General features: G+C 44.9%; 1 protein-coding gene across 1 annotated transcript; it reads left to right on the top strand.

Moving 5' to 3' along the window:
• Positions 1–205597: 205597 nt before the first annotated feature.
• Positions 205598–996129, top strand: LAMB4 (laminin subunit beta 4). The gene is made up of 36 exons (XM_086967212.1): positions 205598–205657; positions 247466–247532; positions 327520–327677; positions 456245–456380; positions 477548–477621; positions 478445–478633; positions 490019–490082; positions 500013–500227; positions 529988–530108; positions 554062–554250; positions 554897–555076; positions 584094–584203; positions 606479–606558; positions 643011–643161; positions 659525–659677; positions 688250–688429; positions 689950–690071; positions 690640–690760; positions 724919–725090; positions 730339–730482; positions 754160–754391; positions 771616–771773; positions 804275–804499; positions 805716–805942; positions 811786–811882; positions 821254–821626; positions 830385–830537; positions 840096–840256; positions 880443–880657; positions 904648–904851; positions 913514–913658; positions 915182–915380; positions 941527–941665; positions 948188–948364; positions 969335–969488; positions 995792–996129. Exons 2-36 carry the CDS (start codon positions 247499–247501, stop codon positions 995929–995931), a joined length of 5592 nt encoding a protein of 1863 aa, XP_086823338.1. The 5' UTR covers positions 205598–205657; positions 247466–247498; the 3' UTR covers positions 995932–996129.
• The last annotated feature ends 157304 nt before the right edge of the window (positions 996130–1153433 follow it).

The following is a 1153433-nucleotide window of genomic DNA, read 5'->3' as shown; positions in this document are numbered from 1 at the left end:
AATGGATACAGCCCACAGCTGCAGGCATTCACTAGACACTATAGGGTGCCTCAAGTGGAAGGCACCGGATGCATCCAATTCCAGGGCGCAACACTCAGAGGACATAGAGCAGCCCACCCACCCCTTTTGCTGAACTCCCTTCCACCTACACACATGTAGTCAACCCCAGACAAACTGCAGGAGGTTAGGGAATTTGTAAGGCCATAGAACAACAAATAGGCAAGCTAACTACGGGACTCACTCTCCCTACAAGCGGATCATGTCAAGCTGGAAGCAATGGTGCAGACCAACAAATCAGCAATAACAGAAATACAGCCGCAGTACAAGGAGCATGCTGCACGAATACAGCAACTTCAAAAGCAGGTGTCGGGCGTGGCTAACAGCAGAACAAGATGGCTGTGTAGTTGAAGAGCTCCGGGGATAACTCAGCCCTTCCCATCTATCCGTCTACTAATCCAGACATTTACAACGCTCCAAAGGCTTGTCCAGAGGTCTAGGACCACGCGGTGATGGCCGGTGAAACTCCGGAACGAATTCGGTGCCGGGATCCACTAAAAGCAGAGGGCGATCTGTGGCGTCCTGCACGAATGGTAAAGACCGTGACCTAAAGTTACTCAAGGCCTGGGGACGCGACGGAGGTGAGGCAGGGCTTGGCAAACAGCTCGCCGTAGGCTGAATTCGCACCCAGTGCTACCACAAACAGAGCGCTCCGGGGGGGCCCGGTGACAGCCAGCGACGCAAACACAACAGCTCGAGAAGCGGCCAGAGTGCGGTGGGTTCCGAGAGGCAGCATGATGGCCAGGAGCTCCTGCCCCAGGGTGACTGGAAAATAACTGCTCTGGAAGACGACGGGAACACGACACCCCCAGCAAACAGTGAGGTGACTATAGCGCCGCTAAGGAGAGCGCGGGTTGTGGGCCCCCCCAAAGGTGGAAGGCTGACAACGGGGGGCAAGGGATAACCTGCGACGGCCTACCCCCTGCACCGAAGCCGGGATCTGAATTAGTTTGAAGCCCGAAAAGAAGGGAGGGGCGTGGAGGTGCGCAGCTAGTAACACGCTGTGGTGGTGAAAGGCGCACTGACCTTCAGCGTGAGTGAGACGCTCCTCAAAGGCACCAGAGTGGTGCGTGGTGCACGACTGCCTACAAGAGCAACGGCGAAGTTGCGGTGAGGCCCGGTTAAAGCGAGACAGCCAGGAGCTCAAACCTAGGGGGGCCACAGTACTACAGTCTGACTGGCGCTGTAACGCGCAATCCCCATAATTTAGCGAAGCAGGCCTGACGCGAGTGGGAGACCCCCTCCCCCCCCCCCCATATGGTGATTACCCGAATACGGGACAACCCGGCAGGCGCACACTGGCGTTGGGAGCTCCAACACTTAATTACTGGAGTGCAACTCGATAAACAACGTTGGCGGAACGGGTCAGCAAAATAACGGGGTGGCCAGAGGCGCGCCGAGACCTAGACCCACTGCGACCACCTGCTGGGAGTCATTGGCGAACATGAACTACTGCCACAACAAAACACCACATCATTCCTAGTGTTAGGATCAACAATTAGCAGCTCATGGATCTTGCGAACAAGAGAGAGTCTATCACTGCGCGGCGGATTGCCAAACTCACCAGTGAAGGTGCCATGTCGGGAAGGGGCGCACGGAATCAGACCCCGCAGGCCAAACTAGACAAATATGCGTATGACAAAAGTTTCCCGCCCCTGACAGAGGGGCGCCCATCCACGGGCATGGCAGCGGACAGCGAAGGGGCGAAGAAGGTCACATTTGAAGACATAATGAAAGCACTGTCGAGCATTCAAACCACTGTGGGGACGATCTCAACGGATGTCTCACTGCTACGGGTGGACTTCCAGAAAATGGCTGACATGGTTAAAGAGGTAGAGGTGGTCCCCAAGTCCCTAGTGGAAGACACATCAGAGCTGCAAATGGCCCTATCCCAAATCGAGGCAGAAAACAAGCTACTAAAGAAGAAGCTCGATGATCAAGAAGGGCGCTCAAGAAGGAACAATATACGCATTCTTGGTATTCAGGAGAGCGAAGGCATACAAGCAATGGACCTGTATGTGGAGGAACTGATTACGACGAGATTGCAACCCAAGGGACTATCCAGGTTCTTTTCAGTGGAGAGAGCACACAGGGTTCCTGGAGGCAGACCAAAACCAGGAGCGGCCCGAGACCGTTGCTAGCCAGACTGTTTAACTTTCGAGACAGAGACGTGATCCTGCAAACAGCAAGAGTCTCGCCTCCAATTCGAGTACAAAACTCAACAATTGCCTTCTTCCCGGATTACACGGCCGAGGTCTCTCGTCGTAGGAGAAGTTTCATGGAAGTCAAAAAGGTACTACGGGCACAAGAATTGCCCTACTTCATGCTGTTTCCGGCAAGGCTCAGAGTAGTGGCTGAAGGAAAAACATGGTTCTTCGAGACACCGGAAGCGGCATATGACTGGCTCGAGGGCTGGAGGCAAGCAGAGGGACCCCATCGTGGAAACAAAAACCACCGCCGCCGGATGGAGAGGAAAACTCCGGAACTCAATTGTCCAGACAACTAGACATGGATCGCTCACCAGGGACAGAAACGGAGGGGATCGACCACGATCCACACTCCTAAACGATCGATTCCCGAGACACTAACTGTTAACATAGATAATAATGGTCGGGCCGGCCTTTGACACTGGACTAAGGCAGGCCTTGGAGAGCAGGAAGGGCTGCTGCTCCCACTGGATCCTTTAAACCGACAAGCAAGTACTATGGTTTGGGATGGGGGGAAGCACTCTGCTAAGTTGGGGTGGCGGGCGATCGAAAGTCCGTTAAGCAGGGAGGCAGGGAGGGCAGGAGGGATAAGGGGCAGGGTTGTTTATATTTTGTTTAGTTTGGTTATTGTTTTTGTTGGCAAGATTGACATGTCCGAAATTCGAATGGTTGGCAGTTCCACTATTGAGTTCAGAGAGCAACAGTTCCTCCTTCCTCCACACTATACTCATAGCACTAGATTCACAACCTGACAACTCTTGCGGCGTAATGCAGGAGGCCCCAGTAGCCCCCCTAAGATCAGTGACACGGAACATGCGAGGACTGGGTGATAAGATAAAGAGGGGACTGGTGTTACAGGCCCTAAAACGCCACGGCCCAGCGCTAGCGCTTTTACAAGAGACGCATCTTACGGGAACGGCATGTAAAGCAATGGACAGATGGGGGTACAAAATGGTGGCACACTCAGAATTCTCCTCGGGATCCAGGGGGACAAGTATCCTAGTGCGGAAAGCATCTCCATTCATAGCTTTGCAGACTAAGGTGGATGACCAGGGACGGATCGCTGCAGTACAGGGTCAGTTGGAAGGCGGACTATGGATATAGTAACAGTATATATACCACCGGCACTTCACTCAGTGGCCCTCCAACCTTTGGCAAATTCCTTCTCACCCTACCAGAGGGGAATTTTATCATAGGGGGAACTTCAACACTACAATAGATGCACCATAGACAGGTTCCCTACGCGATCTCAGACATCCGAACCCTCCCGTTTCATTAGCTTCATAGAAGCTATGGGGCTGGTAGACGTTTGGAGACACACGCATTCCACTGCTCGACAATACACATACCACTCCACTGTGCATAATAGTCTGTCCCAGATAGATTACTTCCTGATGTTGGGCGCCAGACTCCACAACGATGAAGAGGTAGAAATAAGACCCAGGGGCATCTCCGATCACTCCCCGGTGCTACTTACCCTCTCCTGCCGGAAGAAATCCCGCCGGCGGTTGTCTCCCATTTACCCTAACTATCGTAAAGTGCCAGGCATTAAGAAAGAACTCAAGAAAGCCACTAAGCACTATTTTGAGGAAAACACTGCATCAGTAGATTCACCATCAATAGTATGGGAAGCATACAAACAGTCCTTAGGGGTCAAGCAATTGCCTCTATTACTGGGTACAAATGGACACAACAGAAGGAATTGGCAGAGTTAGAGTTAGCCCTGCAATCAGCTGACACAGCACACACGACAGACCCCTCACCGGATACGGTACATGCCTTGTGGCTCTGACTTACAAAAAGTGAGCTTCTGCCACTGCTGTCCTGACTAGACCACGACCGCATGGTTACTGGAATACTTTCTGTGGAATTTACTTTCTACTTGCGGCGAGGCTTGGAGCTTTACACACTGCTTCACATACCACTGAACAGCGATAAACTATCTTGAACTAAATATTTACCACGCTGCAATTTACTTTTATTAGATTATCGCCGTATGGTTGATTACACATCTGTGTCTGAACTCTCCATGTGGAAAAAACTTCTCTATGTACCGGTATTAGTTTCTGCTCACCGCGTCTAAGCTTCATTCAACATACCGCTTATCAACAGGTGTGGCCAGAAACCTCCCTTCTTTTAAATAAAAGCCAGCATCAATACAGCGAAGACCACAAACTTGTTTTTAAAGTCAAGAAGTCAACTAACATACCAAATAGAAGCGGTTCCACCTTGAAATTAGACCGTGGCAGCCCTCAAGCAATCATAGTCGGGCAGTGCTAGAAAGTCAGATTGCAATTTTCTCTATACAGATCCCAATTGACTTCAGTCCTGAAGATGGTTTCCGTAATTAATTCATAGGAAACCGAAACGTCGGCATTTCATCTTATCCCTGTCTTGTTTTATTCAGTGTGATTTGGGATAGGTGTTTTTTAGGTTCTGTTGAGTCACGTATTAATTTACTTATGTGTGTACCCACAGTCCTAATTTTCTGTTTGTTAGCTTATCTGTATATGAAGTGATTTCTTTAAAAATTCTTTTGGATAAAATTATATTTTTCTAATACACCTTGTGTTGTTTTTTGTATGTTGTGTCTTGTTGAAACAAATTGTTTAAATTGAATTGAAATTCCACAGTTTTGATTGATTCTTAACAAGGATCACTAACCGATCCTTCCTAAAATTAGTCTAAATAATCAAGTACGCATGAAATAAATTCCCTTGAAGGCATCTTCACCCATTCACTGTGGCTCTGACAGCAGCAATATAGGGACCACCTCAAAAAAGGGAGGGTTGATTACATCACGGCGACAAAACATAAAATATACGACATAGGAGATAAAGCTAGTAAAATGCTGGCATGGCTAGATAGGAGGGGGGATGGCGCTAGGGAAATACAGCACCTGCGGACACGGGAGGGACACCTCCAGACGCACCCAAAAAACATAGTGCATACACTAGCAGAGTATTTCCCGGAGGTCTAAACTCCAACTTTGGAACTGACATAGGCTGAAATAATGGACTCCCTCAGACTTATAGAGATGCCAACCCTTACACCAGAGGCGGCCTTGGAACTGGAGGCGGACATAACAATTGAAGAATTGCAAAATGCAATCCGTTCAATACAATCAGGGAAAACACTGGGGCCCAACGGGATCCCCATAGAATGGTACAAGCAAATGGCCGAGACTGTGAGCATGCCTCTATTGGCAATGTATAAGGAAAGTCTGGACAAGGCCGAGCTTCTACTGGACCAACGAATAGCGACGATAGTGGTGATTCGAAAACCCGGTAAACCCCCGATGGAGTGTACTTCATACCGCCCTATATCACTGCTAAATGCAGAAGCCAACATTTTAGCAAAATTGTTAGCAAACAGAATGATGACACACCTCCCACAGTTGATCCACCCAGATCAATCGGGTTTCATGCCCGATAGGAACTCAGCTCTCAATCTTCGACGCGTCCATGGGACACTGGCACAAGCTCCATCGTTGTCAGATCCGGTGGTGATATTGTCGTTAGATGCGAAAATGGCATTTGATATGGTGGAATGGCAATATCTATTTCGGTCCTATCACATATGGGATTTGGTCCTAAATTTAGTGCATGGATACGACTCTTAAACAATAGGCCTTTGGCTCGGCTTACGGCCAACGGCCACATATAACACGAGATAACGCTGGCAAGAGGGACACGCCAGGGATGTCCCCTGTCGCCGCTATTGTTTGGACTGGTATTGGAACCTCTAGCAACACTGATTAGGACGACCCCGTTTCTAAAGGGAATCAGCTGGAGGGAGGGTTGGGAAGTCTGTCTCTCTCTTTATGCTGATGACATGTTAATATACCTTACAGACCCAGAACATGGCATACCAGAGCTTCTTAATATTTGCGATACCCTCGGAAGGGTGTCGGATACACAATAAATTGGGCCAAATCAGTCCTCTACATTCTGAAGGAACCGGCGCCGGCACTCCCCGCCAATTGCCCACTATTGTTAGCGGAAGGCTCCTTTAAGTATTTAGGAATCTATATCACTAACTACACAGCAGACTTCTTTGTTAGGAACTTGGCACCCCTCCCCCCCCCCCGCGCGATGTAGCACATTGGGCATCTTTGCCCCTTACGCTCATGGGTAGAGCTGCGTTATACAAAATGATGGCTCTGCCTAGATTTCTCTATGTCCTCGACAATACACCCTACCCGGTCTCACCCTGGTATTTTAAACAGATAGCAGCACAAGTATCAGTCCTTCTTTGGGGTCACCGCCCGGTGCGCATAGCACAAATGAAACTATATAAAAGTTGGTATGATGGCGGGATTGCACTCCCAAACTTACAATTATATTATTGGGCAGCACAACTTAAAGTCATCAACCAATGGCTCCATGCACCTCATGATGACCCAGCATATAGGGCAGATAGGGCACAGTTGGGTACAAATAGCATGCTAGCCGCGCTTTACAATAGAGGGTTGGCCTCAAAATTGGGGGGACCCACAAAGCACACGGCCACAGTATGGTGCACGGCACAGACGAGATTGGGATGGAGAGGAATTGTAACTAAACTTACCCCGCTCTGGGATACCAAAGCGTTAGGCCATCTGCGGTGTAGTAAGGGATTTACACAGTGGGACAATATAGGCATATCCACGGTGGGAGATTTATGGGACAGAGGAACAGTGAAACCCTTTACCCAACTCCAGCAGCAATGTGACCTGGGCCCGAATGAGACGTATAGATATATACAAATAAGACATGCATTATTGACGGTACTCCCGCCAGACACTGAGGTCCCTGAGGCCTCCCCGTTGGAGGATTGTTTGCTCACTGATCACATGCATAAACGGGCCACCTCACTTACATACCGGAAGCTACTCAATAACCTGCCAGACCCCATGGTTACACTACGGGGGAAATGGGTGACGGAGGTGGGAGACATGGATGATTCGGAATGGCTAGAAGCCCTGGCGTCACCTAAAGAAGTGGGAATCTCTGCCAAGCTTAGGCTAGTACAGCTTAACATCCTGCTTTGCATATATTACACCAGGACCACCTTACACAAACTACAAAGGGCACAACATTCATATTGTCTTCGAGGGTGTGGGGAGGAGGGTACTTTTCTCCACACCATATGGGAATGTCCAGCAATAGTAAATAATTGGCGTCAGGTGCTACGCACAATATCACAAACAATGAAGGTATCGCTTCTGCCAGAACCGCGAAGATGTTTACTAAATGTATGGGAACCCAATGACCTCAAACGCCACAGACAAACTTGGGTCACATTGGGCCTCATGATTGCTAAGAGGGATATCGCACAGAAATGGGGGGCAGCGGAGTTGCCCTCACTAGCAGCCTGGTGCAGAAACATGGATCTTGCTAAGATCACAGAACGCACAGTGTATACAACTAGAGGGAGCCCACGAAAATGAACTAAAATCTGGGCGGCCTGGAACACTTTCAGAGGGGACATTTGTGAAACGATGCCGGAGTCTGATACAGACAGCTCGGATGAAGAATGAAAGGGTGGGTGGGAATGGGAAAGGGAACGAGTTACTCTAGGTACTACTAAGAAGTGTAAAATGTACTATTGCTTTCGTACAGAAGTTCAGTTTGAACATAAGTAAATTGATCAGGCGAAATGATTCTTTGATAACTGTCAGAATTGCCAATTTTATAGTTGACTTAATAAAAACATTTTTTTAAAAAGCAGGTGTCGGGCCTACAGGACAGAGTCGAGGATGCAGAGGGGAGAACGAGAAGAAATAATGTACGTATTATTGGTCTCCCGAAGTGCAGTAAGGGCTCCAATGCCACAAGATTTGTTGAACACTAGCCTCTCGACTACGTAGCGCCAGAGGGCCTGTCGGATTTCTTCTGTGTAGAAAGAGCACACAGAATTCCTACCGGCAGACCCACTGCTGGAGCCCTACCATGGCCCCTGATAGCCCAGATTCTTAATTTCTGTGATCGGGACATCCTGCTACAAATGTCAAGGGAAAGATTTCCAATACAGTACAAGAACCAACGCATATCGCTATACCCAGAATATACAATCCTTGTCCAACGGCACAGGTCCTTATATCAGCTATGATTCAGAAAAGGGGGTGGTGATGAACAGAGTGTCTTAATTAAGCAGACCACTCTTACCCAGTCCAAAGATCAGGGCTTGATCCATCACCGTTTTTTAGCTCACTGCACCATCCCAGCTCAGAACTTGGCTACATGCAAATTAGTCTGTTCCTGTCCCAGTGCATGATGGGAACAGGGCAAACCAAACTACCAAGCCAATTCTTATACTGGGAAGGAAACAAGCTACCGGGGACCGGTTTCTGGCATTTCAGCCGTCGCCGGCCCGGCTTGCTTGAATCCTGATGGTGCAATGAGCAAGGGACTCACATCTGAGTGTACCCTTCCACGCTTATGGTGGACAAAATGATTCAGAAAAGGGGGTGGTGATGAACAGAGTGTCTGAATTAAGCAGACCACTCTTACCCAGTCCAAAGATCAGGGCTTGATCCAACACCGTTTTTTAGCTCACTGCACCATCCCAGCACAGAACCTGGCTACATGCAAATTAGTCTGTTCCTGTCCCAGTGCATGATGGGAACAGGGCAAACCAAACTACCAAGCCAATTCTTATACTGGGAAGGAAACAAGCTACCGGGGACCGGTTTCTGGCATTTCAGCCGTCGTCGGCCCGGCTTGCTTGAATCCTGATGGTGCAATGAGCAAGGGACTCACATCTGAGTATACCCTTCCACGCTTATGGTGGACAAAATGATTCAGAAAAGGGGGTGGTGATGAACAGAGTGTCTGAATTAAGCAGACCACTCTTACCCAGTCCAAAGATCAGGGCTTGATCCATCACCGTTTTTTAGCTCACTGCACCATGCCAGCTCAGAACCTGGCTACATGCAAATTAGTCTGTTCCTGTCCCAGTGCATGATGGGAACAGGGCAAACCAAACTACCAAGCCAATTCTTATATTGGGAAGGGAACAAGCTACCGGGGACCGGTTTCTGGCATTTCAGCCGTCGTCGGCCCGGCTTGCTTGAATCCTGACGGTGCAATGAGCAAGGGACTCACATCTGAGTATACCCTTCCACGCTTCCCCGGTAGCTTGTCTCCTTTCTGGTAAAGAATTGCCTTGGTAGTTTAGTCTGCCCTGTTCCCATCATGCACTGGGCCAGGGACAGACTGATTTGCATATAGCCAGGTTCTGAGCTGGGATGGTGCAGTGAGATAAATAACCGTGATGGATCAAGCCCTGATCTTTGGACTGGGTAAGAGTGGTCTGCTCAATTCAGACACTTTGTTCATCACCACCCCCTTTTCTGAATCCTTATATCAGCTAGTCAAGAAAAAACTCAGAGCCCTGGACCTTAAGTACACACTTTTACTCCCTGCCCACCTGATGGTCATCCAGGGCCAGAACACACATTTCTTTGAAAGTGGAGGCAGAGGAATGGCTGGAGGTCATGTACCCTACCACAGCATCTGGTGTTTCATCGCAAAGCCCAGGAGCACAGCGGGAAGAAGATTGCGTCACAATATGAAACTCACTCACAAACTGCAGGTGAACAGGTCTACACTGGAACAGGCTCGGAGGAGCAGAGAGGAGGCCTTGGCAGCAGCAAATACATTCAGAGACTGCAACCCTCAAGCTGTGTTTGATTCATCAGAGGACAACACTACACATTCGGACTCCGAGAACAGTATCGCTTTGTTTCCCACAGTGACGCCTCAAATGGCGGACAATTACCTAGGCTAATGGTACCCTATATTGAGAGGCCTAGAACTACCTGAAGGATATATGAAACGATAAAAGCGATAACAGCTGCGTATGGTGCAAGTATCCTAACCTAGCTGCAGGGGTAAAGTATTAACGCAAGTAAATGGTCCGGACGCTGTAGCGCACACATGTCGCCTGAAATTAACAAACAAGGCATAAGTGACCACCCGCCCCCCTTCTACCGAAAGCACCATACACAGCTCTGTTCATAGTTTGGACCAGCACACTTAAGAGGCTGGATCTAGTATTTAAGGTTAAAAGGGAGTTGCAGGATTTTGGCCTAAATTTTTTACTTGTCTCATACTACTGGTCTTGGCACCTAGAATAGGCACATGTTATAAACACACTACCCCTACTGTATGTAGGGCTCAAATAAAATTGTAACCTGGAACGTGCAAAGATGGGGCTCGGTGCAGAAGCATCACAGGATACTTGCACAACTAAATAGACTGAAAGCACAGGAATCCCTCCTCACAGATTCTAAGGCTGGGAAACTATGAAAGAAATTGAAGGGGCACATTTTCTTCCACATCATACTCAGCCTTTGCCAATGGAGCGATGATCTGGATCAGGCATGGGGTCCCGTTTGTGGCACTGGCACAACGCATAGACCCCCCAGGGTAGATATATAATGCTACATGGTATGCTAAACGACACACATATAATATTAAGCAGTTTATATGCCCCGAAGTTTGAGCAGGATAAATTGTTTGCAAGCCTGAACACAATTCTAGCAGAGTGAGTTGGGTACCCATGGATCATAGGCGGTGACTGCAATGCAGTCATGGGCATTCAAATGGATCGCTCACACCCCCACTCAGAGGTGCAGGATCTAGTAAACAACCAGATGCACTGCGCAGATGGGCAGATGGCTGGGCACTAGGCAATGCATGGCGTTTAAAGAACCCGACTCATTCTTCTCCTATAACCATCAATTACACAAGCAAATCAACAGAATATTATGCTCCCTCCCCATCACTACAGAAGTGACACATGTCACTTATTTAGGGAACACCTTTTCAGATCACAACCCATTAGAGATATCCTTTACATGTGGCAGAATTCCCACCCTGGTCCCTATATGGAAACTATGGCCCCAACTATTGGAAGATGTTTTTTTTCGCGGTACTCTATCCACTGCCATTACCAAATATTTTCCTAAAACCACCTTCGCAAATTGCACGTAGTACAATAACAAAACTGTGCCTAATCACGTAGCAACTAAATCAACAACATTCTCAGATGCTTTGAAAATGCAATTTTACATGCTTAAAAGCATATAACCAAGTCACAAGAGTGAACTTTTACAAAGAAAACAGTAGGCAATGAGAGAGCTGATGATTTTGGGGTCCCCCCTAACCTAGGGGGTGGACCAAGCAGATGCCTTGAACAGAAGGAGTGTTAGACTTGGCAGTCTCTAGTTGGCAGAGGTATACACTTCTGACAAATAGGGACTGACCTCCTCTAGTCAGGGCAAGGGGATCACACACTTAGATAACCCCTGCTCACCCCCTTGGTAGCTTGGCAAAGAAGACAGGCTTATCTCAGAGGCAGTGCGTTAAGCATTTATGACCACATACAGTAATAAAGTGAATACACTACAAATGGACACGACACAGTAGTATTATAAAAATAAGGATTTTTACATAAGGCTTAGCACAAGACCAAATAACGACAAAAATATACCACAATCTTAATAAATACTCTTGGAAGGAAAAATAATAGTTCAAGTGTAGTTTCTACTTAGCACAAAGTCTTTAGTATCAAAAACAACTCTTCTTCTTTAAAGCACAGTTCTTGGCAACAATGTAACCCACACGGGAGTCACACGACGTCGAAGCAAAGTTAATCCAAAGGGTTCGGCGTCGACCGCGAGGAGCGCTACGTCGAACTCGGAGTCATACGGACCTCCACAACACAGTACCATGGAAAAGCGAAGCACACGATGATCAGAGGCGTCGAGATGTCCGGCGTCGCATCTCCGGCGTCGATCCGGCCTCGGAGTCTGGGCGACCTGCAGCGGCATCGATCGATGTCGGGCAGGAGCAGCGCTCACGAGGCGAAGCAGGATACGGCGTCGTCGTCGATGTCGATGATGTTGTAAAGGTGAGCAGCGCTCACGGCGTCGAGAGGGCTCGAAGTCGATGCGATCAGCAGCGGTGCAGACACGAGGTCACTTGGAGCTGGAGCCGAACTCACTACTCACTGGCGTTGCTGCTGGCGTCGGTCGGGCCCGGCGGCCGGCGTCGAGGAAGCGGGACACTGGAGCCGTTACTCACGATGTCGAGCTGGATTCGGCAACGTCCGTCGGCGTCAAGATTGCTGGATTCTTTCAGAGGTGCTGGATTCACAAGTTCCAGCAACAAGCACTTTTAGCAAATGATGAAGTCCTTTAGCCCTGTGACTTCAGCAGGAGACTGGCACTCTTCCAGTCCTTGGAGATTTTCTTAGCAAAGTCTGAGGGTACACACAAAGTTCCTCTCTCCTGGTTCCTTGGCAAAAATAAAGAAGCAATGCAGGATTCCCCCCAGCAAACAGCACCCTGGCAGAAGGGGTAGGCAAGTCCTTGGATCAGCAGGCTTCTTGTCCTTGGTTTCAGGGTTCCTTGTCAGAAGTGATCTAAAGTCTTGGTTCAGGGGTCCTTCTCTTATACCCCTTTTTGGCTTTGATCCCTTTGTCCATGCAGGGGAATTTCCCAACATCCTGGGTTTGTTGTGGGTGTAGCCAGGCAGAGGCACCTGGCCTATTCACTGTGCAGGGCAGAGTCCTCAGCCGCCCAGTAGGAGGTGGAGCCAGTATTGTCACTGGCAGGAGCAGAGCTATCAGCCTCCCGGCAGGAGCTGGGGCTAGGATCGTCCCTGGCAGGCACAGAGCCATCAGTTGCCTGGCAGGAGGTGGAGCCAGCATTGTATCAGGCAGGGCGGGCTATCAGAAGCTACTCTCCCCCTACTCTCAATGCAAATGTCCCACTCATCCCACACTGACTCACCAGATCTCTGGAGCCCCCCAGCTCCTGTCACACACACACCAAACCAGCAGAAACCAGAAATAGTTAGACAAGAAAATAGCCACTTTCTAAAAAGTGCTATTTTCAAACCCAGAGTCCAAAAACCATCCACACAAATGGATGCGTGATTAAACCCCGAGTTCAGGGATACCAAACTCGACATTGCACCATGCTCCCGAGCCAGCTAGGATTATAGCATTAATAACCCTGGCAGCCCATTCTAACTAATGGAGAGCAGGTTACCTTACAATAGTGAAAAACGAATATGGCTGTAATTCACTATTAGGACATGCCAACCTTGTCAGGCTTGTCCTACATTATGCTTACAATGCACCCTGCCCTCAGGCCTACCATAGGGGTGACTAACATGAAGTTAAGGGAAGGTTTGGGGACTGGCAAGTAGGTGTACTTGCGCAGTCAGCGTGACAGTACCGGACTGCACGTAGGTCTAGCAATGGCAGACCTGTAGAGAGACTTTTACTAGGCTGCTCCTGTGGGTGGCACAACATGTGCTGCAGGCCCACGAGCAGCATTTGTATTTACATGCCCTGGCACTCCTGGTGCACTAGACTAGGGACTGACAGTAAACCAAATAAGCCAAACATGGAATTCAATTAATACAGTAATTTAACATAGGGAGCACTTGCACTGTGGCACTGATCAGCAGTGGCACAGTGCCCAAAGCATTATACCAGCAAAAACATCGTAAACAGTGGAGGCAAACAGAAAAAAATGGAGGAGAGACTCAAGCCAATGATGTCAGGTCTAACACGTGTCCCCTCCAGCTGAAATGTGGGGAGAACTACCCTTCCCCTAGGGAGTTCTCATCACTAAGGCGGAAAAATCTGGACAGACCATCTGCATTGGCGTGATCTGTGCCAGGGGGGGTGTTCCACCGTAAAGTCCATCCCCTGTAGAGAAATAGACCACCTCAACAGTTTTGGATTCTCACCCCTCATCTGTATCAGCCATCTAAGGGGCCTGTGGTCTGTCTGAACCCGGAGGTGAGTCCCAAACAGGTAGGGTCTTAGCTTCTTCAGCACCCAGACCACAGCAAATGCTTCTCGCTCTATTGCACTCCACTTCTGTTCCCTGGGAAGTAACCTCCTGCTGATTAAGGCTACAGGTAAGTCTCGGCCCTCTTCATTCACCTGAGCTAGAACAGCCCCCACGCCATGCTCTGAAGCGTCCATCTGGACAATAAATTCTTTAGAAAAGTCGGGTGCCTGGAGTATAGGTGCTGTGCACATTGCAGCAGCTTTAAGGCTGCTTCCTGGAAGTCAGCGACGTCAAGGGGTGCACAATGTTACCATAATCCTTGACGAACCTCCTGTAGTAACCCGTGAGACCTAAGAAGGCTCTCACCTGAGTTTGGGTTTTGGGCGGTGCCCAAGCCAGGATGGTATCTATCTTGGGTTGCTGGGGGGCCACCTTGCCGCTCCCTACTTGGTGCCCCAAGTACACCACAGAACCCTGCCCAATCTGGCACTTACTGGCCTTGATTGTGAGGCCTGCTCTGTGCAGGGCCAACAACACTTCCTGGAGGTGGCGCAAGTGTTCCTCCCAGCTGGCGCTGAACACTGCGATGTCGTCCAGACTAATTTGCATACAGCCAGGTTCTGAAACTGGGATGGTGCAGTGAGCTAAAAAACGGTGTTGGATCTAGCCCTGATCTCTTGACTGGGTGAGAGCTTTCTGCTTAATTCAGAGACTCTGTCCCTCACCACCCCTTGTTGTAAATATTTTTGTCCACCCTAAGCGTGGAAGGGTATTCTCAGATGTGAGACCCTTGCTCATTGCACCATCAGGATTCAAGCAAACCGGGCCGAAGACGGCTGTAATGCCAGAAACCGGTCCCCGGGAGCTTGTTTCCTTCCCAGTGTAAGAATTGGCTTTTGTAGTTTGGTTTGCCCTGTTCCCATCATGCACTGGGACAGGAACAGACTAATTTGCATACAGCCAGGTTCTGAAACTGGGATGGTGCAGTGAGCTAAAAAACGGTGTTGGATCTAGCCCTGATCTCTTGACTGGGTGAGAACTTTCTGCTTAATTCAGAGACTCTGTCCCTCACCACCCCTTGTTGTAAATATTTTTGTCCACCCTAAGCGTGGAAGGGTATTCTCAGATGTGAGACCCTTGCTCATTGCACCATCAGGATTCAAGCAAACCGGGCCGAAGACGGCTGTAATGCCAGAAACCGGTCCCCGGGAGCTTGTTTCCTTCCCAGTGTAAGAATTGGCTTTTGTAGTTTGGTTTGCCCTGTTCCCATCATGCACTGGGACAGGAACAGACTAATTTGCATACAGCCAGGTTCTGAAACTGGGATGGTGCAGTGAGCTAAAAAACGGTGTTGGATCTAGCCCTGATCTCTTGACTGGGTGAGAGCTTTCTGCTTAATTCAGAGACTCTGTCCCTCACCACCCCTTGTTGTAAATATTTTTGTCCACCCTAAGCGTGGAAGGGTATTCTCAGATGTGAGACCCTTGCTCATTGCACCATCAGGAATCAAGCAAACCGGGCCGAAGACGGCTGTAATGCCAGAAACCGGTCCCCGGGAGCTTGTTTCCTTCCCAGTGTAAGAATTGGCTTTTGTAGTTTGGTTTGCCCTGTTCCCATCATGCACTGGGACAGGAACAGACTAATTTGCATACAGCCAGGTTCTGAAACTGGGATGGTGCAGTGAGCTAAAAAACGGTGTTGGATCTAGCCCTGATCTCTTGACTGGGTGAGAGCTTTCTGCTTAATTCAGAGACTCTGCCCCTCACCACCCCTTGTTGTAAATATTTTTGTCCACCCTAAGCGTGGAAGGGTATTCTCAGATGTGAGACCCTTGCTCATTGCACCATCAGGATTCAAGCAAACCGGGCCGAAGACGGCTGTAATGCCAGAAACCGGTCCCCGGGAGCTTGTTTCCTTCCCAGTGTAAGAATTGGCTTTTGTAGTTTGGTTTGCCCTGTTCCCATCATGCACTGGGACAGGAACAGACTAATTTGCATACAGCCAGGTTCTGAAACTGGGATGGTGCAGTGAGCTAAAAAACGGTGTTGGATCTAGCCCTGATCTCTTGACTGGGTGAGAGCTTTCTGCTTAATTCAGAGACTCTGTCCCTCACCACCCCTTGTTGTAAATATTTTTGTCCACCCTAAGCGTGGAAGGGTATTCTCAGATGTGAGACCCTTGCTCATTGCACCATCAGGATTCAAGCAAACCGGGCCGAAGACGGCTGTAATGCCAGAAACCGGTCCCCGGGAGCTTGTTTCCTTCCCAGTGTAAGAATTGGCTTTTGTAGTTTGGTTTGCCCTGTTCCCATCATGCACTGGGACAGGAACAGACTAATTTGCATACAGCCAGGTTCTGAAACTGGGATGGTGCAGTGAGCTAAAAAACGGTGTTGGATCTAGCCCTGATCTCTTGACTGGGTGAGAGCTTTCTGCTTAATTCAGAGACTCTGTCCCTCACCACCCCTTGTTGTAAATATTTTTGTCGTCCAGGTAGGCGGCACTGAAATCCTCCAGTCCAGCCAAGACCTGGTTGACCAACCTCTGGAAGGTGGCAGGGGCATTCTTCATCCCAAAGGGCATAACCCGGAACTGGTAGAGCCCATCTGGTGTGGAGAATGCTGACCTCTCCTTTGCCCCATCAGTTAAGGCGATCTGCCAGTACCCAGACATCAGATCAAACGTGCTAAGGTACCGGGCAGCCCCCAACCGATCTATGAGCTCATCAGCTCTGGGGATGGGGTGCGCGTCAGTCTTGGTGACTGAATTGAGTCCTCGGTAATCCACACAGAACCGAAGTTCTGGTGAAGCACCAGGCGCTGCAGCCTTCGGGACCAAGACCACTGGGCTTGCCCAAGGACTGCTAGAGGACTCAACCACCCCTAAGGCAAACATTTTGGAGACCTCCTCCTTAATGTATGCTCTGACCTTGTCAGTCACCCTGTAAGCCTTGTGCTTCACAGGAGTTCTGTCACCTGTGTCCACATCATGGACACACCAATGAGTGACACCAGGAACCAAGGAAAACAGATCAGGGAATTGTCCCAACAGTTGGCGGCAATCCTGCTTCTGCTCGAGGGTCAGTGTGTCAGAGAGGACCACACCATCCACTGACCCATCTTGCTCTTTGGCATACAGGAGGTCAGGAAGAGGCTCACTCTCCTCCTCCATTCCAGCATCTGTAGCTAGGAGCATGCCCACTTCGGACCTTTCTAAGTGGGGCTTCAAACGGTTGACATGCAGGACCCTCAAGGGATTCCTGGGAGATTTCAAGTCCACTAAGTAGGTGACATCGCTCTTCTTCTCAACAACCTTAAACGGTCCAGTCCACCTGTCCTTGAGCGCACAAGGTTCCACAGGGGACATGACCCAAACTTCCTGACCAGGCTGAAGCTCTACCAGAGTGGCATTCCGGTCGTACCACCGCTTCATCTCTTCCTGGCTGGCCTCCAGATTTGCCTGAGCAAGATCTCTGAAGCGCCGAGTCTGGTTCCTAAAGGCCAGCATGTAACTGTATACATCCTGGGGAGGTTTCCTGGGAGATTGCTCCCAGCCTTCTTTGACCAGACTCAAAGGCCATCTTACCGGGTGTCAAATGCAGGAATGCACTGTTCAAACTTGCTCAGGTGCAACACGTTTTGTAGCTTTCATTCAAAAAATTATCAAATAAGTACATTGCAATGAGAACAAATTGCTAAAAAGTTTGAAACATGTGTGTTCAAGAATAATGATGTATTTTATAAATCGAAGTAAAGAATGATTTGCTAAGCGACTTCAGTTGCGGTTTCGTTCATATAACGATATTTGAGGAAGTGAAATTTGAAAGTACTTAATTGTACATGTATATACTATGTTTGATCATTTTTTTAATGAAAGCTACAAAACGTGTTGCACCTGAGCAAGTTTGAACAGTGCATTCCTGCATTTGACACAATTGTGTCTGTAAGTGCAGCTAGTTAAAACAAACCTGACAGGGGTTAGTCAGGGAAAGCAAGTTTGCACCAATTTGTCCAACATTAAACTAAACGAAGGTTTCAAAATTAGACGGTGTGCAGGTTACACACACAACTTTACCTCTTACCGGGTGACCATACAAAAGCTCAAAGGGGCTGAACCCTAGAGACTTTTGTGGCACCTCACGGTAAGCAAACAGTAGGCATGGCAAGAGGACGTCCCATTTACGCCTCATTGGTTCTTCAAGACCCATGATCATGCCTTTAAGGGTACGGTTGAACCTCTCAACCAACCCATTACCTTGAGGGTGGTAAGGAGTGGTGAACTTGTAGGTTACCCCACACTCCTTCCACAGAGACTTCATATAATTGGAAATGAAGTTGGTGCCCCGGTCTGACACCACCTCTCTGGGGAACCCCATTCGGGAGAAAACACCGATCAGTGCCCGTCCCACCACAGGGGCCGTCACTGTCCTGAGAGGGATGGCTTCCGGGTACCGTGTGGCATGGTCCACCAAGACCAGGATGAACCTGTTGCCCAGGGCTGTCTTGGGGTCCAGGGGCCCAACAATGTCAATGCCCACCCGGTCAAAGGGGGTACTGACCACTGGAAAAGGTTGGAGGGGGGCCTTCTGCTTCCTTCCGCTTTTCCCACTTGCCTGGCAAGAGTGACAAGTTTTACAGTGGATGTCTACATCCCTTCTCATCTGGGGCCAATAACAATGGGTGACAAGCCTGTCATAGGTCTTGTCCTGCCCCAGATGTCCAGCTAACGGAACATCATGAGCCAAACCCAGTAGGAAGGCTCTGAAGCGCTGGGGTACCACCAGCACAAGGGCTGACCCAGGCTCAGCAGCCTTAGGCTCGCTATACAGGAGGTCGTTCTCCCAGTACACAAAATGTGACCCTGACTGATCACCTGAGGTTTGGGCTGAGGCCTGCTGCCTCATACCCACAAGAGAAGGGCACACCTTTTGTTCGGCACAAAATTCCTCCCTGGAGGGACCACCATCCTGCTGCCAGTGGGTCAGCTCGGGCAGGTCTCCCAGTTCGGCCATTTGTTCCCCTGTGGGCTCCAGGGCATCCCCCTCAGGGTCTACCTCCTCCTGGACCACGGGAACTACGGGGAAGGTTTCCAGCGCCCCCTGCCTCTTCTCTTCACAGCTGGGTCCTGGGCCATATTTTCAGGCTCCGGGACCCCATCAACACCCTTACTTGCTGTCATGGAACAAGTGGTCGCACACACCCACTCTGGCACACCCAACATTTTCAAATGTGTCTCCCTCTCCACCTTAGCCCAAGGGGAGTCCTCCAAATCATTGCCCAGGAGACAATCAACAGGCATGGTGGGCCTTACAGCAACTTGAAAAGTACCTGAAACTCCCCCCCCCCATTCAAAGGGAACCTGAGCTACCTCACACTCTCTCTGGGAGTTGTCAGCAGCTATCACAGGGTAGAATGCGTGGGGAACCACCTGCTCTCTGGACACCAAGTGACACTTGACAGCTGTCACACTCGCTCCGGTGTCTCTGAGGGCTTCCACTCTATGGCCATTAATGGTCACCCACTGCCTATATTTATTAGTGTTACTAGGCAGAGGGGGTGGAGGGACCATTTCCATGTCTCCTAGAGAGACCAGGGACATCTCTGCGGGACCCCTCCCACCAGGGGCAACCATCTCCTCCCCTCCCAGGGCTACACTCGCCAACTGACGGGGGGTGCACGAGGTGGTGCATTAGAATTCTTCATGGGACACTGGGGATCATAATACCGGTGTCCCACCTGCCCACAAACGTAGCAGGTCATTGGGCCCCTCTGAACAGGTTTACCTGTCGGGCCCCTGGCTTCTTCACAGGGGGAGGCTGGGAACCTTTCCCTTGGTTCCCTTGGGGATTACTTTGGGGCCCTTTCTGGAACTCCTTCTGTTTACCCTTGTCCCCCCCACTCTTCTGCTGGGGACCCTGCCCACTTTTGGCTGAGTCTCCCACTGGACCCTTGTGGACCCTGGTACTGACCCAGCGGTCCGCCTCCTGAGCAAGTTTTCTAGGGTTAGATATCTTGCTATCAATAAGGTGCTGGCGCAGCTCTGGAAAACAGTTATTAGACAAGTGCTCCCAAGCAAACAAATCATAAAGAGCTTCATAACTTTCCACTTTGCTGCCCTTTACCCAACCATCCATGGCTCTGCAAAAAAAAGACACATATTCAACCCACGTAGTACCAGGCAACTTCTTACATTCTCTAAAGGCCTGTCTGTACTTTTCTGGGGTTAGGCCATACCTCAACATTAAAGCATCTTTCATATGAGCATAAGACATCCTATCCTCAACAGGCAAGTCTAACAGGGTATCTCTTCCCTCATTCACAAAGCGACCCCACAACCCCGCTCCCCAATCCTTCTCAGGGACCCGGTGGGCCAATAATGCTAACTCATATGCTTTAAACCATTGACCAATATCTTCATTCTTATGATAATCTTTGATCATATCCTTGGGAAAATAAAACTTACTTTCTGCAGGCACAGATGGGATGCTGCCACCAGAGGGATTCAATTCTAACTTCTTAGCTTGGATCTCCAACTCCCTCAACTTGGTATCACGCTCCAAAGCTTACTTTTCTCTCTCAAATTCCAACCTTTTGGTCTCCAAATCAGCTTCTCTCCTACCTCTTGCATTTTCTAACTCCAACTGCCGATTTATCTTAAGCCTTGTCATTTCCATGTTGTAAGCTCGCTCTTTCGCCCTTTCTTCTCTTTCTTCAGGGGAAAGACCTTTGGAGGAAACACTGCTACCGGGAGAGGACACAGGCCCATTCACTGGCGCCTCCTCATCCCCTTCCACTGGCGGTACCACCACCGCATCAGAGGGATCTCTGGACTCCAACCAGGCTTCCAAAGCTTTGCGAAAATCGTCTTTAATTTCGAGGCCTGTGGTAGGAACTTTAAACTGCTTGCAAAAGTGTTGCAGCTGCTTCTTCCTGTATTTCTTTATCTTTGCTCTTTCAAATCTCTCCACAACAACAACAGGGGTAGTGACTCCGGTGTCACTCATGGTCAAAACTGGCAGTGTTCAAAAAATCAAGCTTCAGAAAAGCGGAGAACAAAAATAGAATCCTTCCAAATTAGATTGTGGCTGTGCTATGGTCTGCTTTCACTATGTAGCGCACACTAATCACTGCACATGGGTCATAAATGCAAAGTTCAAATCCTCACCGCTGACCCACCAATGTTAGACTTGGCAGTCTCTAGTTGGCAGAGGTATACACTTCTGACAAATAGGGACTGACCTCCTCTAGTCAGGGCAAGGGGATCACACACTTAGATAACCCCTGCTCACCCCCTTGGTAGCTTGGCAAAGCAGACAGGCTTATCTCAGAGGCAGTGCGTTAAGCATTTATGACCACATACAGTAATAAAGTGAATACACTACAAATGGACACGACACAGTAGTATTATAAAAATAAGGATTTTTATATAAGGCTTAGCACAAGACCAAATAACGACAAAAATATACCACAATCTTAATAAATACTCTTGGAAGGAAAAATAATAGTTCAAGTGTAGTTTCTTCTTAGCACAAAGTCTTTAGTATCAAAAACAACTCTTCTTCTTTAAAGCACAGTTGTTGGCAACAATGTAACCCACACGGGAGTCACACGACGTCAAAGCAAAGTTAATCCAAAGGGTTCGGCGTCGACCGCGAGGAGCGCTACGTCGAGCTCGGAGTCACACGGACCCCCACAACACAGTACCTTGGAAAAGCGAAGCACACGATGATCAGCGGCGTCGAGATGTCCGGCGTCGCGTCTCCGGCATCGATCCGGCCTCGGAGTCTGGGCGACCTGCAGCGGCGTCGATCGATGTCGGGCAGGAGCAGCGCTCACGAGGCGAAGCAGGATACGGCGTATTCGTCGATGTCGATGATGTTGCAAAGGTGAGCAGCGCTCACAGCCTCGAGAGGGCTCGAAGTCGATGCAATCAGCAGCGGTGCAGACATGAGGTCACTTGGAGCTGGAGCTGAACTCACTACTCACTGGCGTTGCTGCTGGCGTCGGTCGGGCCCGGCGGCCGGCGTCGAGGAAGCGGGACACTGGAGCCGTTACTCAGGATGTCGAGCTGGATTCGGCGACGTCCGTCGGCTTCGAGATTGCTGGATTCTTTCAGAGGTGCTGGATTCACAAGTTCCAGCAACAAGCACTTTTAACAAATGATGAAGACCTTTAGCCCTGTGACTTCAGCAGGAGACTGGCACTCTTCCAGTCCTAGGAGATTTTCTTAGCAAAGTCTGAGAGTACCCACAAAGTTCCTCTCTCCTGGTTCCTTGGCAAAAATAAAGAAGCAATGCAGGATTCCCCCCAGCAAACGGCACCCTGGCAATAAGGGGTAGGCAAGTCCTTGGATCAGCAGGCTTCTTGTCCTTGGTTTCAGGGTTCCTTGTCAGAAGTGATCTAAAGTCTTGGTTCAGGGGTCCTTCTCTTATACCCCTTTTTGGCTTTGATCCCTTTGTCCATGCAGGGGAATTTCCCAACATCCTGGGTTTGTTGTGGGTGTAGCCAGGCAGAGGCACCTGGCCTATTCACTGTGCAGGGCAGAGTCCTCAGCCGCCCAGTAGGAGGTGGAGCCAGTATTGTCACTGGCAGGAGCAGAGCTATCAGCCTCCCGGCAGGAGGTGGGGCTAGGATCGTCCCTGGCAGGCACAGAGCCATCAGTCGCCTGGCAGGAGGTGGAGCCAGCATTGTATCAGGCAGGGCGGGCTATCAGAAGTACTCTCCCCCTACTCTCAATGCAAATGTCCCACTCATCCCACACTGACTCAGCAGATCTCTGGAGCCACCCAGCTCCTGTCACACACACACCAAACCAGCAGAAACCAGAAATAGTTAGACAAGAAAATAGCCACTTTCTAAAAAGTGCTATTTTCAAACCCAGAGTCCAAAAACCATCCACACAAATGGATGCGTGATTAAACCCCGAGTTCAGGATACCAAACTCGACATTGCACCATGCTCCCCGAGCCAGCTAGGATTATAGCATTAATAACCCTGGCAGCCCATTCTAACTAATGGAGAGCAGGTTACCTTACAATAGTGAAAAACTAATATGGCTGTAATTCACTATTAGGACATGCCAACCTTGTCAGGCTTGTCCTACCTTATGCTTACAATGCACCCTGCCCTCAGGCCTACCATAGGGGTGACTAACATGAAGTTAAGGGAAGGTTTGGGGACTGGCAAGTAGGTGTACTTGCGCAGTCAGCGTGACAGTACCGGACTGCACGTAGGTCTAGCAATGGCAGACCTGTAGACAGACTTTTACTAGGCTGCTCCTGTGGGTGGCACAACATGTGCTGCAGGCCCACGAGCAGCATTTGTATTTACATGCCCTGGCACTCCTGGTACACTAGACTAGGGACTGACAGTAAACCAAATAAGCCAAACATGGAATTCAATTAATACAGTAATTTAACATAGGGAGCACTTGCACTGTGGCACTGATCAGCAGTGGCACAGTGCCCAAAGCATTATACCAGCAAAAACATTGTAAACAGTGGAGGCAAACAGAAAAAAATGGAGGAGAGACTCAAGCCAATGATGTCAGGTCTAACAAGGAGCATAAACAAAAAGCACATTTTGTTGAACTTCAGTGGTGGTCCCATCCTCTTAGGACCACCCCAAGCACAGTTATTGGCAAAAAAACAATCCCAACCAAAGGACCTGTAAAGCATTATGGGACGATATTAGCAGTGGGCAGTGAATATTATAGTATACAATATCAAAATAATTCTACAAAGAGCTGCAGTTCACCTAGTCGTTACTAGATGTCCCTCACTAGTCAAATTGAAATTATTTTTACATCAAGCTGCAGTTCCACTAGTCGTTACTAGATGTCCCTCATAGTCAAATGCAGAACCATTGAAACCCTTTCATCAAGCATTTGCATTTGACTCGTGAGGGACATCTAGTAACCACCAGTGGAACTGCAGCTCTTTGTAGAACTATTTTGATATTGGATACTATGTAATATTGTCGCACAGCTATGCACTGGTAGCCACATATCCCGGGTATGTGCGGGATATGTGGCTAGTGGGCAGAGGCACACGGCAAGGTTGCCCCCTGTCGCCTCTAATATTCGTTTTAGCCCTGGAGCCATTTGCTATTAATCTAACAAAGGAGGTGGGACTAAAGAGAATGCAACTAGGCAACTCCACGCACATGCTATCAGCTAATGCAGACAACTTAATAATATATGCCCACAATCTGAAGGGCACACTGAAACCAATACCGAGTATTCTTTCACAATGTGACTGAATATCAGGGCTTGCCATAAATGAGACAAAGTCGCACACTTTCTTTTTTTGCGAAGGTGACCGCCCAGATGTGACTAAATTTGGCCAATATACCCTATCAGTATCACAGCATATGTTCAAGTACCTAGGCATCCAGATTTACAGGTCACAACATGACTTAATAGAGGGCAACCTGACCAGAGCGATTAGAGCGATCCGCTCTTAGGTGACTTTCTGGACCGCACTACCGCTTTCTGTAATGGGGCGCATAGCCATCTCCAAAATGGTGGTTCTTCCACCTCTCCTATATTTTTTACTAATCTGCCGATATTGATACCTACCCCTCTTTAAAAAACTAAACACAATATTATCAGAATTGATTTGGGGCAATGGTTGAAGACAGGTGGGACTCTATATATATATATCTTCTTTGGTATGGACCTCGAGTCAGCCTCGAAAATGGGCTGCTTGGGGCGCAACGAACTTTGCATTTGTTATAACCGGGACATCAAACTTCTAAACATTACCCAATGGAGGGTGGCAAAAATTAAACAGGTGAACCACAAAGACCATAAGACACAGCGCGCCAATGGAAGGCGGGAACAAATCTACAATTGAAGTAAAAAGCAATGTGGTTTCACAAGCAACAAGAAGTTAAATGGCGTACCTTTGAGAAAGCTCACGACAGAGCGAAACATGTCAGGACTACCGCCGGTATCAATAATTAAAAATGCAAGCTACGTTGCTGGTGTGCGGCTGATTTCTTCTTCATGGAAGATGGTTTTGGTGATATAGTAGCGGTGTGGTTCCGCCGCAGCGACGCACCTCCAGACAGAGCGCCGTTGCCTTCCCGCCAGTGAACCAAGGTGTGTTGTCGTGGGAGCGAATAAGGGAAGGCTGGTGAGCGCCAAAGACTTTCTTTGGTATGGACCTCGAGTCAGCCTCGAAAATGGGCTGCTTGGGGCGCAACGAACTTTGCATTTGTTATAACCGGGACAACAAACTTCTAAACATTACCCAATGGAGGGTGGCAAAAATTAAACAGGTGAACCACAAAGACCATAAGACACAGCGCGCCAATGGAAGGCGGGAACAAATCTACAATTGAAGTAAAAAGCAATGTGGTTTCACAAGCAACAAGAAGTTAAATGGTGTACCTTTGAGAAAGCTCACGACAGAGCGAAACATGTCAGGACTACCGCCGGTATCAATAATTAAAAATGCAAGCTACGTTGCTGGTGTGCGGCTGATTTCTTCTTCATGGAAGATGGTTTTGGTGATATAGTAGCGGTGTGGTTCCGCCGCAGCGACGCACCTCCAGACAGAGCGCCGTTGCCTTCCCGCCAGTGAACCAAGGTGTGTTGTCGTGGGAGCGAATAAGGGAAGGCTGGTGACCGCCAAAGACTTTCTTTGGTATGGACCTCGAGTCAGCCTCGAAAATGGGCTGCTTGGGGCGCAACAAACTTTGCATTTGTTATAACCGGGACAACAAACTTCTAAACATTACCCAATGGAGGGTGGCAAAAATTAAACAGGTGAACCACAAAGACCATAAGACACAGCGCGCCAATGGAAGGCGGGAACAAATCTACAATTGAAGTAAAAAGCAATGTGGTTTCACAAGCAACAAGAAGTTAAATGGCGTACCTTTGAGAAAGCTCACGACAGAGCGAAACATGTCAGGACTACCGCCGGTATCAATAATTAAAAATGCAAGCTACGTTGCTGGTGTGCGGCTGATTTCTTCTTCATGGAAGATGGTTTTGGTGATATAGTAGCGGTGTGGTTCCGCCGCAGCGACGCACCTCCAGACAGAGCGCCGTTGCCTGCCCGCCAGTGAACCAAGGTGTGTTGTCGTGGGAGCGAATAAGGGAAGGCTGGTGAGCGGCAAAGATTTTCTTTGGTATGGACCTCGATTCAGCCTCGAAAATGGGCTGCTTGGGGCGCAACGAACTTTGCATTTGTTATAACCGGGACAACAAACTTCTAAACATTACCCAATGGAGGGTGGCAAAAATTAAACAGGTGAACCACAAAGACCATAAGACACAGCGCGCCAATGGAAGGCGGGAACAAATCTACAATTGAAGTAAAAAGCAATGTGGTTTCACAAGCAACAAGAAGTTAAATGGCGTACCTTTGAGAAAGCTCACGACAGAGCGAAACATGTCAGGACTACCGCCGGTATCAATAATTAAAAATGCAAGCTACGTTGCTGGTGTGCGGCTGATTTCTTCTTCATGGAAGATGGTTTTGGTGATATAGTAGCGGTGTGTTTCCGCCGCAGCGACGCACCTCCAGACAGAGCGCCGTTGCCTTCCCGCCAGTGAACCAAGGTGTGTTGTCGTGGGAGCGAATAAGGGAAGGCTGGTGAGCGCCAAAGACTTTCTTTGGTATGGACCTCGAGTCAGCCTCGAAAATGGGCTGCTTGGGGCGCAACGAACTTTGCATTTGTTATAACCGGGACAACAAACTTCTAAACATTACCCAATGGAGGGTGGCAAAAATTAAACAGGTGAACCACAAAGACCATAAGACACAGCGCGCCAATGGAAGGCGGGAACAAATCTACAATTGAAGTAAAAAGCAATGTGGTTTCACAAGCAACAAGAAGTTAAATGGTGTACCTTTGAGAAAGCTCACGACAGAGCGAAACATGTCAGGACTATCGCCGGTATCAATAATTAAAAATGCAAGCTACGTTGCTGGTGTGCGGCTGATTTCTTCTTCATGGAAGATGGTTTTGGTGATATAGTAGCGGTGTGGTTCCGCCGCAGCGACGCACCTCCAGACAGAGCGCCGTTGCCTTCCCGCCAGTGAACCAAGGTGTGTTGTCGTGGGAGCGAATAAGGGAAGGCTGGTGAGCGCCAAAGACTTTCTTTGGTATGGACCTCGAGTCAGCCTCGAAAATGGGCTGCTTGGGGCGCAACAAACTTTGCATTTGTTATAACCGGGACAACAAACTTCTAAACATTACCCAATGGAGGGTGGCAAAAATTAAACAGGTGAACCACAAAGACCATAAGACACAGCGCGCCAATGGAAGGCGGGAACAAATCTACAATTGAAGTAAAAAGCAATGTGGTTTCACAAGCAACAAGAAGTTAAATGGCGTACCTTTGAGAAAGCTCACGACAGAGCGAAACATGTCAGGACTACCGCCGGTATCAATAATTAAAAATGCAAGCTACGTTGCTGGTGTGCGGCTGATTTCTTCTTCATGGAAGATGGTTTTGGTGATATAGTAGCGGTGTGGTTCCGCCGCAGCGACGCACCTCCAGACAGAGCGCCGTTGCCTGCCCGCCAGTGAACCAAGGTGTGTTGTCGTGGGAGCGAATAAGGGAAGGCTGGTGAGCGGCAAAGATTTTCTTTGGTATGGACCTCGAGTCAGCCTCGAAAATGGGCTGCTTGGGGCGCAACGAACTTTGCATTTGTTATAACCGGGACAACAAACTTCTAAACATTACCCAATGGAGGGTGGCAAAAATTAAACAGGTGAACCACAAAGACCATAAGACACAGCGCGCCAATGGAAGGCGGGAACAAATCTACAATTGAAGTAAAAAGCAATGTGGTTTCACAAGCAACAAGAAGTTAAATGGCGTACCTTTGAGAAAGCTCACGACAGAGCGAAACATGTCAGGACTACCGCCGGTATCAATAATTAAAAATGCAAGCTACGTTGCTGGTGTGCGGCTGATTTCTTCTTCATGGAAGATGGTTTTGGTGATATAGTAGCGGTGTGTTTCCGCCGCAGCGACGCACCTCCAGACAGAGCGCCGTTGCCTTCCCGCCAGTGAACCAAGGTGTGTTGTCGTGGGAGCGAATAAGGGAAGGCTGGTGAGCGCCAAAGACTTTCTTTGGTATGGACCTCGAGTCAGCCTCGAAAATGGGCTGCTTGGGGCGCAACGAACTTTGCATTTGTTATAACCGGGACAACAAACTTTTAAACATTACCCAATGGAGGGTGGCAAAAATTAAACAGGTGAACCACAAAGACCATAAGACACAGCGCGCCAATGGAAGGCGGGAACAAATCTACAATTGAAGTAAAAAGCAATGTGGTTTCACAAGCAACAAGAAGTTAAATGGTGTACCTTTGAGAAAGCTCACGACAGAGCGAAACATGTCAGGACTACCGCCGGTATCAGAAATTAAAAATGCAAGCTACGTTGCTGGTGTGCGGCTGATTTCTTCTTCATGGAAGATGGTTTTGGTGATATAGTAGCGGTGTGGTTCCGCCGCAGCGACGCACCTCCAGACAGAGCGCCGTTGCCTTCCCGCCAGTGAACCAAGGTGTGTTGTCGTGGGAGCGAATAAGGGAAGGCTGGTGAGCGCCAAAGACTTTCTTTGGTATGGACCTCGAGTCAGCCTCGAAAATGGGCTGCTTGGGGCGCAACAAACTTTGCATTTGTTATAACCGGGACAACAAACTTCTAAACATTACCCAATGGAGGGTGGCAAAAATTAAACAGGTGAACCACAAAGACCATAAGACACAGCGCGCCAATGGAAGGCGGGAACAAATCTACAATTGAAGTAAAAAGCAATGTGGTTTCACAAGCAACAAGAAGTTAAATGGCGTACCTTTAAGAAAGCTCACAACAGAGCGAAACATGTCAGGACTACCGCCGGTATCAATAATTAAAAATGCAAGCTACGTTGCTGGTGTGCGGCTGATTTCTTCTTCATGGAAGATGGTTTTGGTGATATAGTAGCGGTGTGGTTCCGCCGCAGCGACGCACCTCCAGACAGAGCGCCGTTGCCTTCCCGCCAGTGAACCAAGGTGTGTTGTCGTGGGAGCGAATAAGGGAAGGCTGGTGAGCGGCAAAGATTTTCTTTGGTATGGACCTCGAGTCAGCCTCGAAAATGGGCTGCTTGGGGCGCAACGAACTTTGCATTTGTTATAACCGGGACAACAAACTTCTAAACATTACCCAATGGAGGGTGGCAAAAATTAAACAGGTGAACCACAAAGACCATAAGACACAGCGCGCCAATGGAAGGCGGGAACAAATCTACAATTGAAGTAAAAAGCAATGTGGTTTCACAAGCAACAAGAAGTTAAATGGCGTACCTTTGAGAAAGCTCACGACAGAGCGAAACATGTCAGGACTACCGCCGGTATCAATAATTAAAAATGCAAGCTACGTTGCTGGTGTGCGGCTGATTTCTTCTTCATGGAAGATGGTTTTGGTGATATAGTAGCGGTGTGGTTCCGCCGCAGCGACGCACCTCCAGACAGAGCGCCGTTGCCTTCCCGCCAGTGAACCAAGGTGTGTTGTCGTGGGAGCGAATAAGGGAAGGCTGGTGAGCGCCAAAGACTTTCTTTGGTATGGACCTCGAGTCAGCCTCGAAAATGGGCTGCTTGGGGCGCAACGAACTTTGCATTTGTTATAACCGGGACAACAAACTTCTAAACATTACCCAATGGAGGGTGGCAAAAATTAAACAGGTGAACCACAAAGACCATAAGACACAGCGCACCAATGGAAGGCGGGAACAAATCTACAATTGAAGTAAAAAGCAATGTGGTTTCACAAGCAACAAGAAGTTAAATGGCGTACCTTTGAGAAAGCTCACGACAGAGCGAAACATGTCAGGACTACCGCCGGTATCAATAATTAAAAATGTAAGCTACGTTGCTGGTGTGCGGCTGATTTCTTCTTCATGGAAGATGGTTTTGGTGATATAGTAGCGGTGTGGTTCCGCCGCAGCGACGCACCTCCAGACAGAGCGCCGTTGCCTTCCCGCCAGTGAACCAAGGTGTGTTGTCGTGGGAGCGAATAAGGGAAGGCTGGTGAGCGCCAAAGACTTTCTTTGGTATGGACCTCGAGTCAGCCTCGAAAATGGGCTGCTTGGGGCGCAACGAACTTTGCATTTGTTATAACCGGGACAACAAACTTCTAAACATTACCCAATGGAGGGTGGCAAAAATTAAACAGGTGAACCACAAAGACCATAAGACACAGCGCGCCAATGGAAGGCGGGAACAAATCTACAATTGAAGTAAAAAGCAATGTGGTTTCACAAGCAACAAGAAGTTAAATGGCGTACCTTTGAGAAAGCTCACGACAGAGCGAAACATGTCAAGACTACTGCCGATATCAATAATTAAAAATGCAAGCTACGTTGCTGGTGTGCGGCTGATTTCTTCTTCATGGAAGATGGTTTTGGTGATATAGTAGCGGTGTGGTTCCGCCGCAGCGACGCACCTCCAGACAGAGCGCCGTTGCCTTCCCGCCAGTGAACCAAGGTGTGTTGTCGTGGGAGCGAATAAGGGAAGGCTGGTGAGCGCCAAAGACTTTCTCTGGTATGGACCTCGAGTCAGCCTCGAAAATGGGCTGCTTGGGGCGCAACGAACTTTGTATTTGTTATAACCGGGACAACAAACTTCTAAACATTACCCAATGGAGGGTGGCAAAAATTAAACAGGTGAACCACAAAGACCATAAGACACAGCGCGCCAATGGAAGGCGGGAACAAATCTACAATTGAAGTAAAAAGCAATGTGGTTTCACAAGCAACAAGAAGTTAAATGGCGTACCTTTGAGAAAGCTCACGACAGAGCGAAACATGTCAAGACTACTGCCGATATCAATAATTAAAAATGCAAGCTACGTTGCTGGTGTGCGGCTGATTTCTTCTTCATGGAAGATGGTTTTGGTGATATAGTAGCGGTGTGGTTCCGCCGCAGCGACGCACCTCCAGACAGAGCGCCGTTGCCTTCCCGCCAGTGAACCAAGGTGTGTTGTCGTGGGAGCGAATAAGGGAAGGCTGGTGAGCGCCAAAGACTTTCTCTGGTATGGACCTCGAGTCAGCCTCGAAAATGGGCTGCTTGGGGCGCAACGAACTTTGTATTTGTTATAACCGGGACAACAAACTTCTAAACATTACCCAATGGAGGGTGGCAAAAATTAAACAGGTGAACCACAAAGACCATAAGACACAGCGCGCCAATGGAAGGCGGGAACAAATCTACAATTGAAGTAAAAAGCAATGTGGTTTCACAAGCAACAAGAAGTTAAATGGCGTACCTTTGAGAAAGCTCACGACAGAGCGAAACATGTCAGGACTATCGCCGGTATCAATAATTAAAAATGCAAGCTACGTTGCTGGTGTGCGGCTGATTTCTTCTTCATGGAAGATGGTTTTGGTGATATAGTAGCGGTGTGTTTCCGCCGCAGCGACGCACCTCCAGACAGAGCGCCGTTGCCTTCCCGCCAGTGAACCAAGGTGTGTTGTCGTGGGAGCGAATAAGGGAAGGCTGGTGAGCGCCAAAGACTTTCTTTGGTATGGACCTCGAGTCAGCCTCGAAAATGGGCTGCTTGGGGCGCAACGAACTTTGCATTTGTTATAACCGGGACAACAAACTTCTAAACATTACCCAATGGAGGGTGGCAAAAATTAAACAGGTGAACCACAAAGACCATAAGACACAGCGCGCCAATGGAAGGCGGGAACAAATCTACAATTGATGTAAAAAGCAATGTGGTTTCACAAGCAACAAGAAGTTAAATGGCGTACCTTTGAGAAAGCTCACGACAGAGCGAAACATGTCAGGACTACCGCCGGTATCAATAATTAAAAATGCAAGCTACGTTGCTGGTGTGCGGCTGATTTCTTCTTCATGGAAGATGGTTTTGGTGATATAGTAGCGGTGTGGTTCCGCCGCAGCGACGCACCTCCAGACAGAGCGCCGTTGCCTTCCCGCCAGTGAACCAAGGTGTGTTGTCGTGGGAGCGAATAAGGGAAGGCTGGTGAGCGCCAAAGACTTTCTTTGGTATGGACCTCGAGTCAGCCTCGAAAATGGGCTGCTTGGGGCGCAACGAACTTTGCATTTGTTATAACCGGGACAACAAACTTCTAAACATTACCCAATGGAGGGTGGCAAAAATTAAACAGGTGAACCACAAAGACCATAAGACACAGCGCGCCAATGGAAGGCGGGAACAAATCTACAATTGAAGTAAAAAGCAATGTGGTTTCACAAGCAACAAGAAGTTAAATGGCGTACCTTTGAGAAAGCTCACGACAGAGCGAAACATGTCAGGACTACCGCCGGTATCAATAATTAAAAATGCAAGCTACGTTGCTGGTGTGCGGCTGATTTCTTCTTCATGGAAGATGGTTTTGGTGATATAGTAGCGGTGTGGTTCCGCCGCAGCGACGCACCTCCAGACAGAGCGCCGTTGCCTTCCCGCCAGTGAACCAAGGTGTGTTGTCGTGGGAGCAAATAAGGGAAGGCTGGTGAGCGCCAAAGACTTTCTTTGGTATGGACCTCGAGTCAGCCTCGAAAATGGGCTGCTTGGGGCGCAACGAACTTTGCATTTGTTATAACCGGGACAACAAACTTCTAAACATTACCCAATGGAGGGTGGCAAAAATTAAACAGGTGAACCACAAAGACCATAAGACACAGCGCGCCAATGGAAGGCGGGAACAAATCTACAATTGAAGTAAAAAGCAATGTGGTTTCACAAGCAACAAGAAGTTAAATGGCGTACCTTTGAGAAAGCTCACGACAGAGCGAAACATGTCAGGACTACCGCCGGTATCAATAATTAAAAATGCAAGCTACGTTGCTGGTGTGCGGCTGATTTCTTCTTCATGGAAGATGGTTTTGGTGATATATATATACAGAATAAAACTACAAGCGCAAATCGACGCATTAGAGGTGGAAATATCCGCGATTGAGGAAAATGAAAGTATTAAAAAAATTAAGAGAAGATATGCTAACTAGATTGCGCAAAGATGAAGATGCCATTAAAAAGCGCAAAGCCTTCAAGTTTAACAGAGACAAACTGGATTATCAAAACGGGAACGTTTTCACATTTGCCCGAAGATATGGCGCTGCCAAGAAAAAAAGCAATATCGCCACCCAACGGAAAAAACAGGGTAATACTAGCGATAGCACACCTTCGCTCACTTCCACTTCGGAACAAAGCGCTGTTAGTGGGAGTGACAATGAGGAGGAAGCCGGCCCTTCAAATCAACCAAAAGATGGAGTTTTAATAATGTCTCGAGCAGAAGAAATAAATGTACTCTGCCAGGATTGGAGAGGCAAGCTAAGACCCCGGAAGAAACAGCAGCAGCAAAAAGGCGCGCTAACGCCAAGCGGGGGGCCAGGCGGCAATGCAACCGACAACGCAAACGAGAGCAAGCCTCAAAAGAAGAAAACCACGAAGGGCAGATGGAATCGAAAATGAATGTGGATAAGATTGCTAATACAGTGATTAATTTGTCGGATACAGTACTAAATAAAGCGGAGTGCCAAATACTGTCTCTGGGTCTCTCTTTCAGTCCCGAAAGCAATTTTAACTACTCAGAAACCCGAATGGATGTGTTCCGCTTTATTCGGAAGTTAAAGTTGAAAAAATTTCACAAAACAAAAGGGAATAAGTTAAGTGATAATACACCTCAATATGCTACAAGTCCACCTCTCATTTCAGCTGGTGATGTTAATCTATTCTTTGACTTGCAACAACTTCAGGAGGAACAAACTGAACCCACTGATGCCTTGGGGTTAGAAGGTATGGATTTTGGTTGCATTATTAAAACTCCATTTAAACCTAAATCAGTTGTTCTGCCTATTATGATGCATGATAGCTTAGATCGTTTTCATGAACTGGTTGCCTCGGATTTGAAGGATTTGTACAGAGTCACAAATCATTGTAGTACAAATATGAACTGTCAACAAAGGTGCTACATAGAACTAATGAAAAAACTCCAGGGCAATGATGAACTGGTTATCAAACACTCAGACAAGGGGGGCAACATTGTCCTTTGGCCCAGACTCATGTACATGGAAGAGGCTTATAGCCAACTCAATGATGTTGCATGCTACAAACGTAGTAATATTCAAATCATGAAGGCATCATGGGTAGTCTATTATGGCAAATTATTGGCATGGAAAAGCAGTGGTTTAATCAGTAATGATGAATATTTATTTCTGTACAATGAATATCTAGCTGTACCATCGATTTATTTTCTTCCTAAGGTGCACAAGAGTATGACAAAACCACCAGGTAGGCCCATTATATCGGGCATAGGCAGTCTTACAGAAAACACCTCCAAATATGTCGATTTTTTCTTACAAGAATGGGTGCTCAATCTTCCATCGTATGTTAGAGACACCTTTGATTTCTTGAGAAAAATCAGCGACATTAATTGGTCTGAGGATCTTATTCTAATCACCATGGATGTTACATCCCTTTACACGTCCATTGGTCACAAGGATGGAATTAGAGCGATTGAATATTACCTCAATCGCAGACCTGCATGTTTCACCCTCCACAATAAGATGCTAGTAGAAATGGTTAAAGTATGTTTAGAACACAACTACTTTTCCTTTGACAACACCATTTTTCAGCAAACAAGGGGGGTAGCTATGAGGGCCTGCTTCTCCCCCAGCTATGCTTGTCTGCATATGGGCTGGTGGGAGGAGCAGGTCTTGAAAAGGGAATATGAAAATATCTTGAAGACACATGTCTCTTTATGGCTGAGGTACATTGACGACCTCTTCATTTTGTGGAGGGGGTCAGAGGTAAAAGCCAGGGAGTTCATACAAAAGTTAAATGACAACCTTTTGAATTTGCAATTCACTGCTAATATGAGTAAAACCTCTGTAGTCTTCCTAGATGTGGAAGTGTATGTTAACAATAATAATCTATGCACTAGACTCCATCGCAAGCCTACAGCTGGAAACTCGGTTCTCCACGCCTCTAGCCATCACCCCCAGCATTTGATTAACAGCATCCCCTATGGGGAAATGCTGCGGATCAAACGCATCTGTAGTGACAATATGGAATGTAAACTGGCTCAGGAAAGCTGCAAGGAAAGGTTCCTTCAAAGGGGATATAAACCCGGAATCATTGACAAGGCTATCAGGAAAACTGAAACTGTGAATCGTGACAACATCTTAGCCCCCAAAACTCCTGCCATGGCCAATGACTCTAACAATAAATTACGAGTCATTATTACTTACAACAAACAACAAGCGGCCATTAGAAAGATTTTCAGGAAGCACTGGGATTTACTACTGAAGGATCCTGTCATAGGCAATGATTTGCTTAGAGATAATCCTACCCCCTTGATAACTTTTCGGAAAGCGAGATCCATGGGAAACTGTTTGAACAAATGCAATCCTGAAATTAGACCTCCATCTAATTGGCTGTCCAAGCAAAAAGGTTTTTTCAAATGTTTCCAATGTAAAGCCTGCAAACATGCGAATAATGTCAAAGAATACAGTGTCCCATTCTTGCCTGACCCTGTTAAAATCAAGCGACGTATTACGTGCAAAAGTGAATATGTCGTATATGTGTTGGAATGCCCTTGCGCATTGCGCTATGTGGGCAGTACAAAATTACCCGTGCACATGAGAATCCTGCAACATCTCAGGCCCATCAATAACAAGGATCAGGCTTATCCTGTAGCACGTCATTTTCAAGCTAAGCATGATAGTGACAACACTCTGCTTCAGTATTTTGCTGTGGACTGCATACCTCCTTCACGTAAGGGTGGCAACAGGGACAGTGCTTTGAGAGTGCTAGAAACCAGATATATTTTGGAATTTAATTCCAAGGTCCCAAATGGCCTTAACACCACGGAGGACTTATATACCTGCATATAGACTAATATTACAAACTCCCCTGTCTCTGGACTGAACATTGTGTTTTACATGCTGGTTGGTCATTATATGTTTGGATTTACTGCATAAACTTCAGTTTGAAAAGTATCTTTTTGCATTTTAACATGTCACAGAATCTCAAAAGTTGCCTTTCTTTAGATATCTCTCGAAAGTATATATATCAGCGCTACAATATATATTTGAGTATTTACTCTTTTTTAAATTCACCCATACACATTGCGGGTTATCTCTGTTATCTTAATAGAGTCTTATATGTTTTCAACTATTCTTTTCACTGTTGCACTTGTTATCATTTTATTTTTTTCGCCCAGACACTTTGGGCGGCTGATCCTTTTATATCCTAGGACCCTTTTGCCCGATTTGAAGTGCTTGCCCACTTGGGCTATATTAATGTAAAACAGCAATTTCAAGACTGCATTTGAAATGAGTGGATACATACATATAATTGTTGATGGTCTCCTTATATTATTGGGGAATCATCTTTTAATATATCTTTATTTTTTTAGATAAGGTGTATATATATATTTGTATATATATGTTTTTCTACTAAGATGTATTTATATATATTTTTGTATCAATATATAGATGTATATTCATGAAATCACTTGTAAATACTATTGATTTTATTTGTACTTATTATTGATATTATTGTACATGGGTATTCCACTAGCGTTCTTGCTTATATACATTTTTGCACAGTCTGTTTTCCAGCTTTATTGTGCAAATGTAACAGGTGTTTGAAATCTTTGATTGCTTGTCACTTTAAATGAGGCATGGGTCCGTGAGTAACGCGTCATGTGATCAAGGTCCAGGTCGGACCGAAACGCGTCATGGCGGCATACTGATGCAGGCGAAACTTTTCTTTAAATAAATTTTGAGAAAGCACGAAAATACTGGGTCCGCGCTTATCTATCCGAGTCCTGTCTGTCGAGTGGATTCCTAAGATAGAGTACTGGAATATATATATATATATATATATATATATATATATATATACCAGCAAGAGAGGATTGGTGTCACCAGACTTCCATGCATACTGTTATGCGTGCCAACTCCAGTGGCTTTTATTCAGGGTCACCGGCCGTAACTTACAGGAAATAGGATAGACCATGTGAGACATCAACCGAGGTGAAAATTAAAATTAAAATGAAAAGGTACCTTACACACTCTACTTCTGCCTCGGAGCAAGATCCCTCAAGATTCATCACCGCTATTACGTATCGCACTTGCATATTGGTAAAAAGCACTGCAATACACAGCCAGTGCCTACCATATGCAAATAACATCCCCCTCATAGGACTCCCAATGCCCAATGGACAGATCACAAGATGTAGTATCCTTACCTGGTCCCGGGGAAGGGTTGAAACTGTAGGTGCACTCTTCAATAATATACTGATGGATCATGAGAATATCATACGGGAGAATGGGGTCCCTGGTAATTTTTACATGACACATGCTAATCCCACCCTCCGACCATGCCATTATCAAATGCACTTGACTTGTTAAAACGGGGAAGGGGGTGCATTGCCAGCATTCATCGCTCCAGCCTCACTATAAAGCAATCTCAAATTTCTTTGCTGTCTTCATGTAAGCAACTGGTCACTGGTCACTGAAATATGGAATAAGTGCAATATTGTCTGTGTCCTTCACACAATCTCCCATCCACCGGATAACAATATGCTCTTCATAGAGCAAATCATGGAGGTCATAACCTCCATTGGAATGACACAAATGATCCTTTAATCTACTCCTTTAAGGTTTTCCTCTCCGAACTCAACTTGTCACAGTTATGTAAGGGACCTACTCACAGCCAGGGTGCCACCCTTGACCTTATAACTAAAGACAACTGGGTGACATTTTACCCTGTGACTGGTCGGATCATCATCAAATTTCCTTCCACATCCTGGAAAAGGTCTTGTGCAGACTGACTCGCAATCTGAGAGACATTAACATCAATGCTCTAACTTCCATCAGCAAGAATAGGCTCCAGCCTCCTCCTAACATGACCAACCTTGACAATCTCTCTGATCACTGCATTAGCACTGTGGCAAATATTTTCAACACGATTGCACCGAAACAACTCAAAAGGATTTCAGTCAAACAATCCAAACCTTGGTTTAATGGTGCCCTAAATGATGAGCATTGCAAACTTAGGCTCTCTGAGAGGCTTTGGAGAAATGCCCACTCCACCACAAGCCTCTCTCAGCTAAGGAAGTTGAGAAGTACATACAACAAAAACATCCTCATTGCTAAAATTGCCCATTTTAGAGCTCAGCTTGACAGCGCTAAAAATAGACCCAAGAAGCTCTTTGAAATCATCAAGCAATAAGCTAACCACTCTTCCAACCTTACCCCGACTCCCTTGACTTAGCTTCTGAGTGGTGAGCGCTTCTCAGTGCACTTCTCTGAAACAAATAAGAAAAATTTAACTTTAGCTGCAACCGAATACTCCCAGTTTGTGGCCCCAGAAATTCTCTACATCATTAGCGGAGCCAGCAGTACTGTCAATAGAGCCTTTACCCTTTGGTTATTCTCCCAAAAATGAAGCCTCTTGGAATTCCTTTCTCCTGCCAGATGTCACAGGGCTGCTCCACACTCTGGCATCCTTAAAACCTTCCAACCATTTCAGTGATCCACTTCCTGCTAAGTTTTTTAAAGATCTCAATTTGGCCATTCTCCCTCTGTGGTCCCAGATCATTCATGAATCTCTCCTGCAGGGTAGAATCCTGGATTACCTCAAGATGAGGCAAGTCATTCCCATCCCTAAAAAGCCCAACACTGATTTAACTGATCCTAACAACTTCCGGCCTATCACCAGCAGCATGATTCTAACTAAATTGCTCGAGAAATTTGTCCACACGCAGCTGTGCAACCACTTGGAAACATTTCAACTCCTTGAACTCTATCAATCAGGTTTCAGAGCAGGGCATATTACTGAAACTGCACTAACTCACATTGGGAATGACACCCTGAGTTCCCTTGATCAAAATGTCCCTTGTCTTCTGATCCTTCTTGAGCTGTCCTCCGCATTTGACACCATCAATCATGATAACTTGATTGCGCTTGTTCAACATAGGATGGGTCTCTTGGGCCCGGTCTTAAATTGGTTTGCCTCTTTCTTACATAACCGCACCCAAAGAATCGGAGTTAACCATTCCCTTGCTACCCGTACCCCAGTAACGATTGGAGTTCCTCAAGGTTCCGCACTATCGCCCACTCTTTTCAGCCATTTCATGGAACCGTTCACCAACATCCTGAACCATTCTAACCTTCATTACCAAATGTACACAGATGACACACAAATGTACTTGAAGATCTCCCCTCCAGAGGACATAAAAATGTTAAACAATGCACTCTCACAAACTAAACGATGGTTAGCCCAGAGCCATCTTTTTTTAAATACGCTCAAACCCAAATTCCTTCTGATTGCCCCCTGAAACCACTCTGCACCAACCCTTTACTGGCATAAACAACTCACTGCACCTAACTACACCCCTCATGTGGTTGACTCCGCTAAAACTTTAGGCATTATCTTTGACAAATACCTAAATATTTAAGGTCACATCAGTGCAACTATTAGGAGAGCCAACTTACAACTCAACACTCTTAAGAAAATCAAGCCTTTCCTTCTCCCTGAAGACATAAGTCCTGCAGTATAATCCTGGTTATCTCTCGACTGGAATATGGTTTGGTGACTCTTGCTGGACTTCCCAAATCTAGCCTGGCCCCGCTCAGGGCCACTCAAAATGCCTTGGCAGGCTCATCATGGGTGCCAGAAAGTATGACCACATTTCCCCCGACTTTATGCAACTTGGGCAAGATTGTCTGTGTCCTTCACACAATCTACCATCCACTGGGTAACAATATGCTCTTCATAGAGCAAATCATGGAGGTCATTAGCTCATGTTCGGACACACCTCCATTGCAATGACACAAATGATTCTTTAATCGGCTCCTTTAAGGTTTTCCTCTCCGACCTAAACTTCTCACAGTTATGTAAGGGACCTACCCAGAGCCAGGGTGCCACCCTTGACCTTTTTATAGCTAAAGACAACTGGGTGACATTTTACCCTGTGACTGGTTGGATCATCATCTAATTTCCTTCCACATCCTGGAAAAGGTCTTGTGCAGACATGGCCAACCTCTTAGAGCTAAACAACTGACTCGCAATCTGAGAGACATCAACATCAATGCTCCAGCTTCCATCACCAAGAATAGGCTCCAGTCTCCTCCTAACATGACTAACCTTGACAATCTCTCAGATCATTACATTAGCACTGTGGCAAATATTTTTGACACAATTGCACCGAAACAACTCAAAAGGATTCCAGTCAAGCAATCCAAACCTTGGTTTAATGGTGCTCTAAATGGTGAATGTTGCAAGCTTAATCTCTCTGAGAGGCTTTGGAGAAATGCCCTCTCCACCACAAGCCTCTCTCAGCTAAGGAAGTTGAGAAGTACATACAACAAAAACATCTGCATTGCTAAAACTGACCATTTTAGAGCTCAGCTCGACAGCGCTAAAAATAGACCCAAGAAGCTCTTTGAAATCATCAAGCAATAAGCTAACCACTCTTCCAACATTACCCCCGACTCCCTTGACTTCGCTTCCGAGTGGTGAGGACTTCTCAGTGCACTTCTCTGAAAATAACAAGAAAAATGTAACTCAAACTGCAACCAAATACTCCCAGTTTGCGGCCCCAGAAATTCTCTACATCATTAGCGGAGCCAGCAGAGCCGTCAATAGAGCCTTTGATTATTCTGCTAAAAATGAAGCCTCATGGAATTCCTTTCTCCTGTCAGATGTCACGGAGCTGCGCCACACTCTGGCATCCTTCAAACCTTCCAACCATTTCAGCGATCCACTTCCTGTTAAGTTTTTTAAAGATCTCAATTTGGTCATTCTCCCTCTGTGGTCCCGGACAATTCATGAATCTCTCCTGCAGGGAGGGATCCCGGATTACCTCAAGATGGGGCAAGTCACTCCCATCCCTAAAAAGCCCAACACTGATTTATCTGATCCTAACAACTTCCGGCCTATCACCAGCATCATGACTCTAACTAAATTGCTCGAGAAATGGGTCCACACACAGCTCTGCAACCACTTGGAAACGTTTCAACTCCTTGACCTCTATCAATCAGGTTTCAGAGCAGGGCATAGCACTGAAGCTGCACTAACTCAATTGGGAATGACACCCTGAGTTCCGCTGATCAAAATGTTCCTTGTCTTCTGATCCTTCTTGAGCTGTCCTCCGCATTTGACACCATCAATCGTGATAACTTGATTGCGCTTCTTCAACAGAAGATGGGTCTCTTGGGCCCGGTCTTAAATTGGTTTGCCTCTTTCTTACATAACCGCACCCAAATAATGAGATTTAACCATTCCCTTGCTACCCGTACCCCAGCAACGATTGGAGTTCCTCAAGGTTCCGCACCCTCACCCACTCTTTTCAGCCATTTTATGGTACCGCTCACTGACATTCTGAACCATTCTAACATTCATTACCAAATGTATGCAGATGACACACAACTGTACTTGAAGATCTCCTCTCCAGAGGACATAAAAATGTTAAACAATGCACTCTCACAAACTCAACGATGGTTAGCCCAAAACCATCTTTTGTTAAATACGCTCAAACCCGAATTCCTTCTGATTGCCCCCTGGAACCACTCTGCACCAACCCTTGACTGGCATAAACAACTCACTGCACTTAACTACATCCCTCATGTGGTTGACTCCGCTAAATCTTTAGGCATTACCTTTGAAAAATACCTAAATATGCAAGGTCACATCAGTGCAACTATTATGTGAGCCAACTTACAACCCAACACTCTTAAGAAAATCAAGCCTTTCCTTCCCCCTGAAGACATAAGACCTGCAGTACTTCCCAAAGCTAGCCTGGCCCCGCTCAGAGCCACTCTTAATGCCTTGGTCAGGCTCATCACAGGTGCCAGAAAGCATGACCACATTTCCCCCGACCTTATGCAACTAAATTGGCTATCTATTGAAGCTAGGATACGTTTCAAGATAGTTTGCTTGATGCATAAAGCCATACATTACAACACCATTGTTTACTTGGCGAAAAAGCTTGAACTATCTGGCTCAGTTCAGATCTTAAGAAGTATGTCCACCCTACTTTTGAACCCTCCCAAATTCAAAAAGAAAAGAACTTACAACGGTACCTTCTCCGGACTTGCTCCAAGAATTTGGAACGCTCTTCCTTCCAAAATGAGGTCCAATCCTTCCTCTGCATCATTCAAGAAACATGTTAAATGGCTACTCTTGAATGATCATTAACAGCATCAACCTGTACTCCTTCGCAAGCCTCCTGTCTACAATTGTAATACTTATTTTGTTTCAATTTATTTTTGCTTGTCTATTCAATTGCTATCTTGTGCTATGGTCCTTCTGAATCTGTACTGGGTGGACCGACTCCCCAGCCCCGTATCTTGATTGTTTCCCCCCTTTGTTTGACAGTGTTTTACCGTAACAAAATACTTTGTGCCATTATGATGGTTTTATACGTGCTTTTGGCTCTTTGTACAGAGCTCTGATACCCATAAGGGTCATGTTCACACTTTATAAAACTCTTCAAACAAACATGCTGCTATTCTCTGGTATGTAAAGAAGCACTGAGCCCCCAACACATGAATTAGTGCAGGCAACATACTTGATGGGAGAAGGGTGGCATCTAATAAAATGGCTATAGAGAGGAACAGGGAACACACTGAGATGACCCTTGTTAAACTGCGTAACAAATGTTCGAGGGACATCGAGAAGGAATTCTGTGAAAAAGAGTGGGCTGATGTCATAGACTATCCCAATAAAGTGTTGCGGAAATGCAAAATTTAGATGTATACAATATATGATTTTAAATAGGTACACAATCCTGCGCACTCAAAGGGAATCACAACATCAATGTGTAAGTAAATTCAAATTAGCAAAAAAAGAAAGTCTTGTCCAGCGTCGTTTTCATTGGAGGTTCGTGTGTTTCTCCTTTTATTTGATCAGCAGATAGGATAATTTAAATACAGCCAGCCGACATGTGTTTCGTTGTAGGACTGTACATAAACAGAAACTACAACTCTTCAGGGCTGGAAAATACAAAAGGAATGACCTAAGTTCCACTCCTGTGATTTCAAATTAAAGAGTACTACTAGTAGGCTCTATACCCCAAGTGACATTTTAGACGAGGTACGCCTCCTTGTGTGGAACCCCTCAGAAGTTGATAGTACAACCCCAAACTATTCTTGAGCAGAAGGGACAGGTTACCTACTTGGTGGACCTTGAAACTCATAGGAGCCCCGTAGGATGCTCCAAGTAAACAGGCTCAAACCCTGTGTGGACAGGGCATACATGGGCCTGCTCATGGCTACTGATGAGGGACATGAGGAAGAGAGTGACCCACTCCCTGATCTCCTCTCACAGAACCCTGATGATGGCTCAGTTGATGGTGTAGCCTTGGCAGGCAGCCTCGCTGAGCAACAGCAGATTAATTGCAGGAAGGTCCTCAATCAATACAGCCATATGTTTTCTTTGACACCTAGTCAGACCATTAATTTAGGTAGCATCAAGTAGCTGGGTATTAGGAAACTGCACTACCAGGACTAGTCACAGTATTAACGTAGTATATTGCCCACCTCAAGTGACCTTCTGCTTATAGACCACAAAAAACATCACAAGCTAGCTAGATGAGAGGCAACTTATAACAACAGAACAATATATAAAAATGTAATGAGACGACATATTGAAGTCCTGTTATTTGTTTGTTTTTCAGTATGCAGAAGATGAAACCAGCCAACGCGTTTCACCCAAACATGGCCTTCTTCAGGGCAAATAAGATTATTTGGCGATGAAGGAAATCCTTCAAATGTAGTGAATATTGTGGCGAGAATTGTTACTTCTGTTAAAATTTTTAAAGAAGCTCTTGGGTAGGAAAGGGGTTCTCTTAGAGTAAACCCGAATAGTGTGTACATCCGTGGAGCCGTGTCCGGATAGCCGTCTGTCAAGCAATGGATTTGGCATGACGCTGGCACCACAGACACGTTGCGATGTACACACTATTCAATTGTGCATGTTTGAGTACGAAGGTGCATTATCGGTGCATTTCCACACAAACCATGTCTCAGATAGGTAGTTGAAATAGTGCATATACCGTGGCCTGGTAATTTGCCAACAAAGAGGGCCTTTGTGCCTGAGGTTAGATGTGGTTAGGTGGCTATCCATGGCGGACAATGGGGGGGGGACACATATATTTGCTCTACATACTTTGAGACATTTCAACTCCACCTATCTGGGAGATGGGGAGTCTGAAGGGTGTATCACTGATTAACTGTTGGGGCGATATCAACTGATATGGAGTTGCCAGTCTGTGAGGCAGTGAGCAATGCATCCCAACTCTGCGCAATGGGAAATTTACGAAGTCCCGCTGTCTCCTCTCTATGCAGCGCCATGCTTTCTGCCTGCACTCATATTATGAGTGAGCGCTTCCAGCTAAGTACCTCTGGTGGGACTGCATCTTTCCATTTTTTGGTTAGGAGACGTTTTGTAGTAATGAGACCCAGATCTCGGAACTTCGAGATGACTTTAGTTTTTTGGGATGTCATTGTCTTCAACTAGTGTCTCGAATGTTAACAATGCACCATCTCAGTAGAAGTCGCAGAACGCATCGAGCTCTGAAACATGCCAAGTCACTAGAGCCGCCTCCGAGGTACCCAGTCTACCCCTTGGTGTCCCCAGTAGCGGTACAATCGGGGCATATGGAAGTGTCTTGCAGGTAAGATATAAACTGATTTTATAGTATTTATGGGCTAATCCCAAATGTAATTGTGGTGGCTGTGGAATTTTGGCAATGGGATGAAAGAAGTTGCAAATTTGAGAGTGGGTCCAGGGCTGATGCATGGTTGCAGTGTCTCCAGGCTCTTTCCATGCAACCACTTTATCGCCCATTGAAACTGGGCAGCTAAATAGTACAGTTCCATATTAGGGACCGATAACCCGCCCTGACTAGTGGGAGCATACTACTTCCACAAAGCCACACGCAGTCTTCCTCTATTCCATATCAAGTCTCAGAATAGTTGCTGCAGGTCTTGGAATCTCTTAGGTGGGACATAAAGTGGGAGATTTGAAAATAATATAGCAGTTTGGGGAGTATGATCATTTTCAGCAATGTGATGCGGCTCATTACGTTTAGCGGAAGCGTCTTCCAGAATTGCATTTGAGGGCATATGGCTGATATCGCTCTCGTCAAATTACCTTCCAACAAGTCTTCAGGTAATCGATATATTAAAACGCCTAGATATCTGAATGTGGTGGCATACCATGTGAGGGGAGTGCCAGTTAGAGATACGTCTACCTCTGGTGTGCGAGCGCTGAATGAATAAATCCCCGATTTGGCCCAATTGACCCGGAGCCCGACTTCTCCTCAAAGGTTTGAAGTATATCCGTAATGGACGTTGGGATTGCAGTGATATCACGAAGATACAACACCAAATCATCTGCATACAGGGAAACGGCGTGCACCCCATCACCCAACCGTATCTTCCACTCCCTGCCATCTCTTCAGAGCAACATTGCTAAAGGCTCCATAGCCATGGAGAACAATAGTGGAGATAGTGGGCATCCCTAACATGTTCCCAGTGTCACTCTGATGCAGTCCGATATTAGCCCGCCAGTGCAGACACGGACAGTGGGCTGCTGGTACAATAAAAAACTATATTTAAATAATGTTCCCCTAGTTCGTATTTACCTAGCACTGCCACCAGATAGGGCCATTCTAATGACTCAAAGGCCTTCTCCAAATCTAGTACCAGGCAGCCTTAACGAGGCCAGGTATGCGTAGCGTACTGTTGCACTCTAAAAAATCTACATATATTAAGGGAAGTGCAGCGAGCAGGAATAAAGCCATTCTGATTGGGGTGTACCAACGTTTTTACTAGAGGTGAGAGACGCCTAGCTAATAGTGATGCAAAGATTTTATAATCTGTGTTGAGGAGCGCTAACTGACGCTAGAAGGCTAGGAAGTCGGGATTCTTATCAGGTTTAAGGAGGGAGACCAACTGAGCCTCATTCTGCGTAGCAGTGAGGGTAAAGTCATCAATGCATTAATTCCTTATAAAATTCCATTGGTAGGCCCTCCGGCCATGGCGACTTCCTATTAGACAGGGAGAAAATACTGTCTCGGAGTTCCTTTGAATGAAGAAGGGCGTTCAGTTCTTCGCTTTGTGGATGTGTGGGCTTCGGCAAATCTAGACCGTCCAGGTATGTCTGTATCTCTAGCAGTGTGACTTGTACACGCGACTTATACAGATCCTGATAGTGCGACTCATTCTGATGGATGAGCCATGAGAGCAGTTTGCCTGCCTTATCGCCCATATTATGGGTCCTAGCTGACTGCGCAGCGTAGGTTTCCGACGCCAATTCTGCCCTATGCACCTGACTTCCCTGGGATAGGTTAATCTGGTACTTTGTTATCCACGGCTTGGCGGGCTCTCCAACCTTCTGTGTTCCATAGGGTTTCCTTGTAATCCACTGGGAAGGGTCCTTAAACTTTAAAACTGTAACTGCTACTCTCCCATTGAATCGTACGTAGCACGCAGTTGTGTTCTCACAATGCACCCGTCCTCTGTGGCGTCTCTGCTTACTCACCTTGGGTGGTTCCTTGGGGCCCCAGCGATTCTACATCCTCTAGACAGTGTCTTGACTCGAGTCATGGTTCTTATACAACTACTTTAGTGTATGGTTTGGTCTCCCCCTGGAGCCCACTGTGTATTAGTGATACTTACAATTCTTTATGTGCTACAGTATTGGGTGCTTTGTGTTTATCTACATATAGCAGATACTGTGAGGTATTGAAGGTGTGTTATAATAATAAATACATATTTTTATAACTACTGTGTGGTTCTCCTTTCATTTAACCAATACAATAAGATTGCAATCTGGTAAAACAAGACTAAGCCTGAAGGCTGCTCTCAACAGCTACCACTTGGATAGCTGTCTAAGGTTATCTTTGACCTCTTAAATCACCATAAGGGTTGTTTGGACTGATGCAAGGTGCCCACTTTCATTAGTGGACAGCATGTACCAGGCCAACTTCTCACAATCAATATTTATAATCATATGTGATGCCATGTCAGGTCGAATGCCATGGTGGGTTGACCAATCAATCAGTGAGGTGTTCTGTTGGTAGCAGGCACAGTACACATATGTAGGCAGGACAAGTCAATTCTCTAAATTCCCCTGTAGTGCATTGTATGCAAGGACCCAAAATGTTATCAAATTGTGTTAGCCAGTTCTCAGAAAGCGCCATGAGTTTTTCCATTCCCAAAAGGTCCCAGATTTTATGGAGTCAATCGATGGGATTTGGAATTTTGCTCGTGCCCCACTGGGCAAGGAGGGCCTGTTTGGCAGCTCATACAGTTAAAGTGATTGCCCGGTCTCGTTCATTGGATAAGTCAGGGCATTGGGAAGGCCAAAGAGGATATAGCTTGGGAATCTGGGAGGTGTAGTATTATACGTTTTGTGAAGGGCATCTAGTATTCCTCGCCACTAGTTAAGTACCTGAGGACAATGCCATGTTGTGTCCCTTCCTGCTTCTATTGCGCCTTACTCTCTGGGTATAATGCCAATAGTGTACCAATTTAAGAAGTGTCTTCTTACCGGTAGCACTGCGTGCTGAAGTGTTAGCTAGTTTTTGAATACACGACCTTTCCTTAGGGGTCAAAGCCTTTCACATTAATTTTCCCATCTTAACTGTGCCAATGTTTTAAAATGCATTTGTGGTGCGTTAAGGGAAGTATATATGCCTGGTAATACGTGTTTATCTGAGTATCAGGTGATTATCCATTTTTCAAATGGTAGAAGAGGCCTGCTAGCGTGTGGGTATATTGACAGTTATGTGACCAAATACTGAATTTTTGGATATTGCCAGTGTGCAGATAGGGGTAAGCCATAACCATGTCAGATCTGGTGGAGATCCATTATCCCTGTCTGGTCAAATAGGTCACCTATCCTATCATAGTTAGCCTGTTGCCACAATAATTATTCAGTGTCACAATAAGCTGGGGGGAAGTCTGGGCTACCCAAGATCTGGGTTTGTAAGGAGATGCAGGTGGGTTGTTTCTTTAATAATTGCACTTTAAACTAAGTCCCCACAGTAGCCCAAAGTATGGGAGAAATATATACCCCATGTGGTCGGTGAGGTTTAGGAAGCCAGGGCACCCTCAAAATATGAATTCTGGCAACTGCCTGGTCTATAAAGCACCAGTGCTTTTCTGTTGTGGGTCTTGTCCACTCCACTAGGTAGCAGAGTTGCGCCACTTGAAAATAATGTACGAGTTGGGGTATTGCAAGGCCTCCGTTCATCGGGGACAGATAAGTCTGTCATCAGGCTATATGAGCTCTTTACCTTCCCATATATAAATCTCTAAAAGGTGTTGTGGTTTCCTTAGGATGCGTGGAGTGGGTAACAAGAGTGGAGATTGCATAATGTACAGAATCGCAGGAAGGAGGGTACTTTTAGTCCCTGATAGCTTACCCAGCCAGGAGTACAATTCTTCCATGTCTGTAACTCCAATCATGCATTCACAAGGAGGATACCATAATTGCTGTCTGATGTCAGTCGTATTCTGGGATGAATATGAAGGCCTAGGTACACCACTCCCTATATAGCCCATGGGAAGGAAAAAACCTGTCTAAGGGTAACTTGGTCTACTTGGGAAACTATCAGGTTGAGTAGCTGCAACTTTTGAGAACTGGTTTTGAACCTGGATGCCTTCCCAAAGGCCTCTAGCTCATGCATAAGGGCTGAGAGAGAGTGGAGAATATTTGTCAATGCCACCATAACGTCATACGCATAAAATGCTCATTTGTGGTCTCTCCCTCCCCCTAGATCTCTCCCCTCTCTTGATATCATAGGGTTCCCTATGACCCATTCGGCAAATGGATCCATATAAAGAACTAAAAAGAGGGGTGACAAGGGGCATCCTTGTCTTGTGCCGCGGACGATGTCAAAGAACTGGGATATATGGCCATTAACTCGCACTGTTGCCTGGGGTCCTCCTGAAAAGCTACACCATATCCATCACCTAAAACGCTGCCACAAGCCTCTGGAGTACTTTTTGTAGATAAGGCCATTGAACTCAGTCAAATGCCTTTTCCGCGTCAATTGAGAAAAGGAGTGCAGGTATTTGTGAACCCTGAGCCTTATCCACAAAATGACATATGTTTGGTGTTATCACCACAGCTCTGTTCAGGTATAAAACCCGCTTGATCAGGGTCCACTAGCGGTTGCATATGGGGAGCTAAGTGGGTCGCTAAAATAGTCGTGAAAAGTTTACCATCAACATTTAGCATTGAGATAGGTCGATATGAAGAGCAGAAAGTGGGGTCTTGCTCGGTTTGGGTATGACTGTAAGGGTGGCTGTTTTCATAGTATCCGTCAAAGTTGTCTGTATCCCTAAATGAATTATATAGGCGTGTGAGGATGGGGGCCAAGGAAGGGGCAAGGAGTTTGTAAAAGTCATGTGGGTAGCCATACTACCCAGGGGCTTATGTCTGATTGGAGATGGGATATCGCCGCCAGAACTTCATCTGTGTGTATGTCTCGCTCTAGGTGTATGGCATGCTGTGGGTCTAGATGTTCTATGGGAGCTTGATCTAATCATGAAGTAGCATTGTCCTCGATTAAGTCTTCAGCTGAGTAAAGGCCAGCATAGAAGTATTGAAATGCATGTGAAATGTGTTCATCCTGGTTTAACCTAGCGCTCTGTGGTCCCTTTATGTCAGTCACCCTTTGTCTATTCCCAGTGTTCGGAGGCGGTGAGCTAATATGTGACCTGCTTTGTTACCCCCTGTGAAATATTTCTGTTTGGTTCGTAAAAGTGCATATTCTGCCCTGTTCATATCCAAAGCTTTAAACTTTGTACCTGCCACCGTAAGTTGTCATTGAGTTTGATAGGAGCCTGTTTGCTTCTATATTTTTTCTAGTTCACTCACCTTCCCCTCCAAAGCAACCCATTTGTCTTATCTACCTCGATTAAGGTGGGCAGCGAGCTCTATAAAGCCACCCCGAATCACTGCTTTCAGAGTATCCATAAGAGGGCTATTGGTGTCCCTGGGGTGTCATTGGTCTCTAATAAAACACTGATTGTTGCTGTAATGTCAGTAACTGTCTCTGCATATGTAAGATGTTTGAGGTTAAGGTGCCAGGAGCTGCCCTGGAGTGGGAGGTCAGGTGTATGTAATGTGACATGTATCAGGGAGTGATCTGATAGGGCGGCAACCTCAATATTGGTGTCCTGGAGAGATGCCACTAAGCGCTGTGGTGCTAAGAAGAAGTCAATCAGTCATAAGATTCATGGGCTGCTGAAAAGAAAGAGTTGTAATTTCCGTTGGATGTTGCTTGTGCCAGATATCAGTGAGACCATGTTCAGTAGGCTGATGGTAACCCTGAGATTAAAGGGTACTCATCTATCACACCTGTTAGCTTGATCTATCCAGAGTGATATCCAGTACCAAATCATAACCCTCTCCAATAAGAACATCTGTATCTGTAGTAGCCATCATCACCTGACTCAAAGCTTCTAGGATGAATATCTCCTGATGATTATTGAGGGGCATAAAAATTAGCAAAGGTAAATGTGTATGACCCAATGGTTATGTGAAGTAAGAGAAGGCAGCCGGAAATTTCAGCTTGTGTTTCAATTACTGTACCGGCAAAATATGAAGCCACATTTTCTTTCCCACACCAGATGAAAAATACTGGCAATAAAACCAATGTGATTGCATGTGCTGCCTAAGTAGCTGGGTTTCCTGGAGCAAACAGATGGCGCACTTGGACTCTTGCAACATGGACAGGAGGGCCCCATGGTTTGCTAGTGGGTTGAGGTCCAGTACATTATAACTGAGTATTTTAACCATTAGTTATATTGGGAGAGAAGTGTGGTGTAGAAGGCCTGTGTCATTTGTCTCCATTACCATTCTGGGGACTCATTGCTCGACATTTAGGTATTAATAACTGCATCTGTGAATAATATAATGGAATGGTAAAGAAGAGGTTAGAAAGATAAGAGAGAAAACAAAGAAAATTGAACAAGAGCACATTGATTAGCCCCTCTCTCCTCGCCTGGGACATAAGAAATAGGGTCCTTTGTACCATTTCTAGAGATGATTGTCCATCAATTCACCATGGTGGGGAGCTCCCTCGCCTAGACATCTCCTCTCCTAATGGCAGAAAAGGGGGCCCAAGCATATGCTTCATACCACAGGAAAGCATCTTGCCTGTCACTCCCAAAAGGGGGTCATTAGCTACAAGATCCCAATGGGGCAAGTATCAGACATCAGCAGACTCTCCATTTGTCTCATGTCCTTGCAGTTGGCCCAGCAAAACTGCTCTTTTATTCCGCTTTCTAAATCTGTTGGTTTGATTGTCTTCCTCTTTTTCGGTCTTAAGAAGTATTTTGATTCCGTTGTGGAGGGAGAAAGGCCATGTATGGCAGAATCCGGATGATTACCAGAGGAGTTACCATCAATGTTCATCAATTCACTTGCTTCCTCTATGGTGTGTATAGTGCGCGTTTCATTGTCCCAGACAAAGGTGAGGCGCAAGGGTTGTACCCAGCAATAGCGGATCCCTTTCTTTTGAAGTAGTTCTGTTACAGGGGATAAGTCTTGGTAAAGTCAGATCTTATTGCCCTCAGAGTCTATAGCGTTACGATCTCGCACCACCATCATAATAACTTCTTTCTGTTTATAATAATGGAGGCATGTAAGAATTATTTGCGGTCTGCCCAGTGAGCTAGCAGGTCAGCCTGCTCTATTTGTGCGGTCCAGTAGTATATCCTGTGCTGCAAGATCGGGTGCGACATGGTGAAAGAGTCTCCCTACATAATATTTGAGGTCTCCTGGAGCAGCTCTTGTAGTGGGACTCCCTTAATTTGTATCTTAGCTCATTTGGATTTTTTTCAAGGTCCTCTACTTGGTAATACAGTTTAGTATTTTTCTCTTGAAGATTCAGCAGTGGGCGTCAAGTTCCTCGTCACAGGAATAATTTTTGTGCTTCAGTGTGTCAACTCTGTACTTCAATTCACCCATGTCCATTCTGAGGTCTTAGACATCTGTAATTACCTTCTGTTTATGGGTTGCAATGCATTACCTTCTGTTTAAGAGTCCGCTATTAGGGTACAAAAGAGGGCATCCAGGAAAGCCCTGGTGACTGGGACTTTATCTCCTCCCTATTCCTTTGCTATATCTTGCGCTTGAGATGACGCCTCTGGGATCACCACTTCGTAATGCATTGCTTTCATGCTTGCAGGTTTGGCAAGCAGATCTTTAATGGAGCCATATTTTTTTATATTAAGTGGGGTATTCATAGTTATTCTCATGGTCTGACCCAACCACTTGAATGATGGTAATTCGCCGGGGATCTGTTTGGTGGGCAGAGAGCGTAGCTGCAGCCTCTGAATTAGCTCCCGGTACAGTAGGTCAAGCAGCAGGCTGCATTGCAGGGTATTGTGCCCCTATCAGGTGGGATGGACAGCAGCACTGCTTCAGAGTGCTCAGCATGACCTGGTACCCAGTCCCACAATGAAGCTGCTCACACACCTCAAGGCAGTTAATTGATGTGTACTATGGTGGTGAAGGTGAGGAAGTATAAAGGGCCTCGTCTAAGAGACAGTACTTCTCCTATGGCATCCCAGGGCGCTAGGGATGAATACACATGTTCCAGCCAGGGCTCTCACAAGGAAACCAGGATCGTCCACCCACCCTTGGGGTTGACAGGCCTCCAATGGACTCTTTGTTGGGTGTTTCTCTGTAGCTAAAGGGGCCTGTGGTTACTGTGGGCACCGATCCAGCACTGCCACCCGCTGCACCTCCCCACTCAAACAAGGCACAGCCACACACGCTATAATCCTCCTGATTCTGCAATGTTTGTATCTACAAACTGGCTGGGCATCAGCTGTTGTAAATTGTACAGGGCAGTCCTGGTGGGCTTTCAAGTGTATCGGACAGCAAAAAGAGGTTCATTTGGCTCCATTACTGCAGCAAGTAGCGCAGCTGGTGGTGGAGATCTGAGTGTCTGCTACCATCTGGACACCATCTTGGCCATGCCCCACAATTGCCACATTCAAATTATCTTTAAGTCCCAAGTAAAGTTCACTACATGGGCCCAGGGCCATGTACATTTAATGCTTTTACTGGGCCAGCAGCACTGATTGTGCCACCCACTTTAGCCCTTTCAAACATGTCCCTGGCCTGCCACTGTGTGTGTAGTTTACACTGCCATGTCGGCATGGCAATTAAAGGCCCTTGCCAAGCCTTAAACTCCCCTTTTATTATACATATGTCCCCCAGGGTGCTGTGTATTTAAAAGGTAGGACATGTAATTTTAAGTTTTACTTATTCTGGTAGTGAAAAACGCCCAAATTAATTTTTCACTACTGTGAGGCCTACCCCTCCCATAGGCTAACATTGTGGATTGCTTATTACACTCAATAAGCTGTCATTCCCAATGTTTAGTACCTATGGAATTGTAATGATAAATCTTCTTTACTGGTGAAGTCGATATTTATCATTACAGTTTTAAAAATGTACCTTTCAGAAAGATGAAATTTGCCTTCTCTTAGCCCTGTGTGCCTGCACCCAGTCTCCAATGCACGCCTGGGTGACAGTTGGACTTTTGTGCATTACCTCTAGACAGCCACTCACAATGGAAGCTTAGGTGTGACTTGATGGGACGTCCATTTCCTGATCAGCCATCATGGACAGATGGATGGGAGGATTTCTTCACACCCTCGCACTTACATCTGAATGGGTATTGTCCTATCCCCACACAAAGATCTGCTTAACCCCCTGTAGTGACTTTGGAGCCAGGGCAGGAAGGGAGGACCTCTGTGCCCTTCAAAGCCCTTCTGTGAAGTTTCCCCCACCTCACATGCACCACTGGATATAAGACCTGGACTTCTGACCCTACCACTTCAGTACACTCCTGGATCTGTGGATACTCTGCCAGGAAGAGGGACTGCTGTACTGCTGAAAGACTGCCAGTCTGTTGGATTGCTGCTCTGGAAAAACTGCTTTCCTGCTGTGCTCACCTCCTGCCTGTTGCCCTACTTGCCTGGGTGAGAAGGGCTGGACCCATATCACTTGAACCCAGACCGAGAATGACTCCAAGGGTTTGCTGACCTGCCTCCTGTTCTGAAGTCTTAGGCACATCTAAGACTTCCAACTCACCTGTCTCAGCACTGGGACTCTGATATCTGTGTGCCTGCCATGCCATGTTGTGCTTAGCCAGTCCTGGACCCTTGGAAGTGGGATAAAGTGACTCTCCAGCAGATTCCACACAGACCGACTCTGATGCATCGCAACTGCACTGAGTAATGACACTATTTCTGATGTAGCTTCAACTTTGTGCAGCTCAGATCCGATGCCTCACCTTCAATCTACAGATCAACAACGACGCATTGCCTAATTTGCACCCCGCATATTGTCTTCGACAATTATGCAACCTATCTACTTTGTAGCATGCCAAAACTGGTCCCTGTTTCCGACATGGAGCCATCATGGTCAGTCTGAACTATTGGATTTGACCTGGTTTAGAGCAAATAGATAGCCCATGTTGGTGCTTTAGGTTATTAAGTACTACATTACAATTTATTCTTTAAAGATTCATAACTCCGGTTCTACTTATTGGATGTTTGTCATTTTGTTTTGTTCATTACATTTAGCTCTATTTTTCAAACCAGGAGTAGTATCTTTTTTTGGGGTGTTTTTATTATTTTACTGTTTGAAGTGTTGGGCAACTACTTTACACATTGCCACTTGATTGCTTTGTGCCAAGCTACCACTGGAAGAGCACAGTTTAATTTAGGGTGTGTTTGTAACATACCCTGACTAGGATTGCGGTTCCTGCTTGGACAGGGTGCATATCTCTGCCAACCAGAAACTCAATTTCAAACAACATCCCTTTGTAAAATAACCTTTAGAATTTCTGAACTGGCAAGACCAAGCTCCTTTTTTAACAAAACATTGATAATCCCCTTTCACCCACTCCAATCCACACAAGTCTTCTTGTTTACCAAGGAGGAAATTTTGACTTTTATAGAGGCAATTTACCTGCCAAAGTGCCTGGACCAGATGGCATCATGGGAGATCTTTTTCTCTTCGACAGGGACAATTGGGATACCTATATATTATCACTTTCTAATGATATTGCTGTGGGGGGAACCCAGAATCGTGAAAGGGGACTGAAGTAATTCCCACCTTTAAAACAATAGATCAGGTTTTTCACCTCCTCCTTCTCTATTGGAAGGTGGGATTGCTGGGCAAGGGGAGTTTATATATAGATTTTATCGGTCTGAAGTCAGTATTCAACTTTGTGACCAGGGATAAGCTCTGGCGGGTGCTTAAGGAGATGGATATGCACCTGGAAATCCTGCCATTGTTAATAAGATTACATGAAGAGAACTTTTTCAGGGTAAGATGGGGCAGCCAGGGCCAAGTTATTTGTCCCATTAAAATCCAGCTGGGGTCCGCCAGGGTTGAGTCCTGGCTCTAACTCCATGTTCACTGTATATCAATAAGAAAATAATAGAGAGTGGGGAGAACATGACGTCTGCTACCTGAGCAGCCGCACGCGTCCGGACTACATTCCCTATCCCTAATGTGCAACCTTACTTTACCTTGAAGTCCTCCAAAGTACGTTCTCCGTGGTTTTTCCTTTTTTCTGTTGCCATAGTGTCGCGGGTTTTGGCTGGGACCATGTTGGATGTGTGTCAAGTCCTCCGGCGTTTGCTGCCCGCCCTGCCTTCCTCGCTGGTACGGGGACGCCCTGGAGCTGAGGCGCGGCCGCAGAGCGGCAGCTCATGGGCTCCTCTGGGTCAGCAGCATCAGCCAGTTCTTTGACGTGGCTGCCATGAATCAGGCAGAGGGAGTGCTTGGATCCATTTTAGAGGAGCTAATGGCATCAACTGCCTCGAGCATTTCACCCCCCTTGGTTGGTCTGGAGTCGACCCTGGCAGCAGGGGAGAATCATCCCCAGTACAAATATCAGAGAATCTTCCAGCACATCCACAGGATGACATGGGTGCCCCGGAGGGACAGGATCGTCCCATATCACAGGTGATGGCAGGGGCTGCAAGAGCTCTGAAAACAGGCAAAGGTGGAAAGAAAGGTAGGAAACAATGAGGCTACTTTAGATTCTGGATATGGAAGGCTAAGGCTAAGGAAAATGAAAATCTAGGGGGGGCAGCTAGAAAAGGAGCAGGCCTCGTAAAACGCTATTATTAAGGTCACCTACAGCGACTGTTTAGCTTTTCAAAACTATCAGGTAAAAGGAAGGACCGTAAAAGGGGGGGAGGAATAAAAACATCTCCTTGCATAGTAAAGTCAAAGTTACCCCTTCACTGTGGTCCTTTTTCCGGTAACAACCAGAGGTCTTGATCATTACTAGGGAGAAAGAAGAGCCTAGAGGTGACTTCGATACCTGCTCCACATCCAGCTTATCTAGAGATAACATGAAGCTCGTAGGGGGTCATCTCAGTCAGAACGATATATCTACTACAATCGTTGAACACTTGCCTGAGCCCTTCCTGGGAGAAGAGGTAGAGTAAGCCGCCCAGAACCAAGCTGAAACGGCCAGTCAAATCAGTGGAGGGGCTGAGGCAGGCCATAAGTCTCAAGGGCAGACTGGGTCCCCACTGGCCTCAATGGAAACTTTATTTGTTTCATTAACGGAGGATATCAAGAAAGGTCTCACTGTATCAGCTGCCAATCAAGGCGAGATAAGGAATTCAAGTGATACCTTAGAGAAAAAGGTGGATCTCCTAAATTCCAGAACTGATTACCTAGAGAGGTCGGTGGAAGAATTGAAGGTTAATCTTGGGACATTAGAGTCAGAGATCCAGATCCTCAAAAGAGGGGAAGCTGCTCTTTGGGACAGAATGGAGATGCTGGAAAATAATTCCCGTAGAAATAACCTCCGCATCATGAACATTCCAGAAGGAAAAAAAGGGTCAGATCTCAAGGCATATATTGTCCTGTTGCTTAAGGAAGTCCTGTCGCTCGAAGAGTCAGCAGAGTTCCTAGAAAAAGACATAAAGAATCCCTAGGGACTTGTTTCGAATTAACCCAAATAGGGCAAAGCCAAGGAAAATTCTAATTAATGTCCGTGCCTACTCCGTAAAGGAAAAGATCTTGAATTTGGCTTTAAAGGCAAAAACGTTAAGGAGTAGAGATTTTCCCTTTGAAATCCACTCAGATCTCTCTAGAGCTACCCTTGGAAGGCAGTGGGAACTCAACAGAAGGATAGATAATTTCAAGAAGATCGGCGCAGTAGTGCAACTTAAATTTCCGTGCTTCCTTATAGTCATGTATAACAAGAAAATGCACCACATTAGATCAGCCCAGGAGGCAGATGAGCTACTTGATACCATCAGTAAGGAGGTCCATTAGTGACCTTAGCGGAAGCCTTTTTTTTTTTTCTTTTGTAATGCAGTGCAGCACATCATGAATACTTGTCTATATTATATTGAAGCATTAAATCGCAGGGCTACATGTGCTAAGACTTTTGCACAAATTAATTGAGGAAGTAGGAACGAAGAATGGTAATGAAAATGTAGGAGGACCCTTAGGCTGCACAGTATATACAATTACTATCTTTTATAGCACCTATTTAGTTTTTACTTTAACGGTATGGGTTAAATCTTGGTTAGGTTGGATTTCTTCGCACTACACAGACACAATAGGGATAGGGTGGGTTGTTCTGAGATGCAACATCTCGACAACACCGGTCCAGAGTTATGGGAGAAGGGTTCTCCAAGGGTGGGAGAGGGATGGGTGGGGGCAGGGGAGCACAGGGTATAAAAAAAAATAATAATAAAGTAGTCAAATTCTTATCTGCCATTCCAGCGGGCACTCCCTCTTTAGCAAATCACAAAATCGCCACTCTCCTATTTGCAGACAATACCCTTCTTGTTTCCAAAACACCTACGGGCCTGCAAAAATTACTAAATCGATGTAAGTTCTTTTGCGATGAGAGGTGCATTGAAATAAACACCACAAAGAAAAAACAAGTGCTGCTGAACTCCCATAAATCCTCCAAAGGGAGCTTGATCCTAGATAAAATCCTCTTTGAGAGGGTGAGTCGCTTTCATTACCTGGGAATTTAGTTGTTGGAAGGTATTGCCTGGAAACAACATCTCAACAGCCGCGGTCGGTAGTGGGAGTACCGGCCGGGCGGTGACGTGGGAGGGGGAGGGGCAGGGTGGGGGGGTAGTAATGTATGGATTACGGACTTTAAAAAGGTAAGTAAACATCAAAATAAATAAAACAAATGTCGTTGCACACACTGCATCACATTTGGTGATGCAGTGTGTGCAACAAAATTAGTTTTATTTATTTTTATGTTTAATTACCTTTTAAAGTCCGTAATCCATACATTACTACCCCCACCCTGCCCCTCCCCCTCCCCACGTCACCGCCCGGCCGGAACTCCCACTAACGGAGCGGCCGCATCTCAATAAGGCCTACCTTACGTTTTCGCAGGTAACCGGGGCTCTAAGAAAGGAACTATTGCCCACATGCATCAAAGTCCGGTTTTGCGATTCCTAATTTGCGATTTTTACCGAATCGCAAATAAGGAATCGCAAAACGGGATGCATGATTGAAAGTGCATAAAATGTGCGATTCGGTAAAAATCGCAATTTTTACCGAATCGCAAATATTATGCGTATTCCAATTTGCGATTTCGCAATTCCCATTGATTCCTATGGGCCAAAAGGCCCATAGGAATCAATGGGAATTGCGAATTCGCAAATTGGAATTCGCAAAATGTTAATGCATTCCATGGGTGCAGGGGGGAGTCCAAAGGACCCCCCTCTGCACCCCAGAAACGTATTTTCAAATGGTTGTTTCACACACACATATCCTAACGACATGTGTGTCTGTAACATGAGAGTGTTTAAAATGCTAATTTGAGCATTTTAAACCTTTTTCGCAAATTACCACGAGGTTTACCCTCGTGGTAATTTGCCCCCCCTAATTGCGAATTCGCAATTTTAAAAACAATCATGCATTGCTTTTAAGGAATCGCAAATTTGCGATTCCTTAGAAGCAATCGCATTTTTGGAAATCGCTAAAAATAGCGATTTTTCCAAAAATTATTGATGCATGCTAAAAAGGTATTTAGGAATCGCAAACGGACGATTTTACCGAATCGCACCGTTTGCGATTCCTAAATACCTTGATGCATGTGGGCAATTGTCTCTCCAATACAAAACCAATTGCATCAGCACTGAATTTATACAATTGCAAGGCTGTCAGAAGTGCCCTATACAGGGTTGAGCCCTGGTACATAGAAAAAGTAAGCGATCTTACTACATCTGAGAACAAGTTTCTTAGGAACCTGGTGTCCCTTCCGCGAAGCACTCCACTTTGCCCACTAAAGCTCGATATGGGCCTTAAACCAATCAATGATCTAGCGAAGCTTCGCCCCCTTCTATTTTGGCAGAGGCTCTTCACTATCCCAGAACTGACATCATATGCAGCTGCTTTCAATTACGTTTGTGCTCTAGACTCCATGAACGAAATAGGCTGGATTAAGCACATTAGAAACCCTATGTCTAGTATTGGGCTACAAGGGCACAGCATCGATTGCCTATCAACTCGTACCAAAAAAACAAATTAAAATGTTGTACTGGGAATGGGTTGAGCAGAATGCTCGTAACAATAACAAAGAGGGTAGATTAACCAAAGTATTTAGAGACTTCAAGGCTAGTCACTTCTTAGAAACCTATCTCGATTTTATCAAGGTGCTGGCAGACCGGTAGCTCTATATATACAATTTTTCCGCCCAGCACGCCCCTTGTTCCATTAAGGTTAGATCTAGGGCTGCGACCTCTAAGTGAAGAACTGGCACTGCGTCCCTTGGTTTATTGGCGTAGGCTGTGGGGAGTCCCAGAACTGATTAGCTATAGGCAGGGTCTTCAGGAGGTGCTAGCCATGCCTAACGCTGGGAAAATTAAATGGCTTAAATTTATTAAAACTGAGCTGGAGGGTCTAGGCCTATCGACACTCTGGTCTGATCCTTCAACCGCATGTCCACTAATCCCCAAAAAGAGACTGGCAAAGGTCTACTATGACAGTAAACTAGCGGCACTCTGTCGTCAGCAAACCCTGGGGACACTTACGGAGTCATTTTTACGCATTAAGGACATTTACAGTTTTGAACCAGCCCTGGACAAACATATCCTGCTCTACTCAGGAAACTCTACTTGCAATGGAGGCATGGGACCCTTCCACTTCGAGCTCTAACTAGCAAGTGGAGTGAATCAGCAACTAGTTTATGCCCGGCTTGTAGAGTGGCCAATGAATCTGAGCTCCACATAATATTTTTCTGTCCGGCCTATAATGTCTCCCGCAAGAAATGGATTGTCCCTATATGCAGGAGCCTGGGGTTTGCGGAGTGCTTGGCCGCGTTTAGAGTACTGAAAACAGACTTGTCTGATCACATTGTCTTTGCTTTGGCTAAATATCTAGGTGCAATGTGGTTTCTGAGAAGTCAGTGCCTTAAGGCTGGTTATTGATTATTGATTTTCACTGTAGCATAAATCTGAAACTCTGCACCATTGAAAAACTTTTTTATGTACCCTGATGGAATTGTGATGTTTTTAATGTTTTATCGTCTTAATAATTATGAAATGGATTTTGTATATCTTTTATGGTGATAAATTACCGAAATAAAGATTTATGAAATGAAATGAAATGATATACAATTTAGGCATGGCAATATGCTGGTTAATGCATTTACAAACACTTGGCTATACAATGATGCCCAACACAAAGGTTGACCATGCTGTCCTGCCTTGATTGAAGCAATAGGTCACGTTCTTTTTGCTTGCACTGCATATACAAAACCGAGGGGTAAATGGCTAATGACCATTTGTAGACAACTTAGAATTTATGACTTTAGAGCAGCCTTGTGCATACTAAAATCTGACACAGGACCATATTTGCGTGCGCAATCGCGAAGTTCCTGGGCCAATCATGGGGGATTAGAAGGAAGGCCCTGACACCAGCCCCAATTCATTCTTGAGATGCCTGGACCATGCTGGTGAAGGAACTGAAGTTGCTGTATTGACCTTCTGACAGTGTTACTTTTAAGGCCTATTGATTGCATTCCATTTTAAATGTAAGTAGCTCTCTCTTGTCCTTTATATAACAATTTCTAAAAGGTTAGTTGTATTTCCACACTAGGTATTATGAATTAGACAGCAGACGGTAATATGCTATTTCTGAAAACCGTGATATCTACATTATATATATATATATATATATATATATATATATATATATATATATATATATATATATATATATATATATATATATATATTTTAAACCCAGGCTGTGCAATATATATGTATTGTGTTTTGATGGTCTCACAACCAAATACATTTTTTAATGAAACAGCTTATGGCAATTGTTTTGGACAACAAAACTAATGACTGCGAAAATAGGCAGCTGTCTGACTCAAGTGGAATGACAATCTGCTCCATCTCATAATTCCTCAAATGAGTCTTACTTTGCCACATAAAAAAGATATGCCCAGGTAAAAGAGCATCTGCGCCGCTGAGCTTCAGAAATTTACACCACCTCTTAGATTGCTAGGAAATATTTGGATGCCCAGACAATGCAGGGTGGCCCATGCAAGAAAATAGTAGCAAAGCCTCTTATTGACTCCATTTCTCCTCTGTGACAGAATAGACCTAGTGCCACATGGAAAAGGATAGCAAACGTTGCAGACATTGTTAAGCTCTCTGAAAGCACAGGGATCTCTTAATCACTTTATAATTTACCATAGAGATAGCATGCTTTGAATTGGGGCAATTCAAAGTATTATTTAAAGTATCAATGCACAAACCAATCGAAACTAATATTCAGTGGCTGATGAGCCTTCACCAACAACAAATTAGTTAGGATGTTTTCGAATAGGTATATAGTAAAAATACACTGTTGCTGCCCTGAAATAAGCAGCAGATCACTGCATCCACAAACGAATATATCTATGTTATTGGTGAAGTATTGCAACATATTTCCATATTTGTTTATATAAGAATTGGTTAAGGAAGAGGCAAATGTTTTATTGAGGAATACAGACAATTCTTTGCCTAATTGGCGGCTGACCTGTCAGGATTTCCGTGGTGTGTGGATCACAGAATATATGCCTGATTCATCATTCTCCCGTTTTTCGAGCCCCTAATAGCGATTCATAGCGAATCGCTATTAAGGACTCGCAAAACGGGATTCATGTAGAAATTGCATAAAGAAATGCGATTCCTACATAATCCTTATTTGCGATTAGCAAATTGCTAATCGCAAATAAGGAATAACTCGCCATTCATTCCTATGGGCCAAAAGGCCCATAGGAATGAAAGGGGAGTATTCCTTATTTGCGATTAGCAATTAGCTAATCGCAAATAAGATTGCGATTTGAAAGGTGCCAGGGGTGTCCAAAGGACACCCTGTAGCACCCCTCAAATGAAATTTTACACAGGTGTTGCACACACACATGTCCAAAGGACATGTGTGTGTGTAACATGCAACTCAGAAAAATGCATTTAAATGCATTTTTCTGACTTTTTGCAATTTACCACGAGGTCTGACCTCGCTGTAAATTGCGGCCAGAAATTGCGATTTCGCAAAAAAAATTTGGATGATGAATGGCATTTAAGGAATCTCAAATAGAGATTCCTTAAATGTAATTCCTCGCAAAATTGCGAGATCGCAATTAGCGATTTTTGCATTTGGGATGCTGAATCCCTAATGTAAAAATCGCACTCGCAAAGGGCCAGATTCTCAGAATCTGGCCCTTTGCAAGCGCAATTTTGTTTGATGAATCGGGCGGTATGATGCTAACCCTACTCCTTCCCCTTGCAATAAACCTAAAGCCGACCTAAATAACAGGCTGCGTGGAAAGACTGGAAGTGGAGAAAAAGCAAACATGAGAAGAGTCAAAACACTCTATCAATGTCTTAGATAGTGGACCTCTGCACAAGGTATTATGAACAACGTAATGTAATGAACTATCTTGTCTGTAACAGACAGGCTGAAGAATCCAGTGAATTCTTGTAGGAGCTGAGGAACTCCATCTAGCCCTCAACTGACCAGGATATTGTTCAGAAATTGAAAATAGACAGGAGGCTATCCCACTTGGTGAGTCATCAGATATGGGGGGTTTGGGTGTTCCACGGGAGCTTGGAAGACCAGAATAGCAGGAAAGCATGGCTCGGCATTTGGGGAAAACATGTCTGAGCTACCCAAAACACCCTAGGGAAAATACCTAAAGGATGAAAACAAAAACAAAAAAGTGCAAGGAACACAAATGGTACAAACTGATTATATCAAATCAGAAGACCTACCAGCTTCTGTTGCCAGGCAAAGTCTAAAGCTGTGACTGGTTCCTAACCCCTTCCACGCTCATGACGAGCTGGGCTCGTCATAGCGTAGCCTCCTCGCACGCTGATGACGAGCCCAGCTCGTCACGTAACATGCGCTTTTGAATATCTCAGCGCAGGAGCAGAATTCCGCTAGCGCGGATGCGGCTAAATACTCCCTGGGTCCCAATGAGGTGTACATTCTCAGTTTGTATTGCTCTTCCTTCCTAGCTCTGAAAAAAAGTGATGTTTTGCATTGTCCTGTGGCCTCATCCTCTTTCATTTCCCCAACCACTAGTAGCCCATCTACCACAATCTCCATGGCTGTTCCATAGTAGTAACCCTATACCATAGAGTTCATGAATTGTGACTGACCTCTACTGATATGTTTTGTAATCACTGGGGATTGTAAGCTATGAAATGTCTGAAATGCTCCTGAACAGCACAACTGATATTGCTAATCAGCTGTTAACCACCACTGAAACCATTGTTTTTGAATATATCAGTATCACCAAGTGAATAATGTTCTTCTTAGGTTTGACTCTTCACAGTGTTTGGACCATAAATGTGTTGTCCAAAAAGTAGAATGCTTTTTCAGTATTTTGAAAAGTGCCTACCACTTGTGTGTCCAGCTGAAGCTGGTGCAAAGGGGTACAAAAGATGCATAAATCATGTTACATTGAACACATGAGGGAAGAATACCTAGCTGATCTGGAGAGCTACTCCAGGCTAAACGGAAATAAACCTTTTGGACACTCCTAAGCCAGGATTTTGTTATCAGGATTTATGAAGGACAGCGACTTGGAGGCACAGTAGGACGTCTCTTTGCCTGGTGTAAGGAATATCAAGATTATTATCTTGCAAAATGTGGGGGGTAATGTAGTGCCAGATTCAGTTTCCACAAACCTGGGCAGCCGATTGGTGCCAAAAATCTCCACATACTCTGTGTAAAAGTCTACTATAAGACCTTCAGTGCCAGGCACCTTCACACCTGCCACAACCTTTAGAACTGACTTTATCTCTGCTATTGTGGGGTATTCTGCTAATATCTCCCACCAAAACTATCGTAAAATCTGCAATGGGATACAAGATGTTGATTTTTGAAGTTATGGCCCTGGACAAAAAGAACATGAAGCAATACTCAACATATACATTTAGGTATGTCTTAATGTGACAATCCCTCCTCAAACCCTATTCTAACTACCCTCTGTGTTGCCCCTGAATTTGTGCCGTTATGCAAGGGGCCTGCATTACCACTCCCAATCAACATGCCTACTGGAAAATGCATGTTTGCTCATAATTTTTATCTTGTGAGCTGCTGAAAAGCCTGAAAAGTTGTGTTTGTTGTAAAAAAAACTTTATTTTTGCTCCAAGCTTGCATATTGCATATCCTTGTCATGGAGATGTCTTCAAAATGGTACAATTCACCCCTGATAGACTTAGGAACCTCAGCCTATTTGAATACAAATACATTCTTAGTGTCAGTATTTAGGACCTCTCAATCGAAGCCAAAGTTAGGAACACCCCTTGATTAGTTGTAATTTTCGATGACGGCAGACTTTCCCTCACGCAAAGGCCAAATCTAAGCAGCGTACAGAGGATAATATCCATTCTCAGTAGCATGAAGACTTCATCAGGTAGAGCAACATCATCACTGGAGAGTGATCTAAAAGAGTCCAATGAAGAATTACCTCCAGCGTCCACCCAATCGTAGGCATCTTTTATACACATAAATGAATCAATACAAGGCATTAAGTCATCAGCTATAGAGAAGCAGGTAAGCTTCCTCCTGGTAGGGTGCCTTTGTAACTGGATGTCTGTCAGATCATTCTGTTCGGCCATTAGCAGCACTGACCAGGCCAATAATGAAAGGGACCTGTTAATCAATCCATGAAAGGAGGAACGCAATACGGTGTTAAATCAATGCTCTCACATGGGAGAGGGCATATGCATGAGAGAGTATGTCATTGTCATGTCATTGTAAAACTGCATGTTATTTAGACCAGGTCCATTTATATTCAAGAGGGTGACCTCTTTACCATACATGATACACTGTACTACCAACTACTGCCACTTCATGTCTGACACTGTGCTGGAAATCAAACTCACCCCATATCACGATTGAAATAATTCTGGAGAAAGTGATACAGAAGTGAACCATGCCCGTGCTCCTAATGTACTGGAAAAATGTGTGTTAGTAGTGGGAAAACATGTGTCTCCCGATTGAAGAAACACAAGCTTCTCTTATGTTAGTCAAAATATATTAGAACATTTCTGGTCTTTTGGGCATAATTAACCCTGAAAATGTAAATTCATGGAACAGGCACTCTAATCAGCCACAGCATTAGCCATCAGCTGTCCATCTATTAATCCATGGATGAGTCGTTAGACCATGGATACAAGGGCCAGACTCCTAGAGAGTCCCTTCAGTGAGCTAGTTGAATGTAGAAGTACATTGCCAAGGTGTGCAATGTCTTAACAAGAAACCTACAACTCTCTAACCCCCTGCCAACTACAAACACATAGACCCCAACTTTCAACATCATTACTGATGATAGAAAATAAGAGGTACAACAATGCACAGTGAAAGAAGAATCTTAAGATTGAACTAAAGGGGGTGTAGGAATAATACATATAGAATATTTTTCAACATCTACTGTGAACTAGCCTAAAATATGATAATTTCCTTGATAAAATATTTATTTTGATAGAATTAATAATACCAGAAAGTACCAGTAGCATGTTTTTATCATGGGGGAATTGCAGTACCCGCATTACCTCTAGAATCTACGTTGAATCAGAAAGGATAAACTCTATGGAATTACACCCTTTCAAATATTCAACACTACTTGCGCAAGGCGCCATTTTGTTGTAAATCATATTGTAAAATTACATTAAACACTTGGGAATAGTTGAATCCAAGGAAACACAACCCTTCCCAAGATAATGATCTATTCTGTACAAACAATCTTATTGTTACTCTTTGATGTATCATGTGCTCAAATTCAAGCTACTAAAGGAAAAATATGGTAGTTCTAGGAAAGTTGATTATTATTTAGGGTGGATGAGTGTCCTCTTCAAAGGCTAAGGCAATCGCCTGCTATATGTCATACAAATTCAATAAAATAAATCTTTGCTCAATCCTTGATTACGTTACACAAAGCAGTCAGGTTTATATCAAATGCAATGTGTAAAGTAGTGTATGTACAATAGAACAAGTCTTACAAAACAGGAGAAAAATAAGATAAAATTACCAAATCCAATTAGGGGAGTTGGAGGTATGAATATTTAAAAGTTTTAAGATAAAACAGCACCAAGAAGTTCAATACGCCAATGATAGTCAATGATTGTGGTAGACTGGAACCTAAGCCCAATTTGAGGCAAACCACAAAAAAGTTCTAGCCGGGTACACCAAGTGGATTGGTTAAGGTGAAAGTCTTAAAGTAAAAAAGTTAGAAAACGTTTTTAAGTCTCACTACAGAAAGGGACGTTGTAACTTTTTTTGAGAAAAGCGTTGACATTTCTTTTAAGTCCCAATACAGAAAGAGAAGGACATTTATTGAGATGAAAAATCCTCCGTGAGTAGGCTACTGTGTAATTGTATTAGGCGAACTGAAGACCAGATACTTGAAGCAGGTTGCTTCCCTGGAGCTTAAGAGTAAAAAATAATTTTAAACTCTAAACTTTCTTCTGGGGCACAAATGATCTCAGTGCCAGTTCAGGTCCAGTTGCCACTCGTAAGGTAGGCCCTTCAGGGGAAGGCCGCCTGGGCTTGTTGTGTACTGGTTGGCCCAAAGAGTGTTATCCAACTGACCCTAGGAGTCCACCTCTTTGTACAGTCCATCTGGGCTCCTCTCAGATAACAGGCAGCAGGTCGTGTCTTCTTTGAATCTTCTGCAGTTCCAGAAAAAGCTCTAAGGATAGTGCCTTGGGGTGCCACATTTATGGCTGGCAATACCTACTGTATGGGGGTAACAGCTGGGCAATCCCTAATCAATGGGGGAAATGTTCCTGGGGTAAACCTACCCACTTTTTCAGCCTTATTGCAAGCAGGCTCAAGATGCTATTTGCCAGGGCAATAGCAAAATGGCAGACGTCTTCAGTTGCACTAAACTTGGGCTCGTAGGGTTGGAGGTGTCAATGGTAGTGTCATAGGGAAATCACCAGTGCCTTTTCACACACCCAACACTAAAATGTAGTTTGTAGCAGGCGCTGTAACCATAACAAAATAGAAGACAGAAGTCTAGCAACATAGCAAGGTCCTTAAGTGACAAGACAGGTGATACACAAAATTATTATCTGGTCCTGTATGAGCCCTTTTAAGAGTGCAAATGCTTTATATGTGGCTGTACAGACAGGCTTTTTGGCCCGAGTGGGCAGTGATATAGACTTTAATCTTGCTCACATCTAGGATATGTATTCTTAGCTTGTGTTGGCCCTTTTAAGCCCTTTCTTCCAGACCTAGAAGAGGCCATCTATTGCCTATTGGCTTTGGCCTGTCATTATTGCTTATAGTAGAGGTTGGATCCTGTGGTCCTGACTTTATATTAGACATTGGTATGGTTTATGTAGGTACTCTGACAGAGCTAAGGGTTATTTCATCCTTCTCAGGCGTATAGGCCCAGAACTAGAGGGACTCCATTTTGATAGAGCTGAGAGGCTTCAGGGGTAAAGGTAAAGTTTATAGTTAAGGCTGTTTACTGCTAGAGGAAAACCAGTCAGGACTGCTTCTTATCCGAGAAATGTGTTTGTCTCTTGGGCCCAGACGTAACAAGCAGATGCGCACTGCGGTTGCGTGGAAGCCTTGGAGCTAGCACAGGAATTCGGTGGGAGGCAGCCCTCTGTTGGAAATTTCCATGAGGGGAGAGGATTCTATATTAGCGAATTGTAGGAGAGGAGGAGTGGTCAGTGCAGTCTGGAGTCAGAGCAGTTTGGTTCTTGCAGAGGAGAGAGAGAGCAGGATGTCTGCTGGAGCTGCAGAATAGAGTGCAGTTCTGGAATGGAGAAAGAAGGCAGATGATTGCTAAAGCTGAAGAGAGAGCAGTGCAGAGAGCATCAAAGCAGATGGAGGAGCTAAGGCTGTCAGCTGGAGCAATTGAACCAGAGGCGTGGTGATGTGGTGACAGAGGGAGAGACAGAGAGAGAGCCCTGATCCCACCAGAGTCAGAGAGAAATCTTCCTTCTAATAGGTGAGGTAGTCTAAACTAGTCCCCTTTACAATTACACCTTAATCTTGTCCTTATTCCCTAGGCTATTGTATGTCTAATCCTTTTCTTTCAGCGGTGTGTTAAAGTTCCTGTTAGTCATAGAGACCCCACAGATTTGTGTATGTCTACTTCATCATTGTTATAATAAAACTTCCCCAGTTCTTAGTGAACCGACATGTGCCTTGTATTCTTGTTCAATCAGGGTAACCTGGTCTTCTAGTCAGACATTGTTTGCATGAACGGATGCGAATACCGATCAGGTAAGGAGTGACTGAGCAAGTAGGGAGAGAGGGAACATTTGATGCCAAGAGCAGAAGGTACATATTGTAATTTGGAAAGCCATACCAATTTCTATTATTGTAGTAGCGAGCCCTTAGTGAATAGAGAGAGAGAGACTTCCCAACATAGAGAGACAGAGAGCTGAAGGTATTCATAGGAAAGTGGTCGTCATTGGTAAGTGGCGTTAGTGAGAGCACTGATTGTGGTCAGTGTGTAGGTCTGCCGGATTGCGGACCGTGTGTAAATGAGAACACCAGGTAGGAGACTGGTGCTTAGGTCTGCCGGATTGCGGACCGTGTGTAAATGAGAGCACTGGGACTGCAGGCCCATGTGTGTAGACACGCTGGATTGTGTGTCGAGTGAGCACTGAGGGTGAGCAGTGTGTATACCCGCAAGATTGCGGCTTGAGTGAGCACTGAGGGTGATCAGTGTGTAATGGTAGATAATCAGAACTGCCCCAGGGTAGATTAGTCTGGACCCATGTGGTCGCGAGACTATAAGGTATGAGTGTGGTGTAGGGCATGGATGTCCTTAGTAATCAGTGAGTATTCTTAGTATCCCTATAGATTTAGTGGTGTTTCTGATGATATGAGCTTGTATATTGCGAGTTCCCCATCCTCAGGTAGGTACCCAGGTGCCTGGATAGATGGTCCTGAGGAGGGAGGTGGTTACGTTCCGACTGGGTTAGAGGGGCTCTCAGGAGCTGATCCCATCTGGTCCGAAAATCCTTTCGGTACAGTGGCTCAAACTGGCATGTTCAGGCAAGATTCAACATGTTTGGGTCAACAGGATGACCACAGCTGCTGAGCTCAGAGGACTCATCCATCCCCATTCAGATCGACATGTCGGTCAAACTGACATACTGTGCAGCTCCTGGGAGGAAGTTCGCCTTTCAATTACACTTCATTCAGGTCAAATAGAGGCTGACCAACTGTCAGAGGCTAATACTAATTAGCCTCCCTCCTGATGGCTCAGGCAGGAAAATAGTAATGTTCTACAAGTTATTTTCTTGTAATGTTTATTGAAAATCCAACTACTATCGAATTGGATTTTTAATATCTATTAAAAATAGTGATTTGACTATTTTTGTATCTGGTCTTATTCCTGAGATAGCAGTATTGCTATTTTATTTTGCACTCTGGTTTTCTACACACAGCAGCTATGTCTGCCACAGTGTAAATAGTTTTTGGGGCCTTCTCACAGTAGCATAGATTACATATATTTTCTATATATTGCACTTTTAAATACCATGCATCTTGCCTCAATTGGGCTACAAGGCCTGAGTAAGGGGGATTTACTAATACCAAAAAGAGTGTTTTCTGCCTGTCAAAAAGTGTTATTTTAACATGTTGCACTGAAAATTTTATACTGCAGAATCAGGTCCACTCTGTGGGCCTTGAGCCATATTTTCTGTGTCACTGTAGTAGATGGCACAATAGGTGCCCACAGTCAACATACCATTGGTGTATTTCTTCAAAATCCCGGGGGCAATGTCACACAAGTGGACTTCATCCTCCAAGCAGCAGTGCACCAGAAGCTGCTTTTGCAGAGTGGTGTAAAAAGGGGACGGCCTTGGACCACCTCTTTCAATGCAGCTGTGTGGCACTTACTGGAGGTACCTGGTGAGCTTGTTGGCCCCCAGGGACCCTCAGTATTCAAGAGGACGTAATCCCCCAACTTAGAACGCACCCAGGCGTGAGTTTGCAGAGTGGTGGAGAAATGGGGCTTGGCCTTTGTCCATCTCTCAGCAATCCCACTGTGTAGGGCTAACTAGAGGTAAGTGGTATGCTAGTTGGCCCCTAAAGTACCCCCAGCAGAGAAGCGGACTTCAATCCCCATCCAAAAGAGTGCGCCTGGGAGCGCATTTGTAGAGTGGTGAGAAGAGGGGGCATGGCCTGCTCTTCAAACTTAGCAATGCTGCTGCGTGGGACTTACTGGAGGTAATAGGAGGGGTAGTTGGCCCCCAAGGATGTTCTTGGGGACCAACTACCCCCTCTTGTTACCTCCAGTAAGTCCAGCACAGTGGGATTGCTAAGACGTCTTCGGAGGCCATGCCCCCCTTTCTCCACCATTCTGCAAGCGCACCTCTTGGCAGACTAAAGGGATGGGGGGTGAAGTCCAATTTATTCCTGAGGGACTTTGGGGGCAAGAAGCATTACTGGTACCTCCTGTAAGCTGTACGCACCGGAATTCCTGAGCGCTGGTCGGAGGCCCACCACCCTTTCTCCACCACTCTGCAAACGCGACTACTAGTTAAAGAAGTGTTTGCAATGTTATAGGTTTCACATTTGCGAGAGTTAGAGCTATTGGGAATGTAAATGTAAAGGTTGTTTTACGTTTTTCGGAGTGGAGTGGATGTACGTTGTGTGTAGTGAATTTATGTGGTTTGTTGTGCTGTGAAATTATGTGGATAGAAAGTATGCGGTATTTAGTGTATAGGAATTATGTAGAGTGGGATTATGTGTTACGGAGAGTAATTATGTGGTATGGTAGTCTGTGTTGTGCGGTGGTAAACTCAGGTTTAGTCTTCCTCGTTTCTATAGAAGCTCAACTATGAACTCAGCGAGACAAAAAAAGATGGAATCACTGAGGAGCACTTGTGGCCCTAGTCAGACGTATGAGCTGGGCCACTGGAATTATGTGACTGTTTGGCTCCACCGACTTTTGCACAATTATACATTTTCTGCATTAGCCACATTATTCATCATCTGCACCCTAATCTGCAAATTTGAACCAAAAAAGCCTTCTTTCTAGCTGAAAGGGGTCAAACGTTACCAAAAATGAAGCGACAAGTGTTACAGCATGGTGGAAGGCCCTTTGCAAATCTAGAATGGTCACCTATTACTTATTGCTAAATGTGGGTGTTAAATTGGTACTAATGGTGTGCAAGCCACTCTTGCTTCCCTCTGCGCCTCTCTTTCCGCATTTCTATTTTTTCTTTCTGCACATTTCTTTCTTTTTCTGCACTTCTCTTGATCTCATTCTTCAAATCTCTTGTACTTTCGGCGCCTCTCTTCCCTCTTGCTGTACTTCTGTTGCCTCTTTCTGCACCCCATTTGCTTCTTTCTGCACCCCTGGTGTCTCTTTCTGCACTCATCTTCCCTCTTTCTATACCTTTCCTGCCTTCTTTTGCATCTCACTTGCCGCTTTCTGCACTTTTCTTGCTTCTTTCTACACCTCTGTTGCTTCTTTCAGCACTTCTCTTGCCTCTACTTCTCTTGCTTGTTTCTGCACATCTTTTGTGAATTTGTGTTTCCCTCGTGCGTCTTTCTGCACCCTCTTCCCTATTTCTCCACCTCTTTTGCTTCTTTCTGCATTTCTCTTGCTTCTTTCTGCACTGCTCTTGCTTCTTTCTGCACTGCTCTTACTTCTTTCTGTACCTCACCTGTCTCTTTCTGCACTTCTCTTGCTTCTTTCTACTCATCTGTTGCTTCTTTCAGCAATTCTATTGCCTCTTTCTGCTCTTCTCTTCCATCTTTTTGCACCTCTCTTGCCTCTTTTTTGCACCTTTGTTGGTTCTTTCTGCACTACTCCTGCTTCTTTCTGCAGCTCACTTGGCTATTTCTGCACTTTTCTTGCTTCTTTCTACACCTATGTTGCTTCTTTCAGCAATTCTCATGCCTCTTTCTGCACCCCTGGACCCTCCTTCTGTACCTTTCTTGCCTGTGTCTGCACCTCTCTTGCTTCTTTTTGCACCTCTTTTGATTCTTTCTGGGCTGCTCTTGCTTCTTTCTCAACCTCACTTGCCTCTTTCTGTACCACTCTTGCTTATTTCTACACCTCTGTTGCTTTTTCAGCAATTCTCTTGCCTCTTTCTGCACCTCTTTTGCACATTTCTGTTTCCCTCTTTCCTATTTCTGCACCTCTGTCTAAGATATAGTTTTAATCCCCCTGACCTATTATGTACTAGGGCCTTCCAGGGAAGGTCATGGCAATCACAGGGGTACCCCAACCCATACCGTACCCTAGGGTATGTAGGTGTTTTCACTTTATTCTAAGTGTCTTTCAGGATAGCACTGGCTCCGTGCCTGGTTTGTCAGAGTCAGTTACCACCAGTACCAGTCAGCAATATGTTTTGGACACAGGATGACTTTGCAACAAGGCCTCTTTCTGCACATCTGTTGGTTCTTTGTACATATCTCTTGCTTCTTTCTGCACCTTTCTTCATCTTTCTGGACTTATGCTGCATCTTTCTGCATTTCTTTTGCTTCTTTCTGCGTGTTTCTTTCTCTTTTTGCACATGTCCTACCTCTGTAGGCATAGTTAGAAATTAGCAATAAAAAACCTTTGAAATTCACAGGAAAAAAAACATAGGTTTCAGGGACTTTATAGTTAGAAATTAGCATTTAAAAACACATAGAAATTCACTGAAAAAACCATAGGTTTCAGGGACGTTATAGTCAGGTGGACATTTCACTCGTACAAAACCAGAGAAATTTGGCCGTTATAGTTAGTTGAGCTAATTATAACTTGCGCCCCGCAATGCACTGCTGATGATGTCACATATTACATCATTCATGGCATGGTCAGTGACATCACTGATGACATCTGAAATGAAATCACTGATGACATCATCCAGTGAATGTGTGTTGCAGAGCATCAACTATTGGCATTAGGACTCACATACTGTCCGGAAAACAATTTTGATTACCCTCAAACGAGAGCCGATATTTATATGTTCATCAGGAAGCTCAAGTTACAAAAATATCATCATCAAAGGGCAAATAAAACAGTAAACCATGATACGTCAATAACCTCCAATAGTGCGGGAAGCGACCTAGTGGCTTCAGATGTCAGTATTCTCTGCGACTTACATGCCCTAGATCAGGACTCCAACCCCAATGACCAAGTTTCCACCCAAAGAACTATGAAAGACCAAGCTATTAATATTAGTGCTACCCTAAGACTGGATTTAAACCCAAATCCATGTTCATTCCCGTCATGTCAAGGGATTCGGTTTATACCTTCCATGAAATTTTAACAACGGAAGTAAAAAAACTGAACTTCAAAATCCAAAGGGAGGTTAGGAATCGAAAACACATCAACTAAAGTACCATCAACTTATCAGAAAATTACAGGACAATGACTCAATTGTGGTGCGTAGTTCGGACAAGGGTGGAAATGTAGTCATCTGACCACTCAAACAGTATCAGGAGGAAGCATTATGACAACTGTCTGATTCCGATTGTTATAGAATAAGTAATCGATAAATGACCAGGACTGCGCAAAATCAACTATACTCAAAACTTTTAGCCTGGCAAAGTATGGAGCTCATCAGTCAGAATGAATTTAGATTTAAAAAAAAACTACTATCCAATAATACCCATTATGTACTTAATACCGAAAGTGCATAAAGACACTTCCCGTCCACCTGGAAGACCGGTAATATCAGCCAAACAGGGGGCCTTATTTATGAAGGCCTTGCGCCGCCGGTGCGTCACTTTTAACATGGGAAAAAGTGCCGCACCGGCGGCGCAAGGCCTTCATAAATAAGGCCCAGGGTGTTTTGGAAAATGTTTCAGTGTACAATTCTTACAAGAACACGTGAAGACCCTCCGATCATTCATCCAAGATACCACAGATTTTTTTTAAATAAATACATGACTTTGAATGGTGCAGTGATTATTTACTAAATGCATTAAATGTGTCTAATTTGTATACATCCATTCAGCATGAAGATGGTAGTTATTATCTAAACTCAATATCAATGATCTCAATATTCATTTTACCCATTACATCAGTGACAGGTCTATCACATTTTTAGATGTTGAAGTATTTGTGGCAAATGGGAAGTTTAAAACCAAACCTCATCGCAAATCAACTGCTGGCAACACAATACTTCATTCATAGGTCAGATTGGTCCCTTAAAGGCTCGTGTGCAAGTCTTCAGTGGCGTTTAACCCATTCGGTGTCTTCGAATCAAGCTCGATGATGTACTTGGTCTCTAGTACTCTTAGACGGGCCTCCTTATTCCCCCCTCTACGGAGTGGTGGGACCATGTCTATGGCAAAATAGCTCAAGCACCCCAGATCACCATTGTGGCAGGAGTTGATATGCCTCGCCATTAGGTAGGACTCATCACGGTTACTGACTGCCCGCATGTGCTGGAGTATCGGTTTGTGAACCTGCAACTTGGTACTACCCACATATTGCAGGCCACACGCACACTCCAGCACATACACGATGAACTCAGATTTACACATGATCTTTTTGGTGATGGGTAAAGGTAACTCACTAAATGGGGTCATGTTTGTTGTTTTATTCTTCCCCATTTTGCACTCCTTGCATATGGCGCACTTTATGAAGCCCTTACTTGTCTGCAGCCAGTTATTGCTTACAACCTCAGGGCTGCTCTTCACCAGCATATCACTCATAGACCTCGCACGGCTGTACGTGATTGCCGGTTTATCCGCAAGAGATCTACCAATAACGGGGTCCCCCTTGATGATGGGCCAGTTTCTACGGATTATATTCTGTAGCTGCCTATGTTTTCAGCTGTATGCTGTTATTAGCCTAGGCTGGCCCGTTTCGCTACTTCCCTTCTCTTGGGTTTCCCTTGGTTCACCCTCTTGATTCTGGTAATCTGTATGCTTGTTGGCTCTCATCATAGCTTTCTCCACTAAAGACACCGAATAGCCCCTCTTCAGGAACCTCTCTTTGCTACTGTTTTGCGCTTGGGAACATGACTCTTCGGTGCTACAGATTCTTCTGATCCTCAGCATCTCCCCATAGGGGATGCTTCGGATCAGGTGGGCTGGGTGATGGCTTGACGCGTGTAAGACTGTGTTGCCCGCTGTCTCCTTGCGGTGCAACCTAGTCTCCAACTTGCCTCCCTCAATGTACACCTCAACGTCCAAGAAATTAACCATGTTTTTGCTATTCTGACCAGTGAAGTTTAAATTATTATATTATATATATATATATATATATCCACATTAATCTTTCACAGATTACAGAAACCGCAATCACAGGATATAACCTTCTCCAATTAGTTCATTTATTTACAGCGTATCCATTTCGAGGAGCAACCGATGCGTTTCGTAAACACAGTTTACTTGATCACGGTTAGCTTGTTACATTCAAATTTTTATTTATTTATTTCTTTTTTTATTTTATTTTTGTTCCACCAGATCAGCATTACTATACAGTCAGTAAGCAATAATCTAAACACTTACACACAAGTTTTCCGCATCTCCCTGTTTCTTTACACACTATGTTCTTGTTTTAAGCACGTAACATCACACTTTTACTATCATTTTCACATTTTTCCTGGCAGTTTTACAATTCCAGCCATGACCTAGGACATCTGATATACAGTTCTAAGCTGAAGTACAGTACGGTATCGTCACATGTGGGGCAATTCAATCAAAAGCTACCCTCGGGTGTGTTTTCTACAATGCCTCCGAGCGCCCTGCTCGTATACCTCTCAGGGCTCGTCTTGTTGGTTCTGCAGATAGTCAACGAGCGGTTGCCAGAAGTCTTTCGGTCTGGAAGACTGAGGTAGCTCCTCCTCATATGTACCCATTGTTTCCTTACAGTATAACATATCTGTTATCCAATCTTTGAATCTGGGCGGCCGTTTGCTGCCCCACTTTATTGCTATACGCCGTGTTGCCATTAATAGCGCCACTGCTAGCAGTTTCCTCCTTGTGGTAAAATTAATTACCTATGCATAATTTATAATCGATAATCAATAAGAATAACTCAGAGAAATAAGAGGCAAAATCCGGGATATTGAGGTTAACTCAAAAGGGTTTTATTCCTGTAAAAGGAATTGGGTTATTGGCTCGAGCCAAGGTGGCATACCATTCCATCACCACACAGGTTCAGGAAGGGGCAGACAGACAACATATTGTTTACAGAAGTACATATATATAGTCAATGCATTACAATGTATGAGCATGCAGTAGGCGTAACAGTTGGAAAAAGAAGAGATAAAACATGGATACGTCATAAAGGAGGCGTTACAATAGGCGTGCATGAAGGCGTGTACTAGAAACGTCACTTATCATGAGGTCACAAGTAGGTGGATCCATAGGAGAATCCTGCAATGTCAGCAAAAATATATGGCAGAGATGCGCGCGCAGCAGCTTGACGCGGGTCTGACGTATGACTGGAGGGCGAAGGGGACTTGACATTTAGCACTGCAAGTGTAGACATAAGTCTGGGGTGTCAGATCAACCTGATCCCAAATCGTATCTGATATCATATGTTTAAGGAACTGTAGTATCTGGAAGGGAAAAGGTCTCTCGGGCATAGACGGCTCTATACTGGATATAAGTGCGTGTACATGTGTCTACATGTCGGCATGCGGGGTGAGGGGGCATGGGCCTACCATGGCAACGGAGTCTATGAATTACTTGCACGGAGACAGAAAGACCGGGCCCACTGCTCCTGCAGCTGGGAGGATGTTTACTTGAACTACGAGACAGGAATGTATTTTCGAGGAGTGGAGCAGATAATTCGAAGGTTGAATACAGTCTTGGCAGGCAGAGGCTAGGCTATGCGCCGGAGCCGCGCAAGGAGTAAGGCGGGGGTCACTGGTACAGAGGTAGCCCGGGCTGAGCCCCTCAGAGACAGGAAGCAGGAAAAAAGCTCGATGGCAGAATCAGGGCCTACCTCGCCAGAGCTTAAAAACGTGTAAAGTGTACCACAAAAAGACGGTGGCACGGCATATATAGGAACTGAATATTCAATCCGTTCATGGCGGATCTGAAAGAGGACATGTTAAAGATGGACGCAAATGTATTTGCGTCTTCGTAGCTGACACAGGAGGGAAATCACATGCACTGCAAGCTAGTACATGGAGACGGTGGGGTACTCGCTGGGGAACACTACTCGATCAAAAATTATATTTCCTCATTCCCTCCTTGTTCCCCACGGACCCTTCATGATACATCAATTCTCATCAATTGATCAACTTGTTCACTTAACATCATTTGCTCTTCTTTCTTTTCGCGTTTTGCATGGGAACTCAGATGCGGAACGCATGAAGTGGCACACAGGCCGCAAATCGCCGGTCCACATTGGAGACACAGGCAACAACTGAATACTACGAGAAAGCCAATACCTAGGAGGGATAGGATCTTCCACCCCCAGGCTGATAACGTTGTCCAGAACCAACCGGACCAAGTCCAGGTACCTGGAGTCTGATGAATTAAACTCGCTATTTTATGGAGACGTGTAATAGCTTTATACACGGTTGGCGCGTTATTTGGAATGAAAATACAGCAGCTTGACCCGATGACCTTACAAGCTCCACCCCTATCTGCCAAGATGACGTCAATAACAAGACGATTTTGAAGAACAACAACCCGCATGGCGGATTGCTCCTCCGTTAAGTTACCTAAGGCTGAAGTGGTCTCAAGTACCACTGCTTCGAGGGTTCTGGTTAATCTACGGATTAGTTTACTATTTGAAACAGTACCTAGGTAGGGGAAGAAACCTTTATTGAAATCTGTATATTGTTCCCATGTGGTTTCAGTATAATCGACAAGCGGGAGATCTCTTTGGTATCTATGCTTTACCAGATTGGTGTTTCTATGATAGTCAGGAGGGGCTAGAAAAACAGGCGGTAAAAGGAATGCAATATAACAGGTACCATCCCAATCCAGAGGCAAACGGACATATGCAGTATGACCACAAACAAAATAAGAATGACGCAAAGCCCTAAACGTGGATCTACCATGATCAGTGAAATCGACCACAATAGTACATTTACTATGACCTAAGTGTATGGAACCATTCTTGCGAACACAGAGTTCACCGGTAACGGGCAATACTTCCATAGCAGGTAGAACAGGAGCGGCTTCGGATTCGACAGATAAGATCATGAATGTGACTGTGTAATTACCTAATCCATATACTTCATTTTCTAGATCAGTTCCAGTATCTACGGGGAGTCCCTCCTTGTCAGGGTAGCATACCTTAAGCAAGACTGAGTTCAGGTTTCCCCAAACCCAGTTACCTTCGTAGATAGCAGCAGTAGAAACTAGGGAATTGAGCATTTTAAACCATGCACCACACGTGCCATTGTGAGTGAACGGGTACGGGAAAAGGGGCAAAACACCCTTGTTTTCTTGGTAAGGAGGGAGTCGACCACATATCCAACAATTGGTAGCATTGGTATACTGATGGGAGTGATGTAACATACTAATAAAAGTGTTATTGCGCAGCGCAAGTCTGTAGGACAATTCATGAGGCGGTAATTCACTAAAAGAATGTTCGGTAGTAACATTATAAGCAGATTGTGCACGCTTGAATATAGGATAGTATATGTGCAGCAGAACACTAGCAGTAATAACCAACAAACTTAAAATAAACATAACAAGTAGTGTCACTATACAGCGACTACGAAGTGATTTGCAATATGCATTTTTCTTATGTTGTCTTTGTCTATCTCTCTCTCTATCTCGATCTAGGGGATACATGTCAGAAACTAATTTAACCGATTCACCTAGGGGAGGACTTAAACAATTAAACTGTCTGACTTGCTAGATCGTAATTTCAGTCTGTAATTTTCGGAAGCAGTTTTCTCAACCAAAGGGAGTTTCGTGTCAGTTTGTGGAGGAGGGCAGGGCTTAGAGTCCAAGTCTGAAGGAAGTCCGAAATTTTTTTTAATATGGCTGGAATGCAGCCATCCCTTCCTGCCCTCTATTTTAACAGCTGTCCTCGTCGTGAGCAGGACCAATTTCGGGGTCTGCCAGCGGGGCTCCAATGGGCTCTTCCGATCAAAGTTCCTGACGAAAACGTAATCTCCAGGAACCACCTCATGAGGCTTCGTCTCGGTGTTGTCGGGAAAGGCTGCAGCTACCTGTGAACGACAAGATTGTAGTGCAGACATCAAGGAGGCAAGGTAATCTGTCAGCATAAGACAATCAACATCAGTTATTTTACGTGGAATAGGCGTCCCCCACATATTCGGTGGCCTACCAAAGACCACTTCGTACGGGGATAGCCCAGAACGGGAATGGACCACCATCCTCATATAGAAGAGGGCGACCGGCAAGGCAACTATCCAGTCTATACCTTTGTCTCTACAGATCTTAGAAAGTCGGATTTTCAGTGTCTGATTATGACGCTCCACGAGACCTGCTGCCTCGGGATGCCGAACACAATGGAACTTCCACTGATAACCTAACAGGAGTGTAATGTTTTCCACAAGCGCGGATGAGAACGGCTGGCCATTATCTGAGTACACGATGCGGGGCAAACCATACCGTGGGAAGTATTCACGAACCAGCTGTTTGGCAGTGGTCGGAGCAGTGTAATCGGGAACTGGGTATGCCTCTATCCATCGGGAAAGGGCACACACTACTACGAGGACATACTTGAATCCTCGACAGCGTTCCATCTGGATGTAATCCATCTGGAGTACTTCAAAAGGGTGTTCGGGAGTCTGGAATCCACCTTGCTCTACGGGGATGCTTTTACCTGGATTGAACTGACCACAAATCATGCAAGTACGCACTTTCTGTTTGGCTGCTGCCCGTAAATTCTTATTGGACCATATGTGTTGAATACTGTCTAGCATTGCTTTTTCTCCAAGGTGTGCAGGACTATGTATCGTGTTAATAATGACTTGTACCATAGAGTCGGGGAGAAACCATGTAGACTTTCCCTTCGTCATCCATCCCTGGTCTGTTTGGATCCCTCCTAGTTTAGTCCATTCCTTAATTTCATCTGTGGTTGCATGTGACTGTATGTCGATCACATCATGTGCGGGATCCCTAACTGTCATGCAGTGTGATGGTATCACTATTTGTGTCTGGTCGGTTACATGAGTTTGGTTCTGAGCAGTTTGCTTTGCTGTTCGGTCTGCCAGGTCGTTACCCTGGGAAATGGTGTCAGTAACCTTGGTATGTGCTTTACATTTCATGATAGAGATTGCAGTGGGTAGATGTATTGCATCTAACAGGGCATGAATGAGGGGACCGTGTTGAATATTGGCACCGTGAGAAGTTAAGTAACCTCTCTCTCGCCAGAGGACTCCAAAGTCGTGAACGACTCCGAATGCATAACGTGAATCAGTATATATGTTGACTCTCTTATTTTTGGCTTGTATACATGCTTGTGTCAGAGCAATAAGCTCTGCTGCTTGAGCTGACAAAGTGTCAATACAACTGGTTTCAATGACTTCCGTGTCTGTCGTGACAGCATAAGCTGCCACTAATTCACCTGTCTTTGTTCTCATACATGAACCATCCACATACAGTGTCAGGTCTGGATCTGGTAAAGGAACATCTGTCAAGTCTTGTCTGGGTTTTGTTGTGATAGTAATAACTTCAATGCAATCGTGTGCCAATGGATCTACTCCACTTACTGGTAATAACGTGGCAGGATTCAATGTGCTGCAGCGTCTGATTTCAATGTGTGGTTGAAACAATATCAGTTCGTAACCTGTCAATCTTGCTATAGTCAGATGTTGGGTCTGGGTACGATTCAAAAGGACTTCTACAGAATGCGGAACCTGTACTGTCAATGGATGCCCTAACACAATAGAATCACTCTGTCTGATTGCTAAAGCTGTCGCTGCAACTGATTTCAAACATGCTGGAAGGGCTTGGGCTACTGGGTCTAATGTGCTAGAAAAATAAGCACAAGGCTTGTGTGAACCTGCTTGTTCCTGAGTGAGGACTGACAAGGCAGTACCCTCACGTTCTGTGACAAAAAGTGTAAAAGGCTTACTGTAACATGGTGTTGCTAAAACAGGTGCTTGACATAAGGCTTTCTTTAAGTCTTCAAAAGCTTGTGTATGTTCCTGAGTCCAAGGGAGGACAGACGAAGTCGCTGCCTCCTGTGTTGTTAACTGAATGAGTGGCTTTGCTAAAAATGCATATTGGGGAATCCATTGTCTGCAGTATGAAGTGAGGCCTATGAAAGCCCGCACTTCCTTTTGTGTTCTGGGTGGTGACATGTTTATGATTAACTGAATACGATCAGGTGTGAGCTGCCTCCCCACTTTGGACAGCAAGTGACCCAGGTACACAACTTGCTGAACACAGAATTGTAGCTTCGAAGGAGACACCTTGTGTCCTTTGTCGGCCAGGAAATTCAAAACAGTCAGTGATGCATTTTCACATTCGGGTTCGCTTCGAGCGGTGATCAGCAGATCATCGACATACTGAAGCAGAGCAGTGTGAACTGGCATATGGATGCTGTCGAGTTGTTTTTTCAATGCTTGACTATAGATGCTGGGGCTTTCTGTGAATCCTTGAGGTGCACGGGCAAATTTGAAAGATCGTCCATTTAAACTGAATCCGAACAAATATTGGCTTTCCGGGTCTATAGGGACACTGAAGAAAGCGTTCTTGAGGTCTATTACAGTGAAGAACGTTGCTTCGGAATCAATGGCTGTCAGTAACGAAGAGATATCTGGGACCACGGGGTACTGTGGTACAATGCACTTATTCAATTCGCCCAGATCAATAACCAATCGATATACAGGTGGAGCATTTGGGTCAGTACGTTTAAGAACAGGAATGATAGGAGAATTACACACGTTAGAGTCAGTTTCCACAACCACTCCTTGTGCGATGAGCTCGTCAATGATTCTCAGTAAAGCCACTACAGCATCTGGGGGTAACTTGTATTGTCGAATTCGTGGTAATACCACTCCTGCCTTGAGTGTTACTCGATATGGGGTAATGTGCATGCAACCTACATCAGTGGGGCCCTGCGCCCACAAGTGTGCAGGGACGTTCTGTAACCGGGGATCCATATCTCTCGATACATAATGGCCTTTGAAATCTCGCAAGAATAATCGTACTCCTTCAGGAGAACAACAAATAATAGCTCCTAGGGCTTTCAATGTTTTTATGCCTAACAGGTTTTCTGGACATGATTTCGTGAGCAATAAATCTGTAGTCCGTGTCAGGGGACCTACTGCAAGAGGGAGGGGTTGTGATACTTCGTTAATAATGGGTTTTCCCGAAAATCCAAGGGACACGTTCTGGGAGCCTGAGAGGGGTGCCCCTGGTACTTCGTTGTGGCTTATCGTTGTTCTGCTTGCCCCTGTATCAATGAGGAACTTTCTGTCTTGCCCTAATACTTGACTATGTACATAGGGACCATTCTGATCTACAGGAACTTCAATAAGAGGCAAGCGGAATTCCCTCTCTAGGCTGTTTCATGTGTATCGCTGGTAATCAGGGTAATCGTTCTGCGCATACTGATACATTTGTTGTGTTGTGTTTTGTGTTGCGGTAATGGGCTGTTGCTGGGGTATCGCTACGGTCTGTGTAGATGCTGGTATGGGTGCAATATGTTGTATATTCTGGGGTACTTGTTGCGAAGTCTGATCTTGTCTAGGAGGACGCGGTCTCTCTTTAGTCTTACCCGTGGCGATATTATGTTTCAGAACTGCACAATCGTTTATATAATGACCTGGCTGTTTGCAATAATTACATACACCCTTTACAGGAACTGTCGAATTACTGGATTGGTTCGCACCCTTTTTCTGACCATCGGCGGGGACTGACTGAGCAACTAACATTTTCATTTTTGTATCCTTCATACGTCTTTGTTCGTGTTCTTGTTCTTCTCTAAGTCTATTCTGGTGATACTGTAACATTTGTAACATTTGTGAAGGGGTGTTAGCTTGCCAAGTGCTTTCTACTTTCAGTACTCTATTCTTAACTTGGGGTAAGGAATTCTCGACTAGTTTCGTTACAAAAAGATGTGGATATGACTCGCTACTTGCTTTCAAACCGCTATTAATACCAAAACATTTCTCAAATCGTGTATAAAAATCACTAGTGTCTTCATCGGGTTTCTGTTTGCATGCTGAAATTGCACCCCAATCTTCCTTTTTCGTACTCAATAAACGTGGCAACACTTGTACTAATAAACCTGGTAACGCTTTAACTTTATCTCCAAGCCCTAGGCCTGGAACTCGAGTACTTTCTTCATTCTCTAATCCAGCCCAGTCAATCTTTGCATTTCCCACCTCCCACTCTTTTTCTTTGAGTTTCTCGTATATGCCTGGAGGTAGTAGTACTTTCAGTATTTTCATAAGGTCGGGATAAGTGTAATCGCCCATTAATAACATATCTTTTATTTCGCGGTGAAAACCTGCAGGGTCTTTGTCGTGACTGGGTACTAGTTTCTTCATCTCTAACAATTCCATTTTAGTTATAGGTGTATACACGAACACACGTCTAAGCGTGTTGTCTGCGTTCTGTACTGGGTGCACTTCTCGCAACGGATTCTGTCTATCCATGTAATACATGGTCCTTCGTTCCATAACAGGTGCTGAGTTGATCTGCGGACATAAAAATGCACTATACTTGTGGCGGTGTTCTAGAATTACTTTGATCAGGTCAGTACTTAGACCTTTCCATCTGTTCGTGACCAGTTCGATTAGTATATCAGGCAGAGGGCCTGGATCAGAATGTTGGCTTTTATACAATAAGAGCAGATGTTGTATCATGTACATACCAGCTAAACACTGTTCACTCGGTGTCAAGTTCAAGAACGTATGTGCTAGCGCATCATCACCATATTTCTCAGAGCTGTCAGCCCATTGCACGGCTGACCTGGCTAATTCTTGTTCATCCATAGAATCGAGTACATGGTACCCCATGCGCTCTTGAAGTATTCTGTCAGTGGCTTGGAATAAGTGTTCGGGGGTTCTAGGATTACACATGGCTTCCTGATATATTCTTTTACTTTCTGGGCGCACTGGGCGCATCAAATTATTAAATGGTCTTCCCTTACCTACATACGCTATCATTTCTGGTGTCTCGGCTTCCTCCTCCGCCTCCTCCTCTGTTGATTCCTGTTTGTCTGAATCTATTTCCGGTACGGGCGGTCTTTTCTCATGCATCTTGTTTATCGCAGTTCTGATTCTTCGGTACATATTATCTATACAGGCCTCTTTGTCATGCTGTCCATCCGCTATATGCTGACCCCATTTGTGGAGTGCTTTCACATCTTCCGGGTTCATACCCGGCCTATCCACTTCTCTAATAAAGCAGTTTATAAGAAACCGCAATAACTTGCCTTTAGTATCCACTTTCTGATAGGCCATGGCCTCTTGAATACTTTCAGGCCCTACTCCTGTCTGGACAAACGTATATATTCGATCTAAGTGGTCTGTCATTCCAGGTAATGTCATCAGGAAGTTCGTGACTCGCCGTAAACGCACTGACGCGAGTAACATTCTCTCGTCACTCTTTTTGCCAGGTACAGGATCATATCTACAGTCTGCAAGACGATCTCCATAAATTGTAATGTCTGTTCTAGGTGTACGCTGTTGCGCTATTTCTCTAAAGCTCAGACGATGAGTTTGTGGCGGAGTCTGGAAACCTATTCCTCCGGACGCGCCTCCTGAGGCACCGGCTCCGAAAGGGTTAGTCGGGTTCGTATCAAGGGAAGTAGGAGGAGGTGGAAGATCAGAAGGAGGAATCCGGGGAGGAGTAGCTTGTCGGGGAGGAAGAGCATAAGGATTCTGACCGTTAGGCGCAGGCACTGGTGGCAATGCGGTATTAACATATGTGGGAGCTACATCGTCTAAATAAGAAGAAAGGAAAATGTCCTTTGCTGTCTTCTGGTGTGTTTTAGTCGGGAGCAATGGGGGTGGTAGGTCCTTCGGTACTTCTGGAGAGGCCTTAGGCAGGCCTTGTGACAAGATGGGGAACATGCCATTCATAAGTGTATTTCGCTGTCTGTCTACTTGTTCTAATTTTACTCTGATACCTTCCTCAACTAACGCGTTTTCTCGGGCCTTGTCAGGCTCCTCCTTACTCTTTTCTTCTAGTCTGTGAGCTTTTTCTGTGCGTCTATGCGACTCTTTACGCCATAACTCGATGGCATCTTTCTGGGACTGTCTGGCTTTCTTTTTCCATAACGCTTCTTCTACTCTCATGATGCAATCTGCATCCCATGTCCCTGCAGCGGGCCATCTCTGATTCTCCGACAGTTCTTTTGTGTAGTCCACCCATAAGTCGAGAAATAAAACAGCATCTAGGCCGTGCTTATGGTACATAAAGTACCCTGGAGTATCCCTAGGTGGAACGGGAACAGCTTCTTCTAGAACCCCTTTACGGGTTTTTATTTGTCTTAGTTTAGAGAACAACGGCATACTGAAATCAGGCTACTTGGTTCCTACTCAGATATGAACATGAACACACTATACATTGAACACGTTTAAGCACAATAATGAAGATCGAACATTCACTCATGCCACAACATTTGAATGACACATTAAAACATTTTAAGGACGAACCACATTAATTGATTACAATGACAAACCTACCAACCTAATGTAACAGGATGTACCGCTAAACGGCACAGATACACCTTGTACGGGTGCAAACTAGATATACTGCTTATACAGTACAGATACACTGCTGAACAGTGCAGAACAGGCTCGTGTACCCGAACCCGTCTTGACCGGCACAAACTAATGCGCACGTCAGGATGCGTCCCTAGCAACGGTACTCACCAGGAAGCACGGAAACAGAAGGCCTCGGAAACCCTGGACTGGACTCGGCGCGGACTGGATTCGGACTCGACGCAGATACTTCGGAACTTCGGAACCTGGCGGGCCTCGGTATACCATGGATCTTGCTCTCTCAGCTAGGCTCAGGTCGGGATCCTCCGCACTCCTCACCGCCTCGTCTGGGTGTCGATCGCAGCCTCAGTCACCTCCGTTGGCCTGAGGGAGATACAGGAAATCCTGCGGGTACGCGTAATTGTCCGTCCGGCTGTGGCAGGGGGCTAGGCCTGCAACGCACCTCCGGCGCGTGGGGTGGGGGAGGGGTTCCTATTCGGGCGCCAGAACTGTGGTAAAATTAATTACCTATGCATAATTTATAATCGATAATCAATAAGAATAACTCAGAGAAATAAGAGGCAAAATCCGGGATATTGAGGTTAACTCAAAAGGGTTTTATTCCTGTAAAAGGAATTGGGTTATTGGCTCGAGCCAAGGTGGCATACCATTCCATCACCACACAGGTTCAGGAAGGGGCAGACAGACAACATATTGTTTACAGAAGTACATATATATAGTCAATGCATTACAATGTATGAGCATGCAGTAGGCGTAACAGTTGGAAAAAGAAGAGATAAAACATGGATACGTCATAAAGGAGGCGTTACAATAGGCGTGCATGAAGGCGTGTACTAGAAACGTCACTTATCATGAGGTCACAAGTAGGTGGATCCATAGGAGAATCCTGCAATGTCAGCAAAAATATATGGCAGAGATGCGCGCGCAGCAGCTTGACGCGGGTCTGACGTATGACTGGAGGGCGAAGGGGACTTGACATTTAGCACTGCAAGTGTAGACATAAGTCTGGGGTGTCAGATCAACCTGATCCCAAATCGTATCTGATATCATATGTTTAAGGAACTGTAGTATCTGGAAGGGAAAAGGTCTCTCGGGCATAGACGGCTCTATACTGGATATAAGTGCGTGTACATGTGTCTACATGTCGGCATGCGGGGTGAGGGGGCATGGGCCTACCATGGCAACGGAGTCTATGAATTACTTGCACGGAGACAGAAAGACCGGGCCCACTGCTCCTGCAGCTGGGAGGATGTTTACTTGAACTACGAGACAGGAATGTATTTTCGAGGAGTGGAGCAGATAATTCGAAGGTTGAATACAGTCTTGGCAGGCAGAGGCTAGGCTATGCGCCGGAGCCACGCAAGGAGTAAGGCGGGGGTCACTGGTACAGAGGTAGCCCAGGCTGAGCCCCTCAGAGACAGGAAGCAGGAAAAAAGCTCGATGGCAGAATCAGGGCCTACCTCGCCAGAGCTTAAAAACGTGTAAAGTGTACCACAAAAAGACGGTGGCACGGCATATATAGGAACTGAATATTCAATCCGTTCATGGCGGATCTGAAAGAGGACATGTTAAAGATGGACGCAAATGTATTTGCGTCTTCGTAGCTGACACAGGAGGGAAATCACATGCACTGCAAGCTAGTACATGGAGACGGTGGGGTACTCGCTGGGGAACACTACTCGATCAAAAATTATATTTCCTCATCCTCCTAATCTGTTTGATCCTGAATGTGCCCAGCAGGCATACCAATGGGGAATTTGGGATATGCTCCGTTAACATATGTGTAAGTGCGGCCGTCACCTCTTGCCAGTACCCAGTGAGGACAGGGCAGGCCCATGCCATATGTAGGAAGTCGGCTTGGGGCGCTTGGCACCGTTGACAGTTATCGTCTACTCTAAGGCCGAACTTATGCAGCTTTACCTGTGTGTAGTACGTTTGGTGTAAAAATTTAAAGTGTATAATGCGCAGATTACAATTGGATGTGAGTAGGCTTATTTGCGCAAAGCTATAATTCCATTTGTCTTCCGAAATAGTCATGTCTGTCTGTTCCTCCCACCTGAGAAGCAATCTATTTGTTTCCCCCGCCTGTTCATGCTGGGACGCTGTGTACAGTCTGGTAACTAATTTCGAGCGTGTTGGTGCTGTTAATAAAATTTGTAAAGCCTGTAGTGGTGGCGGTTCGGCGGGGAACATTTCGTATAGGTCTTTAATCGCGGCCCTTAGTCTGTGATAGGCAAACATTTTTAATGGTGTCTGGTGGGCGCATAGTGCTGGACTTTGGAGGGATATAAACTTATTGTGTGGAAACACCGAGCTCATAGTTCGGAGGCCCTTGTCTTCTAGTTCTCTGTACATCCTCTGTTCACACGTAACCGATAGTTTGGGATGATTTGCCAGTATGAGTGCCGGTGCATATAGTGGGAGTTTTTGTGCACGAGCTGCCAACATGTCCCATGCCCTTGATGTGCATTTTACTGGTTGAATCGTGTCATTTGTATAGTAGCTCACCGTGTCTGCAATATATTGCGTCCGTTTTTTCGGATGTATGCTATCCGTTTCCACCGCTATGTGTGGTATATGTGCATGTGGTTGTATCCAATAGTGTGCATGTTGTGCTTGTGCTCAGTAGTAATATAGTTGTAGATAGGGAGCTGCAAACCCTCCCTGGTGGTAGGGTTTCGTAAGTGTCTTCCAGCTTACCCTCGGTTGTTTCCCAGCCCACGTTAGTCGCTGTAGCACCGTGCGCATCTTACTAAAGAACGTGTTTGTGAGCCATATTGGGATGTTCCAGAATAAGTACAAGAATCTGGGTAAGACTATCATTTTCTGCAATGCAATTTTGTCAGCTATTGATAGCAGAAGCTTAATCCATTTTTCCACTGTTTCTTCCAATTTGGTCATGGCTACTCCGTAATTGTCCTTAAGCACTATCTCTGGATCTCGGTGTACCCATATGCCTAGATATTTCACCGGCCCGGTTTCCCATTTTAATGGATATTCTAATGTGGGTTGCGGGGTCTCAGCCGTCAGTTGTATCACCACCGATTTATCCCAATTTATACTTCGGCCAGCGTATTGTTCATATTTGATGTATTCCCTAATCAAAGGATTCAGGTTTGTGTCTGGGTATCTGGTATACAGTACCATGTCGTCTGCATACAGCGAAATCCCAACAGGACGAAGTGAGAACTGCAGCGCCGACTCTGAGTGTTTTTGTCTAATTTTGCAGGCCAGTGGTTCCACTATGAGTGTGAATAATATAGGGGACAGTGGACAACTCTGCCTAGTTCCGCGACTTATGGCTATGCATTGGGAGGTGCTTCCGTTAATTCGGACTCTCGCTCTTGGGTCATTGTATAGTAAGGCTATCCATTTTAGGAATGAGGGAGGGAACCCCATTCTTGTCAGGACAGTGAACATCAACCCCCATTACACTGTGTCGAACGCCTTCGCTCCGTCTAATAGTGCTGCTGCAGCTGGCATATCCGGGTTCAGGCTTTGGTACATTGTGAATATGGTTCTCAGGTTTTGTGTGGTGGATCTGGTGGGGATGAAGCCTGCCTGATCCGGTTGCACCAGGGAGCCCAAGAGCAATTGTATTCTTGTAGCTAATATTTTCGGTAGGATTTTGGCATCTATGTTGATAAGGGATAGAGGGCGGTATGAGTCGCATTTGGTGAGATCCTTTCCTGGCTTAGGGAGCGCTATCAGTAAAGCTCCTCGTAGCGTCTCAGGAAGGATCTCCCCCTCATACGATTCCTCGTACATTTGGGCCAAGTGTGGTAATATTAAGTCTCGGGACTCTTTATAAAATTCGCCCGGCAGGCCATCTAGTCCGGGGGCCTTGTTATTTGGGGGTTAGTTAATAGCATCCTTAAGTTCATCTTCTGTTAGATTGGGCCTAGGAATGTTCTGTGTGTGTCTGATAGCCAGGCTAGTCCTTTGTCATCTAGATAATCATGTATTTCCTGACTAGTTTTTGTGATATTTGCGGTGTAGAGCGTGGAGTAAAAACTCTGGAAACTATGTAAAATGGCTGGGGTGTCGTAAACCGTTTCGTCTTGATCATTTTTTATGTGTGTTATTTGAGTATTATTTCGTATTGAGTTAATCTTGTGCGAAAGCAATTTTCCCGGTCAACTTCCCTCCCCATATGCCCTGGTCCTGTGTTGTTTTGATAGGTATTTCACTTCTGCATCTGTGAATTCGTTATATGCGTCTATTTTGCGTTTTATATCAGCCTGGATGGATTTTTGTGGATTTTCTGCATACTCAGCTTCCAACTTTTGGATATCTTTCTCAACCATGGCCAGTTGTTGTCTAATGTCTTTAAGTATCCCAGCCTGTTTCCCAATGCAGTGCCCTCTTATGGTAACTTTGAAAGCCTCCCACAGGAGCCACATACTCTCCACCGACCCCTCATTTGTCTGGAAAAAATCTATAATAGCTCGACTCAGCTCGCTTTTGAAAACCTGATCTTTCAGTGCAGATTGGTGGAGACGCCACGTAAATTGCCTCGGTATGTGCGTGGGTAGTGCTAGGACCATCCGTACCGGAGTGTGATCTGATAATGTTTTGGGCAGATGTTCCACTGTTGTTACCCATGTGCTGACTTCTCTTGTGGTGAGCCAGTAGTCTAGCCTGGACCATGTGTTATGCGTCAGCGAGGAACACGTTCCTTCCCTAGTGCCCGGGTACCGCAACCGCCATATATCTACTAGCGCCCATTCGTCCATTCCATCCAATAAGGCTCTAGCTGATCGTCTGCCATGCCTGTGGGTACCTGTCGATCTGTCTAATGTTGAGCCTAAGCATGTGTTGAAATCACCCCCCCATATTATATCTGTTGGTTTTGTGTCTCTTAGTTTATTGCACACAGTCTCATAAAATTGTGGGTCATCCATATTAGGACCATATACAGATACTACCGAAATTGCCGCGCAAAATAACAAACCTTCCCTGGTCATCAGTTATCGTGTCTATAAGAGTGAAAAGGATAGTGCGTCTGATCATTAGTAGCCCCCCTCTAGCATAAGTAGAGTATGAGGACGCTACACTTATCTGCGCCCATTTGTATCCAATCCTGCATTCTCATAGGGGGGATATATGTGTCTCTTGCAGGCAGGCCACATCTATCTTATGCCTGTCTAAATATGTCATCACTTTTTTAATCTTTTGTAACCCTCTAACATTCCATGTTAGGAAGGACAGTGTCCTAGTCTGCCTCAGTGCATTTACCGTAGTGTGCTGTTACTTTTCCTTTCTATCCTTATGATTATATATGAATGCAGATCACTCCGTGCGCAATGTCCTTCTCTGCGACCAACCGTAGCTGTCTGGTGACTTTTATGTTTACCCCTCCTCCCTCCCTCCCTCCCCCCTCCCACTTCGTTTGTTACCACTCAACGAAGAGATATTCCCTTCCCCTTGCATATATCTACCCAGCCCCAAACAATAACAGTTGTGTTGTACACAGGTGGGCGAAAGCTGTCGTGACTCTACCCCCTGTTGAAATTAACCCGGGGGGGGGGCATACATGAACATATACTTGCACTGAACATGTGCACTCCAACCCTGCATGTTGGTATTCAATTGGATATGTCAACTCACATTGCCATCAACAAGAACAACGGGTGTACTTTAGTCACACTTAATCACATAAACGGTACAAACATTCTCACATTTAGTCATAACACCGAACTACAGATCCCATAATGCTATATGAGGGGTTGATCAAGAATGATGATGTCAGTAATCACAATGTTGTGGGGAAAATGAATTAATTGGATTTATTAATACGGCAAGGCTCTGCTTTGAAACCTGCACTGGACTGAGAGCGCCAGGGGTACGTACAAAATCGAGCCAGGAGGGAGTGATATATATGTAATTATTTATTATATGTTTTCTGGGTAGGAGGGAAGATTGGGGCCCAGGTCACCTGCACTCACCTTTCACGGGCAGTCTTTTCCCGTCTTTCTCTTCTATCAATCACGAGCACCTGTACGTTTGTTTTTTTGCACTCATTTCCAACCACTCCAGTAGAAAGGGTAAAGTACTTTTGCCTGGACTTCCTTGCCTTGTCCCTGCCCATGTACTGCTAGCGGTTTTAGCAATGGGCCTTGTTTACTTGAAGATGGGTTCTTGTCTTTTACATGATTTTTTCCCATGTTGGTCTGGCACTTGCTAGTACTCATAGGAGGTTGCTGATCTTGCATCTCCTTTTGTGTTAATAGACCACAGCTATTTACTGGTGCCATGTCTGGTTGATATGTCAGAAGCATAGTTTGGCACTTGCCAATCACAACACCCGAGGGGTGTTTATTTGAGGTCTCTCTATGTGCAGACACATCACGTGGTTCACCATTATATCCCCCACACCCCCATCTTCTTACCCGTTACGCTGCCCACCACCGACTGCCTGGTGATAATTGTATTTCAACTTTATTGTTTACATCGCCGCCGACACTCATGCTACATGCGGTTGTCTCATGAGGGGGCAGTGTCTTGGGCGGGCCCTGAATGATGCGGCTCAAGGGGTACTATCGGGTGGGGATTACGTGCATGCTTGACTCGTATTTATTACCTGCTGCAGCGCTTGATATGGTCAGTAATGTGTATGATTTACTATGTTTCAAGTGTATTAATATTGTTCTTACCACGGGACTTGGAGAATGTATATTTGGAATTCCTATGACCATTTGCAATACATCGAGTATTTGACGATGACATTAACTACTGCAACTTCCGACCACTGTATTATTTGTTTTTTATGTTTTTCCACCAATCACCATGTGTGATGTATCATAAGTGTGGTTGCTGGTAGTTTATCACAGGCAACTGGCATTACAGTCCCCTTTCTGTGTTCATGTTACTTTGCCATTCATATATGGAGTTTGAGTGCTTCATCTTCACGTGATCAAACCACTACGTGTGGTGAAACGCGTTGTGTGGATAAAAACATCCTTGACACTGTTTGATATTTACCGTGTCTCCTTGCCTGAGAGCGCGCTGACCTGCTTTGCTGTGCTTGGAATATATATATATATATATATATATATATATATATATATATATATATATATATATATATATATATATATATATATATATATATATATATATATATATATATACATATATATACACACACACACATACATATATATATATATATATATATATATATATATATATATATATATATATATATATATATATATATATATATATATATATATATATTACCTTCTGGCGGTCGCCAGTAAGTAGTCATAGTTAGGACCTAGTTTCCATAGGAAATCCGCAACATTCTATTTGAAATAACTTTGGCACCGGTTGATGAATACATGTGAAATTCTCAAAGAAGAAGGCCTGCTCCTCTCTGCTCCTTTCCTGAAAGTCGGGGTGATTCGTGTAGCGGGGGCCGAGAAAAAAGGGGGTCCCAAAACATGTTTTCCCCAAGCAATTTTCCATAGGGACCTTTAAGTGAGGCTACAACCCGAACTGCTGAACGGAATTACACCAAATTTGGCAAAAGGGTAGAGTTTGGTTCGCAGATTACGCTTTATGTTAAATGGTATAAATCTGTTCAGTAGTTCCTGAGAAAATCAAAAGTAAAATCATAGATATATCTATAGACGAAGTACGATACGCGTATGGTACGCGTACCCTCCAGTGCACGAGCTGAATGCTAATTGGCTGTCAACACTCCAAACCAGGAAGTGTTGACAGCCATCTTGTGCCTCAGTAGAACCGAGGCACAAGAAAGCAGAGAAAGAACCTCGAAAAACACACAAAGGGGGCAGGGTAGAAACACCCTGACCCCCTAGGCCTGCTCTGGGGGTCCCACAAAGACCCCCAAGTCCCCCCCAAAAAATATATTTTTTTTAAATGCGGGATACACGTAGGTAAGGGTATCCCGCGAAAAAAACAACCCTGAAGCCGTTTTTTTGTTAATTAGCCTCTGGGTGCCAAATTCCGGGGGCATTTTTGTTTATTTTAATGGGGAGCCCAAGGGGCCCCCCAGCCCCGGGGACCGCCACCCCCGGGGCTTTCACGTTATATATGCGGGGGGCACACGGCCCCCCCACAGCCCCGGGAACCGCCACCCCAAGCTTCTTTTTTTAATAATAATAGGGGGGCCCAGAGGGGCTCCCAGCCCCGGGGACCACCACCCCCTGGGGCTTTAATATTATGTACGCGGGGGCTCACAGCCAGCCCGCCCACAGCCCCAGGGACCGCCACCCCGGGGCTTCTTTTTTTAAAAATTAAAATTAAAAAAACCTTTGTGGGGGCGCAAGCCCCCCCACACGTCCTGCGGACCGCCACCTCCCGGGCCCTAATATTTAAAATAGGGGGTCCATGATGGACCCCCCAGCCCCCGGGACCACCACTCCCGGGGCTTTTAACTGGTGGAAGGGGGCCATCAGCCCCCTCCTGGAGCCCTTTTTGGCCCTGGGGACTGCCACCCCCCAGGGCCGGCTCCTGCAGTGTCTCGGGGTGCCTACCCCGGGACACTGCTGTTTGCTATGGTAGGGCGAGAGCCTCGCGGCTCTCCGCCCTATCATAGCAAACTGCTTTGATTTTTGAAAGAGAGAGCAGGAATCTGGCTATCTCTTTCAAAAATCAAAGCGGATTGGGGGGCAGCATGTTAGCTGCTCCCCATGCAGAAAAGCAATGCCGGCTCCCGCAGGATGCGGGGAGCCGGCAGAGACTTGGGCGGCTTGGGGACTCCCCACGGTCCCCAACGGTGAGGGCAGACCCCGGGGGATGGGGTCCCCGGGGCCATAAGTTGCCCAGGAGGGGGGCCTTGCGGCTCCCCTCCACCATTAAAGATTTTTAAAAAATTTTTAAAGATTGCCAGGCCCTGGGGGGTGGGGTCCCCGGGGCCTCAAGTGGGTATAGCCCCCCTCCACAAAAATAATACAAAAGTTGGCCATGCCCCAGGGGATGGGGTCCCCGGTGTCAGAATTGGCCACGGGAGGGGGGCCACGCGGCCCCCTTCCTGTAAAAATAAAAATAAAAAAGAATTGGGGTGAGGTCCTGGGGGATGGGGTCCCCAGGGCCAAAACAAAAAAGAAAAAGAAGCGGGGCTACACAGCCCCCCTTCTTAAAAGTTTTTTTTTTTTTAAAGGGATCGGGAGGAGACCACGCCCCCTCCCTGCACCTCTCTACAAACGCACCCCCTGGCGCGTTTGCAGAGGGGGAACTAATTCCCCTTGCATACTGGGGTCCCTGGCGGCCAACTAGCTCACCAGGAGCCTCCAGACTGTATAGAACTGTTGGTGAATGAGTGGATGTGTGTGTAGATCTTGGAATTACTGTATAGGAGAGTTGTAACTGGTATTGGTATCTCCATTCTTTTGAGTTTGTGTATCAAAGGTTATATTAGGGTGTGAGGAGGCGTGCCACTCTATCAAAACGATGATGTCATCTGTGATGTCATTTGAGATGTCATCAGTGATATCACCGACCATGTCATGAGTGATGTAATATGTGACGTCATCAGCAGTGCATTGCGGGCACGTGAGATATATTTAGCTGAACTAACTATAACGGGGGAATTTCAATGGTTTTGTACGAGTGAAATGTCCAACCAACTATAACGTCCCTGAAACCTATGTTTTTTTCAGTGAATTTCTAAGGTTTTTTTTGTTTTTTTGAAAAACCTTTATTGCAGCATTCATAAAGTACAAGTATGGGCCTACAACCGCAGGGGCCGGACGCTAAACAGAAGTAAAACCCAATTGATCATGATACAACACAGCTCCTCAGCCGACAACCCTGAGGTCCGGCAGCGATTCAGGATGGATCTTGTATTAAAACGCATTGATAAATTTTTGAGGGTCCGTGGGGGCCAACTAGCCCACCAGGTACCTCCAGTATGCACCAGAAAGCTGTGTTGCAGAGAGGTGTTCAGAGGCCACGCCCCTTTTTCAACACTCTGCAACACAACTCAGTGGCGCTTACTGGAGGAACCTGGTGGGCTAGTTGGCCCCCAGGGACCCTCAGGATTCAAGGGGAATTAATCCCCCAACTTAAAAATAAACACATTTGGAAGGAGGCCACGTGGCCCCCTCCCGTGGCCTTAATCTGCCCCGGGGACCCCATCCCCCAGGGCATGTCCTTTTTTTTTATATTTCATTATTATGGAGAGGGGCTGCGTTGCCCCCCTCCTCAGGCCACGTATGGCCCGGGGGACCCCATCCCCGGGGCCGGCCTTTGTTTTTTTAAATTAATATATAGATATTTTTTTTTATTTTGGGGAGGGGGGCCGCATGGTCCCCCTCCCCCTCCCGGGCCACTTGTAGCCCCGGGGACCGGCCCTAGGGCTGACCCTTACCATTGGGGACCGTGGGGAATCTTCTCATGGTCCCGCCGGCTCCCCACGTCCCTGGGAGCCGGCATTGCTTTTCCACGTGGGGAGCTGCTAAGATGCAGCTCCCCGTGTGGAAAAGCAATTTGGTTTGCATTTTGAAAGAGAGAGCAGGTTTCCCTGCTCTCTTTTTCAAAATCGAAACCAAGTTTGCTATGGGAGGGCGGGAGCCGCGAGGCTCCCTCCTACCGTAGCAAACTACAGTGTCCAGGGGTGAGCACCCCGGGACACTGCAGGAGCCGGCCATGGAGTTGGAGCTCCCCAGGGCCACGATAAGGCTTCAGGAGGGGGGCCATACAGCCCTCCTCCAATTTACTAAGCCCCGGGGGTGGTGGTCCCCGGGGCTGGGAGGTCAATTTTACTATTTAGTGTCCCGGGTAGGTGGTGGTCCCCGGGGTGTGTGGGGGGCGTGAGCCCCCCCAAACAGGTTTAAAAAAAACGCAAACCAAGCCCTGTGGGGTGGCCGTCACCAGGGCTCCGGGGAGGGCAGTGAGCCTCTGGGCCCCCCATTACATATCAATGTTACCCCCGGACTTGGCCCCCTGGGGGCTAAATAGCAATGAAGCGCAGGAGCCCGCGTTTTTTTTTTCTCTGCATGATCCTCGGTCAGTGTGAGGCCCCCTTAGCAGGCCTAGGGGGTCAGGGTGTTTCTACCCTGCCCCCTTTTTGCATTTTGCGCCCTAGTTTCACTGATTTCTGTGCCTCAGTTATATGGACGATTCAAAAAAGGGGGTGGTGATGAACAGAGTGTCTGAATTAAGCAGACCACTCTTGCCCAATCCAAAGATCAGGGCTTAACGGTGTTGGATCTAGCCCTGATCTCTTAACTGGGTGAGAGTATTCTGCTTAATTCAGAAACTCTGTCCATCACCACCCCTTGTTGTTAAATATTTTGTCCACCCTAAGCGTGGAAGGGTATACTCAGATGTGAGTCCCTTGCTCATTGCACCATCAGGATTCAAGCAAGCCGGGCCGACGACAGCTGAAATGCCAGAAACCGGTCCCCGGAAGCTTGTTTCCTTCCCAGTGTAAGAATTGGCTTGGTAGTTTGGTTTGCCCTGTTCCCATCATGCACTGGGACAGGAACAGACTAATTTGCATATAGCCAGGTTCTGAACTGGGATGGTGCAGTGAGCTAAAAAACGGTGTTGGATCTAGCCCTGATCTCTTGACTGGGTGAGAGTATTCTGCTTAATTCAGAAACTCTGTCCATCACCACCCCTTGTTAAATATTTTGTCCACCCTAGGCGTGGAAGGGTATACTCAGATGTGAGTCTCTTGCTCATTGCACCATCAGGATTCAAGCAAGCCAGGCCGACGACGGCTGAAATGCCAGAAACCGGTCCCCGGAAGCTTGTTTCCTTCCCAGTGTAAGATTTGGCTTGGTAGTTTGGTTTGCCCTGTTCCCATCATGCACTGGGACAGGAACAGACTAATTTGCATATAGCAAGGTTCTGAACTGGGATGGTGCAGTGAGCTAAAAACAGTGTTGGATCTAGCCCTGATCTCTTGACTGGGTGAGAGTATTCTGCTTAATTCAGAAACTCTGTCCATCACCACCCCTTGTTGTTAAATATTTTGTCCACCACAAGCGTGGAAGGGTATACTCAGATGTGAGTCCCTTGCTCATTGCACCATCAGGATTCAAGCAAGCCGGGCCGACGACGGCTGAAATGTCAGAAACCGGTCCCCGAAAGCTTGTTTCCTTCCCAGTGTAAGAATTGGCTTGGTAGTTTGGTTTGCCCTGTTCCCATCATGCACTGGGATAGGAACAGACTAATTTGCATATAGCCAGGTTCTGAACTCGGATGGTGCAGTGAGCTAAAAAACGGTGTTGGATCTAGCCCTGATCTCTTGACTGGGTGAGAGTATTCTGCTTAATTCAGAAACTCTGTCCATCACCACCCCTTGTTGTTACATCAGTTATATGGAGGCACAAGATAGCTGCCAACACTTTCTGGTTTGGAGTGTTGACAACCAATTAGCATGAAGCTCGTGCTCGGGGGGTGCGCTGGGGGTGCACAGATCCTCACTGGCCATAGATATCACTATATTTATTTCTTAATTTCTCAAAAACTACTGAACGGATTTACACCATATTTAATAAGGTCACTTTCTGAGCCATATATATATATATATATATGAACACACCATCCAGCTCTCAAAGACAAGTCAGTGGAAGAAGGCACGAACACGAGGCTGTCAGCGTACGGCATCGATTTATTTTTTCAGGACACCTTCAACCCATGAGGTAGGAGAAGAGACGTGTTTCGGCTTACAGAAAGCCTTTGTAAATCTTAATGGTACCATTACACACACTTGCTATATAAACACTCCCACTTAAACATAATGAACTTAGAAGACATACTTTCAGGTAAGTCAAGCATAATGAGTAGCTCAAAATAGGAAAATAACATACTCAAAATGCTGAAAAAGCAATTGCTAAGTTATAAAAACGCACAATGCATATTATAGCAGCTTCAATAAATATCCACCATATTAGCAGACATGAATAACAAGCATTACGAGCATTCTCTGATAAACCCTCCAGTGGGAATAATTGTTCAAATGTAACTGTAACACCAGTCTAATTCATCTTGTATCACCTAAACTTGTAAAGTTAAAATAACATTGTATAAAAGTCACGATGCTGAAAGTCATTGAATTATTCTATAGAGACATCCTCTGCCACAAGTTCAAAACTGCCATTGATCACAGCATCACCATAATTTTTCCATAGTAACTTTAGACTCAACTACAACCCAAACTGACGAACAGATTTACCTCCATTTTGGAAGAAACCTAGATCTTGGTCCAGAAAGAGTGCTTTTTGTGGTTTGGTTTAAATCCGTTATATAGTTTGGGATAAATTAAAGTTAAAAAATTGTTTATATCACGCCGCAAATGATCACTTTTCTTTTTAAAGGAATACCTTCCTGTTAGGGGTGGACGGAATTTGCGTAGTCGCGCTCCGCAAAGCTCAGCGAAACGGTAACAAATCTGCGCGAGCACGCAAAAGTTCTGCAAACACATGGAATTGCTTGGTCCGCTCGTTCGGGATGCATTTTTTCTGTTCGCGAACGCTGTTTGCGTGGTCGGGGAGAAATGTCTCGCGAACACGCATTTTGAAAGCGCGAACAAGCAAAAAATTCTGCGAAGCCGCGGATCGTGGAATTTTTTGCAATTCCTCATTCTCGATGGAACGTGAAATTACCCAGATTACGCAGATTCCGTAAGCGGAACGGAATTTACCGCCCAGGCCTACTTCCTGTACATCAACAATCTTCCTCTGCAACGCAGACACCTTTGTCACAGATCTACCTTGATCCAGAGACTCCGGTTGGTTTCTTTGCTGGACAAATCCGGTGTCTACAGTAGACTCTAGTCTTTGTCAAAGACAGCACAGGTCCTCTTGGGTGCTTGAGGTTGCTGGCTGCGGGGCACACTGGTTTCTGGAAGAAGGATTTCTGGAGGAAGAGACAGGCTGGTAGGGCTGGGGCTAAGTGAGTTGTTGCCTCCTCCACTGCTGCACAGCTCTTCGGTCCTTCTTCTTCTTCTTAGGTCTTTGAATCTGAAGAGGCAAAGTTCAGGGGTGATCCTAAATTTTAGATTAAGGGTCATTACAGGGGTGTGCTGGTCAGAACCAATGGGGCCCTTCCCTGGGTTGTCTACACCCCCTAGTATGCCACCCACCAGTGGGAGGGGGGCATAGGTCTCTTCCTGATTGGGTGAGTCCCACATCTTCAGATGGAGGGGAATGAGATGTGTGCTTCACTTCACCTCCCCCACTTGAGGGCTGGGGTTGGCAAATGTGGGCACACCTCTATTCCTGGCTAGGTTTTATAGCTGATTCTCCTGCACTAAGTTGGGGTCAGAACCAGTGGGGGTCAGTTGCTGATAGCAGTAAAAGGCAGTTGCTGATAGCAGTAAAAGGCTCAGGGTAGCTAACTAAGGTGGCAGGCCTTTGAAGCTTCCCCTTCATGGACTGTGCCCATCTTATACCCAGAGAGCAGAGGCTCACTACCCGGGGGTCCAGAAACCCGTCTGGTGGTGGCAGATGGCTGCTAGCCAGTCAAAAACCACACCAGGGCTTGTTGTTTTTCAGGTGGCATCTCGAAGATGCCCTCTGAGTTCATTTTATATTATATCCCACACTGGCATAAGTGTGGATTTAATGTACTGAGAAGTTTGCTACTAAACTTCCCAGTTTTCAGTGGAACCATTTGAGGGCTGTGGAGTTTGTAATGGCAAACTCCAAGCCCCTATACTCAAAATGGTATCAATGCACTTACAATGCCTGCAAATGGTACAGACAGTGTAGGAGCATATTGCTCATGCAGCTATGCCCTCACCAGTGGTATGGTGTACCCTTCCTTTAGGGTTGTAAGGCCTGCCAGAGGGGTGACTCACCCATGCCATAGGCAGTGGTGGTGGGCATGGGTTCCATGTTGACTCTTCAGTTTAGTCTGCACCAGAACACGCATCATGCAGGGACTTACATGTGGCCCAGAGGTGTGCCAATTGTGGAGACAAAGGTACAGTTTTGGGAAAGAACACAGGCCCTGGGATCTTGGTTGTCAGACACCCAGTACACACTCAGTCTGGTTGGCATCTGGTTTCTGGTAGAATGTTAGGGGTTAACCATGCAAAAATGGCCCCTTTCCTACACAACCCCCCCAACTAAAGAGGATGAGACTAACCTTTCTCATTAGAGTCTTTGTGAGAAGCTGACTTGGTATATGATGTCCACTAGTGTAAGTGGGCACCTTGCACCAGTCCACACAAACCATATGGTGATATAAAAGGTCTCAGGCAACCTTAGAAAGCTATCCAGGTGGTAGCTGTCGAGGGCAATCTTCAGGCTTAGTCTTTAAGGAGTGTAAAGCAGCTTGTTTTACTAGAACGCAATCTTATACCATAGATTAAATGAAAAAGAACCACACAAAGTATTTATAAAAATATGTATTTATTATATAACACTCTCTAGTATGTTAAAGTATCTCCCACAAGGAGATAGACATAAAGCACACAATACTAAAGCAAAGAAATCCCAGTAAATAGCACTAACAAACAGTGAGCCCCAGGGGGGTACCAAACGATATACTAAGAACGTGATATATGAACCACGACTCGAGTCAGGACAATGTCTAGAGGACGTAGAATTGCTGGGGACCCACAGAACCACCCAAGGTAAGTAGATAGGGACCCCACGGAGAGCGTGTGCAGTGTGGGAACACGACGGCATTCTCCGTACAAGTCTATGTGCAAGTCACAGTTGTATTTTTACAAATTGGAGACCCTTCCCAGTGGACCCTGAAGAAACCCTGTGGAAGACATAAGGTTGGAGAGCCACTCCACCTGTGGATACCGTGGTTCCCAAGTTACCTACCCAGGGAAGCTGAGAGCATAGCTATGACATGGCATTGGACACTGTCATCAAACTCAATGGAGGACTTCAGGAATGTGCCGCCTCTGGAGGCAGAGAAAGTGTCCGGAGGATTCCAAACATGGATTCTTGAAGAGGAATACCTGAAAGTAGAGGGGACAGAGTCTGTGTCACTCAGGGGTGATCAGTAAATTTGGAGGACGGATGCCCCTTCGATGCCAGGTGCTTCAGGAAAGATGACGGTGACCTTGACTCTGCAGTTGCGAGTACCAGGAAATGCTGAGGATGACCAGGACCCAGGTACGAGCTGTCTCACTAAGGATGTTGACTGCTGAGGGGTCGTGTCCGGCAGGAACACCAACTAGCCATAGCAAATGTAACCCACACAGGAAGTCAAGAAGGTACATGGCTGGGACCAGCAAGGTCCAGGAGACTCACCACAAGCAGGGAAGTCATGGCAGGCCCGAGCATTCAAGGGAGCCCAAGGAAAACAAAGGTGACCTTCAAATGGACCCACAGGCTGGAGCCACATGAGTCACGGAATGATCTCGAGCAGCTTACCAAAAAGAGCAAGCCATGGTGCCCAGGTGGTGGTGTGGCTAAATATCTTGGTGGAAGGAGTTGCCAGAGTTGGGGCTACTTGGGGTCCAATACACTTGTCGTAAAGTTGCCAACAAGCATTTGCACTTGCAAAAGTATGTGGTGTACAGGGGTTTGGTTAATGCAGCCCTCACGAGGGATTCTGACCTCAAACTCGGTGAGAAGACATCTCAGGCCTCAAGGGATGAAGAAAACCATGACTTTTGCTGATGACCCCTTCGGAGTCCGCAGGAGCTCGGGATCAGCAGACCGGTTAGCAGTGTTGAGGTGCCTACGAATGCAGGGAAGTGACTCCTTCACTTCAAGGAGATTCCTCCAGGTGTCTTGAATGCTCCACAGGTCCTTCACAGATGCTGTATTGTGGACAGGTACAGACAATGCAGATGACTGAGAGGGAGACAAAGTCAATTCCAAACGAACTCCAGATGGCACAGACTGTGGGATAAGATTCAGAACTGAAACCACTGCACTTTTACAAACAATCTAGGGACCCACACCCCGGTAACCCCTTGAGTACCCTAAGGAAAGGGTTGGGAAGATTCAGAGGACCCTCCCGGGGGAGGGTTTGAACAGAGGGAAGGTTATTTGCATGTCATTTGTCCTGTTTTGTACCAGAGCGGGAGACAACGGCTCCCAGGACTGGTTTGAACTGGACTATGCACAGGGACACCAAATGTGCCCCTGATGCAGACTTTCAGGCACTGGCAAGCAGACCCACCCAGCCCTAATACATTAAATCCTGTCTGGGAGGTGGTCACACCGCCCTGTGACAGGATGCCTATTGTTCTACCTTCCCCTGCTTAAGCTCGGCTCAGCAGCAGGAGGCCAGAAATGGGTTTCTGGTAGGCAGAAACCATTTTTTGCTCTCTGGGACTAGAAGGCTGGTACCGGGAACACTGAGAGCATAACGGAGGGCTCTTCCAGTGCTTGGAATCAGGTATTATGGTATGATTTCAACATGTCTGCTACCAAACATGATAGGGTTCGTTGCAGCCGTTTTTGATAAGGTCATCGGTGCCCCTTTATGTGGTATATGGCTGCTTCACTGACAACCCGGGAGAATGGACTCCATAGGCTGCAGGGGTATCCTGCTCAGGCAGAGGCACCCTCTCACTTAGAACCAAGCACCCTGCCCTCAGGATTGCAAAGGCCTGCTATAGGGGTGACTTATAGGATGTAAGTACAGTGACTCTTAGATATAGTAAACCTATATCTTTAGTAAGTGGTGCCTGCACGAACTTATACAGGCTGCAATGGCATTTTGCATGGTCTATCATGGGTGGCATAATGCAGGATACAGCCCATGGGAGTCCTCTGGGGTACCTATACCTTGGGTACATGGGTACCATATACTAGGGAGTAACAAGGGTACCACTGTATCCAATCTAGGATTGTACCTAGGTACTAACCCACCAATTTAGGGAGTACGCAGATAGACTGTGGTCCTGATTAGCAGAACCTCATCTCTCTTTATGCACCCTGGGATTGAGGGTTGGAGACTAAGGCCACTTGGTTTGCTCAGGGACTTTCAATGGGCTCAATAATCCCTAGCCCCAGTATCTTGCTTACTTCAGCATTGATGCTCTCCTTGATTTGGTCACACTGCAGATAGTTCTTGGTTTTGACAGTCAAGCTGTCCCCAGTGTTCACATCATAGATACACCAGTGCGTCTGGCCAGGGGTCAAGGAGAAGTTCCCAGCATACTGCAGCAGGACATGCCTGCAATCAGCCTGCTGTTGGGCAGTGTGGGTTTTTGAATAGATAACTTGATCCACAGACCCATCTTGTGGACTGTAAGAGAGGAGGTTGGGGAACAATTCTCTTTCTGTCTTCTAATCCTCATCAGTGATTAATAGCATGGACACTTCAGCCCTGTCACAAAAGAGTTTAAGGCAGTTGACATGGATCACCCTCTTGGGGTGCCTGCTAGTGCCCAGGTCTGCCAAGTAGGTAACCTAATTTTCTTTTCTAAGATAGGGTAAGAGCTACTCCTTTTGGTCTGGAGGGCTCTTGGGGCCACAGGCTCCAAAGCCCACGCCTGTTGCCCTGGTTGGAACTCCACCAATGCAGCTTTTTGGTCATACCACAACTTCTGGAGCTGTTGTCTGGCCTCAAGATGTTTGGATGCCTATTACATGTACTGTGACATCCTGGAATGTAGACCTAATACGTAGCCCACCACATCTTGTTTAGGTTCATGGAGAGGCCTCTCCCAACCTTCTTTTACAAGAGCAAGGGGTCCCCTTAAAGGGTGGCCAGACGTTCAAAGGGGAAAACCCCTGCTCCCTTCTGAGGTACCTCTTTGTAAGCGAAAAGAAGGCATGGCAGGAGGACATCCAAATTCTCCTTTCGAGTTTTTCAGGAATTCCCTTGATCATGCCCTTTAATGTCTAGTTACATCTCTCAACAAGACCATTGGTTTGTATGTGGTAAGGTGTAGTGAATTTGTAGTGCACTCCACACTCACCTCACATGTGTTTCAAGTATGCAGACATGACGTTGGTACCCCCGTCTGACACCATCTCCTTAGGAAACCCTACCCTGGTTAAGACACCAATGAGGACCTTGCCTACAACAGAAGCAGAGGTTGTCCTAAGGAAAATTGCTTCAAGATACCTGGTAGCATGATCCACTACTACCAGTATAAATGTGTTTCCTGAAGCTGTCGGTGGTACAAGTGGACCCACTGTGTCCACAGCAACAATTTCAAAGGGGACCATAACCACTGCTAGTAGAATTGGGGGGGGGGGGGCTTTTGGGTGTCTGCCTGTTTTGTCACAGACCTGACAGGTGACACTGGAGCTGACAAACTCCTTCACTTTCTGGGACATGTGGGGTCAGTAGAACTGGCTGACAAGCCTCTCCCGAGTTTTATTCTGACCTAGGTGGGGATGTCATGGGCCAGGGTAAGTGAGAATTTCCAATACAGCTGAGGCACTACCACTCTCCTAGTAGCAACAGGTTTGGGTCTCTGGCCTCAGTATGCAGGAGTCCCTCCTCCCAATATGTCCTCTGGGAGCCACTGACAACTTCCTTATCCTGTATATCAGCTTGCTATCACCAGCTTTCAAGAGTGGTACAGACCTGCTGTCCAAGGTACAGTTGTTCCCTAAAGGATTGCCCTGGGCCCATGAGCTCAACCTGGTAAGGTCCAAGTTCCATAGGCTCAGCTCCCTCTGATGATGACAAATCCTCTCCCTTAGGAGAGGTGTCCTGAGCTAGTTGCTGTATAGAACCTGGTCCTCCAGTGTTATTGCCAGGTTGGGCCATTCTTTCAAGCCCCAAATCTTTGTGTTAATCCTATCCTCGAGTTTGTGCTCTTGTCTTCATACACACTACCTCAGGGATCTGCAGCATAGCTGCATGGGTTTTTCACTCAACCTCACCACATGCTGAGGTTCCTAGGTAATTTCCAAGCAGACAGGAAACTGGAACTTTAGGGACATTACTACCTGCTTCAGGGCAGTAACCCCCCCCCCCCCCACCCACCCAGTCTAAGGTCACCATAGTCATGAAATGGACTGTAGTGATACTTTCAGAATTTGGTGACTGGATAGGTTTTTTCAGTCAGGTATTGTCCTGATGAAATCAGTTTATCTCTCGTCATGGTGACACTGACAATGCTCCTCATGGCTTCTATCCTAGTCCCATTCACTAAGGGGTATTGTAAGTACGTTTGTAAGGTAGGGGGCCAGGCAGCTAAAGTGGTCAACTCTGTTTTTGCCCTTCAGAAACTAGAACAGCTTCAGTGCGGACCCTGCATGGGAGACATATTGCACTTGGTCTGCTCCTGTAACACTGTAATGGCAGAAAGGAAACAACTGTTAACTAAAGCTTTCAATAAGCTAATGAACAGCACTCTCACACTTAACTACTCCATTCTGATTCCGGGCCTAGCTCAGTCCTTCACTGATACTGAAGCACGAGGGCTAAAAGAATGGCCAGCAATCATAGGTTACCTCTTCCGCAGACTCTCCTTATCACTGCTAAGATATAAAACTACATGTCATCCCCTGGTCCCTTTCAAGTTAGTGAAGTTCCTGGACCCTCCTTAACTGCCTTTCTTGGGCTAAGCGGTGTCTCATTACTCACCAAAGCAACCCTCCAATCCAAAGCCATTGTCTCTGCTTTGTGAGCATTGTTTCACACTTCATCAAAGGCAGCCCTGACACTGGAAGGCTAATGCTAATTAGCCTGCTGGACCTTTAGGCAAACAAAGCCTATATATAGTCATTGAAAGAAACCAAAGGTTAAATCCAACCTCCTCTGTGCATGGCCAAAGGCTGTTTCATTTTTAAAAGGAGAGAGGGCCCACCCCCTCAAGCCTATTTTCAGCCCAGGGACCTCATCCCCAGGACTTGTCCTTATATTAGGTGGATGTCCCAGTGCCCACCCAGGGAACCCACCATGCCCCAGGACCCCCACAAACCCAGCCAGCTCCATGTGTGGTGCGGGAGCCATCATTGTTCCCACTCAGAGGGAACAGCTGCATTTATGCTGCTTCTTCTGGGTGGGAGTAATATGCTAATCTGTTTCCCCGCCCACATCAGTGCACGGAGAAGAACAGATCTGCTCCCAGCTGGCGGGTGCATTTTTAAAGCTCATGCCTTCTGGAAGCAGACTTTGTGTTTGCTGTGGTTCAGCTGGAGTTTTAAAAATACTGCCACCAGGCAGGAGCAAACACAAGTTTCTCTGCCAGTACACATGCAGGCACTGTATCCCGGGATGGGCTCACCAGGAGAGTATGTGAGCAGGCCCAGGTGTAGGAAAGTGCCCCTTTTTGCATGGTTACGCCCTAACCTTTTACCAGATACTGGATGCCAACTTGACTGAGTGTGCCCAGGCTGCCTGCCAATCAGGTTCCTAGGGCTTGTGTTCTTTCCCAAATCGATACCTTTGCCTCCACAATTGCAGCTGCAGGTAACAGTGGTGGGGTAGTGTTTGATTGATTCAGATGCTCCGTCCATCACCACCCCCTTTTGTACCGCTTTTGGCCGCCATAAGTGTGGCGGGGTATGCTCAGAGGTGAGTCCCTTGCTCACTTTGCCACTGGATTCAAGCAAGCCGGGCTGAAGCAGCTGGAATGCCAGAAACCGGTCCTCGGAAGCTTGTTTCTGGTGCAGGGAAGACATGGCATGGCAGTTCGGGCTGGACTGTTCCCATGAAGCACAGGGTCAGACTGATTTGCATATGGCCATGTCTGAACTGGGGTGGCAGAGTGGGCTAAAGAACGGTGATGGATTAAACCCAGAACGTTTGACTGGGTGTGAGTGTTTGATTTATTTAGATGCTCCGTCCATCACCACCCCCTTTTGTACCGCTTTTGGCCGCCATAAGTGTGGCGGGGTATGCTCAGACATGAGTACCTTGCTCAGTTTGCCACTGGATTCAAGCAAGCCGGGCTGAAGACGGCTGGAATGCCAGAAATTGGTCCTCGGAAGCTTGTTTCCGGTCCAGGGAAGACATGGCTTGGCAGTTCGGACTGGACTGTTCCCATGAGGCACAGGGTCAGACTGATTTGCAGATGGCTATGTCTGAACTGGGGTGGCAGAGTGGGCTAAAGAACAGTGATGGATTAAACCCAGATCTTTTCACTGGGTGTGAGTGTTTGATTGATTCAGATGCTCCGTCCATCACCACCCCCTTTTGTACCGCTTTTGGCCGCCATAAGTGTGGCGGAGTATGCTCAGACGTGAGTCCCTTGCTCACTTTGCCACTGGATTCAAGCAAGCCGGGCTGAAGACGGCTGGAATGCCAGAAACCGGTCCTCGGAAGCTTGTTTCCGGTTCAGGGAAGACATGGCTTGGCAGTTCGGGCTGGACTGTTCCCATGAGGCACAGGGTCAGATTGATTTGCATATGGCCATGTCTGAACTGGGGTGGCAGAGTGGGCTAAAGAACGGTGATGGATTAAACCCAGATCTTTTGACTGGGTGTGAGTGTTTGATTGATTCAGATGCTCCGTCCATCACCACCCCCTTTTGTACCACTTCTCATTCCCGTCATCCCACAACATCAGTGCAGTGAGGTGGGGGACCAGACACCTACCACATGAGGGAGGAAGAATGCCTACAAGACGTCGACACAGAAGTCTGGTGAAGGTGCTATGCCATATTGAGCTGCGCCTGCTGCGACTCATGGGCTGCAGCATCCCATCTGGCCCCCTATGATGGCTGGCTGCGCACTTCCAACCTGAGGCCTGAAACCCCTATGATCGTGTCAGCACAGAGGCAGGGTCAGGCCTAGGCCAAATGCACAACACATAGAATCAGCAACGGGTAGTCAGGCTGATGGCACGTCAACCCCCCTCCTTGACTGACCTTGCCCCTCCACACATGGCTGATTGCTGCTCAGCTGGACACCCCCGAGATCCATAAGAAGGGGGCCCTGACCACAATGAGACAATTTCCCCAGGGCCGTGCTGGAGATAGGACAAGACACATTGTGGCCCATAACAGGACCGGAGGTAAGATCGGAGGGGTGGATGGCTGCCTAGGATAGTGGCAATCCATCAAATGCCACAACCCCAGATTGCCTACTGATTACATGGACCCAGTAAACCCCCTATTCCCCCCCAGAGTGCATGAGAGGGTTGAGGAATACATCTCAAATTGGAGCCAGTAAGCTTCCTTGTATTGAATCGTCAGACTGCCGAGAGGGCCCCCAAGAAAATGTGGCAGGCCCATGCCCCAATGTGGTAATGCACATCCTGTTACATATTGACTCTTCCCCACTTATCAGCAACTGGGGCCCAGCAGCCTAGCGGGGGCTCTACAGTCATACTGACTTTGACATCGCAGGCGATTGGGTGCAAGTCTCTAAACGAGGCCTGGCATATTTGGACCCCACTTCATGAATACATTCAGTGTCCTCTTACTAGCTAGTGGAGACCTGGCATCTGACTGTCAGGGGAGACATTGAACCAGCTTTGTTACGTACTGTAGGCAAATTGAACTAAGATTCACCATTTTTCCTCAATCTGGGACATGCTCTACAACCCTTACTGGTGGAGAACTATGGCTCAATGGTTAGAGCGGCAGACCCTGATGCAGAGGTCTAGCCCGGGACCAGGGTTCAATTCCCCGCCTCGGTGGGTCTTGGGCTCAAAATTCCACAGACCTGATAATTCTCGCCTCGGTGCCTATTCCAATCATGGAGTCCCACTCTACAACTCTGGGCAATAGCTTGCTTAATCTCCACAACGGCCCCCACAATGCTAAGGATGCCTGACCTCCACCTTGGGGGTGCCCAGGAGTGGACGCCTCACAGGTAAAGCCAGGATGGGTTCCACAGCGGTATTCGTACAAGCGCCTGGAGACCCTTGCGGGTGAGTAGTGCGCTATACAAGTATCAATTTACATTACATTACATTACTCCCACCCCCACACTTGGTAGAGAGCGATTCCCAACCTCAGGCCAAGACTCAAATTTGGGGTTCAGACCCTCATGCCCCGCGACCAAAAAAGACATCCAGCACCTACTAATCGAATTTCGCAAAGATCTCCCATAACTGATCTTGCCTTGACCAGTCACTGCGCTAGATGGATGCCCGCCTTGCCAGGTGGAGACGAAGGTGGCAGATCATGTCCTCGGCAATGCTGATCAGACAGCCAGCATGTAGCGAAAAACTGGAGTGGAGTAACTGTCAATCACCAACAAGATTTACGGCCTGGAAAAATGTTCCAGGCGAAATAGCATTCACATTTGGGGCCTGACAGCCTCGATCTCAGCAGCTGATCTCAAGTTTCATAACTCCTCTTCAATAGCACTCACAAGTTGTATTCTGCCTTTCAACAACAAAGGAACCTGGTTCCGGACAATCTGACACAAGCTCTTTGTCTTTTAATAACTTTATTTTTGTCACAGACCTTAAAAGCGAAAATCAACATACACTTTTCAAGACAACATGTTAAAAAAATAGTTCAGTAATATGTAATAGCACATACAAATGATAGGGTAAGAAGTTGGAAGCACATCTCACCAGAAAGTGCTTAAAGTGCATTCAGTTGTCATCAATAAAAGGGTAGTCATAGAAAAAAATGTCACTATAAAAAAATATATATTAAGATTACCAAATTGGACAACATGCTAAAGCAATCAAATGCAAGCTAAAATCCTAAAAGATAATCAAATAACAATGTAGGCAATCAGAGAAAGTTTTGATCAAATGACCACAATCCATACAGACTTATTCAATGAAGGTGCCCCATAGCGGAGGAGCCTAGATCTAATGAGGCAAACGCTTTGAAGGAATTTTGAAATAGAGAATATTATGTAGGGTGAAGTATCACATCTGTAAATTCTCAGTGCAATTTTCCACTGTTGAACTTATATTCCTGCAAAAAGGCTACTATCCAGTGTTTTTGCTGACAGATAAATGCTGAGCAGAAAATTAAAGATGTCCATCAGATTCCTCAGCACTAGGACAGGCTTGGCAGATTCTGCTCCCAGAAGCCGGGTTCTTCCACTTGGCAGTGAATCTGGCAAATAGTAAGACCCCCTATCTAGGATGCAAAGAGCCTTAGTAAAGAGTGGTTCAATCGAGTCCATAAAGGGCTCAAAACCTGACACTGGCTTCATTTCCAGAAATCTGTCTTTGAGGGGACATAGATTTCGAGAATGTACCAGTGCTCTATCTTCCATTTCCCAGAAACAAGGGTTTAAAAAATAGAAGCCGGATTGGTCCTGAAGTCAGCCAAACCCAGAGTATATAAAGACACTGGAGCATGCTTACACCATGGTGGTGATGGTTGCAATGTTTGCTTGTCCAAGATTTCAATGTAACTGCTGCCCTGTGGGTTCGCAAAAGAGTGCTCTCTGAATTCTGGCTTGCCCTACACTTATTATTGGACAAGCGGATGCCCAGGTAATGGAAATCCAAGACTCTCTCATGGTCTACATAATGCAAACTTATTACCCCCTAAAATGCTTGTGAGGATGAATTGCCATAAACTTGGTTTTAGAAATGTTTATGGCTAAACCTTGCTCAGAACTGAACAGCATAAATTTGTTTGTAGGGTTTCTAACCCATTTGGTGTTTTGGACACCAACAAGGTTTCATCAGTAAATAATAAAGCTGGGTTTTTAGCACCCCCCAGGTTAGTTGAGTCATTAACACAATTCAGAAGAAAGTCCACGCACCCGTTAATAAAATGAGAAATAAGGTTGGAGCAAGTACACAACCCTGCCTAACACCATGGGGGACGTGGCTAGCAGCTGTGGAACATCAAAGCATCCTAGAGAGGCTCCGGCCCCCTTAACATGGGCCCTGTCAATCTGATCACTAATCCGTGACCCTTTTGGCCTCTAAACGAAGGAGAAGGCTGTGGAGGGTGCCCGGTAACAAGCGATCGCACTCTGGCTGCTGTGCGATGCTCCCCGGGACAGCGGCGGCGTGAAAAATTCTTGGGCCCGATACAGTGACGGAGGCCAGGACCTCGAGTTTGGTGGCTGCCTGACGGCGGAGACCTGAAGCCCGGATCGGAGGGGTGCGGAGGTAACGGTTGGTGACGCACCCCCTCCCCCCCACCGAGGTACAGCGTGCGGTGGCATCCGACCATGTGGACCAGAAGCTGCAGAGTGGGTGCTGAGACACTCTTGGAGCGCAGCCCGTGTGGACTACGACCTTCCCGTGGCGGCCAAGACAGGGGTAAAAGATCGGATCTCTGACAACCATTTTCTAGCTGTGAGCTGTCCTTCCATCACGGAAGGGCGCTTAGTGTCTGACATAGATACTGCTCAGGCTTCAACTGTTGAACCCTCTGCTAATTAAGTACTTTTGACTGTATTAGACGCTGGGGGAGAAAAGTCTAATTTTTCAAGTAGCCTCCTCGATTTGTGAAGTTTAAGGAGGGACGGCTCTGTTAACAATTTAGCAGGAGAGATATACTTAAATGTGGCACATTTTAACTCTAGCACTATTGTTTGCATAACAGCTATCCCGGCTAACATTGGCCTAACATCCTGATCAAGTCCTGCTTCGTGGCGGGAGGCGGTGAGGGGGCTCGCCACATTGCCCCATTGCCTTCACGCAGCAGCACAATTTTGGCGGCACATCAATTCAAGAAAGTTAAAGACAGAACTGAGGAGCAGGGGCCCTGCGAGACTTGACAGACCTCGGGAGCAACGTGCGCTCTCAGGCAGGCGGCGGTGAAAAGCGGCCCTAGCCCACGCAAGACAACTACCTGAAGTGCCGCCATGAGTAACAGCAACGTTAAAGGTGCTAACCAGTCAAAGCTAGACACATTTGCATAAACAGTCGCAGGTAGAGGTGCAGGATAATGATGCTCCATCTTCTAATGGTGCAAGTGGAGGTGTCTCGCAGGAGGTGACCCTGCAGGACATCATGACTACCCAGAACAAAGTGGATTCACGCATCGGGACTCTAGCGGTTGATCTTGCCCTGATCAGTGCGGACTTCAATAAAATGTCCACCAAGGTGTCGGAGGTTGAGACTAGGGGTGGGCGTAGTTCGCTAAGTAGCGCTACGTGCAGCTACGTGAAGTGCACTTCGCACTACGCGTAGCACTACGTGAACTGCGTAGTAGCATGTTCGCACTGTGCAAGATGTCGTTTTCAATGATTGCACAGTGTGGACGAGCATCTGGCACTGTGCAATCATTGAAAACAGCATCTTGCACTGTGCCAGCTGTTCTTTTCTGTCGCTCGAGTAGATTTTTACTCGAGCTGCAGCTTTCTCAACGCGGACTGGTAGTTTCTCATGGCGAGCGGTCGCAAGCATGCCTGGCCACTCGCAATGAGAAACCTGACTTCCACGCATTGGAATCTCGCTGGGAGGTTTATTTTCCATGCTCACGATCGGCAACTTGATGTTGCTGATCGCGAACGAGGAAAAAGTCTCGCTAGGATCTCATTTTGCTTGCTTGCAGTTGCCAACTTGACGTTGAGGACCGCGAGCAAGCAAAAAATGACCGCTGCACTACACTTCGCGTGTTCGCACTGTGCTATGTGCAGTACGTGTAGTGGGAAGTTGCGCAAACTTTGCAAACTACGCGAGCGTAGTGTAGTTCTTCGCCCAGGCATAGTTGAGACCACGACACCTCCACCCTTAAAAAGCAGGTCCAGTAGCTGGAGGCAGACAATAAGCTTATGGCTGCGAAACCGGAGGATCAGGAGGGGCGATCAAGGCGGAACAACATCCGCCTTATTGGCGTGGTGGAGACATCAGGGGGCCCGGCCCTCAATCTCTTTGTGGAGGATTTAATCACGACTCACCTTCAACTGCAGGGGTTATCCAACTTCTTCTCCGCTGAGAGGGCGCACCGGGTCCCTGGTGGGAGACCGAAGCCGGGGGCCCCCAGCGGCCCATCCTGGCCCGTATCTTCAATTTTAGAAATAGAGATGCGATCGTGCAGGCCGCTCGCAAAACCCCTCCGATCCTAATAGACAATGCCACTATCACAATTTTCCCGGACTACACTGCAGCAGTCACGAAACAAAGCAGAAGATTTCTCGATATTAAAAAGGCTCTCCATGAATGTGAGATAAAGTATTCTATGCTGTTCCCTGCCAAATTGAGAGTTGAAGCCGAGGGGAAGGCGTGGTTGTTTTCGATGCCTGAAGGAGGTGCAGGACTGGCTGGACGGCTGGCGTAAGGCCACACAAACAGGCCGTACAGGGAATCATGACGCACGGCGTGGCGACCACCAGGCAGAAATGGAACAAGACTGAACGCAAAGGTTTGACAGGGCACAAACTGCTGGGTGGCAAACGGGCATGAAGTGCCATGGTATCTCCATTACTCTACTACACAAGGATACTTGCATTCCGGGAACCTTTAAATTGTTCCTGGCAGAGACGAATATAGGACTAACACTCTACTCTGCTCCTGATCAGGTCCTTTATGGTTGTAAACTGAAGGTTTAGCCCACCGTGGTGGTACCAGTGGGCCATCTCCACTGTTAATTCATTTGGTTTTTCTTGGACAAGAACTCAGGAGGGGCAATGGGTTTATGAGGATTTGTGGGTGGGGGGCTCTGTGGGGGGCGGAGGTCGTTTTCTCTTTCCCCTGTCGTTCAGAACTGGTAAAGGGTACTAAGCACTCTGCTTTGTTGGGGTGGCGGGTAGTTCTAAATCCGTCAAGCAGGGAGGCTGGGTGGGGAGTGGGAGGGGGGGACAGTTGCTGAGGGTTGTTTGGTGGTTTGATGTTTCTTTTAAAAGGGCGAAAAACAACAAAATGTAAACCTGCTTCTTTGGGCATATTGCATTGATGATTATTTGAGGTACGTCACTACTTATGGCATTAGAAACAATATCGACACACTCAGAGGTTGGTTTATGTGACCCCCCAAAGTCCCCGGTGACTCCCTTGTCATTGATCACGTGGAATGTGGAAGGACTGGGGGATAAGATAAAAAAGGGGCTTGGTGTTGCAGTACTTGAGGCGAAGTGTGCCGGCAGTGGCCCTACTACAGGAGACGCACTTGGTGGGTTCAGCGTGTAGGGCCATGGTTCGCTGGGGATTTAAAATGGTTGTGCACTCCGAATTCTCATCTGGTTCTAGGGGTGTGGGCATTTTGGCACGTAAACAATTCCCATTGATCATACATAAAACTCGGACAGATGACCAGGGTCGATTTGCAGCCATAGTCTGTCAGTGGGAAGGGAGGTGCTTTAATATAGTCTCAGTGTACATTCCCCCGGCCCTCCAGGCTGTGGCCTTCCCGGCGCTTAGCACATTTATACTGGGTCTTCCAGAGGGGGAGCTGCTTAAAGTTGGCGACTTTAATATGGTAATGGATGGCACCGTGGACCGCTACCCTCCCAGGAAAGATGTAATGCGCATGGAGGTACAGACACCCCACCTCACGACACTACACTTTCCAGTCAGAGGTGCACCACAGACTCTCCCGCATAGACTACTTCCTACTTTCCGCTGGCAGCCTTCCCAATTTGGCGGTCATTGAGATCCGTCCCTGAGGCATTTCTGACCATTCACCTATCTCTCTGACCTACACAACACATGTTAGAGTGTGAAAGCATGTATACCCTATCCACTCTGGATACTTACATGACCCCAAGATACGAAAGAACATTGCTGAGGTCACAAGTCATTACTTTCAAGAGAATGTGGCGTTGGTGCAATTTCCCAGTATTTTGTGGGAAGCGTACCAGTCGGTAGTGCGAGGGCAGGCGATTGCCTCCATAACAGGCCATAGACGTGCAGTGCGGGAAGAGTTGGATACTTTGGAATCAGACCTGGCCTAGCTAATGAACGATATGCTGAAAATCCCTCCCCAGTGACATCACAGACCTTACGCCTTAAGCAATGTGAGCTTAGGAAACACCAACGTGAAGTGGTTAGAACACAATTGCAAGCTACCCGTCACAAAATTAATGAAGTAGGGGATAAGGGAGGTAAACTTTTAGCATGGCTGGACAGGAAGGAAAGAGCTCAGAGGACGATAGCACAGCTGCGTACTCCATCAGGTACTATGGTGACCGCTCCGCAGGAGATAGTAGATTGATGAGCTACAGGTGGCCACCTATTCCCTGCAGTCAGGTAAGGCAATGGGGCCCAACGGTATACCCGTCGAGCTTTACAAAAGGACATCTGATCTCACTGCCCCAGATCTCTTAAAAATGTTCTCAGACAGTTTGAATACAGGGGAGCTACCACAAGATCAATGAATGGCTACCATAGTAACGGTTCCGAAGCCTGGTGAACCCCCTGAGGACTGCTCCTCATACAGACCAATATCATTACTCAACGCTGAGGCTAAGGTCCTCACCAAGCTTATTGCAACACTCCTTACCCCGCACCTGTGACCTAGGTTCATCCGGATCAGTCCGGATTCATGCCCAACAGAAACACAGCACTTAACCTCAGAAGGCTGCATGCGGTGCTCGCACGCATGCCATACATTCAGGAACCTGCAGTTATCCTCTCTCTTGATGCACAAATGGCATTCAACATGGTGGAATGGCCTTACTTATTTGCGGTCCTACGGCATCTGGGCTTCGGCCCAAAATTCTGAGCATGGGTGCAATTTTTATACTCACGCCTCCTGGCGCACGTGGTGGCTAATGGACATATCTCCAGGGACTTCCCACTCTCGCGTGGCACACGCCAGGGTTGTCCACTGTCCCCATTGCTGTTTGCCCTAGCGCTGGAGCCATTGGCAGCTTGGATTAGATGGTACCCCATGATTCGGGGACTTAAATTGACAATGACCTGGGAAGACCGCATCTCTTTATATGCGGACGATGTGCTATTATACCTGACCTCCCCTAGGCGCTCTATCTTAGCGCTTTTAAACATTTGTAAAATCTTCGGCCGGGTGTCCGGCTATACCATCAATTGGTCTAAATCAATTCTATTCATTTTGCAGGGCCCACCCCCACTGCTCCGAGCGAATTGCCCACTCAAATCACGGAGGAATCCTTTAAGTATTTGGGCATTTATGTAACACCCAGGTCGGAGGATTTTCTCCCAAAAAATCTGATGCCTCCCCTGGAATGGTTCAGGCGAGACGTGTTGCACTGGCATAATCTGCCGCTTACCTTGCTGGGCAAAGCAGCCCTTTTTAAAATTATGACACTGCCCCTGTTTTTATATGTGTTGGAGAACACTCAGTTTGTTGTGCCACTAAAGTACTTCAAGATGATAGAGACGACTGTCTCTGTTTTGCTCTTGGGACACAAGCCTGCACGCATAGCACAAGGAAAGCTGGTGAGGGCTGGTACGGCGGCGGAATAGCTCTTCTGGATATACAGTTATACTACTGGGCAGCCCTATAAAAAATCACTATCAATGGTTGCATACTCCTCAGTTAGAACCAGCGTTCCTTTGAGGACAGACAAGGGTTGGGTGAAGCAGGTATCATGTCTGCACTATACGATAAAAGTAGATCTTCCTCTCTCATTGGACCGACGGCACACACGGTCCACATATGGTATGTGGCGCAGGCACGGCTAAATGCAAGGGTATTATCACACAGATGACACCACTCTGATCTGCACGGCAGTTAGGGCGGCTTAAAAACAGCAAGGGATTTCAGGCATGGGACCTGATCGGTATTTCCACGGTGGGGGATCTATGAAAAAGGGGTGAAATGGTTTCGTTCGAACAGCTTAGGATCCAGTATGAGCTAGCACCATCAGAGAGGTTTCGATACATGCAATTTAGACATGCCCTAAAATCGGCTCTTTCGCCTGGTACTGACATACCGGAGGCCACCCATTTTGAGGACAGACTTCTGACTGAACACATGGCCAAAAAGGCTACCTCCCTTCACTTATCGTAAGCTAATCAACAACATGCCTGACCAGATGCTAACACTTAGACGCAAGTGGTTCACTGACCTGGGAGATATCGACAATGCAGATTGGCAGACAGCACTATCGTCCCTACGTGAAGTAGCCATACCATCCAGACTCCGTTTAGTGCAGTTAAAGATCCTTCACCGCACATACTATACCAGGGTGTAGACATGTCGAAAGCTTAACTTAGTTCGATGAAAGCCACATAGAGGCTTCCCCTGCTAAGGTCCTCTGTGTTCCACTTCAAGAGCAGAAATCTGAAGAGCTGTCCACTGTGCTTGTCTTGGTATTGAATCCACCCTAAATATGGGGTGGATGTCATTTTCTACCATCCAGTTACGAAGACTGTCAAGAATTTGCCTACAAAAGATTTTTTGATTGGAGTCAATAAGACTTAGAAGGCAGTAACTGCTTGTATCTAATTTGCAACCTTTTTTTATAAACAGATATTATCTCTGCTCCATTCCAGGAAACAGGGATATGAGTCGCAGCCATGATAGCAGTAGTTATACGATTCGGATATGGGGCCCAAACAGCATGGTCAGATTTAAAAAGGTCCAATATTTTGTCAGGGCCCGGGTCTTTACCTGGTTTCTGTGAGCAAATTGCTCAGAAGGTTTCAGCCAGAAAAAAGGGCATTTTTGGACATATATGGAAGAACTGTAGACCTAGTGTCTCTGCCTGGATCTTCAAAGAATGTAGAGGGAACATGGTAGGGTTCACCAGTTCCTTCACTTTAGAGGGCTTCAAAATGGTTGGCCAATTCTTGGGGGAGAATATGATTCTTGAGCCTCCTTAAAGAATTTTTTGAGACATGACTAATCAAATTCCAAAATGCTGTCTGATTTCTCGTGTGAACAGCAGACAGGAGGTCATCCCAGATAGAGGTATCCCAGGCTATTTATGCCTGCCTTTGGAAAGCTATGTGCTCGTTCTAGCAAACTGAAATAAAGAACTAGTGCCATTTTGATAGCTAATATTGGTGTTTGTTTGGCATTCCTGCAGGACATATTATTCTAAGAATAGTTAACAGCAGGAGGCAGTGTCTTTTGGAGAAAATGTTTAGTAAAGTAAGAGTTTTTCAGATCTAGGAAACAATTGATGTGTATGGTCATAATAGCTTTAAGGGAGGCATCTGGATCAGCAAAGTCAATCAAGATTGTATTCCGGTATGAGTAAATTTAGGCAAGCACCTTATTCTTTATAATGGAATCCCATTTGACATTCCCTTGATTGTTAACTGATAAACTGCCACTGGCCTGTTGCAAAGGTTTAGCCATCTGATTAGAATTGCCCCATAGGGTAAAAAGCAGAGGAAAGTGGTGATTTTCAAGTCGGGAAAGATTTCCATTTCAATGAGAGTAGACCAAAAAGGCAGACCCACAAGAATATAGTCAATATTGCTCTGATAAGTGTTCCTTTTGAAAGTCGGGTGTCTAATCAAATCAGATTGAGTGCGTCCATTGCAAACTCTCAAATGGCAGTTTAGACCTAAATCTATCAGTTGTAAGGCTGCTTTTGCAGCAGACCATACAGATTGAAGTAAGTGTTTGGGAATGTCTCAAATTTTGTCTTCCGTGCTTGCAATGTCCATCAGTAAATCTGAGTTTTCAAAAGTGGTATTAAAATCTCCATTTACAACCGATAAAATGCATTTATCTCTATACAAGTCTGTTTTGCAAGTCGGTAACCCATTACTAATTCTTAATATAGGGTTTGCGAGTCGGTATTAGGAAGGGGTGTGGCAAGGGCGTCCCTTCCTATTAGCGAGTTGCAGGGGGGGGGGGGGCGGGTTACAGTTGTTTTGCAACCAGAATGTGGTCCCAAAATAATTGCAGTTTACCATCTACTTCAAGTAGGAGGTAAGTCAGTCGCAAATGGGAAGAGATCCTCAGGGGACCCCTTCCCCTTTGTGAAAGGTAGTAAATACTTTTTTAAGAGTAGACAGTGGTCTCACCGACCACTGCCTACCCTCAAAAAATGAAACAGAAATGTTTCATTTTTCTCTTTGAAACGCATCCCGTTTTCCATTAAGGAAAAAGGGGTGCATTTAAAAAAAGATAAATGCTGCTTTCTTAAAAAGCAAACACAGACATGGTAATCTGCTGCCGCCAGCACGCCACCATCACTGTGTTATTGCCTATTCTCAATGGGCCGCAAATTGTGACCTGCCTGGTCAAAATTTATGACGCAGAGCCCTTGCGACCCATTTGGAAATCACAAATGTTCCTGAGACACATTAGTACATTTCATTTTGTGAGTCTCTAATTGCGAGTCGCAAGAAACTACAAATAGAGACTCGCAAAATGAAATGTTCGTACATCTGGTCCATAGTTTCTTCCCATACCAAGAGAAGATTTCTAACCCCAGCAAGACTGGAGAGTTGATGGATAATCGCTTGGCAGAAGAACCCAAGGTGACATTAAGCCATATAATAAGTCCTCCCGGAGGCCTGCCACCCACAGATTTTCAGGCTGGGGTAAAAAGGTTTTGCTACCCTAGCCTATAAGGAGCTCCCAATTCCCATGTTTCTTGAAACATGACAATTGCGCTGCTATTTATACAAATTACTCCAATCCACCCGACCAGTTTACACCTAAGGCCCGCAATATTCATAGAGATTAAAGTTGGGTGATCCACACTGAATTTTAAATTGAATTCAGGGGGCTCCTAGGGGAATATTCAGTCTCCTGGTCTTCTATAAAGAGCCATATGATTTTAGACTAAATTAAGGCAGAGTTGGGCAGAGTTAGGCCAGATTAATAATTAGGGACATTTGTTTGAATCCATCAACGGAGGCATTTGGATACTGACGGTGTGTGTCAGTGTAGCGTACCCTGCAAAACCGGCTCGACTTCTCGCCGCACCCGCTCCGCGGGTGCCGCTTCGAGTTGGTGTGCACAGCGGGCTTCAAGGCGGCTCCTAAGTAAGGCGGTCCGGGTGAGAGGCTCGGCGGGGCTGCGAGCGTGCAGGGACTCCAGTGACCAGGAGTCCCTGCGAGACCGGGAAACAGCTGACGGTCCGCTCTCCCTGCTGGCCCGCCCCCCGCCCCTTGTAGCTGGTAAAAGGAGCGTTCTACCTTCCACCATTGGGACATTTGTTTGAATCCATCAACGGAGGCATTTGGATACTGACGGCGTGTGTCAGTGTAGCGTACCCTGCAAAACCGTCTCGACTTCTCGCCGCACCCGCTCCGCGGGTGCCGCTTCGAGTTGGTGTGCACAGCGGGCTTCAAGGCGGCTCCTAAGGCGGTCCGGGTGAGAGGCTCGGCGGGGCTGCGAGCGTGCAGGGACTCCAGTGACCAGGAGTCCCTGCGAGACCGGGAAACAGCTGATGGTCCGCTCTCCCTGCTGGCCTGCCCCCCGCCCCTTGTAGCTGGTAAAAGGAGCGTTCTACCTTCCACCATTGGGACATTTGTTTGAATCCATCAACGGAGGCATTTGGATACTGACGGCGTGTGTCAGTGTAGCGTACCCTGCAAAACCGGCTCGACTTCTCGCCGCACCCGCTCCGCGGGTGCCGCTTCGAGTTGGTGTGCACAGCGGGCTTCAAGGCGGCTCCTAAGGCGGTCCGGGTGAGAGGCTCGGCGGGGCTGCGAGCGTGCAGGGACTCCAGTGACCAGGAGTCCCTGCGAGACCGGGAAACAGCTGACGGTCCGCTCTCCCTGCTGGCCCGCCCCCCGCCCCTTGTAGCTGGTAAAAGGAGCGTTCTACCTTCCACCATTGGGACATTTGTTTGAATCCATCAACGGAGGCATTTGGATACTGACGGCGTGTGTCAGTGTAGCGTACCCTGCAAAACCGGCTCGACTTCTCGCCGCACCCGCTCCGCGGGTGCCGCTTCGAGTTGGTGTGCACAGCGGGCTTCAAGGCGGCTCCTAAGGCGGTCCGGGTGAGAGGCTCGGCGGGGCTGCGAGCGTGCAGGGACTCCAGTGACCAGGAGTCCCTGCGAGACCGGGAAACAGCTGACGGTCCGCTCTCCCTGCTGGCCCGCCCCCCGCCCCTTGTAGCTGGTAAAAGGAGCGTTCTACCTTCCACCATTGGGACATTTGTTTGAATCCATCAACGGAGGCATTTGGATACTGACGGCGTGTGTCAGTGTAGCGTACCCTGCTAAATCGGCTCGACTTCTCGCCGCACCCGCTCCGCGGGTGCCGCTTCGAGTTGGTGTGCACAGCGGGCTTCAAGGCGGCTCCTAAGGCGGTCCGGGTGAGAGGCTCGGCGGGGCTGCGAGCGTGCAGGGACTCCAGTGACCAGGAGTCCCTGCGAGACCGGGAAACAGCTGACGGTCCGCTCTCCCTGCTGGGCCGCCCCCCGCCCCTTACGTCCCCTACATAATAGACGTAATCTCCTGCAGCGCGGGGCGCAGCTCGGGGCGAAGAGCGGGCAAAGAGCGGGCCGTTTGAGGCCGTTCGAGTACGGCAGAGTCCGGCCTAGGCCCACTCCCCCTGGACGCTCAGAAGACCACCCAAAATGCCATTAAGATCAGGGAAGGAACGTACTGTTCAAATCAATACATCTAATGGCGTTGTCTCTGGCCCCTTGGACGCTTTTATTACACGGGCCACTGGCATCTTAGAAAAGGAAATTGCCATGGTTGAGAAAAGGCTCTCAATAGATCTGATTAGTGGAAAACGATCCTCACTGGGGGCCTTAGCTACATCTATCTCCCCTGCACCATCTGTACCCCATGCTGCCTTCAATTTTGTCCATACCACCTCTACGGACGCAATAGTCCATATAGAAAATATTGGGGGTAGCCCGACCACAAGGGACAAAACAATGGAAGAAAGGATTAGTATTAACGACTCCAAAGATACGCAGGAGATTGGGATGGAGAATAATGACTCCGTGATTAGTGAGGAGCAGGATCTTAGCCAGTTATCCGGAACTCCTCTCCTTAATCAATCCAATATCTCTAATCCTGTTGAAAAGGCTAACCCACCTATATCCAATTCTGCCCCCAATACCAAAAAGAGAAAACGGGATTCTAGAATGTCAGGGGAAAGAAATATGAAACCCAATAAAGCAAATACAGTTCAAGGAGGATGGCGCCAGGGGTCCGAGCCCCAACCAAACCTGCTAAAACCCTCGGTGCCTAACAATATGCTATGTCCCTCACTTTTGGCTTTGGGTTCCTCCACTACATGTCCCATGTGCCTCAATAGTGATGAGGCTCTGCTGGCAAAAATGGAGGCCATGTTTAAAACACTACTCTTACCAGTCCTGGAGCGGACTAGGCTCATGACCTCAAAGATCGATAGCATGGAGGGTCTGATTCAATCAAACCACGCAATGTTACAAGCATTGTGTGGCTTAAATAATAAGGGCACTGTTAATGCACCAGCACCAAGTAAGGCACCCAGTAAGGTTACTAGTAAGAATATGGAAAACGGCAAAAATTCCCTCAATAAAACGACAGGAATAAATAACACCATAGTTAAAGGGGGTCAAAAAACTAATACTTCTTTTACCACCTCTCCTAAACCAGGAGCTAGCTCTCAGACTCAGGTACTAAAGCCCCAAACAAAAACAGAGGCTAAACAAAATATGGTTGGGCGTCAACACATGGGTCCTCTAATACAATCTAACTTAAATCGTCCCTCACCAAGTACTTCAAGAACTCAAAATACTGCTTCTACCAGTCGCAGGGAGGGGGGGCGTGAAAGGCCAAACATCCCCAGTGTTGATCTGCCACCCGAAGCGGCCTTACATACCATCGTTTTGACAGGTGTAGCACCATTAAAACCAGGATCTAGGGAATCATATGGTGACCTTCGTAATAAAGTCACCTTTTGGCTGAACAAAAATCGCCCGCTACCCCCCTCCACTCCTACGGAGATATTGTATGTGAGGAGAGTAGATTGGGTGGGGCCTGAGGCAAAAGATTTAGAAGGAGACTATATCCTTATATCGTTCAAAGACTCATGGGTAGTAGATGCTATTAAACGAGTGCCCAGATTTGCAAGGCAGGGGGATGTTCTAACATTAGACTTATCCTACTTTTACCCGCGCAGGCATATACCCTTTCAATCCTATCCTCTGTTTCGTAAAGGTCCTGCTGCGAGACATCCCATGGTATTGACCCCGATTGACGGCCAGCGCCCCTTTCTCTTTAATCATTTTGGCCCACTTACTGGTTTGGAAGCTATAGATTGACTTAACGATCCCTTTAGTGAGTCTCCAACTGGTAGTGTGATAGTCCAAGTCCCGAGTGATTATAACGTGGTATGCCCAATCCAATTGACCAATCTAGTAGACGGGAAAGGAGGCCGAACATATCTGCCAAACAGCCCTAGACCACACGTAGTTACCCAGGGGTCCCTGATCGAGGAGAAAATCATTGCCCCGGTAGACTGTGTTAAACATCTAGTGGATAATGATGATATAGGGGCTGCTCATGGATCTGTACAGCCCTTACACTCTCTGTTGCCAGGCAATTTGAACGACCATCTGAAAATTTTGTCCTGGAACATAGCGGGTATTAAGGCACGCCTTGTGTCTGCGGATTGGTCAAATTTTATGGACAACTACGATATTATCCTGTTGCAGGAAACATGGGCAACGGAATCTGTCCATAAGCTGGGCTATATTAACTTTTTCAAACCCGCAACCAAAGGAGGTAAAGGGCGGGCTGCAGGTGGCTTGTTAATCTGGGTGAAACAATCCCTGGGCTTCTACCCAACGGAGTTCCCGGTGGAGAATCAGGATCTGCTATCCATTATATTAAACAAAGGGAACAAGCAAGTTATGAATATTATTAACATCTATGCTAGAGGCCTTCCTGGCGGTCGATGCCCACCCCTGTTGAACCTTGTTGATCACATGATAATGAAAATGGACGGAGGTATCACTACCATCATTGCTGGGGACCTAAATTGTACTATAGAACCCGTGCTAGATATGGGCGATACATGGACTATGGCAGATGATTCTGCATGGGGTATTCCAGACTTACAAGTGGAGAAGATGGCTAAAGCTACAGAGGCTGCAGTGTCCTGGACGGCCTTTTGCTTACAAAATGGGTTCCGGGCATGTAATGGCCGCTCTGCCTCTGATGTGAAGGGAAAATACACCTTTGATAATGGCCAGAGGCAAAGCCGCATTGATTATTTTTTACTGGACATGGAGCATTGGGCTCTCTTAATTGACATGGCAGTTTTAGAGCGCCCGGAAAGTGATCACAACCCACTGTCCCTATCGTTGAAGACACCGTATTTAAGTAGAAGGGAGGAACCATCTGCAACCTACACAGGGGATGTCCTACTTACCAATGATAGGAGGAGATTGAAGTGGTCACGGGTTATGGAAGATGAGTGTTTACTAAATAATATCAATGTTGTAGTGGGAAATGCACTTAATGAAATGTTGCAAATAGATATGTCGGGGGTGGCGACTGGAGCTGTAAATAGTGTGATGGGTGTTCATATTAAGTGCTTTGACAGCTTAAAATCAATGTTATCCAAACCATGTGGGAAGGCTGTTACTAAAACTAATCCTTTGCCCCACAAATGGTATAACAAGGACTGTAGAGAGGCACATACAGCTCTCATCTCTGCCATTAAATCTCGGGACATGGTTAAAGTGAGAGCTGCTAGACTCCATTACAAAAAAACCCTTAGTAAAGCCAAACGGGAGTGGGAGGATGAGTTCTGGTCAGATCTTTTAGAGGCATCATCCTCTAATAACCAGAAAAGGTTTTGGGATTTGGTTAAATGGGGTAAAAACATTGACTCTCCTACACCCGGAAACAATGTGCCACTCGAGGATTGGGTATCATTTTACTCGGCCCAATTTAGAGCTGGGGACGATGAGACTTCTAATCCCTTTAGCAATCCACTCATGCAGACCCCAGAAAGCGGAAAACTCACCTTTACGGTTTCTGAGGTTGAGCTGGCATTGGCACTTACTCTGCGAGGCAAAGCCCCCAGTATGGACCTAATCCCGGCGGATCTTTTTAAATCTAATCCCACTTTGTGGCTCCCGTATATCACTAGAATAGCTAATACTTTGGCACTTGGAGCTACAGTCCCGAAATCCTGGAAAGGGGCAGAAATAGTTCCAGTCTATAAAAAGGGTGATAAATCCATTCCAGCAAACTACCGCCCTATCAGTTTAATCGATTCGATTCAAAAGATAGTGGCGCGCATGGTCTTGGGAAGGGTCCAGGGTTGGATAGAAATGCAGGTGGGCTTCAGATCGGGAATGAGCACCATAGATCAGGTTTTTAGATTCTGCCTGATCTATTGGAAGGAGGTTTGGTTAGGTGGTGGTAACATCTATGCTGCATTCATCGATCTGAAGTCCGCCTTTGATCTGGTGCCCAGGAACAGGTTGTGGGGTGTCCTGGTAACCTTGGGATGCCCACCTGAATTATTGGACCTTATTATAAGACTCCACGAGGACAACTTTGCGAGGGTGAGGTGGGGGGGTCAGGGACAAGTCACAGAAATATTCCCCGTAACCAGAGGTGTCCGCCAGGGGTGTGTCCTGGCCCCTACCCTGTTCCTCCTTTTTATCAACCAAGTTGTTAAATTTTTCTTGGATACTCCCACTGATGCCCCAATGCTGGCAGGGATGAGGTTTCCGCTACTCATCTTCGCAGATGACACTCTAATCCTCTCAAAAACACGCAGCGGACTACAGCGGGCTTTGGACCGCTTTGAGGAGTGTTGTGCCATCAACAACCTGGTAGTCAACGTGGGGAAAACAAAATTTATGGTCTTCACAAAAAACCACCCAGTTCGAAGTTCAGTGAAGATGAATGGAGTAAACCTTGAACAGGTTGATACCATGACCTATCTAGGGGTTACCCTTGATAGCCGTCTGAGATGGAAGGATCAGATCAATATGCAACAACTCAAACTTGCCAGGCTGACTGGTTGTCTCGTTAAAGAGCAGAAGGAATCAATCACTAAACGGGTCCTGCCGGCCCTTAAGATCTATGATGTTAAAATCTCTACAGCCATCTTATATGGCGCAGATCTATGGGGTCATACGGACTTGTCTAATCTGTACAAAACTCAATGTAGATTCCTCCGAAACCTTGTGGGCCTTCCACAGTCTACACCCTCGCTCCCTCTCTGCCTGGATCTTGGTTCCCCCCCATTAATGAAATGGCAAGATTTAGGTTAGTGGCATTGTGGAGACGAATATGGACATCCCCAGACTTATTCCTTTTTGCAAAGGAATTGTCGGAAGTTAGGTCTATCAGGGGTTCAGGGAAAATACCATGGCTCATTGCTGTAAAAACAATTCTGATAGACATGGGCTTGGAACATCTCTGGACATCCCCACAATCTAATTCCTTCCCACCTAAAGATGAATTTAAATCTCTATATTGGGCCACCACCCGCCTAAAAAGAGTGATGCTGTCCAATAAAAATGACCTCACAGGCAGGTTTCTAACATTCAAAATTGACCAACTGAGAGAGCCATACTGGGATGTTATTTCCCGACCGCTAGATAAGAAATTGTACCATCAGTTTAGAGTGGGCGCTTTGCCATTAAACATCTTTCTGAACAAATGGTCCACAGGGATATCACCTTATTGTACGTGCTGCTCAGGTCATATTGAGTCAGAAGGCCACTTCCTTTTTGCCTGTCCTAGGTACGGAGCACCTCGGAAAAAATGGCTAAAACCTCTGTTCCAAAATTTACCATACAAAACAGCGATAGATGCCATACAGGTGCTCAGGACTAACACCTCAGAGGTTTTTGTGGTAGCCTTGGCAAAGTACTTGGGCTGGGCTTGGCTCCTTAGGTTAAAAAAGCGCTCGCCTTAGCGCCAAGTACAAAAGTTGTTCTGCTATTTGCCATAATCTGTTTAGTTTAAGTATGCAACTGTTAAACCACCCTACGACTATGTTTCATTAACTGCATTCATTGTTCGCATTCTAGATCTGTAATCCTAACTTTTTAATGCAATATTTTTGTTTTTTTTCTCTATTTTTTTTTCAATCTTATATAAAATATTCAGGTCTCTTTACTTATTAATTGAAATTTAATCCTGTTTTATTCACTTGTTAAGAAATGTTCTTTTGTTTGTGCACTTATGTATTTTTGTGAGTGTCTAAATAATATCTATGTGCATTGATTTTCTTTGGATATTTTAAATGAACCAGTTATATTTTTTTGTATTTTAATATGTCTTTTATGATTGCTAATAATCGAAATAAAGACTTTAAAACCTGAAACCTGAACCTGAAACCTGATAATTAGAGCCTGAAGAGGTCTAGGACTGGCTAGAGATAGTTGGATCATTGATAATCAAGTTATCCTGTGGGTTCGAATCATGGTGAAACTCTATAGTCTAGCTGGTAGTACAACTAGTTAAATGATTTATGATGGCATATTCTTTACGCTCTAGTCGGTCAGTCAGTGAGTTAATATAATTGTATTCGGCACAAAGCCATAAATCAAAAACCATACAATACAAATAAAGATACATTAAGACTAAAATGATAAAATCCTGCAAAATTGCATAACAAAATCTACAATAACATTAGAAGTTATATATTTGTAAAGCTGATAACAATTTTTAAAACTGGATATTCAGGTATCAGACAATAGTTAAAAGACATTAAAATGAGTGCACTAGAACATACATATACTAAAACTGACAAGCCTTTTTATCTCATTGATTTTCTAATGTTGAGAGCTCGACAGACAAAACGTATCATAGTAGCGAAACACAGGGCCATATTATCAAGAAAGGGCTATACATTATTGAGGCTTCTATCGGTAGGAAACTGAAGCTAAAGCGGCGATAATGGGCTTGATGATATGCCCTTGTGAATTCCCATAGAAGCCCAGGTTCTGGTGTTAACCTGGGCTTTACCATGGGAATTTACAAGGGCATATTATCAAGCCCATTATCTCTGCTTTAGCAGCAGTTTCCTGCCGATAAAAGCGGCGATAATGTATAGCCCTTTCTTGATAATATGGCCCACAGTTCGGCCTCAAAAAAAAAGCAGTGATGCAAGCAAATGGTGTGGGAGCTCGGCCAAATGAAACAGTATGGGCCGTAAAAAGCTATCTGGGTTGAGTATAAACACCACAAAAAAATTGCAAGTGTTTGTTTGGCAATATCATCGTAAGGACAAGGTAGAGGACAATTATGAAACTATGGCCCCTGCGGGGATGGGTTACCAAAAAGTGCACGATACCTAATCTGAAATGGGTTAAATAAAACCTGTGTTCAAAATTGGTAACCCAGAGAAGATAGAGTTCGACTCCCTCCCCTTGTTGGAGTTCTAAATAACAACCTACTGTAGGTAAATAATGACATTTAGAAAGTCTCTTGGATTATGTGCTGGAAAAACAAAGATTTTACCTCGTTTTTGTGCTGCCAGTAATTTCATTGGGAGGGAAAAAGAAATAAGACAGTCCAAAATCAATAAAGGACTTTTTTTTAAATGTAAAATAACCAAGGATAGAGGCAGCGTGTTTTAGCTTTGTACAATCCTCAATTATCTTTTTAGAAAAGGAGGTAAACGGGAAGCTCCAGATCTTAATCCACAAAAGCAGGGGGGTGACTGAGACTATATCTTTAAGGTGAGGAAAGCCAGATTCCAGATGGGTGATGAAACTGGCTGTGCTCCTAGGGATTGCAAGGAGCCTGCACAAACATTTGTTTTCTATTACTTGAAGTATACCGGGTGATGTGTGCCCAAAAACACCTGCCCCGTAGGTACCCTGGGATTTGGATCTATAAAAGGTAACTATCACTTTAATGGGTTTATGACTCCATTTATTTGAAAACCAGAAAATTGCCTCTACTGCCCCCTCAAGATTGCCAGATTTTTTAATCAAAAGTTTATTCCAGCTTAGGTCGCACTGTACTGGACTTTAGTAATGGGAATCCCTGCAATATTGTGGAAACATGAGTCTTTTTTGGGGACCGCAGATCATGGCGCAAGATTTTGTATGATTCATTTTCAAGTTGAGCTCCCCGTGAAGTCATTAATAAAATTCTAATAACAGCTGAAGGCTGTTCGCAGTTTGGGCTATTAGGACTTTGTCATCCACAAGGATGACACAGTTCTCAATCTGTGGAAGATCTTTACCTCTGGACACCAATTCTCGTCTCCTGGTGCAGTCTTTTTAAAAGGTCAATCAGGGCTGGATGAATCCCAGCTTTCCCCATCATTAGCCAGAGCTTTTCCCTATCTACCAGGTCGGTAGCCCTCAAAAGGTCCATCAATGCCATGTGGAGAGCCCCACTCTTTGCTTGCACATATGTACCAATCATAAGGAGACTCATTGTTTGTTCCACACTACCAACTCCTTTGACGAAACCCACATTGGGCCTCCATAAAGAAGACTATAACTAGCTCATTCTTCAAGTTGCCGATGGATTGCCCTCCCTAGGATCTTCACAGAGGAATCCAGTAGGGAAATGGTCTGTAACAGGAAGGCAGGATCCTGTTACCATTTTTAAGAAATTGGAACTATGATTGAATCCTTCCAAGAATTGGGTATCTGACCTTTCACTACATTACAAAACATACTGGTTAAGAGAGGGGCCCAAAAGGAAGGTTTTTTTCTAAAAACATCAATGGGTACTTCATCTGGCCCTGGTGACCTTCCTGGGGAAGATTTACCACATTAATGTCTATGGCGTAACTTAGGGCTAAAACTTTGTCTGTTGACAGAGAAAGGGCCTCTTGCAACCTGACAATCATTGCTGAATATTTTAGAGAAGTGGATAACCCAATCATCAGATGGAATATGGCATACTATCTTGGGTGAGTTATTATTATTAACATAAGGCATGTTCATATCTACCCAGAAAGCCCTTCTGTCTCTAAATGCTGATGCTGATTGTAAGTCATCCCAAGCCTGATTCCAGACATCCTGTTTCCTAGATTACACAATTGCTTTATACAAGGATATAAACAGTCTGGCTTGAGCATTATTACGTGGAGATGCTTTAAGAGCCTCTTTGAGTTGTTTTAGAGCTATAGGGCATTTGGGGTAGTACCATTTAAAAGGGCGGCGTTCCTTTGGTTTTGGCTTGACAACAAACTGGCCAGATTCAAGTTTACAGATGCCCTGAACGCTCTTCACCACATCATCAGGGTTAGCTCCTTCCGTCAGGCAGATCATAATCTCCGGATAGGTCTAGTCAGTCATTTAGGGATAATCGAGATGGTTTTTTGTGGCCAGCTCCCTCTTTCTGTGATAATAGGTGAGTTTGCTGGGGGACTTGTTCGGGCTTCTAGTCCTAGTAGCCTGTTCTCTATAGACGGATGCGAAAGAGTTAGTTTTCTAAGATCATATGAATCAACTGTGGATGATAACCTAGTAGCCCCAAGAATCTTTTAATGAACCAGACTGTAACATTTTCAGACATCACTTATCCAATGGATGGATTTGTTCATAAGGGAGGCTACATTTTCTCTACATTGTGACTGAAGTCTGGGAACCCCTGTCATCTATATGTAGTCCTGAGATGCACAAAGATGTCAGATTCTAGATTACGGCATTCTTGAGTAGAGGGTTGAAGAGGTTCGGGAATAGATGTATTAAGAGTAAAGGTATTTGAAAATCTCGCCCTAATATGTTGAAAGTATTTATTTATTGGAGTAGAGATTGGCAGGTCCGATTGGGAACTTAGGACGAAGACTGACAGGAGCCGCATTGCAGGCGGTGTTATTAAGAAGACTCCCTTCAGGATTGGATGGATCTTTTCCGTTACTCGGATAGGCAGGGCCCTTAAAGATTTCTAAGGGGGGCGCTTAGTAGACTCCCTTGCTCCAAGGAGAGGCATTGGAGCACATGCTAGCCTAGTGGGGCATCTATCTGTTTGTAAGAAGGAGTTACATTAAGAACTGCATTGTGAGTGATGTCAGTACAATGATCTTTCAAACAGGAGCCTCGTCTGGCCTCTCGGCACTCCTGGACTTGTCCTGCATATCCTGAGTCTGTAAGTGCACGTAATTCGTAAGTCTGTGATAGTCATATTAGAAATAATTTCCCAGAGGTAATATATTTGATCTTTGGTCATCTCGAGGGTTGATTGTGGACTTTAACCTTGTAGCTAATGGTGCAAATCGATTTGAAAAGACTATTGTTGCTTCCAGAGGAACTTGATTTGCCCAGGCTATATTAGAATCCAGGGGCATTTGATTCAGGGGGGCTGTTGGAGACTCCAAACAGACAATTTGAGTGGGGCAATCAGATGGTAAACACTGTTTTGCTATGTGGCCCATCAAGCTAGAAGAATGTAAGGAGGCGTTTGCAGGATCTTGAGAAATCTGGAGTTTAAATGAAATATCTGTTTTATTAAATAGAGTAGGAACTTTAAATTAAATTATCTATGTCTTGCAATGTACAGTTATCTGAACGTGGGCGGGAGATTTGTTTTTGTTGGTAGGTGCACCTACATGGTTTTCGATAATTTTTCGTTTCCCCATATTCCTCCCTTTCACTGTTAGTACTTTGTGATGTGATTAAACTGCGTAATAGTTCAAGTTCATCACACAAAACGGTATCCAGACTACAAAACCTATAGGGGATAATCGTTGCCCTGGAGCTTTAAATTCATGTAATACAAAAACGGTGTTGTTGAAAGCAACTTTTGCTGCTGTTAGTCTAATATATAAGCACACGATTTTGTATCAAGTGGAAAAGAAGAAATAGCATGCTGAAAACGCTAGGACCCGCCTAGATTGAAATACATGGAAACAGTAATCTTCCGCCACGCCGATTAAGAGAACACACGGGAAAAGCTTTAAAATACTCTAGTCTAAATGAACTTCAAGCTTGTCCGAGGGTCAATAACACAGGCAAGCAGTGTCAAAGGGCGGTTGACAAGGCGCATTAATATTACCCCTAAACGAAGAAATGTTATCAACTTCGATGCATACACCTCTATGAAATGCAGCTTCAGTGATTGCTCCACGCATGGGAATGAACGCTCTCAATTGGTTCTTTAACCTAACCAAGATGGCATAATATCTGCCCAAGGTAAGGTGTGCAGGGGATTATGGGACTTGCAGTCCCCAGCAGCTCTCCCAGTCAGATAGCAGTGGTGCCTGTGTCCTTAGGGTACTACATGGCAAGGCAGTCACCTTAATCTCCCCTAGCTGGCAGTAAACAGTAGATGAAGCTCGCCCCAAGCAAATGTCAGCAAGCACGGCCCCTATGGTGATTTGGGTTCCCTATTTCCATCAGCTGCACATCAAGAGGAACCAATCGTCTTATGTGAAGACTGTATCGCATTGTTTCAGGATATATCGGCCCATACATTTGCCCCCCACAAAGACTTCAAAGATGTCACTCACCATTTGCACCACCATAAAATCCAGTATGGATGGGGCTTCCCTCTCTGCCTCCATCTTACATAACATAATAAGAGGATCGCCACTCACATGCATCAAGAAGCCCGAGAGGTTCTCGGCCTACCTCCTCTGCCTGATGCGGACCATCCTTCAGAGCCAAGAGATCTTGCTCTAGAGTGTGGTGGGAAGAGGCAGTTGGCACTTCCAGCCTCACAACAGGCCAAGAAGAATGCACAGAGGCAACAATAGCAGGCTGATAAAGAACACTGTTCCTCCTCTTCAGATAATGACATGACACCTTGACTGCCCTGTCACCATCAGCAGGATTTCAATAGTTTTTTTTCTTTCTTTACTCTGTGACTGATCAGGAGAGGGGGGAATCTTTCTCTTCTCCCGCCAATGACTGGTTTCTCTTCCTTGGTTGGATTGTCGGGGACACACATGGGATTCCCCACAAGGTTGGTCCTTCTTCGTTGTCCTCCATAATTGACTTTGAGAGTACACCTTTCCAATCTTGCTAATCTTTGCCTTTTGACCTTCTACCTGTTTTCTCGATGGCTGGTGGCCCGGTGGCTTCTCTGCCACTTGACCCTCTGCTTCTGTTCGAAAGTTATGTTTTTTGTTAATCCTTCATCGTTACTGACACACAAGTGTATCTCATGCTCCTCCTGGGGGCGGGAACTGCGCCCACTTCATTTGGCCCTGGATGTGTTGGAAACGTATACACACGTCCATATTATTTCCCTCAACATACAGGGCCTTAACACCCCGCTCAAACCAAGGGTGCTAAAAAACTGGTTGCGCCACAAAGAGGTCGATGTGACACTTCTACAGGAGACACATCTTCTCTGTGCTGACACTAAACATCTCCACTGCTACTGGTACCCCACACACTTTGACTCTTGTTACACCAGTAAGTCCCACAGAGTGGCTATCCTGCTTTGCCGTGACCTCTCTTTTACCCTAGATATCACCTATAGGGACCACAAAGGACAACAGATAGGCATAGGGAGTACATTTGGTTCCACCCAGCTGTCCATAGCCACAAATTATGGCCACAATGTAGCTAGAAAGGAGTTTTATGCAGAAACTTTCCCAAGGATCTCCCATTTCCATTTCAGGGAATTAGTGTGAGGCAGTAATTTTAATATTCCTCTAGACCCCTGACTTGACCGCTTCCATCCCCAGCTAGACGAACCTTGTACGCTCACAGCCCTAACTCAGGGAATATTTGACCTGTTCCTAGTAAACGCTGGACTCCACCACGACTCGAAAGAGCGGTACTATACGCTCTATTCTAATGTCCATAAGACATACTCCAGACTCAATTACTTTTTGGTTTCTCAGTCCCTACTGCATGACCTCCTCAACACCAAAATCAACATTAGCGCCATCTCCAATCATGCCTCAGTCTGAGTGATGCTCAGCCAAGTGACCCCACAGCACCCATTCCTCAGGCCATAGGTCCTCAATGAAGTGGCTCTTAGAGTTAGAGACTAAGTCTTCTGTGATTGTTTTAAGGAAGCTATATAACCCTACTTCCCTGGAAATGACACCAGAGAAGTGTCTCTGGCAACTCTATGGGATGCTGCAAAAGCAATCTTTTGAGAAGAGCTTATTTTCACACAGCAACCTTCGAAAGGGCGAACAATCTTCGCCTGCAGGAACAGAGGATCAGATACGATAGGCAGAAGCGCTACACAGGGAGAGACGCTCCCATAAACTTTGAGAAACCTACTCCACCTCAGGGGTGAGCTTAAAACACCTCTTAATGAGAACGGCTGCCACAAAAGCTGCTTTATATTAATCAAACATATTGCGAAAAAGGAGATAGGGTTGACAGAATCCTAGCACATAAACTGTGCATTCCTTCCACTCGTAACCACATTAGGAAGTTGATAGATGATGAGGGCCACCTCAGTCGAGAGACGGATGAAATACTCAAAGTCTTTAGAAGTTACTATGCAACTCTCCATCAGCCCCAAAAACTCGACTCCCTGCACCAGCTGGGGCATAACACAGGCCCCTGCACCTCACAGGTTGCAGTGGGGCCCCCTTAGCACAGTACTCAGGCCTAAGAGCTCCAGATTAAATCCGGAGCGGGCACCTCTGTGTACCTTGCAGGGGGGTCTCCTCAATTTTTGTTACATCACTGTGCATGAGGATGACTACTTAAGTACCTATTCTCCCCCAGATAAGTTCAATGAGCTGCCTCTCCTTGAAGACAATATCACCCCGAAAGAGATATGGGAGGCTATTAGCAAGCTTCATTCACACAAAGCACCTGGCCTGACGGCTTCACTGCCTCTTTTTACAAAGCCTATACCTCTCTTCTGATAGAGCCCTTGTAAAAGGTGTTCAATTTCTTCTTGACCTCCGGAGTTGCCATTAACACCATGCTGGAGTCTCACATCATCCTCTTCCTTAAGCCAGGCAAACCTGCCTCACAATGCCCTTCATATGGGCCCATAGCTCTGCTCAGTTGATACGTGAAGCTATTTTCTTTTTTTTTTTATTGGAATTTTCATCATAAGAAACAAAAAACTTGTGATAATAACACACCGACATCACAAAGCAGTAGCACATCAGCATTACCCAGCAGAATAGCGTCTTCACTCTGGTGATCATTGTTTAGCGCAGCAGCATATTACCCAAAGTCCAGTCTCCCCCGCTGCGATGCGTGAGTCATCTGGTGCGGTGTGTGGCATGTGCCTGACGTCTAGCGTCCCCCAGTTACTCGAGGCCCGTACCCCCATGTCCCCCTCGTGTTCACTGGCAAGGGTTCTAAGGCCCACCCAGTGACGGTCCAGTCTCTCCTGAACTACCTTCTTCCCAATCATTCCCAGGGTCCTTTCCCGTTTCATGACCTTCTCCACCCCGTCGTCAGTATGTGTGCTGCGTCGTTCCATGAAGCAGGCCCAGAAGTTTTTCAGCCTGTTCCTGGGCGGCAGTAACTCACTATAAAGTTCAGTCTGCGTGCAGCAGTAAGTCATCGTGTTGTTCCAGTGTCGTATTGTGTCCATCTCATGGCAACACATCTCTTAGCAATCAAAAAAGCCATGTCTACAACCCTCCTGTGTGATGGTCTAGAGTATTCCAGCAACACCAGGAGGGGATCTGGTGTCAATGTAAGCCCCACTATGTCATTCACCTCTCTATACACGTCACCCCAGAAGGTCTGTATCTCTGGGCACTGCCAAGCCACGGGTATGAAGTCCGCGACCTGTGTTCCGCATCTTTCAAAAGCGGGGGAATCCCTTAGCCCATATCTATGAAGCCGCTCCGGCGTGTAGTACACTCTGTTCAAGTATTTGAAGTGCAGCAGTCGGTGCCTGCCATTCAGCGAGATGCGTTTTGTGCTAGCGCAACAATACCTCCAAACGTCCTCCGTGAGGTCTGTGTGAAGGTCCGCCTGCCACGCAAGTCGCGGCTTGGCATATTCCAATGTTCGTTCAGCCAAAGTTCTCGAGTAGAGCCCCGATATTAATCTATTCGGGGTCTTGGCAGCCACCACCCATTCAAATGCCTTCACCGACTGCAGTTCCTCCATCTCGCTGCCCAAGAGCGCCTTCAATGCCAGTCTTACTCTATGGAACTGAAACTGAGTCAGTGGGCTTCTCCCTGTCCCCTCAGTATCCAGCTGATCCCAGGTGCGCGCTACACCATCCTCGAACAAGTCGCCCATGGTGTGTATATTCAAGTCGCAAAGGGCCTTTAAGACTGCTTTTTCCTTGCACGGGGTTAGCCAGTGGGCCCACTCGATCGCTGCGTTCGGTGCATACAGTACGCTACATGCCTGTGCTTCCCTTATGCTGTACCAGGCGTGGACCACCGAGTTTAACGAGTCCAGAAGGCCCGTGCGCCTGTCATTGGGTTGTGATAGAAGTGCCGGCAGCGGTCTGGGGGCGGCAACTATCGCCTCAATGCAAACATAGGGTATATCTGTTGGGCCGTGAATCCATCTGTACGCCGGAGATGCTTGCGCCGCTCTGTAGTAGAGCTCCAGGTCTGGAGCGCCCAATCCCCCCGCCTCATAGGACCTAACTAGAATGGACCAGGCCACTCTCGGTTGTTTGCCTGCCCACGCCAGACGTATCATGGGTGCACGTAGCCGCGAGAAAGAATTCTTAGAGAGCACCATGGGGATGTTGCAGAACAAGAACAATAACCGGGGCAGGACCACCATTTTCATGAGCGCCACCCTACCCAGCAGTGACAGGGGCAGTTTGATCCATCTGTCGACATCGTCTTCCAATTTGGAAATTGCTGTACCATAATTTTCCCGTAACAGCACCCCCGGGTCTGTGTGTAGCCTAATCCCCAAATATCGTACTGATTCAGTGGTCCACTGTATGGGGTATTCGGGGTCAAACTTAGTCGTCGCCGGAGTAAGGGGGAACATTACAGACTTGTTCCAGTTCATGCACACCCCTGAGAGCGAGCCGAACAGCACCACCTCCCGCAGGACCGGTAGCAGGTGTGTTTCCGGTTCCCTAACGTACAATAGCGTATCATCAGCGTAAGTTGAAACTATCAAATGGTACGTGGGGAATCGTATACCTCTGTGCCCATGATATTCGCGTAAGGCACAAGCCAGTGGCTCCACCACGAGGGCGTATAGAATGGGGGACAGGGGGCACCCTTGTCTAGTGCCTCTCTGTATCTGTATCGTGCCCGTGGTCAGCTGCCCGACTCGTATCCTGGCCCTCGGGGAGTCATAGAGCGTGGCCAGAAGGTTCAGAAAAAGTTGTCCTACTTCCATGCGGCGCAACACGTGCATCAAAAAAGGCCACTCAACGGAGTCAAACGCCTTCTCCATATCGAGAAATATTGCCACTGCTCGGACCTCCTGTCGAGTGTGTTGGAAGGCAGCAAAAACCGTCCTCAAGTTATGTGTGAGGTTCCTCTCCGGGACAAAGCCCGCCTGTTCTGGAGCCACTAGCTTGGTAATCATGGGGCTGATGCAGTTGGCGAGTATTTTGGCAAAGAGTTTCCCGTCCACATTCAGCAGGGAGAGCGGCCTGTAAGAGGCGCACTCGCCCGGGTCCTTGCCGGGTTTCAGTATGGTAACAATTATCGCTTCCCTCATGGATGGCGCCATCGCGCCCGATTCCGCCCTGTCCACAAAGAGTGCCAGCAGCCGAGGAAGCAGAAGATCTGAGAATGCTTTATAAAAGGCCACCGTGAGGCCGTCGCCACCCGGCGCCTTCCCTGACGGCATAGTGGAGAGTGCCAACACTATCTCTTCCCTCTCGAGTGGGCGCACAAGAAACCGCCGGTCCTCATCCGTGAGCCAAGGCAACCGTTTGTGCGTCAGGTTATCAAGAATCCGCTCCTCCGGGACTGGGCCTCTGGAGGCGTACAGATCTGTATAGTATCGTTCAAATCGCTCCGCCACTTGAGCCGCAGTTAGTAGCTCGCCCATTAGGTCGCTTCTCATCTCAGGAATTTCTCCACATGGTCTGGCCCTCCTCACCAGTTGCGCCAATACCGCGCCCGGCCGCTCCCCTTCTCCATAGACCCTGGCAGTGGCGTACTTCCCCATATGCTTTACCTCTAGGTCTGCCTCCTCATTGTATTCCTTCAATACGGCTTGTAATTCCGTAGTAAGGTCATTATCAGGGAAGAGCAATTGCTTCTCTTCTATCTCACCAAGTCGGGCCTCCAGAGTCTGCAGTCTTGTCCTAATTGATTTCAGCACACCCGCATGCTTGGAAATGACTACGCCTCGGACATAGAGCTTGAATGCCTCCCACACAGATTGGGTCGAAGGAACCGATCCTACATTGACCTCGAAGAAGGTTTCAATATCCACAGCCAGTTCGTCTCGAAAGGCAGTATCCAGTAGCGAATACGGGGGAAACCGCCAAGCAAACGGTGGGATCCGTTTCGCCGGGGCCAGGACCGATAGCAGCACAGGTGAATGGTCCGAGTACGTACGAGGCAATACCTCACAGCGGCAAACCATCGACAGCAATGACTGCGAGGCCAACCAGTAGTCAATACGAGTGTGTATGTGTGTATCCCCCTAACGTAGGATTCGCATTCCTCCAAACGTCCTTCAGGTTCAGGTCAGTCATGTGTATGTCAAATTCCCTAGCTGAGGCAGTGGGGCGTCTGGTGGGGACGTCGGATCTGTCCAGATGCGGTTGTCATACCATATTGAAGTCCCCCCCCACAGCACATAGCCCTCAGAGTAAGTCTCTAACCTAGTTGCGATCTCAGCAAAGAAGTCTGGGCAGTCATCGTTCGGTCCGTACATGTTGACCACACAAAGTTCCATCCCCTTCCCTCAGCATCTAGTGAGTGTGTACCTTCCATCCCTGCTAGTAGCCAGTGGTGTCCAGGTTATTCTAGATTTGGGGTTTACCCAAGTGAAGACTCCTCTGGCGTGGGTAGTGAACCCAGAGGCATGTATGTTACCCGCTAGTCCCCTGTATCTCAATATGCGGCTGTCCACAGGTAGGTGCGTCTTCTGTATTAGTGCGATATCTATATTGTGTCCAGCTAGGTATTGTAGAACCCTCCTGACCTTCCTGTGGTCATTGAGACCGCGGACATTCCATGTGATCAGGGTTAACCTTTCGTTAGTGGTAATCAAGTCTCGGCCCTCAGACGTCATCACCCAGCCATCTCAGATATTGCCTTATGCTGCGCGCAGTGTGAACTTCCCGTGTAGCAAGTGATAGTGCAAGCCATGTGATATTGTAAACTGAACATTTCACAGTCAACTCCCCCAACATAATGCAAAGAACGTACCCCTCCCCACCCGACCCTCCCACGCCTGCCCAACCCCAACCAGGCCGTGCTCCCACTTCCCTCCCACCTCTCCTCCCTCAGGCCCTCCCCATTAACTCAACCAAGGTCCCCCCACCCCCTCCACCTCCCATGTGCATCTTATCCCCCAAACAATACCAGTTGAATACACTCGTGGGCAGAGGTAGCCGGCCAAAGGCAAGTTCTCCTCGTAGTTCAACCGTAAATAGAAAGAAGTAATAGTCAATCCATCCATAAAGAAAACCGCTTCCCGCCCCCGTCTCCATTGTCCCGTTACCGTGTTGCCTCAATGTTCTGCCCTCCACGTTGAATAGTTCGCCATAGTCCTCAAACAGTCCGCTTAGACCAGCACTCCATTGTCCCCCAGCCTCCTGGACAGCAATTCGCCAAGTACACACTTAGATCTGGTCAGCAAGCTTGTTGCACACATAAGGTCAGTCCTGTTCTTCCATTGGGCCTTTCTCTTCTTCTGAGTGTCTCTGCGCGTGGTTCTTTGACTCATTCTTCCATTCCTTCATGGCACGCTGTAGTTCCTTCGGATCTGTGAAGATGTGTGACTTGCCCTGACGGTTGACCCTCAATTTCGCTGGGTAGAGCATCGCATAGTCCGTCCCCACGTCTCGGAGTTGTCTTTTCATAGGTAATGTAAATGTGGGATACTTGTAAAGCGCACAGTTACTCTACCCGAGTGTCCCGGCGCTGTAGACCGCTGGGGAACCCGTCCTGGTTTTCCCTGTGAGATGGTCCCTTTTCTGGGTATCTCCAGGGTGAAGCCAGGCATCCCTGGCGTCTGTGGGGGGCCGTTGTAGAGATGAGGCAAGCTAATGCCCAGAGTTGCCGAGTGTGCTCCCCGGTCGGAGTAGGCACCGATGCGAGAATTATCAGTCCGCTGACCCTGGTCCAAGACCCTGCCGCGTCGGGAATCGAACCCTGGTCCCGGGCCGTTCTCTGCACTCGGGTCTGCCGCCTCTAACCAGTGAGCCACACCTCTCCACTAGGAATTGGCGTCGTGCTTCCTGCACTTTCACAGTGAAGTCAGGGAACAGCGAGATTGTAGACCCCTCGTACCTCAGCGGTTGTTTCTCTCTCGCTAGTCTTAGCGCCGTATCACGATCCCTATAGTTTAGCAATTTTGCTATGATTGGGCGCGGCCTGGGGGCCAGAGAACGGTGTGCAAGCTCCACCACGAACATATTCGAGAACACTGTGTCGCCCAGCAGGCTCTTAACTCCTTCCATGCTCATGACGAGCTCAGCTCGTCATGCAGTACAGTGCTCCTGTGCTCATGACGAGCTGAGCTCGTCGTGAACAATGGGAAAAAATGAAACTCAGCACAGGAGGAAAATCTCCCTAGCAGCGATGGTGTTAAGGAGCATTTCTATGAATTGTTCCATGTTCCCCGTCGGTGTAGATTCTGGCAGGCCCGTTAGGCGCAGGTTACAGTGTTGGGATCTGGCTTCAAGGTCCTCTGTCTTGTCTGCCAACGCCTGCTTGGCGCTGGCGAGCTGCTTGTTGTCGGAGTCCACCGCGGTCTGTGCCTCTTCAACCTCCGTGATGCGCCTCTCCGCCATGTCCATTCTCTCGACCTGCCTATCCAATCGCTCTGCCATCCTGTCCATCCGATAGGTCAGGGCATCCATTTTGGTGCCAAGTGCTGCCATGCTTCCCTGGAGTCCATTTTCCATCGTCATCAGCAGGGTCCTTATGTCCTGTGGCGCATCCAGCTCTTCCTGCTCAGCATCCTTGCTCGAGAGTTTCTCAGCAGGTTTAGTGCCTTTGGGGCCAAAAGACAGCTTCGGCTGGGTCCTGTCCGGTTTCCCCGTGATGTGTACACTCTTCTCTTGGGCAGCTCCAGGAGGGCGTTCCGCCGTAGGTGGGCGCAGTCCTGATCTCCTATGTCCCTGGTGCGTCACTGCTGTAGCAGGCCCTCGCCGGGGCCTATGTTGTACCAAGCTTACAGCCAGCAAGCCTCACACTGACCAACTTTGCCGGTTCCCGGGCGCTAGCAATGGCGGGCTACTCTCCCAGCGTCTCCCAGCAGGTTGCGACGCGTCCGTTATGGGCTCAGCTCCGAGTGCACCGCCACCCCCTGGGGGCTCCGGTCCGGGATGCTCAGTCGCGCGGTCGGGCTCTTGGCAGCTCAGGGGCTTCAATAGATTGCGGCAAGAGGAAACAGGGGCCTCCCTAATACAGCCACTCCACTCTGTGTAGTGTCTCTAGGCCGTCTCAGCACAATTCTAGCATCGCATGGGCAGGCACTCCATTGCCAGTATATCGTGCGGCCTCACTAGGCACCTCCGGAATTCCCCTCTCCTCACCTCCGGGGAATCCGCTCTATACACCCGCTGTTGCCGCCACTGCCGTGTCGTCCTGAGCCGCCCTGCCCTGCCGGGTCTCGCTGGTCTCGGTCACTTCCCCATGCAAGGGCGCTGCTCCACACGCGGCTCCCCGCCCAGGCCGCAATGTCCTTTCCGGGTGCTGTGCTCACAGTCTTCGCATGTTGAGGGCAGCGATTACCTCATCAGCAATTCCGCCGTCTGTACCTGCCTATCTCAGGCAGTTTTGGGCACCGCACGGTCAGGATAATTGATCGGATATTTTACAAGACGGAGGAGCTCTCGGTCTACGCGGCCATTTTCCTCGCTGGCTAGCTCCGCCCCCCACGTGAAGCTATTTTCATCTATCCTGGTTGCCTACCTACATTAGGTCTGGCCATCATTAATCACCTCAACCAAATCTGGCTTCATCTGCAACAGGCAGGCAAACAATAATATGCTGCTAGCAGTGGCCCTTATGGAAGCAACCAAACATCGACAACAATCTATGGCCCTTTTCTCGCACGATGCCCAGAAGGCGTTCGATAAGATGAAACAGAATTTCCTCTCTAAGGTCCTCGACAGGATCCATTTAGGGATTTAGGTACTAAGATAAGAGCCTTCATTCTCGACATCTTTCAGAAACCCTTTGCCAAACTGAAAGTTAACGTCCCCTTTTCCAACCAATTAGGCTTTTATCGCGCACCCGCCAAGGATGCCCCATATACCCTTTAATATTTGCCCTCATGATGGAACGGTTAGTAGCCAAAGTCCAAGATAATCCAATGATTAGTGGAGTGGTGGTATATGTTGTCGAACACAAGTTGGCCCTATTTGCCAATGATATCCTCTCTTTATAACGGAACCTGACACTACAATTCCGGCACTGATGGAGGGCTAGAGGCCTTCTCCCAGGTGTCAGGCTTTAAAATCAAGTTTTCCAAATCATAGGCTCACAGCCTACTGGACCCAGTTAGGAGGATCGACTTTCAATGTGAGACATCCGCCATTACCTATGTGGGGATTCAACTGCCAACCCAGAATAAGGATATTATACTCCTGCAACATATCCCCACTCCTAACTTCCCTCTCTAAGGATCTCTATCACTGTGGAAAACTAGAGATTTCATTTATGGTTGGGAGACTTAATAGTCTGAACTTCATGCCTTGACTTTTCTATGTCCGTCAGACCCTTCCACTGGCTCTTCCTCCCTCGCTCCATAAGCATATCCATGAAATCTTTTGGGATTTTGTGTGGGGTGGCAAGTGTCGTACAGTAGAGAGAGCGACTCTGAGAAAGCCGGTCTCAGAGGGTGGCCTGGGCTTTCTCGACATTACCACTTAAATCATAGTGGCACAGCTTCACCCTTCCCACGACTGGAACCACAACCCTGTCAGGAAACCCTGGGTTCAAGTAGAAAAAGTATTGTCTCTCTCCACCCTATCTGGACAGTTGTGGCTTACAACTTCATCAGAAGTGAGAGCCCCTCCCCATTACTACCTTTGACATCATTACTTTTAGCATATCCTTTTCAACTCACCCCTTAGTGCATAATCCTGACTTCCCCCTGCGTAGGATCAATCCTGGTTCCTTCTGCTGGGTTCAGAGCTGCTTCACCATCCAGGGAGGGATGTATGATTGAACAACTACTGCCTAAACCAAAAATTCCTCAACCTCGCAGGTTAAACAACGAGAGATGCCAAACAACAAAATTTTTAACCACAAGTTCCTAAACCACGAAATATATTTAAGTTGTTCAATACCCATTTTCACCACTATGTTCTTTTTAATCCGCATATTTTTGTAATTTTAAAGAAAATAAATATAATAATAGATAACGCTATGCCCCGATGTACTGCCAAGCTGGAAGGATGAAAGAAGACTACAGCCCCGTGCTCATCAGAGTCCGCCAACATGGTGACTACAATGCAGAGTCAATCATGCCATGGGGCGAGAATCATGTCAGCTCAGGAACGCCCTATGCCCACTCACCAAAATAACATCCTCACAAAGCACCGGTCCTGGTCGCCTGCTGATTGTGTCATACAAGGGGGCGAAGAGCATTACAGGTCTTGGGGAGGTAGATGGGACACCCTATACCTAGCACCAAAGCAAAAGCATTCCTTGTGACGCTATGCTACAAGGATGAAAGCAGGCTGCTGCCCCGCAATACATAGCCCGCATGGTTTTCTACATGCTGCCAAGCTATATGAATGACACACAGGCGCCCTATAACCACTAACCAACCCGCCAGCACGAAAGCAAAAGTATACCCTGCGACGCTATACTGGAAGGATGAAGTCAGGCTACAGCCCCGCAATAGTCATACCCCTCATGGATGAAAACAGACTGCAGCCCTGCAAAACATAGCCTGCATGTGTTTCGACATGCTTCCAAGCTACATGAATGACTCATGGGTGCCCTGTACCCTGTATTTTGTACTTCCCGTTAAGGAATGCATTTCCTGTAATGTCTACTTTACAGCCGCTTTGGAGGTCTAGGTTTTTGAGGGTGGTGAGTTTCGAGGTGAAAGTCTCCTGCAATTTTCCATGTTGCGAAAAATAAGAGGTCTGTAATTGTAATGCTAGTTTTCGTGCTAGTATATGATCTGTGAATAGGGTCTGCAGGGTTTTGTTAATCACAAGCATATTTGGTCGCCAGCTGAGTGTCCCATACAAGGGGGTGAAGAACATTACAGTTCTTGGGGGGTGGATGGTGCACTCTGTACCTAGTCACCAAACCTCCAGCACCAAAGCAAAAGCATTCCCTGTGACGCTATCCTGCAAACGTGCTGCCAAGTTGTAAGGTAGAAGCCAGGCTGCAGCCCGCGCTCATCAAAGCCCGCAAAATGACAGAAGGGGGCAAGAAGCATGTCAGGTCAGGGGTTCAAGAGTCACACGGGCGCCCTGTACCCAGTAACCAAACCGCCAGCATGAAAGTAAAAGTATTCCCTGTGACGCTAACCTGGAAGGATGAAGGCAGGCTGCAGCCTCGCAATACATACCCCGCATGGTTTCACAACTTGCTAAGCTAGAAGTATGACCAAACTTTTTGTGGTTTATGTAAGTCGTTGTTTAGGATGTCGTTGCAAAGTATGTTGTGGTTAATTGAATGATCGTTGTCCGGGATTCGTGGTTCAGGTAATTCGTTGTTCAAGCTTCGTTGTTTAGGATGTTTCCCTCCAGGGAGATATCTGAAACAATGGGGACTTGTGTAAGATGAGGCTCAGCCACTCACCAGAAGTCCAGGAATATTTGCAGGGGCGATGGTAGTTCTCCAGTGCTCTTGGAGCAACTCTCAGCGCCACTGAATGGGAACAGGGGCTCTGGCAGATGTTTCAAAAGGGAAGGGGAATTGGGAAGAGAGAGAAACAAGCACTGGCGTTACCAATAGGTCTCGCAGTAGGAAAGTTGGAGCTATTGGTTTTGTAAATGACAAACCCCTTTATGTTTTTAAAATGAAAACAAAAATAAAAGGCATTGTTGTTTGCAATTGTAATAGCTCCAACTTTCCTACTGCGAGACCTATTGGCAACGCCAGTGCTTGTTTAGATATAGAGCTCCCTATCGATCCATTGAGGAAGATGGGTTGCTTACCACCCCTCCCCCGCTGCCTTTTCGCAGTCGCTTGTTTTCTACTTGCACTTGACTGGAGCCTCCTGCCCCACTACCCCCTTCCGATTCTCACTCGGGGGAGCTTCTGTGTCGCATCTTTAGGGCATGGGAGGGTGTTTCCAACTATAGGGGAGTGTGTGGTGGATCGAGAGTCGCACCTCTGGTTGTGGGTCACTGTGTCCGGAGTAGTTCGCGCTGGTGAGGGAGGCTGGCCGTATTTTTGTGCGATGTCTGTTTGGGAGGCTGTGGCATTATTTGTTCTACCAAGAGTCCTTTAATAACCTTTTCCCCACTGGCTTCCAGTCTGTTGTGGGGGTCGGGGGTTCGTTAGACCGAGGTTGCCATGCTACGCTTGTTTTGGGGGACGGGATAGCGATGGCTGGTCTTATTTTTTATGTACTTATAATGAGGTGGATTGAGTCCGTGGCGGGAGCATGGTAATTTCTTAGCTGGGGTGGTTAAGGGTAGTGGGTAGAAGCTGCCAATCGTTTCTTTTTGAGAATTGGGTGTCCTTTTGCTCTGCACTGGGGACACTGGCCTACAGTGTGGGAGAGGTCTCTGCGTCGGTTTAACTGCAAGGGCTCAGACTGCTGTATGGAGGATGGGAGCCCCCCGCCCTTGTCTGTGGGGATCCCTCTGGACACAGGTGTCCGGGTTTAAGCCGCCTTCCCCGCTGTCTGCCTGCCCAGACTGTCCTTGTAGCCCTGAGGAATGTGCCCTCAGTGTGGGAATCCGGCTCCGGCCCCAGATGGCAACCGCAGCGCAGGCTCCGATCAATAGACATTCACACAAACTTCAGGAGGCAGCACCAGGACACAAAGCGGCGTGTTTATCATCGCTTGTCGCAGACACGGCTCGGGGCTTTTACGGGGACGCTTGAAATCGGATTTTTTTTTCTTTTTTTTAACCCTCATTAGATGCTAGGATTGCTTGTCCTGTCTGAAATCATGCCCCTTAACAGCTGTTGCTGAACCTAGTAAACAAAGGGATCAAACTGTAAATTTCAGGATCCTTTTCGTTGTCCTTTGTGATTTTATTTTTGCATTTGATGACTCTTTTATTTTGGATCAGAATTTGAAGTGGAACAGTTTACCGCAAACTGTACATGCTTGTACATCGCTTAAAACACACCTTGTCGGACTTTTAATTTGTTAACTCATGTAAACCTGAACTCAAATTATATTGCTATTTTGGTTCGGGAGTAAGAAGTTGATTGTGACAAATGATGTATCATTTAGATTTTAGTTATCTGGCAACGGCCTTGAATTTAATAAAGGAAGACGTTGCGCTGGAACCTGCTATACATTTTGATACTGCAATTTTGTGAACCGCGAAACAATATTTTCCAAATATTTGTATTTGTTGACTCATTTGTATGTGCACATTTAGTTCGCAAAAGAAAACAACACGACCAGACTTTTTTTGGTCTAGTTGTAGGTGTAATACAGTGATAAAATATATAGATAGTTCTGTAATATCGGAACGGCACGCTCCGTATTATTTCTTCTCATTTTTAATCGATCTGTAATACACACAGAGCAGCCTTTCTTTATACTGGTTTGGTGCCACATGTACGTAAGCGTAAACCCAATTTATTCTTATAAGACTTTTATCTGTATATAATTCACATAATGATGCCGTTTTAGCTTTACACTAACTGTACTAAGCTTGAGTTTGACGATTGGCTTTTTTTAAGGGGCTCTTATTTTATGTATGTTGTCTGAAATTATGTAGGACTTTGTTGTAATCTGGTTGCGAAAGCGCGATGCACTTGGAGAGAGGCCGGAGGGAAGCCGGATGGGGGCGGGAGAGCCTGGTGGGGGGGAGGGAATGCGAGGGAGGAGAAGTGTGGCAGGCGGAATGCCTGTGTGCGAAAGCGCGATGCGCTTGGAGAGAGGCCGGATGGGGACGGGAAGCTGCTGTTCGCCAAACAGAGGTTATCTGCTCCCAGCCCAGCGTGGAATGTGAAACATGTGAGGCCACTAAGAGAGAGCGGCCGGGAAACTGAAAGTACGGCCGGCCGGCCAGCCATGATTAATTAGGGGAGGAGAAGCCGCAGAGCGCACGCTGGGAGAAGCCCTTTGATGTGCTGTGTGGCCGTGAATGCGTGTGCTTGTTTGGTCTTAATGAAAACCGCACCAAGAAGCCCTTGGTTTGACGAGGATTTCCAGCACTTGAATTCTCGCTCCGCTCAATGCGCTTGCGCGCATTGATAGGTCGCGAGACCTAAAAAGACAAGAGACAGCAACGTATGGGCCTGCCAGGTTCTGAATTCTCACAGAGATGTGTTGCGTCTTATTTGTCAATCTGTAATCAAGAAGAACACTTTCTTAAGTATATTAGTTTATAGCTTATTCTCTAGACAATATATGATTTCTGTTTACAAGATTTACCTTATATATATATATCCTGGCTTGCTGGACTCTGCTTCGGCGGTTTTTCGTGTTTCTCCAGGTTGCTGGATTTGCCAAGACCCACCTTCCGGCACAGGATGACATTTGCTCACGCTGAATTGATCCCTGCTGTCTGAAGGGCGCTGCAGCGTGGGGACCGGAGGAGAAAGCAGAATTCGCACAAACACGGACTTTTGGAGTGGCTGTGCTTAATTACGTTGCTGTTCCCCTCGCAATACCTCCCCAACAAGAACTTTGCATTTTGGGACATGTAGGCGCCTGCCACTGGGCGGCCCACATCAGGTATCAGCGCAAGTGACTCACCTGGGGGAGGAGCATCTGAACACCTATCAGGACGGGCAGGGTATTTTAAACCTGTGATTGTTAACCTGTTTCCTGATTACACTCTGGGCGCTGAAGAAGGCTACTACGCTGAAATGCATTCGCCATGCTGTGTGAACTGTGATTAAATGCTGGCTCCGAAACTTCCCCTGTGTGGCCTCTGCTCTTTCTTCGAGGGAGTTTTTTTCTACATTTGTCCGCGCAGTTCCAGTGCTGCGCTTAAGAGGCCCTCGCAGCTCAAAGTTGGTCCTGGCTTGCTGGACTCTGCTTCGGCGGTTTTTCGTGTTTCTCCAGGTTGCTGGATTTGCCAAGACCCACCTTCCGGCACAGGATGACAGGGGGCGGTGAATGCGGTCATTGACTGCACCGTGGCAATGTGTACTTACACATTTGCTCACGCTGAATTGATCCCTGCTGTCTGAAGGGCGCTGCGTCATGGGGACCGGAGGAGAAAGCAGAATTCGCACAAACACGGACTTTTGGAGTTGCTGTGCTTAATTACGTTGCTGTTCCCCTCGCAATACCTCCCCAACAAGAACTTTGCATTTTGGGACATGTAGGCGCCTGCCACTGGGCGGCCCACATCAGGTATCAGCGCAAGTGACTCACCTGGGGGAGGAGCATCTGAACACCTATCAGGACGGGAAGGGTATTTTAAACCCGTGATTGTGAACCTGTTTCCTGATTACACTCCGGGCGCTGAAGAAGGCTACTACGCTGAAATGCATTCGCCATGCTGTGTGAACTGTGAATAAATGCTGGCTCCGAAACTTCCCCTGTGTGGCCTCTGCTCTTTCTTCGAGGGAGTTTTTTTCTCTCTCTCTATATATATATATATATATATATATATATATATATATATATATATATATATATATATATATATATATATATATATATATATATATATATATATATATATTACCTACTGGCGGTCGCCAGTAGGTAGTTATAGTTAGGATAATTTTCAATGTTAAATCTCAACATTCTATTTTGAATAACTTTGGCGCCGGTTGACGAATCTGCCTGAAATTTTCAGGAAAATGGTCTCATGGCGGTCCGGTCCTTCCCTGAAAGTTTGGGGGGGATTCGTCAAGCGGGGGCCGAGATAAAAGGGGGGTCCCAAAACGCGTTTTCCCCATGTTAATTTCCATAGGGCGGTCGATTTCACTTTTAGCCCGAACGGCTGAATGGATTTCCACCAAACTTGGCAAAATTGTAGGGACTGGTAGCCCGATGTGCCTTTGCTATGTCTCAAGATATGTGCTCCAGTGGATTTTAAGTAATTAAGGTTCAAAAAAATATATATATCTATAGCTGCGCTCCCGTGCGCGCACGGGAGTGCGCTCCAGGCGCGACACGCGACTTGCGCGCAGGAAGCTGATTGGATCTCAGTTGTCTGTAAACATTCTAAACAGTGCGGAGCGGCCGCCATCTTGTGTCTCGGTAAAATCGAGACAGAAGGGGTTTGAAAAAAAAAGGGGCAAATGACCATAAGGGGGAAGAGTAGACCCCCTCTGACCCCCTAGGTTTGATGTAGGGACTAAAATAGGGTCCTGCAGGGCATTAAAATTTTTTTTTCGTTTTGCGCGGGAATATGCGCTCTCCCGTGCGCGCACGGGAGAGCGCTCCAGGCGCGACGAGCGACTTGCGCGCAGGAAGCTGATTGGATCATAAGGGGGAAGAGTAGACCCCCTCTGACCCCCTAAATCCAGGACTATATTTATGAAGGCCTTGCGCTGTTAGTTTTGCGCTTCCTGTGCGTCAATTTTTGTGACGCACCAGCGGTGTAAAAAAATGCGCATTGTTATGCAATATTCAAAAAGTGACGCATCTATCTAGATGCGTCACTTTTTAAATATAGTGCAACGAGGTACATTTTATTACACTGCTGGTGTTATGCGTCACTTTTCTGTGCGCACTCCTTATGACGTTCCAGATGTGTCATATTTAATGTATGACGAATCATGTTGCAGATACAATATGGCGCAGAGTTTTAAAAAGTGACCCATGTACCTAGATGCGTCACTTTTTAAAATAGCGTCAGGTATAATGTATGCAGAGGGGGTGTTCCCCCACAAAAAGCTTTGTAATAGCGACGCAGTGAAATGTTTGAGATTTCACTGCGTCACTTTTAGGATGCTGTTGCATCCTTTAAATATAGTGCAACGAGGCACATTTTATTACACTGTTGGTGTGATGCGTCACTTTTCTGTACACAGTCCTTATGACATTCCAGATGTGTCATATTTAATGTATGACGAATCATGTTGCAAGGAGTTACAGATACGTCAGTATTTCTGACATATGTGTAAACATAAAAGTGATGCGAGGCCGGCGCAAAATTTTGACGCAATAGCATCCAAAAAATGACGCAGGGAAATCTCATAGATTTCAGTACGTTGTTATTACCAAGCTTTTTGCGAGGGATTGCCCCCTCTGCATACATTATACCTGATGCAGATACAATATGGCGCAGAGTTTTAAAAAGTGACCCATGTACCTAGATGCGTCACTTTTTAAAAAATAGTGTCAGGTATAATGCATGCAGAGGGGGTGTTCCTTGCAAAAAGCTTGCTAATAATGACGCAGTGCGTCACTTTTAGGATGCAGTTGCGCCAAAATCTTGCGCCTGCTTCTCAGCAAACCTTTCACATGGTGCTTTTTCCATGTGAAAGGACACATTACTGGAGTTGCGTCACTTTTGTGACGCACTCCTGCAATGCGTTACTTTTGTGTTTAGAGATATGTCAGAAATACTGACATATCTGTAACTCCTTGCGAATTGATTAGTCATATATTAAATATGACATATGTGGAATGTCATAAGGAGTGCGTCCAGATAAGTGACGCATCGCTATTTTCACGTAGCGATGCGTCACTTTTCAGAAATGAGGCCTCCAGTTTATTCACTGTGTCATAAATTTCTTTTCTAACACTCACCTTCTTTCAGTCCTCCTACTTCACTTCCTTTCACCTCTCATACCTTTCTGTTCTTTCTTACTCATTCTCCTTTCAATTATCAATGCACTATATTTCACTTACTCTTCATTTTTTAAGATTATAGCTCTTTGATGAGAATTGGAGGTAGTTCTGAAAAGAACTTTTGGTTTTCTTCTTTTAACTGAAGAGGAACAAAAACAGGGAATAGAAACTGCTCAACAGGAGCAAAAAGAAAAGAAAAAAATTAGGGGTGGGAAGGGCAGTGATGGTTCTCTAATGCCCGAACCATGAGCTGGACACTTTGCTCCCCATAGGTGAGGAGTTGATTGCAGTATCTGCATCTGACGAGCCCATGGTTGAATGCAGGTTGGATGTTGGCTACCTGCCCCTGAGATTGGTCTCTTCCAGAAGAAGTTGCTCCTCCTGTTGATGTAGAGGGAACCTCCTGTGCCAGAGCCCTGACACTTTCTCGGGCAAAATTCTGGGGGTGCCTGGTCTCCACATGGCGAATCATCGTGAAGTTGCCAAAAGAGTATTTCTTTAGGGGGTTACCCCGTGACAGGACCTTTTTGCAGATCCTGCACTCCACTTTTGGTGCATTCACCTTCTTCTGGCCTTCTGGAAACTTAAAAAATTTCCAAATGAAATGTCCCTTCACCTTTGGGGTAGGTGGCTCTTCATCAATGAAGTCATCTTCACTGCTGGATGATCTGGCAGCCATGATGAACCAAGAAAAAAGGAGCAGCAAAAAAGCAGGTCTTTCAGTCACAAAAGTGAAAGAAGAAGTGAAGGAAATGGGTGGGGATTTCATTCATTGTAAAAAAAAACTGTTAGCAACCAATGAAAAGTGTTATTTTAGGGTCACATGACCCGACGCGCTTACGCTGCGCGCTCGGGTGCACTTCCGGGTGCGTTTACGCTGCGCGATCGTAGGCGCTTCCGGGGCGCACACGTGGCGCGATCGTAGGCGCTTCCGGGGCGCACACGTGGCGCGATCGTAGGCGCTTTTGCGTGCGTTTAGGAGCCGCGCACGTAGGCGCTTCCGAGGGCACGTACGTTGTGCGCTGAAGTGACGTCATCAATCTTTAATAGAAATGCATAATCATTTTCAATATTAAAAAAAACAAATTTTATTTGTATGGTACGAAATGTTTTGCATTATTATTAACTTTTCATTCATATTTTTTTTTCACAAACGACAGTTGCGCTCTGGGTGCGCTTTCAGATGAGCTCTCGGAGAAGCTTACAGGAGAGCTTAGCTGAAAGCTTCCAGGAGCGCGCACCCAGAGCGCAAAAGAAAAAAATTATAAAAAAAATGAATACTTAAAAAAAACAGCAAATTGTAAAAAAAAAAAGGTTAGAAACTCGATATACAAAGGAATTAGCATTAAAAAAACCTATGAAATTCACTGAAAAAACCATAGGTTTCACACCAGTTATAGTTAGGAATTAGCATTTAAAAAACCTATGAAATTCACTGAAAAAACCATAGGTTTCACACCAGTTATAGTTAGCTGGAAATTTTACTGATATAAAACCATTGAAATTCCCACGTTATAGTTAGTCGGACTCACTATAACTTGCGCGTACAATGCACTGCTGATGACATCACTCATGACATCACTGATGACACCATCCTTGTGACAGAGTGACAGACCTAATTTCAGTGTAATGTAACGCTTGAAACACATATTCAAAAATAGAAACAAACATTTTCTAAAAAATGGAGATACCCAAACCAGTAACAACAACCAATTCAGTAATTCCACCATCTATATACACATCCACTCATTCACCAACAGTTCTATATAGTCACTCATACATATACTCACTCATCATATGTAGTGATACACCTACACATCCTGTTACACATCAGCAATCATCCAAAAGTTACTCACACACATACTCACACATGCAAATAAACTATTAAACATCCATTTCTTTGCATATACATTTATACACACACTGCCACCTTACTTCTAAGGAAACTTACCCATACTTACTCTCTTAAACAATCACTTATAGAAACACATACTTATTTACACAGGAACTCCTACAATCTCTCACTATATATACTATACTCACTTATATACATCAATACTCACATATACTAGATTAAAACATATGTCGTTACTAATGAAGACACTAGTGAGACAGTCATTCACTCACTAACACACACATATATACACTCATCCACCCATACAGTCCTGCACATATGCTGTCTTCAAAACACAACACATAATATGCCAGTTACCCAACCAATTTTTTTTAAAAAAACATCCATTTACACACTTATTTAAACATTTATTCTTCCATCGACCTTTACAAATACATATATAAAACAAATTTATTTTTCAGAAAGACACACATTCACTGGATGGTCTCATCAGTGATGTCATGAGTGATGTCATCAGCAGTGCATTGTACGCGCAAGTTATAGTGAGTCCGACTAACTATAACGTGGGAATTTCAATGGTTTTATATCAGTAAAATTTCCAGCTAACTATAACTGGTGTGAAACCTATGGTTTTTTCAGTGAATATATATATATATATATATATATACATATATATATATATATATATATATATATATATATATATATATATATATATATATATATATATATATATATATACATTGTTGAATACACTTGCATCCTCTCTTTTAAGCTTTTGGACCTTTTCTGAAATTGGACTTTCATGAGGTGTTCTCAATGTACCGTATCTAAAATATACTACAGAGAAACAGAAGCACACATACATTAAAATGGCATAATTTACATTGAAATAACCACTAGTCTCCTTTACATGAGTATTATACCTCATAGTTTGAATCAGGGATTCTTAAAAGAGGTTTCTGTACTTCCAAAGTGACGAAATAATAACCTCAAAGTCTCAAAGTCCAAATGTCATTTATCTTTGACTAAATGAAAGTTCCTTAAGTAATTGTCTGTTCAACTTTCACTCATATCTGCTGGAAATGATTAACAGTTTAGCATCAGCGCTATTTTGTTCATATGTGATGCTTGTAGACTGGTAACGTGTCTGAAATAAGGAAAACAAGTCTTAAAAATGTTCATCAGAAGTTTAAGAATACTCACGATAAATCCAGACTTCAATTCACTGAAGCACGATATTCTTTCCAGGACCCTAGGCATTAATTAGTCATTGGGCAATAAATCAAAGAAGCTAATCTGAACTTAGCTTGTCAGTGATGGGGAAGCTTGACTGGAGAACAGGATTCCTGAAGATCTTCACGCGCTGGAAGAAAACGTCAGGAGTGCCTCTTGCACAGGATGCTCGATCTCTTTTAGATGAAAGCAAAAAGCCAAGCACTTGAGCTGTGTTGGGTGTGGCTATTTATACCCTACAGCTGGGCGTTGGCTGTTACGTAATGCAAGCACTTGCATGAGCGTTTTACTAGAGATTTCTTCTGGCAGTAAACAAGCATTGGTAAACACTAAACAAGCATTGGCAACATTTAGGGAAACAATGAGCACATTGGGTCTTGCTTTGCATAAGAACAAGGTATGATTTTAAGACACGTAATAGACCATAATTACAAGTACTTTAGAACAGAGACATGATTCAAGAAAACACCTAAAGGATGGCGGCAAATGATACACGCTTGATGCGCTGCGTATTTTGTGAGTTCCTAACAACTTGCAGCCATGAGGCGATTTAGGGCCAGATGTACGACCATGTCATTTAGCGACTCACAAACTGCGCTTAATTGTGAGTTGCAATTTGAGAGTCATTAAATGCCATGTGCAACAGTGTCTGAGACACTGTTAGCGATTCCTAATGGGGTAGCAAATTGCATGCCTCATGCATATTAATGAGGCACTCGCAATTTGCAACCCAATTTGGAATGGCTTGCCCTCCCAGGTATGGTGGCCTGCTGGGCTCAGCAGACCTTAATGTCTGGGACTGCTTTTAAATAAAGCAGTTTTTTTTTTTAATGCAGCCCGTTTTTCTTAAAGGAAAACAGGATGCATTCAAAGAAATGAAAAAAGAAAATGTGTTGTTATTTTTAAGGGCAGGTAGTGGTCCCTGGGACCACTGCCTGCCCCTAAAAATATTTTCCCCTGCATTCGCAAAGGCAGAAGGGTTCCCCTGAGGCCTCCTTCCAATGTGCAAGTGCTTTATCACCCTCTTGAAGAGGGTGGTAAATTGCAAGTGTTTTGCAACCGCAATAGCGGTGCAAAACATTCTTACATAGGCCTTTGACTCGCTATTAGGAAGGGACACCCTTGGAACAGGCGTTCCTAATAGCGACTCGCAATTCCCATTTAGCGAGTCGCAAAATAATTGCGACTCGCTATATAGGTATTGTACATGGCCCTAACAGATTTTGCATGAGCGAACGGGTTGCAAGTTCCTCTACCTCAACAACTTTTGCCATAAAGGCAATTCTTGGCTTTGCCAAAATCTTTTGCAGTTGACTCCCTCCAAAAAAGATGACTATGTATTACAATGGGAGACCGAACTGGCTATTGAGATATCCGACAACACATGGGGGGGATATGGCAGTGAGCATCTACATCACAAATCTGTATTCGTTACAAGGAGAATGCATACAAAATATTAATCTTTTGTTATCTTACACCCGTCAGGCTTGACAATCAGGGGTTTGTATTTGTAATGTAAGGGATGTGGGGAGTAAGGCACCTTCTTACACACATGGTGGTCATGCCCATTGATTCAGACATTCTTGGTGGTGATTCAGCGCACTGTATAGAGCATCACAAATGTTTACCTACCGCTAGATCCTGTTAGGTAAACTGGGGGCAGATAGAATTGTTCCCACAACGACCACTCAAGGCCTCTAATTCTCTCACCTGATCGTAGCAGCACAGCTGTGCGTAGCCCAAATGTGGAACCAGCCACTCCCTCCATCTTTAAGCATGTGGTGTAGAAAGGATTGGTGCATGTATGCCTTGGAAAATTTGACCGCCATCAGCCGCGACTGAGTGGCTAAATTTAACATTACGTGGTGCCCCTTCACTACCCACACTAAGGGGCCGATTACGATGGCGGACTGACTAGGGGCCATCCGCCACAGTGGCGGAGGTTCCGTGCATCGCATTAGGATGCACCCGCCACAGTGGCGGGTGCATCCCGCAATGCTAAAAATGCATGTTGTGCGTGTCAAAGCACAACATGACAGGCACAGCGCGGTGCCTGCCATGTTGTACTTTGAAACGCAGGAGGGTATGTACCCCCATGTGCACCCCCCACCCCCTTCACCCTGGGGGCACGCAACGGGCCCCCAAAGCAAAGACCGTATGCCTTTCCGCGGCGGCAATGCCGCGGTGGAAATTTATAGGACCGCCGTCATTGTAATATGGTTTGTGGTGTCTCGCAGAGAACGTCACCATATGTAAGCACTTTTTTCCGCCGGTCGCTCTTGCTGTGGTAAAATCGATTACCTATACTTAATTTGTTATCAATAATCAATAAGAATAACTCAGACAAATAAGAGGCAAAATCCGGGATATTGAGGTTAACTCAAAAGGGTTTTATTCCTGTAAAAGGAATTGGGTTATTGGCTCGAGCCAAGGTGGCATAACCATTCCATCACCACACAGGTTCAGGAAGGGCAGACTGACAACATATTGTTTACAGGAGTACATATATATAGTCAATGCATTACAATGTATGAGCATGTAGTAGGCGTAACAGCTGGAAAAGAAGAGATAAAACATGGAAACGTCATTAAAAAAGGCGTTACAGTAGGCGTGCATGAAGGCGTGCACTAGAAACGTCACTTGTCATGAGATCATAAGTAGGTGGATCCATAGACGAATCCTGCAATGTCAGCAGAAATATATGGCAGAGATGCGCGCGCAGCAGCTTGACGTAATTCTGACGTGTAACTGGAGGGCGAAGGGGACATGACATTTAGCACTACAAGGGTAGACATAAGTCGTGCAAATGTAGACATAAGTCTAGAATGTCAGATCAACCTAATCCCAAATCGTGTCTGATATCATATGTTTAAGGAACTGTAGTATCTGGAAGGGAAAAGGTCTCTCGGGCGGAGACTACTCTATACTGTCTGCATGTATATGCGTCTACGTGTTGGCATGCGGGGTGAGGGGGCATGGGCCTACCATGGCAACGGAGTCTATGAATTACTTGCACGGAGACAGAAGAACCGGGCCCTCTGCTCCTGCAGCTGGGAGGATGTTTACTTGAGCTACGAGACAGGAATGTGTTTTCGAGGAGTGGAGCAGATAATTCGAAGGTTGAATACAGTCTTGGCAGGCAGAGGTTAGGCTATGCGCCGGAGCCGCGCAAGGAGTAAGGTGGGGGCCACTGGTACAGAGGTAGCCTGGGCTGAGGCCCTCGGAGTCAGGAAGCAGGAGAAAGGCTCGAAAAAGCTCGATGGCATAATCTGGGCCTACTTCGCCAGAGCTGAAAAACGTGAAAAGTGTACCACAAAAAGACGGTGGCACAGCATACATAGGAACTGAATATACAATCCGTTCATGGCGGATCTGAAAGAGGACATATTAAAGATGGACGCAAATGTATTTGCGTCTTCATAGCTGGCACAGGAGGGAAATTACATGCACTGCAAGCTAGTACATGGAGACGGTGGGGTACTCGCTGGGGAACACTACTCGATCAAAAATTATATTTCCTCATTCCCTCCTTGTTCCCCACGGACCCTTCATGATACATCAATTCTCATCAATTGATCAATCTGTTCACTTAACATCAATTGTTCTTCTTGCTTTTCGCGTTTTGAATGGGAACTTGGATGTGGTACGCATGAAGTGGCACACAGGCCGCAAATTGCCGGTCCACATTGGAGACACAGGAAACAACTGAATACTACGAGAAAACCAATACCTAGGAGGGATAGGATCTTCCACCCCCAGGCCGATAGCGTTGTCCAGAACCAACCGGACCAAGTCCAGGTGCCTGGAGTCTGATGTATTAGACTTGCAATTTTATGGAGACGAGTAATAGCCTTGTACACGGTTGGCGCGTTATTTGGGATGAAAACACAGCAGCTTGACCCGATGACCTTACAAGCTCCACCCCTATCTGCCAAGATGACGTCAATAACGAGACGATTTTGAAGAACAACAACCCGCATAGCGGACTGCTCCTCCGTTAAGTTACCTATGGCTGAAGTGGTCTCAAGTACCACTGCTTCGAGGGTTCTGGTTAATCTACGAATCAGTTTACTATTTGAAACAGTACCTAGGTAGGGGAAGAAACCTTTATTGAAATCTGTATATTGTTCCCATGTAGTTTCAGTATAATCGACAAGTGGGAGATCTCGTTGATATCGATGCTTAATCAGGTTAGTGTTTCTATGATAGTCAGGAGGGGCTAGGAAAACAGGCGGCAGAAGGAATGCAATGTAACAGGTACCATCCCAATCTAGAGGCAAACGGACATATGCGGTATGACCACAAACAAAATAGGAATGACGTAAAGCCCTAAACGTGGATTTACCATGATCACTGAAATCGACTACAGTAGTACATTTACTATGACCTACGTGTACAGAACCATTCTTGCGAACACATAGTTCACCAGTAACTGGCAATACTGCCATAGCAGGTAGAACAGGAGCAGCTTCGGATTCGACAGATAAAATCATGAAAGTGACTGTGTAATTACCTAATCCATATACTTCATTTTCTAGATCAGTTCCAGTATCTACGGGAAGTCCCTCCTTGTCAGGGTAGCATACCTTAAGCAAGACTAAGTTCAGGTTTCCCCAAACCCAGTTACCTTCATAAATGGCAGCAGTAGAAACTAGGGAATTAAGCATTTTAAACCATGCACCACACGTGCCATTGTGAGTGAACGGGTACGGAAAAAGGGGCAAAACACCCTTGTTTTCTTGGTAAGGAGGGAGTCGACCACATATCCAACAATTAGTAGCATTGGTAGTCTGATGGGAGTGGTGTAACATACTAATGAAAGTGTTGTTGCGCAGCGCAAGTCTGTATGATAACTCATGAGGCGGTAATTCACTAAAAGAATGTTCAGCAGTAGCATTATAAGCAGAATGTGCACGCTTGAATATAGGGTAGTATATGTGTAACAAAATACTAGCAGTAATAACCAGCAAACATAGAAAAAACATAACAAGTAGTGTCACTATACAGCGACTACGCAATGATTTGCAATATGCGTTCTTTTTATGTTGTCTTTGTCTATCTCTCTCTCTATCTCGATCTAGGGGATACATGTCAGAAACTAATTTAACCGATTCACCTAGGGGAGGACTTAAACAATTAAACTGTCTGACTTGCTAGATCGTAATTTCAGTCTGTAATTTTCTGAAGCAGTTTTCTCAACCAAAGGGAGTTTCGTGTCAGTTTGTGGAGGAGGGCAGGGCTTAGAGTCCAAGTCCGAAGGAAGTCCGAAGAATTTTTTAATATGACTGGAATGCAGCCATCCCTTCCTGCCCTCTATCTTAACAGCTGTCCTCGTCGTGAGCAGAACCAACTTCGGGGATTGCCAGCGGGGCTCCAATGGGCTCTTCCGATCAAAATTCCTGACGAAAACGTAGTCACCAGGAACCACCTCATGGGGCTTCGTCTCGGTGTTGTCGGGAAAAGCTGCAGCTACCTGTGAACGACAAGATTGTAGTGCAGACATCAAGGAGGCAAGGTAATCTGTCAGCATAAGACAATCAACATCAGTTATTTTACGTGGAATAGGCGTCCCCCACATATTCGGTGGCCTACCAAAGACCACTTCATACGGGGATAGCCCAGAACGGGAATGGACCACCATCCTCATATAGAAGAGGGCGACCGGCAAGGCAACTATCCAGTCTATACCTTTGTCTCTACAAATCTTGGAAAGTCGGATTTTCAGTGTCTGATTATGACGCTCCACGAGACCTGCTGCCTCGGGATGCCGAATACAATGGAACTTCCACTGGTAACCTAACAGGAGTGTAATGTTTTCCACAAGTGCGGATGAGAATGGCTGGCCATTATCTTTTACTTGAGCTACGAGACAGGAATGTGTTTTCGAGGAGTGGAGCAGATAATTCGAAGGTTGAATACAGTCTTGGCAGGCAGAGGTTAGGCTATGCGCCGGAGCCGCGCAAGGAGTAAGGTGGGGGCCACTGGTACAGAGGTAGCCTGGGCTGAGGCCCTCGGAGTCAGGAAGCAGGAGAAAGGCTCGAAAAAGCTCGATGGCATAATCTGGGCCTACTTCGCCAGAGCTGAAAAACGTGAAAAGTGTACCACAAAAAGACGGTGGCACAGCATACATAGGAACTGAATATACAATCCGTTCATGGCGGATCTGAAAGAGGACATATTAAAGATGGACGCAAATGTATTTGCGTCTTCATAGCTGGCACAGGAGGGAAATTACATGCACTGCAAGCTAGTACATGGAGACGGTGGGGTACTCGCTGGGGAACACTACTCGATCAAAAATTATATTTCCTCATTCCCTCCTTGTTCCCCACGGACCCTTCATGATACATCAATTCTCATCAATTGATCAATCTGTTCACTTAACATCAATTGTTCTTCTTGCTTTTCGCGTTTTGAATGGGAACTTGGATGTGGTACGCATGAAGTGGCACACAGGCCGCAAATTGCCGGTCCACATTGGAGACACAGGCAACAACTGAATACTACGAGAAAACCAATACCTAGGAGGGATAGGATCTTCCACCCCCAGGCCGATAGCGTTGTCCAGAACCAACCGGACCAAGTCCAGGTGCCTGGAGTCTGATGTATTAGACTTGCAATTTTATGGAGACGAGTAATAGCCTTGTACACGGTTGGCGCGTTATTTGGGATGAAAACACAGCAGCTTGACCCGATGACCTTACAAGCTCCACCCCTATCTGCCAAGATGACGTCAATAACGAGACGATTTTGAAGAACAACAACCCGCATAGCGGACTGCTCCTCCGTTAAGTTACCTATGGCTGAAGTGGTCTCAAGTACCACTGCTTCGAGGGTTCTGGTTAATCTACGAATCAGTTTACTATTTGAAACAGTACCTAGGTAGGGGAAGAAACCTTTATTGAAATCTGTATATTGTTCCCATGTAGTTTCAGTATAATCGACAAGTGGGAGATCTCGTTGATATCGATGCTTAATCAGGTTAGTGTTTCTATGATAGTCAGGAGGGGCTAGGAAAACAGGCGGCAGAAGGAATGGAATGTAACAGGTACCATCCCAATCTAGAGGCAAACGGACATATGCGGTATGACCACAAACAAAATAGGAATGACGTAAAGCCCTAAACGTGGATTTACCATGATCACTGAAATCGACTACAGTAGTACATTTACTATGACCTACGTGTACAGAACCATTCTTGCGAACACATAGTTCACCAGTAACTGGCAATACTGCCATAGCAGGTAGAACAGGAGCAGCTTCGGATTCGACAGATAATATCATGAAAGTGACTGTGTAATTACCTAATCCATATACTTCATTTTCTAGATCAGTTCCAGTATCTACGGGAAGTCCCTCCTTGTCAGGGTAGCATACCTTAAGCAAGACTAAGTTCAGGTTTCCCCAAACCCAGTTACCTTCATAAATGGCAGCAGTAGAAACTAGGGAATTAAGCATTTTAAACCATGCACCACACGTGCCATTGTGAGTGAACGGGTACGGAAAAAGGGGCAAAACACCCTTGTTTTCTTGGTAAGGAGGGAGTCGACCACATATCCAACAATTAGTAGCATTGGTAGTCTGATGGGAGTGGTGTAACATACTAATGAAAGTGTTGTTGCGCAGCGCAAGTCTGTATGATAACTCATGAGGCGGTAATTCACTAAAAGAATGTTCAGCAGTAGCATTATAAGCAGAATGTGCACGCTTGAATATAGGGTAGTATATGTGTAACAAAATACTAGCAGTAATAACCAGCAAACATAGAAAAAACATAACAAGTAGTGTCACTATACAGCGACTACGCAATGATTTGCAATATGCGTTCTTTTTATGTTGTCTTTGTCTATCTCTCTCTCTATCTCGATCTAGGGGATACATGTCAGAAACTAATTTAACCGATTCACCTAGGGGAGGACTTAAACAATTAAACTGTCTGACTTGCTAGATCGTAATTTCAGTCTGTAATTTTCTGAAGCAGTTTTCTCAACCAAAGGGAGTTTCGTGTCAGTTTGTGGAGGAGGGCAGGGCTTAGAGTCCAAGTCCGAAGGAAGTCCGAAGAATTTTTTAATATGACTGGAATGCAGCCATCCCTTCCTGCCCTCTATCTTAACAGCTGTCCTCGTCGTGAGCAGAACCAACTTCGGGGATTGCCAGCGGGGCTCCAATGGGCTCTTCCGATCAAAATTCCTGACGAAAACGTAGTCACCAGGAACCACCTCATGGGGCTTCGTCTCGGTGTTGTCGGGAAAAGCTGCAGCTACCTGTGAACGACAAGATTGTAGTGCAGACATCAAGGAGGCAAGGTAATCTGTCAGCATAAGACAATCAACATCAGTTATTTTACGTGGAATAGGCGTCCCCCACATATTCGGTGGCCTACCAAAGACCACTTCATACGGGGATAGCCCAGAACGGGAATGGACCACCATCCTCATATAGAAGAGGGCGACCGGCAAGGCAACTATCCAGTCTATACCTTTGTCTCTACAAATCTTGGAAAGTCGGATTTTCAGTGTCTGATTATGACGCTCCACGAGACCTGCTGCCTCGGGATGCCGAACACAATGGAACTTCCACTGGTAACCTAACAGGAGTGTAATGTTTTCCACAAGTGCGGATGAGAATGGCTGGCCATTATCTGAGTACACGATACGGGGCAAACCATACCGCGGGAAGTATTCACGAACCAACTGTTTGGCAGTGGTCGGAGCAGTGTAATCGGGAACTGGGTATGCCTCTATCCATCGGGAAAGAGCACACACGACTACGAGGACATACTTGAATCCTCGACACCGTTCCATCTGGATATAATCCATCTGGAGGACTTCAAAAGGGTGGTCGGGAGGCTGAAATCCACCCTGCTCTACGGGGATGCTTTTACCTGGATTGAACTGACCACAAATCATACAAGTACGTACTTTCTGTTTGGCTGCTGCCCGTAAGTTTTTATTGGACCATATGTGTTGAATACTGTCTAGCATTGCCTTCTCTCCAAGGTGTGCGGGACTATGTATTGTGTTAATGATGACTTGTACCATAGAATCGGGGAGAAACCATGTAGATTTTCCCTTCGTCATCCATCCCTGGTCTGTTTGGACCCCTCCTAGTTTCATCCATTCCTTAATTTCATCTGGTGTTGCATGTGACTGTATGTCGATCACATCATGTGCGGGATCCCTAACGGTCATGCAGTGTGATGGTACCACTATTTGTGTCTGGTCAGTTACATGAGTTCGGTTCTGAGCAGTTTGCTTTGCTGTTCGGTCTGCCAGGTCGTTACCCTGGGAAATGACATCAGTAACCTTGGTATGTGCCTTGCATTTCATGATAGAGATTGCAGTAGGTAGATGTATTGCATCTAACAGAGCTTGAATGAGGGGGCCATGTTGGATGTTGGCACCGTGAGAAGTTAAGTAACCCCTCTCTCGCCAGAGGACTCCAAAGTCGTGAACGACTCCGAATGCATAACGTGAATCAGTATATATGTTGACTCTCTTATTTCTGGCTTGAATACATGCTTGTGTCAGAGCAATAAGCTCTGCTGCTTGGGCTGACAAGGTGTCAATACAATTGGTTTCAATGACTTCCGTGTCTGTCGTGACCGCATAAGCTGCCACTAATTCACCTGTCTTTGTTCTCATACATGAACCATCCACATAAAGTGTCAGGTCTGGATCTGGTAACGGAACATCTGTCAAGTCTTGTCTGGGCTTTGTTGTAATAGTGACAACTTCAATGCAATCATGTGCCAATGGATCTACTCCATTTATTGGCAATAACGTGGCTGGATTTAACGTGTTGCAGCGTCTGATTTCGATGTGTGGTTGAAACAATGTCAGTTCGTAACCTGTCAATCTTGCTATAGTCAGGTGTTGGGTCTGAGTTCGATTTAAAAGAACTTCTACAGAATGTGGAACCTGTACTGTCAATGGATGTCCTAACACAATAGAATCACTCTGTCTAATCGCTAAAGCTGTGGCTGCAACTGATTTCAAACATGCTGGAAGGGCTTGTGCTACTGGGTCTAATGTACTAGAAAAATAAGCACAAGGCTTGTGTGCACCTGCTTGTTCCTGAGTGAGGACTGACAAAGCAGTACCCTCACGTTCTGTAACAAAAAGTGTAAAAGGCTTACTGTAACATGGTGTTGCTAAAACAGGTGCTTGACATAAGGCTTTCTTTAAGTCTTCAAAAGCTTGTGTATGTTCCTGAGTCCAAGGGAGGACAGACGAAGTCGCTGCCTCCTGTGTCGTTAACTGAATGAGTGGCTTTGCTAGAAATGCGTATTGGGGAATCCATTGTCTACAGTATGAGGTGAGGCCTATAAAAGCCCGCACCTCCTTTTGTGTTCTGGGTGGTGACATGTTTGCGATTAGCTGGATGCGATCAGGTGTGAGCTGTCTCCCCACTTTGGACAGCAAGTGACCCAGGTACACAACTTGCTGAACACAGAATTGTAGCTTCGAAGGAGACACTTTGTGTCCCTTGTCGGCCAGGAAGTTCAAAACAATCAGAGATGCATGCTCACATTCGGGTTCGCTTCGCGCGGTGATCAGCAGATCATCGACATACTGAAGCAGGGCAGTGTGAACTGGCATGTGGATACTGTCTAGTTGTTTTTTCAATGCTTGACTATAGATGCTGGGGCTTTCTGTGAATCCTTGAGGTGCACGGGCAAATTTGAAAGATCGTCCATTTAAACTGAATCCGAACAAATATTGGCTTTCCGGATCAATAGGGACACTGAAGAAAGCATTCTTGAGATCAATTACAGTAAAGAATGCTGCTTCGGAATCAATGGCTGTCAGTAACGAAGAGATATCTGGGACCACAGGGTACTGTGGCACAATACATTTATTCAATTCGCGCAGATCAATAACCAATCGATAAACAGGTGGAGCATTTGGGTCAGTACGTTTAAGAACAGGAATGATAGGAGAATTACACACATTAGAGTCGGTTTCCACAACCACTCCTTGTGCAATTAGCTCGTCAATTATTCTCAGTAAAGCCACTACAGCATCTGGGGGTAACTTGTATTGTCGAATTCGTGGTAATACCACTCCTGCCTTGAGTGTGACTCGATATGGGGTAATGTGCATGCAACCTACATCAGTGGGGCCCCGAGCCCACAAGTGTGCAGGGACGTTCTGTAGTCGGGGATCCATATCTCTCAATACATAATGGCCTTTGAAATCTCGTAAAAACAACCGTACTCCCTCAGGAGAACAGCATATAATAGCTCCTAGAGCCTTCAATGTCTTTATGCCTAACAGATTTTCTGGACATGATTTCGTGAGCAATAAATCTGTAGTCCGTGTCAGAGGACCTACTACAAGAGGGAGAGGTTGTGATACTTCATTAATAATGGGTTTTCCTGAAAATCCAAGGGACACGTTCTGTGAGACTGAGAGGGGTGCCCCTGGTACTTCATTGTGGCTTATCGTGGTTCTGCTTGCCCCTGTGTCAATGAGGAACTTTCTGTCTTTCCCTAATACTTGACTATGTACATAGGGACCATTTTGATCTACAGGAACTTCAATAAGAGGCAAGCGGAATTCCCTCTCTAGGCTGTTTCATGTGTATCGCTGGTAATCAGGGTAATCGTTCTGTGCATACTGATACATTTGCTGTGTCGTGGTTTGTGTTGCAGTAACGGGTTGTTGCTGAGGTATCGCTACGGTCTGTGTAGATGCTGGCATGGGTGCAATATGTTGTATATTCTGGGGTACTTGTTGTGAAGTCTGATCTTGTCTAGGAGGACGCGGTCTCTCTTTGGTTTTACCCGTGGCGATATTGTGTTTCAGAACTGCACAATCGTTTATATAATCACCTGGCTGTTTGCAATAGTTACATACACCCTTTACAGGAACTGACGGATTACTAGGTTGATTCGCACCCTTTTTCTGACCATCGGCGGGAACTGACTGAGCAACTAACATTTTCATTTTCGTATCTTTCATACGTCTTTGTTCATGTTCTTGTTCTTCTCTAAGTCTATTCTGGTGATACTGTAACATTTGTAACATTTGCGAAGGGGTGTTAGCTTGCCAGGTACTTTCTACTTTCAGTACTCTATTCTTAACCTGGGGTAAGGAATTCTCGACTAATTTCGTTACAAAAAGATGTGGATATGACTCGCTACTTGCTTTCAGACCGCTATTTATACCAAAACATTTCTCAAATCGTGTATAAAAATCGCTAGTATCTTCATCAGGTTTCTGTTTGCATGCTGAAATTGCACCCCAATCTTCCTTTTTCGTACTCAATAAACGTGGCAACACTTGTACCAATAAACCTGGTAACGCTTTAACTTTATCTCCAAGCCCTAGGCCTGGCACTCGGGTATTCTCTTCATCTTGTAATGCAGCCCAATCAATCTTTGCATCTCCCACCTCCCACTCTTTTTCTTTGAGTTTCTCGTATATGCCTGGAGGTAGTAATACTTTCAGAATTTTCATAAGGTCGGGATAAGTATAATCGCCCATTAATAACATGTCTTTTATTTCGCGGTGAAAACCTGCAGGATCCTTATCATGACTGGGTACTAATTTTTTCATTTCCAATAATTCCATTTTAGTTACAGGTGTATACACGAACACGCGTCTAAGCGTGTGGTCTGCGTTCTGTACGGGGTGCACTTCTCGCAACGGATTCTGTCTATCCATATAATACATGGTTTTTCGTTCCATAACGGGTGCTGAATTGATCTGCGGACATAGGAATGTACTATACTTGTGACGGTGTTCTAGAATTACTTTAATTAGATCAGTACTTAGACCTTTCCATCTGTTCGTGACCAGTTCTATTAGTATGTCAGGCAGAGGACCTGGATCAGAACGTTGGCTTTTATACAATAAGAGCAGATGTTGTATCATGTACATACCAGCTAAGCGCTGTTCACTTGGTGTCAAGTTCAGAAACGTATGTGCTAACGCATCATCACCATATTTCTCAGAGCTGTCAGCCCATTGCACGGCTGACCTGGCTAATTCTTGTTCATCCATAGAATCGAGTACATGATACCCCATGCGCTCTTGAAGTACTCGATCAGTGGCTTGGAATAAGTGTTCGGGAGTTCTAGGATTACACATGGCTTCCTGATATATTCTTTTACATTCTGGGCGCACTGGGCGCATTGAATTATTAAACGGTCTTCCTTTACCTACATACGCTATCATTTCTCTAGCTGGCAACTGTGTTTGTTCTGGTGTCTCGGCTTCTTCCTCTGCCTCCTCCTCTGTGGATTCATGTTTGTCGGAATCAACTTCCGGTACGGGCTGTCTTCTCTCATGCATCTTATTAATTGCTGTTCTGATTCTTCGGTACATATTATCTATACAAGCCTCTTTGTCATGCTGTCCATCTGCTATATTCTGACCCCATCTATGGAGTGCTTTTACATCTTCCGGGTTCATACCCGGCCTATCTACTTCTCTAATGAAGCAATTTATAAGAAACCGCAATAACTTGGCTTTAGTATCCACTTTCTGATAGGCCATGGCCTCTTTGATACTGTCAGGCCCTACTCCTGTCTGAACAAACTTATATATTCGATCCAAGTGATCTGTCATTTCAGGTAGTGTCATTAGGAAGTTCGTGACTCGTCGTAAACGTACTGATGCGAGTAACATTCTCTCGTCACTCTTTCTACCAGGTACAGGATCATATCTGCAGTCTGCAAGGCGATCTCCAAGAATTGCAATATCTGTTCTAGGTGTACGCTGTTGCGCTATTTCTCTAAAACTCAAGCGATGGAGTTGTGGCGGAGTCTGGAAACCTATCCCTCCGGACGCGCCTCCTGAGGCGCCCGTTCCGAAAGGGTTAGTCGGATTCGTGTCAAGGGAAGTAGGAGGTGGAGGAAGATCAGGAGCAGGAATCCGGGGAGGAGTAGCTTGTCGGGGAGGAAGAGCATAAGGATTCTGACCGTTAGGCGCAGGCACTGGTGGCAATGTGGTATTAACATATGTGGGAGCTACATCGTCTAAATAAGAAGAAAGGAAAACGTCCTTTTCTGTCTTCTGGTGTGTTTTAGTCGGGAGCAATGGGGGTGGGAGGTCCTTTGGTACTTCTGGAGAGGCCTTTGGCAGGCCTTTTGACAAGATGGGGAACATGCCATTCATAAGTGTATTTCGCTGTCTGTCTACTTGTTCTAATTTTACTCTGATACCTTCCTCAACTAATGCGTTTTCTTGGGCCTTGTCAGGCTCCTCCTTACTCTTTTCTTCTAGTCTGTGTGCTTTTTCTGTACGTCTATGCGACTCTTTACGCCATAGCTCGATGGCATCTTTCTGTGACTGTCTGGCTTTCTTTTTCCATAATGCTTCTTCTACTCTCATGATGCAATCCGCATCCCATGTCCCAGCAGCGGGCCATCTCTGATTCTCTGACAGTTCTTTAGTGTAATCCACCCATAAGTCGAGAAACAAAACAGCATCTAGGCCGTGTTTATGGTACATAAAGTACCCTGGAGTGTCCCTAGGTGGAATGGGAACAGCTTCTTCTAGAACCCCCTTACGGGTTTTTATTTGTCTTAGTTTGGAAAACAACGGCATTCTGAAATCTGGCTACTTGGTTCTTACTCAGATATGAACATGAATACACTATACATAAAACACGTTTAAGCACAATAATGAAGGTCGAACATTCACTCACACCACGACATTTGAATGACACATTAAAACACTTCAAGAACGAACCACATTAATCAATTACATTTAAAAACCTACCAACCACGTGAAACAGGATGCACCGCTAAACGGCACAGATACACCTTTTACAGATGCAGACTAGATATACTGCTAAACAGTATAGATACACTGCTAGACAGTGCAGACCAGGCTCGTGTACCCGAACCCGTCTTGACCGACACAAACTAATGCGCACGTCAGGATGCGTCCCTAGCAACGGTACTCACCAGGAAGCACGGAAACAGAAGGCCTCGGAAACTCTGGACTGGACTCGGTTCGGACTGGATTCGGACTCGACGCAGATACTTCGGAACCTGGCGGGCCTCGGTATACCACGGATCTTGCTCTCTCAGCTAGGCTCAGGTCGGGATCCTCCGCACTCCTCACCGCCTCGTCTGGGTGTCGATCGCAGCCTCAGTCACCTCCGTTGGCCTGAGGGAGATACAGGAAATCCTGCGGGTACGCGTAGTTGTCCGTCCGGCTGTGGCAGGGGGCTAGGCCTGCAACGCACCTCCGGCGCGTGGGGTGGGGGAGGGGTCCCTGTTCGGGCGCCAGAACTGTGGTAAAATCGATTACCTATACTTAATTTGTTATCAATAATCAATAAGAATAACTCAGACAAATAAGAGGCAAAATCCGGGATATTGAGGTTAACTCAAAAGGGTTTTATTCCTGTAAAAGGAATTGGGTTATTGGCTCGAGCCAAGGTGGCATAACCATTCCATCACCACACAGGTTCAGGAAGGGCAGACTGACAACATATTGTTTACAGGAGTACATATATATAGTCAATGCATTACAATGTATGAGCATGTAGTAGGCGTAACAGCTGGAAAAGAAGAGATAAAACATGGAAACGTCATTAAAAAAGGCGTTACAGTAGGCGTGCATGAAGGCGTGCACTAGAAACGTCACTTGTCATGAGATCATAAGTAGGTGGATCCATAGACGAATCCTGCAATGTCAGCAGAAATATATGGCAGAGATGCGCGCGCAGCAGCTTGACGTAATTCTGACGTGTAACTGGAGGGCGAAGGGGACATGACATTTAGCACTACAAGGGTAGACATAAGTCGTGCAAATGTAGACATAAGTCTAGAATGTCAGATCAACCTAATCCCAAATCGTGTCTGATATCATATGTTTAAGGAACTGTAGTATCTGGAAGGGAAAAGGTCTCTCGGGCGGAGACTACTCTATACTGTCTGCATGTATATGCGTCTACGTGTTGGCATGCGGGGTGAGGGGGCATGGGCCTACCATGGCAACGGAGTCTATGAATTACTTGCACGGAGACAGAAGAACCGGGCCCTCTGCTCCTGCAGCTGGGAGGATGTTTACTTGAGCTACGAGACAGGAATGTGTTTTCGAGGAGTGGAGCAGATAATTCGAAGGTTGAATACAGTCTTGGCAGGCAGAGGTTAGGCTATGCGCCGGAGCCGCGCAAGGAGTAAGGTGGGGGCCACTGGTACAGAGGTAGCCTGGGCTGAGGCCCTCGGAGTCAGGAAGCAGGAGAAAGGCTCGAAAAAGCTTGATGGCATAATCTGGGCCTACTTCGCCAGAGCTGAAAAACGTGAAAAGTGTACCACAAAAAGACGGTGGCACAGCATACATAGGAACTGAATATACAATCCGTTCATGGCGGATCTGAAAGAGGACATATTAAAGATGGACGCAAATGTATTTGCGTCTTCATAGCTGGCACAGGAGGGAAATTACATGCACTGCAAGCTAGTACATGGAGACGGTGGGGTACTCGCTGGGGAACACTACTCGATCAAAAATTATATTTCCTCATTGCGACCGGCAGAAAAGCGGCGGACGGTCTTGTCATCCGCCGTGAACTCCCCCGCCATCCTAATGTGGAGGGGGGTCATTTCTGTGAGGATGGCGGACGGATTGTCTGCGCCGGGCGGGCGGTGGCAATCCGTCCGCCATCCTAATCGGCCCCTTAGCATTTGCAATGGCTTGGAGGGCTACATATGATAATGTCTAAACCACTACGCACATCTGACATCCACATAATGTCCTCCTCTGGCCCATAGGAAGGATCTGCATGAACGTAACTTTTGCTTTAACGAGCAGCTTGATAGTTGTTGCTTCGTTTTACCTTCTTTCCCTTTCCTTTTTCTTTTCTTATTCCTTTCTCCATTTCCTCTCTGTGAGATGTGTTGAGGTGATATTGGGAGTTTTTATTCCATTTTCCAACTCTGGTGGGGTCATGCTTTAAATTAACATCCTCATTATAACCATGCTACATTTCCCTTTGTCTTTCGATAAGGTTTATTACTCCTAGTGGAACTGTACTGTTTGTGTCATGTTCACTTGTTTTCTCTTGAAAATGTAGAATAAAATTGTTTAAAAAAATCTAATTATTAATCAAGAACAACTTATCATCGAAGATGCACACACAGAATGGTGTAAAGCAAGGGAGCATCTTAGCCTCATTGCTGTTTTCAATATATATATCTCAGATTTGTCTTGTTATCTAGATTCTTCAAAAAATTCCTTCCTCAAAATTATGTAACCATGCAAATTCTCATTTTGTGTATGCTGATGATTTAGTCAATTTCTCATCTATCCTTCCCGGCTCACCATCCCAATTGTCAAGACTACATACATTTATTTATTGGAATGGTTTAAACAGTACATTTAATTTAGGTAAAATAATCACCTTTGGAAAGCATAGAAAACAATCACATTGAAAATTTGGGGACACATTTATTGTACTGGCTAAGATGTATCCCTATCTGAGAATAACTATTGACGATAAGCCATCATTTTAGGGAGGACATAGAAATAAAAAATCATCAGCAAATTCATCCAAAGATAAGAAAATACCTATGGTGGTAGATCTTTTGGTCTTTCAATCATAGACTTGAATTCCATAGTCATCCTCAGTATATAACCCAAAAAGAATAACAAAGCGGAATAAAATTTGCATTCAAAATGTCAGATATTTGCTAAATCTCCGTGGTTTAACACTACACGGTAAAATTAGACTGGATTTCACCTTCTTATCTTATCTTATCCAGAATTTGTACAGCGCACGTACACCCAAAGGTTTCATGGCGCTAACCAACAATGCTGGAAACTAAATCCAGGGAAGAAAGAAAATAAAGGAATTACGCCGATGCCTGCACGAATAGCCACGTCTTGAGCTGCTGCCTAAACTGGAGAAGAGAGGTAGATGAACGAGTCTCCAGGGTGAGAGTGTTCCACAGCTTGGCAGCAAGCGTGGCAAACCTGCGTCCTCCCTTACCGTTGGAATTTAAAGCGGGGGACAATCAAAAGAGTTTGAGAGGCAGAGCGGAGGTTGCGCCAGGGAATGTATTTAGGCAAAAGATCCTGAATGAACCTGGGGCTGCGAGCATTAAGGGCCTTAAACGTTATGCAGGCAGCTTTAAAAAGAGTGCGCTGTACTACAGGAAGCCAATGGAGTTGCTTGAGTAGCGGTCTAGCAGATTGCCAGCGAGGGAGGCGGTAAATTATTCTGGCGGCTTGGTTCTGAGCCAATTGCAGACGCTTGCTAAGAGAGACCGGAAGGCCAAGGTAAATAGCATTGGAATAGTCCAAGTGCAACAGCACCAGGGCCATTACAACCTGGGTCAGGGCAGGTTGGGTGAACAGTCGGCTTATCTTCTTAATTTTCCGAAGCTGAAAAAAGCACGAGGACACCACAGCATTAACCTGAGGTCTCAACGAGAGCTCATCGTCAATCAGTACCCCCAAGCTTTTCACAGATTTAGAAGGAGTAGGGGGGGACCAAGTTTAGAAGGCCAGTAATGTGGTCCCCAGAAAAGCTTGCTTTTGCCGAAAAGGACCAATTCTGTCTTTCCGGGGTTCAGCTTGAGCTGGTTACTGTCCATCCACTGGCCTATAGAAAGCAAGGTGGATTGAAATTGAAGAACAGATTCAGGGGAGTCTTCAATGGTAAAGGTGAGTTGTAGATCGTCTGCGTAGTTGAAGGTATTAACTTTAAAGGATTTTAGAAATTTCAACAGAGGGAACATGTAAATATTGAACAGAATTGGTGATAAGGAGGAGCCCTGTGGAACTCCACAGGTAGTGTACAATTTTGACGAAGAGAAGGGGGGGAGGCCTACTGATTGAGAGCGGGAACCAAGGAAGGACCTGACCCAGTCATGGGCGAGGCCACGTATGCCGGCCAGTTTGACACGGTAGAGAAGGATGTCATGGTCGACCGTGTCAAACGCGGCCGACAGATCAAGCAGAACCAGGGCCTTGGGAATGCCTAGGTCTGCATTGTAGCGTAAAGAGTCCAGGACTGCTGTAATAACCGCTTCAGTAGAGTGGGCTGGGCGAAAACCCGCTTGAGCAGGGTCCAGAAAATGCGACTGCTCAATGAAGTTGGAAAGATGAGTGGTGACATGAGCTTCCAAGACTTTCGCCAAATAAGGTAAAAGAGAAATAGGCCTATAATTTGAAAGTATGGTAGGATCCCAGCCTGGCTTATTTTGTAATGGTACCACCACAGCCTCTTTAAAAGAGCTAGGCACCACTCCTGATGTTAGAGAGTTGTTAAGAAGGCTCAATATGGGCAGAGGAAGGGCAGAGATCACCTCTTTTAGGATCTGGGGAGGACAACAGTCATGAGGGGAGCCTGACTTGACCCTAGCTGTTAAAGCGAGCAAGGACGTGACATCTAATAGAGGGAAGGAGTCAAGAAAGGAAGTGTTGGAGAAGAAGGTGGCATCATGGGGAGTGGGGAGGGTAACTGAAATGCTACACTTGATAAGCCTAATTTTGTCTTAAAAATATTTATTAAGAATGTCACAAAATTCTTGTGTAGCTTTAGGTTTGGGCTGGGTTCTTGCCGGGTTGGTAAGTTTATCGATAATAGAAAAAATGTCCTTCGACCTATTGGTGGAACTTTCAATGATTTTAGAGAAGAATTCTGCTTTGGCTGAGAGAATGGCCTTCATATAGGTGGAACGGGCAGCCAAGTATTGGGTTTTCTCAGAAGGGTCATAATTCCTTCTCCACTTGCGTTCTTTCTGGCGAACAATGAGTTTTTTGGCCCTGAGATCAGGGGAAAACCATTTGTGGGCGTCAGAGTGACGCAGAGTTTTCGACATTTTTAAGGGGACGTGTATATTGCTGGCTTTAACAAGCCATTCAGAGATGTCAGCTGCAGATGGTCAAGGTTGTCATGCTTGGCAGGAATAGAATTCTGCAGGCTGTCGAGGAAAGCAGAAATGTCCAAAGAACCCCACTTCTTAATCATGCCTCTTTTAGTTGCAGTGTTGATGGAGGGCTTAGGGATGGATATATGGAATTGGATCAAAAAATGATCGGACCATAGACACGGGGAGACCGTAGGAGATTAAACACTGAGATTGGAGCTCCAAATCTGGTCCAGCGTGTGCCCTTTAATATGTGTGGCAACGTCAATATGGTGACTGAAATTAAGTCCCGTAAGGAGATCCCCAAACTCGTTTGCTGCCGAGTCTCCGGGCCCCTTATCCAACCAATAATTGAAGTCACCAACCAACAAAATCTTATTGTAATCAGTGACCAACAATAGCCAGCTGATCACAGAAAGAAAGTGGGAAAGAGGGCATACTCTGGGGGGTTCTATACATACGTATACATAGAAAAGTATGTGGCCCAGAGTCAAACCTAATCACCAGATTGTCGACTGCTGGAAGGTCGAGTGACGTCAATTTGGTGAATGCTAGCTGTTTGTTTATAATGGCCGCAACTCCACCACCCATTTTACCCGGGACACGGACCACCTGTGAAATATAGTAGTTCTCAGGGAGTGCTGCTAAAATATCAGGTGAGGAGTCTGTGTTAAGCCACGTCTCTGTAAGAAGGAGAATATCAGGTTTTTGATCATCTAGGAAAAGAAAAAAAATCCAGTTGATGTTTTACGAGCGATCTTGTGTTGAGATAACAAATAAATAATTGTTGTTCAGTATTGGCTTTAATTCGGCTGGGTGGTGAATACTCACAAGACGTAGTAGGTGGGGGATGATAGATGCTTAGTTGAGTAAGATGTTTAGCTATGGAAGGATTAAGGGGGCTAGCGGTGCTACGAAGGTGCAACAGGTCCTTCGAGGGGTAGATCAGGGAGGAAGTTAGGGGGGTGGCCCCTGTCCCGGCCTGTCGCGGACAGGCGCAGACGGGCTTGCCTTCGGCGCGCCCGCTGCGCGGCCGGGATGGGATGCACATTTATGATGTGCTCAGGGTCGGGCGTGAGGAATCTGCAACGCCTAACCTGGGCTATCCCTAAGATGGCGGACCCCCTGTCACACCCGAAGACAGCACCTAATCGGCTGTTCGGGATGAGCGGCAAGACAGTGCGGCAGAGAGGTATGAGCCAAAGTGCGAGTGCAATATTAAAACAGTAAAAGTAAAAGAAAAAATAAAATCAGTAATTTAAAAGAATGAGTGTTGCTCCCGGCTTTCCGCCTCAGGAGTTAGGTAGCGGCTTGTCATCATTGACCATGACATTATTGCCACAACGATCAATTTTGTCTATGCCTGCAAGAGCCCCACTATAGACACTTTAAGAAAATTGATATTTGCTGAATTAAAACAAAAAACTAACGTAAACAACATTTAAATTTAATCTGAATCTTCAGAACTTTACAGGAATATAATGGATCTGCTATTAGGTATGAGTTTCCCTAAACTTAAGGAAATAAGGAACACTCTGGGGGACCACAATTGAGCTAATGATCTACTAACTTTATCAAAGTATAAGCACTCAGAGCTAATTCTAGATTTTCATTCACCTGAAAGGCAAAAATAGTTTCAGTCTCAAATAAGTAACAAAAAGCACTTATGATGACTACTAGTCTAAATTCCGTTACTACAGTTTGAAGGATCATGGAGATTACAAAGCATTGGGCACGTCCAGTTGCAGGCCCTGTGGCTAAAAGGTTGCAACTTTGAAGCATATAATCTGTTTAGGGGCAAAATTATTACATTTACAGAGAAAACAGCTACCTAGTATATTCAAAATAGCTGTTATCAAGTCAACTTAAGAGGCGATCAGCTGCTGTTTTACATTTCATACTGACTTATATTATGAAGATTAATAAATATTTGGTTTTGTGCTCATAAAATGGTAAAATATGCCCCTATTTCCTTTAAATTTGTTTGTGACTTTTGATATAATTTTCACTGAATTATAAGAGTCATGCTACTGATACCAGTCTACAAAAACTGTTGCTATTTCGTTAATATGTTTAAACAGTACTACTTATTGTAATTGATTTGTTTAAATACAATAAACGTATTCATTCATTTATTCATTGAACCGAAACAGCATATTATTCTCAAAATGGAGGGTTTGCGGAAGTTTCATTAAAGAATTGCATCAGATTAAACTGTCTAGTAAACTAACAAGGTTTTCTTTAGGCATCTTTAACTTAAATGTCTATTGGGTCATATGATATTTGTGGAAAGGAAGAGAATTATGTGAAATCTAGAATCAGGAAAGCACAATATCAGTAAGTTAACTAAAAACCGAAAGTGGCCAGATAGGTGATGGCTAAAGCATTATCGTTTTTTTAAGTTAGTTGAGTACAATTAGTTCAAGGTAACAAACTATAGAGTGTGGTGCAAATCAGTTCATATACTTGAATGTGAAAGTCATTAGGAAAAGATCTGAAATCAGACATGAGTGACAGAAGATTCCACGTGAATCGTTTGGTTCAGCCTCTGTAGAAATGTTCAATATTATTTAATCCTACAGTTGTTAGCTATGCATTTCGGAAGTTCAAGGTTTGGGGGTGGTAGCCTTTGAAGAAGCTTGAAAAAAAGTTAGTGGTCCAAAAGATTGTATGTTGTAGAAAACAATTAAATTGCCCAACACTGACGTTAAGTGCACCTAGAATTTGGAACTCCTTACCACCTGAAATAAGACTGAATAATTCCACAGCTTCCTTCAAAAGGGAAGTCAAACAGATTCCGATGAAGACATTTCTGGGCTAGTCCCTTAGTCCACCTGAGGACTCGCTATATTACTCTTGTCTCGAGTGAACTGCAAAGATTGTTATTATCTGTTTTGCCCCTGTCCTGTTTGGTGGTGATATTAACTATTCCTCTCTCCTTAAGAAAGTCAAAGGAATCTGCTGAAGAAAGCACTAGTTAGACCTTCAGTCTTACCCTAGGATTTGCTTTCATACTCTTCCCTTTATTCAAACGTTAAACTGTTATGACCGATGTTGTCCTTTCCTGATCCGGTCTGTGCTACTGTTGCTATTTCTTGTAACTATCCTTCTGTAAAGCACTCTGATACCCCCTGTGGGCTTCTCCACGCAAAACAAGACTCTTTAAATAAATTAAATAAATAAAATAAGTGATGAAAAGGTAATTGCATCCCAAATAAATCAGTTGTTGGCTAAATCATTTCTCAGGAAGATAACGATTCAGTTTCCAGGGGGATACTTACTGATCAAACACAACTGCTGGAGGGTCCATTGGCACTGTGGAAAATGATAGAGGTGCTTCAGGAGGATCTGTACTTGGTGGGCTAATTTTATTAGAACATGTAAAGTGGAAAGTGTTAAGCAAGTTTGAGTGCTGGGATGTAAAGCTGGCAACAACATTTGATTTATATATGGAACTCTTGGTGTAAATTAATTAATAGGCACCACATACAATGTGTTTTTAATTATATTGTTTTGATCAATGAAATGTTATAGGTTTTCAGAAAAAGAGCATCAGGACAGACACATCAACAAAGCCTAAGTGAAGCTTCCAATGTAAAGTCTAATAGCTCCCCCGTCTCCATCCCTTCCTACAGCCTACCAGATGAGCTCCATAGACACATGGGCACAGTAATACACTCAGTGCCACTGGGTAAACAAAGGTTACTACCTCCAGTGCTCAAGAAGTTAAAGAACCAATTTTCAAAAGGTCATTTAAAATGTACTCCTCTACTAGGTAAGATATAGGGATCTCAAACATTTAAGGCCAGCTACTTCAAAGTATTTGTCTTGCAGATAATTTACCAGGGGAGCCAACATCTCTTCATATTTGTGCCCCATCTCGAGTAATCATCAGATCAATTTCTCTATTGCCCTCATCATCCAAAGTTTCCCTACCGTACCTTCATTGTTGGCATAAGAGGGGATTTGCATTTAAGTACTGTAAGTTGCTTTGCTGCCAAATTCACATTTGTGATTACTCTCCTGTCCTGTTTGGTTACACACTTAATATCCGGTGGCTGTACATTGAGCACCAGCATTGCTGGGTTGGTTTGCAATGAGGAAAAAATAGAAAATGCCCACACCTCATAAAATGAACAATGATTCAAAGAAGCCAACACGTGTAACTAAATGACACATGTGAAGGTACATTTATTTATACCTACAACTCGTAGTTTTTATATTTTTCAGCAAATTGTTTTTTGAAAAGCAGAAAAAAGGGTAAACCCACACAATCAACACAGTGATTATACAAATACATACAATTATACACAATTATAAACAACAACAATTCATGAAAAACGTAAGTACACAGAACGAAAATATTGACACATTTAGTAATTCATGGTTAAACATCAATGCCTGTTTTAAAACCACCAAAGCGAAGTGAAAGGGCAAGAGCTTGCACAATGTTCATTAGCATAGGCACATTTAATGTATTACTGCGCTCTTGCAAAGTGCCGACGCGTTTCAGGTTCGAGCAAAATGTGTTCGAACCCTCATCAGGGCTTTGTGAGTTGTCTGTGTAAAAAAGAAAAAATGCAACAATATTGAAAGCCAAGACTCACATGAATCGATTTAATTCATGAGGTTGTGAAAAAGGGGTACCTGTGGTTATCAGGCTCCTATGAACTGATCGATGGACAGGGGGCGGCACCTCAAAGGTTTAATTCTAAAATGAATAGAGCATGTGTTGTTTTAAGCGTTTCATAAAAATACATTCTCATTTTACAACAAAAACGGGGAGGGGGATATTTTGGATGAAAGCCTACCTCTATGTGCACCGTCCGGCGCCTCTTAGAGAGTGGAGATCGAGGTTGTATGTCTTTGGGTCCTGTCAGAAACAGAGGCTAGTATTGTCAAATCAACCTCACTAGGACAAGTTTTCCATTATTTTGAAAAAAGGGGAGTCCCATACCTTGCGTTTTTTGTTCGATGGAGAAAAGGGGGTTTCTCTCTGGGGTGATTATCGGTGTATTTCTCCTACCTGGAAAATTAAAGTGAACGTCACAACGGCTAAAAATTGCAAACATTCATGGGCAAAGTGGAATACGGGTGGACAGGAGCCTACCTGGATTAGCTGCGTGAGTCGTGGCGGCCCAGGAATCATAAACGGAGTGTTTCGATTTATCTCCGTGTGCGCGGCGCGCTGTGAAGGGAGACAAAGGCGCAAGTGAATTCAGGATCCGAGGGCGGTCGGATTGGAGTGCATACTAGCCCCGTGAGGGAGCGGATTCTTACCTGTCCTCGGACAGTGGGTGTTCAAAATGCGAGGCTTCCAAACGAATGCCTGGCGTTACGTGAGGCCATTTTAGATACACTAAATAAAGGGTGATCGGCGTGTCATTGAATTCTGGGATATGTAGTCCCAAATAGCAAGCTAAACGCGCCGAGTAAAGTAAATCCAATTTTACACTCGTGGGGGAAAGAAGTTATGAAGGACGGGGATCACACCTAATGGGAAGGCGAGAAAAAGCCATTATTTTTGGGCTCATTGCGACTGAAAAAAGGGGGTCCACCTTATGTAGGCAAAAGAGAGAACGCAAGGCAGAGGGGGGCAAAAGACTATTCAGAATTGAGCTATTGTCGGAAACGTCAGTTAAATTCTTGATAATTCAGACATGCTGTTAAGACCTGTAAGTGTGCTATTGAATTTGAGAATCAGGTATGCTTCCTTTTGAAGTAGTACCTTGTCGATGTCTGCCGGGCGCTGTGTTGTACCAATTGTAAATAGTACTGACCATTTGAATTCCAGTTCCGTGTGAGATTTATCAATGAAGTGTTCGACCATGGGGGCCGTGAGGACTTTTTTTCTAATCCTGGACCTGTGCTGGCTGATGGGGAGATTGACTTGCTGATTTGTTTTCCCGATGTAAATCTTGGGGCAAGGACACTGGATGACATATATGACGTTTTTGGTTTTGCAGTTGGAGAAACCGGAATGCTTCCATTTAACCCCCTGATGTTCGAATTCGTTGCCTTCAATTGTGCTGGAGCACGCTACACAATTGCCACATCTATGATGGCCATCAATAGGTTTCATATTCCAGCAAGACAGGATATCATGTTTAGATTTTGGCAATGACACATCAGCTCTGACAATTTGTTGTCCAATGCTTTTGTTTTTCTTATAAGCAAAGATGGGCCGGGGAAAGGGGCATTCTAGACCATCTAAAAGATGCCAGTTTTTGAGAATCGTTTGTCTCATTTTGTGCGTGTCCGGACCAAATGTGGTCACGCATACCAAGCGGTCCAATTCTTTCTTTTCTTTTGTTTGCAGCAAGCACTCTCTCGGTGTAAAGCGTGCTCGTTTATAGGAATGCCTGAGTAGCTTATTAGGGTAGCCTCTGTGTATCATTTCCTCACAGAAGATTTCCGCATGATGGTCAAAATCACTAGTCTCCGTGCAATTCCTGCGTATCCGCAGTAATTGCCCATAGGGGAGATTAGTCTTTAGATTTCTCGGGTGGTGGCTGCTGTGATGCAGAATGGTATTTTTATCAGTAGCCTTCCTGTAAAGGGAGGCCTTCAGGAGTCCATCCAAGCATGTGACTTCTATGACCAGGAAAGTCATTTTGGTTTTACTGGCTTCCATGGAGAATTTTATGTTGCTGTGTCTCATGTTGATCCATTCGTGGAAACTACTGAGTTCGGTCTGGCTCCCCTGCCACAGGAGCCAGACGTCGTCAATATAGCGCCACCACTGAATGATGTTGCCACTGAATGGGTTATTATTCTCGACAAACTTCAGCTCATATTGCGCCATGTAGAGCACTGCCATTTCTGGGGCATAAGGACACCCCATGGCAGTGCCCTTCACGTGCATGAAGAACTGATCATCAAGTACAAAGTAGTTCTTCTTGAGGGCAATTTCTGCCAATTTCAAGATGAAATGTGTGGGCACCCGATGGGGACGCTCTCGCATCTCAAGGTACAGCTCGATGACTTCAAGAGCCTCTTCTTGAGGGATCTGTGTATACAAGGACGTGACGTCCATTGTGACCATTATTTGTGTACAGGGATCGAAAGGAGTACCTTCTACCTTACTCAGAAAGTCAGTGGTATCTCTCAAGTATGACTTGACATTCTTAATGAAAGGCTTCAGGAAAAAATCTACATATTTAGATATGGGTTCTAGACAGGAGTCAACACCAGATACTATGGGCCTCCCCGGAGGGTCAGCCAAGCTCTTGTGAATCTTTGGTAGAAGATATAGGATTGGAATGCGTGGAAACTTTTTATTAAGGAAGTCAAATTCCTTGGGTCCGAGAAATCCTTGTTCATGGCCCTCGGTGAGTGTCTGTGAAATGAGGCTTTGTATGTATTTTGTCGGGTCTTCTTGTAATTTACGATACCATGTGATATTATTGACATGTTTCATGCCCTCACCAATGTATTGGTCTCTTGGCCACAGGACGACTGCTCCCCCCTTGTCGGCCTGCTTGATGATTAAAGAGGAATCTTCTTTGAGGCTCTGAATTGCTTTACGTTGGTACGTACTGATATTCTGTGGTACATATTTTTTGGATCTCTCCATTTGGTTAATGGATGCTAGTAGTACTTGTTCGAAAGCCAGTACCTGTTTGGGGATGTTCTGGTGGGGGACGAAATTCGATTTGTTCCTTAGGCCAGTTGTTTCCTTATCAACTGGTGTGGGTTGATGAAAAAAGAAGGCCCGAAGCCTCAACTTCCTACAAAATTCAAGGGTCTCAATCTTCAATTTAGTGAAATCCGTCCTTTGACTGGGGACAAACTTCAATCCCAGGTTTAATATGGACTCCTCGTGTTGTGTAAGGACTCTGTCAGATAAGTTAACAATCACATCAGGCTTCTCTATGACTTGTAGAACCTGTTTCTGGTTCGCATTTCCCATGCTGGTTTGAACCTGGTTTTTGGTGGCTGGCCCCTGTCTAAAAAAGCAACTTGTTTCCTGGGATTGTTGCTTCTATTGTCCGAATCTGAAGACCCTGATGAAGAGGTTTCTGAGAAAGTGGTAAATCTATTACGTGATCTGCCCTGGTAGTCGTACAACGCCCGACGTGAATCAACAAGGGAATAGTAATCTTCTTTCAAGAAAGGATAAACCTGTTCAATTTTGAACGTCTTCGTATCACGTTCGTATTTGGTAGTTTTATTATTAATGGTAATGTCTTTAAAGACTTGTATGTCTTTCTCAATCTTATCAAGTAACGCTTTGGCGTCTGCGATAGCTGGGTTTTCGACAATAGCTTTTGTTAATTCCTCAATCTCCTCGACCTCCTTGAGGCATAGACGCTGTGCGGTCTCTATGGTATGGACCATAAGGTCCCTACTACATTTCGTATTTATGAAACTGAATCCTTTCTTATACTCTTCATCTTCAGTAAAAATGACAGGTATATTTTTCACCTGGAGCCCCCAAGGTATAGTGCCTCCTTTTAAATGTCGAAGGAGGAAGTGGCCATGGAGCTCAGTTCTGACATGCTTTTTACACAATCTTATCAGTTTCTCAGATTCGTTTTGTTGCTTCGCAGTAGAGCTTAGTGTAATCGAAGCAAATGGTGACGTAGCTATGAGTGATGCAATATGGCTTTCGCTGAAAGAGAGGGTGTCTTTTTCTGCCATACTATTTGAAGGAAACAAGGTCCTTCACCCAATTAAGGGAAATATTTGATGTCCCTAACACTCTCGCAGGTGACAACCCGCTCTATATTAGCGAAAAGAAGGAGTCAGGTCCTAAGCGGGACTGAGGGGGGCTGGACCGTAATATAATGAGGAAAAAATAGAAAGGTTGGTTTGCAATGGCAAACCTATCACCCCTTTAATGTGGCTGAGGATCTCCATCTAAAAGAGTGTGAGCCTAGGGCATGGACAACATACATGTAACATATTCACCACCTGCCCGTATCCCCGCCAGCATTGCCCATCAGAGGTATCATACATGTTTCAGATTTACTAGTGTAACATGCCATCACATCATTATCTTATAGTTTCATCTGTTCTGTACTATCTTACAAAGCAAGGGGGTGTCAACTCACAATCTTTCTCATTGGGTCAAGGAAACCTGTTGCCAATGTTTCAGGTAAGACTACTCTTTTGTTTTCCCCACATCAGTCAAGATCCATAGATATTAGATCTTTAGGCCCATCATATGTAGCAAAGAGATTATCCTAGGCAGTTAATGGTCTAAGTGCTGTGGGCTATTGTCAGGGTGAAGGACCCAATGCCGAAGCTGGAAATAATGGATGCGGTCTATTTCCTTGAGTATACAGTCTTGCTAGCATTGAGGAAAGGTTTTGGTTTCAGTCCCACATAATAAATCTCTGAGCATCCCACACCCTCCCTCTGTCCAGCGGTCGAGGTCTCCCTTGGCAAGGCCCGGTGTAAAATTTAGATTAATCAACAGCAGAGTGTAGGGGTAAGTGAGGTCGTCAGTGCTTGTTTCCTCGTGAGCAAGTCTCGAATTTTCATAGCGGGTGTTGGAAGTTCGGAATAATAACAGACCTGTGGTCTCAGATGTTTAGCCCATGGCAAGCGATTCATCACTGCTGCACCAATGTGGATCCAATGGCATTCTGTTTCGTGAAGGAACTGCTCAAAAAAACTTGAAGCTAAGAGGCTTGGTATTCTTTCTTAAAGCCTGGTAATCGCATGTCGACAGAACTCTTGTGTGTGTTCAATATTTGCCTGGAAATCTTCACTTTTTCACTTGCCCATATAAAGGTATCAATCACCTTCTGTAAAGCCCCGACATTAGCGTCAGGAAGAACCACTCGTAGTGCCTGGTAGAGATGCAACAGTCTAAGCCATATGTTCTGCTTAATTACCGCAACCCTGCCCATCCATGAGAGAAAAAGGTCATTCCATTTATGCCAATCGTTAATAATAACATGAAGTAGGGTAGGATAATTTACCAAATACAATAAGCAGTGTTTAGAGGCAATATAAATCTCTAGGTATTTCATTTTCTTTTTGGCCAATTTCAAAGGCGTGACTGTGAGTAGTTTTGTTTGAATTGCTGGTAGAATACCCAGGCGCGGTGCATCCATTGGGGCGTAAGGGCATAGCCCCCCCCCCCCGCCCGCAGCTCCCTCCGCGTCTTTGAACTTAAGTAAACTGAATCAGCTTACTTAAGTCCAAAGACGCCGAGGGAGAACTGACAATCATGTCAGTCAGCATGACGTTGGACCGCCCACCCCTTCAGAGTCTGAAGGGGGTGGGCGGTCTGGCGTCATGTTGACTGACATGATTGTCACCAGGGGCAGCAGGTAGCACTACAAGTGCTCATGAGTGGGGACGGAGGGCAAATTTTTAGCCCGTGCCCAGTCATGCGCACTTGTGTTTTCATTTGTTTGCGCATGCCCATTAGGAGCCCTTCAGCCTTCTAATGGGCGTACGGTGGGCGAAGATTAACCAGCAGCGCCAGGATTGGCTGAGAGAGGCTGCCAGTCCACTCCAGGGCCGTTCGTGAAGGCGCAAAGCCAGGGGAGCAGAGGTAGCGCGGACCGGCTGTAAGGTAAGTTTTACTTTTCATATTTAATTCCCTGACACCCAGCCCCGCGCGACCACCCCCCCCCCCCACGCGAGCAAGGCTGAGAAAACGCACATACCCGACAGCACATGAGCATTATTAATCTATAGCATGCGCATACTAATACAGTCTGAATCACAAGTCACTTTGGAGATTGCATGACGGAGTTGGTGTTGAAAAGCATTGAGTACCAGTAATTTACAGCGTAACTAGTTATCAGCGCTATGAAAGCACCCTGGGTGCCAAGCGTTATAAAAGGTCAATCTCTCGATAAGTTAACAAACAAAAAAAACTGTAGTTTAAAGCTATAGCAAACAGGAGTTAACAGACGAGTTGGCATTCTGATTTGTCACATAGTTACTGCACATGGTATTTACAACAGAGTGAGGTAAACACTACATGAGGTAATTACTACACTATAAGCATTTTGTTCCCGGACAGATTTTGACAGGAAAAAAAACTAGCAAAAGAAACCTACTGGGAAACACAGCTAAAAAATGGAAAATTCGCAGAGAATTACAGGCAGTAATATCTGATGCCACACACTATGCCTCATTCTGGGTTAGGAAAAACTTGAAAAAGGAGGTATTTACTACACAGGCTAAATAGCAACCGTTGGGTAAAGCCCAGTATAAACAGGTGCAGTAAACACCAAAATCTATAAGCTAGTCACCAAGAAGTCATAATTGACTGTTTTTTATCACACCCAGTGGAGTCAGATTTAATCAAGTGCACCATCTATCACACCACTTACTAGCCTGTTCTTATCACGGTTCTTGTAAGAAGGGCCTGATTCCAAAGTTTCCATATATTGAAACACATGCAAGAATAATACTGAATTGCACTGACTTTGACAGCAACAAAAGATGCATTCAGTACTGCATGCATGTACTGTCACTCATTGTTTCACGTGCACATGCATTCATCTATCCATTTACGCATGGTTGCATTCATCCATCTACAATACAATACATATAGGCACTTTCAGTCATAAGCCAGAACTACAGTCTTTGCTTGTTGTCTTAGTGAGGACAGTGCTTTTCTTTGCGTTCTATTGTGGAGTAGCTACATGCCATGTGGCATTACATTTAGAAAGAACAATCCGATTCTGGTCTTGCGAGATGAAAATCACAGAAGGCGCTTTCTTAGTATCACTGGTGGCAGATTTTATAAAAGCGTATTGCGTTTTGGCAAAGTGCACAGTTATCCAACTCAAAACTAAAGTGGCAAGTATGAAATCTATCTGCGACCCTAGCTAAGGGTGACACCTGGGCCCGATACTACATGTGAGTGCTTTACTGGGATTTGCGCAAGGTAAAAATGACAGCATTAATATGTTTTACCCCGTCTTTGTTTGATTATCCTAATGTTTCAAATATAAATTGTTATATTTTTATTGTCAGCGCCTGGTAAAGCCTGACCACCATTACCATCATTTTTGGGAAATTTTGGGGCGAAGAACAAGAGGCCCCAACCTCCTTTGCTGCTCTTTTACCCCGGCTACAATATTTTTTTAGATTGGAGTTAGGGCTATGTGTGTGGTCACTCTATATGGTGGATAGGGTGGGTGCACAGTTTGAACATTGTACTCAGAAATGCATAGTATGTCGAAGTCTGTTATGAAGCTCTGTGGTTCTACTGAATAAGAAGCCACCTACCTATGTTATGACATCTCTTTATTAATGTAATAACTGCACTTTCACAATTGCTTTATTAACTTTCCGGCTTTCTCAAATTTGCTTAAATATGCACCATTTGGCCACTCTTTTTTTAAAAATTTCAGGGGGAAACCCTTTGGTTGTTTGCGCTTTCTCGCTTGCTATGGTGCAGTATGACAATGAGTTTACGGCCCACCACTTTCAAATGTCACCAGCCGCCCCTGAGAATACCTACACTGAACATTACAGATTTGCTGAGGTTGACTTTAAAGCTCAAAGTTCTAAAACCTTCATTGCTCTAGGCATTGAGCATTCAGGCTCCACTAATGTCAGCAGAACATTGTCATGTCAACAAATGAATTTTATGTTGGTATCCTCGAAGGGCATTCCCATGATATCTTGATGCTGCCAAATCCTGGCCACTAGCGGCTCGATTGACAGCACAAATAAAACAAGGTAAAGTGTGGCATCCCTGCCTATACCTATCGACAGGGGTATAGCCACTGAACATGTTCAGTTAACGAGAACTCTCTAGTTGCTGCTATCCACGGTAGCATATTAGTGCCTAATCTGATCACCTCCAACATCTGAAAAAGACAAACCCATCTAAAGCTATCAAATGCTTTTTCAGAATCGAGACAGAGGATGGGCATTTTCTATGAGATGCTGAACTCGCTGGATATTATCTGACACCTGTCACTGTGGAAATAACTGGCCAGGGTCAATGAGGTAGAGTAAGTGGGCAACAATCTAATAGCCAGCAATTTCCTAAATATCTTGGTGGTTTGGTTGTATTGTGAATAAGGATGATATGTGCCATTGACACCGAGTATGTAATGGTTTGTGATTACAAAAAGGGATTAAATAGAGTGACAATGTGGGGGATTAAGTCAGTTGCAAAATTTATATAAAAGTCGATTGGGGATCCCATCCAGCTGGAGGGCCTTATGAGGATACATTCCTGATATTGCTTTCAGGACCTCCTCCCCAGGGATGAACTCCTCTAAACTGGCTGGATTATCTTTCAATCGGCACCCAAGATTAGCCTCTTTAAGTTTGGACTTCCAATCTTCCACAGCTGCTAGTTCAGATGAGTAAAGATTGGTGTGATAATCCCTAAAGGCTTTGCTTATCCCCATGTTGTTACTAATAACTTGTCCATCCTTTACGTCTTATGCTGAGATGGTATCTTTAACTTTCCATTGCCTGAGGCAGCTTGCCAATAGGGTGCCCGTTTCAGTAGCATGCTCATAAAATCTTTTTAGAAGGTATAACCGTGTATTTTCTGCTATTTCCATAACAATTTCACCAATCTGCCTTTTCAGAGCTATCATTTGCCCTGGGCCTTTAGGAAACATGTTTGTCTGTGGTGTTCCATTGCCGCTTTAGGCTTGCTTCCAGCTGGCTATTGCAGGCTGTGCCTACCTTTCGTTGCTGGGCATCTAAAAACCAAATTGAATGAATCCCACAGCATTTTGGGGAAGACATCATCAGCTTCATCACTCCCATAGAGGCAAACCACAACCACCTGTTAACCACCTGGGACCAGCTCATCACTCAAAGCATCAGCACCATAATTAACTCCATCCTCTCAGGAGCACCTACAGACGCCTGTCCCCACCACATCTTTAACCTTGGAAGCAAGTCGGTCAGCAACAAACTCACCGCCATCTTCGATCAGCAACAAACTTACCACAATCTTCAACGCATCCATCGCCACGGCCACCTTCCCTGATGAATGAAAACAAGCCAAAGTCAAAACCCTTCTCAAGAAACTGTCTGCTAACCCCGGTGAACTCAAGAACTTCCATCCCATCTCTCTGCTCCCCTTCCTGCCAATATCATCAAAAAAGCCATCAACCTTCTGGACTTCTCCCAATTTTCAGAGCCAGGACCAAGAGAAAATGGCGGACCTGATCCTCCTCAACCTCTCAGCAGCTTTCAACATTGTACCCCACTACACCCTTATCAAGATACTCCGCCACATTAAAATTCAAGGAGACACCCTCAGATGGATTGCCTCCTTCCTCACTGGAAGAATGCAGGGAATAAGCCTGCCTTTCCTCACCTCTGAATACAAGAGCATCATCTGCTGCATCACGACTCATCCCTCAACCCCACCCTGTGCAACACCTAAATGATCCCCCAGGCCGACATCATTAGAACCCAAATGCTAAACATAATGTCATATGCTGATGACACCCAGCTCATCCTCTTGCTGTCAGAAGAGCCCTGCACCATGAGAGCCAAAAACAACTGCCTGAAACTCAACACTGAAAAAAAATGAAGTTCTGATCTTCAAGAAAAACACTTCCCCATGGAAGGACTCCTAGCAACTGTTAGACTCGACAACTTTTGGTGTGTTTCCCCTACGTTTTTGCTTTCTTACCCTCCGGTTTTGACTCTGTTTCTGCTGGCCTAGTGTTTCTGCGCACCTTTCTCACTGCTAATCAGTAGTAAAGTGCAAGTGCTCTTGTAGTAAAATGTGTTATGGATAAGTGTGCCAGGGCCTGTAAATCAAATACTGTTAGTGGGCTACAGCACTGGATTGTGCCACCCACACAATGAGCCTGCAAATGTAACTCTGGCCTGCCATTGCAGAGGCTGTGTAGTCTGGTACTGCCATGTCGCCATGTCCCCACTTGCTGGGGTCTCACCTTTCATTTTCTTACATGTCAGTCATCCTTAAGGTAGGCCCAAGGTACCCCTGGGGGCAGGGGGCAGTGTATGTGAAAGGTAGGATATGCCCTGGTGTGTGTGGCATGTCCTGACGGTGAATTACTGCCAATTTCGTATTTCATTACTGCAAGGTTACCTGTTCCCCTTAGGACAGAATGGGAAGTTTGTTTATAACCTCTTATAAAACATACCTGGCCATGGGAACTTTGTGGGAAAATAAACTATAGTATGCCTGAACTCAGAATCTAAAGATGCATCTTTTAGTGACGGTAATGTTTACATTCTGTGTTTGAAAATACCACTTTTAGAAAGTAGGTATTTTCTAGCTCAGCCATCCTGCAGGCCAGATAGTCGAGGTGGGTCAGGAAAGGGCTGAATAGACCTGGGCTGAGTTTAGAGTAGGGTGAGCAGATTTCCTTGCACCTGAATGGGCCTGGTCTGCCTTTGACAATGCTATCTCCACCTCCTGCCAGGAAGCCACACCAGACAGGGCAGCACTGGTTCTGGCTTGGTACAGACACTCTCTGACAGAGAGGACAAGTGATTTGAGGTTATAAAAAGTGGAGCCCAAACCCCTGAACTTTAGAACTCTTTTGAACAAGAAGATTATCAAGAAGAAGAGCTGGAGAAGCTGTGAGCATGAACTACTACTTTGCTGAGTGCTTTGCTGTGTTGGCCCGCTGTAGCTGTGTTAGGGTTTGTGCACAGCAAGGAGCATGTCCCCTCTCATTGCACTAGTGGTCTCTGTAATAGCTCTCTTTAAACATAAAGCCTTTCTTGTTATCTCAGCCCCTCCCTAAGACTTCTGTGTATGTTGCTCAATGTATTCACAAGTTTGGACATTGCTGTCTTGTTTGCACACTGGACCTTGATTTTACCAAAGCTTATTTAGAAAACATTGGACCTTGCTTTTACCAAGGCTTATTTAGAACACTCCTCCCTAGGCCATGTGTTATTTTAACTCATTAGCATAATAACTGAAGCTCTGCACACCTGCTTGTGAGAACCACACCCAGTTCTTCGAACCACACCCAGCTCTTCGAACCACACCCAGCCCTGTCTATAAAAGGCAGCCCCTGAGCCTCACCCAGTGCTTGTGCTCGTCTACCTCCCACTTACCTGAGAACAGATCCTTCGGCGCTGGCACTCCTGCTCTCTCCAGACCTTCATTTACTTCAACGGGCGCTGCTTCTGGCTCTTCCTTCTTCTGGTGTCCGGCTACTTCTTGCCTCAGCCCCTCTTCTGTCCACTGCAATCGACCTGCAAAAGAGAAAGAGGTCAAGGTTAGACTGATCAGTACCCCTTTTCAGAAACAAGTAAGTGCAAAACCTTTTATTACCTGAAAAAACTTTATCGGCGTTTTCTGGATTCATGTAAAGACAATTTGGAACAAGATATCTCCCACGAACTTGGTGGTTCAAACCCTTTGTTACAACAATATTTTGTGGAAGTTTGTGAAATAAACATTGTTTTACATGGAACTTTTTTAAGAATCGAACAGAGGAAACCATTGACAGCAAGGCAAATAAATCAAGGACTTGCACAAATTACCTGCTGTATTTTGATGTAAAAGTACAGTATTTGTTTTATAAAAGGTCTGGAAATGTGTGAAAAGTGACTCGCACCGTGACCTGTTGGCACCGCACACCACATCGCCTGTCTTTATAAAGCCGCCTTGGAATCCCCAATGGTGCCGCTCCATGCCAAAATCGACGCCGCTGCTTTCTCCGTGGTTCAAGGGCACCGCTCATAAAGCTACACGATGCACCGCAGCCTTGGTCTACCAATGCCGGTGCCATTGACTCCAATTCGTCAGCCGATGACATCGCTTCAGCAGCGACGAAGACGCAGCCTGTACCGTGACCTGCCAGCATTACAACGAGAACCGCATCACTTTGCACCGCGACCCTGGTCTCACAGACGAAGTCATCTGATGCTGCCACCAAGCAGCTGCCTTCACCGCAACCTGAGGGCATCTAACGCCGTACCGCTGCACTTTTCACCCCAGCCCCCGACGTCTGCCGACGTCAGCGCTCCTGACTTCAACTGCTAGGAGTTCGATCTGCAATACATGTGACTTTGAGGACCCACCGGCTCCTGCACCGACCTCCAGAACCGACACCTGCTGACGCCGTGCTTACAGAAGCTCAAAAAAAGGTCACTGACGCCCTGCATTTCTAAAAGGTACTGTTTTGCATGTCTTCCCGACACCGTAGCTTGCCTGCGGTGCCGCGGTTTGCCAGAACTGTTTGGATTTGTTCGATCCTGAGGGAGCAATCGACCTCAAGGAACTGTTTTTCAAGTTATTTTGATAACTGAAGATTTTAAAGTACTGTATTGTGGATTTTTATCGATTTTAGGTCCCACCTACGCAGCACACATGCTCTGCATAGAAAAAGACCGTTAGCCATCGCTACACTTTTGCAGGCAAAAACGTCCACGCATTGCATTGCTTCCAATGGCAGCACATGCACGTTTGGCGATTCCCTTGTGGGAGCGAGCAGTGGCGCCACATGTTAGCAATTATCACCCCTTGCTGCTCGTTCCTGCAAGGGAAACCAGCGCAGGCCGCCTCCTCTCTCCCCTCCCCCTGCTGCCGCGCGAGGCGTGCATGCGCGCTTGTTCTTATAGTGATTGCATGAAGCAGGACATTATAAGTTAATATTACCTGCTGCCCCTTTGTTGAGCCGTTACACACTGAACAAAACACGGGGGATGTGTTTGTGTAAACATCAGTGGAACTGTTGCACATAACTTGTAACCGTTTCTTCACATAAAATGTTGAGAATGTATGTTATGTGGATTGCACGTGCGTGAAGGCTTTGGTTTAAACTTGCTGACTTTGTTTTTCCATGTGCAAATACATGCTGTTGGATCAATAGCATCATAGAGAAATGGCTAAAATTAGCCGCCATTATGCGCGGTGGCCGGCTCTCCGCGGTGTGCAGATGATATTTGAGTCAGTGGCCATCGATCAGCCTAATGCCTGCCTTGGCGATTGTGCGCGAGGGGCTGTGGCTTTAAGTAATAATCACTGGCTGCCTGTGCCAGCAGCTGGAGCTGCAATGCCTACCTTTGCCGGGAGGGAGGGAGGGGAGGGCTCACCCTACAAGGAGTACGGTAACCTGTAGCTCGGACAGAATGAGATGGGGCTCCCAGAGGCGCTCGTGTGAATGTGACCAGAGCCTGCCAGGGCCCCGGTGCAGCCGCCACCTGTGCACCCCGGGGGACTCGCAGAGGGCACTGGAACATGAAAATGGGCTGCTCCAGCAGCAAGATGTGCCATAAGTCCTCTAATGCAGCGACCAAGGTAACGGGGGATTCCGTGGGCTGTGCAGAGTTTACTTGCTCCTGTTAAGTGCATGGTTACCATCAGGCAACTCCTGGCTCTGGGATCTGCTGTTTAAATGCACGCTGCAATGTTGTGGGATGACTGCTCAGCCCGGCCATCTGGAAGGATCTCGTGCGGAGTACTACAACTAAGGAAGCAGCGGATCATTCATAGAGGTGTGCGCTGGTGACTGGATGCGTGGACAGCCTTTCGGCTGCGGACTTGCTCGCGTCTTTCTTGTGGCGTCTGTTGGCATAGCCAATAAGTCTCGCATTTGGGACCCGCGGCATATCTAAATACTTATAAGGTCCCAAAGGCGAGACCTATTAACTATGCCAATGCCTGTTGGTCTTGTCTTGAGTATATAAAAAAAATTGGATTTTTTTTCCTAAACTGGCATGGTGTCTTTTAGTAGTTCTTATACTGTATTACTGTTGGTTATGTGCAAATGCTTTGCAAACTGCTTCTAGAATAAGCTTGACTGCTTTTGCCAAGCTACCAAGGGAATGAGCAGCGGTTATTTCAGGAGTGTAACTCCTTTATCCTGGTTAGGAAGAAGGGTCCCTATTTGGACAAAGGTACCTACCTCTGCCAACTAGAGACCCCCATTTCTACCAGCGGCCCTCAGAACTAGGACCTTTACCTACACCTACAGACCATAACCGCAACCTTCATGCCATCCTGCACAGAAAGCTCACCATGAAAAATCAGATCAACGCAGTCTTCTTCGCCTCCTTCGACACTCTTCGCATGCTCTGCAAGATCTTCAAATGGCTCCTGGTCAATACCAGACATACCATCACCCAAGCCTTAGTCACCAAATGGCTGGATTAGATCAACATACTCTATGCAGGAATCACCTCATACCTTCTGAAGACCCTCCAGACAATACAGAATTCTGCAGCCAGACTCATCCTTGACCTACCCAAGCGGACCCACATCACCACACCTCAGGCAGCTCCACTAACTCCCCGTTCATAGAAGAAGATGCTTAGCCACACCTACAAAGCCCTGGAACAAACAACGACCAGCACCTGTGAGATTAAGGTACCCCCTATTTCTTTAAGGTTCAAGAGGAGGGGGATAAAGAACACAAAATATGCAAAACCTCTTGGCAGACCTATCTAGTTTGTCAATTGGTATTTACTCTTTAAACAATTTACAAATATACAACAAAGATACAAAATTTCAGGAACAAGTGACTTTCATTTAGATTCTATTTTATTATCCAAAGTACTTTTTTTCTTTTTTTCCCCTTTTTTTGTCTACATCTATCTAGTTTTTCTTTGGTTTTGTTAAAATAAAAGCAATTTGAAAAGACTTTTTTAACAATAACATGTGAAAAAAAGATAAAGAACATCAGAAATTATTACAGTTACATAGGCTATTATTTCAATGACCCCCACATGAAATAAAGAACTCAATTAGAATCAAACTCATACTCCTATTCACCTCTCTCACCATTCACTCTTCTCTAACATGCTAACTCTCATACTGTACAAATGTAAAAAAAAACGCAACGTCTGAGACAAGGACCTATTACAAATAGACTCTTAGTTCTGTGTCTATGTTTTCAGAAGGCACCAGTCCATCTTTCTAATGTGTCATCTGTTTTGACATGATTCTTAGATGGTATTCTCAGATGTATGCACTTGGCCTGTAAATCTCTTGTCAGATAGGTCCGACAAGAGATTTACAAACAAGGACCAGCATACATCAATCACCGCCTGAACTTCCACCAACCCTCCATACTTCTGTGCTATGCCTCCCTTCACTTTGCCCATACCCCTCACATACATTGAAGCCATCAGTGGTGGTTACTCCTTCTCCTACCTCAAGGCCAGGGCCTGGAACAACCTCCCTCTTCATCTCCGAGCCTCACCCAAGCTGCTGGTATTAAGGAAAGGACTCAAGACCTGACTAATTGACTGACCCTCCACAGTAAGAATCAGCAGCACTTGGATGCCCTCATGGAAGATTAGCTGCACTTTACAAGTCATGTTTTGGTTTGGTTCTCCCAGTATCTGCAGGCTAAGATGCTCCCTAAAATGGGTTTTTTCCAATTTCCAACTAGCCGACCTCCGCTTCTACCTGTGAGTATCTCCTTCTCAGATTATCATTGCATGGACCGAAGTCACTATGGTGCCAGGCTCGATGATGATTGTGGTGTCAAGCAGTGCTTGGGTGCCCCACATTAGATCAATCCTTGAATGGGACCTGCGAACGGGTGTCTGACTTTCCACAAGCCATCCAGCCCTATAACATTCAATAGTTCCCTCACCCCCGGGGAACACTCCCTGGCTATATCTGTTGTGGGGATCTCTGTCCACTAAAACTTCAAGTGTGAGAATTAAATCTCTTACCCACAGAAGATTTCTGGCCCATTTCTTAATCTTAGTTCCAAGACTATGGATATACTGTTCATAATCTTCATTCTGTATGTAGGTATTCAGAATATCCAATGTGTGGCCCTGAAATCTACCTTCCAAGTAGACATGGCGCATTTTCTTTGATAGAGTCACATTTGATCCGCGCTACTTCGTAGGGAAAATCCTTGTGTACCCCATTCAGGATGGTGGTGGCCTCATAGTACTGTGTAGAGTAAATACGATGTCTCGTAAAATGAGTTTCGGAACTTCTCAAATGAGTCCCTTGGAGACATTTCATGTCTGGGAGAGCTTTCAGTATTTCCCTCAACTGAGGAATTTAGTCACTTAACATAATATTATTTTCATAAGAAGCCTACACTATCTGTGTATGACCATCTGGTGTACATAAATAATAGAGATGCTCTCTATAGAATGTATTTCCAATCATGTGGACATGAACAACAGTTATTGTATATGGTTAATGAAGAAGAAATTGGAAGTAATGGCCAGGAACTTAAAAACAGCTTTCAAAACAACAGTGCAAATGAGGTCCAGTCTTGCAGTTTAAGAGTACATCAAGTTGCATGATTGAAAATAATTACCATTAAGTGAAATGAATTAATTCTATGCTAAATTGATGGATTCGACCTCCCCTAACGATCTATGGAGAAATAACCACTGTCAAACTTCCCCTCTTACCAAAGATGACTTTTCTGTTGAATGGTTCCACAGTATACTTGGCTAAAACTTTTTCAACAAATACTTGTTTTGATAACTCAGGTTGCCAGGTCTTATAAATGGCTTTGAAGTAGCCATAAGAAGTTAGGTCGATCGAGAAGATCGCCAACAGACAACTAACACAATTCCTCGAAGAGAACAACACCCTGGACTCGTCCCAATCTGGATTCCGCAGCAATCACAGCACCTACACCGCTCTCATAGCCGCCACTGACGACATAAGGGCCCTGCTGGACAACAGCAAAACCGCGGCCCTCATCCTCCTGGACTTCTCGGCTGCCTTCGACACCGTCTGCCATCGCACCCTGCGCACACTTGTCTACAATCTGAGATGCGCTACAAAGCCTTGGACTTTATCATCCCCTTTCTCATCAACAGAATACAAAGAGTTCGCCTCCCTCCATTCCGATCCGAAGCCACCAAGATCACCTGCGGCATTCCCCAAGGATAATTCCTCAGCCCGACCCGCTTTAATATAAACGTGACACCGCTCGCCAACATCGTCCGTTCACACAACCTTAACATAGTCTCATACGCCGACGACACCCAGCTGATCCTCTCCCTCACCAAAGACCCTGCCACTGCCAAAACCAACTTCCACGCAGGGATGAAGGATGTTGCCAAATGGATGAAGAGCAGTCGCCTGAAACTGAACTCGGATAAGACGGAGTCCTCATCCTCGGTCCTACCCCTTCCCCCTGAGACTACTCCTGGTGGCCAGCCTTGCTTGGAACTGCGCCGACACCCACAGACCATGCACGCAACTTAGGGTTCATCCTAGACTCAACTCTCTCAATGATCCAACAAGTCAACGTCGTCTCCTCCTCCTGCTTCAACAGCCTCTGTATGCTTTGCAAAATCTACAAATGGATCCCCACCGAAACCAGAAGGACTGTCACACAGGCCCTCGTCAGGCTGGCATACGGCACCGCCCTCTACGCTGGAACCACGGCCAAACTCCAGAAGAGACTCCAACGCATACAAAACACCTCAGCACGCCTTATCCTCGACATCCCACGCCACAGCCACATCACCGCCCACCTGAAGGACCTGCACTGGCTACCCGTCAACAAGAGGATCACCTTCAAGCTCCTCACCCACGCTCACAAAGCACTCCACAACGCAGGACCAGCATATCTCAACATGTGACTCACCTTCTACACCCCCAACCGCCAGCTCCGCTCCGCTAGCCTCGCCCTCGCCACCGTTCCACGCATCCACAAAGAACCCCCAGCTGCAGATCCTTCTCCCACCTCGCCGCCAAGACAGGAGACTCCTCATGAGCTGGCTGTATGATCAGTAGCTGCCCCCCTTGCGCCTTGAGGCCCTCACGGGTGAGTAGCATACTTTAGAAATGTTTTGATTGATTGATTGAGCTTACAAAAAGAAGGTGGACCTTCCTTGATCTTTGTTTTATTAAGCAAGACTATTGAAGAAACTTAAGGAAATCATGCTGCAGAATGCAGATGTGTTCAGGATTTGTGGAAGAGTAAATTTAAGACCATTAATGTTTTCAATATGAACACTGGTGCACTCAAGATGCATTAGGTATGCATACTACTAAAACTATAAAATCAGTTCAAATGTATACAGCTGGTTAGATTAATATGTTAATGTATTTAAATAATTTGAAATGCATTTATACAAAAAATGGAAGTCACCTCAAATATTCAACGGTAAAGTTTCAATATGCTTGGAATAAATGGCTAGATGTACAACGGGATTTTGCATGCGCAAACGGGCTTTTGACCCGTTTGCACATGCAAAATCCCTGTGGGCCATGTACTACCACTAATTTGCGAGGTGCAATAAATTGCGACTCGCAAAATAGTGTTTAGCGACTCACAATTAGGAAGGGGCGTTCCAAGGGCGTCCCTTTCAAAATATGCCTCGCAGCCCTATCTATGAATGTTTTGCGCTCGCTATTGCGGTTGCAAAACACTCTCAATTTACCGCCCTCTTCAAGAGGGTGGTAATGCAGTCGCAAATGGGAAGGAGTCTCCAGGGGACCCCTTCCCCTTTGCAAATGCAAGAGAAAATATTTTTTAGGGGCAGGCAGTGGTCCCAGGGACCACTACCTGCCCTTAGAAAATGAAATGAAAACGTTTAAGTTTTTTTTTTAAATGCATCCCATTTTCGTTTAAGGAAAACGGGCAGTATTTTTTTTAAAACTGCTTTATTTAAAAGCAGTCCCAGACGTGGAGGTCTGCTGAGCCCAGCAGGCCACCATACCTGGGAGGGCCTGCCATTCTCACTGGGGTCACAAATTGCGAGTGCCTCATTAATATTCATGAGGCATGCAATTTGAGACCCCATTGAGAATCGCAAACAGTTGTACATTGGAAATTTCTAATGGTCGTGCATCTGACCCAAGATGCTTAATGCTTCCTACAACAGTACTATAACAACTCTTTTTCTAGGAGAGCGGGTTTGCATACCACAGCAGCTTCTTGGTAAGTAATCTTGGTATGGTCCAACAAGATGCTACTTTGTCGTTAATCAGATACAGATATATCTTCAGTGATGAGATGTTTAATGTACGTATGGTTAGAGGCAGTAAACAAGCTGGGTAATTCGCAAATAAACATGATAAAAAGTACAGGGTTGTTCAAAGCTGTTGTGGATGAAAACCAGACGGGGAAAGAAGTTTAGGCTAGAACCTGAATGAAGCTTTTGTATGTCAGTTTTGTAGTCTGGGCTACAATTTTACGCTATGATTATAAAAACAGACTGTGAGAAAGTGGATTATTAGCTGGGGTGGATGGTCATAATGTCACAATCATGTAAGATCTGGTAATGGTTTCAGTAAATTAAACATGAGCTTAACCCCTGTTAGCTATGACACAGAGAAGACATGCTTAAGTTAAGAAAGACTGTACAGCAAGTAGAACTACTAATGTCACAACCATGTAAGATCTGGTAATGGTTTCAGTAAGTTAAACATGAGCTTAACCCCTGTTAGCTATGACACAGAGAAGACATGCTTAAGTTAAGAAAGACTGTACAGCAAGTAGAACTACTAAACCTGCTAAAACATCAAAAACACAACACAATGAAAATCCCACGTCAATTGATAAAATATAGAAAAATGTAATGAACACAGTAACACCATAACAACAAAAATCCAATTAAGGAAAACTATGGTATGAATTTTTAAAATTTTAAATAGAAATAGCTTCTAAAAGCAATAAGCGCCAATGTGGGCCAACTGGTCGTGGTATACCAGGGATTTCATCATCATCATAAAAAACTTTATTTCGATCCATCAACAGAATCACAAAAAGTAAACATTATTATAAAAAACATACAGTTACACATGGTGATCTAATCTACAGATTCAGATTATCAACATACTATTGTTTTTATCAACCACAATTATAATAATCAATTTAAAAGAAAAAAGAGAAGAAAAAATGAAGTTACAATCCATTAAAAAGAAAAAGGAGCCAATGAGTACCAATAAAAGTGCTTGTGCATTTTAAATCATCAAAAACTGGCTTCAAATAATCACATAATTTTCCCCCCAGAACTAATCAATATCGTTTTCTAATGGTAAGTGCCAATCTAATAAAACTGAGCATCGCACTACATATAGCTGCAGTAGACAGGGATGTCAGATGATCATAACCCTCTTTGTAGTTACACGGTTGGATGTCCAAAAGGACCGGTTTGATAAACCGGATTCTTGGGTCTTTGTACAAAGTGCAAAAAAGGACAAGATGCAAAGTAGATTGAGAAGCTTTGCTATCACATGGACAGGGGGGTAGCCTCCCACACCAACCCCCTTGTTTCGGGAAGGCAAATAATAAATGCACTGTATTTAATCGCAGTCTTGTCAGAAAGAAACGCCATTGGGTATGCATAGTAAATGATAAATAGAACTGATGCTGCATTTTCCTACTAGGGTAAAATGTTTGAACATTATTTTGTAATATTCCCAAAGTGGTACGATAGGCATTTTTAATTAACCTCTTTGTATCTTTCTTGATAGTTTCCGGGTTTTCGTAAATGTGTCCCAAACCAATCTTATGGAAAGTTTCCCTCACATATAACAACTATGGGATCCGTATTGCACAATGAAGTTTGATGCAATCTTGTAGGATTTGTTTTGAAAGCTGCAAATCTTCAGACTGCCAGATTTTCTCCCATAGAAGTAGAGGAGAGACATGAATAATATCACTAACAAATTATATACCCATCTCAGTATGACAAAAGATATTAGAAGTGCCAGATGGAAGTGATAAGAGACGCTTTAAGAACTTGTTTTCCATAACTTGGATCTTGTCACATTTGTGAGAGTCCCCCATACCAAGGCCCCATAAGTGGCAACAGGCAAACATTTTGCTTTATACAAGATCTTCATTTCGGCAATTGGTTTTTGACCCAGTTTACTTGAGAAACGAAAAAAGCCCTCTATAGATCGTGCTGTCTTTTGGACACGTGACATAATTAGCGGGTCCCAACTCAGAGTTTTATTAAATACATTTCCTAAATAATTAAAATTGTCAACCTTTTCAATGGTCGTGTTTTCCACCGTATACCTACGTTTTTTTGTCCCTTTGGGGCCGCAGACCATAGCAAAAGACTTTGTGAAATTAACCCTGAGATCTAGATCCTGCATAAAATCATTGAAAGCACTCAGACAGGTTTGCATACTATTAGCAGTAAGGGTCATTATCACAGTGTCATCTGCATAAGACAACAAAGGTATGTGTTTGCATTTACTTTTGGAAAATCTGAGCATTTTTCCAACAAAAATATTTCCAACCCATTTGTGTAAACTAGAAACAAAAAAGGAGCCATAATACAGCCCTGTCGGACCCCTTCAGTAGAGGGAATGAATTTTATTTTCTCACCCCCCGGCCAAATCTAATCATCAGGGATTTATTTGATGCTGACCATGATGGAGAGCAGGTTGGTAAAGCCAACCAGATTTGACCCGGTCAGAGATTTTACCTTCGTAATAGTGGGCTGATTCATATTTTGAAGGATGGTTTTTACTCCATCAAGGCAATAGAGTAAATTACTCCATCGATCTGACAGAGTAACCCCTGCAAAATTTTGAATTGTCCATCAGTGTACAGGACATTTCTATCACAGACAGCAACTGCAGTCAAGGCGATTCATGCCAATGTATTAGAAATTTGCTGTAAGTCTCCATCAAACATGACAGAGTCAAAATACAAAGTTTCAAAAGTTATTTTATTTTCAAAAACAAATCCCCCAAGTGGGATTTTTTCTTTTAATAAAAAGCCAATGGGTGAACAAATTAAGGTGATGTGCAGGTGCTATCTGATATCCGACTGCGACAGGGGATTGTCGTGTTCATGCTGTTTGCTGGGAGGCACACCAAACACAGTACGCAGGTTAGTCGGGTATATTCTTTATTTGCATTTCGTACAGCTGCTCGTCAGCACGTCCTTCCTCGTCCCTGTCCTGGTCATTGTCTGTTTGCTTCCTGTCTCGTCACCGGATCTGGTGTCCGGTGAGCTGGTCACTCTCCCTAAGGACCCACAGGGTCCTAACGCCCTACTGTCAGTCGCCCACCTTGTCGGGTCACGACATCTTCCCCCTTGTTGCAAACAAATGTTCATGACACATTTATCATAATCACTATCGCCCACCATTGACAGTCCTCATTCACAGTTACATTGATGAAGGGGAAAGAACGAAAGAGAGAGAGAGAGAGAGAGAGAGAGAGAGAGAGAGAGAGAGAGAGAGAGAGAGCACCGGTCGCTCTACATCTCTTCATGAGTCTCGGTTGTTTACTGCATGTTCTTCGTGATCTTGTGTCTCCATTGCTTCCTTGTCCTCTATCTTCCTCCTTTTATGCTGCTGCAGTTGCCGCTGCCGTTTCTTCTTCTTCCGCCTTCAGCTCCTTGAAGTGCGAGCTGTTTCTTGTGATTCGTTGTTGGCCGGAGGCTGCCGTTATCATCGATCCTTTCACTTTCGTCACTTCCAATGATTCTTTGGCGAACCGGTTGTCCGATTTTCGATATTGTTTTTGTCTCACCACCACCAGGTCTCCTTCATTCAGTTTCGATGCGGACGTATGTCTCCGTTGATCCGCATCGGCTTTCATTTTCATTGTTGCTTCCTGATATCTTTTTGAACTTTTGCTCCTCTTGCTCAACCGACTTAGCATCAGTTCGGATGAGCATTGACCCGTGGAGCTGTGAGGGGTATTCCTGTAATCCTCTAACACCTGGCACAGTGTCTTCCCAGTCGATATTACAGTCAGCTTTGCTGTTTGAATTGCTTTCTTGATTGTCTCCATAAATAGTTCTGTCCTCCCATGGACCTGTGGTCACAGGGGCGTTATCTTCAGCTGCTTGATCCCCAGGTGGTCCATGGACCTGCTAAATTCTTCTCTTAAGAGTGGTGATATCTTGGTGCTCGGATTGCAATATGTTGTTACTAAGGCCTTGTGATCTGTTACTTTCGTGAATTGCTTCCTGTCGATGAACATGTGGTAGTGCTCACATGCCCCCACCACGGCTAAGCTCTCTTTTTCTTGCTGAGAGTAGGCTCTCTCAACGTCTGACAGGCTTTTGCTCCCATGTGCCATGACACATTGTGGTGGTTCCTTGCCTTTGTTGTGTTGTGCCAGTATCGCACTCAGTCCCACTGTGCTGGCATCCACGGTGAGTTCGGTGCATAGGTTCTGGTTGAAATACGCCAGGTGATCCACTGCTGTTACTGACGCCCTTCTGTCTTTGACAGCCTTGCTGTATTCTGTTGTGTTAAAACTGTCCCTTTCGAAGTTAATGTTTCTCTGTTTCCCTTTGTATGTTTTTATTTCACTTGTTAGTAGTGTTACTAAAAAGTCATCTACCTGATCTCCTACCAGGTTTAGGAACAGTCCCAGTTGTTTAGCTTTTACCACATCAGTTGTTTCCATGTGCCTTTCAAATTTAGCGATCCAATTCTCCCATCTGATTTCCACCTGTGGCTCTGAGTCGCTAAATGGTAGTGGTCTGCTGTATTGTACGCTTTGTCTGGTCTCAGCCATGTTCTTTCATTTTGTTTGTGCCTTATTTGTGCTTTCTTCTCTCTTTTTCTTTTATTTTCTTTTGTTCCTTTGTTTTTTTTTTGTTTTTTTCTTTATTCTCTTATTGTGGGGGATCTTTTTGTCCCTTTCCTTTACTTTCCACCTTGTTCCTTTGTTTTCCTCTTTATTCTCTTATTGTGGGGATCTTTTTCTTGTCCCTTTCCTTTCCTTTCCACCTTGTTCCTTTGTTTTTCTCTTTATTCTCTTATTGTGGGGATCTTTCTGTCCCTTTCCTTTGCTTTCCACCTTGATCCTTTGTTTTTCTCTTTATTCTCTTATTGTGGGGATCTTTTTCTTGTCCCTTTCCTTTACTTTCCACCTTGTTCCTTTGTATTTCTCTTTATTCTCTTATTGTGGGGATCTTTCTGTCCCTTTCCTTTTCTTCCTACCTATTTTGTCTGCTTTTTCTGTTCGGTTTCTTTAATTGTCTCTTTTTAGTGTTGTTTCAATTGATTTCCTCTTCGCCTGGCCTTGAAATGGTTGCCTCTATTGTTTCTTATGGCCACTTTCGTCAATGTCCCATTTAAAATGGCCGCCGTCGTCGTTCTCGCGAGATTTCGCGATCGAAATTTCGCCTGTCTGTCCCCAAAATGGCCGCCACTCCAGTTCTCTCTTCTGATTGGCCCAGCCGCCTGACTCTGTAATGGCCGCCGAGACTCTCGCGAGAGCTCGCGCCACTAGTTTCTAATCGCGCTCTTGTTCTCAGCGCTTACCGCGTCGGCTGGATCTGCTCTCGGAGGCTATTGGGGTGGACTCCCGTGGTGCTGCTTCTTTTTTCCATCTGATTCCCGCTATTGGCTCATCCACGGTGTGCACCTTGTTTTTCGCCTCGATGGACACGCGTCAATCCGTCTCTTGACCTCGTCGCCAGTTGTCGTGTTCATGCTATTTGCTGGGAGGCACACCAAACACAATACGCAGGTTAGTCGGGTATTTTCTTTATTTGCATTTCGTACAGCTGCTCGTCAGCACGTCCTTCCTCGTCCCTGCCATTGTCTGTCTGCTTCCTGTCTCGTCACCGGATCTGGTGTCCGGTGACCTGGTCACTCTCCCTAAGGACCCACAGGGTCCTAACGCCCTACTGTCAGTCGCCCACCTTGTCGGGTCACGACAAGGAGGCCCCTTTGAAGTTAATCTGGGCACTGCTCAAATGGCGATCCTGCCAGAAGAACAGAAACATCTTCCTACACTTGGGCCTCTGTCTCTGCTCTGGGAGCAGTTTTCATACCTCCTTCAGGTCTTAAGCGCTCGGAGGGCTGCAGCTGCCGGCAAATGCAAATTAGCCTCCAGAGACTTTAGACAGAGAAAAGGTAACTTTTTAAAGGTATCTGTTCTTTCGTATTTATTAATATTTCAACTTCACCAGTATATTGGGCTTTTAATAAATATTACAAAGGGTCCAAGAATTACATTTCTAGGTGTTTTATAACCACAGATAGTATTAATAAATACAATTATTCATTCCAGTGTTTTTTTATGGAGCCGCAAGCCTTGCTACAGATTAAATAGCTTTTAGTTGCTAGTCACTGTGAAGGTGATTATAAGTTATTTTGCAGTGACACTTTTACTTTGGGTAGGTAGTAATTAGTTACTCTACCTTGTGTGCTCTATTTCTTTCTATTGATTTGATTTAAGAATTCCAGTTTGCCCAGTGTGTCTGTCCATTAAATAACTATGTGTCTCCCTACAAGCCTCACAAGAAGAACTACTAATCATGAGTATAAAAGAGAACTTTCTATGTGCCCAAATTTGCGAGATAGTTTGACTGTTGTCTGAATTAATGGGATATTTAAATTAAATAAATAGGGATCATGGTCTGATGAATGCCATGGACCCATCGGGCCATTAGGTAGAAACATGTTTGCCAGATTGATGCAGGAGTAATTACCTTCTTATGCATCAGCCATGCTATTTTTAACCATCCTTTAGGAACTCGTAAGAGTAAAAGGGTACTTGAGATGCATTGATGATCTGTACCTCACTTTGACGGATTACGAGAGCTTCCTACTCGTGTAGGAAGCCATTTTGCTATTATATTAATTCTTGGTGAATAAGGAGACCTGAGAAAGAAGCATGTCACCCGGGTAGGTGCCAGGGTTCTTCTTAAAATGTTTGGGAACTTTTTGCATTGCATGCGCTGATACACATCTCTGGACACTCATATGGGGTACCTAAAATGGAATAATTTCTATGGTTGCTACAGATGTATATTTTTCTTAATCCAGGATTGCTAATTTGAGGTGATTATTAGCGATTTGTAGGTTGCGTCACCTGTTGGCCCGACCCCTTCTTGTTCCTTCCCCCAATATAGTTAGTGGCTATCCTCTTCACTGATACTAGTCTAATCACAAGTACTGCTGATACTTGAGGAAAGTCAAGCACCTAGCAGAGACCACAGTTTACCACTGGTAGAGCCTATCAGTTTATGCACAACTACTTTACTGACGTTTTTATCACTCTGCAATGGTTGGCGGGTGGCAGGGAGCACTCTGTGCCAAATGAAAGACAAATAAATATATGAATTCATCTGCTAGTAAATAAATAAATATTTGATGACATTGGGGAAACCATTTCTGAATTTCATGACGTTGTCTTTAGCACAGAATTCTTCCCATTGCTCAAGTCCTACAATGAACCTGAAACAAAACGCGCAGATCACGTAAATCACCTTTCCGGCTTGTTTCTGAAGTCACTCTGTTTTTTTAACATTTAGTTGCCTGGGGGAAAGTATTCCTCGCTTTATTCGTGTTCTCTCTCCTGGGTATGTCTTCACATGCTCTGCGCCCTCCAAGGAGCTCTCCTGCACGCAGACCTCCCCCCTTACAGCCAAGGTAAGCTTATTCTGGTGCGCTTTCCACAGCCGGACTGTAATTTCTCGTTAGTGATAAGTGCAGCGAAATAACCGAATGTTTCGGCACAGAGCACGTGCGTGCAGCGCTGGCGGTTCGCACGGTGCTTTGATATCTGGTGCACCATATATATTTGCGCGTTAAAACGCTACTGGAACGTTTAAACGGCGTAGAATGTTCCCAACCATCCGTTGCCCTACTATTTAAAAAAAAGTGTAACAGAATGTGTCTTGGGTACTTTTTCCTGGTGTTCCGTGTGAATAAATATATTTTAGACTGCTGGTGGTGCTCGGAGCTTTTTTTTGTCCTTGTAATGTTGTAGGATCGATTGAGCTAGTCCTGCTGGGACTCTTTTCCAGGATGGTAGGAAGCTGCTTGAATGCACGCGATTATGATCTACCTGCTACCTCATGACCTTGCTGCAGTTTGCAGCGCATCTGACACAGTTTTGCAACGTTTAGAGATTGCAATAATTAATTTGGTGGTGGTGAAGTTTTGCAGCATTTCCACATTACACAGATTTGTCTGGCGCCGGTGCAGTTTTGTAACATTGCCCGATGGCATCGACAGCCTTATGCTGTGAAGTTATGCAACAATATTTATCGATTGCAATGATTTTACTAATTCTTCTAGTGCAGTTTTGTACCTTTTACAGATTACATAGATTGCCTTGATGCTGTTACTATATATTTTACAGATTGAAGAGACTGCGTTGGTGCAGTTTTCCAAAATTTCCAAATTGCATAGACTCTATTGGTGCAGTTTTGCAATAATATTTTGAGATGTCGAAAATTGTGCGTGTGCTAGTGCAGTTTGCAACATTTCCTGATTATGTAGGATGCACTGGTGCAGATTTGCACCAATTCTGAAAATGAGGATTGCCTGGTGTCGGTGAACTTTTCATAATTGTAGGCAACATTTCAAAATGGCCATGATCGCCCTAGTGCCTGGCCAGTTTTACAAGATTTCTAAATTACATGCATATCTCTGGTACCAATATAGCCTTTCAAGGAAATTTGCACCACCAGGCAAGTGCAAGAATGATATTTACAGTGGGTGAGAAGTTCCAAAATTACATTTTGCACTAGTTCTTCCTTATAAAGGATGTTTTAAAACTATACTGGCACCAGTCGAGAATTCAATATGGAAATATAATTTCAAAATTGCATCCCCAGATGCACACTATGGGCCAAATGTACCAATTTTCACTCACCACGAAGCAGGATCCAACGTTGCTGTGCTGCACTGCATGAAAAGGAGAAAGCAGACAGCACCATATCTACTAAGACAAGGCGCTGATGCTCCCACCACCCTGGCGAATTTAAGGTTGCCTTGTGCCAACGCACAAACATGTGTGATGTCAAGCATGGGTTTAATATTGGAAGGTGACCCTTTCACTACAAATTACTATGCTTTGGCATAGTTTAATACTTCCCCCACTCTGTATGTGTGCTGTGCAGTGCGGTACACAAGCAAAGTTGTACAAGTTATGAAAAAACGAGTATTCTCAAACTTTACACCTGCCCCGAGGAGGCACACGTTTTGGGTACCAATCCCGGTCTACTAATGTTAAGAGACAGAGATTTTCATCAAAACCCATAGGTGGTTGCATGGGAACGCCGTGTACTAATCATGGAGTGCCGCCTTGGGGCAAAGTAGCACATAGCGCTACTTTGTGCTACTTTAGGCTACAAATCACGCTTTGCGTTGGAAAGTAAATCCCAATACTACACTTTGTGCTGACCTTGTGTCACTTTTGTGAAGCAAACCCAGAGCAAAATGTTAGTAAATTTCCCGCTATGCATTCCATCCCTTGGCCCTAACTTCAAACCACTTAATGAGAACATGGATGGTTTGGCCTTTTAAAAATACTTTCTGTGTCTGTATTATTTAGGGACGACCGCGACTACAAGAAACTGAGACATAGGAGTCTCAGGAGCCACAGTGGATTCTGCAAGAGGGGCCCCATCACTTTGTGTTACGCCACTGTGACGCCATTTAGGTTCTTCAGGTCCAGGGACCACCTGCAAGCCTCCAGGGACAGGGATGTGGTGTGTGGGGGTTCCTCAAATGCTTGCACACTGGGTGGATAGATAAGGCCAGCCCTACCCTTCAGTCTCTACCGCTGCACTATGTTTTAACAAAGTAGACGTTGACTGTTAATGCAATGACTTGTCTAGGCGTTTAGTGAATACACAGAAAAGGTCTGAGGTTGTTTTTAAGCGACTCGCTTTGCTGGCAGAAACACTCAGCTGCCTGGGAGCACAGCTGCCTTTTCATACTCTTCAGCTGACTTTGGTGTCCTTTCGGGAAAGAAGGCACGAGCAACGCCGACTTCAGCCTTCTTCTTTTTACTGTCACCTCTGCATATCAAATTACCTCTGAATGCAGGGTCAAAATTAGAAAGGCAGTGTCCCAAAGCAGCATTCGCCAATCTTGCTGTCTGTGCTTAATTTGTAAGGTAATAGGTGACAGGGCCCAAACTTTATCTCAGAAGCCCATGGCCAAAGATATTGAAGGTCACGGTGCCAATACAGACGCTGTGTGGTCTTGAGCCCACCTCATGCCTCTTTAATCCACTTCCTTCCTCTTTCTCTCACTATTCAAGGTTCTTTTTCATCCCTGCTTTTCCCCATTGTCACTGTTTTTCCCTCTTTCTTTTCCTCCTCCTTTCCCACTTTTGTGTTTTTTCTCTCTGGATCAAAATCTGTGGATCAATACTAAGAGCCGGTCCCCTAAAATGAGTGTGGGTGTGCCCTACCTGCAACAGCCCCCTCAAATTAAGCACTACCTGTTCGCACTAAAAAACAGGTGTTCTGTTGTGTGATATATGTAATTTCGTAATATTTTTGCATTTTTGTGGTTTGGTGTCATTGTTTTGTTTTACCATATGTGTTAAGTGTGGCATATTTGTTCCTTTATCTGTACAATATTTTTTATGAATCATTATCTTTGTTATGTTGTGCTATATATGGTGTGCTGCATGTGTTGTGCTGCATGTACCATTTTAAAAGTGGCATCTTATAATATATTTGTTACGTTTTGAGTGTTGATTGTATTGTGTTTTTGTGTTAATTGTCCTGTAATGTGTTACGTGTTTTGATACACAGGTTAATTGTGTGCTATTGTGTTTTAAATGTATTATGTGTTGTGTTCTATTGTGTTATGTGTCCGGTGCTGAAATATATATGTTGTGTTCAGGGACAGGTCAGGTCTAGGATTCTGGGTCCCCAGACAGAAAGAGAATGTGTGAGGCGTCTCTAATTTGCATACAACGTGACACGTTCATGGCTGTTTGAGTCTCAATAAATGATTCAGATGCTGAAACAGCTTTGGGCAGACCCCCCATGAGCTACCACGCCTCCCTCTCAGCCACCTGCAGGCACCATTTTAACTGGTCATAAAGGGCTGAAGGTGTGAGAGTTGCTGCGAGGGACAAAACTGGGGGGGGGGGGGGGGGGAACTAAAGTGAGTGGCAATGGGCGTCCGGTGGTGGCTCTGTATGGGCAGCAGGACAGAAAATGCAGGACAAGCCTGCAGAATGTGTCTTTCCGCAACTGGGACTATGGGAGCGCACCCCTCTTTACTAGGCCTCGACGTGTATACCATGACTGCGAGGTCCAGGGGAGAGGGCCACTGTGGGCACAATTGTAATGAGACCTCTCTCTCAATTGGATGAGCTGGGGCCAGAAGAGGACCAGTGAACCAGGCCTGACTGTGTTACACTAGTGCAGGCCCCATGTTGGTGGCCTGAGGATGGGGCCCTTTACAGCTGCCCACCTGGCCAATACCTAGTGCCTCCGTGACTGTATTGTTTGTGCTATTTTGTGCTGCATTGTGTTTTGCTGTAGTTTGAAATAGTTGATGTGCTGTGCCATGTTCTTTGTGTTGTGTTGAGTGCCACTTCACTTCTTACATTGTGTAAAGTGCCACATGTGCCTTGATGAGGGAAGTCACTAACCAACGCTCTCTCATTTCTTTTACATCATTCCATGCACCATTGGCTGTTTCCTATCAATTCACCGAGTCTGGCGCTCAAATCCAGACAGTGGCTGTAAATGCTGCCTCTGAAAGGCGTCCATTCCTTAATGCGATACCCATTCCAGTAATATCACGAGGACTTCTTGCCTTCACCCTCGTCAATGTCAGTGCGCTCTGATTGTTAGTCTGTCACATAGCTCCATATGCTTGCACGGCACTGAATGTCAACCCATGTCTGAGCTGCCATTCTGTGGCACATACTGCTCCAAACATCTGGGGGAAGATTCACAAGCCCCTTGCACCACCGGTGCATCACTTATTGTGTCGTACGGGTGGCGCATTCTACTGCTCCATGTTTACAAGGACAGCAAAAGCCACCCTGCATGACTTTTCCTGTCCTTGTATATTTGGCCCCTTTGCACACAGCACTTAGTGTTAAAGGGGTGTTCCTTGGGTGTTGCTGTGGGTGTTCCCACGCAACACCCATGGAACCAGAGGCATTTCCAGGTTTACGAGGAATGGTAAATCTGGAAATGAGTGTGAAGGCTGCGCCTCCACAGGGGAGAAACGAGGAGAAATGTATTAATTTCTCCTCACTTTCTTTTCCTCTTTCTATGCGTGCTGCATTCTGCAGCACACAAAGAAAGAGGAAACACCTCTAATGATTGTTTATGACCAGGAAGGGTTCCCTTACTGCACATAAACAAGCATTGAAAAAATGCTGTTTTTCAACTTCTATGTGTGCTAATGCAGCACACATAGAAGTTGAAAAACGCCATTTCAGATTGTTTTTGTTCAGGAAAGGAACGCTTCCTAAACAAAAAGATTCTCCCCACGATGCAGGCATCCTTGCACCATGATGCAAGGGTGCCTGAGCCGGCGCATGTCAGCAGTTTGGGTGCCAGCACAGGGGGAAGCATAGAGATGCAACATATTGTTGTAAATACGTCGCACCCCTGTGCTTTGAAAGTGACTCAGGGCCTTATTTACAAGCTCCTTGTCCCACCCGTACATCACTTTTCCCATGTTAAAAATGACGCCAAATTGGTGCAAGCGGCTTGTAAATAAGCCCCTAAGTGCGGTGCAGCTAAATGGCTTGCGTTCCGCACTGAGTCACTTTCTTGTAAATCTGCCCGTGGTTTGTAAGTGCTTGGCAGTGGTGCTGAACAGCTGAGTGATCAAGCGGCTTTATGAAATCTTCACTTAAACTCATTAGTACCTAGGCTCATCTGCACCTGAGGGCAGATGCACAAAACACATCTAAAGGATGCTGCACAGCGTTGTGTGCAGAAATCAAAGCAGCCTGTGCTCACAACAGCCTTGTAAAATCACTGTTGTGAACCTGCCTTGCACATTGGCAGAGGCGAACAAGGCCACTGGGAAAATGGGAGACTTTATGACAGGGCGCCGGGTCTGGGACAGTGTTAGTATTCGTTGCATCCAGGCGTCAGATACCCCTAAGCTCTGCCTTCTTGTCAGGGACCATGCCTTTCAGTTTCACTAGAGGCCTGTCGACATCTGCCTGCCTATTAACCTTTTAACAGCCACGCCCAGGGCCCTCAGTGCAGTAGAAGCCCCCTGAGGTTGAAATGGATGCGTCCACTTCGCTTTCACTCAAGGCGCTGCAACAATTAAAATGCCGGGCCCGCGCAGGTGGCTGCTTGTTGTGCAGAGGCCAAGAATGCAACAAACGCATTCCAAGGCCCTGCAGCAGACGTCGCCTATGGCACAGCTGGAAATGTGTCAAAAGGCCATCTCTTTCCATCCCTCCCCCGCCCCTGCTCTCACGGTCACACCCACTTATCGTTTATGAATGTGTTTCAAGTATCACCCGTCGCCAATCAATCACAGCCTCACACTCACACAAGAAGCAGAAGTGATGGTCCATCGCCATAAAAAACATAAAAGTGCAGATTTCACACAAGTGGTTAACTTGCAGTTTCTTGAAGGTCACTTTATGCTAAGAACAATAACGTAACTGTATGTCAGCTTTCTATTGGCGAATGACATATCAGATATTTATTAAAAAGTTCAGCGCAAAAAAATCCTCAAAACATTCCTGTGAATATCCGATCCATACATTCAACAAAATCCCGTTGTAGTTGTTTTTCGAAACATGTTAGTTAACAAGTCTTGCTGCACAATGAGTATCATATTTTGAAGTGCAGGATAGATGTAAAAATCTGCCAATATCCAGCAGCGAGAATCACTTCATCATCACTATCAGCAGCCAGCATCAGCAATCAGGAAGCCACCACTGCCAATAGTCAAGGCCACTAATCCAGAAACAACCACTGCCAAAACAAGCATCACTATTCAACGCACCATGATCATCACTGCCAAAATCCCCATCAGATTTCAGCACACTACTAATGCCAATAGCCAGCATCAGCTATCAAAACACAATTGTTGTGAATGTCCAGGATAATCAATACGTACACCATCAGCCCCCATCAGTGTTGAGCGGCATCAGTACACCATCAATGCCAATATCGAGGCACACTGCCCAAAGCTAGCAAAATAATCTTCAGTAAATCCGGTGTCACTAGCCAACACCATCACACCACCACTACCACTAGCCAGCATCACCAATCATCACTGTAAAGATCCAGCATCACCAAGCAGAATGCCCTTTCTGCTGGGAACCTACATCATTAATTAGCACATCATCAAGGTCAATTGTGAGCATCACCAACCAACACAATCAATCCCAGTACCTGACATTAACCTCAAAACACAGGCCTTGCGATTAGCCAACACCCCAAGAAGCATACCATCAATGGCAATAACCAGCAATCAGGATCAACATACCACCATTAAATACTGATATCCACAATCACTATCAATAGCCAACATCACCCAATTAGCACGCGATAACTGCCATTAACCAGAATCACCAATCAACTCTCATAATCTAACAATAGCCATCTATGATCAATCAGAGCATCAATTAATGCAGATAGCCAGCATTAACAAACCATAACATCAGTACAAATAGCCACCATCAGCAATTAACAAACCGTCGCTGCCAATAGCCTCCATTACCAATGGATTCCTAATCACTGCTGAAAGGCGACATAAAAAAACAACCAACCACTATAACCAATAGCGAATAATACTTATCAACTCATTATCATTGTCAGAAAGGAGCATAACCATTCAAACCTAAGTCACTGCCAATAGTCTGTATCGCACACAAACACATCATCTGCCACGAACCAGCATCATATATCAGCATATCGGCAAAATAGTAGCATTAAAACCCTGAATCATCACCCAGCACACCATCAGCGCCAATAGGCAGCATCATCAATCACAAATCATAATTCCCAATAATGAGCACCAGCAGTTAGTACACCTCAGCTGCCAATAATCACCATCCTCAATAAACACACCATCACTTCCGATAGCCAGCATCACTAATGACTACACCATCAATACTAAAATACTGCATCACTAATCAATATATTAGTTTTGCCAATATCAATTTCACCAATCACCTTTTAATCACTATCACCAATCAGCTTATAAACTATTATCGTCTTTGCTAATAGTTACCATAAATGCCTACAATCTGCATCATGCACCAACACACCATCACTGCCAAAGGTCAGCATCACTAGGCAACATTACTAATCAAAACACAAGCAGTGCCACACTTTCACCACAAGTAGCCATCATTCAGCAGATAATTACTGCCAATAGCCAACATCACGTAATACAAACATCTGCACCGATAACAGTATCAGCAAACATCACACAATTACACACATTAGCCAGAATTGCCAATCAGCACACCATCATTGCCAAGACCAAGGGATGTATGTCGTTACAATGCATACTTTTACAACGCATACCTTTACAACGCTTTTTTACACAGCAACATCCATTACAACGCATTCCATTACAACGCATGCCATTACAATGAATTCTTTGAAACTACCTTTACAACGCATTCCACTACAACGAATACTACATTTACAACGCATACCATTACAACGCATACCATTACATTGCATGTATGGTAAGTATTGAATAGTGTAGGGGTAAAAATTACTATTCTAACTCCGGGGGGGGGGGTGCAACAGTAGGGTAAGTGTTGGATAGTGTAGGGGTAAAAATTACTATTCTAACTCCAGTGGGTGCAACAGTAGGGTAAGTGTTGGATAGTGTAGGTATGCGTTGTAATGGTATGCGTTGTAATGACTGCGTTGTAATGACATGCTTTGTAGTGACATTCGTTGTAATGGTTGCGTTGTAATGGCATGAGTTGTAATGGATGTTGCGTTGTAAAAGTTTTGTTGTAAAGGTAGTGCGTTGTAAAAGTTGCGTTGTAAGTGTTGTTTCCCAGACCAAGCATCCAAATTCAGCGCACTATCACTGTCAATAGCTAGACTATGTAATCGGGGTATGGTACCAGGATATCATTGTCAGAATATCATTTCACATAAATATAATTGCCTAAATATTATCTAAAAAGGTATCTTACTGTTTACGTTAATAATAGAAAATGTGCATTAAAGGCAACTTTTAGGACATGATGTTTAAGTCAGGTGAGTATTTTGACATACAGACCTAGTCAGCACACCATCAGATCCACCAATTAGCAATCACTCCTAGAAGACTGCATCACCAACATGCACTCTATACCTGTCAATAACCAACACTGAACATCAACATAACAGAAACATGAATAAGTGTCAGCAAACATCATCAGCCATCCCTGCCAATAGCTATCACCAATCCACATGCGATCACCACCACAAACCAGCATCACTAAGCAACACAATATCATTGACAATATGTAGCTTCACTCCAGATTTTTGGCTTCTGTTGCTGTACCTGTTTTTTGTTGGACAGAGGACTCTGTGCACTTTACCCGTAAAGCGGTAAACTATTTGTACTCTCCCCTCTAAACATGAAAAAATTGGTATACAACTGGTTTGAACATTTAATGTATTTGTAAGACCCTTGTATATGGTACTACATATATCCAGGGACTGTAAATGAAATACTGTTAGTGGGGTGCAGCACTCTTTGTGTGACACATGAAAGTGTAACTTTAAAACCTGTGTCCAGGCCTGTCCCTACAGTCCTGAAGTACAGTTTAAACTGTCATTTGGACCTGGCAAATAAAGCTTTTGCTAGGACGAAATCTTCCAATTTCAATATTTACACATTACCCCTAAGGCATGCCCTAAATGCCCTTAGGGCAGGGTGCATGGTATTTAAAAAGTAGGACATGCATATCAAGGGGCATACTTATCTAGAGTGTGCGTCTCATTTGCACCACAAAACATGGTGCATGCACAACTCAAAACCAAGACTTGTACTATTAAGAGCTAGCATCACCAACCAACCAATTGTTAGTAGTAATAGCCAGGCCGGCACCACCAATCAAGGCATTAGCATTACCAATAGGCAGATCATCAATCACCACAATGACACTTCTAACAGCTAGTATCACCAATCAACACCCCACTGCTACCAATAGCCAACAATATTTATATACACAAAAACATTAACAATAGCCCTTATCACCAATGAACAGACCAGTGATCAGAGTAACTGACATCCACATCAGCACAACTACTCTGCCAATAGCTAGGATCATCACTCAATTGCTAGGATCACCACTCACATGCCAGAAAGTGAATCACCAATCAACACAACAGCTGTGACAATAGCCATTATTATCAATCACCATACCAGTACTGCCAAAAGCTAGCTTAATGACCAAACAAGCCAACAGTAAAAATAGCTAGCATGACAAATTTGGCACATCAGGTCTGCCAATACTAAGCATTATCGGTAAGCAAACCAACAGTAACACATACATTTTCTCATTTGTGAAAGACACCTTGAGAATTAACACTTGTTTTACTTACCATTTTTTATGCCAGTCATATGTGCGGCTAGGCTTATTAATGTGTTTGCCAATGGTACACAAAACACAGCGCTTCCTTTATGTAAGCTGAATAATGGAGCTGCCATCCTCAAGCCTGGTAGCACAATAAGGCACCTGGTGACTAATCACATGACTATCATTAAAAACAACAGTAATACAACTGTGCTACAGGGCAGGTAGTTACATCAGAGGTAGGAACTGATGACGTTTGTTTGTTTGTCTAACTATATTTGGAACATATCTAGGATTTGCTCTAATGTTTAAAATATTTGATGGCCCGTTTATATTATTTACAAAAATCCCATTTCATGTAATTTTAGACGAGCAGAGAATATATATTAAAAACTAATCATTCAGTCTAAAATATAATTCCAAATATTTGCTTCGTATATTGCTTTGAGGATTGGGATGGGGCTCTATTACACCTGCATTTACGAAATTATTTGATAGGTTTGGTCTAATGCCCAACACTCTTGTCTATACAACACAGCAGGGAGAGAACAAGAGTTTGCCCTTTCTTTGAAAAGGACTTTTGTTTTTGAGGGTTAAGAAATATACAAGGTGTGACCTTCAACAATTTGAAGGCAACTTGACAAGACACTGTGCAAACCTGGCTCAATAACATGAATCATGAAGACTTCGACCCCCAACTTTCACCGAATGCTGAGCCACTTGGATTCACCCTTAACACTAACCTCATCCTCAAGAAACACATTGCCCAAACAAAAAATCAACCTGGTTCCAATTCTCTTTTCTAAAGAAAGTCAAGCCCTTTCCTGCAGAGTATAATGTAAAAACTGGTGGTCAAGGCCTGGGTATTCCTGCATCTAGTTGTAGTTGTAGTAATGCCCTAGTCCATGGCCTCACAAACTCCACGCTGGCAACTCTTAAGGGTATCTTACACTCCGCAGTTCATCTCATCCATGGACTGAAGAAACAGGATCACATGACCCGTATCCTGATGGAAGTTGATGGAGCAGGGGAGAGACAAAAATGTTTGTGTACCCCTTGTAAAATCAATAAACGTGGGAAACTAATGGCTATTTGCAAAGATAACATACTAATAATTGTGATCGAGTCATATTAATATAGCGCTATAATAATATACTTATACACAAACAAGTATGTGTATTTATGCTTCTTATAGAGAAATTACATGATGTGGCAAAATAAATAAAATGCACTTGGTAAGTAAAAGAATGGTATTTGCTCTGCTTGATGCTAGGTAACAACTAACTGGGAATATTAGAAGGATGGGAGGTAAACAGAAGGGCTATAATTAAAAAATCTAATTATCTGTTTGTTTTTGCATTAGTTCTCTTTGAGGACTATGTGGCCTGTCGTTTGAAAAATGGTTGGTGACTGAAGCGTTCAAATCAGTTTGAAAGAAAAGGCCTCCACGCATGCGTGCTCACAAATGCGGAGTAAATGGAATGGCCTGTACACGAAGTGAGTGATGTCAAGGTCAGCTTGGCCTAGGGCATGTGAAGAACCGGGTTTTAGAACCCACCAGCGCCAGGGATAACACCCGATGTCTTCGGATTCCCCTGCCTTGGCAAACAGAGACACGGGACACTTCTTGATGACGTCAAAGACCAAATTTATTGGCTGCAACCAGGAACAGAGGTCTACGAAGCACAACACGGGTGGTTCGCTAGAGACTGCACAAATTCATAGAGCGGAGCATCGTCTTTTATGCTAAAAAATCACATTCCTGGCTAGCATCGATTAAATACAAACTGACCAATCGTAGGGTGACATATAGCATAACGACAATCCCACTTTCCGTTGTCCAGCCCACCAGAAATGACCAAGCAAAAACCAACATTCCTGTTCGAACGGGCCGGACGGACCCATCATAAAAGACCTCAACCCATATCAATAATTAAGCTATAAGGGAAGGATCAGAAGCAGATGAGAAGCAAGATAGAAGGGTGTGTGCATGTACCATAAACTCAGCAATGTCCTGCTCTTTGATCTCTATCTGACCAGCTGCTTAACAAGGAACTGGCTCAACGAGGTCAGCCTCGGGCATGGGAGTCAGCTCGGTCAGGTCACATAGAAGTCGACTAAGGTGTACGTGTCCCAAAGACTCTTTCGGCCGTAGTCATCAGCCTATGTGAGGGCAACCACACAAAATGGTTGCCGTACACAAAATGGAACCCGAAGGTTCGAACGAAATCCATGAATACGTAGTGTTCCCATTGATCGACTATTATGAAAACACTCATACATACCGCACTCGTCATTTGCGGTCCGCTGACACCAAAATCGTCTATATCCGACGACCTTCATTGAACAGGTTCAGAACCTACGGAACCTCACATGGAAGTTTGGCAAGGGGTTCCCACATCTAAAACCGTGTGAACGGAACAGCAAGGATGAAAAATACCAAGTTCTGTACTAAAAAGAGAATGACAAGCATACATCGGAGATGAATGCTATGGGAATATTTTGTTGATGACTTTGCAAAAATACAGACTGGTATGAACACAGATTGAATGAGGTGATCATCACCACCCCTCTAATGGACCAATCAGAATGAACTGTGGACCCTAAAAGTTTCAATTTTAGGTTAGATAGTTAGAAAAAAAAAGGGTATGAAAGGGCTTGTTTGAAAGGGTGAAATAAACTTGCTCCACAGATTTTATTTTGCACCACGACATGCTGTCGGTTTGAACACATTTATGGTGCTAGAGACTTTGAAAATTTATGGACTTTAACTTTGATGGAGCAAAAAAGAGTGATTGAATGCAGCGTTATTATTTTGGAAGGGAGGAAGTTATTTTTCTTAGCACAGATTGGTAATATATTTCCTAAAACTTTCATTTTCTTTAACATGTACTAAATAATTTGCTTTAATTTTGCTTGCCTAAATAAATCTTTAAAAAGCCTTTCTATTAAATGAAGGTGGTAAAATAAATATAAAATGTAAACTTGAGACTGATTTTAATTTCAAGAAATGTCATGACAGTATAAAATTGCTAATGTTATAGGATTACTATGATTACGATGGTCTTAGTCTCCATCAACTAATTTCTACAAGATGATCCATTGACCAAATAGTGGAGTACCTTGATGTTATGGTTTCCAGGTAACATGTTAGCAAAATTTGAGTACTTTAAAATATGTGTATAAATGTATAAAGTATAAATCCTAGGTACCCTGCTAACCAGCAGCTCATCTACTTTGTTACTGATTCAGAAGTAAAGATATGTGTGTGTGTGACTCGCGGTGTTATGAGCCCCAGCGATGAGTAAGAAATAATTGCTCCTGGGTTAAGTGAGATGAGTATTGAGGGTTGTTGGAGAGCCACGCTGGATCAAACTCCATAGGCTCCCCTAGCCACCAGGCATCATCTTCAAAACCAGCTGCATCATTTACCAGGCCATAATGACCAGATCCCCTGCCTATCTTGCTGACTAGCTCAACATCTCTGGTGGTTGCTGGCACACCCACATCCAGGACACCACCAGACTGACAACTAAGAAGTATAAAACGGGGAAAACCAATACAACAGACCCTTTTCATCTAGGCAACCAGGATCTGAAGCAAAGTGCCCATATCCATCAGGGCGGCCACAGTGCTGCCACAGTTTAGGAAGGAGATGACAACTCGCCTCTCTAAAGAATGCTACATCACAATGCGTCAACTGTTCACAACCCAGCTGTTTCTACTATTACTCTTTATGCTTGTCTTAGACCTTGTACAGTTCTCTGCTGCTTGTTGGATTGGTTCACTCTATAGAAATACCTCATACATACATACATACAAATATGACACTTGGAGAGTGCATTATACTTAGGGTGCACTATCCCTGTTTGCGCCACAGCGCAGCTTCACAGTGCACCCTATTACATATAAATAGAAAATCTCAGGCCAAGTGTGAGTTTGTGGGAGCATGTTAGTGAGAGGCAGAGCAGCTGTTTGAAGCAGATACCCCATCTTTCACATGCAAGCAGCAGCCAAACAGCACTTCAAAAGGGGACAAAGCTCCCCCTACAGCAGAGTGCAGTGACTGACTGCACTCACCTGCAGATAGATCAATTATTTTCACCGAGCAACTCAAAGTCCACAAAATTCATTTTTTAAGTGAGGTAGTTATAGTTTTATTCTTGATATGTTTCAATTCGCATCTTCATTGGAAACATTCTTCAGTACAATCTTCAAACCAAGTGCAGCCGCTCACCACCAAGTTATAGCTAGCATCACCAAGGTGTAATACTAATATTAGGTGGGATATGTGGCCTCCACCTCATTGATTCGTTCTATATCCATTATGCCTAGTCACTTATAGTGGATTAGTATAAAGTAAAAATTGCGACCATGCTGCAGGACTTCATACCTATATGCCTCCACGATGCTCAATTCTAATTTCAAATTAATCCAATGTTCGTATTGCACTCTAATCTGTAAAGATTAGCATAATCAATAGCAATCTGGTTAAATGGTATTCTCGACTAGTGATCTTTATGTAAATGTTCGATAGTATTAAGCCATTTGTCTCTCTTACCTACTTCCTTTAAAATGTTCCCAAGTATAACGGGCCGTAGTGTCAAGGTGTCGCTTTCCGTCACCTAGAAAGTCGAGAACCTAGGTTAAAAATGCTATTCCTTACGTTATATGCACGGTTTCATGTTACCGTATTACAGCTTCAAGGGATCTCACCTCATAAGATTTATCTCGTGCTTCGGATCGTGTATCTCCGTGTCAGCGTCCTAGTATAGCGCCATCTTGCTAGTCCTTTTTATACATAAGTGAAGGCGGGAAGCGCCATCTTAGTAAAGCTCGTAAATACTGTATAAACTGTTGTTACTGTTACGTACTAATAATCACTTATCTGTTATATGTATCTCTAATTTCTAAGGTTATTTAAAGATAAGTGAATGCATTAATATATATAATTCTATCTTTTTAAGGTTACGAACCGTTTGGCGGTCAAGTTATTAGACACGATAAGCGTGGTAGCGTACATCGCTGTAAACAGGATTCGCCATCTTATGATGGTAAAGTGAGAATCGGTCTCGCGTATCATAATGTATAGCCGAACAGTAATGGAAATCGTATTGTTTAGGTTAGTAATGTTGATGTAGTAATTACTGTGTCCACACTCAAATGTTATATTTAATTCACCTCATAGTAACCGTACCTGTCACCATTCCATGGTTACGGCGTGTTTGTAAGTAAAATAGGGTCGCCATCTTAAGATGGTAGAAAGTAAAAACGATCTCTAGTGGGGTCTGGGCTCTGTATAACCACGCATGAAGGATGTTGGGTCAACTTATACCCCGTTCAAGTTGGTGCTTATTATTATTACAATAATTTCATACTCAACGGGTATACTGGATGGAGCATCCCTAACTCTTTCTTCACATAATTATTATTTAGTAAGTTAAGTTAATACCTATTCTTCGTTTTTTTATTTTTAGAATTATGCATGGCGAAGGACACCAGTATACCACACGAAGAGATACCAAGGGTATTCTATAGTTTTGTCAGTGTTCGGTACCAATTTTTAGTATCCAAAATGACACATACCAAAAGGTTATTATAAAGAATTACAGAGGAGAGGAGAGAAGAAGAATGAATGTTCAAACGATGAAGGAAAAATGTACCCATCAGCCCACATAATAGCGGAACTTCATCATCTGGGTTGTTGAGAGAAGTTGGTATCCGATAAGCACTTCCACAGGAAAATTCCTGAGGATAGCTAGTGTCGGATCCACAGGTTGGACCATCAACCAAAAGATGAGAGTTTTTGAGGCTGTAAGGGCAAGTTGCAGTGCTCAGAAAATGTGAAAAGTGTAAACAGATATAGTGGTGATCTAAAAATGCCTGTCTTGATGTCTCAGGAAACGTTATTAAATACGACCATCAAAACGACATAATTAAAAGCAGAGTGGAAATAGTATGTAAAAAATTACTATTCACCATGAATGGTAATGGGTCAACATGTTTCAGCCCCCACGGGCTTTCATCAGGACCTATGATGTTCACTACTGCAACACTTACCACGTGACGTGATAAATAGTCTTGAATATGTAGACGTATCAATTGTGAAATAGTCTCATATCTTTGTTTTCTCAAAACCTCTCCTATGGAACAGAAAATGAAAAGAAGAAAAACACACAAAACAGTGCAGATGTCAAGACATTAACAAGAGCAAACATTGTGTTAATATTTAATATTTCCATTCTATATTTCACTCACCCAAAATTGTAGGGAGGAACAGCCTCACTTCGCCTGGCACTCGCTCAGGTCAAAGAGGCCACGCACTGAAATTTTCAGAATATAATTAGTGTTATGTAACTTGAGTTAGTGTGACATACACTTACTATGTGACAAGGAAGAACAGAGATGCAGGTCCAAGACCCCATAGACATTAAAGCTCAAATCAAGTGATGAATACTCTGCATGTTCAACTGTTTTAAAAATTATTTCTTTATTGTATGAGGAGAGAAAGTATGTCCCCAATATTCAAGAACTTGGACATGTCCCATGTTTCAAAAAGAGAAATGTATGTAAATGACTGTAAAACAATCCCATAGTACCTCCATAATGTAGCTAGATATTCTAACCCATTAAGTTAGCCTATAGTTTACCACCGCACAGCCCGCACTCACCTCTCCGTCGTTGCCTCGGTCTGGCATCTGAGCCGAGGGGGAGGTGGCGAGGCTGTTTCGTGCTGAGGCTTATAAGGCTGGCGAGCGGACCAGAGAGAGAGCTGCATTATGTGTTTGTTAATTAGAAGGCTCGCTCCGTGCTCGTGTGACATTTATTGGGAAAACATTCTAATTGTACCGCTATTCTTATAGGTTAATCATGACGATGTATAATCCTATTAAAGCCGGTGTTCGGCCGGAGGCCCCGCCCACGCTGTGTAACATGTTCGTGTTGCTTGGAAAATAAGTAAGTGAGTAAACAAATGCAGTTCCCTGCGGACCGCGGTGGAACAGTACCTCTTACGAGTACCCGGTTGTTGGGTGGTCGAATCCAAAACCGGAAGGGGACTCGAGACGGAAGCAGGGTGTGTTCAAAATAAACAAATATGCGCATATATGCAACGTACCGTGTTTGGTGTTTATTATGGTTCGTTTATGTATTTTTTATTTTGTATTATTGCAGAGGCTTGCTTTCCTATCGGACAGTGTTTCGAGTGTAAACACTGAGATGATAAATGTCCAAACCTGAATCGGAGCCTAGTTGGCTCACGATTCCGTCTTGTTTGTGAAGACTCGCTCTGTGTCCGCGTTGCTTTCCTTGGAAAAGCATTGTTGTTGTATTGAACAGTGCTGCTGTTCTCTTAAGGTGAGCCATAACGATAGATACTCCTATTTAAGCTGGTGTTTAAGTTGAGGCCTCACCCATATTGTCGGATGTATTAAGGTTGGTTGGGTCGCCCTGACGCGAGTCAGCGAATGAACCAATATTTTCCTCCATTAGAATATGTTCCAATGCCAATTCCCTATGGACCGTGGTGGAGGAGTTTGTCTGACAAGTCCCCGGTTGTTGAAAGTAAAAAACCGTAAATGAACTTAAACGGAAGCAAAGTGTGATAACAAATGAAACAAATGTCCATCGTTTATTTAAGCTCCCTATCACCTTCGGACAGCATCTTAAATGTACACACTGGGTTATTATGTATCAGAATTTTATTGAATCGTGAGTCAATAGGTTCACGACTCCGTACGGACCACCATAGGGCACCTTGTAATCTTAGATTGTTGATTGGTCCAATCCTAAAAAAAAAGGAAAAGCACCCAGAATACGCCGAGCCTAAGTACTGCAAAAAGTGAGCACATACAGACGGCGCTTGGTTATGATGTTGTCAAGACTGCTTTTGCCAGAACTTCGACAGATTTTTTGTACAGGAGATAAAAGAAGTCAGACGCTCTTTGGTAGTTTATCCGCCAGTGCTAAAGACTACGGATAAAAAATGTTAGAAAAATGTTGCCGTATAAATACAAAGATTGAGGTCCAGAGCCAATATACCTCCAATGGACATATATTCGTGGTGCTGTGGAGGGGAATGATTCCATATGAAAAGTTTGCCCAATTTCTAATTGTGCAACTATCCAAATGTTGCAGGTTCTTACAAAGACGTGGACTAAGTCTATGTTGATATTACGCCTAGAAACACTTCTCAGTGTCAAGGATTATAACGTTGGGATGAACTGGCTAATCACAATGAGGCATGTGTAGTGCCTATAGCTGTAACCACGGTATGTCATCATTTAACCCCTCGGTATCACATTTAAGTTTAAAAATCCATTTCTGTTCTTTTCTGAGTAGAAAATTGGAAATGTTGCTTACATGTGGGGGTATGAATGGTTGTTCTAAGATTAGCCATTCTAACTCCTCTGCAGAGTGTTTCATTCTGAGGAAATGAGACGTCAACCGGGTCGCTTGTTTGTTGCGCCTAATTGTGCTCTTATGCTCCTGAATTCGCAATTTGATCTTCCTCGTTGTCATGCCTATGTACCGTAAAGTGCAAGGGCAAGTGATTTGGTAGATGACTTTCTCGCTGTTACAGTTTGTGTGTCGTTTAAGCATCCAAGGTCGTGTTGTGCCAATATCGACTGATAGAGTTTTCCTGGTCTGGGGACACACCGAGCAGTTGCCGCACGGATAATGTCCCTGGACCGGAGGAAGATTCCACAATGTCGATGTGGTTTCTTGAGTAGTGTGTCTGGGTCTGGTGTGGACCAATTCATCTCTTAGACTGGTACTTCTCTTAAAAGAGAAAAGTGGCAGCGGAATATTGTCACCCGCACTGTTCAGAATACGCCATTTCTGTCTAATGATCTTTTGGATCATTGAAGATGCGGTGCTGAACGTGGTGACACACGCCAGTCTGTTCAGAGGAGGTTTATCAACAGGGGGCGCAAGCAATGCCTCACGATGGTTATTCGACGCCCGTTTGCAGGAATTTTTGATCAGTGAACCAGGATAAAGACGTTGCTTAAGTTTGTGAGATAAGTCTTTTGCTTGAGACTGAAAACCGGTTTCTCAGAGCAATTTCTTCGAACCCTGAGAAATTGCCCAAAGGGTATATTCTCTCGTAGAGAACGAGTATGGTGACTATCAAATCTGAGTAATGAATTGCGAGACATAGGTTTACGGTATAGAGTACTGGAAAGATATCCTTCTTTAGGATCATCACGACTGCCAAGAGGGTGGCAGATGCCATACTAGTAGAAATACAGATTCTAGAAGGGCAAATCAAGACTACATTAACGGCCAAACGGTTTGAGAAACAACAAGAAGATTCTAATAAAGCTAACAAGGAATACAAAGATCCAATATTTTTTGCAAAAATTGACTAATTTAAGAAAGATCTAGCGAAATTCTCGCATGAAAAAGTTTATCCTTATACCAGCGAGAACTATACCCCTGCTGATTCCAACAAGCAGAGAAATGCATACAGATCCAACTATGCTACTTCCTCTGACTCTGAGTCTTCGGACTCAGATAACAGTGGTACACCCCAGGGGAGAGGTAGAGGTCGCAACAACCGCCCAAACCGTAGATACAACGGACGCAGCAACATGTAACAACAAGGACCATGGTGGCCACCAGCCCCATGGGGGTATCCTCAATTCCCGCCACCCATGTCTCATTATCCAATGCAGCCTCAATATTAGGACAGCCAGGCTTTTTTAGGACAGGGCCGAGGCTGGAATCGAGGGCGACGGAGAGGCCAGAATCAAGTACAATGGGCAGACAATCAGGAACCACCAATGACCCGCAGCAAGCGAGGTCAGTAATTACCACACCAGAAAGTAATGAGGACCTGGTGGTTAACCTAAGTGCTCGGGTTCTGTCTCCCATAGAACACCAAGTACTGACTAAAGGCCTTGGCTTCGTTCCCACAAACAGTGGAGAAGCCTTCCAACTTCGTATTGAGATTGAATTTTTTTTTCGAACAATAAGACTACACTTTTTCTTCAAAGACAAAGACCAGACACAATTGATTACTGACACCAACACGGGGCTTAAAAACAAGTCTACTTTCATGCCTCTGCTTCAACAAGTGCCATCAAAAGTAGACACTTTTGAAACTGCAGTACTACATGAAATAAAATCTCTTGACTTTTAGAAACAAGGCACTTATCAAAATGTATCCAAAAATGAGAGGCAGGCACTTGAAACGTTGTCTAAGGACACGAACATCGTGATCAAACCAGCCGATAAGGGGGGTGCGATAGTTATACAAGACACCACCTCTTATCGGACTGAATGTTTGAGACAGTTAGGCAACACTCACTCCTACACACCTCTTGATGAGGATCCCACTGCAAGACTCCTTACTGAAATTAAACATCTAGTAGAGGAAGCAAGTGCGGAGGGCTGGATTACATCACAAGAGGCGACATTTCTAGTCACAGCATATCCAGTCACTCCGTACTTTTACACATTGCCAAAAATTCATAACCCATCAAGGCCCCCTCTGGGTCGTCCTATTATTTCAGGCATGGGATCTCTCCTCGAACCCCTGTCATCCTTTGTAGATGTGTTTCTAAGTCCCCTTGTTAAAACAATGCCATCGTACCTCCAGGACACTAAAGATGTCCTACGTTTACTACCAGAGGTTGAGTTCAACATCGATTCTGACATTCTTGTCCGTTTCGATGTTGAATCGTTATACACATGTATACCACAAGTGGAAACTCTACAGACTGTACAGGGACTTCTCGAAACCACTTCCCATGACAGTATAACACCAATCCATTTTATCATGGAACTAGCCAGAATTGCAATGACAGAGAATTTCTTCAGTTTTGAGGATTCTCTGTACCTACAGACATCAGGGACGTCTATGGGTAGCAAATTTGCGCCAAGCCTTGCCAATTTATATGTTCACCACTTCGAGACTCATCATGTCCTCAACCACAACAATCCGTACTATCATCAAACGGTGTTGTGGAAGAGGTACATTGGTGATATCTTGGTGGTATGGCGCGGAGATAGCCAGTCACTACTGGCATTCCAGAGCTGGCTCAACAGTCAGAATCCCTTTTTGAGATTTACCATAGACCACAGCAAAACACAACTTCCATTTCTGGATTTGTTAATCTTTCCTAAAGAAGGATATCTTTCCAGTACTCTATACCGTAAACCTATGTCTCGCAATTCATTACTCAGATTTGATAGTCACCATCCTCGTTCTCTACGAGAGAATCTACCCTTTGGGCAGTTTCTCAGGGTTCGAAGAAATTGCTCTGGGAAACCGGATTTTCAGTCTCAAGCAAAAGACTTATCTCACAAACTCAAGCAACGTCTTCATCCTGGTTCACTGATCAAAAAATTCCTGCAAACGGGCGTTGAATAACCATCGTGAGGCATTGCTTGCGCCCCCTGTTGATAAACCTCCTCTGAACAGACTGGCGTGTGTCACCACGTTCAGCACCGCATCTTCAATGATCCAAAAGATCATTAGACAGAAATGGCGTATTCTGAACAGTGCGGGTGACAATATTCCGCTGCCACTGTTCTCAATTAAGAGAAGTACCAATCTAAGAGATGAATTGGTCCACACCAGACCCAGACACACTACTCAAGAAACCACATCGACATTGTGGAATCTTCCTCCGGTCCAGGGACATTATCCGTGCGGCAACTGCTCGGTGTGTCCCCAGACCAGGAAAACTCTATCAGTCGATATTGGCACAACACGACCTTGGATGCTTAAACGACACACACACTGTAACAGCGAGAAAGTCATCTACCAAATCACTTGCCCTTGCACTTTATGGCACATAGGCATGACAACGAGGAAGATCAAATTGCGAATTCAGGAGCATAAGAGCACAATTAGGCGCAACAAACAAGCGACCCGGTTGACGTCTCATTTCCTCAGAATGAAACACTCTGCAGAGGAGTTAGAATGGCTAATCTTAGAACAACCATTCATACCCCCACATGTAAGCAACATTTCCAATTGTCTACTCAGAAAAGAACAGAAATGGATTTTTAAACTTAAATGTGATACCGAGGGGTTAAATGATGACATACCGTGGTTACAGCTATAGGCACTACACATGCCTCATTGTGATTAGCCAGTTCATCCCAACGTTATAATCCTTGACACTGAGAAGTGTTTCTAGGCGTAATATCAACATAGACTTAGTCCACGTCTTTGTAAGAACCTGCAGCATTTGGATAGTTGCACAATTAGAAATTGGGCAAACTTTTCCTATGGAATCATTCCCCTCCAAGGCACCACGAATATATGTCCATTGGAGGTATATTGGCTCTGGACCTCAATCTTTGTATTTATACGGAAACATTTTTCTAACATTTTTTATCCATAGTCTTTAGCACTGGCGGACAAACTACCAAAGAGCGTCTGACTTCTTTTATCTCCTGTACAAAAAATCTGTCGAAGTTCTGGCAAAAGCAGTCTTGACAACATCATAACCAAGCGCCGTCTGTATGTGCTCACTTTTTGCAGGACTTAGCATCGGCGTATTCTGGGTGCTTTTCCGTTTTTTTAGGATTGGACCAATCAACAATCTAAGATTACAAGGTGCCCTATGGTGGTCCGTACGGAGTCGTGAACCTATTGACTCACGATTCAATAAAATTCTGATACTTAATAACCCAGTGTGTACATTTAAGATGCTGTCCGAAGGTGATAGGGAGCTTAAATAAACGATGGACATTTGTTTCATTTGTTATCACACTTTGCTTCCGTTTAAGTTCCTTTACGGTTTTTTACTTTCAACAACCGGTGACTTGTCAGACAAACTCCTCCAACACGGTCCACAGGGAATTGGCATTGGAACATATTCTAATGGAGGAAAATATTGGTTGATTCGCTGACTCGCGTCAGGGGCGACCCAACCAACCTTAATACATCCGACAATATTTTGTGAGGCCTCAACTTAAACACCAGCTTAAATAGGAGTATCTATCGTTATGGCTCACCTTAAGAGAACAGCAGCACTGTTCAATACAACAACAATGCTTTTCCAAGGAAAGCAACGCGGACACAGAGCGAGTCTTCACAAACAACACGGAATCGTGAGCCAACTAGGCTTCGATTCAGGTTTGGACATTTATCATCTCAGTGTTTACACTCGAAACACTGTCCGATAGGAAAGCAAGCCTCGGCAATAATACAAAATAAAAAATACATAAACCAAGCATAATAAACAGCAAACACGGTAGGTTGCATATATGCGCATATTTGTTTATTTTGAACACACCCTGCTTCCGTCTCGAGTCCCCTTCTGGTTTTGGATTTGACCAATCAACAACCGGGTACTCGGAAGAGGAGCTGTTCCACCGCGGTCCGCAGGGAACTGCATTTGTTTACTCACTAACTTATTTTCCAAGCAACACGAACACGTTACACAGCGTGGGCGGGGCCTCCGGCCGAACACCGGCTTTAATAGGATTATACATCGTCATGATTAACCTATAAGAATAGCGGTACGATTAGAATGTTTTCCCAATAAATGTCACAAGAGCACGGAGCGAGCCTTCTAAATAACGAACACATAATGCAGCTCTCTCTCTGGTCCGCTCGCCAGCCTTATAAGCCTCAGCACGAAACAGCCTCGACACCTCCCCCTCGGCTCAGATGCCAGACCGAGGCAACGACGGAGAGGTGAGTGCGGGCTGTGCGGTGGTAAACTATAGGCTAACTTAATGGGTTAGAATATCTAGCTACATTATGAAGGTACTATGGGCTTGTTTTACAGTCATTTACATACATTTCTCTTTTTGAAAAATGGGACATGTCCAAGTTCTTGAATATTGGGGACATACTTTCTCTCCTCATACAATAAAGAAATAATTTTTAAAACAGTTGAACATGCAGAGTATTGATCACTTGATTTGAGCTTTAATGTCTATGGGGTCTTGGACCTGCATCTCTGTTCTTCCTTGTCACATAATAAGTGTATGTCACACTAACTCAAGTTACATAACACTAATTATATTCTGAAAATTTCAGTGCGTGGCCTCTTTGACCTGAGCGAGTGCCAGGCGAGGTGAGGCTGTTCCTCCCTACAATTTTGGGTGAGTGAAATATAGAATGGAAATATTAAATATTAACACAATGGTTGCTCTTGTTAATGTCTTGACATCTGCACTGTTTTGTGTGTTTTTCTTCTTTTCATTTTCTGTTCCATAGGAGAGGTTTTGAGAAAACAAAGATATGAGACTACTTCACAATTGATACGTCTACATATTCGAGACTATTTATCACGTCACGTGGTAAGTGTTGCAGTAGTGAACATCATAGGTCCTGATGAAAGCCCGTGGGGGCTGAAACATGTTGACCCATTACCATTCATGGTGAATAGTAATTTTTTACATACTATTTCCACTCTGCTTTTAATTATGTCGTTTTGATGGTCGTATTTAATAAAGTTTCCTGAGACATCAAGACAGGCATTTTTAGATCACCACTATATCTGTTTACACTTTTCACATTTTCTGAGCACTGCAACTTGCCCTTACAGCCTTAAAAACTCTCTTCTTTTGGTTGATGGTCCAACCTGTGGTTCCGACACTAGCTATCCTCAGGAATTTTCCTGTGGAAGTGCTTATCGGATACCAACTTCTCTCAACAACCCAGATGATGAAGTTCCGCTATTATGTGGGCTGATGGGTAAATTTTTCCTTCATCGTTTGAACATTCATTCTTCTTCTCTCCTCTCTTCTGTAATTCTTTATAATAACCTTTTGGTATGTGTCATTTTGGATACTAAAAATTGGTACCGAACACTGACAAAACTATAGAAGACCCTTTGTATCTCTTTGTGTGGTATATTGTTCAGTTGGGGGACAAGATACAAGCAGGTCTATAAATATAGATTTCCCTAGGGCCCTCCTTCATATTTGTTTTTTGCTGCTGAAGGACACCAGTAGTCTGCCCTACTGTCCAGTCGCAAGGAGTCAGGTTAAGGAATACATGCAAGAATGCAGGAAATTCCAGTTAGGAAGTAGAGAGTTCAGTATATCATTGATTGCATACGGTTCATCTAGTACCATATTCAGAACGTGTTAGATACAATAGATGTAGACAAAAAGTTTCATATGAAAATTATACGGTATAGCCTGCAACATTTAACAGCGATTTTAAGAACAATTCCAAAATTCTGTTATAAAGATGCCAAGTTATCACTGTCTTATAACATGTTGCATTCGTTGATAGGCATTACGACACATAAGACCATCTTACACGTTACATATAATTGCTGTTGATTAATGAGCATTACAGTAGGTCAAGTCATCTCATTAGCCATACACAGTTATTCATTCCCTAGGAAAAATTCATATTCATGGTCAACATTAAGACCCTTTTCTACAGCTTTCAGTTTAATTAACCATGTTGCTTCCTTCCTCCTATGTGTAAGAATCCTATTACCGCCTCTGGGATCTGGATCTACTTGATCTATACCATGATAGCTGAAAGTATGTTTTGTTCTGTCAAGCGAATACCTTATCACCTGCAGATAGATGTCTGGTTCCCCATGGTAAGCTTGAGTAAAATTACACCGGTATCATTTTTCTAATTTTGTGCCTATCATATGATTGTTAAGAAATTTACAAAAATTGCACTATTATACCACTTTGCATAATTACTCATCATTAGCTGTAAAAATCGACCATTAATTATAGTTTAAATGTGTCCTCAAGCCAAAAATTGAGAGACGGATGCAGATTGTATAATTTTGGCATAATTTCAAGTAATTACACAAAAGCAAATTATGCACATTTCACATACCCCTACTCCATGGGACTCCCTTCCCTCCTTTCAGAGGGTTCGCTCAGGCACACTGACTATGTGCCACCTCTTTGTGGTGCATAGTTGGTCTGCCTCCTTATAGTCTCTTTGCCTTTGTGCTATAATACAGAGTGAGCACAGAACCAAAGTGTTTCCCTCATTTACATGGTACCATGCCCCTTTGCAAACAGTGGAATGCCAAGCTAACATAGCACCAGAGCTATATGTGCTCTGCTGTTAGATAAGCAACAGAAAGGACTATACAAACGTCTGCAGCCCCTTCTGGAATACTACAGTGCCCTTCTCCCTAGAAAATGGACCCAAATGCCCAATGCCATTCAGGGGCACTGCTTGTAATATGGCCACAGCATTTTGATGAAAAAAAATGAAGAACATGCAGTAATAGGTTCTTTTCTGTGCTACACCACAAGATACAAGGGTTGTTATAACCTTGTACTGTACCCAAGCCTGCAAACTTTACATTTACTATCAAGCCATATGCATCTGGAAGAGAAATCCAAGTCTGACTATAATTTGGCGAGAAATCCAGAAGCCATCTCACTCTAGGAGAGGCTTAGTGACATCTTGCACTACCAAAATGTGCTCTAGAGACACGTCCAGCTGAGCTCCCAACAATGTCTGCCTGTCAGTGATGGACAGAGACTCTTTACTCCGAAACATTGACTGTGACACTAGTTGTGAGTGCAGATGCACTAGGCTGCAGTGGTACCATTCCCAGTGACTTATAAGAGGTTTTGTGAGATTCTGATGGTCCCGAACTGGTTCTCAATCCTTCTGTCCATTGATCATGTGGCTGGGGAGGTTAAAGGGTCATGGTAGACATGTCAGTGGCACTGGTAGTCCTTCCAATAACAGTACCTAGGAGTAACACAGAAGCAGCTTATAATAATCCATTAGGATCGGCCCCTAATTACACATGATTATTCCCTCTTGCTCTGTGATAACAACTCTCTGCTCTCTGTCAAGGGACAGAGACACACACCATTCCAGTTTTATTCTTAGGCGATTTTCTTGCTTAATCTTCAAATTTGCCACTATGTGAGCAATTTCCCTTAAAACCAATGTCTGGCACTTGGCTTGGCTGCGGTGCATATACACAGTGTAAGAAACTGGGTTCTTCATTGGGAAGGATGTGAGTTTACAGCAAGGAATAAGACGACGAACTTGTCAGAGTAAAACACAGTTTCAAAGGGGTGTGGCTTGCCATCATGGCCACGTAGCAAGCTCTGAAAGAGCTCTGCGCGGCGCCCCGAGTTAAGCAAGCATCCTGAGGAATCCTGGCTCTTACAGGCATGGAAATTGGTCTCCTGTTACCCGCAAGACCTCCAGTCACCACATGAGCGACTATCACGGCATGAGACCCCGAGGTCACGGGAACGGAGGCGGAGCCCTGATCCTGATGAGGGGCTGGTGCCATTTTTGGAATGGGCACTATGAGACAGGACTGTGACACCGGGCCTGGGGACCAGCCAGACTCTGCCGAGGTGGCAAAAACAAGCTGTTGTTCCAGTGGAGGGCGGATTGCCTCAGTGAAAGCGATTGGGACAGCAGGGGACCCTGTGATTGCGGAAACGGAGCCCCCGGTCCTGCAAGGAGGCCAGTGCTGGCTTCGGGCTGGAGGAGCATCCAGATTGCAACGTTGGACCTAGGAACCAGTCGGACCCCCACTGAAATGACGCTGCCACTTAGTGACTCTTGTGGTGGCTATATCCTGACCGGAAGTAAGGTGGAAGGGCTAGCCGTTATGCTCGGTCCGCGGAGCCTTGAGGCCGAAAGAGGTGAGAGCTGCTGAATGGAACTCGAGAGGACAGGGCCGCTGCTGCACGTAACATGAGTCGCCCGGCGCCTGTGGAGACTTGAGGCGTTGTAGAGAACTGCTTGTTGGAAGCCCCCTCCCCCATTTGCTAGGGAGGGCTACCCGTATCATGGGCCAACGGGGTTGAGGGACAGCTGCAGGGTGGCTGAGGTGGTTACCTGAGAATATGCCTGGGCCCTGATGAGATCCAGTCCGCCTGAAGTCAGTGTACCCGAAGTGCAAGACGGCGCCCCAGGACCCCTAGGCAGATGAGGTGAGTGCAGGAGGGAACTGGAGAGACCCCACCTGGAAGCCTGTTCTGGTAGGCCACAAACAGGCTGGTCAGTTCTGCCTGACTGGGAGACAGAGGCTATCAGAGGCGACAGAAGTTCTAGCACTCCGGGGGTTTTGTAACATACGTGCAGCTGAGGACGAGGGCCTGGGCCAATACTTAGGTTCCACACACACAAAATCCCAAGAGTGGATCCCTAGTGGCGGGGACAGAACTGGGACTGTGCTGAGAAATCGACCAGGGGCGTCTGGAGGTGCCTGGTTGGGGGGCCTTGAGGCGCCAATCCTCTTTGCAGGAGTCTTGGTGAAGAGTAGCCACGAGTTCTGCGCATGAGGGAGTCGAACCCTTGGTAGGGTTGAAGTCATCGAGGAGGGATACGCCGGGAGTTCCCCTGATATGGAGGGTCTCACAGGATATCGCCCGACACTACTGGACAGTCATAATGGGGAAGAATGAATTGACAAAGGCGCAATCCAATAAAATATCAAATTATGCACAGTATATATTTCATAGTCTGGATGACAGAAACGAGGATCCTGTGCTGGGGAAAGGTACACCAGAGGGACTGCAGAGAACACACCAACACTAATGGACATTAGCCGGGCAGTTCAGTCGACTGGGGACGATATGATCCGGAAGAGTGATGCTGTGGCCATTGAGGTTAATTTACTGAGATGTGATCTCCGCGAAGTCTCGGATAGAGTTACGGTCACAGAGAAAGACACAGATGTCTTAAAAGAGGAATTTAAGGACCTTACTGCCACTGTGGTGTAATTGAAGCGACAAGTGATCAGCTAGATGAATGGGCTGAGGACTCAGAAAGAAGGTCAAAGAGGGGAAACCTAAGATTTGTGGGGTTCCCTGAGAAAGTGGAGGGCCTGCAGTGGAATTGCTCCTGGATATCTGGATCACTCGAGAAATGGCTCCTAAACAGTTGTCAAAGTTCTTCAGTATCGAACAAGCACACAGAGCACTGGTGGCCCCCCTAGACCTGGAGCGCCTCCACAAGCTATCATTGCAAAACTATTTACTTTCAGGGACAGGGATCTTCTACGCCAGCTTTCTCATAGCGGACTACAGTTCTTCTTCGAGGGTCATTCCATATCAGTGTACCCCAATTACACCCAAAGGGTCCTGGAACAGAGAAAGACCTTTATCGCAGTCAAACGGAGGCTAAGAGAACTGAACTTAAAATAAAGCCTTATGTTCCCTGCGAATTGGCATGTGGAAAGTGAGGGTCGGGCCTTGTTCTTTTTCTTGGCAGGGAAGACGAGGGACTTGCTGGACACCGGGGCCCTGGAGGGGAGGCGCCTAGTCCCTTCTACGGACTCCACAGGGACAGCGTCTGCAAAATCATTCCTGTGAGGCCGTAGACAACCTACACGTTAGATACAGCACAAGACTAGGATGAGCTTGGGCCCCTCTCTTATGGGTAAATACAGCGCGTTTGTGTATTTGAAGATATGCAATTCTAGAAGACAAGGTGACAAGGTTAAAGTCTGCACTGACAAATTGTCTTTCACTATAAATGCATAAACAGGAATCTCTACCTTCTCCAATAGCGCTCAACTCAGGAATTGGATGACTGTCTTATCAATGTAAGTAGATGCTGCTCAGGAGATTCCCTGAAGATCCAAAGAGTGCGCGCAAAAAGGAACTAGGGAGGGAAGATAGGGAAGGCAAGAATTGGGTAAGCGCAATGGGGGAATTAATCCTTTGGAAGGAATGGAGGAATTTCTGAAGCGCCATTGACGGTGAGACTGGATAGTTCTTACTTGAGAGATGTGTCGTAACTTCAGCCGTCAGTTGCCTTCTACTCCGACACCTTCCTCGACCTTAGAAGGGAGGATAAGTATCGAAGGCAGATTCCTGCTGGTCTGACTCCACTATGGTTGAACTGGAGAATGTATATTACCCTTAGAGTCACGGACTCACGCTGCCAACTCGAACTCCTTGTAAACTGCCTTTAAACTCCGTGTATTAGTAACGGTACACCAATGTAACTAACTCGGGCTTCAGAACTTCTTTAAACTCCGTTTTCCACCAAAACAGGGAGAGCGTGACAGAAGCTGCTCTTCATAACGAATTCTTTGTTGAAGTGCGCAGGTGAGAACGCGTGCACTTCACACAAAGCCTATAAACTAGAATGTACAATTAAGGGAATACCGCGGCTAAAGCGGCGGCCATCTTAGAATGTCCAGAGTAACAGAATACCGGGGCTAAAGCGGCGGCCATCTTAGAATGTCCAGAGTTAATGAAGATCAAGCCAGAAGTTCACCAAGTGAGGCTTTACAATCACTCGATGTCTCTTGCCAGCATGACAGGGTTTTGCCCACCTAACTGCGCTGACAGAATGGTTCCTGACAGTACCCCTTCTCAAAGACCGATTTATCGGTCTTGGCTTGGATGGATATTGAGAATGAAATCGTTTTACCAACTGAGGGGCATGAACATCCTCTGCTAACTCCCAGGATCTGTCTTCAGGACCGTAACCCTTCCAGTCAATCAAATAAAACAGTTTTTTCAACCGAACCTTGGAGTCCAAAATCTCTTTAACCTCATACTCAGAACCACCATGAACCTGAAGTGGCGGAGGGGGCCTGGATATTCGAAAATGTGGAGAATTTTTCTTCAGGAAAGAAACATGGAATACAGGATGAATTCCTAATTTCGGGGAAAGTTTCAGTTTCACAGTGACCGGTCCCAAAATCTTGTCAATGGAATAAGGACCCACAAAACGAGGCTGAAACTTCCGATTCCCTTTCAAATGCAAATGCTTGGTGGACAAACACACTCGATCTCCCACCTGATACTGAGGAGCTGATTTTCGGTACCTATCCGCACGCTCCTTGTACTTTTCCTTAGCTTTAATTAAATTAGTCTCAGCTGTCTTATGAAGAAGAGAGATGTCTTTCAACAAAACCCCAACTGCAGGAACTCCTAACTCTTCTTGAATGAGAAAAGAATTGGGGTGTCGACCATAATTGAGATAAAAGGGGGAGTAACCAGTAGTGGAGCTCTTCGCATAATTGCATGCAAACTCAGCCATCCATAACATGTCAGACCAATCCCCACCCTGATCCAGAAGGAACAACCTAAGGTACTGTTCTAGTTCTTGATTCTGTCTTTCAGTCTGACCATCTGTCTTGGGATGATAGCTGGTAGAGTATCTAGCTTCCACCCCTAAGCCATGCAAGAATGCCTTCTAGAAATGAGACACAAACTGCGAACCCGTATCAGAGATCACAATCTTTGGTACCCCATGCAACTTCACTATGTGTTCCCCAAATAACTGTGCTAAATCCTGTGCTGTTGGAATCCCACTTAACGGAACAAAATGGCTCATCTTCGTGAAGGTATCCACAAAGACCAATATGGTATTGTAAGCCTGACTCTTAGGTAATTCTACAATAAGATCCATCGAAATTGTGTGCCATGGATAAGTTGGAGTGGGTAAAGGTTGCAACATTCCCTGAGGAGCCTGCCGAGTAGGTTTACTACGGGCACACAGTTCACAAGACAAAACATATTGTTTAACAGAAGAGGACAACCCAGGCCAACAAAAATAATGCTGAACCAAATCCAAGGTTTTCAAAATTCCTTTATGCCCTGCTAAAGGTTGATCATGACACATTTTGAGAGCCTTTTCTTGTAAAGCAGAAGTAGGAAGGTACAAAGCTTCTTTGTGGTAAGGCAATTGCTGATGACACTTTCACACAGTATCCTGAGCTACCCAATTGTTTACTTCTTCTGAAGTCAAACATTTCCTAACTTCATCGTGAAAATTGTCCAGAGAGATGGTACAGATGACCTTAGATTCTAGAATGATCGGCTGTGACTCTACTGGATGCTGAGTCTCCACTGTGTGTAATCGGAACAAGGCATCTGCTTTCCCATTTTTGCTGCCAGGACGATAAGTGATTACGAAATCGAAGTCAGTGAAATATAAAGACCAACGTAGTTGTCGTGGGGTCAATGTCTTTGCAGTCTTCAAAAATTGCGAGTTTTATGATCTGTAAATACAGTTACTGTATGTCGGGCTCCCTAAAGATAATGCCTTCAGTCTTCGAATGCATCCTTCACAGTGGAGTGGTGTGGCTCACTGGTTAGAGGGGGCAGACCCGGAAGCAGAGAACTGCCCGGGACCAGGGTTCAATTCCCGACGCGACAGGGTTGTGGACCAGGGTCAACGGACTCGATAATTCTCGCCTCGGTGCCTACTCTAACCAGGGATCACACTCGGCAACTCTAGGCATTAAGCTTGCCTCATCTCTACAACGGCCCCGCACAGACTCCAGGGATGCCTGGTTTCACCTTGGAGATACCCAGAAAGGACCATCTCACAGGGAAAGCCAGGACGGGTTCCCCAGCGGTCTTCAGCGCCAGGACACCCCGAGATGGGGTAACAGTGCGCTTTACAAGTATCATCATTACATTACAGCCAGAAGCTCTTTCTCTGCGATAGTGTAGTTGATTTCGGCAGGATTCAATTTACGAGAACGATTGGCTACAGGATGCAACTGTCCGGTCTCAGGATGTCCCTGTGAGAGAACCCCTCCAATTGCTTGATCTGAAGCATCTGCTTCCACGAAAAAAGGTTCCGAGGGATCAGCATGAAGTAGAAGGGGGGCAGACATAAAACTTTTCTTAAGAGTCGAAAAGGTACCTTCAGCCTCGGATGACCATTGAAATTTCACCCCTTTTTTTCAGTAACCGAGTGATGGGAACAATCGATTGAGAGAATCCTGAAATACAGCGTCGATAAAAAATGGCAAATCCCAAGAATCTTTGGACTTCCTTGACATCTTTTGGAGATGGCCAACTCTCAACCGCTTGTACTTTTCCAGGATCCATCATGATACCTTGAGGTGACAACACAAAGCCCAAAAATTCCACTTTTTCAGGGCTGAAAACACATTTTTCCAATTTCACATACAGACGATGAGAACGAAGGCGTTCCAAAACAGTTCTTACATGTTCTGGGTGATCTTGCAGGTCTTTTGAATAGATCAAGATGTCATCCAAATAAATGACCGCAATCTTGTCAATTAAGTCTCCCATGACGTCGTTGATAAAGTGTTGGAACACTGCAGGAGCGTTACACAACCCAAAGGGCATTACTCTGTATTCAAATAAACCGAACTTGGTTCTGAATGCTGTTTTCCACTCATGGCCTTCTTTCATTCTGACCAAATGATAAGCGCCACGAAGATCTAACTTGGTAAAGACTTGTGCATCTTTGATTTGATCTAATAGAACAGAGATCAAAGGAAGCGGGTAACAATACTTAATAGTTGCTCTATTTAAAGCTCGATAGTCGATGCATGGCCTCAAGGTTCCTTCCTTTTTTGGTATGAAAAACAAAGGAGACGAAACTGGAGATTGAGAAGGTCTTATAAACCCATTGGCCAGATAACGATCTAGATATTCTTTGAGATGTTGATTTTCCGTTTCCGTTAGGGCGTAAATTCGACTACATGGAAGGACAGTTCCAGGTTCTAAGTCAATGGCACAATCGTATGAACGATGTGGGGGTAATTCCTGCTCACTAAAAACTTCTTTAAATTCTTGATACTCCTTTGGAATTTCAGTAGAATCAATTACACCAATTGATTGCCCTCCGAAAGAGAGTAATTGGGCTGGTGAAGGTTCCACCACCACAGGAACACATTGATAACAATGTTCTTGACAAAAGGTTGATTGCATCTTGACCATTCAACTTTCCCGATCTATGGTAGGATTATGAATCGTTAACCACGGTAATCCAAGACCCTTTTGGAACTGAGGGGCATCAATCAAATTAAACTGTAACACATCACAATGTCCATCTGACTGGATGAACTCCAAAGGTTCTGTGTGACTAGTGATAGGGCCTGACGACAAATGTGTCCCATCGACTGCTCGCACTGGTTCACTCTTTGCCTTGCGAATTGCTCGAATGCCCATTTGTTGAGCATATTTGATGTCACAAAAATTTCCAGTGGCTCCAGAATCCAACATTATAGCCACTCCCTTAATTTCTTGGTTCCGAAATTGTATGGTCAAATTAAGAATTACATGAGGAATCAGAGTCTTGGATCGTTTTTGTATCTTTCGCCATCAGAGCGACCCCTTCTACTGATGGTTCAAGGCGTTTCCCTTCACAGGAACCTTAGGTCTCTTCGGACACTCTTTCACAAAATGCCCGGGCATTCCACAATACAAACGCAGTTTCCTTAATCGCCGCTGATCCTTTTCTTCCTTACTCAAGGGACCTCGATCAGCTCCAATTTGCATTGGTTCCACCTCAGCATTGGTTCCTGAGCCTCTTGTTCCATCGGTCTTTACTCTGTTAAAACGTGGAAAATGTATCCGAAATTCTTTCTTCTTCTCTCCTTTCCTCTAAACACTACGAGAATCCAATTCAAGAACTAGATCCACTAACGCAGAAAGTTCCGTAGGTCTATTGGGTATTTGTGCTAAGGAGTCCTTGATGTCATCTCGTAACCCTCGATAAAAGATTGCTGCTCTCTTTTCTTCTGGCCAATTAGATTCTACAATCAATTTGTTGAATTGTGTCAGATAAGTAATCAAATCTCCTGACCCCTGTCGGAATTCTAATAATTCGTTATTAGTGGCCTGGGAAATTCTCCTCCTGTCAAAAATGCGAAGGAACTCAGTCTTGAACCGATCAAAATCATGCAAGAAAGGGTCATCTCTGGATACTAGAGGCATATCTCAATTAGCAGCATCCCCACCCAGATAAGACAAAACAAAAGCCACACGATACTGGGCGTCAGGAAACAAAGTGGGACAACACATAAAATGTAACGAACATTGAGTCAAGAACAACTGAGCCTTTTGTGGGTCTCCCTGAAATCTTTCTGGGGCTGCTAGTGGGATCAATGGGGAAACTGAATGGATAACCTGAGCTACAGTCCTGGGATCAGTGTCTGGTGATACCTTTCTTGAGCTGGAAGACGGACCCACTGGATCACCCATGGCTAACCCATCTACCTTTTGAGAAAGTAACATGGTTTCCTGACGAGAACGTCTTGTTCTCCTCTCTAACTGCCCTAATTTCCCACTGGATTCCTACAAGCCTCTCTCCTAACATCTTTAACTTGAACCCTTCAACCATTCTGCTTGGGCGAGAAAACTACGTGGACACTTCAAAGTGTCAAGTTCCTCTTCAGTCTTCGCGGAAGCTGAATGGACGCTGATTTCAAATGCCCGCCCGCCAGCAAAGTCGCTTAATAAGCAACGTCACCAACTGGGGGGAAAGGGGAAGTGGATAGAGAGAGAGACACTCCAACTACAGCTGACACTCCGCAAACCTTCCTATAATCTTCTAGATTGTCACAGGACCACTGTCTGGTACCTAATGCACAAAGAGGGGGGAAAGAACATAAACACTTCCTTCTAACTGTACTTCTACCTTCAATTAAAGTTAAGGACAATTCCTACCAGCTGTCTTCGGAGTATTGCCCCTCTCTTATGGGTAGATACAGCGCGTTTGTGTATTTGAAGATAGGCAATTCTAGAAGACAAGGTGACAAGGTTAAAGTCTGCACTGACAAATTGTCTTTCACTATAAATGCATTAACAGGAATCTCTACCTTCTCCAATAGCGCTCTACTCAGGAATTGGATGACTGTCTTATCAATGTTAGTAGATGCTGCGCAGGAGATTCCCTTAAGATCCAAAGAGTGCGCGCAAAAAGGAACTAGGGAGAGAAGATAGGGAAGGCAAGAATTGGGTAAGCGCATTGGGGGAATTAGGAATGGGGGAATTTCTGAAGCGCAATTGACGGTGAGACTGGATAGTTCTTACTTGAGAGATGTGTCGTAACGTCAGCCGTCAGTTGCCTTCTACTCCGACACCTTCCTCGACCTTAGAAGGGAGGATAAGTATCGAAGGCAGATTCCTGCTGGTCTGACTCCACTATGGTTGAACTGGAGAATGTCCGTAATTACCCTCAGAGTCATGGACTCACGCTGCCAACTCGAACTCCTTGTAAACTGCCTTTAAACTCCGTGTATTAGTAACGGTACACCAATGTAACTAATTCGGGCTTCAGAACTTCTTTAAACTCAGTTTTCCACCGAAACACGGAGAGCGTGACAGAAGCTGCTCTTCATAACGAATTCTTTGTTGAAGTGCGCAGGTGAGATCGCGCGCACTTCACACAAAGCCTATAAACTAGAATGTACATTTAACGGAATACCGTGGCTAAAGCGGCGGCCATCTTTGAATGTCCAGAGTAACAGAATACCGCGGCTAAAGCGGCGGCCATCTTAGAATGTCCAGTGTTAATGAAGATCAAGCCAGAAGTTCACCAAGTGAGGCTTTACAATCACTCGGTGTCTCTTGCCAGCATGACAGGGTTTTGCCCACCTAACTGCGCTGACAAAATGGTTCCTGACACTGATATATAATTTGACGAGCGGAGTAAGTACCATTCGCCTGGCAGACTATTTCACTCCCACCATGCAGATGGCACTGTGCCTACTGATTTTAGAGATGCTTGCCAGCCCAGCGGAAATTCCCTTGCAATGGCAGGAACCACCATCACATCATTGCAACAAAAACAAAAAAAATTCATAATGAAAAGCATTTGAAAACAAAAAAGAAACTCCCTCGTCATGGTAGAAATTCCACATGGCATGGTGGTTGTTTTGCAGTTTTCACTGCCCTTTGCTGTCAAGTTTTACCTGGTGGTGATGGACAGTGACAACTGTCTATGTGTTTACCCACCCTGAATAAGATGGGCGCAGACATAGCCAAACCTCTGATGGTGCTTACTTTGTCGGGCCATCAGAGGTGTTAGTAGGCAGCAGAAGCACAGTAGTCTGCGCAGTCTACATATAATAGAGATCCACACAGCTCTAAATCCGGTGAACTTTGCTTTGGTGGAGTGGAATGTCTTCTCCACCACAGTCCAAATCAGGCCAAAAGTATTTTCTATGGAGATCAAAATGCTGCAGTGGGGCACGTCTGGAGTTGTAGCTGATGACGTCCCCCTAAAATCGGCTGCTCATGCCACGCGGTCCCTCTGATACTCTAGAGGTCCAAATTTTTTTTATTTCGATAACTTTCCAGCATTTCTGGAGCAGCTCCTCCAGGTCATTTCTAAGGCTCCCAGGTACAGCACGTAGGGGCTAGTCTCACTCCAGCAGAGGCCACCAGCAAGTTCCAGTCCTAGTCCAGTTGCTACTGGTCAAATGGGCCCTTCAGGAAAAAAGCCTCTTGAAACTTGCTGTGTCCCTGTAGCCACACATAAGGTCTGCCAGTTGACCCTTGGAGTCCACTTCTCAGTCCAGGGGACAAGCATGATCAGGTCCAGCCTTCAGGTCTCCAAAATCTCTCAAACAGGGAGGCCAGTCTTTTTCTATACTTCTGCAAGTCCAAAGAGTGTGGAGCTAATGGCGAGGCACCACTATTGAAGAATGTACTAGCCAGTTGGTTGGGGTAACGTATAAGGCAATCCTCTTCCTACTTTTGCATCAAATCGTGTTAGCCTTACTCCTAACTATTCCGCAGTGTACTATTGTAAAAGACAACATGGCACAGCCTTCCCATGCTAGGAAACGGTTTGCCGAAGCACTCTGTAAAGTAACGACGTTTTGTACAATGACAATATACAAGCACATTCCAGAACACCAATTTGACAGAAGTGAACAAAGTTCCACAAGATGATTAAATCTTGGAGTCTTTAATGAAGATTACAGCCAGCCGACACGTGTTTCATCGCCTTCGCGATTCCTCAGGGCTAGATGGCCGTGTCAACATCAGAAGGTCGCTTAGCTGGTGATAATTCCGACCCAGCCGGGCCTTCCACTAGTAGCACTGGTTTGAGTGCGTCCAGAAGCGGTGAAAGTCCTTATATATATATCTAAAAGGCATATGCGTTTAAGTCGGGCTCGGAAATCACTCGGTGTTTTTCACCCGAATTTCGGAACTTCCGTGATCAGAGAGAGTGCAATGTCAATTCTTTTGAAAGGAAACCTGATGCGGTTCCAAATAGATTTTGTATCAAGCCGTGTGCGGCGTCTCCAGAGGTAACAGACGAGTGCAGCTCTTCCGGGCCCGGTTCCGTGTATGGACCATAGTGCTTCGGCAAGCCGTTTACTTGATAGGAGTAGTTCTTTACTCACAGGAGTGGTTTGGGTTTGTCCACTCGCCGTATAGCACCTGGAAAATTCATGTTATTTGAAACTGTATGCGTATGAACAGGCAGTGCACCCTCTTACTGATTCAAAAACCTTCGTCCTTCTAGTCTTCCCATGCTAGGAGTTGGTTTGTTTGCCAGCGAGTGGTCTGTTGAGTGAAATGAGAAGTCCCACCCTCCTCAGCTATGCCAAACTGGTTTTTGGACCAGCTCCCACTGGGATGTGCAAAACTAGCTAAAGAGAACACAGGTAACAAAAGGCTTCTCTTCCCCAGGTCTCCCTTTACACGTAATTATGAATTGGCTCACCTTACCCTGGTCCATTTCAAGTTAAAGAAGTTCCTGAATCCTCTGAAGATGCCCTTCCTGAGCTGATATGTGTCACATTCCTCAACCCAGGTCTTCTTATCAAGAGGCCTAAGCCATTGTTTCTGATGTGGGAACACTTTTCACAATTTATTAAAGGGAAGCACCGTTAGAGCCATTTGCCCGCAGGCTAATGCAAATTAGCCTATTGGAGGTTCAAACAAAGACTATTTAAAAATCACTGTTTCTTAACATTTAATAACATTTTACTTTACCACTGGATTGGATTTTGAATAAAAATTAAAAAATAGTTGTTAAATTATTCTGGTAGCTTGCCCCAAACCAGAATTAGCAGAGCTATGAGTTTATTCGAAACATCTGACAGATAGCTGGCTATGGCTCACAGCTAAATCCCTTTTACAGTGAATATAGCTTTATGGTCTAGTCATTGCCGATAAATCATCAACAAGGTAACTCCTGAAGGAATTTTTGGACATGATTAAATCTTACAAATTAATGTGACTAGTCATCAGCAACCTAATCAATAATTAATTAAATTATAGCACAATCGTTTTTTTATACAGTAAATACATCATAGATAAACAGGCACACTCTGTGTCAGATATGAAAAAAATAATGATTAATTTAATAAACAGAAGGATAAAAAGTGTTTTTCATAAACAGAATGATAAACACTTTTTTTAGTTGCTTCAATACTAAATTGATCCATATACAGTATTTGTACTGCTACTCAGAGGGTCACAACTGTTAATATGATGCCATAGTCCATACAGGGGGTCATAAATGGTGAGACAATCCCTAAGCCCAGGTATAACGTTTCTGCATTATAAATCTGACAGTCTCAAATACGCTTCATGGAGTGATGTGGAACAGCTGTTAATGTTTCAGTCTAGCATTGGATAAATTGAATAAATTCCAGACCTTCCTCACACAATATGTTAATTAACAATGAAGGTTCCACCATTAATTTATGTAAGAGTAAAAAAATATGTGAGAGGAAATGTGTGAGAATTGATTGGAAAAGATCATGCCATGAGCAAACAATCGCATAAGTCGCCAGAACAGAGGGAGCAGAAATGCACCCAACATCAGAGGTGTGGTGAAAAAATCAATGCTGGATTAACACTTTGCCATTGGCTGATTATTCGCTGATGAAGAAAGGAACCAGAAAAGCTTGATCTCTTCCTGTCCATACTGATCTCACTGCGGTACAATGAAATTGAAATTTGCTGGTGTATGGCAAAATATCAGATATCAGAAAGAGCAGTAACTACCAAACAAAATGGCTGATGTATGCAGACTGATCAATCTGAAAATGAAAACGTTCATCTCCAATTACAGAGGGCTAACCTTTTGCCCTTTTCTCTGTGTCGATCACATTGGCTCTACGAAGCAGCTAAAGGAAATTCCATATAGTCCTAAAAAGTGTGTGATGACGGCAGAACATGACACAAAATAATCATATTATTAATTTAACAGCAATTGAACAGTAGAGATGGCTCTGAACTTTAATATTGATCTTCAATTTGTACCAGCCAAGTGTAATGTTTTGTCAGTCTAGTCAGTTCCAAGTAGCAATCATCGTTACTGCATATTTCCAAGACCAAAACACAATACATTAGATTGTTCAGATTGTAATGGTTCAAAGTTGAAACAGTTTGGTTCTGCAACTGTGCATAAAGTATTCGGGGATGGTAAAAGTTGCGTATGGCATAATATTTATGCATTGTCTGCACAATACTACCCACAGATACATTGTGCCTTTGTGACACAAACTAAGAAGGAGTGAAACGAAACAGCCTTATATGACACTCTGGCCCACATTTATATCTATAGTGAAGCAACATTCACTATAGTGTCTCTTTACTTACCATTGAAAAGGCCAGCATGTGCAGTGCAAAACTGTATTGTATCGTGTGAGTGAAAGTAGGAACTTTAATAAATAAAGTCCTCTGAGTCTCACACAAGGAAGACAGATGACCAGGTGTGTGATACTCCTCTTTACATATTTTTTGTGTTGTCGTCTTGAGCAGCCAAAGTATGGAGGGGCATATTTATAAGGGCTTTGTTCATGAGCGCCCTATGCAATGTGGTACATGCATGACATGAACCTCTCAGTCATATATATGAAGCCACACATAGCCACATTGAGCTACTTCAGAGGCTTCACAAATATGGAGTAATGCAACACAGCACAAATCACTGCATTGCCTTACTCTGTTCAACAGAGGCTCCCAATGTCTTGATGCATTTCTAGATTTACAAGGGCTTGTAAACCTGGGAATGCTTCAAAATCTTATGCTTCCACAGGTAAGGCGTAACGAACAGAAATATTTGAATTTCTCCTTGTTTTTTTCCTCTTTCTATGTGTGCTGCATTTTGTAAAGTGTTTTGAAGTGGAAAAAAGGGTAAAAGAAATTAAACTACATTACACCACCATGACAAACAAATCCTAGATGCCACTCGAATAAGACCTTTTTTTAAAATCCAGATCCCTTTCAATGGCACTCTCTTCATATAACTACAAGCTTATGTCTCAACTCTTACTTCGCATGCTAGCATGTAAATGTAAATGTAAATGTAAATGTACATGTATTTATATAGCGCAAATCGCCCACATCGCAGGCATCTATGCGCTTGCTTAGGGAACCCGTCCTGGTATTCCCCTGTGAGATACCCCAGCAGGGTATCCACAAGGTGAAAGCCAGGCATCCCGCCGCGAGGGGCCGTTGTGGAGATTAAGCAAGCTATTGCCCAGAGTCGCAGAGTGTGAACCCGTGAGTCGAGTAGGCACCGGAGCGAGAATTATCGAGTCCGTGGAATTATTGAGCCCAACCCCCGTCGGGGCTGAGAATTGAACCCTGGTCCAGGGCCGATCTCAGCTTCCGGGTCTGCCGCCTCTAACCCCTGAGCCACACTTCTCCAGCATGGCACAGTCTCTTCAGCAAGGGAATATGTAGTAATAAATAGTATAGGGGGTTATTACCATGGCGGACGGGCTTAAGTCTGTCCGCCTTCGTCACAGGGAGTTGGACCGCCCGCCATGACTTGCTTTTCACCTCTGCTGCTGGCTCTTCAGCAGGCATTGAGATATCATAACTCAACTGGAATAGTTCATTACAGTTGAGCAGCTATGTAATTTCTTTATTACAAGTGACTAGAAATGTCACAGCTCAAATATAATATGGAAATTAGACAGGTTTTTCTATAAGGATTGCTGTCTCGCTTGCATTATAATGTGATTATAGCCATCAAATGTACATTGCTGTTAAGCATTGTTAATACGTTAGCGATATTAAAAATAGAATATAAGAAGTCAAATTCCCTAGTTGTATAAAATACCTTGATCAATACCTTGATTCTTATCAAGAACCTAGACATCAGGAAATGTTGGCGGCCTCCATGCTGGATAAAGAGCTAAAAGAGACGAGCCACCAGGCCAAACAAATCCTCTGTGCAACCCAGAAAAGATTTCCCAGTTCTAAATTTGCAAATGTTTAATGTAGAAAGGTATTTTGGCTGTGACTGAAATGTATTTACTCCTATGTCTTAGTTTCTTCTTTGTCTTCTACAGTTCACTTTCCATTTCAAGGTCTTCCTCAAGACGATGAGACTGCATCTATTTCTCACTTGCTTACTTGGTGAGTATGTCTCTTCATTCTGTTCTCAATGTGCAAGCGCCAAGGCCTATCAAGAATCACATCTAGAATTATACACAACCTTTCTGGTCAGCTCCCAGCTGCTATTACTAGCTCCAGATACATTTTGGCATATTGAGCCCTTTGGCACAGTTCACAAATTGGTGCTTCAAACATAGTTTTTTCAAAAATAAATGTAATGTTCAATAAAATGATGCAATATTATATGGATTTCATGAAATTGCTTTAACTTGTAACTCAAATGAAAATGTAATACAAGGGCATAACTTGTATTCAAAAGCCACACAAGACACCACCTAGAGATGGTTGGAGGACAAAATGTAACACAGTTGTGATTTAATTTTTTACAGAACTACTGTTTTGCTCTACCAGTGTGTACATATAACATGAATTTCACACAAGTTTCGCCAATATGCCTCCAAAAATAATGCCAACCAATACTCACTATCACCCATTTGTGCACTTTGAAATTTTATAGTAAAAGTATTATTTCTAAAACTAGAGAGGAGTATAGTCATTTTTAAACATATCCAAGAAAGAGTAAATACACAGTAAAGGTTTGGAAAGGGGTTTATTACATTTACAACATTTCTTGTGACAGTGGCATCCTTCAGGCACTTGCTAGCACTCTAATAATGTGTGCATTATCTCACAAGAAAATTAAAAGTTCAGAGTACGTATTTGAAGCATTGATGCTTGTGGGAATCCAGATTGTTGCGATCTGGATCTTTGGTGAACTGTCAACAGTTTATTAATGGTGTACTGGGTTATTGAATTGCTTTGACGTGAAATTAGGAATTCATATGGCTTAAGAATTTAAAAGTCAGGGAACCATTATTTTGATATATTAATTCTGTTGACTATTGTTTAAATGCAACAAATTTTAAAATGTATGCAAGCATAAATGTAGGGAACAGATATTGTGTGAGCTACTGTTGCATTCTCACAAAGTTAAGCATCCATTGATTTAAAAATGTAATGCAGAATTCTGAGAGTTATCCTGCTACTTAACCTAACAAAAGAAGATTTCGCGGACAATTATTGTAACAATGCATAAAGTCATTTTTGAGGACCTGTAAATGAAATGGATGAAGTGTATTACTTTAACATAATCTGTGAATTTTTACAATATGTTTTGCTGTACAGAGAACACCAATAAAAGGAGGCAGAGTCCTTAATGGAGAATTGTATTATGGCTGAAACAAGATATGTGCTGAGTGCTGATCTCAGCAATAGTTTAGAAAAGTGATAGTTCCCTAGCAGTGCACTGTGGAAGCATATATCTATCATAATTTAAGTTCTCAGCAGACCAGTTTCAAGCGGGTTTGAGGGATTATGTAATGTTCAGAAAAGCATAATTCAACCATAGTGCTTCATGTTGTGGTGCACCAATGGGTATCGGCACATTTATGGCCACTTTCCTTCCCCACACGGCGCAGGTATTGGCATTGTATAGGAACCAGTGAAAAAGCATACCAAATATTGTGTATTGTAACTTTAACATTAAACAGGATTGTGATTTGTTCAGGTTATTTTTCTGAACCTTTTCTCTTGCTACAGCGGTCTGATATGTAGTTTTTAGGTCGAGCGTAAGTGTACAGCCTCCTTATACTTTAGTATACTTCTCTTGCCGGATTAAAGCCATCTTCCTGCTTTTGATTTGTTTGTGTAGTGTCCTTTAAAAATCCTTTCTTGCTAGTGGTCAGTCCTGGCTCTTTGTCCTCTTTTTCTCTCTCCATTCCTCCCACGGAGCAGAGACTAAGTACAGCCTCATTTCACTATTGTTCTTTATCTGATCTTTGGGAGACTATTTTTTTCTTGGTGTCCTGCTCTGTTACTGCTTACTTGTGTTCAGCTTCGCTGCCCTAGCTGCTTACATGAAAATGTAGCATGTCTCCCTCACACCTTCTTTTAATGCCACAGTTGTGTTAGTGATGCCTCCAGCGCCGTACCTCCTGCTCCATTGACTGTATTTTGTTTTAGCTTTCTTGCACTTTTTAATGTCCACCTTCAGTTGGGATTTTTTTGGTAGGATATTTCTGTGCCTTTTGGGGTTCCTTTAAAGAGAAAATGGGCTTGTTCGAGTCCTGTATTATTTTTTTCCTGCTCGTGGTAATTCATTGGCATGCATATGCTGTCATTATAAAATAAATTAATCCCCCTACAATAATTGTTTACATATAGACATTCAAAATGACCCTTGTAATCGAGATTAGCAAGAAGCAAGTGATCGGAACCCGGAACCTTGTGGTGCAATCGACCATGTCTAAAAGTGACATGGCTGCTCGGCTGGCTGCTCGACTGCACGGTCCGCAGAGCTGCTGATGCTGGGGGGGTGTGACAGCTTCCGATTTTGTTTTGCTGGTACCAGCGCAGTGAGATAAATTAACAAAGGAGGGAGGTAGAGTATAGAAGTAGGATTTTTACTCCACAGGCATAGATACATAAACAAGGGGAATCCTACCTACAGTGACTGGGAGGAGTGTTACCCACAAAGGTGTGGGAGCACTTAGTGTTTTGTAAAGTACCCCTCACACACCAAAAGGCCCCTTGGTGTCATGCTTCATCATAGGGGCCTTCGCATCCCTCTAACGGGATGCGGCGTGCTGCAACCTACGACTACACGGGAGCACTGATAGTAATGACTATGTGTGGTGCATGTGGTGTAAGTGATAGGGATATTTATGTGAGTGGTGGGATTTAGTGAAGGGTTAAAAAGTACCTGGCTAGTGGGTGTGTAGGAAAAAACTTTATTCACAACCCCGGGCTGGTACTACTAAAAGAAGTGAAGTGCGAGGTTATCTGTCATGTTTATGGACAGTACCTCATGTGTGCGTCGACATGTTTCGGAGCATGTGCTCCTTCTTCAGGATGGGGGCACAACTACCCCACCTTACTCACGTTTCACTACTTTGTTTTGTGTAAATAACAAAAAGGGAAAAATATTTTTAAGTGTATTAAAGATATAGGCTATAGTGTGCCTACAGCGGTTTTTTGGCTCAGGATACATGCATTTGCATGACCTGAAAAAAGAAAAAGAAAAATGGATATGGTTACCCTAGTATGGGTAGCTCAGACAGGTGCAGTCACCTGGAACAAACCATTTGTGCAATTGGCCCTGTGAAAGAAAACGACAGACTAGACATACAACATAGAGAACACACATAATGTTTGTAAAAAAAGAATTATTGGTCATACTCATTGGATATAGCTTGCTTGCTTCATGAGCACTCTAGAACGTCTGGGGATTGATTGCTATTTGTGCAATCTAGATAGATAAACAGATTGGGTTTTAAAAGTCCGTTTTACTTACTTTGTCAGAAGGAGTGTTTCTTTTTGCCAACCCTATACTCACAAACTCGGGATGAGTTGTCCTCCGTACTGCCCCACACCCTGCTCCGCTGGAAATGATTGTGGGAGTCTGCCGTGTGGTATTTATACCAAGTCATCCTAATTAGCGTGGTCGTTAATGGATGTCTAGCGGATACGCTTTAATGCCCAAATAAGGGTAAACCGCTGTAGTAGCAATGATTGGTAGGCTGGTTGTAACACCTTATAGGTGGCAGGCTACTAGGGATGTAGCAACCTATAATACAACAGGACTTTGGAGGGACTGAGCTGCAGGGAGTTCAGGGCTATGGAGCCCTGGCTTGGTGACACTGTGGAATGTCCTGCTCCCTGTTGGAGTTTTGCCACTTTCAGGACATTCGCCTGGTGTGGGATTTCTCATCTGAGAGAGCGGGCAGTGGGATAGCAGTGAGTGGAGCACTTGAGGGATACTACGAGAGCAGGGACCCGGGCAGCAACATTACAAATTGCCTGCATCAACATTGACCTTGCACCGAACACCAGGCTTGGGCAGCAGCAGTGGAGTGTGATGACTGACCACAGCCTAACTCTTAGTGCTGCACTGGCATCCATCCACTCAGAATATTACTGACCACTGTCACTGATCCAAATACTGCTTGCAGGGACCCAGAAACCATAACAATGCATACAGACCAAACTACTCGAGTGCTTTGTGGCCACAAACACCGTCTTCAACTAAGCATATGTTTGCTTCAATGTGCACATCAATGTCCGCCAAACATTGTAACAGCCTAAATCTGACCACGTAACATAATATTCACTGCTACACAAAGTACGTGATTTGATATTCATGGTGATCCCTATTATGAATACAATACTTGATCACTGCATTTTTGTACTGGAAACGAAATCCAGAGGGATAAGTACATTTTACAGAATAAGAGAAATAGGTTACAACACTTGGGAGCAAAGTTTGCAAATATTGTGGATAGGCAAAGGATTGGCTTTTCTCAGTGTTCACTTTCATAAATGTACATATGCATTATGATATGTGAACAGTGTTGAGGAGCTGTGCTTTGGTCTCTTCTGTGTTCCACACATTACTCTGATTCTGCAGGACAAGGCTGCACTTGCAGTACCCCTGCCCTTTGACTGGCTGTAGCTTATGTTACCAATTTTTCCTGGCCAATTAATATACGCATCACAAGGAAACAGCCAGGTATTTCTGTCAGTACTAATCAACAGTAATATTCATGTGTCGACCTGTGAAACCTTATAATACTCACTAATAGGATGTGCCAGGATGGTGTTATAACAATAGTTCAGTGAGGACCGCACACTCTGCTGCCACTTAATCTTTTAAACCCCAGAAGCAGAAGTTGTATTTCTTCCATTGGTCTATAAATAGTGTCCTTCTCTGCACACAGTTTGTTTTCTCCTGAACTGGCAGGACATTGACACATTGTCCATTTTTTATAGAGATTCTGGTCTTTGCTCAGCTTCCGGCTGTGGCCTGGAATGATGGGGGCTGATGAGTGGCTGTGTGCTGGCATCTGGGGACATGGTTCACCCATTACCGACCTCTACGGAGAGAGGGGTGGGTGTTCGTCCAGGCCACACATGCATCTTTCTACTGACTGGTCTGTACTTAAAATCTTACCCTCCCACTCCTCCAGCTGTCTGACCAGGGGGTCCAGATTATCACATAGAGGTGCTACTCTGCTCCTAAAAACCCTTTCTTCAAATTAATATGCACCCCCTGAATCATTCCTTCTTGGGCTGTGCATCCCAGATCTGGAGCTGTGGACCCACCACCCATTGCCACCTCTACATCCAGAGAGATCAGTGGCGCTGCCTACACGCTTGCCCAGAAGCAGCATGGTGAATGGTGTGCACACTGTGCTAGGTCTCTGTGTGTTAGTAGCATTAGAGTTAACATTCTAACTCCTCTAGACAGTGTTACTAACTGCTTCTCTGGTCTCATTTGTAATTCCTTATTCTAATGGCATGTCCTTTAGGATAGCCCCATTATGTACATACCAAACTACATACATTTTGTCCCATCCACATGACATAATTGTTTTATACAGGTGACCTTTTACCTAGTAGCTTACTTCTGTCTCTCTGACATCAGGCTCTTGGTACCCTATCTTAATCACTGTACCTGACATACATAAACATGTCCACAGGCACAGCAGATTTATTCTGTATAAGAGTCGCCACTTTTTTCATCCATTGCCAACAGCCAGCTGTGCATGATCATGTTTGTTTAGAAAAGATTGGCAAGTAATTAGTGAATGTTTTAAAAACTTATCGATTCTAGAAGAAACCCTGGAGTGACCACTTTAGTATAAAAGACCCTCCCTCCCCCTTAGAGACAGAGAGGAAAATTCAATCCAGGCTGGACTAAGACTCTGCAGGCTGATCCTTCGACAGGCAGAGACCTGACATCCCTTGCGGGGTGCCATCCTTGATGCAGAGATGGGGTCCTTTATTCAGAACCATCAGGTGAAGGATTCTCACTGACATATCTAGACTAGGTGCATTTAGTAGGCTACACATCGTAGGAGTATGCCAGTGCTATTGTTTTATATCATCTGATTTTATTCATCTTATTAGCACTATTGTAGAAATGTATCTGCTATTTACGATAGTGGTGCTAGCAATCAAATTTTTCTGCTCCTGTCTTTTGATTGTGGCAGGTAATATGTTTCACACTCGACTGATACTTGACCAATAATTAATTATTGAAACCATTCCAATCGTCATTCTATGTATTGTTAGAAAAGTAAGCACGAGTGACTGAGCGAAAGATACCATATTATTTGCCACGATACCTGTGGAACCAGGGTTGTCATATTAAGTGGTTGCCAGAAACTACACACACCACTGTAGAATACAGGGGGGCAGGGGCAGTGGCACGGAGTCCGGGGTGTCCGGAGTCTGTTTGCATACCAAGCCCTCAGTTTAGGTAATGCAAAATGTGCAGGTCCTGTGGGTCCTAGGAACTACACAACACTAAGTCCTCTACACAGTGCTGCAGCTACCTCTTTGGTTCTGTCAGTAATTTGTCCATTCTTAGTTCTCTTGGCAGTGCTGCAGCTGCGTATTGGTCCCAGTGGTAATTCTCCATTCTTAGGGCCCGATGTAGGGAATTCTAATTTACCACTTCTAAAATACCGAATCATACCGATTCGGTATTCAAGAAGTGGTAAATTAGAGGGGGGAAATGTAGGTAAATCAGAATCGGTAAATACCGAATCGGTAAGATTCGGTATTTACCGATTCTGTAAATACCGAATCGGTATCCCCCATTGATTCCTATGGGCCATGAAGCCCATAGGAATCAATGTGGAATACTGAATCGGTATTTACCAATTCGGTAAATTCCGATTGTTGCAAGGGTGCAGGGGGTGTCACTTTGACACCCTCTAGCACCCCAATTCCGGACTTGTGTGCCATGTGGCACACAGACATGCCCTAAGGGCATGTCTGTGTGTCACATGGCACAGGTGTGCATGCACAGATGTGCATGCACACCTGGATTCGGTATTTTACCACCCAATTGGATTGGGTGGTAAAATACCGATTCTGTAAGGCCTGTGGGACTCAGTAGAGTCCCACCTACATCTCCAATTAACCGAATCGGTAAAAATACCGATTCGGTATTTTACTGATTCGGTAAATTCACTGATTCGGTAAATTTACCGAATCGGTAAAATAGGCCACCTACATCTAGAATAGCCATTTACCGGTCGGTAACGGCCAAATCGGCCGTTACCGGTCGGTAAATGTCGACCTACATCGGGCCCTTAGTCCTCTAGGCAGGGCTGCTAGCTGCTTCTCTGGTCCTGTCAGTAATTCCTAATTCAAAGTCCTCTAGGCAGTGCTGCAGCATTTGTCTCTGTTCCCAGTAGCAATTTCTCATTCTAAGTTCTCAAGACAGTGCTGCTAGCTGCTTCTCTGGTCTCATCGATAATTCCTCATTCTACATCCTCTAAACAGTGCAGAAGTTACTTCTCTGGTCCCAGTAGCAATTCCTCATTCTAAGTCCTCTAGCAGTGCTGTAGTTGTGTCTCTGTTCATACCACCACTGCAGTCCAGACAAAAACACGTAGGTAAAAGACATTGCCATTTACACCACCATTTGCTCTTACTCTAAAAAATGTGAGACCTATTCCAATGCACTTGCTTGTTATAGTTTGTTGATTGAACCACACTGTTGTCATATTCCAACCTAATCCCATCAATAGCTCTGGATATTGTGACCTTTTTTATTTTAAAGATTTTCAACAACCCTTACAAAATGTTCAAGATTTCATTAAAACATTTTTTAGCTTTTAGATTATGGACCATTGCAGTTCAGTGTATTTCCCGATTTGACTGGAAACAATGTTTCTGGCTGAAATGCTGGTGAAATCTCCAGATAGAAAAGCAAAGAAAACAATTCAATCAGGTGCATTCTTCCAGTTTCCCATGGTAATTCACCATTTCTCAGCAGGGGACAACCAGAGTTTCACTCATATTGATATGTAAAGTCAGCACTCAGGAATATCCAACACACATGTATTGATACTTTTGGGTGCAAAATTACCAATTTAGGTTATTGTACAACTTTGAATGGAGCTCTAAGAGTTTTCTTTAGGAAACTTTCGACTGACTGGATGAAATGCCTTGATCTGACAGGACTCAACAAAAAAAGTGATGGATGAATGCTTCAACTTAGCTTTGACACTTCCTGTTGGAGACATAAAGTTGATCTCTCTCTAGAGTGACAATGCGGGTGAAAAATGATGACTAAAGTGCAGCCCAAGCAATCAACATTGGCTGGATTAATGTGAGAATTTGTGTGGTCACTTTGTTGTTCATTGCAGTAGGTGCCATGAATGGGATGGATGAGTTATGTGCTCTCTCTGCTGCAAGAATCAAGCAATACACAACTGGCAATGCCTAAAGAGGCCTAGACTCGTGCAGGGTTGCTTGTTTTCCCAACTAAAATGAGCATATACTAGCAGAATGGGCTGGACTATTCCTGCTGGAGCTAGACCAGCACTGATTTCCTACAGCTAGTCTCAGTTTAGAGTGGCTGAGCGGAAAAAAGCTATACATTGGATTGCAGTCCGAGCTATCACCAGTGGATGAGATTACTTCAAATATTCCCTTTAAAACGTTGATGTTGGTTCCAGTTGACCTACATGACAAATGATTTTAGATTGATGTGAAAATGGTGAGAGACAATTTGTGGGCCAGTAAAGTGCAATAAAATAGGTAAATTAGGTTCCCCAATGGACTGCATAATGGATGTTACTGGGGTTAAATGATGAAAAAGTAGTGAAATCAGAAAGTTAATAGTACATTATAATAATTCTCATACTTTCTTATGTAGTGCTTCATACTTTGCTTCTGCCATTTCCAAGAACTGGAAATAGTATGCATTGCTATTCATTAAAAGGTGCTACCATTGTTCACCAAAAGTGGAAGGACAACGCAGCAGCGGCCCATGGAGGTAAGAGTGGTGAGGCCAAGTAGGAGGGGGGGATTCAACAGACGACCCCCAGGGAAAATTAAAAAAATAATTAATTTTCCCTCGTCCTGTAGAAATCCCGCATCCCCACCCTCACCTTGCCCCACCACTCTCACCTGCACAGCCGCTGCTGCTGAGTTTTCTTTTCCACGACTTACACTCTGTATCTGCTGATCACAGTGTGTCATCTTGAGTGGAAACTGGTTAACTTATAAAATAGTGAGGTGGTGCCATTTCTTGAGGCCTTTGGGTGAGAGTTCTTAATCTAAAAAAGCATAAACCCATACACATGGATACTCACATGTGCACTCACTCACACCCACCCAGCCAGGCTAGCTTGAATCCAGTGGCACAGTGAGCAAGGGACCCACGTCTGGGCATACCCATCCCACTTAGGGTGAAAAGCGCTACGCAAACAAATAATGGACAGAATGCTAAATAAATCATACATTAACCCGCAGTCAATAGATCTGGGTTCAATCCATCATTTTTTTGCTCACCAAGCCACCTGAGAAACCTGGCCTGGCAGTTTGGGCTGGACTGTTCTCATTGGGCGCAGGGTCAAGACTGATTTGTATATGGCTGGGTCCAAACTGGAATGGCATGATGAGCAAAAATACTATGGATTTAGGCCCAGATCTCTGTACCAGGGTGAATGTGGGACATTGTTCTGTATTCTGTCCATCAATTGTTCTTTTTGCATTTGTCCATCAATCGTTCTTTTTGTATTTGTCACCCGAGTGGGATGGGTGTGCCCAGACGTGGGTCCAAAGCTCTCTGTGCCACTGGAGTCAAGCTATCCTGACCGATGAGGGCTAAAAACCCGAAACCGGTCCTAGGATGCTTGTTTCCAGTCCTTGGAGGATCTGGCCTGGCAGTACGGGCTGGACTGTTCCCATTGGGCGCAGGGTCAAGACTGATTTGCATATGGCTGGGTCCAAAGTGGAATGGCATGGTGAGCAAAAGCACACACGCACATACTCACAGAAGCTCACACCTATCTGTCTAGAGACACATATGTGTGCATTCTCACAATGACACATTCACAAGCACACAAATATACATACTTGCACATGCTGACAACACACATCCCTACATATACTTCACATGCAAACAAACATTCAGTGTTCCCTTTATCTGGCTGGCCAAAGTGGTAATAAGGGCTTCACTCTGCTCTGCAGAAGCATGATGGCCCTGGAAAAAGCTGGAGGCTGTAGCTCAGAACGATAGAGAGCTGTGTCATCAGATGATCTTGTTGTCTCCACTCAATAACTAAACTTGTGAAGTATCAACCATTGAGAGGAGGACCATTCCTAATTTATCACAGGGCGGGATAGGGTTAGAGTGTCTTGCTGATCCCACCCCACTCTGTGACAAGTTGAGAAAGAGTGGTGTAAGGCTTCCCTGATTGACAGTCAGCCCAAGGCACTTTAAGGCTGAACTCAAGCACCCTGGGCTGATTTTATTTGTGACTGTGCCAAGCGTCATCAGTTGAGGGATCTTCAGATACCTTTGCTGGTAGTAACCCAGGGCTGTGAGATCTTCAGCCCAGCAAACCTTTTTCTGGGTGGCGACTTCATCAGTACATGAAAAGTTCATGGGTACCTCACCCTGTCATGATGAGTGTCTGTCAGGCTAACCCTCCCTCAGTCTGACAGACACTCTTCATCCACAGAAAAAATGGGGAGGATTGACCCATCTATCTGACACTAACAAGATGGCCCTGTCCATCTTATCAGCTCGTAAGAAAGAAGCAAAAACGACTCTTCGAGCCATCTGAAGGGTTATAGCAGATGCTGCATATCTGAAATAAAGGGCATTTTTAATGCCAACAAGCAGCCATCCTTGACTAACACAAGGTAAAGTTTTGAGTATAAATTTAGGCTTAATGGTAAAGGTTTTGAAGGTTAACCAAGTGACACGACGTTAAATTAGATTTGTGTATAGCCTTGGTTCGTGCATAGAGACATGTTGTAGCGCACGATGATCTGTTGTGGAAACAGTATTGGCACATGCCAAATTTGCAGATTGAAGCCTTGCTTAGAAGTTAAATTTGGTGATGGATAAATATGGCACTTTGGTTAACTGCCTCAAAAGTTATAACACTATACGGGAACGACAGTTTCATGAGCTAATTCTTGCTTATAGTGGTCTGTCTAAGTTATTGGTGAAACTAGGCTTTTGGCATAATAAATCAAGTTAATGAGGTAGCAGGATAACAGGCAAGTAAGTATAAACATTGTCATTGGTGCATTACGAACCATAGCATGTGGATGATATAATAGGACTGCAAAGCAAATCTTATTATTTGGGCATATTCACTTAAATCATGTACCATAATCCTTTCTTGACATGTGATGCTTAGCAAAAATATTCCTGTTATTTTAAGAATTCTCGAAAAATGAACAAGGCATTGGAAGCTAGCCCGGACTGGCAAATGTACAGATCATTTATCGAGTTCCATGGCAGCATTGTACCATTAACATTACAAAGTGATTTCTTCCGTAGAAAAAATAGCACTTTGAAAAAAAGTGAAATTTTCCTTTACGTTTCCGTTGAAATGATGTAAAGGTTATTAAGCAAAAGCTAAAAAAAACACACTTAAATTCGACATGTATAATCAGTAATGCAACCATAACTTTCCCAATCCATTTCTCATGGCCTCAGGTAAAAGCTTACATTTGTAAATACAGATCACGACTGACATCCCTGAATGAGTTCAACACCAATATCCTACATAATCCACGGGGATCTATTTTTTCAAACAGTCTGAGAGGAGCAGTATGAATGCATTCCATAGGCCCTGAGTTGTGTGTCATAGATTGTTGAGTGAAAAGTCTAGGCCAACATGCTCTGACTTTGACCATAAATTCAACACCCTTACCCTTAGAGTTCACGGGGCGCTCAGTACCCCAGCTCTCAATGTCCCCAGGAGATGGCATTTTAGAACGTCGATTGATCTCTGGATGCAGAACCTGGCCTTCTGCCTGTGTCTGCAAAAAATATACCTCCTTGTAGAGCTTATTGGGCATAGCCTTTGGATCTGCCATGTGAGCGCAGGGTGCAGGTCTTACACAGTTCACTCTACTCGTCCTCTGAATATATGCCCGGTACCTGCTTGGTGTGATGGTAGGGGAAGTTTGGCAAGATTTTGTACTGATTTTGGCATCCTCTATGAAAGCGCCCTTGACAGTGGCAGCTCGCAGAGAGAGTGCTGCAGGGTGGTGGGTGGGGCAGGGAGGGGCAGGATGGCGGGGTAGTCGAGTCAGACGTATGCCGGCCAGGAGGCAGGAGTAAAGTAAGTACGTAAATAAATGTGCACCTTGTGCTCGCTGCATCGCCAGCTCGGCGATGCAGCGAGCGCAAGGTAAATAGTTTTATTTATTTATTTACTTACTTTACTCGTGCCCGCTGTACGTCAGACTACACTACTGGCTGAACATACTAGAGTAATGCAAGGTAGCGCAAATATCTTCCTTGCGTTACTGTGCGGCAGGGAAGCTTTCCATGGGTGGAGCCTGGGTGTTCCCATGCATCCGCTCTCAGATTGTGACACATTTCCAGATTTAACAACACTGCTAGACCTGGGAATGCATCAGAATTGGTCGCCTTTCCACCAGAGGCGTAACGAGGCAAAATATCTTTATTTCACCTTGTTGTTTCCTCTTTGTAAGTGTGCTGTGTTCCGCAGCATACACAGAGGAGGAAAATGCCTAGAAGGATTGTTTTTGTGCAAGAAGGTGCTCCTTCCTGCACAAGAACAATCCTGCCTGCAAGGCAGGCACCCATACAACATTACGCAAGGGTGTCTGTGTTGGTGCTAGGCAGCCAAAAGTACGCCAGTGCTAGGAATGGACAGGAATGCTCTGTATAATGGTAAACATAGCGCATTCCGGCCCTTTCTCTTTCACGCAGCGCAGCAAGGAGGCTTGCTGAGTTGCAATGCATGATTTTTTTTATGCCTATGGATCTTAGTGTATACTGTATATGATGCCACTACTTGGAAAGCCCTTCATTTGTGAAAATAAATACATGAGTGTAGGGGTCAAATTTTTTCTTAGGAGCACACCACTGAGGCTGCCTAATGCAGTGGTTGCAAAATATCAAGGCAGATTGGTCTTGATTCCCCTTATTGCCTTTTTTTCCTACAACCCTACACTTCCTGTTTTTATCTCACTTTTGCACATTAGTTTTTAGCCCTTCTTTATATTTTGACATTATGTTCCTATCTTTCTCATCCTCTCTTCTACTTTATGCTGTTCATAAGGCGTGTGTACTTTTGGAAATTGCTGAATATTTTGATTTCCAGATATGTAAGATGTGAAAGTCAGCAACTTATGTGTTCTGAGCATACCACTTTTGTGCAATGTTTATTACTCTCAAGTCACTTCTCAGCACATCTGACCAAGAGAGTGCTTGTGTTTTCCTTATGTTTTGCACTGTCTCCTAGAGGCACTGGACAGAATGAATACAAAGATTCTCAGGTCTTGTAAACTCTTTATTCTACCTAAGACAAAGCCAAAAGGTCCAAGCCTTTATGAGCTTAGTAAACATGTGGTTCAAATATTTCACAAATATGGCACACACCTTGTTACAATATAGGGTAAATCAGTCTTGAAATTGGTGGCCTGTTACTAATAAATGGTGAGTGGCCCTTTCCACTTTGTCTTTCATCTTAATTTTGAACGGACTCTAACCACTGTAGTGGGAGTTATTTAATGGTGTATGTAATAATGTCACATTTTCTGTGTAGTTAAAATGGCTCCTAAGAGATATGGTGAGTACTTTCTCCTTGTCTTCCTTCCCATCAGCCAGTTTAAATTTACCAGTCACTATGCCGTCATGTCACACCTTCACATTTTGACTTTTAAAGATCCTCTGCCTTTGCCAACATGATACATCCTGCCATCTCTCATCTTTTTAAGAAATGTATTTACATTTTAGATAACAAGAATGGTGTATTCTGTGGGAGATTTGAAAGAATGTGAGACAGTTGTAGGTTGACTTTTCCAGAAGGATGGATTTTTCTGCTGGCGCTCCAGACAAACGTGACATTTCTTTATGTTTTCATATATTTCATAGAAGTAAATCGCTGCTTAATGTACACAACTTTGAGTCATCTTCAAACATGCACGTGTTGACCAGTGCTCAGAGTTGGGCTACTCACTAAGGCAGTCTGGTACCGTGGCACTATCACATGGCCCAGCATGAAATGTCAAGAATGTGGGCCATTGTTGTTGGTGCTGAGGGCCATGACGGGACCAAAAGAAATGGCCCACAGAGTCGCCCTTTCAAGCTGGCTCATCTGTCACTGCCAGAGTACCAGACTGTTCGATAGGCCAGTCCAACACCGACAGTCTCTAATGCCTTCAAGGTAGAATTGCATTCTATAATTACAAATACATACGTACATTACAGGAAATCCGCCTTTTCTGGATTCTATTTTTGTTGGGCTTAGAGCTCATTGCACTTTCACCATTGCTAGACACCCGAAAAGTACCTCTGTTCCCCTTTAAATATGTTTAAACTGGCTTATGCCTGATTAACCTATTTAGCTTGCATATATGTCCCTAGTTTATTGTGTAGAAAATTCACAGATGGCCTGGAAGGTAAATACTACCTGTGGGCTACAGCAACTATTCTGCCATTTACAAAGTGGATGTGTAAAACATGTCTTCAGGCCTACCATGGGTAGCCTGATTGTGGCAGCCTGACTGCTATTACATTTGCCACACTAACCACTACATTTATGAGGGGGTCAATAATACCATCTACCCTAAATTGGAGAGATGGTGTAATGTGCTTCTTCTGAAGGCTCCCACTCCATTGGTCCATCAGAGAAAGACTTACACCAATGGAGTAAAGTGTACTCCATTGGCATCAACCTGGCAGTCCACTGTCCTCGAAACTGAGCAGGTAGACCCATAGAGTGGCAGAGTGTGTATTCAGTTGCTATTGCAATGGACTGCCAGCTCCACCTAGATTCTAAATCGGGCCTAAGTCAGAAGATAAAATCATTGACAGTGTCAAACCTGCATGGTGTAGCAGAACCGTGCTTTTTTTTAGAAAAAAGAGCGTGCACACCGGGTTATGTGTACTAATAATTCATGAGTAACTTAGACAAGTGTATTATAATAAATCATTCTCCACCCATGGAATTCTGATCAATGTTATTTATTTTTTGTATATATTTGATATTTAGTCTTTGTTGTTTTGTTTCTTTTTTATCCTTTTTTTTCCTTTTTTCTTATATATACTCTTACTTATTTTGTTACAAAAAACATTTTTTACATACAAAACATTTAGGATGGTTTCACATTAAAACTGTTTTTTTTTAAAACAACCTCATCACTATTTGAGATTTAATATAAATGCAGAATTAATTCCTTCAACGCGTTTCGGCCCGTTGCCTTCCTCAGGAAATCTGCCTTGTTCACTGTTATGATAACCGTAGCAGTTGGAATTCAGAAGTGGCAGGGGGGCAAAAATGACGGCTGCTGGCTTTTTCTCCCAAATCTGCAACCGCTTTTAATGGTACCTCGACTGATAATAGCGTTACGGCAGTTTATTTTGAACTGCAGAGCATCCATGCGTGTTTCTGGCACTGTTACTGATGCTGCAGTATGTAATGGCGCATCGTGTGAGCGCACTTAGCGGTGCAGCGATCGACTCTTCATTACTTCTTATGAATGTGCCTTGAAGAAAGCTTTTATCTTCTATATAATCAAAACGGTGTTCTCTGCATCTCACTCGAAACGCTGGCTCAGCGTTGGAACATGGAAATGTGAGGAACATTTGACTTTTTAGCTACATTTTAGGATTGTAGGGGATTATTGGTAGAAAAACTGGAGCCAGCTGAGCTAGAGTCCAACATTTACAGCTAGGCACATTGCAAAAAAAGAGTCAGTTTTCAGTGGCAAAATGTGATGTGTCCAAGTTGCGTTTTGGGCCATTGCCTGTTGTGAACACTAGGCTTATTCACACAAGTGAGCCACCATTTTTACTGAGAGACTTGGAGGAGTGCTGGGTAGAAGGATGTTTGTGGCTCACCTCAGATTCCAGAACTTTCCATCATAGAAATGTGAGGTAAATGTGTGGGTGTGCTAAAAATACCAGAGATGGTGCGCTTTTCTCTGAGATTAGATAAGCAGGGCTGCTAGTTGTGATGTCTTTGTGAATGATGGAGCTAGTTTTGAATAGGAATAGGCAGAATTTGTGGAGTTTGATTCAGTGGAAACACGCAGAATTACATTACAATTCCCCCAGATTCTGCAGCATTCTGTGAGTTGAGTGGGTATTTGGTGCCATTTTCTTAGCACAAAATGCAACCTTGCATCCAAAAATGGATGTGAGGATGCATTTTTCCTAAGAAAATAGCTCTGCCAAATACCATTTGGTAATCTTGCATACTCTGCAGTGATAAAAAACTCTTTTATAATCACTGTAAAATATGTAATTGCGTCAAGTGGTATTCAGTGGTTTCTAAACTTTAGAAACCAGGACAAATCACTTGCAGTGAATAAACCGTTTAATCACTGTAGAGTATGTAAGGGTTCTGAGTGATATGCAAGTGGTTTCTAAACTATAGAAACCAGTGAACATCACTTGATGCAAGCCCCTTACATACTCTGCATATATTAAAACCTTTATTCACTGCAGAGTGGTATGCTGTGATTACTAAGCTTTAGAAAACAAACCACTGCATCATTTTTAATTCCGACAGTGGAGCAGAACATTTACAAAATTCATCTGATACCACCGGCGGAATTGAAAATTTTGAAGATGATGTGGGATGGCAAGAGGAGCCAATGGAGTTTCTCAGGATGGGGTATGTTATCGTATTTCTTAAGGCCATGGGTATGGCATGCTGCAGCATGCAGGATGCCCTTAAGGGTGCCAATGTGGAGACTAGGATGCCAAGAAGCAGGGCATTCCCACATTTCAGATGCAAGCGGTCTTAAATAGCAGTTCTGAAGTTGCTTTTGGGAAGAAACAGTTTCAGTTTCTTTTCAAGATAAAGCTGGTACCAGGCTGTCTTTGCTTTTCACAGTATATTGCTAGAGGACAAGGTTGGTCCAGGATGAATCTAATTGACTTGACACTTGGTGAAAGTTGGACTTTGAAGCAGTCAAGCGTCATGTCATTATAGGCCCGATGACGAGTCTGGCGGCCAGAGGACCACCAGACACACTGGGTTTCGGTGATGGCAGTCCAGCCACCGACACACCAGCTGTCCGACCGCCCCATTAAAGGTTAGGCAGTTGGACCGCCCTGTGACTGCAGCAGCTGCCAGGGAACCACCGTTCCTTGGAGGTGGCGCAGCGGTCAGAGGCCACAATACATTTGGCGGGACTGCCAAGGTCCGCCAAACATATTAAGAGTTTCCTATCCTAACATAACATTTGCCCCTGATGTGCATGCACACCACTTCCTGCACAGCATGGACTTTCGAGTTCATGCCATGCAAAAACTTTGTTGTACAGTCCCATTGTAGTGCATTTTTCAAAGGCATTGCCACCTTGGAAAGAGGCACCGCCATGGGACTGCCACGCCACCCGCCTGCAAGACCACTTTAAAGTCGTAATCTGTTGGGCAGGCAGCATGGAGTCTTGGTCTTGTACAGCCCAGTTTGTTCTTTTTGGTTATTTGTTCTGGGCAAATAACACTGTCTTGTTTGGGTTAAGTATCAGTTAGGTGCTGGAGATCCAGTTCTGGATGATGTGCAGGCAGTGTTGGAGGTGTTGAATCTCCAAAGCTTGGGGGACTTTGAAGCAACGTTGTTTATCATTGTCATATATGAACCTTGATGACGCTATCTGTGAGTGGAGCAATTAGCATCTCTATGAATAGGTTGTGATGACAAAGGACACCATGGCATACTGAGGGACTCTGCAGGTGATAGGTATCTTTTGTGGCCTGGAGGTGCCTATGCGAACAAACTGGTGTAGATTGCAACCAGTGGAGGATGTTGCCAGTGAATTTCCTTCAAGATTCTAGGGTAAATGTGAGGTCAGGATGGTCAACTGTGTCAAAGGCAACTGAGAGGTCCAAGAATATCAGGGGGCAAGGGACATCTTCATCTGAGGTCAGGTAAGCATCATCTATGATGTGTAACGTAACAGTCTCTGAGTACAGACTGGTACTTGTGTAGGAGATGGTTAGCATTAACGAGATCTTGAACTTAAAAATACACTGTTTTTCAGTGATCCTGTCGATGGATGATAGATGAGTGTTGGGTCAGTAGTTGGCGAAGTTGTCAGGGTCTAGCATAGGTCTCTTTAGAAGTTCTATGTACTTTGTTCTTCCTTTTGATAAAATACATTATTCTTTGAGCAGAGACGCCAATGAAGGAGACCTCTTTTTATTACAAACCTACTAACCTCATTTATTGTGTCCTCCTGAACTGGGGCTTCCTTGTTTCTTAAAGTACAATACACATCACACACATTAAAGACATAGAAAAATCAATCTTTCTCACCCCCAGAAGATTTAATCCAGAATGCAATTGTGCCTTAGTATCCAAGTAATCAAACTTGCCATTTGAAGTTCTGCATAGCAGGTGCACAGTCTTAAAAATCCTGACCTGAATTGCCTAAGATACTTGATCCCGAGAATGACAATATATACCTCCAATAGGCCAATAGCATCCTCCTTTGCGATGTCCACCAAGCAAAGAGATTGCTAAAATGAAACACACCATCATTGGTTGCAAAGGCTTGAAAAACAATTGTCCATAGTGGATAGAGACTACAAGGAAAACTTGCCAACACACGCATATGGTGAGTGAAATCTCAACTGTTAGCTAATAGGATAGGTATTGCTCTAATTTCCTAAAGTTTCTCCCTCTTAAAATATCCCTTACAACATCTTAACCTTTGTTCAATGTATATGCTGCACTTGAATCTTTCCAAAAGTGGAATGCTTGATATTTGGTGAAGTCTTCCCAGTGGGGGTCGCTGGCATGGAAAGATGAGGGAGTGTGTGGCAGGATTATTTTTACCCTGTCTATAAGGGAGAAAAATTGCAGATGAGGGGATGTCATGACAAAAAAAAGCCGTACCAGTAGCTAGGCTTAAGATGGTGAGTGAGGGCCTCGCCCAGAGCATTTACTGACAGAATATTGAAACCATAAATATTGTGATACAAAAAGATTGTGTCAAAAATATCGATCACAAAAATATAGTTTTTCTATACATATATTGGTAAGAAGAGAAATATCCCCCAAAAATATTGTTTACACTAATATTGAATGTATGTAACGTAAATTAAATATGATTAAATAATATTTTAAACTATATATATACATATTTAGACATGCAAACAAACCCACTCACATATATACAAAAGTGTGTATGTTTATAGACACATACATTATGTAAAACTATAAAAAAAATATATTAATGTTAACTTAAATGATTATTTTAATTTTTTTAATTTACCAATATAACAAGTATATATATATATATATATATATATATATATATATATATATATATATATATATATATATATATATATATATATGGATATACATACATATGTTTATGTATATATACACATAAAAAATAAAAAGTACAACAAATAATCTACAAAGAAATTTGAACTATTTCTAATTTAATTATACATAAAAAGTAAACAATATATAAAAATCTTTTTTACTAAAAATATCTTTAACATGATATACATTTATGTATATAAAATAAAATATACAAACACATAATGATAATATATGTTTAAACAATATTAATACAAGTATTGAACTCTGTAAACAATAAGTATACTATTCCTACTCCAATTTATGAAACTGTATTGAAAGCGTTGAACTCAGTAGGGGTAGAATGTACTATTCCCACTCCAGTCAGTGCAACAGTAGGGAAAACTTTGTACTCAGGAGGGGTGAAATTTACTATTCCCACTCCAGTCGGTGCAACAGTAGAGAAAGCATTGGACTGTGGAAGGGTCAAATTTACTATTCTTACTCCAGTTGGTGCAGCAGTAGGGAAAGCGTTGGACTTCGGAGGGGTAACAGTAGAGAGAGAGAGGGCGAGATAGTAGCTCACTTCAAGCAAATAACATTTTAATAACTCTATTACACAATAAAAAATATAAATATGTATATTTTAAAATTATAGGTCTAAATTTTAACAAAAAATAAACAAAATGTATAAATATTATATTCTTAAATAATTATGATAAATTAAAACAAATAATATTAATTTAATTAACATACCACACTACTTTTCCACAATCATAACAACGAACAATTAAAATGTAATTTAATTAAAACACATAATACAATTAACTTATTATGTAATAAATAGCACCATTTCAATAAATTAATAAATACTTTTAAACGTATTATTACTAAAATAACTTCCCACCCTATACCTCTAAAAACTAAACAACCCACATCTAAAATATAACTTAACAAATATGACAATTTCACAATTTACATACTTATCAATGAAATAGTTCATCACAAATTAATAATTATCAATAAAATATTTATGAATAAACTTCCCACCCTGTACCCCTAAAAATCCTACAATCCACACCAAAAATACAGCTTAACATTTATAATAATGAAACAATTTACATAATTATCAATTAAACAATTAATAATAAATAAACTGATCATTATTTAATAATTAATAGCTTCCCACTGTTTATCCCTACAAACCAAACAACCCCCACCTGAAATATACCGTAAAAAATATCTTAAGTACACACTTTAAATAATTAATTGTCATTTAAATAATTATTATTAATTAACAATTAATCCTAATTCATTTACTTCCCACCCTGTACTCATACAAACCCCACAACCTGCACCTAAAATATAACTTAAAAAATACATTAATTACACAACTTAAATAATTAATTATTAATAAAACAATTACTATTCATTAAAAGGAAAACCATACATGTAATCACCCGCTGAACACTCAGGGAAAGATACCCCGGCCCTCCCTAGGAGAGTTCTTGTGGCATGTCAGGCATGTGGATCCTCTCGCAGGTGTGTTGCCATGGTTTATAGACTGTGAGGAGGAAACTACTTAAGTGATGAATATTTGGGGAGTTGGTCAATTAAGGAAGAGGATTAATGCAGTCTGTGGGAAGGAAGCTCCTGTTGTAGACCCACTATCTGACCTTAAAATAGACCTCATCAGCTAATCATTGCTCATGGAGTGATTTGCTTCTTTCATGTGCGATACTGGCTGCGATCGAGGAAAAGCAAGAAAAGGTTAACGATGCAGGGATAATTTCTGTTAAGAGCAAATATCTGTGAACATTTAAAGTACTAGTGCCAGAAGGCATGTGGTGTTTAGCAGTAGCGGCCTTTCCCCAGGCAAATTGGAGAGGCCGACCGGCCGGAGGAGGGAAGTGGGTGGGAGGGAAGCTTCGGGGGCAAAAAAACCTAAAAAACTAAAAAAAGACGTCTCCAAGCTGCATCACACTTCTGCCCTGGGCACAGGCTCCCAGCCTGCCCTGCGGCCAATCCTGAAGCTGCTCTTGCATGGGAGCAGCTTCAGGATTGGCCTGAGTGCAGGCAACTTGTGCTCCCAGTCTGCCTGGGAGCCTGTGCCTGCTCTCTCCAGCCTCAGCAACGCAGCTTGGGGTGGAGAGAGCTTCACTGAGCATTAGGGTTTGGCTAGCCAAACACCACATGAGCTGTGAAGGGAGTGCCCACCACTCCTCCACCAGCAGTCATTCGCTGGTCCCGCCCCAAGACTCATCAGAGACCTGGGGGGGGGGGGGGTAGGGTGGGGGTGGGGGGTCGGTGCTCCTCCGCTCTAATGGAGTGGCCACCGCTGGTGTTTAGGTTTAACAAACTTTAAGACCCTGAGTACGAGGACACAGTGGAAGTTTAAGACCTTAAGTGCAACGCTTTTTTTCACTTATCACTTGATGTTTGTGCTCAGCAGACTGTTGGAAGCTCATTCTCTCTGTCAAGTTATCACACTGCTTCATGAAGCCATCTTAAATTAGTTCAGTGTTTTACAGATTTGGCATGTACACCTATGAGAAGGTTTGGAAAACTCACACTCTAACCCTGCACAATTTAGTGATTAAGCTTCTGCTTGAAGCAAATATAAATTGTGCATTCGACAAACATAATTTTCACAGCTTTTTGCATTTTGTATTGCTATGGCATTAATAAGCTATCTGCTTGGTTTAGAGCCTCATGCTTCAGGTACGCATGAAAACCAACACGATCTTGGATCAGTTTGTACTTAAGGATTGGGCATATTCTAAATACGTATAAACTAAACATATTATCCTGGATCTTGTTGGTTTTCATCAGGTATATTACAGTGCTTAGTGTTGAAAATGCCCTCTAGCATCATTATATTGACACAAATAAAATTGTAGACAAATTGTGTAAAACGTGAGCAGTATGGGTGATTGCTGAATCATTAGTCCATGGCATAGATACTATAGACAACAGAGACAACTTTCTCTATTTTGCTTTATTTATGTTAATGCATTGTGTTATTCATCAAAGTGCTTTGAAATGTCTAGCATTCTTCCCCCCCCCCCTCATTTCTTCTAGCATCAGAAGAACCACCTATTTATTGGGAAGCATGGGAAGCTGTTTCCTGAGCCAATGTAGAAGTTCTAGATGGGGATTTGTGTGCTCGTGTAAAGAAATTAGCTCTTTTAAAACACTGTCTTGGAGGGTTAAATGAAAAAGATCCAATAATGTACCTAGTTAGAGAGATTTGGCAATATTGACATAAATCAATAAGCTTCTGAATTATGCGAAAAAGCAATGTGTTCGTGGAGAGTATTAATCTAGAAAACAAGATGAAGAGAAATCTATTGAAGATTATTTGTTGGTTGTAAGGTCCCTAGGACTTATTTGTGATTTCCAATATATTAAATATGAACAGTTATTACGTGATCTATTTCTAATGAAGATCTCCAGCTTTAGATGGGCGGACATGTAGTAATCTTTTGTTGTTTCGTGCCACCAGGTAAAACCTGTACAAAAGGGGGTGGTGATGGACGGAGCATCTGAATCAATCAAACACTCACACCCAGTCAAAAGATCTGGGTTTAATCCATCACCGTTCTTTAGCCCACTCTGCCACCCCAGTTCAGACATGGCTATATGCAAATCAGTCTGACCCTGTGCCTCATGGGAACAGTCCAGTCCGAAGTGCCAAGCCATGTCTTCCCTGGACCGGAAACAAGCTTCCGAGGACCGGTTTCTGGCATTCCAGCCGTCTTCAGCCCGGCTTGCTTGAATCCAGTGGCAAAGTGAGCAAGGGACTCACGTCTGAGCATACCCTGCCACACTTATGGCGGCCAAAAGCGGTACCAAAGGGGGTGGTGATGGACGGAGCATCTGAATCAATCAAACACTCACACCCAGTCAAAAGATCTGGGTTTAATCCATCACCGTTCTTTAGCCCACTCTGCCACCCCAGTTCAGACATGGCTATATGCAAATCAGTCTGACCCTGTGCCTCAAGGGAACAGTCCAGTCCGGACTGCCAAGCCATGTCTTCCCTGGACCGGAAACAAGCTTCCGAGGACAGGTTTCTGGCATTCCAGCCGTCTTCAGCCCGGCTTGCTTGAATCCAGTGGCAAAGTGAGCAAGGGACTCACATCTGAGCATACCCTGCCACACTTATGGCGGCCAAAAGCGGTACAAAAGGGGGTGGTGATGGACGGAGCATCTGAATCAATCAAACACTCACACCCAGTCAAAAGATCTGGGTTTAATCCATCACCGTGCTTTAGCCCACTCTGCCACCCCAGTTCAGACATGGCTATATGCAAATCAGTCTGACCCTGTGTCTCATGGGAACAGTCCAGTCCGAACTGCCAAGCCAGGTCTTCCCTGGACCGGAAACAAGCTTCCGAGGACCGGTTTCTGGCATTCCAACCGTCTTCAGCCCGGCTTGCTTGAATCCAGTGGCAAAGTGAGCAATGGACTTACGTCTGAGCATACCCTGCCACACTTATGGCGGCCAAAAGCGGTACCAAAGGGGGTGGTGATGGACGGAGCATCTGAATCAATCAAACACTCACACCCAGTCAAAAGATCTGGAGTGCAAAAAAACGATGTATTTAGGCCCAGATCTTTGTACTGGGGTGAATGTATGACATTGACTGTTCCCATGAGGCACAGGGTCAAGGCTGATTTGCATATAGCCAGTGTCTGACCTAGGGTGGTGTGGAGTGCAAAAGAAACGATGGATTTAGGCCCAGATCTTTGTACTGGGGTGAATGTAAGACATTGTTCTGCATTCTGTCATCAACTGTGTTTTTTGCAATTTTCACCCCGAGTGGGCTGGGTATGCTCAGACGTGAGTCCCAGGCTCTCCACATCACTGGAGTCAAGCTATCCAGGCTTAAGAAGGCTGATAGCCAGAAACCAGTCCTTGGATGCTTGATTCCGGTCTAGGAACGACATGGCTTGGTAGTTCGGGCTGGACTGTTCCCATGAGGCACAGGGTCAAGGCTGATTTGCATATAGCCAGTGTCTGACCTAGGGTGGTGTGGAGTACAAAAAAACGATGGATTTATGCCCAGATCTTTGTACTGGGGTGAATGTAAGACATTGTTCTGCATTCTGTCCATCAACTGTGTTTTTTGCAACCAGGTAAAACCTGGCAGTAAGGTACAGTAAAATCATTATAATGCTTCTGGTGCCATGGGAGAAGACCCTCGTGGTGAGGGGAGCATTACATGTTTTCTTTTGAAAAGAAAATCTCATTATGTTTTTTTTTTTTAAGAAAAATGAAATACTCTGTGCTACAGGGCTGGCTCCTGCTGATGCAGCCTCGTAACAGAGAGTAAAATACATTGACAGGAACCGCCATCAGGGCAGTTCCTGGCAATGCTTTTATAAATTACTGCCTGCCTGGATGTCATTTATAATTCTGACGGGCAGTCCTTTCAGCATTGCAACAAAGTAATTTCCTCCATTGCCCTGGCGGACCAACGGGCCATCCACCAGGTTTTAAATCAGGTCCTTAGATTTAAGTGTTTAAGATACCAATCTGAAACATAAAAATATAGAGGTCTTCCTTCTTGCATGGTAAAAGTGAATGGTTAACCTATCACTATTTATGTAAACCTGTGTGCTTAGTTTGTTATTTTGGGGAAAGATGTCGTTGAAAACTATTGGGTGAAAAAACAAAATGCGCTTGATGTGTTTCCTGGTGGCTATACATGTCACAAAATCTATTTGATTGGCTATATCTGGGCTGATATGGATTTTTCTGGCAGGCATACTTGAGGAAAGGTGTAGCGATCTGAATGTGGTCAGTCATTGTTAAGCTGGCATCATCAAGAAGAAATGGGGATTAAATTGGACCCCAGGACCAATCATCCTGTTTTTATCATGAATACTACATATTCTGAAGTGAGTCAGAAATCTTACATGAGTATAGGTTAGATAAGTATGTGAGTAATTTGAAAATACTATTTTGCTCAGTATTAAGTGACATATTAGTGAATACAAAGGTTTTAAACCTCACATAATTATGAAAAAAATGCTGTATGAGTCAAACACTGTGTATGAAATATACCTCTCATATAGAAACATATTGAAAGACACGTGAGCAGACCTATGTCAGAACGGTGTTATTGAGCCTGTAGGAATTTCATCATTGGTATCACCAGTTAGCTTAATGAAAGGTTTGGGAGATTAGAGACTGTACATAGAACCTCAGGGTCTAAATGAAGGAATCTGAGTTGACTCTCATCTCTTACCAAATTTGCTTGAGATGGTATTCACTTTGCTTGGTGCGTCTAGTTTATCAACATTATATCTGGCTAGTGCCTACCATTGACTACCTTTGGATGATTATTATAAGTATTTGCCAACATTTGTTACACCAGACGCCATTTTTTGCAGGCAAAGAATGCCCTTGCTTTATCAAGCACAGCTTTTGTTTTTCAATTAATGAAAGAAACTTAGAAGGCATTCCAGCGATAGTAGATTTGCAGGATTATATTTTAGTGTTTGGAAAAGATATTACTCAACATGAGAATGTAGTAGAGTTTTAACGGCACATTGAAGAAAAGGGCCTTACCGGAAAATTATCGAAATTTAAACGTTGTTCAGAGGAATATTTATGGCATATGATCACAAATGTGGGAATGAAACCCAAGCATTGTCATGTTGACGCTATAATGAAAGCATCTACTCCAATAACAAGGGAACAATTTGTTGATTTTCTTGGTTTGACAGAATTCTATTCTATGTTTATACTGAATTATACCACCAAGGGAGAGTTGTTAAAGTCTCTCCTCAAGAAAAATTTGAAATTGTTTGGAGTAATTGTCAAACTGAGACTTTTGAATTATTGAGAAAATAAATTTTTGATGCCCCTTGTCTGAAACCTTTTGTAGTAGGGAAAAAATGTATTACAGCTGTTGATGTAAATAATTGTGGATTACGCTCAGTTTGATTCCAATAAGATGGTAAGCGTGAATGGATTGTATCTTATAGATCCAGACCATCAAGAGAATTAGAAATACATGATTCTTGTGTTTGGGAGCTGAACACTAGAGAGTGTTTTTGAGGGGTACTAGATTTATTGTGAAAACTCACCACATCCAGTGATCAACATGTTGCCATCTGGAGGTGGTTGGACCATGACAGCCAGGTTAGCAAGACTTGTGTCCAAATTGCAGGCTTTCCAGTATTGAATAGAGTATGTTCTAGGGAAAAATAAAGTGCATGCTGACTGTATGTCTACATTACCTGTCAACATTGAGGAAATTAATCAGTACAAATGCCTGAATTGTGAGGTAGCATTTACTTTTGTTGATGGGAGTGTGTTGGAGAAGAGTAGTGATGGATCTGATGTGATACCAGAAGGAATTATTCTCATCAGTTTGAGATCTGAGTAATTGAATGTGATCATGAAGTTCATGTGTGAATGTATGGTAACAGGAGACATTTGTGTGAACAGTGTTGGTTGATAAATGGGTGAGATCATGTACATTGTGTTATGGCAATTCTATTGTTGTTCCTTTGTATGTTCTTTCTAAACTAGAATCTTATGGGATAAGATGTGGACTATTTTTCTAAATGCCAAAAGTAACAATGGCATGCCAAATCACGTTGGAGATCATCATAGAATGGCTTGATGAGTTATCATGCAGAGAAGGTATACCTGATATGGTTGTGTCAAATATTGGCCCACAATTTCTAACTAATTTATTTAACCCCTGCCATGCTCATGACGAGCTCAGCTCGTCATGAGGCACAGTTGAGCTGTGCTGATGACGAGCTGAGCTCGTCATGAATATAGAAGAATAGTAATTTCCAGCACAGGGGAAAAATAACCACAGCAGCGATGTGGTTAAAGAATTTTTGCTAAATGTCGGACCAAGCATAGAACATGTTTTTCATCCAAAAGCTAATGGTCAAGTTAAGAGATTCAACAGAGTAATAATAAAATCCATTCTGTTAGCCACTAAAGGTGGACTTCATTTGAAGAATGAGTTGCAAGCTACATAACTCAGAGGAACACACTTAATTTCTCTCTTCTTTGACTCCATTTGCACTTCGGAGAGGACATAAAGCATGTTCTATGTTGGTACCCTGGTAATTAAAGAATAAATGTGGCAGAGATTCTGAGATTGATTACCATAGCATCAAGACTGGTGTGGAATTGTACAAATGCAACATGAAAATGTCAATGGACAAAAAGAAAGGGGTGTGCAGTAAACATTGTGTAAAGAATGATAATTACGTACGGTTCTGGAAAAAGGACTGTGCAATGGTCTAATGCTGTACAGGTTACTGAGGTTATTAAGAATGCAATAAGAAGAGGCAAGATGGCAAGATGGCCGCCAGCAGACCGTAGGGGAGAGTCGCACTTTCCCTCTCTCTAGAGGACGCTTGACATCCCAACCTTGACCTGTGCCCAAATCCGATGATGGAGCGGTACTGAGGAGGAATAAAGTTATTGTAATGCTGCTGGCCGTGTGGACAGACCTCATTTACGCACCGAGCGACGAGAATCAGATAACCAAGATATTTAAAAATATTAAGAGAACCCTGACCTCTCCCAAAATACTATTCCACTGGTTGAAGGCACTGTACGGTATTTCCGTTTTGGCTGGAGTAAGTAGGTGCAAGCTATGGCCCCCAAGCTGCAGAGATCGCCGAGGCAACAAAGGCTGCATCAAGATAGCCGAGATAAACGAGGCGAAGATAATGATGACACCTCTAGTGACCCTGGGGCCTCGGTGTCTAACTTAAGGATGAAGACGAAGACAAAAGCGCAGCTGCGCAGAGAAGCAGCGAGGGAACTAAAAACTCAAAAATTAATAGAAAAAGAAAAAGAAACAGACGAAGAAAAGAGGAAAATATGTAATAATAAAAAAGGTAACAAGGAGCAAACTGACTCATTAGCAAGAGAGGCAGCCCTTCGGCGATCTACCATAATGGAGTCTTTCTGTCCCCTCCTGCCTGCAGTCAGAAACCCGGTTTCAACCTCGGCCGCAGCAAGTCTGGGGAAGGCGCCGGAGCAGACACAAGCCTACCTTCAACCCTCGCAGGCGGCCACAAATGCTGAGATTACAGAGGCAGTGGATCCCGGGACCTATACGAGTGAGCCGCATCACAGGGGCGGGACTGTGAGTGACGTGCAGCCGCCCATAATGCAGCCAGCAATGCCGGTCACGGAGAAAGAGAATGAGATGCAGAGTGCAGATTCAGGGTCGGCCTGTGTGGATGTGATGGGCGCAAATTTGAAAAATGCAGCCATAATCTTTACTGATCCGGACACTGTAAGAAAGACACCAAGGGATGGGGATGAAGAACTCCCTGCCCACTTACAGGTATGTGAGACCGACAATAGTGGGATTGGTAAAGATAATGGCATAAATAGGGACACGAGGAATACAAATAGTAATGAAGAGGTAATAGCTGCAACACAGCCTACTGAAGAGAACTTTTGTGCTGGGGCTGAAGCTACACCAGCGTCAGTAGCACAGGAGGAGGAGGAGGAAGTCATAGCGACTGGCGTCGTGTTGGTGCCACAAATAAATACAGGCAATGGGCAGCTACAAGCTCATAAAGACACCCTGAGTTTAGTATATGATACAGGAGAAGCAAATATCCCTACATTAGCCATTGCCTCACCTAGCGACGATTGCTTCTTTACCGGTAATGATGAAAATGATGATGATGAAGAAGCAGATAAGGGGGAGGAGGAGGGATCTGACACAGACTCGGTAACCACTGAAAGTTCTGATATAGACTCAGACAATACCTCACCCCTCCTGAGAGTCATAATGAGGATTCAATTCAAGATCCGTCTGAGACAGATAAACAAACTGTACAAAGAGGGCAGAAAAGGAGGGCAGAAAAGGCTAAAACCAGGACCAGATTGCGCAGTAGTGCCAAGAACCTCCGAAGCTCTCCTCAACTATCAATTGCCAAAAGGCTTGATTGGGACTATTCAGCCACCTCACAGCTATATCCTGATGGAGCTAGTAGTCAACAACATCATAACTCAGAAGCAAGGGGGAGGAGTGACAATCCAAACCCTAATTCTAATTTTGAGCTACTATTTTCGACTTTAAAACAAATCCAGGGTGAGGCCAGAGCTGAAAGCCGAAGAGCAAAGCACGCTAATAAAAAAATGCAGGGTACATTACGAAAGATGAACAAACTGTGCACAGAGGTGGTCACTAGAGTCGCGGAGGTGGAGGAAAGGACAGGGAAGCTTGAAGACGATGTGGTAAAGCTACAAGAGACTAAACAGGAACAGGATAAGACATCTTCAGATGTGCTCTGGAAACTAGAAGATTTTGAAAACAGGCAGAGACGTAATAACATAAGACTACTTGGGGTGGAGGAAGGGAAGGAAGGGGAAGATATACGGGCGTTTGTGGTCGAGCTACTGAAAGGGGCATTTCCAGAGATGAACCGATGAGACTGGGAGAGTGAGGTGCAGTGAGCCCATAGGTTCCCAATGACACAGAAAAGGGGCAACACGCCTAGTAAATCACGTGCAATTTTGATTTATGTAGGTAACTTTTTGCTGCGAGAGGAGATAATGAGTAAGGCGAAACCACAATCCAGACGCACATACGAAGACGTATCTTTCTTTGCACGACCTGACTTCTGCCACACTACCGTTGAGAGAAGGTGGCGCATGAGGCAGCTGATAACGCCCTTTCAGAATTTAGGTTGTGAGGTTTATTTAATGTTTCCTGCACGTCTCAAAGTAAATTTTGATGGACATGTAAGAGTTTTCTACTCCGAAATTATGGCTCAAGAGTACCTTACCTCTCTCAGAGAGAATAGGGAGCAGAATAGACAAGCGGTTGCGGTGAGAGAGGTACCCCGGAAAAGGTAGTGAATTCAAGTAATACCTATTGGTAAACATTGGGAACTTGATCTAAAATTATGTAAAATAATTTTGTTAGAGCTTATTAGCGCACAACATTTCTAATTTTATCACAATTGGGTTCGGGGTCAGGGATTGGGAAAAGGGGACTTAAAAAGTTGACATTAAGGTGGGAGAGGGGGGAGGCATGACAACCCGGGGGGTCTCGGCTGTCAGACATAGGTCCGATGGACCTATTTGCCAGTATGGGGGGTGGGCTCTCAGGGGTGGGATGTCTGGGGTGGGGTGGGGAGGGGTGGGGAGGAGAAATGTACAGGGCACAGGGCACAGAGTATAACACAATGGAAAACCAGGAGAATATATATTGGTTAAGAGGCAGTGGCAATATACATCAAATTAAAATAAAGGCGGATAGCTCAAAGGCAAAATGGTTTCTAACTTTTCGTATGGATCTATTAGAAAGGAAAAATAGCAAAAAAATGTAATGAGCACAAGATATGCAACATGGAATGTTTGTGGGTTGAATGATTATCAGAAGAGACAAAGAGTTTCAAATGCATTAAGACAAATGAATGTAGATTTTATATTTTTACAAGAAACACATATTATGGCTTCGCAAATGAACCTGCTGGAACAGCTGGGTTTTCATGTAATAGTATACTCTAGGCAAGGCACCAAAACTAGAGGAGTAGCTATATTGTCTAGGAACAAGAATGTACTAGTTAGAAAGAAATTGGAAGATCAGTGGGGGAGGTGGGCAATGGCTGAATGCATGATTGATGGGGAGTGGACAACGTTAGGGGTTGTATACGGTTCAACAGAAGATGATCCAGAGATTTTAGAATTCCTAGATATGGAACTCGCTGTATGGGCCCCTCGCATCATTATGGCTGGGGATTTCAATATTAACGGGGTGGATGGATTAGGGGTAGGTTCCTTTGGGAGATATCAAGGTAGGAAAAAAAGAGTATATCAGGCATTATCTAATCTATTAACGAATAATGTTTTATCTGATGTGTGGGGGAAAATCAGATCTGATAAAAAAGGATTCACTTATTACTCAGCTCCACACCGAGTTTGTGTAAGGCTAGACTATTTCTTTGTGTCAAATGTATTGCTCTCTAATTTAAAGATAGGTAGAATTCCAAGAATCCTTAGTGACCACAATCACCTCATTCTAACATTAAAAACAACAGTAGGAATTAGGGTGGAAAGGATATGGACCTTTGAAAGAGGTCTCCTGCAGGATGATAAGTATATACAACAAATGTCAAAGTGGATGAAAGATTTTTTTGAACATAATAGAGGAAGCGCACCAGTAGGATCGGTGTGGGATGCGTTTAAGGCAGGTGTTCGCGGAGAGACACTTCGTTTTAGTGCATTTAAGCGCAAACAGGAGCAACTTAGGAACAGTGAATTAATTAGGGCAGCTTTAGACGCTGGGGAGGAGTTGCATCAAGCCGTATTAACAGATACACTGGTGGAACAAGCACTCATTAAGGTGATGAAAGCAAAAAGCGACGCAGAAGAAAAAATTGCGAATAAGGCAGCTAAGAACTTCACGATCAAAAGAGAGAGATGTCACAAATTTAGTGAGAAAGTAGGACGTATCTTAGCTATACGCACCAGGCAAATAGCAGCGTCAGGAATGATAAGAGAGATCAGGGACACAACTGGCGGATTACACACGGATTCGGAGGAAATCAGAGAAGTATTCAGGAAATTTTATGAGGTGCTATACGATGATCAACAGTCTACTGACCCCAGGGGAATAACTGAGTATCTAGAGGGAATCCCAATGGAAAAACTTACAGATGAGGAGGCAGAGGGATTGGAAGAACCTTTGGACTCAGTCGAGATTAAAGCAGCTATAGCAGATCTCCCTTCAGGGAAAGCTGCTGGCCCTGACCAACTCCCTATGGAATTCTATAAAACGTTCTGGGACATACTAGTAGATGATTTGGTTAAAACAATACAGACAGCCCAAACAGGGGAATCTATTCCAGGTTCATGGGGGGGAGCTGACATTGTGCTAATCTTAAAAAAGGGGAAGCCTGCCACTGAGCCGGATCTTACAGGCCGATTACATTAATGAACACTGATACTAAAATCTACTCTAAGGCACTCGCAACAAGATTAGCTAGAATAATAGGAAAGCTCGTAAGCAATAATCAACATGGATTCATTCCTGGAAGGGGCACAACGCATCATACGCGTAAGGTCATCACTCTGTTCGATGCCACTGAAGTCACAGGAGACCCGATGGCAGTCATGTTTTTAGATGCTGAAAAGGCTTTTGATCGGGTCTCCTGGGACTATCTGTGGCATGTTTTAATGAGGGCAGGGGTTAAAGAGGGCTATATTAATGCAATACGGGCGTTATACACTAATCCAGTTGCCTCTATAAGAGTAAATGCAGGTTCAACTCGTCAATTTAGGATTAAGCGGGGCACGAGACAGGGGTGCCCGTGCTCTCCGCTCTTATTTGCAATGTATATGGATCCATTAATTCGTAGGGTAGAGATGTGCGACAGAATTACACCTTTGTCCACCCATTTGGGGCTATGCAAGATCCTTGCATATGCCGATGATGTGGCAGTGATTACACCAAACCCCACGGAGGATATTGGGCAGATGGAATTCGAGGCCCAGAGGTTTGGACGTACCTCTGGATACGCTCTAAATACATCTAAGACGCAAATAATAAAAACTCTCATACATTCTGCAATGATACCCGAGTGGTCCAAGCAGCAGTGTATCTTGGAGTAAATATTACTGCCGATCTTGATACTCTAGTGGAAAAGAACATAGTCCCAATAATCACTAAAGTAGGGAAGGAATTAGAGAGACTTGATAATCTACACCTCTCAATTGTTGGACGAACACATATTGTAAAAATGATGGTCTTACCAAAATTTCTGTACATATTTAGAGCTATTCCCCTACTCTTCGAAAATAAGTGGTTTAAGACATGTGAACATATGATTAACCGATTTATCTGGGCTAAGGGGAAAACAAGGAGAGCGCTCAGGTATATGGCACTTCCTCGAGAAAAGGGAGGATGGGCACTACCAGATATAAAACTATATTACTGGGCATCAGCATTGCAATATATGGTGGGTTTGCTGGGAGGTGCAGAGGTAGAAGGATCGGATGAATTTGGTACATTAGCAATTTATGGATTAACTATGGGGGCGGAGGCAGAAAATCTTCTTCTGAAATATACAGACGCAAGTTATTTAAAAAGGACAAGATTCAAAACTATCCTAGCAGCATATAATACCTGGAAAGCATTCGCTAAGAGGTTCGGTATAGGGAAGTACAATGCCTATACAAGAATCGAGGGTAACCCTACTCTTCCTAGCGAGGTTTTTTCTGATGCCGTTTTTAAGGAGTGGGGGAGGCAAGGAATTCGGAAATTGGGCGATATTCTAAGTCCACAAGGCATGATGCAATTTTCAGAGCTACAAGCAAGTTATGGCTTAGAAACGAGACAGTTCTTCAAATATCTCCAAGTGAGAAGTTTTATTAATAAAAAAAAGGGTGGCGCTGCGGGATTCGCGAAGAACCCAATAATGGAGGTTATACAAACAGGTATAGATTGTACGATTAAGAGGTTTTACTCAGAACTGTTAAATTCGAAGAAAGATGATCTCGAAAAATGGGCGGATAAATGGGCAACCGGTTTAGATATAGGCCGAGATCAGTTTTCTTTATCATTAGATATGGGACAGAAATTGTTATGTTCAGCCTCACTACAGTCCCAACACTATAAAGTCTTATATCATTTGTATTATACACCAGCCAAACTTGCTCAATGGGGAGCGATATCAGGTATCAGATGTTTCAGATGTGATAATTCAGAGGCCGATCTAGTACATATTTTTGCATCATGCCCCCACTTGGAATCAACAAAGAAGGATATAGAGAACTTTTTAAATATCGCATTAGGAATCGAAATTGTACTAACATCATCAATAATACTATTAGGGGTTGAAGTGGAGGGGCAGATACGGGGTGGAAGCTTTATATTCTTGGCAATTGGCTGTTTTTAGACTATGTATAGCCTTGGCATGGCTTGACCCCCTTCCGCCGACGTATCATCAATGGTTAGCTAAACTACTGTCAATTTATAAGCTAGAATCTGCTATATATGCTAGGAAGGGGAAGAAGGGAAGAATGCAGGGCGTACAAATTTGGAATCCGATTACACAATGGAAAGAAGGAAATGTTAGTTAAAAGATATTTTGTTGGCTTAGTAATCTCTATTTCTTTTTGCCCTATGTTTTTTGTTTTTTCTTCCTTTCTTCGCTCCCTCTCTCCACAGCTCTTTTTGTATTCTTGTGCTTCAGATTATCTTGATTATCCTCTCTAGGTAGATTTAATTTTAAGAATGTAATATCATGTATATATCCGCATTTATGTAATGACTTGTGCTATATTTGTATTATGTATAATCTTACTTTTTTTTTTTTGTGTTCCCTGTACATGCTGTAAAAGGGGGGGCAAAATCCAGTAAAAAAAAAAAAAAGAATGCAATAAGAAAACATAGTGGTAGTGTACAGAATCTCAATTATATGCCATCATGTAGTGGTTGTTTACAAGACCAGCATCATTCTAGGTACATGAAAGGGTTAGATGACAGCAAAAACAATGGTATTGCTTTCCCAGATTTGTCTGAAACGAATGTTCCAAATTAATTTTATGCATCAAAGGGTTCCGTGGTGATAATACTGGTGATACTTTGGCTGATGTGGCACGCTCTCAGAGTAAAGATTTAGGCCTCAGAGTTAAGTTGCAGATTTTAAGAAAAGTGTACATTGTTGTAAATATCCTTCAAAATGTAAGGATTATGTTGTGTAAAATTGCTCTTGTTATGGTGTTTCTCTTTTATAGGGTTATTTTTCTTTTTCTTTTTGTTTTCCTTCTAAATTTATAAACTGTGAAAATAAACTGTGGAATACACATTTAGTTAATCTTCAATTTGTTTAAGGGAAAAGTTGTGTATCAACTCAGTCATGTGGATCCTTTCACGGGCATGTCGTCATGGTTAATGTATTTGAGGAGAAAAGTCATTTATGTGTGGAATGCTTTGGGAGCTGGTCAGTTAAGGAAGAGCATTTGATGCGTTATGTGGGGAGGAAGCTAATGTTGTATACCCCCTATCTTGCCCTGAAATACATTTTGTTGGATCACAATCGTTTTTTGAATGGTTTACTTGATGTATTGGTGATAGTTCTCTTCACCCGTAAATCCTTCTTCCATTCATCCTTTCAACCTTCTATCCATTCTTTCACCTGCACATTTCCTCGCCTTTACATTTATTATTCTCACCATTCTTTTGTCCTTTTACATATGAAAACAGCACTGCATCGTGGTCACACATAGAGGAAAGTTTGCCCTCTGAGATATGGTTGCCGTAGTAGATTATTCAAAAGGCTGAGGCGAGAACAGTGAAAGGTGCCCCAATTTCTTTAAACGCAATACGTCACCATAAACATAGTAAACAGAAAAGGTTCTACGTTCCAGTCGTGGATTTCTGTAATATCACTTTTTTTAAGGAACTTGTGGTCTGAATATAATATGTGCCTCAATTTCCCGTTAGATTTTGATCCTGTAAAAAATGCATGAGCCAGTGCCACCTGAGCCTTTATTAGTATTTCTTTATTTTTTGTAACATTTGAGGGACATGTTACAAGTCTGTTTATTATCTTTATGGTGGCGTATTGTGTTTAAAGGAATTGGGGCGCCTTTCACTGTTATGACATTTTGACAAAGACTGTTCCGGTTGAAACACTTCAGTCTTTTGAATAAACTACTAGTCTTTTGGAACCTACGCCACAGCAGAGAGGGCTTACCGTGAGCAGCGAACAGCGACCAGAGGATTACAGCGCCGTGAGGGCAACGGCAGCGGCAGAGTAGCGGGACAAGCGCGAGGTCACTAGTCCAGCAGTGACTACAGCCCCCAGCAGCACCAGGGGCGTTGCGCCCGTGACGCCGAGGAAGCGCCAGGAGGCGTTCAAAGGGAGACGCCGCCGGGAGCCCTGTGGAACCTACGCCACAGCAGAGAGGGCTTACCGTGAGCAGCGAACAGCGACCAGAGGATTACAGCGCCGTGAGGGCAATGGCAGCGGCAGAGTAGCGGGACAAGCGCGAGGTCACTAGTCCAGCAGTGACTACAGCCCCCAGCAGCACCAGGGGCGTCGCGCCCGTGACACCGAGGGAGCGCCAGGAGGCGTTCAAAGGGAGACGCCGCCGGGAGCCCTGTGGAACCTACGCCACAGCAGAGAGGGCTTACCGCGAGCAGCGAACAGCGACCAGAGGATTACAGCGCCGTGAGGGCAACGGCAGCGGCAGAGTAGCGGGACAAGCGCGAGGTCACTAGTCCAGCAGTGACTACAGCCCCCAGCAGCACCAGGGGCGTCGCGCCCGTGACGCCGAGGGAGCGCCAGGAGGCGTTCAAAGGGAGACGCCGCCGGGAGCCCTGTGGAACCTACGCCACAGCAGAGAGGGCTTACCGTGAGCAGCGAACAGCGACCAGAGGATTACAGCGCCGTGAGGGCAGCGGCAGAGTAGCGGGACAAGCGCGAGGTCACTAGTCCAGCAGTGACTACAGCCCCCAGCAGCACCAGGGGCGTTGCGCCCGTGACGCCGAGGGAGCGCCAGGAGGCGTTCAAAGGGAGACGCCGCCGGGAGCCCTGTGAAACCTACGCCACAGCAGAGAGGGCTTACCGTGAGCAGCGAACAGCGACCAGAGGATTACAGCGCCGTGAGGGCAACGGCAGCGGCAGAGTAGCGGGACAAGTGCGAGGTCACTAGTCCAGCAGTGACTACAGCCCCCAGCAGCACCAGGGGCGTCGCGCCCGTGACGCCGAGGGAGCGCCAGGAGGCGTTCAAAGGGAGACGCCGCCGGGAGCCCTGTGGAACCTACGCCACAGCAGAGAGGGCTTACCGTGAGCAGCGAACAGCGACCAGAGGATTACAGCGCCGTGAGGGCAACGGCAGCGGCAGAGTAGCGGGACAAGCGCGAGGTCACTAGTCCAGCAGTGACTACAGCCCCCAGCAGCACCAGGGGCGTCGCGCCCGTGACGCCGAGGGAGCGCCAGGAGGCGTTCAAAGGGAGACGCCCCCTCTCGCCCCGCGAGTCGCGCGCGGGAGAAGCCCGGGACAAGGGCGGGACAGTCTTAGACAGTCCTAGACTGGCCGGGACTGGACTGGGCAACCCCCCTAACAAGTAAGAAAACATCTTTTCATTCTACTAATCCCTCTATGCGTTGTCAATTTGAGTGGCTTACTGCTTGCCTCTAATCTAAATTGAACATCACCCGTGATTGTGCACAAGTGACTATTGGAAAAGACTACATAGCACCTTTGCAGTCTTTAAACTTTAGTTGACTTAGCAGGTCTGTTGAGCAGGCGTGTACGTGTGCTACTCTCCTTTATATTGGCCAAACCAACAACGTAACCCTAGACGTGTCTAAGAAAATGTCAAAAAAACAGCCACCTACTAATACCAAGCCTATAGAAAACTATATGCTCCAAGTTGTTGCTAAAATCAACAATGAAAGAAGACAATCATTAGGACTGAGTCAATCCCCCAACCTACAGCTATCCAGCCCGACCCAAAGCCCCCAACAGTCAGTTTCTCTAGCGCCTGATGACTCTATCGACCTAATAGACATTACGGTCCACCCAAATCCAATCCCTGATGACCAGAACAGTCTTATGTTGAACAATGTAGCCGATACAGTGCCACTGGATTCAGAAATTACTATCGACCTCGAACATGAGACCTTGGCTCACAACCTTGATGAACTCTCATCTCCTGAGCAGGAAACTCGACCTATGAGAAAACATAGAAAAACCCAGCAAAAGCGGACGGGGTTACGCTCAGGAAACAGGAGGAAAAAAGCTACCCCGGTAGGAAAAAACAAGGCAAAAACTACTGATGATGATGATAATAATGCTCTTGATAAAAGCTATCATGACAAAAGCTATAATGAGGATGATCTGCTCCAGAAGATAGCAGACATCATTGACTCCAAAATCAAAACTATCATCAAGCCTTTAGTCGCCAAAATCGACAAATTGAATGCGGAGGTAAAAAGGATGAGTGGTCTACAGTCCAAGGCTGTGGGAGGGGTTGATATGGTCAATACCTTGGTGACACAAATGGTGAAATCAACCGAGACTAAGGTGAGGAGCTCTAGAGAAAAAGAGAGCAGTCCAACCCTCCCTGTAAGCCCAGCTCGAAATGAAACTCACCCTACCGATCGGCCCTTGAACACTGTTGGCGCACCAAAGCCAACAGCCATTGCACCAATAAACTGCCAGGAAACAGACCCCCTTCAATTTATTGAAGAAGCCTCCCCAGTGGTACTGGTGCTGGCCAATGTTCCCCCGCAAACGGATGCACAATCTGAAACGCCAGCATCCTTGTCTAGCAAGGCATTGCACTGGTTAACAAGCAACATGCAAATGGCTCCGGGAGGTAAACATCAGCTTGCATCTGAAATCAAGTCCGTAAAGAGGGTAGCCTGGATTGGAAATCGACCAAAAAGGTTCAAGGGAGACTGTGTCATAGTGACTTTTTGCCACCCAGGTGTTTTGCCCAATCTCCTAAACCATATCTACCCTCCTCAAAGAAGAGCAGGATCTGTTGTTCCCCTCACCTTAAAATTTTTCTACGGGGAGCAACAGAATGTAACTTTTCCGAGGACTCCGGGACCCTTGTGGAACACCGTCAGAAACAACAGAGGCCCAAGAGCTCCTCCGAACGAATGGGGCATGGTCTTAGGCAACAGATATGAAGCCTTATCAGGGCTTAATGACTGCGATTGACTGGGTAGAAGTTCTAAAGATTTTACAACTCTCACTGGTGATCAAGCTGGCAGGGAAATGGAAACCCAATCAAATACTGAATTAATTGATGTTTTGAATAATGCAACTAATATACAGGGTGACCTTGGTGCCATGAATAATGTTTACAATGTTAATGAATGCTCTGACCATGTTGATAATAATGAGGAAAATGAGTTAAATGAAAATGTATCTCCTGAACTGGCTGTAATTGGGAACAATATAAGTGAATATGATCTCACCCAGCAACAGAGGGAGGGCCAACTCAGTAGTATTAAATCTACCAATGATAATGCCATTGCCCAGCATACCTTAGTGTCCTGGAATGTTGCAGGGTTAAAAAATAAGATACCATCACAGGACTTGCTAACTTTCCTGGATTCAAAGGACATAATCCTTCTCCAGGAGACTTGGCAGTTAGACCCAGATCCAATTCAAGGATATTTACATTTTTTTATTCCAGCCACTCCGAGTTTAAGGGGAAGGGCCAAAGGTGGTCTGGTGACATGGATTAAACAGAACAACGATTACTTCGTTTCTCAAATAGGCACCAATAGTTCCGACATATTGTTGGTCAAGCTACAGCGACCGTCCAGTAAGGATCTTTTTATTTTTAACATCTACTCTAGGGGACTACCTGGAGGTAAACCTACTGAGGCGGTTGATCAGTTGGACTCCCTACTGAAACAACATTGTCTAAATGCAGACATTATCATTGGTGGCGATTTTAATTGTTGTTTTGAACCGCTAGATAACCAGGACGTAGACCTCACGACTGAAGAGGACTACATCTGGGAAATCCCTCAGCTCTCCCTGATACCCATTAAAAAATGGTCTGAGGCTGCCTTACAGTTAAAAGTCCTATGTGTCGAGTTTGGGTTGCGGGCCACTAACGGAAGAACAGGGTCAGACAAACAGGGCGCCCCTACCTTCTCTAATGGAACCACACATAGTCGTATTGATTACATCCTGACTAACAAAGAGAACTGGGCTAATGTTCTTGACATGTGGATTGAGTCAAGGGCGGAAAGTGACCATGATCCATTAATCTTAACTTTTAAACAATTTGACCTGGAGACAAAAGAGGAACATAGGGAAAATGTCCTAATAAACCTCTCAAATGATCAAAGACACATTAGATGGACAACTTGTGCAGCCAACGAGGAAAGTATAATAGCCTTGAGGGATTTAACAACCCAGGCCATTAGAGAAGTTCAGGGTATAACTGATAAGGATACTCCAATATTTGAAATTAGTAGGATCCATGATGAATTTTTTAATAAATTAAAACCTTTTTTTGTAAAAAAAGTTAAGAAGAAGCAGCGTAGGCCAACCAAAAAGGAGGATCAGTGGTATGATAAAACCTGTAGGGTTGCCTATAGGTCCCTGTCAGATGCTGTAAAAACTAAAGATAAAAACAAGATAAGGGAGGCACGAACTATGTACAAAAAAGTGCAAACTAGTGCAAAAAGGGATTGGGAGGAAGGCTATTGGAAGGATCTCCTCGCAGCTAGTAGGGAAAGATCTATGACTCCCTTTTGGAGCATTGTCAAATGGGGAAGGGGGGCCATAAGAGGAGAACCCATGAATCATGTGTCACCAGAAGCATGGGTATCCCACTATGCTACCCAGTTTGCTGTTAAAGATGGTGGTGAAGAGGAGTGTGTGGCCCTAGTAGATACTTCAACGAGCCACTAACTCTTCTCTAAAGATGATGTCGTAAAAACACTGAATAATATACCTAAAGCCAGAGCACCGGGCCTAGACTTTATCCCCGCAGACTTGTTTATGCACGACAAGGACCTATGGGCCACCTATATCCAGCTGTTAGCCAATGCTATTGCAAAGGGCTCGCCTATTCCTGAGACCTGGAAAGGAGCCGAGATCATCCCCATCTATAAAAAGGGGGCATGCTCGGATCCAGGCAATTATAGGCCTATTAGCCTGATCGCATGTATACAGAAAGTATTGGCAAGATTACTATTACAGCGAATACATGGGTGGATTGACGACCAGGATATATTGTCACCCCTACAGGCTGGCTTTCGTAGCCATACTAGTACCATTGACCAAGTATTTAGATTTGTTTTATTGTATTGGCGCGTAGTTTTACTAGGGGGTGGGATGCTTTTTGCGGCTTTTGTTGATTTAAAATCAGCCTTTGATTTAGTTCCCCGCCACAAGCTGTGGAATATCCTACAAGATCAGGGTATCACAAAAGAAATTCTGTCCTTATTGATCAGAATGCATGAAAATAACTTTGCACAAGTACGGTGGAATCAGCAAGGTAGTGTCACTGAGAAATTCCCCATTGCGAGGGGAGTACGCCAAGGATGCGTACTCGCACCAACGCTTTTCTCGCTATACATCAACAGGGTGATCAGGTACTTTGAACATCAGCCCACAGATGCCCCAAAGTTGGCAGGAAGACTGATCCCCCTGTTGATGTTTGCGGATGATACCCTGCTGATATCAAAGACCCAGCAGGGACTCCAGAGGGCCATCGGGGTTTTTGAATCGTTTTGCACAGACCATGGACTTGTTATTAATACAAGCAAAACAAAATTTATGGTTATGCACAAACGGAGACACATTAGAGGTAGAGTTACTATGGACGGGGTCCAGCTTGAACAGACTGTAGTAAAGAGTCACCACTCCAAGTAGGTTCTGTGAATATTTTTATTAGTTATAAGAGAACAGGTGCTTCCAGCTTGGCGGTTAATCTTTTCAACACGAACGTTCTATCTCGCACTCTAAGGAGCAGTGCGGACCATACCAAGGAGAGGGGAGGGAGAGGGGTGGATGCGGGAGGGTCCATCAGGTGAAGTTACAACACACCTTCCCCTCTAAGGAGAACGGAGGGAATGAGATCCCGGGGCCCCGGGAAGGAGGGAAGAAAGATAGAGAGTTCGGAGGGAAAGGCCAGAATGGAAAGATAAGAAGAGAAAAGAAAAGGGAACACGGGGAAAGGAAGGGCTGGGCCAGAGACCAGAACAGGAAGGACAGAAAGGTGAAAGAAGGAGTCAAGATAAGGCGACCCCCTTAAACTTGTAAATGAAGAACAACTTTGACGCTAAGACCTGAACCCCCCAAAACAGGAGACAAGAGGCTCCTTACACATTTCCCTGAAGGAAAAAAAAAAGAGAAAAGGTCCAACTAAGCGCCTGTCTAGTAAGATAGGTGATACAAGCACTTCAAAAGTTAGTTACTCAGTTGTCACGGAGAACGGTGACAACTACCCAATTCTCTTCTGCATATGGTTAACTCTGCCGTCGTGGTGAGGACCACCACCGCTTCCGGCGGAGGAGTTGCTGAGAGATTGGGTTGATAGTTCCGCGTGGTCCCTAGCCACGCTTTATCCCCTACACGGAATGGGTGACAGTTCTGTACACTAAGATGCTTTTGAACGAAATGAGAGCATAACTTTGCCCTTCCTTCTGTTCCCTTTAGCTTTGATCACATCCATGTTTGGTTCAAGTTGAGGGATTAGGGAGGGAACTGATGCCTGATAGTACTCTGTATTCAAGTCGTCAGGAACCGCTCGGCCAAAAGGTACTCTGCTGGCATGCTCAAATCCTCAGTTCCACGTACCACCTCACCCTGCTGGCAAGCATGGATCCCTTTGAACAGTTTATTCACTTGTATATTTGTATTTATTTATTTATTATTTTTTTTTTCTTCGGTAGTTTCCTGGACCATATTTCACTGCTTCTGACCCTACCCCTGTGTCCGGTTTCCTTCTCATTGGTCTCTTTGGCGTTATGTCTCGCATAGTTTCTCTTGTGGCACGCCGTGCTTGTGCTTCTCGTACTTTCGCCTGTGCAAGCCTCCTCGGGGACTAGACTTCCCTCCAACTTCGCCCCCAGGATCAACCTTGTGAATCTTGCCTTGTCCCTTGTAAACCCTACCACAATTTCTTCCCAGCCTTCTGGGAGCCACCAGACTCTTCCAACCGGACTTTTAGGGTACTGGCTTGGTACGTTTATGAGTGAATTCTCACACCCTCCTTGACGATTTCCTCTTCCCAGGTTCGTGGGAAGATCAGGTCTCTTATACAGTCTGAGTTTGAATTCAACCCTAGCAGCAAAGCTCCATGTTTTCTTAATCCTGAGGCGGATTGGTTTGGATAGTTCGTCCACTACTATCGTGGAATGTGTTACTCTGTACGTTTCCACCTTAACCCCCTCTTTTACTTCCAGAATATCAAGTTCCCTGATCAAACTCACAAAGTTTTTTCTCATCTTGTTTCCAACAACCTTTACCTCAGACCTACTCTGCTTTATTTTGCGCTTGACCATAGCTGTTACTGTTTTCTTTTTGTTCCTCCAGACTTTCCTTCTTCTTACTTCAATGTCTAAGAATGGATACGTGTTTACCTTCAAATTCACCAACCTGGTAAATGGGATACTGTTATTTACAGCCAACCTTATCCTGGCCTCAGACCCTTTGGGATTTTTAATTCTACTTAATTTCCCTCGTTCCATCCCTTCCGGTACTGCAACCACCTCTTCTGCATTTTTCACCTTAACTTTCCTACTTCTCTTCATGTAATACCACTCTGTCTCTTCTTTTCCTTTCAATATCAAGTTTTCACCTACGTCTGCTGCTTCCACTTCATTTCCTACTCTCAAAGACCCCTCACTCTTCCTCCGGTATTTGTCCATTGCTGTACTTTGTGACTCTGAATCTGCGATAGATCCCTTAAATACTCCACCACTATTGATGGTATGCATCAGTTTAGCTTCGCTTTTGTTCCTCACCGCTTCGATATCTCCCCTCTCTCGGCATATATTTCTCCTTTGTACTTTGGCACTTCTTCCTCGCTTATTTTGTGCCTTTACATCATTCAAGTCCTTTTGCCGACCTTTTCTTTCTGCGCCCTTACCGTCTTTCCCTTCACTGTTAATGTTAGCTATCCCTTCTCCCCTTTCCGAACTGTTTGTCCATTCTTCTTCCACTTTCCCTTTATCCACGGGTTCCTCCTTCTCCTCAGAAATGGTTATGACGAATGCTATGCGTTTTTTCTCATCCCATCTTCCTCTCTTCCTTATCCGCGGTACCAATCCCTTTTTTTTGTCCACTAATAGCTTAGGATGCGATAGTTTTCCCATTTTGCCTTTTCTGATGACTTTTCTTTGCTTTTCTTCTAATGTTCTCCTTATGTTTCGTACTTCTATTTTGGGGCTCCAATGGTGAGGTCTGGTTTCATGCACTACACTGGGATCCCTTAAAATGCTTTACTCACGATTCCTGTAGTTACTGATCCTTGTCCATCTCAAGTTAAAGATCCTCAAAAGATATCGTATCTCATAAGAGATGCTCTGCCTCAAGTCTGAGTCAGACACCACCCTTATAGTTCACTGCGCACCTTGCCCTTCAGAGATTTCCTCACGTAGCTTCACCACGCTGCCTCAGAACAGTTTCCAGCATAAGACACGAGGTTTGCCACACTCCCTTTGTTCCTCTGAAATCTCCACACACAGCTTAAAAGCGCTGCCTCAGCTCCGTTTCACGGGTGGCACCTTGGGTTACTTGCCTTCCCTGATCTTCACAGATACTTCATACCACTCACTGTGTTGCTTCAGTTTAATTTCAAACACGGAAACCAGGGTTCACCACAGACTTTGTTCCTCATATATCTCCTCACGCAGCTGCTGCACGCTGTTTCTAAGCGCTGCCTAAGTTCCTTATAGCACAGGGATTGACTGCCTTCCCTGATCTTCACAGATACTTCATACAGTTCACAGTGCTGCCTCCGTTTAATTTCAAACGCGGAAACAAAGGTTCGCCACGCTCCTTGTTCCTCACTTAACTCCTCACACAGCTGCTGCACGCTGTCTCCGAGCGCTGCCTCAGTTCCTTTTCCGCGCGTTGCCACAGGGATCAACTGCCTTCCCTGATCTACACAGATACTTTACACAGCTCACAGTGCTGCCTCAGTTTAATTTCAAACGCGGAAACAAAGGTTCGCCACACTCTTTGTTCCTCACTTATCTCCTCATACACCTGCTGCACGCTGTCTACAAGCGCTGCCTCAGTTCCTTTTCGCGCGTTGCCACAGGGATCGACTGCCTTCCCTGATCTTCACAGATACTTCACACAGCTCACAGTGCTGCCTCAGTTTAATTTCAAACGCGGAAACAAAGGTTCGCCACACTCTTTGTTCCTCACTTATCTCCTCATACACCTGCTGCACGCTGTCTCCAAGCGCTGCCTCAGTTCCCTTTTCGCGCGTTGCCACAGGGATCTACTACCTTCCCTGATCGTCACCGATTCTCCATACAACTCACGGTGCTACTTCAATTTGATTTCGATTTCAAACATGGGAACAAAGGTTCGCTACGCTCTATGTTCCTCATTAATCTCTTCACACTGCTGTTACGCTCTGCCACCGTCCCGTCTCTTAAGTTTACTAATGCACTGTGTTCCACTTAAAGCTCCTCACCGTGTTTTAAAAAACTCCCTACGCTTCAGCGTTATTCATCTTGGGTCCCCTTCGGAAGATATACCTCCCAGATGTTACATGAGAACTCCCCAATGCTCTGAGGTTATAATTCACTCTCCTGGGATAATACTGAGAGTAGGGGCTCTCCGCTTCCCCGTGCTGTCATCCACTCCAGTCACGAACACCAAGCGCTCTGCCTCGGATCAGTATCTATTAGGCTCCTTTATTTACACGAAGATTTTTAAGCTCACCTTATGTACTTGAATGAATCCCTCTGTTACTTTTCTGAGTCTTGCTTCCCCACTCCGTGACCATTTCCCGGAGGCACCAGAGGGGAAAAGCGTTAACTTTCTCCTTTCTTCCTTTTCTCCCTCAGGCCACCAGAAAGGGAAGTAGGCTGCGAAGTCCTCTTTCGTTTTCCTGGATCAAGTAACAGGAACTTCCTGTCGTCGACTCAGCAGTTCCTCTGAGCAAGATCTGCAACGTCCGCTCCCTGAAAAATGTTCCCTGCTTCTCACGGCCTGCACACAAATCCCTCCGAAACACAGAAGGGATACAGCGCTGTTCGGGAATTCACCTCATCGATGCCAGGAACGGAACAGTGCCTCCTTTAGTTGTGCGTCTATCACTCTCAACAGCTTCACTCCAGCCTCACGTTCCTTTACAGTGACTCATCGGGTTGTAGACTGTGTGAATTTCAGATTGCAGTGTACGGATTTCTTTTCTAAAACCCACGCTGACACCGGCTCAGCTCCGATTCCTGACCATAGACCTTTGATCTTCTTTTATCATCTGGGCGAGCCTCTTTTTTTACTTCAGTTCTCCGCACAAGCATCAGATTCATCCAGGGGGAATGCACCTTACTGACCCTGGCTCAGCTCCACGTCCTCGTCGCCAAGAATGTAGTAAAGAGTCACCACTCCAAGTAGGTTCTGTGAATATTTTTATTAGTTATAAGAGAACAGGTGCTTCCAGCTTGGCGGTTAATCTTTTCAACACGAACGTTCTATCTCGCACTCTAAGGAGCAGTGCGGACCATACCAAGGAGAGGGGAGGGAGAGGGGTGGATGCGGGAGGGTCCATCAGGTGAAGTTACAACACAGACCCAGGTCTTTAAGTACCTCGGTATCAATTTGTCCTACAATCTAGACTGGAAACAGCACACTAATGAGCTAGCTACAAAACATGCTCAATTGACAGGTGCTCTCACTAAGGAGCTTTTTTCATCTCATTCTAAACCAATTAGACCTGTCCTAAAAATCTACAATGCTAAGGTTGGAGCAGCAGTTCTTTATGAAGCTGAACTCTGGGGTTCCAGTAACCTTACCAAGTTGACGGTAGCACAGAACAAATTTCTCCGCAACATTGCTGGCTTACCTATGTCAACCCCATTGATACCTTTAAATTATGATTTAGGATTTTATAGCTTTATGGATTTGGCCAGGTATAGAACAGTGGCCTACTGGAGAAGGTTATGGGTAACACCAGAACTCTCCCAATATGCCCAAGGCTTCCTAGAAGTGAGGACCCTGGATACTGGCTGTAAGATAGTCTGGATGAGAGAAGTTAAACTCTTATATAGGGCACTTGGGTTATCTCATTTGTGGGATGATCCTCTAAATAATGTATTTCCACCTAAAAAGACACTCTGTGAGCTTTATTGGTGCATGCTAGAGATTAAGTGTTTTAGGAATCATATTGATCGTTCCTTTACCTACGATTACTTAGAACTCAAGCACTCTCCGGCCTTAGAATCCTATTGGGACTGGATCACGGTCCAAGGGGACCGGAAGAGGTACCATCAGCTGAGGGTGGGGACACTACCTTTGAATGCCCTAACAGCGAAGTGGAATAAGGTACAAACCTCAAGGTGCCCTTTCTGTCCGGATCATAATGAAAACATTGGACATGTGTTGTTTGCCTGTCCTGAATATAGAATGCCTAGATGTTCATGGCTAAAACCAATTTGCATCCAGTTAGGCTTAAGAACAGCAAACGAGGCTGTTAGGATTTTAAGAACAGATACCTCTCAGCCCGTTGTTATAGCCATGGCAAAATTCCTCCACTGGATGTGGATAATTCGGGCACGCAAAATGAGTCTGGAGTAACTGTAGGATTGCTACTGTCTGTCGTTATTGTTTGTACTCATTTGAATTGGCAATCTGTATTAATCAATGACTAATTATGTACGCTGTTTAAGTAATTGTTATTTTTGTATTTTGGTACTAATGAATTTAGCTTTTTAGACTCTTTTTTTAAGAGAAAGGAATTGGTTTCCTTTATTTTAATAGAGATTTTAAGATTATGTAAAAATGTAAATAGGATGAGATAGGGAGATTTTTAATTATGCTTTTTATTGTATTAAATCATTGTGGATCCTGTACCTCTGTGGGGTTGGGGGGAGGGGGTGGGACTAAAAACAACACATTTTTTTTTCTTTGTAAAATGTCTTTTATGATTGAAATATATCGAATAAAGACTAATTAAAGTGAAAGTGAATAAACTACTACGGCAAGTATATCTCAGAGTGCGAGCTTTCCTCTGTGAGTGAACATGACGCAGTGCTGTTTGCATTTATATGGTGGGACTTGCCCCTACTGCTGTGCACCGACCTTGACAGCAGTGCTTAATTTGTAAAATATTAAGTGCCAGGGCTCTGACCAGGAAGCCACTCCAGCTTGCGCCACCGATTTCCCTCGTCATTTTTTATTTATTTATTTGGTGTTTTATAAAGCACGAACTTGACCCATTAGGGTATCAGAGCGCTTTACAGGAGCCATAGAGTTATACAAAAGGCTTAGCATCACATAGTATACATACAGTGCTGGAAATATATTGGATAGAAGGACATGTATATACAGTTTATATTTACAATAACACAAGACAGGGCCCCCAGTATCTTGGGGGGAGACTAGGTAGTCAGGGGGAGGCCAGAGCCAGAAGTTAAACAGGCTCTTAGTGGTTTTTGATGGCAGACGTTAAACAAGGAATTTGCCCATAAAGAAGGTTTTGGCTTCCTTCTTGAAGCGTGCCAGAGAAGCGATTCTTCTAATGGTGGGTGGGAGAGAGTTCCATATTCTTGGTGAGGCCCTGGAGAAGGCTCGATTGTAAGTTTGTTTTTTTCAAAAGCGTGCAGGTTGGAGCAGGAGGTCTCTAGAGGACCAGGAGATTCTGCTTCCTCCACTACCAAAACAACTACTAACCATCTCTCACGCATGTAAATGCGACAGTTTAGATTATTCCAGGTCCCCAAAACTAAAGGAATGGCTGGGGAGGCAGGTATTAGCAATTTTAATCCAAATTGTATTCCTAAACATCCGCAGTTCTGCTCATCTATAAATATGATGAGTAGCTCTACCATTTGGGAGACTGTTCTAACTATGGTGTTGACAATTAGGTGCCATTGCCGAGCACTGGAAACCAATTAAGTGCGGGTGCTGAGCACCAGCAAGCACTGGCTCAAATTAAGCACTGCCTGACAGGTGATGTAACCGGAAGACTGCAGTTTGTGTCCTTTCATATATACACATTTATAGCCATTCTTTCATGCATCCATCAATCATTATATCAATGGATCCATCTACACATTATTTAAACTATTCATCCTTCACTCTTCCCAATCTATCTATTCTTCACACTTCAATTCATTTACCCTTTAACCTATTGATCTTTCACTCTTTAATCCATCATTTCACTATTCCCTCTATCAGTCCTTCCACTACTCCATTCATTCTTTCATCATTCCTTTCACTCTTCCATTGTGCCATTGTGCCTTTTCTCCCACATTTCCTTTCATATTTCCTTCCTTTCAGTCTTTCTTTCTGTCTTTCCTTTATATAGCCATCTTCTATTTCACATCCTTAATTTTTCTTTCTTTCTTTCTCTCATGCTCACTTTTTCTATTTGTCCCTCTATCAAGGTGTTTCCCCTATTTCTATTTCCTTGCTCCATGTCAGCCTACCACTCACACCCCTCGCTCATGATATTGCCTAACAGTATTATTCATGATTACTTTGTGTGTAAGGCTGAGAGAAGAGGCACAGAAACAGTTAATTCATATGTAAGTGGAATTCAGTTCACTAGCCCATGGGGCCCAGTGGCAGGCCCCAGCTAAGCAGCTTGAGTGAGGGGTTTCCTACACCACTGGTAAAGTGTATTTATGTTCCCTACCTATACGGCCTAAGAAATGGTGCTCTGTTCCATAGTCAATGAATAGCTACCCTAAGGCTTTTCTTGCCACTCTTGACTCTGCATTCCAGGTCAAATGTGGATTTGGGGAACTTATATTTTACATAGTGTTTATTCCTTCTAAATTTGAGGATTGTGAAAGTGCATTTACGTTGTTTTGCTAATTTGACCAAGTATAAATATTAATAAAATATTAAAATAGGTAGTACTCTCCCTGATCTGAATTTCAGTATAACTCCGATTGTGCTGTAAAGTGGTGAAAAAGTTCAATAATGTTCTTGAAGTAATAGGCCAGGCATAGCAAAATTAATCGAAAGCAATGAGCCTGGCAATTGCAGGGCTTAAATGATGAAAACAAATACTGGTGCTTCTTTAAAACAGCAATGTTTGCTATTACTGAAACGCAATAGAGCGGTAATTCGCAAATTGTTACTTAGCGTGTCATACTTCACCGACCCCCCCTTGCCTTGCCGAACTGCTTGGTGGGCTACTTCATTTCTGGACTGCAGCAGGACCTGTCAATTGAATAACCGCAGGAAAGACTGAGATAGATTCATGTTTTACAACTTACTACATTGCAGTACGCATTAAGCCTGCATTTCGGTATGGAACAACTGTACACATGAAATGCATGACATTTTGAAACATCCGTATATACCAAATTACACAACAAATTGCAGGATACATTTATTAGAAGCCAAATGTGTGATAAGCAGGACAAAAAATTGGCATTCTAATCATGACACATCTATACTCTTGTGAAAATCCAATGGGTGGCATGCTACCCATACACAGCACGCTTCAACACCTCATCAGGGTAGTAAGCACTATGTAAATGCAGATAACATTAACTTCCATTGGGTCAGTTTTATTGCCTTTATTTTCATTTTTTTTTAAAGTCTACTAAGGAGAGTGAACGTTAAAGCACATGTTTTCATGGTGAAACTAAACTTATCTATATTAGGGGGCTCATTGCGATGCAGTTTGGAAAGCCTCCAATCGACAGTCGGAAGCTTTGCAACTGCGTCAGAGCCCTTCCGACCATCTCGGACGGCTTACGGTCCCACCGCCTGATTATGATGTTCGCAGTTGGAACGTACACCAGCCTGTCATTCCGACTCGGTCCCGACCGGCAGTCCTAGTAGTCCTTTCAATTGGAACTGCACCGAAACCCCCCTATGGATGGAGTTTCCACCATCGGGATTACGATGTTGGATTCCGACAGCCTTTACCTGCCGGCCTTTCCGACACAGAAAGGCTGTCAGAGAGTGATTTTGGGGGGGCCCTAGCAGGGCTTACTTGCCCCCACAGTTGGCGGCCAAGGGGGTACCTAAGGTACCCCCTGTAAAAACCATGAGGTGTCTGAGACAGGGTGCAGGGTTTTACACACACACACACACATTTCCCCATAGGAGCTTGTGTTACGGCTGGTTCACAGCTGTAACGCAGCTCCCACAGGGAACAATAGGAACCCGACCCAACAGTGTTCGGTCGCATCGTAATCCAGTGTTCGGAACCGCTGACCGCATGTCGGTCGGTCCCGAGCCTGAGGTAGTGTTGGTCGCAGGCTATCCATCTGACATCGTAATGAGCCCCAATATGGTGAAAAACATACCTGGATACTCAAGATGCTGAAACTAAGCACCTCTTCTCAGGATGCTGAACCTACACAAGTCTGCTCAACACAATAAAACTGCAAATGTCCATTCAGAACAGTGCAGCAAAACACATCGATTCAGGACGTGAAACTAAACATGTCTCAACATAAGTAACTAGGGGGCACATGCATTAACCTATTTACAGTTCGCAAATGGGCCGATTAGCTGAATATGCCCCTTTACGACCGGTAAATAACCATTTGATATGCATCAACCACAAAAGCATTCGCAAAATAGGTCATCACAATTTTTGTGATTACCTATTTTCCGACTGCAGTTAGGAAATCTCAATTTGTGATTCCCAAAATGCAGTGCAAAAAGCTTTCTTAGAATGCGACTTTCCATTAAGGAATCGCAAATTACCATCAACCTGAAGCTGATGGTAATTTGAAATTCCTTAGAAAAATGCCCAAAATTGCATTTCTCTAAGTGCCATGTGGCGCATACACATGCCCTTAGGGCATGTGTGTGTGCCACATGTGCACAAATATAACTTTTGGGGGTGCATTAGGGTGGATTTTTGGCCACATTGCACCCTTTGAATTACATACTCAATTTGCAATTACCTAATTGGTAATTGCAAATTACGAATGCTTTCCTATTCATTCCTATGGGCCTCTAGGCCCGTAGGAATGAATGGGAAAGCATTCCCTATAAGTGAATCACAATTTGCGATTCGCTAATAGGGAATGTGTAGAAATCGCATTTTTTTCTGTAAAACCTACATGAATAATGAATTGCAATTCCTTGATAGTCATTCCTTAATAATCGCTATGCATGTGCCCCTAGGCCTTAGGGAAATTTTATTTACGCTAGAGTAATTGGAGTAATTTTGCATTATTCATTTGACACAAAATTACCTACAATTATGTGAATATGCCTGCCCATGTAATTATAAGTCATTTAGAACATAAATCCTACCACAGGCACACAGGAACAACAAACTTAGCGAGATCAAAAAAATGCTGGCTGCTGTTGTTCATATTCTGTTGCACTTAGCCCTATTTTCTTAGTGCAAAATGTATGCTCAGGTCCATTTTCGATGCATGGTCCATTTCTGCTAAGTATATAGTGTTGCTTGATTGGTTATGCTCCTTGGGTGAAATTAAACAAGTCTTCAAAGAACATGAATCTAAACATGGCCACTGAGGGCAGCAAAATTAAAGGGATCTACTCAGGGCCGTTTTGTTGATTATATGCCTATTAATATCCATGTACCTTCTTCTTATGTATGTGGGCAAGTGGACAGTTGTCCACATGATAAAGTGTTTTGTTTCATGTATACTTGCACCCTTATATTGATGTGTTAGGTACTATATCTGACTCTGCCTTCCTATTGCTGGGATTGTATCGTGACATCTAAGGCCATTGTTATCTTTAAAGTCAATAAAAAAATAAAAAGAATTATGGAAGTTCCCGGTATGGTGTAATATTATGTATGAGCAAATCTTCCACCCGTTTTAGAGAATTGATGACTCCACTGAGGTTTGAAGGCGAGCAAAACGTGAAAGTATGGGGACAAACTCATTGTTCTGTAGCTAGTCACAACCTTTTCCGTGATCCTGTCAGCTATTTTTGTCATTAAATGGGTGATTAGATTGATCAGGGCTATTTGCAATTCCCAAAGGACGGGAGCCCTATGCATAAAATTACAGTAAAACTCCGATAATTCATATGGGGAAATCAATATAGGGAGTCTACATTGGAAAATCCACATGGGAAAAGGTTCCATTCGCATAACTGGGAATTCACAACGCATTTCCAGAAATACTGGCCAACTACCACGGTCAATATATTTCAGCAGTATCTTGAAAACATTTGTGAATTTTAAAAAATTGTAAATCTGATCAGTAGCTAGGGATTAAACACCAGGGTGCAAATGTATGATTATGATTTATTGTGGGGGGAGGATTCGGCCTGCAATTTTACCGGAATATATGAGAGTGATTCTGTGTGTTGTTGGGATTTTGGTCCCAATATCAGCAGTTTGGATTCGAAGCTGTCAAAATCAGCTCTGTCTTTCTCTCCTCGGGTCTAGACTAAAATGATACATATTACTGTTATTACTTTAACGTTCAACTAATTATTATTTCTGGGAAATACATGAATGGCATATATTTTCATATTTTTAAGCACAAAGAGATGTATATGCATGAAAGGTCGGTGAGGCAGAGGTAGCTTGGCCCTCATGCATAAATATTCTTGTAGAAAACTATGCTTCTTGGGCCCTTCAGCCATTAGGGGACTGGGTCGATACCCTGGTTTAGATGCTACCCAGAGAATCTGAATGGAGAACTAAAGAACACATCAGTTGTAACCAGTAGAGCAAAACAGGGCAAGTAAAACAGTGGCACATGAACCGGACGGTGATGAGATTTTACTGAATGTGTTTTTGCATGTTACAAGAGACGTAGTGTGGGGCAGGCAGAGGTAGCAGTGCAATTGTGAAAGATTTTTGTGGTTGAACTGGGAGTTAAAGGGCAAGAGCTCACATGGCTAAGATGATAAATTCACTGGATGGTGGGTGAACTGGGTGAGAAGGGACCATGTGGGATTTATGTGGCGATTATAAGTAGCAGACATAAACCAGCATTCTGGAGAACAATAGAGGTGCAATACATAGAGTTGTGGGCACTGAGCAGCCATGAAGCACTTAGTAGTCTAGACCTGCCTGTGAGAAGAAGGTTCTAAAATACAGTGGCGTATGTAAGAGGACGTCAGTCTGGGTAGATGACAAAGCGAACTATGGAGAAGGTCCGGCCTTGTAGGAACACCACTGGTGTAAGAATTGTGGCTTACTTTGAGAAGCTAGAGGACAGAGACTCATATTCGAATCCTTGCAAAGAAGGATGGGGAAATTAAACAGAGCAGTATCAACAGGTCAGTCGGTGGTGGAAGCTGGGATGGGTCCAGGGTCATGGAGGTACGATGATCAAAAAAAAAGGAGGAAAGCAGGAACATGACTGATGTGGCGGAAGGCCTTAACAGAACGGAGATGCTACAAGTAAGAGATATCTGTAGGCCTAAGTTAAAGAAATTTAAAACATGAAGATTTGCTAAAAATACAACATATTATGTTCGTTCTCAAAAAGGACTTTGGAAATGGATGTTCAAATTTATAAATAAGTATTCAGAGAAACAGGAATAGATTGTTAGTCAAACGAGATGTAGGGCGGGCAGGAATGCTGGCACAAAGGGATTTGAGGGTTTGAAATAGTATAACATTTCCAGAATGACAGTCATAGTGAAATTGCTAACTGGACCCCTAGTTTATAGGATTAACTAAAATGTACAAGTCACTTTTATTTGGCAGTTAAATATAGGCTGGAAAACATATTGCTAGAAGCAAAGGTGTGCTGAGTTACAGCAATGGCGTAATAATTATCTGGTGACATACCAGTGTGTGAGTTATACACACAGGCATTTTTATGCATTACTTAAAGTATTTTACGCAATTACAAGTAGGATTCCAAACCCATAAAATATTCGAGGTTGTTTTAAACTTTAGTCATTAACAAATTCGTTTTATGGGCATTGACTGGCTAAAAACACAAAATTCCGAAATCATCCATTCATCTGAATTTTGTTACATTTATCCAAACTTTAACTGCTAAAAATGAATCCTTGACATCTGTTCCGTTGCTCCCTCCTTGCCGTTCACTGGCACATTTCAAATGGTAGGGATGCCCGTTACATTGTTACTTTATGAGGATGCGTTGGCATGAGTATTGCGCACCAAGTAGCATGTCTCCCCTCCGTCTGAACTTTTAAAGAGTACATCGCTGTACATGGGCGTCCGCAGGGGGAGGGGGGGGGGGCAATGAGGGGCGCTTGCCCCCCCTGGAGCGACCCTCCTTGCCCCCCTGCAGACGCCCATGAAAACCGTGACTTCAAGACGGTGTTCTCACTCTCTTTCCTCGCCTTTCTTTTATTTGCTTCCCTGTGAAATGGATCCAAAAAAGAAAGATGCTTTTGCTGGAAATGTAGTATTTTTCTGACATTTTAATTCCAAAGTGCAGCATTGGGAATAAAAGGCTAAAAATATGAAAAATAGATAAATAACTAAATAAAGTAAGACAGAGTGGTAGCAAACTGCTCAAACTGATTTTATTCACACCGAAACACATTAGCGCCACTTTTACAGAGTTTGCCAGTGAAGCGCTATTTTTGTTTTCTTGTCTTTGTTTTCCCTGGACTTGGAACTAGTGCGCCAATCCTGGAGGTACCAAAATGTGTGGATTGGAAAACAAAATGTGTGCTGTGGCTCTGCGTCCGGGGATGTGGTATTTTTACCATACTGCTTACGTTTTGTAAGGATATAAGCAATGGCCATTGAAATGGGTTCATTCAGGGCCCTGGTAGTCGTGTCCTTAACTTTTCAGGCAAAAGCACTCACTGATTTCTGAATAGAGAGTGTAAAAGCATTAAGGTAACCATGTTGTTCCTGCTTACATTTCCCATGGTTTGCTAAATTTTGCATTCCCTACAAGTGTTTGTTTCTTCCAGGATGTTGTTCCTTTTTTTTTTGTAGGCCGCATATTGCTCTTGTCTAGTGCGTAATTTAAATTGCGCATCCAGGTGTTTATAGCGGGCAATAATTGGTTTGTAGTTGAAAACAGTGGGAGTTTTTCTCAGTGGGGCAGTACGGTGTTCAGTGGGGGAGAGGATGTGGCACTATGGTCAGAGCTGCTGAATTTGGACCTGGGAAACAGGTTCAGCCTTAATAAACAGCCCACCAGACCACTCTCCTGCAAGAGCACAATCACATGCTAGACCTTAGAAGGCTTCGCAACACCTTAGAAGTCCTGGTGTCTTCGCACCAGCAGGTGGACCCTAGCATGACAAATGTAGTAGGTTAACCTTCAAGGCTTGTCCACCACTATCCATACTGAAGTTCACCTCCAGTCTTGCGGGCAGGCCTATGAAGCAGCACACCCTAGAACAACGGTCACTGAGATCACAGGACCCTTGAGAAGTGCCAGCTCTAGGGCGGTGCAACCAGTGTGACCGCTCGGGGTGCTGACTTTAGGTGAAGGCATCATGTTTGCAAGTATATCATGGTTTCAAAAATACTTGCTGCCTCCTTCCTGGCTTCCAGCAATTTTCGGCAACAATAAAAATGTCATGATGACTCTGGTGATTAATGTTCTTCCTAGAGAGAGAACAGAATTTTGCCTAGTGGAAGTTTTGACTCATGGAAAGGTAGCTCAGAGGATTAATGTACCGGCTGCAAAAAACATGCGCCATGCAGATCACAAAGTGCACATAATGTAAATAGGTCAGTGATCTACTGCTTTTGTCAGAGAAACGCTATGAAGACTGAAGCATTTTGGGGCCAAGATTTCACGCAATAGCCTCAATAGCGATCTACCCTCGTAACTGTGAAACACAGACTCAACTGGGCTGGGCCTCCGCGGGTTGTGATAAGGAGCAGACAATATAAGCGTGTCTCCTCACCACTACTTTTCTACTTTCATTCAGGTCTCACACTAAATAAAGAGAAGACTTTAACTATTCTATATAAAGGCGCGGCCTCCTCATCCTTTTCGAGTGGAGCTAAAGAAACAATACGTACTCAAACAATAGGCCAGAGGTTTCTATCGAATGTAACGTGCAACCATTCTACAACTCTAGAAAGGTGTGCCTGGGAACGGTTCTCTAACTTTAAACATTTTGGGGAAATTATAAACCTCTTGGTTACGACAGACATTGAGTTAGTCTTGAAAAAGGTGGCAAAGATAAAGAAAATCCACCGAAACGCGTCAATGCTCTCTAAAGTTGTATAATTCAAGACTCCCTCATCGTTGTAGATATACTGATAATTTTTACATACGACATCGATGTGTTCAATTAGGAGTCCGAATAGACCATTAGTATTGAACAATTTTATGTGTTATTGTCTCTATCTTTTTTTTAACAATTATGCGGGTCATAATTGAATGTTATGTATTTCATGTGTTGTATTGAATTGGTTTTTTATTTAAAAACCTTCATATGTTTTTAGCTCAAGTATCTATTGTATTTTAGTGCATTTTTTGTTGTATGTATACATAATAAATTGTGATTCCCTCTTTAATTCAGTGTGTCAACCTATGTATGATTTTCTGTGATTTAGGTTTTGATTTCTCTTACCAAATGCTGTATAGTTCTGTTCAAGGGAATTTTTATTTTTCCTGATTCTTCCCTGAACCTGAAACAAGCATCCTGGGACCGGTTTCTTGGTAACACCCTTCATCAGCCAGGCTAGCTTGAATCCAGCGGCAAAGTGAGCAAGGGAGCCACGTCTGGGCATACCTTGCCAATTTAGTTCAAACAAGCAAACACAAGGAGATGACTTGTCTTTAACTACACAGAACTAGATTAAGGTATTCACTTAACATGTGAATAGATGGTTTTAAAGAAAGCATATATCCGGGTGAATGCACTGGATTACCAATCTCAGCACAAACCTCTACCTATTTTGGGAGATTACACAAATGTTATCGAGTCACAAATAGGTTAGGATAATAAATAGGCACTGGAGCCTAAAGTAATTACTGCATGTGGTGAATTTAAGTGTCCGCTACACACTCTTTGCTGTAACAACCGCTCAACATACCTTCTAGCCTGTCTCTACTTGTTTCCAAATGGTACTCAACCGAGAATATATCAAATCAACCTAAAACGTATAACAGTTCCACAACTGTTGCTGGTACTTTACCTACCTCTGAACTGAAATGCCGGTATCAGAAGCTTTTGTGAATACAACTCAGAAATCAAACTATGAAACAGAAATGGCCAAGCCACCAGAAGATACCTCAGAATCCAGAATGACCTGCCTGATTTTAAGCCGCCCAATAATTTGATCAATTTGAGCATGAATCAAAAGACATTTCATATATAGTCCATGAGGAATGACATTAAATACTTCAGTAGTAGGCTGAATTCCTCAGAGGAAAGACTGCCGCTTGTGGAGAGTAAACTGTAAACTCCCCTTATATAGGAGGTACACCTATAACACTATTAAGTTGAAGGGACAAAGCATACTTCATAGAAATACCTGAAAAATGGAAAAACAAATATGGTTACCTATTTAGCCACGTTAATCCCTGACATGGTGGGCATACCCTTTGAACCAACATTAGAATTTGAAATGACACACAGGCTAGACCAACAAACTAGGCAGGTGATGAAGGCAGTTCACAGCAACACCTGTATGGCTTTCACAAGATCATCATATCCATATTCTTGCCTGCTGTAACTAATGCCAAATGAGAAAGATTTCTAGACATTAGACCTTGCTTCAGAAAGTGGTGGATCAGCTTTGGTTTGCTAGAACCAGAGACAATGATGATTACTATAGATGGTTGATCCATAGAAATAACCAACCCTCATGATGATGGAGTTGCTTGACGTAATGAAACATTCTTCCAGTGATGTTTCTGCTGTGTAACTGCTGTTCAGTGTATTGGAGCTTGTACACTGATCGACCCTTGGACCCAAGATGTACAAGATGGCTGTAATTTGTCACACAACATTGGGGAAAAAAAGAAAAATGCAGAGAAGGGCCCGATTGCAACAAAAGATGTGAATCAAGACCACCACTCAAAGAGGATTAACATTGAAACACAAAACCATAAGACTCTCACTCCCAAAGAGAGAAGGATAGGATGGGTAAGGCAGATCGATAGAATGGTAAGTGTGCACCCGCTAAGATGTGGCTGGTTTGCCTTGAAGTTCACAGATCCCTCAACACCATGTATGGATGCTAATTATTAGTTATTCATGGTGTTGTTTGACACAGATGTTAAAATACATTAGAAGTGGAGTCTGGAACGGGCAGTACTGTGTGGATGGCTATCCCAAGGTGCACCACTAGATTCAAGCTAGCCGGGCTGATGACGGCTGGAATGCCAGAAACCGGTCCTCGGAAGCTTGTTTCCGGTCCAGGGAAGACATGGCTTGGCAGTTCGGGCTGGACTGTTCCCTTGAGGCACAGGGTCAGACTGATTTGCATATAGCCATGTCTGAACTGGGGTGGTAGAGTGGTCTAAAGAACGGTGATGGATTAAACCCAGATCTTTTGACTGGGTGTGAGTGTTTGATTGATTCAGATGCTCCGTCCATCACCACCCCTTTTGTACCGCTTTTGGCCGCCATAAGTGTGGCAGGGTATGCTCAGACATGAGTCCCTTGCTCACTTTGCCACTGGATTCAAGCAAGCCGGGCTGAAGACGGCTGATAGCCAGAAACCGGTCCTAGGATGCTTGATTCCGGTCCAGGAAAGACATGGCTTGGCAGTTCGGGCTGGACTGTTCACATGAGGCACAGGGTCAAGGCTGATTTGCATATGGCCATGTCTGAACTGGGGTGGTGTGGAGTGCAAAAAAAAACGATGGATTTAGGCTCAGATCTCTGAACTGGGATGAATGTATGACATTGTTCTGCATTCTGTCCATCAATTGTTGTTTTGCATTTGTCACCCCGAGTGGGATGGGTATGCTCAGACGTGAGTCCCATGCTCTCCACACAACTGGAGTCAAGCTATCCTGGCTGAAGACCGCTGATAGCCAGACACCGGTCCTAGGATGCTTGATTCCGGTCCAGGAAAGACATGGCTTGGCAGTTCGGGCTGGACTGTTCCCTTGAGGCACAGGGTCAAGGCTGATTTGCATATGGCCATGTCTGAACTGGGGTGGTGTGGAGTGCAAAAAAACGATGGATTTAGGCTCAGATCTCTGTACTGGGGTGAATGTATGACATTGTTCTGCATTCTGTCCATCAATTCTTGTTTTGCATTTGTCACCCCGACTGGGATGGGTATGCTCAGACGTGAGTCCCATGCTCTCCACACCACTGGAGTCAAGTTATCCTGGCTGAAGAAGGCTGATAGCCAGAAACCGGTCCTAGGATGCTTGATTCCGGTCCAGGAAAGACATGGCTTGGCAGTTCGGGCTGGACTGTTCCCATGAGGCACAGGGTCACGGCTGATTTGCATATGGCCATGTCTGAACTGGGGTGGTGTGGAGTGCAAAAAAACGATGGATTTAGGCTCAGATCTCTGTACTGGGGTGAATGTATGACATTGTTCTGCATTCTGTCCGTCAATTGTTGTTTTGCATTTGTTACCCCGAGTGGGATGGGTATGCTCAGACGTGAGTCCCATGCTCTCCACACCACTGGAGTCAAGCTATCCTGGCTGAAGACGGCTGACAGCCAGAAACCGGTCCTAGGATGCTTGATTCCGGTCCAGGAAAGACATGGCTTGGCAGTTCGGGCTGGACTGTTCCCATGAGGCACAGGGTCACGGCTGATTTGCATATGGCCATGTCTGAACTGGGGTGGTGTGGAGTGCAAAAAAACGATGGATTTAGGCTCAGATCTCTGTACTGGGGTGAATGTATGACATTGTTCTGCATTCTGTCCATCAATTCTTGTTTTGCATTTGTCACCCCGACTGGGATGGGTATGCTCAGACGTGAGTCCCATGCTCTCCACACCACTGGAGTCAAGCTATCCTGGCTGAAGAAGGCTGATAGCCAGAAACCGGTCCTAGGATGCTTGATTCCGGTCCAGGAAAGACATGGCTTGACAGTTCGGGCTGGACTGTTCCCATGAGGCACAGGGTCAAGGCTGATTTGCAAATGGCCATGTCTGAACTGGGGTGGTGTGGAGTGCAAAAAAAACAATGGATTTAGGCTCAGATCTCTGTACTGGGGTGAATGTATGCCATTGTTCTGCATTCTATCCATCAATTGTTGTTTTGCATTTGTCACCCCGAGTGCGATGGGTATGCTCAGACGTGAGTCCCATGCTCTCCACACCACTGGAGTCAAGCTATCCTGGCTGAAGATGGCTGACAGCCAGAAACCGGTCTTAGGATGCTTGATTCCGGTCCAGGAAAGAAATGGCTTGGCAGTTCGGGCTGGACTGTTCCCATGAGGCACAGGGTCAAGGCTGATTTGCATATGGCCATGTCTGAACTGGGGTGGTGTGGAGTGCAAAAGAAAGATGGATTTAGGCTCAGATCTCTGTACTGGGGTGAATGTATGACATTGTACTGCATTCTGTCCATCAATTGTTGTTTTACATTTGTCACCCCGAGTGGGATGGGTATGTTCAGAAGTAAGTCCCATGCTCTCCACACCACTGGAGTCAAGCTATCCTGGCTGAAGACGGCTGATAGCCAGACACCGGTCCTAGGATGCTTGATTCCGGTCCAGGAAAGACATGGCTTGGCAGTTCGGGCTGGACTGTTCCCATGAGGCACAGGGTGAAGGCTGATTTGCATATGACAATGTCTGAACTGGGGTGGTGTGGAGTGCAAAAAAAGATGGATTTAGGCTCAGATCTCTGTACTGGGGTGAATGTATGACATTGTTTTGCATTCTGTCCGTCAATTGTTGTTTTGCATTTGTTACCCCGAGTGGGATGGGTATGCTCAGACGTGAGTCCCATGCTCTCCACGCCACTGGAGTCAAGCTATCCTGGCTGAAGACGGCTGACAGCCAGAAACCGGTCCTAGGATGCTTGATTCCGGTCCAGGAAAGACATGGCTTAGCAGTTCGGGCTGGACTGTTCCCATGAGGCACAGGGTCAAGGCTGATTTGCAAATGGCCATGTCTGAACTGGGGTGGTGTGGAGAGCAAAAAAACAATGGATTTAGGCTCAGATCTCTGTACTGGGGTGAATGTATGACATTGTTCTGCATTCTGTCCATCAATTGTTGTTTTGCACCTCCTGAAATTCTCCTAAGAATCAGGGGCGGTCCCTGGGCAATGGAAGGAGGCGGTCATCATCCCAATTAAGAAAAAACCAGGGGTGAAGGCAAGCCAGTTGGATAATTACTGACCAGTCTCACTTCTTCCATACTTTGCCAAAATCGCAGAGAAGGTGGTTAACATACAACTAACCTCGTATATGAATGAACACAACCTAGTACATCCCACTCAGTCAGGTTTTCAGGCCTCATATTCAACTGAGTCAGCTCTGTTGATATCCACGGAAACAATATGTAGGCATGCAGATGAAGGCAAGATGGTGGCGCTGGTGCTACTTGGCCTCAGCGCTGCTTTCGATACCGTCAACCACTCTTTGCTCCTGCAATGCCTTAAAAAGGGAGGGGTGGACAAAAGGGCCTTGGAATGGATGAGATCCTTCTTACAAGATCAGAGCTTCTATCTGTCGCAGAGACCGTTCTACTCGAAAAGCATTAGGTTGACACAAGGAGTACCCCAGGGGTCCATCCTTAGTCCCACCCTTTTTTATTTATATATGTCCCCCTTGGCAGACCTAATTGCAAAATACGACATCAGTGTTGTGTCATATGCGGATGACACGCAATTAGTGGTATCTCTAGCCCAAGCCCATGACAAGGCAGCCACCAATTTCTCCACTTGCTTACAGGAGCTAGAGGTCTGGATGGCTAGCAATTGCCTTAAATTGAATGGAAACAAGACAGAGGTTCTCATAGTTGGCAGGACGCCATCTATATGGACCTCAAGGTGGTGGCCCCAGTCCCAGTGCTCCACCCCCTTTCCCAAGGAACAGGTTAAGAACTTGGGGATATGGTTGGACCCGAAACTCTCCTTCGACCACCACACCTGGGTGGTTGCTGGAAAATGATTCGGAATAATGATGGCCCTCCGGAAGACACTAGATGTGCTCCCTGCAGCCGCCAGAAAAACGCTGGTCCATGCTCTCGTGACAATGCGCCCGAACTACGGGAATGCGCTGTACCTGGAGGCAAATAGGTGTGTTCAAAGACTGCAGGGCATTCAAAATGCGGCTGCTCGACTTGTCCTAAGGCTACCCAGAAGAGCTCCATCCAAGAATGCTCTTACAACGCTACACTGACTCCCGGTTAGGGAGAGATTTGTGTTCAAAACATTATGCATTAGTCACCATATCCTGCAGGGAGAGGGCCCGAGCTATCTCCACAATCTACTGACCCCTTACATACTTACCAGGGCTCTGAGATCTGTGGGAACAAGAAGGGTAGAACTACCAGTAACCAAAACAGCGCGGATGGGGGGAGATCTTTCAGATGGCTGGCCGCCAAACTCTGGAATGACCTTCCGCAGTCACTCAGGTCTGAACCATCGGAGGGGATCTTCCGAAAAAAACTAAAAACATGGCTCTTCCAAAAATAATGCCTCTGTAAGGGACGGCTTTTTCGTCCTGCGCAATCTGTCTGGGACATACTGTGTAGTATAACCATGCACTTTTAGAAACTCATTTATTATTATTAGTATATAAACGAGTACTCCTGGAGTCATTTTAACGTACTCTTGAATGCCTTTCTGAATGAGCCCCAAAATTCCTTGCTAGCAACAGTGCAACAAGGTCACAGTTGTTTTCCATTGTACTAATTGAATATGAATATTCCCATTTTATTCTCATTTTAGATGTTGAGGCCAATTTACAAAAGCATGTAAACGTATGCAGAAGAGTACCACAGGAGTACTCTTTTATGTAGTCTGATGCATTCGTAAATCAGTCTGATATTCAGAGATAGCTCTTGTTCTTCAGTGTTTTTCAAGTTAGTGAGATAAGGTTTACACTGAGGGGAAATATCAGGATTATACATTGATGGTTCAAGAGGCTCTTACAGTGTTGAAAAATTGGTCAGGAGCAGTGTGATCTTCCAGGATGTTCCTTAATAAGTTTTGACAAATTCATTATTCCAGTGTATAAGTGCCCCCTGCATTTTCAAAATGTGTAAATTGCACTCTAATGCGTACTATTCATTCTAAGGTTACTTGCCTTTTATTTGGGTTTCGGTAGTGATAACAGCTCAGACGCAGATGCTTCTTAGCCATCCATTTAATGTTGTGGACTATGTTGCTGAGCCATTGTTTAAACAGGTCAGACTGATTTGCAGGATGAAGTGAATCTAGCATGAGAGGCAGGCAGGACAGGGTGCTGAGCAAGCAATGTTAGCCTGGGTGGGCGGTGGTCAGAGTTTACAGATTACAGTTGGAGTGTTAGATGTAAAATCCTCAAACTTTTTGTCTTCACCCCTCCTGTTTTCTTAATTTGTTTTTGTAGGCATTAAAACTCTGTGCACTTTACAACTGCTAATCATTGCTAAAGTGTTTGTGCTCTCTATTTGAAATATGGTAAAATTGGCCTAAACCTATTTGTCATGTTTAATTTACTTATAGGTTCATGGTATATAGTACTACATGTACCCAGCGCCAGTAAATGAAATACTACTAGAAGACATGCAGCACTCATTAAGCCATCCACTGAAGTAGCACTTTAAAACATCTCAGGTTTGCGATTGCAGCCTGTAGTACAGTTTTAAATTGCCATTTTGACATGGTAAAATTAACCTTTTGCCAGGCCAAAACCTTAATTTTTAATAAGTATAAGTAATTCCTAAGGTAGGCTCTAAAGGCCCATAGGACAGGGTAGATTGTATTTAAAACGTAGGACATGCAGGTTTAAGTTGTACATTTCCTTTTAGTGAAAAACATCTTTAAATGTGTTTTTTCACCACTGTAAGGCATACCTCTCCCATAGAATTACATTGGGTCACCTTATTAAATGTACTAAGTGCTAACTTTTGATTGGGAACATATAGAAATGCCATGTTTAGACTCAAATAAACTAGAAATTAAAATCCTTTTTAATGCTAAAGTGGGATTTTAAGTCACAAACCTGAAAATTCCACTTTTAAAAAGTTGGCATTTCCTTGTCTTTTCAGGTTGTGCCTTACTTCAAGTCACATGACTGTGAATGGCTCTGCTGTTGGGCATTGTATATTCCTCACAAACAGTGAGACAAAAGGGGACTAGGTGCTGGCAAGATGGGCCGTCCTTATAGGATGTGGGGGCTGTTCCCTGCTCCATGTACACTTCACAGGGCTTGCTTCCTAGAAACACACAAAGAAGCCTGACGCTAAACTGTGTTTCCCCAGACTTCTTGGAGCCTTAGCAGGGGAAGGGAAGAATTTTCCAGAGACTGATGTGAGAGTAGTATAAGGAATCCCCAATATTGGACCCTCACAACTCTTGAGTATACTCCTGGGCCTGTGGAAGACTTCAGAAGCACTGCCTTGCCCCAAAGGACTTACTTGCTTCTTGAAGGAGTCCCTTGCTGCTTGAAGGAGAATTGTACCATCTCCTTGAACCCAGGGCCACCAGATGTGACTCCAAGGGTTAGTTGGTTGGTCTCATGTGTGATCTACAGGGACATAACAAGCCCTGGAGCTGTGAATCCTGCACCTGGCCTCTGCTGCTGTTAGTCCTAACCCCCCACCCCCAAATGGTTCCCCGCAGGTCCTTGACCCTAGGTAGAGGTGCTAGATGTGCTGCTCCTGCCTAACCGTAAAAAATTGGCACTTACTAAAAGTTACTAAAAACTCACTGGAGAACCAACAGGTGACTAGGACCTACCTGCCAGTCGATCTGCCCAAGATGCATCGCCGTTTCCTAATCCATCCCTTGTATACGTGGGGAGCCTCAGTATTTGACTTTACCCCACTCTCTCATGACCAGATACTTGTGGTTGGTGCTTTCATCTTTTAGTTGCTGACCTAAGTTAGCCTGACTTCATTGTAGCTCCAGCTACGCTCTTTTCCGCAGCAGCCAATCCTGTTCAGCAGGACCACTCGGCGACTGTATCTGGTCTTGTGTAGCCCTCTACTGCTACAGTTCCAGCTTCATCCCACTAGAGGTTTTCAACTTCTCAAAAGGTGTATAAATTCCAAGGTAAAAAGCTGCAACAGGTTGATAGCCCCCCCCCTTTACCCCCCATAGGTGACGATGATGGCCTTCTCAGCCTGGAAGTCTGTTTTTTCCCACTGGGAGCTTTTTCCTGCCATTGTCAACCACTTCAAGGAGACTTCCTTCAGAGGTTCCACTGCAACTACGCCTCCTCCTCCTCTGCCTGCTGCCTTGCCCATCTGAACTCTACCTTCACCTGGACTTTTCCTCAAGAAACTTTCAAGAAATTTCAAGTAGTGCTTTCAGTCAGAAGGTAAGCTGAAATCCGTCCCAATCCACCTATTGTATCCCACCCACAATCCATTGTGGTCAGCCTTAACTTTTGACTTTACCCTGCTCTTGCACGACCAGCTACTCGTGGTTGGCGAGTTCATCTTTTGGGCACTATTTTACCCTAAAAACGTTTTTAATTTACTCTTTGGCCAAGCTTCCTGAGAGTTGGACATGTTAATTTAAGTGACTTTTGTATTTCAGCCTGATACGGATTGTGGTGGTTGCTTGAGTAGGGTGGTCACCCTCCTCAGCCAATAACTCATGGGCCAAGGCAACTTCGATGACAGTCACCAGGTGTAGATGGGCAAAGAGACAGTGTGGCATGACCAGCTAGACAGTTAATTGGGAGGAAGTGATTCATCTCCATCTACGTAATAGAACATGAGTAAAACGGGTGATCAAGGGTTTCAATTAGTCAAATATGTATGAGTTACCTAGTCAACTGTGATGGGGAGGGTTGGGTGGCAAGGAGCCACAGCAAGAGGATGGATGAATGCTGGTCCAGGTTACATTAACCAGAGGTGATGAACTCATGATCCTATATTGAGTTGAGTGAACTGGCATTGCTCACCACATTGGCTGGCTTGCAGAGCAGCTGGTGAGTAGAAATCAGTTAACAATTTACTCTGAAGCCGGAAGAGCTGAGCCAAGAAGCAGGCATGTTCTTGGACTTGCCACACATCGTGCAGCGATGGAGTCAGAAGGAGACTGGTTATCTGGACCAGCTGTGCAGTTGGACAGTTGTTTGTCTGATAGGAAAGGCAGAGTAGCGAAGAAATTTGTCCTCACTCAAGAAAGTTTCTGGTGGTGAATTGAGTCCCTAGCGGTGGCAGTGACTTTCACGGTGGGCTGTTAGCCAAAACTGCCGGAAATCTCTGGATGATATTCTGGAGCCATAGAATTTGTCATGGAACATCCCACACTATCACAATTTGTAATTAATTGTGCTGGAACTATATAACCATATAACTCCTTCATCACATGTTTCCTTTTTAAGGGCATGCTAACGTTTATCTCCATGTCTTTTTGAGACCCCATTTTCCTCAGTACATATTGGTGTAGCTCAACAAAAACTTTGAGGATAAGATCATCACCTAAATCCTACCATCCAGTTTACAACACTTTTTACTTAAATTAATTTGCACTCTTTGAATGGAATGTCTGACAAAATATCGAAATCAAAAATATCGAAATACAAAAATATCGGAACAAAAATATCGAAGTCAAAAATATAGGAATCCTATCCCTAACAAGGTAAGTACAAAAATATCGAAAAATTAATATCGTAGTACAAACATATCGAAATTAAAAATATCGTTTTTTTAAATGTATTAATAATAATGTAAAAATAATTATAAAATACATATAATGTTACAAATATTAAATAAAAATATTAAAACATAATAAAAAAATTAAAACTAATACATATACATTTAAAATAAATTAAAAACTTAATAATTTAATGTCATTTTATATTTTTTTATTTCATTTAATTGATTTAATTTAAATTTATTTTATTTTTACCCTGTACGACTGTACCCCAAAAACCCAAAACTGACCCTGAACCCTAAAAATACCCCTTTACCCAAAAACCCAAAACTGACCCTGAACCCTAAAAATATCCCTGTACCCCAAAAACCCAAAACTGACCCTAAACCCTAAAAATACCCCTTTACCCAAAAACTGAAAACTGACCCTGAACCCTAAAAATACCCCTTTACCCAAAAACTGAAAACTGACCCTAAACCCTAAAAATACCCCTTTTTCCCAAAAACTGAAAACTGACCCTGAACCCTAAAAATACCCCTTTACCCATGAACTGAAAACTGACCCTGAACCCTAAAAATACCCCTTTACCCAAAAACTGAAAACTGACCCTGAACCCTAAAAATACCCCTTTACCCATGAACTGAAAACTGACCCTGAACCCTAAAAATACCCCTGTACCCATGAACTGAAAACTGACCCTGAACCCTAAAAATACCCCTGTACCCAAAATTAATTAATATTATTTAATTACCAATTAATTATTAATTAACAATAACAATAAAGTAAATATATTAGCACATTTGCTGTAATTAATTTAATTTAATAATTAATATTATTTTGCCCAATTAATTAATTAAGAATAACAATAAATTATATATAAAAAATTACTATAATTAATGTAATAAAATAATTAATAATAATTAATTACCAACTAATTAATAATTATAAATATGTAAAAAAAATTATAATAATTAATTAACTAATTAATAGAAATTAATTACCAATTAATTATTAATTAAAATATGTACAAACATATATCAATTAATTAATTATTATTAAATTACTTCCCACCCTATTCCCCTATAAACCCATAACCCGCTACAGAACATATTTATCAATCAATCAATTAATTAAAAATAATTAAAAATTAATTCTCAATTAATTAATTAATAATTCCTACTAATTAATAATTAATTTAACATAATTAAATTACTTCCCACCCTATTCCCCTATAAACCCACAACCCGCTACAGTAGTAAAAGACAATATTTAATTAAATTACATTAAAAATAAATAATAAAACATAATAAATACAATATAATATACACTAAATTTATTTAAAAATTGATATTAGTAACATCAAAGTTATTAATTTCGATATTGTTAACATCGATATTTACAACTTCGATATTACTGATATCATACCAATATCGATATTTAGACTGTCGATATTACTTACCTTCGATATTTTTGTATATCGATATTTAAACTTCGATATTTTGGTATATCGATATTTAAAACTCGATATTTTGTCTGTGTACCCTTTGAATGTATTCTTTGAAAGACTGAACATCCTCCTTCAATGCTCACAGATGGCTAAAAAATAGAGATTCGGGTGAACTTCATTCTCCATTGGGTGCCTCAAACTTTCAAGTGTTGGGCCCTTGTATACATCGTAGCTAGACTTGACGAAAAGCAATTAGCCACCCACATCTTTGTGAACAGGACTTGTTCTCCTCAGCTGTTATTGAGGCGAGGGAGAAGAGATGAGTGCCAACCTGGCCATCCCTAACTATTATCATGGATGTTGAGCCCATTTTTGAGCAGCTTCAAGAAACATAGGTATCATATCTATGACACTAACTTGTGGTAATCTGCATATTTTCTGCCAGGGTGGATAGTTGTGTTCAATCTGGATATAGTAAACATGGTATGTAATGCACTGAGTCAGTGTTATGCTGTGATGCTACCTACTGTTTTCAATGCCATTTTCATAAGTGAATTCTTTCCCTTCAATCAATAATGTTTATGGGCTTATATGAAATCAAGATTCAATATGTTTCCTTTATTTACCCTGGGAGAGAGATTATCTTTCTCCCAAAATCCTGGCTGTCATTATAGGACCAGTCAGACAACAAATTTTGATGTGATTAAATGACGAGCTGTGTTTACATCCCCCTTTTTAACCAGCTGAGGTTTTTTTGAATGATATTGCAGCATCAGTTTCATGACCTTCTAATGTTGAAACACTCACAGTTATGGGACATTTGGGTCCAGGCTTGATCATACCAGTGGAAGTTTGTTAAAATGATCTTTATTGTTACGCTATGTAGTGCCTGGGCTTCTTCTTCCCAGATAGAGCTGAAATTGACCAGCTACAAGAGGAAAAAGTACACAAACTTCACGCAATGGCAGGGAACAAATAGACCACAAAAGGACACTTTTTTGCAAGAATATCAATGAACAGTGGGGCTAAATCGTGTTCAAGTACATATGAATTACATCGGATGGCACATAATTGCATCAAATCTAGTGCCGGCCTCCGCTAAGCTTTCCAATTTTATGTATCTAGTATAAGTGACCATCTGTCTAATGATCATAGTTAGAGAGTGCCTGGAATCAAAAAAACGCCAAGAAGGAGGAAGCAGTACATGAGCTATTTTCTGTTTGAGAATAGCCATATCGTCCGGGGCAAAGGGCCTGATCCTAGCTACATAATTTATGGGCTGATATATAGTCTGTATCCAAGTACCTCAAGATATTGACAAAACACAGACCTTAAATCATAAGAACTCTGTGCCTCAGTCATTGAAAAGCACAGTAGTAGTGTAATGTAGGACACAATTCAAAGTACCCTTAAGTTTGCCAATACAACGTTGCATTAACCTTGCTAGTGACATTTCTGAACTCACATCCATAAAGCTGTTCATTTTTGCTTCTCGCGCTTGAACTGCAACGTTTAACTAACAATTTGAAACCTCCCTCAACAAATCTTACACAGTTTGGTGGAGATAGTGGTTTTAACAAGTACCCTAAGACCATGCACAATTCAGCACCCTATGCCACACTCCACTGTGCAGGAAATTGCACAGAGCAGTCAACACACACCAGTTCATATCAGAATATGAGGTCACCCTTATGAATTCAATTGGATTTATTCACCTGAGTTTGAGGTGGACAGAATGGCCCAACAACGGGTGGCTAGATGCCTGACCATACCCATGATTGTAAGTACCGATAGACTGCTCTTAAAGGCTTCAGCACATAGTGCAGTCTAAGTCTTCTAGGCTGGATCTGGTGCCCCGTAGCCTTCCTTTGACAGGGAGAAATTATATCTAAAGTGAGGTGCTTCCGCTGGAGAAGTCCAGAAGGTCCAATTTTTCCGATCCTGAAGCCCCCTCCGGACAGAACCCGAACTTGTGAAATGTAAACCCCCTGTAGTCAATCTATATCTAAAGCACCTCTAGGCAACTATAGAGAAATGGCAAATCTAATGTAAAGGTACAGGGGCCAGAATAACTCTAATTCTATCATTTGCCAAGAGGTGCTAACAGCATATTGCCCCTCTTTCTTTATTACCAAAATAGGAGACACTAAAAGTGATGCAAATCTTCCCTTGTGTGGAGTTTACCATCTTGTGACATGCAGAATTATGCACAGGAGATCCCAGTGATGCTACAGATTACAGATAAATACAGAGCAGCTAGATGACCGACAAACCAGAAAGAGAATTGGACCTCACAAGGGGCCCGGACGTGGTATGCAAATACCACTGTATCTCACTACAGCACAACCTCGAGCTTGTTACTAGGACAACTGAAACAATCCCTAAACTATTGAGGCACACATGCAATCAACATATGGTTATAGGTGTCATGCGAAATATTTAACTCAATCCTCACTTCTCGTCCAATACACATATTCAGATCAAAAATACGTTTAGAATTCCTACCTAGGGAGGACATCGAGCGGAAAAACCTCCAGCCAGGAACCGGTCCTAGGATGCTTGATTCCGGTCCAGGAAAGACATGGCTTGGCAGTTCGGGCTGGACTGTTCCCATGAGGCACAGGGACAAGGCTGATTTGCATATGGCCATGTCTGAACTGGGGTGGTGTGGAGTGCAAAAAAACGATGGATTTAGGCCCAAATCTCTATACTGGGGTGAATGTATGACATTGTTCTGCATTCTGTCCATCAACTGTTGTTTTTGCATTTGTCACCCCGAGTGGGATGGGTATGCTCAGACGTGAGTCCCATGCTCTCCACACCACTGGAGTCAAGTTATCCTGGCTGAAGACGGCTGATAGCCAGAAACCGGTCCTAGGATGCTTGATTCCGGTCCAGGAAAGACATGGCTTGGCAGTTCAGGCTGGACTGTTCCCATGAGGCACAGGGTCAAGGCTGATTTGCATATGGCCATGTCTGAACTGGGGTGGTGTGGAGTGCAAAAAACGATGGATTTAGGCCCATATCTCTGTACTGGGGTGAATGTATGACATTGTTCTGCATTCTGTCCATGAACTGTTGTTTTTACAGATACATACAGAGCAGATGGATAACCAGACAAACCAGAAAGAGAATTGGACCTTACAAGGGGCCCAGAAGTGGTATGCAAATACCACTGTATATCACTACAGCACAACCTCGAGCTTGTAACTAGGACAACTGAAACAATGCCTAAACTATTGAGGCACACATGCAATCAACATATGGTTATAGGTGTCATGCGAAATGTTTAACTCAATCCTCACTTCTCGTCCCATACACATATTCAGACGGAATATATGTTTAGAATTCCTAACTAGGGAGGACATTGAGTGGAAAAACCTCCACAAATAAACTTTCTTGTGAAAATTACTGCAAAAAAGCTAGTCGGAGAAAGTCGCACTCAATATAATGCATTCTGACTGATGCTGTGTCATAGATATCAGTGATACTGCACACGGTCTTCTAAGGATACCCATTGCAATCCTTTCTTTTATCCAGTATCTGGTGGCCTTTAAATTATACCGTTTTTTAATCCCTGTACAGTAAATTCTACAAGAAAATAATGAGCAAAATTATGAAAATGTGCCTGGCAAGCAATAGTTAATGTGCAATAACACCTTAAATTGGGCTGTTCACTTACTTGCCATCATAAGAACGTTTTTTACACACAACAATTGTTGTTTGTGATTGTTTAGGCTCTTCCTCTGTTCCTGCCTCCTGAAACCTGTGTTTAGGATATATAAATTAGTCTAGGTACCCAAATGTTCCCTTGGCCACGTTTTGGTTAAGGAATAGCAATCAGAATAACTTGGATAACGTGACAATACCCTTGGACTAACAGAACCAATATGTATCCTTAAATAGGTGTGTTTAGACCACGGTCCAGACGACAGACATGAAGTTGTCCCCCGAACCGGAACGCACAGCACAGATCATCACTTTTCCAGGACAACTATTTAAAGGTTTAAGCTGTTTAAAGGAGCACTGTTGGACTGAACCATTTAAGACTGTATAAATTAATTAACATGGACGGTGCTTACCTGATTCCCTATTGTCATTGCTAAAAATAAAATGGATTTTCTAATGTGGTTCACTGATGGCTTTAATCACAGATCTGCTCGGTGGACTAATGCAGCCACTAGGAATCCGTGTTTAACCGCACTGTCACAGGTTCAGATTCTCATGGTTTCACTCAGCATTTTATCCTTCTGTGACTAATAAAATGAGTACCATTCAGCTGGGTCGCAATAAATATCTGTTGGTTTTTTTTTTTAGGGCAACGATATCTTTGGGGTGAGGATGAGCTTTACAAATGTATGTGTCTTTATATTGTCCTCGAATGTGACCCTTTTTTAAAAAAAAAACAAGATAAAAGTCCTTGTCATGATATGAAACCCACCTAATTGTTTAAAGCACCAGTACTTGATACGGGCGTCTTTCCAATCACTGTGAAGGATTTTCACATTGATAACTTGACACAAATTATTTTAATTATGATTGCAAGTGTATTGTACTGTTGTTATCAATACATAATCTTTTAACAACAAATGTACAATATATAGATCAATTTAACAAAGGTAAGAGGCAAACAGTTCCAATGTTCATTTTCATGACAAATAATTAAAAATGGTCCACTGGACTCATTCTAAAAGAGCACCAATTAACCTGTGTTCCCTGTTTAATTCACGTATTCTCATTTGTGGTGAGAGTGGGTGATCCCTTTCTATTAGCTTTTACTATTCAACCAGGTTACAGAAGGGCCAGTAGGGAGACTAGCAGCATGTCCCACCCGGAAAGAGAGAGAGAAGGTTTTACAGGGTAGGGATACATTCTCCCTATTATGTCATCAATAAACACTAATAGGTATCCCTCACCCAATGAATACTCCTAGCAGAGTACGATTTCGTGAATATCACCGTATTCACTGGAAGAAACAAAATGTGTTTTTTTACCCCCACCCACGTTGATAGCGGCATGCTTCATCATCTGGTCTTGTTCCGTGTATAAAAGCCAGGATTGGCTCGATTATTTTCCAGGGAACACTTTGAATATAAATACCAGCCGGGATCTTCTTAGAATACAAATGCCCTGAACCACCATGGTGTCTCTTTGTTAGCGGTTGTTGCAATTGGATTCTACCCATTTGGTACCCCCATATTTTTTTGCTTTTTTGATCACCCGGTTTTGGACTTTTTATTGTGGGTGAGCCTCAATAAAGGTGTCTCATCCGCAGTAATCACATGACAAATAGACTGCACGTGTTTACCGCGAGTGTCCGCCTTTCAAGATAAGGCCACTGCGATGCAGCAAGGGTAAGGGGCATGTGGCTGGTTAGCTGTGTGTGGGAGACGACTGTTTTGCGCAGCTTGATAACTATGCATAGTTAGCCTGACTCAATGGGGACTCAACAGTATTAGATATTGACTATTGGTCTTATAATGTTAGTGTACACTAATCGGGAAAAGTCAGTGTGATTTACTGCTTTGTCTGTAGTGACACTTTATTATACACATAGGAAGAGAACTGTCTTAGAGTGAATTTTTGCTTCCCTTTGGCCTACAGAGACCATTGAAATACCGAATTGTGGTGTAACCTGTGCACGAAAATCAATTCTACAACTTCTAAAATGTATCTGTGCACTTTATGGGTCATGCACAATTGTCATATTTCCTTGGCTCGGTTCATGATCAGAGCCTTGGCCTCTGGCTTTTATTCGTGTTCTTGGGTGCTTGCATGCCTGTTGGTCGGTGTGCATCGGTGTATTAAAATATGTGTATGTGCATTTATGCCTGTATGTCCATAGGTCTGTGTGCATTTTGCCATGAACTTCTGTTGGATTATGTTCATGGGTTCCTGAATGTCTGTTAGTTATAGCATATGTGCTTGTAAGACTGTGTGAATTGTTGGTTGTATGTATGACTGCCTCTGTGAATGGCTGCCTGTATATCAATTTGCATGGGTGCCTGTATGTCTGTATGCATTGTTGCTATATGCCTGCTGGCCTGTGTACATGGGTAAACGCATTTTTGCTACTCTGTGTGAGTGGGTGTATGTGTAATTGCTTTTGTGAATGAGTGCCTTCATGTCAATGTGCATGGCTTCTTGTCTGTGTTGTTACTCATGTGCATGGGTGCCTAGTGTCTTCTTAACGCATGAGCACGCTGGGCAGTTGGCCGGGGGGGGGGGGGCCCCGAGCATAGGGCCTCATGCAGACCAGAATTTTACTTTCATTTTCCGTTAAAGATTTGTATTCCTGTGAGTGGTTGTGATGGAAGAGCCCAGTGCACTGCTTTACCAGGGGTGAGGGGGCTATAATGCTGTTAAGATGGCCCTGTGGGTGCCTGCATGTATGTATGCATGATTGCTTGTTGTATATTGGCCTTTGCACATGGCATAACGTTTGGTCTGTGTACATGGGTACCTCTATGTATGTTGGTCTGTGTGCAAGGCTGCCTGTATGTGTGATTGTCTGCTTATAATATCTGCGTGGAATGGTCCTGGTGTGTCTGAGTGATTGTCTCTGTATGTTTATGTCTGCATGTACTGGTGCCTCTTTTATCTTCAGATGGTTGCCCTTTATGTCTGTCCCTAATGTAGACAGAATGCCTTCTTTGATATCCAATAGTGGACTGCATGTATAATCACGTCTGGACAGTAGCAGGCATAAGAGGGTCGCTGCAGGCACTGTGGAGTATGATCGCTGTATTTATTTGAGGAGGCAGGCACAACTGAGACGAGAGCCCTTAGTACACTGACAACACTTTCTTCTGATAGACCTGCTATGGCACAGCCAGCTCTCATCAGAACGTGATCACAGGCACCTTGGGCTTCTAATGGCCACGCATTTCCGTTTCCGGTATCTCTGCTCCATTAATACTCCTCTAAGAGACCCTTGCAGGCGATGAGGCGAAATAAACGTCACGATCACCGTGATGAAAATTGACTGTTCTATTGGCTTTTCATGAAAAGGCGATAAAATTAAGATAAAGAATTACAAATAAAGTCACTATTACATAAAAACGGAGAAGTGGAAAGCAGTTGTGGTACAGAGCGGCTACCCATTCCATTCCTTTCAGTTGTAAACATTCAGTTAATTTCCATTATCTGAGCCTGGGCGGCCTCGGCCGAATCTCAGGGCGGGCTCTGGGACGCTGCACCTCAACAGTGCATTCTGAATAGGCGCATAAGCCGCAGCTGACAGAGGACATCGGCACACTGCAAATATTTGCTCTGACTGTAGAACATCTGAAATTAAATGATTGATGTTTTTTTACATTGCTCCTAGAGCGTAACTTTTTTTTTCAAAAGTGTAGCTTTTGAGCAAGTTTAGCCAAGCAGAAGCGCAAACACAGGTGAAGCCTTCCAGGCTCCCGCGCTGCGCGGGTGCAGGCTCCAGCCTGTCTGAGGGCAAGGCCCGCGAGGCGAGCCAGGGATGGCGCGAGGCGCCTTTCACTGCGTCTCACTACAGGGTTTGTTCTGGGGTTCAGACAGTGGCGGTTATTCCCCTATGTGCGCAGAAATGCTTGCATTCGAGGTAGGAAAGTTCCAGTTAGGGTAGTGATCGGACAATAATTCACGACGCCCCTTAAATGCCCAGGCCAACATTATGTGGCATATAGCGATGTTGAACCGATGCCAAAAGACAATGAGAGAAAAACTGAAGCCCCAGGCAGACGAGCCAGGTGTCACTCCTCATGAAGGAATCTGTCTCATATTTACGACAAATCTTTTCCTCATCAGCGAGGAATCATGTTCTCATAGCTTTGAGATGTGGTGTGATAGTTTAGAAACTGACATTGGTGCTAAAATTTCCTAATTGTATAATAGAACCAATTTTCTCATTTATGATTCGGTGTAACCTCTCTTTGAAGGACTATATAAGCTGTCCACAATGGAGGTGCAACTTCGTAGTAATGCTTCACTGACAGACTAATTGACAAAAATACTTTAAAAAAAGTTTCATTTCACTAGTCGGTTGATACAAATGTTTTTTTACACTAGTTGGTCACTGGTGGAAAATTGCCTTACAGCAGTGGAATGTTACATTATGGGAACCGGATGTTGCAATTAATCTATTCTGTAAGGTGAGAATTTCAGAGTTTTACTAGGAACAAGGCAAGAAAGTATGTAAGTACGAAGACTCAGCGCAGACACATGCATTAATCTGGACGGGTTGCTGCAGGAGTTTTGCACATCATTCAGAGCTGACTTCTTCTACAGCGCTCAGGTTCGCATGTGAGGCAGGTCAGCCACAAACAACCCTCATCTCTTCAATCCACCATCGGATGAAGCAATGGTCTGGTCAGGATCTAGTTTTCAGTGGTCTGGGATTCCCAATACACAAACACTGACACCTTTGTTTGGCAATCGCCAGAATACTGTAATGCAGTTGTGCACTACACAAAGTGCAGAGTCAGCATGGGAGGAAAGCTCCACGTGTCACTCTACACTATAACCCTCATAATTAAGAGGATGTGCACAAGTGAGAGCCGCCTTAAGCCCAAAAACTGTTTCATGCATGTATACATTTATTATTCGCCACCAACACCGAGTCAAAGATTAACCTCTGGTAGCGTATCACTCTAAACACAAGACACAAATCGCACCCTTCATGCAGTATCACACACTTCCATGTACACCCAGCACCAAAGGGCTGGAAAAGTATCACCCTCAACACCACACAGACATAGCCTTGCTTGTTCTTCGCCTCTCTATTCTTGCCAACCTTGCAAGTTCCAAACAATGGCTCTATCTCCTATTTCCTTTTCATTCCACGAAACACCACATCTTCTAGCCCTATTATTCACCCACCCAGAACCATCTAAGCACACAAACCTACTCTATGTGTCATCCTATACCGCTCTCAATATATCCTCAGCCTCCTCTCCCTGACTCATCCACCCTTCATTCTACTCCCATGATCTACCAAATAGCCCTTTCTAGACTTGTCCCTCATGTATCCCTTGGTTGACTCATCCCAAGCCTCATTTTACTGCTATGATCTCCCTTTCTAGATTCTTCCCTCCTCTAACCCTCCTTTAACTCATGCCAAACCCCATCTTACTACTATGATCTCCCACACAAAACTTTCTAGACTGTTCCCTCCTCTGTCCCTCCATTACCCTATTCAATCAAACAAACAGACTTGCATGTCCACTACTCAAATTTACACATTATAATTTCCTATACTAATCCACCACTAATAATTTTTGGGTTTCGGTGTAGTGTGCTACTCACCAATATGCACTTCAATACCTCGTCAGAAGTTGTAAGCACTCTATAATTACAATTACAATTTACCTGATTTCACTATCCACAGATACCCAACATGAGGCTCATGGTCATTGGTTAAATCCCAGATCCTCTACAGTGACTAGATAGATCTTAGAGGTTTATATATGATACACCTACATTTTATAACAAAACAAACAGACCCACATTTTTGCAGTGTTTTCATTTTTGGATTCCTTACTTGGATCGCCCCAAAAAACTATTGAAAAACATAACTTTTGCAGCATTGATTGGTCAATGGGCACATCTCACTAGGCAACCAACAGTTTCCACTGCAGAGGAGCATGCCAAGCGGAGTCACATCAAGACTTCTCTTTGAAGGCATCTTATTCACATTTTAGATCAGACCATAAAACGGGAGTGGGTTGGCAGCAACGTTGGCCAAGTGCCCAGTACAGAAAAAATGTAGACGGTAAATCAGTGAAATGATTTACATGCAACCCCCACTGGATTTTGAACGCTATCCCTTCATGTAAAATGGCTGCCTTGTAAATGTCAAATACCCAAAAGAGAATCCCTTCTATCAAAGACAGAAAAGCAAACCTCTTAGTAGGACTGGAAAGAAAGAAAAAAACTTTTCCTTTCAGATAACCCTCACCCACCTGAGTTGCACCTTGGTGGCATGCTTCATCATATGGTTCATCCCTGCCCTCTACGGATAGGGCGGTGCTGCTACCTTCGCAGATGCGGGAGCACTTTTTGAAAAAGGGTTATTCCTGTACACCTACACACCAATGTCGTTCATGAAGATGGAGTGAGTTAAACTATACGAGAAAATATTAAAAATATCAAGTTAGTGGTACAAAAAACACTTTATTTTACTCGCGGAGCCTCGAGCGAGCAAGTCAGGTTTTCAGTGAAAGAGTAGCCTTGAGGAAGGTTTGAAGGTCTCTCATTATGAGTTTTGAGATTTAAACATACCAATTTGGTGCCCTATAAACTTTAATTTCTGTATCTTTTTGTTTATTATTATTAGTTGAATAGAACTTTAGGAGTAGGAGCATTTTTCTCCTTTGAGGTCCTGAAGAAAAGGCTTGGGGTAGGGCTTGGAACTAGTCGACCAACCAGGGAAACAGGAGGTATTTCGCCTCAAGTTTTTCCCATCTGTCCCCAGATTTTAGCATATCAACTAGGGGAGTAAAATAAAGTGTTTTTTGTCCCACTATCTTGATATTTTTAATGCTATTTGATAGATGTGTGGAGGACGAGTCCCACTTCTCCTACCTCTACTCTCCCTCTTTTGATGTGATATGCTTCGTGAATGTGACAATGCAACTGGCACTGAAATGAGGCGATTTCCCTCAGAATCAGTCATGCTATTTAATGTCTACATGTTGGCTGTGGATTTTTACTGTGCCAGAAATTACGTTTGTTATGGAAAAACAAATTTAAATGATGCATTTTGAAATAGGGACATAAGAACTGGTTGAATGCAAGAGACAGTCTCTGCAGAGTGGCGGTCGCTTGATGTGCGCCTTTCACAATGCACTGTTTCTGCAATTTCATAAACTCATGCTGTTGTAATGGTCCTTTTTCTCCCAAAAATATGTCTAAAATGCACTTTGATGCAAAGTCCTTTTAAAACTGTTTTATGCCTGTTTCTCTGTGTTTGATCAAGGCCTGGGACGTATGCTGTACGCACAGGATGACTGCGATAACGGACCCTGCCACCCAACCATTGGCGATCTCCTTGTGGGCCGCAGCGGACAGCTGACTGCCTCCTCCACGTGTGGACTGAATGGACCTGAGAATTACTGCATCTTGGGCTACTTGGAGGTTTGATTTTCTAGTACCATCAGCAGCTGATCTCTGCATCATCACTTGACAACTCTGGGTCTGATTACAATCTTGGCCGATGGGATACTCCATCACGATCCTGACAGATATCCTGTCCGCCGTATGACATGTTCCGTAGGATATGACGGAACTGTAATATGGCGGATTGGATATCCCTCACATTTGTGACAGAGTAACCCTGTATTCAAGATCGTGATCAGACCCTCTGTCTTCATGTTGCGCCTCTCTTTTCATCAAGATCCCCTTGGGCGATCAGACCTGTGCTCAACTCCCAGGCAGGCTTGTCAGAAATCTTTGCAAGGCCTGGGGCAAAACATAATGGGGGCTCTCTGGGTGCAGGTTTCGTTTTTGCCTGGTTCCAGAAGCACAGATAGAGAAACCATTACATCTGGCGCAATCTAGTGGTATAGCTCATAGAGTTACTCTGTATTAATGTAGTTGGTAGGTTTGATGTTATATAAAAATCTATAAATACATATTTCTCCTGTAGTTCAGGGCCCTGGAATGTATGCTGCCTGGCACACAATGCTCTCTCTGACACCTCTTGTGATAGCCAAAGCCCTTGAAGAACACTAGCTAATGATCTGCTCCCGTGCAGATGTGTCAGGAACTTTATTTCTGCATGCAGCAGCATTGCAAGAATGTCAATTACCCTAGTGCAAGAAACGAAAAATAGTTCTTTTTCCTCATAATGGGGCAGTAAAAGAGAGTCAAAATTGGAGTGCAGTGGGTAGAGACCTTACAACCCAGGACCCCAAAGACAATGCACCGGCTGCACTAACTATATTGTCACTCTCCTCGATACGGGACCTGCAATCTTTGCCAGGAACATTTTGACCAGTGATCCAGCAGTCCTGTTTAGACACTCATTTGACAATCTATCAATGTGCTTCCTGCCCTGTTACAGTTGGATAGATAGGCCCTCATTCTGAGTGCTGCAGAACAGCAATAGGAATTGTTTTTGTTGCATTTCCGACCTACACGATTAGTTATATTATCTGGTTTTAGACCACCTTCTGGTCAGCTAACATTTTTGATCCGCTCACATTATCATACGACTCACGATGGAGCTCTAGCTCTAGTACACATATTGGTGGAAGATAAATGAGTTCTGTATATGCAATCAGAGCCTAGGAAACAATGTGCCTTCAAGCACATTGTGGGGACAGGGGAGGAGAGTTCCATCTGAAGGCCTGATTCTCGCGAGCAGGGAGAACCCAAATGGGTAATCGACGAGTGACCGATGGGAAAATGAGCATTCTATCTACCTACAGTAGTTAGGATTCCCAGAGACGCGAATTCCTCAGATTTCTGCTCACTAATAACTTTCTGCCCGCTTGACGAATTTCCACAAAACTTTCTAGCATTATTTACGATTTGTAATGATGGAAAGTTTTGTGGCGAATCGTTAAGGGGGACGGGGTGCAAAGATAAGAGAGGTCTTAAAACAGATTTTGTTTACCCAATGTGTTTTCCATAGACTTCTGTATTTGACATAGTGCGGAAACGGCTGAATGGATTTTGATTATATTTTCAATGAATATACATTATCGTGTCTGGATAATCCTTTTTGCTATTGGAGTGATGTTATGTCATAGTTATGAATTTATAAGGGTCAAAATCTTAGTGATATCTATTGTCGCAGTACTACTGCGGTACTACCGCAGTGCATGGAGATGACAAGTCATTATGTGATTGGGTAAGGACATATTGCCCATGTCTTGCATTTCACCTGTAGATGCAGGTTAGTATTAGGTCTGATATTTTCGCTCCACCTAATGTCACTTTATAAAGTGGTAATTGGTAAGGAAAAATATTTATGTGTCTTTAGACATATATATTTTTAAATTGCACGGAGTACCACAGTACTGTCACGTGAGTACCACCAAATAAATAAATACATAAATAAAAATGTAAAAAAATAAAAAATATGTTGTAGTACCCTATATTTTACAAATATAGTGTTACTATAATCTATTTCTATTTTAACATATTTAAATCTTCAATAAAAAGTATATGGAGTACCACAATAATACATACAAATTACTGTGCTGCTTAAAATATATATTTTTAAATGGTAATTTCTCTCTAAACTACTGTAAAAATATATAGAAAATTATAAATAAATGTATCTACCTATTAACACTAAAGTGGTAATAGATGGGCAACAACAATAAAACCTAGTACTTAGCTACATCCAAGACCCTAACCGAGAATGAAGTGAAACTCAGAACGCAAACAAAATGTGCTGAAAATGGCATGGCTGCATTTTACCTTTGGTAAGCACAGCCATTAGCCAAACACATACTGCCTTATCATGTGCATGTACCACAGTATGCCGAGAATTACCGCGGTATACTGCGGTACAATGTGTAGCTAAGTATTTTAAAAATGATAACTTTAAAACTACTTAAAATTCATACATACTACCAAAAATTGCTATTTACACCAATTAATATATTTTCCTGCCACTTAAAACTCTTTCAAGCTACGTCAGTTCCAATTCCCACACTCAACTGTATGCCAGCATGTTATATGCTACTCCACTCCACACCATTCCCCTCAAAAACACTCCACTATACGCCACTCCACTCTACACTAACATCATCGACAGCACTACACTGTATGCTATTACACTCTATGTCATTCCATTTTATGATACTCCAGTTGTCACCAAACCACTGTATGCCCTTCCACTCTACGCTACTCCATTTTACGCTATTCCACTGTTAGCAACTCCACTCTACGACACTAAACTTTGCGCTTTGTCAATCTATGACACTCCACCATACGCCACTTCAGTGTGCACCACTGTTCTGTACGATATTCCTCCGTATGACATTGTACTTTACACCAGTCCATTGTGCGACACTCCACTCTATGACAATCCACTGCATCCTATTACATTGTATATCACTCCATTCTACAGCACTACACTCGACGCCAGTCTGCTGAATGCCAATCCACTCTACTGCAATACCCTATGCTATTCCACTGTGTAACACTCCACACTACACTAGTCTACTCTACACTGTTCCGCTGTATGTCACTCCACTCTAAGTCACTACAATGTAGGCCAGTAACAATCAATGTTAGTTCACTCTACACCACTCTACTGTACACTGCTCCAGTCTTTGCCATTCCACTCTACAACTCTCCACTCTATGCCACTACACTATACACTGTTCAATTGTATGCCACTACATTCTAAAAACACTTCACTCTACGCCACTCCACAATATGCTATTACAGTGTTTGCCACTACACTGTACCCCACTCCACTCTACAACACTCCACTCTGCCACTAGACTGTGTATCACTCCACTCTACACCACTCCAGTCTACTCTATGCCACTGTATGCCACTACACGGTAACTCACTCCAGTCTATGCCACTTCACTCTATTCTACTCCACTCTACGGCATTCGATCCTATGCTATTATACTCTATGCCACTCAACTCTACCCCACTGCAGTGTACGCTATTCCACCGTATGCCACTTCAGTGTACGCCACTACACTGTACTTCACACTACTATACACCAGTCCCCTCTACAACACTCCACGGCATGCCACTCCACTGTATGCCACTCCATTGTATGCCACTCTACTCTATGGTATTCCACTCTATGCCAGTCCACTGTAACACACTCCAGTGTACGCCACTGCACTGTACACCACTCCACTTTATGCAGCTCAACTGTACAACACTGCATTCTGCGCCACTCCACTGTACACTACTATACTATATGCCTATGCACTCTACACTATTCCACTGTATGCAACTCCATGGTACGACACTCCACGCTATTTCACTCTATGCCACTTCATTGTACACCTCTCTAAACTACACTATTCGACTGTACGCCACTCCACTCTATGCCAATCCACTCTACATTACCCTACTCTACCGCACTATACGCTTGCCCACTCTATTCCACTCCACTCTACACCACTCCACTCTATGCCATTCTAGTCCACGCCACTGCACTGAATGTCCCTCCACAATACTCCGCTCTAGGACAATGGACTGTAAGCTATCACACTGTACATCACTCCATTCTACACCTCTCCACTGTATGTCACTCCACCCTACGTCAATCCTCTCTACTGTACTACATACTCCACTATTCCACTGCACAACACTCCATTCTGTACCACTCTACTGTACGCTATTCCACTACATGCCACTCCACTCTACATCACTACACTGTATGCAAGTAACAGTCAAAGTTATTCCTCTCTACAGCACTCCAGCATACACTACTCCATTGTATGCCACTACAGTCTACCCTTCTACACTGTACCCCCATCCACTCTACAGTATTCCTCTCTACAACACTAAAATCTACACCACAACACTGTACGCCACAACTCTCTACGCCACTCCAGTCTAGGCTATTCTACTGTATGCTATTGCACTGTACATCACTACATTCTACACCCCTCTTACTATAACTGACTCCACTCTATGCCAATCCACTCTTCCCTACTACATTCCACTATATGCCACTCTACTTCCGTCACTACACTATATGCCAATAACAGTCAAAGTTCTTCCAGTCTACCAATAGCGGCCGGCATTGCAGCAAAGGAAGGAACTGGACAATATGCTTCAAGATGAAAACAGAAGTGTCAAACAGAAAAAAGGTACATTTTTGATTACGCCAACCCAAGTTGTGGAGGTATCTCCGGCATAGTTTTCCCAATGGAAAATCACATCATGATTAGCCCGGTGGTAACCCTGGCTGGACTCCCTCCGACAGCTGCTTGTGCCTATGACACCATTCAAGCAAGAGGGAATCATGGTAGAGACGGCAGAACTCGGACAGTCTTTTGTCCCTGGACCTGCCAACATTTTAATCAAGTGGGTGGACTGCCAAGTAGGAGGGTGGTGAAACCGTCGGAAAAGTGACAGCTGGACCGGATGCGCCAAGATCTAAATCAATCCCTAAGTTCTCTGTCCTGAGGTTTAGCAAAGCAAAACAAAATATATAAATATATTACAGTAGCTGTTCTCCTTCTAAATTTGGGAAGTACCCAGGGTTCTCTGCTTCTCTTTTGCATAATTTATGTGGCACAATATGCCTGAAAGGGTACTGTTTCAACTTATACTGGGTGCTCCCTTGCATCTGGACAAAGCTAAACCCCTCTGAAAAGCTATAATGATTGCAAAGCACTTTTCAAGGTATTGCTTTTATTAATTTCAGGGGGGCTTGGAATGTATCTTACAAAAACAATGCTGTAATACTGTGACTGGAGTGATAAAGGGCTTTTGTCATTTTAAGCTTGGCATGGATAGCACTGAGCTAATCGTATGCTTAAAGACTTTGCTGTATGAATGGCAAAATTCCTTGTCTTGTTTCATTGTGGCATGGATGGCGCTGTGCTTTTCCTATGCTTGCAAACGTTGATAAAAAAGTAGACATTTGAGGTGAGAAAATTCAGTGTAGCTGGTGTTGTAGTGTGCTCTATACAGGAGCTTCTCTCCACCTAAATGTAGGAACTTCCCAGAGTTCTCTGCTTCTTTTTTGCATAGTTTACGCAGCACTCAATACCTGAAATGGCTTATGTCGGGTGTTCCCTTGAGTATGGACAAAGCTAAACCTATCTGAAGAGCTACATAGGTCACAGGGACATTATAGTTAGGAAACCGAATTTTAAAAACTATAGAAATTCACAGAAAAAGCAAAGGTTACAGGGATGTTATAGTTAAGCTCAGATTCCACTTGTATTGAAATTCAGCACTTATAGTTACCTGATTAAACAATAACTCACGCCCCTGCAATGTACTGCTTATGACCTCAGACAATACATCACTCATGACATGGTCTGCAGCATCACTGATGACATCTCAAATGACATCCGTGATGACATCACCCACAGAACAACTCATGCACCCCGACACACTCCCATACAATCTCTCGTACTCTCACTCACATACCTATTCAAAGACCCACACAAGTACTCACACAACCATTCACCCTTCCATAGAGCCACTCACAGACCCACTCACTCATACAGGCACTCACATAACCATTCACTCACCTATACAGACATTCGTACCCCCAATCACTCACCTACATAGCCACTCACACAGCCATACACTCACCCATACAGCTACTCATACAGACATATTCAGCTATACACCCACTCACACACACATACAGCCTCACAACACAGCCACTCACTCACCTATACAAGCACTCACAGACTCACTCATATATCCACATTACCACTTACATACCCATTCACACATCCATACAAACACTCCCATACCTGCTCACTAACCCATACAGTCATTCACACAGACACTCACTCCCCCAAGACAAGCACTCACACACCACCTCAATTAATCAAACACTCACTCAGACACACACTCACCCACACAGCCACTTACACACCCACTCACTCACTCATACAGCAATTCAGACACCTACTCACCAACATAGTCACTCATACACCCACTCACTCACCCACATAGCTACTCACATACCTATGTATATATCTATGCAACCACTCACACACACACTCACACACTCATATAGCCACTCACACACCCACTAAACGACTCACACACATATACAACCACTCAGATACCCCCTCACATACCCATACAACCACCCACACAACCATTCACAAGGCTACAGACCTAGTCAAAAATCTACTCAGTCACCAATACAGTCACTCATGCATGCGCTCACGCACCCAAAGAGCCACTCACACACTAATACAGACAGTCACAAACGCACTCAGATCACACATGTTAGAGATAGTATCATTCATTAGTAGTAGAAATAGTATATTAATCTAACTTTTGTAGCAGGTTAGTATATAAGTTTAACATCCCTAAATTCTTAATAAGACATACTCTCACTTGTCATCTGTGATGTCACTGGCCATGTTATGAGTGATATAATATGTGAGGTCATAAGTAGTGCATTGCAGGGGTGCCAGTTACTATAATGTCCCTGTACCCTTTGGTTTTTTTCAGTGAATTTTTATGGGTTTCACAATTCTATTTCCTAACTATAACATCCCAGTAACCTTTGTTTTTTTCAGTGAAGATGTATATATAGATATATATACACACACACACACACACACACATACATATATAAATATAGATATATATATATACACACACATATATATATATATATATATATATATATATATATATATATATATATATATATATATACACACACACACATATATATATATATATATATATACACACACACACACACATATACCCTTGATGTGATCAAGGGTATCTCATACCCGAAACGCGTCATGCCAGAGAGAGAATCAAGGTGATAATAAACTGACCTGATGTACTGGACGAGCTGTGTGGTGGTCTTTGTGTCCTGCGTGCCGTGCCTGGAGAAGCAGGAAGGAAAGGAATATATATATATATATATATATATATTCCAACAAAGTTTGCCCAAAGCAATGAGAGCGCACACAATTTCAGAAGAAACCATCTGGTTTATTTCAGTGAAAAAACGAGCAGCAGCATTCATCTTTTCAATCCATTTCCGTCCGACGCGTTTCAAGGCTCCTGCCTCTTAATCATGGACCTTTTCATAGACTCAGCAGCTGACTCTGATTGCTTGGTTTTAAACATGCCTTCTTTACATACCCCCAGTGAGCCTCGCTGTTTACGTCACTTTCTCCATGCATGCTAGGATTTGTAGTTCCAATCAGAGTGATTCATTACCTTCCAGTAGGTTCTGCTTCGTGTATGACTTTTTAAAAGTTAATTTTGGAAAGTTTTCTCCATGCATGCTAGGATTTGTAGTTCCAATCAGAGTGATTCATTACCTTCCAGTAGGTTCTGCTTCGTGTATGACTTTTTAAAAGTTAATTTTGGAAAGTTATATATATATATATATATATATATATATATATATATATATATATATATATATACATATATATATATATATATACATCATTTCACTCGTTTCCTGTCGATGACGCGCCCACCATCCAGAGCCACTTAAAAAGGAAGAAACGGAAGACCCAGAGTGCAGGTGAGTTTTTTAATTTTCAGCACACCACGCCAGCATAACGTTTCGGCCTTCACAGAGGATATATATATCATTCTATCATTTGTTTTTAGGGTTTGACTTTTTCTGTTCCTTCGATTGTTTGCATTCAGACCTAGAAAACTGACTCGAAGCGACAAATAAAATATCACTTGCAAGACAGCTTATGAACATCAGTGTGGTTTTTCAGAACTGCACTCAAGGCTAATTAAGACTATTGAACAACATTGTTTATATTAATTGAGGATAAATAAATGTAATGAATCATACGCAGAATTGTTTTAAATGTTTCTTCTTTAGAGCATATGTTTTGTACACAGTTTAAGATATGGGTGGGTATTGCATATAGGGGTGAGCTCACACTTAACAGATAAAGATCGGTGAGTGCATAACAGGAGGGGGTAATTTATCCCGAAGGTGAGGGGCAGGTTGCATATTTTTTTAAGGTTTGGAGTTAGTAACTGAAGGGCTGTAGTTTGAATTGGCAGCAGTCACATGCTTGGGACGTACTCTTGTAACAGGTTACAAGGTATTAAGTTCACATGAGGCATTGTGAATGGAAATGATTAAAAAAAGCTTATGGTGGTCTCAGGGAGTGAGAAAGAGATGCTGCCGCTGCCGCAGGTACAGAAGAGGATGTCTTGGGGTTCTAAGTGTTTCTGTTTATATTTTAATTCACAATGGGTGTCTTTGTTTGTCGAATTGGGTTTTATTTCTGATGTCTTTTTTATGTTTAAATTTGTTTTATTAGTTTCAGTATAAATCACAGGCAATACAAAGCAATAAAGAGGTCTGCATAGGAAGGAAAAATAATCCTTACAGTCATGTCGAGCATATAAACCAAATAGCTGCTGATTGCGCAGACCTTTGCTTGGCCGGAGGGGAGTACCCATCCGTACATAATTAGCCAAACCAGAACATCCAGAAGAGGAAAAACTGAAGAAACCCCCCCCCCCACGCCCTCCCACCCCAGTGTGCCGGAATTCCGACTTGTGGAGTCCAATGCGTTACGTTTCGGGGCTATGGTCTGTCTGTCGTCCCCGAAGTGTCAGGTGTAGGTGTTGTCAGGCGTAGTATGCGGAGATATCTGGGGCATGTAATTTCATTAAACTCTTTGGAGAGAAGAGTGAGTATTGGTAGCCAAACTTTCTGGAAGGTTGACGAGGATTGTGTAAGAGTGGCCTGTATTCACTCCATCCCCATCGTGAACCATATCTTAAATATGTTGGGAGGCAGCTTGCATGACCATGCCTATCTGGCGCCCTCTTATTAAAGTCAAAGGGAATGTGAGTGCGTTTGGGAGGCCGAGAATAGTGTAGGCCGGTAAGCGGGGGATTTCAGTATCGAAGGTACTGTCTATGTCATTGAGCACAGCCGTCCAGTAGTCTCTGACCTCCCTTCAGTCCCATAGCAAATGAGTCAAGGTGCCCCTTTCTCCGCAACCCCTCCAGCATAATGCACTACGTGCCGGGTTACCCCTATTAAGTCTCACCGGCGTAAGGTACCAATACGTGGCCAGCTTTACCTCTGTCTCTCTGCCTGCTGCATTGCGTGCCATGTGATTGGCCCTAAGGTAGATCGAGCGCCACTCCTGAGGTGTAAGTGTTCTCCCCAGCTCTGACTCCCACCGTCTCTGCCCTGCTGCGTGGCGTGGTTCTGGGGGGGTGTGAGCATCTTGTATATATCCGTGATAAGCCCTTTATCTGTCTCTTTCAGGACCACCCACTTTTCAAAGTCGGTCACGCGTCGGCTAACTAGAGGGGCAGTGTCTGGGTGTGTGAGTCAGTGTCTGAGCTGAAAGTATTGGAACAGCTGTGGCGAGGTGATGTTATATCACCGGGAGAGCTGTGAGAGAGAGGCAGAAAGCCCCTCAAGTCAAAGAGGTGTCCAGCCGAACAGCAGATGGATTGCGCCATTGAGGGAAAGCATGAGGGGCGGTACCCGGTGGAAATTCTTAGTTGTCCCAGAGGGGAGTGAGCGGATAGAGGAAGGTTGTGAGATCCCGGGTCACTACGACCCTGTCCCACACCCGCAGGATGGTGCGAGTGATAGGTGAGTTTTGGATGTATCAAGGCTTGTCCTCGCGTCGAAGGAAAGCTATCTTCCACAATGATGTCTTAGCCATGGCTCTGTCTTGGAAGAGCCATCTCTTCTCAGATTCCGGTCGATACCACTCCACCAAGTACCGCAATTGCGTAGCTAGGAAGTACTGTGTGAGATTGGGGATCCCAAGACCTCCCTCGTCCATTCCCCGATATGCCAGTTGTTTATGGAGGCGCCGCCGTTCCCCCCCCCCCAGATGAAGTGCTGGAGGGCGGTTTGCAGATTTGAAATGGTCCCGGTTGGGGGGGAGCACTGGAACAGTCCAATAGATGTATAAAATCTTGGGGAGAGCTGACATTTTAACCGCAGCAATACGCCCTAGCAAAGAGAGCGGTTGCTTGGACCATCGCTCAAAGTCCCTACGAATCTGAGACGTGAGAGTGGTGTAGTTGAGGGCGACCGTGTGTTCCGTGGATGGGGTAAGGGTGATGCCCAGGTATGGGAGTGGTGTGCAAGTCATTAAACCCCCTCCATACGCGGGTACGTCAGACTTCAGGTGGGCATTCCTACCTAGTGGTAGGAGTAGCCACTTCCCTCTGTTCATTCGAAAGCTGGACACTTCTCCAAACGCTTCCACCTCAGCCAGAAACGTGGGCACAGAACTCGACGGACTGTCGAGAGCAGCTAGAATATCATCGGAGTATAGGCCGATAGCGTGAGGTTCCCCACCGAAAGTAACACCTCGTATGTTCGGATTGTCACGTACCTTCTGCGCCAGTGGTTCGACATATAGCGCGAACAAGAGCGACGAAAGGGGCATCCTTGTCGTGTGCCACGTTGGATCTCAAAGGGTCTGGAGCGCAGACTACCCAGGCGAACCCGCACCATGGGACGATGATAGCAGCTCGCGATCCAGGCCTGGAAGCGCTCACCCATCCCGAAATGTGCCAGGACCTTCTGTAGGAAAGACCAGGCGATGCGGTCAAAAGCTATTTCAGCGTCAATCGCTAATAGGGCTGAATCTGACTGCTGGAAGTGGGTTTTGTCGATTAGATGGAGAATCCTTTTAGTATTGTCGCTGCATTACCTCCCCGGGATAAATCCCGATTGATCTGGCTGAATAATCCCGGGTAAGCACAGCCCAAGTCTCGCTGCTAAAATGCCAGTGAAAGCTTCAGTTCAATATTAAGCAAAGAGATGGGCCAGAATGCTGAGCATTGTGTAGCCTCCTTGCCCAGTTTCGGCAAGACCACAATTTCCACCTCCGCACATCCGAAGGGATAGAGCCTGGGCCTTGAAAGGAATTAAAAAGTTTTGTGAGAACAGGAGCAAGCAGTGAGCTGTATGTCTTATAGAATCCAGCGGAATATCCGTCCGGACGGGGCGACTTTACGGGTTTAAGTCGGGAGATAGCTGCTGTCACCTCATCCAGTCGGATGGGGCATCAAGCGAAGTCGCATTCGCAGAAGAGATCGCCGTGACCGCAGCGCCTGCCAGATAAGTCTCGGCCCCAGTCGCCGGGGTGGTTTCGGTGTGATATAGGGAGGCGCAATAAGCTCGGAAGGCCTCCGCAATTTGCGACTCCTCTCGAAGTTCAACGCCGTTTCCGGTTCGCAGGGTCTGGATTTTGGAGTGTTGGACCTTCGCCTTCAGCGCGCTAGCCAGGAGTCTCCCTGTCTCATTTCCGCCAATGTAGTAAGTATGGCGAAGGCGGAGGGCGGCATATTCTGCTCTATCCGTGTCCAAACTGGCCAGTTGCACACTGGCTGCTTTCAGCTGCTTCCAGACCCTAGGTGCTGCAGTGTGACAATGGACCCTCTCCAGCTCTATCACCTGGGCCGTCAATGCCTCCTGTTTCGCCTTGCGCTCCCTCGACTCCGCCGCACTGTGAGTGTGAGTTCCACCGCAGTGTGATCTGAGATAGCCGCTGGAACAATGTCAACATCCGTGACCCAGGTCTCTAGTTCTGAGGACCCGAGGAAGTCATCTAATCTGGCATAAGTACGTGTGAGTAAAAGGTGAATTGTGATGTTCCGGGGTGTTTAGCCCTCCAGAAGTCTACCAGACCTCTTTGCCATAGCGAGTCCCCACCCACCCCCGAGATAGCACCCCGCTACCATATCTGTGTCCCGACCTGTCCTTGTTAGTGTCCATTACCAAGTTAAGGTCCCCCCCCCAGGAGCAGAAGGGAATCAGCAGAGCGCAACACCTCGGAAACCGTGTTCCACAGAAATGGCTCTTGTCCTGTGTTAGGTGCGTATAGAGACCCTAATGTTTGCTGCTGGTCTCTTATTTGGATGCTGTAGGCCAACATTCTACCCTTAATCTCACCCACCTTGCCCTTTAGCTGCCCATGGAAATGTTTAGACACTAAAATCGCAACCCCTGCTTTCTTCTCCGGTGTGGAGGAGAAGAATTGGTGCGGAAACGTGCGTGATCTCAGTCTGTTCCAGTCTTTCGTGAGTAGGTGAGTTTCTTGGATCAGACAAATCTCAGCACCCGAGTTTTCTAGGTAAGAGAGCACCGCCCTACGCTTATATGGGTTTTTAAAGCCCTTTACATTTAATGTCAAGATCTTCAAGATAGTGTCAGCCATCACTCATATAAAGGACCCAGGATGCTACAGAAGGCTGACAGCAGACCATCATCCTGCCCGGATAGGCACCGATCCTCGCAACTTGCTGGTCCCCCACGGCACACTGGTTCCCTCCTTTTTCTCTCCCCCTTTCCCCCAACCAATTCCCCAACTCCCCCTTGCCATCCGACCACCCCCAAATTGGTACTCCTGTATGTTATTCCTCCGGGAGCGGTTTTCGAGGTCCTCCGCGTGCGCTTGGAGGTCCACTTGTTGCTCCCGGAGGCGGAGGACCTCTTGTTGCAAAAGTTCCACTTCTTCGCTCCGGGTTTGGCCCGCTTCCTCCACCATTGCCACCCTCTCCCCCAAGCTGTCCACGTCCCGGCGGAGTTCGTGTTGTTCCTCGGCCAGATCTTGCTTCAGGGTCTGGAAGTCTTCCTGCAGGGAGTTAAAGAGCGTCTCCAGGAAGGCCTTAGTGATAGGGGCCCCTCCATCCTCCAGCCCCAGGGTGCTGGCCGATGCCGCAGGGGAGGGGGATATCTGGTTTTTCTCTTCTTTTGGGGTGCTTTTGACTAACATGTCCGTTATCGTGTGGCCTCCCCTATGCCCCGTGTTGGCCATTTCGCCGCGTTCGCACTGTCTCTGAAGGGCAGGGTGGGCTGGCTTCCCCAATCGGGTGTGTTGCAATCAGTGGCCCTCCCAAGGCGGCCGGGGTAGCTCAGCGGCGGCCGAGCCGTTCCCGCAAGGTTTATGTCTCCTGAAGGGGTCACTCCGCGAGGGGACCGCGTCCCCGCTCTCCCGCTCTCTCCCGGAGCTCCCCCCGCTATGCCTGACCGACCCGATGAGTGGCCTGTGGCTGGGCACCTCCAATCCTCCGTGCCCATCCTCACCTGTCAGTCACCGGCACTTCTTCTGGACAGTGTGGCTGTCGAACAGTTTGTGCCCCAGCGCCGCCTAATGAATTCACTCAGGGGCCTGGCAGACCGCCTCTTCCCCGCTGGCAGCTGGGCCCTCCTAGGCCCAAAGCCTGGGCTTCGATTTTCGTGACTGCCTGCGTCGCCTGCACTGGCCTCAGGTCCCTGTTGTCGGGCTTCCCGCAGGCTGGCGAGCAGCGGGGCCAGCCTCTCCTCTTCAAGTTGGGCGTGCGCTGTGGGGCCTGTTGTGCAGAGTCCCCGCCAATGTCTGGGCTGTGGCAAGGCCTCGCTCCTCCGCCCGTCACCGGCCCGAAGCCGGGGCCTCGATTTTCGCGGCAACCCACTGGGCACCCGCGGGACGCCGCTGCCTCTGATGTACTATCTGCGCCGGGACCCACCTGGCTGCACCGGGTCCCGGTCACTCCAGCAATCGCTCTGCGTTTCTCCGCCGGCACCCAGCAGGGCGCCAGCCGCCCGTGAGCTGTGTCTGCTGCTGTAGGACTCAGCCACCATTTCGCCGCACCTCCCCGGCGGGTCCCTCATTCTGGGCTGAGTACGGCTCCCGAGGCCTCCGCTGCCGCTGTACATAGGTCAAGGGGACAGCACCAAGGAGCGCAGCTCGGTGGGGTGCAATGCCTACGTTTTTAGGGATTTGTGGGCATATGGAAGGGGCAATACGGGGTTCAGGGCCAGGGAGCCGATCGAGACATGTCTTGTCAGGCCGCCATCTTGGCCACGCCTCCTTCTGATGTCTTTTTTAATAACATTTGTAGGGGTAATTAAGTACGATATTTACATTGAAAGAAGTCACCGCAGGATATAACTTTAATTATTCATCAGACAGCAAGTTTTACAATGAGATCATACTTGATGATTGTAGCTTCTAGGGAAACTGAGTTTAATATTCATGTTTTCTTTTTAACATTACAGTTACCCCTGACGAAGGGCTACAGTGCCCGAAATGCATTAGGTAGAATACGTTTGAAGCTTCCCAGGATGAACTATTAAGTCCCACATGCCACCGCGAAGGCCTGGGTGGGCATGACTGTGTCATTCGAAAAAGTTTGGAATTATGTGGCCTTGCAGTAAACGGATAAAGTGTGGAAGAAGTTGGAATAAAAATATGGATTAAACATGGAGTTTTGTTTGAAAAGTGGTTTATTATGAAGAAGTTTTCACATTCTACAGAACCACCATTGTGCCATAAATCCCTACCATATGCTACAAATTATCATATTATGCAAATGTTAGGCACCATTGTAACATGGATGCCCACAATATGTCTTGAATTAGCGCCGCACTGACAGGAATGCTATTACTTCAGGGGCAGATAGATGCACATATTCCAAGAATGACCACCATTGTGTCAATTACTTTTAGTGTTGTCTATCCTGAATACCGATTTATAGGATTTTGCACATTCCATACTCATTAAGGTAGGGCTAGAAACATATATATATATAGAATTGATTCTTGCAATAGTTTTTTTTTCTCTAAGCAACTTTAAACATAGTTCATAGACACCTGCCAACTCACCTTATATTACCTTGTAGAATATTTGAATCCTTGCTTGATAATCTGTTACCACAATGCATCTTTGTACATGCTGTATCAGAATATTATGACACAGGATGGCACCAGATGAATTGCCGTCTAAAAACAAGTTATTTAAAGTGCAAAAAGTGTAACATAGATATCCTTACACCATAAAGACACCAGAGATAGACCATAATATCCATTAGGATATTTATCGGATAATCCTCTGCTTTAAGGAACTCTACATAAGGTATATTTTTTATGATCCATGAGGGTAAAGAAGCGAATTGTATTATATATCAACATATTTATAACAAAAATACTGTCTGGCATACATATTGTTGCCTAAATAACATTTGCAAAAATATCCCTCCATTGATATATGTATTTTATTTTAATTAATTTTGTTTTAAATTTCTTATATTAACTCCAGTGAAATTATATTTTTGTAATTACTATTTAGGAAAGAATATGTTTGTTGGGTGATATCTAGGCTATGATATTCTGGCAGAATACCCCCAAACCACCTTTTTACTCTTAAAAGAATTGTCTTTTATCCTTTAGCTATCAGTTTCAGAATTTTATTTACTCCGTTATATTTTAACCTTGCATACCAACTTAGATTTATTGAGGTTTTGGTCCAGAATGTGATCCTGTTCTTGATTTATGAAGATCGTTCTAAAACAAATTCCCTTGTCACATTACTGATTTATGATACATGGAAGCCTTAAATTTCTGTATTATTCCCTGTCTCTAATTACCTTATTTCAGGTGACTTGTGATGCACCTATACTTCTGTAATAAAGGAATGATGTAGCCGCTCAACTGTAGTAACTTATTACAGTTGAATTTAAGCATGGGCGAATTTAGCGAATCTCGCGTTCGCGAATTTTGCGGATTTGCGAATTCGCAATCCGCAAAATCCGCGAATTCTCGCAAATTTGCAGATTTTTTTTTTGTGTTCGCAAGTGTTTCTGCCAGTTCGCGAGGATTTGGTACTAGTTCGCAATTGCGAACTTACTTGTCGGCTCGCAACGGTCGCGACTATGTTGTTTCTACGTCTGGTTCATCATCACAGCCTCCCAGCACCCTCTGTTTCACCACTGGCACCCTCTCTTTGACCCATGCCACCCTCTGTTACATCAATGCCACCCTCTGGTTCATCATCACTGTAGAAGATGGGGGGGAAAAGCAAGCCCACCTGCCCTGCTTGAACTGACATGAATTAATTTGGGGTTAGTTTATTAACAACACCTGCCCTGTCCCAACTGACAATAATGAATTAGGGGCTAATTAATGTGTCACTGAATTTGAAGTTCCAGCCTGGCACCTGCTTGTCTGCTCCCTTAGCTGTAAATCAGGACCTTTGTGGCATACAGTTAAGGTCAGAGCAGGGTCACACAATAGTTGCAAGCAGGCAACCGAATTCTGGAGGGCCCCCTCAGGAAGCACTACAGGCAGGGAATCATTACAAATCATGAGGTTGACCTTTTGCACCTGCTTATTGCTTTTGCTTTTGCAAAAATCGTTTTTCGGTTTTTTCGCGCTATTCGCGGGGCGTGGCGTCGTGCGAAACCGACCGCGGAAGCCGCCAATTCGTGCGAATTAGCTTTTTATTTTTTTGCGGCTTGTTGTTTCGCGAGTTTTTTTGCAGTATTCGCGAGCCGCTTGCAGCGCAACACGCGAATTTACCCCAAGGTCGAATACGGGCGCGGCCATTTTGTTTGCGTGACGTATTTCCGTTTCCGCCCGCTATGTATAATCTCGCGCAGTAAGCGCATTGCGAGTAGAAGTTCGCACGAGATCGCGAGGAAAATCTCGCGCGAACTTACTTTCGCGCTCGTGAACGGGCGCCGGCCATCTTGTTTTTCATTCATTTCCTGTGTCTGGGCATGGTGTTTAATCCTCTTGCTATCTTTGCCATCCTTTGCTTGTTTTCAGTTTTTTTTTAACGATTTGGCTTCTTATCTATCCCTCTCTTTTCCTAGCTGTATATTTTTGTCTTTTCTGCTATTTTTGTTTACTTTTAAACTACTTTTTTAAACTCTTTTCTTTTCTTCTTCCCTATCCTATTCCTTCTTAATTTTCTACTTCCTACCTTACCTGCCCAGACTATGGTGAAGCCAGGCGCCGTGAAGCTGCCCAGGCACTTGAGGGCGGCAGCGGCGGCGGGGAGGAGGAGTCCTGGACCCCGTGCCAGGACACCATGCGGTCGATTGAGGGGGGAGCAGGTGATGCGACGGGAGATCTTCAGCCCGGAGGAAGTGGGCACGCTGGTCTACTTCGTCCAGCGCCGCCTGCCCAGGACCATCGCGGGAGGCGGCAGGATCGCGGCCGGAGGCTACAACATGCGGGAGCGCCGGAAGCGGTGGGAGAAGGTGTGCTGGGCCATATCCCACCTCTACGGGGTCCAGCGCACCTACAGCCAGGTCACCCATCGCTGGACGGACCTCCTGGACCGGGAGCGCGACCTGCTGGACCAGCTCGGCTTGGAGATCCCCGGGCTTGGTGAGTAGTAGTAGCCATTTCATCACTCACTACTATGATGTTTTCTCCTGCTCTGTGTTGTTGTATTGCAAATATTTGTTTTTTACATGGAGCAAGCCAATAATGCCGCTGATGACGATTACATTGTAGTTAAATTATATTTCAAAATCTTCTGTGCATTTCAGGTGCACTGCTCTCCTCAGTGGCGTTGCTACTATGCTTATTTGTTTTCTATTTTGTGGTCTCATTGGCCTGAGTAACTATTATGTATGAGTGTACTTTACAGAACTGCGTAATGCTAGACACTAGGGGGCAGATTACATTTACAAGCCCCTTGCGCCACGTTTACGTAGCCTTGCGTGACGCAACAGCGGCGTAAACGGGCCGCATCCCTGCGAGTCATTTACAGCATGACGCATCTAGGGAGATGCGTCACGTTATAAAGCCATGGGCCTGCACCACAATGGGTGCGTTCCTAGTACGCAGGGTGGGCGGTCCGGCGGCTGTGCGCCTCGCAAAATTGCCTGCGTGAAATCTACAAGATTTAACGCAGGCACTTCTGCGACGCTGCTACGTCAATTCAATTCCTTATGCCTGCTTGAAGCAGGCAAAAGGACTGACACAGCATGTTAAGTATTGGGTGGCCCTGAGCATTACTGGAGTTGCATTGCATTGGCGACGTGACTCCAGCGATGCGCCGCTCTTACGTGACGAGATGCGTCACGCAAGTGCCTACCCTTGCGCCAGGGCGCGCCGCATTGTAAATGAGGCGCATCTGATGGTCGCAAGGGTAGTTTTGCGTGACGCATTTGATCTGGCGCATCTCTGGAGATGCGCCAGAACGAGTAAGTAAGTATGCCCCTAAGGGGCAGAATTGCAATTACCGTCGCATCCCTGCAAAGTAGCAGGGATGCGCCATTAATTGTGCGGCCCGCTACCACCACCAAACATGGTGCGCCGTATTTGCAATGTTCCCAACAGGTATTATGTAGAGACAATTTCAAAGGTGTATGCAATCTGCATTACAAGAAAGGAAAACCAAGGAGTCAAAGGGTTTGAAGAGAGGGTAGTCTTATTTTCATAGGAGGTAAAACAGAAAACTTTCAAGGTTCAATGCAGTTAAGGCAGCATTGTACAGAGTGGATCTTGTGACAACCCGGTGACACTTGGTGCAGGTGCTATATACAATCTGTGACCAGTGAGTGTGCAAGTGTTTAAAAACAACAGCATAGGCGACGCATCAATCAGAATATAAACATCAGATAATGGCCCCAACAGAGACAAGTAACCATTACTTGAAACACAATAATTAGTATGGGAGCACAAAACGTGAATTGCGTCGTGAAATTTGAGCTGTCTAGTCAACGGCGTTTCGATCCCGGTTAGTTGGGATCCTCATCAGGACAGGGTTGTCGATGAGAACAGTGACTTAGGCTAATGGCGAAACCTGATTAATCAGGTTTCGCCATTACCACCCGCTGCTCTGATGGGAGAACCACTCAGTAGCCCTTGACGACCGAGTCTATATCCAGGATTGCAACCACATCATCCTGCCGGAGCCTAAGTCACTGTTCTCATCGACAACCCTGTCCTGATGAGGATCCCAACTAACCGGGATCGAAACGCCGTCGACTAGACAGCTCAAATTTCACGACGCAATTCACGTTTTGTGCTCCCATACTAATTATTGTGTTTCAAGTAATGGTTACTTGTCTCTGTTGGGGCCATTATCTGATGTTTATATTCTGATTGATGCGTCGCCTATGCTGTTGTTTTTAAACACTTGCACACTCACTGGTCACAGATTGTATATAGCACCTGCACCAAGTGTCACCGGGTTGTCACAAGATCCACTCTGTACAATGCTGCCTTAACTGTATTGAACCTTGAAAGTTTTCTGTTTTACCTCCTATGAAAATAAGACTACCCTCTCTTCAAACCCTTTGACTCCTTGGTTTTCCTTTCTTGTAATGCATATTGCATACACCTTTGAAATTGTCTCTACATAATACCTGTTGGGAACTGTTCTTATTCTCATGACACACCCATCCCAACGTGGTTTATGGGTTATCTCCTGTTACCTTTATACGTATTTGCAATGTGGCGCACCATGGGCCCAAAACGTCACCGAAGCTTTACTGCTGGAGTTGCGTCGCAACGATGGCGCAGCTCCAGCAATGCTCTGGGGTACCCTATCTCCCCAATGCTGGGTCAAGCCGTACGTCTGCTTCAAGCAGGTGCAGGGTTTGCGTGACGCATCATTGTCCTAAAGGTGACTGATTGAAATTTTGTAGATTTCCCTCAGCCACTTTTAGGATGTGTTCCAGCGCAGGAATGCCCTCCCTTGCGCCGGAACGCCCCCTGATGGCGCAGGGCTTTATAACGGGATGCATCTCCCAAATGCGTGACGTTGTTATAATATTATACGCCGCACCATGGCGCCTCTTTTGTTTAGCTGCTGCGTCACAAAAGTCACGCAAGAACGGAGCAAAAGAGCCGCAAGGGGCTTAAATCTGCCCCTTCCTTTGTACCCATGACAATAAGAAAAATAGTGGCGGTGGATTGATAGTTTGACTATTGAAATGACTGGTTATGTAGCAGGCAACTGTTAGTGTTGTCACTGATCTGACTGAAATCACAATGGAGTTTGTCTGTCACTTTGCGTCTTGCCTGCGGACTGCTGCCTGCCAGTCCTAGGTGAACCTTTCAGTACTTTGTTTAGTGAGTTACATGACTTTAGAAGTCGCAGGTCCGCAAATCAATGAAAACTAACCCTAATCAATGTAATTTCGCGGAAATATTTTGTTATTGTTGTTTTGAAATGTTTGATTTGGTTGACATTGACAAGCAACAATCATCCATGTTTTCTGTTCTTTCTTTCATGTTGTACGTCAGCTCCCCCAAGGGGCGAGGGGAGGACACAGGAGCAGCAGGCGGCGGATGCTGTTGAACAGGGCCAGGATCGGGCAGGCGAGGGCTCCTTTGCTGGCCCCAGTAAGTTTTCATTTTAGACTAGTACCTATTTTTCCTAGCGTTCCTCATTTGATTTTTTCAAAATCGTCTTTGATCTACTTGTAGACTGTATCTAAATTCTTATCCTGCCTCTACTATGACTCCCTGTGGTATTACTAGATTATTCTTATTAGTCTGTCTGTGTAGCTAACTAAGATTGCACGGTTGGCGAAACTCCCATTGTAGTCAGCAATAGCTCTATCAACTTAGTGCAGTCCTCTGGGATTGTCCATAATGTCTTTTGAAGTGTTCTATCTGGACTCATGCTTGCAAAAATTGCAAAACCTTTCGCTCAGTCACTCTAGTCTGGACAAAAAAACACTGAGTCTATTTAAGTTTAAAAGCTTTATTAAAAGTAAACACATTTATTAAAATTAAGTCATAATAAAACTAAACGTTTAACTGATAATGGAAAAGTGGTTAGTGCTGACGATTAATTGAAGACATTTCTTGTGGTCGAGCCGAGCTCTCACCTGGTTTCAACTTGATCTTGTTGTTAGAAGTCCATCTTCTGTCTGTGTGGAGAAAAATGGTGCGTGTTAAAAAACCAGCCTTCATCAGTTGTGCCAAAAAGTGCAGCAAGACAACCTTCCCTGGAAAAAGGGACATTTTTTTTAACTTTAAAGTAGACAGTCACAAATTACATTGTTTTCACATGTCTTCATTCCTAGACCAAATACTAGTGAGTGCTTTATTCTAACATTCTTACATGTACTTTGTAGGTGGAACATCTGGTGGCGGGGCCAGCGTGGAGGTGGTGGTGCTCGACACGGAGGTGGAGGGCAATTCTTCAGGGGAGGAGGCGGCGGCTGTGAGAGTTGAGACGGTGGTGGTGGCGGCCAGAGGTAAGCTCTTATATATTCCTTACTTATTGAGATTGAAGACGTGGCTGGGAAGGCAAGAATATGAGATGCATGGCTGGGTGAATGATGAAGCAATGATGGGTGGAAGGACAACAGCCTGGGTGGGTGACACAGAAACTGTATGTGTCCATAATATACCTGGATCATGCTACTATCTGACTCTTAGATAGCATATGTGTATCTAGAGCAGGGGTACTCATAGTACGGCCCGCGTGCCGGTGGTGGCCCGGCAAGCCTTCCTTGGCGGTGCGCAGACCTTGCAGACAATCACTGCTCCCCCGGCCCCCACAGAGCAGAGGCTTTGTTGTATTTCACCTGTTAGCGCCCCTGCATCTCCACTCTGACAATCACTGCTCCCCCGGCCCCCACAGAGCAGAGTGGAGATGCAGGGCCACAAAGAGGTGAAATAGAACAAAGCCTCTACTCTGTGGGGCCGGGCAAGCAGTGATTGTCAGGGTGGAGATGCAGGGGCGCTACAACAAACAAAGCCTCAATAATATGTTAATGGTCTTTTAAAGACCTGTTAAGTACTTTGGTGTGGTTGTCTGTGTGTGCGCTTTGAGGAAGCGGTCTCAGCCCGGGCTGAAGGCTGACACAGACAGACACACACACACACACAGTGAGATGACAGAGGGGGAGGGAGAGGGAGGGCAGGAGGGAGAGTAGGAGGGAGAGAGATGTATGTAAATGCTGGGTCTGGTGGCTCAGTGGATGAAGGCATCTGCTGCAGGGACCTGTGTGCAACCTCATGGTCACAAGTTTTCGTTTTGCCTTAGCCCCGCCCCCTCTGACTCCGCCCCCACCAGTGCGGCCCTCGGCCACAAACTACACTGTAAATGTAGCCCCTGAGAGAAAGTTTGTGAGTACCCATGATCTAGAGAGAGTAGACGGTCAGTGGATGAAGTAAGTGTAACTTTGAAGAGCATGTAACACTGCACCCGCACGTCCGTTCCAGTGTAGGAAAGGCAAGGAAAAGAAGTTTTAATTTTGTCCAAATACAACCATCAATAGTAGCAGTAGTTTGTATTGCAAGCACAGCATAGACCTGCTTATTACGGTGGCCACTCCCCAGTCCCTACCTCTCTTAATAAGTTTAGTAGTACTCAGTCATTCATGTGTGGAATGTATCACTGGTCACTCACTAAAAAGCAAAGCACCTAAAGTCATCCCATATATAAGCAAAAACATCCCATGTGAAGTGATAGATAATCAGATTATTTATCTTCTTCAATTTTCCATTTCTAGTACTCATTTGCACTGTAGGGTGAAAGTTAAAATAATTAAGCAGTAGCCCTTGTAACAGAGTATTCTCAGTGCCACCCGTAATAGAAAAGTAAGAGCTTCACCACCTGCATGTACTGGACGGGTACAGTAACGCAACGCAAGTCTAGGTCACTCATCATGGCGTGCGTTTCTTTTTCTTGGGTGCAAGTTCACTGCGCTGGCATTATGCCGGCTTGCAGAAGATAACGTACCAATTTTCCTAAACAAGAGACAAGAAGAAGAATAAGACTGGTGTACTTTCATAGTCGACTCCAATGGAAGTCCATAGTGCTCGTAGAATTTGTTCCTTAAACTCCCACTAATGTTAGAGCAAGGATGAAGAAGTGGGAGGTTAGATAGATACTGGCCTCAATAGTTATGTAATGCGCTTGCAAGTTGCTAGTTGTACTGCAACACAAATTTCTGCTGAATGATTGAGTTAATCTTAAAGAGCATTGGTTACAGACTATGTCTTTCTTTCTTCATATAGATGCTCCTTCCAAACAAACAAGGAGGAAGGAGCTGGCTAGAGCGGCCCGGCAACGGAGGATCGAGGCCACTGTTGTGGAATATCGGCGGCTGGTGGCCCTGGAGGACGAATAAAGTGTGCAGTCGACCACAACAACAACGTTGTCTGCATCGGCCTCCGTGGCCCCACGGGCTGCCACCCAGCACAGTGGTCCACCCAGACTGAGCCGGGCTGCCAAAGGCAAACGCCACCGCCGAGCAGCAAGGACAACAGCTGCCTCTCACAGGCATTGCACCTGCAAGGCAGTGAAGGCACGCCTGCGCCGCAGTACCCTGATGGTGTCCCGCCTTCAGCAGGAGCTTGCCTTGCTCCGCGAGGAGCATGATGCCCTGGCCCAAAAAGTAAACAGCATCCACCCATAGTGTCCCTTGCCCCTTTTTTAGAGACTTTTGGGGGGGTGGGAATTGGGAGTTGGGTTTTTGGGGACTTTTGAAGGACAATCGTTGGGGTTAGGGAGGGTCTTGCGGGAGATTATTCTGTTAGGGATATAAATATACTTTTTCAAACTTTATCTGAGCATACCTGTTTTTTACTGCTTGCCTGGTGGGTGGGGGTTTAACAGTGACTTTGTTTTCCTGAAAGTTTAGTTCCATTTTCTTCCTTTAAGTGTAAATGCCCAAATGTTTTCAACACTAAGTGCCTCTCACACAGTAAGTGAAGTGAATTCAAGAGTCCTAGGACTTTAGTAGTACTACCGTCAGTCTCTCGTCTCTCCTAATACTCCATTATACTCCCAAACCACCAAACGCTTATCTTACCTGTAATTTGTGTTTGAAAGTAGGGCTAGACCCAGGGCTGGCTCCACGGGAAACAGCGAATAAGGTTGGCAATCCTGGGTGGATAAAATTTCCTCATAGCGGTGGTACTAGTGGTGTGACACAGTGGCAGTTGCATGCCTATGAAAAAAAAAGAAAATTAAATCTGGTTTGTCCTCCTGAGCAATTCAACGGTACAATATAGAATATAGCAGGTGACAGAAGTACACTAGAACAGTGCCACATTGTAGCCTAACAAATGGTAAAGTATAACTACTAATTCGGTTGAAGTTCTTTGACATTAGCCATGGGTCTTTGTCAAGCAGAGTAAGAATATATCCTCGGATTTCTTCACCAGCCTGTTGCTATCACCTTATCCTCCCCAGCAAGTGTGTGGATTTATTGCTGTAATTTAGTCACACATCAATCAAAACCACACAGCCCGGGGGAAGAGGGTTAGGGTTTGAAAAATGGATGGGTACGGGGGTTTTTGGGAAAGGTTTTGGAAGACAAGAAAAAATAGCACAGCATGGACAAACGATTGTGAACATAAACAAATCTTTGGGTACAAACCTACCCATCAATCTTTGAAAGTGCATGCACTACTGCATGCATGTCAGTGAAAAGTAAGTAGTACTTTCGACAACTGTGGAAGAAAGAATGCGACAGTACAGGGCGTGTGTGGAATTATTATTAACTATATTCAACACAAGGTCTCTGTTGCCAGATACCTGAGAGCCTTGCTGGTCACTATAAATCCCTTCACCACACTCAATGGGGTTGGTCTGGAAGGTATAGTAGATAGAAAAGGAGAAATTGCTCTTTTTCTAGGTGTCCCCTAACTCACCAGGGTTGCCCCTTGGTGACATGCTTCATCATTGGGGCCATCCCAGTCCTCTATCGGGCTGGGGCGTGCTGCGACTTGCGAATTACGTAGGAGCCCTTACAAATGACTATGTGTGGTGCAGATGTGATTGTGGAGTGGACTAAGTGATGTGTTAAGGGATCAATTTAGAAGTAGAGAGAGATCCAAGAAATGCAGTCACAGTCAGAGAAAAACACAATGGATACTGTATCTCTATGTTGTTGTAGTTGTCCTGTTGAAAGTGGTAAGTAAGTTGCCTGCAGAAAAAAAATCCTCTTATTAGCGGCACTCCTCCATTTCAGCTGACGCTTCGTCCATCGATGTTGGTCACCGGAAGACACCCTGTAAAAAAAGCACAGCATGGACAAACAATTGAACATAAACAAATCTTTGGGTGCAAACCTACCCATCAATCTTTGAAAGTGCATGCACTACTGCATGCATGTCAGTGAAAAGTAAGTAGTACTTGCGACAACTGTGGAAGAAAGAATGCGACAGTACAGGGCGTGTGTGGAATTATTGATAACTATATTCAACACAAGGTCTCTGTTGCCAGATACCTGAGAGCCTTGCTGGTCACTATAAATCCATTCACCACACTCAATGGGGTTGGTCTGGAAGGTATAGTAGATAGAAAAGGAGAAATTGCTCTTTTTCTAGGTGTCCCCTCACTCACCAGGGTTGCCCCTTGGTGACATGCTTCATCATTGGGGCCATCCCAGTCCTCTATCGGGCTGGGGCGTGCTGCGACTTGCGAATTACGTAGGAGCACTTACAAATGACTATGTGTGGTGCAGATGTGATTGTGGAGTGGACTAAGTGATGTGTTAAGGGATCAATTTAGAAGCAGAGAGAGATCCAAGAAATGCAGTCACAGTCAGAGAAAAACACAATGGATACTGTATCTCTATGTTGTTGTAGTTGTCCTGTTGAAAGTGGTAAGTAAGTTGCCTGCAGAAAAAAAATCCTCTTATTAGCGGCACTCCTCCATTTCAGCTGACGCTTCGTCCATCGATGTTGGTCACCAGAAGACACCCTGTAAAAAAAGCACAGCATGGACAAACAATTGAACATAAACAAATCTTTGGGTACAAACCTATCCATCAATCTTTGAAAGTGCATGCACTGCTGGATGCATGTCAGTGAAAAGTAAGTAGTACTTTCGACAACTGTGGAAGAAAGAATGCGACAGTACAGGGCGTGTGTGGAATTATTGATAACTATATTCAACATAAGGTCTCTGTTGCCAAATACCTGAGAGCCTTGCTGGTCACTATAAATCCATTCACAACACTCAATGGGGTTGGTCTGGAAGGTATAGTAGATAGAAAAGGAGAAATTGCTCTTTTTCTAGGTGTCCCCTCACTCACCAGGGTTGCCCCTTGGTGACATGCTTCATCATTGGGGCCATCCCAGTCCTCTACGGGCTGGGGCGTGCTGCGACTTGCGGATTACGTAGGAGCACTTACAAATGACTATGTGTGGTGCAGATGTGATAGTGGAGTGGACTAAGTGATGTGTTAAGGGATCAATTTAGAAGCAGAGAGAGATCCAAGAAATGCAGTCACAGTCAGAAAAAAAGACAAAGTTTACTGTATCTCTATGTTGTTGTAGTTGTCCTGTTGAATTTGGTAAGTAAGTTGCCTGCAGAAAAAAAATCCTCTTATTAGCGGCACTCCTCCATTGCAGCTGACGCTTCGTCCATCGATGTTGGTCACCAGAAGACACCCTGTCCACTGCCTGGCTGATGCTGAATTGTGGCTCGCTAATGTGAAGCCTGACTCCATCCTTTTTTCCCCATTGCACAGACTGAAACCCGGCCTGTAATTATTCAACGAAAAACAGGAAGTGATATAATATTACAACACCACTGATAAATAAGCATAAGGCATGTAGGCTGTGGAGTGCAAAAAGTCACACTTTGATTTTCCTAGTAGACAGTACAATATTTTTGAAAGTGTGTACTCTGTCAGAGTCACCTTTTAAAGGATAAATAAGTATGGGCAAATTAATGTAGCGCATCTTTCCTCTCAAGCTAGGTGTCCTGTAAACTGTGTTTCAGAACAAAATTAGATCTTCCCAGCAGTGCTCCCACCCAGACCCTTACTAAAGCCAGTCGCAAAAATGTAGAAGACCCCCAATCAAATCTCAAAAAACTAGGCCTAGCAGAAAACTGGTGACAAAACGTACTTTGAAAGTAAAAGTAGGCCCAAGTACCCCCTTACCCACCGTGGATTGCATTCAAACCACTTGCAAGCAACCAAGCAAAAGTATCCATAGCCAGCATCGCTCCAAGACTCGAAAACTCCCCCACCCAAACACATGCAATAGAAATACTGCTAACCCTAACGAACCCTAAGTTAAGAATAGTGGTAAAGGCTTTCTTTAACTATGCCAAATCCCCCCTTTCCCACCATGGATTTTCTTCAAATGACTTGCAACCAAAATTACACATTCTCACGAGTGCTCTAAGACCCCAGAACTCAGTTGCAAAAATCTAGAACACTCCGAAAGACATGCAATCCTGCTGCTAGGGCTAACCCTAACGAACCCTAAGTTACAAAAAGTGCCAAAAGGCTTTTCAGCGTGGATTTTGTCCCAACCACTTCTACCCGGTATTAGACCTTCCCAGGAATGCCCCAAGACCCGCCAACACACCCGCCAAGAAGCATAACACCCCCAAACAGGCCAAAAGCAAAATCTCATACTTGCAATATTTCTCGGCCTTCGGTCCAAGCGCGCTGCGTAGCTAGGCCATAAGTCGGGGTTGCCACCACGGATTTCCTGAAAAGCAAATGCAATCAAGATTAGAGTATCCCAGCAGTGCTCCCAGACCCCGAAACTCACCCACAAACACCAGGAAGCCCCACAAACAGGCCCCCGAAAACGCTACATTGAGCAAAATGTCAGAAATAGCAACAACAAAAAAACCGGCCTGGATTTTGTCCCAACCACTTCTACCCGGTATTAGACCTTCCCAGGAATGCCCCAAGACCCGCCAACACACCCGCCAAGAAGCATAACACCCCCAAACAGGCCAAAAGCAAAATCTCATACTTGCAATATTTCTCGGCCTTCGGTCCAAACGCGCTGCGTAGCTAGGCCATAAGTCGGGGTTGCCACCACGGATTTCCTGAAAAGCAAATGCAATCAAGATTAGAGTGTCCCAGCAGTGCTCCCAGACCCCAAAACTCACCCACAAACACCAGGAAGCCCCACAAACAGGCCCCCGAAAACGCTACATTGAGCAAAATGTCAGAAATAGCAAAAAAAACATCGGCCTGGATTTTGTCCCAACCACTTCTACCCGGTATTAGACCTTCCCAGGAATGCCCCAAGACCCGCCAACACACCCGCCAAGAAGCATAACACCCCCAAACAGGCCAAAACCAAAATCTCATACTTGCAATATTTCTCGGCCTTCGGTCCAAACGCGCTGCGTAGCTAGGCCATAAGTCGGGGTTGCCACCACGGATTTCCTGAAAAGCAAATGCAATCAAGATTAGAGTGTCCCAGTAGTGCTCCCAGACCCCGAAACTCACCCACAAACACCAGGAAGCCCCACAAACAGGCCCCCGAAAACACTACATTGAGCAAAATGTCAGAAATAGCAAAAAAAACATCGGCCTGGATTTTGTCCCAACCACTTCTACCCGGTATTAGACCTTCCCAGGAATGCCCCAAGACCCGCCAACACACCCGCCAAGAAGCATAACACCCCCAAACAGGCCAAAAGCAAAATCTCATACTTGCAATATTTCTCGGCCTTCGGTCCAAACGCGCTGCGTAGCTAGGCCATAAGTCGGGGTTGCCACCACGGATTTCCTGAAAAGCAAATGCAATCAAGATTAGAGTGTCCCAGCAGTGCTCCCAGACCCCGAAACTCACCCACAAACACCAGGAAGCCCCACAAACAGGCCCCCGAAAACGCTACATTGAGCAAAATGTCAGAAATAGCAAAAAAAACATCGGCCTGGATTTTGTCCCAACCACTTCTACCCGGTATTAGACCTTCCCAGGAATGCCCCAAGACCCGCCAACCCACCCGCCAAGAAGCATAACACCCCCAAACAGGCCAAAAGCAAAAAATCATACTTGCAATATTTCTCGGCCTTCGGTCCAAACGCGCTGCGTGGCTAGGCCATAAGTCGGGGTTGCCACCACGGATTTCCTGAAAAGCAAATGCAATCAAGATTAGAGTGTCCCAGCAGTGCTCCCAGACCACGAAACTCACCCACAAACAGACGGAACCCCCCCCTAAGAGCACCTAAAAGGCAAGCAAGTCATCAAAAACACAACAAAATTTCCGCCAGGGATTTGGTCCAAACCACTTTTATCCGGTATTAGAGCTTCCCAACAATGGTCCCAGAGCCGTCAACTCACCTGCAAAGAGGTACAACAACACCCCCACAAGTGCTGAGTCTTTCTTCATTGGGCGTAAACCAGCCCTCTGGTTTGATGGAAATAGGAGTCTGGAGGAGGAGGATAGAGGAGCATGTTCTTCTGAACTTGTGAACCTGAGGAATGCAGACTGCGGCAACTTCAAATCAATTAGCAAACCAGTGAAGACAGTTCTGCTGATGGGCTTGTTTTTGTGATTATCTGATTAAAGTTTGAAATATATTAACTGTGCACAACAAAGAAAGACAGACACACAGGAATAAAAGTGAATAAGGATGAAAAAGAAAGTTATTGATTCGTTGTCTCATTTTCAGGGCTCGGTATCACGGTCCAGGAATAAGAATAAGGCTTCGTCATCATACTCTGCAAATTCAGGCAGGGTGTGCTCAGTGTCACCTGACAGAGTAGAAATTCCCTCATCTATGTTGCTGGCCACCTCCTCTTCATCCGGCACGCTTTCTCGTACTCTGAAATCTGGTGGTATGAGGTGCTGATTCATCTTGATCATTGTTAACCTCTCCACATTTTTGGGCGAGAGGCGGCTCCGTTTGGGAGTTACAATGCCACCAGCAGCACTGAAAACCTGTTCAGAAGACACGCTTGCGAGTGGGCAAGACAAGTAGTTTAAAGCCAGGTTGGTGAGCTGTAGCCACAATTCTTTTTTCCCATGCCAATACGCCAATGGGTCAGAATTAACATAGACCTCCGTTGAGTCATTCAGATAGTCCTTCACCATCGACTCAAGGTCCTCATCCAAGGTTCCTCCACTTTGCTTAGCTCTTGCTGTGCCTCTGACCTTTTGAGAACCAAACCCACGCAGAGCTAGCCAATCCTCTTCAGCATCCAATGTTTCTGTTGTGTCTCGTGCAGATGATCCGGTTGCCGGTGTCTTTAACGGCTTAGAGGTCACTTGTGCCACAGCCACAGGTGCAGAAGTGGATTGTTTTGACTGGGGATGGCCTGCTGATGTACTGCCATTTCCTTCAATTTTCAGCCGTTCTCTTTCAAACCTCTTGGCTGACAAGGCTAGCCAATGTTTGTACTTTGGAACATGTTCATCATCAAAAGGAAAGAATGCTTGGCCTGCCAGCGCCTTTTTGTAGCGTGGATCCAGAATAGTAGCACAAATGTAATGCTCTTCTGAGTGGATCTTTTTAAGACGTTCATCACCTTGTAGGAGCTCTAATAATTCCTCAGCCAGAAGCAAAGAGTCTTGGTTTTTTTCATCTTTTTCAAACACAGAACACACCTCCTTCAGTTGGTCCTCCAGCATGTACAACAATGGGATAGCTTTTCCCAAATTAGAGTCCTCCTTGCTGACTGCACGCGTGAAGAACTCAAAAGGACGAAGCATGCGTGTCAGGCTTTGAACTATGTTCCATTGCGCCGCACCCATCCTCAGCTCCTCTGTACCCTCTGTAAGGAAATATTGATCGAGTTCCGTATACTGCTCATACAGACGCTCAAGCATGTAGAAGGTTGAGTTCCAACGTGTTACCACCTCCTGGATGAGTGCTTTCACTGGCATTTGACGTTGATATAGCAGGCTCCTCAGCTGCTTCCGGGCCTTAAAAGAATGGCTGAAATGCTTGCACATTTTTCGGCAGGTGTCCAATACACTGTACGCTGCACTGCCTTTATTACCCAAGAATTTTTGGACAACCAGGTTTATACAGTGCGCCAAACACGGCACTCTGAAATAGTTACCGTCCCTCATGGCCTTAACTATATTGGAGCCATTGTCCGTGGAAACATAACCAACCTGGCGTTTTAGTGGGGGCAGCCAGTTAAGGACCTTTGTGTTAAAGACATCCAAAATGTTTTCTGCTGTGTGACGTTTCTCCAAACCAAACATGGCTAGTGTTGCATGTTTCCGAGCAGCTTTAAAAACAATGTCCGTGTCAACACCTGTGTTTAGCTTTGCTTTAGCCCCTGAAAAAGAGACCCAGTGTGCAGTGATGCACATGTAATCAGCGCCTGCGCCACTGGTCCACATGTCTGTTGTCATATGTATAGTGTGAACAGCACTCTTCTGCAAAGCTGCCCCAATCACCTTCAGAACATCTTCATGTAGTGCTGGAACCGCAACTCGGGCAAAATAGAACTGGCTAGGAACCTTCCATTTAGGGCAGAGCGCTGCCACTAATTCTAGAAAACCAACCCCTTCTACAAAAGAAAAAGGGAGAAGGTCCAGAGCTAGCATTTTAGCCAGCTTAGTGTTATACAGACGCGTCAGTGGGTGGTTGCGTTCATATTGCGCTTCTGTAAACAACATCTTTTTAATGTTGCCCTGGACCAAGGATTTACGGGATGATGATGATATCTTCGACCCAGTTACGCTCGCTGGTGAACTTTTCCGCATTGATGTCTCACTCTCTCCCACACTCTTAGTGTGCCTCACATGGGGTGTGCTGCTGACAGGGGTACTGGGTGTAAGTGAAGTGTTTGAATCGTCTTCTTCCTCCTCGTCATCATCAGATGAAAAAACAACGTTTTCATTACGTGCAATTCCGGCTTCCTTGAACGCCTCTAGGTGCGGAAACCATTGGACAGGGTGCGCTCTCTTAAGATGACCTCTCTGGCCTCCGGTACCATAGTTAGAACCAAGCTTACCACGACCAACTCGAAGCTTACAAATGCTACAAATGGCTACGTTTTCCATTTTTGGGCAAACACTAAAGAAGTCCCAAACTGTAGACTTGAAATGTCTTTGGGGGCCGGAGGAGGCGGCGATACTGGTGGTGGTGGTCCTGCTGCTAATGCCAGATGAAGTGGAGGATGTGGATTGCCGAACTTCAGTACGTTTTGCACTTTCACCACCACGAATTGAGGTCGAGGTGGGTACATTCTTGCGAGGAAGAAATATGGAAGCGGTAGGTGTTGGTGTACTACTTAACTCCAAATCTAAGGATTGTTGTGTTTCCATTTCCATTGCCTCCTCGTCGACATCATCATCACGCTCAGCAGCTTCTCGGGATAGGGTCAAAATGTCTCTTTGCTGCATGCCCGGTGGGGCTACAGTGACCTTTGTGATGACTGGCTCGTCGTCATCGTGAGAGGCTTCATCACCAGCAGTATCTGTCACTTCTTGTTGAGCCTCATCACACTCCATAGGTATGAGTTTTTCGACGACCTTCCTTTTACGCTTAGGTATCTTTGTCAGATCATGGTGTGCCTCACTCTCAGGCTGCCGTTGTGGTACCCATTCGTCATCCAGATCATCAGTAGGAGGTGAGCTTGAAGAAGATGTAGACACCCCCCTTGATCTTTTCCTTGCTAGGGATGTGGAAGACAATGAATGATCATCAGGAGGAGTGGCTTCCTCAAATGATACCTCGGTCTGATTGTCAATTTCCTGATGTGCCCCTACTTCGGGAGGAACAACTATTGTGGGCACTTGTGACCCTCCATGCACCTCTGCTTGCGCAGCCTTTCCTTCCACATGTACTTGGGCTTGTACTACTTGCACATGTTGTTGTTGCGGCTGTGGTTGTTCAACACTTGTCAGATGAGTTACAACAACCTGTGTTGATTCAGGGACATTGCTGCTACTTTCTTGCGATGAGCCAACATCACTGGTCGATGGTGATTGGAGAAGTACACTGACTGCCTCTGAAGCACTCAAGGGCTTTGACTTAAGTTGGCGTGGTGGTGGAGGCACTGAACCCAATGGAGCAGGGGTGCTGCTCCCAGCTTGGTCCCCAGCAGATACTGCTGCTGCTGCAGGCGTACTTTTTTTTTTGCTCCCAAAAAACGTGGCGGTTGGCACACCAGCCTCCTTGGTAACTTGCTTCTTCTGCTCCTTACTAGCAACTTTCTTGCTAGAGGAGCTACGGAGAACTTTTTTTGGGGCCATCTTCTTCAGAGCAGGTCAGACAGCAGGCCGCAGTTGCACGAATTGTAGAGTTGTCTGAGGCCAGACGTGACGTCGCGTGACGTTATGCTGCACACACACACCGCTGCAGGACTTCTTCCTGGCACTGGTGGTTCTCTTGAGTCTTGTGCACCTAAAAACAATGGAAGACAGAGGAACATCAGTTCAGTTATACACCACAAAAAAAATCGGAAAAAAACAGAAAAATCAGCACAATCCCATTCCATCCATGCCCTCCATGATGTTTAAGTTCAAGACAGCCCACAGAAAGACTAGGCCCATGCTAGACTTAAATACCCCTGGAGAAAAGGCCACAAGTACATCCCCAAAAAACGAAAATCACTGAAAAATCAGCACAATCCCATTCCATCCATGCCCTCCATGATGTTTAAGTTCAAGACAGCCCACAGAAAGACTAGGCCCATGCTAGACTCAAATACCCCTGGTGAAAAGGCCACAAGTACAGCCCCAAAAAACGAAAATCACTGAAAAATCAGCACAATCCCAATCCATCCATGCCCTCCATGATGTTTAAATTCAAGACAACCTACAGAAAGACTAGGCCCATGCTAGACTCAAATACCCCTGGTGAAAAGGCCACAAGTACAGCCCCAAAAAACGAAAATCACTGAAAAATCAGCACAATCCCAATCCATCCATGCCCTCCATGATGTTTAAATTCAAGACAACCTACAGAAAGACTAGGCCCATGCTAGACTCAAATACCCCTGGTGAAAAGGCCACAAGTACAGCCCCAAAAAACGAAAATCACTGAAAAATCAGCACAATCCCAATCCATCCATGCCCTCCATGATGTTTAAATTCAAGACAACCCACAGAAAGACTAGGCCCATGCAAGACTCACTACCCCTGGGCATAAATAAAGGTTGAAAAGTAGGCAAAATGGTTGCAGGCCTAACAACAAAGCCTGCATTCAAAATGGCCACTTGCCTGCCAGCACATGGCCAGTGCCTGTAGCTGCACTCAAAATGGCCACCAGCCACATGGCCTGTCCCTCCCCATGAACACCCCCAAAAATCGAAAAACACTGCAAAATCAGCACAATCCCATTCCATCCATGCCCTCCATGATGTTTAAGTTCAAGACAGCCCACAGAAAGACTAGGCCCATGCTAGACTCAAATACCCCTGGTGAAAAGGCCACAAGTACAGCCCCAAAAAACGAAAATCACAGAAAAATCAGCACAATCCCAATCCATCCATGCCCTCCATGATGTTTAAATTCAAGACAACCTACAGAAAGACTAGGCCCATGCTAGACTCAAATACCCCTGGTGAAAAGGCCACAAGTACAGCCCCAAAAACGAAAATCACTGAAAAATCAGCACAATCCCAATCCATCCATGCCCTCCATGATGTTTAAATTCAAGACAACCCACAGAAAGACTAGGCCCATGCAAGACTCACTACCCCTGGGCATAAATAAAGGTTGAAAAGCAGGCAAAATTGTTGCAGGCCTAACAACAAAGCCTGCATTCAAAATGGCCACTTGCCTGCCAGCACATGGCCAGTGCCTGTAGCTGCACTCAAAATGGCCACCAGCCACATGGCCTGTCCCTCCCCATGAACACCCCCAAAAATCGAAAAACACTGCAAAATCAGCACAATCCCATTCCATCCATGCCCTCCATGATGTTTAAGTTCAAGACAGCCCACAGAAAGACTAGGCCCATGCTAGACTCAAATACCCCTGGTGAAAAGGCCACAAGTACAGCCCCAAAAAACGAAAATCACTGAAAAATCAGCACAATCCCAATCCATCCATGCCCTCCGTGATGTTTAAATTCAAGACAACCTACAGAAAGACTAGGCCCATGCTAGACTCAAATACCCCTGGTGAAAAGGCCACAAGTACAGCCCCAAAAAACGAAAATCACTGAAAAATCAGCACAATCCCAATCCATCCATGCCCTCCATGATGTTTAAATTCAAGACAACCCACAGAAAGACTAGACCCATGCAAGACTCACTACCCCTGGGCATAAATAAAGGTTGAAAAGTAGGCAAAATGGTTGCAGGCCTAACAACAAAGCCTGCATTCAAAATGGCCACTTGCCTGCCAGCACATGGCCAGTGCCTGCAGCAGCACTCAAAATGGCCACCAGCCACATGGCCTGTCCCTCCCCATGAACACCCCCAAAAATCGAAAAACACTGCAAAATCAGCACAATCCCATTCCATCCATTCCCTCCATGATGTTTAAGTTCAAGACAGCCCACAGAAAGACTAGACCCATGCTAGACTCAAATACCCCTGGTGAAAAGGCCACAAGTACAGCCCCAAAAAACGAAAATCACTGAAACATCAGCACAATCCCATTCCATCCATGGCCTCCATGATGTTTAAGTTCAAGACACCCCACAGAAAGACTAGGCCCATGCTAGACTCAAATACCCCTGGTGAAAAGGCCACAAGTACAGCCCCAAAAAACGAAAATCACAGAAAAATCAGGACAATCCCAATCCATCCATGCCCTCCATGATGTTTAAGTTCAAGACAACCCACAGAAAGACTCAGTCCACCCACCACTGAGTACCCCTGGGCAAAAGGCCCCAAAACAGCCCAAAAATCGAAAATTCCAAAATTTTAGTTGCAGCAACTGTAATGCCCCAAACAAACTTACTTGTAAAATTTCTAATCCAACAGTGATCCAAAGAAAGTCAAAAAGGCCTCAAATCCAAAGATCCAGCAGCATCCACAAAAAGTAATCCTTCCAGCTCCAGATCCAAATGAAAAGTGACCAGGAGATGGACACAGCACTGGGAGGAGCCTGCTGAACAGGAACAGGAAGTTGAAGATTGTGGGGCACTTCCTTTCTCCCACCCCCCTCCCCCCCTCTCCAAAATGGACTCCTCGCTAAAAAAGTGCAGGCAAATGTCAACCTAAGGAGTTATTCAGATAAAAATCATCATTTCAAGAAGGTTTATGCTGCTTGCTGGTGGATTTCTTGTGCAGAATTGCAAATTTTATATTTTCGCTTGTGCGAGATTCTTGCCGCTCGCCGCATCTCAAATCTCGCAATTGCGAAGTACCGCGATACGTGATCTCGCCGTACTCGCGTTGACAAACTATCGCTGGCAAGCCGCGATGACGTAATCGCGCTCGCCAATTCCCGCGGGATCACACAGCAAGATCCAAAATGGCGCAGCACTCGCAAACTATCGAGAAAAACAACTCGGCAAACGATGATAAACGCCGCACGCCGCAAAAATTGTATCACCAACGCCGCGCGCTGCAAAAAAAATCCGCTGCGTGCGAATTTGCGGATTTTGCGGGAAATTCGCAAATCTCGCGGATTGCGAATTTCCCGAAAATCCGCAAAATCCGCGAGCGTAACGGATTTTCCGCCCATGCTTAGTTGAATTCCGACATCATAATGCCTTCTGTCATGGCCAGCAGCTGAGGTACAAGGCAGATCACAGAGCATAATTAAACCACAGTTTCAAAACCGAAAAAGAAACATGGCTATTCCTTCTCCTGCTTTATTTTTCTAGCTAAACAGTGATAATCAAAAAGAAGATATTTACGGCAGCATGTTTATTTTTCCACACTTTAGGTACATGTAGGAAAGATACAATATTTCTGCATGTTCCTATAGTCTGAGCTACAGAATTTTAAAATATCTGCCTTGTATTATACTGATTTTAGCATCTTTTTTGTAACAAATATTTAACTGTTTTTGGTGTGTTTAATTTTGCACATGAAATTCTATTTTTATTATTCATGTTTACAAACATCTCAACTCTTTCACGTGAAACAGCACCACACCAAGGATATGATTGTATTGTTTTAAGTATGATGGTTGGCCATATAATATAAGGAATGAAGTATCTCCCTCTGTACATTATAAGGTCATTTAGGACATTTAGGATATTGAACGTCTCCTAAGAGCTCCATGACCATATAAAGGAATTCAGCGTTCAGCTTCATTCCTCTATATGGTCATGGAACACCTCAGTGAATTGCAGTATCGTACTAATGTACAGTAGGGGGTAGTTTAGCCATATGTAAATAATATCTAAATCCTTTAGTTGTTATGCCACCTCCTTCATCATATAATTTTGTGTTCTACATTCCATTTAAGGCTTCGATCCTGTATCTCATTTGAAGCATCAGCCCTGATTCTTAGTCCCAGACTTATGAAATCTTTCCTATACAGACGCAGCAGTAAACAAGACACATTTTTAAGTACAGAATAAAATATTATGCAAAGCACCATAAGGCGAAGTGCGATGTACCATAGAATATGTTTAAGGCTACCGTAAGAAAATTAATTAATGCAAATGTGTCTGTACAAGTTGTGTCTTAAAATTAATCAGATTGTCAACCAAATGGAGGAATATTTTTCATAAAATATCATGAGAATCTAGAAGGATCCATTCCTCCTTGATCTTGGATAGACACCTATAAGACATTGAATTAGTATTTGGGGTGGGTGACTACCCACCTTAAGGAGCTATCACAACCCCTGTCAAGGTGAACCCACAAAGTCACAAAGTTACCCTCTCAAACCCCTTGTAGCTATGCCACGGAGTATACAGGCTCAATTTAGGGCAATGTGTAAAGTATTTATGTATTACCAAACAGACAAAAAATCAAAATGCAAAACAATACCAACCCCAAAATAAATCAGTATAGAGTAAAATGCAGTGAACAAAATGACACCAAAGTAACAAAAATCCAATAAGGGCATCAGAAATATTATGTTTTAAAAGTTTTAAGTAGGATTTGCACCAAGAACATCAAATTGACAATGATAGTCAATGGTTGAAGTAGACTGAGACCTAAGCACATTTTGAGGCTGACTGTGATAGATACATCAACCAGGGTCATCCTAGTTAAAGATTCCACCTTCCTATTTAGGGGCCGATTTAAAGTTTGGTGGGAAGGGTACTCCATCGCAAAGGTGACAGAGTACCCTGTCCGCAGAACTGAAGGTCTGCCCACCTGATTTACAGATGGGCAGACCTTCAGCACGCAGATTGCACAGACTACTTTTCCTCCACCCCTACATACACCTCTGACTGCCACCGGAGGTTTAGCCATGTGTCTGCCGACGGACATATGGCCAGTTTTTACTTTTAGTAACTGCCACACAAAACATGGCAGTAAGTAAACTTAAAAACCTTTCAATTGCTTCTATGCCATAATAGAAAACTCCCATGGCAAGGGGGTCATCGTTTTTTTATATTCAAAAACAAAATTCTGCTTTGCGATTTTGTTTTTAGAAATAAAAACGAGATTGAAAGTGAGCCATGTGCAGATTGGTGTCATTATGTTGATAGGGCTGCATTCACACACTTTCAATTTACAGAAAGCGCCATGACACCAGTTCATGAGAATGATAGACTGCAGTTCATGGAAATGCTAGAGATGTCCACTTAGCAGGTGCACATCTCTAAATTTGGTATGCAAAGTATGCTCAGCATGGCCGGAGTAAATTACTCTGCCTTGGGAACAGTCCACAATCCACCAAACTCTAAATCGGTCCCTTTGTCCTTTAAGTCCTAATTCATCATAGCACTCTTCTAAAGCCACCCAGGACCTAGGGGGGAGTACTTAAAGTCAAACTGAGTGCCAGACAGAGAGCAACTATAGGGCCTAGTCCAGGTCCAGTTGCCACTGGTTAGCTGGGCAGTTGCAGGAAAGACCTCCTGAAGCTTGTTGCATCCCGTAGTCCACTTCTTTGTCCTGGGTACAAAAGAGAGCACGTTCAGTCCTCAGGGCTCTTCTCAGGTCAGAGCCACAGGTCCAGTCCTCTTATATTCTTCCTCAGGTCCAGAAAGTGAATATCCAGGTGCCATGGGTTGCCACATTTATGCCTGTCACAAGCTAGTGGGTATAAATAATTCTTGGGCATGCCTTCACCATTGGGGTAAAAGTTACTAGGGTCAACCTACCCACTTTGAGCTTTTTCAAGATGGGGACACTATTCAGCCACAATAAACTTTGGCTCCAAGGGCAGGAGTGTGCGTATGGGGTGTGTAATATGGTAATTCTAGTAACCTCCCACATCTAACTCTAAAATCCAGTTTGGGATAGCCACTGTTGCCACAATAAATCCAGAGAAAGAGGTCAAGTGGCCCAACGCAGGGTTCATCAGCTACAAGAAAATGGATACACAAGAATTGTCTTGCCATCCTGTTTTCCTCTTTTCAAGGATGTCCCCGGTGTTATGTGTAAATCATAGCTGATGTATCTAGCAGGATTTGACAGTGCAGAAGAATTGGCATTGTAACAGTAAAAATTATGCCCTGGCCCCCACCCTATATTTCTGTGAAGTTGAGATGAGTTACTTCTGCCCATTCATGTCAGCCTATTGTTTTCTCCTGGGAGGCATTTCACACCCTTTTCACACCTATTGAAATGCTAATTTCTGGCATGGAGAAGTTGGACACCAAATGCCAATTATTCTTCAGGAACGTTAAGCAGGGAAAAGGTAAGTTACTAAAAGTTACTTTTCCTTAATATTAAATAAAAATCAGATTTCACCTTTGAATTGAATTTCTACTTAGAACTATTGATCTGCCATAGTGAATATAGCTTTTGGGTGCTGGTCAATGTGACGACCTGTTAACATGTATACATGTCTTACTTTTAAATACCATGCTCACTGCCTTGTGATCCACTAAGCCTATATAGGGTCCTCCTTTTTTTTTGGTTTGTTTGTACAAAACCATCAAAGTATACAAAGAATAAAAACATTGTCAAATCACAAGTTAAAAAATGTAAAAAGAAGTAAATTTTCGAATAGCTTATTGAAAGGGGCGATAGAAATGGACAGTCAAACATACATCAAAATACATTAAGAGACAGCTGTGGGTACATAAGGTGCATATTCTACAAGACAATTCATAATACAGTACAATCTATGATAAAAGCTTCTGTCCGATTATCCAGAAAGCAAATAACAAGCATTGGAAATGCAATAGGTCTCGCATTAGAAAAGTTGGAGCTATTGGTTTTGTAAATGACAAATATTTTATTTATTTGTTGGTTTTTAAAATAGCTAAATTGATAGCTTTGTCATTTACAACGCCAATAGTTATAACTTTTGCGAATGTGACACCTATAGCATTTGGAATGCAACATGTTTTGTATTTACGTGACTTATATGGCAGCTCTCGTTGTTATGCTACATCTCTAGAGAGCAGGAGAGTGCAGCAGGGGAGAGAAGCACAGCAATGCAATATGTCTCGTATTAGGAAAGTTTGAGCTATTGGTATTGTAAAGGACACATTTTGTATGTGCTTGTTTTTAAAATAGCGAAATAATAGCTTTGATATTTACAATGCCAATCGTTTTATCTTTCGCAAATGTGACACCTATTGTAACACAATATGTGTTGTGAGGGTGAGTGAGGGTGAGGTGTTGAGGGTGAGGGGTTGAGGGTGAGGCGTTGAGGGTGAGTGAGGGTGAGTGAGGGTGAGTGAGGGTTTGGGGGTGAGGGGTTGAGGGTGAGTGAGGGTGAGGGGATGAGGGGTTGAGGGTGAGTGAGGGTGAGGGTGAGGGGTTGAGGGTGAGTGAGGGTGAGGTGTTGAGGGTGAGTGAGGGTGAGGTGTTGAGGGTGAGTGAGGGTGAGGGTGAGGCGTTGAGGGTGAGTGAGGGTGAGTGAGAGTGAGGGTGAGTGAGGGGTTGAGGGTGAAGGGTTGAGGGTGAGTGAGGGTGAAGGTGAGGGGTTGAGGGTGAGTGAGGGTGAGGGGTTGAGGGTGAGTGAGGGTGAGTGAGGGTGAGTGTGGGTGAGGGTGAGTGAGGGTGAGGGTGAGTGCGGGTGAGGGGTTGAGGGTGAGTGAGGGTGAGGGTGAGTGAGTGTGAGGGGTTGAGGGTGAGTGAGGGTGAGGGTGAGGGTGAGGGTGAGTGATTATTGGTAGAGTTATTGTTCACCACCTCCCAATATCTGGCTTTTAATCTCAATAAGTAATCTCTTGTGGCCCTAACTGGATTTTCCGACAGGTCCCTCATACTTAATGTCTTGCACCAGTCTGTGATATGTTTAAACCATGGTAAGCTTTTTGCACCATTAATCATCGTAACCTCCTGTAAAGAATTTCGATAATCAATAAGTTGGGGGTTGTCCATAGGCACAGCCAATAGGTTAAGGGTTTCAGAGCAGCCAAGTCCCCAATTCTCTTCAACCCAAGATCACAGAAAAGGGGAATGAGAGGAGTTGTAATTGGTACCGAAGTGAGAGATCAAACAAAAGTGTTTTCGCAAGTTGTCAACTTATTAACGGAGGTGTAGCCCTTAAATCTCAGCTCCGTACAGGGCTCCGCTTTGGGCTTTTGCACGGTAGATTTCCAGTGCTGGGGATAGGGGTTGAGTGTAAGATTGTTTATAGAATCTTAGTGTAGATTTGGACCTTTGGCATAAGATTAAGTAACTCTTGTTTAGTTGGTATTCCAAATTGAGTGACTCACTCAAACCTATGCCTAGATAATCTAAGTTTTTAACCCGCTCCAGGGGCTCATGTGAGATCCTGATCTCCTGAAGGCCACCCTGTACTTTCCCAAACACCATATATTCAGTCTTGGAGATGTTTCAATCTCCGATCTTCGCAAAATTCTAAGAATCTTTCCAAAAATACTTGCAGGCCCATTGGTGTCTTAGATATTAATAAGGAGTTATCTGCAATGAGCAGGATAGGGACTTTTTCCCAGTGCAGGGAAGGAACATTGTTCTTGCTAACCATTAAATAACTTGCCACATCATTGATGAACAGGGAAACCAGCCTGGGGGCGAGAACACAACCTTGTTGCACCCTACGCCGTATTGGTATCTTCTCACTTAGTTCACAGTTTTTCCCCCATCTGACTTGGGCATAATTATCCATATGGAGTCATGCTATCACTGTTACCAGATCTACAGGGACACCTAGATCTAGCATAATCTTCCACAACAAATCAAACGCAGCTCACTGATCCACAAAAGCTACATAAAGCTTCTGCTTCCTGAGTAGCACATATTTCCAAGTTAATAGAGTGAATCTGAAAGCTTGATCACACATGCTTATTTTGGAGCGAAAGCCCGCCTGGTATGTTGACAGTATCATATTATTGTCCATCCAGCATTGTAATTTATCCAGGACTTGCCTGGAAAAAATCTTTTGCAAATTGTCTATCATGCTGATGAGTCTGTAGTTGGAGGGGATAGCAACATCTCCCTTTTTATAAATGGTAATCATCTTGGGTCCCCTCCATGTTTCTGGAATATCCCCACCAGCCAATATGTAATTAGACAAAAGATTTATGTATGGGGCCCGTATCATTGGTTCCGATTTTTACTGGTCACCCGGGATCAGATCAGGACCAGGGGATTTTCCTGCCTTTAAACTACTAATTGCTAACAGAGTGTCTTCTAGGCTGAAGGCCAATGCTGGGTTATTAGCATTTGCCGCTAAAATAGTGGTATCTGGTAGGTGGTGGCCCTATAAGAGTTAGAACTACCCTGCATCTCTGTTCCCGAATATCATTTTGTAAAATGGTCCACCCAGGTCTCCTGTTGAATGTGATAGTTAAGGGTGAAAGCATTCTACTTACTTACCTTTGAGACAATGTGCCAAAAAAGGCAACTGTCCCTACATTGTAAAGCCAGGACCAAATCTTGCCAATCTCTGTCTGCGGCGTCTTGCTTTGCTTTAATTAGTGTTACTTTGTAGCTGTTGCGAGCCTGGATTATTTCGATTCTGGAGTGCACTCTAACTGCTAGTTGCAGGGCCTTCTTGGCTTTCTTACAGTCATTGTTGAACCACTGATTTACCCCAATACTCGGAGGCCTTCTACTAGTGATATATCTTTAGTAAAGTTAATAAAAATTAATGATGCACCGATACAATGTGGTTTAATTCCAGGGGTTGTGTACTTTCCACACTGCTGCACAGATTGGTTAAAAAAAGTTTAAAAAAGGGTATAAATTCTAGTATATAAGCCCTGATCATCTTGGACTTTAGGCCACACAACTGTTCTTCGGTTATTGGTTACGCGCGGCTCCTCATTTTCAGAGATATGACTTAAAGAATCCCTATTCAGATCAGTACCCCTCAATTTTAATAATAATGAATTGTGATCACTATCGTCCCTTTGCTCAATGCTCATATCTTCAACCAGGGACCACACTCTTACATCAATAAATATATAGTCGATGATACTAAAATATCTAAAAATAAGTTTTTGACCTATAAAAGGGTTTATTTTGACAGGTTAATTTGCAGTTTTTACACTGATACAGTCAGGTTACACAGATAGGACCAAAGTCATATTTGCATTGCCACTGTAGGTACAATAGGGGCTGCAGTCCACTAATGGCATTTTACTTCAGGCTCTGGGTACATCTTGTACCAAATAATAGGAACTTAGAGGTAAGTTAAATATGCCAATTAGGAAGATGTGTGACGGAACCAGGCATGCTTTTACCACAACGTCTGTTGTGCGTTGATATGGGTTACACCAGACAATTCCAGTCACACACAATGAAGAGTTGCAAATTCAGCGCCTCCCTGGAAATGAAGCACAATAACCGGTGCACGTTGATATTGTTCGCAACAGACAACTCCGATCACACACACAGACGCAAGTTCAGCAATGCCTGACGAGGTAGAATGAGGCACTGCTAAGGTTATACCCTCACTTCCGATGAACGCAACTTGTGAATCGGACATCGCACACAATAAGCATCACCACACGCCTTAGATGCAGGCAAGGCAGTTAGATCTCTGCACAAGGCAATCTGGTCTCTAGTCACAATTCGTAGTGTCATGCTCAAGCCGTGTCACCAGTTGGGATCCAGCAGACAATGTGGGTACTCAACATAACATATGTATTTTTAAAGCACACGTTCACTCCCAGAGGGGCATCTTGGAATGAATACCAGGTGTTTATTGCTACCCAACTCAATGGTTCGCATTTTATTGATATGAGAAAGGATGAAAGGCTGAGTCAACCCGCCAGGAATTGAACCTGTGACCATGAGGTCGAACACAGGTCCCTGCAGTGGATGCATTAATCCACTAAGCCACCAGACCCAGCATAAGAGGGCACCATTCTCCAGGTGTCACAAGTATACATGTGGGTCCCTTGTAGGAGATCTTTAATGTCCCTGAGACCTCTGAAAGAACTGGGGGCAAGCAAACAAGCCCTTGGAAAACACACTGTAAGGGTGCCACGCAGCCGCAGGTAGTTAGCCCAGGCTCGCCAATATTCAGGAAGGGCGCCTGGTCCCTTTCAATGGCAGTAATCCTCCTTGTGCACAACAGAGCCCTCTGGCAATGTGCAACACGCAGATCCAGGTTCTCTGGTCCCACGTCCCCACAAGCGTATCTCTGCCCTGCTGAAGTATGACATCAGTAGTTCTATTATTATTATTATTGTTGAATTTATAGCGCGCACAGCTACCCGGAGGTTTCCAGGTGCCAACGGACACATGCAAGAGGAGGAGCTGCATTATTGGTTAAATAACCAAGTCTTCAGGTCTTTTCGGAACTTGCGGTAAATAGTTTCATGCCGGAGTTGTAAGGGAAGTGAGTTCCGCAGGCAAAGGATTTACCACCCATGCATGCTTTTTTGAACCGGGGACTTGGAACTTCGCCTAAGATGAGGAGCGAAGAAGGCGCATAGGAAGGTACGGGTGAACCAAAGCCCTGAGGTACTGTTGCGCTGTCCCAGAATTAATCCTATGCATGTAGCAAAGGGCTTTGAATTTTGTGCGATTTTCCACCCTGAGCCAATGAAGGTCGCGGAGATGGATGCCTTTCTAGGTAATTGGCACAGTAACCTGGCCACAGAATTCTGGATGACCTGCAGCTTACAAGCCACTTCTTTATTGGCGCCCAAGTTTAGTATGTTGCCGTAATCCAGTCTAGGTATAATTAAGGCCTGTATGACTGTTCTTTGTGTGGAACTGGGCAGCATCCAGAGTATTTTTCTCAACCATTTAAGGATTGTAAAGCAGGTCAAAGCGACCTTGACCGCTTGCTGTCTGATAGAGAGTTGGTCTTCTATGATTAAACAAAGATTGCAGACTGATTTAGATGGTTTAGGGAGATTGCCCATTTGAGTTGGCCAGTTTGGGGGACCCCAAAGATGTTTGTTTCTGCCAAGGATGAGAACTACCGTTTTCCCATCGTTGCGTTTCAGCCAATTGGAAAGCATCCAGCCAGCTATCTTTTGTAGCCCTGATCCAAAAGGTCAAGGCAGCAGACCAGGTCAAGCACTACTAGTTCTGTCGTTCTAAATTCTGGGTGGTGCAAACTTCTTCCTACACCTGCTACCAATAGGTGTATGAGTCAGAGATACAGAAACAGAAAGTGGAAGGTGCACACAATTAGAGTCCAAAGGAAGAGTAGTATGTTGTATATCTTCTTCTTTATTTAGCAATTTTTGTCAAATACAGGCACAGCCAACGCGTTTCGTTCCATTAGCCTTGTGGAACTTCGTCAGGGCAAATTGGTTCAATTTAAAGTTGTCAACCTGTTTGGTCCCACCGTGTGGATCGAACAGCAAATGGCAATAGCTCTTCAAAGGTATATAGCCTTCGTATATTAAGAAATGGTGTTCACATCAGATACGAATAAATCAGCCCAGTGGATATCCCAGTGTTAAATTCAGCATTTTTCTGGGTATTGAAGAAATTCAAGGACTTGGTACAATAATTGTTCAAAGTCAGCCGAACGTTCGCCGTGGAATCTAATGGTTCCCAGGCGAAATTTCTTTTTCCGCTTCCTAATGTCCAGATGCAGTATGGGCATAGAGTGAAGCTGTAGGGGACACCGGTCTGCAGTGAAACGCGGTGTTCGTGGTAGTAACCACCGAGCACCTATAGTCGGGTGCTCAATCTCCGTGGTCTGGCTCGTGGCGGCGTCCCGGTTTGGGACGCCGCCACGAGCCAGACCACGGAGATTGAGCACCCGACTATAGGTGCTCGGTGGTTACTACCACGAACACCGCGTTTCACTGCAGACAGGTGTCCCCTACAGCTTCACTCTATGCCCATACTGCATCTGGACATTAGGAAGCGGAAAAAGAAATTTCGCCTGGGAACCATTAGATTCCACGGCGAACGTTCGGCTGACTTTGAACAATTATTGTACCAAGTCCTTGAATTTCTTCAATACCCAGAAAAATGCTGAATTTAACACTGGGATATCCACTGGGCTGATTTATTCGTATCTGATGTGAACACCATTTCTTAATATACGAAGGCTATATACCTTTGAAGAGCTATTGCCATTTGCTGTTCGATCCACACGGTGGGACCAAACAGGTTGACAACTTTAAATTGAACCAATTTGCCCTGACGAAGTTCCACAAGGCTAATGGAACGAAACGCGTTGGCTGTGCCTGTATTTGACAAAAATTGCTAAATAAAGAAGAAGATATACAACATACTACTCTTCCTTTGGACTCTAATTGTGTGCATCTTTTGTAGCCCTACCTGGAGCGATGACACATTAGATGTCTCCTTGGAAAACAAGGAGAAGATGAGCTGATAATCATCTGCATAAGAGAAAATGTTTAGCCCAGCTTCCTCAGCAATAGTGGCCAGGGGGCTAACATAAATGTTAAAGAGTAGCGGACTAAGTATGGATCCCTGTGGTTCTCCATACAGGGAAACATGGGCCTTAGAGCTAGCAGAAGGAGAGCAGACCGGAAAGGTCCTATCCAATAAAAAAGTAGACAACCATTTGAGTGCTGTTCCGACAATACCCTGAGAATGTAAAGTTTGTAGAAGGGTATATGTGATACAGTGTCAAAAGCAGCACTCAAGTCAAGCAGTATGAGTGCCATTGTTTCTCCCATATCCAGGTGCTTACGAAGGGTTTCAGTGATGTCCAGGAGCATGGATTCTGTAGAGAAGCCAGCTCTGAATCCTGATTGTGATGCGTGAAGGATTTTTTGTGAGTCAGTGAACTTTGACAGCTGCTGGTTGACATGTTTCTTCAGGATTTTAGATAAGGCTGGGAGAAGGGAAATAGGCCGGAAATTAGAAAGTTCAGCTAAATCAGCATTTACTTTTTTCGGCAGGGGTAGGACCATGGCCTGTTTCCATGCCGCTGGTACTATTGCTTCATGTAGTGATGAATTGAGCAGCTCCATCATAACATTAAGTAATGGTAGTTCCAGTTTTTGAAGGATGGGAATGGGAAGTGGGTCTTTGTGGGAGCCAGATCTAAGACCGGCGAGGTTGCATCTAAAAGATAGTATGTCTAAGGGCAGCCAGCTTTCCAGCGTCTCACCAGGGGTGGCAGTGGTTGACTGTATCACAGAAGACATGGTACTGGTACTGTCCAAGGTGAGTGCAATGAGCTTAGGAAACTGCTCTGTATTTGTGGGTATGCTATTAAATTCATTGTACATTTTTTCAATTTTTTCGATGAAGTTGTCCACCAGGTTTTCGCATTGCGCTATATTTAGCTCCGTTGGCGAGGGTTGGCAAGATGCACCTGACAGCTCTTTAACAGCTTTAAATAGGACTTTAGGATTGTTGTGAGCTAAAGCGATGGTTTGTTTTGCATGTTCTGCATGCGCAGCTTTACATAGATCATGGTAATCGTTTTTTGCCTGTTTACAGATAAGCTTTGTCTCCGGTGCATAGTCCTTTCTCCAGTGTCAAGCGCTTTGCATGTGGTTTCTAACTATTTTAATTTGTCAGAGAACCATGGGGCAGGAGGACGATGGTTGCTCATTTTTTTATTGAACAGAGGTAAACATGCGTCTACAGAGGCCATCAGCCATGATTGAATGTTTTTCGCCTCTGCAATCTTTGTTAGGGGGTGGCAGAAATATTGTTAAGAAGATGTTGATTAAATTAATCAAGATCTAAATTTTTCCAATTTCTGAAGCCCGCTTTTGGAGGAATGTTAAAAGAGTTTATGCACTGCGTCTCCAGTTTTACCCTAAAATCGGTTAGGAAGTGGTCTGACCAAGTGATGGGGAGGGCTGACTGGCATGAGAAGTTAGTTAAATTAGAAAAAATAGGGTCGAGCAAATGTCCAGCCTGGTGAGTGGGCCCAGAGTTATGAAGTAACACATTCATGGCTGCTAAATCAGCAGTCAAGGTGGAGCTGACAGTACATGTTGGGTCATTATAGTGAATATTTAAATCTCCTAGAATGGTGAAGTTTGTTGCTTCCAAGAGGGGAGAAATGAGTTCAGGGAGCAGCAATGCCCAAGGTCCAACAGGACCCGGGGGTCGATAAATCAGGATCCCAGAATAAGTCAATTGAGAGGTGAGCGAGAGTTTAAATAAGCAGGCTTTGCAGCCTATATATGATATATCCACCCATTTGCAAGTGTAGATAGTTGCAATTTCTCCTCCGATTTTATTAATACGATATTTCTTAAGGTTAGCGCTGGGAGGCCTCCGGGTAGCCATGCGCTTTACAAATGCCCTTTTCATTTCATTTCCTAAATGAGGGGTAGGACGATTGCCAGATCCCGTCCTGAACTCTCATTTAGCCATGTCTCCATTAGGAAAATGGCGTTGGGCTGTGTGTTTAGTAACAGGTCATGCATATCTTCCTTATGTTTGGGAAGAGATCGGCAGTTTAGGCTGAAAAAGGTGAATTCTTTTGAAGAAGCTACTTGAGTTTTGTCAGAAGTAAACCCCCGAGGATTAGATTTCAAGGGGCAAGGAGTAATATCAGTATGTGCCCTTTCCAGTTGTGTAGCAAATGAGAAGCCACAACAGTAACAGTTGGAAGCCTGATTCTCTAGGGTTAGGGGTCTACAATTCACATTAGTCATGAGGCACAGATCTAGAAGTGATTTCAGAGTATAAGCCTTTATTTTCTTCATAAAAGAGACAGGGGTCATGGCCCCTGGACCTGGCCGGGCGCAGACGGGCTTGCCTTTGGCGCGCCACCAGCGCCCACTGCGCGAAGCGTGTGCCATCGTAATTTATGCAATGAACGGCAGCCAGCACCACCGCGCCTCCCCCTCCTCTAGTCCGGAAGTGACTGAAACCAAGCCTCTCTCCACAACAACCAGGAAAACCTGTGGTGGACCGGGGAGTATGCGGAGCAACAAGGGTGTCAGAGGTAAAAGGTAAGCATATAGGTGGTGCTTAAAACAATACAATTTGTGCAAATTTCAAAACAAGAGCGTCGCAAGTGAAGTTTAAAAGTTGATGAAGGATACAGAAAGTGCAGCCTCTATCAGCAGGCTTTCGCCTCCTGCGCCTGTCCGCAGCGCTAAGCGCGTGTCATCGTAATTTATGCAATGAGTGGCAGCCAGTGCCACCCCGCCTCCCCACCTCTAGCCCGGAAGTGACTGAAACCGCGCCTCCCTCCACAACAACAGGGAAAGACCGTGGTGGACCGGGGAGTATGCGGAGAAACAAGGGTTGTAAGAGGTAAAAGGTAAGCGTTAAGGTGGGCTTAAATCAATACAATTTGTGCACATTTTAAAACAAGTGCGTTGCAAGTGAAGTTTAAATGTTGATGAAGGATACAGAAAGTGCAGCCTCTATCAGCAGGATTTCGCTTCCTGCGCGCGTCAGTTATACTGTATGTGACTTTGAAGGTGGTTCAAAGGCTCTCCCTTTCAACCACAGATTTCTCCCCTAAATTTCAGTCAGGTCTGTCATGAGGCCGTGCAATGCAGATCTTAATCTTTAGTGGGGCCATGATCTGGCTCCAGAGGCCAAGTGTCAAAACCTCTTCCTCCAATTTATCCAGCCAGGACCTCAAATGGTAGAGATCTGTTGTTCCAGTTTCACGCCAAATGTTTTACAGCTGTCACTGGGGAATGCCCAGATGTGCTCCTCCAGCCTCCAGTGTGGACTAGAGCCAAGCACAAAGACACACAGAGAGTTCTAGAGCAGAGAAATGCCCACTTTCTACGCTAGGTGGATTGAGCTGAAGAATGATGATGGATTAAACCCAGATCAGTTGACTGGGGGTGAGTGTTTGATTTGTTCCAACGCTCCGTCCATCATCCCCTTTGGTATCGCTTTGTTCGCCCTAAGTTGGCAGGGTATGCCCAGACATGGGTCCCTTGCTCACTTTGCCACTGGATTCAAGCTAGCCTGGATGATGACGGCTGAGTAGCCATAAACCAGTCCCAGGATGCTTGTTTTCGGTCCAGGGAAGGCATGGCTTGTCAGTTTGAGCTGGACTGATCCCATGAGGCACAGGGTCAGACTGATTTGTATGTGGCCATGTCTGAACTGGGGTGGTGGAGTGAGCTAAAGAATGATGATGGATTAAACCCAGATCAGTTGACTGGGGGTGAGTGTTTGATTTGCTTCAACGCTCCGTCCATCATCCCCTTTGGAATCGCTTTGTTCGCCCTAAGTTGGCAGGGTATGCTCAGACGTGGGTCCCTTGCTCACTTTGCCACTGGATTCAAGCTAGCCTGGCTGATGACAGCTGAATAGCCAGAAACTGGTCCCAGGATGCTTGTTTCCGCTCCAGGGAAGACATGGCTTGGCAGTTCGGGCTGGACTGTTCCCACGAGGCCCAGGGTCAGACTGATTTGTATGTGGCCATGTCTGAACTGAGGCGGTGGAGTGAGCTAAAGAATGAATATGGATTAACCCCAGATCAGTTGACTGGGGGTGAGTGTTTGATTTGCTCCAACGCTCCGTCCATCATCCCCTTTGGTATCACTTTCTACACTAGTTATGACAAATCCACCTTTACCACTGGAATGTGTTTGTCCCTGAGATGTAATAAAAGGAAAACTTATGAGGCTGCTCCACTGCACTCCACTACTGCAGCCTGAAGTAATTTCAACCCTTTCCCCATGTTAGCCTATGGGACGAGCAAATCTCAAAGGTAGTGGAAAGACACATGGATATTTTTCACTACCTGGGCCGAGACCACACATGGATGCCTGCCCTGCTTTTCACTTACCACTCACGTACCTTCGGGTGCTCTAGTCATACTGAAAGGTCCTCTCAGGATGGCTAGTGATTCAGACAGGCCAGACTGATTAGAAGCACAATTGCGCACACACAGACCTGCAATGGCAGGCTGCACACACGTTTAGAAACACAATCCGGGCAAGTGAGCACACCAGCCTGCAGTGGCAGGCTGGACACATGTTCAATTGAATATAATGGGAAACCCAATCTACCCTTGAGGGCTTGGGCAAATCAAATGAACGGGTAAAAAGCGCTTTCAATTTATTTATCAGGAATACTCTGTTCCATTGCTTTTGATATATATTTTTAACTGCAAGAATTATTGATAAACTTGCCTGAGAGATATTAGTCAAATGTCTTTTATCAAAGAAATATTTTTTTCCTTGTGAGGACATAAGAACCAATGAACCAATCACAAAACAATAAATATTCAAAACACGGGTATATATAGAAAAACGTTTTATCTCATGAAATTTATCAAGGGTTCTACACAGTTCTACAAACAATGTAACAAGAGGAAAATAAATAAAATTGTGTAATCCTTCAATGTCACTATTGTAAACACTTTTTCTCATTGTACATTATTTTCCAGAAGAGAGTGTGAGTGTTGACGTTTCGGTCTCTATGCGTTTGTCCATGAGACCATCTTCAGGACTATCATAACAGTTGACCCCTGAATGGGGTCAACTGAATTATAGAATACAATTGATACATATGTGTCAAATCGATTGTCATTCTGTAACTCTACTTTGTTTAAGGTGACTAATCGTTAAAAGATACAGGTAAGTGAACTCTTGTGTTTTTTGGAAGGTGTAAATAAATTTCCAGTCCCCAGCAACTTCTCAATTGAAGAGTTTATTCTGTTAAGTTTTGTAGCGCAGCGAAAATTCGGCAGTCTGCAGTCGGATTAGACACATGTTCAGGCACATCATTGGTGCAAGTGCACTGTCCAACTTGCATGGACAGGTTGGTGACATGTTTGAAAACTTCATAGGTGCAAGTGCCCACACCGAGCTGCAGTGGCAGGGTGGACACATGTTCAAGCGCATTACTTATGCAAATGTGCAGACCGGCCTGCAATGGCAGGCAGGACACATGTTTAAGCACATCACTGGTGCCAGCATGCACACCGCCTGTGATGGCAGGTCAGTGACCTGTTTCACAAACATCAGGTAAGCACCGCTTCCTAACATGAGTAGGAAGGGTGCACACACCTTCACATTGCATTTACAATGGGAAATAATCCCAGGCCCTAAAGCCACAACAGGAGAATCAGCCAAACCCAGGATATGTCCAATGGGGGGAGCTTCCCCCTAGGGAGGTGAAACCCACATGGTGGATCTTCCTTACCTGGGCAGCAAGCATGCTGTTGTACCTACCTGGCCACTTACCTACCCAGAGCTTCACCCCTCAGGACTTACCTTAGGTCCTCACTGGTGGTAATAAAACTCTCCCTCATGGTTTGCCAATGAGTGAGAAAGGCCATTCTGAGCACAATATAGTTTTGACAGAATATTCCGATGGATGCACAATCAGTGCTGCGTCCCACTACTAGCCAGTGCAGTACCTGCCCTCGGTATGTGCTGTACCTTTTTACAGGGTACTCACAGGTATGACCCTTAGCCAATCAAGTAAGCACCCTTTCCTGGCATGTGTAGGAATGGTGTACAAACATTCCTGCTGCAGTACAGTGGTAAAGTGACCAAAGTCATAAGATCAGTAAAAGAGAGTCTGCAAAAACTAGGACCACAATCTAAACATTTTAGGGAAATCCCCCTAAGAAGGGCCATGTCCAACACTGTCTATGAATTATTGGAACCCAGACATTACTTGCAGCATCTCGTTAAACATAAAGTGCGTTTGTGTTTTACTCCTTGAAACATGGGGGCATCCACTCTTAGTGCCCTTTCTCACCCCCTTTGCTAGCAACCATATTATTATACCCAGATCATTGATGGGTCTAATACTCTCTATCTTCAATCCATCCCTGTCTTTATGCATGCGTGTTCAAAAGATGATTTGTTATTCTTTTTTATTAAATGCACTTCCAAGGCACGATTCACAACGGTAAACTTAGACCTGCAGTCTAAGTTTAGACCTAAAGTCTAACCTTAGCCTGGAGGTCTATGTTTAAATCCAAAGTCTATCTTTATCTGAACTTAGACTTTAGATCTAAACTTGGACTTCAGGTCTAAAGTCAGACTTCAGTTCAGGTCTTAGTTAACCTATTTGAATCGGGTGCCCAATCTTTGTCTTTTCAGTTAAAATTTAAGCCAAAATTCTCCAAGAATACTGTAGCACTGTGTAGAAATCGGAAGTGCTGCATTGCTCAAATTATAAAAACAGAGCCACTTTCTGCTTTATTTGAAAAATAATGACTTTCGGTGCCAAAGCACTGCTCAGAATCCTGGCCGGTGCTATTAAATGTCAGTGCACCAAATACCAAGGCTGCGTAGGCCCTGATCCACCTCAGGACTCTATATTCCGCTGCCAGACACCTCCTGTCACTTAGTATCACTCATGCAGGCTCCTGCTTTCTTCCATGGTGACGGTTTTCCATCTTTTGCTTGCTTCCTCTTTCTTTCCTGTTTGTGTGTTTTCCCCTCTTGCTTGCAGTCAGAGTTTCATGACGAAAAATAAGTGCCAGTCTCCAAAAATGAGTGCTGGTGGTACCCACGGGCAACCACTGGCTCAAATTAAGCACTGGAGCAGTGACATATTTAGTGTTCATTAGGTGTTAAAGATGTAATCGAATCTGCTTGCAGAAAATAATGCTGTCTTAGTGGAATGCTTAACACAATCTTACATTTCGCCAGCAGTGGCGCACCAATAGGGGTCGCCAGGGTGGGCCCCCACCTCTTTAATATTTGCTATGTGTTCTAGTTTTTACATGAAAACAAACCATCGTTTCTTTGTGTGTGAAGCGCTGCAACATAATGTTAGCACAAGATGGGGCTCTATGGTGCAGATTGGTGTTGTGGATACGTGAGAGCTCTGGCTCTCACGTATGCACCTGCACAGGGCCACCAAACCCCAGGGGCCACCACGCCAAAAAATATCCTTAATATAATAATCCTCTGAGGATGGATACACATTTCTTGGTGGCCCCTGGCAGGGATTTGGCGACCTCTGGCTCTGTTCCACTTCCAAACACCCTGACCCCCCATGCTTCAATGGCCTCCGCGCTCCCCCCAGCCCGGACCCCCTCTTCCGGGCCCTCTACCTACTCTCCCTGCCCAGGGCCGCCATGAGCCTAGAGCCGCCCCTGCTCCACGCATTCATATTCCATTACTGACATGCCAGCTAATAGAGCTATGTGGGGTCTAGTCTATCATACGCTCATATGCTAGATCAGATGCCAGGTTAGAGAAGGAGGGTCGACCTCCAACCCTATCTTGGCCTCTGATCGAGGCTCACGCATACAAATTAAAAAAGCAGAAGCTGGGTGTCAGTTTCCATCCCTTCAAAGCAAGAGGTGCAAGTACATGATTTTCAGGACCAGTCAAGCAGGAGCTGCAGCTCATTGCGCATCAGATAAGGAAAGTTTCAGTACTAGAATGAGTGGGTTTCGAACATGTACGTGCAAATCTTTCTATGTATATATGTTTAATTGTGGGAATGGTGCATGTCTGAAAGTAGAACTGTGAGTGTAATTGGCAGTCTGCAAGCGTCTCTGTTAGTAGAAAAAAAATAACATTGTGCAGTCAGTTCATTTTAATTTATTTTTAGACGAGCCCTGAAAGAATCTGTTTTGTAAATCATACAACAATCATCTTGTCAAGTGGGGTGGTGGGCACCCTTGTCCATCATTTTAGTCAACCTACAGTCGGTTTTTGATTTAGTTCCCTGGAAGGCCTGTGGGCAATTCTTACCAGCACAGGGATCCCTAATTACTTAGTTTATATGTTTAGGAGCCTACATTTAGATAGCTAGGCCCAAGTTAGGTATGGCACTGCTGGGGAATTGACAGATCCTATTCCACTGACTCAAGGGGTGAGACAGGGGTGTGTATTAACCATCACTTTATTTTTGTTATATATTAACAACTTGGTTAAAATGCTAGAACATTGCAAGCATGATGCCCCGTGTCTGGCTAACAAAAAAAGGCCTGACCTTCCTGTTTGCTGACAACACATTACTGGTCTTGCGATCCCCAATCGGTATCCAAAAACCTCTGGATCAGTTTGGAGACTTCTGCAGACAGAGAGGGCTGAAGATTAATACAAGCAAGAACAAATATGTGGTGTTGAATCCTTGTAAAATGGCCAGATCACACCCGCTCCTCAATGGTATCAAATTGGAGAGGGTCCGTACCTTTGAATATCTGGGGCTTACTCTCAACGAGCAATTCGGCTGGTCACTCCAGATTAAAAAGTCCAAACTTAGATTAGAACATTATAGTGGTGACCTTCTAAGAGCTTTGAAGGGATCCAACATTTGTACGATGACACCTGCATGGCACATTTACAACCTGCAAGCAATGGGGGGTGGGGGTTATATGGTGGGGAGCTTTGGGGGCACGCTAATGGCAGCGATTTGGAGTTGACGGAAAATCATTTTATCCAACTCCTCAACAATCTTCCCCCCAGTACTCCATTGGTACCACTTTGTTTACACATTGGCATCCGCTCCCTTACCATGAAATAAAACTTACACCATTGAAGTACTGGAGGAGGATCTGGTCCTCAGTAGATCTATTACCATATTGGCTGGGCTTGGAAGAGATTATGAAACTTCCCGTGGCCAATAGAATTCCATGGTTGGGGTATATTAAGAATTCATTTGAAGAGATCGGGTGCAGAGACACGTGGGCTCATCCGGAAATGTACAGTGGCTCTTCCAAGTCTATGCTCAAGAAGCAGTAATGGAGACCTGTAGATGGTAGTGTGCACCATCATGGAGAGAAATGCACTTTGACCTCTACCTTTTTGGAATTTGAAGATACTTATCTTCGGGAAAGGTATATTGACATAATTGAGCCTCCGGGTGCTAAAACACTGTATATCAAGTTTTGAATTGGGACCTTGCCACTTCGATCATTTTAGGCGAAGTCGTGGCGCGCCCTCGTTGATGCTGAACCTGACCTAAGCTGCCCGTTTTGCCCAGAGGTTAAGGAAACTGTAGATCATGTTCTGTACTTTTGTCCGAAGTATCATGCACATAGGTGGAAATGGATCCTGGAGTTATGGCGTAACTTGGGCATTAGGACTACAAAATTGCAATTAGGATATTCAGTGCAGACACAGCTCAACTTATTGTATCCGCTGTCTCCTGGTTTCTTTTATACATGTGGAGGCACAGACAGAAAGTCTCCCCCATTGACGCCCAGTACATAGCATATAGATTGCGTAACAGTAGATAACCAGTCTAGGAATTGGTGGATGGAATTGTTTTTTGCACCTTAAAATTGTCGTGATGTTCCCCCTATATGTTGCAAGTTTTAATTGTGGGTATTTATTTAATATTTTAATTAAACATATGTGTCATGTTCCCCCTTTATGCTGCTAGTTCTAATTGTGGGTATTACAAACACTTTAAATACATTGTATATGTTATGTTTTGAAAGTGCTTTTATTTCATGGTCTCTATAGTTGTAACCTCATTATTGTTGTTGACAAAGTGTCCTCAAAATAAAAATAATTATATTAATTTAACATATGGAAGCCTGGGCATTACTAGTGCGTTGCATTATGGCACTGCACTTAGAAATACTTATTAAAAGTGATAGTTTTAAAACATGAAACATTAGGAGGGAAGACAGATGACATGTAAACCTTGTTGTGACCAAGATTATTATAGAGAAATATAAAATCTGTTAAATCAAACAATAGGTTTTTGTACAGCTGGTTTTCTGAATCCACAAAGTTGAGAGTGCTTTTTATATGTGATACTGAGGAAAAAGGAGTTTTGATGAAATATAACACATGCCTAAGATCACACCATTTAGGCGGAGAAGCTGTGATTTATCTAGGATTTCAGATTTTTCTCTTTACAAATTAGCCACTAATTGGGTATCTGTGTTTCTTTTTGTATGTTAATGCTTTGTTTTCACCTTTTTGGGCATTTTTCTGTAGTTTTCATATAGCTAAAACTCAACCGAAAAGTATTGGAGTGCTTAAGTGAGCAACAGTTAGATCACACAAGGTCACTTGAAAGAGCAATGCCAAGTAACCACATAATCTACTAGACCCTATCTAGCATCACCTCTCACTTCTTCTCACAATGCAACACCCACACAAGCATATTAGTTTCAACCAGGAGAGGATTCAACCATTACCACTATTTAAACCTGTATGTTGCCGCAAAAAACACGGAGGTCTCAGATTCTCCTCTTTGGCACCCTCATTCTGGAACTCTCTTCCGTTGGAACTGAGACTCTCTCCCTCCTACCCTCACTTTAGGTCTCTCCTTAAAACCCACCTCTTCCGTAGCATCTACACATAGGCTTTCCTCTCCTCGCCCTCTGCCTCTCACCGAATAAAGTGAACAGCGCCAAGAAACCGTCCGGTGTATGCCGCGCTTTATAAGTAATTTTTACATTACATTACATTACAAAACCGTATGGACCCTATAGACAAACCTATGCTTCAGTCGCCAGTGTTGGAATGATTAAATAGCAAGAAAGGTTGGAAGAAACAGGTATAGTGTAGCATCCTGCTACCAATAACCACAGACACTGGTAATTACTAATACTGGAGCTTTATTCTCATACATCGAGCCTGTCTCCTGTCCCTACTCTAACTGCCCCTTCCTCTGTCCATCTCCTCCTCTTCCTGTTCCCCCTAGGCTCCGCCCACAACCACTAGCCTGCTAACTTCATAACATCTCCCCCCTTTGTAACAAAACAAACAAACATACTGACTTCTCAGTCCATCTCTACGATAAGTCTCTTGGGTGGACGTATGTCACGATGAGGTCGTGGCGACCTGGTTCTCGGACTATTGGTATTCAGTGTCTCATTGATCGGAGCAGTGCTCTCACGATTGTGGTAAAATCGATTACCTATGCATAATTTATAATCAATAATCAATAAGAATAACTCAGAGAAATAAGAGGCAAAATCCGGGATATTGAGGTTAACTCAAAAGGGTTTTATTCCTGTAAAAGGAATTGGGTTATTGGCTCGAGCCAAGGTGGCATACCATTCCGTCACCACACAGGTTCGGGAAGGGGCAGACAGACAACATATTATTTACAGAAGTACATATATATAGTCAATGCAGTACATTAAACGAATAGGCAGTAGGCGTAACAGCTGGAAAAAAGGAGATAAAACATGAATACGTCATAAAAAAGGCGTTACAATAGGCGTGCATGAAGGCGTGTACTAGAGACGTCATTTATCATGAGGTCACAAATGGGTGGATACATAGGAGAATCTTGCAATGTCAGCAGAAATTCATGGCATAGATGCGCGCGCAGCAGCTTGACGGGTGTCTGACGTGTAACTGGAGGGTGAAGGGGACTTGACACTTAGCACTACAAGTGTAGACATAAGTCTGGGATGTCAGATCAACCTAATCCCAAATCGTATCTGATATCGTATGTTTAAGGAACTGTAGTATCTGGAAGGGAAAAGGTCTCTCGAGCAGAGACTACTCTATACTGTCTGCGTGTATATGTGTCTACGTGTCGGCATGTGGGGTGAGGGGGCATGGGCCTACCATGGCAACAGAGTCTATGAATTACTTGCACGGAGACAGAAAGACCGGGCCCAATGCTCCTGCAGCTGGGAGGATGTTTACTTGAGCTACGAGACAGGAATGTATTTTCGAGGAGTGGAGCAGATAATTCGAAGGTTGAATACAGTCTTGGCAGGCAGAAGGCTGGGCTGGAGCCGCGCAGGGAGTAAGACAGGGGTCACTGGTACAGAAGCAGCCGGGGTTGAGGCCCTCAGAGTCGGGAAGCAGGAAAAAGCTTGATGGCAGAATCAGGGCCTACCTCGCCAGAGCTGAAAAACGTGTAAAGTGTACCACAAAAAGACGGTGGCACGGCATATATAGGAACTGAATATTCAATCCGTTCATGGCGGATCTGAAAGAGGACATGTTAAAGATGGACGCAAATGTATTTGCGTCTTCGTAGCTGACACAGGAGGGAAATCACATGCACTGCAAGCTAGTACATGGAGACGGTGGGGTACTCGCTGGGGAACACTACTCGATCAAAAATTATATTTCCTCATTCCCTCCTTGTTCCCCACGGACCCTTCATGATACATCAATTCTCATCAATTGATCAACTTGTTCACTTAACATCATTTGCTCTTCTTTCTTTTCGCGTTTTGAATGGGAACTTGGATGTGGAATGCATGAAGTGGCACACAGGCCGCAAATCGCCGGTCCACATTGGAGACACAGGCAACAACTGAGTACTATGAGAAGACCAATACCTAGGAGGGATAGGATCTTCCACCCCCAGGCTGATAGCGTTGTCCAGAACCAACCGGACCAGGTCCAGGTGCCTGGAGTCTGGTGTATTAAACTTGCAATTTTATGGAGACGTGTAATAGCTTTGTACATGGTTGGCGCGTTATTTGGGATGAAAACACAGCAGCTTGACCCGATGACCTTACAAGCTCCACCCCTATCTGCCAAGATGACGTCAATAACGAGACGATTTTGAAGAACAACAACCCGCATAGCGGACTGCTCCTCCGTTAAGTTACCTAGGGCTGAAGTGGTCTCAAGCACCACTGCTTCGAGGGTTCTGGTTAATCTACGGATTAGTTTACTATTAGAAACAGTACCTAGGTAGGGGAAGAAACCTTTGTTAAAATCTGTATATTGTTCCCATGTGGTTTCAGTATAATCGACAAGTGGGAGATCTCTTTGATATCTATGCTTGATCAGATTGGTGTTTCTATGATAGTCAGGAGGGGCTAGAAAAACAGGTGGCAGAAGGAATGCAATGTAACAGGTACCATCCCAATCTAGAGGCAAACGGACATATGCAATATGGCCACAAACAAAATAAGAATGACGTAAAGCCCTAAACGTGGATCTACCATAATCACTGAAATCGACCACAGTAGTACATTTACTATGACCTAAGTGTACGGAACCATTCTTGCGAACACATAGTTCACCAGTAACTGGCAATACTGCCATAGCAGGTAGAACAGGAGCAGCTTCAGATTCGACAGATAAAATCATGAATGTAACTGTGTAATTACCTAATCCATATACTTCATTTTCTAGATCAGTTCCAGTATCTACGGGGAGTCCCTCCTTGTCAGGGTAGCATACTTTAAGCAAGACTAAGTTCAGGTTTCCCCAAACCCAGTTACCTTCGAAAATAGCAGCATCAGAAACTAAGGAATTGAGCATTTTAAACCACGCTCCACATGTGCCATTGTGAGTAAACGGGAACGGGAAAAGGGGCAAAACACCCTTGTTTTCTTGGTAAGGAGGGAGTCGACCACATATCCAACAGTTCGTAGCATTGGTAGTCTGATGGGAGTGATGTAACATACTAATGAAAGTGTTATTGCGCAGCGCAAGTCTATAGGACAATTCGTGAGGAGGTAATTCACTAAAAGAATGTTCAGCAGTAACATTATAAGCAGATTGTGCACGCTTGAATATAGGATAATATATGTGTAACAGAACACTAGCAGTAATAACCAGCAAACTTAAAAAAAACATAATAAGTAGTGTCACTATACAGCGACTGCGAAGTGATTTACAATATGCATTCTTCTTATGTTGTCTTTGTCTATCTCTCTCTCTATCTCGATCTAGGGGATACATGTCAGAAACTAATTTAACCGATTCACCTAGGGGAGGACTTAAACAATTAAACTGTCTGACTTGCTAGATCGTAATTTAGTTCTGTATTCTTCAGAAGCGGATTTCTCAACCAAAGGGAGTTTTGAGTCAGTTTGTGGAGGAGGGCAGGGCTTAGAGACCAAGTCCGAAGGAAGTCCATAAAACTTTTTAACGTGGCTGGAATGCAGCCATCCCTTCCTGCCCTCTATCTTAACAGCTGTCCTCGTCGTGAGCAGAACCAACTTCGGGGCTTGCCAGCGGGGCTCCAATGGACTTTTCCGATCAAAGTTGCGGGTGAACACGTAGTCACCCGGGACCACCTCGTGGGGCTTCACCTCGGTGTTGTCGGGAAACGCTGCAGCTACCTGTGAACGACAAGATTGTAGTGCAGACATCAAGGAGGCAAGGTAATCTGTCAGCATAAGACAATCAACATCAGTTATTTTTCGTGGTATAGGCGTCCCCCACATATTCGGTGGTCTACCAAAAACCACCTCGTACGGGGATAGCCCAGATCGGGAATGGACCACCATCCTCATATAGAAGAGGGCGACCGGCAAGGCAACTATCCAATCCACACCCTTCTCTCTACAGATCTTGGAAAGTCGGATTTTTAAAGTCTGATTATGGCGCTCCACGAGACCTGCTGCCTCGGGATGCCGAACACAATGGAACTTCCATTGATAGCCTAACAGGAGTGTAATGTGTTCCATGAGCTTGGATGAGAATGGCTGGCCATTATCTGAGTACACGATACGGGGCAAACCATACCGTGGGAAGTATTCACGAACCAGCTGCTTGGCAGTGGTCGGAGCAGTGTAATCGGGAACTGGGTATGCCTCTATCCATCGGGAAAGAGCACATACGACTACGAGGACATACTTGAATCCTCGACAGCGTTCCATCTGGATATAATCCATCTGGAGTATTTCAAAAGGGTGATCGGGAGGCTGAAATCCACCTTGCTCTACAGGGATGCTTTTACCTGGATTGAACTGACCACAAATCATGCAAGTACGCACTTTCTGTTTGGCTGCTGCCCGTAAGTTTTTATTGGACCATATGTGTTGAATACTGTCTAGCATTGCTTTCTCTCCTAGGTGTGCGGGACTATGTATCGTGTTAATGATGACTTGTACCATAGAGTCGGGGAGAAACCATGTAGATTTACCCTTCGTCATCCATCCCTGGTCTGTTTGGATCCCTCCTAGTTTAGTCCATTCCTTAATTTCATCTGGTGTTGCATGTGACTGTATGTCGATCACATCATGTGCGGGATCCCTAACTGTCATGCAGTGTGATGGTACCACTAATTGTGTCTGATCAGTTACATGAGTCCGGTTCTGAGCAGTTTGCTTTGCTGTTCGGTCTGCCAGGTCGTTACCCTGGGAGATGATATCAGTAACCTTAGTATGTGCCTTACATTTCATGATAGATATTGCAGTAGGTAGATGTATTGCATCTAACAAAGCTTGATAGAGGGGACCGTGTTGGATGTTGGCACCGTGAGAAGTTAAGTAACCTCTCTCTCGCCAGAGGACTCCAAAGTCGTGTACGACTCCGAATGCATAACGTGAATCAGTATATATGTTGACTCTCTTATTTCTGGCTTGAATACATGCTTGTGTCAGAGCAATAAGCTCTGCTGCTTGGGCTGACAAAGTGTCAATACAATTGGTTTCAATTACTTCCGTGTCTGTCGTGACGGCGTAGGCTGCCACTAATTCGCCTGTCCTTGTTCTCATACATGAACCATCCACATAAAGTGTCAGGTCTGGATCTGGTAACGGAACGTCTGTCAAGTCTTGTCTGGGTTTTGTTGTGATAGTAATAACTTCAATGCAATCATGTGCCAATGGATCTACTCCATTTACTGGCAATAACGTTGCAGGATTTAATGTGCTGCAGCGTCTGATTTCGATGTGTGGTTGAAACAATGTCAGTTCGTAACCTGTCAATCTTGCTATGGTCAGGTGTTGGGTTTGAGTTCGATTTAAAAGGACTTCTACAGCATGTGGAACCTGTACTGTCAATGGATGTCCTAACACAATAGAATCACTCTGTCTGATTGCTAAAGCTGTTGCTGCAACTGATTTCAAACACGCCGGAAGGGCCTGGGCTACTGGGTCGAATGTGCTGGAAAAGTAAGCACAAGGCTTGTGTGAACCTGCTTGTTCCTGAGTGAGGACTGACAAAGCAGTACCCTCACGTTCTGTGACAAAAAGCGTAAAAGGCTTACTGTAACATGGTGTTGCTAAAACTGGTGCTTGACATAAGGCTTTCTTCAAATCTTCAAAAGCTTGTGTATGTTCCTGAGTCCAAGGGAGGACAGTCGAAGTCGCTGCCTCCTGTGTCGTTAACTGAATGAGTGGCTTCGCTAGAAATGCATATTGGGGAATCCATTGTCTGCAGTATGAAGTTAGGCCTATGAAAGCCCGCACTTCCTTTTGTGTTCTGGGTGGTGACATGTTTACAATTAACTGAATGCGATCAGGTGTGAGCTGCCTCCCCACTTTGGACAGCAAGTGACCCAGGTACACAACTTGCTGAACACAGAATTGTAGCTTCGAAGGAGACACCTTGTGTCCCTTGTCGGCCAGGAAGTTCAAAACAATCAGTGAAGCATTTTCACATTCGGGTTCGCTCCGAGCGGTGATCAGCAGATCATCGACATACTGAAGCAGGGCAGTGTGAACTGGCATGTGGATACTGTAGAGTTGCTTTTTCAATGCCTGACTATAGATGCTGGGGCTTTCTGTGAATCCTTGAGGTGCACGGGCAAATTTGAAAGATCGTCCATTTAAACTGAATCCGAACAAATATTGGCTTTCCGGGTCAATAGGCACACTGAAGAAAGCGTTCTTGAGGTCAATTACAGTGAAGAACGCTGCTTCGGAATCAATAGCTGTCAATAATGAAGAGATATCTGGGACCACAGGGTACTGTGGTACAATGCATTTATTCAATTCGCGCAAATCAATAACCAATCGATAAACAGGTGGAGCATTTGGGTCAGTACGTTTAAGAACAGGAATGATAGGAGAATTACACACATTGGAGTCAGTTTCCACAACCACTCCTTGTGCAATGAGCTCGTCAATGATTCTCAGTAAAGCCACTACAGCATCTGGGGGTAACTTGTATTGTCGAATTCGCGGTAATACCACTCCTGCCTTGAGTGTGACTCGATATGGGGTAATGTGCATGCAACCTACATCAGTGGGGCCCTGCGCCCACAAGTGTGCAGGGACGTTCTGTAACCGGTGATCCATATCTCTCAAAACATAATGGCCTTTGAAATCTCGCAAAAACAATCGTACTCCCTCCGGAGAACAGCATATAATAGCTCCTAGAGCTTTCAATGTTTTTATACCTAACAGGTTTTCTGGACATGATTTCGTAAGCAATAAATCTGTAGTCCGTGTCAGAGGACCTACTGCAAGAGGGAGGGGTTGTGATACTTCATTAATAATGGGTTTTCCTGAAAATCCAAGGGACACATTCTGTGAGCCTGAGAGGGGTGCCCCTGGTACTTCGTTGTGGCTTATCGTGGTTCTGCTTGCCCCTGTATCAATGAGAAACTTTCTGTCTTTCCCTAATACTTGACTATGTACATAAGGACCATTTTGATCTACAGGAACTTCAATAAGAGGCAAGCGGAATTCCCTCTCCAGGCTATTTCATGTATATCGCTGGTAATCAGGGTAATCGTTCTGTGCATACTGATACATCTGTTGAGTAGTGTTTTGAGTTGCGGTAATGGGCTGTTGTTGGGGTATCGCTACGGTCTGTGTAGATGCTGGTATGGGTGCAATATGTTGTATATTCTGGGGTACTTGTTGTGAAGTCTGATCTTGTCTAGGAGGACGCGGTCTCTCTTTAGTCTTACCCGTGGCGATATTATGTTTCAGAACTGCACAATCGTTTATATAATGACCTGGCTGCTTGCAATAATTACATACACCCTTAACAGGAACTGTTGAATTACTGGGATGGGTCGCACCCTTTTTCTGACCGTCGGCAGGGACCGACTGAGCAACTAACATTTTCATTTTTGTATCTTTCATACGTCTTTGTTCGTGTTCTTGTTCTTCTCTAAGTCTATTCTGGTGGTACTGTAACATTTGCAACATTTGTGAAGGAGTATTAGCTTGCCAAGTGCTTTCTACTTTCAGTACTCTATTCTTAACCTGGGGCAAAGAATTCTCGACTAATTTCGTTACAAAAAGATGTGGATATGACTCGCTACTTGCTTTCAGACCGCTATTAATACCAAAACATTTCTCAAATCGTGTATAGAAATCACTAGTGTCTTCATCAGGTTTCTGTCTGCATGCTGAAATTGCACCCCAATCTTCCTTTTTCGTACTCAATAAACGTGGCAACACTTGTACTAATAAACCTGGTAACGCTTTAACTTTGTCTCCAAGCCCTAGGCCTGGCACTCGGGTATCTTCTTCATTTTGTAATCCAGCCCAATCAATCTTTGCCTCTCCCACCTCCCACTCTTTCTCTTTGAGTTTCTCATATATGCCTGGAGGTAGTAATACTTTCAGTATTTTCATAAGGTCGGGATAAGTGTAATCGCCCATTAATAACATATCTTTTATTTCGCGGTGAAACCCTGCGGGATCTTTATCATGACTGGGTACTAGTTTCTTCATTTCTAACAATTCAATTTTAGTTACAGGTGTATACACGAACACACGTCTAAGCGTGTTGTCTGCGTTCTGTACGGGGTGCACTTCTCGCAACGGATTCTGTCTATCCATATAATACATGGTTTTTCGTTCCATAACGGGTGCTGAATTGATCTGCGGACATAAGAATGTACTATACTTGTGGCGGTGTTCTAGAATTACTTTAATTAGATCAGTACTTAGACCTTTCCATCTGTTCGTGACCAGTTCTATTAATATGTCAGGCAGAGGACCTGGGTCAGAACGTTGGCTTTTATACAATAAGAGCAGATGTTGTATCATGTACATACCAGCTAAACGCTGTTCACTCGGTGTCAAGTTCAAAAACGTATGTGCTAACGCATCATCACCATATTTCTCAGAGCTGTCAGCCCATTGCACGGCTGACCTGGCTAATTCTTGTTCATCCATAGAATCGAGTACATGATACCCCATTCGTTCTTGAAGTATTCTGTCAGTGGCTTGGAATAAGTGTTCAGGTGTTCTAGGATTACACATGGCTTCCTGATATAACCTTTTACTTTCTGGGCGTACTGGGCGCATCGAATTATTAAATGGTCTTCCTTTACCTACATAAGCTATCATTTCTCTAGCTGGCAACTGTGTGTGTTCTGGTGTCTCGACTTCCTCCTCTGGCTCCTCGTCCGTGGATTCATGTTTGTCGGAATCTACTGCCGGTGCGGGCTGTCTTTTCTCATGCATCTTGGTTATCGAAGTTCTGATTCTTCGGTACATATTTTCTATACAGGCATCTCTGTCATGCTGTCCATCTGCTATATGCTGACCCCATTTGTGGAGTGCTTTTACATCTTCCGGGTTTATACCCGGCCTGTCCACTTCTCTAATTAAGCAGTTTATAAGAAACCGCAATAACTTGCCTTTAGTATCCACTTTCTGATAGGCCATGGCCTCCTTAATACTTTCAGGCCCTACTCCTGTCTGAACAAACTTATATATTCGATCCAAGTGATCTGTCATTCCAGGTAGTGTCATTAGGAAATTCGTGACTCGCCGTAAACGTACTGATGCGAGTAACATTCTCTCGTCATTCTTTCTGCCAGGTACAGGATCATATCTACAGTCTGCAAGGCGATCTCCAAGAATTGTAATATCTACTCTAGGTGTACGCTGTTGCGCTATTTCTCTAAAGGACATACGGTGGGTGGGTGGCGGAGTCTGGAAACCTATCGCTCCTCCGGACGCGCCTCCTGAGGCGCCGGCTCCGAAAGGGTTAGTCGGGTTCGTATCAAGGGAAGTAGGTACAGTAAGAGGTGGAAGGAGGACTGGAAGACCAGGAGGAATCGGGGGAGGATCAGCTTGTTGTGGGGGAGGAAGAGTATAGTTGTCCTGACCATCAGGCGCAGGCACTTGTGGCAATGCGGTATTAACATATGCGGGAGCTACATCGTCTAAATAGGAAGAAAGGAAAATGTCCTTTGCTGTTTTCTGGTGTGTTTTAGTCGGGAGCAATGGAGGTGGTAGGTCCTTCGGTACTTCCGGAGAGGCCTTTGGCAAGCCCTTCGACAGGATGGGAAACATGCCATTCATAAGTGTATTTCGCTGTCTGTCTACTTGTTCTAATTTTACTCTGATGCCTTCCTCAACTAATGCGTTTTCTCGGGTCTTGTCAGGCTCCTCCTTACTCTTTTCTTCTAGTCTGTGAGCTTTTTCTGTACGCCTATGCGATTCTTTACGCCATAACTCAATGGCATCCTTCTGTGACTGTCTGGCTTTCTTTTTCCATAAAGCTTCTTCTACTCTCATGATGCAATCTGCATCCCATGTCCCAGCAGCGGGCCATCTCTGATTCTCTGACAGTTCTTTAGTGTAATCCACCCATAAGTCGAGAAATAAAACAGCATCTAGGCCGTGCTTATGGTACATAAAGTACCCTGGAGTGTCCCTAGGTGGAATGGGAACAGCTTCTTCTAGAACCCCTTTACGGGTTTTTATTTGTCTTAGTTTGGAAAACAACGGCATTCTGAAATCTGGCTACTTGGTTCTTACTCAGATATGAACATGAACACACTACACATAAAACACGTATAAGCACAATAATGAAGATCGAACATTCACTCACACCACGACATTTGAATGACACATTAAAACATTTCATGAACGAACCACATTAATTACAATGAAAAACCTACCAACCACATGAATCAGGATGTACCGCTAAACGGCACAGATACACCTTTTACAGATGCAAACTAGATATACTGCTAAACAGTATAGATACACTGCTAGACAGTGCAGACCAGGCTCGTGTACCCGAACCTGTCTTGACCGGCACAAACTAATGCGCACGTCAGGATGCGTCCCTAGCAACGGTACTCACCAGGAAGCACGGAAACAGAAGGCCTCGGAAACCCTGGACTGGACTGGGCTCGGACTGGGTTCGGACTCGACTCGTGACGCAGATACTTCGGAACTTCGGAAACTGGTGGGCCTCGGTATACCTCGGATCTTGCTCTCTCAGCTAGGCTCAGGTCGGGATCCTCCGCACTCCTCACCGCCTTGTCTGGGTGTCGATCGCAGCCTCAGTCACCTCCGTTGGCCTGAGGGAGATACAGGAAATCCTGCGGGTACGCGTAGTTGTCCGTCCCGCTGTGGCAGGGGGCTAGGCCTGCAACGCACCTCAGGCGCGTGGGGTGGGGGAGGGGTCCCTGTTCGGGCGCCAGAACTGTGGTAAAATCGATTACCTATGCATAATTTATAATCAATAATCAATAAGAATAACTCAGAGAAATAAGAGGCAAAATCCGGGATATTGAGGTTAACTCAAAAGGGTTTTATTCCTGTAAAAGGAATTGGGTTATTGGCTCGAGCCAAGGTGGCATACCATTCCGTCACCACACAGGTTCGGGAAGGGGCAGACAGACAACATATTATTTACAGAAGTACATATATATAGTCAATGCAGTACATTAAACGAATAGGCAGTAGGCGTAACAGCTGGAAAAAAGGAGATAAAACATGAATACGTCATAAAAAAGGCGTTACAATAGGCGTGCATGAAGGCGTGTACTAGAGACGTCATTTATCATGAGGTCACAAATGGGTGGATACATAGGAGAATCTTGCAATGTCAGCAGAAATTCATGGCATAGATGCGCGCGCAGCAGCTTGACGGGTGTCTGACGTGTAACTGGAGGGTGAAGGGGACTTGACACTTAGCACTACAAGTGTAGACATAAGTCTGGGATGTCAGATCAACCTAATCCCAAATCGTATCTGATATCGTATGTTTAAGGAACTGTAGTATCTGGAAGGGAAAAGGTCTCTCGAGCAGAGACTACTCTATACTGTCTGCGTGTATATGTGTCTACGTGTCAGCATGTGGGGTGAGGGGGCATGGGCCTACCATGGCAACAGAGTCTATGAATTACTTGCACGGAGACAGAAAGACCGGGCCCAATGCTCCTGCAGCTGGGAGGATGTTTACTTGAGCTACGAGACAGGAATGTATTTTCGAGGAGTGGAGCAGATAATTCGAAGGTTGAATACAGTCTTGGCAGGCAGAAGGCTGGGCTGGAGCCGCGCAGGGAGTAAGACAGGGGTCACTGGTACAGAAGCAGCCGGGGTTGAGGCCCTCAGAGTCGGGAAGCAGGAAAAAGCTCGATGGCAGAATCAGGGCCTACCTCGCCAGAGCTGAAAAACGTGTAAAGTGTACCACAAAAAGACGGTGGCACGGCATATATAGGAACTGAATATTCAATCCGTTCATGGCGGATCTGAAAGAGGACATGTTAAAGATGGACGCAAATGTATTTGCGTCTTCGTAGCTGACACAGGAGGGAAATCACATGCACTGCAAGCTAGTACATGGAGACAGTGGGGTACTCGCTGGGGAACACTACTCGATCAAAAATTATATTTCCTCACGATCATCAGAATGTGGTTCTTCCGAACTGGGAGTGTCCATTTCACTCGTCATGGTTCTGGAGGTATCTCGTGACAATTTCTTAAAGTGCGAGATGTTTCTCGTGACTCGCCGCTGCTCGGACTCTGCTGTCAGCATAGTTCCTTTCCTCTTCGTGACCAACAATGGTTCGTCCTTGAACAGACAGTCGGTCTTCTTCTGCTGCTCTTGTTTGACGAGAACATGGTCCCCTTCATGTAATGATAGCGACCTCGCTCTTCTCCGGTGATCTGCATATGACTTCATTTTATCTTTATTGTGCTTGTCAGTTGCTATCATTTCTTGTTGATCTCTTGCATATGATGATGCTCTCAAGGCTCCATCCCACGTTGGAATGTGATTCCTCATGGGGCGTCCCAGCATGAGTGTCGCTGGGCACTGGCCAGTCGTTGCGTGAGGAGTTGTGCGGTACGCTCGGAGGACCTCATTGAGTGCCACTTGCAGATCTCTGCCTTCCGCAGTAGCATGTTGAAAGGTCTTCTTGAGTGTGGCCATGAATCTTTCGATTGACCCGTTTGCCTGTGGCCAGAGGGGTGTAATCCTACGATGATGAAAGTCTAGGTGTTTCGCAAATGCTGCAAAGTCTTGCCCATTGAAAGGGGGGGGCCATTGTCTGTTTTCACTGTCTTGGGAACTCCCCATGTTGCAAAGACTTCATCCAGTACTTTAAGAGTACTAGAGGCGTTTGTAGACGGTACGAAGCATGCAATGGGATATCTAGAATGCTCGTCGATGATGGCCAGCACATATTTGCCCGATGACAGGGGTCCATAGAAATCAATGGCGATCTCTTGCCACACTCCAAGGGGCAGGGTGGTCATGTGTAATGGTGCTGGAGGATCACTTTTGCTGGTGAGTTGACAGAGGTGACAATCCTTCAAGGTGGCTTCCACCAATTGATCGAGGTACGGAAACCATACTCATTCCCTTAGCGCTCTTTTGGTTGACACAATCCCCCGATGTCCTTCATGTGCAAGAGCAACCACTCCTTGTCTCAGTTGAGTGGGGATCACAATCCTCTGGTCTCGCAATAGTATGCCGTCAGTGGTGGCTGACAGTTCGCCACATACATGCCGGAAGGCCTGCATTTCACGTTTAACAAGGGGATCAGTCTCTTCATCCTGAGGGTCATGTCTCCATCGATTGTTTCGAATTCTGTGAAGAACTTTCTGCAGGACGACGTCCTGTGCCGTACTCTCTCGAATGGTATCCATGGGGATAGCTGGAGGTAGAGCTCGGTCAGTCACGAAATGTATGTACTCTTCTGCGATGGATGAATTGGAGACTGACGATGGAAGTGGGTGCCGGGACATGTAGTCCGCTGGATTTTCAGATTCCCCGGTTTGTGGATTATGGTGAATGTATATTCCTGTAACCGTAGGCCCCACCTTTCAATCCTCGGGGGCAACTGGATCATGGGTTTCCATAAATGGTGATAAGAGCTTGATGGTCTGTGATTAAAGTGAAATGTTTGCCATATATGAAAACATGAAAATGTTCACATGCCCATACCACGGCTAGGCTCTCCTTTTCGGGCTGTGAGTAGGCCTGTTCCGGGTCAGTCAGACTACGACTCGCGTAGGCAATGATACGGCGTTGATCTGAGTCATTCTCATATTGTGCTAGGATCGCTCCAAGCCCCATGGGACTGGCATCCACAGTTATCTCAGTCTTTCGCTTTGGGTTGAAGTATGACCGGTGATCCGCCGATTCCACCGCTTTCTTGATTTCCTTGAATGACTGCTCACATTGGGGAGTCCATTCGAATGGTTGACCTTGTTTGGTTAAGATGCGGAGGGGAAGGCTGATTGTTGTGTAGTCCCTAATATAACGAGCGCAATAGTTGGCCATCCCAAGGAACGACCTGAGTTCACTGACGTCTTGGGGACTCTTGGTGTTGTTTAAAGTCACAATTTTGTCAGGGTCAGGCTTCATGCCAGCTCCAGAAAAGATATGGCCAAAGAACTTCAGTGTGGCCTGGTGAAATTCGCACTTCTCTTTGTTCAGAGTCAGGTTCGCCTCCAATAGGGCATGACAGACACGATTGAGTGCGATATCGTGTTCTCGTACATCAGAACCATAGACAAGGATGTCATCGCTATAGTTGAGCGTGTTAGGAATGTTTTGAATGACTTGCCGAATTGTTTCCTGAAATATTTCGGCCGCTGAGGAAACTCCGAAGCTCAGTCTTTTATATCTGAACAACCCCAGATGGGTTGCAAAGGTGGTGATATATCTTGACCCTACATCCAGTTCCAGCTGATGGTATCCTTTATTTAAATCCAACTTGGAAAACACGGAGGCCCCATTGAGTGCTGCAATCATATCGCTCAGATGTGGTCCCGGGTGTCGCTCTCTTTCGATTGCAGTGTTGGGCAGGCGCATGTCTACACAGAGTCTGACTTTGTTGGCCGTGCCCTTCTTCGGGACAATAACTACTGGTGATACCCATGGGGTCGGGCCATCAGTACGCTCGATGATATCTGCAGCTAACAGATCCTGGAGTTCTTCCTCAACAGCAGTCTGTAGATGAAATGGTACCCGTCGAGGGTGTTGAGCCACGGGTCTGACTTGTTCATTAATATGCAGTCGCACCTGACAGTCTTTCAATTTGCCTAATCCCTGAAACAATCTGGGAAACTGGCGGGTCACATCTTGGTTGTCGCTGACCTTGAAAAGGATTTATACTAGGTGAAGACGTTCAGCTGTCGGCAAGCTCAGTAGACAGTCTGCTTCTGGGCCCTTGATAACATGGATGACCGCTGATATGGTTGTGTTGTCATGTTTAAGGGTCGTTGAGAACTTCCCCAGGCAGGGAAGTGGCTTCTTGGCCATCCACGTGAAGACTCTCACGGGTGCAAATGTCAGAGGAGGCCGTGGACTCATTCTTTCGTATTCGGTGACTGGAATATAGTTTAAGGATGCACCAGAGTCTAATACGAACTTTGTGTCATGATTGCCAACTTTGATATCCAGCCGAGGATATTTCTTAAGCTGGTCCGGGTCTGCCGCCAGGTTCAGGTACATACTGGTTCAGGTTCATACTGGTGTATGCTGAGTCTCGGGATGATGGTCTGGATTCTTTGGAGGGTGACCTCCGCTCCCATCTGGACCGACGTGACTCTCTGCTAGAGTGCGACGACCCAGAGGACTGCTCCGTCTGGTCTTGGACAGCTCGCGCATGGTGTCTTCGGATGTCGGACCGAGACATTCTTGGTGCTCTGCTTCGTGTGTCAGGTTGTGGTGTCCTTGTGGTACCACTTCGTTTCTCCTTATTGTAGTCCCCACACATCACTTCGAAATGGTTAGTTCGACCGCACTTCCGACATCTCTGGCCCATGGCAGGGCAACTGTCCACATGAGGGTAATCATACCCACATCGGTAACATTTCCTCACTCTTTCTGATTTTCTCTCTTTCTTCCACGGTTCTCGTCGCTGATATTTTGATTGTTCTTGACGCGAGGACGTGCGTGACCTCCATTGTCTGTCTTTTGAGCTCCTTCGACTGTCACTTTTGGCGTGCACACGTCGCACTTGTTCATGACTTCCTTTGTGTCCTGTTTCAATATCGGCTGCGTACTCCTCCGCCTGATCATAAACTCGCGTCATCTCCTCTATGTCATCTAGTTCATGTACTTTTCTCAGTAGGCGCCTCCTGAGTTGATCGGAGTAACATCCATCTATTATTTGTGATTTGAATGCAGCATCCGTGGAGAAATTATCAAACTCACAGTGTTTGGCTAGTCTCCGCAGGCGCATCATGAAAGCACTCATGGGCTCATCCTTCCCTTGCCGAGCAGAGTGGAACGTGTGGCGTTCGTAGTCTACGTTCTTTTTGTGAAGGAATTTTTTATTCAAAGCGTCACGCACTTTGACATACGTATCCGCCTCAGCAGCAGGAAGGTCCTTGATTATTTTAACTATCTCCCTCCCCGCCAGGTTGCGCAGGGCGATCAGCTTCTTTTTGTCCACAATAATATCCGATCCTTCAATGTAATCTTCAAACCCTTCCAGCCATTCTTGCCACCTGGGACCCATGCTTCCCCCAGTTGTCACTTTGAGAGGCTCGGGTGCTCGCAGGTGCGACCCACCTGTGGCCTTGGGACTGGCGTCATTTGGTGGAGGCTGATTGTCTTCTTCGTCGGACGCCATTTTGCAGCAATCTCACTTGGTTTCACCAATACTTGTTTCCTTGCCAATGCTTGCTTACTTGACAGTGCTTGTTCACTTGCCACTGTTTGCTTATTTGCCAATGCTTGTTTAGTTGCAGATACCAATGCGTGTTTACTCGCCAGTGCTTATTTGACTTCTGGTGCCAATGCTTGTTTATTTGCCAATGCTTGTTTATTTGCCAATGCTTGTTTGATTTCAGGTGCCAATGCTTGTTTGTTTGCCAATGCTTGTTTGATTTTAGGTGCCAATGCTTGTTTATTTGCCAATGCTTGTTTCCTTGCCCAGTGCCTGACTTCAAAATGGCCGCCGTGTAACAGTCAAGGGGTTTGTCTTGAAACGTGCCTGACTTCAAGATGGCCGCCGTCACTGCAGACACACGAGGTTTTCTTCCCCTGCTCACTCGATCACTCGTCCACTCTGGACTCACCGGTTGGCAGTTATCAGCAACAGCACACTTCAGGATCTTCGTCTCCTCATCTGTTGCTGCGACCAGGTAGGGCTGGGGTGGGCTCCCACCTTGTTTTCGGCTTCCCGCTTTTCTCGGCCGACCGCGTGCCAAAACCCACGCATCAGGCCTGAGGTAGGCACTTTCACCGGCACAGGCTCCGGTTCTGGCGCGCTTGGCCGCGCTTGACGGCAGCTTGTCGGGGCAGCGCCCCCTCCACTAGGGTGCCTCTTCACTTACTGTGGGGCACTAGACAGGGTCGGAGTGGGCTCCCGACTCCTGTTTCCACATGGCTGCTGGGCGACACACCCCCGGCGGGACTCGCGCTCAGGGGTTTCTTTGACCGAGCGTTTCAGCGCTCCCAGGTCGGAATTTCTTCAGGGTTTCCCAGCGTCTTTAGGGCCGTGGTCGCTTGCTCTTGACCTTCCTCGTCCGGCCTCAGCTTCTTTCAGCAGCGGAGCTCTTCTCTCGACGCTGCAAGGGGCAGGGTGTCTCTATGTGGTCTTGTGGGCTATAATTAGTGATATCCCACCCTCGTCGCCAGTTGTAGCATCCTGCTACCAATAACCACAGACACTGGTAATTACTAATACTGGAGCTTTATTCTCATACATCCAGCCTGTCTCCTGTCCCTACTCTAACTGCCCCTTCCTCTGTCCATCTCCTCCTCTTCCTGTTCCCCCTAGGCTCCGCCCACAACCACTAGCCTGCTAACTTAATAACATATAGGTTTGAGTTTGTTTGCAGGTGGGTGACCATTATTTCTGTCACTACTCACAGCCTCTTGAGCACCGGTAAATCTTTGGAGGATATTTGCAAAGCTTGGATGTCATCCAACTGTAACTGAAAAAGAATTCAACAGCCCACTGCTGACTTTTCTTTACTGTTGGACTTGACCCTTTTTGCAGGTTCACCCCTGAACTTTTTGCCTTCAGCTCTGACATAGTGTTAGTGATTTTTGGCCTCTGCGCACTTTAGCACTGTGGCCCAGTGTAAAGTGCGTGCTCTCTCTGACTGCATGTGGTGAGATTGGCCTGCCCTCCCATAGGAATGCATGGGGGATATGTGTGTCCATGGTAATTCCTGATTTGAAAGGAGTACAGGGGCGAGTTTAGTATGTGTGAACTCGTGAGAATAAATGCTGCGCAATGGAGTGCGCAGATTTATGGTGACTGGTGGAGAAATGTCACTTTTAGAGTCAATCATTTTTATTGAGCGGGAACATGGCATGGTACACAGCCCAGCTGCCTACATCAACTTGCCGGCAGGGCGAAACCTCATGCAATGACACAGCGTATGGGTCTACATCCCGGAGGGCGACCCCACGTTTCGTACCTGGATAGATTACCCACCTGTGCTACAGTGTCCGCCTTTTGTTATTGTTATTGTTATTGTTAATGGGTTTTTATAGCGCGCCTAATCACCTGCAGGCCTCTAAGCGCCAGGAAAGATGGTAGTAACAATAACTTAGCAAGATGGGATTACACTGTGCTCATACTTTGTCTGAACAAGAATGTTTTTAGGCTCTTCCTGAAACGTAGTAGGTTCCCTTCCCGACGCAGTGCCTCCGGCAACCTGTTCCATAGCTGAGGGACTAGCACTGAGAAGGCTCTCCCTCCCTTGGTCACTAGCCTGTAGCGGGGGCAGACCAGTAGTTGAGAGTCTGAGGATCGAAGTGTTCTCGTGGGGCAATAAAGTTGCAGACGATCTTTGATGTAAGATGGGGCTTTCCCATAAATTGCCCTGTGGGCCGTGCATAAGTTCTTAAATTCCACTCTTTCTTTGATGGGGAGCCAGTGCAAGCTTTGTAGTAGGGGAGTGGCTTTAGATCTCCTCGGTAATCTGAAAATCAACCGGGCAGCGTCATTCATTATGACCTGGAGTCTACTGGTCAGAGTTTTCGGTAAGCCCAGGTACAGGGCATTCCCGTAGTCAATTCTGGAGATGATGGTGGCCGTTACTATTGATCGCATCATGGATTGTGAGAGGACGGGAGTTAACTTCCGCAGTTGCCTAATGATGTTCGTGCAACTTCCCACAACCACAGAGATCTGAGGGGCCATTGACAGGTCGTCATCCAGTTTGATCCCCAAGCTCTTTACAGACGAGCTTGGTTTTGGAGCCGGGCCCAGCTCTGTAGGCCAATAGAGATCACCCCAAGGTGAGGCAGTAGATGGAATCACTAGTACCTCGGTCTTGTCAGGGTTGATTTTTAACAGATTATCTGTCATCCATTGCACTGTGAACCGCAAGATGTTCTGAGTTTGGAGTTGCGCGGCCGTGGTGTCATCGACACTTAGCAGCAGTTGCGTGTCGTCCGCGTAGTTATAGACTTTACAGCCCATAGTGGCCAGAGAAGCAATCAATGGTTGCAAATAGAGGTTAAATAGAAGCGGGGACAGGGCGGACCCCTGTGGCACCCCGCACTCTAAAATCCCCACCTCGGATGTTTCGTCCCCCAGTTGTATCTTTTGGGTCCTTCCTGTAAGGAATGATTGCAACCATTGAAAGGCCTGGCCCTTAATCCCAAAGTCCCTCAGTCTGTCCAAAAGCAAGGCATGGCTGACAGTATCGAACGCCGCTGATAGGTCCAGCAAAATCAGGGCGCTCGGTTTCTTGGAGTCAGCCATGCCTCTTAGCTCATCCAACACCGATAGCATCACCAACTCGGTACTGTGATGAGCACGAAAACCTGCCTGTCGCTTGTGGAGTAGATGGTGAGTTTCCAAATAGAGGGACAGGGACTTTATCAAAGAACAAACATACAAAAGGGAAAAACAAAACAAGCCATAGACACCCCCCTCCCGCCTCCGTGAAACGACCCCACTCCCGCCCGCGTCAGCTTCCTTCATCTCAGGGCACCTCTACAATCACCAGATTAGGCCATGAGTAGCCAGGCCCCTGACTTAGTCACTGATGGCTCCAGGGGAATGAGTTGCAGAATCTGCAGGTATTTCGGACAGGTTACTTCTCAGAGGTCCTTTGATAGGAGCTGCAAGAATGGGCCCCATAATTGAGCATAGTCCGACCCTTTCCCCTCCATTCCCATCGAGAGCCGCTCCATCGCTAAAATGTGCCAAAGCCTTTGAAACCAGTCCAGAGGATCGGGCTCAGCCGGATAGTTACATTGCGCCAGGAGCACCTGCCTCGCAGCCAACAGCGCCAGAGCAATCTGTCTACCTTGCAATGAGTGCAGGGGAAAGACTTTAGGGTGAGGAAGCCCTAGCAGTGTGTGCTCGGGAGCTCGGGGAATGTAATCTGAAACGCAGCATCTAGCTCGTCTAGAATCGTGGTCCAGTACCTCTTCAATTTTGGACAGTGCCACAACAAGTGCGCCAGTGTCCCTGTGAGCTGCTCCCCCGCCAGCAGAGGCCCGACTTGGAAGGATCCCAAGACCTAATGCGCGCTGGGGTGTAGTACCAATACGTCGCTATTTTGTAGGCTGACTCGGTACCCGCAGTGCTAGCGGCCGTGTGCTGAGCGCGGTAGAAGACATGCTCCCACTCCTTCTTCGTCAACGGGCGACCCAGTTCCGTTTCCCATCTAACCTGTGCCGCCATACGCTGCTTCCTGGGCTGATGCACTATCATCGCATATAACTCAGAGATAAGTTTCCGGTCATCTTTCTTGCAAACCAACCACTTTTCGAACGCTGTCAAAGGTCGGGACATGGAGGCCACATTAGCTGGGTGGGTGACCCAGTGCGCCACCTGCGAGTGATGGAAAGCGTCAGAGACTGGCAGTTAAAAGAACTCTGTTCGCAGCCGGGCGAATGGGATCAGACCATCTAAGTAAAAAAGGGATCCAACCCTCTTGCAGCCATCCTCTCGCCAGCGATGGAAGACCGCGGACGCGTGGCCCGGTGGAAAGTCCGGGTTATCTACGATAGGGGTCATCGGGGAGGGGAACGAAGTCCACCCTTTGCGTTGTGCCAATTGATCACATGCCTTGAGGGTCGGAGACGTCACCGGCGAGGAGTAAAGACCCCAGGCTCTGTGTTTGAGTGGCAGCCAAAGCTCTCTCCAGATATTACAGCCTGCCACCGTCTGGTCCATAAAGTTCCAATGCTTGCTAGACATGGGCCTGTTCCATTCGACTATATATCGAAGAACGGTTGCCTGAAAGTAGGCCGTCAACAGAGAAAAGCCCAGCCCTCCGGCCACCTTTGGTGCAACTGCCACAGACAGGGCCTGCCGCGGCCGTTTGTTGTTCCATAAGAACCTATTGAGAAGCCCCTGCAGTTTCCGAAGGACGCAGTGCGGAGGACTTAACGGTAACATTTTGAAAGAGATACAGTATGCTGGGAAATACAGTCATTTTGAGAGCCGCCAGTCTTCCATACTAGGCCAGGTTAAGACGAGACCAGTCCCCAAGCGCCTTCATAACCTGATCAAGCAGCAGCACGTAGTTCAGGGATAGCGTTTTCGCAATAGAAGGTGCCAGGCGTATACCCAAGTATGGGATGTCAGATGGGGCCCACTGGTACTCGAAGTCCTTCTTCAAGTCCTGGACATCCGTCTCTGGAATGGATAGGTTAAGGATTTGTGACCTGGAGTAATTAACTTTAAAGCCGGCCACTTTCTGGAACTCAGACAGTTCCTTCATAAGGTGGTGCAGAGAAAAGTAGGGATTGGTGAACGTCAAGATGACATTGTCCGCATAGAGGCTGATCTTGTGCAGGTCAGCCCCAAATTTAATCCCTGCAATGTCCCTGTTTGACCGAACGCGCTGGGCGAACGGCTCCATATAGAGCGCAAAAAGCAACGGGGAGAGGGGGCACCCCTGTCGTGTCCCCCTCTCGATTGGAAACAGCGCTGACCGACAGCCGTTCGCAGGAACAGCCGCCCGAGGAGACGCATAGATACACTGAATCCATCTCAGGAAGTTATCCCCCACCCCGAAGGTCCTCAGCACCGCAAACAGGTATTCCCAGTCTACACGGTCAAAGGCCTTCTCCGCATCTATGGAGAGCAGGAAGGCCTGTGTCCGCGTACGATGCACCACGTCCATGAGATGTAGCAGCCGTTTCGTGTTGTCCCTTCCTTGCCTCGTAGGAACAAATCCCGCCTGGTCCGGTTTAATAATCCCATCCATCAAGGGGCTAAGCCACGCCGCAAGCACGCCCACAAAGAGCTTAGCATCAATGTTTAGTAACGAGATCGGTCGGTACGATCTGCATTCTTTAGGGTCCTTCCCTTGCTTGAGAATTAACGTGATGGCAGCCTCCGACATGGACAGAGTTACCGCCCTGTGTCCAGAAAAGAATTAAAAAGACGGGTAAGGAGAGGAGCCAGCTCCCTATAGGTCTTATAAAAAACAGCAGAGAAGTCATCGGGCCCTGGAGACTTTGCGACTTTTAGTTTTGCAATCGCAGAGATGACCTCCTCAATGCGTGTTTCCAAATCTAGACTCTCCGCTGAGTCCCTTTGTAAGGGAGTAATGCCCGAGGTAGCAAGGTAGTCCACGATACCCTTAGTAGGCAAACCCTCCGCTCGATAAAGGGTCTGGTAGAAGCGGCGAAAGGTCTCTACGATAGCAGAGTCCGTGGTATGCTCCAACCCTTGCGGGTCCCGGGCAGCGTGCACCATGTGCAGCTGAGTGCGCGCCCGGAGCCTATGTGCAAGCATCTGCCCGCCTTATCGCTACAAAGATAAAACTTGTGGCGCAAGCGCAATAGGGCATGCATGGCTCTATCCATGTCAAGATGCTTCAGCATGGGTCTCTTCGTCTCCATTTCTCTCCAAACCCTTTGGCGCCCCAGTTCTCTTATGGATCGCCTTCAAGGCCTTCACCTCGCCCGCCAATTCCGCTCGCTTTTCCCTGCGCAAACGGGAGTATGTTGCAGCAAGCGCAATAAATTCTCCCCTCGCCACCTGCTTCAAGGCCTTCCAAACAGATGCGAGAGGTGTAATCCCTCGTTTTCGGCAATGTAATGTAGGGGCTAATCCCACTAGAGGTGAGAACTACTGGCAAGGAGCGCGGGGCTATGTCACCTGCAGACAAGTGGGGCATAAAGGAGGACGTAGCTAAAAAGTGATCTAAGCACGCATAAGTCTTATGGGCTGCTGAGTAGTAGGTGTAATCGCGCTCCTGTGGATGCTGAGCGCGCCATACATCATGCAACCCTCCATACAACAGCAAATGCCTCCCCCCCGGGGACAGCGCCCCAGCCTGATTGGACCGCTGTCCTGATCAACGTCAGCCTCCATAACAATGTTCAAATCCCCACCCACCAGCACTAGGGCATCCGAGGATGCCAGGACCTGCGAGAGCGCCGTCTGCAGGAAGGGCTCCTGATTCGTGTTTGGAGCGTAAATGGACCCGATCGTGAACATTGTCTCCCCCCACTGAATCCGCACAGCTAAGAACCTGCCTTTAATCTCCACTACCTGCGAGACAACCCTACAGCGTGCCCGCGCACTGAAAAGAATGGCCACCCCGTTTTTCTCACTAGGCCCTGAAGACCACAGCTGCAGAGGGAAATGCCTGTCCACCAGGCGTCGGGTATCTTTAGAAAGGAGATGAGTCTCCTGCAGCAGACAGACGTCCCCCTCTGCGCCTTCCAATAGTGACAGGACAGCAGCACATTTCACCGGGCTATTAAGGCCCCTAACATTAAGGCTCACCACTTTCAGTTCCCTACTCAGCTTGGCTACAAGTGGGGCAGAACATAAACCCTAAGTGCAACCCTGGAGACCCTTTCCCATGTCCCCCCCTAGCTGACGCGGAGCCTCCAACACACCCCCAACCCCCTCTCTCCCAGTCCCCCCTCCCCCAACCAAGGAAACCCCAAGAACACAAGGCATAACAGTTTAAGAAGAGGGAGCAAACAATAGTTCGTAAAGTAGGCCCCAAAGGCACGGGAACATGGCGCCAACCTCCATTCACCCAGTTCCTGATACAGGACTCTCTTCCAGACAAGGACATAGAAACGCTACTCATTTACCTCTTGTGGACAGTCCCCTCCGACGCCAGCTACCGGCCCCGTTAGGGCCTAGCAAAGGGTCCGTACCTCAAGTGCCCACTGAAGCGTCCGTTACTAGGGCCACAGAAGCAACCGCAGCCCCCCGTTCCAGCAAGCTCGCTGACAGGTCCGGTTTTGCAGCGGGAGCAGGCTTACCAACTCTTTGCCATTCCGCAGAGCGCCGTCGTTGCCTGCTGGGAGAACTGTCGACGTCAGATGAAGGAGTGGGCAGTTCCAACCCCAAGATGTCCAGGGATGCCTCCAGGGACCGGACCTGAATCAGCTTGTTCTTCGATTTAAAGATAAGCCTGAATGAATGCCCACAGGAATAGGGAACACTCTGCTCCCATAGGTAATTGGTGACAGGCCTAAATTCCCTCCGCTTTACCAGAGTAGAGGCTGCAAGGTCCTGAAAAAGCAAAGGGCGGTGGTCGCGAAATTGAAGGGGATTAAAGTTGCGTGCCTTACTCAGGATCCATTCTTTAAGCTGAAAGTCATAAACACAAACTAATATATCAGGAGGAGGGGCCTTAGGTCCCCGCGGCAGCCCGACACGGTGCACTCGGTCCATTCGGATGTCTTGCAGGTCCTCCTCATTTAGGATGTGCTTGAAGAGAGCTTCCACATAGTCCCGCAGGTCCGACCCCTCTCCTTTCCACGGCACCGCCCGAATCCGAATGTTGTTGCGGCGGGACCTATTCTCTAAGTCCTCGGCATGAGCTTGCAGGTCTAAGTTCTTCTCCGTCAGGCGGATCTCGTCCTGCTGGAGCCGATGTATGTCCTCCGCCGTCCACAGATCATACTCCTCTAGTGTCGCCACCCGCTCTCCCACGCCGTCCACATCTTGACGCATCTCTCTCAAATCAGACGCTAGCTGTGAACGCAGCTCTGTAATGTCCTTCTTAATAGCCGAAAACAGCTCAACCATGAAAGCCTCAGTTGCTGGCGCGTCATTATTATCCCGCCATGGGGATTTGTCAGCAACTGGTGAGGCAGGCTGTAGAACTACTTTCTGGGCCCCATCTTTCACAGATTTGTCCTTCTTGAGCCTCGCCGCTGCCATTTCGTGTCCCGAGGGGGCCCACAGTCTAGGTGCCGGAGCTATGTAGGGAGCGCCAGTCGCAGACCAGCCCTCCCGTGCAGAACCACCGCCTCACACTCAGTGACCTAAGAAGTCCAGAGAATCTTGTCCTAGGGGCACCAGTGGTAGGCCTCGGACCGCCGCCCGCCGCCCGCCAAGTTCCGCGTGCCTCAAGAGCCAACCAGGGACTCCTGTACTCTCACAGCCCTCTGCTCGCCAGGTCCAAACCGGGGGAAGAGGCACACTCCCGCCGCCGCCCCACCGGCTACTAGTTGTTCACTTTAGGCCGCATGGGCCGTCCCAAAGCACTATCTGCAGGCGAGACACTGGGCCTCAGTAGGCAATGTCCAGCACAGCCACCCTTATATTCCAGGCGGGAAAGGGCTCTTTGCGCAGGCGGGAATAGGCTAGGGTGCTAATGGCCCACCGACCCTCTACTTGCCGCCGAGCGCCGTCGTAAGCAAGGCAAGGGGCGGGGAAGGGGCCTCGCCGCAGCTCAAGGCGTCCTCCCTGCCACCCTGGTCGCGGGCCCCCTGCCATCCCCAGGGCTACAGGCGAGGGATCAGGCAACAGTCTCCACCTCGCCGCCCTCCATCAGGCCAGGTACGTTGCTCCGCCTGCTAATGCCCTGCCGGCAGTCGACCTCCGGAGCCCGGTGCCGTCTGCCGATATGCGGACCAAATCAAAGGCGCATCAGGGACTCCCTCTCGCACTCCTCACCTCTGCAGGCCGTGCAAGGGCCGGGAAGAGAAGAGCAACACCTCCAGCGGGCTCCAGGCAGCTCCGGAGCTCGCACCCACCTCTCCGCTGTCTCGGTCACCTCTGCCGCCTCCGCTGTTGCGTCCCAACGAGACTTCTCCACGACACTGCACTCGGCTGCCGTTCCCTCTGCCCCGACTAAGGACGCCCAAGTATCGTTTCCAGCGTCATCGTCCCCTCCTCTCCGGCCACACCGGCGCTGCAGGACAGCCCGGTCTTCTCCGCGGTTGTAAAGGCCGCCGCACTCTGCTAGCCACAAGGCCCGCCTGGCTCGCCGCTCGTATGGGCCGCACCATGCCTTTCCTCCGCTTTTTGGCTCCAGGGTCCGTGCTTGGATGGGCACCTTTCAGGGCGATATACAAGGCTAAAGTAAAAGCGGCGCCGGAGGGACTGAAAAGCACGTCCTGCTCCGCCGCCATATTGGCCACACCCAAAATGTCACTTATAGAAGTTGCAATTTCTGTGTCCTGTGTGTCTGCCTGATGTGAGTTGCATGTCTGGCTTGTGATTGACAGGAGCTGAGAGGTGTGGGTGGCTCCAGGAGCCAGGGAAGTCTGCCCAGCGGTGAATAGAGAGATCTGCATGTAGATGGGAGGGAGGAGTTGCACCTGGGACCTGAATAGGACTGTGCCTTCCCTCCACAATGCCGGCTCCGCCCCCTGTGGTGCGTCTAATCCCTGAGCCCCCACCTGACAAAGGAGAGAGAAGCTGAGCAAAACAAAGTGCTCCAAAGCCCCCCTGAATGCCTGTTGTGGGGCGGGACTTCCCCCTTCCAAGGGAAGCCCCGCGCCTACGGAATTGCCAAGAAGAAAGGAAGGCAGCACGGAAGACTGCATGCTTTGCGAGGCTCCCGTGAGTTGAGGGAGCCCTGCGTATTTCCAGAGAGTCCCGGGTCCCAGGAGGGGGCTCAGGTGAAGAGGAGAAATCGCTGAAGCCAGACGGGGCTCCGGTGGTGAAGAGGGAGCCGGGGAAGGGCGGCCGGTCCCCGTAAAACTCTGTGGAGACCGGAGCAGCACGGCGGGAAGAGTCTGAAGTCCTGGGTCCCAGGAGGGGGCCCAGCTGAAGTCTAAAGAGGCCCGGGTGAAGAAGAAGGGCTGCCGGCCCCAGTGAGGAGTCCCGGGCCCCAGGAGGGGTCTTGGGTGAGGAGGAGAGTCCTGCCTTCGCCCCAGCCGGTGAGTGGGGCTCGTGTACGTAGTGCCTGGGAGAGGCATAGAGTCCGAGTGGGGCGCTCCTACGAGGGGGCATGTTGTTTGTTGCCCGTACCTCTTTCTTGAGCGGCCCCGCCTGCCAGAGAGCCGCTCCAACGCTGGGCATGTGAAGGTTTTCGAGCACCATGTACCTTCAACGTGGGGCATGATCTTTGCGTAGGGCCCCAGTGGGGGTCCAGAAACATAGTGGTGCCCGTGGTTTGATGGCTGATCCCAGCTGTCCTGCGAGAGCGCAGGCAGCTGCAACATTTTGGGGCATATTTGTTGGCAGGGCACAGTCGGTGTCAGTGCCCCACATTTGGAATTCACAGCTGCGCAGCACTTATTGCCAGCTGCAACATTTAGGCAAAGTTCTTTGGGGCATGTGTTGAGAGATAGGAGTGAGATGCACTCCTCTGCCCCAGAGCAATGGCGCACTTTCTGTTTGGCTGCATTGGCAGCGCCCTGACATTCTTGACACAGGGCATTTGAGCCACTTTGAGAAGGCCAGTTGGCCAGGGGGACTATGAGGTTAATAGGGCGCCAGGCCCTAATGTGATTTATGTGCTAAAAGGATTTTGGTGTTAGGAAATGTAAATCATGTAGTATGATTTACGCACCCTGTGTTATACCTCTAAATGTGTTTTTTATAATTATGAGGTTGTTTTGCATATTATGGTTTATGCTAGTGAGATTATGTTCCACTGAGATTAAGCCCCTAATGTGAGTTATGTTTAGGAGGTTAGGGTCCAATGTTTTTAGACTTATGTAAGGATTGCATAATGTGTTTATGCTGGTGAGGTTGGCGCAGAATGTAATTTGCGCCTGATGTGATACTGCGCATAATGTAGTTTATGTTACAGACTGATCTTAAGTACTGTGATTAACAGTGGTTACTGGTTGTACGTTTATGATTTGATTTACTTTTACAAAGTTCGCTTTGTGATGGTTCTGACAGTGGTCCAGTGGGCCCTGTCAGGTGTATATAATCCCTTATAGATATGACTCACTGCCAGGTGGCACCATGTATATTATGTGTTTAATACTCTAATGTGTTATGAGAATACAAAGGCTATTTTGGATATAACCTTGTGTGGAGTTCCTTTTGTTGTGTGCCTGGGATGTTGTTGTTGTGTGCGTGCGCAAATGCTTTACACATGGCCACCAGGATAAGCGTGACTGCACGTGCCAAGCTACCAAGGGGGTGAGCAGGGGTTGTCTTTGGCGTGTAACTCCCATGCCCTGACTAGAGTGGTGGTCTCTGCTTGGCTTTGGTGCAAGCCCTAGCCAACCAGAGATCCAATTTCTAACATTGGTTGTCAGTGGTGAGGATAGGACTTGCGTTTGCGCAGTACCACAGCGACAACTGGCTGCATTACAAAATTTTAGATAATCACATGGAAATGGATTATTGTGTCGAAGTTTGTTTTAAGTGTCATTTCTTTGGAAATGTGTTTCTTGTGCACTATGAGTTGGGTGACCTGCCAAGGATAGAAACCAGAGAATCTGGAGGAGAGACTGTCCTTGTGCAGACTGTTATTGAGTTGGCTGGAAGTTGAAGGAGGGACTGCCCCTGGACCATGCTATGGGTTCTTGGGTTGGCCTGATGCTGAAGGAGTGACTGCCCCTGTGCCTGCCCCTGTGCTGTCTGCTAGTTCTTGGGTTGGCCTACAGTGGGCACTTAATTGGTATGGAGTAACTAACTTGGTAGGGTAGATTATCTCCTAAGTGCAGTGTGAGTTGTCTGGATTCAACAGTAAGGGTGGGATCCAGTGGTGGCAGCAGAAGTGTGTCCAGTGTATGAAGTCCCAATTCCCTGAGGGTGGTACCTGGTTCCCGTGTAGGAGGGGGACAGGTTGAGATTCAGGGGCAGTGAGGAGCTGTCTCACCAGTCTAGTGGAGGGAGTGTGGATGAGTGATGTGTTGCACTGGACGATTGGATGCGAATTCTCTGAAATAATGAGCTTGCTGGCTGATTGGGTATGAGTTCTCTGAAATAAGGAGCTTGCATTAGAGAGTGATTCCAGCAAGAGTGGCTCAGGTATCTTCCAGTCCTGTGTGATGGAAGAGGTTCAGTGTATCCCAGCTACGTCACAGTGTAGTGGGAGGGGTGTAGAGGCTCACGTCCTGTCTTAGAGGAGAAGGAGTGAGTGTGGGTTCTGTCCCAAGGTGCCCGAAACCCAGTCCCAGGGCCTAGATGGTTTCTTAAGGGAACATCAGGTCGGGAGCCTAGGCTGTACTTGTAGGCCATTTGAGGAGGATCTCCAAGTGTCTAGAGAACGTGGAGCCTCTGGAAGTAGAGCTCCAGTAGTTCTGGTGTCTGGTGGTGCTGCTCAAGTTGGGAGGGGTGAGAGGAGGAATGAGTCCCCAGTGGAAGAACCATTGGGTCAGGGGCCAGCCAGAAGGGCTGAGTCGCCAATGATTGGCCATGGGGACACCACTTCTGTCCTGGGGGATCTACACGCACTTTCAGTTGGACAGGAAGTTGTGAGATCTGCGCCAGGCAGACTGTCACATGACATATTAGTTATGTGTCACCCTCATGAAGTCCTGGTTCGCCGGGCATCTGACCAAAGGGTAGCATCCCTGGGTTGGGGAGCCAGGTTTAGGTGTTTGCCAGGCCTGGACGGCAGGGCGGCTGTAATCAGTGTCCTGGCTGGTTTGCCTTCTAGAGGTAAGCCTGTGAACACAGGTGGGGCCCATCTTAAGTGAAGCGACCCTGTGTTTCCCTGAAGGGTGGTGCAGGCCTAGCCGGTATCTTTAGGGTCCTTGGCTGAGTGTGGTAGTACTACCCGGAGAGCAGGTGGGGCCTATCTTAAGTAAAGGGACCCTGTTCTACAATGGGAGGGTGCAGAACTCTGGAAGGGGGTGGAGAGGGAGGGAGTTCTCGCCTCTGACCCCTGTGCATCCAGTAAATGTGGATCCCAGGTGGTAGACCACTTGATGGAGAGAGGTCCTGAACTGGTGGGAGAGTTGTGTTTTGGTGGGTGCTTCCCCTGGTAGGGTGAGTAACCCCAGAAGTAGAGGTAGGGTGAAGAAACGCTTTGCCCATGACCTCTGGTCAGCCTGAAGGTGCGGACCCTAGGTTGAAGGATCAGTGGTAGCTTGGCACTACACTGAGAGGGAGAGTGGAGAATGGCTATTGGATGCCAATGGTTACTGCCCTCCACTCTGTGGATTGGCAAGGACCAGTGGTATCTGGGTGGCCTAGCGCCTGGTCCTGGCAGTGGACGACTAGGGAGTACCAGTGGGGTAGCCTAGTTGGGCCTGAGAGTTCTTGTTCAGAGCGAACCATGTGGGTTCAGAGTGGCGTAGAGCCTGAGGGTGTCCCTGCAGTGTGGGCCTGCGTCAGTGTTCTATCGCCCCAAGCAGGGAAGCCCATCACAATGGAGATTGGTCTGTCCTGCGTTTTGGCTGGAAGGGGGTTGTGTTGGACTTGGCCCTTTTTGCAGGTTCACCCCTGAACTTTTTGACTTAAGAACTGACATAATGGTAGTGGTAAAAACTACACAGCCTGGGTCAATAGTACAGTACCTTTTGGGAGTGTTGAGTTTTTACGGGGTTATAGAGTGTTGAGTTTTTACCGGGTTAAAGTGTTGAGTTTTTACCGGGTTACTGTGGCCAAGTGTAAAGTGCGTGCGCTCTCTGAGTGCGTGTGGTGAGATTGGCCTGCCCTCTCATAGGACTGCATGGGGGATATATGTGTCCATGGTAATTCCTGATATGAGAGGAGTGCAGGGGCGAGTTTAGTATGTGTGAAATCATGAGAATAAATGCTGTGCAATGGTGTGCGCAGATTTATGGTTACCCGCTGGAGAAATGCCACTTTTAGAAGTTGCAAAAACAACAATTGATGAACAGAATGCAGAACAATGTCATACATTCACCCCAGTACAGAGATCTGGGCCTAAATCCATCGTTGTTTTGCACTCCACACCACCCCAGTTCAGACATGGCCATATGCAAATCAGCCTTGACCCTTTGGCTCATGGGAACAGTCCAGTCCGAACTGCCAAGCCATGTCTTTCCTGGACCGGAATCAAGCATCCTAGGACCAGTTTCTGGCTATCAGCTGTCTTCAGCCAGGATAGCTTGACTCCAGTGGTGTGGAGAGCATGGGACTCACGTCTGAGCATACCCATCCCACTCGGGTGACAAATGCAAAAACAACAATTGATGGACAGAATGCAGAACAATGTCATACATTCACCCCAGTACAGAGATCTGGGCCTAAATCCATAGTTTTTTTTGCACTCCACACCACCCCAGTTCAGACATCATCCCCTTTTGTATTGCTTTGTTCGCCCTAAATTGACAGGGTATGCTCATTGCTCACTTGGCCACTGGATTCAAGATAGCCTGGATGATGAGGATTATCAATCCGAAACCGGTCCCAGGATGCTTGTTTACGGCCCAGGGAAGGCATGGCTTGGCAGTTCGGGCTGCACTGTTCCCATGAGGCACAAGGTCAGACTGATTTACATATGGCCATGTCTGAACTGGAGTGGCTGAGTGAGCTAAAGAATGGTGATGGATTAAACCCAGATCAGTTGACTGGGGGTGAGTGTTTGATTTGCTCAAACGCTCCGTCCATCATCCCCTTCTGTATCGCTTTGTTAGACCTAAGTTGGCAGGGTATGCTCAGACGTGAGTCCCTTGCTCACTTGGTCACTGGATTCAAGATAGCCTGGCTGATGAGGATTATGAATCCGAAACCGGTCCCCAGATGTTTGTTTCCGGTCCAGGAAGACATGGCTTGGCAGTTCGGGCTGGACTGTTCCCAAGAGGCACAGGGTCAGACTGACTTGCATATGGCCATATCGGAACTGGGGTGGCTGAGTGAGCTAAAGAATGGTAATGGATTAAACCCAGATCAGTTGACTGGGGGTGAGTATTTGATTTGCTCAAACGCTCCGTCCATCATCCCCTTTTGCATCCCCTTTTGTATCACTTTTAGAAGTTGGCATTTCTGTGTCCTGTGTGTCTACCTGTTGGGAGTTGCATGTCTGGCTTGTGATTGACAGGAGCTGGGAGGTGTGGGTGGCTCCAGGAGTCAAGGGGATCTGCCCAGTGGTGACTAGGGAGACCTGCATGTGGATGGGAGGGAGGAGTTGCACCTGGGACCTGAACAGGAATGTGCCTTCCCTCCACAATGTGGGCTCCGCACCTGTGGTGCGTCTATTCCCTGAGCCCCCACCTGAAAAAGGAGATAGAAGCTGAGCAAAACAAAGTGCTCCAAAGGTCCCCAGAACCAGTTGCATCTGGTTCCCCCATGCCCTGCACGTTTACACAAAGGGATTTGCTAATATAAATGTAGGGACTGTGTCCCCATGAAAATGTTCAGTGTTCCTGTTCTGTTCCTGAGCCTGATGGAGGGGGGGGCTTGCTGCTGCTGGGGCACAGGAGGGAACGCCATGGGGGCTGCCTCCCTGCTGGAGGGCCCTGTGTGCTGGCCCCTGGGTCCAGCTCTGCCCCTGAGACTTTCCTGGACTTTTGGCTGTGGAGCTGTGGCTCCTAAACCCGAAGGGCGCTTTGATTTACTTTCCCCCAGAGAAGAAGAGCCTGGGGGCTGCGCAGCGCTGAGCTGCAGCCCTCAGTGAGGGAATCCCCCTTGTAAGGATTCCCCCTTTACTCCTTTATCGTGGGTGCCCACCCCACATGGCCGTTTATTAATTATTTTGAATTGCGGGTGCCCATCCCACTTTGTACTTTAAATTAGGAGGGAGTCATCCCTCATGGTCCACATTATATTATTTTAAAACGCAGCACTTATTGCCAGCTGCAACATTTAGGCAAAGTTCTTTGGGGCATGTGTTGAGAGATAGGAGTGAGATGCACTCCTCTGCCCCAGAGCAATGGCGCACTTTCTGTTTGGCTGCATTGGCAGCGCCCTGACATTCTTGACACAGGGCATTTGAGCCACTTTGAGAAGGCCAGTTGGCCAGGGGGACTAAGAGGTTAAGAGGGCGCCAGGCCCTACTGTGATTTATGTGCTAAAAGGATTTTGGTGTTAGGAAATGTAATTCATGTAGTATGATTTACGCACCCTGTGTTATACCTCTAAATGTGTTTTTTATAATTATGAGGTTGTTTTGCATATTATGGTTTATGCTAGTGAGATTATGTTCCACTGAGATTAAGCCCCTAATGTGAGTTATGTTTAGGAGGTTAGGGTCTATTGTTTTTAGACTTATGTGAGGATTGCATAATGTGTTTATGCTGGTGAGGTTGGCGCAGAATGTAATTTGCGCCTGATGTGATACTGTGCATAATGTAGTTTATGTTACAGACTGATCTTAAGTACTGTGATTAACAGTGGTTACTGGTTGTACGTTTATGATCTGTTTTACTTTTACTAAGTTCGCTTTGTGATGGTTCTGACAGTGGTCTAGTAGGCCCTGTCATGTAGGTATGACCCAGTGCCAGGTGGCACCATGTATATTATGTGTTTACTATTTTAATGTGTTATGAGAATACAAAGGCTTATTTTGACATACCTTGTGTGGAGTTCCTTTTGTGGTGTGCCTGAGATGTTGTTGCTGTGTGCGTGTGCAAATGCTTTACACATGGCCTCCGGGATAAGCCTGACTGCTCGTGCCGAGCTACCAAGGGGGTGAGCAGGGGTTGTCTTTGGCATGTAACTCCCTTGCCCTGACTAGAGTGGTGGTCTCTGTCTGGCTTTGGCGCAAGCCCTAGCCAACCGGAGATCCCAGTTCTAACATTTACTAATATTGCATTTTGTTAAATGGCTTGAATGGGACTGTGCCGACTTACCTACAGTCATTTTTAGTTGTGGTTTTGTTGCTGTTTATAGCTCCAGCTCTTCTGGCTAAGCAGTAGTGGCTCCTTGAGGGAGTGCTGCGGGGCGGGGGATGGGCAGGGTGGGGGTATTAAACTTTGGCATATGGCTGAACGGATTTAAGTAAATAAATAAATAAAATGACTTACATTACGCGCGCATATAGCCATTGGCCATTGGCCATATGCCGGCGTTTACTACCCCCAACACTGCCCCTTCCCCACCCCGCCCCACAGCACTCCTCGAGGAGCCTCTACTGTGGCTAAGCCCTTCCAAGAAGAACTTCAATCATACACATGACTCACATTGTGACGAAGCAAGATGGAAAAATATGTAATTTCATAAATGATGGGTCATGCGATGTGGCATGGCCATTTTTACTCCCTGGGTTGCTACAGGTCTTTACACAGCTTTAATGAACAATTGTGATGACAAATCTACTATTTTGCTACCATTTTTCAAAACTTTCTTGGGGAAGCTGAGCACCAGCACGCTAACAGGGAGTTGCACACGCCAGGCAGACCACAAAAAGCACTGGGCTATTTCATTTAGCACCTTTTGATTTTTTTTGCCAATTTGCTTAAAAAAATATACAGTTAAATACCACATTTAGCCTTATTTTTTCAAAAGGTTCTTGCAGGACAAACGACTGTCAGCCCTGCTCGCTTGCTCCAATTCCATGTATTGTACTTATTTAATTTAATTATTTATTTAGTGTTTTATAGAGCGCCAACTTGACCCGTGAGGGTATCAGAGCACTTTACAAGGTTTACAGAAATGAACACACAAAAGGCTTAGAAGTACTGAAGTATACAAAATGATTCCCTATAGGGGAGAAGAGGGACACAAGTGTATGGCTACAATTACAGTTAGAATCCGTAAAAACCCCACAGTTTCTTGGTGGAGTGAAAAGGTGATCTGAGGATAAGGCGATAGTCTTAGATTAGTCCGGCACACTGTGGTGGTTAAAGGCCGAAATTAGACGAGGAATGTACCCATGAGGAAAGTTTTGGCTTCCTTTTTGAAGCATGCCAGAGAAGGGATTCTTCTGATGGTGGGTGGGAAAGAGTTCCAAATTCTTGGTGCAGCCCCGGAGAAAGCCTGATTGTAGGTTTGATTTTTCCGAAAGCGGGCAGGTTGGAGCAAGAGGTCTCTGCCGGACCAGGACTTCCTGCTTCCTCCAGATACCACTAGTTTCTATGCCAGATAAGCAGGAGAGTTTCTGTATAGAGCCTTGTATGTAATGCATGCCAGTTTCAGCTGTATTCTGGCCTCGAGGGGAGCCAGTTCACAGCTTTCAAATGAGGAGAGATGTGGTCGAATTTCCTAGTACCAGTAAGTAGTCTGGCGGCCTCGTTGAGGCAGGCTTTTAAAGGTGCCAGGGAGATCTTGGGTAATCCCGAGAGAGTGGAACAGCCATATTCCAGCCTAGAGATGACTAGTGCTTGGACTGCCATTTTTAGGTCAGGATCATCGATGAAGGGTTTCAGCTTCCATAGGTAGCTCAGGTGAAACCTGGCTGATTTAGCCATCGAGTTCATGTGGTCCTGCATGTTAAGGTTGCAGTCGAGGATTATACCCAGAGATTTGGCTGAGTCCACGATGGTCGGTGGGCAGTTTAAGGCTGTGATGGCCTTGATCCACATCTGAATCTCCGGGTTGGCTTTTGTAGGGGAGATTAGGAGACATTCAGTTTTCTATGCGTTTAGTTTGAGTTGGTTAGAGGCGAGCCATTGGACGGCCAGTTTCAGGGCCTCTTTTAGGCAGAGGATCTCCTCGAGTGATGATATTTTAATGTATATTTTGGTGTCGTCCGCGTACATATGGTAGGAGATGTTAGCGGTGCAAAGAACTTCGGTGAGTGGCTCTAAGTAAAGATTAAAGAGGGTGGGAGACATGGTTGAACCTTGAGGGACTCCAACCGTGACCGGGGTGGGAGCTGATAGGTTGCCGTTAATTAGGAATCTCTGTGATCGGTAGTGGAGGAAGGACCTAAACCATTCTAAAACAGAGCCATCCAAAACCATCCTGGGTTTGAGGGGTACGAGTAGTTTTTCATGGTTGACCGTGTAGAAGGCTGAGGATAGATCTAAGAGGATTAGAAGGCAGGTTTTGCCTTTGTCTAGGGCTTGGAGGGCATCATTAACGATGTGGAGCATTGGAGTTTCAGTGCTGTGCCCCGGTCTGAATCCAGATTGGAAGTCATCAAGTAGGTGAAAGTTGTTGATATGTTGACTTAGTTGCTGTTGTACACACTTCTCTAACACTTTGGCTAACAGAGGGATATTGGAGATAGGGCTGAAGTTGTCAGGGGAGGCTGGATCCAGTGATTTTTTTTTTAAAATAGGGAGGACTTGGCCGGCTTTCAGGGAGTCCAGAATCGATCCCTGCTGGAGAGAGGCGTTTATTATTGGAGCCCAGCTTGGAACAATGGATCGGGAGGAAGCAGCAAGGCAGTTGGATGGAAGCGGGTCATTGAAATGGTTATTCGGGTTTAGGGTAGATAGAGACTTCGTCATAGTATTTGAAGTCGGTCCAACATGCTTGGTTTTTAGGTGAGGCCAGAGGAGGTAGCGCGGACAAGGGGGCAGGTCAGGAAGGGGTTGAGAATATGTGGCGGAACTGAGTTCATTTCCTAATGCCGTGATTTTATCAGCGAAGAAAGAGGAGAATTCCTCAGATGATATTAGAGACTTGGGAGACTCTTTCGGTGTTTTAGCTAGTTTATTTGATTGGTGTTTGACCAGTTCAAAGAGCATGCGGGGTCTATTCTTGGCATTTCCCAGTTCCGATCTGAAGTATTCTTTTTTAATTGAGGATGTTCTTGTTGTAGGAGTTTCTCACCTGGCGGAGACGTTTTAGATGCGCAGCAGAGGGGTGCTGTCTCCAAAATTCTTTCAGATTGCCGGAGGGATCTCCTCTCTATGTTTAGGGATCCAGTGAACCATGGGTTTCTGTCTTTGATTTGTGTTCTTTTTAGTTTTAGTGGGGCAAGGTCATCCAGAATGTTCGATATAGTCGCTGAGTAATGATCATTGAGGTCACTGACCGTAGTTATATGCGGGGGGAGGTCAGATTTGCAGCGAGCCTCCAGTTTTATGTGGTCAAGGTTCCTGGTGTCTCTGATCCATCATTTGGGAATCACCTGTTGCAGTGCCTTTGTCTTGTGGGTCCAGGGTAAAAGTAAGGCAATGGCGTGGTGGTCAGACCAGTCACATGGGTCTATGGAGGTAAGCTTAACTGAAGATTCCTTAGAGATGGTCAACTCCAGGGTGGCCCCTTTTGAGTGAGTTGGCAGAGAGCAGGCTTGAGTGAAGGTGTAATCGGTTAGGAGGTCTTTGATGGCGTTGACGTAGGGATCCTTAGATAATTCCAGTGCAGGTTGAAATCGCCGAGGAAAATCTCTTTAGCGTTGGAGGAAATCTTAGTTGTGATGATTTCACATTTACGCCCCTCCTTTCAAAGTTTACCAGCTGCCATTGCACTTTGTTATTCAATAAAGATGGCTGAGTAGCGACTTGAATGAAAATCTTATTAGGAGAAAATTGTCCAATACAAATCTTTATGCACTTAAGAATAAATTAAATCAAATCAAAATATGCTTTATTCGATTTTAACCATTAAAATCACAAAAGCAGACTAATAAAATACAGATATACAAATATTTCACAGTTCATTAAATAAAAACAATACTAAACTGATCATATTAACCCATCAACTAATAGTACAGACAAATTCACCTACATTAAAAATTTAGCTATTTATGCTTTTCCTAGCTTTTAAGATGTTCTTTAGAAAGCCGGTCATGACACCAATACTATTCACACTATCCAGAAACTGCAGGTATAAAAAAGCAGGGCGGCATTGCCTCCACCCCCCTATCTTTAATAGGGGCACAATCCATCTAGATCTTTCCTTACTGTAGTATGTACAAAATACAATTGCGTGAATGGTAGTTTGAGGGGAGATATTGTCACAAGGACAAGGGCTAAGATTACTAGACCAATCATTCATCGTTGGGTAGCTGATTAAACAATGAAAGATACCAAACCTAAAACATGTTAAAATATATATATCATATACCCCAGTACATCATAAAAGATACAGCTGTATTTCATAAGTGATCAAGGTCATTTGATGTTGGACAACCATGTTTATTCATCTCAATGGCCATTCTAAGCAACTCAAGATGGGACATGCAATAACTTTAAATACCTTCCTGGGTATGGAATTAATTGACTCTGGGGCAGTATAATATTCTTGATGCCCCAAATCAATCATGAATTTTGGACATATTTCAACCAATTAATCTTAGTTGCATGATCCAAATTCATTGAGTCATTGATAATTTTCCTATTCAGGCCAGTAAAACTGGAGGTCCAAACACGGTGCCAAAGAAGCACTGGTTGTACTTTAGTCACATCTGTAATATAAGAAATACCCAACTCGCTGTGACAGTTTAAAACTGGGGAACTCACAGGAACTGCTAAAATATAACTTAAAAACGCGTTTTCCACGCTTTGTATAGAGGATATGTCATAAAAGCCCCAGACTCCTGCCCCAAACGTTGCGATGCTCGCGCATTTTGCTGTCAGAAAGCGTACCTGAATTCCCTTTGACTCCGTGGAGACAGATGACCAGAAGGTTCTTGCTATTGATGATAAATTCCCAACTCCCCTACACCCCTGCACCCAGAGAACTCTGAGCCCAGGAATGAAAGGGAAAGGGGAAGTGGATAACGAACAGAGAGACTGCCACACATATATCTCCTACTCTTCGTTCAGGAAGATCGTCTCCTGCAAAAGTAAGCAAAACATTACTACAGTTCCCACTAATGCTGGCACCTTCTTCTAACTCTCACTTTAGTTCTCTACTTTCAAGTACCTGAATGAGTGTGGACATGAGCCTCTCTCTATGTAGATTGGAATACAGGACTAGACTTAGGAGTACAAGTAGGATATGAATCCAGTCCAGTATTGAGTTCGAAGGAACTTGGAGATGTACCGCTGCTGTAATTCTCAGTTGGTATAATACTGTATATCTATATGCATATCAGGCTATACACTACTATACTTGCTGTCATCATAGGTGCGGGAAGGATGATAGTCTAACCGCTGGTATTCTCCACAAGAATCTCTAGCACAAGGAAATAGTCTTTATCTCAAGAATAACAAGTCTTTCTCTGCTGTAATTCAAAGTCTTTCACTGGGGATTGCCAATGACGCTCAAGAGTTCATAGGTGCTAACAGAGTAGAACACCCTGCTGAGGCGAAATGTAATGAACACTCGCAATGACAGTTCAGAGGAGCAAATTGGCTTCAAAACGAGGAGAGCGCTGTCCTCTTACCTCACTCTAGTAGACTTGACTGAAACGAGGAGAAGTCCTACCAGAAGCGGAGGCGATACTGCGCAAACTGCTAAGGTATGAATTCAGAACTGGAACGAAAACGCGCTACCAAGACTGGATAGTCTAGCGCCAAACAATGCTGAGGGTCGAGGAAGTTTAGTTTCCAAATGCTGACAGGAAAATAACTATGAAAAGACGCACTTGTATAGAAGCGTCTTACTCTCAGTAATTAGACCGTTGAAGTGCGCAGAGCGAAGGGCTCGAGCGCACAAAATGGCCGCCACGAAAGACTAGAGCGCTAACGCAACTAGTCAGTGGCACAATCAGGAAATGAATCAGTACTTCTGGATTGCGCTACAAGTTGTCTCCAAAGGCCGGCAGAAAGGGTGTAGTTGGAACCAATTCTAATCTTAAGGCGAACCCTTGGTGCCGAACTCTCCACCGCCCGCTGGGACCTGACATTTGCTTGATAAATCTTTAGGAGGATCTCCGGAGGTCTTTTGCTTGTTTTCCTCGAAAAGTTTACCACGGCCGCAGTCGCCTTCCTAAAAAGAAGGCTCCTTGTCATGACTGCTGACCCCCATGAACCTGACTGCTCGAACACACCACCAAGGTATGTGAAAATGTTGGTTGAGACAACCCTGCCTTCTCCCAATGGACGATTGATACATTTTTTCCTACCCCGACCACATGTCATAATAAACGTTTTTTGGCCATTTATCTGAGCCCCAGATTGTCCATAAAACTGGTGTACAAAGCAAGGGCCTTCTGCAAACCAAGCTGTATGCGGGCCATTAGTACTGCGTCTTCTGCGTAGAGAAGGGAGACAATCGGGCATTTGTTCACATATGGAGGGTCTCTAGCTTTACCAACCAGTACCTGTTCCAAACAGTTTCTATGTAAGGCGAACAGGAACGGCGCCAAGACACAGCCTTGTCTCACTCCCTTCTCCACTTTGAATGACGCAGAACACTCCCCGTTGTTTCCATACCACACCTTAGTAGTGGCCCTCAAATATAATTGTCTTAAAAACTGGACCAAAACCTGGTCAACCTTCATGTCCACCAAAATATCCCATATTTTACTGTGTATAACACAGTCAAAGGTGGCTGTGAAGTCTACAAATGCCACGTAAAATTTCCCAGCCTTTGCCTGGGTGTATTTTCCTACTAAAATGCTTACATTTAAAACCTGCTCGTTTGTTCCAAGGCCCTCTCTAAAACCATATTGGACATCACATAACATTTTATCCTCCTTTGCCCAGGTTTGCATTTTATCTAATACTATCCTTCCTGCTACCTTCATCAGGGAGTCAAGTAGGGATATTGAGCGATAACATGTTGGGTTTTCCCTGTCCCCTTTTTTAAAAACCGGAACAATTACGGATTCAGACCAAGTTTTGATAAAACCGTTCTTAGAGCAAGCTTGAACAACCCATTTTAAACGGGGGGCCCATAATAAAGGTGCTAACTTAAACAAGTCAATAGGGACCCCTTCGGGACGGGAACCTTACCACCCTTCTTGCGTTGATCGCACCGATAACCTCTTCATGAGTAAAATTAAGTTCAATTGGCAAAAAAATAGAAAGGTCACACCCCTGGCTATTCGCAATGTCTGTGGTACTATCTACACTATCCTTTAATTAATACACATTTGAGAAGAAATCTGAAAAGAAGTGGGAACCACGGCAAAGGTAAGGGAATGGCTTTATTGACATCCAGCCACAGCAACTCCCCGGCAGCAACTGCCGAGACTAGAATCCAGGAAGTGTTCCACGCAGGGAACATTCAGTGTAGAATGCTAGGGCAGGGAGGAGAAGACCCAACACACCTCCCTTTCTTCATAGAGAAAACAAAAGACCAGGAGAGGATAGGAGAAAGGTGAAACAGAAGGAAAAGAGACAGAGAGAAAAGGAAAAGAGACGAAGAGAAGAGGAGAAAGCAATGCAAAGCAAAATACATCATTTATAATGTAAAACAAAGATACAAAGCAAATTACATCATTACACAATACAAAGCAACAATTCTTTGCAGTGGCACAACATTACCATGCACCCACCAGGTGGTCTAGAAATTACCCCACCACATAGTCTTGAAACTTAGCAGGAACAGATCTGACTCTGGAGGAAGTTTCCCTCAGCGGAAAGTTCCGCTCTGAACGCACCACACCACCCACCCTAGGAGTAGGAGGGGAAACGCTGACCCCCAAATGCCTACCGACACTCTCAACCATGGGGCCAGGCACAATAGAAACCAAACTCTTGCTCCAAACTCTTCCATCCTCCAACACCACCACAAAATCCTTCACCGCAGACACCTTCTTGGGAGAATAAAACCGCGACTCCCCTTTACGGAGAAACCCAGGCTTCTTTATCCTTACCCAATCACCAACCTTCACTCTGGAAGAAGGCAACACATCTGATCTGGTACCATACTTGCTTTGGACCGAAGACCTGACATCAGCTACGCCGGCTAAACAAGCAGCATCCACCAACTTTCTGGACATCCATTCTTTGTTCAACTTCGTACCAGCTACCCTACCACGCAACAATGTAAAAGGGGCAACACCAGTCGAAATATGCGGGGTGGTTCTCACAGTCCACAACATGTCGCTAACAGCCATTGTTACCCATTAACCAAAGCCAATTGAAGATGCTCTTTGACGACACGGTTGAAACGCTCGACTAAGCCATTGCTGCGTGGATGATAGAGGGATGTGCAAATATGCTTGATTCCAACCTCTTTGAAAAACAAAGATATTTCTGCAGAAACCAACTGCGTACCATTATCTGAAACTATCTCCTCAGGGAAACCCTCCCTAGAGATAACATCGCGTAAAAACGAAATTACTACAGAGGAACTGATGGAATCGACAAACCTAACCTCAGGCCACTTGGTCATATAGTCAATCAACACTAGGATAAACTTTGGAGACGAACCAACGAGACCATAAGGCCCGGCCATGTCTAAAGCCAACTTAGACCAAGGAACGTTCTTGACTACCACAGGTTCGACAGGCAAAGGATGGGTGACTTGCGACTTATCACTTACTATACACTCACAACATTCACGAACAAAATGTTCGACGTCCTTGTCCACAGACGGCCACCAAAAATCCTGCCTCACCCTGCGCTTCATAGGACGAATACCTGGATGCCCTTCGTGAGCAAGATCAAGAATTTTACCACAAATTGAAACAGGAACAACCAATAAACCACCTCTTCTCAAAATTCCATTCACAAGGGATAACTCATCCTTGACTCTCATGTAAGGGATAATAGCGGCAGTACAAGCTTTTTCACACGGCCAGGGTTTGCGAAGAAGATCAATAACCACCTGCATGTCATCATCCGAAGCAATTCCTTCCAACCACTCGTTCTCAGAAAGGGCACAACCAACAGAGTCGCACAAAGAGCCAACGGCACAAACCACATCCAAATCATCACTCGCAACACTGTCATCACTATTGGGCAGGGGTAGCCTAGACAAGTAATCAGCAACCAAATTCTTTGCCCCAGCTACATACTCAAGCTGATATTGGAATTCTTGCAAATTGTACTGCCACTTGGAGATTCTAGGAGTTGCTCTACCTCCACCTTTGGTGGTGAATAAGTCGCCCAAGGGCTTATGGTCAGTCCTTAAGATAAACCTATTCCCCCATAAGAAATTTGTGAAATGCAAAACCCCCCACCACATGGCAAGAGCCTCCTTTTCAATGGTGGAGTAAGTTCCCTCAGCACCCCTCAAGGTTCTGGAAGCAAAGGCAATAGTTTCCTCACGCCCCTCACTCCTTCTTTGCATGAGGACGCCCCCAACCCCACATTACTTGCATCGGTGGAAAGAATACATAAGTCATTGATGTTGAACAATTTCAGAGGGCGAGCACCAATAATTTCTTGCTTAATGACATTGAAGTTGTTGTCACAATCACCATCCCAAACAAACTTAACATTTTTCTTAAGAAGACTGCGCATAGCAGCAGTTTTAGAAGAAAAGTTTTTAACAAATTTGGAGTAATACTCCACCAGACCAAGATATGAGCGTAGCTGATCCTCGTTGGTGGGAACAGGAGCATTCTGAATAGCATCAATGATTTTGACTTTAGGTTCAACACCATTCTGGGATATGTGGTGACCAAGATAGTCCACCCCGTCTTGGAGGAATTTGCATTTATCCTCCCTCACGGTTAGCCCACTAGACCTTAAGATGCTCAGAACAAGTTTCACACGTTCATCATGTTCAGGTTCGGACTTCCCATGGACCAATATGTCATCCTGGAAAAAAACAACCCCCAGAATGTCCTTGAATAGGCTGTTCATCAACCTTTGAAAAACAGCCGAGGCTGAAGCTAAGCCAAACGGCATGCGGATGTAACGATAAGCTCCCTCCGGAGTTACAAAAGAGGTAAGGTGCTTAGAACTGGGACACAGCTCAATTTGATGGTATGCAGATGAAATATCAAGAGAAGTGAAGAATTTAGCACCCTCGAGAGTGGCTAGCATTTCGTTGATATTAGGGAGTGGTTGCCCGTCGATCCAAATGTTGGCATTGAGATCGCGGAGGACAACACACATCCTTACACACTTGTCAGACTTCCTCGCTAAAACTATAGGCGCAAGCCACTCAGAACCCTCAATTGGCTCAATCACACCTGCAGCACACAAACACTCTAATTCCTTTTTTAATTCTGCACGTAGGCTTAAGGGCACTTTCCATACCTTATGGGCAACAGGAATGGCACTCTCTTTCAAAATTATTCGGTGTTGAAAACCCTTGAGTTTACCTAACTCTCCGCTAAAAACCTCAGGAAACATAGACGCCCACTTAGTGTTAGACACATGAGATACAGCAAGTAATTTAGGTGATGCAGAAATCGAAGAGTAAAACTCACATAGTTTACTGCGGGGTATCACCATGTCTGGATGATTGGGATCTAAAACGATGTTCAAATCCCCTTGTTCATCCCACCCCAATAGATTGGTACCGTCTCTCACTATGAATACAATACAAGTAGAGTGGTCCCCATGGAACTCTAATTCTGCAGAACATTTTCCCAAAACCTCAACCCTTTTGCTATTATATGCAAAAAATTTGATACTGGAATGTTCCAAAAGTACATTAGATAATTTCCTGAAATCAGTAAAATTCAACAAGGTAAAAAGAGACCCAGAATCTACAAGGAATTTGCAGACAACCCCATTCACAACTATCAAACAAGAAGGAGACTTCCTCTTTCGAAGACCAGACAAAGCAAACAGTTCTACTACTCCGGCTTCATGTGAAGCAGCAGACCACATCAACAGCTCGTAACACTCCTCATCAGATTCCCCAGAAATGTGTTTTACAAAGGGGACGGGCTTACTCGTAGAAGTAGCCTTGCACGTGCGTGAATAATGACCCTTGTTCCCACATTTATAGCAGGTTTGATTGAGAGCAAAGCAAAATTTAGCAGAACCAAGATGGGACCTGCTGCCACAACGAAAACATATCAATTCACTCTGTACAGACTTGCTTTTGGTAGAAACATTGGATGGAACTGAGTGGGTAACATTAGCCAAAGGGGTAAGTTTAGGTCTGAAAGGAGGTTTGGAATTCAATAGCTTAACCTCTGCGGCAGAAGAGGACGTGGAAGAAGAAGGGGAACTCATTTCTCTGACGCAAAATTGGGAATGTTCAATACTTTTGGCCAAAGTGAGGGCAGTCTCCAAATCAGGATCGCCAGAAGCAAGCAATTTCTCTTTAATTTTCTTGTTGGAAGTACGTTCAATTAGTTGATCTCGTATGATCTCATCCCTGAATTCCCTGTAGTTACAGTTAATAGCTAGTAAGCGAAGGGCTGCCACAAAGTCGTCAATCGATTTGCCAGGGGTTTGGGCACGTTGGAGAAACCTGTGGCGTTCAAGCACAACATTCCTTTTGGGAAAAAATCTTTTATCGAGAGTTTTGGTCAATGTGGTATAATCATCAATCAAAAGTGATTCTCCGGCATCACCACCACTAACTGTAATACTGACCACATCGAGAGTCAAGGTTTTTAATATGTTCCTGCCTTCAGTGCCAAGATTGTAAATAAGTAGAGCTTTTTTCTTTTTGCCAGTGAAGGTATCGCCATCAATAGCTTCCAAATACGCTTCAAAGGTGTCCTTCCACTGCTCCCATGGTACAGGGGGAGTACCAGCAGTTTGTAAAAAGGGAGGAGGGGCCAAAACACGATCCATTGCGTGGGTGAGTTGCTGCCCCAACGCTAAATTAATTTAATAAACTTAGGGAGACAGTAAGGATCAGGATTGATGTGCAGAGAAATGCATTATGCCAAAACACATATAAATGATAATGCAGTGCAAACTCACGGGATTGGCAGTAATACAGGTAAAACAAGTTAATTTTGACAATTAATTTGTGTCATACGCCAAGGAGAATTAGGTGTAGGCAATCACTGTGCGCAATCCGCGTTGGGATTAAGAGAAAACGCTTTGATGGAAAGCTGTGCGCATCAGCGGTGAAGTTAGAGCAGCTGTGCGTGTCGTGCGGGCGTTTCTTGGATTGCTGGGATACCGAAGTAACCTAAAATGGCCGCCCGCAACGTGCAATGTCGCACTGACGTCGTCAGGCAGGTCAGGCAAAATCAGCGTTGTAGCGCGAGAGCAAGCAGCAGCTCAATCGCGTAGGGAAAACGTATAAAAAGTACCTTGGAGCACACGCAGAGGAGTAGGCAGGCACAGAAAACAACACAACAAGCAGCGGAAGTCGACAGGAAACGAAGGAAGTTTTCTTCTGACAGGACATCTGAACCACGACAACACCGATCGTCAGGAAAACCGGACCGCTTCAGAGAGGATCCACATCAAGTTGGGGAGGCTGGGAGCTGGAAACGATCGTCGCCACTGAAAAGAAGTGGGAACCAAGGCAAAGGTAAGGGAATGGCTTTATTGACATCCAGCCACAGCAACTCCCCGGCAGCAACTGCCGAGACTAGAACCCAGGAAGTGTTCCACGCAGGGAACATTCAGTGTAGAATGCTAGGGCAGGGAGGAGAAGACCCAACAAAATCTATCTAAGTATATGGCTGAGATACCCGCCACCCCCTCTCAACACAATCCCCAAGGATGGGAAACCGGAAACAGTTCTGAACTTTTAGAAGGCGGGAGGGAGTTACCCTCCCGGCCGTATTTATTAAAATATGAAACAAAATCAAAACATTAAAATAACAGTTTCATATCATGTACAATTTCATTTCCACATTACGATGTTTTGGCTAACCTTAACATATTTCTAATACAAAGGTTCTCCGAGACCAAACTAACATCCTACAAATACATTTTAACTTGAAATTGTACATCCTAACGTTAAGGGCCAACGGCAAGGTCGTAACCGGTGTCAGATCCCTAAACCAGAAATACCCCCTCACTTGCGAGGGGCGACCGCACAGAGGACTGTACCTCATGTGCACATACCAATTACCCTTATCTTGACGGGGGCCCCAATTAACTCGACGCCATTTTATGGTCGTCCGAGGACTCGTGTGAGGTGTCTAGAAGGTAGCGTAGACCCCCCTCCCCACCCCACACAACTTACCACATCTGCCGTCGCAGATGTCCTGGCCCCGGGAAATTCCCAGGAGGGGCCCGTAGCCCCTCCTATCCAGGGAGGGGCCTTGACCGCCTTCCCTTTCCTTTCGGCGTCCCATCCTTAGAAGGGACCGCCTCCCCGTTGAGGGGCCAATGGCCACCTCCCCCCGGGCGCTCCCATCCGTAATGGGTGACGCCCCCCCCATAGGGATCTTCCAATTACTGCTCACCGATCATGACCTTACCGCCCGACCGAAAAATAAATACGACATTAAACTGGAAAGACTAAACCTAAAAGACAACAGATGCTCAAAGTATGACTATCGAAACATCACTGATCAACACTGGTGCAAATACTTTATTCGATAAAATATACTGTAAAGAATTATCCACTTTATTGCATAATGAATCACAACTTTAATCACAACAACCTGTAAGAACATTGAGTTACCACATCAAAACTTTATTTCAAACCACTTGCTGTCTCCAGGGGCTGGTGGGTGGGTCAAAAATGGCTCTTCGTTCCGTCTCGAGCTCACGTGCAGCGGGGAGGTGCAGCTTCAGAGCACAGGAACAAGAGGATGCTTCTTTGGCTTGTTGCTCCTTTTATCCTTCTTCGGGCGGGCGTAAACCCGCCTCCGCCGCCTCGGGGGCGTGGCTGGCGGCTTCAGTGTCTAGGACAACCCACTCTAGGGCGGGAAAAAGCGCGCCCCGGCTACGCCGCTTTGGGCATACCAGCCGAGACTCGCCTCCCGCCCAAGATGGCTTCCCGGGGGGATCGGGGTACTCCACCATACGTTCGGGGGGACCGAGTGGTCGCCCCTTTCCATATGGCTGAGATACCCGCCACCCCCTCTCAACACAATCCCCAAGGATGGGAAACCGGAAACAGTTCTGAACTTTTGGAAGGCGGGAGGGAGTTACCCTCCCGGCCGTATTTATTAAAATATGAAACAAAATCAAAACATTAAAATAACAGTTTCATATCATGTACAATTTCATTTCCACATTACGATGTTTTGGCTAACCTTAACATATTTCTAATACAAAGGTTCTCCTAGCCGAAACTAACATCCTACAAATACATTTTAACTTGAAATTGTACATCCTAACGTTAAGGGCCAACGGCAAGGTCGTAACCGGTGTCAGATCCCTAAACCAGAAATACCCCCTCACTTGCGAGGGGCGACCGCACAGAGGACTGTACCTCATGTGCACATACCAATTTCCCTTATCTTGACGGGGGCCCCAATTAACTCGACGCCATTTTATGGTCGTCCGAGGACTCGTGTGAGGTGTCTAGAAGGTAGCGTAGACCCCCCTCCCCACCCCACACAACTTACCACATCTGCCGTCGCAGATGTCCTGGCCCCGGGAAATTCCCAGGAGGTGTCCGTAGCCCCTCCTATCCAGGGAGGGGCCTTGACCGCCTTCCCTTTCCTTTCGGCGTCCCATCCTTAGAAGGGACCGCCTCCCCGTTGAGGGGCCAATGGCCACCTCCCCCCGGGCGCTCCCATCCGTAATGGGTGACGCCCCCCCCATAGGGATCTTCCAATTACTGCTCACCGATCATGACCTTACCGCCACAGGCCGGATAGTTGACCGGCTATCCGGCCCCCCCACAAAACTCCTACCTAAAGGTCATGCTGTAAACACTTTAGCCAGGCTACGAGGTCTCCTATGAGTAACGCATTCCCCACCCGGGACAAATGGACCCCATCCTCTAGATACATACTGTCCCCCCTGATACAACCATGAGGAATAGAATGCAATGCACTTGAACGGAACAGTCTACCCAATTTGTTGTTCACTTTCTTCACCGAATGATTTATATCAGACACCGAATTCGCCCCCCGCCACACCTTTCGTGGAATCATATGGGACCATGCAATCGTGCATCCTGGAACCCTTCTCGCCAACCAACTTACTGTGGATAGTATCGCCTCGAGAAGAAGTCGTCTACCAGTGGTCACCAAATCATTGCCCCCAAGATGCACTATGATTATAGATGGCGGTGACCTTGTCCGCCCTAACAAACCCTCGAAAAAAGATTGAAACTGGTCAATACAGAGTCCGCCCCTTCCGTAGAAGGTCACCCTGTACCCGTATTCCCCAGCTACGTGAATCATGTCACCTGCTTTGAATACGTCCGCGGCACGCCTCACGTATGAGTGGCCCACGACCCACACCACTTTTTCCGCAGCCGGTGATCTTTGACCGCTGGTTCCCAGGTGTCGGGTCGACTGCACAGTCCGCCCCGCCTCGTAAGCTTGCGAAACTGTAAACCAAACAAAAACAAGAAGCGTGAGTACATGATATCAGCTTCACAACATGTGCAACCGCACATACCTTTTGTAACAATTCGAGGACCAACGCCCCAATTGTTTCACTTTTTCCACACTCAGACCCCTGGCTGTAGCCTCTGTAGCAGCCCCTATCCGAAAGGAATGGGTCCCAAACTCGCCGGGGTTCAAGCCCGCGGCCGAAATTGCCATTGCAAGCACCCGCTGGAACTGAAACCTCGTCAGTGGGGTGGCATCAGCGTGTCTCAACAAGGTCCCCCCCATGATGCCGCCCTCTGCGCTAAATATTCCTCAACGCATACGACGGGGCACATGGGAGATCCGGGAATCCGATGTACGACTACGCAGTCCCCGATCGCACCCTGATCGGTCTTGGACCTGGCAAACGAGACAATCATCGTCTCCCCCTTAACCTGAATGTGCTCTCGGCACATTCCCCCCCCCGTATCCTGCTTGTTCTTTGCCACCAGTTCGCTTACCCGCATCGCCCCATGGAATGCTAATGCAAAAGCGGCCCAGAATAACACTGTTTCATACTGGGATGAACATGTCGCAGGGAGTACGGCCAATAACAGGGCCAACCTTTCCAGACCTATCGGGTGCCTTTCATCTACTCTGCGACCCTCAAGGCGTTGCCACCCACGCAGCGCTTTCTGCACAACGAAAGACGCTGTCGGGTCCTGGATCCCATGAGCCCTTGCCATAAAGGAAATGACGGCCCGATGCCTCTGGGCCGTAGCTACTGATTTGCCTGCCTGATGCAAAGACAGCAAAAATTTCAAGACCTACTCCTCTTGGCCCCAAAGCTCCCCCCTAGCAGAACCCAAAAAGGACCAATAGGAACGGAACGCCCCTTCATATGCCTTCCTTGTCCTGGGTGCTAAACTCTCTCCCACGAGGTTTTGTAGTTCGGGGCACCGAGAGACCAGAGAGCTTCGGGAAAGGGTGCCGCCACCGGGTCCGCTGTGGGCAGAAAACCCCAGAAGGCCTGCATACGGAAACGAGAAAGCGCATCAGCCGCCTGGTTCAGTACCCCCGGCACATGTTTTGCCCTAAAGAGCACGTTCAATTGCATACACAGTAACACAATTTCCTTGAGCAATCTCAGAATCCATTTGCATCGTGCTGCCTGACTATTGATACACTCAACCACGGTCATGTTATCGGACCAGAACACCACAGAGTGATCCCGAAACCCCTCGGGCCATGTTTTCAGGGCCACCAGAATAGGGAAAAGTTCGAGAAAAGCAATGTTACTCGTCAGCCCACACTCGTGCCACCATGACGGCCACTTTTGAGCCGACCATTGATTACCGAATATGGCGCCAAAGCCTATACTCCCCGCCGAATCTGTCCACAGCCCCAGCTCCTCGGAGGACACCGCCGGCTTGTTCCAGACAATCCGACCATTGAAATCCGCCAGGAATGCCAACCAAATGCGCATGTCCTGGCGAATCTCTGCCGAGAGCCTCGTGCGGTGGTGTCCCTCTTTAAGACCGACCATGGCTTGTGCAATCGAGCGGGAAAAGGGGCGGGCCATTAGCATTACTCTAAGGGCAAAATTCAACTGACCCACAGTTTGCTGCAATTGATGCAAGTTCACCTTAATCTCCCGAATACACGTTTCGAGGGAGGCCCTGAATTTCACCACCTTTTCTTTGGGTAACCGGAAGCAACCTTCTTCTGAATCGAGCTCTATTCCAAGAAACTCGAGCGAAGTTGATGGCCCCACAGTCTTACCTGGTGCCAATGGCACACCAAAATGACTCATCAGACCACAAAATTCTTTTAAAGCCTGTGCACATTCTGGATCCCCGGCTGCCCCCAGGAACAGAAAATCGTCAAGATAATGCATAACATGCTGAAACCCCGTCTTTCTTGTGAATACCCATTGCAGAAAACAACTGAATTTTTCAAAATAAGCACAAGATATGGAGCATCCCATTGGCATACATTTATCCATGTAATAGCGACCCTGAAACATAAAACCAAGGAGACGCTGATCGTCTGGGTGTACCGGGAGCAACCGGAACGCTGACTCGATGTCTGATTTGGCCATCAGCGCTCCGGGCCCCAGGCGATTCAACATGGTGACGGCCTCATCGAAAGATGCGTACCGCAACGAACACACCTCCGGGTCTATTGCATCATTCGCAGAAAGACCTCGCGGGGCTGACAAGTTATGTATCAATCTAAACTCACCCGGGTCCTTCTTGGGGACCACTCCCAAGGGGGAACAAACAAAGTTAGCAACTGGTGGTATGTCGAATGGTCCGGCAACCCGCCCCCGAGTCACCTCTTTCCCAATCTTTGCCTGTACCACCGCCGTATTATGCAGGACCGACAATTGGTTCCTACAATGTGTTTTACCCTGAAAATTCCCCACTGGGATGCGGAAACCATACGAAAACCCGTTTCGCAACACCCCAGCGGAGACATGATCCGGGTATTCATTGAGCCAAGGAATCATTGCCATGGTATCAACCGGGGTAGGTAAAGGCGCCCCTCGGACTATTTCAGACCTGTTTGGCGCTTCCCCTACCTCCGTTATCACCCGTTTTGGCTCTGCACATGGTCTCAGGATGCGAGGACTGCCCACACCCCCCACAGTCGTGCCTAAACTTGCATGACCCCTGGGGCCTTGTACATTTTCCCCTATTAAAATTCCAGCAGATTCCTTTTTTACCTGCGTTGCCATTCGACTTTGAGTGATGCTCGTAACCTGCACCCGCCCGAAAGGGCGTCCCAGATGAATGGCGGGAAAACTCACCACCATTACCCCCCGACAATGGTGCCTTTAACATGCCTGAATTCTCCATCTTTTGCCAAGAAATGGAGTCGTAACAATCCCAGGTCAAAGATGCGTTGTGCTCCTTGGCCTTCCGAAAAACATTATCATAGCAAAACCACTGATTGCCCTCATAAGACTGAGAGTACTCCATAATACGTGTCTGATACACAGGCAACTCGGTCAACATCTCAGGCCTTCGTTCCCTCATAATTGAAGTGAATATGCCAAACGCTCTGCCCCAGTTACCTATGTTCTCAGCGACCTTAAAGGCGGCCATCTTGGCGCGCCAAACACTCGGATGCAGAAACTCTTTTTGACCCTTCACATGCTCGATCTCGTAGTGATCAGTTAGCAAAGAAAACATGTTTACATACTTATCAGCCCAAATCTTTTCCTTAACTTCAATCGGAATATGCTGAGCCACTTTCTCCCTTCGTGAGGGTACAGACCCCTCCCCCGCAATCGGCAGTAGCGGCTTACCTAAATTAGAAGTGTCTAGGACAACCCACTCTAGGGCGGGAAAAAGCGCGCCCCGGCTACGCCGCTTCGGGCATACCAGCCGAGACTCGCCTCCTGCCCAAGATGGCTTCCCGGGGGATCGGGGTACTCCACCATACGTTCGGGGGGACCGAGTGGTCGCCCCTTTCCATTCTCATCAATTGCGACCGCTAATGTCACTATGTCAGACCCGGTAAAGAATGGAGCATTAAGTGCCCTTCAGAACGTTGAGCTATCTTTGCTCTGAGATGCTACATATAGAGCATCCCAGGCTAGGTTTTTTTAGCTCTTTCTTCCTGGTTTTTCTGGCCAAATTATACTTCCTTCTACAGTCTCGGATTTTCTCCTGATCTCTCACGGCCCTGTGTAAAGCCTCTTTAAGACATGTGTATGTATTTGTACAGTGCAGGTCAAACCAGCTGTTATTTCGGGATCGTGAGCCGTTTGATTCCACAGTTATCAGGTTTTGGGTATTCCGGGTGATTTCTGAGAAAGCCCACAAAGTATTATCATAGGATGTAGTTTCTGCAGACACATTAAGATTAAATCGTAAACCATTGTTATAATTTGCTTATTCAATTCAACAGGGTTATGACTGGACCAGCGTAAGGTATATCCATTAAAACGTGCAAGAGGGATATCTTTGATCCATGTCAGTTTATTTTTTAAATGTAATTCATTATTGAGGGCAGATGAATATTAATACTCAAGGGCAGGTGGTCACGCAGTACGTTTGAATGTAAGTTATAGTTTGCAATAAGATTAGCATAGCAATTAGGAGCAATTATAAAATCAATTATAGAACGTAGTCCCCTGCCAATAAGAGTGTAATCAAACTCCACATTCGGGGAGCACAAACAGTTTACAAACCCAAGGTCATGTGAGAACAAAATTTCGTTGAACATCTCCCCCTTGGTATTGTGCTCAAAGTGAATCGGAAATACATCCGCTTAAGAATCACAAGTGTTACTCTTGTAATTACGCGGAAATTATACATATTATGCAATTGAAACCCATGTGATTTTCCTTGTGTCCCTTGTTTTGCACACCACCAGCCCTGCGGTGATATCACAATATGGCAGTCGTGATGTTGCCTGCTTGCTGGCGTTTTCCCCACCGCTGCTGCCACGGGCTGGCAGTGTGCTAACCAGCACCCGCTAAATCAGGCCCGCCAAATTTGCTCATAGCACCCGCTACATAGACTGATTTCTCTGGATTATAACTTATTATATTGTTCCAGGAACAGGTGTGTGTCGGGAACCCACCTTTATTTAAGGATTATTTTGGGAAAGATTGAATGTGGGCACCCTAGCGAGAACCTTGAGCCCCACACGTTATATGGCTCTGTTCTCCAAATTGCTTCTGGCTGGCAGACAGTGTTTGGATGGGTACGTAGCAGCTGTCCTCAAAGTGGCTGACGGAAAATAATATTTATGCTGGAATATAATACAGGATGTAATCACTGTGACTACAAACTTATCTTGCAATTAATTACAGCAGCCGAAAATTACAGTGAAGCATAGAAATCGGGATTCGAATATTTTCTCTAAAGTGCTCCACTGCATCATGGTGGGAGTCCATTCATATTTAAATAAACTTAAATGAAAAAAAAATGTTAAACAAACATTAGCAAGGTCAGCCAGTATCGCTTTGACATTCTTTGTTTGTTCAAAAAATCAAAGGGTGGGAGGTAAAAGCTAGGCAATGGTTCACTCATCTTCCATAGAATAATCATTATTAATCAAAGGGAGAGTGAATTTCACTGGTGTATAGAGACTGGGTGCCTTGAGTGTCAACCCAAAGCCCTCAACCAGTAATTGCTACTGGTAGGGTAAGTAATCACCACTATGTTTTTATATTTGGTGGCAGCATCATTGGAATTTGCACCTGGGTACCCACTTCCCCAGAGGAGTGCTGCCTCCATCTGTGGCAGGGTACTGCTTGGATCCGTGCAGAGATGTATACAATTACCTCCTATACCTTAAAATGTGAAGTTTAATGTGGATTTGGAGTATAGGGGTAAGAATAAAAAGTTAAGTGGTGATGGTATTTTGACGTGCTAATTCTCCTTAGCATCACTCGTCAGCAGTCAACATGTTCGGTGTTTGTGCCCTAAAGGGTCCAGCCCTTCATCAGGACCTTCGTAGTGCTAATCAGATCGCTTGCCTAATCGTTCTGTTAAACGTCCTGTAAGTAAGTTTAATTACACACATGTCTTCTTTGTGTAAAAGGGGGTGTTGTGCAGGCTTGAATTAAGCCTGTAACTGTAGGGCAAACATTCAAAGAAAGTAATAAAAAGTAAAAAAATCAGTGATTGATTCGTACACACAATATACTGGAACAGCATACAAAGCATTTTTGTGGGTGCAGGACCGCATAAGCTTTCCACATTTTAGAGAAATGCATTCTTTTTTATCATATCATGTGCTACCCTTCAGGGTGCTTGCAAAACACAGTCAAACGGTCATTTGACTCGCAGGACAGTAAGGACGACGGGGGAGCTCACTTCTTAAATGTCTGGTAAACATTCTTTTAATTACACTGCTGTTCTTGACAATTATTGTGCCTAATCCCTCAGTATAGCTATTTTGAGCATGAGAGAGGAAATGTTACATAAGTTGTGCCAATGGTACATTATAGGAGTTAGATTTTCAATTGTATCACAAACCTTTCACATTCTCTCACAGTGTTTTGTGCAATGTATCATTCCTTAAGTGCATGGAAAATACTCTTTAAGTATCACTACTGTTTGCGGTAATTATTGTACATGCTCTCTCGGTTACCTACTGAAAGTATGGAAGAGGAAATGTTACATAGGGCAAACATAAGGTACATTATGGGATAAATTATCTTTAAGTAACACTACTGTTTGCGGTAATTATTGTACATAATCTCTCAGTATACCTACTGAAAGTATGAAAGAGGAAACGTTACATAGGGCTAGTATAAGGTACATTATGGGATAAATACCCTTTAAGTGATACTACTGTTTGCGGTAATTATTGTACATGCTCTCTCGATACAGCTACTGGAAGTATGGAAGAGGAAATGTTACATAGGGCGAACATAAGGTACATTATGGCATAAATACTCTTTAAGTAATACCACTGTTTGCGGTAATTATTGTACATGCTCTCTCGGTTACCTACTGAAAGTATGGAAGAGGAAATGTTACATAGGGCAAACATAAGGTACATTATGGGATAAATTATCTTTAAGTAACACTACTGTTTGCGGTAATTATTGTACATAATCTCTCAGTATACCTACTGAAAGTATGAAAGAGGAAACGTTACATAGGGCTAGTATAAGGTACATTATGGGATAAATACCCTTTAAGTGATACTACTGTTTGCGGTAATTATTGTACATGCTCTCTCGATACAGCTACTGGAAGTATGGAAGAGGAAATGTTACATAGGGCGAACATAAGGTACATTATGGCATAAATACTCTTTAAGTAATACTATTGTTTGCGGTAATTATTGCACATGCTCTCTCGGTATAGATACTGGAAGTATGGAAGAGGAAATGTTACATCGGGCAAACATAAGGTGCATTGTGGGATAATACTCTAAGTAACACTACTGTTTGCGGTAATTATTGTACATGCTCTCTCTGTATAGCTACTTCAAGTATGAAAGAGGAAACATTACATAGGGCGAACATAAGGTTCATTATGGGATAAATGCCCTTTAATTAATACTACTGTTTGCAGTAATTATTGTACATGCTCTCTCGGTATAGCTACTGAAAGTATGAAGGAAGAAACGTTACATAGGGTGAACATAAGGTACATTATGGGATAGATACTCTTTAAGTAATACTACTGTTTACGGTAATTCTTATACATGCTCTTTCGATATAGCCACTGAAAGTATGGAAGAGGAAACCTTACATAGGGCGAGTATAAGGTACATTATGGGATAAATACCCTTTAAGTAATACTTCTGTTTGCAGTAATTATTGTACATGCTCTCTCAGTGTAGCTAATGAAAGTATGAAAGAGGAAACGTTACATAGGGCGAAATGTTTGCGGTAATTATTGTACAAGCTCTCTCGGTATAGCTACTGAAAGTATGGAAGAGGAAACGTTACATAGGGCGAACATAAGGTACATTATGGGATAAATACCCATTAAGTAATAATACTGTTTGCGGTAATTATTGTACATGCTCTCCCGGTATAGCTCCTAAAAGTATGAAAGAGGAAACGTTACATAGGGTGAACATAAGGTACATTATGGGATAAATACTCTTTAAGTAATACTACTGTTTGCGGTAATTATTGTACATGCTCTCCCGGTATGGCTACTGAAAGTATGAAAGAGAAAAAGTTACATAGGGCGAAATGTTTGCGGTAATTATTGTACATGCTCTCTCTGTATAGCTACTGAAAGTATGGAAGAGGAAACGTTACATAGGGCGAACATAAGGTACACTATGGGATAAATACTCTTTAAGTAATACTACTGTTTGCGGTAATTATTGTACATGCTCTCTCGGTATAGCTACTGAAAGTATGGAAGAGGAAACGTTATATAGGGAGAACTTGAGGTCCATTACGGGATAAATACCCTTTAAGTAATACTACTGTTTCTGGTAATTATTGTACATGCTCTCTCGGTATAGCTACTGAAAGTATGAAAGAGGAAACGTTACATAGGGTGAACATAAGGTACATTATGGGATAAATACTCTTTAAGTAATACTACTGTTTGCAGTAATTATTGTACATGCACTCCCGGTATAGCTACTGAAAGTATAAAAGAGGAAACGTTACATAGGGCTAACGTAAGGTACATCATGGGATAAATACTCTTTAAATAATACTACTGTTTACAGTAATTATTGTACATGCTCTCTTGGTACAGCTACTGAAAGTTTGGAAGAGAAATGGTTACATAGGGCGAACATAAGATACATTATTGGAGCTGTTTTTGTAAGCCCCATATTCGTCCCCTCATGATGTTTCATGTAAAAATACCTTTTATTAAGTAACTAGCAGCCCGTCCCGACGTTGTCCGGGTATGAATTGCTGCCGGCAAGTACTATATTGTTTTGTAGGATTTCGTTTTGATAGCATTTCTTATCTGTGACAGGGCTGTGAAACGCTCCGATTCACAGTGCACTGCTGATGCACTTAAGAGTGCGCGTTCAGTAGTGTGTGAACTCGAGTTTCCCTACTTTATTTTTCCTTGCAATATTATATAGCGCGAACTCGACAACATGGCATGAGCACAATTTACATTACAGAAGAAAACATTCATTTGTGGTAGGCACGGGGAGACAAAGCGATTTGCCTGGAATCACAGGATGTTGAGCTGATGCCGAGATTCGAAAGTAGCTCCCCAGCTCTAAAGTTCGCAATTCTAGAACTTGTGGCGGGAGGTGTGTCTAAAAGTGTATGTCGGTGCTGGCCATCAATGAGAGAGACCTGTGCATTTTTCAAATGGGTGGTGAAAAAATATGAGTATGTTGCTGGAGATGTGGGCCGCCGTGCCACCAATGTACTTACCGGGGGAGGGTAAACACCCATTAATCCGCAACTTTCTTTCCGCATACCATCACTTCGCATACTTTCATTACGAAAGTACCATGACTCCGCAATGCCATTATAACGCATGGCATTACATTTTATATGCTTTTACCACGCATATATTTACAACGAAATTCGTTGTAAATGCATGAATGGTAAAAGCATGTTTTTTTTAATGTTTGGATAAGGTAAGTATGGGTATAGGGGTATATGTTTTGGGGTACTGAGGTATATGTTTTGGGGTGTTTGGGTATTTTAAGGGTTCAGATATAGTTTTGGGTTATGGGGTACAGGGGTAGTTTTAGGGTTTAGGGATAGGTATGGGTTTTGGGGTACAGGGGTATTTTTAGGGTTCCGGGCTAGGTATGGGTTTTGGGGTATAGGGATATTTTTAGGGTTCAGGGGTATGTTTGGGTTTTGGGGTACAGGGGTATTTTAAGGGTTCAGGGCTAGGTTTGGGTTTTGGGGTACAGGGGTATTTTAGGGTTCAGGGGTAGGTTTGGGGTACAGGGTTATTTTAGGGTTCAGGGGTAGGTTTGGGGTACACGGGTATTTTTAGGGTTCAGGGGTAGGTTTGGGTTTTGGGGTTCAGGGCTAGGTTTGGGTTTTGGGGTACAGGGGTATTTTAGGGTTCAGGGGTGGTTTTGGGGTACAGTGGTATTTTTAGGGTTCAGGGCTAGGTTTTGGTTTTGGGATACAGGGGTATTTTTAGGGTTCAGGGGTAGGTTTGGGTTTTGTGGTACAGGGGTATTTATAGGGTTCAGGGCTAGGTTTGGGTTGTGGGGTACAGGGGTATTTTTAGGGTTTAGGAATAGGTTTGGGTTTTGGGGTACAGGGTATATTTATAGGGTTAAGATGGGTTAGTGTTTAAGGGCGTTGGGGTATTTTAAGGAGTAAGGGTGGGTTATCATTATGGGGTGCAGGGGTATTTAAAGGAAGCAGGGTGGGATTAACACACGATATGAGACATGGCATGAAGGGCGGAACATACCACACACCCCCAGCGTTTGTCACGCCCCCAGCACACGCCCACCGCACAACGCAGACACGCCCACAAGGGACTACTTTGCTGGCACGGTTCTTATACCTTTTAAATGTATATGGTGGGCGTCTGCATAGCCTATGTCCTTCTGCTGCAACTGCCCTTTCCAACGCTGTATTGAGTGTTGTGATTGGTGCTGTGGTTCCTGAGATTACCCGCCTCAAAGGTTTGTGCTCTCTCTTTATTATATTAGTATAGACTAGCAGCCCGTCCCGACGTTGTCCGGGAGCAAAAGGCTGTGTCAGGGCCCCGCCTGCCCCGCAGAAGAGTTGTCTGTGCAAGTCCTGGCCCTGTTCAAGTGATTTGGCCCACTTGTGTTATTTTTGTAAATCTTTTTTTTTTTTTTTTTTTTTTTTATAAGATTTTTTTATTTTTCTTCATTACAACAATAGATTATGAGCATTACCTATATCACAAGCCTTAAATACTGACAAATAAATTATACAATAAATCTGACCAAACACAATGTACACAATTATACAAATCAGCTACAATTAATGAACAGAGTCCGAAATCAGTGAAAAAAAAGAAGAAAAAGAAAATAAAAACTCAACATCAAAGTAAAGGCAACTACCTACCCCTACCCCTAGCTATTCCTTCTTTGTCTCTCTTTCCATTTACATAATGGCTCCCAAATTCTTCTCCCCAAACGTCTTCCACTCCTCCCCTTCCGGGCAAAAATTTTTTCCTCTATATTATATGCATATAGGGTATTTGCCAGCCAGCATTGCATTTTCGGAGGGCTTTTATCTAGCCATGCCCTGGCTTTTGTTAGTCTATAGACAGCCATTACTACAAAAAGGAATTCAGCATATTGAGTCTGCTCGTCATCACTCACCCCTAACATAATCAAAACTGGTGTAAGAGATATCTCAATATCCAGTGAGTTCGCCAAAAACCCCTCAATTTCCCTAATCAGAGTTCTTAGTTGTGGGCATGTAGCAAAGATGTGTACGCTATCTGCTTCCAGTTCATTACATCTGGGACAATTGATTCCTTGATTCCCTCCCCATTTTGCAATCTTTGCAGGAGTAAAGTACAAAGAGTACAATGTTTTATAATGCTGCGATTGCAGCGGGGCAGCACATAATATCGTAGATCCGAATTTCAAAGAATCATAAAAAAGTCTAGCATCAATACCCAGTTTATCTTCCCATTTTTTACTAAATTTAACTAAATCATCCTGCTTGTCTTTCACCAATGCTGCATAAAAGGGCTTAATGGTACAATCTCCCGACAATTTTATTTTCTCCATTATATCCATTTTGTTAAAACCTGCCGGACCCCCAACTTTATTATTAAGGAAACTTCTAACCTGTAGATATTTGAAAAATCCCCTATTATCTAAACCGTATTTTCCTCTCAACTCTGAAAATTGCATAAAGCCATCTTGTGCATATAAATCTCCAATTTGTGTAACCCCCTTTAGTGCCCACTCTGCCATAGTATGATCTCCAAAAATTTCCTTGGGGAGTGACCTATTGTTATTTAATAAGACATATCTGTTATATCTCCCAAGTTTTACCCTCTTCAAAAATGCATTCCATGTCGTAACAGCCGCTTTGACAGTTTTAAACTTAGTCCTCTTGAAATAGCTATAATCAATGCACTTTAAAAAGCAGTTCTCAGCATTTACCCCTAGGGCGGCAGCATACACATCTGTAGACATTTTCTGCATTCTAACATCGTCAGGGCTTCCACCAATAAGGCCTTGAATATATTGCAGCACAGAGGCCATATAATATAAACGAAAATCCGGTGCCCCCCACCCCCCTTTTTCTCTAGGGAGTGTCATGTACCTATAAGCTCTCCGGGTTTTACCTTGGGCCCATATAAACCTATTACATATAGCCTCTATGCAATTAAACCAGCTGGCTTCAATCAACAATGGTACAGCCCTGAATACATACAAAAATTTGGGTAAAATCATCATTTTGATAATATTTGTACAACCAACTAGCGACAGGTGTAAATTATTCATTCTGTCTAGATCTTTTTTCATTTGAGTTATCAAGGGATCCATATTTTTTTCCACAATTTTACTTATTTCTGCCGTCATTTGCACCCCTAGATAAGTTGCCATATTTGTCACTCTTACATCGTTACACGTTGCCCACTGATTTTTAACTATCTGTGTTTTAGTTGTGTTCAAGCTATACCCAGAGAACTGGCCAAACCTCTCAGCTTCTGATTCAATTGCCCTAATGGCGGCTACAGGATCTGGAGTCAAGATGGCTACGTCGTCCGCGTAGGCTAGTGATTTAAGTCTACAACCGTTTAGTACTAATGGTAATATTTGTTGATTCGTTTCCAATTTGCGAATATAAGGGTCAAGATATAGAGCAAACAGTAAGGGAGAAGAGGGACAACCCTGCCTTGTACCTCTCTGGATGTTGACTGCGGCTGAGTAACCTCTATTGACTCTTATCTTGGCCGTCGGGGCTATATATAGCGTCTGCAGAGCCTTTATAAATCCTGGTCCTATACCGTGCCACCTTAGAGCATCCCATAGATAACCCCATGAGACCCTATCGAAAGCCTTTTCAGCGTCAAGAAACACTGCTGCCATTGGATCTTCCAGGATGTCTGCTGCATCAAATGCCGTAATTACCTGCCTAGTATGGTGGGTTGTTCCTTTCCCTGGAATAAATCCATGCTGAGAGGGTGTAACTAAAGATTCAATTGTCTTAGATAATCTTTTTGCCAATATTTTTGAAAACACCTTGACATCGGCGTTCATTAAGGTGATGGGTCGATAGGAGCCTGGGACATCTGGCGGTTTACCTTTTTTTGGGATAACAATGATGTCTGCGCCACCCAGGAACATGGAACAGTTTCACCCAGTTGTGCTGACGCCATTATATTAAACATATCTGCTAGCAGAGAGGTCTGGAAGACCTTATAAAATTCAACTGGAATCTGGTCCGGGCCAGCGGCCTTCCCAGATGGGAGTTCCCTCAACGCTTCAACAAGTTCATCCACCTTGAGTTTCTCTTCCAGCTCCATTTTGTCTGACTCCTCCAGGTATGATGGCTCAATATCCCTCAGATATGCCCTCATATCCTCCTCTCTTCCATGCCCATCTGCCTGATACAATTCCGTATAAAACTGCCTAAAAACCTCTCTAATCTGTTCTGCACCCTTAACTTTAATTCCTTGACCATTTTTGATCTCCTGGCAGTGCTCGATTATGGGCAATTGTGTTATTTTCGTTATTCGTATGTCTTATTGTAAGCGTTTTATCTTGTCCGCAAGATGTGAGGAAAGTCTCGTAAATGCGCAGTCGGTTGCGTTTCTCCGTTATGAAATGTCGGCTTTTTTGTTCGTGTTTACCCCCCTGTGACGTCGTTGGTCAATGGCCAAAGGTTAAAAACTTTTTTTTTGGTAAGCCGAAGTTGTGTGTGTTTCTTTAGTGCGTTGTGATTGGGGTAGTATGCGATTAATCCTACCCCCTGTGTGGTGTCATTTGACACTCCTCGTCGATGGAAGGCCCGCCCGGTTTTTAATGCGAAGGCGTCAATGTTGTCTGGGTAACTGCAACAAATGTGTGTATATTTCTTATAGCGCACACCTCAACTGTTTTTGTATATTGGTGTTACCGCGCTGTATGTGTGAATTTAAATTCATTGAAAGCGCATTTCCGCTGTATGTGTTGGGATTTGCAAATGTTTGTTAGAAATTCATCGAAAGCGCATTTCCGCTCTGTCTGCATATTGTGCGTTCTAAATTCAGTGAAAGCGCATTTCCGCTCTGTGTGCATATGTAAGTCTGCTGTGAAGTCGCTTGGCCTATGTTTGTTATTTGCACTTGGCACGGCCCTGTAAACGCCCACATTTGTTGTTTGAGACGCCCACGACCACGCCCCCAAGGGACTACTTTCCACTTTTGGCGTTTTTGCTTTTTTAATGTATATGGTGTACATATCTATAGCCTATGTCCTTCTGCCACATTTCCCCTTTCAAATGGTGTATTGGGTGTAGTGATTGGTGCATTACTTTTGTAGTTTACCTGGCTCAAAGGTTTGTGTTCTCTCTTTATAATAGTAGTATAGATAAATACCTTTGATTTTAATTGCAGCTCTGTCTTATAGGCATCAGGTGAGGTAAAGGTTTTGCTACAGTCTACAGATGGACTTAATGAGGAGAAACAACCAATTCGGTTATGCGTTATCTGCACTATTAACTCCTTCAAAATTATGTTTTTTGTTTTGCAATGGTTACATGACCTTGCCTTTTGCAATTTGTTAGGGATCAAAGTAAGCATATTTAATAATTTGACATTAGTTTAAGTTCAAAAGACCTTTATTCGAATTTCATAAAATTCATAAAAGTACTGAATACAGCAAAAACACACATTTACATGTAATACAAACAATTATATAAATAACATTCCATAATATCGTAATAATTCATACAGTGATTGAACAGTAAATTTCATTTCCTTATAAAATGTGTACAGTAGTGTCATTATGACTAGTTTCTGATTTCAGGGATTTTCCATTGTCTTGCGCGCACATATGGCTAATCTTAAAAAAGTGCTAGTGCGAAAGGTCAGTTCATCATTATCCAGGATAAGCAACAACGTATAAGATTCTTTGAGTGTGAGCAGTCTGTATTTTCTAAAATACGGAGTTAAAAGCCATTTGATAAATCTCACATAAAATGTACAGAAAAATAAAAAGTGCAGGTCATCTTGAGTGCTCATACCATCACAAGGGCATGGAGTAAGGTCTGCACTATGTCGGTACCCCATAGGAAAAGACAGCAAAAATTTCACAGTTCCTGCCCTTAAACGGAACAATAGAGATCGCTCCCAGTTTGACATAGGGAGGGAAAGGTAGGGCGGCAGAATTTGCATACAAAGACCATTTCCTATATATTTCATGACCCTTGATTTCTGAGATTCTCTTCCTATGCGCCCATTACGATAAAGTGCATAAAGTGCTTTTTGTACCTCAAGTTTGTCCTTTGATTCAGTTGCCATTGGGTCAGTGAACAAAGTACCTCTACCAATTTCATTAAGTGATTTAAGAACTTCTTTAAACCAAGGAATCTGCATACCATATTCACAATTTAGGCAGTCCTTAATGATGTTTTGTGTAAGGACAGCAGCATCATTCCTCCAGATTCTAATCCAGAAGAGAGCTGGTCTTGCTCTGATAAAATCACTTATATAGGGGAGGTTAAGTTCATTATGACAAATAAAATCAGATGAGGAAATCGGTGCACCCAGCACTTTTCTACAGAAGCGATTTTCCTCTCTTTGGATACAAATGCTACCGTCCGACCCCCAAACTTCAGCTCCATACGTAGCGACAGGTGAACACTGTAATTTAAAAATCTTTAAAATAGCCTCTGTGGCACCAATTTTCTTTGGGCGAGGGAGACTCAGAACAGAATTGTTGGCTTTCGAGAACTTGCTCGTGGCGTGGGCCAAATGCCCACTCCAGGAGCTGTTCGCAGCGAAAACCAACCCCAAATAAGGAAATTTATGAACAGATTCTAATTTATCCGTACCAATTCGAATTGTACTAAGTTTCCTTTTGCCCGGCCCACAAGACATAATAAAAGACTTTTTAAAATTTACTTTCAGGTCCAGTCCCTCCATAAAATTTACAAAACTATGTACAAGCAGACCTAAAGCATTAGGTGTGCGTGCCATAAGCACAGCATCGTCTGCATATAAAAGCACAGGTAGGGGATTGCCTAAAATTGTTGGGACATCAAGGGTGGCTTTTTTTTAAACAGTTAGACAGTCCATTGATATAAATAATAAACAACAGGGGTGCTAAAACGCACCCCTGTCTCACCCCCCTCCCTATCTCAATAGCTCCCGAGACCTCTCCGCCCATCCCGATACGTACCCGTGCTTTCAGGTCGGTATGGAGATAGGCTAAAAATCTAACGAGAGTGACATCAAGGCCATTGGACAAGAGGATTGACCAAAGTTTGGATCTGTTCACAAGATCAAATGCGGATGAGAGATCCATAAAAGCTAGGTAGGCAGGGGATGAGCGGGCAATGCAATATTTATCGATTATCAATTTCAAATTTAAACATTGCTCCACTGTTCCTACCCCATTCCTGAACCCCATCTGACAAGGATCTAGAAAGTCAGTATCAGCCGGCCATTCAAATACCCTATTATAAATTATACGTCCTAGTATTTTTAAAGTATTATCCAGAAGGGAAATGGGACGATAATTTGCAGGATCTGATCTGTCTCCCTTTTTGTAAATAGGGACAATGATACTAGTAGCCCAGGTGGCAGGCATGGCTACTTTTGGGAGACTATTAAAGATGTTAAGGAGTATTGGTGACCATAACTCGACATTATGTTTGATAATATCGATAGGAAGATCGTCTGGTCCGGGTGCCTTGTTGCCTAAGCTCTCTTTTATGGCTTTCCTAACTTCTTGATCCAAAATCTGTAGACCCTCCAATTGACCTGTATTAGGAAGAGATTGCTCATCAGAGGGGGCAGCATAGATTTTGGAAAAATGGGTCTCCCAGGCTGCACTTGTTATATTGCAGCTAATTTGTGTAAGCTCTTTGCCCATTTCCCTCGTTCTCCTGACAGCCGACCAAAATGGGCCGCTGCCACTTAAGTTGGCGCTAATTACCAGCTTTTCCCAGTGTTCGGAGAGCAAGTTAGCCTTCCTTTCCGATATTTTGTCTTTATAATTTTTCCTGGCGGCTCGAACTGCAACTTTGCACCTAGGTTTAGCAGAGAGTACCTTTCTTAATTCTCTGTTGGCCAGGGAGCAAGATGTGTCAAACCACAGTGGCTCTTTACATTCATTAGGAAGTGGGACTGACAGGAGGGTTTTAATATTTGAGCATAAAGCTTCAAAGTCTGCAATCAATTTATCGTTATTTCCACTGGGGGACAAACAAGATTTCAACAAATCAGGATATGTCTCCTGAACAGTATCTATAATGGCCCCACAATCAATTCCCCTCCATTTTAAGCGAAGGCCATCAATTGAGGGTGTAATGTCCCTTGCCCCATTAAGATTTGTAAAAATTGGACTGGGTGCAAAATTAAAAGTAACCAACAATGGATTGTGATCGCTGAAGGACGTTTGCACCACAGAAGTTTTAGTTATACAGTCTGTTAGCGGTGGTGATGTAAATATGTAATCAATAATGGAACCACTATCCCTGCCATTAAACGTGGGGGCATAAGGGAAATTCATATCATACCCTACTCGCATTGCATCAGCAAGATCAAAGTCGGATAGTATTCTAGTCAGTTCCAATCCCCTGCGATCATCAGGATAAACAGAATTAGTAGATCCATAGTTCTCTATGAGTTTCACGTTAAAATCACCCCCTATCAGAATACCAGTCTTAGTATCTACTGATAAAGAACAATCAATCATATTTAAAGCCTTAAATAATGCTACAAAGTTTTTGTTCGGTACACCATAAAAATCATTGTTATAAAAATTAATTAAATAAATCGTGGTCTTTGATTTTGGTTTATATTCAAGAATTTGAATATTAGGGTTAGCAAGGTTGTCTAGCTTCAAATCTCTAATTATACCACCAGCCAGAATTCTGATCCCCATAAAAAGGCCACCCACTGCTCGACCGAAACTAGGTTTTACTGACGTCAGGCTAAAGCAGTGGTAGCCTTCAATGTACAAATTACCAACAGCCCAAGTTTCTTGAAACATAAATATGTCCACATCATTTATTAGCTCAATCCATGCAGGGTCCGACAGCTTGGATTCTAGTCCTGCAACGTTCCAGCTTAGTATTGATAAACCATGTTTGGTTCCATGTTTGTCAAGTATGTTCCCAGTATTCCCATTGTCGTGGTAAAGTAATTCATTGGAAGTGGGCAGAACACTGTCAGACGATATAGTTTCTGTAGAACCAATCTGGTCCTGGTACAATACGGCTGGAGTTGTGAGTCCCTCTGACATTATTTTGTCCATGCAGACCAGGTGTCTCCAACCAGTTTATCGTGAGCCAGCAGTGCTCAGTCAGATTTATGACCCTTGTGGGTCACAGAGGTTCAGAACTGAGCACTGAGGTATTTCACACCTAAACAGATGTTGTTCCCAACTCAAAACTGGAGCATGAGAACAAAGTGGTATTTCTTAATGCTTTTAAATGAGAGATAAACCTAATGATTAAGTTAGCTCTCAATATTGAGAGCAAATTAAAAAGAAGAGTTAACTTCATAATTAAGTTATCTCTTCATTTTAATATTCTCCCTTGTCAAAGTTTTGCATTTACAAACAGCAGGCATCTCTCTCCTAATGGTTGGTAGACACATAGCCATTTTTGTAACTGAAATATACAGTAATTTTCTTTTAATTGGGAAAGTTTTAAGTGAAGAAAAATGTTTCTATGAAACATTGTCTTAATGTTTTTCTCTACTTTAAATTGTTTTATGAAGTATGCCTCTTAACTTCAAATTCTTCACATTTAACGGATGACTGTATTTTACTGTTATATATATGGTACCATGTCTCAGGCCACTGGAAGTACTATGCCTGATGTTTGTAAAGAAACGTTGTCATGGGAGAAAATTAAAATGATGAGTTTTATGTAATGCAAATATACATAAAGTTAACTCTTCAGATGAATTTTCTCCCATTTCAAAGTGTTGCTTTTAAACACAGCAGGCATCTTGCTCTCAGTGGCTGGTAGACATGCTGCCATATTTATAACTGAAAAAGCAGCCATTTTTTTTTAAATGGGAGAAATTTAGGTTGCAGAAAAATGTTCCATCAAATGCAGAAAAAAATTCTTTATCATGAACATTTCTGCAGAACGCTTTTTTGCACTTTAAATTTCTCCTATTTAAAAAAAATTGTTGTATGTTTGTGATGTACATGTAACAGTGCCACATATGGCGAAAACGTAGGTCCTGTGCCACAAGTACATGTGGCACCGGCTCTCAGTCACCCATTCATTATTTCACACACTTGTTCATACATCCCCACAGACCATACACTCACTGACAAACTTGGCAGCCCCATCATAGTACCCCTAGTCACAGTATTTTGTTCAAACAATAGTATCAGGCTCCATGGGTATTCGGTTTAAAGTCAATGAAGCTGGGTGAAGGGGTGTCTGGTGAAAATGCATGAATTACATGACCTTCAGTAGCTCACAATGATTTTCACTGATCAGAAGTAGCTCTCATCACGGAAAAGGTGGGAGACCTCTGGTCCAGACTAACAGGGAGACTTTAAGAGTGCATGTTACTCTCCAGGCTTCATCGTGAAGTATCACAGCAGCGGAGGGAAATCTTTGTTGATGATATTTACTTTGCCAATACTTGTAGAGCTCCAACACAAACATTGACAGCTCCAGTAGCATCTAGATGTAATGTGATGGCCATTTTGGAAACGTTATCAAAATAAGTATACAAAATACCATTGCAAGATAGCTAGCCCATGACAACTAAACACAATGGCCATCTTGGTATGGTATAACTTTTGCTACTTTGTATACTTACAGTTATCCATTCCATGATGGCCACCTACCAGAACTGGTTTTGCCAATCCTGGTCCAATTCTACTGGCATTGGAAAAGCCAATAGAGGCAGCAACGCAAGGTTTTTTGGTGTTGTTGATAGAGAGATGTTGAGAGCAGTACAGAGGCAGTGGAGTGGAAACCAAGTATAATTGGGAATGGGGGAACTAAGTAGCAGGGGAATGTGTAGTGGGAAGAGAGAGAGAGAGAGAGAGATGGGGAAGAGAGACAAAAATGAAGAGAAAGAGGAAGGTAATATGCATTCGGTCTTATTCAATGCTGAAGCTTAATGGCACAGAAAAATGGTAATAGAAAAATAGTTCTCTAAAATCAGCAGTGGAAGGATACATTCAGCCAATCAAAACATATGGTGATACCTAAAGGTCCAGGGTCGCTACAAATGCAAGAATAGGAAGGAACGTCATTAAATCAGGAGAAGGATATTGAAATAGACAAGAAAGCAATCCAAAAGAGACTAAGACACAACTCCAAAGACTACTCAAAGGATATGTAAGTGTTGATGACAGTGCTGTTTATGACAGACAGCTAAAGCTATCTGTATCTAGACCACAACAAAGGTGTTTTCCAAAGATACATATATGTTACTACAATAAGAAAATAAATCAAATACATTGTAAGGCCCGGGTACACTACCACGTCTTATTAATACATACTAGAATGCGGAGCTGGTCTTTAATAAGAGTGCATTGTTCTCTTGCCAAAGGATCAACCATTCCAGCTTTTAATTAAGCATGATTAACATTATCATACCATTTATCCTGGTTATTTCACAAAAGCCAATGAGTGAACACACAAGGTGTGATTCACAAAGATTTTACTATAAGTAGGCATTAGTTACTCTTGTATAAGTCCTACTTTTCTCTTAAATTTCAGGGGCAAAGCAAAATACTATTCCTTAACACCTGACTTACTACTGGAACTCATTAGTGAGCCATAAGTGCTACAAGAGCAAGCCACTGCAAAATTTGTAATTAAGCTTACATTTAAGGAGTGCAAATCACTTCTGTCGTGTAAGGGGAAAGGAGATGCAAGGGAAAGAAGGTAGTGATTGGGCAGAACATGTTACAGTAAAATAGTTGCAAAGGTCTATACGGCTGATCTTCCTAGGAAAACCACAATTTGACCAAACTTATCAGACTATCAACCCGTATGCACAATTTCACAAATGTGAGTTTTGTTTGTGCACCAATTTACAAATAATTAAAGTACACATAAAACTACACTACAGACTTTTGTCTAAAGCTGAAAAAATACAGCACGTTCAATGTGTAAATGTGACAGCATGAGGACAACTGCCTGGGTGGTGCTACGTACCACCATTATATATATATTGGTAAATAGTCATTTAATTTTATGGCCATCAGTGCTGTTTCGGAGCAGGAGAAACAGTGCTCGAATTTTGTCTTCCAGATGCTGTTTTCTACACGTGCCCAGACATTGCAGTATAATTCCAGATGTTCTCTGATGTTGTCTTTGTCTTTTACTACCCAATAAACAGCTTCTACTCTGTTTTTGCTTAATTTATTTTTACAGCAGTTGCTGCGCCTGCGTTTCTAGTGCTTTTCTGGTTCTTTGTATTTATTCATTGTCCATATACTGACCCATACATTGTCCGTGATGACGCACGCTGAAGATTCCAGTCACACCAAGTCGATTTCTCTACTGAATTTCAGAATATTCAGGACAGACGTATTGTGTTATAAAGATATTGTGGACAACATATTAACAACCTAAATATTTTGCAGGCAAGTATATGAAGAAAGTAAAAAACGTTGGGGCTGATTATCAAGACAGGCGATAATGGGCTTGATAATTTGCTCTATGGAATTCCAATTGAAGCCCATGTTAGATGTCCTTCACATCTAACATGGGCTTCAATTGGTATTCCATAGAGCATATTATCAAGCCCATTATCGCCCTTTTAGCGGCAGTTTTCTGCCGCTAAAACGGCGATAATTTTATTGCCTGTCTTGTTAATATGCCCAGTTGTTTTTAAACTCCACATCCATGTACTTTGAGATATATATATAGAACTCCAGGGTACATAAACATGGAGTTACACATGTAAACCTATACTTACTTATACATACTTACCCGCACAAAAGTTTGGTAGTCAATGTTTTGTTCACAATATTTTTAAAAGACAATATTTTCGGCCACAATATTCTACTTATATACCATAATTCATTTGGCCCTCATGTTGTAAAGGTGTAGCCACCAACCCTGCAGAGCAGACAGGATGGGCAGGTTTCTTATAACTCCTTCGCCAATATCTTACCTGAAGAAGGGCCAATATTGGGAAGGAAACCATGTACTATCAAAGACTCAGCAGGTTATTGGCGTGAACCTCGCGGCCTGCTCCCAGGTTAGCCTTCTCACAGAAGCATGGATTTAGATGCTTAGAACTTACATCATATGTTGACCTTGTGAGGAATATATGTTGCAAAATTGAAGAGAAAATCACCCAGATATTGGCAATAGTGAACATAAAGAAAGTGTACAGAATAAATGCACTGTGCTTTACATTATTCTTATTAGTAGTAGCATTGTTGCTGTTATTATATATTTCCTACTCACCTTGCCCGAAAGGTTAGTAGCTAGAAAATGGAGACATTCTGCAGCATACTTAGAAAGAAGAAATTGCATCTGAGGAATTCTTTGTGCGCAGGAAGGTGTTCCTTTCTGCACAAAAATAATCCTGTCTGCAATGCAGGTACCCGTGCAACATGGCGCAGGAGGGCCTGCATGGCGCTACACAGCCAAAAGCACACCAGTGCTAGGAAAAGAGAACAATGCGCTGCATAAATGTAAATATGGCGCATTCCTGACCTATCACACAAGGCAGTGCAGCAAGGTGGCTTGCAGGGTTTTTTGGTAAATATGGACCAGAGTACATAAAGGTAAACTGAAAAAATTGCTAAAAATAAAACATAGTTTAGGCATTTGTGTTATCATAAGTGACATTATGCAAAAGCAAAAGTCATATGTCTGAAGTTGTGGTTATAGGACACCTATCAGAGTTTATATAGGATGCACTGGCACGCTACACATCCTTCCATAAATCATTTTATTTACTCTTTCTCTTGCAGGATGAACAGAAATGCTTCATTTGTGATTCTAGGTACCCCTTTAATTCATACAACGAGCCCAACAGCCATCTTGTTGAGAATATTATCACAACCTTTGAGCCTGATAGAAAAAGGAAGTGGTGGCAGTCAGAGAATGGTAAGATTTTTCCATCTGTATGTTTCGTTTTTGATGTATTGTTTTTTTACTAAGACAGCACATTATTAGAGTGATGCTGCAATATCACTTATTATAGCTTGTTTTGGCCACATACACATATTTAAAAATCGATCCTTATTTAAATGCATTTATTGGTATATCAGTAGTGTGTTCACCAAAGTGCTCCAACAAAATGGATGTTGCAATGAGACATATATAATGTTATTAGTGTTTGGGGTGGCCAAAAAAATGGGTGAATGAGACCGGTAAGGTTGCTTCTAGTGTTCAGGCCTAGTCAGTGCCTCAGACATGGAACTTGGTATGTCCAGAGCAAAGTTACATATATATCAGACAGAGCCCGAACTATGGAAAAGTATGGTATGTGACTTTCTTAGCCTCAGTCCTAGTAAGCTTTCCTGGTCACCGGGCATAGATGGAGTTCTGATCATTCCCCTATGAGCCATCCTAACACAGACCAATATATACAGGGGAAAGTATTGAGAGAAAGAGAGAGAAGGAGAGAGCGAGAGAGAGCTAGAGTGACAGGGAGAAACAAAATAGAGGTATAGTTGGCTAGTGCCTGTAAATATTTAAGGTGGAGTAAAAGAACAGAATTTTAGAGAAAAAAAGGCAATGCAAACTAACCGAGTGAAGCAGAAGTTGGTGAAGAATAGAAAGAGATGATGGACAATATTTAGCGTATATTAGAAGGGGAAATGGCATAGGAGGATGGAGCGAAGGTCTAGATTGTGAGAATGTAGATGATTATATGGTATGGTTGGCAACCTCACTGTGTAATAATGACACAATTCTTTAACAGATCCAGTCAGGTTTGTTTGTAAAACGTTAGCTCACCTGAAGTAATCAGGGTTCCCAAGGCCTACTAGCTCCGAAGATAACCCACTTACACTCAAGAACTGTTGGCACGGAAACTGTAAAAGGCAAGGAACAAGTTTATTAAAACGCCATGGGGTGGTGGTACACTCAAACAGCACCCTTCGGTAATGCAAGAGGTATCACACCGAACACCGGTGTGACCCCGATTTATATACAGTTTTGGGGCAATAAAAGATAGGCGGCACACGTTAGAACACATTTTAAGGACATATATGGTCATGTTTTGGAATACTGCCAGCTCATTGGAGGGGGCACAACTCCGCTGGTCAGTTCGGCACACATTCCTAAGGGCTTACTGGTCAGCGGGGACTGCGCATGTGCGGCTTGACCAGTACTAAAAATAGCCTGTTGCTGGGCAGACTAAAGTGGTCAGTGGAACGGACAAAGGACTAAAGGGCACGCCGGCCACGAGGCCGCTTATGGTCTAAGATGGCCGCCGCAACATTCAAAATGGCGTTTTCGTATATAGCCAAGTTAAGGAGGACAACGTGTAGGTTCAGCTAATCGCTAATGCGGCCATGCCAATTACGACAGACGACCCTTTTAGCGTTTAGCTGAATCTACCTCATAGTGAACATAATCAGGATGCTCGTCCTCGATGTCTATTAACATGATTTGTGTTACCTCTTTATGAAGCATCATTTTGTCATGAGCAAGAGCTCGTCTTGATGGTATGCAAGCTGATAGGCACATAGAACATAAGGCTGGGCCACATTGAATACATAGGCATATAAAAAACATTGCTCCCACAATGATACATAGAATCGTCAACAGTTTCCAGCCCCAGGTAGAAAGCATGGACCAGAACCATCCCGAAAGTGTCCAAGTTCCATTGTCCGGGTGTATCTCAGCTGCAATCTTGTGAAGCTTGGAAATGGCATCATAAACAGATGGAGAATTGTCCGGAATATATACACAGCAGCTGCTTCCGATAATTCTACATGCCCCCCCACGATCAGCCAAGACTACATCCAACACCATCCTATTTTGGAGCGTAACAATTCTAGAAATCTGTAGTTCCTCAGTGATGTTTCCCAGGGCAATGGCAGTGTCATTCGCTACAGCCTCGACAACACAGGTCAGTCGCCTTATTTTCCGGCTGTTCAGTGCAGCCCCCACAAAGGAGAATAGTCCCAAATTAAAGTCCACGTACTGTTGCAAAGCAGTGTCGGTCTGGTCGATGTCATCCAGAACAACAGTTCGCTTAACCCTATTCAAGACGAAGTCATGGTATAACGTGTAATCATTGTGATACATTGGTGGGGCAATGAATACAGGAGGTAACACAAACGATACATAGCACGTGCCCAACCATCCCAATGGAAGCTGATGGTAACCCTTCGTTCCACAAATAAAATACGTATTTCGTGATGCAACAAATGAGATGCCATTCGGGCTATCAAAAGTGAGAGTAATATTACATTCGCTTTTCCCCACTGCAATCGAACCCTTATTTCTGATACATAAATCGACTTTTGTAGCAATGACATTAATGACATGTGCACTAGATACATTAATATTCCGCTGGTTGCTGTACACACGTGGGGCAGACACATTATCGGGCCTGTACTCCTCCCATTCAAATCGAGTACCCTCAGCCCGTGGAAACCCATCCTTGTCATGGGAACATACTTTATTCAAACGGAAAAGCACCCCCCCTTTGGTTGGCCATCTCAAAGTAAAGAGGAGGGTGTACCAGGCGTTGCATGATCCATTATGTGAAAACGGGAGTGGAATAAGTGGGGTGCCCCCTCTCTTCTGGTGCCCTGGCAACATCCCACACACCCAGCAATTTGAAGTATTGGTCATGTTATGTGTGTGGTGAAGAATCTGAATGAAGCTGTTATTTAGATACGTTTGTCGATGTCGTTCTTCATGAAAGGGTAATGTAAAGTGAAAATGTTCAGACGGAGCCGGGGTAGTCGGCAGCAAATGTTCACGTACAGGCACCACAAGTTCGACTACCCAGGCTATGACAGCTATCACCACAATGGTCAAGACAAAGAGAAAGGCACCCAATACTTTTTTATCTCGTGATGCCGTTGATGCCATAGTTCAGAAATGTTCGTGCAAAGTCTCAAATAGCACAAATTGTTCACAGAGTCTCAGATGCACGTGCGTGTATACCTAAAAAAAGAAAAATGCGGTGCTGAACTCCGAGGTAGCCGTTGTTTTCTTCTCCGGGCCAAGACGGGTGTCGCTACACTGGCAGAACTGATCCCCCCCCCCTTGGAATTCCCGGTTTCCATTTCACAAACCTGGAGCGGTAACCAACCAGTCTTAAAAATAAAAAAAAAATCTTCTTATCGAGGACGCAAGTTGTAGCGCTCTCGTCCGGCAGCAGCGTGGTCCGGGAAGGCTCCCTCAACTTCGGCCGACGTCACAGCTGGGCTCTTTTCTTTCTCCAAGATCTCTTTGTAGTCGGTCAGCACAGCAGGAGTCACCAGATCCGGGGAGACACGGCGGCAGTGTGTCGAATGCACCCACCGCTTCCTGTTGGTCACTCGTACAGCGGTGCGGGTGGCAAGGAGGACCTGTTCGGGGCCCTTCCACCTGGGCTCCAGACTGCTTGCTCTCTCAAACGAGCGAATCATCACGTGGTCACCAGGGCGGAGATCATGGCCCTCTCCAGTAGAGTTGTCAGGGAGCGCTTCTCGAACCTGTTGATGAATAGAGAGTAAATCATTTGTTAATCGTGCCAGATAGTCATTCATCATAACACAAGGCACATCATGTATTAATCGCGGCTTGGGCACCCCCCAGATATTCATGGGGCGCCCAAACACCACCTCATAGGGCGTAAGGCCAGTTCGTGAGTGGGGTACTGATCTAAGAGAGAGTAGTGCTAGCGGCAAAGCATCGGGCCACTTCAACGATGTAGACGCCACAATTTTGGCCAGTTTAAGCTTCAACGTCGCATTGTACCACTCGACCAGACCTGCTGACTGAGGGTGGAATACAGCGTGGAACTTCTGCTGAATCCCTAACCCCTTCAGTACATATTCCACAATCTTTCCAACAAAATGAGGCCCATTATCGCTCCACAGAAATTTACAAACTCCAAAGCGAGGAAAGAATTCCTTAAGCAACACCTTAGCTGTTGTCAGAGCCGTATTGTCTTTCGTGGGGTAGGCCTCAACCCATTTGCTAAAAGCATATACCACCACTAGGACGTACTTCAGGTTATTGCAGCGCTCGAGTTGGATGTAATCCATTTGGAGTACCTCAAATGGTGCAGAAGGTGGAACGAACCCTCCTTTCGGAGTATGGGTCCCCTTTCCGGGATTGTGTTGTAAACATACCAGGCAGGTCTGCACTACTCTCTTTGCAGTATTAGCAATCTCGGGATGTTCCCAAACTCGTGTTAAAAGCCGAGTGATTGCAAGAGCTCCGACATGCGCCAGTCCATGTGTCATCTGGACCATCGCCTGCAAGTAAGCCGCAGGCAACTTCCACTTCTCCATGTCTTTGCTTCTCCAACAACCCTCGTCATCTAGTACCCCATCTGCTGCCCATGCCGCAAGTTCAGATTCAGTAGCTGATTTTTGAATATCCAATATTTCTGCTCGAGCATCACTCCATCGCTCAGCCTGCGATTGTATTACGTACATGGGGGAGCTAGTTCGGGACATAGCCGTTTGTCTTGCTATGCTGTCTGCAAAGGCATTTCCTTGGCCCACTTTATCCGTGATCTTTTTGTGGGCACTGCACTTCACTATCGCTACTTTCTTAGGGCCAAGCAGCGCATTTAGGAGATCACGCACTAACTCTCCGTGCATAATGTGCTCTCCGTGTGATGTCAAAAACCCACGTTCTCTCCAGAGTAGCCCGAAGTCATGTGCCACTCCAAAGGCGTACCGGCTGTCCGTGTATATGTTCACACTTAGACCAGTACTCAATTCGCAGGCTCTTGTTAAGGCTATCAGCTCTGCTGCCTGAGCCGACTTTTGTGGTATCCTAGCTGTTTCTACCACTGTCTTAAGTGTCGTGATCGCATAGGCTGCGGAAGTCGTACCATCCGGCAGCCTTAAACACGATCCATCAACCCACAGCTCCCCATCCACATCTGGAAGTGGGACATCCTGTAAGTCGACACAACCCTTTGTCTGTTCCTCGGTCAGGAAAACACAATCATGATGTTTTTCTTCCTGACCCTCCTCGGCCGGATAGGGCAATAAAGTGGCAGGGTTCAAAGTAGCACATCTTTTCAGTGTAATATGTGGCGCCAAGAGTGTCAGCTCATATCCTGTTAGCCGTGCACTCGTAAGGTATTGGGTCTTTGTTTGGTTTAGCAGGGCATCTACTGCGTGAGGAACTAACACCAACAGTTTGTGTGATAACACTATTCCCTCACTCTGTCGTATGGCCACTGCTGTTGCTGCTACCGCTCGAAAACACCCAGGCAACCCTCGTGCTACAGGATCCAGAATGGCAGAGAAGTATGCACATGGTCTCTGCTTATCCCCGTGTAATTGCACTAACACTGACAACGCGCACCCATCATTCTCGTGCACGTACAATGTGAAAAGTTTTGTGTAGTCTGGTGTGCCTAACACGGGTGCGGAACAAAGGGCCTGCCTCAACTGTTCAAAAGCCTTCTGACATTCATCTGTCCACTCAAGGGGCATTGGTGTAGCTTTGGACAGTAGCGCTAGCAAAGGTTTTATGATATGTGAAAAGCCCATGATCCATTGTCTACAGAAGGACGTCAACCCTATAAAGGCACGTACATCTCTCTGCGTGCGGGGGACTGGTGTGTCTAAAATTGCTTGAATTCGATCAGATGTTAATGCACGCCCCTCCTTAGACAACAGATGACCGAGGTAGGTCACCTGGGGTCTACAGTATTGGAGCTTTTTCTTGGAAACCTTATGATTGTTCTGTGCCAAAAAGGAAAGCAACGCAAGTGTACTCTGTTCACATTGTGCATAAGAGTCAGCGGCAAGCAGAAGGTCATCCACGTACTGGATGAGAGCAACGCCAGACTGCAATGTAAAGGAATCCAGCTGCCTTTTCAAAGCCTGGCTGTAGATGCTAGGACTTTCAGTATATCCTTGGGGAACACGGCAAAATCTATACGATTTATTATTGAGCGTAAAGCCAAACAGGTATCTGCTATCAGGATGAACAGGGATGGAAAAGAACGCATTCTTTAAATCAATGACGCTAAATGTGGTGGCCGTTGGTGGGACCAAGGTAAGCAAGGTCGTAATATCGGACACCACCGGGTATTGGGGAATGACAATTTTGTTGATCTCCCGCAAATCAATAATAAATCGATAGACTTTGCCGTCAGTGTCTCTCTTAAGAATCGGAAGAATAGGACTGTTGCAAACATTATAAGGGACCTCCTCCACAACCCCTGCTGAAATCAAATCCTGAACAATATGTGTCAATGCAATTTCACCTTCTCTCGAGATCTGATATTGTGGCACTCGTGGTAGAGGGGCCCCCTCCTTGACAGTAATATGTATCGGTGGAATACGCATCTCTCCCACATCTGTGTCTGAGGTCGCCCATAACGTGTGCGGGAGAGAGGCCAAAGCTGAAATATCTGAGATGGCGTAAAACCTGTCGGGGTCAGGATAATTATCATTCAGGATAACCCGCACTCCCTCCGGAGCGCAACGTATTGTTGCTCGAAAATATTTAAGCAAGTCAATACCCAGGATATTGTCTGGGGTATGGGGTGATAACAAAAATTGACCAAAAATAAAGTATTTGTCAAGACATAGTGCAAGGGGCTTGGACAATGGGCTGGGGGAGGGTGTGCCATCAAACCCTACACATGTAATCATTTCGCCAGACAGGGGAGCCCTCGGAACCAAGTTTTTCGACAAAGCGCTACGTGTAGCTCCTGTGTCGACTAGAAATTGATCAGTAGAACCCAGAATACCCGCTGTTACATATGGACCCTGCTGATCTACCGGCACTTCAACTGATTCCTTACCCCATCCTACGCAGTCCTATGCATGCACATAATCCTGGTGTTCCACATTCTCTCCCTCCGAAATCTGATATTGATTCCGCCTATCAAACGTATTTCGTTCATCCTGGCCACGGCCCCTCTCCTCAACCTTTCCACGATCACTTCCGCCACCTCTCGCTCCCGTATAACCTCCTCTTGACCTTCCGCCTCCTCGACCACGCTGACTACGCTGTTCACGAAGTACCGGACAATCTTCGGCCCAATGCCCAAACTCCTTACAATAAGCACACTGATCCTCCGCTATGTCCGTACGACCATACGACGTGTTCCCTCCACCCCGTCTACCTCTATCGTTCCCTCTACCCTGTGTTCCTCGAACCTGCGCCAACATCACCTTCGTTTTCAATTCCTTCGCTTTCTTCTCTACACTTTCTTTAGCCTCCAATTCCTGCCGCTCATAATACTGAGCCATAGTTAACAAGGACGCAGGGGTCGCCGTGGCCCAGGAACTTTCACTCGACTTCAATCGCTTTGCAATCTCCGGTAGGAGATTAGCCACATACTTATCTAAAAACAAATGCCGACCCGTATCGTCTGTTAAAGATTGACCACTGTAATCATGAAATGCCTCCTCGAAGCGTGTAAAGAAATCTGAGACTGTTTCATCGGGTTTCTGTTTGCACGATGTTAACATGGTCCAATCAATTTTTTTAGAGGGAACAAGTGTTTTTAATTTAATCAAGATAGCTGCCGGAAGATCTAGAATTAACTGACAAGGCTTACATGCTGGTTCCCTATCTAAATCTGCAGCATTTATGTCTTTCCATGTGGCCCCCAAAATCGCTTCTTCATTATTTTTACGAATTTGCCTCCACATATCAGGTGGTAGAATGAGCCCAAAAAACAAATCTATATCCACAAGAGTCATCACACAAGACGATATAGCCCCTTCCACCCCTTCATAAAATGCCGCCGGGTTTTTTCGAAGATCAGGTAAAGAATTTTTCAATGCCATAACATCTGCTCTATTCCAAGGCGTATATACCCAGTTATACACAAAATACCCTTTCGCATCCTTTGACGATTTATCATCATCCGTACCTTCCCCTTTTGGCGGAACATACAAAGGCGCGGCTTCACGCATAGGCATAACATGCAACGCAGAACTCTTATCTGAACCACGGAGAGAACACTGTTTAGTCCGCTCGTCAGGCTCCGACTCAGCCTCCTTTTGCTTCCTTTTCCGCTCCTCCCGCAATCTGGTCGTTTCATCCCGCAGGTTGATCAGTTGCTTGAAAAGCTCATCAACATCTGAAAGATCAAAATCACCTTTATCCAAATTCTCACGAAACACTGACAACGATTTAGGCTCTAACGTGTCTGAAAGTTCACGATACGCACCTACAACTTCATCCGCCAAACTAGACAGAAAATACATTAATTCAAGATCCGACCACGCTCTCTTCTCCGTAATCAACTGATCCTGAGAAACACAATTCTTATTCACTTTACGAGCCCAACTACGTAAATGAGCGGACCTCGCCGTAGTAAACCTGAGAGCGGATACACCCTTCTTGTCCACCTTATCCTGTCCATCGTCCTCTGAATCCGCAGCTGGAGCCGTCGGTAAAACATACGGAGGCGGTGACCGATCTAACAAAGAAAAATCATCAATTTCATTATTAAGGACAGGATAAAGTGGTCGGCGGATAGGAAATTGACCAGTCGTCTGCAATTTACGTTCCCGTTCCTCCCTTTCTTTTTTCTCCTGAGCCTCCTTTTCCTCAAGCTGTAAAGCCTTATCCCGAGCAGCCTTGCGCTGCTCTTTGTCCGCCAAGGCAACCTCACGCTTCATTCGCTCGCGCACCGCTTCCTCCCACATTCGCACACAATCAAACATGTTTTGTCTAGACCTGCGTTGAAACAAACATTGCTCTACAAACTGTACTTTACGTAAATCGAACGACCCATGTAGAGGCCATTGCAATTCAGGATCGGCCTTTGTATACTTATGCCATAATTTACTGTACATAATAGGGGGAAGGCCATGTTTGATGTACATCTCACGGTTTGGTGTTCCCTCTGGGGGAGCCGGCTGTGCTTCCGCTAACCTAATTGTGGTACCCTCTCCAAGACAGCACATCCCTCGGAGTGTGCTGAAAACAGGCATGTTCGAAAAGTATCACGAAAGCGTGACACCGTACAAAATGGCACTTACAGTACTTCACACGATTGTGCCGCTCAGAGGAAAAAAAACAAAGTTAGAGAAACATCTCTACATGCCTGCCTATGTGAAGTGCACTACACATATAAGTTCAAAGATCACAAATTCACAATGTTAGCTAACTCAAATCAAAAACGTAGATCATAGGACTTCGGCAAGCGTCCGAGGACTACCTTACCGCTCACAAATCACAGAATTTCAGTAAGCGTCCGAAGACTACCTTACCGAACACAAATCATAGAACTTCAGTAAGCGTCCGAAGACTACCTTACCGAACACAAGTCTTACCCAAATTCTCAAATGTCCAGATTCCAACTGCCAAGGTCTTGTAAGCCAAATCAGCCAAACGGCACTTTCTCAGCAATGCAGACACTCGAAAACTCAGTCGGAGACCGGCGCCACCTGGAAGGTCAGATCGGAAGGAAAGGAAAAAACACTGTGGCAGCCAAGACTCGGGTCACTGGTGGCAGCGTGCGTCCATGGCGAGTTTCCAAGCCTTCGTCACGACCTCTCCTTCGGGCATCCGAGTCGCCGATGAGTCCCTTCGTGGTCGCCAATTTGAAGTAATCAGGGTTCCCAAGGCCTACATGCTCCGAAGATAACCCACTTACACTCAAGAACTGTTGGCACGGAAACTGTAAAAGGCAAAGAACAAGTTTATTAAAACCCCATGGGGTGGTGGTACACTCAAACAGCACCCTTCGGTAATGCAAGGGGTATCACACCGAACACCGGTGTGACCCCGATTTATATACAGTTTTGGGGCAATAAAAGATAGGCGGCACAAGTTAGAACACATTTTAAGGACATATATGGTCATGTTTTGGAATACTGCCAGCTCATTGGAGGGGGCACAACTCCGCTGGTCAGTTCGGCACACATTCCTAAGGGCTTACTGGTCAGCTGGGACTGCGCATGTGCGGCTTGACCAGTACTAAAAATAGCCTGTTGCTGGGCAGACTAATGTGGTCAGTGAAACGGACAAAGGACTAAAGGGCACGCCGGCCACGAGGCCGCTTATGGTCTAAGATGGCCGCCGCAACATTCAAAATGGCGTTTTCGTATATAGCCAAGTTAAGGAGGACAACGTGTAGGTTCAGCTAATCGCTAACGCGGCCATGCCAATTACGACACACCCACTGTGGCTCAGTGAAGTCAAACTTTATCAAAGCATTAAGAAGTACCACAAACAGTTGAATTTTGAAGAAAACATACCCTAATACAAATGTGACACCAATTTATTGGTTGTATTTTTGTTTTTAAATAGAAATCTCAACGACAAAAATCCACTTGAGTATTCCAGAGATATGAATTTATATGTAAACAATTAATCACTGCTTTTCACTCAAATGCAATATAGCATTGAAATCTACAGTGACTGGCGGTTTAGGTTTAGCCTCTGCAAGTGACTTGAAAACATCTGTGTAGACACCCTTGTGGTGCCTAATTCCGACATGGAGCTTAGTCACAAGGACCAGTCAGATTCAACTGAACAGCTACCTCACATGGAAAACAGTCTCCAGTCCAGACCCATGCGTTATGGATGAACCGTTTTAGGATTCAATGGAGTGGTTCTGATGCAAGAGATACAGAATGACGGAAATGCTCAAGGTTTCTAGGGGTGTTGAACTGGTTTCGGGGTCTTTCTGTGTCCACCAGGAGTCCTCAAACCAGGAGATTGTAACTCCTGGTGAAAAAGCACAATTCACAAATATGAGTGTTTCAGAGCCCAAATTTTCAAGCCTTAAATCTCCAGACCCAATGATTCTTTGTCCGAGACACGGCCTCTCAGAGAGACTGTAGGTCTAGGGCTCTGGTAAGAAGTGTTGCACAGCCACATCCGCTGCCTGCTGAAGTCCAGGAGGGCAGGTAATGAAAAACTGCTCAAAAAACAACCTGGTTAACCTTGGTGAGAGTATTATTTTCCATTTCATGGAAAAACCCTTAATAACCAGAGTTTGCAGTAGGGAGACTTAATTCCAGGTCCTTCAGTATCTCTACTGCAAATTCCGCCCAACTCATGATATCTGCTATCCATTGCAAGTAACATGCTTGGCATGTTTATGATATATGTAGAGCACACCTCTTGTCCTGCCTTTGGGGTACTTCATTTCTTAAATATGGTGATTTTTACCTTTGATCCAAATATCAGAGTATCTACCCTCACAATGCTAACCACCAGCACTGCAGATTTGCAGTCAACCAATTTCACAGGCTTTTCTCTTCCACATATATGGTGTGACTAGAGGCAAATTCATTTCTGAATGTTTGGTTTAGTGATTAAACCTGCAGGCAGGTGATCTGCCTTATTGGGTTGTTTTCTGGTTACTGCGCTTCCAGATGATTGTAATACTGCATGTATGACATAATATCGATTACCTTAATGTTATATCTTATACAAACAATGTTATAATTTTTAGTATGAATTTTACAATTATATCTTCTACTTTTATATTGTTTCAGAGAGCTTTTTTTTTAAATATAATTACCATAAAAGTGTCTTCAATATCTTTCTAAAATATGTACTACAAATTAAAAATAAAATGCAAACCTAGCCCTAGCCCAAACACTAACTTTAGCTTTAACCTCAGCTCTAATCTTAATACAGCGGTTCTTCATATTTTTTGATCTGTGGTCCCCCTCTGAATCACTACTAAAACACGAGAAACGGGGCGTGGCCAAGATGGCGGGCTGATCGGACATGCTTGTCCTCGGCTCCCCCGCCCTATGCCCTGTTAGCCCTCTACCCACAGCAGTGGCCCCCAAAAACCAGCACATTTTGGCCCGTGTGAGGTGACCGGACTCCACCGGCTCGGTGGCCGTCTGAAAGCGGGTGGTGGCGAGCAGATTCGGAGCGTGCAGCCGCCGAGGGAGGAGAGGCCTCGGCCGCGGCGAGCCCGCAGCGGGAAGACCAGGGAGGCGCCACGGATCGGCCCCGCTGGTGGGTGGCAAACAGAGACCGGCGCCCCCTCCCGCAGCAGCCTACAGGCAGTCTACGGGCCCCCGGGGGCTGGCGCGGGCGGAGCGCCCGCCCCTGCAGCGAAGAGGGAAGTGGCGATCCAGTGCACGTCCGCACCGCCATTAACTGAGGCCCCGGCTTGGGCCTACATGGGCGCCCGAGCCACCACCCGCAGTGACAACGAGAGACCAGGCGGGAGCTGGGGGCGCGTCAGGCTTCCTGAACAGGAGCTTTGGGCCCCATACCTGAGGAGGGGCGATAGCAGCGGCGAGACCGATCTCCGCCCGTCACCACAGCGGCGTACTGCCCGGGGCGAGGCCCCGGCTTTGGGCCTGGTGGAGGCAGCGAGGTGTTGCAGACTGGAGCAGCGGCGATACGGCCTACGTGGTAGGCGGCGAACGGCAGCGAAGAGCGGCAGGAGACTCGCCGGGGGAGGCTTGCCCCCCCGCAGCACGGAGGTCTGACCCGAAAGAAACAAACTCAGGCAGTCCCGCGCGTCCCTGGGGCCCCGCAGCAACAGACTGAGGGCACCAAGCAGGCAGCGGGAGGCCCCGGGGGTGCGGGTGGGACCTAGCGTGGGGTCCGGAAAGCGGAGCGCTGGGACTGCGGACTAGAGGAGCGGACACAGGGTCCGAGCAGTTGAACTCCCCAGCCACGTGGTTGACCGGCCCCGCATAGGTGGTGTGCTGGGGCGTGCGGCACTGACGGAGGGACCTGGGCCCCGTGGCACTGGTGTGAAGAGGCTGGCCCCCCCGCCGGAGCATTGAAGGTGGGGTGGGGCTGGCGAAAGCAGGAGCAGTGCCCCCAAGCACAAGGCCTACTAGAGAGGCCCGGGGTCTTAAGAGACCACAGCAGCAAGGCAGGTCGAGCCGCGGTTCTCGGGGGGTGGAGTGGTCGAGCCCCCGGTGAGGAATACTTGAGGCAGTAGAGGATCTGGAAGCGGGGACCGGTGGGCCCTGTGGAGAGGAGTGGCCCCGAGGTGCCGGTGGGGGAGGATTGAAGGACGCGGGGGCTCCTTTGGTAGCTTCGCGCTGGACGAGTGCGGCGGGGAGCGGGCTTTCCCCCGGAGTGGACCGAGCCACGGACCTGAGGCAGGAGGAGGTATGGCCAACTCAAGCCGCAGAGCCAACGGCACCATCACAGACATGCTCGCGAAACCCACTAGCAAGGGAGGGAAGGCGCAGACACCCCCCCTACACCAGCGGCCACGAGTTCGCAGCAGCAGGAGGAACGGGAGGCTCCCATCACGCGCACCTTCCTGGAGACGCTATTTAACACTCTGAGAGATTACTTCCAGGCTCTCAAGCAAGACATTGCGGGGGAACAGCGGGAGCTATGCCGCGACTTGGATGGCTTGGGGGAGAGGGTGGCGGCGGTGGAGGAGTCCGGCCACGCTCGCAGTGACGAGCTTGCGCACCTGCAACAGGAGGTCCTCCGCCTTCAAGAGCAGCATGTAGGCTTCCAGGCACATGCGGAGGACCTGGAAAACCGCTCACGGAGAAATAACATTAGGGTACGGAATGTGCCTCAGGGTGGCGAGGGGAACAGTGTCACTGGGTACCTGCAGGCCCTCTTCCGTGCGGTGTTGGGGGAAGCGGAGGACTTCCCTGTCCGCATAGACCGTGCACACAGAGTGGGACTGCCGAGACGTGCGCTGGCCCCCCTGCCCGACATACTGGCCTATCTCCCGGATTTCCCGTTGAAGGAACGGATTCTCCAAGAGTCCCGGAGGCAGCAACCTTTGCAATTCCAGGGAGTGACTGTGGCGCTGTATCACGACCTGTCTGCCATCACGCTGCAGAAGCGGCGCGAGTTTAAACCCGTGACCGCCTTTTTACGTGAGAAAGAAATACCATACTCCTGGGGCCACCCGTTCCGGATCATCTTTAAATGGCAGGGGAAGCTACACCAACTTCGCTCCCTCAAGGACAGCTGCTCCCTTTTGAACATTGACTTGCCGGATCCCTCGGATTCGGAAGATGACACGCAACATGGCTCTCAGGCAGGGTCGGAGCAGCGAGGCCAGGGCTACTGGCGGAAAGTCAGACGGAGACGCAGGCGGGGGGCCCGCTTGAAACCAGATCCTGAAACGATAGCTCAGGAACAGGCAGCAGCAGTACAGGAAGTGAGATACCACTGTAGCCCCGTGAGCAGCATGAGAGGGCCACTGCTCACACCTCGCTATTGAAAGGGGGGTCGGGGGCCGGGAAAGGGCCGCCACTGTCACGTTTCCCATTGACACTCTTCTACGGGCCTGTGGGAATTAACAGGACCGGGACTATGGTTCAGTTCACTTGGTTCCAAGTTGGGGTTCCCCAGAGGGAGGAAGACTGGGAGGGCAGGGGAGCGGGGGCGGAGGGAGGGCCCCCGGGATTTGTTGGTTCTGAACTAGGGGGGGGCAGTTGTTTGGGGGGTAGTGTTGGGGGGGAGGGGGGGGACCTTCTTGTCCGCTGGCGCCAAGGGATGGCATGAATGTTTATCTGTTAGGCCACCGACCCGCACTGACCATGAGCGAGTTCACGCCCTACACCCAGGTTGATGTATCATTTGACCGTTCTTTCCCTAAATGTTAGGGTACTCAATAGCTCGAATAAGCACAAGGCAATCCTCTCCTTCCTAGAACACTCATGGGCTGGCATCTGTCTCCTGCAGGAGACGCACTTGCTATCCAGGGATCACCATAGGCTGAGGTCCCGGGCCTTTACCGTCCAGATGTTCTTGTCCGCCTCTAAGAAGGTGGCAGGAGTGCCCATATTGGTAGCGAGGTCCTTTAAGGGGAAGGTGCTGCAAAAAGAGGCGGAGATCAAGGGGAGGCTATTGCTCCACTGCTTCCAGGTAGCGGGGCAGACACTTTTAATCGGTTCAATGTATGCGCCCAATGAGGGTCAGGAGAGGTTCCTACGCACGGCTTTGGATGAGGCCACGGCCAACACGCACCAACACTTGCTCCTGGGGGGAGACCTCAATCTAGTCTTTCACAATGTCACTGACCGTTCCAGCCAGAGGGTGGGCCAGGTGGGAGCCTTGTCGGCGGAGGGGCACGCTCATCTCACTGATCTGGGACTGCTCGACTTGTGGCGACACTTTCACCCCCAAGACACGACTTACACACACTATTCTGCAGCCCACAAGACTTACCCGCGGCTCGATTACCTGCTTTGCTCGACTCTCCTTGCTGCACGCGCCCAGGGGGTGGGAATAATACCGGCCTCGCTTTCTGACCACTCCCCGATATCAGTAACTTTCTTGGTGCCTGATACACCGCGTCCGCAACAACATTGGCGCTTGCGAGACGGCCTGCTGCAGAGCCCTTCCCTCGTGGGGAAGATTAAGACGGCCATCGAGCACTTTCTTCGGCACAATGCTAACGAGGACACTTCCAAGGCTACCCAATGGGTCGCGCTCAAAGCCGTCCTTCGTGGCGAATTTATCTCTCTGGCAGCGGCCAACAATAGGGAGCGCGAGCAGAAGAGGGCTGACCTCTCGCAGCGCGTCCGGGAGCTGGAGCAGTTACATCAATGCACCGGAGCAGCCAGGGCTAGGCGCCAACTGTGCACGGAACGGAAGATGCTAGCGGCATTAGACCAGGACGTCGCGGAATTTGCCGCGATACGCCTGAAACATGCCTACTATACAGGGGGGGATCGATGTGGGAAGCTGCTGGCGTGCAAACTGCGGGAACAACGGCAACGCCGACATGTCCAGGCCCTCCAGCCTAGTCAGGGAGATCTGATCACAGACAACGCGGCCATAGCGGCAGCCTTTGGGGCCTTTTACGCCGACCTATACGAGGCAGATGACTTGGACTGGCAGCACGGCAGCGACTATCTTGACGGGGCAACTCTCCCGGCTTTGACGGAGGCCCAGTCTCAATTCCTCGACAGACCCATCGGGCTGGAGGAGGTCATTTCCGCGATTTCCCGACTTAAACTGGGGAAATCCCCGGGGCCCGATGGCTATTCGGCAGCTTTTTACAAAAAGTTCTGCGAGCAGGCGGCCCCCCTGCTACGGGACCTGTTCAACACCTTTGATAAGACCGGGACTATCCCCCCCCGAAATGCTGGAGGCAGCAATATCTGTGATCCCCAAAGACGGGAGAGACCCCTCTCGATGCAGCTCATACAGACCCATTTCTCTGTTGAATGTGGATCTGAAGTTTTATACGGGCATTATCGCTGGCAGATTGGCACCGTATATGCAACAGCTGATCGACCCGGACCAGGCCGGCTTCATCCCCCAGCGGCAAACGAGCGACAACACCAGGCGCGTTCTCCACCTAATAGAGGCCGACTCTCGCACGCGACCGGGATGTATGCTGCTCACCATTGATGCCGAGAAGGTATTCGACAGGGTACACTGGCCCTATCTTGAGCAGACTCTTCAGAGGTTCGGCTTTGGGGATACCACCCGTACTCGAATCTTTAACTGCTACCGCCAGCCCACGGCGACAGTGAGGGTCAATGGACACACCTCGCCGCGCCTCCCGATCGGCAGGGGGACCAGACAGGGCTGCCCGCTCTCCCCTCTCCTGTTTGCGCTCTATATGGAGCCGATGGCACAAAGGGTCAGGCACCATCCTCGTATTCTGGGCATCCCTTTTGGGGGGGACACGCACAAGATCAGCCTATACGCTGATGATGTTTTACTCTCCCTGATGGACCCGATGCAATCGCTACGGGCTCTATTGGTAGAGCTGCACTCCTTCGCGCTAGCCTCAGGCTTTAAAATCAACGTTGACAAGTCGGTGGCCCTGAACGTGTCCCTGCCCGCTGACATTCTGGCGGACGCCAAATTCGAATTCGACCTGCAGTGGTCCGCGTCCACGGTTTCATACCTAGGGGTCCTCTTGGCGCCTACAGTGCGGGGAACAGCCGACGCTAACTTCGCCAAGCTGGGCGGGCAAATCAACGAGACGCTGCGAAAGTGGAATCGCCTCACTCTATCCTGGCTTGGGCGCGTGGCGGCGATTAAAATGACGCTACTGCCGCAGATTCTTTACATCTTTCAAACCCTCCCACTGCGCCCACCGACGGGTTGGCTTCAGAAGACCCAGGCAGACCTGACACGCTTTGTCTGGAATGGGCGCCGTCCCCGCTTCAAGCAACGGATAGCGTCTCTCCCACCGGCACACGGTGGCGTGGGTCTTCCGGACCTCACTTTGTACTTCCAGGCGACACAGCTACGCACTCTGGTCGAGTGGTACCAACTTGAATCCAGCAAGCACTGGCTCTTTCAAGACCAGGCGGTGGCTGGCCGTCCCCTCCAGGGTGTACCCTTCCTACCGAGGAGCCACAGACCCCCGAACCTTTACGCGTCATATATCACAAGTACCGTGATGAACATCTGGGATCGGGTGGCGGTGCGGAATGAACTCACCTCATTCCCTTCTCCGCTGACGCCCATTTTTGGGAACCCCGATTTTACACCCGGCCTGCATCCACAGGCATTCAAAGAATGGCGAGCTACACCCTGCAGGGAAGTGGGGCATATGTTTAACCTGGAGGGAGTCCTCTCCTTTCAGAAAGTGAGAGACGATTACGGGATACAGGAGGTGAATCGGCTCTCCTACCTGCAGGTCCGGCATTGGGTCCTGCACCCGTCCGTTCGTCCGGGCGCGCAACGATTCCTCACGCCTTATGAAAAATGGTTTCTCACCTGCACGTCAGAAAAGAAACTGATTTCCAACCTGCACCAACACTTACTCCTTACGCACATACACACCTACCACCCAGGAAAGGCAAGATGGGAGGAGGACCTTGGGAGGCAGCTCACGCGGAAGGAATGGGAGGGAATCTATCATAGAGCCAGACACTCTGCTTACCATACTGGCCTCACGGAGACCCTGACGAAAGTAGCCATGTATTGGTACCACACCCCGGCACGCATACATAGATGGGACCCCAAGACAAGCGATCGCTGCTGGAGGGGGTGCGGGGAACAAGACACACTTGAACACCTACTCTGGAGCTGTGAGAAGCTGCACCAATACTGGTCCACCATCCTAGATCTCGTAGACACACATTTAGATACGCAACTCCCCCGATTCCCTGCCTATGTGCTATTGGGCCTGCCGAATACACTGATGTACCCCCTGAAGTCCATGAGAGGGAGGTTGATTGCTATAGCGCAGGGTGCCGCGATACAAAATATAGTGGCACGCTGGAGAGACCCGCAACCTCCCATGCACTTAGGCTGGCTTCATCGGCTCTGGATGGTGTTGGGGATGGAGAAGCTGTCCTTGACTGCAGCGGGGCGAGGAATTCGCAGACATCTGGCGACCATTCTTGACGCTACTCACTGGGGAATTTAGGGAATTGAGCTGCCCTCGCTACCTACGACTATTGCATTTGGCAGATACTCCTATCCCGGAACCTCGGGCCAAGACTCAGGGGCACGCACCTCAAGGCCGGAGGGCGAGGGTACCACCTCACTAGATGAGCTGTAATAGAAGGGGTCAGGCCAGCATACTTTAGCGGACAAGAAGGGGGGTGGGGCTCGGGACGGGGGGGTTGATGGGGGTTGTTGGGGTTTATACTGTTTTGCGCAGACTGATACAGCATCCGACTCATGCTCCAGTAGACTAATGCGGCCGGCCCGGCAGGGTTGTAGGCGGCTTGCTGTGTTACTTTATACCGAACAATTCTGATACCAGCCAAGAATTTCTTTACAACTGTGAATGTGTAACCGGTACCATGGCATGCATGGGTCGGAAGTTTTTTGTTGCTCTGAATAAAAACATTTAATACTAAAACACGAGAAACTGCACCTAAGCAATTGATCTGACTTGAATCACGCAAAGGTACACTGGAGAGAATTACCATGTTTTTGAAAAACAATTGCTAAATATCTGACAAACGCCATGTTCATGGTGTTCTCCCGGCCAGCCAGTCTGGGTGCAGGACGTCTGGCTTGCACAAAAAGATTCATTATTTCATACATAACTAGAACATATATATTTTATAGACTTTCTATACTGTTCCTAATTTAATATCTGTCTTTATATGAACAGGATTGTAAATCGCCCCAGTGCAAACCAACTCAATGCAGGACACTTACCACACAATGACTACATGTACAACACATTCACATACATTTCAATGACATTGAACAGTACAACATATTACCATTGCAATCCATTAAAACACACTTGCAATGCATTTATTCCTCCCCCCACACACACACACATAGTATATCTACACAACAATCTTGCACCTTCCTGGAAGCCAATCACCGCTTTTTAAAATATATATATTTTTCATGGGAGTAAACCTCTCCATACCCATTTTTATTGTATTGCTTTAGTAATTGTACTTATTTAATTATAATTTAACCCACATACCATCCCTGAACCCTAAGAATTTCTCACTGCTACCCATGCCTGAACTCTAAAACCCTTTGCTACCCCTTACCAATACCCATTCCTGAAAATGAAAAATCCATACTACCGCTTAACACTAACAACCCCTGAACTCTTAAAATCACTTTGTACTACTCAATACTGTCTATCCCAAACCTACAAACCCCTTACTACTTACTCCTTACCACTAACATCCCTTAATACCTCTTACAATTGCCCATCCCTTTACCCTAAAACCCCTCAATACCCCATACCAGTACCCACCCCTTAACATAAACAACATCCTTACTACTCTACCACAGTACCTGTCCCTGAACCTTAAAACCTCGTACTACTCCTTAAAACTATCCATCCCTTAAACCTGCAACTTCCTTACTATCCTTTACCACTATCCATCCTTGAACCCTAACAAACCCTCTAAGCAACACCAGCCTCCACCCATTAAATACCCTTAAACCCTTGACAGTATCGTGAATGTAATGCTTTCTAACTTGCCTTGTTGTAACTTAGCACCTTGTAGTGGTATATACATTGTTGTGTTTGTGATGTAGTGATCCCTCAGTGTACTAGATGCATTGTAAAGGTTGGCCACACATGAACAGTGCACAATAAACAGGGATCCTGCAGTTTCATGATCTGCTCTATTATTACGTAATTGATTGTGCAGACTGTATTCTCTTAAAAAACTAAATACATTTGGGATTGCCAGAATCATGACATTCGGGGTAATATTTTCCTGATTAGCATGCTGGGATGTATGTTTGTCCATTTGAAAAAAATCAACAAAATATTGAGCAAATGTGTTAAAAACAAGAAAGTATCTCCACATGTTTTCTTTATATCTTTAGACTGGGAAGAGATATTGATATGGGGTTCGAATGGGTGCACAAACACAAAAAAGATCAACCAAATTTTGATTCTCTTAAAAAAGCTCAGTCACCTGGGAGCGCAAACGCTATGGCAGTAAAAAGATTAACACTTACCTGACGATGTAATGGCAGGGCGATATCAAGTCAGCTGATATTGTGGCAATCCAGATGTAATGGGGGTCAATGTTCAGGCAAGTCAATATTAAAAATGTGCTATATCGGGGATATACCTTGGTACAGTACTGCCTACTTGTGTTCAATGCTCTGGTCTCTAGCAGCAGGTATGATGCAGTGTTCTTGCAGTGGTCTATTAGAGATCTAATTTTCTGGTTGTGCATGTTTCAATGTTTTCCCTATGTGTGCTTGCTGTACTATTAACAGGCTGTTGTGTCACATGTCAATCAGTGTCTGTCACTTTTGCTGGTGGGCGGAAGGCTACCACCAGAAGTTGTATCAATGTGAAGTACAAGCATGGCTCCCAACAATTTCCTCTGCTAGCACGGGAGATTTATCTAGCAATCTAGACTGTAAATCTAATAATTTGGCTAGCCTTTGCACTCATGGTATCAAGATCCTAGTCTGGTAGGTAGTATTACCAGGATCCGGGTGCTGATGGGTGTGGTCCGAAATATTGAGTAGGGAATATCAATTTATAAGATCGTAGCCAAAATGTGGGGGAAAAATATATCAAGGAGGTAAGTGCATATTCATATAGAGGTATCAAACTGTGATAATATTGCTAACATTCTTACAAATGTATGCTCAAAGAACTAAAGTACAGAAACTCTATGATGAGTTATTGGCAATCATCTACTTTCTTCATATAATCCTGCACTGTAATGCACCAACTGCATACACATAGCGAAACGCAAGTAGACTAATGGCCAATGGACACTAATCTTTTTATGCTTCTCTCTTTTATCATGATTTAGGAATTGACCACGTCAGCATTAGGTTGGATCTCGAAACATTGTTCCAGTTTAGTCACCTTATATTGACGTTCAAGGTAATAAGACAGGCCAAATGCTCCATCACTGTACTCATGCATGGCAATGGTGGATTCTTAAATGGCTTTATTTCAAGTCAAATTTTAAAAATTGTGAAAATGTTGCTTGTTAACAATAGCCCTTCACGGAGGTGACCTTAAACAGCAAATGTGGTCAGCCATTACCTAACAATCATACCAACCAAGGTCTGAATATCAACAGTGTAATCCTTGTTTAAGGTCACCCCATCACCTGCTCATCTTTACACTACTGGTGCTATACAAACCTCTTTGACTAGGGATTAAACAAAGACACTTAAAACTTTTCAGCCATTATTTAGCTTGGAGGCTGTCTTGCAGCATGGGCGCACTAGTCAATGGCAGTACTGACAAGGATATTTTATGCTGATGTTTCCACAGAAGCCCCAGCATTTATAGGAGTACCCCATTGCCACAGTCAAATTCCTGAGTTGCCAAATAGCAATGCTACCTAATCTTGATTCCACCTCATGTTTCTTTCTTCCACCGCCCTACAGTTCCTCTTTCTTTATCTCATTCTTGCAGGCTCTTTTTTGTCCCATCTTTCTCCCAAAGCCACAAGTCTTACTTTTCCTCCTTCCTCCTCCTTTTTCTCTTTTCTGTCTCTTTTTGTGGTTGAAAGTCTGATGATGAAATGTAAGTCCCAGTCCCCAAAAATGAGTGTGGTTCACACCACCAGCAACAAATGACACAAATTAAATACTGATGATATTGATATTATAGACTACTACAACTGTTGTTAAGGTGAACTTTTTCCTCATCTTGGTTTATGAGCACTAACATATTTCAAAATGCTACTTTATAGACCTTCCGGCCTGCAGCAATGCTGGTTGAGCGGTCCAGAGACTATGGTCAGACGTGGAAGGTGTTTCGGTATTTTGCACAAGATTGCGCCACAGTATTTCCAAACATCCCAGTGGGTGAAGCATCAAGAGTGGACGAAGTAGTCTGTGATTCCAGATACTCAGATGTTGAGCCCTCTGCAGAAGGAGAGGTATTGATCTTTTCCTATGAAATCACTTAATACAGTACCATTCTGATTTTGTTCTTATATCAACAGACACGTCAACTAACATCAACTCACATCTCAGCATTATGATAGAGCTCATTAATACCCTCATGGACTAGAGTTCAACAATGTTTTAAAACATCCCAACTAAGGATTGGGGTACCCCTCCCATCCAGTATTGCATTAACCTGTCTCATAAAGATCAGGTTATAACATGGGTTTAGGGCTTCCAAAGGATTAATGACACTACTTAGTCAGTCAGCTACAAGTGCTGAATGACTCTGTGTACTAGACTGTTATGAACCAATGTTGTAAAGCGCTCCAATACCTCCGGGTCTGGCTAGCACTATATAAAACTCCCCCCCAAAAAAAGTATATTGAATAGTCTAGACAGACTTAGTCCTGCAACTACAGGGGAGGTGATGAGGGCATGGAAAGAAGCCATGTCACTTGGATGGAAACAGATCCTCTCTAAAGAGTCCCCTCTGTGCTCCAGCAAAAGAGGGGTGATGTCCCTGAAAGTATTTAAAAAATGGGAGCTCTTTGGCATTTTAGAAGTAGAATACCTAACCAGACAGGAGTAATCAAATCATCCAGATTTGGGATGGGAGAGAGAACTTTGCTGCATATGATTTGAGAATGAAGAGTTATCCAATGGTTCTGTAGTTAGGTTAAAGTCACATTGTCTGTGATGTTGGGAGTGGAGGCACTCTTGATGCCACAATACATGATTCCAGGTATTCCGATTACATCGATATCAATAACTGGAAGATAACCTCTGTGTTCTCTAGGTGTAATGGCAACGAAAAGCAATATAGCAGGGAACTGGCAACTACATAATATCCAAGCTGGGAGAGATGGTGTGAAAGTATGGATCAAAGTATGGAGCAGAAAAGTGATTTAATAGGCGAGAGGATGTTGCCACAAATTCCAGAGGACCATGGAAAAATCATTTTTGACTTGATGATAGAGTGGATAGGACCACCCATGATTAGGATACTACTTTGGGATGAAAAAAGCTAAAACATATATCTCTCTATGTATAACATTGACTGAAAGATATTATGCTATGCTTCAGGTTTCTTAACCTACTTGAATGTGAAAGATACACAACAATACTATGTCACTTTAGAGATGGCTCCTATAGAAATGAACACAAACCACTCCAGGCAGGATCAGTGTGAGAAATTGGATAGTTGGTTGATGGGCTCAGGGTGAACTAAGCAAAGTCACTTAATAATCCTGTGCCTAACCATGGGTATCTTGACACATATTATTTATGCAGCAGAATCAGAGTTATGAATTCTAAAATATTTTAGTAACACCTAGTCACGGGACAAGTGGATTGGCCCCAGTCAGCCCTACCTTCAGACTTAGAAGAATTTCTGAAAATAAGTTCTGAAAAGTTAAAGTTCAACGGGGCAAGGCTGCAGGAGGTGTCCAAGGAGGGAGCGTCGTCGTCGGACAGCCATGGTTCGAAGTCGCAGTGAAGCTTTCTACATTCGGACTTAGTCTCTGAAATGGTAGTCGAAAATCTCTAGCGGGATGAGGCAGAGGGCTATAGTCAGAGACAGTTCCACAAGGCTGAATACCATTTGGCGAAGGACCGCTGAAACGGATATGCGGATGCGGAAAAGAACATAGCGAGAGAAGCCGCAAATTCAGTCCAACGGTCGATACATCGCAGGCGGATAGGTGAGCATGTTGGTCATGGTCTCCTCCTGGTTCTCAGAGCAGTCCTTAGTTTTGGGATTTGGCCATCTGGGCACCCTTAGCACCACAACCAAAGGGCCAGGACTGGTGGGGCACAACTTGGGCACCCAGGACTAACTCATGCTGGGTCCAGTTATGGGTTCAAGATACTGGGAGCATTTAGTTTCCTTGAGTCTTAGGTTAGGAAGCCAGAAAACTAGCATTTGTAAGTGACTTCGGTGGTTCTTGGTTCAAGTTGCAAGTCCAGTCCTTTTTTCCCAGGCAAGAGTGAAACAGGACAGAAAGGTAGCAATTCATCAAGGCAGCAGCAGGCTGGTAGTTCTGCTGAGTGCCAGTCCTTTTAGCAGCACAGCAGTCCTTCCTCCTGGCAAAGTATCCACAGATCCAGAAGTGTACACAAGAGTTGGTGTCTGAGACCCTATTTTTATACCTCAGTGCCCTGGTGCTGGAAGATGAGAGAAGCTTTTAGACAGTGGCTTTCAAGTGCATGGAGTTTCCTGAATCCCCTGCCATGGCTTCAAGCTGGCTGCTGTTACAATAGGGAGGTAATATGTCCTGTGTGTGAGGACAGATCACTCTATTCAGCTGCAAGAGGGGCTGTGCTCAGCTCCAACCCCTCATCTTGCCAGCATATGTCCCATTCAGGTACACCTAATCCCTCTGTCTGGGAGGAATTCACAAAGTCTGCCATTTACACCCAGTCATGTGACCCAAGGGAGTCTACAAGCACAAAAGGACTAAGGGCAGGAAAATGCCAACTTTATAAAAGTTGAACAAAGAAGGGGGTCAGGCCCAACAGACAGGACTCAGGTAGGGCCGTTTATAAATGCAAAAAAACATGAAAAAACCTGATGTCCTACTTACTTTGAAAAACAACAACCACAATATATTCCTTTAGTGGTGGGGTTATTTATTCACCCAACTTTTCAATAACTCTATTTCTTATTATGTAAGGAAACTCATATCCTTATAGAAAAACACATATCAGAATGACATACATATTTTTACAACATTTAGAATATTCACCACAAATAACATTGACATTACTTTGACATTATAAACATAAACATAATACAATACCAATATGTCATAAACTTCAAAATAACTATGACACTAAACAAATATGACATGTATGTACAACAACTACGCCACAATCTTTTCTTTGGCGTTTCTCATGTCCTGAATTCATCAATTGTCATCATCTATTTGTACATCAAATTATTTATCATCATAAATTGACATTGCCGACGCGTTTCAAGCCTTGCGGTTTTCTCTACGGGCTCTCATCAGGGCTCCTTAGTGACAACACATTGGACATATCTATAAGACAAGCAGAATGGGAAATCACTCTTTTAACCTCTACCTTTCTCACTGTTTGTGACATCCGTCATTTATGTTTTATTTATACTTGCTAATTTTCATACTTTAGTCAATCCTGTGAGACAAGACAGCTCTCAATAATAGGCAGTGGGGTATAGATCCTATGCAAACAAATCATTTGATTAGCCCAAGTTTGTATCAGACTATTTTTTCAACCCCCTCAATCCTTTTTAAAAAATTAATAGTAATACGGTTTAATTTCACTGCGACTGGAAGCTTTAATATAGTGTTGCTTTCTTTAATAGGCTTGAGTCCAACCCCCAAGAGATATTGCACAAAGAGAGTTGCCTCACCACTATTGCCAGCATATACATTGAAGGTATGTTAAATAATGGAATTAGATACAAGGGCTAAAAACGAGTAGGTTGAAAAAATAGTCTGACCGTGCTGCTCTGCAAGGGGCTCAGCCTGGCGAGCTGCCTCTGGCCCGGCGGCGAGCGCTCCCGGCTAGCGCTGCGCTTCGACCTCAAGGTGCTGCGCAGCATCCTGCCCCTCTCGCTGGTCTTCATCGGCATGATCACCTTCAACAACCTCTGCCTCATGTACCTGGGGGTGACCTTCTGCTCCGTGGGCCGCTACCTCAGCACCGTCTTCAACGTCCTGCTGTCCTACCTGCTCCTCAAGCAGACAACCTCCGCCTACGCGCTGCTGGCCTGTCGGGTCATTCTAGGTGGGTTCTGTCTTGGCATAGACCAGGAGGATGCAGAAGGTACCCTATCCTGGCTTGGCATCGTCTTCAGTGTACTGGCCAGCCTTTTTGACTCCCTTAATGCCATATACACTACACCCACCAGTCCCAATACACTAAATCCTGTTTGGGAGGTGGTCCCACCTCCCTGTGACAGGGTGCCTATTGTTCTGCCTTCCCATGGTTTAGAAGGCTGGCACGGGAAACACTGAGAGCCTAACATTGGGCTCATCCAATGCTTGGAATCATACCTCCCACACCGCTTATGGTGTGGGAGGTGTGATTCCAACATGTTTGAAACCAAACATGATAGGATTAGGTGTAGTCGATTTAGAGAAGGTCATTGGGTAGTTACCCGTTGCCCTTCTATATGGTGTATAGCTAGTCACTTACAACCAGTCGAATGGACTCCCTAGGCTGTAGGGGTGTCCTGCTCATGCAGGGGCACCCTCACACTTAGAACCAAGCACCCTGCCTTCAGGATTGCACAGGCCAGCTATAGGGGTAACTTATAGGTTTTAAGTGCAGTGACCCTAGATATAGGAAACCTAGGGCCAGATGTAGGTCGCCAATTACCGGCTGGTAACGGCCGATTTCGTCCGTTACCGACCAGTATTTGGGATTTGGCATGTAGGGGGCATTTTATTTACAGAATCGGTATATTTACCGATTCGGTGAATCGGTAAAATACTGAATCATTAAATTTACCGATTCTGTAAATCAAGATGTAGGTGGCACTGTAATCAGTGCCACAGGCCCTTACCGAATCGTTATTTACCATGGAATACTATTCCATGGTAAATAACTAATTCCAGTGTACATGCACATCTGTGCATGTACACAGACATGCCCTTAGGGCATGTCTGTGTGCCACATGGCACACAAGCCAGAAACAGGGGTGCAACAGGGTGTCAAAGTGACAACCTGTCACCCTTGCAAATTCGGTAATTTTACCGATTCTGTAATTACAGAATCTGTATTTGCCATTGATTCCTATGGGCTGCAAGGCCCATAGGAATCAATGGCAAATACCGATTCTGTAATTACAGAATTGGTAATTACCGAATCTTACAGATTCGATAATTCTAAAATAAGAATTACCTACATCTGCCCCATTCCTATTTACCTACTCTTAAATACCCAATTGGTGAAATACGGTATTTAAGAGTAAGTAAATAGGAATTACCTACATCTAGCCACTATATCTTTAGTAAGTGGTGCTAGCACCAGCTTAGTTAGAGAGGGTGCAATTGAAGGCCTGTATTTCCCTTTTGAATGGTCTCCCATGGGTGGTATACTGCATGCTTCAGCCCATGGGGTACCTCTGGGGTACTTATGCCCAGGGTACCTTAGTACCAAAAACTAGGGACTGATGGGGTTACCCTAGTTTCCAATCTGGGATGTACCTAAGTACTGAACATGCAGATTTGAGGGAGAAAGCAGAGAGAACTGATTAGCAGGATCCTAGTCAGACTAGTCAATGACAGCTTAGCACCAAGCAAAAAGTGGGGGTAACCATAAAAGCAGATCCTACTTTCCTACCAGAACTCATCTAAATATGGGTGTATAAGGGTGTGCCTGGAACTCCTCAAGAGAGACGAAGAGTTCATCCATCTTAGATTTAGGGCTTCTGGGAATGTTTACAGTAATTTGAAGCACAAAGCAATTACCAGTGGCTGAGAATAATTCAAGCTATCCAACCATCACTTTTTTGTGTGTCGAGTATGACTGGTATAGGTCCCATGCTCACTGAGTCATAGGAATCTAGCTGCACACTTCTGAGGAGGCCCAAATAGGCCAAAATACATCTAGGGTTGCTTGTGTTCCTGTTAAGCGTGGGCCTGGCCTGGTACTGTTAGCTGGACTGCTCCAATTGGAACAAGGCCAAGACTGATTAGGGAGTGGAGTCTGGCCTTACATAAGAATGCCGGTTCCCCAATTTAAAATTGCTGTTACGAGACCGAAGACAACCTGACGAATGGTGGGGGATTACATCCGAGAGAGCAGACAAACCATGTAAATCAAATCCTAAGGCAACTGTACACAAGGAGACCCCGAACAGGGTAAGTGCACATGTTGGGCAGGCAAGAATGGGCTGAGTGCCGAAATACATGCCATCAGTAGCCCTGGCCTACCTCTGAAATTTCCTCTCTGAGTCCCAACGGCCACCAAGCCATGCAAAGACAAGGGCTGACACTAATCACCAGAGAACGCGTAGCCCCCGCTTTTTTCCTCTAACAGAGATCCACATCGGATGGAGAGAGAGGTGTGGTAGTACTCAACTAGAGAAGGCTTTACTCCCCTTGAGTCTTGAGCTACGTACAGTAGGCAGAGAAAGCAACTCCATGCCCGAGGGCTCCAAGGATGTAATCAGGGAAGGGCTATGAAGTGAGGTGGGCACCGCCTAAGCCATGAGGCACACTTGTGCTTCTGCATGACCTTAATTGTACGCTACTGTCCCAAAGTGGTACTCACCAATGAAAAGCACAACCATCATGAGAATGAATGTGCTTGATGTGATGTGATGAATTGGCACAGTGCCACGAGACATCAGTGACTGAGAAGGGGTGGTGCCAGTGCTTGTAATGCTTCGACAATCGCATATGAAAGTAAGCATCATCCTCCCTTCAGGAAAACGTTGAAAATGGGTCATAATGTGAGGTAATAGCCCAAAGGACACTAATGCTATGACGCAGATCATCGTAAAAGAGCAAACTCTCAGCAGTAATGTGTCCTTGCCCAACACATTCTCAAAATATCTGTGTCCTCACCCCACAGAACCGAATACAACGTTTCTCTCACCTGAATACCCCCTGATTCATTTGGGGTAGCCCTGCGTGAGATGAGCGGTTATCGAGATACAGCACTGCATTTTGTGGATCTTGTGCCCTACTATATTGCATAGCCATTGCTAACTAGTAAGTGACGGCGGACGACCACCAAGGTGGAGAGGCACTGTAATACAGAAACATAGAACTCATCTGCTCGTCCACGATCTCACAGCTTCTCTTCACAGAAGAAGTGGCCGGCAAACAGAAGCTATGACATGCCGCCATGACTGACATAATTTGGGAAACCCTGCTGAGAGAGCTCACCTCCATCAAATTGACCATAGCATCTGTGAAAACATGAAAACCACCTCAAGCGAAATTAAATCGCTGCGAGAAAACTTATGCTCATATCAGACCCGCATGGATAACAATAAATGGAAACTAGGGGCTCTAGTAGATAAAATCACAGTTTTTAACAGACACTCGGACAAGGTTTAGGAGCTATGGACACTGAGGAAGAAACTAGTTGAGATGGAGGACCCAGAGCAGAGGAAACAATGTTCACTTTATGGGTATTCCAGAGGAGGTGGAGACAGACAATATGGCTGGTTTTCTGAAATCATTCCTAACAGTGATCGCTGGCCTCACGTTTCTACCCCCTTGGTGTCCCAACGTCCTCACTGAATATGCACAAGCATTGGCGATAACCAGATAGCACCTCTGCTGATCATCACCTGCCTCCTCTGCCACCAACAGGCGAGACAAATATAGGCAGTGGCAAGACAACGGAAAGGCCGATTCACATATAAAGACTCAAAAATATATATGGCATCAGACTTTTCTCATGACATCATGGTCTATTGGAAAAAATTATCGTCAATGAAACCCTTACCCCGCAAATTGTGTATACAATAATGGTTGATAGTACCATCTACGATGATTTTTAGAATCAATGGCACACATAGAGAATTTACATAGCCGGAAAATCTTGAACAGTCTCTGAGGTCTTTGTCGGCACCAGCCATGGAAGCTACCCTACTGTGGGATGTACCTGGCACTCAGATCAGACAAGTGAAAGTCAGCCCCTGGACTGTCAAAGAATCCTCGGAGGACTCACCTCAGAAGAATGTCAAAGATTGGAGCCAGCGATAAAACAGCAGGGTTCTGTGGTCAATTCCTAGGGCATTTATTTAGGTCAGAAGGTGATGATGACATAAAACAGATGTTTATGGCACAAGTGCGCTTACCCACTCAGTCCGAAGATGGAAGTCAGCTGCTGGAGGGCTAGATAACAGAGGATGACATAACAGCAGCAATTTCAGACATGCCATATAACAAGACACCAGCATTGGATGGCTTTTGTGCTGAATTTTACATTTAAATAAACAGACCATATTATCTCTTCTTTATATGGTCTATAAGAAAGCAGACACTGAGTTGGGCTGCAATCTAAATTTAATGAAGCGGTCATTAGTCTCATCTTAAAGGCCGACAAAGACTCAACCCAATGCTCTACTTACCGCCCAACATCTCTGAAAACCACAGACATGAAGATATTGGCCAAGGTACTGGACACTAGACTTATGAAAGTTATATCAAGCCTCATCCATAAATCACAGGTTAGCATTGTGCCTGGACGTTGGTCTAGAATCACATGAGGTTGCTAGTGGATGTGCTTTGGAAAGTGAAGGGTTACATAGATGACAAAAAACTGTTACCATTAGATGCTGAAGGCATTCAACCAGATTGAATGATGATACCTGTTCTGAATGTATGACTTTACTTCGCCATCCATTACCCCGCAGTAGGTTACAACGCGGACATTACATTGTCCGCGTTGTTACCACGCATGGCTTTATATCGCAAGTCGTTTGTACGACTTGCGCTAGATGGCGCGCTGGACTTAGGACTAGTATAAATTACTATTCCTATTCCAGTTAGCGCAACAGCAGGGAATGTGTTGGATTAAAAATCCAAAACATTCCCGGGTGTTGCGCTCCAGCTAGCGCAAGTCGTAGAAACAACTTGTGATGTAATGCCATGCTAGGTAACAATGCGTACAATGTAACGTCCGCGTTGTTAACTACCCGCATGGTATTACCAGCGTTGTAAACACTGTTTCCTGTTCCGAAAACTGGGGGGAGTTGGGATAGGTCTGGAAATACTACCAAAAATTAAATGGGTGTACGTCAATCCCACTGCGCAGATGTTCTGCAGGGGTCATATATTACAGGCAGGAATGTCCTCTCTCTCCCCTTCTGTTACTAATAGCGCAGGAGTCTCTCGCAGTAGCTATTCACTAATGTGAACTAATACAGGGCCTAGAGACAACAATCAGCCAAACCAAGCTTATTTTTTTTGCAGACAATATTCTCCTCATGCTTACCGACCCAGACAGTGCAATGCTGCATTTAATGTCATTGACCATAGCCGTCTCTGCATTTCCTGGGTACAACATCAATTGGAACAAAAGCAAGGCTCTCACTATCACAAAATACCCAACCAGAAGCACCCGTAGAGATTTTTGGTTCCACATTGCAAACGTCTGAGCTAAAATACCCAGGCATACTAGTTAGATAGGGTCTGAGGGCATGGTGATGGATAATTTGCAACCATTGATGACAAAAATGGAAAACTATTTTCTCAGATGGTCCTCGCTATGACTCTGTGGAGCAGAATCCAGGTAGTAAAAATGGTGGCACCACCTAGGTACAATAATGATTTTGGTATGATACCTCTTACAGTACTTAAAAAGACATTTCAAATGTTAAATAAACGTGTTAAAACCTTCATATGGGCAGGCAGGAAACTCAGGCTCACACGCACAATTTTTCATAGGCATTAGGGCAGGAGGACTATGTCTGCCAGACATGTACATGTACTATTTCGCTCACCACATCTCACATTTGGGGTACACTCTACTGTGACAGGGCCCTCTACATTCAAAGTGATTTGGGCTATCTGGAGAGATGCCCATTAACTGCTAGGCAGTGGCGTTGCTAGACTAGTTGCTGCCCATGGCGGTCCCTTGGGAGGCCACCCCGCAACGATGTGTAAGAGAGGGGATGCTGGCAATGCCGCAGGTAAGAGTGGGGGAGGGAGGCCCCTTCCCCAAAACTCAAGCCGCCAGTGGCGGACCACCCCCCACCTCCTCCTCACTACACCACTGCCTACTAGGCATAAATGGATACCTCCATCAGTAGGCACCGATACGGACAAACAAGGTCCTTAGTATAGGTCACAAAATTATGGAGTGGCCACATTGGACTGGGAGAGTGATAAATACCATAGGAGACCAGTACAAAAAATATATATTTAGGTGCTGCACTTTGCACTGCAGACATCACACCACTGGCAGTATCTTCAATTGCTGCACTGTTTGAAAAGCAAGCTGGGATCTGACCCAGTCACTAATCCTGAGTCACCCCTTCAGAAATATAGAATGTCATGGGGAACTTCTAGAGGTGAAAACTCCAAGTACCAGATTCTTATTGCTTCATTAAATTCAAACAGCATTAAGCTAGGATTTGTCAGATCTTCTGGACCATCATGATAGATCCCTGGAGGAGGCCTGGTTAAAGTACTCAGGCTTTAAAGTGATTGGTATTGGTCAATGGTCACTGCACAAATTGAGGAACGCCCCTCTACTGTTAAATGACAATTGTTGGAGATGCATGAACCCAGAATCTGACCTTCTTCACCTACACAAAACTGACTCAGTACTGGGCAACTATATGTCTCACTTTGCACCAAACTAGCCTTAATCACTGTACCGAGAAAGCTATGCTAGTCATTCTACTTGATGTCTTAGAGACAGATGAAAGGACCTCACATTGGAGGAGATGGATATCGACAGCCTTGATGGTAGCAAAATGTTTTAATCTTAGAGATTGGTGTTTGCCCACCAAACGCACACACCAAGTATGGTTAACTGAACATTTTCGAATGGCTACATACACTGGCTGGGAGAGACATGCATGGCGGGGATTTATTTGGTTCACACGTCAACATTGGAAATGTCTAAAGTGATTATGATCTTAAATTGTGTTTGCCAAAGGGGAACTAGGAGGAGCATGGCCACTGGGGGAGATTGACAATTGGAACAGGATGCTGGGATGGAGGAAGGACAGTGAAGACTGTTGATATGTGTATCAATGTATCAGCGCCCGTATACTTTCATATTATTTTATTTGATATACTTTGCATCTTAGAATCAGCCTGATGATCACTCAAACCTATTGGATTGGACTGCTGTATTAGACCTGCTCTAGTGTAGAGCAATATGGAAAGGTATAGAAAAAACTAAAAGGGCTGGTTCTTGTCAGAGGTGGCATACTTGGCAAAAGAACGGTGGACTGGAAGATAGCTCTAAGTAATTCCCAGTGGCTAAAATTCTTCGTGCTTTTTTGCCTGTTTTGCCGCTCAGGCAGTACCTGGGAACCTGGGCATGTTCTCCACGGGGCTGTGCAACACTGCCCAGTGGAGAACATGCTGAGTGCACATGATGAGTTGGCCGGCCTGAGAGGGCCGGCCAAACCATCATGCGCACTTAGAGGAGTGCAAACCACTCCTCACTCTGCTCTGCCATCACACAGCACAACCCCGCCCAACCTGGCTCCGAGTCCTTCATTGAAAAATAAAATGCTAATAACGTCCTGTTATTATTATTTTATGTTTATTTTTTGTACAAATGAAATAGCAGAGGGATGACGCTCCACCGCCTTAGCGGAGGAGTAGTCACTGCCCCAGAATCGATTTATTGTTGGATATAAATTAATTGCTAATTTTGCCTGACACCACGTTTTTCCTCTTTTTCAGGTTGTTTTAAAGGCATTAGATCCTAGCTTTGAAATTGAAAATCCTTACAGTCCATTTATTCAGGGTATGTATTTGTTATTCATGTGTTTTTTTTAATTGAACTAAGGCACTTGGCCAGAGCAGCACGACACCAGCACTGCCAGTCAGCTGTGCGGCAGTACTTTGGCCGGAGTTTGAGGAAAGGTGAGGTGCCTAGATAACTTTGTTGTTTGAGCAGGCAGGCCTGCTGTCCAATCAGAGAGAGGGAAAGGCACCAGTTGAGTAGTCTGCCCCGCCTTACACTCTTACATCTGTTGCCCATCAGCACTGACCTGGACTTGGCCATTCATTTGGGACAGAGGGACGCACGCACCACAAAAATGAACTGTCGACAGACTCTTTAATAACATGCTACTATTGCAACTCAATTTGTATTGTGTCATAGGATAAGATAACCAGTTTAACATCTATCATTTATTTGAGAAATTGCAAAATGTTTGCTAGGTCAATACAGTTGCCCGCATGCTGTCAGACATTGACATTTGTTAATTGCTCTACCTCTAATCTCAAACCCATAATTGCAGTGGGAGCAATTAACAGGTTAATGCCCCCTGAGAACACCATGACACTCAGAGTATGGTGGTAATTCTTAATTAGCTGCAATTATTCAGAATGCTCTGAGGAAAGGAAAATCAAAGGCAAATATTTTCTAATATTGTCTATGCACTAATATGTTTTGAAACAGCCCCATAGTATAACTTCTCTAAACATCAAAGTGGGGGTGGACTTGTTAAAAAACAAAGTGAATTGTTGCTGCACATCGTATGTTTTTGTAAAGCCCTGGAGGGCGAAAGGATATTTTGGTTGCACCCCTTTTTTAACCAGGCGTGCTATGCATCTTGAAAAATATGTGGCTTTCTCTGTGTTGCATGACTCAACATGACTTGAGCAGTATTGTGAAATATTTGGATTTTGTGCAAAGAAAGATCAAGTGTCATTCCAAAGTATTAATACAACTTTTTTAATTCATTTTTTCCCCACCTTTTTTTAATGAAGTTTACTGTAAGGATTGGCAGTTTCCGTTACATGTTTCATGACAACCACATTTCTTTTGATTTATCTAGTGGTCGTGTTGATTATATTGTTAGCACTCTAAGGGTTTTGATCGATAAACCATAAACTAATAAGATTGTAATGTATTTATATAACGCTTACTACTCATGAGGAGGCGTTGAAATACCTAGTTTACCGATCGTGACTGTTGCTAATCGAGAGGCTGCATTTTAAATATATAATGAGATTAAGACGGCTTCTGCAGAGATTTGTGTGAACTAGCAATTTCCCAGAGGTAATAACAAGTCTCTTGGAGGGTCACACGCCGGTAGAGCCTACCTCCTGCTTGCCGAGGCTCCACTGAGGCGTGCAGCTTGATCACGGTGGCTGAGGGGCGGCCGGGCTTTGCTCCGCCGCTGCAGCGCATCACCCTGCACTTCCGGCTGGCCGGGCTTGGCTCCGCCGGTCGGGAGATCGGAAACTACAGCCCCCAGCAGCCCTGTGGCCAGGACGCCTCCCCCATCATCAGCGCGCAGCGCCAGGAGGCGCATAAAGTAACACCCACTACCGAGGACCGGGTGGCAGTCTCTTGGAGGGTCACACGCCGGTAGAGCCTACCTCCTGCTTGCAGAGGCTCCACTGAGGCGTGCAGCTTGATCACCATGGCTGAGGGGCGGCCGGGCTTTGCTCCGCCGCTGCAGCGCATCACCCTGCACTTCCTGCTGGCCGGACTTGGCTCCGCCGGTTGGGAGATCGGAAACTACAGCCCCCAGCAGCCCTGTGGCCAGGACGCCTTCCCCATCGTCAGCGCGCAGTGCCAGGAGGCGCATAAAGTAACTCCCACTACCGAGGACCGGGTGGCAGTCTCTTGGAGGGTCACACGCTGGTAGAGCCTACCTCCTGCTTGCCGAGGCGCCACTGAGGCGTGCAGCTTGATCACCGTGGCTGAGGGGCGGCCGGGCTTTGCTCCGCCGCTGTAGCGCATCACCCTGCACTTCCGGCTGGCCGGGCTTGGCTCCGCCGGTCGGGAGATCGGAAACTACAGCACCCAGCAGCCCTGTGGCCATGAAGCCTCCCCCATCGTCAGCGCGCAGTGCCAGGAGGCGCATAAAGTAACACCCACTACCGAGGACCGGGTGGCAGTCTCTTTGAGGGTCACACGCCTATAGAGCCTACCTCCTGCTTGCCGAGGCTCCACTGAGACGTGCAGCTTGATCACTGTGGCTGAGGGGCGGCCGGGCTTTGCTCCGCCGCTGCAGCGCATCACCCTGCACTTCCGGCTGGCCGGGCTTGGCTCCGCCGGTTGGGAGATCGGAAACTACAGCCCCCAGCAGCCCTGTGGCCAGGACGCCTCCCCCATCGTCAGCGCCAGGAGGCGCATAAAGTAACATCCACTTCCTCGTCGCGCGAGGACGCGCGCGGGACGCGCCGGGCGAAGCCCGGTCAAAGGGCGGGCCCTCTGAGGCCCTCAGAGACCGCAGGAGACTGGGCTGGGCTACCCCCCTTGACTTTGTCTTCTTCTTAACTAAGGTAATCCCTTACCGCATTTGACTATAAAGAGTAGCAGCTTGTAATAGCCTTGATGGAGGGTAAAAGTGAAAGTAGAGTGGTGGTAAAAAAAACTCCTATGCATACACGTTCTGCTACAAGAAAACAAACATTAGTGCCAACTCCTTTACCTACCCTAACCGCAATCGATAGAAAATACGGAAAGAAGACTCTCTTTACCAGCCAGTATGTGTTTAATAACCCAATCGCCAAAAGTAGTCAGTACACATGTTAACATCACAAATGAAACAATGTTATCACATGACTCTCTTTTGTTACAATCTTTTGCAGGCTTGCCAAGGAATGACCAAAATCAATCTGTTGTACCACAACCTTTAGAACCCACCGTGTTCTGTGTTAGGGAGAGCGGATTGTCAATAACGCCTGACTTGACAACAAGTGTCATACCGCAGCCCACAATACGGAATGATGTGTCTAATGACACAGGGGAATTAGATGGTAGTGACACCAATGGTATTATACCCATCGTAGAAACTAGTAACATCAGTTTGTTAAGTAGTGAAATCAATTGCGGGTCTGCCCAGCCTAAAAGGAAATCTACTCACAGTAGGAAAAGGCTGATAATCAGTAAACAGGGTAAGACATATAGACGCAAAAAGAAGAGAGTAGTACAAATTCCAGTAGACCATGAGAGGGAGATGCACCAACATAGTGGAAATACACACTCAAAGGAAACACTAACTCCAACTAGTGTTGAGGGACTGGTGCAATATTTGGAGAAAACGATAAAATCCTACATTGCACCAGTGACAGAAATTCTAGAAACCCTAAGTAAAAAAGTAGAGAATCTAGAAAAATTGGGTATAGCTAACTTGGATGTCCTAGAACATCTGGGTCCGCAAGCAAGGTCTCCTACAATCAATGTACCATCTGGGAGACTGATCTGACAAGAAAGAACAATTTTCCCTTACCTACCACATAATTAGAAAATGCAACTACTCAGATATAGGTGACAAGGACTGGACCATGACTTGCAATATTACAACAAAATATATTTTATTTATTTCATTTTTATAAATATATGCTCCATAAATTTGCTTCAAATATCATTGTTTCATGAATTCATCAGATATAGTGAGATTTACAATTTTTATAAAGACAAAATATTTTTATAAATACAGAAAAAGAGAACACAGGAAAATATCATAAAGTGTAAATGAATCAGACATTTATAACAAATCAAATGACTGAAGACTAGTACATATTTGAAATTTTTATTTCTGTATTGGAGTTTACTGAGATGCGGATACGTTAGAATCGAGGCTCTATTTCGATCAGGACGCTCTAAAGTTTGGATGCAATACCCTCAGTGTTCTGAATAGAAAATGGATTTATAAAACCTTGTGGACATAATTGTCACCTAATAGAGCTGGGACCCTATTATTGGTTTTTTTCAATAAATAGAAAGTCAAGGATCATACTGCATGCAGTAATCACGGAATACCCGATTTACTCCAACATCTACCTATATAGGGATCATTATTTGGAAGATAGATAATAAATGATCTTCTGAAACTTTATAATTGGATTGTACCATTAGAACTCCAACTGTATTGTCAACCCTCGCTTCTCTGTACCCCCTGGATATCTGGGTTTCTTTATCGGAAGTGGTCCTGAAGAAGGTGGCCTTGAGCCGCCGAAACGCGTCGACCAAGTGCGGGGTCTCACATTGACCTTGGAGACCTGTACTCATGATTTTTCTTCCGTGTTTTATATGTTGTGAGAATGTGTGAAGTTTGAGTGAGAATGTGGAGATTGTTATGAATGTGTTTGGATGTTGGTACCTTTTCTCTTTTTTCCAGGGGCTGTTTCAAATATGTACTAGTCTTCAGTCATTTGATTTGTTATAAATGTCTGGTTCATTTACACTTTATGATATTTTCCTGTGTTCTCTTTTTCTGTATTTATAAAAATATGTTGTCTTTATAAAAATTGTAAATCTCACTATATCTGATGAATTCATGAAACAATGTTATTTGAAGCAAATTTATGGAGCATATATTTATAAAAATTAAATAAATAATATATATTTTGTTGTAATATTGCAAGTCATGGTCCAGTCCTTGTCACCTATATCTGAGTAGTTGCATTTTCTAATTATGTGGTAGGTAAGGGAAAATTGTTCTTTCTTGTCAGATCATTTCATTCCCCTCCTTCCCTGGCTTGAATAAGTCTTGAGGGGGTCCCATCATTATTGCTAATACCATCTGGGAGACTGAGCAAAAATACATCAAGTAACTCGAATTCCTAGTGTGCCCACCACGATGGTGAATTCGATAGCAACCACAAGTGGAACGAATAGGTTAGCGACCACCTCCCCAAATATAACAACTGGGCAGAAAGCCGCTGGGGGTCAGAGGAATACAGGTGATCCCGTCTATAACAACAAGAATCTGCCAGGACCCAGGCGCCACACTAATAACATCATCCCAGCCACAATTAATTTACCACCAGAATGTAGACCATACATAGCGATCCTTGCTAATGTACCCAAACTGCCGCCCACCCAATTTGAAAATCAGGAAACCCTAAAAATTAAAACCCTGCACTGGCTAGTGAAAAACTGTGGCTTCCCAATACGAGGGGCTAGCGAGATTATTTCTACACAGAGGGTAGGATGGGTGGGACCAAATAAAAAGGAGATAAATGGAGATTGCATAGTTATAAATTACAGGACTACTGAATGGGCCAGAGATTCGATTTTACATGCACCCATGCCATTCAATCATGAATATAACAACACGTTGTTTCCACTTGATTATTTTTACCGGAATCAGTCAGGAAGACAAATTACTACGCATTCTTTCCAGCATCCAAGAGCTGCCCATATCAACCATCCTAATGTCCCCCCCATCTCTTCTTCACTGTTTAATATATATGACAAGTTTACAGTTCCAATTTACAACAGATTCCAGGTGTTCACCTCTTTAGAGCAGAATGACTGTCTGAATTTATCATCTATGGCCCCACACCCTGAAATTGTTGTATCAGGCGATACAGTAACTATGGAAAAACAGTTGGGGGGCCAAAGCTGTGTAGAAGTTGTAACTGAGCTAAATTTAAACTTGACCAGTAATGAATTATGTAAAGACAATGATGTAATTGTGACAAATGTAAACGTATCACATGACATTAACATGATAGCGAGTTTAGAAACATCATTATTGACTAACCATCCGGAGGCCATAAGAGGCAATAATGCTGATTCCCTTGTAATTATCACCTGGAACACAGCGGGAATTGCCGCTAAATTAAGCAACCCGTTTTGGGACAACTTTATTATACATGGTTACGATATAATATGTCTACAAGAGACGTGGCATAAATAACAAATACAAGTTGATTGTTACAGCTCTAACAGTGTGGCAGCAGTAGCATCTAAGGCTGGTAGAGCAAAGGGCAGCCTACTGACTCTGGTCTCCACAAAACTAACGGAATTTAATGTTGGGGGCTATGTGGTGGTGGGTGAGCACGCGTCAGTCTTGCGTTTCACACACAGCAAAGGCAGGGATTTAATTATTGTGAATTTTTATAATAATATCGTGGGGCCCAACCGGGATAAGATTGTTCCAGACGTTGAGTGTGCAATAGAAGAAGCAATCGCACCTTCAAATAATAGCACTGTAATACTCTGGGCAGGAGATTTTAATATCAAAGCATGTAGTCACGCCCGGAAGGGGATTTGTGGACACCGGGAAGAGTACCCGGGTGGTGACAATATTATTTTTAATCATTTTCCACACAGTAATTATGGTAGTGCACTGAACAATCTGGTAGCTAAATTAAACCTGGAGCTACTAGAATGTACAAAGAATAAAAACAACGAAAAGAGCCCCACATTCAGAGGGAGGGACGCCCACTCTAATATTGATCATATTTTGGTGTCTAATGGCTCTGCTTACTCCAACATCTGGGTAATAGAGCAGCCTGTGAGTGACCATAATAGTATCTCAGTGGAATTAATGGGTTGGGGCCCAAAAACAATTGTGTATGGCAGGCCTGTCCAAGGGATCACGGGCGAGAGACCGAACGGCATGAGGATCAAATGGACCAAAATAGACCCTAATAAACTGACGAAGGATATCATCTGTAAATTAGCAGAGAGGTCGATTATTGCCTAGCACCAAATGTGACCGCGCCCACCTTACTCTCTAACTTTTAAAAAATAACGAGTACTGTTGAGAACTCTTTGGCCGTAAGAAACAGAAAGCCTAAAAGAAATAAAACTGTGTGGTTTGATAAGCATTGTGCCCAAACTCTAAAAAAGTTAATAATAGCGCTTGATGACAAACCAAGAGACAAAGAAAGAGTTAGAGAAGGACGAATTAACTATAAGTCTGCTTTAGCATCCAGGAAGAAAGAGTTACAAAACGATGCTTGGTATAAACTGGATATGGCTGCCAAAACAAAAGATCATAAATTATTCTGGGAAACTATCAATGGCCCCTTCCTAAAGAATGATAACATTCCCGAAGTCAGTTTTCATGTCAGCTGCCACGCATGGATTGTTCATTTCTCTGAGATTTTTAACTCTGATTTTAATTTAGATGGGTCTATTTTTAATACAGATATAGCATTATGTCCTAAATGGCAGAAAATGCAGTTATTTTTAACTCTGGATGAAGTCACAGAGGCAAATAAAAATAGTAAGGGGGGTAAAGCACCTGGGCCTGATGGGGTACCCATGGATTTTTATAAACATGAAATGACTCTATAGGCTCCAATTTTAACACGCTATTTTAATGCTGCGGTGGAAGATAGTCAATTATTGTACCCCTCTACAAAAAAGGATCTAGCTCCGAGGCCCGAAAATACCGTCCCATCTCACTTTTGGACTCGACAGTTAAAATCCTTAGTCGAGTCCTATTAGTGAGATTGGAAGCCTGGGCTGAGGAAAAAAACATCTTATCCCCAGTCCAGTATGGGTTTCGTAGAGGGATGGGTACAATGGAGCAGTGCGTGAACCTGTAACTCATAGTCGGCAAGTATACCAAAGCTAAAGCTGGTAATCTTTACCTGTGCTTTGCCGACTTGAGTTCAGCGTTCGATCTGGTGGAACACGCACTGCTCTGGCCTACTCTGTTGGCGATGGGTGCCCCTATTGAAATTATCCATCTGCTTGCCCGACTGTACAACAATTTATCCAGTAAAGTTAGATCTGGAACAGATGGAAAATGCACCCCTTTTTTTAAAATCAGGAGAGTAATCCGACAAGGATGTGTACTTGCCCCTCTACTATTCTCTCTTTTTATAAATCAGGTTGATCAAATTTTAAGACAGACTAATGCAGATGCACCTATCATTAATGGTAACCCGATCCCAATCCTCCTATACGCGGATGACGCGGTCCTCCTGTCTAGGACTCATAATGGACTGCAACATCTAATCAATCAATTCCACGTATTTACTGAAAGTAGGAAGTTGAAAATTAACAAAGGGAAGACGGTTACAATGACATGTGGTAAGAAACCAAGAAAATGCAAGCCCTTCTTTTTAGACGGGGAGAGATTAGAATCTGTCAGTAGTTTCTGTTATTTAGGCATAACTTTTTCAGGAGACGGGAGATGGGTCAATGAACAAAAAAGTGTCCTTTTTAAAATGGTTAGGAATACAAGTTGTATTTTTAGATTTGCAGCCAAATTAGGGGGTCGCAGAATTTATGAAATGTTATCCATATTTAATGCAAGATGTATATCTTCAGCTATATATGGGGCCGGGGTTTGGGGGTACGATGCCCAGAGTGCTAAACTGATCCAGCGCGAAGAGAATGTGTTTTTAAAACGATTAATCAGTGCCCCGGCTACGGCTTCAACTGAAATAATACATAGGGAACTTGATATGAATCATGTTAATGATTTAATTGTTTTACGTCCTCTATCTCTATGGCGCTCAATTTGGGCAAAGGAGGAGACAAAGTTTACCCAGGATGTAATTACTGATTGCATTAAACTTGACCGCCGATCAAATATTCCCTGGCTGAGCCATATACAACATTGGTATAAGACACTGTATGGTCTAGATATTTTTAAAGATCTAACAATAGGTTAAACACTATCAAAGCGGGAGCTTAAAGTTTCACTCCTTAAATATACAGCTGGGATTAGAACGAAAAGATATGTAAAACAAAGTACATTCAATCTCTACCTGTAATATAATATTAATGAAGGCTTCCAAACTTATCTTACTGTTGTTAGTATTAATTCCCATCGTTTTGTATTGACCCGTCTCCGCTTGGGAATTGTGCATCACTTTGTGGCCTTTCCCGCGGTTAAGAAACCCGGCACCTGTCCGTGTCCCTGTGATGATAAATCCAAACAGAGCACCTGTCACTTTATGCTATTCTGTAATTTTTATACTTCTTTTAGAAAATTTTATTTGAAACCCATCTTTTTAAAATATAACACGCGTGGTATACAAACAGCGATGCAACTGATGTTTAATCTAGAGACCCCAGATGTATGTTTTCATGTGGCCACTTATATTTTAAAATGTATTACTGTAAGAAAATCAATTATTATATGAATTCATTTAATGATGCCGTTTTTAAAAAAAATTGTAAACTTTTTAAATTTTCCTTACTATGTGGAAATGAATACCTTTACCACTTACACTACTTATGGTTAGTAGCATTTAGTGAGTTAGATCCTTCAAGTATTCGTATTTGTGCTGCTAAATGCATTTTGTACTTTGGGAAGGGTGGTGCTGACACTTTGCACTTTATCATGCTAATTTGCACATATATGAACGCTGTATAATTGCTGCTATTGTATATTATGCACTGAAAGAATGGTATAGCTCTTGCACTTTACTTTGACATAGTTAGATCTTTTAAGTATTCGGTTTTGTGCTGCTAAATGCATATCGCACTTTAGGAAGGATGGTATCGATACTTTGCACTTTATCAGGCCAATTTGCACACATATTAATACCGGACAAATGCTGCTATTGTATATTGTACACAGAAAAAATTGTATAATGCTTTGCGTTTTACTTTGACACATTTTGTACATATTTTAGTGGTAGTATGCTCCAAAAAACTGATACATATGTATGTTGTTTTGTTTATTATGTTTGTTGCTATATGGTTGTATCTTTACATACCGAATAAAGCATCTTTGACTTTGACTTTGACTTTGAACAATAAACTTTCTCATCCAGTCATTATTTTACGTAGTGACTAATGTTAGCATATGTCAGAAATAACACTCAATTCAACAGATTAGGTACTTTCAAATGCAGCCATCATCAGCAACAGACGTCAATATTTATGTGATGATCATGGGTTCAAAGTCTGTCCCTTAGCTTATACTGAGAAATGGTAATAATAAATTTAAGAATTCTATTAAAAAAAATGCAATGTAACAAGTGCTTTCTCTTTGCCCTATTTTCACAGATCTAATCACTTTGACTAATCTTAGAGTAAACTTCACAAAGCTGCATACCCTGGGTGATACGTTGCGCAAAAGGCGACAAAGCAGCCCCCTTGACAAGTATTACTATGCTGTCTACGAGATGGTGGTGCGAGGGAACTGCTTCTGCAACGGGCACGCGAGCCGGTGCGTGCCCGCACACAATGTGCGAGGGGACGTGTTCAATCCGCCAGGAATGGTGAGAAGCGAATATGCTGCCACCTTCAATGTTAAAATATTGAGTGTAATTGTAGATGTCCAACAAAAATGCTATTTGCAAAGCCATATATTCTCAATTGACCTTTTACTTTAACAACTTCTACAAAATGTGCATTGAAATATTTACGCTGGGATTCAAGAAGTGATGCATGCATAGAACAGTGTGATTAGTGTGGGTGTGATGTGAGCCTGATTGTTTACTTGTGCTCCTGAGGGTGCAAATGCTGCCCTATAGAAGCTTCAAAGTGCTCAAAATCTGTCCACTAAAAACACAGAAAACCTACAAACACCAGACCTTTACACAAATACAAATATATAAAGTCAAGGAAATTAAAAAAAAATCGATCTGTAGTGGACAGGACTGATACCCCCTGGATCAAGTATTTGAGAAAGAGAGGGCTGGGCTACTCTTATGCCTTAGAAAGGCAAGATTGCAAGGCTCAAGGGTGTCCCCGTGATCACTTCAAAATCTGGGGCGGCTTGGACAGAAGTCCAGACCCTGGCACCACTTAAAATCACTGCCGGATACCAACAATGAAAGTCACTCAGATGTCAGACATCAAGGGCGTTTCTTAGTAGCAGAAATATCCTGCACTTACCACACAAGCAAGCTGTACTGTTGTGTGTGGACGTGTTTAGACTCATAGTTCCACATTCATCTTATATATTGACGTTTCTTTATGTCTCTGCGGACTGGTACTGACCTCTATGTTCTGCTTGCTCTTTATTTACTGGTAAAACTCAATAAAAATGTAAAGAAAATGAACGAGGAACAACTCGAGTTCTCTTAGAGATTCGGAAAAAGAGCTTCACCACTTAATTGGATTTGTTGTCTGTGTGAGAAGTTGACCTGGTATATGCTGTCCACTAATTAAAAAGGGCACCTTGTACCAGTCCAAACAACTCTTTTTCGTGATTAGGTTAAAGACAACCTTGATAGAAAGCTATCCTAGTGGTAGCTGTGGAGAACAGCCTTCAGGCTAAGTCTCAAAGGAATGTAAAGCAGCTTGTTTTACCAGATCAGAACCTCCTGAATAACCAAATGAAAGGAGAACCACGCAAGAGATATATAAAATATATGTATTTATTACTAAACACTCTCTACTAACCTCTATACAAGATTAGAGCACAAGGCACACAATACTTAATCAATAGAGCGACAGTAAATAGCACAATACACAGCGGGCTCCAGGGGGAGACCGAACCATATACTAAAAAATGGTATAACAACAAAGACTTTACAGGACACAGTGCCTAGTGCATGTCCAATCGCTGGGACCCTAAGGAACCACCCAAAGGAGGGACACAGGGAACCCATGGAGGACGTAGCAGTGTGAGAACACAGACGCGATCTCCGTACAACTCTATGGGGTTTAAGGACCCTTCGGAGAGGACTTCAAGCAAACCCTTTGGAACATAGAAGGTTCTAAGGCCCGCATCCTATGAGTACCGAAGGGAAGCTGGGTGCATAGGGTCAAGTGGTGTTGGAAACCTTTGTCGTTTTCAATGGCTTGACTCAAAGAAGTGCTGCTGCCGGGAAGATGAAAAGGGGAATTCAAGCCTGGATCCGAGGTGAGCAGAATCTGAAAGCAGAGGGGACAGATTCTGGGTCACTACAGGGTGACCAGGGGCTCGGTAGACGAATGCCTACTGATGTCGGGTGCTTCAGGTGTGAAGATTGGATGCTTGACTCTGCAGCCACGGGAACCAGGAGACATCAACGACAACCAAAGTCCGGAGGTGAGATGTCCCACGAAGGATGTCGAGTGCTGAGGAGTCAGTGTTTGGATTGATCCCTAACAAGCCTGGGCAAATGCAACCCACATGGGCAGAGGACAGTGAAGACCAGTAAGGTCCTGGAGACTCTCCAAGCTATGGGGAGTCAGGGCAGGACTGGGGCAACCAGAGAAGCCCAAGAGAAATCAAAGTTACCTTCACAGGGACCCACAGGCCAACGGACCAGGGATCATGAAGGGACCCCGAGCTGAATCACAAGTACAGACCCATTGAACACTCGTGGAGGGGAGGCCGGTAATCTTTGATGGAAATACTTCTCGGGATCAGGACTACACATAGCCAAAAGCACAGCCTCAAGGATTGTCAAAAGGCATATGCTGCTGCAAAAGAAAAAAGGTGCACAGGGGTTCGGGTTACACAGTCCCCACGAGGGATACTGGACTTAGATTTGCTGAGAGAGCAGATCAACCTCAGAGACACTCGTGAACCTACCTCCTGTGTTGCAGAAATCTTCGGAGTCCACAGGAGCTTGGGAGATGCAAACTGATCAGATGAGTTAAGGTGCCTGCTTCAGCAGGGGAGTAACTCCTTTACTCCCAGGGAGATTCTTCTGCCATCCAGCATAGTGTAGATCATCGAAGTACTTGTTTTCTGCTTGCAGAGTTTAGTCCAGGTAAAATCCAAAGTCCTGTAGTCCTGTACTTAATGCACTTAAGTATATATGGTTTGGCTGCATCACAGACAACCCTGGAGAATAAATTCCGAAGGCTGCAGAAGGGCTCTGTTCATGCAGGGGCACCCTCTCACATAAATCCCAGCACCCTACCTTGAGGATTGATAAGGCCTGCCATAGGGGTGACTGATAGGTTTATATATGTAGTGATTTAGAATAGATATAGGTAACCTATATCTAAGTATGGGGTGCATGCACCGCCTTACACAGACAGCAGTAGCAGACTTGTTGTGTCAGTTTGAATGGTCTTACAGGGGTGGAATAATACATGCTGCAGCCCCTGGGAGGCCTCTGGGGTACCTATGCCCAGGGTACATGGTGTACCATATAGTAGGGACTGATAAGGGTACCCCAGTATCCAATCTGGAATGTACCTAAAGTACCTGCAATCAGTTTAGAGGAGAAAGCAGCTAGACTGGGGTCCGGGATAGCAGGATCCCAGTCAGTCTAAGTCGAAAACAGTGATACATCAGCAAAAAGTGGGGGTAACTATAAGAAGCAGGTCCTACCCTCCTACAACCTGTATGATAGGATAGGTAAACATGTCTACATTTAAAGAACTCCCTCCAAATTGCCCCAGATAGTATTTTATAACCATTTAGAGGCTTTCAAGCACAAGCTTTTTTTAGGGACATTAAGTACCATACGATAATTAAAGTATAGATTTACTTTTCCAAACAATGTCAGTTAATTCACCTTGTTTTCTTTTGAATAACCTTCAGTAGCACATACTTCACAGACTTGAGTTGGGTATTGAGTACCATAGAAAGAATTTAACACTATACTTTTCACTTTTTGTGTTTTCCGTGGTCACAGGTAAGGCGTTGTAGGGCTGAAATCTAGGAATGACCATTGCCTGAACAAATTAGGCGCTTCCAGAGATGTCTAACCTTTGAAAGATTACCCTATAAGAATCTGTACCCACTGCCCCTATGCATGCTGAAAAGAGTTTTTGTTAAATGTGGCACCCAGACTGAGAAGTTGCTTGAGCAGTATTCAGGGATTACAAATGACATCAGCTCCACCATATGAAACACCTACATTATTGAAAAAATCAATTTAAACTGTCCATACCAGGATAGCATGTATCATTGGTTTGCGCAGAGCCCACCATCTATCATCTCTCCTGTGAGTTTATGGTCAGTCAGCCATCTTACATCCACTGCTTCTAACATGTGAGTTTAAGCAGAATCAATAATCTTTCTGCAATATCCTGACAGACAACGATATCTGCTTTTAATTTTTTTATATTATGAAACAACTTACAGACATCTTTAAAAATCAACTCAATAGCTGCCAAGATGTCAGATCATTTTGTAAGTACTTCATGGGAATGGTACATCTCCAACTGTCTGTATGACACGCAGATACAACATGAGGCGTGTTTACAAAAAGGGAAAAGCTTTCTGCTTCACAGCCAAATAACTCTGCACTTGGACTGGAGTGGGCGTGTCCTTACGCCCACATATCATTCTGATGGCCAATCCCGGGCATCTCACAGAATCGATACAATTACACCGTCAGGCCATTCTCAGGTTTACTAAGGTTTCCCTGGGAGTTCAATGAAACACCTTTTTAAAAGGAGCCCACCTGCCTGCTTCCTGGACAGCAGCCGTACATCACAGCACAGGTAAGACATCCAGAGGTCCAGAAAGTAAAAATTGTGTTGGAGTACATTGGCCAGGTGGAAATCCTTCCAGAAACTTAGAATTTGAAATGTTTGTACACCCACACTTTCCTTTTGACTGGTAACTGGATCGCCAAACCCTTCAGAAGAATAGAGTGATTTAGATAGAAGAATTGAAGAATTGTGGGCAAGTAACCATTTTATGGGAACAGTGTTGCAAGTGAAACACATATATCCACTACTGACCCTCAACATTGCACGTGAAAACATGCTTGTCCTGATGCAGATTTAGTATTCGGAAAGTATCATCCCCTATTTCCTACAAATAATCAAATATAACTCCTGACAAGGGCTGGAAAAATGTTAGTTTCCGTCGACGTAATTTCACATAATTTCCAGCATTTTATGTTACGATTGTTACACGAAATGCCTGAGAACATGCCATTACTCCATGACGAGCAACTGAGACTGTGGGTAAAATTCTGTCGTGGGAGCACAGGAGTGTAGTGTCGTGCATGCAATAATGACAGACACTACTTGATATTCAAAGAGATTTATTAACACACTCCTTCCTCGTCCCTGTCCCTACTCTAACTGCCCCTTTCCTGTTCCTGTTCCTGCCCCGCCTCTTCCTCCACCCCATGACTCTGCCCATGCCCAGCTACTAGACTGCTCAAAACATGACATCTCCCCCTTTGTTAACAAAAGAACGAACTAACTTTATTCAAGTTCTTCAATCAGTCTTTGAGGTCTGTGAATGTTTCTTCTCGGTCGCAGAATCATACCACCAGCATCCGATTCAGTCTCAGCCTGCTGATCAAGTCTGTGGATTGTGCCCACTTGACTGGGTCCTTGTGTGTCCGGTACGTCTCCATCCTGCTCACGAGCCTCTTTCAGGCCCGGCGCGCATTTTTGAAAGTGAGACACATTTCTGGTAATCTTTCTCCTTTCAGATGCCGCTGTAACCATGGTGCCCTTTTGTTGGGTGATAACCAACGGCTCATCTTTGAACATGCAGTCTGTCTTTCGAGATTGTTCTTGTTTGACCACCACACAGTTCCCCATCTGTAAGGAAGGAGACTTGGCTCACCGTCGATCGTCCGCATATGATTTCATCTTGTTCTTATTGGTGCGATCAGCAAGAGCCACCTCTTGGTGGACATGTGTCGGAGACACTGGTCGCAGAGCACCTTCCCACGTCGGGATTCTGGTTCTGATGGGTCGCCCCAGCATGAGAGTGGCCGGACACTTTCCTGTGGTGGCATGTGGGGTAGTCCGATAGGCTCGCAAGACTTCGTTGAGGGCAACTTGCAAGTTCTTCTTTTCAAGCGTGGCTTGTTTGAATGTTTTCTTCAGACTTGCCATGAACCTCTCAATAGTGCCATTAGCCTGTGGCCACAGAGGCGTGACCTTTCGATGTCTAAAGTTAAGGTGTCGTGCAAACTCACTAAACTCCTGGCCATTGAACGGAGGACCATTGTCCGTTTTGAGTTCTTTTGGGACACCCCAGGTGACAAACACCTCATCAAATACTGCGATGGTGCAGGAGGCATTAGTGGAGGGCACGAATTGGGCTATCGGAAACCTTGAGTACTCATCCATGATAGCCACCACATACTTGCCCGATTGAAGGGGTCCGTAAAAGTCCATGGCTAGTTCTTGCCAGATTCCATTTGGTAGTTTATTCATTTGAAGCGGGGCAGGGGGTGTTCCATGGCTGACTAGTTGACACTGGGGGCAGTCTTTGAGGGTGGCCTCCACCATGGAATCAAGCAGCGGGAACCAGACTCGTTCACGGAGATTTCTTTTGGTTGCAACCACTCCCCAGTGACCTTCATGAGCCAGGTTGATGACTCCTTGTCGTAACTGCCTCGGGATGATAATCCGATGATCTCTCAGGAGGAGCCCCTCCGAGGTGGCAGATAGCTCTTCGCAGATGTGTCTGAACGCCTACATTTCTTGGCGGACCCGAGGATCAGTCTTCTCTTCCTCACTGTCATGTCTCCATCGATGGGTACGTAGTCGACGCATGACTTTCTGAAGAATGCCATCTTGGGCAGTGGCTTCCTGAATTGCCTCTAAGGGAATGGGCGGAGGTCGGGCTGATCCTACTACAAAATGGATGTATTCTTCAGCAATTGACGGAGGCGAGGCCTGGGATTCCTGAGGGTGTCGGGACTAAGCGTGGGCGGAAAATCCGTTCCGCTCGCGGATTTTGCGGATTTTCGGGAAATCCGCAATCCGCGAGATTTGCGGATTTCCCGCAAAATCCGCAAATTCGCACGCAGCGGATTTTTTTGGCGGCGCGCGGCGTTGGTGATACAATTTTTGCGGCGCGCGGCGTTTATCATCGTTTGCCGAGTTGTTTTTTTCGATAGTTTGCGAGTGCTGCGCCATTTTGGATCTTGCTGTGTGATCCCGCGGGAATTTGCGAGCGCGATTACGTCATCGCGGCTTGCCAGCGATAGTTTGTCAACGCGAGTACGGCGAGATCACGTCTCGCGGTACTTCGCAATTGCGAGATTTGAGATGCGGCGAGCGAAAATATAAATTTGCAATTCTGCACAAGAAATCCACCAGCAAGCAGCATAAACCTTCTAGAAATGATGATTTTTATGTGAATAACTCCTTAGTTTGACATTTGCCTGCACTTTTTTAGCGAGGAGTCCATTTTGGGGAGGGGGGCAGGGGGGTGGGAGGAAGGAAGTGCCCCATAGTCTTCAACTTCCTGTTCCTGTTCAGCAGGCTCCTCCCAGTGCTTTGTCCATCTCCTGGTCACTTTTCATTCGGATGTGGACCTGGAAGGATTACTTTTTGTGGATGCTGCTGGATCTTTGGATTTGAGGCCTTTTTGACTTTCTTTGGATCACTGTTGGATTAGAAATTTTACAAGTAAGTTTGTTTGGGGCATTACAGTTGCTGCAACTAAAATGTTGGGATTTTAGATTTTTGGGCTGTTTTGGGGCCTTTTCCCCAGGGGTACTCAGTGGTGGGTGGACTGATTCTTTCTGTGGGTTGTCTTGAACTTAAACATCATGGAGGCCATAGATGAATTGGGATTGTGCTGATTTTTCTGTGTTTTTCGATTTTTTTTTTTTGTAAAATTTTGTGTTTTTCGATTTTTGACCTGTTGTTGGGGCCTTGACCAGGGGTAGTGAGTGGTGCATGGGCCTAGTCTTTCTGTGGGCTGTCTTGAATTTAAACATCATGGAGGCCATGGATGGAATGGGATTGTGCTGATTTTGCAGTGTTTTTCGATTTTTGGGCCTGTACTTGTGGCCTTTTCACCAGGGGTATTTGAGTCTAGCATGGGCCTAGTCTTTCTGTGGGCTGTCTTGAATTTAAACATCATGGAGGCCATGGATGGAATGGGATTGTGCTGATTTTGCAGTGTTTTTCGATTTTTGGGCCTGTACTTGTGGCCTTTTCACCAGGGGTATTTGAGTCTAGCATGGGCCTAGTCTTTCTGTGGGCTGTCTTGAATTTAAACATCATGGAGGCCATGGATGGAATGGGATTGTGCTGATTTTGCAGTGTTTTTCGATTTTTGGGGGTGTTCATGGGGAGGGACATGCCATGTGGCTGGTGGCCATTTTGAGTGCAGCTACAGGCACTGGCCATGTGCTGGCAGGCAAGTGGCCATTTTGAATGCAGGCTTTGTTGTTAGGCCTCCAACCATTTTGCCTACTTTTCAACCTTTATTTATGCCCAGGGGTAGTGAGTCTTGCATGGGCCTAGTATTTCTGTGGGTTGTCTTGAATTTAAACATCATGGAGGCCATGGATTGAATGGGATTGTGCTGATTTTGCAGTGTTTTTCGATTTTTGGGCCTGTACTTGTGGCCTTTTCACCAGGGGTATTTGAGTCTAGCATGGGCCTAGTCTTTCTGTGGGCTGTCTTGAATTTAAACATCATGGAGGCCATGGATGGAATGGGATTGTGCTGATTTTGCAGTGTTTTTCGATTTTTGGGCCTGTACTTGTGGCCTTTTCACCAGGGGTATTTGAGTCTAGCATGGGCCTAGTCTTTCTGTGGGCTGTCTTGAATTTAAACATCATGGAGGCCATGGATGGAATGGGATTGTGCTGATTTTGCAGTGTTTTTCGATTTTTGGGGGTGTTCATGGGGAGGGACATGCCATGTGGCTGGTGGCCATTTTGAGTGCAGCTACAGGCACTGGCCATGTGCTGGCAGGCAAGTGGCCATTTTGAATGCAGGCTTTGTTGTTAGGCCTCCAACCATTTTGCCTACTTTTCAACCTTTATTTATGCCCAGGGGTAGTGAGTCTTGCATGGGCCTAGTATTTCTGTGGGTTGTCTTGAATTTAAACATCATGGAGGCCATGGATTGAATGGGATTGTGCTGATTTTGCAGTGTTTTTCGATTTTTGGGCCTGTACTTGTGGCCTTTTCACCAGGGGTATTTGAGTCTAGCATGGGCCTAGTCTTTCTGTGGGCTGTCTTGAATTTAAACATCATGGAGGCCATGGATGGAATGGGATTGTGCTGATTTTGCAGTGTTTTTCGATTTTTGGGCCTGTACTTGTGGCCTTTTCACCAGGGGTATTTGAGTCTAGCATGGGCCTAGTCTTTCTGTGGGCTGTCTTGAATTTAAACATCATGGAGGCCATGGATGGAATGGGATTGTGCTGATTTTGCAGTGTTTTTCGATTTTTGGGGGTGTTCATGGGGAGGGACATGCCATGTGGCTGGTGGCCATTTTGAGTGCAGCTACAGGCACTGGCCATGTGCTGGCAGGCAAGTGGCCATTTTGAATGCAGGCTTTGTTGTTAGGCCTCCAACCATTTTGCCTACTTTTCAACCTTTATTTATGCCCAGGGGTAGTGAGTCTTGCATGGGCCTAGTATTTCTGTGGGTTGTCTTGAATTTAAACATCATGGAGGCCATGGATTGAATGGGATTGTGCTGATTTTGCAGTGTTTTTCGATTTTTGGGCCTGTACTTGTGGCCTTTTCACCAGGGGTATTTGAGTCTAGCATGGGCCTAGTCTTTCTGTGGGCTGTCTTGAATTTAAACATCATGGAGGCCATGGATGGAATGGGATTGTGCTGATTTTGCAGTGTTTTTCGATTTTTGGGCCTGTACTTGTGGCCTTTTCACCAGGGGTATTTGAGTCTAGCATGGGCCTAGTCTTTCTGTGGGCTGTCTTGAATTTAAACATCATGGAGGCCATGGATGGAATGGGATTGTGCTGATTTTGCAGTGTTTTTCGATTTTTGGGCCTGTACTTGTGGCCTTTTCACCAGGGGTATTTGAGTCTAGCATGGGCCTAGTCTTTCTGTGGGCTGTCTTGAATTTAAACATCATGGAGGCCATGGATGGAATGGGATTGTGCTGATTTTGCAGTGTTTTTCGATTTTTGGGGGTGTTCATGGGGAGGGACATGCCATGTGGCTGGTGGCCATTTTGAGTGCAGCTACAGGCACTGGCCATGTGCTGGCAGGCAAGTGGCCATTTTGAATGCAGGCTTTGTTGTTAGGCCTCCAACCATTTTGCCTACTTTTCAACCTTTATTTATGCCCAGGGGTAGTGAGTCTTGCATGGGCCTAGTATTTCTGTGGGTTGTCTTGAATTTAAACATCATGGAGGCCATGGATTGAATGGGATTGTGCTGATTTTGCAGTGTTTTTCGATTTTTGGGCCTGTACTTGTGGCCTTTTCACCAGGGGTATTTCAGTCTAGCATGGGCCTAGTCTTTCTGTGGGCTGTCTTGAATTTAAACATCATGGAGGCCATGGATGGAATAGGATTGTGCTGATTTTGCAGTGTTTTTCGATTTTTGGGCCTGTACTTGTGGCCTTTTCACCAGGGGTATTTGAGTCTAGCATGGGCCTAGTCTTTCTGTGGGCTGTCTTGAATTTAAACATCATGGAGGCCATGGATGGAATAGGATTGTGCTGATTTTGCAGTGTTTTTCGATTTTTGGGCCTGTACTTGTGGCCTTTTCACCAGGGGTATTTGAGTCTAGCATGGGCCTAGTCTTTCTGTGGGCTGTCTTGAATTTAAACATCATGGAGGGCATGGATGGAATGGGATTGTGCTGATTTTGCAGTGTTTTTCGATTTTTGGGGGTGTTCATGGGGAGGGACATGCCATGTGGCTGGTGGCCATTTTGAGTGCAGCTACAGGCACTGGCCATGTGCTGGCAGGCAAGTGGCCATTTTGAATGCAGGCTTTGTTGTTAGGCCTCCAACCATTTTGCCTACTTTTCAACCTTTATTTATGCCCAGGGGTAGTGAGTCTTGCATGGGCCTAGTATTTCTGTGGGTTGTCTTGAATTTAAACATCATGGAGGCCATGGATTGAATGGGATTGTGCTGATTTTGCAGTGTTTTTCGATTTTTGGGCCTGTACTTGTGGCCTTTTCACCAGGGGTATTTGAGTCTAGCATGGGCCTAGTCTTTCTGTGGGTTGTCTTGAATTTAAACATTATGGAGGGCATGGATGGATTGGGATTGTGCTGATTTTGCAGTGTTTTTCGATTTTTTTGTGCTCTATAACTGAACTGATGTTCCTCTGTCTTCCATTTTTTTTAGGTGCACAAGACTCAAGAGAACCACCAGTGCCAGGAAGAAGTCCTGCAGCGGTGTGTGTGTGCAGCATAACGTCACGCGACGTCACGTCTGGCCTCAGACAACTCTACAATTCGTGCAACTGCGGCCTGCTGTCTGACCTGCTCTGAAGAAGATGGCCCCGCCCCCAAAGAAAGTTCTCCGTAGCTCCTCTAGCAAGAAAGTTGCTAGTAAGGAGCAGAAGAAGCAAGTTACCAAGGAGGCTGGTGTGCCACCCGCCACTTTTTTTGGGAGCAAAAAAAAAAGTACGCCTGCAGCAGCAGGATCTGCTGGGGACCAACCTGAGAGCAGCACCCCTGCTCCATTGGGTTCAGTGCCTCCACCACCACGCCAACTTAAGTCAAAGCCCTTGAGTGCTTCAGAGGCAGTCAGTGTACTTCTCCAATCACCATCGACCAGTGATGTTGGCTCATCGCAAGAAAGTAGCAGCAATGTCCCTGAATCAACACAGGTTGTTGTAACTCATCTGACAAGTGTTGAACAACCACAGCCGCAACAACAACACCATGTGCAAGTACACGCCCAAGTACATGTGGAAGGAGAGGCAGCAAAAGGAGATGCGCAAGCAAAGGTGCATGGACGTTCACAAGTGCCCACAATAGTTGTTCCTCCCGAAGTAGGGGCACATTTGGAAATCGACAATGAAGCTGAGGTATCATTGGAAGCCACTCCTCCTGATGATCATTCATTGTCTTCCACATCCCTAGCAAGGAAAAGATCAAGGGGGGTGTCTACATCTTCTTCAAGCCCACCTCGTTCTGGTGCAAGTGATCTGTCTTGGGAACCACAACTGCGGTCTGACAGTGAGGCAGAGGCACACCATGATCTGACACCGGTACCTAAGCGTAAAAGGAAGGTCGTCCAAAAACTCAAACCTATGGAGTGTGATGAGGCTCAACAAGAAGTGACAGATACTGCTGGTGATGAAGCCTCTCATGATGACGACGAGCCAGTCATCACAAAGGTCACTGCAGCCCCACCGGGCATGCAGCAAAGAGACATTTTGACCCTATCCCGAGAAGCTGCTGAGCGTGATGATGATGTCGGCGAGGAGGCAATGGAAATGGAATCATTAGATTTGGAGTTAAGTAGTACACCAAAACCTACCGCTTCCATATTTCTTCGCAAGAAGGTACCCACCTCGTCCTCGACCTCAATTCGTGGTGGTGAAAGTGCAAAACGTACTGAAGTTCGGCAATCCACATCCTCCACTTCATCTGTCATTAGCAGCAGGACCACCACCACCAGTATCGCCGCCTCCTCCGGCCCCCGAAGACATTTCAAGTCTCCAGTTTGGGACTTCTTTAGTGTTTGCCCAAAAAAGGAAAACGTAGCCATTTGTAGCCTTTGTAAGCTTCGATTTAGTCGTGGTAAGCTTGGTTCTAACTATGGTACCGGAGGCCAGAGAGGTCATCTTGAGAGAAGGCACGCTGTCGAATGGTTTCCGCACCTAGAGGCGGTCAAGAAAGCCGGAATTGCACGTAATGAAAACGTTGATTTGTCATCTGCTGATGACGAGGAGGTAGAAGAAGACGATTCAAACACTTCACTTACACCCAGTTCCCATGTCAGCAGCACACCCCATGGGAGCCACACTAAGAGTGTGGGAGAGAGTGAGACATCAATGCGGAAAAGTTCATCAGCGAGCGTAACTGGGTCGAAGAGATCATCATCATCCCGTAAATCATTGGTCCAGGGCAACATTAAAAAGATGTTGTTTACAGAAGCGCAATATGAACGCAACCACCCAATGACCCGTCTGTATAACACTAAGCTGGCTAAAATGCTAGCTCTGGACCTTCTCCCTTTTTCTTTTGTAGAAGGGGTTGGTTTTCTAGAATTAGTGACAGCGCTCTGCCCTAAATGGAAGGTTCCTAGCCGGTTCTATTTTGCCCGAGTTGCGGTTCCAGCACTACATGAAGATGTTCTGAAGGTGATTGGGGCAGCTTTGCAGAAGAGTGCTGTTCACACTATACATCTGACAACAGACATGTGGACCAGTGGCGCAGGCGCTGATTACATGTGCATCACTGCACACTGGGTCTCTTTTTCAGGGGCTAAAGCAAAGCTAAACTCAGGTGTTGACACTAACATTGTTTTTAAAGGTGCTCGGAAACATGCAACACTAGCCATGTTTGGTTTGGAGAAACGTCACACAGCAGAAAACATTTTGGATGTCTTTAACACAAAGGTCCTTAACTGTCTGTCCCCACTAAAACGCAAGGTTGGTTATGTTTCCACGGACAATGGCTCCAATATAGTTAAGGCCATGAGGGACGGTTACTATTTCAGAGTGCCGTGTTTGGCGCACTGTATAAACCTGGTTGTCCAAAAATTCTTGGGTAATAAACGCAGTGCAGCGTACAGTGTATTGGAGAACTGCCGAAAAATTTGCAAGCATTTCAGGCATTCTTTTAAGGCCCGCAAGCAGCTGAGGAGCATGCTATATCAATGTCAAATGCCAGTGAAAGCACTCATCCAGGAGGTGGTAACACGTTGGAACTCAACCTTCTACATGCTTGAGCGTCTGTATGAGCAGTATACGCAACTCGATCAATATTTCTTGAAAGAGGGTATAGAGGAGCTGAGGATGGGTGGGCCGCAATGGAACATAGTTGAAAGCCTAACACGCATGCTTCGTCCTTTTGAGGTCTTCACACGTGCAGTCAGCAAGGAGGACTCTAATTTGGGAAAAGCTATCCCATTGTTGTACATGCTGGAGGACCAACTGAAGGAGGTGTGTTCTGTGTTTCGAAAAGATGACAAAAAGAAAGACTCTTTGCTTCTGGCTGAGCAATTATTAGAGCTCCTACAAGGTGATGAACGTCTTAAAAAGATCCACTCAGAACAGCATTACATTTGTGCTACTATTCTGGATTCACGCTACAAAAAGGCGCTGGCAGGCAGAGCATTCTTTCCTTTTGCTGATGAAGATGTTACAAAGTACAAACGTTGGCTAGCCTTGTCAGCCAAGAAGTTTGAAACAGAACGGCTGGAAATTGAAGGAAATGGCAGTACATCAGCAGGCCATCCCCAGTCAAAACAATCCACTTCTGCACCTGTGGCTGTGGCACAAGTGACCTCTCAGCCGTTAAAGACACCGGCAACCGGATCATCTGCACGAAAGACAACAGAAACATTGGAGGCTGAAGAGGATTGGCTAGCTCTGCGTGGGTTTGGTTCTCAAAAGGTCAGAGGCACAGCAAGAGCTACGCAAAGTGGAGGAACCTTGGAGGAGGACCTTGAGTCGATGGTGAAGGACTATCTGAATGACTCCACAGAGGTCTATGTTAATTCTGACCCATTGGCGTATTGGCATGGGAAAAAAGAATTGTGGCCACAGCTCACCAACCTGGCTTTAAACTACTTGTCTTGCCCACTCGCAAGTGTGTCTTCTGAACGGGTTTTCAGTGCGGCTGGTGGGATTGTAACTCCCAAACGGAGCCGCCTCTCGCCCAAAAATGTGGAGAGGTTAACAATGATCAAGATGAATCAGCACCTCATACCACCAGATATAAGAGTACGAGAGAGCGTGCCGGATGAAGAGGAGGTGGCCAGCACCATAGATGAGGGAATTTCTACTCTGTCAGGTGGCACTGACCTCACCCTGGCTGAATTCGCAGAGTATGATGACGAAGCCTTATTCTTATTCCTGGACCGTGATACCGACTTCGAGCCCTGAAAATGAGACAACGAATCAATAACTTTCTTTTTCATCCTTATTCACTTTTATTCCTGTGTGTCTGTCTTTCTTTGTTGTGCACAGTTAATATAATTCAAACTTTAATCAGATAATCACAAAAACAAGCCCATCAGCAGAACTGTCTTCACTTGTTTGCTAATTTATTTGAAGGTGCCGCAGTCTGCATTCCTCAGGTTCACAAGTTCAGAAGAACATGCTCCTCTATCCTCCTCCTCCAGACTCCTATTTCCATCAAAGCAGAGGGCTGGTTTACGCCCAATGAAGAAAGACTCAGCACTTGTGGGGGTGTTGTTCTACCTCTTTGCAGGTGAGTTGACGGGTCTGGGGCCATTGCTGGGAAGCACTAAAAGTGGTTTGTGCCAAATCCGAGGCGGAACATTTTTTGTGTTTTTGATGACTTGCTTGCCTTTGAGGTGCTCTTAGGGGGGGTTCCGTCTGTTTGTGGGTGAGTTTCGTGGTCTGAGAGCATTGCTGGGACACTCTAATCTTGATTGCATTTGCTTTTCAGGAAATCCGTCGTGCCAACCCCGACTTATGGCCTAGCTACGCAGCGCGTTTGGACCGAAGGCCCAGAAATATTGCAAGTATGAGATTTTGCTTTTGGCCTGTTTGGGGGTGTTATGCTTCTTGGCGGGCGGGTTGCCGGGTCTTGGGGCATTCCTGGGAAGGTCTAATACCGGGTAGAAGTGGTTGGGACAAAATCCAGGCCGATTTTTTTTTGGGCTATTTCTGACATTTTGCTCTATGTAGCGTTTTCGGGGGCCTGTTGCGGGGGCTTCCTGGTGTTTGTGGGTGAGTTTCGTGGTCTGGGAGCACTGCTGGGACACTCTAATCTTGATTGCATTTGCTTTTCAGGAAATCCGTCGTGCCAACCCCGACTTATGGCCTAGCTACGCAGCGCGTTTGGACCGAAGGCCCAGAAATATTGCAAGTATGAGATTTTGCTTTTGGCCTGTTTGGGGGTGTTACGCTTCTTGGCGGGTGGGTTGCCGGGTCTTGGGGCATTCCTGGGAAGGTCTAATACCGGGTAGAAGTGGTTGGGACAAAATCCGCGCGGAAAAGCCTTTAGTTTTTGCACTTTTTGTAACTTAGGGTTCGTTAGGGTTAGCCCTAGCAGCAGGATTGCATGTGTTTCGGGGTGTTCTAGATTTTTCAAACTGAGTTCTGGGGTCTTAGAGCACTCGTGAGAATGTGTAATTTTGGTTGCAAGTCATTTGAAGAAAATCCATGGTGGGAAAGGGGGGATTTGGCATAGTTAAAGAAAGCCTTTGCCACTATTCTTAACTTAGGGTTCGTTAGGGTTAGCAGTATTTCTATTGCATGTGTTTGAGTGGGGGGGATTTCGAGTCTTGGAGCGATGCTGGCTATGGCTACTTTTGCTTGGTTGCTTGCAAGTGGTTTGAATGCAATCCACGGTGGGTAATGGGTAATTAGGGTACTTCGGCCTACTTTTACTTTCAAAGTAAGTTTTGTCACCAGTTTTCTGCTAGGCCTCGTTTTTTGAGATTTGATTGGGGGTCTTCTACATTTTTGCGACTGGCTTTAGTAAGGGTCTGGGTGGGAGCACTGCTAGGAAGATCTAATTTTGTTCTAAAACACAGTTTACAGTACACCTAGCTTGAGGGGCAAGATCCGATACATTAATTTGCCCATACTTATTTATCCTTCAAAAGGTGACTCAGAGTACGCACTTTCAAAAACATTGTACTGTCTACTAGGAAAAACAAATTGTGACTTTTTGCACTCCACAGCCTACATACCTTATATTTATTTATCAGTGGTGTTGTAATATTATATCACTTCCTGTTTTTCGTTGAATAATTACAGGCCGGGTTTCAGTCTCTGCAATGGGGAAAAAAGGATGGAGTCAGGCTTCACAGTAGCGAGCCACAATTCAGCATCAGGCAGGCAGTGGACAGGGTGTCTTCTGGTGACCAACATCGATGGACGAAGCGTCGGCTGCAATGGAGGAGTGCCGCTAATAGGAGGATTTTTTTTCTGCGGGCAACTTACTTACCACTTCCAACAGGACCACTACAACCACATAGATACAGTATCCCTTGCCTTTTTCTCTGACTGTGACTGCATTTCTTGGCTCTCTCTCTGCTTCTACATTGATCCCTTAACACATCACTTAGTCCACTCCACTATCACATCTGCACCACACATAGTCATTTGTAAGTGCTCCTACGTAATTCGCAAGTCGCAGCACGCCCCAGGCCGTAGAGGACTGGGATGGCCCCAATGATGAAGCATGTCACCAAGGGGCAACCCTGGTGAGTGAGGGGACACCTAGAAAAAAAGCAATTTCTCCTTTTCTATCTACTATACCTTCTGTCAGGTTACGCAGCCCCTAAGCGCCTACCGTACTATGAAACTACATTTCCCATGAGTAGGCGGGAGACTTGCAGACTATTTAGTGAGACTATATGAGAGTACCCTTGTATGTTAGGACAGCACTTCACTGATGCCTGTCTTGTCTTCTGTTACAGGTATCCTTTCCCTGCTGACCCTACCTTTACCCATCCCACATTTTTTATTTTAGTTTGTTATTTTTCTCCCCCGCCTAATGCCTCGAACACCCTGTGTTTACACTTCTGGGTGTTGGTGACATTTGGAGGTGGAACCATATTTGCATCGACTGGATCACGGGGAGTAAACCTGACACCTTCCAGACCAACCCCATTGAGTGTTGTTGTGAATGGATTTATAGTGACCAGCAAGGCTCTCAGGTATCTGGCTACAGAGACCTTATGTTGAATATAGTTATCAATATTTCCACCCACGCCCTGTACTGTCGCATTCTTTCTTCCACAGTTGTCGAAAGTACTAATTACTTTTAACTGACATGCATGCAGTTACAGTAGTGTATGCACTTTCAAAGATTGATGGATAGGTTTGTACCCAAAGATTTGTTTATGTTCACAATTGTTCGTCCATGCTGTGCTACTTTTTCTTGTCTCCCAAAACCTTTCCCAAAAACCCCCGTACCCATCCATTTTTCAAACCCTAACCCTCTTCCCCCGGGCTGTGTGGTTTTGATTGATGTGTGACTAAATTACAGCAATAAATCCACACACTTGCTGGGGAGGATAAGGTGATAGCAACAGGCTGGTGAAGAAATCCGAGGATATATTCTTACTCTGCTTGACAAAGACCCATGGCTAATGTCAAAGAACTTCAACCGAATTAGTTATACTTTAACATTTGTTAGGCTACAACGTGGCACTGTTCTAGTGTACTTCTGTCACCTGCTATATTCTGTATTGTACCTTTGTATTGCTCAGGAGGACAAACCAGATTTCATTTTCTTTTTTTCATAGGCAAGCAACTGCCACTGTGTCACACCACTAGTACCACCGCTATGAGGAAATTTTATCCGCCCAGGATTGCCAACCTTATTTGCTGTTTCCCGTGGAGCCAGCCCTGGGCCTAGCCCTACTTGCAAACAGAAATTACAGGTAAGATAGGCGTTTGGTTGGAGGTAGTATAATGGAGTATTAGGAGAGACGAGAGATTTGATTGACGGTAGTACTACTAAAGTCCTAGGACTATTCAGGAAAACAAACTTACTGTTATGTTAAACCCCCACCCACCAGACTCAAAAGCAGTAAAAAACAGGTATGGTCAGATAAAGTTTCAAAAAGTATATTTTTATAGCCCTAACAAAAGAATCTCCCGCAAGACCCTCCCTAACCCCAACGATTGTCCTTCAAAAGTCCCCAAAAATCACAACTCCCAATTCCCACCCCCCAAAAGTCTCTAAAAAAGGGGCAAGGGACACTATGGCAGGGTGCTGTTGGAATTAGCAGCCAGGGCATCATGCTCCTTGCAGAGGGTGGCAAGTTCGAAGCGGAGGCCCTCCACCACGTTCTTATAATTATGGACCTCCTGCTCCAGGTAGGACAGTCTGAGGGATAAGCGGCGCCGGTGTGCCTTGCAAATCCTGTGAGGGGCAGCTGCTTTCTTTGCTGCTGGGCGGTGGCGTTTGGCTTTGGTAGCCCGGCTCCGTACCGCTGGAGCACTGCGCTGGCTGGCAGCCCGCACGGAGGAGGAGGCAGCTGTCCCAGTGGACGTTGTTGTTGTTCCAGACTGCGTCTCCTCCTCCTCCAGGGCCACCAGCCGCCGATATTCAGCAACAGTGGCATCCAGCCTCCGTTGCCGGGCCATTCGAGCCAGCTCCTTCCTCCTTGATGGTGTCTTGGATTTGGAAGGAGCAACTACATGAAAAAAGAAAGACATAGTCTGTAACCAATGCTCCTTAAGATTAACACAAAATGATTGAGCAGAAAGTTGTCACAGTACAAGTAGCAAATTGAAAGCACAGTGCATAACTATTGAGGACAGTATCTATGTAACCTCCGACTTCTTCATCCTTGCTCTAACATTAGTGGGAGTTTAAGGAACAAATTCTACGAGCACTATGGACTTCTATTAAAGTCGACTATGACAGTACACCACTCTTATTCTTCTTCTTCTCTCTTGTTTAGGAAAATTGGTACGTTATCTTATGCAAGCCGGCATAATGCCAGCGCAGTGAACTTGCACCCGAGAAAAACAGACGCACACCATGGTGAGTGAGACAGACTTGCGTTACTGTACCGGTCCAGTACATGCAGGTGGTGAAGCTCTTACTTTTCTATTACGGGTGGCACTGAGAATACTCTGTTAAAAGGGCTACTGCTTAATTAATTTAGCTTTCACCCTACAGTGCAAATGAGTATTAGAAAAGGAAAATGAAGAAGCTAAATTATCTGATTATCTATCACTTCACATGGGATGTATTTGATGACATATGGGATGACTTTAGGTGCTTTGCTTATTATTGAGTGAACAGTGATACCCCCACACATGAATGACGTACTACTACTAAACTAAAGTTATTAAGGGAGGTAGGGAGTGCCCACCGTAATAACTGGATATATGCTGTGCTTGCAGTTGCAATACAAACTACTGCTACTATTCATGGTAGTCTTTGGACAACGTTACAACTTCTTTTCCTTGCCTTTCCTACACTGGAACGGACGTGCGGGTGCGGTGTTACATGCTCTTCAAAGTAACACTTAGTTCATCCAGTGACCGTCTACTCTCTCTAGATTCACATATGCTATCTAAGAGTCAGATAGTACCATGAATGATCCAGGCATCCATCCATTCAAAGTATATTGCACACATACAGTTTCTGTCTCACCCACCCAGGCTGTTCTCCTTCCACCCATCCTTGCTTCATCATTCACCCAGCCATGCACCATACCATTTTCTTACCTTCCCAGCCACCTCGGGGACCAAGCAAACACATATCATTCTTCTTTGCCAGTCATCATTACATTTCTCGTGCTTCCACACTTACTTACACCCTTCTTTCGCTTTTCGTTCATCCCATCCATCAAGTTCACCTCAGATCTGATTGGGATTCTTCTCGCCAAAAACTTCACAGCTAAGTCGAAGTACATTTAGAGGAGGCTACTACCTGCTTTTGTTATAATACACCCGTGCAGAAAGCACACTCTGCAGTCTTCAATCTCAATGACTAAGGAATGTATAGCTTACCTCTGCCTGCCACCACCGTGTGAACCCTCACAGGCATGTCCTTTTCCGGCACTTGCACCGCCTCCTCCCCAGAGTTGTCCTCCTCGTCCAATGCCACCACCTCCGCGCTGGCCCCGTCTCCAGATGTTCCACCTACAAAGTACATTTAATAATGTTAGAATACACCACTCACTACTATATAATATTTGGTCTAGGAGGAAGAAAGAAATGTGAAAAAAAGTGTACAATTTAATAATTTTTGACTGTGTACTCTAGAGTAAAAATGTCCCTTTTTCCAGGGAAGGCTGTTGTCTTGCTGCACTTTTTGGCACAACTGATGAATGTTTGCTTTTTACTTTTTAACACGCACCACTTTTTCTCCTAACAGACAGAACCTTGACTTCTAAGAACACGAGCAGGATCAAGTTCAAACCAGGTGAGAGCTCGGCTCGACCACAAGAAATGTGTCCAATTAATCGTCAGCACTAAGCACTTTTCCATTTTCAGTTACACGTTCACTTTTATGACAAACTTGAATTTAATAAATGTGTTTACTTTTAATAAAGCTTTTAAACTTAAATAGACTCTGTGGTTTTTGGTCCTCCAGACTAGAGTGGATGAGCTAAAGGTTTTCGAATTTTTGCAAGCATGAGTCCGTGCCTCTGCCATCGGTGACTTTGGGAGCTAAATGACTCTGCCACACTATCTAGTCAGTAAGGAGATTGGGGGTTCAACTACAAAGTCTGTTATCACTGAGGTATGTGGAAAGTCTAACAGTTACAGCACCTATTATAATTGATAAGCTAAGCGATGCATTATTTAGTGTCCATAGTTCTGTTTGTGCAGATTTGTCCCTGCAACAGTAGTAGAATGGATTGTCCTATCCAAACCAAAAGTAAAGTAGTATCTTATTATTTCTTGGTGGTGGTCATTCACCTTTTTATTGTTGGCAATGGTCAAAGCATAAACATTTAGAATACTTGAAAAGACATTATGGACAATCCCAGAGGACTACACTCAGTGCATAGAGCTATTGCTGACTAGAATGGGAGTCCAATGGAAATGCCAAATGTGCAATCTTAGTTAGCTACACAGACAGACTAATAAGAATAATCTAGTAATACCACACGGAGTCATAGGGATAAGAATTTAGATCCTGTCTACAAGAAGATCAAAGACGATTTAGAAAAAATCGAATGAGGAACGCTAGGAAAAAATAAGTACTCTATATTAAAATTAAAACTTACTGGGGCCAGCAAAGGAGCCCTCGACTGCCCGGTCCTGGCCTGCATCGACAACAGCACCCTCCTCCTCCTCCTCCTGTGTCCTCCTCTTGCCCCTGGGGGAAGCTGATGTACAACATGAAAGAAAGAAAAACAGAAAACATGGATGATATTTATTTCTCAACCAAATCAAACATTTAAAAAAGAACTAACAAAGTAACAAAATATTTTTGCGAAATAGCAAATAGGGAACGACTCCACGGGATATATTATTGACCAATCTCATGTGGTCGACTACGTCATTACTTTAGTATTGCTTGATTTGCGGACCGTCGAATTGGAAACTACCCTATGTAACTCACTAAACAAAGTACTAAAAAGGTTTGCCTAGGATTGGCAGGCAGCAGTCCGCAGCACGCAAAGTGACAGCCAAAGTCCATCGTGATTGAAGATCAGCGACAACACTAAAGTTTCCTACTACATTCACCAGTCATTAAAATACTCAAACTATTAATCCACCACCACTATTTCTTCTTATCGCCATGTGTACAAAGGAAGGACTGGACTTGAGTCTGTAGGGGCTGATTTATAAGGCCCTTGCGGCTCTTTTGCTCCATTGTTGCGTGACTTTTGTGACGCAGCGACAGCACAAAAGAGGCGCAATGGTGCGGCGTATATTAACAACGTGACGCATCTGGGAGATGCATCACGTTGTAAAGCCCTGCGCCAATAGGGGTGTTCCGGCGCAAGGGAGGGCGTTCCTGCGAAGGAACGCATCCTAAAAGTGGCTGAGGGAAATCTACAAGATTTCAATCAGTCACTTTGAGGACAATGATGCGTGACTCAAACCCTGCGCCTGCTTGAAGCAGACGTACGGCTTGACGCAGCATTGGGGAGATAGGGCACCCCAGAGAATTGATGGAGCTGCACCATCGTTGCGACGCAACTCCAGCAATGCGCCACCTTTACGGCACAGATGCGTAACGCTTTGGTGACGTTTTGGGCCCATGGCGCGCCGCATTGTAATACGGCGCACCATGGGTGATGGTGGCGTGACGCACAATTACTGGCGCATCCCTGCAACTTTGCAGGGATGCGCCGGTAATTAAAAATCTGAACCTTAGTGTGTAGCATTGCGCAGTTCTTTCAACTACACTCATACATAATTTCACAGGCCAATGAAATGAACACAAAATCTAAAACAAATAAGCATAGTAGCAACACTACTGAGAAGGAGAGCAGTGTACCTGAAATGCACAGAAGATTTTGAAATAAAATGTACCTACAATGTAATGAGCAGCATTATTGCTCTTGGTAAAAAACAAAAATTTGCAATATAATAACACAGCAGGAGAAAACATAGTAGTAAAGACATAGCTACTACTACTCACCAAGCCCGGGGATCTCAAGGCCAAGGAGGTCGAGCAGATCTCGCTCACGGGTCAGGACATCCGTCCAGCGGTGGGTGGCCTGGTTGTAGGTGCGCCAGACCCGAGAGTGGTGGTAAATGGCCTGGCACACCTTCTCCCACCGCTTCCGGCGCTCCCGGGCCCCGTACCCGGCACTGATCTTGCCGCCTCCCATGATGGTCCTGGGGAGGCGGCGCTGAACATAAAAAATGAGTTGGGCCACCTCCTCCGGGGTAAAGATCTCCCGTGGCATCACTAGCTCCCCCCTCAAACGCCCGCACGGGAGCCGGACACGGGGTGCGGGACCCTTCCCCTTCTCGGGATGCTTCCCGGCTCCCTTCACCATGGTCTGGGCGGAAAGGAATAAAGAAAATAGAATAGGGAAGAGAAGAAAAGAAAAGAGTTTACAAAAGTAGTTTAAAATTAACCAAAAGTAGCAGTAAACACAAAAATATAGGGCTAGAAAAATAGAGGGATAGATAATAAGTAAAATAGATAAAAAAAAACTTCAAACAAGCAAAGGATGGCAGAGATTGACAGAGGATACAAAGACCATGCCCAGAACCATAGCAATGAATGAGAAACAAGATGGCCGCGCCCGTTCACGACCGCGCGGGTAAGTTCGCGCGAGATTTTCCTTGCGAACACGCGCGAGACTGTACTGGCAAACCGCGGACTTTGCGAGATTACACTTCGCGCCCGGAAACGGAAATACGTCAGGCAAACAAGATGGCTGCGCCCTTGAACGACCGCGAGGGTAACTTTGCGTCTTGCGCTACGAGCGGCTCGCAAAAACGCACAAAACCTTGCCAACTAACACGCCGCAAAAAAAACAAATTGCATATTCGCACGAATTTGCGGCTTCCGAATCCGATCTTGCGCGTGTTCGCACCCCGCGAACCCCGCGAAATTGCAGAAAAACGAGTTTTTCAAAAGTGAAAGCACTCGGCAGGGGCAAGAGTTCAAACTCATCATTAGTAACAATTCCCGGTAGTGCTTCCTGACTGGGGCCCCTCCAGAATTCAGTTGCTAGTTGCAACAATTGTATGACCCTGCTCTGACCCTCACAGCAGGCTCATACAATAGCTACAAGTAGGCCACAAAGAAGGTCCTGGGGAAAAAAAATGCACTGCAACAGAAAGCAAAATTACAGATAAGGAAGCAGTTGCCAGACTGGAATTTTAAAACAGTGACACATTAATAAACTAACCCCAAATTAATTCATCTGAGTTGAAGCAGGGATGGTGTGCTTGCTTTTCCCCCCCATAATCTACAGTAATGATGAACCAGAGGGTGGCATTGATGTAACAGAGGGTTGCAGTGGTGAAACAGAGGGTGCTGGGAACCTGTGATGATGAACCAGACGTAGAAACAACATAATTCGCGACCGTTGCGCGACGAAATGTAAGTTCGCAATTGCGAACTGGTACGAAACCCTCGCGAACTGGCAGAAATCCTTGCGAACACAAAAAAAAAAAAATCTGCAAATTCGCAAGAATTCGCGGATTTTGCGGATTGCGAGTTCGCAAATCCGCAAATTCGCGAACGCGAGATCCGCAAAATTCGCCCATGCTTAGTCGGGACATGTAGTCCGCAGGATTCTCCCCTTTCCCCGGTTTGTGGATGATTGTGTATGTGTATTCCTGTAGACGCAGGCCCCAACGTTCTATCCTAGGTGGCATTTTGGCATTGGGGTTGCCAAGTATGGTGATCAACGCCTGATGATCGGTTATCATGGTGAAATGCTTACCATAGATGAAGACGTGAAAGTGCTCACAAGCCCAGACAACTGCGAGACTCTCCTTCTCTGGTTGAGAATAGGCCTTTTCTGTTTCAGTCAAACTGCGACTGGCGTAGGCCACGATGTGCCATTGATCATTGTCTTTGTCATACTGGGCCAAGATGGTACCCAGACCTACTGGACTGGCATCCACTGTTATTTCAGTCTTTCTTTTGGGGCTAAAGTATGCCAGATTGTCTGCAGCCTCAACAGCCTGTTTGATTTCCTGGAAGGCCCTCTCACATTGGGAACTCCACACAAAAGGTTGTCCTTGCTTGGTGAGAGCTCTGAGGGGATGACTGATGGTGGCATAGTCTTTGATATATCTGCACAATAGCTCGCCATGCCCAGAAAGGAACAAATGTCGCTGACATCTTGGGGACTCTTGGTGGCGTTGAGTGCAGTCACTTTCTCCGGGTCAGGCCTCATGCCTTCTCCCGAAAACACATGGCCAAAGAACTTGAGAGTGGATTGGTGGAACTCACACTTATCTCTATTTAGAGTCAAGTTGGCCTCCAGGAGGGCATGGCATACTCGATCCAGCACCTTATCATGCTCCTGCGTGTTTGACCCATATACCAGGATGTCATCACTGTCATTCAGCGAGTTGGGTATGTGTCTGATGGTCTGTCGAATCATTTCTTGAAAGATTTCAGCTGCTGATGAAATGCCGAAACTTAGTCTCTTGTATCTAAACAGACCTACATGTGTAGCGAAAGTCGTTATATATCTTGATTTTTCATGGAGTTCCAGCTGGTGATAGCCCTTGTTCAGATCAAGTTTGGAAAATACCCTGGCTCCATTTAAGGCGGTTATCATGTCACTCAGGTGGGGTCCTGGGTGACGCTCTCTCTCTATGGCAGTATTGGGAAGTCTCATGTCTACTCATAGGCGCACTTTGTCTGGAGTGCCTTTCTTTGGGACTATGACAACAGGAGACGCCCATGGCGTAGGACCATCTGTCTTTTCAATAATGTCAGTTTGTAGCAGCTCCTGAATTTCCTCCTCCACCGCTTGCTGAAGATGAAAAGGCACTCGTCGAGGGTGTTAAGCTACAGGGCGCACTTGATCATTGATGTGGAGGCGGATCTGGCATTTGTTCATTTTGCCTAGCCCAGTAAATAATTTAGGGAACTTGCGGATTATGTCCGGGTCATCACTGACTCTGTAAAGGATCTCCACAAGACGGAGATGTTCCGCCGTCGGCAGGCTGAGGAGGCACTCCGCCTCGGGACCTTCAATGACATGGATATGTGCTGTCACAGATTTATCTTCATGTGTGAGAAATGTTTCAAATTTGCCCAAGCATGGAAGTGGGTTCTTCGCCATCCAGGTGAACACTCTTACGTGTGCTGGGCTCAAGTGAGGTGGTGATTTCATCTTGTAATATTCTGTCACAGGCATGTAATTCAGGGATGCCCCACTGTCAAGCATGAACTGGGTCGCATGAGTCCCCACTATTATGTCCAAAGGAGGATAACTTTTTAGTTGATCACGGTCTTATACCATGCAAACATATTCATCAGTATAATTAGACTCTGCAGACGTCGATCTGGACTCTCTCGACGGTGATCTTTTCGGTGACCTTCTGGTCCACTTAGATTCACGAGAGTCTTGGCTGGAGCAGGACGATCCAGAGGATGATATCACCCGATCTTGCACCGCTTTGGTGTGGTGTCTTCCGGGGTCAGACTGTCGCCTGTTCGTTTCACCTCTCCTTTCTTTGTTATATGTTCCACACATTGTTTCAAAGTGGTTCTTGCGCCCACACTTGTGACACTGTTGACCCATCGCTGGACAGACGTCTGAATGCGGATAATCATATCCACATCAATAGCACTTTCTAGACCTGTCCGATTTCTTAGGAGGTTCAGCCTTCTTGGCTCTCCGGCTAGACTCATAGCGTCTGCGTCCTTTGTGTTGATGACGAGAGACTGGTCTGGACCTTCTTTGTTGTTCACCTGACCTCCTGCGAGTCTTGGTGCTGAGCGTCCAGAAGGCTTGTTCCTTTCTCTCACTTCTTCCTGTCTCCATGCACTTGGCGTGTTCCTCCGCCTGATCATGTACCCTTGTCATTTCTTCTATCTCGTCAAGGTTGTGGCTTTTTCTGAGCAACCTCCTTCAGAGTGTTTCGGAGTGACAGCCTTCAATCACTCGCAGTCGAATAGCGTTGTCCGTTGAGAACGCATCAAAGTTGCAGTACTGAGACAGCCGTCGTAACCTGGAGATGAAGGTGCTCATCATTTCTTCTTTATCTTGACGAGCTTGATGAAAGACATATCTTTCATAGTCCACATTCCTTTTATGTATGAATTTCTTGTTCAGCGCTTCTTTTGCTTTGGCATAAGTCCCTTTGTCATCTCCGGGCAGCTCTTCAATCACTTTGCTGACTTATTTGCCAACTAAATTACGCAGTGCAATGAGTTTCTCTCTATCCACAGTGACCTTTGAACCTTCAAGATAGTCCTCGAAATCTTCTAGCCACTCCTGCCATAGAGGGCCCATGCTTCCGCCAGCCACCAACATTAGTGGTTCAGGGGGACGCAAATGTGATATTCGAGGTTCAGTCGGGGTAGCCACTGCAGCATTGCCATTCTCTGGCGGTGGATTCGACATTCTTGAGCGTGATTGGCTACGTCACCTTTTATTTTACTGGTGCCAGTCGTTTTGTCAAGACTCGTCGTAAGGTATCACTGCTTGTTTCGCATTTACCAATGCTTGTTTGTGTTTGCCAATGCTTGGTTTGCATTTACCAGTGCTTATTTTATTTTGTTTGCCAATGCTTGCATTTGCATTTACCAGTGCTTGTTTCGCAGTTACCAAGGCTTATTTTGCATTCGCCAGTGCTTGTCTTTGCATTTACCAGTGCTTGTTTCGCAGTTACCAAGGCTTATTTGCATTCGCCAGTGCTTATCTTTGCATTTACCAGTGCTTGTTTCGCATTCACCAATGCTTGTTTGCTGAAACCATGAGCCGCCTGACTTCAAAATGGCCGCTTCCCATTTACACATAGGGATTGTCCTGTGGGCTGCCTGACTTCAAAATGGCCACCGCTAGTGAAATCTCTGCTCCTGCGAGATTCAACTTCATTCATTCTCCTCGCTCCGATCCAGTTACTGAGACTCACCGGATCGCCGAGCTGGTCAGCAGCACTGTAGCAGCCGCGCTTCACTCACTTTCCCTGGAGCTTCTTCACGAAGGGGTCACGGTAGGCTCGCGATTCTGTTGCTTCACTCGCTGCCACTTCCGATGCCTTGCCAAGTTGCACGCATCCGGGGTGAGCTCCCATTTTGGCGCGAAGTGACTTCTCGGCAGCAAACTTATTTCAGCACTCACTTGGCAGCGCTCTACACGATCGACGGATCGTGGAGCCGTCACAGCTGTCGCTGGCCTGGGTCCTCAGGCGGCGATCTACTCTGGGGGCACACGTGTCGCGACGGCGACTACTTCTCGGTGCTGCCCAGGGACAGGGCGCTCGTTTCCTCACTGTGGGGATGGCAGGTTACTTCATCCCACCCTCGTCGCCAGCTGTAGTGTCGTGCATGCAATAATGACAGACACTACTTGATATTCAAGGAGCTTTATTAACACACTCCTTCCTCGTCCCTGTCCCTACTCTAACTGCCCCTTTCCTGTTCGTGCTCCGCCTCTTTCTCCACCCCATGACTCCACCCACGCCCAGCTACTAGACTGCTCAAAACATGACAAGGAGGAATACAAAACGAACCGGAAGAGAGTAGCTGTTCTTCATGTCATGTGCAATTTAGCGTTATTTTTTAATCACTAAATGCATCTTTGTACTAAAAACTGGCACAATGGCGCATTAAAAAAAATTACACAATGGCGCATTTCAAGCTAATGAACAGTGCAAAATGCTAACGCTGGCATTTTACATAATACTGTATGATAATGCACAATGTTTTGGGTACTTCTCCCAGGCCTACTTCTCCTGGCTCCGGACACTGAAGACATGTGACGTCATACTAATCAGCATCCCCGCAGACACTGATTGGAACTAGACCTCAAGGTTGACAAAAGCGCACCCACTGTGATTGGATGTCACAGGCACCATGGAACACTCTAGTCAAGAATTTTCTAGATAATTCATAAGTAAGACGTTTTGGCTATGTTGTACACATGGTGCACTTGTTTTGTCACCATGATCACATGCAGCTTAAATGAAAGGCCACAGTGCATGATAACCTATGAATGGGGTTGCTTGGTAGAAGAGCTTGACCGCTGGCTTTTTAATAGTCCCTCAGCCCAGGGACAAAACCTCTATTTTGTCTTCATATAATCAAAGGCAATTGTCCTGCATCGAATGCTGAGCATTGCACATGAATGTCACCGCTGTCTTCTGATCTCTTGGGTCCCCAGATAGATCTATGGGGATGCTGGTGACCAGGCCAGTCCACGCTCCTGGACAGTCTAGGCAAACAGGAACATGCACTCATTGACGAGGGAATTGGGAACGTCTCATACAGACAGGAGACCACAATTTTTTGAGTTGTGTGCCTGTGTTGAGCCCCCTTTTGTCTACCTACCCCCTGAGAAGTCTTCGACTGCTTGACCTGTGCTACCACTAAGGGCTCGTATGATGTGGTTGATGTATTCCAACCCCCGCCTAAACCGCTGTTTACACAAAGGTTGGAATTACAAGTTGAAAGGTATTTAATGTACCCAATAATTATTGGATGTGTTAAATACCTCAAGGCTCAATACATTCCGGCAGGTCAAACCTTCTGAAATTTACCATCAGAAAAGCACATGGTATTAACCATATCATGCAGATTTTGGTGTGTTAAACATTTAAATCTGCATGTTATTCCCCATAAACTTGCAATAGGCGCTATTTATTGCACCTGATGAATAACATCGTTATTTATCAGGTGCACTAAATACCACCTATACTTGTAATCAAGGAATAAGAATCAAGTGCTAAAGGGGTACTCGGCCCATGTGCTCAGGATTCATACTAGATCAGGCAGTGGGAAATCAGGCATAAAATGTCTCAACCCCTACCGTTGGGCCCAGTAGCTCCTGCTTGCTCCGTGGTCCTCTCAACGGAGTTCTGACACCCAGAATGGAAAGAAACAACACCTGGACTGGAACAGCACAACAGGAGTGGACTTGGTAACTTGACAGCTATGAAACATGAATTAACTCAGAGGCATATCGAGTTTGCTCTAAAGACACAAAAAAGTGCACAGATCCCCTTTGCACTGACTCAATGCTATGGCCCCTGGATTTTACACACCACTCAAGGGTAGGTAGCCAGTGGAGATGGCGAGGGTATGACACATAAGCGTTTTAAATCTATGTTTTAAAATGGTTAGCTCTTTTTCAAGTACAAAAAGACTCTCTCTTCACAGACTTGTTGAAACTTTGTGTTTTTGATTCAATGCAGGTTCATGGCAGATGTGTCTGTCAACATAACACAGATGGCTTAAACTGTGAAAGATGTAAAGACTTGTATAATGACATTCCATGGAAACCAGCTGAAGGATTACAGAACAGTGTCTGCAAAAGTAAGTTTAACTCCACAGGGAGGAAGTGGGATTGTTCACTAAGAGGTGTTATGGCACGCTCAAAGCACATTGCACACTCAAAGCACAAACAAGATACACGTGGGCTTTATGGCAGCAAAGGCATGTTAAACAATGAGAGGGTACAATGTGAATTTTTGGTGTTTAAAGATTCTGTGCCTGTTGAAACGAACGAACACTGCTAATAAACACACTAATAGCAAACAAAAATCCGCACGAGCATTCTAAATTGAAAAGGTTGTGTAGAGAACTGATTTAATTAATGAATTCCTATCAAGGCGTGAGGCAGAGTACAGACATCTGTGTAGTGAACATAGCCAAAAAAGGTTTATATTTCGTACACCTGCATATGGACCAGAAAGGGACAATCTGAATATGTTGTAAATAGTGCTTTAGTTGTGATGCTGTTTTTTAGTTGTAATGCAATACCTTTAGTGTTAGGTTGTGGTTGTGGGGTTGTAATTGTTTTTGCTTTGTATATAAACCATGCTAAAACATTGATTTCTATATAGCCTATAGTTGTAGTGTTCCCTTTTTGTAGATTGGGTGTTATAGTGAGTGCTTTCGTTTTGAGTGTTTTTAATTCTGTATTGCTATAGTTACAGTGTTGTAGGATTGTAGTGGTAGTTGTAGGGTGTTTGAAGTATTGTTGTAGATGTAGAGCTACAACTACAACTGCTGATATGGGGCCTTATTTAGAGTTTGGCTGGTGGGATACTCTGTTAGAGCGTGGCCAATAACCCATTCAATATATGTTCTATAGGCTATAATGCCCTTGTAGTACAGGGGAAGAGACATCCACCCTGTCTGTGACAGCATATTCCATGTGCCTATTTCTAAATAAGGGTCATAGAGGTTATGTGTAGTTTAGTAGTTGTTGTTATTTGTTGCAGTGTTGTAATTAACATGTAGTTTACACTGTGTGGTTGCTATGTTGTAGGTCAATAGTTGTGAAGTTGTGATATTGTTTTGTAGTGGTATTGTATAGGTAGCAGTGTAGGTGTACTGTGTAGATTTAGTTTGCTGTTGTACAAGTAATGTTGGAAAGTTGTAATTATGATGTTGAAATCTTTTCACTGTAGCGTTGTAATGTCTTGCTGTAGTAGTTTCAGCTGTTTTAGCATTATAGTGCTGTAGTTCATGTTGTTTTAAAACTATAGTTGTGTTGCTGTAATGATGGCCGGAGGGGTGTTGTTCATGATGTTTGTGAAGCTTACAGTCCACATTGAGGAAAGTATGGGCACCAGGCAGTGGTGGCCACCACCTATCTAGGGTGGTGCGTGGGTGGGGCAGGTGGAGCTTTTTTAAATTAAAAATTAAGAAAGACTTACCTGTCGCTCCTATCCCACTAACGCTACTGGCCGCATCTTTGGAACTCTCATCCAACCAGGATGTAGAACAGCCTCAAGGCACAGGTTCTCCACCCAATCCAGTTGCTGCTCTTAAAGCATGAGAACAGCACCAGGGTTGGTCTGAGCTGCCTTGTTTGGCACTCAGACGGTGTACTGGAGCCTGTGAATTTTCTCCAACCAGGCTGTGTAATACATCCGGGTTGGAGAAACATGCGTGTGCTTGTCTGTTTGGCCGCCTAAGACAGCCAGTCAAATAGACATGTGCACCTATAAGTGCACACCACTCCTTCACCCTGCCATGCCTGGCACCACCCTGTACTTATTGTGTGGCTCAGACAGCAATAAACAAAACAATAATAAAATTGTGTTATCATCATTTTATTTATCATCTGCTGGCTCTGGGCAGGGGGGGCGATGCTCCTTCGCCTTTACGGAGGAGTTGCCCCTGGTACCAGAGTCTGAAGGAGAAGTGTCTCAGTCAACTCTTTTCAGCTTTCAGCAGGCTGGAGGATGCACACAGATCAATCTTGTGCCAGATGTGGTTTTCCTACACAAATGTAAAAAGCCTTTAAAGGCTGATGGCTGCTTTTCACCTTATATGTATTCATAGGCCCTGGAAGTAGGGGGGAGGGTGTGCTGCAGCAACCCCAGAATAACGATGCCGGGTTTCAGAAAGAGTACTGTATTTTTCTTGTCACATTTGCTGTGTGTTCAGGGTTAAACGTCTACTGACAAATTTATGTTATTTTTTTTAACATGGAGATGTTGTGTTCACTTTTCAGTTTCAGAATACTAAGAGAGAGGGTTTTTATTAAGTGAACTATGTGACCCTCTTGCTGGACTATAGGAAGCGCAAAAGTAAAAACAGTATGATAGCAATTGTTTCAAACACCAGAAATTCTAAATAATACCCAGCAGTTAAGAAAGGACAAATGAAGCACTTCTTATGTAATTCTGAAGTGTGATGGAAGCAATTTAATAGGATCAAAACAATTCAAGACACTTTACCCACTGGAGGTGTGATGCCATGTAATAAAGTTCAGAATGCGACACTCCTAGTCTACCCTCAAGTGCGGGGTAATGGAGGGTAGCAAGAGAAACCCTGTGGTGGCCACAGTCCCAGATGAGTTCCCGAAAGAGAATGTCAAGCTGCCGGAACCAAAGCACAGGAACTTGCACATGGTGATTCCAGTCGCGACCGGCATGACTCCAACCTGGGGGTATCGTGCAGGAGTTCTCGTGGGAGGGAGAGGAGGGGTTATTTTCAAAATAAAAGAAACTTACCTTCCCATGTCCCGCGTTGTCTCTGCTCCTGACCTGCTCTCCTGCTGTCCAGGAACAGGAAGCAGGCAGCCTCCCTTCCCTCCTCTAAGCCAAGCACAATGCTGCAATGGCAGCGTTGTGATTGGCCGGGGCGCCGACCAGCCAGGCGCTTATGGAGAGGCCATTTTTTCCATGTAGGCTACATTGCAGCCTACATGGAGAAAGGGCAGAGTGAGCATTACTGGTTTGGTCGTCCCCAGAGGGCTGACCAAACAGTCAGTGCCCTCAGAACTGATCGAGCCACTCCTCCCCTGACCTAGAGCAGACCCGCCCATCCGCCTGCCCCCAACAAACACTTCTGCTTTCTCGCAGTGCGAGAAGCAGAATCGTAAAATGGTAGTTTTACCACTTCATGTAACTGCTTCTCACACTGCGAGAAAGCAATGGGGCGATGTTCCTCCGCCCTAGTGGAGGAGCCGCCCCTAGGTGATTCACAGAGAAATAGAGGAGCTGTGGGAGCATGATCATTTTAGAGAGCGCTATGCTCGCCATGACTGGCAACTTGAGGGAGCGCCAAAAGGAGGCACATGACTGGAGTGACCAAAGCATCTTCCCCAAGTTACCCTCTTGTAGGTATTGGAGATCATGTAAAATCTGAAATGCCCATATACTTAAAGGTATGATATATCCCACAATATATCAGGTGAACAGAAGCTGGGGTGGGTGGGCCCATCAACCACTGGAAACACACAGGTCTTCCCCCTGTTCATCCAAAGGCGTGAGTACAAGCTAAACTCCCCGAGGAGTTGCACTGCCCGGGGAACATCATGCTCACCGTTGTGCAGATAGATCAGCAGATCACCTGCGTAAAGAGAGATAATATGGTTTGTATCGCCCAGCACTATACCTCAGCTTGCGCCTTCTGCACAGAACCATTCCGCTTGTGGCTCAATGGGAATAGCGCACAACAGGGGTGACAGCGAGAAACCCTGTCTCTTTTCACTGAACACTTTGTAAGGGTCAGAGATCACCCGTCCCTAGGAAGGGTGTACAGCAGGCCCACCCACTGTATCCATCCAGCACCCAGCCCCATGCAGAGCATGGTGGCCTTGAGGAAGTCCAACCGCATTGTGTCCAGGCCCCTTGCTGTAATCATACCATGAGGGTTGGCAGCCAAGTATCGGTTATAAAAGACGGTATTAAGCTGATGGAGGTTAAGGGCAGTATTGCAAGTTGATATAGACCTATTTTTATCCTGGAGGATCAGATCTTGCATATGGTGCAACAGTTGAGTGGTGAGTACTTTGCTGAGTAGTGTAAAATAAGTATTTAGGATGGAAAAGGGCTCGAAATTCATGACCAGCAAAAAACAGGAAAACCTCTCTTTAATAGTAATTAATACAAAGGCCAATAATCAATTAATTTCTCACAATCAACATTGTCCCACATAGGAAAATTATTTGAAAAACATATCACTTTTTTATTTTTTATATTTTATCCATGAACCATAGTTCTTTCAAAAGAATATATATATACAGTACAGATCAAATAAATTCAATAAGTATAATGTTCAGTACAATTCAATAATTTCAGCATCTATTACAGCCCCCAAACACTCTCAGACAACCAATCATTCTACCTGCACTCACACTACACTATATACCAACACAACACTACACAAATATCACAACAGAAAAATATATATATATACAGGAAAAAACACAAAATATATACAAACAAAACACAAGGCGCCGACGCGTGTTTCGGAAAGGACCGTTATCCACAATTCCTTCGTCAGGGCGCAACAACAATAATATATACACTTTCTTCTGTGGCGTAGAACTCTTCAAGTTTCAATTTATAGATCCACAATGTAGGTGATAACCGGACAACAGGGGCTATCTTATAACAATTAGTACATGAAGACATATATTGTCTCCATATTGCCAACAAAAGACAAAGCTTTTTGGGTCACCCACACTTCGTCAACCGATGACCCTCAAAAACTTCCTGGGGCTAGAGAGCCCTCGAAGCATTTGGCGCAAAGAACACTTAACGATGGAAAGGTTCTATTAAAGGGAAACTCATACAGAAAAAAAAAGATGTCTAGAATCCCGCAATTTAAAGTACGATGAATCTCGTGGGGCCAAGGTTAGCGTGCTCCCTCCTGAGAAATGGAGACTGAAATGCTGCTCGTCACGTCCTCAACAGACCAACTCTCCTTCAGTGGAACGCCAGATATACTGAATGGAAATTCATGACCGCCACCTCTGGGGAATCAGACTTGGGCAAGGACACTACCCGAGCCTATCTAGTCATGGCCAGGAGCAATCCGGCCACATAAGCCTCCACATATACCTCTTGCAATCTCTGCAACAGTAATTCAGCAAAGTTCCAAAAATCTGAGGGGACCCTGTCGGGGACTGGGGATTTGTCCGATGCTACACATTTAACAGCACTTCTAATTTCCTAGGCTATAACTAGGTCACCCAGAGCCCCACCCTCATCCTTGGACAGGCTCCAAAGGACCAGGCTGTCCAAAAATGGGCCAACCCTTGCTGGTAGGTTAGCCTTGAGAGGCCGATACAGGGAGACAGAGTAGTCCCAAAAGGTACACAGTCAAAATATCGAGTTAGAAATATCGATGTACCAAAATATCGTGTCAATAATATCGAAGGTGCAGAATATCGAAGACAAGAATATCGTTGGACAGAATATCGACCCTAAGGTAAGTAATATCGAAATACTTAATATCGATGTAAGTAATATCGAAGTTAGTAATATCGATAGCATATATATCGATGTTACTAATTTCGATTACACTAATATCGATATTTGTATTATTTCTGTTGTTTTTTATTATGTATGTGTTATATGTTTTACTTAAGTAATTTAAATAAGTACTATTATATGTGTGTTATATATATATATTAATACATTGATTTATAAGTTAATTATATGTTTTAGTACCGGAGCGGGTTGTGGGTTTATAGGGGAATAGGGTGGGAAGTAATTTAATTATGTTAAATTGATTAATAATTAGTAGTTAATATTAATTAATTATAAATAAATGGTAATTAAATTTAATTAATTGGTTAATCATTTTAATTAATTGATTAATTGATAAATATGTTTTATAGCGGGTTGGGGGTTTATAGGGGAATAGGGTGGGAAGTTATGTAATTATGTATATTTAATTATTCATTAGTAGGAATTATAAATTAAATTTAAATAATTGGTAATTATTTTTAAATAATTGGTAATTAATTTTTATTGATTGGTAAATAATTTTAATTAATTCATAAATAGATAAATGTGTTCTGTTGTGGGTAGTGGGTTTATAGGGGAATATGGTGGAACTAATGTAAATGTAATTAAGTAATAATTTTTTTTAAATGATTGTTTAGTAAATAATATAATTGTTAAATAATTAGTAATTGGAAATTAAATATAAAAAAATTGTATTTTTAAATATTAATTTTTGCTTAAATATATTTAGGTAATCATGTTTTTTATAATTATGTATAGGTATTGTATATGGTTTGAATTTTTTCAATACTTTATATCATTGTTTAAATAAAAAGATTTTATTTATAAGTTTGTTATTTTAACCCCTACGCTATCCAACATTTTCCCTACTGTTGCATTCTCTGGAGTTGAAATAGTAATTGTTACCCCTACGCTATCCAACACTTTCCCTACTGTTGTACTCTCTGGAGTGGGAATAGTAATTGTTACCCCTACGCTATCCAACACTTTCCCTACTGTTGCACTCTCCGGAGTTGGAATAGTAATTGTTACCCCTACGCTATCCAACGCTTTCCCTACTGTTGTACTCTCTGGAGTGGGAATAGTAATTTTTACCCCTACGCTATCCAACGCTTTCCCTACTGTTGCACTCTCTGGAGTGGGATTAGTAATGTTTACTCCTACGCTATCCAACGCTTTCCCTACTGATGCACTCTCTGGAGTGGGAATAGTAATTTTTACTCCTACGCTATCCAACGCTTTCCCTACTGTTGCACTCTCTGGAGTGGGAATAGTAATTTTTACCCCTACGCTATCCAACGCTTTCCCTACTGTTGTACTCTCTGGAGTGGGAATAGTAATTTTTACCCCTACGCTATCCAACGCTTTCCCTACTGTTGCACTCTCTGGAGTGGGATTAGTAATGTTTACTCCTACGCTATCCAACGCTTTCCCTACTGATGCACTCTCTGGAGTGGGAATAGTAATTTTTACTCCCTTGCTATCCAACGCTTTCCCTACTGTTGCACTCTCTGGAGTGGGAATAGTAATTTTTACCCCTATGCTATCCAACGCTTTCCCTACTATTGCACTCTCTGGAGTGGGAATAGTAATTTTTACTCCTACGCCATCCAATGCTTTCCCTACTGTTGCACTCTCTGGAGTTGGAATAGTAATTTTTACCCCTACGCTATCCAATGCTATGCCTACTGTTGCACTCTCTGGAGTGGGAATAGTAATTTTGACCACTACGCTATCCAACACTTTCCCTACTGTTGCACTCTCTGGAGTGGGAATAGTAATTTATACTCCTACGCTATCCAACGCTTTCCCTACTGTTGCACTCTCTGGAGTTGGAATAGTAATTGTTACCCCTACGCTATCCAACGCTTTCCCTACTGTTGTACTCTCTGGAGTGGGAATAGTAATTTTTACCCCTACGCTATCCAACGCTTTCCCTACTGTTGCACTCTCTGGAGTGGGAATAGTAATTTTTACTCCTACGCTATCCAACGCTTTCCCTACTGTTGCACTCTCTGGAGTGGGAATAGTAATTTTTACCTCTACCCTATCCAGCGCTTTCCCTACTGTTGCACTCTCTGGAGTGGGAATAGTAATTTTTACTCCTACGCTATCCAACGCTTTCCCTACTGTTGCACTCTCTGGAGTGGGAATAGTAATTTTTACTCCTACGCTATCCAATGCTTTCCCTACTGTTGCACTCTCTGGAGTTGGAATAGTAATTTTTACCCCTACACTATCCAATGCTTTCCCTACTGTTGCACTCTCTGGAGTGAGAATAGTAATTTTGACCACTACGCTATCCAACGCTTTCCTTACTGTTGCACTCTCTGGAGTGGGAATAGTAATTTTTACCCCTACGCTATCCAATGCTTTCTCTACTTTTACACTCTCTGGAGTGGGAATAGTAATTTTTACTCCTACGCTATCCAACGCTTTCCCTACTGTTGCACTCTCTGGAGTGGTAATAGTATATTTTACCCTGCCGCTATCCAAAGCTTTCCCTACAGTTGCACTCTCTGGAGTGGGAATAGTAATTTTTACCCCTACGCTATCCAACATTTTATATAATTAATTGTAAAAATATTAAAAGTGTATTTAATTTTTTATGTTTTGTACATTTTATTTATGTTATTGTTTTATGTTTGTAAATGTATTAGTAAATTAGAATATATTTTAATAATTTATAAGTTAGTAAAACAATTATTAGAAGTTATTGTTCAGTACATATATATTATATATTTACTGTATATATTTAATTAATGTATTATTATTATATATGTATTATTTATTAATTTTAAACATTATTAGATACTTTTAACTATGTAGATTTTCTTTATTAGTGTAATATACTTTATTTTACATTTATATTTTAAAAGAAAAAAAAATGATATTTTTAACATCGATATTTTTAACATCTAAATTATTTTTTCGATATTTTTGTACTTACCATGTTGTAGATAGGATGTCGATATTCTTGCCCTCGATATTTGTGACTCGATATTCCTGTAGGTCGATATTTTGGAGGTCGATATTCTGTCAGTGATCCGTCCCAAAATGCCCTGTCGACATCCCATGGTGAAAAAATAATTCCCCTATTAGGGTTCAGCAGGTGGGTAAGAGGTGCAGGACACCCACCTCACCCGTGAGTGGCCACTCATGAACACCTCCTCAGACTGACAGCCCCGCTGAGCAGACACGTTGTTAGGGCATAGGAGCCAAGGAAGACCGGCACTCCCCCAGGCTGACCCGCCTAGTCCATTCCAGTCAGCATAGCACACAGACTTTTCCAGTCGGCCCCACAGGCCACATGTCCAGCAACCAGCCACAGATTGTAATCAGGCACAAGACACCACAGGTGGGGTAGAGAAACTTCAGAAAGAGTAACCCCTAGACACCCCTAGCCATAGTAACTGTGCAGGAGCTGGGATCCAACCAGATTGCGGTAGGATGTGTTTCGGCTGCCACAGAGCTGTGGGCTCACAGGTCCACCAAATCTGCCATCTTGACCACACCCTGACCACTGTTCATCTTAAGTTCACCTTCATAAAAAAAATAGCTGAAATGCTCAATAATCCCCACACAAAGCAAGTGTTTCTTTCGGTATGACAGAATATTTCTCCTCAGTTGAGGTCAAGAATCTGGAAGCAAAAACTTACATTTCTGAGACAAGACTGCACCAACACCTTTGTTCACACTTTCTGCTTTACATCAAAACGAAAATAACATTTTGTAATGTTTGTAAAACACTAGCACATATTCTGACCACATAAACTCTGCATGCTTGTTAACCAACATTCTCAAAGGATATGTTCTGACAGAAATATTTCTCACCAATATGGGGTAAAACTCCACTAACCCCAAAAATGGAAAAAGATCATCTGTGCTTTCCAGAGCTGGAGCATATGTAATTGTGTCCACTTTTTCCTGCGGTTTGATACCTTCTGTACAAATTTCGAGTCATAAGTATGTCAGACTTGACAAGTCAAAATTATGTTTTGAGAACTCCAGATTTAAACTTCTGTCTTCCAAAGTACGCAGTATAATTCCCTCTGGGATTTCATTCCTTTCCTATTTACCTTCACCAGAATCACCAGGATAGCACCCTGAAAGAAGAGTACACCTTTGACATAATTAGTGAGTTCATGTATCTACCTCTGGAAGACCACCATGGCCAAACCAAAGGGCATGCATTTGAATTACCAACAAGACATCTCAAAAAAGGCTATCAAAAGCATACTATTGGGATGTAATGGAATCTAGTAAAATGTTATTGAAAGGTCAAGTGTGCTAAATCCTGCTCGTTTGATCAGCAACACATCTTACTGATGTGGAGCAGGGGAACATACCAATAACATCATTTTTTAAATCATGGGGGTAAACACTGAACCTGATCTGTCCATTTGACCTTCTCAGGATAACCAATGGAGCCAAGAAGACTCAATCTGTTCTATTATACCAGCAGCCATTAATTTCTCTAACTCTTGCTCCGCTTTATCGCTTATCTTAATCGGGCTGTATCTTGTTTTGTTGAACTTAGGTTTTGCATTACCCTCAATCTAATCCGTACAAACCCATTAACTCTCCCATTTCTGCCACTGAAACCCTTTGGACATTACCTCGATATTTCTTAGCCCAATTTTTCTTCCTCACCTACTACCAACAACTGCTCCTTATTATTCTGTCTAAAATGATGTTGAGACTCCTCCGATCTCACCATCCTTGCATAGAATGTCCACTCTTAGCTGCATACAGTTTTCCTTGCGTAAGCCTATTCTTAAATTTGAATGTGAATGTGTGATAATCAATCATCTTAACAGGTTTACCATTTTATACCACATCATTTACATCACTGGAAGCAACAGACCACCAAAATATTTTCTGTCTCTTTCTGCTTCACTTCTTTAGCCACAATTTGATCATACTCCGAACCCTCACTGGGTGTGCATAAACCATCGTCAGCCTCTATTAATTTTACTTTATGTTTTATTATATTATTTTCCTGCTTTCTTTTGCAAAGTATCCCATGCATTTCCATATGTCATAGATTTGTTTGATAGCCAGTCATGGCTTATCTGAAGCAAAATATCTATTCTTTATAGATTTATCTTTGTTCCAAACATTCTTGACACAGCTATTTACTTTACTCATTGAGTTGCAGATAGACTCTTTGCCTTCTTTCTTGATAGATTTTGCACAGTGATCGGAAATGTCTGCTTTCCTAACCAATGTAATCATGTCCTTCGATGGGACATCTTCATTGATCCAAAGTCTCTCCTTTATGTTTGCGTAATTAGTGTGCATACTTATTTGATATCTAATTAATTCACCATTTAAATTCTCAATCCTAAAATACAGCCATAAATTCCTGAGACTAGGCTCATAACCAGCCGTTGCTACTTCCTTCTCTTGCTTCTTATTGCAGAACATATATCTATTAAGCCACTATGGAGACTTTATGCATTAAATACGCAACCATGTTAGCTATGGCGCTACTGAATGTATTCACTTTTCCAGCTCCTCTTTCTTCTTTAGGCATCTGTTGATAACTTTTTTGTCTTTCTCATCTACGTGAATACAGAATATTCTTCTTTCCTTTAGCAGTGTTAATCTTTCTTCTTCAAAACTCAAAATGTAATTCGTAAAATATTCTTTCTATTTCTTTCCTTGCATTCTTGGATCCCCAGGAACAGAGAGAAAAGCTTGAAGAGGCGTTAATGTTATATTTTACATCATCCTTGATGCTTTTGTGTGGAGAAATGACACTGAATGCTGTTATCAGCTCTGGGGATATAAAAAAGCTCGCTGAGCTATTACTTTATTAAAACTTCCATTCAATCAGGGTGGTCTTGATCTCCCAGATGTTAAATTATACTTTTGGTCAGCTTTTTTGAGCCGCTTTCGCAGTTTGTGGAATCCCATTAATAGTTGTTTTATCATAAATTCATGCTGGGGAGGATGCCAAGATGTTCTTTTATAGACTTAATGACCCAAATTATTTCAAGCGGGTAAAATTCAAGACGGCGCGGGATACTATTAGTATTTGGCACGCTCTTCTTATTAAATGCAAAACTTCTCTATATCATCACAGAGCTCCCTTATAGGGCAATCCTGGCTTTCCTGAAATATTTCATGACCGAGCCGGTATACACTTATCCGATCTGGGTTTAAAAACGCTAGGCGATTGGTACGACTATAATGGTTTCATCACATTTGAAAAACTGAAGGAATGTCATAGCCTTACTGAGGGGGCTCGGTTTAAATATTACCAGATCCTGGATTACTTTGTACGTAAGCTATGCCTTACGACTATTTCTGACTCTGACTTATGGAATTGTATATATATATGGAAACGGACAAGTCATTGATCAGTATTGGATATAAAACTCTGTAGTATCTTGGTATTCTCTATGCTATCCCTCTCTACCTCTATTAGAAAGTTCATGTGATGCATCTATCAGAATGTTGGTGATCTGCCTGACAGATTGCAGTTGGCTGGGCTGAGCACCATGTTGGATTCTCCTGGTGTGGTCTCTCTATACAACTTGGAATAAAGCATCACTTAAATACTACTCAACGTGTGGACTTCTCATCATTACATTCATGGCGACGATCTAAAGAAAGAACCTACGCCTGTCAAGTCTGGAAGTACTTCAAGCTGTACAAATTTTAAGTTGGAACTGTGCCTTCACGCTGGGTAAGCCTGTTTGTACTGACTTTGGGACTCACGCTTTATCCTCACATGAGGGTAAGCATTCCACTTGTCAACTCTGCCCGTTGTCCTATTTACAAGGAGAGCCTACTATTTGCTGTTTTGGAACTGTGCCCTCAAGAAAAAACCCTAATCTTGTTAGTTCCTGGCTCATCCTGTGCTGTGCCTTCACGTGAGAGTAAGCTTTAATCTCTCTGGGAAGATGTGTGACTATTTAAAGTCTTTGCCAAGAGGAGACTTTTCTCTACTAAACTGGTTCCATGTTTTTGACTGAGCAATGAATGTGGTTAAGTAATTTCTGTTTGCTGCATCTGTTTTCCACCATGCTTGCCATAGCATAATTTTTTGTGGAGATTTCTTTTGTACATTATTTCCATGTTTTTTTTTGTGCCAAAATCGAGTGAAAATCGAGCGAAAATCGAGCCACTGAAGCCATCGACAGTTTAACTGCTTCACTTCATTTAAATATGCAGCGCGTGTGTCACGTTCTTACCTGCTGCCTTCATCGGAGTCTCAGTGACGCTGTCTTCCTCGGACCTTCTCCGACGTCCTGGATCTCTTGTTGTGGTTTGGTGCACGGACGCGCGGTGAGCCACTCGGCAGGACGTAAGAAAACATGCCTCCATTTTGCGGTGTTCTGTCAACCACGGCGCTTTGTCATTAGAGTCCTTACATGCTGTGGGTAAGAGTGTCTGCATCGTTTTGCCAACCGTTGCAGTGGGTTCAAGTCCCATCTGTTTAATTTAGTGTTTGCGATGGGTCCTAGTCCCATTTACTTGCTGTGGGTTTCAGTCCCACCTGTTTAAATTGCAATGGATCCCAGTCCTATTTGCTTACTGTGGGTTTCAGTCCCACTAGTTTAATTTGTTATGGGTTCTAGTCCCATTTGTTTGCTATGGGATTTAGTCCCATTTGTGTACTTTACAATGTTTTTCCGATGGGTTCTAGTCCCATTTGTTTGCAGTGGGTTTTAGTTCCACTTGCGCTATTTCTGTGTATTTGCGATGGGTTACAGTCCCATTTGCTTGTAGTGGGTTTTAGTCCCATCTACTTAATTTAATATTTTTGCTATGGGGTTCATGTCCCATTTTGCTGTTGTGGGTTTTTGTCCCACCTGGCACTATGTCAGTTGTCCACATGGACCTCCTTTATTTTTGTTTTGTGCCCTTTTTGGGTGTGCGTTATTTTCTGTCTCCTTCAGAGGAGTTATGCTAGGGTTATAGTCCTATAGCACTATTTTGTTCACTTTCACATTTAGGTTTTAAAAGTTTTATGTCCTCATATTTAGCTTATGTCTACTATTTATGTGCATTTATGCTAGATTTACATGTGTTCAGATCTTATGTATTTTTATTGCAACTTTTTGCACTATTATCTCTTGCATTATGTTATTGTATTTTGCTTAGTGGTAATAGTGTTTTGATGAGGTTTCTCTTCTACTTTTCCTCATCTTCTCGAAATGAAAGTTCTTTTGTTCTTTCTCTTTTCTTTTGCCTTCCTTTGTTTTCTTCCTTTTAGTTCTGTAAGAAGAGAGGATGGTTTATAAGGTGTAAGAAGGGTGGATGGTTTGTACGTTTTTTTCCATTCTTCTGTATTTGTTCTCTTTTTATGGTGTTTCCTCTTTTCTGTTCTTTTTTCCGCTTTCGCTCTGTTTACTTGCTTTTATTTTCTCCTGTTCTCCGTTGCTGTTTTTAGCCTTTTGTTTTCTGTTTAAGGAGAGAGGATAATGTAGTATCTTGGTATTCTCTATACTATCCCTCTCTACCTCTATTAGAATGGTCATGTGATGTATCTATCAGAATGTTGGTGATCTGCCTGACAGATTACAGTTGGCTGGGCTGAGCACCATGTTGGATGCTCCTGGTGTGGTCTCTCTATACAACTTGAAATAAAGCATCACTTAAATACTACTCAACGTGTGGACTTCTCATCATTACAAACTCGTATTGGTTTTAGAACTGATGACTGTTCGAAGTTAGCAGAGAAGTGGAGTAGGAAACTTGAAATTGATGTGTTGCCAAAAACAATAGCTTCATACCTAAATAGCATAAACCGTTCTGTGCACTCTTCAAGTCTTAAGTTACAACAATTTAAAACTATATGCCAGCTTTACTATACACCAGAAAGAACATCGAAATGGGCATCTAACAACAGTAGTAGTGATCGTACTAAGTGTCTAAAATGTGACCACAGAGCAGCGGATCTGAACCATATGTTCTTTACATGCCCACTGCTAACCGAATTTTGGGAGGGAGTTATTAAAGTTCTCTCTCAGAAGCTTGCACGCCCAATCACATTAACATCTTTAGATGTGCTGGTAGGTACGTCTACTGGGATTGGGCTACAGGTTGATTTAATGAACATCTTAATCACCTGTGCCAGACTTACAATAGCACGGGTCTGGATTCAACAAAACCCACCGACAGTTTTGGAGTGGTGGAGTTTGGTTAAGGAAATATATAGTATGGAACACACCCTGGCTCAAACAAGGGGAATCCAATCTAAGCTGAAAGTGGAAAGAATCTGGGGATCATTAATTTAAAAGCTATTTTCTTTTTCTTATTTTATGTCTGTGCTGTTTTATTATTTAGTTTATAATCTTGCTTACTCCAGCTAGGTAACGATTTATTTTTGTATGTATTTATAAACTATATTCTGTTTTCCTCATTATGTCAATAAAAATATTTAAAAAAAAAAAAAGAAGAATGCTGTTATCAGGATACACAGTAATCCTATAACCAGGACAGTATTATCTCTCTTCAGAACGATGATGTAATAATGTAATGTGCACCATTCTTGGCAAATACAGCGAATACCTGCTGGAAATCTCCTACAGTGAATGATCGGCCATGAGCACACCATCGAATTATGTATACACACAGAGTTACATTATTGTAGTTCACACAATTCATGGAGATTGTTTAGTTTGATTATGCTGGCGTAATTTGCATAAATTTGAGAATTTCAATGGTAAATTCTGCCAGTTGTGTGATAATGCCTCGTTCGGGGTTAAAATATAGCACAAGTGAAACACAAAGAACCTAAGAGCGAGCGTGTTTTCTTTGTAGCAGTTGTGTTTTTTGGTTTATTTTCCATAGTGAATTGCATCTTTGTGTCAAAAACTAACACAAGGATGCATTTTTCACTAAAATATAGTGTTAGATGACACAATTGCATTTTCCGTAAATTTGCATAATGTTGCACATTTTTCATAAAATGTCATATTATGTGACGCAAATCACGCAAATCTTACACACACACAACTTTATTTCAATTCCTTTTTAGTTTGTGCCGAAAATATAACTGTTTCACCAAAATAACTGGACACTTGTTACTTTGTTACGTGATTTGCTGAGCTAACAGCGATCTGACTCACTCCTAACTTTATAAATAAATAAGCAGCTGATTACTAATTACTCTTGATAGCCAAAATGGTGGCATGAGCGAGCAACACTTGACATTGAGCGTTCCTGTCAGCTCAGAAGCAAAGGAATTCCGGTCATCTCTCAGTATGTTGCAAGTGTGGCATTCTCCTTCATGCTCTTGCCCTCCTTGCTCATGCTTTTTGCCAGAATACCTGCCACGCACCTTCCTTCCGTACAGCACGTTCCGCTAACGTACCTTGCGCTGTCCTCACGTTAGTCGTCAACGGTTCCTGGACGAAATCTTACTTGACGCATAACGTGAGCCATTCTGCTCTTGAGCCAGCAGTTCATACCTGATATCTCGTCCAATACAATCCGAAGACCTCTAATTTCTTTTTATCTGAAGTTCACAGATCTAGCAATTTCGTTTGGCTTCAAGTTGATACTTCTGGAAGGATTGAGTGACTCACTGGTGTGCTCCCAGACATTTGTTGTCAAATTTGCAGTAAAGCAAAACATAGAAGATGAATGAAGGAAATAGGTTTAATAGATCCAACCCTGCATCCCTCGGTCAGTTAGCCCAACAGCATCTGCAGCGTCATACATTCAGTATGATATATGTCCACCTTTACTCATGGGTATTCTCATCCACCTTAGATGTGTCATGTAATCCATATCACATCCATTCTGATATGGGATGATATGACATTTCAGGTTAAGCGAATGCATGACGTTACAACGCATACATTTACAATGCATGCCTTTACAATGCAGTTTTTATATCGCAACATCCGTTACAATGCATTCTTTTACATAGCATGCCATTACGTCGCATTTTCAGAAACTACCTTTACAACGCATTCCATTACATCGCATTATACCTTTACAACGCAAACCATTACATTGCATTTAAGGTAAGTGTTGCATAGTATAGGGGTTATAACTACTATTCTAACTCCAATGAGTGCAACAGTAGGGTTTGTGTTGGATAGTGTAGGGGTAAAAATTACTATTCTAACTCCAGTGAGTGCAACAGTAGGGTGAGTATCGGATAATGTAAGGGTACCATGCGTTGTAATGGTATGCGTTGTAATGATTTGCAATGTAGTGCCTGCGTTGTAATGACATGCTTTGTATTGACATGCGTTGTAGTGCATGCAATGTAATGGCTGCGTTGTAATGACATGCGATGTAAAGCATGTTGCGATGTAATGAAAGCTATGTAAAGGTAGTGCGATGTAATGACTACGTTGTAAAGGTTGTTTCCTATTATACTACATGAGTACTAGAACGTTTCACACCATAATCTTACCAGGACTCAGGATACCACAAGCCCACATGTCTAACAATGCAAAGGGTCAATTTGATGGTGATTCCACTGATATTGATCTAAGCATTTATGTATTTCGATGAAACAGCAACAATAATCTTTAGAGGATAAGGCGATACAAAAGGGGATGATGGACGGAGCATTTGAACAAATCAAACACTCACCCCAGTCAACTGATCTGGGTTTAATCCATCACTCTTCTTTAGCTCACTCTGCCACCCCAGTTCAGACATGGCCATATGCAAATCAGTCTGACGCTGTGCCTCATGGGAACAGTCCAGCCCGAACTGCCAAGCCATGTCTTCCCTGGACCGGAAACAAGCTGTCAGGCTCCACGCTTCAGGATCCGATTGTAGCACATAGGGCTCCACCTCCCGACCACACCAACACACTGATGAAAAAGCACAGTGTGTTCGAGGGATAGGGCGAGGGAAAAAATAGAACAAGGAGGGGACGGAAGGGGGCTGCAGGGAAGGGACAGCTGAAAGACAAGAAAAGGAAACACACAGGTTAACGTTATTCACTACTCAACCTACTCTCATTTCATTCTCGCTAAAAGGACAACCATGTTCACCTTTGTGAGTGAGGTATTCTCCTCCTTTCCCTTGTATTTAGTTCACGGGTATCAGTACATCTAAGTCCTAAAGAACACAAGAAAACAGGTTATACTCTGACAACAGAAAAGAACTCCACCTAGTATTTGTTGGAATCTTGGTAGAACATACCCCTCCTTGTATATATTGGTATCCTTATGCTGCTTCCATGACACACTGCATTCCCCAAGTGTAGATCAATAAGAAGTGTGAATCCGAAAAGTTCTTAGTATAAAGGCACACAGAAATATCTCCAAAGTAGAAACGGTAAGACGTAGCATACAACCACTGTCCTCCGCTCTCTTAATTTGTTTCCACAAGATTCCAATTCTATTTTCCTCTCCAAATACGGCAAGGTGTAGGGCCCCACTACCTTCCGCTTTGACACTGAAAAGAACAGGACACTAGTGACCTTCTTCTGAACGGTAGCGTGTAGGAATGACCTCCCACTACGCTCCGCTCTACCGCTGTCCTTAATCCAGGTAAAACTGCACAGCCGGGCCAGTTCAATAAAACCAAAGGCTCTGTCCCACACAAAAAAAAGAATCTATAACCTTATAATGCAATTCACAAGACACGCATTAAACCCCACGCGCTGTCTTTGACTATTGGGAAATGTTAGTAACACAACTCCGCTTCTACTCACTGTCTCTGTTTCCTCTCCGGTAGAGTTTGTCAGCTCAGAGTTCTCTGTAAATAATCCTCTCTATGAATGCGTCTTTGCTCCGCTCTCTCTGCTTGTAACAGTGACTCCAGCCGCTTCTTAACTGCAGTTCCTTAAAGTAACAAAGTATCGAGCTCCGCTCTCTCTGTTTGTAACAGTGACGCCAGCTGCTTCTTAACTGCAGTTCATTAAAGTAACAAAGTATCGAGCTCCGCGCGCTCTCTGTTTGTAACAGTGACGCCAGCTGCTTCTTAACTGCAGTTCATTAAAGTAACAAAGTATCGAGCTCCGCTCTCTCTGTTTGTAACAGTGACGCCAGCTGCTTCTTAACTGCAGTTCATTAAAGTAACAATGTAGCGAGCTCTCTCTCTCTCGCTTCAGTATTTCAGCCTAGAAGCAGCTCTGTAATATATCAGGAACAAGAACATGAAGTGCAGCTCAAACCAACGGACTCCGATTCTCCATGAACACCAACAGTACAAAATCACGAGCAATGTCAGGTGGTCCCTCCCCTCCTTTTATAGCGCCACTCCCACTACCAGGACTTCTGGGAGATGTAGTTTAACAGTTTAGGTAGGCGCCTTGCTAGTTCCTGACAGTATGTCCCCGTCCCTAGCGCCTCCTAGGACCATGCTTAGCAGGAAACCTTCGATGAAAAGTCCGCACCTCGGAACAAACCACCCCTGGCATATACTCCTCCTTGACCTTGTTCAAACACACCTGCACCCCCTTGTGAACCCTCTTCAGCATTAATACCTTTTCCTTAACAGATGGCTGAAAATGGAGATTAACAGGAATAACAACCGGCAATGTGATGGCGTCAATTCCGGAATTAGCTAGGAAGGGTATCATTCCAGTGGAACTATGCCACGCCTTCTCACTGGACCTCTCCGCCCTCACCATGCAATTAACCTTCCCTGTAGGAATGATAGACTGTTTATCGTCCACTCCCTCCTTGATTGGCAGTGTCTGTCGGTTTAATGTGTCTATCTTCTGACTTCCCAACCCAGTGCAGACGGTGACCACCTCTTTCTCTGCCAATGTGGCCACCCTGAACTGACATGCGGCTACCACTAAAGATGAGGATGCATAAGACACCAGATGTTCCTTACAATACCCATACAAAAAATGCACTGTTCGGGTTTTCCAGTCTATAGAAGGATTGTGGTACGTAAACCACGGCATCCCCAATATGATCTCATATTGAGGAGCTTCGATAATGTTCAACGCTATCTTTTCCACATGTCTCCCTTCTGACACATCTATTGACAACACTACCTCAGCTGTTTTCTCAACTATTAGCCCTGATTTTATAGGCTGTCCATCTACTGCCAAAACCTCCTCTGGTATATCTCTAGGTACTCTGGGTATAGCTAAGCGAGACACTAACCCATTATCAATAAAATTACCTGTGGCTCCTGTGTCCAACATAACCCTAACTTGATGAATTTTCTGCTCACACTCTAAGGACATGTTAAGAACCAGGTGTGACTCGTTCACTCCTATCCCAGGTGAAGATAGGGAAGTGAGTCTCCAATCAGGTATCTCTTTCTCTCTGGATGAAGGTGCTAACAAATTGTCTGTCTCCCTTCCTATAGTGGAAACAGCTACTCTTTTATTCGTGTTCCAACTAGAGGGACTCTTGGGCTTAGAAGGGCATTCACGCACGTAATGTCCTTTTTTGCCACAGTACATACAAAGGCCTAATACTCTTCTGCTTTCTTTCTCATCATTGGACAGAGGGGGTCTAAGCGCTCCTATTTCCATAGGTTCTGACCCGTCCTCCGCTGTCTCTATAGCTCCAGGAGGAGTACTCACTACACGGTTGTGGCCCCTGTCCCAGTTTCTTCTATCTCCACTCCGCTCAGTCAGTCTACCATCCAGCCTTAAAACCAGATTCACCATGTCAACACACGTAGTGGGTTGGGGATTTATATGCGCCACCCCATCTTTTAATTCATCCCTTAATCCCTGATAAAACAGAGACATTCTTTTTCCCTCTGGCCATTCAGTTTCAGCCACTAATCGATTAAAAGTTGTTAGGTACGTTATTAAATCACTTCTACCCTGACGCAAAGTCAACAACTCTTTATCGGCACTGAAGTTTGTGGCCCTCCTGTCAAAAACCTTTTCGAATTCGTTCTTGAATGCGGTCCAATTAGACAAGATAGCATCGTCTCTCTTTATCAGAGGTACTGCCCAGTTAGCGGCATCCCCCACCAAATACGAAATAGCAAAGGCAACCCTTGAGTGATTTGTGGGGAAGGAAGCCGGTTTACAAGAGAAATGGAGCATCACCTGAGTCAAAAACACCTGTGTTTTACGCGGATCACCTGCATATCTTTCTGGGGTAGCCAACGGAATAGGTGGAGGAACTGTAACCTGTATTTGAGAGGGACTAGCAGAAAAGGGATTCTTGGATAACTGCTCTACTCTGTCTTTAAGTACAGCAGCCTTGGTCTTGGATGATGCCAACTCTTGTTGAACCAGGACCAAAGCCCGCAACACGTCCTCCAAGGTGGCCATATGTACAACAACCGGACCAGGCAGAATGCAATTCGTGGGCTCGTGATTCTGTCAGGCTCCACGCTGCAGGATCCGATTGTAGCACATAGGGCTCCACCTCCCGACCACACCAACACACTGATGAAAAAGCACAGTGTGTTCGAGGGATAGGGCGAGGGAAAAAATAGAACAAGGAGGGGACGGAAGGGGGCTGCAGGGAAGGGACAGCTGAAAGACAAGAAAAGGAAACACACAGGTTAACGTTATTCACTACTCAACCTACTCTCATTTCATTCTCGCTAAAAGGACAACCATGTTCACCTTTGTGAGTGAGGTATTCTCCTCCTTTCCCTTGTATTTAGTTCACGGGTATCAGTACATCTAAGTCCTAAAGAACACAAGAAAACAGGTTATACTCTGACAACAGAAAAGAACTCCACCTAGTATTTGTTGGAATCTTGGTAGAACATACCCCTCCTTGTATATATTGGTATCCTTATGCTGCTTCCATGACACACTGCATTCCCCAAGTGTAGATCAATAAGAAGTGTGAATCCGAAAAGTTCTTGTTATAAAGGCACACAGAAATATCTCCAAAGTAGAAACGGTAAGACGTAGCATACAACCACTGTCCTCCGCTCTCTTAATTTTTTTCCACAAGATTCCAATTCTATTTTCCTCTCCAAATACGGCAAGGTGTAGGGCCCCACTACCTTCCGCTTTGACACTGAAAAGAACAGGACACTAGTGACCTTCTTCTGAACGCGTGTAGGAATGACCTCCCACTACGCTCCGCTCTACCGCTGTCCTTAATCCAGGTAAAACTGCACAGCCGTGCCAGTTCAATAAAACCAAAGGCTCTGTCCCACACAAAAAAAAGAATCTATAACCTTATAATGCAATTCACAAGACACGCATTAAACCCCACGCGCTGTCTTTGACTATTGGGAAATGTTAGTAACACAACTCCGCTTCTACTCACTGTCTCTGTTTCCTCTCCGGTAGAGTTTGTCAGCTCAGAGTTCTCTGTAAATAATCCTCTCTATGAATGCGTCTTTGCTCCGCTCTCTCTGCTTGTAACAGTGACTCCAGCCGCTTCTTAACTGCAGTTCCTTAAAGTAACAAAGTATCGAGCTCCGCTCTCTCTGTTTGTAACAGTGACGCCAGCTGCTTCTTAACTGCAGTTCATTAAAGTAACAAAGTATCGAGCTCCGCTCTCTCTGTTTGTAACAGTGACGCCAGCTGCTTCTTAACTGCAGTTCATTAAAGTAACAATGTAGCGAGCTCTCTCTCGCCTCAGTATTTCAGCCTAGAAGCAGCTCTGTAATATATCAGGAACAAGAACATGAAGTGCAGCTCAAACCAATGGACTCCGATTCTCCATGAACACCAACAGTACAAAATCACGAGCAATGTCAGGTGGTCCCTCCCCTCCTTTTATAGCGCCACTCCCACTACCAGGACTTCTGGGAGATGTAGTTTAACAGTTTAGGTAGGCGCCTTGCTAGTTCCTGACACAAGCATCCTGGGACTGGTTTCGGATTCATAATCCTCATCAGCCAGGCTATCTTCAATCCAGTGGCAAAGTGAGCAAGGGGCTCACGTCTGAGCATACCCTGCCAATTTAGGGCGAACAAAGCGATACAAAAGGGGATGATGGACGGAGCGTTTGAGCAAATCAAACACTCACCCCCAGTCATGGGATCTGGGTTTAATCCATCACCATTCTTTAGCTCACTCTGCCACCCCAGTTCAGACATGGCCATATGCAAATCAGTCTGACCCTGTGCCTCATGGGAACAGCCCAGCCCGAACTGCCAAGCCATGTCTTCCCTGGACCGGAAACAAGAATCCTGGGACCGGTTTCGGATTCATAATCCTCATCAGCCAGGCTATCTTCAATCCAGTGGCAAAGTGAGCAAGGGACTCACGTCTGAGCATACCCTGCCAACTTAGGGCGAACAAAGCGATACAAAAGGGGATGATGGACGGAGCGTTTCAGCAAATCAAACACTCACCCCCAGTCAACTGATCTGGGTTTAATCCATCACCATTCTTTAGCTCACTCTGCCACCCCAGTTCAGACATGGCCATATGCAAATCAGTCTGAACCTGTGCCTCATGGGAACAGTCCAGCCCGAATTGCCAAGCCATGTCTTCCCTGGACCGGAAACAAGCATCCTGGGACCGGTTTTGGATTCATAATCCTCATCAGCCAGGCTATCTTCAATCCAGTGGCAAAGTGAGCAAGGAACTCACGTCTGAGCATACCCTGCCAACTTAGAGGATAAGGGCAAAAGTAGAGATGCCATATAATGTCATGCCATGAGGATGTCAAATAATTAGTGCCAGGATGTATTTAAATAAATGGGAACATTCCTCAGCTTCAGTTGTATGTCATTATATAGACTATCACTACATTATGTAACTACTACTTTGAAATTACAGTATCAACCAGTTACATATATGATATATTGAGCCACTAAATAAGCTTACCATGCCTACAGCAGAGCTTCATCAGCCCTTTGCCTCATCCTAGTGTCAACTCTGATTCTAACCTTTCCTTAATCCTAACACATGTTCTACCTTTAAATTCACCTTAATCGTCTGCCTCAATCTAACCACAAACATAAACCTATGCCTAAAGCTAATCCTATGCCTAGCCCAGGGCTTCATCCTAACCCTAACGCTAAACGGACAACAAGTCTAACATTAAATCTACCCTGAAGCATAACCCTAAATTTTAATCTAACTATAAATAAACGTAATCAAAGAAGTTAGCCTAATCCCAAATTTACGCAACCACATCACTTTAAATTTAACCGAACACTTTACCTAAACCTTAACTTTAAACATAAACCTATGCCTAAAGTAATCCTATGCCTAGCCCAGGGATTCACCCTAACCCTAAAGCTAAACGGACAACAAGTCTAACCTTAAATCTACCCTGAAGCATAACCCTAAATTTGAATCTAACTATAAATAAACGTAATCGAAGAAGTTAGCTTAATCCCAAATTTACGCAACCACATCACTTTAAATTTAACCGAACACTTTACCTAAACCTTAACTCTAAACCTAAGCATACCCCTCAACCCAACCGTAAAGATAATCCTGAATCTAATCCTACCAAAACCCTCGCCCTAAACCTAACCCTAATTCTAATACAGAATTATAATCTAATCCTAACCCTAGCCATAAACACACATCAACAGCCTTAAATGTAATACTCAATCTTAACCTAATCCTTAAACTAGCTCTAATTATATTCATAGACATAACCATACAGCTAACACTAAGCCACAGCCTACTCTTTAACTAATGACGTCAACATGTCAGTGAAGTTTATTTTCTTCACCTGTGTTTTTTTATTCCCTGGCAGAGTGCAACTGCAACGAACATTCTGAAAAGTGCCATTTTGATATGGATGTCTACCAGGCCAACTATGGCCTCAGCGGTGGAGTGTGCGATGACTGCCAGCACAACACATTTGGGCGCCACTGCGAAAAGTGCAAGCCTTTCTTTTACCATGATCCACTGCGTGACATTTCCGACCCGTATGCATGTGTTCGTAAGTATTCACCATTGTAATGTTCACATGAAGCATACACTGTTTTATTTTAGTCGAACAGCCAGGTCTTGAGGGGTCTTCTGAAGGTCAGTAGGTCCTGGGTTTATATGCATCGATAGCATATTCATTTTAGGTGCATTCACATAGGTCAAAAGCCCGAGGGTCTCAAAAAACGCAGAAAGAATTAAAATCGGGAACCAGCTTATATTAATTTCTCTGATGCCGCTCAATTTTGTGGTGACGTTTTCTCCAAAGATCACCCAAAAATGAGAGTTGAGCCCATTGCAAATGTACAAGTTTGTACCAGTCACTCGGTACAAATGTCAATTCAAGGCAGGGGGAGTTTTGTCCAGTAGTGATTCATTTGATGTGATCTGAAGCTCAACCTCGAAGTCAGCTCAGCAGTAGATGGTCTTCTGGGTTTGAAGTGGCGTGAGACGATCACCATAGAGCACAGACGAGATGTAGATAGTCACACATGAGGACAACCCACCTAAACACTCTAGAGGCATTTGTCAAAACATGGCAGTTTCTAAGCATTTACATGCAATGCGTTCATTTAAATGTGAATCCGTCTCATGGAACTCTGCAGAGGCATCAGAGTCACTCACCAATGTGACCTCTCTGTATGGTTTATTTATCATAGCATGTGACTGTGACCCGGAAGGAAGTCTTGACAATGGAGTGTGCCAAAGCAAATCAGACCCAGCTTTGGGAACGGTGGCTGGCAAGTGCCAATGTAAGGAAAACGTAGAAGGGGTCCGGTGTGATCGATGCAAAGCAGGCCACTTTGGTTTAAGTGGAAGTGATCCAGTAGGTTGCCAGTGTAAGTATGCAAATTTTATTTTCACGTTGAAAGAATTATTTGGGTTAAAAGACAGAGTATGGTTGCAGAAATGACAGATGTAATATGAAATTGATTAAAATTAAGGAGTAACCCCTCAAAAATGCAAATACTTTGCCAAACTTCTTATGGCATATCGTTTTAAGGACTGCATACAGATAGTTTTAGCTTTTGTTAACACAAAAAATAACAATAAAATACATAATATGTACAAAAATGTTTTTGGGGTTAGTCGTCTTCAGCCATTGCATGATTGAAAGTCAGGAACTTTTGACACATCTGCAAAGGGAAGTTATTTGATGGTGAAAGTGTCATTCAATGGTGTATGTAGTAATTTCTGTTCAGGCAGCTAAGATTATCCAGGAGTTGTAAGACTTCACATGCAAAGAATCTCCTGGGGAACTTTATTTTCATGTTTTCTGTTATGCAGGATGGTGACACATCGCCCCCTTTACCCATGACTCACAGGGCAGGACTGGCCGTGGCGGGCACCAGGCGTTTCCCAGGTGATCCACAAGGGTAGGGGCCAGTTTTGGACTCCTGTGGGACTTTTTTTGTTACCACGGGCCAATTTTGCAGCATGTATCAGCCCCTTGTAACACAAGCAGATGCATGTTTTACGCACACCCCCCTACCTGCCCCCCCAGCCCCACGCGGCCCGCCTGTCTCAATTACCACGCCGGTTTGGGTTCCCAGTCTGGCCATGATTCCTCACATTTCCGATCAAACCAAGCAACAACAAACAACAACAAAAAAGCATTGGTGCAGAGCCAAATGATCAAAATGGATAATTTAAGAAAAACCCTGCGAAACTAGAGTGCTGGGCATTGAAACTTCCTGCCAACTGAAATCCATTAGATTGTCAGCAGAATCCCTTCACCCAAGATGGTCCACCAGTGAAAGTGATGATACAACGTCCATCTTACTAACATGTGGAATTTTCTTTCGAAATCCTATGACGTTTGCCTGCCAGGTGTTACCTTATTTTTCTATGCTGTGCTTGTTGGCCTGTTGACTGAGAGGTCTGTTTCCCAACCGGTGCGCATCCCCAGCACAAAGCTTCCTCAATATGACAGCCATTGGTAAAGAATGCCTCCCAAACATGCGTACTGATTGTGAGAACTGTCCACTACACTTTAACCATTTACTTGAAGGCAAGACAGCACTGGTTGTGTCCAAGCGCAGTATGAGCACAGCAGCAGGTCAGAAACACAGAGTGTCAAGACATATCTGTAGCTGTGCACCATAAAGGGCCAGCTGCACAGGATATTTGAGACTTTTCACAGATCCTAAGAAAGAAGCTTCTCCACAATCAGGCATCCATGCTCCCCATATGCTTAGATGTTTGTGCTTTTCAATCCTGCCCCTCCCTATTGTGCCACTCACGCTCAACTCAGCCTGTAAACGCATCACCATAGCAGTATGGCTGCATCTGAATGCACAAGGGATCACTGAAACATGGAGCTCTCAGACATGGGATGGGCACTCAGCCGGTAAGCACTAGTATATGGATTACTGCCCACTGGTGTTCCAGGTGCACATTGTGTGGTGCAGTGAGGAAAGATGCATCTAGAAGGCTTCTCCTTGTTGCTCCCTTGTTCTCTTACCAGGCTGCATTATGTACTCATATAGCTGCACCACATTCTGCCTTTTCTTTAGACATGATACACAGACAATGAAGAGAGCTGAAATGTTGAGGGTGGACTTGCAATAAGGCTTGTAGTGCCTTGCAAGTTAGCAATGATGGAACCCATTTGGCTCCTGATGAACTCCGTAGAGCTATGACATAAGTGTTAGAACAGAATGCATTGAAGGCCTATTTTAGAATGTGGAGTTTGCAGTTACATGCAGAAGAATAAAGACATGTAAGATTAAGCCTAGTGTTTGGCGTAGTCATTGACTGGTACCCAGGCTGGGGAGAATCCTACAAATGGCAATGAGAAAAGTGATAAGTAACGTGAAGGTCAACAGTGCTCTCTCAGAGAGTTTGCCGTGGTCCAAGCAAACTGCTTGTGCATGCCATGTGTGTCGTCATTAAAGTATGGAATCAATGATTAATGCATGTGGAGTCAAAGAGCAGCTCCAGTCGCTGTGAAGCAGTTGAAGATAACAAAAGAATTGCAGAGAATCCAGACATAGTTGGCCGAGAACCTGCTGGCCTGGCCATATATAAAGGTACCGCACTGCCACGCAAGATAAAGTCATAATTTTCATAAAGCCATTATTGACATTTAAAAAAGAAGAAATAATTGACTTACCAACCCATTAGAGAGAGTCATCGTACTGCTGCACATGGTGAAGTGACTCAAGGAGATGTGCCTAAACTTGTGCTTACCAAGACATCCATACCTGAAGTGGCCAGGTACCAAAACTTCTGAGTGGAGTTCAGAACAACTTCACAGGTCTTCGAAGAAGAGGAGAGAGAAACTCTCAAAATAGTGAAATTTCTCAATTGGCAGCGAAGAAAATCCCCTCTCCTGCTATCATTAAGGATGATCCTGAGACCAGCACATCGCAAGGTCTCACAGATGAGTTGCCTAAACCAAGTCGTAGTGATCCATGAGCAGTGACATTAAGGAACATAATGACACAGCTGGTGGGTCACTGTCTCTACAATGCTGCCGCCTTCCTGAAACCATTACCACCTTTCCATACCACCAAAAGGCAACATTTTGGCAATTTGATTGTGGGTTTCTAACGCGCTAGAATTGACTCCCGAACGAGTATCTCTGCGCAATAGACCGCTGGGGAACCCGTCCTGGCTTTCCCTGTGAGATGGTCCCTACTGGGTATCTCCAAGGTGAAACCAGGCATCCCCGGCGTATGTGGGGGGCCGTTGTGGAGATGAGGCAAGCTAATGCCCAGAGTTGCCGAGTGTGATCCCTGGTTAGAGTAGGCACCAAGGTGAGAATTATCGAGTCCGCTGACCCTGGTCCATGACCCTGCCACGTCGGGAATTGAACCCTGGTCCCGGGCTGTCCTCTGCTCCCGGGTCTGCCGCCTCTAAACAGTGAGCCACATCACTCCAATCAATGGCTTGTTTGCATAGAGACATTTGAAGAATTAATTTATGCACATGAAGACCCTAATAACAAAAAGGTTATCAAATGCCTCAAAACTCTTGCTGGTGTAAAAGAAGTCATAAGGAAAATGTTGCGAACTGAAACATATCATCAAATTAAAGAAACTTTGAGTCACAAATTCAATCCAATGCCCAATGTAGATTATGTAAGATACATTTTCAGTCAAGAACAAGAGAGAGTTGGTGAAACCCTCAATGAATTTGAAAAGAGACTCAACACACTCCTCAAACAGTGTAAGTTCAATTAATTTAATGATGAAGAAGCTATGAGTCAGAGGTATTGATGGATGCTTTTCAGATTCATTCCTACGGCAAATGCTGAAAGAAACTTTTAGTCTGGATCGCGTGTTATTGGCTGCCAGAGCTGAAGAGCATGATGATAGACTAGCAGTTGACATGGAGGTTGGAGGAGCCCAGAATGAATCCGTCATGAATCTGACCAGTAAGCCGACGACTGAAGGACACAAGTTGATGTCTATATGTAAAAAAGAAGTTGTGTTTTATGTGTGGATTTTTGTTTCCACGTGAAGGTAAATGTCCCACAATTGGACAGATATGTAAAGGCTGTGGGATGGAGAACCCTTTTGTGATGGTTTGCTAAGCAAAGGAAAAGCAAGTGCATCATGGCGTGAAGACTAAATGGCCACCAGAATGTTCCAGAAGCAATGTTCAATGCGGGCCCACAAAGCCAAGCGGTGACATCAGTTAAGACAAATTGACACTGAACGAAGTCAATTGTCACATAAAATATTGACAAACAGTTCTTCTGAATCCAGTTAAAGTGAAGAAGATGGTTGTGCCATGTCGATGTTTACCTTAGAAAAGCGTGGGCATGTTGGACTGCCCACATGTGAAGAAAAATGTCAGTCAAAGAAAAGTTGATATGCTAAAGCACCAAAGTGATTCAAGCATTGTCCGAAGATTACATTGAAAATAAATAGTTGTCAGATACCTTTCATCGTCAACAGAGGTGCTTTGATAAACATTATGTCTGAGGAGAAATATAATTAATTATTTCCATTACCGCAACTTATGACATCCAAAACTAAAGTGAATACATGGGCTGCATCGACACCCTTAAAAAGTCAAGGTTCATTTGTAGCAACAATGAAGCACAGGAAAACGAAGATGCAAGCACCAATCCATGTGCTTCAAGGTACAGTGCCAAGTGCACGGCTTCTCAGGTTCAGCACAGCTACTTATATGGGACTGATTTCCATAAACTACAACATGAATTCTCACCACAAATAGTAAGTCAATTCTCTTCATTATTTCATGGTTTAGAAAAGCTTAAGACTATGAAAAGCTGTATTTTAATGATTACATCTGTCCTGTTGCTCAAAGACATAGACAAATTACTTTTCATTTTACATTTTACAAGATGCTGTTGAAAACGTTCTTGAATCATTACATAAGTATGATTGGTCCCATGCCATGGGGTTCTCCACTAGTGATAGTGCCCAAATAGGACATTGAAGGAGCTGTACCCATATGCTTTGAAATGCATCAGGTAAACAAGGCAACTGAACAAGAACAACATCCAGGTCCACACATTGCTGACATGATAACAAAATTAAATGGTACAAAGGCCTTTTCTCGCTTCAATTTGAATAAAAACTATCATCAAATGGAACTTGGAGAAAATTGCAGGTACAGTACAACCTTTTCCCCACATATTGGTCTGTTTCGATAGAAAAAACATAGGGCCTCATTTAGATCTTAGCAGATGGTATACTTCATAACAAACATGACGGGTATCCTGTTCACCGTATTACAAGTTCATTATATCATATGGCACTTGTACTATGGCGAATGGGATAGCCGTCACATATGTGGAGTATCCCATCCAACAAGATATAAAGCAGGCCCTATGTTTTGGTGTGTCATCAGCTGCTGAACGTTTTCAGGATGTCACACAATGTATCATATAGCCTGCCATGAATGCGTTCCATTATAGCGATGACATATTGGTTTTTGGAGCCACAAAAAAAGAGCTCTCACACAAGTATGTTGTCTACTTGCAGATGCAGGTTTGACTTTGAATGCAGATAAATGTGAGTTGCACAAGACCAAATAAAAATTCTTTGGCTATATCTTTTTTGATAGGGTATGACACCAGATCCGGATAAAGTACAAGCGCTGTCTAATGTTGATCCCCCACAAGATGTTTCTATGGTGCATTAATTTCTTGGCATGGCCAGTTGCTGTTCCATATCCATACAAGACTTTACCACTGGGAGTGCTCAATTGAGAGATTTGACAGAAAAGATTGTTTTCTTTCATTGTAAGAAAATAAAACAAGCATTTGGGAATGCTACTGAAATGGTATATTTCAATCTGAAGCTTCATACAGAGATTGTTGTCGACGCTAGCCCAGTTGGGTTAGGCTCCATCCTTGCAAAGCACAGCGGACATACAAATGCTCAAAAAAATATTGTGGCATGTTCAAGTGGGAGTTTGTCCCAAACAGAATGTGCTTATTCACAACTTGAAAAAGAAAGTTTAGCCGGGGTATGGGCTGAAAGTCTTTTATGCTGGTAACTGATCATCAAACTTTACTAACTATATTTGGCAATCCAATGCTAAGATGCCTCCTCGCATTGAACGCTTGGGAATATACCTACAAGAGTACAATTATAACATTATGCATCATCCAGGGAAGAAGTGGAGCCCTGCCAACTACTTTTCCTGAGTGCCTATACAAGGTGATGGTACTGCATCCAAAGCGGCTGAAGACTATATTAATTTCATTTTAAAATCAAATACACCAGCTGCAATTTCATTAGCCCAGATTATCAATGCCACAAGCCATGATTGTGACATGCTAAAGTCGAAAGGTATAATCACACATCAGTCATGGAACCAACACCCTCAACCTCTTAATAGGATAGTGAATATCAAAAATACAAAAATGTCAAAGATGAACTGTTTATTACTCAGGAAGGAGTTATGTTGTGAGGGTCAAACATCCTAATTCTGGAGAGTCTGAGGCAGAAGATGATTGGAGTGGCCCATGAAGGACATCATGGAATCATTGCCACAAAACAAGCTCTACTAGACTGGTTTCCGTATCACGATGAGTGGGTTGAAAAGGAATTAAAGGTCTGCCAACGGTGCAATTGCCTTTCTATTAAAGTTACTCAACACACCTAAAGCATGTCAGAGAACTGTCAGAGAACTCCCGCAGCATGCCTGGGAAAGAGTAGCCATTGACTTTTTTCAACCACTTGATAAGGACATCACCTGTTGGTGATTGTGGATGAATACTCACGATTTGCATACAACTGAGGATCTTTCTCTACCACTCAAGACTGAGTCATTGAGAGACTAGATGGCATCTTTGATCCAACAATGGCCCATCATTTAACAGTCATGAGTTTAAAGATTTGTTAGAGCATCTTAGTATGAAGCATCAAAGGAGCTTTGTGGCCGCAGACCAACGGACTCATTGAGCTCCTTATGGGTATGCTAAAGAAAGCAGTGAAGCATCTAACACTTGAAAAGCTTGATTTAAAAACGGTGTTAAATTCTACCTTAAGAACTTATCATTCAATACCTCACTTGACCACAGGTGAAAGTCCTGTGACATTGATGTTCAGTAAAAGACCAAGATACTTAAGTGGACCAATCAGAGCGATAAAAATGAGAATGCAACTTGTGACAAGGACTTGGTTCAGAAATAAAAGATGAAAGCGTATTTTGACAAAAGACAACATGCAAAGAACATCGTCTTTAGGAAAGGAGATCGAGTGCTATCAAGCCAGATGTGAAAAAGAAAATCTGCTGCTTAGGGCGTGGCCAAGATGGCGACTGCATCGGACGCAGCCTAGAGACCTCTGTAATATCCTTCTGTAACCTTCCCCATCCGGCCCGAATTTATAGCTGGAGATTACCAGGCACCTAACATACACAGGAGATGCCGCTAGCTCCATGTCAACTCGGGTGTCTCACTAACCTGAGATATATAATCAGCGGGAGCTAAGACAGTCCCACAGTCAAAGAGAGTCCCCTGCTTGTGACTAACATAATACACACAAGCTAAAAAGCGCATTTCCATGGGGAGACAGGAGGAGGAAATACTAAAGGACCACTCGATGAAAATCAGCAGGGCAACCGTTTGTCAATCCAGGCCGCAGGAATCCCATTTATACAAGTTCTGTACAGAAATAGAGACACACAAAAAGAAAAGAAAGGGAAGGCCATTTATAATTCACCCATAGCAGTTTACACAACCCTCTCCCATATGTGGTGTTTTCTCTGTGCATAAGTCCTACACACACTCACTGTAAATAATCTCCATTTACATTTCCCAGACACTGATGAATTATATTAATTCACCAATTGAAACACTGAGGTGCCTCTTCCTGTTCGAGTTAGAACCAGTACTTGATTAAAGATAAACACAAACACACACAAAAAAAGGTCACAATTGTTTTGCGTCAAGAAATGGGGTAAACAAAAGAAAAGTCAATCAGGACACAGTCTTCATCAGTGCACTGACTTTTTGTAGCAAGGAATATTCCAAAGAACTCCTCGTCGTTGAATCCAGAAGCAGAGTTGAAAAAATAGGAAAGGTTATTACTGAATGCTATGAGCTCTGCAAATCCAGAAGAACAAAGGGAGGACAGATATCAACAAAAAGGGCAGAGTCCGATCTAAGCGTTACAGCGTAACCCGGCCTGAACGGCAAACAGAAACCCGGAAGTGGCGGGCGAAGGAAAAGACTAGACCGCACACAAGGAATGAGGAAGCGGTATTGTGAATCCAACAAGAAACAAAGGGGCGTGGTCCATATCCTGGAAGTAACGTAGAAACCAAACATTGTTCTTGGCAAGGGCAGCGCTTAAATACAGGCAGCAGCAGTAATTAATTGATCCCTCCAGGTGCGTTTGTTGCACTCATCAGGAACCGGTAAGGCACTAGACTGACTTCTACACAGAGAAAACTAGACGCTATGCTATCTGGGGAATAATAATTAAAACAAAGGAATTGCAAGCTATATTTCTCTAGCCCAAGTAACCATGCATGAAGCTCGATGTGTAACACTCCAATTTGACTGTCTTCCTACTGTCTGTACACTACTGTGGCAGTGGGAGAGTGATCAGTGAGTTGGAACTCCATTAGTGCTGCTGCAGCCCTGTTATGGCAGAGTTTTTGGCTTTATTTAGCAGTGATATAGATCATTAATCTTGCTCGCATCTAGTATAGGTATTCTTAGCCTGTGTTGGCCCTTTTAAGCCCTTTTTCCAGACCTAGAAGAGGATAGCTGCTTAATATGCCTTTATTCTTGACTTTAACCTGTCTATTGCCTATTGGCTTTGACATATTAGACATATTGGTATGGTTTATGTAGGTATTCTGACAGAGCTAAGGAGCATTTCACCCCTTTCAGGCCTACAGGCCTAGAGCTAGAGGGACTCCATCTTGATGGAGCTGAGAGGCTTTTCAGGGCAAAGGCAAAGTTTATAGTTATAACTGTTGTTCGCCCTAAGCGGACCGGAGAGAACCGGCCAGAGCTGAATCTAATCAGGAATTGTTCCCGGGCTCAGGTCTCTAGACGAAACAAGCAGACTGGTCACTGTGGGAGCGTCTAGCGCAAGGAGCCTGGTGCATGGGATTGGTGGGAGGAAGCTGCTGGCTGGAACTTTCCATGAGGAAACAGCATTCTATATCAGTGAAGTGCAGAGGCGGAGTCAGTCAGTCAAGCAGAGTGTGAGTCGAGCAGAGGGAGTCAAGCAGAGAGTCGAGCAGTGGAGTGGAGTTGGCAGAGAGAGAGAGAGGGTTCAAGCTGGAGAAGAGCTGAGTTGAATAGTGAGCTGGAACTGAAGGAAGCAGTCAGAAGCAGTTGCTTATCAGGAGGAGGTGTGAATAGCTGGAGTCTGAAGTAATGCCTTTTAGAAGAGACGGAAGAGAGATCGTGGACTAACCTATGGGAGCAGATGGAGTTAATTGGACATTGGCGCAGAGACAGAGTGAATAAGCTAGTGGAATGAACGGTGATCAGAGCGGCAGGAACCATTAAGATTGAAGATAGAAGGTGGAGACAGTTCGTGTGGGGGAGAGGAGTCCAGAGACAGAGCGATCAGCGCAGAGGTGTACCCAAGAGTGCAGGAGAGAGAGAGAGTCTGAGATGAGCCAAGGCACAGACGAGAGAGGAACCCAGATGACAGCTAGAACAAGACTTCACACTAATCAGGTGATATTGTTTTCATCACATTAGTTTACTTTACACTTGCATCTTAATCTTGTCCTTATTCCCTAGGCTATTGTATGTTTAAATCCTTTCTCTTTCAGCGGAGTGTTCCTGTTATGTTTAATCTTTTCTCTTTCAGCGGAGTGTTCTACCTATAGTCTTTGTCAGATCTGTGTAAGGTTTATATTGTACTAATAAATGACCCCCATTAATTAGTGAATTAGTGTGCATGAGTTCTTTTATGATAAAGTTATCCTGGCTTCTAGCCAGTTGCTGTTGAGCTACTGATGGATCAAAAGGGAGTAGGAGCGCTTAAATCAAGAAATAACTCAATCACATAGTGTGTATATCTTTGTCCTCATACAGTAAGGGTAATCTTTCCTGGTAGGTATTGCTGTTTGAACAGATGCTACCCCTGATCAGGTAAGTAATAGTGAGGGAGAGAGGAGACTTGCAACTAAGGGACTAAGTTAGTACACCATCCCATAATATTATTGTAGTAGCAGACCCTTAGTGAAGAGACTTCCCAATATATATATATAAATGTATAGGTGTTCATAGGAATGTGGTCGTCGTTGATATGCGGCGTTAATGAGAGCACTGAGTAGGAGATCAGTGTGGATACCCACTAGATTGTGGCTTGAATAAATGAGAACACTAGGAAGTCGAACTAGTGTGTAGTTTTGCAGGATTGCAAACAGTTTGGAAAAGGGAGCATTGGGTTCTGCAGGCCCGTGTGTAGACGCACCGGATTGTGTGTCATATCTGCCCTAGGGTAGAACGGTCTGGGTCAGGGTGGCCGCAAGACCAACTGATGTGAATAAGTGTGGTGTAGGGTATGGATATCCCTAGTAATCAGTGAGTATTCTTAGTATCCCTATAGATTTAGTGGTGTTTTTAATAATATGAGCTTGTATATTGCGAGTTCCCCATCTTCAGGTAGGTACCAGGTGCCTGGATAGTTGGTCCTGAGGAGGGAAGGTGACTACGTTCTGGCTGGGTTGGAGGGGCCCCTGGGGGCTGATCCCACCTACTCAGAAAATCCAGCCATAACAAGCCCTGAAACTACACGGGGCTTGAGAGGTGCCTTATCAGAGCCTGAAATTGGTGAGCCCAGCTGAAGTGGCTGACCCTCATCGCTCACACAGGAGATCACGGCGAGGCATAAATACTTTGCACATGTGAGCCCCCCCACCCCACCTGATCATGGGGGAAACCCTATTGCATGGGGGTTTGCTGAGATGCCTGGCCGCTCCATAGAGATGGCGGGGGCTTGTCGGAGCCCCCTCTTGAGACTGAGAGGCTCTGCTGTGAGACCTACAGTGACTGGACTTTTCAGTGCTGGTTTACCCTGAGGGCACTTTTGCACAGGGGCGCCGCTGGTTTCCTCAGATGCCCTTGGCCTACCAGACAAGGATTGAGAGGGTCGCTATGTTGGAGTGACTGGTATGAGCCAGAGGCACCTTCTGCAACAGCAGTCCTTCACCACGGGTCCTGTGGAGTCCGAACCTGTCAGAACCAATGAGCTTTGAAGCCAGAGGTGAGAAGGGCCACACACATATAGCGATGGGAGCTTGAGGTTGTCCCCAGTGCTATGGGGATGCTCTGGGGGGTACCCGCCATTACATGCCTGAGGGATCACGTCCCATATTGCCCTGAAAGCCCAAAAAGCCTGACTGATGGGGCCCACTGCACTGGCTGCAAGTCCCTGGCCTATCAGCCCGCAACAGACGGATGCTCCATAGGCTCCTGTGGGACCACAGCCATCTGGGTACACCAAGGTGGCACAGCGATTCCTCCTGCTCCTGACCTCGCAGAAACAGCCCGATTGCAGCTTTCATGGCCACATGTGGCGTGCACTCCACTGCTGAACACAACGTGGCGGCACTGAGCACCTCCAGGGCTCAAGGATAAAGGCTGTCTTCATATGACGACTTCTGCTGAGAGAGCTTTCCCATGAATCCAGAGAAAATCTGGGCAGCCCAGTGACAGTGGAGAAGATTCAGTTTACCTTTAAGGAAATGGCCACAGGGAGGACCCCGGGTCCTGCTGCTCTGGAGGCCACACTCATGTCAGTAGGCTTTGAGATGACCTTTGATTCGGTGTGGTAGGAATTCCTGTTTGAGGTAATGCACCAAATGGTACAGGGAAAGTGATGGAACAATTGGGTCAAACTGCTTTACTCTATACCAACAGCGTGTGTTAGAATGGGCACTGCCATCTCTCCACAATACAAAGTCTGAAAAGGTACCAGGAAAGGTTGCCCCATATTACCTCTTCTTTTCGCCTTAGCCATTGTGTTGCTGGCGGAGCTCTTCCCACAAGAGGGTGTGGGGCACTGGTGTGGTGTTGGATGGTCAGAAACATATCATCTCTCTGTATGCAGATTATCTCCTTCTCTACTTGGCAGAGGGCCTAACGAGGGCGAATATGCCTTGCATCATCTGGGAGAATTTGCAACACTTTTAGGTCTCTGGGTCAACAAAGCCAAAACCTGCTTGTTCCCCATGTCGCTGAGAGTCCAACAGCCACAGAATATTTCACAGGATTTGACTCGGTTCCCCTCATCCTTTAAATAGCTGTGTATTCAGATATTCCACTCTCTGGGGGACCTCTGGTAGGGCAATCTGGAGACAGCCCTTAGATCACTTAAGACCTGTGTCCTGTTATGGTCATTTCTTATGTTTCTCATTATGGCCAGGATCCCGGTGTCTAAAATGGTTATGCTCCCGAGATTGTTGTATTTTTTTAAGTACTCTCCCAGTTGAAGTACCCCCTTTTGGTTCTGACAGTTAGATTTAGTGCTACAAGAACTGATATGGGATGGAGGCTGCCGTAGGTTCTCCCTAGCAGTCCCTCCGGCACCCACCTGATAAGGAGGGCTTTGGTGCGCCTGATTGTAAGAATTCCTGGCAGCACAACTTCAATGGGTCACCCAGTGACTCAATGGGGCCCACAATCAGAGTATGATACTTGCAAAGTTACTTTGCCCAGCTACAGTGATTCCCGAGCCAAGGGCGTTGTTATCTCGGCCTTGCGATGCTGTAGGTGCTGCGTGTAGAAGGCAGCGGCGACTCCCCTTTATGTGCCTACCCTGCCACTGGTTGGTCTGCACCATGGTGATCCCCTTACCTTTTTCACAGTAGGACAGCTGTTGGCTTGGAGAGAAGCTGGCTTGATAACAGTCAGCAACGGTTTTCAATTGGGAACTTCTCCTTCTAATGGAGGAATTAGTGGACCAATACAGTCTACCCACGGGCCAATTCCTAACCTATGAGGCACTGACACGAACCTTTGGAGATCTGTGGGAAACCGGACAGGACGAATCAATGACACATAAGGTCTTGCAGATTTTGGTGCCCATGGGTGCAGCGGTAAAGTGGTTCTATAGGTCACTGACCACTATGGTCCGGAAGCCCCTGCTGGTCCCTAGACATAGATGGGGAGAGGAATTGAGATGAGAACTTACAGACTCTGAGTGAAATAGAGTTCTGCACACGATAAAAAGGTCTCCAGAAAGATGAGATTGAAACTTACTCATTTTAACTATATCTATATGATATACCTGACACTCCATAGACTGCAGGTCATCAATGGAGGCAACCAATGCAGCTGTCCCAGGTGTAAACTATTGGGCGCAGATTTGTGCCATATGGCCTGGAGCTTCCCCCAGCTGGAACCATTCTGGAATGCAGTGATCTGTGCTCTAAGTGCCACCTTGAACCAAACTCTTGCATGCAGTCTAGAGGTTTGCTTCTGGTACTGTTTTCTCAACCCTGTAAACATAAAGTTGGCTCTCGGTTACTGGACCTGGCTTTAGTTCTAGCTAGGAGATGGATCACAATGGCTTGAAAGTCAGCGTTGGTGACAGGGGTGAGTACTTTGATGAATGATGTCACCATATGGGCTAGGCCTGAGAAGAGAGCTCTGATTCATGAAGCCTCTAGGGGAGTGCAGTGGTATCCGATAGCGGAGATGTGGTCAGAAGTACTGGAGGCCTAGGAACACCTGGAGAGTGTGGCGGAAGAGAGCCCAAACAGCAAAAAAGGGCTGGCTGAGGGAGAGGTCTGGCCATGCAGGAAGATGGCCGCCTGAGGATCGAGCTCCATTGTGGGACGGACTCCTGACAAACTACTCTCCCGTACCTGGACCGCCGGACTTACCTTTACTTTCTCCATTGTCACCCGAGGGCATGTGGACAGTCCTGGTGGTTTTGTTTTCGGTGGAGCGGCGATGCTTCTTCTTCTTTACATGCCGGTGAGATGACCGCCCGCTTTTCTGATACACTCTGGGACCTGTGCGTCGTCTGAGGCCACGCCTCCTCGCACCACAGGCCCGCGTCTTCTCATACTACAGGGCCACGCCTCCTCGCGTTGCAGGGCCGTGCCTCTTCAAGTATTGCGCATTTTTCAGTTTTGAAGTGCCTCTTCCTGCGGTCATAGAGAAAGGTTCCCATTAGCATTGCCGGCAAGGTTATTTCTTTTAAAGGGGGAACAATAAAGAAAGGGGAAAAAAAAAATTCCTTTTCTACAGTGTCCTTCTGTACAACGGAGCCTCACAGCTTTTGCTTTCACTCCTTGCCTCTCAAGCGGTGCTTCTCAGCATCATTCAATCTAACTTAACTTTTCATGGCTTTTTATGGAAAAGGGCAAATATTATTATCTATGCTTCTTTCTCCTCACACATTGCGCCATGGGCAGTCTCTTCATGATTTATACGCAGAGCAATTTACTATACTGCTGGAAGTGTGCTTATATTTTTCTCAGGGTCAATTCTTCCTGTGATGTTTTTGCATGTTATATATTCCAGCTCAACTGACTTCAGCCTGTTATTTTGCGACATGGCCTTATGAGGAAGATAACTCTGTTATATGTATTGCTCTCATGAGATATTCTGTCACAGAACGCTCGTTTTAAATTACCTCACAAGAGCGCGCTCCCTCATTCTTTGTGTGCATTCATGCTCATATTGCGCCTCTTCTTAATGTTATGACAACGTTTCCTTAATTATGCAGGAATTTTACAACTATCCTCATTTGTCATGAGCATGTTATTTCTTGCCTTAAATGACTTTTGCTGTGTATGCTGTAATTTCCCCATGATGCTTTATGGCGCACAATGCTTTCTATTACTGTAATGAGCCTGTATATATGACAGGGCCAGTTTTTTTCCTTGTAATACTGTTAAGGGGCTTTTCTCCCATTTTGTCAGATATGGGGTTGAAGTCTGTATATGACCTATTTCATATGTTACTGCGTTCTTTGCTTAAAGCTTGTTGATTTTCGACGTAATATTATTCATATATACGTTATGAATTACACATTTCAACAACACCAGTCTATGTGCTATCTGATATAGACACTAACCCATCTCTTATTACAGGCCTTTTCTTCATTGACTTCCTGCAGTTTACATATGATTATTTGTTACAGTACAGAGTGATTGCTGATTTTCTCTTTGGTGGTGTATAACCCCCCTCAACATTTTTCTTGTATAGAATTTAACTATTGTTTTCTTAAGTGATATATACGCAGCTCTGTGGGATTGCACTCTATATTGTACTACTCTCCTTACCTCCTGTCATTCATTACGAAGTTGCTCTCATCATTGCTTCATACAATGCTACCACATCAATTTGCTTCTGTAGAGCATCTGTGAAGCGGAAAGTGACAATGTCTAACACCAGGAACGGTAGTAAAATACCTAAACAACCACTCTTTACTGAGGTTGTGAAACAATCTGTTACTTTTTCAACGAAAGGGAACTTGTCTTCGCCATCAACTGTCACCCAAGCTTCGCCACCTCACAGTGACCAGACATTATCCGACACCATGCAAAGAATATTGCAGGAGCTTTCTGGGGTCAATCGTTGATTAGAGGCGCTGGACATCACAATCACATCCTTGGCTGGAGAAACTAAATCGATTAGGGCAGACCTCACCACTTTTCATACAAGAATTGAAACTCTTGATTCTAAAATACTGGCCATGGAGAATCGTTTGGATTCAGTTCAAACTTCGGATCAGGATCTTCTATTTCTACACAGCAAAATCATCGATTTGGAAGACCGCAGTCGAAGAGACAATGTCCGTTTTTTTGGATTTCCAGAGAACTTTGAAAGGAATGACATGAAATTGTTCCTCTACGATACTCTTCCACTAATGACCGGTATCTCCTTGGCTCCCCCTCTTGAAATACAACGTGCTCACAGAATTGGCCCTTCACGTCCAGATCCCTCTGTGCGTCCAAGATCAATTATTGCTTGTTTTCTTAGGCATGAACAAACTCGACAAATTTTGTCTGCAGCCCGCTCACGAGGTCCCTTTCTCTTTCAAGGTCATACTATTCATATAGCTGCAAATTTTTCTAAAGAGATGAATGAATGACGGAAGGGATTCCTTTCCATGCCACCTCAATTACGTCAGCTAGACATCAAGTATGGATTATTTGAGCCTGCACGCTTTCGTATTACCAGGAATGGAGAATCGAAAGAATTCTATGATCCTGTCCTTCTGCAACAATTCTTGGATGACATCAAAACTCACGACATGGAAACGCAATCTTCCCACTGTGAACAGTCTCAATCCTCTTCTTCTACCTCCTCATATATGCCAATGCAACATCCACGCAATGCTGGTACTTCCAGGCAGCGTGGTAGAGATCTAAATCATCTTCCTCGCTCTCAGGATGATAGGGTGTCAGCTTTGCTCTCTATTTCTACTCTTACTAAGGATCCGCAGAGAGACAAATCTAGATTGCCTCTTAAAACACCTTCAGATACTGACTGAATAATTCTTTACTGTCCAATTGTTTATTTGTGTGCTTTGTTATCTCTTTAATCATATATTGTATTCAATTCTGTTTTCTTTCTCATATTACAGTATCTGCTCTATTGTTATTACGTAATTTTTAATCAGCACTATTTTTCTTTTCTTAAAAACACATGTCTCCCTAATATTAAAATGTTAATTGCATGTTTAGACATAGTAATTAGCATTTTGCATGCTTCTTCTTCATTATTGGCCCCATCCCCTTGAAGGCATTAGCATTGTTTTATTTTGTACTGCATTTTTATTATTCTTAGTTATCTCAAGGATTGTAGTTAGTATTGCTATTCACTTGCTTTACATGTTCAAATGTTATTACTATATATTCTTTTCCTCCTCTGTTTCTTTACATTTAGTATCTTTATTTCTTGTCATTAGTTTCTTTGTGACATGTTAGAATAATTTGACCTTTTCCTAAAAGCTGATCACCACTTTATTTTATTTATTGATTATGCTAAGTTATGATGTCTCCTTTCTTTATATGTTCAAATTTTTTATTGTACATGTTTTCCTCTCCCTATTATCTTCCTTCCTCTTTTTTCTTTATTTCATTCTGCATCTTATTCTATCTTATTGTATTATTGTCTCTTATATTTCTCTAGTCTTAGTCTGTTCATCAACTGCTACTCTATCTCATTCTTTTGTCTTCATTTATTTATGGATGTTAATTTTCTTTTTCATATTTCTTCTGTTATGTGCTGTTGCTTTCCCACTTATTCAATCTTTTGTCTTTATGTATTGCAATATTCTCTTAATCTATTATTATAGTTCTATCATAGTGTAGTTTTGATTGTTCCTATTTCATTGTTTTGCAATACAAAGTTGTACGTTAAGGTTTATTATGATTATTATAGTAATGCATTGAATATTTGATATTCATGGCATTTCTCATATATTCTATATTGCCCTCTACTTATTTGATCCGTATTTTTTTTTTCTCGGATGGGGTCCTGTCCCACAGCATTGCTTTGGTGCGCCCAGACCCGCGGTTGACAGTCTAGGTTCCTTAACTATCCTCTTATTTTATTTTTCTATCCACTTCTTCTAACTTTCCTATACGAACCATTTGCCTTGCTTTTCTAATTTTCTCACATCCTTTTATTCCTCCTATTTCTTCCTTCCTATTTCTCTTTCATCAGTTTCTCGTACTTTTACAGCTTTTGCCATTTGATATCCAGAGTAACACCCTTCTCCATTTTTCCCTGTGCTCCTATTCCTCCTCTTTTTTCTATTCTGTTCTTGAACTCTCCTACCATGTCTCATTCTCATTCTCTATCAGTGGTTTCCTGGAATGTTCATGGTCTTACCCATTATATTAAAAGAAAGAAGGTTCTCTCATATTTGCACTCCAAAAATGTGGACATAGCTCTACTACAGGAAACGCACTTAGATGAAATTGAATCTAATAAACTCAGTAGAGACTGGGTTGGGAAGGTTATCCATAGTAGTACTTCCAAGACTGATCCCACCAACCCTAATCCTGTGCATAAATGTGGTATAGCCATTCTTGTCTGAAAGTCACTTCCCTCCACGATCTCTAAGACATGGTCTGACCCGGAGGATCGTTATGTTTCACTAAATTGAAAATCGGGAACTCTTTCATTTGTCTTGGTTCTATATACGCCCCAATTTGAGCTAAAAAGCCATTTTTCCTCCAATTGAATCGTCTTCTTACAGAGATCAAAGCCTTTCAATACCACATTGTAGGGGACTGGAATTTGGTTAAAGATCCTATCCTTGACAAGACTGGTCGCTTTGATTACGTTAATGCTGCTGATGGGGCCATATTGCAAGATATTCTCGCCGACAATGGTCTTGTTGATCATTGGCGGCTTAGTCATCCACAGGATAAGGAGTATACATTCTTTTCTTCCATGCATGGCACATTTTCTCGTCTAGATTATTTCCTTCTTCCACAAAAGGCAGTTCAATTGGTTACAGATTCAAGAATCTTGGAAGTCGCCATATCCGACCACTCTCCTGTTCTTATGTCTCTCGATTTGGGTCTCTCTAGACCAGGACGCAAACCATGGAGAATGAATTTGCACAAGTATAAGACGCCTGGAGGTAAACTTCTTTTACAATCTCATCTTCAAGATTACCTCATTATTAATGAGAACTCAATATCTTCCAAGAGAACAGTCTGGGCAGCAGCTAAAGCTACTATCAGGGGAAAATTAATGTGCGATGCTTCTCTTATTAACAAAAACAATGCTGCTAAGCAAACAGAACTTGAACAGGACATTCAACATTAATCTCATTTGTATATTTCAAATCCTACCTTACAGAATCGCAAACTGTTGAAACAAGCACGAATGTCTCTTAATAGTCTTTTTACATCTAAGGCTGAAACAAGGGGAAAAAGCTGGTTGATTATTGGCTGCACAATTGCGTCAGAGGGAAGCTGCTATGGCAATTCCAGCTATTAAGTCCAGTCACGGCGAAATACTTACTAGACCTCAAGACATAGTTGAAGAATTTGCTTCCTTCTATAGATCCCTTTATTCCCCAAGTGATCAAATAAATAAAACTAAAATGTCCACCTTTTTAGATCAGATAAATCTTCCATGACTTTCTGATGATGGCAGAGCTTTACCTGATGGTAATATTATGAGAGACGAGATTTCTTCGGCTATTACTGCCTTGCCGTATCATAAGGCCCCAGGAGAGGATGGTTCCCTCCCGAATTCTATAGATGGACTGGTCAGAGTATGATAGATACTTTACATGCTGCGTTCCTAGAAGCTGATAAAGAATCCTCTTTAGGCTCCCTTTCTAACAAAGCAATTATAGCTGTCTTGCCCAAACCTGGCAAAGATCCTTTGTTGTGTGGCAGTTATCGGTCTATAGCTCTCTTGAACTCTGATATTAAGATACTAGCTAGTATTCTTGCATCCCGTCTTCGCAAAGTTTTACCTTCTTTAATCCATAATTCTCAAGTGGGTTTTGTTCCGGGCCGTTCATCCCAGAATCATCTCCGCACTTTGTCCCATACGTTATGGTCAGCTAAGCATATGACAGAAGATGCTCTGGTTCTCTCACTTGATGCTGAAAAAGAATTTGATCGCATTGAATGGGAATATCTCTTTACAATCATTTGGCTTAGGTGATCAATTTATTAATAAAGTATGTTTACTATATGATAGTCCCTAGCTCAAGCCAATTGTGGAGGTTTCTTATCTACCTCATTTCCTATTCGCAGAGGTACTCATCAAGGTTGCCCGCTATCCCCTCTTCTCTTTCTCATGGCAATGAAACCTCTGGCTGCAGCAATTCGACAATCTAATGAAGTTGTAGGTGTTCCTCTTCCAATTGGCCATTCCAAAGTGTACTTGTATGCAGATGATATTCTTCTTACTCTTACTGACCTCCCCCGTTCTCTTCCCGCCCTTTTTCAAATTATCACTAATTTCTCCTCCTTCTCAGGCTATAAAATAAATTGGGATAAAAGTGAAGCGTTACCCATTTCAATTGGTACTACGAAGACAGCAATTTCTGGATTCCTTTTTCATTGGCAACCGTCACATCTTAAGTATCTAGGCATATTGACTAATAGTGGTTAGGACGATATGGTTACAGATAATTTGACTCCTTTATTTACCCAAATGCAGAGGGACTTTGACAAATGGAAAGCTTTTGGATTATCTCTTTGAGGAAGAGTTCAAGCGGTTAAAATGGTTGCTTTACCAAGATTCCTTTATGTTTTAGGTATGCTTCCTCTCCACATTCCTTTAGCTACTCTTCGATCCATTGACTCCAAAATAAAACTCTTTATTTGGGGTACGGCTAAGCCGCGTCTTGCCATTGCTAAATTAAAAGCCCATCAGTGATATGGGGGTATGGGTCTTCCCTCTATTGAGCATTATTCACTTGCCCTTCATATTTCTCAACTCTCATTTTTTCTACCCAAATCTAAAGATATTCCTCAATGGGTACCAATTGAACGTCGCCTTTTAACTCAAGATCTGGGATTATCCCTTTTATACGGTACTGGGACTAGTTCTTCTGACCCTAAAAATCCTATCTTATCTGCAATGCATAAATCATGGCAGAGAGGTCATTGCATATTAAATTCCAACTCGCTAATTCACATTAAAGCTCTCCTATGGCACAATTCAGCTATTCGTATTCGTGGCCGTATCTTGTCTTGGCCTTTATGGAAAGAGGCTGGCCTTTATTCCATAGATCAACTTTTCCATGATGGAGATTTCAAAACCTTTCCCCAACTATGTGAGGAATTTCCTCTCCCACTTTTCCAATCCTCTAAATACATCCAACTTCAACAATGAATTAAAAAACACTTAGGTTCTCCTCCCTGGCTGCTTCAAGTATCTCCATTTTGTTCTTATTTACAGTTGTGGGGGAATTTTAAAGGAGTGACTTCTGGTCTCTATAAAGCATTTTTACATCCTCTCTTCTCACAGCCTCTCTCACATACCCTTCAGATGAAACGGCAATCCCGTTTATCTGTCATGTACTCCAACACTCAATGGGATCAAATTTTAGAGGGATTGCATGAAGGTGTTCGGGAAGCTCGTCTTAAATTCTGTATCTTTAAAATCCTTCATGAGTGGCATTGGTCTCCTGTTAAGTTACCTCAAGCTAAGTTATTATCGCATACTTCTTGCTGGAGATGTTCTGCTCCTGGTTGTGACATAACACACATCATTTGCGAATGTCCACGTACTAGACCCTTTTGGCTCTTTGTGGGGAAGACATTGAATTCTACAATGTCACTAACCTTGCCTCTTACATCTGCCACCATTATTCTACATGTTTTTCGTAGCTTCCCAAAACTTTCCAAGCCACAGATTCGCCTCCTTCATACTGCTTTGGCCACAGCCAAGATTTGTTTTTTACGTCACTGGAAATCTCCCTCAGCTCCTTCTCAGGAAGAATGGTTAGTGGCAATGATGCAAACGGCTCTACACGAACGCGCAATTTACAATCTTCAGGACCAAGCTGCCATCTTTCTTCAAACCTGGTCCCCATTTCTGGAAACTACGGGAGATGATGATTCTACATCTAATCCCTCTTCTTCTACATATGCTATATCTACTTAACTTATTTCCTTCAGTGACTTCTTTTATATTACTTTACTCTGGTTATCTTTTCCTTCCCCTTTTTCCCTGCTCTTACCCCTTTCCCCCTCTTGTTACTCTGGTACTTTCTTACTTTATTTCTTACTTTCTTTTTTCCGTTTCTTTTTTCTCTTCTGTTTTTCTTATTTTCTTTTTCTCCCTACTTACTGCTTTATATTTTCTTTTCATTTACTCTGATTTTATATGCCAAGTTATGTCCATATCTTTTTCTAATGTTACCATGTATTAGGTCATGGAATATATGCTGATCATTTTTCCTTTTTTCTTTTCTCATATTTGATCTACTTTGCATACGATTTACTATTATCTTTTCAAGTGGTGTCCACCAAGGGATACATGGTGACTGCCCAGTGCCTTGGGAAGTCTATTACCAGAGACTATTTTCACTTTCGGCATTTAACTCATATTCCTCAGATCTACATGTTGAAAGAGAGACTGTTACTGAAGCACCAGCGGCTGCTGTTACCTCTCCATCATTAACGCAGATCCTGGACATTGATGATGACAGTTCTCAGTTTCAAATGACGAGATCAGGTTGAACAATTAAAGCGCCCAAATAATTGATTGAAGCTATGTGTTTTGTAAAGATTGACATTTTTCATTTAATAGAGGGTATGATGTAGTGTCTTGCAAATTAACAATGACTGAACACTTTTGGCTCCTGGTGTACACCATAGGGCTATGACATAAGTGTTAGAGTACAATGCAATGAAGGCTGATTTAGAATGTGGAGTTTGCAGTTAATCGCAGAAGAGTAAAGGCCTGTAATACTAAGCTCCGTGTATGGTGTAGTCATTGGCCTTAGGGAAGACACTACAAGGCTGATGTTTCTTGCCCCCTAAGAGTAACCCCTGACAGATTGAACTAGTGAGCCAGCTCAGAAAGTTCCAATTGCAGTCTGTACCCAGCTTCTTGAGCTTGCCATTTATAGTAATTTGTTTTCTTTTTCCCAGCACTGCTGGATTTTATGAACAAAATAGAGGCTAATATCATGAATTCACTCCTTTATTGCTTTACTTACGGCAGCCACCCTAAAATACTTTAGAACCCTTTAATATTCCAAAACACAAGCACAATGGTGCTAAAGAGAGGCCAAGTGGCTGACATCAAAACTTCCAGGTCCTCTCCCCATCAAAATGCAAAAACCTTTAATGCGTCCCCAAATCGGAATCATCAGTTACACATCCAAGCAATGTCAGAAAATCCTTTTTCTGCATGGTGTCTCTCAACAGATGCATACCATCCATTTTGAAATGGTGGATACACTGCCCAATCGTTCAAATCGTGCAAGTTTATTCCCTTGTTCTTTCCCTCTAAAAGAAAATATTGCTTATTAATCCTTGCCATCCACCCCACGATCTTACAATCATGTGTTACATTCTCAACTCCTGAACATCTTTATATACCAAAACCATTTCCTGTTTGCTGAATCTATGTTCCTTGGTACCTGATCCTGTAATGGAGTGGCAATTAACTCTATACTGAACCCTTGTACTGTTTCTAATACGCAAGAGTCCTGTGCTACCTGATCCTATTTCTAATAACATTGTGGATGTCTCCCATCCAACTTTTATTGGCTAGAAATAGGGCCTTGACTTGGACCCTCTTCCACTACTCAGCTGCCTCTGAGGGGCAAAAAAACTGGTTCTTGTGTTGCACTCCAATAGTGCATTCTCTAAAAGCAGGGTCTGGATCCATAGGCAAAATGCTCTGACCTCAACCAGGGAACCAACTTCTTGCTAGCCCAGCCATTATAAAAACACATTTATTAAGAAAAAAAATAACAACACATTTGATTCTATAGAGAACAGAACACACCAAAAAACGTCGCCAAGTTTATCTCAAGATGCAATACCTTGCTCTTTTCCTCCACCAAAAAAAACATAATAAAATACACCCATCTTCCTTCTAATGCATATCCTCAACTGCTAGCTTTTTTGCTAAATCAATACATTTTGGGTCAATCTTTAGCAACATGCTCCTTTTCCATGACTTTTCATCGACTGATCATCCGAGTCTAAGTCCATAGAGCAACTGAGTTCAACATGAGCAGTACCCGAGGCCTCATCACAACTCACAACTGTATATTTTCTGCACTTACTTTCTGATTTCTTAGATTTCTGATTTCTTAGATTTCTCAGGGTCTTTATCTATCTATCTAGAGTGTCTCGAGCACTGTTGTTGTTTACACATCCACAGAAATCATGTTATGTCTCAGCAGATCTCCTGGCCTGATTTAGAGTTTGTCAGACATTGTCTTCCGTTGCAGAGGTGATGGTGGACCCTACTCCCAAACCCTTGGTTCGCCCGCTTCATCTTGAGATGGGTGGTCATTAACTTTTCCATCTGTGCAGCCCCATTCACACTGTCGATGGAAAATGTCCTCTGAGGCCCTGTGGTCCTATGAAGTTGGGGCCGTCGGAGGAAGGCCATTACACCGCCCACCCTTTTAGAGTGGATGATGTAATGTCTATTTTTTCTGTCCGTCCCCACCAGGAAATACGGGGAGGGACAAAAAAAAAAGAATTACCCCCACGCCCTGGGAGTGAATTCACAGATTGTGGGGGCTCTTAGTGTTTTTTTTAAAAAAATAAATTTAAAAAAAATCCTGCTTTGGGGGTTTATTGCTGAAAAACAAAAAAATGTAAAAGTATGGTTAACATCCATCAAAACCAATAATGGCTGTCCTCTTAACATTTTCTATATTAAGAACTGCTGCATAGGAATTTCCTTCCAGTGTGTAGAGAATATTAACAGGCTGGTGATCATCTCTACATCTGTAGGATTCCAGTCCAAAAGGATGGTTGAGGTAATGTCCCAATTTTAGCACACTGTAGGCACCCAGTCATAAAGATGGTCTCTGTGTGTACACGGTCAGTGCATCAGTACAGCAAGCCAGAAAGTCCTATTGTAGACGTGCACCATGTTATCTGAAGAGCACGCAAATGCTCTTCCTCAAAAGCATAAGGATCACAGTGTGAAATCAGGTTTCTCTGTCAGATCCCCAGACACACCCGTCTTTACAATAGGAAATAAGAAGCTTATTTAAAAAGGTACAAAGGCATGAAACCTAGTTAAATTGAAATTTTAAGGCCATTACATACCTAAAAAAATCATAAAGTATTCTCTTTTATATTCTCAGTACATTTTTAATTCAAACATTAAATAAAACTAAACAAACAAATACTCCCAATTAACAAGAAATTTCTTTCTTAACTTAAATGTTGAAACACAAACATGCATAATGAAATATTGTGTGAACTCATTATGCATAGAAATCAGCCAATTTCTTAACATTTGGCTGTGTGTTTTTATAGTGATTTGGAATGTTGAGGCTTTCTAGCTTTTAAGGCTGGTGCTGTGAAGGGAGCAATGAAGGAGGAAATGCATAATGTTAGCCCTTTTGCCTCCCAAACATAAAATTAGAACATTATACGAAGGTGATCTCTGTGTAGAAAAAAGTGACAAAACATATTTTTAATAACAGAATCTTTGAAAAATCTCATTGAAAACCTCAGTGGTGGACTTTCAATGAGATAAGGAAAAATTATGTGAATTAAACCCAAAATGCATGGCACTTCAAATGTAGGCTAGCTCACAGCTATTCCTACATTTAGAAGTTTATAGAGGGGTAATTTTGCTCTAAACAAGGAGTACAAGGGGGTTAGATTCATGGGACAATGAGCGGGGCTCTTTGCAAACCTAAAAGCACTCCAATAATGATTTTTTTTATTAATTATGCCACTAGATGCAATCCAGGGGATGAAACTCAAGAGTTTTGTTTAACTCCCCTCAGTATAATATCCAGTGGTCAATGCTTTCTCAGCTGTAAGGTTCTGAGATAGCAACAAAGAGCTCTAACAATTCAACTCCATCCTAAACTGCACTATGAATTGCTGTCCCAGTACACAAGGTGTCTCTAACATAGACTGCACCAGGCACATTTGGGGAACTCTTACAATGAAACAGTGTGCTTAATTCACACTAGTTAGTTCCTGGCAGATATCATTGGAGCTCACACACCACTTGCCTACTGTGATATGCAACAGGAGTTTGCACCCCAGTACTGAGATTTACATTGTGCGCTCTCAATTCCCAATTCATCCCAGCGCACCACTGTTATTGTACTCGGCAATTGACAGATTCTGACATTGCACATCCATCCTGACTTGCAGGGTTATTCCAGAACTGGGACATTCTGGTGTTCTCACAAGATAACTGTAGCCTGAATTAAAATGCTCACAATTACTTTAGTACTAAGACTCTCATAGCAGCCTTAAAACTGCATTCCACTCAATGCATTCTGCCACCAATGGGATGGAAGACCATACAGCACCCTTCACTCACTTTTTCATCCATCCATGCATTCACCCATCCATCCTTGTATACAGTTCTTTAAGTACTCCTCCATACAGATGATTTTCTCATCCAAATATTAATGTTCTCACCCATTCATCCTGTCACTCTCCCATTCACGCATCCATTGATGCACTGTCACTCACCCTTGTGTGCATCCATATGCCTACTCATCCATCCATTCATCCAGCCTTTGACTCACTTTCACATTCACCAACTCGCCAATCAACATTGACAAAGCACTTTCATTTACTGAAAGACAGAATTATTGGCTTTGCCAACGCATATCATATTTGTTGATGTTATAAGTAAAGCAACTTTACAATTGTAGCACTGGATATGACTACCCGCATATCATAAGTGTGTGGTATGTGTCTATACGTAAATGAGCTCAGTATAGCAAACCCAGAAATGTTAATGTAAATGGGTGCTGCCAACGAGGTGCCATTAGAGAAATGTTAGATACCTCCCTCAAAATACAAAGCCATCTTCTGGAGCACAAGAAGCATAGCAAGGAACAATAGTATCAGACAGTGCGCAGATAATTGGTCAAGGATTGCATAACTGATGTCCTATTTGTTACTGATATACTACAGAACTTAATCTAATGTTACATTTTACACAAGGAATGTAGTAAAACATTATCCCATAAACTGGGGTCTATGAGACATCCACAGACCTGTCTACAGTCATCTTATAATGTATAGATGTGGGTCCGTGTCCTATGGGACCAACAGTACAATATTTCAGCCAAATGCAAACATCCATAGTGGGTATTAGAAATAGCCAACACGTGTTTCATCTATATGGCTTTTTCAAGGCTATAAAAGATGCACAGTTATCACGATTGACAGATTGAGACAATGATTTAGTTAAAGGGAGATTTAAAGAGAAGTGAGAACGAATAAAAGTAAAGAGTGAGTATAAGAAAGAAATGAAGAAGTTAACTATAACTAAGAAATGTAGGGGCTGATTTATCAACATTTCATTCAACACAATGCATCAAGGCACCTTGCTGTGCTACGTGAGAGGGAGAGGACAGGATACCACATTTTTAGTATTATATTGCGCATTCTTGTCCTCTTCTAGCTCTGGCGCACAATGTGCTGTCTTGTGCCAATGCAGGCACCCTTGTGCCATAGTTCAAGGGTGCCTGTGTGTGGGCAGGATTGTTTTTGTGTAGGAGGTGGTTCCTTCCTGCATAAAAACGAACCTCAGATGCACTTTTGTCTTTCTAAGTCTGCTGTAGAATGCAGGACACTTAAAGGAGGAAACAAGGAGGAGAAATAAAGATATTTCTCCATGTTCCGCCTCCCTATGGAAGGTGTAGCATTTTGACGTATTCCCAGGTTTCCCAGTCTTGGTAAGTCAGGGAATGTGCCAAAATCGATGATTGGATGCGTGTAAACACCCATGCTCTACCAATTTAATTCCTCTCAGGGCAACCTGCATCACTTTTTGCTCTTTTGCCTTGTGAATGTTGGCATTTCCTGATCATGTGTGTACATCCGTCGGAAAATTTGTGTGCTTCAGTATCAGGGCTGGTTGACTAGTGCTTTCATTTTGAATTTTCTTCTTTCATATTCTTCTTTCCATGTCTTTTATTCTCCTCCTTTTATTTTAAGTTTTCTTAACAGAATACTACAGCTCTCAAGGCAGTGCTAATAGTCTCTTGCTTGCTGCTCATTTCTGCAGTGTGCCACCATCCACATGGCTAGTTCCTTTAATCCAGGAAATTATTATGGAATGCTGTTGACTTTAGTCTCTTATTGCTTTAGCATTCCAGGATGGACAAATCTTTTGTTCTATATGTGGCGGCCATGCTTGAACTTAAATCAATAGACTATTTACAGTAACTTTGCAAAGTGGACACCAGCTCAGTCAGTCAAAATACTTTATTCGATTTCATTAAAATCATAAAAGGTATAAAACAGTTATGAACATATAAAAAATACATATTACACTTGCGTTATAATCAGTACATTGGGTTATAATCAATACATTGGGTCAAAAGTTAAACTACATGAGGTATGCAATTAATAAAAACACCAGCTGTTATGTTTAGTTTCGTTATTGCAGATATATGCCCGCTGTGTTCTTTTAACTCATCTTGCATGTGTTGTAGAGTCTCTGTGCATTTTATTGTGGTTGTGTCAGAGGGTGAATGAAAGAATGAGTCAGAGAATTGATCAACGGTACATGACTGCAAAGAAGAGCAACATAGTGCTTGTACGATGACTTATTGAATGCCTACATTCATCAGTGACACTAAAGGCAATTTCATTCATAAGCCAGATCTATTAGTATTGACATTGCTTGTTTTTCTTTTTTCTCAATCCAGCATGAGCTTGCTGAGCTCCGCCGCAGTTATTCGTAACTGATGCACAGATAGAGCCCAAAGAATCTCAAAATGTCTGACATTTTGAGAAACCACTTGAGAAAACTATAAAAGGATGCAGCATGCAATGGATAATTGTACCAGATGTGAGCATATGTGTCAGGGTAGAATGTGAGGGATTTTATAACTAACCATGAAGAAAAAGATCAAATTAAGGGTTTGTTCAGCTAAACCCAGTGAGTGCAGTGAAATATCATTGCAGTTTTGATGAAAATTAAGGGGCCACATCAAAGATAGCCTCCGCACTAGTGGCAGAGGGACCGCAGTCATGACGAGGGGCCTGAATTCGTGGCAGGGGCCCGCACTCGTTTATTTGTTTGTTTATATATATTTATTTGTTTATATAGCGCTAGAATCGACCCCTGAAGGGGTATCTCTGTGCTTAAACGGACTGCGACATGGTGGTATCTCCACGATGCATAAGTGCAGTGTGGAGGTCCCGCCATGAGTGCAATGCCTGTACTACGAGTGGGGAACTCCCAGGACTGCGGGCGTCTACCACAAGTGCAGAGGCCCTTTGTGAATCTGGCTCTGCGTGAAACATTTATATACTAGGAAGATATAGGGGAGGTATGCAATATATGTTATCACAGAAATTAAATTGACACACCTATTTTTGATAATGTGTATAACAATCTTGAGAAGTTATGATGCATTTGGGTGAGAAACTCTGCTGTGATATTCGTACAATCAGCAAAACAGGAGCTCTGTAGGAGCCACGTGCAATGTCGCATGTGCATCTTCAAACCTGACTGAGTCTGCAAAGCATACCACACCTCCCTCCAGTGGAATAGTTGTAATATCATGAAAATGAAAAGGAGGGTCATTCGATTCATGTCAAGGCAGGGAAAAGAAACCTGGCTCATGCACACCTTCTTTCACGGAAAGGTGAAAGTAAACTCACATGAATACATTTTTCTGCTAGTAATTTGATCAATGATCCTTTTACAACCTGCTCGTTGTAATTCACCATCGGCATAATGTTTAAGTTTTAGTTCATCTCCAATGGAAAGATGTTCCATTCCTTTGTTTTTTCCTTCAGATTGCAGCTGTAATCCCTGGGGCAGTGTTCCCCTTTCAACCTGTGATCCTGTCACTGGAGAGTGTCTGTGCCAGCGGCTTGCAACAGGACGTTATTGTGACGAATGTCTTGTAAGTATTGCACGCTTCCCACTTAATCAATAAGTTTAAACGGCACAAACCTATCCAGAGATTCAAGATGCAGATGGATGAGGCGTATCAGTAGTGTGACTCTACACATGTTCACTGGCATACTCCTTTGTGCACTACAAATACAACAGTCTGTACTGGCACAAGGGCACAATGGCACGAGTTGTTATTTATTGACAGATATGTAGTTTGAGCAACGTTATTAGCAATGCAAACACAGCCACTATTGAGCTACTCGTCTCAAGACACATTTTGAAGAGTGCATCAAGAACTTTAGGACCTGCAATTATTCCCCACCTTTCGATGTAGAAGTTGTTATATAATGCACAGTAGAACACTGGAGTCCACAGTTCTCAGAAGCTATGTCATGCATATTGGGTTATTTTATTATGTCTGATGCTGTAAAAGTCCCCTCTCTCAGTCTTTATATTCCCGCTTCTCACCCTTATGCTTATGTTGTCCATTTCCTTGGGCAAATCAATGCCCTATGCTGCCTAATGTTATACGTCTGCCTTCCTCAGTCTAATGAGACCCTTTGACAGTAAAGAGGCTTGTATTGTCATTGGATAACAATTCAACAATCTAATAATCTCAAAGTATCCCAATTTGTAGCAATAATAAATACACATTTTACCAAGAATAATGTGCCTACAAGTGTAGGACATCAATGTTGTATCAAGCTAGAAGGAGTTCTCTGACAGTTATCACATCATTTTGATTAGCTTGGTACAGCTTGATAGTTTATGGATATTCTTATATTACACATAACAGAATGATTTAGGACTTGCCAGGCAGTGTACTTCTTCACAAATGTACAGAGTACCCTGCCAGACAAGCTCTCAGCGTGCACCTCCTTTACATAGTTGTGGGCCTTAAGTATTCTTTTGCTATAACCCGCGTTGGCTCAATCAATGGAATACTCTCCCCAATGGCACAATTGAGTGAGGTCCTTTGCGGGAAGGGCATTGCCTCACTTGCCCTATTTAGGGTGAACAGTGTAATGTATTTTTTTCTTGTCATAGCATTCTTTGACCTATGAATGCATGTGTATTTCGTGGTGGACACAATTTACTTGAAGTGTGTGCTGGTAGTATTGCGTGCCCGAGACCTTCGTGTGCTCAGAAGTAAGGGGCATAAGTCGCCTTATTTACAAGGTAGTGTTAATGCTGCCTTGTAAATAAGGCCCCCTTTCATGCTACGTTTAGCGTGAAAGGGGTGGGCAGTGGGTGTTGCGGTGCGTGTTCCACCGCACCACCCATTGATTTTGACGAAGCTCCCTATTTACAAGGGTGGAATAAATAGGAGCCGGCACCAAAATTAAGACCAGGGAAAACCTGGTCTTAATTGGCGAAACGAGGATAAATGTTTTTTTTCTCCTCCTTTTTCCTTTTTCAATGTGTGCTGCCTTGTGCCGCACACACGGAAAAAGCAAAATGCTTGGATTGTTTATGTGTAGCAAGGTGCCCCTTCCGGTACATAAAAAATCTTTTTTTTAAAGTGACATTTTGGAACTTCCATGTGTGCTGCATTAAGCAGCACACATAGAAGTGACAAATCACCATTTACAGATTGTTTATGTGCAGGAAGGGTGACCTTCCTGCACATAAACAATCTTCTCCTGTACACAGACACCCTTGCACTATGGTGCTAAGCTATTAAACCTAGAGCCAGCACAGCGGGGAACTCAAGGCTGACCATATTCTTGTAAATATGGTGCAGCCTTGCTTTTCTGAAGTGGCGGAGTACATATGGCCCTTAGGTTCTTACCTGCACTCATTGTTCAATCAAGCACCAGTGTGATCTGGATTAATTTGAATATGAACCCATTGTCTAATCAGACCACAATCTGTCTGAAGGCACGGTGTGACCTGGGAGGCAAGGTGTGTGCCGGGGGACTTGTGTGCTGATGTCGTAAATGCTTTCAAGATCTTAGACATGAGTTGGTCTTTAACTGAAAACCCTTTCACATTTCCTATTCCATGACATTCTTAAGTGAACTTTTCACCTTCCTCGTGACAGTGTGGGAGTTGTGCCTAAAAACGTTTTTTAAACCATAACCAGCTGTGTGGTTTCTACTTGGGCTTGATGTTGCACAATATTTTCATGTTTCATAAGTTTTTACAGCATGTTAATTTTTTATATTTCCTACAACATGACAATCCAGATCTCAGCAGCCAGAAACATCCTAAATCTCCCACACAGAACTCACATCACAGTTCACCTCAATAAGATCCACTCTTCCCCAAGGAGGCTTCCCATGGCAGAGATACTGCTGGTGGCATCCCTCTGGCGATGTCGAGCAAAGACAGACTCGGCTGTTCCTACAAGCTAGAAGTTAAGGGAGGTAAGGTAAGGTAAAGGTATGGTCACAAGAAGGGTAAAGGTAGTGCTCTGTGGAGGACTACCCTGGGTATCCAATATGTTGGTAATAATGGCCTCACACACCCTTGCGAGTGTCATGCTTCATCATTGGCGTTTGCTCCTCGTTGGGCAGGCGGTGCAATACCCAATGGGCTCACCTCAGAGAGGGGCTCTTTGGGGGAGATCTTTTTACCAACTGCCTAAGGGTGAAGTGCGGGTGAGGGGCCAGAAAGGAACGGATAGTGTAAATACGTGGGTTAAAATGTGGCACAAGGTACCAGAGATCACTTTATTCTGGTGGTCCCCTGCCACATGTAAAAACAGTGGGTAGCCTATGATTGCTGGAAATTAGGATTCCATATCACGATCTAGGACTACAAGACATTTCGTGAGGTCAACATGTTTCTCACCTATGCACACTGGCTGCGATTCTTCAGGACCTAGTGGTTACATCTATCTCTAGTACGACATGACCTAGATTAGTGTCAGTTTAAACCCCAACCGACTCAGGCCTCCACAACCCCTCTACCTTCACGCCACACAGCGGGATGGTCCCAAATGAAATCCTGGCGTTTGAGCAGGCTGTACTGAAGGACATTGGAACACTGAGACCTATTCAGAGACATCAGAATCTGTCCAGAACGGAAATGCAGATGTTGAACTCCCTGGCCAATGATGGGACCATCACCATTAAACAGGCAGATAAGGGTGGGGCGACAGTAATAATGGGCACCACAGATTATGAGACAGAGTGTTTAAGGCAACTAGGGGATAGACGCTACTATACCCCAATTCCATCTAACCCAACCGAACGACTGAAAACCGCAATCACAGGAATTGTTGAGTCCGCAGAATGTCAGGAATGGATCTCGAAGAAGGAGGCCGAATTCCTTGTGAAAAAATACACGAAAGTGCCTACTTCTACACTCTGCCCAAAATTCACAAGGGGACCACCCCAGTACCTGGACGCCCAATTGTATCGGGCATAGGCTCTGTGTTAGAACCTCTTTCGCAATTTTGCGACCACTTTCTACAGCCTCTAGTGAAGAGAATCCCGTCCTATGTCCAAGACACAAAGGATGTTCTCCGTCTCCTTGACAACCTACAAGAAGACGTTCAAATTGACTTTCTAATCACCCTCGACGTGGAGGCCCTTTATACAAACATTCCACAGAGGGCCACACTCGGGATGATTGAGGGAATTCTCAACACTGAGGAATGGACTTCTCCCACACCGCCCTCCTTCATCATGGAGTGTGCAAACCTTGCCCTGACTGAAAACGTCTTTGAGTTCAAAGGGCAACATTACCATCAAACCCAAGGAACTTCTATTGGTAGTACCTTTGCCCCCTCGGTGGCCTGCCTCTACATGGCTGACTTTGACGAGAAACACATCAATGGACCAATGAACCCCTACCATTCTAACATCCAACTTTGGAGGAGGTTCATCAATGATACCCTCATACTCTGGAAAGGGACTGAAGATCTCTATATAGAGTTCTTCAACTGGTTAAATACCCTTAACAACTACCTCACCTTTACCATCACTGCCTCTAACTCCAAGATAGCATTCCTGGACCTGACTATCAGACTAGAGGGGGGTAAAATTGATACTACTATGTATCGGAAGCCAACAGACCGGAACAGTCTACTCCTGTTTACAAGCCACCATCCAAGAGCTTTGAGGCTGAACCTTCCCTTTGGACAATTCCTGCGGGTTAGGCGCAATTGTACCCTCCTCACAGATTATAAAAATGAGTCCAAAATCCTATCTCGTAATCTGAGAGAGAGAGGTTACCCATCTAGGGAGGTCTACAAAGCAAAAAAACGGGCACAGAACAACCACAGAGAGGCTCTCTTGGAATATAATACTCCTACTCCACAAGACAAAGATCTTTTGACCTGTGTAACAACCTTCTCCCCAGTCTCTACTGAAATTAAGAAAATAATAAAGAGACACTGGTAGATTCTCAACACAGGAGATCTCAACCTTGCAACACCGAGGTTCGCCTTCAAAAGGTCTAGAAATGTCAAAGACAACTTAGTGCACACCAGGCCAAAACACGTGGAAACCCACAGGCAAAACACACTCTGGCAACTTCCACCAGTGAAAGGACACTACCCCTGTGGTTCTTGCAGTGTATGCCCCTTTACCAGTATCACAAAGTCTATTCAACTTACTGAGACATTCCTGTGGGAACTTCGATGCCACACCAATTGCAATACATCAAATTGCATCTACTTGCTCAGATGCCCCTGTGATCTTCAATACGTGGGCATGACCGCTCACCCTATCAAGATCCGCATCTCGGAACACAGAAGCTATTTCCGTTGCAAAAAAACAAACATGAAGATGTGTAGGCACTTTATAGACCTAAACCACACTGCTGACTCACTGAGATGGCTCATCCTTGAGACACCGAGTAACAAATCAAAACAGAACCTTTTTCAGAAAGTACAGAGGTGGATACATAGGCTGTCCTCAGACAGGCGGGACTCAATGAAGACATACCTTGGAGTACACTATAACACCCATGACTATACTAGTGATACCAATTAAGATAATTCCCTTATGGTCGAGTATGGCTTGGAATATATGAAACATTGACGACACATATATTTTAATAAGATTCCAAGAATTGAGAATATACTCCCAACTCCGAATTTACTTATTGATAACTCCACCACTCCAACATTGCATCGGTTTCAATAAGGATGTGTCCCTTCCTATGAAATACACCATTAAGATAATTCCCTTATGGTCGAGTATGGCTTGTAATATATGAAACATTTACGACACATATATTTTAATACACTTCCAAGAATTGAGAATATACTCCCAACTCCGAATTTACTTATTGATAACTCCACCACTCCAACATTGCACCAGTTTCGATAAGGATGTGTCCCTTCTAAGATGGCCCCGTGTATACACTGGGTATCACATGACCTGCATGGAGAGACTATCTTGACCACGCCCCAAACAAATCACTTAACTAGACTCCTACCTGAGGTCTCGGTACTATCCGGACCCCGGTAGAGATGGGTAGGCAGATCGTGCGCTTACCATGGCTGTAAGAAGTACGTGAAATCCCCTTTTCTGCATCGCATCACGCGCTTTGGGATGCGATAGCTAATACCCCATTAAACGAACAAGCGCGTAATGATCACGATCTTAGACGCTGAGACACCGAAACCGGGCAGCGACTCCCTGCGCTCATGTAGATATAACTGGCTAGCACCGCGCTAAACAAATAAGCGCTGCTTGATCGCGACCCATTATCCGCTGAGAAACCCAGACCGGCATGTGAAAGCGCACCCGGCAACCCACCCGAGAGTAGAATGAGAAAACGCTCGATATAACTACACACTGCAGAACAACGAGCATTCTCTATATACGACCCGCTTTTTGGTCCGATTTAAGCGCGAATATAACACATATAACGGGCAATACGAGGAGAGACTAATCTACTCTAAGCACTAGGTCGCCTTGATCTATGGGGTACTGAGATGGTAGACAGTCAAAATATCGAGTTGTTAATGTCGATGTACCATAATATCGAGTCCAAAATATCGACGGTACGAAATGTCGAAAACAAAAATATCGTCGTAGAATATATCGATTCATGTGTGTGTTAAAAATATCGAAGACATGAATGTCGAAATCAATAATATCGATGGTGAAAATATCGATTGTCAAAAATATCGATATGTTAAAGTGATGTTTTAAAGTATGTTAAGTAATGATTTATTTATATGTTGTTTATATATAAGATCATTTTTATATATAATTTTATTATTTTTAGTAAGAAGTCTAGGAGCGGGATGTAGAGTTTATAGGGGATAAGGGTGGGTAGTGTATTAAAAAAGTATAGTGTAAATATGGAATAATAAATTTCGCATTTGAAGTAAATTTATAAATTTGCGAAATTTTAATCAAAATATTTATAAATGCGAAATGTTATATAAAATTATTGAGTATTGTTAAATTATTTGTTCTTTGATTTAGGATATATATTAATAAATTGTGTAAATATATCTAAATATTTATTTTTTTACTAAATAATTGTATATTAATCTTAGGAGCGGGATGTAGAGTTTATAGGGGATAATGGTGGGTAGTGTTTTAAAAAAGTATAGTGAAATTGTAAAAATTTAAATTTCGCATTTACTTTAGATTTCAAAATTTCGATATTTATAAAAATTGTTTGGGAGTAGTCGAAATTTGAACGAAATTTATGGAGTACATTAAACATTATGAATAATTTTTGTGTATGTACAAAAAAGATTTTTAAATAATAAAATATTACATTACATATTTATATTATTTTTACTATAAATTTAGGAGCGGGATGTAGAGTTTATAGGGGATAAGGGTGGGTAGTGTTTTAAAAATAAATAGGGTAATTATATAAATTTAAATTTCGCAATTTCATATAAATTTGCGAAATTTCAAAAATTGAAATTAATATTTCGATATTTGCGAAATGATATCGATTTTATTCGAATATAGTATTTATTTTTTAAGTTTGCTGTTGTTTATGTACTAAAATATATTTGTAATTATATTATTTTCATATATTTTCTGAAAATATTTGACTAATTATGTTATGAGTGGGATGTATATTTTCAAGGGGATAAGGGTGGGTAGTGTATAAACAAAGTATACTCTAATTATAGAAGTAAAAATTTCGCCTTGTATTTCATTTTAGTTTCGAATCGACATTTTATATAAATATTATTAAAATACGAAATTATGAACACTATTAGGTTGTTGTTCTAATTTGAGGTATTTTGTGTATGTAGTAAAAAGAATCAAAAATATATAATGTAGTAGATATTAAATAAATAAATGTGTCATATTTTTAGGAGTGGGATGTAGAGTTTATAGTAGGTCAGGGTGGCTAGTTTTATCAAAGGTACATTTTGTGCGTTTAGGGTCTGGTTTTTGTGTATGTGCGAAGGGGTATTTTAACTGTTCAGGGTCAGTTTTTGGTTTGTGTGTAAAGGGGTATTTTTAGGTTTCAGGCTCAGTTTTTAGTTTGTGGGTAAAGGTGTTTTGTCAGGTTTCAGGGTCAGTTTTTAGTTTGTGGGTAAAGGGGTTTTGTGAGGTTTCAGAGTCAGTTTTCAGTTTGTGGGTAAAGGGGTATTTTTAGGTTTCTGGGTCAGTTTTTAGTTTGTTGGTGAAGGGGTTATGTTAGGTTTCAGGGTCAGTTTTTAGTTTGTGGGTAAAGGGGTATTTTTAGGTTTCAGGGTCAGTTTTTAGTTTGTTGGTTAAGGTGTTTTGTCAGGTTTCAGGGTCAGTTTTTAGTTAGTGGGTAAAGGGGTATTTTTAGGTTTCAGGGTCAGTTTTTAGTTTGTTGGTTAAGGTGTTTTGTCAGGTTTCAGGGTCAGTTTTTAGTTTGTGGGTAAAGGGGTATTTTTAGGTTTCAGGGTCAGTTTTTAGTTTGTGGGTAAAGGTGTTTTGTAAGGTTTCAGGGTCAGTTTTTAGTTTGTGGGTAAAGGGGTTTTGTGAGGTTTCAGGGTCAGTTTTTAGTTTGTGGGTAAAGGTGTTTTGTAAGGTTTCAGGGTCAGTTTTTAGTTTGTGGGTAAAGGGGTATTTTTAGGTTTCAGGGTCAGTTTTTAGTTTGTGGGTAAAGGTGTTTTGTAACGTTTCAGGGTCAGTTTTTAGTTTGTGGGTAAAGGGGTATTTTTAGGTTTCAGGGTCAGTTTTTAGTTTGTGGGTAAAGGTGTTTTGTAACGTTTCAGGGTCAGTTTTTAGTTTGTTGGTAAAGGAGTTTTGTGAGGTTTCAGAGTCAGTTTTCAGTTTGTGGGTAAAGGGGTATTTTTAGGTTTCTGGGTCAGTTTTTAGTTTGTGGGTAAAGGAGTTTTGTGAGGTTTCAGAGTCAGTTTTCAGTTTGTGGGTAAAGGGGTATTTTTAGGTTTCTGGGTCAGTTTTTAGTTTGTGGGTTAAGGAGTTTTGTGAGGCTTCAGAGTCAGTTTTCAGTTTGTGGTTAAAGGGGTATTTTTTGGTGTCTGGGTCAGTTTTTAGTTTGTTGGTGAAGGGGTTTTGTCTGGTTTCAGGGTCAGTTTTTAGTTTGTGGGTAAAGGGGTATTTTTAGGTTTCAGGGTCAGTTTTTAGTTTGTGGGTAAAGGGGTTTTGTGAGGTTTCAGGGTCAGTTTTTAGTTTGTGGGTGAAGGGGTATTTTTAGGTTTCAGGGTCAGTTTATTATTATAGGGGTACAGGGAAAACATAAATTAAGATTATTTTTAAATTAAAATTATTATATTAAATTAATTTTAATGCGATTACATTATTAATTTTTAAACATTTCATTTTTTATAGTAATTAATTAATATTTAATGTCCTGCAGTTACTTAAATTAATTGTTAATTGGTGTTGGAAGAGTAAATTTAATATGTTCTGTGTTCTGCACTTACTCTAATTAAATGGTGATTGCATTTCTAATTGTAAATTAATTACTGTTTTTGAGAAGCAATTACCGAAAGTAAATGGTTATTGGAGTCGGAATATTTAAACATTTAATTATGTGTATTTAAAAAATTGATATTATATGTATATGGGTGTATGAATAATAATTTTTATCACTTCAGTGTATAGTATGTTATTTATTTACATGTGGTATATAGAAATAGATATAACATTACACTTATAATACATTTGCAAAAATTCATAAAAATGATTTTGTCATAGGTAATACAAAATAATGACACCAGTTTTCTTTCCAGTAAATTTTTTTATTCAACACTTGAAATATACGAACATATATACATTTTATTAAGTTATGTTTGGTATACATATAAAAAAAAATGGAGGACAATGTCTTTTTAATAATCACATTTTATAGTAATTTTCTTGACAAGTACTTTTAATTTGTAGAGAAAAAATGGTTAGTTCACATAATGTAATGTATGATATTATACATACATAATACTATTATTGTTTCTTAATAAAAGATCAACATGTGTAATGAAAAACATAAGTCACTAATTTTTAATACATATAGTGATATACTGATGATGATATTAACATATGAACACTTTTAAAATTATAATATAATATAAATATCCTAATTTGAACATGGACATCATCATCAATGATTCTTTTAACATTACAATATTCTTATGTATGATTATTATTATTAATAAATACGTTTTAATAATAACAATTTTCACATATTAGTCATATTGTAAACATTTAAATCTGATAAACAAAAACAATATTACACATTTAGTTATATAATAATTTTAATAAATATTACATTAAATATTTTCATTTTTTTATACTTAATGTAATAAATATTAAAAGTATGTAATATATAATTAATATACAGGCAAAAACATTTTATATTCACAATATACTATACAATTTTTTTAACATTACACATAATTTCGAGCCATATATATAACAATAATCGACATTTATAGTAGTTCTTTTCACAGTTACATATAATTTGGATCGTTTCTTTTGTAACCACTCTTTGTCTTTTTGCGTTATTTTGGTAAATGGAAAGTCGCGGTTGGAAACAGGTTCACTTTTGAGTAGGTACGAATCTACTTTTATATTGTTAAAGTATTGTAAATTATAATTAAAGGTTATATTTTGGTATTTTGGGGTTGAGAATTAAAGTATGACTATTTACATATAATGGAGTGGAATCAATACGTATTTTCGGTCACGAATTTTTGAGCCATTTAAAATAGTTGGAGTTAATGAGTATGTGGTATAATTTAATGAAATTATAAATAAATAGGAATATTATCTTTAAATATTCTGGGATATTCGTTAGTGTTATGTCGGTGGGATTGTTTAGCTGTTTTTTTTTCTCGTATTTTGAAACAGCTATTTCCGTTTCCGATAAAATATTTTTAAGGGAAAGGAAGTGTGTTTCAGTTGTTAGAACGGAGATGATTTACATTCTGCCTTTATATTTTGAGTTCTGTGATATATTTATCACACTTTAAGATAACAGTCGTTATTGTAAATGGCATTTAAATAGTCGTTTAATTTGGATGATGGATAGTTTTTGCAGAGTTAAAGAAAACATAATTAATGAATCGTTGGATTAAGTGTTTGATATTTACACATTGTATTGTCGGATAAAGGATTATCTTTATGATGTTCTATTTAAAGGTAAGTTATAAATTTATGTTCTTTTATTTGGATGGAAGCAGTTCTTAAAAACAAATATTGTGATATAATAATATATTTATTTAGTCTTTTTAGAATAGTGTTAAAAAATAAATTAGACTAAATAAATTTTTTTTATTATATTAAAATATGTGTTTTTTTAAATTAAGGATATTGTTTGATCTCTATCAATTAATTTAGTTATAGCAATTAGTTCAATGTTTTGGCTATCATTTTTAAATATTCCAGTCCTCTTGTTGTAGGATATAGTTGGACTTGCTGTTGTAGATATAAATACATTTGAGCAGTTTGTCTAGAGAGTTTTGGTTTCAGTTGTATGACTGATTGCTGCATACGTAGTTCCTGAAAGCTTTGCTCTTTTTGTATAGCTGAGACTAGCTTGTGTAATGTGGGTGTTGTACGTCCAGTAGAAGAGAGGAAGGCATTGTGCCAACCTTCAACAGCATTGTTCGTTTTTGCTTCTTGGTTGAGTGTTGATAGATAGACATTCCACCAGGGAATTGCAAATTTTGGCTGGCGTCTGTGGCCTGACCTATGTAGTCTTCCTACCCAGTTGTCCTCAAAGTAATCTAAAAGTGGGGCGAGTCTTTGCTCATTTTGGGTGTAGAAAGGACTTTCAATTAACAAATTGTAATGTTCGGCCACATCAGTTACTGGTACATATGCCAGAGCAATGAGATGTTTGATCTGGTATGCAAAATTTATATTTGTTGCATACTCAACACTAAGGGCAGATTTTTGTAAATGTCTCCAGAGACATTGATTGAAATGAAAATAACATCCTTGAATGGATGTGTGTGGGTACGTTTTCAAAATAGAATTAATCATAGCTTGCTCGAAGTCTATGATGATTTTCATTGGGAAGTAGTCAGAACTTTGTTCCTTTATTTTTTGTAAGATTTCAGAGTAAGTAGTGGCTTGTTTGTTTGGTAATAAACAATATATGAAGGGGATACAGGTATTATGATATTGCCCATGAATTGTGTATAACTGGTAGAAAGGTTTTGGGCATATAGAAAAAGTACCATCCATCATCCAAGTAGTACTTTCAGTTAATTTTTTTATATTGTTATTAGTTGCAAACATGATTATTCTTTTGTCCTTGCTATGATTATCATAAAATATAAATGGCTCCTCATTATGAGTAATTACAAGCTCTGGCGGAATTATGACTTCTTCAAAAGTTTTTGGAGTTGGTATATTGGGTCTACTTGCTTTTTTGGTTCTTGCTATTGTTCTTTTAATGGTAGCAATAGATGGTAGCTGACCTCTTGCTTCTTTGGGAACTTTAGGTAGTAATTCTTTCAGAATTACGTTGGTAGGTAATTCTGATCTGGTACTTAATTCCTTGATATTTTCAAGAGTGGATCTCACTTCTATTTCGGAGATGTTTGGTGGGTGATTATGTTCAGTGGTATTTATAACACTAGTTTCCCTTGTTGTAGCACGGCCATAGCATTTATTGGAGTAATATTTTGTACACTTCCAATTCACTTTAAGGTCTTTTTGTTTCTCTTGAGTATAAATGTAGCCCATATAGCATAACAAAAATTTCCCTTTCTGAGATGTAATAAATCTTGCATCATCAGTCATTCTTTACTTCTGGTATCTAGAAAAGTTAATATACAAATATTAATACAATATGAAATGTATAAAAGATTTTAAATAAAGCTAGTATTCTTCTAGTAATTTACTTACCAACAGTAATGTTCTATTTATCGAAAGTAGATGCTTGTTTAGTTAGATGTTGTTCTTGTATTGCCACGGTCTGTTGAGAAATAATTAAGTATGTTATAGGAAAAGTTACCATTTTTTGCTTGGTAACTTAATTTTTAGGTTATAATGTCTCTAAAAATAGTTTTGTTTATAGAATGTAAAAAGAGAAATTTCAAGATTATACTAACAGATGCATAAAAAGAGTCATTTTTATTTCTAGTACATTCTATAGAGTTTATAAAGACTAGTTATGTTTTATTTATGAACTTACCAAGAGAATTATAGTAGTAGCAGAATGTTTGTTCTTTGATGTGAATTATCTGTTTTCTGTACCTTTGAGTTCTGTTTAGAGAGAAAGATGATGAAAATTACTAATGCGTTTATATGTAATATAAATAATACACATTTGTTATAAAGCATTGTTACTTAATTGCTAAAATGAATCGGGGATGATACATGTATTATGAGTAAAAGCACAAAAAAACATATTTAAGAACAGGAAGATTATACTAACAGATGCATAACAAGAGGCATTTTATTTTTAGTACATTCCATAGAGTTTATAAAGACTAGTTATGTTTTATTCATGATCTTACCAAGAGAATTATAGTAGTAGCAGAATGTTTGTTCTTTGATGTGAATTATCTGTTTTCTGTACCTTTGTGTTCTGTTTAGAGAGAAAGTTGATGAAAATTACTAATGCGTTTATATGTTATATAAATAATACACATTTGTTATAAAGCATTGTTACTTAATTGCTAAAAAGAACCGAGGATGACACATGTATTATGAGTAAAAGCACATTAAAACATATTTAAGAACAGGAAGAAAATATTTTTTACACAGCATTGTAACTTTTTTTACTCAAAACATTCTGCCTGCACAATATGTATTAAGATTTACAGGCTAAGAAACAAGGTATAGAGTTTTAAATTAGGCCAATAGTTGGCTAAGAACGCTAAGTAAATGTTAAACATATGTAGATACCTTTTTTAAATGTAAAGTGTCCTGTATCTTGAAGTTGAAGTATAACTTGATTTGTTTGTAGAGTCTGTTTAAAGGTAAAGTACATAAAGAAATAACAAATTAGGTTACAAATCTTGGTCTATAATTAATAGACAAAAAAATTAGAATTTATTAACAGAGCTATATGATTACTTACTTGTAGTTTTAGGACGAATTTTCTTGAAGAGAAGAATATAGATGGTGCTCCCAAAATTGGCAGTATGTGGTCACGAAGAATATTTCCTGCAACTTGTATGGCTGTTTGTGATTGGTTTATATAGTCTATGTGTAATTAAGTTTGCCATCTGATTGGTCAGATATGTAAAGACGAGTTACTATTGGTTAGTTTGAATTTTTTTTAAGTAAAACATTTAAGATATATCTTCTTATATAGTTTATGTAAAGGAATTAAAATGATATATTTATGTAAAATAAAAGTCTTGTTATAAATAAAGTTTATGTAAAATGAGTACTAAGTATTAAATAAGTATGTTTACAAAGAGTTTATATACAAATAGCGTCAGTTAGCGAAAACATAATATTGTACACTAAATGTTACTTAATAATTTGAAAATACATTAGTGAAGTCATTAGAAATGTGTGTATTACTTAGAGAATAGATTTATTGGTGTTATATATAAAAAAAGGAGTATAATTTAGCTATCGATATTTTGATATTGACGAAAATAGTGCTATCGAAATTTTTGTATTCGATATTATTGTAGTGTGGTATATGTAGTATTGAGTGTCGATATTATGGTATTCGAAAATAATGCTAACGATATTTCTGTAGACGATATTTTTGTGCATCGATATAGTTTGCTCGATATTTTTGTAGTTTACATGTTAAGTATAGGGTGTCGATATTAGTGCTATCGATATTAGAGACTCGATGTTATAGTAGGTCGATTTTTTGGAAATCGATAATCTGTCAGTGATTCACTGAGATAACCACTAGCAATTGGTGTAGAGAGGGAGCAATAGAATGCACCCTTTTGAACAGGCACCGCCTGCCCAACGAGGAGCAAACGCCAATGATGAAGCATGACACTCGCAAGGGTGTGTGAGGCCATTATTACCAACATATTGGATACCCAGGGTAGTCCTCCACAGAGCACTACCTTTACCCTTCTTGTGACCATACCTTTACCTTACCTTATCTCCCTTAACTTCTAGCTTGTAGGAACAGCCGAGACTGTCTTTGCTCGACATTGTCCCTCTGGGCTCTGACTGTGGCTGGACCTTCCATTCTGAGATTTTCCTGAATGGTAATTTGAGCCCTTGGATCTTGATGTGATCCACTTCCCCTCCTTTTTGATATATCCCTCTGGCGATGCCACAACCCCAGCAGAGATATAGTGCACATTCTTTGGGAACATCCCTCCCTTGCGCAGTACTGGGCTGCAGCTTGGAACACAATGAGGACTGTATAAGACATATCTAGCACTCTGATGAGCCACATAACACCCTTGCATGTCACTGCCAAATATCCAAACTTTACACATCACAAACCTTGGTGGTTCGCTGCTGCACTAGCTGTGGCAAAGCTATGCATATTGCGTCAGTGGATAACCAACCTATGCCCTAACATCTAGGCATGGATCCAAGAAATGCCTACGAGAGCTTGTGATTTATCATTTGAATGATCGAATGGACACATTTGCCCTGACTTCGGGTGCATTCTTAGAATATGCTTCTGGTTGAGGTGATCCCTACAGACACCTGTACCGGAGTGTGGACACACCACTCTCTTCTTTACTTTCCCTGTGCTTTATGATGTGGGAAGGTTTATCTCTTACGTGGGATTAGAGGATGACGAGTCCGCCTGGGCTACAATGTTGATGAGTGGTTTCTTTATGGGGAGGTTTCCTGTTAACTCTTCATGTTTTTGGAATTTGTTTCTCCCTTTTCCGCTTCCTTGTCACCTTTGGTGCAGATGTACAAGTATATATTTGAAACCTGTGTATAATACTGAGCTTTATAACTGTATGGTTTAGTACTCAGTACAGTTCTACCACTTACTTTCCTTTTGGGAGGGATGGGGAGGCTTCTGCAGTGATGTCTTATTTGTGATGTATGCAGTTATAAGGATGTGTATACCTGATATAGTTCTCTACCAAATATTGTGTACACCTTCCTAAGACTTATTACATGTGTAGCATGTGTAAAACTACTGATAAAGAATTGATAAACAAAAAAAGAAAGCTGAAGGAAATGTGCCTCATTCAATGAAGATAGACTCTATACTGGTTACACTTTTTTTCCCAGGAACCTTGATGTGAAAAGAGTTGTCTTAATTTACTTGGCTAGAATAGCCTCCTTTAGTCAGTTCAATTCTTTATTTAATTTTAGCTCAGCTGGACTGGAAAGGAATCATGCTGTTCAGACTCTGAGTCAATGGGTAAAGTTGGTAATTCCATTGGCCTGTCAAATGCAGACGTTTCCTTGTCACCTATGGGAGTACAGGGAAGATTCACAAGGGAAATGGTGGCATCATGGACTGAATCTCAGAGTCCTTTGCTGGAGATATGCATGGCAGCTACCTGGGTATCTCTGTCAAATTGTGGAAACATTACAGACTCTTATAAATAGATTGTAAGGATCTTTTTGGCACAAGAGTTCTATCTAAAGTAATGTTTTAATAAAAGTTGCACATTAAATAGGCGATCTTCTGAGCCTCTCTTGTGCCATATTCTTCTTCATTTTTATTTCCCAGCTAATTGCTTTGGTATTTTCTCAATTTATAATAGCTGAAATGAGAAAGTGATGAGGAAGTAATGTTTAAACTGGTTGCTGGTAATTCTATTAATCTGATTAATTATTCCTTGTTTCAATCATGACTTGATACCCTTCCTCGTATGATTGGCAACCAGTCTAGACTGAAGGGGAAAGGAAGAATAATTAGGGTAAAGTTTGGTATGATTGGGATGTACTGGCGATAAGCTATGTATTTATTGCCTATTGTAAGGAGCAGGCTTATTTGCACATGTTTGAGATTTTAGCTGTTAAACAGATCTGTCTACCAGAGATGTTGCGCCTCAATTTGTAATGAATAAGACACACAGATGATTGATAGAATGCAAAGAAAATCAAACATTCACCCCCAATCAATAGAGATGGGTTAAATCCATTGTTCTTAGGCTCACCATTCCACCCCAGTGTAGACCCAGCCATATGGAAATCAGTCTTGACCCTGGGCCTCATGGGAACAATCCAGACCAAACTGCCTAGCCAGGTCCTCCCTGGGCCAGAAACAAGCATCCTGGGACCAGTTTCGGGGCCTCACCCCTCATCAGCCAGCTAGCTTGAATCCAGTTCCAAAGTGAGCCTGGGACCCACGCCGAGGCATACCCGACACACTTAGGGCGAGAAAGCAAAAGACACAGAGATGATGGACGGAATGCAGAGAAAATCTAACATTCACCCCAGTCAATAGATCAGGGTTAAATCCATAGTTATTTTGCTCACCATGCCACCCCAGTTTAGAGCCAGCCACATGCAAATCAGTCCTGACCCTGTGCCTCATGGGAAAGAGGTAGGGGGAATACAAGGGCATGTGATAATAATGATGCCCCATTTCTATTGGCTTCATAATATAGTGGTGCTTTCTTAGTTTGTTTTATCATGAAATGTTATTAAGACGTTAAAGATAGGTCACCTACTGGTACCTGGCTAGCGTGAGTTGCAAGCTAATTAACCCCTTCACTGCAGGGTGTTTTCCCCCTGTATGCGGGGGGAGGGGGGCCGCGTGCAGCGCCACCGTGCTCAGCTCGTCATGAGGCACAGTGGAGCTGCACTCATGACGAGCTGAGCTTGTCACAGCCACACCCGTTTTGGAACGTTCAGCACAGCGGGGAAATTATCCCCGCGTGTGAACGTTCCAACGGCCGTGACGAGCTCAGCTCGTCATGAGTGCAGCTCAACCGTGCCTCAAGGGTTAAAAAGATTACATGAACAAATCCAGGGATGATGCTACTGGGAGGCACTAATGCTAGCTCCTAGATACTGAGTAGCATATGGTTCATCACTATAAATATTAATAGCATTTCATAAATTTACATATGCATTGAAACAAAAAGTTGTTGGTACGATTTTCCCTGATTTTGAATACCCGACTTAAATGCGAGTGTGGCCGGTACTGGCAAATGTCTTGCAGTCAGTGCTTAAGTTAAGCCAGTGGTTGCTGGTTGGTGCCCATGAGGCACAGGGTCAAACTGATTTGCATATGGCCATGTCTGAACTGGAGTGGCAGAGTGGGCTAAAGAACGGTGATGGATTAAACCCAGATCAGTTGACTGGGGGTGAGTGCTTGTATTGTCAACGCTCCGTCCATCATTTCCTTTGGTTTTAGGTCTCGCCTGTCGATGCGCATGCGCATCGAGCAAGCGAGAGTATTGGCACTTATCCACTCTTTATCCGCACTGCAAGGAATCGTGGCGATTCCTTGCAGTGCCCGTGACTTTTAAGCTCAATGCGCATGCGCATTGAGCTTAAAAGCGCGTGCACGTCCGTCTTTGTTTACCCGCTCCGCCCCCTCCCCTTCCCGCCGTCTCGCATTTCCCCTGTCGCATTTCTCCTCCCCCCTCCCCTCTCTTCCCTCCGTCTTGTTTATTGTACCCGCTCCGCCCCCTCCCCTTCCCGCCGTGTCGCATTTCTCCTCCCCCCTCCCCTCTCTTCCCTCCGTCTTGTTGTGTTTGCAGCAAGAAGCTTCTTCCTGAGCGTTCAAAGTAGCGGTTTGTCCGTGGGTGTCAGAGGTATATATTTTTTTTTTCCTCACTCCCTCTCACCCTTTCTGTCTCGCGGTTTTTTCTTCCCATTCCTTTGAAAGTATTGAAGATAAGTTCAAAGAGCCGGCTCTCCCTTCCAGCGCAGGAAGTGAATTAAAATGACAGCCAACTACAGGAAGAGTAAGGCAAAAGGCAACTTTTAACGCTAATGTTGTGCCTCGCATGAGAAATATGCGTGTCTCTGTCCTTCGCAGCGCTTCCACCGGCAGAAAAGGCACATTTCGATACTGTCTTCAGTGAAATTAATTTTTCGCGTTGCTCGGCCATTTTATGTTGCGCTTTGTAACTATCTTGCATGGTCTTCTAGGCACGGTTATTGGCGTTCATTATCAGAGAAGAGACATTCTCTTGTGTCGTAGTCTGCAATGTATATTATTTACCTCCTGTTGGGTTCCTGCGGCTTTTCTTGCAGACTAGGATCGGTTTTGTCAAGGTTACATGTCTAGTGCTCAGTGGTTTAACTCTGAAACAAACCCCCTACTATTTTGGTTGAAACGTGGGTGCGGTTCTTAAATCCTTAGACACGGGGAAGAGATAATTATCCATGCTTCTCTTAGAATATTAATTAATATTCTAGTCACAACCCCCAATGCCGAACCCTAAGCTTTCAATCAGCTGACTTAGCAAACCTTTCAGTGGGTGGAGCCAGGGAGATGCAGGAAGGACCCATGCCCTGAACCCATTCACTTCATAAGGTGCGTTGTTCGCTTTTTTCTGTCATTTATTGACAGTCTTACCAGGCGGCAGCAGCAGCAACTGGGAATGAGAGGTCTCCTGCCCACATGTACTTGAACCCAAACAAGGATTTCAGCCAGATGGCACTTTGGATTTGTTTTTCCACTTGCATGTAAAAATACATCAAAGCCATTGCAGGCTTGCCAAAGTCAGACCTATTGTCTTTGGCCGTGCTGGTTTGTGGTGGTGTTTACCACAGCGGACATGCTTTATGCTTGCATTAAGGGTATCTTGTTCTCTTGAACCTTTCTTTCTGTTTCTGCACCTATGTTGGTATTACTCTTGTAGCAGTGAGGCTTTATTGTAACAAGACCCTTGCTTCCACCTAATGGCTGTGTTAGGTTTAAGTTTTTTCAAGACCGTGAGATCTTTTTGTGTCCTGCTGCTGGTGTGTGGCCAGCTATACAACAGCTTTTTATTCATTACTATTCCAAAAGCACTAAATTGGAAAGAGATTCATGATAACAGTCAAACGAACTGTTGAGCCCGCGCAAGAAGTGAGGCCTTAAAAGCGCTGAACTCGCACCATCTTTGGTAAGCATACTTACCCAGAAATGATTTTAAACTCGCAATGAACAAGCAAACAACGCTACTATCATGGGCGCAAGAAAAGGAACGCTGCCAAAAGCGTAAACGCTTGTGGTAATGCATCAACAAATACAAAGGTTTCTACAAATCCATATTTTCTGTGGTAAGATTTGGCCTCTCACCAACAAAGAATGTCCTGCTGCTGTGCGTCCCAGAACCTAGCTTGCCGTTTGGTTTGGGCCTGCCTCTCTCAAACATTAGCTTACTTGACTAACTATTTACAGCTGTTGGCTGGAGACTGTCATGTCTGGGTTCATTATGATATTCCGAGCGTTAAAACATACACTGCCAAACGCGCCTTCACATCCTCACCCCCTCATCCTCACACACCCTCACCCCCTCATCCTCACACACCCTCACTCACCCTCACCCTCAATCACCCTCAACCCCTCACCCTCACTCACCCTCACTCACCCTCACCCTCACTCACCCTCACTCACCCTCACTCACCCTCAACCCCTCACCCTCACTCACCCTCACCCACACTCACCCTCACCCTCACTCACCCTCAACCCCTCACCCTCACTCACCCTCACCCACACTCACCCTCACCCACACTCACCCTCACTCACCCTCAACCCCTCACCCTCACTCACCCTCACCCACACTCACCCTCACTCACCCTCAACGCCTCACCCTCACTCACCCTCAACCCCTCACCCTCACTCACCCTCAACCCCTCACCCTCACTCACCCTCACTTACCCTCAACCCTTCACCCTCAACCCCTCACTCACCCTCACTCTCACTCACCCTCACTCTCACTCACCCTCACTCTCACTCACCCTCACTGACCCTTAACCCCTCAGCATCACCCTCACTCACCCTCACTCACCCTCAACCCCTCACCTACCCTCACCCTCAACCCCTCACCCTCACTCACCCTCAACACCTCACTCGCCCTCACCCTCACTCACCCTCAACACCTCACCCTCACTCACCCTCAACACCTCACCCTCAACCTCAACCCCTCACCCTCACTCACCCTCACCCACCCTCACTCACCCTCACTCTCACTCACCCTCAACCCCTCACCCTCACTCACCCTCACTCACCCTCAACCCCTCACCCTCACTCACCCTCACCCACCCTCACCCTCACCCTCACTCACCCTCAACCCCTCACCCTCACACAGTGCAATAGGTCTCAGACCATTTCAGTTAGAGCTTTTAGAAATGTTTATGGCTTTTTTTATTTGTAATTCTTTAGCATTGGCTACAGGAAACAAAAATGCTAAACATTTACAAAAAAAACCCATAAACAATTCTAAAAGCACTAACTCTAATGGTGCGAGACCTATTGCATTTCCAATGCTTGTTTTTCTTTGTTCGCCATAAGTTGGCAGGGTAGGCTCAGACGTGAGTCCCTTGCTCACTTTGCCACTGGATTCAAGCAAGTCGGGCTGAAGACGGCTGGAATGCCAGAAACCGGTCCTTGGTAGCTTGTTTCCGGTCCAGGGTAGTCATGGCTTAGCAGTTCGGGCTGGACTGTTCCCATGAGGCACAGGGTAAGACTGATTTGCATATGGCCATGTCTGAACTGGGGTGGCAGAGTGGGCTAAAGAACGGTGATGGATTAAACCCAGATCAGTTGACTGGGGGTCAGTGCTTGTATTCTCAACGCTCCGTCCATCATTTCCTTTGGTTTTTCTTGGTGCCACCAGCACTCATTTGAAGGGGACTAGCACTTATTTTTGTGCATCTTACATTTAACGAGAGCAAGAGAGAAATAACCAAAGTAGAAAGACGAAGGAAGAAAAAGACAGAAAACTCGTCATAAATGGTGAAAGCAGAAACATACATGAGTGACATAAAGGAGCAGAGAGAGTCTGGTAATGGAGTAAATAGGTAGAATAAATGCTACGCTGTCTAGGTATTTGGCACGCCAACATTTAATTGCACCAGGCATGGGCTTCTTAGCCGAACTTTGGGCACCAGCGCTCATTGGTTTACATATTAATCACTGGTCTTGATGTGGCCAGTGACTACAACAGTGGTGACACTACTGTACATATTCCATCAGGCTGGAATTTGGTGGCAGGTGCTTGGCAGTACAGAGGGAACAGGTAATTTAATTTAGTTTGGTAAAGGACGGATAACGACTGGTCGCACTCAATGCTCAATTTGAGACTGTAGTTTCCGGTGCTCGACACTAGCACTTAATTATTAGCACTGGCACGTATGACAGTCTGCCACAAGGTGGCATAGTTTTTTTGTATTCAGAGGCAAGCACAGCAACTGTTATTTATTTATTTAATATACCTTGAGAATGACTTATACCTGCGGCCAAAGCCATTCTTTTAACTTTAGGGGTCCTGAAAATGTCAGAATTGTCACACTTGAGGGAGTGTGACTTATTAATTATGCTGGTACTCTAATTGACAGTGACAATGGGCAGGTCAAGTGGAAGTGGCCTTCTGACTAGAGCCCTGGCACCTATTTAGTATACAAATTAAGCTCTGGTCGCACTGAGGTGCAGCACAAAGAATAAAAGAAAAGCACAGTGCTGGCGAAGATGGAAGATTCTAATTTAGATGAACTGTGGTCAGAGAAATGTATTTGATAGGAAGAATTAGGATGATAAATAGATGTTTTCTGAACTGTGCAACAGGTGGGCACAAATTTGTTAATCATTCTGGTTCCAATGTACAAATTTTAGAGCGAAACTTGTTACCTTCTCCAGGCTTGAATGATTCGCTGAAGAATTCCATCTTAATTACAAGATAACTCTTCGAAATCAGCTTTGGGAATTAGCCCTAAATCTACTACTGATCCACTCAATTTCGATGATAATTCAATTTAGCATCAGTGACTTTGAGCTTTTTCAGCTTTTTCAATGGTTCGCTTTCATATTGCAATGTACATTGTTTCTCACCACTAGAACAGAAAAATAATTTTGTTTTTCATTTTTGCAGCCAGGTTACTGGGGTTTGGGCAACATGTTACAAGCTTGCACTTCCTGTGACTGTGACATTGGCGCAGCCAACAGTAACTTGTAAGTACACACTCGTTTTTTGATTGTATGTCTGTTGAACAGTTTAGTGGTGGTGTTATTTTATCAAAATTGAATGACATCTTTACCTACTTAAGAGAAGCTTCTAACCCCTATGATTAGTTGAAGCTCAACCATGTATTTTGCAGCCTATAGACTGCATTCATACTACAATTATGCAAATCTTTTCTGAAGAACAGCTTTTGGATTAATTTTGTGTTCCTTCTTGTGCTGTGCACCTACGATCTATGACTCACTCCCCTTTCAGTTACAGAAGGTCATGTGTTTCCTCACCTAAAGGCAGGTCCACTAGAATTATGAGGCAGGGGAGCACCAAACTATGTGGCAGGGTTGACTAAATTATGCGTCAAGACAAGGTAAATTAAGTGGTATAATGCAGCACATTTTTTATAGCATTACTTCATTCTCTTGTAATTTCTATACATGGAAATACTGTCACAAAGACTTTGTGTCATTAGTGCCAGTATAACAACCATATACAGAAATAAGCAACTAAAAGATGAGCAGTTAACCTGAACGGCCTCCCACTGAGCGCAAACACATTTTGCAACGTTTTAATAAGTTTGATCTGTTTGAGCTACAAACAGTTATTTTGTTGCAGATTATCCTGCAGATGATTTAGGTGGCAAATTCGGAAAATCCATATTTATACCCAAAAACGCAGCAGACGCAGAAACCCATAAACGCATAATTCCAGTGGCCCTGCCTAAAGGTCTTTTATTGAACAGGTACAGCATAGAGGAGCCATTATTCTGCCTTTGTCATGACCCCCAACTAGTAATTCTGCCCTTGTACGCTCCCTATACAAACACACCTTGTCCTAACTGTGAAACATGAATCCTTTTTAAATCTGGCTTGATGCCGTAGCTGTCTGAACTCCTATTGTTGCCTGTTCTTTAAAATATGCATAGGTGCGGGCTATGTCACAATATGCTAACAACTGTTTGCTGTATCATTCCACCTCCTATAGGCTCGTATTGCCATAAAGGAGGAACTATTTTACATTTTAAAAGTGCACAGACCCATCACACATTAAAATTTCCATCTCATAGATGCATTATATAGAATATATTTTTTTCTGTTTTTCACTGCAGCAGGGTTTTTCATTGGCTTAATATATCTTAATATTGGTGGCAATGCCTATTACCTTCTATAATGCTTGCAATGCATTTTGTACATGTGAAAAGTTCCTGCCTTGCTAATTTATATCTCTGATGTGTTTTTTTAATTGTGTGCCTCTGTGCAACCTGCTTATTCTCTCCAAAGTTACATGCAGGCTCCGACGCCTTCCATGCCTGGTTCATGATGTGTAGATCTGCACATAAATAATTAGCATGATAGGTATGTCGTTTTTTATTGCAGATAAACTGGCGGTACAAACATGTATATATTTACATCAGCATCAATAGATGTCATGTGTTTACAATAGGAGGCAAAACATTGCTATATTTGTACTGTATTTCTTTTTCATATAAGCTCTTCTCTAGAGAATTCTCAGTAAATACCGCCCACCGATCATTAATATGCGGCAAATGATAAATCATTATAAAATGACGAACACAAATAGCCACAAATACATGAAATACCTACCTGGTGCAGCTCTTCGATCGATAATAGCGAAAATACAATACAAAACGTTGGACCGAAAGGATAAACTCCTTAACGTAGGGTTTCTATATTCACCACTGCACCTTCTTTGGGACACCTTTTACATAGGGTGACCAGATTTTTAAAGTATAAAACCGGAACATTTCACAAAAATAGAAGAAGGACTACAATTTTACTTCAAGCGATGAGAGTGCTCCCCAGCAGAGAATTACAGAATAGGCAGTAAGAACATACATAAAATGCAATTTTTAAGCCCAGTAGCTTACCTGTTAATTAAATTGCTTTCTTGAAACAACTGCTAACTATCTCTGCTTTGTAAAACATAAAAAAACACATCCCACCGTTTTTAGTCGACCCTCTCCAAAAACGGGGACATAAGCAAAATTTCTTGAAATATGCTGGGACTGCAGGTTAAAAACAGGGACTGTCCTGGCAAAACGGGGACGCCTGGTCACCCTACTTTTACAACTCATCTGTGCTCCAATTCTAAAAGGATCGAAATACAGACACCAAATAACAAACAGGTAACGTATTTCAAGTGGCTGGTAGCTGCCACTGTTGTAATGAATTAATGTGTCAGCAAAAAGTGAATGGCAACAAATGTCCACCTTCTCTCTGCTAAACTTCAAAACCTGGGTTTTGTAATATTGACAGGAAACTTGGGGCATGATTTAGAGCTTGACCAAACTCTTGGTTCGCCTGTCTCATTTAGAGACAGGAAGATCTCAAGATTTCCTGTGGACTGAGCTGTCATTGGCTCCTTCAATGGAAAGGTTCCTCCAATTACCTGATGGAGTAGAGGCTGTCGAATGACGCACACTACACTTTCTGTCCTGCTTGTAATGTTCTAGAAGCAGCCTGGACACAGGCGAGTTGTCACGTACGCACTAGTGCGTCTACGCGGCCGTGGTACGTCACGGCCGCGCTTGCTTTAAATAAAGAGAGGCGGGGCCACGGAGTTAGTCCGGACCACGCGGAGATCCAGAGCGTGTCCTGAGTCCTTGATTGCGCGCCCATGGGCGCAGCGCTGCTAGCGTAGGACTCGACAATGGCGACGAAGGTCTGAAGAACCCACGCGGAGCCGCGCAACATTCCTCGTCCTCGACAGCTGCCCAGCATCCTGCAACCTGCCGGAGTGGGGACCATCGCTGTGCCTACTCCCACCATGACGTCCATTACGCCCATCAAACCCTTCTCGGTTGATGGTGCACCGGCGGCCCTTGCCCCGCGATGGAAAAACTGGGTCGAACGGCTGCACTTCTACTTCGAGGGCGCCGGCACAGCCAGAGAGAGGCGCAGGGCGCTACTCTTGCACCTCGGTGGGAAGGATATCCACCGGATCTACAAGACTCTGACGGAGGCCACCCCTCACACCTACATCACCCTCCTCAATGCGCTCAATGCCCACTTTGAGCCGATGCAAAGCAAGGACTATGAGCGATTCATCTTTCGACAAGCACGTCAGGAAGCTGAGGAATCACTCAATGCATTCCACGGCCGCCTCAAAGAACTGGCGAGCACGTGCGGATTCAGAGATGAGCAGGAGGAGATCCGGGGACAGGTCATTCAGGGATGCTACTCGTCAGAACTAAGGGTAAAGATCCTCCAAGAGGATGGCAAACCGCTAGTGGATATCCTCAAACTGGGACGCTCCAAGGAACTTTCTCAAGCGAGAGCGTCCCACATGGAGGCAGCTCTACACAGGCCCGCGAAGACAGAAAAGGTGCACGTGGCGGAACACGTCAACGCAGTGCGGCCCAAACAACGCCCCACGGGGAAAAGTAGGCCCCAAGACCGCCCAAAAGACTGTGGATACTGCGGTGGTGTACCCCATAGAACACAAGACTGCCCGGCCCGTGGAAGAAAATGTGGATCAATTGGACGCATGAACCATTTTGCCTCAGTGTGCAGATCATCCACATTCAAATCGGAGATGGCCCACACGGTGCAAGATAGGCCAGAAGAGGTGGACATGGATGAGGACAACTCGAACTACCCAGTCCACTATGTGCTCGCGATCAGCCATCCACACAAGAAGAACCGACGGTTACCGAAATGCAGGATAACCATTCTGGATCAAGAGGTGCGAGCGACCATCGATACTGGTGCATCGATCGAACTCATGGCTGCCAATGTCTACGCGCAACTGCGGGACAAGCCTTGCCTACAACCCGCGAAAATCAGGGTTTTCGCATATGGCCAAAAAGACCCTATCCCACTGGTAGGATGCTTCCAGTCCGACATTCATCATAAGGACAGGAAAGCGTCATCCACGATCTATGTCACCAAGGAAGGTAGCGGAATGCTGCTGAGTGGCCAAACAGCGGAGGAACTCCATCTCATCTCCTTCGCCATGGCGGTCCTAGAGGAAGAACTCGAGAACATCATCGAGGAGTTCGACGATGGCTTCAAAGGCATCGGGTGCCTCAAGGGGAAGGAAGTGTCGCTACATATCGACAAATCCGTACAGCCAGTAGCACTTCGCCACAGGAGGATTGCATCTCACCTCCGGAAGAAAGTTGAACAGGAGCTAGACAGCCTCGAAAAGCAAGGAATCATCGAGAAGGTCAGTGGCCCCACCCCCTGGGTGTCGCCGATCGTAGTGGCGCGAAAACCCAAGCAACCAGGCCAAGTACGCATCTGCGTAGACATGCGTCTACCCAACGCTGCTGTAAAGCGTGAAAGACATCTAACGCCCACAATAGATTATATACTAGGAGAACTGAATGGGGCCAAATGGTTTTCCAAAGTCGACTTGAGATCGGGCTATCACCAACTGCCCCTACACCCCGACTCCAGGTACATCACGACGTTCTCCACTCATGTTGGGCTGAGACGGTACCGGCGCCTCAATTTTGGGATCTCGAGTGCGGCAGAAGTGTTTCAAAACACCATCCGAGAAGTGCTGAGCGGGATAACCGGGGTTCTCAACGTCAGCGATGACCTCCTGATCTACGCTGACACCATCGAGGAGCATCACCGAAGACTAAGGAGTGTCTTACAGAGAATCCGAGACTCAGGGCTCACCCTCCATCGCGAAAAGTGTCAGTTCCTGAGAAACACCATCAGCTTCTTCGGTTACACCTTCTCCGACAGAGGTGTGGCACCAGACCCCGAGAAAGTGAAGGATGTGCAGGCCGCACCGGCCCCCACCAACGTGTCCGAGGTACGGAGCTTCCTGGGGATGGTGAATTTCTGCGGGAGGTTTATCCCCGATCTCTCCAACCTCACCAGACCACTAAGAGAACTCACGAAGACCACCACTCCTTGGCACTGGGGAGAGGAACAAGAGCAGGCGTTCCAAAACACCAAAGCCGCCCTGTCCGCGGACACCACTCTGTCTTACTTCGACCCAACAAAGTCAACGAACATTGCCGTAGACGCCAGCCCCCACGGGCTCGGGGCGGTACTGACCCAGAGTCAGGAGGGGAACGACTGGGTGCCAATAGCCTACGCGAGCCGCTCTCTCACAGAGACGGAACAGCGGTACTCGCAAATCGAGAGAGAGGCCATCGCGATTCATTGGGCATGCAGACATTTTCATGTGTACGTATACGGTCATCCTTTTACCGTATTCACGGACCATAAACCCCTACTGCCCCTGTTCCGAGGCTCAGTATCCAAACCTCCCCCGAGGATCGAGAAATGGATCTTGCAGCTCCAGGAGTATGACTACAAGCTAGAATTCAAGCCTGGAATGAACAACCCGGCGGACTACTTGTCCCGGCATCCCAGGGCAGCCACCACCCAAGAAAGAGAAGACGCCGAAGACACGGAAGAGTACGTCAGGAACATTCTGGAATGGTCTAGGCCATTGCCGATTAGCCTCGATCAGATAGTGGCCGCGACCCGCAGCAACGAGCCCCTCCAACTGGCCATCGAAGCAACCAGAAGCAACGGCTGGAAGTCACTCGCCAGCTCCCTGAGTCAGCGAACCCCGGAAGCACGAGAAACCCTCGAGGCTATCCTCCGAGTGAAGGATGAACTGTCTGTAGATTCCCAAGGATGTCTCCTCAGGGGACCCAGGATCGTCATGCCAGCTAGCCTATCCCAACAAGCTGTAGAGCTCGCCCATCGGGGCCATCAGGGCATCGTGAAAACGAAGAGCAGGCTCCGGGCGAAGGTATGGTTCCCCAAAATGGACAATAAAATTGAGCAGTGGGTAAGAGCGTGCCACTGGTGCCAGGCCGCCGGCCCAGCGGACACCTCGGCACCAGTCATTACCGAAGACGAACCGACAGAACCCTGGGAGCGAGTGAGTGTTGATTTTGGCCACCTTCCCGACGGTCGCCACATGCTCGTTGTTATTGATGACCTCACGAGATACCCCGAGGTTGAAATCGTATCTTCACTGACTGCCAAAGAAGTGGCCACCAAGCTAGAGAAAATAATCACCACACATGGAATCTTCAAACAAATGAAGACGGACAACGGGCCCCCATTCCAGAGCCAAGAATTTGCGGACTACCTCCATGAGTGGGGAATCCACCACCGGAAAATCACCCCTAGATGGCCGCAGGCCAACGGTGAAGTGGAACGATTTATGAGGACACTAAATAAAGTAGTACGGATTGCCCAAGCAGAGGAAACATCAGTCGAGAGGGCCCTGTATACTTTTCTGCGAGAATACAGACTCACACCTCACCGCACCACCACCGCGGCCCCAGGACCCTCAACCATGGGCCGGATAGTCCGAGATACCATTCCACACCACCGCACATGGACTCCCACGAGAGCAGACCCACATCTAGCCCAAGCCAACCGGAAGCGCTCAAACGATCACACCAGTGTCAAGCGACGGGGTAGAGACTCCCCGATCGAGGAACGAGATAGGGTCTACGTGCGGGACCGATTCCCAGGGAGCAAGTTCCGACTCCCCTTTGAGCCTCAACCATGGACCGTCACTCGTCGGTCAGGCACGATGATTACTGCCCAGAGAGACGGCGAAAGCGTCACCCGGAACATTTCATTCTTCAAGCGAGCGGCTGCCCCCACCAGAGAGCATCAGGAACTGCATTCCCCAAGGCCCAATCCCTCCACCCCCAGTTCCCCAGCGTCTTCGGAGGTGCCAGGAGACTTGCTGGAGCGAGCCGAGACCAGTCCTTCGAGTCCAGGGATCGAGACGACCCCCAGCCATCCGACTCCCGGAGAGGCTTCCCCATCAGTCTCGGCTCCCTCGAGTGTACCCCGACGGGTCCTGTTCAGAGGAGAGGCTGCGGGCTATGGGCTGAGAAGAAACCCCGCGCCCTCCTCGCAACTGGCTGTCTTTGCTGTGGGCTGAGATGGCGGTATCTGCAACGCAAACTGGTAACAGGCCTGCCGGCCATTTTGACTTGTGTTTATCCATACCTGGGGTTATTGAGAGCTGGTTTTTGAACTGCCAAGACTATTGCACTGAGCCGTTGCTCGGGGTGGGGTTTGTGTTTTGATGTTGAATTTCAATAAAGGTTGAAAGGGATGTAATGTTCTAGAAGCAGCCTGGACACAGGCGAGTTGTCACGTACGCACTAGTGCGTCTACGCGGCCGTGGTACGTCACGGCCGCGCTTGCTTTAAATAAAGAGAGGCGGGGCCACGGAGTTAGTCCGGACCACGCGGAGATCCAGAGCGTGTCCTGAGTCCTTGATTGCGCGCCCAACCATGTGCGCAGCGCTGCTAGCGTAGGACTCGACACTGCTTAGGGTGGATGGTTTTATGTTCTTTATTTCTGCCTATCACTGCCAGGAAAAATCTGGAGGGATAGAAAAAAACAATAAGGCCCCCACACCTGGGCATAATACTGCTAGAGTGTGGTGGCGGTTAGTTTTTCTGTTTTTCAAAAACAAATGTCATCTGGGAGTTTGTTTTTTTATTTTCAAATCTGTTTATTGAAATTATTTTAAATGATACAAGCATCATCATACTCAGTATAAGCGAGTAAGTAGGCAGCGTAAATACACAGGGCATCAAACAATATATGCAATGTATGCAGTGTGCAAGTATCAGACATCAAAAAATAAACGCATGGTAGAAACAACGCTTCATTAAGAGAATACAGGCTAGATTTGTTAGAAAGGACACGCTTCATCATATACAATATAGTTCGTTGAGATAACTGTGAAAGCATACAGGATCTCGAATAATGAATAAAGCTTGGAGAATGTACAGGTATGAGGCGTCCTGAGTTATATACAGAGTAGAGAGATGACTTATGTAAAAGAATACATACAAAGCAATGCATATATATCCTGAATTATAAGGTCTGCTGAAATAGGGAACCCAACGTGACCCCCATGAGAGGCTGGGGTGGCTTTGGCACTTTCTGATAAATGTGTTTCATAGGATGGATAATTGAAGAAACATGTGAAAAGGAAAGACAAAACGTGGGAAAAAAAAGGGCAGGTAAGGAAGGGAATGGGGCGTGGGGGTCAAAACAGTGTTGATAGGAGGGGGGGAGTCTTGGGGAGCAATCGCTCCTACTGTGATTAGCATTGAAGGGGAGGGGGCTACTCTCAGGTACATGTGTCGAGGGGTCCACTCGAGTGTTGTCTCTGGCGTATGGCAAGAGAAAATCCTCAAAAAGTTGGAGGGCTCGCGGTCTAGGGGGGGTTTAGCGGGCGTTTTCTATTTGGGGGAGATGGTGGATAAGGGGTTGCCAAGTGGGTGTGAATTTAGTGTCTGTGTGAGTAAAGCGAGCTGTCAGTAATTTCATTGTCAGGACATGCCATAGGCGCAAGAATTGTGCAGAGATCGGAAGGGGAGAAGTTTGCTGCCATAGGAGTGCAATGGATAGTCTTGCTGCTCCCAGCATCTGCACGGTAAGGCACCAGTCGGAATGTGTCATGGCTTTGAGTTGAGTTGGTCTTATACCCAGTTAGGTCGCCAGTGGTGAGTTTGGTATCGGGAACCCTACTGTGTCTTTGATATGACTTAGGACCTCCTTCCAAAACATCGTTAAGAGCGGACATGATCATCAGATATGAATGAAGTCCCCTATCGCTGTTTGGCATCACCATTAGAGAGAGGACAGGGTAGGGAGCATTTTCTGTAGTCATGAAGGGGTATAGTACCATTGCGTCATTAGTTTGTATGCTGATTCGCGTTGGAGATTGGTCCTATAAATTCTGGGGATGTCACGCCATAGTTGTTCCCAGTTTTGTGGGGGACACCTCTTCCCCAGTGTCAGCTGCCCATTGCTTCTGATAAGCGTGGAGGTGTTTGGGTTGTGAGTGTGTTAGTACATGATTTGTATGGGATTTTAGTCAGCGGGTGCCCTCAATGGTTCGTATCAGGGACCCAAAGGGGGTGAGCGGTGTAGCGGTTTCTAGAGCAAATTTGGGAGTAAGCAACCAGTGGAGAAGTTGCTAATACTCTAGTCTATCGGATTCAGTAACTTGGAAGGATTGTTTGCATTGTTCAAAAGTTTATTTTTTATTTATTTGTTTACATTTGTAATGCGCACAGCTACCCAGCAAAGGGTTTCCCGGCGCGGCAGATCCCAATGGCAATGCGATTACATGTTTTTAAGGCTTTTCTGAATTTGATGTAATTCGACTTAGACCGTAGTGTATGTGGCATTGAATTCCAGAGAGATGGTCCTAGGAATGAAAAGGACTTGCCACCCATGCGTGACAGCTTGGTCCTTGGAATTTCAAAATGATTTGCTGTGGAAGACCGAAGAGATCTGGAAGGACGGTAGGGGCGCACTAGGTTTTGCAGATATTTAGGAGCGGTGTTGGTGGAAATCCTGTGCATAAAACATAAAGATTTGAATTTAATTCGATTTTCAATTTTTAGCCAGTGTAACTTCCTGATGTATTTAGTGGTTGGAGTAAAGATGGGAATTTTACAGAGTAGTCTGGCTGCAGCATTTTGCACTGATTGCAACCTGCGGACAGTAGCTTTGTTCGCCCCCAGGTACAAAACATTGCCATAATCTAGCCTAGATGTTATTAGGGCATTGACAACTGTTTTCTTGGTGTTTTCAGGCAGCATCCAACAGATCTTTTTTAGCCATTTTAATATGGCAAAGCAGGTGGCTGAAGTCTTCACCGCTTGCTGATGTAAACTGAGTGAGTCGTCAATAATGACGCCCAGGTTGCGAGCATGAATGACTGGGGTAGGTGGGGTGCCCATTTCAGTTGGCCAATGTTGGGGTCCCCAAAGTTCTTTATTTTTGCCAAACACGATTAACTCGTTTTTTTCGCCGTTAAGTTTTAGGAAGTTTTTTTGCATCCAATCGGCGATTTTACAGAGTCCGAGTTGTAGGGAGGAGGAATTATCAGAATCTGCCGCTGATAAAGAAAAAAGCAGCTGGGAATCATCAGCGTAGGAAAACATTAAAAGCCCTGTTTCCTCCACTATTTTGGCCAGGGGGCTCATATACACGTTGAAAAGCAACGGGCTAAGAATAGAGCCCTGTGGAACTCCGTGTTTAAATGTCATGGTATCGGAGCAGGCAGTTTGTGAGAAGACCTGGAACGTGCGGTTTTCCAATAATGATCTAATCCAGTTGAGAGCTGCCCCACGGATGCCCAGGGAGTGGAGTGTTTGGGCGAGGACCGCATGCGACACGGTGTCGAATGCCGCGCTGAGGTCGAGCAGCACAAGTGCCACTGTTTCGCCCTTGTCCACCATGCGGCGGATATTTTCGGTTACCCCCAGCAAGATAGTTTCTGTGGAAAAGCCTGCACGAAATCCCGACTGGTGGGATGGTAGTAGGTCATGAGTGGTAATGAAATCCGTGAGGCAACGATGTACATGTTTCTCCAATATTTTTGCAAAGGTGGGCAGCAAGGATATTGGGCGGAAGTTAGCTGGCAAATTGGGGTCTGCGCCGGCTTTCTTCAGGAGCGGGTGAATCATTGCATGCTTCCGTTCACTGGGTACAAATTGTTCCAGTAACGAAGCATTAAGAAGAAGAAGTTTTAAAAGTGTCACCCTCAAAGAGGTCCTGGATGATGCATCATTCTCCCTGGCTCCAGGATGGGAATGCTTGTGGTTGTAAAGCCAGTGGGAACATGGGGTTTGGGCAATGGGTGTGTTTGGGGAGGAGAAGGATGTCAGGCCTCTGGGTATGTCCCAGATTTTAAGGACTGTTTTCGTGTTTTTGCTATGTATGCGCTACGGAGCCACGCCGTTCTAGAAAGCCAAGCCAGGTCCCAAATGGGTCCTGCATGTGACTGCCCAATCCATGTGGAACAAGTGCTTTTCACTCTCCTGAACCACCCATTCTGATATATATCAAAGATGAGATGCCCAATAGTATTCCAGAATTCCAGAAGTTTAGGGCAAGTGAGGCTGCCACGATCCCGGGGCAGCATAAGCTATTTGTTTGAAAACAAAGGCAACCTTTTCCCCATATGAAAGAGGTTAAGTCAAGATGGAGACTTTGAATGCCTACCTGAGGGATGGGAGTGGGCAGGGTTTGAAAGAGGTAGAGTATTTTAGACAGTCATTCTGACCGCATTGAGGCAACCCATCTAAGAGATTGGGAGTTTTTTCCAGTGGTGTAGTTCTTCCCGGACTTCTCGTCTAAAAGTCGGCCCATGGACCAGGGACCAGGAGGAGAGGGATGGTGTCAAGTTAAGGGGCTAGGTATTGGATTGAGTTTCCCGACCAATCTAAGGAGGTGAGAGATTGAAGTTGTCGTATCTCTGGAGTAGGGAGGGTAAGTTTTAGAGTTTGGACTTGGTCATTTTAATCTTAAAAGCTGAGGCTAGTGCAAAAGCGTGAAGGAGTGAAGCTAACTTCGGAATAGAGGTGGCAGGAGTAGTGAGTGACAGAATGAAATCGTCTGCAAACTGTGATACTTTGTGTTTGTGGCCTCCAAGTGGAACGTCTATTACCTCTGGCAACTGCCATATAGCAATAGCTAGAGGTTCCACTGCTAAGGCGAAAAGGAGAGGGGAGAGTGGGCATTCCTGTCTGGTGCCCCTGTGTACCTAAATTGGGGGTGTGATTTGACCATTGATACAGAACTGCTCTGTGGGAGAGGTGTAGAGGCCATTAACTTTGAGATCATTTCCTGACCTAGACCTATCTTGTGTAGTACTGCACGCAAACATTGCTAGAAAATGCGGTCAAAGGCTTTTTCTGCATTGAGGGACACCAGGCATTCTGGGATATCTAGCCGTTGGACATTTTTAATGAGGTGAGCGATGTGTTGGATATTTTCTGCTCACCTCAGCTTCTGACATCGTGGGAGTAAGCCCCGTTGTTTCAGAAAAGATGTTAAAAAAGTGGAGAAGATGATCTTAGATCTGGGAGAGGAAGATGCAGTAGAAGGTGACTGTGCAGTTGTTGTAATGCGCAAAGCAGATGAACTTAGGTACTTGTGTCGTCTAGTAGTTTCACATGTTGGGAGTTGATGGGCTCCCAGGGGCATGTACTGAGGAAAGAAGTAATCTCCCTGGGTGCATGAGTAGGGGCAGTGTATAGCTCAGTGTAAAACGTAGAGAAAGCTTGTTGTTTGTCTCGTTCAGTCATAGCTCATGTGTTATCTAATTTTGGAAATATGGGCTTTAGTTGTTGGGCTCGAAGGCAACATGCTAGGGTTGCTCCCACCTTATCCCCCATAACACATTTCTGTTTGAGTAAAATAAGTGCTTGTTCCACTCTATTAGTACGATGCAGCCTCAGCTGATCCCGTAGCACGGTGAGGCTTTTCTTGTGCTATTTTGAGGGTGTCATGTGGTTTATGCATCCAAGGGTCTTAACCCCTTCGCTGCTGATGACGAGCTCAGCTCGTCATCAGCCACGGGTGGCGTGTGCTGATGACGAGCTGAGCTCGTCATGTAACGCGGTATTTTTAAAAATGCCACACAGCGCAAAAATCACAGCAGCAGCGATGCGGTTAATGTTGTTAGGTAGGTTTGTTTCAACCAGTCGGGCTTCACGAGAGCGGACAATAGCAATGGAGGAGATAACTCCCTGAATTGTCGCATTAAATATGTCCCATCACATGGTCTTGTGCGGTTTGGAAGGGACATTTGCATCAAAGAATGTCGATAGCTCTTGGCGAATCTCAGCTAGATTCACTTGATCCCGTAAGATATTGGGTTGGAGGCGCAATTTGTGTAGGGGGTGTCATTTCATCTATCTGGGAGACGGAAAGTCACTGCCACATGGGCATAATCCGATATGGATATATCAGAGATAGTGGCTGATTACAAGGATTTTATCAGAGAGTGAGAGAAGAGACAGTAATCAATTTGTGAGTAGGAGCGGCGTACATGTGAGAAGAAGGTGTAATCGCAAGTGTCCGAGGATTGGTATCTCCAGGCATCCACATTTCCTAGGTCCGTAAGATCCCTCTTTAGGGCAGCCGGCATTGCCCCTGTACCCTGGTATGTAGTGGCACTGCAATCCATATCTGGATCCCAGACCATGTTGCAGTCACCCCCAAGTATCACATATCCCTCTGGGAAGCCCAGATGGTCTGTTAGAAGAAATCCCAGGAAGGCATCCTGTGTCTGATTAGGCATGTAGATATTGAGAAGGATCAGGGGTTGCATGCCCAAATGAGCTTGAATTTGTGGGTACCGGCCCTCAATGTCACATATCACCTGAGGGGATACCTTCTCCAGTTTAGATTTAGTTAGTATTGCAACCCCCTCTGTTTTGGAGGTGGCAGATGCCCAATATTGGTAGGGATATTTAGGGTTGGCCATGAGATGTGTGTCTGTAGATAGAAAATGTGTTTCTTGTAGGAAAATAATATTGGGGTCCTGGCTAAGCAAGTATTGCCAGATCTGACGCCTCTTGTTAGGGAAATTAAGCCCTTTGACTTTAACGGCGAGGAATTTGATAAGTGGGGTTGTGTTCATAATGTTATGAGAAGTAATCAAAGATAGCGTTGGAGCCATGTATAGCAAGGTTATACCTCCCTAGGAGGGAGTAGTAGTGGTTATGTAGCTAGTAACGTATGTCCCCTGTGTGAAGGAAATGCGAAGTAGGTTGTAAGGAGATTTCTATGTCGAGCTCGCCCACCCTCCAATGTAGGGATGGGAAGAAGAGGGGAAAGGTAAAAAGGTTCGGCCAACAGGGCTTGTGGGCTGTACTTCCATTCCTGGAATAGCTTTGAAGTCGAAGCAAGAGCCATTCTGAGGATGTCACTCCTCCGAAGGGCACTACGTGCATGGGGGGCGTAGTAGTTGGGAGCGTTGGTGAATCGGTCTCTGAAAACCGCATCCAAGCTTGGGATACTGGTGGGATAAGCCAGCCATGGATCCACCAGAGACAATGGATAGTAGGGTGGCTATGAAATCAGGCAATTGGCCTCTACGAACAGTTGCCATTCTCCAGAGTTATGGCAGAAAATGCCATTTGTCAGGGTGCCTATATTTGCTGAAGGAGGCATGTTAGTGGATTCTGGGCTATAGGAAGGGCAGGAGCCACCCGGGAGCCTATGGGCTAGAGAAAATATTCAAGGGATATAAAACACAGAGGGTTAGTACTGGTTGAAGTGCAATGTTTGTGTTAAGTTCCCCAAAACTCCAGAGGTAAGGGCCTGTTTATAGGAAACTTAAGGGAAGGTTGGCGTCACATCAGGCCCGCTTCACTCCGAGGTTTCAAAATTGTGGGCCAGTGAATGAGGGGCGCTCATGGTGCAGAAGTGTTTGACAGGGCTCGACAAATCCACTCGACCGCTCGCATTTGCGAGGTAAATTTTATGAGGTCGAGCTACTTTTAGGCCCTACTCGCCCTTTCTGGCGAGTAGGAAAACATACTAACGTTTGTCTTCCGTCATTGAAAACGGAGCAAATGTGACAAGATAACAATATTTAAAGGCCTTTTTATTGCTCACAAAGCAAATGAGCAATAAAGAGACCTTTTAATCTTGTTATCTTGTCACATTAGCTCCGCTTTCACAGACGGAGGTCAAGTAGATTACTATTAGGTCGAGTTATTTTTGAGTACTAGACCTGCAGGACTAGTACCATTTTTAGATTTGTCGAGCCCTGTTTGATAATGTCTTGCTTTATTTGAGAGGATATCTATTCCTTATCTCAAGATCTGTGTTTGGGGGGGAGGCAGGGGACCATTCCAGCCGTGTTGTCTCACTATGGGAGGCCCGTGGTGAAGAGGGACTGGCCTCTCCGGGGTCTGCTTGGATTTGAAGGAGTTGCTTCACGTCTTTCAGCTAGTGAAGGACATGACTTTTGCACTCCCAGGAGAAAATCAGGTAAAAGGATGACCCCATTGATATTTGATTTGGAGATCACAAAGTTTGTCTGCAGCTAGAAGTCTTTGCGTCTTTGAAGGGTGACCAAGGCAATGTCCTGAAAGACCTGGATAGGGTAGCCATTGTAGACTAGGTTCATAACTCTGCGCACCTTCTGCAGGATGGCTTCCTTTTCCAAAAAAGAAGTGGACTTGTGTAAGGATATCCGGGACGAAGTCTGAACAGCCTCATGGGCCAATGACTCGATGTGCTCTATCAAGCGCTGGAGGAGAGGCATCATCAGCAGCCCTGATCATCTGCAAGAGGTCCGCTGTGAAAGCCATAATGTCTTGTCCCTCTGCACCACGGGGGACCCCTCTAATGCGAATGTTGTTGCACCGGCTTCTGTCCTCCAAGTCCTCCTGCTGCTGCTGGAGGTTGATGTGTTGGTCCTCCAGTCCAGCCATTCCACGCCACAGGCTCTCATGATCCTCTGTTCGTGCATCCATCGTGCGCTCAAGGTCATCTACCAAGCCCCCAATCTCCATGATGTCCTGGCGGATCTCCCGTAGGCAAGCTTTAAAGTCGGTTTTGAGCCATCTAATTTTGTTTTTGATTTCCTGTAATAAAGAGGTCATAAAGGCCTAAGTGATTTGGGGTTGATTTCAATTCCTCAACAGCCGAAGCACCCAAAGGGTCAGGGGTAGGCGGTGGCGGAGGGTTGGATTTCAGCCATAGAGAGGCAACAGAGTTGTGTTTAGCCAGGGTGGGTAAAGGGTCTTTGCCAAACTTAGAGCGTGGCATGGGGAAGGTTGAGTCTCCCGCAACACAATGTCCAGGCAGGAGAGATTCCAAGCGGTCAAGGGGAGTACTATCAATGATGCATGGGATAGCTCACAATAGGTGTGTTGTGTTTTAACTATTATAGGCCAGTCATATGATGTTTTCCTGTTGTGTATCAATGAAGGCTTCAGGGCAGTGCAGTCTACAATAGACCCCTTCGCAATAGCGTCATGCCGGCATCATGCATGTCCCCACCACGATGAGAGGTGGCAGGTAGCGTGGATGGCGTTGATTCGGCAAGCAAATGTAGGGGAAAGGGCCGAGGCCGTCAACAGGACTGGATGTGGAGTAGAGGTAAGCGGCCCCAACCAACCCCCTCTGGGTCGCCTCTAGAGCTAAGTAGCGGGGCCAGGATGCAGCCGCACCGGACAGAGCACAGACCGTCACTTGTCCGAAGAGGCAGGCTTCAGACTCTCGGGGGGGGACCCACTGGAATCTCAGCAATGAAGGAGAGGGGGCCCGGAGGCCCCGCAGCCAACCTGTCTTGTCTCTGCAAATGCCGGTGTGGGTGTGTCTCCGCAGAAATGTGGGACTCGATGGTAGACAAAGAGCAAATGGAGAATAAGGCTGGGGCCGTCCCTAGGGCTGGCTGCAGAGTAGAGGTAGGCTGGCCCATCTATCGCCCCCCCCCAGGTTGCTTCAGAGAATACAAGGCAGTTCAGGGAGACAGCTGCGCCTGGCAGACCATACCACATAGTTCAAGCAGAGGGGGTCAGGCTTCAGGCCCCCAAGGGAGACCTCCCGAGGGCCATGTGAGGAAGGAGGTACGTGATCCTGTCATGGCTGGATTTTCTGATTAGATGGGATCAGCCCCTAGGGGCCCCTCCAACCCAGCCAGAACGTAATCACATCCCTCCTCAGGACCATCTATCCAGGCACCTGGGTACCTACCTGAGGATGGGGAACTCGCAATATACAAGCTCATATTATTAAAAACACCACTAAATCTATAGAGATACTAAGAATACTCACTGATTACTAAGGATATCCATACCCTACACCACACTCATACATCAGTTAGTCTCGCGGCCACTCAGACCCAGACTAATCTACCCCAGGGCAGATATGACACACAATCCGGTGCGTCTACACATGGGCCTGCAGAACCCAATGCTCTCTTTTCCAAACGGTTCGCAATCCGGCAAACCTCCACGCCAGTATCCCCCCTGACGCTCTCACTTACACAAGCCACAATCCTGTGGGTATACACGCTGATCATCCTCCCCAACGTTCTCACTAACGCCGCATATCAACGACGACCACATTCCTATGAACACCTTCAGATATATATTGGGAAGTCTCTCTCCCTATTCACTAAGGGCTTGCTACTACAATATTAGGAGTTAGCCAATTAATATAATGTACCTCTTATTCTTGGCATCATAGGTCCACTCGCTCCCTATTTATGTGATCACCACTTACCTGATTGGGGTTACTCATCCATTCACGTAAATACTAAACACCTAGGAGGTACATTTACCTGGATTGAACAAGTATACAAGGCACAGCTCAGTTTACTACAAACTGGGGGTTATTTTATTAGAACAATATAAACACCTACACAGATCTGTAACTGACAAAGACTATAGATAGAACACACAGCTGAAAGAGAAAAGATTAGCAATACAATAGCTTAGGGAATAAGAACAAGATTAAGGAACAAATTCACCTGATTAATGTGAAGTCTTGTTCTAGCTGTCATCTGGGTTCCTCTCTCGTCTGTGCCTTGGCTCATCTCAGACTCTCTCTCTCTCCTGCACTCTTGGGTACACCTCTGCGCTGATCACTTTGCACTGGACTCCTCTCCCCCACGAACTGTCTCCACCTTCCAGCTTCAATCTAATGGTTCCTGCCGCTCTAATGCTTTTCATTCCACTAGCTTGTTCACTCTGTCTCTGCGCCAATGTCCAAATAACTCCAGCTGCTCCCACAGGTTAGTCCACGATCTCTCCTCCGTCTCTTCTAAAAGGCATTACTTCAGACTCCAGCTATTCACAACTCCTCCTGATAAGTAACTGCTTCTGACTTCTTCCTTCAGTTCCAGCTCACTATTCAACTCAGCTCTCTCCAGCTTGAACCCTCTCTCTCTGCCAACTCCACTCGACTGCTTACCACTCCTCCACCTCAACACGACTGACTGGCTCCGCCACCTCCACTCGACTGACTGACTCCGCCTCTGCACTTCACTGATATAGAATGCTGTTTCCTCATGGAAAGTTCCAGCCATCAGCCTGCCGCCCACCAGGTCTCTGCATCACCTCGCATCAAGGACACACACCCAGCCGGCCGGCCTTTTGTTGTGTCTTCCACACAGAGAATAATACAGCCTACCGATAAGGGCTGGCCCAGACCGGTTCTCTCCAAGTGAAAAACAGCTTTAACTATAAACTTTACCTTTACCCTAAAAAGCCTCTCAGCTTCATCAATATGGAGTCCCTCTAGCTCTAGGCCTGTAGGCCTGAAAGGGATGAAATGCCCCTTAGCTCTGCCAGAATACCTACATAAACCATATCAATGTGTCAAGTATGTCAAAGCCAATAGGCAATAGACAGATTAGAGTCAAGAATAATTCCTGTGCCAGCTCCCAGGCTTCCACGCAACCACAGTGCGCATCTGCATGTTACGTCTGGGCCCAAGAGAAAAACACATTCCTCGGATAAGAAGCGGTCCTAACTGGATTTTCCTCTAGCACACAACAGCCTTAACTATAAACATTACCTTTACCCTGAAAAGCCTCTCAGCTCCATCAAGATGGAGTCCCTCTAGCTCTAGGCCTGTAGGCCTGAAAGGGATGAAATGCCCCTTAGCTCTGTCAGAATACCTACATAAACCATACCAATGTGTCTAGTATGTCAAAGCCAATAGGCAATAGACAGGTTAAAGTCAAGAATAAAGGATCTATCATCATATTAAGCAGCTATCCTCTTCTAGGTCTGGAAGAAAGGGCTTAAAAGGGCCAACACAAGCTAAGAATAGATGCGAGCAAGACTAAGATCTATATCACTGCTAAATAGAGCCAAAAACTCTGCCATAACATTCCACCCTTAGATCCTTATCTTGCGAACATCTATAAACAACAACATCCATAAAAACAAACATCAACACAATCTATCAACAAATCAAAAACTAAAAAACTCTCTAAAAAGAATGACAACTTAAGGAAATTCCACCTGAAACTCAATTGTAGGGAATACAAATCTAACAACCAACTGAAAACAAATCAAAGCACCCTTGACTTGAATGCTGAAACATATCTAAGATTGGATCTGATAACAACAGAAACTAACCAAAGAATCCTCAAACTAAATGTGCCTCAACTTCTAGTGATAACTGGTGAAATCTAGTGATGTAGGGACTTATGTGTTGAATGAAAACAGCAAGGGGCCTAAATGGGGCCTACCTACTTCGGACAACTTAAGAACTAGATGTGTTTCAACTTCTAATGGGAAAACAACAAAGGGCCTAAATGAGGCCTACCTACTATGGTCAACTTAAGCTAATGATGACACATGAAATCTATTGGTGTAGGGACTTAAATGTGTAATAAAAACAACAATGGGCCTAAATGAGGCCTACCTACTATGGTCAACTTAAGGTAATGATGACTCATAAAATCTATCGGTGTAGGGGCTTGTTTGTGGGATGAAAATAACAATGGGCCTAAATGAGGCCTACCTACTATGGTCAATTTAAGCTAACATTTTGGTGAAATCTGAGAAATAGACATGACAAATCATTTTCAAGGTCTGGGCAAACATTAATACATAATCATACTAAAAGACACACCTCCCAGGACAACCTAAAATCTAGGGTAACCACCCTTTGATCAATCAAGGTGAAAATGTAAGAACAGTAAAAGACAACCCCATTTCTACAAGATAGCTGGTGTATATATATAACACCTAGTTTCTTCACACTGTGGAACACATGTGTGCACCACCATTCAAAAAAAAAATTGTCCTTCATTGGCAAAAACTGTTTTGAAGAAAACAGGAAAACTATAATAGGTGACATGTTTGTTTCTTTTTTTAAAAGTGGGGCCTGCTCATAGTGATTGCAAAGAAAAACATGGGAATAATGCAGGCCAAGGAATTATATCCTTTTGCGATTCTGTCACAAATAAAAAAAAAATTGTCTGATTGTTCAAGTCCAATGTCAATTTTGGGACATCAGTGTAGGTCACCACCCGGCATCTTCGGTATCCGGACACTTCCTCTGATGCGGCCATCCACCGCCCTTCCGGTCTGGTCTGGTCTGGTTCCATCTTCCAAAAATAACAAACTAACATAAAAACATGAAAGTAAAAAACTAAAATAAGAAAGGAAGTGGGGGGGGGCGACCCACGCACCAACACCACAACCCAGCAATCCTAGGACGAGAAAACAAGTATCATTAATCTTGCATGATAAAATTTTCTATTTAAAAAGCACCCCGGGTGCCTTTCATTATTGAAAAGAAAATATCCTAATTAATTAAAAACATTCAAAATCTAATTTTTAAGTAAATTCAGAAGGGCCTAACATACCCTAGTGCTCTATGAGACAGCCCCTCCCTTCAGAGCAGGAGCCAGGCTACAGTGTGAAGCAATTTGAATCACTGCCAAATGATGATCTCACAGCAGGAGCAGGGGCTGCAAGCCTCCCATTCCCTGATCAGAGAAGCCCGCCCAGGCCTACTGTATCTAACTAACTCCAAGGGCCAAGAGTCTGCAAGAATCCCTTATCAGCAGGCAATGAAGCTGCCCGCGCTGACAGCCAGGAAGAGCGAGTTAACCCCACCCTTACATAAACATGCCGTCCGCGGAACAAAATTGGATTATAGCCAATCATAACAGGACAGGCTGCAGTCGAAGACTGCAGAGGAAAAAACCCGTCTTCACAAACCAGCTGGTCTGCCAAGGTCGACAAACAAATTCCTTGTAAGCTTGTTCCCAGGCCTGATTTCTCTAACTAACGAAAGCTAGCATTTTAAAAAAAAACAATTCTGTTACAATGTACTGCTGCTTAAAAGCTCCACTTTCTAAAAAGACTTTTGTCTAACTAATTCAGCTAAAGGCAAGACATTAAAATATGGGCATTGATTTAGTAAGGGGCAACTCAGTTCTCCACACAAGATTATACAGTCTGCATTTAAAAAAAAAACGAATTAACATGGACTATTGGGTTAAACATTTCTCTGCAGATATATCCATCAGGCAGCACGTTTATCGTGCAAGGTATTAAAAATATATATTATCAGCTGTTGAAAGAGAAATCATTTTAAAACAACATAAAATGCAGATACATTTCACCATTGTATTTTGTTCAACCAGGGGCATAATGTAATTTTGCATTACAATGTAATTTATAGCGCAAACTTTTAAATTGAACCTAATAAAAGGGCCACATTCATATATTAATAAACAGCCATTTATTTTCTAACTGAGTTGGTTAACTTACCAATGCCGGTTTTGCTGCATACAGTCACATTTAAAAAAAAATTCAGTTTGCATTTGGGAAAATAATAATGAGAATACAATTTATTGTAAAAGCACACGGTTGCCTTTCACTAATTAAAACCACATGTTACCATGCACTGTCGGGCAAGATTAATTATTCTCAACCTGTGATCATTGCAACCAGCACATTCCTTTCTAGATGGAAAACCCTCAAAGAAATAATTAATGAAAACAGCCCCGTAGCGTGCACTCTAACTGGGCCATCTTTTTAACATTTCACAGATTTTAAACCATGCATTCAAAAATAATTCTCCACACATCAGTGGATGCATATTAAGAAAGCACATTTAAAAGAACACAGCTCTCTCCGTGCAAACCCTTATCTCAATCCGACTGGTTGATTTATAACCTAGCGACCCCTAAAAGTCAGACACATGAAGTCATCAGTTTCAAGGCAAACCCACACAAATTCGTAGACGCATTTCAAAAAGAATGTGAAATGAACAGAACCCTTCGCAAAGCACAAGATGTTACCTTTCCGCAAAGAAGCTGACAAAGCACGTATTTATTTATTTATTTATTATTTATTTATGCATTTTTATATAGCGCGGACTTTACCCGAAGCCGTCAGAGCGCTTCACATTAGGAACAGAAATGAAACATAATGAGAAACATTACAAAAGAGCAGATTACTAAAACATACGTTACTTACATAAGGTAATAGTGACAATTGTGAGCAAAACAAAAAACATGAGGTAGTAAAAATTGTGAGCAACCAAAAATACATGAGGTAGTAAAGGTAATAGTGACAATTGTGAGCAAAACAAAAAACATGAGGTAGTAAAAATTGTGAACAACCAAAAATACATGAGGTAGTCAAAAGTGCACAAGAGGAAAAGTGACAAGTGTGCAGTTATAAGAGAAAACAGAGTATAATTTGAGGTATAATACTGCAATAAGTGATAGGCACAAGAACAGGCGTTACGTAGGTAAGGTGGCACTTGTGCAAGTATCAAAGGTAAAAACATGTGAGAGGTAGCAACCGTGTGTTACAGGGGCAAAGTGTTGTGTGCATGTTACAAAAGGGCACCGAACACAAGTACATGGAGAATACTGCAAAAAGGCAGACACTCCCACCACAGGAAAACACTGGGAAGGCACTCCCATGGTCATGGAAAGTAGAAAATATCAGTAGTGGGAAGTCTTCCTCCAAATAGCAAGAGGACGTGAATTACTTTTGGAGGTGTCTCTGGAGGAGGAGAACTTTGAGGTCCCTTTTGAAGGCCTGGGAGGAGGCGGTGGTCCGGAGTTCAGGCGGAAACGAGTTCCAGATTCTCACTGCGTTGCCTGAAAAGGATTGGGCCATTGTTCTTTCCTTCTTGAAAGTGGGAGGTTCAAGCAGTAGATTCTCGGCATTGCGTGAAGGTCTAGAGCCTCCAGAGAGTTTCAGTTTATTCGCCAGGTAGCGGGGAGAGGAGGAGTGCAAGGCTTTGTGGGTGATACAAGCGGTCTTGTAGATAGCTCTAGCCTCGAAGGGAAGCCAGCGGAGGGTGGATAACATCGGTGTGATGTGATCGCTTCTTTTGGCCCCATAGATGAAACGAGCTGCTGAATGGAAGACAGACTTAAGTGGGGACAGGTGAGATTTGGGGAGGCCAGTAAGAAGAGAATTGCAGTAGTCTAGTCTGGAGAGGACCAGCGATTGCACCAGGGTTATAAGGTCCTGCTCTGGGAAGAACCGACGGATTCCCCACAGAAGGCGCAGTTGGTAGCGAGCAGATTTTGCAATAGAATTGATGTGGGGAGTTAGATTGAGTTTTTTGTCTAGAATGACACCAAGAGATTTTGCGCTGTCGACAATGATGGGTTTGTTGTTTAGTAGATTCATCTGATCCATCCATGATTGAACCGGGGGAGGAGAGAGTGAGGAGGAGAGGAGGAGGAATTCAGTTTTGGAGGGATTCAGAATCAATTGATGAGATGACATCCAGTTTTGAATGGAGTCAAGAGTAGATCTTAGGATGGAGAGATCATGAGTGGAGGCAACCTTGAGGTAGAGTTGAGTGTCATCTGCATAGAGATGATAGTGAATCCCGGATTTGCTTAGGAGGTTTCCCAGTGGTTCTAAGTAGAGATTGAACAGTGTGGGTGCAAGTATAGAGCCTTGGGGAACACCTTGACCCACCGCCACAGGAGCAGAAAGACTGTTCGCTATTTTGATCATTTGAGATCTGTCAGAGAGGAAGGATGCAAACCATTTAAGCACAGTGCCCTCCATGCCCATTCTCTGTTGAAGAATATTGAGGAGGGTGTTGTGATTAACAGTGTCGAAGGCTGCGTAGAGGTCAAGGAGAATTAGCAGACAGGACCCCCCTGAGTCGAGTATCCTCAGCGCATCATCAACCACTTGCAGTAGGGCTGTTTCAGCGCTGCAGTTTTGGATGAAGCCGGACTGACAATTGTCAAGAAGATCATTGTCCTTGATATGACGAGAGAATTGTTTGGCTACACATCTTTCCGTGATCTTTGCAAGAAAGGGAAGGTTAGTGATGGGGCGGAAGTTGTTGAGGTCATTCGCATCAGCAGTGGGCTTTTTCAGCAGCGGGGTGACCTGCCCAGTTTTGAAGGAGACAGGAAGGGAGCCTTGCCAAAGGGAGAGGTTGATCAGAGTGGTCCAATAGGAGAGGGAATGGGTATAGAAGTCAAAGGCAATGGCACTGGGGATAGGGTCAAGAGAATGGTTGGAGGGCTTTGTTTCGCGTATGCACTTGAGAAGGGCATCTTCAGATATGGGGTCAAAGCTCTGCCAAATGGCTAAGGATTTGCGCTCCTCTGGAGGTGTAGGATGAGCAACCTGATCCACAAGTGCTTTCACCTTTCCATCGAAGAAAGTAGCGAAATCCGCTGCTCTCTTTGTAGAATCCTCTACCTTGGAGGTTGGGGGAGAGCAGCTCGGAGTCTTGATGAGATCGAATAGTTTTTTGGGTCTATTTTTGGCGGAATCGAGGAGGGTTTTGAAGTGCGTCGCTTTCTCAAGGAAGATGTGCTTGTGGTATTTGGATCTTGCTGTGCGAAGCAAGGCTAAATTGTCAGTGGCAGGCAATTGCCTCCATTGCTTCTCCAGGAATCTTAGCTGCTTCCTTTCCTCATAAAGGGATTTGTTGAACCAAGGTGCTGAGGGAGTGGGCCTTATCCTTTTACTTTTGAGTGGAGCGACGTTATTAATTTCAGCTGCAAGAACTGTGAGGCATTGGGAGGTGAGATCGTCAACAGCTATGTTCGGGTCTAGCCTTGGAAGTGAAAGCAAAGCTGATTCACAGAGAGGACCGACATCAATGTTTTTGGTATCACGGAACCAGGTGATGGCCCTCTTGGGTTGGCCAAGAGTTGTAGAGTGTGAAAGTTGAAGAGAGAATGGGATGAGGTGGTGGTCAGACCAATCTACATGAATAGGGGTAGTAGTGGAAAGCATGCCTGCTTTAGAAATAACAAGGTCCAGGATTGCGCCCTTAGAGTGGGTTGGTTCAGTGCAGTGTTGGATAAGATCATTTGCCGAGAGGAAGGTGGCCAGTGAGTTTGCAGAGGAGTCTTGCGGTGCGCCCCAGTGGAGATTGAAGTCACCCACAATGGTCTGATTGTCACTTTGAGAGTATTGGTCGCTGATGAAGTCTTTGAGATCTTCTATAAACGAAGAGCTACTACTACGAGGCGGGCGGTAAATGATATGGAATCTGAGCGGTGAACGGTGTTGCAATTGAAGCTCAAGAGAAAGGCATTCAAAGGTGTGGGAGGAGCTGCTAGGAGACACCTTAAGTTGGAGGTTGTTTCTGAAGATGACTGCAACACCTCCCCCCGTGTTTTCAGTTCTGTCATGCCTAAATATGGAATAACCTGTGGGTAATAGGAGATCAAACATAGAGTGAGAGGTATCTTTGAACCAGGTCTCTGTGAGGAAGAGCATGTCAAGTTTGTGAAGGGTGATGGTGTCGGAGATTTCAAGTTTGTGTTTTACTGCAGATCTGCAGTTGTGAAGCATACAGCGCAGCTCTGACAAGACTGTTTTGGTGACGGGGGCACTTGGGCTCTGAAGGGTGATCGGGATATTGTACATTTGCGGAGGTGCTCGGGAGGGTTTAGGTGGACGCTTTGTTCTGACAGAGGTGATTGTCGGAATAGCTTAGACAGTGGGGTTGCTAGGGTATGCCTGTTGAAGAAGGGTGGCATTCAAGGGCTTGTGTGAGTTAACGACGCTTGCAGACGAAGGGTTGAGCTTGGCTGTATTGGGGTGAGGGGGCGAGGTGCATCTCTGGGGAAGTTGGGAGGGGGTAGAGGTGCATGGAGGGGTGGGGATCTTAGAGCATAAAAGTGAAATGGCAGCTGTAAGCTGAGAGATGGAGGTGATCAGAGAGCCTAGCGTATTTTCCAGTGAGAAAGAGGCAGAGCACGGAAGGTTGGGTGGCTCGATTGAAATAAGGGGGGTTGGAATTGGTGGTGGACGGCAGGGAGAGGTGGGGGGACTGGGGGTGTGTTGGGGGGTGGGGTTCACAGGTGGGGAAAGGTGGAGGTTGGGAGCGGGAGTAAATGAATTGGGGGTTAAGGGAGAGTTGTCATTGTTGGTATTGCAAGAGGGAGAGGAATTAGGGACAAATTTAGAGGGAGAAATGTGCGGGACACGTCGGTAGGGAAGTAGGAGGGGGAGGCCTGTGTGGCATCATGGGAGTGTAGGAGGTTTGGGCGGAAAAGAGGTGCATTGGTTGCGGAGGTCCTGTCAGTTAGGAGAGGTAGCAGTGAGGGAACGGTCATCTGGCAGAGTGAGGGGGGTTGAGAGAAAGGGAAGTTGAGGAGGGGACGTGGTTCTGCTGGGCCCGAGGGAGGGAGAAGGAAGGTGTTCCTAGGAGGGGAAAGGGGGTAGTGCGGCAGTACTGGAGGAGTAGGAGGGAGGAGAGAGATGCAGTGGGAATGTGGCAAACACGGGGTGAATGACGAGGGAATGAAGGGGTGGAGAGGAGGGACGGAAGGAGGGCTAAGTGGAGCATAGAGACAGTTAATTGGGGAAGAGTGTTGGAGGAGAGGTGGACTAAGGAAGGGGGTGATGGGAAGAAGTATGGGGGAGGAGAATAGATTGGAGTATCGTGATAGTGCAGATGGGACGAGGAGCGTGTTAGCTAGTGGTAAGGCTGAAGTAATGCGGGAGGGGACATACTGTGGGGGGGGAGGAATAGGAGATGAGGTAAGTTGGGGGGGAAAGGGAAGAGGGCCGACCTGCGCTTCTCGAGAGTGCAGCCAATTGGAGTGGGGTGGGGTCGGCGGAGGAGAAAGGGAGTAATGGGTGGAGCTGGAAGGAGAGTCAAGGGGAAGCCCGGTTGCAGAGACGGGGAGTAAGGTGGGGAAGAGGTGGTCAAAGAGCGAGAGGCAGGAGTCTTTGCCTTGGATCATGACAGTTCCGTTGTTATAGAGTGAGATAGTGAGGTAGCCATTGAAGCACCCAGAGGGGGAAATTTTTAGTTGTTTCCCATAAGGGATAGAGGAGGAGGAGGTGACGTTAAGGGAATTGTAAAAACTGTTGGACCAAGAGGGGATGTCGCGAGTGAAGAAGATGAAATCGTTTTTGAGCCTCCCAAGACGACCATTGTAAAATTGATCCACAAAAAGGGAGTCCGGGAAACGTTCAATAGTGTTATGCTTAAGTTGTTTTATTGTAGCTTTAGTCTGGTCGGGAGGATAAATGATTTTGTAGCAATTGGCTCCAGTCTTAACTCGAGAGGTGGCCATGTTGGGAAGCTGAGGCGAAGGAGGGTGGGGGAGAGATGGGAGGGGTGTTGCTGGGAGAGCGGTAGTGAGGAGAAAAGAGAGGGCAAAAAGGGGGCGCATAATCCAAACGGTTTTGGTGGAGAAACTGGGTTAATGTGCCGTCAGGCTGTAAAAAGGCCTAAACGATGCAGCTGGCACTACTTGCTGCGCAGCTGTCAAAAGGCCTAAACGGTGCAGCTGGCACTACTTGCTGCGCAGCTGTAAAAGTCCTAAACGGTGCAGCTGGCACTATTTACTGCGCAGCTGTAAAATTGTTCAGAATAAATACCACACAGTTAAAGAGTTTAGCGGATGGCGATTATGATGGAGGAATGCATAACTCGCAGACGCCCGCAAGGATGTCCGATTGCTTGACGGAAGCACTGGCCGTTGAGAAGAAACATCTGGAAGACAGGCTGTGGACTCACTTAATACAGCTCGGTAATTAGGAGTGTAGGTGCGCGCTGCGCGCAGCGTCGAGGTCTCAAAATCTGCCATTTTCAGGTCAGGCGGCATGAGCTGGTCGTGAAACAGCCATTCTGAGCCAATATGGGGACCGTTTGAGGCTGGGTCAGTAAGATTGAGCTAAGGCAGGCAGTTTTAGGCCGTTACAACAGTGCAGTGCTCGGAGTCGGCGCCATTTTGGAGCACATGTGCAAGTGCTGCCAGACTTGTAGGGCTTATCCGGGGGTCAACAGGGGCTCTCCGCTCACACTTCCGCAGTTTAAGGTGCTACTAGTCGGACCTGCAGATATGCTGGCGCCATTTTGGAGCACCTTTCTCGTAAGTGTCTGTAGGTGGCGCTATTTTATGACCCATAGTGAGTCTGCGGCTCCTTTGTCCTTCTTTTATTCTCATGATGATAGCGCTTAAATTGTCAGCTGTTGCTCAGGTGAGTCAATCTAGTAGGAATCAATAAAAGTCAAAATCAAACCACCAATCCTTAAAATAATCCACTGACTTTTATAGTCAGTTCAGATAACCATGCAAGGTAAAACAGCATGTTTAAAAATAAAGACTGCCATCTCAATTCAAGATATTAACCCTTTGGCAGCTCAAGCACAATCAATTCCCAATGACTGCAGATACATGGGAAAATCATGATAACACGTACACACATTTTCAAAACGTTATCCCCAAGCACCCGAGAGAGATCCAGCTCTCTCCTGCCTAACGTAATGATAACATGCCCTGTCCAAGCCATTACCACATGGCGCTATTCACAAGCCATATTTACAAGACAAACTCTTCACAAACAATATATCCAAGGCGCAATGCACAAGGAAAACAGCAGATCAACATGAGAACATGCACCTCACAAGCCACATTAACATGGCGCTATTCACAAGTCATATTTACAAGACAAGCTTTTCACAAACAATATATCCAAGGCGCAATGCACAAGGAACACAGCAGATTAACATGAGAACATGCACCTCACAAGCCACATTAACATGGCGCTATGCACAAGCCATATTTACAAGGAGCTATATTCAAAGAACTCCACAAATCATATTACAATGAACACATTACACATTGCACAGCATAGGCAGATGCAGCAAGCAATTTATTTGGGCAATTTAAAAGCATTTTTTACACACATTTATACAATTGGACCATTACAAAGATGTAACTGGCTCCCTCATGTAATGCCATCCTTCAACCCTGACAGTTTAAACACCAAGATGAAAACCATTCCTTCCACCCTGAATAAACCAAATGCCATGATGTAATGCAATCTCCTCACGCTGCAACTGTTCAAGCCCATAGGTCACACAGGCTACATAAACTGCCAAACTACGCCAGATGGAACTGGCGCTCAGGGCACTCCCTCACAACACATGGGAAACTCTCTAAGCACATGGCCAGATCACACAGGCTTCGTAAACTGTTTGTAGACGCCAGATGTCATGGCTGGATTTTCTTATTAGATGGGATCAGCCCCTAGGGGCCCCTCCAACCCAGCCAGAACTTAATCACATCCCTCCTCAGGACCATCTATCCAGGCACCTGGGTACCTACCTGAGGATGGGGAACTCGCAATATACAAGCTCATATTATTAAAAACACCACTAAATCTATAGCGATACTAAGAATACTCACTGATTACTAAGGATATCCATACCCTACACCACACTCATACATCAGTTAGTCTCGCGGCCACTCAGACCCAGACTAATCTACCCCAGGGCAGATATGACACACAATCCGGTGCGTCTACACATGGGCCTGCAGAACCCAATGCTCTCTTTTCCAAACGGTTCGCAATCCGGCAAACCTCCACGCCAGTATCCCCCCTGACGCTCTCACTTACACAAGCCACAATCCTGTGGGTATACACGCTGGTCATCCTCCCCAACGTTCTCACTAACGCCGCATATCAACGACGACCACATTCCTATGAACACCTTCAGATATATATTGGGAAGTCTCTCTCCCTATTCACTAAGGGCTTGCTACTACAATATTAGGAGTTAGCCAATTAATATAATGTACCTCTTATTCTTGGCATCATAGGTCCACTCGCTCCCTATTTATGTGATCACCACTGACCTGATTGGGGTTACTCATCCATTCACGTAAATACTAAACACCTAGGAGGTACATTTACCTGGATTGAACAAGAATACAAGGCACAGCTCAGTTTACTACAAACTGGGGGTTATTTTATTAGAACAATATAAACACCTACACAGATCTGTAAGTGACAAAGACTATAGATAGAACACACCGCTGAAAGAGAAAAGATTAGCAATACAATAGCTTAGGGAATAAGAACAAGATTAAGGAACAAATTCACCTGATTAATGTGAAATCTTGTTCTAGCTGTCATCTGGGTTCCTCTCTCGTCTGTGCCTTGGCTCATCTCAGACTCTCTCTCTCTCCTGCACTCTTGGGTACATCTCTGCGCTGATCACTTTGCACTGGACTCCTCTCCCCCACGAACTGTCTCCACCTTCCAGCTTCAATCTAATGGTTCCTGCCGCTCTAATGCTTTTCATTCCACTAGCTTGTTCACTCTGTCTCTGCGCCAATGTCCAAATAACTCCAGCTGCTCCCACAGGTTAGTCCACGATCTCTCCTCCGTCTCTTCTAAAAGGCATTACTTCAGACTCCAGCTATTCACACCTCCTCCTGATAAGTAACTGCTTCTGACTGCTTCCTTCAGTTCCAGCTCACTATTCAACTCAGCTCTCTCCAGCTTGAACCCTCTCTCTCTGCCAACTCCACTCGACTGCTTACCACTCCTCCACCTCAACACGACTGACTGGCTCCGCCACCTCCACTCGACTGACTGACTCCGCCTCTGCACTTCACTGATATAGAATGCTGTTTCCTCATGGAAAGTTCCAGCCATCAGCCTGCCGCCCACCAGGTCTCTGCATCACCTCGCATCAAGGACACACACCCAGCCGGCCGGCATTTTGTTGTGTCTTCCACACAGAGAATAATACAGCCTACCGATAAGGGCTGGCCCAGACCGGTTCTCTCCAAGTGAAAAACAGCTTTAACTATAAACTTTACCTTTATCCTGAAAAGCCTCTCAGCTTCATCAATATGGAGTCCCTCTAGCTCTAGGCCTGTAGGCCTGAAAGGGATGAAATGCCCCTTAGCTCTGCCAGAATACCTACATAAACCATACCAATGTGTCAAGTATGTCAAAGCCAATAGGCAATAGACAGATTAGAGTCAAGAATAATTCCTGTGCCAGCTCCCAGGCTTCCACGCAACCACAGTGCGCATCTGCATGTTACGTCTGGGCCCAAGAGAAAAACACATTCCTCGGATAAGAAGCGGTCCTAACTGGATTTTCCTCTAGCACACAACAGCCTTAACTATAAACATTACCTTTACCCTGAAAAGCCTCTCAGCTCCATCAAGATGGAGTCCCTCTAGCTCTAGGCCTGTAGGCCTGAAAGGGATGAAATGCCCCTTAGCTCTGTCAGAATACCTACATAAACCATACCAATGTGTCTAGTATGTCAAAGCCAATAGGCAATAGACAGGTTAAAGTCAAGAATAAAGGATCTATCATCATATTAAGCAGCTATCCTCTTCTAGGTCTGGAAGAAAGGGCTTAAAAGGGCCAACACAAGCTAAGAATAGATGTGAGCAAGACTAAGATCTATATCACTGCTAAATAGAGCCAAAAACTCTGCCATAACAGATCCCTGCAGCCAATCCCTTTTACCTCTGCGAGCGTCGGTGCTGAGCGAGTCTCTGTTACAGTATGGGCCGGTGGCAGCATGAAGCGTTGAGAGCCCTGGGCCAAAGCATGGAGAGAAGGCGAGGCCAACGCGATCACTCGGAGTAGATTCATAGCTAGTGCAGGTCGGTCCCAGCCACCTCCCTCTAGAGCGCCCTAGGGATCACCATCTGCAGCCCCCTCGCAACGCCGTATCCAGAGAGCGCTTTGCTTGCTCCTCAGGATGGTCATCACCAGGTCTTCCAGTAAGAGCGACCCTTCATTAAGACATGGCGCTGGTGGGACAGTCTCATAGGTCTCGGCGTTCTGGCCCATTTCTAGGCCTCACCCGGTCACCAGCCGGGCCCCTAATCGCCAGGCAGCACCTCCACATCAGCGTCAGTCCCAGGAGAGTCCGTGGGGGAGAGCCAGCCCCCGGTCAGTTGGGCCTCCCAGCAGAGAGGTCATGGTGGGGGAAAGGTGTCCCCGTATGTGCAGACTTTCCAGGAAGGCCTAAGATGGCGGCGTCGTAGGACTAGCACGTGGAGTCCCCAGTGGATTTTCAGGGCATCGGGGGGACTACCAGTAGATTCCAGGAGTCAATCCCTCACCTTTGAGCCTGTCGGCTAGCTCATAGCGTGGCGTGTGTGCTTTAGAAGGCAGCGGTTGAGTGGAGACCCCAGAGCACACGTCTCACTCCATTCATGGCGTGGCCACGTCCTGGGGAAGTTTGTTTTTGAAAAATTAAAAAATAATACAAGTTTGGTGGATGACCATCGAAACCGATGGCAGCTGCCCATTAAACCTTCTGCTCATAGAAGTGAACCACCATGATGGTGATCCCCTTCAAGATACAAAGATAACAACCGGGCTGGTAGTCTTTAGAATGGCAGGGATAATGTCCTTTGCCCAGTGCTTAATTTGTAAAAACTAACTACCTTGCCAAAGTTTGGTCAGAAGCTTGTGGCCATGCTACAGATATTGGGGCTGACAAATATTAAGGCAGTGAAATTTGTATTCCACCTCATGCTTCTTTCATTTACCTTACCTTCTTCTTTATCCAACTCTGACAGGATCTTTTTCAGTCCTGCTCACTGCCATTCCCACGGGTTTTTGGTTTTTCTCTTCCGCTTTCTTTCCCCTTTTTGGTTTTTCTCTCTCTTGCTGCAGGTAAAAGTCTGAAGAGAAAAAAATAAGTTGCAATTGAAGGAGGGATGGTGAGCGATTCAGGTCCAGCACACACTATTACAATAGTATAGCAAAGTGTGCTGTTCCATGTGAAGGTCAGAGTAACATAACTCAATGCCCAAGACAGACAAGGTCAGAAGGAGTGTGCCCTTTTCAGAGCAAGAGCCCTCATCCACCCAAGGGTGGCATGCTTGATCATTGGGCTTAGTACCTCATTGGGCTGGCGCTGCAATGCTCAACGAGCCCCCAAGGGAGCTCTTTGCTGGAGATCTTTTTAATTCGGCCCTGCACAAACCTCTAAATATTGAGTATCTGTGTATATGTGGATAAGGAAGATTTTAGATTGAGAAGGGTAGATTGGTATATTGACAAATTAAAATTAACTAGAGGTTCCCATTCCAGAAAATGTATTCAAGGGGCCTATGTTAAAGATTAAAATCACAAGGAGACATCTAGGAAAGTAATGTCCCTAATAATATTCCAGTAATAGGTCAACATGTTTCTTGCCTGTCGTCGTCCAGTAGGATCAATGGCAATTCATCAGGGCCATTGTTAAACCTAATTTAAGAGGAACGAGTGTTCCAATAGAACATAATGTGCCTCTTCTCTAAAATACTTCAGTGTGTACTATGTAGAAACCTAAGAATTCAGACTTACAACTTAGCTTCAGAAGCTAAATTTCGAAAGAACACTAAAAATGACCTGCACATAAAGTTATTGAGATGAGACATTTGTCTTTCAACTCACATAAATAGTTCAAGCCTCATTTCATGCAGTGGTGTATCATTGTGATGCAATCTGTCATTACTTTCCTAATCCTCCAAATGCTAAGGATCTATTCATGATTTTGAGTATCGATTTTGAGTATTGTGTGAACACTAATATGCCAACCAAGTGAGGATTCAAAAATTGTGTGCATTTTCCAAAACAAAGCCCAGTATCATACAAATTATGTGATAGTTTTTATCATCATTATGGTTTGTGGCGACACCACTGATCTCAAGAGGTAGTGTACATCCACCAAGTATGATATGGTGGCTTTTAAGCAAAGAAAATTGCAGTTCATTCTCAAATCATAGCCCCAACATCACAAGCAACATAAAGCTCACATAATCCATAAAAAAATCAGATCCCTTAAGACTCGTGGGATCATTGGCTATTCAAAGGTACTTTGTTCAGGAAGAGGAAAATGACCTAGTTGTCGCATGATCACAATGATATCTCTTCCTCAACAGCAATACCATCTGTACTCACATGCTTCTTATGTGCTCACTGCTGTGATCCTACCCATCGCTACGGTCCCGGAGATAAGCGGGAGGTCAGCCATACCAGCTATAAGCCGAGATAGAGAGCGGAATAGCCATCACATGAAGTAAACATTATTGCTACATAAATATTAACATTGATTCCCTGTTCATAATGAGAAAGATAATGATGATTACCATGTCTATATTTCAAGGAGTAATGTTTTTGAATGTATCTTCATATAGTCAGCCGGCCTAAATTCCATCTCATCAAAAGTGTATACACATTTCACTTGGAATATAATGTAATATATTCTGTTGGTATCCCCAGATGGATACACCTTGGTTCTCTGGTCTAACATCATTACTTCAAGAATGAATACCAAGAGTCAGTATTCTTAATAAGTGTTAAAAACAAAGGATATCCCATTCATCTAATGGTATAAATTAGTTGGTCATAAGTCATACTGTACTTAGGTATATTGGAATGGTATCCCCTTTGTCATCCAAGGACAGCTATTGCTTGACATCCTTTGGGACATCACTTATCCATCCAACCCACGGTATCAATACTGCCATCAGTTGTATATGTAGATAAAACTGTGGCGATTGAAAAATTATTGTTTATTCCTTGCAAGTAGTGTCCTTGGGATATCATCTTTAAGGCCTTGTACATAGGTGCTTAATCGGAAAACCTATTGTTGTTCCTTCTCCAGCAGGATCAACTGTGGGTTCTCTACATTAGTTAGTGTTTCCAGAATAACCCAGTGTATGTGCTTTTTCTCCAAATAAATATTATTCATTTTAGTGGTAATCCACCTATACCTGATGTTGCTTCTATGTCCATGTATGCATATTTTCACAGCTCTGGTTGGCATCCCAACATACTGTAACTGGCGGGGGCATGTGATTAAGTAAACACAGTTCCTAGAGTTACTATTCATGTTTTTTCAGATGCCATTTTGTTTTTTCACATATCAATCTCCTTCACTGGCTTCATGAATTACCAGACATTACATTGCCCACACAGAAAATGACCAGTGACTTGAGGAAGACCCAATCCTATCTTCTGATGAGGGTGCTTTCCTAGGTTGAGCATGGACCAGCATGTCTTTAAAGATGTTGGATTACCTGTACTAGAACAGCGGCCACTCTAAATCCAATTCCCCTCTGTTTATGATGTTCCATCATTTGGTGATGATCTTCTTGGGTTTGTTTGAACAGGGAGTGAGATAAAGTGACACAGGTCAATTTAGTGGATTATTTTCAGTCCTTGCATTCCAATAGTGCCTCTCGATTCTTTAATGTCACTCTTTTCCGTGCAGTGCAAATAATCTGTGGTGGATAATTCATCTTTTGTAATTTTTCTTCAAGTGTGTCTGCATGGTCTTCATAATTCCTTTATTCACTGAAATTCCTCTGTAATAACTGGCCATATGGTAAGTTATTCCACAGTGCCCTGGGATGGTGCCTTGCAGAAAGCAGTAAACTATTAAGATCAGTAGGTTTGTTGAAGGTTTTTTGTTTTCAAAATGCTGTTATCAATTGGGATTGTCAAGTCTAATGAAGAAATATGTCCCAGATCCATGAAGATGTTTGCAAACGCAATTTCGGTGCTATGCATACAGGCAAGTTTATGATTGCCAACACCCAGATTTCAATGTACTAAAAGGGCATTGCAAATTCCAAATTACTTTATGGTGTGTATAGAAAACATAGTGCCAACACTGTGAACCTCTGTGTGTCACAAAACAAAGAGGGAAGTTAGAGGTGCCCTTGAATTGTTGCAGTTTGCACGGATATGCATCTGTGGTTTGGGACTGCTCTTGTGAAGGTTACTACTGACCGCTGAGGCAGTCAGTAGTACTTCAGAAAGTGGAAGCTGTACATGAAGAGCAGCTTCTGTGGTTCAAGTGACATCTGTGACGTCAGAAGGAGGGGACAGTTCCTGCCCAGGCCTCCCTGAAAGTTGCTTTTGTACTGTGGATGGCAGACAGTTTCACATCTCTTCTGGAACAGCATTGTGTTACATAATTATTGCAAGTAATCTAGAGAAGCATCCCGCTCATGGTCAAGTACATAAAGGAACTGCTTAATTTGAGCCGGTGGTTGCTGGTGGAGACCGCCGCACTGGCGCTCAATTTTAGGGACTGGCAGTTATTTTTTCTTTTAAGACATTTTCCGCGAGCAAGAGAAGGAAAAAGACATAAAACAGAAAGACAGAGGAAGAGAAAGACGGAAAAACCGTCACAAAGCAGAAAACTGGAACTCACATGAGTGAGATAAAGTGGAAGGGGGTGTCTGGTAGTGGATTAAAAAGGCCAGGGGTGGATTCTAGACCACCACCAGCCCTGGAATTCAGCATGCTGACAAAGCGCCGGCCGCGGGCTTATGAGCAGAATTTTGGGCACCGGCAGTCATTCTTTTACAAATCAAGCACTGCTTAACGGACAAACATATGTCTCAATGTGGTAACAACCTGAACTCTCGCAGTAATACCTACAGCAGGCCAATACAATTAAAGTGGAAGTACTGCAGCAACCCGGCATCTATAAGGTACAAGCCAAGTGCATGTGTTTCCTTCTTCTATAGGATAATGTGTGATCTATCTCTTTCAGCAACTAAAGGAACCTCAACAACAAAGAAGGAGTTGGGTAGTAGCTTCGGGCATGGTTGTACGTGGACAGGGTATGGTGTAATGTTCACATTTGCTCCATTGCATGTGTACTAGTCCTGTTACTCTCTTGCACTGGGATGGCCATTTGCCTTTACAGCTGTTACCCTGGTCTCTTGAAGATAGCGAGAGACGCGTAAGTACTACACATACCAAGATTCTATGAATAACAGAATATAGACTTTCTGGAAAGAACACTTTAATAAGAACATTAGAAATCCAGGGTAATGCTTTCTTTGTTCAACTGCAGAATGCCCTCAGACTCTTTCTATATGTGTTCAGGAGATACACAATCCAGAGATGGTTGCTTTTCTCTTGCAGATGTTCACCATACGATGGGCAGTGTGAGTGCCTGCCGCACATGACGGGCCGCCAGTGTAAGACACCAGCCGCTGGATACTATATAGTACAACTCGATTACTACATTTATGAAGCCGAGGACGCACAGCCGCTCTATGCATCTGAGTCAATCGTTAGTATGCAAAATAATTCACTATTTTATGTTTGGTTTTGAGGTCTATGGGGCAGATTTACAAGCCCCTTGCGCCACTTTTGCGTCACTGTTCCCATGTTAAAAGTGACGCAAAAGTGGCGCAAGTGGCTTGTAAACCCGCCCCTCTATGTTTAGCTCTGGAAGGCAGCATGGGTTAAAATTGTAACGCTAAAATATTTGGTGCTCTGCAGGACAATAGTTCAAATCCTTTCATTGCTCCAAAGTCATAAATTTGAGTGCTATTAATTTAGTTTAAAGTAACACCTTTTATTTGCAGAACTTGGAAATGTCTGGAGTATTTTATGAATCAAAATATTAAAGACACTGAGGCCATATTTATCAAGGCTTGCGTGCTTTTGCCCCACGCAAAGGGGTGCAAAAGCAGCGTAACGCTGGAGATGCAATGTATCAAGTCACTCAAGGCCACCTTGCATGGCTCTGAGTGGCTTCATAAATCCAGAATAACGCGACGCAGCGCAAATCGCTGTGTTGCGTTAATCTGCACCAGGGAGGCCTTCCATAGGTAGTGCGTGAATGTTTCAATGCAAAACCTATGGATTATGATGCATTCCTAGATTTACCATAAGAGGTAGACCTGAGAATGCGCCAAAACTGCTATGCCTCCCAGGTGAGGCGTAACGAGGGGAAATATCTTTATTTCTCCTCGTTTTTTCCTCTTTCTATCTGTGCTGCATTCTTCAGCACACATAGAAAGAGGAAAACGTCTCAGGGGAGTGTTTTTGTGAAGACTAGTGCCCCTTCCTGCCCTGAAGCAAGCCTGCTAACAAGTCCGGCATCCTTGCACCATGGTCCAAGAGTGCTTGCGTTGTGTGCCAGCGCTGGGAGAAGGCAGGAATGTGCCGTACAATGTTAAATACAGCACATTCTTGCTCTTTCCCTATCACGCAGCACTGCGCGATAAAATGATAAATATGCCCCATATTATTTAGGTGAGGCGCTGGCTGATCTTTCAAGCATCTAGGCTCTAAACCCTATCTTAACTCCTCCCATGCTGGTGACGAACCCCAGCCGTCATACCCCACGGTGGGCGTGTGCTGATGACGGCTGGGGTTCGTCACGGCCCCGCCCTGTTCTTTTGTTTACCGCACAGCGGTAAAATCGTGGCCGCAGAGAAGGGGTTAAGGACACACTGGCTTTGGCACTCTGCAGGTGGGGAGTAGTTGTTGACTACTGGACCTGAGGATACCTATTGTCAATATGAGAGTGATTGGGACTTCTGTAGGCTTCAAGTAGCAAAGCTTGCGAGCCCAAGCACCTCAAGCGTCCTCTGTATCAAGTCATCACTAATGTTAGGTGTATCTGTTAAGAAGCAGCAGGATAGACACAGGGGTAACAATATCCACTAAATACTTGCTCATTGAGATATGAGGAGAGTGTGTGTGCAGCCTGGCATAGTTGTTCCAGAATTATCTAATATAAGAGAACAGCTGAATCTGTCAGTGATTACATTACTGTGTGCCGTAATCTCCCTCCAGAAAAGCTCTAGAGGACGGGCTAGCGACGCAGAGGGAGCTGACGTCTTTCCCTTCACCTCTCATGCCCATAGTCAAAAACCCATACTCCGACCCGGGATTCCGGGACCCAGTATTTCTGATATGTAATCGGATGGGCTGCAGGTCAGTGGGCCACCCATTCGATATGGATAGCCCCCTTTCCTTTGATGCCCTACACACGGACTTTGCGCTCTCAAAATCGGAGCAATGGCATTATATGCAGATCCTTCCCCTCTGTACGCACTGGATAAGAACGGCACCTCACCCCCTTTAAATGATGGCTCCTCACCAAGACATCTGATAAGCGCATGATCTCAGAACTCTATCGACTAATAGTCCCCTCAATAGAGACTCCCAAGTCTAGGAGCCAGCTCCAATGGGAGACTGAGATAGGTTGGGAGCTAACGGTAAGAGAGTGGGGCAACATTTACTACCGGACACGCCACACGTCCCACAAAATGGCTAGCATCGAAATCACCACCAAAATCGTTACCTATTGGTACTACAACCCCCTCCGACTACACAGCTATAATTCAACCAAAACACCAGAGTGCAAGCGCCAATGCGGACAAACTGCTACGTTGCTACACATTCTATGGCAATGCCCAAAAATACAGAACTATTGGGAGCAAGTACTCGCAGACATAGATACGCACTTTGACAGGGAACTCCCCAGATTTCCTACATATATTGTTTTAGGACTACCTAACTGTCACTTTCCTTTTCAATTCGAAGCAAGGTAGGCAGATCTGCTTGTCCCTAGGGTTGACGTTGCAGAACATCCTATCCCACTGGAGCTCAGACCTGGTACACACACACACACGAGTTGACTACACAGGTTATGGCATATTCTTGGGATGGAACAAATCACCCTCTCCCTATCTAACCAAAGTGCTTCTTTCTCTGAAATATGGGGGCCATTCCTAACCTTGCTGACATCAGAATTCAGGGAACTTACCTGCCCCAAGTATTTGCGGCTCTTGAGACTGACTGAGACCCAGGGCCCCTCGTAGCCTTTATATAGAGATCACTAAATGGGATAATATAGGGCACCAGCTGAGTTGGGACTTATCACTTTCCCTCTTTCCTTCCTTCACTTGTTTTTCTCTTTTCCTTTTTATATATCGCAGTCATCAGGTCTGGGGATGGGGGTTCGGGAGGTTGATTGTTTACATCTTATAACATACACAGCCCTGATAGCAGGGTCCTACCTGTTGATGCTATACATCTTGGTGTCTTCCTTTTCTTTATCTCATTTGTTGATTATAAACCAATAAAGAGATTTAAACCAAAAAAGCTATAGAATGTAGACGATATTGAAGTTTTTCCCGCTGTATGGAATATCCCTTTTAAAAGAGCAAGCATTTTTTTTAAACCTTTCTTTGTCATTTTTAAAACCCATGACAACTTACAACAATTCAGCACCCCAAGAAGGTACAGTACAAGAGCATCAGAGGCACTCCCAGCTCTTAAAAAGTTAGATATTACAGTATTAAGGCACATCAGGGGAACAAGTGTTGAGGGGGTCGTGGCATGACACCAATGGAGTAGGGAGCTTTAGCCTGCAATGACCCCCCCATCCAGTGCCATCCTGACACAATCGAGGGGCCCGAGGCGTTCAAAACAAGGGGCCCAACTCCCCACTAAGGAGCAGATACCAATAAACCGGCTGAGGGAGCTGTTAGAGCAGAGAGAGACAGTTACCGGAAATGCAAAGCCACACAGGCAAGATGGTGCCCGCTGAATAACACATAGTGGGAGATCCTGAGACACGACGGACCCCCTATCGGTATCTGAACGAGTGGGGCACCGAACGATTTGGAAAACCCAGAAGATCGGGCGGAGGGTGAGCCTCATGCCAGGGCTCTCCCCTCCTGAGCAAGGCGGCCGCACGAAAATAGCGGCCTGAACTTGACCCACGAGTGCAGTCGACACCTGGTGGTAAAACACAGAGTGGAAGGAAATTGACGTTTGGGCTGGCGGACCCATGCAAGGCTGAAGGGCGATTCGGACCTCGGAAAGTCAAGCGGGGTGAGCCCTGACGCCCGAGCTTCCCCCTCCCAAGTAAAGGAGGGTGCACAAAACTGACGGCTGGGGCCTGAAGTTGAGTCGCGTGTGTGGCCAACATCCAACTGCACCGCACATAGACGAAGGAGACTACTACCCAGACCTGCGGATCCACATGAGGAAAATGGGCCCCCAGACCCAGGAGGATCTAGCAGAAGGTGAGCCTTGACGTCTGGGCATTCCCCCATGGGCAAGGGCAGATGCACAAATATGGAGCCTGAGGCCTGGAATTAAGCTGTGTGGGAAGCCGATACCCAGCTGCACTGAACAGAAACAAAGGAGACCACCAATGGGGCCTGAGGACTCATAAGAGGCCGACGTGGCACCCCACGAGGAGTACCCATGTATGGATATAAGGAGGTACGGAGGGGGGGGGGGGGTGATTGAAGGAAGTGGAAAGCAATATTGCCAGTAGTCTTCGATTGGGGTGGTGAACCCCACACCGCGAGGGCAGCCACCATTTAGCCACATAGCAGGCGAGAAAAAGGAGGCAACTGCCGGACCCTGAAGAGCTGCGAGGAACAAAAGCGACTCCCCGCAAAGAGGGAACAGGCATAGCGGAGGAGAGGGACATGCAAGGTGGACTTGACCACAGCCCAGAATTTGAACCGCTACCCCGAAGGAGAGCACAGCGAATTGAAGCACACCTGCAAGGAACGAGAATTGAGGAGGAATTAATTGAAAGTAAAGAAGAGAGGAGCCAATGCACTAAAGCAGTCCCTGGACATAAAGGATCTCTCTGGAGCGCTCCACATCACTGATAAGTCCCCTGGAGTGGCAGCGAGCATTGTAGCCATACAACTGCCTGGCACCTCGACCCCAAACCGGCTCAGGGCTGCATTCCGAGAGTGCAGAACGAAATGAGACAGGGAACTTAGAAGAAGAGGACTGCACTTCTAGAGAGGATCCACTATGGGGAAGGCATCCAGGAGAAAAGATCTGGAGCAGCAGGAGCAGGCTCAGGCTGGGAAAGAAACCCAGATGGCCCTACCCACCAAGACATACTTCAAGCCATTGAGACCTCTAGAGTAGCGGAGGGAACAAAAATAGACACGTCAGAGAAGATCTGGGTCCGCACAGGACAGACCATAGGCGGCTGGCAGAACAGGTCACAACGAACGAGAGTGATATCCACGACATGAAACCTAAGCTGGTCACAGCTTCTAGTAGACTCTCAGACATGGAGAAGCGAGTGCACACACTGGAACTCAGAGTGGAGGATGCCAAAAATAGGGCAAGACGCAACAACGTGCAAATCATTGGCCTGCCGGAAAAAATTGAGGGGGCTAACATGGTCGCACACCTAGAGGACTGGATCCAAACCAAGGTGGCAAAATAAGGAGTCTCTCCCTACTTTGACCTAGAGCAGGCACATAGAGTACCAGCGAGAGCCCCCAAGCTTGGGGGAACCTCCACGGCGAGTGGTGGCAAGCCTGCTATTTTATAAAGACAGAAACCTCATGCCAGGCCAAGCCCGATTGAAGGGCCAACTTGTAGAAGAAATTAACACAGTTAGAATATTCCTGGGTTTCTCTAAAGAGGTCCAAAAACAGAGATCATCCTACGTGGCTGCCAAATGGAAACTGCGGCATACAATGTTCCATGATGTTCACAGCTAAACTGAGTGTGGCAACAACCGATGGGACACAATTCCTAAATACACCACAGGAAGTGTGGGACTGGATTAACCAACATGCACCACAGGAGCAGGACAACTTCAGACAGGACAAGCGGGAAAGGGGTCCAGACCACCAAAGAAAGAGAGGAGGAAAGATCACAGGTGCCACATCTGAAGCGGAGACATAATGGGAAAGAGACAGAGCGGTGGGGGCGATAGCATCTCTCCATGGACCCCAATGGATGTCGCCATGCACCTTCCCCTAATCAGGGGAAGGTGCATGGCGACATCCATTGGGGTCCATCAGACACTAATTACCAATGTGGAAAGGGCAAACCAGGTGTTGTGAGACATAACAACCTGAACGGCCAGAGCTCTGACAGGAGCTCCTGGACGTGAAGAAGGAAGTGGCAGTCTAAGAAGAATGACTGAGATGTTTTGACTATAAAACATACATGGACCGCACTCATGTGGAGAGAGATAAGGCAGGCAGATGTCTGGCCTGGCTGGCCAATCCGGCACGCAGAGGCAACACCATAATGGAAATAGCTGATCAAATGGGGCATCCTTTATATAAACAGACTGAGATAAATGGTAGATTCCATTAATTCAATAAATGCTTTTACAAGAGCTTGGGGACCAGAGAGGGAGAAGGGGCGAGGGAATTTCTGGCCCCGCTCCCCCTCCTCACCCTGACTGAAAACGATGCGGACCTGTTGGGGGCTTAAATCTCGGAACACAAAGTTAGGGTAGCCATTAATGGACTGGCCAGGGGTAAGACTCTGTGAACAGATGGGCTCCCTTCTGAGTTTTATGCCACATATGTTGGGGAACTGGCCCCCAGACTGGTAGAGATGTATAAAGCAGCTGGAGAGGAGGGAGTCCTCCCAAAGAACACACGAGAAACACTAGTGATCCCACTGCTCAAACCAGACAAATCCCCCTAGAATGCGCGACCTATAAACCGCTGTGGATGCTCAACTTGGAATTCAAAAAAGCAAACTTCTGGCAATGAGACTTCTTCCATATATGACCACTCTTGTCCTCCCAGACCAGGTGGGATTCATCCTGGGAAGGAACATGACTTAAAGATGTTGGCTCTCCCCAGACTGCTTTATATCGTTACCACACTACCTGTAAGGATACCAAGAGCGTGTTTCTGAGAACTCGACTCATGCCTATCATCTTTAATATGGGGGACTGGCTGACAAAAGTTGGCTCTGGCGACACTGAAACAACTGGCAGTGGAGGGGGAATGCCTGTCCCTCACTTCAAATCACATAATCTGTCAGGGCAACTACAGAGGCTTACTCAGTGGATAGCCGGGAGACTGACACTAGATAAGAAAATAGGCCCCTTCGCCCCTAAGAGAGACGTACTATTACACACCCTCCTGAGAACAACGGGGACACCGCAGGAATGCACAGTTGAACACAATGGTATGCTGGTGCTGGAATAGGGGCCTTCAGAAGACACTGACCCAACAACCTTATTCCATGGACCTCCCACTGATCGCAATCCGAGCACTACCGCATGGGGGTCAGTGGAGAGGTCTGGAGGACTGGATACAGGTGGGGGCCACTAAAGTGGGAGACCTATACAGTGGCTAGGAATTGATACCATTTGACACATTTATAACGGAATGGGATATACCTCAAGGCCAATTTTTGCTACAATACAGCAGTAATGGGGTCTAAATGAAGGCACTGGGGGATGAGCAAACTAGAACCGGATCACCACTCCACATGCGGATACATGGGAACAGCAGGAGGCACCATAAAAGCCGTCACCTGCATTTATAGAGCAATAGAGAAAGAGTCCATCAAACCTTTGGTATCACAGAGACTACAGGACAGAGGACCTAGGCAGGCCCCTAGAGGACAGGAATTGGGGTAACATACTGGATAGGACTCCCAGGGTCTCAGGAAATTGCCGTTTTAGGCTGATCAGCTTCTACATTCTACACCAGGCATATCTTACTCCAAATCGCATCAACCGCTAATTCCACAGGGAAGATGCAGAATGCCCAAGATGTGGGGAAGTGGGGGCGGACCCACTGCAAATGATATGGAGTTGCCAGGATCTGACCCCTTATTGGCAGGCAGTGACAAATGAAATAGCTCAAATCATCGACCGAGAGGTCCCGTGCACATCGGCACACTGCCTTCTTAACTTATTCCCCCAACCAGCTAAAACAAAGGTCGCCGACAGATTTCAGGACTAGGCTTTCATTCTAGCCAAGCATAAAATTACTAGGCGATGGAAAGCACCGGTCGGACCAAGTATAGCTAGATGGAAACAGGAATTGGAGAAATGGGCAAGCTGTGAGGGCAGGATCCTGCTTAGGAATGCACAAAGGGGATTAGGCAAAATTGAGAGAGTCAGAGCTTGAGAAGCACTTGTGGAGAATGTGCGACACACTGACCTGGGGTCTAGAAGCACAATGCCGGGGACACGGTCCCGACAGGGAAGTCCAACACGACACAGCCCAGAAAGGGCCTTCGATCAGGCACCACCAGGCACCACCAGATGAGGAACCTTAGGATAAGCTGGAGAGACCACGAGAGGCTCAAAAGATGAAGACCACTGATAGGACAGAAGGGCTTCAACACATCAGATAACAAAGGGCGCCACATGCACGCACAGAAAAACACTATTAGCAACCTGCATGGTGGACACAGGAGGGTGGAGGGGTTGTCAGGGGAATTTCACCAAAGGGACAGTTGCATAATATAATGAAATATATTAAATTGGTATGAAAATGATACAACAAATATATGTCCCAAATATGTCCCAACAAGAAAAATGTATGTAACTGGATGTATGTAAACAGGAAAAAAGAAATAAAATCTGTTTAAAAAAAATAAAATCAGGGGAGCAAGGGTCGCAGCCCTTAACCATAGGAAATAACACAAAGCCAATGCATTCAAATTCAATCACACCCACACACCACCCTGCTAAAGGTACCCCTCACTGCCCATGGATTCCTCCTGCAATGCTCCTCCCTCTGGTCACAAAAACTTGGACAGAGCATGCCTCAGGTTTTCAGGTTTTCAAAGCAACTGGAAGTTTGGCACCTGACCTTGCTCATCGCATTTGAGTTTCTTCTGCTGCCAACCATTCTGGAATATCCCTCACCCAAGCTTCTCCAATGGAGCCCTAACCCCTATCCATCAAATGGCTACCCACCTCCTTGACAAAACATGTGCCAATTGAAGAAACCAGATTGTCATTTTACGTTTCTAGGGGAGGACAAGGTTGCTCAACTGACATAGCTGAGGCATGAGCTCTAAGGACAAAGCGGCAGCCCGATTCAACCGCAGAATTACTCTCTTCCAGAAGGCACACACGTGCAGGCAACTCCATGCAAGGTGCATAAAGTCCACCTCTACAGTTGCACAACTGGGACACTCCAAAGTTTGCTCTGGATTATTTGTAGGTTAGCCCATAGGAGCCATGTTGCTGCGATGCACAAAAATAAAGTTAATTAATTTGAATCAGGCATTGCTAGACACAGTCTTCAACAACTCACAAGTTCTGGCCTATTCCACGTCTGAAATTGGAGCCCCCAGATCTACCTCCCAAGCATGTTGCATCCTCAGACGTCCTCTAATCGTATCTGCCTTATAAATTAACGAAATGAGGTGTTGCCCGGACCCCAGCATCAACCTAGTGCCCAATGTAACCGAGGCAGTAGGCATCCCAGGATAAGACATCCAGAGAGTTCTTACCTTATCCGACAAACCTGCATAGTGTAGGAATTGTCACAGACATATGACAAACAGATCCTGAACTTCCTCACAAGACATAAATAAGTCATTTGGGTATGGGTTCCCAACCAAAATCACAACCTTCCTCATGCCAAGATTGATATGACATAGCCTTCTCCTTCTGCTGAAAGGAGCCAACATCCATAGTGGCAGCTCTCTATGAACTGGGGCCTCCCTAATCACCACTGTCACCAACCTCTGCCATACAGCAGCAGTCTGATGCTCTACATAGTGTGCCACAGAGGACACCCTGAGCCCGCCATCAATAATGCAGGGAGCTTGGTCCCCTTCATCATACCCACCAGGAGAGCCTTCTCCCAATTTTTTCCCTCCTCCATCTATTTCGCCGCGTGCTGCATGTGGGGAGCATAATAATAATATCTCAGATTCTGCAACCTGATGCCAACATTCTCATAACCCCTCAACAAAGTCAGGCAAGCTACTCTACTCTGCCTCCTTGCCCAAAAGTGCGAGGTGAGGAGGAAATCCAGATGACGGAACACTCCAAAGCGCAGGGGCACAATTAATTCTGAATCGCATAAAGGCATTGTGGCAGAAAAAACACCTTAGACTTTGCAACTCTACCCGTAATTGATAATGCTAAAGTGTTCAAAAAATGGACAAAGGCCTACAAGGAGCCTATGACCCGCTCAGCATTATACTGTAGTTGCTTCTTGTGTGTATGCCCCACCATCATATATAGATAACGAAAGTTTGTCATCGCTACCCCAAGTTCAGCGGAAATACTTAGGACTTCCTTTATTTAATTTTGAGATCGGACACCACACCAAATTCCAGCAGGAGCTCCATTAAAAAAACAGTGGAAGTTCTGGGGTCTGTAAGGTAAAATAAAGCATCATCTGGGTAGAGTGATGTGATATGCCCTATGGACCGGCACTGATAGAGGCTCCACCGCCAGGGTGGACAAGAGAGGCGAGATCAAGCATCTATAGCCCACTGGTCGAACCTATACTGACCCACTCTCACCCTTTCACCAGGGTCAGTGTATAATAGTCGAATCCATGCTCTAAACTGAGGCCTGTCCCCATAACTTTCATCAACTCCAAAAGATACTCCCGATCCATTGTATCAAACGTCTTTTCAGTATCAATTTAGGCCAACACAATTTCCTCCTGACTGTCTTCTACTTCATGAATCACATGGGTTAGGCATTTTAGATTCAATGTCGTGGTGCGGCCAGGGATAAGCTACACTTGTCTACATGAACCAGCCCAGACACCAATGGACCCAAACCAGAGGCCAGGAACCTACATAATATTTTGATATTGGTGTTTGAAGCAAGCCCCTCGGCTTAGGCAGCATGCATATAAGGCCTTTGCACACACTAGGCCGGAGTACCCTTTTCTCCTTGTCTTCCAAAAAGACTTCTAATAAGGGCTGAGTCAGTGACACTGTAAATCCCTGAGACAATGCTACTTGGAATCTGTTCCCATCTGGGGCATTGTTCTTAGGCAACAAGCGCAGGTCTTCCCTAAGCTCTTCCAGTGTAACATTTCGCTTCCAGTTCCGCTGTAGCCAATATGCCTATCTGGGGCATATCCAGAGGGGTCAGAAAAGTCTCAATCTGAGCTTCGAGTGGCCCCCAGTACATCCCATCCAAGTGTTTCTGAAAGGCGGCAAAAACCTCTACCCGTGAGGCCGCTCCATCTGGTTCTATCCGATGAATCACAGGGGGTAGTGCACTCTCCCTTTAAAGCAGCCACACGAGCAACCTGCTTGGCTTATCGCTCTCCCGATGCTAGTGCTACCAGTGCTATTTAATTGTTTATGCTTCTAGCCTACCCACTTTCCTACTATACTCCGCCATGCCCTCAACCCATCAAGCTGATGCTCCGGGTTGGTCAGGTCTAGCCGCTGCAACTCATCCAGTTCTTCTTCCTTTATGTGCAACTCCAGCAGCAGCTGCCTAGGCACTCTGTAGCTCAAACCTATGCACTGCCCTCTCATCACAGCCTTCATGGCGTCTCATTAGACTGCAGTGTTACCAGTCAAGCTCCAATTAGCCTGCAAATATTCAGTCAAAGACTGAAACCGTGTATCTCTGCCCATGACATCCACCAAGACATCTACGAGGAAAAGCCAATTCTGAGTGTGTTTACTAATCCCCTCATGTCCATTTCACAGAGTATGATCCGACAGAAATAAGGCGAAATGCAGCACCGTAGGCAGGCACTCAACCGAAAAGCCAGCAGCCATCACACTATCCAGCCCACTGAATGAGCAGTGCGTAAGTGAATGGCAGGTGAAGATGCTATTAGATGGTCTATGACCCTTCCAAACTTCTAAAAGCCCCAAATTAAACATCATCTCATGGAATGAGGCAGTGAATTTTGGCTTTGTGTCAGACCTGGGAGGCACATATCCCACTCCCCGTCCAACACAGTTAAAATCTCCCAACCAAGGGAGTGGACTATCAACATCTACATCCATCAGGTCCTGGAGCCTGAAGTTAAAGCAGGGTTCATCAACGTTAGGTGCATTATATTGAGCAATGAGACAGCCCTCCCATCAAGCCTGTAGAAAAACATGCCTTCTTTCCACATCTGCCACCATGGAACTAGGCATGAACGAGGTCACCAGTGCCACCCAACCCAGTACCTCCTTGGCATAAGAGGAATAAGAGGCATAACACAATTGCTCCTTCCACTTCTTGACAAGGTTATCAAACTCTGTATCTTTGAGGTGTGTCCCCTGGAGAAGGGCAATATTTACCCGGTGAAGACTCAAGGAGAGGACCCAATACCTCTAGACATAAGTACCCAGTCCCCAGACATTCCAGGTAAGTATCATAAACTATCCTCCCATTTGTATGATATGTCAGTGTGCGGCTACTCACCATCTCCTGTACCTCAGCAACCTGCAGAGACCCCTGCACAAAAAACAAATCCACCAGCATAAAAAAATTGAAATGCTAAACAAACCTACCCACATAGTAGAACTGTAATGCTACATAAGCCCACTCGTACCATATGCCCGGACAGCACAATATCCTGGACATATCTACCTGGGATAAGGACCCCAACTCCAAACCCTCTCCCAAATCCCACCCGTTCGATAGCCTCAAGGCTCCCAGCGTCGCGTGTGCAGCAGCACACATTGCTGAGCTCCAGGGTGTAAATCTCGAGCCCTGTAACAAAAAGATGGGTGATAAACAGTACAAAACATATTTATGGCTGAATCAGCGCCACATGATGAATGTCCCCACCATGATGGAGTGAGGAGCCCAGTCAGCGAGAGAGTCAGTCCAATGAAGCAGAGAGTCGCTGGTGCCTAAAATCATGCCCAGGAAGCAAATCATTCCTCTGTAGGTAGATTAGGTCTTTGGCACAACATCCGCTGAGTGTCCATCTCCGCTACTCGCATGGTGCCATCATCCTTTATCGTGACTACGCGAGTCTTGGTATTCTCCCACTGGCGAGCCCCCGCTGCAGTGGCCCATCCAGGCACCACAGCCCTGCTGTACCCTAAAGTAACTCCAGGCTCCCAGTCCATGGGTCAATGCACTGCATACCTTCAGCCTATCACATACTTCCTGTGATTGCTCAAAGAAGGGCGCCTTGCCATTAAAGAGAGCCTTCAATCTGGAGGGGTAAAGTAACATGTACTTTAGGTTCATAGCGTGCAACTTCTGTTTGACTCACAGGAACCACCTGAGTTGCTCCGGAACTTTCCAAGTGTAATCCGGGAAAATGCCTGGCAATAGCATGATTGGCAACTTTTGGTATGTCCTGTTCCCTAGCTGCACTGAGGATACTGTCTCTATCCCTGCAATTCAGTATTTTGACCATGATGGCCCGAGGGTTCCTCCCTTATGTCGAAGACGGCACCAGAGCACTGTGCACCCTCTCGACCACAAATATTTCCAACTGCCCCCATGGCCTCAACTGCAGCCTTATCCATTGTTCCAAGAAGTTTTCCACCGAGAAGACCTCCACACGTTTCGAAAACCCCAGAAATTAGAGGTTACATTGATGTGAGCGTCCCTCTGCATCCTTCACATGAGCCTCCAACGGCCCTGTGACCGTTGGTATCCTAGCCATCTGTTGCTTTAGCATGGAGACGTCACTCTAAATGGACTCTATGTTCTTCTCAGCAGTCCTTACTTTCTCAGCCACTCTCCTCAAAACAGCCCAAATCTATGGCAAATGTCTCAATCTTATGTTCCAGTGCCATGTGAGAACCATGTATAGCACCAATACCTTGGTGTGTGAGCTCTCTCTCTCCCTCTCCGGGGAGGAGCCTCTTGAATCTGCTGTTGCCGCCTTATCAGCCTTATGGCTGCCGGAAAGTGGCATACTGGGTGGTAGTGTAAGATGCTGGTGTATTTGAATGCTTGCCCTTATCCATAGTTGTGCCAACACAAGGCCGCACACATAGTACTATTTTCCCCACGGCCCCCCAATATGTGATGGACTAGATTGCAGGTCCATCTGACCAATATAAGGGGGAATCAACCAAGCTGTGAGTGTAGTCAACTGCATTTCTCCAGGGTACACCAAGTCACCACATCAACGAGCAAGGGCCATCCAAGAGAAGCTCCCCAAACAAACTGTCCCCCGAGGTGCCTCCTCTCCTGCCACCCACTGTGGTCTCCGCTCATTGTGTACCTCCTTGCCCACTGTCCACATGCTTTCAAGCCTCCACAATAGCCAAGTGACAGTCCGTCTGCAGTTGCAGCCCCCACAGTGTGCTCAGGCCTGCGTGGTCAATCCATCCAATGGGGCCCCAATGCTTGCTGGATACAGTCCGCTTCATTCCTGCGTCCATCAGATCTCCATCTCACACCTGGTCCACTGCCTGTCCCAACACTTGGCACTAAACTGCCTCTCCCAGCAACCCCAGCAGCAGAAGGACCTCCCCAGGGCAGGGACACCCCTGCCGCCCAGCAACTTCCCCCGGCCTTGCGGTGTAGCCCAGGTGACACAAGAAGCAGTCAAGCACCGCTACCTCATGCAGAGGAACCCCTCATCCCCAAGACTGCTCCAGGTAGGCAGAACTCTCCCGCAAAGGCCCCACAGAAACAACACAGTGCTGCTTCTACGCTCTCCCATGGTATCTGTCTATTTTAGTGCAATAGATGGTCACCTGAGGAAGGCTGCCAAGCGAAACGCGCGTAGTTAATACCGCATTGCCTCCATCATCTGCCATATCTACTGCTTCTTGTTTGTGTGTATTGTATTTTTAATAATTTTTGTACATGAATTGCAATCAACTTTATAAGAAAAAATAGGAGAAAAAAAGATAAGAAAGTTTTTTCAAAAAAGACTTTAAAATATATACATGAATAATAAAATGAATAATTGAACTATCACATGGGTTATTAGTTTGTGTATTGTTGGGCAACACTATTTTTTATTTCATTGGTGTTTTTCAGATATATTGCTTTGTATCTTTAGCTTACTCACTTGGCTATAGACTGTTCTCAAAATATTACGTTTCCCTATGTATAGCAAGTGCATTCTTAATATATAGGGGTCCCCTTCTTCCTAAACTATCTGTCAGGAGCTCCTCACTGCCCTGCCAACCTCCTTGAATTCCTCTCAGAACTCTCTCCTCCCGTCATGCCCCGGGTATTGCAACGCTGCCTCCACAACCGCAGCCAATCAGCCCACTACACGTGCAGGGAGGCCCGCCAGAGTTCCAGGGACCCACTCATGGCACCAACAGCAGTTGTCCTGCCCCACGGCTCCTACCCCTGCCAAGTGCAAGCCAGAGACATCGAGGAGCTCTGCACCACAGGGATGGGGCTCGGCCATGTCCAATAGTCCCATCTAGGCCACAGTACTCCGGCTCGCTTCACCTCCCAGAATAAGACTCCGTCTCCTTGGCAATGCAGGAACCCACAGAACAACTCAATTTAGGCAGCCCGCTGCTCTGGATTAAGTATCATGCCACACCTTCTTCCATCTGTGGCTCAGGGCCCAGGATTAAGATTGGGTTCGCCGGGAGCGGAAAGCACTACGTCCTGACGGCCATCTTGCCAATAAAAGAGAAAACGTTTTGAAGTTTCTCCTCACCATTTGTGAATTGTGAGGTGTTACCTGAAAACATGTGAAATTGCTTTTACTTAATCCTAATTCTGCAAAAAAGAATGATCTTAGATTCATGTGTGTTCATTAATTTTAAAGATGTTAACCTACTCCTTGTAGGAGTTGAGAATGTGAGTGCAAAATCCAGGATAACTCAATTTGCATTAGCTCTAAATTGTGATGCAAATATGGGTGCAAACATATTTAAAAACAGTTTACGCAATGAAGTGCAGTAAGTAAAGTTGTTGTGCTGCGTTGCATGAACAGGAGAAAGTAGAAGTGCACCATATCTACTTAAGAGTGGCACAGTTATGCTCTTTCTCTCTGTGCTGCCAGGTGTCAATGTAGCCACCCTTGTGCCATGGTGCAAGGGTGCCTGCTTTGTAGTCCGCATCATTTTTGTGCAGGAACGGCTCACATCCTACACAAAATCAATGCTTAAAGGCATTTCCCTCTTTGTTTGTCTGCTGCAGAATGTAGCATAAAGGACAGAGGAAAGAACAAGCAAAATGAAAACAATTCTCCCTGTTACGCCTTTCTCAGGGGTGCATAAGATTTTGGTGCAAATCCTTGTCCGCAACTCTTTGTAGATAGGAATTTGAGTCAAAACCTGGGAACGCCTTTACACCACCCATGGAAAACCCCTTTGACACAAAGTAAGACATGAAGCCCATAGGAATCAATGGGCAATACCGATTCGGTATTTACCGAATCGGTAAATACCGAACCCTGCAAGGGTGCAGGGGGTGTCACTTTGACACCCTCTAGCACCCCAATTCCGGACTTGTGTGGCATGTGGCACACAGACATGCCCTAAGGGCATGTCTGTGTGTCACATTGCACAGGTGTGCATGCACAGATGTGCATACACACCTGAATTCGGTATTTTACCACCCAATTGGATTGGGTGGTAAAATACCGATTCTTAAGGGCCTGTGACACTCTTAGGAGTGTCACCTACATGTGGATTTACCGAATCGGTAAAATTACCGATTCGGTATTTTACAGAATCGGTAAATTTACTGAATCGGTAAATTTACCGATTCTGTAAAATGATGGGCCCTACATGCCAAATCCTAAATACCGGTCAGTAACGGCCGAAATCGGCCGTTACCGACCGGTATTTTCTCTCCTACATCTGGCCCCAGATCTTTATTGATGGTAGTAACTCTGTACAAATGCTAAATATAATACAATAGGAAGCAAAGAGTTTATTTTTATCGAACTGTAATTCAAATGCCGGTCGGTAACTCAGAGAGTTTTTGAGGCTAAAACAAGATTTCAGTCAATAATTTCCTCGAAACATATTTTCTTTTATCACAGATTAAAACCACAGCAGCACCAATCACATCCCCAGAGCTACCAGTGTGTGATGACTATTTCCGCCAGCAGGGAATTGAGTATAAATACATTAATGGGAGGATAATTTTGAAAAGCACGCCGGCGGATAGTGCAAGAGAAAGGAGACAAGTGCAGGTAAGGTGTTTTTTCAATTTCACATTCCATTGTGGTCTCCTGGTTTAGAGGAAGTGGCCACATGGGATGTGGCACACTGCAGATAAAATGCATAGTATGCAAATGACCCCTTAGCACTTCCTGAAGAGCTGTAGTATCCTCTTAAGAAACATTAAAATAAAAAGAGGAGAAGCAATCAAATGCAAGGGGAACTATAAAGGAGAACATCGAAAACTGAAGGACTGGCCATCCAGCCCAGACACTGAAGCACACACTTATTTTCAGGTGTATTTACACTTGAACAGGAAATGCCATCATTCACAGTGCATTAGAGCCAATGAACTGATGAGAACTGAACCAATATCCCATGAAGCACACTGTCATGGATGGAAGGAGTATATAAATGACGCTCAGACAGACCGAAGGCAGACCAGATCTGACCCAATGATTTTCTTTGTTACACAATCTTGAGATTCAGAAAAAATATTACAGTTCACTTCTTCTCCACTAGTCTGTCAAATGCAGTAACCAACACCAAAATCCTTGCCTACAAAGGTAATTTGTTGCATTTCATTTAACAAAGTACCCATCTGAAGGTTTTTAATTCAATTTCAGTCTTTATTCGACATCAATACCTTAAAAGTTAGTAACGCAGTAGCAACAAAATGTACATTAAAAATATCTTAAGATATACCTAACCAAATTTATGAATACCAACATTTACAGCACATCACACATTTGCAAACGTTTGTCATTAGACATAACAAAAATATGAAAGTTATATAAGCAATAAATATCACAAAATCGCGTAATTAAAAGAAGTGGTTGGCCACAAAACTGTTCTGGAATATATCTTGGTCTAAAGTGCACTGCGTATTTTCTTGTGAAAATTCAGTGAGCATAAAAATGGGGCTACTGCCTACCGACAATGTTCAATGATTGAGTGGAGTGAGCACTCAGGGCAGGCCTTAGGGGATAGTGCAAAGCAATAGGTTTAAAGTGCACAGTTGGCGTATTAGTCTTGTGTCAAGAGTTAGTCGGCTAGCAGTAGCGACTCCTGGAGGGAGTGCTGTGGGGCGGTGAGGCGGGAGAGGGGCAGGGTGGGGGGTAGTAAACTCCGGCATACGGCCGAACCGAGGTAGGTACATAAATACATTTAAAAAAAAGAATTACATTCTGTACGCTGCAACGCCAAATGGCGATGTATCATGCGCAATGCCGTATGCAGGAGTTTACTACTGCCCACCCTGCCCCTTCCAGCCCCACCGCCCGCAGCGCTCCCTCCAGGAGCTGCTACTGGGCTCGGCATGTAAGGATACGGGACAACGAGTTAGAGCACCTGTCTGCTAGCAACATTTTTTAAACATCTGGTACGGAGTCAAGATAGGAAAGCCCGGTGGACTATTGCAGGGCAGCGATTTTGACGTGCTTAGTTAGCATATTGATCTTAAGCCAAAAGCCAAATGGGATGGGTGGGTAAGGAGCTGACTGGGTTCGGGATACACACTAATTATACAAAAACCTCGTGGAGGGTTCACTATGTATACCACGAATGATAACAAACCAGATGCAAATTGATTCATTGGAGCACAATAGACAATGACAGTTCCTTCCTTAGGGGCTATTAGCAAATATTTAGACTACAAGTCTTGAGTTTGTATTGCCATAGCTTTCTGTCTTAGGAACCACCTCCTTCCTAGGAATTTTATACCGGTCTTGGATCACTCAGAACAATGCTAACACCACCAACAGAGGCTCATTGTCGAATGAATGTACTATGTTCAAGACCCAGAGTGCCCTTAAACCTTATTTAGATTTCATTACTGACCCTATTGACAGGAAACTTAGCATCCAGTTTAGGTTTGGAACGTAGCCCCTTAATACATTTATGGCCACATGGTCAAGCTCCTCCCCACTCCTTTTAACATGTCCAGACTGCAATGCTTTCAACTAAACTGTAGCACATGTCTTGTTTGTTTGCCTTGGGTGTTCTGGACCGAGATTGTTCTGGGTTAAACCAATCTGCTTTCAGATGGCACAGCGAGAAATATTGAAGCTCTAAGAATCCTAAAACCGAACCCTCGTCCACTGTTTGCCTGTGCAGTAGACAAATCTGCCCTCTGAATTTTTAAAGTTAATAATGGAAGTGGAGGTTGTTGGGGCTGCAATACATTCCTCATGGTTGCTCTCCTCCCATCTGTGCGGCTGCTAGAGAAAGACAAACGCCGTAAATGATTTAGTTATCTAAGACACTTTTATATCATTGCAATGTCATGATGGTGCCCCTCAAAGTTTTAGCACAGACAGCTGGATAAATAAACAAAACTATCAAGCTGCGTGGAGGCAAGGAATTTTTTGCAGAAGCACAGAACTTCTGCCCAATTAAAACATGTACTCCTGACTCCCATCATGTGGGGCGAGCCAAAGACTCTCTCTAGCGATGCTCACCTAATTGTCTGGTGACAGCTGCTCTGTCAAGCCAGACCATAAAAATTGATAATAATTTAATGAACAAAATTTAAGGTAAAAATACCACCAAAAAGGGCTAAGGAGAGGATGTGGCTTAAGGGTTAGAGCGGTCGATCTCAAATCTGGGGAAACCGGGTTGAGTCTCAGCAATGCCGGTCAACATCCTGTGATTCTGGGCAAATCACTAATCTCCTGTGCCTAACAAAAATGAATGTGTGCTTGGGAACACAACTGGTGTTCATGTAAAGTGCTCTGATACGTGATATCTTTGGGTTAAGTTCACGCTATATAAAAGCCTGGGGGAAAAAAGCACCATTGGTAGACAATGGTTGTGACAGACTGTGATCTAGGTGGGATTTTAGGCCTGCCGCAATGGAGCACGGGTTGGCTACACTAACCAGGTATAACACGGTCAGAGGCTGTTTCACCTTGAAAATGGGTCTTTTTCTGAAAGTCAAAATTCTTTCACCAGATAAGGCACCAGCCAATAGCCAAGGAATAGGATAGGCGTTGAATGAGGTCCGGGTAAAGATGGTGTTACTGGAGGGGAAAACTCAGAACAGAAAAAATTGAATTTTGCACCCAGGAAAGTCCACTCACTGGTTGGTTACTTTTGGCGCTTTTGCCCATGTTAAAATGTTCACATTGGATTTAGTCTCTCTTGTGGAGATTGGAATTCTCTAGTGGATAGCCTTTGGGCTCTGGCCAAAGAGGGCTGCAGAGGGCTGGAAACTTCTTGGTAAAGTCCCTGTGGATTTGCTTTTGCAGAGAAGCTAGGATCCTGTTAATACTGGTCATCTGGGCACCTCAACAAAAGGCATCTTGCAGCTTGTTGTGGCCCTGTTGCTTACAGAGGAGGCTAGCCAACTGAACCTTGGAGTACACGTCTATGTCCTGGGTACAAGTGGGAGCAGGTATACCCCTTCTGGTCTCCTCACAGGTCTCAAACAGCAGGTGCAGTCCTAATTCCACTCTTCCACAGGCAAAGATAATTCTAAAGAAGGTGTCTTTGGGTGCCACATTCAATTCTGGCACTAGCCTGTGGGTGGGTGTGACTCTAGGCCCATACCAAAGCAATAGGGAAAAAGTTCCCAGGGGTCACCCTACCCACTTTTGCAGCAGCTCCAATATTCCCTATCACACACAACCCCACAGTGCCCCTCTCTCACTAAATTCAAGATGGATAAACCTGTCTCCCCTTCTTCAGAGCCCCACCCAGAGTTCTGGCCAGGGTATTGGTCAGTCCCCTCCTCCTTGGTTATTTCAAACCAGTTCTAGGGACAGCTTTCCCCCCACTAGGTTGGTTACTGCTTAACTAGTAAGACTAAAGAAAGGGGCTGTCCAGGTTTGAACTACATTTGTATGTGGCAGGGGAGGCAGGGGAGGCCCCTTTGAGGTGTATTAAGTTGAATTAACTTCCTGGACACTGCCCAACAGGTCTTCTTGCCAGAGGAGCAAAACACCTCTCTGCACCCAGGCCATTGTCTCTGCTCTGAGAGGAGTTTTCACACCTCATTAGAGCTATTCACGAGCTGGTTGACAGTTTAAAGCTAATGCAAATTAGCTTCCAGAAACTTTAGACAGGGAAAGGGTTACTTTGTAAGTCTATGTTCCTTAATATATATTAAAAATCCAACTTCAAGTTTGGCTTCCTCCTGGTTCACGGTTGTGTCTCGTAAGGACTGTACAACGTAAGCATAATTTTATACTGAGCACCTTGTCCATGGCTTATCTGTTGATGTTCTTATTGTGAAAAATTGAAAACAGATTTGAACAAAAAAAGTTGGCTTTTAATACATTATTAATAATAGCAGCACATTCTCAGCCTCAAATAGCAAAATACATATTTAATATTGCTTACCAGGGTTTCTCTATGGGCCAGCCAGCCTTTCTACAATGAAAATAGCTTTTGTGTTCTATCACGGTAAAGACATGTGAGCTTTACATTTCTACATGTTCTACTTTTAAATACAATGCACCCTGACTTGTGGGATAGGAGGGATTTATTCACATTTAAAAGGGAGGTTTTCTCTAGTCAAAAGTGTTGACTTTGACAGGTTGGTTGTAGTTTTCAAATTTAAGCAGCCAGGTTACAGTGGAAGGTTTGGAGTCATGTTTTTCTTGTCTCACTAGTGGATGGCACAGTAGGGCTGGAGTCAATTGATGAAGTTTACCTTTCAACCCTCAAAGTCACTAAATTAACCTGAGTACAAACCCTGGTGGCTATGGCACAGAGAAAACAGAGTTAACATAGGGCAGTCTGTAAGGTATGTATGCAGTATCAAAATAGTAATCAAGGCAAAATGCAAAAAATCTAAATTCCAAACTAAATTAGAAAAAAATATGAAAGGGTATTATACAAAATTATACTAAAGTGACAAAAATCCAATAAAAGCTGGTTTTATGATTTTTTAAAGTTTTAAGTAGTAGTAGCGCAATGGAGCACAAAGTGCCAATGATAGTCAACGGAAGGGGTAGACCTAGGTGCAGTTTGAGGCTGGCTGTGATGGAGTGTATGTCGGATACACCAACCAGGCTCCTTCTAGTAAAAGATTTTACCTTCTAACTTCAGTCCCAATCCACCACAGGAGTACATTTCTAAAGCTTACCAGGACCTCAGGAGTTAAACTTATAGACTCATAGGAAGTTATGAAGAGGCAAACAGCGAGTTCTGTGTCATGTCCAGTTGCTATTGGTCATCTGAGGAGTTGTAGGAAAGGCCTGTTGTAGCTTGTTGTATCCCTGTAGTTTCTGAGATGGGTGGCTGGAAATGCCTCATTTATTCCTGGCATGGGTTATTGGGTGAAAATGACTCCTTGACATGCCCCAATCAATGAGGTAGAAGTTCCCAGGGGCAACCCTACACACTTTGGGCATTTCAAGCTGGTGAAAGTCTTTGGCCACACTAAACTAGGGCTCTGTAAGTGAAGAATGTACTATATTGATCCTAGTGTCCACCCACATTGAACACTGAAATCCATTTTGAGGCAGCCACTTTACACATAATAAACTCAGACACAGTAGTCTGGAAGATAAAAAGTTGAATTTTCCAGCAGCTAGGCAGTGGATACAAAAGAATTATCTTCATACCCTGTTCACTGCCTTTGAAATGCACCCTAGAGTGTTATGTGTAATCTCAGCAGACCCGTCAAGCAGGATTCAAGCAGGATGTGACACTGTAATGTCAAAGATAATTTTACTAGCCCCTCCTCTGTATAATTGGTAGGGTTCAGTAGAGTCATATCTGCCCGTTCAAGTCAACATATTGTTTGCACCTGGGAAGCATTGCACACCTTTTTCCACTCCTATTCAAATGCTAATTACTGGCTGGCAAAAGTGGGAGAGCAAAATACCAACTAAGAGGCCTATTAGGATGGCGGACGGACCTGCGTCCGTCTGCCACCCCGAGGTAGAGGGACCGTCTGCAGGGGCAGTGGCGGACCCTCCATACCAATTAGGATGTGACCGCCACCCTGTCGGTCACATCCTGTATCTTTAATCTTGCGGCGGGTGCTGCTTGAAGCAGCACCCGCCGCAAGGTTAAAAATGCATGCTTTGCATTTACATGCACAAAGCGGCAGGTACAGTGCGGTGCCTGCCGCTTTGTGCATGTAAATGCAGGGGGGTACCATAGGTACCCCCCATGTGCACCCCCCACCCCCAACACCCTGGGGGCCTGCAACGGGCCCCCAAACACAAAAGACCACATGCTTTTCCACGGCGGAAAAGCCGCTGTGGAAAAGCATGTTTCAGCCTGCATCCTAATATGGCTGGCGGTGTCTTGCAGACACCGCCACCATATTTGTCTGCATACACCGCGGATCAGCGGCGGACGGACTTGCCATCTGCCGCTGATCCCACCGCCATCCTAATGTGGCAGTGGGTGTTTTAAATGTCCGCAGCAGTGAATTTGCATCCTCCAGGCCGGCGGTGGCTTCCGCCGGCCCGGAGGATGCAGATTCACCGCCATCCTAATCAGCCCCTTAGTCTCCAGGAACTTTAGACAAGGAAATGTAACTTTATAAAAGTTGCTTTTTCTTTAAAATATATTACAAATGTGACTCTACCATTGAATTTAGTTTTAATAATTAGCAAAAATAGTTTAATTATTTTACTAGCTAGCCTCAGTATTAGGATTTTAATCTGTACTTTTGTTATTTACATTGGATGGCTAGGCCTGCCACGGTGAAAAATAGCCTTTGTGAGCTAGTCCCAACAAGGACATGTTAACATAAAAATGTTTAACTTTTTTTTTTATTTTGGTCCTCATACACCATATTGGGCATTCTTGATGGGATACCTCCATCCCTTCTCATCTGGCCAACCTGTTCTGACCCTGGTATTAGGCCTATGAAGATAGGGAGATGGAATTCCCTCAAGCCGGTACTGTTTCCTTAATCCACTCCTGTTCACACCACCTGCGAGACCATATGTTACTTAGGAGAAAAGGAACTAACAGAACCGAGGCAAAATCATAGGACCGCCTTTACTTATTTCGTCAGGCCAGTAGGGCTGCCCAAATCACAGGCCATATCTGATTCACTTGTAAAAATAATATGTTTCAGGCATTCCGCCAATTTTGGGGGGTTTACAGATTTCCAGGCCCTGCATATCTCTCTCCTCGCCAGAATTACGACACAAAAGATACATTTAGATAGTCTGTCGTAAGGCCAAGAAAAATTGTCCTAGGGTTGACCTCTACTTGTTGATGGAGCACATCCTCCAGAAATTTTTATACCTCAGTCCAATAGTGGGAAATCCTCGGACAGTCGATAAACATATGGAATTGTCTGCAGCAGGGTGCTTCCACCTAGGGCAATAATATTCTGATCCCGTCACCTTAGCTAGTTTTCCCGGTGTCCAATATACCCTATATGCTGTATAAAGGTGATTTCTCTTCAGAGCAGCAGGTTTAACTACTGCCTGCAGCATAGTGAAGGAATCGCCCCAGACGTCCCCAATATTATAGATGTTGGCGCCGAGGACACTGCACCACAGTTTTTGAAGTTCCGGTTCAGCAACACCTCCATCTTCCAGAAGGGCCCAATACCAAAAAGATATTTCCCGTTTCCAGCCCCCCCTCCTAGAAACCGAATTGAATCTTGGGCTTGCTTCTTCATGGTCCCAGGACTTAGTTGCCCACCACCCAGACAGCTGATAATACTTAAATCTTGTGAGCATGCCACCCGTTAAACCAGAAAGACACTCCCAGTTCATCAGCTGTGAGTCCTTCTGGAGATTGCCCCAGAATTGGATGCCTGCCAATTTCAATGGCTGGGAAAGTTGATCTCTAAGGCAATCAGGGGTGCCTGGAGCGTCCCAAATTGGAGCCTGACATGTATAATAAGGAATTTTGAGACTCTTCTTAATGTAGATCCAGTTTATTAGAGCAGCGCCCAGGATCTTAAGCCTGAATTTTTTATAAAACTTGGGGTCCCCAAATTTGAAAAGAAAAAACTCCTGCCCCTGGGGGATGTCGTGTAATAATGCCTGGAACAGTAAGCCCAATGAGGATGGATCAGATTTCTGAAGTTTTTAACATGGAATGCGTGACAGTATGTGAGTAAGTCTGGTAGAGCTAGACCCCCCCCCGTGTTTAAGCTTTTTCCTAGCAATTCTAGGGAATTTAGTATTCCAGATAAAAGAACCAATTTTTCCCTGCAATTTTGCGATATCTGATGCCCTAAACAATAGTGGGATTGCGTTAAATAGAAAAGTTATTTTTGGCAGGATGATCATTTTTATAAGATTTACCCTCCCGAAGATGTTTAAAGGGAGGCTTGACCACCGCAGAAGCGAGCTACAGACATCTTTAAAGGCCCTAATCCAGTTGATCTTGGGTATGTCTTCTAATTTCTGTGCTATATGGATCCCAAGATACCTTATTTGAGACTTAATCCCATGTGTTTCAGTATCTTGATTCCATTCCATAATCTCGGTCTTGTCTTTATTTATTCTATAGCCCGAAATTTCCCCAAATAGTTCAGCCTGCTCTACTAATCTGGGAATAGCTTCTGCAGGATTGATTGTATAAATAAGCAGATCATCAGCATACAAAGCAAAGTTTAGCTCCAGATCCGCAATTTTAAAAGGTTTAATTTGAGGGTCGATCCTAAACTGGCAGAGAAAAGGCTCAATATACAGATTAAACAATAGAGGTAACAAGGGGCACCCCTGCCTGGTGCCTCGGAAGATGGTAACACAGTCTGTCAGAGCTCCATTGACTAAAATTTTGGCATGAGGACCAGAGTAGAGAGATCTGACTGCTGAGACAAAATTACTGGGAATCCAAAGCTATACAGGGACTCCCATAAGTATGACCAGTTCACCTGGTCAAAAGCCTTAGCGTCATAAATGTCAACTAACGTTAGTGGGAGTTTCTTATCTACAGCCACATCTATTGCCCCAATAACTTGGAAGGTAAGTTCATTCAACTGTCTTCCGGGGATAAAACCCCTTTGGTCCTGATGTATTATCGCTTTAATGATTCTTGGTGTCCTTGCTGCTAACACCCCAGCAAAAATTTTATAATCCGTATTTAACAAAGAAATTGGTCTATATGACTCAATTTTTAATGGATCTTTATTAGCTTTCAAAATCAAAGTCTTTACAAATGCTTGTTGCTTACAGTTAGTGGTAGTGGCAGACAACATCTCCAGTGGAAGCACATGCCTAATTCACAAAGGGCATGCCCACAAAGCATGCCTGCCTCACAGCCTGGTCATCCTTTAAACGTCCATCCACTGTGCTTCCTGAATCCATCTATCCAAAGTGGCTCATGCATTTTAGACTAAGATGCAAGCCAGATATTAAAATAGTGGTAGGTAATCAGCCAGTGCATTTCTATGCCTGCCCCTCATGAACAGCTCGGAACCTCACTTTCATGAGTGAAGAACATGCAAACAGAGCATACATTATACATTGCAGATCTCATCCCGAGCTTCGTAAATTTGCTTCATCAAATTCTTGTTCAATCAGATGAAGTCACCTATTAGTCACCAGAGAAAAAATCGAAAAGATATTTTTGTTTTCACAGTGGGCATCTGACCACCAAGAACTGGACCGAGATCTTCAAACTATATGGATGGCTCTTGATATCCTGAAAAAAAACAAGATCTCTGTAACCTTCAAATCTATGATCAACAGGAAAGGTTCTTTAAAACTGGGATAGACCAAGTTGCACCTTCCAGGATAACTGAAAGGTTTAGTGCTAGAATATTGAGGATTTAATATTGTCCTTTAAATATATTGTAATGTAAAAATCCACTACCAAAACATTATATATAATTGAACCTGATTGCGGAGAAAATAAATATATAAATATATTACCTACTGGTAGTCCCAAGTAGGTAGTTATAGTTAGGACCAAAGTTTCCATACGAAAAGCATTTTTTGTTTTGCAAATTACTTTGGCGCTGCTTGACGAATCCTCATGAAATTATCAAAAATATTCCCCTTTTTGATTCAGCTGCTGTGTTCAAAGTTTCAGGGTGATCTGTCAAGCACGGGCTGAGAAAAAAAAGGGAGCTACCAAAATGCGTTTTCCCCGTGTTATGTCTATGGGGATTTGTGGGGGGGCGTGGCTTGCGAGCAGCCAAGATGGCCGCTTTCCTGTAAGCTCCGTCGCGTCGGCGGGAGGTTGCGTCTTTTATTACGTGACCGACCCCGTTTCTGACTACAAGACTCTCAGATTCTGCAGGCGGAATGTGCTGAGAGTATTGTGAGCGGTTTTGGAGAGGCTGCGGCGTGTTTTTAACTCAATAATCTTTGTGATGACTGTTCCCTCAGAAGCGCTCCTCAAAATGGCGGCACGAGAAGCATGACTGGAACTGCCACAGACTTTACAATGTACTTTTCAGTCAGCGTTTTCTTTGTGTTTCTGCTTTTGCGCCTCAACATATAGCTATTGCAGCGGAATATTCAGGTGCTTCTTCTTCTGTTTGATGCTCTCTTCAAGTAATTAATGCTTCAGGTGCATCTTTCTTCTGCTGTGGATACCAATTTGCCATGCATTTTCCATTGAGGTTTGGTCATTCTTGTGTCTTCTCTAGCTTTACCTTAGCACATTTTTAAGCTGTGAAAACGCACCATTATTTTATATTGTGCTCTCTCATGAGGCTGCCTTTCTAGGATACTGTTAATTGGGTGCAGGTGCGTGCGCTGTATTGAATTTATTGTTGAAGAGCAATAAGAGCTTTATATTTTATGCTCAGAGTTGGTCATACTGTTGTTTCCCAGGAGGCTGTCCTCTATCAGTGAGGTATCTGGTGCTGCTGCTGTGGATACAAATACAAGCTGAGGGCTTATTCATTGTCTCTATTGCCTTTTCTTTTCTTTTTTTCTTTTTTTCTTTTTTTATTAAATAGTTCCGGTGTATACAAAAATAGCTTTTCAATTAATACAAATGTTCCAAAGAGGTACCAATCAATTTAAAAAAGAATATAATAACAATTCATCACAGGGGACCATAAAAGTAACAATGCACCGTAATATATTAAGATAAAAAATTAATCCTAAGAATAAAAGCAGTACAAGGAATCCATCAATTACTACATTCTATCATCCCTCCAGCTCACAAGGGGGGCCCAGATCCTTTGCACCATCTCCCTCATTCTCCTACCCCTGCGAGCGTACAGGGACCTTTCCATGTTATGAATGCCTAGCAATCTTGATAGCCACATCTGGAATTAGGGAGCCGAGGTATCCTTCCACCTTTTCCACCTTACTGCCAGGAGTATCTTTAAAACTGAGATTGAGGTAAAAACAAAAGCTTCTTCCCACTTATTCAAACTTAATTTACCATCTAATCAAAATATCCTCAATACCGGGGATAGGGTAATCTTAATCCCTAGCAGCCCCTCCCAAAATTTCTCAATCTCTGTGCCAAGTTTCTTCAATGCACTACATTCATAAAACATATGCACTAAATCAGCCGGCCCTACGGAGCACCTTGGGCATCTATCATCATCCCTCTTCCCCCATTCGAATAACTTAGCTGGGGTAAAGTAGAGGTTATACAATGTCTTGTAGTGTTGAGCCCTAAGGTTCGTAGAGCGAAATAAGTAATTGGCCATCTGGAGCGCTCTATCCAAGTCCACATCTGGGTCCCCAAGATTTTGCGCCCACAAGGCCTCCACCTTCGCCATATCATCTTGAAGTGTCTCGGATAGAGCCCCATATAGTATACCGATCCTTGTACCACCCCCAAGAACATAATCCATGATCTTACTTCTTCCACCTGGATTAATCCGTGGTCTGATAGATGCAAGGGTCTGAGATATTTGCATATATATAAGCCTATGTTTCGCCGCTAGTCCATATTTCTGTTGTAACTGCATAAATCTCATTGGGGCAGCACCTACCCAGAAATCCCCTATTCTGCCAAAATCTTGCGCAACCCACGTGGCCCACCCTCCCTCCCTGCTCAGGTGTGGAAAGAGTTTTGACTTCCAGAGTCGAGTATAGTAATTATATTTGGGGATTCCTAGAATTTTCCTAACCATATTCCACAGCCCCCTGGCCCCATCCAGCACCTTATATCTCTTTTTGTTATAATAACGACGATCAGTATTACGGAGCAGGAACCCAAATGCTTCACTCCCCAACAGTAATTGATATATTGAGGGGAGGAAAGTATTTACAGTTTGGCTATTGGAATACCCGGAGATGTTACCCACAAGTATCGCCATTTGGCTAAACATAGAGGCCGCATAGTAATACCTAATATTTGGTGCCCCAAGATCTCCTGTCTCTTGCGATAATGCTAAGTATTTTAGGGATCTTCTTGTCTTCCCATACTGCCAAAGGAAATTAATAAATGCTGATTCTATGGATGTTAGCACCTTTTCACCAACCAAGAGCGGAATCCATCTAAACAGATACAGCAGTTTCGGGAGCATGGTCATTTTTAAAACATTAACTCTCCCTATCAATGAAAGGTGAATAACATCTATCCTCTTTAGCTCTCTGATAATTGAATCAATTAGCGGCTCATAGTATTCTTTTATTATAGATTCCATTGATGAGCTAATTCTAACACCCAGATAGTTAGCCAAGTCTATATATGTGGCGTCCCTTTTTACCATATTGTTTGAGCATACTATCTGGGTCTTTTTTTCATTGAGCAAATACCCAGAACAGCAGCCAGACTCTAAGGTAATTGCCTTCAAAGCCAACATAGCAGTGTCAGGATCTGTAGTTAAAACTGCTTAATCATCCGCACAGCCTAACACCTTTGTCTCGAAACCATTCTGAACCACTGCTTTAATATCCGCACACCCCAGTATCTTCCTTATCAGCGGGTCTATATATAGCGCAAATAGAATGGGGGAACAGGGGCACCCTTGACGGGTCCCCCGGGCAATGATACATTTTGTCAGACCCCCCACCCATTGGCTGAACTCTGGCATGCGGGCTTGAATACATAGCCTTGATGGCCTTGATTACTTTAGGGCCAAGGCCCCTCCGTTCCAATATCCCTCATAAATACGTCCAAGTAACGCGATCAAAGGCTTTTTCAGCATCAAGAAGGATCATGGAGATTCAACCCCCCAAGGCAGCATGCGCATCAAACAGTGTAATAGCCCGCCTTATATGGTCCGTTGTTCCCCGACCCAGGATAAACCCATGCTGCCACGGGGAGACCAACCCACCAATGACCCCTCCCAGCCTATTAGCCAGTACCTTCGAATAGATCTTAATGTCCGCATTCATGAGGGATATTGGACAGTACGACCCGGGATCCTCCTTCACTTTACCCTTCATATGGAAGAATATTATATTCGTCTCCTTCCACGAATCTGAAATCCTTCCTGTGTTTATTATACCACTAAATAAGTCTAATAATATAGGGGCCAGGATTTCTTGCAAGCACTTATACATTTCGGCTGGAATACTATCTGGCCCAGTGGCCTTGCCCGCCGGAGAGTTCTGCAGTGACATTACGACTTCACTCAGTTCCAGATCTTTATCTAGTATGTTCCTGTATTCATTTGTCAGGGGATGCCCACAATCCTCGAAAGGTACCCCAGCCTGGTTTACCCTAACCTCTTCTTGATAAAAAATTTTGATAAAACTCCATGAAAATTCTTCTAATATCTTCTGCTTCCATATAATCTTGGTTATCCACCTGCATTCTATCTATCTGATTTTTACTGCGCCCCTGCCTAATCCTCAATGCTAGTAACTTACCAGCATGGTCCCCAGTCTCATAGATGTTTCCGTTATATAGCTGGTATTCATCTGCCCTTTTCTGAGCCTCTACTTTATAAATTTCCGCTTTAAGAGCCAAGATCTTACATAAGCTTTCATTTACATCCTTCCCCTCTATGATGTCCCTTAAATTTTGTTCCTCGCCCACTACTAGTTGAGCCATTATCTTCTCATGTAGTTCCCGGGCTTTTTTCCTCTGGCTTGCCGAAAAGCTAATTCCCTCCCCTCTTAGTGCTGCCTTAAAGGCATGCCAGACGGAATTACAGTAAGCACTAAACCTATTTAAATAAAAAAAACAGAGTCCAGTTCTTAACGTGATTCACAAATTCAGGATCTAATGAAAGTTTCTTCTCAAACGTCCACCGAGTGGGGAGTTTATGATATTTAACAGGTCATATTCTAGGATCAGTGAACTATGGTCAGAGAGAACCTTCGGCAATTTACATATCCCTATCCTTCCTATCTCTGAGCCAAAAATAAGGAAGTAATCCAATTTGGTGTATTTTTCATAAGGGCAGGAGAAAAATGGGTATAACCTGGGTTCAATAGTTCCTTAATGCCCCAAACATCCAACAAATTGTGCATAATCATTAGGGCGGATATGGCTCTGAACACCTTAGGTTTGCGCCCTGCATATGAAACACTATTAGCTCCGCTAAAAAAATCTGCGGATATATTAAGATCTCCACAGAGTATTAGGGGATATGACTAATTCAATAATTCCAGCTCTGATTTATGAAATATATCTGGTTCGTCCTGATTGGACCCATAAACCGTGCACAGGGTGATCCCTATCTTTAGTTCAACTATAGCCCATCTTCCCCATGGGTCTGAATAGGAGCGTAGATATCCACCCAAATTATTTTTAACCAATATGGCGACCCCCCTAACCATGGACGTCTGGGTGGAGCAACCCACTAGATTGAAGCCCTTGATGTTTAATAAGTATTTCGTTGACTAAGGCAAGTGTGTATCCTGGATGCATAAAAAATCCAAGCGGTTCAAGCCCACAAAGCATCATAGTTTCTGCCTTTTGAGCCCTTCATTCAGGCCCCCTACATTTAGTGAACAAATCCTAAGTTTCCTCATCATATCCTTGTTCACGAATTGATCCACCATACAGTGGAACAGTACCAGTACTACACCTAGAACTATTATTTTTACCCCTTTTAATCCCCCAAACGTGCCCCCCACCAGTCCCCCATTCCCACCCTTCCCGTGCCCCCACACACCCCAACCAGAAGGTTTCCGTCCCCCCCTGAGAGAGCTCAGAACTAAGGCTGTGCATGTGATGTACGCGTTTTTTGGAAGGTAGCAGGTCTAGCATAAAACACAATCTTCTAACCCTTGTGGCATTTGGAGGGAGAAAACTCCTTTTAAAAAAAAATCCATTCAGCATTTCAACAATTCAAAACCACAACACCTCAAACGTATTAATCCCCCACAGCACTTCTCCACAGTTCAAGTCCTACAATAGCTACATCAAGTTATTTGTCCAGTGAGCCCAGATATTCCTTAGCTTTAATCTCTGAGGAGAAGTATCTAGTGGTCCCCTGGTTAATGATCTTTAACTGAGCTGGGTTAATCAAGTAAGCCTGGATTATCTTGTCCTGGAATGGTTTCAGCAGCTGCCTTAATCTCCAGCGCCTCTCTACCTGGATATGGCAGAAGTCCGGCCACACAAAAAATGAGACATCGCCACTTGATCTCCTGGCATCCCGTCTTGCCTTATCGGAAATAGACTGCCTCAAGAGGAAATTTCCGAAGAAGACCAAAATGGCCCGAGGTTTGTCGCCTTCCTTTACCGGTACACGCTGCTTAAAGGGAATGCGGTGGACCCTTTGAATTTCAGATGCCCAGTTCAAATCAGACATTTCCGGAAAAGCAGCTGAGAAGAGACTGATTATATAACTCCTGGTATCCGACCCCTCAATACCTTCCTGCACCCCCAAAACTCTGAGGATATTTCTTCTTAGTCTATTTTCAGTCTCCTCCAACTTCCATTGTATGTCCTTGATCTGTGCATCATGAGCCTCCACCTTTGTAACCACTCTATCTACATCATTTTCGGCACCCATAACCCTTTCCTCCAAATTAACGACTCTTTCCCCCATGCTGGAAAATGGTTTTGATAGTTTCCTGACCACACCTTGCATTTTCCTCATCCCGGCCTGCATTTTTCTACTATCTTGGCGTGCCTTCTCCCTATGGGCAATTATAGCCTGGTGGATAGTCTCGAGCGTAGGGGGGTCTTCGGGCCTCACCTGGGAGGTTGGTTTATCGCTGGAGCCTGAGAGTGGCGTGTTTGCTGAGTAATCCCAAGATAAGCCTTTTCTCATTCAACCTGGCCCTTTTTTAGTTGTAGAAAATAGACCTTCTTCGCTCTCCTCCATATCTGATTCCAGGCTACTAGCCCCCTGAGATGTACTTAAGGCATCATCAGACCATTCGGCATCCTCTGTTAAGGAAAAAAAGCAGTCACGTGGCTCTTTCTCTTCATCCAAGCTGTTTTTATCCTCTGGTAGACCCTTAATTCCTAGTGCAGCAGGTGTTATTTGGCTATCAACTGGGTTCTTATCTTCTTGAGTTCCTGGCAAACTGCTGGTCTCTGAGATTATATTAGTATGATTCTCATCCACCTCAATGCTCTTATTGCCACTATCATTGCTGCTTGATGGAATATTCTCCGGCACATTTTTAATGCCCTGGCTGATTGTTTGTGTCTGTTCATTGCGTATCACTTGTCCCCCAGCCCCCCTAGAAGTATCATGTAGGACAATGCTCATCGCATTTTCTTTAGTCAAAGTTCCGGGTGCTGTTTTACTTATTATTTCGGGGGCCTCTGTATTGACCTTCGGCACACCCCTCCCGCCCTCTGCGCCGTTATCATCATTTTCTGTCAGAGCGCTCGCCGCACAGGTACTCACTGTGGCCGCTGATTAACGTCCTCGCTGTAACAGATCAACCACTGAGGAGCCTGTCGGCTTATTTTTCACAATTGCTGCACTCGAAGATCCGCCCTTCCCTTTCCTCAGCTCGACCGGACGTATCTTTTGCACCTGAGCCTGAGCGGGGGAATTTTCAGTAAGAACCGAGCCGCTCTCCCTGCTGTGAAGGGAAGCTTCACTTTGCGCTCTCCGGGCAGCTACCGTCCCCACCGCTTTGGCCGCTGCTCCGCTCTGGACCGTCTTCGGAGCCATGAGGGAGTCCGTCGTCCGATAAGGAAGCAACAAGCCGCGCGGGTACGATTCCACGCAGTGTTTCACTAGCACAGTGATTCCGGAATGTTGACACCGAGGGCTATAACGGCAGGGCAGCATCCGCGGCACCCGCAGTTTTCGTGGCATGATGGGGTGGGCTAAACCAGGGTCCATGGGGTGATGTGCGCATTAATTAGGCACATACTCTCGCCTGCTACAGCATATCTGCCGGACCGCTACCTCCGTACACAGCTAGCGTCCCCCTATGCGGGCGCCATCTTGCTCTCGCCTCTATATTGTCTTTTCTCTTCTCATGGGTCTTTCTACCAAAACCAAGGACTCTAAAGGTAATCTTAAAAGATCTAAACAAACTTCTCCTACTCGGGAGCTTATACCGAAAGACTCTGGTACTACATTAGATGTTATTCTCTCTCGCCTAAACGCTGTTCATGATATTTCTCAGAGCACTAAAACTAATACTGATTTACTTCAAGTTGAAGTTGCGGCACTCAGGAATGACTTCAAGAATTTAACACTTTGTGTCTCCAATGCGGAATCGCGGATCAGTGTAGTGGGGGATTCCTCACATCAACAGGCTAAATCCATGCAGAATATGGAGCGCTCCCTGGTTGCCTTACGGAGAGATCTTACTGAGCAGGAGGATAGGAATCGTAGAAGCAATATACGTATCTTTGGTTTGCCCGAGGATGCAGAAAAAACAGCGCCATCAATGCTACAGTTTTTGCTCAATTGTATGCCTACTTATTGAATATTTCTTTTCAGAATGACTTTGAAATTGAACGTGCACACAGGGTTCCTACATTTAGTCGGAGGTCTTCACCTCATCCTAGACCGGTGGTTTTCAAACCATTGAGACATCAACATTTAGAGAAAACTTTGGCACTTATGAGGAAAATTAAAGCGATTATTTGGGAAGGCCACAGAATTGCTATATCCCAGGATTTTGCTAGAGATACTGTCATCAGGCAGAAAGGTTTTCTAAATTTGCGAAGGAGGCTTCTAGACATGAACATTCCGTTTTCTTTTGCTGGTCTTTCGCATTTCCGAATAACCTTCAGAGGTCGCACTCAGATCTTTTACGAACCTTCTGGATAATCACACTGAGTATTTCTTGTTTGATGTCTGTAATTTTGCTCTTACCTGTTTTTAGTATTCTTGCGATAATGCTAAGGTATCTGTTTCTACTTTAAGAGATTTGTTTGACGATACTTGTAGCTTTACATTGGTTTGAACCCTTTATTTGCAGGTTCTGCTCCCATGGTACAAGATGCAATTCTTTTCACACCTTTATTTTCCTTTTTCTGTCTATGGCTCCAGTAACGGTGTTCCTTCCTACTGTTCTCTTTGGTCTACTTTTCTAATCTCCTTGCCTATTCTCTCTTTGGGTAGTATCTCTCATTTCTTGGTTGTTAGGTGTTAATGGGGAACTATTATCATTTCTTGTTTAAGGTTCTAGCTCCTTGATACTGTTTAGTTTCTTGTATTATATATGTACCTCTCCTTTCTCTCTTTTTCTATTAGATAGATTTATATATATATATATATGTGTGTTGTGTTGAAGTCTTGCTTGCTGTTTATATCAATTCTCGTCCTCTTGTTCATGTCTGTTGGTGTTTATGTGTATTTATGGTATGTTATGTCTTTTCCATGTTTGTTTTTCTGTAAGTATAGTAAGCAGTGGTTTTCTAATTCATTCACAGATCATTCAAGATAATAGTTCATATTTTATTTTTAAACTTGTTGTTTCATTATTCTTATATTTTGTTCCATATTCCAATGCTCCCATACCCTGTTCTTAGATAGCCTATTGGTATTATGAACTGTTTATTCATTGCTAGTTGCATTTCACTAATGAGATATATGAATTGTTGTATATGAATTCTATTTTGTTTTTGTGATTTTATATCTATTTATGTACGTTACCTTTATCATTTATTGTTCTATAGTAATATATATATTGCGCTTTGCCATGTTTTGTATACTATTATATAAGCTTTTCTTCCTAAATGCTGTTCATATTGATTGATAGCTCCTCGTTAGATCAACTGTTTTCATCAATTCATAGAATGTATTTATATATTTATTTTGAGTTACCTCTTTCTGCTGCCTCTGTTTCTTATTCTCTATTGTTTTCTGCTTACGTGGGTGATTGGGGTTTTTGCTGGCCTCCTTGGTTGCTCCTACATGTTCTTTCCCCATATGCATTTTGTCTATTATAGACTTCCCCTGGTGGGTTTCTTTTTCTCTTTCATCCGGTATTTTGCTTTCTTTTTTCTCTTCACTTTTTCTTTTCTTCCAATCTTTACTTATTCCTTCTTTTCTAGAGTCTCCTGCTGGTATCCATTCTTAGTGTTTTCATTGGTTCTGTTTTGTCTTTGTTGTGAAGCTGCTAATGCTATGAGTTTATCTTCTCTTGCACTAAGTAATATTTGGTATTTTGATTCTGCACTATTATGCCAGGCTTAATGTGCGTGGGTTGAATCATCCTGTGAAGAGGGCAAACATTTTGGATTATTGTAAATGCCTTTCTATTGATTTAGTATTGCTACAAGAAACCAAAATATCGTATAAAGAAGCTTTATTGTTGCGGAAGGAGTGGGTTCTTGATGTTGTTTGTTCTGAGGCTTCTGGTAAGAAGAATGGAGTGGTGACTATGATTTCCAAAAATTCTGGATTGACAATTGTTACTGCGGAGCATGACTCTGAGGATAGGTGGTTGCTGACTCGTTTATCCAATGGTTCTCTCGATATTTATGTCATGAATATTTATGCACCTAATAATGATGATGCATCTTTTTGGCGTCTTATTACTAAAAATCTTTCAGAAGTTCCTCATAATGGTAATTTGATTGTTGGAGGGGACTTTAATCTGCCAATGGACCCCATCTTGGAGAGATACACTGCTTTTAAATTTCATCCCCCTAGGGCTCACAAACAGATGACTAACATGTGTTCTTCCTCTAATCTTACTGATGTGTGGAGATTGCATATTCCCACTGGTAGTGACTTCAACTTTTTTTTTCTCCTCACTCTAGCTTTTCTCGTATTGATTATCTTTTAGTTCACTCAGTACTTCTAAAACACTCTTCGAAATCCTGTCAATCATCCTATCCTGGTCTCTGATCATGCAGCGGTTTCCTTTACGCTCCTCAATTTTTCAGACAATAAGGAACCACGCACTTGGCGTGTGAATACAGAGATCTTGTATGATCAAGCTCAAGTTGATTTACTTAATGAGGATATTGCACAGTTTTTCTTTGAGAATGAGTCCTCGGTTAGCTCTCCTGTGGTTTTGTGGGACGATTTTAAGTGTACGATCAGGGGACAGATCATTAAAAAAATGGCAAAAAGGAATTCAGATATTAAGAAAGAGCTTGCTGCTTTAGCGGATAATATTAAGCGGAAAGAATCCCTATATAGGAATTCTAAAGATAAGGCACTTTTACAAGATATCATAAATCTAAAATATTCTTACAACTCTATTGTATCTTAGAGAGCTTACATTGGTGTCCAGGCACAGAAGTCCAACCAGCTGCTCCTAAAGAATCGACCAGGGAAGGTATAGGCGGCTACTTTAAAGTTCCAAGATTCTAATATTAGATCAGCGCAGATATCTTAAATAAATGATAGCTGTGGAGCTAGGAAATCTCAAACTAAAGAGATTCTTGAGGTCTTTCGTGAGTATTACAGTAAATTATACACTCCTCATAATCAATCCTCTCTTGATCAATACCAACAATTTTTTAATTCAATTCCTACTCCGACTATTTCTGATACTGATGGGGTAAAGTTGGGGGTTCCGATGATTCCGAGGAAATTATCCATGCTATCAAGACCACTCGCTCAGGGAAAGCTCCGGGTCAGGATGGGTTTCCCATTCTTTTTTATAAGACCTTTCTCACATCTTTCGTATCTCGCCTCAAGGATGTTTTTGATGACTTTGTTTCATTTGGCTCCGTCTCCGGTTCTGCGGCTGAGGCTACTATTGTGTTAATCCCTAAAGAGGGTAAAGATCACTTGAATCCTAAAAATTTTCACCCCATATCTCTGGCTAAACGTCTGGAACCATATATTCCCTCGCTTATTCACCCATCACAGACTGGCTTTGTTAAGGGTAGGTCGGCTAGGGATAGTATCCGAACATTTTGTCATATCCTAGGAAAAGCAAAGCTTTCTAACTTTCCTGCAGCGGCTCTTGCCCTCGATGCCGAGAAGGCTTTTGACAAGGTTCCTAGCCTTTTTTACATGCAGTGCTTCGATCTGACAATCTTGGTGGTTCCTTTGTCAACATGGTGATGTCTTTGTATGCACATCCTAGGGCAAATATAAGGGTTAACTGAGCTACCTCTTCCTGTTTTAATCTGTGTCAGGGTACCAGACAAGGGTGCCTGTTATCGCCTCTTTTGTTTTGTTATCTCTTGACCCTCTTCTTCGTTTACTTAATCTTAACCAAGACATTAAAGGATTTCAATTTGGTTCAACCTGTATAAAAGCAGCTGCCTATGCAGATTATGTGCTCATTTTTTTTGATGATATAGTTAATGCAATTCCTGCTATTTCTAAGACTATTAATGTATTTTCGGGTGTTTCAGGATATACTCTCAATAAAGATAAATTGGAGATGTTTCCTCTCAACGCGTATAAAAACATATTAAATATTTGGGGATTTGGTTTTGCCATACTTTAACAGACACAGTCTCGTATAATGAAGCTCAAATTTTAATTAAGGTTTGTCAACTACTGGATACTTGGGGCCCGATGTAGGTAAATCTACATTTACCACTTCATAAATACCGAATCATACCGAATCGGTATTTATGAAGTGGTAAATTAGAGGGGGGGAGATGTAGGTATTTCAGATTCGGTAAATACCGAATCTGTAAGATTCGGTATTTACCGATTCTGTAAATACCGATTCGGTATCCCCCATTGCTTCCTATGGGCCTTGAAGCCCATAGGAATCAATGGGCATTACCGAATCGGTAATTACCGATTCGGTAATTACCGATTTGTGCAAGGGTGCAGGGGGTGTCACTTTGACACCCTCCAGCACCCCAAAAAAAGGCATGTGAGCCATGTGGCACACAGACATGCCCTAAGGGCATGTCTGTCTGTCACATGGCATAGGTGTGCATGCACACATGTGCATGCACACCTGGATTCGGTATTTTAACACCCAATTGGACTGGGTGTTAAAATACCGAATCTGAAGGGCCTGTGGGACTGAAAGTAGTCCCACCTACATCCCAAATTTAAAAAATCGGTAAAATTACCGATTCGGTATTTTTGCAATTCGGTAATTTTACCGAATCGGTAAAATACCGAATCGGACAAAAAAAGGTGCCCTACATCTCAGTAGGCCAAATACCGGTCGGAAACGGCCGAAATCGGCCATTTCCGACCGGTATTTGGTACCTACATCGGGCCCTTGGTCACCTAAATACATTTCGTGGTGGGGACGTCTTCAAACTTTAAAAATGATGATCACGCCCATTATTAATTTTGTGTCCTCAATGCTTCCTGTTAAGTTGTCTTCGTCTTTTTTTCATGAAATTGATTCCCTCACTTCAAAATTCCTCTGGAGTGATACGAGAGCCAGAATAGCCTATAAACATTCGAGGAAACCCTATGATATGGGAAGTTGTAATTTTCCTGACTGGGATCGATATCAAGTGGCTTTTTTAGCCTCCCAAGGGGCTCTTTGGTTGTCTACAGATCCTCGACATACTCCGCCGTGGGTGTTTATTGAACAAGAATTATCTTCTCCTCTACCTACCTCTTCTTTTTTAACTGCGTCCACATTATCTATTCCTTTTTCTCTTGCTATTATTTCAGATACCATTGCTGCCGTGAAAGCTATTGATAAAAAAGTAGCTAAGCCAATCCATAAGTCTAGATGGTCTTCTTTGTGGCAGAATCCTAAATTTAAGATTGATATTGATCCGACATTTGTGGCCTATTGGGCTAGTAAGGGTATCACGTTAGTTCAACATCTTTATGGCCCAAATCATGATCCATTGCCTTTTTTTCCTTGGCTCGCCAGTTTCACTCACTAATTTGGATTTTTATAAATTTTTTTAAGTTAAAGTTACCGTTGCTAAGGTTCATTTTGATCCAGTTTCTCATACTGTTTCTCTCCTATCTATGTGGTTCAAAACAGGTCATGTGGCCTCAAAAATCTATACATTTTTATCTTCCACTCCGCCTTTGTTGTCTACCGCTACACAACAGAAATGTCTACATAATTTTGACAATGATCTTTTTAACCATATTTCCCCAGAAACTTGGCAAACTATTGGAAAACTTTCTTTACGTAATAAAATCTCTCTTTCACTAATTAAGTTTAAAAAAAAATCCCTCAATCTGCTGCATTGGACCCAGGTACGCCTGCACTCTCTCAATCTTAAGGATAATGATCTCTGTTTGAGCTGTAATTTAGCCGCTGGAACACATCAACATTTGTTTATTGAATGTTTTTTACTCCAACCTTTTTGGGAACTGGTTCGTAAACATCTCGTACTAATTTTTAACATTCAGTTTTAGCTTTCGTTACCTCTAATTTTGTTGGGTCCATGGGCTACCTTATTGCCATTGCCATTGGATTCTTTAGATATGCAATTACTAGACTTGTTGCTGACAATTGCGGTGAAGATTATCCTTACGGAGTGGAAATCATTTGGGTCCATATCTTATCATACATGGTGGGCTTAGGTCTCTTTTCTCCGTGGCGCTCATACCTCATTGGAGGAGAATCTTCCTTTCTCCCTCTATTTCTAGTGGGGTATGGAGATCTTTGGATAGATATGTGGACTTAGCTTCAAAAGGTATGGAAGAGCAATATCCCTTTGTGTCGTCTCCTTAATTTCTTTTTCCCGCGTTTTTGCAGCAGGAGACTCACTCTCTTCTCTTTCTCTTTCTTCTTTTCTTTTTCCTCTCTTTCTCTTTTTCCTTCTTCCTTGTCTTTTTTCTTATGATTAATTTTTATCAAGTCATGCACCTGACTCTTTAATATGGTTCCTTTTCGGTTTTATTTTTGCAACATGCTAATTGCATTATTATGTGTGAGCTATATTTGAGTGTTTAGACAGAGGTTTGTAGTGCTCTTTTGTCAGTGTATTGCTTTTTATTGTATCTTAACTATTTATATGTCCTTTTTAAATTAATAAAGATATTCGAACAAAAAAAATGGCTGTGGGGCTTTGTTATTCTTTTAACACAACTACAGACCAATCCGCTGAATGGAATTACACCAAAGTTGGCAGAAAACTAGATATTGGTCCAGAAAGCATGCTTTTTTTGCAATTTATTGTAAATCCATACAGTACTTTCAGAGATATTTAAGTTTCAAAATATATAGATATCTGGCAGCCCAACAGCCTACTGAGGCCCTACTGAAATTTGATTTAGTTGTCAAGACTTCAACCATGAAGTATTGGCAGCCCAAGAGGGCAGAGTAGAAACCCTGACCCCTAGGCCTCTTGTGGGGGGTAGGGGGTCCCACTGGGACTTTATTCCCCAACCAGCCTTGCGCCAGGAAGCCCATTTGCAGAGTGGTGGAGAAAGTGGTCATGGTCTCTGTATCCCTCTCAGCAATTCTGCTGTAGGGCACTTACTGGAGGTAACAGGAGGGCTTGTTGGCCCCTAAGAACACTCTAGAGCCAAGGGGACTTCATCCCCCAACCAACACTGCGCCAGGAGGGGCTTTTGCAGAGTGGTTGAGAAAGGGGACATGGCCTCAGAAGACCCATTAGCAATCCCGCTGAGTGGGAGTTACTGGATGAGTCTGTGAATGGGTTTGTGAATGGTTGTGTAAGAGTGAGAGAGTGGGAGTGGGTGTATGAAAGGTTCTAGGGGAGTGTGAGTGGGTGTGTTACGGATTTTGTGAATGATGTCATAAGTGATGTCGTCAGTGATATTGTTTGAGATGTTATCAGTGATGTCATCAGTGATGTCACTGACCATGTCATGAGAGCGGTCATAAGCAGTGCATTGTGGGGGTGCGATTTATAGTTAGCTCAGCTAACTATAACTGCTGAATTGCACTGGTTTTGTACAAGTGAAATCTGAACCTAACAATAACATCCATGTAAATATATATATATATATATATATATATATATATATATATATATATATATATATATATATATATATATATATATATATATATATATATATATATATTACCTACTGGCGGTCGCCAGTAGGTATATATAGTTAGGATTTTTTCCCTATGGGATTTCTGAAAATTCTATGTCTAATAACTTTGGCGTTTGTGGACGGAATCGGCTGAAATTTTCAGGAAAATGGCACATTTTGTTTCTGAGCAGCTCCTGGAAATTTGGGGGGGTTTCGTCAAGGGGGGGCTGAGAAAAAAGGGGGGTCCCAAAACGCGTTTTTAACATTGAGTTTTCCATAGGGCGGTTGGACTCACTTTTAGCTCGAACGGCTGAATGGATTTGCACGAAACTTGGCAAAATTGTAGGGACTGTTAGCCCGATGTGCCTTTGCTAGGTCTCAATGTATGTGCTTCAGTGGATTTTGAGAAATTAACGTTTAAATCAAGATATATATCTGTAACAGCGCTCCGGGCAGCGCTCCGGTTCGCGTACTTTTCGCTTATCGGAACTTTGCGAAGCGAAGCTGATTGGCTCTCCGGTGTCTGTCAACATTCTAAACAGTCCGGTGCGGCCGCCATCTTGTCTCTCGGTAGGATCGAGAGACAAGAGGAGGCCAAAACAAAGGAGGAAATGAAGGAAAGGGGGCAAGGTAGACCCCTTCTGACCCCCTAGGATTGATGAGGGGATATTATAGAGCCACGCTGGGCCCAAAAAAAAAAAAAAAAAATCCGTTTTTTTCGCCGTAGAGACGCGTCTTGGTACGCGAACCAGGCAGCTAACCGGGAAGCTAACCGGCAGTGTAACGGGAGTCTGACGAGTAGCTGATTGGCTGTCAACATTGTAAACAGTTCGGAGCGGCCGCCATCTTGTCTCTCGGTAGGATCGAGAGACAAGAGGAGGCCAAAACAAAGGGGGAAATGAAGGAAAGGGGCAAGGTAGACCCCTTCTGACCCCCTAGGATTGATGAGGGGATATTATAGAGCAACGCTGGGCCCAAAAAAAAAAATTCCGATTTTTTCGCCGTAGAGATGCGTCTTGGTACGCGAACCGGGCAGCTAACCGGCAGTGTAACGGGAGTCTGAGGAGAAGCTGATTGGCTGTTATCATTGTAAACAGTCTGGAGCGGCCGCCATCTTGTCTCTCTGTGGGATCGAGAGACAAGAGGTGGAAAAAAGGTGTAAATGAATGAAAGGGGTAAGGCAGACCCCTCCTGAACCCCTAGGATTGATGAGGGGGCTATTAAAGTTCCCTGGGGGGTGAAAAAAAAAATTGCGATTTTTCGCGGTAAAGGTGCTTCCTGGTACGTTAACCGGGCAGCTAACCGGCAGCGTAACGGGAGTCCGACATATTGTGTTTTTTGAACGTTTGTGATATGTGCACGTGTGGATTTTGTCTAATTAAGGTTAAAAAAATATATATATATCTTTAAGCGTGTTTTGGCGCGCTTACGTTTTGGGTTTGGTTTGCGCTGCAGAGACGATACGTCACGGTTATGCGATGCATCATGAGGCGTCTCACGGGCTACGTGATACGTCACTTAATAAAGAATATATTTTACAGCTATAGATATTAGCTTTTAAAAAAACAATGAAATTCACAGAAAAAACCATAGGTTATAGACCATATATAGTTAGGAATTTGGATTTACAAAACCTTGAAAATTCACTGAAAAAACCATAGGTTATAGACCATATATAGTTAGGGATTAGCATTTAAAAAACCTTATTTTATTTGCACATAACCATTGAAATTCCATATATAGTTAGTTGCACTAACTATATATCGCGGACCCGCAATCCACTGCTAATGATGTCACATATTACATCATTCATGACATGGTCAGTGACATCACTGATGACATCACTGATGACATCTCAAATGACATCACTGATGACATCACTGATGACATCTCAAATGACATCACTGATGACATCACTGACATCTCATTTGACATTACTGATTACATCACTGATGATATCATTTATGTGATAAAACATCTTCAGACTCTAATATAACCTTAGATACACTCAGTGTAAACAGGCACTCACAGACTGTCACACATCCATGGAGTTACTCACACACCTAGTCAGTCATGCAAAGAATCAATCACACCTCCATTTCCTCAACTATACAGTTATACACACCTTACTTATTCAAACATATACTAACACATATTTACTCTCTTATACAATCCTTGATACAAGTTCACAATGATTCATACAGCCACTCTCACATTCACTGGCTCTTATGTTCAGTTATTTATATATGTCAACTCTCACATGGAGTGTGTTTTACATATGTACTTACTTTGACATGTAGAACTGAGATATCCATTCACTCACCAATATACTCATGCACACAGTCAACTGTCCATACAGCTGTTTCTACATGCACTTTTGAAGCCATACACCTAGGGAATCAACTGCTCACACATCTATGCACAGAGTTATACACCTCCCAGCCACCCACACACATACTCAGTCTCCCATACAAATACTTGGGCAACCATTCAATAACCCATATAGTTACTGATATAGCTACTGATTTAAACATGCAGCAGTTTACAGAAGAACATAAATAATGATTGCCAAATTAAGACACTTTAATCACTAACCCATGCACTCAGTGAGACACATTTAATCATTCTCTCATACAGTCAGTCATGCACCTACTAAATCCTTCATCCAGACACTTATATATCCACTCATTCTTCAATATGTAAGACATATTTTAACTTTACAGAAACATACAGTCACTGGGTGTTGTCATCAGTGATGTCATCAGTGATGTCATTTGAGATGTCATCAGTGATGTCATCAGTGATGTCACTGACCATGTCATGAATGATGTAATATGTGACATCATTAGCAGTGGATTGCGGGTCCGCGATATATAGTTAGTGCAACTAACTATATATGGAATTTCAATGGTTTTGTGCAAATAAAATAAGGTTTTTTAAATGCTAATCCCTAACTATATATGGTCTATAACCTATGGTTTTTTCAGTGAATTTTCAAGGTTTTGTAAATCCAAATTCCTAACTATATATGGTCTATAACCTATGGTTTTTTCTGTGAATATATATATATATATATATATATATATATATATATATGTTATATATATATATATATATATATATATATATGTATCAGTATATATTAACTATACCTAACTCCACGTATGTGTACCATATACATTTTCAAGGTATATGAATGTGGAGTTGGTATTCTGCCAACCTAGAAAATAACCTTCAGTAACTAAGAAGTGTTGTTGCACTTATAACTTATTAGAAATTGTTATTTTATTAATAGAGAATTCAAATTTACATTTCAAAATATATCTCTTTAAAATTACTTTATGAAAATAATGAAATCAAATAAAATTGATTTAGTCTTGTTGGGGAGGGCGTTTTTTCGGGTTAGAGAAGGAGTGTTATTTCTAAGATGTTATTTTATTAAGAAATTGTGTTTTACTACATGAAAATTATTTTTTTGCATTATTATTTCAAAAGAAACGTATTTTGTGTCACATCATTATTGCAATACTCTTATCCAAATGTCTCCATGCAGGACTTCCTTCCGCCAGGTAATCCTGTGCAAATTGTCTACCGTGAGCCAACACCCGGAATACCGATTACTTGGACAGGACCAGGATACGCACGAGTTCTCAATGGGGCTGGATTGAGGTTCACGGTCAACAACATCCCATTCCCCATGGAGTTTGTGATTGTTCTTCGATATGAGCCTGAGGTACTTCAAGCCTTAATTTAGTCATATGTTTCACATCAAATCAATTTCCATCCACCCAGCAGCATTACCACTAGTGCCTGTTTAATTAAATTATTGATTCTGTTAATGTGATCACCTCTCCCAGGTGAGATTGTGTCCTGAACAGGTCTTGCTGCTGACCTAAGAGAGCTGATGATGATTTCATCAAGGTGTAATCTTTAATCAATTCAAAGTGTTTAGAGAACAGCGATAAAGCTGCTTTGGAGTGGACTTATTTCACATCAGTATGTGTAGTACTTCAATAGTAGCTCATGTGTTAACTATTATGTCTGTAGACAGACTAGCTACCAATGTATTTGACTAACATCTAAGGCTAGTTGTGGCATGTAGCACTTTACAGAATCCTCAAAAGGAAATAAAATACATATGCATTTGTAAAAGGTAAAACTTAACATCTTGCTGTGTCTGAAATGCTGAACTGTTAATGGGTGCAACTAAAGCTAAGATAGAACAGCAATTGTTCCCCACTTTACTTTGATGATCCAAAATCCCTTATGCATTGCGGCGCCCCGGTTTAAAATGTGTTTTTAGTCTCATGTGGTTGATATAGTGTATGGGGAAAAAACAACAGAGTACATAGATTTTGAAAAACTATCCCTCTATTCCCAATTAAAAGATTAGGCTCGTTTGCAGTTTTGTAATTTATTGTAATGAATTGAAAAACACATCTTAATATAGGCCCGTGCGCCTATTAGCATTTCATATGAAATGCCTGCCGGCCCTGCTACAACAGTCTAGCATACTCGCAATATGGAATATTGTCCATAATGTCAATCAAATCAGTTTATGGGGAGATGGGAGGGAGGTAGGAAGAAAATCAAAAAGACTACTGCTTTACACGGTCTCCTGTAAGTAATACAAGCTATATTTTCGGGAATGACAAGTTGCAAACAAACATTGGTAATGCATCAGTTTCGCCTATGTAATGAGCTCCCTCACAGATAACATTGGAGTGGAGAGGGTGTGGCACAGTGGTCAGAGCTGCTGACTTGGGCCTTGGGGATCCTGGTTTGAGTCTCGGTGGGGCCACACAACATCCTGTGATTCTATACAAATCACTTAATCTCTCCAGGTGATAAATTGTTATATAAATATGCTGCAATAGTAAAAGGAAAAACGTTATGAAAATATAGTTCCACCAAAGCAGATGTTATCAGTATAGCCGCTGCAGGAAACAGATAAGAGAAGCAGAGGAGGAACAAGCATTGGTAAATGCAGGAAAATATGCCAATAGAAATGGAGGTAAGGTAAGTAGCACACAGTAACCAACGAGAAGCCAGGAAAGAGAGGAGGGATGTAAGCCCCTTTTAAGTTTATATTAAAAACAATAGATTTCTCAAGCACAGCACAAGCGCTGTGCAGGCAAAACCTAAAAACAGAGCCTGTTGCTTCTAGTAGCTTAAAGTTAAACATTATTCCATAGGTAGTGGGTTGAATCGGTAACAATGCTCACTGGTGTTGTTTTATTTCCCATATTGCAGACATCAGGGGACTGGAGGGCAAAAATTATAGTTAATTCAACGGATCCATCAAGTAGTGAACGCTGCAGAAACAAGGAATCCCTCAATGAAGCTAATTATTTAATTCTGCCAGCTGCCTCCAGGTACGTTCCTCAGAAGGAACCATTTTTGACTTGTATATGTATGTTAGTTGCATGGGTTCATGTATGTATGAGTGGGCATTTGTGTTGCACATACCTATGTAGTAGATAGTGGCATCAAGGATGCAAGAACCAGAATGGCGATGTTCAAGTTCATGTACCTAGCCAAAGTAAGAAGTGGTTCCATTGTCCCAAAATCATGCGGAAAAAAGAAGTGACATCACGTGCTCTTTGACCTTTATGATAAATGAAATGGCATTAGAGGACCTTAGACTCCAATGACAGTTCTTTTAAAACTTTTTTTAACAGTCTACTTGTATAAACGAGGCTGCATTCTGTATAAAAATCATGTTGGATAAGAGACATGACACCAGAATTAAAAAAAGCATCAGGCGTACTTTTGAGAGCTAATTATTTAAAGATTGGAAAGCAGACCATATGGGTTGCAAGTACCAACATAATGATCACGGTTGTACATTTTGATAGTTGCTCCTAAATAAACCAACTAGTATGAAGCAGATTGTGCCACATATAGTTATATTATAACTCATGTATACTTGTCTTGCAACAGAATGGCTCTGCTTGACTCTCAGGTTTGCTTGGAACCAAGAAAACGTTATCTGATAGATGTTTATTTCACCTACCTCTCGGCAAGTGAGTCACAATCCAAGCCTCACATCTTGATTGATTCAGTAAGTAAAAAGTAACAATGTATTTTCTTCATAAAATCCAGCTTTGTCCTATGTATTGTTCATTGTTGTGGTTTGGGGTGTTACACTTCATTTTGTAATTGGTATTGATGGAGCTGTGAGCGAGAACACCCCATGCTGTAAAAAAGTCATATAAAAGGGCTAAAACATGTGCTGGATATCGAGGCCAGAAGAAGGACACAGTTCCATTACTTATTTTTCACTGATGGTGTAAAGTAATGATTCCTTACATCCTGATTCCTAAGAACTACCGTAGCTTACCTCTAAACTACAAAGTACCTAACTATGTAATAAATTACTACTTCTGGTTTAGAGTCTGACCAGTAAGGTGCTCCATCGCAAATGTATTAGAGTACACTGTCCGCCAAACCGCGCACTATATTGTGAGTCACGAGAACTTCAAATTTTCAACAGCATTGCCCCCACTGGCTTCACTATCCGAAACCTTACGACGAAAAAATAGCGGCCTTCAGAGTGGGGGCATCAGACCACCCACACTATTTAGAAAGAACAGTCTAACATCCTTTTTGTCAGTCTGTCACAAACGGATGTATGATGGTACAACGCATGCTTTTACCACGCATGCCGTTACAACGCAGATTTTACAACTCATACCATTACAACGCATAGCGCTTTGGGGTGCTGGATAGTGAATAGTTTAATGTACTATTCCAACTCCAGTCCCCGTGGATAGTAGGGAAGGTGTTGGATAGTAAATTAAATCTATTCCCTATCCTAGAGCGCCCCCCAGCACAATGCGTTGTAATGGTTTGCGTTGTAATGGTTGCGTCGTAATGGTAGTGCGTTGTAAAAGTTTTGTTGTAAAGGTTGTTTACCGTCACAAACAGAAGAAAGAAATGATGACACCCACATCATGCAAGAAATCTCACAGGGTGCAGGGACCATTACTGTTTTTTTCAGAAATAGAGTCCTGCTTTGGAAGTTTGTTTTGGAAAACATAAAAGTCTGGTGTTCGGCCACCTAAAAGATAGCATCTGCGTACCATACTTTCAGGGCCTTCACAGGAGCTGCAGTGGTGATGACTTCTGTAAGGTCACACAGATCATCACAGGGCTAACTGTGATCTCGTAAATTGGTGAGCAGCAGCCCTATAAAGTCTAAATCAGGCCCCATATTATGTCCCACATAAATTAAGTTGTAAGTTCTTGTCTCTCTCAAATCAAACAAATTGAAACAATCTACTCCTATGTAATTGAAGGCCAATTGAACAGGGAGGAACAATCAATCAATCAGTAGATTTGTAGAGCGCTACTTATCACCCATGAGGGTATCCAGGCGTTAGCAGGGCCCAGTGATTAGTTGAATAGTCAGGTCTTCATGAACTTTCACAACTATGGAACAGATGAAAAGGTCCATAGAAGAAAGGGTAGCCAGTTCAATGTCTTTGCTGCTGGGTGGGAGTAAGAGCGACCTCCACATCTGCTACGTCAGATGTGGGGAGGTGAGGTTTAGAGAAAGGGACCAGGAGCAGAGGTGGCTAGTGGGCTGATGGAAGTTCAGGCTGTGATTCCATTCATTTTTTTTTTCATTTCAAAACTTTAATCGGTACTTAAAAAGACACCATAAAAGCACAAATTTTAAAAGGTACATAAAAATACAATTTAAATACACGTACGTTTAAAAAATTTAGTAAAAAAAACCCCACAGTTCATAAGGCGTGGAAAGGGGGTTATTAAAGTGCTTGGTTATGTAGTATTGCAGTCCATTATCTCTCTAGTATTTCTTAGCCTCAATGCCAATTGAATAAAACTTACAGTACACAATAATGTATAAGCATCTGCGGCTTCCTGCAAGAATTTAAGGGCCAATTTTGCTTGTCTGAGTTTAGTTTCTTTTAAAAGCTTTACTAAAAATGTACGTCTTGGGACCGAATAAAAGGGGCATAACAAAACAAAATGAAGGGTATCCTGCGGAGACCTAGTGTCGCAGCCGCAGGTACCCTTCTCCCCAACTGTAAGAGTGAAACCAGAGGGGACGGCTAGTAAGTGGTGAAGCATATTCAATCTAAAACGCGTCATGTAATAACGATCCTGGACATTATACATGACTCTCAAGTACGGTTCCATTCCTTGCTTTTCAGTAAATTGGCAATAAGTTGCAATAGTGGGCTTACATCTTTCTTCACAGCCCTAGTGGTGAGGGACCACTCTGAATAAAGTTTCTTTAGGATTGTCTTGTCCTTTGCAGTCAAGGAATCTGGGTCAGTAAAAAAGTTTATGCATCCAATTGCCGCCATGGAGTCTTTTATATACTTCAGCCATGGTATCAGGTCCCCTTTGTCACGTTGAAGACAATCTTTTATAATCAATCTAGTCAAACCCGCTTCTGGGTTGACCCAAATTTTAACCCAAGCCAGGAGGGGTTTGATTTTTATCCGGTCCTCAATAAAAGGTTCTCCCAATTCCTTATGGATGATGTAGGCCGGGGTGCTTTGCGGCAGTTTCAGAATTCTTCTAAAGAATTTATTTTCTTCTACCTGAATCTGAAGCAATTTCTTATCCATGAAACCCCATACTTCTGCTCCATAGGTGACCTTAGCACAACATATTGACCTGTACAAATTAAGGATTTGCTCTGGTGACCATCTGCCCAGCCTTATCCCGTAGGCCATGATGGCCCCTGCTGATGACGCCAGCTTTGTTGCATGTTTCTGTGCCAGATTATTAAAGGTCCATTGATCGTCAAATAATACACCAAGATATGAGAAGGTCTTAACCTGGTCGATTTTATGTGAACCACTCTTATAAGTAAAAGTCCCTTTTCCCTTTACCCCTGTGGACATGATATAAGATTTTTCCAGGTTTGTTGACAGATCAAGGTTGGCCATAAAGTTGACAAAGCCATCAATCAATTTTTGTAGGCCCAATGGAGTTCTGGCTAACAGTACCGCGTCGTCGGCATAGAGTAATACCGGCACCGCTCGATGGCCAATTTTGGGTGAATCTACTTGTAGTTTCAAGAGTTCTTTGTCCAGGAGGTTAATGTATATGGAAAATAGGAAGGGTGCTAAAATACAACCCTGCCTAACTCCACTGGTACATGGAAAAGAATCAGTCCTACTTCCTTCTTGGTTGTATCTTACACTTGCAGATGTATTCCAATGTAAGTTTTTTAGGACGTCTACCAGGGATTGATCCACTCCTAGATTTGTTAACAGGGAACAAAGTTTTTCTCTATTCACCCGGTCAAAGGCCGCAGAGAGGTCCATGAACCCCATATATATTGACCCCCTGCTAGCGATGGTATATTTTGCTGTCAGGAGGTACAGGTTCAAGCATTGGTCTGTGGTGGATCTGCCCTCCCTGAAGCGATATTGAATGTCTGTCAAAATCTGGTGCTCCTCTGCCCTTTCCTGCAAGCGATGTAAGATGACACGGCCCAGAACCTTTGCCGTTACATCTATGAGGGATATTGGGCGATAACACTGTGGGTCATCGCAATTCCCTTTCTTGTAAATCGGGACTATGGTTGCTGTTGACCAGGAACGAGGCAGCCCTGCCACCACGGCCTCGTTCAGTACCCTTGTGAGCAGTGGGGCCCAGAGATCGATGTTGCTCAGATACAGATCAGGGGGTATGCCATCGGGACCTGGCGCTTTGTTCTTGCTGAGACCAATTATTGCCGATTTTACCTCTTCCAGACAAAAGTTCAGTTTTGTGTTGGGTCTTTGCCTTGATCCTTCGCGCTGGGTAAGTGGTCCAGTGTAGTTATAGAGGCTCTGAAAGTGAGTCTGCCATTGTTGGGGTAAGATTGCATTTAATATTTTCGGTGCTCCTGGGTCCTGGAAGCATGGGGTGTTGATTACCTTCCAGAAACCCGAGCTGTCTCGCCTTTCTGCTGCCTCCCTTAATTCTTCCCAGGCTTGGATTTGGAGGTTTTTTTTTCGACACTTCACTGCCTTTTTGTATTCAATCCTGAGCTGTGCTATTTTGGCTTTATCCCTTGGCTTCGATTGGAGAGAAAGTTTGAGGTTTTTGTGCGCCCTCGAGCAAGCACGATCAAACCAACGCGGGATGTTACATGTTTTGCTGGCCTTGGAAGATTTTAATAAATTGTCCACGTGGCGTGCAATTTCCTCAAATGCACTTACCACTGAGTCTCCAGTTACACGAGGGTCAAGACAGGTGTTGATGGCATTTAGTCCCTCCGCTATTAACTTTCTATAAAATTGATTTCCGTCAATCTTGGCCCACTTAATCCTCCTTCCCTGGTCCGTTGCCCTTTCTATAATGTCAGTTCTAACTGCAGCAATTTTAAAAACCAACCCCTTTAATGTGAGTGTCAGAGGATTATGATCGCTAAAGATACTTGTATCTATGGCCATACTACTGACATTTCTTTTTATAGTGTACGAGACTAGAATGAAATCAATGTATGACTGGCAGCCTCTACCTTTGAACGTTGGGGTGAGGTCTCCATTTTCACCTAGCTCTACCAGATCCATGGTATGGTCTAGATTATACCTTTTTGTTAGTTTCTCTAGATCCCATCCGTCTGTTGCATGAGAGAAATGTGGCCCTTTGGTTACAGTACATCTTGACCAGTCTCTGTTAAATGGCTTTAAATTGTCACAGAGATGACAGTTAAAATCCCCCATCAATATTAGAGTGGGAGTGTTTGGTGTCTTATTTAAGTGAACAAGCTTTTCTAAACAGGAGTCCAGTTCCTTTACAACGGATCCCCTTTCTCTAAAACTTATGGCGTTATACCAATTAATAAAAATGAAATTAAACGTTCTAGTACGGAGCCCTACAACTTGTATGTTAAATGAGTCCCAGTTATAATTAGACCACGTACCCTGTAAATTCAGGTCTACATACATTATAAGTCGCTCTTCCCGAAAGAGGTTTTTTAGCTGGGACTGAAAAGCATGTATACCCCTCTAAACTATACAGATCTGGTTCCACCGCCCAGGTTTCTTGGAAACATATAATTTGGAAATTATTAATGTAATTCCGCCATTCCTGGATTTCAAATTTGGCTGCTAAGCCTGCTATGTTCCAGGAAATGATTCGAGGGTTTTCCCAGATGGCTCCCCTGGTTAGGTTTGATAAAGCTAGTGATGACTGTGCTTCTTGAGCTGATACTAGTGTTCTTGGATTGGTTACTAATCCTACCCCAGCGACTCTATCCTGTCTCATTCTCTCTGGGATCTTTTTGCTAGTTGGTTGTTCTAGTATTTTAGTCCCCTCTGTATTAGTTTCCAGGTTCTTCTTACTCTTGCAGTGATTCAAGTAAGTGGGTCAATAGGTGTGTAGGGTCTTGTATGCATGCATGTTCACATTCTTGTTCACTTCGGGCGTTGATCAATAGATCATCGACGTACTGGAGTAGGGCAGTGTTAGCAGGCATGTGAATACTGTCAAGTTGTCGTTTCAATGCTTGGCTATAGATGCTAGGGCTTTCTGTGAATCCTTGAGGGGCGCGTGCAAATTTGAAGCTACGGCCATTTAAACAGAATCCGAAAAGGTACTGGCTTTCCCGATCAATGGGGAGACTAAAGAAGGCGTTCTTGAGATCGATTACAGTAAAGAACGTTGCTTCTGAATCAATAGCTGTCAATAATGACGAGATGTCTGGGACCACTGGATACTGTGGTACAATACATTTATTTAATTCTCGCAGATCGATCACCAACCGATAGACTGGAGGTGCATTCGGATCAGTGCGTTTAAGAATCGGAATGATAGAGGAATTACAAACATTTGAGTCGGTCACTCCTTGTGCAATGAGCTCGTCAACGATTTTCAGTAAAGCCACTACAGCATCAGGTGGTAACTTGTATTGTCGGATTCGGGGTAGTACAACTCCTGGCTTGAGTGTGACACGGTATGGTGTAATGTGTATACAACCTACATCAGTTGGGCCTTGTGCCCACAAATGTGCAGGAACACTCTGTAACCTGGGATCAAAATCTCTCAACACATAATGACCCTTAAAATCACGCAGGAACAACCTCACTCCTTCCGGAGAACAACAAATTACAGCTCCTAGAGCTTTCAGCGTTTTAATACCAAGCAAGTTTTCTGGACATGATTTCGTAAGTAACAAATCTGTAGTACGGGATAATGGACCAACTGCAAGGGGAACTGGTTTCGATACTTCATTAACAATAGGTTTTCCTGAAAATCCAAGGGAAACATTCTGTGAGCCTGAGAGGGGTGCCCCTGGAACCTCGTCATGACTAATGGTAGTTCTGCTTGCCCCTGTGTCAATCAAAAATTTTCTATCCTTTCCTAATACCTGACTATGTACATAAGGACCCTCTTGATCCACAGGAACCTCAATAAGAGGCAAGCCAACCTCCCTCTCTAGGCTGTTTCATGTATACTGCTGATAATCGGGGTAATCGGACTGTGCATACTGGTACATCTGCTGTGTGACATGTTGCGTTGCGGCAATGGGCTGGGGCTGTGGTACCGCTACGGTCTGTTGTGGAATCTGCATAGGCTGCACATTCTGCGGAATATGTTGTTGGACCTGATACTGTCTAGGTGGACGCGGTCTTTCTTTCGTTTTACCTGTAGCTATATTGTGTTTCAGAACTGTACATTCATTTATGTAGTGACCTGGCTGTTTACAATAGTTGCATGTCCCTTTAACAGGAGCTGTCGGATTATTGGACTGTGTCGTACCCCTTTTCTGACCATCAGCTGGAACTGACTGAGCAACTAGTACTTTCATTTTCGTGTCTTTCATAGGTCTCTGTTCATGATCATGTTCCTCCCTGATTCTGTTCTGGTGGTACTGTAACATTTGTAACATTTGGGAAGGCGTATTTGCTTGCCATATACTTTCAACTTTCAATACACGGTTCTTAACCTGGGGTAAGGAATTCACGACTAATTTGGTCACAAAAAGATGTGGGTATGACTCGCTACTTGTTTTCAGGCCACTATTAATAATAAAACATTTCTCGAATCTCGAATAAAAATCACTAGTGTCTTCGTCTTGTTTCTGTTTACAGGCTGAGATGGCATCCCAGTCCTCTTTTTTAACTGTCAATAATCTAGGCAAAACTTGTACTAGTAATCCTGGTAATGCTTTAGTTTTGTCCCCAAGACCTAAACCTGGGGTACGTCCCTTTTCTTCGTCCTCTAATTCAGTCCAAACAATCTTTTTGTCTCCCACCTCCCATTCTTTCTCTTTCAGTTTTTCGTAAATACCTGCTGGTAACAGTACTTTTAACATTTTAAGAATGTCTGAATACGTGTAATCTCCCATCAGTAACATGTCTTTTAATTCACGGTGAAACCCTGCAGGATCTTTATCGTGCCAAGGTACTAGTTTCTTCATTTCCAATAATTCCATTTTGGTCAAAGGAGTGTATACGAATACGCGTTGAAGCGTATCATCTGGCTTCCGGATTGGATGTACTTCTCGCAAGGGATTCTGTCTGTCTAGGTGATATGGCTGTCTTACTGGGGGTGGGACAGAAACAAAATGTGGAGTCAGGAAAGTTCTGTATTTGTGACGTTGTTCTAAAATGGTATTAATCAAATCGGTACCTAGGCCTCTCCATCTTTTCAGAAGTAAGTCGTCTAATATATTATATAAGGGACTTGGATCAGAATGCTGATTTTCATACAGTGTAATAAGATGTTGGATCATGTACATACCAGCTAGTCGCTGTTCGTCTGGGGAAAGGCTAAAAAATGTCTGCGCTACTGAATCATCATTATATACGCTGTTATTGTCGGCCCACTGTACTGCGGACCGTGCTAGTTCTTGTTCATGCATTGTATTAAGTTCGTTGTAACCTATTCTTTCTTTCAGTATTTTATCAGTATGTTGAAATACATGTTCAAGGGAACATTGTTCTGGAATGGGGGAAAGGAAACGTTTCTTGTTTTCTAGACGAATGGGTCTGTCAAAAGGTCTGCCTAAAGGATACTGTTTAGGAAGCTTCGCTCTCCCTACGTACGCTATTGTATCTTGATTCTCTACTCGACTCTCTAATTGTTCCTCCTCTGAGGAATCTTTTTCGTCTGACTCGGCTGTCCTTTCAGCCTTCTGTCGGATATGTATTGCCACTATTTCTTTACGGATCTTTCTGGACATGGCATCTATACAATTCTGTTTATCATGTTTACAATCTGCAATATTCTGACTCCATTTTGTCAGTACCTCCATCTCTTCTTGAACAATACCTGGCCGATCTTGTTCCCTTATCAAACAATTAATCAAGAATCGCAATATCAACCCTTGTGTCTCAGCTTTCTGATATGCCATGGCCTCACGAATACATTCTGGTCTCTCCCCAGTTCTAATAAAATGATATATTTTGTCTAGATGGTCTGGCATTTCTGGTAATGTCATTAAATAATCTGTAACCCGTCGTAGACGTAACGAGGCTAACATCATGTACCCTTGCTTGCCAGGTACGGGATCATATCTACAATCGGTAATATACTGTCTAAGTTTTTCAGATGTGCTCGCTTTCGGAGTACGCTGCGTTGCTAATTCTCTGATTGTCATTCGTTGTATTTGTGGCGGGGTGCGGGGGTGGCCTCCTGTGGCACCTCCTGAAGCGGAAGCATGGGCATAACCTGACTGAGTTGTAGCTGTTGAAGTCATGGCTGGTATATGTAATGGGGGTGGACTCTGGGTTGCAGTTGTCGCAAAAGGATTATGAGGACCAATAATAGGGGGAACAGTAGCGGGGGGGGCCGGTAGTAGTAACAACAGCAGTAGGGGAAGTGACAACATGCACGGGAAGTTGGTGACGGGGAGGGGTCGTGGCTTGAACAGCCGGAGCAGGCTGTTGTACATTATTAACGGGTACATTGGTATATGCTGGAGCTACGCCATCTAAATAGGAAGAAAGGAATATGTCTGCTGCGGTCTTACGGAGCTTAGTCGGAACCAATGGTGGCGGTAGATTACTTGGCATTTCCGGAGTAGCCTTAGGTAGGCCCTCGGTCAGAGGAGGATACATGCCATTCATAAGTGCATTTCGTTGTCGATCTATTTGTTTTGCTTTAACTCGTTCACCTTCTTCTATTAGTTCTTTTTCTCGGTCTTTTTCTGAATCTTCCCTATGTTTTTCTGCTTTTCTGAATTCTTTCTCTGTTCTTCTATGCGATTCTTTACGCCACAATTCTATGGCATCTTTCTGAGATTGTCTGGCTTTCTTTTTCCACAATGCTTCTTCTACTCTCATGATGCACTCGGCATCCCATGTCCCTGTAACGGGCCATCTATGTCTCTCTTCCAGATCCTTTGTGTAGTCCACCCATAAGTCTAAGTACAGTATGGCATCTAAGCCATGTTTATGGTACATAAAATGTCCTGGAGTGTCCCTAGGTGGGACGGGAACTGCTTCTTCGAGTATCCCTTTCCTAGTTCCTATTTGACGTAATTTCGAGATCAGAGGCATGATTAGCTCTACCTGAACGCAAACACGATAAACACAGTAATAGAATGCAAACAATCATTCATACCACGACATTAAACACATTGAAACATTTCGAACAGATACTGTCTAGAACATACTGGAAATCTCGAGAGATAATGCTAGAAGACCAGAATACTGAATCACTGACTTACTGAATTACTAGATACACTGCTAAACAGTACAGATGCACTGCTGAAACAGTACAGACCGGATCTGTGTACCCAAACCCGTCTTGACCGGACACAAATTAATGCACCCGTCTAGATGCGTCCCCAGCAACGGTACTCACCGGGAAGCACGGAACGGAAGGCTCGGAATCTTGACTGGACTGGACTGCTACGACGTCTGGTTACTGCTACGCACTACGCATGTGCCTCGACGCTTCGGACAGGTGGGCCTCTGGACACCTCGGACACTGCTCTCTGGGCTGGGCTCTGGTCGGGATCCTCCGCACTCCTCACCGCCTCGTCTGGATGCTGACCCGCAGTCTCCGTCTCCTCCGTGGGCCTGAGGGAGATACAGGAAAACCTGCAGATGCGCATAGGAGTCCGTCACGGCTGTGGTAGGGGGCAAGGCCTGCGACGCATCGCCGGCGCGTGGGGTGGGGGAGGGGTACCTATTCGGGCGCCAAATTATGTGGTAAATAAAATTACCGTGCAATTTTTCCGTATAATTAATGACAGGTAAAAGAATAGCTCAATCAAATGAGAGGCAGAGTCCGTGGTATCTGAGTCATACGGGCTTTAATTGAAATGGCTCGAGCCATGGAAATCAGATCCATGAATACAAGGGTTCAGGAGGGAATATAAAATGATGGCAAAAGATGTCAACGTTTTATTAACAGTACATAATATATATAGTAAAACTGTACAATGGTGATGGATACAGTAGGCGTGACAAGTGAAAAGAATAAGATAAGATCACATGTGCGTAGCAAGAAGGCGTGTACAAGGGTGTGCACAGAGGCGTGTGCTTGAAACGTCACAGAAAGTGTCATAAGTGGGTGGATGCATAGAGGATTCTGCAGAGTCAGCAGAAACCTTTGACATGGGTGCGCGTAGGGAAAGCTGGGGGCTTGACTTTAGCACTAGTAGAGGAGACAGAAGTCTGGCATGTCAGATCGACCTGTTCCTATAACATATCTGATATCTTGTGTTTGGAGGATGTTTAATCTGAAGTAAAAGGTCTCTCGGGCAGAGGCTATTCTATACTGAATGCATATGTGTCTAAGTGTAATGCGCGGGGCCATGGGCCTACCATGGTAACGGGAGCAATGAATTACATGAAGGAGACAGGAAGGCTTGGCCCTTTGCTCTGCAGCCGGGAATATGTTTACCTATTTCACTAGACTGGAATGCGTTTTCGAGGAGGCTGAACTGATAACTTGAAGGCAAAATACTGTTTTGGCAGGCAGGCCAGGCTGAGCCAGGCACCGCTTCGCTTGGCAGGAAGTAAGGCAGAGGTCAGGGATGCATCTCCATGCTGCAGCTTTCAGAGGCAGAGACAGAAGTGGTTCGAAGGCAGAAATCAGGGCCTAGCTCGGCAGAGCCAGGAAAAACGTAAAAGTGCACCATGTAAAGACGTTGGCATGGCATGTTTAGAGACTGAATTATCAATCCATTCCTGGTGGGTCTGGTAGAGGACATGTTAACGTTGGACGCAAATGCATTTGCGTCTTCATATTCGGTCTTGGAGGGAAATTACATGTACTTTAAGCACGTACATGGAGACGTTGGGGTACACGTTAGGGGACATACTTGACCATAAAAATTTCAATTACCTCACTCCCACCCTTCCTTGCAGAAGCCTCCAAGATCATCTGCGGCGTACCGCAAGGTTCCTCGCTCGGCCCCACCCTCTTCAATGTCTACATGAGCCCCCTCGCAGCCATCGCACGCAAGCACAACCTCAACATCATCTCCTACGCCGATGATACCCAACTGATCATCTCCCTCACCAACGACCCCACCTCTGCCAAAGCCAGCTTCCAGGACGGAATGAAAGACATTGCGGACTGGATGAAGCTTAGCCGCCTGAAACTGAACTCAGACAAGATGGAAGTCCTCCTCCTTGGCCCATCCATCTCCGCCTGGGACAACTCCTGGTGGCCCCCTGCTCTGGGCTCCCCTCCGAAGCCCACGGACTGCGCATGCAACCTGGGCTTCATCCTTGACTCCTCCCTCATGATGACCAGGCAAGTTAACGCCGTTACTTCCTCCTGCTTCAACACCCTCCGCATGCTCTGTAAGATCTTCCGCTGGATCCCCACTGCAATCAGGAAGACGGTCACCCAGGCACTCGTCACCAGCCGTCTGGACTACGGGAACGCCCTCTATGCTGGGACCACTGCCAAACTACAGAAAAGACTCCAGCGCATCCAGAACGCCTCAGCGCGACTCGTCCTGGACATCCCCCCACACAGCCGCATCTCCTCCCACTTTAGGGACCTGCACTGGCTCCCCGTCAGCAAGAGGATCACGTTCAGACTCCTCACCCACGCACACAAAGTTCTCCACAACTTGGGCCCTGAATACCTCAACAACCGCCTCACGTTCTACAGACCAACCCGCCAGCTCCGCTCCGCCAGCCTCGCCCTCGCCACCGTCCCACGGATCCGCAGAACCACCACAGGAGGAAGATCCTTCACCTACCTGTCGGCCAAGACCTGGAACACCCTCCCCACCCACCTACGACTCACCCAGGACCATCTCTCCTTCAGGAAGCAACTCAAGACCTGGCTTTTCGAGCAGTAGCAGTCACCCCCTCCCCCCCCTCCACCCCAGCGCCTTGAGACCCTAGCGGGTGAGTAGCGCGCTTTACAAATATTATTAATTGATTTATTGATTGATTGAGGTGTCACATACGTTTTGAAGAGGGGGGCTGAGCGAGGATCCTTGGGGTACTCCACAGATGATTTCCTTGGGTTCTGAGGTGAAGGATGAAAGGTGGACTTTTTGCAATCTTCCAGTGAGGAAAGAGGGGATCCATCTGAGAGCAGCTCCTTGGATGCCTATGTTGTGTAGCCTTGTGATGAGTGTGTGGTGGGAGACCGTATTGAAGGCTGCCGAGAGATATGGGAATATCAGAACCAAAACCTCTCCTAGGTTAAGTAGGGCTCTGATGTCGTTGGTAGCCGAGATGAGGACTGTCTCAATGCTGTGCCTGCTGTTGTGGAGTCTGGTAGGAAGTTCCATTCCATATGTGAGGAGAGTTGTTTGTTGATGCCTTTTCCTAACACTTTGGCCTGGAACAGAAACAGGAAAATTGGTCAGTAATTGTTAAGTTCACTGGTGTCTGCCAATGATGTCCTTAGTAGGGTGTTGACTCAGTGCATGTTTCAAGTCCTCTGGTAAGATGGCCATGGCAATTGAGGTCTTGAACAAGGTGGTTAGTACATGGCTGATTCTGGCTTTGCCTAGGTTGAAGATGTGTTGCGGGCATGGGACGGTTGGGGGCTGCTGAGTGAACTAAGTTTATGATGGAGGCGGTGTCCTGTGGGGTGAGCTGACTGCATTAGGTTAGCCAGATGTCTGTGGTGGCAGCAGAGTTGTTGTGTTGCTTCAAGAAGTCGTTGGCCTTGAGCTGGTGTTTGAAGTTTCTGTAGATGTTGGCGATCTTGTGGTGGTAGAAGTTTGCCAGGTAGTCGCAAAGTTCCTGTGATGGCGTAATGTTGTTTGTTGCAGCTGACGGTCTGGAAAATTCTTTGGCAATGTTGAAGAGATCTTTGTTGTTATTGGAACTTGATGCGATTTGTGAGGCTGAGGCATTTTTCCTTGATTCCCTCAACGGTCTGTGGTAGTGGTTGAGGGCTGTCTTGAAGGCGGTCTTGTCAGTCGTGTTCTTGCTGGTGCGCCATCTCCTTTACCGTTGTTTACAGTGTTGTTTAGTGGTTCTGAGATCTTCAGTGCACCAGCTAGCCTGCTTGTTGGACCTTTCTGTGAGTGTTGTTTCTGATGGAGGTGACACTGTCCACGCAGTTGGTGATCCAATTGTTGATGTTCCTCACATTCTGGTCTAGGTTGTTGGAGGGGATGGGTGGTGTTGAGGGCGTTGATCCGTGTGTCCTGTGAGTCATTGCTCCAGCTTCGTTGGAGGCTGTTTGGCAGACTGAGGGCTAGCTGGTGATGTTGAAGTGAACAATGGAGTGGTTGGTCCAGGTGAGTTCCATGGTGTGGCCGTACCTGATGCAGTTGCTGGAGGTGAAGAAGAAGTCTAGCATGTGGCTAGCGGTGTGTGTGGGGTTATGGATGAGGTGGGTGAGTCCGCTGTTGTTCATGCTGTCAAGGAGGTTGGTAGTGTTGATATTATTGTGGTTGTCAAGATGGAAGTTGAGGTTGTCCATAAAAATTGAGTTGTTGGAGTCAATGGGGAGGGGGCGATGAAGAATGTGATGAAGTTTCAGACGGCTGGTCGAGGGCCCGGAAGAAGGAAGGTGAGGGCGCCCCTGATCGTAGTTTTGCTTTCAGTTTGGAGCGAGAAGTTTAGGTGTTTGATGGCTGGTGTGATGTCATCATTTGTGATGGATGCAAAAACAACAATTGATGGACAGAATGCAGAACAATGTCATAGATTCACCCCAGTACGGAGATCTGGGCCTAAATCCATCGTTTTTTTGCACTCCACACCACCCCAGTTCAGACATGGCCATATGCAAATCAGCCTTGACCCTGTGCCTCATGGGAACAGTCCAGCCCGAACCGCCAAGCCATGTCTTTCCTGGACCGGAATCAAGCATCCTAGGACCGGTTTCTGGCTATCTGCCGTCTTCAGCCAGGATAGCTTGACTCCAGTGGTGTGGAGAGCATGGGACTCACATCTGAGCATACCCATCCCACTCGGGGTGACAAATGCAAAAACAACAATTGATGGACAGAATGCAGAACAATGTCATACATTCACCCCAGTACAGAGATCTGGGCCTAAATCCATCATTTTTTTGCACTCCACACCACCCCAGTTCACACATGGCCATATGCAAATCAGCCTTGACCCTGTGCCTCATGGCAAAAGTCCAGCCCGAACCGCCAAGCCATGTCTTTCCTGGACCGGAATCAAGCATCCTAGGACCGGTTTCTGGCTATCAGCTGTCTTCAGCCAGGATAGCTTGACTCCACCATTTGTGATGGTGCATTGGATGTATTCCTTCTGCATCTCTATGATCCCTCCGCCAGGTTGTTGATGTGGTCGCAAGGGGCGATCTTGTATCCTTCGAGTTTTGCAGTGGGGATGTTTATTACACAGAAGTGGGGGTAAGCAGGTCTCATAGAGGAAGAGGACGTTGGGTCTGAAGGTGGGGATGAGGTCCCAAATCTCAGTAGTGTGTATGCTTAGCAAGCATGTGTTCAGAAGGGTGCATGTGAGTTGGTGTTTTTGCTCAGATTGTGGCAGGTGAAGTGGCAGTGGGTGCATGTGAAAGGCCAACTGTGGAGAGTGTGTGAGTGCGGTGGTGTCCGAGGTTGAAGGTGAAGAGCTCGGCGATGGAGTAGCTTCTGGGGGGCGGAAGGGCCAGGGTTCATGGTGCTGTGTGCAGTCCAGGCGCAGACAGGCGTCCACAGGCTTGCTTTTGGCATGTCTTTGGTGCACCAGTGTTGGGGTCGAGCTGCGGCTTGCATTAAGTAGGTCCTGGGGTAAGTGGGGCTTTAATACAATTCTTACAGCTAATATTGATTTTAGGAAGGTCTTCAAATGCAATTTTTGGCTTCATGTTTTTGTAGGTTCCACCAAATTTCTAATATTTGTCTGCTGTAACCCAGCTCTGTATTCCTCTGCTGCAAAGTCCAGGAGAGATATTAAGACATTAGTCATCAGTTCCCAGGGTCTGTTTTTTTTTATTGTCATCTCCTGGCATATTCAACAGCAGTGGTGGGGGTCCAATGGGGGCCATGACAAATAAAGCTGGGACACAGGCCCCATCTGGCCCATTCTAGAGATGCCATTGACTCCTGTGTTATAGGTACCTTCTAAAATGTTTTTCAGTAAAGCAGTGTTGAAGTGTAATCTAAAATGCTGTTGATGAAGCAGTCAATGCAGTCCTCTGAAACATACATGGACTAGAAGCGCATTGTTAGAGATGTTGGTTCTGGTTGGCTAGGGTATGCACCTAACCCAGGCAGTACCTGCCACTCTAGTCAGGGTACGTAGGTTACACACCTAAGATAACCCCTGCTCACCCACTTGATAGCTTGCCACAGAGCAGTCAAGCTTATCCCAGAGGAAATGCGTAAAGTATTTGTATATACACTCACACACACAAACACACAGTAACATAGTGAAAACACTACCAAAGGACTCCAGACCAGTTTATAAACATAGCCAATATTTATCTGAATATAACAAGATCAAAACAACAAAAATTCAACATACACAAATGAAGATATCACTTTTGCAAAGATCACTTAAAGTATAGCTCTTAGAAATCAATAGCTCCAACTACAGCTATCTCGATGTAGTGATAGGTACTAATCCAGCAGTTCGGCACCGACCACGAGAATGTGCGGGCTGGCTACGGAATCTTCCGGACCCTGGTTACAGTACCTTGAAAAACAAGGAAAACATCGACGTTGCACGGCATCGGGGAGGTGAGGCATTGTTGGGCCATTGCTGTTCTATTCCTTATTCCACAGGGGAGGTGCATTGTCGGTTACTTACTGCTAGGCGGGGGGGGGGGGTTGATACATCAGTTTTATTTGTGTCAGTGTCGGCGGTGATGCATCGGTTCCTTATGATGGTGCAGTGTCAATGAGTTCGGGAGGCCACATATGTCAGTTATTGACTCCACGGTGTCACTGTTGGATCGCTGGCGTCAACAGGCATTAGAGCTACGGTGTGTCGTCAGTGCTGGGCGATATCGTCGGCGAGGTCAGCGGGAGTGTGAGTCGGGCAGTGGGTTGTGCTCTTCAGGAGCAGTACGCTCAGCTCCGGTGCAGGCAGTGGTCTTGATGGCGGAGTTAGAGTTGATAAGTTGCTGTCATCTGCAACCCCAGAGCTGTGGTGTAAGTCGGGTGGTGCATCGTACTCTTCACAAGCGGTGCCCTTGGGTCTGGTGTAGGCAGCAGCATTGCTGATGGCATTGGGGCTGTTTTTCTTGGGTTGAAGCACCAACCACACAATTCACCGTTGAAGATACCATCCGCCTAATGAACTCCATCCACTCAGGATCGCCAACCGACCCATGTCCCCACCACATTTTCAACAAAGCAGACTCCATTATCGCACCCCATCTCCGAGACGTCATCAACTGCTCCCTTAACTCCGCTACCTTCCCGGAAAGCTGGAAACATGCCGAACTCAGCGCCCTCCTGAAGAAACCCACAGCAGACCCCACTGAACTTAAGAACTACCGCCCCATTTCGCTCCTCCCATTCTCTGCCAAAGTCATTGAGAAAGCCGTCAACAGTCAGCTCGCCGCCTTCCTCGAATCCAACAAATCCCTCGACCCTTCACAGTCGGGCTTCCGAGCCAAACACAGCACCGAGACCGCCCTCATCGCAGCAACAGATGACATTCGAACTCTACTGGACAACTGAGAAACAGCTGCCCTCATCCTACTTGACCTCTCCGCAGCCTTCGACACAGTCTGTCATAGCACCCTTATACAACGCTTCAGCAACGTCGGAATACAAGGAAAAGCGCTGGATCGCCTCGTTCCTCGCCAGAAGAACCCAGAGAGTCCGCCTCCCCCCTTTTAGATCAGAGGCCACCAAAGTCATCTGCGGCGTACCACAAGGATCATCACTCAGTCCCACCCTCTTCAACGTATACATGAGTCCCCTCGCATCCATCGCGCGCCAACACAACCTCAACATCATCTCCTACGCAGACGACACCCAGTTGATCCTCTCCCTCACGAAAGACCCAAGCACCGCCAAAAACAACCTACACGAAGGGATGAAAGAAGTAGCTGAGTGGATGAAGAACAGCCGTTTAAAACTGAACTCAGACAAAATGGAAGTCCTCATCTTAGGATCATCCCCCTCCGCCTGGGACGGCTCATGGTGGCCACCGGCCCTGGGAACCGCACCCATACCAACGGACAACGCACGTAACCTGGGCATAATCCTGGACTCCTCCCTCTCGATGACCAGACAAGTCAACGCCGTCTCATCATCATGCTTCAACATCCTACGTATGCTCAAAAAAATCTTCCGTTGGATCCCCACCGAAACAAGAAAGACGAGCCGACTGGACTACGGAAACACCCTTTACGCCGGAACCACAGCCAAACTACAGAAAAAACTCCAACGCATCCAAAACGCACCAGCCAGACTCATCCTAGACATCCCCCGCCAAGCTCACATTTCCGGTCACCTGAAAGACCTCCACTGGCTCCCCGTCAACGAGAGAATAACATTCTGTCTCCTCACCCACGCACACAAAGCCCTCTACGACCTAGGACCCGAATACCTCAACACACGCCTATCCTTTTACACCCACACCCGCCAACTACGATCGTCCAATCAAGCCCTCGCAGCAATTCCACGCATCCAAAGATCCACCATGGGGTGAAGATCCTTCTCCTACTTAGCGGCCAAGACCTGGAATTCTCTCCCCACCCACCTCCGCCTTACACAAAACCACCTCTCCTGCAGAAAACAACTAAAAACTTGGATATTCGATAAATAAAAGTACCCCCCTCCATCAAGCGCCTTGAGACCCTCTGGGTGAGTAGTGTGCTATACAAATTTCAAACTTGAACTTGAACTTATTCCAAGGGCCCAGGACATGGATTTGGCACCCCTTGGCAATCAGAACTCCCAGCAGTGACGTCCAGCAGCTGTTAGCAAGATGCAGATGAAGTCTTTGGGGACCCCGAGACTTCTTAACAGGAGGCAAGCACACACCAAGCCCTTGGAGAACCTCGGAAGCAGGATGTAGAAAGCAAAGTCTTTTCAGTCCCAGGCCGGACGTTGCAGCAGCAGGCCAGCCCAGCACAGCACCCAACAACTGGCAGTATCTGCTGCCAGCAATCCAGCTCTTCTTCTTGGCAGAATGTCCTCAACCCAGAAGTGTTCTAAAAATATAGGGTCACAGGTCCAGTACTTATACCCATTCCAGTCTTTAATCTAGGCACACTTCAAAGGACCGTCTTTGTAGTGCACAATACCCTGCCTTTCCCTGCCTTTCCCTGCCTTTCCCTGCCCTGGCTCCAGACACACTACAGGAGAGTGGAGACAGCTTTGTGTGAGCACAAGCACAACCCTATTCATTGTCAACTCCAGCTCAGGAAGACCCATCAGCCTGGTGATGGGCCAACAAGATATGCAGGGCACACCTCAGCTCCCTTTGTGTGACTGTCTACAGTGAATGCACAAACAGCCTAACTGTCATCCTGGCCGAGGCATGTATTTAACAGACAGGCAGAGGCACAGAATGTTTAAAGTAAATTACAACTTTTTAAAAGTGTTACTTCCTAATCTGGAATTTAAAAATCAACTTTACTATAAGATGTATTTTTAAATTGTGAGTCCAGAGACCAACAAACTACAATTTTCTATCAGCTCGCAATTGGAAGATACACCTTTAAAATGTTACAAGGCAGATCAAATGGTAATCTGTGGGCGAGCTAGGCCTTTCTGTAGTGAAAAACGAAATTAGCAGTATTTCACTACCAGTACATGTAAAATCCAGAAGTACATGTTCTACCTTTTAAACAAACTGCACCTTGCCCTCTGGTCTACTTTGGGCCTACCTTAGGGGTGCCTTACAATGAGCAAAAGAGAGGTTTTGGGCTAGGTTTTGGGCTAGGCAAGTGGATGCACATGTAGTGTAGTTCCTATATCCCTGATAGGCTCTGCGCATTGGAATGATATACACTATAGTTTTGACATAGGACTGAGGTCAGTATGTCTCTATTGAGTACGTTAAACTTAATTACTTGTATGTGCCAGCTAACTTAGATGTCACTAGAAACTTCTCGAATAAATAAGAAGGGATTAGTTTCTGACAACCGCATAAACATGACAACTTTGTTTCCCTTTAGAATAGGAACAGTCTCAGAATTGTGGAAACAATAGATAACAGTTTCAGTCGGTCAATCGTGCATGCTTCGTTTCTACAGAGTTACACAGAAATAGATAGACGTTTCAATAAAAAGGGTTTATTGAACAGTCTTATTTCTCGTGCAAGAGATATGAGCTACTACAATCTTAAGACAGAATGCGAAGTATAATGCATACAGCGTTAGCAGTAAGATAAAATAATACTGCAATAGCGTGGTTTGTAGCTATGACATATATTCATAAAGATACATACATAAATAACACAGGCTAAAATGTGAATACTCATCTGGTGCTTCTAGATAGTTCTACCCCAGTGTACCTAACCTAAGAGTACTATGAGGTAAGAAGAAGGTGCTGTATTTCTATAGTCTAGTTTAGCTATAGTTTAGATTTGTGTTGCAAAGATTTGCCAAAAGTCCCTCTAGGTTCTAGTCCGCTCCATACCTTAGAATGAGAGAGGTTGTAATCTCTTTCCGGGTCTCGATCTCTAACACCCCGCAAGGGGAGTCAGAAACACTGGAGCTGAATTCTCTGCGAGAAGGATAACAGCGTCTGGGCAGTGCGTCAGGTGGGGACTCTATCTCCTTCCGAACTTGCCGTGGCGAGCCATGTAGCTATGCTGTGCAAGTACCGTGGTTTGCCATGGCAAGTGAAGGTATATTTATACCTTGAAGGTGTTTAGGAATGCCAGTATTGACATAAAAGTCAGGCAGAGGAACGTCATGAATGAACCCCTAAGGAATAGATGTTCATACATAATAAATGAGTTCTTGGTGAACTCAATAATCCAAGCAAGGGCAAGTCCTAAAGGCTTAAGAGCCTGGTTTTCTAAGAACTCGTTGTGACGTGGATGAACGGATGTAGGTGGCCATACCTGTATTTTATTTGCATGGATTATGCCTAAATAAGGGTAGAATTACTACTCCTAAATAAGGGCATAAATCGGGGAACCTATATACAGTACCTAAATCGACACACAACACACTTACAAGGTCGAAAGGGCAGTTTAAAAATGCACCCACAGACACTAGGTTGCAGAGGGACAGATGTTATTGGATGTTGCTGAAGGAGTTTGCAGTTCCTTGATAATTCAGAAGAGTTCTTGTTATAAGCAGGAGCTGATAGTAATGCAGCCATTATAATAGGAAGTGTTTTTTTTTATTTGTAATTTATATACTAAGTCCTTTGCTTTTGCTAGACAGATTATTCTGAGGTTGTTGTCATAGTGTTTCCTGTAATGCCTTTCAGCGTGGCATGTTTCAAGTTTCAATTTAGATAGCTCCACAGTAATTTACAGGTAATTTCTTAGTTTGCAGGAAGTCTTTGTAGGTCGGAGAGGAGCAGTAACATTCAGACTATCCTTCAAAAGTTGAGTAAAAGAAGAATGTGGCTAATTGATATGTGTGTTGCAACTCTGATTAAAACATCACTTAAGCAAGTCCTTAATCGTGGCTGCACTTGATGCCTGTGTAGTTCCCCCACCCCCATTCCTTTTAATAATCTGAGTTCTAGCAGAGGAAGGTTATATCTGTTAGAAGAGATCTGACTAAAAGAAACTGATGAACTTGGGAGAGGTGAGACGAAGCCAAACATAACATTGTTGCAGCTGGAGAAAACAGCATCAAGTAATTAGCCTTTGATAGGGTAGACTAGTTCGAAACTACAAGAAGGGAGATCTTTCTTTACATAAACATACCTCCCAGCTCGCAGACACCCTTGCACTCTGGTGCAAGGGTGCCTGCGTTGGCGTTAAGTCGTGAGACTTAGCGCCATCGCAGGGGGCAATGCCACATTGCACCATATCCTTGGTAATATGGTGCAGCCTGGGGCTTCCAAAGTGGTGATGAGAGGCGTTAAGCCAAGGAGGCTAATGCCTCTCACCACTACGTCCTCGATAATATGCCCCTATGTTTCAATGAGTAATAAGATATCGGGTTTGCAATCAATTATAATGACATTCATTGTGTGTCTGTGTGTCACTGTTGATCATGCATTAATCATTAAAACATTAATAGAGCTTTGAGAAGCTGGAATACCTTGAAAACACATTCATTAGTTACCAGGGATGTCCTGCAGGGAGCTGGCGATGGGAAGGAGGATGAAAGTAGACAAAACTCAAACAATATTTCAAGAATAGCTGGAGCAAGGAGATCATGGGTATATGCACCAGCTAATGGTTGGTCAGATGATTAAACTAAGTTGAGTTACCAAAATTATCTAGAGTAGCCAGAGGAAGAGCAACATAGCTGGGAGCCAGGTGCTGGGTGTGTTCAGACATGGATTGACTCAGACGGGGTTGCTTTTGGCTAGCCTTCAGCACTCTAGTGGTATGCCCCCTGCACACATCCGTGCTGCGAACTGATTTAAATAGGCGGTGCAGCATATGATAAAAAACTAAACTGCAAATCACGATGTCCCTTAAAATGGCAGTTAATAAGCTAAAAGAATGACTTCCATTTGGTGAGTTCTGTTCACAAGATCCCATTACTGGTTCAGATAGTGCAGTCGTCACCTTCCACAAAACCCTATTTATTTGTAAGTCGTTGGTAACAAACTTGACAACAAGTGTACAAGATTTCCCACTGACCTTTTGCCTATGAAGGGAAAAGGTCACTTTAGTCAAATACATAAGAAAATAACTACATTTATTCCACCTGTCTTCATCCGCCTTCTCCTCTTCCCTGTCATCATCCGGTTCCTGGGCAAAAGAAAAAAGAAAAAAACAGGTTAGTGGCCCCTCCAGCTGCCCCCAGGTAAGGACAGGGACACCTCTTTGGGTCCTTAGCTGCCACCATCATCTTCTTCTTCATTGCCTGAGTCCTCCAGGGCCCCTCGTATAAGGGTACAGGATGGTGGGGATGTCCGGCACTCCCTTGCCATGGATCTTGAACATCACCTCCCTCGTCCCACTGTTCATCTTCGAGCTCCAGATGAAGTAGAAGATCATTCTTGTGATGGCCTTGGCTTTACGGGTCTGCAATGGCCAGATTTGAGCGACGTGCTGGAGCACTGGCAGAGTCTTGTTCCGCAGGACCAAAGACTTCCCTTCGCTCGTCACTTTCTGAAGGCTCCAGATTCCCAGCTTCTGCTTCATCTTTGCAAGTCTCTCTTCCAATGTATTCTCTGCAGCACCTTCTATGACATACCAGATGCAAAGGATCTTCAGGAAATCCTGCTTGATGGGGAATGGCAGTGGGTTTCAGGTGTGGGTCCAGTGGCCAAAGAGTAGTGTTTCTGGCATACGCTGTCAATCTTCGCTCCTCACGCCTTTCCAAACTCGATATAAGTCTCACTGCCATTTCCCGGTCATCTGAGAATATTCTTAACACAAGCAGGGAATAAAGAACAGTGTGGTGCAAGTGAAAACAGTATATCTTGTGATAAGCGCTTGGAAAGAAATAAAAAAAGTAGTCCTGAAACAATGCATTAGAAATGGCTGTATGTTTAGCAGTAATTGGTTGCTGCTCTTGGGGAGGTCTTAAGTCGGGAAGAGGCATGATGCATGCATGCCATGGACCAATGGGGTGAAAGAATAACGGAGCAGTGTGGGAACCAGCACATGGCAAACCCATGGGCAGGTTGATGCCCACAACAGTAGATACAGCATGTCTCCTCAAGACAGCGCATACATGCCGTCTAGAGCTGAGACCTAATAGCATGTCTCTTTGGGAAAGCACATGTGTGCTGTCTAGAGCTGAGACCAAAAAAAAACCAAAATACAGTAATAATGCACACACAATTTTCTGTTTCACATGTTATTAATTACCTTTTTGGAGTGATGTTTAAGTCAGGTTCCAAAACATACCAAATACCCAGAGCAAATTCTATTTGTGCCAGATGTTTTTTGCTCACAGTCTGGGGGCTATGAAGTGATTTGAGATCTGCACAGGATGCCTAAAACAGAATCATGACAGTAATAGATTGTAACTGGTGGTGGCATCTCACCTAGTTGAAGGTCTCTCTGTAACTACATCACTTTCCCATTGTAGTGTGTCAGAATATTGAGCACCAAAATATCGTGGCCTGATTAGAGACTAACAAAATATTGTGGATGTAGGTTTATATAGGTAAATAAAGATTTACTATTCTTAATTTCACATCTATGTGCCCCGTATCATAAAGGAGTTAGGTACAGTAAATCGATGTGTACCAACATTGTATCTTCATGGCATTTTTATAGTCTATATTCTAGCTCTGGTTCTTCTCACCTCTCTTCTCTCATTGGTCTCTGTAGTGGGGAAGACCCTCTCCCTATAAAATGAATGGCTCCTGCAACATTTTCACATACTGTTGACCATGCTACCGTGCATCTGCAAAATGTCCCATAGGGGTTCCTGAGCCCACAGATCTCCATCCAGTGACAGAACACTTCTGTTTCTTTATTCCGGATCCCCAGAAATTAGGCAAATAGGAGCTTCCAAGATTTAGGGCCTGTAGAAGATGTATTAGGACTAGAAAACCTCTGACAAGGTGTATGCATTCTTGTAAAATTCTTTCTCTGTACATAGGGTCGTTGGCACTTCCTTCCCCTCCAAAGCAGATCACACTAACTTCTGCATGAGTTGCCTTTAATGCACAGGCATGCACACTGACCAATAGATTGAGCAACCCGAACTCATCCTTATAAAGGTGTACAATGGATTAATTGCTGTTACCAATGGCTGCCTGTTCATGGTATCTTATGTTAAAAGTATCAATTCTGTGTCAGTCCATGTTTGGCTTTAGTTGTAGACTGAAAAATATTAGTTTAAGTTTAGTGATAGAACCTGGCATTCCAGAGCAGCATGTGTAATTTCCAGGAATGTGGCTGATTTCTTAAATTGCTTGGTATTAGACTTAGGGGTGGTGGTTAGTGTTAGGAGTTGGGCTAGTGTAAGATGTTGGAATTAGGGTTAGGGATTGCAGTTAAAGTTAGTGACTAGGATTATCTCAGGGGCATAGACGTTTTAAGGCATGGGCAAAATAGGCTATGGCCCAGGGCCCCAGGCCTTCAGGGGCCCCCCTGATAGTGACAGCTCTGTTCTGCAGAGAGTCTTGACCTGATGACCATGAGTAATTCTTAAACAGATACTTTTTAACCACATCGCTGCTGCACATTTTCCCCTCCGGTGCTGAAGGATTCAGATTTTCATAGTTTCAAGACGAGCTCAGCTCGTCATCAGCACAGCTCCACTGTGCCTCATGACGAGCTGAGCTCGTCATGAGCATGGAAGGGGTTAATAACGGTTCACTTTATTTTTATGTGAGTGATGTGTGAGTCTATTGCAGACATTTTGCAGAGGAATATTATGTTTGTGATTTGTGCAACATCCATAAAAAAGTTTGTCTTGGATCAAAACAGGACCTCACATATGAGAAGTGAGATTGTGTCACAGAGATTATTTGCAGTAATATCAGTAAGCTGCTGTTGTGGTACGGTATTGAAAACACTTGTTACTATCCCTGAATAATGATGTAACAACATTAGAATTTGGACAAGTAAGCTTTTGCACTGTCCGTGACCTCGGCAAAAAGGGCATGATAGAGCTCAAACTGGATCATAAATTAAAATCTGTTCCGAACAGGGCCCCCTAGAATACCTTTGGTCCCTGGTCTCCAAAATCCTTAAAATGAACCTGCTTAGGGGGCAGATTTTGGGTTAAGACTTAAGATTGGAGTGTTTGAAGTTAGGGTGCTGTGGTTGGGATTGAATGAGTTAGAGTCCAAGATAAAGATATGTTTAGACTTAGTGGAGCTGACAATGCATTCACAATTTAATGTGTGAATGTGGTTGTGAAAACACATATAGAGTATGGACTGATGATGTAGTGGAAAGAGGATCTGTAAGTGACAATCTAACTTTTGGCAATGTAGCCGTAGTGACATGGAGTTGCATACGCATGAGCAGAATGTTCTATTTTGTCAATCTTCAGATAGGAGCACTCAGGGTTACATGTACCTTTGCGGCTGTTGACTTATCCTTGGCTACTTGTACCTCTGTCATTCAATATTATATTGTAGCCAGGAAGCCCTTTAACACCTAGGCTCTGATTTAAATTTCGGCAGACAGGTTACTCAATCACAACAGTGATGGATATCCCATCCACCGAAAATTAATAAATAAAAAAATCCCATAGGATAATATGGGATTTATATTTCGGCAGACGGGATATCCCTCACCGTTGTGACTGAGAAATGTGGAAAGTGAGCCCATATTACTATCGATGCCCGGGCTGCTGGCGCAAGTCGCCTCTTAGTTCCCATTCTGAATAGTTACCAAATAAAGAGACGGGCGCTGAAAGCAGGAATCACAAGGACAGGATTTATTACTCATGAGGAGAGCCTGTCATTTCGGACACGAAACACAGTGTCTTTCGGGAGGTGCTCTGGCAAGTTCTCAGAGGCATCGCCTTTTATACCTTACAAAACATTCCTTATTGCAACAACGGCATTGTGAAACAAGAATACGACATCCCCCTAATCCTCGTGTCAATCCCACCCCACATGTATCCACAATAGAAGCCCTTGACCTGCGGATAGGAGGAGGGGGAAATCAAACAGCTGAGTGTTCCGCCGATTCTTGGGATATGTGCGCCTGATCGTAGCCCAGGGGGTGGGGAGGCCAGGATCAATAGTGGGTCCTTTGAGGAGGAGCGATTTCATACAATAAGGGTCAGTAAACAGTGTCTCCCGGCTTAGGTGATGGCCTCGGACATGTGTGGATAGTCCATCGCGGAGGGAGGGTTTACTAACAGAGGGGTTATTCATGAAAGGAAAGGAGGTGTTGGTCAGGCGCGGCCGTGACTCCCAAGGACAGGGTCTTGCAGAAGAGGGAGTTTTTACAGAGAAAGAGGTCTTATGACCCGTACATGAGAGATCGGGGGCAGTCGGATACAGCTGGGGGGGGGGTTGTGTCAGCTGAGGCGAGGGATGCTTCTTCAAGAGGAAATGGGGGACTTTGCGTGGGTCAAGCAGGAGGGTTGCTTTTCATAGCAGGGTCGCGCAGAGGGAGAGGGTTTCATGGTCTATGCATGTGAGAGGGGGGGGGGTTCAAATACGCGCAGGAGGGAAGCCGGGGATTCCGATGAGCGGGCAAAAGGCCATGGTGCCTAAAAATGGCTATCAGGTACACGTGGGCACGGGCTTTTACTGGCGGAGCGGTGCGGTTAACGTACAGGGAAGGGAATGGGAAAGGGCAAATGAACGCTGCTTATGTACATCAATTTCGTTATTTTCCACAGTCGCCGCTTTTTACATAACAAAGTTCATTTTCCCTATTCTTCCTAGTAAATGGGCGTACATATAAACATGTGTGGTTGACGAAATGGCACTTGTCAATACTAACATATTGCATATAATCATGAACAGTTGGTGTGATTGGCAGAATGCAGCACATAGGAATTTGCACTCGTTGGGTTCCTAACGTACTACATAGCATAAATGCTTCTGACTTTCTCAGAAATGTGACCAATGAACATTTTGACCAAGTAATTGAGGGAGGAATTCAGTCCAAATAAGATCTCTTCGTCACAGTGTCTTTTTAGCAGTGAGCCATCACTGGTAGGCTCTAGTCCGTGTCATTTCGTTGGCGCTGCTGAGCACCGGCGGTGGAGCTATAGGTCCAGCTCGGATCCATCCTTACGCGTTGCAGGGTGCGGTCAGTCCTCTGCTGTTAGACCACAGTCCTGTTCCCTAGCCAATCCTTTTAGTGGTGCCTTATGCTCTGCACCTATATTCCTGTGGCGTAACCCCATTTACACCTAAATGCTGTTCTTCCTTTCGACAAAAAGTCACGTGGAAAAAGGGGGTATGGTTCAGTAGTCGATGGGAGAGAGAGAGAGAGCGGAGTGGGGTCAGATTTCCTGGGACACACCAAAGGGACCAAGGGAGCTATGGATAACAAGCAGGCAGGCCCATCAACCGGGCTTGAAAAGGGGGACGGAGGCTTCAGGCACGCGTGGGTAGGCGGACAGAGGGCTTCGGGACAGCCTTTCAACCTTTCGTTTACCACATTGGAGAGTGCTGCCTCGTCCCGTGTTCCTGCTGTGCTGTGGCTCCACCTTTGGTCGAGGTCGCATGGGTCCCATGATCTGCAGCCAGGCTGTGTGTCACATCCGACCCTTCTCCTCTGATGGTCGTATATCTTTGAAGGGGCAAAAACAAGTTTTAGGGAACTGACAGAAGAAGAGATTTTTACATTCGAATTCCACCCGCAATCCTAGCACCTGGGTGTTATGCTCATTGGTCATAGTCAGAAGTCTATTACCGTGAAGTAAGTATGTGGGCATTTCTACTGTGTTTGTACCAAGTCTAATCGGCGTTCATTCATGACACATATGGACAGAGGTCAGACTCCTATCACTTGCGTATTTCATCAAAAACTCCGAAATTGGCAACATTCAGGGGAGACTCGTCCTTCTAACCCGAGCCTTAACAGTCTTACATTTCCCTTTAGAGCTGGCTAACTCCTTTAAACAGAGCGGGGGTGCAATCATCGAGAGACAGGATTAAACATGTTTCTCTCGAGGGGCGACAGGTACTCATGACCATTATATATATCGGGGACAGTAGCTGGGATCAATCAAGTGGGGCGGGGACGCCTCGGGCATTCGCGCTTAAGTGCAAAGGGGTGGGGCAATCTGGGCATTGGAGGTCAATCTGGACCTTGGCGCTTGTCTCTAACAAACCGAAAAATAGGGTGCCATTGACATATAGTTCCCTTATAAAAGGCCAGATTAGGGAACCTCAGTCGTCTTACCTGTCCTTTCTTTCTTAGCCAATTCGAGTTCATTCATTTTGCAGAAAGGAGAGGTAGTAATATGGCAAACTACAATCATTTTAGTTTCTGTCAATTTCGCTGAACACCTTCGTGTTCGATAAGCATCCAATCAGACCGGTGCCAGCGGGGCACAGTTTTACCACAAAAAGGAAGATGGAACAGGTGGACTCTCACAGAGAGTGAGAGTCGTTCGCAACCTAAACGAGCCATTCAGTACACGTATGACATGTAGAGAGAGAGAGAGAGAGAGAGAGAGAGATAGATAGATAGAGGGGGAGAAAGAGAGAGAGAGAGAGAGAGACGTGTACGAAAATAGGTCATTTAGTGTGCTCACAACACAGGACAGCAGGGGTTAGGTAGCACAGAGACGCAAACAGAGGGGAGACATAAACTCATACAGTACATACACGCAAAACCTCAGACGAAGGAAGACAGTACATGTATTACATACAAAGAAATTCATGACAAAACATAGAACAGTCATTGGCCAAAAAGATCTCTTTTTGCATGCTGCGCATCTTTAATATCCTATTTATCTACAGGCTGAGTTCTTCTTACCTATTCCTCCTTTTTCCTCTCGCTTGCTATTTTTGCGAGCGTTCTCAATTACTAATACTTACACCTCGGTCAGCCGGTCGGAAATTAACCTGGTCAGGCTATTGCCCACGGTTGGATCTTAAACCACTTTTGAGTTTCTTCTTTTGGTTGGAAGTTCTCCAGGCTGAGGCACCAGAGGGTATTGATCAGGAGTATAGTCGGACAGTTTGGTTATATCTATAAGAGTGTGAGAAGGAGGTGGTACATTTCGAACATCAACAACATTTCTACCTTCCCAGACGGGTGGTGCCTAGGTAACCCTTACCTCAGGACTTTTCCTTGACCTTTCCCTATCTAGTTAAACGTCATAGTTGTATTATCTAGCGTGCTAATTTCGAATCAATTTCCGTCATACAGTACCCATCAAGTTTCTATGTCAGTCCATCCTCCCAGTCGCTATGTTCTAAGGAGGAACAGTCATATCTAAGTCTACGTCTTTCAAAACTCGTCAGCATAAGTACTATACTCAGGCCCCCCTCCTTCCCTTTTCGTCGGTCGTTCGATCATCACTCCTTCATACGTCAGCCGATGTTCCGGTGCAACCTGCAGAAGGGGAAGTAAGAAGGGGGTGGGGACAGCATTCAAAAACACATCATCGAGCATAGATCCGAAAATGTTTTTACCTACCACATACTCGACCTATCTCCACGGGGTGCATTCTCTACCATCTCGGCGTTTAAGCCCAGAGGGACCAGTAGTGTTGGATAGGTAATCATCGATGGTGTGCATACCTACATGAATCACTTGGTTGTGGCCTTTTAGGTCATGTGCAAGGGGGGTGGTCAAGTGGCATTTCCTTGGTATCGTTTTAAGGGCGTCTAAAACACTTTTCCGGCTGTCTGTGACACATAATGTAGCTGCTAAGTATCGGGCCTTTTTAACCTTCAACCTTAATCGTACTGCATGTATTTTACTTATGTTGGTGACAGTAGCCATACATTTCAATAACATTCATAAATACAAACGCTACGATAATATTTGCGTACTCAAAAAGATTTTAATGAAAAGGTTGGTGCACAAATACGGGCCTACAACCCAGTGGGCCGGCTACGGAGCAGACTGGAACTGTGCATAAGAGGAATCGAAGTCGGTGGCCATTTATTTCATAAAGTGCAGCAGTGCAATGAAAATCATATCGAACTTTCTTAAGAAGCAAGTATAATGCGTGTCAAGCCTTCAATAATATCATCTCATTATCCTACTATTTACTCAAGACTTAACGTATATCAATTCATTGTTCAAGTGCCCAATCAGTGCCTATTTCATACCAATTCATTGCTCCCAACACATAATTAGTACCCACTCTAAATCAGTTCATCGTCCCAGCACATAATCCATATCCATCTTATATCGCTTTCTTTTCCAAGCACATACTCAATATCCATCTTATCTACTTTTCATTGTCCAAAAACTGCATACATATCTTGGGGCATCAAAGCTGAGCAATCAGAGTGCAACAAGGATTTTTAAAAGTCTCATTTTGTATCGGCGCCATTTTGGGCGAGGTCAGGCAAGTCCCAGTATAGTCAGATTGCCTCCACTGACTCGTAGTAGGACCAGAACCTTCCGTTGGTAGTTCAAAAAGTTTTTCGTAATGGGGTAACAGACTAGCAATATGGACCATCAGTCAAAAAGTGGGGAGGGAGGCAACAATCTTTCCTACCGGGTCATTTGGTGTTCCACCGGAACTGAACAAGTCTGTATCTTTGCTGCATTTTAGCCATTTCCAAACTGAGGCTGGCGCCGGCAGGAGTGCGCCGACGTCTCGTGGCTCCATCGGGGGACGGGGGCGGGGGGCGCCTCGTGGAGAGGTCGGCCCCCCTGGCTCTTTTAGAATCTTCAAGGTTGAGGAGACACAGGGCGTGTGCCCGTCCCGGGCAAGAAACCGCTTTTTGATATGGACCCTCTTCAAGCAGGAGCCTTGAGGTGTCTCTGGAAGCCTCCACCTGGAGGGAGGTGGGGGAGGCTCGTTCGCGTCGCCTCCCCCTTCCAGCGACCCCGCGCCGCTCCTCGGCTCCAGCGCTTCGGTATTGGCCGTGCCAGGTAATGAAGATGGGGGGGGGGGTCGGAGGCAGAGGCAAGACATCCCCCCCTTTTCATGTGGCGGGACTACCTGCAACTGTCAGGGGTTGCCGCTTGTGGCGGGACTACCTGCAACTCTCAAGGGTTGCCGCTGTGGCGGGACTACCTGCAACTTTCGAGAGTTGTCCAAGATATAATTGAAAAAAACGCTGCCGACCTCGCCTTTGCTCCGGTCTTCGATGATGGCCGGATCAGGCAAGAGAGGGGGGGGGGGGGGTCGGTGGCTGAGGCAAGACATCCCCCCCCGTGGCCTGCAGGGCAGCAGAAGAGGGGAGAAGGAGAGACCTTTGCGATTTTTTCGGGCCGTCCGCCCTACAGCCTCCCCTTCCGATGGCGGCCAGCCAGGCCCTGCTCTGCACGCGCTGAGGCCTCGCCTTCCGGATGGGCGTAACCGCAGACCTGTTGCACTTCGGGAGTTTTCCGGAATGGGGGTAGGTGTTTTATTGATTTGTATCTATTTCATGTTACCGTTATTTGGGCGTGGCGGGCAATGAGGCAGACATGTTGGGAGCAGGAATAGGCAGTGGAGCCTAGCTACCTCGTGGCTGTCTTGTTGTCGAGTCTTTTTGCCATTTTATATTTCTATTACGAACTATTTGTAATGTTTCTTATTTTTAGTGAAGTCGAAAGCTCATCAGGGGGTTACTGACTTAGCCCGATTTCTTTTATTTTTCCTTCCTTTCCTTAGCGTGTTTCGAGCTAAAGTTTCTGTTAATAGGGTACGGTGATCACTTCATATTTTTATATGTTCTTTCATTAGGGGTACTCCTGGACGGACCAGATGAGTTACCTCCAATAAATGGTCCGGGTGGAACTAGATTATCGATCAGTGGGGAACACATGTCCCTTCATTATGGTATCATCCTGGACGGACCGAATGATGTACCTCCAATCACTGGGGTAGCCTCTTGGACAGACCAGATGGCCTACCTCCAATAAATGGTCAATGAGGGGGGAGCATATGTCCTTACATTAGGGCAGCCTCCTGGGCGGACCAGGTGAGCTACCCCCAATAAATAGTCAATCAGTGGGGAGTGGGTAGGCCTGACGAATCATAAGGGGGCATAACCTACCCTTTACTACTTGCAAAGACTAGACAGAATATTGCTATTCCACGTTATTTGCAAACAGAAAATACCTCAAACGAACAATTCCTTGGACAACAATGTCCAGTCAATCAATCAATCAGTGGGGAGAAAAACAGGCATGACGGATTACAACGGGGACAAATGTCTGCATTACCTGCCCTTCGCTATCTGCAAAGGGAGACAGAATATTTCTATTCGTCTCTGTTTGTGGACAGGGAAGATCTCAAAGAGCAACAATCGATTATTAATCGATATCAAACAATCAGTGGGGAGAAAGGTAGGCATGACGGATTACAACGGGGACAAAAGTCTGCATTACCTACCCTTCTCTATCTGCAAAGAGAGACAAACGTTCCTATTCGCCGCTGTTTGCAAACAGAGAATGTCCCGTTCTCAAGAAGAGAACTAATATTTCAAGTAGCATCAAAAGCTAAATGAACCAATAACAACAATATCAGTATTCAAATACCGATTCCAATACAATCAATGAAACAATCAGATGGATAAAACCATCCTACCAATCAGGCGTAAAAACGCCCTACTTAATCTTACCCGGACCGGACCATACGGACGGTTCTTCGTCTTCCTTCTCCAGCGCCCGATCGTTCTCTTACTCTATGCAGCATTCCTGTGGGATTCCAGTCAGGACAGTAGGTCACTCGAGAGAGGTCCGTTCAGAATCGGTGAAGTTCATTCAATCGGCAGCCGGACGAGGGCCCTCTCAAGGCAGGCATACTCCGATCATTTAGATGTTCACCTCTTCGTCTGGATCTCTCTTACTGGACCTTATGTCACTGATGGACCCCGCGTTGGGACGCCAATTTTGGAAAGTGAGCCCATCTTACTATCGATGCCCGGGCTGCTGGCGCAAGTCGCCTCTTAGTTCCCATTCTGAATAGTTACCAAATAAAGAGACGGGCGCTGGAAGCAGGAATCACAAGAACAGGATTTATTACTCATGAGGAGAGCCTGTCATTTCGGACACGAAACACAGTGTCTTTCGGGAGGTGCTCTGGCAAGTTCTCAGAGGCATCGCCTTTTATACCTTACAAAACATTCCTTATTGCAACAACGGCATTGTGAAACAAGAATACGACATCCCCCTAATCCTCGTGTCAATCCCACCCCACATGTATCCACAATAGAAGCCCTTGACCTGCGGATAGGAGGAGGGGGCAATCAAACAGCTGAGTGTTCCGCCGATTCTTGGGATATGTGCGCCTGATCGTAGCCCAGGGGGTGGGGAGGCCAGGATCAATAGTGGGTCCTTTGAGGAGGAGCGATTTCATACAATAAGGGGCAGTAAACAGTGTCTCCCGGCTTAGGTGATGGCCTCGGACATGTGTGGATAGTCCATCGCGGAGGGAGGGTTTACTAACAGAGGGGTTATTCATGAAAGGAAAGGAGGTGTTGGTCAGGCGCGGACGTGACTCCCAAGGACAGGGTCTTGCAGAAGAGGGAGCTTTTACTGAGAAAGAGGTCTTATGACCCGTACATGAGAGATCGGGGGCAGTCAGATACAGCTTGGGGGGGGGGGGGGGTTGTGTCAGCTGAGGCGAGGGATGCTTCTTCAAGAGGAAATGGGGGACTTTGCGTGGGTCAAGCAGGAGGGTTGCTTTTCATAGCAGGGTCGCGCAGAGGGAGAGGGTTTCATGGTCTATGCATGTGAGAGGGGGGGGGGTTCAAATACGCGCAGGAGGGAAGCCGGGGATTCCGATGAGCGGGCAAAAGGCCATGGTGCCTAAAAATGGCTATCAGGTACATGTGGGCACGGGCTTTTACTGGCGGAGCGGTGCGGTTAACGTACAGGGAAGGGAATGGGAAAGGGCAAATGAACGCTGCTTATGTACATCAATTTCGTTATTTTCCACAGAAACCCATCCACTGAAATCTAAATCAGGCCTCTACTTCAGTAAATCACTGCACCCCTAAATCAAGGGAGCCAGTTTCAGTCCAGTGAGTCAGTTTCAGTAGGAGCATTCATGGAACCTGTGGCACTGGCCAGGAACCATTTCAGTGCCTTGAAAGTAATGCTGGAATGCCTTTATCTGAATTTCTAACATTTACTTCCCAGACAAACTCTGGTGGCGAAATAAGTTTTGAAAATCTATTTTCAGAAAAATATTGTGATTACATTATATATATTTTGTTCAGTTATTGTTGCTTTGCTAAACAAAGCATTTTTTATTACATCCATAGCTTGGACTTGTTGCCAAGACTGAGTCTGCTGAGGATGTGTGCAGTAAGGAGCAATTCGAACAGTACGAGCAGTACAGATGCTTTGAAATTGACCCTGAATTTCCATTACATCCCGCAGACTGTGAGGACCTCATATTGAGCATCTCTGCTCGACTGTACAATGGAGCTCTTCGTAAGTATCTGTTTTGATGTGTTATTAATCATTTTTCCTACCTTCTGTTTCTGAACACTACCTATGAAAGCAGAAAGTGGGGAGTGAAACCCACCATGTGAGCGTATGCGCCCTGAGCTCAAATTATTATATCCAAAATTACTATCTTTTATTTAACCCTTTCGATGCTGATGACGAGCTCAGCTCGTCATCACCCACGGGTGTCATGTGCTGATGACGAGCTGAGCTCGTCATGACACCAGCAAAATGGCAATTTCCAGCACAGGAGGGGGAAAACACCTAGAAGCCAAGGTGTTAAAGTAGCACTGTGTTAAGAAATTCTGCACTGCATAGCTTGAATGATAGAAAACATAGCACCATAACATATATAAAAAGGGGAATAGGGATTTCCCCTCAAACTGTAGGCATATAAGCCTGCTGGACAATTCATTTAAGATTTTCTGTAGGCCATACTCCATGATTGAGTAGAAGATAAGAATATCCTTGAAGACGCACAAGAAGGCTTTAGGACCAAGATTAGTACCTTCAACAAGGTCTTACGCTTCAAGGTGTTATGTTGGAAATATATCACCTTGAGGCAGGACCATCTATATGTCGCTTGTATTGATTTAAGAGCAGCATTTGACCTGGTTCCGAGGGACAATCTCTGGGAAGTGCTGGATGAATATGGAATCCCAAGAGATTTATTCTGGATTTTGAGGGCCCTACAAGCAGAAACATATGCCAGGGTGAGATGGAACATGGCAGGGGACCTATCAGATAGAATTGATATTAAGCAAGGAGTGATACCTTGCTCCCATGCTTTTCAGTTTATACATCAATGGAGTTGTCAAATGGTTGGCTGAATGTAGGCATTATGCCCCTAAATCTGCAGGAGTCCCCTTCCAATCCTTATGTTTGCTGATGACACTCTACTCACATCAAGAACTCCTATGGGGCTGCGATCAAAATTGAATGCTATTGTGGCTATTTGTGAGAAAAGGGACGTAGATTAAATCCAACCAAATCGAAATGTATGATAATAAATCACCATCCAATTTACAGAGAGAATGTGATAATAGATGGGGGTTCCCCATGAGTAGGTTTCACACTTTGATTATCTAGGAGGTGTTAGATTATCAGAAAACATGGGGGGCCCAGCTAGAAAAAAGCAAAACTGTCTTGCACAAGGAAGCCACGGATATTGGGAGGAAATATAAGGCCACCTCTGGGGGGCTTAGTGTCGCCAGCTATCACTGTTTATAGATCCTCAGGAACTAACAGCATCAATTTATGGTTCCGAGGTATGGGGCTACGTGAAAGCAGAAACCCTCACCAAGGTTGAGGATATCTTTATCATGGCCCTTTTCGACTTACCTGTATGTACGCCTATTCAACTTTTGAGATTAGATCTGGCATTAAATCCTATACATTTGATCACCTTGCTTAAACCGTTACTCTACTGGCTCGGACTCTGGTCCTCTAGAAAGATGGCTCCTTCTAGGGAATCACTAAAGGAGTTGACCGCCTTGATAAAGAAGTATGTACCCCCTGGCTGAAGTTAATCAGAAAACTTTCAGACAGCATAGGAGTTTCCCAGTAGATATAACTAAAGCGGATACTCAGAAAGTGAAACAAATGTATTGGGAGGAAGTGATGCAACAGACATGGAGAAATCAGCTGGAAGGAAGTACATGTGGACTGTTTTTGATTCACAAATGTTTTTCGAGGTTAGAGCCATATATGGACAGAATTTTCCCCTTCCAAGCTAAATGCTTATATGTACAATTCAGATGTGGTCTTCTTCTGTTGAGAGCTTACACTTCAAGGTGGACTAATACACCTTCAGATTTTAGACATTGCCCAAGCTGCCCACAGATTGTAGAAACGGCAGTACATTTTCTGTCATTCAGCCCCCTCTAGATGACAGTACATAATAAATGAATAAATGCTATCTTTAGACTTATGGGGGCGAAGCATTATTTGGGGTTTTAAGGATTTTAAAAAGTGACCCTAGGGAACAAATAGTTTTTGCGGTCTCAAGGTTTCTTTATTGTGCATGGAATCAAAGAAACAAGGCTCCAATTATCCCAAAGCTATGAGCATCGATTAAGCTAGCTAAGTTATTATTACATTAATATCTGGGTGGTTTTAAGTATATTTTACTTATAAGGTATGTCTAACTATTTCTTAAATTAATCAACCAAGATTGGTTGAAATGATTGATTTATGTCCTAGATATGATTTTAATTGAGGTAGATGTATGATTGTTTTAACTGAATGTAATTCTTAGAGGAGTTTTCCTGCACTGACTTGAGATGATATCAGATTTATGTGTTATTGTTAATTATTATAATATTACTAATGTTTGGAACATGGAGGATATTACAATATTTGTTTTATGTGGTTCTAATATGACTGTAAAAATTTTATGGCTCGACAGCTGAAGAAATGTTTATATATAATATAAACAGCATAGCACCAGTTACCTGCTAGCAACAGCATCAGCAGCACTAGCGCACAAAAAATGGGTGCTTCATAAAAATCATGGCATCATGCTATGTCGCAAAGGCCAGACAGTGGTGTCTAATGTAGGATTTGGACGCAAAGAACAAAGTCCAAATAATTTCCTTAGTGTAGACAAGAGCATGTAAAATATGTGTGTTTGGGTGAAGAACGCATTTTACATGTTGGTATATCAGAATATATACCGCTTGATCCCTTTCTTGTTCCAGCTTTCATTTGGCGTTAGGATTTGGTGCAAAACAAGATCACGCTACTTTAGTAGCTCTGGATTTGCACCAAATCCTATGTTTTTGTGTGTTCCCCCAGAATATTGATGCAAGATGTTTTTTGAACCGCAAAATTGGTGCAAACTAGCCTTTGCATTTTGAAAGTTGATTGTCTCTCCTGTTTACGCAGCTTGGCATCTTATGCCTAGCGTTAGTGCCTGTTCAAACCTTAGGAAATCTGTCTGTTGGTGTTAGCTGATGCTTTTAGTCTGTGTGGTGAGTGTACTAAAAAATATAGCACAACACAGCGCAACCACAGTAGCTGCGTTGCGCTAGAGGGAGAGAGGAGGTCAGAGCCATATTTATTCCATTCGATCTGTTGCTGCTTTCACATGTGCTACTGTTCTAACAGGCTGCATAGCAACACACGCTCACCTATTTTTTAACAGTTCACACACTAGGTGTTTGCTGTACAGTGCAGCACCGCTTTGCATCACTTTGCGGTGGTACTGTGTTGATAAATCTGCTCCTGTCCCTTTAGATGTTTCATATCAAGCTCTCCTGGGCAAAGAGGAAACAGGGTCAGCCCTGCTCCTAAAGATCTAAGAACCTACCCTGAGGGAAATAAATCTGAATGATGTCCTCACCAAAATTTAGGGATGAGTCCAAATTTGTCAACTCTCTAACGAACCTTTGTGTGCGGCCGCGATTTTGCACCCGTGCGGCAAAATCGCAAGTGAGCGGGTTCATGACGGCCCCCAGCCGTCATCAGCACACGAGCACCGCGGTGCATGATGGACGGGGGCCGTCATCAGCATGCAAGGGGTTAATATGGTTCGACTGATAATTTTGCCTTTACAAGTTTGCCTGAAAGAAAAGTATGATTTAAAGTTTGTTAGATATAATGCCACAAAGAAAGGTCTTCTGTGATGAACTGTTTGAAATCGTATCTCATTTATTTGCATATAACATGACATTATGCCCCAATTACAAGCGGGCCAGATGAGGTCGAGGTATTTACCACACCTAGTAAATAGCATCATCCCGGAATGAGATATTTGATGGGTGTGGTAAATAAATCCTATTTCAAGTTTTTTTCTTGGAAATGAAGCATAACATGAACAATCAGTACTATATATAGAACCAAATTCTGATTCTTTTTTATTTTTTTCCAAGTCTTTTTCCCCCTAACAAATATTGACACGTTTGACCTATCGAAATCTGTCAAGGAAAGCATTGAGATGTGACAGTTACACACAACTCAGAATTTTGGATCCTCCTGTTTGTACAGAGATAACAAAATAACCAATATTTTGTAATTTTGGCAGAAGTATAAATAAATCCGAGATGATTTGATCTATTTTGCTCTTGGCTCATAGTACCTGTTGAATCACTCTCAAGCTCCAAAAGTCTTAGGAAATCTCTCACGCCATGAAGATAATAAAGATCTGATTCACGACAATATATGATTGCGCTAGAGAATTGGATGCCTTAAGGTAAACAGCTTACCATACACTGGTCAGAGTTCCAGCTTCTAATAACACATTGTTTTGACTGCATCTGGTTGCTCACATATTGCTTTTTTGTACAGAGAGTGAACTGCTATTGAAGAGCTATTGAAGAACAGTCCATTGCGTTTTGGAAATAGTTATTGCTCCCAACTGGACCTTAGTATTTTTATTTCTACAGCAGAATTTTCATTTCCTTTTTCACATAAAGTCCATAATCCAAAAACCCATGACCTGTAGCAAGAACCAGAAGAAACAGATGTAGCAGCATAAGTAGATTTCCACACAGGTAAGGGGGGAACACAAATACTTTATTGGGCATAGTTAAGGTAACTAAATGTGATCAATGTGTAAAAGCCATAGAACAATGTGAAGTATGGTTCTCTGTAGTGTATAGAATATTGAATTAACATAACACAATCTAAGAATGTATATATTCCTGTAAAAAGTAAGTTGGTTGGTTCTTAAGCCAGTTAAAAAGTTGTGACATTTTGCCTGGGTCCAATATTTGCTATGGGACAGGACACAAGGTGCACCTCCCTGATGAGGAGAAGCAAGGTTAAACGCATAAGGTTCCTTCTGATGTAGATCACAGGGCATGTGACCTTGTAGTACAAACTGGGCTTTTCCTACTGGTAGTGGACCAGGGCTAATATGAATAAGGTTGACCTCAGTCTGTAGTGTCCCAGTGATTAAAACGATGGACTGGAGTGTGGACCAATGTACTTGCCTGTCACAAAAATGAATTTAACCATTCCATCCAACACATTTTAGTTTTACTGCCTAGATCCAGTGCTTTTTTGCCCACCAGAGGTGCAATTTAAATGTTCAATTACATGGATTGTGCCAAACAGATCTGTTTTGCATCGAATAATGCTGGAAGCTTCTTAATGGAGCATATTTAAAATTAGGTGTAACATTTACAGTGCTTGTAAAATAGGGAATCAAAGATATTAATTCAAATAGAACAAATAATTTATAGTGGAGTACTGCTGCTGACAACCATCTCTGATTGTTTTTTTTATGCAGAATGTAAATGTAACAGACAAGGCTCCCTGGCAGGAAGCTGCGGTAAATTTGGAGGCCAGTGCATGTGCAAGCCTAATGTTGTGGGCTCCTGCTGCGACAGGTGTGCTGAGGGAGGCTACAATTTCGGGCCTGACGGCTGCACTGGTATGCACAATATTCTGTACTAAAAATCTTCTTACATGTAAAGAACAGATAGTTCAAATGCATGAATTTTGCATTCCTTGTATTTCTGTACAAAGGTTATTATTATTGTGGTGTCTATGCTTTAGAGGCTACCTTCAACGAAGACTATAAACCATCAAGTGTTTGCTTCCTGTGTGTGTTTTGTGTCCCTATTGCAAAGTGTGGTTAGGCACATATATTACACATGTGAATTTTATGCAGCGGTGTGCAAAATCATAATTTTGCCAGTGAAATATCGTGTAAGGAACAACTTTTCAACTTCCTATTTATGCAGTTTCTTTCCTATGCAATGTTTCACCTGCGGTTGAAATTTCCTAGAAAATAAGAACATTTTTTACTGGAGTTTACATTTCAAAATTTATTTTGTGAACATTTTACACATAAAGTAAGTTTTGTGGAGAGTTTTCTTCCAAATTGTACTTATTGTAGGATGTTTCACCCTATTGTCTTTCAACATCGACTTTTCCATGAAGTTGGTGAGGTTTTGAAAAATATGTAAAAAACATTGACAAAGCACGATTGGCACATTTCGCAGAATACTAGAGAGAATGAAACTGCAGAGAGTTGTAGAACATGGATGATAAAAATACCAAGAATTATTTCTGAGGCGATCATACCCCCATCTTATATTTCACTAAAAATACTTCAAGAAAATGTGCATATTTACAGGTGCCATCTCGGATCAGTAAATGTGCAATTGAAAACATGATGCCTGCATCATTCACCAGGCATGCACAACCGTGGTGATGCATGCAGGTGTATATCTCATCACATATGGGCTGGCCTGTGGCCAATGCCCGCCAGCAGCGGCTGCACCATTGAGCCTTTTTTTCGCTTTTTTTCCCAGATTCTACATAGGATCGGCAAAAAGTATTTTGATTTTTTTGCTGGTGCTGGACAACATCGTCAAAAACCATTGGCAAAGGCATTAGTTCAAAATGTCGAGACCTTTTGGTTTTGCTAATGCTTGTTTAATTTGTTTTTATTTTTCAGTTCAGTTTAAAATGCTTTATTCGGTTTATAAGACATAACTATATAAGCAAAACAAGATACATAAACTTTTCAATGAGTTAAAATATTAAAAATCATCAATTAGCCTAAAATGGATAGTTTATTTACATATCCTTTTGACACTACAATTCATGAGCAAAGTTTTCCATCTGTTAACAAATACAAGGGCAATATTTATATCGCATTAAAACCCTGGAATACATTAAAAATTGTATCATACAAATGTAGTACTTCTTCTCCTGATAAGTCCAAATAGTTATCAGAAAATATTCCCTAAATCAAAGTATACATACAGATTTGAATGTACAGACAGGTCAAATTTCTTCTTATAACACAGTCAAATATTATCAGATGACTATGGATTTCCTGGCAGCTGTACATTTCAATATATATGTTGCAACAAAAAAGCAAATGTCTGGGCTTTCCAAAGAACACATCAAGTTCATTGCTGTTTTTGTGGAACGAACAAGGTTTTTTAAAAAGATAGGTTTTATATAAAATTTCCTATATGAAGAATAAAATTTACAAAATAATAAAAAGTGGCAGCAACTCTGTCTTGAAGTGTTGTCACATGGACATACAGAGTCTGATCGGGATTTCATTTTGGGAAAAGCTACTAGATGGTGTGCAATACCCAATCTTAAGCGCGTTAAAACAAAACGGTGAGAATTTCGAGTCACAATGGAAAGGTAGGCCTGAAAACCAATATTTAATTGTAGGTCCCGGTAAAAGGCCACACTCGAGAGCTTTCCAGACATCTTTTCACGGTTCTTCTTTTTATATATAAGAAACCTTGTTTTTATTTCTTTTTTGGGTATTAAAACTACATTCTCAGGTTCAAGAAAAATATTACAGTCAAACAGGAGATTATACCAGTAATAAATATATTTGAGCCAAGAAATACGGGATACATGATCAAGCCTGAGGCAGTCGCGAATTATCTCTTGTGTAAACTGAGTTTCTGTTTTGGCCCTAATAGAACGCCATAGCAGCAGGGGGCGTAATGCAGCTATGTCAGAGATATATTCGATTCCTACCTCCTTATGTACTAATTCAGTGGATGCCGAGGTAGGTACGCAGAGTAGTTTTTTAAGAAATGTATTTTCATCTCCTTGCAGGTGTTGGATTGTGCTGGTGCCCCCATACACCAGCACCATATAAAGCCAATGAGGTGCAACGTACATTGTAGATTGCCATCATGTCTTTTATACTTCTGACCCCCAGTTTTGTAGAAAATCTAAAAATACTACTAGTATTCCTGTTCATCTTTAAACTGATATTATCAAACTCATGTTGCCATTTGCCATCCCCTGAGAATGTAATCCCCAGGTAACAAAAAGTTTCAACTTGTTGCATTTTAACCTTGTCAATAAAGAAACTAGAGCTTGCTGACTTGGCCTTGCTCCCATATGTCATCACAAAAGTCTTAGTTTTGTTCACTTTAAGTCTCCTGCTTTCAATAAATAACATGAAATTGTCAATAAGTCGTTGTAGACCGATCTGAGTACGGGAGATTAAAACAGCGTCGTCCGCATATAATAATATGGGGACCGCCTTCCCTCCTATGTGTGGTGCATCCGCAGGGATCCGACTCAAAATTGAGTCGACCTGGTTAATAAATTATGAAAATGAAAAAGGAGCTAAAACGCAACCCTGTCGAATGCCTCTTGAAACTTTAAGGGAGGGGGTACATTCTCCAGGGGTTCCATAACATACTTTACAAGATAGTTTCTCATAGAGCCTAGCTAAAAAGTGTATAATTTCATTCGGTGCACCTAAGTCAATTAAAATGTGCCATAAAATAGAATGGTCCACGAGATTGAAAGCACTGCTCAGATCCGCCAAGCAGAGAAACAGTGAACCATCCTTAGCAGTGTTATACTTGTTAATAAGGAGATCCAAATTAACACACTGCTCTAATGTCCCCAAGCCTTTTCTAAAACCATATTGTACTTTAGTTAAAATCGCATTTTCAGCGGCCCAGATTTCTAACCTTTTCAACATTATCCTACTCATGGTTTTGATTGATGCATCTGAAAGGGAGATTGGACGGTAGTTACACGCCTCAGATTTAGATCCCTACTTAAAAAAGGGTATAACTACCGACTGACTCGATGAGGGTGGTAAGCTTCCTTCCGCTGCCGTGTTAAAAAGCCTTACTAAAAGTGGCGCCCAGAGGTTCATTTCGGTTTTAAACAAGTCTACCGGGGCCCCATCTGGGCCCGGCGCTTTCCCTTCTTTACTATCAATTAAACCCTCATATACCTCCTCAAGGCTTATTCCAAGGGGCATGGGCTGCCATGCAGAGCCCTCCTGAAGAACTGTTCCTAAAATAATACTATCTGGGTTAAAAATGTTGGTGAAATGTTCGATCTACGCATTGCAATCAACAAATGATGTTGATTCTGGTATATTATCTTCATAAAACATACAATTTCTTAGTCCAGAGTACAAACTAAAATGAAGTCAAATAGTTGTTTGGTTCGATAAGGATTAATCATGTCTTTTAAAAATAGAGTTTTCTTAACCACAACGTCCATGGAGCTGTGTCTTTGTCTACCTTCATGGAGCCCTTTCTGAAAGGATATGACACAGCCCTGGTGTCTGAGGTTTGTGTACCCCTAACGTTCCCACTCTATTAGTTTTTGTTAAGATCGGCCCATCTCTAGAGAAAAGGCATCTTGTATGGACAAAGAACCAAACAGAAAGTAGCTGTGGGTCCCTTAGATGAAACATTAAAGGTACATTTGGATGAGAAAATGTCTTTCTTGGTCCATTTTTGACTAGCTCCAGCTAGAGGAAAGACCTCCACCCATGGGGAACTTTACCTTATAAAATAACTTGAGAAAAGGGATCTGCTTCACATTCGGAGAACAGTAGAAGAAAAAGAAGTTGAATCAATTAATTTTCTATTGGCGTGAACTAAGAAACGAGCCTGTCTGGTACAATCCGATGATGAGCCGTATCCATTGTCGCGGACAGGTCCAGCATTACGAAAAAGCAGTCACCAAACCACAATGCAGTGGGGCACTTCCAGTTGCCTGTCTGGGACAAACGCATATTGAAGAGGAGAAATGTAGACGGTATTATATTTTCTTATAGTTGCTTAACAATTATTTTCTCAAAAATGTTGGCTAAAATGTGTAGTTTGGTAATAGCCCAAAGGTTTGAGAAGGTGGTGGGATCCTAGGCTGAACGTTCTAGTAAGGAAGTAACAACTTGTCTTTTTAGATGACCCAATGAAGTGTATATAGGGCAGTATGTACCCTAAGAAGTCATGCAGATGCCTGAAGTTACCACCCCGCCTCTTTTTTCCATTTGCGTTTTAGCCCAGGTGCAACCTTGAATCCCTATATAGTCACCATAAGATCATATACCTTTAAGTTTCAGGCACAGTGCTAATACACTGTTTAGCATAATGCTTTACTATCATAATTTTGAGACCATCTTCTCTACAGGTGGCATCAAAGTAAGCTTCAGACCTCCGTATCCACAATGTCTTTAACAGTAAAGTGCACTGATGCTTTACAGGTAGGTTTGCTCTCCAGAAAATGTAAAAAGTTACTTTTTTATTTAATTAAGAAAACCATATATAAACATTAGATGCAGCAAAATACAAACGTTTTTTGGAGGGCTGGCGAGAGAAGCATGCAGCATCAGCATTGTTTATTCTACAACCAACTAGATAACCCAGATGGCTGGGAGGTATCAAAAACACAAAAGGGAGAGTAGAGGAAGGAAAAAATATGGGCCTCTCCTCCACGGTTCTATGCAAATAATCAACAGAGGTATAGGAAGGAGGAAAAAGGGAAAACATTATATTGCCTTGCAGAAAAACCACTGAAAGGAAAACATATTTTTTTTTCATAAAACCCTCACCCACCCGGGTTTCCCCTTTGTAGCATGCTTCATCATTGGGTCCATCCCTACCCTCTACGGACAGGGGCGTGCTACAACCTACGAATACGCGGGAGCACTAGTTTGTGAAATATAGGTGTCCTTATACACCTAACTGCTTATGGTGAATCAGAAGGGAGTGTTTTTTTTTGCTAAAAGTTGAAAGAAGGGAAATTTAAAAATACCAGATTAGTTGCTCCAATTTTTTTTTTTTACATTTCTTTCCCCCCAAATGTATGCTAAAATCTGGGGACGCGTGGAAAAACTCTAGGCGTAATTACCAAATTTTTTCATTGGTGGTCAACTAGTTTCATGCCTATCCCCAAGGCATTTCATCAGGACCTAGGAAGGAGACATTATGTTCCCACTCCAGGTGCTTTTTTAAACACAATAATAATAAAAATACAAAATAAACATACAGCACCTAATTGGTCTGTGTTAAATCTAAAAGGAGACCTGCAAGGATAGAAAGGAGAGATTAAAAATAAACGCAACCCTTAGGTCCATATGGTATTCATTAGGTCGTGATAATTTCATGGTAGTGATGGTGAAATATATTTTTCAAACCATGCCCAAAGGGGTGCGTACATCTGTGAGGCACACAAGACAAAACAAACATTTAACATACAATACAGTGTCACCAGCATAGATTTGTATATGGATAAGTACATACTTAGAATGCGACCATCATTGGACCCCATTAGTCCATAGAGGAGTTTAAAGGAGGAACGCCTATAGTCAAACCCTACACGTATTGTCGAAGATAGAAAGATGTGTGAAAAAGGATCAGGCAGATCGAATCAAATAGCGTGTGTCCTGAGGCGGGCAGGACTCCCCTACTTACTCTGTCAAGGCTACTCCCTCTCCGTATACCTGACTGCACTCCCTCGAGGCTCCGATGTTACTGTAGCTGCGGGGAGGGCCGTATTTAAAGACTTGAGTTATTCAATGTGCCTCTCAATGGATTGGAGAAAGGCAAGACCGCGCACCGCAGTTCCTGTGCATTCAGTCCGTTTACTTCCGGGTTCCTAATAAAATATTAGAATGTGAGCTGTTTCTAATTACGAATGTTTCTACGTGTTATTGTTGAACAGACACAAACATAATTGAAAACTCAAATGGTTTGGGGTCATTTCTAAAGAGATTGGTGTCTCCTAGGCAATAAGTTGCCATTCTGGAAAACTTTATTAAGATGCGTGAACGGACATTGAACATTCATATGAATAAAGTTATCCCTCAATTGAAGTACTGACTTTGAGCTAGTGTTAATTATTACCACTATATTATACTATGAGGGTGTAGTAGAAATGATTGTACCCTTTAAACTTTATAGATTAACATCCCAGTATTTTTAATGTCTGGCTGCAGGCATACGTGGGGTATTGCTAACCCAGGTGTAATCAGATTTATGTACATCATATGGGAAGAGTCAACATGCCCTCAAGGACTAACCGAGGCTAAAGATACCGGTGTAAGGATTTTTTGTGTTTATGGAGAAATCATATAGGGTAGTCACGTGGGGAACTTTCCGGTATTATGACCAAAAGGACTATCAGAGGCAAATTATACTGGTATATGAGTTTATGTGTGTAATGTGAAGTCATACAGGTTAGTCCTGCAGAGTACTTTCAGGGGTACTTTCAGGTGTTAATCATACCAAAGTCTGGATTTTATATTTAGGTAAATTGATACCATGGTATATTCTCATTTAATCCATTCTCATGCGATTTGAGTCTATAGACCCATCTCTGCTCCTTTTCATGAAGGTCAACCTTGTTATTAATCAGTTCTATCACAGTTCATCTCAAATCCCTCAGGGTGTGTTTCTGTTCCAGAAATTGAGAGGTAATTTTGGTTGTTGGTCTTTGGCATCTAACGTTACTGCAATGTTCGCATATACGAGTTCTTACTTTTCTTGATGTCATCCCAACGTAGTGGAGATTGCAAGGGCATGTGATCAGATATATGACGTTGTTTGAATCACAGTTAGGGAACCTAAGTTGTTCCCAGATTGTGCCATCATTGTAGGTGATCTTTTTACTGGTTGTTGTGATGTGGCACATGCTGCAGTTGCCGCAGGGATGATGGCCACTGATGAGTGCCAGAAAACCTAGGTTGGGGATGTTGTCTTGAGGTTTGAGGTTTCTTTTGTGTGAGAACATGGGTTTTGGTAGCGTAATTGTGCACCCACTCAGAATGCGCCAGTGTTGGTTTATTATTTTGCTGGTGGTGTTAGAGGCACTTTTATATGTTCTGATACATATAGGACGAGTCGTGTCCGGTTCCTATCTGTTGAGTTTGAGGAGGGGTTGCCTGTTGTTGTTCCTTGCTCTAGTCCTAGCACGTGATATTATTCTATCTGGATAGTTTCGTGCTCTCAGCTTGGCACTGAGATCAGTTGCTTGTAGTTTGAAATCCTTAACCTCAGAGCAGTTCCTCCAGAGGCATAGGAACTGCCCATATGGTAAATTCTCTCTCAAATGTCTCAGGTGATGGCTTTCAAAGCTTAAGAGACAATTCTTTGCCGTGGTCTTGAAATGTGTCATCGTCTGCAGGCCTGCTCCATTGGCATGATATTCATGTTAAGAAAGACCATTGTGGTTCTTGAAATCGTGTAGGTGAAATTTAAATATTGATTTTGGCCATTGAGCCATGCGATGAATGACTCTGCTGTGTTCTCATCTCCATTCCAGATGACGAAGACGTGATCTATATATCTTTTCCAGACACTAATGTTGTCTTTATAGGGGCTGGTAGATGACAAAATCTTCTGTTGCTCCAGGCGGTGGATGTGCAAACCCGCCACACTTGGAGCGAAGGTGCTGCCCATGCAGGTCCCGTGCTTCTGTAGGAAGAGTTGGTTCTCAAAAGCAAAATAATTCTCTGTTAGGGCCAGGTCACAACAGTCCATCACCAGGCTACGCAGTGTTTGGTATTCCCAATTCGTATTGAAGAGAACCGCCTCCAGTATTTCTATGGCTTCTGTTAGACCTGGCATCTTTGGCGTGGTTTTCCCCTATCTTTTTGTCTCTACCTCCTGTATTTTTTGATGCTGTGCTGGATTTCGTTTTTGCTGGTTTAGATGCTTTGGACACTCTGCCACTGCTGATCAGTGCCAGAGTGTAAGTTCTCCCTATGTAAATTGCTATTCTTATTGGATATACATGATTGGCATATTTGTGTCACCATGAAGCCCCTAGTAAAGTGCACAGGGTGTGCCAGGGCTGGTGATGACAAATGCTACTAGTGGGCCTGCAGCACTGATTGTGCCACCCACAGGAGTAGCTCTAAAATGGTGTCTCAGGCCTTCCACTGCAGTGCCTATGGGCAGTTTAGAAACTGCCATGTCCTCCTGGTCAGTGTCCCCACTGACCAGGTCTAACCCTTCCTTTTTCGTGCACACCTGTCACCCCTATGGAAGGCCCAAGGTACCCCCCTGGGCAGGGTGAAGTGTATGTGAAAGGTAGAGAATGTACTAGTGCAGGTGACATGCTCTGGTAGTGAATTACAGCCATTTTCGTTTTTCACTATTGTAAAGCTATCTTGCTCCATTGGTTAACATGGGGGGATGCTGGCTACAGTGGCTTCCAGCATTTCTTCCCATAGGAACAAGTTAGGACATAAGTATCTAGTATCCCTGAACTCAGAATTTAATAACATATCTTTTAAGAAAGGTTGTTTTTAAATCCTGTGTTTGAGAACAGCACTTTTAGAAAGTTTCTGTTCTCTTGTCTAACCCTTCTGTGTGCCTTGGCCTGTTTGTGTATTGACTGTCTGGTTTGTGAGTGACAGGGGCTGGGGATTCCCCAAGAGGCTGGCTGAGTCAGCCCTAGGCTGAATGACTGCATTTGCAACCTGAGTGGTGGGAGGAGTTAGCACCTGGGCCTGAATAGGGCTGTGCCTGCCTGCCACAATGCTGGCTCCACCTCCTTCTGGGCGGCTGACGACCCTGCCCCTCACTCTGAAAGGAAAAAAGAAGCCAGCAAAACAAAGTACTCAGGATCCACCCAGAACTGGTTCAGACCTGGCTCAGGGCCCACATGCACTAAGAGAACAAAGACTTTAGGGGTATAAGTACAGGACCCCTGACAACAGAAAATTAGATCATCCTGGAATCAAGAAGGAACCTCTGCCAAGGAGAAAGCTGACTCTGAAGAAGGATGACTGTCCGGCTGTTGCTCTACTGGACTGACCTGCTGTTGCTTTGCTGCCAAGGAGAGGGGAAGGACTTTGCTGTGTTCTGTTTCCCCTGTCTTGAAGGAATCTCCAAGGGCCTGAGAAGAGCTGGCTCCCTGTTCTGAAGTTCCAGGAACAAAAGGACTTCACCCCCCAGCTTCCCTGAACTCTGCTGAGAGAGTTCTGTCCTTCCTAGAGTGCTTGATCCAGTTGTGGGGCCTCTGGAAGTTGTACCTGTGCTGGGAAGCTTGAAACTAAGCTTGAGAGACTTTTGCAATTGAAAAGTGTTGCATCGCTCGCTTGCGGAGCGCATCCCCGACAGTGCGAGAACTTTCCCCCCGCTACGAAGGTCGAGATCGTCGCAGCGCCTGACGCCGCTGCCAGAGCCGTCGCATCCTTCGTTTGCGGGAAGCACCCGATCGGTGCGGGAAGCCGAACATCGCTGCGAGTGTCGTTGCAGAGCCTGTCGTCGCTGGGTGAGATCGCCGCACCGCTTGCTTGCGGACCGCATCATGTCGCTGCGAGCATCGTCGCAGAACCATCGCATCGAGGAGCTGCGAGAGAGAGGATCACCGCTAGACCGCGCATCGTCGCCCCGGAGATCGTCGCAGCCCCTACGAGATCGTCGCATCGTGCCTTTGCGAGAACAAACTTCCTACGGAACCTACGCACCGGAATCCATACAAGTGGCCTTCCTCCCCATACAGACCGGATTCGTCGCAACACGCCCGCTGCTGCAGCGGGGCTGTCGCATCGCCTCCCCAGGGTCTCAGGAGCAACGCATCGCTTGTTTTCCACCGCACCAGCTTCTGCGTTTGGAACTTTGTTGCATCTAAAAGGTACTGTGAGTAAACGTGACGCAACTGTGAACTTTTCACGCATCTGTGGATTATTTTATCGCAACTTAAAGAACTTTGATTACAACCTTAAGAACTCTTTTGAAACCATATTCTTGAACTGTGTATGTTGGATTTTTGTCGTTTTGGTCTTGTGTAGTTTAGAATAAATATCTTTATTTTCCTAAACTGTCGTGGAATCAGTTTGTGGTGTTGTCACTGTGTTACTGTGAGTGTTGGTACAAATACTTTACGCATTGCCTCTGGTTAGCCTAGACTGCTCGTGCCAAGCTACCTAGAGGGTGAGCAGGGGTTATCTCAGAGGGTTATCTCCTTGCCCTGACTAGAAGCAAGGGTCCCTATTTGGACAGTGGTACCTACTTCTGCCAACTAGAGACCCCCAGTTCTAACAGCTTCCATGTGTGGGAGGCAGGTATACAGTCTCTCTATGTCGAGTCCAATGAGACATTACGTTTCTTCAACAAAAGGTAATGTTTTCAGAATGCGTAGAATGTCCTTGGTGTCTTTCAGGTAAGATTCTATTCCTTGGATAATGGGTTGCAAGAATGCATCAGCAAACTTGGCTAGAGGTTCCAGGATAGACCCTATCCCTGGAACAATGGGATGACCAGAGGGTTTCTCCAAGTTTTTAGTATCTTGGGGGTGGTGTAGAAATAAGGCATGACCGGTTTCTTGTTGATGACGAAATCTCCTTCCTTCTTTGATATCCAGTCGTGAGCTAAGGCCTCTTCAACCCTACTACCTACTCATATTCTAATCCTCTCTGTAGGGTCTATTGTTAAGAGTTGTGTTGGTCTTGTAACAAGCGAAGGCATTCTGTTTGATATTCTTCTGTGGTCTGGATTACTATCGCACCCCCTTTGTCCGCAGGTTTAATTACTAGATCGTCATTCTGTGAAAGATCCTTGATGGCCTGTAATTCATCCCTTGAGGTAATATGGAACACCCTGTTGTCCTGGGATAGAGATCTCCAGTTTCCTTGAATATTGCCTTTTCAAATGCCAGGGTCTCCACTGGTATGCTGGAAGCGGGCGGCGTGAAGGTCGATTTATTCTTCAGTCCTGTGTCATCCTTTTGTTCATTGTCATTCTGTTTGTCTGAGAAGAAAACCTTCAATTTGAGCTTTCTTATAAACTCGTTGATCTCGCAACTTACTTTGAACTTGTCGACATTGGATGTGGGGACAAAGCCAAGTCCTTTCTCAACAAAGCCTTGTTGAATGAAGGTAAGAACAGTGACCGTGAGATTAGCAACTAGGCTGGTTGGTTGCTGGGTCCTGCTTGTTGATTCAAGGAGCCCATCATTGCTCTGAGTTTCTACTCTAGAGGTTTGTTGGTTCGCCGCCCAATGAACCTGGTTCCGTTTCCTCATCCTCACTCTCTGGTTGCCCAACCCTAAAAAAGGGTCATAATGGTTATCTTGCTGTTGTCCATTGTGGCCATGCAGTGCTTCTCAAGGGTTATAGAATGGTTGGTGTGGTGGCATTTGTTGCGATGGACCATAGAAAAATGGTGGTGGGTATAGGAGTGGTTGTTGGTAATGGCCCCAATTAACTTGTGGGCCTTTGTTGTAATTCCTCCGGTAGGATTGCCTACCCCGGCCATTGGTCCTACTATTGGAGCTTGAGTTGGAATGATCCGACCCAGTATCTGATGCTTCACTGTCAGTACTATAGCCATTGTTCCTCTTTGACGATATGTAGTCCACCCTAATATGGGGGTATACTTTTTCATGGCTGAAGTTAGCTGTGTCCTTCTTGAGTTTTATGAACTTGCTCTGTTTAAGTGAAAGTTCAAACTCAATTCAGTGACTTATTCAGTTCCTTCAATTTCTTCTTCAGGGAACTTACTGATTGATATGATTTGAAGCAAACCTCCAGGTCCTGTATTTGGCTTTTCATTTCTTGGGCCAGTCTAGTTGCTGTTTTAATTATTAAGATGAGCCAACCCCTTGTGCAATGCCATGAGATGAGTGACCAATCTTTCTTGAAAATGTTATCCTGTTGAAAGATGAAAGGCTCATTCCTCACGATGAGACCCTGTGGTGCCACATTGGCACGTAAATACTAAGTCATTGTGATCCCATGGATCAAGGTCTTTATTTGGTTCCTCTTGAGGGTGCTCACTTCATCCCAATCATTATTTCCAAGGTCCAAAGTGTGATCACCAGTTCTCTCTAGGGGTAGACTGGCTGCCAAAATCCGCTCGACTTCCTACGCTGAGAAAGTGAGGCCAGGAATCTCTGACATCCTTCTTGTGTAGTATGCGTTGTGACAAAAAGATTTAACAGAAAACCTTAGGTTGTAGTACCATTGGTTACTGAATGTGAGGAAGAAAGGAAGGGGAAGAAAAACCTTCCGCAGCTGTCCTCTGCCTGTAAATATCAAAAATGCAAAAGGGAATTGCCGGCGGCCTCCTTGAAAAGAGTGCTACATATTTTTATAGTCTTTGGTAAGTTTTCAGGATATGTGATTAACTGGTCCAAGTCTGTTATTTATGTTCTCAGTGGTAAATCACCAATCTTACTTAAGGGATTCACCATTGCTGAAGTCACAACAGGATTTAAATACCTGGGGATACAGGTGTCTAGAAATCCGACTCTCTTTCACGAACGTAACCTTCTCCCCCCGTTGCAAAGATTCAGGAGTGATTTATTGCACTGGAAGTCACTTCCACGGTCCTTGTTAGGGCCTGCAGCTCTATTTAAAGTGATGTCCCTTCTGCGTTTCCTATATGCCTTGCAGAACACGCCACATCCAGGGAGAGCAGAATATTTTAAATCTATTGACAATGCCCTAAGGGAGCTCCTATGGGAGGGAAAACCACCACGGATATCGATTCAAAAGCTAACGAGAGGATGGTACGATGGGGGAATAGCCCTCCCGGATTTAAAAAGATATTACTGGACAGCACAACTCACTGCCATAAACCAATTTATGTACAGGTCGCAGGGAGATCCGGGATTTAATATGGATAGAACGCTACCTCCCAGGGGGAGGTTTTATGGGTGCACTTTATGCTAACCCCTCTAAATTGAAATTGTCTGGACCAACTGGACAAGCGGTCCTGGTGTGGCGGGCTGCCGCGAGGAGTTTGGGCTGGAAGGATAGGATTACACTGGATAACCCACTTTGGGATGCTGCACTACTAGGCACTCTACGATACACAAAAGGCTTCTACCGATGGGACTTAATAGGCATTTCCACGGTTGGGGACTTATGGAGGGCGGGGGCAGTTTTCTTCACCCAACTGCAGGAAGAATACGACCTCGTCGATACAGAACGATTCAGGTACCTACAGATTAGACATGCACTATAGGTGGTAATACCAAAGGGAGAGATGCCACCAGAGTCCTCTCCACTAGAGGACAGGCTACTGGACGGAAATCTCCCTGAGAAGGCAATTTCGTTGATATACAAAAAGCTTGTTAACAATATGCCTGATCCACTACTCTGACTCAGAACTAAATGGGATCATGACGTAGCGGGATTAGATGATGAGTATTGGCTTGAAGCTCTAGCCTCTCCTAAGGAAACAGACATTTCTTCCAGGCTCAAACTCGTACAACTTAAGATACTTCACAGAATATACCTCTCAGGGCCGACGTTGGTGAAGATGGGCTATAGGACTGACGCAGACTGCACGAAGAGATGTGGGCAAGAATGCACTTTCGTACACATGCTCTGGGAATGTCAAGTTATCCAAGAGTATTGGGCGGGGTGGCAAGAATTTTGGAGGAAGTAATGGGCGTTAAGATTGATTGTAATATAAAGTTGTGCCACTAAATATTTGGGGTCCCACTGACTTAAATACCAAGGAGAGAATATGGGTGACATTGGGAATGATGATTGCTAAAAGGAATATTGCAAGGTTGTGGGGAGGGCGCAAGAAAAGCTTTCACTGAGACTATGGGAAAACTCTAGGGACCATTGTATGTTCACTGAGAAGACAGAGTATGAATCTAGAGGCTTCCCCAACAAATGGACACAAATATGGAACAAATGGAATTGTTATAGGGGAGAGATCTGTGAACCGCCGTTGTCTAGATGAAGGCAAGAGTCAGGGTAGGTTAGTGCCATTTTGATTGACTGTGTAATGTTTGTACTTTGATATTTATCTAAGTATTTGGGAGGTGCTATACCATTGGATGAAACATTGACATGCATGTTTGTACACTGTTTTACCTGTGCTACCTTGTCTTTAATAAAAAGAAAAGTTTTTTAAAAAACGAAAAAGGGAGAGTAGAAGTAGGAAAAAAGAGGGACCTGTCCTCCACGTTTCTATGTGAATAATCAACAACGGTACCCTCTATAGGAAGAAGCAAAAAGGGAAAGAAGGTATATTGCCGTGCAGAAAAATAACTGAATAGAAATGCTTTAGGCATGAAACAAGTTGACCACCAAGGGAAACATTAGGTAATTACGCCTAGAATTTTTCCACGCTTCCCCAGATTTTAGCATACCTTTTTAAGGGAAAGAAATAAAATTGTTTTTTGGGGTCATTAATCTGGTATTTTTAAATTTCCCTTCCTTCTACTTTTTGCAAAAAAAACACTCCGTTCTGATTCCCCCACAAGCGGTTAGGTGTATAAGGACGCCCCTGTATTTTACAAACTAGTCCTCCCACGTATTTGTAGGTCGTAGCATGCCCCTGTCCGTAGAGGGCAGGGATGGACCCAATTTTTCATCTATTTAGAAGGTAGGCTGTCTTGCTTTCTGATTATCTTAATTTACTTCTACGAATGTGATGATTGTGTCTCTAATGAAGGTACTTCAGTGGACTAATGGTTCACAATCACAACCACTCACAAGCTCCAGAGCAGGTGTCTCCAACCAGTCCATTGTGAGCTAACAGTAGCTTACAGACACCTTCAGAGTAGCTCACATCCTTGAGTTCATTTTTAAATAAGCACATAGGTCAAATTTACCTTTAAAGTTCAGGGAAGGCTGTGCTTGTTTTATAACATTATCTTCAAGCTGGGCCTGATAATGAGCTGTGCTGGAGTCAGATTTATGACACAGGGCACAGAGGGGAAGAACTGACGTATTGAGGAATTTAAATCTTAAATAAAAGTCCTTGTCAACTCAATAATGGAGAGTGATAATAAAATTATGTTTCTGAATGATTTTAAAGGGAAGAAAGATAAAATGAAGAGTTAACTTAATGATTAAGTTATCTCTTCAGTTTTATTTTCTCCCATTTTGAAGGGTGGCAGTTACACACAGCAGACATCTTGCTCACAATGGCTGGTACATACATTCTTTGAACATTGTTGCCAAACATTTTCTGCACTTTAAATTTCTCTCATTTACAAAAATGGTTGTATGTTTGTACTATAAATGTAACGGTACCACCGATGACGAACGGTGTGTCCTGTTCCACATGTACATACTGCATGGACTCTCGTTCATTCATACTCCTATATCCCGTTTATAGGCACACATGTTCATATATCCACAAAGACGATGCTCTCACTGCCACACATGGCAGCCCTGTCATAGTGCCCCATGTCACAGCATTTTGTTTAAACCATAGTATCTGGTTCAATAGCCATTAGGCCAAAAGTCAATGAATCTGGGTGTGGGGGTGTCTGGTAACACTGCATGAGTGGCTTGGCCTTCAGAAGCTCACAATGGGTTTCACTGATCAGAATCAGTTTTCACTACAGAAAAGGTTGGAGACCCCTGCTGTAGATCCTACTTGCAAGCGCGAGGCCCGCTTGCAAGCCCCTCATCGAGTAAGTACCCGACACGCGATCGCGCCGAGAGCCTGAAATAAAGCGGACACCCGGCGACTCCCTCCGAAGGCTGCGAGAATCAACCCACGCTGTGGGGACAGTCTCCTAAACGCCCGGATCTTCAGGAATCACGAGTGAGTACAGCTTCTCGGCATAAGCGCTGCTCACCACCATGGGACCGGACTCTCTGTAACGCACACACTCTCAAAATGGCGGACGCCGAGTCCAGTCTGCAGTAACCCGATCACTTTCACGAAGGGGGTAACTCCGAACCTGCCGAATATAAACAACTCCAGATGCCAATTAACAAGGAACAAATAGACACCCAATGTCTTTACTGGGGCTTGCTAATACTACTAATATTACTGAAGCTTCACTGAACTTTTGCGCAGCTCACACCAGGCTCACATCCTGCAGCAGCATACACCCCGGAACGCCGATGCTCAAGCTCCTACACAAGCTATGCATTGAATGCGCTGCGCGCCGCCATTAACCTCTGGCTCTTGCAGTAAAAAAGTATAGATCACGCACAAAATGGCGGGCGCACCTACTTACAACCTACGAGGCTGCAGCAAATAAAGACCAGTGATTAAGAATCATATTTTAAGAGTCATATATTGCTACCGAGGATCCAACGCGGATGCTCAAGACCCTGTACAACCTATTCATCGAACGCGCTGCGCGCCGCCATTAGCCCCCGGCTTCTACAATAGAACAGTACAGATCACGCACAAAATGGCGGGCGCACCTACCTACAACATGCGAGGCTGCAGCGAATGAAGACCAGTAATTAGGAAACATATTTTAAGAATCATACATAGCTTACATCAGACATCAGACGATTCATGAGAAATGGCGCTGTAGAGCGTGTCTCCTCCTGTGGCACACACCCATAAACGGTTTGTAGCCTCCCAGACCAGCTCAATCTCAGCTCCGGAGTCAGCTCTGGAAATCGGAATACATGTGGATATATGTGTCACGCATTGCATGACCTTACAAAACGTTTACAAATCGTGAGGCAGCCCATGAGAGTCTCCAAGCCTTTGCTCTCATAATCATAAGCAGAATCTATCGACAACAGAGATACTGCAGCCTGCTAAATTTTCCCATCAACCTCTACTCTAGGAAAACTGTAGATCTGTGACTGCGCTCAGTCAACAGGCCTAGCTTAAAGACTCTCATCTCATATGACAGACCACTGGCAGCAAATCCACAATAAAGCTACAAAACCCTTGTAACCCACTAGACGGCAACATGGGCGATAAAGACCAAACAAAGAATCTGAAGAGGCTTAAAGCAGATCAATTGAGCCCAGTCTCACCTGTCAAAGGCGGAAAGGCAAACAATGACGCCTTAGAAATGATACTAAACAGACTTGAAGAAGTAAGAGACCTGGCAAAATCAACTAAAGACGAGGTTGTGGCTATTAGACAAGACATTCGGGACACCAATGCGAGATTAACCGAAACGGAAGCGAGAATCAGCAGACTGGAAGACATAGAAACCAGAACATGTGGAACTCTCAAGCGTCTGTCCATATCCTCTGACCAAATCACGAAGAGACTGTCTGAATTGGAAGACAGAAATAGAAGAGGGAACCTCCGCATCTTTGGTATTCCCGAGGGATCCGAGGAATCCCACGACTCCTGTATATCATTTCTGGAAACATGGTTCTCGCAGGCAACCAACATCACCTTCCATCAGCCACTGGAGTTTGACAGGGCACATCGAGTCCCAGGCAGAATCTCTAAAACTCAAAAAGGCCCCAGGGCCATTGTCTGCAAGCCACTAAGATATCAGCATGTAGAGCAGATACTTGCCTTCATCCGGAAAAAGAATCATATACTCTGGAAGAACAACAAAGTCTATATCTCGCAGGATTACTGTAAAGAAACAGTTGACCCGCGATAGGCCTTCCTTGCTCTCCGGCCTCAACTACACTCAAGGGGCTACCAGTATGGGTTCATCGGGCCAGCTAAGTACAAAGTGACCATACGGGGATCCGCGCATATATTTACAGATCCTCTAAAACTCAAAAACTGCTAGATGACCAAGAAGAACAAGATATGGACACGAACGGCCCATACGCTGAGACTCCTTCCGCATCCGGCGCCAAATGAGTATCCTTTGTTGTAATGGGAAATTGCCACGTTGTCATGCTTTGCCGAAGTGCCTAAATGAGCATATCTCTCCCAGTAATGTTGTAAATACTGTTGTGTTGGTGCTCTTCACTGAGTTTTTGAATGTAAGGTGATAATGTTATCCAAATATATGTTGTTTACGCAACAGAACCAGAGCACAACGGTTAAACAACAGCCAGCTATGCTCTTCTTTGTACATAAAGACGACAAGTACCTTGTTGATAAACGGAATTCATAACATCTGACATGTATTTTTAAATGTCGATGAGTAGGATAATTGACTTTCCTGAGAGTTAAGTCACTCTTTGATGATTTGTCATCACTAGCAATCCATAATGCTGAAGTATGGGGGTCTGTTGAAATCCCTACAGATACAGGGGAGTAAATGTTAGTTGCAATCGACATCTGAACTCTCTACACAGGGAACATGTTTTTCTTTTCTGTGTGAATCAGAACGTTTAATACGCGACTGTTGGATTAAGTTGTACTAAACCGTTTTGACTGGCAAAAGCTCGCAAATGTATTTTTACGTGGACTGGTCACTACAATTTCACCTTCAACCATGTCCTCGTAGTTCATGATGTATGTTCACATCAATCCATAAGTTGTTAAAGGTTTAGTTAAGGATTCAAGGCCATCATTAGGAATGATATTAAATGAACCTTGGGGGGAACCTACTGTCACTCTTCTCAAATCACCATGCCTATCCTTCATCTCAGGGGTGGGGTGGGTGGGGGGAATACGGGGTTGAGGCGGGATATGTGTGGGGTGTTTCTTTTCCTTTTTCTTTATGCTGTTCTAATATTATTTGGTCATTGCATTCCAGAATCAGATTGTACACAATGACAGGAGGCCAACTCACAGACAGAATGTTTTACTACAAGTAAGGGTACCGTCTTGAAACATGTGTGTGCATTGGGGAGATTCATACTCACTACTAGGTTAGTACTACGGATGCTTGCTAAAAGTGTTATCAAGGATGTATTTAATACACTAACAGATTTCTACACACACAACCTACTACACTACCGAAGACTGTGCAGAAAGGGTAACAACGCACATAGGGGCTCTGCTGACTCGGCCTTCTTCCGATCAGTGCACCACAGAAAACACGATCATGCCGACAACTACGATTAATACACCCTTGGGAGTAGCTAGGGTTGGTCAATTGAAAGTCATCTCCCTCAACGTTAAAGGCCTAAATAAACCAATCAAACGTCAAAAAATACTTGACTATCTCAGACGACAGAAAGGAGACATAGCTCTACTACAGGAATCCAAATTAGAGGCTAGACACTTCCACACGCTTAGGAATAAATTCTTTACTGAAGTTACAGGCTCAGAGGCAATTGGGAAAAAAAATGGAGTGGTAACTCTGATAGCCAGGAAATCCAATATTGACCTACTCTCCACCACTACTGATACTAATGGAAGATGGGCCACGACCAAGCTTGTGTAAGATGACACAGAATTCTATGTAACAAACATTTATGTCCCTAACAATTGCGACTTAAAATTTTGGTCAGACCTCACGAAACATATAGACACCATTCCGGATACGGCAGTACATATTCTTGCGGGTGATTTTAACCTTCCACTAGATCCAACGTTAGACAAAGACTCCCGCTGTTCCTTTCGCAGCAATTGATCTCAAAAGGCCCTCCTTAATCTCTGTGACCGTTTTCAATTAATTGATACATGGCGCCTACAAAACCCTGATGGGAGGGACTACTCATTCTACTCTGCCCCTCATGATTCGTTCTCACGAATTGACTACCTGCTCATAACAAAAAATGCTATACCCAGAATTGAAAGCACATCTATAGAACCAAGACTAGTATCTGATCACTCCTGCATCACACTCACCATTTCTGATATTAAACCATCTAGCCGACAATCCCTATGGCGCCTCAATGACAAGGTCCTTGATCATGAACAACATAGGGCTACCATTGAAACTGCCATCAGAGAATATCTGTCACACAATGGTAGGGGAGATACCTCTGACTCGACTAGGTGGGAGGCTCTAAAAAGTACAATCAGGAGTGTCATCATAAAAATCAAGTCAGCCATGAATAAAAATCATACCAGGAAACTAGATGACCTAGAGAAAGAAATAGCCGATTTGGAAACCAGACACTTACGTGACAGGAAGGATGAATCTTTAAATAAACTAGCAAATAAAAAATACGAGTGTAATAAACTAGTTAGTGAAAGGGCTGGTGTGTGACTAAATAAGAGGAAAAGATTTAAATTATGCGAGTCAAATAAGGCCGGGAAGAGTTTAGCAGCGTACCTCAAATTCAAAATCCAGAAAAACACGATAAAATCTATTGTAGACCAGCTTGGGGTTCCACAATCCGACCCGATAAAAATCGCAGAACTCTTTAAAGACTTCTACAAACGACTATGCCAAAAATACGGAAGTGGAAGTGGATAAAATCCAAAATTACTTAGGAGAATGTAGACTACCGTCTCTCTCTCCGGGAAAGACCAGGCGACCATAAACGGACCGATTACGGTTGTAGAGATTCAGAATGCCATCAAAACACTGAAATGCGGAAAGGCCCCCGGACCCGATGGCTTTACCGCAAGGTTCTACAAGTGTTTCTCCCACGAAATCACACAACCTCTCCTCCATATGTTCGGAGAAGTCAGTGAGACAGGGTCAATGAAAGGCACTCTATCAGAAGCCATCATCGCGGTCATCCCGAAGGAAGGCAAGGACCCCACACAACCCAAGAACTACAGGCCCATTTCCCTCATTAATCTAGACTGTAAGCTCTTTGCTTCTATTTTAGCGGGACGACTCCAAAAAATCCTACCACAGCTTATACACCCCTCCCAATCAGGATTCCTAAAAAACAGGTTGTCTAGTGACAACACCAGGACCCTGGTGCACGTTCTAGAAAAAGCTAAGCTTCTAACCACCCCATCTGTAGCAATAACGCTAGACGCCGAGAAGACTTTCGATAGGGTAGACTGGGCATATCTAGAAGCTGTACTACACAAATTCAACTTAGGACCACAACTCATTAAGATGATCATGTCTCTCTATTTCTGTCCGGTAGCAAAAGTTAGGGCTGGTGGATCCCTCTCGTCTCAATTCCGATTGCACCAAGGTACGCGACAGGGATGCCCCCTATCACCATCACTGTTTCTTCTGGCAATCGAACCATTCTTATATCAGATTAGACATAACAAAAATATCTCAGGGATTCCATTCACTGATTGCACTATAAAACTAACAGCCTATGCGGACGACGTCTTGGTCGTCTCAGAGAAGGCAGCTGAGGCAATACCGGCACTCCTCACCACTATTGATGATTTCTCAAAAGTTTCCGGATATAAATTAAACAAGGACAAGACAGAAGTGAAATTCCTCAATAATGCAGGAGGTAAAGACATCATGGGGAACTCGGGTTTAACGTGGCAACCGGGCTCCTTTAAATACTTAGGCATAGACTTTGAAAGTGACCTCATATCCATGATTGCGAATTAACGAACACTCACTCCTGACTAAAATAAAGACACTACTTGATGGCTGGTCTCCTAAGTATTTATCCTGGTGGGGTAGGGCTGAAACCCTGAAGATGATGGTGACGCCCCTGGTTAACTATCTAGCAAGCATGATGCCTATGACATTCTCTGATGACTTTCTACATAAAGCAGACAAACTGTTTGGTGAGTTTCTGTGGCAAGGGAAGAAACCCAGGATATCAATAAAGAAGCTACAGCTCACTAAAGAAAAAGGCGGCCTGGGTCTCCCAAACTTTAGACACTACCAAACTGCATTTTTATGCAAACAGGGAAGTCACTGGCTAAACGGGGAATCGGACTATACCCTGCTATGGGTGGATATCAAGAAAGCCATTATGGGCAATATTCCATTGCCGGCCATACTAACCATGGATCTCACGCACCTACCCCACTCAAAGTACATACTCCTGAATACAAGACGGGCACTTCTGAAGATGGATCAGACTAACCATAAAGGCCTTAAACTTAAAAAGTCTAACTCAATTGCCCTATGGTATAACCCATATTTGAAAATAAACGGGACGCCCCTCAGATGAAACCACTGGTCCGCCAAGGGTATCAACATGGTAAGTGATCTCTTTAACGGGAAGGATCCCCTGCCATTCTCTTCGATCAAAAATACATACGACCTTGAGCCGATAGATTTCTATGACTTCTTAAAACTTAAAACACTTTTGTCTGCCCGCTCACTGACACCCTCTACACCATGGCTATGGAGCGCCATACCACGCTTTAATAGAGCAGGTCACTTCGTCTCGAGGTTATACAAAATGCTCCTCCCCCTCCCACAGAACACGCACAGACAAAATGAAACAAAGTGGGAATCTGAACCCAATACATCGGGTGTGACTTTTGACTGGGAGGTAATCCACACAACGGCTGTTAAAAACAAAATCTCTCCTATATTAGCTCAAACTAAATTCATGTTAGTCAACAGAACCTACTGGCCACCAGAAAAGTTGTTTAAGCTCCACCTAAGAGATGACCCCAAGTGTTGGAATTGTGAAGCGGAGGTGGGAGACATGGCTCATATGTTGTTCGATTGTTCCACACTGAGGAAATACTGGAATAGAGTTTTTGAGTGCATTGAACACATCCTTGGTATCAAACCGGTGAGGGAATTTAGTTATATTCTTCTAGGTGTTCTGGAGCCGAACCTGCCTAGTCCTATCGATCGCCAGTTACTAGATCTGCTACTCACGCTTGCATGCAAAGTTGTGTTGTGCAAGTGGAAAAATACCACGGAGGTAACATTTAAAATGTGGCTAGACTGGCTGTCCTTCCTCAGAGGGGCCGATAACCAGGCTCTACAATCCTCACCAGGGCGCACCTCTCACAAAAAGCTGTGGAAATCACTGGACGCTTCCTCCTTTTCATTTGACACCCCGTAATTTAAGTAAACTGTGAAACCTGCCTGTGAAGTTTGCAACCGAACAACGGTGCCTATACCGTGAGGTGTACATAGATACTAACGAAACGTACAAATATATACGTAACTGGATATACATATACAAATTTTTTCAATGACCTTCCCTACTCTAGTTTTTGTTCACTATTGCTTCGCAATGTACTGTACCGTAATGTAATGGAATCTAGATCTGTTATGTAATGTCACGCATTTATTGTATCTTTATATTTTGTTCTACCTTATTGTACTGTCATGTCTTCTTGTTTTTTCTTTCCCTGAATACAAATGATTTGAATTAAAAAAAATATTGCATTAGTGATGCAAACACGCCTGTGGCTCCTGTAATACACATTGCCCAGGTGCACGTTTTTCACCAATTCTATATGAAGGGGTTTTTCTCATTTGTATTGGAACATGATTACAGGCTAGCAGGAGCATTTTTACTGAAAGGATCCCCACCAACCTAGCAGGTGTAGGTAAATATGTAAATGTTGCTCTCCACCAGGTTGACAGATGTGGTACCTCGCTGCAGTGGCGTAACGCAAAATTATGGGGCTCCCCTGCAGAATCTACTGAAGGGCCCAAGTCTTCTTTATCTCACACATATTCATTTAACCTGGCCAGAATAGGCCCCCCTGAACAGTTGGAGACCCCTGATGGAGTGGGGGCCCGCTGTGCCTCAGGGGCTGCAGGGCCTTCTGTTACGCCCTGGTCTTGCTGTCCCAGCGGGTCAGTAGGCCACCCATTCAATACAAAATATGCCTTTTGTCCGTCTTGACACTTAGTCAAAAAACACAGCTGCTAATAAGATTTATTAAAAGCATCTTGGAGTATTTGACTAACTTTCTATTTCACTATTTTCCTTCAATTAGCATGTGACTGCAACGCTCTAGGCTCTACCGGCGCTGTCTGCGATCAGGTGACTGGACAGTGCTCATGCCGCAGTGAGACTCAAGGTCGCCGTTGTGACCAATGCCTGTCTGGATACTTCGGCTTCCCCAGCTGCCGCCCATGTCTGTGTAATGGCAATGCCGAACGGTGCGATCCAGATACTGGTGCCTGCTTCAACTGCAATGGATTCACAACAGGAGACAACTGTGAAAGGTGCAGTATGACACATGGAGTGTTTAGATGCAGATACGGGCAGAGGTCAAACCCCAGTCTTCAAGCTGTACTCTTCAAACTCTCTTGCTCCACACTGCCATTCACCAAGCCGACACTCACCATGCTCTCGCTCATCAAGACAGCACTCACCAATCCCCTATTTGTTAACTCCACACTCGCAGAAGCCTTTAGGACGACGCCCCTCTCTCAACAAGTCATCCTTCAACAAGCTCCCACTTCCAAAGTCTCACTCACCAAACCCTCAGTCGCTGAGGCCCCATTGAAGAAGCTCCAGTCTTCCAGCCCCAGGTTATCTCTCCCACTAGTCAAGCTATCACTATCCAAACCCCTACTGGCCAAGTCCCCACTCTCAAAGCTCTCACTCACCAGTCCTTCAGTCTTCATGACATGATAAAATGTATTCCTTTTGGAAATGTGTCACTTCCCCCCCATGGCTCAGCATGTCGCACCATTCAAGAGGTGAGACGCAAAGATGTACCCATGTCTTTCCATTATAATTCAGACGTGGTTTATGCAGCTTGTCCTATTTTAACATTGTTTAATCAATGTATTGATACAAAGGATGTTTTTAATGTTCTCGGATGGACACATTTTGACTTTAGGTAAACTCCATTGAGACATGCACATACTGAAAGTTATTCAGGCTTGTCCACTTATTGAAGAACCATCACAGAAACACTTTGTCATGATTTCCAGCAAAGATTGGATGGGGTGAGGTGACCTGACAGCTGTTGATAGGCAGTTCATCAGTATTCAGCACAAATGACTATGAAGTAATGTTGATCATTTAGCGTCAGGCAGATAGACTTTTTTTGTGCAGCTTATAGTTAATAAGAAACAAGAAGCAATATTTAAACATTTTATGATGGTGAATTGTACTTGCAACCAACTGCCACTGTGCAGGAGTAAGTGAACACCAACATACGTATGCATTCTTAGGTGTCCACATACCTGTACAGGTGTGTTCCACAATGTAAAGTCGTGCCATTTCCCTGATTGAAAGTCACAATTGCCGGTCTAAAGTGGAAAAGGAAAGGGAAGACTCCATATTTTCTGTGGGTGAAGGAGTAGGATTTACTCCATATGGAAATAGCTTTCCTATTGAGAAAAGATACAAAGTAAATAGTGCAAATGCAGCATTCCATAAAATGTACTAATTAGTAAATGAATTTAATTGGAGTTCTTCTGGAAAGCTATGACTGCTGTAAGTAACCATGGGTAGTTCTGGAATTCTGAGTGAATCTCATAACTATAAGAACTCTACTACAAATTCAGGAGTAAAGATAAGGTGCAATGTCTTTTCTTAGTGGTTGCTGGGCAGTATCTTGTGTGTACTCTTGTTTTTGCAACAGGAGTCACAGGATCATAATACTGCAGCATTTCTCTTGGATAGTAAGTTACTCTCCCTTCGGCACTTTACTTTCTCAGGGCAGTGAGGACAGCAATTCAGGCTTACCGCTGGATATGGAAGGTTAGAAACTCAGATCAGTGTGAGGCAGTGAATAATGCTCAGTGACCTCAATGTTTAGTTGGTGATATCTTTGGAAAATAATTAAATTTAACAGGTAAGTCAATATCTCAGTTTAAAATAGGTTACCACACAAAACAGAAGGTTCTATTACCTTCTCAGGTCTAGATCCATCCTGAAATGTTACTAAAGTTTCTTAATGCTGGTTTCCAGATTTCATTTAACATTGTCCCCTCATTCAGTACAATCCTGTGAGACATCATTCAAACTGCCTCTGAGAACTTCAGAAGCACTCACGTCCGTACTTCCTAGCAGCTGCTGAACTCTCACAAAATGGTCTGACAGAGGTTCAAATTGTGAGAAAGTGCCATCTTTCTTGCATTGGTATGCCCCCACTTTTTGCTGAACTTGCTAAACCTGTGTTGAAACCAAAACCCAATTGGCATCTCAGGCCACCTGTCAGTCCCTAGTAAATGGTACCCAAGGTACCCAGGGCATGGTGACCAGAGAAGACCCCTCAGGGCTGCAGCACTTATTGTGCCACCCTTAGTGGCCCTGTACCCTGACACCCACACACTGCCTTTGCAGGCTGAGTGTCTAAGTGCAGACCTAAACAGAGAGTCGACATGGCCCACATCCCTGTGTGCCATGCCCACAAAACCCACTGCCCTGGCATACCTCAGTCACCCCTCTAGCTGGGTGCCCTATGCCAGCGGTATGGGCACAGGTGCATGAGCCCTGTGCCCCTACAGTACCCAGGGCCATTCCTGGGCACTAAAAGTGCAGTAAGAGTATATGGTACTGGGATGTCGTCATTACGAACTCCACAGCACCATAATGGCTACACTGAAGACTGACAAGTTTGGTATCAAACTTCTCAGCACATTAAACCCGCACTGATGCCAGTGTGGGATTTAATGTAAATTGCACCAGAGGGCATCTTAGAGATGCCCCCTGAAAACCTAACCTACAATCCACGTCTGGACTGAGAGGCTACCTAGGCTGCCACACAGCAGACATGTTGCTGGACCCCTGGGTGGAGAGCTCCCGCTCTCCTGGGCCTGCAACAATGCACATCCTGGGCGAGTTGCTAGGTCTCCTCCCCCAGGATGGGCAGGGGGACGCTTCAAAGGCCTGCCGCCCTTGTGGTCTTCTGCAGGCCACTTGCTGTACTCAGCAACTGGCCCTCACCAGTTCCGACCCCCACTCTGGCCGGAAGACTGGCGGGAAACCCTACGTCAGGAAAGGGGGTGTGCCAGCCTGTGCTAACCCCACCCCTCAGGTGTGAGAGGCGAGGTGAAGCACGACCCCGGGCTCCAGCCATCTTGAAGATGGGGAGCCCTGCCCAATCACAGCTAGGCTCCTGCCCCCTCCCACAGGAGAGGGGCATGCTAGGGGGTGTACCCACCCCAGGACAGGAGCCTATTGGTCCCTGCCCTTGCCCTACCTGTAACGCCCCTAAATTCAGTATTTAGGGGCACCCTGAACCTTCCTTCCTCAGATCCCGATAAGAAAACCAGAAAGAAGAAGATGAAGACGAAGAAGACCCGCCGTGCAGCTGCTAACAACAGGACGACACCCACTGACTTGGCCCCAGCCCTACCGGCCTGTGGACCATGGAACCTGCCCCTGCGAAATCCCGGCGACTCCTGCAGACAGCAACCTTGGAAACCCGGAGGACCTGCCTGCCTTGACCCTCTCAAAGATTGGGACTCCCCTGAGCAGAGGCTCTGCTCCAACAACCATACCCCTGGTGCCAGCCAAGAACCGCAAATCCAGCCCACTCTGCACCCGCCGAGCCCGGCCCGTGCCCGAGTAATCCAAGATGACAAGGATGTCCCCCCGGCGACTGGGACCCGAAGTCCAGTGCCCAAAGACCCTCCTCGACGACCCAGACAACGCCTGCAGCCTTAGAACCTGGGACCCCCCCAACCGACACCCAAAGGCATCCCTGCTCCCGGCGCCCCACAGCCCTTTGTGCCCTCCTTTGGGGTACTCACCTCTTCTCCAAGAACCCAACTTACCTCTCGAAGTGGTGGTCGCACCTGAAGAATCTCCATCCCCGAGCCTGCAGCCTTTGTTCACTTTGTAACTTTCCCATTGGATAACATTGAGCGCCCGACAGCTTAAAAGCACCCTGCACCCAGCCGCCCGAGTTGCGCTGGAAGTGCAGGTACTACCCTACTCTACTTCCCGACTTGCCCTGAGTATGTGACCAGGAGCTCAGCTCCCACAGCCGAGTGGCCTGCCTGCTTGCAGCCACCAACCAAAGGCCCCCTACCCTCCATTGGATTGCATTGGGTCTGCTCTCTCTGCACCCGGCTGCCCCTGCACCGCTGAGGGTGTAACAACTGTACCTTTCCAACCCTGGGAGACCCCTAAGTCTATGCCCAGAACCTTGACCTCACCAGTCGAGTACTCACCTGAAAGCCGATAACTCACTTTCCTTCCATAGGCTAACATTGACTGGTTTTCACAGAAATTTCTTCTAACTTGCAACTTTAAAATGTTCCTCTAAAATCAGCCAAATAACGATTTTCAAAATACTCACCTGGGATCAGGTTAGAAGTCAATGCTGTACTTTCTAGTTTAGTGCTGAACCGCAAAAGTAATCTTAACTGTACTTACCAGTTACCTGCATTTTCTTCCATAGAAAACCATTTCTCTGAAATTTCTTCTAAGTGACGATTACAAATATTCCTTAAAAATCGTACCAACTGCTGAAATGTAAATACTTTTTTTTTAAATATATTTTTTATTGAGGTTCAAACCAGCATATCGTCATATCAATATCACATGCAAGAACATCTGAAACACTGTTCAGTAGGTAGTATTCAAAACAGGATAAACCAGTACTCAACATTTTTATTACCCTCCCTAACTCCCCCACCCCTCCCTCCCTACCCCCACCTCCCCCTGTCAGTGTGCCCTTATTTATTTCCCTGTATGCAGACTCCCAGAGCTCTAGGTTCTGCCAAGTCTAATGCAACCAATAAAAGATAACTGCAGCAGTGATCCCAAGAGACGGGAGACTCCACCAGACTACCCATGTGTGCTCCAGTTCTCCCTCCTGGCTATTCAGTATTTCTGAACGTGTCGTGCCCGGCCGAACTCCTCTCCATATGTGCTCAAGTATCCCCATCCAAAACATTCCCCTCAGCATTCCCGGGAGTCCCTGCCGTGGTCTCCACACTCTGATCTGTAACTGCCTGAACCTCGTCCTCCTCGTTCAACTCATCTAGTGAATGGAGCTCCGTTACCAGTGCTTCCCAAGCCCTTGCAGCTTCCAGCGCCTTGTCATTAGAGGAACGCCTGGCCAGCTGAAGCCGAAGTGTCCCCTCGCTCCTTGCCAAGTTTAAGAAGCTCGCCTTCCACCTCCGAAAGCTAGGGCCCGTCCCAGACTTCCAGTGCATGGTAAGCTCCCTCTTCGCCATTATCAAACCCAAATCATAAAATTTGCTGGTTATTTTAGTGTTGGGGGTGTGCGGGAACCACAGCAGAAGGCAGGTTCCCATCTCTACCTCCAGCTCCCGCTCTGTCACTTGATTCAAGCATGCCATCACATCCGCCCAGTAAGAACCTAACCCGGCACAGGACCAAAACATGTGGCCGAAGTTAGCGCCTTCTGCATTGCATCTAGGGCACAGCGATTGGGTCCCCCCAAAGAACTGCTGAATTTTGACCGGAGTTAAATAAGCCCTGTGAAGAGTATAAAATTGAACCAGTTGAAACCTGGCATTGCGTGTGCCCTTCCAAGCCCTCCTCAGCAATTGTGGCCACCTCGCCTCAGGCATGGGCTTACCCAGATCTTCCTCCCATTTACCTCGCAAGCTGTCCAAAGGGGGAAGGTTTTCCGTAGACAGTCGCCTATACAGGTAAGTGATGGCCTTGAACGTACCCACCGCCATAGTGACGTATTGGCACCCCAGCGATGTTGGTGGTTCCGATAATCCCGTCTTCCACTGTTTCTGGATTCCCGCCACAAGGGCAGCATGCAATAGATAATCCCCCCTTGGTAAGTCGAAGGCTCCCTGCAAGGCTGGGAAAGACATCAAGACACCATCCCTATATAAATCCCCAATCATGTGGATCCCGCAATCCTCCCAGCCAGCCAGCGCCGACCAGTGTCCTCCATGGGGAAGGGCTGTGCACATGCCCAATAGGATTTCCGGGGCATATGGGCTCACAAGACCTGCTATTTTCTGACTACGTATTCAACATGACCGGAGGGTGCGCTCCTCAAGAGTGAGCTGATCCAGTCTAAAATTCTGGCGAAGCATAATGAACGATAATACGTGTCTGGGGATGACCCTACCCTGTGGTCCATCCGGCCCTCTGAACTCTCGCGCCACTGCCTGCGTAAGCCATTGCAGCTGCGCCGCCAGGTAATACCACTTGAAGTCTGGGGCCACCAGCCCCCCTTCTTCCCTTGGTCTCATCAGGGTGGTCAACGCTACCCTCCGTCTGCCAGATCCCCAGATAAACCCTGTCGTCAGCGTCCGGAGTGTCTTAAAAAAAGAAACAGGGATCCAAAGGGGCAAAGTGCGAAAGTAGTAGAGCAACGAGGGAGCGCCACCATCTTCCTAAGCGCTACGTGCCCAGCCACCGATATAGGGAGAGTGCTCTAGAACGCTATGCTACCTCTGAGCCCCCTTAGCGCGCCTCCCACATTCCCTTCAAAGAGGTCGGCGGGGGCGTGAAAAATGCGGACCCCCAAATACGGCAAGCAGTCTGGCTCCGACCTCAGGTCAGCCAACGCTGGTGGAGGCCGGCCCTCAGCGGACAGGGGAAATAAACAGGTCTTATTCCAATTCATCTGCAGGCCCGACAAGCGGCAGAAGTCCCTGAGCAAGGTTTTAGGACCCTGCAATGAGTTCCCTGTATCAGCCAGATATAAAAGGAGATCATCCGCGTATAAGGAAATGTGATGTGGCTCCCCACGCAGCAGGACCCCATCGTACAATCGACCCTGTCTGGCGTGCGCCGCTAGCGGTTCTATTGCCAGCACAAACAATAGCGGGGACAGGGAACAGCCCTGGCGAGTACCCCTCTCCACCTGGCAAGCCGCTAAGATTGTGCGTCCCATACGAACCCTAGCCGTGGCAGACCTGTATAACACGCTGGTCCAGCGTATAAAATGATCGCCTAGTCCAAAGCCCTTCAGCACTCTGAACGGATACGACCACTCGACACTATCGAACGACTTTTCTATATCCATCGACAGCACCGCTGCCCTCGTAAAGCCTTCCCCTCCGTCCCCCACGATCCATATCAGCCGCCGTTTGCACGTCGCGGTGGGCCTAGCAGGGATGAAACCCGATTAGTCTGGGTGCACCAAAGTGCCCATGTGGTCTAAGAGGCGCGTGGCCAGGATCCTACTAAGGATCTTGTAGTCCACCGTAAGCATGGAAAGCGGCCGGTATGCCGCCCTAGATGTGTGGTCCCCACCCTTCTTCAGCAGTGGCACTATGATCGCTTCTCTCATGGTGGGCGGCAACCTGCCCAGTTCCCACGTCTCTCTTTAAACCGACTGCAGGTGCGGCGCCAGGATGTCTAGATATGCGGCGTAGAACTCCACCGGGAGTCTGTCAGCCCTTGGCGTCTTTCTCCTAGCCATATGTTTAACCGCCGCCCTGATTTCTCCCAGCGATATAGGTTCACCCAGCTTGGCGCCCAGCTCCGGGTCCAACTGTGGTAGCTCCGCAGCCTCCAGATAGTCATCCAGGCCGTCAGGGGTGTCCCTCATCCTGCTCTGATACAACAGTGTATAATAATCCAAAAATTGGTCCTTGACCCCCTTTTGTGACAAGACTAGGTCCCCTGTGGGTGTGGTCAACGACACTATGGGGGATCCCCGGACCGCTGGGTTAGCCAGCCAGGCCAACACCGACCCTACTTTGTCCCGCTCAGCATGAGCACGGGCCATGTATTCTCTATAGTCATAGCGGAGGAGCCGCTCGACCTGCGTGGCCACTTCCTCGCGCAACGCCGTCACCTCCTCATGGCCGCTCCCATTCACGTGGCTATCCAATTCTGCTTGGCGCAGACGAGCCTCTGCCCGATCTACATCCTGCAGCAGCACTTTACGCGTCCCCGCGATAGAGGAGATGCATATGCCTCTCACCACTGCCTTAAACGCGTCCCATTTGTGGGCTCTGCTCGATGCCGTCCCCGAGTTGTCCGAGAAGTAACGCTCTACGCCCTCCCCGACCTCCGCGGTAAATGTGGGGACCTCTAGCACCGCCGGATTCAACTGCCATGTCGGGATCGCCTGCTGCTGCCGCGGCCAGAGCACGGTTATCAAGCAGGGGTTGTGGTCTGAGAGTGTCCTCACCAGGTACTCGCTATGACGCGTGAGTTCCAATGCCCCCGGGGTGCACAAAAAGCCATCAAGCCGCACATGCAAATCATGTGGCGCCGAATAAAAGGAATAGTCCCTATCCGCAGGATGTTGTGCCCGCCATACATCCACAAGGCCTCAGGCTTCCTGCCATTCCTGTCGCACCTTGGCCACTCTCCGTACTACCGACTGAGCCAGTGGAGGGTGAGAGCGATCCAACTCCACGTTAGTGACGGAATTAAAGTCCCCCCCCCATAAACACTGTGCCAACTAAGAAAGATGCTAGCGTCCCAGAGAGCCGCGCAAAGAATGCGGTGTGTTCAGAGTTTGGAGCATATACACTGCAGAATGTCACGTCCCTGCCAATCAGGCGTCCTAACACCAGCACAAACCTCCCCTCCGGGTCCACAATATTGTTCGTAGGCTGAAAAGGGACCCCTGATCTCACCCATACTAAGGCCCCCTGGCAAATGCAGAATAAGTGGTATAGAACAACTGTCCCCTCCATCTCCTTTGTAACGCCCGCCCCTCTGTCTGATCAATGTGCGTTTCCTGTAGGAAGGCCACCTGGATCCCCCTGCGGACCAAATATGCATGTACTTTATAGCGTTTCCTCATGGAGTTCAGCCCTCGCACGTTCCAAGTGACACACTTCAATTCAAGTCGGGGCGCCATAAAAAAGGATTTCACAAAACACAATCCAACACAATCCAGCGGGCACACTGACAAACCCCCCCTTACCAAAACATCCCCAACAACCCCCACCCGATCCTTCCCCAGAACAGGCTCTAAACCATAGTTACCCATCCAAACACAGTCCCCACTAAGGGAAATACCCTGGTAACTACCAGGGTCTCACAATAAGTGCGAGGTAGAGGGGGTGGTCCAACACCAGCACGAGCCGAACAGCAACTTTACCAGTCCAACCTAACGGTCGAGCCTCATATGCAAAATTCCCCTCCTCCTGGCTACGCCGAGCCCCAGGGGAGCCCCTCCAATCGGAACCCTCCCCCCCCTCCACAGCAACTGCCCCCCCCGCCCGGGCCAGCTATCCAAACCCCCGCCATCTCCGGCCGACCCACATCCACCCCTCTCAGTGGCATAGTGCCGCGTCTAGCATGTCCCCCCTTACTGTCCACACGTTGAAGTCAGGCACCATCACTCGTCCAGCAAGCCATCAGCAGTCCCTGGGGTAACCTGAGGCAGATGGCCATCGTCCTCCTCAGAGCCCTCCGACCCCTGTTGAGACTCTGTGTCCGCCCGTGAGGGCGCAGTCGCTGCTCCAGATATGATAGCGACCGCCTGTAGTGCCGCCTGCCTCTCTAGCCCCGTCTGGGAGGTTGTTGGGGATTGTCCAAGCGCTCCGCGTTTCCTGGTGCGGCGGCTCCTTCGAGGTCTAGGCCGCATCTCAGCCTCCGAGTCCCGTTGTCCCGGGCCGTCCTTGCCCGCGCAGTATTGTTCAAGCCATTGCCAAGCATCATCTGAGGTGTCAAAGAAGGTAGCAGTCCCATTCACCATCACCTTCAGGCATGCCGGGAAGAACAAAGCATATTGTATGCCCTCCTCTCGGAGGGCCCTCTTGACCGTCAGAAAGGAAAAGCGGCTTCGCTGGACCTCCTGGGAATAATCAGGGTAGAGGGAGACTGAGGCATTGTCCACTTTATAGGGGCCAGCTGTCCGGGCATTCCGCAGTATGAGATCGCGGTCCTTAAAGTGAAGCAGGCATGCGACCACCGGTCTGGGAGGGCGACCCTGGGCCTGGAGGACGGGCCGGCACAAGATGGGCTCTTTCCGGGGTATAAAATTGTGATAGGCCTTCAGGGGCGACCACCTCTTGCAGCCACTTTTCCAGAAAATCAACCATATTGTCCCCTTCGCACTTTTCGGGAAGGCCTACTACCCTTATGTTGTTGCGTCTGTTACGCCCTTCTGTATCTGCAGCCCTCCTTTCCAACTGTTGCACTCTGTGCGACAGGTCACTCAGCGACACGCCCATTGCCTTCTGGGCAGGTTCCAGCGTTTCAACCGCAAATTCTGTGTTCTTGACGTGGTCTGCTAGTTTACTGTGGTCGGCCCGCAATAATCCAAGACTTGTGGTGGCCTGCGTTATGTCGTGGTGCAATTATTCTTTCGTGTCTGCTATGGCCTTGAAGATTTGGTCAAGTTGCTGTTGTTGCAGCCCCGCAGCTATGCCCCCAGCCGAGCTCCAATCCTGAGACTCGGGCATGTCGTCAACGGGGTCAGTTTGTGTTGCCTCCGGAGTGCGCAGCGGTTTTCCCATGGCCCAACCTCAGTGTCCGAGACCCAACGCAGGAAGCCCGGGCCAAGCGCTCCCAGTCGCACCCCTCAAGGAACGATAAGGCGTGCACCAATGATACTCCTCAACGTCCGTGGTTCTCGTCGCCCAGCCTCACCACGGTGGTGCCCCTTTGCTCGCCGCACATATATTGGGGGTCAAAGCGCCAGCTACTCTCGGCCAGGGGTATGGCTCCACCGGGCCCCCTCGTCAGGTCCGCCAGGAGAAGGCCACGCTCTACCCCACTGGTGACCCGCCCACTGTGGCTGCCCTCTTCTTCGCAACGGCGAGGCTCCCACGGGTGTTCTCACCGCGTCTCTGGCCTCCACTCCAGGTGCATTATAATCTTCTTTCCATGATCCGCTTTAGTCCTCAGCCAGAGCCCAGCACCCCTTGGCTCTAGTGTCAGTGTGTTCCTTAGGCTGGCACAGTCACTCCGGTAGGCCCTTCATTCGGCAGGCCACTAGTCATGAAAGCGGGCCACAGAGCTGTAGGGCAGGGGGCCAGCAGGAGCGTCCCTGCCCGCTCTCACCTTCCAATGGGTCCGTCGATCCTCCAGCCCGGGCACTGGGACGCGAGTGCGCAAGAGGGGGGGCACCCCACGATGCTAGGTCCCCGAGGTGCCCGCACCCACAAGGCGCTTCCGCCGACTCTTCCTCGACGGCGTCGCCGTCCAAGATGCTCTTCGGGTGGCCGAGTTTAGTCCCAGCCGAACCGCCAATGTATGTCATCACGGAGGCGACCCCTTCTCCGCTCCGGCCACCGCAGTCCGCCCAAAAATTGTGTTGTTCAAAAGTGCCTGCTTGTTGGCGGTGAGGAGAGTTAGGGGATCAGTATTATTTAGTTTTGCCTTCTCAAAAGAGAGCCATGTTGGTTTGTATGGTTGGTTAGGGAGTACCCTTGTCTGGCTATAAAGGCTGTCTGGACGGTTCTTAGGTCCGCCAGGTTGAGTCCCCCTAGTTTCTTTCCCAATCTGAGTTTTTTGGGGCCTATTCTGTGTTTCTTATCTCTCCATATAAATTTGTTTAGCATTTGGTCTATTTTCCTGTGGAATTCGTCCGTGAGTGCCATGGGTAGCATTCTGCCAGATAGTTTACAATGGGCGTGATCATCATCTTCACTGTGTCAATCCTTCCCCACCAGGTCATGAATTTGGGTGACCAGGATTCTAGTAGTCGTGACTTGAATTTCCTTCCATAGGATAACATTGCTAGTTTTTCGCTGAAAAGTTTCTAAGTGTCAACTTTAAAAATACATTTATATTCTTTAAAAAGTACAACTGTAAACAAAACGTTTTTACCTAACTGTTTACAGCTTAGGTCCGGGGACTGAATCCAGGATCCAGTCCTGTGGATAGCAAAGTAATCCTGAAAGTAATCTATTGCATTTTTATACAAAAACCTATTGAGCTCAATGTTAAATTGTGTTTAGAATTGTGTTTCCTACTGCAACCCAAGTAACTATTGTACTTACTAAGTCTATTGCCTGTCTGCAAAGTAATAAAACAAATTCACTCATATTGAGAAAAGTATATTTTGATACCTGTTGGTTCTAAAATAAAACAACTATATATTTTGATATAAAAACAATTGGCCTAGAGTTCATTTCTCGAGAGTGTGGAACCTTTTGCTGACTGAGTGTGTACAACAAATACTTTAAACTATTCTCTGATACTGCCTTACTGCTCGACCATGCTACCACATTAGAGAATAAGGTCAGATCTGACTTTAACCTCTGTTATACCTCTGGGGATTGAAGACACCCAACACCTGTAGTGCACTGGGGCAATAGGTCGTGCTGGAGGGAAGCGCAAGTGTTGACTAATTATGACACATACACACTTGTGGCATTCTCCAAGCAAACTAGAGTGTAGGCAGGACTTGTCTTTTTATTTTAATTTGCCCTGACCTCCAACGTGGAGTCAGGACATGTGTGCATATATACGTAGCAGAGCAGCGCATTACCCTGCACTGTGTTAAATTCCTCCAAATCTTCCTACTAAGAAAATAGCAGCACATTTCATTTGCTACAGCCCGTGCCCTCAGGGGTTTCAAACTCAGTTCTTTGAAAGGGATGGCAGGGCCAGGCATCTAATCACACACAGTCCTCGAACCTCCTTGGTCTTGTCATATTGTGCCTCGGGTTGTAATAGTGATTCTTGAATGGGAGGGGTGCAGGGGGTGGTTCGGGTGTCCCTGCTGGTGCGGTCTCTTGTTGAGTAGGTGGGACTGTAGCCTGAAATGACCAGCTCAGGCAGGGTCTTCTTCAGTGTTAGTCAGGGTTGGGTTTGCGACCCCTAGGTTTGGGATGGAACCTGTCGGCAGATGCCACTTGGTGAAGACAGATACATTTCTCGTTATGTAGTCCTAACTGTTCTTTGCTGTCACCATTGTGCCTTTCATAGAGACAACCTGAAATGAGAGATCTTCGATTGGGAGTCAAAACTTCTGCCAGACCAACTTTGGCAAAATGGTTGGGCCGAAGGCACAGCGAGCAAGTCTTGTTCCTGGCCGGGCATTCATGGAGTGGGTGAGGGGACAGTCCGCAGTAGTGTCTTTCAGGGTTTCTGTGCCTGGGTCGAGCCCAGTGGTACGCCGGCGAGGGGGCCGTTTGTGATGGTTGCTGCCTTTCCACCTTGATAGGTGGAGAGAGGTTCTGGAGTAGCTGAAAGTTTCTCGAAGGCAAGTTCGATCTGCCCTGCACGGTCATTTCAAAATTCATGGGAGCGAACAAGCATGAGGAGTTCGTTGAGGGGCATGTTGGGTCGGTGGAGGATGTGAAGTCTGAGGAAAGCAGAATGGCAGCCTTGTGTCTGGTCGTGTGCTTCATTCTGGGGGTCATCCACAGTGCACGTGCTGGCCAGCTCACGCAGGCAGTCGTAAAACAGGCCAATTGATTTGCCTTTGCGCTGGCGAGCCTACCTCAATTTGAATCGTTCAAAATCAGGATTCATTAAGTGTAGTGATGGCTCTGTCGTAGTCGTCTTCAGCCCCAGTGTTAGGGAGCTTGCGAAATCATTTGAAATTTCCTCCCCTACGTAGTGAAAGAGGAGGAAGTGTTTTGTCACGCTGCCTCTTTAGTGTCCATGAAGTAATTGTTGAGGCGAGCCACCCACATGTGCCACTGCGGCCCCGCAGTACAAGGGTCACTGAGTTCACTTAAGGTGGGCAGGGGGTTGGACGTATCCTCAACAACATGGCTGGCATGACATTCTGTGATGGCATAGCCTGTGCTTTCCCTTGGCGATCTTCACTCATGGTTCAGGGCGCTGCTCAGGATGACAGGTAGAAATGAACCAGGTAGGATGACTGAAGCAGGAGGGCGTGCTCCCGGCGTAGATGCAAGAGAAACTGTAATGGCCGCTGGTAGAGGATGGCGGGGCCGGGTCGCTGACTCATGCAAGGGCTACTGGCGCCCAGTACTTGCTGATAGATAGTGGCAGACTTGCAGTGGCTATGGGAAGCTGCCATATGAAGAGGATATAACTGGAGCCGGCGCTCGTACCAGAGGAGACCCATCTGCATCTACGCAAGTGGCACTGGCAGGGCCTTGGCACGGTGCAGGAGCGTGCGCGGTATATGATGGAGAGGGCATCATGTGTTGGAGCCAGTCGAGGGTGCAGGTGCAGTGGTAGGTAGCCCAGGACGAGAGAAATGTAGTGGCAGGGTTGCTCCATCCTCATTGCCACTGTAGTGCGCAGTGGCAGCAGGCTGCGCTGTGCACTATGTGTGTCGTTCCCCACATGAACTAACGTGTTGGCAGGACTCGCCTTTTTTTTTACTTGTCCTGACCTCCATTTTGCCTTTAGACACCTGTTTCATAGTATCTACCAGTAGCAGTTAAGTTTTTTAATAATAGGGACAACCACTGGACTGGGCCACACAGGAGCTGCTTGTCTAACCAGGGCAGGGTCCAGAGGGTGAGTAAGAAAAACAGCTCAGTTTTTTCAAACCAAAAAAGAAAGTAGATTTCTGACTATTGTTTGAAGGATTGGGAATTGAGCTCATTATCACAAAGGATGGTGCATGAAGATGGGACTAGGCAAAACTGAAAAAACGAAAATTATCAAATTGGAGCCGTCTGTAACATGCAGTTTAAAAACACATCGAATAGGCATTGGAAGTAACCAAAGATGATGGGCGCTAACTTTGGGTAGTGCAATGTTCCATCAACTAAACTAAATGCTCTGGGGCCCACACAGAAATTATAAAGTACTAATTCATAGAAAGTGGCATTATTTAACCATCCATGATATAAGTCTGAGGACTCCACCCAGGAGAGGCAGGGAGCAACTCATAGGAATGAGCCTTAAGCAATCATCTGTAGTATATGCTCTGAAAGCTGCACCATGGAGCGACTGAGGAGCAGTCCTTATGTTTCCAGCATTAGCACCATCATGAGGATGCTACCTAGGTGGTGGAGAGGGCAATCGATTGACGAGCATAGACAGACAGACAGTCATGTATATGCTTTGGGGACTCCAATCAGGAGGAACAGAGAGCGATCCATAGGAATGGGTGATAATTAGAGCCCAGGCGATAATAACTAACATGGTGAAGGGATGTAGTTAAAAGTAGGAATATGTAAAGGGAGTGACATGAGGAGGGGACAAGGAGAGGAAAACACAGGGGGGCTTATTTATAAGCCTCTTGCGCTGCCCGTGCGTCACTTTTAACATGGGAAAAAGTGACGTATTCTAGGCGCAAGTGGCTTGTAAATAAGCCCCAGTGTTTCTGACCTCATGTTCTAACTTTTCCCTAGCAAGCTCTAACAGGGAACCCTGCAGGAAGAGGGCCTTAATTTCTCCAACTTGTTGCTGGGCCCGCTGAAAGATAAAGGGTACATAGGGGTAGGTGGCCGCAAATCAAAAGTAGTGGAGGCGAGAGGCTCTGAGTAGGAGCCTAAACACGTGGTCCCAGATGTAGGAAGGGGAAGCCGGACTCTGCAAACCACATTAAGGGCAGGAGAGGGAGAGGGAGAGAGAGACCACCTAAAAGCAAACAGCAAGACAAAACAGTGCAAAACACAAAATATATTATTTCTCACAAAAACAGGCTTCTAAGTTAAAACAGTAAATTTCTATTTAAATATATACTGTTGGAAATAACTAAACCCACCAACACAATGACCTAACTGACAAGCGGATTACCTTGATCATGGTAGAATGTCCTTGGCTTAAGTCGAGGGGTGGGTGTAATTTACGTAATTCTATGTAGTAAAATGACACAGAATTACATACAAATTCCACGAGATTACGTAGAAATTTGCGAGAAGTGTAATTCTAAATTTAGCAAAATTTTATCAGGGCAAAAATGCCCCCTGGTGTCCAAAATGGACGCAAAGGGCGCCTTTTGCTCTAGGAAATATTGCTAAATGCAACAGAACATGAAGAGCAGTGCTCACTATTTGTGCACATGGGGTAGTATTTTCTCCAAACGTACTCCCATCATTTAGCTTTATTTTCACAGCACAAAATGCACCCTTACATCCAAAATGGATGCAAGGATGCATTGTGTGCTAATAAAATAACACAGAATGCAACAGAATTGTAAACTGGAGGGCAAGTAGCTGCTCGCACTTGCTAAATTTGCTCTTGCGGTAGGACTTTTTCCCAAAATTGTCTGAAGGCAAACAGCGAGACAAAATAAGGCAAGACAAGACCCAATGTACACTTTCTGCCCTAAAATTGGGCTTGCAAGCTGAACTATCATTGGAAAAGCCAATAGGTCTGACCCTGGAAAGTGAAAGGGTATTTGCTTTATTTATTTTTTGCAAAACTATGGCACAGAAAAATAAATAAATAAAACATGCCACCTTCTAAGCATAGTTGCCAAATACGTTTGCAGTAAAGAAATTATGTTAAAAAACTAACCATCACATATATTTATAATAGAAAAATATGAATGCATTTTAGCAGGGAGCTGAACTTCGAACACGTGTAAAGGCATATAAACCCTTTTTGTTTTTAATTCACACCACAGGAAAATATGATTCCTAATGGCACTAAGTAAAAGAACTATTGACTTGCAATTACTGGATTCTAAATACAGTTTAGACACACACGAATGACAATTTTTTTTTTAAAAAGGTAGAGAATAGAATGGAAACATGGATTCACAAAATAAAGTATTGGCCCACACGCCTTAGCACTTAAGTGAACTTCTTTGTTGGTGCATGTGCACACGTGAACAATGTGAACAGGGTTCAATGCCACGACTCACAGTGCAAGAAAGCTTATGGCTGAGACGGGCTGTCCCACAGCGCAATGCTTAATTTTTTAGTAGGCGTAAGCAAAACGTGAATACTTGTTGAACGGACCAATGGATGAAGAGGGTTGACCCAAATAACCTCTATCTATGTCTATATTTATGTTTGTTTTTACTTAAAGAGTTTTCTGATTACATGAGCATAGTGAGAAAGATAAAGCTCTCTCTCTCTCTCTAGTTCAGACCTAGAAAGTGTATTTCTTTTTCGCTCTATACAACTGGAATCAATTAAACATGCCAGCACAATGGGCGCAGTAGAATGTCCTCGTATTTGAGTCCTTGCATTCTTTGGTAATAAATGTTTCGCAGGACATCTCTCTGTATATTGAACCTCTTGCGTATGAATGACAGTATCATGCCTATGGTCAAAGTGGCCATAGTCGGATGTGTTGCGTATCTGTCACCTCAGAAATGGGGAACATTTAGTGCACCACTAGGGGGGGTCCTGGGGGAGGAAACATTAGAGTTCAAGGAACTCTACTGCATCCCACTAGTGGTTATGCCTGCCTCCTTCCAAATGGATATCAAGAGCTCATATGCGCCCAACTCTATCAATGTGAGCAGGCTATGCTAACAGTCGATGGGCATGTGCAACATACACCCAGGCCCTTGGGGGGTGGGGGGGTGGGGCAAAGGTTATATGCACTGATAATCAAGAGGATATCAACAAAGTTAAAGACGCAACCCTCAGTGTACTCTTCTATTAAAGGGAGGCAGAAAGACATGTTTTATGATTATTGGTCATTTCTGTAATGTTTTCATGTGCTCCCACACGTTAGGACATTTTCTCAAGAGTGGATCTCACTGAATTTCTATAATATTTCATTTTACAGGTGCTTGGATGGTTATTATGGAAACCCGCTGGTGGGGCAGCCTTGCCGCCCTTGTTTGTGTCCAGATTTTCCTACAAGCAATCGGTATTTTGCACATTCTTGCTACCAGGATACGAGGAGCTCCGAGGTGATCTGCAACTGTCTTCAGGGATACTCCGGTAAGAGCCGAAACATATTGTAGATCCTTTCAACTGTGTTACTTTCATTAACAGCTTACATGTACAGTATAAAGTACATAAACTGAATTTTAAGAATTGGCCACTGAAAGAATCTGTGGCAGGGAAAGGCAAATCATGCTGTACATATTGAAACTAAAGTCTTATTATTCAACACATTATGAGACAATATTAACTAACCATTGTGGAATTTAAACAGACATTGATCCAAAAGGGGCCCACAACACTGAAAAATATATATTGGTTTCATAGGAAATAAGCATTTGCAATGCAATAGGTCTCGCATTTGCGAGAGTTTGAGCTATTGAAATTGTAAATGATAATGCCTTTTATTTATGTATTTTGAAAACATGCAAGTGGTGTGTAAACACCCCTAGCAGGTTTTCTAAACATGTAAATAAAAGGCACTGTCATTTACAATGGCAATAGTCTAGTCTAGTCTGGATACTTGTATTGCGCAGCATATCACATCCCGAGGGAGTCTCATGGAGCATAGCTCAAACTCTTGCAAATGCAAGACCTTTTTTGCACTCGCGCTTTAGCTGTAAACATTGTAAGCAAAATCATTGGTGCCCCAATTGCTTCAAAAGTAAAGAAATAGAAAAAAAATTCTACTGCTTAGCTTTTGAAGCAATTGCGGCACCCGAGCTTTAGCTTAAGATGTTTAAAGCTAAAGCACTAGTGTTGCAATTGTAACAGATGTAAGCAAATAGAAATAAAATGCTTTTTACTCTTTGTTTACTTTTGTTACAATGGCGGCACCCTAGCTTAGGCTTTCAACATCTTAAGCTAATGCTCAAATGTCGCAATTGTTTCAAAAGTAAAGAAATTGAAAAACAATGCACATTTTTTTCAAGTTCTTTACTTTTGAAGCAATCGCAGTATACGCATTTTAGCTTAAGATGTTTAAAGCTGAAGTGTGGGTTCCTCCAATGTGAAAAAAAGTAAAAACATCTCAAAATGGCATGCAGCCATGTTCGGTGATCACAAGGAACAAAAGGAAAACGTGGTTGTCGTTATTAGTGCTGCGGCGATCCGCGCTAGTTAAATTAAAAAAAGAACATTACGGGCGAACGATAAGAAAATAGTGCGCGGAGGCTGTAATTAAAATATACCAAGTAACAAGACATGTAACAGGGAGTGTCCTAATGGGAGGTTACAAGAAGATAAAAGGAGGTACTAAGGAGGGACTACTAAGTCTATGGACCAACGAAAAGCCACCAGTTACAAAGGACAGGGCCAGGAGCCAATTAAAAAGATAGGTGAAAAGTGGGCAGAACTTCATGCCGTTTTCCTGAATAAAACATGTCTCGAAAAGAGACAGTGCAAGCTCTGCCTAGGCGAGACCTTTAAAACTGTACATATTCATCTATTCTATTCAATATGTAATTCTTCAACAATTCTTCGTTTTTTCTTGGATGGTCATGCGTGAAGGAAAAGTTGAATGAATAAGGAATATACAACGCTGCACTCAGCAGAAAACAAGTCTATAATGTACTTCTCACGGCAATAAAAAGTGTTCCCAGGGTGTATTTACCAGTGGTGCAGCCGGTGCAGTGCACTGGGGCCCAGAGGTGGGAAGGGGCCCAAATACAACAGACCCTTGAGACCTGAGAGAGTATGTAAATGGACATTTGGAAGATCTGAAGCTGAATGAGCATTAAAAGTTTCTATATAATATTGTTTTTATCTTGTAACATTTGCTGTACGCTCAAAGACAGAGGTCAAATGTCAGTCTAGTCTGCAGACAAATTGCTGCAATTATTTTACCATAGAGACTGGTGTTTATTTTTATTTTGCTTACTGAGAAGTGTGTAGATTCTGTAAAGTGAACTATGTGAAAATGTTGCTAGTGTTAGAAGGAAATTGTGTCATTTCCTTCTAACACAAAACAAAATTGAAATACTTACAAATGGACTCCCACTGAGTGTTCCTCACGCTTGTGTCCATCTTCCTGTCTATCTTGGTCTTGTATTTTCTTCTTTTTGTCTCGCCTTACTATTACCCCTGTAAGTGCAATGCACCTTGTATATATAAATTCAATAAAAACAATACTGAAATGAAAAAAGAAATACTTACAAATGAACTGTACAAATATTTCAAACTAAATAAACGGGAAAGCACATACTTAGAACTTTTTTCTATTTCTAAAGTGTGATGGAAACAAAGTCTTTACTTGGGGATGCACACATGATAACTATTCACTGAAACCTAATTTCCATACATTATTGTTTGCACGCTATATCGTTTTTTATCAGTAAAAGTGTATGTCTGATCATATTTAGAGGTCAATTCAATGGCACATTTGCTGTAAAGGATTGTGGCTACCACACAGTGCTTTAGTAATATATTTGTGACGTAGTGCTCCTAAATGCAACACCAGTTACATACTACACCCTTACCAGCCTCCAGCTGAGTGAGCGTGGCTCATTTGCAACACTTGTTATTTGTGTAATGCTTGGATTTTTCAAACTCCCTATGAGTTCAGGTATGCAACATTGATGGCAGCACCACCAGTCTAAAAATATTTCCAGCATCCCTGCCTACTAGGGCCACAGGAGCTTGCAGTGAGATCTGTCCGGTTACCTCAGCTGCAGGAGTCAGACTTTAAACAACAGAATCTACTGAAGCATCTGTGGGGTCACTGCGAAAGCATCATTGTGTTTGCACTGAATGGATGAGCAGTGTGCATGCTCACTTTTGTATATGCAGCAGAGTGTGCCTTTTAGTCCTGGCTCCCTACCACTAGCAGGGTCAAATGAGACATTATGCCCATGTGTTTGCTGTCGCTTGGCTTCTGGAGACAAGACAGTCACAGTATTCACAGCATTCAGCCTGTTGGGTGGAGGGCAGACTATAGAGGCTAGTAAAAGAAAATAGACATACTTAGGAAAAAGTGCTGGAAAGTGGGAAAATGAATTATTGAGCGGTTGTTTCATATTTATACAAACAGTGCACGTGGAACTTTAAACATCATCTTGGAGTCGCTAATACACAATTCTTCCTTATTAAAAACTACATTAGGAATTGTTAACTTGCTGAGACCCATGGAAACTCGCAGTTGCTCCCCAGATCGAGTTACTGAGGAGAAACTTGAGTAATTGTTAGACACACAGTAATGTATTTTTTAGTTAGAGAAAATTGGATTTTGGTAAGCCCATTTCAGATATTCATCAGTGTCTTTCACATCTTAGTTCAACCCTTAAGAACAGCATACTTACAATTGGGCAGTGGAACAGCCATTGAGCTGCCAATGTTTGGCTCTGCCTTGTAGACAACTGCTTGTCTTTAGGAAAGGTACTCTGAGTAACAATGTTTTGCCTACTTACTCTATGTTACTCTGTATTTAGAGAAGTCTGACCTCAGGAGGTATTTCTTTTATTTCATCCCCCAGCAGCTCATCTGCAAATGCAGACTAATGCTAATTGAGTGATAAGAGTGCAGCAGCTCCTCTGCCATTGCTACAGGACCGCAACATTCTGCTTCACAGTGCCAGGATGCAAGATGGCAGACCAGTATGAAACTTTACTTTTTCATTTTTTTTATTGAAGCTCTTGTTCTCCACATTTAGGGCCTGATTCAGAAAGGGCCTCTGCACTTGTGGCGGAGGCCCCACAGTCATTGGGGAGTGTCGCGGACTGAAGGCGGAATCTCCATAGTAAGAATTGTCATTGTGGAGATTATGTCCAGAGTGCTGAGCCTTCCTCATGACTGCGGACCCTCCAACACGAGTGTGGTGGCCCGTTAATCAGGCCCATAGTTGGCATATGTTATTCTTTAATATTTTTCTTTTCGTATTTTAACATATTCTGGCACTACAAAGAAAACCACCACCTGGTTGTTTAGAAGGCAAGTGGGCTTTTTTATGCCAAAGCTCTTCCCTGAAAAATTACACAAAGATCAGACTCACATACTCTGCAGTGCTGTCCAAAGGTGGCATATGGCACATTAGATGCCCTCAGTGAAAATTCAAGCTTCAGTGTAGCTTACCTTCAAGGGGATAGATTTACACTAGTGGACCGATGTGCTAGAAACTCAACCTGTGTCTCTTGTCCTAACATCTGTCCAAACTCTGTCATTCCTAGTGAGTGGGGTACCTGTGTGTGTGTTACCATGTGTGCTTGAGTGTAGAATAGCCACCATGTTTTGTGAGTGCATTAAGAGGAATGCACCATTGTGAATGCAGGATTGACATTGTCTTCTGTGAGTGCAGAGTACGTGACCTACAGGGCGAAAGTTGTACCTGTGTGAGGTCAGAGTGAGGCATATGCATGTGTGAGTGGAGCATGAAGGATGTGCTTATGTGAGGACATCAGTGTGAGGTCCCTGCATGTTATGCCTTTGTGTGCATGCATTGTAAAAGGGACAAACCTATTGGCTTTGGTAATGCTTTCCAGGGTTATAGCTTTGGCTTGCAGAAATGCAGTACAGGGAGTGTAAACACAATAGTGAGTGTATGAGAATGGTCGTGAGTTTTGATATGGCAGATGCAGACTTTGTTGAAGGAGGTTGATGTGTGTTGGAGGCAGCTGACAGCCAGTGATGTTACCCTAGTGAAGGGGCCCAGTTACCTTTCATGCACTAGGGGCCATGGCCATGTGGCTACGCTACTGGGTGTTCCTCATTTTGTTGGCACTTCAACCTTGTAGATTTACTGTATGTTCACACTATAAGTACCCTGAAAAGCATCTCTTTTTATCAATACAATGCCCTGAACATCACAACGTTATAATGGACCTGGTGTATCAAAGGATATTACACATTTAGTATTAATGGGGAATAGCCTTGATACAGAAGTGCCTATTAATTGACCACAGAAGAAAACACTTTCTTAAAAACCTCATACTTTCTAACTGGAACTACATATACCTCTAGTAGTCTTGTGACAGTGACATTTGTGCTTGTGGTACTTCTCATATTGTTCAATCTCCTGCTAATCCCAGTTTATTAAACTGGGATTTGGATTCTTTTTGGAAATTTAGTTTTTTGTTGCTTCTACAGAGGAAGTACTTAATTTGTAAACAAACAAGTGCCAGGGCACATATGTTTGCTTCGTGGTGCTGCTGCCAAATGTCATGGTCAGTGTGTAGTCAAGGCTGGATAGTCTTAATTTCACCACATGCCTCTTTCTTCCACCATCATACTCTCCCTACGCTGTTCTCTCACTCTTGCAGGCTTTTTGTCTTTCTGTTTGTCACTGTTTCCCCATCTTTCTCTTCCTCCTTCTTTCTCCCTTTGCTGTTTTTCTCTCTCTTGTTCTGGGTCAAAGTCAAGTGTTTAAAAATGAGTTATGGTCACTAACAAAGAGTGCCGGTGGACCCACCTGCAGTCACGTCTCTAATTAACAACTGCATAGACGAAAAACTAAGAATAAATACAACAGTTACCTACATAATAGTCATTTCTATCCACTGGAAAACACCAGCAAACCAAAATATCTGCGAAATTTGTCAGGGAAGCATGCACAGCAGTAGCAACAAAGAAGCAAAGGAACCACATTGCAGCTTTTGACAAATAATTCCTCAGTATCTGTCATTAGTGGTCCCAGCAAACATCGTTGTCATTATTTTACTTCAAGTGCTATCATTTTACAGTATCAAAAGTGTTCGTGGCTGCCCATCTGCACCTTAAGTCAACACCAGTTGACAAAGTCTTACTTAAAACAGTTTACTGAGTATCAATCATCTGTCTTCATAATGTCAAAATAGCATTGAAACTTAATAAAGGTAATGATTTTATAGGTTTACCAGGACACATCCATGGCCTTATAGCCTATTTGGACATCAGTGCTTGGATAAAGCCCCAAACCTACCTCAGTGAATAGGACTTGTGTAGTATGTATCAGTTTTGAAGGGTCACTGTGTCTCCAGAGCTCTCAGGAAGTTCATTCTTAAGACCTTTGTGCAGATATTCTCTTCCTTGTCTTACCAGCACCACGTGCTTCTGGTGATTGCTTGTGTCCTCTCTCACATTGGATAAGTCAATAACTAGCATTTGTGAACCTCAGGAAGACCCCAAAAATCAGCTGCAAGTTTGTGAAATTAACTGAGCATATATTCTGATTACAACCTACATTAGCCTTCACCAGTTGCAAAAGGAAAATAATAATGCATTTCATAATTCTGTGCTTCGTAGATATTATACAGTACATTGCTGACCAGGACTTCTCTGATGACATATTAGATAAGTATGTCACCAAGTGGCCGCTTTCATTAGCTAAGCATACCTTTTTGCAATTCACGTACCTGAAATTTATAGAGGCAGGCAACAATGTTCTGTTAAGACCCTTTGTGACAATACTCTCCTGGGTACCGCCAGACAAATCTCTGTACACCTGAGGTTACAGCAAAGAGATTTGGCATTTTGTTAACAAGTCGCTGACCAGAATGCCATGATTCTGGCTGCACATTTGTGCCTAGAAGACATAACCCTTCTGTGGCACATATCCTTGTGTGGAACATCATCTAAAGTCTCCCTTGTCATTGCAACTGTAAATACTATACCAAAGCAAGGTATAGTGTGCACAGAGTCCAGTGGAACCTCAAACGTAGACAGAGGTAAAAGTAGACAATACCTTACTCTCTATTTGTGGTAGTGTGGGCGAGGAGTAAGGATTTTTCAGAGGGCAGTGTTGAGCATTCATTGTACACACTAAGGGAAGAAATGATGGCACACACTCAAAGACTGAACTCAGACCAATTTTGTTTGTATAAAAATATTATTTTGTTATTTTATTTCTAGACCCAAGCCTGGTGCAGTTAAGTGAAGTAATACTTTGCAAGTTTTTGTGCAGTCAATTACAGTTGAATGCAGGTTCTAATGCAGTTGGTTGATTTACAGGTAAATCAACAGTTCGAAATTACTTTTCAGTTACTTTACAGATTACTGTGCACGTTACTTCATGGATTCATTTTTTATTTGCTTTTGCTAACCAGTGTGATATGCCTAGATATCACATGGGGACATCTCCTAGACAGAAGGTAAGTATACAGTTTTTGTATAGTTGTAGTTTTTCAAGTTTTCATACAAACTAACGCCACACTTAGAAGATTTTTCAAAGAAGAGCAGTCAATGCAATCCTATTGGAGGAAATTAAGTTATTGCTTTACAGGTCAGTACTTTGTTGTGAGAGTTGGCATTCTGGGGTTAGCACCAGGGTTGCCCCGGGGTCAAGGATGCACTTTCAAAACACCCACAGCGGCACTGGGGCGGCCGGGTGCAGAGTGCTGAGGCTGAATGTTTTCTAGAGGGGGACAGGCGGCCTTCAGTTGGTGGCTGCTCACGAGCAGGCCACAAGTTTGTGGGAGCAATGCTCCTGGTGTTAGGCTCAGGGCAAAGGAGGATCCGATTTAGCACCCAAAGTGCACCCTCAGCGGCACAGGAGCAGCCTGGTGTTGGGTGCTGGTTTGGTGTTGTGTGCCCTGTTGATTTTAATGGGGATTCTCCAGTTGCAACAAACACCGCAGGCTCGGGTTGAAGATCTTCTGGTGGTGACCGCCAGTTGGAGAGGTACATTTGGATGCTTGGGGATGCTGGGACTCCATTGGCTGGGCCACCTAAGGTTGTGGGACGTCGGGACAGGGGTGTCTTCGGGTGTCAGGTTTGTTTACCGGCTCCAGTCGCGGGTATTCTCCAGAAAGGGGCTGCAGGTGTCGTTTAGAGATTCAAGGCATATCAGAGATCACCAGATCTCAGGTCAGGATCGCTGGGGAGACCTCGTGGTTTTGGGCCACTCAAACTCGGCCCGTGGGCATTGGGTGCAGTGTCGTGCAGACTTGCGGATTTGACTGGAGCCAGAGTCTGTGGGTGAGCAAATCCCATGGTCACCGGAGACAAAGTCTGGGTTTGGGAATGCAGGGCAGGTCCTCCGGGTTCTTGGGGGCTGCTGGCTGCAGGATACGCCAGGATTTCACTGGAGCAGGTTCGACGCAGGGACAGGCTGGTAGGGCTCGGGCCAAGTCAGTGGACATCCTCCTCTTCTTTGTTCAGCACAGCTTTTTCCGTCCTTCTTCTTCTCTTCTCTTGTCGGTTCTTGTCTGAGGCGGCACGGTTCAGGGTTGCCCCTAAATACTAAATTTATGGGTCTTACAGGTAGGTACAGGTCGGGACCAATGAGTCCCTTCATTGGGGTGGGTACACCCCTATTATGCCACCCTCCAGTGGGAGGGGGCATATTCATCTCTCTGGTTGGCTGGGTTTCCCAGCTGCAAGATGCGGGAACTGAGAGTTGTGCTTTACCTCGCCTCCCACACCTGAGGTGTGGGGTTGACAAAGGTGGGCACATCTCCCTTCCTCACTTGGTGTTCCTGCCTGTTCTCCTGCCCAATGTGGGAGTCAAAATCAGTGGGGGTCAGTTGCTGGAAGCAGCAAATGGCTTTGGTAGCTCACAAAGGTGGCAAGCCATTGAAGCTTCCCCTTCGTGGACCCTGCCCATCCTAGGGAAGGAGGCTTGGTTGATGTGCATTGTTTCAGGCCCCCAAGAGCAGCAGGATCTTGACCCAGGGGTCCAAAACATGTCTGGTGGTGGCAGTTGGCGAGCAGCCACTTAGCCAGGACACTAGAGATAGGTCGTTTTTCAGAGGGCATTTTTAATTAAATCCCACACTGGCATCACAATGGGTTTAATGTGCTGAAAAGTTTGATATAAAACTTCCAATTTTTCAATAAAGCCATTATGGTGCTATGGAGTTTGTAATGACAAACTCACAGCACCATATACTGTTAATGGCATTACTGCACTTACAATGTCTAAGAATTGGCTTCAACACTGTAGGGGTACAAGGCTCATGCACCTCTACCCTCACCACTGGCATAGTGCAACCCGCTAGAGGGGTGGCTTACCTATGCCAGGGCTGTGGTTTTTAGGCATGGCACACAGGGATGTGTGCCATGTCGACTCTTCACTTTGTTCTGCACCAAAATACGCATCCTGCAAGGGCAGTGGGAGTGTATAAAGCTTCAGGGCCTCCAAGGCTGGCACAATAAGTGCTGCAGCCCTTAGAGGCTTTCCCTGGCCACAGTGACCTTGGTAACAATGGTACCATTTCCAAAGGACTTAAATGTGGCCAAAGAGTGCCAACTGGGTTTTGTATCAATGCAGTTAGGGAACGAACATAGGCCCTAGGTACCTGGTTGGCAGGAACCAAGGGCATACTCAGTCAAAGCACATCAACAGTTTGGGAAAAGGTTGGCAACCATGCAAAAAGAGGGCACTTTCTTACAACTATCATTTTTCATAACTAAGCTTTCAGGACTGTGTATCTGCCTCAGCCCTCTTCTATTTTAATTATAACTCTTACCTCATTTGTATGTGTATGTGTGTGTTGAGTGACGCCTAATATAGGCCCACCCTACTTACGTGTGCAGGTGTTTCATTGAAGTACTCATGTTGTAACTGGTGGGTGACAGCGGGAAGCTGTTGCAAAAAAAGGAGGAAAAATGTTCTCTTTCCTCTACAATGATGCTTTCTTGTCTAAAACACAAGGATTCACAAGTTGCTAGTGGCATGGAAAACTTGACGAGTTATGACAAGTCTGTGTACCTTTTACTGAATATAGGACATGTGCGTTTGCTTTTAAAGGCATCACAACCCTGTGGATAAAGGGAAAACTGACAGGCCTCTGTAAGGCAATCCATATTGGAATAAAAAGCGGCTTCTCCATTACAGCCCTTCACATCAATGGGTGCACATATGTACAGGCCCTAGGTGGCCAATGGTGTGCCAGATGGATCTGTTGCTCGCTCTGCCACAGGATCCAAGCTATACCTCACTGATGAGGCCCAACAAGGCTGAAAATGATCTGGAGTTCCCTGCGTTTCCTTAACAGGCAGTTCAGGATGGACTGTTCCCATATAAAGCAGGGTCACTACTGATTTGCCTGAGGCGTGCCTCTGTCTAGCCATTTTACTGTAGTTCAGGTGTATTCCAGCTCTGGCGCCCGAAAAATATATCACCACTTGATGTGGTCAAAAGCTATTTCAGCATCAAGATAGACCACTGGCATGTCTTCCAAGTCACTCTTAACATGGCAAAGCAAATTGGTGGACAGTTGCAGATGGTTTCCAGTTGAGACCAAAACTCAAGATCACCTTCCTACGACATTTTGACAGAACTTCTTATTAGTATTTATTAGTGAGATCAGTCAATAACTAGTGCAGAATACCACGCGTTTATCTGGTTTGGGTAAGAGGCTAATAATCACCTTATCAAATTATCTATTGTTTTCTCCAGTCAACGCCCATAGAATTTCCTGGGTAGGCTGGCATCCCCCAGGGCCTTGCCAAAACGCAGATCTGATGTGACCCCCAATATTTCCTCAATGGGAATTCCCTTCCCAGGAAGTTGTGAAGTGGTCTTCCCTCTCTTCAGCAATGGCAGTCCTATAGCCAATATGAAATCAACCTCAGACTGCATTGCATTGCCCTGAGTGGAGCCATGCAGTTCATGAAGGTAGTATGCAAAATTTCTGCCATTTCCACAGGGTGAATATCCAGCTAATTCATACCAATAAGGATAGTTGTAATAAACAATATAGATTTCTCTTTCTTCAGCTGGGCACCAGAAGGTGCCTAGCCCTCTCATCCTGCACCCAGAGCCACCAATCTAGGCAGCTAAGAGCTTCCTCTGTCTTGGTTGAAAGCAGGAACTGCAATCAAAATGCCTGTGCCCCAAAAACCTTAAGAGGTCTTGCGATAGACAAGTATTTTACTGGGCAGTGGCCACTTAATTGCTCTTTAGATTGTTTAGCATGGTCACTGCCTCTTGCATAGAATGACCTACAACTCTCATAAGGTTTTCATGTCACCAGCTTTCCACAGTTTCTGCACCAAATAAACTGAGTCTCAGATCTAGGTACTCTTGTAAATCCATTCTCAAAATGATCTTATTGGTGGGCACATAGTTTAGGGATGCGTTTGTTCTTTATCTTTTGAATGGTGGTAATACATAGCCCATGGACAGTCTCAATAGAACCAATGCATAGTCTGAGATTCCTTTCCCATACAGAGCACTGAATATTCACAAGCAGCACCGTACCAGAAATAAGATAATTGTCTATCTTGGAACTATGGCCATGAAACTGAATGAAAGGCTGCAGTCCTTATCCTTAGAGTGGAGCTGGAGTCAGGGATGTATGAGGTCATGATCTTCCATGAAGTCTCATAGTAAGACCCTATCTTGTGCATCTAGTCTGTCTCGGAGAACCGCCCCGTCAGTAACTGTATCAATTGCAAACATTACGCCCCATTGGGTCAATCCATGTGTTCGGTACCGTGTATTGCAGTGAAATATGATTGCCACCCCATATTCCTGGAGGATGGTAGTCAGCTAGTTCATCCTAGCTGTCAAGGGTTTTCGAGAGGTTCCGTTAATGACAAACACCCTGCCCATTCAGTTCCTTCCCTAGTTTTCTAAGTCAGCTGAATTAAAGGTGTGTTTCTTGCATCAATGCAACATCTAGGGATTTTGTGGCTGACTCTCACTAAGCTTTTTGCATTTTATGCAGTGCGTCATGTTGTTGATCATCAGAGAAATGAGGCAGATTAGTTTGTTTTGGTCTAGAGGTGGTGTCATATTCACGAAAGTAAGGAACAGAAAGCAGCGGAGGAGGGTTCCATGAGTGCAAACTAAAGTGACACAACTAGAAAATAAAAGAATTTGTTCAAAAGGGTGGGTCCTTAGTACATGTTAGTATGGGAAGTAGGGATGAAAGGGAGGGGGATTGAGGAACTCCCAAATGGATAGTATCCTAAGAGCTTAGCAGTTTCCCTAAAGGTGGACAAGAGCAGGGGGAATCTGGACACTGGTCAGGGCAAGAGAAAGAAAATGAACAGCTCTAGGGCTGAGTGGGAAACATCCTTTACAACGCAACTTTTACAACGCACTACCATTACGACGCAACTTTTACAACGCAAGTCATTACAGCGAATTGCGCTAGAGGGCGCTCTAGGATAGGGAATAGTTTAATTACTATCAAACACCTTCCCTACTATCCACGGGGACTGGATTTGGAATAGTAAATTAAACTATTCACTATCCAGCGCCCCCCAACGCAAGTCGTTGTAACGACTTGCGTTGTAAAAGCTGCATCGTAATGGCATGTGTTGTAAAAGCATGCGTTGAAACGTCATACAACCGGCTGAGTGAGTGAGTCCGGAGGGGGGAGCCCCTCAAGTCCCGTTTTGCCACTACCCAGTCTCTGTGGATGGAAAACATGTGCTAAAGTAAAAGACTTTGTTAATGTCTAAAGAAAAAGTATTGCTGTTTTCAGTGCTCTCTGCACTTTACTGTTGCACTTAGTGAAGTGCAGTCCAAATATTCGATAGCTAGTATCCATGTCATTCAAGTTAATACCACTTATCTCTTTGGGACACCCGTTAGCCACTTGGGAGCTGCATAATCCACTGCTGAGCGCAGGGTCATATTAAGGATTTAGGGCCCCTGGGCCATATATATATTGGGGGCCCGTGTTCGGGTCAGCTTTACATTTTTGATCCAGTTTCAGCTCTTTCATACCCTCTTTGGCCAGGTCACTCATCGTGCACAGGTGCACTCGTAAAAATTCTGAACGTTTTCATCTAATATTCAGGGATAGTGATTCAGTATAGTTACACAGCAGCAGCCCACTAATTTTACTGCAAATAATTACTGTGATGCCCTCCCATTTCTCATATGTGAGGTCCTGTCTGGATCCAAAGAAACTGTATGGATGTTAAATGAAACATAAATACAGTTTCCCTGCAAAATGTCTGTAATGGACCAACATTAATGTCATGACCTGACAAACAGACGACGGACAGGGCAACAGGACAGTAGGGACAGAGGACACTAGGACCCTGTGGGTCATGAGGGAGGTGACCAGGTCACCGGACACCACATCCGGTCAGGGGACAGGAAGAGGACATTCTAGCTATGACCAAAGGAGAGGACGGACGTGCTGTGACCCGCTCCCCACAAAAGAAATAAAGGAAGCTATAATCACCTACCTGTGTCCTGTGTTCTATGCGCTGCAAGCGAGGAGCAACAACACGACATCTGGCGACGAGGGCACATGACGAAGTCACACGTGCAGGACACTGGACGAAACACGGAACAACAAAGAAAGACGCGAGGAGCTACACGGGAGCCCACCCCGACAGCGTCCAACTAAAACGTCTGAGCGCGGTAAGGAGCGTTCGGTAATCAGCGCTAGTACCCGTAATTGAAAGCGCGAGATCCTCGCACTTGAAAATCAAAGCGCGAGGTCTCGCGAGAAGTGCACATCTCGGCGGCCATCACAAAGTCAGGCAAAGAAGGCCAATCAGGACATTGAAGAATAGCGGCGGCCATTTTAGAAACAGGCAACGCGAGATTTTGGTCGTGAAATCTCGCGAGAACACGGCGGCCATTTTGTGTTGGGACATTGAAAGAAAATACTATTGAAACTGCATGGCGGCCATCTTAAAGACAGGCAAAATCGAAGAATAAGAAGAACAGAAGGGAAATAAAGAAGAAAAAGAAGAAGAGGCACAAAAAGAGCGCCACAGTAACAGAAATAAAACAAAAGAACAGAAAGGGGCAGAGAAAGAAAATAAAAGGACAAGGAAAGCCTAGAGAAGGATAAAAGAAAATAAAGAAAAAGAAAAAGAAAAAGAAAAAGAAAATAAAAGGACAAGAAAAGGACAAGGAAAGCCTAGACAAGGACAAAATAAAATAAATAAAAAGAAGAAGAAAAAAAAAAGGAAATAAAGGAGACACATGGAAGAAAGGAGACACAAGAGAAAAGAAACTAGAAAAAGTTAAATCAAAGTAAAACACAAGAAGAAGAAGAAGCAGAGAAAGACAATAAAAGGTAAACAAAAAGAAGCCAGAGCAGATAAAGGGAAGAAGGCAGGAATGGCAGACCCGAAGCCCAGCGCACAATACAGGAGGCCACTGCCGTTCAACCTATCGGAGCCACAAACAGGACTAAGATGGGAGAAGTGGATCAGACGGTTTGAAAGATATGTAGATGATACAAATGTAGCAGACGGAAAGAAACTAGGGTTACTGCTGAACTTAGCAGGGGATGACGTAGAAGAACTGCTGGTGACACTGCCTACCGAGAAAACAAAAACATATGAACACCTAAAGAAATGCCTAACAGCCAAATTTGACCCACAACGAAACATTGACTTTGAACGGTATACATTTACCATTGCCTGTCAACAAGTCGACGAAACACTAGACGACTTCGCGACAAGACTGAGGAAATTGGTGACACATTGTGAGTTCGACAAATTCGACAACGAGCAAGCAATAAGACTACGGATAATAGAGGGCTGTCGCGACACAGGATTCAGGGCAAGAATCCTCAAAGAACCGATCTCGTTGGAGAACATCCTGTCTCTGGCAAGAGCAGAGGCGAGAGCAACGGCACATGCCAAAGAAATTGAAAGAGGGAAGAACGTCGAAATAGAAACTGCACACTACGTGACGAACAAATATCGTACAGGCCGGTGGAGGAATGACCGGGGAGAACAAACAGAGAGGAGACAACGCGAAGGAACATGCTACAAATGTGGAATGGAATTTCCACACAGAGGTCCGTGCCTCGCGTTTGGCCAGACCTGTAGGAGATGCAACGGGAGAAATCACTACGCCAGTATGTGCCAAAGCGCACAACTCAGAGATGACAGGAGAATAGATGACAGGAACAACAGGAAGACAACAAGAGTCGACAACAAGACACATCAGATATGTCGACAGAGAAAGAAGAAGCTCATCGCGAGGATCAGGTGAAGATGAGGAAGAAGAGAAAGTGGAAAGACTATACCACATGTCGGAGGTCCACATAAAACGGAGTGGAGAAAACAGAAAAGGAGAGGCAACTACTCGCACAGGCAATAACACCCAGGAAAAGATGGACCTGGCAAAGATAGGAGTTGGAGAACATGAAGCAGAATTTGTACTGGACAGCGGTGCAACATGCAATGTCATTTGCGCATCAGAATGTGAGAAAATGGAGTCAAAGCCGACACTGAGAGCGTCCAAAGTGAAGATCTTCACCTGGGGGTCAAGGAAAGAGATAACAAACTTGGGAAAATGTTATTTTATTTATTTGTGGTATTTGTAGAGCGCAGCATTCATCCCAGGGGGTATCAAGGCGCTAAATGAGAAAGGGCTGCTGAGGTTGAGCAGGGGGGGTTATTGTTTGGGGAAGAGATGTGTTTTGAGTTTTTGCCGGAATGAAAGAAGGTTCACAGTGTGTCTCAGATCCATCGGTAGTTCATTCCATCATTTGGCCGCCAAATGCGAGAAGGCTCGTCCTCCTGTTCTTGTTTTGTAGATACGCTTGGGTTTTGCTAGGGCTGAGTTAATGGATCTTAAGTTCCTGTTTGGAATGTAAAATTCGATTTTCCCTTGCAGGATTGTAGGGCCTGTTTTATGGAGGGCTTTGTGCGCATGACAAAGTAGTTTGAATGTGGCGCGCTGGCGCATCGGCAGCCAGTGGAGTTGTTTTAGACATGCCGATGCAGAGTCTCGTTTGCCTTTGTTGCATACCAGCTTGGCAGCCTGGTTTTGCAGGACCTGAAGGCGGGAGAACAACTGCTCGTTCATTCCTTCGAATAGAGCATTGCCATAATCCAGGCGGCTGACTAGGAGGGCCTGGGTGATCGTACGACGACAGTCAAGTGGGATCCATGTGAAGATCTTAGCGAGGAGTTTCAGGATTGCAAACCCCTTACCCCAAAGTGTGTGCACGTGGTCCTTCATGGATAGTGCGTCATCCATCATGATGCCCAGATTCCTGGCATGTTGTTTCGGGGCGGGGGCTGTTCCCAGAGCCGGTGGCCACCAAGAATCATTCCACGATAGTTTAGCTCCTCCGAACAATAAAATTTCGGATTTTCCGGCATTGAGCTTGAGGCAGTGGTTACGCATCCAGTCCGCCATTTCGGAGAGCCAGCTGTGGAGTTTATTTTTAGTTGTTTCTAATTTTTCCGATCTTTCATCCAAGGTCACCATCAGCTGCGTGTCGTCGGCGTATGAGCAAATGCCGATGCCCCACTTTCTTCCGATGTCGGCCAGAGATGATACATAGGCATTAAAGAGAGTGGGGCTTAGGGAAGCCCCTTGTGGGACTCCACAGCCGATGGGGCGGGGTTCTGAATGGAATTGGCCCATGTGCACTGCTTGGGTGCGGTTGCACAGGAAGGATTCAATCCATTGCAACGCTGTGTCTTGTATACCTTTGCACCGGAGAATGTTCAGTAGGCATTTGTGCGACACTGTGTCGAACGCTGCCGACAGGTCCAACAGTATCAGAGCCACCGAACCCCCTTGGTCAGTGATGCATCTGACACTGTCCGACACTGCCAGCAGCGTAGCCTCGGTGCTGTTGTTGGATCTGAATCCGGTTTGGGTAGGGTCCAGGAGCGAGTTGTCCTCAAGATATTTGGATAACTGTGAGTTAACCATTTTCTCCAATGCTTTGGAGAGGTAGGGGAGTTGTGAAATTGGCCTATAGTTCTCTGGGTTGAAAATGTCGGCCCCAGCTTTCTTCAGGAGGGGGGTTACAGATGCGTGTTTCCAGCAATCTGGAAAAGACGCGGAGGTGAGAGATTGATTAAAAAGTTTGGTGATGATTGGGCATAGAGTCGGTGCAATTTCAGAGAATACAAAGTGTGGGCAGGGGTCTGCAGGGGAGCCGGATTTTATTGCTCTAAGGACTGTTAGTACTTCCTCTTCGGAGAGTGGTTGGAAGTTGGATAGGCGAGGGGAGTTGCCCAAGTCTATGCGATCGTTGTCGTTGTCGGATGTAGATGGGCGTACGTCAGAATTATCATGGGGGGGACGGTGTGGGAGGGGGTGAAGGTTGAATAAATGTTATTGATTTTTTCAGAGAAGAAGGAGCTAATCCGTTCGCATGCTTCTGTCGAAGGGGTGAGGTTTTGCGAGGTGCAGGATGGGTTGCTGAGCTCCTTCACAATTTTAAACAACTCTTTTGCCGAGTTGTGGTTTTCGTTGATTCGTTGCACGAAAAATGCCTTTTTTGCCTCTCGGATGGCAAGGATGTATTGTTTCCTTTTGGCAGTGTAGTTGGCTCTGGTTGTGGGGTTTTTCGCTTGTCTCCATTGGTGTTCTGTTTTTTGGCATTCCCTTTTAAGGCTCTTGAGGGAGGGGGTGTACCATTTTCAAAATTCACAAGGGAACTGTCATATAAAGACAAAAATAACAAAGAAGACATTCATGTGCTGAAAGGAGACATACCAGGACCATGCCTGCTAAGCAACAACGCCGCCCAAACAATGGGTCTCATAACTATGACGTACAATAAAAAGGAAAATGAACAACATGCTGAAAACAAGCAAAGGGAAGAAACAGGAACCAGAGAAAGAGGAAGAGCACAACAAAGAACAACTGAAAGACCCGGCAAAACAAAAGGCGGCCGGAGAATGAGAGGAGCCAACAGAGATAGCGCCAGCTGGCCCAGGACATTGGGCACACGACAAGGAGTGAGAAGTGGGAAATTAGAAACTGGCCCGCGGAGAGCAGCAGGAGGACAACAACCAAATAAAAGAAAAAGACGATGGCAGAGAACAGCGACCGAAAAGGAATACAAGGAGACAAAGAGACTAGGCGAAAAAACGTAGTCAGAAAGTAGAGAGACGAGACAACGACGACATCTCTCTCTCTCTCTCTCTCTCTCTCTCTCTCTCTCTCTCTCTGTCTCTCTCTCTCTCTCTCTCTCTCTCTCTCTATCTCTCTCTCTCTCTCCCCCTCTCTCTCTCTCTCTCTCTATATGTCTCTCTCTCTCACTGCAACGGCGAGTCAATGATGTAAAGGGTGGTGACACAGAATTGATTATTAGAACTGTACCACGAACTGTTGTTTGCAACAAGGGGGGAGATGTCATGACCTGACAAACAGACGACGGACAGGGCAACAGGACAGTAGGGACAGAGGACACTAGGACCCCGTGGGTCATGAGGGAGGTGACCAGGTCACCGGACACCACATCCGGTCAGGGGATAGGAAGAGGACATTCTAGCTATGACCAAAGGGGAGGACGGACGTGCTGTGACCCGCTCCCCACAAAAGAAATAAAGGAAGCTATAATCACCTACCTGTGTCCTGTGTTCTATGCGCTGCAAGCGAGGAGCAACAACACGACAATTAACAATAAATGAAAAGAAAACGGTATTTCAATCTATTTAAGAATTGTTGAAGGTAATCAGGGCAAGACTCTCTGCAAAACAGATCTAACTCTATCAGGGGGCTCCCTGAAAGGCTGGGTCCTTGGGCCAGAGCCCACTTTGGCCATGCCTTCAAACCTCTCTGGCTGACCGTCTCTTTTTCACAGTGTGGAACGTCTTGGGCAAAAGAACACCTCAGTGGACAAAAATCTTTTCATGTTCTTGTTTTCGGTACACGCTCGAGTTTTCAGTAGAAAAACATAATTTTGCTCCTTTCACTAGATAATTTTCCTAGTCTTCGGAACTTTTAAGGAGCACCATAAAAAATAGACACAGTAGTGTAAAGTATTGCCGCATAAAGCCACTAGAGGGAACTCTGACATTAGGAAAAGGCATTAGCTGGAAATGCCTGTAGCTAAGGGTGGGAAGGCTTCCTACCGGACCGAATGAATAATGATGTTCGTTGCAGATTCTTTAAAAAATTCTCTTGTAATCACATTAAAAAATGTAAAAGTGATCCTGATCCTTCTTTGATGAATCTGCATTAATCAAGCGGTTATTTTCCGTGGCAGCCATACTAGAGCAAACCCGAGATTAGGGTGACTAGATTTTAAAAGCCAAGACATTTCGCCACAAATGGAACAAGGACTTTAGCTTTACATTCACTGAGGGACGACAGAGCTCATCAACATAGAAACATACACAACGAGGTACTAAGGAAATAAAAAATTGGATTTTTTAAGCCAGTATCATATCTGTTGATTAAGTTGCATCTGTTAATTAAGTTGTTTTCGATTAACGCCGGACAGCTAGTCCTGCTGTCAGGAGAGGCGGAAAAGTGGGGAAAAGAGCGGGGAAAAGAGGAGGGGCGGGGGCCGGGGAGTGTGGGTCTAACGGGGGACTACGATGATTAAAAGTGTTCAAAACAGGTGGGGAGAGGAAGGACAACGAATGCAAACAAGCATTTGCAATGCAATTGGTTATTAGTCTCACCTTTGGGACCTTATATGCATTTAGCTATGCAGCACATTAGCCTGGGCGCTGAAACATCTACTGTTCTTTAACATGGAGGGAAAATAAGCACCAAACTGCGTGACACACTAGGTATGGGAACACTTGGAGAGAAATATTACCAATAGTCCAATGCTCTGTTTTTAACAAAATCAGGGCCTTCAGTAATCATAGCACTGAAAATACAAGATTTGAAAAAAATAATATTGTCTACAATTGTCATGGAAGAATTTCTATGGACTGGAATCTAGAGAATGCTAAAGTGATTCTGGTATTTTACTGGCCTCTGCTGGTCGTTTTCTATCGAGAAAGTTAAATAGAGGCAGTTGCCAGAAAAATAAAAAAAATAAAGTCTCTAAGCAGAATGCAGCTGACCGCGTGACCCGCAGGGGAACATGAGCGAGGCAGCGCTATAGTCCCATTAGTCGAGCTCCAGCCAATACAAGGGGGGCGGGGTGGGGGCGTGGAAAGGAGGTAGGTCGGGCTCCTTGCCCCTCCCCGCGTCCACCAGGCAACGACCAGGGCTGGGCCTACCTGCCGGGAGGGGCGTACCTACTATATATACCGCGGCTGCCCACGGCTCGGCCTCTTTCACAAGCTGTCCGCCCGCGGCTCAACCGTAGGCAGGAGGAGTCCAGAGTCGCAATCACCCCCACTCCTGAGGACGCGGCGGGTACCTCAGTTGGAGCAACGCGGAGGTCCAATCGGAAACGGAAACACGCACGCAAGGACTTCCCGGCCAAGGCACCGCGACCGGATCCAAGAACGACACCGCCGCCCCCTGCAGCACGGGCCCCTAAATCGACAATGTCACCTATCGCTGTGCGGGAATCGGCCACTGGCCTAACAGACCTGGCCCAAATGGGTATGGCCATGGACGAAATGCTGGGGCTAATGGCACTTTTTCAAAAATGTTTAGATGATGTGGCGGCTGTACAACAAGTATTGCCATCTGCTCCCGCACATGCGGCCTAAGAATCAGTGCGGCAGGTGTGGGCCCAGCAGAGGGCTCCGACGGCACTGACCCAGGGATCTGGGCTTACTACAGCCAGCCTGCCGGTCCCCACAGCCGCCGTCTCAGCAATGCTAGCAGCAGGGCCGCCTGCCCTGCCTTGCGGCCTGGCGCCCCCCCCAGAACGTTCCTGCAACTGGCCATGCAGTGGCCACGGGGTCGGCGCCCGCCCCGCCCAGTGCAATAGTAGGTGCAACAACATCATCCGCTAGCGGCGAGACTGGCGCTGGCAGTTCAGCAGAAGTAGTACGGCCCAGCCCGGCTGTGGCCGCCCCAGTCCAGGTTGAGGTAGTACAACCAGCCGGAGGAGGGCTACCTAGATCAGCAGTCACCCAAGCTCCATTGGCCTCGGGCCGCTGTTCTCTGGCATGGCAGGTACCCCAAGCAGCTAAAGAAGGGATATGGAGAAGGGCGTATATTGATATTTTGACATTATTGATGCATGGCACCGCAGGAGCAGACACTAGAAAGATGGGGGGGAAAGATGATGAGAAGAAGGTAAGGTTCCAGCGATGGCCCGAGAAAACGATAGAGAATTGGACTGAGGCTTTTAACATCTTAGCATCGGTAATAGTGCAGAAGGACCCGGCCCAGAGCGAGGCATTGATGGAATACGCTAACACCATCCAGCAGGAAGCAAGAGAGTCAGGGGGAATGGGTTGGCTTTTGTATGATCAGGTTTTTAGGAAAACAATGGCCATTTGCCCTGATTTAGGTTGGGACCAGAAAGAAATTCAACTCTGGATCAAGCACATGTGCAGAACAGTCAGCGAAAAGAAAGACATACCATACAAAGCGCAGGTGAGTCAGACAACAGGAAATGGGATCAGTTCCCTAGGCGACCCTTTAAGCAGTCCTTTCGTGGAGGTCGGGGTAGGGGTAAAAAGGCTGGACCGAGACGTTTCAATTCAGGGACATGTAGACTGTTTAATGGGGGAGTGTGCACCTGGGGTAGAGCGTGCAAGTTCGCCCACAGCTGTAGCAAATGCGGTGCTCAACATGCAGTCATTGCCTGCACCACCAGCCAAAGTTTGCCTCCCGCCCAGGCCCATAGAGCAGACTGGGCACGCCAGTAAAGGTGTTGGTGGGGAACGGACCGCAAGGATGACAGATTTCAGGGCCCCACAGATTCCCACTGGGCAGGGTCAGCCTCATGGATACAGCAAGGGCCCCTCACCGATTGTGCTGCAGAATTTCCCCCCATTAGTTAGGTTGTATCCGCACTTGAAAGAGAAAGTGCTACTATCTGAGGGTTTTATAGATGGCTTCAGGATACCATACAAGGGACCACTGGGTTGCAGGGATGCTTTGAACCTCAAATCATCAAGGGAACTTCCGCTAGTTGTCAGTGAGAAAATCAAGAAGGAGGTGGCCCTTGGGAGGGCCGCGGGCCTCTTTCCCTCCCCCCCCCCTTGAGCACTTTCTAGTTTCACCTTTAGGAGTGGTGCCAAAAAAGCAGCCAGGGGCATACCGCTTGATACACCATCTATCCTATCCAGAGGGCACCTCTGTCAATCACTGGCTGGACGAGGGGGCTTGCTCTGTGTCTTATTGTTCACTGGACATGGCCATAGATATGATAAGGAGGATTGGTAAGGGGGCGTGGTTGGCCAAGACCGACATTGAATCAGCGTTCCGCCTTCTGCCCGTTCATCCAGCAAGTCAACACTTGTTAGGTTTTAAGTGGGATGGCGAATTCTTCTTTGATCGCTGCATGCCGATGGGTTGTGCCGTCTCATGTGCCTATTTCGAGGCCTTCAGTTCCTTTCTCCAGTGGGTTCTGACCACCAAACATGGCATCTCCCAAGTGACACATTACCTGGACGATTTTCTATTTTTCAGCAGGGTAAGGACTCAAGAGTGCACAGAGGGTTTGCGGGCCTTCGAAACAATGGCAGGATTTCTGGGGGTGCCCCTTGCCCCTGACAAGACAGAAGGTCTGGCACAGATCCTGACTTTTTTGGGCATCGAGCTGCACACCATCAAGGGTGAATCCAGGCTCCCGGACGACAAGGTTAGCGATTTGAGGCAGGACATCAGGTCATTGATCGGCAGGGATAAGGCAACTTTGGAGGTTGTCCAAAGTCTCTTGGGCAAGTTGAACTTTGCAGCGGGAGTCATACCAGCCGGCAAGGTTTTTTCCCGCAGGTTAGCGAAGGCTACAGCCAACATAGGTAAAAAACACCACCTGGTGCGCCTTGGCCCGGGTCTGAAAGCAGATCTAAAAATGTGGGACGAATTTTTAGTGAATTTTAATGGGACAGTGATTTGGAGGGCGCCCTGGGAAAGCAGCCAAGAACTTTTCTTGTTTTCAGATGCATCTGGTAGGGAAGGTTTTGGTGTGATCTTTGGAGAAGAGTGGTGTGCAATGTGATGGCCCAATGCTTGGCGGAAGAAGGGGATAACAGCAAAGATAACTGTTCTGGAACTCTTTCCCATAGTGGCAGCGGTGCATTTGTGGCCAGGGGGGCTGGGCAACAGAAAAGTAGTCTTTTGGTCAGACAACATGGCCGTAGTTCAGGCCATCAATGGGCTACCAGCCACTTGTCCCCTTGTTCTGAGTTTGCTCAGGGAATTAGTCAGGGCGGGTCTTCAGAATAACACTGAGTTTAGGGCAAGACATATTTAGGGTGTGAAGAATGTGGCAGCTGACGCTCTCTCTCGCTTTCAGTGGCTCTGTTTCCGAGAGGCCTGGCCACGGGCGAGGGCGGCGATGACACCATTCCCGGCACCGCTGTGGCGACTCCTTCGGTGGGGGAACGATTGAAGAAGATGGGCCAACGATCCCTGGCACAGGCCACCCGGAGAAGATATGCTGCCCAGCTGACTACTTTCAGAGCAGTGATAGTGTCCTTAGGAGCAACAGCTTTGGGTCTGCGAGAACAGGTTGAGTCTTTTGTGGTATGGGCCAAGGAGACGGGCAGGACCCATTCATGGGTGTGCGGTCACTTGGCGGCTTTGAAGCATGACACCAGACTTAACGGGGCGGACGACCCCACTTGTTCCTTCAGGGTGAGGGCAGCACTCAAGGGGTGGGCGCGGGAGACTAGGTCAGCCGACAAGAGAGCTGGTATTGAATTCCCCGCATTGCAGCACATGATAGATACCCTGCTGATGGTCACCAATTCAACATTCGAAGCTCAACTTTTTTCTACGGCTTTCTGCCTGGCGTTTTTTGGCGCCTTTAGGGTGAGCGAGTTAGTGGCCAAAGCTAAGACAGACAGATCAGGGGCAGCGTTGGATATGCTGGACGTCTGTGCAAAGGATGCCCTGGTGCTTCGCATCCGCAAATCCAAGACTGATCAGGCCGGGAGGGGCACAACAATAGTGCTTCAGGCGTTGGGGGACCCCAGATACTGTCCGGTTGCCACGGTCAGGGAATACTTGAAGATCAGGCCACTCTTAGCTGGGCACTTCCTCATACATGCTGATGGGTCACCACTAACCAGGTTCCAGCTGGAACACATCATGGGGGCAGCTTTGGCCAAGGCGGGTCTTTCAGGAGCGGGTCAGAAATTCTCAAGCCACTCTTTTAGGATTGGAGCGGCCACGGCGGCATTTAAGGGAGGGATGGGGGCAGAAGGAGTCAAGAGGGTAGGACGATGGTCATCCACCTGTTTCCAGCGCTACATCCGCCCCTAGGAATGGCACCAGTTGTTGGGTGGGCAGTACTGTATGTCACCAAATATATGTGTGATATGTAATTATGCCTGATGGTTGCTGCCACGACTTTTCAGGGAACTATGTGCAGTGTATACCTTTCAACCAAGTTTTCGGCCACGTCTTTCCAGTAAACTGTGTGCAGTGTGAACTATTAAACCACGTGTGTTAACTATACGGTGTCCTTCCCCCCTTTTTGTTGAACAATCTTTTGTCTTCTTTCCAGCGGACTGTTGCATGTGGGTGATGGGACATTCTTATGTTCCCAGGTTGCAACAATGGGCGGCACTCAAGAAGTGGACCTGGGTTTTCGCACGGACGCAGATCGTATGGTTAGGCCTTCCTGGAATGAAATGGGGCAACTTGAAGTCCAAGCTAGACCAATACCTTGCCTTAAGGGGTGGCCCCCCCAATGTCCTCATCATCCACCTGGGAGGGAACGATCTAGTCACACTGGGGAGGAGGGCCCTGATTCAGGTCATGCAGAGGGACTTAGTAGCAGTGAGCAACAGGTTAGGAGCTGCTGAACTTCTGTGGTCAGAAATTGTCCCTCGCAGAGAATGGAGGGGAGCTAGATCACCAGCAGCGATAGAGCATTCCCGCAGGAGGGTCAACAGATCCACGCAGAAGTTTATGGAAAGGAGAGGCCTGGGTTTCATTAGGCATGCACTCATACAGGAAAAAACCAAAGGGTACTATGATAAAGACGGGGTACACTTGTCTGAATTAGGAATGGATATGTTCCTCCTGGACGTACAAGAGGCACTAACACCGACAGGATGTAAGTAGCGTAGTGGGTGGGGGGCTCTGTCATCGACTGGGGCCTCCTCCAGAGCTGTGGCGGAGTACAGGGCGATCTGGAGGCAGACAGGTACAGTAAGGGTACCTCTGCGGCAGAATGGTACAGTAAGGGTACCTCTGCCTGGCACAGTCAGGGTGCCTGAGCCAAGGACCAGGAGCCGCAGGAGGTTCTGGGAAACCGCGACGGCGCCCCGTTAGTCCTTCGGGCGGTCGGGGGGCCTGAACCGACCGGGGGTGTGCCACACCGCTCCGCCCTGACTGGGGGGGGTGGGAGTATAATGAAGATGGCAATGTGCTGCATCGTCAGAGCATCGACTCACCGTGCAAGACGGCTCTTTAGGCATGCGGGACAGCGAGGGGCTGCCTGCTTTGGATCGCCCGTAAGATGACCCACCTAAACGTCATACGTTTGTTGTATGAAAATAAACCTGCAGCAGTTCTTTCCCATACTACGTGTCCAGAGTATCATTTGGGTTGGAATTGTGTTATGTGTAAGCGGGCGGGAGTGAATGACGGTGTGGGCACTAAGCAATTCTGGTATTTTACTGACCTCTGCTGGTCGTTTTCTATTAAGACAGTTAAATAGAGGCAGTTAAATAGAAACAAAAATGTCCCTAAGCGGAAGCTGACAAATCCTAGGGCTGATCTCCAGAGCCGACAAAGTCCGTACACATGTAAGTATATACTAAAGTATATACAAGAGGTCTCGAATGCTCGACCTGAAAAAGAAAAAGTAAACTTAACCTGCTGCTAGCCAGCATGGCGTTGTGCTCTTCCACACAGCTGCAGGCAAGCAAAGGCTCCCAGCCTGCCCTGAGGCCAATCCTGAGAAGCTCCTCTCACATGAGAGCAGCTTCAGGATTGGCTTGAGCTCCGATGATGTGCGCTCCAGGACAGACTGGGAGTCTATGCCTGCTCTCTCCAACTACCCCTGCTGTACATGTGGTTTTTGACTAGGCTAAGACTGCTGGCCAAAAACCATATACGCAGTGTAGGTAGAGCCCACCTCTCCCCTCCATCCGATCATAACCCGGCTCTGCCCCAAGCTACATAAAACGATAATAAAAAGGGTTTTAAACCCCTGTTATGATTGTTTTCTTTTTGCATTTTTTAAAGTGCTGGCAGGGGGGGCGAGGCTCCTCCACCAAAGCCCTGCTGCCTATTGTAAAACACAAACAAACATGCATCCCATTGTCAGACCTGCCAACTCATGCAGTGCCACCGTGTGTCCCATGTACTAACTCCCTTCACATGGTCACCGAGTGAAGAGCCAAAATCACATGGAGGAAGAGAAAACGAGCTGGCAGGGGGGGCGAGGCTCCTCCACCAAAGCCCTGCTGCCTATTGTAAAACACAAACAAACATGCATCCCATTGTCAGACCTGCCAACTCATGCAGTGCCACCGTGTGTCCCATGTACTAACTCCCTTCACATGGTCACCGAGTGAAGAGCCAAAATCATATGGAGGAAGAGAAAACGAGCTGGAATCTACTGCATCAAGCGGCTTTCCAGTTTATCTTTGGAAGTTTGAGGAGCCATTGTCCTCCAAGTGTTGTTAAAACACCTTGACAACCCTTTTTTTTTAGGGGTTAGGGGCTTGGTAAGGGGAAATGTGGCTGCCGGCAAGAGGACTGTCCTCTCCGAGGACCCATCCCCTCCTCACACTAAAATAAATGTATACATTTGCATTTCTGCATTGACGACCCTCTTTGAAAACCGGCACATGAGACAAGTTTTAAAAAATCTGGAGGGACAACTGGAGAAAACCCTGGAGTGTCCCCGGAAATCCGGGACATCTGGTCACCCCACGTGAGATCCTATCGCATGCACATCCCAAGCAATACACGCCCACTATCAAAAAGACCCAAACACACTCCATTTACGTAGTAAAATTGATAGAGAAATTCAAGGGCAGCTTTAAGAAGCGATAAACTTGCATGTATCTATCCTCCACATTTGGAATTTTCAAGTTATGATCACTGAAGTGCCATGTATTCGTGTTATATTACAGTAGGCGTACTAGAGGACTCCAGTGCAATTTTCCATATAATGATATCAAAGGTTTGTCTGTTTTGTTAGTACTCTGCAGCGACCTCTTAACTACTTGACTGCACATAAAAACAACAAATTAACTAGATACACCTTTGTCACCAGATGATGTGTCTGTCTAACACAGGTATTGGCATGCATTGTCTATATTGTAGCCCACTATAGTGCAGAGAGGTTCTCTCTCATCACTGTCACTGTCCAAACTGACCCGTTTCCTTCTACCCCTAGCTACTTCTGTCTTCGACTCTACAGGAGTGTGCATCAGTCCAAAACGTAGGGTTACCATACAATAAGAGGCATTTCCTCGTAGTATTTAAGAAGTTGGACATGTACTTTTAACTTTTACATATTCTGGTAGTAAATAAACCCTAAATTAGTTTTTCACTACTGCAAGTCCTGCCTCTTCCATAGGATAACATTGAGTTACCTTATTATATTTAATAAGGGACAGCTTTCAAAATGGGAACAGGTAGGGATATCAGGTTTGATGTCTAAAGAATTGTAATTAAAAACTATTGTTGATTTTGCTCTGGTTTAATCAGACGGCATCCCCTCCATCTAGCCTTTGGTGGCCTTGAATTGAATCTCCCACGAATACCAATTGCGTCTGCTAGAAATTTAGGAATTAGGTTTGATCTCTCTTTTGTGACCCAAATCCTGCATATTTCTTCATCCTGTTTTGTAAAGTTGAGATCTGTCAAAAAGCTATTGCGTTTTCTCCCAGAGAGGACCCGAAAGGTCATTGTCCATGCGTTTGTGACCTCGCATTTGGATTATGACAATAGTTTACATCTGGGGCTTCCAGCTTTTTTGATTCATAGATTACAAATAATACAGAATGTGGCAGCTAGGCTCATTTGTCGGTGCCTTTTTGCCATCACACCTCCCCCCACGTGAGGCAACTTCATTGGCTTTGGTTACCAAGAGGATCGAGTTTAAAGCCCTGACTTGTGCCTTCAGAGCCTCAAGGGGCATAGGGCCTAACTATCTCAGGAATAGGCTTAGCATGTACCAGCAGAAGCAAGTCTTGAGATATAACCACCGCGACTCCTTCACACTCCAAGGTTTGCCAAAGCACGACGTGTTGGCAGGCCATTCTCTGTACGGACGACTAAGTGCTTGAATTACCGGCCTACCCACATACGCATTGCCGAGACGGAACAGGGATTAAGGAAAGATCTAAAAACATGGCTCTTCAGTCAAGCTTAGATTGTGCTGACCAGTCTATTCTTCAGTCTTGCTTTGAGCGCCAGGACGCCTCAACTGATGTAGCTGTGTGCTGTACAAAAAGCTTTGATTGATTGATTGAATAGTAAATTCGGATATTAAGTCACCATTCCGAAAATGCCACTTTTAGAAAGGTTGCATTTTCTTGTCCCAGCCATTTGGTGCCTGCAGCCTCTATCTTGGTTCACATAACTAGGTGTAGCTGGTAGTTGGTCTTTGTGTATTACTCCCACAGAGAGTGATACAAAGCGGAAATAGGTGACTTGATTGAGGCCGGAAATGTCACATACCACACTTGCACATTACAAAGACTCTGCCTCAGCACACTCACACAGGGTATCACACTAGTCTTTTGTGCCGCCAGACAAGCTGGGGCCAGGACAGAGAGGCGGGAAATTCAAGCACCTCTGGAGGTGGAACTCTCTTGAACCTTCTCCTACTCCAAAGCTGGCACAAAATAGTGGACCTTCTGACCCAATTCTTCAGTACTCCTCTGGACTTGTGGAAGACTCCAAAGGATGGCTGTGCTGCTCTGCTCCAAGAAGGACTGCTACTCTGCTGCCCTTTCTTCTCTCCTGTCCTGCTGCTTGAGTGGAGGGGACTGGATCAGTATCAGTACCGCCAGAATGACTCCCAGGGCTAGTTGGCTGGCCTCCTGATGAGAGCCTCCGGGACAGAAAGGCTCTAGGCATCGTGAGCCCTGCACCTGGACTCTGCCTGCTGTGAGTCCTAACCCCCCAAGTGGTCACACCCTGGATGCTTGGAAGTGGGTATAAAGGAGCTCTGCCAGCCCAACTGGGGTCCCCATCGGAACTGACACAAAGCCCCTCACAGCTTCACAGAACAGCTGCCAGCCTCATTGGAATTTATTTATTTATTTATTTTATAGCACTTATAAGGCACACAGCTACCCACAAAGGGTTTCCCGGCGCCGGACCAACAAGACACAAAATACCACTGGAGAGAGAACAGTCAAAGCATTTATTTGTTGAACAGCCAAGTTTTTACGCTTTTTCTGAAATTCATATAGCTTTCCTCCTTGCGTATATGAATAGGCAATGAGTTCCACAGCGTTGGGCCCAGGTAGGAAAAGGATCTCCCGCCAATTCTGGCCCGTTTGAACCCTGGTACCACAAAGTTCGCAGCTGTGCCTGAACGAAGACTGCGATTTGGGAGGTAGGGCTTAGCAAGGGCCTGTAGATATTTGGGGGCAGTGCCAGCTTTGATTTTAAATAGGTAATTCAGGGCTTTGAAACGAATTTGGTTTTCAACCCTGAGCCAATGCAGGTCCCTGAGATGTTTGGTGATCCTAGCGGATCTAGGGATTTTGCAGAGCAGTCTGGCCGCAGCGTTCTGCACTAGTTGCAGACGTTTTATCACTGCCTTGTTTGAGCCCAGGTATAAGATGTTACCGTAGTCAAGCCGAGATGTCACTAAGGCATTGACCACGGTCTTCTGGGTGGTAGATGGCAACATCCAGACTATTTTGCGTAACCATTTAAGAATGGTAAAACATATACCTGCCACTTTGTTTGCTTGCTGAGTCATAGATAGACTGTCATCAATGATGACCCCAAGGTTTCTAACCTGGGAGGCTGTAGGTGGAAGTTTACCTAGTGACGATGGCCAATGGGAATCGTTCCAGAGATCTTTACTATTCCCTAACAGGAGGACCTCTGTTTTATCTCCATTTAATTTAAGGTGGTTAGCTGACATCCAACTAAATATTTCTTGAAGGCCTACTTTTAATGCAGATGGGACAGACAAGTCGGATTTGGAGAGTGAAAACAGGATTTGCGAGTCATCTGCATAGGTCATTAAACTAAGACCAAATATTTCTGCGAGATTGGTCAGTGGTCGTAGGTACAAATTAAAAAACAGAGGGCTCAGAATTGATCCCTGTGGCACACCATGAGGAGAGTGGAATACCTCAGAGCATGCCTCCGAAGAGGAGATCTGGAAAGTGCGGAGGGATAAGTAAGATTTAATCCATTTCAGAGCTTTGCCTTCGACACCATTCTCCCCCAGCCTGCCAAGCAGTATGGAGTGAGAAATGGTGTCGAAAGCCGCACTAAGATCTAACAAGACCAGTGCTACTATTTGGCCATCATCCATAAGCTCCCTGATCTTTTCTGTGACCCCGAGCAGGGCCGTCTCGATGGAAAAACCACTCCTAAACCCAGATTGGGACGAATGCAGGAGCTCATTGTTTTCCACATAAGTTGAAAGTGCCTTATGGATATGCCTCTCTAAAATTTTTGAAAAGGCAGGCAGTAATGAAATTGGACGGTATACACCTGTTACAACGCAACTTTTACAACTACCTACTGTTACAACGCAACTTTTACAACGCATACCATTACAACGCATTGCGCTGGGGGGCGCTCTAGGATAGGGAATAAGTATAATTTACTATCCAACACCTTCCCTAGTGTCCACGGGGACTGGAGTTAGAATAGTAAATTATACTTACCACTATCCAGCACCTCAAAGCGCTATGCGTTGTAATGGTATGCGTTGTAATGGTCGCGTTGTAACAGTAGGTAGTCGTAATGGTATGCGTTGTAACATGGTACATCCATCGGACGATAGTTGGCCAATATCATAGGGTCTGCGCCTGGTTTTTTAAGTAGAGGGCTGACCATAGCATGTTTGCATAGGGCAGGAACTGTGGCTTGCTCTATGGAGGCATTCAGTATCTCTGCTATGGAAGTCAAAGCAGCATCCTCTAATTTGTTTATAATACTGATAGGAATAGGGTCCCGTGGGGAACCCGATTTGATCGATTTTAGTAGTTCCTTCAGTGTGTCCAATTTCATGGGAGGCCAGGCTTCAAGATGACACTTTCCTCTAGGGACTTGGGAGGTGTTTCCTTGCTTGTCTGTGATCATGCTGTCATTTTTGATATTAGAGACAATGTTCTCAATCTTATTAGTGAAAAAAGAAGCCAAGTCCTGGCATTGCTGGGTATTGAGGGGGGTAGGTTCTGCTTCTAGAGTTCTCACCAGCTAACTCTTTTACCGTGTTAAAGAGAGTCTGGGATTTGTTTACGGCCATGTTAATAGTATTGGTGACATAGCATGCTTTGGCTTTCATGCATGCTGAATGGTAACTATTTCTGGCCTTTCGGTAAACTTCTTTTTGGTAAAGGTCGTAATTTTTTCGCCACTGCCTCTCTAGAGTCTTGCAGGTAGATTTTTCTTTCTTCAGAGCTTCTGTGAACCAGGGGGCGGGAGGGCGATGTACTTTCCCTTTGCAACGGGCTAAGGGCAGGCAAGTGTCAACAGCGCCAGTTAACCACGTTTGTGTCGACTCTGCAACGCTATCCATATCTCCATCTAAACATGGGTGATCTTCCTTCAAAGCATTGTTGAGATCCTCCAAGTTTAGGGATTTCCAGTTTCTTCTAAAAGATTCTGAAGGGGTCGTAACTGGACCTTTTTTGGGTTTAAGTGAAATAGCGAAACTTTGTAGGAAATGATCTGACCAATTGGCGCCAAGTGACATAAAGCCCCACAAAGCCTTGTTACACAGCTGCCAGCTTCATCAAGACCGATGCAGAGTGACGTGAAGCCCGGCCTCATAGCTGGCTGCTTCATCGGTACCAAAGCAAACTACACAAAGCCCCACCAAGCTTCGATACGCAGCACACCAGAAGTGACTCAGAGCAACGCAAAGCCTCGCCGCACAGCTTCAGCTTCACTGAAACTAACGCCAGAATATGTGAAGACTTGCAAACCAACACCGCATAGACCACACTTCAAGAACATAAGGTACTTTGTTCAATGGGCCTAACCTGGTCCCTGTATTTGCCATGCGCTTCATCGCAGTCGGCCTTGACTGACCAGATAACCACAGTTATTGCTGTGTGCTTTTAAACCCTCTTTTTTATCTAAATCTTTAAAAAAATTATAGCTCTGGTTCTGCTCGTTTTGGTGTCAAATCATTTATTAAAATGTACTCTACCTTTCTAAATTGGTGTGGGATTTTTTTGTATTGTGTTTTCACATACTACTGTTTGAAGTGCTGAATAAATATTTTACAAATGGCCATTAAGTTAGGCCTGACTGATTTGTGCCAAACTACCATAGGGTTGAACACAGGTTAATTTGGGGTTTGCTGTGTTTCACCATGACAAGAGTTGTGGTTGATGCTTGAGTAGGGTTTCAACCCCCCACCCACCACCCACCACCAATCAGTAACCCAATTTACTACTGCCAGGTTAAAATAGATATGTTCTAAATTAAATAAAATGTTTTGATGCTACTGAGCTTTCATTTTCAATCACACATACCCCTCTCGCTAGCAACCTTTAGGTCTGCTAACAGCCCTATTTAGCCTATTCAGAGGACTCGTCGTTCAACAAGATCGAATGACAGGGTTTTGTTGTTTCTTCTTTACCTGTCTAATCCCCACCTCGTTGTTTCACAAGTGATGGAACCTCCAAAGTCTCCTCTCTCAATCCTGGGCCACAAATGTTCTTTGGGGCCCACGCCTTTAGGCCCAGCACTTGCTATCATATAATTTTTTATTCCTTTTTGTTGTTGTTGTTTTTGTTTTCCTTAGGCAACCAGTGCGATGAGTGCCCTCCTGGGTTTTTTGGAAACGTCAGACAGAAAGGAGAAAAGTGTGCCCCATGTTCTTGTAACAACAACATTGACGTCACAGACCCGGCCTCCTGTGACAGGGTCACCGGGGAGTGCTTGAACTGCCTTCACAACACGCATGGGCCCAGCTGCCAGTTCTGCAGGCCTGGCTACTTCGGATCGGCCCTCGAGCGGAACTGTAAGAGTAAGTGCAGAGCAGTCTCCTGCCATTGGCAGGCCCTGGGCACCAGAACAGTGTCAGGAGAAACAAAAACACCCGATGCTGCCTTCTTGCTGATGCTTGTCTCGTTGTATGCAAATGTATGTTTATTAATTATGATTAGAAAGGATTGAATGTCGCATCTTTGGGAGGTTTAGCTAGTGAGGCATTTGGAGAGCGGCAGTCAAAACCATTTCAGAGGGGGCACTCCTTGATGACCATACTGGAGTTAGAGGGGTGACTGTCCAGTCTCCTGGGAGTCACTTCTGGTTACTAGTATTACATGTTGGTAAAGCTTTGATTTGAAGTAATCCGTGCAAACATCTTCATTAAGTGCAGACGGGAAAGCCCGGGCGCTCGTATTTAACAAACTGGTGGGTAGTGTTAGTGGTCAATTATTTATTTATTTATTCATACATCCATTTATTTATCCAATTAGATTAAATGGGGCTCAGAGCCTGTTATCCAGCTGAGCAGATGACAAGAGGTAGGCATAGGTCTGTTTGATATGGCTGAAGGGCATTCCAGGAGTAGAACTGTGTGCCACCGGGCGAACACGTATGTATTCCATCCGAATCTTGAACCTTCATCTCCCTTTTACCATCTGCACATGGGGGATTTTGCTGCCCTAATCTCACTGGACAGACAAAGTCCCAACAAGATTCTAGTTGTAAAACTCACTGCCTTTGGAGTGTTTTCACAGGGAGCCCAGTGTTGGGGGTGTTGCAGTAATCCAGGATGGGTGTTACTAATGCAAGCATCAGGTTGAATTAATTAGATGTTTGTAGTTCTGGAAAGATATCTCATAATAAATGCTAAAAAAAAAGTATTCCCAAAAATCCAATTTGAACCTCTGAAGGTCTCTACAAAGGGCGGGAAGTGAAGTTTGTTTCAGAAGGGCTTCTGAGTGCCCTCAGTGCATAATTCCTTGGCTCTAGCCTGTGTTCAGTGCTTTGTTGATGCCCAATTAGGCCTGTACTCTACAGCCACCAATGCATGCATGCATTCATACATACAAGAGCAGGTAATGGTCAGAGGCCTCTGAACGAGCTTCTCAACAGAAGCCGATGAGTAATTGAGAAGAGGGGCATGCCAACACGAGAAGTCACTCAAAGCTGTATTTCTCCTTGAATAAAACTTGAAGTTTCACATCAACAAATTATTGAAAATCATGCCTGACTGTGTTTTTACTTCTTTTAAGGATGTACTTGCAACTCTGTGGGGATCAACCCTATCGAGTGTCCTCCAGATGAAGGCTACGAGCAGTGTGTCTGTGACCAAGAAACTGGCCAATGTCCATGTTTACCCAACGTGATCGGCATAAACTGTGACCAGTGTGCCCCTGGAACATGGAACATGGCCAGAGGAGAGGGCTGCCAGTTCTGCGACTGTGACCCCAACACTTCTGAAGGCAATGAATGCAATCAGGCAAGATATCCAAAAGCATAACCACTGTCACCATACAGGCTCACGTGGTTCCAGGAAGTACCAATGTTTTTTTTATAAGCCAAAGAATTTAACTTGATCCTTTTCAATGCACCTCTTGAATCTCTTGAATGTAGAAAGTTCAATACATTTATTGTGTATTATTGATTATAATGAGGCCCGTCACCAGAAATTATATTTCCTTGCTACCACAGTAGCAGCTCTCTGAATCTGTGAGACACTGGCACAAATAGTCATCTGCATGCCAGTCATCTTAAGGCCCAAATTACCTCTTCATGGGCACAAGATCACAATCGTGGCACTAGAATCAGTATGCCAGTGGCAATGCCATGCTCTTTGTGGTTAAGCCCTGCCCTTTCCCCTCTAGTGTTTGGAAATTAGAATGTGTTTCTTTAAAAGCTGTAGCTGGCTACCACAACATGAGCGTGCCATTCTTAAGGCCCGGTTCACAAAGGGCCTCTGCACTCAAGGCAAATGCCCCGCAGTCGTAGTGGGGGCCCGCACTTGTGGCGGGACCTCCGCAATTAGAAACTGCAATGCTGGGGTCCTGCCACGACTGTGGGCCTATGCCATGAGTGCGGTGGCCCTTTGTGAATTGGGCCCTGTGAGTGCAAGAAATCATTCACATCATGCACAAGCACTCTGCAGACCCTGGCCATGGCATGTACGATGTAGGTCTTTGGTTTTCTTGTAGCTCTGTACTTTAAATGTTCCTGTTTTTTAAATTACTGCACTCATGGAGCGGATGTTGATTGTCTCATTAGCTCATTGTTCTGTCTGCATTAGTTGTATGGATCACTGATGGGCTGAATAAATACATCAAACCATTATTGACCCCTAGTAGGTCAGCTTGTAAGGCAGGGGTGGCTCCTCCGCTAAGATGGAGGAGCGTCATCCCAATGCCTTTCAGCACAGCAAAAACGGAAAAATCAAATAATAATAACACAATTATATAATTTTTATTTTTCAGTGCTGAGACAGTTTTGTGTGGCGTAGCTGGGCAGTACAGTGGTGAGAAGTGGTGGCACTCTCCAAAGTGCGCATGAATGTTTGGCTGGTCAAACCTTAATTTGCACTTTGCAGGTTCTCCACCCAGGCTGCATTAGTGGGTGGACACCATCCACCGCGTGTACCCCCGACGTGTGCCATGTGTGATCCTACCTGTATAGACAGGCTTCATGCTCTAAGCAGGGGCATTTATGTTCAAATGGCAATTTTACTCCAGTTGTCTGGTATCTTCGGATTCTGTTTGCTCCAAAAGAGCTTTGACAAGTCAGCGTTGGGCTTCGTGCACATTTTTTTGGGTCAACTCCCAACCTAGAGGGGGTATTCAACTCCGCTTCTTCTGGTCCGGTCACAGTGGCGTACTGGGGGGCACGGGGGCAGTGGGTGGGCTGTCCCCCCTGGCGGCACTTTTTGGGGGGGGCTGCCCAAAGGTGAGCAAGTTGTCTGTCGACTACCACCCTCCCCCACCAGAGATCAAGTGGTATGTCAACCACCACCCCCACCCGGAACAAGTCACCTGTCGAACGTCCCCCTCCCACCCCACCCCCACTCTTACCTCAACCGAGCAGTAAACTCCGGCAGGACTGGACTGGGAACACAAACCAACTCTGCCAATTGAGTTTGACCGGCCGCAGGGGGGTGGGTGGGAGGGGGTGTTTGCGCGTGGAAAACACTGCTGCTGCTTTTGGTACAGGGGGCGATATTGCAGCACGGCTGCAAAACCGGCTCCCTGTATCAAAAACGGACCCCACCAGTCCAAAACCAGAGCCCACTCTTCTGGCCCACTGGGAAAACTCCTGGTGCCTTCTACAGCCAGTCCGGCCCTGAACCCCGGGCGGCAAATATACGTCTAGCTGCGCTACTATCAGGCCACAGCAGCAAGATGCACCAGAGTCCTGAAATGGCCCCTGGTAATAAGGAAGAAAATGACTGGCAAGAGTCCTGTATCCGAGCAATGTCCCCCTTACGTGGGTGTGTGGCATTTACTCAGAGTTAGTAGAAGTGTAAAACCCTTGTCCCCTGAGGTTGAGTATTTATCCCACTTTGGAGGCACAGGCAGAGAAATCAAAAGAGCAAGATTTCTTTAAATTCCAGATTCTTCTTCCAGCTCAGAGAAAGTGAATCATCTTCTTTATCCTGCTTTTTGCAGACTTCAGGAAAGCAGGTAGCCAGGGGTCAGTATAGTCACAAGTCATGTTGATTTCAGAAAAAAGTAGCTTTGCGTTAGAGACTTTTGATAGCCATGCTGCAGCCAGGAACACTGGAAAGGGAGGAAGAGTGGGTTTAAACTGGGTGTAAAGAAACCTGTTCCACGAGGAATGCATGAGATAGTCAAACCAGCAACTGCAGTATCTGAACAAATATAGGCAAAACCAATATGTATCACCTATGCGAAAGCTACTGGCTTTGCCAATGTCATTTTGGCTATGTTGTACAGAAGTGTGGCACTGGGGCATGGATATAAATAAAGTTAGAAACAAAACTCTATGATGGGCCAGCACTGGCCTTGTCATAGCACTTTTTCCCCCTTATGGCTGGTAGGCAACACGGACAACGGGAGGGAGGATGGGAACAGGCAACACAGATAACGGGAGCATTGCATTGGCAAAAAGTATTTTAGGTAAACAGCGTCAGTGGTAGTCCATGTATACATTTCATATTTTACTTCATGTTGCATTCCATAAGAGTATTTGCTTTTCAAATGTCCTGCTGTGTTTTTTTCATGCAACATTAGGACTCGTGTATGGTGTCTACTGTGAACTGTAGGTGTTCTGTAGTGCCTTGAAAATGTAAGTGAGGAGTTTGAATTGTGCTCTCTTGTGTATTGGAAGCCCGTTGAGCTCCTTCATATGTGGTGTGATGTGAATGCAGCATGGGAGATTAAGAGTGATTCTGGCTGCTGCGGTACGAATGGTCTGTAGCTTTCTGGTGAATTGTTGCTGACCTTGGCATAGAGGCAGTGATGGCATTGACTAGCATTTGCCGTGGATGACAATCCAAATTTGGCATGGTTGTAGGGGTGGGTGTTGGTCCTTGCTCTGTTGGCCACCCAGTGGAGTTGCACGGTGAAGGGCTTTTCCGAAGATCACGATTGCGATCATTGTGGTGTTCGGCTTTAGACAATTGTTCTTCATCCAAGGGGTGATTTACCTATCAGAAAACTTGTTTTAACAGCCTCCTTAATGTCCAGTCACTTTCTTGCCCTGTTGGCCCTTCCAGAGAAGAGACATTGTCATTGATGAGCAGTGTTCAGTTGACTCACTCTGATTGCAGTGGTCTCTGTCTGTCCTGACTATGAAGCGTGGCACTGCGTGGGGATCTGTGAGTGAATATTAGCGCTACAGACACATGGATGATAGGGATGGTCTCAGTGTTATTTTGTGGCCCCTTCCGCGGGCTTCTAAGTTCACAACAAGTCGCAGAGAATAATAAACATAATTGTTAACACTCCTGTTACCCATGGCTGACCTTTCCGTGTGTTTCCCTTACATTATCTTAAGTTCTGTAACTGCACGGTCACATAGGTGCAGCTGCATTGTATGTGCCTCGCAAAGATCCCTCACACGCGCGGTGTGGGAAGGAAAGCCCCCTGGAGAAGGGCTGGTTGCTGCCTGTGAAGCCCTCAAAAGGATGGCCCTTGGCTGGAGAACCCTGCTGGTCCTTTGTGGCAGAGCGGACTTCCAACAAAGCTTGGAAGCTGCGTTTATTAACTTCCCCGCATGCTTGTTTTTTATCCCCAGGGCCTCCTTAACAAGCTAAGGGTTTTTTCGGTAGCCACCGTAGAAAATCGAGCTGCATCAAGGCCCAGACAAGCAGATTCCGGTCTTTTGTTGGTGCCGGCTCTCTTAACATTATCTACCCTCCTCCTATGTTAGTGAGACAAGTGTGTGAGTGTGTGGGGGCGTGCGTGCATTTTTGCACATTATCTACCCTCCTCCTATGTTAGTGAGACAAGTGTGTGAGTGTGTGGGGGCGTGAGTGCCTTCTTGCACATTATCTACCCGCCTCCTATATTCTGATGCTAACTTACTGAAATGCTGTTGGTGTCTGGTGCCTGTGCCTGTTCACACATAATCCACCCGACTCCTATTCCTATAATATTGTGCTTTCTAAGACAAATGCATGAGTTTATTTGTGTGCGTGCTTACACGTGATGTACCCTCCGCCTATGGTGCTAACTTAGAAACAGACACGTGTCCACCTGTGTCCATTTAAACATTATCCACCCTCTTCCGTCCACCTGTGCCCATTTAAACATTATCCACCCTCTTCCGTCCACCTGTGCCCATTTAAACATCATCCACCCTCTTCCGTCCACCTGTGTCCATTTAAACATTATCCACCCTCTTCCGTCCACCTGTATCCATTTAAACATCATCCACCCTCTTCCGTCCACCTGTGCCCATTTAAACATTATCCACCCTCTTCCATCCACCTCTGTCCATTTAAACATCATCCACCCTCTTCCGTCCACCTGTGCCCATTTAAACATTATCCACCCTCTTCCGTCCACCTGTGTCCATTTAAACATCATCCACCCTCTTCCGTCCACCTGTGTCCATTTAAACATTATCCCCCCTCTTCCGTCCACCTGTGTCCATTTAAACATTATCCACCCTCTTCCGTCCACCTGTATCCATTTAAACATCATCCACCCTCTTCCGTCCACCTGTGCCCATTTAAACATTATCCACCCTCTTCCATCCACCTCTGTCCATTTAAACATCATCCACCCTCTTCCGTCCACCTGTGCCCATTTAAACATTATCCACCCTCTTCCATCCACCTGTGTCCATTTAAACATCATCCACCCTCTTCCGTCCACCTGTGTCCATTTAAACATTATCCCCCCTCTTCCGTCCACCTGTGTCCATTTAAACATTATCCACCCTCTTCCGTCCACCTGTATCCATTTAAACATCATCCACCCTCTTCCGTCCACCTGTGCCCATTTAAACATTATCAACCCTCTTCCGTCCACCTGTGCCCATTTAAACATTATCCACCCTCTTCCGTCCACCTGTGCGCATTTAAACATTATCCACCCTCTTCTGTCCACCTGTATCCATTTAAACATCATCCACCCTCTTCCGTCCACCTGTGCCCATTTAAACATTATCCACCCTCTTCCGTCCACCTGTGTCCATTTAAACATCATCCACCCTCTTCCGTCCACCTGTGTCCATTTAAACATTATCCCCCCTCTTCCGTCCACCTGTGTCCATTTAAACATTATCCACCCTCTTCCGTCCACCTGTATCCATTTAAACATCATCCACCCTCTTCCGTCCACCTCTGTCCATTTAAACATCATCCACCCTCTTCCGTCCACCTGTGCCCATTTAAACATTATCCACCCTCTTCCGTCCACCTGTGCGCATTTAAACATCATCCACCCTCTTCCGTCCACCTGTGTCCATTTAAACATCATCCACGCTCTTCCTGCATTATCCCGCTTAGATAGAAAAATGCATGTGTCATTGCGTATGTTTCAGAGTGTGTGTGTTTTCTTCTGCATTATCTGCCCATCATATATATTAAGATGTTAACTTACAAAGACAAAATACACGTGTGTGTGTGCTGTTTGCACATTACCTGTCCTCCTCAATTGTGATGCTTAAAGAGAACATCCATGTGTGTGTGTCTGCTTACATACTATCCACCCGACTCGTATATCATGATGCTATCTTAAAGAAAAAATCATGTGTATGACAGTGCCTACTTACAAATTACTCTCTCCCTATATGATGCTAACTTAAAGAGAAAAATATGTGGGAACATGCAGAGGCTCTATTTTGATGCATGATTGTCAATTACAGTTCACAGGTGCGTGCCCCTGCAAAGCAGAGTACGGTGGTAGGAACTGTGACCAGTGTGCTGATAACTACTATGGAAATCCCACAGTGAAGTGCATCCGTAAGTACAATACTCCTGCCTTAACTTCACTTCCCTCTATCATAAAACCTAATTTTTGCCAGAAATGTACGTTTATGATCATGACCTTTTTGACGTTTGACAGGAATTCAGAAAGGGCGGTATTCTCCACGAATACGGAGCTCTGCAGCCCTAAATCCTTTTCAAGGAGTTAAAGTGGGTTATGTTTAAGTTAAACAAGTCGCAGACGGTGCAGGTAAGCGTGGTGGAGCAGGTAGGGTGGGGGGGGGGGGGTCGACAGCCAACAGAATTTGTTTTATTTAATTATTTCGTTTTACTTATTCTGTCGTTTGTCAACTTCCCCCTCCTCCCACCCTGCCTGCCCTGCCCTACCACTCTTACCTATGCCAGCCGCCACTGATGAAAGCCCTATATTGTGCCTCTATCGTCCTTGCACCGACAAACCGGGCCTGTGCCATGAGAAGCGCTTTCACTGTACATTATGGGCGGCCAACTGTTAAACCTCTTTTGTGCAAGATTGAGTAACCGTGGCATGTTTTCTGATTGTTCTCCCCTACAATTTCCTCTCCCACCTCCTCCCCCCACCCACCCTTCATAAGCTGTCCTTGTACTGTTTATATTGCAAATTACAATAAAAACACGTTTAAAAGAAAGAGGTTAAAGTGGGAGTTTAAAGTGGTTTGCCTGAAAAGTTTGGGAAGGCCCACAAACAAATCACTGGCTATTCTCAAACTCCTCTGCTTTCTCTCTCGTACCTCCATGGCAATGGTCGTAAATCTACCCCAACCCAAGGCTGGAATAACTCCCCTTCCAGGGGGGGGGGGTGAGCGGGGGGGGGGGGGGAATGTGTCACCACCTTATTTGCTAGGGGGTACTAAAAAGGCTTACTCCGCAGAGAAAATGATTTGACCTTTAAGAGAAAAAAAGAAAAAATGTCATATTCACCAGGATCCTATTCTTGCTGTGCGAAAGTAAAAATATACATGGCCGTCCCAGCAGTACACCTGAACAGGGGCGGCCTTAGGCATGTGCAAGCTGTGCGCCTGCACAGGTCCACCAAACCCCAGGGGCCACCACGCCAAAAAATATCCTTAATATAATAATCCTCTGAGGATGGATACACATTTGCTTGGTGGCCCCTGGCAGGGATTTGGGGACCTCTGGCTGTGTTCCACTTCCAAACACCGTGGCCCCCACGCTTCACTGGCCTCCGCGCTCCCCCCCACCCGGACCCCCTCTTCCGGGGGCACCCACCTACTCTCCCTGCCCAGGGCCGCCATGAGCCTAGAGCCGCCCCTGCACCTGAAAACATATTGCTGGCACATCTTTCGTGGCATACTTGTGGGAATGTTTTCTGTATAGAAAGAAGTAGTAAAAAGTCAACAGGAAAGGTGTGTAGATTTCCATCTGTATTTTTCCTACTTTTTTTCGTGAATCGAGCCCCAGGTGTATCATCTCTCAGGGGCGGCTCTAGGCTCATGGCGGCCCTGGGCAGGGAGCGTAGGTAGGGGGGCCCCCTGGAGGAACGCAGGCGCGGAGGCCAGTGAAGAGGGGGGGGGGGGGGGGGAGTCAGGGGGTTTGGAAGTGGAACAGAGCCGGAGGCCGCCAAATCCCTGCCAGGGGCCGCCCCGCAAATATGTAGCCATCCTCAGAGGATTATTATATTAAGGATATATATTTGCTTGGCGACCCCTGGGGTTTGGCGGCCCTGTGCAGGTGCACAGCTTGCCCATGCTTAAGGCAGCCCCTGCATCCCTTTTTCTAATGAATTCCAAAATGCCACGCCTGTCTATGTTCAGGAGACCTTTCTAATACCCCCAATTAATGCCACCTGCTTGCTACATGTACTCACATTATCACTAACTTCTTGCTGGTTACAGCAACAGACGCTAAAGCTTCATGAACGCTGGAAATTCTTCCAAGTGGCATTCCATTCCATCATTTTTGCTCATCCACGTCAAAGCAGAAAATTCACCTTGGCCACACCTGTGAGTAGCAGTCCAATTAATATTTTTAATAGAGATTATCGAAAAGGCTGGTGTGTGTGCCCATGGTGAGTTGACGAGGTTTAGGAATCTTAATGTTCTGCACAGAGAAAATATATATGATTAATGCCCTTATATAATTGCACAGATGAGCTAGAAATCGTGAAATGAAATGCTAAGAGTACTTCCCCGTACTAAAGAAGTGATGATTCAAGCACCTCCTACATTGTCAATTGCACTGTTACATCCCCGCTGTCCAGTTAAACTATATATTTCAAATACTTTAAGAAAGTGTGTGAATAGAATTCCCCACCTCCTGCAGTTAGTTATCAGAAGACTTGAGAGTGGTCGAGCACAAGGAGCTTGATTGCGCAGGGCTTGGCGGCCATTACAAGCGGGTGAGAAGGATGCATGAGAGAAAATGGCCTCACACGGTGGTAGGGTGATCACACAAAATGCAGAGAGAAGGAGTTAGCAAGTTAGGACAGGAACCCTTTACTGCCCAGGCATCAGGCCCATGTCACAACAGGAGAGGCGTCTGCACATGATAAAATCTCTGCTTTGAAACAGGACAGTCTTGCTGGAGGCATTCAAGTGGTAGTTTTGCTGATATGACCGCCAACTAAAAACGATTTAAATAAAAAAATTAAAAAGATGAAACGAGAAGATACAAGGTATGTATTTCTCACAGACAAAACGTCTGCATCAAAGCCAGAGATAACTCGCAGCCAGATTTTATTTTCTTGTTTCACGGATGCTGCCACAGCGGCACACCCCTGTGCGGGTGGACTGCAAACTACCCTGTCCCCTGCCTCAAAGGGCCACACCAATGTTAGCTGTTCATGTTGCACACTCCACAAACTGAAGTTTTTTTGGGCTCATACATGTAGGAAGGTACCTCCTGACTATGGTTGCCCCCAACTTTTTTGCCCTGTGTTTTAGATGGTTGTTGACATAGTCGACCTGGGGCCCTGCCAATCAGGACCCCAGGCCTACTGCTCTCTCTGTAAAATGGATTCCATGTACCCTAGGTGCATTTCCAATTGGTACTGGGCCACCCTATCAGACCCTGTAACTCAGGGCATGGGTGTACCCAGGGCTGCCAGGGGCTGAAGCATGTATTATGCCACCCCTGGCTGGCCTCTTAAATTTGACACAACTGGCTGCATGACAGCTGGGGCAAAGTCGTGTAATCACCCTTTGCTGTAGATATAGGATACCTATATCTAACCCTAAAATGGACACACAGATTCCTATCAGTCACTCCTATGGCAGGCCTTAACAATCCTGAAGGCAGAGTGCTTGGAATCGTGTGAGATGGTGCTCTGGCATGAGCTGAGCCTGTCTGCAGCTTGCGGAATCAAGTCCTAATAGCTGTTCCATGATATCGCATACCATATACTCTTAAGTGCATTATAATCCTCGCGGTTAAATGCTATCTTTGGTATTGCTTTATCAAAACATGTCGAGTAAGGTGTCATACGAATTGGAATACTAACCCCTCGCCAATTCTGGCGACGGGGTTAGCATTCCACCCTTCTAGAGGGACACGACATGTATGTAACTGTGAACCCCGGTTAAAGTTAAACGAAGCCTCAGCTCCACAAAATGGATGCTGCCACCACAGACACGAGTCTGACCCCCTGCAGCTGGGAGTCCTTCCAGCGAGGGGAGCCTGGACAAAGGGTTTCCTGTCAGGGGCGGTGCTAGCACCGTCCCAGACATGGTTTTGTGTATCCTGGGTAGGCAGGGCTTTTCAGGAAGGTGACTGCTGAGTGGCACCCCGGTGCTCACTACGCATAGGCCAGTCTGAACCAGTTCCAGGGGCACACCAGCCCCTGGCCTGGGGAAGTCCGGCATGGGAGAGGGGTGTAACCACCCCCCTCCTAGTCCCACCCATAGGCAGGACCTAGTCACCGGGTCAGCCCCCTTTTTTAGTATAAAGATGGGAGCGGGCCCCCTGTTAAAATTAGATCATCTTTGGAATCAAGACACGACTTTCTACGAAAGGACATCAAGATTTCTTCTTCAAGATTCTCCCTTGTGGCTAAGGAGTAGTCACCCTGCATCCGCAGGCACCATCCTAAGAACACTGCGGTCTGCTGCAAGTCCTTCTTCACGAATCCGACGACCCAGCTCGACGAGACCCGGCTTCCCTGGCACCTCTGACCTCTACTCACCTCTACAGCAAAGCTGAGAACCGTGAGTGCGACGAGACCTCGAGGGACCGACGATCGCCAAGACTGCACGACTTCTTTGCAACAAGCCCACCGTGTGCTCCACTGGTGAGTGCTTTAGGGTCCGAGAAGCCCCAACCCTGAGCAGCTCCAGCACCGAAGATCAGCCCTCCAGCATCTCCACGATCTGCGTGGGGCCCTTCTGCTTTTGCGTGCTCACCGCGCTGTGTGGCTACTAGCCGGCTGGCTTGTGGCCTTCTTCACGACGCCCGACGACATCACTGCTGCTGGCCTGGTTGCTCCAGACTGGTCCTTGCTTCCTTCTTCAAGAGAGGCACCCCGGACCCTCCTGGTCCACTCCAGACGCCATTTTGAGTCCACCGCGTGGGCTTGAAATTGCCAAGGCTTTGTTGCCCAATCCTGGGTCCAGCGACGCCGACAGCTTCCTCCATCGTGGGACAGCTCGCTCCTCCATCCTGGTCGCCGACAACGCCTCCTGGTCCGTGAGATCTGCGAACACAGCGTCACCCACTCACCTAGTCGAGGTGGCTACCATCCGGTGCCCTCCTGGTGCCCACTGACTACTGGCTAGTAGTCTCGAACTTGGTCCCCTCTGCTTTCAGGTGTCATCTTCCTTCGATCCAGGCTTGGATCCATCGAACTTTCTTCATTGGTCGCCTGCCAGCAACTTCTTTCTTCCAGGCTCCTGGTCCGTCTACGAGGATTCCCGACGTCTTTTGAGACCTATGCAGCTGCAGCCCCTGGGCTAGGTAACTTCGGCATTTCGGTGCCCCAGCATAGCCTCACTATCCAAGGGTCAGGATCCACTTTCGTTTTCTTCCTACCAGGTCGGGTTCGCCCGAGAACACTAACTTTGTCATTACTAGCTACCATAGACTTTGTCCCGCATCCCGCGTGAGAGTGCACACTCTGCACCCGAGTCCCCTAGGCCTCCTAGAAGTAATCTGAAGATTCTATAGTCAAGTCCTAGCGATTCCTAAGCCTATTAGTACTGTACTTACCTGCTAGTAATTTCGCATTCCACTTTCAGAGTATATGGTTTTCCGTGCCCCTCGGGCATTTGTATATACTGTGCTAACTTAAGTATTTTCGTAAGAGTTTTGTTTTGTGCTTAGTACCCTGTCCTCATAAAGAGTACAGGGCTGTTGTGATTCTTAATAAATATCTTGTTTATTTTCATAACACTTGTGTGGTGTCCTTTCACTTGGTGTTCAAGGGGTATATGTGTGGTATAACAGCTGGCTTAACACGCCCTCTCGAGTCTTTAGCCTTAGACTGCTCGTATCCACGCTACTAGGATAGCTGGTCTATAAGGTTGACTTACAACCAATCATCAATAAGGGTTGCTGGACTGATACATAGTGTTCACTAGAATAGTGAGCACTGCATATCAGGCCACCTTCTCACAATACATAAATTGTAAGTGCTATTGTTACCCAAGAAAATGCATTCTGTCATCATAGAACAGAAAAATACTGAGTCTCCTCTGTCAGGATTCCAGTTTGTAAATGAATGAATTTATAAGTGGGGAGAGTGGAATCATGTTTTTCTGAACCTGTGGCAATTTCTACATAGTTATGGATTTACCACACTTGCCACATAATCCACTGAATGCTGCAACATTTGCAGATTTCAAAAACGAGCAAAAATGGTTTCTCACTCAAACGAATCAAAATGACTAAAAGGATGCCACGCGTGGTTCAGTGTAGTTCCAGTTCCTTTGCAAAGGTTATCGATTCACTTTTCAGTTGGTGAATGATGTTTTTAGGTGTTAAACTGATGCAAGCTTGATGGAAACTTCTCACAGGGGAGTATTAATTCATTACAAAATGACAAAAGCACTGAATGCGCTGCATATTCTTCATGATTCGCCTTTTCCTGCTTATTTTAGTCAACCGTGCCCTATAATTCGCTCGTCCATTGCCACATAATTCTAGTGACTTATAATGTGCAGACCTCCAAAATCGATCACCGCAATTTTCTTGCTGTTGAATGTGAGGAGGGTTTGGAAATGAGCTTGTTCAGGGTTTTTCTGTGGCAAGACGCGTTTCTCTCTTTGAAGATATCCTTCATGATTGCGTTACGCAGCCAGGGTTCTAGAACGGCAACGGATTTGTTTCTTTTTTGTTGAGATGCAACGTGGTCAGAAACGGGGTTCTATCGAATGAGCACAGAACACAAGAGGAGTATTGTGTGTTTTTGCTTCAGAGTTTTGGGCCTCCAACACATGCATTTGGTGGGAGAGGAAGAGGCCCTAACATTGGTTGGGGCACTGACCAGTTGATGGTGGGATGATTTCAGTGTCAGTGAGATGGAGTGCTATTGTTAACTTGCCAGAGTGTTCTCACTGGGTCACTTGTGAGCTCTAAAATGTACACAGGGCTACATACAAGCTTCGAGTCCTGCCACAGCGTTCTCAGCAGGTTGACCTCCTGCTCCAGGTTACGGGGGGATTTAAGCAGCTGCTGTTTCATCTACATTGTTCTCAGTAGGTTGAGGGTTCTCTCCACCTAGTAACCTTGATCTAGTGTTCTGTGCTGTGATAGGTGCCTGCGCTGGGACGCTCACGGGCAGCCATGCGCTTTAAAAATCTCATTACAATTACAATTACAGATTACACATAGGACTACCTATGACTTAACATGGAATGCCTTCTGCTGTTTTCATAAGGCTCCTTGCCTGCAATCAGTCTTGCCTCACTGTTTCCAGTGGATATAGTATCTGATCCACTCTGCCCACAGGACACAGGGCTCCTTACCAGCTATAAGTGTTGCCACAGTGTGGTTGCACACATGACCTTTTATCAGTTACCAACTTCACCACAGTGTTCTCAGTGAGTTGTGTGACTGCTAGACGTTAGACACAGTTCTTTGTGCCAACTGCTAGTCTTGCTATAGTGGCCTCTAAAGTTGGGCCTGCTGCTGACAACATGCCCCTGTAGAGTGTAGGCACTACACTAAAACCACTGTTCCTTGCGATTTTTTTTTTTTTAAGTTTGGCTTTACAGAACAACTGTCCTAGTAAATCACTGCCACTTCATGCTCTTGGCTGTTAAGTATATCATTCCACCTCCCATGGAGTTCTTGCATTGCAATGTTGATGGACTATATTACATTTCAAAAGTACGCCGAGCCACCACACATTTTAACTTGTTATCTCCTAGATGCATTTTATGCAGATCGATTATTATTTTTCCTCTGCAGTAGATTTTTGTAATGAATTAGTCACAACTCAAAATGCAAACAAGACCGGTTGCTGTTGTCAATGCTTGTTCAGCAAAACAAGTTGTTTATTGGCATTATGTTTCAGTATCATAAAACTAATTCCTCCATACCATAGCCTACAGTATAAGGCACTGTGCATACAACTTATATCTTAGCGGTTATCAGGGACCTGCATGTGGTATTTTACATATGTTTTTCTGTTTTTCATTTTTGTCCAGTATGAGTCAGTGCCAGACACTGCATCATCCTCTGAACTCCATTTACAGGTTCCTTTGACTGCTCATGGTATGCTTGTTCGAGTCAGTACCTGGCACTTGCTAACTTTCATGTCTGCCTGCAAGCTATTCGAGCTGCATTATGTCAGTCACGCCTTATTGCCTGCTCGGGGTAAATTGGGACTGATTTACTCACATTAACCTGATACTTTAGATTAGTTGTTGTTGTATCCTATCCCACCAGAGATAAATAATCCCTACTGACTCTCACCTCTTCTTAGTCGAACAATACAGTCAGTCTTGGATCCCATACAACTCTGCCTAAACAATGTGAAAAATGACTGGGAAATGGAAAAAGGTAGCACACACTGTGAAAAGGGGTAAGAATATACACCATGAGATAGGATCACATTTATGAGTCATAAATAGTCAAATTAAGCAGGTATCTACAAATGGGAAAGAATGTGTGCAATCCTGTAGATTGTGTTCCCCTTCATATCCACCAGCGGGACGCTGCGCATTCTACTTTTGCTCTTGCACAGCCAGTGTGGGATAGGTGTGTGCTATTTCAGTCAAACTGGCCAAACAAATGCTGGGTGCATAAAAACGTTATTATATAAGCAAAGCCTTCCAGGACCCTGATTATTGGCCAACTCATAGTTCACCGAGTTTTCCGCTTTTCATATGTTAATGCCCTATTCAGTTTGTGCAAGAGTTAATTTTATCATTTTCCTTGTGCTTTTTCTAACTGGGTGATTGTTGGTAATCTTTGTTTCTTGAAACAACTTAAAAGAGGTTTGAAAGTCCTAATTTCTTTAATGATAACACACATGCAGATAAAGTTGTCACTTATGGGTAGTGAGCCTGGTATTTGCAAGGATTTTGTGAGGTTTGAGAAAGAAGAACTTTGCAACTTCGCACATTCATTACCCAAAAATGAATTTCATTGATATGTCTGAGCTGCAAAACATTCAAAAGAGGCTCACAACCTTCCTCCTAAATTCTGTTCCTCCATCTTCAGGGGCATAGCTTCCATTGGTGCAGCAGGTGTCGTACAACCACAACCCTGAAGCCATAAGGGTCCAGAGGCCCTAGGGCCTTATCGATGTATTCTTCAGTTCAAACAGTGGTGTAGGGGCAAATTTCCTTCCTTGCTTCAGGGCCCCTGACACGTTTGCTACGCCATTGTTCCTCTTGTAGGCCCGATTGACTCAACAGGAATGGGTCATCGATGTGCTGCTCTTACTTTGGGCAGTTAGACATTGTTTCAGCCAGCTCCAGGGGTCACACTTGTTTACAATGATCAGCTCGAAAAATGTCGCCCAGGTATAGGCTAATTTAATTATTTTTTTTTTAAAAATGTCTATTAAAATGCAGTAGATCGCAGAATCAAAATTAGCATGGAAAAAAACACTCCCCACTATCGCTAGAAAATTACTTTCTGCAACCACACAGAAAATGAAGTGAATACTTGTAATAAAACCTTTTCTACTTGAATAAATAAGAAGTGATATTTTGTTTCAAGGAGACACATGAAACAAGACATAACAAACCCATGACTCTGATCAATGCAAGCAGCAACCTGGGACTAAAGATATCATTTAGTAAAGACGTAAAAGAAGGCTGATTGTTTTCAGGTGTTGCACTTTTCTCGTGGGTTGGAAAAAGTAGGAATTATTTCTGGTTATTAGTCGTAGGAGCAGCAGTGTATTAGTTAATATAGTGGTGTTTTTGCATTTGTTTGCTTATTTGCTTGTGTGTTGTTTGCAGCCTGCAGGTGCAACCTGGAAGGGACCCGAAGGCCAGTGTGTGACAGAGAGAGCGGTGCTTGCAACTGCCTGGTGGGCGCCATCGGGAGGCGCTGTGACAAGTGTGCCCGAGGCTACCAACAGGAATTCCCAAATTGCACCCTCTGCCACTTGTGCTTTGATCGCTGGGACGGCGAGATTACTTCCCACTCTCTGGCTCTCCAAGGCCTAATTAGGTTCACCGCGAATTTTGAGAAGAAAAGGCCGTTCCCGAGCTGCGATATTTACTTCAAAAGCCTTGAAGACAAACTGGCTGTCATAGAAGGAATTCTGAGGAGCCCGCTGCTTTCAACCGACCAGCTCTTGAAAGTCAAGGAGTATCGTGACAACATCCGGTAATACTTTCTTTTTATCTGCCGCGTTAAACGTGTGCATGCGTATTGGAAACGTTGATGGAATGCCGGCTTCAGATAAGGGAGGAGGGGTGGGGGCAGTTCTGGCGGGAAGTGCCTGAGGTCAGCTTTGATCAACCTCTTAGCAAGATTCAAAGGACTTAATGGCTTCCGGCCTCCGAGCTGCCAGCTCAGAGAGTCGTTTAAAAGTGCCTATAGTGCACCGTGACAAAGTCATGATGAGCGCCGAGGAAAAACTATACTTTTCGATTTATTGCCATGGTGGAAATTCCAGTTGTCCAGTTACAAGCGGTGTTATCTAAAGTTGTGCTAAATAGGATATTTATAGGTGACAGAAAAAATAAACCTCATGGGAGATTCTACTTTTTAACACAAAAACGCAGCCTGATATAACAAGATTTAAATCCCCCCTACACACTGATTGTTCAACTGTGAATATTGACGCAATCACTGCCAATGTATTTATTTATGTCGTTGGGCCCTGGGCGCGCATGCTGAGATAAAGGACAACCCTGACACTAGTTTGCATAACTGGCCTCCACTTGCGCTCAAGCCCTTTTTAGGTCTCGCCTGTCGATGCGCATGCGCATCGAGCAAGGCGAGAGTATTGCGACTTATCCACTCTTTATCCACACTGCAAGGAATCGTGGCGATTCCTTGCAGTGCCCGTGACTTTTAAGCTCAATGCGCATGCGCATTGAGCTTAAAAGCGCGTGCACGTCCGTCTTTGTTTACCCGCTCCGCCCCCTCCCCTTCCCGCCGTGTCGCATTTCTCCTCCCCCCTCCCCTCTCTTCCCTCCGGCTTGTTTCTTTATTTGACCCGCTCCGCCCCCTCCCGCCGTGTCGCATTTCTCCTCCCCCCTCCCCTCTCCTCCGTCCGTTCACTTCATGAATTAGCATTCAAACACACAAACTTCCAGGAACTTTTTAAATAAGCAACGAGTATATTGTTCCTGACGTTTACATTTCATTATGAATTTAAATCACAGTATCTAGCGGATAGTCCAGGCACTTTTTAAACCACCGAATTTCATAAGCATTTCGCCTTGTTGTGGAGATCTGGGCACCCTCTAGCTGGATTCTTTTTACATTCAGACCATTGCATTGAGTTGTTTAATTGTGTCTCGGCTGTATGCACAGTTCAAGCACCCTCGCGCAGGATTTCGACAATACCGGAGCGGATAGATCGAGTTGGTCAATCAGACAGCAGATATCCCATCGAGATAGTTAGTTTGTGAGAACAGATCTCATGTTGCCAAGCAGTAATCTACATGTCTAGTTCTGTCATTAACACTAAAGCTTTGCGGAAACATCACTCTATAGAGCCAAGTATTTTTACTTTTTAAACTTAATGTGACGGATAAGTATAGTCAGTTTTCTTATATGGACCGCTTTTTAGCGTAGATTACGGTCTAGTTACCCATTCAATATGGCGCATAAGCTTAGTCCTCTTTTCATGCGCATGCAGGAAGCGCATTCAGGAGGTACAGGCTAATTAAATTCAGTCACCCGCTGATTTTCGTTTCCGTGCTTTTCGCGTTTTTCGTGTTCAGGAGACAACACCACAGGCTGCTTTCGACTGGTGAGTAGAGGATTCTAGAAGTGCTTACTCTTGACTGGGAACTCGGGCAGGCATCTCCAAGTTTTAGTGCGGGTAAACTTATCGCATTTACGGTCTTTTTACAGAGCGTGTTACTCAATGAATAAAGATCGTGTTGAAAGGAACCCCACGCTACCTTTCATCTTTGGTGAGTCGGTTTTACGATTTTTGGTAACTCTAATTGAGAAACGCATTCGAGAACAGATGTTGATATCACCAAGTCTTACAGCAGACACACTCACAGTATTACGGTCTTTTTACGGAACTGGTTTAAGAATGAACATACAGCGTTTTTAAAGGGATTCGCCTGTGCCCTACACCTTCGATGAGTTGTGTACTGAAATTTCACGTAGATGCAAGTGAGAAACGCGTTGTGTACAACATGCAACAGCATTTTACATTTAGAGTGCTCTGTTCTATGATTGCAGATTTGAACAAACTTTTCGCCTTCATACTATTTTGAACAGTATCGTGACATCAGAATCTAAATTTTCAAATGTGGTTCAACTACAATATCTTCTTAAACAGCATGTGCATTTATAAAGATCTAACTACAAAAACAGATGCTCACAATATTGGCCAGTCAAGCATGTTATTTGACTGCAAGCTCTAGTCTTAGAATCTTCAAAAAAAAAGTTGGTTGTCAAAAAATGCTGAAGCCCATCAGCTACCACAGGAGTGTTTTAGCGAGAATGCAGGCACCACAACCATATAGCACACCCCCGCTCCGCCCCCTCACTCTCTCTGCCCGCCCTCAACGCCTCACCCTCACTCACCCTCACTCACCCTCACCCTCACTCACCCTCACCCTCACCCTCACCCTCACTCTCACTCACCCTCACCCTCACTCTCACTCTCACTCTCACACACCCTCACTCTCACCCTCACTCTCACTCACCCTCAACACCTCACCCTCAACACCTCACCCTCAACGCCTCACCCTCAACGCCTCACCCTCACTCACCCTCACCCTCACTCACCCTCACTCACCCTCACTCTCACCCTCACTCTCACTCTCACTCACCCTCACTCACCCTCACTCTCACTCACCCTCACTCACCCTCACCCTCACTCACCCTCACCCTCACTCACCCTCACTCACCCTCACCCTCACTCACCCTCACCCTCACTCACCCTCACTCACCCTCACTCTCACCCTCACTCTCACTCTCACTCTCACTCTCACTCTCACTCACCCTCACTCTCACTCACTCTCACTCACCCTCAACCCCTCACCCTCAACCCCTCACTCACCCTCACTCTCACTCATCCTCACTCACCCTCAACCCCTCACCCTCACTCACCCTCAACCCCTCACCCTCACTCACCCTCACCTTCACTCACCCTCAACCCCTCACCCTCACTCACCCTCAACACCTCACCCTCAATCACCCTCACCCTCACCCACCTTCACTCACCCTCACTCACCCTCACCCTCACCCTCACTCACCCTCACTCACACTCACCCTCACCCTCAACCCCTCATCCTCACTCACCCTCAACCCCTCACCCTCACTCACCCTCAACCCCTCACCCTCACTCACCCCCACTCACCCTCAACCCCTCACCCTCAACCCCTCACCCTCACTCACCCTCAACCCCTCACCCTCAACTCCTCACCCTCAATCCCTCACCCTCACCCACACTCACCCACACTCACCCACACTCACCCTCACTCACACTCACACTCACCCACCCTCACTCACCCTCACCCTCACTCACCCTCACTCACCCTCACTCACACTCACCCTCACCCTCACTCACCCTCAACCCCTCACTCACCCTCAACCCCTCACCCACCCTCAACCCCTCACCCTCACTCACCCTCAACCCCTCACCCTCAACCCCTCACTCACCCTCACTCACCCTCACCCTCAACCCCTCAGCCTCACCCTCACTCACCCTCAACCCCTCACCCTCACTCACCCTCACTCACCCTCAACCTCATGCTAAAGATTTACAAAAAAACCCATAAACAATTCTAAAAGCACTAACTCTAATGCTGCGAGACCTATTGCATTTCTAATGCTTGTTTTAAGTCTCGGCTAGATAGCGCATGCGCTGTCTTTTTCAGACATGTTGTTTTTAGTTCTCAGTTAGATAGTGCACGCACTGTCTCTTCGAGACATGTTGTTTTATTACAGTTACTGGGCTACAGCCCACCCACAAGCTTACTATTTATTAGCTACAACGTCACTCTCATATCCTTCCTTGCTGTGCCATGGCATGTATGCATCATGCCTCTTCTTGTGTTTGGCCCTCCCCTAGAGCATGGACCCAGTAGGGGTTTTCTATGTGTACCTGAAATGGGATAGATGTGTCCTGACTGGAAAAAAAACTATAAAAAAAGAGCCTGCTGAGCTACTAATAATAGAGAGGAACGTGCCCTTCATCCTAATAATGCTACTATGGCACCGCTGCCCCCTCTTCTTCACACTACTGCCGCTCCATCTTCATGGCCCTGATTCTCCGCTTTCCTCCACGTACAACTGCTTCCCTTCTTCATTGCATCACATTCCACCCCACCCAATCTACCCCAATGCACCCCACTCCAATCTACTCTACCCAGCGGTCGAAGTGCATCAAAAAATTAAGGGAACTGGGGTACTGTGCACATTGGGGTGGGGTCAAAAGCATGGTAATAAAAAAATATTCTGTAACTTTTTTCAGTCTTTCACCTTCAGGTATGTACATATAAAATAACACACAGCTTAAATATAAAATGAATAGACGTTGCGTTTATCAGTTGGAAATGCACTATCGTACACTGCAGAGGTCTGTGAATGTAACCAGAAAACCACTGAATTAAATAACAGAAACTACAACCTTTTGAGCAATGAGAAGCTCTAAAATAGTTTGAAACTAATGCAAAATGCCTGAAATGGAAGATCAATGACCATACTGCAAAAAACACAATTGCGGCACCATCATTCATTGTAATTAAGACATACCAGGAGGAACTTTGCAGTGGCCTGTGGGGCCATAATACTTAGCTTTACGCATAATATGTTGTGGATCAACATTATGCAATGGGTACAGAGTAAGACTTAGAGGCCAGTGCGTCTGAAAATATAGTGATATTCAGAAAAACATGCCACTAGTCGTCAGTACAATGTGACTCAAACTGTAAGGGTGGCTTAGTATGTTCAAGCACAGGCTGCAGAGATGAATCGACTTCACTGCAGAAAGAGTGAGTGACACAACTGACTCTACCACCAGAAGTGTGCCTCCCAGGATGAGCATCTTTCAAGTTCTTCGCCTCGGCTGGAGAATCAGTATGCAGTAGGCAATGCTGAAGAGCTGCGGACAGTCCTGCTTTGAGCTGTCAGAAAGCTCACCTAGTCTGACAGTCATGCCAAAGAAAAAATAATTATTTATCACCCCTTCCCCCAGGTCGAACAGGGACAGCCAATAAGACAGGGAACTAAAATAAAGGTTGTCTCCACCAGAAAATCAGACACTTAAAAATGTGCTCCACATTTTCAAATTGGGACAGCTTTGAAATTGCCAAGACAAAGTTGTGTAGATGTTTCGCAGAATATGAGAGACTGCATTGATTTATACTTGCTGTAGTCAAGTTTTGCCAACTATGGGAGACAGCGTGCATTTAAGCTTGTTGCAGGAAAGGTTTGTTGTAATATCAGGAAAATCAACAGCAAACCCAGTGCACCAAACCCAGCATGTGCACAAACAGTACAAAAGTCAGCCCACATGCTGTCAAACCTACCCTTTGGGACTGTGCTAACTGCAGGTGCGAATGGGAAAGAAACCTGCTGCCTCAATATCTCAGTCCGGCATCGGAGAGTGTGTGCATGGAACCTTGCAGCAGGAAGGCTTTGTTGCAAAGTTCTCTTATTCAATTGCTTCTTTGAGCGTTATTCAATGCTCTGATGTTACCATTGCGGGACTAGGAGTTGGGGTGGGGGGTGGATGTGCAAGTGCGCACTGCTGCTTTTGTTACTGGGCGCCGATACTGCAGTGCCACTGCAAAACCGGCCCCCAGTAACAAAACCAGACCCAGCTGCTGTAAAACTGGCCCAATCCTTCCAGCCTCCTGGGAAACTGTCCGATGCCCGATATGGCCATTCCGGCAGTGTATGTTGCCTTTTAATGAGCAGGTCAGACAACACGAGCACTCTACCAGACTTAGAAAGTGCCAGACAAGAAATGTGAAGATCCCAACAATTACTGACAATGTTAATGTGAGGTTAGACAAATTAAAATCAAAGAGCTGCTCATTTTTTGTATCTCATTCTGTCCCACAAATAGTATAGTAACAAGCCGCATCTTGCCATTCTAGGTCCCTAATATGAAACAAATAGATTTAGTTCAATTTTCCGAGGGTCCTATTTTAAGTGCAGGCGAAAATAAGGCTGCAAAGCAAAACTCATATAATTTTTCTCTTCATCTGCCACAAATTACTTTTCTCTCTTTCGTGTTAATCATCTCATTACGAGTGTGCAGTTTGCATCAGTGGCGTAACAAAGGCCTCCTGCAGCCCTCGAAGCGCGGGGGGGGGACCGAGCTCCAGGGGGCCGGCTCAGCACAGTAACCTGGCCTGAGAGCTCCTGAGTAAGTCCAGAGGGGGGGGGCTCCATGTATGTGCAGAGGGCCCCTCAAGTTTCTTTATACCACTGGGTTGCATCTGGATGTGCTCTAATTTTCCTACCAGTGTTACTTTTGTAAATATTACAGAAATAAAAAACCGCTAGTTAGTGCCCTTAATGTCCCTTGATGTTCTTTTTGGGGCAGAATATCCTCTCTCATTTTGGGTAAGGCCCAATTCCACACACATTTTGGTAAATAGAATTTATAAAGTGTCTTGTTCCCAGTTTATTATTAATAAATTCCTTTTTGATCCAAAATAAAGTAATCAATACAAATCATGTGAGGAATAAAGTAAAGATTTATTTTCTTTATTTTGTTATTCTTTTTCTTTTCACTTTTTTTTCCCAATGGTCACACTTATATCAATGCCCCATATATAAGTCCCTCAATATAGTCACTAGAGCCACACATATTAAAGAATAAACTGTAAAGGCCAAGGATTTTTGGAATTCATTGTTATTAGGGGGAATGCACCAGTGAGTATTGCAATTAGCTTTTGAAAGTTGTCAGCCTTGACAAAGCCCCAGGCTTGGGAGCCACTTAAGGGGTTAAACATGTGTTGGCTTTGTTACAACTTACCTATCTGCAGTGACTATATATGGAGCATTGCTATAAGTGTGACAATTGAAAAAAGTGAAAAGAAAAAGAATAAGAAAATAAAGAAAAAAATCTTTATTTTATTCCTCGCAATATTTATTTGGGTCACTTTAGTAAATGTTTCCATGCAGGAAAATGGAGAAGAGAGAAGGGAACTAGAGAGGGAAGAATTGGAGAGTTAGAATCTAAAAGTAGGTGGAGGTGTGTGGCGGTTCCTACACAGTGCCTACCGCCTGCCACCTCAATGTCTCAGAAAGGTATACAAGAGTGCGTGCAATTAACCTTGCAACAAGCAAGTTCTTATGCAAAATCATGAAAATCAACAGTAAAACTGGGCGCACGAGAACCAAAAGGTCAGTGACATAACACAGGTCCCGCAGCCCCTGCGGAGCGGGGGTGGCCCAAGCTGGAGGAGGCCCCGTCAGCACAGTACTCTGGCCCGAGAGCTCCTGATTAAATCCGGAGCGGGGGACCATCCAAGTACCTTCCAGGGGGGGCCCTCAAGTTTCGTTACGCCACTGCAAAAGGCCACCATCAAGCTAAAAAAATTCAACTCACACCATGACCTTTGTACCCTTCAGGTGCCGCACTGGGGCGGGCGAGGAAAGGAAAAAGAAACCGCTGCCTCAGTGTATCCGCTTCAACACAGTAGGGTGCTTTCTTGCTGAAACACAACAGGCAAAGCATGACTATGGCTTAACGTGAGGGCACTGCTGAGTTCTCCTGACTGAATTTGGTTACAGCAGGTTCCCAGGCAGCACAGAGCACCCTCACTGGCAGCGCGCCTGCTTCATAAACACAGCTCCTGTTTTAGCGCACCTTGAAAGTGGTGCTATAAAAGTGTGAGTAATGCATTTTAGTGCGGTGATGCAGACACCACATTAAATGCGTTCGTCTGACCCCAGATGGGTGACACTTGACAGGACTACCTAGGGAGGGGCTACTACATGACATGTCCTACAAGACACTACAGTTGGTGGGGTTTATCCCAAGAACAATACCGTGAGCATACTAACCTAACGCATAGCATGTGATACCCCAGCTACCCTTAAAGTAGGCTTATCACTCTGAAATGACTAACAGGGATATTTTGGAGCAACATAAAACACAGAAATAAACAGTTCTTTTCAAGATGCAGCTGTAACGACGGGGACTTGTAGTAGCTAAATAGGCATCCAAGAAACTATACTCCAGAAACTGGATCAACTAGACACCATTTGTTACTGGTGAACTGGAATTTCCATCAGGTTTTATGTTGTTATATCAGGATGTGTGTATATTAGCTGAAATCTGTGAAGCATGACAGTTTGTTAAGTATTTAATATTGAAACTTGATGCAGAGTCCAAATATTGCCACCAGGGTGGGACTGAGACAGACAATAGGACTGTGCACCGAAGGCTGACAAAACCTGTTTTTTTAGGTTGAAACGCTTTTGTAGAAGAACTGATCACCTATTCATTCTTCCCTGTTAGTATTCTCTTGCTGATCTTCTAGAATTTGCTTGTGGTGCCAGGTTAGGTAATCGCTGTCTACTTTTAAGATGCCACCACCACCCAACGCTTGCTAAATAAATATCTTATTGCTTTTAGACTGCAAGCATTTTGAGCTTCCTTATTTATGTGCCTTACTCCTCGCAGCGGATATACCTTGTGAGTATTTTAGATGTAAGTGTGGGTCCAGTACTATGGGTGCTTGAAGTACCAGCTGAGGTTCATCCTGTGTGACTGACAGTGTGGCTTTGTCATGACACCTTTGAAATTAGAAGTTCTCTTAGAATTTGAAAGATGCATTTTTTGGGCATCACTGCCACACTTAGGCAATAATGGCAATGGTAGAATTTGCCATCAGGCATCATGTATGTAGTATTTAATCTTCATACAAGGCCATTTCAATTGCTGACCTTGACTGTGATGCCAATGCCTTTCCTGACACAGCCTTCTTGCCGATGCCCTGAGTGAGCGGGCATTCTACAATGACACAGTGGATTATTTTGGAGTGCGCCAGTCTTGGAGCCCGTGCAAAACAGCAAAGGAGCTGTCCAACTTAGTCTGGCCAACCTCGCCAAGAGCTGGTGAGCCGAGTGAGAGGTGAGGACCCCATCACTCACCACAAAGCGTGTCCTTCGTCTCGGGCTTTGTCCTTGTCTAGGAGTGTATGAGTGTTGGTCGTTTCGCGTTAAGCCTATAATGTGGAGTTACTTACCATTTTTCAATGTTCCTCTTAAAGGAGAACGTTTTGCATTTGTTGTCTTGAACTGGTCTGGGACTTTGGTTATTTATGGTACACATCTGTTTGTCACATGCAATTTATTTTCTAAATTGTGAAAATGTTGTTACACAGTCTAAATTGGCGTCCCTTTATTACGTGTTACTGCCGCACTTCCTGTCTATTTGTGTACAAATACTATTTCCTTTACTAAGTTTCTCCAACTAGTTGCACTATGTGAGATTCATTTAATTTTACTTTTTTTATATATAGAAAAGACCAGGCACCAGTGTGTATCAGAACCATGTACACGAGATATATGCATATACCTCATGTGGTGTAGACAAAATGCAGTCATGAACTTAAAAATAATTAAAGGCAGACCCAGAAAAAAAATGTATTGGAATAAAATAGAATTTATTCTCCCCGATAATTCAGCAATGATTTCTGTGAGGTGAAAGATTTTGGACTTCAAAGTTTACTAAAAACGATAGGCTAGGCTCTGAATTGGTCGAGGTTGGCTCCTGATAGCCCAAGTTTTAGGGCAGGAGAGACTGTAATTAAATCATGAATCTATTGCATGGCCCTAACATATGCTGGGCACTGGCTGAGCTTGGGAACATAGCAAAACAAAAATGGTGGGATGATCCCATTATGGAGGCATACATATAGCCTCAGGTAAGCATTTACTGGGAAAGGATCGCTTCTTCATAGGGTTCGGGATGAGAAACCTAGCCCCTCCATGTCCGCTTAGCTTCTTTTCTCCATTTCCCCTCTTCCACATTATCTTAGACCTCCTCCAGCGGCCCATGGTAGGTACCTACTCCCTCTACCAAGCCTATCTCATTATAATGTCAACAGGTACTCCCACCCATAACTCCATCCCTCTCGATGATGTGCAAGACTTTTTCTAAGCTAAGATCCACCCAATATTCCAGTCTCCTCCCCTCTCAGTCATGCCTATACGAAACGTTAGCAAAACACTGATTCGCCTGCTCCAAATCCCAGTTTTAAAACCTACAGCCCATACTTACTGCTTAAGTTCCACAACACTGTGTATTCTCTCCCTCAAACAACTCCCTCCACTAGACTCATCACTAACCTAACTTTCACCACTCCGTATTTACTTTCCTCCTGTGTTTCAACAACAAAAGCATGGCAACTCACTGACATCCTGATCCTGCAAAACAAACCATCAAGTTATCTTAGAAATAAAATTACCATGCCAGGCTATCTCTGCATCAACAAGCATTACGTCTTATACCTTCTTTCCAGGACACCAGCAGAACATTCCAATCCCTTTAAAATACAATTATCTTGACAGCTGACTCCCTGCCCTAGCATTTAAAAGCTTAATGTTTGTCACATCCCTTCCAGTACACCAACAGAGCATGCCACGTAACATCTCATCCCAGCACCGGCGGCCGACACCGATCAGGGGTGGAGGGGCGGTGATGATGGTTGTGAGAGGGTAAAAAAAAAATTAAACGCACCTGCTTGCCGCGTTCTCCTTGCTGCTTCTTCTGGTTGTATCTCTTCTCCCGCCGGCAGGAACAGGAAGCAGCCTGCAAGTACCCAGGCTACCCTGAGCTAATCACAATGCTGTAATGCAGTGTTGTGATTGGTCTGAGCGCCGTGGCTCGGCGCTCAAATGGGGCATGGGAGCCTGGGCATGTTTCCAACCAGGCTGTAATGCAGCCTGGGTGGAGAAGAAGGAAACTGTGCATGACTATCTTGAGTTGCCAAAACAGTCACGTGCATTTAGGAGTGGGGCAAACCACTCATTGGCTGCTCTGTCAGCCCCCCCGCCTCCCTCACATAGCTTAGCTGTCATCTCGAAAAAAAGGAAAACAAATGATAATAACTGGGTTATTATCATTTTATTTTTTTCTTAAGCTGCTGAAAAAAAACAGTGGGGCGATGCTCCTCCGCCTTAGTGGAGGAGCTGCCATTGCATCCCAGCTTAGCCAAACAACCATAAAATATTACTTTACTGTCATGCCAGCTGAATACTCATCTTGGCACAGTCAATGACAGCAAAGCTATATTCACCCATTCATGCATTCCCAACATTTAATCACCTCTTGGGCTAACCTGACTGGCCTTACCAGAGAATTGAATGACAGCAGGTGCATCCTCATCATAATTTATACTACATAAATTGCCTGCAACTATCAATAAATTAAAATTGACTAGCCAGTGGCACACACCCAATTCTGCACATAGAATTAAACATGAGAAAGCACCCAAATAAAAGGACTGGAGGGAATGCAATTGTCCATATGGTGTCTATCCCCACCTTCCAGCTACACAATGTTTGACCAGCCAGCACTGGAGACCTTACACTGCCTGTCATCAGCCATTCCTATATATAACATATAGCATTTGACACAATGGTCCAAAAGAAAAAAGCATCTAATTTGACTTTCACTCCATCAGCCAACTGGTTCACCAAGGAGCTCTCATCTATCACAGCCAATTACAGCGCTCCTGGGTACATAATGACTGGCCAATGCCAAGTAGGGATGTCACATTAGTGGTAGTGTTGGGACAGACTAATGCATTCACTTACAAATCTCCAATGAAGAAGACTCTCAGTGTAGGCACAGTTATATTCTACGTCCTGATTCTAGAACTGGTCATCCTTTGTATGCTTCATAATTTCAACTTTACCCATAGGTTTGACTTTGTATTAGTTCCAATGTATTTCTACACTCTCATCTTGAGGTGCCTGTATGTCCAATTGTTCTTGGCTTTGTAATAAATTAAAAACTTTGGGAAAAAAGAAAAAAGAATGTACCTAGACACAGGAAGCAGAAATCTACACTCCCAGAAACTATACCTTTAGAGAACAATCATCAGGAAACCAAAAAACGAAATATCTGTTGTCTTTACCCTCATTTCCATCTTGTTGCATGAAAGAGGATTTCAGGATTATATCAGAATTCAAAAACACAGCAGCTTGCTCAGATCAAAAGTGTTCCAAGAAAATATTCTGTAACACCTTGGTCTCTCGTATCCGGTGAAAGGCAAAAGAACTTCACACTTTCCACAATCACCGGAGAAATGTTGTCTTCCAGCTCAAAAGAATCCTTTAAATGATCACAAAGTGAAACTCTGGATTCCCAGATTAGCCATACCCCTGGCAATGTTCAAGGATATCCTATTAATGAACCCCATTGCATAATCTACACATTACCAATGCATCCCGCAATACCAGTCCCATGCCAAATAAATATAAATGAGCATTAATTCAACCTCTTCTGAAAAAAAACAGGTCTTGATGGTAAAAACCTTGCAAATTACTGCCTAAAGCAAATGGTTGAACCGATTGGAAAAAAAACCAACACTCAGATGCTGGAATTTACTGAAAAAGAGAACACACTGGCCTCTGCTCTGCAGAGGTACAGAATATATCAATTTCAATTAAGGATGAACTTCCATTGCAAACGGAATCAAAAGGAGAAGCTGCTTTGATTCTTCTTAACCTGCTGCATTCAACACTGTCGATCACCCAGCACTACGTAACACACTCCAGAATGGGGGCGTTTATGGCAAAGCCTTGGCTTGCCAATTAGTCATCATAAAAAATTGTAAACACACACTACACTTCCATTTACTGCCTAGTTACTGATGTTCCTAAGGGTTTAACCACCTATCCCTTCTTTTCATCACCTGTCTTTGACCTCCACTTGGACAGGTTCAATCCCACAGTGTTAATACTTTTAGTTATGGTGTTCACATGCAGAGATCATCTTCAGATTCCAGTCCTCAGTGGCACCATACACTCATGTATTGTGCCTTGACTTATAGTCGTCAAACCAAAACTCAACTCAGACAAAACAGAAATCCTCAGATCAGGAAACCTCTTGTCTCCACAATAGATCCCATCCTGCCTTGCATATCAAGGACAGCCACCCCCTCAATAGAAATAGGGAAAACAATTTATATAATTGTCCTGCCTTCCGAAAGACCATTGAGGCATGGTTTTTCAAGCTTTCTGCCTCAGCCTGATCATTAACTCTGCAAGGCAATAGCAAGCCATGCCTAAAACATAGCAACCCTCTTCCTAATAAGAAGTTATAGAACAACTACAACTTAAAACAAACAAGAATTACATTTCCAGCTGCCATTTTCAGCAAAGACTACCATGGTGACCTGATTATCCATAGCTGTACCTCTGACTGTAGTTATTCAGTAACATACCCACCATCCGATGATGTATGGATCATGTACGTTGAATGCATGTTGCATGAAATACACTCTTCTCCTTCCACACCCCCTATGAACTTCGGCTTACATCCCAGCAGATTATAATTGCTGCAACCAGACCAGACCATGTGTCAACACTACAAACCTCCCCAAACCCTTCCCATTTAGTGCATAATAGATCTACATCCTAAATTCAATCATACACATTCAGTTGTTAATCACCAGGCATTTTGAACTTGACAGTGATAATCTAGTTGCCGTTGTGTGCTATACAAGTGTTGTACACCATAAAATGTGTGGCAATGCTCTTTGAGCAACTCAATTTTTACAAAAGGCTTTAAGATATGAAAGATTGTGAGTTAACAGTATACTTATTAGAGGCGGTAAAAAGTACAACAAATGTGATGGTGGGTGTTTTTTGTGCCACTTTCTCTCAAGTTATAGAACCCACATTTGGAGTTCAGAGACCTGCAGTAAGAGACTGCCAACATGTCTCCCATTCTCCTTCTTTTTTCTGTGTGCCCAGGTCTAGGCCCTTCGTGTTTTTTTAGAAAACATCCACAATGCATGTTGATGTGTACATCTTGTTTTGTTTGTTATTTGCTGGTATTGAAACAGCATCCTTTTGTGTTATTTCACAGGACTTTGTTGTCTTTTCAAAACATTTTTTGACAAAATATTCAAAATACGTGTCTTTAGGAATGAAACATTTGAATTCTTTATTTGTTGAGCTTGAGCTGCTATGAAATGTTTGATTCTCTCGTGGTCCTCCAGCATGACCTGAGCTCAATGTTACACAGTGTGCAATATGCAGTTTGATTTGGGCAAAGCGCTGGCACTTCTTTAATGTTCACCAGTGAAGGTCTTTATATCGGCCTTTGGCTGCCTTTTACAATTCTTAAATGTACACCGAAGAATGCATGGGTGGTTTGTCTGTTCTCTACACGCAACGGGTTGAATTGACTCCAATCTTCATACCATCTCCTTTAATTTCTATGATCGAGGGCTTCCTTCTTTTACTTTCTGTATCCTATATCCCAGTCAGAACTTTCTTCCTGAGATCTCCACCTACCCTATGAACACTGGCTCAAACCTCCACCAGCAGTGGTGTCAGAAGGGAATGTGCAAGAGGGTCTTTCCCCACAGAAAGGCGTGTATGAACTGAGGGTTTGTTGCGGGGAAGGGATAGGGGAGTCAGGAATTCCGAAACAGCGGTGGTTCATGATCTACACTCCTGAACTCTTTCCGGAACGGTTCTACCAAAACATCTTATATAACATTGCTTTTCACAGAAACGTGTGTCTTGATGGTAGAGCCTGACCTTGTTCTCAAAAGCAGACCCACAAGCATCATGAGGTTTCTGCAGTTTTCATACTGTGCTTGAAATTGGCTTTAAACTAAGGCAGAAATAGCAAACTAACTGGGACAGACAGATAATGAAAAGAGATTGACAGGAGTCAGGTCTACTGAGTCATCATTTCATAGCCATAAATAAAGGGCATGAGGTATGCTAACTACCATTACATTTGTAGATGAGCCAAATGGCTTTATTATGCTCCTGTACATGAGCACCAGAGTCCTGCCCCCAGATAAAGCCTTATATGCCCAATGGTTTTGTAAGGAGGATGCGGAGGGCAGCCTAAATGAGGAAGGTATAGTAGTTTTATACTATTGCCTAGTCTCAGAAACGTTTTAACTGCAATAAACGCTGTCCAGTTATTTCGGCATATAAGTATCTAACCTAATAAAGATTGATTCAACACATACCTCCACACACAATTTTCAGTTATTTTAATAATTTTCATGATATGCTTCAAAGAGCAGGATCATAATTCCCTGATATAGAAAAGTATTGGGATTAATAAGTAATGTCCTATGCCCATATATTTGGTAGCCCTGACAACTTGTTTTGAGTCCCATAATTTGCTGTGATAATCCATCACTATTATGAAACTGACACCCGAGCTCATACCTGTTAAATTATGCTTCACATGCATGCTTGTGTGAAGCATACCTGCGAACGTGGAGATTAGTAATATAAGAGCCAGCATCTATTGGAACAACATTTCATATTCTTAAAGGATGTGCGCCAGCCACACTGCATCCTGTGACAGTTGAGGCTGATGCAGATGTCAGACCAGCTCTTCGGGGACCAGCTAAAGGTCCAGTCCCAGTTAAATATTTTTTAAAACAGGAGATCATTATTTACAATTCAGAAAATAAGTTCCCAGCAAAGGTATGACCTCTTCTCCGTGTTAGAGCTTATACTCTTGGAGACTGTAGTTTAATACCTTCAATACCTTTGGGTAGCAAGTGCTATATAAATGCAAACTCTTCCCTCTTCTTTCTCTCCACTATCCTTTTCAATCCGAATAATTAATTTCAGATTTCCCTATACTAATTCACCACTAATCCTTTTCGGGTTCCGGAGTAGCATGTTACTTCCCGAAAAGCGATTTGACGCCTCGTCAGGACTAGTAAGTGATAAATGCAATTACAATATATATACATATTTATTTTCTTTTTACATCTGTTGATATTTTCAGTTTCTACAGTGAGCGAGAGAGCATCTATGTATCTGGAATAGGGAGAAGGATATCTGGTATTTATTTGTAAATGAACTATAAATAACAGGAATATTTTGGAAGGATCTTCGGAAAGTTTCCAAATGTGACTCAAATTTCATGCCAGTGGCAACTGCTATATCTGGCTCTTCTAGAGGGTTACACACTCTGGCGTAACGAAAAGTGGGGGGGCCTCCCTTGTGTTCAGTTATAAGGTTTATTTAGGGTAAAAAGGTCACAGAAAAGGTACAGATTGGGGAATGTTTCTACATCAGTAATAGCGTTTCATATTTATGTTACAAACAGGTACATATTGCAGTGATACTCAAGGGGGTAAGGGAGGGGGTTAAAGGGGAGGTTGACATCTTTTCAAAACCTGTTTCCCTGGACATGACACATATGCTCTTCAGCTTTAATTTGCTTCAGGGACGAACATGCAATTTCTTCCTTTGGCATCGGGAAGGCCGAGTTTGTCTCCAAACCAGGAATCTCTAATCATGCTCAGAGTCTTGAACCCATCTTGTCTGTACTTCAGCCAGTCAGAAGGGAGGGGCCAGCTTTTGGCTTTTGTGGCATCAATCATTCTAGGGCAAACAGTTTACCAAAAATGATTGCTGTAGAGGGATTATATTTGAGCCAAACAGTATCCTTTAAAGTACATGATCACGCTGAGGTGAGAGTAGGAAGTGCATGTTGAACATAAGAGCTGTCAATTATTATCCGAGTGAAGCGATTAGAAGACCCCCCTTCTGGTCTTCCATTCCTCTTCTCTACTCCCCCTATTTGTCCTTACTTGACATCTAGAAGAGATGGGGATTTGAAGTGAGCGCATCATAACATTTCACCACTGGGTTGAGTCACATCATGGGTGGTGAAAATTCAAATTCAAGTTCAAAACTTATAAGTTCCTGTCAAGTGATGTTTACATTTTAGCACAGAAGACATGTAGTATCAGAAGTGCCAATACAATATCTAAACTGGTCCATGAGATTATCAAATAAAATAGTGGCAAGCATATGTGTTGGCCATTCTAAGGATGCGAGCTTTGCTTTGTGTCCCCCCCTTCCTTTTGAGCACCTAAGAATCCCCCACCACTACCGCAATGCAAAGGTTATGTGCGGCAGCGCCCCAGATACTCTTCTCTACTGGCATTCTGCAGGCAGTTTCAATAGTGTCTCTATTCTTCATTTTCAGTATAGCACCCTCTAGTGGCTGTTGTGCAGGGGTCCACGGTGTGTGATGGCACAAGTGCTTAAGTGGTACTTAGGGTTGTATACAATGGATGCAGATGGCAGACTCTAAGGGCAGTTGAGAATTTTCTGCCACATTGTTAGGAAAATCCGTCTAGGCCAGATTGAGCAGATCCATGTAGTATTTGGCTGGACTCGCTCAATAAGGCAGTTGTGGTGCCTACTGAGGACTATTGTGGAACGTTTTCTTCAAGCATCATTGGTCAAGTCTCAAAGGGATTATTGTGCCGAGTTCTGGGTGCTGTATAGCCACAATACTGATTAAAGACCACGCGCAGTCTAGACTGAGACCTGCCAAAGGGGGCATGGTGAAAACCACAAAACCTATTTGGAAACAGCAGTCTGTTGTCAGCTTGTAAAATAATGTAGTCATCTCTGGACCACACGGGGAAAAAGTGTCCCATGGTGAGTATGGGAGCAAGAGAGCTCTGTTTTTCTAGGGGTATTAAATAGTCCTCGAGTTGACCGATGGACCCACTCTACAGAAGAAACATGGGCAATGCAAGGCACATTACAAGGTCTTCAGTCAAAACTATGGCTTAATCGTGGCTGGCTCTATGTACTCTGTGGGCCTTACCTACTTTGGCTTGATTGAACTTTTTGCACCTAGCCATCATGATTGGCTCAATGTCACTTTTCTCACAAATATCAGTCAACCATCAAACTATCAGCTTTTTCTTGTTGCACGCCTTCTAGAATCACAGAGTCATGGCAGAAGTATAGTTTACTCTTGTAGTGATCTTGAGTCCTGTACATGTCTTTCTCCTGCTCCTAAAAGGATGGGTCCCACGTGCAGCAGGAGCAGCAGCTGTGCAAGGCTTTTGTGGGAGGCATGCCTTTGTGTGTCCACAGCCCTTTTCTCAGTATTCGTTCCTCCATGTTGTATATGGCTGTTTTAATTCTGTCTGTCTCTTCCCCTACTCCATATGTCACGAGGAGGGTTAACCATGTGTGAAACGCATGACAAATTGTGTAACATTCTTCGTTAGGCATGCATGTTATGAACACTGTAAATGTACATCTTGACATTCCACAATGGTATATGGCAATTTGCAAGATTTTGGTAAAATGTTTCTACTTCTGTAAGGCAGAGTTATGTCTACGCTTAGGGAAATACTTTGCATTTCGAACACCAGGAAGAGGTATTCATTAAAGTCCCCTGGGTGGGCTTTGATGACGCCACTCTCGATAGACGCGGAACAGCCCCCACATGTGTGGTCAATCACCAAAGGAATATAATACACTGTTACAAATCAGAGGTAGGGGTTTCCTCGTGGGAACCACCTGCTACTTTATATTTCAGGAGTCAGTATTGTCCCATGGGAGTCTCTGCCCTGGCTAGGGGGTCCGGTTCCAAAAGTCATAATGTACAACAGTAACACTGTGCCTACTTCTGTTCTGTCGTCCTCCCAAGGCAAGAGGTTGATGACATCTTTGAGAATCTGAAAGAGCTGCAGGAGCTTCGGAACTTGAATTCCACCATCGAGCAACTCATGAAAGAGGCGGACAGACTGTTCAAGGACCTAGAGAGGATAAGACAGAGGCAAAAGAGTGCGGAGGAGGCCAAAATGAAAGGTACAGAGAGGTGTTTATTCAGAGATGTGTTACACTTATGTTCACCAAAGTTTTCATAGGAAAAGTGTGCTCAAATGAAATCAAGGCAGATTTAATAAAAAAACAATTAGCGCAACAGGCGGCACGTTGCTGGAACGCTGTCTTGGGTTGCGCCAAGGCAAACTCTTAACTGAGCGCCCACGGAGAAGACTGGAAGACTGTGCACATTTACAGAAAAAAAATATACTATGTTCATTGCAGACACAAACTCTGACAGTTTGTGCTTGTAGCAGGGACACCACTTTAATGAAAGAAGAGAGCGAGGTTTGAGACCACGGCTCCCACTTTCCCTGGAAGTGGTCCCTACCCATTAGGGTCGAGCCAGCAAGAGCATGCACCAGCGCATACACTCGCATGCGAGACACTTTTTGTTTCATTGATCAGCTTGCAGCACTCCCATTGCTTACTTTTTGTTGGCTTCAATGTAACTCTTCTTTACTGATTCTTAATTGGCCAGCAGGCCAAATGTCTCTTCAGTTCATCTGTTGGAGCATGGACCAAGCACAGATTGCTCAAACTCAATCAGTGCCCGTCCGCTGCTCCTAACGTGATTGAGGTACTATTTCTTCAATCCGCTGGCTTTTCTTTAACTCCTCCCACTTCCCCTATCTGGTACTCCCCCCCTCTTCCCCTGCACATCCCTCTTTCTGTTTCCCCCATATCCCCTCTTCCTGCATTTTTTAATATTCTCTTTTTCTTTCTGTCTATTTTCCTTCTTTCTTCTTATCTCAACTTTTTTCTCATTCTCTCTTCCTTTCCGTTATCTGTCTATTTGTAACTCTTTCTCTTTTCTTCTCTTTCTTTTACTATTTGTCTCCCTTTGAGAGGGTGGGGATTGATATTGTTGTCCCCTAGACATCCTGATAGCCTCAGGGAGTAGATGTATCTCTGTGTTAGTGGACCATTCCACCAGATAACCAGAGGCTATTCCCTTTAGGACAGGCACTGCTCCTGCAGGAGCTAGAGCCCTCCTTGGGATCTTCACCAGGGTTGGGTTTCTCTAAGGAGGTGATCGCAGCCTGTCTGAAAGCAATGTGGGATGAGTGTGGTGTAACTTACTAGGAAATGGTCTAGTTGAAAGAATAATCAAGACTATAAAAGGCATGATTATGGGTTTGCATGAATAACTGTGGAGGAGATATGATGTTCTTCTACCATGCCTTTTGTTTGTCAGCTGGGTGGTTTCACGAAAACGAGTTGGCTTTAGTCCCTTTGAGCTACTCTTTGTACACCCTGTGAGGGGTCCCCTAAGCTTGGTGAGAGAGGGTTGGTAGAGTCCCCTGAACGAGCCCAAGTAAGACATAGTGGATTATATGCTAGGTCAGTGGTTCCCAAACTTTTTCAACCTGCGGCTCCATTGACTTATTGGCCTTTGACCGTGGCTCCCCATTATGTCATTTTATTTTTATTCGGGTGGTGGGGGGATGTAAGCCCAGCCTCAGCTCACTACCTTAGGATCTCTTGGAGTAGATATTTTAGTTACCCTAGTAAAGAGCCATATGTAGAGTTCCTTTTTTAAGGAACCAAAGAAGGAGATTTCCCAGATGTTTCTAGGTAGGAAATTGTGGGAGAGCAGACCAGTTGTTATTAGCCTTTCTGTAGTAATGATGATTAGCCAGACAAAAGGACAAGCCCCTTCTAGAAACATTAACAACGTAAACTTCAGTCCAGGCACGCAACGCCCATAGTGCTCAAAGGTCTACAGCCTCCCCCCATGTGTGTCAGCCCCGGGCAGTTGTTGAGCATATGACAGCCGCACAGTACTTCTGAGGTCTTTAAAAGACCATTTACATGTGTTGTTTTTTTCACTTCTTAATCTCCACTCTGTCTATTGCTGGAAGAATTCCGCCGACCCCCCCCCCCCCCCCCCCCCACCCCCGCGAAATTTGCCTTTAGCTGCGCCTCTGCTGCAGTCCCACCTTCGCCCCTCCCATCTGCCGAACAGCAGTGTTCCAGAAGAACGTATTACATTGTGACATAAAGTAAGAGTTGGGTCAAATACATAAAATAATATACACAAACCTATAGGAAAAGATCTGGTATTAAAAACATTTAATGAGAAAGAAACTAAATAAATCCTTACCCTGTCCAGACGTGCGTGAAAGGGGTGAACATGGGTCAGAGCAAAGAGTCTCTCCCACAAAGCACAGGTTGATTGTAATCACAAGTGGAGGGAGGCTCTGGGGCCCTCAGACATCGAAATGTGGTTGGCTCAGGGTTATTCACCCGTAGAAGGGCGCCTCTTGGATGTTCACATGTGAGGGGTGTCTTTCTCTCATGTCCTTGCAAGCTGACAAGTGGCTGGCTCTGGAGCGTTCACACTTATGGGGTTCCTCTCAGGTTTTCCTTTATTTATTTATTTATTTATTTGTGCATTTTTATATAGCGCGGACTTTACCCGGAGGCGTCAGAGCGCTTCACATTAGGAACAGAAATGAAACATAATGAGAAACATTACAGAAGAGCAGATTACTAAAACATACGTTACTTACATAAGGTAATAGTGAGAATTGTGAGCAAACAAAAAACATGAGGTAGTAAAAATTGTGAGCAACCAAAAATACATGAGGTAGTAAAGGTAATAATGACAATTGTGAGCAAACAAAATACTTGAGGTAGTAAAAATTGTGAGCAACCAAAAATACACGAGGTAGTAAAGGTAATAGTGACAATTGTGAGCAAACAAAATACTTGAGGTAGTAAAAATTGTGAACAACCAAAAATACATGAGGTAGTCAAAAGTGCACAAGAGGAAAAGTGACAAGTGGGCAGTTATAAGAGAAAACAGAGTATAATTTGAGGTATAATACTGCAATAAGTGCTAGGCACAAGAACAGGCGTCACACGTCTATGGTGGCTCTGGGGTGCTCTCTAGTCTAGTCGGTCGGTCGCTGGCTCTAGGGGGTTCACACTTTTAGCGTGCCTCTTCTGTGCTCGGCCAAGCGTTGCAGCCTTCTTTGCGCCTGCACATGTCCCTCACACAGACTACACAGGGGCACTTAGGGGCATGGACAGTTCTATGCAGCCAATCCTAAATCCTACAAAGAGCCAAAGCTGACGAACTTCTACCAGTCAGCACCAGACACAGTTTAAAATTCCATGTCCTGTGTAGAAATAACTAATCGGAGCCCATTCTCGCCTCTGTGCGCAAAGAAAGCTGCGGTCCCGCCGGAGTGTGAGGTGTCAAACAGTGAGAAGAGGACTGTCTGGTATAATTGAATTAAAATATTTAAGCACATAGTTACGAGGTACTGTTATTCTGGCGCTAGGAGATTTTGAAAAATTAAGAAAGGAGGTATTTAAACAAATGTAACACATACGTTTTTATTGGTCAGTTGAAACTTTCTTCCATCCGAGTGGTGCACATTAGTGGGAGGGCGTACACGGTGGGTTCAGAAGTGAAAAGGAACATGAAAACTCTGGAGGGAGAGGGGACAAGGAGCGTTGTGAGTACAGAGGGAAGAAGCGTCAATTACCCTTACATCTGTAAAGACGTATTTCATCTTTAATATTTGGAAACGGCCCGGATTGTGAATCATACTACCTTTTCCCGGTTCCCAAGACATGCGCGCGCCCCTGCCAAGATCTAATGGCGCACCGGGGTGCCGTGGCGCACAGTTTGGGAACCACTGTGCTAGGCCTTTACTCAAGAGTGGTTGAGTACATAAAGATGGCGAAGATGAATTTGGTAGCCAGCCAGGAACTTGTAAAGCAATGGTATGAAAGTCCTCAATGCTGGAATACCAGTCAGGACAGTAGATGTGGGGTTTTGAGTCTGTGGTTCCCAGACACTGCAAGGCAAATGGACTGGGTCATATCCAATTCTGAAGAAGAATTGGGAAGTCACCTACTTGGTGGACTTAGGTACCCCCAAGCACCCTCATAGGGTCACCCAGGGCAACAGGCTATAGCCCCACCATGCATGGGCAGACATTAATTATCATGCTAAGGGTGACAGATGGGGGAGAGGAAGAGGCAAGTGAGCCCCTCCCTGACCTCTTGTCCTCTAATGCCCAAGAGGGAACTGTAAAGGAGTAGTTATCTCCTCCACACTTACATACAACTACAAAGGGACAGCTATCTGTTGCAGAAGCAGTTGGATGGATTTTGGTCTCAGAGTTTAGGTTTGACAACATGGTGTACCCATGCTTGCCTGTTAACAGTAAGATATACAGGTTGTCAGACCAGATCAAAGGTTACGAAGATGCTAGAGCTGGAGTTGATAGAGTCCTCAAGTAGTCCAGGAGCCAGGCTAGTGGTACTTAGTGCCCAAGATCAATCCACAAAGAGGGAAGCCGGAGATGAGGTTCTATGTGGACTACAAGGGTCTGAATGTAGTCACAAAAACTGATGCCCACCCCATGCCAAGAGCTGATTAGCTCATTGATACACTGAGGGCAGCAAAATATTTGAGTGCCTTTGATCTGACTTCAGGTTATTGACAGATAGCCACCAATCCAAGAGCCAGGGAGGAGTTTGCTTTTTCCACATTTAGAGGCCACTTTCAATTCAGAGTAATGCCCTTTAGTTGAAAAATGCACCTGCCACCTTCCAGAGGTTGGTGAACTGAGTGCTGTTATGTCTGGAAAGGTTTAGTTCAGCTTATCTTGTTGCTATAGCTGAATTCATTCCACCTGGGAGGATCTCCTGGTCCACCTCAAGGAAGTTCTCCAGGCCCTGCAGCTAGCAGGCCTGACTTTCAAGACAGGCAAGTGCTAGATAGGGCAACAATTCACTTTACTTGGGCCACCAAGTAGATGGAGGCCATGTACAGCCTCTCCAATTCAAGATCAAACAATTCTGGCTTAGTTGCTTATCACCTCTTGTGGGAGGGCAGCCATGAATGGAAATGCCTCTTTTTGTATGGTCCCCTCAACGAAGTGGACCAACGCTGCTGCTTTTTTCGAATCTGAGAGTGAACTGAGGCCTTCCAATCAGACTTCAGTGCCAGTGCTTTAACCTTAAAATGTGTATGTTTGATTGGCTTATACCCAATTGGCATAAGCTAACTTACTTGTAAGTCCCTAGTATATGCAACCAAGGGTAATCAGGGCCTGTAGGTTAGAGTCAGCCCAGGGACTGCAGCACAGGTTGTGCCACCCTGGGTTTGACACAGATAAAACATGGCTTCTAGTCTGCCATTGCAGACTGGAAGGGTAGTTTTAAATTGCTAACTTGACTTTGCAATTTAAATGCAATGGGAAAGTCTACTATTCCCTTCTTAAATGTCCACTATTCCCTTCTTAATATATATGTCACCCCAAAGGCAGTAAGGCAGTCCTATCAAGCCAAAAGACAGGGTGCATTATATTAGAAAATGGAACAGGTGCTCTTTACATTGTTCAGAAGTAAAAAAAAACTAATTGTAATTTTTACTGTTGAAAAGGCTAGTAGGCCAATTGGCGACTGCAGAGTTATCACAGCAGCCCTGCTAACTTCTGACTGAGGCTACTAAAGTTGGTACTGTAAGATCTCTAACAACTTGTTTACATTAAGGCTGACTTGTTGCCCAAGTCAAAATTAATGTATTTTGTTGCAGTATGTACATTTAACAAAGGTGCCACTTTGTTGCCTAAAGTCTCCTGTGCCATTCCTGGTTAAGCATGTGGTTTCTCCCTGAGACAGCATCCAGCCCTCCTGGGGAGAAGTACCAACGACTCCAAAAAATTGCACTACAGACACCTGTGTGAGAAGAGGTGTTACCTCTACGTGGCTGGAAGCCAAACAGAAATGGGCCTAAAAGCTGAGCTTTAAAGGAGAAGCCACCTTTGAAGGGCTAATGTGAAACACTTTAGAGAGGGGCTACTCTACTGTTTAGGCAGACCGACTGGCACTGGGGACAGAGAGAGGAAACCAGTTGCCAAACCGGTTTTACAGGACATGTAGTCCCCCTGGTAGACAAACCTAAGGGTTGGGCTAGGGACCTCTGCACACCAGAGAAGAGTTCTGACATGTTGGGATTGAGCAAAACAGAGCTTTATGCCACACTTCACCGGAAGTAGTCATCAGAAGAGTGGGAACATTGTAGCCCATTGACTGCGACTTCCCCTAAAGCATTTTCTGGACATAAAATGGGCACCCCCTGGCATCCAAAACTCAGATCCCTTCCATCCTGAGACCACCAGATTTCTGCAAACATTGCCCTGAAGAAGGCATCCAAAGCATTATGGGATGCTGGCTCACGGACTGTGCCAGATTCATTTGTGTTGCCCAGCTGGCCAACCTGTATGGCTCCCTCATTGGGTGCAGCTCTGGGATCCCACCCCTGGCTGATCCTTCAGGCTCCTGGCCCAGCCACTAATCTCCTTCTGATGGTGTGGAGCGGGCAGCGCTCTACTCCCCTGCCTGCTCCTGCAGACAGGGAGTCTTCCTTCGTGGTGCCCCCACATTCCACTCAGACATAAGCACAGGGAGCAAGATTAGGTTCATCACAGATGGGGGCGCACACAGCAGACCTCCGTCTACTCCACTCTGTGTCGGGCCCGGAAATGGGGTACCGGCCCCTCCCCCTCCTCTCAGGGGAGCACAATGGTGGTCCCCCTCCCTGAATGGAGAGGAGAGACAGCATCCCAGGTCTGTTACTTGCTCCCAGTGTCCATCTCCAATAAAAAGCACCCTCTCTCCCTTAGTGCAAGACTGTTTATTTTGGGATGGAAAGTTCTAGAAGCCAGGCACCCCTGGCGAATCACCTCTCCACCACTGTCTTAATCCTCCTGCAGGGCATGCTGTAACAGTTCAAGATGGCTCCATCCAGGAGTCACTGCTCACATCTCCATAGTGGGCCTGAGCCCTGCCCCTTTGCTGATAGCACTGCTAGGGCCTTTCCCAATGAACCATTAAACAGGAGCCCCTTCCTCTGTTGGTTCCAGAGATCTTGGTTCCATCTTTTATTCTTTGTCTGTCCCAATCCTGGTACATTGTGACAGTTAATTAACAAATGCAGATGTTCTTCCCCAACCCTTCCTCCTCAGGAGCTAGGTGAAACACTGTTAATTGCTCCTTGTGTGTGTGTGTGTGTGCGTGTGTGTGCGTGTGGTGGGGGGAGGGGCTGTGTTCCTCTTGCTGGAGAGCAATGTAAGTACCTTGGCCCAATAGGGTGACAAAGGACCTGGGCTCTGATCCTGAGCTGAGCCGGAGGAATATTACAATAAAATGTAGATTAGCTTCTCTGAACTTGCATATTTGATCTTGGCGCATCTGAGGAACAGATACAATACAATACTTTAAGTCATCATTATTAACTAATTATGGTACAAAAAGATGGGCCCACCCTACAAAATGTGTTGAGGGGAACCTGAGGCCCTCATATGCCACAGATATTCATAGTCATGGGCTGGATGGGGGCTCCCTGAAGGATGGGGCAGGGCTTTAAGTTGACTGGGTCCCTATGGGTCTGAGACCCGGTAGTAATTTCAAACAGACATCGACATGGGACCTTTTTGGGCCTTGTATTCATGTCCGTAACTGTTTATGGGAAAATACTGATCAATTTCTGAACAATGAGTGTAAAAAATCTTAAGCTAGTCCATGTCGTTCCTGCTTGTATTTCACATGCTTTACTTATTCTTGCAGCTCCTATAAATGTATGCTTTTTCCAGGATGTTCCTTACTTTTTTTTTCTGTCAGCATATTACTTTTGTCTAGTGCATGATATGAATTGAATCACATCCAGGTGTTTATAATGGACACAATTGATTTGTGGCTGAAGGCTGTGCAAATTTCTGTCAGTACCTGTCAGTGGGGGCAAAAAGGTGTTAAGCAAACGTGGTCATCCAATCATTGGCTTCTCTGCAAAGTGCGCAGAGCCATAGTCAGCTGTAATTCTATTCAAATATGTGGGTAGGGTGGCACTCTATGCGAGTTGTAGTGTATATGTTTGAGCCAGACCCTTAACTATATTGGCCCCGCCCCTTTCAGGGACCACCCACTTTTTTCATCCAACTTAAAGCTCTGGGGTGGGGTTTCCTTGCCCTGCAGGTTCTTCTGGGGCCTGTGTTACCCCCCTGTTGTGTGGGATAGCACTGGTACAATGTATGCTATAAAAATCCTTTCACTACAGCACACACAAAACAACAGCATAGCATAACATAGTGTAGCATAACATTACATATGGGCCCACATGCATCAATGTAGGATTTTGCATTTCTCAAATAGCGAAAATTAAGGAATCGCTATTTGAGAAATGCAAAATGCTATGCATCAAGAAATCCTAAAAGTTTTTAGGATTTCTTCATTTTCGAAAATTGCGATTCCTTAATTGCGAAGTGCAATTTAGGAATCGCATTACATTGATTCCTATGGGCCTAGAGGCCCATAGGAATCAATGTAGTCAATTTGAAGCCAGTAGCAAATTGCGAGTGGCACTTAGAACATTTCATGGGTGCAGGGGGGGGGTCCAAAGGACCCCCCCATGCACCCCTGAAATGTATTTTTCGCATCATGTTGCACACACACATGTCCTAAGGACATGTGTGTCCGTAACATGAACGTTTTAAAAATGCATTTTCTGCATTATTTACAGTTTTTGCAAATTTACCGAGTAGTTCAACTACTCGGTAAATCTGTCCCGCAAAATGCGATTTCTCTTTTGAAAATGTATTCATGCATTGCTTTTAGGAAATCGCACATTTGCGATTTCCTAAAAGCAATCGCATTTTTGGAAATCGCTCAAATGTAGCGATTTCCAAAAATGATTGATGCATTCCAAAATGCATTTTTGGAGTCGCAAACGGCCGATTTTAAGGAATCGCACCGTTTGCGACTCCATAAATGCTTGATGCATGTGGGCCATGGTGACTACACATGTGCAGCATAAATGACGAACTTGAAACTCAGCGAGGGATTTTAAGTTTCACACTGTGTTTCAGCATAAGATGGTTCAAACGACAAATTGTTTATGCTTCTTTAAACTTGTTGGACAACAACAAAACCCCTAAGAACATACATAACTCAGATGGATCCAGATTTCTCCGCCTACTTTGAAAGTGTGGATCAGTTAGTTGCTTGTTTCTCCGCCTACTTTGAAAGTGTGGATCAGTTAGTTGATTGTTTCTAGTTTCTTTCAGAGAGGCCCATCTGCATTTACCATCTGTTTATCGTCCGATCTCAGCTTTTTCAAAAGATTGTCAGCAAAGACCTTTCAAAATAAGAAGAAAAATACCTCAACATTGGGGCTTTATAGGCATTACTTGACACATTTGCACACATTGAATGTGAAGGGTTTTGCTTAAAAAGGGATCTCGTTTGTGATGCAATTCAAACCACATAAGACACGTCCTTCAAGTAGGTGCATTTTCAGATTCACGTACACATTCTTCTTAAACGAGTCTGTGTTAAACGAATACCGCGTTTGCGATAGCCTATGAATACTTTGCCGTAAGTAGTACAATACAGAGAGTAGGACACTGCACTGAGGATAAGCGATGGGCGTGGTACTGTGTGGGAATCAGCGAGGAAGGGAAGAAACGCAGGCCAAGGGGGGAGGCCGAAAAAGAGTTGGTTGATTGATTTTCAGTCTGAGAAAGACGGAGGGAGATGAGATGATATCATGAGATACCAGGCCAGAGCCTGACCCTGTGGGGCCCTGTGGTGGGAAGGCCGCAGCAAGGAATGCGGCCTGTGGAATGTCAGCAGAGCTGAGGCCTGGTAGTAGCATGTTTTCTTGCACAGGCGATTCCAGATTAATTCCTCAGCGTACGCAGTCTGCTTTTGAGTTACTCGGGCAGGACTCTATTCATCTTGTACATACAATGTGGATTAGTTTGTAAAACGTGCCCATCGCTGCCTATCTTTACAGATTCAGGCTTTCCATATTGTCGGCTCTATCTTCATTTAGATACATTTTTAGAGGGTCAGGCATTCCACATTGCTGGCTCTATCTTCCATACATTCAGATTGAAAAAGTTTTACAGGGTCAGGCATTCCATATTGTTGGCTCTGTCTCCCATACATACATTCAGATAAAAAAGACACAGAAGGTGGACATTGTAAGAGAGCAAAATCCGTGTGAGCGCCACATCCCAGGAATGCCGCCTAAGGCGTCGCTCTAAGTGACCTAGTATCCCATTGGTAAATCCATTCACCTGGTTCTGCCCATACTGGGTGTTCAGTTAACTCCGGATGGTGGAGTCATCTGTCAGGGGATAACAACTGGGGCCAGAGGGTCCCCTTAAAAATGAGGAATTGCCATGGGAATCGGTATTTCCTGGCTGTATAACCCAGGAATTACCTGCTCACCCCCCATTAATAGATTTCTGCTGATTTGAGCTGTTGCAGGGTTGGGAGTCCTCCGGGTAGTAATGCGCTATACAAAAACACTAGACTAGACTAGCAGATGCTATCTAGAGGTGAAACAAGATGGAGCCATTTTGTTGCCATGGTTCTCGAAATTTCACTGCGTTCGGTAGCTGCTGTTACTGCCCCATTGGAATTAAGAGGCACCTCGTAATTGAGGCCATAGTGTTGCTGACAACATCACTCATCTCTAACATATCACACACAAAGAACAATCAACAGGACATGTAGACATCCGGCACATCAAAGACATGCCACACTTGGTTATCTCCATGCTCAAATCATTACCTGGAAACACCACACACCCAGGCCCTTACTGCGTAAATTCATGCCTTTCACAAACTGGATTTCCCAGCGGGGTCAAAGGTTATAGTATCAAAGGAGCCGCAATGACCATCCTATGTTTACTAGTACACCGCTGAACACTGTATACTAGTATATTTTAACCCCAGGTAAGTACGTGTCCATTAACTAAGGAAAAGAAGATGAACTCCTTACCCGTCCTCAGTATATCTAATCATATAAAATGTGCTAGTGAGCCCTGACATGAGGGTAATCATCACAGTATAGATTTGGGCGTGGCCTACAAATTTTGCTTTAGCCAATAGGCCCTTCTGGGTGCACCGGGGAAAACAATGTTACTCAGTGGATGAGTTTAGGGGCTGTATGAAATAAAATGACCCGGAGGTGCAATTCACATTTGAGTTTGCTTTTTGCACCCGCGGCTGCTTTCAAGAACCCCTCTATAATATGGATGATGCCGGTATAAAATGTGCACTGGCATAATCTCTCGGGCGAGTGCCCCTATTTGCATGGATGTATGGCCCAAAACAATTGAGGGAAACCTTTGCAACTACAGCCACACCATACTACATGCTTGACCATAACAGGAAAGCGTCAGTTGTCAGGCACACTCATTCTGAGAAACATAAGAGGTGGGGAATGTTCAGCGCAACCACTGAGAGATACTATTTAGAGAGAAGCTTGGGTTCACAAGCTCCTCCCAGGAATCCACCTTGAGGCAGGTGAGTTACAAACAGCCCATGCCCCCCCTTCGAAATGTGGCTGGGTCCCCCTTCAATCTAAGATGAAACCACAGTTTCATACTGGGTCTCCAGCTTCCACTAATGTCCTCTCCTCAGCACATGGCCAATCTTTCAAAGAAAGTGGTTCTGCTGGAGAGACTTTCTGTGATTACGCGCCCTTTCCATGTCAGCACTGAGTAAAAACAGACATGGAGAGTGCACCCGATCGATAATATGGCTTCTCGATTTGAATTACGCACTGGGTACGATGTTCAATTTTATGTGGTGGCACACCCATAAGTGAGTGTGCCTGGTGGCTGGTGCTGACAGACAGTACACCTACAGAAAACGAAATGTGCTTTCCTCAGTGCAAGTGCAATCTTTTTTGTAGTTGTTGCAGTTTTGTAGAGCGCAAAATCGACCTGATGGTATCAGAGCCCTTTACATGAGCACCAGTTACATTACTGATGGAGACATTCATTTTTTTAGGCACGGGGAGGTTAAGTATTTGCCCAAAATCATAGGATGTTTGAGCATCCCGCCAGACTTGAACCTGGTTCCCCAGCTTCAAAGTCAGCCGCTCTAGCCGTTTTCACGTGCAGGTCAGATCAGCGTATCAGTTTTCAACCACTAAAAGTGAACCCATGCTCAATTTTAGGAGGGGGACAGATCCATCTGTAAACAGACGTGGTAAGTGACTGCACATACATGCTGGTGGGTACCTGAGGGATCTCGAGACCACCAAGTACACTTCCCAATGGTTGCCCTTAGGGGCGCAATGACACAATCAGTGAGCCCCCGAAGGCTTCCTTGACATTCAGTTTGTGTCAGTCATATGGAGTGGCTGTACATGCAATGGCTTTCTATCATTGGAATTGGGCCACACCCTAATCCAAATGAGGTATCACCCCCTTGTGTCATTACAGCGCACATTTTGCAAAAGTGCAATCCATATTGTAGAAGAGGAGGCACAAGCACCTGTAGCTGCTTCTGTAACACCAAAGTAGCCCGGGGGTGGAAAAAATGAGCGAAAGTGCCTGCTGCACCACTGAGGGCACTATCTGTAATATGGACTCAGGTGCACAGTGCTGTAGCAGGACAATCTCCCATTGCTCAGAATCTGCACCAGTATCCCACCACACCAGTTCCCCCATTTTTAGTGCGTGCCCATGCGGCATGGCATGTTTGCCAAAAAACTTCACAGAACACACATCCACAACAATTATGGGGGTGCTGCATGTCCTAACTATCCAAAAGCACTTAGCATTGGGGCAGAAATATACGAGCACATTGGTCATCAAGGTTATGCAGGATCCCATTGATGCTCGCTTGTCTTGCATTGATTGAGGTCTTCTCCAGCGTGAACTGGGTCCGCGCGCTGTAGTACGCTGTTAATGTAAGCTTCAGACTCTCTTCTAGCTTTGCTTACTTAACAATATTATCAGTAAGCATTGTTGTCTTAAATGACTAACTGTTGAGTATACACTTACACCTACCCATTCAAGATGGCCTCCCATTGGAATATTAGGAAGTTCATCTGTGCATCAAGTAGCCTTTATAAGATACTTATGTGGCACGCCTATATTTTTGTTGATTTTGTGTTTTTAAATATAATAATTCAACTTACAAAAAAGGGTGTTCTGTAATATTTCTTCAGATATGTTATTTCTACACGTGATTATTTATGGAAAATCTTAAAGATGGTGACTTAACTGGCCAGGGTGAACATGGAGTTAAGCAGGACTAGCAGCTTGGCAAGGACCTTGTCTTTTGACCCATTGCACCAACAATCCTGAACTAGTTAAATATTTAATCTTAACTATGGTCTTTTCTTCTGCATGCAACAAAAGTGGTATTTTATCTTGAGAGGAATTTGGTCTGCTTCTCTTAGTTTCCCTCCTCCCCTCATCACCCACCACCATATTAACACAAAGGCCTTCTTCACCCAGCAGCAAGATGCACGATAGAGATCTGGAAGCTGTGCGTTCCCAGGGGGTTAGTCACTGCCACGGATGCTCGCAGTGTTTACTGATGGCTTTACAAAGCCCACTCTCTCCATTTGTGCAGTAAAGTGGCTGAACTTTACTGGCGACTTCTTTCAGAGTCGCTGACCCTCTTAAAACTACTCAAGAAGGCATTGTGGCGACACGCCCTCGCAGGGCACTTAAAGGTGTACCTTGGGGAGGGGGGGGGGGGAGGCTGCGCTCAGCAGTGGGGGGGGCTGCGCTCAGCAAGTAAAATAACCCAATTGTGAGAAAGGTGAACAGCTGAAGCGTTTCCTTTAAAGCATATGGTGCCTAGTTGTAGAGTTTCCTCTCCACTTCTATATAGGTTAACAAGCATTTGCAATGCAATAGGTCTCACGTTTGTGAGAGTTTAAGCTATTGGCATTTTAAATGACAATGCCTTTTATTTATGTGTTTTCAAAACCGACACATATATAAAAGGCATTGTCATTTCTAATGCCATTAACTCAAACTCTATCCATTGCAAGACCACTTTCATAGTGGCAACGCCCCTTTCTTTAGACGCTGCTCGCCGTATTCAGGTTACAGCAAGTCACGTCTAAACAAAGGGTCATGGCTACCATTAAGGTGAAACCACGGCATGGGGTACTTTTACCCCCCAAAAACATTTGTTAACAAACAAATGTTTTTTGGGGGTAAAAGAGCCCCAAGCAATGCTTTCACTTTAATGGTGTCCAAGCCTCTTCGTTTAGACACCGCTTACTGTAACCTGAATATGGTAGCAGCGTCTAAAGCAGTGGTGTAGCAAGGGGGGCAGGGGGAGGTCTGCCCTCGGTGACACAAGTCCCAAGTTTTGGGGGGGCGGTGACCTCGACCCCTGCTCTTACATGAATGTGCCATGGGGGCGGCAAACGCAGGAATCATCATTATCACACCCTCGTCCTTCAGCGCGGCCGTCGTGGGGCGGCCTAGGCTGGGACTGCCATGGGTGGCAAAGTGCCTAGGTACGCCACTGGTCTAAAGAAAGGGGCACGGCCACTATGTTAGGAAATGCATGGTATTGGGGCTTTCACTGTAAAAATATATATATATTTTTCCAGCTCCTATACTTAAAGCAGACCGCACCTCCAAAGTAAATAAATAAAGAAACGCGGCTGGTATAGTTAAAGTGGACTACCATCACTTACTAAAATAAAAGCGGGTGGCATGCTGCTTGTAGGAAAGCACCTAGTGGGTGGAATAGGGGCAAATCATTGAAGAAAATAGTGCTTACAGACTAGATAAAGCAGATCGTGTAAGAACACATGTAAAAAATCCAGTCCTCAAAGGAATGTTACAAATGCAGATTAGGAAGTAACAAGGAGGGACTACCAAGCCTATTCATGAATGGAAAGCAACGATTTAGAAAGGACAGTAACAGGAGCCAATTGAAAAGATGGGCGGGAAATAAGAAGAACTTTAAATCCATACCTTAATGCAGCATGCCTCGCAGAGCAGTGCATGTGCCATCCAGGCTTGACCTCAAAATGGCACAAAATGTGAGTGGCTGAACAGGTACGGAGACCCTACGCTAGCTAAAGAGAGGGGTATAGACTTATTTTAGCAATGGAGGCAGATATATTTCTCTTGTGATAGGAGCAGTGGCGGGCGCTTTTGTGCACCCCAGCTATAACTCCACACCCAGTTATACCCTCTACTGTTCCAGGCACTTATTCCTCGTGCTTAGCAGCTGGAATGTGTGACCCGAAAAGAGTCCAAGAAGTGGGAAAAAGACAGGAACGGCTGTAGTAATTCTGGGTGGTGCATGTTATTTTACTTAACCTGTCCAAGACTCATAACCACCAAATATTGGGCTGGTAACACCACCCAATACAGATAACACTGAGGCCAGTATTACTACCCTCCTTTTAATGGATTGCTCATAATAAGGGTCTATGTCTTCTGGAACAGAAATACACAGACAGTAACACTCTCAGAAGTCAGGTGTGTGTCACATTTGTGACATACATGTGATTTGCATGTGGCATGCATTTGACAGTTATCACACACATGTTAATGTGGAATAGTGCCTTCATTTGCGTTGAGCTTTGCTACCATATGCATGGTTTAAAAGCCCTGTAAGAATTCGGGCACCGTTAAGTTCCAGGGTATTTATTTTCTTTGGGATCACAAAATGCAGCGCTCAGATACCATTGCAGTGTAGAGACAGCATTGAACAAGGATGTCGATACATTGTAGATTTATGATCCCAGTGACCTCTGTTTCCTCGTCCTGCTCTACTTTTGCAAGGTGTTCATCACCATGGGCCATGAAGCCCTATTTGTCTCCTTCACATCCCTTATAGGATTCAGAGGCATCATTCTACAATGGTTCGAGTCATTCGTGGAGAACAGAGCTCAGGTGAGTTCCCATCACCTGTTGTGTCCTCAAAGACTGCAGACACTCATCTGTATGTGGCGGTCGAGGGCGTACTGCTGGCTAACAAGGATGTAAAAAAATGATCATGTTTATCGCAAGCAACTCTATCTCAAAGTCTTGTCTGATTAAGACAATGATCATCGGAAGTACACACGAGCTGCAAACAAAGCCTTTATGTTCAAGTCCTACCTTGCCCGTGATTGCAAACAATAACAGGTGCAAGGTTGACTATGTGATGCTAATCTTGAAGTCTTCATTCCTTAACAGTTGTCCACAGAGTGAAGCACTTACTATCAAAAGCAAACTTCAGAACCACTCTCATGGTTCTGATCATATTCCCATCTTGATAGGTAAAATGATCTCCTGGCCAGCGTCACTGAAATCCAGATGAACCCAATAATGGACTTCACTCATGCAGCGTCAAGCCTCATCAAAATAGTTTTTGCAAGAAGTACAGGATAATAATAATTCAGAAAATGTCACTGCCACCTACCACTGGCCCACATCACATTTAAGACCTGTTGCATTATCTATAAGGTATCTATAAGGTAGTCAAATTGGCACCTCGCAGTACTTCAAGTGGATCATACATGAAACACAAACCATTGCCAGAATTTAAATTAGAAAATAGAAAAATTACAAGACAGGACATTAGAGATTCATAGGTAAAATTCCTAATTCGTTTGAGCAACTCCTTGTTACAAATTATCCACATAGATGATTCACTGCTCCTAAAGAGGTCACTTTTTCCACACATTTTTCTCCCACACAATCTCCGATCTACAGCTAACCACTTCCCTCACTGCTCTAGACTAACTCTAAGCCTCACTCCATAACATGTTCCCTCATCACTAAACCTCTGCCATTAATGCTGTATGCCAACTCACCTTTCTTCCCTACTCCTAATTCTTCTGCACTATCCTCTGTAAAGTCCCAATGGTGTACAAAGCTCTTTCGATTTTTAATTCCAACTTTGAAAATGATGTGGTACTGCTAAACACCAGTCCTGGATCCCACCACTGGATGCCAATGTGAGAAAGTGGTTTATTAATTGGGGTGGATGGTAGTCCACTGCAAGTAATAAAGTAACAGATCTGTTAAGTCCAGGCAAAGGTTTCAGTAATTTAAACCTTAGCTCATTCCCTGGTAGTTGTTGCCCAGAGCAGACACACCTAAATTAACAGAAATTTGTAAAACATTTAGCAGTATCAAAACAGTTAAAAAGTCAAAAATAAAATGCAATTAAAATCCCACTACAATTTATAACAGGCACCTGCAAAGCCTTGTTGACCTACTGGCTTTGTCAATGCTTTTTGCTGAGAAAAAAAGGCACAATGACACAACCTCCTGGTCAAGCATTACCATGCATGTGAACACCCAAGAAATGACAGAGGCATATTTTTCTTTCTTTATTTATTTACCAATCACAGGTGGCAGACGGTAGGCATAAGAAATAATGTTATTGTTAAAAAGTGTTTTTTGCAATGCTTATCAGCCCAATAACAAAGTTAAAAGGATTGTGGGTATCAGGAAACAGCGGAAGGTGTGAATGAAGCAACAGGGGGAGGGGGTCAACAAAGGCAAGCAAAATCGCTTTTTGAACTACAGAGCAGCCTGAATCACATGGTAGATGACTGGCCTTCCACAAAATGAAAACATTAAGAAGAACAGTTGCAGTCCTTCTTATGTTCTTCTACAGGTCAATAAAGTGTTCTGGGAAGGGTACCTTAGAGTGCAATATTTATGGTTGGAACTAGCCAGTGGGTGTGGCTGACTCCTGGCTCCTCCCTAACCAATGGAGTAAAAGTTCCCAGGAGCAACGTTATCCACTTTGTCAGCAGTTCATGTATGGTCTACTGCAAACAATCCCACAGCACACCTTACTCCTAGAATCCAATATTAGGAAACTTTTTTGTACAGAGCCTCTGTGCCCACCCAGAGGTTTCCAGCGGCAACTGTGAAGTCCCCTCCTCCGTGCTCACTCAACACCGGTTCTGGGGGTAGGTCCTGTCTCACTGGCTTTAGAGCCAGCCTTGCTTGGGGAACAAATGTTTACCTTCTATAGGGCTAACCTTACATTTACTGGTCAAAGGGCAGGCCCTTTACAAGTTAATGAAGTTCCTTGGTCCACCTGAACTGGTCTCCATGCAAGAGGAAGCAATACAGCTCTGCAGAATGTGAGTACCTGTGATGTGCTTCAAGCTTGAATTACAAACAGTAACTATGTTTTCTCTTCAAAGGGATGTGCATCTTTGATGTGCCCTCTGTCCAAAGACTTTTGTAATGAACTATGAATAGCTATTCCCTTTCTGGGATTAGTCTCACAGTGCTCAATCAATTGGTTAATTAAAAATGTTGTCGAATTTTCTCAAAGTTAATTTCATATGGTAATAGGCACTCAAGTGTATTTTCTTTAAAAACATATTCCAAATGATTATTGGCAAGTACAAATTGTGAGTAGTTTGTAATAAGGATCACTTCAGCATTCAGTGATCCACATGGATTGTGTGAGAAGGTGGCCTGATATGCAGTGCTCACTATTCTAGTGAACACTATGTATCAGTCCAGCAACCCTTATTGATGATTGGTTGTAAGTCAACCTTATAGACCAGCTATCCTAGTAGCATGGATACGAGCAGTCTAAGGCTAAAGACTCGAGAGGGCGTGTTAAGCCAGCTGTTTACCACACATATACCCCTTGAATACCAAGTGAAAGGACACCACACAAGTGTTATGAAAATAAACAAGATATTTATTAAGAATCACAACAGCCCTGTACTCTTTATGAGGACAGGGTACTAAGCACAAAACAAAACTCTTACGAAAATACTTAAGTTAGCACAGTATATACAAATGCCCGAGGGGCACGGAAAACCATATACTTTGAAAGTGGAATGCGAAATTACTAGCAGGTAAGTACAGTACTAATAGGCTTAGGAATCGCTAGAACTTGACTATAGAACCTTCAGATTACTTATAGGAGGCCTAGGGGACTCGGGTGCAGAGTGTGCACTCTCACGCGTGATGCGGGACAAAGTCTATGGTAGCTAGTAATTGCAAAGTTAGTGTTCTCGGGCGAACCCGACCTGGTAGGGAGAAAACGAAAGTGGATCCTGACCCTTGGATAGTGAGGCTATGCTGGGGCACCGAAATGCCGAAGTTACCTAGCCCAGGGGCTGCAGCTGCATAGGTCTCAAAAGACGTCGGGAATCCTCGTTGACGGACCAGGAGCCTGGAAGAAAGAAGTTGCTGGCAGGCGACCAGTGAAAAAAGTTCGATGGATCCAAGCCTGGATCGAAGGAAGATGACACCTGAAAGCAGAGGGGACCAAGTTCGAGACTACTAGCCAGTAGTCAGTGGGCACCAGGAGGGCACCGGATGGTAGCCACCTCGACTAGGTGAGTGGGTGACGCTGTGCTCGCAGATCTCACGGACCAGGAGGCGTTGTCGGCGACCAGGATGGAGGAGCGAGCTGTCCCACGATGGATGAAGCTGTCGGCGTCGCTGGACCCAGGATTGGGCAACAAAGCCTTGGCAAATTCAAGCCCACGCGGTGGACTCAAAATGGCGTCTGGAGTGGACCAGGAGGGTCCGGGGTGCCTCTCTTGAAGAAGGAAGCAAGGGCCAGTCTGGAGCAACCAAACCAGCAGCAGTGATGTCGTCGGGCGTCGTGAAGAAGGCCACAAGCCAGCCGGCTAGTAGCCACACAGCGCGGTGAGCACGCAAAAGCAGAAGGGCCCCACGCAGATCGTGGAGATGCTGGAGGGCTGATCTTCGGTGCTGGAGCTGCTCAGGGTTGGGGCTTCTCGGATCCCGAAGCACTCACCAGTGGAGCACACGGTGGGCTTGCTGCAAAGAAGTCGTGCAGTCTTGGCGATCGTCGGTCCCTCGAGGTCTCGTCGCACTCACGGTTCTCAGCTTTGCTGTAGAGGTGAGTAGAGGTCAGAGGTGCCAGGCAAGCCGGGTCTCGTCGAGCTGGGTCGTCGGATTTGTGAAGAAGGACTTGCAGCAGACCGCAGTGTTCTTAGGATGGTGCCCGCTTGATGCAGGGTGACTACTCCTTAGCCACAAGGGAGAATCTTGAAGAAGGAAATCTTGATGCCTTTCGCAGAAAGTCGGGTCTTGATTCCAAAGATGATCTAATTTGAACAGGGGGCCCGCTCCCATCTTTATACTAAAAAAGGGGGCTGACCCGGTGACTAGGTCCTGCCTATGGGTGGGACTAGGAGGGGGGTGGTTACACCCCTCTGCCATGCCGGACTTTCCCCAGGCCAGGGGCTGGTGTGCCCCTGGAACTGGTTCTGACCGGCCTATGCGTAGTGAGCACCGGGGTGCCACTCAGCAGTCACCTTCCTGAAAAGCCCTGCCTACCCAGGATACACAAAACCATGTCTGGGACGGTGCTAGCACCGCTCCTGACAGGAAACCCTTTGTCCAGGCTCCCCTCGCTGGAAGGACTCCCAGCTGCAGGGGGTCAGACTCGTGTCTGTGGTGGCAGCATCCATTTTGTGGAGCTGAGGCTTCGTTTAACTTTAACCGGGGTTCACAGTTACATACATGTCGTGTCCCTCTAGAAGGGTGGAATGCTAACCCCGTCGCCAGAATTGGCGAGGGGTTAGTATTCCAATTCGTATGACACCTTACTCGACATGTTTTGATAAAGCAATACCAAAGTTAGCATTTAACCGCGAGGTTTATAATGCACTTAAGAGTATATGGTATGCGATATCATGGAACAGCTATTAGGACTTGGTTCCGCAAGCTGCAGACAGGCTCAGCTCATGCCAGAGCACCATCTCACACGATTCCAAGGACTCTGCCTTCAGGATTGTCAAGGCCTGCCATAGGAGTGACTGATAGGAATCTGTGTGTCCATTTTAGGGGTAGGTATAGGTATACTACACCTACAGCAAAGGGTGATTACACGACTTTGCCCCAGCTGTCATGCAGCCAGTTGTGTCAAATTTAGGAGGCCAGCCAGGGGTGGCATAATACATGCTGCAGCCCCTGGCAGCCCTGGGTACACCTATGCCCTGAGTTACAGGGTCTGATAAGGTGGCCCAGTACCAATTGGTAAATGCACCTAGGGTACATGTTGTAATTTAGAGAGAGAACAGCCAGGCTGTGGGTCTGATTGGCAGGCCCACAGCCAGAGAAAGTCGTAAACCAGTGAAACAAAAGCAAAAAATCTGGGTGATCATAGGATTGCAGACCCTACTCTCCTACATGACCCCCCCCAAACTTTGGGACAATAAGCTAACCTTGACCAGGTGAGTCTTCTTGTTCTAAGTGGAAATATCTGGAGAGCCCATCGGCATTGCCATGATCAGTACCAGGTCTATGTTCCACTGTAAAGTCCATCCCCTGTAGGGAAATGGACCACCTAAGCAGTTTGGGGTTTTCACCCTTCATCTGATTTAGCCACAAGAGGGGCTTATGGTCGGTCTGAATCTTGAAGTGAGTGCCAAACAAGTATGGCCTCAGCTTCTTCAGGGCCCAAACCACAGCAAAGGCCTCCCTCTCAATAGCTGACCAATTCTTCTCTCTGGGGGTCAGCCTTCTGCTTATAAAAGCAATGGGCTGGTCTTGACCATCAAAATTCAGCTGAGATAGAACAGCTCCCACACCCAACTCAGAAGCATCTGTTTGGACAATGAATGGTTTGGAGTAGTCTGGACTCTTAAGGATAGGTGCTGTGCACATGGCCTGCTTTAGGTCATCGAATGCTTTTTGACAGCCTGCTGTCCACTGAACCTTTTTTGGCATTTTCTTACTTGTCAGCTCATTTAATGGAGTCACAATTGATCCATATTTCCTGACAAACTTTCTGTAGTAACCAGTCAGGCCCAAGAAAGCTCGAACCTGAGTCTGGGTGGTTGGAGGAGCCCAGTCCCTGATTGACTGTATTTTGCTCTCCAGTGGCTGAACCTGGCCTCCACCTACAAGGTGGCCCAGGTACACAACCTGTGTCTGCCCTATCTGGCACTTGGTGGCCTTGATAGTGAGGCCTGCTGCTTGCAGAGCCTCTAACACTTTCCTCAGGTGGACCAGGTGATCCTCCCAGGTGGAGCTAAAGACAGCAATATCATCTAGATATGCTGCACAGAAGTCATCCAGCCCAGTGAGGACTTGATTCACCAACCTTTGGAAGGTGGCAGGTGCATTTTTCAGACCAAAGGGCATTACCACAAATTGATCATGCCCACCAGGGGTTGAAAATGCTGTCTTGGGCTTGGCATCCTCAGCTAACCTGATTTGCCAATACCCAGCTGTCAGGTCAAATGTACTTAAGTAGTTGGCAGAAGCCAATCTATCTATAAGTTCATCTGCCCTTGGTATTGGGTGGGCATCAGTCTTAGTGACTGCATTGAGACCCCTGTAGTCTACGCAGAACCTCATCTCTCTCTTACCATCCTGGGTGTGAGGTTTTGGCACTAGAACTACTGGACTAGCCCAAGGGCTATCTGAGGGTTCAATGACTCCCAACTCCAACATTTTCTGCACTTCAGTTGTTATGCAGTCTCTAACATGATCAGGCTGCCTGTAGATTTTACTCTTAACTGGCAGGCTGTCACCAGTGTCAACCTCATGGGTACACCAATTGGTCTGACTGGGTGTCGAGAAAACATATGTCTGAAAGACTGAAGAACCTGTTTACAGTCTTTCTGTTGATGCTCAGAGAGGCTGCCACAAAAGACAACACCATCTACTGACCCATCATCAGGATTCTGAGTGAGCAGGTCTGGGAGAGGGTCACTCTCTTCCTCCTGTCCCTCATCTATGGCCATGAGCAAGCTCATGTCCTTCCTGTCGACATATGCTTTGAGCAGGTTGACATGGAGCACCCTGTGGGGGCTCCTGGGAGTTCCAAGGTCCACCAGGTAGGTGACCTCTCCCTTTTGCTCAAGAATTGTGTGGGGCCCAGACCATTTGTCTTTGAGTGCTGCTGGGGCCACTGGCTCCAACACCCACACCTTCTGTCCAGGCTGATAAACAGTCAGGACAGCCTTTTGGTCATGCCAAGCTTTTTGAAGTTCTTGACTGGCCTTAAGGTTTTCAGATGCCTTCTCCATATACTCAGCCATCCTGGAGCGGAGACCAAGTACATAGTCCACTATGCTGGTTGCAGGCTTTTTGAGAGGTCTCTCCCATCCTTCCTTCACCAAACACAGGGGGCCTCTCACAGGATGCCCATACAAAAGTTCAAAAGGGCTGTAACCAACCCCCTTTTGTGGGACCTCTCTGTAAGCAAACAGAAGGCAGGGAATCAGGACATCCCATCTACGCCTGAGCTTTTCAGGTAGTCCATGAATCATCCCTTTTAGGGTCCTGTTGAACCTTTCAACAAGCCCATTGCATTGTGGATGATAGGGTGTAGTGAATTTGTAGTTGACACCACACTCCTTCCACATAGCAGTTAAGTAGCTTGACATGAAGTTTGCACCTCTGTCAGAGACAACCTCCTTAGGGAAGCCCACTCTGGAGAACACTCCAACTAGGGCCCTTGCCACTACAGGTGCTGTAGTGGTCCTAAGTGGAATAGCTTCAGGATACCTGGTGGCATGATCCACTACCACCAGTATAAACTTGTGCCCTGATGCTGTCTGGGGTTCCATTGGACCAACAGTGTCAATCCCCACTCTTTCAAAGGGCACCCCCACCACAGGCATTGGTATAAGGGGGGCCTTTGTTGTGCCACCTGACTTACCACTGGCTTGGCAAGTGACACAGGAGCGACAAAACTCCTTGGTATTCTCATTCATGTGAGGCCAGTGAAAGTGTGAGACAAGCCTGTCCCAAGTCTTTGTCTGGCCTAAGTGACCTGCTAAGGGAATCTCATGGGCCAAGGTAAGGAGGAAACCTCTCTGAGACAAGGGTACAACCAGCCTCCTGGTCATGCCAGGCTTGGGGTCTCTTGACTCAGTGTACAGGAGTCCATCTTCCCAGTATACCTTGTGGGGATCTATGACAGAATTTCGACCTACACAAATATCGGCGTAATTATATCGATAGCAAAAATATCGACGCCCTATGTACAACATGGTAAGTACCAAAATATCGAAAATTTAATATCGATGTAAAAAATATCGTTGTTAAATATATCGATTTTTTTTTATTTAAAATAACTTTAAAAAAACTGTAAATAATACATAATAATTACTTAAACATATTTAAATATATGTAATAATTGTTAAAAAAATAATAATACATATTTAATAATAAATAAAAAAATCATATATAATATATAATTACTTAACAATAATTACTATTCCCACTCCAGTGGGTGCAACAGTAGGGAAAACTGACCCTGAACACTAAAAATACCCCTTTACCCAAAAACTGAAAACTGACCCTGAACCCTAAAAATACCCCTTTACCCAAAAACTGAAAACTGACCCTGAACCCTAAAAATACCCCTTTACCCAAAAACTGAAAACTGACCCTGAACCCTAAAAATACCCCTTTACCCAAAATTAATTAATATTACAAATAAATTACTTCCCACCCTATTCCCCTATAAACCCACAACCCGCTCCAGTAGTAAAACATATAATTTAGTTAAAAATACACATAAATTATCAATTAATTAATCAATTAATCAATTAAAATAAATCATTGCCAATTAATATTTAATTGCAAAATAAATTAATAATTGAAAAATAATTATTTAATTACAAATAAATTACTTCCCACCCTATTCCCCTATAAACCCACAACCCGCTGTGGTAGTAAAACATAATGTAGTTAAAAATATACATAAATTATCAATTAATTAATCAATTAATCAATTTAAATAAATAATTGCCAATTAATATTTAATTGCAAAATAAATTAATCATTGAAAAATTAATTTTTTAATTACAAATAAATTACTTCCCACCCTATTCCACTATAAACCCACAACCCGCTGTGGTAGTAAAACATATTATTTACTCTAATATGTTTTTATAATTTAAAAATATATAAAACACATATTATAACAACTAATTTAAATACTTAACTTATATTTCTAACACATATTAGTAAATCGAAATTACTTACATCGATATATATGCTATCGATATTAGTAATTTCGATATTACTTACCTTAGGGTCGATATTCTGGCCATCGATATTCTGGACATCGATATTCTGTCCCATCGATATTAGCAACTCGATATAAGTGTAGGTCGAAATTAAAAACTCGATATTTTGACTGTTTACCACCTTGTGGGTACCTGTGGCGTTCCCAGCAGCCTCAGCAGCAGCCTGCTGTCTGAGGGGTTCAAGAGAAGGGCAGCCTAACTGGTCCTTCCCCAGGTCTTCCCTTGAGGGTCCCCCTGAACCCAAGAATTCAACTTGATCAAGTTCAAACTCTCTGGGCTCAGTTTCCCTCAATTCCTGTAGGTCAGCCTCCTCTGAGACTTGATCCTCAACCTGGGGCAAGGGGGAAGGCACAGCCTTAACCCTACTGCTCTTCTTCTTGGGAGGTGTCTGGTCCATTGTTCCAGGATCCAGTACCTGTTCAGTGGGGCATTTCCTGACCTGTGACCTGGTCACAGCAAACACATGTGCTGGCAAGCCTAACATTTCCATGTGAGTCCTCTGCTCCACTTCTGACCATTGTGATGACTCCAAATCATTGCCCAACAAACAATCCACTGGGAGGTCTGAACTAACTACAACCTTCTTTTGGCCAGTGACATTGCTTGCATTGGTCACCAGGAATTCTGTACCTGGCATGATCTGTCCAGGGTCCACAAAGTTAGGTGTCACCATGGTGACACTGGCACAAGTGTCCCTATAGGCCTGAGCCAATTTTCCATTAATGAAAGGTGTCTGTCTGTATTTGCCCAAAGTATTGGGACTTATATCAGGGGACATATCCACATCCCCTGTACAAACAAGGACAGCCTGAGTGAGTGTACCAACTAAGTTGTCACACCCCTCAGAACCCAGGGTTAACCCTACTAAACCCTTGGGAGGTGCACTACCACTGCTGACTGTACTAGGGGGCACAGGTGCCTTAGGGGCTGCAGTGGCAGGAGTCTGCCCTCCTCCTTTCTTGGTGCACTCACTAAACCAGTGAGTTTTACTTTTGCAGTATTGGCACCACCTTTTAGATTGGCCTTCTTGGTTTTTCTTCTTCTGGGGAGCCTGACCCCCACCCTCTTTGGGTTGTTGGGGACCTGTCGAAGACTTCTTGTCATTTTGTTCCCCCTTAGAATCTTTACCCTTCTGGTCTGCTTTCTTCTGACCACCTTGATTCTGGCCCTGGTTCTGTTTAACTCTTGTTCTGACCCATCTGTCTGCCTTCTTTCCCAATTCTTGGGGAGAGGTCAGATCTGAGTCAACAAGATGCTGATGCAACAACTGGTTCTGACAATTGTTTAAAATTTGTTCTCTCATGATCAAATTGTACAATCCTGTATAATCAGTAACCTTACTGCCCAGCAACCAGCCCTCCAAAGCCTTAGTGGCACAATCTACAAAGTCAGACCAATCTTGAGACTGAGTTTTCTGGGTATCCCTGAACAGCAACCTGTACTGCTCAGTGGTTAGGCCAAACCCATCAATCAGTGTATTTTTCAAGACTTGGTAATTGTTAGCATCCTCCACTCTAGTAGTGAGGAGCTTGTCTCTACCTTTTCCTTCAAAGGAGAGCCACAAGATAGCTGCCCACTGACTCTGGGGAACACCCTGCACAGTGCAGGCCCTCTCCAAAGCAGTAATCCATTTGTGGATGTCATCCCCTTGTTTAAAGGGGGGCACTATCTTACCCAGGTGTTTTGTATCAAAACTCCTTTCCCTATTGCTAGGTACTATGCTGCCACCAGTGGGGACTACCCCACTTAACTGTTGCTCTCTAGCAAAGGCAAGCCTCTCTTTGGCCAGGGCAAGTTCTTCCCTTTCAATCCTCAGATTGGCTGCCCTTTCTTTAGCTTCATACACTCTCCTCTGAGGGGAAGTCATCCCTCTTTGAGAAGAGTTGTGAGAGCCATTGGCTTGAAGGGATCTGCCAGAGCCTCTTGATAGAGATCTGGCTCGTCCATTCCCAATGTTAAGCTGACCTGAGAGTGGCCCCAGGGGTCCCCCAGTACCACTGTCATGTCTGCTTAAGTTGGACCTGGTTAGTCTGCTGACTTCTACCTGTCCCTTGTCTGCCTCATCCCCAGAGGGATCCTCATCCTCCTCCCCCTCTTCATTCTCAGCTGAGAGGTGGATTAGGTCAGGGTCTCCTCTGGTTCCCTCAAGGGGAGGCATACCTCCATCTAGATTAGAAGAGCTAAGAAGTTTCTCAGCTTTTCTGGCATCATAAGTCTCTAAGAGACCAATCAGAAAGGAAGTTGTGGGGTTAGACCCCTGCTTAATCTTCCTAGAGGTACACACTTGTCGTAACTCATGGAAGCTAAGCACAGTATATCTGGAAGGGAGGACCTGTGGAGGGTCCACTGACACAAGGGGAGACTCAGAGTTTCCTCCTTTGTCTGACATACTGTTTCTAGTGTGGTGTAAGTGATGCACCTACCTACACTATGTGTTTGCCTACTGATCCCTTGCTAAGAGTTGCAGCCAAGGTGTGCTAAGCCTTGAGGAGCTGCAGCAGCTGGTTCAGTAGAACTCAGAGTATTCTAAGCTTAGTAATATGTACTAACAGTACTTATGTGATCTTTCAACAAGATATTCTTAGGATACGTGTGGTAAAACAACAGCAAGCTCAAATCCCAACCGCTGCTCACCAATGTGAGAAGGTGGCCTGATATGCAGTGCTCACTATTCTAGTGAACACTATGTATCAGTCCAGCAACCCTTATTGATGATTGGTTGTAAGTCAACCTTATAGACCAGCTATCCTAGTAGCATGGATACGAGCAGTCTAAGGCTAAAGACTCGAGAGGGCGTGTTAAGCCAGCTGTTTACCACACATATACCCCTTGAATACCAAGTGAAAGGACACCACACAAGTGTTATGAAAATAAACAAGATATTTATTAAGAATCACAACAGCCCTGTACTCTTTATGAGGACAGGGTACTAAGCACAAAACAAAACTCTTACGAAAATACTTAAGTTAGCACAGTATATACAAATGCCCGAGGGGCACGGAAAACCATATACTCTGAAAGTGGAATGCGAAATTACTAGCAGGTAAGTACAGTACTAATAGGCTTAGGAATCGCTAGGACTTGACTATAGAACCTTCAGATTACTTATAGGAGGCCTAGGGGACTCGGGTGCAGAGTGTGCACTCTCACGCGTGATGCGGGACAAAGTCTATGGTAGCTAGTAATTGCAAAGTTAGTGTTCTCGGGCGAACCCGACCTGGTAGGGAGAAAACGAAAGTGGATCCTGACCCTTGGATAGTGAGGCTATGCTGGGGCACCGAAATGCCGAAGTTACCTAGCCCAGGGGCTGCAGCTGCATAGGTCTCAAAAGACGTCGGGAATCCTCGTTGACGGACCAGGAGCCTGGAAGAAAGAAGTTGCTGGCAGGCGACCAGTGAAGAAAGTTCGATGGATCCAAGCCTGGATCGAAGGAAGATGACACCTGAAAGCAGAGGGGACCAAGTTCGAGACTACTAGCCAGTAGTCAGTGGGCACAAGGAGGGCACCGGATGGTAGCCACCTCGACTAGGTGAGTGGGTGACGCTGTGCTCGCAGATCTCACGGACCAGGAGGCGTTGTCGGCGACCAGGATGGAGGAGCGAGCTGTCCCACGATGGATGAAGCTGTCGGCTTCGCTGGACCCAGGATTGGGCAACAAAGCCTTGGCAAATTCAAGCCCACGCGGTGGACTCAAAATGGCGTCTGGAGTGGACCAGGAGGGTCCGGGGTGCCTCTCTTGAAGAAGGAAGCAAGGGCCAGTCTGGAGCAACCAGACCAGCAGCAGTGATGCCGTCGGGCGTCGTGAAGAAGGCCACAAGCCAGCCGGCTAGTAGCCACACAGCGCGGTGAGCACGCAAAAGCAGAAGGGCCCCACGCAGATCGTGGAGATGCTGGAGGGCTGATCTTCGGTGCTGGAGCTGCTCAGGGTTGGGGCTTCTCGGACCCCGAAGCACTCACCAGTGGAGCACACGGTGGGCTTGTTGCAAAGAAGTCGTGCAGTCTTGGCGATCGTCGGTCCCTCGAGGTCTCGTCGCACTCACGGTTCTCAGCTTTGCTGTAGAGGTGAGTAGAGGTCAGAGGTGCCAGGGAAGCCGGGTCTCGTCGAGCTGGGTCGTCGGATTCGTGAAGAAGGACTTGCAGCAGACCGCAGTGTTCTTAGGATGGTGCCCGCTTGATGCAGGGTGACTACTCCTTAGCCACAAGGGAGAATCTTGAAGAAGGAAATCTTGATGCCTTTCGCAGAAAGTCGGGTCTTGATTCCAAAGATGATCTAATTTGAACAGGGGGCCCGCTCCCATCTTTATACTAAAAAAGGGGGCTGACCCGGTGACTAGGTCCTGCCTATGGGTGGGACTAGGAGGGGGGTGGTTACACCCCTTTGCCATGCCGGACTTTCCCCAGGCCAGGGGCTGGTGTGCCCCTGGAACTGGTTCTGACCGGCCTATGCGTAGTGAGCACCGGGGTGCCACTCAGCAGTCACCTTCCTGAAAAGCCCTGCCTACCCAGGATACACAAAACCATGTCTGGGACGGTGCTAGCACCGCCCCTGACAGGAAACCCTTTGTCTAGGCTCCCCTCGCTGGAAGGACTCCCAGCTGCAGGGGGTCAGACTCGTGTCTGTGGTGGCAGCATCCATTTTGAGGAGCTGAGGCTTCGTTTAACTTTAACCGGGGTTCACAGTTACATACATGTCGTGTCCCTCTAGAAGGGTGGAATGCTAACCCCGTCGCCAGAATTGGCGAGGGGTTAGTATTCCAATTCGTATGACACCTTACTCGACATGTTTTGATAAAGCAATACCAAAGTTAGCATTTAACCGCGAGGATTATAATGCACTTAAGAGTATATGGTATGCGATATCATGGAACAGCTATTAGGACTTGGTTCCGCAAGCTGCAGACAGGCTCAGCTCATGCCAGAGCACCATCTCACACGATTCCAAGGACTCTGCCTTCAGGATTGTCAAGGCCTGCCATAGGAGTGACTGATAGGAATCTGTGTGTCCATTTTAGGGTTAGGTATAGGTATACTACACCTACAGCAAAGGGTGATTACACGACTTTGCCCCAGCTGTCATGCAGCCAGTTGTGTCAAATTTAGGAGGCCAGCCAGGGGTGGCATAATACATGCTGCAGCCCCTGGCAGCCCTGGGTACACCTATGCCCTGAGTTACAGGGTCTGATAAGGTGGCCCAGTACCAATTGGTAAATGCACCTAGGGTACATGTTGTAATTTAGAGAGAGAACAGCCAGGCTGTGGGTCTGATTGGCAGGCCCACAGCCAGAGAAAGTCGTAAACCAGTGAAACAAAAGCAAAAAATCTGGGTGATCATAGGATTGCAGACCCTACTCTCCTACAGATTGCAAACAAATTGAGACATACACCATATTCTAATCAGGATCATTGTTCTTCTGCACCAGTACTTATTTTAGTCTTACCGAGAGCTTCCAATCAGATTAAAGTTGCCCATCGTTTACTATGTGTTGGCTTTTTTTCACTCATTTGCTTACTTCTTATTCTATGGCTTTGCTTGTCCATCAAGTGTTTCTCTCATCCCCGAATCATAGCTTTACCATCCTATGATTTGGCTGACTTGTATCTCTCCGCTGCTCAGTTTCAGTGTACTACTTTTTTATTTTTGTTTAATCACTCAATGAGAGGGTGGATGTTTTCCAGCTATCTCTGGAATGTTTCTCCCTCGCCAAACTCACCCCTTCCCGACACTTTGTGCTACTTCCCCACTTGTGTGCTTCTTCTCATCCCTCTCCATTATTTTCCCCTAGCCTGCCCATTTCCCACTGCTTCCCCCCTCCACTCCTCTCTCGCCCCCAACACCATGGTCTTGCTTTTCTTGAAAAAAATGTTATCACTATTTTTTTGTTTATTTGGTTTTAGGTACGACCTGGCAACAAATTGGTGATAGCTCCTCCACCTTTAAAAAAGTACTTTTGCACTGCTTCTCTTTTATTTTTCTTCATTAACCAATCCATCCAGGACCGGTTAATAAATAAATGGCACCTGCATTACATCATAGGCGTATTCCTATATAATGATGCATGTGTGCTGTGGCTGTGTCATTAATTCTTTTTTCTGCCATGCTTCACATCCTTTTCCTGGTGCTCTACAGCATTTCTAAATGGCATTGGCAAAGCCAAAAGGTCCCAAAAGGAGATCTATTCACTTGGTCAGAACTTGTTAGTTCTGGTGTTAGTCCAAATCTTTGCTTTTTACTGAAATTATTTGTATAATATAAATTCCTACCAGCAGGGAGTAGCCAGAAAATTAAAATACCCCCCACTTTGAACCAAAGCTCTTATTGCACCAAGCAAGCAAAGCAAGTCATTGCGACTCTCCCCATAACAGTTCTCTTGTTTCTTCCATTCAAGCATCTATCCATTCAGCCTTTAATTCTTCCATCCATCTGCTGATATTCACTATTTCACATTTACATTCTGTCATTCACTCATTCTTTCATCCATATTTCAGTCTTTCACCATTCCGTCCATCTATCTGCTCATCCATGTCCAAACCTATCTATCAAACCCATCAATTCATCCATCCTTCCACCTATCTATCCCTCGATCCCCCTTTCACTCATCCATCCATCCTTTTACTCACCCATCCACCCAAAAGAAAATGAGAAATCACCCAACTGTGCGATTGGTTACAACCAGATAAGTGGCGTTCCTAGAGATTTTAGGAACATTTAGCAAAATTCGTCCCCATTCTTCTTTCATAATATCTGTCTGTAAAGTATCTCGGTATAGATGTTCTCAAATTGTTCAGTGTAATAACATTTAATGTTTACTTGTGTTTTCATTTTTCATGTATTCTCCATCTATTTATTACTGATGCTTATATTACTCTATGTTTAACATGTATATAGGTGACTGCATCAATATAAATCTTTTATCATCTCATAACTATTTAAAAAGAAAAACAAATAAATTCACTTTAAATAAATCAACACTTGAAAGTCAAAGTTTTTTTAAATACATCTTAAATCTACATATAATACCTTCCTCATACATATATTCTTTCCACACCCTTATGTATCTTTATATTTATTACTGTGATTCTAATTCAGCATCTCCAATGCACTACCCTATATCTCACCCTATACCTCTCGCAATATATTCTCTACCTCCACTCTGACTCATCTCTAACCTCAATCTCTCCTATGCACTACACTATTTCTCACCCTATACCTCTCTCAACATATCCAAGTCAAGTCAAAAGTGCTTTATTCGAGTTATTACTCATAAAAGCATATTATACACAAGAATTTTAAAAACAAATTAAATTTACAATCCAGCACATTGACGCAACACTATAGGTTACATATAAAAATTCATTCGGTTAAAAGAAGAATTAAAACATTTGATAAAAATACTTTTCAAGATGAGAAACGCTGGAGTTTAAAAGCAATTATACAAATGCAAAAAAAAAAAACAATTATCAAGACAGAGAATAGTTGGTTAACTAGCAGTCTCTATCTTGATACATGGTCCTTGATAAATAAAAAGCAGTAATGTCAAATTCATGAGGGCCAATTTGTCACACAGAGAATAGTTATTTAACTAGCAGTCTCTGTCTAAATTGTCGGGCAGAGAATAGTTATTTAACTAGCAGTCCCTGCCTGAGCATCCATGCCCAACCCAGATATTTTGCTGTAGCTATCAGGATCCAAGAAACTTGAGTCGTACAAATAATTCGCATAGCTACTGAACTACTTGATGTCCCAAAGTTCCTGCACATAGGAGCTAACCATACTCGTCTTGGAATAGCATATGATCCGCATGAAAACAGAAAGTGACCCAGAGACTCATCCCCCAACCCACAAGCTGGGCAGGTGCTATTTCCACCTGAACCCCATTTAGCTGTCAATATTTTTATAGGAAGTGCACCAGCTCTCAGTTGGAATAGGAGCTTCCTGTCACCTGGTTTGGAGATGGTATCCCAATATGGTTCCAAGACTGGATACATTTTGGCCTCAAGAAAATGCGAAGACATGGACCCAGAGCTTGAAGCATTTAAAGTTTTAGTAGCAATCCATTCCCAAAAAATATCTTTTAAGACACGCTTAGAAGGGAAAGATGTCCCAGCAGGGTCCTGCCATAAAGAACTCAACCCTAGCTCAAACAATATAGATTTCAATAATTTAAGCCAGCTTATCTTGTGAAAGCCATCAGCTTTGATCACATCCACAAAACCAGCGGCATAATGTGAGAGCTCAGGAGTGGTCCAGAGTCTGCGCCAATACAAGATCGGGCGTAATCTGGCCAAGTCCTTGATTTGTTTCCTTCCTAGATCGTATCGGAGAGGCAACAGCGGAGTACTTTTAGGTGTACCGGTAAGAGTTCTTAAAAATTTATTTTCAGAGGCTTGCAGAGATGTAAGATTTTCAAAGCCCCACATTTCAGCGCCGTAAAGTGCAGACCCAATAGCCTTTGCTTCATATACCAATAAGGCTGGTTTAACAGGTTTGGTTAGCGATTTCCTGTGTTCAGAATTAATTGTGCCAGCTATTTGTTTGTGTCGCAAAATAGCGATATTTATATGCTGGCTCCACCTGTGATCATCAGTTATTTGGATACCTAGGTATGTGAATGATTTAACTAACTCTAAGGGCCCGCCACTCATCATAATTTTGGACTTAAAGCTACGCTGCGGCTTGAAGCTCATTAGTTTAGTTTTCATAGTATTCACCTCCAGTCCATGTTCCCCACAAAAGTTCTCAAAAATTGTCAGAGCACGCTGTAGTCCACTAGGGGTTTTTGATAAAATTAGCGTGTCATCCGCAAACATTAATATGGGGATTCTTAGTCCTGCAAGAGAAGGAGCATCAACATTCGCAGTTACCAATCGAGAAACTACCCCGTTTATGAACAATGTAAATAGAGTAGGAGCCATTGAGCACCCTTGCCTGACCCCTTTTTCAACACGGAAATCAGGAGTGACCATCCCGTGACCGCCCCACTGAATTTTTGCATAGTTAGACTCGTGGAGGCGCAGTATCAGGGTTAGTAACTCATCGGAAACCCCCAAGCTATGCAAGACCTGCCACAGTTTTGCACGTGGGACCAGGTCGAATGCAGCCCGCAAGTCGACAAATGCCGCGTACAGGCTACACCCCCCCAGAACCACGGTTTTCCACTGTAATAATTGGAAGCGGAACACTTGATCGATCGTGCTTGTTGCCCTTCTAAAACCTGCTTGGAATGGAGATAGAATATTAAAATCCTCAGCCCAGTCGAGAAGCCTATTGACCACCACGCGACCCACGATTTTTTGCACAGTGTCAATAAGGCTAATAGGCCTATAGTTACAGGGCTGAGCTCGGTCCCCCTTCTTATACACGGGGATAATAACTGCACCCCTCCATGAATCAGGGACATCTGCTCCTTGAGCAATTGAGTTTATAAGCAAATGTATATATTTGCACCAGCGTTCACTATCATTTAAGAATATATCAGCGGGTACTCCATCTTGTCCTGGAGCTCGCCCGCGTTTTACTGTACAGATTACAGACATAATCTCTTTATAGTTAAAATTGTCATCTTCAAAAAACTTCATAGCCGTACTGTCGTCAACTGAGACCCGGGTATTAAGAGTATATTGCGAACTAAAGAATTTAACCCATGCCTCCTGTGAGACGTTATTACTTGGTGACTCTTCAGCTCTCTCAGAACCCCATTTTACAATATTCCAGAATACTCTGGAATCCTTCCTGTCACTGGCCATTTTCAGTTTGCACCAGTGTTGCTCGTCCCAATCCTTCTTAGCTTTAGCAATGCATACTTTATATTCTTTCCTGGCTAGAGAAACAGACACACAGTCTCGCTTCTTGATTGCCCGGCCAAGGTCGAGTCTTGCCTTCCTACAATCAGAGTTATACCATCTAGCATCTTTTCTGGTAATAACCCCCTTATGTTTATCAGGTCTTAGAAAGTGCGCCTTGATCTTACCAAAGAGGGTATCATGTATTTTGACCACTTCACCCAGATCCTTAGGAGAGGCATTAGCCAGTTCCATAGCTAGAATGGCTTGATCAGTTTCACTGTTAATAATATCAATAGCCTGCTGATTTCTCGCTACAGTGTCCCAACGTAGCCTACGCATATTATTCTCGGGGATAATGGGCGGAGGGACGAATTCATTCATGCAGCTAGAGTTTGATTCAGCAGGCCACCATTTGTGAGTCACACTTAGGGGGTTATGGTCACTCTCAGATCTTATGATGACTTCCATATCACAAAGGGCAGGCCACAGATGCAAACTGCAGATCACATAGTCAATTCGACTTTTGTGCCTCCCATTGTCAAAAGTTGGCGAGCCAATTCTGTCCCCAGCTGTTCTCCCGTTCATTGCTCTCAAGCCTTTTTCAAGACACAGTGCATTAATAGCTATAATGTCCTCTGTCCAACGGGAGACTGGTTTCAGTTGTAGTTCAGGGATGCCCCAGAAGGAATCCTCATCAGCACCAGTGAAAGCATCTCCCACAACCAATGGCTCAAACGTCCTATTAAGGTCTCCTGCTATAACGATGTTATTTTTAACGGAGTGCTCCTCGATGAGATCGGCCAAGGTTAGTAATGTTTCAGATCGACCTTTGGAACTCCTAATATAAATATTGTAAATATCAAGTGACCCTGTTCTGTCATTAGAAATCCTAATAAGCTGGATATCATTGTGTCCAGTAGCTATATTTTTAACTGAGAAATTTAGTGCTTGTCGAATCCAGATAGTAAGCCCCCCCATAGGTCTACCTTTCGGACCCTTGACAGCTGACACATAAAAATTCAAATAGCTTAATACAAAGACAGGGTCGCAAGCCCAAGTCTCCTGGAATATACAAATATCAAATTGGGTAACAAAGCCAAGCCAGTCCCCACAATCAAGCTTGGATGTCAGACCAGCTATATTCCAGCAGAGTAGGTTAGCAACTCCAGACAAACGACCCTGGCGTAATCCAGGAAAAGAGTTTAGTACACAAGCCTCACCCTCTGGTTGGACAACCAAGTTATTCAACAAATCATTGGTAAGGCAATTAACATTCTGGGTAGATAAGCTATCCGAATTTTGATCCCCATTAGCTAGTGGTACTTGACTTAGATTTATAGAGAGTCAATCACAGACATCAAGATTGGAAAGGGCTGAAAATCTATTCTCTAGATTTAGACCCCTCTCTGGTTGCTTCACTTCCCTCCGCCCTTTTGTTGGGACAACGTTCCACTTAGTTTTTAGCATTGTTTTATTAGAGACCCTCCCACTACACTGATAGAAAAAGTCTAAAGTGAGTGGAATGATTTCAGTCGATCTCCGCTGCGGAGGTAGAAGGTTGGGTAGAATATTGGCCAAAACCTCTGGGTCAGAAAAATGTAGGATGACGCAGTCACCCAGAAACTTCTTTGTACTATTGCCTATCCACCTCACCCTTCTAGCCTTTACTATTTCGTCAGCCAATTGGTGCCTACCCCTAGGAGTTATTACCATGTTATTTGTTAACCAATAAAGTGCTTTAGACAGTAGGGATGAGATAGATTCTTCCTGACCAGGCTGCAAAAGAGGAACATTGGATAAAACCAAGACCAATGGAGAGGCCTCAACTATCAACTCTACCGAGCCATTTACAGATTCTGGGGCGGAGGATGCATCTGAAGGAACATCTTTATTCTCTGCACTATCTAAAATGGATATCAAGGGAGCCACCGAAGGAACTGGTAGTGAGGAAGCCCCACCACCCACCAAAGAAGAAGAGGCCTTACTGGACTCAACCCTACTAGAAACAGCATCTGGTAGTTTGCCTACTTCAGATAAGGTTTGATTCAGTAAACCCCCAAGGCGATTCACTTCCTTAGTGAGTTTATCAATTCTGCCTAACAGCGGATTAACAATGTCCTTTATCTTAGTGTCTATCATACTCAGTAAGTTCTTAAATTGACCACTAGTAAGAGACATAGAAACATCATCCAGAGTGACATCTTCTTCCCTTGCAGATTTGCTAGGGGGCGATGCAATCTTTTTGCGGCTTGATCTGAGCCCAAATCGTTTCGGCTGTGGCTGTGGCTTTTTAGCCCCTCTGGTGGATCGTGGAGCGGGCACCGGAGTGGGGGCTTTGTCCTCGGGTAGTTGTTGTTCAGTCTCCATCTCACTCTCGCTGTCTAACTCAATCAGAACCGACCGGTTCATTACAGCGATATCAGCTTGGTCAGATTCACTTACAGGTGGACAGCAGGAGGTAGGTTGCTCCGTGGACTCGGCAAAAGCTGAAGCCGGCGAAGTTGGTGAACTCGAGGCAGACGGTGAACTCAGGCCAAGCGAAGATCTCCTGTCACTATTAATTTTGGCAACTACCTGAAAGATATAGTTGTCCATAGTGTTTTTTGCAGGGGATAACTTTTTGCCGGGCATATTTCACTAACAGACAATGCTTTTCAAAAGCACGGGGTAAACAGGTGCTCCAAGAGGCAACAATTCAATAAATAACCCCCAGCTATAACACAGGCTCACCTCCTTAAATCAGGTTTTCTAGCAGAGTAACGGGCCCAACCCAACCTTGTCCAGCCTCGGACGGCCTCAGACGGCCCGCCCTTTGTCCGGGCTTCGTCCGGGCGTCCCGCTCGCGTCCCGCGACGCGGAGGGAGCAGCGTTTTTCTAGCGCCTCAGGGCGCGATGACCCCGCTGGAGTGGATCCGGGTCGCTGGGCAGGCTGGGAGTTGTAGTCTCCCTCCGCTCGGCGGCCGCTAAGGTAACAACAGCGGCGGCGGGAGGGAGACCAGGCACAGCAAAGCAGGAAGAGAGGTCAAGTCAGGAACGACCAGCAGCGAAGAAGTCTCCTCTCGAAGGACAGAACACCCGCTCCACCGAGGGAGCAGCGTTTTTCTAGCGCCTCAGGGCGCGATGACCCCGCTGGAGTGGATCCGGGTCGCTGGGCAGGCTGGGAGTTGTAGTCTCCCTCCGCTCGGCGGCCGCTAAGGTAACAACAGCGGCGGCGGGAGGGAGACCAGGCACAGCAAAGCAGGAAGAGAGGTCAAGTCAGGAACGACCAGCAGCGAAGAAGTCTCCTCTCGAAGGACAGAACACCCGCTCCACCGAGGGAGCAGCGTTTTTCTAGCGCCTCAGGGCGCGATGACCCCGCTGGAGTGGATCCGGGTCGCTGGGCAGGCTGGGAGTTGTAGTCTCCCTCCGCTCGGCGGCCGCTAAGGTAACAACAGCGGCGGCGGGAGGGAGACCAGGCACAGCAAAGCAGGAAGAGAGGTCAAGTCAGGAACGACCAGCAGCGAAGAAGTCTCCTCTCGAAGGACAGAACACCATTTATTACTGTGATTCTAATTCAGCATCTCCAATGCACTACCCTATATCTCACCCTATACCTCTCGCAATATATTCTCTACCTCCACTCTGACTCATCTCTAACCTCAATCTCTCCTATGCACTACACTATTTCTCACCCTATACCTCTCTCAACATATCCTCTAACTTCACTCTCTCACCCATCCTAAACCCCATTCTACTTCTACGATCCCTAAAATAACAGTTTTTAGACTCTTCCCTCCTTATTATTCAGATCTCCAAACAAGACTTTCTAAACACTTCGCTCTGATTTTTCTCCCCTCCACCTCCCTTTTACTCATCTCAAACCTCCTCCTACTGCTATGAGCTAAAGAAAATCCTTACCTCTTATATCCCTCAACTATCCTTTTCAATCCAAACAACTGACTAACATGTCCAATACTCAAATACATTTTCTAATTGCCTATACTAATTTCCCACTAATCCTGTTTAGATTCCCGAGTAGTGTTCTACCCTCCAAAAAGCGCTTCAACACCCCCATCAGGGGTAGCAAGTGCTATATAAATGAAAACCCTTCCCTCTTCTATCCCTCCATTATCCTTTTCAATCCAAATAACAGACTGACATGTCCCCCACTCAAATTAAGTTCATATTTCCCTCTACTAATTCACCACTAATCCTTTTTGGGTCCCGGACAAGCGGGCTACTTGTCTTAAAATCGCTTTTACGCCTGTTCAGGGGTAGTAAGCGCTATATAAATGCAATTAAAATTACAATAACAATCTGAATTATGAGTTGTGTGATAATATTCAGTCACTCAGTTTTCCACTGATAGATTTTAGCAACTCAAACTAAAACATCTTAATGGAAAAGGCCCATACAAGGCAAAAAACAGACGTTGGTGTGTTAAATGTCAATTCTGCATATAATACCTCATTTCCAAGTTAAAAACTTGTAAATGACCACCCGAAGATAATGGTATTTACAGGTTATGTTAAATTCCCCCACCTAGTCCGCTCAACTTGTAATCAAATCCATAGCCTTGGTTCTTATGATACCTTTTGCTGGACGATGGCATGCACCATTTTCTTCGTGAATCTTGGACCCAGTTTCATAATTACCAACAGTGCAACAGGTGCTATGCCACCAGAGCCCAGAGGTGTGAAGTGGCCTGTGTACCCCAAAAATTGCTGTCTTTTACTACAAAAGTGCGGGAAAAGAGTTTATTTTCTTTGATGAAGGCCAGTGCCACCCTTGTTTGCAACTGCCTGCCCATTGTTACAGAATGCCCTGTTCGTGGTACCCATTAAACCAATCTTTTGGAGCATGTCTGCCATGTCAGTTGTGGTGCCAGTGCTTAATTTGAACCAGTGGTTTCTTGATACTCTTCCCCAGCACTTAATTGTCAACACCGGCACTTATGATAGTCTGCCATATTGTGGCGCTGTTTGTTAAATTTAGAGATTAACAGAACAACAATATACATTAAAGCTACTGAGACCTGCCACCCAAGCCTTTCTTATAGCTTTGGGGCCTGAAATAGTTGGAAATGTCACACTTGTAGTAGTGTGATGATTAGTGGGTATGTAGGTACTGTTGTTGGCATTATTGGCAGGGGCAATGGGTGGTTCAAGCTGAGGTGGTCTCCTGACAAGGGCCCTGGTGCTGTCTGCTGTAACCAGCAAACGCTCTTCACAAGTCGTTGACTCAAGCAGGGGTGTGGTGAACTAACTGCCATACAAATAACTTTTTTATTAAAACTGCTTAGAATACATTATAATATTGATGGTTATATGGAAGACTTAATCAATCTTCAAAATACTGCAGAAACATGGTGTGATTACTGAATTGAAATATCATGTATCTTCGACATTATTTTACACTTCACAATGTTTTGTGGGGTCCATGCACAATTTAATGTCCTTTATGCTTCCTGTTTGTAATGATTTTTATTGATCAACAATAAAGTATTCTGCTTAGAATGGTGGTGAGCAGATTACAGTTCGGCACATATTATGCTGACAATAGTGCAGGAAAATTAATAATAATACTTTGTCTTCAGTTTGTGTAGATGGATTCAACAAGATCACAGTCCACTACGAAGCGTCATTAGCCGCGGAATTTAAAACCTACGAAACCCTTCCCATCCTCTGGAGCTCCAGCAACACCAGGACAAACATCAAGCAAGGCCTTGGCGATCTCACAAAAATGGAGAAGGAAAACATGAAAAAGCTAAACAAGATGACATTTCTGGATGTGGACAAGCTCAACAAAAAGGCAAGTCTTGGGACGAGGATCGATTCAAGCTCAACTACCTGAGCATGTAGCAATGTAATGGTGGGGGAAAAACTGATGGAAGCTGCAGGAGAAAGTAGGGTTTCAGTAGAAAAAAAGTAAAAGAAATAAGGGGCATATTAGCAAGAACCTCGTTAAAATTATCGCAGTTTTAGCGGAAACTGCCTCTAAAATGGCGATAATTTTAACGAGGTTCTTGCTAATAAACCCCTACATGTCCTTACTTATAATGGAAGATTTCGCCTGTGGAAGATAAAATATTTTTTAGACAAAAATGCTACACAATTACTTTTTTTTTTTTTACAGGAAATGAGCCCGTTGGGAATCCTGTGTAAATCACTTAACAATGTTGCCAAATTTGTTAGCCTTTGCAAAGTTTGATCAGTAGAATTGTGGGGTTTTGAACTACTAGGAAATACATTATTTCCAACATAAATTAGGGTTAGGTTAGTTTGGTATGAGGATGTGTCTTTCACTGAACTTCGACTTTGTGGTGCCCCCAATCTTTTTGATGTTAAATATTCCGTGAATAGCAGAAAGCCTCAGAAAATATAATCTCTAAAATCCACGTGTGTCCGACAACAAAGATAATATTATTAAACAAGTACCATGTGTGATTTGGGTGACGGAATCCTAAATGTCTGTTTAGAACAATATAAATATGTGTTAACCATGTCTCTAGGGTTAGAACCTAAACAAGCATTTGCAATGCGATAGGCCTTGCATTAGGAAAGTGTGAGCTATTGGTATTGTAAATGACACATTTTTTTTAACATGTGTTGGCTTTGAAAATATATAAATTAGTAGCATTGTTATTCACAAAGCCAATAGCTTACACTTTCCTAATGTGAGTCCTATTGGCTATGGCAATCCTTATTGGTAGCAAGCAAGGACAGTGCTGTTGTGGTGCTGAGTGATGATGTGGTTGGGCTGAGTTATGTGGTGGTGTAATAGAGTGATGTGGTGATGTTTTAGAGTGATGTGGTGGTGTCCCAGAGTGATGTGGTGGTGTCCCCGAGATATGTGGTGGTGTCCCTGAGTGATGTGGTGGTGTCCCTGAGTGATGTGGTGGTGTCCCTGAGTGGTGTGGTGGTGTCCCTGAGTGATGTGGTGGTGTCCCCGAGTGATGCGGTGGTGTCCCCGAGTGATGTGGTGGTGCCCCTGAGTGATGTGGTGGTGTCCCCGAGTGATGTGGTGGTGTCCCTGAGTGATGTGGTGGTGCCCCTGAGTGATGTGGTGGTGTTCCCGAGTGATGTGGTGGTGTCCCTGAGTGATGTGGTGGTGTCCCTGAGTGATGTGGTGGTGTCCCCGAGATATGTGGTGGTGTCCCTGAGTGATGTGGTGGTGTCCCTGAGTGATGTGGTGCTGTCCCTGAGTGGTGTGGTGGTGTTACTGAGTGATGTCGTGGTGTCCCTGAGTGATGTGGTGGTGTCCCCGAGTGATGTGGTGGTGCCCCTGAGTGATGTGGTGGTGTCCCCGAGTGATGTGGTGGTGTCCCTGAGTGATGTGGTGGTGCCCCTGAGTGATGTGGTGGTGTTCCCGAGTGATGTGGTGGTGTCCCTGAGTGATGTGGTGTGATGTGGTGGTGTCCCTGAGTGATGTGGTGGTGTCCCTGAGTGATGTGGTGGTGTCCCTGAGTGATGTGGTGGTGTCCCCGAGTGATGTGGTGGTGTCCCCAAGTGATGTGGTGGTGTCCCTGAGTGATGTGGTGGTGTCCCTGAGTGATGTGGTGGTGTCCTTGAGTGATGTGGTGGTGTCCCCGAGTGATTTGGTGGTGTCCCCAAGTGATTTGGTGGTGTCCCTGAGTGATGTGGTGGTGTTCCTGAGTGATGTGGTGGTGTCCCTGAGTGATGTGCTGGTGTCCATGAGTGATGTGCTGGTGTCCCTGAGTGATGTGGTGGTGCCCCTGAGCGATGTGGTGGTCACCCTGAGTGATGTGGTGGTGTCCCCGAGTGATGTGGTGGTGTCCCTGAGTGATGTGGTGGCGTCCCCGAGTGATGTGGTGGCGTCCCTGAGTGATGTGGTGGTGTTCCTGAGTGATATGGTGGTGTCCCTGAGTGATGTGGTGGTGTCCGTGAGTAATGTGGTGTTTCCCCTGAGTGATGTGGGGAGAAGGATAAGGAGGAGGAGCGTGGCCACTGCACCACCAACGATGCCAGCCTCTCGCGCTAGGAGGGGCACATAAATCCAGTACTGCGCTCCTGCAGTGCGGGACTCGCACAGGTGTGCCCGGGCCGAGGGCCCGCCCAGAGCCCCGTGGAGGCTGGGTTGGGCCAAGTCCCGTATATCTTACATATTTGTGTTTATTGTGGAATTGACCGGATTAGTCGTGGAGCCAAGAACAGTGGTGTGACTGCCAGAATTGTGGATTTAACCAAGGTCAAGTTTCAGAAACAAGGTACTGTTGGCGGACCAAAAAATTGAGTTTATTCTAGTGTTTGGAGAGCCATATCCATAATATCCTTGTAACTCCTTATTCCGGAGATTAGGTGACTTTACGTGTTCCTTCTTTACCTTTCCTTTTTTATTTACCTTTTATATAGGGGACTATACGTGCAGCAGATTATACCATCTGTTGTTGTTATGGGTAGACGCAAGGGTGTGCCTGCCTCAGCTAGTACAGCAAAGGGGAAGCAGGGCATGTCTCTTGCAGTATCCACGATGGTTTTGTTTCTGGTAAAGTCTGCCTCTGCATTAGATAAAGAAATTGAGCAGATGCATAGGTGATTCTCGCGGTCCCCTCTGAAACCTGGTTTTGAGTCACCTGTTGTTTCCGCTGACCCCATCAGCCAGGACCCTTGCTCCCAGCTAAATAATATTATAGTGGAGGATAATAGTGACGCTGAGGAGCAAGATGTCAGGACTTCTAATTTAAGAGCTATCACTGCTATTGTATCCCTCCCTGTGGTTCCTTTATCTCCCACAATTATAGATACAGAAAATACGGAGGCAGTAAGGAAACCTCTGGAACACAATAACATTTTTTCTCGCTCAATCGAAGTGCTACCCATTTTACCTCAGATCACCAGCGAGTTACCACAGCAGAGGGGTGGGACTAAAAGGAAAAACCTGACCCCGGGTGGACTTCCAAAAAAAACCCTAAAACTGCTTTGCGAGACAATTCCCTAGGATTAACAGCAGTTCCCCCTGCCTTAGACCCCACCTTGGCTCTCAACGAGGCATTAGCTACACTAGAGGTTTCATTAGCCAACATACTAGATGTAAAATTGGACCCTATTTTTATGAGACTGACCCGCATTGAGGAGTTTCTGTCTGCATCTACTTGCAAGCCACCAACCCCTGTTGCATCAGATTCTGTCATGGTTACGGGCCAAACTATTACTGGGGCATTAGTGCATCGATCTACCAAAGAAACAAGCCAGATACCCTCCAACGTGCTTCAATCACGCCATCCTTCCTTACACTCTGGAGCCTCAATGATGTTGGAGGGTGGGACTGTCACAGAAGATGCAAGATGGCCTCCCTCTGACTGTAACAGCGCAAGAGGGTCTGATAGTGCCTCCTCTAATTACCCCCAATCTAAGTCTAGAAGCCATGAAATTAAAGCAATTTGGGAAGAAGCACTTCCAGTAATAGATCTCCCTCCCGAATCTACTCCCTATGTGGTGGTGCTGGGGAACGTTCCATCTCTCCCCCAGGGGGGTAGGGAAAATTATCAGCAACTTAAAAACAAAACCCTCCACTGGTTTTCACTAAATACTGTGCTGGGGGCTAGAGTGGATAAAAACATCATCATGGTTCGCAGGGTTAGCTGGATAGGTAAAGGTATTAAAAGAGGAACAGGTGACTGTATAAACATCAATTTTGACGATCCACATTTAGCAGGCAGGATCCTGTTTGGAGCGACTCATAGAGATCCAAGCACGCTTGCCTCAAAGAGTAGGGCTTTACCATTAGGTAATTTTTACAAACCCGACTATGCTGGAGCACGTCCAGATTCTGATCCAATATCTACATATCCACGTGGGACTTTTTATGAATCATCCCTTAGACACATACAACAGCCGTTACGTGAGGCTCCTCCCTTAGTTATAGCTATTGGCCAACATGGTTAAATTTACACAACAGATTTGCCCCATTAACAGGGACGGAGAGGTGCGATTGACTGGGCGTACCCATGAGTACTGAAGTAAAGAGGACTCTGTTGCTGCTTCCATCATATTGCAGCCACCCAAGCTGGCGATTGCATCCATGGGATATTCAGGTGCAGATGTGAGTAAGGATGTAGGTTCGGACAGTTTGTTTTGGCTCACAGCCCCCAAGTCAAGTCAAGTCAGAGAATTTATATAGCGCACTACATACCCAGAGGGTCCCAAGGCGCTTAGAGAGGGGAGGAAGATTACTTGTCAAATATCCACGTTTTAAGCTGCTTTCTGAATGCTAGGTGGTTCTGGGTAAGGCGAAGGTAAGCGGGGAGTGAGTTCCATGTTTTAGCAGCCAGGTATGAGAAGGATCTGCCGCCCGTGGTGGTCTTGTTGATGCGAGGTACAGTGGCGAGGGCTTGGCTGGAAGAACGTAGTTGGCGGGAGGGGGTGTAGAAGGACAGTCGTGAGTTGAGGCATTCTGGTCCGATGTCGTAGAGTGATTTGTGTGCGTGGGTTAGCAGTCGGAAAGTGATCCTCTTATTGACGGGTAGCCAGTGGAGGTCTTTAAGGTGACCGGAGATGTGTTCGTTGCGAGGGATGTCTAATATGATCCTGGCTGAGGCGTTTTGGATTCGTTGTAGTTTCTTCTGGAGTTTAGCGGTAATGCCTGCGTAGAGGGTGTTTCCGTAGTCCAGTCGGCTCGTGACCAGAGCATGGGTGACTGTTTTCCTTGTTTCGGTGGGGATCCAGCGAAATGTTTTTCTCAGCATGCGAAGAATGTTGAAGCAGGAAGAGGATACGGCGCTGACTTGTCTGTTCATTGAGAGTGAAGAGTCCAGTATGATGCCTAAGTTCCGTGCGTGGTCTGTCGGGATGGGTGCATTTCCGAGGGCTTCCGGCCACCAGGAGTCGACCCATGCAGAGGGGGATGTACCTAAGATGAGGACTTCTGTTTTGTCTGAGTTCAGTTTCAGACGGCTTTGTTTCATCCATTCGGCAACTTCTTTCATTCCTTCGTGTAGGTTAGTTTTGGCGGTGCTGGGGTCATTGGTGAGAGAAAGGATTAGTTGAGTGTCATCCGCGTAGGAGATGATGTTGAGGTTGTGCTGGCGGGCGATGGTCGCGAGGGGGCTCATGTATACGTTGAAGAGGGTGGGGCTGAGTGAGGATCCTTGTGGTACGCCACAGATGACTTCAGTGGCCTCGGACTTGAATGGTGGGAGGCGGACTTTCTGAGTTCTTCCGGTGAGGAACGAGGTGATCCATTCAAGTGCTTTTCCTTGGATTCCGATGTTATTGAGGCGTTGTAAAAGGGTGCTGTGGCAGACTGTGTCAAATGCTGCAGAGAGGTCGAGGAGGATGAGGGCGACTGTGTCTCCATTGTCCAGTAGAGTTCGAATGTCGTCTGTTGCTGCGATGAGGGCGGTCTCAGTGCTGTGTTTTGCTCGGAACCCAGATTGTGAGGAGTCGAGGGATTTGTTGGCTTCGAGGAAGGCGGCGAGTTGGTTGTTGACAGCTTTCTCGATGACTTTGGCCGGGAATGGAAGGAGCGAGATGGGGCGGTAATTTTTGAGTTCGTTGGGGTCCGCTGTGGGTTTCTTCAAAAGGGCGGTGAGTTCAGCGTGTTTCCAGTCTTCCGGGAAGGTGGCGGAGTTGAGGGAGCAGTTGATGACGTCTCGGAGGTGCGGTGCTATGACGGAGTCTGCTTTGTTGAAGATGTGGTGAGGACATGGGTCTGTGGGGGATCCTGAGTGGATGGAATTCATCAGGCGGATTGTGTCCTCAGTGGAGATTGGGTTCCAGTCGTTAAGGGTGTTCACGGGGGGAGAATGTTCACAGTTTCAAACTCTAGTGATTGACACTGTGGAGGTGGATAGCACACTTAACAAGAACCTCATATCTTGGAATATAGCAGGTTTGGCGAATAAATTTAAAGACCCGGTATGGATTAAATTTGTGAGACAATTCCTTGTTATTAACCTCCAGGAAACTTGGTCGATAGACTGTGATCTATTTTTGGAGGGTTATCAGGCCTTTTTTGTTCCTGCTACACCATCAGCTCGGGGCAGACGCATGGGGGGATTAGTAACTTATATTTCTTTGACAGTGGACTGCCAGAGTCAGGTTATTCCATCATCTATCCCATGCATACTGCCTATGATACTGAAGCAGGGAGACAAAAGATGGGGCTTAATTAATTTTTATAATGCAGTGTCATCCCCTTCAGATTCTAACAACATTGCTACCCTGGGCAGTTATATTCACCACTCCTATAGTTCTATTCTCCACAATCTTGTGATTGTTGGAGATTTTAATATGCATTTATGTGGTAATCCCACGACCATTAAAGTCTCGGAGATGGGGTGTCCCTGTTACAATGAGTTCCATTTTGAACATTCAAGGATGGGAGAGGCTCTGAATAATCTATCAAACGATTTGGATTTGATGTGCACTATCTCCATCTCTGATCCGAGTCGCAACTTCTCCGTACCTACCTTTAAAGGGAAAGGGAGGGGATCATTTATTGATTTCATCCTGATTTCCTCGTCCCTGTAGTCGTCTGTTGGCAATTTTCATATTGCAGATAGTATATATAGTGATCACAATCCCATACACGTGCAACTGCAGGGTCCTTTGGCAGTACTGGTTGGAGGAAAAAAGCCTTTAGGATTGCTAAAGGCTTGCGATAATAGACGTCGGCTAAAATGGTCCCAGATTATTCCAAATACCTTCCATCGGAAGGTTAGAGAATCGTGCAACATTGAGGTGGGACTATGCTTGGATGCTAGATCCGCACCAAGTGAGGTAATCAAGGCATATGCTTCCATCGTAAGTAAAGTGGGAAAACTTTTAAGCACCGCTGGAGGCAGATCAAGGCTGCCCGGGCCAAGATGGTTTGATGCTGTTTGTTCTAAGGCCGCAAAAAAACGTAGGGAATATCTATCTGTAATTCCCCGAAACATTTCCTTAGTGCGAGCCTGTTGAAAGAACTACAGGGATTGCCTGACAAAGAGGAAAGGAGAACTTAAGGATGAGGCTTGGAAGGCACTGATAGACTCTTGTACGTTAAAGAGTAGCTCAAAGTTCTGGAGCATTGTTAATGGTCCGCTCTTTGATGAAGCTACTACAAGGGTTCTTGACTCCCACATAACGGAGGAGGAATGGGTATTCTACTTCACCTCTATGTTTGGATGCCCTACGGAATCCCCCCTTAACGTTAGTCAAATCAGTATTCCTCCTACGGTGACGTTTGAACTGGGCGAGGTAATGGAAGGTATCCTTGGTCTAACAAGTAACAAAGCCCCGGGCCCGGATGGTGTTCCCCCAGACCCCTCTTTTTGGGTGCCCATCCTGGTTGCTGTGTTCAACACAGCCGCGAAGCATGGATGCCCTGAGTCTTGGGCGACCTCGACCATTGTCCCTGTTTTCAAGAAGGGGGATCAGAGTAGCACTACAGGCCGATCTCCCTTCTTGATTCAGTGGTTAAGGTTCTGGGACATGTTATTCTGGATAGATTGTCAAGCTGGGTGGAGGAGTTTGATATCTTCTCCGACGTCCAGTATGGCTTTCGTCCCGGTAGGTCAACGGTGTCGCAGTGCCTGAATCTCTCCTTAATATTAAGTAAATATACAGTTGCTCGTCTGGGTACTGTTTACCTTGCCTTCATGGACCTGTCTTCAGCTTTTGACTGTGTTAACAGAGCCAAGCTGTGGCAGTCCATGAAGGCAAGGGAGGTGGATGACAGCATTGTGACCTTTCTGATAGATCTACATAGGTCATCTAGGGCTAATATTTACGGTTTTCCCAGGATCTTAGGGTTACTAGAGATTTGAACATTAAGCCGGGGTAAGCCAGGGGTGCATTATGGACCCCTTCTTATTCAACTTTTATATAAATGATCTGGACAATGCTCTGAGAAGCACGGAGATAGACTTTCCCTATATAGGGCGCCGTGGTCTTCCTGTGTTACTCACCGCGGACGACGCCGTCTTATTGGCAAGAACGGCACTCGGTTTAAAGACTCTACTGGATGCTTTCTCTGGTTTTATGACGGATCGGAATCAGGCCATTAATCACACTAAATCTTTCGTTACGTAGGTGGACCCGAGACCAAAGAAGGCTTTAAGTTCAGGGTGGGATCTGCTCTTATTCCTCGCACTAGTGCTTTTTCATATTAACGAGTCCTTTTGGATGATAAGTTAAATTAGGACCTCAAAACCAGTAAAAACAGGGGTGCCAGGGAGAGGGCCAATGTGGCAATTTTTAATTTCTCCTCCAAGACAGGGAGAAGACCAATAGGCGCAATGCTGAAGTTGTATCATGCCAAAAGTGTGGCATCTGCAAGCTATGGGAGTGAAATCTGGGGCCGCATAAAAGGTTAACATCTTACAGATAGCAGAGAATAAATTCTTAAAACGGCTGCTTTCGGCCCCTCAAAGTCTATCTAATATGGTGGTTCATGAGGAATTGGGTGTTCAGTATCTGTGTGACACTTTATCATTGGCCCCATAGTATTCTGGTTAAAATGCTGGCTGAACCAGGAGCTATCCCTCACACACAATATAATACGTGAATGTATGACCCTAGATAAGGCTCCCAGAATTTCGGGCTCAGATGCATTAGACATGGCTTTGAAGGGATAGGGCGTGCAGAACTATTCCATAAGCCTGAAAAAATTACTAGGATGGATGCAGAGCTTGTTAAGGCTTCCTACCTGGCATTAAAAAAATTGGACAGGGATGAGCGGGAATTAAAAAAAGAAAGTGTTCGTAGACATAATGCTCAAAAGAACCCCAATAGCAGAGCCATATCTTTTAGGGTCAATGTCAACACGTGAAAAGTTTCTCCTAACCAGGTATAGGATGCACACGTTACATCTCTTGTTAGCAAGACCTATGGACAGTTATACTAGTCATGAGTTAGTACCCTGCGGCTGCGACGGCCTGTCTCCGTAGGACATATCTCACTTTATGTTTTTCTGTAATCTGTACTCAGTTCCACGAAAACATTTTCTGGTCCCTATTCTAAAAAAGCTGAATTTTAGGCAAGTGCGACCTGCACTTTTATATTTGAAATTATTAAAGGATGATTGTATTCCATTTGTGGTGGGGTACCTAAGTTAATAATGAAATCAAGACAATGTTTGGACAACTGACGTGAGCATGATGAAATCTTGGATTATTCATGATGGGATGAGGTGTGAACTCTTAACGCACCTTGCAAGCTGGTCTTGTCTCCTTTAAATTATATTGATTATGGCCTTTAGCCTTTTTATTGTATTATATGTATTTTTATATATGCATGATCTTTTTCATGTATTGTAGCTATGTATCTTTTATGGTTATCTTTGTATAGCCAAATAAAGTTTATTTTGATTTGATTTGATTTGATCTGGCACTGAGGAACAAGTTGAAAGGGACCCAGTGCTCTTTCTGTCACAATTGCATCAGATACCAGGCAAAAAGTGGGGGTGACCATGTCAAAAAGGGGCACTTTCCTACACACATCCCCACAAGTACCACCACTAATTCTACTGCCATTCATTGTCACATGTAATCTACAGCTTCTTGTTTCAGCGGACTGTGGTGCTTCTGCCGATTTATACAACTACATAAAAGCACCAGCGTTATAGCTGATGTATAGTCAACAATGAATGTCATTGAAGACTAATACCTATCTCCTCTCACTACACATGTTAACATTGTGGTTTTATTCTTCTGGGTCCATATGTATCTACGCATTTCCCCACAGACATAGAACCGGAAAACCCCTTTGATGCATCAGGCCCTTTATGTTTTAAAAGAACATGTGCGAAGTGCGTGTTTACGTTTTTCGACACTCACTCACTCATGATATTCAGTACAGCGGCCTTTGGCATCTGAATCAGATCCCCTAGCTCCCAGGTTTCCTCTTCCACCCCCCTAACACCCATCTCCCTCCACTTGCCTAGTACATGTGACCAAATGAGGTAAAGTGGTGTTCTCCCGCTTGACGTGCTGACATCTTGAAACAACACGTGTTCCCGGCAGGAGGCTAATGCACTGTACAGAGATAATTACCATAAGGTAAATAGCCTGTCTGGCACACAGCTTGTCTACACACATTCTACTAGCAGTAAGAGTGTTTTCTGTAGTGGTACCCACCAACCACCTGTAGAATATACTGTGGGTCCCCTGAGACAAGGGTTGGATTGGGAACAAAAATTGGCCCGGGCACACCAAAAAAAGTGGCCCAGAGTTGCATATTGCCTTTCCACAAAACACTGCTTCAGCTCAGTTTTATGAAAAGAAAGGGGGTGGGCCCAATGAGAAAATGGAACAGAGTGTGTGGCAGATTATGACTTCCATTAATTCATGGCATATGTCCCACATCCATCACACTCTAAATTAGTCTCAACGTGATCTCCATGGTGTTAACCAGAACCATGGCCTTATTTCTGTCCGCATTTACCGCACGTTGCACAACATGAACCTAATTACATAGTAATGGTGTGCTGCAGGTCAATGATACATGATGGTGAGCCCCTTGTGTGGCCAACATGCAAGAATGAGGTTGGATACAAGTTGATAGTTGGTCATGCTGAAAGCTTCTCCCTTAATAATAATATACTTTTTTGGTGAAAAATAAAACCCTAAACACTGTATCCAATAACAGATCTATATGGTCAGCTGCATTGATCAAATGGCCCCACTGTAGCTTCAATCTTCTTGCCAAAACACTGGGAAAGAAAGAAATATGAACCTGCCTAGGCCCATAATTGTAGGAGAGAGTTGGCAGATTTGCTCAGGTTCCGCAGTGGAAGGGTTTCATGAATTTCAATGTTTTATCCAAAGGTTCAGGCTGATGTTCTCCCATTGATAAAGTCTACAAAACTTCAGTACAGTTTCATCATAATCGAGTACTTTTCCTTCAATTGAATGGGTCTCTAAAACTCAGCTTTCAGGTCCATAGTAAATGCACTATACTGACTGATTAACTGGACCTTTTCCGGCCATGTACCACTTTTCTCTGTATAAGGACATCCCAAAACTTCCAATCTCAGAATGAGCAAGTGGGTTTCACTGGCAAGCCCTCAACCCACTTTAACCCTGTGGGTAAGTAGGCATCTTGCTTAACCAGCTATAGACAGTGGCGGCCAGTAAGGTATGGAGGGGGTGAGAGCCTGGGGTTTTAATAATTTTTTTTAGTGACTTACCTGATGTCGCCGCATCTCTGAGTCCTAAGTGAAGTGCACGTCTTCCGGGAAGCACCCATGCTCCTCTGAGCTAATTACAACCCTGCAATGCAGCATTGTGATAGCGCTGTGGTTCGGCGCTCAGCCAGGAAATGGGGGCCTGGGCATGTTCTCCATGCAGACTGTAATGCCGCCTGCATGTAGAACATGCAAAGTGTGCATGACTGAGAGGGTCAGTCAAACATTCATGCGCACTTTACAGAGTACACAACCACTCCTCCTCCCAGACGTAAGGGGAGCCCAGCCCCTCCCCACCGTAGCCTGACCAAACGAAAAATAAAATGATAATATCTTCAGTTATTATCATTTTATTATTTTGTTGACACTGGTCCGTGAGCAGTGGGGCCACCCTCTTCTGCCTTAGCGGAGGAGCCGCCACTGGCTATAGAGCCAAAGTTTTGTGGGAGACGTTAAGGCCTAACAGGTGATAGCTCTCTCCAGTTTGCTCTGGCTGGCGGGAATAATTCAGTTCAGCACAAAGAGATCCATTTTCTAAGCTTTGCACAGCCCTCCCTGCCAGCTCCAGTCCTCGTAGTTCAGCTCCATGAGCTTCAATAAATATGTCTTCCCCCCAGTCAGTACTTGACCCAGGACGCCCACCAAGGCAAAGCTACACTGAGCCTTTGCACTCTCCTTTCTGGGTGCAATACAGTGTTCAAAATGCAAATGAGATACAGTCCCTTGCAGTGGCACTTGGAGAGCTAGGTCATCCCAAACTCTGAAGTAAGTTTGATTCCAACTTGAAAATGTGCATGTGATGGGAATGCACTGAGACTGAGCTCTGGGAAAATAGAATCCATGCCTTCTAGGTATTATACAATTAAGTACAAAGAGAAATAAAACCTATAGTTTGTCTTATGAACCCAGGTCACCTCTTTGCTTCAATTTTGGTTCCAATCGTATTTTGCAATGTAAAGTTTCGAATTAAATGTCACATTAAAACATGTTTTACAGGAGATATGTCTTGCAGTAGATTTTGCCTAGAAACATTCAACCTAGAAATAGGTGATGTTTCAGAAGCAGGCAGATGAAAAATATCCTTCAATGCTGCTTACCATATTTGCACTCTGTACAGCTGCTTCAGGGTGCTGCACACAGTCCTTACAAGAAAAACACCTATCTAAGAAAAGAGCAAATGCAGCTACACCTGTTCAGCAGACCCCAAATATCACTCGGCCCGTGTAAAGAAATGGGGGTAAAATGGCAATAAAGAAGGATTTCCCTACCCTGTGAGCCTGTTGGTGAGTTTGCAGTGAATTGAGTCCTTGCATGGCTCCTGAGAAATAAGAGGAGCAGGTGTGAGGATAGAGTCAGAGTTGTTAGATAGGACAGGGAAGATAGACCATCATTTGTAGATCAAGGGCATTAAGAGCCTGGCCAAGATCTGAAGTGGGTCCTTAGCCTAAGCAGTACTCTTTAGTCTTTGCTTCTGTGCTTTTGTTATCCTTTCTAGAATTTGTATTTGCTGAGTGCTTTCAGGTTTGTGTACTTCTCTCTTTGTCCAGAGCACTTCATGTCCGATACCTCGCACTTCATGCTCCCATGTTTGTGCTTTCACTTCAACTTTGGCTGGTGCAATGTATATGCATGGGGTAATTGGATATTTCTTCTAGGTACTTAAAGGTGGTTATCTTTTGCTGATATGATGGGAGGTTGTTCTGAGAAGACTTGTACCTGAAGTAAGGCCTTAATAAATATAATGTATATGAACCAACATATTGCTATTAAGATAGGCGGATATGGTTTATCTTTTATAGCGTTTGTCTGGGGGGTCATGTCATATATCATTGCCAAAAAATCTTGACCTGGCCAATATCATTGCTATAATATATATATAAATCTATATTTTTATTTTTCAGTTTTCATATGGAAAGACAGCAGCATACAATTTAGAAATTGGTTACATCCAGTTGAATATGCACAATTACCCCCCTTCTTACGCCTCTGTATCCTGAGTCTCAATTCGTCTTAACAAATATCCCCTAAGAGGACCGCCAAATCTCTTCTGCCTGTGACGCATGTGGCATGAGGGTAACATAGGTCTTGGTACAATCACTACAAATTATAAGATCCCCTGCTAGTCCTTCGCAGCGGCGATCAAGCGTCTTCCCCAGTTCATAGCCACCCTGCATTTAGCCAGCAGAAAAACAGTGCAGTTAATTGCCTGGTGCCCGGGGCCAATCCCACCACATAGCACAAAGCCCCGTCAGTGGTTGTGGTTCTGATCGCTGTTCAGTCATATCAGCTGTCATATCTAATATTGTTTGCCAACATTTCTAGATAGGCAAGCATTTCCACCCCAGGTGGAAGAATCCTGCCTAGTGCGCCAAACACAATGGACATGTATGAGGTCTGATCTAGTATAACTATGTTGCATGGCTGGAGTAAAGTACGCCCTGAGTAGGGATCGAAAATGGAGTAGCTTATGATGATAGTTCATAGAAATAAGTTTGGTCTGCATGCAGCAGTAGGCCCATTGTGTGTCAGTCGGTTTACTACCAAGTCCATCTCTCAGGCTCTGCCCGTACAGTTTAGTCGCCCATCCTGTTCTGTGCAATTAAAGGCTCCACAGGGACCCCCTGTTCATTGGAGGTGTGCATATTTATAAATAAATCTAAGTCTGTAAGATTACCCCTATGACGGAACTGGTCCAGGGAAAGAAACTGTCCCTACACATACTAATGCCAGGGTCGTTGTACTACACCTTCAGCCGTAAGTGGCAGTAACAGGTTCTTGGAAATATGCGGCGCTGGTGAGTTCAAAAAGGTTTTCCCCAGTTTCCGGCTCAGTACTCTCCAGATCAAGCCAGTCGTAGTAACCGTGTTCACCTCTCTCTGTGGTCTCTTGAAGGCCACAGGTAACACCATTTAGTGAGAAACATTTCTAGACCACTTACTCTCCCGAATAAGATATGGAAGGCATGTGTTGGGGTGGAACCAACGCCTCGCAAAGTGACACAGGGCCACTAAGTAATACATTTCTTGGTCTGGGACCTCAAATTCTCTGCACTCAAAAGAAAGCGTCATTGTTTCCTACCTTATCTGAGCTAGTTTATTTGCCCATATCAATTTAATTGATAAAGTCCTGAGAGTGGAGAACAAGTTTTAGTGCGTGGGATGGGAATACTCATAAACAGGTAAAACAAGCATTGAAAATGCAATAGGTCTCACCTTTGATTAAGTTAAAGCCATTTGCTATGCTAATGGTATTGTATCGCAAAGCAAATGGCTTTAAGTTAATCAAAGGCGAGACCTATTGCATGCTTGTTTTATTATGCTGCTCAGCCTTCTATTAAAGAACAGTTCGAAACAATTGGAAGATTTCACACCATACCAGCCTTCTTGGCGCAGGGAAGAACTGAAGAAAGGAGCGCTTCTTCCTATGTCATGTCGACCCTGTTGATAACAGTTAGCAGTTGTTTACTAGCTTAAAACTCCCATGTTAAGCCAGGAGTCACACCAAAGTGACATTCAGCTTTCCTATTTCCTACAGACGGAAACTTTTATGTGTGCTGCCTCAGTCGCAAAATTACAACCATATAAAAAAAAGATCTCTTATACCAGCAAAATAGCAAAGGTCTTTTAAATACAGAGACGCCTGGGCTAAGACCCACCTCCGGCACACTCCACCCATCGTGGCCATGATCTGGGAGGAGCCGCCCACTACACTAACCTTCCCAGTACCGTCCCGGTCACATACTGCCCTGCCAGTGGGAAGGGAATTGTGCTGTCGCGGGGGTTGGATAGTGCCTTATGTCTCTTGAATTATAACTGGAACCACGTGATAATAGACAATACCGATAACCAATACACCTGTCTTAAACATCACTTATAGTAGTGAACATGTAAACAGTGTGATAAGCTACGATAGGAAGGAAAGTAATTTAAAATAAAATTTAAAAAGTGGAACCGACTCACGCTTTCCTGGCTCGGACGCGTAGCGGCAATCAAGATGACTCTTTTGCCGCAGATTCTTTACATATTTCAGACCCTTCCGCTACGCCCGCCGACGGGTTGGCTCCAGAAGACTCAGGCGGACTTGGCGCGCTATGTCTGGAACGGGCGCCGTCCCCGCTTTAAGCAGCCAATAGCATCTCTCCCACCTGCACATGGGGGCGTCGGTCTGCCGGACCTCACCTTGTACTTCCAAGCAGCACAGGTGCGTGCACTAGTGGAATGGTACCAACTTGAATCCAGCAAACATTGGCTCTTTCAGGACCAGGCGGTGGCTGGCCGCCCCCTCCAAGATGTACCCTTCCTCCTGCGGTGTCACAGACCCCCTAATCTTTACGCGTCATATATCACGAGTACTGTGATGAAAATCTGGGATCAGGTGGCTGTCCGGAATGAACTCACCTCGTTCCCTTCCCCGCTGATGCCCATATTCAAGGGAACCCTGACTTCACGCCGGGCTTAGACCCGCAGGCATTCAAAACTTGGAGGACCACTCCCTGCAGGGAAGTGGGGCATATGTTCAACCTGGAGGGAGCCCTCTCCTTTCAGAAAGTGAAAGAGGAGTATGGGATACCAGAGGCGGATCGACTCCCTTACCTGCAGGTCCGGCACTGGGTCTTGCACCCATCCATTCGACCGGGTGCGCAAAGATTCCTTACGCCATATAAGAAATGGCTTCTCACACGCACGTCAGAGAAGAAACTACTTTCAGACCTATACCAACACCTACTCCTCACTCACATATACACCTACCACCCCGGGGCGGGGCGAGGAGTTTGCGGACCTTTGGCGGCCATTTCTGACGCTGCTCACAGGGGAATTTCGGGAATTGAGCTGCCCCCGCTACCTGCGGCTGCTGCATCTAGCAGATACTCCGATCCCAGAACCTAAGGTCAAGACTCGAAGGTGCACAGTTCAGTGCGGGAGGGTTCGGGAACCGGCCCGCTAGGGCAGCTGTACTGAGGCGGATCTAGCCAGACTCACTTAGCGGACAAGAAGGAGGGTGGGGAGTGGGGTTGGGGGGGCGGTTTGGGCTTGTTTGGGGTTTAACTGTGTTGCGTAGATCACTTCAGCATCCGACTCATGCCATGCTTGTTTGACGCGGCCGGCCCAGCTGGGTTGTAGGCGGCTTGCTGTGTTTAATATGTCCTGAACGATACTTATGCCCGCCAGGAGTTTCCTTATACACTGTAATGGTGTGACCGGTGCCTTCGCAAGCAAGGGTTGGTGTGTTTTGTTGCTCTGAATAAAAACATTTAATACTAAAATAAAATTTAAATACCGTGTCTGCACAGTTCGTGGAACAATATGAGTATCCTCTCACTCTGGCAATTTTACACTTAAATGCAAAGCAAATTGCTGAGCTTGTTGCTCAAAGAAAACACAGGTTTTGACAGATCGCAGAAGGAGATGCTAATACCAAGCGCTCTTCCATGACGCCGAGTTTTCTGTTTTAGAGCCGTCCCACTTGGACGGCCTCGGCCGGACTTTCCTGCTGGCGTAAAAGAAGATAAGAAACCTTTTACGCCAGCAGTAAGTCGGGGAAGCCAGTCCGAATGGGACGGCTCTAAAAGAGAAAAGAGTACGTCACTTCGACCTCTTTTCCAATGGCTGGCCACCGTTTAGCATCAACGGTGATGCCAGCCAATGAAAAAGAGGGGCGGGCCTTAACCCCGCTAGTGAAAGGTAACTCTGAAACATAAAATCTCGCCAGTGAGACTGCGCATGTGCACAGTCTATGCTAGCCAAGACCTAAAAACCTTGGCAGGATGATCATTTTGATCAGAACTACTCTTCCAACTAGCGAAAGGAGGAGTTGTATCAAGTTATCTTGTGGGTAAGTTTGTTAATGCCCAGCCCGTGGATTCATTGACTGCACCCCCCTTATGAAGAAACATGCTAAAGTATCCAACCTCGTCTGCTACTGAGTGTATAGGAACTCCATCTCACTCTGCAGTGTGGAGTCTGTAAGTGTAAAAAGATCAGTTTTCTGCCAGTTTATCACTAGCCCTGAAGACCATATCATATCACCTCTCTGGGTCACGGACAAACAGCAATATGTTACTAGTAGATGGGTAGTAGGGGGTGTCCCCTCACATGCGTAAGGCCTCTGTGCATGTGTTTCCTGGGACTTGTCACTCTAGGGGGTCCATTATTAATATAAACAATGAATTAAAATTAAATTAAAATGGCGATAAGGTGCATCAGAAAGTTGATCTGTACCTGGGCAGCGGGCTTGGCACATAACCATTCAATGAATGCAACAAAACTCAGGGACAGATCAACGCGCCAAAGTACTTCAAGTAGAAAAGGCCACTCCAAGGAGCTGAACAGCTTCTCTGCGTCGACTAGGTCGAACGCAACTTTGATACCTGGGTCTAGTAAATGGAGCATGGCAAAGGCCATGCAGGAATTAATAGTCATGGACCTATGTGAAATGAAACCTGACTGTAATAGTGAAACTATCTTCTCAAGTAGCAGGGAGAGTAGAGATGCAATGACCCCGACGTGTATTTTATTATCGCAGTTATGCAGCGAGATGGGAGGAAATGCATTTATTGGGGGTCTTTCTCTGGTTTGGATAGTATGGAAATATTTGCCTCATGCATCGAAGGTGAGTGTGCACCTCCCTCCGGCGCCTCTGCATACATCTCGAGCAAATCTGGCTCCAAAATGTGCTTATGTGCTTTACAAAATTTGACTGTCAGGCTGTCTCCATGTGGTGCCGTCCCCCCTGCCAGCCTGTCTATGGTGGCAACTTTCTCATCTATGAAGATTGGGTTACTTACGAATTACTGGTGATAACCTTCCAATCGTACCAATGTGACTTAATCCAGATAATCTCTAATGAATCATTGGATTCTATTGCACCTGTAGTGCACAAATGCGCACATTATTGATTGAACTCAAAGAGTATACTCTCACTATCTGTGAGGGACTCTCCTCTATCATTGTCAATTTGGGTTATGTTGGATTGACACAGTGGGTACACAGAAAATAGGAGAGAGTTCTTCCGGATCACTCCGCCTCCCCAAACCGTTTGCCAATACATACTTACTGAGGAATGTACCTCCATTTCTGCATTGTCTCAATTCTGTTGTAACAGTCGATTCAGCTCCTCCTATAGATGTTTGGAGGATGCCCATACACCCTGGCCTCCACCGCAGCACGCTTGGACTCCAGGAGTGCAAGCTGCCAATGAATATCTTTTAGGACGCATGCATATTTTGCAACTGCAACACCTTAAATACAGGCCTTGAGGCCTCCCGCAGAGTAACCTGGGATGAAACTGTGCATTGATTTAAAGTAAAGTGCTCCACGGAACACCAGGACACCGGGTCCATCAAAAAACTCACTGGGAATCGTTGACTGAGCCACAAGGTTTAGAGCTCAGAAATGTAAGCAGTAACTTCACTGGGGTATAGTCTGACAGCATGCATGGGATGTGCAGCAGCTCAGTTGCGAAGGGGAGCAGCTCCCGACTGGCCAGAAAATAATCAATGTGGGGCAACGTACCAATGAAAGGCTGAAAAGAAAGTAAACTCTTGCCTAGTCTAGAGACAAATGTGCTGGACGTCCTCCAGCCCAAAGTTCATTTAGACCCCCCCCTCCCCAGTGTCCCCGTGGTTTGTATATTCTGAGATCTTTTAGCCCCTGAGCGGGGACCAGTGTAGGGTTAAAATCTTCTCCCCAAAGTATATTCTCATTTGATCCAATCCATAGCACTGTAAGTATATCTAAAAAGAACTGTGAGTTGTAAACATAGGCGACTAGTGGATGAGGGGCAAGGTGTGGCTCTGATCCTTTTGGACCTATCTGCAGCCTTTGATATCATCTACCCCTCGCTGCTGGTTGAGTACCTCCAAGATTTGGGTATTACAGAGCAGGCAGTGGCCTTGCTGTCATCCTCCCTCAATGGCCGCTCTAAGAGAGTATTGCTCAATCAATTTAATTCAGATATTTTCTCTCTGCCTTGTGGGGGCGCTGCGGAGCTCATCTTTGAGCCCAACACTCTTTAACTTCTACGTGTCCCCACTTGCTGCCATTATCCGTGCCTATGGGATCTATGCAATATCATGCACTGATGACACCCAGATTATTGTGTCAATCCCCAGCAACTCCACAGCTACCGCAGATAACTTATCTCAATGTATGTCGGAGATCGCACATGGGATGGTAGAGAACTTCCTTAAACTGAACAGGGAGAAAACTGAGGTGCTGCTCTTTGGGACGCAAACCTCAATCTGGAATGTTAATTGGTGGACGAACCCCTGGCCACCCGCCCAATTCCAGTTGAGAAGGGGAAAGAAATTTGGGTAATCCTAGAGACTGAGCTCTCTTTGAATGGACAGGCCAATCGCACATTTGCCACCTGCTTCTGGCCTATTAGGAAGTTAAAGAAGATCTTTCCTTTTATCCCCCTTTCTTTTTGGAGGCAGCTGGCACTAGCCTTGGTCATGTCAAAACTAGATTATTGTCATTCCCTATACCGGGACTCAAATATCAGCACCCAGGCAAAACTCCAGGCGGTACAGAATGCTCTTGCCAGAGACATTGTTGGCATTCCTATGTGCCAGTGAGCAGGGGTTGTCCAAGCTGCATTGGCTCCCCATCAGGAAGCACATTCTGTTTAAATCCATCTGTGTTGTTCATAAGGCTATTCACCTTCTAAGCCCTGTTGAGATTAAAAACATATTCCATAATCATATTCCAGGTAGAAACCTCTGGTCTTTCAACCACACCATAGTTATTGTACCCAGGATCCGGAGGGAGATAGGGAGACAGTTGCTGCCGCTAGACTTTGCAATTCACTTGCTCAGTCTCTGAACTCAATTATCGAACATTTGCCTTTTAGAAAGGCTCTTAAAATGTGGCTCCACACTATTTAGGCAGTGTCCCCTGAATGAAGTTGGGTCTTAGTAAACTGCTATATGTTGGATGGTCGTGACTACAGCGCCTTGATGCCTTATGGGTAATTGTTGTGCTTTACAAATTAAAAATCAAATCAAACATGAGTTTGATTACTGAGTGGTAATATGGGGAGTGTATGTTGTATTCAGTAGAGTGTAATTATGTGGTGTGTAATTATGTGGCACTGAGTGGTATTTGGAGTGTATGTTGCATTGAGTGGAGTGTAATTATGTAGCATATAATTATATGGCACTGAGTGGTATTGTTTGGAGTGTATGTTGCATTTATTTTATTTATTTATTTATAGCGCGGACTAGATCCCGAAGTATATCAGAGCGCTTTACAGTTATAGGGAAAGGTACCGATCAGATCATGAGTCAAACATGGGTAGTAAAAAAAATCATAAGATCAAATAGTTCACGCATAACAATTCAATTATAAGTCCAGAGAGGGCAAGGAGGGGGCTATATGATGTAGCGTGGTGATATAAGGGTAGTAAGTGAATAATCATAAAGATGAATAATAGTCAATACTAAAGTAAAATCTAAACATGAATTATATGGGGCTTCTACTAAGCATTGAATCAAGTGGTAAGCAACTAATACAACATTTACAATCCTGGGTGAGCGCGCTGGGGAAGCAAATGTAACAATGGTTTGAGGGGAGCAAAACACAAAATCATGTACAGGAAAATAAACACTACAAAGTAATCATATACAGGGATGAATCATACTATACAATATCCGAAGCCTTTCGGGTGGAAAATAAAGTACAAGAAAGGTATTGAGTGCAGTGTAATTATTTAGCATATAAATTATGTGGCACTGAGTGGTATTGTGTGGAGTGTGTGTTGCATTCTGTAGAGTGTAATCATGTGGTGTGTAATTATCTGGCACTGAGTGGTATTTGGAGTGTATGTTGCATTGAGTGCAGTGTAATTATGTTGCATTTAATTATGTGGCACTGAGTGGTATTATGGGAACGTTATGTTGTATTCAGTAGAGTGTAATTGTGTGGTGTGTAATTATGTGGCACTGAGTGGTATTATTTGGAGTGTATGTTGCATTGAGTGCAGTGTAATTATGTAGCATATTATTATGTGGCACTGAGTGGTATTGTGTGGAGTGTGTGTTGCATTCAGTAGAGTTTAATTATGTGGTGTGGAATTATGTGGCACTGAGTGGTATTTGGAGTGTATGTTGCATTGAGTGCAGTGTAATTATGTGGCGTGTAATTATGTGGCACTGAGTGGTATTTGGAGTGTATGTTGCATTGAGTGCAGTGAAATTATGTGGTGTGTAATTATGTGGCCCTGATTTGTATTTGGAGTGTATGTTGCATTGGGTGCAGTGTAATTATGTGGCACTTAGTGGTATTTGGAGTGTATGTTGCATTGAGTGCAGTGTAATTATTTGGCGTGTAATTATGTGACACTGAGTGGTATTTGGAGTGTATGTTGCATTGAGTGCAGTGTAATTATGTGGCGTGTAATTATGTGGCACTGAGTGGTATTTGGAGTGTATGTTACATTGAGTGCAGTGTAATTATGTGGCGTGTAATTTTGTGGCACTGAGTGGTATTTGGAGTGTATGTTGCATTAAGTGCATTATAATTATGTGGCGTGTAATTATGTGGCACCGAGTGGTATTTGGAGTGTATGTTGCGTTGAGCGCAGTGTAATTATGTAGCATATATTTATGTGGCACTGAGTGGTATTGTGTGGAGTGTATGTTGTATTCAGTAGAGTGTAATTGTGTGGCGTGTAATTATGTTGCACTGAGTGGTATTGTTTGGAGTGTATGTTACATTGAATGCAGTGTAATTATGTAGCATATAATTATGTGGCACTGAGTGGTATTGTGTGGAGTGTGTGTTGCATTCAGTAGAGTGTAATTATGTGGTGTGTAACTATGTGGCACTGAGTGGTATTTAGAGTGTATGTTGCATTGAGTGCAGTGTAATTATGTTGATATAACTATGTGGCATTGAAGGATATTTGAAGTGTATGTTGCATTGAGTGCTGTGGCGTGTAATTGTGGCGTGTAATTATGTGGCACTGAGTGGTATTTGGAGTGTATGTTGCATTGAGTGCAGTGTAATTATGTGGCGTGTAATTATGTGGCACTGAGTGGTATTTGGAGTGTATGTTGCATTGAGTGCAGTGAAATTATGTAGCATATAATTATGTGGCACTGAGTGGTATAGGTGTGTGGACCGGGGGTGTAACAAGTGTGAGAGGTGATGTGCAAATGGGGGTAGAGAAGGAAACAAGTGCTGGAACTGACTAGCAAGGGGGAGGGGAGGCCGTGAAAGGACAGAGAGCTACTGAAAGAAAAGAGAGCACTGGCGCGTGCAAGGAAGGAGAGGCATGAGAGCACGGTTATTTATTTTATTCTTTGAAGTTTTAGATAGCGCGCAGCAAAAGTGAAAGCATTGGCAAAAGTTAAAGCATTTCCCTCGCGCTCTAATGAAAAAAAAACCAATATTGAAAAACTGGTTGGCATATTCTAGCTAAAAGTATATAACGTTAGGGTAAACTGCAGCGGATGGCAAATGGTGTGTGAATAAACAAAGTTTAATTGTGTGTGCCGCTCTGCCCCTTATGGTGCCTGCCTACTGCTGCTGTTTATTACTGGCTCTGGCACATTGTAAACAAAACAACATCAGAAACGGCGGGGGGGCGGGGGAGCGGGTTCCTTTGAAGTGTTTGAAGTCTGCTGCCGGCTGCAAGCAAACCAGCATGAGTGCGGGGAGAGGCTCACAGGCTGCCAAATGGTGTGCGATGTGCACGCACCCGCACACATGCACTGTAAGCAATCCGCCTGGAAAAGCCTGTGGGAGCATTTTTGAAAGTCCCTACTTTATATCTTGCCCAAGCATCGCTAACGCGATGGCTTAGGCGAGACCTAAAATAGGAACACTGTGTGTTAAACTTCCTCACAAATCAGCAGACATTTGGTGAAACACACTTTGGAGAGCAGCAGATCTCCACAACACTAAGTTGATGAATATTAGACATGGTACTGTAGGCAAATACAATAAGAGGGATAATGTCCCGGGGTATTCTCTAGCTCTTCTCATCAATCCCGCTTCGGCGGTCTCTGCACAAAATGTCCACTATCCTCACCAGGCCCAGATGTCCATCCATGGATATTCCAAAAGAACAAATCTGTCCACATCAATGCTCATCTGGCCTACCCATAGCTTAGTCTGGGGTACCAAAGATTGGGAGGAGCCATCTTCTCCCTGCAATGAGTTCTTAGGTGCCCCCAGTGACTTGTAAAATCCGAGAACTCTGCTGCCTTTGTGAAAAAAATTGAGTGGGAGTCTAATTCACATTTTCTTTTTTGCGTTTTTGTTTTGGTCCTGCGGGACTCCCATGGAAGATTGCAGAAACTGGGAAGGGGCAGCCCTGGTTTCTGTAAATCCTGCCTGAACGGAAATCTCTTTCTGGCATTATAAATAAAGAAATCATGATCAAACCTAAAACCTTTCACCTTAATTGGTCCCAACTCCAAAAAGATATGTGTGTTGGACTCCTCGCCTCAGTTATACCAGATTCAGTTGATTGACAGTAAGGAGCAAGCCCTGTACTATACAGCACAGTAGAACTACACTGAGAAGTTTGTAAATATTTACAAAGCAATACCTAATAAATGATGTTTATGTTGAATAAATTTACAAGACATGTAGCTTAAGTCCAGGTTTCTTTCAGGACTGTGATGCATCGAAGTCATTTGGCAACTTTCGTTTTTTTTTGCTTTGTAGGTTTGTGGAACTGAAGATAATGCATCCTGCGATAATTCACGGTGTGGCGGCGCTTTATGTAGGAATTACTTTGGTGATAAAAAGTGTGGCGGGTCAAACTGCGGTGGAGTGGTGACTCTCTCCGCAAGCGCACTGGAAATGGCTGCTGAAGCAGATCTGTTGGTGAACAACTTCACACGCAAACTGCAGGTGTCTGAACAGCAGGTAAGACCATGGGTCATGTTATACTCGAGTAGTGGTTAGTCTGCCACAGATCCTTTCTTTGAATTGTACTTTTATCTTTTATTACACATGACCACTATGCATGTTTTACTAAGTTATATATTCTCAATGGATCTAACAAGTAGATTGGCGACCAAAATATTGTTACCAGAAATATTTTTGCCAGAAAGCATAGAACACGAAGACAGCTTTAATTGATTATTTGGAACCTGCACGAAGCTCAAATTATGCATGCAATCTTCACGCTTAGTAGTGGAGGTCTACCATTGACAGAAGACAGTGTAATTGAAAGGACTGTGATTTGCCTCCCTCAGCCCACAAATGGAACATTTCTTTTACCTCAAGGGATACTAATAAACATATGGCAAAAGTAAAGGGTGTGACCCATAGTGTGTCACTGGAGGTGAGGTCAGTCAATACAATACTTGACTAACACATAGCACTTACCTTAAATAACTCATCATCTTTTAATTCATTTAATATGTTCCATAAAATAATACGGTACAGCTCAATCACACACGTTGGAACCAAATGGAAAGAAATAAACACATAGACAAACAAGCATTGGAAATGCAATAGGTCTCGCACCATTAGAGTTAGTGCTTTTAGAATTGTTTATGGTTTTTTTTTGTAAATGTTTAGCATTTTTGTTTCCTGTAGCCAATGCTAAAGAAGTACAAATAAAAAAAGCCATAAATATTTCTAAAAGCTGTAACTGAAATGGTCTGAGAGGTATTGCACTGTGTGAGGGTGAGGTGTTGAGGGTGAGTGAAGGTGAGCGTGAGGGTGGATGAGGGTGAGTGAGGGTGAGGTGTTGAGGGTGAGTGAGGGTGAGTAGTTGATGCTGAGTGAGGGTGAGTGAGAGTGAGTGTGAGTGAGGTGTTGAGGGTGAAAGTTTGAGGGTGAGTATTTTTTTTTTTTTAATTGCGAAAATAATTTCTTTGTTATTTACAATGCCAATAGTTTTATGTTGCGTAAAGCTGACATATATTGTAACCCAAAATGTGTTGTAGCACTGAGTGGTGTGAGGGTGAGTGGTGTGAGGGTGAATGGTGTGAGTGTGAGGGGTGTGAGTGTGAGGGGTGTGAGGGTGAGGGGGGTGAGTGTGAGGCGGGTGAGGGGAGTGAGGGTGAGGGGTGTGAGGGTGAGGGGTTGAGGGTGAGGGGTTGAGGGCGAGGGGTTGAGGGTGAGTGAGGGTGAGGGGTTGAGGGTGAGTGAGGATGAGTGAGAGTGATGGTGAGTGAGGGGTTGAGGGTGAGTGAGGGGTTGAGGGTGAGTGAGGGGTTGAGGGTGAGTGATGGTCAGGGTGAGTGATGGTCAGGGTGAGTGAGGGTGTGTGAGGTGTTGTTATTCAGAGGGTGTCTGAAGGTGTGTGACGGTGTGTGAGGGTGAGGGTGTGTGAGGGTGAATTTGAGTCATTGGGAGTGAGTGTGAGTGAGTGTGAGTGAGGGGGTGTGAGGGTGTTGTGAGTGTGAGGGGTGTGAGCGTGTGTGAGTGTAATGGGGTGTGAGGGTGAGGGGGTGTGAGTGTGTATGAGGATGAGTGATGTTGTTTGCGTCTGAGAGTGTGTGTGGTGTAGTGAGTTTGAGAGTGTTGTGTTGACTTTTAGTGGAGCGTGTGTGTGTGTGAGTGTAAGGTGTTTGAGTTTGAGGGGGTGTGTGTGAGGGTGAGTGAGGGTGAGGGTGAGTGAGGTGTTGAGGGTGAGTGAGGGTGAGGGTGAGTGAGGGGTTTTGGGTGAGTGAGGGTGAGGGGGAGTAGTTAAGGCTGAGTGAGGGTGAGTGAGAGTGAGGGTGAGTGAGGGGTTGAAGGTGAGGGGTTGAGGGTGAGTGAGGGTGAGGGGTTGAGGGTGAGTGAGGGTGAGGGTGAGTGAGGGTGAGGGGTTGAGGGTGAGTGAGGATGAGTGAGAGTGAGGGTGAGTGAGGGGTTGAGGGTGAGGGGTTGAGGGTGAGTGAGGGGTTGAGGGTGAGTGAGGGGTTGAGGGGGAGGGGTTGAGGGGGAGGGGTTGAGGGGGAGTGAGTGAGGGTGAGGGTTTGAGGGTGAGGGGTTGAGGGTGAGTGAGGGTGAGGGGTTGAGGGTGAGGGGTTGAGGGTGAGTGAGGTTGAGGGTGGTTGAGTGAGGATGAGTGAGAGTGAGGATGAGTGAGAGTGAGGATGAGTGAGAGTGAGGGTGAGTGAGGGGTTGAGGGTGAGGGGTTGAGGGTGAGTGAGTGAGGGTGAGGGGTTGAGGGTGAGTGAGGGTGAGGGGTTGAGGGTGAGTGAGGATGAGTGAGAGTGAGGGTGAGTGAGGGGTTGAAGGTGAGGGGTTGAGGGTGAGGGGTTGAGGGTGAGTGAGGGTGAGGGTGAGTGAGGGTGAGTGAGGGTGAGTGAGGGTGAGGGGTTGAGGGTGAGTGAGGATGAGTGAGAGTGAGGGTGAGTGAGGGGTTGAGGGTGAGTGAGGGGTTGAGGGTGAGTGAGGGGTTGAGGGTGAGTGATGGTCAGGGTGAGTGAGGGTGAGGGTGGGTGAGGGGTTGAGGGTGAGGGGTTGAGGGTGAGTGAGGGGTTGAGGGTGAGTGAGGGTGAGTGAGGGTGAGGGGTTGAGGGGGAGGGGTCGAGGGGGAGGGGTTGAGGGTGAGTGAGGGTGAGTGAGTGAGGGTGAGGGGTTGAGGGTGAGTGAGTGAGGGTGAGGGGTTGAGGGTGGGTGAGTGAGGGTGAGGGTTTGAGGGTGAGGGGTTGAGGGTGAGGGGTTGAGGGTGAGTGATGGTGTTTTTGCTACAGATGAGCGGGAGCAAAGCTGCTGACTCGTGCTTGTACGCAGCAGCCATTCAGCATTAATCATCAGTGTGCTTATTTTTGGTGCCGGTGGAAGGAGCCTGCGCCATCATCACATTTTAATCCTCGTTTCCTTGGACAGTGGAAATGTTGTGATTTATGGATTGGGATAGCATTGATTGTGGACCAATATGAATTTGTCCTTAAGTCTAAGTGTGTTGGTTTGCTATGCACCATTCTGTATCCCTCGTAGTTCCGTGTTACGCAGCAGTTAAACAGCCGTTCACCTTTTCTGTTGCTAAAATAGGATTTTGAAAATAGGAACACCACCAGATCTTTAAGAACCGCGGTCGGCTCAAGGATAAGTGGTGCCTCTTACTCATGTCATGAATGTTCATACACTGGACGAAATCTGATGTAGCACCCCCAACACACACACACCTAACTCACGGGTGGTGGGGGAAATACTGCACAAAATCGGAGACAACACATTGCTTCCTTTGCTCGATGTCCCTAGGGTTTTATGTGATAGATCTGTACATAACTAACCCGTTTCTCTATAATTGTACTTTAAGGCTGCCAGGCCGTTGTTTTTTTAAGCTTAGCAAGAAAGTCCAGATTTGAAATAAAGACACCAACTGAACTATTATGCTATGCATTCTTACTTTACCTCGTCAACAGCCAGAAGGATTCTAAAATAAAGTAAGAATTGCGTAAAAAAATTAAAATTCCCAGCAATCTCTGGCAAATGACTGCAACAGTGATAATACAGGTGACTACATTTCTCAATTACTTATTATACATAGCCCAATAAATAGTAGCCCCTCGTTATTGATGCAAGCCTTTATGGAAACCTGCGCAGAAATGGAAAGATTAAACACATACACCTTGTAAAGATGAGGAGGACGGCAGTCCATTCTTTGTCTTCTGTATTTAATTAGGAAGACTGACATATTGACTATGGCAACACTGAAAAACGAAACTAGAATTTTGTCTACTGACATAGGGACCTTGAAGGAAAAGGTATACAGAAAGTTATTGTGTGGCTATACAGAAGAAGAAAAATTAGAAGAAAAATTAATCCGCATCAGAATTCGGGTATTACGGAATCCTTTTGGATAAAGTACTTAATCACGGTATTCAATGAAGCGACACAGCATAGCACATCAACAAGACCAGCAAAACGGCGAAGGAGGAGAAATGCGTCTCGGCCGGAGCAGGGGGCGGAGCAGGGAGAGCGGGCTTTGAAATGTTATTGACACGGCCGGCCGGGAAACTGAAAGCATGGCCGGCCGGCCGTGAAAGCCTTTGATGCGGCAGGGGAAATGCGAGACGGCAGGAAGGGGAGGGGGCGGAGTGTTCACCTTACGCCTGCAGTCCCCTCCAGGAGAAGGTTTGGACTGCGCAATCCACTCTACCAGAGTCAAGTGCTGTAGGGGTACTTAGTAGGTTGGGCCCTGGGACATGGGCAGTAAAATGCCTTGATACCCACGGTTGGGCCCAGTAACTTGCTTGCCCCATGCTCCTCTGAACGGAGTTCGGATACCAGTAAATAGAAAGACAGTAAATAGGAATGAAAAAACACAAAGCAAATGGTAAGCATAGGAGGAATGCATTCCTAGGTAAGCTTTAAGCATGTCCCCAACATGTCTTTGCTGTGCTGTCTGGCAGTTTTCGAATTAAACCCTAAATGCTTCCGAAACCATCTAAAACATTAACAATCTTTGAAAAACGTCTTTGTACAACTTGAAATATTCATTAAAAACAACACCCAAACAAACCGGCTTCTGTAAACGATGCACCACTGAGACTGACAACAAGACGGAGGGAAGAGAGGGGAGGGGGGAGGAGAAATGCGACACGGCGGGAAGGGGAGGGGGCGGAGCGGGTAAACAAAGATGGACGTGCACGCGCTTTTAAGCTCAATGCGCATGCGCATTGAGCTTAAAAGTCACGGGCACTGCAAGGAATCGCCACGATTCCTTGCAGTGTAGATAAAGAGTGGATAAGTCCCAATACTCTCGCCTTGCTCGATGCGCATGCGCATCGACAGGCGAGACCTAAAAAAGGGGCATTTGAATCATAACTCACATACTTCCCCAACTCTACCAAGTGCTCCCATTGCTATGATGTGAAGTCATGCACATATGTTTATGTATTTGAAGCAATCTCAAACGCTGAGAAATATAACAGAGGTTAGTCCTAAGGATCACTGCAAGAGAACTAGCAGTTTTAGCATATTAAGAACAAGCATTTGCAATGCAATAGGTCTCGCATTTTAGAACTTCGACCTATTGGTATTGTAAATGACAATGCCTTTTATCACTGCAGGTTTTTTAAAAACATAAATAAAAAACATTGTCATTTATAATGCCACTAGCTCACAATCTCGCAATTGCAAGACCTATTGAATTGCAAATATTCGTTTTTTCTTTTAGGGGGGGAGCAGCACACCTTGTATGGGCATAGTGTGGGTTGAGACAAGAACACACTACACTGGACAGAAAGAATACCTGGTAGTGGGTCTTTCTGGCGTTAGAGATAGGACAACTTGATTGACACTAATGTGGTGAGAGGAGGGGTAAGAAGTCAGGAATGTGTATGAAGGGTATTGGGACACACGCCCAATACCTGAAATTAGATTTTGTTTGTTGGGGAAGGACACTTTGTAGGGGAATTGTTAGGGGCAAGATTATAGGTAGGGCTAGAGAGATGGGTAGGTTGCCTGATTTGGGCCTTCTCTCGAGGAGGTGTGGGAAACCTTGAATGGGGATTATTTGGTTTGAATGAAGAGACAACTTGTGTGTGTGTGTATTTGGGGGGCGGGAGGGGCAGGACAGGATAGACAGGTTTTCAAAACATGTTTGTTGGGGCATTGAGGCAACTGTAGATAACCTGTGGAACTGGAACGGTTGGTGAGCTATTTCAGTGTCAGTGCTACTGTGGTTAGAAGTTACTTGCGCTGTGGGGGCTTGTCCTCTGTCTCAATTCAGACCGTCCACTAGAGCTGTTCCCGGCAGTGCAAGAGTCAATTGTGGTGAATGCCCATGGCGTAGTAGCCACAGTTGTGGCTGCCAGCCTTCAACTCCTACAGAATGCTGCTTCCTTATGATACCGAACCAGGGTCGGATTGGTAAGGCAGGCACTTGGTAATGGGCCGGTATCTGAGATCCAGCTGTGGGCCACTCTTTTTCACCAGTGTGGTGGCCGATATGGGCTGTGTCTGTGCAGTTAATATGTCGCCACAGGCCCAGTGGGGGCTCCGAGAGGTTTTACTGGAGGCAGAATAGCCTCTATTACCGCCCTTTTACCTCTGGGGGGAGGTGTGATTCCCAGCCTCTCTCTGGGCCGGCCCATTAATGTATGCAAATTAAGAAGGGGAGGGGGCTGAGCAGGAGTTGCTGTGCTTACAGTAGCAGCTCGCAGAGGGAGTGCTGCAGGGCGGTGGGAAGGGGCGGGGGAGGGCCAGGGTGGTGAGGTAGTGGAATCTGACATACGACGGCATCGAGTAAGGTAAGTAAGTAAATAAATAAATAAAACTATTTACTTTGTGCTCGCTGCATCGCCGAGTTGGACAGGACGTTGGTAGACAGTATGCCACACTAGGAAAACCTTGCTTCTATTTTCTATTAGTTATTAACACAAAGATTCTTTACGTTTGCATATCATATTTTAATCAAGATGAGTAAATACTATATTTTCATCATTAGGTTTCAAATCATGACACGTTTTGGGATAAATGTCCTTTCAGCAGGTGAACATGTAAACAGTAGAATCAAACAAAACCATGGTTAGAATAAGTCAGGGTCTCCCAAGCAATAACAATACATCCATTTAAATAACATATGATTATCATATCATTTATGGTTTTATGGTAAATCTGACTTTTCAGTGGTGGCCAAACACACCCTCAATTCACGCCTCTCACAGTCGGTTTCCGTGGACTGAGGGTTTCCGGCATCTAGGTGTTTTGTCCTGTCGAGTCGCCTGTCAGACTCTCTCACTCTTTGTCGGAGACCTGGTGAAGGGACCAAACAGTGCAGCAGGGCCTCTCTCAGTGCTGGCCTCATGGATTTTGATGCCCCTCGATGGTAGGTCGGTGTCAGCATCGGTGGTGTCTGAACTGGGCACACATTAATCCTTGGTTGCGGCAACTGCTCAATACCTAGGGTACTGGTGCAGGGCGTATTATGGAGGACCTGGTGTCTCTAAACTTAGTGAGGAGAAGGATCTGAGCCCTTGTAGTATGAAGACCTTTTCTGGAGTGCTGCTCCCTTGGTGAGCCCAGGGGTCAACAGAACGCTGGGCCGGGCAGCTGCAGTCGGTGCCTGATGGTGCAGGGAGGTAGCTCCTGCACTACAAGAGAGATCTTTCCTAGTTGTTGTGGTGCAGGGTGGTACTCCATGTCTTTGTGAAGTCGGCCTCTGAAAATGGCGAAGTACAAGCCTGGCTGGGTTTGACGCCAATTTTTGATGCAGGTTCTCTGTTCTCGCTCGGACAGTCCTTCTTCATCTTTCTCAGATCCCAGTAGTCAAAGTCGTGACTTGATCTGTTTTCCTGGTATCAGTGGGGGACCTAAATATTCAATTAAGGGGCTTTAAGGGGAGTGTAGGGTAGTAGCCAATGGGCTACTTACCCCTTGGGTCACTACACCCTCTAGATGACCACTTCCTCTCAGCAGTGGGCATCAACCTGTCCCAGAGTTCCTAATTTCACCACAACCAAGATGGTGAAATCGTTTCTTGGCTGTCCACTTCAGGCTGGCCCCACTAGGAATGTGTCAAACCTGATAATGCAACATGCCTCCTCACTATCCAATTTCCCGACTGTCCCGGTGCCAAATGGGCCTCAGGGCAACCGGTGGCATTCCCTAAGACTGGGTGAAACCAGGGCCACATATTAAAGGTGACAGAGGCGTTGATGCCTCTGTCCTTGGTATGCAAATTCACTATCCATCCTGCTGGAGGAGGTGATAACACATCCTGCCAGAGCAGGTATGCTTCCTGACTGCCTGAGAGCGTGGAATCTCACCTGCAGGGGGTCAGAAATGCATCAGTGGCGGCAGGCTGCAAGAGTCCAGTCAGTCAGCACACTAGAACACTAGTAAGGTTTCAGGGGGCACCTGTAAGATGCCCTCTTGGTGCATGTAATAATAAATCTAGTACTGGCATCAGTACAGATTTATTAAGACAAGGTGTTTGATGCCAAACACCAGTATTTTCAGTGACGCCATTATGTAGCAAGGGAACTCTTAATGACCAGTGCCCAGTACGTATACTTCAGATGGGTTCCTGTTCACTTGTACCATCTAGTAATTGAACAAGACAGCACAGGGACATACGTGCTCATGCAGATATGCCCTCACGCATAATATAATGATCCCTGCCGTAGGGATCCAAGGCCTGCTGTAGGGGTGACTTACATATAGTATATTCAGTGACTTTAGCATTGCACACAGTGAGTGTGCCATGTTGTGTTTTAACTCATCGTTTGCACCATGACAGCCAGTCTGCAATGGCAGCCTGCATGCAATTTGTGTATGGGTCTCTTAGGGTGGCATAAGACATCCTGCAGCCCTTAGCAACCCTCTTTTGTACCCATGCCGTAGGTGCCAGGGGTGCCATTTACTAGGGACTTTAGGGGTGCTAAAGTCTTTGCCAACTCAGTTACAATGAGACTTGAACTTGTTTTAGGGTAAAAAGCACTGGCACTGAGGTCCGGTTAGCAGGCCTCCGTGCTTAGAGTTGAAAACCAGCATCTAGTAGTCAAAAATGGGGCAAAAAGTGCGAGGACAACAAAATTCCAGTTTCCTATTTAAGGAAAATTGACTTAGAAATGGACTAAACTGGATGACAAATATGATTGCTTTTCCTTGATTATTAAATATTTCTTTTTAGATTACAGTCATCAAGAAGATGGCTACTGAGTCGAAGGCCAAAGCTCTAAAACTGAATGAGACACTAGTGAAAGCTATGAAAAATATGAAACAGGAAAGAGAACAAACCAAAGATCTCATCGAGCAAGTGAAGAGGTTTCTGCTAGGTAAGTATGATTGGAAAGCATTGATGTCAATGAAATTGATGCATCTGTCTATATTTAAATCTTCGTCTATAACGAGTAAGCATGTTTCCTGGGTAGAAATTCAGTTTCAATGTCAGATGCCTGTTTTCTTATGTGAAGACTGATAATTGAGTGTAGGCATCTCTTTCTGTCAGTTTTCAACGGAGTGATAGTTAGAAACTTGGAAGAAGTTAGAAAGGATCACTGTATTGATGCCTATTTTGGGAATAGGTTGATGTAGGAGGTTTTATGTTTATTCGTGAATAGACCCACTTCCAAGGAGTGGCTGATGACAGCTCTGGCTGAGATGACTCCTGAGCTGTTAATTAGGATGTCCTTAAATATATGTGTTGATCATGAGCCTTCTGGTAAGCTTAGAGTGCCACAGGGTCTTGGAAATTTGAAAGGTTAACACAATATATGTTTGAAAGAAAGTGTTTTTGTTAACATGTCTGTGTCTCCCTTTCTTCACTGGCCCATTGTCCACAACTACCAGTGCATGGTCACCAGGTGTTCTTATCTTCTATTGGATGGCTCTTCCTCCAAATGTCCACTTCAGCCCGAGTTAATGTGTAACTGCGGTGGTCAAATCAATGTATGGCTCTTTGGTTGACTCTAACCCTATCTTTGATGTCGACCCTTAATCTCCCAGTAAGCAAATTTCACTGTTGATTTTTTTTATATGAGTTCATGATGCCACCATCACAGGGATATGCAGAAACGTGAGGATAAATGGGCTCCCTGACACTACTAAGTGAATTTTCCATTGATGAACATCTTTGCAATATTTTGAGCCTAAAACCTATGATTAATACTACTGTGATTGCATCCCGACCAGATTTTCATTTAAAGGTGTGTCAAAATAGGGCATTTCTCTATTGTGAACTGACATAAAAAGAGCCCTGATCCACCATTTTGAACATTGTGCTCCTGGGCGGTACAGCTCCTCTAGTGGAATACCCTGTCACTGGGCGCAGTCACTTCCTCTCCCCCAAGAATTGCTGAAATAGGCACAAACTAGACTATTCTTCTTTTCTGTTCCCATAGTATTTGCTAATTTTTCCTCACACTGAGTTTCCTGAACTACTCTCTGTCTGCCCCATGCTAGGTAGTGTAGGTGCTGAGTAACCCAACCGACTCTCATCAATGGGGGCTGAAGAAAACCTGATGCATTCTGTCCATTACCCCATACAGCAAAATGCTTTGCTTACAGTTAATAAGAAATACAAAGCAAGAACTCATCAATACAGTCGAATTTCTGCAAATTTGTGGACACTCCATTTTTCTATGGCAGGAGGGGTAAACAAACGAGAAATCTCACCGATTGGCGAATGTGCAAAATCATACGAAATCCTTAAAAAAGGGGAGAGCAGGCATGCTGTGCATGAAAGTGATTAACTTTTCTCAGGAAACATCACTGTGTTTGTTGTGTTCTTGTGTCAGGTCGTCACTCTCATCAGCAGCCAATATATCGATGAGAAATTCTACTTTTTTTGTTTTTACAGATGAATTTGTGCCACCTGAAGACATTGAGAAAGTCGCAAATCAGGTTCTAGCCATCAAACTGCCCGCAACTCCGCAGGATCTCCTGAAGCTGATCGGCAAAATCAAGGCGTTCTGTGACGACTACCAACAGAACAAGGAGCGGTTGGAGGAACGGCTGGAAGAAGCCAAGAACCTCTCAGAGGCCGCCAAAAAAGCAGAGTGAGTATTCCCCAGTTGAAACAATTGAAGAACACTGCTATCGAAGTGAGGATCGCATGAAGCAAGTCACACATCAGGAAGACCCAGTCAATTCTTATTCAGATATGCGATGATGATCACAGGACAACTTCTATATTTGCTACTTCTAGTACTTTTGCTGTGACTACTACACTTTAACAATGACTACTATTAGTACTACAACTACTTCTATTACTACTAGTACTTTTACTATGACTACTACAACTACTACTATTACTACTGCTAGTGCTTTTAATATGACTTCTACAACTACTACATTTACTACTTCTAGTACTTTTACTATGACTACTAGAACTTTAACAATGACTACTACTGCTGCTACAATTACTACTACTAACGCTTTTACTATAACTACTACAACTTTAACAATAACTGCTATTGCTACTACAACTACCACTATTACTAGTACTTTTACTTTGACTGCTGCTATTATTACTACACCTGCTTCTACTACTATTACCACTACTGTTACTTATGCTTCTACTACTTTTACTATAACGAATACTACCTCTGTGACTACTATTCTTACTACTACTACTGATGCTTCTGATTCTGCTACAACTGCTACAATAAGTATTACTTCTTTTAGTAATACTACTGCTTTTACTATGACTGCTCATACTTCTTGTATTAATAGTACTACTATGTGTACTGCTATTACTACAACTACTATTACTACTACTACTACTACTAATAGTGATAATGATAATGATAATAATAATAATAATAATAATAATAATAATAATAATAATAATAATAATAATAATAATAATAATAATAATAATATGATGATGATGATGTTTTGTGGAGGCAAGTGCAGGGAAGCGACCTCCCGGTGAGAAACTCATACTAAGGAGCTTTGCTTTCGGATGACACTGGCGTAATGAACTGCATTCTGGGAAAGGTACTTTCGGTGTATGGTAATCAATTTAAAGTCTTCCCCAAAAAATTAACTTATTTTGACAGAGCAAGAACCCTGTGAAGAATTCATTAAAACAGTTACAGATACGTTAAATTCAATGAACACCCATATTTCGCCCTTTCTTTTTGAATTGCTGTTTCTACATTCATACTTCAGTTTAGTAGTCACACACTGCATGTGTCTTCCTTTGGTGGTACTTTAGCCCCAGAGAGTGGGCCATGGCTATGTGCACTTCAGCAGACTCCATATTTAGTCAGTTGCAATGTTCCAGTGTACCACTGGTTCTTAATAAACAAAGGGCGCAGTAATTCCGTTTCATTTTTATTGTCATGTATGTTGGACGTATCAGAAGCACATGGACTGGGTGTTCTATATGTTACATGGTGCATGTGCTTTATGGTTCCTGAGACTGAACATTGCTCCATGTGCCCTACAAGCCCTGCACAGGAAGCAGGCGCAGTCTAACTTCTAGTAGCTTAAAACAGCACTATAAATCACACAGAGCCAATACATAAGTAAACAAGCACTGGTATAGCCAATTGGTGTCTATTGCTAATGTTGAGCAGGAGACATGATCAGCTTTGCCAATGTCAGACTGGCCATGTTAAAAGTATGAAAAGCAATGACAACATTGCTTACTATATTTTCAGGGTCGCTGCTGGCTTGGGTCCCGTCACATGTATTGCGGCGTCAGACTGATCATATAAAAAATATGAAAATGAATGAAAACATTGTTTTCTATGCTTTCAAGATGGCCACTGTGGTGTTTGATGTAACATGTGTTGCATTATCACATGCATGGCTGCAACGTGACTACGCAATGTGACCACGCAATGTAATGGCCAGCTTGAAAGTGTAGATAAGGTTTCCATTGTTTTCTTTACTTTTAACATGGCTAGATGCCACTTTTTGCTTTGCCAGTGCCAGTGGAGTTAAGTAGCCTCTGGCATTGGGAAAGTCAATAGCGGTTACCACCACACGAGGGACAACATCCAGGGCATCACCAAGGCTGCCATCAGGAAGGGTGAGGATAGGGGACATCCGACGCGTCACTAACCTCGTCATCTGGTGCCAGGCTTGCTGCTGAGGAGCATCGGGAGTAATAATAGGTGGAGAAAAATGTGTTCAGAAGCTGTGAAGGTAATATTTCTGCTTACATTTGTAAGGAGCAGAGTTCCAGTACCATAAGGACAGAGCAGGACAAGACATGACTTTCTTTCCAGGTGGCCAAACAGGAGCACTATCCATTCTCTAGACTGAGCACCCAAACCACACGGAAGGAGAGATCTTACAATGATATGCCTTGTAGCGGGTCAAGGGAGAGTGCAACATGAACTTGATAAAATGAAATATGCCACACATAAAACTCATGGAACTGCTGATCTGGCTATAATTGAGGAAGACTATAATGAGCTTCTCTTATGAGGCACCATTGTTTTTTTACATGTATTCTTAAAATCAAGACGAACATTAGTCCTCAGCATATTCCTGCTACAATGTGCTGTTAACAGGTGGGGGAAACGCACTTGGCCCCCTCATCTCATTTCAGAGGGCAATCTGTACACCTTCCTGCCAAGAACAAATGGATTTTAACTAATTTTGTTCCTAATATTCTGAGTGAAGGGAGATTTAAAAATGTCTAATTATAACCCTATTTGCTATCATGGTTCTCCATTTCTTTTACAAATAAGCTTGATCCACAATTTCTGTTCCATCACAGAAAATCAATTAAGTTGATTAAATCCTACTCATGGAGTAGGATATAAAATACTCTAATGCAAAATATTAATGTGTTATACTCTAAACCAAAAGTGCTCCCTTAAAATGATGCACTTGGTCCTCCACTCACATTTCGAACCTTTTATCTGATCTCAGGGCATGTTGTCATAACATAGAAAATCCATCCCTCATCGCATCTCTGATGCAGTGCAGAATGGCTAAAGAATAGAAAAAAAATCTGACTCGGCTGTCCTTATCATTTTGTTGGTATATGCACCAAACATACTTGCATCCCCAAAACTACAAAATGCAGGCATTTTTTTCTATTTAGCTAACAGTATGAGTTGATGTGTTAATAAAGGAACTGTACAAAAGCATTTTTTTAGGTTGGTGGGGAAACAACTAGGAGGCTAAACCACCAACGTGGAGCAGGCGAGGAGGACCATGAGCGACAGAGAGTGGTGCAGTGGGAGAGAAGTACATGAGACAGACAGTTGCACTCTCATGTAGTGCTTAGCCAAAAAGAAAAAACATAGTGCTTGAAAAGCGAGCAGTGGAAGCATAGAGCACAAGCAATTAAAAGTGATGGTAAATAGGCAAGGCTCCACAGGAGGGACAAACAAAGTTGACAAGCTTACACAAGAATAAGAAGCAGGCAAATGAGAGTGATAGGAAAGTCAACTAATGGTAAGCATTGGGCAGGCTACGAACTCCTGTATGGTCTTGGTAAGCCCACAAATGTCTTGCAAAAAAGCAGCGTATTCACTGTCTAGCCGGTGAGATCAAACAAGTGGACTGGAGATATTCTGCAGATACAATCTCCTCATATTTACATCAGTTGCCTGATACCTTTATTACAACGACCGCGCTGGATCAGGAGTTACAGTCAGGTTCTCACATTTACACTAGCTGGCTTATACATGAGGACTTGAACTGGAGTAAATTTGTGAATGCTAGATGGGGTAATATTTACACCAGCCCTGTGATACACTAACCACAAGAAACTGCACTGAAGCAAATAAGGCAATGTTCAGCGCATCTCAGATTTACACTAGTCTCTGTATACCTTAATCACAAGGAATTTCACTGAATAAATCTGGATATTCTACAAGCCACTTATATTTACACCAACCATCTTATACCTTTGTCACGACCTGCACTGTAAACTTCTCATATTTACACCAGCCATATCATTCTTTTACCACAAGCACTCAAGCTGGAGTAAATCTGGAGTTGATGCTACCTTTTGTCTTTTAGACAAGCCATCTGATCCCTTTATTGCAAAGACTTACAATGGAGTATTTCTGCATACACCTTCAGCGTCTCATGTTTACATCATGTGTCCGATAGCTTAACCCCTTGCATGCTGGTGACGGCTCCCGTCCGTCATGGCACACAGTGGTCGTGTGCTGATGACGGCCGGGAGCCGTCACGACCACGCCCGCGATCGGAATGTGCTGCACAGGAGCGGAATTCCGACCGCAGGCAAGGGGTTAATTTCAAGAGGGCTTGCACTGCAGCATGCATGGAGATGTTAAAGCTTCTTATGTATGCACCAGCAGTAAGTGCCTTTGCAGGTTGGGAAAAGAGAGTGAACACCTCGTAGTTAATCGGAGTGAAGTAGGACTCACTGCAGACTGGTGACATTTAATTTGCACTCGCTGATGCACATTTGTGTTTCATAAACACATTACGAGTTTCCTATATTAAGGAAATTCTACATTTAAAACACTGAAGTGTCTCAGGAAATCTATGATTGTCGTAGATGTCCAGTAGTACTCCTGGAAATTTTTTGGATCGCTAAAAAGACATAAAAGTAGAGAGTGGCTTCAGGCATCACGATGGTGGTTGCACTCTGAGAGCAGCACCCCTTCTTTCTTCCACTGCCATCAGCCACCTTTAACAACCATCTCCTTGCTCCCTCCATGCTTCTGATGATCAGGGCCAAGTAGTCACAGTTGCAGTCATTTGAGGACCAGGGACTACCGAGTGGTGAGGCGCGATCCGAGCGGGAGCTGGCTGCATTTAAAATGGCGGCCGCAGGACACTGCATGTGGTTTCCTTGATGCGGATGGTGGACGGTGCTGGTGCAGCGATGGCCTGCTGAGTGGGTCCCGATGCCTGCTGGTCCTGCCTTTTCGCTGGCTGTGGGGCTGCAGCGGGCAAGACTGATTGGTGCTCCTGGTGAGGTCAGGCGGCCTACTCAGCAATTTAAAACCTCCCAAAGCCACATAGACAAATATGCCACTGGATCGGGTGGAAGCCCCCCACTCTCTGGGAAATCTTCAGTAACCCACCTGCCTGCTGACACCTGAGACCTCGCCAAGATCCTGCAAGCCACAACACTAAAGAGTACAAACAGCAGACCAAGGTCAAGCACATTAGTTCTGTGTGTTCACAAAATCAGGTGGTGCAACCACTTCCAACATCCGCTGTTTAAGGATGTTTAAATAGAACTAGTATACAAAAACAAAAAGGAAGGTGCACTCCAATGAAGTCAATAGAGCAAAAGATGGTTTTAAAAAGTCTCTTCTTTATTCGGAAATCATAATTTTCAATCAGCAAAGGCACAGCCAACACGTTTCGTTCCCCTTGTGCCACGGGAACTCTATTGACTTCATTGGAGTGCACCTTCCTTTTTGTTTTTGTATACTAGATCCTGCAAGCCATCCATAAGTCGCAAGCAGCAGTGAAGACCAAGATTGAGGAAGTCCATGTTGATGTGTCGCTCCTGCACCAAGGCCTACGCAACGCTATTGGCAGGATTACAGAAGTTGAGTACCGAATCTCAATTGTGGAGTATGATGTTGCTGACCTAAAAACTAAAGTATCCAGTCTCATATCTCAGACAGCGAAGCTATACTACCGGGCAGAGGATGCCAACAATCGATCTCGAGTGAACATATTATCTGCCTGGTTTGTAGTGGAGAGGACGCACACAGAGCATTAACACCAAAACCGCCTCATGGGGCTCCACATAGGCCCATGATCACTCGTATTCTCAACATTTGGTACAGAGATTCTATCCTCTGTGAATCCCGACATCTCAAAGACCCGCATTACAAAAACTCTAAGATAATGGTGTTCCCTGACTTTACTAGAGAAGTGCAGGCCAAGTGGAGGCTGTACACAGAGGTTAAACAAAAGTTGAAGCCCATGGACTTGTCATATATGCTCCTATTCCATGCATGCCTGAAAGTGACCTATGAACGCAAAAAAATGTCTTTGATATGCCAAAAGCTGCATTGGTTTGACTCATGAAGGGAAAACAGCTCTGTCAATTGGTCTGATCTCCCTGGCCCACTGGGAGACTGCCCCCGCTCAAGAGGCCTGCTCCTGCCCAGCCAAAACAGAGGATCCGGAGACACTCTCTCAGGGAACATGGTTGTGCAGTGGCTGAGTCACCCTCCCTGGACTCGGACACATCTGAACCGCAATTCAAGACCTTAGGACAGGCACCGCGGACTGACTTTGCTTCTCTCGGACCTTCCCCAGGCACGGTGCCCCAGAAGAGACCTCCTTCTTACACCCAACTGGTACCGATCCAGCGGTACCTTCCAGTCCCACAACTGACCGAAAACTACCCACCAGTTTAGGGAGAACAATTAACCAGACATTGTTATTTCATTCTTTTCTGACGTTGGCTAATCTGAGAACCTGGTAAAAGGAGGGGGTCCACCACTCCACTTCACAAATACGTAATGGTGTGGGGTTGTGTTGCAGTATTAGAGGTGATAGGTGCTTTTATGGTAGAAGTATGGGGTGGGGTTTGTTAATGGTAATGTTAATGTTATTGGAACTCATAGAGCACTAACTGTTACCCGAAGGTGTCCTGCCGCTACTTGAAGTCCTAACTAAAAACAGCGTTGGTGCAGGTATTAACAGAATTAATTTGAGAAAAGCCATGTTTTTAATGCCTTCCGAAAGGCTAGAAGATTAGTCAAGCTTCTCAAGTGTAGTGGGAGGCTTTTCCATGCTTTGGCCGCATTTGCCACAAATCTTCTGCCACCCAAGTTTTCTTTTTTCACCCGGGGTACGATCACAAATTTAGCATCTCATGACCACAGTGCTCTTTTTGGTGTATACCAGTGAAATCTTTGTTTTAAAAAATCTGACGCGATCCATGCAGGGCTTCGAAGAACAAACATAAAGCCTTGAACTGAGTGCGCTTCCTGACCGACAGCCAGTGACGTTTTTTTATTTTGTCTGAGATAGATTCAAACTTCGGTGTGCCTGTGAGGAACCTAGCTGCGGCAGTCTGCAGGATCTGTCATTTGTTCAACGATCCTTCGTGGATCTTGAGATATAGGGCCCGATTCACAGAACTAACTTAAGACAAAATCGTAAACTTACTACTTTTGGTATTCACAGAAGTTAGGATTTTGTCTTAAGTTTGTCTTAAGACAGACTTAAGACAAAATCCTAACTTAAGTCTGTCTTAAGTCTGTCTTAAGACAAACTTAAGAAAAAATCCTAACTTCTGTGAATACCAAAAGTAGTAAGTTTACGATTTTGTCTTAAGTTAGTTCTGTGAATCGGGCCCATAGACTATTGCAATAGTCTAATCTAGTCATTATTCATGTGGAAACCACTGTTTGTTGCGTATCTTTGGGTAGAAGTGACATTATTTTTTTGCAAGTTCTGAGAATATATAATGTCGATGAAGCCACTGTGTTCACCTGATCCCTGAAGCTTAGTTTGGGAAGAGTTGTTTCTCTATTGTTTTACCGTAACTGTATTTTGTGGTTTGGCACTGTTTTGTGTTTTCTATCCTGTCACACCAGCACACACAATGTTTTCACCGCATTGGTGCACATGGATGTATGAATTTACATCCCATTTCATTGTAACGCATGCCTTTGCAACGCATGAATTACAATGCTAACGCCATGAATTTGCAAACCTTTACCACGCATATTTTTATAATTAATGTACGTTTACCAACCATCCTTTACAATGACATTTGTTGTAAAAGCATGCTTGGTAAAAGCATATGCATGTTAAAGGTTTCCGCATATGGCTTTACCACGCAAGCCTTTACAGTGAATATTTAATTGTGAAGTCATGGTTGGTAAAGACATGTGAGACATGGACATGGGTTCCCCAAAACCCTCCCCCACCTTCAGATCAGGTACGTTGGGATCAACACTTGCGCCATCCAGGTTACTGTGGACCACAATGACCCTGCGCCCCTTAAAGTCGATTCTGACAGGCACTTTCAGACACCTCCCTCGGACAGCACGGGTCAAACAGTCCGAGTCGGCGCCCTCCTTAAGCGTGAGCCAGTCTTTGAGGGGGGGTCTCCAGCAGCTGCACGAGGAGGGGAAGAATGAACCCAAACTCGTACCCCCTTGTCAATGGACCACAACTTCCCCCATGCGTTGTGGGGCGCACTCACCGCAACAGTTAGCTGGTAGATCCGGTTCCAGGAACCAGAGCCTCAGCATGTAGTCTTCCCAGGCAGCCACACGTCCCTGCTGCCTCACCGAGCTCTGCTAAGGGCCGCTGAAACTAGGGATGCGGTCAGTAGAGCTTGCTGTCTCCGCTAGACTGGTGCTGGGTATATGGTGCTCGTGCTCCTATCCCACTCCAGTACCAGAAGAGAGGAACACAAAAAACTCCAGGTATTCGGCCATCTCAATCATGAATCAGCCATGGCCATTGCCACAAACACTTTACCACAAACATGCCTTTACTAACCATGCCAATTTCATTGTAAGGGCATGCGTAGTAAAGGTATATTCATAGTAAAGGATTCGTTCCAATGGAGATGCATAGTAAAGGAACGTCAGTTGTAAATGATTCGTGGTAATGGCCATGCGTGGTTTTGACCGTGTTGTTATGGCTGTTTCCCGGTGTACCTTCTTGTGACAGGCCACCATCGGATCACTGGTGCTCTCTACATGGTATTCACCTTTCAGACACTAATTTCACTACCTTGGCAATCTTCACAGATTACCAGATTCTACCATTGAATTTTAATGGCTGCTAGGTTGTATTACACATTCCACGTCCCTGCGCTATGCCCAATGTTTCCTTTCCGCTATCTTGATGCTTGCTGGGTACACACTTGCTGGGTACACATTGCCCCTTTCTGTGCCGTCAAGGGTATGATAGAGTCTTTCATGCTGAGTTTGCGCAGGGCTTCCAAGGGGTTGTGATTCTCCTACACCGTTCCTTTCCCTTGGTGATTAGCCAGGTCATCCCTGCTGCTGAAGGCCGATATCTCACTCTCAAGGGTGGACTGGAGGGACACAATCTAAATTTGCTAAGTGTCTAAGCCCCCCGTCATTGACCAAGTCCTTTCTTTCTGATCCTGGTACTCCTGTGTGGGACCACGGTGATAGGAGAGGACTTCAGTGCAGTCCTGGATCCCAATGTTGACTCCACAGGTGTCCTGACATAGGTGTGCGAGCGCCCTTTAACTCTCCAACTGGGTGGAAGCCCTTGGTTTGTGTGATGCGTGGCGACTGTGGCACCCCAGGCAATAATAATACATGCATGCCTCCACTCCCCACTCACATGCTTCTATAGACCTTGTACTCATGCCGTCCACTGAATATTTACACATCTCAGAGATACAGATTCTTCCAAGAAGAATTTCAGATCATGCCCCTGTACTTGCCCATCCTTGCTCTAAGGGTAATATCCAGCGCCCTATTTGGCGACTCAATGCGTAGAACTTCAAAGGTAAGGCATGCTCTCTGTCTCTATCTGATGAGCTCCAAACATATTTCCGATCGTATCAGGGAACGGTGGAGCCCAATAGCACTTTGTGGGTGGCCTGTAAGGCTACGATTAGAAGATACGCTCAAAGTATTCTCAGATCGAAAGAAAAGGATAGGCTCCAGTGCGTAACTTAACTAGCAGCTCAAGCCCTCTCGCTGGAGACGCAATTTCCTGATGACCCCAGGGTTAGGTCTTCTCGATAGCTCGTGCTTACCTGTGCCGAGATTCGACTTTTTTCGCTCAAGGCTGTGCACCAAGTATGACACCCTTCCACGGCGAAAGTATATGAGTGGGGTGACAAACATGGCAAGTTGCTGTACTGGCTGGGTACTAAGGCCCTGGCTGCCTTAGTGACCCCTGAGGTGCTTGATGCTGCTGGCACCCCCCTTCGCTCTACCTCAGCCATAGTCCAAACATTTGCGGATTACTGCTGTTGCTTATATGCAGCAGTTTCGAGGCCATTATGGTTACCCTACTAAATTTTATAGGGAAAACAGGGACATCCTCTCTCCACCCCTACTTGCTCTGTATAATGAACCTGCCGCGGTTGGCCCTTTTCCACAAGAACTCTTGTGGTCATTCCAAATTCAAACCCCCCCTCTCAATATCTGTGTGGCGTACCATCCCATTTTGCTTTTTAATGGGGAGATTAAGATCTTTGCCACAATACTAGTCACACACCAGAAACAAATCTCAGCAGCCTTATATACCCAGACCAATTCATGCCCACTAGGGGCATGAGACATTGCCTCAGATAGCTCCATGTTTCAGTAGACTGTCGACATTCCCTTACGTCTTACATAGCCCTGATGTTAATAGACTTTGAAAAAACATTTGACACAGCAGACTGGACTTACATGCTCAGATCGTGCAGAAGGCGAAATTTGGGCCTCGTTCTATGGCTATGTCAAACTGCTTTACGCCAATCTGACTGCACAAGTACAACTCAAGGCGTGGTCTGTGACCCAATCCCTCTTTGTCTGGGCTCTATATAGGGTTGCTCCCTGTCCCCCCTCCTTTTCGACCTTGTCATTAAGCCTCTGTCATAGCTCATTCGGTGCGATGTGCAGGTTCAGAGATGGATGTGGGACATGGAGCACGATGATCGCATTGCACTATATGTCAATGATGTCCTCCTATTCCTGTCCAATCCCGCAGAGACCTACCTTTGTCTCCTTCAGCTTTATGCGGAGGCCTCCGGTCTACACATCAACCATGCTAAATCAGTATTGGTTCCGTTCCATCCCTCCCAAGAATATATTGAGTGACAAATCACCATTCCAGTGCAACGCTTGGGCTTCCACTACCTGGGAATTCACGTTGCACTACTTCCTAAGCTAGCATGGAATCTTAACTTCACCCGCTGATCCAGAAAGGTGGCAAACCCTCCCACTGAATGTGATGAGGTGGATTGCTCTTGTCAAAATGATTATACTGCAAGGTTTCTGTATCTATTTCACATTTTCCCTCAGATGGTGCTCCGACAATGGTTCTGAGAGATGGGATGGACTCCTTGACGACCTCTTATCTCTGGCATAAATCCAGGCCAAGACTAGCTCTTGCAGTATGTCAACAGGCGCCATAGGATGGGGTTTTGGGTATGGTTAATCTATACCTCAAGCGTTTAGCGTCTCAGGTCCTGGTTATGAATGCCTAGTTCAGTGGGGGGGGGTCGGTTCCGGGCATATAGGGTGGACTGACCTCGCTGAGATTTGAGTCATGCTGGGAATGATTTATGAGCACAACAAAGAAGGGCTTAGACTCACCTTCAGTAAAGCAGAGTCTATAACTAGAATGAACAGAGAAGGTGCTAGTACTGAGTCTCATTTAAAGGTCACAAACCAATTGTATTCAAAACCAACAATCACTCAATTGTCAGCCGATTATTGGAATCAATCCATCATTATTTATTTGTATTTAGTAGAAAAATACTTTTGGACAACACAACCAAAAAATGACAAAACTTATCATATATATATATATGTGAAGAACAGGACCAGGAAGACAAATTTAGGAACCAGACAAACGTTCTGTACAATAAACAATCAATGCAAACACCTCAGTCGTGAAACATCCGTTCTCCATTCATACTCACACTCCTTCAAATCAACAAAACACAAAAAACATGTGACACATAACAACAAGGAAGGTGAAAATAGGTCAATGGTTTAGTCAAAAACAAGTCACACAAATAAAGAGAACACAAATAATTATTTCTCCAGATATTGAATATCAAACGATTCTCTAACAATGCAAATGTACAATTCTTTTGACCAAAGAGCGAACAACAATAAAGAGGATTAACAAGGTCGACGCGTTTCGAATCGGACCCTTTGTCCGATTCTCTTCAGGACCAGACCGAAATTCTGTGTGTGGTAACGTTTGAGATGTAAACAGAGGAGATGTAAGGAAAGATCTGCGTGCACTCTCTGCACGAACGTGTGTCCAGGTATAAGTCAGTTGCGCGTCAAGTCTCGGGAAGCGAGTGGTGTCGGAAGGATTACTGTTGAAGCTGTTAGACAGCCAGGGTTGTGTGCGGCCCAAATTCAATGTTCAATGGGGTCGGGGCGGGAGGGTTCGCCGCGGGCTTGTATCAGTCTCGCATGCCGTGTAACGGGAGCCGCTAAAGAGTCCAAATGCGCCGTCATTCAGAGGCAGGGCTCTGAATGACGGCGCATTTGGACTCTTGAGCGGCTCCCGTTACACGGCATGCGAGACTGATACAAGCCCGCGGCGAACCCTCCCGCCCCCGACCCCATTGAATTTGGGCCGCAAACAACCCTGGCTGTCTAACAGCTTCAACAGTAATCCTTCCGACACCACTCGCTTCCCGAGACTTGACGCGCAACTGACTTATACCTGGACACACGTTCGTGCAGAGAGTGCACGCAGATCTTTCCTTACATCTCCTCTGTTTACATCTCAAACGTTACCACACACAGAATTTCGGTCTGGTCCTGAAGAGAATCGGACAAAGGGTCCGATTCGAAACGCGTCGACCTTGTTAATCCTCTTTATTGTTGTTCGCTCTTTGGTCAAAAGAATTGTACATTTGCATTGTTAGAGAATTGTTTGATATTCAATATCTGGAGAAATAATTATTTGTGTTCTCTTTATTTGTGTGACTTGTTTTTGACTAAACCATTGACCTATTTTCACGTTCCTTGTTGTTATGTGTCACATGTTTTTTGTGTTTTGTTGATTTGAAGGAGTGTGAGTATGAATGGAGAACGGATGTTTCACGACTGAGGTGTTTGCATTGATTGTTTATTGTATAGAACGTTTGTCTTGTTCCTAAATTAGTCTTCCTGGTCCTGTTCTTCACATATATATATAAGATAAGTTTTGTCATTTTTTGGTTGTGTTGTCCAAAAGTATTTTTCTACTAAATACAAATAAATAATGATGGATTGATTCCAATAATCGGCTGACAATTGAGTGTTTGTTGGTTTTGAATACAATGGGAATGATGTATGGCACCATACTCCCTAAGAACCTACCTGAAATGATCCGAATGTTTTTTCTTAGCTGGTGTGCTGCACTTCATAACACAGGTTGGGACACCAAACTTACTCTATGGACCCCTTTGTGGTGGGGGTGGTGGCTACACTAAATCGTTGGTCTGGAGAAATGTACTCACTGAGACACAATAGGCATTTTCCTACTGGGGAATATTTGTTCTGGCACCCGTATCCACTCTTTCAAGAGCTTCAATCGACCTATGCTCTATTACATACACAATTCCATTAATGTCAACTGTGGCATGGGCTGAGGGCACACATCTCTCTAGGCACTACACTTCCCAAATTTAGTCCCCTGGAGGCTAAACTCCTAATGGGTACATTATCAAAACGGGCACTTCTTGGGATGGCCACCATTGTGGCCCAGTGAGACATAGCTTGTCGATGGAAATCCCCCACCCCACCCTTGTTGTTTCAGTGGACCGGTGTGCCCAACAGGAAAAACAGGTATATGAAGCCAGAGGCTGCCCAAAAAAACATGCAAATATTTTGAGTAAATGGTGGGACTACTATAAGCTTGGGTCGCTATAGTAAATGCATGGGGGGTGTCCCCCAGTGTTAATTCTGTGAACTTACTGTTTTTGAACGTGCAAATTGCTAACGTGATTCCGTCTGATGATGAACGGAAATGGATATATGTGACATAGATATCTTTGTTAACTAAAAGCAGTAAAGTTGTTTATATAAAAGAAAAGACAAATGCACTCCAAACAGAAGGAGCAACATTGTAACTTCCTCAAATTTCCATCTTTTACTTGGGCCGTAGTGGGGTGTCTGCGATTGGTGCTGCATGTGCAGTGCACCGGGGTCCATAGAGCCCTAATAATTGCTGTATTTGAGTACCCCAACAATAGTGAAATACGCCATTTCCCTGCTTGCACCGGGGAACGTGGCATCTTTGCTACTGTACTGAATAGGCCTAGATTATTTTGAGAGACGCATCATGTAAGTGTTACAGCCGCTCGCTGTGGTCAAAGCAAAAGCATGGTGGGTTCTCCTATAATTTCCCCCCAGCCACTCCCTTGGAGAGAATAATTAAAGAAACCTAGAAAAGGTGTTTCTTGTCCAATACACTATTACAGGGGGCATTTTGAAGTAGGATGAAGAAACGGAAATAGATCTTCCTTTGAACTAGCTTGCTTGAACTTCGATTGAAGAGCCCAATTATAGGAAAGAGGAAATAAATAAAAGGTGAAGCTTTCCTTTCTGGAGGAGTCAGACCATGTTGTTAATTGTCTAGCCTTGTCTGACCAGAGAAATGCAAACTGAGACCACGCCGCAATATAAATATGAGGAAAGCTGCGATGTTCGGGCCACATTCAAAAGGTTGAGTTCGTCACGGTGGTGTGGTTGGGTGTTTACAGCAGTCAGTGCACCAGGCATGTCGTGTGCAATCTGTTCTCCTGTTATTAGCTGAAGTGCTGATTGTTCTAGAGGGCTCTGTGCACCTCAGAAACTCGAGAAGACAAAACAAATCCATGTAAATTTATATAGTTGTCACCCAGACCACAGGAATGCCTGCAGGCAGACCCCGTCAGGGCTGTGTTATCGCCACACAGCAGCATCCTTGGGAGGCAGCAGAAAGGCCCACTCTGCATTTATGAAGGTTTATAAACCAGAACGTTGAATGTTGTCCAGTAAAAGATAAAAAATAAAACAAGATTTGAAAGTAACGATCCATAAAACAAAAACACCCGTTTGGATTTCACACAACTGCCCTCATTCTGATCATGCTAGCGAAGCCCATTCAGTACTAATCAGCCAGCCAGAATTGTCACACGGTCCACGCTAATTTGTGGAGCGATACATCCTCATTTTCCGACTTTTTGCACCTCTCAAAAGTGGGAAATATATCATGTTTTTGTGTTATTCCCAGTTTAAACCTGCAGAAAATGGCTAATACGGTTTTACTGCGACTAGAAAAAACATAGTCCACAGTATCAGTAATTACATTTGTAATATAAGCATGCCATTTTTAGGCCTAGTCAAAATGAGGGGCATTGTCTTGCCAACAGTGCGCAGGATATTTTTAGATGACCAGTGGTTTGGCCTTCCATGCTCTCGCGCACCTCCCATGTTTATAAGCAGGACGGTTGGCCCCAAGGAGCTCTTTGCTATATAAAGGACTAGCAGCATGACCTGTATGTTTGTGGTGTGTAGAAACAGAACTCCGAGAACACGCCTTAGCTCTGCTAGTGGAATCTGTTCAGCAAAATGGCCCTGTTCCCTGCGTTCATATTATTGTAGCCCAAGACATACGTCATTACGGGATATTTTTTCAAAACTAGCTTGTCGTCTAACTGTTACCAAAAACTTCCTCTAACAAAAAGCCTGACCTATTGGCTTTGCCAATGCTTGTTGTGCTTGAAAAGACAATCGACAGGGCACACATAACCAGAACCAGAAAAATGGCAAGCAAAATGTCTCGGCTCCTCATTTCAATGCCACTGCAAACCATAATCTGCTGAGTTGGTTTAGCTAAGGCTTCTCCAACGAGTAGCTCGTGACGTGCCGGTAGCTCACCAGCAACCTGTAAGTAGCTCTGCTGTGTGCAGCCTAGCCTACTAGTTTAGAAGCTTTTGTTTGGTTGAATTAATATATATATATAAACCCGACATTAAAAAGTGTGTATGAGTAAAAATACTAAGCTGATTTTTGGAGAAAAATTGATGCATTGTAAAAAAATATTTAGAGCTAATATTTAATTGATGTGGTCAGTATCACAACACATATTAGTAGCTTGGGATGATGTTCATTAAATAGCTAGTTCTTATTACATAAAAGGTTGGAGACCCATGGTTTTGCCTGTCTGAATACGGATATGGGTTCTGTACAGAGGCGGAGATGAGGTGCTTAGCAGATCTGGGTCATCGAATACTTCTCTGCATGATTGCGGATTCCGCTCACACATAAGGATGGACCGTTTATTGTTCCTGCTCATCCTGCCTAACCCCCTGGGCTATTGATGCTCAAGCGCTGACAGCATTAGCATCTTTGCTACACAACACTACTCTGGGAACAGAAATAAAGTATCTGACCAGATTTAGGGTCTCATTAGGATTGCGGTTTTTCCGCATCCTCCGGGCCGGCGTAAGCCACCGCCGGCCCAGAGGATGCGGAAAAACCGCAGCGGACCCACCAAAGACCCACCGCCACATTAGGATGGCTGGTGGGTCCTGGTTTCAGTCCACAGCTTTTCCACCGCGGTTGGCTTACAACCGCGGCGGAAAAGCCCTAATATGGTGACGGTGTCTCTCAGACACCGCCAGCCATATTAGGATGGGTTTAAAAACATGCTTTTCCGCGGCGGGTTTTCCACTGTGGAAAAGCATGTGGATCTTCACTGCGGGGGCCATAGCGGGCCCCCTGGGTGAAGGGGGAGGTGCACATTTCTGCATTTGTATGCAGAAATCGGCAGGCACCGCACGGTGCCTGCCGCTTTCTGCATACAAATGCAATGTTTGCATTTTTAACATTGCGGCGGGGGCAGCTTGAAGCCTCACCCGCCGCAATGTTAAAAATAGAGGATGTGACCGCTAGGGTGGCGGTCACATCCTAATTGCACAGGAGGGAACTCCGCATGCCATGCGGAGGTTCCCTCCTACTCAGTGATCGCGGACGGACTCAAGTCCGTCTGCGATCATAATGGGCCCCTTAGTGTGCGGAATCCCACAGCACGAATTTCCCTCAGCGGATACAGGCACAAGCCTCCGCGAGGCCACCCCCTTTGAAGGAGTACCTCTGATATTTTAGTCTCCTCTTTACTCCTTGCCTGGCTTGGAGAGGCCTGCAGCTCTCGTCCCATGTCCACTTCCCAGCAAGGTGTCATTTAGTGTTAGAACTTCTTGTGTCTCGCTGCCCGCAATGTGTCCGTAGTGGCCACTTCCACTGGGCTCTGTCTGGGAGTTAATCTACCTGTAGGCAAGAGTCTTTCTATACTTTTTGAACCTGGAGATGCTGTGAGTGACCATCCAGTCTGCCCTGCTCACCGTGGCTAGCATGCCTCTCATCTCGAGGATAAGGAGTGAGCGAGGGTCCAATGGCATCTTCTAACTCTGTTGTTGGCTGAAGTTCGTCATCAGCACTTGGCCATCTGCTTACAGATTTAGCCACTTGGTGCCTTGTTCCAGTGCATGTGCTCATGGACCGACTTGCCGCACAAGGTTTGGCCAATTCAGGACAAGTCCATGGATATCATGCTCTTCAGTGTTATCCCTGTCATGATGGCAGCAGGTGCCAATAGGTGTTGGCCTGGGGCTTATTGTTGTACTCTGACAGGAACTGGCAGACACCTATTTCAGATGTTCAGTGCAGTTCTGTGGTTTGTGAAGTACCTCCTTTAGTGTGCACATTAATCTTTTTGCTTGTTCATTAACTTACAGCCATTGAGGAGTTAGTCACCTGTGCAAGGTGGGTAAATAAATCACTTTATTTCTGCTCATATGAGTGAGTCGGCTGTCATTTGTATGTTTAGCAGGCATAAGATACCACGATTTTTGAGATTGGGAATGATGGTGGCAGCGATGGTGGTGGCCAGCAGTTCTCCCACTGGATACTAACAGTGCAATTTCAGTCCCCTTTGAGATGCGTCACACCAGGATATGAGCAGGAATTCTTGCTGACTTAGTCCTATGGCGCTTTACTCCTTTGCTAAGTTTCAAAGGCGGTGGCCACTCTGTGGGCCCTTTAACTCAGCACATGAGAGTCCTGTCATTCTTGCTCCACCAGGCTGTACAGGTCTGGGAACCTAACCAGTTCCCACAAGCATATTTTGTCTGTACCATGCCATAATGTCTGTTGTGCTGTACTTTATGGCTCAGCTTGGAAGTGGGGTGGCCATTCTAGCAGCCTGGTGGCATTCCACATGTGGCAGTCCAATGCTTCTTATTTTCACTTAGGCATCCATCTCTGAGAATCACACCCATTCCCAGAGGCCTGCCTTTGTACCACGCCTTGATTTAAATTGTGTGCTAGGAGATGTGTCTTATCTGAGAGTTAGATAAGCAGAATAGGCCCGTCCCCTCAGGTGTTGAAGAGATTTCCTTGTGAATCTTGTGTATGGTCACTCCCTCCCTCCTGGAAAGGGGCAGAGATCATCCCGGTGTATAAGAAAGGAGATAAATCTGTTGCAGGCCATTATAGGCCCATTAGCTTAATCGATTCAATGCAGAAGGTCATGGGTAGATTAGTTTTGAGCAAGGTGCAGATTTGGATGGAGGAACATAATATTTTGTCTCCACTGCAGACCGGTTTTCGTCCCTTAACAAGTACGATAGACCAAGTATTTTGTTTTATTACAATCTATTGAAGGACAGTGGTTTTAGGAAAAGGGGCATTGTATGCCATTTTTGTTGACCTACAGTCAGCTTTTGACTTAGTACTGCGTAGCAAACTATGGTAAGTCTTGGGGGAGATGGGGATGGCCCCGAAGCTGCTGTCATTGATCGTCGGCTTACATGAGGACAACTTTGCCCGAGTCCGATGGGGGTCACAGGGCGAAGTAACTGAAATCTTACCCGTTGATAGAGGAGTATGGCAGGGATGCGTTTTGGCGCCCACCCTGTATTCGCTCTTTATCAATGGAGTAGCAGACTATCTTTGCTTGACCCCCTCGGACGCGCCGGTGCTGGCAAGTATTCGCATTCCTATCCTCATGTTTGCGGACGATACTTTGATTATTTCCAAAACACTGAGCGGCCTCCAGAGAGCCTTACAACAGTTCGAAGAATTTTGCCTTCTCCGCGGTTTAGAAATTAATACTGCCAAGACCTAATTCATGTCCTTCAATGAACATAAATCTTTCAGAGGTAGTGTGTACATGAACGAACTCCCCTTGGAACAGGTTAATGCTTTTACATATCTTGGTGTCACCTTGCAGAAGGATATGCGTTGAAAAAGCCAACTTGACTTGGCCGTTTTAAAACAACACCAGCAATCAGGGATTCTTGCATCTAAATTTAAAACCTCACTTACCAAACCCATTAGCCCTGTATTAGACATTTATGGTATGAAGGTATTGAGCTCGGCTCTATAAGGAGCCGAACTGTGGGAGTTCAAAAATGTAAAGCATTCAACTTTAGCGGAGAATACATTCTTATGCAAAATTAATGGTGTTCCACAAAGTACTCCTCTGAGGCCACTTCTTTTTGGATCTAGGCAGGAAAGCAGTGGAACATATGGCCAAGCTTCGCCCCTTATTATTCTGGCGTAGAATATGGTGCACTGAGAAATTATCACATTATGCCCAGGGCCTTAGGGATATAATCGAAGCAGACTCCTTCCATAAAATCAAATGGTTGAAGGAGATCATATCTCTGCTCAGGAGATTGGGTATGATCGAATTATGGGATGATCCTTCTAATGCTGACTTTCCTTCAAAAAGGATCTGAAGGAAAGATATTGGGAAATGGTTTTTTCATCAGCAGGTTGTATAGGACTCTCTACCCATCTTACTGGATGTTTTCTAGAACACAAGCCTTGGCCCATTTTAGAGAAGTATTGGGATCTTATTGAGAAGCCCTATGATCGAAAACTGTATTTCCAGTTTAGGATGGGCACTCTCCCAACAAGGTTATTTACTGCTAAATGGGCCTTAGCAACTACTGACAAATGCCCTAGGTGTTTGGATCAGCAGGAATCTGTAATTCACTTACTGTTCTTTTGCCCATTATATGCTGCACCACGTCGCATGTGGATAAAGCCCATTTGCAACTCAATGGGCATTAGAATACATGTTGAGGCTTTGTGCATTTTATGTACTGATCCCTCTCCACTTATAGCCATAGCCATGGCCAAATATTTGAGTTGGGCATGGTCTATTCGATCAAATGTGCTGCTTTCGGTTGGTTAGCAGTTAGCCCCGTGGATGATGCTTTAGTGCTATGATTGCTTACCTGTGGTAGTAGTCCTACGCCTATTGTATTCAATAAGGTTGTATGAGCCCATCTTCTCTATATTTTATACCCTGGTATAGCAGTGCCATCAAATTTATATAAATATTATTGAAGTGTGGTAGTAATGAATTTTATAGCAAAACTAATTTTATTTTTAAGGTTTAACAATGTACTCGACAGCCATCATAGGAATTCAATCATATTTTAATTATATATATAAAACGATCAAATATGGATGTTTTTAGATTGAGTTGTATATAGAATTACGATGTTTTCTTCCTTTTATTGTCTGTGCTTTTATGACTTAACTGTCGAATAAAGCTTAAATGAATGAATGTATGGTCACAATTTCATTTGTGAAGACAGAGGTTCAATGTTGACTCCCCCCACTGATTTTTCCAACAAATTGCATGATGTGCCAATATGATGTTTTTATACATCGCATCCAAGCCAATCCTCTCTTGCGATTCACCCAAACTGATACCATCAAGTTAGTGTTGGTACTAGTGTAGTTCTCTGCAGTAATGAATTTGGATATTGGCTGCCCTTCCGACATCCATTGCCCTATAGCTGCAGTCTTCAACAATTTTGCCTCTCTTTTTGGTAACTACTTAATTAACCGTATACATAATATTTACATTTCCACTTAATTGGACTACTAGCAGACATTTTATTTTTTCATTTTTATTTATTTAAAGGTGTGATTGGTGAGTTGTGTTTTGAGAAGTTGGTCCAGACCCTCATTTCTGGACAGGCCTGCAGGAACCAGAAGCAAACAAGGAGACACAGGGGCAAGTTGAGGGCAGTTGCTGGTCCTTTATATTGAGATAGTAGTCAAGCGGGGAAATCTTGGTGCTAGGCAACCAAAGTATAACTACAGGAAAGCTTCACAATTTCTCCCCATGTCATACCTATTATTAGGATCAGACAGCTCAATAAAAGGGAGCATTCATGTCTTTCTAACCAAGGGTGAATACTTAATTAATGTGCTGACAGCCAGAACTATTTCAGTGGATAAGGCAAGCCCAGTGCATCTAGCACATTGCGAAACAGTGATGATGGGAGGCGGTCACATGAAACCGCAGCTGTAAAAATCTTTTGAATGAGAAACAATAGTTTAACTTTACATTTTAGTTTTCAATTTATGGCTGCCAATGATCAGATGAGAAAACCGATGTTATGCCCTACTTTCCACAGCAGACTAGCCTTCTAGGGTGTGACCAGCGCCAGTGAGTGGAAAAGTTCCAGGGGGGCCCCTCAGCACAGTAATCTGCCCGTAGAGCTCCTTAATGAGTCCGGGCACTTTCACATAAATTGCAGGGGGGGAGCCCTCAAGATCCGTTACGCCAGTGACCAGCGCATGTCGTCACTGAGCACCCGACTTGAAAAAATTAATACAGACTCTCCAGCACATGATTTCTGAGGTAGGGTTAGAGCTGGAGAGAGCATAGGCAGGGACACAGAGGGGCGCAGACTGCTTCCCTTTGTGTCGGTGCAGGAGGACCCACACCCCTTGAGTGGGGCCATGAAGGTTCCCATGAGGGTGGATGCAGTCACAGAGCGTCCTCAGAGGCAGGGGGTACAGGGTGTATCTCCAGAGACACTGACACTGTCCTCCCAAGCTCCCTATGGGTCAGATGTATTCATTTTTCAGACTGCACAGCACAGCAACCATAGTTGCTGTGCTAAGTAAAAGCGCATTTGGTATAAGTGCACTTTATAAATAGAGACCTATCCTATCCTATAGAGAGTAGAACTGCTAGCTATTAATATATGGCACTGTTTTCCTCTCTCCATGTGCTGGTGCACTTTAGGCTGCCATGCGCCAATGCAAACACCATTGCACTGTAGTGCAAGGGTGAGGGTGTTCTGCCAAGCATAGATTTGTACTGTAAGGAGAACCTTCCAGTAAACAAAATATGCTTTAATACTTTACCCACTTTATATGTGTGCTGTAAAATGCAGCATATGTGCAAAGTTTGATAAGTATGACAGAATTAAGACATGTACATCTGCCTGAAGGAGGCATAAAGCTTTGGTGCAAATCTCTGACTTGTAAACACAACTGATCTCCAAGAGCAGTCAGTCACAGTTTTCAGAGACTTCTGGGGGTTACTATATCCTTTAGAGAACACCTTCCCAGTACAGTTCTGTTTTGCAATCCATGAACTGATTAGTCCTTGCTGCTCCAATTTAAAAAAAGGAAGACTTTGTCAATAACCATATCACACTTGAATACCACAGTGATAAAGAATCCTCACATCAATGTGAATATCGAATTCATCAAACAGAAGTGAAAAATATGAGAATGGTTAGAAAGTACCTCACATGTGGAAACCCACAGGGCTACTGGATTGTACTCGCCAGTGTGCCCACGTTATCATCATCGGTCGCTTTCTTAACCTTAACAAGAAAGAGAAAGGAAAAGGAAAAAGGTGTGTGCTTGAAATCCACACAGGTGGAAGGTTATGTTATTTTATGTTATGTTAAAATATTTTATACCACGCACGTTCACCGGAACGGTTTCATGGCGCTCATAACAAATGCGGAGGGCAAGGCCAGGGGTTTACTCAAATGCTAACTGAAAAAGAAACATCTTCAATGTCCTACGGAAGCAGTCGTAGGTAGGGCAGTGACGGAAAGAGGGCGGGAGGGAGTTCCAAAGTTTGGGGGCCAGAAAAGAGAAGCAAAGGCCACCATGTTTTTTACGGTTGATTTTAGGAATAAGCAGAAGATTATGTGAGGTAGAGCGAAGGTCTCTCGTGGGTGTATATCGCTTCAAACTAGAAGAAATGAAGGCAGGCGCAAGGTTGGAGAGGGCTTTGAATATCGTACAGCCAAATTTGAAAGGGCAACGTCTGGCCACCGGAAGCCAATGCAGGCTCCGCAATAGCGGCGAGACGTGCTGATGCTTAGGCTGATGGTATACTAAGCGAGCAGCCTGGTTTTGCACCAGCTGCAGACTGTGAAGGTGGTAAGCGGGAATTCCTGCGTACAGGGTGTTAGCAAAGTCAATTCTGGACATTACAAGAGCCAAGATGACAAGGATGAGTGCATCTCTGGTGAGGAATCTACTGAATTTGCGTATCCTACGAAGGTGGAAGAAGCAGGATGATGTTACAGCACTAATCTGAGGCCTCATAAATAAATCACCAGAGATGACTACGCCAAGACTCTTCACAGAATTGACAGGACGAGGGGGAATCCCAAGTGATAAGGGCCAAAAGCTGTCATTCCATGGGTTGGCAGATCCACCCACCAGCACAAGCTCAGTCTTTGTGGGGTTTAATTTGAGCTGGCTGTGAGACATCCATTCTGAAATGTCTAGCATGGTGGTTTGAAAACTAGTACGGGAGGAAAGGGAAGTGTCAATGGGGAATATTAACTGCAAATCATCCGCATAGTTGAAAATTGTGGCAGAGGATTTGCGAAAGGAGACTATTAGGGGCTGCATATACAGATTAAAAAGCAAAGGGGATAGGGCGAAGCCCTGAGGGACTCCGCAAGAAAGGGGAGAATAAGAAGCAGAAAAAGTAGACAAGTGTACGGCCTGGGATCGCTTGTCCAGAAAAGATCTGACCCAGTCGAGAGCTACCCCCTGGATGCCGGCATTGTTGACACGGTCGATCAGTATAGCATGATCGACCGTGTCAAAAGCCGCCGACAAATCCAACAGGACAAGGGCTTGAGAGATGTTATTATCGGCACCTTTTCTTAGAGTGTCCATAACAGCCACGATGACCGCCTCAGTAGAATGAAGAGGGCGGAAACCGGCCTGTTGGGGATCTAAAAAGGACGAGCTATCGATAAAGGCACTCAGACAGCGCGTGACGTAGGTCTCCAAAATCTTTCCTAGATAGGGGAGAAGGGAGATGGGCCTGTAATTACTTGGGACCGTAGGGTCAGCGTTGGATTTTTTTAAGATTGGTATCACAACTGCCTGTTTGAAGGAGTCCGGAACCACTCCAGTAGACAGCGAGTTGTTGAGTAGTGCCAATGCAGGGTCAGGGCAGGCCAAGAAGATTTCTTTAAGGATCTGGGGAGGGCAACAGTCATTGGGGGAGCCGGAACTAACTTTGTGCAATAACCTGTGGAACTCAGTAATAGAAATAGAGGGAAAGGCATTCAGATAATGGTGTTATTGGGGGGTAAGGGAAGAGGGGAAGAGGATGAGGGCAGGGGGATATTGTTTTTGATAGTGATAATTTTGTCCAGAAAATAAGTGTTTAATGAATCGCACAGAGCCTGAGTGGGTAGGGGTGGAAGAGTGACCCGGTGTGGGAGATAGAGCTCAATCACAATGGAGAAGATGTCCTTTGCCTTAGAGGCAGACTCCATGATGTTGTGAGAGAAGTAAGTTGTCTTAGCCGAAAGGATGGAAGATTTGTAGGCTTTTAAACGGTTCACAAATTCGAGTTTGAGTTGTGGATCGTAGTTGTTAAAAACAACATAGGCAGTGTGTGATTGACAACACTGAGGCTGTGTGATTCACTCAGTGTTCAAACGTCCCCAACCGTGCAAAGAGAACGTAGTTCTCAATGAATGAAAATTGAGCTATCACTCACATACAACACCACATTTATTAAATGGTGTGAGCGTCCCCAATTTAAAAAGAAGGCATGTATCTGGCCAATTTCATTTGCCAAAGGCCAACATGTTTCATCGCCAAACCGTCCAGGCAACTTCGTCAGGGCTGTTGGGGCACCAATCCTCACCTCAGTCTTTTTCACACCAAATCAGGTGATTGCTTGTGTCCAGCGTGCCTACAACCACCTTTAGTACCGGAACCTGCGCCAAGTGGTCGCGTTCCACTTGGAAGACTGCTAAAGTCAGTCCTCTCCGCGTTCGTGCGCTCGCTGCACCTTCTATCAACCAGACCTGACGAAGTTGCCTGGATGGTTTGCCGACAAAACATGTTGGCCTTTGGCAAACGAAATTGGCCAGATACATGCCTACTTTTTAAATTGGGGAGTACCCTCCTCATGGTTCTCCAGTTAGCCCTGGGTCTCCCAAAATGAAAATGGAACCCAGAATTGTCCATGTATTGCGCCATTCACAGGCTCACATGCACTCAGCACATGCATATAATACACACACACACAGTGCAGAGCACTACATCTCCCATGTATTGTACCATTCATATGCACCTATACACACAGTACATGTGTAGTATAGACATGCACTGCACAGCACTGCATCATCGCTCTATTGTACCATTCACAGGCTGGCACCTTCTGGGAATGAGATATGATACAACAAGTTTATTGAATGTATACATTAAAGTGACATAATATGAATAGTCTGGAGACCTGTGTTCAATTCTATGCGATGCAAAGGAGATACTCTGAACTCCTTTTGCTCTCAGCCCCCTTACTTTTGCAGTGTTCATGAGTTCACTGTCAAGTACGAGTCTGAGTGCTACCCACATGTGGTTTGATACTTCCGTCCTCTGTCCTAGATTTTCACCAACCTGGAGTCCTCCAGATAGCTAGATTTAAATCCCACAGATCCATACCTCAGAAAGTTATTAAAAAACGTGATCATTTTCATGAGTGACAATACTATGTTTCACCTACCACATTCCTGATGCCACAAGTGATCCAATCCAATGAGGCTCTTCAGAGCATGTACGACTGTGCATGCTGGGGCGTAGCTTTAGGGGGGTGTTTGGACCGCTACACCCCTGTAATAAATGTATTCTGTAGTTAATAGTTGGGTACGGGTGCTTTAAATGGGGTATAGTGAGGTGTTTGTCAGATTTCACTTGGCATTTTTACATACACATGAAGACAAACACACACACACACACACACACACACTGACGCACACTGTCTCTCTATTAAAGGTCTCAAAAATGGTTATTTTACAAAAATGTGAGTTATAAGTTCCCCTCCCAATCCGAGCACCTTTCCCTTCCGTCTGCTCCTTAAGTGGCCCTCCTGCCTTGCTTCTCGTATAATGTATTTTAACCAGTGTAATTGTTGGGAAATCTGGGGATCACATCCCCTCAATCGTACTCACCAAGCTACGCTCTTGTTTGCATGCAGCAAGTTTTCAAAACCGTTTTTGTAGTCCATTCCATTTCCACCGGCATTTTAATGGCGGTAACCTGTCACCACATTTTAATATTTTGGTGTGATATTCGCTCAACATTTGATTTCAGTCACTGTCAAACACCTGCAAATTTGGCTTTTAGTCGAGAAGTATAATCCACACCGAAAACACTATGCCCAACACCAATGCTGGTGAAATCATGTCATTGTATTTGGCCGATTTATAGCAGCGAAAGAGTGGTTCGTTCAGAGATATGTTCTGTTTTTCAGAGAAGCAGCAGCAGCTTTGCCAAATGTAGATGAAATAAAGAATAACTTGAAAAAAGCAGAAGATGTACAAACCAAAACCATACAAGCACTCGAAGGTGTAAACAACGAAATAAAAGAAATTACAAATTCAATATCCAAGGTTTGTTTCCTTACATTTTTTAAACAGACTTTGTGGGTTTCATCTTTGAGATATCACTGTTCACTGTTGTGTGGTTTTGCATCCTGTTTTACAAAATGTTTCAGCAGGGAATATGCAATTGCTTTGAAGTATATGTAGTTAAGAACACAATGCTAAACTCTCTTCTGTTATTGTATTACAATGAAGCGTTGAGTACCATTCCCAGTATTGTATTTTAAGGGTGGCCCACTTTGTGCCTGCTTACACCTGAACCTGGTGTGCCAGGTGCAGGCCAACAGTATGAATCCCAAAAGTAAACAAAATATCATAGTGTTGTATGGTTTTGTTAACTGTAACATCTAATGTGCAGAGTAATGCAAAGCGCACAAACATGTGCCAGCAATTTATCCTCTCCTTTCTGTTGTTTGCCTTCCTAACCAAGACTCTCTCTCCTTCCTTAAGCCCACCATTGTGGGGTCTTCAAAGGAGTCCCCAGAGCCACTTTCCACAAGACCGTCACCTCCTCCTGGGTGCCACGAATTCAGTGTGTTCCCACCAGGCCCATTGGGAGAGAAATATATCCAAAGGTAGAGCCTTGTGCAACACTGGGCTATATTTCGTGTCTGGTGGGTGCATCAAATATGTTTTCAGTTGCCGTGGCCTTTTGGAACTCATAAATTTACTACAAATATTTTTCGTTCATCTCAATTCTTTGCATGTTTCCTGAAGGTTCAACCAAAATGGGCTCTAGGTTCAAGCTAGCTGGGCGCCTGGGACCCTTCGAAACACAGTGCAGAGGCCGTAGTGGGTTGAAATTACTTGACACAGTAGTCCCTGATCATGTGCAGTTCTGTACAAGAGTAAAGTTGAGACTGTTGAAGCAGTCATTTCAACATCAAGGTATAATAATAATAATACCGAAATTTCTAAAGCGCGAACAGCTACCTCACTTGGAGGTGTCCCGGCGCTAGTGAGCAGCGAGATGTAAATGGCAAAGGGAGGGGTGGATTAGATTTTTTGAGTAGAGGGTCTTCCAGCGACAAAGGGCCCTTAATGGTGCACACATGCACGACAGGCATTATTAAACAGAACACAGGCTCATTACGATGACGGGTGATCATCAGTCCGCCCCCCATCGTTACGGTGGTTGGGACCACCCACCAGTCATGTGTCAGTCCCACCACTGCAATTGCAATGCGCCCGCCAGTATGGCAGGTGCATCCCAAATAGTTAACATTGTGAACGGTGCTGTTGGCGTCAGCACCGTATTCAATGTCAAAATGTAATGCTATGCATTTCCCTGAACTACGTGCCTGGCACGACGCAGTGCAAGGAAATGTAGGGGGTACCATGGGTACCGTCCCCAGTGCAGCAACACCTCCCACCAAGTCAAGGGGGGACCGCAACAGGCCCCCAACCCCAATCCCAGCCAGCCTTTCCATGGCGGTTTCACTACCATGGAAAAGCTGGTTGACGCCAGCATTGTAATCTGGTGGACGGTGCCTGCTAGGTACCCCCACCATTTCCCCGGTTCTGTCTGCTCCACCAGGCAATCCTAATGATTGCCTGTGGCAGGAGCGTGGCGGGCGATCTTTGCACACGCCACGCTTGCGGAACGATTCCCCCCGCCATCGTAATGTGGCGGGGGGAAATTGGCAATCAGATGGCGGAGGGCCCTCAACCGCACAGCTGGCGGCGGCGGGCCTTCCGCCATCCTAATGACTCTCTTATTTCCAGGAAGCAAATGTTTAACAAACAAGCTCATATGATGTGTTATTTTGCACTGTGGACAAATACAGCCATTTTTTGTGATATTATTAACTGGAAAATAGTTGAATAACCCCATCGTGGTGAACCATGCCTCTCAGAAGTTTATTCTTATTCACTAAACAAACTATTTACTCACTATTTTTAAAGTGGGAATTGACATATTTTACTGTATGTGTGCTGTCACCCAGTAACCTTACTCCATATTCCCTTAACTCTGAGACATTGTGGGTTTGTGAATATTGTAGGTTTTGTTTCTTTAAATTTGTTTGAAAAATGGAGAGAATTTGGTTTCAATATACAATGAAGCGCTCATGATACAGCTGCATTTGAAAATAAGTTCTGAACAAGACACAGAAATGTTTAAACTACTCCTGAGACGTTTCAGATGTGACTTTCCAAATACTTCATAAAATGTATCCCAATTAAGAGAGTTCTACTATCTACCCAAAACACCAACAGCAGCTCGGCTCATATCCTGATCATAGACCAACTTCAACTCAGAAATAAACCTAAGATTGTAAATAAAGCAAAATCATTGGGCTTTGTAGTAGATTACAAACTTCAGGGTAACCTAAAAAACATAACCGAAAACACTCAGGGTCAGATAGATCAAGGTTTTCCATCACACTTGCGCCATGCAAGGGGGTGCAAGGACAGAGGAAAATGCCCCTGAGGATTGGTTTTGTCCAGGAAGTTGTCCCTTTCCTGCACAAAAACAATCCTGCCTTCAATGCAGGCACCCTTGCACCATGACGCAAGGGTGCCTGCATTGGCACTAGGCAGCCTACAATACATAGCGCTAGCAAAGGACAGGAATGTGATGTATAATGTTAAATATGGCACTTTCTTTCCCTTTTATGCAGCACAGCAAGGTGGCTTAATGCATTGCGTAGAGTGAAAACATTATAAATATGGGCCTCAGTGTCAACTACATACCTCACACAGCTTAAAGTACCTGATCCCTAATCAAGGTCTTCTGACCCTAGTCCAGTCATCTGTGCTGTCTAGTCTGGACTACACCACTCACTGGCCTTCTCTAAAACTACTTCACACCCTTTGATGCAGCAATGAACTCAGAGGAAAGACTTATTTGAAATAAGAAAAGGACAGACCATATCCTACCTGTACTAAAATCAATAACCTTGTTCCAGATGGATAGACGATACATACTAAGAAATGCATGTATTAAGTCTTACACCATTACTATTTGACATACCTAGCACAGAAATAAAAAAAAACATAGGCAAAAATTCAAAGAGAAACAAAAATTTAGAAAATAAAAACACTCTGTCAATTTTTTTCTAGTACCGAGAATAAGGCCTTAACACACTTACTTTAAAAGAGAGATGAAGAACTCTGAAAGAAATATTAACAACCAACACAACTTGGCCAGGAATAAGTCACTTACGTTAAGTTAACTTGACTCGCTTAGGCAGAAATCCCTAGTCTTAGCTTTATTTGACTTAGTCAGGACCAAATAGTCTTAGCTTAACCAAAAGTAGTACAATCAAAAGTTAATAGTAAAGTCACAGTAAAGGTTAATAGTAAAAAAACAAGTATGATAGCTCTCTTTCTTCTTACAGTATACTTGATGATATACAACATTGTGATAAAGATCAGGTTTATAAGTGGCATTGTGTGTATATGTTTTCTATTCTTGTACATATTGACTTTTTTATGCAGTGTGATTTGATGTCGACAATGGGGTGTGTCAGGCTATATAAAACATCAGACAAATAAATACATAAACAGGAGAAAATAAACGGTTAAAATTGGTTTTGATGGAGAAAAGATCTGCAAATTAAATGAAATTATCTTCAATAGAGCCAAATATTGCAGCAGGGGTGTGGCAGGCACACTTCCAGTCTCTCTATAGTTCTGAGCTGGGAGAAACTGCGATTGCCATCGGTAATGGATTGGCAGAGTATGACGGGGATTTGATAACAGTGGGAGAGGTTAAGGCAGCAATTGCAGGACTGACTTCTGGAAAGGCGCCAGGATTGGACGGTCTCCCCGGGGACCTGCTCAAGCAGGAGCCCGATGTGTGGGCCCCCTACCTGGCTACTGTGTTCAATGCAGTCCTGCACGGTATGGAAATCCCGAGTACTTAGCTGGGGGCAGAGGTGGTTCCCATATTTAAGAAGGGTTCGCCCCTGCTCCCAGCCAATTACAGACCAATCAGCTTAATTGACGTGCCCCAGAAGCTGTTTGGTAGGATACTGTTGAATCGCCTTCAGGACTGGGCGGAGGAGATGGGTGCCCTCAGCCCATATCAGGCGGGCTTCAGGAAGGGAGTTTCTACAGTGGACCAGGTCTTTCGTTTAAATATTATCTATTGGAGGACTGCGGTATTCGAAGGCGGCAGCCTATACACTATATTTGTGGATCTGAGGGCCGCCTTCGACCTGGTGCCCAGAGGGAAACTTTGGAGTGTCCTGGCCGAGATGGGGGTGCCTCCGGACATTCTGATAATTCTACAGAGACTGCATCTTAACAACTATGCCCGGGTCAGGTGCGGGAATTTTGGGGAATTGACGGACAGATTCCCCGTTGAAAAGGGGGGTTAGGCAGGGTTGCGTATTGGCACCGACCCTGTTTTGCCTCTTTGTCAATGGGGTAATCGCCCATCTCAATGGATTTGAACACACTGATGCTCCAAAGTTGAACGGCAGCAGGGTGCCTGCAATCATGTTTGCAGATGACACCCTGCTGCTGTCCAAATCCCCTATGGGGATACAGAGGATCCTTGATTCTTTTGTGGCTTTCTGCATAGAAAGGGGGTTGGAGATCAATGCCACAAAAACTAAGTTCATGGTCTTGAACCCAACCCAAAGATCACGCCCGAACCCCTTACTGGGATCATCACGTTTAGAGAGAGTCTCCACCTTTGAATACCTAGATGTAACGTTGAATGAAACCATGTCTTGGGGAACACACCAGACTAGGGCTAACCTCAAATTAGTGCAGACCACTGGCGGCATCGCTCGGATGATGAAAAGCTCCACATATCAACCACTGGGGCCGGTCATCCAGATCTACAAGGCACAGGCCAGGGGCGCTGTCATGTATGGGGCGGAATTGTGGGGCCATGCATCTTACCATAGTCTGTCTATAACTGAGAACAACTTTATTAGACAGATAGTTGCACTCCCGTCTAGTACACCACTCCTCCCTTTGAGGATGGACCTGGGACTGAGACCAATAGCAGATGAACTGGGTCTCAGACCCATAGCCTTCTGGAGAAGGTTATGGAGTAGTGAAGAACTTTTTACCTACAGGGCGGAACTGAGGGAGTTCTTAACCCACCCCAAAGCTTTACAGATCCCCTGGATAAAATATATAAAAAAGTCCTGTGCGAGACTGGGACTCCCTGACCTATGGTCCGATCCAGCTAATGCTTCACTAAAGATCCCACGAAGAGCCTTGGCCAACGCGTATCACGAGCAGAAACTAGCTATGGTCTTAGATTCCCAGGGTGAGGGGTCATTAACATCTGTATTCACTCAAAGCAAGGACTCATACAGGCTGGAGAGGGTTCTGGATGGTATGACTCCTGTGCTGGCCAGGAAGCTATTTCTCCAATGGAGATATGGCACACTGCCTTTGCGGTCTTACACTAGCTCCTGGTCTACACCACCCTCCACCAAGCAATGCCCGGCTTGCATTTGTGATGAGGAAACCGATCTACATGTGGTCTTGTTTTGTCCAACTTACAAGACCGCCAGGAAATATTGGCTCCTACCACTCATCAGAAATTTTGGTTGTAGGGAGTACCTCCCGATGTACAGAATTTTAAAATCTGATGTCTCGGGACCAACGGTGTTCGCACTGGCTAAATTTCTTACAAATGTCTGGCATACTCGCACCCGTATTTTAAAGTCGCAGTTCCCCACTTAATTTTAACACTAAGAATTTTAAATGTATGGTCTTTTATCTGTTTTCACTCTAATAGTATTTATTTTGCAGGGTGGAATGATTTTACACTGTATAATATGTGCTGCTGCCTTATTCCGATGGTTTTATATTGTTTTATATATGTCTTTTGCATATCTTTGATGGTCAAATCGGTCGAAATAAAGATTGAAGTATGGAATTATCTTCAGAGATTTATTGTCACTTACGTTGATAAGTTATGGTCTGCAATGTGATACAATTAGTGAAGTTTTGCTAAAACGCTTATTTGGCCAAATTACAAATTAGAATTGTTCAGTCAAGAAAGTGCAAAACAATTAAGTTTTCCCGAATCCTCAGGCGGTAACTGGTGATAGGAATATATGAATACCAATGACTTGTCATCAAAGGTGTGAGCAATTAAAGGAAAAGCTCTGCACTAAAAGACACACCTTAATTCTTTGTGGCAGATGGAGCAATTGGTTGTATTCTTCTGATTTTCTAAAATGATCGGACCTGCTATGCAGAACCGCTAATATTTTGAAAAAATACGTGCCTTTTGGCTATATTTTGAAGCCCAAAGAAAACTGGGGCTGGGCCTTGTAATCTGCACCTTGGTCAGCTAATTTTGCAATTTTTCTGAGCAATTAAGCACTGGTAAGGGACAATGTTATTCCACTCATTTTCATTACTCAGTAGTACACATTGCCATATTCCACTGATTAGTCAATACTAATTAGAATTCTACATTAGTCGTAGTTGTAAATGTTACCGCAAAATTGCTTGGAAGTATTGAAAACTTACATTGTCATCTGGAAATTGATGTGGTGCTTTTTTCCCTGTTCTGCTATAGAAAAATCTTTGTACATATTTCTTTTGCAGGCACAAAAAAAGGCAGACGGTATTGACGATAATCTGGATGATTTTTCCAAGAGACACTCAAAGCTTCAGGAGGAAATATCAGCATTGCAAAATAAGATCGTGATGAACAGAAATCAAGCAGGAAAAGTAAAAGAGAAAGCAAAGTCTGCATTGGACCGTGCAAACGAGGCTAGCACAGTAAGTATTTTATTGTTAATGATATGTGGAGTCTGCAAAACCCTCCATCCCCCTCAGTATAGAACAGAAGGTGTGCTGCTGCCCCTTAAGATTTTGCTATATGCTAGTCTTGTAACACTTGTGAAGTTCTGCAACTGCAGCCTCCGCTTTAACAAGATTTGGCAAAGCCAATAAGTTTGGCATTGGTTGCCAGAGTTTTGCCTTTGCCAGTACTTTTTAGGTCTCGCCTGTCAATGCGCATGCGCATTGAGCTTGCGAGACTATGGGGGCTTAAACAGACTTTAACCAACTTGCGATTCCATGGCGATTCCTTGCAGTGCCTGTCAAATTGAAGCTCAATGCGCAAGCGCATTGACATTAAAAGCGCGTGCACATGAAAGCGACAAGGCTCCCTCCCACGGCAATCCCCACCCCCAGCCGCCAGCACCTCCCCTCTCTCTCCCCGCACACAGCCAGGCTCGCATTTCTCCTCCCCCTCCCCAGCCGCCAGCACCTCGCCTCTCTCTCGCAGCACACAGCCAGGCTCGCATTTCTCCACAGCCTGGCTGGCATTTCTCCTCCCCCTCCCCAGCCACCAGCTCCTCCCCTCTCTCTCCCTGTCTCGTCTTAAACCCTTAAACCTTGTCTCGTTTTAAACCCTTAAACCTGCACAACTCATTTTTTGCCCACTGAAACAGACTATTTTTTAAACAAAATTCACCAGCCTTCGACATCTGTTCCCCAGCCCCCAAACGCCAGCACCTCCCCTCTCTCTCCCCGGACACAGCCAGGCTCGCAATTCTCCTCCCCCTCCCCAGACGCCAGCACCTCCCCTCTCTCTCCCTGCAAACAGCCAGGCTCGCATTTCTCCTCCCCCTCCCCAGCCGCCAGCACCTCCCCTCTCTCTCCCTGCAGTTTCACGGCCGTGTCTCGTCTTAAACCCGCATTTGACATCTTTGCATTGAATACTAAAACATGTTGGAAGCATCATGTTCTTAAAATAATTTGTATTAACTAACACACATTAATTAGCCTTGTTCCGAAAACAAAAAATACACTACCCTAGATGTGTGGTAGTGAACGGCAGCGTTCAAATGCTGGTGAGCCCAACAAAATCAAAATACAATGGCAGCCCTCTATCTGTTTCGTGTGCCTTGATGGGGTGGGGGGCTGAGGGGGCTTTCAATGCGGCTTCCCTTTGCAGGCTCAGTTTGAAGCCCTGGTCTTAACTATGCAGCCTCGGCACTCAATACAAACGGAGTAGCAGCAGAAAGGAACAGGCTGCTACTTGCAAAAATCAACGACTCCAAGCGAGCATGCACAACTCAATTCGCCAGCCTTCGCCATCTGTTCACCAGCCCCCAGCCGCAAGCAACGCACCTCTCTCTCCACGCACACAGCCAGGCTCTCATTTCTCCTCCCCCTCCCCAGACGCCTTCACACACTCAACACCCTCACACACCCTCAATCACCCTCACACCATCACTCAACATCACCCCCTCACCCTCACACCCCCTCACCCTCACCCACAGTCACACACTCAACCATCAAACTCGCACACTCTCACTCACCTTCACACCCTCACACCCTCACAACACTCACCCTCACTCACCCTCAAACTCTCACCCTCACTCACCCACACCTGTCACACTCTCACACCCCATTAGCCTCACCCCCTCATGTTCACACACCCTCACAACCCTCACCCCTTCACCCTCACTCACCCTCACACACCATCACACACCCACACACCCCTGACCCTCACATCCACTCACACTTACACCATCCAAGTCCACCCCCCATTAGCCTCACCCCCTCATGTTCACACACCCTCACCCCTTCACCCTCACACACCCTCACCCCTTCACCCTCACAACCCTCACACCCTCACTCTTACTCACACTGTCACCCTCACTCACCCTCACACACCATCACACACCCTCACACCCCCTGACCCTCGCATCCACTCACACTCACACCGTCCAACTCCACCCTCACAACCCTCACACCCTCACTCATACTCGCACCGTCACCCTCACTCACCCTCACACACCATCACACACCCTCACACCCCCTGACCATCACATCCACTCACAATCACACCGTCCAACTTCACCCTCCAACTCCACCCTCCAATATGACTGCGCATCACAACAACTCACATTCACACCCACTCACACCCTCACCCACCCTCACCCTCAGCCTCACACACCCTCACTCATGCTTACCTCCCTCACACACCATCACTCACCAACACACCCTCACCCACAACCTCAACACCCTCACCCTCACACACACTCAATCACCCTCACCCACTCACCATCACACACCATCACTCAACAACACCCCCTCACCCTTGCACACCCTCACTCACCTTCACACCCTCACAACACTCACCCTCACTCACCCTAAAACTCTCACCTTCACTCACCCACACCTATCATCACACACTCTCACATCCCATTACCCTCACCCCCTCATCTTCACACACCCTCACCCCATCACCCTCACACCCACACTCATACTCACACCGTCACCCTCACTCACCCTCACACACCATCACACACCCCCACCCCCCTGACCCTCACATCCACTCACACTTACACCGTCCAAGTCCACCCCCCCATTAGCCTCACCCCCTCATGTTCACACACCCTCACCCCTTCACCCTCACACACCCTCACCCCTTCACCCTCACAGCCCTCACACCCTCACTCTTACTCACACCGTCACCCTCACTCACCCTCACCCCTTCGCCCTCACAACCCTCACACCCTCACTCTTACTCACACTCACACCGTCCAACTCCACCCTCCAACTCCACCCTCCAACTCCACCCTCCAATATGACTGCGCATCACAACAACTCACACTCACACCCACTCACACCCTCACCCACCCTCACCCTCAGCCTCACACACCCTCACTCATCCTCACCCTCCCTCACACACCATCACTCACCAACACACCCTCACCCACAACCTCAACACCCTCACCCTCACACACACTCAATCACCCTCACCCACTCACCATCACACACCATCACTCAACAACACCCCCTCACCCTCCCACCCCCGCACACCCCCTCACCCTCACACACCCTCACCCCCCTCACCCTCACACACCCTCACCCTCACCTACAGTCGCACACTCAACCTTCAAACTCGCACACCCTCACTCACCTTCACACCCTCACAACACTCACCCTCACTCACCCTCAAACTCTCACCTTCACTCACCCACACCTATCATCACACACTCTCACATCCCATTACCCTCACACCCTCATCTTCACACACCCTCACCCCATCACCCTCACACCCACACTCATACTCACACCGTCACCCTCACTCACCCTCACACACCATCACACACCCCCAAACCCCCTGACCCTCACATCCACCCACACTTACACCGTCCAAGTCCACCCCCCCCATTAGCCTCACCCCCTCATGTTCACACACCCTCACCCCTTCACCCTCACACACCCTCACCCCTTCACCCTCACAACCCTCACACCCTCACTCTTACTCACACCGTCACCCTCACTCACCCTCACCCCTTCACCCTCACAACCCTCACACCCTCACTCTTACTCCCACTCTCACCGTCCAACTCCACCCTCCAACTCCACCCTCCAATATGACTGCGCATCACAACAACTCACACTCACACCCACTCACACCCTCACCACCCTCACCCTCAGCCTCACACACCCTCACTCATCCTCACCCTCCCTCACACACCATCACTCACCAACACACCCTCACCCACAACCTCAACACCCTCACCCTCACACACACTCAATCACCCTCACCCACTCACCATCACACACCATCACTCAACAACACCCCCTCACCCTCCCACCCCCTCATACCCCCTCACCCTCACACACCCTCACCCCCTCACCCTCACACACCCTCACCCTCACCCACAGTCACACACTCAACCTTCAAACTCTCACCTTCACTCACCCACACCTATCATCACACACTCTCACATCCCATTACCCTCACCCCCTCATCTTCACACACCCTCACCCCATCACCCTCACACCCACACTCATACTCACACCGTCACCCTCACTCACCCTCACACACCATCACACACCCCCACACCCCCTGACCCTCACATCCACTCACACTTACACCGTTCAAGTCCACCCCCCCATTAGCCTCACCCCCTCATGTTCACACACCCTCACCCCTTCACCCTCACACACCCTCACCCCTTCACCCTCACAACCCTCACTCTTACTCACACTGTCACCCTCACTCACCCTCACACACCATCACACACCCTCACACCCCCTGACCCTCACATCCACTCACCCTCACACTCACACCGTCCAACTCCACCCTCACAACCCTCACACCCTCACTCATACTCGCACCGTCACCCTCACTCACCCTCACACACCATCACACACCCTCACACCCCCTGACCCTCATATCCACTCACAATCACACCGTCCAACTCCACCCTCCAACTCCACCCTCCAATATGACTGCGCATCACAACAACTCACACTCACACCCACTCACACCCTCACCCACCCTCACCCTCAGCCTCACACACCCTCACTCATCCTCACCCTCCCTCACACACCATCACTCACCAACACACCCTAACCCACAACCTCAACACCCTCACCCTCACACACACTCAATCACCCTCACCCACTCACCATCACACACCATCACTCAACAACACCCCCTCACCCTCCCACCCCCTCACACCCCCTCACCCTCACACACCCTCACCCCCCTCACCCTCACACACCCTCACCCACAGTCACACACTCAACCTTCAAACTCGCACACCCTCACTCACCTTCACACCCTCACAACACTCACCCTCACTCACCCTCAAACTCTCACCTTCACTCACCCACACCTATCATCACACACTCTCACATCCCATTACCCTCACCCCCTCATCTTCACACACCCTCACACCCACACTCATACTCACACCGTCACCCTCACTCACCCTCACACACCATCACACACCCTCACACCCCTGAACCTCACATCCAATCGCCCTCACACCGTCCAAGTCCACCCTCACAACCATCACACCCTCACTCATACTCACACCGTCACCCTCACTCACCCTCACACACCATCACACACCCTCACACCCCCTGACACTCACATCCACTCACCCTCACACTCACACCATCCAAGTCAACCCTCCAAATCCACCCTACAACACCACCCTACAACTCCACCCTCCAAAATGACTGCACATCTATGTTAATGCAAGCAAAGCTTTTGCAGTGCGGCTTGATGTGTACCTTACAAAAAAAATGAAAACATTTTACATGTATAATATAAAAAAAATTACTGATATCTTTGTTTTTGGATTCAGCGCTAACAACAGCATCAATCAACATTACATAGGTCTCTTAGCTTCAGAAACAACTCTTCACAACATGAATACATTTGAAGTGTACAATATTCACGGAGAAAAAAAAAACACTTATAGCCATCATCACAACTCTCACTCACACCCACTCACACCCTCCCCCACCCTCACCCTCAGCCTCACACACCCTCACTCATCCTCAAACACCCTCACACCCTCACACACCATCACTCACCAACTCACCCTCACCCTCAACACCCTCACCCTCACACACCCTCACTCACCCTCACCCCCTCACCCACTCACCCTCACACACCATCACTCAACATCACCCCCTCACCCTCACACACCATCACACACCCTCACCCACCCTCACCCACAGTCACACACTCAACCTTAAAACTCGCACACCCTCACTCACCTTCACACACTCACACCCTCACAACACTCACCCTCACTCACCCTCACTCACCCACACCTAGCATCACACACACTCACACCCCATTACCCTCACCCCCTCATCTTCAGACACCCTCACCCCCTCACCCTCACAACCCTCACACCCTCACTCATACTCACACAGTCACCCTCACTCGCCCTTACACACCATCACACACCCTCACACCCCCTGACCCTCACATCCACTCACCCTCACACTCACACCGTCCAAGTCCACCCTCCAACTCCACCCTACAACACCACCCTACAACTCCACCCTACAACTACTACTCCACCCTCCAACTACTAATCCACCCTCCAACTACTAATCCACCCTCCAACTCCAAACGTAAATAGCATTAGGCAACATTTAATTGAATACCCAAACATCGGATTACACACTTGTAGGTATTCAAAAATGAAAACTTAATGCATCGCGAGGACAGTGCACCAATTAATACATAAAAACGCAGAAAAGGATTGTTAAATATAACATTTTTTACGAGAAAAAAAAAACCCAAAGAAAATAGGGAAACATCTGAATACACAGCGGGTAATACACCAATTTAAAAGGGGACAAAGACATCTAAAGGACACAAATTCACAATATAAAGCAGTTACTAAAGTAAGGGGAAATAAATAAACCATTAAACAATGGTGGAAAGAATCAACAAAACAAAGAAAGTGCGTAATCACAAGAGCACGAGACCTCACATCCTAATTGCAATTCTTCCATAAGTACAATAAAGTATTCCACTCAAACTACACAACAAAAACAATACAATTTTTAAAGGTGGCTTCATACTTATACTTTGCCACAATTAATGCGCATCTGTAGTCGGAAATTTAAAAGGAGGTAAACATTGTCTCTAATGAGCAAACACAGACAAAATCACTGCGCATCTATGTTAATGCAAGCCAAGCTTTTGCAGTGCGAATTGATGTGTACCTTACAAAAAATGATAACTTTTTACATGCATTATATAAAAAACGTTACTGATGTGTTTGGTTTTTCATTCAGCGTTAACAACAGCATCAATCAACATTACATAGGTCTTGATTAGCTTCTAAAACAACGCTTCACAACATTAATACATTTGAAGTGTACAATATTCACGGAGAAAAAATGATCACTTATAGGCATCATCACAACCACTCACACCCTCACCCACCCTCACCCTCAGCCTCACACACCCTCACTCATCCTCACCCTACATCACACCCTCACACTCTCACAACCTCACACCCTCAATCACACTCATACCCTCACACACCATCACTCACCAACACACGCTCAGCCTCACTCACAACCTCAAACCCCCAGACACTCACATCCACTCACCCTCACACTCACACCGTCCAAATCCACCCTCCAACTACACCCTAAAACTACAATACCACACTACAACTCTACCCTCCAAATACAACTCCAGCCTCCAACTGTACACATAAATAGCGTTAAGCAACTATTTGATATATACGTAAAACGCGGATTACACACTTGCAGCTATTCCAAAATGCAAACTTAAAGCAACGCAAGGAGAGTGCAGCTATTAATACACAAATATGCAAACAGGGATTGGAAAATAAAACATTTCTTTCACAAAACGCATAAAATACACACATTACATCACTGTGCATCCTCTTAATACATTGATAGGGAAAATAAATTCAGCAAATACAAAAGGTTTCCTTTAATACATCGATTAGCTCAATAACATATAATCCGGCTACTTCAGCATCACAGGAAAAAAACAATGCAAACACAACATACATAAATATAATAGAAACTAAATAGCACTTCAAAGTTCAAACAACAGCTCTTGTACGTCAAATAACAAACACCAGCTAAAAATACATTACATTACAGTTTTCGAAAACATATACATTACATATCGACGATTAAAAACAAGACTTTAATTTACATTACATAATAAACATTTACAAATATTACGATCGAAAACAAACAATGTCAACAGTTATAAAAATACACTACTATTCATTCGTTAAGTTAAACATACTATAGATACTACATTACATTACATAAAAAAACACTTTGGAATAAATGCTTACCTGTCAAACGACGCAGCAACAGCACAGGAACAAGAACACGCCTTCCGCGCACCAACATTCTCGATCTTCTGGGGAATTCCACCGTTGACGTAAGCAAATCAGAACGCAACGTCAAAAACGTCTCGCTCCGATTGGCTACAAATAAACGTCAAGGAAACGTAAACACTCACAACACAAAAAAAAACTAGAAAGCTAACGTAGGGAACGTCAAGGTGACGCATTGCGTCGGCCATTTTAAAATTAATACAATTAATACGGGACTCCACAGACACCAAAAACACACATAACACCACACATTAATTAAAACACACACACAGTTAAATTACATAAAAAAATACACATAAGGCAGGACAATTACAAAGGGAAGCTCTATCACGTTTGTTTTACACAACATATTAAAAAAAAATATTATTAACATACACACACTCATAACATCACCCTCACACCCCAAAACTCTCACACACCTTCACACACCCTCAATCACCCTCACACAACATCACCCTCACACACCATCACACACCTTCAGCCTCACACCCACTCACTCACCCTCACCCTCACACACACTCACACCCCCTCACACTCACACACACTCAAACACCCTCACTCCCCTCAAAGACTCACACCCCTCACAACAATCTCACACTCACTACACCGGACAGCCTCACCCTCACACACTCACCCCCTCACACTCTCTCATCATCAACACCCCTCAGCCTCACACACCCTTACCCTCATCCCCTCACCCTCACACACCCTCAATCACCCTCACACCATCACCCTCACACACCCTAACTCTCACCCTCAACCACTCACACACACTCACACTCCCTCGCTCACCCTCACCCTCACACACACTCACACCCCCTCACCCTCACACCCCATCACCCTCACACACCCTCACTCCCCTCACACCCCTCACAACACTCTCACACTCACTACACCTCACACACTCACCCTCAAACACCCTCACACACACTCACCCACCCTCAGCCTTGCAAAATCTCAACATCAACACCCCTCACCCTCACACACCCTTACCCTCATCCCCTCAACCACATTCACCCTCAGTCACCCTCAAACACCCTAACTCTCAAACTCACCCACTCACACACCCTCACACTCCGTAACTCACCCTTGCACACCCTCACCCTCACACCATCAGACACCCACACACTCACACTCAATCATTCACCATCAAACACACACACTCACCCTCACACACCGTCACACAACCTCATCCTCACACCACCTCACTCACCCTCACCCACACTCACACCCCCTCACCCTCACAGCCCCTCACACACCCTCGCTACACTCACAACCTCACACCCCTCACAACACTCTCACACTCACTACACCGCACACCCTCACCCTCACAGACTCACCCCACTCACCCTCTCTCAACATCAACCCCCTCAGACTCACACACCCTTACACTCATTCTGTCACCCTCACACACCCTCAGTCACCCTCACCCTCACACACCCTCACCCACTCACACAACCTCACACTCCCTCACTCACCCTCAGACACACTCACACTCACGCAACGTCACACAACTACACCCTCACACCCCCTCACTCACACTCACTCACACTCACTCACAATGACTCACACTCACCCTCACACACCCTCACCCTCACACACCGTCACACACCCTCTGCCTAACAACACCTCTCTCACCCTCACACACACTCACACTCACACACCGTCACACACCCGAAGCCTCACACCCCCTCACTCACCCTCACACTCACACACACCCCCCTCACCCTCAAACACCTTACACTCACACACCCACGCTCCCCTCACACCCATCACAACACTCTCACACTCAGTACACCTCACACACTCTCAGCCGCAAACAACCTCACTCACCCTCACACACACTCACACCCCCTCACCCTCACACCCCATCACCCTCACACACACTTACTCCCCTCACACCCTCACACGCCTCACAACACTCTCACACTCACTACACCTCACACCCTCACCATCAAACACCCTCCCACACACTCATCCACCCTCAGCCTTGCAACTTGTCACAATCAACACGCCTCACCCTCACACACCCTTACCATCATCCCCTCACCCTCATTCACACTCAATCAACATCCCAACACCTAACTCTCAGACTCACCCACTCACACACAATCACACTCCCTAACTCACCCTCACACACCCTCACCCTCACACCGTCACACACCCTCACACACCCTCAATCAACATCAAACACCCTCACTCACCCTCACACACCCTCACCAACACACACCGTCACACACACTCAGCCTCACAAACACTCACTCAACTTCACCATCACACACACTCACACCCTCTCACACTCACACTCCCTCACACTCACAACGCTCACACCCCTCACCCTCACATCCCTCACCCTCACACCCCTCACCCTCACACCACTCAAGCCACAGATGGGTGTGCGATGGGAGGACACTCAGCTTGCAGGGCTGTGCTTCTATCACCTGCTGCACTCTCCTGCTCTCTAGAAATGTGGCATAACAACAAAAGCTGCCATCAAAGTCACGTCAATACAAATCATGTGGCATTCCAAATGCTATAGGTGTCACATTCACAAAAATTAAAACTATTGGCATTGTAAATGACAAATCTATCAATGTAGCTATTTGGAAAAACTACACACAAAAAGAAAAAATCATTTACAAGACCAATAGCTCCTACTTTTCTAATGCAAGACCTATTGCATTTCCAATGCTTGTTTTGTTTTGTCATGATTTTAAAAAAAACCTTATTGTGGGGGAAGTTGTTGGGCCTGCGCCAATATAAAACAGGCATTGGCAAAGCCAAAAGGTCTCACCTATGCGATAGATATTGGCTTTCTCAATGTGTTTTAGCCATGTTGTACAGCAGCTGTGCTGCTGTGCAGCATGCCTGCAAGTAAAGAAAAAAGTGCTACGATACAGTCAGCACTGTCTGCATAATATAGCTTTTTTTAAATTTACTTTCTAATCAAATCATTTGAAAAGCCAATACCTATCACTAGACTGTTGTGTAATCATTAAACTTTTAAAAAGAAAGTTGTCTATCTCTTTATTGCGACCCAAACGTCCTGCAGCTCCTTCTCCTTCTAATGCTAGCAACTAACTCCTATAAGAATCTACAATAGAGTATTCAACAAGAAGATTGAGCTGAATGCAGCACGAGATACCAGCACATTACCTCTAAAACATAACTTAATACATTTTCACAAATTAATGTATATAAACCTAACATAAGTACATAAAATAATGCATATATACAAAAATTCCCCCGTAAAAACTTTTTTTAAAAATGATATTATATTATGCATCCTGTTCGCACACAAAATCCTGTAACCAATTAGGTGGTTTCCTAACTCAGAATGTTATATTTTACTATACTTTCACTCGAACGTCCCCATCACCAATTTCCTTCTCATTATTTTAATCGCATCTACCCTCACACTCACCTCTTTATATGACACATGCACACAAACATCAACATCAGGCACAGGACTTGACATCAGTAGGGAGATTAGATGGGAGCCCGACTGCTTTAAATACCTGGGGGTGTACGTCTATCATGAACCATCTGACCTCCTGGATGGGAACATTGCCCGCGGCACTCGAGCACTTCGAGGCAGTATGGACTTCTGGGCCACGCTACCGCTCTCGGTGGCAGGGCGGATCGCTCTGCTCAAAATGGTGGCACTTCCCCGGTTGTTATATTATTTCCGGACGCTGCCGATCTGGGTCCCACCGGCCACGTTTCTACTATTACGATCTATGATAGTCGGATTCCTCTGGGGCTCGGGCCGCCGGCGGGTGGCCCTCAAGACCCTGATGAGGCCGAAGGATGAGGGGGTGCTTGCGGTGCCGGACTTTGAGAAGTAATATTTGGCGGCGCAGCTCCAGACCTTCACCCAGGAGATCGCCCGGGAATTCCGGGGCCCAGAAGACAGAAGGGGTACGGGTATAGCCAGGCATGTTCTCTCCTTCATAGCGCTGCGACAACGTTTGGCCTTACAGGACTTGTCGCTTGAGGAGTGGGCTGTTCGCCTGTGTTGGAACCGAGCTCACGCCCGGGGCCACCTGAGAATACCGTATGCGCCCGAAATACCTTTGGGGATGCTGACGGCTTTGCCCCACGGCGGCGATTGGTCACGGCTGGCGAACTGGGAGGACGCAGGCTTACAGCTGATGGGTGACCTATACGAGGACGGGGCGCTTTTGCCCTTTCAGGAGCTCATTGATCGCTTCGAGATTCCTCGCGGCGACTTTCTGCTGCACTCGGCCCTTATCTGAGCGATCCAGGCGCACTGGAAACGTGGGCAGGAGGAACCCCCTTTATCTCTGGTGTGCCAATACGTGATGATGTCTGCGGGCACGGTGAAGGCGGTCACTTGCCTTTATGGCAGACTGATCAATGAGGGGCTGGCTCCCCTCACTACTTTGAGAACCCGTTGGGAGGAGGACATTGGCAAGGAGATCCCGGAGACGACCTGGTCCCAGCTGGTGCGGCGAGCCTGGAAGGGCACACGCCACGCCCGCTTTCAATTGGTCCACTACTACGTGCTTCATAGAGCTTATCTGACCCCGGTGAAAATCAGGCGATATTTTGCTACGAATTCAGCGGACTGCCCCAGGTGCCCGGCCCAGGAGGCGGACCTTCTCCACATGTTGTGGGCCTGCCCGGGATTATCTTCCTATTGGGTAGAAGTGGGGAAGACCCTGGAGGAGGTGACGGGGAGATCCTTATCGATCGACGCGGCGGTGGGACTCCTGCACTGGTTCCCTCATACCCCCAAGAACAAAATATCTAGCAAGTTCATCGATTTAGGGCTGCTCCTTGCTAAACGGGAGGTGACCAGGAACTGGAAGGCACGAGCTGGTCCGACGGGAAGCCGATGGCACAGCGAACTTTTGAAGTGGGCGGCGGGGGAGAGCACACTGAGATACCAGCTAGCTTGGAGGCAGCGTAATGAGAAGGCACAGGAGGCAGCGCTGGAGTGGGAGACGTTAGTGCAGGCCCTAAGGGATTATTGCGCCCCCAGTGACTCTGACAGTGAGGATGCAGCTCGCCCCAAGTCCCGATAGATGATGGCACTTTTCAGCTCTGTTGCGTTCCCCATGGGTCCTTTAGCAGATCCTGTTTCGGTTGTTACCGTGCGCTGATGGTGGGGTTGGGTAGGGTTTACTTTGGTTCATAGCGTTTTGAGGGTGGGGTTTTTCTTTCTGGGTTTATAGGCTTGTTTGGAAAAGCAGATGACAGACAGTAGATCATCCGGACCAGCTTCGACACCCTTCTGAGCCCCCATTGACTTTCGCCGCCCGACCCCAGGGTTGTGGGCTGAATGGCTGTGTACGAGAAATACGGCGGGGGGACGGAGGGTTGTATCTCATTGATTTTGCTTGTTCTATAATGCTGGTCGATTATGTAACGATTTACTGATTCCTGCAATAAAAATATATTTAAAAAAAAAAAAATCAGGCACAGGACTTGACACCTCCCTTAGCTGACATCCAAATTCATTACCTCTACTAACATGCAAGTCTCTGCACCCAACATCAGCCAACACATCTTCCTCATCATTGAATACATTTAAACTCTTCTTCCTTATTTCATTAACCCCACTTTCCACTCCATTTCTTGAACATAAAGCGGCATTTTTCAAGTTTCACACTCTTCCGCCACTTACACGAACAGCATTATTTAAGACGTCCATTACTTTACAGGGATCCGAAAACTGACTTTCTACCTTGCAAACTTTACATGGTATTTTTATCCTGACCCATTATCCTACACACATCTTAGCCCTCTCTATACCATGCTTAACATCATAATGCTTAATGGTACTTTCATGAGTTTCTTAATATTGTTCCCCGTCTTCTCCAAGGGAACCGACACTTGATTCAACCACACACCCCAAAATACTTTTAGATCTTGCCTTTCTTCCCATATCAATTGAAAGGGTGAAAATCCAGTAGTCTCATTTAAAGTGATCTGATACATCCAGTTTTCGACACTTTATTCTCCCAATCACTTTCTGAAGACATGGCCTGCGAGGTGATCCTTAAGTACACTGTTAAATCTCTCAAACTTTCCATTTCCACTAAGATTATAAAGAGAAGTAGCTCTATGTTTGACTACGACCCCTGGCTTTACTGGAAACAAATTGAACACCTTTGTCGCTAATTACCCTGATAGGTAAACCCTCGACAGTGAACACCCCATTAATAAACTCTAAAACTGCTTCAGTGTCTACTCTAGCCCTGATTTTAACAGCAGGGCACCTTGATAATATACCTATTATAAGCCACAACGTACTTGTGCTGTGGCTCAATTGACACCATGGTATCAATTACATTGGTATCCCACAGTTTCCTAGGGAAACAACCATCATCCATAGGAGGATTACAATTCTTAAAACACGTATATGAATTTTTGCATTTTAAGCAACCTATAACAACTCTTTCAATGGCTAAGGGCCAGATGTATCAAAGGGTTTTACCCATTCTGTGTCTATGGCAAAATTTGTTCATACATACGGCCCATATTTTTCTTCACACAGCTTCTGGTATGTACAATACCAAATGCCCCTCTAGTGCTTGACCAACAACAATATTCCTTACACTGTGTGGTGGAATAATCCTTTAACCCCTGACCACAAAATCTTCCAAAAACAATCATTTGTTTTTTACCTTCCAAAATGGCCTCAAATTCTCAATTAAACTGTCTTTCCTAGGCCAGCCTTCCCTTGCAAACTTTTTTTTTTACCATGCTCAACATATCTTCACACCACTACTCCTTTTGCCTAACCTCTTGGGTCAGACTAGGATATCCATCATCCTGGACTAATGCAATTCTATACTCCTCCCATACATCTTTACATTCCTTCAATTTTCAAAGGCATTCTTGATAGAAAATCTGCCACCACTTTATCCTTCCCTGGTACATAGTCCATGTGGAAAATAAAGCCCTGCAACCTCGTGGAAAACCTAGCAATGTATGCAGAAGCCTTAATCATACCCTCTGTGATTAATAATCTAACTAAAGATTTATGGTCACTAAGTACCACCACTGGTTTACCTGACAAAAATTAGCAGAAATGCTCCAACGCCCACACGTGCACCCAAGTCTCCCATTCAATCTCTGAATATTTCTACTCTGACGGAGACAATGAGGCAATGAGCGTGAACCAAATGGAATGGTTACTTCCTTACCACCCTGCCTCCTTTATATCAAAACAGCGCCTAATACTTTTGCACTTGATCAGTAGTTTGGAAACATTGGCCATACAAGCAAACCTAGACAGACACACCACTCAAAATCTTTCTGACAAGATTTTGATCCACTCAAATTTAGTTTTGTTCTTTAACAGTTGTCTGATGTGGAAGGTTTTTTCTACAAAGATGTGTACATATCTGGAATTAAATTCTGCCACACCCCAAAATGCTCCCACATCATCTTTACATGATAATGCAGAAGCTTCCCTAACGGCCTCTACCAAGGATGGTTTTGGATTAATACCCTCCTCACATAAAACATGACCCAAATATGTGACCTGTCTTTTAGCATGTGTGCCTTTGGAATGTTCAACTGTAAGACCATGTTCACTGAGAAGTCCAAGACCTTTCTGAAGTCTCAAGTTGTGTTCTTTCAGTTCATCGCCAAAAACTAAGATGTCATCCTGGAAACACAGAATGCCCTTCTGATGTCCAAATAATTTAAGCATCAACTGCTGAAACACTGCAGCAACCAATGCCAATCCAAGTGGTATCTTTCTGAACACCCATTAAAAAAGACAAATGTTTTTAATGTTCTACTTTCTTCATGTAAAGGGAATTGGTGATATGTAGAGGAAAAATCTATTTACCTTGCCCCTTTAACTGAACTCAGCATTTCCAAAATGATTGGTAATGTACATTGGTCAATAGAAATATTATTATATAAATGGCGTACATCAGTGCATAGATTACTTTTGCCATTTGCCTTGTGTGCTACAACTACTGGAGAAACCCAATCAGAAGCTTCCACCGACTCAATAATATCTGATTTCACCAACTTCAATAACTCTTTAGAAATGTCTTCTATGACAGACATGAGAACATTGCATCTTGTGAATTTTGGCAATAGCATCATCTTGCAACACTATTTGTTTTTCATATCCCTCCAATTTTCCCACTTCACCAGAAAACACACCAGCAAATGTATTTAATACATTTTTGCAAATGTTCTCCCCTTCATCCAAAATGAAAACTTGCTCCACATTGTTATGATCTAATAAAATATGTAACTCTCCCTGATCATGCCAGCATGAAACTGAAGGTCCTTTCTTGCTACATACAACTGTCCAACACATTTCCTGTTCTTAAATTTGAAGATTAATTTTCTGAATCAAAACAAATCCATTTTTTGTCCCCCTTAAACTTCAGGTGAAATGCCACATTTAGAAAGATTGGTACCAATTTTCCCCATAAAAATTTTCCCTCCAAACTGCTTCATTAATTATGCCGTAAGGTGATCCTGAATAAGTATACACATCCAGTCGAACACCTCCAAAACTCTTATTAAAATGAGTTTTCTACAAATACTCCCATTGGTAGACACATTCAGTACTTCATAAATACCATTTGTAACAAACTTGATTACCACCTTACTTTTTCTCAGACACAAAAGTGCAAATTTGTCCAACATTGACTTTCATCTCATTTCATTACATTCGTCCTCTGAACTTCCAACAAATTTCACCTTATCCTTCCTTTCCTTTCCTTTTTTACTCACTTTAGCAAAATGTCCAACAGAACCACAATTTGAACATTTCTATTTAATACCAAGACAACTCTTACTACATGCCACATGCGTTTTGGTATCACATCTGTACCAACTTTATTCACCTTTGATGATTTCTCTTTTATTGTTCTAGATTTTATTGTTCTTTACTGCCCTACTCTCTCTTTACCTTTAATTTGTGCCACAACCATAAACTCAAATTCAGGTTTCATAGATTCTTCCAACACCACCCTAGCAGACTTGCCCAATAATTCCATCTTTCTCACAATAGCTGAAATGTTCTTTAGTTCTGAATCACCATTGATCCATAGCCTTTACTGTGCAGCAAAACCAGTGGAATGCATAACCACCTGATCCCTGATTAATTAATCCAGGTGATTACCAAAATGACAATCTATTGACAATTTCCTCAAGGCACCAACATACTCATCAACATTCTGCCCCTCCTCCTTTTTACTCTTAAAAATCTTATAACTGGTTATTCCAAAAACACTTTACATTAAAACATTTTAAGAACCTTTTCTAAAACACTAGCATCGCCATCACCCCCTTCCTTGGTCACATTATTATACGATTTCAATCCTGTTGATCCCACTGTTTGCATAAACAATATTTTCTTCTGTTCATCCGACAACTCTGTACCATCCTCCACAGTCTCCAAATAATTCAGAAAATACTGTTTCAATTCTGGCTATCTCATACATGGTTCACTGCCTGCTGGCCAGAAAAGTTGAAGTGGTGAAATAGAAAAGCTTTTCAAAGCCATAACTACAGTGGATTCCAAGTCCCAACTTTCCCAGTGAAACCACCAGCATACGTTTCTGTCCTTTCCTTACCACTTAAATGATATCCAAAGAACATAAAGAGCAAATGAAGTAACAGTAAAACAAAATTCACAGCAAGACCAGAGAAAACCAGTAGTGAAACATGATGTAATTGTCCAACAAACAAAAAACATAAGAGTCACCATGCAATCCAAAGTAATAAATAAAAATGATAATACACACGATACCCGATGAAGCGATGAAATATTAAGCTTATATTACGTTCATAATGTGCAACACGTCATACTCGAACTGAATTCAACTTCAAAGTAAACTGAATCCTGTATTGTCACTGAGGCAAAGTGACAATGTGAGCTCACTGTAGGAAAACCACAATAAAGATGGCAGTCATGTAAGGTCACACAGCAGATCAACATTTTGTAAAGCTGTGTATGTTCCAACAATGACCATTGCCAGCCACAAATAGAGAAATCCACTGAAAAGGCCTGAAGAAATCAGCATCCAGATTAAATCACTTGCCACAGGGTGGGGGGGGGCAACAAGCGATGAAGTGTGAGGAGCACAAATGACGGCAGCAACATCACGCGAGGAGTGAAAGTGATGAGGCAACAAGCAACAAACGAGGAAGTAAGATGACAGAGAAGCAGCCAAAAAGTGTATCCATTTGAACACAAGCAGCGGAAGGACACCAATGAAGACATTAATCAGTATTTGGTCCATGCTCCATCGAAGGGACGAATACATGAAAAGGAAGTAATGCCTGCACACACTTACCAATGAGAAACAGGGAAATGAGAGTGAGGATGAAGCCAACTAATGGTTTAGAAACAATGGATTGCGGCAGGCAACTGAGCATATGTGCTACCTGCAGGTGGAACCTAAAAACGGCTACAAAATTAAGAATTGGCTAAAACCAAAAATAATTTTTGTCTTGAGAGCAAACATTGCCTTAACAGTCCTCGACACTGAAGGGAAGTACTTTGTATGTACATGTGCTCCTTGTAAAAGAACCATTGCTTACTTTGTCAAAGAAACTGTGCCAGTTCCTGAAACTCTGCTCCGAAGCCCGTGGCCTGTGCAATAAAATGTTAGTGCACTGAATACCAAGGCTGGTAGCTTCAAAACCACCTCATACCTCTTTAATCCACTACCAGACACTCCCTCTCCTTTTAGCTCACTCATGAAGGCTCCTTCTTTTTCCTTTTGGGACATCTTACTCTTCCTCCATCTTTCCAATCTGTCTAATTTCCCTCTCTTGCACTCAGTAAAATAAATGATGCAGAAAAATAAGTGCTGGTCCCCAAAAATAAGTGCTGGTGCCCCCACCAGAAACTCTGACTCAGATTGTCTACTGGTAGATCAAAATGTCATCCATCACAGTGAAGGTAGCCAATGTCTGAAGTGGGCTGACCCTCTGCCACATGCTGTATGCTACAATAGGTGAAAGGATGTAAATGACACAACAGACCAATGGATGAAGGGGCCTGGTTGTAGGCTCATTTAATTACGTATATTAGATGTATTATTCAAAAAGTCTTGACTAACGCCTGACCTAAAAATACAATAGAGGAATTAAAGTGCTGAAACGTACAGCTCATAGTGGAGATGTCTACTCAGGTATTTTGGAAAAATTTCATTTCAGTTTATGGCTAATACATGAACAAAAAGCAGCACCACAGACCATGGACAGATAATGCATTTATTATGAAGTGGCTCTAAAATTGGGATGAGGAAGTCAATTCGGAGGTTTGATCTAGTGATACGTGCACAACTCTTTCACTAAGCAGAGTGGTCAAATTCAAAGTACTCAAACGGCCCTTAGGGTTTCGGAGCAGGGCCGTCAGCCTGCTTTTGACAGCTCAAGCAAGAGATACGCTGTTATGTTATGTTATGTTATGTTATGTTATGTGGTTTTTATTAGGCGCACAAATGCTCCAGCTAAGGAGCGTCTTGGCGCCCGACAAGGCAGCTACACAACACAACTAAATAAAACAGCACAAAACACACCAACTAAGGGAATAAAAATGTTTTTAAGGCGCGACGAAAAGAGAGCACATCGCTCATGGCGCGCATTGCCGGGGGTAAAGAGTTCCACAGGGCAGCGGCCCGCACTCGAAATGAGCGACCACCGGCCCTGCTTCGCTTAAAGCGCGGAACCACGGCCAAATCGAGATCTGACGACCTTAAGGGTCGTGCCGGAATATAGTTGGCCATGAGGGTCGTGAGGATCGTTGCCGGGGACCCCTTCAAGATCTTATGGGCGACGCAGAGGACCTTAAACTGAATCCGCTGCGCCACCGGGAGCCAGTGCAGTGCTCGAATGGTGCTGGAGGTGGGACAGAATCTTGGAAGACCCACCACCGCTCTCGCAGCTGCATTCTGGATCCGCTACAGGCGCCCTATCTCAGCTACATTCAGACCGGCCAACAAAGAACTAGCATAATCCAATCTAGAGATGACGGTAGCTTGGATCATGAGTTGCCGGGTGGGGGCATCGAAGAACTTTAGCACAGGACGGAGCCCACGCAAGATGCCGAAGCAGCAAGCAGCCGTGCGTTTGGTGTGGCAAGCAAACGTAAGGGAAGGGTCCAACCAGACCCCGAGGTTTTTAAGCTCGGCGACTGGGATGGGAGCGGGACCCAACTCCTCCGGCCACCATCTCTCTCCCCACAGTTCCGGTCGCCTACCAAATACCATCACCTCGGTCTTACTAGCGTTTAGCTGGAGACAATTAAGCGTCATCCACCTAGCGACCGCCCTCAGTCCTTGTTGAAACCTAGGAGCGTCAACCTCCGCATCCCCGCTGATCGTGACCGCTAGCTGGGTGTCATCGGCATATGACACCATGGTCATACCCCATAGTTTGACAACCTCAGCTAGCGGCCTTACGTACAGATTGAACAGCGTAGGACTCAGCGAGGAGCCTTGGGGGACGCCCAGGTTCAACGGGTGGATTTTTGACTGAAAGGGTGGGACGGTCACGCTAAAGGCCCGGTTTGATAAGAATGACCGGAACCAGTCGAGCGCAATGCCGGAGACACCAGCATCCTCTAGACGCTGCAGAAGGATAGGGTGCTGTCTGGTGAATTCACTAAGACAATGGTGGGACGGATTGGGTAGGCGATAGAAAAGCTCTAATATGTCAATGGGGTTTTCTTCTAAAATACAACCTTGTCACTAGGGTTGCTGTTGTGGAGGACAGGCTGCTAAGGTTGTGATCTTTTGGACATGATCAAAAGTTGGGCCTTGCATCCATACCCAGCGTTTGTTCTCTCCGTCTGTTGGTATCTATGACACCCTTCTGGTCAGTACTTCTGGGAAGGGGGTCTCTCTGACATTTGTTTTTGTTTTTGCCAGTTATTAAGATCATTGATGAACTCGGAGACAAATGAACCATTCATTTTCATGGCTTGTATGCCAGTATTCCTTTTAGAAACAGCGTAAAGTCTTTAAAATCGGAGGCACACTTTTATTTCTTTATTATAAGAGTCACATAAATATGGTGCTCATCTCTGTGAAATGTTGTGTTTTAGGCTATGGGTCCTGTGAAGGAAAAATATGAACTTCTGCTAGAAAAACTGAAAAATCGTGAAATTCCAGATGAAATTCTACAGCGAGTGAAAAGGATAAAAGAAGAAGCAGAGAATGTGGCTAAAGAAGTTGACGGAAAATTGCAAAGAATTGAAGGTAAGCAACTGTATTATATCGTGGCCCAGATTTACTAATACTTTGTGCTGGGTTTGCTTCACAAAAATGATACAGACACTGTGCACAGTAATGATTTTGGGATTTACTTTCCATCCCAAATCAGGATTTGCATTGGAAAGTACTTCAAAGTAACGCAAATTTGCGCTATGAGCAATTTTGAGCTACATTATGTCAAGGGGGCGTACAATGGGTAGTACATGGGCCAAAACCTTAGAAATATGATACTTTTTTTTATTTCTGCTTATTTTTCCAATTGTGCATGTGTGCTGCATAGTACAGCACACAAAGTGGGAAAAGTCATAAAGGTTAATTTTGCACTAGAAGGCTTCCCCTCAAGTGCAAAACCTATGCTTCAGAGAACGCACAAACCTTTGCCCTACGGTGCAGGGTGTGTGCATTGGCATATGGCACTCTAAAGTGCGCCAGAGCTTGGGGAGAGAAAAAATGTGCCTTATATTCCTCTCTCCCTTTGATGCAAGAACTTTGGTTGCTGCGCTGCGTTACGTCATGTTTGTGAATCTGGGCCTGAGTGCCTCAAATTGATGGAGACTATTAGGAAACACTGAAAATCCTCAATAAGAATGACACTTTGAGTCTGGTCATGTACCCACCTCAGAGAACTAACAACATGCACTAAACTCTAGCTCTATTTTTTCATGCGTTACGGGTTACTTATGAATTGCATTTCTTAAGTAGTAAGAATGTTAAAGATGTTTATTGCATTTAATTTTAGCGAGCATATTTTTATATATATGGTAAATGTTTATATAGACAAAAAGTCTGATAAAAATCTACTATTATTATTGATATTGTTGTTATTATTATCATTATCATTAGTATTTTTATCATTGTCAGTATTATTATAAATAATAACAATAACAACAATATTAATAATAATAATAATAATAATAATAATGATAATAATAATAATAATAATAATAATAATAATATTAATATACCATGTTCAAAATGTAAATGAAACAGAGACCAAACTTTATATTGGGTCCTGCTAAAAGGTCAAATTAGCATTTAAATCTAGTTTCTAGGACACGTTTTTGTGCTATCTGGTTTCCTGAAGCTTAGGGACATTCTGAAAGCTTACTTGGGAATGCATTTTGCCCACTGCTCAGCGTTGGCTTCGTGTTTTGTATCTCTATTTCAACAGGAGCCCAGAGGGAAAAAGAGAGACAGGGTTGCCCTCCACTCATAAATCATCAATACAACAATAACCCTGTCTCTAGGGCGAATCATGTATCAATTCTTTTTCGCAGAAAGAATGTCTCTTACCAATTTCTTCTGCTACACCACCTCTCTCATTGCCATTCCTTATCTGGAGGTGCTGAACTGTGTTTCGCCCTCTATTTAAAGTTTCTAACGACTTCCCTTTTTATATAAAAAAGGAAGAAAAAGAATTGATACATGATTCGCCCTTCTATTCCCAGATTAATGCCCTGAAGAAGGTTGAGACCCCATTCTTCAGTCTGGGAAACTAATAGATAATCTTATGGACTTCAGAAAGGGGGCGGGGCTTCTGATTGGGCTAGTACTCCTCACAGTACTTGTCTGCTCAATGCTCTCAGGTGCAGTTTTTATTTACTTTCACATTGCACTGTTTTACAACAGTGAACCGCTTGAACCATCCGTGTTATTGATTTTCCAGCCCAAATCATTATAATGTACTGTAGCGTGAAACAGCCTTTTTACTGCATACCTGAGTAATTATTTCCATCCAGGGTTTTTAGAGGAAATGAAAGTGCTCTGGGGGATCTCGAGTATAGCAACTGTTTGCCATTTTATTTTCTGACTGTCCTGTTCCCTGACAGACCACTTCCAGCTCCACACTTTTGGCAGCACTAACTCTGATTTTGATAACAGATGATCAGAGTGACCAGGTGCTGTGGGGAGGGAGATCTGAAATGAGATGAAGGTTAGGTGAGCAGTCTGGACTTGGATAAATCTTCAGTAACAGTAACAAAGAACATACATATCAAAAGTGGACATGACTAGAACCAGCATTAGCACTTCACCCCTTTAGTCTAGATTTGTGAATTTCACCATCTAATCATAATCTTTTCCTCAATACAAAACCCAAGAACAATGAAAACGAGGCAGAGTTTATCACGCACAGTAATGGTTTCTTGCCTTTCTCTGATGAACTCCAGTAGCAGCAGATGCACGCCATACTAAAATATTAACTATGGAGGCTTCTTGATTATTGATCTTGATTAACCTTTTATGATCGATAAAACATCACACGCTAGTTTGAGATGTTCGCTTCATTTTAGCTTTGTTAGAGGACATTTAAAGCCACCATGCTGAAAATGTGATTGAAATGAAAGATATGAAAAAGGAGAAATATAAACTGACATAAACTCAGACCTGACAAAGCCAGAGACTGTGATCTGGTCCCCAGGGGTATAGTGCTGTCTTGACCCAACAAAGCCAGGGGGCATTAAGTGGTACCCAAGCTTAGATTGCTGTGTATAGATGCAAAAACTAGCAGAGACTGTGGCCTGGCAGCCAGGCTTCACTAGCTATCTCAAGCCCGTAAAACCAGAAGCTTTGAACTGGTTTACAGGCCCACCCTGCTTTCTCAACATGCTGAAACCAGAAGGTTTGACCTTTTTCAGTCACAAACTGTTGTCTCCTTCTGATGGAGCCAGAGGAAGTGATCTGGTTTTCATCCTTAGCCAGATGTTTCAAGCCAATAAGACCAGGTTCCGTGATCTTGATCATCCAGTTTTCTCACACCAGAGGATGTGACCTGGTCCACAGTTTTAGCTGGCTGTCTCACGCAAATCACAATAGAGGTTGTGATCTGGTTTCCAGGTTGCTGTCTTATCCTGGTGAAGCCAGATGCTGCGAGCTAGTCCACAGTACTAGGCAGCTGTCTCAACCTGCTTAGTGCTTAATTTGTAAAAGTATACGTGGCAGGGACTTTGTCAGGAGGCCATTGCAGTTTGCAACACATATTGTCCCTGCCAACATTGTCCCTGCCAACATTGCCCATGACAGCACCAACACAACTACTAACCATCCCACTACCACAGATATAACAGTCAGTGACGTAGGAAGGAGGGTGCGGTGGGTGCAGGCTGCCCCGGGTGTCATCAATGAGGGGGATGAGAAAATGGCAAAAATATGTGTTTTGAACACATATTTGTGCCATTTTGTCAAGTCAGGGGTGACAAGAAATTTTCGGCACCGGGTACCACCTGACCTTGCTATGCCACTGGTAACAGTTCGGAATATTCCAGGCTCACCAAGGCTTTAAGAATGGCTTGGGCCGGAGGTATTAGTTATTGTTAAAGTATGTAAAATTAATATTTACTGTTGTTGTGCTGATTTCTAAATAAGACAAATAGCACCACCATGTGGCAGACTGTCATAAGTGCGGGTTGACAATTAAATGCCGGTGCCGAGCCCTGGAAACCACAGCTCAAATGAAGTACTAAACCCAGTGCTTTAAATGGGCCGGCACTCTTTCATTTTCTCCCATTGAGTACCTACACTAATCCTCGAGCAAGGAGAGTACCGGTACTCACGAGGGCCTGGCTTTGACACAGATGTCGCTCCGTTCATCGATCACCTCGCAGCACCTTCAACTTTTAATCACGGTGGGAGCCTGGGCTGGGCCAGAAGACAGCTGCTCTTGTCACCAGTACACAATGATCTGCATGTACTGCTCTGGAAGTCATCAGAGCAGAGGTGTGGCTTCACGAAGATTAGTTTATCCTTTGTTCTTACACTGCAGACGTAGACAGGAGGCTGTAAAGCCTAATGGGCAAGAGTGTGAAAGGCATTGTTCACCATAACACAGGGCTGCAATGACACTTCTGGAGCAGAAATTGCTATATGTAAACGGCTGCCATTAGACTTTTTAACACAAATTCACCAGTACATCTATCACAAGACAAGATGTTGAGCGCTATGTAAAAGTCAAATACTTGATAGTGTGCATCTACAAAACATATAGAAGCATTTTTCCAGTTAAAAAAAATATTGTTACCTGCAATGGGTATTTTCAATATGCCTGGAAAGAACAAAAAGTTTGCAAGTTTGCGCTTGCTTCAATATCCCTAACAATTGGTCCACAACTAAATTGCCTATTTGCATGTGAAAACAGCATTGGATCTCGTTACCAAACTCACTGATCCCTGTTTATTGACCTTGAACGGAAGAGAAGGAGGGAAGCCAGTGAAACATGTGATATGACAGAGACGTTTGCAAGTAGCTAGCGCTAAACCATCTGTGCTTACGTGCCACAAAAAAGTACACAGCTGTATTTTTATCAAAAGCCAATAAATGTAATTCATGACTGGGTACATGTGTGTAACTCGCACTCATTGTTTTAATGTATTGCACACTGATTGGATGCCAAAAGCAGGAAAACTGAATTTTTCCTCCTATTTTGCACCCCGAGGTGGTCCTTGGTACAAGGTATTTAAGTACAAGCACAGAAAACAAATGTAAATTGTAATGGTGTATATTTCAATTACACAGAGTGTATTCAGATAACCCAGTAGATACCTTTAATCATCTAATATCACATGTGCAACACGTTTACTCTGTCCACCATTTCTTTCCAACCACACAAAATGGAATGTTGAAAGATTGAGCCACCAGCAGCAATTTCGCTGGTGACTCGGTCAACATTCCTCGCCGTGTAGCAGCGAGAGAGAGAATATGCTGCTTACTGAAGTTATACAAAGTATGTCCCTTGGAAAACAACTCTGGGTTCCATTTTAGACAGAAACACGCACTAGTGCCGAGAATGAAAATAAGTGCTCGCATTTTTGCAGCTAAGGACATTCACTAATCGTAAGAAACAGGAAGCTGGGCCTTTACCTTAATTAAGTACGTAAGATTGAGACACCATGAGTAGCAATAAAATGAATAACTCTGGTGGGTAATGCACTCACCATAAAATTGCATAGAGGGTCATTGTGCCAGCTGGAAAGCACAACATGCAACATGCAGATCAGAGATTTTTTTATTTTTTTTATTTATGTAGATAGCTAAGTGGGATACTACTTTTGTTGCATAGATCCTGGTCTTCTCTGTAGGTCACAAGTTAAGATCCTTGGCATATATCTTAGTTAATTGTACAGCTGCAGCAAGGACCTGCATTGAACAACAATGCATATATAAAGAACCTTACTTTTTTTTCATCAACCTTCGAATTTTTTAAGGTTGCTGAAAAGGGGTTACTTTGGGTAGTTATAAACACTGATTGGTAGGTGCTATATAAATGGTTATTAGTGTAGAAAACTAATGGAGTAATACATCTGATATTCTAACAATGCATGCAGATCTCTTGCAAAGAAAGCTTGAAAAGGTCAAAAACTTAGCCTCGCCCACTGTTCAACCTTTAGCACCGCCCTTATGCCCGCCCCAAACTCCATCTCCAGTCTATCCCTCCTTTTGATGAGTACCTGCACTTATTTTTGTACATTTAAAGCACTGACTAAACCTGCTACCGCCAGAGGTGATTCATGTTCCCAGTCATAGCCATCTGTCTTGGAATGACAAGGTCAAAGGATTTGATCTGGTCCCCAGACTTAGACAGCTAGTTCAAGTTATCAAAATCAGAGATTGTGGCCTGATTTCCAGGGATAGCAGCTTTGTCAACCTCACACAGACAGAACTTGTGACCTGTTTTACAGGATTAATCTAATGTTCTGATTTGTGACTCAAATGCTGCTGTTACCACAGGCATCTATGCCACTTTCTGAGGCTGTTGGCAGACTGGTTGCTACTTTCGCTCTCTGCTGGGTGTTCTGGGTGACGACCGAGAGAAGTAGATGGAAGAGAAATGGCATCATTCTTCTTTGTCATTGAACAGCAATTACATTGAAAATGGAAGTCAACAAAGTATACAAAGTCTGAAGTTGGGTGTGTAGTCGACAGTGTAAGACAACTGTGTGATGATGAATAAGCAAAGAAAATTACCACTCCATCAAACATTATTTAGAGATAAATCTTAAGGTAATTTCCTCAGTGACTCCGGTTTTGTGTATTTCAGAAAACTGATCTCACAGACTCATTATTATTCCCTACTGAATGACTAATTGTAATGTCCATCACAGTATTTCATAACTTAGCAAGCCATCTCTTCAGTGGCGGCACCTCCGCTAAGGCAAAAAAGTGCAAAAAAGAAAAAGAAAATTGTATTAACAAGAGTTATTATCTCCTTTTTCTATGCGGACTCAAACCTAGGTCGGGTCTGGCGGGGCTAGGCTTGCCGCTGTCAGAGCAGATTGAGGAGTGGTTTGCACTACTCTAAGTGCGCCTCATGGTTCGGCCAGCCCTCTTGGGCCGGCCAAACTTCCATGCGCACTTAGCATGTTCTCCAACGGACTGTGTTGCATAGCCCGGTGGAGAACATGCCCAGGCTCCCAGGCACTGCCCGAGTCGCCTGTTTGGCCTCTCACACCAATCACTGGCTGGGAGAGGCAGGAAGCCTGGGTGCTTACGGTTCTACGTGGAGGAAAGGTGGCGGCTGCGACAGCGACAGGTGTTTATTTTGTATTATTTTTTCATCCCTTCCTCACCACTCCCATTCTGAGGCAGCCACTACTGCCTTTCTTAGGTTCAGTGATGTCTGAGCTATTTGCATTTTTTGAGGCCTTTAGTCATTATTCTTCCTCTATAAAATAAAAAAGATTAACAAATGTTTACATCTGAGACACATCAGAACTTGAGTCACAGGCCAAGGGGCTTGTCAAGTCCACCCTGTGAGAGCCCATGCTGTTTGAGACCACTTTTGGACATTTGCCTTAAAGCAGCCTTTAGAACGAATGAGGCACATTCTGTAAGTCCTGTATTAACAGTCTATAAAGTAATGTTATCCAAACAAAATAAGGGAGCAGGATTGTATGGTAGCAGCCTGAATTAGGGTTATGTTTAGACAAAATATTGTGAAAAATATATAGTCTGGACAAAATATTGTGTCAAGAATACTGAGTACAAAAATATTGTGAAGGTAACTTTCTGTAGGTGAGCAAAGTTCTACTATAGCCTTAGAGCCCGCTGTAGTGGGCTCTACTGGTCATTAAAGGCCCGCTCCGTTTTAACAAGGGAGCGGACCCTTGATGGCCGGTAGAGCCCGCTATAGAGGGCTCTAAGGCTAGTAGAACATTCCACCCCAGATGGCAGAATGTTCTAATTAGTAAAAACAAACGCCTCTCATAGCCCGAGGGGGTTTAAATCCCGTTGGGCTCCAAGGTGCTTTTGCTCACAGCAAAAGCTGTGAGCAAAGTCAAACATTTGGAATGCTGGAACTTCGGGCTATTACCATCCATTAGAAGCCCGGAGCATTCCATTGTTTTCAATGGAGCTCCCAACATTCTAATGTTCTAATATATATAACTCCACATACATGTACCTTGATGAATATATATATATACTTATTCGGGTCTACCTCGTCTTTGCTTGTTTGGCTGTTGGTTTCGTGGAGACTGAGACGAGTTCTTGCAGCATATATATATATATATATATATATATATATATATATATATATATATATATATATATTCACTGAAAAAACCATAGGTTATAGGCCATATATAGTTAGGAATTTGCATTTACAAAACCTTGAAAATTCACTGAAAAAACCATTGGTTATAGACCATATATAGTTAGGGATTAGCCTTTTCAAAACCTTATTTTACTCGCAAAAAACCATTGAAATTTCATATATAGTTAGTTCCACTAACTATATATCGCGCACCCGCAATCCACTGCTGATGATGTCACATATTACATCATTCATGACATGGTTAGTGACATCACTGATGACATCACTGATGACATCTCAAATGACATCACTGATGACATCACTGATGACAACATCCAGTGACTGTATGTTTCTGTAAAGTTAAAATATGTCTTACATATTGAAGAATGAGTGGATGTATAAGTGTCTGGATGAAGGATTTAGTAGGTGCATGACTGACTGTATGAGTGAGTGATTAAATGTGTCTCACTGAGTGCATGGGTTAGTGACTAAACTGTTTTAATTTGTGCATCATTATATCTGTTGTTCTACAAACTGCTGCATATGTTGATCAGTAGCTATATGAGTAACTGTATGGGTTATTCATTGGTTGTCCAAGTATTTGTATGGGAAACTGAGTGTGTGTGTATGGGTGGCTGGGAGGTGTGTGACTCTGTACATAGATGTGTGAGTAGTTGATTCACTATATGTATGGGTTCAAAAGTGCATGTGGAAACAGCTGTATGGGCGGTTGACTGTGCATGAGTGTATTAGTGAGTGAATGGATATCTCAGTGCTACATGTTAAAGTAAGTACATATGTAAAACACAGTACATGTGAGAGTTGACATATATAAATAACGGTGCATAAGAGCCAGTGAATGTGTGAGTGGCTGTATGGATCATTGTGAACATGTATCAGGGATTGTATAAGAGAGTAAAGTAAATATGTGTTAGTATATGTTTGAATAAGTAAGGTGTGTATAACTGTATAGTTGAGAAAATGGAGGTGTGATTGATTTTTTGCATAACTGACTAGGTGTGTGAGTAACTCCATGGATGAGTGACAGTCTGTGACTGTCTGTTTACACTGATTGTATCTAAGGTTATATTAGAGTCTGAAGAGGTTCATGGTATTATCACATGAATGATATCATCAGTGATGTGATCAGTCATGTCAAATGAGATGTTATCAGTGATTTTATCAGTGATGTCATTTGAGATGTCATCAGTGATGTCATTTGAGATGTCATCAGTGATGTCATTTGAGATGTCATCAGTGATGTCATCAGTGATGTCACTATTTTTGGAAAAGGCAAGAACACACCGGGTTATGTGTACTTATTATTTCTGAGTATATTAGACATGTATGTAATAATTCATTTTCCACTCAAAAAAGATCTATTGGATGTTATTTATTTTTTATGCATCTTTGATATTCTTTTCTCTTTATGTTTCTCTTTTTCTATCACCTTATTTTATCTTTTTTATATCTATTTTGATTATTTAGTTTACAAAAAACATTTACACATACAAAACATTAGGATAGTTTCACATAAAATCCGAATTATATAAAAACATCAATCCTGTTTGAAACTTCATGTAAACGCAGAATTAATTCCTTCAACGCGTTTCGGCAGTCGCCTTCGTCAGGAAATCTGCTTTGGTCTTTATTATCATACCCGTGGCTTAATTAGTTGGACATCATGACTTCCAAAAGCTTTGCTTATTTAGGTTTGTGTCAAGGTTACCATGGGGCCGGGCTTTGTTTCTCAGGCGTGGGTTATCTTTAACTGTTTATGCGTATATATCCGTCTTGAATCCGACGTGGCACCTCTGTTCCTATATTACAGATGCAGGCGCTCCGGATACATATGGGTTGTTCCCTTAAAGTAATAAAGTTAATCCGTTTAATATACTGCTTCTGTCGGATAGGATAGTTTTCGGTTTCCAGTTGCACCTAAAGACTTCAAGGTCCAAGTTCTTTTTAGAATTTATGTTTTAACCTTTAATAAAAAATTGTCTACTCCTGATGGCTGAGCCAGCTAGAAAGGAGCTCTTCTTGATGGTGTGGAATTATATTTCTGTAAAAAACTGTTCTGTCTGATGTTTGAGATGAAATGGTCTTTAAAGCTCCTCCGGGTCAGAATTGGATTCCTCCACTTTTCCTACAAAAATCAGTGATGTCACTAACCATGTCATGAATGATGTAATATGTGACATCATCAGCAGTGGATTGTGGGTGCGCGATATATAGTTAGTGGAACTAACTATATATGAAATTTCAATGGTTTTGTGCGAGTAAAATAAGGTTTTGAAAAGGCTAATCCCTAACTATATATGGTCTATAACCAATGGTTTTTTCAGTGAATTTTCAAGGTTTTGTAAATGCAAATTCCTAACTATATATGGCCTATAACCTATGGTTTTTTCAGTGAATTTCAATGGTTTTTTAATAGCAAATATCAAAAGCTGTCAAATGTCAAGTACGTGATAGGTAAAAACTTTTTCGTGTTTATGCACGCTGATGTGCTTTGAACGCTGCTCCCCCCCTCTTTTCTCTTAGTAGTACTCTCTCTTTGCAGATAGTGAAGAGTAGTTAACGCAGGCCTTTACCCCCGTTGTAATCCGTCGTGCCTGCTTGTCTCTCCATTTGATTGATTGTTATCCAAGCATTTACTGTTTTACAATTGATTCTCTTTGGTTCATTCTCTATTTACAAACAAGCACAAAGTCGCAATACTCTGTTTAGTCTTTGCAGATAGTGAAAAATCGTGTAAAAAAATAAAATTAATCGAGCAAAATCAGTAGGCCACTAATTGGATCTCTTTTTGACCTCGCTAAAATAGAAATATTAGGAACAACCCTTCATGAGAAATACGAAAATAGTGAGATGAACTGAGCTCCACACCATGAGGGCTGCAAGACAGCTCGGCTCCGTCACCCACCCCGCTCAAAAAACCCTATGCAAATATTAAAAATATATACAACACACCAGCAAAGAAACAGGGTAAAACATTTTATTAAATAACTATTTACATAACTATTTTATACTTTTTATTGCCCGATCCGGCTAGCTCAATCGATCGAGCATGAAACTCATGCACTCTGATAGCAAGCGTTGCTACTGATGCTATGCAGACCAAAACTGGTTTTCAGTTTGTACATTTTTCTAGATTTTTCCATCCAAGGTTGGTTGAGTTTGTAGAACGATGGCTTCAGATTTTCAACATACGGTGTGGTGGCGCGGACTGGGAGGGGACGCTTCGCTCCTGCCCCCTCCCCAAGTAAGATTTTCATACGTGAAAGTACGTTAATGGTTTTGGTCCCTGAGTTGCTTCGATGTCACTCCCATTCTCAAATGGCATAAGTTCTGGATGTTGGGTGCCATAGTTCAGAGTTCTGAGCAGCGCTTGTAACACTGTCTGAAGCTTATTTCCACCTACTGCAGCTTCACTATTCTCAAAGTAAGTGAGTGTCGTTTGTGTACCTGACTGCATTTGAAAACAATGTGATATGGTACCTCCCTAAACCGCTTGACGGAGGCCCCCGAGGGGCGGTGTGATGGCACGGACTCGGAGAAGACGCTTGGCTCCGACACCCTCCCCAAGTCTTATAGCACCGGTTTAGCCTGAGATCGCCCCCGACATAGGCGGCCGGCTCCCGGGGTCCGGCGGAACTTTTTGCCTTTTGATGACTCTTCTATTCTGGACCTTGTCCCACAATCCGTTTGACCTGAAGACACGCTGTAGTGGGGCGCCCCTTTCCCGTTTTAGTTGCCATTCCGCCCGCTTTTGCTACACTGTGCCTCTTCCGCCATTCAGCTGTTTACCGCCCGCTCTTGCGACTACAGCGTCTCGCTCACCATGTAGTTGAGTTGCTCCCGCTCTTGCGATGCAACGATAAGCGACTGCCACAGGACTCTCAAAATGGCGGCCGGCTCTTCAGATTTGGGCGTGGTCCACTAAAATGGCCCTGGGACACCTTGGAACTCGGACGCTTCCCTGATAGGGCTTGGGTCCCATTCTCGAAAGCGTCCCCTCAGCCGTGAAGATTCTACAAAAGTCTTGGGAGCCCCCGACTCCCGCAGGCTTCTGGTGGGGAGCGGCTGCCATGTTTGCTCGTGGAATGGCCACGACGGACCTACGAGATGGTAGTGCTCTCATGCTGACGCCAGCTTTAGTCTGAAACATCCAGAAACACTGTAGACTACCAATTCGATCAGTTCCGGTATAGCCCCAACATGACCCGGTAGAGAAGAACTTGCCCTCCCCTCTTTGACTGATGGTTCTTGTTGCCTGTCCCCTCTGTTGTCATTTTACAGAACTTTTTGGACTGCTGAAAGGGGTTGTGTTCCGAACGCTGGTTGGTGGAGACATTTTGACTATATTCTTGACCTACGTTGTCGCGTAATGCGTTATATGACACGCCGCGTTAGCGCACCCGGAAGTGATCCGGGGCGCGGCGCGCAGCGCGTAACGTAAGCATAACAGGTCATGTGACTTGTTAATAAAACTTTTTATTGGTTCATTTTACTTTTGTTATTTTAATAATGAAAAGCTTGGTCATATGACCTAAAAAATACGCTTTTTATTGATTTCGAACTTTTTTTTTAAAACATATATATTATAATATTCCAGGCTAATGTACTTTCCCGGAAAATTAACAACTGTCCTGCAAGTAAAATATATTCCTTTTTCGAGAAAAAGGGCGTTTCTTCGTTCCATGACGGAGCCGTTGAGTAAAAGAGACTCGGCCTGCTGTCTTAGTCGCCGATACGCCTGATTATCAGATTCTTATCGATCACTTTATGTTGCAGGAGTGGAAAACACAACTGCCCTTGACCATTTATCTTTACTGCGTTCCTACATATTATACCTTTTATCCGTCATGTAATTGGACTGCTTTATTTCACTTGCCTTTTACTGATTCGAAAACAGTGACTAAAAGTAAAAACTTTACCAATGTAAATACTACTACCATGTTTTGTTTTAAAAACCTTTATTGTGAAAATGTCAGTATACAAATACGGGCCTATAACCAGTTCAGTTCAGTTTATAACTTTATTCGAATGTTAAAAACATCATAAAAGTATACAGTTAAAACATTACATATACATAACAAACAAAGTGATGAACAGGGAGAACTTTGGCATATGGTGTGGGAGTTGCTGCACATAATTTTTACGGGAAAACCATACTAAGTCTAGCTCTAATGGATTTCAAAATATAAGTAGCAGTAAAAAAACATATATCTGGACTTGAAAGTGAGAATAAAAGCCTCATTGCGTTACCTGTAGTATACATGGAGTATTTAAGGAACATAGGCTTAAGATAACAAATGCGCTGCGCTTTATACAAAGGACAGAGTAGTAAAAAGTGCGGTGTGCTTTGTTTGGTAAAACCGTCACATGGACAAGGAATAGATGGGTGAGATTTCATTGTGGGGAAGGCAACCAGGTTATGTGCTATGCCTATTCTCAGTCTTGAGAGAACAAACTGGTGAGACTGTCTGTGGATAACATTAAGATACATGGGTACACCACGACTATCATCTTTCAGTGAATAATAAAATGTATGAGTGGAATATTCTCTGGTAGCATTGCTTCGTGCATCAGATTTCGCCCTCAAATAATCGTTTTTTAGTTCCTGTTTGGTCAGAGAATTCAAACAAGTGGGTTCATTACATATATCCATGTCAAACAGGTCCTTAACAGATGAGATCACATATTTTAACCATGGAATACTTAAAACTTTATCCAAGAGTAAGCAGTCCTTGATAATGTCTTTGGTAAAGGCAGTTTCCGTCTTGGTAAAAATGGATTTCCATACCATCAATGGCCTTAATCCGGTTAGATCGGACAGGTAATCCAGGTCTAGTTCCGAATGGGTTAAAACAGTGGATGCCGAAGAAGGAAGACAGAGCAGCCGTTTGAGGAACTTGTTTTCCACAATTTGCAGGGCCCTTACGTTGCAGTGTCCCCACACCCCCGAACCATACAATGCTATCGAGGTACATCTGTGCTTATATATAGTCAGCATGTCAACAATACGGCGGCTTCCTACTTTAGAGGCAAAGCGGAAGACGCCTAGGGATGCTTTCCCCATTCTGGCTTTGACATTTATCTCCTCTGGGCCCCACGATCCTCTGTTATTAAAAGTAACACCCAAATAACAAAAATTGGTAACAGTCTCAATATGGTTTTCCTTAAAACAAAAGGGTTTAAAAAGTTTCTGCTTTTTACCACACACCATGACAAAGGTTTTGGAATTGTTGATTTTAAGTTTCCTTCTCTGTATAAAATCATAAAACCCGTCCATCAGTTTTTGGAGACCTATAGGAGTCCTGGAGAGTAGGACAGTATCGTCGGCATAGAGTAATACCGGTATGGGAGTGCCTCCTACTTGGGGGGCATCAGCATGGATTTGCTTTAGTTCTTGCTCAACCGAGTTAATGAAGAGCGAGAAAAGCAACGGGGCCAATACACATCCCTGTCGGATACCAGATCTTACTCTAATCTTTCGTGTGCACTCCCCCGCTGGACCATAGCGAATCTGGGCAGATAAGTTAGAATAAAGTGTGGCTAAAAAATGAATAATGTCAGGGGGGGCTCCCATACCCAATAAAGTTGACCATAACAAAGCATGGTCAACCAGATCAAATGCGCTAGAAAGATCCGCGAAACACAGAAATAGAGATCCCGGTTTGGCCTTGGTATATTTCCCTATTAAAAGGTTCAAGTTGATACATTGTTCAATCGTACCAAGGCCCTTTCTAAAGCCATATTGGGATGGCGCAAGGATATGATTATCTAAGGCCCAATCTTCCAAACGTGCTAACAGGACCCTACTCAAGATTTTTAGTGAGGAATCCAGAAGGGAGATAGGGCGGTAGTTCTTAGCCTCTCCTCTATCCCCCTTCTTATAGATTGGAATAATGATGGATTCACCCCAGGTAGAGGGGGCCCTGTTATCCATAGCGGCGTTAAAAGCTATGGTCAGTAATGGACTCCAGAGGGCTGGATCGAATTTATACAGGTCGATTGGTACCCCATCTGGGCCCGGAGCCTTTCCCCCTTTACTATTCATTATTGCCATATCCACCTCGTGGATCGTGATTCTCGGGATTTCAACTGGGGTAATATAATTAATGTAAGAATTATCACTAGGTTCTCCAGTTGGGTCAAAGATCCCTGTGAAGTGTGACACCCAGCCATCTTCGCTAACTTGGGCGGTAAGAACTGGAAATTCCTCTTTTTGGAGAAATGGGCTATTGATGGTACTCCAAAACAGCTTGCTGTCCCGGAGGGCTGCAGCTTTGCTCAGATCTTCCCAGGCTATTTCTCTTAGTTCTTGTTTCCTGAGTTTTAGCTCATTTTTGTAATTAGCCCTCAGGGATGTGACTGCTTCCCTGTCTCTGGGGGTGGTGGAGAGGGCAAGTTTAAGGGCTTTTAGTGCCCTTGTGCATGCTTGGTTAAACCAACCCTGTGTATCCCGTTTAGTTTGGGCCTTCTTGGTGGTGAGGGTTTGCTTAATTATGGCACCCAATTTCTCAAAGTTATTTACGGATTGTTCTGGTAGGGCTTCAGTATCAAGGCAACTAAGTATCGTATTTAGGCCAGCTTTCACAACACTACGGTGTAGATTCTCTGATTTTTCCCCACACCACTTGATGCGTATCCCGTTTGGCCTACATGGGATAATGTCATCCACAACCCTACCGGAATGTACTTTCCTAGGGAGCTCACAGTATATGGTCATAGTAAGAGCATTGTGGTCACTCAGACCGGGGTCTAAGATCTGTGGAACCGAACAATGGGGAGCTAACCGGTTGGAAATGAGCAGAAAATCAATGATAGAGGTAGTATTTCTCCCCGTAAAGGTGGGGGCCAAGTTACCCTCATTATCAGGGGCATGTTGGTGAATGGATACATCAGACTTTAGCATCAAGTTGTTAAGGGAAGTACCGTATGGTGAGTGTAGAAAGTGTAATAGATTCTCCCCGTTGTCCCCATCGTATCCACATGTAGTTGAGTAGGAGAGAGGGCAAGTTCTGATGTTAAAGTCTCCCCCCCAAACAATATCATAGGATATAGCCGATTTGCAGAGAATTGAGTCCATAACAGATTCCAGTTCATCTACAACAGTAGTACTAGAAGGGTCAAAGATGTTATTGTAGTGGTTAATCAATAGTAAATTTCTGTCCCTACCGACCCGTATTTCCAGAATTTGCGAATGGGACCCCACTGTATGACTTTTCCTTACATGTATAGGGAGATGTACAGATAATAAGATCAGTAATCCACCTTTGGCCCTCCCCATTACAGATTCTACCGCATTACAATTGTATGAAACAAAACCATCATAGAAAATATCTTCCACTGACCACGTTTCTTGCAGACATAGGATGTCAAAGTCCATAATGTGCTCCCTCCAACCCAGGGCTGAAGCTTTTTGCCGCCACCCAGCAATGTTCCAACTCGCCATTGAATATCCCTTTGACCTTGGGTCCTGTACTGTATTAGTATGGATAAATGCGATGGAAGGTGTAGTATGGGCCATATCGGGAGGAATCTGGTCCGGTTCGGTGGAGATAGCTGGGGTAGGAGGGGTGGGAAGGGTTTCCAAGCATTGGGTTGGTAATTTAACCGTAGGTAGGGCTTCAGTGTTAGCTGGGACATGGGTCGGCTCCAGGGAGGAAGAGACGGAGTGTAGTCAGTCGACTCCCTCTAAGCCTTCTAGACAACCAAAGCGGTTGTAATCCGTAAAGGGGTGGAATTGGGGCATGTATTGGGGTTGTCTAGGTGGTCTGGCTTCGTATGCTCGTTGCCTGCCCCTCCGTTCCACAACGGTCCAGTCCCCTCTTCTCGGGTGGTGGCGAAGGTTAGTTGGGGGAAAAAAATAAGAAACTGGAAGGGTCTGGATGGTTGAATCGAAGGATCTGTTGAAGCCTGCACATATGTGGGATACTGTACGGGGGTCTCTGAAACTAACGATTAGACAGTCACCATTGATGTTTTTAGGGGTCTTGCCTATCCAGGGAACCCTCCTGACCATAATAATTTCGTTGTGAAAGTGGGCCGGGAGGGGTCTATTCCAGTTAAGCCATTTGATTACCTTGTTTTTAAGGGTGCTAAAGGTTTCTGGCTCCCCTGTTTCTAGTGGTGGTACTCCAGCTAGGATGACAGTAAACCGATTAGCCTCTGGTGGAAGATCAGGCCGTCTAGGTCTAGGGGTATTGTGTACCTCATTCGGGGGTCCCTGGTTTCCCTCAACCATATGGACTGATGAATTAAATTGACTTGGTTGATGACTCACCACATTCTCGGCGATTGAATTACTGGGCATAGAGGGAGTTGGTAAGCAGGTATTCAGTGGGGGGATATTTAGTTGGTTCGGGTTCGGGTTAGGAGGTGCAGGGATCGAAGGAGTTGGAATAGTAGGAGGGATATATTGACACTGGGGGTTACTAAGGGTGGCTAAAATGGAGGCAGTTGTTTTCTCTACGTTGGATATTCTGGAATATAACCTATCCAGTTTAGCCTCTAATGGGGATATAATTGATTTAAGTAGAGCCACCGCCCATTCCATGGATATTTCTCTACCCGGGGGGGAGATATCATGGGGGTTAGTAGTGGTCTGGGGTGGCTCCCCCCGCACCTTGGCTGATTTTACAGACCTTCCCGTTTTAGTTTCTTTCTTGTTATACACTCTTTTCCGTTTCCTAACTGCACCCTCTCTCTCCCCTAGGCTCTTATTTTCAGTAATGCTCACTTCGAAGTGGGATGAAAGGGAAACATTGTTGCTTGCAGGGACACAGTTAATGTCAGCCACAGTGTCGATTGTAGTAGCCAGGGTAGCCAAGGTGCCAGGGTCTACTCTAGGCGGGGATATTACCTCCATAATGGCAGACTGGTCGCTATTTCTATTGGGCGTTTTGGCGTTAGCAAGGGGACCTATGGATGAGCGTTTGAGAGAAATGAGTTCAGTTGACAAACGCTTTTCCAGGATGACTATCTCCTTGTCAATGTTATTATTGGCCCTTATGAGGAATTTCTCCATACCTCCGGCAGTTGACAGGCTTCCAGTTAACGAAGATTTGATCCTATTGTCTCTACCAGCCATTGCACTTAAATTAAGAGACTCACACAGGTTAGAGGGATGGCCCGGTCCGGTCACTCCGGGTCACGAACGGCCACAAACGGTCCCGCCCTTGTCCCGGGCTTCTCCCGGTCGCTCCCGGTCGCTCCCGCGATGCGGAAGCTATGCGGCCCTAAGTACTCTGGTCCTGTTTGATTGTTGGCTAATAGGCAGGGGGGCGTGGCCAGCGGGGAGAGCAGCCCAGGTGTTGCTGGTTGGGCGCGCAGGGACTCCTGGACACTGGAGTCCCTGCTTTGCAACTCGCAGCCCCGCTGGTCCAAACACCACTCCCACGCACCTCCCAACAGTCACCTGCAGCCAACAGCCTCCTCAGCACAGACGCGCTGCGGGACCCGCGAAGCGGGTCCGGCGAGGTCCAGTCGTCCAGGAAGCCGCTTCCGCCCAGCAACAGAGGCACACCAGGTCGCAGTGTGCAGCGTGGATTCCGGTGATAGCAAGCAAGATTTCAGCAAAGGTCCCAGCTAGGTGAGGGAGAATGCCGTTTTTCACTTCCTCGGCAGGGGGGCGTGGCCAGCGGGGAGAGCAGCCCAGGTGTTGCTGGTTGGGCGCGCAGGGACTCCTGGACACTGGAGTCCCTGCTTTGCAACTCGCAGCCCCGCTGGTCCAAACACCACTCCCACGCACCTCCCAACAGTCACCTGCAGCCAACAGCCTCCTCAGCACAGACGCGCTGCGGGACCCGCGAAGCGGGTCCGGCGAGGTCCAGTCGTCCAGGAAGCCGCTTCCGCCCAGCAACAGAGGCACACCAGGTCGCAGTGTGCAGCGTGGATTCCGGTGATAGCAAGCAAGATTTCAGCAAAGGTCCCAGCTAGGTGAGGGAGAATGCCGTTTTTCACTTCCTCGGCAGGGGGGCGTGGCCAGCGGGGAGAGCAGCCCAGGTGTTGCTGGTTGGGCGCGCAGGGACTCCTGGACACTGGAGTCCCTGCTTTGCAACTCGCAGCCCCGCTGGTCCAAACACCACTCCCACGCACCTCCCAACAGTCACCTGCAGCCAACAGCCTCCTCAGCACAGACGAGCTGCGGGACCCGCGAAGCGGGTCCGGCGAGGTCCAGTCGTCCAGGAAGCCGCTTCCGCCCAGCAACAGAGGCACACCAGGTCGCAGTGTGCAGCGTGGATTCCGGTGATAGCAAGCAAGATTTCAGCAAAGGTCCCAGCTAGGTGAGGGAGAATGCCGTTTTTCACTTCCTCGGCAGGGGGGCGTGGCCAGCGGGGAGAGCAGCCCAGGTGTTGCTGGTTGGGCGCGCAGGGACTCCTGGACACTGGAGTCCCTGCTTTGCAACTCGCAGCCCCGCTGGTCCAAACACCACTCCCACGCACCTCCCAACAGTCACCTGCAGCCAACAGCCTCCTCAGCACAGACGAGCTGCGGGACCCGCGAAGCGGGTCCGGCGAGGTCCAGTCGTCCAGGAAGCCGCTTCCGCCCAGCAACAGAGGCACACCAGGTCGCAGTGTGCAGCGTGGATTCCGGTGATAGCAAGCAAGATTTCAGCAAAGGTCCCAGCTAGGTGAGGGAGAATGCCGTTTTTCACTTCCTCGGCAGGGGGGCGTGGCCAGCGGGGAGAGCAGCCCAGGTGTTGCTGGTTGGGCGCGCAGGGACTCCTGGACACTGGAGTCCCTGCTTTGCAACTCGCAGCCCCGCTGGTCCAAACACCACTCCCACGCACCTCCCAACAGTCACCTGCAGCCAACAGCCTCCTCAGCACAGACGCGCTGCGGGACCCGCGAAGCGGGTCCGGCGAGGTCCAGTCGTCCAGGAAGCCGCTTCCGCCCAGCAACAGAGGCACACCAGGTCGCAGTGTGCAGCGTGGATTCCGGTGATAGCAAGCAAGATTTCAGCAAAGGTCCCAGCTAGGTGAGGGAGAATGCCGTTTTTCACTTCCTCGGCAGGGGGGCGTGGCCAGCGGGGAGAGCAGCCCAAGTGTTGCTGGTTGGGCGCGCAGGGACTCCTGGACACTGGAGTCCCTGCTTTGCAACTCGCAGCCCCGCTGGTCCAAACACCACTCCCACGCACCTCCCAACAGTCACCTGCAGCCAACAGCCTCCTCAGCACAGACGCGCTGCGGGACCCGCGAAGCGGGTCCGGCGAGGTCCAGTCGTCCAGGAAGCCGCTTCCGCCCAGCAACAGAGGCACACCAGGTCGCAGTGTGCAGCGTGGATTCCGGTGATAGCAAGCAAGATTTCAGCAAAGGTCCCAGCTAGGTGAGGGAGAATGCCGTTTTTCTATTCCTCGGCAGGGGGGCGTGGCCAGCGGGGAGAGCAGCCCAGGTGTTGCTGGTTGGGCGCGCAGGGACTCCTGGACACTGGAGTCCCTGCTTTGCAACTCGCAGCCCCGCTGGTCCAAACACCACTCCCACGCACCTCCCAACAGTCACCTGCAGCCAACAGCCTCCTCAGCACAGACGCGCTGCGGGACCCGCGAAGCGGGTCCGGCGAGGTCCAGTCGTCCAGGAAGCTGCTTCCGCCCAGCAACAGAGGCACACCAGGTCGCAGTGTGCAGCGTGGATTCCGGTGATAGCAAGCAAGATTTCAGCAAAGGTCCCAGCTAGGTGAGGGAGAATGCCGTTTTTCACTTCCTCGGCAGGGGGGCGTGGCCAGCGGGGAGAGCAGCCCAGGTGTTGCTGGTTGGGCACGCAGGGACTCCTGGACACTGGAGTCCCTGCTTTGCAACTCGCAGCCCCGCTGGTCCAAACACCACTCCCACGCACCTCCCAACAGTCACCTGCAGCCAACAGCCTCCTCAGCACAGACGCGCTGCGGGACCCGCGAAGCGGGTCCGGCGAGGTCCAGTCGTCCAGGAAGCCGCTTCCGCCCAGCAACAGAGGCACACCAGGTCGCAGTGTGCAGCGTGGATTCCGGTGATAGCAAGCAAGATTTCAGCAAAGGTCCCCTTTAACCACGTGGGCCGGCCACGGAGCAAACTGAAATCGTATATGATGAGGAGACATTTACATTATAGAGGAACGTAACGAGCGGGCCATTAGGTTGCAAGAACTGAGGTGTCTAACAGTTGCGGAATCGGTGGACGTACATTTTGTAATTAAAATACGACAGGGCCACTTACAAAAAAATCATCTAGATATACATTTGCGGGCAAGTACCATGGGTGACGTTAATTCGAACTTTCAATACTACAGTAATCAATAACACATCAGAACTTAATATCAATAGGGATGTCAAAATATTCAATCAATTCTCGTCCCCGCCCACCATGAGCATCAAAACTGCATTCATATCTCGTGATATCAAAGTTGTTCAACCAGTACACAACAAGGAGTTACGAGTCCCATTTATACAGGCGCCATTTTGGGCGAGGCCGGGCAGGTCCAAGATATAGTCAAAATGTCTCCACCAACCATCGGCCAGACCAGAACCCCTTTCGGCCCTTTATGCTACAAGATGGTGTCTTCCATTCAGAAAATATTGTTGGCAGCATTTTGAAAGGAAAGATAAACAGCCGTTCTCCTAGTGAGTCTCACATTGTTACATTTAGGAAGAATGTTGAAGAGTAGTATGTGGAAAATCTGAAGCCATTTTTCTACAAACTCTCAATCAGCCTTGGATGGAAAAAAAAATCCTGAAGAATGTACAAACTGAAAACCAATTTTTGTCTGTATAGCATCAACAGCAACGCTTGAGTCAGCTTTGTGTCAAGCCGCCATTTTCATTCAATCAATAACGTCCCCCTGCACACATTCAGGGACCTGGTCGTGTCTTCAGTTGAAACGGATTGTGGGACAAGAAGCAAAAAGGAAAAGGAAAAAAGTTCCGCCGGACCTCGGGAGCCGGCCGCCTATGTCATGTGCGACCTTTGGCCACACCAGGGCAATAGTGAAGCTGCAGCAGGTGCAAATAAGCTTCAGACAGTCTTACAAGCACTGCTCAGAACTCTCAACTATGGCACTCAACATCCAGGACTTGCCATTCGGATCTTGGCGCCTTGTGCTGGTTCCGACCTATTCACACATCGGTCCACTACTGACATCACCTCATAAGCCAACGGGGCACCCCACGCCGACTTTCGGCGCAGCATTGTAGGATGGCCACACCAGTGCGGCAACTTACTGGACACCACCTCAGTGCCATCCGGATCTCGGCGCGTTCGAGTCACTGTACCGCAAGAGCGGAAGAAACTCAGCTGGACACGCCGTCTTTCGGCGCAGCATTGTAGGATGGCCACACCAGTGCGGCAATTTACTGGACACCACCTCGGTGCCATCCGGATCTCTGCGCGTTCGAGTCACTGTACCGCAAGAGTGACCGCAACTCAGCTGGACACGCCGTCTTTCGGCGCAGCATTGTAGGATGGCCACACCAGTGCAGCAACTTGCTGGACACTAACTCGGTGCCATCCGGATCTCGGCGCGCTGTGCTGCCTTCGGCCTATTCGCACATCGGTCCGCTACTGACGCCGCCTCACGTGCCAACGGATTTTCTACGCTTTTTGTAGCCCTATGCCGCATAACAGGTCATGTGACTTGTTTATAAAACTTTTCATTGGTTCATTTTACTTTTGGTTTCCTAAAGATGGAAGGCTTGGTAATATGACCTAAAAATAACACTTTTCATTGGTTTAGAACATTTTTTTTTCCAAAACGATGAAAGCCCCACCTTGTTTCTGGATGTTTCAGACTGAAGCTGGCGTCAGCATGAGAGCACCACCATCTCGTGGCTCCGTCGTGGTCATTCCGCGAGCAATCATGGCAGCCGCTCCCCACAGGAAGCCTGCAGGAGTCGAGGGCCCCCAAGACTTTTGTAGAATCTTCACGGCTGAGGGGACGCTTTCGAGAATGGAGCCCAAGCCCTAGCAGGCAAGCGTCCGAGTTCCAAGGTGTCCCAGGGCCATTTTAGTGAACCAGGCCCAAAACCGAAGAGCCGTCCGCCATTTTGAGAGTCCTGTGGCAGCCGCCTATCGCTGCACTGCAAGAGTGGGCAGAAGTCAACTACATGGTGAGCGAGACGCTGTAGCCGCAAGAGCGGGCGCAACTCAGCTGGATGGCCGCCACCTGGGGAGGCCCGTTCACGCCGCCTCCCCCACACCCCCCCCGGGCCGCCCCACGCCAATTTTCGGAGCAGCATTGTAGGATACCAAAACCAGTGCGGCAGTTTACTGGACATCACCTGGGTGCCATCCACATCTCAGCGCGTTCTGCTGCCTTGGGACTATTCGCACTTCAGACCGCTACTGACGAGGCCTCCCCCCGCACCACCCGGGACGCCCCACGCTGTTTTTCTGAGCTGCATTGTAGGAAACCAAAAACCAGTGTGACACCCAGGTGACATCACCTGGGTGCCGTCCAGAACTCAGCACGTTGTGCTGCCTTGGGACTATTCGCACAAAAGACAGCTTCTGACCATTGTTGTTTTTTTTGTCAAAAAATGTTTAAATGTATTTACAGTTTTTGTTCCGTTCGTTATATTTAAAAGTAAAAAATGTTTTATAGTCCTACTTTGTTGGAGTGCTATATATTTTTAAAAAATCGGGTGAATGGGGCCTTGAATCGGGTTATTGTCATGTGTGGGCTTTGCAAGTGTACTGCTACAGGATCGGACATTTCAAACTCAAATGCACGTTCTTTTTCTTACCTTTCCGAAGCATGGAGCGCAATAGCAGGCAGAGAAAGGGTGATGCAAGTGTTGAACACTGCCTGGCCTGGCAAGTTGCTGGCAGTGCCCCCCCCCCCGCGCCCGCTCCTGAAAGAGGACACACACACACCGCCGCCCCGAGTACTTCACAGATCTTTAAAAGACCATGCGCTTGTTCATGAGGCTTAAATGGTTTATCACCCCTTCTAGAACCCCTGCATCGACCCTCTGACGTTTCCTGGAAGAATTACCACGTAACACAATACCAAGCCCTGTCACCTGAAACCCCCGAGGAACCGTGGGGCATATTATCAAGGGGGTTTATCTCTGCTTTTTTGGCTTAAAAAGCCAAGAAAGCGGAGATAAAATTATCTCCCTATTACCAAGCTGTCGCTAACACCAGTTAGTGACAGCTAAAAGGAGATAGCGACCATCTTGGGCCCCGCTTTGCATGTCAGTGATATTTATCACTAATGACATGCAAAGTGGGCGTGCCAAGATGTTAGCGACTGGAAACAGTCCCTAACATCGCTATCTCCTATTACCAACTTTTGGAGATATTCGCGCTAAGCGCGAATATCTCCAAAAGCTAACACCTGCCCTGAGCAGTTCTTAGCCATGTTATCCAATGGGAGGTGGATAACATGGCTAAGAGCATTTGCTCGATAATGCATGAATATCGCTGACTTTTCAGCGATATTCATGCATTGCGGCCGTTTTTTATCGCATTTGCGATAAACCTTGCTAATAGCAAGGTTTATCTGCGATAAAAATCGCCGATGTGCGGCGATAATTTTTGTCTCTAAACAAGTTAGAGACAAAAATTATCGCTAGTTGTTGGTGATATGCCCCCGGGTTTTTGCTTGCAGAAATCAGGAGGCGGGAGACTAGCACTGAAATCAGTAGTCTCACGCCTGAATCGGGAGGGTTGGTATGTCTGGATTCTCTACAGCTGGGGCCATAAACTACATCCGCAGGGCTAGGTGATAGCCTGGGACCGGCCTGGCATCTAAAATGGCTGCCGTGCACGACAAAATTGTGGCATTGGAAAAAAGGCAAGATGGCGCAGACAATGTTTATCAATAAGGATTCATGTATAACAAAATATTTTATCGCAGTGACAAATTGGCGGTCAACACTTCCTGATTTCCATCGAATCGAACGTTAACAGACGTCACGCAGCAAAAAAAAAAAAAAAAACACGCACTGCCGCTGGAAGACATGTATCAACATATATGAGCCTCCTCAGCCACCCTCAGAAAACATAAGGGATCAGGATACGTCTCCCGCACCCCCTTATACCTAGTAATTTAATTAAAACGAAACACAAAATGGCGAATTCCCGTTTCGCTACCAGTTTGCGGCCCAGTTCGCGGCCCGAGAAGCGCTTCTACCGTGAAAAATCATTTTTTTTTTATTTTCCCCACGGGACCCTTTAATAACCCCGACATCATTCCTAGGGGGTCAAGAGGGGTCTACCTTGCCCCCTTTCATTAAATTCCCCCTTCGTTTTTCACCTCTTCTTCTCTCTCGATCCTACCGAGAGATAAGATGGCGGCCGCTCCGGACTGTTTAGAATGTTGACAGACACCGGAGAGCCAATCAGCTTCGCATCGCAAAGTTCCGTTTCGCGAAAAGTAAGCGGACCGGAGCGCAGCCCGGAGCGCTGTTACAGATATATATCTTGTTTTGAACGTTAATTTCTCAAAATCCACTGGAGCACATATATTGAGACCTAGCAAAGGCACATCGGGCTAACAGTCCCTACAATTTTGCCAAGTTTCGTGCAAATCCATTCAGCCGTTCGAGCTAAAAGTGAGGCCAACCGCCCTATGGAAATTAACATGGGGAAAACGCGTTTTGGGACCCCCCTTTTTTCTCGGCCCCCCCTTGACGAAACCCCCCCAAATTTTCAAGAGCTGCTCAGAAGCAAAATGTGCCATTTTCCTGAAAATTTCAGCCGATTCCGTCCACAAACGCCAAAGTTATTAGACATAGAATTTTCAAAAGTTCCATAGAGAAAAAATCCTAACTATATATACCTACTGGCGAGACGCCAGTAGGTAATATATATATATATGTATATATATATATATATATATATATATATATATATATATATGAAAGAAGCAGTCCAGGTTCCGAGTAGGTGTCAGAACCAACGGTCGGGACCTCAAAGCACCTTGTAACCAGCAGTCCACAATAGCCTCGAAAAAATACATCCAACAGTGGAGAACAGGGAAGACGTTTTTTAATTTTAGGATGACGCGTTTCACTCTGCAAGAGAGCTTGTTCACACAGCGCGCCAGAAACAAAGAAGTGTTTAAATAGTAAACAGAAACAAAGGGCTACAATGAAAACAACCAATGCTACACGCCTTCTCACAGTGATAGAAACAAAGGATGGACTACAAAGTAACGTAAAATGGAAACAAAGTAACAATAAACATGTGATGTTAAATGCTGAAAAACACACGGTCCCAAACAGTTACATATCATTAATTAAGAAAAAATGTAGCAAGCAGTAATACTATGTTTACATGATATGTACTATGTATATATATATATATATATATATATATATATATATATCATCGAGATACATATACATGGAGTCAAGAATAGTAAATCTATACTAACCTATGTGCACTTACCTTTTCTATATTTTTATCCTCGATATTACTGACGTGATATTCTGTCCACATATTTTGTTACCAATATTCTGTCAGCAATTCGAAGTAGGCCAAGACATATACTAGAAATAACAGAAACCCAAAATGAGGCAGAACATTGGAGGCTCTGGTCAAATGAGAGAAGAGCCTTGCCATGGCAGCGTTCATCCGTGCAGCATACTAGAAAGCAGCATATATATTCTTGTCCGTAAAATTTTCGCTAAGAGCATTGGCCTCCAAATTACACTTGCCAGTCAAGCATTATAAAGGATGGTACAATGATAGCTTTGCTTTAATCTGAGAATGGTTGAAACAATGTAAGAACACTACTAAAACACAGCACACATTTTCTACCCTTTTTTTCTTTCAGATCTGGAGAAAAAAATTGATGATCTTAATGACACAAAGCAAGACATGGAGGACACTCTAATGAGGCTAGAGCGAGAAGTAACTGAGCATCGCGATTTTATTGCGAAAAGAGAGCGTGAATTAACCACATGTGGTGTGTAGCGACTGCGAAAGAAGAATTTAGAGCCAATACAGCTCATGTGTACAGATCCAATGTACAGTGTGCTCCAATCAAGTCATTTGTGATTTGGATGAAATTTGTATATATGTGTGCTGCTAAAAACACTAAGATGTTTTGTTTTATATATTCAAGGTATATATATAAAGCTGTAAAGATGTGGTTGCAAATAAAATAATAATGATTATATCTGTTGTCTGTCCATCAGTTGCATGTTTATTTGTCAGCACACAATGTGCAACAGAAAACAACCTGTTAAGTCACTTTTCCTAGAAACGCTTGAAGCGCTGCTTCTGTTAGAATATTTTTTGATAATTAGATCTAGACAAATATGAGAGCAGAGGTCACAGACTTTCGTAGATTGCGTTGTGCAGCGTTGTACATATTCTTAAACTATCAAACATTTTTTCCGACCACATCTTTCTGAATGTCTCCCTCAACATCCTGTCTGCAGAGTTGGACTCCCAGAAATCCCATTTATTGCTCTGTCATCTGTTTTATTCTCACAATTGACAATAAGTTCCACCCCACTAACAGTACCATTACCGCCTCAAAAATAAGCATTTGCACGGCCAAAAAGTTTCACCTTTGACTACTGAGCACTGACCTGTTGGCTTTGCCAATTTTTTTTTTGTTATGCTTCCTGCAGATGACCACTGAGCATGTGTGCACATGTGCAGTGGCCGTCTTGTAATAGGTAGCATCAGACATGTTGCCCTGGTTTTTCAAAATTCATTAAAGAAAACATGAAAGATGAGCACAGTGACTGTCCACGCATAAGTGGTGGCTATTTTGGAATGGTTTGGCTTTGCCAAAGCTTATGATGCAATTCATCAAGCACTTAAAAAACCAAAACCATAAGCAGTGCTGGCCCAAGGTACACCCAGCTCCGAGAGGTTTCGGAAGGTCGGGCCATATTCTGCACCAGTTGTGGGAAGGTTTACAGCGGCACAGAGACAGTGATGGTGGAGAGCAGAACTCTGGTGAGCGTACCACGTGGACTACTTAACACCCCAAGCAACCTACGAGGAAACACTGTAACTTTAAAGATAGCACATTGAGTCAATGGCAATTCACAGAAAAAGTCAACTGCTAATACCTGAATGGTGCTAAATAAAAGCCCTCTCTCTGTCCTGTATTCATGTTGTACAGTATTGTAAACATGAGGCCTCTGAAAGATAGTTTCAGCTGTCTGTTGGCAAGACCTAAAATGTATTAAAAATGAGTGAAATGATTTCCAAAATGTACGCTTAGATTTGTATGACTTCCTCGCTGTTAGAACTGGGGGTCTCTAGTTGGCTGAGGTAGGTACCTTAGGCCAAAAAAGGACCCTTGCTTCTAAGTCAGGGAAAGGAAGGACACCTTCTCAGATAGCCCGTGCTCACCGCCTAGGTAGCTTGGCACGAGCAGCCGGGCTTATCTCCAAGGCAAATGTGTAAAGTATTTGCAACCCCGCTCTCAGTAACCCAATGATGACATTACAAATGGACTCCACACGAGTTGCATAATAAAAACAAGTATATGTTCACATAAAAAGATGTACGACGAGACCACACAATAAAAATCCAACATATGCGTATTTATAATATTTCACTTGGCCGGTTATTAGGCCAGAGACCTTGTAGGTTCTTGTCGTATTAATGAGCAATTCTAGATGATCCAATCAAGTCCTAATGCAATGCTATGCAGTTCGTAATGCAAGAATTAGGCATTTCGCAATGTAAAAATAATGCAGTACGTTATGCAACAATCAGGTAAGTCGTTATGCAAAAATGATGCAATGCATATTGCAACAAACAGGTAGTTTGTTATGCAGAAATAATGTGCAATCAGCAGTTCGTAATACCAAAATAATGTACTCCGGCACCGGTCAAGGTGCTCCGGGTGGTCTGTATTCCACACCCGCTGACTCGCGGTCAACTGCTGCCAAAATATGCCCCCCAACACGGGTATGGTGTAAAACAAAGTGTAGCTCCACACTCCGGCCCTGGTACTGTCACTCCTCGGCAAGTACGGGCCGCAATACGAACTTCAGCAGAGGCTCACGCTGCAAAGTGAGGAAAGGACAAGAGCGTTTCTCTCGTAGCCTGCACCCCGTCCCAGGCGTGACACACGCACGCTCGCTGAGCTTTACCTGGGGGTGCGAAATCACTCTCCTCTCCTCGTGACTTGGGCCTCCGTTGTGACGTCGTTGATCTTGGGCAGTGGAGCACGGGCCACCCCTACGGGGTTGGTTCGAGTCCCCTCCTTGGCAAAGACAGGCTCGGACCGGCGGCAAAGCTCCTCTGGGGATGCCGGTGGCAATGACGCAGGGCTCAGGGTGGAACAGGGAACACGTACACAGCGTCGTTGAGACTCACTTAAGCTCCGGGTGCCCACGATCACAGGGCAATCCTTGCGACGGTCTCACGCTGTACCAAGCACGCGCACACAGTGTTGCTGAGACTCACTTGAGCTTCGCGTGTACACGATCACAGGGCAATCCTCACAAATGTCTCAGGCTGCACAAAGCACACACACACAGTGTCACTAAGACTCACTTGAACTCCAGGTGCCCACAATCACAGGGCAATACTCACGAAGGTCTCAGGATGCACAAAGCACATGCACACAGCATTGCTAAACCTCGCTTGGACTCCGGGTGTACACAATCGCAGGGCAATCCTCATAAAGGTCTCAGGCTGCACGAAGCACACACACACACAGCGTCACTGAGACTCACGTGGACTCCAGGTGCACACGATCAGAGGGCAACCCTCACGAAGGTCTCAGGCTGCACGAAGCGCATGCACACAGCGTTGCTGAGACTCACTTGGTTTGCGGGTACACACGATCATGGGGCAGTTCCTACAAAGGTCTCACGCTGCAAAAAGCACACGCATACAGTGTTGCTGAGACACCTCTGGAAACTTTTATGTTCCTGAGTTTCCACAACAGGGAGCCAGGTCTCCTATGGCCCTTGGGGACAACTTACTTCAGGACACAGCACACAGCAAAGTCCTTTCAAGCAGGGGGACACAGCACACAGTAAAGTCCCCTAGCCTCTCCTTGGTTAAAGCAGCAAACTGCAGGCCAGCCCCAGAACCCACAGCAAGGGTCAGTCCTTCCCTTCAGTCTCTTCAGCAGTTTCTTCCTTGGCAGAGGTTCCTCTTGACCACAAAGTATTTTCAATCCTTTTCAGTCTTGATCAATCCAATGTTCAGGGGCTTCAGCTCTCATAGTTATACCCCTAAATGTCTTTGAAGTCTTTTTGTTCAGGGGGGCACCGACCCCTATCCCAACCAGTTCTGGGTGCCTCCCTGCCAGTGACACCTTCTTCCTTTGATTAGTGGGGCCTGGATCCTCAATCACTCAGCTGGAGTTGGAGCCATTGTTTAATGGCGGCAGCTCAGGCCTCTTCACCTCCAGGGGTACTCCTCCCCCCTACACTCCAGATGCAGGTCAGCCTCTCACCTCCTTCCCTTGGTCAAGACATTCCCCAGATCCAATCACATTTAAATCCAGACAGTCAATCCATGACCAGGCAGAGACACACAGAAATGTCAGAACACAAAAAACAGCCACTTCTAAACACACAATGCAAAAACCACTTTCACAAAAAAATGTGTTATTAAATTGTGAGTTCAGGCATACTAAACTTCACCTCTTTTTCTTAAGCCTATGGGAAGATAGTCTGTAAACATGTTACACAGCCCCCCCATTCTGTCCTATGGGCAAGATGACCTTTCAACAGCTGGCAGTACATGTCCTACCTTTCACATACACTGCACCCTGCCCAGGGGGGTACCCTGGAACTACCATAGGGGTGTCTGATGTGCATAAAAAGGGAAGGGTAAGGCCGGGCAAGTGGGTGCACTTGTCAGGACAACATGGCAGTTTAACAAACTGCACATTGGCACTGCAGTGGCAGGCCTGGGTTCTCTCTTTAAGGCTACTGGTGTGGGTGGCACAATTAGTGCTGTAGGCCCACAAGTAGCATTTGCATTACTAGCCCTGGCACACATAGTGCACTTTACTAGTAAGGGAAACATACCAATAATGGACAACCAATTACCATTACACTTTACGCAGGGAGCACTTGCACTTTGACACTGATCAGCAGTGGCAAAGTGCCCAAAGCAACACCATGTCAGAACAAGCATTGGAAATGCAATAGGTCTCGCAATAGAAAAGTTTGACCTTTTTAATGTGGTAAATGTAAATATTTTTTAATTTTTGTTTATGTTTTGCAAATCATAAAAGTATTAATTTTGTTATTTGAAATGCCAATAGTTATAAATTTAGCAAATGTTACATCTATAGCATTAGTAAAGGTACATGTTTAGTTTTACCCTGTCTTACTTGTATTGATGTGACAAATCACAATGTTTTAAAAATGTTATAAATGATGAATAGTGACCTAATGTTAGTTGTAAAAGATGATCAATGGTGGTGAAAGGCGGCAGGCAAGATGGCACGGAAGAAGCATACATGGACAGCCAGCTGGGCATTGCTGTCGAGCCCCAAGCTCCTTGAGGCGCGCTACAGATCTAGGTAGCCACAATAAAGCTACCTGCCTCATGCACAGCCCCCGCCCCCAGTCACAAGTTCCAACAGAAGTAGGAGTGGGTGGTAATAGAAAGGAATGAAGCGGCTTTGGCTTTCGCCCAATAATAAATGTTGAAGTGGGTGCAAAACAGATAAAATTTCTTGGGCATAAATCACACAACATATATTGCAGAGACTAAACTAGGCTTCCTTTCAAGTCGGGTGGGGGAGCAGGGTAGCTAACAAGTTGAGGGAATAGCTCTCGGCATTGCTGGGTGGGCGGGGGAGCAGGAGCCTGTGGTGTGAGAGACAATGTTGGTGTGTGAGGCCGCCTTTCAAGTCGAGTGGGGGAGCAGGTAGACTAAATGCGACAAATGGTAGTCTGGTGGGGGGCGGGGGAGGGGGAGCAGGGTAGCAAGCGGGAGTGGGAGGAATAAGTAGGGTCGGAGAGTTTGTTCGCATATTTGCAAAGGAAACTGCAATAATATATTTTCAGTAGTTTAATGTGTCACTTTGAAAACTGACAGTTAAAATATGCTGTACGACATAGATACATTCCTTATTGATTGTATGAAACTCCAACTGTGCATAAATAAACCCTTTCCTAAAAATGTCTCTGTGTTGCTACCTTGCGCGTCAAAGCCATTTAAAGATCAACTAATTATTATCGTGAGGTGCGGAGGATGTGTCGTTCTTTCACCACACCCGTTTCATTTTAAATAAAAGTAGTTTTAAAAAAAACACAGAGGAGCTCGACCAGAGAGAGAGAGATGCCTAGACTTTCGAATGCATACAATCGAAAGGTGTCAGTTAATGGAGGGAACATACTGAGCAAACATAAGATCTTGAAGAGTGAATATACAGACGACCTCTTCCTCCTGCACCCAGCACCGTAGCTAGGAAAGCTCCTGTATCCCTGACTGCACAGCTATTAAGATAGGTGGCTGCGTGTATGTGTTAAAGCTCCTCCTCCCAGAAGCACACTTTCGGGCTAGGGACAAATTGCTTGCAATTTGCATTTTATCTGTTGAAACAGCAGGGTCAAATAGCCGCAATTGAAAACAGAAGGGCAAATAAAAATATTGGTTCATAAACAGAACCACAAAGCGGGTTTACACGGTCTTTTGAGTTCATGCTAGTGATTTGGGCAAGAGCGAGGAAAAACAAGCATTGGCCGCGATGACAAATTTTGGATGGGGGGGAGGGAGTATTGCCAAGCACTTGAGAGCTAACAGAGATTTTATTACAAAGCCAAACAAAACTGTACCGCAAGTCACAAAAAGAACAAGCTTTCACTTTGTAAATAATAAAAATTATCCAGGGTACTGTGCCACCTGGTATTGAGAGCTGTGCAATTGAACATAACTGCTGGCATCTGTGGTCATAACATGGTCTAGATTGGGGCATGTGCTGTTTTCTTATCGGTTTAATAAGGTTGTTGCTGATGCGTCTATTTACGCTGCTGCTCCGGTTCCTGTAGCGTGTGTTTACGCTATGGTACACATTGTGACCCTTACAGGAATATGCTGGAGAAGCGTTCATGGTGCTATATGTTCCTGCCATATGCAGATAGGGAATGGGTATTTACATTCATATATTAGAAGAATGCGCCAGACATAGCAGCTCCGAGCGCTATGTGTGCTTGTGGGCAGGGGATCCTATGTATTAGTCTGCGTAAGATATAACAGTTAGACCTAACCGCCTCCCCACCTCACACCCCACCCAAATGGAGATCAGGACTTCAAGAGAACATACAATACCAGGGCTTTGGAGAGAGGAACATTTTCATGCGTAGTGCTGTGCATTTCTGCCGCTTGGGCTCTCCGTGTCCTAGTGAAAGTACAGGATCGCTCGAAAATAATTAAAGCACGCTGTCAAGGTTGAACAGCAACTGTTGAAACATCTGAATGCGCTTCCTAGGTGGGTATACACACATACACTACTTGCAACCAGTCAATTCAGCATCTAAACAGAAAGCACCAAGTATAGATTGCGGGTGCACATTGTCTGTTACCAGAATGCAGCCGAACGTTACTAAGAAACCGCAAAACCCTGCGGTGAGGACGGGTACTCGTTACGACGAAGGAAGTCGGCAAAGCAATTCACCGGCCACGGTGAGTGACACACGCCTTCCTCTTGACATACACTGAGAGTGCACGCGCTTGTGTATAGAGTAGCGGACGGTGTATTATGAACGCGATAAAATCGGATATGGAACACAAGAATAAACAGAAGGGAAAATAACGTGATGGGGACCGAAAATAAGGACCATAACCCTGCGATGAGGACAAGTGCCCTTTACGACAAAGGAAGTCGGCAAAGCAATTCACCGGCCACAGTGTGTGACATGTGCCTTCATCTCGACATACACTAAGAGTGCAAGCGCTCGTGTATAGAGTAGCGGATGGTGTATTATGAATGCGATAAAAGCGGATATTGAAGAACGCTACATTATTTGAAAACACAAGAATAAACAGAAGGGAAAATAACGTGGTTGGGATAAACAAGGGTGAAATAAAAAAAAAAAGCTCCTGGCATTCCTGTGGGGAAGGGGAAAGGGGGAGGATAAACGCGAGACACGGCCTGGCGGCTGTGAAAGTGAAAGTACGGCCGGCCGGCCGGCCGGCTGTGAATAATTAGGGGAGGAGGGAGGAGCTGGGAACAGATGGCTGGCTTTGATGTGCACGTGCTTTTTATGTCAATGCGCTTGCGCATTGAGCTTGCTTTTCACGGGCACTGCTTGGAATCGCCATGGAATCCCCCGATGGTTAAACTCCTGGATAAGCCCCTATATTCTCGCAAGCTCAATGCGCAAGCGCATTGACAGGCGAGACCTAAAAAAGGTCTAGGGGGAAGGCAAAAAGTTTAGGGAACTTTAGCCAACAAGCACTGGCGTTGCCAATAGGTCTCGCAGTAGGAAAGTTTGAGCTATTGGTTGTGTAAATGACAAAGCCCTTTATGTATTAAAAATGATAACAACAGTGAAAGACATTGTTATTTGCCATTGTAATAGTTCCACCTGTCGTACTGCGCGATCTATTGGCAACGTGAGTGTTTTTCGTGTGTGAGTGGCGTTGTGTGTGTGAGTGGCGTTGCGTGTGTGAGTGGCGTTGCGTGTGTGAGTGGCGTTGCGTGTGTGAGTGGCGTTGCGTGTGTGAGTGGGGTTGCGTGTGTGAGTGGCGTTGCCTGTGTGAGAGGTGTTGCCTGTGTGTGAGGCGTTGGCTGTGTGATTTGTGTTGCCTGTGTGAGTGGCGTTGCCTGTGTGAGTGGCGTTGGCTGTGTCAGTGTGGTTGGCAGTGTGAGTGGCGTTGCATGTGTGAGTGGCGTTGCATGTGGCAGTGGCATTGCATGTGTGCGTAGTTGAGTGGCGTTGCGTAGTTGAGTGGCGTTGCATTGTTGAGTGGCGTTGCATGTGTGAGTGGCGTTGCATGTGTGAGTGGCGTTGCATGTGTGAGTGTCGTTGCGTAGTTGAGTGGCGTTGCGTAGTTGAGTGGCATTGCGTAGTTGAGTGGCGTTGCGTAGTTGAGTGGCTTTTAGTAGATGAGTGGCGTTGCGTCGATGAGTGGTGTTGCGTAGGTATGTGGCGTTGCGTAGGTGAGTGGTGTTGCGTAGGTGAGTGGTTTTGCGTAGTTGAGTGGCGTTGCGTAGTTGAGTGGGCAGCGTTGCGTAGTTGAGTGGCGTTGCGTATTTGAGTGCCGTTGCGTACTTGAGTGGCGTTGTGTAGTTGAGTGGCGTTGCGTAGTTGAGTGGCGTTGCGTATTTGAGTTGTGTTGCGTATTTTCGTGGCATTGCGTAGTTGTGTTGAGTAGTAGCGTTGCGTAGTTGACAGTGGCGTTGGAAATGCAATAGGTCTCGCAGCATTAGAGTTAGTGCTTTTAGAATTGTTTATGGGTTTTTTTTGTAAATCTTTAGCTTTTTTGTTTCCTGTAGCCAATGCTAAAGAATTACAAATAAAAAAAGCCATAAACAATTCTAAAAGCTCTAACTCAAATGCTCCGAGACCTATTGCACTGTGTGAGGGTGAGGGGTTGAGGGTGAGTGAGGGTGAGGGTGTGTGAGGGGGAGTGAGGGCGAGTGAGGGTGAGTGAGGGGTTGAGGGTGAGTGAGGCGTTGAGGGTGAGTGAGGGTGAGTGAGGGTGAGTGAGGGTGAGTGAGGGTGAGGGTGAGTGAGGGTGAGTGTGAGTTAGGGTGAGGGTTTGAGGGTGTGTGAGGGTGAGGGTGAGGTGTTGAGGGTGAGTGAGGATGAGTGAGGGTGAGTGAGGGGTTGAGGGTGAGTGAGGGTGAGTGAGGGTGAGTGAGGGTGAGTGAGAGTGAGGGTGAGTGAGGGGTTGAGGGTGAGGGGTTGAGGGTGAGTGAGTGAGGGTGAGGGTTTGAGGGTGAGGGATTGAGGGTGAGGGGTTGAGGGTGAGGTGTTGAGGGTGAGGGGTTGAGGATGAGGTGTTAAGGGTGAGTGAGGTTGAGGGTTGTTGAGTGAGGATGAGTGAGAGTGAGGGTGAGTGAGGTGTTGAGGGTGAGTGAGTGAGGGTGAGGGGTTGAGGGTGAGTGAGTGTGAGTGAGTGTGAGGGGTTGAGGGTGAGTGAGGATGAGTGAGAGTGAGGGTGAGTGAGGGGTTGAGGGTGAGGGGTTGAGGGTGAGGCGTTGCGGGTGAGTGAGGGTGAGGGTGAGTGAGGGTGACTGAGGGTGAGTGAGGGTGAGGTGTTGAGGGTGAGTGAGGATGAGTGAGAGTGAGGGTGAGTGAGGTGTTGAGGGTGAGTGAGGGGTTGAGGGTGAGTGAGGGGTTGAGGGCGAGTGATGGTCAGGGTGAGTGAGGGTGAGGGTGGGTGAGGTGTTGAGGGTGAGGTGTTGAGGGTGATTGAGGGGTTGAGGGTGAGTGAGGGTGAGTGAGGGTGAGGAGTTGAGGGGGAGGCGTTGAGGGTGAGTGAGGGTGAGTGAGTGAGGGTGAGGGGTTGAGAGTGAGTGAGTGAGGGTGAGGCGTTGAGGGTGGGTGAGTGAGGTTGCGTGTTTGAGGGTGAGGTGTTGAGGGTGAGTGAGTGAGGGTGAGGGGTTGAGGGTGAGGGGTTGAGGGTGAGTGAGGTTGAGGGTGGTTGAGTGAGGATGAGTGAGAGTGAGTGTGAGTGAGGGGTTGAGGGTGAGGGGTTGAGGGTGAGGGGTTGAGGGTGAGTGAGTGAGGGTGAGGGGTTGAGGGTGAGTGAGGGTGAGGTGTTGAGGGTGAGTGAGGATGAGTGAGAGTGAGGATGAGTGAGATTGAGGGTGAGTGAGGGGTTGAGGGTGAGGTGTTGAGGGTGAGGGGTTGAGGGTGAGGGGTTGAGGGTGAGGTGTTGAGGGTGAGTGAGGGTGAGGGGTTGAGGGTGAGTGAGGGTGAGTGAGGATGAGGGGTTGAGGGTGAGTGAGGATGAGTGAGAGTGAGGGTGAGAGATGTTGAGGGTGAGTGAGGGGTTGAGGGTGAGTGATTGTCAGGGTGAGTGAGGGTGAGGGTGGCTGAGGGGTTGAGGGTGAGTGAGGGTGAGTTTGAGGGGTTGAGGGTGAGGGGTTGAGGGTGAGTGAGTGTGAGTGAGGGTGAGTGAGGGGTTGAGGGTGAGGTGTTGAGGGTGAGTGAGGGTGATGGTGAGTGAGGATGAGGTGTTGAGGGTGGGTGAGGGTGAGTGAGGGTGAGGGTGAGTGAGGGTGAGTGAGGGTGAGTGAGGGTGAGGGTGAGGGGTTGAGGGTGAGTGAGGGTGAGTGTTTGAGGGTGAGTGAGGGTGAGGGGTTGAGGGTGGGTGAGGGGGCTGAGGGAGATGTTGTGTTAGTGTTATTGAGCGGGTGTGAAGGAGTGTGATAGTTTAGGTGTGTGAGGGTGATGTTATGAGTGTGTGTATGTTAATATAAATTAAGTAATATGTGTTGTGTTTTCCAAAAGGTGTCAGATGTTCCCTTTGTATTCCTTCTGTCTTATGTGTATATTTGTATGTAATGTAAGTGTGTATGTTTTGCACTAACTGTGTGTTATGTTTTTAACGTGTTTGTGGAGTCCCTTTTTTTTTTTTTTTTTCAAAATGGCCGACGTAAAGCGTCACTTCGACGTTGTCTATGTTTAGCGGTCTAGTTTATTTTTGTGTTGTGTGTGTTCTTTTTTGTTTACGTTTTTTTTTAGCCAATCGGAGCGCGACGTTTTTGACGTAGCGTTCCGATTTGCATACGTCAACGGTGGAATTCCCCAGAGATCGAGAAGGTTGGTGCGCGGAAGGCGTGTTCTTGTTCCTGTGGTGTTGCTGCGTCGTTTGACAGGTAAGAATGTATTTCAAAGCTTGTTTTAATGTAATGTAATGTAGTATATATACTATGTTTAAGTTAAAGACTTGCGAAATGTATTTATTTCGCTCGTAATATTTGTAAATGTTTGTAATGTAACAGAAAGTTTTGTTTTTTATTGTCGATATGTAATGCATATGTTTTGTTAAACTCTAATGTAATGTTTTTTTTGCTGTTTTTGGTTATTTGACGTACAAAAGCTGTTTTTCGAAGTTTGAAGTGCTAATTTTTTTTTAATATATTGATGTAAGTTGTGTCTGCATTATGTTTTCGTGTGATGCTGAAGTAGCCGGATTATATGTTATTGACGTACTTGATGTATGAAAGGAAACTTTGTGTCTTTGCTGACTTTATTATTCGTAGCAATGTATGAAGTAGATGTACAGTGATGTAATGTTTTTTTTGTTTGCTTTTTGTGAAAGAATAGTTCTATTTTCGTAATATGTTTCTTATATTAGAACTAATTACGTGTGAATAACTGCTATTGTTGTATGCGTACGGCTTTTTGTGTAACTGTCGACTATTGTCTTTAATCCGTCCCATTTTCCGGATGAATAGTGCTTGTTTATTGCCCCCAGAAAAAGTTGGCTGTTTCCGAATAGTTGTATTTTCGTAATTTTTTTCTTATATTAGATGGAATTCCGTGTGAAGATGTGCTATTGTTGTATGCGTACGGTTTTTAGTGTAACTGTTGACTATTGTCTTTAATCCGTCCCATTCTCCGGATGAATAGTGCTTGTTTATTGCCCCACGAAAAAGTTGGCTGTTTCACTTTTGTCTTTGTACATCCTCGTCCTCGCTTCCTGCAACATATTTGTATTTGTTTTGTTTGTGTAATATTGTTGTAATATTGTACGAATTTGATTTAGTTTTTGGTCCGAAGCCTGATTAACATCCTTGCATCCTTTTAGATCAATTTTGGGAAGTAGATTTTGTGTCTAACGTATCTGATGCAGTACTCCGTAGACCCCCTTTTTTCCGTCATGAATTTTTTTTATGTGTATGAAAATGGCATAACATTCCTAAATTTGCAGAGTGGGTGAATGATGCAGAGTGGGTGAATGATGCAGAGTGGGTGAATGATGCAGAGTGGGTGAATGATGCAGAGTGGGTGAATGATGCAGAGTGGGTGAATGATGGAGAGTGGGTGAATGATGGAGAGTGGGTGAATGATGGAGAGTGGGTGAATGATGGATAGTGGGTGAATGATGGAGAGGCAGAGTGCGGCCGTGTTTTTGAGGGTCAGTGTGGGTAACTGAGGGTGAGTAGTTGAGGGTGAGTGAGGGTGATGTTGAGTGAAGGTGAGGGTGAGGTGTTGAGGGTGATTGAGGGTGAGGGTGAGGTGTTGAGGGTGAGTGAGGGTGAGTGATGGTGAGGGTGAGTGAGGGAGTGTTATTGAGGGTGAGGTGTTGAGGGTGAGGTGTTGAGGGTGAGGGGGGGAGGTGTTGAGGGTGACTGAGGGTGAGGTGTTAAGGGTGAGTGAGTGTGAGGTGTTGAGGTTGAGTGAGGATGAGTGAGGGTGAGTGAGGTGTTAAGGATGAGGTGTTGAGGGTGAGTGAGGGTGATGGTGAGTGTAGGTGAGGGTGATGTGTTGAGGGTGAGTGAGGGTGAGGGTAAGGTGTTGTGGGTGAGTGAGGGTAAGGTGTTGAGGGTGAGTGAAGGTAAGGTGTTGAGGGTGAGTGAGGGTGAGATGTTGAGGGTGGGTGTGGGTGAGGAATTGAGGGTGAGTGAGGATGAGTGAGTGCGGGTGAGTGAGGTGTTGAGGGTGAGGTGTTGAGTGTGAACTGTTGAGGGTGAGTGAGGGTGAGGTGTTGAGGGTTATTGAAGGTGAGGGTGGGTGAGCGTTACTGAGTGAGGGTGAATGAGTTGTTGAGGGTGAGGTGTTGAGGGTGAGTGATGTTGAGGGTGAGTTAGGGTGAGGGGATGCTGGTGTGAGGGTGATGGTGAGTGAGGGTGTGCGAGGGTGAGGGTGTGAGGCTTATTGAGAATGTGTGTGGGTGTGTGAGGATGTGTGAGAGTTTGTGAGGGCGGGTGTGTGTGAGGGTGGGGGTGTGTGAGTGTGGGGGCATGTGAGGGTGTGTTGTTGAGGTCATGAAGGTGAGTGTGGGTGAGTGTGGGTGAGGGTGAATGAGGGTGAGGTGTTGGGTGTTAGTGAGGGTGAGTGAGGTTGAGGGTGATGGTGAGTGTGAGGTGTTGAGGGTGAGTGAGGTTGAGGTGTTGAGGGTGGGTGTGTGTGAGGAGTTGAGGGTGAGTGAGGATGAGTGAGAGTGAGGATGAGTGAGAGTGAGGGTGAGTGAGGTGTTGAGGGTGAGGTGTTGAGGGTGAAGTGTTGAGGGTGAGTGAGGGTGAGGTGTTGAGGGTGAGTGAAGCTGAGGGTGGGTGAATGTTATTGAGTGAGGGTGAGTGAGTAGTTGAGGGTGAGTGATGTTGATGGTGAGTTATTGTTACGGGATGATGGTGTGAGGGTGAGTGAGGGTGGGCGAGTGTGAGTGTGTGAGGCTTATTGAGAATGTGTGTGGGTGTGTGAGGATGTGTGATTGTTTGTGAGGGCGGGTGTGTGTGAGGGTGGGTGTGTGTGAGTGTGGGAGCATGTGAGGGTGTGTTTTTGTGGTCATGAAGGTGAGTGTGGGTGAGGGTGGGTGAGGGGGAATGAGGGTGAGGTGTTGAGGGTGAGTGAGCGTGAGTGAAGTTGAGGGTGATAGTGAGTGTAGGTGAGTGTGAAGTGTTGAGGGTGAGTGAGGGTAAGGTGGTGAGGGTGAGGTGTTGAGGGTGATTGAGGTTGAGGGTGATTGCGGGTGAGAGTTTGAGGGTGAGTGTGTCTGACTGAGGGTGAGGCCTTGAGGGTGAGTGAGGGTGAGGTTGAGTGAAGGTGAGGGTGAGGTGTTGAGGGTGAGTGAGGGTGAGGGTGAGGTGTTGAGGGTGAGTGAGGGTGAGTGATGGTGAGGGTGAGTGAGGGCGTGTAATTGTGGGTGAGGTGTTGAGGGTGAAGTTAGTGAGGGTGAGGTGTTGAGGGTGAGGGTCTGAGAGTGAATGAGGGTGAGGTGTTGAGGGTGAGTGAGGGTGAGGTAGTGAGGTACGACTCTGATGTTTATTTTTTCTCTGACTTGGCTTTTGCTTGTGTTTTTTGGACCCGTATGTGACTTGTTTAGCCGCTATGCTTTTTGTTTTTGTTTGTTGATTGTTGTAGTTAAAAGTATTATGTATGCACTGTTTATGTTCTCTTTGTGTGTGTTTTTTTTAATATTTTCTACATTTCAGGGAATGAGCTGCTACGATCGACAGGTAATGGCAATTTTATATTCATATTATTAAAGAGTGTCTTTGTGAGTTATTAGACTTTTGTTTATGCATTTGCTTATTGTAATGTTAATGTAATTATTGTTTTAGGTCTTGCTTTGCTCGCACTTACTTTCTGTCTGGCTCCTTTCATTAGAGTGTGTTTTGTATTTTATCAATGGCTGCTATTTCGTTTTATTTGTTGCCATGGATTGAGTTCCGTTTTGCCGTACGTGTTTTTCGGTCGCACTTGCCTTGTGTTTAGTATTTTTCTCTTCCACAGCATCCCTGATGTCCATTTCTGCAGCACGCAGCAATAGCACATTATTAACATTCGGCACCCCCACAGTACAATGTTTATAAATGTTACATAAAGCAATGTTTTTTTTTGTATGTGTTATGTCTTTGAAATTGCGAACGTTGTAATTTCGCGCTCACTTTCCTTGTGTTTGGCATTTTTATTCTTATTTATGCAAATGGTGGCTCGTGTTTAAGTTGATTGTTCGCCATGCATTGACTAATCTTAGCTAGTGTCTTCCTGGTATGTAGTTCCTGTAGTTTCGTTTCGCCTGAGGTGGCACTCTGATGTTTATTTTTTCTCTGACTTGGCTTTTCCTTGTGTTATTTGGACCCGTATGTGACTTGTTTCGCCGCTATGTTTTTTTTTTTGTTTGTTGCTTGTTGTAGTTAAAAGTATTATGTATGCACTGTTTATGTTCTCTTTGTATGTGTTTTTTGTATATTTTCTACATTTCAGGTAATGAGCTGCTACGATCGACAGGTAATGACAATTTTATTTTCATATTATTAAAGAGTGCCTTTGTGAGTTCTTATACTTTTGTTTATGCATTTCCTTATTGTGATGTGAATGTAATAATTGTTTTCGGTCTTGCTTTGCTCGCATTTACTTTCTGTCTGGCTCCTCTCATTAGAGTGTGTTTTGTATTTTATCAATGGCTGCTATTTAGTTTTATTTTTTGCCATGGATTGAGTTCCGTTTTGCCGTACGTGTTTTTCGGTCGCACTTGCCTTGTGTTTAGTATTTTTCTCTTCCACGGCATCCCTGATGTCCATTTCTGGAGCACGCAGCAATAGCACATTATTAAAATTCGGCACCCCCACAGTACAATTGAGCAACATCAGATCATCACTCTTGGCCACTAGAGCCGTATTTAGCACACCCCCAGTCTCATTTAGACATAGTACTGCAGTACTGTACAGCACCAAAGCATGCTTGTATAGCTGTAATTGTGTGTGCAACGTAAAAAAAGTTGTTCTAAAGCGTGCACTTCCGGCTGGTGGTGTGTGTGACTGTTGAAAGCGTGGACTGATGCCTGTTTGTGTGGGTGTATGCATGGTGAAAGGATGCACTGATGACTGTTGTGTGTGTACGCCTGGTGAAAGTGTCCATTGCTAGCTATTGGTGTGTGTGCCTGTTAAAAGCGCACATGTTGATTGTATGACGTTTGTCTGCTGAGTAATGCGGTAGTGGTAATGAGTGGTGCTGTGGTGGTAAGTGTTTGTGTGTGGTTGTAGTGTGATAGTGTGTTGTTGTTGAATGATGCTGTTGTGGTGGTGCAGAGTGATGTTGGTGTGTTGCTGAGTGATGTTAGTGTGGTGCTTAGTAATGCTGTTGTTGTGATGTGTTGTTCTGTGCTAGTGATGAGTGGTGCTGTGTTGGTGTTTAATAATTACCACCACAGCATAACTCAGCACCACAACAGTTGCACTTCTCCCAACAATGGCATCACTGATGTCCACGAATGCAACACGCAGCAATACCACTTTATCATTCTGCACCCCCACAGTACCATTGAGCAACAACACCGCATCACTCTGCACCACCACAGCCGTATGTAGCACACCAACAGTCTCATTCATACATACTACCGCAGTACTGATGACTGTTGTGTATGTACGCCTGGTGAAAGAGTCCATTGATAGTTGTTGGTGTGTGTGCTTTTTAAAAGCGTCCATGTTTTTATTGTATGACGTTTGTCTGCTGAGTAATGCTGTAGTGGTGATGAGTGGTGCTGTTGTGGTAAGTGTTTGTGTGTAGTTGTAGTGTGATAGTGTGTTGTGGTTGAATGATGCTGTTGTGGTGGTGCAGAGTGATGTTGGTGTGTTGCTGAGTGATGTTAGTGTGGTGCTTAGTAATGCTGTTGTTGTGATGTGTTGTTCTGTGCTAGTGATGAGTGGTGCTGTGTTGGTGTTTAATAATTACCACCACAGCATAACTCAGCACCACAACAGTTGCACTTCTCCCAACAATGGCATCACTGATGTCCACGAATGCAACACGCAGCAATACCACTTTATCTTTCTGCACCCCCACAGTACCATTGAGCAACAACACAGCATCACTCTGCACTACCACATCCGTATTTTGCACACCAACAGTCTCATTTATACATACTACTGCAGTACTGATGACTGTTGTGTGTGTATGCCTGGTGAAAGTGCCCATTGATAGCTGTTGTTGTGTGTGTGACTGTTAAAAGCGTACATGTTTTTATTGTATGACCTTTGTCTGCTGAGTAATGCTGTAGTGGTGATGAGTGGCGCTGTGGTGGTAAGTGTTTTTTTGTGTGGTTGTAGTGTGATAGTGTGTTGAGGGTGAGTGAGGGTGAGGTGTTGAGGGTGAGTGAGGGTGAGTGAGGGTGAGGTGTTGAGGGTGAGTGAGGGTGAGGGGTTGAGGGTGAGTGAGGTTGAGGGTGAGTCAGGGTGAGGCGTTGAGGGTGAGTGAGGGTGAGGGTCTGAGGGTGAGTGAGGCGTTGAGGGTGAGTGAGGGTGAGGCGTTGAGGGTGAGTGAGGGTGAGGTGTTGAGGGTTGTTAGACGGACCGGGAGGGTCGGCCGAGATTACGGGGAGAGGTCTCCAGGGAGAGCCGTCTCCAACGACTGTACAGACAAGTAACTTCCCCCCCACAGACGGACACCACACAAGGTTGAAGGTTAACGAGACTTTATATGCAATTCTTAGGTTACGATAGTATGATACAAGGAGGTCTGGACTCAGGGGTCCCCTCGGTTCTGATTTCGGGCTGAGGAAAAGGGTAGCGGGACAGTCTTAGTTACCAATGAGTACAAAATAGCTCTCAATCCTCGAGCTCGGCGTTGTAGATGATCGGGCCGTGGAGGAGCCAAGCAGGTCCCGAGATGGATGAAGGAAGGACGACGGTCCGCGGCGGAGCCTGCAGGTCCCGGTGAAAGATGACGGTTACAACGGTCCGCGGCCACGCCAGCAGATCCCAACGACGATGAAAGATGAAGGTTACGACGGCTGTGGCAGCGCCAACAGGCAGGACGATGGTGCACAGGACAGAGCTACGGCAGCGCCAGTAGTCCGTCCAGGATGAGTTCCTCTTTACGTCTCTCGACTCCAAGATACAACTGCCTTCCTGCTCTGGAGCTGCCCCAGTTATAGGGCTGGTGTGCTTTGATGTCCGGACCCTCGCACTTGGAGGTCGGGAGGTCCGGGATGAGGGAGTCCAGACACCCAGCAGGGGGGTGGAGCCAGCGCCCGGGGAGGCGATGGGCGAGCGGCACTGGGCGGGGGAGAGCCATCGGCACCTCTTTCTCCCATTGACTTGCCAAGTAGCCCGCTCACCTCCTGGGTGGAGGGTGGTGCCGGAATGTCTGAGGCCGGGCTAGGCCCAGGGTTGAGGTCGATCGGGGGCCAGGCGGCCTCGTGGTGAAGTGTCCAAGATGGCGGCCCGGGCTGGGCGCGTGGGCCGGCAGAGGATCGGACCCACGAGGTTAACATGTTCGAGGGCAGGGGTCCCTGAGGGGACGGAGGACGTGCAATGGTGGTGTGTGGTTCTTGCGTGACTGGCCTCGGGCCTGGTTGAGCCGGGGGAGAGCGGCCCTTCATGTGGCCTGTCCAACATGCGTCCCCCCCAGCTGAAGGCGGGGAGAGTTACCCATCCTCTTGGGGACTCTCCTCGTCGAGGCGGAAAAACCGGGACAGGCCATCCGCGTTGGCGTGGTCTGACCCAGGCCGGTGTTCGACTGTGAAGTCCATACCTTGCAAGGAGATGGACCAGCGTAGCAATTTTGGGTTTTCCCCCCGCATATGCATCAACCACTGCAGGGGTCGGTGGTCAGTCTGTACCCGAAAGTGGGTACCAAAAAGGTAGGGCCGGAGTTTCTTGAGGGCCCATACCACAGCGAAGGCTTCCCTCTCTATGGTGCTCCAGCGTTGCTCCCGTGGTAGGAGTCTCCGGCTGATGAAGGCCACCGGTTGATCAAGGCCTTCGGTGTTCACTTGAGACAGCACCGCCCCAATGCCCTGGTCAGAGGCGTCCGTCTGGACGACGAACTCCCGGCTGTAGTCTGGGGCCTGGAGCACAGGAGCGGAACACATGGCGGCCTTCAACTGTTCGAATGCCGCTTGACACTCTGGGGTCCAGTTCACCTTCTTGGGCTGATTCTTTGACGTGAGCTCGGTGAGAGGCCCCACTATGGTACCATAGTCTTTCACGAACCTTCGGTAGTAGCCCGTGAGGCCCAGGAAGGCTCGCACCTCGGTTTGGGTGATAGGGGGCTGCCAGTTCTGGATGGCGGCAATTTTCAGCTGTAGAGGGGCCACTAGGCCGCTTCCCACCTGGTGTCCGAGGTAGGTCACAGACCCTTGTCCAATTTGGCATTTGCTGGCCTTGATCGTAAGGCCAGCTCGCTGAAGGGCTTGCAGTACTGCTCGGAGGTGGTGGAGGTGCTCGGTCCAATGGTGGCTGTACACAGCGATGTCGTCCAGGTAGGCGGCGCTGAACTCTTCGAGCCCCGCCAGGACCTGATTGACGAGCCGTTGGAAAGTTGCTGGGGCATTTTTCATGCCGAAGGGCATGACCGTAAAATGATAGTGGCCATCGGGGGTGGAGAAGGCAGAACGTTCTTGTGCTCGGGGTGTGAGGCCGATCTGCCAATAACCTGCTGTCAGGTCGAAGATGCTGAGGTAGCGGGCAGCTCCCATTCGGTCGACCAGTTCATCTGCCCGGGGGATGGGATGTGCGTCCGTTCTGGTGACTTCATTCAGGCCCCGGTAGTCGACGCAGAACCGGAGTTCTGGTGTGGTTCCGGGGGCGGCTGCTTTGGGGACCAGTACGACCGGGCTGGCCCATGGACTGTCTGAGGGCTCGATGACCCCGAGCGTGAGCATCTTAGCTACTTCCGCCTGGATGCAGGCCCGTACCCGATCAGGTACGCGGTAGGCCCGGTGGCGGATAGGAGGGCTGTCTCCGGTGTCCACATCGTGCACACACCAGGAAGTGACACCTGGGGTGAGGGAGAACAGACTGGCGAACCGTGACAGGAGGGCTTGGCACTCTTGGCGTTGTTCTCTGGTGAGGGTCTCCGAGAGTCGGACCCCATCCACGGAGCCGTCTTGCTCTTGGGCCCGCAAGAGGTCAGGGAGAGGCTCGGAGTCGTCTTCAACCCCATTGTCTGTGGCCATCAGTAGGCTGAGTTCTGTTCGTGCAAAGTGGGGCTTCAGTCTGTTGGTGTGGAGGACTCGGAGTGGATTCCGGGAGGACTCCATATCGATCAGATAGGTGGCAGGACCCTTGCGCTCGATTACTTTGAAGGGTCCCGTCCATTTGTCTTGGAGAGCGCATGGCTCTGTGGGGGACATTACCCATACCTGTTGCCCCGGCTCGAATTCAATGGATGAGGCGTTCTGGTCATACCATTTCTTCATGTCCTCTTGACTGGCCTCTAGGTTGGCTTTTGCTAGGTCTCTGAACCGCCGGGACTGGTTGCGGAGGGTGAGGAGGTACCGGAAGACATCTGGAGGACTCTTGGCCGGAGGCATCTCCCAGCCTTCTTTGATCAGGCTGAGCGGCCCCCGCACTGGGTGCCCATATAGCAGTTCGAAGGGGCTGAAGCCTAGGGATTTCTGTGGGACCTCCCGGTAGGCGAAGAGGAGGCACGGCAGCAGCACGTCCCACTGGCGACGGAGGGGCTCTTCCAATCCCCCGATCATCCCTTTTAGCGTGCGATTGAACCGCTCAACAAGTCCGTTTCCTTGGGGGTGATAGGGGGTCGTGAAGCGGTAGGTGACCCCACACTGTTGCCAGAGGGACTTCATGTATTTAGAGATAAAGTTCGTGCCTCTGTCGCTGACGACTTCTCGGGGGAACCCCACACGGGAGAAGATCCCCATCAGGGCCCGGCCGACCACTGGGGCTGTCACGGTCCGGAGAGGAATAGCCTCAGGGTAGCGGGTGGCGTGGTCCACTAGTACCAGGATGAAGCGATGGCCTTGTCTTGTACGCGGGTCCAGGGGTCCCACAATGTCTATTCCGACCCTCTCAAATGGGGTCGTGACTACTGGAAAGGGTTGCAGGGGGGCCTTTAGTTTGCGGCCGCTCTTTCCACTGGCTTGGCACGTGGGGCAAGATCGGCAATGCTGGTGCACATCGTTTCTCATTTTGGGCCAGAAGAAGTGGGTCACTAGGCGGCTGTAGGTTTTATCCTGTCCCAGGTGCCCTGCCAGGGGGACATCGTGGGCCAGATTCAGCAGGAAGTCTCTGAAGCGGAGGGGCACTACTAGTACTCGGTTGGCCCCCAGCTCGGCGATTCGTTGCTCGCTGTACAACAGATCATTGTCCCAGTAGACCCAATGAGTTCCGGAGGTATCCCCTGCGCTTTGGGCGAGCGCTTGTTGTCGGAGTCCCTCGAGGGAGGGACAGGTCTTCTGTTCCTGACGAAATTGTTCTTGTGTGGGTCCCCCTTCTTGAGCCCACTGGTCAAGGTTAGCGAGGTCGGAAGGTTGAGCAAGTTCGAGGGGGATGTCATGGTCGGAGGTCTCGGCTGGGGCGACCGGAGGCGGTGGCGCCGGCCATTCTGGTTCTTCCGGGTGATGGTTGGCACGGGCGGCCATGGACCGGGTGGTGACGCACGCCCAGTCTGGGACGCCCAACATCCCCAAGTGTTCTTTTCGCTCCACGGCTGCCCACGGGGAGCTTTCCAGGTCATTTCCGAGGAGGCAGTCCACGGGGGCGTCGTCTCGGACCGTCACTTTCAACATGCCGGAGACCCCTCCCCACTCAAAGGGGACGCAGGCCATCCGACACAGACTTTCCGAGTTGTCGGCTGATCGCACAGGGCAGAGAATGTTCGGTAGATATTGTTCTGGGGTCACCAGATGACAGCGGACGGCTGTCACGCTGGCCCCGGTGTCCCGAAGGGCTTCAGCCCGTTGTCCATTGATGCTCACCCATTGGCTGTACTTCTGGGTGTTAGCGGGTAGGGGGACCCGCGGGACCATGTCTCTTCCCCCTAAGCACGCGAGAGACATGGCGGCTGGCTCCCACTCTTGACACTCTTGCTCGTCTGTTTCTTGTTCCTCGGAGATCTGTTCTTCCCCTAGTGCCGCGGCGGCCACATGGCGGGGTTTCGGACTCTGATACTGCGGGCAGCTTGGGTCGTTTGCATAGTGGCCGACTCGTTGGCATCGGTGACATGTAACATTGGCTCTGTACCCCGGTCGCGCCGGGGTGCTGCCCCGGTTGGCCGGGGGGGTGGTGCTGGTAGCGGGGGCGGCCGGAGTGTTGTCTCTTCCTCGTCCTTGGCCCCCTCCTCCTCCTCTGGGTCGGTGGTGACCATTGTTGTTCCGGTTCTGCTCGTAGGACCCATTCCGGCCCACTCTGGTGATCTCCCACCGGTCAGCTTCGGCTGCGAGCTGCCGGGGATCGGTTAACTTGCTGTCGAGGAGGTGTTGGCGAAGTTCAATGAAGCAATTGTTGGACAGGTGCTCCCATACCATCAGATTGAACAGCTGCTCGTAGGTCGTGACGTTGTTCCCTCTGATCCAGCCTTCGAAGGCTCGGCTAAAGTACGTTACATAGTCCACCCAAGTTGTACCCGGGATGCGTGTGCAGTCTCGGAACCTCTGACGGTACATCTCGGGCGTGAGGCCATAGCGGGTGAGGAGGGCCGCTTTCATATGGTCGTAGGAGGTCATCTGGTGGTCTGGGAGCTGTAACAGGGTATCGCGACCCTCATTGAGGAATTTGCCCCATAGGCCGGCTCCCCAATCATTTCTATCGATCCGGTGCGCAGTCATTGCGATTTCATAGGCCTTAAACCATTGCTGGATGTCGTCTTCTCGAAAATATTCTCGGACAACATCCTTGGGGATGTGTACTTTTTTCTCCGTGGTCCCTGGGGTGTGTGGTCTGTCGGGCACCCCTAACTCTTTATTCTGCTTGCGCAGGTTGATCTCGGCTAGGTTCCGTTCGTGCTCGTACGCCAGTTTCTTTTCCTCGAGCTCCCTTTGCCTCTGTTTCTCCTCTCTTTCTTCTCGGAGACGCAGGTGCTCTAAGTTTATTTTTTGTTCGGCCAACTTGAGTTCTACGTCCATCTTGAGTCGGGCCATTTCTAGTTCGTGTAGTCGGGTTTTTTCTCTCTCTTGGATCTCGTCTTGCGAGAGACTGGTTCTTTGCCCCTCCGGGGCCGTGTTGGTATTTTTCGCGGTGCTTTGCTCGGGGGCTTCGACATCCCCGGTCTCTGCCCAAGATTCTAGGGCATGCTTAAAATCGTCCTTGGTGCTTAGTCCGGTGGTAGCGATACCTAGTTCGATGCAGAACTGCTTTAGTTCACGATGGCTGTACTCCTCTAGTTTTTCCATTTGGAACTTCTCAGTTGATCCGCTTTCTTTAGTTGTCATTGTGGATCGTTGTGGGGTGAGTTACTCTCTGTACGTTATGCGGTGATTCGGATCGCGCCGCTGGCCACCAATGTTAGACGGACCGGGAGGGTCGGCCGAGATTACGGGGAGAGGTCTCCAGGGAGAGCCGTCTCCAACGACTGTACAGACAAGTAACTTCCCCCCCACAGACGGACACCACACAAGGTTGAAGGTTAACGAGACTTTATATGCAATTCTTAGGTTACGATAGTATGATACAAGGAGGTCTGGACTCAGGGGTCCCCTCGGTTCTGATTTCGGGCTGAGGAAAAGGGTAGCGGGACAGTCTTAGTTACCAATGAGTACAAAATAGCTCTCAATCCTCGAGCTCGGCGTTGTAGATGATCGGGCCGTGGAGGAGCCAAGCAGGTCCCGAGATGGATGAAGGAAGGACGACGGTCCGCGGCGGAGCCTGCAGGTCCCGGTGAAAGATGACGGTTACAACGGTCCGCGGCCACGCCAGCAGATCCCAACGACGATGAAAGATGAAGGTTACGACGGCTGTGGCAGCGCCAACAGGCAGGACGATGGTGCACAGGACAGAGCTACGGCAGCGCCAGTAGTCCGTCCAGGATGAGTTCCTCTTTACGTCTCTCGACTCCAAGATACAACTGCCTTCCTGCTCTGGAGCTGCCCCAGTTATAGGGCTGGTGTGCTTTGATGTCCGGACCCTCGCACTTGGAGGTCGGGAGGTCCGGGATGAGGGAGTCCAGACACCCAGCAGGGGGGTGGAGCCAGCGCCCGGGGAGGCGATGGGCGAGCGGCACTGGGCGGGGGAGAGCCATCGGCACCTCTTTCTCCCATTGACTTGCCAAGTAGCCCGCTCACCTCCTGGGTGGAGGGTGGTGCCGGAATGTCTGAGGCCGGGCTAGGCCCAGGGTTGAGGTCGATCGGGGGCCAGGCGGCCTCGTGGTGAAGTGTCCAAGATGGCGGCCCGGGCTGGGCGCGTGGGCCGGCAGAGGATCGGACCCACGAGGTTAACATGTTCGAGGGCAGGGGTCCCTGAGGGGACGGAGGACGTGCAATGGTGGTGTGTGGTTCTTGCGTGACTGGCCTCGGGCCTGGTTGAGCCGGGGGAGAGCGGCCCTTCATGTGGCCTGTCCAACAAGGGTGATTGAGGATGAGTGAGAGTGAGGGTGAGTGAGGTGTTGAGGGGGAGGTGTTGAGGGTGAGTGAAGTGGTGCTGTGGTGGTAAGTGTTTGTGTGTGGTTGTAGTGTGATAGTGTGTTGAGGGTGAGTGAGTATGAGGGTGAGTGAGGGTGAGGGTGAGTGAGGGTGAGGGTGAGGTGTTGAGGGTGAGGTGTTGAGCGTGAGTGAGGATGAGTGAGGGTGAGGTGTTGAGGGTGAGTGAGGGTGAGGAGTTGAGGGTGAGTGAGGGTGAGGGGTTGAGGGTGAGTGAGGTGTTGAGGGTGAGTGAAGTGTTGTTGTGGTGGTAATTGTTTGTGTGTGATTGTAGTGTGATAGTATGTTGACGGTGACTGAGGGTGAGGTGTTGAAGGTGAGGTGTTGAGGGTGAGTGAGGGTGAGTGAGGATGAGTGAGGGTGAGGTGTTGAGTGTGCAGTGTGGGTGTATGCCTATTGAAAGCGTGCATTGATAGCTGTTGGTGTGTGTGCCTGGTGAAAGCGTACATGTTCTGTTTGTGTGACGTTTGTCTGCTGAATAATGGTGTTGTGGTTATGAGTGGTGCTGTGTCGTTGTAGAGTGATAGTTTGTTGATGGTGAATGATGCTGTTGTGGTGGTGGAGAGTGATGCTGGTGTGTTGGTGAGTGATGCTAGTGTGGTGCTGATGAATGCATTTGTGATGATGAGTGGTGCTGCGTTGTTGATGAGTGGTGCTGTGTTGGTGTTAACTTATTACCACCACAGCATAACTCTGGCCCACAACAGTAGCACTTCTGACAACAACAGCATCACTGAGCACCACCAATGCAACACGCAGCAACACCACATTATCACTCTGCCCCCCCACAGTACTATTGAGCAACCACACAGCATCACTCTTGTATAGTTATTGTCTTTTTAAAAATGTAACAGCAACAGCTATTGTTCTGTATGTAGTATTGGCACATTGAACATTGTTTGAAAAAAATATACCCACCCAGAACGAAAATGACCATGCTACTGGATATGTTCAAAATATTATATTTATTTTCAGTAAACACAAATCAATAATTATTTATTTTACTTTTTCAAAAAATTGTAATTGTGAGGATTTTTACTTAATCACTTAAATCTTCCTCCGACTTTTCTTTAACAATTTTAGTAATTTTGCCATTGCAAAATATAACCTCACATGTTTGAGGCAAATAATGAAGTAGTGCTTCACCAATGTCATCCACCTCTTCGTCCAACATAAACCATTGTATAAGTGTTTGATTTTGTACATCCATCGATTGATAAATATCTGTGTTGGTTATTTTTGTTGTTAAGGTGCTCCAATCTCCGTTTGTGCTTTCGACGCCATATATTTCGACGTCAAGATTATCTTGTGGTGGTGTTGTTACCTGTTGTAGTAAATAAAAACATAGTTATTTTTTTTTCCCAAAAAATGTTACAGTGTGTCTCAGAGAGAGTGTTGTACAGAGGCAGTTGTAGAGAGAGGCAGTTGTAGAGAGAGGCAGTTGTAGAGAGAGGCAGTTGGAGAGAGAGGCTGCTGTAGAGAGGCAGTTGTAAAGAGAGGCAGATGTAGAGAGAGGCTGCTGTAGAGAGAGGCTGCTGTAGAGAGAGGCTGCTGTACAGAGAGGCTGCTGTAGAGAGAGGCTGCTGTAGAGAGAGGCTGCTGTAGAGAGAGGCTGCTGTAGAGAGAGGCTGCTGGAGAGAGAGGCTGCTGTACAGAGAGGCTGCTGTACAGAGAGTCTGTTGTAGAGAGAGGCAGTTGTAGAGAGAGGCAGTTGTAGAGAGAGGCAGTTGTAGAGAGAGGCAGTTGTAGAGAGAGCGTGTTGTAGAGAGAGCGTGTTGTAGAGAGAGCGTGTTGTAGAGAGAGCGTGTTGTAGAGAGAGCGTGTTGTAGAGAGAGCGTGTTGTAGAGAGAGCGTGTTGTAGAGAGAGCGTGTTGTAGCGAGAGCGTGTTGTAGAGAGAGCGTGTTGTAGAGAGAGGGTGTTGTAGAGAGAGCGTGTTGTAAAGAGAGGGTGTTGTAGAGAGAGGGTGTTGTAGAGAGAGGGTGTTGTAGAGAGAGGGTGTTGTAGAGAGAGCGTGTTGTAGAGAGAGCGTGTTGTAGAGAGAGTGTGTTGATGAGAGAGCGTGTTGTAGAGAGAGCGTGTTGTAGAGAGAGTGTGTTGTAGAGAGAGCGTGTTGTAGAGAGAGGGTGTTGTAGAGAGAGAGTGTTGATGAGAGAGGGTGTTGATGAGAGAGCGTGTTGTATAGAGAGCGTGTTGTAGAGAGAGGGTGTTGTAGAGAGAGGGTGTTGTAGAGAGAGGGTGTTGTAGAGAGAGGGTGTTGTAGAGATAGGCTCTTTTTAGAGAGAGGCTGTTTTAGAGAGAGAGTGGAGAGAGTGTTGTAGAGAGAGCGTGAGTGTGTGTCTGTGTGTTGAAGTGATAGAGTAAGGGGTGCGTGAGAGAGCGTGTGTTCCTTACTTTTAATTTGCTGTGCCTTGTCGTGTTCAATATTTTCTGTCCATTAAATTCATGTACTGTGACATGAGTTAACATGACATATTCTCCAATGTTTATTGAGAATTCAGTAGCCTCTCTCCATAATGTGACTTTTATGTCATCAGTGGCATCTTTTAATGTAATAGATTTTATTGCCGTATTTTGTCCATTAATGAGTACAAGTTTACTTTCCTCTTCCTAAAAAGAAATAATAGTGTTAAAAATGTAAAAGCACAGAAGTAATACGTAATAATTGTCCAAGCATTGAAGACATAATTATTAAGGGCTATTGCTCTTGTCCAATGTACAGTGTTGTTCCCAAGTATGTTAAAAAATCTTGAACTCTGATGTCTCAGTTTGGCGCTCTTCTTTAAACACCTATCAACTTTACTTTTAGAAATGCAGTGTAGCTTTAGCTCACCTATTTACACATTGTTAATTGTTCTTATTTGGCTGCTGTACAGATCATTTATGATGGATAGAACCCCTCAGAAACATACCACCATATGTAATGTCTTACAGAGACCACACACAGAACTGCAGCCACTCTAAATGAAAGAAGATCTAAGCATCAAATAGTACACATACACACAAAGACACACACACTGATAAAGGGAAAATAAATATTGTCAATGCCATAGACAACACCACACACACAAACGGACAACTCAAGCAGCGAGACCAACAGTATAAATCACCACAACTTACTTCTGAAATGGTCCCACACACTGTCATAAGACTTCTCAAAGATGCCCGCTTTATTTCTTTTATTGGCGAAGCAGATGGTGCAGGAGGCTGCAAAATGTTTTCCGCTTCTTGAATTAGTGCTTGAGTTATAGTCATTGCTGGAAATTTTGTTACTTTTGTTTGCTTAGTAATCAGAATTGTGTTGTTTTTAATTATAAAATTGCGTATAAGTAGTCCACAAGTTTTTTGTGTCTGCTGATATAAACTTTCCTGGTAGCACGTAGCTTTGATTGTTCCAGTTTTGTCTGCCAGAGCCAAATGAAAAAGTACTTTATTTTCTTGTTTTGCGTTTTTGTAATTAGTTTTGCTTGAGCACTTGATCACATTAACTCTTATGGGTTTTTCATACGGCTTGTTGTCATTTGTGGTAATGTTAGAGATTTCTTCAATAGTCAACATCTGAAATAGAAATATAGGTTACAACAAATGTTAAATACAAATCCATAGTGCTTTATGATCACTGTAATAGCATTCTAATATACCATAACTTTGAAGTATGTAATTGGTATATATATGATCTAAGATAGATTGGTAGTCTGTTGTGTAAGTATCTATAAGTTGTGTACATTGCAACTTACTCTCAAAGAACCCAATGAGTTTGTTAGTTTGTGAATTGCTTTGAGAGACATCCACATTGAAATCTCCCATAATGATGAATTTGTGTGCTGGGTAAAAATTAGTGATACTGGTAATAATTTCTAAAAGATCTGTAATAAGTTTCTGTGGTGGTTTGTAGACTATAATAATAAGGTAATCTGTGTACTGAATCTGTAATGTAAAATGTAAAATGTCTATCCCTTGGTGTGTTTCATAAATAGGTAATATCCTAAGCTCTTTCTTGTAGTAGAGTATCATCCCATGGTTAATGTTGTATGTATGAAATTTATCAAATATCATGTGATCATATTGTTGTACATTAAAATCATTTGCAGTTGAGTTCCTTGTTGTGTTGATCTCAGTTAAGCAAATAATGTCTGCTTGCATTATGTTACTATCAGCTATCATTGATGTGAAATGCTTCTGAAGTGATCGTATATTGTGTGTTATAATATTGAAATGTGTTTTGTATGTATCTAATTGTGGGATTGTGATTTCAAGTTGCATTTCTGTCCTTAATCTTTCCATTTCCTCATTAACTTTTGGGTGTATTAGAATTTTAGTATCATCAAAATTCTTCACGTATATGTTCTGTATACATTTAGCTCTGCTTATAGCAACATAATGTAAATGATGAATTTTGCTGTTATTAAAGTGTATATAAAGTGGCTCTATAGTGTCCCCTTGTGTGCGATGTATAGTACGTGCTGATGCTTGTCGTAAAGGAAATTGTTTGCGTATAACAGTAATAAATTTCTTAGTGTATTGAAAATGTCTAGCTATAGCATGTATTGGTGTCCATGACTTTTCTATTTGTGAATGATATAAATGCTTATATTCTTGCCTTGCTTTTTGCCCAACACTAATATTGTCAAATGATACCCAGACTAGAAATGGAGTATTGGTAATAATGTCAACAAATTGGACTATACCAGTTGCGCCATTTGTTAAACCATCATTTACATCCACATTGCAAGTTAAATCATAACGGAGCTGTAAAGCAATGTGTAATGTATGTGCAAGTCCCATAGTTTTTGTTGGATCCTTAGGCAATTGCTTTAGTATAGTTTTTTTGACATTTTCGGAAACATCTGAACTCACGGTATCGTTAGCTACTGTTATATACACTGGATAATCCTTGCTATGTTTATCCAAAACAATTCTGTTAATTTCATTAACTTCAACATTTGTAGACATAATGTATGGGATTGTTTCTAAGAGACTCTCATCAGGTGGCATTTCTCTTTGCTTAATTATTACAATATCTTCTTTAGTATGCTTCCCTTCTCTTAATCTGTTTAGTAGTTCTGCAAATTGAAGATCTTCTTTTTGACGCATAATCTTCGTTAATTCAAAGAGTTTAAAATGTTCTTTCCATAAATTAATACTTAAAGGGCCATACAAATTATTAGAATCCTGAAAAATGTATCTGTCACAAACAGGTTTCAATTGGTAGAAGTCACCAATAGCTATAATAGAAAGTCCTCCAAATGGTTCATTTGACGACTTTATTTCTTGTAGTCTGTTATGTATAAAATTAAACATTTTTTGACCCACCATCGAAATTTCATCTATAATCAGAACTTTAACATGCATCATTTGCATTTGAAGTGAAGTTCTATTTTCATGACTTAGTGGTTTATAATCAAAACTTTGTGAGACTGGAATTTTGAAAGTACTATGCAATGTTTGCCCTTGAATATTATGTGCTGCTTTGCCTGTTGGAGCAGTAAGTAAGACATGTATATTATCAGGATTTTCACCTGCCTTTGTATTATAGTAGCGTAGTAATGTTTGATGTAGTGCAGTTATTAGAAAGCTTTTACCAACACCAGCCCCTCCAGTGCAGAAAGTATAGCATGGAGTACTTTTCGTTTTTAACAAATTCAAGTGATGGTAAACAAAATTGAGTTGTTGAGCAGTTAAGTTGTGCATTATCTGTTGGTATTTATCATCAGGTAGAATGGAGTTAGTTAAGCTTGTTTCTTCAGTTATTGTTCTAATTCCTAAATCTAATGACAAATCATATAGATGTTGATTTTCTTTATTATTCCCTTCATCACATACATTTTCTGTTGGTATTAATTGAGGTGATAGAGGAGGGGATATAATATTTTCATTCCACTCTTCATTCGTAATATTTCTAACTTCACCGTGATTATGGTTATATATTTTAACTTGTGAATCAACTACCTTTTTTACTAGTAGATACCTCTCAAAGTAAGTATCCGTGTTAGCGATAATTTTATGTTCTTCTCTCCATGGATAGTGCAACATTAATAGTTCTCTATAATATTCTTCTGGCTCTTTGTCTTTGTTAAATCTGCAAAAGCGTATAATTTTTCTCCGTTTGCGCTTACTTAAAGCATACTTGCTATTTATATTCTGCATACCTACATCCTCCTCAGTACATTGTATTTCAATTTCTTCCTCATCTGAGCTGTAAAAGTTTCTTTCAGCAAGTAAATCTTCCGAGTCATTTATTTCTCTGGTATATTTTTTTTTGCTGGAGTAATTAAAATTTGAGGCATAATCAGCTAAAGTACACATTTCTAATGTTTTGGGTCTCTTGCAGTACTTAGCAATAATATTTTCACATTGAATGTCAGTCGAATTTTCTGGCAACGAATTAATAGTTTCCATATCGCGCATTAAATAAGTTCTTTTTTCTGGAGGGCTAGTATTAATAAATACAAATGCCCGTGAACTTTTCCGTAATGGTATCTGAAGAATGAGATATGCTGCTTCTTGAGCACTAATTTCTGTGCAATTGAGGAATTTGTTCCCTATGTGTTTAAGTTGTTCTTTGACATTACTATTGTTTTTCACTTCTTTAGCAGCTTGTGCAATAAGTTTGCTAATTCCTCTTTGCGATTTGCTGATATATGAAATAATATAGACTGCACAAGCATAAGCATCTAGTACAAACTGCAAGTCTATGTTTGCTCGCCAAGCTTTTAAAAGCGTACTATTGTAGTTATTAATGAAGCATTCATCTGGTGTTCTTTTTAAAAAAATTGTTGTCTTTTCTAAACTAGTTTGTATCGAAGTGATATATTCTTTATTATCCATCTTAATAACAACTAAGAAATCATCAAAAGAAAGTGTGCTAAAAGTAGCATTATTCATAGCTTCATGGATACGTTTTAGATTATCTTTCCATTGCCTATCTGTGCCTTCAAGTGTCAATGGCTCTAATATGAGAGTTTTTGACATAGGATATTTTGGGTATTGATATTTACATGTTCTTTTTTCTTTCCGGCGGCAATTTTTAGTGTGCCCATGCCTTTGTAAATTTATTAAAGGCTGTAAAACAGTGTCATGTGACTTATTACATTGAATATATTGCTCAATAAAATCATTGACATCTTCTAATGGCGACACACCATAGAGGGGTGCATTTTTTACCCATAGTAATGCATGTATATGTGGAGAACCTCTCTGTTGGAATTCTACTCTGTAAAAGTAGTCAACTATTTCCCCAATTGGATTTGTCCCGTTCATCAAAACACAATTAAAGAATTTCCTCACTTGATAGTCAAACTGTCTAGCACATGTAATAGGATCTTCTTGTATTAATCGACATTTAGTTTCCCAAGACATGTTATTGAATTCCTCTTCTGTGCATTCATTTAAGTTTTTAACTCTCAATAATATATTTATTAAATGGTGCCATTTTGTTTCAGCAGCAGATAAAGTCAAGAAAAAAGTTGGTATTCCAAGTTGTCTTATCATAGCAAAAAGATCTCTTTTACAACCTTCCCAATAAGGAGGTGAACTGCGTATAGTTTTCAAAACTTTATAACCTTCATTAAACTGGAACAAATTTTCAATATTATATTTTATATCTTTAGCAGTAATATTCTTACCATCTGTATATTTTTTCCGTATCGAAATATTAATTTTCCCTTGAATTTGCTTAATATGTAATTTTTTAAGTTTAAAGAAAACATTAGTCATACTTTTAGCTACTCTTCTATCATGACTTCTTAATTCCCATTGGCAAATAGTACTATAATGTACCGGTATATGTCTTTCCTTATTGTTTGGCCTTCGTTCTCCACAATAAATTGTAGGGAAAGCCAAAAATTTTGAATCTTTATCCTCATATAAACCTCTTGGTGTATTATATTCAGCTGGAGCTAAACTTAAAACATTTACCCTATTTGAGGTAATTGTTTCATTTGTTAACATAGTATCTAAATTTCCAGCTTCCATGTTCTCAGATGTATCTGAAGAATAGTTTGTGTCGGAATTATCATTTACATTGTTGATTTCTGGAGGTATATACTGCCATTCAGGGTTAATTGTCACACCATATTCATTAAACATGACACTATTGGTTGCTAGCCATGTAGCTGCCTTTTTAACGGTGTTTGGGCGAATATTTTCATAATGCGTGTGCGATCTATACATTAGTTTCCTTTTTAATTTTACTGGGATGGTCATGGCATCATTCATTTGCCTTGGTAAAATTGTAACTGTTGTCATTACATCTGCAGGTACATTAACAACAGCACCTGATAATGATTTTTGAAATCCGCGTGGTAAACTACGAATTTGTAAAAAAGGTATCCTAGGAGAAACTAATCTTTCTTCTAAATCGTATAATTCTAATTCAATTGGTACATTTGGAAATGACATGCCATTTAGGACTGAACATGGTGGTATTTTATCTTTTCTGATGTAAGCATAGCAAGTCATACAAATTAAATTTGTTTTCTTGCTACTAATGTTACACTTTTGAAACATTTCTGTTTCACAAACAGTGCGAGTATTTTTAATTGTTTGTTTATGCCACAACTGGTTGCAAATAGTACAAACATACTCTGGTCCATGCAATATTTCACGATGGAATTTATTAATAATTAAATGGATTTGTTTATTACCTTTGCGTTTTTCTCCCACCGTTAACATTACATTTGGTGGGTTTTTTTCAACACCTTTATTTCCAAGATTGTCAATGGCTCCTTGTGCATCACTGTTATTTTTCCTTTTTTTCAGTCTATGTTCTGAAAGGCTAAAGTAATCAAAGTTGATTTGACAGTGTTTATTTGTCTCCAGAATAGAATTACTTGTTTGTAGCAAATGAGTTTCCTTACTAGTATTGCTATTAGTCACCTTACTTTGAGTTGCTAAAGCGTCCATAGAAAGTAAACTCGCTTTATTTGCTTTTCTTTTTCGTCCCAGAGGTAAACTTACAGTTGGTCTGTTTGGTTGAAGTACTTTATTCCCAACATTGGCAAGGGTTCCTAGTGCAACAGTAATATTTTTACTATTTTTTGCACTATGTTCAGAAAGTGTCAAGTTTGCATTTTTTATTAGAGACTGTTTGTTTGTCCCCATAATAGAAATACTTGTTCCTGCCAAATGAATTTTCTTACTCGTATTTCTAATACTGCAATTACTTACAGTACCTAAAGGCTCCGAAGAAAGCAAACTCCCTTCAAAAATCGAATTGGCAATCACTTGAGTAGTATGTCCAAAGATTTTAGTAACTGGAGTTAAATGACTATTTTTCTTGTGCACTCTAAGTGCTCTTTGGAATGTTTGCTTCAAAATTTCTTTTACATCTATTGGTGTTAATTCAAATGCTATGCAATCCTGCGAAGAATTTCTAAATTTTTTGGCTAGATTCATTACATATTCCAAAAGTGCTTCAAAATTTAGAAATTCTAGAGTTACACACGTTCCATTTGAATGAGGCATGCCTTCATTGTCTCTGCTATGTGAATCAAATACATAGTATATTTGCCTATTTCTAAAAATAGAAATGACATATACACTCATACAAAGTAGTACCCCACAGTACTTAGAAATCCCTAAATGCAATGCACTGTTAATATCTGGATAGTTTTCATCAAAACGTTTAAGGACATTACCATAGAAAGGGTTGCGTAGGGTAAGTGAATAAAACCTATTATTGTGCTCTATATATTTTGGCAAATCATCAGGATGCATAAGTGTTTCTTTGTTAAAAGAATGCATTTGTAGATACAAAGCATCTCTAAGGTCCATGATATAATGTAGATCTTTGGAGTTCCATGTATTAACTGGTTTGCATACATTGTGCAAAATAGCAAAAGTACTATTTGGTAAGCATTGCTTGCCTTTAGATGTACTATTAAATCTTGTATTGCCTTGATGGTAACTGGCTTTTAAACATCTATGCATGTTTTTTTTTACTCCCTTTACTTTATTCCTCTAAAGTCTATTCACAGAACTAAGTCAAATTACTTATGTAATAACTATTTATAGTTGTTTCCAACCAAGAATATTATTTACCTTGATTTGTGGGTGATTGTACCTCAATGGATGAATCTGAAATAAGAGTAATATGAATTGTCAGAATATTATTTACATGAAATGACACGTCAAATCCCAAACAAAAACAGGAAATGCAATAGTAGTTTGTAAAGTTTGTATACTTTTGTGTCAGAGTGTGACAGAGGGCATGATAATAGATTGTGTGTGTGTGTGTGTGCCTGCTTTTAGTTTTATGAGCAACTTTGTAGTGTGAAAGTGTGTGATGTGTAGAGTGTATGCTTGTTGCCCTGCATACTGAGTACAGTTTGTGAAGTAGAGAAAAAATGAATGTAGTGAGATACACATTTCTATGTTTGGTATGAAATGAGTGTTGATAGAAAATACTGAGAAGTAGGAAGAAAAGTATTTGAAGCATGAAAGTGAGTGAGCCAGTTAAAGTAATTGGTATTTTTTTTTGTAATGTATTATTATGAACACATCATTCTGACAAAGGAAATTTGTGAGGTAGGATAGTAAGCGGCAAAGTGTGTGCGCTTTGGCATGCGCGAGAAATGCTTAATGTGAAAGTGAAATTGATAACTCAGTTTCCCTATAAAATTGTGACTACGAGCATCCTCCACCCCCCAAAAGTAAAGAGTGACAGTATTTTACGTTGTTAGTCCGAATACCTGAGTATCATAATGCCAGCTAAAAGTGGGAGTCAACTGTTGTAAGAAAGTAGATGAAAGCATCTGCTATTCTAAATAACAATTAGCATGAGGCTTGTTATAGTTGGAAAATAGCACGAAAAAAACAGTAATGTTAATGTAATAAAAGTTCCTGATAAGTAGCAAAGTGTTGTAAGCTTTGTGTGCCAAAGGATGGAGCAGTGGAGTAGCAAGGAAATGTTGTGCAGGGAGGGGACAATATGTATAATTAGTGTGAGCTACATATGCAGAGGTAGGAGCTGACTTTGATAGAGATTCTGTGCATTTATGGGACCTGTGCTGTGTTTGAGTAACATATGGTTCGAATTAGTGTCCCCTGTTTGTTACCATAAGGAGGGCTCATCAGAGTTGGAAGGGTAGGCTGTGCAGGCATGGCCTTATTATTTGTACAAAGCATTGGCACTTTAGTATTGAATTAGCAGGTCAAATAGTTCAAGAGATGTGGCAAAGTGGTGTGAGATGCCCATGCCCGAACAAAATGCGTGAGCAGCAGAGTTGGCTCACGAGTGTGCATGCATTTGACTGTGTGTTGATATGTAGTGTAAATTAGTAGTGATGTGTGGCCAATTTGTGTATGTATTGTTTTTGTTAGTAATGTTCATGCAACTGTGCTTTATAGATGTGTCAAAGTAGTTCGATGTGTGTGTGCCTTAGGAGGACCCAGCGGAATAGGCTCTAGATGTTGTTTAAAAATTTGTTGGAACGAAGGGTGTGCTGTATAATAATAGGTATAGCTGTAGGAATGATAGTCTAAAAAGCCGTGTGTGAAAACGAATTTTTTTAGCTCTAAAAATTCTTAATGTAAATGTTGTGAATTGGTGCAAACTGGATTTTTAATGTAAAAAAAGGATGGAATAGCGTAGTATGAAAGATGGGCTGGGGATGTAATGTACAAATGTGCTTTAAATCCCAGTTTCCCATGTTTGTTGTGTAAATTAGCACGACCCAACGTTAGAATGTCCAAATACCAATTGACATGCATGTAATAGATTGCCTAAAAAAAGTGTATTTTTCCAAGAGAGTCTGTGGGCTGCTTGTGCGTGTTGACGTGCGTAACGAAAAGTCGAAGGTGTGTTTGAAGAACGTGGCGATGAATGAGAGCAAAACTAGGGTGTGCGTGTTTACGTGCAAGAGAGACTGTGAGTGTGGGGGTGGGTTTGGGATAGAGAATTTGTGTGTTGCTTGTGTTTTAGTGTTTATTTACGCTAGTGAAACACATAAAAATTCAGATAAGTGAATGAGACAGAAGGTAAGGCAGGGTGGGTGTGTATGCTTGCAAGATGCATGTCTAAATGTTGTCAACGTGTGCGTGTTTGCGTGCGTGTATGGAAAAGAGAGAGTCTGTAAGCTGTTTGTGCATGTTACCGGGCATGCGTGTAATAAGATAAGGAAGAGGCACTCACGTGTGCGTGTTGGCGTGCGTGTTATTTTTTGTGGGGGGGGTGTTTGGAGAGAGAATTTGTGGGTTTGTTGTGTTTTTGGGCGTATTTACGCAAGTGAAACGCAGAAACATGTGGATGAGTGAATGAGACAAAAGGTAAGGCAGGGTGGTTGGGTATGCTTGCAAGATGGACGTGTAAAAGTTGTGAAAGTGTGCGTGTTTCCGTGGATGAATGGAAAAGAGCTAGAGTCTGAGGGCTGTGTGTTACTGTTGTGCGTGTGGACGTGCCTGATTGGGATAGGATAAGCAAGAGCCACGACCAGAAAGATAATTTTGGTGGACTGTTTGTGCATGTTGCCTTGCGTGCTGAATGGAACAGAGAGATGATTAGGTGTAATAGTTCCAGCAATTGAAAGACAGGGTGGTATGCTTAAAAGTCGGAAAAAATTTTACGTCAGAATATGAAAGGCAGAAAAGTGGAGATGAATGAATGAGACACAAGGCAGGGGGGGTTTGCTTGCAATAAGAACGTCTAAATGTGTTCAAAGTGTGCGTGTTCCTGTGCCTGAATGCAAAAGAGAAAGACTGTCGTCTGTTTGTGCGTGTTGGCGGTCGTTATTGGGATAGGATAAGAAAGAGACACGAACAGAGATGTATTTTTCGTGTATGTGTCCCAGCTCGTGAAAAAGTAGAAATTTATTTGATTGTATGCATTCCTGATGCCGGTGTGACTGCACCTTCTGCACGAACGGAAATCGTGCCTCTGAAAGAGTGTGTGCAAGGGAGAGGGGAGAGGCATGGTGAGCTGTGCTTGGTGTTTACTGAGAAGGACCCTGTAGGGCGTTGTAGGTGACAGGGCAAGTCACCACAATAAATATATAGAAAAGAAATGAACGTCCGCCATTATTTCCTGTTAAAAGAAAGACAAACATGTGTGTGAAACGTGCTGGAGGGAGAGGTGGGGGTAGGAAGCGACAGTAGCAGGGGGAGTTTGCTTAAAAAGAGAAAGTCTGTGGTCTGTTTGTGCGTGTTGGCGGTCGTGATTGGGATAGGATAAGAAAGAGACACGAACAGAGATGTTTTTTCGTGTATGTGTCCCAGCTATTGAAAAACTGGAAATATATTTGATTGTATGCATTCATGATGCGGGTGTGAGTGCACCTGCTGCACGAACGGAAATCGTGCCTCTGAAAGAGTGTGTGCAAGGGAGAGGGGAGAGGCATGGTGAGCTGTTCTTGGTGTTTACTGAGAGTGTTTGTTCTTTTACTGCGTATTTGCGCGAGTAAAAGCCTGAAAGGTGCAAATGAATGAATGAATGAGACAGAAGTGAAGCCAGGGGGCGATAAGGTAAGGCAGGGTGGGTATGCTTGCAAGATGTACGTCTAAATGTAGTGAAGGTGTGCGTTTTTCCGTGGATGAATGGAAATGAGATGTAGTCTAAGGGCTGTTAGTGACTGTCGTGCGTGTGGACGTGATTGATTGGCATAGGCTAAGCAAGAGACACGAACATGGTGCAAATGATGTCAAAATGGCATTTAATATGAACGATTAATTGTAATGAAGGCCGCAAACGTTTTGCTGTGGCCCCCTCCCCACCTTACAGAGGTGAAGATAAAAATGAAAATACAAGTTGTGGTGCATGGATGTGAACGATTCTAGAGTGTTTGTTCTTTTACTGCGTATTTGCGCGAGTAAAAGCCTGAAAGGTGCAAATGAATGAATGAGACAGAAGTGAAGACAGGGGGCGATAAGGTAAGGCAGGGTGGGTATGCTTGCAAGATGCACGTGTAAATGTTGTGAACGTGTACGTTTTTCCGTGGATGAATGGAAAAGAGATGTAGTCTAAGGGCTGTTATTGCCTGTCATGCGTGTGGACGTGATTGATTGGCATAGGATAAGCAAGAGACACGAACATGGTCCAAATGAATTGAAAATGGCAGTTAATATGAACCATTAATTTTACTGCTAAACACATTTTAAAGATATTGCGAAGTGGTGTGAGATACGTGTCCTAAATGAGTGAGCAGCAGAGTAGTCCAAAAAGTGTGTGCAATCGTGTGACGCTTAAGTGGTATGTCATGTTGAGCATACAGACAGCTAGAGGGAGTCTATAGTGGCCTTTAAAAATACCATTATTTCAGTAAGCGTTTCCGTAACACAGATAATTCTATGACAACAGTAACATGCAGATGTACTCACCTAAATTATTGTTTGTTGAAGATCACAAGTGGTACAGAATGATTAGCAAACAGTCTGTGTTGTATCTGTAAAATAAAAACTATAATTTAGTCACATGTATTACGTCCGTCTTTAATGCTCATTAGAGTACGATTGATCGTTTTTGGGTGAGGTCAATGAAACAAATTTGTTGGTTAATATTATTGTGGATCTGGCAATGTAGTTATAGGAACCATAAGAAGGAGGGTAAGATCGAATAAGAAAGTATTCATGAGCTGAAGTGAGCAAAGTAAAGGCGAAAATGAATGGTAAGAGTGTGCTGTTAAAGGGACCGAAAAGAGTGAACGCTGAAAAAATATCTGTTTAGAAAGTGGAGAGATACAGGGGAGAATGTGTAGAGGTAGAAAGCTTGAAGATGAGAGGAGAAAGAGATAAGGAAATGTAGAGACGACCAAGTAATTTAAACTTGTAATGAAAAGCCAAGTGTAGTACGAAAAAAACTACAAATGCACTTACATTCCAAAGTAGTCGCGTAGTGTCTTTGAATCTGTAGTCTTCGTTGCAAATACAGCGTCGTTCTGTCGGTCACTGTTGTGTTTCTGGACACAAAAAAGGCTATGGCTCACAATGAGCCTTTCGTGATCTTAAATAGGCCGAAGTGGAGAAGTTTCACGGTAAGGTGTTTGGAAGTGGACAAAGGATGAAAGGTACATCCCCTTCCCTTGGCCCCGGGAGATGTCTCCAGAGATAATGTGTGAAAATGTGAATGTGTATGTAGATGTAGGTTCGATTGTGGCGCCACTAGCGACTTTCGTGTCTCCTTGAGGCACCACTTGTTAATGTACGTGTCTTCCCGCACGCAGCAAGGAAGAAGCATTCAGAAAAAAAAGTAACGTAAATCCGAGGAAAGCTTATATTTATCCATATTTTTTAACAAATAAACAAAGTATAAAGCAATGAAGGGTGTAAAAGGTACGTGGGTATAAAGATAATGTAAAAATATCGCGGCGTTGGAGTCCTAAATGTGACGTTAAGAATTCGTGCTCATAATTTCACAATAAATGGTAGTGAAGTAAAAGAGCACTTGGCACACTAAGATGTCAAACATATTGTAACTGTGTAATCTATCCATCAGTTGTGTGTGATACAAAAGGATGTATAGTGTTTGTGTGTATGCATGTGCTAAGCATATACTGAGGGCTAGTGTTCTGTGTAGATTCTTAAGAACTGCACAAAAAGTTGCTGACTGAGGCCTGTGTTCACTGACAGTGAGGGCTGTGTGGACTGAATGATCGTTGTGTGCACTGTGAGTTATGTCTGTCTGCAGATAGTGTCTGCAGTAGGAACGGATATCGTACTGTATGCAGTGTGTTTGAAGGATGTGTGCATTGTTAGTGAGGCCTGTGTGCAGTGTGAGTGACGCCTGTGTGCAGGTGGATTTAGAGTTGATAAAAGTCTCAGAATGAGTTCTGTGTGCACTGACAAGGAGGTCTGTGTGGACTGATTGATGGTTGTGTGCACTGTACGTTATGTGTGTGTGCAGATATTGATTGCAGTACGCACTGATAGCGTACTGTATGCAGTGTGTTTGAAGGATGTGTGCATTGTTAGTGAGGGCTGTCTGTAGTGTGAATGACGCTTGTGTGCAAGTTGATTTACAGTTGTGTGCACTAGTCAAGTCAAGTCAAAACATTTATATAGCGCACTACATACCCAGAGGGTTTCAAGGCGCTTAGGAAGGGGAGGTGGATTATTTGTCAAATATCCACGTTTTAAGCTGCTTTCTGAACGCTAGGTGATTCTGGGTGAGGCGAAGGTAAGCGGGGAGTGAGTTCCAAGTTTTGGCAGCCAGGTATGAGAAGGATCTGCCTCCCATGGTGGTCTTGTTGATGCGAGGTACAGTGGCGAAGGCTTGGCTGGAAGAGCGGAGTTGGCGGGAGGGGGTGTAGAAGGACAGTCGAGAGTTGAGGCAATCTGGTCCGATGTCGTAGAGTGATTTGTGTGCGTGGGTGAGCAGTCGGAAAGTGATCCTCTTATTGACGGGTAGCCAGTGGAGGTCTTTAAGGTGACCGGAGATGTGTTCGTTGCGTGGGATGTCTAATATGAGCCTGGCTGAGGCGTTTTGGATTCGTTGTAGTTTCTTCTGGAGTTTCGCGGTGGTACCTGCGTAGAGGGTGTTTCCGTAGTCCAGTCGGCTCGTGACTAGAGCGTGGGTGACTGTTTTCCTTGTTTCGGGGGGGATCCAGCGAAATGTTTTTCTGAGCATGCGAAGAATGTTAAAGCAGGAAGAGGATACGGCGCTGACTTGTCTGTTCATTGAGAGTGAAGAATCCAGGATGACGCCAAGGTTCCGTGCGTGGTCTGTCGGGATGGGTGCATTTCCGAGGGCTTCCGGCCACCAGGAGTCGTCCCATGCAGAGGGGGATTTACCTAAGATGAGGACTTCTGTTTTGTCTGAGTTCAGTTTCAGACGGCTTTGTTTCATCCATTCGGCGACTTCTTTCATTCCTTCGTGTAGGTTAGTTTTAGCGGTGCTGGGGTCCTTGGTGAGAGATAGGATCAGTTGAGTGTCATCCGCGTAAGAGATGATGTTGAGGTTGTGTTGGCGGGCGATGGCCGCGAGGGGGCTCATGTATACGTTGAAGAGGGTGGGACTGAGTGAGGATCCTTGTGGTACGCCGCAGATGATTTCGGAGGCCTCGGACTTGAATGGTGGGAGGCGGACTCTCTGGGTTCTTCCGGTGAGGAACGAGGTGATCCATTCCAGTGCCTTACCTTGGATTCCGATGTTTCTGAGGCGTTGTAAAAGGGTGCTGTGGCAGACTGTGTCGAAGGCTGCAGAGAGGTCGAGGAGGATGAGGGCGACTGTGTCTCCATTGTCCAGTAGAGTTCGAATGTCGTCTGTTGCTGCGATGAGGGCGGTCTCAGTGCTGTGTTTGGCTCGGAAGCCAGATTGTGAGGGGTCGAGTGATTTGTTGTCTTCGAGGAAGGCGGCGAGCTGGTTGTTGACAGCTTTCTCGATGACTTTGGCCGGGAATGGAAGAAGCGAGATGGGGCGGTAGTTTTTGAGTTCGGTGGGGTCTGCTGTTGGTTTTTTCAGAAGGGCGGTGAGTTCAGCGTGTTTCCAGTCTTCTGGGAAGGTAGCGGAGTTGAAGGAGCAGTTGATGACGTCTCGGAGGTGCGGAGCTATGACGGAGTCTGCTTTGTTGAAGATGTGGTGGGGGCATGGGTCTGTGGGGGATCCAGAGTGGATGGAATTCATCAGGCGGATGGTGTCCTCAGTGGAGATTGGGTTCCAGGCGTTAAGGGTGTTAACGGGGGGAAGATGGTCAGTTGATGGTAGGGTGGGTTGGCTTCCGGGTTGGTTGTCAAAGCTGTTGTGGATGTCAGCAATCTTGTTGTGGAAAAAAGAGGCTAGGGAATCGCAGAGGGTTTGAGAGGGGGTGATGTCGTTGGAGTTGGCCGAGGGGTTGGAAAATTCCTTGACGATGTTGAAAAGTTCCTTGCTGTTGTGGGCGTTGTTGTCAAGTCGATCTTTGAATGCTGTTTTCTTGGCTTTTCGGATCAGTTGGTGGTGAGTACGGATGGCGCTATTGAAGGCGTCCTTGTTGCTGGTGGATGGGTCTTTTTTCCAGGCCTTTTCAAGGGAGCGGCACAGTTTCTTGGATTTCTTGAGGTCGTCGTTGAACCATGAAGCCTTCTTGATGCCAAGTTTGTGTTGACGTTTTTTCAGTGGTGCTAAGGTTTCGGCGGTGTTGGATAACCAAAGGGTGAGGTTGGAGGCGGCTTCGTTGGCATTAGAAGAGAGGGCTGGGGAGGTTTGAAGGAGTGATGTGGAGATCTGCTCTGTGGTGATTTTGTTCCAGTTTCTTTGTAGAGTTGGTTGGAGGTGGATGATGGGTTTCGGCTTGTTGTAGGTGAAGTGAACGCAGCTGTGGTCAGTCCAGAGGAGATCTGTAGTGTGGCTGAAGGAGACATGGTTGCTGGAGGTGAAGATGGGATCGAGAGTGTGACCTGCGATGTGGGTGGGGGAGGTGACCAGTTGTTTAAGTCCGAGGTTGGCGAGGTTGTCTAAGAGGGTGGCGGTGTTGCGGTCGTTGCTCTTTTCAAGGTGGAAGTTGAGGTCTCCCAGAAGGATGTAGTCTTTGGAGGGGAGCGCGTGTGGGGTGATGAAGTCCGTGATGTCTTCACTGAATTTTGCGCGTGGTCCTGGTGGTCTGTAGAGGAGGGTGCCTCTGAGTGTGGTCTTGGGGTCGATGTGGATCTGGAAGTGAAGGTGTTCGGAGTTAGCGAGGTTGGCGTCGGAGCTGGTGGTGATGCGGATGGATTTCTTATGGACGATAGCGATTCCTCCTCCTGTATGGTCGGTGCGGTCCTTGCGAGTGATCTTATAGTCTTCAGGGATAGCGATGGCGATGTCAGGGGCGGAGGAAGCGTTCATCCATGTTTCCGTTAGGAAGGCGACGTCAGGAGAGATGGTGTCAAGTAGGTTCCAAAGGTCAATGGCGTGCCTGTGGACCGAGCGGGTGTTGAGAAGGATGCATTCTAGGTGGTTGGGGTCGGGAATCTGTGGTGTGGTCGCAGCGGAGATGTTGTCGGTGCCGCTAAATTTGCAGGAGAAGCAGGAGAACGGTCCATGGGTGCGTCCAGGAGCGGCTTGGACGCAGTTGGGGGAGCGGCCGGGGTTAAGGGCTAGGAGGGTGGCGGCATCGTAGGTAATGCGGGGGGGCTTGGCTGCGCGAGGGGCAGGGGGTCTGGCGCTGGGCGCGGTCCAGGCGTGGACGGGCGTAGACGGGCTTACCTTTGGCGCACCTTCGGCGTGGCCGTAGCGCGTGGACGCTGCGCGTTGGAACATCTGGCATTTAAAGGATAGTGGAGGGGGCGGAGCGTGGGCGGGTCAGCTGGGAGGCGGTAGCGGGGAGGCGGGGCAGGGGAGAGCACAACAACAAAATGGTGGGAGGGATAGGAATCGAAACCAACACAATACAATGCCAGCTATGAAGGAATGCACTGTAAGCAGTGAAAGCGCAAAGGACTGAATACTGCTACAAATATGTAAAAAGCGCTACCAAATGCAGCTACGTTAAAGCGCTACCCAAATGAGCAAAGCACACAGCACTATGAAATAACACGAAGGCTGATTGAAGGTGCCTCAGCTGTGGGCAAAAGCATTAACTTTTAAAGCGCCACCACAATGAGCAAAGCACAGAGCGCTAAGAGCTACGATACCACACACGAGGATTGCAGGCAGGAGCCAGGGAGCGTGGGGGAGCAACCGTTCGGGACGAGGTCCAGGCGGTCACAGTCTTCTCTTGGAGGTGGAGGACTCTCTGTTCGTGGGTGGGCGGGTCAGCTGGGAGGCGGTAGCGGGGAGGCGGGGCAGGGGAGAGCACAACAACAAAATGGTGGGAGGGATAGGAATCGAAACCAACACAATACAATGCCAGCTATGAAGGAATGCACTGTAAGCAGTGAAAGCGCAAAGGACTGAATACTGCTACAAATATGTAAAAAGCGCTACCAAATGCAGCTACGTTAAAGCGCTACCCAAATGAGCAAAGCACACAGCACTATGAAATAACACGAAGGCTGATTGAAGGTGCCTCAGCTGTGGGCAAAAGCATTAACTTTTAAAGCGCTACCCAAATGAACAAAGCACACAGCACTATGAAATAACACGAAGGCTGATTGAAGGTGCCTCAGCTGTGGGCAAAAGCATTAACTTTTAAAGCGCTACCCAAATGAACAAAGCACACAGCACTATGAAATAACACGAAGGCTGATTGAAGGTGCCTCAGCTGTGGGCAAAAGCATTAACTTTTAAAGCGCCACCACAATGAGCAAAGCACAGAGCGCTAAGAGCTACGATACCACACACGAGGATTGCAGGCAGGAGCCAGGGAGCGTGGGGGAGCAACCGTTCGGGACGAGGTCTGAGTGAGTGCTGGGTGCACTGTAAGTTCTGTCTGTGTGCAGTAAGTATGTGCAGTACGCACTGATAGCGTACTGTATGCAGTGTGTTTGAAGTCTGTGTAAAGTCTTAGTGAGGGCTGTGTGCACTTTGAATGAGGCCTGTGTGCAGTGTGAGTAAGTGCTGTGAGCAGTGACTGAGAGGTGCTTGCACTGAGTAACGCACTTGCTTACATTTTTCTTCTGATGGAAATGCGTTAGTGATATGTTTAGAATTAGTGTTCCGTGTGTGTTTGCGAAAGGAGTGAGCAGCGGAGTCTGAAAGGTAGTGTGTGCAGGCATGGCCTTATTATATGTACAAAGCATTGGACTTTCGTTTCGTATTTGCAGGTGAAATCCTTCAAGAGATGTGGCAAAGTGGTATGAGCTCCCTGTGCCTAATGAGTGAGTAGGCGAATAGGATCACGATTGTGTACATGCATGTCACTAATGTGTGTTGATAAGTAGTGTACATGTACTGTGATGTGTGGGCAAGTTGTGTTTTGTTTGTCAGACATTGTCAATTCCGATGACACAGACTTTTATATATGTGTCGCAGTGTTGTGATCTGTGCGTGCATTAGGAGGGAGCAGCAGAATTGGCTCAATATACTGTGTGGATCAAAGGTAGTGACGAAGGGTGTGCTATTTAAGAGCACGTACAGCTGTAGTTAGTATATAGTATTGAAGATGCATGTTATAAATAATGTGTTTGTCGTCAAATGCGTCACTTATGTAAAGTGTTGTGAGTTGTATGTAAAAAGGAAGGATGGCCTATGGAGTCATGGGACAAATGTATTAAAAATTCCGTGTAATTTTTTCAGAAAATTTCCACTCGAAATAATTTTCAAGATGTGGCGAAGTGGTGTGATCTGCCTGTGCAAACTGAGTGAGCAGCAGGGTTGTTTTTCGAGGGTGTGCATTTATGTGACGAATGTGTGTTGTGAATGAGACTGAGGTTAAGACAAGGTGGGATAAGGTAAGTAAGGGTGGATATGCTTGCAAGATGCACATGTAAATGTTGTGAACGTGTGCGTGTTTCCGTGGATGAATTGGAAAAGACAGAGTCTGAGGGCTGTGTGTTAGTTACTGTGGTGCGTGTGGATGGCCCTGATCCGCACACGTAAAATATCGTCTCATGATGGTCGATTTGTTGTGGGTGAATGGCCTAAGCAGGCCCTTAGGGATGTTGCTATGCATGTTTTGTGTGTAACTTTGCACTATGAAACGTAAGTATAAAAAAAAACAATAAGACCATTGTACGTGCATGTCATCGAATGTGTAAAAGAACGTGCCGCTTGACACATTGTTTCTAAAGTTGCTTCCCTTGCTTTATGGTTTGGCTGAAAAAAAAGGCGCCTTTCGGTCTCTTTAGTTAACATTTGCATTTCCCCGCGGATGGCCGACAACAGATTACAATCTTTACGACTCTGATGAAAGCAATTCAGTCTCCTGGGGTGGTTAGGCCACAGACGTTTGACTCTGGCCCCCTCCCCACCTTACAGAGGGGAAAAGAAAGAAGAAAAAAAAAAGTTGTCGTGCATGAAAGAGAGAGTCTAGCCTGTTTGTTTTAGTGCGTATTTGCGCGAGTAAAAGGACGAAAGGTGCAGATGAATGAATAATACTGAAGTTAAGACAGGGAGGAATAAGCTAAGGCAGGGTGGGTATGCTTGCAAGATGCACGTGTAAATGTTGTGAACGTGTGCATGTTTCCGTGGATGAATGGAAAAGAGGTAGAGTGTGATGGCTGTGTGTTACAGTCGTGCGTGTGGACGGGCCTGATTGGGATAGAATAAGCAAGAGCCACGACCAGAAAGCTGATTTTGGTGGACTGTTTGTGCATGTTGCCTTGCGTGCTGAAAGCAACAGAGAGATGTTTTGATGTTATTGTTTCAGCAATAGAAAGACACGGTGTTATGCTTAAAATGAAAAAAAAGTGCACGTCTGAATAGGAAAGGCAGAAATGTGTAGATGAATGAATGAATGAGACAGAAGGAAGGGGGTGTTTGTTTGCAAGAAGCACGTGTAAATGTGGTCAACGTGTACGTGTTTCTGTGCGTGAATGCAAAAGAGAAAGTCGGTTGTCTGTTTGTGCATGTTGTCGGCCGTGATTGGGATAGGATAACAAAGAGACACGAACAGAGATGTATTTTTCGTGTATGTGTCCCAGCCATTTAAATAGTGTAAAATAATTTGATAGTATGGATTGCTGAGTCCGGTGTCACTGCACCTGGTGCACGAACGGAAAGCGTGTCTCTGAAAGAGTGTGTGCAAGGGAGAGGGGAGAGGCATGGTGAGTTGTGCTTGGTGTTTACTCAGAAGGAACATGTAGGGCGTTGTAGGTGACAGGCCAAGTCACCATAAGATATATATTCCAAAGAAATGCGCGTCCAACATTATTTACTGTGAAAATAAAGACAAAGATGTGTCAGAAATGTGCTAGAGGTAGAGGTATTGTTCGGAAGAGACAGTAGCAGGGGGATTTTGTTTACAAGATGCACGTGTAAATGTCGATGCTACAGACTTTTTCTATATGTGTCGGCGTGTTGTGATCTATGCGTGCATTAGGAGGGAGCTGCCGAATTGGATCAATATACTGTGTAGATAAAAGGTCGTGACGAAGGGTGTGCTATTTAAGAACACATACATCTGTAGTTACTATATAGTATTGAAGACGTGTGTCGTTCTTTTGAGTGAGTGCTGGGTGCACTGTAAGTTCTGTCTGTGTGCAGTAAGTGTGTGCAGTACGCACTGATAGCGTACTGTATGCAGTGTGTTTTCTGAAGTCTGTGTAAAGTGTTAGTGAAGGCTGTGTGCACTTTGAGTGAGGCCTGTGTGCAGTGTGAGTAATTGCTGTGATCAGTGACTGAGAGGTGCTTTCACTGAGTAACGCACTTGCTTACAGTTTTCTTTTGATTGAAATGCGTTAGTGATATGTTTAGAATTAGTGTGCCCTGTGTGTTTGCAAAAGGAGTGAGCTGCGGATTGTGAAAGCTAGTGTGTGCAGGCATGGAATTATTATATGTACAAAGCATAGGCACTTTCGTTTCGTATTTGCAGGTCAAATCCTTCAAGAGATGTGGCAAAGTGGTATGAGCTCCCTGTGCCTAATGAGTGAGTAGCCGAATAGGATCACGATTGTGTAGATGCATGTCACTAATGTGTGTTGAGAAGTACTGTACATTTAGTGTGATGTGTGGCCAAGTTGTGTATATTTTGCCAAACATTGTCAATTCCGATGACACAGACTTTTATATATGTGTCGCAGTGTTGTGATCTGTGCGTGCATTAGGAGGGAGCAGCAGAATTGGCTCAATATACTGTGTGGATAAAAGGTAGTGACGAAGGGTGTGCTATTTAAGAGCACGTACAGCTGTAGTTGGTATATAGTATTGAAGATGCATGTTATAAATAATTTGTTTGTCGTCAAATGCCTCACTTATTTAAAGTGTTGTGAGTTGTATGTAAAACGAAAGGATGGAATAGCGTAGTAGGAAGGATGGCCTATGGAGTCATGGGACAAATGTGTCTAAAATGCCGTGTAATATTTTCTGTTATTTTTCACGCAAAATATTTTTGAAGATGTAGCGAAGTGGTGTGATCTGCATGTGCAAACTGAGTGAGCAGCAGTGTTGTTTTTCGAGGGTGTGCATTTATGTGACGAATGTGTGTTGTGAATGAGACTGAAGTTAAGACAGGGTGGAATAAGGTAAGGAAGGGTGGGTATGCTTGCAAGATGCACGTGTAAATGTTGTGAACGTGAAAGTTTCCACTATGAAACGTAAGTATAAAAAATAATAAACAACAATAAGACCATTGTACATGCATGTCATCGACAGTGTAAAAGAACGTGCCGCTTGTTTCTAAAGTTGCTTCCCTTGCTTTATGGTTTGGCGGAAAAAAAAAGGCGCCTTTCGGTCTCTTTAGTTAACATTTGCATTTCCCCGCGGATGGCCTACAACAGATTACAATCTTTACGACTCTGATGAAAGCAATTCAGTCTCGTGGGGTGGTTAGGCCCCAGACGTTTGACTCTGGCCCCCTCCCCACCTTACAGAGGGGAAAAGAAAGTCGTGCATGAAAGTGAAAGAGTCTAGCCTGTTTTTTTTTAGTGCGTATTTGCGCGAGTAAAAGGACGAAAGGGGCAGATGAATGAATAAGACTGAAGTTAAGACAGGGAGGGATAAGCTAAGGCAGGGTGGGTATGCTTGCAAGATGCACGTGTAAATGTTGTGAACATGTGCATGTTTCCGTGGATGAAAGGAAAAGAGATAGAGTGTGATGGCTGTGTGTTACTGTCGTGCGTGTGGACGGGCCTGATTGGGATAGAATAAGCAAGAGCCACGACCAGAAAGCTGATTTTGGTGGACTGTTTGTGCATGTTGCCTTGCGTGCTGAATGCAACAGAGATGTTTTGATGTTATTGTTTCAGCAATTGAAAGACACGGTGTTATGCTTCAAAGAAAAAAAAAAGTGCACGTCTGAATAGGAAAGGCAGAAAGGTGTAGATGAATGAATGAATGAGACAGAAGGAAGGGGGTGTTTGTTTGCAAGAATCTCGTGTAAATGTGGTCAACGTGTACGTGTTTCTGTGCGTGAATGCAAAAGAGAAAGTCTGTTGTCTGTTTGTGCATGTTGTCGGCCGTGATAAGGATAGGATAACAAAGAGACACGAACAGAGATGTTTTTCGTGTATGTGTCCCAGCCATTGAAATAGTGTAAAATAATTTGATAGTATGGATTGCTGAGTCCGGTGTCACTGCACCTGCTGCACGAACGGAAAGCCTGTCTCTGAAAGAGTGTGTGCAAGGGAGAGGGGAGAGGCATGGTGAGTTGTGCTTGGTGTTTACTCAGAAGGAACGTGTAGGGCGTTGTAGGTGACAGGCCAAGTCACCACAAGATATATATTCAAAAGAAATGCGCGTCCAACATTATTTACTGTGAAAATAAAGACAAAGATGTGTCTGAAATGTGCTGGAGGTAGAGGTGTGGTTCGGAAGAGACAGTAGCAGGGGGATTTTGTTTACAAGATGCACGTGTAAATGTCGATGCTACAGTTTTTATATATGTGTCGGAGTGTTGTGATCTGTGCGTGCATTAGGAGGGAGCTGCCGAATTGGATCAATATACTGTGTAGATAAAAGGTAGTGACGAAGGGTATGCTATTTAAGAACGCATGTGGCAGAGATGTAAACAAACTACATGCGCGGCCGCCATTTTTTCGTGGGAGGTGCTGGTGTGGCAGGAGTGCTGATACGGCAAGGCTGTGTTGGCGGGGAGAAAGAGAGGAGGTGCTGATGTGGGAGGGGGAAGTCGCGGAGAGAGAGGGGAGGTGCTGTTGTGGGAGGGGGGAGTTGCCGGTGTGGGAGGAGTGCTGCTAGGGCAAGGCTGTGTTTGCGGAGAGAGAGAGGGGAGGTGCTGGTGTGGGAGGGGGAAGTTGCTGGTGTGGGAGGAGTGCTGCTAGGGCAAGGCTGTGTTTGCGGGGAGAGAGAGGGGAGGTGCTGTTGTGGGAGGGGGGAGTTGCCGGTGTGGGAGGAGTGCTGCTAGGGCAAGGCTGTGTTTGCGGGGAGAGAGAGGGGAGGTGCTGGTGTGGGAGGGGGAAGTTGCTGGTGTGGGAGGAGTGCTGCTAGGGCAAGGCTGTGTTTGCGGAGAGAGAGAGGGGAGGTGCTGTTGTGGGAGGGGGAAGTTGCTGGTGTGGGAGGAGTGCTGCTAGGGCAAGGCTGTGTTTGCGGGGAGAGAGAGGGGAGGTGCTGTTGTGGGAGGGGGGAGTTGCCGGTGTGGGAGGAGTGCTGCTAGGGCAAGGCTGTGTTTGCGGAGAGAGAGAGGGGAGGTGCTGGTGTGGGAGGGGAGAGTTGCTGGTGTGGGAGGAGTGCTGCTAGGGGAGGAGAAGGCCTGGACGTGAATGCTCGTGCATGTTTGATCACGTGATTCACATGAACTGCAAGAAAACCGCGGCTGAAAGCCCTTTGGTTTGAAGAGAAAATAGCCGACTTGAATTCTCCCCATTTCCCATTCCTGCGGAATGGTAAAGGCGAGACCTAAAAAGGGCCAAGTCCAACAATCGCCAAAAAATGTTTACTGAAGCTGTGACTCCACATATCCGTAGACAAACACTGGCCCAAGCTGGTCATGGTTTGAAGACGAAGATAAACATTCCTGAGACCAAGATGTAAACTTGGCCATGTAAAATAATGAAAAACTGAATCTGATCTGTTGCACTGTATGATATGTTTAAAACTGTATGGGCTTTCACATTTATGGTACAAGCCGTGAGAAGTAAGGCAATATTAATTTCTAAATAAAAATGTATCATCCTCGTATCAGGCAATATTTTATATTATTAAATATAACAGGTACGAAGATGGAACTTTTTTTTGCATCTAGAATGTGGACACATTCCACTGCTGCAAGGAATAACTCTTCGCTCACAGACATGCAAGCTGCAAATCCCCAAGTGAGTCATGTTACCCACACACTGTGAGTTTTTTTTGCCACCTCTGAGAAGACAAAACCCAGAGAAACCAAGCCCTGCTGTCGGCAAAATATTAATATTCTTTCAGCTGGGGTAAGAGGCTTGACTAGCAAAAGAACAAGAGGTTTTGTTTTGGAAAATGTGGCTCAGTAAAAGGCTTCTTATGGATTTGTTTCCAGAACTGCTTGAGAAAGGGGCGGATTAAAACTGCTTGAATTAAAGAGTGGCCCGCTAAAAATTGTAAATATAAAAATAAACAAGAATGTATTAGTTATAATTAGTAAAACTGCTGCTACTTATTGCTTTCATATGGCTTCTCACGGGATTTTTTAGCTCAAGGTAGGAAAAGAGGTAAATGATTTGATGGGACCAAGAAGAAAGAAGCTTATGCAAGAGATGGGATAACATCAGACTGAAAACGCAGAAGTAGCACCCATTTTTGAAGATTCATGTAATTAACATATGCAAGACGGTCTAGCTTTTACAGTAAACTTAAACAGTTCAAATCCGTAGATTCTAGCTGGATCAGACAGCAGAAGAGCAGAAGAAAATGGCCAAATCTCTTCAAACTAACCACTAAAGGCATAGCTCAGCAAACATTTTAATCATAATGTGCCTTTAAATTGTAGTGTGCCCTTTGTTTATGTCTCGTACTTGAGCAGTTTCTGTTCTCACACCTTGAATTGTAATAGGCTGAAGCAAATCTCTCAGCCATTGGCCTTCAACGATTAGTAATGGGGCCAGTGCTTAAATTGAGCTGGTGGTTTTGGGTGCTCAGCACGGGCACTTAATTGTCAACACCAGCACCAGTTAAGGACACATTCATTTATGGTCAGCACAACGAGATTAAGTGATTTGCCCAGAATCACAGCCAACACCGAGACTCGAACCTGGTACCCCAGCTCCAAAGTCAGCAGCTCTGGCCATTATGCCACGACCTCTCCCCACTTTCATGGTTAGTAGTTGGTTCTATTTTAGGCAGCGCTAACAGGAGAAATGGGCTGATGCAAGCTGCCTCTGGCGAGAGCCTCAGCACTTATTTTCAGGTCGAGCATTTGAGACCTCTTGTATATACTTTAGTCAACAAAAAGGACTCTCCTTGCTCGTGTGATAGCTCTTTTTGATCAAATCTTGATGTTCGAAGTGTGATTGGGTTCCTCAATGGCTGTGTCTGCTCAGGTACCAAAAACTACCACCACTTAGCTTGCTCTAGATGTTACCTTATCTTAATTTAAGTGCTGGCATCACACTCCCAGAATCCATCTGGATTTATTTTGAGGATGAACAGGCAGTAGTAGTGCTTTGCACAGTCAATAATGAAGATAGCGAAGCTGGTCTGATTCTCAAAGTTATGTATATATATAGAAGTTCATGTTAGGTGCACAAATACATTTATTTGTGAGTACAAATGGCATTCATAATAAACAGCATATGGAATAGTGGGATTGAGATTTAGAAAGCATTTGCATATTCTGCTAGCATGTTGTCTTTATTTCCTTTGGACAAATCTACTTGCAAGGGAGATCTTGTGGGCATTCATTAATGAATTCACCAGCAAACGTTGGTCAGCAACCACAAGCCGACATGTTTAAAGGTATTCAACACGTGTTGGATGGTAATTCCTACTCCCTCAAAATGCATACAAATTTAGGGCTCGCTTTCGAGTTTGGCAGAGAGGGTACTCCGTTGCAAAGGCGATACACAGGAATGAAAAAATTGTGAAAATACTGGAAAGTGATTGAGTAAAGCATATATCAAATGGAAATAAAATTGTGAGCCAAAGATCCTGAAATCTAAACCTTGATAAAGCATACATTCTATGAAAATGCAAGTATGTGACGCAGTGGCGTAACGTAACTTGAAGGGCCCCCGTGCAAAGTGCACGGAGGCCCACCACTCAACATCACCGAACACTTTTGCTGAGTGGGCCCCCTGGAACGTGGGGCCCACCCGCACGTTGGCACTGTGGGGTCTTATGTTACTCCACTGACGTGACAGGCTTCTACCTATCACCCCTTGCTACCTGTGGCAGCAGATTTGCAGATATAAACCCTGAGATGTCCATAAATTACTGCCAAAAGCTTTGAAAACTGTTTTAATTTAAACTATGCCATGCTGGAGGATGTCGGGATAATGTTGCATAAATAGAACCTCATTCTATCTCAAGTCTAGCCTGAGATTGTGCCTATGCTGTCACTTGTGAAACATTCTGTTAGCTGACAGTGAACTTAGAGCCTGTCCATTGCTTCCCATTGGTTGGCTTCATCGTCAGCGAGTGCCAGCTTCACTTACTCTTTGTGTTTGTCCCTCCCTTGGAGCATGGCCCAAGTACTTGTGTCCTTTCACTGCTACCATTTTCAGGGCTACTTTTTCTTTTTACCCAAAGCACTTCATAAGAGTGCATGAGTTTTCAGGCCATCTCACACATTTGCATCTACCCCCGTCCCTCTTCATTTCTTTGCTTGGTCCCTCCCACCCTCCCGTCCTTCTCTGTGTTGTTCTTTGCCCCTTCCCTCCTGTCCATCCCCGTTTTCTTGCTTGCACCCTCTCACATTGTTGCTTGCCCCCTATGACTCACCCTCCCCGCCTTAAGCTGTTATTTGCCCCCTCCAGCCTTCCTGCATTATTGCTTGACCCTTCTCACCTTTCCGTCTGTGCAGAAAAAAACGCAGCGCTGTCCGAGTCATAGCGCTTTGGTTTCTACCTTTAAGGTGTGCTGCACAGCTGCTGCACTGCTGTATAACCGCTAAAAGGCATTGACAAATCCAATAGCTCTTGTAATTAAGACCTATTGCTTTGCCAACGATTATTTTTTTTATCACACAAACTACCTTCTGTGAATTCTGAGAACTGGCGCACGAGCAAACAAACTGATGCCAGAGCCACAACCACTGAACATGCCTGTCCTCTACAGGGCTGGCCTTTTGCCCTTTCCAAACCGCAGTGTACGCAGAGACTCATTTACTTAAAAAAAAAAAAAAACGTGACACCATGGGATGCATTGTTCCCTTCCTAAACTTATTTTTTAAAATACCAATGGCTTCCGCTGTGGCTACTGACTGGTGACGTAATCACTATTCACTTGGTAACTGCGTTTATTTCATAAGGGACTCTTGAATTTCAGGATGTCTTGGTGCATGATTTGAAATGTTTGCATGAAATAAGCATGTTGTGCTTTAAATGATCTCCTGTCTGCAGTTTCTGGATGGACATAACAAATTCTACTCACTAGGGGGCTCTAACACAGTCACTCTGTTTTACTTTGTCCCCACGAACTGTGTGTTTTAACGAGTCAAAGTTTTTCACTTTTCTGTGTTTTGTTTTATTATTATTAATCCCAGTGTGCCTTGACTGAGCCTATACGGGGTTTTTAATCCAGGGATACACAAATCCTGACCGCTTTAGGCCGAACCTTTGGCTATGCAGTAGTAAAATGTACTTAGTGTGACAATCTATGATTTTCAGGGTCCAAGCGAAATTATATGTTTTACGTTTGGCCACACCGCCCGCCACCGCACCCCTCCCCACCCCCCCCCCCCCCCCCACAACACACAACAGAGGAGTTGTTGGCCATTTGTTGCAATGTCTCTATCTTGGAGCCATTTGTAGTGGCTCCAGTAGCTACGTGCTTCCGGTGACCTGAATAGCACCGGAGCCCTAACTACCTCTGCACAGATGAAGTGCAATGTAGGCGCAGCCCCGTAAAAGAGATCCGCTTGGATCAGAGCTCGCAGGTGTGTTGCCACAGAAGCTTTCTCTGAAGCCCACATACAATCCATGGTCCCATGTAACCCCCTCGCAGCCTGCCCTTTAGAGGCGCTGATCTGGCTGGAGAGACATGCCTCTCTCCAGCTGATTTTTCTCTGTCACCTTAACAATATTGTACTAAAGTGATGAGGCTTCACTGGTGTGTGTGTGTGTGTGTGCGAGCGTGCGTAGGTGTGTGTGTGCGCGCGTAGGCGTGTGTGTGTTCAACAGTGAGAATGTATTTAAAAAGAGGATTGTTTTCTGCATACAATGCATGTCTGAGATCAAGATTATAATGTGAGGTGATCCAGTGTACTTTCGAGCTGTAGAATAGTCCCTTATACATTGTACTGCAAGCACGTCATTGGAGGCAGAATAACAGCCAACATCCAATAGCATGAGGCGAGAAACAACTACTCCTCTGGGCAGTGCTAAAGCCCACTCTGTGTATTAGAATGAATTGTTTGAACAGGTATTGGACAAACCTGCGCTGTCACCCCAGAATCGGAAATGGGTGCACTAATCTCTCAGAAGTGAACAAGAAGAAGCCATTGACACAGGCAGGGGGTACTAAGTAGTGCTTCATACAATAAAGCTTTAGATGCATGGGTGTCCAATGCAGGGACACAAAGGCTGGATGTGCACCAGATTTTTAGGGTAACCACTTACTATGGAAATGATTCCCTTTTGGAATCATTGTGTGTACATTTAGCACTTGTGGCTATCCCGACAATCTCATATGACCCTACACTCCTACTTTAAAATATGACTGAAGCCATCCCCAAACCAACTATGATAATATACTAAAATCATTTGATTTGAAACTAAATGATCATACGTTCTGGGACAAATAGGAAATAAATTCATGTGCTTTAAGTGCAACTCTTTCTAAAAGGAAACCAAAATACAAATACCTATTTTGTAAATGTTAGGTTTTAAATCGTTACATAAATAATAACATGCCCTCCTTGCATTATGGGAATATTGAGAATGATTACTTCCTTGTAAAAGGTGACAAAAGGGAATGAGGTTCCCGAGAAGTATAACCATATTCTTCAGTTAACATTCCTAAGGTTGATCCTGCAAAACTGTTGTTCTCCGATCACAGTAGAAAAATGGCAAACATTCTCTCGTTACCAAAATGACATCAGAAAGATATCATTTGGTTGCAAAACAAAGGCCCCTTAAATCATTCCCAAAACAAGTTTACCACTTCTGAAAGGTCTATCTAATTTAAAACTTCCAGCTAAACTCACTCCAAAATACTCCTTGCCTAGACTCTCAAAATGGATGATGAGGCCCAGGGTGGATGGATAAAAGAGAAACCTTTATATTCCTTCTCTCAAAACCCAGAAGGGTTTCCTCAGAACCAAGATAACATTTCCCATTATCTTTTCCCTGTAATACAATTCTGAGGAAAAAAAGCTCAGTATCACAACTTCAGTCATTCTAATAGAGGTATAAACATTTGGCAAAGAGGTTAATGGAAATCTTTTTGGTAAGGGTCTGAATTAGAGTTTGGCATATGGGTTGCTCCGTCACAAACGTGATGGATTTCCGATCTGCTGTTTTACAAGTGCATTATATCCACTGGCGCTTGTAATACAGCAGAAGGGAAATCGGTCACGTTTATGACATAGTAACCTGTCCCCCAAACTCTAAATAAAGCCCTACGTTTTTTATTTGAATTCATGACTTATACGACAATTTAGGTTCAACGTATCATACTTTAACATTAAGGGTTCTGCATTATCTATATCATGGGTACCGTTGGAAAGTGGGTTATTGGTAGGGTGCAAATGTAGGTCTGCCACTGGCAATAAGGCCACTAACACATAATAGGACTCAGCATAGGTCTTAGAAAATTATTCCTTTGCTCAACCCTTTGTAAAGTGGCTGCGAGCAGACAGGCTTAACTTCAAAGACAGGTGTGTAAAGCATTTAAAAACACCATTTTAGTAAATAATTAAGACACAACACAAAATAAAAATCCAACACCAATTTATAAAAATAGGTAATATTTTTATCTTTTAAATGACACCAAAACGAAAATAATCCACTGTAGGGAACTAGAGAAATGAATTTTTAAAGATTAGCCACTTTCTAGTGCTTAGAAACCAACAGTGCCCCTTTTAGTCATTTCGTTTTCTCTGTCAGGGACACACCTTTATAAATTGTTCAGAAGAATTTTCTCACCACTGTGGTGGCCCTCCTTCTTCAGCAAGAGGAGTCCAGTTAGAACACCTTCCCGAAGTTCTGCTTGCGGGTCCCAAAGTATCCAACACACAATCCAAGGTTCTGGAATCTCCAAGAGGGTCATTGAAAGTGTGAAACTTCAATTCTGCAATCCACTTGAAAAAACCCTTACAAATACACTGGTACTCCAGGCTTTGAATTCTTTGTGGGACTGTCCAGGTGAGCTCTGTTAACCTGTAGCTTGCAGGAAGTCCACTGAGTCCTGTTGCAGCAAGGTAATCCACAGGGCTGCAGTTTCACTTGGTGCAGTCTTCAGAGGTCAGGCCTTAGAGTTCCTTGCACAGCAGAATCTTTTCAGCCGGGCACTTTTTGCTTCATTCAGTTTCAAGCAGCAGATCCGGAGGGCTCTGCCCCTCTAAGATACTTATTCAAAATTCTCTGGTTCAAGCACCAGGTCACTGCTGACAAATGAGAGCATGGCCTTTAGAACGCTCGCACGCTGGGCTAATTCCCCTGCTGTGCTGAGCGTTCTAAAGAAACGGGTGCGGCCGTGACGAGCTGAGCTCGTCATGAGCACAGGAGCACTGTAGCTCATGACGAGCTGAGCTTGTCATGAGCATGGGAGCGCTGCGTGCGCCCCCCCTCCCCCCAGCACTGCGGGGGATTGTAGCCAGCAGGGTAAGGGTACCCAGCGGCGCCAGGGACACGCCTAAAGTCTTCGGATTCCCCTGTCTTGGTATACAGAGACACGGAATACTTCTGGGTGGCATCAGAGACCAAATTTATTAGCTGCAGCTAGTAACAGTAATCTCAGCAATACAACACGGTGTACAACTCAAGAAACTGTTCAATTTTTGTAAGGCAAGACATCCCTTTTTATCCCAAAATTCACAATACGAGTACACACCCATTGCGCAAAATTCTAACCAATAAGGTACATTCTCAAGCAAAGTATCACATAGCAGAAACTCTCAGTTTACATTGCCCCAACCCACAAGTTAATTATTAGGAATGTCCCAAAGCCAAGCTCCACAAGCCGGACAAACCCATAATTGAAAGCACAATGCATGTAATGAAAGAGCATAGGAAAGGAAACAATGACACATAACGAGCAAGATAAGGCATGTGTAAGGAACCTAAAAGTTAACGATGTCCTGAACCTTGGTTCTTAATCTCAGACCACAATCAACCAAGGAAATTGGCTTAGCGAGGTCAGTTTCTGATGGAGGGGCCAGTTTCTTACAATGCACCTTAAAGTCAAGAAAAGGCCTAGTTAATAAGTGTATGAACAGCGAAGCTCATGCAACTTCGTTCGTTCGGTTTCCTCCATGGGCCCACGGGCCTACGTGATGGCAACACAAAATGGAGTCCCAAACAAAATGGAACCCATGTTCGAAAACGAAGTCTCTGAATACGTAATGAACTCGCTAGTTAATATGACAAATTCACTCCATATGAGCCGCACTCACTAAATACGGTTCGACATCACCAAAATCGTGACGGAACCATGACCTCACGAGACCAGACAGGATTTCACAGAACCTCAGACCCTCCTTTTGCCATTACGTAGGCAATAACCTAAACTCACGTTAATCTGAATCTAGGTCTATATCAATATTCATCAGATCATCAAGATGTTGCTGGAGCATTATCCTACTATTCTCTACTTCTCTCGAGACAGGTCTCCGCACACACAAGGTAGTACAAAGACTATAAACGGCGGGAGCACACTGAATGCAAAGATAACAAGAGAAGAGAATAGCTAAAACCATACCAAATAATATCAGAATCTTCCATCCCCATCTGGACAGTAGTCTCAAAACCATCCCGTCAATGACCAGTCTCCTTCGTTCACGTAAATAGACTCGGAGACCTTATGCAGTCTAGAAATGGCCTGGTATACCGTAGGGGCATTGTCTGGTATGAAAACTCAGAAACTAGATTGGATCAATTTGCATACCCCTCCTCTATCTGCAAGTATAATGTCTAAAACCATTCGGTTTTGTAACGTCATAAGATCATCTGCTTGAAGCTCAGCGGTGACATTACTAAGGGCACCTGCAGTCTCATTGATAGTGTCCTCAACCACTCTCGTAAGGTGTCGTATATTCCTGCTATTGGCCATAGGACCCCAAAACGATAGGAAACCCTTGAAAAAGTCTCCTACTTCCTGTGCTGCTGTATCTTCCTGATCAAAGACACCTCTACCATATCTTGTCCTATGATAGTCTGGAGTAGCAATATACGTAGGGGGAAGCAAAAATGCCACATAACAAGTTCCCGAAAAATCAGGTGGCAACCAGGTGTAGGCTCTGTCATGACAAACAAAATACGCGCCTTTAGCTGGCACGAACGGAGGAGAAGTCTGAGATGAATAAACATAGGTGTGAGCAAACACTCTTACCTAACTGAGCTCTCGGATTTCGACCACTACCTTGCAAACAAAAGTGGCCTCGATGTGGTACAATCCACATCGGGGGAGACCTTTTTCGCCTCTCCTTCTCTGTCAGACTAGTACTATACCCAGTCACGTTCCAACCAACGTAAGCCCGCACCTCATCCTTAGGGATAGCATTATATGCATCAATATCTCGGATCATATCTACTTTTCCCTTTATCAAGGCACTATTTCTCGGATTGTCTTTCATGGAACGTAAAGGATATACCTCATTCGCATAGATAAACATAGTCTGAATAGCCCATACAGACCCATTGAAAGAGAAAGGCAGAACCAAATAAGGCATACCTCTATCTGTCGTATGAGGCATAAGACCACAAACCCAGCAATTAGTGGTATTTACTATCAACTAATGCTGATGCAACAGCTGTATAAAAGAATTGTTAACAAGTTCTGATCTCCTTATCTGTTCATGTTCAGGCAACGTGTAAAATTGGTGCGAAGAAACTGTAGAAAAAGAAAGCATAGGTTGGGACGTAGGTGCAGAATTCAGTGGAGTAGCATAGATAATCCAACCCATAAAGGCTAATGTGATACTTAAAAGCATAAAAGAACACTGTATTATAAAACATTTGCTACGCATCAATGTACATAATCTCATCTTAAAGCTCATTTTATCAACAACTCTCTCAGTTACAAAAAACTCCATCCCCTAGCTGTGCTGTTTGCGGCAGTTGATTCTTTTCACTCAAGTGTGCGTCTGTAAGTCCAGGGAATGCCCTAGAACAAACCAGAACCGCTGACCTTGTGTACACACGGCGCACAACCTTAAGTCTTTATACCACTACCCTACAGCTGAGCTCGGATGGTAGCTCAAAAAAGAAAAATAGAGCAAAAATGTTTCTTGTCTGAAAGAGTATAGTTCCCAAAAAAACGTAATTTTTATTTGTCCATTTTAGATCTCAGATTGTAGCGTTCTTTACCAGACACCATCTGATCCTTAAAAAGCAACTCTGGTTGGGTAGTATCAAGGTTCAGTTGAGGAGGCACAGCTTCTTGTAGAACTTCGTCTTCTGCACGTTTCAACTGAGTCCATGTCAAACATGCATCACTAAAAGGGACAAAATTAGGGACCCTTTCGGTTTCTGAATCTGCAATTCCTTCCCTCACCCACTAATCATATGGTAAGGGCAGAGGAATCCTCTTGCAATGGGTGGCATGCACCCAGTTTTTTTGCCAAATACTTTAACGGCAGTCCTTGTTGCGAGTAGAACCTGAAATGGTCCTACCCATCTCGGTTCCAGATTCTTTGTCCTCTGGAAATTCCTCACCAAGGTCCAGTCTCCAGGTTGTATTGAATGTCCTGGATCCACAGAAGCTGAAGGTAAGGTATTGTGCACCTGTATGTGGAGAATACGCAATTTAGCAGTCAAGTCATGTAAGTAATCAACCAACATAGGATACTCAATGTCACTATACTCATTCGGCCTCGGCACACCCCAAACATTTTCAGGGCGACCAAAAACTATCTTATACGGACTAAGTCCAACACGAGAATGTGCTGTCGTCCTTGTTGACAAAAGTACCAACGGCAAAGCATCGGGCCATGTAAGACCAGTGCTCGCTTGTATCTTGGCCAATTTAAGCTTAAGAGTGCCATTGTAGCATTCGACCAAACCAGCTGACTGGGGGTGATTCGCAGCATGAAATTTCTGTTTGATTCCCAAACCCGCACACATTTACTTCATAATCTGGCCCACAAGTTCACTTCCGTTATCACTCCACACCATCCTTGGCAAACCGTACCTAGGGAAACATTCCTTTAGCAAAACCTTGGCTGTAGATATAGCAGTATTATCCTTTAGGGGGTAAGCCTCTACCCATCGGGAAAAGGCACAAACAACCACAAGGACATACTTTAGGTTATTGCATCTCTCCATGTGGATAAAATCCAACTGCAACACCTCAAACGGATACGTTGGAGGAGCAAAATGACCAGCTGGAGTTGGGGTTCCCTTGCCAGGATTATGCATCAAACAAAACATACAGTTTTTAACCAAATTCTCTGCACATTTTGGAATTCCAGCATTCTGCCATACTGGAGCCAACAACTTACATATCCCTTTCGAACTGATGGGAGCCAATCGATGAGCCATTGTAACCACTGGGAGCACATACGCATCAGGCAACAACCATCGCTGATGCTCCGACAATTCAGCCCAACAGCCAGTCGAGTCCAACATTCCCGTAGTCTCTCTCCACTCATTCAATTCTTTCTCAGTAGCTTCTGCCTGAATCGATTTCACACTTCCAATCGTGTCTTCGCACATTACTCCTGCCATAACCCATCTAGCAGGGCCTGCAACATACATTCGACTTGTCACATCTTTCGCCGTTTCTCTCGCTACTTCATCCGCAAACGCATTACCACGACCAACATCATCCGTAACCTTCCTATGTGCACTGCATTTCACAATCGCAACTTGTGTCGGCAAAGTAAGTGACTCAAGAAGTTCATTCACCAATTGTCCATGCTGAATTTTCGTACCATGAGAGGTAATAAAACCTCTTTCCTTCCACAAACGTCCAAAGCTATGGGCAACACCAAATGCATACTGGCTATCAGTATACACATTCACTCTCTTTCCTTTCGACAACACACACGCTCTCGCCAGTGCAATCAATTCTGCTGCTTGCGCTGAATTCTGTGCAGTTCGCGCAGTTTCAACAATCGTGTGCAAAGTCGTAACTGCATACGCTGCAGTCGTATCGCCATTCGGAAGCTTAAAGCATGAACCATCTACCCATAGAGTACCATCTGGTTTCTCAAGAGGAGTATCTTTCAAATCAATTCCACCCTTCGTTTCCTCCTCTGTCCGCAGAAAACAATCATGCTGTTCTTGAGCATCTGTCTCTACAGAAATCGGCAACAATGTAGCTGGATTCAACGTGTTGCACCGCTTAATGTGCACATGACTAGCCAAAAGCGTCAACTCATAACCTGACAAACGTGCACTAGTAAGGTGCTGAGTCCTAGTCTTATTCAGTAAGGTATCCACTGCATGTGGGACCATCACAATCAACGTATTATCCAATACCAAGCCAGCAGACTGTCGGATAGAAACAGCCACAGCCGCTGTAGCCCTCAAACAACTCGGCAACGCTCTAGCTCCCGGATCTAAAGTAGACAATAAATACGCACATGGGCGCTGCTTGTCCCCGAATTGTTGAGTCAATACTGACAACGCACAACCCTCTCTCTTGTGTACTTAGAGTGTAAAAGGCTTACTCTAGTCAGGAGTACCCAACACCGGAGCAGAACACAATGCATCACGCAACTCAGAAAAACTCTTCTGACATTCGTCAGACCAAGGAATAGGATTCGGTGTATCCTTAAGGGTAAGTGCCAACAAAGGTTTCGTCAATAGGGAAAAATTCTGAATCCATTGCCTACAATACGAGGTGATACCCAAAAACGCACGCACCACTCTTTGTGTGGACGGCACAGTCATCTGAGCAATCGCATGAATACGCTCTGGGGTCAATCGTCTTCCCTCCTTCGACAAGAGATGACCTAAGTAGGTCACTTCTTGGCGGCAATATTGCAACTTGGAAGGCGACACTTTATGGTGAAGGTCAGACAAATGTCGCTTTACAAATTTCTTCATCATCAGCAGCGACCAACAAATCATCCACGTACTGGATAAGAGTCGCACCAGGAGGCAAAACAAAAGCATCAAGCTGAGTTTTCAAAGCCTGACTATAGATGGAGGGACTCTCACATAACCTTGAGGAGCGCGCTTAAACCGGAAGATTCGACCTCCTAAAGAGAAGCCAAAAATATCTCTACTTTCTTCAGCAATCGGAATACTAAAGAAAACATTCTTCAGATCAATAACAGAAAACCAAGCAGCCGAAGCAGGGATCATAGTCAATAATTAAGGCAGTAATGTCCGGAACAACAGGAAACTGTGGCACGACAATTTTGTTGACCTCTCGAAGGTCAATCACAAACCGATACACAGGTGGCTGAGAAGAGTCAGTACGCTTAAGAACAGGCAGAACAGGACTGTTACACACATTACCTCTTGTTTCTTCAATCACATCTTTCTCAACAAAATCATAGATAATCGCCAAAAGAGCTCTCTCACCATCACTAGAGATCTTATATTGGAGAATGCGAGGTAGCTTAGCATTCGACTTGAGAGTAACAACATAGGGTGGAATCTGCAAAAGGCCAACATAATTCGGACCTGTAGCCCACAAAGTATCAGGAAGCGAACGCAATTCCAGTGGAAGCCGATCTTTAGACAAATACATCGGAGAGATCACTCTCTTACCCAACGTAAGATATACTCCCGAAGGAGAACAATGTAATGTTGCATACAATCTTTTCAACAAATCCAAACCCAACAGATTCTCAACACAACCTGTCGTAAGAATAAGGGTGCTTCCAATTCACAAGGACCAATAGAAAGAGACAATGGACTAGTAACCGGATTACGAACAGGGGCGCCAGAAAATCCTACCGAGACATTCGTCAAGCCAGACAAAGGTGTGCCAGGGAGTTTAGAGTGCATGATAGAACTCTTAGCCGCACCAGTATCCAAAAGAAAAGGTTCTGACACACCTGATGTAATTACTTCAACATAAGGTCCACTCTGGTCTACTGGAACTGACACTACTCCCTCTCTTTGTCCATGGCCGTCCTAGCTGTCATTAAAGCCAGCACTCTCACTTTCAACATAATAGTCATCCGTGTAGTACTGAGCAGACTGAACAGACGAATCATTCTGTTGATCAAAATAATTCATAGAATTCTGAGGGGGAAAGGAACGTGCATTCTGGGAAAACGTACCACGTCCTCTACCCCTAGACGCTTGTTGAAAACCACCACAACCTCTCTAACCAGACACACCATTCGTACGTTGTAGCAAAACCGGACAACTATTCTTGAAGTGACCCTTTTCCCTACAATAAGCACACTGATTAGGGTCTAACAGGAGTTGCGGAGGAAAAGACCCAGGCTTCTGCAACAATCTCTGGAACTGTGGAGGCTGCTGAAACTGGGAAGGTTGCTGATGCTGATTCGAGCGAGGCGGATAAGCCTGCTGTAAAAGAACCTTCGCCTTTAATTCTTTAATCTTCTTTTCTGCTTTATCCTTCTCTTCTTTATCTCTATTCTCGTAGTACTGTGCAGTAGCCAATATCTGGGCCGAAGAAGAAACAGCCCATGAACTCTCAGAGTCCTTCAACTTATTACAAAGTTCGGGAAGCAAATTAAAAACAAACTTATCCACAAACAATTGTTGGCCACCTTCTGTAATCATGTCCTGACCACTGTGATCAATAAAGGTTTCTTCAAACCTAGTGAAGAAATCAGACACACTCTCATCTTTCTTCTGTTTGCATGCTGCTAACTTGTCCCAATTCACTCGCATAGGAGGCATCAAAGTTTTCATTAAATTAATAATCCTACCAGGTAATTCTTCCACTAAAGGCTCAGGTTTGGCACCTCCTACCAGTCGACCATCTGCAGCAGCAATGTAAGCTCACGTATCTCCTAACTCTTGTGCGTGATTCTCATGACGAATCTTCGCCCACAAAGGTTGAGGAACTACATTACCCAACAACATATCTATGTCAGCTAAATTCATAATACACTCATCAACTGTTTGGGACAACTCCTTATAGTAACCAGCAGGATTCTTACGGGGGTCAGGCAAGGTCTGCTTAAGAGCCAAGACCTCTGCTTTCTTCCAAGGGGCATGTACCCATACACGCTGAAAATGCGCCGGTACAGCTGGGGGATTATTATTCACACCAGCAGCTACCGCTTCACGCCATACTGGGGGAACTTCTCTCATAGGATACTGCTTCACTTTCCTCCTAGCAGAAGGATCAGGTTCAAACAACGACTGAGAAGGAAGTTTACACCTAAACGCAAGAAGCGTCTCTACCGCTTCGTCAACATCGGGACCCACTATCGTCCCTTTAGCAAATTCAGACTGAACATCGAGCCCTTCCTGCGGAATCAGACCCAACTCGTTATTTTCCCATTCTTCACGAAGGAAAGTACACATCACATCAAAAACATACCTTTGCTTAGGCGGATCCCACTGCAAGAAAACATCCATAACCGCTTGTAAATCATACCTAGAAGCATTCGAAACCCATCTATGAGCCAAGAGATCCAACACTATCCGCTCTCCGGGACCAGGAAGCTGACTACGACTCTGCTTACGTTCCGAAACCGGGGTCATATTCAGTGACCCAAAGAATGGAGACAAAAGACTAACCACAGTCTCAGACATCCGTTTCCGAGCAGAAGGAGAAGAAGTTGACATAAGAACAGGAGACAAAGTGTTTTGAGGAGACAAAGACACAGGATCAGTAGAAAAAGGAGTCGAAAGCACAGGAGAAGAAGCCAAAGGAGTTTGAGGCAAGACTGGTAGCAAAGCTGGCGGCCCTAGAGAAGGCTGCGCCAATGGAGAAAGAATCAACTGTGGAGTAACAGCTGGCGGCTGAGCAACACCAGGGGGTTGAGCAACTGGGGGTTGCTGAGGTGCTGTAGCACTCTGCACATAAGGGGGTGGTAATCTCAACAAATGCGACATCATATGATCCTTTTCAGGGTCATTTGTCGCATTCGAAAGAAGAGGTGGCAAAGCTGGATAACCTTTGTCAATGGCCATGCAATGTTGTCTATCTGACACCTCAATCGCACGATCTTCTTCATCTTCTTTAAACTGCCTAGCAGCTTGCATACTCGATATATTCTTCTCTTTCCTATCTTTCTTCGCTTGCTTAATTTCTCGCTGTTTGGCTTCCTTACGCCAGAGGCGGAAAGAGTCAAACATCGCCGGCCGGGCTTTCTTCCTAAATAGCGCAACTTCTAGGTTATCTAAAACCTCTGATTCGAAACTACCATGGTGGGGCCATCGTAAGACACCATCTTTCCTAGTGTAGCGGATCCATATTTCATTATACGTAATTGGACCCACGTCATGCTTTGAATAGAGCTCATAAGTTGGAGTTCCAATCGGAGGTATCGGACACGAATCTTCCAATCGGGAATCCCTGTTACAACTACAACAAAACCATTTCCTAAATTTGCTAAGACCAGGCATCTTATAGCTCACTAATCTAGCTTCAAACTTCAAGGGGTTATCAACACGATATACTCGCAAATATACGAGCCCCTCGGCTTTGATTGTTACAACGAATCAAAGAAACCAAACAAAGTCGTGGGAGCGACCCACTTGTACTTAACCAAAATGTCTGTCAGGTCACCAGAAGACTGTCTATTGTCTCGCCTTACAAATCTTCACAAACGGGTCCAAGACAGGGCGACAGTCAGGGCAGCAGTCCTTTGCCGCCGTCGGAAAGGGGAAGCCTCGCAGTAAAGACCTTCGGCCCACAGTCGACTAGCAGGGGTCGATGAAGTGGGGGCCCTCCTCCAGTATTTCCTCAAGAAGCTCCTCACGATCTTAAGGCTTGGACCGGTACCGCTGAAGTCGCCCCACGTTGGGCGCCAGTTGAAGAACTGGGTTTCTAAACCCAGCGGCGCCAGGGACATGCCCAAAGTCTTCGGATTCCCCTGTCTTGGTATACAGAGACACGGAATACTTCTGGGTGGCGTCAGAGACCAAATTATTAGCAGCAGCTAGTAACAGTAATCTCAGCAATACAACACGGTGTACAACTCAAGAAACTGTTCAATTTTTGTAAGGCAAGACATCCCTTTTTATCCCAAAATTCACAATACGAGTACACACCCATTGCGCAAAATTCTAACCAATAAGGTACATTCTCAAACAAAGTATCACATAGCAGAAACTCTCAGTTTACATTGCCCCAACCCATAAGTTAATTATTAGGAATGTCCCAAATCCAAGCTCCCAAGCCAGACAAACCCATAATTGAAAGCACAATGCATGTAATGAAAGAGCATAGGAAAGGAAACAATGACAGATAACCAGCAAGAGAAGGCATGTGTAAGGAACCTAAAAGTTAACGATGTCCTGAACCTTGGTTCGTAATCTCAGACCACAATCAACCAAGGAAATTGGCTTAGCGAGGTCAGTTTGTGATGGAGGGGCCAGTTTCTTACAATGCACCTTAAAGTCAAGAAAAGGCCTAGTTATCACCTTGTGCGCTAGCGGTTTTCCCGCTGTGCGCTGGGTTTTTGAAAAAACTGCGTTACATGACGAGCTCAGCTCGTCATGAGTGTACGAGAGGCGTAACTCATGACGAGCTGAGCTCGTCATGAGCATAGAAGGGGTTAATAAGTGAATGAACAGCGAAGCTCATGCAACTTCGTTCGTTCGGTTACCTCCACGGGCCCACGGGCCTACGTGATGGCAACACAAAATGGAGTCCCAAACAAAATGGAACCCATGTTCGAAAACGAAGTCTCTGAATACGTAATGAACTCGCTAGCTAACATGACGAATTCACTCCATATTAGCCGCACTCACTAAATATGGTTCGACATCACCAAAATCGTGACGGAACCATGACCTCACGAGACAAGACAGGATTTCACAGAACCTCAGCCTAGCCCTGACTCTGAGTCAGAGTGTCAGATTGAAACTGAAACCCAGGCCTCCCCTCTACCTTTGAAAAGGGTGGTTTACGACTCCACCCCTTGGCCTGGCATTCCTATAGACCAGCAAACTGCCCTCCCAGCAGAGGGGTTCTTTATCACCTCTTCAAAGCAGCCTGTCTAATCCACTTAACTCTGACCAATCGGGGCAGACCACTGAAAGGCTGAATTTGCACTTACAAAGAAGAAAGTCTTATAACTTCTTGTATGTACACTTTAGGAGAAATTCAACAATATCATATTATTGGATTTACTACACCATTTTGGGAACTCTTTGAATGGTCCGGCTAGTCCTCTTCTATCAATATTTATTAATCAATAACTTCCTACCATGTTAACCTATGGGCCATGGAGTTTGCAATGGGGAAAATAACTTGGGCCACTTTTCTAGCACCAGGGCTTTTAAAACCATATTTTATAAGTATTTCCCTAATTTCTACAGGACCACCACCCCCTGTGCAACTAGGGGAGACTTTAGGGGTTCTGAATCTTCAGAAATATTGTAGATCTTCCATTCCCTGTTCTTCTAACATCAAAGTCGATTTTGAGCAGCTCTTTAATACAATGTGGGGAGAGAAATGTAAAATTTCACTTTACCCAGGCATATAAAAACTCATTTTATAAGAGTGAACCTTATAGATAACTGACCCCCCACCCCTGAGATAGCTAGGGGTGACCTTGGGGGTCCCTAATATGCAAAAAATATGGTAAGCTTTTTATTTGTAAGGGCCCCTACCCTCAAAGTCGAGTTTGGGCACAATTTAAGGTTTAAAAGCTGACCTGGCAACCAGCTTTTAAACTGACCTCAGGCTTCAGCACTGCACACATGCTGGTGCAGAAAATCTGATGGCCTCTAAACTGCCATGCCCCAGGATACTGGGGACTTCTAAGTAGTTTCAATCACCTGTCCTATTACATACTAGGGGCTTATGGGGTAGGTCATGCCAATTACAGGAGTACCCCACCATACCATAGTGTACCCTAGTGTATGTTGGGTGTCTTAACTGTATTCTAATGTGTTCCTTTTAGCTTGGCCCTGGCCCTGGTTAAACAGATCCCAGGGTCAGTCAGAGTCAGTTACCACCAGTTCCAGTCATCAAAAAGTTGGGGGGTGCCCAGGGCACAGGATGACTTTGCAACATAGCCCCCCCCCCCCCAAACGAAAGGGGATGGGTTACTAACCTACACCCTGGTAGTCCTCATCGGCTAAGTGGAAAAACCTGGAAAGTCCATCTGCATTGGCATGGGCAACCCCAGGTCCGTGTTCCACTTCAAAGTCCATTCCCTGTAGGGAAATGGACCACCTTAACAGTTTGGAATTCTCCCCTCTCATCTGCACGAGCCACTTGAGAGGACTGTGGTCAGTTTGAACACGAAAGTGAGTCCCAAACAAATATGGTCTCAGCTTTTTCCAGTGACCACACCACAGCAAAAGCCTCTCTCTCAATGGCACTCCACCTCTGCTCTCTGGGAAGAAGTCTCCTGCTAATAAAGGCAACTGGCTGATCAAGGCCCCTTTCATTTAGCTGTGACAAAACTGCCCAATCCCTTGCTCTGAAGCATCAGTCTGAACTACAAATTCTTTTGTGTAGTCAGGGGCCAGTAACACTGGCGCTGAACACATAGGAGCTTTCAGAGTGTGAAAAGACTTCTGACACTCTGGGGTCAAAATCACCTTTTTAGGTCTCTTTTTAAAAGTCAGTTCTGTTAGGGGCCCCACAATGGTCCCATAATTTTGAATACACCTTCTATAGTACCCTGTCAGTCCAAGGAATGCCCTGACCTGAGTCTGGGTAACAGGAGCTGTCCAATCCAAAATAGTTTGGATTTTAGCTTGGAGAGGCTGTACATGGCCCAGGTACACTACAGAACTCTGCCCTGTTTGGCACTTGCTTGCCTTAATAGTTAGGCCTGCTTGCTGCATGGCCTGAAGCACGTCCCTTAGGTGGTTTAAGTGATCCCCCAGGTAGAGCTGTATACAGCTGTATCATCCAGGTAACCTGCACTGAACTGTTCCAACCCAGACAAGACCCTGTTCACTAACCTTTGGAAGGTGGCAGGTGTATTCTTTAACCCAAAGGGCATTACCTTGAGCTGATAATGTCCCTCTGGTGTGGAGAATGCTGACCTCTCCTTTGCTTCATCAGTGAGGGCAATCTGCCAGTAACCTGAAGTCAAATCATAAAGTACTCAGGTACTTAGCAGCCCCTAACCAATCAATGAGCTCATCAGCTCTAGGTATAGGGTGAGCGCCAGTCTTTGTGACTGCATTCAAACCTCTGTAGTCCACACAGAACCTTAACTCCTTGGGTCCCCCCTGAGGATTAGGTTTAGGTACCAGTAACACTGGACTGGCCCATGGACTCTCAGACGGTTCAATTACCCCCAGCTCCAGCATCTTCGCAACCTCAGCTTTAATGCTGGGATTGGATAGGGCCCACTCCACTTGTCATGGAGGGCCTAGGGAGCCACAGGCTCCAACACCCACACCAACTGTCCTGGAGTATACTCAGGCATAGCAGTCTTTTGATCATGCCAGTGCTTCATGAGCTCCTGGTTGGTCTCCAGTTTCCTGTTTGCCTTGTACATGTACTCTGCCATTCTAGATCTCAGGCATAGCACATAATCAAGCACATTGTCCTTAGCTTCTTTAAGAGGCTTCTCTAAATACTCTCTTAGCAGGCTCAATGGCCCCCACACAGGGTGTCCAAACACCAGCTCAGAAGGACTGAAACCAAACCTTTCTGTGTCACCTCCCTGTAGGCAAACAGTAAGCATGGGAGGAGAACATCCCAACTCATCCTGAGTTTCTCTGACAACCCATTTATCATGCCCTTCAGGGTTTTGTTGAATCTCTCAACAAGACCATTTCCTTGTGGGTGATAGGGGTGGTGTACTTGTAGTTGACACCACACTCATCCCACATAGCAGTCAGATAGCTGGACAGGAAGTTTGCGCCCCTATCTGACACCACCTCTTTTGGAAAACCCACCCTGGTGAACACACCAAGCAGTGCTCTAGCCACTGCAGGAGCATCAATGGTTCTAAGAGGTATGGCTTCAGGGTATCTAGTAGCATGGTCAACTACCACTAGGATATACCTATTCCCTGATGCAGTAGGTGGGTCCAGGGGACCAACAATGTCCATCCCCACCCTTTCAAAAGGAACCCCAACCACTGGCAGTGGAATTAGGGGAGCATTTGTCTTGCCCCCTGCCTTGCCACTGGCCTGACAGGTGACATAAGAGCGGCAAAACTCCTTTACCTTTTCAGACATATTGGGCCAGTAGAAATGGTTCACCAACCGGTTCCATGTCTTTGTCTGTCCCAAATGTCCTGCCAAAGGGATATCATGACCCAAAGTCAGGATGAACTGTTTGTACTTCTGGGGCACCACCAACCTCCTGGTGGCCCCCTCCGTGAGGTTTCTGGCCTCAGTATAAAGCCTTTTGTCCACTATAGTGTTGAGGCAGGCATTACAAAGAAGCATTAGGCTGAGGTGCCGTAAAGAGGATTGTCAGAGACAATAGAAAAGGCCACGGATGAGAAAGATCAACATGGTGCAAGAGGGGGGAGTTTAGAGTAGCACACTAGGGAGACAGCGGTAAAACACATGCCCTCTTGTGAAGTGCTGAAGCAAAATGAAAAAATCAGTTCCCCAAAAGTGAGCAGTGGTAAGACACATGTAAAGAGCCAATGCTCCAAGGAGGGGCAAAAAATGGATAAGGCATGCCATCAAATAAGAAGCAAGTAAACAAGAGCGGGCTTTAACCCCATTGTAAGTTCCCAGCATATTACGTGCACTTGTGTTCCCTTCCAGCTGCTTCTACCAGTGTTCTATTGATCGTGTGTGTACTCCTGGCCCGGTAGGCGAGGCTGGAGCTGATCCCTACTTGTCACTTGCATGATGCTTCTTCCATGTGTGCTCTCAATTGCTCACTGATGCCTGCTCATATTCCCCAGCTCTCGGCTCATTGTACGCAATGTGGCCCTTTATGATTTGTGTACTATTTTGAATTGTGCACAAGCCACATATCTGTGGGGAGTATTTCCCTGTACATGTATGTCTGCCATTTTATGCCATAATAATTATATTAGTGCTTTCTGTTGCCTTACTGGGTGCAATAGATGTGTGATAGGCTTGCAAGTACCGTATTTTCGGTTGTATAAGACGACTGGGCGTATAAGACGACCCCCTACTTTTCCTTTTAAAGTATAGGGTTTGGGCTATATTCGCTTGCTTGTAAAATGACCCCGGCGTATAAGACGACCCCCAACTTTTGAAAAGATTTTCAAGGGTTAAAAAGTCGTCTTATACGCCATAAAATACAGTAGTTGGTATAATGTATGTAGGAGGCTGGCTTAGTATATGGTGCACACTTATTTAAGTGAAGCACCTTGCACTAATCCACACAACCCTTATGGTGATTTTAGACCACCATAGAAAGCTCTCTATGTGGTAGCTGTGGAGAGAAGCCTTCAGGCTTAATCCTGAAGGAGTGTTAAGCAGCTTGTTTTACCAGAACTAATAACATAGTGTAGGTTAAACAAAAAACAACAACACGGAGTAGTTATAAAAATAGTTATATTTATTATACACACTCACTAACACATTGGTATATCTCTTACCCGGAGATATCAACACAATACTCACAATATTTCAAATGAAAAATAGGTAAGTAAGCACAAATACACAGTGGTCTCTAGAAGACCAAACCATAAACTAAAGAAGTGGAATGCGAACTACTTTGTTCCTTTTGAGTTACCCAGTAAAGTTAGGCCTTGCACAGCCTTCATCACATTGCCCCCAACTCTTTGTTGCCAGTGGTCTGCATCCACAGCCACAGAATGTCCAAGCATTGCAAAACCAAGAAATCTTCAGCACCCCGATTATCAGTCCAGCACCAATTTGTTTATTATTATCTTTTATTTATGAAGTTTTATATAGTGCAGACTTGACCCTAATACGGTATCAAAGCGTTTTATAATTGGTTAGGCAAGATGAACATAACAACCAAGCACCAAATGCTGTCAATAGCCATCGCAAATCGGGAGGAGTTCAATGAGTTAATCACCCAGCCGACGAACGGCAGGTCCGTGCGCAGGTTGGGATATTGTGTCAGTTACTTTTTATATGCTGAGTCAGTGCGTTCTAGAGTAGATATTTGTTCATCAGAAACAGTTTGACTCATTTTTTTTTTTTAAACATATTTTTACTGTTGAAACACACATAGTATGCAAAGCTCCGTCACCCGGAGTCTACTTCCATCATCAATTAATCTGCATCATTTTCTACAACATGTATTAGGAAAAGGGAACTCCCCCATTCAGAGTATCAGAAACAGTAGACTTAAACAACCCCTCCCTCCCCCCAACTGACCCCCCCTTGGGTAGCTGCTCGCTACTCTAACCATAATATAGTAATAGATCACTCACCATGTGTATCGCACACCAACAGTGTCTTTTCACAGTCCAATCTGTCAAAGAGTTGGGAGGGCGGCCTCCTCAAGCGGCGGGTCCAGATCCAGCCCCCGGTAGTCTGCCTACCTCTTCCAAATTTTGAAGTGCTTTCTGGGGCACCCCCTGGCCACAAATACTGGCTGCTCCAACTCCATATTGTAATCCATTCCATTTTTCCAGGCAGCAAGTGACGGGGCCCGAGGTGCCTTCCACTCCCTAGCAATATCGCGCTTCGCCAGCGTGAGGCCCAGTAGCAATAAGTGACGCTTGTAGCAGTTGCCCCCCACCCCTGCCATGACATGCAATAGAGCTAACTTGGGGTCCCTCTGTAAGTCCCAGGCAAGAACCTCCGCCAGGCAATGATGTACCCCATCCCAGAACCCTCGCAGCGCTGTGCATTCCCAGACCATATGCAGCAGGGTGCCCACCTTCGCCCCACTGCAGAGACACTCGGGGGACGCTATCATGCCCGCCCTCCACTGTCGCTGCCTGGTATAGCACGTGCGATGTATGTAGCGGAACTGAATCAGGCGCAGGCGCGTGGATATGGCTGCCCCCCTTGAACTTTCCAGGACCTCCACCCAGTCCTCCTCATCCAACTCTCCAACATCCTCTTCCCATGTAGTCCTAAGGCTACGTAGATCCGACGAGCAGTGGCGCACCAGCGTTTGGTATATGCGCAACAGTTTTTTGTCCGGCAATTCCCCCATAAAGATCTTGGCTTCCAGAGGGCTAAACTCAGGGAGCTGCTCCAAGCCTACCAGATGGGGCGCCAAAGCGTGACGAAACTGGAGGTATCGGAAGAACTGGGTGCGGGGCATCCCGAATTCTTCCTGCAGGTTTGTGAATGATTTATGGGCGCACCCTGACATAATGTCTCCTAGGGTAGAGATGCCTATTGCATCCCACCCCTGAAAGCCCCTCAACACATTCAACTTGGGCAGTCTGCCATTCCGCCAGAGAGGGGTTTCCTGAGTAAGTACGTTCAACCACCCCATCCTACGCAGAGCCTGCCTCCACACGTGAAAAATCACTTGCGTGGCTGCGGGAAGAGACCTCCGGAGCGGCGCCGAATATAGCAGTGCATGTAGAGAAGCAGATCCCATCAGCGTCCTCTCCACCGCATAGGCCGGGTCGCCCCTGTCCCCATACCACCAGTCATTCAACACCAGGAGATGAGCCGCCAGGTAGTATGAGAGTACATCCGAAGTGGCCAATCTCCCAGTGTATGTGGACAGGAAGCACGTCCTCAGGGCCACGCGTGCCACTCCCCCCTCCCACAGAAGCCCGCTATGTGCTGAATTCAACTGTCGGAACCAGCGGGCCGGGATCGCATGCGGATGGTTTTGCAGTTGATATACCAGGCGTGGCAGCGCCACCATCTTAAAAATGGCAGACCTGCCCATTATAGACAAAGGCATCTTAGTCCATACCTTCAAGTCCTCGCGTGTGCGATCCCAAACCGGGGTAAGGTTGCGATTGCGGGACAGTGCCGCATCCTCGGGGCTTCAGGAAGACTACGACCTCAGCATGTCGCCAGTCTGGCGGGAGCGCCCCATTCTCGCACGCCTCTTCCAGTACCGGCCGAAAGTGCGGGCCTAGTTGGACCTAGAACCGGCGGAAAAATTTGCTCGGAAATCCGTTGGGACCTGGCGCCTTACCCGGATTCAATTCGCCCAAGGCCTCACCCAGCTCCTCATCCTTCAGAGGCCGATCTAGGAGTTCCCGTACCTCATCTGAGATGGCTCTTGGGGGAAGATCATCTATAAAGCGCTGGACAGTTTCGGCCTCCAGACACTCCCTGGGCATGTACAGCCCCTCGTAGTACCCAGCAAAGCTGTCCGCTATCGCTACAGGTCCAAGAAGGGGCTCCCCTCCGGGGTGACCGCATGATTTACGAGACACCAACACTCTGTTCACAGCCTTTACTGCTTTATTTCTTCAAAAAATGGGAACTTGGTACACCCTGGAATTATGATTTCTTATTGACATTTGAAAATATTCGAACCTCAAGTCTGAAGACCATTGTGAAGCTGTATTATATAGAGAATTCTAAATAAGCCCTGAAGAAGTCCGGTTACGGACGAAACGCGTTGGCTATTGGTTTTAAGCATCATTTGTGAATAAAGAATCTGCTTACAGAAGAAATATGACTTTGGGATTCTTGGGAGAATGATTGGAAAGTCAATGGAACTATATGTATAACGTTATTGATATTGTATTACTCACTGTTGAAGTGTGCAGGGTCACCTTGTGTAATTTGATTTGTAAAACAAGTCTCTTGTTTTCCATTATTGGGATTTAGGGGATTGTGTCCCAGACCTCCTGCACCTACACACACGTATATCATAGGGATTTTGTCACCAGTGCGGGCAAAGTAGCCTTAATCCCCTGTTCTGGCTTGAATTTAAGCTTCAAATACTATTCTTCTAGAATACTGATAGTCTTCTTTTAGCAATCAATTGAAGTGTTCATCATGTACTTGAAGGGTAGTTGAGTAGAACTAGTATTCCCTCATTTGCATATTTCGGCTTGTGGGCATGCTACAAAGTCTTCATGCATACTAAATAAATACTATATTTTAATAGTAAATGAATAGTAAATGAATACCGCTGTAAATACTGGAATCACACTAAGTGAAGATCGTCCATTTTGGTGAGGGAATGCTGATGCTCTGGTTGGAGTGGTGGGGCTATGTTCAATTTAATAAGTGCTCTGAACTTTGGCTGCATCTTGTGGCATTTAGTCAGCATTTATGTTACACTTTAGACTTTGGGTATAATTTGCATTTTACAAAAATCAAATCTATAAAATGTGATGGTGAAGTGATGGATGTATGACGTTACAACGCATACTTTTACCACGCATGCCTTTACAACGCGGTTTTTCCATCGCAAACCTTTACAACGTATAGCGCTTTGGGGTGCTGGATAGTGAAAAGTAAAATTTTCTATTCCAACTCCAGTCCCCGTGGACACTAGGGAAGGTGTTGGATAGAAAATTAAACGTATTCCCTATCCTAGAGCGCCCCCCAGCGCAATGCGTTGTAATGGTTTGCGTTGTAATGCCTGCGTTGTAATGGTAGTGCGTTGTAAAAGTTTTGTTGTAAAGGTTGTTCACCCCTTTCACTATAAAGGATATCAATATTACAGATGTGTTTATGGAAGTCAGCATGGCTGCAAAATGTTAAGCAGACACCATCATTTGTTCATCAGGTTGGAGAGGCTCCTCAGTCTCTAGAAAAGGCTGCCTCACAAATTATTTACTGTGTTCAACTTTTCGGAAAATGTGATGATAGATCTCCTAGTTATAGGTCTGAGATGCTTATGCCCTTTCAGAAAAAAATACAAATGAGTTCTGGAAGTTTAAGATGGAGACACAGGCTCTATTGTGTAAATGTAGGACAAAGATGGTTTCTAAGCAATGTGGGGATTGCTGGTTCCTGTACCCTGGGTATGCAAAGCAGTGCCTATTCTGCTCCCTGTCCATAGTTAATCAGGCCCTCGATGCCAGTAATGTCACTTTGCCTGTGTAAAAGTCTGCCATACCTCTTGTGGGCATAGCTCTAGAAAACTATTTATAGCGAGAAACAGTGTGAAGGAAACATATTTTTGCATCACATATAACATTGGCCCCTTTTGATCAATTGCCACAAAATCTTCCCAAATCCTATGCATCCACCAATTGTTTCATTATAGACAATTGATTAGTCTAAAGGAGTTAGCTGCAATGATAGCAAAAGTTACATGTCCCATTAATATGTTAGTGTCCATGCTCTGTGCCCACTAGAGGGGCATATGACATTCAGGGCGTGGAGTGCAGCCAAGCACCTTCTTTGGCATGCACAGGGTATACGGCCGTCCTACTTAATGCAAAGGCATATGGTATCTCCCATCAATCGTATAACTGCATAGTTTTTCCTTAGTGGTCGTGGTATTGTATTGTAACTGCATTTATACAGTGCTTACTACCCCTGATGAGGCATCAAAGCTCTTTTTCGGCGAGTAGCATGCTATTCTGAAACCCATAAAGGATTAGTGGTGAATTAGTATAATGAAAATATGAAAGTAATTTGAGTGGTGGATATGTTAGTCAGTTATTTGGATTGAGAAGGATAGTGGAGGGATAGAAGACAGAAAAAGGTTTGCATTTATATAGCACTTGCTACCCTGGTGGGGGGTTGAAGTGTTTTTTCGGGGAGTAGCACACTACTCTGGAACCCATATAGTGTTAGTGGTAAATTAGTATAGTGAAATATGAAAGTAATTTGAGTGGTGGATGTTAGTCAGTTATTTGGATTGAGAAGGATAGCGAAGGGGTAGAAGACAGAAAAAGGTTTGTATTTATATAGCGTATGCTACCCTAGATGAGGTGGTGAAGTGCTTTTTCAGTGAGTAGCACGCTACTCAAGAACCCATTAAGGAAAGGGGAGGATTTAGATGTTTTATGTTTGTTTTGGAGTTCATAGCATTAGGAGGAGGCATGGGATGAGTAAAAGGGAGGTGGAGGAGTAAAAGGGAGGTGGAGGGGGAAGAGTCAGAGGGAGGTTTTAGAAAGGCTTGTTTTGGGGTTTTGGAACAGTAAATGAGTTTGGGTGAGGTTTTTTTTCCTTAGGGCTTCAGATCTGCGGGTACCAGCTGCTCCTCGATTCCTGCCACAAAAAAAGTTTAGGAATTGTTTTACCATGAAAGGCCATATGTCCTTTGGGGTCAGTATACCTGTATCCTGCACCCTTACGTGTTTTTACACTTTATTTTTTCCTTCCACTGGCCAAAGCGAGAAAGAAAATGTGTGTTCTTGTTGTCGTAACTTTAAAGATTCTTCAATTTAATCCGTTTTCAATCAATATTTAAGGTTTTATAGTAAGGTAGGTCGTTTTGTGATCTTAGTAGTGTACTCTCGGGTCTGTAACAAAAGTTAATTCAGGTAATAAATATATAATTGTATAAATTCTCCATTGTCTGTAATACAGCCTCTAAGCTCTGTTGCTGGAGCATATTTTTGCCTCGGTAAAGTCTATGTTTGGATCAAAATGCTGACCTGCACATACTACATTATTATAATATTATTGTTTGCAGTTTTATATAGTGTAAACCAGACCAGCCTTGACCTGTGAGCCCTTTACACAGGAATACGAGATACAAAGTAATCACAGTATAACAGTAGCAGGACAGATACAGGGTTGCCTATCGAAGTGTGTCTTTGACTTAAACAATACTGCTTCTAGGTTAGGAGTTTCTTTCTCACTAGCTGGTTCAAGAGGCCTTTTTAAGGGGATAGTCCCATTCACAATGGGGAATGTTGCTGAAAGAGAAGGTACGTTTATTTATTTGTTGATTATTTAAAATCATTACAAACAGCAGGGAGCAAATTCGGTTTACAATCCAATTAAAACAGACCGATAAAAACAAAACAAAAAAAAAATACAAAACCAGCACATTATTAAATCCGAGATGAGTTCGACAGTAACACGTACATAATTGGCTCAAGTAGGAGTAAATTAGTTTCCTAATAGACAATTTAACAGCAAGAGGAATAAAGTGCAATGTGCAATCTTGATCAACATAAGCAGCAAAGAATTCTGATAAAACTATTTAAGATTAAAAATAAGCATAATACACTGCCCACCGGTCAACTTTGGAGAACTTTGTATTAAAGTAACATATGCGAGTGGGACAGGCACCTCGACTTGTACTTACAAAAGCAAATACTGTTACTATTAGTCCGGTAACACCGAGGATTACATTAAAGTGCCAAGTGCTAGCAATAGGTATTATCCATAATGAAGATATAATCCAGGAAACGTTAAAATAAGGTGGAACAATTGTAAAAATTATGCTTAGAACGTGTTTTAAAATCAGCCACCTGTACCTAAAAATTTTTTTAAAATATTATGTCATCCACCTTTTAATCAACTTTCATATCAGAGATGTCTTCCTGGCATAATTTTGTTTCAGCTATAAGGATAAAGTTAACAAACTGATGAATTAAAGTAGCTGTAATATCACCTAAACATGAACACGAAAGAGAAGGACTTCATGCTCTCCTTTCAAGGTCTCATGTAAGGTGTTCGTCCTAAGGGCATATCAGAAATGAACTGCGATAAATATCACAGAGCACGCTTAGCGCGCTTTTGTTTAACACCGGCTATCACCGGATTAGATCGCCGAGATATCGCGTTATTTACAACACTTTTCTCCGCGGCGATGTAAAATCCGTCGATAGCCGCTAAATGCAGGATTATTGCTGGGAATTCAGCGATAATCCTGCAGCGATAGAGTAATCCTTAGTGATAGGGATAAGTGGATTTAACCACTCAATCCACGTCCCATGTCAAATATTGGTTAGTCAGGATTTATACAGACGTTAATAATCAGGGATAACCGTGGTTAGCGCAGCTTTTAATAACCGTATGGGTGTCCTGGGCAGCCTTGTAAATACCGCAAAGGACAGATAGGGATATTTTTATTGTAGTTTAGTTAGGGAACGCCTACTTTGCATCTCATTAGCGATGTATATCGCTAAGATGCGTAGAGTTAGAAAATCAACTGCTAACCTGCGCTGATGCATGTTAGTGCCGCCTTGTTAATAGGGCGATAAGATTATCGCCGTTTTAGCAACAAAAAGTGCTGCTAAAGTGGCGATACTGCCCTTGATAATATGCCCCGGAGTTTCGCGTTCTGTAAGCATTCCCAGAAAAGGCCTGTTCCAGTGGTTTGGCTTTTTTGAATGAGGGGGTTTCTAGTCTAAGAGAGTCTATGCTTTGGGAAAAAAGGGAGTCTTCTGTAATGACTAGTTCTGTCAAGTAGTCAGCGAACCCTACATGCATTAACTTGTGAACTATGCAGGCCAACTTGAAGATGCTCCTGGGGGGGCACTTTGATGAACTCAGTCTCCAAGTGATGCTCCCCCATCTTGTGCAGCCGGAGACTAGTTGGGCCGCAGAGCTGAGGGCTGCTTTCAGTGGAGCCTGTTTATATCCTAAGCATATTTTCTGGAACTCTGCAAGCTATTGGAGTTGTATTTTATAACTTTGCCTTTCGCCTCTATCTTCTTTATGAGGCACAGAAAGACCCGATGATGAATTACTGGAAGGCAGCCTCTGTAACACCAAAATAGTTCTCTTCATTTTGATTAAGAACAAACTGTTCAACTCCCAAATGTCTTTACAATTCCTTGAAGAGCACTTTCCCGCCAACGCAGCCGCAACGACATCCGGTCATTGCGGTCAAAACAAATATATAAAAGCAATGCATTCACTTATTCCTATTTGTTAAAATGTAATTCCTAATTTAACACACATCTACATCAAATAAAAAAATTCACAGTGAAGAATACCAGATTATCTAAATATTTGTCGTTTAGAGCTCAAGTTGTCTGAGCAAGGACAAAAGTTTGTACTTTGTCTACGCCCCCCTGAGACAGGCCTCTCAGCATACAGTGACCAGGTGCGAGCACACATGTTTTGCTTGGTGAGAATTAACCTTCGAGTTGGCTCCATCGACCCTCCCCCTCCCCCGCCCACACTGCAGCAAACTCTTGACTTTAAGCAGCACAATCACATCCTCTGCACCTGGTCACGCCTGGACGTCATCCAAACATTCCATCGGCCAATCGTTTTTTTTTTTGCTCCCTGATTCTCCTTGTGTTTCCTGAAAGCTGGACTTTTTCATTGCATCACTTTTTATACGCATTTGCACAGATGAACATTCTCCTTGCTGCCTTGATTTTTAGGCGTGTCCAATACTTTTCATTTTCATATGATCACATGGCACTTCATGTAATTAAAGATACAATCGACTCACTATATAGAGTTAACAGGTTTTCATTTAGTTAATTCGGCGCTTGAAAAAGCAGAGTGAGGTCTCTAGGGAAATACTTGTTAATCTGTGTGAAAAATGTAAAAATGCTTAAGCAATTTCTAAAAAGCTGTTTTTGCATCTGACTGAATTCACAAAGCAGTTGTGTAAATTGAGATTCGTGTGTGCATCTTTGCCTGTTCATAGTCGCTCATGGGGTGGGGCCAAGAGAGGGGCTAGTGTGTGTGCTGGCTCCATGTTAACAAAAGCGGCTACCCTGATCATATGCTCTCCTTTGTGCCAGGCACGACATTGACCAGAGAAAGAAGCAGGGCCAGTGTGTCAATCTTTGCCACTCCTGAAAATGAGACATTTTGTTACGCCTACGACTCCACAATTAACGATTTACTTTTTATTTAATCAATGTATTTAGCTATTTATTTATGCTGTTTTATGGAGCACAACCATTGCCCAAAGGCATACGGGTACTAAACATAAAGGGTTAATTTGACGTTTTGGCGACTTTCAAATGTAATCTGCTCTTCTACTGGTGGTCTCCTCATCGGCCTCCTAAGATTGCCTTCCCGTACAATCACCTACAGAGGGCCACTTTATTCAAAGATGGTGACCAAAATTGACACTGATACACTAAAAGACCTCCCTAGCATGATGTGGACTGGGCAAGCACTCGTAAAACAATGGACAGCCCTGGCCCTACTTGCTCAGGGCCCAGCTGGAAGGCTAAAGGTCCATTGTCTCTCCCAAAAAGCATGGTAGCCTGGCACCGACCTCTGGCCTCCTTAGAAAATAGCATAGCAAAGCTTTGCCCTGCCTGGCCTGACTCCGCAATTGGAAAACAAAGAAAGCTGCTCCATGGCGCTTGCAATTTTCAAACGAACCTGGCCTACCTGAGGCATTCTGGGGGAAATGAAGCCTGGAGGAGGGAATGATGGGCAGGAAAGGCATGGAAAGGTATGGTAGGCCTTCTAGACTCCTGTTTTTGGGTATCTTATGCGTGTGGTGTGCAAGAGTAAATCCAGCCCACAGACTCTTCATGGCCTGGCCATGTTGAGGGGGTTGTAGCTTGCCATGCTTCAGGCATCATGACTATCCACACAGAGGAGCCAGTCATAAAGCAATCTCTGGTACAATGCCAGCAAGGTTCGTCGTCACTCAGAAGGTCACAGAGGGATGAGGACAACCCCCATCCTCTCTTATCAATAGTACAAAGAAGGTGAGGAAAAGTGTCAGCATTTTTTTTGTGTCAGGACTCCATTATTTTTGCATTGCCATTTCGTGTCAAACACCTCTGCACAACCCTCCTGGTCGTTTCTGCCGATCTCTGATGAAACTCCAACTGTCACGACCACCCTGCACTTCCTGCTCCTTGTGGTTGAGCCAATTTCGAAAAAGAGAACAAAGAATTGGCCTCACCACTCTCAGACTGAACTCCTGCACACACCTACCCTGTTTCGCAAGACTTGGTAACACCACCGTCCCAGAACTTGTTTCATTCACATATCCTGCTGTTCAAGATCTGTCTGTCCTCTCATGTACATATCCTGTTTTGCAAGACCTGTCCATTGAGGAAAAGGAGAAGGTGACCTATTTAGGTCATCTCCTCTCGAAGAAGGGAAGGCAGCTCACTGCTGATCGTGTAGCCGTTATCAATGCTATGGCGGCTCCACAGACACAAAAGCAGGTGCGAGCCTTCATAGGTCTACCCTCAAACTGCAGACAGTATATTTCCAATTTTTCGGCCATTGTCAAACCTCTTCTTGACCTCACCACTAAAGACATATCACACAGTACCTTTACATAGATTAGAGAGCAGACGTAGGCCTTCCTGGATTTAAAAAGAGCTATATGTACTGCTCCAGTCCTCTGTTCTCCTGATTATAACAAAAAAAATGTTCTTTTTGTACATGAGACAGACGGCTGTGCATGCACTGTCTTGACCCAGATATTCGGAGGTCACCATCGGCCATTTGCCTATTTTTCAGCTACCTTAGATCCTGTTGCGAGGGCTCTCCCAGGATGCCTATGGGCGACAGCTGCGGCCGCACTCATGGTCTGTCAGAGTGCGGGGATTGTCATGAACTCCCCCTTGACTCTGATGGTTCCCTATTCTGTGGATACCCTCCTTAATAACACCAAGACACAGTACCTCACTAGTGCACGACTCACGGGATATGACTTGACACTCTTTTCCAGCCACATTAACATCAAGAGATGCACAGTACTGAAACTGCCACCTTACTCCCACTGGGTACTCAGAATGCCTGTTTAGATCGACATGACTGTATATTGAGGACAGAGGAGGAGACGAAGGGACGGGTTGACTTACAGGATACCCCGCTAGCAGACCCAGAAGGTACACTATATGTGGACGGATCATGTCTCAGAGGGCCAGATGGTAACACATCAGCCTACGCCCTCACCAAATTGGAGCAAGTAGTAGAAACAGCTCAGATTCTACAGTGCTGTGCTTAGGCTGCAGAATTAGTAGCCCTCACTAGAGCCTGTGAGTTAAGCAAAGGAATTACGGTTAATATCTACACTGACAGTCAGTATGCCTTTGGGTTGGCTCACAACTTCGGGAGGCTGTGGAAAGAAAGGAATTTCTTTACTTCACATGGGGCGAAAATTCAGCATGCCCCCCTAATTCACCGATTATTAGACTCCCGGACATTTCCCAGAAAGGTAGCTATTATAAAATGTAAAGTGCATAAGAAAGTGACGGATGATGTTGGAAAAGGCAATGCCCTGGCTGACCAGACAGCCAGACAGACAGCTCTTAAGAAAAAGGAAGGAATGTATGTGGGAGGTCCCACCTGGTGGGTGGCATAGGGGGGCATGGTTGAAGATACAGTACAGATTGTGATCAATATTCAGTCCCATGCTACCTCTGAGGAGCGGAGGATGTGGACGGAGCATTTAGCGGTAAAGGAAATAGATGGTTGTTGGGCCCGTATCACTATGGAGAGACAATGGATGTTGCCCGACTGTCATGTGCTAAATGTAGTAACGATGGTCCATGGCCCTGCTCACATTAGTTCGAAAGGGATATGTAAGTTGCTGGAACCCACCTGGTATAACTCAAAGATACCAGCATATGCTGAGAGGATGGTCAAAACATGCATGATTTGCCTTATGTACAACCCGGGAAAAGGTACAGTAACCCCTGGAGGAGGATTCTCTCCCCCTACCTTTCCTTTCGAAGCCCTCCAGATGGATGATATCCAGATGGACAGATGTAACAATTTAAAATACGTCCTGGTGATGGTCTGTACCTTCAGCCGATGGGTGGAGACCTCCCCTGTCAAAGACTGCACCGCTATCACTACCGCCAAAATACTATTGAAAGAATGCTTCCCACAATTTGGTTTGCCCCGTTTGGTCTAGAGAGACAACGGGACACACTTTACGGCTCAAATAATGGAGTATGTCTGTTCAGCACTGGGTATGAAACTAAAATGTTATGCAGCTATCCACCCCCAGTCAGCAGGTCTAGTGGAGGTGAGTGGTGTGGCTCACTGGTTAGAGGCGGCAGACCCGTAATCAGAGAACGGCCCGGGACCAGGGTTCGATTCCCGACGCGGCAGGGTCATGGACCATGGTCAGCGGGCTCGATAATTCTCGCCTCGGTGCCTACTCCAGCCAGGGACCACACTCGGCAACTCTAGGCATCAGCTTGCCTCATCTTCACAACGGCCCCCCCAGACCGCCGGGGATGCTTGGTCGCACCTTAGCGATACCCATTAGGGACCATCTCGCAGGGTGAGCCAGGACGGGTTCCCCAGCGGTCGAAGCATGGAGATACTCCTCCGGGAGTCGATTCCTAGCGCTATATAAACCCGCAATTAAATTACAATGGCATCCTAAAGACTAAAATGGACAAGGATGTAGCCGAGACAGGTGTCACTTGGGTTGATGCTCTGTCCCTGGCTCTGCTGTCTGTCAGGTTAACAGCCCATACCTGGATAGGAATATCTTCGACACAGCTCCGTCAGGTGTTACTGGCCACCCGCACTGCTGTGAAAGTTGAAGGACGGAAGAACTGGATCCAAGCGACACACTGTAGACGAGTGCCTCTGCCTCTCCCCTATGATCAGTGGCTGAGAGTAGGACATGGAGACCCAGAGACAGAAATAACCCAGACGTTTGTTCCCTTCAGCGACGCAAGATTACATTCTAAATCTACGGAAACAGAGAGTGACAGTATACAGAAGGGAAAGGTGGAACACTCCCCTCACTCTGCTCAGAATCAGGAACAATTATTCCCTGACCATACTGTTCCTACTTCGACCCGATATAACTTGCGATCCAGAAGGAAGGCTTGCCCTTGACTTCGCCCAGGTACCTATAGCCTGTAGGGCTGTGATCTCCCGGCTAAGACTGGTGCTGGTGTGTCAAACAAAGGTACACCCCTAGGGATCTTGGCACCTGCATCCAGTGAAGCAATCACCAATCACAGACAGATGCTAGTGGTCCCTGGCTTAGTAGAATGGCAGCCATCCAATACACCCAAGTCCAGAAATGATATGTCAGTCTCCTACATAGCAAGTGCTTTGTGGCCCCAGTGGTGACGCTGTTTGTCTCAATCATCTTGTCTATCATCAGTTGGATGTTACTGATCTACTATCCTGGTACCCCCCCAACTTCGACCCCGACTCCTGCAGAGCATCAGTATTTCACGTTACCCGCCCACGAATTACCCCGCCGTGCAGAATTTTTCAATGACACCTTTGTCCAGATGTTATATCATCATCAGCTGATCATAAATACTTCCAACTGTTGGGTATGAGGACTGATGCCACATGACACAACCTGTCTCGTTCTTTCCTTATCCTTTTTCCATTTCTGGGTCCTGTCTTGCATGGTGGATACTGAGGCAGGAGGCCTATACTGTCAATGGTACTGCTAATTCTGCCCTTGGAACATTTTGAGATGACTTCTGGCGAAACAGGTCTGGCAATACCAATACCCCTTTTTGCCCGACTGGCTCATCAACATTGCTATTACCAACTGATGAACTCGGTGAGATGGTGGTATTTAACTCAACTTCTCGACAAACATTTACCAAATTTCACGCCGGAAGGCTACTACCTGATGTACGAAACACTCTGAATGTTATAAATGTGTGGGCCATGTCTGCATCCATGGCTTGGGAACTAAGAAAGTTGGTACTAGTATCTGTGACATCATTAAAACTTTAAACTCTACGTCTCCTCCAAAGTTGGTGGCGTCCCTCAACACTTATTTTATCTGTGGCACAGCAGCCTACACTTGGCTCCCCGGTAACTGGTCTGGTACCAGCTATCTGGCCTTCCTCCTTCCACCAACGTATTCTACCCATGGAGATTACCACCTGTTGATGAGGGCGCTTTGCGCAGCTCACGTAGGGGTGTCATATCGGCTGAGGATACAGTAAGCCAGGAAGCTGGGAACTTCTTTAAGGGTTTCCTCCCATTCTGGGGCCCCATGGAAAACAGTCGGGCTATACGAGGACTGACCAGGGTCCTTGAGGCCACCATCACAGAGACAGCTGGTGCCCTTTCCAACATCACTGCAGAGCTACAGGCAAACCGCCTTGTAACACTTCAAAATCGTATGGCCCTTGACATCATCCTCGCTGATCGTGGTGGTGTGTGTAAATTGATCGGCTCCAGCTGCTGTGTGTATATTCCAGATCACGCACCCACAGTATATGATGCCATCCAACGTCTGCATCACCTTTCCTCTGAAATTCATCAGGATGAAGGCAACTGGTTCCTCACAGGCTGGATCTGAGGCCTCCTTTCCCAATGGGGATGAAGGGTCCTCATCTTCCTTGCCTTGGGAGCAGTCTCCTGCTGTTTTTGCATTTAGTGCCTGCCAATGCTCTGCGCAATGTGTGTTCAGGCTCTCAAGCCTCAACCTTCTAACATTCACTACACCAACATGAAGATGATGCTCGAACAAGAAACAGATGATCTCATGAATATCGACGTTTCCTAGAGTATTTGCCACTCAATGGCAAAAGGAGGGTCTGAGGAAAAGTGTCCTTCTTGTCAGCATTTATTTTGTGTCAGGACTCCATTATTTTTGCATTGCCATTTCGTGTCAAACACCTCTGCACGACCCTCCTGGTCGTTTCTGCTGATGTCTGATGAAGCTCTAACTGTCACGACCACCCTGCCCTTCATGCTCCTTGTGGTTGAGCCAATTTCGAAAAAGGGAACAAAGAATTGGCCTCGCCACCCTCGGACTGAACTTCACCACACACCCACCCTGTTTCGCACGACTTGGTCACATCAACGTCCCAGAACTTGTTTCTTTCACATATCCTGCTGTTCAAGATCTGTCTGTTCTCTCACATACATATCCTGTTTTGCAAGACCTGTCCGTAATCTTTTGTACCACCTGTCGCAGCACCGTCCTGCCTGAACAAAGAATGGCGCAACTACATTCTGACTCGGGGCGCCAGGTCCCCATCTGAACTGGTTTCTTAAGGTGAGAAATGTGTATATAAGGCCTGTACGCTGCGGAGTGAAGCAGCAGCCTCCTCTGTCTTGTCTCCGAAGAGCTTGGGACTCTGTTCCATAGCCCGGACTATTCGAATAAAACTTGGTTCCTCCTGCAGACGAAGGCTCCTGTGTCTTCTTTTTTCTATATAAGGAGGGTATGGAAGACTTGGGCTGTTCCCCCGCCGCCGAGACCCAGTAAGTGGGTAAAAACGGTTCTTCAAAGGACAGCTCATGCTTTCTGTGTTTTGGGGCAAAAGTCCTCATCATGATACGGTGAAGACAAAACCTTGTACTTTTTTCTGAATAGTGCTTTGTGATTTTCACTAGTGTACCGAACAGTGATGCAAGTGCACTGCAGCTATTTCTATTTTGAAGATGTAAATCATCAGAGCTTACTCTGATGTCGAAGGGGCAACCAAAGTGCACTTCTCCTGGAGAGGGTTACTTCTACCTCTCTTCCCAGCCTATGAGAGAGCTGACATTGATCTCTTGTAAATAAAAAAAACGTCAAAAAGGCTTAAAACCCGCTCATTAGTTACCATTGGTTGACTTATACATCACTCTCATTTCCTTCCTTCTCATTGGTCAGAGCCTCCTGCTTTCACTTTCTCTTCCTGTGTTTGTCCACTCTGTCAAGCATGGACGAAGTTCAGTTTCCTGCCTGCAGCCAGTGTCCTTCCACTGGCCACATGCTTGCAGGGGCACCTTTTCATAGTTTCTAGTGCGGTACTCTGTAAGAGTGCATCGTTTTGCAGGCCATCTCGACCCACCCCTCTCACCCTGCCTATATTGCATTGTTGCTTGTCGCCACCCCTCTCACCACCTCCCTCCAGTCACTGTTTGCTCCCTCCTTACCCATTGCTTGCCTCGTCCATGACCCCCCTCCCTTTACTCCCATCACTGCTTGCCCCATGGTCACCTTATAGTCAGGTGCTTGTGACCAGGGCCGGGCAATCCCCTGGTGCGCTGCACGGGTGGGGGCCGTTTTTGTTACATAGCTGCAAAATTGGCCCTAAAACAAAATCGGACGAAAACCGGCCCTAGCAAAGAGCTCGGCGGCACCCCCAAGCCCTTGGGGGGCCGGCCGAGCACTTTGCCAGGGCCGGTTTTGGTTCCCAGTCCGGCCCTGCTCGTGACATCTGCCATAAATGACTTGGCCCTAAAACACTTCGGACATGCCTTCCCCCAATGGGCGTCAACTGCAAAAACAAGGTGATGGATGGAATGCTTGAATTAATCTCAACCAATGGCAGTCTGCTTGGGCTGCATCCCAATCAATCTGTTTTTCACCCACCATGCCACCTCAGTTTGGACCCAACCATATGCAAATCAGTCTTGATCCTGTTCCAGTAGGAACAGTCCAGCTCGAACTGCCAATCCAAGTCCTCCCTGAACCGGAATACAAGCAATCTAGGACCTGTTTCACCCTGATAAGGGCTCATCAGCCGGACATAGTTTGGTTCCAGCTGCAGAGTGAGCACAGTACGAGCATGCTTCAATGCTTCCTCCAGTGGGCTGCTCAAATGTTGCCCCTGAGTAGACATGTTCAGTTACTCTTTGACAGTGTAACAGTGCCTCTGATGGATTGCTCATTTGTCACTCTTGGGTAAATCCCATTAAAAACAATGGTGATTTGACAGTGCTTCTGGTGAGCTGCTGAACTACTGATCCTGGTTATATTTAGTTTAGTACTCTGTGGTGGTTTAACCGTGCCTCCAAAGGACTGCTCACCTGTCTCTTCTGGGTTGACACCATTTATGAACCTTGGAGGTCTAACAGTGCCCCATTCAATTGCCCATATTCACTCCTGAATATAAATGATGCAGTCTATCCAAAATATAATGCATGTATTCTCACTTTCCTGTAGCATCAACAGTCGAGGCTGCTTCCGCGAAGCAGTAGTGGGGTTGGGGAGTGGGGCATGGGAGGGAAGGGGGGGGGGGGGAAATAATTTAAAACATTCACTTACCTCTCGGCTGGTCGGCTGCCGCCTCTTTTCTTTCCTCTACCTCCTCTTCCTGGCTTCTGTTCGAACAGGAAGTAGGAAGCGGAATATAAGCTTCCCTAAGCCAATCTCAATGCTGCAAAGCAGTGCTGTGATTGGTCTGAGCACCGTAGTTCAGTGCTCAGATGGGGAATGTGAGCCTGGACATGTTCTCCACCCAGGCTGTAATGCAGCCTGGGTGGAGAACATGCAAAGTGTGCATGACTGGTTGGCCGGCCCCAGAGGGGCACCATTTATTTTTCCCATTTTGCCGTGTTGGAAGGCAGTGGGACGATACTTCCACACCTTAGCGGAGGAGCCTCCCCCTGTCAGTGCTTATGCACGTTCAAGGCAAGGCCACCTTGACATCAAATTTTATACAATGCACTTGGCATATCCCACACAAGCTAATCAAGAAAAAAGATCCAAGAAGCATGAAGTGTATGCTGCAACAGCATGCTCTGTATACTGATACATGTTGGTTTTTAGACACTGTTCGGTATTCTAGAATTTCCCTTCTCCCCCTTGCCACATAGTGGAGAATATAAATATGCTGTAGCGCCTGCGTCAAGATTGTCTCTTGATTCTGTTACTGACTAGAAATTTCAAAGGGTTGATACAACCATTCACTCCAAACGGCACTCAGGAGGCCGAGGAAACTCGGAGAGCCTCACGACCACGTAAGGGGTCTGAAACGCTATATAAATATTGCAAGCGAATACACCAGAAAAGCGTTTTGGGCCTCACAAGAGGTATCGAAAGTGATGTATAAATAAACATACAATGCAGAACAGCACAATATTTGGCTGCCTAAGAACAACCACCTCTATGGGGCTCCCCCATCCAAAGTGACCCTATTCACACTGATGCACTAAAGGGCCTTCCTGGCCTGATATAGGCTGAGCTTCCACTTGTAAAATACCTACCTGCCATCCACCTAGGAAGTACAAAAAGAGGCTATTTATCTCCCAACTACGCCTAGTTGCTGATGAGGGGTGATAGCACATCCTGTTTGATGCCTGCGGCATGCATGGGATAGTGGACAGCAAGGTCCTGCCCCCTTAGCCTGCCCTGAGTAATAGGAATTGGGAAACGCCCTCCAGCACAGCCGGAACGGAAATCCAAATTAATCCTCGTAAAAATATTCAGATTATCCCAACAGTGAAGAAGGCCAGGACTAGAATGTGGCAAAGGGGTCTGGTTAGATTGTGGCATCCGGTCCCCCCCTCTGAGAGCAGTCCCCTGTCCAGCAGCCTATCGCCGGGAAATGCTAGAATGGCTAAAGGGCCAATCAATCCAGTGCTGCCTCGCAGGGCCCTCACTCTTGAGGAACCAATCTAGTGTCAATTACTTTCTTTCTCTCGAGTCCACAGTGCCCCACGGCCACAACTACAGTCGTGACGCTTAACTGCTCATTTCTCCCACAGACGACCAAGAATGACAAGCAAAATCCTTAAAAAGTGTGCCGTGCTTGGAAACATCAGAAAGATAATGGGACAGCCTACAAGGTATGTTGTGGTTTTCAACACCTGTACCGAGGGGGCGACGTGTTTTGTGAACATGATCGATTTCAGACTTCCAAGAAACAGACAACTGGAGGTTGAGCTGTAAATTGCAGAACCACCGGGAAGTGGGAGTTTTTGCCTGAGGGGCACAGCTCAGAGCTTGTCTGCCTCCAAAGAAGTGCTCTTCACTTATCTCTGAATGTTCTCTTTAACCAGGGTCAATCGACCTTTTCAAGCAGAGGGATATGGTCTGCGGGCATACACAAAAGCATTCTTTGATGCATCCTTCAGTACATATATGAGATTATGTTTCACGAGGTTCTGTAGCAATGTAATGTATTGTGGCTATGAATAATGAGCAGTGGCGACCCAAATACCAAAATGGTGCTATGGCGTGGGGGTGTTCTCCCTCCGGGACATTTCAAAAGAACAGTGGGCAAATTGTGTATTTTCAAGGAAATTTGAGAAAGCAAGAAGGTTAATAACTCAATTGTGAAATTGTAGTTAGGACATCAATAAAGAGATTTCAAGTATAAAAAAAAACATTGGACCATGGAAAAACAGAAATGCAATAAAAAGGTTTGGAGTTTTGTTGAAACAATTGGCATGAAGTAGTAGGTCCCTTTGAAAGGCACACTGATGGCCACACGCTTTCACTGTTGTTTTCTCCATGTTTGTAAATTAAATACCCTGCCCTGCCAGACCTACTTTTTGTGGCCCTGCACCATTGTTACAACATGTATAAATCAGGTGGAGCCTGAAGCGCCGTTCACGAGAGTCGCACACACAAGTGCTCTTTTGCACAGAGACTAAAATGGAGGCAATTTGGAGTAGAATTACCAGGACCACAGGCATGGTTTTCTGGGGTAGTAACAACCCCCTCACCACTGTGTCCCACTCCCTAGGGAGTTCGGATGCAGAGCAGGGAAGGGGGTGGGCAGGTGCCCCAGAGCTTCCTGGTCCATGGTGCCTCAACCCTAGATTATTACACGTGACGTGTCTGGCAACGTTTTGTAAATGTCTCTGCAAATGCCTAAGGGAAATTCTTCAGGCCTTCAATAATGTCTGGAAAGCTATGAAAGTGCTTATATACTTATAAACAGTCTTACATGCATATTTAAAGATCAGCTTCTGCAAAGTGGCATATATGATGCTTAGGGTGCACCGACCTCTGCACAGTGCCTTACGTAAAAGAGGACTCCCATGAGTGCACTTTGCCGCTGCCGAGGGCTACATGAGGTTCAGGTCCGCTTCGATTCTGCAGCGGGGCAGGTATAGCAGCAAATCATCCTCAATTGCACAATAAATTAAAACCACTGCAATCATAACCAGAAAAGTAAACTGGTACAAAATAGACAAGTCTTCATTAACTTACAAGAATTAAAAGGAGAAAACTAAATATAAATGTCAATAAAAAATGTTAATGATCGGAGCACAAAGACAAAATTTCATGAGAGCAATTTAAAATATTTCTTAAGACTAAGGTCTCAAATCAGCATAAAAGCAGCCAGCTTAAAACCTGGCCACTGCAATTAGTATTTAAATGAGCATCTCACTTAGGGTGAGCAATACGTCTCAAATGCGTAAGGTCAGCCGCACAACCGGCAATAAGTTATTTATAGCTTTCATACGAAGGCACCAAAAAGGCACCAAGAAGAAAGAAGCTGCATGTCATTCAAGCGACAGGCTGAGTTAATATGTGGTCAATGGTAAAGCATCATGAAGGCATCCACTCTAAATTCCGACTTTTCAAGTCAAAGACAAACCTAAATCGGTTCGTAGCATATCGATATGACAGAGTATCACATGTCTGTGATTATTTACCCACCTTCAGAACCTCCTCCAACGGAGAATTTAGGGTAGGAGTATATACTGGCAATCTGTGAAGGAAGTTTGGATGGGGCCATGAAGCCTGCCCTGCGACCTCTGCAGGGCCGGGCTGGGATCAGAAACCAGACCCTGGCAGATCGCTGCTGGACCAGCCCTGGGAGCGGGGTGAGGTGCTAGCAAGAAGCACCAGTCCAGCTTCTTTTTGTTCCAGGGGGCCAATATTGCACCACTGTTGCAAAACCAGCCCCCAGTGACAAAACCGGCCCCCACCCCTCCGGCCCACTAGGGAAATGGCCGGTGCCCGCTACGACCAGTCCGGCCCAGCACCCCATCCTGTCTTCAAAGCATAAGACATTTATATTTATTGTCTACTGGTCCCATTCCACTCTTGGTCGTAGTGTCACTGCACCTGTTGCACTATTGACAGCGATGTCCCTGGTTATAGAAAAGCATATCACAACACAACTGAATATAACTGATGACTAACACAGGCCCGTCGGCCCCACCCTTCAGAGGCCTCCCAGTAAGCCTAAGGCTGATGAATATCTGCAAGGTAGAGGAGTCTCCATGGCCACGTTCTGCAGGTGGGCCTGCCTCTGCCCCACCATTTTGTGGTGCGACGCAGAAGCATTTTTCGTGTAAAAAAAAATGTATTTTAGCTAAGCATGGGCGAATTTTGCAAATCTGGCGTTTGCAAATTTGCATATTTGCGAACTCGCAATCCGCAAAATCCGCGAATTCTCGCAAATTTGCGAATTTTATTTTTTTTGTGTTCGCAAGGGTTTCTGCCAGTTCGCGAGGGTTTTGTACCAGTTCGCAATTGCGAACTTACTTGTCGGCTCGCAACGGTCGCGACTATGTTGTTTCTACGTCTGGTTCATCCATCACAGGTTCACAGCACCCTCTGTTTCACCACTGCCACCCTGTTTCACCCATGCCATCCTCTGGTACATCAATGCCACCCTCTGGTTCATCACTGTAAATTATGGGGGGGGAAAGCAAGCACACCTGCCCTGCTTCAACTGACATGAATTAATTTGGGGTTGATTTATTAATGTGTCACTGTTTTAAAATTCCAGTCTGGCACCTGCTTCCTTATCTGTAATTTGCTTTCTGTTGCAGTGCAATTTTTTTTTCCAGGACCTTTGTGGCCTACTTGTAGCTATTCTATGAGCCTGCTGTGAGGGTCAGAGCAGGGTCATAGAATTGTTGCAACTAGCAACTGAACTCTGGAGGGGCCCCAGTCAGGAAGCACTACAGGGAATGGTTACTAATGATGAGTTTGAACTTTTGCACCTGCTGAGTGCTTTCAGTTTTGCAAAACTCGTTTTTCTGCAGAACAGCAACTGTAATGCCCCAAACAAACATAGGCAACTGAACTCTGGAGGGGCCCCTCTGGAAGCACTACAGGGAATGATTACTAATGATGAGTGAACTTTTGCACCTGGTGAGTGCTTTCAGTTTTGCCAAACTCGTTTTTCTGCAGAACAGCAACTGTAATGCCCCAAACAAACTTACTTGTGAAAGTTAATTTCTAATCCAAAAGTGATCCAAAGAAAGTCAAAAGGCCTCAAATCCAAAAAAGTGCAGGCAAATGTCAACCCGAGGAGTTATTCTGATAAAAATCATAATTTTCAGAAGGTCTATGCTGCTTGCTAGTGGATTTCTTGTGCAGAATTGCAAATTTTGTAATTTCGCGAGTGCGAGATTGTTGCTGCCCACCGCACCTACATGTTCGCAATTGCGAACTCTCGCGATGCGTCGCCAAACTCCCGCGGGATCCCGCAGCAAGATCCAAAATGGCGCAGCACTCGCAAAATATCGAGAAAAACAACTCGGCAAACGCTGAATGACGGTAAGTGAACACCGCACGCCGCAATATTGTATCACCAAGAAATAAAAATCCGATGCGTGCGAATTTGCGGATTTTCAGTAAATTAGCGAGAGTTCGCGGATTGCGAATTTACCGAAAATCCGCAAAATCCTCGAGCGGAACAGATTTTCCGCCCATGCTTAATTGTAGCTAGGGTTACTAACTGGCAGGGTGCAAATTCAGGACGGTCAGTGTAAAAATTCAGGACAAAGGGTCAAAATTCAGGACAAAACTTCAGGACAGAAGGTCAAAATTCAGGACAAAAATTTGGGACAAAACATACGTTTTACAGATATATCAGAGGAGGTGGCACAATAATATATAAGTAAATAGACAACCAAAATAAATACAAGTCAAAATAAGTTTATATAAGGTTGAGCCAATCGTGATTTTCAGTATGCCTGCAACTTTGCAAAGCGACACCGTGCCCTTTCTGCAATCAAGATTTGTGCTAGTAACAAGAAACATTAATAAATAGTATTTTTTTTGTATGTTGAAATCTGTCTTTTAAATGTACAGTGAAAACGGTGTTAGTTATTTTATTTTTATTTTCTCCAGCATCACGCCAAGACAAAAGCAGAATGCAATGCCCTAGTCCCATGCAGGAGAAGGCACCCAATTGCAGTGACATGCTGTCACTGCAATTGGGCCCATTAGCACTTTTAGAATGACAATCAGCTGCAGTCTCAGACTGACAATGGGCCGCTCCACAGTCTGCACGAGGGAGGTCCGGGAGGGGCGGCTGCAGGGAGCCTCTTCAGTTTAAAAGATAAGAGCAAGAGGCCCGAGTGAAATCTTTTTAACTCATGGGACCTTTCGCATGGGAAACAGCATTCCTTTCTGAGATTTCCCATTTAGATTTTAGTATGATGTCTGTAAGGCGTCCGTAATTTGGGATCCCCAAATTACGGACGCCTTGTGGACATCATACTAAAATGACGGACGGTCCGTGAAATTTACGGACGGTTGGTCACCCTAATTGTAGCTAGACAGGTAGGCACACGCAGAAATGAAAACTGAAAGAGACAGGACTCTTTTCTGATGGTGGCAGCGAAGAAACAAATGATGAAGCATTTTGTCAGGGAAAGGAGGGGAAGACACCTTCTGAAGCCGCCAGGAAAGGAAATAGACTTCTCAGGAAAAATTGAAGAAAAACTGTGCAACGTCAGAACATATAGGAAACATTTCAAACAAGTTGTCAGATATGTTACATCATCATCGTCAGGTCACACATGAAAGGTAATCTCAAGTATGTCTAACCAAATCTATTTATTTGCGTATTTCGTGTCAAAGTAGAAAAGGGTTAATGTACAGAACTTGTTATTTTGCCCATTAGTTATATAAAATTGCCGGAACCTCTTTCGGAGGGCCACAGGGCATGGAGAGGCTATTGGGCCCAACCGTGGTGGTTGAGGCCTTTTTCTGAGTGCTCAATTTGAGCCAAAGGTGGGGGTCACAAGCACTAATATTTGGAGATCTGCATTCTTTTTCTGCATCAGACATTTCCCAAGAGCAAGAGGGGTAAAAACATAGAAATCAGAAAGATGGAGGATAAGAAAGACGAAAACACTGGGACAAAGGGAGAAAGCAGGAACCCCCAAGAGTGAGATAAAGGGACTGGTATTGTCTGGTAGTGGATTAAAGAGGCATAAGATGGATATAAGACTGCCAGCATTGGTATTCAGCATGCCGACTTTTAATTGCACCGGCTGCAGTCCTCTGAGCAGAGCTCCAGGCACCGGCACTCATTCTTTTAGAAATTATTCATTGATTGAACTTCTAATATTCCGGGGCCTGACCTACTATGGATCCTGAGTAACTGAGCCAAGTAACCCTTCTGCACTTGACTCTCAGTGGTAGGTGTGAACGAGCAGTCAAAAGATCCAACGGAGGCAGGAGGTAGTGTAGATACAGGTAAGTGAACACAACTCATAACTCAAAGTGCACAAATTGTGAACAATAAATCAATATCAAGTCCCATACTTACTTTTATAAGAATTTTTTTTTTATTTCTAACTCAACAAATGCAAAGGAATAATGATATGGTTATGCAATCACACACTTCCCTTGAGGTCACGGCTCTAGTAGTTGTCAGGCGATTCTTTGTCCCACCCTCTACCTTGTAACATGTTCATAGTTATTCCCCATTCACTGCAGGCCTCTTCAAGGGAATGCATACTAGTAGGCCATACTCAAGAGTTTCCCTTTGACTGCTTATATATTAGTCAAAAGTGTATATGGTGCCGCAGCATCGTTAGCGGCGAGTCCTCCGGGGACCCCTGAACCAGTTCAGGTCATACACGCTCAGGCTGTATGGAAATGTTCAGCAGTGTGTCAAGTGCCCTTTTCATAGGTGCGCCTGAGTCCGGATCTTGTTTGCCAAAGAAGGGCCACACGCTGATCATGCGGCAGCACCCGACAAGCACAGCTCGCTCCCCAAAGCAGCACTGCCAGCTCGTCCAGCGATCAAGCTGCTCCCCCTCAGCCAATACGCGGTTCGTCTCTCTTCCCCTAATGGGGAGGGATGGAGTGGATTCTCTGCCATTCACAGCAGTATTCTTTTTCATCCAGCCACAACTCGAACACTTGGCCACAGTGACACCCGCAGCCCCTCCCCTCCTGGCATACAGGGTTGCCGCATTACTTGCAATCTGGTGCAGATGCTTCTGGTGTGCTCACCATCACTATTGTGGCCCTTCCTGGCATACGAGATCACCAATTTTGGCAGACACAACTATGAAGCTCCTGGCCCAAAACGGTTCAACAATGGCCCCGACTGGCATACTGGGTCACCAGGGTGCTGCGAGCCTGTCACTTTCTGCTTTGCGCTGTTCAAATGGCTGAGATCATGGTTGCCCACTCCTGGCATATGGTGATAACCGGACCACATGGACAACAACCTGATTGGTGTGCAGCCATTGTCCTCACACCTTGCTCAGGGAGTCCCCTCGGTAGGGCTGCCCACTGGACCTCACACCCTACAATGCTTTCCTCTTATTCATAGGGCACACAGGTCTTGGCAAACAGGCAGGCGCTGATGCTCTGGGCTCCAGGGCAGGTGATCTTGGTTTTCCCTGAGTGATGTCCCATCACCCAACAGGGAGACTAGCAGTCTTTGGCCTCCAGTCCTGGTCCTAGGCAGAAGTCTTGCAGAGCTTCCCCGCCTCACACAGCCTGTCTGTCTGCTTGGCGGATGACACTTTTTGGTGCCTCAACCTCCCTATCTTATAGTCATTTTTCAGACACCAAATGTGATTTAGAATCTGAGTTTTTAAAGTTTTAAGTTGAGGTCTGCTTCTTTTGAAATATGCATAGCTACTTTTCTTCTTTCCTCCTGAAAGAGTGTCTGCCACAGCAGGCAGGACTCTGAAGTTGATTGAGCCACAATACAATTCATGGGAGTGACCCGAGTTCACACCTGGATGTCATCCACAGTTCCTCAAAAGGCTAATCCCAGACCGCAGCCCTACTCTTTATGATTCCCTAATCAGCCTGGTCTCCCTTCCTGAGACGTATCCAGGCAACTTCCTTGTGATCTATCACTGAATCAAAGAGCAACCTTTTGAAGTGTAAAGGAGGGGTCCCTTCCCCCTTCCTCCAGTGTATCTCACCAGCTCACACGAATGTACCAATCTACAAATCTGTCTGGGGGAATTCCTCTAGTCCTCATGTTTTTATGAGCCTGGGTCTCCCATAGTGGAACCCAGGATCCCCCATATAATGTGTCAATGCAGGCACTCTTCCTCAGTGTATATTCACAGCACACTTAATGTCCATCACAAATACCTCCAAGCATTGTGCAATTAAAAGTACACATGCATTCAGTACACACATTCAGTCTGCGCACACTGTTCACCACTGAAGCTTTCTTATACTGTACCAGGATGTACTATTTGCAAACACAACCACTGCCAGCACACACACTCACCATGAGCACACTGCATAACACTTCACCCTTCATGCAAGCGCATATACACACAGCAAATGCTCCCATTGCATACACGCTGCAAAGCACTACATCTTTCATGTCATGTGTTACTCGCAGGCATAGATGCATTCAGTACATGCTCTAATCCCACATGTACTACACAATACTGCTCCATTTCTGTATTGTACACTCTCCAGGCACACTTACATTCAGCACAGTCCCTACTCCTGTGCTGTGCAGCACTCCATTTCTACCTGATGTTGGCCATGAGTAAGCTAAGCACACATCGCCGGTATGTTTGAAAATATGAGTGAGCCTGTAGGCCGCACTCCACTGACACGGGGAAGGAAGTACCGCCTCACAACTACTGATCATTACACAGTACCCTGCCACCACCGCCCTTGTGCTGCTTAACTATTTATGAAGGTGGTAGCCTTCTACCACTATGATAGTAGCACCTTGGATAGCCGTCCTGGGACAACAAGTCCGCAATCCATCACAGGATCTGTGTTCACCTATGACAAAAAAATCAGCATTAGGGATCTAGGCAAAGTGCAGTTGGGCACTAAGTGCAGGGGCACAGATCTTTAACTAAGCAGAGGACTTTTCCGTCCCAACAGCAATCTATTTACTGTAGAAACACTAGTGTAACATCATGCCAGAGAAGTTTATTAGAATGAACCTAATTAAATGTTGCATTTGGTAAAGACACAGGCACATTGATACCTCAATGATACAGCACAGCAGACTATAGACAGGCAGAAGTCTCAGGACCAAGAATGTTAAAAAAACAACTGTAACATGGATGCCAAAGAAACAGCGAATGCCGACTACAAAGGAATGTGAAGCAACCGGATTATGCAGTTCCTCTTGAGTTAAAGGGAAGAAAAAGGAAACAAGCATTAGGAATGCATTAGGGCTCGGGTTTGTTTGAGTTAGAGATAATGGCATTGTAAATGGCAATGTGTTTTAGTCATGTGTTTTGGAGTGGAAACATGTGGTGTGTGTTGGAGATATGTGTGTTGGATTGGAATGTTATCAATGGTGGTATGCTGCACTTTAACGCAATATCTTTAAAAGGTAAAGTTCAGCATACTGCGATAGGTACAATATTAATTGGTGGATGCGTTATCAATTGGTGTGTGCATTGATGTGTGGTGGATGTGTGTGCCTGTAGGAATTGTGCAGTGATGGCTGTTGGTGTGTGTGTTTGGTGGAAGCGTGTAGTGGTGGCTTGAGGTGTGTATGACTGGTGGTAGTGTGCAGTAAGAGCTGTTAGTGAGTGTGGCTGTCAAGCGTACAGAGCTGGATGGTAATGCGTGTGGTTGGTGAAAGGGTGCACTGACAGCTGTTGATGATTGTGCCAATTGAAAGAGTAGCTGGTGCACTATCAGCTGTTGGTTGCACTGACATTGTTTGTTGTGTGCGTGAGTGTTTAGCGGCACTGATGCATGGTCGTGTTTGCTTTTGGTGAAAGCATACATTGATGGTTGTTGGTGTTTGTGCCTGGTGAAAGCATTCATTGACGGCTGGGGGTGTGCTGTTGTGTGTGTTGTTTTCTGTGTAGTGGTGAGTGTGTGGTGGTGAGCCTGTGGGGGTGAGCCTGGGGGGGTGAGTGTGTGGTGGTGAGTGTGTTGTGGTAAGTGGTGACGAGTGTGTGGTGTTGAGAGAGTGAGGTGTGTGGTTTGTGTGTGTGTTATGTGTGTGTGGTGTGTGTATGGTGTGTGTGTGTGTGGTATGTGTGTGTGGTGTATGTGGTGTTTTCTGCACACTCACACACTGCCCCTACACATTCACACACTGCTCACCCGCACACTCCCAATGTCACCCTGCATAGTCACACACTGTTTATCCTGCACACTCATTCTGCTCACTAACACAATGTGCACCCTGCACCCTTACACACTGTCTCTGCAGTCACTCTGCACTCACTGTCACTTTACACTCACTCTGCACTCAGTCACTCTGAATCTGCACTCTGAATCTGCACCCTGCACTTTGAACTCTGCACTCACAATCTGCACTCTGAATCTGCACTCACAAATGCACTCTTCACTCACACTCTGCTCTCTGAATCTGCACTCTGCACTCACAAATGCACTCTTCACTCACACTCTGCACTCTGAATCTGCACTCTGCACTCTGAATCTGCACTCTGCACTCACACTCTGCACCCACACTCTGCACTCTGAATCTGCACTCTGAACTCACAAACAGCACTCACAATCTGCCCTCTGCACTCACAATCTGCACTCTGCACTCACAATCTGCTCTCCGAATCTGCACTCTGCACTCACAATCTGCACTCTGCACTCACAATCTGCACTCACAATCTGCACTCTGCACTACCAATCTGCACTCTGAATCTGCACTCTGAATCTGCACTCTGACTCTGCACTCTGAATCTGCACTCTGAATCTGGACTCTGAATCTGCATTCTCAATCTGCACTCTGCACTCTCAATATGCACTCTGCACTCTCAATCTGCACTCTGCACTCTCAATCTGCACTCTGCACTCACAATCTGCACTCTGCACTCACAATCTGCACTCTGCACTCTGAATCTGCACTCACAATCTGAACTCTGCACTCTGAATCTGCACTCTGAATCTGCACTCTGCACTCTGCACTCTGAATCTGCACTCTGAATCTGCACTCTCAATCTGCACTCTGCACTCTCAATCTGCACTCTGCACTCTCAATCTGCACTCTCAATCTGCACTCCGCACTCACAATCTGCACTCACAATCTGCACTCTGCACTCTGAACTCTGCACTCTGAACTCTGCACTCACATTCTCCGGATGATGCCATCATTGATATCATCAAGGATGTCACTTGATATGTCATTAGTGATGTAATTAAGGATGTCATTGACGGAGGGGGGGGGGGGGGGGGGTTGGGGGCATCTTGTCACTAGGTGCAAGATGGTCACCACCTAGTGAGGCTCTGCTGGCTGGACGGGTCTAATAAGTACGCCTCTTCACAATAATGGTCATTGATGTGTGAGCATATCTATGTATATCAAAGCATGCTTTTAATATGAATTCCAGCGGTGGGGGCTGAAAAGACGAGCAGGCTGGGAAAGGCGATGTCAGAGGCTTCTGTGAGTTCCCAGCCTGTCGTTTCCAGTGGTGGGGGCTGCAGTGAGGAGCAGGCTGGGAGAGGCGATGTCAGAGGCTTCTGTGAGCTCCCAGCCTGTCGTTTCCAGTGGTGGGGGCTACAGTGAGGAGCAGGCTGGGAGAGGCGATGTCAGAGGCCTCTGCGAGCCGGCATCCGCCTTCAATTACCAGGGGCCCACAAGCTTTGGCAGGGAGCCAGCATGCGCGGATCAGGCCAAACTCACTGCAGAATGGTGAACGCGCCCCGACCATCTGGATTCCATTACCGCGGCACCCTGACAGCTCCTAATTGAAATTTATGGACTCCCGTGCGCATAACCGCACAGAAAATGCAGGAAGTGCCGAACATCAATTATATATGGCCTATTGCGTCAAGACTACTACAAACACGGCACCGCGAGGACCAATTACCATGCAGATGGCAAAAATAACTACTGAAAATCTTGCGCACTGAGGAATTTTTGCTACACTATTCTGAGCCCCTTAACAATACGGCTCGGAGCTTCGCCCCACTGCTGACGTAGGCCGAGCCCTAAAGATAGAAAGAAATGGCCGGAAGGGAACTGAGAAAGCAGATCGGGGATCTGATTGCTTAGGAGGAAGAACCCTCACACACCCAGGTGGGTGTCATGCTTCATCATTGGGCAGCTGCTCGACACGCTGGCCCTGCAACATACAATGAGCCCCTCGAGGGGGCTCTTTACCAGAGATCTCTTAAGATGAGATCCCGTTGTGAAGAGTGAATGTAGGTGCTCCTAGTGTCGATTGGTATAATGTGATTTTAAAAATAGCTGAGGGGTACCCTAACAAATTTATTATGTGGGTTCTCTTGTTGTGATTAAAAGCATTGGGTGGCTGAAAATGGATATAATGGTCCAATGCAGCCCATAAGTTAGTATGTACAAAGGTCAACATGTTTCTTGCCAATGGTTGAGGCTTTCGATCAGGAAAATTCTTCAGGACCAATAACCTATTCTACTTGTGATTAGGAAAGTGTGAGTGTATTGTTAACAAACAAACCCAATCACATTGAAACAAATGGCAAACCTCAATGTATGTAGTATTCCTGGGGCTAAAAACGTATATATGGAGTGAAGCTACGTGAGGTGTAGCGGGTCGAACCCCAGAAATCCTTTAATGAGGCATCTGTAGATTGCTATTCTGCTGCTTCGCGATGATAAAGTCATTGGCCCACTGCTCAGCTATCTATGAATTGTTCTGTTTTGTGCTTCTGACTGAACCCTTTGCTAAGTTGCCTTGCCTTGAGTTTTGCCTTCATCACCTTTGGTTGCTCAACATAATCCTTCTACTCATATACCTGTGAATTACTTGGGCTGCATTTGCACTTCTATGCAGAGTGCCTCTGAGACTCTTTACTAAGATGTTTTTTGAATTTGCGTGAGAGGTTTTATCTGGGAGGTTCCCCTCGACCTTCTGCTGAGCTGGCTGTAGTAACTTTTGTGTCCTCCTTCCTCTGCATTTGTGGGCCTCCATGCACACACCATTGTTGTACGTATGGTGCTCCGTGGATGTCCTGTCCACTGCTTCTTGCTGGACTGCATAGAAATGGATGTTATTTGTATAAACTGGGCAGTAGGTCAAGTCTCCTTGGTTTGTGCCTTGCTAAATCTGTTTGTCTCATATATCTACATCCTTTGTGGGCAAGGACACTCTACTGTGACCTTCGGAACCAGGCAACATTTAACCACTGCATGCCTGCTAATTGCCGAGATTGTTTCTAAAGAGCATTAACCATGGCTGCATGCCTGTAAGTTTCCCGTTAGTGCCTCGTGGACAGACTCTTCGATGGCCAGCAATACCCACTGCATGGTCGCTCTGCTGTGATTCCTCAAGTGATTCTATGCAGCATTTAATCTCAAAGCCTGCAACCAGGGCAGTGCTGTGAGTTCCACCTTTGTCTCACCTAGTTGGATCCTACAGGGCATTTTTGCTGGCTGTAATTAGCTGGTTGTAGACCATAGGCTAATCCTGTGTTACACCTAGATTGACCCTGTATAGCAGTTATCCTTGCTGTCTATAACCAGTACACTATGGAGGCTCACTCCTCATTTGACCATAGGTAGCCCATAGATAGTTCTAGTCTTGCTATGTTTCCCTGTGCATTTTTGGAACTGCTCATCACACCTGGGTGGATTCAGATAATCTACCATGGTTGGCTTTGTAGAGGCATGCTGCTTGACCTGTATTTTACTGTCCAGGATAGTATTTCCCTGATAAGACGGGGAAAAATATCAAGAAATTAATGGCATTTCGACCCTTTAAAATATAAACTGAAGCCAACATGAACAGAATGAAAACATGCCAAAGCAATGCTAATGGTGTCTAAACTATTTGTACATGTTTTTAGATTATTAGAGGCAGAGCTGCTATGTTGAAGAAAAACACAGTGGGTTTTACACAAACGTATTCCTTGTACTAGCTCCTGGCACTTTCAGAACGCCAATACACTTAAATGACCAATTGTCATTTTGTAAGCAAGGTGGCAACTCAAGCTGTATAAAGTGCATGTCTGTGTGTCTCTGTCCTGCGGCTTGGAGAAAGAAGGGGCGCATGTAAAGGCTCCACAAGAGCCTTTATATAGTTCTAGCTTTGGGCTGCTCCTCTGGTTTCTCTTGGATAGATTCCATAGGATTATCTCAATCAAGCACAACAATTAATTACTCCGCCTCCTCTGGCCATCATATGCCTGAATGCAGTGACCCAAGACAAGGTAAGAGCACCCCTCTGGCCATTCATGTATGGCACCAAATCACTTCCAATACAGATCACACTCCAATTCCACACTCATTCAAAGTGTAGCATGCTACATATCTACCAACACACTTTCGCACCTCATTAGGGTGATGAAGTGCCTTTATATTAATTTGAATCCAGTCCAGGGAAGGCATGGCTTGGCAGTTCAGGCTGCACTGTTCCCATGAGGCACAGGGTCAGACTGATTTGCATATGGCTATGTCTGAACTGGGGTGGCAGAGTGGGCTAAAGAACGGTGATGGATTAAACCCAGATCTGTTGACTGGGTGTGAGTGTTTGATTGGTTCAGATGCTCCGTCCATCACCACCCCCTTTTGTACCGCTTTGTTCGCCATAAATTGGCAGGGTATGCTCAGATGTGAGTCCCTTGCTCACTTTGCCACTGGATTCAAGCAAGCCTGGCTGAAGACGTCTGTAATGCCTTAAATGCAATTCTGGAAGCACCCAAAACTTGCGATCTGGCCTTAAGGAATCGCAAATTACCACCAACTTCAAGTTGGTGGTAGTTTGTGATTTCCTAAAAAAATGCACTTTTTTGCATTTTTCAAAGTGCCACGTGTCACACATACATGCCTATAGGGCATGCATGTGCACCACATGTGCACACATGTATATTTCAGGGGTGCAACCGGGTTTCCTTTTGGCACCCTTAAAATTGCATGGGCAATTTGCAAGTACCTATTGGGTACTCGCAAATTGCGCATGCAATTCCTATTCATTTCTATGGCCTCTTGGCCTATAGAAATGAATGGGATGCCATTCCTTATTTGCGACTCGCAATTTGCGAGTCGCAAATAAGGAATTCGTAGGAATTGCTATTTTAATTGCGAAACCTACATACATTGCATTTTGGGAGTCTTTAATAGCGAATCTGTAAAATTTGATATTAAGGACTCGCAAAATACAATGATGATACGTCTGCCTCTTAGTCTTAAGATCAGATCAAATTGAAGTGTCCTGTAGATGACATTTGTGTACGGAGAACTCACACTTCAATATGCTCATGTCTTTGATACCACATCTTGGAATCAGTCCCATTTCTACCTGATGTGTGAACAATAGCTTTGCACAAGGGCTATGTCTGATGCTATAGCTGAGGAACAGACAGAAAATTTAATTTGAAAGAAAACCAACTGAAGCTGGTTCTTAATCCTTAGGCAGGGTATCTACATCCCTTGTATGGAAACTGTGATTAAAGGTGTGATCCAAGCACCTCCACTTTGTTCCAGGTCAACGATTTTCTTCTTCAAGGAAGGAAGTGCTCCTAAGAGCAGTCAGAGAGCTGCTGTATGGCCATGGCTGGTATCAGTCGCACAGCTGGTCTTCCAAAGTCTAACAGCTGGTCTTCCAGAAATGAGGGGACATTACCTGTTGTCTGCAATTTCTCTTGAAGGAGCTGAGGGTCTGCCTAAAGGGCCCAGAAGCCTCCCTGCAGGCAGAGAAAGGGAAGGAGTGCAATTGTCCATGCAGGATGAGAAATTATCCATGAGAGAAGCCCAGCAAGTCCTCGACAAAGGGTGTACTCACAGAGAGTTGACTACCACAGAAAGCAACCTGTCCTTTAGAGGAGCCCCCCGTTTCTTTTTAAAGAACTAGCGGTTGTCGGTTGGCAATCCACCATGAGCATGCGTGTTAGATCTGGCATCCTTGGCGTGGTTACCCCTAACTTTTGGCCTTCTGACCCTCTGTTTTTGACTGTTTTGCTGAACTTTGTTTTTGCTAGTTGTAGAACTCTGTGAACTTTTCCACTGCTAACCCATGTTAAAGCACATGTGCTCTGTATCCTAAATGTGATAACAATTGGTTTAACCCTGATCGGCATATTTGATTTACCTACATGTGATTACACACTACATGTGCCAAGGCATGTAAATCAAATGCTACTGGTGGATGTGCAGCACTGATTGTGCCACCAACATATAAAACATGTCTCCGGCCTCCAACTGTAGAACCTGCATGTGCAGTTTTAAACGGCCATGTCGACCTGGCAAGTTAACCAACTTGTCAGTCCTAAACATATGTCACCCCTAGAGTAGGCCCTGGATAGCCCATGGTCAAGGTGCAGTGTACTTAAATGGTAGGGTATTTACTTTTAGGTTTTACATGTCCTGGTAGTGTAATACGTCTGCAAGGCCTATGTTTCCCATAGGATGACATTGAAGCTTCCATGTAACATTTTATAAGTGTAGATTCCAATTGGGAAAAGATAGGTGTTAGAAGGTGGTTCTGACACTATAGGCCGCCCGGATTTCTTTGCTTTTTGACCATCTAATTGTTGAGCTTTTACTGTGGGGGACCCTCATAAGTTGGGCCACCCACAGTGAACTCAGGATGTAAGAGACTGCATGGGGATTTTACTGAGTCCCCCTGGCTTAGCCAGGCTTCTGCGCAGCAGCTGCAGTGAGGGACACCAGGCTGGTTAAATGCAGACACATGTGTACATGCAGGTGCACACGTGTAGGGGCTGAGCAGGGGAGATTCCTAGCGTGCGCAGCCAAGGAGCAGGTGCAGATAGACTGGTGTGGTAGGACTTATGCAGAATGGGGTGGTGACATGGAATAGGCTTTATATACTGAGAAGAAACATGTCAGGGAAAGTCAGTGTGTTTCACTGTTTTTCACTTTATGAATCCCCTATGGGGATGTGGAGCCCATGGGCTAAAGTAACTTTCAAAAGGCCTACAGATGCCAAACACGCACTAAAGTCCACTGCACTGGATGCAAAAAGGAGTATTCTGCAGAGTCCGAAGTCATATCTGTACTGCTTTTGGGTCATCCAGGGCTGTCATATTTCTCTGAGCCAGCCATAACCAGACCCTGGCTGAGGGCTGACCTCAGCTAGATGGATCGATAACCTGGTAGGTTAGGTCCCGGGTGCTGCCCCAGGAGGAAGCAAAGTCAGGGGGTGCCGTCGCGCCCCTGTTAAGTTGCCATGGAGGGGGGCCAGGAGCCCATTCTGTCCTCCAGCGAGCAAGCGAAGATGGGGAGCGCAGGTGCGCTCCCCGTGAAGAGGAGGCGGGGGGCTGGGACCCCCATCTCCAGGTCCCAAAGTAACAGAGGGGGCCTGGGACCCCATTTCCAGGCCACAACACTGGAGGGAGGAGTGCCATCGCACTCCCCCAAGGTCCCCCGGTAAAAGCGGGAACCCCCGTGTCTTCCTGCCGGAGCGGGAAGACCAGAATGAAGGTGCAGGCTCCCATGGCCCCACACGGAGGAGCGGGCCATTTGGGGAGCCGGCCGGAGCAGCCGGGGGTGGGTTCCTCAGGCTGCTCTCCTGCACGGTGGCCTTGTGGGAGGTCCGGGTGGGACCAGACCTCCCTGAAGAGAGAGCGAGAGCACTCACCAGCAGGAGCAGCCGGGGGTGGACTACCCGAGCTGCGAGGAATCCCCTGGGAGTCCAAGTGGGACCGGGCCCCCCACCGAGGCCTGAAGATGCTGCGAAGCCACCATCAGTTCAGCGCGGCTCTCCCCAGCACAGCGGGAGAGCCGCTCATCAGGTATTCACGAGAAGGAGCTGAAGCACCCCATAATGCCTTGCAAGGCATGGGGGAAAACATCGTTTTGGTGCTTGTGGTGTCCCCAGGAGAACGGGGTCACTGCCAATTTTGTGCAAAGGTGCAGGTGGAGCTGCTTGAGAAGCGCACTCTCCCCCAGCACGAAACTGGAAGTCCCCCCCTAAATGTCTTGGGGACTTGAAAGGGATAACCCCTCATGGGCTCAGTCAGCATTTTAACTCCTCTATGGCTGGAACTTTTTGTTCTACAGCTGGAGGAGGGTTGAGTGGTGCATCCCGGAGTGAAGAGCTGAGTTGGGGATGTCTGGAGAAGGGCATCCCCTGGAGGTGAAGAAGTGTAATTGCACCAGAAATGCTTTTTCTACTGTTATTTCTTTTAGAGGGACTGAAGGACATGTGTAATTTGAAGTACTGGTGTAAGGTGATGTAATAAGCAAAGTAGGGTTATGTTGGCAGACATTCCTGCTAGGGTGTCTGGCTGTATATGCTTAATCCTGTGATCTGTGATGCCTTTGGGGGCTGTAATTGCAATGCATTCTAATGATCCACAAATGTGCTGAGTACCTTCATTCTAAAGTCTGCTTAAACATGTATTCTTGCTGCTGCACTTAGGTGAAGGCCCCAGAATGCTAGCCCTTAAGATATAGAGGTGCATTCTTTATGGTCAGTAGGGGATGCTCAGTCAGGGTCATGTGTCACCAAGGCAGGTGTACCCATTTTTAATGCTTGAGGTAATGGGGCGGGTCGCCACTTGGATGGTGCCAGCGCGCAGGGCCCACGCCCCCGGTTATATTCAACTAATGGCTTTGGGGCAAGATGATGTGCATACATGGGAGTGGTGGTACTAGACCCCAACCCCCACGGGGGGTGGAGATGTTATGCAATGTCACAAAGTAATTCCAACAGCTTATGTATATTTGTAAATTGTTGTATTGTATTGAGTAGTGTGTGTGTTTAATAAATGTACTCTTGCTTTTATAAAGCAAAGTACAGACTGGACAATCAATTATTGAGCGTTATTTTTACGCACCTGCAAATGGTGATTACTAGCCCACACCCCCCCTTGAGTAAGCCTCAGACTGCTTTGCAACGCTACCCTCTGAGAATCAGGCACTACAATTGGGTGTTTGGTTCCAGCTGAATGACAAATGTAGTCATGTTATTGTGCAGGCCTCACAGATGCTGCCTCATTTTCCAACAATAGGTAAACCACATTTTGGATCTCTTGACTCACAATTTAAAATCACATCTTTTAGTGAAGTTGGTTTTTAGATTGCAGTTCTGAAAATGTGACTTTTAGAAAGTTGTCATGTTTTTACTTAAACCATTTGGTGCTTTCTGCCTGTCCCTGGAATACACATCTTGGGTGGGTGCCAGGTGGCTTTCTGCATTGCCTCTAGACAGCCACACACAAAGGAAGGCTAGGTGTGACTGAGTGGTCATCTGCATGTTGAAGGGTCTGCCTGAGCAGGATAAGGTGGAGGAGCTAACACTTTTACCTGAAAGGTCTGTGTCCTGTCCCCACACAAAGGATTGCATACCCCCCTGGAGTGAGTCTGGAGCCAGGGCAGGGTAGGGCAGGGTCTTGTGCACTACAAAGACCTTGCTTTAAATTCTCCCTACTTAAAAGGTTGAAATGGATGTGAGTACTGGACCTCTGACACTATGTACTCAGAATACTGCTGGAACTAAGGACATTCTGCCAGAAAGAAGAGCTGCTGTGCTTAGGAAAGACTGCCACTTGCCTAACTGTTTTGCTATGCGGGCCTGCTGATTGCTGATCTATAGAAGGGACTTCCAATTTGCTACCTGCTTTGCTGTGTTGGCCTGCTGCCTGCTGCTTCTTGCCAGAACGTGAGAAGGACTGGACCTATTATCCACATCCTAAGGACTTTAGTTTCACCAAGGGCTTGTTAACTTGCCTCCCATTGCTGTAGTCTCATGATATCAAAGACTTCACCTTTCACGTTCATCTCAGCACCTGGACTTTACTTGTTGTACGTTTTGCTCTGCCAAGTGGTGCCATTCCAGGCCATAGCCCTTGAATGTGAGTTTAAAGTGCTGAATCTGTCAGAACCTGCGTTTTGACATCCTTGCCCGATCGGACACCAACATTTTGCCTGCGGGACATGGGGATCAACGCATCACCATTACTGCGAGGTCTGGACCCGGCATACTGCACTCAGCACCACTGCAGAACATCTGAAATCACCATGTTAGGGATCAAAGCATCGTCACCAACACATCATCTCCAGCGTGGATTAACCCGGCGCATTGCCCTCGTGTTCCAGACTCTGCGTTTCGTCCATGGAAGCGACACCTTGCCACTATTGCATTTTGTTCTGCAACAAGGATTGAGGTACTTTGCTCAATGGGCTTCGCGTTGGTCCTGTAAATGGCCTGCGATCCATCGGGGGCACCCTGAACTTTTGACTTTGTCCCAGTCCAGCACAATCTACAGAAACCCCAAAGCACTATTTGCTTCTAAGCAGTGTTTTTCACGTATCTTGGCTGGTATGTATTGGATTTTTGTCTCTTTGGTCTTGTTTTTCACAGAATATAACAATCTATTTTTAAAAACTGGTGTGGACTCTTTTTGTGCTTAATTCAGAGTGTTACTGTTTGTGTGTCCAGAGATATTTTACACATTGCCTCTTTAGATGAGACTGACTGCTCTGTGCAAGCTACCAGTGGGTGAGAACAGATGATCCTTTAGTGTGTACCTCATTTACCCTGACTAGGACTTTGGTGCCTGCTTGGACAGGGTGTATACCTCTGCCACACAGAAACCCAATTTCTAACAATGAGACACTGATGTTGCTGCTGCCAATGTCAGTTAAAGAGCTGCTTCGCCGCCAAAGTGGAAAGCCCCTGATTGGTCTGGAGGCCACAAATGCCAACCATATGCCACCATGGAATGCTCGGCATACAGACTGCAACTGCTGTACCTGAGCACCTGTCTGCAATCAGTGAAGGAAGCACCCCCTGCCTAACACTAGCACCACTGTACAGGCCCGCCATGACAACTTCATTCCACTGTCCCAGTTCCAATGTTATGCCACTGCTTTGGCCCCCACTTTAGCAAAGCCACACATACCACACCTTCTGCACGGGTTATACTGCAAAGTGAACCAAAATGGGACTTAAATTGCACCAGACAGAAAGACTAGAATGTGCAGACGAGTCTACCATGTGGGCATATAGCATTTTGCCAAGTAAATGCAAGTAGTAAACAATTATTAAACTAAGTTACTCGTTTGATCAGTTGAGTAACAAATCTGCACCCGTCCTAATTAATATCTATGCCCACATAACACTGGTGATGGTAGTAATTAAATAGCAGGGAGAGAGAAGATGGGGGAGGTAATGTCTCACTGAAGATCGTAACTGGGATTCTACACCTGTACTTGCATTCATATTGAACTTTGCAGTATTTAGTTTTGCTATGAGATTAAAGTAATTTGTTTTGACTAAAAAATAGACTGACTGGACAATACATTATTGTGTCTGTTAATTGATTGTTGAGTTCAGAGTTCTTGAACTCCACATTCCCTGGCTGAATGGAACCCATGACATGAATGGCAAATAACCTCAATCAGCACAGTTGGGGCCCAGTAGCTCCTGCCCACCCCATAGCCTCCCAAAAGAGATCCGACAATAGCCATCTCACTCGTGTGAGAAACAGTACTTCATGCTCCACTGATTGAGTAATGTTGTTTATGTAGAATTCCAGATATAATTCTTCAGGCATTCTCAGAAACCCGACTCTAGTCACGGAAGGACCAAGATCCAACTGGTGCTCTACTACGCTTACTCTTTGTGACAAAGCAGAAACCGTTTAGTTACCTAGCCCCAACTGAAGTGTTTCAGAATGTTCAGCTAATCAGTGGCCCAAAATGTGCATCTTAATTGTGATAGTCTAAGGCAATGAATTATAATCCAAGCTGTGTTCAATTGCACTGGCATCCAATCATGAAGGATCACCATTGACAATGATGTGTCTCTGATGAACAACTGCAATGGCACAAATAAAAAACAAACAGGTAGGTCTGTATCTTAGGTTATTCTGAAAACAAGAAAATTAGGGGGTGACAAATCAAACAATATGCAAAATTCAATGGTGCAAGGTGGGGGTCATTTGTGAATTGCAGTGATTTTCAGCTCAGCTCATCTGATCGAAAGATGCAAGATATGTTGCCTCACTGATAAACATGAAATTTGGTTAGACCTGAAGACAAAACCACAGTCTGTGAGAAAAACTGTGGTATAATGTGTTTTAAGGGTTGGTACTGTGTATTACAACTTTGATGCTACCTCTTCACTTTTAATAAAAATATTAAAAGCAAGTCAAACATCTCCTACCCATCACACAAGACAGCTGCTTTTGAGCATGGATGAGGCAAAGTTACAACTGACATGATCAAGTTTAACTATTCGAGTTGTTGCCCATAGTTTGCTTGATGGCTCATTGTCCTACTCCCCCTTTCAGATTTATGTAGGTTCACAAGCAAAATCATCACACTATGTTACAAAGTCAGAGTGACTGGCCATCCAAACCCAACACCAAGCACTTTTCGTTGTTTAAAGGGGATCCATGGATGCTGTGTGACCTGTTTTCGCCCAAAGAAGTCAAGGACTGAGGCGAGCAAAGATTAGGTGGGCTGTTGAAGTACAGTAGTAAGTAGGAGGGCATGAGACCATGCAAGCACTGTAACTAATAAATAACTGCTCACACTAAGTAATCAGACTTCTCCATGCTAACTCTCAATCCAGTCTAAGTAACAAGTGACCAAGCATCAATGTTTTAAGCACATGCATCTTTGTTTAATGGACTAGGTGTAATGTAGTATAAAGATGATAGGGCCAAGCAAACCAAGTATATATATATATTTCCCAGTGGCAGTAGCCACTAGGTAGTTATAGTTAGGTCTGCTTTCCCATAGACAGAGCACTTTTTGGTTTGTAATAACTTTGGCACAGTTTATGAAAACTTCCCCTCGAAAAGTTCATCTACCTCAGCTCTTTCCTGGAAAGTTTCACGGTGCTGAGAAAAATGGGGGGGGTCCCACAACACAAAATAACAATTAATTTTCCATAAACTTTTTTAGACCGCGTTACCACAAAAACTACTCAACAGAATGATGCCACATTTGACAGGAACCTCGATCTTGGTCTAGAAAGCAAAGCAAGCTTTTTGTGATTCGGTGTAAATCCGTTGAGTAGTTTTGGAGATATTAAGCTCCAAAATATTTATATAGCAGGACGGTTGGGATTGAGGAACTCTCACAAGAGTTCTTCAAACCAAAGGTTTAAAAATAGAGCATCCTGATTGGCCCAGGGAGCTTTTTTTCCCTTGGGCCAATTCACTCCCATGGAAGACACGCTCCCGCAGGAGCGAGCATCTGATTGGCTGCCAGCAACATGAAGAACAAGCACTAGTGTTGCCAATAGGTCTCGCAGTAGGAAAGTTGGAGCTATTGGTTTTGTAAATGACAAAGCCCTTTATGTTTTTAAAATGAAAACAAAACTAAAAGGCAATGTTATTTGCAATGGTAATAGCTCCAACTTTCCTACTGCGAGACCTATTGGCAACGCCAGTGCTTGTTTTCACTGTGGGTGATATATATTTTGTCGAGGCTGTGTTTTTCAATCGGGTTTCATTAGGAGCTCTAGTACAGTATCCTGAAAACGCATTTATTTTTTGTTGTTAGTTTTGCACTTCTGTCAATGAATGAAACCTATTTTTTTGTGCTCGAAAACCTATCGTTTGAAGAAGCTGTTCGAATGAGCTATGGTATGATTATTTTTTTCTTCACGTTTTGTGATTGAAATTGAGCACGCGTTGTAATGTGTTTAAGCGCCTGAATGGTCAAACCGTGAATGGAACCGCCTGAAAGTGTGGCAGAACTATAATAGTAAACACACCTCAAAGGGCGGGAAAGGGCTTATCGTACATCGTTAGTTTAGAATGTTTTACTTAAAGAATATATGCTTAAAACCGCAAGAATCGCACGTGGGTGTTTCATTGAACAGCCAGTTAATGGACTCGCTGTTTCCATTTTACTTCTTGAACCCGTTTTTTATTGTTTCCTGGTACGAAGCTAGAGCAGCCTCGTGTGGTACAGTGAAGTTAACCTTGGGGAAGCAATTGCAAAGTACAGGTTCAAGTCATAATCTGTGGCAAAGTCTAAATTTTACATCTGAGTTTAGGACAGAGGTGGGATGAAATGAAGTCCTAGTCTTCAAGGCAGTAATTGTAAATTCATTAAAATAAAATCATCTGAGGGTGATTAAAAACGTTCAACAATAGAAAGCACGTTCAATTTGTTGATCACTCATTTAGTCCCTTAAGAGATCATCGAGTCTTATTGGACATCTGAGGTTGCGTATAAAACAAAACCCAAGCTCTGAGGAACAGCCTAATGCACGCTGTGAAATGTAGTGTTTGTTTCCAATGAGAGAGCAGCAACAATCACACTGTTTATTTTGCATTTTAAAAGGCTTTCCTCACTAAACACAATTAATTACATGTAAAGTGGCTAAACCTAAAGCCCCGCTAATTTTGTTGTTTTTTAAATGATGGCGTCGGCTCAATATCCTGTGATTTTGGGCACATCACTTTCCCTGTGCCTACAAAAGAAGAATGTGTCCTTGTGTAAGGCAGCTAGTGCTCATGTGAAGCGCTCCAGTACTATTGGGCCGTGTTCGCACTACGTAAAGGTACAATATAAAATAAAATAAAAAAAGTTGGTAGCTACGGTAAAAAAAAAAATAGCACATGTGCAGCCATAGAAGTATATTAGATGTGATTCCTTCTGCAGGCGCTCTTTCAAACTTTCACAGGACTTGAACACTGTTCATGGATAAAAAAGCACAACCACAGTAATAATAAACAAGTAGCTCCTGTGAAGAACGGGAGTTAGCTGGACCTGTGCAGACGCAGTGATAATACATATAACACATCACCATCAATGAGCATGACTTAACCGGCCTTGACGATGCAGAAGCAAAACACACAATTAGAAACCACATTAAATGTTTTCTGTGATGGACATGTCGCAATATACTCTAGACAGTTCTACCAGGCCATACCAATGGCAGAACGCGTGCTATATAATTTCTACCACTTAACTTCTGATGCAAAATTACTTGAGGTGGTAAAAAGAGTGTATCACAATATTCAAAAACAAACGATGCGCGAAACTTCGTATGTTTACGAATACCTGGAAATATTTGTAAATTACGTCACATCTGAGTGCATGTAAATAAGTCTGTATTCGTGTGTATTAGCCGTGTATTTATTTAGCAGTGCCCTCACAGATCGATGCAGCGATGAACCGCACAGGGAACAGAGACTCCTGCGCTTTCATTTACGAGTGGCGTAAAGTGGACGTTGGAGAAATCTATAGGGAAGGAAGTAAAAATGAGACGACCTATTAATGTAAAAAGTCATATACATTTTAAAAGTCTGCGCTGTCACTTGTAAGATGGTGTCCACGCTTGTTATTGACAAACATGATGTATCCTCCGTCCTGGCTTCAGGCCGATTGAAGTTCTCATTTGCTGGCTGACACTTTGGTGCCTTCACACTCAGGATGTTTTTGTTGTTTGCGCGCAGGTTTTATGGCTTTTGAAGCTCAAAGGAGGAGAGAGGGGGAAGTATGGGGCGAGAGAGGACAGTGCCAGAGGAGAGAGAGGCGACAGGAGGAAGAGAGCGAGCGGCAGAAGGGGTGGGAGGTGGGCTCGAGTGGGAAGAGAGAGTGACGCGGAAGACCAGCAGCAGGGAGCAAGTAGATTGGAGGAGAAAGATAGATGGGCGAGTTAGGTGGAGAGCGAAAGCTAGAGAAGGAGGCAAGAAGCTGGCAAATGTGGGCCGGGAAACTGAAAGTACGGCCGGCCAGCGGCCAGCCATGAATAATTAGGGGAGGAGAAGCCGCACAGCACACGCTGGGAGAAGCCCTTTGATGTGCTGTGCGGCCGTGAAAAAATGCAATTAGGAGGGAGGGAGGGCGGCTGATGCGCGTGCTTGTTTGCTCACGTGATTCACATGAACTTAAAGAAAACCGCACGAACGAAACCCTTGGTTTCACGAGCGTTTTGAGCACTTGAATTCTCGGTCCGCTCAATGCGCTTGCGCGCATTGATAGGTCGCGAGACCTAAAAATATTACTGGCAGCACTTACAGGACACTGGGACTTAGGGCCCGATGTAGGAGCCCTAATACCGGTCGGAAACGGCCGATTTTGGCCGTTTCCGACCGGTATTAGGGTTTTCTAATGTAGGAGCATGCTTTACAGAATCGGTATTTTACCGAATCTGTATTTACAGATTCGGTAAAATTACCGAATCGGTAAATACAGACTCGGTAAAAATACCGATTCTGTAAAAGCACATGTAGGTAGCACATCTTTGAGTGCTGCAGGCCTTTCAGATTCGGTATTTTACCACCCAATCCAATTGGGTGGTAAAATACCGAATCCAGGTGTGCATGCACATCTGTGCATGCACACCTGTGCAATGTGACACACAGACATGCCCTTAGGGCATGTCTGTTTGCCACATGGCACACAAGTCCGGAATTGGGGTGCCAGTGGGTGTCAAAGTGACACCCCTTGCACCCTTGCAAAAAATCGGAATTTACCGAATCGGTAAATACCGATTCGGTATTCACCATTGATTCCTATGGGCTTCAAGGCCCATAGGAATCAATGGGGGATACCGATTCTGTATTTACCGAATCGGTAAATACCGAATCTTACAGATTCGGTATTTACCGATTCTGAAATACCTACATGTGCCCCCTTCTATTTTACCACTTCTTAAATATCGAATCGGTAAAATTCGGTATTTTAGAAGTGGTAAAATAGAATTACCTACATCTAGCCCTTAGTCCCCTAGCCTGTGTTTTATTTTGTTTTTAAATATAAGGGGGGAGGGTAAGGATACCCTGCACCACAAGACCCTGTGAGAGGGTACCAGAGGGACACCCGTGGGACTAAAATAATTAGTTTAAAAAAAAAAGATTTGCAATCCCGCAGGAGTCCTGTGAGACTCTTGTTGGATTGCCATGTTTAAAAAAAGAAAAAGAACATGCCTATTGGCATTTTCTGGCTATATTCATTCGGTAAGAGGGAGTCGTGGCCCCCTCCCTGAGTCTGAAGTGGGCCTGGGGACCCCATCCCCCAGTGTCAAGTACATTATTGAAGGGGAGGGGGATGCGTGGACCCCTCCCAACCCAAATGGGCCTCAGGAACTCCATCCTCTGGGGGCAAACAGTTTATTGTAGGGGAAGGGAGCCTCTAAAGGCTCAGTAACCCACTTCCTGGTGCTGAAATTAACTTAAAGGTAGAGAGGGCCATGCTGCACCCTCCCTGAGCCTCTTAAGGCCCCAGGGACCCCATCCCCCAGGGCCGGCTCATAGACTATGTCCCGGAGAGCCCACCCCCCGGGACACAGTATTTTTACTACCCACACCAACATGGGCAGGGAAGCATATATTTGCTCCCACCTGGCTTGAGCATTTTTAAATCTCCCTCTGGTGGAAACAAAGATACCATTCTTGCCTGCAGCTGCTCACTTTGGGCAGGAGCAATTAGGGTAGCCAGCTGGGGCCGCGGTGGTCCTATGGCTCCCTTCGCGGCCTCCAACAATATGTTTTGTGGGGGCACCAGGGCATCCACTTATAATATCAAAGGTCACAGGGATGGAGTCCCTTGGGCTTCTTAAGACTCGGGGAGGGGACCACGTGGCACCCTCTCCTAATAATTGTGGTCGATCCTGGGGGTTGGGGTCCCCGGGACCCATTTGGGATTCAGGTATAGAGGCCATGTGCCCTTCTCCCCAAAAGTAGCTGTTTTTAGCCACTAGAATGGGGAAGTTGGGGCCATTTGCCTCTTCCTTATAGTTAATTTAAGGCCCCAGGGAATGGGGACCTCGGGCCCATTTTGGCTTAGAGAGGGGGAACCCTATGCCACCCTCTCCTAATTTAAATTTGTTTAACCCCAGAGGCCTCTGGGCCTCTTAAGGCTCCGGGAAGGGGTCACATGCCCCTTTCCCCTATAATTAATATATGTTCCCGGGCATAGGGTCCCCGGGGATCCAGTATGGGATTGAGGAGGTGGCTACGCCCCCCTCTCCCCTAATATAAATAGTTTTGGTCTCATGAGTTGGGATACAGGGACCTCTCAAGGCTAGTGAAGGGGGGCCACATGTCCCCTCCCCTATGATTAGACTTTGGCCCCGGGGATGGGGTCTATGATGCCCATTTGGGCATGGGGGTAGGGAGAAGTGCACCCCCTTCCCAAATATAAATCTTTTTGGCCCAGAGCGATGGGGTCCTCCCCAGGGCCAATAGTGGCTTGGGGAGTGGGGCAGCACTCTCTCCCCTTTATTTATTGTTTAAAAAAGCCCCGGGTGGTGAGGATCCCAAGTCCAATATTGACTTGGTGAGGGGGACCATGCAACCGCCTGCCCCGGCAGGGACCTGACTGCTTGTGTAGGTTTAGATGGGCCCAGCCCCATGGCCCACCACACTCTGCTCGGGCTTGCTTTCCTGCGAGGCGTTAACTTTACCTATGGTAATATAATATTACTTTACGTTAAAAAAGCCCTGGAAACTCACTGAAAAAACTGTGGTTAAAATTACATTATAGTTAAGAACTATAAATATATTTTAATTTACATGAAAACAACTTTAGAAATTCACTAATAAAACCAAAGGTTAAAGTGACGTTATAGTTAGGTGTGATAATAAGATATGATTTATTTTTTAAAACCCTAGAAATCCACAGAAAAAACAGAGGATAAAGTGACATTATAGATAGGTGAAAACTTCAGTGGCATTGTAACGTTTTGAACTAAAGAAATCCACAGAAATTCACCAGTTATTGCTAGTAGAGCTAAATATAACTTGAGGCTCCTCCATGCACCGCTTATGACCTTACATATTACAACACTCATGGCATGTTCTATGACATCATTGCTGACATGGCTGATGATATCATTGACGACATCACTGATGATATCATCCAAAGAGTGTGTCAGTTTGTTTTATACTTTGCATAGTGGCAGGTAAATATTATCCTAGTTCTCTACCCAGTTTTGTACAAACTCTTTGCTGCTAAAGGGCGTAAAGGTTTACAAAATGTGTATTCTCCGAATGGGTCATAGGAGTGTAGAGGGATTGAGCACGTTATGAATGTTTGTGTACAGGAATAACATTGTGTGCAAGTGGCAGTTACATCCGTGAGAGTGATGTGAGCTCAACAAAGACGCAAGCACGCCAGTAATGACATTTACTTAAAAAAACAGCATGAATGGAACAGTATGTTATTCACTTGTCGCGTTTTGGTCTACAGTGGGGTCAGTCTGTCGGGCTTCGCAGGTTTCGGGTATCAGCAACTAGTGGATAGCTTTTGGACAAGTAACAGCACTTGTTCTTGCCAGGAGTCTAAATGAATTTGAAATGGCAGTAAAATGTCTTTGACATTCTGCCCTCTAGCCTTGCTGATAATTTTTTGTATTCCAGCTACCTAATTTGGGGCTGCGTGTGCATTTCAAGTTTTCAATCTGTGCCGAAAAAATTATTTTGATTGACATCATTGGTAATTTTAATTTGTCTCACGGGGTTTATGAAAGTTGATCATTACTAGAAGAGGGAGTAAGGTCAGCTTACGTATTGTTAATGCTCCTCCGGGGTCAGGGTCGCAATGTCCACATCCATTCATATCGTTGCTCAGACCCCAGTGCTCCGGCTGAGGAACAAAGCACCATTAATGATCTCAAATGTCACATAACAGACCGCCATTATCTGCCCCTTAAAGGAGACCGCTGTGCATTGTCTGTGTGCCTTATTGACTGCTCGGTGTTTGAATTTCAAGTCTATCACTGTAAAATGAAGTCTTTATGACACTCCAGTGAAAATCTCAATTTATAGCAATTCTGTTTAAGAAACCCACCTTATTTCCTAGCCAATCAATGTTATGAAATTAAGAGATTTTGGATGTTCGAGGCCAGGAGAGCGCTTGTTTACAAAAAGAATTGTTAAACAAGCCATGAAAGTCAAGAGCAGGGAGATGGTGCGGAATTTGAAGCTGGTAGGGCAGAGTTCCATATAGAAATATGTACAGACTGGAGCCAGGAAGGAGGGACTGTGGTCGAGGCCACCTCATTGTTTTCAGTCCTGAACTTTTCTCTGATAGACTAATGCATTCTGGCAGTCTTGTTTTGATTTTGTCATTTGAATTAATTGAACTAATACACCGAGCTCAATTACTTGCAGGTGCAAATTTCAGGTCAGAGAGTACGTGCAGAATGGCTTGGAGTGAGGTGGTAAACCTATCTGTGGATGGGACAGAAAGAGCCCAAAAAGAAAACGTCATGATCCTAAATCACTTTTCCAGGGAAGAGTAGCAATAGTACTACGGGCCAGATGTACATAAACTCAGGTTTGCGATGATCTAATACCGATTTTTTGCGATTCGCTATTAGGAAATCACAAACAGCTATGCACAACAGTGTGTTTTACACTGTTTGCGATGCCCAGTGGGTCGCAAATCGACCTACCTCATTAATATTCTTGAAGCAGTTGCAATTTGCAGCCCATTGGGAATCGCTAAAAACACAGACCACCATGTCTGTGTTTGATTTTAAATAATACAACATTTGTTTTTTTGGAAATGCAGCCCATTTTACTTAAAGGAAGACGAGATGCATTTAAAAAACAAAGATGAAAAGTATTCCTTCCATTTTTAAAGAGTTGACCTTGGTCTGTGGGACCAGCACATCCTAAGTCAGTAGATAACTTAGTGTCCTTTGGTTTGATATATGGCTCTTTGAAGTCCAGAGCTGCTATGTAGTCATGTGAGAAAGATATGTGGCAGGAATATACTTGCAATTTGAAGTGGTTTCTATTCCCCTCTCCAAAGGTATGTCTGCATTCCAAGTATGTATGTATGTGGTAATTTCAAGTCGTGAACCTGGCTGAAGTGTAGCAGAGCGCTGTACAGGGCCAAGGTAGAGATACAGTCAGTTAGTTATTGGAGGGGTAGCTGGGTTCTGAGAGAAGAAGTGGACTATTACCACACCGCAATGTAGTATTTTTTTTAAAGTGGTCTATCTTCAGCTCTTTCCCTAAATTGTAGCAGGTCTGGGGATTTTCTTCCCAATCCAGAGTGCATAGAAGGAGATGGTACGTTGCCTTGTTTTTCCTTCTTTGCACTTCTTCCTCTTCCGCCTGATGGCATCCTGGATGTAGGTCTGACAACAGCAAACAGAGGAGGACTTTGTCAGCCAGATAGATAGAGGAACTGGTCTTGATGGCTTTGTAGATGAAGCAGCAGCTTTTGAGGATGTTGTGGGCTTGCACGTAGATCCAATGAAGTTCCATCAAGATGGGGTGATGAAGTCCTATTCTTCAGGCTCTTGATGAGGCATCAAGTGGCATGTAGGATATCCTTAAAAGAAGCCATGGCAGAATTTGGTAGTCCATGGAAAAGGTCTTTACCACCATCCAGATGCAAGAGGTTGCAATGATAGGAATATTCTGGCATACTGATATGGACATGTGAACAAACAACTACCTGTTATATAGGTAAGAGTAGATCTAATAAAGGACATTACCAGTGAATGACATTCAATACTTCAGGGTGTGGATTAGGGTAGGATGACCAAAGATGTACAGGTATCTGATTGGTCCAGAAGTGTTAGGAGGTAAAAGTTACCTTTATCTGTGGCGAGGAGGGTGTAGTCTTTAATTTGTCATATTTGATGTGATCTCAGAGTTGTGCATTGTACATTTTTTCGATGATCTTGCCATTAAAGGGTAGGTTAAAAAAAACATAATATAGGGGGAAGGAGGCCTCCCCATAACGTGTAGTCTCTCCTGTACAGGTGTAAAGACAAAGGCTCTAATTTATAATTTGGCAGACGACCCATCGTTCTGCCAGGGGGACATAGTAAATTACTTCATCCCCATAGTGGAGAGATCTTCCACTATATTTTACTTGACAGCTAAGCATGCAGTCATTTGTAATGCATTGACAGGAACAACCGTCAGTGATGGCGGTACCTCCCAATGTATTTCACTGTTTGGTATAGGATTGCGTCAGCATGACGCAGCTATGCATCAAATAATTTTGAGATTTTGTTTTTAAAAATAAAATAAGTAATCCAAACCCTCATCATGGGAGTCATCTCCCATGGCATGAGGGGCATTATTTTCAGATTACGGTCTGACGGACAGTAAAAGAGTAGCCACATGTCCACCCATCCTTTTTGGGCGGGTGGACATATAGCCGTTTCTCCGGTGCCCTTTACTGTAGTGGGCCATTCGAAAGTTTTGACTATGGCAGTGACAGAGTAGTCCCCGCTGTAACCAAACCTATTGTCATTCACATCTTAATCAAGGGGGCATACCATTTTGATGGCAGTATGTATACTCCATCACCATTGCAAGGGAGTATACATACCACCAGAGTATAACAACAAGAGAGAGAGGGAAATTAAAGGAGTCACTCTCGATCTCCCTGATAAATATAAAAAAACAACTGAAGAGTGAGGCCAAAATAATTTAAGGAAAAGGAAAGTCAACAAACAGAAAAAAACCTTGTGGTTTAAGAAGAACCCTCATTCAACAACCTAGATAGTGACATGCTTCATCATTTGAGGTTTAAAAGATGCCCCGGTTTATTCCCAAAAAGTTTAATGGTGGAAAACCAGGCAACAGTAAAAACAAGTGAGTTGGATGAAACCTGCCTGGCTAAATTGACCAGATGCATCCAATTTATCAAGTGTGTTAAAAAGTGGTCGACATGTTTCTGCTTCAATGGGCTTTTTGCGTAGCTTTCATCAGGACCAACCCACCAAGGTGGTATGCGCACGCTAAGGCAGGTTTCATCCAGCTCACTTGTTTTTACTGTTGCCTGGTTTTCCACCATTAAACTTTATGGGAATAAACCGAGGCATCTTTTAAACCTCACTACCTTTTCACCATCACATACACGACTCACAAAAAAACCGCTCTGCTGTAACCAGGCATTGTAGCACACCAGAGAGGCACTCGGCCTCTATGGTGGGGACCCAATGATGAAGCATGTCACCAACTAGGTTGGTAAGTGAGGGCTCTTCTTTAACCGTTTGTTGACTTTCCTTTTCCTTCCATTACTTTGGGCTCACTCATCAGTTGTTTTTTGGTATACATACCAACAACATATAAATTAGGCCCTAAGATGCCAATGTGGGGTATCCGAGGCTGTGGTGTTTGTAACATCTGGAACAACTTTCGCACAACATGATGTTGGGTGAATAACTAGAGGTCACCTCTAATGGTTCAAATTGTCATAAAAGGGATTTCACTGCAAAGAACATTGGTTTGAAGTTCTTCACTTAAAGACGCGATATATTGTTGACAATGGCTGGGACCCTAGGCAGCATACACTTCCTTTAAGTGTCGGGCTATTTGGTTCAAGCTTAGGTGGATCCCAGCTAACAGTTGGAGTGGCTCAATTTAACTGACTATTACTCACTTGACCTATGAATTGTTTTCAATTTCATAAAACATGTTAAACGCTGAAAATTGACTGGCATTCCCAAACATCTTGGGAAAGAAACAAAGGCACATTGTACACAGATGGTTATTCACCCCCCATCTCCATCCAAGATGCCCATGTGGCGGTCTGGAACTCGCTGCAAGGAAGGCTTATTTTAGCAAATGCCTGCAAGGAACACAAGATTTTAATGTTTAACTTTTGGAAATCATCAAGAGCCGAAACCCTCCCCAACCAATCATTTTATTTACTTGTGTTAGCCAGTGTTTTGAACTGGAATATGCACACAACAATTTGAAGCTCTTTAAAATAAAATATCAACAGCCCATGCAGAGTTGTGCATGCCACACCTCTTTAACTTTCACATCATTTACAACTTAAACCGGTGTTCACATATGGGAAGGTTTCCCGTGGTATTCATTGCGGGCCAAAATAAATTAAATTACACGCTTTCTTACTAGCCCCTTTCAAGAAATGTTATGGATTCCTTACATTGAAGGTCATAGTTGATGAATGAAATGGAACTCAGCTACCAGGTCCAGCTGGAATGTTACAAAAAGAGGCATAGAATGAATGCATAATGTACCCTTTCACAGCAGCAAGCAGGCAACAGCTGTAAAATATCTGATCACCCTTGTACCCAGAGTTCAATGTCAATGTAAGCAATACTATTACAAACAAAGTACACGATAAAAACATTACTAAAAAATGCAGCTAAAAAGAATCTGTAGCAGCAACGGGTTAAACTGACATTAGAATGTCTATCAAAACAACTGCTATAACAAATTCCTTTATATCTCAAATGCATTTCACAATCCCAGTCGTACAATGAATTCCCTTACAATAATTGTGACCTTAAAGTGTAACCATAATATTATTCCTTATAATAACTCCTAACCTACCTAGTCGTAACGTCTTTAAGCCTTTTAGTCACATGTTAATTAATTTTAACTATTCTCATAATAGATATTTCTTTGAGTGCAGCAAACTAAATTCATTTTTCTTTTTAAATACAGATGTATTTTCTGGTTAAGATTTGTCACAATGAGATAATGTCTCTCTCAGATGCCTGCATTTACACTTAGTTATCCTGGAAATAAAACATTGTTTAATAGTGGGCTAATATGCTATTTTAAAGGAACTCCAACATTAAATGTAAAAGTCTTAATGCTGGCGCCAGTAATAAATCTTTATTACCCACTGGCAATTGCCACTGGGTTATTACAGTTAGGACCATGTTTTCATATGAAATAGATTTTTTGGTTTGCTAACAACTTAAAAAAAAAGTTTCATCAACCCAGCTCCTTCCTGCAAAGTCTAGGGGTCTGCCTTCAAGCGTGACTGAATAATAAGGGGGTGCCCCAAAATATGTTTTCTCATGCTATTTTCTGTAGGAACTTCGGACATAAAGACATTTTCTCTTTCACAAGGTGCACATCTGCACACATGGAGTTCTCTTTAGTCACAGTGTTGCCTGATATGATTGCATTGCACATATGAAATCAGAATAGGGCACATTCCAGCTTTATCAGTTCCTGTCTCCTCCCAAAACTGTTGCACATTCATTTTAAAATGAACTGCTGCTATTTTACAGAATACCATATTGGGTTCCTGGGCTCGGTTGCACTAATGTTTCTCCGATAAATGTTGTTGAGGAAGAAAACCAAACGTGATGGTATTTAATTTGCAGCATGCTTGTAATAGTTTTATTTACACATATATGGGGTGTAATGTGTGTTTTACTATCCAATATTTTATACTGTAAACCACCTTTCCTTCATTCTTTCCTTCTTTGTGTCTTCACTTTTTCTTTCCTTCTTTCTTACTTCCCTTCTTAGTACCATTTGTTTTTCTTTTGTGCTTGCTTTCCTTCTTTTGTTCCTTCTTTCCATCTATTGTTCCGTCTTTCCTTTTTTTCACTTTTGCAATGTTCCCTTTTCTTTCTATCTTTCTTTCTTCCTTTCCTTTCTCCTTTTCTTTGAACTTTTTTTTATTCTCTATCTTTCCTTTTTAGGTCTCGCTAGAGCCAGCACATGCGCTGCTTTGCGAGACATATAGTAGGGGCTTTAAAAAGTGCTACCACAAGCTGCTTTGGCTAGCCTAGCGCTTGCGCTCACATGAGCGTGCACGCGCGCAGCCGCCAGCTTGCAGCGCTCGAGGCGCCACCTGGAGCGCGATCACTTTAACTTCTGCACTTTCACTTTCTCGAGCCTGCACTCAACTCCCGGCCGCGGCCGCATGTTTTGCTTGTTGTGCGGCCAATGCTTGTTTTACATGCTGCGCAGCAAGACAATCCGCTGTGCTATATGGCTTTCAGTGGGGGAAAAAAATACTATGAGGTGGTCCATGCTGGCCTCTTCAGAGTATATAATACTCAAAGCCACATCCCACAGCAGAATCGTGCTGCTGTGCACCATCTAAAAAACACTGACAATGCCAATATATTTCCAATACGCAAAACCGATTAGCTTTGCCAAAGTTTGGTTCACTAGCAGTTGTCGACAAACTACAAGCAATAAAGTGTAGGTTCTCCTTGTACGGTCCATCTGCAAGTGTGCTTCCTTGTGCTTGTTCCTCAGCTTGATTCAGAAAAGGGGGTGGTGATGAACAGAGTGTCTGAATTAAGCAGACCACTCTTACCCAGTCCAAAGATCAGGGCTTGATCCATCACCGTTATTTATCTCACTGCACCATCCCAGCTCAGAACCTGGCTATATGCAAATCAGTCTGTCCCTGGCCCAGTGCATCATGGGAACAGGGCAGACTAAACTACCAAGCCAATTCTTCACCAGAAAGGAGACAAGCTACCGGGGACCGGTTTCTGGCATTTCAGCCTTCTTCGGCCCGGCTTGCTTGAATCCTGATGGTGCAGTGAGAAAGGGACTCATGTCTGAGTATACCCTGCCACACCTATAGTGGCCAAAAACGATTCAGAAAAGGGGGTGGTGATGAACAGAGTGTCTGAATTAAGCAGACCACTCTTACCCAGTCCAAAGATCAGGGCTTGATCCATCACCGTTATTTATCTCACTGCACCATCCCAGCTCAGAACCTGGCTATATGCAAATCAGTCTGTCCCTGGCCCTTTTCTGAATCATTTTTGTCTACCATAAGCGTGGAAGGGTATACTCAGATGTGAGTCCCTTGCTCATTGCACCATCAGGATTCAAGCAAGCCGGGCCGAAGACGGCTGAAATGCCAGAAACCGGTCCCCGGTAGCTTGTTTCCTTCCCAGTATAAGAATTGGCTTGGTAGTTTGGTCTGCCCTGTTCCCATGATGCACTGGGCCAGGGTCAGACTAATTTGCATATAGGCAAGTTCTGAGCTGGGATGGTGCAGTGAGCTAAAAAATGGTGATGGATCAAGCCCTGATCTTTGGACTGGGTAAGAGTGGTCTGCTTAATTCAGACACTCTGTTCATCACCACCCCCTTTTCTGAATCTGTTCCTCAGCTTGAGGCTTTCAAATTGCTATTGAAGGTCATGGTTATGCAATTTTCATTGTCTTGTAAACATCGGAGCATGAAAATCGTCCCTGTAGTGCTGGACCAGGACCACAGTTAAGCCAAGCTTTCTCTTGGGTCTCCAAGAGGCATTATCAGCCAACACATTTATTCTACTTCAAGTAAGTGAATCTTTCTGGGCCTCTTTAACAAAGGGAAGGGAAAACATTGTACATAAGAAAATTGCCACTACGACTTTTGCCATGTCACCTTCATTAAATTATGACCAATGGATAATGTACGCATTGTGCACTCTTAGCCCCTGATGCAGTCCTCGCAACAAAATATGTCGGTAATGGCATATCTACTACTGGAACTACCGACTGCCAATTCCAACAATTTCAGTTGCATTAGGGAGTTTAGTGACATAACCAGCAGAAACATTGAACTAGTTGTTATCGCAGAGCCTGGACATGATTCCAGACATGTGCAGGAGGTGTGCAGCATTCCAGATAGCCTTGCTGGTAGTTTCCAGAAATACAAACAAAACGAGCCACACAGCCTTCGACTTGATAGTTGAACAAGCACTGGCAAAGCCAACAGGATTTGCCCATGTGAAATCTATTGGTTTTGTCAAGGTTGTTTTCCATGTTGCATAGGAGCACAAGCTACTGTGAAATATGTATTGTATAGCTCAAAGTAAAACAAAAAAGCACTATGAAGCGACCAGCACTGCCTAGGACATAGTGCTTTTCTCCCCCTATTAAGCTATGTTGCACAGCAGCCCGGCGCTGCTGTACAACGTGTCGAAAAACATTGATAAAGCCAATAGATTTTGCTTAGGCGAAAACAACTGGCTTTGCCGGTGCTAGTTCAAGTGGTCTGCTAGTGTGTAGCATATACAATATGCAAAATTGTGTACCTGCTGCATCATCATATTGCACGATAAAAACCTTACATTTTGGTAAAGATATGATTCATTTGTTTATTTGTTGGGAAGAAGCCCAGTGACAGAGTTGTAAGTACTGTAGCAAGTATTGTTGTGTAACCTGGAAATCCGACTTCCATTGTAAGAAGAAGTTACATTTCCCCTAACGGAATAGGTCTGATGGTGTCCAGCATTCTCTCTTTTCTCGCTGCTTTAAGTGTTCACCTGACATAAATAGGGAGAAGGGGGATTTGCATGCAGAGGCGTACCAGGAGATGGAAATGCCATCAGCTAGTTTCGCTTAGTTACCCAGTCCCAGATATTTAACTTTGTCTTTACTTGTGTGGCAATGCAAGCGTGTTCCAGGTCCACGTCTTTTCTACAATCAGGCTAGGTCACACAAGAATCTACCACCACAACCCTGGTCCATCAGTAATCATTGGTGTTCAGTCACCTGAGCCATCCAGTCCACTAAGTCCTAAAAATGTGCTACCTGATATGTTTTAGAACACCTGTACAGGCCAGCCCCCATCTTTCCCATAGAGCTATCAGTATTTTGTTTTGTTTACCCTCACTTTCCAGCCCACCACAAAAAGTTATTTTGGTTTTTAAGGATCTGAGGGTTAATATGCATAAGTTCATTCAATGGCAACCCACTGTCTGTTGAGGGGAGGTGGTGTCATAACCTCTTGACTTTCCTAGGAATTGGAAGGATAAAGTCCCTGTGACTTCCTCTTTCGACAATCTCAACTAGACAGTATTTCTCTTTCAGGTGCCTCCCCGCTTTCACTCCGAATTCTGCTGATGTTCAGATAACGGTTCCCACTGCAGAGCTCTTCCTCAGATTGGTGTCTGTTTCTATAACCTGGTGTTATTTTATTCCAAAGTCGCCATATTAGTTGTCATCTTCCTTCTGCTGCAATAGTCGCTTTTCTCTACACCATAATTCTAGGACCTCTTCTACTTAATACTTACCCAGAGCAATTTTAAGGCCCCCAGGGACTCCATACCCTTGAGCCGATATCAAGTTTATTGGGAGGGGTTATGCGACCCCTTGCCTTCTTCCTGAGCCTTTTGATTTACAGGGCACCCCTCCCCAAGCCTTTTGACAGTCCTGCAGCCAATATTTTGTTATGGGGAGGGTGCATGCAGCCCTCCTCCCCAAGACTTTTGAAGGCCCCATCACCTGTTACCCATCAAAAGGGGCCTCACAACATGGCCCCAGGCCTGGCAATGTTGTGGCCACCCACTTATAAATAGATTGCCTACTCTGCAACACCCTGGATGTGTGCTGAATGGGGAGTCAGCAGCACCGCATGGGCAATTGGCCACTCTCCACGGCCCCCAGCATTTTCTAAAGTTGTTGGGTGCCCCAGGTGAACCCGGGGATATCAACCAAAAAAACCCTGAAAACATACATAATGTGAATATTAACTCAGCAAAACGAATGGAGTAGCTGCTCTTATTCACTATTCCCACCAAGGAGTGCCCCGTAATGCCCTGTAAGGGCTTTTTATTAGATCCTTGTGGTGCCCCTAGAAGGCTAGGGGCACCATCTTAAAAAATATTTTAATGTTATGGGGGCTGCAGGAGGCGTAGGCGTCCCTCTAAGAACATTAAAAAAAAACTATCAGTGAGTATCCTGTGTCATTGAATACATAACCCCAGAAGAGCTTGCCATACAAAGAAAAATATTAATCAATGTGTTAAATTCATACAGATACAATAATATGCATAACAGCCAATCTTACTGTTGCTTAGTGTAAAAGTGACTTCTACCAGGTTTCATTGTGATGCCCCACCAGTGGGTGGTTCTCAAGGGTTAGATTTACAGTGGGGCCTAATGCTACCAAAGTTAAGATAGTCTCACAATTATTTCACATGTACATGTGGCACCTCATGAAGGAACGGTTTTGTGAGTCTCCAACTAGGAAACAATAGTAAGCTGTGAAATGAGCAAGTGTAAGAGCCCTCTTGAGACCCTCTCAGGTGTTAATTCTGCCCAAGTGAGCAGTCGTATTGCACGACCAAACATGAAATAGTAATGGTCTGCATGGTCCACCACTGTAAAGAAAGATATCACCCAAGTGGGCCTTTCTTCAGAGGTTTCAACAGGGATCATGCCCCAGTGGGCTGAATGGGTTCATGGTAGGAAGACCTGACTTCTAGTATGGTCAAAAAATCACTTCTCAAACTAGTCCATATTGATATAAATAAAGTGAAAAGTGTAGATATCACCCAATGCACTCCAAATTCTCTGGAAGAAAAGGGTAGGGTGCCCCGGCAGGGGTCTCCTCTCGAACACAGCACACCAGGTGGGTCCCTTCCTCTCCTCCCTGCAAAATAAAACCCGGTATTACATATTGTTGAGGGAACATCAGGACTATGCTCTTGATCCAGTGTGACACCTAATCAGGGATCAATACTCGATAACATCACATAAAAAAGGCCCATAAAACATTCACCCAAATCCCTGATGCGCTTGGGGTCAATTTTTAATGACGTTAAAAATGTGTTTTCTTCACAGGTTCATGTTTAACATTTTCAAAATACATAACTAAACCTGTATATCAACTCTCTTTCCTCTGGTCAATGGATCAATTGGTTGAGTAGTTGATGGTAATAATAGTACTATCTATCTAACTATTTAGTTAGCTAAATAATCAGACTATTGGTAAGGTTAATAAAGTTTATCTCAAATTAATGTGAATAATTAATGCTCATCGCATACGGTTACAAATGCAAACAATGAAATTCACAAAAGGGAGAGAAAAACATCAGCGAAATGCAAACAGTGTCATACTTATTATCAAATGTACGATATGCACATTAAGGAGTGGATAGATTAAGACACATAAGTTTCAGCAAAATAATATGAAACTATATACATATAATGGAGGGAATAGATAAAGAGACATAAGTTTCAGAGACAAAAATACATTTGCAAATAATTATGCAAAGTACGAGTCAGAAGGATAATACTAACCCAAAGATCAGTGAAATACCACCCCCTGGCCAAGGAGGTAGTAGGGGTCCCCTGAAATAGAGTCAGGGAACAAAGACTTCAGAACCCAGGAATAGGACAGAGACAGGAACAGCTAGACCTCTCTGCAAACAAACGGACAGTGATGCATCACCCCTCTCTCTTGCTGCTTCCTCATGCTCGCTAAACCACACCCCCAAAAGCACCCCAGTTATGCCCAAACAATTCATAGAACTCAACTTTTCATTGGATGGGCCAGGATGTAGTATGCCACACCATCATGATTTCATTCAAAATTACTAAAATCTTTTGTTCAACATCCCTTCTCATGACATAATTTTTTTTTAATACATGTAACTTTTTCATTCCTTTCTCATGTGTTTCCCAGCTACGTCCGCGGAAGAAGACTTGGGTCCCACGGCCAGTCTCATTTCTTGGCAGGCAAACAATGTCTTTCTCAGCTGATCGACCTTGGACCTTTGTGCATCTTCTGCAGTGCTCAGCCTTTCTGTCTATTCTTCTTTATTATTTCATTTTTTCTCTCCAACTCAACTATCATGTCAACTTTATGCATTTCAGGCCCGTTCATCTCGCTATGACGAACAAAACATAAGCATTCATTAATTACACAGAAATGCACTTTTCACTGTTTACCACCCACCTTTGCACCATCACATGTTAAGAGTTTTTCCTAGCAAAACTTTAAGCAAAGCGGCATTATTTATTATTTTAACGTAAGATGCAAAAATGAGAAATGCGGCCTAGTAATGCATTATTTCTTGTTTCTTTGGAAGCGCAACGTAAATATGGCTTAGTTCTTTCATGCATTAGTTCACATTAGTGTACGCATGCACAAAGTGGTTTCCCATGTGTTTCATGTGATTTTGTATGTTTGTTCACTGCACACTGTTAGTATGTATTACGGGGGTGTTAATCCGAGCAAGTTTCTTTTTGCAAAAACTCTGCTCCATCACTCTAGAAAAACACAAGATGAGTTAAAACCAAAATACGAGAGGTTAAAAATAAGCAAAATTTAAAACCTAGTCAATGATTTAAATTTAAAAAGATATGAGGTCATTAACCAATTGGCATCACAGTGATAGTAGTACATACAATTTAAGAGAGAGAGAATCGTTTTAATTCTAGCGTAACTTTCTCCTCCGTATAGCCTACATCCAATGCAAGAATTTAGAGACAGCAATTACAATACTTTCGGAACAATCCGTTTTGAAAATCCTTAAGGCCTCTATCCCATTGGTAATGCCCTTCAACAGACATATAGACTTTAGCCACTTGTGACGTGGGTGTTTGTACTCTGGGCAGATAAAGAAGATATGGGCTATGCTCTCCGGCTGAATAATACAGAATGGACATGATGAATTATTTGCAGAAAGCCATTTGCCGGTAAAGGAATTGACAGGAAGGGTACCCACCCTATACTGGTGAAACTGTTTCCGATCTTCGGGAATTGTAATGATATCCCAATAACCCTCATAAACTGGTTCATGCTTGAGCTCTAAAAAATCTCTTGTGAGTGATGGGCCAATGTACGTTCGAAAGTTTCGCATTGACACCATTGACCAGTAGAGCTCCTTAAGAACCTTTCGAGGTGGGAAGGGGTTAGCAGCAGGATTCTCCCACAATGGGACCAAGCCCATGGCGATGTAAACAGCCTTAACCTCTCTAAACCATGGAATTCTTTTGGCTGTATCTATGTCTCGGACTCCGAGGAGGGCCTGGGCATACTGGGAGAGTTCCGGTGTTACCCAGAGCCTCCTCCAATATGCTACTGGTCTATACCGCGCCACGTCCTCAAGTCATTGGCAGCCCAGATCATAGTAGAGAGGCAAGAGTGGCGTGGTTGACGGGAGACTAAACCCCTCACAAACTTGTTTTGGGAGTTAGCTAATTGTGTGATGTTACTAAGCCCCCATAATTCAGCCCCATACAATATAGAAGCGCTTATTTTGGTGGTATAAATTTTAAGTGCTGTGGCAATGGGTTTTGTAGCCGAGAGGCGCAGTTCCCTTATTAGTACTCCCGCTAGCTGGGCATGTCTAATAACTAAATGATTAAAATTGGGGTTCCATTCAAGCCTTGAACCCAGTGTAATGCCAAGATAGGTAAAGTATTGGGTCTGTTCAAGCAATTCACCGTTCATGATGGCCCTCCCTTTCACAAACTTATGTTTGTGCATGACCATAAATTTGGTCTTTGACACATTGATGGTAAGGCCGTAATCTTTGCAGAACATTTCAAAATGCCCAATGGCCTTCTGTAGCCCTTGTTGCATTTTGGAAATTAAAAGAGTATCATCTGCAAACATTAGCAGGGGTACCGGCATTCCATTCAACTTAGGGGCATCCGTTGGGTAGTCCTTAAAGTAGTCAATAACCCTGTTAAAGTACAGCGAAAACAGTGTTGGGGCCAGGACACACCCTTGCCTTACCCCTCTGAGGATCGGGAACCTGTCAGTAACTTGGCCTTGTTCTCCCCACTGGACGTGAGCAAAATTGGCACTGTGTAATTTAATTAAAAAGGCGAGTACTCCAAGTGGCATGCCTTGTTCTTGGAAGATATAAACACAACAGTGGTCCCTGGCAGGGAGAAGAATGGATGAAAATGAATATAGACTCAGTCAGTTCTATATTAATGAAGACATACCCAGCCGGGCAGAGGTCTTCAAAGTATATATTTCAATCAAAATATACAAAACAAAATAACACCTTCAGCAAAGTTATTTTGTTTTGTATATTTTGATTGAAATATATACTTTGAAGACCTCTGCCCGGCTGGGTATGTCTTCATTAATATAGAACTGACTGAGTCTATATTCATTTTCATCCATTCTTCTCCCTGCCAGGGACCACTGTTGTGTTTATATGATTAAGCTCCCCGAGGTCCCTCGCTGATACCAATTGGGGTCCCCTTGTTGTTTAAAATAGATATTGTTCTTGGAAGACACTCCACATCTTAAAACGTGGTACTAAGTCGAAGGCCGACTTAAGATCGACAAATGCCACATATAGAGTGCCACCTCCAAGGACAACCCACCGCCAGTAAATCATAACAAATCTAAAAGCCTGATCTATGGTGCTCGTGTGTGCGCGGAACCCAGCCTGGAGAGGGGACAAGACATCTGCCTCATCGATCCAGTTCAGGATGAAGGAATCGAAATTTCACAAGCCAGGCTATACTTACCAATAGCCTATATATCTATATATATCATAAGTGAATAATAAGGCAGTCGGCAATGGAGAAAGTCGAATCGTTTATTCAATCCAATACAAGCCCTGTCAGGGGAGCCTCAGTCTACACGACCCATGGAGGTGTGCAGAGGAGACTGAGTTCATACAAATGATACAAAGCATATATACGTTTCATACGTTCAGGTTAACACCCTACAAGGAAAAATACAAGTTGTCAGTGAGCCAGCAGGAAGACCCATATAAGGCACAATTGATTGCTAGTAGCTAGGCCGGAGCTATTCCGGGGGCAGGTCAATGAGGTGCCTTCTTGCCTATCTAGAGCCCGGGAGTAGAAGAACAGACTCTGCTAGAATGCACGCATCCCACAAGGAAGGCAGGTGGGACCTTGGGTTTCCCTTAGCTACACACTAAAAGTCAGAGAGGGAAGCAAAGCCTTGCAACATGGTTCCGTACTAAAAGCTAACTCACGTGACTTCTGGGAAATGGTACATTGAGCACGAAGAAACAAAACAAGCAAGCCGTAGTCACATCAATAGGCCTAAATAGGCCTGCATGAATTAATCGAAATGCATACACATATCTACATGATAATATATGGTTATGCATATACAGTTATATGGTACATAGTGGGCCAATCATGTTTTATATATAATTTTCATTAAAGGTTTAAAGGTTGAACCTTCGCAGCTGCCCGTGTGCTTCCTAACTTGTGTGGTAACCTTGGAGCTTGATATAATTGCGGCGGCCTCAGCCGTAGGGAATGCACCACCCCTTCATCACTTGGGGCCACGGGGAACGGTATTTACCTACCTCATTGTGGGACATCTGCGTCAGGATTGAGGATGGTGACACAAGTGGGGGCTCATTCAGAGTCTTCATTGATAACAAGAGAGCGCATCCATCTATGGATTTTAAAGTTTGGCACTCCAACTCCCAAAATGCAATAGAACACTGTCCCATATGGGAGGCCCATCCAGGGCATGGTATCGAACATTTAAGATGCGGGGGAGTGCCTGGTTGCCATTTAGTCTGTAAAGCCTCTGAAGAAGAAGTTATTCGAAACGCGTAAGGCATGACGAACTCACTGCTACAATGTTTCCAGCTTGCTGTGTACCGCCCGTACCTTTCATTAAAGGTTTAAAGGTTGAACCTTCGCAGCTGCTCGTGTGCTTCCTAACTTGTGTGGTAACCTTGGAGCTTGACATAATTGCGGCGGCTTCAGCCGTAGGGAATGGACCACCCCTTCATCACTAGTGGCCACGGGGAAAGGTATTTACCTACCTCATTGTGGGACATCTGCATCAGGATTAAGGATGGTGACACAAGTGGGGGCTCATCCAGAGTCTTCATTGATAGCAAGAGAGCGCATCCATCTATGGATTTTAATGTTTGGCACTCCAACTCCCAAAATGCAATAAAACACTGTCCCATGTGGGCGGCCCATCCAGGGCATTGTATCAAACATTTAAGATGCGGGGATTGCCTGGTTGCCATTTCGTCTGTAAAGCCTCTGAAGAAGAAGTTATTTGAAACGCGTAAGGCATGACGAACTCACTGCTACAATGTTTCCAGCTTGCTGTGTACCGCCCATACCTTTCATTAAAGGTTTAAAGGTTGAACCTTCGCAGCTGCCCGTGTGCATCCTAACTTGTGTGATAACCTTGGAGCTTGAGATATATATATATATATATATATATATATATATATATATATATATATATATATATATATATATATATTTTGAATCCAAGAGTCCTGCTGCTTGGGAGCGCACACGACCTCGCTCTGCCTTTTGGCTATTAAAGATGCAGCCTGCCTCCGTGTGTCACTTAATTAATCCTGCTGCCAACGCGTTTCAAGGTTAGACAACCCCTTCTTCCTGGGCTTAAAAACAACACATTAGGGCGCAGCTGCTTCATTACCATCTTTTATTTCGATTTTAAGGACACCCAGTGGGCGTGTGCAAAGTATTCATTGATTTGCATGATGGGACTTGCAGTTTTCAAAATGCAGCTACACATTTCCAATGTTCGTTTTTAAAGTCATTATTTCATTTTAAAAGGGACCTTAGTAGGTCTGACTCACTCTGGCAGGCTCAAATTTGCATATGGAGCGACGTGCTGATCCAGTGGTGAAGAGTTCAGTACTCATCCAATGTACCGTGGCCATGTGAAAATGTGGCTACGTTACATTGATGATCTTTTCATCATCTGGGATGGTACACAGAGTGAAGCTGAAATGTTTGTATCAGACCTGAATAGAAATGATCTTAATGTCAGACTAGAGGGTCACATGGACACCCAGAAAATGGTTTTTCTGGATCTACAGGTAAAAGTTCTGAACGGTAAACTCAAGACCTCCTTATACCGGAAGGAAACTGCGGGTAACACACTATTACACGCAGACAGTGGCCACCCCAAAACCTTGATTAAGAGCATTCCATTTGGAGAATTCCTCCGGGCTCGAAGGAATTGCAGCACGGATGAGGACTTCATGATTGAAAGCATCACCATGAGGAAGCGCTTTGTTGAAAGGGGATATCAATCCTCAATCATAGATGCTGCTTTCAAAAAGGCCAGTGTAATCAGCCACCAATCCCTGCTCACGTCCGATACATGTCCTATAACTACTAAAACAACAGAAGTAGTCAGGCATATTTCCACCTACCATTCCAAGTCATGGCAAGTATTTAAAACCTTCAAACGCCATTGGAATGTATTGAGAACTGAGCCCACTCTGAGTGAAGTCTTAGGTGAGAATCCCAGCATGACATACAGGAAAGCTCATTCCCTGAAGGACAAATTGAGCAAAAATGAGGTAAGCATGATCACAAATAAACCGAGTGATATTAAGGGCTTCTTTACTTGCATGAAATGTAAGGCCTGCAGGTACAGTCAAAACATCAAAAAAGTCTTCTTTCCTGTAGAGGCGGTTGAGAAACCGATCAATAAACACCTTACATGCCTATCTGAATACTGTGTGTATGTTTTGTCATGCCCATGTGCCAGAAAATATGTAGGGAGTACAATGTTCCCTGCAAAGAAACGTGTTCTTGAACACATGAGATCCATTGACAACAAGGATCAAACTTCTCCCATCGCACGTCATTTCGAAGAACAACACAAGAGCAATAGAAATTTGCTCAAGTTCTTCGTTATTGACAAGCTCCCGGCCATGAAGAGAGGTGGAGACAAGATCCGCAGATTAAGGCAGATGGAGAACAGATATATCATTGAGCTCGACACCCTGATTCCTAGAGGTTTAAATTCGGAGGAGGAAATGAAATGGCATCTAGGAGACTGCTGAGTAGGGTGAATTGGTTCTGATTATCTATCTCTGTGTCTTAGTTTTTGTATATTTTTGCATTGGAGTTTTAGCCCTTAGTCTTGTCAGTGCCTCCTGCTGTTTTTAATCATTTTGTGTAATTATAATTTTGTTTCATCACTATCACTCACTGAGTTTAAACCTCTTAGCTTAAATTATCAGTCTTTGCAATTGCATGATATAGATTCTGATTGGCACCTCCTCTTCCTTTGTGTCTCTTTTATAGGTACTGACTGGGTATGATGCACAGTGAGAAACATCCATCTAAGCCGTTTTCGACTTGGATTGACACGAATGACTGCCTTAAACATATTAACTCACTTGGGATTCCATATGTAGTATGCAAGGCACTGTGTATATTGGGCACCTTTCGGCTAAGTCAACTGTGAAATGGAACAGCGTAATTATGCACTGAAGCCACTGATAGTCAAACAGAGACCGATTATGCATGTTGGTCGACTTGTATATTCCGATTAGGGTAATTGCATAACCTCACTGGGGGTTTACACGTGACCAAAAAAATGCAAAGAAAATATGCACAGAAAAAATGCACAAAAATCTTTTGCTTCACTTTTTCTTATAATGTGGAAATGAATTATAAGAATATGTTGATTTACAGATATTATGTTGACTGACTTAAGAAAAGTGTAGAGATTTCGATATATTGTTTGATTTTCTCTATAATGACACATATGTGACAATATGGGCCCATTCAGGCCATATAATTTACGTAGTTGGTGCCTTGGAATCATTTATCCCTCATTTGTTTGCATTGACTAATGGGTGTACTCCATTCAAAGATGGCCACCACATTTACAAGCTCTGAGTCCTTTGTTTATGTTGCACTTACTAGGTGAAACTTTATTTAAATGTTGTTCATTGGATTGTTAAACTACCCGTGATCAAGGCGAGTTTCCTCGCTGAAACGCGTTGGGTTTTTGATTCCATGGATTGTCACGATGCTGCACTTTGAATAAACGTGAACTTTTGGAAATGCGCACTCTGTTAAGGATTTCTTGATTCCTGTCCTTCCAAGGAGAGTGCATTTACGTAGTTTTTCTGCGTTTTGTGGTCCTGTATATATATATATATATATATATATATATATATATATATATATATATATATATATATATATATATATATATCCTTTGAAAGTTTTATAGGACGAAATAAATTTATATGAAAATGTACTTTATGGATTTATCCAGAAATATGTTTATATCGAGAGGAGTATATATAAAATTAGAGTACATATTTTCTCATGCGTAACTGCAGTTTTATGATAATATAAACATTTTGTCTACATGTTCAACAAAACTATGTGGGTTGAAGTGATAAACTGAATTTTACAATAACGCTGTATTATACAGACATATTGTGAGGAAGTTTCCAACTAAATTCTTTACATACAAGTAGTCCGCTTTCTATATAAATGATCATGTGATGGTGGAGGGGCGGTCACTACAGCTATAAAAAATGTAATGGCGTAAAGAACAGACTACACGTGAACAAGGGCTATTTTGCTCGAAACGCGTCGTGTTGGTTGAAGTATAATAAAGAACTTGCCTGAAATCCTGCGGGGTCTGCGTCTCCTTCTTCGCCCCCGCCACTCTCCTTGTGGCGTGTTGGAAGCATATGATTTACCTGAATTTTTTTTATAAAAAAAATAAATTATTTTATTTTACTTAACTTTATATATTTTTTATTTTTATTTGAAGAATATATGATTTAAAATGTAAAGCTGTAGAATAATAGCACATTGGAGACGAATAAAAACAGAAAAATGTGTGACTTGTCTTTATTATACAAATTTTGTGGAAGGTGTTTAAATAGTTAAGGGTGAAATGTACTATTCCCACTCCAATCTGACCATATTGGGGGAAGGTGTTGGACCCTAAAGGGGTGACATTTACTATTTGCACTGCAATCTTAGCCAATACAAGGAAGGTGTTGGACACTAAAGGGGTGATTTTTACTATTCCCACTCAAATCTAACCACATTGGGTGAAGATGTTGGGCACTTAAGGGGTGACATTTATTATTCACACTCCAATCTCAACCGATTCATGGAAGGTTTTGGACACTAAGGGGGTGACATTTACTATTCTCACGCCAATCTAACCATATTGGGGTAAGGTGTTGGGCACTAAAGGGGTAAAATTTACTATTCCTACCCCAATCTAACTATAGTGGCGGAAGTTGTTGGACACTAAAGGGGTGACATGTAATATTCCCACTCCAATCTAGCCTTATAGGGGGGGCATTTTGGACACTAAAGAGGTGAAATTTACTGTTCCTACTCCAACTTGAACTAATACAGTGTTGGACACCCAAGGGGTGGCATTTACTATTCCCACAGCAATCTAAACCAATTCGGGGAAGGTGTTAGACACTAAAGGGGTGGCATTTACTATCCCCACTCCATTCTAACTATATTGGGGGAAGGTGTTGGACACTAAAGGGTGAAATTTACAATTCCGACTCCAATCTAACCATATCGGGGGAAGGTGTTGTCACTAAAGAGTGAAATTTGTGTTGGACACCAAAAGAGTGACATTTACTATACCGACTCCAATCTAACCATATGGGGGAAAGTGCTGAGCACTAAAGAGTTGAAATTTACAATATGCACTTCAAAATAAAACATTTACCGGAACATATTACAATATAAAAATATTTCAAAGGCAATACTCCATATTCTCACTTTTTTTTAGGTATAATATTTACTAAAATGTTATCTAAAAAAGCACTAATCTAAACTATAAACCGTTATGTACTTAATTTAAAAATATGTTTTTAATGTTTGCTCTTATTTAAAACAAATATTTAATATCAACAACATACATCTTAATAAACATCAAATTTAAATAAATTATAATAATAATATAACATAGATTACAACATTCTGATTCATTAATTTGCATAACTTTTAAATAATTACCTTCCAACTTACATTTTAAACATACATTTTTGAAAATCTTTTCACCCTTATCCCCTAAAAACCCAATAACCCACTTCCAAAATAATTAAACAATTAATTGTATACATTATTACAACAAAAAATACACATTGCAACAATTTCATAAATAAAATAATATCTTACTAAAAAAATATATATATATATACAATCAAACACACTACAATACATTACATACTAATTAACACGTACAAACATTTTAAATACAGCAATATTTTCAACATCGATATTTTATATTAAAAACAACACTAAAAATAATATCCTTACCTTTGATATTCCTGTCCACAATATTTTTGATGTCTCATATTCTAGACACAATATTTTTGTAACATGATATTATTTTTCTGATATATTTTGTCCAAATACCGCAATACAATACAACAGACTAAAATATTAAATCTTGAACGGATTACCCCATGTTAAATTTAAATCATTAAATGAGCCTTTAATGCAAACAATTTTCAGAAAAGAATAAATGTAGGAGTGTTAGTTTTAATTTTCTAGAAAATAATGATTAATTTAGGCTTGCTTCATTTAGTATAGCTAGACCGCACCAGGCTGCATTGACAATTATTCATCAGATGCTGCAGTAAAGTGCATGTTTATTTTAGGTGTTCGAACCTTCCACATGCAGGTGTCTTTCTTGCTTTTCAGAATTTCAATGAAAATATAGCCTCATCATTGTCTCTGTGTCTAAATCTAATCTGCTCTGTTCTGGAGTGAAGGGGAAGGATTTATTTCTGTAACAATGTCAAGGCTGCTTAGCGGAGGCAGCTCTGCCAGTAGTTAAACAAACTACTGTGTTCCTGTATTTTATAAATATGATTCATATTAAATAATTACATACAACTTTAACCAATAAGATGCTTTAGGACATAGGAGTTTGTAGTGGTGCTGTAGGAAATAATAGATTGACAAGTTGTAATCACTGAAACATTTCTGATTCAACCCTTTCATGTAATATTATGTCATGAAATGCATGTGGCTTCTCTGCCTTGAATATTATAAAAGTACATGCTACTTGGAGATTGGCCAAAACTCTAGCTAGCAGATTTTCTGCTTCAAGACCTTTGCTTTGAGATGTATTGCTCTATCCTGAGCGATCTTTGAGCTTTTCTTTTAAAGACATACCATATGTCAGTCTGTTCTTAATTTACTTGATTTACTAACCAGTTTTCCTTACTGTAACGAAACTATATTTTGAAAAAACCCACAAGGTTGAGAAATTTAGATTTCGTGGTGTGTAGTTTTATGGACAACCTTGGACTAAATCTATGAGTGACCCAGACAGTGCTGTCGCCAGTTAACAACCCTTTTGATTTATTAATCAGAGCATCAACAGGCACATTTATGATATTAAACATGTAATAGGTAGGTATCAGAATGCTTCACATGGCACTAGTTGCGTTACAGATGGACACATTAATATTGTTAGGCACGGGGAGATTACGTGATTTACCCAGAATCACAGGATATTGAGAGTCCCTGCCGATAATCAAACCCAGTTCCCCAGCTTCGGGATCGACTGCTCTAGCCTCATCAGTGTATGGCTTACTCCCCATATAGATGTGTCTCTCTCCTGTCAGGCTTTGTCATGCAACATCCCAGGTTGTCCACCTTGCGAACATCAATAGTCAGGACTTCAGGGTACATTCTGGCAGAAGCTATTAATCTCTCTAAAATCTGTGTATCAGGTAAGTACTACAAAATTGTATGCATATGTGTGCAGAGATCTCCGTAAAACACTGCAGAGAGCTCTGCCAAGAAAAGATAGGAGAGCCGGCAGTTCGCGATATATAAAACTTTATAAATAAATAAATGGAGACTTCTGCAACATAGGTTTGTGAACAGCCTTTAGTTACATGTGTATAGTAGTACTAGTTCAGTACTACTAACATACTACAAAGTGCACTTTATGAATAAGCTCCTTTGTCAGCTCAATACCTCGGAGGAAGTTCAACATTAGTTTTCATGTAATACTTTCCCCCCCATGCCATTTACGTTTCATCAGAGGAGTTTAAGTGACTCGATGTTACTGTCCCCTATTGCAGACCTCACTCAGCAGCCAGACTAAAAATACAATGATTCCCACAGCAAATCATATATTTTGGGTTCTGCTTATGTGCCACCACTATAGAACGATAAACTCCCTTTGTCCCCCTACCCTGCATTTCCACACTATGGCCTACAAACTACCCTAAAACATAGAGTGTCTGCTGCAAAATGGGAACATCTAAATTATGGGTAACAACTGAAAACGTCAAGGCAGTGCCCTGAAGGGAGATGCAACCAAGCCAGCCTAATCTTCCAAGTCTTTGATAGCAAACATTCACTGGCCCCACAAAGGGAGGCATGACTAAGTGAGCGCACTCCAGATTTCAGGAACAGCAGTCCCTCCCAGTCAGGAAGGGATGGGAAAATAATATTATTGTAGAATGTCCTCAATCATACCCATCAAATCAAGACTGAATGGATTGAAATATAGCAATCTTGCTATATTTATGTCACTCATCAATAATCAGTTTTCTGTATGAACAACCCATTTGTGACAGTTGAGAGAGTGTTTCTTCTGTATCTAGCAGAGGTGCTTTCCCATTATCAAAAGTTGTGGTTCCAGTTCCAGAGAACCAGGACAAGGCCAGTTCATTCGGGATTCCTACCTCAAAGAAGCTGTAGACCTTACTCTACTAGCTGTTGCCACACTTCCAGTCCATCCCAAACATTCTCACACGAGGCAAACTGCCATGACCTCTGCTCAACCAATATTCTCAGAAGAGCAGGGAACAGCATCATACTTCAGACACTTCTTTGTCAATTCTCATTTTATCTTCAAAGGTTCTTAGTTGACTTTGCACAGCCTGCGTAAAGTACAGAAAAATAGAATAATTTTGTCACAAGTTAATTGTGTCAAGTCTCAATAGTCCACAAACTCTTGCAACCTATAGAATCCAATCTAAGACTTTAAAGTCAAAGATGTGCCTTACTGTCACTCTGGATTGTTCCCTAGGTCCACTCCATTGAGTAGAGTTTTGAGAGACCTTTCATCTGCAGGTGGTCCAGCATGAGTGATTCAACAAACAACTATACCATGGTCCCTCTGCTCATTCAGCAGATACCATCATGAGGTGGATGTTTTGCATTTGGGTGTGATGCTTTGCTTGCACAACCCAGTTTGAAAGGCATTGGGCGTCTTCTTTAAGTGGCTTGATTTCAGATTATAGCCAAGGTGCCTATAGGATCTGCCATGTGGAGCTACTGAGGGTTGTCTTGCTATGTCTTTGGTTAGCTGATCCGTATTTGGAGTGATTGTTTGCAGTATAGATATTGTTGTATGTAATGGGCACTGTTAGACTTGACATCTTTTGGCGTGTTACCCCTGAGTTTTTGCTTCCTGCCCTTCAGGTTTTGACTCTGCTTTTGCTGGCGTAGTGTTTCTGCACACTTTTCGAACTGCTGAGTGCAAGTGCTCCTGTGGTAAAGTATGTTATGGATTGGTGTTTCCCTGATTAGCTGTTTGGTTTTCTTGTCAGCCCCTAGTAAAGTGCACCAAGGCCTGGGAATCAAATGTTACGCGTGGGTCTGCAGCACAGATTGTGCCACCCACGTGAGAAGCCCGGAAAACGTACCTCAGATCTGCCATTGCAGTCTGTGCGCAGTTTGTAACTGTCATGTCCACTTTGCCCGTGCACACACTGGCCAGTCCCTAACCTTCCCTTTTCTTACATGTCAGGCCCCCATAAGGTAGGCCCAAAGTAACCCTGTGGGCAGGGTGCAAGTTTATGTGAAAGGTACCTGCTGTGTGTGGCATGTCATGATAGTGAATTACAGCCCATTTCATTTTTCACTCTTGCAAGGCTACCTGTTCTCATAGGCCACAATGGGCAGTTTGATTATAACATCTTATAATCCTAAACTGACCCCGGGAACAAGGTAGAAATTCGAGTTTAGTATGCCTGAACTCAGAAAGTTAAAATACATCTTTTAGTGAAGGTGATTTTTACATTCTGTGTTTGAAAACACCACTTTTAGAAAGTAGGTATTTTCTTGCTCAGTCATCCCGTCTGCCTCTGCTGGAATGTGGTTTGCCTGTCTGGGTTTCGGATGACAGAAGGCTGGGGAGCAAAAGGGCCCCAGATAGTCTAGGTAGGGTCAGGAAAGGGCTGAATAGAATTGGGCTGCAATGGGGGAAGAGGGAGGAGATTTCCTTGCACCTCAAAGGTTTTGGTCTGCCTCTGACAATGCCATCTCCACCTTCTGCCATGAATTCACACTAGAGAAGGCAGAACTGGCTCTGGCTGGGCACAGACACCCTCTGTCTAGAGGATCAAAGGATTTTTGGATACAAATGCTGGGGCCCAGACCCCTGAACTTTAGAACTGTTTTGAATCAAGAAGACTGCCAAGAAGAAGAGCTGGAGAAGCTGTGAGGAGGAACTACCACATTGCTGTGTGCTTTGCTGTGTTGGCCTGTAGTGGCTGCTTCTGTCTTGGACAGTGAATGGACTGGACTGAACTTTCTGCAATCTACTTTTGTGAGTTTCTCCAAGGGCTTGAGGTAGAGCTTGCCCCCTGTTCAAGAAGCCTCAGGAAAAGCAAAGACTTCAATCTCTTCTGCCCTCAGCACTGGGGACTGTGTGTTTTGTACTGCAACAGAAGAAAAGCAACTTGATGACGTCTACGACGCCGCTGCTGAGTCCGTATCCCGAAGGCATCACAGAGGGCACCACCGCAATGCCGCACTGCGACCCTTGTCTCACCGACGATGCCTGCTGATGCCGCCACCGAGCCGTTGATCACAACGCGACCTGTGGGCACAGCACTCCGCACTACCTCACTTCACGCCGTAGCCTGGGCACCGCAGAGAGCACCGCCACAACGCCGTACCACGACCCTGGTCTCACCGGCGATACCTACCAATGCCGCCACCGAGCCGTTGCTCGCAACGCGACCTGTGGGCACCACACTCCACACCGCCCCTTCACGACGACTCCTTGGCCTCCCTGATGATGACACTCCATGCCGAAATTGACGCCATTGCTTGCACCCTGGTTCGAGGGCACCGCTCGAAAAGTTACAAGACGCACCACCCTCATCCCACACTGCAGCCTTGGCCTACCGACGCTGGCACCATTTCTCACCGACGACGCCATCTGACGCTGCCACAGAGCCTCTGCTTGCACCGCGACCTGAGGGCACCTCACGCTGCACCGCTGCACTTCGCACCACAGCACCCGATGCCTGCTGACACAAGCTCTCCTGATCCGAACAGAAAGGAGCTTGACCTGCAACGTGAGTGACTTCCAGGGCCTCGACGCCCTGCATCTCTAACAGGTACTGCTTGAGGGTCTTCCTGACACCGTAGCTGGTCCGCGACACCACGGTCAGCCAGAACTGTTTGGATGTGTTTGCTTACGACGCTGTGATAGCGCCGGACGGAGCTATCGACATCGAGGAACTATCTTTAAAGCATATTTTGATAAGTGAAGATTTTGAAGTACTGTATTGTGGATTTCTATTGTTTTTGGTCTTTTCTTAAGTATATAAAAATATTGAATATTTTTTTTAACTGGTGTGGTGTCCTTTTGTAGTGCTTACACTGTATTACTGTTGGTTATGTGCAAATGCTTTACACACTGCCTCTAAGATAAGCCGGACTGCTCTTGCCAAGCTTCCAAGGGGGTGAGCAGGGGTTATTTTAGGAGTGTAACTCCCTTATCCTGACTAGAGTGGTGGTTTCTGCCGGCCTTTGGCACATGCCCTAGACTGCCAAAAATCCAATTTCTAACAGGCACAATTTCAGATCTCTTTAACAGCTAATTTGGCAGTTAGAAGTTTTGGATTCAGCATGTAAACTTTTGTCTGATGTACTTGTCAATGGTAATTATGTTATTTCTTCCGGACCGTACAAGTATGCCGCTGTCTGGGACTGGCTTTTCTGGGAAGATGGTTTTGTGTGAGAAGACAGAATATGTTTTTAAATGCAAATGGGCTTTTACATTGGTCTTGAGAGAGTATTCTTTGCTCCTACAGGAATGTACTGTTGTAACACTGTCACAAGAACAAAAGTTAGACATTCTCCTGAATGTAGTAAAGTTTACGTGGCAAAGCAAAACAAAACAATTGGAGGGGTCAATATCATGTAAGTATTACTATGAATTGGTGCCAATACAGGGGATATGAATGACATTGCCCATCATGCATGACTTTTGGCATGCCTACATCCAACATGGATTATTATGTCCATGGGAGCTTTATATGTGATGATGTTGTTGTGCAATAATATTTGATATATTGTGTGATAGTTATCTTGTTAAAAAGCATGTTTATAATTCACTTATGGCACTAAGCACCGACATATATACCTAATGATACTTATTATGTTTTGAATAAACTCACCTGATAGTGTTGATCCAGGAGCAGATGTGTTGATGTTTTCAACTCCAATCACAGCCTCTGGCCAGAGGGTTGAATCTATCAGGATGCCTGGAGAAAGGGTTTTGGTCTAAAGGAACCAGTGGCGCTCTGCAAGGTATACGGAGGTCAAGTGGACATAGAACTAATTGCTATGGTGCTAACAGGAATGGGGCGACCCTGCTAACCCCTTACTTAGTGTTTGGAACACCAACCACCTGTAACATTTACAATAGACATCTGCACACATAAAACCAAAAACCGATTATGTTCATATTCTACACATAAGAACAATGGTCGCTGTGTGTTTTCTTGTTTCTTTTAATTTTGTTGGCACACAGACCAGCCAGCCGACACGTGTTTCGTCAGAGAACAGGCAACTCTGACTCTTCAGGGCTGGAATTGGAACAAAAGTAGCTCACTCAGTACAGATCATATACAGTTTGTTGATAAGACAAATATCACGATTATGGAACCACCGTGAATCATCTAGCATAAGTGGAAACCAACTTTGGAGGAGACTCCAAGGACTCCTAGATGCGCCATAACTTGTTATTGACTGTAAAAAGTGAGTTGAAGATTACCAAGTGTATACTCAGGTGGGTGAATTTTCATGTACAATGGATATACTAGTATATCCCTGATGAAAATTACCATCTCCATCACCACGTGAGTTTGTGTTAAATAAGGACGACGTAAGTGTTTGTGGCACACCATCACACTCGTGCCACCAAGTTTGGAGCCCATGGTAATAGTGAAAAAAACTTTTTAAAAGTGAGACAAGAAAAACACATACATAAGTTGTAATAGACGGTATGTGTACTCTACATTGAGAGGATAAAAAAAGAGGGGGAGGGTATAAGAAGGATGAATAATATTAAGACACTACTGTTCTGAATGCACAGAGGGGAAAAATAGAAGAAAAAGAAGGGGGGGAGGGATCTTAAAAATTCAGAGGTAGAGAACAAAGTATGAAACACCAATCTATTCAAAAAGGAAATCCTATAGAGAGAAATCTATAGAGTGAACTATAATCAGGGAACTCACCCCTAAACCGGTGATAATTCCAACCTGGTAGGGGTCTGGGAAACGCAAAAAACGTCACGTGCAAGAAGTAGGTCGAGAGTTCCCAACTGAAAGAAGAAGGGATGATGATTAAAATTGGTGAAAATTCTCCAACTATTTTCCAGCTATTCGAAGAGCACAACAAAGGACAAGTGTGTGACATACCTGATGATATAACTTGTTATATAGAATCAAGGTCACAAGGAGAAGTTAATGGGGCATCCATATAAGTTTTACTGTAAGAAAGGAAAATAACATATCAGCTATAAGAAGTCCCGCATACCATTCTGGTGACAAAATAATTATTACAAATTGCCGCCACAATGAAAACCTAACGGCCTACCTTGTAAATATGCTGAGAGTAATTTAAAACCGATATGGGGTCGTTGAGAGACGAGTAAGTCCTCAGAGGCAATCTGTATAGATTAAAAGCAGAATGCACTTTCAGGGTAATTACTAAAAAGGTTAATTCAAATCCTCAAACATCCGGTGCGGCAAGATCAAAAGCAAAAAAAACACTCACGTTTGTAGGGCTATAAGGGCAAAATCAATCTTCTGAGACACAGGATGAGTGTCGAGTAATCCTGCGAAAAATATTATCGAATTAAAAACTGCGTTCAGAAGTCCGGTGCCCCGGAGTAGCACTGAACCAAATAAAACATTAGGGGCCCGATGTAGGTAGCCCTTTACCGATCCGAAACGGCCGAAAATACCGATTTTCGACCGTTTCCGATCGGTAAAGGGCTACCGAGATGTAGGGGCACATTTTCGGTAATTTTACCGAATCGGTATCATTACCGAATCGGTAAATGTACCGATTCGGTAATATGTACCGAATCGGTAAAATAATTACCGATTCGGTAATATTTACCGATTCGGTAAAATTACCGAAAATGCTATGTAGGTAGGCAATGTACCTTCTGCACATGGCTTACAGAATCGGTATTTTACCATGGAATACAAATCCATGGTAAAATACCGATTCCGGTGTGCATGCACATGTGTGCATGCACACCTATGTCATGTGACAGGCAGACCTGCCCTTAGGGCAGGTATGCCTGCCACATGGCACCTGTGCCTGTTTTGGGGGTGCCAGAGGGTGTCAAAGTGACACCCCCTGCACCCTTGTGTATTCTTTAATTACCGATTCGGTAAATACCAAATCGGTAATGCCTAATCATTCCTATGGGCTTCAAAGCCCATAGGAATGAATGGGCATTACCGATTCGGTATTTACCGAATCGGTAATTAAAGAAATGTTAAGGATTCGGTAACGAATCCAGATGTTGGGACCTACATACCATTTACCGATTTTGAAATACCGAATCGGTAGGATTCGGTATTTTAAAATCGGTAAATGGCATTTACCTACATCGGGCCCTAGGTATATAAAAATCTCTTTGCAAGCAAGCCTGTATTGTAATAACAGGAATTGGAAGAAGACCCCATGTATCAGTGGCAGTATGAGCGATCCGGAAGTGAGCCAGGAGGGTAGACCAGAGGTGAAGAAATCATACGTTGCGTGAAAACTAGACCGCGCCAGACATTTCTGTTTTAAAAAAACGGGACATGCGGAAGTTAAAGACTATGGGCCAGATGTAGGTAAGTATATTTTACCGACTCATAAATACCGAATTTTACAGATTCGGTATTTATGAATCGGTAAAATTGAAGGAGGGAGATTTAGGTAAATTCGGTAATTGAATTACCGAATCGGTAAAAATCGGTATTTACCGAATCGGTAAATACCGATTCGGTAATGCCTATTGATTCCTATGGGCCTTGAAGCCCATAGGAATCAATGGGCATTACCGAATCGGTATTTACCGATTCAGTAAATACCGAATCCTGCAAGGGTGCAGGGGGTGTCACTTTGGCACCCTCTAGCACCCCAAATACAGGCATGTGTGCAATGTGGCACACAGACATGCCCTAAGGGCATGTCTGTCTGTCACATATCATAGGTGTGCATGCACAAATGCGCATGCATACCTGCATTCGGTATTTTAACACCCAATTGGATTGGGTGGTAAAATACAGAATCTGTAAGGCCTTTGGGACTCAGAAGAGTCCCACCTACATCTGGCAGTTACCGAATCGGTAAAAATACTGAATCAGTATTTTACAGATTCGGTAAATTTACCGATTCGGTAAATTTACCGAATCGGTAAAATAGGGCCCCTACATCACAAATACCCATATACCGGTCGGTAACGGCCGAAATCGGCCGTTACCGGTCGGTAAATGGCCACCTACATCTGGCCCTAAGTGCTCATTAGAATAGAAGGTACAGTGAAAAGCGACTACCTGCCTATAATATTGAGTGGCGCAATCGATATTCTTATTTACTTCAGTAATCCTATTGTATGTTTCAAAATTGGCTTATTCGAACAAAAATACAGTAAAGAACGACTGCCAGCCTACATTGTATTGTGGCGCAATCGATGTTTCTTTAATCGCTAAAGTGATCCTTTGTTTATTATAAAACTTGTTCACCGTCCTAATCTCATACAAACAAGGGGAAGGATAAACATAAGGACAAGGACGCATATACACGCACATCAAAAGAGATAGCAAAAAAAAAAGGGAGGGGGAGGGAGGAAAAGTATTCAATTCGAAAGGTAGGAGATCCAAGTTGGTCGGCTATACAAAGACTTCTCTAAATAAAAATACACACAGAGAGGTGACCGGCATCTCAGGAAATTAGTCCTGAGTTACCTACCGCCCACTCCGTGTGAATGCTCCAAAGAGCTGAATGCATTACATAAATTAGTTCTCAAGCCTGAGAGCTAAAAAGGAAATCAAGGAGTGAATTCTGGATATTTTCCTATTTGGGCACACCAAAAGAGTAATTTGTGAACACAATCACATATCCTAATCAAGACGTGAAATATCAGAGTTACAGAGGACACATACAAATTGAGTCCTAGCCCCGACAGAAAGATGGTAAGGAACACCGAGAGCATCGCACCTGTGCACCCCCAGCTGGTTATATGATGTTACAACACATTCCGTTGCAACGCATGCCTTTTCCACGCATGCGTTACAACGGAATGCCATTACCACGCATATGGTTTACCACGAAAATGCCTTTACCACGCATAGTTTAACAACGTTTTTTGTTGTTTAACTATACATGATATTGGCATTTTCATGTTAAACCGACTGCATGATTGATTATGTAGTTCAAATCTATATATGTTTTTTTTAATTATGCCTAACCTAATAAATTATTATAATTAAAAAATATACTTACATTTTCTTTCGACTGTATTCTCCTTCTTCTAACTCTTTAAGTGGTCCCTTCCCTATTTTTGATGCAGTACGTAGACGCACGTACGTAATCACGTCTGTTAGGGAAACTCTTTCCATGAAGGACAGAGGCACAGAAGAGAGTGTTTAAGGTAAGTTTTCTTTCTTTTTTTTTTAAACCCTCTTGTTTGTTTGTTTTTTGGGGGGGAGACCCCCCCTACCCCCTCTTTTTTTTCGACCTTTAACTCACATTCCTTTACTACGTATTTCGTAGTAAAGGAATGCGTGGTAAAGGTTATAGTGGTAACCACGCATGCGTTGTAAAGCATGCATGGTTAGTGCATTAGTGGAAACGGCTTCGTTGTAGTGGCTGTTTCCCCCCCCCCAGCTTTGTAGATAAACATTCACATGTTAAAGCTTCCTATACATATGACTGGATGATGACACAAATTGTTTTTAACATTGTGGGAATATTCTCCTGGATATACATTACATGTAGTGACATGTGCAATTCCAAGAAAGAGGCAATGCATCAAGTGAGAAGACAACTGTGGAAGTCTGTATGATCGCATTCTATACCACTTATGCAATACTGTACTACTGAAACAATTTATAATGTAAGATTTGACACGAAATTCGATTTTCGGATTGTGAGGACACATATGGGTATACACAAATTGCTCTTTTATCAGACTGTTATTCTTAAACCATGGTTCTGTCATCAAACAAAACCCCAAAATGGCCCATACTCAAAATCAGATCTAACGTAGTGTGGTGATTGCTAATCTCCTAGGAAGTATTGCCTTTCTGAATCACATTTTAACCCATGTTGTACTGACTGCAAGTGCATAATCCACATTGCCTCTGTTCTTCTAAGATGTAGCTCCCTATTGCCTCCTCTTTGGTGTTGATCAATTTTCTGAATTCCAAAGAATGTAAACTCTTTGTGTACCCTGTGCAGCACTTAGGGCTGCATGTGTGGCTACTGGGTATGTGACATCTCCTTGTTGTAGGGCCCTCACATGTTCAGCAATTCTCTCTTTCAAAGGCCTGATCGTACTTCTTCCCACACTTGCACTCTATGATATAAATAACAAATCTAGTGGTGCAGTTGATGTTACTTTTGATCACAAATACTTGGTTACTGGGACTGGTAAATGTTTTGACCTTATGTTGGGCCCACCTGCACACTCCACAAAACCCACATTTGTGGAAACCTTTGGTATGTGGAGTCAACCATGTGTCTGAAAGCCCTGTTTTGGGCAGAGTCGGACTCAGTCTGGTGCGGAGTGTTCTGCCACGTCTGAATGTGATTTGTGAACGGTCAGTGATATTATTGGCTAATGTGCTATCTGCAAGTAATATCCCCCAATGCTTATTCATGCTCTTTCTCAAAACGTGAATTCCGTGATCATGCGCATAGTTTTGTCACTTTCTGATACTTTAGATTTAGTCTTAAATGTGTCCTCTCTTTTGGTCTTAGTGATTCTTTTGGCTGCTTTAGTCAAATCGGTTTACAGTAGCCTCTATTTTGAAATCTTCTTTCCATGTCCTTAATGCATTCTTGAAATTCATTGTCCTCACTGCAATTCCGTCTGGCCTTCAAGTTTTAACCATACGGAATAGATCTAATTTGGTGAATAGGGTGACTGCTGTCTGCATGGAGGACAGAGTTGCAGGAGGTGCCCTTGCGGTAAAGGCGGCTATTTAGTTTGTCATTCTTAATGTATAGCTCTATGTCCAAGAAAATAACATTGGTTGTACTATACTCTATTGTAAATTGCATGTCATAGTCATTGGTGTTAGGATGGTCGCTGAATTGTAGTAGTTGACTCTCCGTGCCAGACCACAACAATAGACAGTCATCGATGTATCTGCCCCAGTAGATTATATGGTCAATCCAAGTCGCACCCTACTTGCCCCAGATCCAGTCCACTTCAAGACAACCCATAAAAAGATTTGCCAAAGAGGGTGAAAACTTGGACCCCATCGCAACACCTTTTGTTTACCTATTGCACTTATCCTCAAACTTGAAGAAATGATTCTCCAGTATGCGTCGCATCATGCCGATCAGCATTTCATTGTGAAGCCACTGAGTGGCTGGCTTGTTGTTGAGTAATCGTGTGATAGCCTTCAGTCCCTTTTCTGGTTGTATACTGGTGTACAGCGCCACCACATCCAGGGTGGCAAGTAGCATACCAGATTGGCACTGTAAGTCTGAAAGTAAACCCAAAATATGTTTGGAATCCTGAATATGACTGTCCAAAGTACGTATCAGGGGACCAAGAAAAAGATCTACATATTCGGATAATCTTTCTGTTGGCCCGCCAGTACCCGAGACGGTTGGCCTACCTGGTGGAAATGGAAGATGTTTATGTACTTTGGGTAAAGTGTACAGTACAGGATATGTCGGCCTGAAGACCTTCAAGTAGGCCAACTCGTCCTCATCGAGCAGGCTCTGTGCATGCCAGGTAAGTAGCTGTTTGTTAATCATGATACTAAGAGGACCCATCGGATTGTGGGTGATCTCTTCATAACAAGTTGTATCATTCAGTTGGGACTTGATTTCTTGGTTATAGTCCACCTTGTCCATAACAACCACATTGCCCCCTTTGTCTGTTTCTCTGATTAGAGTAGTGATGTCATCGGCTAGAACTTTGAGTGCTCGAATCTCCCCTGTCTCTAAGTTATCATGATGAAATCTGTGTGTCTTTTTACGCTTACCGTCATTGTCATCTAGGTCTTCAAGGACCTTTTTATGGAAGTTATCAATGGCATTACCACCTGGTAAGGTGGGCGTCCACTTAGATTTATTTCTCAGCCCGCTAGTGACAGATCTGTATCAATGTCTAGTTCCTCTAAGAGTCGTGTCATGGTATAGGGAGATTCCTCAACCTCTGTAATAGATAACAATAATCTAGTGGCTTGGATATCCTGAATGGTAGGTACACCACACACAAAACCCATCGTAGTGTTGCAAATTATTTTATTGGCTTGGGGTTACAAACAAAATGTTTCTTCAATTTCAATGCACGTACAAATTTATACAAATCCACCTTTAGTTTACAGATGTCTCCGGTCTCACATGGGTTAAAACCAAGACCCTTGCTTAATAAGGAAATCATATCTGTAGTCAGCACTTTTGAGGAGAGATGTACGTTACCATCATCGGTGTCTACTTGTTTCCCCCTTTGCCCCATCTATTAGGACTTTGCTAAGTGATGGTGGTGGCTCTGCGCTGAGGCCTTCTCGTGAGGTCCTTGCATCTTGCCTTGTTCTTGCTACTCGCTCTTTGGTCCCCCTGGTGGCCTTGCATCCTGCCTCCTGCTTGCTTCTCTAACTTTGGTCCTGGGGAAGAGGTTATACTAAGTGCTTTAAGTGGGATGAGAAAACTGGGGGGTCTCTCAAAGGGGCGTGGCCACCAATTAGGGGCGTGGCTTTTAAGCACTTGCGCTAAAAATCTGTGTTTAGTATAGTGTGTCGCCCAACTTGTATTTTGTTGTTTCTGTCACTGCATCCAGATATGTGATACAACAAGTAACATCATACCTACAAGTAAGGACTATTGGCTTTGTCAATGGTTATTAGTTGCATAAGATAAATAAGCTGCAACTAAATCTTGTTACATAAAATACTGAAAAAGCTTCCAATTGAAGCCCTGGTGACCCTACCGCCATGCTGCTGCTCTTGCGTTTCAGAAAGAGAAGGGAAATGCAGAGAGAAAATGACTCTCTTTAAAGGATTTCCCTTCCACCACAAAGCTCACCTGGCATGACGTCATGCCGTAACTTCTCCATTAGTGAGAAGTGAGCAGTGTGAGCAGCCACATCCATGTGCTTGTTGTCTCGAAACGGGTCTCTATCTGGCTGTTTTGCGCCCTGGCACTTTTTTTCCGGACTGCAGTGACAGTAAACTGCTGTCTCTGCAGTCTGGAAAAAAAACGCACCCTTTGTGCCAGGGCTCAAAACAGAGCCCGATAGAGACCCGTTTCGAGGCCTCTTTTAAAAAACTCCCGGTGCTCAGACCCCTTGAGACCCGGCCCACTTAAAGCCCTGGTTATACTATTACTTCCTGTTAGTCACCCTCACTGCATTTGTATGGTGTTGTAACTGGTTCCATAGTTGTGTTTTATGGCTTTTTGTATTGTCATTCAGGCCTTCACAAAAGTTTGTAATTTTCGGCCTCACACTGCTGAACAAGAATCTCAGTTCCTTGTTGCTGAAATTACTTTCTTTTTTCCTCGCTGCTCCTGGCTTATCACTGGTTTTGATTTTGTCTTTTACTCTGCTGTAGGATTGGACTTCTGGTTCTCTCAATGCCTCCCTGATTCCCTGTCTCTGCGGCACTGCTCCTGGCTGACTCCCTAGTTGCGGCTGAGATTCGCAATTTACAGCTTAAAATCCACAAATTATTATCCATACCAAATAGCAAATTTAAATTTGCCATTACAAATCTTAAGATATAAAAATTTGGTTATAAGGAGGATTTGTATATATTATGTTGTGGTTCAATAATTGCATGTTGTTAATTCTTGCAATGCCTAAATCGTAACTTCATGGATTTGTACATCAGATACAATGCTCAATCCAGCAATACAAATATTTAAGGAACAACTGTTTTTACTCAATCCAACAATATACATATTTAGGAACTAGGGGCCAGATGTAGGAGCCCAAATACCGGTCAGTAACGGCCGAATTCGGCCGTTACCGACTGGTATTTGGTGATTGGGATGTAGGGACATCATTTTACAGATTCGGTAAATTTACCGAATCGGTAAATTTACCGATTATGTAAAATACTGAATCGGTAATTTTACCGATTCGGTAAAACCCAGCTGTAGGTGGGACTCTTCTGAGTCCCAAAGGCCTTTCAGATTCGGTATTTAACCACCCAATCCAATTGGGTGGTAAAATACCGAATCCTGGTGTGCATGCACATGTGTGCATGCACACCTATGCCATGTGACAGACAGACATGCCCTTAGGGCATGTCTCTGTGCCACATAGCACACATGCCTGTATTTGGGGTGCTAGAGGGTGTTAAAGTGACACCCCCTGCACCCTTGCTGGATGAGTATTTACCGATTCTGTAAATACCGATTCGGTAATGCCCATTGATTCCTATGGGCTTCAATGCCCTTAGGAATCAATGGGTATTACCGAATCGGTATTTACAGAATGGGTAAATACCGAATCTTAACGATTCGGTATTTACAGAATCTGTAATACCTACATCCCCCCCCCTCTTTTTTACCCACTCTTAAATACCGAATCTGTAAAATTCGGTATTTAAGAAGTTGTAAAATAGAATTACCTACATCTAGGCCAAAATCTACCAATTTCAGTGGAAGTCAACATTGTAATAAGAGATTTTAAGTCCTAGGAGTGAGAATAATTTTTTGTGTTAAATGTATTTTCCAGGGTTCGTCTTAAATTTTGCTTGGATAGTGAGCAGCAGCAAAAGCAAAGTAAAACGTGCATAATATCACCGGAATGGCAGAAAAATGTGTACTTCCCTAAATTCTGCAGACCGAAGATGAAAGGCCCCCACAGAACATTTAGAACAATAGCCAGCAATTGAGGAACACTTTAAATTACTGTCGAACTTCAGAGGAGGAAGCCGTCTAGACAGCTTTTTACAGCTCTGGAGACATTTGAATAAAGTTTAGTGTGCTGCTGAAATACAAGCAACCTGCAGAGACAACTGCGAGCTGGAACTTCCCAGCAGCTGGATTAAAGAAATGAAGTCACCAAAAACCACAAACACGCCAACTCACTCTCCCAGCTTTAAAAGAATGTGTTTCAGAGCACATTTTCAGATTTAGTTAAATAATTCCACAGAGGCAGTTATAATCTTTCTTGTTTTAGAAAACACAAGATACTACCGCTGACTGCATTCTCCAGACAGTTGTTGAACACAATGACACAAACATTCACAGCACGTTTGCCAGTCATTGTGTAGTCTTGTACAGTGCATTCCCCTCTGCCAGCAATGCGCAAAAAGGAAAGACAGGAAAACCTCTTCAGAAAGAACTGTGCAACCGCTAAGTGCCTGATGACAGATTTAACCACCAGATGTTCTGTATAAAGGGCATGCGAGACTCTGGGAACAAATGTTAAGAACATCTGAAGCTTGCAAACTTTTCCTCACATATCCTTACCTCCCGCCACAAGTGTAATACAGAATCATCTAACTCTACCTCTGGTTTAGAGCAGCCTTCTGTCATTCATGCACCACAGAATCAGAACCACTGACCACTTGTTTGCAAAGCACTTTGGAACTTCACCAAGAGGTATGAAAGGGCTATAGAAAGCATACAATGAATCTTTGAGGGGAGGTGGGGACTGCGGTCCGAGGACATTCAGTCCACTCTCTCTCAAGGGATGCAGTACAACTCCTTTCCTGCAGGCGGCTCACAGTGCAGTAGGGCTC

The sequence above is a fragment of the Lissotriton vulgaris genome, chromosome 1_1 (assembly GCF_964263255.1).
Source record: "Lissotriton vulgaris chromosome 1_1, aLisVul1.2, whole genome shotgun sequence".
Taxonomy (NCBI): domain Eukaryota; kingdom Metazoa; phylum Chordata; class Amphibia; order Caudata; family Salamandridae; genus Lissotriton; species Lissotriton vulgaris.
The sequence above is the reverse complement of the archived record's forward strand: the minus strand, read 5'-3'. Positions and strand labels throughout refer to the sequence as shown.

What these genes read in the sequence shown, in the direction of transcription:
- LAMB4 (XM_086967212.1), top strand. Translation starts at nt 247,499, where the DNA reads ATGAGACTGCATCTATTTCTCACTTGCTTACTTG. An exon ending in TGATCCAGTAGGTTGCCAGT is followed by an intron (nt 555,077 to 584,093) that starts GTAAGTATGCAA and finishes TTTTTCCTTCAG; the next exon opens with ATTGCAGCTGTAATCCCTGG. An exon ending in GTGCAAACGAGGCTAGCACA is followed by an intron (nt 948,365 to 969,334) that starts GTAAGTATTTTA and finishes GTTGTGTTTTAG; the next exon opens with GCTATGGGTCCTGTGAAGGA.